The sequence below is a fragment of the Ambystoma mexicanum genome, chromosome 4q (genome assembly GCF_040938575.1).
Source record: "Ambystoma mexicanum isolate Mex_15411 chromosome 4q, UKY_AmexF1_1, whole genome shotgun sequence".
Classification (NCBI taxonomy): domain Eukaryota; kingdom Metazoa; phylum Chordata; class Amphibia; order Caudata; family Ambystomatidae; genus Ambystoma; species Ambystoma mexicanum.
This window is the reverse complement of record NC_090928.1, coordinates 1,031,067,615-1,032,221,047: the sequence shown is the minus strand read 5'-3', so window position 1 is coordinate 1,032,221,047 and position 1,153,433 is coordinate 1,031,067,615. Positions and strand designations below refer to the sequence as shown.

Here is a 1,153,433-nt window from a genome sequence, read left to right as displayed (position 1 = left end):
CACCTAATGGGTGCCTGTTGAAGGATTCCTCTATATCGGATACGGCCCTAGTGGAATCAATTCCGGCAACTGGTGCCTTGACACTTGGTCCCTCTAAAGTCCATAGTATTGAGGGTCAGAAAGTTCACATTGTTGTGATAGACTTGGAGGCAAACGACTCTGTATTTTCAAACAACTTACTCCCTGAGAACTTATCAGCCTCCCCAGTAATGTTTTCGGAGAGTTTTATAAGTACAGCCCACTCCAGGAGCGAGGAACAAGGTCGGGCAAATGAGTCAGTAATGTCTGTAAGAGATGCCAACACCATTAGTGATGAACAAGAAGTAACATCTTTGTCGACCCACAATCAGAGTATGAATACATCTGTGGTAGTTTTGCAGTTGGAAAATGGTTGGGGGATCGCGTTCCAGGCTATGAACCTTGCGCTAACCACAATGTCAAGTTCTTTGTTAGCATGTCAACAGAAATTATCCCTCCAGAGTAAATGTACGGACAAAATGATGAAAGGGCAAGTCCTGAACGAGGCTGCCTTAACTAAAATCTGCGACTTTACGGTTGCAGCAAAGGAACTGAAATCACAAATGATCACTGTAGTGGTTCAAACAGAAATGTTTGCTGATAATAATACAGGAGATAATCATGTTAGAAACGTGACCCTAAAATCAAATGTGGTTGAATCAGTGATCCCGTTTTTTGATGATGTTATTTATGTATCCTCGAGAGGGGGTGGCGGGCAGTTCGCTCAAGGGGAAGATAGCTTAAAAATTCTACAATCCTCTACTGAGGAAATCCAGGGGGAAAAGCCGAAAGGTAAAACGCCTGAAGTAGTCATACCGCTTGATAACCAAAAAAGCAAGCGAGGAAAATCGATTCCAAAAATACCTTCGAAAAAATTACCAAAAAACCAGCAGACCCCTAAGACAATAGGAAAATCATCGGTCAAACATTTCTTTAAGGTAATTTCTCTGCCTAAACGCACTACCATAGCTGCATCTGAGGCCATTAAACAAAAATACTTAGCTCGAGCCCTTGTTCGAAAAAAATGGGACTCTAAATTTTTGTCCCCGTCAATCCTTGGACTATCAACCCTTAGATGAGTTGGTGGGGGAGTTGGCAACCTTGGACAATGCTATAGAAGAAAAATTGTGTTCCAGGGAAGTCAACCCGGTAAACTCACCCTCTAAACCGTCATTAGAGTTGAAAGCCAAGGAGCTTGCCCTCAGCGTACATCGGGCAGAGATCAGGAAAACGGTCGATGCCTATATGGCGAAGGCACCACACACTAAACTATCGCCACCCCTGAAACCGAGTGTGGTGAGTGCAAGTGACAAGGCCGGTAGTGGACAAAGTAAATTGACCCTGGAAAGAGCCGTGGGTGCTGAGCCATTTCAACCGCACATTCTGACTTTAGAAAAAGTAAGTCAGGCAAGAGCTCCCAGTAGTGCTCATGACATGTCCATGGAAGCAAATCGCTCTCAAGTGTTTGGCACGGCAGAACAACCTCAAGTAAATTCGGCCCAGAAAGACAACATTGGGGACTTGACACAAATAACGGGGCCGATCATTTCTTTGATCGAAAGTGCCCTTAAGGGATTGCAGGGTCCTTATGCCCGGATAGAAGAAATGCCTATGCAGGTAACGGGAAAGCAGATGAAAATTAATCAACCTAAACCGGCTGAGAAACCAGCAAACATTGTTCCCCCTGAGGTTATCATGCAGAAGTCCTCCTTGTACGCAGTATGATCTCAATAGGAGGGCGGTGATGGCCATTTTCTCAGAGATCCACCAACTACAGGATATTGTCTCATCGGACTTGTCATTAGTGGAGTTCCCTGTTCGATCTAATTGGAAATCAGTAATCCTGTGGTTCAAATCAAGAGTGGTACAAAATGTAACATGGCAGGCTAAGGATGAGTTGTTCGCACTGGGTTTTGGTTGAGCTGCTACTGAACTCAACACATGAGGGCCCTCCACATGGCTCAAGGTCTAAGGCCCCTGGTCAGAACTAGTGTGACGAAGGGGGGCGGGAGGAGTTGTTGTCAATGGCAAGCTGGAACACCAAAGGGTTTTCCCACCTCATAAACAACGATCAAAATGAGTTGTGTAAATATGACATTGTAGTTTTACAGGAGACATGGGTCACAGATGCCTCAATATGGGATAATTATGACCTACATTTAAACCCCGCAGTGAAACCCCAAATGGGTCACCCAATGTCTGGACTTGTGATAGCCGTGAAAAGGGGCAGAGGCATAAGCTCTGCGCTGGTATAGAGGTGTATGCTCTTGTGAATATATACTGGAACTCCATTGCCATGTCGGATGACACCTTTTTTAAAGACCTAAATAATATTCTAGATCTCGTGGCGGTCGAACCAAAGATAAGGGGAATTGTAGTGGCGGGCGATTTAAATTTAAACTGCTTGAGTATGGCAGGTAGTAAAAATAAAAATAGAAGGAAAAGATAGGACTCCTTCGTAAAAGATAGAAGTTTGCTAATTCTTAATGGTACCTTCCCATCTGATATACCTCCGGCCCCGATATGGCAAAAAGGAGACAGTAAATCGGTTATCGATTATATTTATGCAAGCATGGATCTCTGGCCTGCGGTAATGAACTTCTGTGTGACAAAAACAGAGGCGAGTGATCATACTAAACTAGAAACCCAATGGAGATGGGAACCGGTTAAGGGTGCAAAAGTGGATAAACACAAGGGTTCATCCTGTATAGTGTATGCAGGGGGGAAAAACTATGATGGTCAGAGAATGATGTAACTAGCCTTGATTGTATGTTAGAGAAAGGACACCATGATTATACAGTGTTGCTAAGAAACGGTATGCAGGAACATTCAGATCTTATACAAATGCCCCGTAAACAAGGCAACAAATCAAAGCAATCATTGTTACATCTTCATGTCTTTGATAAAGATGTAAAAGAAATGAAATCAAGACTTCGTTATGAACTTAGAGTAGCCCGTAATGCACCCCTCCTGATCAGGAAAACGCTGATTACGAGTGCAAAACCAGGGTATAGGAATTGGGTTAGAAGACATCGTGCGATCCTGTTTCAGGAGGATGGGGCTAGCATGCTGAAAACTTTAGCAAGTAAAAACATAGCGAAAATATGGTCATCCATGAATCATGCAACCACAGGCTCCCAGTTACGCTTACAGGTGAATGGAGTGCCCACCCAGAAATGGATTGATTACTTCTCCCTTCTTTATGCCTGCCCTTCCCCCACGACCAGCAGTGAAGTTACCAGGCCCTTAGCGACATTTCATTTGGCATTTGACTTAGACGATACTATACATCTTATTGCTACTGCCTCTAACTCAAAAGCTTGTGGTCCCGATGGCCTGTCAAACTTCGAGTTAAAAAGATTTCCTAAAATTTGGGCGACAGTCCTGTATAAAATTTTCAAGACCATAAATGTATCGCAGAGCCTCCCAAGCTCGTGGACACAATCAATTACTATCCCCATTTATAAAAAATTGGATAGACTGGAACCAAGCAGCTATAGGCCAATCTCGCTGCTCAACGGCCCGGGAAAACTATATTGTCGGCTAATTCTGAAGGAATTACAAGCTTGGGTGTCGACAAAAAAATTGGTCGATCCATTGCAATCTGGCTTTGTAAAGGGTTTAGGAACAATACCTAACATCATGATACTCAACCTCCTCCAGGCACAGCAGCGAGAGAGATCTCAACCCTTATATATGGGTTTTATAGATTTTAAGGCAGCATTTGACTCTGTGGATCGCGATCTGCTGTTTAACAAACTGAAAGCGTATGAGTGCCCGACATCTTTACTCTCCTTGATCATTTTGTTCCATTCCAATACATCGATGCGGGTCCGCATGAGCTTAGATGGGAAGCTGTCTCCAGAAATTGAAACATTACGTGGCTTGAAACAGGGCTGTGCATTGGCCGCATTTTTGTTTAACTTCTTCATTTTAGATCTTGGGAATGAATTTCTGTATTGCAACGGTGATCCGCCAAGGTTTGGGGCACAGCAGATCCCGTATCTGTTGTATACAGACGACCTTGTCCTTTTGTCCCAGACCCCACAAGTCTTACAGCGGTTACTTGTAAAGCTTGGGGAATACGCCTGTAAAAACAGATTGGTTATTAGTATCAGTAAATCGCAAGTAATTGCCTGCCCACCCAAGCCGGATCACAGAAGGTGGTTCCCCCTTACACACTCATGGTCGATTCAAGACACCAAGCTTGAAAAGGTGTCTGAATATAAATACCTTGGGATAGAAATCTCAAATAGACAATCCAAGGGCGACATAGGAATAATGCTACAGAGTAAACTGCTTCAATTGACCTCACAGTCTAGAACAATCATAAAAAAATTTGGTAAATTCTCCTTGAAACACGCAGCTGATTTCTATAATATGAAAGTTGTTCCGATTGTACTGTATGGTGTGGAGAGCATGGTGTTAAACAAGGGTTCGCCATGGGAGGCCTTAGAGGCGAAGTATTGGAGGAAGATCCTAGGCTTACCTAAAGCGACGCCGATCGCTATGATGCGGTATGAGCTGGGGTTGGTGTCTTTGTATGCATAGGCAAGGTGGATACAGCGTGCCCTGCTACGGAAGTGCCTGTTGGGTATTAATAGTGGGACAATTCTAGAGGTACTGGCTTCCGCCTTGTTAAAATCAGATAATTCATACGCAATGAATTGGCTGAAGTGTGTATTTAGCCACATGAGTGAGGCAAATGTCACATTAGAGCTGTTACTCCAGAACCCTGACCGTGCTAAAGTAAAATTCTATCGCCCTGATTGGGCGGGAACTTTAGCGAAGTGCTCCCTCTATAAAGACTTCAATGTCTGGGAGTTTGGTGTTAAGCCTTATGGTATCATTGCTCAGTACCTGCTGAAATGTCCATCTCCAGCTATACGATCTGATTTCCAACGGTTTAGATTTAATCTATGGGGTACGAGAGATGTACTATATAGACGGAAACTGATCCTACAGGAACAAAACTACTGCAGATATTGCATTGATGTTCAGCAAATAGAAACGCTGCAACATCTGCTAGTAGATTGTCCATCACTAATGTTGGTGAGAGAAAGATATTTTTAGAATATTATCACCTTTCACATTGGCTCCTCAAGTGACTACAAATGGCAAATTATGTTTTCGACCCCAAGAGAAAAAGTACAGATTGCTATAGTCCAATACCTAAGAATGGTTTTGCCGGTTGTAGCTGCCTCAAATTAAGTCGTATGGGGTCCCTATGGCCCTTGAGAGGTGTTCAGTTTGGTTACTTTTCTTTTTTACTTTACCCAGTGATATTGTATTTAAACTATTCGGAAGGTATAAGAAATGTAAAGTATTGTGTTTTTATTCATTGTTTTTGTCAAGATGCTTAATATGTTCAATATATTTATCTCATGTACCCTTGGTATTTGAATTCCTTTTTTCCTTTTGTTGTTTCGTATTAATGTGTATTTGTATATATTTGAAAAGTTGTGAATCAACTAAACCAAATTTAAAAAAAATAAAAAATAAAAAATAACCACAGTTTAGTCTGTAGGATTTCCGCAATTAACATAACATATGAAATCACATTCGTATGGCACACATCTGCCACAGATTTGACCTTGCACCACTGTTGCCCTAACCTGAATGTTGCAGGTTAGGCCTGTGTGCGTGGATGGAAGGCTGCGTGGTCCGAATGTACCCTGTGTGTGGTGTATAGGGTGCCGGGTGTCTAGACAAGAGACATGCTTTGGTGGTAGTGGTGCTGTGTTCCTGTCCCTGTGTGTATTGAGCGGCTGTTTAAGTGAGAAAGATGCTGGGCACATGGCAGAGTTGCACTGCATCAATGCAGACACAAAGAGCCAGCGGGGGAGGCCTTGATGCAAGGCACATGGGGATTCTATGGGGGTTACTGGATGTCGTGCATGATGGCGGGAGGTGTGCTCCAAGATGTTGCAAGAGTGTCGCCCTGACTGTCTTGAGTAATTGTAGCTACAGCTTGTCCTCAGTGTGAGAAGGAAGCTGGGTGGTCAGATGATAGCACAGATAGCCTGGATTGAATGGTATGTGTATGAAACATATATATAGGATTCATTTCAGTGCATCACATTTGCATATTTCTTGGTCATTCTGGGCAACTAATTGCAATTTACAATTTGTAGTTAGATGAGCCCTACCTTCACTAATGTTTTTTTACATTTGTCATCAACCCTTCCCCAGTAAATGGGCAACATGCGGTAAATTGGAGTGTTACGCTTATGTGTATCTTCATGAATGTGATTAACACTAGACCATTCTTCTTACTGACAAAGGAGCGAGATATCATTAAGTGTTAGCTTAGACAGGGGACTTACTGCATTGAAAAAGTAAACATGAAAAGATATGTGGGGGTCCAATCCTGCATGGATGAGAACAGAATGAGAACATTAGGTCAAATGACAAACAAAACCTACTGTAGCAACACAATCACAGCCATACTACTGAAGGACCAAACAGCCTCAACCCAAGAGAGAAACCTACCAGTGTAGGAGAAAACATTTGTATCAACGTGAAACACCACCAAAAGGGCCACAAAGAAATACAAGCAAGGACATGCAGAAGCCTTAAGCCTTAAGTGAGATGATAGGGGTAACAACAAGGAAAGAAAGATCTCCCAGATCACAGAAAGAAAACTGCAGGGAGAAAGATTGTGAGCAGCAGCATGTGTGTGATGGGGTTATGTTACAGGCTGTAGGCCGTAATAACAATACTAACGTTGTAACAAGCTAACATTGCAGCGAACGCAGTACATGCTGCAATACAAAACACCAGAGAAATTCAGATAGATGCAAACCCACAACAGTATCCCTGTGGAAAAAATGCAGAGTGGTGGCACAAAACAACCACGAAATTCAGATAGATGCAAACTCACAACAGAATCTCCTCAAATATAGACACAGTGCTACCCAGCCGCACTCCATACTACACACCTAACCCTATCTTTCTTTCAGACTCATGACATCCCACCTCACATACAGAGTCATGCCCCACCCAAAGCCACCCAACCCAGTGAAATCTCTCTTCAGCCTGCTAAATAACACTCTTGGCACTGACACCAAACACCTTTCTCCTGCTCCACTAGAAGTCAGTCCGCAGAATCTGTCGCTGACCCTATAAGACTGTCACACGCCTCCCTGCCTCATTACAGGGAACAAGACTGAATTTCCCTGCCACAGCCCAGCATACCGCCTCATCCCCTCTCTCACCTCAGCATCCACATCCCCCTTCACAACTCAGAATAGGGTCTCCACTTACCCCCACACACAGACCCACCACTATTAACCACAACACCCGCCACTACCCAGAGGACCCCAACATCACATGCACTCTTCAAACACACACCAACAACATACACCGCCACCAATACCACTCCCCTAAATGTAGACCCTGCACCCCCGCACCCTAGAAACATCTCACCTTCTAACAAATCTCGGCCATGGTACCCTTCTGATACCACAGACCCTACTAAACGGTACACTCTAGTCATCCAGGGAACCTCTCCAAGAAGCCCCCTCCCAGCCCCCAGCACAGCACCAGCCTTCTCCCACCCTTACTTCTATACCACCCTTTCCCCTTCTGCCTGGTAACTTCCACTCAACCCTGCCAACTTCCTCCTACAATTCTCAACCCTTTGCATCAAATGCTCAATTTAGCAACAGACTAAAGTGCATCCTGATCAATGCCAGATCCATTGCGAAAAACAAACCAACATTTACAACCTAATTTCATCTGAAGACCCTTGTATCTTCTTTATCCCTGAAACCTAGTCCTCTCAAGACCTCAAGCCCATTGCTTAGGGGTGCATTCAAAGGCCCCAAACAGAAGTACCTTTCAAATGAAAAGCAGGATTTTTAAACAGTGACCCCAAAAATGGCTTGACATGTGCATCTGCAGTTTAAATGTGAAAATATAATACTGCTAACAAGAAAAATGTCAGGGAAAAAGACGGTGTTGCGTGTTGACAAAAAGTTATGTATATTATGTTTCATATACAGAATTGCAGTGACATTTGAAAAGCCACTTTGGTTTTATGAAAATGTGTCTCTAGGCAAATCCTTTTGCTGGCTTATAGACACATGTCACCACAAACTCCTCCACTGGAAAGTGACATCCCCCAATCAATTACAACTGCAATAAAGTGTGTCCTGCTAAAGATGTAGAAACCCCAGTGTTCCCCAAACTTGCTGGCTCTGAAGATAGTTACTGCTGGACATGTTCCTCTTGGCTGGAGCATGACTAAAAGGTGTGATGATTGGGGGCTACAACTTCAAACAGGCAACCAACTTCAAAGAGCAAGCTGCAAACACAAAGAGAATAATAAAAACACTGGTTACAGGCTGGCCCAGTGAGACCATGTGGCCTGAATGCAGGAGAATGGCCATTTGTCCCACATGAAGATTCACAATCATTTAAAAGGACTATTGTCATTTAGGCCTTTTTCTCAGCAACCACAAGTCGTACTGATTACATGTATGTGTTATTTTATTTTTTATGTAATTTCCAGGTGATTGTGGAGATATAAAATTCATCCACCTGCGACTCTGGGACTGTAATGGCCATCTAAGATGGGTTTCTCGCTGATCTAAAAAGGTTCCAAATATGAGAGTTGGTGAATGGGTGGAGGGACAAATTAGGAATATGGGTAATAAATTACATGTTCATAACTGTTCTGCTTTTTGTGAAAACAGCATACATGGTACGGACCTGGCTGTTGATTGATTAAATGCCCCACTATTAGCTGAAAAGGAAAATGTATCTATTATGGCAGTTACTAGTGGAGCTGTCTATTAATAGGAAGGCTTAAGAGCTGACTGGGACATATATAGTGGAGAGTGGGAGGCCAGCCTTGAGAGTGGAGTGACCAGACCCCTGCCCTATCTTTCCAAATGGTCCTGGCATGCAGCTGGCTGTCGTGAACTTTAAACAGAGGCTTTCTATGTAAGTAAAACTGAGCCCTGGGAAACCAAAAGGTGGGGAGCCTGCTTGCCATAAATCATTTCCCCTTTATAGTGGTGGGGGGGGGGGAACAAATGTGCAGATCCTTATCCTACTGAACTAAAAAGATGAATTTAATTATTTCCCCATCTGGTGCCAAACTGGAAGCTATAATTATTGTGCAACGACTGATCACAAAGGGGGAATTTCAGGCTTTTTTAGTCCTGGTCAGTTACTACCAGCCCTTTATACCGAGGATCTAAAAACCATGTGTCCCCCGAATGACCAACTAAAGAAGGAACACCTCAACATCATAAAATGAGATGATCAAGCCCAGAAGATTTTAGACTACCTTAATGAAGCACTATGTTAAAGTCCTGAACTCATTATTCCTGATTACACTAAAGAATTCCTCCTACAGATACCACAACCATTGTCCTGGTAGTAGGTTTATCACAGGTTGATGAAGAGAAACCCATCACCTATATTAGTAGAAACCTATACTCCAGAGAAATGAACTACCTGATAGTTGAGCTACATGCGCTGCTGGTCAACTGGACCATATTTCTCCAGTATTATCCAACAGGATAGAGATTTCAGCTAGTAACTGACCACAGTCCTTTGGCCTCGATGGCCAGAAACAAAGATACAAATCCCTGAGTTTTGGGGTTGGTTTTTGCTCTCCAACCGTTCTTTTTCACAACCATACACTGAGCGAGAAAGAAGCATTCCAACTTTGATTTTCTTTGCAGATTGCCAAAGACAGATATCCCGTAGTGGGAGGCAAGGGAAGAAGAGAAAGTCTTAGGAGAAAGGGTGCAGGTATGTGACAGGGCCAGTATCCTGGCCTTGTAAAGAGGGGATGGGTACCCCTCTCATCCGGGGATGGGTGGCCTACCAGGAAGCAATCCAGAGCCAATATAACCCCTGAGGTGGACAGTTGACAGAACAGAGGGCCCCATAACCTGTCCCCCCTCCTCGTATATTTGCTTGCAGATCCTTATCTCCGCCTTATTTCATGTATAGATACTTGACAGACTCTTTCTGTTCCTTTCAGAAAACCTGTATCCGAAGTCAAGAAGGTAGCCTCAACAGAAGAAAAACCAGCAGCATACATGCCAGTCTTTTTTTTTCCCATCAGAAAACCGGAATCGAAAGTCACGAAGATAGCATCAACAGAAGAGAAGCTAGCAGTACCACTGGAAACCGAAACACAGCCACCGATGAAAGCTAGAGGCACTGTGCAAATGAGGCTGATGGAAGTCACGCCCCTACATGGCCACACAGAAGGCCCTGTGGAAGTGTTGGAGGGAGCAGCAAGCTGCACTCAAGCATGGATGCCCTCTGGACCACCAGGGACCAAAAAGGGAGCAGAACCTAGCCTCCATAGAGAGACTTGCTGACAGAACTCACTGCCCGGGGGCCTTGAACATGAACATAGGTTTTCCCATGCTGCCGGGCCTGTACATAATGAGCCTGTGTAGAAAAGGTTGCAGGGCTTAGTCCCTTTTTGAACACTCTTCTATGCACATGCACACCATGGAAGATGAGAACAGGACAGAGTTGTATAGGGGCCCAATTGACAGACGGAAGTGGGACAAAGGGGAGCAACAAGGTAGATGGAAGTGTAGGTTTTATAGGTGAGGTCAGAGGTGGAAGACAACCAAGAAACCACCAGGAGGAAGGAGGTGGCGGCAGATTGTGGATAAGATTTGTGGAGTAAGTGAGGTATTGGCTTAGGCAGAGTGTAGTGGGAAGCAAAGTAACATCAGTGGGTTGTGGCAAGATCACAGTGAATCATTGAGATAAACCTTTAACTGTTGAATGTATGATTAAAAGGTGTAGCTTGTACTGGCACGAGTGACACTGATTCAAAAACAGGATTGGCACCTACGTCAATGAGAGGCACAATCCCTTACTACTGCAACATTCCAACACAAGGCAGAATTTCCAACAATTAAATCAACAAAAATTTCAAACAATTCTGAAAAACCGCAAAAAACTTAAAAAATGTCATAACAATGCTGAATTATTTTTCTAAAGCAGGGAAAGTGTTCATAGTCCCAAGAAAAGTTACTGTCTGGTCCTAAATGCCTGCACCAAGTTCATAGGTTATTGTAGATATTGTGCAAGTACATTTCTTAATGCCAGAAACTGCTGATAAAAGAAAGATGGCAACACATGGGGCCTCTGGACAGGACAACAACTAGAACCTGCTCCCTAGATGCTCAACCTCACGTGCAAAGCTCCACAGGTGCAGTGGACTAATCACACTTGGAAATCTCAGAACACGTTCCATTGGGCACATTGCAGTGCTTGCACCTGCGCAACTCTTATTAGAGTTTATAGGAGTGCACTTTAGCCCCTTGCACTGAGGGGTAAAGTGTATGGTCTGTGAAGTGCAGGTCTACACGAGGGAGATTATGCAACATATGTGCTGAAATGGACAATGAAGTGCAAGGCTGATCGCCAAATAAAATGCAATGTACAGCGCCATGACAGAGTCTGCATGACCATGATGGGTGGAATGGACCAAATGGGTGTTTGCACATGTTCCTCAGATCCCCTGTAAAAGAGTATAGAGTAGCAATGTGCCAAGGAGGATGCCAGCCTCCTACATAGTTCATCATGAGCCTTGGGCCTCTTTGCCAGGTCACCAGGCTGTGTTATTTAATGCAGAGACATTCATATCCATTCTGTTCCTCCTAATGAACAGGATTTAACCCATACATCAATGTTCCTATGCACAGCTACGATATGTGTAAAGGCTGTGCAAAGTTCCAAGCTCCAAATGGTCTACAGTCTGTGCTCATATTGTAATACAGTTTGTGCACATAGGCAAATTATTCTGCAGTGACTACCTGGATGAAAGTCCATGGGGGGAATTGTGTCAGCATGTGTGTACCCCACAGTTACAGAGATGTGCGCACACAGTTTGAGGTTTTTCTTTGCCATTTGCGCTACTAAGTCCCAGGATCACACTTTAGTAATGGATCTGTGTGTTGTGCATGTGGTTGGGGACTTAGGCACACTGTAGTCACGGAGTCAGCCCTGAGCTGGACACCACACATACCACCTCGGCATGGTACTGCCTCATTATCTCCTGTTGCCTGAAATGCGAGATTCCGACAGGAAGATGATGGCCGATGGGACTAGGGAATGAGAAAACCATATAAACAGGGGTGCAGCTGTGCTCTTACATGGTGACAGAGTGGTTTTATGGATATGATTTCATTCATTCGATAACTGTGCTATCGTCCACCAGGTTATGGGAAATATATATCATATATGCCCCTTTTTACTCAAACCCCCAGAAAGCTTCCTGGGTTCCTTTTTGGAGTACCAGTGAAAATCATTGCCACAACCAAGGAACATCATCAGCAGCAGCTGGTGTGGCACAGCACAGAGTGGGGGTAAAGTGTAGAGGTGGTAACATGCTGGTGTCCACTGTGAGGTTTGACATTGTTCCTGAAGATGCACAAGGATGCTTCAATGGGCGCATGGCTCAGCAGTGCTTGTACACATATATTACCACTGCTTTATGAATATTGGCCTAAGCCCATTCGCGTTGCACAGAAAACCGCGTTTGAAATGCTCCGATGCAAATCGATTTCACCGCCATTTTAAGAACCATCCGCCATTTTGATTTGAACTCTTGCTTTGTGTCCTAAAATGGTGGACTGTGTTTTCAACTACAGCCAAGCCGAATGACTGTTGAGTTACATCAACATTTAGGCTGACCGAGAGCAGACTGTTTGTTCTGTGCAAAGAAACCTTGTGACACGTATGAACTGCAATCCAAGTGTTGTCTGCGCTCACAAGCCTCATCCTCATATAAACAACGAGATAATGTACAGAAAACTCAAACCGTGTGCTTTGGTTGTAATATATTGCGTTCTTTCTTGAAACTAGGCTTACTATGAGCCGGGGACCCAACACTGCCATTGTATCTTTCATGGACAAGCAAACTTCTTAAATATGTTATCCAATATTGTCATATTTATTATGTGAACTGAGCACAAACCCTAGCATGTAAATTATTAGTTTGGAGAGGGGCTGGACAATGATTGGAAACATTTATAAAAGAACCTGCATTAAGATGTCCAGCACTCTCACCCCTCACTGTGTCTGCTGGTACACACTGCAAGGTATTGGGAGCCAGATAGCTGTTAAGATGGATTTCTGAACTCTGTCCTGGAGGGGCAGAGGTTCAGAAGGCAAGCCTAGTTTCTTGGAACAGGGTAACCTCTGGACAAGCCAGACCAATCAGGGTAGTGATGGCGGCGTTCAAGACTAGGTCTCAAGAGGGGTGAGGGTGACTGAAAGCCCGCAATGAGCACACAAACCAAGGACGCCTACAAATTACTACAGGCAGGTGTTATATTAAAAATATAGACACATTTATTACAAGGCCTTTGTAACATCGACCATAGTAAAGAATCACGATAAAACTCAAGTAAACCAACACATCACAATCAATACAATATATATACAAGACCAAGGGGTCTAAAGAGTTAGAAGCACGAAATATGAAGACCACCTAGATGGGGAGGAAAACAGGCAGTGCAAGTAATCGTTAGACCCAGTTCGACATCAGAGGTCACCTAACTAGAAGGAACTCTGAGCCCTACGAAGATTGGAGCCTTGTGCTCAAAAGTACTTGCACACGCGGGTGCCAACGAGCAAAGGAGAGTCTCTTCAGGGAGATCAGGCAGTTCAGAGAGGTGAACAAAACGATGATGAACAGTTCCCCGCTACTTAAGTGTGGCCTCCACTTGTGGGCAGAAGCAGGGCGCGAGTGCGGAAAAGGGTTGCTTTTTACGACAGCGGTGGAGCACCACAGGCTCCTGCGGGAGGGCGACCGGTTAGGGTATTCATTACTCACCGGTCCCCGATGCAGGCAGACCCAGGCTTCTCCAGTTCCGTTTCGGAACTGGCAGGTTCAGATGCGATCAGCAGGATGTCTCGACGCCATGTAGATTCCGCGACAGCAGGTGTCAGGGTCAAGGGTGTCCCAAATCCAGCGAAAACGCACAGGTTTGTTACCACAGGAGGGCAACTCGGCAACCGCAGGTATTCCGGTCCCAAAGAACACATCTCACTTCAGACCTGGGAATGCCAAGTGTACAAATCGTGTGAGAGTGCCGAGGACACGGGATTAGCAGTGATCCAGACGGCGGTGACAGAGTAAGGTTCCTGTCTAGGGTGGTCAGTCCACTGGATGGCCCAGGGACACTTCCGAAGGCTTACGTACAGGATTTGGTGAAGATGCCGAGAATAGTTGTTCCCACTATTCTTGGAGATAAAGAAGAATATATCTCTAGAACTTTGTTGAGAGTTCAGTCCTTTCCAAAGTTCTCTGCCATACATGTAAATAAAGGTGCATCTAAAATAGAGGAGGGCTCTGCCCCCTAACCATCTCTTGGAACCAGTGGGAGTGAGCTGATCTGGACTAATACCTTGGTTGCTGGCTGCATTGACATCAGGGCCCTATCCACTGGAGTTGAAGGATCACCTGTAGGGCCAACCAAGCACATACAACACAAAAAGAGTAGCAGGCTACCCCTGCCTCCTGTACAGTAACTTCACAACCTGAGAAAAAATGCAGGTAAACTAAATTACCGCTTATGCTTACTTAAAACCACAATGTATTCATATTACAAATCAACTAGTAAAAACATTTTAAAACACAACAGCAAACCATTACATTTAATACAAGACATTGTTGACAAATGTGCAAAACTGCTTACAAAATGCAACAAAGTGTTGCATGGGGTTAATATTAAAGTGACATTTGTGCAGTACAGTACATTTCTGGAAGATTTCTTTTTTCATTCAATTTCATACTATCTAGCAAAAAGGACATGGTCACTGCTCCAAAATGATTGAATTAGATACAAGCATTACATTGGGCCTCATTACGAGGCTGGCGGTAGCCATGTCTGTAATGCAGGCACGTCTGCCGCCGGTATTCAGTTTTTTCCAGCGCCCAGAAATGGGCAATTACCGGGTCATTACGGCCTTGCCGGACCTGGTATTTGACCATTCCTGAGAGCCGTAAAAAATTCTTCCCATTCCCATTTGAGCCCCAAAGGGGATTCCACTTACGGGTATTGGACTCAAATTCATAATGTTGAGGGATGTCAGAGTAATACAATTCAGCATGATTCTCTTCTTGCAACTTGAAGTATGCTTTTAAAGTGGTATTTCTGTCTTGGGCCTTTTCTGCAGCTAATTGTAAGTTGTCATTGTTGAAAGACACATTTTGTTTGACTGGAAGATGAACTTAAAGTCTTATTATTGTATGCATAAGGCAACAGCTGTTTCAAGATGTGGTAACAGGCGAAGCAGGCTTTAGACAAACATATATCTGGCCTTTTATAATATAGTATGATACCCTGTTATCATTTAAATACACACACTACTACAAGAAAATCACCTCAACTCTATGTTGTGTCCACATTTGAGAACATTCTCAATCTCACATATGCACTTGTGCTCGATCCTATTTTCCGATTGGTACTACCTTCAAGGTATCCAAAATTAATTTACTTACTTATCAAAGTAGTAGGCCCTGCATACAGTCAGCTTGATCATCTTCATGTCTATAGGAGGAACCCCTTCCCGCACCCGCTATTGGATGCAACAACTTCTCAAATATAGGTATCAGATGCATCATGGTGTTATAACTGTATTAACACCCCTCTTTTGATTTAATAATGGTACTATCAACAAATAACAATCATGCTAGAGGATCTGTCCCCAGCTACATTTGGAATCTTGCTGGTAATTATTCTTTGTCGTGAGACACTTTTTTAAAATGTATCAGAGCAACTCATAGGGCCTCATTACGACCCTGGCGGTAAGGGGTTAGCGCCAGCGTTAGCTGCGCCGACCCCTTACCGCCAATTACGGGGTCCCTTAGCGCCATGGCGCTTTTAACACCTGCTTTTGGCGGGTGTTAAAATCCATGGCGCTAAGGGACCATGGAGTTAATTACGCCACCGTAATTTACGGTGGCGTAATTAACGCCTTCCCCACTCCCATTATGCCCTATGGGGCAAAAATGGGAATGGGGAAGGGTAAATGGGGATTGGGGACTTACCGCCCCGCCGACCTCGGAATGGGGCGGTAAGTCCGCCAACCACCATGGCGTAAACATAGTTTACGCCATGGTGGTAAAGTCACGGCCCAGGCGGTAACTTACCGCCTGGGTCGTAATGAGGCCCTGTATGTTGTTGAACACCCGCACCGCAATAATCTTAGATTTCATAATTACAGTAATGACAGTTGTCTTAAAGGAACAGTGCCCATTCAATACTGGTATTTAAACCTGAATTTACCATTTTAGGGTACAGTATCATTTTTGTTCTGGTTTTCGCAGAGTTACATCTCTATCACCTTCCAGAGGTAGTGGCTTAACTGTTTGGATAACACACCAGAACATATATGTATATTTGTGTTTGTTATTCAGATAGTGTTCCAACATAAGAACCCTGTACCTGGTTCATTGAGCACAATCTGTGTTCACAAATTATTTGGCGTATTTCTCTTTTGGTGTTCACAATATAGACAAGGGCGCTCAATGTCATACACTGCCCATGTAGTTTTACAATTCTTGAATTCTCTAAATTCCCAGTTCTGCCTGTACACGTCTGTGTTTTTCATATTCTGTATCAGGGCACAAACGGAAAAATGTCTGCATTTAAAATGGCCCATGTCTGGTGCCAAGCCCCGTAGGCTGTTGATAGACATACGTAGCGGCCAGCAGTTCTTTCAAATGTTTTGACCTTTTAAATGCGAACTGAGATTTACTGGGAGAAAAATCAGGGTACTGGATGATATGACCATTTTTTGGAATTACTTTTCTTAAGGCATTACTGATCGTACTATATCTAGTAACACATGTGATCCTTTCTTCTTGAGATCTATGTTGTTTAGTGAAACAAACTTCTCTAGTAGTGTTCTTTGCTCTTTTTCGGGCCTCCTTCACAGGGCTTTCCTCTTTGTTTTAAGCTTCATCAATTAGCAGTGCAATCAAAGGACTTACTTTGTCCTTGAAGACCCTGGATTGGGCCTCCCAGCAAGCCAGAAGTCAACTAACAGTTCTGGATTCTAATTCCTGCATTAAACCACTTGTGAGCTACACTGACCCAGACATCACCAGTCTATCCCAAGCTTCTTCATGCCGCATGCCATTAATGCTTGGACAACAACACGTTTTGGACCCAGTCGACCAGCTCGCCAACCCAATGCTGAATCACTGCTCCTAGAAGCCTGGATCAAAGGTACTGTGAACAGGCCCTATCATCCTGGCTTACTTCCTGGGAGCATAGTGACTTTTAATCCCACTTTTTGCACATTTTCACGAAAAGACATTTCCTTTAAAATTACATTGTTGCAATTGCTTGCCTGATCACCTCTACTCAATTGATACTCTCTTCAAGTTTGGCCTTTTCTGTGTTCTCTCCACAGGGGTGGGCCTTTGCTTGTGTTTTCAAGTTAGTTAGATTCATTTTTGATCGGACATTCTTTTGCTATGGAGCCTTTGAGGTACTGCTGTTTGGATTGCTACGGTTATCACCACAAACCCCTTTTGAGCGTATAGCCTGTCTTCAGCCCCACGTTACCACAAAGGCGAAGGAGATATACCCCTCGGGCTGTGTCTGCTTTACCTTTATGATTGGGATCCCTGCTGATTTACTAGTAGTTTGGGGCTGAGCAAGCAGTTCAGCCACTACTCATCCCTGTACTCCTGCAGAGCCGTAGTCATTTTATCGCCGGGGGTCAAGTCTCTGAGTGGCTATCAAGACACTTCAGAATACTTTGAGAGGGACCCTACGTGCATGAAGGCAGTGTGGAGAGCTGAGAAAGGAGCAGGAGAGATTGTACAGGGTGTGGGTGTCAAAGTTGAGGATTTTGATTTTTTAAAGGGGAACAAAGGGGTGAAGGTTGCAGCCAATAATGAGTCTCAAGCAGTAGTCAAGCCCCTCAGTGAATGTGATGTGGGAGCAAAACAATTGGAGGTTAAGCAGATTGATCCAAGCAGCAGTGTGTATGCGAGGTGATTGCATGTTGGACCTTTAGATCAACCTCAAAGAAAATTCCAAGTGTGTGTTCCATTGGGGAGCAGATCTGAGAGAAGAAACTGTGGTTGGGAACGGAGGATGGGGTGCTAAAGTCTGGCAGAAAGAAGCTTTAGTCACCATCCAGATCCTTAAGGAGAAGTTAGGAGTGAATGGGGGAAGGAGAAGAAGATTTGAGTATAATCAGGCACAGATGTTAGGAGAACCCAAAGCAGGGGATAAGTGTGCCAAGGAAGTAAAGCGTGAAGAACTATTGGCCCAGAACAGAGCCCACCAGGATCCAGATTATCATTTTTTGCAACATACATTCTTCAGTTACGGTGTCCCTTCAATGTAACCTATCATTATGGTTGTTGCTGTTTGTGCCCGATCTGGAGCATTGCGCATGCGGTCTGTGTTTATTGGGCAGGTTTTCTCATCTCTCACAGCCTGTCAAGGGACGACCGTGTGTGTTTAATTTGGTTGCATTGCTGCTTTCTCTATTCTGCATTATTGCTTTTCTGGCTGTGTCGCTCCTATGCTGTTGGGGTAGCGAGGCGCAGAGTTCCCTCACTGCTACTGCAGTGGCTCCTTCAGGAAATCAGGGGAATCAGCGACAGCAAAATTCCCTTTTTGTAGAAAAGTGGGCATGCGTTTTGATTGTTTCATGCACACATGCAATGTTCTCCTGTGTTACTAGGGTCCTTATTCATTTTACAGCTATGGCTTGTAGTTTACATGCCACTGCAATTTACAGCTACTTCTAGGTGGAGAGGCCCATCCTGAATCTTATATCTTTTTTTAAAGTGCTCTGGGTTTTGCTGGGATAACCTCCTAGGTGGTGGTGTCTTTTGTGATGCCCCTACACCTGAGAGTGCTAGTGGGGCATATGGTGTTCATTCTTGGTGTGGAAGAGAATGTGAGGCTTAGAGTGGTGCAAGCTAGATAGAGAGTGTATGTTTATGTGACCGGGTACGCTATGTGAGTGAGTGCGGGTTGGCAGGAGTGTTGCTAGGTCTGGAAAAGATCCAGGGCTATGCTAATGTCGGGACTGTCTGGACTCGGGGCTAGCTAGCCTTTTGGTTGTAGCCCCTGAGTTTTTATCTGGGGCTACAACCAAACGACCCGGGGCTATAGCCCCCTCAACCCCCTACCTAGCAACGCCTCTGCGGGTTCGTGTTTACAAATGCGCCTTCGGCAGAAGGAGGCAGTGACACTATGCAATGAATGTGCTGCCAATTGTGTATTGCAGGCTGATTATGTTTTACCATATGTCAACCTACCCCTGCCTCTAACACTGCAGACATGATGGTAGCACTTCTCAACATTAGGGCAGACACCACCTACATCCCTGCACTGAAACCCCGCGAGAGAAATCAGAGAAATCCTAATATCACAGAAGTCACTTTGCTCTCATCCCACACACTACAGGCGAATCTGTATCACACTAGGAAGGCACATGAGGAGGCATGGCTCAGCACACCCAACAAAAGGAGAATTCTGTCAGAGTGCCAATGACACACCCAGCAACACACAGTACTACAGAGAACAGTGGCACAAAGAAAGCATGATAATCCAGCCCCTGAAAAGGTGCATGATCAGAGTGGCCAGTGTTAAAACATACAGAGAACTAATGAACAGCGAGGTAGGAGGCACACACAGTGAGTGTGATGTCTGAGATTCCAACTTAGAGAGGGTTAGAGAGAAAGAAAGCTAGTCAACAATGTCAGAAGCACCAGAAAGATCCAGGACGATGAGGACGAGGATGATGGACTGTTGAGCAGAGGATACAAAGTTGGAGAAATTTCAGTTTCTGTGCCTTGGCAGCTGTGGATACAGGTTAAAGAGGTTCACACAGATCATTAGTCTCAAGGAAGCTAGGGATCCTATTGAAGACCATACACTGCAGTGTTTTGCAGGGAGGCGGGAGGCATGCCAATTGATAGCAGGGCAGTTATGGTCAGCGAGAGGGCTCTTGAGGATAAGTAATGTCATTGCTACCTTGAAGCAGGCAGCAAAGGATTTGGTAGCGAGAAGATGTTGAAGAGGGACGGGTGATGGGTGCAGGTCCCTTAATTGTTTGCAGCCCAAAAGGATTCAATGGAGCACACAAAGGCATGTTATTTGTAGATGACGAGCCAGTTCCTTAGGAGAGTATAGAGAGAGGAAGTAACAGCTAGATGAGCTAGTGGTGAGTCAACAAAGAATAGAGTTACAGACCACTTGACCACTTATAGTGTTTAATGTATAAAGACAATCTTTGAACTTTACTTCTTGGCCTGAATCAATCTTTTGACTCCATCACATCATAAATACGCGCTTTCCAGCAGCGAGCATGAGACGTGGCTCTGCTGTGGAAAAGAGCAGAACCCAAAGTCACAGAGGATGGCTGAAGATGTGAGGCAGAGAGGCACTGCCGGGCACGATAAACCTTGGAGCAGCATACCAGTGTCCCAGCCGTGGGCATCAATACTCATAAAAAGAATAAGAGGTTAAACTCAGTAGAGGAAGAAACCAGAGGCGAAAAGATGCTTGCAGGCACCCAACGGAAGCAGGATACAGAGAGAGAGCGGAGCTTGCAGTTGCCCAAGGTGAACAAGCAGCTGGAGGAGAAAAGAAGCTTGTGGAGGCCACAGGACCAAGAGAAGAGTCAGTGGCTGAGAGGGGCTGGCACCGGGGAGAAATACAGAGGTAATGGACAGATAACAAGAAATGCTGTATGCTGATTATCGATGTGCTAGGTGCTAGACTATAAAATGCACCAGCAGGAACTAGATTTACAAGGTTCCAACTGCCGCCTAAAAATTGATGTACAAGGTATAATTGTACATCAATTTATATGTGGATAATATCATCAATACATATATGCAGTTCAGTTCATGTGCCTCTGAATCAGAGTTAATATGAAGATATGTGTTCATTAATGAAGATGGATCTTTTAGGATTAGAATAAAGAACATTGATCAAAGCAAGAAACGGGGGCTCAATACCATGTCATTTAAGTGCTTCAAACATGTAGTTCCATCAAACGCTTTTTCTGTGTCTAAAGCAACTGCTGCATATGGAACATTAGAGCCATGAATGGAGTCTAAAATGTTCAAAACAAGTCTTATGTTTGAGGAGGATAGTCTGCCTGTCATGATCTCTGCTTCCAAAAGGTCAGGGTTTTCCCAACTCCCTTGGAAGCAGATCCATAACCCAGGTTCCGAGTGCCAACCAGTCCCAATTGGGACCTTTTGGACCCAGTCCTGGCGCCAGTGGCACCAGGCTCATAAATATGCCCAGTCCCAGCGCTGGAAGCGCCGGGCTCATAATGCTTGGGTGGACTTACCTGCAGCAGACCATGCTGCTTACTTGCCTGCCAGTTGAGCATCTGATCCTCTTCTGTTTGGAACTACTTTTCCTGTTGGGTGGGGCAGGAGCCACTCCCTAGGTTCAGAACACTGGAACTCTTCTGGAAAGCAGGAACTCTTTTCTTACCTAGGCGTGGCTGTGGAAGGAGACACCTAAGCACTACAGGAGGCTATTTAAACCACACCCGATGGATGAATCTTGCTTTGCGTTATTCTGCATCCTCTGCAGCAGAACGCTCATCGTGTCTTCTGCATCTGATCCTGGGCCTAAGGAAAAAGACTTACCATCCTGAATCCAGTCTTCAGCAACACCTATAAAGACAAGAAAGAACAGGTTAGCATTACGGTCTTCAGTGACAGCGCTTCACTTACCTGGTCCATCGGCTGTCACCAACGCCTCGCGCTGCATTCCGGCATCTGAAACACAAAGGCTTACCTACTCTTCGTGCGCTCCGGAGGTCTTCGCACTGCATTCCGGCATCTGAAAGACAAAAGCTTACCAACTCTTTGCACACTCCGGAGGCCTTCGGCGCTGCATCCCGCATCTGAAAGACAAAACAAGGTGCGTTTAAAGACATTGGGGAACTTTAATACTCACGTGCCATTACTACTTTCCACATCTAACCCAGTGGGTATTCCGGCACCCTGCAGCCGCTCCGAACTTGTACCTGCAAAATAAAAGGACAGTTAGAGCGCATCGTGAAGCAGGCAACAAGCGCTTACTTACGTGCTTCCAGACGCTTCTATTCATCACACGGGCTCCATCTTCAACTCACTTCAGCCCGTCATCCACCATCGCCGGAACCCTGCAAAACAAGAGACATCATTACTAAAGACTTTTAAAGACATTAGAATTACTCGAAACTTACCGTTCGTGCAGTAAATGACGGACAGCAGTCCTCTGAAGTCAAGAGGCCTGCTCCCCTTATCCAGTGAAGAAACTGGTTACAGCACCCTGCCCCGAGGCAGATGGAGAGCACGGCGTTCACTTACCTAAGACATCTTACCCTTTGAGTCAGACATACAGTGCACAGAGGTCCAGCCCAAAGAGCCAGCCGTGTGTTATACATCACCTTTGAAGATACGGTATACGCCCAGTCAAGACCGGCGCCTCTACGGGAATCAGGTGAACGTTACACTGCCTTTGATATAACCTACTTGATCTTGTTTTATTAGATTAGGTTGGACCAGAAAAAACCTATTTGCTAGGATTTTTGCAAACATTTTACAATCAGTATTAATAAGTGGGATGGGTCGATAACTCTGAGGTAATTCGGGATCCTTACCGGGTTTGGGGAAGACTATAAGCATGGCTTCTAGAAAAACGTCCATGTGCTTCGTCATCCAGGATGAATTGAGAGAAAAGTTCATTAAGTTTAGGTTATAGAAGGTCTTAAAATTGTGCGTAGAAATCGCTGGAGAAGCCATCAGATCCAGGGGATTTCCCTTTTTTTAGGTTTTTGATGGTTTATGGATTTCACCAAGGGAAATGGGTGCATTAAGTGACTGTAGATTAGTCAAAGGGTATGATGTGCAGGCTATGTTTTGGAGAAATCTCTGAATGTGTGTGTTATTAGGAGAGGCTTCAGAGGTGTATAATTTCTGATAAAAATTAGAGAAGATTTTAAGGATTTATTTAACTGAAAACATTCTATTGCCCATACCATCTTTAATAACAGTAATTGTGGCTTTATCTTTTTTAAGTTTAAGGTATAATGCCAAAGTTTTACTTAATCTATTAGAAGGTTGATATATTTGTGCTTTGTATTTTAACAGGTTATCACAAGAATATTGAGTTGCGATCTTATTTTATTGAATTCTGAGCTTAATAATGTTATTAATAGTAGTATCAGGGTTGCTGTGTGAGTATTGGGATTCAAGGATTTTAAGTTGCTTCAGAATATTCTCTGATTCTTGTTTGAGCCGTTTTCTTTTTTTCACTGCAAAGGATATAATTTGTGCCCAAAACTGCTTTCTAGCAGTCCCAATTGTTGATCACCAAGGTGTCCTGACTTAGGTTTTCTGAAAATTAATTGTTATGCTGTTGGGTAATAAAGGATGTGACTGATTCATCCATGAGAAGGGGTTGGATTAAGTTTCCATCTATTGAATTTACAGTCATTTTGTGGGGAGGAGAGCTGAATATGAATTGGTGCATGATCAGATAAAGCTATGCAATTAATTTCAGCATCTAGTAGGCAGCTAGTTAGAGTCTTTGGGCCTCATTACGACCCTGGCGGTAAGGGGTTAACGCCAGCGTTAGCTGCGCCGACCCCTTACCGCCAATTACGAGGTCCCCTAGCGCCATGGTGCTTTTAACACCTGCTTTTAGCGGGTGTTAAAATCCATGGCGCTACGGGACCATGGAGTTAATTACGCCACCGTAATTTACGGTGGCGTAATTAACGCCTTCCCCACTCCCATTATGCCCTATGGGGCAAAAATGGGAATGGGGAAGGGTAAATGGGGATTGGGGACTTACCGCCCCGCCAAGGTCGGAATGGGGCGGTAAGTCCGCCAACCACCATGGCGTAAACGTAGTTTACGCCATGGTGGTAAAGTCACGGCCCAGGCGGTAACTTACCGCCTGGGTCGTAATGAGGCCCTTAGACATGAAAATATAATCTATTCTTGAAAGAGTTTGATGAGGGCTGGAGAAGAATGTGAATTCTAAGTCTGAGGGGTGAGTGATACGCCAAGTATCTATGAGGCACAATTCTGAAATAAATTTGATAAATTGCATATGAGACTTGGTATGTTTAAAATGTACACTGGATTTCCTGTGTAAAAATTGATCCATAATCTCATTGCAATCACCAAAAACGATTAGATTATTAGAATTAGAGAGGAACATGTGGTTTTTGAGTTGCACCCAAAAGGAGGGGTCTGGCAATGTGGGTCCATAGATGTTAAGAAAAGCATATTTGATGGAATCAACTAGCAGTTTTACCATTTCTGATCTTCCTATATCATCGCATTCATTTGCCAACACTTGACATTTAAAAAACTTGTTAATAAGAGCAATGACACCATTCTTCTTACCATTAGCTGCACTTGAATAGACTTGGCCTACCCAATGGCTTTTGAGTTTGACCGACTCTGCGTTAGAAAGATGGGATTCCTGGTTGCAGGCTATGGATGGTTTGGTTCGGCCAAGGTGAGAAAGTATTTTCTGCCTTTTAATAGGGTTATGTAACCCTTTAATGTCCCACTATGTTACATTGAATGTAATAAGTAACATTAAAATAGTATACCGGTTGTAAAGCTTAGAAAGAAGTGAGTAATGGTTACTCAAGATAGGTTGTAGGAGTACAATTAAGCCTGAAATTAGGTACCCTTTTTGAGAAAGAGGTGGACTTCCTTAGCGAAATTACCATTGGACACAGAAGGTAGGAAACATTAGGGAAGTGGAAGGACAAACAAAATCAACATGGATAATATAGCCCTAAACATAAAAGCTTAGAAAATAATTGTGGCTATCAATGTTGAGCAAAAAGGAAAGAAATGGAGGTGGGAGAGCCTCTGAGGAGACAGCCACCCTTGCACCACACTCCGGTGCGGACAAATTATGGTGATAATCAGTCAAGTTAGAATGACGCTTAGAAATAAAGATCAAGTAGGTGGTCTAGATGTATCCATATCATCTCTCCTCTGACTTTGGATAAAGTGTCTTAGGTCCGTAGGATACTGAAAGGTAGAGGTGTAACCATTCAGAGTTACTTTAGGAATAGCAGGGTTAATGATGCCGTATCTCTTATTGAGCTGTTTTAGAGATGGTCTAAGAGCAAGTAATTCCTTCCTTCTGGCCGCCGTAGCATTAGATACATCCTGGGCAATGGACATTTTTTTATCATTCCATGCAAGTTGCTTTAAAGATTTAGCTTTCTTCAATATAAGGAGCACATGTGTATAGTCAAGTAGAGCAAATATAATGGTTCTAGATGAGTTGTTAGAAGCATGGTTGGAAGGCTGGTTGTTGTCCTCTACATCACTAACTCTCTGCTCCAATTCTGTTATTTTTGCTTCAAACGCAAACCATGTGTCATCAATTTTCTGTAATTTAATATTGGTTGCTTCCATAAAGGGTTTTCGAGTCTTTATTTCCAAAAGAATGGCTTGCATGGTTGAGTCAGGAAAGTCCTCTTTAGGCGTTGGCGAAACACTTTTCTGTCTCTTATTAGCAGGAGATATGGATGCTTCTTTAGCTTGTCCCTTTTTTTGATGCCATATTGAGGAATTCAATGTAGAACAACCAATGTGATTATTTATACACCCGTATTACACTCGCACGTTAATACAATCAACTTGTAAACTTGTATCTCCCTTATCGAAAATAGCCAATAGGCTATAACTTGTTTTGAATGTTGCGCAGCAAGAGAGTCATTATACAGCGTTTTGCATGATAAGAAAAGGTTTCCTGGGTTTTAATCCTGATAGGAAAGCACTACATACTGTGAGAGGAAAGTAGCCCATGAATTCCCTGCAACAGGGTCTTGTTAAGCGGCTTCACTTCAACACTACAGCTAAGTCAATGCCTAGTCTGGGATGCTGAGGGAAACCCTTATTGATATATTTTTAGGTCCAGTTCATGTACTCTGGATGACAACCCTTATATAACACCCCTCTCTTAGGTCTGTTTTGCAATTTTAAAAGGTTTATTTGAGAAATATAACAATATATATCTATCACACTTTTATAATAAATTAATATTGGATATCACACTTAAAATATGACAGTGATCAACAATGGATAATGTTCTACTGGTAAACTGATTTGGTCACTTAGAAGTAGTATAGAGGGTGAGGTAGCTGAAATGCTTTATGGTTTCAAGGAAATGCAAGGTGGAATAAATGCAGTACATAAAATAAACTGATATGGTTTCACAAGAGATAATATGTTCACTTTTCCCCTGGTGGCAATTCACCCCCCCCTATATGCAATGCAAGGAGATGGAAATAACACACACAGTCTTCAGGAATACAATCAAATACAATACGGAATTCAGTTCCCCCCCCAGCAAGCTTAGAGGAAACAGGTAGAAGTTTGAAACAAAGGCCCAAAGTGCTTTTAAATGTGATGGCAATGGATTGGAAGATGTGCTAACTGATTTTAATTCCCTCTAGAGATTCAGGGTGACTGAGAGATGCTTGTTGGTATTAGTTCAGGCTCACTTTAGCAATGGTTCAGGGATGGTTATTAGGTTGCAAACGAATTTTAGCAGTTCAGGCAAAAGCGGCTATCTCTTTACAGATGACGAAATCAGACCAAATCGCAAATCGCGGTAAATTTGGCGAGTGCGTAAATCGCGATTGCGGTAAAACTAGAAGTCGGTTCTAGGCTTGTTGGAAAGCTTAGATTTCAGAGGAAAGTTGAATTTTGTTCCTAGCCCAAACGGTTCAAGAGATATGGACGATTTAATAAAGGTAGATTTTCGGATTTAAAGTAAAACTCAAAATGACAGGTGACAGCTTGCAGCTGCAGAATTGACAGGTGACAGTTGTGCAGCTTTAAAAAATGACAGATGACACGATTTCTAGGAGGCTGTTCTAATTAGGTTAAAATAGTTTGGATTAGATTATTTTAACTAAGAGATTGGATTCTGCACAGTTCTGGCGGATACTCACTGCTAATTTTGAAATGAATGGGCCTCGTCACGGATCTGGTCAACACGTCCAGCGGCAGTTCTCTCTGCTCGGCGGGTCAATCAGGCACCGGTCCTGCTCACAGCGATCCAGATCTCTGGTTCTGCTCACAGCGGTCTGGGTCAGCTCTGCTCTGCTGGTCTAGCCTCTCTGGATACAGCGGCCTCTGGTTCTGGATACTGCTCTGCTTTCCGGTCCAGATCAAGTGGATTCTGGATGTAACACTGCTTTCTGGGTACTGGCAAAAGTTCTTGGCAAAAGAATTCAGACAGCTCGCCCGGCTGTGCAATAGTTTGCAAATGATTTTGGGGCCTGCTGACAAATACTTTTGCTTGCAGTGGGCCTTCTTGGTTCAAAGTTCTGTAGTCTCTGTTTAGCTTGGAAGTCTAAGTGTTGGATCTCTGGATGTGAAGTCGTCGGTCAGCACGCTCTGCAGCAAATGGAATTGAATGTCTCTACCTGTCCCAGCAGTCTCTTTTTATGTGTTTTGAAAATGGGTGTGTGCCTGGGCCTAGCTAAGCCTGCCCCTCTCTACTTGTCATTGGCCCAATTCTCCCCTCTCCCATGATTGGGGGAAGGAAATGGATTGTCATCATGATGAGGTCTGTTTATGGGTCAGAGGATCCTCCCCTGGTCAATTTGCCCACAAATCTATATTTGATTCAAATACATATTTCCCAGATACACAATTTGTTGAAATTACATGTACACATTATATAATCCTTATGGTCCATGCTTGTCCGCCTCTGATCTTCCTGGGGGCTTGCATTCAAAAATGACAACATTTTGCGCTTTTTGATTGGTTTACCAATATCGGACATTTACCAAAAATTACACACATGTGCGCAAGGAGTATGGACATTAATTGATGAAGTGTCAGATTTTTAACATGCAGACATTTGGAGTAAGACCCTATTTTCCGCTAGCAACCCCCCCAGCATACACCACAGGGTCCTAACACCTCTTAAAACGTGCACAGAAAAATCACAAGAATAATGATATTACTTATATAATTCTGAAAAGTCCGTACTATGAATTATCCATCTTTTTTAAAATTATGCTCTGGCCCAGATGGGTGTGGTTTATGTTCCAAAGCACATGGGAGAAGCTTCTGTCTGCCCCCGCCTCCAGCTCGGGTGGCTCCAGAGGCACTTCTCCTCCCACTTCTCCCAAGAGGAAGCCACTTTACGACCCCCCAATATAACATTTGCCTAAGTCCAGGACAAGGCTTTGTTCAACCTCCTGCGGTGCCCCTCCCCTAATCTAATCAGAGAGGTGTCAACTCCTTTTGGTGGGGAAGCAGGATGCAGCTAGGCCTGGGAAGAGTGGCTGAGCAGGTTTCTCCTGTCGGGGGTAGTTGTCAGGCAGAATTCAGCTAAATGTCACTTTAGTTCCCAGTTTAAATCAAACTTACACTTTTTACATATACATTAAATAATTACTTCCTGTAAGTCATTTCAGAATATAGTTTTACATTGTATCCACCACTTAGCAAGTCTTTCCTTGGCCTGGTTTGGGTTCCTCTGTTCAGTTTTACACAAAAGTCTGGTGGTTTTAAAACGCCGGCTTTCTGATAGTGGTGAGTATCGGTATTGCATCCATTTTTGGGATCTGTCTTGAATTACTGCATTTCAATAGAGTGGTCTTTTGCTTGATAGTATAGGACCCTTGCTTAACATTGTTTTGATGGCATCCTTACAGTAGAGTGGTGATGTGGAACCCCCCACAAGAAGGTTGTATCTTTGGAGTGGTCTTGTGCCAACTGCGCAGTTCTCCTGGATTCTGGCGTGAATGTGGGCGGCAACAGCTCATCCCCACATCTACCCAGTCTAAGGATTCAACATGGGTCAAAACCCTTGACAGTCTTGAAGGTGTTTTACCCCTAAAATATTCCAATTAATAATTGGACCTTTAGGTTAAATCACCATGTTTGACATATTGCACAATAAGGAGTTGTGTGTACCTTTGTTTTAGGCAGGAAAGAGGCTTCAAAATATCATCCTTTAGCTGGGTTCGTGTTGCGAGGAAATGTGCTTCCCTCACATTAGGTGCACCTTTTCAGATCATTAGCCCGGACAGCTGACAGGAACGTCAGCGTCGCTATCACAGGACCTCGTGGCTCGATGTCCAGCCCACCAACAAGACCAGAGGCTCCAAACGCGGCAACAGCAGCACATAAAAGCGGCGTCATGGACCACCAGGGAAGTTAAGTGAGAAAAACATTACTCAATTAAGAATCATATGCTGAAAAGAACATTAAAATATAGTAAAGTGTGACCGGAGCGGGAGCACACAGATTAGGTGGCCATCACCAACGTGCTTAGCCACGCCCCTCATCGCCGTCCTTTTCTATGTGAGCTTTTAAATCTAGTATACCGATCTTAGAAGTTCATCACTTTGAAGGTCAATGGGCTTCATTACAAGTTAGCCGGTCCGGAATCCGTTGTTTCTGTGAAGGCCCTGACAACGTTTCCGCGCCCGCAAGCATGCAGTAATAAGGTGCGATTACGGGTTGTCGGTCGCACGCACCAGACCATTGCGGAAACGGTGTCACTGCCATAACGCTAACACCCACGGAGATGGATGCACCGTGCAACATGGCAGCGGTACATCCGTATCTGCCCCGGCCATCCCAGATACAGGAATACCGGTCCCGGAAACACTGTGATCGCGAAAACCGGAAAGAGAGCGGTGGCCAATACTTAAACCACAATCCACATCCTCAGCAACCACTGGGCCTACAGAGAAACAAGAAGAGGACATCCTGCGTACAAGCCACACGGCAGTGCAAACCTTGCTTCAGCGAAGCGGAACTAACAGTGCTGGTTGAGCACATTGTTGACAATGTGCTACTGCTCTTCAGTGCTGATCAAAGGTGCAGCACCCAGCAGCGGCACAATGACATTTGGGTAGCCACTGCACAGAAGTGCACAGCAGTCGGCGTGACAGTGAGCACTGTCAAAGACTGCCACAAGCGCTGGGACGATCTGCAGCTGCGTGTACGCAACATCATGGCAGCACACCGGCAGCACAGCACCAGCACAGGAGGAGGACCTGCGTCATCCCTGAAGCTGCAGATCTGGGAGGAGAGGTGCAGCAGTGTCATGCACCTCGAGAGGATCAAGGGAGTTGGCGGAGCAGAGGTCGGAGCCGGCACACCTGCTGAGGCTGGTAAGTACACAGTGTGCAAAAACATGAGTGATAATGATGGAATTCCACTCCCCCACCCCAGCCAGGGCCTAGAGGCACACAACACATCCACCAATGACCCACAACCCCTCCCCCCAGTCAGGGCCTAGAGGCACACAACACATCCACCAATGACCCCCCCCCCAGTCAGGGCCTAAAGGCACACAACACATCCACCAATGACCACGCCACACGCAACATGGCCATGTGACACCACCACCATGACAGGCAGACGAAATGCAACTGTGTGCAAGCCGTGATCCACACACCTGATTGCATCATCCATGAAATGTGTGTACATGCAAGTGGACCGAGTATGAGGAATGCATTGCATGTGATAGCCCCATTCACATCCTGCCACACAACTAACATCATGCTCTACATTCCCCCACAGGTACATCATCCGACAGTGACTCGGCTCAACAGCCCACGACAAGGGTGACTGCATGTGGCCATCGTAAACAGACATCCCGGGATGCCACTGCCTCAACCTCTGGCACACATCCATCTGCCACGCCGATGGTGGCTACGGACACTGCCATCCCCGCTGCACCCGAAGTGCAGCATGTGGCAAACAAGGACACACCTGCTGCCACTTCCGTTGCACCCATCAGTGAGCGACCAACTCATAGTGACAATGATGCAGCCAGTGCCGACAGTGCGCCGGGGGAACAGGGCGCGGATGCACCCGACAATGTGGATGACGTGGGCAACATCACTCGCAAACAGGTGCCCATATTCAGCCCCATGGGACCCCACAGTCCATTCCGCTCCCCCAGACCTTCACTCATGGAACTCAGTGCCCGCCTCCTGCGCATTGAGGAGCACCAAGCAAGCCTAACGCAGCTTGTGGAGCAACAACTCCAGGAGGCGTGGCTGAAACGAGAGGAGGCCAGACTACAATGCAAGGAGGCTAGACTCCAACGGGAGAGCAGTGCCACCTCAGTGCGGCAGCTATGACGTGTAATCGGGTGATTTGCAACAACCAACATGGTCCTATCATGGAGTGTCAGGGAGGGCAATAATATAATGTCAAATATCGCTGAGACAATGCTTGTTGCCCAACAGGCTTTTCTGGGTCATGTGCTACCTGCAAACCCGGCAGTGCCATCTGCCAGCAGCACACCCTCTAGTTCAGTGGCCAGTAGTCCCCGGAGGAGATCTTCACGGCTGTCAGGACCATCTGGAAAGGACTTGTACGAGCACAAGCATGGACGGAAATTGAAAGTGCATTGTTGAAGTGTTGTCCAAACAGTTCTGATGGGGTTGTGGTTGGTGGGTGGGTACGTTGGGGAGGTGTGGGTTTTCCTTAGGGGGGTAAGTCAGTAGGGGCCTGGTTGGTGGATGGGTACATTGCGGAGGTGTGGGTGGTCCTTAGTGGTGTATGTCAGTTAGGGTCTGGTTGGTGGGTGAGTACGTTGGGGAGGTGTGGGGGGAGGTGTGGGTGGTCCTTAGTGGGGTAAGTCAGTTGGGGCCTGGTTGGTGGGTAGGTACGTTTTTTTGATTGATTGATATTTTATTTCTATCACGCTCGTACACAAGTGTTTCAGAGCGCGACAAGGCAAGGGAGGGGAATAGGGGAGAAAACAACAGCGATCTTACTAGGCCCAGTGACATTGAGAACGCGCAAGTGCATGGGAGAGGGGGGGAGGCGAAAAGTGCATGGAAGGAGGGAGAGGTGGAAAGTGCGAAGCAGAGGAGAAACAGATAAATAACAATAAATAGATAATAAAGGCAACAAACAGTGGTAATGCAGCCAGCAATTTGCAAGTTCTAGGTTTAAGGCAGCAGACAGGGTAGGTCTGATAAGTGCAGGAAGAAAAAGGGGGGGCTGTATGGGTACAGATACAGACCCCAGTGCAAGGGGTGGCCCGGAGGCAGTGCAGGAGGGTGGCAGGATGAGCAGGTACCTGGGTCCAAAAGACAGAGGGTGGCCAGGTTCACGGTGCCAAGAGAGAACAGATCAGCAGGGGAGAGGGGGAGCAAAGGCAGAAGAAAAGAGGAAGGTCCTGAGGTGCTTCCGGAACCGGAGATGGTTCTCCTCAAATTTTAGAGTGACAGGGAGGCTGTTCCAGAGGGAGGCCCCAGCCGAAGACAGAGATCTGCCCCCAGCTCGTATCGTAGAAAAACGACTGACCCTGTGTGAGTTGGAGGTAGAGGAGCGAAGAGCTCGAGAGGGGAGGTATTTGCGGAGGAATAGCTGAAGGTATTTTGACCCAGGCCCCAGAAAGCCTTGTGGACAATGCAGAGGGTTTTGAATTTAATCCTTGCATTCACTGGGAGCCAGTGGAGACATTTCAGAGCTGGAGAGATACGATCCCAGGGCTTGAGGCCAAGGACAAGTCTCGCAGTCCTGTTCTGGATTAGTTGAAGAGGGCGGAGATTAGAGGCAGGCAGATTTCAGCTGTTACAATAGTACGTTGGGGAGGTGTGGGTGATCCTTACTGGGGTAAGTCAGTTGGGGCCTGGTTGGTGGGTTGGTAAATTGGGGAGGTGGGGGGGCATGTGTGTACTTGATTCCGATTCAATTCCCATCACCCCTGTTTACTTGTAAATACACTGTTGTGAAAAAGCAAATGACGAGTGGACAATCTTGATTTCTTGTGTCTACAAACTATTTAATGTTGTGCCATCACATGAAGTGCTGAATGTGCATGAGAAGTGTATCAAAAGAAATTGTGGATGAGTGCTGCACGTGCATGTTGTCCATCAATGGCACTCCGGCCTGGCAGTGCACCCATCACATCATCATCATCATCTTCAGCTTTGATGTCTGGGGGCATTGGAATGTTCCTGCGTATGCACAGATTGGGCAGCATCGCACATGCTATTACTATTTTCCCTGTCTTCACCGGGCTGTACAGCTATGAGCCACCAGATCAGCACAGGCAGCAGAAACCTGGCCTTCAGTAGTCCAAAGGCATGCTTGTTCATGCCACGTGTGCGTATGTATGCCCTGTTGTAGGCCTCCTCATGCCTGTTCCTTGGCCTTCGTATGGGCGTCCTCAGCCATGGCGTGACTGCATTTCCAGCATCACCTGCATGGGAGTGCAAGCAAGGGCACATGTTAGTGTTCGTGGTATTACTGTCTGATTCAGATGCAGTACAATGATGCCCCGTTTGGTAATCCGTTATGTGATTCATCTGTACAGCACACTTGGATCACATTACCATGCAGGGGTCAGTGATGGTTACATTTGTGGAATGATATTGGGCAACAACATGTTGCGCACATGTCAATGCCCATGGGTTCAAATGTGGTGGGTTACTATGGCATTGTGATGTGATGGGCAGAACTGCATCAGGCAGACACAGGTCACTATATAGATGTGAGCAATGCACACTGCATGGGGAGCGGCACAGGTACATTGGGCAGGGGAGAGACTCATCTCCTCATGTCGAAATTGCATGTAGTGCCACCCCATGGCTAGGGTCTGCATGGAGGAAGGCAGGGCATGTACTTGCACGCTGTGTCAATTTAAAATTCTACGCATTGAACTGTGTGGAATCTGGTGCTTGTTCATTACATTGAGCAGGAGTCATGCATCGGCAGTTGTACTCTCCCCAATGCCTGGGACACTGTAGCCCTTCACTACCCCCCCAATACACAGGGGTTATGCATTGGCAGTTGTACTCACCACAATGCCTGGGACACTGTGGCCCTTCACTACCCCCCCACCCCAATACACAGGGGTCATGCATTGGCAGTTGTACTCACCCCAATGCCTGTGACACTGTGGCCCTTCACTACCCCCCCAAAATACAGGGGTCATGCATTGGCAGTTGTACACACCGCAATGCCTGGGACAATGTGGCCCTTCACTACCCCCACTCCCCCCTAATACACAGGGGTCATGCATTGGTAGTTGTACTCACCCAATAACCATGTGTTTTGTCCCACATAGCGTTCCATGTAGCGTGGCAATGTAGAATTCCGCAAGACCATGGAGTCGTGTGTAGACCCTGGGAAACGTGCACAGCAATGGGTGATCACTTTTTCCGGCATTGCAGACCATCTGGACATTCAGTGATTAGAATTGCTTCCGATTGCGGTACACCGCCTCGATTGCATGTCCAACTGACAACTCCACGTGCATGCAGTCTATTGCACCTATGCAATTGGGCATGCCAGCAATGGCATGGTAGGCCAACTTGGTGGCAATGTCCTGGGCAGGGGTACGGGGTAGGGAAATGTACTCTGACGCATGGCGCAGCAGCGCATCCAGTACCTGGACCAGTATTCTGGAAAAACAGGGTTGTGACGCCCTGTGCAGCTCCCCAACAGTGTGCTGATATGTACCGGTTCCGAGGAAATGCAGTACCGAGACTACCTTCAGCAGAGGGGAGGTTGCAGTTCGGATGCCAATGTGGCTGCTGATGTCCTCTTCAATCAGGGTGACGATGGATATGATTGAGGCCCGGTCAAGCCTGTATAGTGTGTGGATTTGACCTGGGGTATTGCTGGCTGCCTGCGGAGTGGTGCATGCTGCACGTTTTTGTTTGGGATGGGCACAGGATTCAAGTTTTGCCTCGCTGCGCCTGCGCCTTCTCCTCCTCTGCCCCACTGCTGCCACGATGTCCACTGCTGCTTGTAGGTCCCCTAGCCCAAATGCTGCTACAGCAGCTGACCGCATGGATGCTCTGGAAGGTGGCTTGGGTGTGGCCATTTTGTAGGCTCCCAGTGGCCATTGAGGTGCAGCTGGCCTCATTTTACACACCTGGGGCCTGATTCAGCTCACCTGCCACTGTTTAACACAGGTCGGAATGAGCAGGTCCGGTAAATGGTACCGGCAACGTTAAATCTGCACCGGCCTACTTGTAATGAGGCCCAATGTTTCCATATTTGCTTCCGCAGAATAGGAAGCACAAGCACAGCTTAGGTTCTTGCTGTATGCACAGTGGGTAAGTCTCAGCGCTTCCCGTCCCCATAGGAGAGTTGGTCAAGAGCAGTCAGTACCACCTGTGAATGCAGGTATAGAAAGTGCATCGACATTTGGACAGACAGCGCATCGGCATGCATAAACAAACACAGACAGGAGAGGCAGGTGGTACAGCGGGACATGCCGGTGCAACTGATCCCTCCCTTGTGATGTGGACATGCCAGAATTTAAGGAGATGCATAGATAGTGAGTACAGTGGTCCCCATCGTCCATTTAAGGGAATCTAGCTAAACTTGCATTTTTCTCTTCACAAGCGAGTTACATACAGGAATGTCAAGTAACCAGTATTTCAATTGAGTTATGTAGAACGCTGCTTGAAATTCTGACGTGTCCATTGAGAAAGGGGGAGGTGTATTTATTGTCAATAAAGGAGAAGTAGAGATTTAGATAGGCAGGGATGTTCTGATTTAATTTTGTTTTTATCAACTAAAAGCGTTATCCTGAACTCGCGTGAATTTTTCGGTGCATAGTGGATGGGCACTTAGGGTAACGCAAATGTATATATGGTGAAATGTGTGTGTTACAAAAGTCTCTATTCCTGTAAAAGTGGCAGTGAAGATTGAGGCGACTAATGTAGTGATCCTTCTTCATGGGAGTCAACATTGACAATGGGATTTCATAGATGTATAATTTGTTTATTTCTAAATTGATTCACTGATTTCTGCTTCTGCGCAAACCTGTGCGTTTCTTGTCCTGAAAGGTGAGGGAGGCTGTAGAGAAGCAGTGCCAGGTTCATAAAAAGCAATGTATTCTACAGATACAAATTGTGCATGCCTGATTTGGAGAGGGTGGAAAACTCCCTAGTTGTCACCCAGTTAAAATATCCTAAGAGAGGACGGCATACTGCAGCAGTGTTGTTGGAATATTCAATGGTCATATGTGAATGCTTCAGTATTGGGTAGGTTGTTCAGATGTCTGGTTTTCATGCTGCAATGTGGTAATGTGGTAGCCTAGTCCCCAGTGTCTGCATTGCTCTCCTGTATGTTAGCATACCAATAATTGTTCTGCGTTGTAGAGTGCACATTGTAGTTTCTCGTTGGCATTTGGGGCTTGCCGAAGACCTGTAATTCATCAATGCCAAAATAGGGTTGTTTTTGGAAGGGGGGCCAGCTTTTGAAATTGTCACGAGTGTTGGCTTTAATGGATGTGTTTCTCTCATAATAATCGGTTCTTTGCCTCCTAACACCCTTGTGACAATGTGATTGATTGTTTTGTCTCGAAATCAGACCCATTCAAAGATATACCACAAGTCCAGCAGTAACCGATGCAGATGTCCTACATACTGGCACCTGTGCATCTGAGAATGAGTCTACATGCATAGTTTTGTTTGTTTGTCCATTAAATCCTCATTATAAAGATGGAAATTGATTGTGTATAGTACCAGTTAATTCCAATGCAGTTTTTAATGCATATAGTCACATCTGACTGCTTTATGCATTATTTAACAACGGGCTGAGGAGGTGGGCATCAAAGCTGTGCACTTTCCACTCCCTTTTCACTATATCTTTAAAAAATAAGTGTTTTTCCTGAATTAAAGGGAAGAGCATGCCTTCTCTTCTATACAGGATACAAACCCTCTAAAAGCCTCCATGGATTTTTCACAATGAGAATGTTTGCTTGCACTGCAAGGATGGAGTTAAACATTGCTGGTGTTTAATCTGCAATGTGGCAGTCCCTTAGAAAAACACTGGCAATGAATACTCTGAAGCCTGTAATGTGGCAGTCATTAGAACAAGCAGTATTCTTATAACTACACCTTTTTTAATTGTGGCTATTAGGTCGCTCTTTAGTGCCCCCTAAAAGCTGAAATGATTGCATTGGCGAACAGCTGGTAGGGAGATGGGATCTGAGGAGGGGCACAGAGCGTGTAGGTGGTGTTTGGTTATTAACCCAGCCATTGAGTGCCAGTGCTCATACTATCCCTATGGCCATTCCCACTCAATACCAACCCTATCCCACCCAAAACACACCCTCCCAGGATCTCTTTGAGCTAGATTTATCAATCAGCAATATCAAACTGTGTGCTAGAAGTGGCTGCCAGTGTTATTTCAAAACAGTCTTCTGAGAGTTAATTGCTTAATTGCAGTTGTAAATGTGTTACTGGTGCAATAAACATGCCTTGCCCAAGTTCCACTTGATTTATAAGCAACACTCTTGTCCTTGCACTGAAGTCCCGTTAAAAACAAACATTGGAAAAGCCAACTGTAGTAAAATAAACTTCAGGAGGCAGGAGGCTGTGTGTTGTCCAAAAGGGCTTTATTGCAACAAACATAAATTTGCCCTGATAGATGATACAAGCGGTGCTGCAACATCAGGTGCCAACGTGGCCAACAACATAAGGGGCTGTAATCGTATGGCAGAGTCTCTGGCAAGTCCTGCCGAATTCCCGTGCTCGGAGGAGCCGGGGAGACGCTCCGATCGCGTCCTCCGCTATTCCCCGTAATGCGCGCGTAGCGCGCGGGGGCGGGGCTTGGTCGGGCGCGAGATCTCGCGAGAGCGGGCGCTCTCGCGATATCTCTACACACCTCCCTTTATCAAAAGGGAAGTAGGGTCACTGTAACACAAAGTCATTGAATCTTACCGGTCTTTTGTGCTCCCTTCTGGGCCTCTCACCGGTTCCCGGGCAAGGTCCCTGCGGAACCGGTTCAGGGCTTACATAGGGTTCTTCCGGTTCACTCTCTGGTTCTTCTCTCTCTCCATCGCTTCTCCCTGGTTCTGGTTCTTCATTCCCCACATCCTCCTTTTCTGCTTCTGTGCGTGGGGTTTCTGGAGTCCTAAGTCTTTCTTGTCTGCGTTGATACAAAGCTACTCTTTCGAAGTTCCACGCGCGCCCGTCTTCTGTGCGGACATGATTTGTCCCTTTATGGGTAACTTGTATGGGTTGACTATACCGGGAACCTGTGTCTTGATCTTTCCTTGGTAGTTTGATTTTAACCCAGTCCCCCCTTTCAATGCTGGGCGCTTGCTTCGTTCTCCTTCTCCTGTCGCTCCACAGTTTCATGCGTGACTTGTTTCTTGTGATACGCCATACAACTTCTGACATGTCTACCTCTTCATCTATTCTTATTTTTGACAGCCAAGGCGGGATGAGCGTTGATGCCGCACTCCTCCCTCTCAACATTTTGAACGGGGATACATGGGTAATGCCATTCGGAGTGAGTCTATGTGCTGCTATGGCTTCCTTTGTAGTCTTGAGGGGGTCCATGCCCGAGGCCATTGCAAGTTGGATAGCCCCTTTTATGAACCTGTTCGCCCTTTCCACGAGTCCATTTGCTTGAGGGTGATACAGGGCCGCCTTCTTTTGCTTGATGTGGTTCTTTTTGAGAAACTCCTCCATGTCTTTAGAAACTAGTTGCACTCCATTGTCTGTGACTACTTCATTGGGGAGCCCTTCCCTTTGAAAAATTTCGGTGAGCACCTCTATAACCGTCTCTGTAGTTATGTTTGGAACAAACTCTGCTTCCACCCACTTGGATAGGTAGTCGACTAGTACAATTCCGTACTTGTGTTCTGCTGACATCGCTTCCAGGGGTCCGATAAAGTCTATGCCCACTTTGGACCATACTGTTTCAGGTATCTCGGTTGGTATGAGAGGTGCTTGGCGAATCTTCAATCTTTTGTCGCTGTTTAAACACTCGTGGCATCGCTCTATCATGGAGCGAATTTCTTGGTCCATGGATGGCCACCAATATGCTTCTCTGACTCTGCGGCGAGTCATCGTGTTTCCCAAGTGCCCCGCATGGGCCCTGCAGAGAATTGTGCGTCTCATTCCTGTGGGGGGGACGATTTGATCCGACTTCATGATTATCCCTTGTGTTTCGGATAACTCCTCTTGTACCTTCCAATATGGCCTCATGCCCTCAGGTAGCACCCTTTCATCTGGCCAGCCTTCTTTGATCCATTTTCGAATGGCGGACATGGTTGGGTCTTTTCCTTCTTCTTCTTGCCAGTGCTTTTCGCTGAGTTCAAGATATTCTGGCGTCCTTATGTCCGAGATGGAAGCAACAATGCACTCCCCTTGTAGAAATGGGGTGGCCCTTTCTTTGTTTTCCGGTAGTCTCGACATGCAGTCAGCCTGCGAGTTTTTCCAGCCAGATATGTGGTGGATTTCAAATGTATACTCTTGTAATTTCGCGGCAATGCGAGCTAGTCTGGGAGTGGAGGCTTTGGTGCCTCCGGGACTGAGCATATGGATGAGTGGTTTGTGATCTGTCACCAGCTTGAACTTGGTGCCCCACACATAAGTCCTGAAGTGCTCTACTGCCCATGCGCATGCTAGCATCTCTTTTTCGATGGTGGAGTAGTTCTGTTCTGCTTCAGATAGCGCCTTCGATGCAAAGGCCACCACATGTTCGGTGTCACCCCTCCTCTGCGTAAGTACTGCCCCCAGTCCGTATGCACTGGCATCAGTGGTGATGACTGTTTCCCACTTGGGATTGAACGGTTGAAGGCACGGGGCTTCCATAATATGTTGTTTTATGGTGTCTATCGCCGCCTTTTGGGGATCTTGCATCAGGAATTCGGACCCCTTCTTGAGAAGATCACGTAGAGGTGACGTGGTTTCAGAAAATTTGGGTATGAATTTTGCGTAATATTCTGCTAAGCCTAAAAATGATCTCACCTCTTCCTTGTTGGTGGGATTGGGTGCTTTGATGATGGCTTGCATCAGGTTCTGTTTGGGGCTGATGCCCTTTTCTGAAATTTTGTATCCCAGGTACTCGACTTCTTTTACTCCAAACGAACATTTTTCGTATCGTAGGCGGACTCCCGCATCTTGTAACTTGTTGAGTACTAGTTTGAGAGTGGCATCATGTGTCGGTTTATCACCTGCATAGACTAATATGTCATCCTGGAAGTAAACTACATTTTTGACCTTTCGAAGGAGGGCATCCATCATGCGCTGAAACGCTGAGGCAGCTGATGATAATCCGAAGGGCATTTTGGTAAATTGGAATGTGCCAAACGGGGTGATGAATGCCGTGAGAGGTTTTGATTCTTCATGGAGCTGGATTTGGTGATATGCATTGCGCATATCTAGTTTTGAGAAGATTTTGGCCTCTTTCATTAAAAGTATGAGTTCATTTATGCTCGGAAGCGGATAATTGTCTGTGACGACTTCCAAGTTTAAGCTGCGCAGGTCTATACATACTCTTAATTCTTGCGAATGGGGTTTCTTTATGAGAACGACTGGGCTCAGCCATTCGGATGCTTCAATCTCTTCTATCACCCCTTCATTCTTCATTTTGTCCAATTGTTGTTTGAGGGTGTCCCTCGCTGTGGCTGGTACTGGTCTCACTCGGTGCTTGACAGGAATGGCATTCCTTTTGAGGACAATTTTGTGTAGAAAACCTTTGATGTGACCCGGCTCCTCCGAGAAAAGTGCTGGGTATTCGCTCTTGACTACGGTTTCACTCCTCGCACCTATGGATAGGACTTGCTCTTCCGTGCTGGGGTCAAGTCTGATCTTTAATTTGTCTTGGTCATCCCAACCTAGCACTGGAGGCCCTTCGTGGCTGAAGTATATTCTGGTGTAAGTTTCCCTCCCTTTAAATTCGACTTTGCCGTTGATGTACCCTAGTAGTTCAACCGATGCTCCACCGAAAACCGTCGGCTTGTGTTTCGTGGTGAGTACTTTTACTTTTTCTTTCCCGAGCATATCTTTGTATGTTTGTAGGGGTAAGATGGTAAGGTCAGAGCCGGAGTCCGCCATGACCCTTGTCTCTCTGCCGTCGATCTTGATCATGCAGTGTGGCTTTTCTCTCCTGGCTCGTGTACTGTTCACCATGATTACGGTGGGCCTTCCTTCTTCCTCCGATGAGGAATCCCTTTCTGCCACGCGTTCTGAGGTCAGACTTGTGACTTTCTTGTTTCGCCATCTGCACACTATTGAGAAATGCCCTATGCGTTTGCATACTGTGCATTCTTTGTCTCTGGCTGGGCACTCTCTGTCGAACGCTAGGTGCTTTGTGCTGGTGCACCTATGGCACTTGAGGGGTTCTTTCTTGTTGGCTCTCCCTTCTCTTGAATCAGGAATGAACTTTTCTTTTCTGGGACGGAACCCTACTGCTTGTACCTCAGGGGAACTTTGGGTACCTGCAAACTCTTTTCTTCTTCCTGCCGTTTCTTCCACAGCCCTAGCTATTTCCACTGCCTTCTCCAACTGTACTTCTTTTTCCATGATGTATTTGTCTTGGACCTTCCGGCTGTTGGTGTGGACTATTAACATGTCGCATATCCGGTCCTCTGCATTGGTGCCGAAGTTGCACAAAGCTGCCAGTTCTCTCAATTTCGTGATGTAGTCGTCGACAGGTTCTGACGGTTCTTGTTTCCGCGTGTAAAACCGAATCCTGTGGAGCACTGTGTTTTCCTTACTGGCAAACCTCTTTTCTATTCTTCTGACTGCCTCCTTGAACACATCATCATCGTCGTCTTCTACCGCAATCAAAGCCAGGCTCTCGAATATTCTTTGTCCTTCCACCCCTAGGGCGTTTAATAGCATGGCTCTGCGTCTTGCCGCCGTGAATCCTGCTCCCCCCATTGCCTCCACATACGTTGTAAACAGGGGCTGCCATTGTGGCCACGGTATAGCAGGCCTACCTGGCGTCTGTAAAAAGGGTGGGGGCGGCGTTGCTCCCTGCATGCCTCTGCGCGGTTCCTGGAGGTGGTCCTCGTCGCCAATTTATGTAGTAAAATAAACTTCAGGAGGCAGGAGGCTGTGTGTTGTCCAAAAGGGCTTTATTGCAACAAACATAAATTTGCCCTGATAGATGATACAAGCGGTGCTGCAACATCAGGTGCCAACGTGGCCAACAACATAAGGGGCTGTAATCGTATGGCAGAGTCTCTGGCAAGTCCTGCCGAATTCCCGTGCTCGGAGGAGCCGGGGAGACGCTCCGATCGCGTCCTCCGCTATTCCCCGTAATGCGCGCGTAGCGCGCGGGGGCGGGGCTTGGTCGGGCGCGAGATCTCGCGAGAGCGGGCGCTCTCGCGATATCTCTACACCAACCGTTCTGCCTTGTGTATACGTATTAGATAGGCATTTGCCAGGCAATGTAATAATATGCCTAGGTAGTCACATTCTTTCATTGGTGCTACCATATTATGGCCAGGTTGTACTATTATGACAGACCTGAAAAATGCTTATTCCAGACAACACAAAAGCCAGAACTGTTGGCTGTGCCAATGCTTGTTTAGTATCAGTGCCCCGATTCTAATCACATCTGGCATGCTATATTCGCAATATCTTGGTTTGCTGATTTGTCACGCATCAGTAAGGTTGAGGGAGTTGGATAATTCTTCTTCTGAATTTTGGCTTTGTTGTTTCCTATTTACTTTCAAGGACCAGTGTTCCCGACATGTTGGCCCTTTGCGTTTGCTCCTGAAATTTCTGATCCTGTTTTTTTTATATATGCACAAAAAGAATATAGAATTTTAAAATATGATAATATCAATCAAATTCTAGCTTTCACCAGCAAACAAAGTAATGCTACAGTGTAGTTTCGTTTAAAAAAAAATGTCTCCTTTGTTTTGTGCTTCTGTTTTCTGTGATGCCCGTGTTGCATGTTGAATGCGGTGCACTGAAGCCGGCCCGCATCTATCAGTTACAAGGGCGGCGTGTCAGAGGTGCATGACATCACATGCTAGATATCAGCACAGGTTTCTGTGGGTACAGCAACACAACTCCCATTTACCTCAGCAACAGACACCGCTATTGACCATTGTTTACCCCTCTAGGTCATTGCATAACTTTCAAATTATCCAGAACATGACCTCATGCAGCGTAATGTACATTACGTGGTCTGCGATAATATAGTAAACATACCTTAACAGAGTGGCATTGCAAACCTCAGAAGGGCTGCAGCGAACGGCTACAGGTGCCATCACACAAAGATTCCATTCGTTTTTGCGCTCCCATTTCCGTGTGCTCGGCGGCAGATGGGTATCACTCAAAGCGCCCGGGACAATCCAGCACTGTGAGCCGACGCCTGTTGCCAGGTACATCCATCAGCGCGCATGGCCTCTGCTGCACTGACCCATACTTGCATTTATTTGTTTTAAGTTTTGAACCGTTTAGCCTAACAGCCTCAAAGGATTTTTTTTTTTTACAAGTCTGAGACACTGCTGTTGAGTGTTGCCGTGCACTGATGCACGGTTTATGTGCAACGCCAGTCGTGTGCAGCACCTGCCTGGGCTCTTTGTGCCATGGAGAGGCCAAGCTTTGAAAGTCATAACACAGGTACTGTGCATATAGTGCCAGCGATTCTTCTTCCTCCAGGTGCTATTTTATATTAGTTGAGAAAAAAAAACGTCATTACCTTCCAGCATGAGACAGCTTAACAATTCCAAGATTAAAACAAAACAATCAAAACATTTAAACAGCAAGCATGTAACACTAAAATAGAAAATACACCATGCACAATGTAGCGTTCAAAAATACATTTGGAAGAAATATGTGTTCATTAGTTTTCTAAATTGTATTAGCACCCTAGGGAGCGGGGGCAGCAAATGTATTTATTTATTGGTCACTTGTTAGCCCCTTATACAATTAGCAACACTGTTTCAAAGCGCCAACAGGGCAAACAGGATGGGGACAGTGGAAGGTAGACAATAGATGACAGCAAGCATAAATAATTGCATTAATAGTACAAACGAATATTGAGAATAGAGGGAAGGGGAGACGATTTTACTATGCCTTGAGAGTGTTCAGAACATGCAAGTGCAGGGGGGAGGGGTGAGGGATAAGATGCTTTGGTGCTCATGGAGAAGTGCTAAGGTTTGGTAAGTGCTGTGAGATTAGTAAGTGCTGAGAGGAGAAGAACAGAAGTGCAATCATCAATGTGTGGGTGAGCCAAGTAAGTGTAGTAGAAAGAAAGACAACGGCTGGGATGAGAGATGTGGCCGGTCAAAGCCCCGAGCACACATAAGGGCTCTGCACATCAGTCATGCTGCTGTAAGATTAGCAGGGAAGAGAGGAGGAGAAGGAGGCGGTAAAGAGAAAGGTCTTGACACTTTTTCAGAACTTGAGGAGGTCATGCTTAAGATGCAGAGGGAGCGGGAGGCTGTTCCTAGGAATCAGGTGCATATGAACGCAAGTTTGAACCGACGGTGAAAGTCTGCGTTCCATCCCGTCTGACGGCCGGCTCCCCTGACGCCATCTTCCCCCACCCACCGTCCTGTTATTTTTGTTTTTTCCTCCTCCACACTCCCTACTTACCGTATTTCTGCAGCAGCAGCACTCCCAGCCACACCTTCCTCTCTGCTCCTGCAGGCCACCATGGAAAGGAAAAAAAGTGCTCCGTATGGAGCCTCACTTCCCCTTCCATGGCGGCCATCTTGGAAAAACATTTTTCTTCGTTCGTTGAACGAAAGAAAATATATACATTTTTTAGCACCCCAGGCGACCGTCATTATCCGGCCTCACTTTGCGCAGGCTGATAACTTTGGCTGCCTGGCCATTATCCCCCGTGCCAGCCCTTGGAACGGGGGAATAACACCATAGTAAATATGAAACAGAGTGGCTTCACACTGCAAAAGCCCAGCAACAAAAGATCTACTTTAATCATTTTGTATTTTTTATTTTCGTAGCCTATTGGTTGAGTGGGATTCTGGAGGAAGGTCAGGGCGGGGAAGTCTAATGTTTAACGAAAAGCTCACCTTCAGGTATATGCATTTTTGCATCATTGTTTGAACCAACCTTTATAAAATGGCAGCCGTGTTCACTTAACACAGTCCTGAGTCTTCTTACCAATGTTCTCATTCATATGCAGTACAATATGCAATAAGCACTAGGCTTGTTAGAGGTATAATCTTAGGTACCTGCCATCATCTACTCGCCTGGACACGGTTGAATTCTCCTCTTCTGCTTCTGTGGACTTAGCCTTATTTATCTGTAAACTGGATACAGCTACCATCGCTGTACCCCCATGTCAGTGTTCGCACTGTTCCAACACCACAAAAATATAGGCAAGGCATCTACGTGGTGTGGGGAGTTGGGCTAGCAACACTAAAGGTCATATTCCTGGGGTTTGCCAAACCGATTTCCTTCATCATGAGTGCAACACCTCTGATGGCATATCATTGCAACGGATCACCATGCCATATCAGGTACACAACTCCGGTGGGACGTCACCCTTGACAGGTATGACATTTTCTGTGTGTATGTCCTGTTTGCACCTTTTATTATATCATTAGAGAAGCAAATAGGTGAGAGAGGATAGAGGAGTGCAGGGATGCTGCAGGTCTTTTCAACTTTGGAGCTTCCCACAATGGGTGAGGCACCTGTTCTTGGATGTACTCCTTTCTCCTGTAGCCCTGTTGACTCGTGGGGCGCACGGTTGGAAGGGGCCGCCTTGCTGAAACAAGTGGTCATCCAAGGTGCTACAGCTTCATACACAGAGAGTGCATTGGCTAATGGTTCCCCGATGAAAAACGATGGGGATTCTTAAGATGGATTTCTGAACTCTGACCTGGTGGGCAGAGTTTCAGAAGGCCCGCCTATTTCTTGGAACAGGGTAAGCTTCTGGACAAGCAAGACCAATCAAGATAACATTGGCAATATATATATATATATTCAAAACACATGTACATTTATTCAAGGCCTTTGAACTCAAACACAAAGCAATTATCAACAGTAATACATCAAACCAAAACAACAATTCTATAATACATATACACAATACCAAGTGGCCTAAAGGGTTAAAAGCACAGAATGGGTCCACAACCTAATTGGGAAGGAAGCAAGCAGTTCTTCATTAAATAAACCCTAACTGAGAGGCAGTCCAGTCCCTACGAAGAGAGGAGCCTAGTGCTCAATGTACTTTCAAATGTTGGTGCACGCGATAGTGCAGAAGCGCGAAACAGGGTCTCTTGCAGGGGCTGTAGCAGCTCAGGAAGGTAGGTGAGGCAATGAAGAATAAGTTCACACTATTCGTGGAGGGTCTCCCCAAGAGGGCAGAACAGGTTCCAGGAGTTGGGGAAAGGAATAGTAGCACAGGCTACTTGTTGAAAGGTGAGTGGCCCTCAGGAGACACTTGTGCGTAAAAGTGGGTGGATGCGCTAGCATAAGGGTTGCAAGTTCTCACCTCACGTTGCAGTTCTCAACTTTGTCAGTCCAGACCACTTTGTCGTGCAGACTCAAATGCGGCAGTTGTGCGGCTCTGCGGCTTTCAGCAGTGAAGTTACAGCGATGATTCCCTGGCGGGACAGTGGTGATTTCTCCACTTCTGGTGGATGGATCAGACCAGTTTCACTGTATCAAGCTTCAGGGCACAGCAGCAAGGCACCTGCGAAGTTCGTCACCACAGCTGGGCGAAACGTTAAGCGCATGTACTCCGGTTCGGGTGCTCCCTCTTTATTCCAGACCTGGGAATACCAAGTGAACGAAATTCGGTGTGAGAGTGCTGTGAAAACAGAGATTGCGATGCACCAAGTTTCAAGAATCTCCTTGAAACGGCAGTGGTTTCAGAGCAAAGGTCCTGCGCAAGCTAGTCAGCCCACTGGTTGGCCCAGGGACACTTCCGAAGAGGCTTACTTGCAGGGTTAGATGAAGTGCCGTGAATAGTTGGTCCCACTATCCAAATGGGTCGAAGTGCCTTTGCAGACCTTCTGGTTCTATCAGATGCAGAGGAGTCCAGCGGGACACCAGCATGCTCAGGGTGCCAAACCTTCCAGCTGGTCACCAGCAGTTCCTTGACTCGGCTTATTAGTTTCAGGATACTCAATAGATCGACCTGGTGTGGGTTTGTGGGGCCTTCTCTTATCCAGAATCTCCTTTGTGCCAAACGAAGAGGACCTAATGGGAGACCTGCTCACATATAGGCACACCAGACGTGGACCAATCATGGACTATGGTGGTCCCAGTCATTCACAGCACACCAGACTCTCTGGCACCCAGGATGTGTATTGGAACTACACAGTCCAGCCCACATCCTAGAGGCACACACACACAAGCATGCAGAAGCGCGCAAAAGCTTAGCATTTCGCGGGAGAATGCTTGCCCAAATAAGGCTGGACCTGGGGAAGGCAAAGGGGCAAGGTGGCCAAAGGACAGGACAACAAACCTTGTGGGATGGCCATTTTGGAGCCAGGACACATTCCTGTGCCAACCACGGTAAACTTGGTTTGCATGGCAAGGAGGGTTAAAATTAAGTGAAAGATAAGCTGCCATGAGCCCTATCCAAGGCATATCTGCACTTCTCCTGAAAATCCTTTGCGGGAGTCTACGGCCTTTGGAAATGAAAGGAAGACCCAAGCACACTGTCCTGTAAGGTACATTGTGCTCATGTAACATGTTGCAGAAAAGTTGCAACATTGGAAAGGACTAAGGCAAACAAAGTCTCCCATAGTGAGTGAAAGCCCAGTGGAGTGCAGCTGAAGGCTGTGCTTCACTGGCAAAAGTCAAACTATGGTGTTTAAACAGCAGAGAACAGTTGGGGGGTACACAACTTGAGGGAAAATTACACATAAAGGGGAAACTTTCCTAACAGGGATCTTATGAAGTTTTGTAATCACTGCTGGATTCATTTCCTTTACCACCCATTGCATTTCCAGCAGGACAAAGCTAAACCGGTTATGTTCTGAACAACCTGATGGGCAATGCCCTCTCCTGGGCTAGCCCCTATGTGACCGCCAACAGTCCTATGTTGGACAATTTTGCTGATTGTGGGAGGCGTTCATGGAGGTATTTCAAGCACCCAATCTGGTTCCCACCACCCAGAATCAGTTGATGAATATACACCAAGGTTCCATGGACCTGGTTACAAATCTTGGCCATTTTTGTTTACAAGCTGCAGAGGTACAATGTCCAGAGGTGTCCCAGAGAACACTATTCAAACTTGGATTGCAGGAAGAAATCATGGATGAACTAGTAAATAGTCCAGAACCGGACACCTTGCAAGCTTAAATAGAACTGGTTCTGTTTTTCTCCCCCACAATGAAGACATCTGTACCACCCATATCAAGTAATAACACACCAGAACCGATGCAGTTGTAGGGTTGTGGGCAGACCCCTAACTGAAGCAGAATGGAAACAAAGATGTCAAGACCGTTTATGTATGTACTCTGGGGGCACAGAACATTTCCTCGAGAACTGTCCCCTGAGACCACCAACACTGATGGAAAACTAGCTGGCCTGTTGTCTGCAGAGAGGGTGTGAACACGCCCCACCACAATCTAACCCTCTGGAAAGAAGAACCAATGCCAGCTGCTCCACTGTTTGTTCTGAATATACTCTTGACATGGAACACCAAATCGTTTTCCACAGAGAGGCTTGTGAACTCTGGGGCATCTGGGAATAATATCAATCACAAGATGGCGGAAAAGGCGGCTATTCCATTTTACAATAAGGAAATCACTGCACTGATGGAGGTTATTGATGGGGAAACCCTTGACCTCTATTCCCATCAGACAAGATACTCATCTGTTACTGCTGCATATTGCGTACCATCAATAATTAATTTCTCTAGACATAATCCAATCACCTTCCTACCCTGTGGTGTTAGGTCTTCCGTGGTTACCCAGGCAGAACCCCTACGTCAATTGGGAAACGCGTACCATCATCTTTTGTTCCACCCTCTGTACCAGAGTCTCTTCAAAACCAATCATGGAGCAAAGATGCTCTATTGCTGTTGATTCACAGCTCATGGCACCATGCAAATCTGTTCTCTTCCTTCATTTCCGACTGTTTATCAGGATTTGGGTGTTGTTTTTGCTGAACCTGAAGCTATTCTGTTACTGCTTTATTGGCCATACAATAGTAACATCACCTTACGCATGACAAACAGACACCACATGGATGGATATATTCCCTGATACTACATGAAAAGGAAGTGTTACAAAAGAAAGTCTGGTGAAGGGCTACATTGTGCCCTCTTAAGTCCCCGGCAGGTGCCCCTCTTTTCTTGTCTCTAAGAAAGAGGGTACCCTAAGACCCTTTGTGGACTATTGCGATATTAATGAGATAACCAAGAAAGACCACTACCCACTGCCATTCATATGGAATCCTTACAGAAGGAAAGAGTTTTCACCAACCTTGACCTGAGGGGCACATACGATCTTATCAGGATCAAGGAGGAGATGAGTGGAAGATGTCATCAAACATCAAAGCCACCCAGTGGTTTTTAGGGTTTTCCAATTTTTACAGGCATTTTATATCAAGGTTTGCCTGTCCTATCATGAACCTGACCTGTTTATTGAGAACAAAGAACAATTTTCTATAGGATACTCAAGCAAAGCAAGCGTTCCAGTGTCTCAAGCAACCTTTTTCATCAGCCCCCATATTGCGTCATCCGGATGACACTCAACCATTTATTGTGGAAACCAACGCTTCACATGGAGCAGTCAGGGCCATTCTTCTTGAAACAGCACATGACACTAATGAAGAACATCCAGTGGCCTACTATTCAAGGAAATTAACCACTAGAGAACAGACCTATTCGGTTATAGAAAAGGAATTGCTAGCCATAAAGGATGACTTTGATGAGTGGCAGTGAACTGGATATCCCAGCCCCGTTGATGAGTAGCAATTACAATGGAGATGGATGGGGATGCAGAATTTATTCATACATCAAAAATCAAAACTACTCGGGTAGTTTGGCAGAGGGAAATCTGTTTTAATGTCAATTATCTAAAACAGGGAGTACAACGAACATCAGCACTCGCTCGATCCTCTTACTCGATGAATATTACTGACGTTATATTCAGAAAATTCGTCATCAGTGATGTTTTGGCCTGTGTCATTACCAACGTCATCCTCCGTGGCAAACTGCAAAAAAACTACTGAAGAAAGCGATAGGCTCTAAGTGAATATCTAAGTATACGTTCCATATCAGTATGGGACAGTGAATGAAAGTGATAGGGTACTTAACATTAGGTGGGGCAACTAAGCCCTCCCCTCAAAATGGCCACTATGAACGTCACTAAATACACAAAGTCCCACAGGCTATTCAAATGATAGGACCCTTAATTACGTGGTACTATACTATTGGTTGGTTTCTAACCCCTGTCAGTACCTTTCCACCTATGTCTAGCAGCTGGCAGGCTGAACATCCAGGTGCTGGTGAGCTCATCTTAACACTAGCTTCCCACAATTAGCATATCAATCTATCATCACCTCAGTGGTCTAATGTCAATTAGTGCTTTAAAGCTCAGCCTTGAGTTTGTACTGTGCTCTAAGAATTTTTAAGGAGTGTGAGCACACTCTGCCCTCGTGCGTAGTTGTGACCACCTCATTCGTCCATCTTCATTCTTCCACGTGACTGGAGACCATGGAATCGCGCTTTTAGTGTATTAAAATACTAATTTACAATAGTTCTCTGACGTCTTTTGTTTTGATCATGACTTCTGAACAGGAGTTTCTGTTCTTTCACAAAATTTGTATCCAATGTCAGTTTGTTAAGTCCTTGGCTTCTTTGGCTCATACAACTCTTTCTGCTGAGATTCATTTTGAAATTCAATTCTGCTTTTTTAACTGTAACACCCTTTAATGTGGCCTTCTTATTACTGTCCAGCACTGCTATAATGCGTTGTGGAAACATCAATTTTTTACTTGTCCATATGCATATATCTACATTGGTGCTTACTGCAATCTATTCACTATAAAGCTAGTCTCAAGATAACTTTGTCTGCTTGCATTTCTTTTGCATCTGTACACGTATAAAGTAGCTTTATATCTTCATCTGTTTCTATGGCATAAGCTTCTTCATCTTGATACCAAGATGTCACTTATCCTTGGTACTTTCTTGATGTCTTATAGAATATCTGCATTCACTGGTGTCTGCATCCCTTCTGTGTGCGTCAGCTCAGCTCTGCTTGACATCTATGGCCTCTGTTAAGGATCCATTCTTGTCATCATGAGAAGGTATAAATGTGCAACATGATTCTGCAATGTTTGCACAAACACCTCCATCCATAGCTGTGATCAAGTCCAAGATGTATCTGTTCTGGAGAGTCATCAATCATATGGCTCTCATCTCTTCTCTGACTGCATTGAATCCCTTTATGGTAGTGTTAATTGTCTGCAGCAATTCCCACCTGGTTATCTGTAACCACGTGGTGTTTGCTCCAACCTGTTTTCTCGGAATGAAGATCAACATGAACACTGAAGAAGTCTGGCTAAATAGTCTGTGTTCATACGGGATAGAGTCAAAAGCTTCTATTGATTTGGCTGAGAAACAGTTCTCTCTCTTCATCCTCTTTATCAGATCCACAGATCTCTTCTACCTCAGGTGAACATCTGCTTTTAGAAAACTGTCGCGATTCAGATCACTCTTTGGAATCACTAATGCTAGAACATGGACATTCACCAGTGTGCATATTCCTCTGCAGTCTTTAGGTAACTTCATGTATGCCTTGGATCCACAAGCCCAATAATGATCCATAATTACTGCTGTCCCAATGTTCATTCCTGGTGCTTCAAATATTCTATTACATTTCTGTTGCTCTCCCATTTTTTCTTGTGCCATTGTTTCTGAAACACAGCTGAAACCCAGCCATCTGGTGATAGGACAGTTCCCCGAATCTGCATCTGACCTCTGTTCTTCCATCTATGAATTTCTTCTGCAGATTTTCCTGGAACTTCCAGTTTTGTATTTACTTCCCATCTGATTCCAGCTCCTTTTACTCCAGGCTTTTCATACCTGATCACATGATTCTTAGTATGGGCTCTGTTTCTTGTCTTTGTGTCAAGGATATAGTCATCTTCACCTGGATCTGTCCATTCAGTTGCCCATTTGAGGAAGGCTGTTCGACCCATGAACTGTCCTCTGGTGCTACAGAATGCTAGATGCAATATACAGTGTGCAGTCAGGACATCTATTTCAATAGCTATGAAGATTTTTGACTTCCCCATGCTGTATGGCAGGAGTGCATATATGAAACATTGCGCCTTTGAAGTCCTTCTTCCAACTTCCTTCATATGTTGATATCATATGTTATTTCTCAAGTGAGCTGTCCATCCAGGTAATCATTTAATTCATCATTATTTTCCTAGGTGCTTCTTTTAGGCCTCATTCTTTTCATGTGAGCTTCTATGATCATATCATGAAGTGTACCAGCATAACCTCTTCCAGCTGGCCTAATGACAGGAACATCTATCAGTGCTCCCTGTGTAGGAGAGGTTTCAGAAAGTTTCATTCTTACAACATATCCTTTAGGCATAAAAATGTCTTGCAAAATCTCCATATGTGACTTTCTTTTAGAGACTGCTCCTGGGTCAATTGCCACAGGATCAGGTGTATTTCCATGCATTACTTGTAAGGGCTCACGTCTAACAACCTTTTGTCCTGTCTATTTTGCCAAACCTGTCTTTTATGTCCTAAAAGAGTTTCTAAGATACTTTTGGTATGTGAATGATTGTTAATGGCACTTATATCAGGCTCAGGTAATTTGTCATCTTTCCTTGGGACAGGAATGACTACATACAGTCTGGGCTGCCTAGTAGTTGCCACGTTTACATTTTACTTCTGCTCAGGAACATGCAGAGGAGTCTTAGCTCCATGTGCACCAATATAGTAAGATGTGCATGCTGTCAGTGAAAGCAGTATGATTATGAACGTAATGCAAGCATAAATAACACAGAAGGATGTTACTTTACAACATCTACTTCGTGGACATCGTGGACGTCTCTCTGCATTCAGCATTATTGTTAATACTACCCATCTTTATTGCCTAAAGAAGGAAAACTCAAACTTTAATGTTGCAACATTATGTCCTGCTTCTTGAAACTGTAGACTTGAATCAGCATTTCGTCCTAGCTGATAGAAGATAAGGCTCTCAATGATCTCCTTGCATCAATCTCCTATTGGATAGAATACAAATGTCTCTTTAGCAAGAAAGAAAATGACTTCATCAAATGTTTTCTAGACGTTTTTCTCCAGAAAGTCTCCTTTTATAATGTTCTCATCTACTTCAACTGTCTAGAGAAGTTCGATAACATATCAGCACCCAGTCGATTCCTCAAATCTGCTTCAGCCCAGACAACATGATGAATTTCTTTCAGCATGAAACAAGAGTCTTTCTTTATCAGCAACCTCTCGATCTGTCCCTCAAAGGAAAGTTTCACACTGACCTCGGAGTTCACTGAGAATATATGCTCACTTGGATTATAATACCTTCCAAGATTATATTCAAGTGTGCAGTGTTTCTACGATCCCTTAGAAAGGTGAGCACATCCGAGCATCTTCCAACAAGATGCGGGTACTCTTCAATTAGACAAAAGTACACCACACTGACTAGTCTATGAGCATCATCAGTTGATAGGGGCATTTGCGCTCTCCTCACTGTACTCCTGTAACTGCAAAATTTATTCAGTAATAACTATAAGCAACCCTCTTATAACTGGGCCATTCTTAGGATCTTGTAAGAAAGCAGGAATGTGAGTAGTTCTCCCCACAATCGAAGGGAATCCGTGCACCACAAACTTTAAATAAGCAAGAATGATCCAAGATAGGTCATCATTGGGTAAAGCCATAGGCAAATCCAAACAGGAACTCAGTGTGAAATGAATCAGGGTACTGTACTCTCTTCCAATTGCTGTAACCACGATCAGAATCTGGCATACTTCTCTTCTTATCAAGGCTGAAGCATGCCTCAGACCAAAGTTTTTAACAAGCTTCTCTGTGGCTTAAAGGATAGTTCCGGGACTTTTTTTTTATTGTCCCTACGGTTCGGCCATGTGTTTTTAAGCATAACTCGGTAGATCGTAGAAAACTTTCCTATGGACCTTACCCGACTTTTCGTCCATTATCGCACTCGAAATCAGCCGCCATTTTCTGATAATCCTATCATTTCCCCCCATCGCCCTGGCTCACCTGCTTTTGCGGCACTAAATCAAATCCCCCGCCCCTGAAACAGACTTTATCAAAACATTCATATTCCCCGCCTCTATCCGTGACGTGACTGTGCTGCATAGGCAAACGCGCTTCTACGCGACTCCACACAGAACCCGGAAATCAACACAGATTAGCTCACAACACAGCGCGCCACAATTCGGAATATGAAACTGTACTTTTAAATCAAACCGCAAGATTGTAAATTTGGTAAAGTACATTTATTTGACATCAAATGTTTTGAGAATATTCAGCGATTTTCATTTTTATTTGCTCACGTTCCGAAAAGTTCGTTTTGAGGCACGCGATGTTCCTTTGCTGTACACAGGGTCTTAGATCATCTCACAATACAGCGCCACAATTCGGAATATGAAACTGTGGTTTAAAAGCAAACGGCAAGATTGTACATTTGGCAAAGTACATTTATTGGACATCAAATGTTTAGAGAATATTCAGCGATTTGCATTTTTCTTTGCTCTCGATCCAAAATAGTTCGTCTTGAGGCAAGCGATGTTCGTGTGCAGTACACAGGGTGTTGGTTTACGATAAAATAAGCTCTTCGGTCGCACTGATAATCGCATGGCTGTTCCAACAACAAGGCACTAGGCCACAAAAACGGTCTGTATGTTGCATCTAGCCGTTAGTACCGCGTAAGGGCATACTTGTACTTGGCGATCGTCCCATAAAATGGTCAGGGTGGTAACGTTGTTCACGCGGAGAAGCAACTGGCGGTTAAAAAAGCCATCCGCCGGTGTCTGGTACTCGTGAAACATACAATAATGAATGATGTACCTGTTTGAAAAACATAAAAAATGAAATTAGTCTCACCATCAGATCTTTATTAAAATTATTCATTTTATATATTAGGTCGGGAAATTATTTCATAGCTAGGACAGTGCAACTGGGTATTATACGTCAAGGGGGGGCTGTAGGATACTGAGACAGTCCCCCAGTGCAGGGGTTGACAGGGAGGCAGTGCAGGTGGAGAGTGGAAGGGCCCAAGACCGAGGTCGCAGACAGTGGACCAGTTTTAGCAGGGGAGAGGGAGAGAGAAAGCAGAAGCAAAGAGGAAGGTTTTGAGGTGCTTCCGTAAAAGGAGATGGTTCTCCTCAAGATAGTGCGCGGTACAAAACAATATGCCACATAGAACGAACAAGTACAACTTAACCCGTCTTTAAAGCTACTGTATAGTAATTAAATTGCGGTATAAACTCATCTAAAGAGTTACTTACATTATATTTGCATTTTCCATTGTGTCTGTGCGTAGGGCAGCCCCGAAATACCACTCCTTCTATGCCGACGTTATTTCTTCTAATGAACGAACATTAAATGGCTATCGTTTCTGAAATTTTATTCATTATCGTTTCTTACGTTATTGCACCACACCCCCAAAAAGAAGTCTTTCGGGATGGTCCCGGCCTGTCAAGGTCAAATAACAATAGAACCTTATACTGAGTCGTGGGCCATTCCGGCACTCGAGCAAAAAATCAAAGCAGCTGACCTTCACTTTGAACGAGCACACATTCCTAGTTAGCTACATTCAGTGTAAGGCCATCTCACAGGACTTGAAATTTACACTCCATCTTTGCATTTTGTCTGCGTGCATTTGCAGCCCCAGAGAACCATAAATACGGAGACATTCTATATTTTTTGAAAAATGATTTATATTACTGTTTGGTTTAATTTAATGCGCAAATGAACAAGGTTGGATAGACACATTGCATGTACACTGAGCAATCACTTTTATTTACACAATACATAGCTACACATATTCAATGGGCCTGCGACATGAGGAGACTCCAGAGCAAAGTCACAGGTGACACCCGGGTGGTTCGCACAACTGCACGGCGAAGGGAGGGGCAAGGGTGGAGAGACACATTGCATGTACACTGAGCAATCACTTTTATTTACACAATACATAGCTACACATATTCAATGGGCCTGCGACATGAGGAGACTCCAGAGCAAAGTCACAGGTGACACCCGGGTGGTTCGCACAACTGCACGGCGAAGGGAGGGGCAAGGGTGGAGAGACACATTGCATGTACACTGAGCAATCACTTTTATTTACACAATACATAGCTACACATATTGAATGGGCCTGCGACATGAGGAGACTCGAGAGAACAGACAATCAAATTACAATCATTTAAACCGTGATGTGTATTTCTCAATGAGCTCTGCTTTAGGTGGACATGGAACAGAGGCAATGTTGGGTGGCAATGCAGTTGTCCCCTGCACAGGTTCGTTCACAACTCCATGTATGTGCCTATCTAGGACATCAACAATAAGTCTCTCAATAAACTCATATTGCATATCCTCAAACACTGGTTTAATCACCCATTGTTTACTTCTTTTAGTGAAGGCCTTATTGTAGCGAAGCGTCCCTAAAGTTCCAGTCGTCCTACTTTGTTGACGGCCAACATTATGGTTATGTGCCAAGACCGCTAGAAGAGTCCGATTTATCATGCCCTCCATGCCAAAATGCAATCGTTTTGGCCTGTACTTTAGGCACATATTGTGGAACACCTCCAAATCTCCTGTGTGGCAGAATTCCGTGAGTCCCCTCAAATCTCTTGTTATAGTTTTATCAAATACAATCTTTTCAATGGCTTTGTGAGTGGGTGATGAAGGAATCAACCACTTCTTCTTCCGTGCCTCCTCTGTGGACAAATGGCCATGTTCACAATTGTGGAAATGTTGGTTTGTGGTCCAGTGGTAAACGTTGATACAGTGTAGCATTACTGACCACCATTTTTCCAGTAGAATTTCCAACGACCCTCCACATGTTTTTGAGCTCCACCAAAGATGGTTGCTGATTGACTTGGACCACTGTGAAATACCTTGCATATCTTTTTTTTTACCTGCAGCCGACATTTTTTTATTGATTGTTTTTGCAAGATGCCAAACGTCAAATTGGTGATTTATATTTTTGTACTCTTCTCTCATTGTCTTGGCAATTGAAACGTGTCTGTCCGTGGCTATCAGATCGATCACCATTCCCCGTGATTGTAGTTCTTGCAATGATGCTACAAAGCCAACTTTCTCCATGGCCACTGAGGATGTGCTTTGTGACACCTGCACGACCACCGAACTCACAATTTTCTTACTTTCCATGTCCTGAAAGTGGTAGGTGCAGTACTTGGCTGAAAATCCTGGGCTGTCGCACTGTCCATCACCGGCTAGCCTGAACCGTTTGCCCGCGAATGTACTATCAATAGACATTTTTTCCATTCTCCAAGCTTCGCTAATGGCTGGAAATAGATAATCGGTTTGGTATTTGTAGAACTGAGTTTTCACAATGAAATGGATTCCCACAAACTGAAAGAAAGACTCTAACTTTTTAAAACTTGAACCACTAAAAAGTGCAGCCGCTGCACAAAGTAGATTGCCTGCTGGCAGTTGCCCCAGCATGGGTTGTGCAGACCATGAGAAAGGATGATATTTTGTACAGGTGGCATGTATTTTAAGGTTAGTGCCTCGAATTGCACGAGTCACATTAATCAATGGCTCCCCACATACTTCCCCACCAACCGAATGCCCACATTTCATCCGAATAATAATATCAATCAAACAACTATCGAATACAATGAATTTGGCCTCTTTCCTTATACTGTCACTCTGCATCCCAGCTGGTTCGGCCTGTAACGTTGAGGACATGTCACTCACATGAAAGGTAGAATCTCTGATATCGTCTTCCGCTATGTTCAGTGATATTGATGGTGTTTCATTGTCGTCCACTTCATTCTCTTCCATTGCAACATCTGTTCCTTCTCCGGCGATGGGTGAATAAAACAATTTCTTCAACTTTCTCGCGGTCTTAGTTTTTGCGGGTGTGGATTCTGTGAATTGATCTCTGACTGCATCCGAACTACCAGGAGGATATTCACTATCGATGGCTGGATGTGGTATAGCTCCGTTGTCAATCACTTCATATTCTTCCCATTGGCACGATGCATCTCCAGTCTCAAGTCCCTGCCAAAAGGTTTGACAAGCAACATCTCTCGTTCGCTTCACTGTCTGTGTAGATCTAGTTCGTACACCCACTCGCAACTAGAGGACAGATTGGAAAAGGGATGTTCAGTTTAAACACAACTTACAGTATTGAACTATTAACAGTGAAAAACAACATAATATAGTGACCAGGACACTAACCTTCTTTTGCTTTCTTTTCTTTGAAACTTTCTTGCCTCGAACTTCAACATCAGGACGCTGTTGCTCCGACTCGTGTGTGCATGTCTCCACTTCCTCTTGCGCTGCAACGACTATATTTTCATGATAAGCACATCCATCACGCACTGACGCTCCATCGACTCCCTGAAACATAGAACTTTCATTAGTATGTATAATAATATTGAAAACACAAAATGTACTTGGGGACCAATACCCACGTACATCTCAATTGCAAAACACGAATGAACGCTTTGTGTAGAACATTCAAACGACAATTATTCACGCATTGTTGATCTAAATAGATGGAACTGTCAAGATCCATACCTCGGGCTCCTCATAGACTTCCATTGATGATATTATTGAAGATGATGCTTCAGTAACTCCCTGAAACACAGTAATTGCATTAGTATGGTTTTCTATTTTGTTAAAAAGAACATAAACTTTGTGCAGGCGTCAACGGCTCATCTAAATAGACCTGCACAAATGATCAGTTGTCTAAAATAAATAATGGATATGTAAATATGATTCGATTTGCTCGATCGTTGGAAGTGTCACCACCCAGAGATCTGCATCAACTACTAGGGGTGATGTTCTTGTAGAAGAAGCTCCGTCATCTCCCAGAAACATAGTACTTGCGTTAATAAAGAAGGAAGTATAGCGTATGTAATCACGTCATATGATCTCGCTTGATCGAACTGTCAGTATCCATACCTCGAAATGCATAAGAACATCAAGGGACGATGTAACTGCGGTGCACACTTCTGCAAGCTGTTGCGCCGACCCGTAACTGCATGCTCCCCCCTTCTTCTTGGAATAATGCTCCATCGACTCCCTGAAACATAGGACTTTCATTAGTAATGAACACAATATTGAAAAAAGAAGACACATAGGAGGGCGACGACAGAAGGACATATCAATGGCTAAAAACGAAAGAAACATTGTGTGTAACAATCATGCTACAAGAATGCAAGATCTGATGATCTCCATCGATGGAACTGTCCGGAAACGTACCTCGAGCATCTGAGTGACATCAACGGTTGTCGTCAATACGTTGGACTCCTCAGCATCTCCCTGAAAGACAGTACTTGCATTATTTTGGATAACAATAATTATAACTGAAAACAAAGACTAGAGGACGAGTACAAGGGTGTACCATTAGGTAAAATAATTACACGATAAATTAAAACTATTGATTTACATGCCTAAAACAAGTCAGTGGCAGAATAGCCAAGTAAGATTACCCGATAGGCGCTTGAAGTGGCTGATGACTGCAATAACGACACGGATGGAGAATCTTCCGCCTTCATATTGAGTGGATACATAAATGGGGAAATTATTGTCAGCTAATGCTACACACTACCGCAAGGCCGAGAGATAAATACGTAAACTTGACTCACCAGTGGAGGGATGTGGACGAATAGAGTGGGAATAGCGGTTGAGAGCAATTTTCGCCTCGCTCGCGGTGTGTTCTTCTTTATTAGCAATGATGTGGAGTACATGTCTGAGCTAAAGTGCCTGCTGCAGATGCGGTATCGATCACCCCTCTTGTCCGCAAAGACTTCTAGGACTCTACTTTCAAGCTTAGACGGTGGATATCCGCAATATCGGACCCATTCTCTTATCTGATCTATTGTCTTAGGGAAAACATGCATTATAGTACCTTCAGATTTATTATGGGTCTTCGAAGGGCAACCGCCAATGGAACAGGCAGGCAGGGGCGTTGCTAGGGGGGGGCTAAGGGGGCTATAGCCCCTGATCTTTTGGTTGTAGCCCCGGATAGAATCTCAGGAGCTACAGCCAAAAGTCTAGCTAGCCCCCAGTCCCAACAGTTCCGACATCAGCTTAGCCCCGGGTCTTTTCCAGACCTAGCAACTCCCCTGCAGGCAGGCATTGTGGAAAGTTCTGAAAAGTAAAGATCAACAATTCTCTATGAATACCAATGTGTTAAAAAATTAAATGACACATAAAAGGTTCAATGCAAGGTTCGTTTTGGTTCTTGGAACTATACACGTTATTCACATGCGGATAAGTATTTGAATAACTTTAAAAAAATAGAAAAATAATTTGTCTAAACTCAGAACATGTGACTAGTTCCTTGCATGTACTGTCTTGAACGAAAAGAAATTGGACGCAAAATGATTATGGTACATGGCCTTACCTTGACGAACAAACAGTTAGATTCCGGGATCAGAGTAGTTTCTTGTCGTAGAACAGGGAGCAGTTCACAGGTTGCAAACTGACGAGTTTCCTCGAAGTGGTCACGGAAGTTCACAGAGACGAAGAGCAGATAACCAGCACCTTCACGGGTTGACTAGCAAAGCGCAAAGAAGTTCTCATTCGAAATATGAAGTGGGTTATAAAGAATTCGAAACAGGGGTGTGTTTGTGAATGAATGACGTGTATATGTCGTGGCATTATGCGGTTTGCAGGGGGCCATCCAGCGTGAGGGGGGATGCTTGGCAGGAGACACGGGGTCTGGAGGTAGTCATGGAAACAACAACCCATGCTCTATAGACCACTTTGAAGTGTACATGGTCTTTGGCACCTCTTGGCCTTTATCGCTCCCTGACAGCTCCACTTGCCAGCACAAGTACCCCGGTGCGAACTGCCTTTGATAGGACGGGGGGTGGATTGGGGCGGTGGTCGTGCAGACAAGACACAGGAAGACTCGTGAATGGAGACACACTTATGTGGATTGCAGGGGGCCGTCCAGCGTGAGGGGGGATGCTTGGCAGGAGACACGGGGTCTGGAGGTAGACATGCCTTTGATAGGGCGGGGGGTGGATTGGGGTGGTGGTCGTGCAGACAAGACTCGTTTGCCGCAGGGCCTCACCAAGGAGAGGCCATCTAACTGCATGTAAGAGGCAGGCTGCAGGATCTAGTACATGGAAGGCAGGGGGGTGAGTTTATAAATACCTCACCGTCCCAGGAGAATATATGGGTGCAGTTCACCCTGGAGACCCTGGATGCCTAGGCTTGATGCCAACCCGCAAAATAACATATGTATGTCTGCTGCATATGGGTTCAACGGTTATGTGGATTGAAGGTGGGTGGCCAGCGTGAGGGAGGATGCTGGCCGGAGACATGTGGTGTGACAAGACAAGGCACAGGAAGACTATTCAATGGAGACACACTAGATTCATTTAAAAAATCAAAACATCCATTGTTAAAATATATGTTGGGTTTTATTTTAGATCTTAATTTCAATTGAACATAAATAATAAACATTACACATTGTAAAGTTCCGGTTGCAGCACATCCAGGGAAAATCCGCAGTATTGTCCACTGTCGCTGGGGAAATGTTGTCTAATGGCAAGTACCGCACAGGCAGGTATTACTCTCCGAACGCGGTGTCCGAGCCTCCCGTGAAGCCACCAAGTGAAGCAACGATAGGCCACCAGCCTGTACCACCTGTGAAAAAGAAAGATGCAAACTGTATTAAAATGACAAAACTTTCTTATCACTGTCGATTCAGGTAAAAAATGTCATTCTGCTTTGAAATAAATTCTATCTAGAAAATGCACAATATGGAACCAATTTACATGCATTCGAATGATATGTAGATGTAATTTTATATGTGGGAGACGACCATGAAATAGTAGTGGCATCACTGACATCACAACCAGAGTATACTTACTCGTTACTCGGATTACGCGGACGAACAGTGCCGCGAAGTTCGTGCATAAGCACCATCATCATCCTCAACACGGTCCATGAGAGGCAGGCTTCCCTGAACTCTGGCAGCTCGGTGATGCATTGCGGACTTGGCTCGCCTTCCGAAATGTAGGCCAAGCACCCGGAATTTTCACGGCAGCAGCAGTTCTCCTCCTCAGTTGGCATTAGCTCGCACCGATTGCACGTGCACCAGGTGGAGACGCCGTCCATGCAACATGGTCCAGGCTCTTCATCCGTTGACTGGTCCTCCCAACTGCCGTCCGAATCCCCATTGTTTTCGCGTGCTTGCCTTTCCAGTAGTTCTTCCTCGGTGTACTCGGGCTCGTACATATACGTCATTATTGTAGCCATTGTGTGGTAAAGAAAGTAAAATAATTTACAGAGATGGTACAGGTGTTCACAAGGCCTAGAAGCGGCGAAGGTAGCTGACCAGAGCACAGAAACGAGTCACAGAATACTCAAAGTAAAACAGAGAGAGTAATGGAATCGAAAATCTGCTGCTGTGTGTTGTGAAACGGTGTGTTTATACTTATTGAGGAAAGAGGCGTCCTGCCATTTCCATGGCGACACTTCATTAGCTGAAGCGCAGGGATTGTTGACACGAAACGTGCTTTGGCGTTGGGAAATGGGCGGTACGCGTCTGCTGATGTCAGGGTCAGGGGCGGGGGATTTGATTTAGTGCCGCAAAAGCAGTTGAGCCAGGGCGATGGGGGGAAATGATAGGATTATCAGAAAATGGCGGCTGATTTCGAGTGCGATAATGGACGAAAAGTCGGGTAAGGTCCATAGGAAAGTTTTCTACGATCTACCGAGTTATGTTTAAAAACACATGGCCGAACCGTAGGGACAATAAAAAAAAAGTCCCGGAACTATCCTTTAAGAACAGAGTTTTTCCTCAGCCGTGTAATGACTGCACAGAGTATTCAAAACAAGCCACAGTCCAATGAACTCTTTCACTTTAGTTGACAGCTTCTGCGTCCTTCTTCCTTGTCATAGATCTCGTCTGTACGTGCTGTGGTTCTTCCCCGATGCTTGCACTTGCTTCCAGTAGGGGTGTGGGCAGAGGGGTTTCTCCAGCAAAGATTTTGCCATTGACTAGGAAAGTCCAAGCACGCCTGCCCTGTACTTTGACAGCAGCGGCGTGACGTCTTCCACAATGAACGGACTGTTGAAGCTGGGTTCGTCCCACTTCTTCCTTCTGTGGTTGTGGATTAGGACCGCATTTCTGGGGGAATAGTTGGGAATACAAAGTTCTTTAGATTTACTTGTTGAAGCATCTCCTTCTGTGTTCTGTACTGCCCGACACCCTTGTCACTGTCGGTGACCTGAAATGACAGAGATACTTGAAGCAATACAATTCAAAATGTCACACAATTCCATTCCTAGAAAATCTGCAGTTGGCTGATCATCACTTCTAACTCCGGATGAAGGCATTAGGGGTGTCCTTATTCGTCTCCCTGTCACTATCTCGTGGTGGGTGACATGGTGGTCGGAAACCAGTTGGTTCCTTAATGCATATAATGCCAGTGGTAGGCAATGCAACGACCCTTTCTTCAAGGTAAGCATCAATTTGGCTATTCTTTCTTTAAGCAAACCGTTGAGCCTCTCACAGATTCCATTTCCTTGTGGATGATAAACAGAAGAAAATGGGTGCTCTATACCAAGCAACAGCTGATTTGTTCAAATGTTTTATTCACAAAATGTGGGCCAATGTCTGACCTCATTACTTCACATACTCCCCATCTGGGAAATACTTCCTGCATTAAGAATTTTGCTGCACAGGTGGAATCTGGGTGTGTACAGGGACCTGCTTGAATCCACCTTGAAAAGGGACACACTACTACACTCAGGTATCTATATCCATTACATACTTGTATCTTGTCGACATAGTCGATAGGCCTCAGAATAACTCCCCTAACTGTGCGCAGTGTATGCCCAGCCATTCATTTTTGACATATAAGACAATTTACTACATAAAATGCAACATGCTCAGCAATAGTTGCAGCGAGATTCTCCCTAGTTGTGTGCGCAGGGTGGTGTAGCTGTTCCAGTGCCACCCTTAATAAGGCTATAGGCATCACCGGTTTACCAGTGCTGTCTTGTCACCACAATGCTTCAGAGGGGTTAAAAGAACAACCTCTTCGCGTCCATAAATTATTTTCCTCTTGAGGTGCTTCGCCCTGGACCTCTACCAACTGCATTTTTGACAGGTTATTATCATTTCAGATACAGTCATCATAACAACAATTTTTTCATTCACATTGGGAGTCTCAACATTCATCATCTCTTTATCTGTATTTGCTACACACTTGGCCTCGACATCTGCTGCTTGATTTCCACATGAGATAAAATCTGCCCTTTTCGTGTGAGCTGCGCACTTGACGACTGCAATGCTTACTGGTAGTTGTAGTGCTTCAATAAGCCTATCCAATAAGGCGGCGTGCTGCACTGGCGTGTCGTCCACTCGGAGGCAGCACCTCCTCTTCCAACTTGCTAACCCTGCGTGCACCGTTGATGACACATAGGCGGAGTCACTGTACACTGTTACTTCCATGTCTGTGTGGTCCTCGAGCACGAGTATCAACGCCAATAATTCTGCAGCCTGCGCTGAATAATGAGATGGCAATCGAGTACTTTTAAGCACCCACAATTCCCCATCAGCCATGTGCTTTATCACAGTAGCACCTGTATACCTCTGTCAATCATTTTGATCGATACTTGAAGAACCATCAATGAAAACAATCTCTCCTCCTGCTAATGTGTGCTTTTTATACTAGGGATGTCATCATGGAACGCTTCATAGTTTGCGCAATCGTGTACAGGCTCTCCTTCTGTCATTTGCACAGCTATAAACATGGCAGGATTCGCTATTTTACTTCAGACAATTTTAATCGCTGGATTCATTATAACTACCTCAGAGGCAGAAGCCCTTTCAGATGTCAATGTGCCCTTTGGTTTCTCTAAAATAGCAAATAATGCGTGTTCAACAAATAACGTCATGGAACATCCTATCACTATGCTTGCAGCCTTCTCTATGGCGAACGCGGCAGCAGCTAATCTCGTCCCATATATTAACAGGTGTTTGTCTCGAATATAGCAGTGGTACCTTCATGTCACATTGTCTTATAGAGACTGTTAGGTCTTCAGTAAAAAGAACTCTACTTGTAGCTCCTGTGAACCCCTGAGTATTCATGGAATTGACAGACATTGAAAATGTTCCCTCTCGTATACATGAGCGTGTTGCACCTGTGTCTACTAAGAACAAAAAAGCCTTTCCTCCTATTATTGACGTCTACCCTGGGTTCCTCGTGAGGATTTGGCATCACAGATAGTACTGAGCACATCAAGTCTCCCAGTGAGCTGCCCTATTGCGGGCACAGCCTCATTCCATTACTCTTAAAAGGATTCCCTCCATCGACAGTGACACCCCTACTCTAGGAGTTATTAACTGTACTATGCTTGTGTTTTGCTGAAGCTGCATAGGTGACTGCTGCGACTGCCCTTGTGGCAGATTTACGGCTACCTGCTGCGTTTGCAAGTCTTGCTGCACTCTCTGCGCTTGCTACTGCATCGTTTGATTCTGAGCAAATCCATCTCCATTTTGCTGCGAATATGCAGGCGGATTTGACATCCCCCCTCTTGCATATTGGCCATTTTGCACTAACCCTTGACTTCTACATATGCAAGCAAAGTGCCCCGTCATTCTACAAGTCCAACATATAGGCAGGGGTCTCCCAACCTGCCAATTTTGCATATACTGATTACCATTCTGCATATTCTGAAACCCACCTTGGTTATTCTGAAAGCTTCCCTGATTATTCTGCCAATTCCCTTGATTACCTTGCCAACCTCGTCCTCGAAATCCTCTTCCCTGTGGAGAAAATCCACTATTGCTTTGATCGAATTGCCTTTGATTATTTACCTGCGGCATGTTCACTGTTTGCTGTGAATTCGATCCGTTAACATTAGTCAACATTGCCCCTTCAATGGCGTACTTGGACAATTATTTCTGCACTAGCTTTACCTCTTTGCCTTTCATAACAACCTCATCAGGAGTCTGCAGTAATGCGCAATGGTCAGCTTAATTTTTCCGGCCATGGGTTTGCTTCCATACCCACTAACTTCTTGGTCTGCTTTTGTACTGGTTCTGGCAGCCCTTGGCATAATATATGATAAAATACTGGTATAGATTTTCCCCATGCTTTGCGCGTTTCCAAAGCCCATGACTCCTGAAAATGTTGAATGTAAACAAGCAGATCATCTCTGTCCTGCATCTTTTTCGTCATTATAGCTCCCATATCAGACGTGTCTGGATACAGTGCCTTCCATACTGCCGCACTATAGTTATTGAATGGTGCTCCCTCATGAGCAGTGTTAACTGTAGTTAGACCAGCATATCCTGCCCTTGACCAAACGTCATCAGCTCTCTCACCAAGTATGGCAATCAGGAGACCCTTAATATCCCCTATAGCCAATGTATTTCCTTCTGTCATTTTTTCTAACTCATGTATCCATTTCCCAGCGCCAGAAGTTAAACTCAGGAGTTTATCTTTAAATTATCCTTATGCATCCAGGGCCATGGTATATACTGTGGTCTGGCTCCTCCTTTTTACATTAAGGGAAACTGCAAAGCCCAAAACTCATTCTCATCTCTCATCATTTGTCTTTCCACTGCAGGGACGATATTCCTGCATCGCCTTCTACCTGGCAATGATTTAATCTGCATACATATGGTGCTGATTCACCCCTCTCACCATAGAGTTGCCCGTTAGATCGGTCTGACTTTGTCAATGGTTCTGATGCCCTAGGTACAGGTGCATTCAAATTTGACCATCTTAATTCCTCATTCATAGGAAAGCATCCCTCAGCACATGCATCATCTCTCTCTTCCCCATGAATGGTTTCCCTGCCTTCGTCTGACATTTCGCTGTGCCCAACTCGTTCAACTTCTCTCTTCGTCATCTTTATTCAGAGTCAGTCTGTCTAAAGACAGCTCCTTATGTTTCAAACTACATGAGGCCTCCTCCGTGTCATACAACTGAGTACTCTCAAATCGATCAATTTTTCCCTTACCCTTTAGTTCTTTCTAGGCTCTCATTTCATGGTATACTTATTGATCGCTTCCCCAATGCTGCTGGAGTCAAACTCGTCTTCTAGATTTGCTCTAGACGGGCCTGGTAATGACTCATATTCTGGAAAGAATTCCTCTATATCTTCCCATGCTACTTCTGGATTAGGATTACTTACTTCCTTCTCCAGGCGATCGAGATTGCATACTCTCTGCCTTCTTTTGCGTTCCATATCATCGTCAAATTCTCTTTGCTTTCTTGCTTCCTCTCTCAATCAGTCTTCCTCTTTTTTCTTCATATCTCTTCTCTCATTTGCCTTTCGTATCTCCTCATCCCTTCGTCTCTGTATTCTTTTTTCTCTTAACTTTTGCTCTTCCACTTTTATTCTTTTTCTTTCTTCTCTTTCCTGCTCATTAATTGTTCTTTGTCTATTGTCACGTTTCCTTTGCTCGTCTGCTCTCTTGTTTTTTTGCTTCCTCCTCTTGATATAACTGCTCTCATCTTTGTCTAGCTTTCCTTTTTGCCCCTTTGTCTTTCAATCTTTCCTCCCTTTCTTTGTCTTTTTATCTTGCTTGTATTGATCTTCTCTTTGTCTTATGTCTTTGATGCTTTTACCATCGAGTTTAAGCAAAATCTAACCACCCATCCATTCGTTATGTAAGAGCGCTATCTCATCAGTTGTATCACTTTCTTCTTTCCATGTCTTTATTTCTCTTTCTATGTCTAGAGATGTACGCGCTTGATTACTTCTTTCCTTAACGCGTCTCTTCTTGTCTCTCAGGACTTTTATTTCAGACGGGGTGGATGGAGCAGAGGGCTTTTCACCCCCCCCTCTTTGCATATATTAAGTATCCAATCTATAGGAGGCGGCTCATCTCGCTCCTCCCTGTACATTTTCCAGAGCTCTAAGCTCCCTAGTCATTTGTCTAGCTTCTTCCCAGTATATGCTGCATGCAAATATGTCGTCATATGATGCAGGACTGCCTTTGATAGTAACCCTCCTTGTGGTCACGCACGGCATAAACATTTTATCCACAGTTCCTTTACCCATTCGGCACTATACTGTCTAAGTTTAGGTGCATGTTTCAGCAACTGTTTGCAGAGGTGCACAAGTGGAGTAACATCCTACATTCTCGATTCGTCACTTTGTAACCTGTTAATCACTCGTTTGCTTTTATCACAGACTTAAAAATACGTGTCAAGAAAACAACACAATATGAGCGAACACCAACCGTCGCAAGCTCCAATCCTTTTGGTCAGAGTTTTTACTTTAATCTTGCTAAAAACAACCACCAAGGGCAATTTAAAACAATCAATTTCTTTTTCAACTGTGCGCTTCTCTATTTATCATCAATCGTATTCAGTTATGACATCATCATCAATACATAAATACATAAAACGAATGGACAAAGAGACATACTGAACTGGTCACATATATTTGTCCCTACAACCCTTCTCTGGGATCTGTCCTGCCCCCTAAAAATGCTCCTTTTGGAACTTAAATCAATCTCTTTAGGTCTGTCTTAAATCAGACCTGTTTTCGAAGTCATCCGCAATGGGACTCTACATTAACATTTCTTCTAATGTTGTTTAAAACCTAGGTATGAGGCATATCCTCTTTATCATCGCCTTTCTCACGATATTTCTTATTGATTGTCCACACTCAAGTCAATGGCCCTCATTACAACCCAGGCGTTAAGCGGTTAATGGCACCGTAAAAGGTGGCGGCGCAGTTAACCCTATGGGCCAAAAATGGGAATGGGGAAGAGCCATGGCGGCATGGGGAATTACCGCCCCGCCAACCTCGGAATGGGGCGGTAATTCCCCATTCCGCCATGGCGGAGTCAGTAAGTTACCGGCATGGACCATGGTGCTATTAGCACCATGGTCCAACGCCTCGGTCGTAATGAGGGCCACTATCTATTCAACTTTTTAACACCCTTATTCTCACATTCTGTTTATCCCACCTCCCTATGTTACTCTCTTCTTCCCTTATCACTTCCCTTCATTTACTACGCATGCATCAATTTGCCACAATGCTCAGTTTCTACTCACCATTCGCATGTTTGTCTTCCGATTCTCCGAATCGTAGGCTTCTTTTACCATCTCTTCAAACTGTACTCCAATCAGCTTCTCGTAGACGTGGGAGGGGATCTTGTACAAACCAGGGGACCCGAAAAGACCCGCCTTGCAAGGTCTTGGTAATTACACTAACCACTATCTACGGGGAGCTTCACTTCCTGTCAGCCGAATGGCAAAGGTTGTGCGATATTTCCAGGACTCTAAAGTTTACTTAAGTCGATGGATTTTTTAATAAACCATCCTCTGCTACCAAGTGAACTGGATATCCCAGCCCCTTTTATGAGTAGCAATTACCCTGGAGATGGATGGGGATGCAGATTTTATTCATATATCAATAATCAAAACGACTCAGGTAGTGTGGCAAAAGGAAAACTGTTTAATGTCAATGATCTAAAACAGGGAGTACAACGAATATCAGCACTTGCGCAATCCTCTTACTCAACGTATCTTACAAAAAACAGAGGTTATATTCAGAAAATGTGTTATCAGTGACGTTTTGACCTGCGTCATTACCAACGTCATCCTCCGTGGCAAACTACAAAAACCTATTGAAGAAATTGATAGGCTCTAAGTGAATATCAGTATGGGCCAGTGAATGGAAGGAATAGGGTACTTAACATCAGGTGGGGCAACTAAGCCCTCCCCTCAAAATGACCACTATGAACGTCTCTAAATACACGAAGTCCCATTGGCTACTCAAACTATAGGACCCTTAATTATGCGGTATTCTACCATCGGTTGGCTTTTAACCCCCGTCAGTACCTTTCCACCTACACTAGATTCCCACCAATTAGCATATCAATCCATCCTCACCTCAGTGGTCTAATGTCAATTAGTGCTTTGAAGCTCTGCCTTGAGTTTGTACTGTGCTCTGAGAATGTTTAAGGAGTGTGGGCACACTCTGCCCTCGTGCGTAGTTGTGACCACCTCATTCGTCCAACTCCATTCTTCCATGTGACTGGAGACCATGGAATTGAGCTTTTAGTGTATTCAAATACTATTTTCTAATAGTCTTCTGATGTCTTTTGTTTTGATCATGCCTTCTGAACAGGATTTTCTGTTCTTTAATACGATTTGTATCCAATGTCAGTTCACTCCAGTTTGATAAGACCATGGCTCTTTGGCTCATCCAACTTTTCTGCTGAGATTCATTTTGTAATTCAATTCTGCTTTTTTAGCTGCGACACACTGAAATGAGGCCGCCTTATTACTGTCCAGCACTGCTATAATGCATAGTGGAAACATCATCCTTTACTTGTCCATAGGCATATATTGGCGCTTGCCGCAATCTTGTCACTATAAAGCTAACCTCAAGATTACTTTGTCTGCTTGCATTTCTTTTGCATCTGTACACGTAGAAACTAGCTTAATATCTTCATCTGTTTCTATGGCATAAACTTCTTCATTTTGGTACTTTCTTGATGCCCTATAGAATATCTGCATCCTCTGGTCTCTGTATCTGCTCTGTGTGTTTTAGCTCTGCTCTACTTGACATCATCATTCATCCTTGCCATTTAGGAATCCTAATGAAATGGCCATCATATTTTCTTATATGCAGGTACGGTTTTTTCAATGGCTCAGATTCTCTTAGGTATTGGTACTTTCACTGGTACTGCACAGAGTCTATACTCTGCTCTTTGTCTGTTCAACCGCTCTGTGTATGTCTCATACTTTGGTTTCCAACTGACAGGCAATATGGGCGGGACAATTGACGTGGGGGTACTTAGCTCCTTCTCTACACCGCCATCATTTACAAGGAGATCTGTTTCTGGTGGAAGTGAGAACAGATCTTAAAAACCTATAATACCTCTGCTGCTTACAATGTCATAACAGCAAAAAGGCCAGATGGGCTTTCTTCTTTTCACATTGCGACTTTCACATGACGTACATCACTGGCACTCAAAACAAAAAATCTGATGCCTTGTCCGGGTCTTTGGCCAATCTGCCTGGAAATGTTGGCACGTCATGTCTCTTAGACCCATTAAAGCACTTTTGGGGACAGTGATACCATATCTTCAATGTATATGCCAGGATCTAGCTCTCGACCCAGCAATGGAAGAATTGACCAGAACATCAGGGATTGAATCCACTGATTGTCACATTTTTACAATGGCAAATTGTATGTTCCCACTGATGAGCTTTGTACTGCTGTGATGGCGTGTTTTCATGACTCCCAGATGGGTGGAAACCAGGAATAAAAAGCCACACTGGAAGTGATTTCCAGAGAGTTTTGGTGGCCCACGTTCAACAATACACTTTGAGTTGTACAGTATGTGCACAAATCAAAAGCAGCAAGACCAGACCTGCCAGATTATTACAACCCCTGGACCAACCCCCATATCCATGGTAGACCATATCCACAGTCTTCATCGTGGAACTCCCTGAATCTAAAGGATGTAATTGCATTATGGTCATGGTCGACTGTTTCACTAAAATGGCCCACTTCATTCCTCTTCCCAAACTACCTACCACAGTACACATGGCAATTTTTTTTCTACAAGACATATACCATTTACACAGTCTTCGGAGAAAATCATTTCCAATATAGGGTCCCAGTACATCTCACGGTTTTGGAAGGTTCTTTGCCAACATCTACAAATTCATCATGCACACAGTTCCATTTGCAGCCGTAAACAAATGGCCAAACAGAACGCATCAACCACACATTAGAATAAAATCTGTGTTGCTATGCCAATGCCATGCAAGACAACGGGGCAGAACAACTAGATGTGGTTGAAGTGGCTTACAACAACACCCTACATACCGCTACGGGACACAGCCCTTTTTTGTGCTCATATGGCTGGCAGCCGAAGATTGTTCCTATTGACAAGCCCATTCACAGTTTGCTTCCCACAGCTGATGAACTGATGGCACGGATCCAGGAACAGCAGCATTTGGCGGAAATCCCTCTAACTCACACCAAGCAGAGCGATAAACAACATGCTGACAGACACAGGTCCCCCCTTACCGACCTCCAAGTAAGGGGTTAAGGTCTGGCTTTCAGCAAAGAATCTGTCTCTATCCCACCTGCCTACTAAGTTGGCATCCCACTTCTTGGGTCCTTTTCGCATCACAGATCCTTATATTGTGATATAGCTGAGGCAATAAGCTGTGCTAAAAAAAAAAAGGCACAACGCCACCCAAGGACATTGTTACAATTGCCTCTCTCTCAAAAAGTCCTTGGCAAAATAGACAAACTTTACACAATGGTCTCCAGTTCCGTAGATGACTGGGGCATGAGGGACACTGGGAGTGTGTATGAATGGGGTGTCATGGCGATATATTAGATCTGCCTACAAGTACACCACAAGCATGGCATCGCATTTTCCTTTCAGCCTAGGACCAGTATCACATTAAGTTTGCCCCAGCAATATCACAATATGCGGATGAGAAAGGATACTTACACAAAAGAAACATTTTTGTTTCATCTTCTCCCATATTGGTATGACAAATACTACATGTATGAAAACTCATGAGAAGTTGAGAGACGGACAAAGAAAAAAACTGCTCTTCCTGCCCATACCTACATGCACAAGCTGTGGAGCGGAGGCCCAAGGTAACCACTGATGTGAATTGCCTTGATCTAACAACTGTTGTCCAGTACTGATATAAATAAGAGACACAGCCCCTTTTGGGAGCCTAAGTGTGTGTGTGTATGTGTGAGGGGGGGTCACTTGGGAGGCAACCTCCCGGGGGACGGCCCTCTCGGGGGTGCCCAACACGGGGAACAGGCCCCTGTTGTAAATTTAGACTCTTGTCCTTGAACATTAACCTTGGCATGCAATACCCAGAAAATAATGTTCAGTACGCTACATCTAGGTGAATACCTGTTTAATATTTCACAGGGTCTGGATGCCCCTTCCTGTTTAATAGATACTGTGACTGATAACACGTTCTGCAAATATTGGTCCTGAAGAAGATGACCACACTGAAAGTGTCGTCGAAACCAGTCGACCCCGTTTTTGTACGCTATCCCTAAATGGATCTGGGGATACGGTATATGAGAACTAACCATTATGGCTGATTTTTTTTTTACATAGTCATGGCAATACCCAGTTGACAAAATCTGCTCTATTGGAGGTAGAATGAACCCTAAGCCATGAGCAGCTAGTGAAGCAGCTGTTGTATCGCATTAATTTGATTTCTGAAATAACAAAGTTTTAACATTTTGAGTGACACTATACCCCTGTTTTCGCACCCTGTGAATAAAGAAATGGCATTCAGCCAAAAAGGAAACATTCCTCTGTGAAATGCCCAGTGTGTGATTAAGGTCGGAAGTAGAGCTCACTCTTTTTTAATTCGTTCTATAAAAGACACATTGTAGAAATAGGGACAGCTTCCCTCTTGTCTTTTCTATTAGATAGGCGGCGCACCAGCTTTGACCTAGGGACAGCATCACCCTACAGGGATAGGGTGTGCTTCTAATTAGGGATAAATCAGTGGACTCATTTAGAGTCTTTTTTAAAATACTCATGCTTTAAGTGATGCATGCTCTACACATGTTCGTGTTGATACTATTGTGTCAGTGGAACCTTATATTTCCAAGTTGTTTTAGTCCATACTAAAGTACCACTCGCCAGTGCGACTGGGTCTTCCACCTTGGGATCTTGCCACGGTACTGGAGACCTTGATGAAAGCCCTGTTCAAATCTCTGTGAGACGTCTCCCTCAAAATACTCACCTTAAAGGTTCTCAAGCTTCCTCCTTCTATTCTTATTGAGCTTGACTCGGTGCTTTCTGCATCACAGGAACTATATTTTTCCTTTCATCTTTGAGTCTGTGCTTCTGCATCACAGGAACTATATTTTTCCTTTCATCTTTGAGTCTGAGGGTTCTGTCCTGCACCCACTGGATGTGGGATGGGAAGTAAAGATATGCTTGGAAAGATCAGCTATGTTTTGTTCCTGTGACTCCTTATTGTTGTCATTTGGCCCAAGGCAATAAGAGACTAAACCCTGAGCAGCCACGATTAGCCAATGGATTTGGGAAGGGATTTCTGACGATTATAATCATCTGGGGGTCTCTTTGCCCCAGGTGCCACAGGGCAGGTCCACTAGAGTGTTTGCTGCTGCAGGAGCCAGGTCGAAGGGTGTGTCCCAGAAGGAGGCCATTTGAGCGTATACTTGGGTGTCTCCCTCAGCCTTTGTGCATCTCTACAAGTTCTCACTCAGAGATGAGTCGCATGGTTCCTTTTGTACATCTATCTTGAGTTGTTCTGTCTTGGATGGTTTGCCTTAAATAAAATAAAGGTGTATTCTTGCAGTTCGCACTGGTTGCTGAAGTGGTCTCACTTGGATCTCCTGCTTGTTATATCCTCATTCAGATTGTACTGCGATGAGGAAGCTGGGGCAAGGAGGGATTACCCTGAACACTGACCAGTAATCTTGATTACTCCAAATCCAGGTCTTGCTCCACCCAATTGCCTTCCCCCTCCATCCCTGGCATCGAGACCGAACTAAGATCAGGCTTGGTAGGCTCAGGAAGTGCCAGGGGCTGACAGGGATTATATGCCATTGGAGGGAGTGGTCCTAGGCATAAAATAACATAACACTTCACAATGCCCAGCTTTCAGGAGGAATTGATAGACTTGGAGTTTAGACTACAGCATTTGACTGCAACATCTGACTCTCCGGGTAGTTTGGACTACAACTCCAATCAGCCCTAGCCAGTATAAAAGAAGCTGAGTGATGATGGGCGTCGTAGTTCAAAATATTTGAGGAGTCAGTGCCCGCAGACAACTGGAGAGAGTGGAATCTTGGCATTGAAATGCTCAGGAAAGCATTGCTTTGTTTTAAATTTCTTCAAACATCTAAAACTTAGAAACTCGAAACATTACCGGTTAGATGCCATTCTGCGGCAACGTCGAATATTCCATTTTATGTGTCAGTGTAATGAATAGCGTTCCCATTCCATGGTGATAATAAAAGTGTTTCTGTTTTTGATGAGAACTTTTCAATTATTCACAGCCCTTTCCACACAAAAACAATACATGGATTCACCTTTGTCTTCAAATATTTCTTTGTGCTGAAAAGATGTCCTGTTTCAGTCAGCCATCTTTGAAGTTGTCATCTGCTGTGTCTGTAGTCTGTAGCAGTAGTGTCTGCTGATCAAAAGCAGGCAAGCAAGACATATTCAAGGTTGCTGCATTGGTAAACCCGCATACTCGCCATGACCTTAAGCGACTGTGCATGAAAGCAGCTATTGTCGAGGACATGGGTTCAAGGCAACCTAAGAGTTAATGATTCAGCGTATTGATGTCAAGGGTGAGGGGGTCATTGCGCAGCTAAATGCAAAGAAAATATGCTCCTGCCGGGGGACATCTGATAAATATGAGGCAATGCAGTGCGATGGCTTTCATCGACTGCCCCGTGAGGAAAAGAACAAATGATGACAAATGGCTGTAAAATGTGAATTGCGATCTTGCTGTAAGGCAGATGTTGCTCTGTGTGTGTCTTTAGCCAATCCCAGGTGACCAGTTAGTTACAAGTGGCTTCTACTGGATCCATTGCCACATATGGATTTCTGGATAATGTACTACATGTGTTCAACTGAGAAAATACAACAGAAATGCCATGAAATTACTACTGTTCTGCAGAAGTACGCGAATGAGTAGTGGCCAAACCTCCTACTCAGCCCCACATCGCAGCTACCCGAGCTGTGATTTCAATTATGCACATGCAACAGAGACAGGCAGGTATACCTCCTCTGCCTTTTGTGGTAGTACATGCCGAGGGAAGGCTATGCTCTTCAGGAGGAGTGTGAGCTGATAACAGTCGCAACCGAAACAATTTAAGGGCAATAGTCCAAAATAAAATAATTTCCAAGGTTCTATAAAAATAGCAACTTTTTTTATCAAACAATAGCGTGCAAGGAACTAAATGAAAACCACTGAAGAAAACTCATCAATGGAAAAGAACACAGAGGGCCCGATTCATGGAATTATCTGCACGGAAAATAGGGTACTTGCGCGCGCAACAGCATGCTAATCCGCCTTTGTCGATTCATGGAATCTAATGTGTGGAACTTTTCCTGGACTTGCATGGAATTTGCACTGGCTCGGCATGTCTGTGTGAGCCGTCGAGGGCTTTGCGCAAGACTCCAAGCAGAGCGTGGGAGTGGCTTGCAAAGAGTGCTGGAAGGGAGGCAGAACACCAAAAATAGCAAAAAAAAGGGTGTTCCGAGGGACGGTCTGCACGGAGTCCCTCGCATAGCCACAATTGCACAGCACGTTACGTATTCATGGATTCGATCGTGCAACGTTGCGGCTGGGAAATGGCCACGCAAGTCCTTCACACGATCCGCCACCGGAAGGCAGGCATAATTACACTTGCACTTAGGGTTTGCAGCATGCAGGTGGGTTGCATGTCAGATTGCGAGGTGTGTTTACTTAATCAAGGTCAAGGTTCCGATGTAACTTAGGGGTGCGTGTAAGCAGTGTAGTGGGGTGCAGGAACGTTTTATGGGGGTTCAAACACAGATTTCCATAGTTATTGCCGAGTTAAGATTTTCTTATACGCATGTTGTTTGGGTTTCAAGTCGCAGGCCTGCTTACGGGGTCCCCACGCACTATTTGAAGGGTGTGTGTATTCGTGCCAAGGCGAGCACGAAAAGGTAGCTGTTCTAGCTGTTTATGCATCGCATATGGGTGTGTCAGGGGCACTCCGGGCGCGACTTGCAAATACAGTTACTTTGCTCTGTAAATTCTATGAATACGTGGTGCGCGCATTTGTTTTCTTTCTTTGCACAGTCTCCTTCGCGGCACGCGGACCTTGCAGGATTTCTGCACACATTTCCATGAATCAGGCACAGAGAATGCAGACCTTTGTGAAAGGGCACTCTAGATAGATGAGCAGAGGTGTTCAGGCACAGTGTTGGCACAATGACATTGTTCAAAGTATATGTCTTAAAGAACGAGTATTAAACAGGGGTACAGGGCCTTGTCACAGTATCCTATGATTCTTGTATTTGGGGCTCAACATCATTGAGCCAAAGCTTTTTGGTAAAAAACTGGGAGTCTGTTTTCTGCTCCGAGCTGGTGTTGAGTCGAGGAGTGGTAGTGCCAGATACAACAATGCAGTGCTGTTCACCAGCAGCAACAGCTTGCGAGTCCAACACACTGGGAACTTCAGGCAGTGCTGGGCCGGCAGTGCTGGAATAATCAGTGTCCAATTGTGTGGGGGGAGCTGAGACTTGCCTTCGGTCGGAAAGTGGGCTCTGCTGGCCCGACACAGCATCAGGGTACTGCAGCAAGCCTAGTTACCAGGTGACCGTCTCAAGGTGGAGATGCTAGGCTCAGCAGCCATCAGATGTAGGGACAGGGGAGCTTTGGCATCAGCATCAAATACATTTTAGAGATGCAGTGGTGGTTGGGTTTTGAGGTCAGAGACGACTCAAGTGATGTCCATGCAGCAGCTTGGAGGGCGTTGAAAGTGCCCAAAGCAGCTTGATGCAGTTTGGAATTCCAGGTAGAGCCAGGGGTCACTTACATGGTTCAGCAGTTGCTGGAAGTCCCATTCCAGGGTCTTCATTACAAAGTGAATCCTTCTGCATTCCCAGTCACAGAAGCGTGTCTTGCACCTAGAGTGGATCCCTCAACTCCAGCGAACAGGAGCCTGTTTGCAGTGCAACCAGTATACAGGCATGGTCCACCAACAGACCCCCTCACCACTGTTCCATGTGAAGCGTTAGGGGACAAAGCGCTCCTCTGCCTCAGATGTATTCTGTCTTCGTCTCCATGGCAGAGTACCTTGGAACAGTCTGCACTCCCAGCAGAGGTCCAAAAGTGTATCCTTCTTCTTCCCTTGATGTGACAAAGATACGTCAAAGAACGGGGGTGCCTCTCACCTTTTAAAGGAAATTTTTTACATTTGTATGTGTGCTATGGTTCATAAACATCTTTAACAATGATACGTACAAAAATATTAAACATGCGTTTGACATTACATATATCTGTTCCCATTACAGTAAGCAACTTTTGTCATCAATTAACCACCGCTAGAGTTAGTGGGGAAACTCTACCAGATTGTATTCTAAACTAAAATTGATCCAAACTCAAGAGGCCCACATCTGTAACAAACGTGCTTAAACGAACACATCTCATCTGAAAAGGGCCAGTGCATTCACAAAACCAATGTTTCTATGTTTCTAAACCATCCTGTGTTTTTCAAAACCTACAGTATGCAAACCGCAGAGTCAGTAAAGAACTTATATTTAAAAAGTCTCCATTTAGAAGAACTTTAAGATCAAATCTTAAAAATGGATCTCATTTTTGAAGTTTCAAAGGTAGATAATAAGTTTCTCTTCTTGGATTGTTAGATGAGAAAAAAACATGTATCTTTTGGTGATCTCTATAGTGGCAAATCCACATCCCAAAGTTATTTTTAACTAGATTAGGATTAATAATTAAAATTAAAACTCTAACATCCCTTCCAATGTGAGATGACAAAAGGTTACATTTCACAACTAGAGCATGTATCATACAACAAGATCCCTTTTCCATACAGAACCTCTCTTCTCCATAAAGCAAACTTAGAAAAGAAGATACAATTAAGTCGTATAAAGATAAAAGGTTCCATTCAATTCAAGCTTTTACGGACAGTCGGCTGCGACTGGGACACGATTAGGCAATAAGGAAACTTTTGTCCAAATAATTTACTTTATTTTCGGTGTAACAGAGCAGTCATGTATGTGCCACCGTTCTAAGTAAGTTAAAGATGATACATGGGATAAACTTACCTGTGGAGAATTTGAAAAGTGGGACTGAAGTTAACTTGCAAAACCTTCTCTTTAGTTTCTTCAATTGCACTGTAAAGAGACATTTTATTTTTAAGAAAATAGGCCAATAAAGGTATGTTTGGTTTCTCGTTTATTTGTAACCCCAAATACCTCAACTCCGGTTATGTCAATGTTTACAATGCCCCAGAAAGCCTTGTGGACAATGCAAAGGGCCTGGAATTTGATCCTTGCAGCCACAGGGAGCCAATGAAGAGATTCCAGGGCTAGAGAGATACAGCCAAGGACAAGTCTCGATACAGCCAAGGACAAGTCTCGCAGTCCTGTTATGGATGAATTGTAGACGGCAGAGAGTAGAAGCAGGCATATTTAGAAAGAGGCTGTTGCAGTACTCCAGCCTAGAGAGAACCAGAGCTCTGGAGACATCAAGCTTCTGGGGGAAGGTAGGAAGGGAAGAACACCTCTGAGGAGGTGCAGTTGGTAGTTGACTTCTTAGAGACAGCAGAGATGTGAGGAGAAAAGGATAGTGTGGAGTCCAAGATGACCCTGAGGTTCTTATCCTCACAGGTGGGTGCAGGAAGAGGGCCAAGGGAGGCCCACCAGAGAGTGACAGGAAATGAGGGTCCAAATATGCCATTAAGGCATAGACCATTGGCGGCACACCACTCCTGGATAACAGACAGTCAGAGATGAGGGAAGGAGAAGAGGTGGCTGAGGGAAGCCTGAGAATGAGCTGAGTGTCATTCACACAGCACTGAAAGTTGGAGCAGAGAGCTGCAATGCAGTGGGTAAGGGGTGCCAGATAATGGTTGAAAAGCCAGGAAGAGAGGTTAGACCCCTGGGGAACACCACAGGAAGAGAGTGAGATAGAAGAAAGGAAGGACCCAAGTTGGACCTGGGAGGGTCGATCAGAGAAGGCACAGGTCAGCCAGGCCAGGTACTGATCGGTGATACCCTGGTTGTCATGTAGAAGGTTGAGCAGGATGGCATGGTTGACCAGGTCGAAGGCAGAAGAGAGATCGAGTAGGATGAGGACGGAAGGGATGTTAGAGCCAAGGTTGGAGAGCAGGTGTTCATGGATGTTCAGGAGAGCAGCTTCCATGCTTCTGGCAGCTCTAAAGCCAGACTGATGGCCATGGAGACGACCAAAAAGAATCGGCGTGAAGATTAAGCTGGGAAATGGCCAGCTTTTCCAGGAGTTTGCCCAGGAAAGGAGTGATGGAGATCGGGCGATAGTTAGCCAGGCATGAGGGGTCGGCAGTGGGTTTCTTGAGAAGAGGGTGCACAAGAGAGTGCTTTAGAGAGGAGGGGAAGGCTCCAGAGGCAAAGGAGAGGTTGCAGAAGTCAGTCAGAGCAGGAGCAAGGGTGTCAATGTGGTTCTTGATGGTTTTAGACGAACAGGGAAGTAATTGTTTTGATGAGATTTTCATAGATCGGACTTGTCTAGAAACCTTGCCAGGTAAGAACAGAGGAAAGGAAGAGAAAGAAGGAGGGGGGACGGCTGCAGAAGGTCCAGAGTTAGCAGAAGGGGGAAGAGGAGGGGAGGACGAGAGGGTGGACATGATGTCCTGGGTTTTTGAGATGAAATGAGAGGCAAGGGCCATGCAAAGGGCCTGGGAGGCGACAGGAGAAATAGAGATTGCAGCAGGGTTGGCCAGCACCTTGCAGATTTTAAAAAATGTGGCCGAGTTTTTAGATGCTGCAGGGATGCAGGCTTGTATGTGGGCTAGCTTCCTAGTTCAGACAAGAAGCAGTATTGTCTTTGGAGCAGGCGGCAGGTTAGTTTGTCAGAGGATGTACAAGAAGCCTGCCATTTCAGCCACCCTACACTCGTGTTTAAGGGTAGCTAGGTCAGAGTCGTACCAAGAGTTGCACTTCGATTTGGGCTTCAAGCGGATCCTCATGACAGGGGCAAGGACATCCAGAGTGTCAGAGATAGAAGAGTAGAGCATGGAAAGGGCTGTGTCAGGATGTGAGTCAGCCAGAGAAGGAGATGGAGGAGAGAAAGTGGTGGCAAAAGCCTCAACTGACACAGGTTTCATGGGTCGGATGATCAAGAAGGTAGGTGGCAGTGTTGCAGTTGACTTGGCCTGAGGGGCAGAAAGGGAGAGATGGGAGGAAAGGAGGGAGTGATCACTCCAGGAGAGAGGAGTGGTCAGAGGGATGGAGAGGGGGAGGTCAGAGGAGATCAGAACATCCAGTGTGTGCCCTACAGAGTGAATCGGGCCAGATGGGAGAATAGAAAGAGAAAGAATCGCAGAGGTCATGAAAGAGTCCAGAGGAGGAACAGGGAGCATCCAGATGGATATTGAGGTCACCAAGAAGGAGGAGTTGAGTGGTTGAGGCCAGGATGGAGGAGGAGAGGTCTGCCCACATAGAGGGGAAGGAAGTGACCTGACCAGGTCGCTGATAGATAGTAGCCACAGTAACAGCCAAGAGAGTGGCCAGGAGAGGGAGAAAGCCTGCAGGCAAGCCATTCAAAAGAGGAGTAGGTCTGCATAGGAATGACAGAGGCAGGAATCCCCTCCGGGAAGATCAGGGCTACACCCCCTACAGACCGGGTGGATCTGGGTGCAGAGAGGATCTTGTAGCCATCAGGAAGGAGAGTGTCAAAGTTTGTGACAGAGCTGGCTGTGAACCATGTCTCGGTGAGACCGAGGACATTGAGGTCAAGTTCTTCCAGGAGGCAGCAGATGTCAGAGGAGTGTTTGACAGTTGAGCAACAGTTGAGAGTGGCAATGTGGAGAAGGTTGCCATCTTTGAAGGCCTTCCAGGGAGGGGTACAGATCAGAAGTACGCCCTGTGGAGGTGTAGACAGAGCCTGAGGGGGGGCAGGAGAAGGAGGAAAGGGCAAGGCAGCCAAGGAAGAGGCAGAGGGGGGGAGGCAAGGAAGCCAAGGAAGCAAGAGAGGGGACAGCAGGAGATGAAGGGAAATCGATGAGGCGTGGTAGTGTCTGTCAAAAGAGGAGGAGGTTGGCTTGCGGGCCTTGAACCAAGACAGTGCCATTCAGGTAGACATTAATGATGACCTTAGAGGAGTCAAAGTGGGCCAGGAGGGCCTCGAAGTGGGTGCCACCATTAATGGGAAAAGAGGAGAAAGGAGAGAGCACAGAGACCATATGAAGAGTCCATACATCTGGTGAGGGAAAGACAAAGAGGATGACAGTGAGGGTCTGTCTGGAGGAAGAGCTGGTATAGGTGTCAGCAGTAGGGAGACAAGGGTTACAGACCAAGATATCCTTTTTGAACTTCTTCCTGCCAGACCTAGTGAGAAGGGAATTATAGTCAATGGAGAATCAGTTAGAGAAGATAGAAGACAGAGAGTGCCATGGGTGAAGTAGAGAGAAAAGGGGGTAGGGGGAGAAGCAAAGGGGGGGGGGGGTCAGGATATGACCATCTTGTAAAAGTAGCACAATGCAGTTACGGGGCCAACTAAGTTCAAGAGAAAAAGCATGCAATACAACCACAAGGGCAAAGCAAAATTCAAAACTCATCTAAATACAATTTGGTAGCAGAAGGCGAAAACATGCAATCACAGGCTGTAAGCGTGGGAGACAAGGTGAGATGGGGAGAAGGAGGGAAAGTCAGAGGAGTAGGAATGTGTTGGACGGTGTGGTAATGCAGCGGTATACAGTAATACCGCCACATTTAACCCACACCGCCCAACTTGTAACGAGGCCCGACATGAAATACATTACACAACAAGTGCATACAAAATTCCTTAATTGCAGACATAGGTATGATATTTAGTCCAATGCATTTTGGACCCTGAAATCCATCCTCAGGGACATTTTTGTTAAAGTGATATGTACATAAATGTACATAAATGTGGTTACATGGTAGAAATAATCATTCCTTAATTGTATCAGGCGTGTCATTCATTTAGCACACTTGCCTTTACCATGCCTGGTTATTGTTTCAATACGGACTGTGAAGGACAAAACAAATAATAATGGTAAAAACAGAAAATGGTCTCACAACATATAATACAAATAATTAATTCTGTAAATATTTTAGAAAATGTCAACCAAATGCATACTCCCCCATTTAAGTTAATATCAGTCTTTAGCACTTTAGTCAGCTTGACAAGGAACCGCTAAAAATGATCCTGAATGAGGATGTAAATGGATGCATTTTCTTTAGACGCCGAGAGGCAACGTGCGTGCGCCATACTTAGTCAAATCATGTTACAAGAATGTCTGCCCATAATGACAGGTTGCTTTTTAACAGTTCATTAGACAAACTATTGGACCTCAGTGGTCTGAAATTCTTTAAATTTCAAATTTAATCTTTCATAGCTTCTTATTCAATATTTAGAACCCAAGCATACTTCGATGAATAAGGACGATCCGTAATATAGATTTGGAGTGGGCAATAGAGGGGGCACCAAGTTACCCACCCCCTTGGTGGTTAAGAGCCAGAAATCGGCAACATTCTTCAAAACATGTTTTAACATGAGTTGATTATAATTAAGTGGCTTAGTGAGATTTCAACCAGTTCTTGTATTGCTGGTTTAGGATAGAAGCTTTCTCTGAGTAGGTTAGATCCTGATTGCATACTTCTTTCTTCTTGTGCACTATTAGTTAATTGAATCTATGTTTTTTTTAAACCATGTTTGGTGGCAACTTTACCAACTTTTCATTCCTTAATATGGAAGTTGTCTTGTAAATAAATGAGTTAAATTGGGGAGGTGACAGTATGTATCTTTTATTTAGCGGAACTGGCTAAAGAACTCAGAACACAAAAAAACTCCCTATTACATCGAGTTAACTTGTTTGGTTGCGAAGATATATGGTTTCGCATAAGCGGAACGGAGGACAAATCAGCACAATTCTCCAAAGGATCCAATCCTATCTCAAAGGAAGCATGAAGCCAATTGCGGTCAATTAAAGGTGTAATTACCATTACAAAAAGAGAGCAGAATTGAAACAATTTACCAGAGGTCAAGACATAATCGATATAGGAGTGCACTCTATTTTTCCAATTTGGATTCGGTAGCCTATTGCCCCTCATATTTCCATTTGATTTCACAGAACCCCATGTATTAAAAAACAAAGACCAATTAATTGATTGTTCCCTAAATTTCTTAGATTTCCCAAGCCAGCTACAGTCAATTGGACACAGCTTTTCATCCAAATCTGGGCACAAGGAACTTATGTCACCACCTAAATAATGTGATCCTCGCTACCAGCTTCGGACCAGACCAACAAGAGATTGGATGAGCTATCAATATAAATTAACTACTAACAGATCACCAACCAAGAGAGAGGTTATTCATTTAAGTTACACTGCAAAGAGACCTAGACATGAATCACAAAATACTTTGGGACTAAAGGTGACCTTATAGATTAGGGCAATAAGAAGCCAGCCTGACAGTCTCCACAAGTGGCCACCTGAAAAAACGTAAAGTACCCAGCTAATTATAGTAATTGCGAGATTGTAGTAGTGAGAGATTGACACACAGGTGGCATTTCTGACTCTACAGACTTTTATTAGAGCATAAATAGGGTTGGAAAAAGGCCTCACTAGCCCTAACACTAATAGGGGTTCCCCTGCCTCAACCAAATACTTATATGGGCCCATCTGGATGTCAAAAATAAATAATTGTCCACAGTTGTGTTAAAACCCTAACTCTAGCCCTCACACTTACAACTTAACCAACAAGTACAAAGGAGTGTCTTCATAGCAGATCCTTTACAGTTCTTTTCATAAGTTTCAAACAAAAGGTTTCAAGTGCTGCAAAAGCAAACAAAGTTCCACAGGGGTCAGGAGACTGTCTCCCTTCTCTTGACCTCACCACAATGTTCACAAGCCAGAGGTTCTCTCCCATCCCCAGGTTTCTCTTCCTTTTACACAGCCAACCAGGTTCACTCTTTTCCCCTGGTACTGTGACTAAGTAGAGTAGTCTCAAATGTTCTTCTTATATGGGTGTGAGTCCCAGTCTCGCATAACAAATTCAATTCTCTTCCCAGGTAGACTTGATGTACTCTCCTGTCAAGAACTACCTTCTGCCCCAACTGTCCTTTAAATGGGTGCAAGCCCAGACTCTCCTGGCTTTAACAGTGCTCCTTCTAGGTAGACTTTGTGTACTCTCCTGCCAAGTGCTACCTTTTGCATAGCCAACCTGGCTCACCTTTCTGCCAGGTACTGTGACTATGAAGATGAGAAACTGTGGTATTCCCTTCTATCTTCCTCTTTCTGGGTAGGCTTGGTTTACTCTCCTGCTGTCACGTCTCGGCTAAATTGGAAACTGCCTTGGCGATTGTCTGAGCGCTATCCGGCACGTAAAACTCCTTGAAACTACAACTCCCACAACTCTTGCTATTATAGCCACGTGACATACACGCATGACGTTGCTGTGTTTTCATTTGTTGGGAACTACATTTAACTCCCATCTATCCGGAGATCGAGTGCTCCTAAACTGCTGTTAGTTACGAGCTATGTTCCCGGATACCCGTTTGAATCCTTGACTACCTGGCGCTTGAATCAAGTTATTGTCTTTGCCTTGTCCTTGTCTGCCTCCCGACGCCTGCCTCCTTCGATTGTTCCCCTTGGATTATATGAACCCGGCTTACCCATTATTGACCTCCCACTTCTAAATCCTTAAGTTTTGGTGACCCGATAACCCGAACATTTCCATAAAGGAAATAGCGTGAGGTGAACGCTCGCTTCCCTGATCTTTTCATTTCTTTCCTTGCCCACTCCTGTTGCTTTGAACCTTTTTGGGACGCTCTGCTGTTTACACTTTGGATTACTTCGAACCTTTTTTGGGACGCTCTGCTGTTTACACTTTGGATTGCTTTGAACCTTTTTTGGGACGCTCTGCTGTTTACACTTTGGATTGCTTTGAATCTTTTATGGGACGCTCTGCTGCATTGAAACTGGATTACTTTGAACATTTTTTGGAACGCCCTGCTGCTTTCACCGTGGTGTTCCTAGGATACTGGCACACCTTCCCTTCACCCTTCATCCTCCTTGTTTTCTGCATTTCGATACTAGTAGGTTATTGGTATATAGTTCCTACGGAGCAGGTAAGAGTGGGTAATTGTGGGCGGTGTTGGCTGTTTATTCTCCGGCACAACTTGGCTGCATTTCCTGAACAACTATATTGTTCTTTGTCCCTCTAGCTCTGACGATTCTGCTCCGGCCTTTTCGCTCAAGCCCCCGGCCTGCCAGGTGTTTTGATCCCTGTAGGCTGAGCTCTTGGGAGGGAAGTCTTTGGCACATCACCATAAAGACCCAAGGTTCCTTGAGTGAAAGGAACTTCCCTAGGGGAAGGATTATCTGCAACGACCAGAAAACAACCTCTGAGTTGTGACAGATTTAGGAGCCTTACAATAACGCCTATTGGTTATGGAGGCTGCATCAGACCCGATGGCAGCTCTCATGCAGGCTTTTTCTTCCTTGCGTACCGATATGGCATCCGCCCATGTGACCTTACATCAACGCATGGATGTATTACAGAGCTTCGTGCAGCCATTACCCCATGATGAGGAATTCGGTGATGCCGCTGCAGCAACACCTCCTCCTGTATCCCCCCCCAGCTCCAGCTCCGGTTGTCCTTCCTGGGCCCTTTCCTTTGGCCCCACCCGAACGCTTTTTGGGGGATCCCAATGCGTATCGGACTTTCGTGAATCAATGTCGCTTTCTTTGTCGTCCCATGGCGTTCCCAGACGCTACCACTAAGGCGGCCTTCGTTCTCTCCTATCTAGGTGGCACTGCCGCAGCATGGGCTAATCCTAGCTGGAAGCTAATGATCCAGCTCTTTATGATTTCGATATGCTAATTCAATCCATGAACAGCGTTTTTGATATGCGATATAAAGCACAAACCTCGGATTTGGAAATTTTGGCTATTAATCAAGGCAAGACGGATCTCTTGACCTACCTGGCTCATTTCAACCAGTTGGCGGCTGAGACCACGTGGCCAGAACAGAAGAAAGCGGCTGTTTTCTACAAAGGTTTGTCGGATGATCTAAAAGATGCCTTATCAGTGGTGCCCGCCCTTCCACCTGGTTTTCCCGAGTTACTCGACCTGGTTCTTCAAGTTGATGCTCGGATTCGGCAAAGACGGGGCGAACGTCGGTATCCTGATATTCGTACCTCTTCCCGATCAGATGGCACTACTCCTGTTTCTCAAGGCGAAGCCGAACCCATGCAAATTGGGGCCGTCAGGGGTCCATTGTCCAAGGCTGAACGAGAGAAACGGGTACTGAATAACCTATGTTTCTATTGTGGCCAGTCAGGACACTATATTCGGTTATGTCCTAAAAGACCCGCCAAACCGGCGGGAAACGCCAGGACTCGTCCGTAAACCGGGCCTTTAGGATGAGTCAAATGTACCCGGGCTTGGATGAGTGTTTTCGGTCTTCACATGTGTATCTTACTATGTGTTTCAAGGCCCCTGGCATCAAATCTTTTTCCAAGCCTGTAATGATAGACTCAGGGGCTAGTGGGAATTATATGGATTCTAGGTTGGCCGAACATTACGGACTACCCATAATTCCCAAAATACAACCTGAGGACATACATGCTGTAGACGGTTCCCGTTTGATATCCGGACAAGTTACGGAGCAAACGACTTCACTACAAATGTCCACCTTACAAGGTCATTCAGAATCTATCACATTTGACCTTATTACAGCCCCCCAGTTCGGTATGATTTTGGGTCTATCTTGGCTGCAAACCCATAATCCTGTAATCGATTGGGTTGAACAAACCGTGCGGTTCTCTTCCTCTTTTTGCATACAGAAATGCCTTGGGTCTCACGAGGCAGCAGTCTTCTCTCCTTGCCTGGCCCTGGTGACTAGTGTTCCTTCCATCAGTGCCTTATCCTCTATCCCGGTCCCTGTACTTCCATTGGAATACCGAGAGTACTCGGATGTGTTCGATAAAGGCTTGTCAGAAAAACTGCCTCCACACAGAGACTATGACTGCCCCATTGATCTCATACCTGGGGCAGACATTCCACACAGTCGTATCTACTCACTTACTCAAAAGAAAGAAGAACACCTGCGAGATTATGTGGACAATGCTTTGCGCTTGGGACACATACGTCCATCCCGTTCACCAGCGGCCTCCCCGATATTCTTCGTACCTAAGAAGGAAGGGGATTTACACCCATGTGTGGATTATCGTGCCCTCAATAATGTCACGATAAAAAAACAGTATCCACTGCCACTTATCACGGAGCTCTTTGAAAAAATGACCTCCTCTACCGTCTTCACCAAGTTGGACTTACGGGGAGCATACAACTTGGTGAGAATACGTATGGGGGATGAATGGAAAACCGCATTCAAGACGAAATTCGGGCTTTATGAATATTGTGTAATGCCCTTCGGGCTTTGCAATGCCCCAGCAACGTTCCAACACTTTGTTAATGATATTTTCAGGGACTTGTTGGATTGTTACGTCATAATATATTTGGACGACATCCTGATATATTCAGAATCCTTATCTCAGCACATACAACATGTACGCTCTGTCCTACTCCGTCTAAGAGAGCACTCCCTCTTTGCAAAACTGGAGAAGTGTGTGTTCCATGCATCGTCTGTAGAGTTCCTGGGATTTCAAATATCTCAAAAGGGAGTGCTTATGTGCACCTCCAAGGTCCGGGCAGTACTGGATTGGCCTGTCCCGACTTCAGTAAAAGCCCTCCAATCATTCTTGGGTTTTTCTAACTTCTACAGACGCTTCATCGCTTCCTTTTCCGAAATAGTTGCGCCACTAACTCGGTTGACTAGTCCGAACGTCCCTTTCCTTTGGGATGAACAAGCGCAATCTGCATTTCACAAATTGAAGGAGGCTTTTACCACCGCTCCCGTCTTGCAGCACCCTAATCCGGCCCTTCCATTTATCGTGGAAGCCGATGCCTCTGCAATTGCCGTGGGGGCCATCCTGTCGCAAATTTGTCCAGCTACCCATCGACTACATCCGGTGGCTTTCCATTCTCGGAAACTTACGCCAGCCGAACGTAATTATACGATCATGGAGAGAGAATTACTGGCGATTAAGGTGGCATTTAATGAGTGGAGACATCATCTATTAGGTGCTAAGCATCCCATTACTGTGTATACGGATCATCGGAATCTCCAAGCATTGTCCCATGTGAAATGCACCAATGTTAGGCAAATACGGTGGCATTTGTTTTTTACCATGTTTGATTTCACGGTGACATATCGCCCCGGTCCGTTACATGGAAAGGCGGACGCATTGTCACGTATTGGTACAGATATGGAAACTATGAAACAGTCAACCCCAGTATTATCCTCAGGGACTGTAGTGTGTGTTTGTTCGGTTTCTCCATCCATCCTAGATGGGTTAAGAAGATGGGCTAAGGATCATGCTCCTATTCTTAAGGAGTTGGACACCGAACTCATCACCGGTCTTCCATATGTCAAAGGCTTACTATACCTGCCTGATAATCAAACTCGGCGAAAAGCTCTCGAATGGGCTCATGATCTCCCGTTGGCAGCTCACCCTGGTCGGGCTAAAACCTATGATCTCCTCCACCGATGGTGCTGGTGGCCTGGTATGAAGAAGGACACCGAACAATATGTCTCCAAATGTGCCGTATGTACACAGTGCAAAAGACAACCGGGCAAACCCGTAGGTCTTCTAATGAGCATGCCATTACCCCCGTATCCGTGGCATACGGTCACCCTTGATTTTGTGGTGGAACTCCCTTGTATCGGGGGCATGTCCACCATTCTTGTGGTTGTGGATGTTTTCACCAAAATGGCACGATTTATACCGTGCTCGGGAATACCTACTGCTTCTATGTTAGCGAGTCTGTTTTTTGACCATGTGGTACGTTTTTTTGGACTTCCTACGGTTCTGATTTCTGACCGGGGGTCTCAATTTACCTCGCGCTTTTGGCGCTCCCTTACTTCCTCTTTGGGTATCGATGCCCGCTTGTCCTCGGCCTACCATCCTCAGACGGATGGCCAGACTGAACGTACCAATGGCACTATGGAACAGTTTCTTCGCTGTCTGTGTCTGCAACATCAGTCTAACTGGTTCTCGCTACTAGGTGCAGCAGAATTTGCCTATAACAATTCTATACATTCATCAATTGGCTGCTCTCCATTTTATGCTTTATATGGTCTGCACCCAAGGACTCTGCCGCTTTTCTTGCCTTCTTTAAAGCAGTTTCCCGCAGCTAATGCCGTGAAGGATTCCTTACTTGCCATCCGTAAATCAGTGTTATCCCATTTACAAACTGCGCAACGTCGTACCAAAATGCAGGCTGACAAGCGACGCGCACCGGCTCCTTCGTATTCTTGTGGTGACCGTGTATGGCTCTCTTCAAAACATCTGGCCATTAAGGGTAAAAGGAAACTGTTTCCATGTTACCTGGGTCCTTATACGATTCTACGGTGCCTTAACCCTGTCACTGTTTGTCTAGAGATTCCATCTCATTGGCGGGTGCACCCGGTATTCCATGTCTCCTTGCTTCGCCCTTTTGTGCCTGGCACACGGTTACCTGCTGTCCCCACCCCAGTTAACGTCCATGGGGAGGACGAGTATGAGGTGCGTGCCATCATGGACACTCGCCTATGTCGTGGGGTTCGGTCTTACCTGATTGATTGGAAGGGGTATGGTCCAGAGGACAGGTCCTGGGAACCGGCCTCTAATTTGAACGCACCCCGTTTGTTACGTGCCTTTTGGTCTCAACGCTTGCGAAGACTCAGGAGAGAGCGCTCTTTGTGGAGGGGTACTGTCACGTCTCGGCTAAATTGGAAACTGCCTTGGCGATTGTCTGAGCGCTATCCGGCACGTAAAACTCCTTGAAACTACAACTCCCACAACTCTTGCTATTATAGCCACGTGACATACACGCATGACGTTGCTGTGTTTTCATTTGTTGGGAACTACATTTAACTCCCATCTATTTGGAGATCGAGTGCTCCTAAACTGCTGTTAGTTACGAGCTCTGTTCCCAGATACCTGTTTGAATCCTTGACTACCTGGCGCTTGAATCAAGTTATTGTCTTTGCCTTGTCCTTGTCTGCCTCCCGACGCCTGCCTCCTTCGATTGTTCCCCTTGGATTATATGAACCCGGCTTACCCATTTATTGACCTCCCACTTCTAAATCCTTAAGTTTTGGTGACCCGATAACCCGAACATTTCCATAAGGGAAATAGCGTGAGGTGAACGCTCGCTTCCCTGATCTTTTCATTTCTTTCCTTGCCCACTCCTGTTGCTTTGAACCTTTTTGGGACGCTCTGCTGTTTACACTTTGGATTACTTCGAACCTTTTTTGGGACGCTCTGCTGTTTACACTTTGGATTGCTTTGAACCTTTTTTGGGACGCTCTCCTGTTTACACTTTGGATTGCTTTGAATCTTTTATGGGACGCTCTGCTGCATTGACACTGGATTTCTTTGAACATTTTTTGGAACGCCCTGCTGCTTTCACCGTGGTGTTCCTAGGATACTGGCACACCTTCCCTTCACCCTTCATCCTCCTTGTTTTCTGCATTTCGATACTAGTAGGTTACTGGTATATAGTTCCTACAGAGCAGGTAAGAGTGGGTAATTGTGGGCGGTGTTGGCTGTTTATTCTCCGGCAAAACTTGGCTGCATTTCCTGAACAACTGTATTGTTCTTTGTCCCTCTAGCTCTGACGATTCTGCTCCGGCCTTTTCGCTCAAGCCCCCGGCCTGCCAGGTGTATTGATCCCTGTAGGCTGAGCTCTTGGGAGGGAAGTCTTTGGCACATCACCATAAAGACCCAAGGTTCCTTGAGTGAAAGGAACTTCCCTAGGGGAAGGATTATCTGCAACGACCAGAAAACAACCTCTGAGTTGTGACACCTGCCAAGCACTACCATGCACGACCAACGATGTAACAGCTTCTTTGCTATCGCTTTCAGGGTCCCAGACCCTCAGTTTGGGGTATTCCTTCAATTTCCTCACTTGCCACCACCTTCTCTCCTTATCAGGCTCCTAGACCCTGGGGTTGGGGTGTTCTGTTCTCCTTTCAGCTTTCCACAACTTTTTCCAATCATCAGGGTCCCAGACCCTACCATTGGGGTAGCCTTTCCCCCTTCTCTCTTGCCACAACTTCTGCTGCTTATCAGGGTACCAGACTCTATATCTGATACTCTCGATGTTCCTGCCCCTGTCATGAGGATCCGCTTGAAGCCCAAAGCCAAGTGCAACTCTTGGTATGACTCTGACCTTATCACCCTTAAACGCAAGTGCAGGGTGGCTGAGAGGAAATTGCGGACTTCCGGTACATTCTCTGACAAACTAGCTTGCCGCCTGCTCCAAAGGCCATACCGGCTCTCTTCCTGCACCAAGAAGAGTGCCCACATCCAAGCCCACATCTCTGCAGCATTTAACAACTCGGGGCATCCTGTCATTCTCTCTTCTTCTCCCCCTCTTCTCTCTACTCCCTGTTCTTCCTCTGGCCCTTCTTCGGCCACCTCTCCTCTCTCCTTCTCTGCCTTTCCCTTGTTCTCCCCAGATGAGGTTTCCAGATAAGTCCGATCTATGAAAGTCTTGTCAAAACAGGTTCACCCCTGATCCTTCAAAGCCATTAAGGACTACATTGACAAACTGGCTCCTGCTCTGGCTGACTTCTGCAACCATTGCTTCGCCACTGGAGTCTAACCTTCCCCCCTGACGCACTCCCTTCTTAAAAAACCCTCTGCCGACCATTCCTTCTCTGCTAACTATCACCCAATTTCCATCACTCCTTTTCTGGGCAAACTCCATCTCCCAGCTTAATCTTCACACTGAATCTGTTGTTTCTCTCCATGACCATCAGTCTGGCTTCAGAGCTGCCAGAAGCACTGAAACTGCTCTCCTGAACATCTGTGAAGACCTGCTTTCCAACCTTGATTCCAACACCCCCTTTGTCCTCATCTTACTTGATCTCTCTTCTGCCTTTGATACGGTCAACCATGGCATCCTGCTCAACCGTCTACCTGATAACTTGGGTATCACTGATCAGGCCCTGGCTTGGCTGACTTCTTTCCTCTTCAATCGAACCTCCCAGGTCCAACTTGGGTCCTTTCTCTCCTCTATCTCTATCTCTGCCTGTGGTGTTCCTAAGGAGTCTAACCTCTCTCCCTGGCTGTTCAACCAATACCTGGCACTTCTTGCCCACTGCATTGCCGCTCTCTGCCCCAACTTTCAGTGCTATGCGGATGACACTCAACTCATTTTCAGGCTCCCTTCCGCCACCTCTTCTGCTTCTCTCATCTCTGACTGTCTGCTTTCCAGGAGTGGTGTGTCGCTAACGATCTCTGCCTTAATGCCAGTAAGACCCAGATTCTCTTCATCAGCACACCTGCTCCCTCCTTTCCTGTCACTCTCTGGCTGGCCTCTCTTGGCCCTCTTCCTGCTCCCACCTGCGAGGCTAAAAACATTGGAGTCATTTTCGACTCGACACTCTCCTTCTCTCCTCACATCTCCAATGTCTCTAAGAAGTCACAGTACCAGCTGCACCTCCTCAGAGGTAGTCTTCTTTTCCTCTCCTTCACCCAGAAGCTCCCTGTCTCCAGAGCTCTGCTTCTCTCTAGGCTGGACTACTGCAACAGCCTCTTCCTAAATCTGCCTGCCTCTACTCTCCACCCTCTGCAACACATCCAAAACAGGACTACAAGACTTGTCCTTGGCCTCAAGCCCAGGGGTCGTATCTCTCCGGGACTGAAATCTCTGCACTGTTTCCCAGTGGCGGTGAGGATTAAGTTCAAAACCCTCTGCATTGTCCATAAGACCTTCTCGGGCCTGGGGACTCAATAGCTTCAACTCTCTCTTCCTAAATATCTTCCTTCTCAAGCTCTTCGCTCATCCGCCTCCAACTCTCTCAGGGTCAGTCGCTTCTCCAAGCAACAAGTTGGGGGTAGATCTCTTTCTTCTGCTGGGGCCTCCCTCTGAAACAGCCTCTCTGCATCTCTGAAATTGAGGAAAACCATCTCCGGTTCCGGAAGCACCTCAAGACCTTCCTCTTTGCTTCTGCTGCCTCTCCTCTGCTCCCCTGCTGATCTCCTGGTTGAAATTGAAACTGCACTGGTTTACCTGGCTACCCTCTGATCTCGGGCCCAGGTCCCCTCCCCGCCAGTTGGACACCTGCACTGCCCCCCTGGAAAACCTTGCACTCAGGGTCTGTTCTGTATCCCTACAGCACCCTACCAGCATTTGACACCTGTTGTCTGCCCTTACCTTGGCACTTGCCACCAGCTGGCCGCACTTCTTATTTATTGTCCTTATTTATTCTATTTATTTGTTCATCTTTATTTATTTTTTACGGTTATCTTATGTACTACACTGCCCCCTCCCTCTTTGCCCCCGCACTTCTCCCCTTCACCTTCCCCTGCACTTGCGCAATCTCAATGTCACCTGGCCTAGTAAGATCGCTGTCTCTGTCCCTTCGCATACCTGTGGGTTTGGCTTGTGAGGGCGTCCACTTTCTCCCAGATTCCTCCATCAGCCACGGGACTAATGGTGCTTGTGAAGGCCCTGCTTGATCTGCAGTGGCTCTGCAGCACCAGCCTTCCTTCAGGAAGTTGTCTCAGGATCGATCACCTGCCATTTTTGTCTGCCAGCCTGCCGTCCCAGCTAGTATCTTGTGACTGGTTGTACAGATCTCAAACTCACCCTGGGTGTCCCGGCTTCCTTCCCAGGTACAGTGAACACAGTCCTCTTCCTTGTGGCTCCTCCAGGAAGGACTGGTTTTCGTTTGGAGTCCTTCCTTGCTTTTTATTTGTTCCTTCAGCTTTGACGAAATTGAATAGGTTGGTCTGCTAACCGTGGTTACGCTTGGTGCTCTTCTGCACTCTGCACTCTTTGTCGCAGTACTATTTTTCAGGATGTCATGACTGCTCTTCTTCATCTCAGTATAATTGAAAGGAGGATAAACTACTACCTTGTTTGCATACATCAAAGTACTGAGGAGTCTTGCACCATGATGAGGGTAAGAGGCTGAGGGAGCTGGGATTGTGGTGGAAGTGAACCATGTTTCTCTGAGAGTGTCATCTCTCATCCCATAAGCATGATCCCTCTACATGTGATCCTCCCACAGTGCACCACCCCCACGGGAATTATTGGACTGCGCCTGCACTGCCCTGGCCACATAAGAAGGGTTCCTCCAATGGGAGAAGGAACGACATCCAAGGATTCGTCACATAATTCTGTTAAGAAGACCTCCTGTAAAGGAATTATACTACAAGAGTTACAAATAGGACATCTGTAAGCATAAAACAGATATGTGTGCCCTTTGGTATTCCAAGAGAGAATGTTCAACTGCCCGTTGTTAAAGACGTTCAGTCGTTCCTCTTTATATCCCACCTTCTAAAAGGAGGTCTGAAGAGGACCAGCCTGTTGATGGTAGGTGAGACTAACCTTTCCTTCTGGGCAAAGTAAACTGATCTTTTCATCGACTGGTACATGCAACATGATACCAATATATAGGTTGTGATATGTGGGTGAGCTAGGAGAAAATAACTTGTGTGGAATTAATAATCTTTCTTAAATCTTCGAAAAACAACTCATATCCCAAAGTTAATAAGCTCTTGGCTTCTTCCATTAGTGTGGAAGCTATAATTCCTCATTTTAGTTGGATACAAACCAGGTCCATTAGATTCTCCTTCAATAATTCCACCCAGTTGATATCAGAAGAATCAAGATGTCTTGAATGTGGAATTGAGCATAATAGGAAAAGAACATTTGAGTGATTCCGAGTTCTGGAGGGCAACAATGGAAAAATAGCTTCCATGCCAAAATTCAATGGAGCAAGGGAGAGTTCCCGAATTTTAATTAGCGACGAAGATGTTAACTGATGCAACCATTGTGGATGTGTTCTCAATCTTGTTCTCACTTGTGCAGTGGTCATCATCATCTATTCCAGTTACAAAAGGAGCCTCAGTAAATGACTCTCTGATATCCACCATTGGCTCCCTGCGTTCTTCACTTGTTTCCTTCCCAGAATATGCTGTAATACAGTTCCTCCCCGAAACAGCGATGCATTTCGGCCGGAGGGTATGCTCATGGCAGCGTGCTTGCCTTAGATGTAAGACCATGCTGAGCAGCACAATGCCGAATCACAGATCTGTGCTTTGAGGCTGGCATTGGGCATTAAGCGCAATACAAGAATCCAATTTAATTTTTTTTTTAAGTTGTCTTTCTCAAGGTCGCTTTGTTTTCTGTTTTTGTTTTCTTCATGGCTACGGAAGGGGCAAGGACCCAGACTGCCTGGGGCAAATAACAGGGACCGTGGCAGTCATTACAGTTTCTTGCTGAATCTTCTGCTTTAGTTTTCTAAGAAATTTCCTCGGCAACTTTAGTTGAGGGTTACTTTGATTCTTTGCCTTTAGAAGTGTGCCCGATTTCTTTTTCCTGCAGGGTTTTCAACTGCCATTTTCATAAGGTGAATCATTAGTTGTAGATCATTCTCGGATCTCAATACTTTTTGCGTGGCCTCAGCTTCTGATGTATTGTGATGATGATGTCAGTCACAATTGGTGTAAGTTAGTGAAATCTGAAAGACAAAGTATAATCATTTGAATATACCACTGCTTCAGACATTTAGTCCATTTCTCCAGCTTACATTCATGTTGTCAGAGATGTGTTAAGGGATGAAGACGTAGTATCTCACAGCGATTCCAACATTTTACACAGTGAACTATACACCTTTATTTATTTATATAGCACGCAAAACCCAGATGTATCGAGGTGCTTTTTCTTAGTTGCACTGCTTCGGGTTACAGTGAGGAAGTGCATAACGAAACTACAACATGGATAGACATGCAGCAGTAATACATCATACGTAAAGTGCAGAGGAGAGATAAGGTGAGCAACTACATGGAGCCTACCCCATGTTACAGGGTGCCAGCATCACACAGATACAAAAGTTAAGTAGGCTAGTGAAACCTGTTTACATACTAGATTAGTGGTGTCTCGCCCTTCCATGGCCTGGTAGTGGACAGGGAGTAGACAGGGGCCTTAGGATCGGGCCTTTGGAGGAGGGCCAGCCAAGCCTGATGGCAAGCACATTGGCTAATAGGAGTGTGAGTCCAGCCAATAAGGACTCGGCACCAACACTCCGGTGCTCAGAATGTGGGCCGCCATCTTGGAATGGTGGCTTGCACAGCAATGTAGATAGAAACAAAACAAAAATGCCGGCGAGCGATTATTGGGTGTGATGATCTTTCTGCCCTTTGTAATAAATATGTTGCTGTGAGCATCTGACAAATAGTAGAGGGAGTAAAACAAATGTTGCAGCAGAAAAGCGCATACCTGCAGGGGCCAAGAAGGGCTTACCTACTGCTCCTTGAAGTGCAGGGAGATTCCACGGGTCACCCGATGTAGAGGGATGATGCATTGAGGCAGCTCGCAGCTGGCAAAGTGTCTGGGGCCAGGATTGGGCCTTTGGAGGAGGGCTGGCCAAGCCTGCCGGCAAGCACATTGGCTAATAAGTGTGCAAGTCCAGCCAATAAGGACTCAGCACCAACACTCCGGTACTCAGAATGCGGGACACCATCTTGGAATGGCAGATCGCACAGCAATGTAGATGAAAACAAAACAAAAATGAAGGCAAGCACAGGCATATGGCTAAGATCAGCACTGCCAGCCTCCTGTAGAAGAACAAGCACTCTCATTACACAAGATGTCATGAGCTATATTGAAAGAGTGTATATTCAGAGTGTGCTACAATGCTGTGCTCAAGGTCAACCTAAGAGTGAAAAGAGTAATGCTTAGGTAAAGAGGTAAAATTAGTCACTCCAAATATGCAGGTTATTTATTTATTTATTTATTGTGCTTTTTGTTAGGCACTTATACATCAAGTAAATTGTGCTTCAAAGCGCCCACAGGGCAATGGGGTCAGAACATGTGAAAGAAAGTCAAATATAATAACAATGAAGAGATCCTTGCAGCAACCCGGAGCCAGTAGAGATATTTTAGGGCAGGAGAGTTGCAGTCCCTCGGCTTGAGGCCAAGGATGAGTCTCCCAGCCCTATTCTTGATAAGCTGGAGGGGACATTGAGAGGAAGAGGATAGATTAAGGAAGAGGCTTTAGCAATAGTCCAGCCTAGAGAGCATTAGAGCTCTTGAGACATTGTGCTTCTCGGGGAAGGTGAGGAAAGGAAGGATTACTTTGAAGAGTTGGAGCTGAAAATGGGCCTTCTTGGCAAGGTCCTGAATGTGAGGGAGGAAGGAGAGAGAGGAGTCGAAGATGACTCCAAGGTTTGTGGCTTCAGATGAAGGAGAAGGGGCCAAGCCCATACAGGGTGAAGGGTGGATCTCAGTCTTGCTGGTGCTGAGGCAGAGATCGTTGGAAGCACACCAGGACTGGATGGCAGATAGGCAGTAAGGAATTATGGAGGAAGTAAGGAGAGGATCAGAGAGAAGTTTGAAGAAGAGTTGTGTGTCATCTGCATAACACTGGAAGTAAGGGGAGAAAGTGGAAATTAGGTGTGCAAAGGAGCAAGATGGATGCTAAATAACCAGAGAGAAATGTTGGAGCCCTGGGGAACGCCACAGGTGGAGATAGAGGTGGGAGAGGAGAAAACGCCCAGGATAAATTTGAACTGACGGTCAGTGAGGAATGAGGCCAGCCAGTCCAGTAGCCACTCCAAGATACCAAGGTTACCATTGAGCCACTTTATGAGGATGGAGTGGTTGACCGTGTCAAATTCAGAGGAGAGATCAAGTAGAAGGAGAACAGCTGGAGAATTAAAGTCAAGAGATGCTAGCAATTCTTCAAGGGTGTTCAGGAGAGCATTTTCCATGCCTCTGGATGCTCAGAATCCAGATTGATGGTTGTGTCGGCAACCAACAAGCAAAGTATGCTGGGTCAGTTGGGGGAAGACCAGCTTCTCCAATAGTTTCTCAAGGAAGGGTGTGATAGAGATGGGACGGTAGTTTACCCAGACACAGGGGGTCAGCCTAGGGTTTTTCAGGAGGGGGCGCACAAGGGAGTGCTTAAGGGAAGAGGGGAAAGACCAGTAGAAAGAGAGTGATTTCAGAAATCAGCAAGTGTAGGGGCAAGGGTGCCGATATTGTCCTTAACAGTTCTGGAAGAACAGGGGGGACGCAAACTGTCTTAGAAAAATCATGCTTGGATAGACTCAGATAACCTTATTTATTTATTCTAATGTTTAAGGATCTTCTACACAGAACTGAGATAGCTGCTTCAGAGTTAAGAGAAGAGAATGTAATTGGAAAAGATGATTGTGGGGCAGAAACCTTTGAAAGTAAATGCATGGCCACATTTTGTTATCTACATCATTTGGTAAGGAAGGAGATGAGGACGTAGAGAAACATATCTTGAATAGGGTCCTGCTGCATTTGTAGTCCTCATTGCACAGTGCATATAGATGTGACATGTGGTTGCAAATCAGGATTATGGATAAAATATGTTCATGGTCATAGGTCCTGTTATTCACAAATGAATCCTTCATGGAAATGGTTGGTCTTCCCAAAGCCCGGGCAGCGGGTCCCACAGTAGTCTTAGTGTGGGATAAAGCCTAGAACAACCTGAGTATCACCCTATGCACACACCACAATTACATTTCCAATTAAATGAAGTACAGTGTGGCAACTTCCTTCATCAAGTCATTCCAAGATGATTGCTATCACACATTGCAGTATTGGTTCAGCTTGCTTGGATAAACTTGGTCATGAGACCATTATGATCTGAGTGCCATACATGGGTTTTAGTATAATTAATATCACATTGTGCACAAAGTGGGAATAAAAATGTTAAGGTGCAAACACTCACTGTGTATCACTACATATTCAACCATAAAACCGCTACAGATCTTTGATGTGAGTTTTAATATGTACAGTAGCGTGCGTATGTGTGTGTGTGTGTGTGTGATGTAGATATTATTCATGTACATGCACATTTTGTAGAGACACTGTCAATTCATTCTGAGCATGTGTAATGTTCATATTCTACATGTGCATGTACAATGTGTACAGAAGCTATACATTGATTCGGAGCATGTATTGTAATATCGTAACAGCATGTGGCATACGTGTATATTTTATAGGTGTATGTTGTAAGGGTGTGTGTGGTGAAAGCATGTGAGTATGCCGTAGGAGCTTTGAGAGGTCAGAAATGTGAGGTGAAGAACTTTGTGGAGGTTTTTCAAAAGATGCTGTTTTATTAACTTAAAAGGTTGGATAAACGCCTCACTATCCTACCCTGATGAGGATTTCCCTCCCTCAAATAAACTAAAGGAAACACTCTAACAAAAGGATTCTGTCCCTCACACTTCAGCATACACAACTTAACAAGGCAATACATGGCAGTTCAATAATGATCAATGCAATATTTATCTTCACTTCACAAGTAATACGTTCTCCTTCCAACGTGGGTGAATTCCCCTTCCCCAGATTTAGGCAGCATTCTGTTCCAAAGGTTCCAACCAAAAATTCAGGAAATCCTATCTATTAACACAGTTCGAGTTCAAGTCTCTTTGTTCCACTTTGATAATAACACTTCCAAGATAGAGCAACCAACAGTTGACAGGTGTTCAACAAATAAAAGACAAAAAGATCATTGGGTAAGTTTAATTTGCAATTAGATCTGTCCTCAGATTTTTAGAATTTCAGGACACTCCATTTTTTCTAGGAGGCATGCAATGGCAAGCCATCAAGTCTTTCAAGCAGGCCTTTTTTTAGTCGGTAGGTGATCAACTCTCATTACTTTATATTGCTACACAACAGTGGTTCCTACTTACGATCTTACCATAGGTTGCAATCCTATAATTAAGCTCTTATATGAGGTTTCCTTAAGATCTAATATCTCAGGTTATGCTTCTCGATTGCTATAACTCAGGGCATAAACTTGTGGGAGTTGGGATTCCTTGTAGAGAGTCATTCTGGAGCACAGTCCTTGATTTTTACCTAAGGTCTGTCTTTTTGTCTTTCCACATTGAGTCTGACATAATGTCCTTCCAAGTATTCTGGATGTCTGATTGGGTCAAGGATTAATTGTTAATTGTTCCATATTATCTGAATATCAAGAGTGCAATAATCAATTTCTGCACTCAACAATGAATTAACCCGCTACAATGAGTCATAGGTTTTATTTAGCTACTTAGAGCATGTTAGTATGATTATCTTGTAGACTTATATTTAGACCAATTCTTCTTGTTTGCCAGCTCTGATTCATGATCGGTCAACCCAGCGGATGTTAGCAGCTTGGGAAATGCTTAGAAGTTTACTCTATGTAAGGATGCAGATGTACTAGTCTGATACAATGGGGGCATGTTTGTTGGCAAAGACTTTTATTATAAACGTAAAGAAAAACCTATCTTGCCCTATTGCTATGAGGGGTTACCCTACCTCAACAAAACTACTAATGACTCTGTCAAGATGTCTTATAACATAAAGTGCCCATCGTCCTGTGTCCAAACCTATTTCCGTTCCTTACAATAAACTAAGTAAAACAGGGTGTCCTCTTAAAACAAACGAAGACTTCTCACGTTCTGGATTTAGTGTTCAGTTCCTGATGAGAATATTCAATTAATGTTTCTTTACACACACCAAGTATTAAGGGGGAGCCTCTTCCCTTTGCTCTTTTCTTCAGTTCACAAATGAAATGTTATCTCTGGTTCACCCTCCTGTCAGAATTAACTGTAGACCCTCTTATCACAAAAATAGACTCTCCTTATATGCAGTGGGAAAGACACTTCCCCTTTGTTTCTTTCTCCAACTTGAACTTGCAGCATCCAGTCTGGTCCACTATCCTGACAAGATTTACTGTAGCACTTGTAATTTGGATAAGTGTCTCTTCCTTTGGCAATGGGTCCTTCACCTGTTTGTTCAAATTCTTGTATCTCTCTTTCTTTCTCATAAGACTACCAGATCCTCTGCGATATCTCGGGGTCTCCCCGACTGGTTCTTCAACTTATGTTTCCTCTGTGTGGACCCCTTTATATTATCTCAGGCTCTCCCTAACTTGCTGTGGGCCCCAGTCCCATGACTGTGTGTATTGGTTGGGTCCTTGACCCGTGTTTGGCTTTTGTGGGACTTGCCCAACTTCACATGTTCGCAGACCCTGTTGTGTTGCTGATGTGGGTTCTCTATCTCTGCTTCACTCAATGTCCAGCTGAACAGATCGGATGTACTCTCTTGCCAGGTACTGTTCCACATAGGACTTTATAAGATTTATTTCAGCATTTACTATTTGTCCGTTATCTCTCTCTACTTCTTCATACCGGTCCCAGACCCTGGCTTGCAGGTCTTCTACCTCAGCTTCAATCAATGCCCCACTGAACAGACCTAGTGTACTCCTGGTACTGTGCCCATAGGACGTTTTACAAGTTTGTTCCAGTGTTTACAGCTCATTCATTATCTCTCTGTCAATTCATATTGGTTTTAGACCCTGGCGTACTGTTTTGTTGGTCCTCTATCGCTGCTCCATTAAATGTCCCATGTTACAGACCTGGTGTACTCTCCTGCCAGGTACCATTCCACATAGGGTATTTGTATAAAGCTTGTTTGTTATCCCTTTCTGCCTCTTCTTATGGGTCCCAAATCATGGTGTGCTGTTTTGCTCTAATGCCAGGCACTGTTCCACGTAGGAAGTTCAACAAAGTTTGTTCCAGATTTTATAGTTTGTTCGTTTTCCCTTTCTGCCTCTTGGGATTTTGGCGTGTCTGTTTAACCTGTTTCATGCCCTCCACTTCCCATCAGGCAGCCAGACCATTTCCCTACTGCTGGGAAATGCTGTCACATTCTCCAGTCTGTCCTGGGAGCAGTCAGGACTTCTTCAATGCTGCAGTCAGCATTCTGTCCTCTGTGGTTGCACAGAGCTAATATTTCTCTCGCATACCATCTGCATATCTTTCCGTTGCTTCAGCTTCACCGGTCGGGTCTCTTCTCTCCCGGTCACCAGACAGGTTCCTTCTCCACTGGGCCTCTAACAACTCATGTGCTTTCTTGGTGGCTTTTCGTTCCCTACTCATCTGGTTCCTCATTCATCCAGGTCTGGTTTGCTCTATCTCTGCTTCTGGGCTGGCTTCTCCTTATAAATAGTCCTTTCTCATTCTGTATTGCCAAAGCAGTCTTCAACAGACTACACCATGTGTGTTGGTTCCGCTGTGGGCTTTTGTCTCCATTCTTGATCTTTTTCATGTCAGCGATCGTATTTTCTATAGCAAAGTGAGCATCACTCTTCCTCATCCCAGTATATTCTGTATTAATGGAATCCTCTATTCTACATAGATACAGAGGTGTGGGGAACCAGAGGGTCATTAGTGGAGTGAAAGTAAGGAAGGGACTAAAATTAAGGTGGTGAGTAGCACATACTCCCAAGGTGATCATCACTGATTGCCTGGAGAACTTCCCTTCCCATAAGATACACCTGCTGAGTACCACCCGCAGGAGGGCTATAGGGTAGAAGCCTTACCTGCCTGGCCTCATGGGAAGGGGCTACCCGCATGGAAGCAGTGACAATACCCTGGGATTCATCACACGCCTTTCCCTTAATGCAGCTGGCTTCTCCCTCTAGATTCTTACATGGGGATGTTAGGGTGGTTTCCCAATTTCAGATAGGCATCCTAGTAGAAAACTCTTCCTCTTCCCATGTCTCTGGTGGAGAATAAGCTTCCTCCATAATTTCCCCATACCTTGGGAAGTCTGTTCCAATGACGGTCTCTTCCGGTAGTCCGGGAATGACTGCCAAATTTATTAAGGTCTCTTGGCCCCTGACTTAGCCCCTGATCTTACTAAGCTTGAGAGTTCTATGATAAACTTCCTTTTTCTCCGATTCTAGTTTCTTCAAGTTGTAATGTTCCCTTATCTCATTGGAATTATCCGCATATTACGATTCCACAGGTGCACGCACGTCCCCCACCAATAACAATGATACCAGCAAGCCGGCAATACTGGCAACAGAAGCAATTTGCCGGTATCACCAGAAGATATGTGCCAGTAACACTGATACTGGCACTCAAACTGCCGGAATCACCAGCGCCAAAGTTACCAGTGCCAGAAATAATGGCACCAGAGATACCAGTGCCAGAATTAACGGAGTCGGAAATAACGTCGCCAACGGAACAGGAAGCTCACCGGCGACCATATTGAAAAATCACAATCCATTGTTAATCTCCCATTTCCTGTTGCCATCCAGTGCAAAAGGAGGCATAATACATGTCACGGCAAAAGAAGGCATGTGTCCCTGACGTCCGGATCGGGACACCTAAGTTCTCAGAGGCAGAACTAACATATAATTTTTGTACACAGTTATCCAACATGCCAATGATATGTTTGTGTCTGGACAACACAAAACCAGCAAAATGTGGAAGGTTGCGATAAAGCAGGAGGTTGCAAACAGTGTGACAGTCATTGGGACTCTCCCCCGCACAACCCAGGACTGCCACAAGTGCTAGGAAAACATGCGTCTGAGGGTGCGCAAAATTATCATCATCCAAGGAGGGAATCCTCAGCCACAGGAGGACAGATGTTGTCACCCCCCTCACCCTAATGCCCTGAGAAGAGAGGTGCAGCTCCATCCTGTACTTGGAGGGCATTTAGGTTGTTAGTATGGCGGAGGCAGCCGCTTGGACCCAAGATGATGGTGGTAAGTGAAAAAAAAAAACACGTAAATGCCATTCCTGCATCCATATCCATGCTTTCCCATGCAGAGAGTCCAACACATGTCAGACACAGCAATGGTCTGGTCCAAGACACATGCCAGGGGATGCAGGTAGTAGTAGCCATGCACAAGCACTGTTCTCAATATGCACAGTCGCACACATGTGTCCCAAGGGGAAACAGGACATGAATGGTAGGCCCACAACAACAGGCGACCTTGGCAGACAAACATGCAATGTGCACTTCCACCACCCACATGCAGATGTACACATCAGAGCCATTAGACCAGAGAGGCCTTGTAACAAGAGCAGTACACACACAATGTGGCATGAATGAAATGCAAGGCCGCAGTTGTGACACCCAGAATACTAACAGCATGATCATCTCCTCCCAACAGGCACACAGTTCTCCAACAGGGATGGCCCAGGACTGTCATCTGGCCAAGCAGCTGCAGGCAGACCTGCAAAGGCAATCAGGCCCAGGCAGCAGGGCAGTAAAACTGCCACATCGCAGACACCATAAGGCCCACCACTGGCACCATCAGCGCCACCACCGTCACCATCAGCTCCACCACTGTCACCATAAGCCCACCACTGGCACCATAAGCCCTACCACCCTCCACTTCATGTGGCATAGCTGCAACCACCACACCTGTGGTAATTGGCCCCACTCTCCCTCCTATGTCCTCCACTCCATCACGGGCACAGCAGCCACCAGGCCATCATGGTGGCTATCATGGTTGGGTTGCCACGGAGTAGGATGTGGATGACGCCACAACATACCACTCAGCCTGTTACAGCCCCTTGACACCCCATAGCTTCCACCATTAGCACTGCCCAGCCACTGTACCATTGACACACGACTGCATGAGTAAGGATGAGATCTAAGTGGTGGCTTCCTTAGAGAAGTGGGCTGCTATGGCGAGGTGATTACAGAGGATTTGGTGGTCGGCCAGGTCAAAAGCAGCTGAGAGGTCCAACAATAACAGGAGAGCCATTTTGCCAGTGTTGTTGATTTCGTCCTGTTGGGTCTTAATGTCTAAAAGGCTGATTCAGTTCTGTGGCGCAGGCCCAGGAGATTATTGGATTCCAAATGAGCTTGAATTTGTAGATAGGTTGCTCGATCTAAGATTTTGAGGAGAAAAGGGGCGGTTGTAATGGGGTGGTAGTTGGTGGGGATGTTTGGATCTAGCCTAGGTTTCTTTAGGAGCGGTAGGACCCGAGCATCTTTGAGGTTAGTTGGGACTGTGTTTGTAGAGAAGGTGTTGTTGATGAGCAAGGAGATGAAGGCAGCCAGGGTTTCTGCGCAGTCTTTAATGACAAGGGCACGGCATATATTCCATAGGCATCTGGAAGGTTTGAGGCCTTTAAAGATTTTGCTTATCTCTGGTTCAGAGAGCGGCTTGAAGGAGAAGGGGGGAGTGTGAGGTGAGGCAGGAGGACGACCGAAATCAAGTGGCATCTCAGTAGCGAGTTTGTTTTTCTTTAGTAGGATCTATTTTTGGAGGGATGCTATTTTGTCAAGCAGTGCGGTTTGAATGTTTGTGCACCAGGCTGTGTCTTTCATCAATTCTTGGAAGAGGGGAGAGGGGGTTCCAGCTCCCAAGGATGGTAAATAACTCTCTGGAGGAAGAGGTAGCCTTGTCAATTTGCGTGTTATAAGTGGAGCATTTTGCATTGAGTATAGCTAGTTTATAGACTTGGGAAGAGGTGGAGAAGGGAACTTTTTTGGATGTCATTGGATCGTTCATCTACACTGTTTCTGATGCTGTTTCTTGGTATGGAGTACTTTGAGATCTTGAGTGAACCAGGCGTTTATATGGCAAGATGGTTTGGGTTTGTGAAGACGTAGAAGTGCAATGTTGTCGATGGCTTGAGTAAGGGAGAGATTGTAGAGGTCTACCATAGAAGATGGGTCACTAGGTGTGATTTGAGTGCCGGTGATGGCAGTTAGTAAGGGCAGGATGCATGCTGGTGTGATGTTCCTGGAGTTTCTCATTAATGTGACTGGAAGTTGTGCCAGGGTGGAGTGTATGGGGTGTCACAGTGGGTATACTGAAGATGATAATATTGTAGTTTGACCATGGGCGCTGTGTATTAGCTGTGATTGTGATATTGCAACTCAATTCCACAAGCCAGTCAAGGATTCAGCATTTGTTGTGTGTAGGGTGCAGAATGCATTGTGGGAAGCCTAGGGCCTCTAGGGCGTTGGCTAGGGCTAGAGGGTTAGGGTCAGAGCTATCGCTATAGCCTAGGTTGACATTGCCTATAAGAACTATTTTAGTAGAGGGCTTAGTTCTGGCTGAAAGGATCGGTGTGATTTCAACTTCAAAGGACCGTAGTGGTCCATGGCGTTAGGTGAATTGTTAGGGTGTTAGTGTGAGATATGGACAATTTTAGTGTCATTAGTTCACCTGACTCAATGGACAACGCTTTAGCTTCTCTGATGTTTAGGCGTTTCTGACTATAACGGCCACTACACCTTCTCTGGAAACAACTCTATCTTTGCGCAGGATAGAATAGTTGCTGGGTACTGCAAGGGGGAGGATGGGCCCTGAAGCGGTATGCGGCCACGTTTCAGTTAAAGCCAAGATGTCTAGATTGTGGGAGGTGATCAGATCACCTATATCGAGCATGCAGGCTGATACTGATCTGGCATTTATGAGTGCACCATTGATTGGGCTAGCCCCATCTTTGGTAGGTGTGGAGTGGAGGCTGCTAGCAGTATTGTAGCTGGCATCATGGCTCTGGGCAGGTGCCAAGGTGGGTGGTATGAACTGATTACAGGTGTGAGGCAGGATGTGATGTAATAAGGCATCTAGGGTGCTGCTAGTGTTAAACATTGGCAGTGTAGGGCTGACCTTAGGGTTGGCTGCTGCTGGATCAGGGTTCAGAATTCGTGGGTAGGGTAGTGTGCAGGTGGAAGGCTTGGGGGGCGGTCAGGGAAACCATTGGATTGCAGGACCCTTTGTCAGATAGTAAAGGACAGAGCTGAGAGACGGTTCTTCACCGTGAAGATGTGGATGATTGAAGGGCCTGAGGCATGATGGTGACAGGCATCAGAGATAACTGTGTGGCAGGGAGGAGACGGGAAACAAGTGGGGCAGCAGAGAGGGGCTGTGGTCCAATTGTGCCCCCGGAGTTCACTTGGGTGATGGTGGATAGAGGCTTGGCCGTGTCTTTGTGACATGGATTTGCTGCTGACAGAGAAGTGAACCAGGCTATCTAAGGTGCTCAACTGCATCAGTGGAGGGTGCCTCATTGCAGTGTGGCTGCATTCTTCTCCTCCTTCTCCTCTGACTGCCACTTCCACCTCCCCAGGCAAACATGCCACCAAATCCTGATTCCCCACCAAGCACAGCACCATCACACATACCCCTGCACACCCCCACTCCGTCTTGTACAGCACCACACATGAGCACCTAGTAAATAAAATTGAAATCACCAAAACGTGTCTGTCCTCACTTACAAGATGCAGGGACATGGCTTACCAATGATTGGAGGGAAGTTGAAACTGTGCATGTGGAGCCCTGCAACGAGGCATATTGTGGACAGGTTGCCACATCCACGCATGCAAATAGCACATTCGACCTCACAACACATATCAACTGGCCCCAAGGCAATGTACCATGTACCCCTCTGTTGTTCCAGCAGTTGCCATGCATCCATTCAACACATCCATGCAACTGTCTAGTGCCATTGTTTTCTGTGCAGTATTCCAGTCCCATCCCCATGTGTAGTAACATCAGTGTACTATTCTGCACACACATGGCTCACACACATTTGCCGAACAAGCGCAGTGTCACAGGCAGGAGTGAGAAGCAGTGTTGCACTACACCTCAGGTGATGTTGCTAGATGCAAAGCTGCACACCATGCAGTCAACAATCAGATTCCACATATGAGGCATGCACCAATGTCAGGACCATGCATGGAAATGCTGGTCCTACCATATCTGAGACACAAACATCAAGCAAATATAGCGTTCAAGTCACATAAACATGTGTCAAGCACACAATGCCAAGACTACAAAGTGTGCAGACCAAACTCAAGACATTCAGCAATCCAGGCCTCATCACAAAAACTCCAACACCAAATGTCAGTAATAGAAATGTCATGATTCCAAACATACATTAGCCAGCCTCTGTAACATTTCAATCTTCCCAACAAAAAAAAATAGAGGTGATGGCTGGAAGGTTTAGAATTAATCTCAACCTCTGGCATTGCTCTGGGCAACCCTCCAGGCCATCGTTCTTTGCCTGCCTCGCCATTACAAAATTGCAATCTTGTGCATTATGTACACAGTAAAAGGCAACACACTCAGGCACTAGTAACAGTCAGACTCCTGAGTGGATGCAATTTCAGTCACGCCAGGCATACACACCAGTGGACCAGGTCTGCTACACACATCAAGCACAGATGAAGCTGCATGTAATGACTCATAGGTACCAATGGCATATGCAGATACATGCGATTGGCACAACACCACAAACAAGTTGCACTGTCTCGCACAAGGGTCCATGTATGTATACTGCATCACATTATTGACTGACAGGGTCAAGCAGCCCCCAGCATGTTCACAGCTCGATCAGCAAATGGCAATGACATGTCAGTCCAAAGCGTGAAACAAAAACCACTAATCCCAAGTAGAAGCAGCACGTACAGGTGGCACACGTACATGCTGAGGCTGTCTCGCATTCCTTTGGGTTTCAGCATGTGTGCACGTGTGTATGCCACTGTCCCTGAACGCACCCAATGCCGATACTGATTGACCAAGAACCCATGGTTAACTTTTGCCTTAGTCTGGTGCAATGCCGGTCCGATTGCACAGCAAGTAGAGCACTCCCTTTGACATCTGTGCAGAGCCTGCTGACGCAGGTTCGAATCCGGGCAGGGCCAAACTCAGCCTTTCATCCTTCCAAGGTCGATAAATGTGCACCACACACAGTGGGTTGTAACAAGCAGCGCTCAGATACCTGAGGGTTTGTAGTGCTATATAAATGCTAAATTATTATTATTATTATTATTATCAATGAGCACACCGAGCAACGATAGGCCTACCTCATCACATAAAGCATGACCGTGCCAGTACACATGGTTGACTGCTGACATGGAAGGGAACAGGAAATGCCATGGAGGCAGGGCTGACACAGACCCACAGGAGGGACCCTCTGGTCTGTGCAGGAGAACCATGAGGAGCAGGGGCTGACAGGTCACTGCAGAGTATGCGGATCCACAACCATCAGAGGCATCCGTGAGGAAGGTGCAGCATGGGTTAGCAGGACACCACCAAGCCCAACGGCACCGGTGCACCCTTCCAAGCACTAGGTCCCCACCTCCCCAGTTCAGGCCATTATGGGTACTCTGACAAACCACCTCTGCCAGCTCCAGGAGAGGAAGGGGAAGGGGAACCTCCACCCACTTGGGAATTGTGGATTACCCCAGTGGGGAGGTAGCTCCTGCCTCACCCTCAGTCATGACTGCTGCCAACATAAAGTCTGCACCTACCATCCCAGCCCCCACCACTATGCACAACTTCCCACCTTTCGGGGATAACCCCTCCTCTCCACCTCTTGGGTTACAGAACCCCATTTTCACCCAACTGGAGGAAGGAGGTCTTGGGGGCAGAAGTGCTCATACAATATGGGCACCTCACCGGTCCCAGAACACCGAGGTGGAAGCACAGGCCACATCCTGGGCCAAGATTGCATGGCACATCAGCACACTTGGGGTCTACCAGCACAATGCCAAGGAGGTGAAGAAGTGCTGGGATATCCTCAGGTGGGTCACTGCCATCAAGGCACAGAGGTTGCTGGAGGCGGATCCAGAATATCAATTCTAGCCTATGATGGCCCACATTAGGCACCTGGAACTTCAGGTGCTATGACAGATTTACCCAGAGGACTACCACTGGGTCCAAGCACCAGCATGTGAGGGGTTGGCGTTCTCTGTTTTATCGGCCACGATGGCCTATCGATGAATATCAGGACATGCCTATCATTTCCCAGGTGTGTGTGCCACATGCATGTTCTATCAACACGCAACACAGGGTAGCATTAGCTTGGTGTCTGCATGTGCAAATATGTCTTGTTGCCCCTGTGGAGGTAATGTATGCGCCACCTGTTTGTACTCTACATCCCTTGGTGTGTGCATTGGCTCATGCATCCCTTCCTGCTCCCTTTCAGCTTCCATTGCCAGTAACCCCATTGCGCAGAGCTGGGACCCGCCCACAGGATGCATGCAAGGAGGAGAATGGCAGAGGTGAGGTCGTTAGAGGTGGAGGCACAGGTGAGGCATGAGGAGGTACAGGAGGGGCAGCAGGCAAGGTATGCAGGGACATGTAGCCCCCAAAGGACTATTGTAGCTCTGTCTGCTGCGGATCATGTGCCACCTCCTGCTCCACCTGTCCATCCCACCACTCATCCGTATGTCTCCCAGCTAGCTGCATAAGGCCATCTCCCCTTCCTGGACTGTCCCACACCCTTGTTCCCCTGTGACAACTGCCCCCCTTCCGCAGATTGGGCTAGCATATGGGTGAATGGAGTGTACCCTTCCTTCCGCCCTGCCTGGGATATGCCCGTGTCTGGTGACACCTGCAGGAGAGGGGACCACACTGCCCATTGTGCTACATGGTCCATCTGTCCTGGCTGCAGCTCAGCCACCACAGAGACAAATGTGACCGCCTGAGCGACCGATTCCACCGCACCTTCAGGGTACCAGCCAGATGTGAGCATTGCTCCGGTCCCCACACCAGGAGGTGCCAGTGTGGACTTCCAATAACTGTTGCTGGGGGCCCTGCATGATGTGGCAATGGAGGTGAGGGAAACAGGGGAGAGAAAGTTGCAGGAACAGAGGGCTTTGAGAGTGGTGGTAGGGATGAAAGCCGAGTTGAGGGCGGACAGAGGTGAACAGAGGGCCATTAAGCATGCTGTATGTGTCATCCAACAATATCTGTTACTGACACAGACAGCCCCTTTGCTTCACAGGTCCCCTGATCTCTCTGCCACTTTCACTCCTCCTACACCCAGGGCTGGCCAGCGGGGACATGCAGAATGCCCTTCTCTCTCCTTCTCATCCATCTCGCCAGGCAGTAGCCCCTGCATGGCGAAGTGATGGAAAAGGAGGTTGAGGTGGTGTTGGTGGGGGATAGTGATCCTGAGCGGTGTAAGGACGGCATGGTATCAAACAGTGAGACAGACATAAGTGATTACAGTTCAGGGGTGTTTATTGAACTTCAATTGGGTTTGAAAAACACCCATCTAATCCTAAATCTAAATATGGGAGCAAGCTACGACCATCAAAAAATAATAATGCAGTCCTAGTCGAGTCTGTCAAAATAAAAGGGCCTATACTAATAAACCTATTGCCAATCCTTACTGCTAAATACAAATAGTGTGGTAAACAATGTTATGCAAAATAAAAGTGTTTAAGAAATGATACATCGGGATATTCAAGCCGTTGGCTTCACTTCCCCATGTTTTTAGCATGGACAAGGCGGCATATACAAGCTTAGCACACTGTCTCGCTTCTCTAGCACGAGAATGCAGATCTAAACTCCCACATCTTGGCCTTCTGTGCCAAAGTCTCTTTGCCATTTAAATTGTCTTATTTTAGAGGGTCTGATGCAACACGACAAAACATTAAAGTTCCTCTCTTCTCAGGATTTTCACTTATACAACTTCTCGGGTGTTTTACTGTTCACCCCGGGTACCCCTCTGCTGGGCTCAGACCCACTTGAACACTTGAAAACCTTCAATTGATCTCCCTCTGCCGGGCTCGTACCAAAATCATACACATTCCCGAATGTTCTCTACTTCATGAGAATCAAAGACTTGTCACTGTGTGCAGCATTTTGCTTGAACCCCTGCAGGACCACTTCGATTCACATTTATTCGCTCTCTTTCAATTGATCTCCCTCCACTGGGCTAGGGGCCAAATGTACCTACCTTTCTCACTTCTCAGCTAGGTACCTTACAAATATGGGTGTACCGAACTTCGGCTTCGAGTCACTATTCTGCCGAAGTTCGGCTGAAATACAACTATCCGGCTTCGGCAGAATAATTTCTGCATAGTGACTCGAAGCCGAAGTCCACTTTCTATGATTAGCTTCCTTCTCCCTGTTTGGGAGATGACAGCCAATCATAGAAAGTTTTACAGTGTTCAGGCTGCAGAAGCCAAATAAGCTGTTTGCTTATTGGCTTCTGCAGCCTGACCACAGAGGAAACCGCCTCAGAACGTGTTGAAATAGGAAGTGAGGGAAGGGAACAGTTCTTCCCTTCCCTCGCTTTCTATGCCAACGGACGGGCTCCAGCAGATGCCAGCAGCACCCAGAGAGACCACCATCATCCACAGGTAAGTGAGCCCCCCTCCCCCTCACCGCAATAATATTGATGATGGTCGGGCCACTGGTGCAAAGCCGGTGGCCTGACACTGATATGCAATGGGGGCTGCTCCTGCAGCAGTGGCCCCCAGACTCACAAGGCCGCTGGGGCACTTTGAACACACCGGCGGCCTCGAATTCGAATGAGCCCCCCGCCCCTTCAGCATAGTGAGGCCACAGGGGTGCCCTGCACCCCCATGGCCTCACCACAATAATATTGATGGTCGGGCCACCGGTGCAAAGCCGGTGGCCCGACAATGTTCTCCCCTGTCCCCCCACCCCCTCCGTTGTCCCGCAATGTTCTGCCATGTCCCCCCACCCCCTCCGTTGTCCTGCGATGTTCTCCCATCTCCCACCACCCCCTCTGTTTTCCCGCAATGTTCTCCCATGTCCCCCACCCCCTCTGTTGTCCCACAATGTTCTGCCATGTCCCCCAACCCCTCCGTTGTTCCGCAATGTTCTGCCATGTCCCCCCAACCCCTCTGTTATCCTGCAATGTCTTCCATGTCCCCCCACCCCCTCCGTTGTCCTGCAATGTTCTGCCATGTCTCCCCACCCATTCCGTTGTCCCGCCATGTTCTGCCATGTCTCCCCACCCCCTCCATTGTCCCATGATGTACTGCCATGTCCCCCCACCCCTCCATTGTCCCACAATGTTCTGCCATGTCCCCCAACCCCCTCCGTTGTCCGCAATGTGCTGCCATGTCCCCCACCCCCTCTGTTGTCCCGCAATGTTCTGCCATGTCCCCCCACCCCCTCCGTTGTCCCGTAATGTTCTGCCATGTCTCCCCACCCCCTCCGTTGTCCGCAATGTTCTGCCATGTCTCTCCACCCCCTCCGTTGTCTGCGATATTCTGCCATGTACCCCAAGCCGCTCCATTGTCCCGTGATGTTCTCCCATGTCCCCCTACCCCTTCCATTGTCCCGTGATGTTCCCCCATGTCCACCTACCCCTTCCATTATCCTGCGATGTTCTGCCATGTCCCCCCACCCCCTCCGTTGTCCCATGATGTTCTCCCATGTCCCCCTACCCCCTCCGTTGTCGCATGATGTTCTGCCATGTCTTCCCACCCCCTCCGTTGTCCCATGATGTTCTGCCATGTCCCCCCACACCTTCCATTGTCCTGCAATGTTCTGCCATGTCCCCCACCCCCTCCGTTGTCCCATGATGTTCTGCCATGTCCCCCACCCCCTCTGTTGTCCCATGATGTTCTGCCATTTCCCCCACCCCCTCCATTGTCCTGCAATGTTCTCCCATGTCCCACCACCCCCTCAGTTGTCCGCAAAGTTCTGCCATGTCTCCCAAGCCCCTCCGTTGTCCACGAAGTTCTGCCATGTACCCCCACCCCCTCTGTTATCACATGATGTTCTGCCATGTCTCCCCACCCCCTCCGTTGTCCCATGATGTTCTGCCATGTCCCCCCACCCCCTCCATTGTCCCGCAATGTTCTGCCATGTCTCCCCAACCCCTCTGTTGTCCCATGATGTTCTGCCATGTTCCCACACCCTCGCCGTTGTCCCGTGATGTCCCTGCAGGAGCGGCCCCCAGACTCACGAGGCCGCTGGGGCACTTTGCACACCTCGGCGGCCTCAAATTTATATGAGCCCCCCCCAACCCTTCAGAATGGTGAGGCCGCAAGGGTGTTTTGGAGGGCAGGTGAAAATGTGTAGTTGCCAATCGTTTAAGTATGTCACAGTGTACAGGTTTTCTCAGGCAATCAATGTAAGCTTCACGTTTCAGGTTGTACCCATAAGGTGGAAACCAGTTTGAGCATTTTTCTGTGACATCACAATTGGTGGCCCTTTTCTTTGTTTTCTCCATGGAAATATTCTTTGACGCATAGCTGTCATATGTAGTCTTCAATGTCTCGACAAAGTTCAATTTTCCCCAGTTTGTGATTGGGTTGGCCCAGTAAAGAGTGTAGATTGTTAAGCATCTGTGAGTTGATGTTCAGAGAGTTTGATAACTGAGAGTTGCTTTTAGTCTTGCCCTCCATAGAGTTCTCTGTGTCTGAAATGTTTTATAAGTGGATCTCAGTTCCGCTGGCTGTCATGGGACTTCTGCGTCACAAAGAGTCTCATAGTTTGTTCCTTTTAGGCCATAGAGTTTCTTAATCTTCCGAATTCTACCTTATGATCCAGTTGTCCAGGGCCATTTATTTGTTCTTGTAGATTTATTGTGACAAAATGTGATGAGTAGAAAAATTGTGCATTTTCTTAATTCTGCAACACTTGTCAAAATGATTAGCCGCATAGAGAAGTAATAGTAGTAACATAATCCTTTTCTTTACTTTAGTTATATCACAGCCCAGAAAAGACGCACCACCAACCAAGGAAGCTCACCCCTGAGATGGACTTACCATTTCACCACCTTGATGCAGATGCCTGCCTAGTGCCTACAATCCTGGTGAGTACAATGGGGGTTTTACTATTCGGGGGAAGCTTGAGGTGGGAGGTTACCACTCGGTGCAGATGCCTGATTAAATGAAAGACTGCTATATTATGCTTGCCGCAGTCAATGGATGTACATAATGGCTCCTTCAACTCCTGGCAATTTCAAGCGTGGTTTTTGTCGTTCATATTTCCTTTTTTTACATAGTTATTTTTGATAAAAGGCTTTTTCAAAATCTTTTTTGAAGGAAACCCTAATACCGCTTCAGAGCCCAGAGCCATCATTCGGTACTGCCCTGCTAAAACTTACTCTATGCAATAGAATGCAATAGAATGCCTCCTTAGTTAATTCATTGAAATGCTGTTTATTATGCCCTAGAACATGTTTGCCCAAAAAAACAACTATTCAGTTCACTATTCGGCCCCAGCTGAATAGTTGGACCAGCTATTCGGTATTAGGCCGAATAGTAAATTAACTATTCGGTACACCCCTACTAACTAGACCTTCGATTGAACACCCATGTGGTGCACGACCACTCTGTCAAAGGTCATGTAGCTTGCTTTAAAATTCAATCACTCATCAGCAGTTTAACTTCACTTGCGCCTCTTATCACACACCTTTTAACAATGTTCGTTCCAGCGCTCGTCATACAATGTTGCTGCTTGCAACACAGACCGGTCTTTTTATCTATCTCCCCAACTCACTGGTGGTGTTGATCTTACTGATGCTGCTTTGTTCTTGGAGCCAAGGTCATAACCACGGCGGCTGGTGATTCTCCCTGCCTTGATTCTATAGGGCACCGGGTATCTCCGACACACAATGCAGGATTCTACAGCCTAGTTTCCTGTTCTTACGCTTTCTATTCTCGAGGTCTCTGGAAAGATTCCTTGTCGAAAAGGTCAAGGGAATTTTCTTGTCAGTTTTGTCGCCTTACCCGTCTTGCTCAGCTGCCGTCTCAAAACTGCTGTTTCCTCATGTGCTTTGCTTCACTCAGCGTGTGCTCTCGTACTCCACCTTTTATCCATGTCACACAACTTAATGGAAGTCAGTTGTGTGTGATTACCTGACCTCGCCTGACCATTGTATTGAGACACATCAGGCATACGTCTTGGGTGTTAGTATGTCTTCCCTCATCGCAAGCTGTGCGTGAGAAAGTGTTTGTGTTGTAAAATGGGCGGGGGGCATAGTTCCTAAATATCCTACCTGATAGGATGGGTTAAAGGTGCTATAAGGAAGGGGATACCGCATCTCACCATCCAGTGTCCCACTCCCACTCCCCGAAGACCCTTCACTCAGGAGATACTTCCGCACATGTTCACCCCAAGAATTGGATCCAAAAGGAATGGCCATGTCCTGGCCAACTGGATGACAGATACCCAGGGACTAGTGGGTGAGACACCATTTGGTTTCTCACAGCCAACCTGTAATTGTATTTCTTTTAACCTATTGTGTCCATCTGATTTCACTCTACTTACACAGTGTGCCTTGCATATTGTTTATTTCTTGTCACCTTTATGTTGGCCAATTGTATGGCTGATTTCCTAAGTGAATGCCACCTTCATTATGTATGTTTCATTTGTCTGCACTCACATTCCCTTAATGTATCTGTGACCATGTAATTGTGCACCTTTCCCCCCATTGTTTGCAACACTGTCATGTGCTGTACTTGTAACATCCATAACTCATGTCCATTATGTGTGTGTGCTTTTTGGCAATGTAGGTTGTGGTGTCTAGGATGATGTCGGGCCTGACTCCGCTCATGGTCAATGCATGTGTGTACTTTGGTATGGCATTGTAAGGCATTCATATATGTACCATGTATGCCCATTTGACGATGTGTGCACATTTGCATGGTTTGTCAGTGGGGTAATGTCATGTCGCACATGTGCATCCACATGCATGTCAGGTGAGTAGTCCTGTGATGGAGGCTGTGTGTCCACTCCATTTGTGATATGCACCGTCAGGCCATGCAGCCGCTGGAATATCAATGTGCAGACATGGAGGTGATTAGCCCTTGGATAGGTTCATACATGGAGTCCACATCTTCCTGCATCGCATCCATTCATGGGCAAGACAGGATTTGCTGCACTGGCACATCCCCAAGTGGATGGCAAATGCACATGGTATTTCTATAGGCCGGTTGAAGGTGGTGAGGCAGGAAGGTGTTTGGTGCCATGCGTTCCTGTACATATCTGTCCATTCCTGTACATATCTGTCAGATAAACAATGACCATGGACTTTCCAGCTAGGTTTATAAGGTGAATGGGGCCTTGTTCCCTGCAGCCTTGTGGGTTGTGGGTTGAAAGGCTCATCTGCAACATTGAAGGACACGCTGCTTATTGCAGCCTACATCAACTCATTAGTGGAGAGGGAGTCTGACAGTGGATGCTTAGTTAAAATATGTGTGGTGTTTTGAGTACTTTGCTGGATTACTATGTATTTGGGTGCCATGTGCTGTAAGAGGATTCAATTCAACACTACAGCTAAGTCAATGCCTAGTCTGGGATACTGAATGGAAACCCTTATTGATATATCTTTATGTCCAGTTCATGCGTTCTGGATGACTACCCCTATATAACACCCCTCTCTTGGAATCCCCCTGACCCCACTGAGCCAAGAAGTAGTTCTGTTTTGCAAGTTAAAAGGTTTATTGGAGAATTTAAACAATATATATATATATATATATATATATATATATATATATATCACACTTTATGATAAATTAATACTTGGATATCACACTTAATCTGAGCAGTAATCAATAATGGATAGTCTGGCACTAGCACACTTGTGAATAGGAACAGAAGAATAAGGTGGTAGAGAATGCTTTATATAAGTTCAGATGGATGTAATGTTGAATGAAAATGCAATACAGAAAATACTCAATATGATTTCAACAAAACAATGTAATCACTTTTCTCTGGCAATCCCCTCCCCCCTTTATGCAATGCAAGGAAATGGAAGGAAAGCACACAGTTCACAGAAATGCAGTCAAATGTAATTCAGTTCACCCCAGCAAGCTTAGACTACAGAAGTTTGAAACACAGGCCCAAAATGCTTTTATATGTGCTGGCAATGAAGTGAAAAATATGCTAAAATGCTTTTAATTCCCTCTAGGAGGTTCAGGTTGAGGATTAGTTGGTTTAAATAAGTTCAGGCTTACTTTAGCAATGTTCTAGGAATGATTGGCAGGTTAAAGGGATTTTTGGCAAATGAAAGCAAGGAAGCTGCTGTTTTCACACGTGGAGAAATTTGCAAATCGCGGCAAATTCGCGAGTGCGTTTTTCACGATTGCGGCAAAAGTATAGGGAATAGGAATGCGGTTCTAGGTTCGTTGAAAAGCCAAGATTCCCAGCTTTCAGAGGAAAGTTACTGCACGGTCACGGAGATATGAGCGATATGGTAAAGGTCGTTTTTCAGATTTGAAATTTTAAAAGTTCAAAGTGACAAGTTACAGCTAGCCACTAGAAATGACAGGTGACAGCTTTGCAAATGACAGGTGACTGTTAGGAGACAGTTCTACTTAGATTAAAATAGTTTGGATTATATTATATTAACTAAGAGATTGGTTCTGCACAGTTCTTCTAGGTACTCACAATATATTTAGAAATAGAATGGGCCTCGCCACGGATCTGGTCAGGTTTTCTTCACTCGCCACGGACGGTCTCTGCGCACAGCATCTGGGTCAGCTCTCTGGTTCTGCGAACAGCGGTCTGGGTCAGCTCTGCTCTGCCTCTGGTTCTGGATACTGCTCTGCTTTCTCTGGGTACAGCACTGCTTCTGGATCTTTCTGCACAGCTTTCTCTGGACCCAGCGCTGATCTGCACGGCTCCTGGATGCTGCTATCGCTGTTGGTTTGCTGGATGCTGAGGCCCACTGAGAAGAGTTCTCAGTTTGTGGGTTTAGGCCCTTGCTTTGAGTTCTGAATCAAGTTCTTTGGAGTTTTAAAGTCTAAGTGTTGAATCTGGTATCTTCTGGATGTTGTGTGGTCCGGCAGAGCGCGTTGCAGCAAATGGAATTGAATGTCCCTATCTGTCCTGACTGTCTGCTTTTATGTGTTTTGAAAGTGGGTGTGTGTGCAGCATCACTAGCCAGCCCCTCTCTCAACTGCCCATTGGCCCAATTCTCCCCTCTCCCATGATTGGGGAAGGAACTGTGAGTCAGAGTGATGCTGTAGGTTTTATGGGTCAGAGGATCCTCCCCTGGTCAGTTTGCCCACAAAATCTATATTTGATCAAAATGCACACTTCCTAGATACACAGTGGTTTGAAATTACATGCACCCATCATGCATTTACTGATGGTAGCCCCTGTTCAAACTCTGCTCTTCCTGGGGGCTTGCATTCAGAAATGGCAATATTTTGTGCTTTTTAGTGGTTTTGCAACATCAGATTTTTCTCCAGATTTGTACACATGTACACGGCCTGTCCATACATACTCCAGTAAATTAACATGTCTCTAGCTTAAACACAGAGTCTGTAGTATACATAAATAGCAGGGATTTGCCCCAGAACATCACACAAATTGGAGTTTGGGCTTGAATTGAAGGTACATTTTTTAAATTAAGGCTCTCAAAGTTATACATTTCTGTCATTTGATTACAAAGAGTTATCAGTGTTTCTGTAAAATATATATTTTGCTTTCAATTCAGTTCTCAGAGTGTTGGAGTCCGCCTCCAAGACTTGGGTGGGTCAGTCACATGTGTCTTCTGGCAGGCAGGCCTTTGTTGACAGGAAACAGTCAAAATCAACATATCCTATTCAATTGCAAGAGCCTATTGTGTGGTCTCCAGGAGGCTCCCAGCCAGTCTGCCTTCTATCAATCAAGAGGTCATGTGAGATTCTAACTCCTGGTGTGAATCTCTGGAGGTGAGAGGGTTACCCAGGCTTCAGGCCTCTGGGAACAGCAGGTGGCTAATTTTTAATTAAAATGCAGCCTTTGAAGTCAGCTGAGTCAAATCCCTTTGTCAGCAGCTGCACTCAGTTCTCCTGTCAGAGTTTAGACCGCTAGCGCCGCCTTGAGGATTTTGTTGGTACTGCATGCAATTTTGGGATCTTTCTTGGATTAATGCATTCTAAACAGGAATGGTTCTTACATGGCAGTAAATAATCCTTGCTTAACATTGTTTTGATGGGGCTCCTTACAGTAAGATGGTTATGTGGAACCCCACAAAAGGGTTGAATCTTTAAAGTGGTCCAATGAGTCACGATTTCAGCAACTTTTTGACATCAGTAACAGTGGATTTTGTTAACAAAGATCTTTCTTTACACTGGTGGGTGGCAAGTTAGGTAACCATTTTGGTGTGCGCACAAACTGCGTGGTTCTCCTGGATTCTGGCGCACTTGTGGGCTTTTTGGCCATCTTGGATTTTCAAAGCCCACAGCACCAAATGTTGCAGCATGATAGCTCAAACGTGGGTCAGGACACCCAACAGTGCCGTCCTGCCAGTGTTTTGCACAGAAAGTGTCTGGGTGGGTTGTTCCTTGGACATCCGGCTGCTCCTCTTCAGGATACAATCAGACTACAGGTGTGTATGTTTCGAGTGTGCGTGCACCAGTGTGTAACTCATTGAATGGGTGTCGACGGTGATGTATGCACTGTTAGCCTTTGCATGAGCATTTGCCTGTATGTGTTACAGGTTATGTGCATGGGTGCCATGTACAGGACAAGGATGTCGACAAGTCTATCCTTCGAGAACTCGCCATCTGAGGTAAGAACACTCCTTTGCTAGCATGACTCTCTGCATGTGTGATGCTGCAAGCTGTGGGATGGGATGGGGTTTGACGTCCCATGTAGGGTTCTTACTGTGCCTTCCCTCTCCTTATCCCTAGATTCATTGTTGCGGTCTGTCAATGTTGCAGAGTTTTTGTCCCGGTGAATAGATTTTTCTGAGAAGTGATGGCAATTCACCTGCCCTTTTGAGGATCACTATTGATCATGCTTAGTTACATGTATGGACTGATTTGCCCACATGCTGTGCTAATCATGGTCCCGATACCCTTGTGCAGCTGCTGTGATGCAATTGGTGTAATTTGTAATAAGGTGCACAGTCGCCACAGGCACCCTGAAGATGTATGTGTGTTTATATTGTGATTGCTGCTTTTGCTGGTGCTCTTGGCCAATCATGGCTACTTGCAGCTTCCCTCACGTGCATGCTGAGTGCCTATGCAGGGGTGATGCATGTAGGGGATGGTGTGGGGAGATGTGATATTCCTTGTGGATCATGCAGGGGCCCTGTTGCTATCTACTGGCATATGTGCCCTGGTGCTTTCCGACAGATCATCTGTGGTGATGTCCTACGCCAAGTAATCATGGTTCACACATGTTGACACTTGTTTTGTGTTGGTCACGTGCCAGTGTGAATGTTTGCATCTAGGGAGAGGTGTTTTTTGCTGTGGGTGTGGTGGGTGGTGGAGTGGGCGGGTGTGGTGCTGTGCATCCTAATGTGGGCTATTAGGAGTGGTTGCCACAGTGTAGGTGTCCCTTTAATCTTAGTCAATGGTGTTCCAAGTAGTGCTCGCTCACCCTGATCTTCAATGCCAGCAAGAGCAGGATGCAGTGTGCAACAGAATTTGCATGTCAGCACCTGCCCTTACTGTTAGTGCCAACGATGTTGCGGCATCAGGAGTTGTCTTATTTGAGTGGTTACATGCAATCAGACTCACTGAAGTTCAGCTTGTTGTAGCCTACAGTTACATGTCATCAGTGCACCCCTAGGATTGCTGTCTGTACTCTTACCTGTCCTGCCTGCCATTGATTTTGTCTCTGAGCCAGGTAATGTAGTTCTACACCATTCACTGTTGATCATTTTGTTGAGTACCGTCGTCTGTCAATTGGATGCGTTATGTGACATGTTCTCAAGTGTCACCGCAATGTCAGGGTGTTTCTTGGTTATTGCACTTTAGGATTACACACTCGGCTCACCCATGTACCCACCACCCATTACAGTGAAGGTTATGTATCTGCCTTTTGACTTTCTAATTGGTGTAGCCAGTGGTTCTCCTTCAATGCCTGGTGTCACTTCACCATGCCATGGTCCATCCTGTGCGCATCCCAGGGTCCAAGCACACCTTTTTCCAGCTGTCATTGTGTAATTTTGTGTGGTGTGATGTTTGCTTTGTCCACTCTAACAGTGCATTTTAGGACTCCTGCTCCAATTGGACGCAGTGTCATGTCTGTTCATACCTAATATAGTGTGCACCAATAGTTGCCCGTGTGTGCCTGTGATGTCATAGTGGGTGAGGTTTTATTGTGCAAAATGCCAACACATCCATGCCAAATGGGTATGCATATTTCCACATTTACTCTCTATGATGTGCCCCTGTGCCCCTGTGCCCCTCTACCTCTTCTGTGCAAGTGCATTGTGAGTGAGTGTTGTGTTGTGCTTTCTTGCCATTGCCTGCTTCCTGCTGAAGGGAGGGTGGCGGATGTTCTGGCGGAGGATGGTGTCTCTGCTTTGCACATGGCATGTCAGTTAAGGCAATGGTGTGTCATTGGTCCCCAAGTCATCCATTTTTGTTACGGCACTGGGGAGTGTTTGGACTCCGACTGTGATCTCATTGTCTCTTGATGGGATGTTGTAGATGTGCAGTAATTGTGTTGAGGAATAGTTGTATGTCTGTATCCATAGCTTTTTCATGCAGTGCAAGGCTCTGTGGGTGTGGGGGCATGCATGTTTCCTACATTTTGGGATGGCCACATGTCTGTAAATGTGGGTGTCTCAAGCAGAGGCATGTGTGCAGGCCATGCCGTGCACTTGTTATCCTTTCTTCATTGACATCGTTAACACCATCTCGTGTGCGGTCAATGTTCCTTTCCAGCTGCATGCATGCTCATGTGAAGAAGCTGTTCAACAGCCACTCACTCACACTGCAGTTTCACTGGCATCCCCCCAGGTCTGTGGCCTCCCACGTAACTCTGGCCTCAGATCAGGTACTAGTTCTGCATGTACACGTTTGTGCACTGCAATGCTGTACAAGGTGCAGCAGGTATGTATGATGTTACACACAATGTGTGGCCTGTTCCTGAATCACCCCCTCCAAGTGATCTAGGCATTTCAACCACACATTGTTGGCTCGGTTGGCCCAGTGTGAAGTATTGTACCTTTCCTGTGGTGCACTAGCAGCCCGCATGTATGTTATCATGAGGTAGGGGTACAATGGATAATCTGCATCACCTGTGTGAGGAAGGACATGATTGTGTCAGTGCGCATTGGGTGTTCCTTCCTGTGTGGTCTTGGATGCATGCTTGTTGCTTTTGTGCGGACAGAGTGATGAGGTGCACCTGTTGTGATGTTCATGTATCTGTGTGCCTATGTGTGGATGTGAGGCTGCGCATGTGTGTGTGGTGGAACCTGGTGAGAGTTTGTGTTTTTACCTATCATCCACATGTCCCTGTAGTGTTTGGCTTCCAACTGCGCACACATGCTGGAGCACTGGAAGATGCGGCTTTCGTGGACCAAGCCTGGGAAGTTGACATACACATCCATGAAGAGGCGACTGGCATCACATACAGGTTGTGCTATGATGAAGTGCCAGTTCTGGTACATGTAGACATTGGCCTGGGGGCATAGTGCAACATGGCTGCAGTCAGTGGCATTGATGACTGTGGGGAATCTGTGCACCGTGTGGAATACATGTGCCACCTGTCTTTGTTCCTCCTGGGTCGTGGGCATGTCTACATGGTGCGGGCTGCGTGATATGATGCATGCCACTGCCTGTTGCAGGACGCATTACTTTGTGGCCTTGGAGATGACAGCCAGCGGTGTTGCTACTTGTCCTCTAGAAAGAGCCAGTGGTGAAGAAATGCAGGGAGACCAGGAGCTTCACATGTGTCCTGATGGTATGTGCATGCACGGTGGTGGGGTGCAAATCACACTCCCACTCCTGCAACATGTCCATGATGACATGCAGAGGGAAATGATACCTTCTGTAAACCTCTGTGTCGGAAGAGCAGCTCCCTCCGGCTCCTCCTCCTCCTCGGCGGGGGTGTGGCAGCATCATGCCATTCCTGCGCGTATAGCGCTATCGCCAGGTCACAGGGATACATCTCTGTTTCTGTGAGTCATGGAGTGGCACTGTGTGACTTTATATCGGGCGTGTTGGGTTATGTGGGTGTAGTGTGCATCAGTGTATGCGTTGAGTTGTCCCTGGGTGTGTTGGATGGTCTGCAGCTGTGTTTGTTTGGCATGGTGGTCGTTGTCTTCATGGGTATATTTGTGTTTTGCAACGTTATGTGTGTTCACCTGTGGTGTGTTCTAAGCCGTGTGTTGAGTTTTGAATGTCCATTCTCTGCTTGGGTGGCTTAGTGGTAATTGTAGCTGTTTTGTAATTGATTTTTTTTATTGATTTAATTACATAGCAATTTTTACAACAAGCATGGTTAAAAGTCTTTAATCAAGACCACTTAACACTCCAGTGGTCCTAGTGTGTTCTTTTTTAAGTTCCAGGATCTATCACTTAGAGTTTATTCTCTCTATCCCGGTGCTTCTCCACTGTTTAAATCCAAATGTCTTAGAAACAGAGTGACACCAATCACACATCTAGTGTCTTCCCCACTAGTCAGAAGTACCCATAGTTCGTTTTCTTCTAAGGTTGAGTAGTTTGTTAATGGCCTTGCTAAGTATTTTGTCCTGACCTCCTTTAACGTACCGCATTCCAGCAATAAATGTCGGTTGGTTTCCACCTTGTCTCTGGTTACAAAAGAGACAGATATCAGAATTCGATTGCTTTCTTAGGGCCTGGATTTCCCTTGTTCTTAATTGATGGTTATTAACTGTCATAGATATTGATTTATATGTGTTGTTGATGTCATTTACGTGTTTTCATATTTGTGTAACTTCTGCCTTTGATGGAAATTCCGCTTTGGCGTGTGCTCTATTTCTGGACTTCCGCCTTTCTGTCTTTTTATCATAGGTCCTTTTCGTAAATTTGTGTAAGTTACCTCCACCTAAGTTATGACTCATTTTGGTTGTAAGTTGGACTTGCAACACGGTTCCTTCCTTAGTAAATTAGGCCCATATGGATACAGAATATGGAGCAAATAAGAAAAGTAATAATGACACTTTTCTTATTTTACATGGCATAACGTACAACATTTTGCATTCATACCTTATCAATGAATGAACAGGTGTATCAAAGCTCTGCGAAGTGCGTTAAGTTGCATGCATACATCTGCCACGCATGAGGCCTGCATGAAATGTGTTCATTGTAATGTGTCTAATGGTTTTGTTGTCGTTATAAGAGTTCTTCTGACCACCAATTTTAAAATGACTATTTTTTTTTTTACCACGTATTAAATTAAATATGCCTCGTCCATACATGTACTTTAAAATAATGCTGGGAACGCGATTGGCTAATTCTGATGAAGTTCAAGTTACAACATGCGAGCCCTCTGCTTGGGCCCCTCTGATAACATGAATGCTTCCTGTGTATGCTGGCAGGTATTTTGTGGGACAATAAATCACTGTGCAATTTTGTGCAGGAAAGGCAGGGTTTGAAAGCAACATGCCCACGGCTTCTGCTTTCTTTCATTAACAGACCACAGTCTGAGGTCAGGGTTGTGCTGAATATACCTTAAAATGCTTTGCTTTATTTTTTCTATATGTAAAACAAGTTTACTTAGTATTTGAAATAGCAATTTATCTTTGCACATGTCACAATCATTAGGGGGCACATAACAAGAACAAAATGATGATTAAATAAAATGAATGTACAGGTTTTCATTTTGAAAAGTTTAGATTTTTACTGTATGCGTATTTGCAAAGAAACATGTATAAAATCACAATAGGAAGGTTATGGATGTAAACAAGTGGATGCATATATATCTGTTGGCTGGGAGCATTTGTGTCCCTTCTTCGGCAGGTTGGGATTGCACATGTACAGTTATCAGAAACAAGTAAGTAGCCAGAACTTCTTAAATACACCTTAGTCCGTCTTGCCATTCTTTCAGTGTTTACCTCGCCAACCTAATCTCCGACACTCCTTCTTCGCCCTCCCTGCTTCCCTCGCAGTCTCTCTCTCACTCGTTGCCTTTGTTTTTGTTTATGAGTGTGCATCTGACGGCCCGTTCTTGGGATCAAAGAAGCAGCTGGTCTAACATTGTAAATCCAGATGTGTTTACTCCCCCATGTTAAAGGCACGATGTATGGTCATCCTGATTAAAGGGGAGGGCCCACTTATCCCCCACTCTTCTGCACATCACATCCCCTTCCCATGTCATACCCCCTACAGCGTTATTTATTTACAAGTAGTCTATACATGTTGCCTGGCAGCGACTTTAGAAGACTTTTAAACAATGCACCATCAACAAGTAGCAGTCTATGCTCAGAGTAGAAAATGAACGGGCAGCATGGGTATACATGGGTGGGGTCTTGGTGTGGGCTGCAGAGGTACCTTTAGACTGGATCCTGCTGTTCAAGTGCCAGGAATAGACAAGAAGGATGAGGGGAGTTAAGTATTGCCTTCAAGATAGCCTGCATCACATCCAAAGCAGTGACAACCAAAGCCACCTCCTACCTGGCCAAAAACTCTCCATCTCCAGAGGCCGCCACAATTCAAAAAAGCGGCAACTTCCCGGGCACAAACAAGAAGGTGGAAACCAAGAAGTAAGGTTTCCTTTGCTATCGTCTGTATTAGGGAACAACTTTCGATCGCACATCAGCATGGCCACCCACCTCCTGAACTTTCGGAGGAAATGAAGTCTCTGTTCTTCAAAGAAAATCAGCCAAGCACTGGCAAAGCCAAAGGTTTTAATTTTGTGTAGGCACGGGTTTGGCATTTTAATGGCACTGCCAAAATGGGCGCACCCAGACATAAAATGCCCATAGCTGGAAAAGGTTGTTATTACCCGTTTGTGGCAGTCCCTAGGAAATGGCTAATGCCTAAACAAGAGCCAAAACTGTGGCTTTTCCAATTCTTGCATTAAGAAGAAATTTGGTGCAAGGAGCAGATGTAAGGACACACTGATACCCTATAAATCAATTGGCTTAAGGCACACTTGGTGAGTACATTTGTATTACACCAGAAGCTGGTTTTGTTGGGTTATTACTGAAATTAAACAATTGCCTTTCAGAAGGATGTTCAGAAATCACAGAGGTAGCTCAAATTGATCCCAGAGACAGAGGCGTTGCTAGGGGGAGCTGAGGGGGCTATAGTCCCGGGTCTTTTGATTGTAGCCCCGCATAGAAGCTCAGGGGCTACGAGACAACCAAAAGGCTAGCTAGCCCCGAGTGCCGACAGTACCGACATTAGCGGAGCCCCAGATCTTTTCCAGGCCTAGCAACACCCCTGCCCAGAGAGATGTATTTTAGATGGGGAGCCAGGAAAGTTCAGGAACAACGCATTTGCCTTGGAAGCAAGACAACGTGGAGCAACACAGGTTCGAATCTCGTAATAAATGAAGAGTAAAAAATACTAAATTGCAACTGGCTGCGTGGTTCTCCTCACATCCATCACTCTCCTATCTTCCGTTCACATGACAATAATGTTCGGCTTATAGGCACCACTTAATAGCCAAAACACCAAAAAATGTTTGTGATGAGCTTCCCTGCCTAAGGGGAGACCAGGGTCACCTCCGAGCCCCCAACTCCACAGGGGCCTTCTCATAGCAGGGCTCAGTCACATGGCTCACAGGCTCAGACTGGCATATAGGACAACAGGGCAATGCAGAAGCAAAAACACAAAATACTAGTATGTGCCAGTTTTTTGGGTCAAAGTGGCCCATTTTTTTGACCCATGTGGGCCAGAATTGATATGTTACTTCACCAAACGGCTGGTAGTTTTGACCAGTGTTACCGGATCAATATTCTTTACAATGTACAATTTGCATCCCAGTTTATCAAAAACCTCCCCCTTGGGTACTACTCAAACAGTCTGTCACAAAAAGGAATGAATTACATTTGCAACTGTGGGCTACCTTTGCATTTGTGCCCAACACAATTTTATGCTCCAGTTTGACCCAGATCGCTCATATAATACCGACTTAACATAAAAGGTCCCACTCTAATTAGCCATGCTATTTATGGGCAAAATAACACTACGAGCCTCATTACGGGTGGGGCGGTAACCTTGCCGGTAAAACCAGCCATTTGCTGCAGGACCCATATTGAATTACCAGTGCCTGACTTCCCGGTACCACCAGGCTATTCCGAGTCCGCGGGCCTGAAAGTCAGACGCTGGTAATTTTGTAATTCCCCATTCCCATTGAGTCCCATAGGACTTAATTGGAATGAGGAACACGGAAGCACCGGCACCGTTACCAACGGTGCTGGTGCTTCTGATACGGCTTGCTTACCATGGCTGCTGTGTCTGGCAAGGTCAGGTCTGCCGGGCACAGCGGCTCTGGCAGGCAGACTTGTAGTTTGCCGGTCCGGAAACAACTGTGCCGGTAGGCTTACCGGCACTGTTGTTACCAAACCGGCACACTTGTAATGAGGCCTTATCTGTGGTTACCTTCATTGTTACGGGCAGAAGGGAATAGGAGATGCACTGGTGCCAAGCCACAAAGGTGTTTATCAATCGCCTGACAGTCCAGGGGAACCCACACCACCCCTTGCCCACAAGAGGAAAGAAAGCTCACCCTCTCTCTTTCTTAAAACCAAAGTGAGTGATGCCACCAGCAGGCATCCTTAGAGAGAGATGAAGGGCAGACTAATGAAAACCAAGATGTCTGACCCACCTCATAAAACCTTGTACTCGTTCAGCCCAAGCCAAGAGAGTTGCAGGAAGGAAGCTGATGCAACCAACTAATTTCTGCTGCCCATTGCTTTGAAGACCACAAAAGGGGGCCAAGACCTTTAAAAAAAGAATCTCCAAACCTAGCCAAACTGTGAATTGTTGGAGAGGAGTGCAGATAGTGTAGAGTGCTGGAGTAGGAGTAAGGTGGGGCAGAGAGGAGGAATTTGGAGGGACAGAGGGGGTCATTACGAGTTTGGAGGAAGCCATGGTGCTATTAGCGCCATGGCTGCCTCCAAACCCGGGTCCAGGTCCGGTCCCGGCTGAATGGGGACTTACCGGTCATTCCGACCTTGGAGGACCCTGTAAGTCCCCATTCAGTAAACTATTCCCCATGCCCATTTGAGCCCCCATAGGGCTCAATGGGAATGGGGAAGGCGCTAATAACGGGCCTGCAAATTGCGGGCCCGTTATTAGCTCCAAGGTCGCTTAACGGGACCCACAGAGAACGGCTGGTCAGACCAGCCGTTCCTGCTGGGACCTGCTAAGGGTCCTCGGAATAGGGCGGTAAGGGTTTACCGGCACCAGCATCCTTACCGGTGCCCGTAAACCCTTACCGCCCAACTCGGAATGACCCCCAGAGTGTGGCAGAGAACTGGTAACACATTTAGAGGGAAGGATTAACATGATGGGGGTTGGAAGAGGTTAAAGAAAGAGACGACATGTAGAATGACTAAAGGGCAAGAGAGTTGTTGCATGTAGGAGGAAGCAAGGGATTTAAGGAGGGATTACCATCCAGATAGAGGAGGAGGGTAGAGGACACATGACACAAGGTTTATTAAAGGAGTTTGTGGAACTTAAGGAGGAGGTTGTTGGGGAGCTGTTGGATGAGGTTGGGTAGATTATTGTGGGGGGTTGGCAAGTTGAAGGAGGAGGTTGAAGGATTTAAAAAGGAAGTGGGATGATTGGCAGAGAGGTTGTACAGTAGCAGTAAGCAGGCATATGATATCAATGTGGTGGAAAGAGTTAGATGAGGGGAGCAATTTTGTGAAAGAACTACAGAAGGAGGCAATGTATTTAAGGGGGAGGCTAAACGCATCCGTGGGAGCACACCAGAAGCAGAGGGACTGAGTTAAGTGTGCACACCTGATCTGAAGGGGAGACACAATGGTGCGAGGAGGTATGAGCATGTGGCACAGCTGTGAGGGCTGCAGCAACAGCTCAGGCTCGAGCGCATTCGTTAGATAGGAGAAGATCCTAGAGTTGGGTCTTTCAGTTAACTACTCAAACTATGCAACTCCAGGGACCTTGCTCTATTCAGATCGGCAGACCTGACAAAGCATTAATCTAAAGCAAGGACACTGACAGTCAAACTGTAGAGGAGAAACCTGAGGTGATTTGCATAGAGTCTCAATCAAAGAAGCCATTTACCTTCGGCCAATTTATATCATTTATTAAAATGTGTTTTGAACCCCTAAGTCCAGGAATCTACTCCTTGTTTTTATTAATTAAATTCTTAAAAGTACCCAGTCAGCCTTTTCTGCTGTTCCCAGTGGTCATCTGATAATGTACCCTGCCCTTGGTTCATAGGAACTTCAATAATGTAGACAACAAAAAAGATTACCAGTGGTGAACTGTTTCACTCAACAGTACCTTCTTATCTCATTAAGGGCCACACCAATTTGACTCTCAAAATGTAATTTGCCACCAGTTTGTACATTATGTTGTTTAGGCAAAACAACACATAAATACCTATTCCACCCAGGAGAAATTCTATTCTGGTGTACACAAGAACTCTATGTATTTAACAACTGCCGTCATCGCCCTCATCATGTCCAGACTAGACTACGCCAACAACCTATATCTAGGCCTCCCTGAATGACTCCCAAATAAACTCCAACGCATACAAAATGCAGCGCCAGACTACTCTTTAAACTACCTCAAAGAGAACACATCACACCAGCACTGAAAATGCTACACTGGCTATCCATCAAACAGCGGATCAAGTTCAAATCAATGTACATAGCCCACAGAGCAATCCACGACCAAGGTGCAGAGTTCATCAGAAGAAAACTAAACATACATCACACTGCAAGGCCACTCCAATCCAGCAGCGACATCCGATTGGAACCCAAACCATATAACAAGAGAAAACTCGGAGGATCCTCCTATTCTCACCTTGCCCCAAAAACCTGGAACAAACTACCAAAGAACATAAGGAACACAAGATATTACCTATAATTGAAGAAACTCCTCAAATCATGACTCTTCACCCCATAACCAGAAAGAATACCCATAAGGACATACACAGAGAAACTAGGCTGAGAGAAGAGCCTACCCTGGCTCCCTTAATCATCAACCCTTATTAAAATAAGGATATATGGACATGTAAGATATCCACTTATCAATTAAAAACAATCCTCACCAATCATAACAAGAACACCCACAGATCAATCGGAAGGGAGAGCAAGGTATTACCCAGCTACGGCACCTGGAAACCTTGCGGGCACAGGCTGCAATGGACCATAAACAGTAGTACATAGGAAGGAACAGGGACAGATAATATATCCCCACTACTTAGGCAGGATTATGCCCACCCCCTAGGTGTACCTAGCTCAATAACTTAGCTGGAGGTCAACCTCATCCCCCGGCCCAGATACTAGACTGTCAGGAAAGGGAAGAGAAGTTATACTGCCCAAGAGACTACCAACAGTAAATAGACAGAAAGAAGCTGGTTAATGATAATAAAACATCACTATCGATCTAGGGACAGTGCTCACTGAACCAGGGGTACTATGCCAATTAATCTGCTGACCCAGCCACAGTATCACCATAGAAACTAGACTATCAATAAACCTAGAGAGAGAATATACCAACCCAATATGACTACCTGATACATAAACTAAACTAAAGGGATTATGAGACATACAACTTACTAAGCAAAACCTCTAATTTCTGCTTACTTAGTGCACACAAACCCACACAACCACCTCTTACAGCAAACCGCACAGACTTCACCACCCTGCAACAACAAACACAAAGATCGCAACAACAGCACATGAGGACCCGCTTCGATCCTATTTGCACCCCCCAGCTCAGCTCACTTTCCTACGCCCTCTTCACACACTAACCCACCCTGTCCACCTTTGTTTACAGATCCGCCTGAGTGCCTGAAGACCAACTCCGTTGGTGACGCGGCGCTATATAAATACCTTTATACCTTTAACATTAACACTAACATTAACATTTAATACATGTTAACTATTTAACATCCTTGTTGTGAGGTCGGAGTGGGACAGACTGTCTTGTGTTTCCGGGAAGTCAGAAGACCAACGCTGCAGCTTAACGAGCTATCGTGTCTGGGCTCATGGTGCTTTGTCTGGAACATCCTGGACATCGGTGTTCACTGCAAGCCTAAGGGGCCGGAAATATAAACTGCTCACAAGCGCGTCAGCGTGCTTTGTGAGGTCAGAGTGGGAAAGAGTGTCTTGTGTCCAATGGACTGTTGGCGATAAGGCGAGAGGACCCAAACCTTAAAGGCCACTAGAGCGGAGAAACAGCACATGTAAACCTTTGACCCCCTTTCAGTCCCCCACTTGCTGAAATGGTGCGTGTTCCAGTGTGTAAATATGGTCTACACAGCACGGCCGCTAGAGCGAAGAAAAGGCGCGGGAGCCATGAAACTAGCGATATATTTCAAGATCAGGCACAAAATGTTAAAAAAAGATGATTAGCAAAACATTGATGACGCAACCTGCAATTTCTGGTTTCTTTGAAATTGTCCCCCAGACAAATGGTGAAAGTGAGCAACGAGACTTGTTGGTTGAAAATTCTGGCCCAGCTCTCTCACCAACAAGAGATAATAATCCATCCCTCCTAAAAATGAGTATAGGCTTACAGCGTGCCTCCTTGGGAGGTGAAGAGACTTCCCTCTGATACTCCAATCGAGGATATAATTGGAGTGAACCTGTCCATTACACCTGATCTAACCACAGTGATCACATCCACTGACCATTCGGCTGATTCGGCTGATTCGGCTGATTCGACTGAAGATACCTCGGATGTGACAGACCGTGAGTCACCCGGATGATAAAACATTTTCAAATGGCAGCAGAATAGTACCCAAAACTGAGCATTTCTTGCCCAAAGTGATTTATATTTTAATTTTAATAGAAAAAATAGAAGCATTATTGGCACTCATTGGAAAGATCTTGCATGAGCAAGTGGACTTTAAATATATTATGACCAAAGTTGTAGACTTAATTTTGAATAATTCCACAAAAGGCGACACACATGGGCCAGATCAGCAGAACACCACCAAAGGTCTGATGATGAATACGGCTTCAGGCAACTGCACTGACTAAGAAAACATGGGGGTAAACTGTAAGACTATAGATACACAAAGTCGAAACAATACCACGAAAAAATCCATGGCGAACGCATTTGTTTTTTCTTCCCCTGCTTCCTCCACTGGCTGGGACTATGAGGAAATACATATGCCAACTTTGCCGCCTGCGCCTACAGTGTAGCAAGTAAGAAGTGTGCGGGTAGCTGCGGTCACACAAACAAAAGCAAATAAGACCACACACTGGAGCCAACAAGCAAAAATACCAAGATCTGGGTTATAGGTGAAAGGATCTTAAATAAAAGGATCAAATGCCTTTTTTCCGACACCAAAAGTGCCCTAAAGAAAAGTTTCGAATGTTTTTTATTTATTATTTTTGGGGGGTTCCCCCCAACCGCCCCTTTTTAATTTTTTACAAAGCTTTTTTATGCATAATAAACCAAAAAATATATAAATAAATAAATATAAAAGCATTTGAAAACATTTTTTGCGGTCCTTTTGGTTTCGAAAAAAAGGGCATTCGATCCTTTATTTTCGATCCTTTGACTGGACACCCAAGAATCTGTCATAACGCCGCCCAATCAGCGTACGATTCAGAAACGCAACTGCCCAAAAAGGAAAATAAACACTAGTGATTAACCATTTAGCTAACGGCTCTATAAGACAAACGCATCTGCACGGCTCTATGGATAGATTGGTAGATGGATAAACACACCCCCTATGGGTTAAAGTGATAATAAATCCACCACTGGCGAACATAAACAAAATTAATGTCTCGCTTGGTATCCTTACGCAAGTCCCAGAATCCTCAACAAACATAACTCAAATTGATAATTTTGGCAACATGAAACAAACAGGAGAATTAAACCCTCTACATCTGAAATTCGATCCCAAATCACAGTAGAGAATGGCTATGATGAAATAGGAGAACTGGGAAAATGGGTGTTTCTGGAAGAAATACATCCAACAAACATCAGCCCGTTCCTAAATCGATCCCACATCTTGACTTTATTTAATCAAATAAGCCAACTAAGAGTCATCAACAGTGCTGACATAGTGTCAATTGAACTTCCAAAAATGGGCTGTGAAAACAACTGGGCCCTCATAAAATGTACCCCTCTGCTTATGGTGGCTTCCCTAAAAAAGCACGCTTCACTACCGAAGGATTTGGGTTTTGCACTTACCATCTGTCGTAAAGCAATGAAACAAAAACCTGCAGCTGCTGCCTACAGATGTAAGTAGGTATGCAAGGGGCTGATATTCCTCTTATGGAGCAAGCTGCACTCAGAGCCCTCCAAAGAGCTATCTAGCAGCAAACGATAAAAAAACAGGAAATAGAATACTGGGCCCCTGAGCGAGTCCACAATAGAGGCAACTGATATGCATCCGAATGAAAAATACCCTGGCTTTCATGGAATACGAGGGGATATCAGTCCTTACTTTCCAAACCAGCTGGGCTCCAAAAACCTTTGAGTTCCGATGTATTTATACTGCAAGAAACTTGGCTTACCACACCTTTCCATGTTGATGGTTATTCACTACTGTATAACTTTGCTATACCGTCAAATCGGGGCCGTGCCAGTGGGGGAAAGGCGGTAGGAGCCAGATCGAAATACTTGCTAAAGTCTCTTCTGTGCCAATTCTCTTCCCCATATGTATTATGTGCTATACTCACAGTGCCAATAGTAGTTGTAAAGACAATTTTGATTATAAATGTTTATGATTCACCCCCCAACAGGCGCACACACCAAAGCGATACAAAAGATCATTGGGAAAACCATTTTTGTCTGGTATCAGAGTCATCCAAAAGATTCAATTATACTAGTTAGTGATTTAAATATTAAGGGATCTTCACTTAAGTGAAACACGCTCTGAAACACTTGTGTACGGGCGCGCTACAAATAAAATATCATATATCTTATATATCGTATATCATATAAGTGTGCCTTTGGGGGTTGCAGAGATAGACAATTGAAAGGTTTTCCATCAACCCGCGAGTGGGAATGCTTACCTTTTGAAGCATCCAGGAGTGCCGACATATTCGTGGACAAATGGCATTGCTTATTCACATATTGACCATGGAATTGTGGATCCAGAAATGGCAGCCTGCTGTAGCCCGGCTAAAGCAATCCCACTGATTTGAGCGACCACAACTTTATATCATGGGTGGTCAATATAGTACCAGCCATAAATCGAACTTGGGTAAAGTTAACATAAACATCAATGAAAAAGGCCACCGTATAAGGTGGTCAGCTGACAGGATTTAGGAGATAAATGACTGCCTGATGAGCAACTATCTAGATAAGGAGGATGGGTGGACTCAACAGATATGGGACTTGGGGGGCCTAATACGATCACAAAAAGGCAAAACGAACCCATATGGTAATATGACCCATTTGCAACTTGCCCCGTTTGATGCTATAATCCATCAGCAAAAGGCATTACATCGCAAAGACAGGGCTGCCACTAGAGTCAACCCTGCACTCCCAAAATCTCAAAGAGGGGCAACCTTAACCAAGTCTGCTACCCGCTACAAAAATTGGTTTAAACAACAAACAACCGTTCCTTGGCGCAGTCAGTTGCCACTTTAATAAAATCGAGTGTAAGCCGTTAATTGTGGTCTCGGTTTAACGATTATCAAAAAGCTCTCTCGGCTAGGGAATTGAATCCAGTAACTGAAACAGCATGGGGGATGCAAATAAATGAATTGTATACTGCCCCTGGAAATGTGTCAACAATGGCAAACATAGATTGCAAAACCACAAAACGGTGCACTTTGGAAGCAGATCTGGAGAATCTAAACAATATGATTCGAAAGCTGACATCTTCTAGAGCCCCTGGGTTTGATGGCATCCCATACTTCCTGCTGACCCTGTTACACCTTCCATCATCCCTGACTGCCTTTCTGCCATCCAGGCCAGGTGCACTTCAAATGATCTCTGCATCAATGCCAGCAAAACAGAGATCCTTCTCATTGGGACCCCTGCCCCAGACCTCTTACCTTCACTCTGGCCTTCCGCCATGGGCTCTCTCCCTGTTCCCTCTTTTGAAGCCAGAAACTTTGGAGTCATCTTCGACTCCTCTCTCTCCTTCCTCCCTCCCACTCAGGACATTGCCAAGTAGTCCCACTTTCAGCTCTTCGTTCTCAAAGGAATTCTACCTTTTCGCACCTTCCCCCAGAAGCTCAATGTTACCAGAGCCCTGGTTCTCTCTAGGCTTGACTATTGCAATAGCCTCCTTCTGAATCTTCCTTTTTCCGCTCTGTGACCTCTCCAACTAATCCAGAATAGGGCAGCAAGACTTATACTTGGCCTCAAGCCCAGGGACTGCATCTCTCCTGCCTTAAAAAGTCTTCACTGGCTCCCGGTTGCTTCAGGGATTAAATTCATTCTCTCTGTATCATCCACAAGGCTGTCTGGGGCTGAGGCCACACGATCTGCAACTCTCTCTTACTAAATATTACCCCGCTTGACCCTTGTGCTCCTCTGGCACAAACTCTTTGAGTGTAAAGTGTTTCGCTAAACAGAGGGCTGGCTACCCCTCCTTCTTCGTCTTGAGCAGGACTTTCTTAAATTCAAGAAGCTCCTCAGGAATGTCCTTGTTACCGCCTCCTTCCACCCAAATTTCCTCTACTAATCTCACAGTTGCTTGTTGGTTTGCGGGGCCCTTATGCATCCTCGGGCCCTGACCCCAACACCATACCCCCCCCCCCATCTTCTGTCAATCCTCAGCACTTGCCTCGGCTCACCCTCTTCCCTGGGGTCTAGCACTTACTCTTCATTGCACTTCACCCATGAGCACCACAGCACTTTTCCCATTCCCCTCCCTTCTGCAAATGCAGGCTCTGAACACTCACAAGGCACAGTAGGTTTGTCTCCCCCCACCCACTGTATTTAATATTTCTTTATGTATTCAATTGTATTAATTGTTTAATTGTTTCACATCTCCTTGCCCCCTCTCTGTTGCCCTCTGGGCACTTTGAAACAGTATTTACTTATCGATTGCTGGCCACGCTCAACACTAGCCAGAAGATCTTTGCCACTATTCTGCTTAAAAGGCTGACAATATGGGCAAAGGGGAAAAACATGCTATCAATGTCCCAGACTGGGTTCAGAAAAAATTACAGCACAATCAATAACATATCCATCATCCATTACCTAACGGCAGAAGCTGTCAGAGGTCAAAAGAATAATCTCAACTGTTGTTTTGTAGACTTTAGCAAAGGTTTCGACATGGTTTCACAAGTGTCTGTGTGGGAAAAACGTAAAAGAGGGGCTCATAGTACAAGCTACTATACTATATTAAGATGTTACACACAAAAACAACTGTCGCAATACTGTTGAATCAAACGGGCAACCTTAGCACGCATTTTGACACTAGCCGGGGATTAAAGCAGGGGTGCGTTTTAGCCCCCCTGCTTTATGATCTGTATGTTGCTGACATGGCAGAGGTTCTTAGCCTCTTAGCTCAGAAAGGAATGTCCCCAAAACAATCAAAGGGGAGCTATCATTATCCATGATCTATGCCGATGATACCGTTATTTTTGATGAGACTCCAATGGGTTTGCCGAGCTGGCAAAATATGCGGAGGCCAACAGCATGGAAATCAATATCTCAAAGATAAAGATCATGTGCTTGGCAGGGAATCTCCCAAAAAAAACTACATTCCAGTGGAAACTTCACAGAGAAGCACTAGAAATAATATACCAATATAGTTACCTGGGATTTCCTATCAAATACAAACCTTCTGCAAATTATTATAGCAACATATATATCCCAAAAAATTGGAACAAATGGCTGGCAGTCAAACATTATATAGCCAGAAAAGGGGGTTTAAATATCGAGGGTATGCTGGAAATATATCGAACGGGCACAGTGCCCAGTTTACTGTATGGTCTGGCAGAGCTTCCTCTGAAACACGCTAAATGGCTTGATAAGATAGAGGGCAACATATTGCGCACAATCATTAATGTTCCCTCCTCAGCACCAGTCGCAGCGTTGAGACTGGAGTACGGGCGTATTTACTTGCTGGCAACTTGGCGCTTACAAAGATCTCTGCTGTTCTGTAAAATAACAGGTATTACCCAAATTGTTCGAACACAATTGTTCGAATGACCCAATTGATCGAAAGTCAAGGGTCCGAATTGACCTTTGCACAATAGACCGCATATATATTTATATATATATATAATGGGGGGTTGCGGGGGGTTTCCCCCCGCAGATATGTAACAATTGACCTTCACAATTCGGTCAATTGTGCAAAGGTCAATTGTGATTCGAACAATTGTAGTTCGAACAATTCGTATACATCCAAATAACATGGTCAATTAATACTAACCCTCTGATGAAGCTACTAGGGAAAAATAGTTTGGTGGCAAGACACAACCCTTTCATAGAGGACTTACAACAATGACTGATATCCTGTTTTAAGAATCTGGATATTCCTTTGACAATGCTGTCAGATTCCCCTAATATTGAGTATTGAGAGCACATTAAAGAAAAAGTCTAAGACATGGGGCAGAATCCAAAGCATAAACACTTTCGGGGTCATTACGACCTTGGAGGAAACCATGCCGCAATTTGCAGCATGGTTATCCCCTTACCGGGTACCGGGTCCCGGTTCCTTAAATGAGGAATTACCGGGCCATTCCAACCTTGTAGGGCCTGGTAATTCCTCATTCGAGGAACCCGGACTCGGTACATCCCCATTCCCTTTCGAGCCCCCATATGGCTCAATGGGAATGGGGAGGGCCCGTTGTTTGATCCCGGGTCTGCTAGCGGGACCCGCTAAGGGTGCCTGGTTTTACCAGGCGCCCTTTGCGGGTTTCGCGAGCAAACCTTGTAATGCGGCGGTAGGGGTTTAACGGGGCCGGCAGCTCTATCAGCCCCGTTAAATCCCTACCGCCAACCTCGTAATGACCCCCTCTGTCTACGAAACAAAGATATAATGAATACTCGCACCAAGCCTTCGATCCTGATGCACCATGAATATACTTGAAAACATTTCTGCCCCATTAATTTGAAGCACTTTATTCTCTACCTCAGGTTAAATATTCTGCGAATTAGTGAGTATCTTGGTACCGGGCAAGATATTCCACTAGCAGACCGTGTTTGCCGACTTTGCCACCAAAAAGTCAAAACTGGCCGGCATCTATTAACTGCATATCCGGCACTACAATTACAATACCTGAGAAGCTCTAGCACATTTGTAAGGAGCTTTGATAGCATAGAGTCAGAACAATATTAGGCGACCACATTCGGAGTAAAATCAATGGTTATTACAGCAGCAGCATTCCATGCGTGGAAGGAAGTATTGAAGATAATTGAGGAGTGACAATTGAATGATTTTATTGTATTTATTATCTGTGTTTTTTAATTGTGGTTTTATGATTGATGTAATTACATTGCTTAAGGTTAGTTTTAATTACCAGATGCACAACAAAAATATTTACTCATAGAGCAGCACATATTGAAAAAACATGGTCATAGTGTGATGTTCACATTGACACTGCTGACATTATATAACAAACCATTTTAAAATGTCTCCTCTATGGGTTTCAATTATCAGTTTATCTTCACACATGGAGAGTGTTATCAGTCAGTGAAAACTAATGATTTTCGATCTCATACTTTATCAAAACTGATGTATTCTTAGCATAATGCATAAAGTAAAACCACATATGGTTTGTGGTGTTTGTGGTGAAAAAGAAAATATAAAACAAACAGATCAAATTAGTCGACGCACTTAGTTTTGGCCCTGGGGCGAAACACACAAAAAATCTCTTCCGGTTACGCCTCCTATGGCATTCATGAGGAAAACAAACATTCACATACCATTTAAACAATCGTAGCTGGTTCTTAATCTGAACATTCTTTTTTACTGGTTTGGAAGAACGGCAACTACCATACTAGGAAGGAGGTGACTACCCCCAAGTATGGCCATTTAGACAAAGAATGAACAAGAGAGCCGGAATTAAAGTTATCTCCTCCCCCGTTTACACCTCGGAGGTGCAGTGTGAATACAATTACATTTTCTGGCACCACACGAACAACCATGCCATGAATGTTTGAGATAAAACCCCACCAAAAAGGTGCCTTTGAGATTGCATGTTGAATCCAGTAGATCCATTAGACAAAGAAAGTAAGGTAAAGAATCAAGATTCGACCAACGAAGATAAAATCTCAAACTAAGAACATGATTTTGCAAACAATTGATTGGTTGCAAACACTACACAAAGAAGTTACGAAAACGGTGTCAAATGTTGAAAGAATCAAAGAGTGCACTGGGCAAAATGAGACAAGGTCAGCCTGTTACATGAAGCAGTCCACAGCTGGTACATATTTTGAGGTCTATTCTTCAAAGAAGATAGTGTCGGTGATTGATCACTGAAGTCTGGTATGATTCCTGGATACTGACCACATCCACTTCTAAGTGCAGGGTCATTATTTGCATGGATATAGGCACTAATGCCTGGTTTACATATCTATATATGCTCCATGCGGCTAATGCTCCTGGAGTGCCAAGTGATCCGTAATAGCAGGTGCAAAGCACAAACATGGTGGCCACTGTTACTGTGTATTCCTATGGTCTCCATCGGCCCTTTCCAAATACCAAAGAATAAACAGAATCCGTATCTCTCCACCGACATAAAAACTGTGACGCAGGCAGAGACGCGCGCAGATCTCCTGGGGAGGGGATCCAACAAGCGCCATCACTTTCTGTGTAAGGAATGTCATCAGAAATGCAACAGAGGTGCTCACAAAATGCAAAGAGCGCATCCCACTTGTTTTACCATCTCCATGCTATTTTCCATAGCCATCATCCTCAGCGCAATCATATCTCCAATGTTTCCTTTCATTCAAGGTATACTTATAATTGTTCTTTTATAACACATGGTTTCTAAACGAGGGATCGGGATTCGAACCTGTGTTGTGCTGTGTTGTCTTACTTCCAGGACAAAAGCGGTGCCCCTGAGCTATCCTGCCTTCCCAAATCACTGTGCCCCTCTCTCTCTCAGTCTCTAAACCGCTGAAGTTCCATGGGGCTGATTTACTAAGATAAATCAGTAGCTTAATTAAGACTACATTTACTAAGCTCCAAAAAAGTTGATTTCAGCACGTACAACAAATAAAGTGCAAACAGTGGCAATGACAACGGGTTTGGCATATTTGTAGGCATTGTATATGCATTTGCCAAGCACAGCCATAATTGTACTACCTGTCTATAACACAGCAGCAGCTGGCAAATGGTGTCGGTAGCTGGACATATTATAGTGTCTGGCAAAGGGCTAGTTAATATCTATAAAAGAGGCAGAATTGGTGGCTTTTCCAAAGCTTGTTTTAACAGGGATTTAGTGCCTGGAAGAGATCAAAGGATGTGCCCATTTGATTATAAATCAAGTGACTGTAGACACGTTCAGTTAAGCCTTTTGTACTACACTGAAGTCCAATTTACAGCTCCCGTTAAGCCAGTAACACTTTTGATTATACTGAGCAAAATAACTAGCTCCAGGAGAATGTGTTTTGCGCAGTGTGGCAATTGTAGTGGGTGGGAATGACGAGAGGGATTAGCATTTGCATGGTGGTCAACAGGTGGCTATTTGTCCTTCCTCACATTCCATTGCCTTTTTTTCTGTATTGGTATGCCAATAGTCTTGACTTTATATAGATACAATGATAATATTCTCAATGTGGCACAAACACTTTTCAGTTCAGCATCCAACTCTCTGTATTAAGACAGTGTCAGGGTTTGCAACCTGTGGATCCACAGATGTTTTGGACTTTAACTCCCATGATTCCAGGCCATGGACTATTCTGTCTAGGGCTGATGGGAGATGTGGACTAAAACATCATGATAGTGAAAGGTTGCAGAAACCTGGTTTAAACATTACTTTGTCAGATAAAGACAAGCATTTAAAAAATATTCAGCATTCACATACATTTTACTCTGCATGGAACTCAGTAGTGTTCTGGTGTTATCAACGAGCAAGCAACTAAACCTTTATTCTAGATACAATCTTGTATCTCTCTAATCTAACAGCAGTATCACTTTAATATCCCTATTACAGCCGGACATGATCTCTCAAATGATACTCAACAATCACAATCCCATTTGGAGTTTGGTAGTCTAAGGCAGTTGAGATGGTTTGAAAATTATGAAGCGAGATAGGCTAATTCAAGAAAGCAGGAAATAATAAGTCTCACTCCTCAGGTGCCTGCATGGTGGTTTACAGTAGGAGGTGGCCTACTAAACTGCTGAGTGAGAAAAACCTGTGCAATGTACACGTGTCAAGGTAGAGACAACCTTAATTGGTGGGTCCCAGATAGAGGACAAAAAAGGTGGGGGTAGTAGCCTGGAGGATTCCTAGTGGGCTTCTGCACCATGGGCAACTTTTTGTGTTGGTTGCCCGGCTTTCTGCTTCTCTCACCCTCTATATTAGGCATACCACCCGATTCCTTCCTTATCTACTCATCCCTCACATACCTTTAAAATGATTTGTTACAAAGTATCCATTATGTTATTTTGCATCCTTACCAAAGGTTAGATGTCAGTTAGTTGTTATGTTTGCCTATTTGTCATTCTTTATATAGGGGCTAATGTGATTTTACATTAAATTCTCCATTTGGACATGTTTTTCGGGGGAGAACTCTCCCAAACCTCACATAGAGGGTTGCACGTGATTGATACATTCACTTGTACTGTGTAATATGGGCTGCTTTGAAAAATATATCCAGGGCCACTTTCAGTCCACAGTCCAGTGCAGAGTAGAATGACCTTGTTGAGCCCTGTCTGTGCTAAAGAAGAAGGGGTTTTACCAGATGTATTCCCTGAGACTGTATAGACTCTGGTTCTGCCCCAACCAGCGCCTACTTTCATTCAGCGGGTCCTTTTTTGAGTCCAGCTCTGGCTTGAACTCATAGCTCCTTCTCCACCACTTGCATGCTCTTTCTCTCTGTCACACATCCTGGTACGCATCACCACCCCTTCCTTCCCAAATGTTCATATCACATCCTTTCTTTATATTTTGCTCCTGCAGTCTCTTGCATAGTGTCTGTGCATTCTCCCTTTTCTTCTATGTTTCTCCATTTTCCTCACCAGATCTCATTTTCTTTGTGTTTTCATTGTATCTCCCCAGTTCCTAACGTCTCCCCAACTAACTTCTCATCCCATGCTTTCTTGGCTTTCCTTTTTGCCTAATGTTGTTAGTTTTCTGTGGGTATTTGCTACCACATTGCTATTTTTTCACACATACATGTTCTTGTGTAGCTCACACTACTAATTAAGTTAGACCATTGACTAGGTCACCCTTTAGCCTGGCTTCACTGACCATTCAGTGCCATAAAGACAAAGACATATCAATACAAGCCTCCAAAATACTTGCTTGCAATTGTATTAATTCTTGCCACACTGAATATAAGAATGTTTATGCGACGTTGGGTACAAACATATAATGTGTATTGAAATTGGTTTCACACCCTTAAATGTGTCTATGTATGTTTTTGTTCTCTCACCAGTCTTTGCACAATGTATTATACACTGAAAATGCTTTGTATATATAAAAGAAAAAGAGTATTATAAAAATGCAGTATATATTGAGGGAACAAAGCCTCAAAAATGCATATGCTTAGAATGAATATTGCATTCTTTCACAAGCTAAATAATTAAAAGCTATGTGAGTTTAGTTCTGTTGCTCCACTATTTTCAATGTATGCACAATTGATACAGATCAGAGCCTGTAACAAACAAAAAGCGTGAAAAAAAAGTATGATTTACAACAAAATGTTTGTAAATACCCTACTATATGTGGCAGGACGCCACCCCTTGTTTCAATTGTAACTAGCTCACAAGTCCTCCCACAAACTTGAGTTGTCCCTAAGGTTACCCACACTACTAATTAAATCACGTCGAGACACTTTAGTTATTTTTAGATTGCTGTTTCACTTCTGTGCATGTTTATTTTAAGTTTCTACATGTTTCCAGATTGAGGAACAGCAATATTCAAAATATGTTGAATACTTGAATTTCTGCACTTGGCTCCACAAATCCTAGGAATGGCCCTACATGCAAAGACACAGAAGCAACATATGTCTGGCAAGACACTCACACATATAACACACACTGACATGTACTATAGGTTTATGGCCCTAAAAGAAATGGATCAACCCATTTATTGGCCAATGGATGCTTTTATATCAACTTTCCCTGTGTCTTCGATCCACCCCGGGTATCCACGTACCTGTGAGAAAGCCACAGGAGTGGACATCTTGAAGCTCCAAATGTTTTTAGATTGACCCGTCTGACAGTTATCATTACATTTCTGTGCTTTGACTTAGCAAGGTGAGAATCGCTCTCCAGCTATACAAATAATGGCTATTCTTTGCATGTGCCCGGTTGGAGAGGAGACCTGCGCTTACTATTACATTTGTTTATTATTATTATTTTCATGGCATTTATTGAGCACAGACCTTGCTTTGAGAAGCAACAGAGCGCTTTTCATCTGTATACAACAATACGACACACACATGAGCACTTTACAAAGTAAACAACAGAACAGACGCATCCATGAGTTGTATTTCCTTATTCAGAGAAACCTCTTTCAAATACTGATTTTACCTTTTTTTACATAAGACAACCAATCTTTATTCAAGACTAAAATGTGTTCACTGGTCACTTTAAAAGCTTCCTCACTACAACTACAGCGATTTCATGAAAGATATTAAGAACACAGTGGTTCCTCAAACTCCCTTCTTTAAGATCTCCCAACTTTTAATGTTTGTTCTAGCATTGCAAAAATACTTTGTCTAACACTGTTTTGATGAAGACGTGTTTACAATCAGCTTTAAATATTGCGGCATAGTTGAGAATCGGCAACTTGTTTGACACGTGAACGTATTTAAAACGGCCCTTACTGCTTGGGTTTTATTTTAAAATGTATTAAACATATGTGTTTATCTGAGCTTTAAGGCTTCGGCACTCGGCTGACCCTGCCTTATGTTAGTTTGCAACAGACACAAACCAACCCATATTCAAAGTCCCCAAGGTGTCCCCTGTCCCCCCCAGATTCTATGCGTTTCCTATGCCCCTGATTGTAATGCAATGTAATAAACTCATTCTGTTCCTTGCTACTAATCTAAATCTCACAGCGTGGGTTCTGTTTTCCTAAACAAACCTTAACTCGGTCACAGCTGCAAAGCCATGTGGAAAATGCAGCATTTCTGAGATACAGGCAGTATTTCGGAAATAGAGCCTACTTGCAAAAAGTACCCATGCTCTGCACAGGCTCTATAAACGGATATGATGACACTCTCAACAACTATTGAAAATCAGTGATCCTATAGGTCGCTATTCCGAGTCGCTTAGCGCTTGATGTGCTTTGCACCCTGCAGGAAACTGCACTAAGAATGGGCGTGTGTGGCTGGCTGACAAAAGCCGGAGCAAACGTGGAGAGTAAGCGAGAGTTGTCATGCTGCAGCATACTGGGACCTTCTGTGCGCTCTGCCCCCTTTTGCCTCACCTTGGCACGGTGTAGTGCTTTGTGGTGCAAATATCTCAGAAACAGTGTGTCCCAGGGCCTTGAAATGTGGTTTTCAAGGTCCCCATGAGTTTTGTCGGTCGCGTTGAGGTGCTTAAAATCAGCTTTATCTGGTTATTTTACGAACACATTGATGTTTCGCCGATTCCAGGCACCCATCTCATGTGTGCAGGGGCTGAAATCCAGGGAAAGGGGTGGGGTGTCCAAATGTCAGGTAGCCAGTAATGTCTGCAGGGTCCTACCAGTTAACTATGTAAAATATTGTGCAGACTGGTGGAACAGTGTGGAATTGTATAAGGAACAAACTATCAGATGTTCTGCTTTATATACGCAGAGATCTGTTAAAAAGAGCATTTCCATCTCTGCTTTGGGGTGGACACTTATACTGGACAGCATAGGGTCCCATTGCTGTTTCCCCATGGAGATAAACAACACAGAAGGGTCAATAACGACGCTTTTCACAGTGTGCACCTGCGTTCTCAAAGGAGGTGTGAATTTGAGCTCCGCATGACTGCACACTTTGGGGCTCTCGCCCACATTTCTGGCTCGAGATTGAAGGGGAAGCACATGTATACCTGCTTTTTTTGGGTTAAAGCCTCTACAGATTTGTCCAATTTTAGGCTTTGCGGAACAGGTTTGAGGCAGCAGGTTCAAATCTGAGAAGCCAAATGGTATCCTCCCGAGCCTTTGTCTTGGAAGGATAGCTCAGGGGCAACGCACTCGCCTTGGAAGCAAGACGACACAGAGCAACACAGGTTCACGCTTAGAAACCTCTGGATATGAAGCGCATTATAAATAACCTATCATATCATATCTGATTTGCACATGTTTTAGGTTCAGGCCCATAAATATGAAAGGGTGCGAAGTCATCAGCACCTAACTCTGTTTCCTTCCTGGCTCCATGTGTACGCATGATGACGTGTCTCCTGGCCCTCTTTGTACCAGCATCATTGCAACAGTGCTTTCATTGCTGCTCTTAGTATCATTGCAACAGTGCTTGCATTGCTGCTCATTGCAACAGTGCTTTCATTGCTGCTCTTAGCATCATTGCAACAGTGCTTTCAGTGCTGCTCTTAGCATCATTGCAACAGTGCTTTCATTGCTGCTCCTAGCATCATTGCAATGGTGCTTTCATTGCTGCTCATTGCAACAGTGCTTTCATTGCCGCTCTTAGCATCATTGCAACAGTGCTTTCATTGCTGCTCATTGCAACAGTGGCTGCTCTTAGCATCATTGCAATGGTGCTTTCATTGCTGCTCATTGCAACAGTGCTTTCATTGCTGCTCTTAGCATCATTGCAATGGTGCTTTCATTGCTGCTCATTGCAACAGTGCTTTCATTGCCGCTCTTAGCATCATTGCAACAGTGCTTTCATTGCTGCTCATTGCAACAGTGGCTGCTCTTAGCATCATTGCAATGGTGCTTTCATTGCTGCTCATTGCAACAGTGCTTTCATTGCTGCTCTTAGCATCATTGCAACAGTGCTTTCATTGCTGCTCATTGCAACAGTGCTTTCATTGCCGCTCTTAGCATCATTGCAACAGTGCTTTCATTGCTGCTCATTGCAACAGTGCGTTCATTGCTGCTCTTAGCATCATTGCAACAGTGCTTGCATTGCTGCTCATTGCAACAGTGCTTTCATTGCTGCTCTTAGCATCATTGCAATGGTGCTTTCATTGCTGCTCTTCTCCTTGCTTAGTTTACTTGTGTGTGGGGTCCCCGCCACACTTCATTCCACTCTTTATTTTTCCACATCACCCCACTCTCTCTTCCAATCGTGCCCCCTTCCCTGCAGGACATTTCCCCCTCTTCATTCCTTACCCGTGTATAGTTGCATCTACGCGTACCCCGTAACCCCCTTTGCATTTGAAGTGCTGCACCTCCTCCTACACGGATGTTTCCCTTTTTTTTGTTTGCCAGTCACCTCATTCCTGCCTTCACATGCATGCCATTACTCTCGCGATGCATGTTGACAGCAACGCAGAAGACATGCATGGACGTGTAGTGGTGCATTGGCTGTGATGCTCAGACATTGCACCTTTTTTCTCACATGTTCCTTAAGTGAATTGTGGATGGTTATGTAGCGTTTTCTCGCTTGAGCTGTTCCTCTCCAGCTGATATGCGAAGGATGTACGCAGGGGTCCCAAACAGGAGCACGCCTGTAGATGGTATGCTGCAAACGAGGCTTGTACACAGAAGAAATGAATAGGTAGAGAGAGTACACTTCGGTCTGCCCCATGACGTCAATGATCTGCCCCCCATTGGTGTGTTCAGACCGGCAGCATCTCTAGATCAGCCTACAATCAGGAGCTCTGCAAATTCCCTTCCTGACGCGAAGAGGACATTCAAAAAACAAATACATCCAATAATTTACTCTAATTACTCAATTACATGAAAGCAGGAATACCTCGTTTTAAAATAAATAGATGTTTACTTAATTGAAAAGCTGCTATTGGAGCTTGCAATTCTATTCCTCTCCCAACTTTCAAAAGCACTTTGTGAAATAGTCCTGCCTCAGTCAGAATCCTAGCCTTTTCACTCGATCCAGTCCATCGCTTTGTAGTCATGTGTATGGACAATTTGTTCAGCAGCGCTGCGTTTACCAAGACATGCCCTCATCTCCGGCGCAGAGCCTTGCGGAGAGCGCGGTTGCCGTAGGGCGCCGCCACGAGCAGCCGCGGGGAAAGGGCTGAAGACCGGGCTGACAAAGACGGATTTCAGAAACAATAGAAACTGATTTATTGAGAGAATTGCTTCACGTGGCATGTCCATAGCACTAGTAAATCAGACAGGAAATTGCAGCATAGCATATGTGTAAGGCACTGAAATCATAATTGGCACTACTGTTTTGGCGCCATTACTGGCTCTACATCAGGGACCGATTTTCCAGTTTTGCCTCCGAGTTGTTGTGATCGCTTGCACTGGTGTAATTAAAGTTAAATGGAATGCTTAATAGGTGGGCTCCCTCCACGAGATCATGGCCGCACTGCACGCTGTGAAGCCGAGCAGTCTGTGGCGCTGGAGGGAGTCACGCTGTGAGCCCTCAACAGGGGTGGACTGGAAACGAAAGGTGGCCCTGGACATGTGTACCATAGTGGCACCATATTACACCATTCGGGCAAGCCAAACCCTCCAAGTATAGTTTGTGGAGTTCCCACAGAAGAACATTCGGGAAATAATTGCTTCACTGGGTGAAGTTTAAAGAACATTGCCCCGTGTTTAGAAGCTCATGTTCGTGATGGAAAGGTGCAAGGCTTTAACGCCGTTCGATTATGCCACGCCACATTTTCATGCATTTGTATGGCAGAGAGGAGGGGTGGGGGGGCGCAACATGCGTTTCCGCCACCTTCCTTCATCTACACCATACAAATGCTCCAGTATTTGCGTCGGCATGGAGAGCCCTATGGAGTCTCCCTGTTTCACGCACCAGCATAAAGCAGCAGGGCCCCATAGGGATCCATTGGACACACAGCCTACCATGTTTGCATGCACGCCACGTTTACAATGAAACCCCTCCCAACATGTTTGCATGTCGGACAGCGATTATTTGTAATTGTACACGCTGCTTGGCATGCACACGTGGTAAGCAGTGTTCACCATAAAAATTAAATGCTGTCCGACATTTGAGCATATCAGACAGCGTTTAATTGTAATTGTGAGTGCTGCTTCACATGCAAGCATGGCAAGTGCCACTCACAATTAAAAGTAAATGCTGCCTGGCATGCTTGTTTATTTACTTTGCACAGGGTAGTCCAAAAGAACAGGGCAAAAGCCCCAGGCCTTTTTCCCTTCACCGTTGCACTATGCCGTGCAAATGACGTATGATTGGCGGCGGGTAGCCGCCTACGTGCATGTCAACACATAATGGATCTCTGCCGCCAAATTACTTATTGGAGCAATATAAGCGCCATAGTGCTTAAAAGGTAGATAAACATAAGAAAAAAAGGACATACCACATTTTTTAAGAGTGAGGAATAGCCTACTGGCAGCTTCGCAACACATGTTTTTACTTCCAAGGGATGCAGGGGATTAGGTGAGATAGAAGGAAGGGACAGTGTCCTGGAAGAAAGGGTAAGAGTAGCAGAAACCCATGGAATCCACACAAAAGAGGCACATGGTGAAAAGGCCAACAGGAACATCTCCAGTCTCCCCTCCCCCCCTGTGGACCAGCCCCCACCTGGTCATCAACATCCACAGGAACACGCTTGGAAGCAGCAAACAGCCAGGTGATGAAGAAAGAAGACTGAGCAGGCACTGAGTGGCTCCTCAAGACGTTTACAGGGTAATTCATAGAATTTCGCAGAAAAGTGTCGCAAGCGGCTGGCGCAGAGTGTCCGCGTGCGAATGACTGCGCCAGGCACGTGCGCTAAAACCGATTTCCGTGCACAGCGTATTCATGGATTTCAGGCTTCCAAACCAGCCGTGGCGCAGAGAATCGCAGCGACCCTGCAGCAGCGCCAGTAACGCCCCCAAGAACGCCCTTGCGCAAGGAAAAGCCATCAAAATCGCTAAATCATCGCGAAGGGCTGTGCTAACCCTGGACCAGTTCAGCGGGCTGGCAAACAGCAAACGCCAAGCGGGGAACGTCTATTGCAGTGGTGCGCGGGAAGTTCCACACGCGACTGGCCCCGTGCAAGAAGGGTACATGTATTTCAGGGGTGCGCGGGAAGTTCCACACGCGATTCCAGCAGGGTACGTGTATTTCAGGGGTGCGCGGGAAGTTCCACACGCGATTCCAGCAGGGTACGTGTATTTCAGGGGTGCGCGGGAAGTTCCACACGCGATTTCAGCAGGCTACGTGCATTTCAGGGGTGCGCGGGAAGTTCCACACGCGAATGGGCCAGTGCGAGCAGGGTACGTGTATTCCATGGGTGCGTGGGAAGTTCCACACGCGATTCCATCAGGGTACGTGTATTTCAGGGGTGCGCGGGAAGTTCCACACGCGAATGTCCCAGTGCGAGCAGGGTACGTGTATTTCAGGGGTGCGCGGGAAGTTCCACACGCGATTGTCCCAGTGCGAGCAGGGTACGTGTATTTCAGGGGTGCGCGGGAAGTTCCACACGCGATTGTCCCAGTGCGAGCAGGGTACGTGTATTTCAGGGGTGCGCGGGAAGTTGCACACGCGATTTCAGCAGGGAATGTGTATTTCAGGGGTTCTGGGGAGTACTACACGTGAATTGGCCGTGTGGGTCCTCCCAGGTGTATGCTCCACAACCTCCACGGCCCCTGCAGGCAGCCCACACCACGGGGGACTACCCTGCACCCCTGCTCATGTCCCGCAGGCAGGCCATCCACCATGGGCATGCCCCCCCAGCCAACCCACATGTCACCTTGCACTACTGATCAACAATGCATGTCTCCCACCCCCCCCCGACCCCCCAGCCCCCAGGGGCAGCCTCCACCAGGCCCCCACTCATGTCTCCCACCACCCCCACCCCCCAGCAGTTCAGGGGCACCCTCCACCAGGCCCCCACTCATGTCTCCCACCACCCCCACCCCCCAGCAGTGCAGGGGCAGCACCACCAGGCCCCCACTCATATCCACCTGCACCCCCACCCCCCAGCCACCAGGGGCACCCTCCACCAGGCCCCCACTCATGTCTCCCACCACCCCCACCCCCCAGCCACCATGGGCAGCCCCCACCAGGCCCTCACTCATGTCTCCCACCACCCCCACCCCCCAGCAGTGCAGGGTCAGCCTCCACCAGGCCCCCACTCATGTCTACCACCACCCCCACCCCCCAGCAGTGCAGGGGCACCCTCCACCAGGCACCCACTCATGTCTCCCACCACCCCCACCCCCCAGCCACCATGGGCAGCCCCCACCAGGCCCTCACTCATGTCTCCCACCACCCCCACCCCCCAGCAGTGCAGGGGCAGCACCACCAGGCCCCCACTCATGTCCCCCTGCACCCCCACCCCCCAGCATCCAGGGGCACCCTCCACCAGCCCCCCACTCATGTCTCCCCCCCCCCAGCAGTGCAGGGGCAGCCCCCACCAGGCCCTCACGCATGTCTCCCACCACCCCCACCCCCCAGCAGTGCAGGGGCAGCCCCCACCAGGCCCTCACTCATGTCTCCCACCACCCCCACCCCCCAGCAGTGCAGGGTCAGCCTCCACCAGGCCCCCAATCATGTCTCCCACCACCCCCACCCCCCAGCCACCATGGGCAGCCCCCACCAGGCCCTCACTCATGTCTCCCACCACCCCCCAGCAGTGCAGGGGCAGCACCACCAGGCCCCCACTCATGTCCCCCTGCACCTCCACCCCCCAGCATCCAGGGGCACCCTCCACCAGGCCCCCACTCATGTCTCCCACCCCCCCACACCCCAGCCACCAGGGGCAGCCTCCACCAGGCCCTCACTCATGTCTCCCACCACCCCCACCCCCCAGCAGTGCAGGGGCAGCACCACCAGGCCCCCACTCATGTCCCCCTGCACCCCCACCCCCCAGCATCCAGGGGCACCCTCCACCAGGCCCCCACTCATGTCTCCCACCGCCCCCACCCCCCAGCCACCAGGGGCAGCCTCCACCAGGCCCCCACTCATGTCTCCCACCACCCCCACCCCCCAGCAGTGCAGGGGCACCCTCCACCAGGCCCCCACTCATGTCTCCCCCCACCCCCACCCCCCAGCAGTGCAGGGGCAGCACCACCAGGCCCCCACTCATGTCCCCCTGCACCCCCACCCCCCAGCCACCAGGGGCACCCTCCACCAGGCCCCCACTCATGTCTCCCACCCCCCCACCCCCCAGCCACCATGGGCAGCCCCCACCAGGCCCTCACTCATGTCTCCCACTACCCCCACCCCCCAGCAGTGCAGGGCCAGCCTCCACCAGGCCCCCACTCATGTCTACCACCACCCCCACCCCCCAGCAGTGCAGGGGCACCCTCCACCAGGCCCCCACTCATGTCTCCCACCACCCCCACCCCCCAGCCACCATGGGCAGCCCCCACCAGGCCCTCACTCATGTCTCCCACCACCCCCACCCCCCAGCAGTGCAGGGGCAGCACCACCAGGCCCCCACTCATGTCCCCCTGCACCCCCACCCCCCAGCATCCAGGGGCACCCTCCACCAGGCCCCCACTCATGTCTCCCACCTCCCCCACCCCCCAGCCACCAGGGGCAGCCTCCACCAGGCCCTCACTCATGTCTCCCACCACCCCCACCCCCCAGCAGTGCAGGGTCAGCCTCCACGAGGCCCCCACTCATGTCTCCCACCACCCCCACCCCCCAGCCACCATGGCCAGCCCCCACCAGGCCCTCAATCATGTCTTCCACCACCCCCACCCCCCAGCAGTGCAGGGGCAGCACCACCAGGCCCCCACTCATGTCCCCCTGCACCCCCACCCCCCAGCATCCAGGGGCACCCTCCACCAGGCCCCCACTCATGTCTCCCACCCCCCCCACTCCCCAGCCACCAGGGGCAGCCTCCGCCAGGCCCCCACTCATGTCTCCCACCACCCCCACCCCCCAGCCACCATGGGCAGCCCCCACCAGGCCCTCACTCATGTCTCCCACCACCCCCACCCCCCAGCAGTGCAGGGGCAGCACCACCAGGCCCCCACTCATGTCCCCCTGCACCCCCACCCCCCAGCATCCAGGGGCACCCTCCACCAGGCCCCCACTCATGTCTCCCACCTCCCCCACCCCCCAGCCACCAGGGGCAGCCTCCACCAGGCCCTCACTCATGTCTCCCACCACCCCCACCCCCCAGCATCCAGGGGCACCCTCCACCAGGCCCCCACTCATGTCTCCCACCCCCCCACCCCCCAGCCACCAGGGGCAGCCTCCACCAGGCCCCCACTCATGTCTCCCACCACCCCCACCCCCCAGCAGTGCCGGGGCAGCACCACCAGGCCCCCACTCATGTCCCCCTGCACCCCCACCCCCCAGCATCCAGGGGCACCCTCCACCAGGCCCCCACTCATGTCTCCCACCCCCCCACCCCCCAGCCACCAGGGGCACCCTCCACCAGGCCCCCACTCATGTCTCCCACCACCCCCCAGCCACCAGGGGCAGCCTCCACCAGGCCCCCACTCATGTCTACCACCACCCCCACCCCCCAGCAGTGCAGGGGCACCCTCCACCAGGCCCCCACTCATGTCCCCCTGCACCCCCACCCCCCAGCGGCAGCCTCCACCAGGCCCCCACTCATGTCTCCCACCCCCCACCCCCAGCCACCAGGGGCAGCCTCCACCAGGCCCCCACTCATGTCTCCCACCCCCCCACCCCCCAGCCACCAGGGGCAGCCTCCACCAGGCCCTCACTCATGTCTCCCACCACCCCCACCCCCCAGCAGTGCAGGGTCAGCCTCCACCAGGCCCCCACTCATGTCTCCCACCCCCCCCCCGACCCCCCAGCCACCAGGGGCAGCCTCCACCAGGCCCCCACTCATGTCTCCCACCACCCCCACCCCCCAGCAGTTCAGGGGCACCCTCCACCAGGCCCCCACTCATGTCTCCCACCACCCCCACCCCCCAGCAGTGCAGGGGCAGCACCACCAGGCCCCCACTCATATCCACCTGCACCCCCACCCCCCAGCCACCAGGGGCACCCTCCACCAGGCCCCCACTCATGTCTCCCACCACCCCCACCCCCCAGCCACCATGGGCAGCCCCCACCAGGCCCTCACTCATGTCTCCCACCACCCCCACCCCCCAGCAGTGCAGGGTCAGCCTCCACCAGGCCCCCACTCATGTCTACCACCACCCCCACCCCCCAGCAGTGCAGGGGCACCCTCCACCAGGCACCCACTCATGTCTCCCACCACCCCCACCCCCCAGCCACCATGGGCAGCCCCCACCAGGCCCTCACTCATGTCTCCCACCACCCCCACCCCCCAGCAGTGCAGGGGCAGCACCACCAGGCCCCCACTCATGTCCCCCTGCACCCCCACCCCCCAGCATCCAGGGGCACCCTCCACCAGCCCCCCACTCATGTCTCCCCCCCCCCAGCAGTGCAGGGGCAGCCCCCACCAGGCCCTCACGCATGTCTCCCACCACCCCCACCCCCCAGCAGTGCAGGGGCAGCCCCCACCAGGCCCTCACTCATGTCTCCCACCACCCCCACCCCCCAGCAGTGCAGGGTCAGCCTCCACCAGGCCCCCAATCATGTCTCCCACCACCCCCACCCCCCAGCCACCATGGGCAGCCCCCACCAGGCCCTCACTCATGTCTCCCACCACCCCCCAGCAGTGCAGGGGCAGCACCACCAGGCCCCCACTCATGTCCCCCTGCACCCCCACCCCCCAGCATCCAGGGGCACCCTCCACCAGGCCCCCACTCATGTCTCCCACCCCCCCACACCCCAGCCACCAGGGGCAGCCTCCACCAGGCCCTCACTCATGTCTCCCACCACCCCCACCCCCCAGCAGTGCAGGGGCAGCACCACCAGGCCCCCACTCATGTCCCCCTGCACCCCCACCCCCCAGCATCCAGGGGCACCCTCCACCAGGCCCCCACTCATGTCTCCCACCGCCCCCACCCCCCAGCCACCAGGGGCAGCCTCCACCAGGCCCCCACTCATGTCTCCCACCACCCCCACCCCCCAGCAGTGCAGGGGCACCCTCCACCAGGCCCCCTCTCATGTCTCCCCCCAGCAGTGCAGGGGCAGCACCACCAGGCCCCCACTCATGTCCCCCTGCACCCCCACCCCCCAGCCACCAGGGGCACCCTCCACCAGGCCCCCACTCATGTCTCCCACCCCCCCACCCCCCAGCCACCATGGGCAGCCCCCACCAGGCCCTCACTCATGTCTCCCACTACCCCCACCCCCCAGCAGTGCAGGGCCAGCCTCCACCAGGCCCCCACTCATGTCTACCACCACCCCCACCCCCCAGCAGTGCAGGGGCACCCTCCACCAGGCCCCCACTCATGTCTCCCACCACCCCCACCCCCCAGCCACCATGGGCAGCCCCCACCAGGCCCTCACTCATGTCTCCCACCACCCCCACCCCCCAGCAGTGCAGGGGCAGCACCACCAGGCCCCCACTCATGTCTCCCTGCACCCCCACCCCCCAGCATCCAGGGGCACCCTCCACCAGGCCCCCACTCATGTCTCCCACCTCCCCCACCCCCCAGCCACCAGGGGCAGCCTCCACCAGGCCCTCACTCATGTCTCCCACCACCCCCACCCCCCAGCAGTGCAGGGTCAGCCTCCACGAGGCCCCCACTCATGTCTCCCACCACCCCCACCCCCCAGCCACCATGGCCAGCCCCCACCAGGCCCTCAATCATGTCTTCCACCACCCCCACCCCCCAGCAGTGCAGGGGCAGCACCACCAGGCCCCCACTCATGTCCCCCTGCACCCCCACCCCCCAGCATCCAGGGGCACCCTCCACCAGGCCCCCACTCATGTCTCCCACCCCCCCCACTCCCCAGCCACCAGGGGCAGCCTCCGCCAGGCCCCCACTCATGTCTCCCACCACCCCCACCCCCCAGCCACCATGGGCAGCCCCCACCAGGCCCTCACTCATGTCTCCCACCACCCCCACCCCCCAGCAGTGCAGGGGCAGCACCACCAGGCCCCCACTCATGTCCCCCTGCACCCCCACCCCCCAGCATCCAGGGGCACCCTCCACCAGGCCCCCACTCATGTCTCCCACCTCCCCCACCCCCCAGCCACCAGGGGCAGCCTCCACCAGGCCCTCACTCATGTCTCCCACCACCCCCACCCCCCAGCATCCAGGGGCACCCTCCACCAGGCCCCCACTCATGTCTCCCACCCCCCCACCCCCCAGCCACCAGGGGCAGCCTCCACCAGGCCCCCACTCATGTCTCCCACCACCCCCACCCCCCAGCAGTGCAGGGGCAGCACCACCAGGCCCCCACTCATGTCCCCCTGCACCCCCACCCCCCAGCATCCAGGGGCACCCTCCACCAGGCCCCCACTCATGTCTCCCACCCCCCCACCCCCCAGCCACCAGGGGCACCCTCCACCAGGCCCCCACTCATGTCTCCCACCACCCCCCAGCCACCAGGGGCAGCCTCCACCAGGCCCCCACTCATGTCTACCACCACCCCCACCCCCCAGCAGTGCAGGGGCACCCTCCACCAGGCCCCCACTCATGTCCCCCTGCACCCCCACCCCCCAGCGGCAGCCTCCACCAGGCCCCCACTCATGTCTCCCACCCCCCACCCCCAGCCACCAGGGGCAGCCTCCACCAGGCCCCCACTCATGTCTCCCACCCCCCCACCCCCCAGCCACCAGGGGCAGCCTCCACCAGGCCCTCACTCATGTCTCCCACCACCCCCACCCCCCAGCAGTGCAGGGTCAGCCTCCACCAGGCCCCCACTCATGTCTCCCACCACCCCACCCCCCAGCCACCATGGGCAGCCCCCACCAGGCCCTCACTCATGTCTCCCACCACCCCCACCCCCCAGCAGTGCAGGGGCAGCACCACCAGGCCCCCACTCATGTCCCCCTGCACCCCCACCCCCCAGCATCCAGGGGCACCCTCCACCAGGCCCCCACTCATGTCTCCCACCCCCCACACCCCCCAGCCACCAGGGGCAGCCTCCACCAGGCCCCCACTCATGTCTCCCACCACCCCCACCCCCCAGCAGTGCAGGGGCACCCTCCACCAGGCCCCCACTCATGTCTCCCACCACCCCCACCCCCCAGCAGTGCAGGGGCAGCCCCCACCAGGCCCCCACTCATGTCTCCCACCACCCCCACCCCCCTGCACCGTGGGGCACCTGCCAGCAGGCCCCCACCCATGTCCAACTCATGTACCCCTGCACCCCCACCCCCCAGCCACCAGGGGCAGCCTCCACCAGGCCCCCACTCATATCTCCCACCACCCCCCAGCCACCAGGGGCACCCTCGACCAGGTCCTCACAATCCCCATCATGTGCTTTATGGTCAGACTCCACAGCCAAAAAGCCCTACCAAGTAACCCATTCACCCACATGGAAATGGAAATCACATGTCACACCCCCAATGTTCATGAAGAAAATGAACCCATGTCCGTCACACACAATGTTTGCAATTGAATGGGAAAACACCCAACATGACATGCATGAAACCAATGAGATGATACCACACAGTTAAGTATGAAAACAAAATTGTATTAAAAAAAATAAAGAATGCTAAAGAAAGGAAACAAACTACAATGGGAAAGAGAAAAAATAAGCTGCATGTCCGTATTAAAAAAAAAAACTGCAAATCAGAATCCAAAAAAATGTTGTCCAAAGTCAAATTCAAAAAAATCACTATGCAATAAAGAACTATGTAAAAAACTAACAAGGGTCCATGAGCCCAACTGAACAAAGGAAACCTACTAAAAAACCTAACTAAAAATCAACTATATACAAAAAGTGGAGCAGTGTCCGTCGACTCCAAATCATAATAAGAAAGAAAGGAAACCTAAAACTAAAGAACTATATACAAAGGCGGCGGGCAAGTCCAGCGGCTCACTCCGTGGTGTCCCGGGCCAGGGCATCATCGAACTCCTGTTCGATGTCCCGGAGGCGGTCCAGTTCCATGGCCCCGAGGGTCCACAGGGACGACGCCGTGTCCTCCTCCAACCCCCTGCGGATTGCCTCGAGGCACTCGGCCCACCTCAGGGCCCTCCGCATGGAGTTCTCCGCCCTGACCATTGTGAGCCGCGCCTCTTCCGCCCACCGCCGCTCCGCACCTATGGCCTGGCCCAACCGCTGCCACACGGAAGACACTCTCTGTCCTGGGTCCCCCTGCTCTCCGGCCGATGCCTGCCCCTCCGATGTCGAAAGCCCCGAGCCTTCATGTCTCCCACCATGTTGCTGCTGCTGCTCTGCCTCTGCCCGTGCACTGCCTCCTGCTGCCTGCACATCCTCCGCCGGCTGGGGTGCAGTTGTTGATGTGGCCACCCCTGCTGGACCTCCGACTCCCGACTGTGGCAGGGATGCCTCCTCCACCAGCCTGGCCGCACCGTCAGAGGCAGCTCCACAGGGCACCCAGGTGACTGATGGGTGGGAAGATGGCACAGAGGACGACTGGCGCGTAGGGGGTCCAGTTGAGGAGGGGGTCGGAGCAAGCCCCATCAGACGGAGGAATCCGGCCTGGGTGACCTGTCCCAGCAGGCTGACGTGGTCAACGAGCCATTCGAGATGACGTGCAGTCTCTCCATGAAAAGACTGCAGGTCACCTCGCATGGCCCGTTGACGCAACGCCACACCAGCCAGGACAGGCTCAACCCGGACCTGGATGGCCACGTCCGCAGGCAGAGGAAGGCCAGTTGACGTCAGCTCATCCCCTGCCTGAAAACGGGTCTGGACGTAGGCATCCCTGCTGGTGCAAGATGATGCAGGGACAGGATCGGGGACAGGATTGCACACAGGCACCTCCGCGGCTGCCTGTGCTGCCTCCTGTCCCTGGTCCTGCACTGCACCACTAGCACCAGTGGGATCCCCAACTCCAGACCCCGTCCCTGGTGCTTGCACGGCCTCCTCCTCCACCAAACCCCCCACCAACCTGGATGACTCCGTGCCATCTTCCCCTGTTGGGCCCTGTGGGGTCCCAGCTGCCCCTTCTGCTGCCGAGGAGTCCAACTCCAACCTCCGCCTCTTGGACCTCCCCCCGGCAGCTGCGGCCTGGGACGGGGCACCGGACTCCTCACTCCCCGACGAGATGACAACACGGGAGTGGAGCCGGGCCTTGCGTCTCCGGCTGGCGGTCGGATCCCCGCCGCTGTGCTCCACAGCACCTTCTCCGCCCTCTTCATCAGTTGACGCTGCAGACAGGGAGAAACAAAACACAGGCATCAGGGCACTGTACAATGGACACATACACACATGACAGTTGCACATGAGTGGCATTGGCAAACCTCAGACATGTCATCACAATCCCCAACACACATGTCATTGCAACTCGCTCTCATGAGCCATACCACAGCCATATCGCAACTGCCACCACCATCCATACACATACAACAGCATCAGCAGCCAAAGGGGAGCCAGACATCACATGCAACACAGGATGTGCACCACACATGTACACACACCACCACACTTGCATGCATGTCTACACCTCTGCCAAGTGTCGCACTGTTCAGACGGCCATCCATGTCACACCTGCCAATCAGGCTTCCACATACCGCTGTCACATGCATCCATGTTGCATCACTGTTGCACCCTTGTCAAATACACACACATGCACATGTACACAGTGCTCATGCATGCAGCCGAAAACAACATACATGCGTGACATCACGGACATGTCTACTTACATACACATTCATACAAACATGTGTGCCCGCACAACTGCATTTGCCATGCAAGCCTACACACACAAGCACCATCCATGTCTCACACATTACAGCCCTCGCATGTGTCAGCCCCACGGCCCTGTACACCCCCACCCATACTCGAACCAATACTAACAGATGTGCAACCTGCACACTACCGAATAATCACCACACGCACTGCTCACAATCAGGATGCATGTACACTCACCGCTCAACTCCAGACGGGTCTGCTTCTCTAGGACCCGGACGTGGAGCGCTGGGGATATGTGTTCCAGGACCCCCATCTGTTCTTCTGACAAGTGGCCCCGGCGCCCCTTGGCATCCGCTGCCTTCAAGAGGCGCCGGGCCTTGTTCAGGGTCCTGGACCTGTAGTCCTCCCAGCGCTTCCTGACATGTTGTAAGTCCCGGACTGCCACCCCCTCTGCGTTGATGGCAGTCACGACGTCAGTCCAGATCCGAGTCCGTCCTTCCTTGTCGGCGCGGGAACTTCCGAAGAGGGCATCATACTGCCCCAGGACTTGCTCCACCAGGACACCAACTTCGGTGGCACTGAAGCTGGTGCCCCTCTGCCTCTCTGGCCGGGGGTTGTCAGTGGTCACAGATGGTGTTTGCCCCGACATGACAACCCCAGAGGCAGGAGTGGGTGGGCAACTGGGTCCTGGGGCTGGGCTGTGGAGCGATGGAATTCCAGTCGGGAGTCTTCGGTTCCAGCAGGGGTGGTCACAGCAACAGCACCCCTGGCTGATGTGCAGGCAGCAAATGGCAGTGCACGTGGGCAGCAGGCAGTCAGGCAGCAGCAGATGGCAGGTGGGAGCGTGCTCGGGGCTCTGGTGGGCAGTAGTTCGGCCTTCTGGGCAGGAGCGTGGTCTTCCGTGTGCTTACGCGTGGCCAGCTTGGTACGGAGTGATTTGGCACGTGAAAATCCTGCACGTCAGCGTGAAAACCGAGGAAAGGCCCTTAGCGCGTAAGCGCGTCAGCACGCATACGTGATTCTATTGGACCAAAGTCCTTCAGCGCGTAAGCGCGTCTGTGACGTGACCCGCACGGGTGTTTCCCACACAGCACGTGATGACAGAGCACACGTGGAAAGACTGCACGTCTGAGTGTCATCGCGTGTAATTGGACAGCACGTCAGAGTCTCATCGCGTGTAATTGGACAGCACGTCAGAGTCTCATCGCGTGTAATTGGTGGAAATGGCCCTACACGCAGAAGTGACAAAGCGTGTAATTGGTGGAAATGGCCCTAGCGCGTAGCGCGTACACGCCGCGTAAGTGACGCTGGACGTGTGGGCCTGTATAAAAGGTACCTGTCCAACACCATTTCCTTGTACGTGCTTTTCGTGGAGAGCGAGTGGGTGAATTCTGTACTTTTTGTCGTTTCACACGGTGTTTCAAGTTCGTATTCCCTGTTACCTCTGACAGCTTTTTCCCTTTTTTCTCTTTTACTGGTTTACATGGGCCTGTTCCCTCAAACAGTGTTCCCTTCTACTGTTTTCCTGTCTCCTCAGACAGCGTACAAATCTTCTTTTGGCGGGGGTGTTGCCAACCAAACGCGCTCCTTTTTCACGCTCTTTTACCTGGCAGACGGTGAGTCACGCACGTATCTAACATCTGTGCTTGCCCCGTGTGTAGCCTACCCCTTAAGAGGTCATTCTAGGCTGCGTGTGACACGCATACGTTCATTCTTGTGTTACTGGGTGCCACAGCGTAGTGCAGGTTTTTCTTTCTGCACACGTGGTCTAGGAGGGGTTGCGTGCACGTCATCTCCCTTTTTTGGGGCTCCTGTGCGTAGCGTGACCCGTCATCTTTCCCCAGGGGTTACAATCAGCCTTGCAAGAGCACTAGGGTACAATTACCATCTGGTACCCAACCCCTTTGACCCCCAATTGCCCAGGACAATAGTTTACAGCCACTCCCATACGCACATCTACATCAGTGCCATGGCTGGGAGGCGAGGATTCCGTAAGGGTGGCAAAGGTGGAAGAGCCACAAGTGGTGGCCGTGGTGGATCCGGTAGGGGACGTGGTCGTTACTTGCAGGGTGAGCCTGTCCCCCCATGTGTGGAGGACCAGTCAAGGGCACCCATAATCCCCCCTCCCGCCCTCCCGTTGAGGCTGATGTGGCTGACACCATCCATGCTCAGCCCTTGTTGGACCAGCCCATTGTAGCACCAGACCTGGCTGACTCCATGGCTGACTTCCAGGTCAGCAGGCCTATGACACGTGCGCTGGTGCACGTTGATGTCACCATGCCTTGTGCATCTGGGGCAGCAAGGTCATCTGCTGCACCAAGTAGTCAGGGCGGAGAGGCTGCAGGGGCAGCTGCGGCTCCATCCAGCCCAGCCCTCACACACCCAGCCAGGACAGTGTCGGTCCTAGTCCATGCTGCTGACATTCCCCCTGACACCATCACACTAGAGCCAATGCCTGCACCAACTCCCATGCTGAGTGTGCAGTCCCACACTCCTGATACAGAGTCCACCAGGGCTCCTGCCCCTAGTGTCCAGAGCGGCGCAGGACACTCAGGATCACCACCACCTTCCAAGCGGAAGAGGAAGAGTGCTCGTCCGGCACAGGCTGATGCCCCAGACACGGCTACACAGTCCGGCCCGTCCAGGAAGCCCAGCTTCACGGATGACGAACTGAATGCACTTGTCGAGTATGTGTCCGCACATGACAACGAGATGGTCATCGTTGCAGGATCCAAGACCACACCTGCACAACGCCAGGCACACTGGCAGACCGTTGCGGACATCGTAAGTGCCCTTGTAATCGTGAGGCGCACAGCCAATGATTGCTATAAGCGCTGGAATGACCTAAAGCGCAGGGCAAAGAGTAAGCTGGCCTCAAGTCATGCCGCAACTCTAGTGACTGGAGGTGGCTCTCCAGTAGTAGACATGGAACTCACTCCACATGAGTCAGTCGCTGGGACCTACGTCACGGAGGAACAGATCCAAGGCGTGGGAGATTTGGCTGATTACGAGGCATTGTCCGGTGAGTGCACATGCATGTGTGTGTCATCCATGTGCATGGTGTGTGTGTGAGGGCTTCTGTTTGTGTGCCAGGTGAGAGTGTGTGCGCCTGAGTCGTATGGGTCAGCCATGTGCTTCATGCAATACATCCTGCGCAGCTGCATTTGGCCATAGCAGTATCCCTTCTGCCAACAGTAGACATCTAGCCCAACTGCACGCCAGTTGCCCTTGAAGTGTCACCTTGCCACAACATTGTTGCTTATTTTTCACTGTTCATTCAGTCAGATTGTTTGCATTCCACCACCTTTACTAGGCATGTCGCAGTCCACTAGTCACATGTCTGACATGGCTATGGTAAAGTGGAGTGACTTTGTTACCTGGATATCATTTGTTCACACATGTCCCTGTGCAATTGGACCATTTCAGACTGGCAGCTCCAGGTGAAAAATCTGACCTGTTAGAATCAGAAAAGCTATTACATGCGGGAACTGGACTGAATGAATAGGTGCTGCCCTCCTCTCCATCTTCACTCAATAGCAATGGTACATGCCATCTGTGTGATGTGTGTTTCACCTGCCAATCACAGGCCAATGTGTGATGCCACTGCCAGGCAGCATGCAGAAAATGTGTTCATCTTCCATCTTGGTGTCATCAGTGTGTGCCATTTGCCTGCCCTTCATACGCAGTGAGGGTGCATGCATGGGAGGGTTTTAGTCATGTGGGACATGTGTCAAACAAGTACTGGTTCTCTTGCTTCTCAGCCCTCATTGTGTGCCATGGTGCTAATGCCTGTTTCTATTTCTTTGTTTTAATGTCTTTGCAGGGGAAGACGCACCTGATACTGCTGGGGTTGTGGAGATGGTGCAGACCCAGGAGGGGTCCGAGGGCCGACCAACCACCAGTGAGGGACGTGGTGTGATGGTGGGTGAGAACCCACAACTGCTGCAGGTCGTGCTCTCAAGGGGTGTCTCTGGCTGCACCTCCCCCGAGCTGTACTCAGGTGTTGATTCGGATGAGACCTACGTGCCGTCGCAGGTGAGTGTTCCAGGGAGGGATTCTGTTCTGTCCCACCGACCTGCACCAGGGTCAGAACCCTCAATGGGGATGTCAGTGTTGGCAGCTACGCCTTTGGTGGTTACTGATGCAGGGTCATACTCCACGACATCTGATCCTGTTCCTGGGCCAGCAGATCAGAGGGGGAATGCAGTCCTGCAGCCTCAGGCAGTGCCGGCACAGCAAGGCGCAGTTCGCCTTGCCCCAGACAGGTGTGGTGCCCGCCGACGTGGTGGCCGTACGCCACCTGGCAATACCACATGGGAGCAATCCATTTACGGTATGGCAACCCAACAGGCAGCATCATCCGAGATGATGGCTCAGGCCATGGATAGGGTGGCCACTTCCATTGTCCCCCCTGAAAGGCTGATGGAGCGACTAGAGCAGGCAACCGACTCCATCTGCCAGTCACACAGGGAGGACATGTTGGGGTCCAACAGGGACAGGCGGGCGGCACTGGCGACTCTGCAGGAGGCCATCTCCATTGAGGCCCAGGGCCACAGGGAAGCCCTGAGGCAGGAGCTCCTTCACCTCAGGACGACTCTTGTTGAGCTTGAGGCTTCAACACACCAAAGGACAGAACAGCAGCTGGAGCGTCTCACCCGTACTCTCTCAGCTGAGATGCAGGCAACGAGGGCGGAGGTCCGGGCATCCCGTGAGTTGTTGCATGGGGACCTCCGCACACTCATCCTCCAGAACCAGACCTACCACACCCGCATGCTTGCAGCCATGGAGGAGCAGACTAGGGCCTTGCGTGGGCTGCCTCCCATAGTGCAACCACCTCCGGATGCAGCTGCACAGGGTGATAATAGCGACAGCAGTGATACTCCAACAATAGGGTAGCCGTGTGGGCCATGAGCCCATGGAGGTGTTTTATTTTCCCAGGATCCACGCAGGTGGGTTCTGGTGTGCATCCTGTCCTCGGACCTCCTGGGTGGCCTCCCCAACCCCCCCGGGCCCTTCAATGGCCATTTATTATTTTTTAATTTATTTATTTATTTTTTTATTTATTTTATTCCCAATTTTTTTGGGACGATTTGTTGGCTTCCGTGGTTCCTGTGGGCATACGCTGCATTGTGGCTGGGCACATGCAGGCTTGTAATGTATTTGGTTCAGATGCTTGGGTTTGAGTCACACACACCCCTCCTGCTTCCCGTTTCCATGGGCTTGCAAAGGGTGTGCCCAAGTGACAGTGAATTACACAGTGACGTTGGATTCCCATGAGCTGTGTGGGCAGTCTGTAGTCAATACTGTGTATACATTCCTAGTGCATATTGCTGTTGTGTTGTACACTGCATGTTGCATTGATGTGTAACTCATCTTCTGTGTCTACCTCCCAATTTGCAGGTCCCTTCCTCATGTCTACACAAGGACCTCTAGTCTGGAGATGTGGTCCATGTTGGCAGCAGTGCACCTACAACTCTACATGGCGCCAACACTGCACAGTTGGTAGTGGTGGGAGTGCAGGCATTTCCAGGTGGTGAGACTACTAATATTTAACATTAGTGATGTCATGTTAATGATAGTACGTACTCAAGTTTGTTGTTGGTCCGGCATTACTGTGAGAATTTCAGGTGTTGCAAGTTTCTAATAGGGACACTGTACATTGTGACACTAGTGTCATGTTGTGGGGATTACTTTGTTTACCTGCAAATAGCATGACATGGCACGGTGTGTCGTGTGGCGGTGCTGGGGTTGGGTTGGCTGACATGGCACTGTCCTCTTGTTGCATTTTGCAAGTGGGTATTCATTTTAGCTGCTTGAATGTGTAACTTCACAAAACTGCATTGGTGGTGTCTGTGTGGGTAGGGATGCACACATTGTGACACTTCCAGGTGAACAATCTCAGGCTGATATGGTTTTCACGGTTCTTTCTCCAGACATTCAGGATCAGTGTCAGGTTGAGTCATCATTGATTGTCAGATGGAATGTGCCAGGGCAGTGTGCACTACACAGGGGTGTGATTTCTATGTGAAGTAATTAGCCACTAGCTGTGTACGGGCTGCCTCCCCCCGTGCCCTTTCCCCTCCCATGCGCAGCGGCTGTGCATGTGGTTGGGGATGGGGGGGCACCACCATGTCCACGGCCAGGCCCCGGCGTGTTGCAACGTTGTGCAGGACACATGCTGCCACTATGATCCTGCACACTACTGGTGGAGCGTACAACAGCTGCCCGCCAGAACGGTCAAGGGAGCGAAAGCGTGACTTCAGCACTCCGAATGTGCGCTCCACTATGCCTCGGGTTGTAATGTGGGCTGCGTTATATCTTACCTGGGGTGGCGTGGTGGGGTTCCGAATTGGCGTCATCATGTGGGGGCTGAGAGGGTAGGCACTGTCCCCTGTGGAGGTGGTGATTAGTATCACTGGTGGGGTTGTGACCTTGCTCTGTATCTGACATGCATGCATGTGCAGTGGCATTCATACTCACCAAGCAGCCATGTATCGCCATGCCGCCCAGCTTCTAGGTCCCGGCTTAGGGTGGACATTCGGTAAATGAAGCTGTCGTGGGTTGACCCGGGATAGTTGGCATATACTGAGGTGATGATTCCCTTGGCATTACATACTACCTGCACGTTGATGGAATGCCAGTGCTTGCGGTTCCTATAGATGTGCTCAGATGCCCTGGGGGGACGTAGAGCCACATGGGTGCAGTCGATGGCACCTAGCACTTTGGGGAATCGTGCCACAGCGTAAAAATCCAGGGCGGCAGCATGCCTTTCTGCAGGGGTTCTGGGCAGGTATATGTGCCTGCGGACTGATGGGCGTGCAGTGATGATGTTCAAGACCTGGTGTAGGCAGCGTGACTGGGTGGCCTGTGATACACCACCCACAATGGCACTTGTCCGCTGAAATGATCCAGTGGCTAAGAAGTGCAGTACATTGAGGACCTTCTCCAGGGGGCTGAGTGCTTGGGAGCACAGGGTGGGTGATGTGAGGTCATCATCCCACTCACTCACCAGGTCCAGTATGATGTGTGGTGGAAACCTGTACCTCCCATGCACCTGGTCATCGGGCATCCCGAAAAGGCTGGTTCTGGGTGTGAATATTCCGGCCCTGACTATCCTCCTCCTCCTCCTCCTTTGGTAGGCCACGCCCACTGCTGCTAGGAACGGTATGTTCATCCTGGGTCTGAGCTTGTTATTTTGTTAGCGCGCAAATTAATGCGTTGCGCGTGTTGTAGGCGAGCGTGTGACCCGCGCACCCCTGAAATGCAGTACCCAGTCCAATAGCGTGTGGAAATTCCCGCGCACACCGGGATACAGGTGCGCTGACGTACTTGCGTGTGTAAGTGTCCGCGCACACCTGATATACACGTACACAGGCCAATCGCGTGTACGCGCACTTTTGTCCAATTACACGCGATGACACCCTGACGTGCTGTCCAATTACACGCGATGAGACTCTGCCGTGCTGTCCAATTACATGCGATGAGACTCTGCCGTGCTGTCCAATTACACGCAATGACACTCTGACGTGCAGTCTTTCCACGTGTGCTCTGTCATCACGCTGTGTGGGAAACACCCGTGCGGGTCACGTCACAGATGCGCTTACGCGCTGAGGGCCTTTGGTCCAATAGATTCGCGTATGCGTGCTGACGCACTTACGCGCTAAGGGCCTTTCCTCGGTTTTCACGCTGACGTGCAGGATTTTCACGTGCCAAATCACTTCGTACCAAGCTGGCCACGCGTAAGCACACGGAAGACCACGCTCCTGCCCAGAAGGCCGAACTACTGCCCCCCAGAGCCCCGAGCACGCTCCCACCTGCCATCTGCTGCTGCCTGACTGCCTGCTGCCCACGTGCACTGCCATTTGCTGCCTGCACATCAGCCAGGGGTGCTGTTGCTGTGATCACCCCTGCTGGAACCGAAGACTCCCGACTGGAATTCCATCGCTCCATAGCCCAGCCCCAGGACCCAGTTGCCCACCCACTCCTGCCTCTGGGGTTGTCATGTCGGGGCAAACACCATCTGTGACCACTGACAACCCCCGGCCAGAGAGGCAGAGGGGCACCAGCTTCAGTGCCACCGAAGTTGGTGTCCTGGTGGAGCAAGTCCTGGGGCAGTATGATGCCCTCTTCGGAAGTTCCCGCGCCGACAAGGAAGGACGGACTCGGACCTGGACTGACATCGTGACTGCCATCAACGCGGAGGAGGTGGCAGTCCGGGACTTACAACATGTCAGGAAGCGCTGGGAGGACTTCAGGTCCAGGACCCTGAACAAGGCCCGGCGCCTCTTGAAGGCAGCGGATGCCAAGGGGCGCCGGGGCCACTTGTCGGAAGAACAGATGGGGGTCCTGGAACGCATATCCCCAGCGCTCCACGTCCAGGTCCTAGAGAATCAGACCCGTCTGGAGTCGAGCGGTGAGTGTACATGCATCCTGATTGTGAGCAGTGCGTGTGGTGATTATTCGGCATTGTGCCGGTTGCACATCTGTTTGTATGGGGTCGAGTATGGGTGGGGGTGTACAGGGCCGTGGGGCTGACACATGCGAGGGCTGTAATGTGTGAGACATGGATGGTGCTTGTGTGTGTGGGCTTGCATGGCAAATGCAGTTGTGCGTGCACACATGTTTGGATGAATGTGTATGTAAGTAGACATGTCCATCATGTCAGGCATGTATGTTGTTTCCGGCTGCATGTATGAGCACTGTGTACATGTGCATGTGTGTGTATTTGACAAGGGTGCAACAGTGATGCAACATGGATGCATGTGACAGCGGTATGTGGAAGCCTGATTGGCAGATGTGACATGGATGCCCGTCTGAACAGTGCGACACTTGGCAGAGGTGTAGACATGCATGCAAGTGTGGTGGTGTGTGTACATGTGTGGTGCACATCCTGTGTTGCATGTGATGTCTGGCTCCCCTTTGGCTGCTGATGCTGTTGTATGTGTATGGATGGTGGTGGCAGTTGCGATATGGCTGTGGTATGGCTCATGTGTGCGAGTTGCAATGACATGTGTGTTGGGGATTGTGATGACATGTCTGAGGTTTGCCAATGCCACTCATGTGCAACTGTCATGCGTGTATGTGTCCATTGTACAGTGCCCTGATGCCTGTGTTTTGTTTCTCCCTGTCTGCAGCGTCAACTGATGAAGAGGGCGGAGAAGGTGCTGTGGAGCACAGCGGCGGGGATCCGACCGCCAGCCGGAGACGCAAGGCCCGGCTCCCCTCCCGTGTTGTCATCTCGTCGGGGAGTGAGGAGTCCGGTGCCGCGTCCCAGGCCGCAGCTGCCGGGGGGAGGTCCAAGAGGTGGAGGTTGGAGTTGGACTCCTCGGCAGCAGAAGGGGCAGCTGGGACCCCACAGGGCCCAACAGGGGAAGATGGCACGGAGTCATCCAGGTTGGTGGGGGGTTTGGTGGAGGAGGAGGCCGTGCAAGCACCAGAGACGGGGTCTGGAGGTGGGGATCCCACTGGTGCTAGTGTTGCAGTGCAGGACCAGGGACAGGAGGCAGCACAGGCCGCCGCGGAGGTGCCTGTGTGCAATCCTGTCCCCGATCCTGTCCCTGCATCATCTTGCACCAGCAGGGATGCCTACGTCCAGACCCGTTTTCAGGCAGGGGATGAGCTGACGTCAACTGGCCTTCCTCTGCCTGCGGACGTGGCCATCCAGGTCCGGGTTGAGCCTGTCCTGGCTGGTGTGGCGTTGCGTCAACGGGCCATGCGAGGTGACCTGCAGTCTTTTCATGGAGAGACTGCACGTCATCTCGAATGGCTCGTTGACCACGTCAGCCTGCTGGGACAGGTCACCCAAGCCGGATTCCTCCGTCTGATGGGGCTTGCTCCGACCCCCTCCTCAACTGGACCCCCTACGCGCCAGTTGTCCTCTGTGCCATCTTCCCACCCATCAGTCACCTGGGTGCCCTGTGGAGCTGCCTCTGACGGTGCGGCCAGGCTGGTGGAGGAGGCATCCCTGCCACAGTCGGGAGTCGGAGGTCCAGCAGGGGTGGCCACATCAACAACTGCACCCCAGCCGGCGGAGGATGTGCAGGCAGCAGGAGGCAGTGCACGGGCATAGGCAGTGCAGCAGCAGCAACATGGTGGGAGACATGTAGGCTCGGGGCTTTCCACATCGGAGGGGCAGGCATCGGCCGGGGGGCAGGGGGACCCAGGAGAGAGAGTGTCTTCCGTGTGGCAGCGGTTGGGCCAGGCCATAGGTGCGGAGCGGCGGCGGGCGGAAGAGGCGCGGCTCACAATAGTCAGGGCGGAGAACTCCATGCGGAGGGCCCTGAGGCGGGCCGAGTGCCTCGAGGCAATCTGCAGGGGGTTGGAGGAGGACACGGCGTCGTCCCTGCGGACCCTCGGGGCCATGGAACTGGACCGCCTCCGGGACATCGAACAGGAGTTCGATGATGCCCTGGCCCGGGACACCACGGAGTGAGCCGCTGGACTTGCCCACCGCCTTTGTATATAGTTCTTTAGTTTTAGGTTTCCTTTCTTTCTTATTATGATTTGGAGTCGACGGACACTGCTCCACTTTTTGTATATAGTTGATTTTTAGGTAGGTTTTTTAGTAGGTTTCCTTTGTTCAGTTGGGCTCATGGACCCTTGGTAGTTTTGTACATAGTTCTTTATTGCATGGAGATTTTTTTACATTTGACTTTGTACAAAAAAATGTTTGATTCTGATTTGCAGTTTTGTGTTTTTATACGGACATGCAGCTTTTTTTTTCTCATTCACATTGTAGTTTGTTTTCTTTCTTTAGCATTCTTTATTTTTTTCAATACAATTTTGTTTCCATACTTCACTGTGTGGTATCATCTCATTGGTTTCATGCATGTCATGTTGTGTGTTTTCCCATTCAATTGCAACCATTGTGTGTGACAGACATGGGTTCATTAGCTTCATGAACATTGGGGGTGTAACATGTGATTTCCATTTCCATGTGGCTGAATGGGTTACTTGGTAGGGCTTTTTGGCTGTGGAGGCTGGCCATTACGCACATGATTGGGGATTGTGAGGACCTGGTGGGGGCTTCCCATGGTGGCAGGGGGGTGGGGGTGGTGGGAGACATGGGTGGGGGCCTGGTGGAGGCTGCCCCTGCACTGCTGGGGGGTGGGGGTGGTGGGAGACATGGGTGGAGGCCTGGTGGAGGCTGCCCCTGCACTGCTGGGGGGTGGGGTGGTGGGAGACATGAGTGGGTGCCTGGTGGAGGGTGACCCTGGATGCTGGGGGGTGGGGGTGCAGGGGGACATGAGTGGGGGCCTGGTGGAGTCTGCCCATGGTGGCAGGGGGGTGGGGGTGGTGGGAGACATGAGTGGGGGCCTGGTGGCGGCTGCCCCTGCACTGCTGGGGGGTGGGGGTGGTGGGAGACATGGGTGGGGGCCTGGTGGGGGCTGCCCCTGGTGGCTGGGGGGTGGGGGTGGTGGGAGACATGAGTGGGTGCCTGGTGGAGGGTGACCCTGGATGCTGGGGGGTGGGGGTCGTGGGAAACATGAGTGGGGGCCTGGTGGAGGCTGCCCCTGCACTGCTGGGGGGTGGGGGTGGTGGGAGACATGAGCGGGGGCCTGGTGGAGGCTGCCCCTGCACTGCTGGGGGGTGGGGGTGGTGGGAGACATGAGTGGGGGCCTGCTAGAGGCTGCCCCTGGTGGCTGGGGGGTGGGGGTGGTGGGAGACATGAGTGGGGGCCTGGTGGAGTCTGCCCATGGTGGCAGGGGGGTGGGGTGGTGGGAGACATGAGTGGGGGCCTGGTGGAGGCTGCCCCTGCACTGCTGGGGGGTGGGGGTTGTGGGAGACATGGGTGGGGGCCTGGTGGAGGCTGCCCCTGGTGGCTGGGGGGTGGGGGTGGTGGGAGACATGAGTGGGGGCCTGGTGGAGTCTGCCCATGGTGGCAGGGGGGTGGGGGTGGTGGGAGACATGAGTGGGGGCCTGGTGGAGTCTGCCCCTGCACTGCTGGGGGGTGGGGGTGGTGGGAGACATGGGTGGGGGCCTGGTGGAGGCTGCCCATGGTGGCAGGGGGGTGGGGGTGGTGGGAGACATGAGTGGGGGCCTGGTGGAGTCTGCCCCTGCACTGCTGGGGGGTGGGGGTGGTGGGAGACATGAGTGGGTGCCTGGTGGAGGGTGACTCTGGATGCTGGGGGGTGGGGGTGCAGGGGGACATGAGTGGGGGCCTGGTGGAGTCTGCCCATGGTGGCAGGGGGGTGGGGGTGGTGGGAGACATGAGTGGGGGCCTGGTGGAGGCTGCCCCTGCACTGCTGGGGGGTGGGGGTGGTGGGAGACATGGGTGGGGGCCTGGTGGAGGCTGCCCCTGCACTACTGGGGGGTGGCGGTGGTGGGAGACATGAGTGGGTGCCTGGTGGAGGGTGACCCTGGATGCTGGGGGTGGGGGTGCAGGGGGACATGAGTGGGGGCCTGGTGGAGTCTGCCCATGGTGGCAGGGGGGTGGGGGTGGTGGGAGACATGAGTGGGGGCCTGGTGGAGGCTGCCCCTGCACTGCTGGGGGGTGGGGGTGGTGGGAGACATGGGTGGGGGCCTGGTGGAGGCTGCCCCTGCACTGCTGGGGGGTGGGGGTGGTGGGAGACATGAGTGGGTGCCTGGTGGAGGGTGACCCTGGATGCTGGGGGGTGGGGGTACAGGGGGACATGAGTGGGGGCCTGGTGGAGTCTGCCCATGGTGGCAGGGGGGTGGGGGTGGTGGGAGACATGAGTGGGGGCCTGGTGGAGGCTGCCCCTGCACTTCTGGGGGGTGTGGGGAGACATGAGTGGGGGCCTGGTGGAGGGTGACCCTGGATGCTGGGGGGTGGGGGTGGTGGTAGACATGAGTGGGGGCCTGGTGGAGACTGCCCATGGTGGCAGGGGGGTGGGGGTGGTGGTAGACATGAGTGGGGGCCTGGTTGAGGCTGCCCATGGTGGCAGGGGGGTGGGGGTGGTGGTAGACATGAGTGGGGGCCTGGTGGAGGCTGCCCCTGGTGGCTGGGGGGTGGGGGTGGTGGGAGACATGAGTGGGGGCCTGGTGGAGTCTGCCCATGGTGGCAGGGGGGTGGGGGTGGTGGGAGACATGAGCGGGGGCCTGGTGGAGTCTGCCCCTGCACTGCTGGGGGGTGGGGGTGGTGGGAGACATGGGTGGGGGCCTGGTGGAGGCTGCCCCTGCACTGCTGGGGGGTGGGGGTGGTGGGAGACATGAGTGGGTGCCTGGTGGAGGGTGACCCTGGATGCTGGGGGGTGTGGGTGCAGGGGGACATGAGTGGGGGCCTGGTGGAGTCTGCCCATGGTGGCAGGGGGGTGGGGGTGGTGGGAGACATGAGTGGGGGCCTGGTGGAGGCTGCCCCTGCACTGCTGGGGGGTGGGGGTGGTGGGAGACATGGGTGGGGGCCTGGTGGAGGCTGCCCCTGCACTGCTGGGGGTTGGGGGTGGTGGGAGACATGAGTGGGTGCCTGGTGGAGGGTGACCCTGGATGCTGGGGGGTGGGGGTGCAGGAGGACATGAGTGGGGGCCTGGTGGAGTCTGCCCATGGTGGCAGGGGGGTGGGGGTGGTGGGAGACATGAGTGGGGGCCTGGTGGAGGCTGCCCCTGCACTGCTGGGGGGTGGGGGTGGTGGGAGACATGGGTGGGGGCCTGGTGGAGGCTGCCCCTGCACTGCTGGGGGGTGGGGGTGGTGGGAGACATGAGTGGGTGCCTGGTGGAGGGTGACCCTGGATGCTGGTGGTTGGGGTTCCAGGGGGACGTGAGTGGGGGCCAGGTGGAGTCTGCCCATGGTGGCAGGGGGGTGGGGGTTGTGGGAGACATGAGTGGGGGCCTGGTGGAGGCTGCCCCTGCACTGCTGGGGGGTGTGGGTGGTGGGAGACATGAGTGGGGGCCTGGTGGAGGGTGACCCTGGATGCTGGGGGGTGGGGGTGTTGGTAGACATGAGTGGGGGCCTGGTGGAGGCTGCCCATGGTGGCAGGGGGGTGGGGGTGGTGGTAGACATGAGTGGGGGCCTGGTGGAGGATGCCCATGGTGGCAGGGGGGTGGGGGTGGTGGGAGACATGAGTGGGGGCCTGGTGGAGGCTGCCCCTGCACTGCTGGGGGGTGTGGGTGGTGGGAGACATGAGTGGGGGCCTGGTGGAGGCTGCCCATGGTGGCAGGGGGGTGGGGGTGGTGGTAGACATGCATTGTTGATCAGTAGTGCAAGGTGACATGTGGGTTGGCTGGGGGGCATGCCCATGGTGGATGGGCTGCCTGCGGGACATGAGCATGGGTGCAGGGTAGTCCCCCGTGGTGTGGGCTGCCTGCAGGGTCCGTGGAGGTTGTGGAGCGTACACCTGGGAGGGCCCACACGGCCTATTCACGTGTGGTACTCCCCAGAACCCCTGAAATACACATACCCTGCTGAAATCGCGTGTGGAACTTCCCGCGCACCCCTGATATACACATACCTTGCAGAAATCGCGTGTGGAACTTCCCGCGCACCCCTGAAATACACGTACCCTGCTCGCACTGGGCCAATCGCGTGTGGAACTTCCCGCGCACCCCTGAAATACACGTACCCTGCTCGCACTGGGCCAATCGCGTGTGGAACTTCCCGCGCACCCCTGCAATACACGTACCCTGATGAAATCGCGTGTGGAACTTCCCGCGCACCCCTGAAATACACGTACCCTGCTCGCACTGGGCCAATCGCGTGTGGAACTTCCCGCGCACCCCTGCAATACACGTACCCTGATGAAATCGCGTGTGGAACTTCCCGCGCACCCCTGAAATACACGTACCCTGCTCGCACTGGGCCAATCGCGTGTGGAACTTCCCGCGCACCCCTGCAATACACGTACCCTGATGAAATCGCGTGTGCAACTTCCCGCGCACCCCTGAAATACACATACCTTGCTAGCACTGGGCCAATCGTGTGTGTAACTTCCCGCGCACCCCTGAAATACACGTACCCTGCTGAAATGGCGTGTGGAACTTCCCGCGCACCCCTGAAATACACATACCTTGCTGAAATCGCGTGTGGAACTTCCCGCGCACCCCTGAAATACACGTACCCTGCTCGCACTGGGACAATCGCGTGTGGAACTTCCCGCGCACCCCTGAAATACACGTACCCTGATGAAATCGCGTGTGGAAATTCCCGCGCACCCCTGAAATACACGTACCCTGCTCGCACTGGGCCAATCGCGTGTGGAACTTCCCGCGCACCCCTGAAATACACGTACCCTGATGAAATCGCGTGTGGAACTTTCAGCCCACCCCTGAAATACACGTACCCTGCTGAAATCGCGTGTGGAACTTCCCGCGCACCCCTGAAATACACGTACCGTGCTGAAATCGCCTGTGGAACTTCCCGCGCACCCCTGAAATCCACGTACCCGGCCAAATCGCGTGTGAGACTTCCCGCGCACCCCGGTATACACGCACACGTATTTTTTGTCAGCGGGTGTCCGTGTTTGTGGGTACCCCTTTGCACGTCATTTGTCCTGGAGGGCCACAGCATAGGACATTCATCATGGCAGTATATAGGTGCTATTTGTTGGTGCACCTTTTGGCGCACATTTCTTACAGCCGCAGAGACGCTACCGCCTGCTTTCTTGTGGCGGTCGTGTTTGTGCTTGTGCGCTGGTTTGAGCGTGCGCTTTTTTGCCCTATTCTATTCCATGAATACGTGTTGTAGGCGAGCGTGTGGGCGTTCCGCGCACTTGTGCCCTGTGCTTCCCCCGTGACGCCCACGTTTTGGCAAGTTGTTCCCCATTCCGAGTGTTACGCCCGTGTTCCGCCTACTTTTGTTGCGTGCGCCGCGCTATGTGCGAATTTCGCTGTGGCCTGTGCGATTTTCGCTGTGACCTGGCGCACGCTGTTAGATGGCCTGTGCGCCAACGTGCGCCGCGCACTTTTTTATCGCACATCCGATGGTTTTCTCGCGCACGGACTTCCATGAATCGATGTGCGCTGCTTTTCGTGCGATTTTCGCACTTGCACTGCGGTTTTCTCTATTCCACTGCGATTCGCACGTTTTTGCCCACTTGCGCCGCGCTAATTATTCCATGAATCGGCCTCCAAGTGTCAATGATGACGATCAAGTCGACAATGGAATTCCATTATTCTCAGGTGACAATAACACAACTGGGAGCAATCTTCACTAACAGACAGGGGAACGCATTATGACATCGATTCTTATGCAAACGACCTTAATATACCCAGATGTGTTCAGTTAACAATTACAAAGAACCCGAGCATGTTTTACTTTGTATCCTCATGAGATGTATGTGCGTTTGCCATTGAATGGGCATCGTGGCGCTATCTTCTCATCGGCAGTATGCAAGAAGAAATAGTGCATTCCCTAGCCAATACAAGGCTGCACTAAAGGGAATGCCGCCAACACCACATCGCTGCGGTATCTCCCATGTTTTGAAAAAGGAGCTACTGTTGATTTCCTTGTGCAACACTTCAGTTGTCAAGTTGAAGCTCAGATCGATTGAGAGAAAGCTATAGAGATAGATAGATAGACAGTTGGACAGACAGACAGATAGATAGATAGACAGTTGGATAGATAGACAGACAGACAGACACCTGGTCACCCTCTGAACTCGTGCCCAGGCTCCAGCATGTCCAGTTGCCCTCACACTGCCTCCGGGCTCCCCCTGCACATAAGGGTCTGTAGCTGCAACCCTACGGTCCCTTCTCTCTGCACTTTGGATCCACCCCCTGGCTAGACTTTTGAGTTAACTGCACTTCCCCATTCCACTCCCCCCCTGGCACTACTCCCCTCCCTTCCCCCAGCTCTTGCGTGATCTGAATGACACAAGGCCTAGTAAGATCGTTTTTGTCCTCCCTGTGTTTCCCACCCCCTCCTTGTCTTGTGCCTAGAAACACTTGTGTAAATGTGCGTTAAAAAATGCCACAACACATAATATCATAGATAGGAAGAAAGATAGATACAGATATAGAGGGATTGGGCGGGATGGATGAATGAATAAATTAATAAATTAATAAACGCGCTGTGCCATGCCATGAGAGCCAGCTCAGCACAATCAAGACTTCTGCTAGCACAGGATGTGAAGTCCTTGACTGGTTCGCATGATTCCTGCGAAAACCTCACAAGCTTATCCAAGCTGAGACGTCGAGAGCAGGATCAGTGCTAATCAGAGTTGCAGACTGATCAAATACTACAGAAATGTGCTTTGAACTACGCAGTAAATAGGTCAGAGTACACGGCATCAAAATGAGTGCGTAGCAGAAACTAAAAACATAACAATACGCTTCATACTCATGGAAGGTTCAGTCACGATCAAGGATTGGATCAACTTTCCAGCTATATGAGCAAACCTTGTGGGGTGTGGAGCACTGGGTGATAAAAGCTGCCAGGTGCCAGAGGCGACCGTCTATCCAGCCAATGGGTTTGCAGACCTGTAGCAGAAATGTGTAGAGGAGCGAGTTGTGCCTGGAGAGTCGCCAGCATGAGGTGATGGAGAGAGATGGGTGAAAAAAGGAGACCTGTAGCGGCTGCTAATCTTACATTTAAGAACGTTGTTGGGGTGCAACATATTACAGCGGCAGACCCAAGGGGAGATTTGAGTGTTGAAGACAAATGGGCTTTAAGGGGGGGCAGTTGAGGATGGATCAACAAATGAGCCAAGACGGGGACCACTTTTCTCTCCTAAACGTGTCTTCGCCGTCAGTAGTCCCCTTCATTCCTTCTCCATGTCCTTCTAAGTGTGCCATTGATCGTCCATTCGTCCAATGCTATCTAGCAGATATGATAGGCCAGCAGGTTAAGCGCTCGATGCTGTGATCTATACTTCATCTGCAGGTCGCAGGTTCAAATCCTGCCAAGAGTCAGCCTTTCACCCTTGCGAAGTCGACAAATTGAGTACCATTTTGAATTGGGTAATAATAATGTATGTATATATTTTCTATGTGTAGCGCTGGGGATAAAAGCATTTTATAAATAATACGTTATTATTGTCCATATTGTTGTGCCCTTTTACTGCATCCTCTTGTGCACACTCCATTGCTTCACAGCTAGGCTTACGCCCATATAACCCAGCAAGCACACCCCATCACATACATCACTTTCTGTCTCAAGCAAAACGTTCTGCATTCCATGCATCTATGGCCATAATAGGAGGGGTAGGTGGCTACAAAAATGGGCAAACCTCCCCTCCCACCTGCGGGCTGAAGCCTCCTACCAGTCTTTCAGAAAGAAGCTGAAAAGCCAACTTTTCATCTGTGACTTTACCACCAACACTGTGTACCAGTGTTTCTGTTACTGGAGCCTAGATCGCCTAGGGCTTTGCGCGCTGCTATAAAAAAATATATATATATATCAAATACGGTGCTCATGCACAGAGTAGCACACTGGCTTTCTGTGCACAAAAATGGGCCCTGGGAAAAAATGTAGAACACGTAGCACTCATGACAAAAATAAACTGTAGTATACACTTTAAATAGTTGCATATTCTATACACATCGAAAACTAAACCTAATAATGCCACGTGTCATGTTTTAATGATGTGTGTTTGCCCATTTGGGCTTTGTGTGAGATAAAATAGAATGATGTCATTTCTTTTTGAAAAGTAAATTGCATAGGGGGTACCATTTCCATTTGCACTTGAGTACAAAAGGTCCCTGGCATGCAGTGTTTCACTTTTCCACCATGTAGTGGAAAAGTACTGAGTAAATCTACACTTTACTTGTCCACCAGGTTCTCTGAACATCAGTGGTTAGACCGAGACGATGGTCTCCGAGACCCTTGCAATACAGATTGAAAAAAAAGAGGTGCAATAACCCATCCTTGGTGAATGTCTATGGGGACTGCAAACAAGTTGGTAGGTAAGATCCCCTTGATGCCCTGTTAGGATGTAAGCAGTAGTGCCAGCTCTCAGACCCGTCCACATTTGAGAACGATCCGCATTATTAAAAAATGTCCATAAAGCCAAGGAACAGATATTCCTCTCTCTCTATCTCCCTCTCCACCTCCTTTCTCCTCTTTTTCTCCGACTACACCTGACGATGTTTCTGTTTCCTCCAGAACCATCAAGGACCACATTGACAACCTTGTGCCAGTTTTGGTCAATTTCTGCAATCACTCCTTCACCATTGGATCCTTCCACTCTCTCATCAAGCACTCCCTGGTGCACCCCCTCTTTAAAAGCCTTCTGCCGAACCTACCTGTCCAGCAAACTATCGCCCGATCTCTATCACTCCTTTCTTGAGCAAACTCTTGGAAAAGCTGGCCATCTCGCAGCTTACACTCCACACTGAATCTGTTGGTTATCTCCATGGCCATTAGTCTGGCTTCAGAGCAGCCAGAGGCACTGAAACTGCTCTCTGAACACCTATGAAGATCTGCTCATTAATCTTGACTTTAGCCTTCCTTCTGTCCTCAGCCTCCTTGACCTTTACTCTGCCTTTGACACGGTCAATCACGTCATCCTGATTAAACAACTCTGTGAGAACCTGGGCATCACGGATCCGGCCCTGGAGTGGTTGACCTCCTTCCTCCTGGAGTGAGACTCCCAGGTCCAAATTGGGTTCTTTCTCTCCACCACCTCACTCTCCACCTGTCGTGTTCCCCAGGGCTCAATCCTCTCACCATGGCGCTTCAATGTCTAATTGGCCCCTTTGTCTCACCTGATCTCTACCTTCTGCACTAACTTTCAGTGTTCTGCGGATGACACTCAGCTCTATTTCCTGCTCCCCTCAGCCTCCTCTTCTCTGTCACTCATTCCTGACTGTCTAGCCGCGATCCAGGATTGATGTGCCTCCAATGATCTTTGCCTTAATGCCAGTAATACAGTGATCCTTCTCATTGGGACCCCTACTTCCACGTTCCCTTTTTCACTCTGGCTGCCCATCTTGGGCCCTCTTCCTTTGCCTTCTTCTGAGGCAAAACATATTGGTGTCATCTTCAACTGCACTCTCTCCTTCTCTCCCCACATCACGGACCTTGCCAGGAAGGCAAGGTCCGAGCTGCACCTCGTCACAGGTGTTCTCCTTTTCTCACTTTCCCCCAGGAGTTCACTGTCTCCAGAGCCCTGGCACTCTCTAGGCTGGACTACTACAAAATCATCTTTCTCAATCTGCCTTCCTCTATTCTGTGCCCTCTGCAACTACCCCAGAACAGGACTGCGAGACTTGCACTTGGCCTCAAGCCCAAGAACCATATCATTCCAGCCCTGCAATCACTCCACTGGCTCCTGGTGGCTGCAAGGATTAAGTTCTTTGCATCGTCCACAAGGCTTTCTGGGGTCAGGGCCCGCACTACATCCAACTTTCCCTTCCAAAATACCATCCTTCTTGAGCCCTTCGCTCAGCTACCTCAAATTCTCTGGGTATCAGACACTTCTCCAGGCAGAAAGTGAGGGGTAGATCTCTCTCCTCTGCAGGTGCCTCCCTCTGCCCCTCCCAAACTTGAGCCAGACCACCTGAATTTCCAGAAGCCTCTCTTTTCTCCTTTTCTCCTCTGCGTTCTCCCTCTCTCTCTCCCCCCTGCGGACCTACCTGTCTCCTGTGCCTACTGATTGCTTGGCTAACCTCAGAGTCTACTGGGTACCAGACTCCCTGTCACTAGTTCGTGGGGGGTGAGGTGATGGTCTGAGCCAGGCTGATTCCAAAGGGCATATAAAGCTAAGGGTAGGCAATATTTCCATCCCTTCTTCAATGTTAATTTGATCTTGGCAATCCTTTCTTTAAGGAGGCCATTGAGTCCCACACATATCCTGTTTGTATGCAGGTGATATGCAGGTGATAAGCAGAAGATAACTTGTGTTTAATACTCAATAGGAGCCCTATTTTTTGAACACTTCATTCACAAACTGTGGCCCGTTATCGGATCTCAGCACTTCACACACACCCCATCTTGGAAAGACTTTGCATACTAAAGACTTTGCTGTGCAAGTGGTATCAGGGTGTGTACCGCCTCAATCCACCTGGAGAAGGGACACACCACCACTATCAGATACTTATATCCATTGCACACCTGCAGCATATCAACATAGTCAATATGTAATACCACTGCAATGAGGAGACACTCCTCTGATGCACTCTTTACTTGGGGTTGGGTCAGTGGCCATAGGACCGCCACTGAGATGTGGAACAACTCCCCTGATACACTGTTCCCTACGGTTTGGGTCAGTGGTCTTATGATTGTTGTTAGCTGTTGTGGGTTACACCAGGCTAAACACCTACCTGATCCTAAATAAAAAAGAAGAGTTTTAGGCCAGGCAATGTTGCGCTTATCCAAATAGCCCCTAAATTTGACAATTAAGTAATTCTAGTCCTCTTTCCATATAAAACGCTAGTCATCTAAAGTTAATCATAGATTTGTTCAATATTCTTTGTATGCTTCTCAAAAATTGCTTTATTCAAGTTTACTCAAATGCATCTGTGTTCAAATTACTTATAAGTCCCAGCTGAAACTATAGAAATATAAATGCAACTATGGCATCTGATATATGTTGGCCTAAGCCACTCGTATCACTTTTCGCATCTTGAAACAATGTCGCAACATGTGAACCTGAAATCATTGCTTGAGAAGCCATTTTGTGTAAGGAGGCCATTTTGAGTTTTTGTTCTGCTCTCTGCTCATTATATATATATATATATATATATATATATTCTGGTTTTCAGCTTGAGCGACAGTAACCGACCGCTGCTTGAACCTTGAGTTGCTTACATAGTTAGGAATGCCAGGCTGCTACATGATTTGTTTTGTCTTATGATGAGAGAACCTTGAAGCTATACATAAGCATGAATAATCTGCAAACCCAGGTGCCGTTCTGTCTAGTTAGGGCATTATAGCAGGCAGCTAGAAAGAATTATACATGGCTGTATGTGCTTCCCTGCGGGAATTGTTCTTCATTTCTGCTTGAGAACTCTCTGACCTTAGCACAGAGAGATAACATTGGATGGCAAGACAAGGAATGCCACCTTGTTATAGGGAACATGATATGTTTCCTCCACCCAGATGCACCCGGTTCTCAGATAGTAAATTGTCTTGGCACTGGCAGCAAGAGTGTAGAATGTTTTGGTATAATGAATTACGCAGTAACCCCTTGAGCCCTAGCCTGATGATGTCTGGACAAACGGGGCCGGGCAATGCATTCTAATGCTGCAAAGTTTGCTATATATGTGCCTGTTGTACTTGTGCTCGCTCTCTCTCCTCACGGTATCCTTTACATTGTGGGGCGCTGAGATCCATTTGATCAAATGATAATATTGAATAAATATATTTGACTTTGTATCCTCGTGACTGGCGTGTCATTAGTATATGGTTGGATGCCTTAATTCCTGTCTTTTGATCCATCAAGATGGCACCCAAACAGGGACCCTCCCACTGACGCCCCATCGCGGAGACGAGCGAGGACAAGGTGACTGGACCGAGATCGGCATGTGCCTAAGGGGTGCCCCTATGCAAAGTGAGAAGTGATTCCTCCGCAGATATGTTCACAGCCCTTCTCTAGCCTGCAGACCCAGTCTTGTGAGCACGGCGGCGAGAGTCCCGGAATCGAGGCAGTTTGGGCCAGGACACGCCAGACACGACGACTGTGTCTTTCAAGACGATTGTTGAAATCAGGTGAGTCGTGCCCGATATCCCTGATATTTGTTGTTGAGAGTTGCCTTGCAAGAAGCAAACGCCTAGGTAAAGAGAGTATGGGTTGTAATTATGCCTGGGAAATTGGCATCCTGCTTTGCTAGATTTTTGCATTACAGAAGTCTATATTTGAAATATGGCCAACCGGCGCCACCCAAAGGGTCGCAGGCATATGAAATGTATGTAAAATATGGATTAGGAGCAATGGTTTTTAATACGATTTGGCACAGACAAACTAGGCATGAACCCGAACTTCAATGGCCGAATTATGGCAGTTTTGAGCTAGCCCGCATAGCACATTTAGAAACTGTATTGTTGCGCAAAAAGGCTGGAGGAAGGAAGTGGCAATGCTTGTGAAGTAAAGAGAAAAGCAGGCACGCAAACATAAGACTAATGCTGAGAAAGCATTAGAGCATGACCAACAGAGACAAGAAGATAAAATCAGAGGTTTAGACAGGGCATTCCAGTTAGGGATACAGAGATATATCCCTCTCAGGATATGCATGCATCAGATGAATTAATAATTAGATATTGAATCAGGGTAGGTCTGACTCAATTGATGATTCCACTGCACCACCTCCCTATGTACCGCCTCTGGCTGCTCCTCTGCTTGCACCCCCTCCTGTGTTGGCACCTGTGGCAATTGCTGCGGTCGCTACTCCCTCTCTCCCATCTGCACCGCTGGCGTCATTTCCTCCACCGCCTAGCGAGGCAGATTTGCATGTTGACTCTTGCCCGAGTGGTTCTGCCCCGTTGTCGGAGGTTTATAATGATTATAGGGGAACCCATAGTACAGTTAGCAAAGAAAGGAAGATGGAATTGCACCGGTGGGCTGAAACATATGTTGAAGGGGGCAATGAATGTGCCGATCATGGGGATTTCACCGACCAAAAGGTACTGCTTGAAAGAATGGCTTCATATTTGGTTGAAATATGGGGTGATTTAACGGATGAAGTTGTGATGCAAGAATTGCGTGACCAGGTGGTCCTTGCCCAGACTTGTAGTAACAGCGCAAAGATGCAAAATTATTTGAGCAGAATATTTGTGTTCAAGAGAGAACTTGATTGTTTACACAAATCACTTGTAGACAAGCATAAGATGCAGGCATCGTATGTTCAGAAGCAGTATTTTTCTCCTTAAAAAATCGGTTAGTGAAGAGATGCGTATTTGTGTGAGAGATGCCCTTAGGTGGATTTCAGATGCCACTATTCCCCTGATTGAAATTCATGATACATTTTGTCAATACACTGCTGCGATGCAAATGAAAGTGTTAAAGGTGATAGTCGAGTATTTACAGGACGATTGTATGAAGTGTAACGCATGTTGTCCGGCTGATTTACTGCTAATTTATAAAAGAGCTTTTTCACCCGAAACCCCATTGACTGCATTGTCTCTTGATCTGGCCCTATTGTTGAATAGATGTTTAGACCTTCCCATGATTGACCTGCCTTCTATGCAGTTACCTATGAGAGAGGTTCCGCCAACATTTGTTCCCAAGGTAGAAATTCCAGCCGTTAATGGAGGTGACACACGCACGATTGAAGTGCATTACATTTCCCAGTTTGTCCATGTCCCATTTTTCTGGCAAGAAGTAAATACGCTAAAGCAATCAATTCCAGATATTAGAAAGAATCCCTCTGGATTCTATAAGGAAAGTGAACCTGTTTTGCATTCATCAGTGTTTACATTGGCCGATATTGATTTCTTATTTCCTGTTATTTTGCCTACTGACATATGGAAACAGATTAGGTCCGTGGATGACGGGCCAGGATTAGGCGACACATGGACGGCCATGACACAAGCAGACAGGGATAGGAAGGCTGGTGAGCGACCGCCACAGATTATCTTAACATTGCCTATGAACATTGTGACTAAATTGAAAACGATTGTCCCAGAGAAAAGGATTGTTTTGGACAAACTCACTGCTTGCATGCAAAACAAGTCGGAAGGTGCTACAGAATATTTTAATAGGTTTGAGGAAGTGTTTTTGGATTTTAGTTAACAAGATCTGAGTACGGAACCAGGTAAAAGATTGTTTGTCGACAAGTTTATGTGAGGTTCGTTGCCCGAAATACAGACACTGATTATGACGTCTGAAAGCGCATGGCAAGCAAAGTCGCAATCTGAGGTTCTACACATGGCTCAATATTATGAAAATAGAGTGAATGCAGAGAAGGATAAGATGGAGAAAAAGAAAGGTGAATTGAAAACAAGGGTTTTGCTTGAGCAAGTGGCAAGGGGAGCTAGAGGTGGTAACACAGTTTAGAAGACAGTACGCACCACACGGCCAGGCCCAATTAGGTCCCACATCCATTAACCAATGTTCTATTGTAGACAAGAAGGCGATTGGCGTGCACAATGCCCAATTCTCCAGCAGAGAGCGAATGGTACCCTATCTAGGCGATCGAGGGGACGTCCAGGCCTAAGGGGCCCTGGAAGACATAATTATGCAAACAATCCTCAATCACAGCCACAACCCCAAGAAGGCCAAAGGAACCAACAACAGAATACAGGTGGCAGGAACATATTCGATAATCCCTCCAATGCATATTACACTGAAGACTTTACATCTGATGATGTACTTTTCCCATAGGACAGCCGAAAACAGGGTCTGGAACCAGTACCTATTCCCATTGATCAAAAAGGCCCTACGTAGAAATGAGAATTAGGAATAGTGATCATGTATTCTTAGTAGACACAGGCGTGCAGAAATGCTCAATTGACCATCAGCTGGTTCCAGATATACCACTGTCAGGGCAAAGCAAGGTTCTCAGGTACACCAGTAACCTGCAAGGTTTCAAAGCCGGTGCCCATTACATTGGTTCCTTTCACTGAGCAGTGTCCATTCCTATTGACCAAGAAATGTGGTGAGAATTTGTTGGGGTTAAATTTGTTGAAGAAATTGAATGCTGTGATTTACTGTTCTCTGGATGGAGTGTATTTGACGATCTCACCGCAACAAAATCCTGTTTCGCAGTTTGTATCCATGCCATTGCCAACTGAATTAAATACAGTCCCAGCATGTCTATGGGCCGTGACTGATAATGATGTCGGTGTCTTGCAAGTAGAGCCAGTCCACATTACCTTGAAACCAGGTGTTTCCTTGCCACGTATCCCGCAGTATAAAATCTCGGTTGAAGGTGAGCAGGCCTTGAAAAGCATTGTCTCTGATTTGGTGCATAGAGGAGTTATTGAAGAAATTGCAGGGCATGGGTGTAATAGTCTGATTCTTCCAGTGTACAAGAAAAGGGATTATGTGATCCTGTTCCGTTTTATTATTAATTTTCATGCGATTAACAAGATTGTTGCTCCACAGTTTGTGATTGTCCCAGATGTTACTACGATTCTAACTATGATCCCAGCTTCTGCCACTCATTTTAGCGTGATTTATTTGAAGAATGCCTTCTTTAGCATTCCAGTGCATGTGGATAGCAGCTATTTGTTTGCTTTCACATTAGGTGGGCGCTTCTTCACCTTTACACGAGTACCACAAGGCTATACAGAAAGTCTGAGCATCTACAGCAGGGCCCTGAAAGAACAGTTGGACACATTGAATTACCCCCCACATGCACATTATTACAGTACATTGATGACTTGCTGATAGCCGTAGATTCAGAGGACGCTTGCAAGGAGGGCACTGTATTGTTATTGACACACTTAGCAGAACACGGCCATAAAGCATCACTTGAGAAATTCCAATATTGTTGCCAGAAGGTGGCCTATTTAGGATACCTCCTGTGGAAAGAGGGCAGATGCTTGATGCCAGAATGAATTCGGAGCATACCTCATATGTCTGTCCCAAATAAGCAGAAAGAGGTCAGAGCTTTAATTGGCATGGCCTCATATTGTAGACAGTGGATCCCAAACTTTAGTTTGATTATTAAGCCTATGTTGGCATTGACGAATAAGGATATTCCTTTGCCCTTGCCATGGAACATGGACTATAAGACATCATTCGATTAGCTCAAAGGTGCATTGTGTTCAGCTCCGGTTTTGGGCACACCGAATTATGAAACATGTTTTGTCCTTTATGTACATGAAAGAGATGGATCCACTTTGGCTGTATTGACACAGGAACATTGGGGGGGAAGAATAGACCATGCGGTTAATTTTCCTCCACACTGGATCCTGTTGCATGCGCTTTGCTGCTTTGTTGAGGGCTGCTGCTGCTGCCACTGCGTCAGTAAATCAAAGTGAGGGGATGGTTCTGGGTCACTCTTTAACCGTCATGGTACCTCACTCAGTAGACGTTCTGCTGAATAGAACGCAGGCACAACATCTCACGTCGGCCCGGCTAACAAGGTTCGAGCTGATTCTCTTTGCTCTGTATATCCAAATTAAGAGATGTTGTGCTTTGAATCTGGCTGAATTGCTACCTTTTCCACAGGAGACAGAAAACTGTGACATTGTATCACACAATTGCCTTTTTGTAACTGAACAAGACACTAAAGGAAGGGTTGACCTCACTGACACACCCTTGAGGGAACCAGATGGAGAGCTATTTTGCGATGGCTCATGTTTTAAATTACCAGACGGCACAGCCACTGCTGCCTATGCTATCACCACTTTGACTACTGTTGTAGAAAGTAAACGAATCCCACATAACTCGGCCCAAGCCGCAGAAATAATCCCCTTGACTAGAGCCTGTGAAATATCTGAAGGTCTTAGTGCAAACATATTCACTGATAGCCAATATGCATTTGGGGTAGTTCATAATTTTGGACGTCTGTGGGCTGAGAGGACATCCTGCTTTCTTAACATTGCTTGGCACGAAGATCCAGCATGGCACTTTGATAGTGCAGTTGTTGTCGGCACTCACACTCCCAACCAAACTAGCAATAATGCGCCGCACATCAAAAAGTGACGGATGATGTGGGAAAAGGAAACGCTTTTGCCGACAGAATTGCCAAGCAAACTGCAAATGACGTGCACTCCAAAATGTACATTCTAGATTCAGCAAAATGGGTCACTGACACTTGCATAATGGAGGAAGGGAAGGGATTGGCAGTGTAAAGGAAATTCAGACAGAAGTTACTCCGAAGAAATCAAACAATGGTCAAAGGGTCCCGCAGGACTAGACAATGAGGGTTGTTGGGTTGAGCATACCCAACAAAGATGGATGTTACCCAACGCATATGTTACCGCCGTAGTCACCATGGAACAAGGTTCGACACATATATGTGCGAAAAAGATCTGTCAGCTTTTAGACCCTGTTGTAACGCTCACCTGATTCTCGCAGAGGCGCCGGTCTTGACTGGGCGACTACCGTATCTTCAAAGGTGATGTGCAGCACCCGGTTGGCTCTTTGGGCTGGACCTCTGTGCACTGTATGCCTGACGTGTAGAGTAAGATGTCTGCAGATAGAAAATACGGGGTTAATGAACTGGGGTTATTGGGGTGTCCCTATCTCTTTCCTCTTCTCCTCTCCTGTAGACCCCCACAGGTTAACGCTCTCACCTTAGGTAAGTGAATGCCGAGCTCTCCATCTGCCTCGGGGCAGGGTGCTGTAACCAGTTTCTTCCCTGGATAGGTAGCGCAGGCCTCTTGACTTCAGAGGACTGCTGTCCGTCGTTTACTGCACGAACAGTAAGTTTCGAGTAACTCAAATGTCTTTAAAGTCTTTAATAATGATGTCTCTTGTTTTGCAGGGTTCCGGCGATGGCGGATGACGGACTGAAGTGAGTTGAAGATGGAGCCCGTGTGATGAATAGAAGCGCCTGGAAGCAGGTAAGTAAGCGCTTGTTGCCAGCTTCACGATGCGCTCTAACTGTCTTTTTATTTTGCAGGTACAAGTTCGGAGCAGCTGCAGGGTGCCGGGATACCCACTGGGTTAGATGTGGAAAGGAGTAATGGCACGTGAGTATTAAAGTTCCCCAATGTCTTTAAACGCACCTTGTTTTGTCTTTCAGATGCAGGATGCAGCGCCGACGGCCTCCGGAGCGTGCGAAGAGTTGGTAAGCTTTTGTCTTTCAGATGCCGGAATGCAGTGTGAAGACCTCCGGAGCGCACGAAGAGCAGGTAAGCCTTTGCCTTTCAGATGCCGGAATGCTAACCTGTTCTTTCTTGTCTTTATAGGTGTTGCTGAAGACTGGATTCAGGATGGTAAGCCTTTTTCCTTAGGCCCAGGACCGGATGCAGAAGACACGATGAGCGTTCTGCTGCAGAGGGTGCAGAATAACGCAAAGCAAGATTCATCCACCGGGTGTGGTTTAAATAGCCTCCTGTAGTGCTTAGGTGTCTCCTTCCACAGCCACGCATAGGTAAGAAAAGAGTTCCTGGTAAGAAAAGAGTTCCTGCCTTCCAGAAGAGTTCCAGTGTTCTGAATCTAGGGAGTGGCTCCAGCCCCACCCAACAGGAAAAGTAGTTCCAAACCGAAGAGGATCAGAGGCTCAACTGGCAGGCAAGTAAGCAGCATGGTCTGCTGCAGGTAAGTCCACCCAAGCATTATGAGCCCGGCGCTTCCAGTGCTGGGACTGGGCATATTTATGAGCCTGGTGCCACTGGCGCCAGGACTGGGTCCAAAAGGTCCCAATTGGGACTGGTTGGCACTCGGAACCTGGGTTATGGATCTGCTTCCAAGGGAGTTGGGAAAACCCTGACCTTTTGGAAGCAGAGATCATGACAGTACCCCCCCTCAAGGCCCCTCCCAAACCGGGCTTCTCCGGGGGTTTTGGCTTGTCAGGAAATGTTCGGTGAAATCTTTTGATTAGGCAAGGAGCGTGGACATATTCAGCAGGTTCCCAGGATCTCTCTTGGGGGCCGTAGCCTTTCCAGTCAATTAGGTAGAATAGTTTAGATTTGGAGATCTTGGAGTCCAGAATGCTTTTGACTTCAAACTCGAGTTCTCCATCAACTAGGATAGGTTTTGGAGATTTGGTTAGTCGGGTTTGAGGTTGCACAGGTTTTAATAGAGAGACGTGGAAGACCGGATGTATCTTCATGTGCGGGGGCAAGTCCAACTTGACCGCTACTGGGTTTACTATGGTAGTGATGGAATAGGGACCAAGGTATCTTGGGTTGAATGTGCGTGGCCCTTTTAGAGATAGATATTTGGTGGATAACCAGACTTGATCCCCTACTTGATAGTGAGGGGCTTCCTTCCGATGTTGATCTGCTCCTTTCTTGTATTGTTCTTTAGCCCTTTGAAGGTGAGAAACAGCTTCCTTAAAGGCTTGGGTGATTGTAGAATGCAGGTAGTCTACTGCTGGTGTTTCAAGATCTTGGAGGGGATCCAACTCCGAGGTTCGAGGGTGACTGCCGTACAAAAGAAAAAACGGGGTTTTCCCAGTTCCCGAATGGACAGAGTTATTGTAGGCATACTCGGCTATCCAAAGGATATCTTTCCAAGTTTTTTCAGTTTGTTGCAGCATGCAGCGTAAATACTGTTCCAGAGTTTGATTGGTCCTCTCGGTTTGTCCGTCGGTCTGAGGGTGGTGACTGGTCGATAGTCTCACATCAATTTGAGCTGACCGACAGCAACTTCGCCAAAAATGAGAAATAAATTGACTACCTCGATCCGAAATTAGAACCGAAGGAAAACCGTGCAGTCGGACGATGTTTTCGAGAAATTCTCGGGCCAGAGTTGCTGCTGTTGGCAAGCCTTTGAGCGGAATGAAATGCGCCATCTTGGAGAATAAGTCCACGATTACTAGAATCGTATTGTATCCGGAGCATGGAGGTAGATCGGTGATGAAGTCCATAGAAAGCGTATGCCAAGGGCGAGGTGGGATGTCAATAGGGCGTAAGAGGCCTGCTGGTCTTTCCTTTTGACTCTTGTTTTGGGCGCATACTCCACAGGACATTATAAAGTCTCTGATATCTTTTTTCCAAGACGGCCACCAGAAGTAGCGCTTGATCTTTTCTGAGGTCTTGGCTATACCGGGATGACCCTCCATTAAAGAGTTGTGATAACAAGAGATTACTTTTTTCTGTAAATCTGTGCTGGGTAGGTATAATCGTTCTTGGAAATACAATAAGTTGTCCTTTACTGCAAAGTCCTTTCCCTGCAGATGCCAATTCTGTATGTCTGCTGGAGTTACAAGTTGCCTGGCTTTATCCTTAACTTCCTCTATGGATTCTGTGGCGATTACACCCAGAATTCTTTGTTCGGGAATGATTGGTACAGGTTTAGGGTTGATCAAGTGTTCTTCCACTCCCATCCGAGAAAGGGCATCGACTTTACCGTTCTTTGTACCAGGCCGATAGGTAATTATGAAGTCAAACTCGGCAAAGAATAATGCCCAACGGAGTTGTCTAGAGGATTGGGCTTTTGCGGTTTTCAAATATTGCAGGTTTCGGTGATCCGTAATCACAGTAACGGTGTGTCGGGCCCCCAGCAGATAATGCCGCCAAGCCTTAAAGGCAGACTTGATAGCCAGAAGTTCCTTGTCAGTAATCGTGTAATTGACTTCAGGAGGCGAGAATTTGCGGGACCAAAATGCCACGGGATGCAACTGATTGGTTACCGGGTCCTTTTGTGATAGAACTGCCCCCATGGCAAGGCTTGAAGCATCAGTTTCCACGATGTAGGGGAGTTCGGGGCGAGGGTGTTTTAAGATTGGTGCAGAGATAAATTTAGTCTTCAAATCCTGGAAAGCTTGTTCCGCCTCGGTAGACCATTCAAAACGTTTGTTTTTCTTTAACAAGGCAGTGATGGGCTGGACTATTCGCGAGAACTCGGGGATAAACCTGCGGTAAAAGTTAGCGAAGCCTAACATGCTTTGCACACCTTTTACGGAGGATGGTGATGGCCATTTGAGAACTGCATCGACCTTCTTTGAATCCATACGCACTCCGCCAGGTGATAATATGAATCCCAAGAATTCAACTTCAGTTACGTTGAAAACACATTTTTCCAACTTAGCGAAAAGTTTGTGTTGACGCAATCTTTCGAGGACCATTTTCACGTGTTTCCGATGTTCAGATTCCGATGAAGAATAAACGAGAATGTCGTCGATGTAAACAACAACACACACATCTATGAGCTCTCTGAGGACATCGTTCATAAAATATTGAAAGGCGGCCGGGGCATTGCAAAGTCCGAAGGGCATGACCTGATATTCAAATAGCCCATACTTGGTGTGGAAGGCCGTCTTCCATTCATCGCCCTCTTTTACTCGTACCAAGTGGTAAGCTCCTCTAAGATCCAGCTTTGTATATATGCATGCTTTTCTGACTTGGTCCAGGAGTTCAGGGATCAAAGGTAACGGATATCTATTCTTAACGGTGATCTGGTTCAGGGAGCGATAATCGATACAAGTTCTAAGGTCTCCTTCCTTTTTTGGAACGAAGAACAAAGCTGAAGAGGCAGGGGACTTGGAAGGACGAATAAACCCATTAGCCAGGTATTGATCCAGGTATTGTCGAAGGTGAAGGTTCTCAGGCTCGGTGAGGGCATAAATTCTACTACAAGGAGGAGTAGATCCAGGTATCAGGTCTATCTGGCAGTCATAAGACCTATGAGGAGGTAGAGAGTTAGCCTGCTCCTTCCGGAAAACATCTTGGTATTCTAGGTATTCGGGAGGTAACTGGGGAGTCTCTGAAGAAATTGCTGCCAGTGCAACACCAGGTGGAGGGTGACAAGTAGAGACACATTCTGGAAACTGGACCGTTCTTGCTCGCCAATCGATCAGAGGATTGTGTTTCTCTAACCAAGGTATTCCTAGAATAATCTGGAACTGAGGGGCCTTGATCACATCGAACACGATCTTCTCATGGTGTCCATCTTGACTTACTAGCGTCACCTCTTGAGTGGTATGCGTTACTGGCCCGGAGGCTATCTCCGTACCATCCACCGTAGTAATGACGTCCTTTACAGCCTTGGGACAAAGAGTTAGATTCATCCTCAAAACCATTTCATGATCCACATAATTGCCGATGGCACCGCTGTCGACGTAAGCTTCAATTGCATGTAATCGATCCGGATTATCAGGGCTAATGAGGACCATAGGTATCACGAAATGCGAGGTCACGGAACTGGTTTTCACGCTCGGCAAGAGGACCTCTATTCTTGTCGGGCGAGGTCGTTTCCCTGCTCAGAGTTTGTAACTGTGGTAACTGCAGCTCCTACTGCCTTCTTGGCAGGTTTCACCGGACAGTCTCGAAGAAAGTGCCCTGAGTTTCCGCAATATAGGCATAATTGCAACTGTTTTCTCCTTTACCGCTCCCTTTGTGTTAGAGGACCTTTCAGACCCCCTATTTGCATGGGTTCCCCGGAGTCTACTCCTTTGGAAGGAGTTGGCAGTTTGGAAAATACTCGAGCATCAAACTTGGAACGATCGGCCTTCCTGTTCTGCAGTCTGTGATCTATTTGAACGACCAAGTCTATATAATCCGAACAGTCTTGTGGGGGATTCACTACTTGGGCTAAAACGTCTTTGAGCTCTCCACATAGACCGCTATAAAACAGCGTAATCCTTTTGTCCTCAGGCCATTGAGTTTCCACTATTAGTCTATTGAAAGATGCAATATAAGCCAAAAGGTCTTGATTACCCTGTCGCAACGAAAGAAGCTCATTGTCCAAGGCCTGCCCCTGTGCATGTCTTGCGAACAGTTTTTCCATACTAAGCTGAAAGGCTTGAAAATCATGGAGAACCGGATCATCTTGATTAACTAGAGGGATCGACCAGTCTGCCGCATTGCCACTAAGGTACGAAAGTACAAAAGCTACTTTAGCTTGATCAGTTGGAAAGGCTGCTGGCCGGCATAAGAAGTGCAACCGGCACTGATTGATAAATACCGCAAACCTCTTTGGGTCACCAGAAAATCGTTCGGGCGGAGCCAGAGGTACATTCCCAGGTAGGTTGATCTGCACTGGATTCATAGAGGATGTTGAAGGAAGATTTGCCCCTGATGCGGGTAGCGGGGTCTGTCCGGCTTGTGACTGTAGCAATTGTCTAGCAAGATCATCTGTTCTCTCCTTGGAAATAATTAGTTCCCTTCTTAGAGCGTTTGTTTCCTGACGAGCTGCATGCACTTCTGCCCTTAGTTCCCCAAGTAACCGGGCTAGGTGGTCAGTATCCGAGGTTTCCATAGCGCCTGGGCGAGAGTTTTGCGGTAGGCTTTGCGTTCTGTAACGCTCACCTGATTCTCGCAGAGGCGCCTGTCTTGACTGGGCGACTACCGTATCTTCAAAGGTGATGTGCAGCACCCGGTTGGCTCTTTGGGCTGGACCTCTGTGCACTGTATGCCTGACGTGCAGAGTAAGATGTCTGCAGATAGAAAATACGGGGTTAATGAACTGGGGTTATTGGGGTGTCCCTATCTCTTTCCTCTTCTCCTCTCCTGTAGACCCCCACAGGTTAACGCTCTCACCTTAGGTAAGTGAATGCCGAGCTCTCCATCTGCCTCGGGGCAGGGTGCTGTCCCCAGTTTCTTCCCTGGATAGGTAGCGCAGGCCTCTTGACTTCAGAGGACTGCTGTCCGTCGTTTACTGCACGAACGGTAAGTTTCGAGTAACTCAAATGTCTTTAAAGTCTTTAATAATGATGTCTCTTGTTTTGCAGGGTTCCGGCGATGGCGGATGACGGGCTGAAGTGAGTTGAAGATGGAGCCCGTGTGATGAATAGAAGCGCCTGGAAGCAGGTAAGTAAGCGCTTGTTGCCAGCTTCACGATGCGCTCTAACTGTCTTTTTATTTTGCAGGTACAAGTTCGGAGCGGCTGCAGGGTGCCGGGATACCCACTGGGTTAGATGTGGAAAGGAGTAATGGCACGTGAGTATTAAAGTTCCCCAATGTCTTTAAACGCACCTTGTTTTGTCTTTCAGATGCAGGATGCAGCGCCGACGGCCTCCGGAGCGTGCAAAGAGTTGGTAAGCTTTTGTCTTTCAGATGCCGGAATGCAGTGTGAAGACCTCCGGAGCGCACGAAGAGCAGGTAAGCCTTTGCCTTTCAGATGCCGGAATGCTAACCTGTTCTTTCTTGTCTTTATAGGTGTTGCTGGAGACTGGATTCAGGATGGTAAGCCTTTTTCCTTAGGCCCAGGACCGGATGCAGAAGACACGATGAGCGTTCTGCTGCAGAGGGTGCAGAATAACGCAAAGCAAGATTCATCCACCGGGTGTGGTTTAAATAGCCTCCTGTAGTGCTTAGGTGTCTCCTTCCACAGCCACGCCTAGGTAAGAAAAGAGTTCCTGGTAAGAAAAGAGTTCCTGCCTTCCAGAAGAGTTCCAGTGTTCTGAATCTAGGGAGTGGCTCCAGCCCCACCCAACAGGAAAAGTAGTTCCAAACCGAAGAGGATCAGAGGCTCAACTGGCAGGCAAGTAAGCAGCATGGTCTGCTGCAGGTAAGTCCACCCAAGCATTATGAGCCCGGCGCTTCCAGCGCTGGGACTGGGCATATTTATGAGCCTGGTGCCACTGGCGCCAGGACTGGGTCCAAAAGGTCCCAATTGGGACTGGTTGGCACTCGGAACCTGGGTTATGGATCTGCTTCCAAGGGAGTTGGGAAAACCCTGACCTTTTGGAAGCAGAGATCATGACACCTGTCTGGTATAATGAGAACATCCCAAAGGTTGCTGAACGACTTGTACAGAACTGTATGGTCTGTCTGCAACATAACACTGGAAAGGGAACACCGAGACCAAAAGGCAGTTTTGGTCCTCCCACCATGCCATTTGAAGTGATACACTTTGACTTCATTGAGATGGAGCGTTGCCAGAACTACAAATATGTCCTGGTGGTAATTTGTGATTTTAGTAAATGGGTTGAGGCCTACCAACTGAAAGATTGTACAGCTATGTCTACAGCCAAATCCATGCTGAAGGAGTACTTCCACAGGTTTGGGTTGCCAAGAGTAATTTGGTCCGACAATGGCCCGCATTTTGTTGCAGCAGTAATACTGCAAATATGCGCAGGCTTTCAAATTGACAAACGTTTTCACTCAGCGAGGCATGCTCAGAGTGCCGGACTTGTGGAACGTCAAACCGGTATTCTGAAGAATAAACTTGCAGAAATATGCACCCAAAGCAAATTGAAATGGCCTTATGCCTTGCCCTTAGCCTTATTCTCAATGCGGACAACCGCTCAATCAAGAACAGGTCTCTCCCCATATCAAATTATCATGGGGAGTCCAGCAAATGTATGCAATGTACCTAGGCCCAGAAAGTTGAGTGACATAGACTACCCTTTGTTGGCCGATTAATGTTATCAGTTGACTCAAAACTTGCGTTTGATTCATCAGCAGGTGTGAGAGGCTCTTGCTGCCAAATACAAAGGGCCAGGTCATCATATGCGGCCAGGGGACTGGGTCCTCATGAAAAACTTTGATAGAAGAAACTGCCTTGAACCTTGGTGGAAGGGTCCCTTTCAGGTCATGCTGGCCACGCAAACTGCAGTACGTGTTGAAGGCCGAAAGCAGTGGATCCATGCCACACACATTAAGCGGATCCCGCTTCCTCTGCCCTACGACAAGTGGGACGACAAAGACATAGATGACTCTATCTCCCAGAATGCATCAGCACTGATTGACTTGCAGAATGTCAAGCCTGAGTTGAATCTGCTTGCTGAGCCTGAAGGGCCTGGGGAGCTTGCAGCATCATCTTGACACCTTCCTTATTGTCTGCATCATCCACCACCAATGCTGTTGCTGCATCTGCACATGTTCCTGGAAACAACAGCATTTTGTTTTCTGATCACTCCCTGCCTGGTGCAACCAGGTTCAATCTGTGGCCACGTGACAAGAAGAATGCTACAACTTTGCAGTAGCCTTTATCTTCGGCCCTGTCACTTGAAGGGCTGGGGAGAGGGGCTAGGGAAAGGGAGCGTATGAGCCAGAAGGAGACACTGACACGTGCTTTCCCGGTGCTTTTTGAAGGTGTACGGTCTTTGGTCCTTGTGGGGACAAGCAAGGTCATTGTTCCGACACCTCTGTGATCTACTTGCGTTCTGTTGGAACCAACGAATTGAAGGATACCTGAATCATGCCAGCCCCCTCATCAACCCTCTGCTGGAAGTTCGAAAGAGGGCAAGGGGTTGGCAAGGACAGACATGCTGCCTACAGACAAGACTAACAGTGCGATCAGGTGCTGCCTATGAAGAAACTGTAAGAGTTTGACACTGAAGCTCTAAAACGGACACTGAGAAAGTTTTAGAGAACTATGCCTCTGTTTGGGGCCACCCGTACAGACAATGCTGATGACCAGTTTGATGAAGTTAGACATGTGCAAATGAAACAATGGTCCTTGAAGGCCAAATGTATATTGACCACAGTATTCTCATGTGTTGCAATAGCTCTGATATTCCTGCATTGGTATTTGGAGCACTTACATCCGGTTGATACTATGTTACCAACTATGAGCACAACCACAATGGTTACCCCACACGTCCTTTCCCATACTCTCCCGCCTCGGAAGGTTAAACAGAAGGGGTTATGACAACAACACCCTCTTGCTGATAATGAACGCCACACATGCCATTCTGAACAAGACAAACTGCTGGGTTTTCTCACATCTACACAGCAAGGGGAAAGGGGGCTGGATTGGTACATACATCCTCTCCCAATGACTACTGCCTGTTATGCCTCTCTTAGGGTGCTATTTTTCGGAAGATGGAATGATAGTGCTACAGGGAACTTTGATGGTACTAACATTAATGATTTTGAGACACTTGTATTGACACCATTGGGTTGTTCAATATTTTCAGGCAAAATCAAACCAAACATTGCATCCACCAGGCTTGTCGATAGGCTTTCCAGACCCTATAAATCTATGATCACTTTCAAGATGGCTCCCGTGGGCAACAGGGATGCTATACCAACCTCCTACACAATAAACCATAGCCCACACTCTGTTCCGTTATATAAGCGAAAAAATGGCACTCGTCAAATGGGCAATTTTGATCGGTGCGCAAATACTGCTCTCTTAGGGCATGAAGACAGACCATTGTACATAGGGGGTCCCGTTTATTTTGTATGCGGGATGAGGCATACCCATGGTTAACCAGGGATTGGGGAGGTACCTGCTCCTTGGGGATACTCTTGCCAGCAATATATCTTGCAACTACCTCCGAAATTTCCAAAGCACGCCCCAGGTGGCAGACAGATGGTGATACAGCCTGGGAAATTTTTGGGGATGTGGCAACATCTTTTGTACCCTTCTGGGGACAGGTAATCAACTTGTACAACATTAGGAGATTGGCCAGAGTCCTGGAGAAGATGATAAATGAGACAACAGACATAATGTATAATATGACATTAGAGCAAAAGGCAATCAGGCTGGTGGCCCTTCAAAATAGGATGTTGCTTGAGGTCGTCCTGGTGGAGCGTGGTAGTATATGCAAATTAGTGGAGTCCGCGTGCTGTGTTTTCGTACCTGACTATTCCCCCACAATATGTAAAGCAATAAAAAGGTTACATTTACTAAGTACAGAAATTCATGTCCCCAAGGGTGATTGGAACATTGGTGGCTGGTTCTGGGATATGCTAAGATCCTGGGGTTGGAAGATATTCTCATTCTTGGCCATAATACTCGGTATCGTACTATTCTGTTGTTGCTGCGTGCAGTGTCTACCCGCCATTTGCACCATGATAGGGGGTAGCTGTGCGCAGGCTGTCACAAAGATCAAGCTGAAACCCGAACTGTCCCAAATCACCAACAATGCAATGGTAGCACAAGATGCCACGATTAAAACATTTATGTCCATTGACATTTTTGATGAAAATGATTCAGGTTGTTCCGATGATAACAGCTCAGGCACTTGGTCCGAGGAAGATGCAGTTTTTGGGTGATTCTCTTGGCCTAGGCCAAAAGGAGGCTTTGTAGAAATATAAATGCAACTATGCCGTCGGATTATATGTTGGCCTAAGCCACTCGTATCACTTTTCGCATCTTGAAACAATGTCGCAATATGTGAACCTGAAAATCATTGCTTGAGAAGCCATTTTGTGTAAGGAGGCCATTTTGAGTTTTTGTTCTGCTCTCTGCTCATTGCATATACATATATATTCTGGTTTTCAGCTTGAGCACAGTAACCAACCGCTGCTTGAAACTTGAGTTGCTTACATAGTTAGGAATGCCAGGCTGCTACATGATTTGTTTTGTCTTATGATGAGAGAACCTTTAAGCTATACATAAGCATGAATAATCTGCAAACCCAGGTGCTGTTCTGTCTAGTTAGGCCATAGTTAGGCCATTATAGCAGGCAGCTAGAAAGAATTATACATGGCTGTATGTGCGTCCCTGCCAGAGTTGTTATTCATTTCTGCTTGAGAACTGTCTGACCTTAGCACAGAGAGATAACATTAGATGGCAAGACAAGGAATGCCACCTCATTATAGGGAACATGATATGTTTCCTTCACCCAGATGCACCCGGTTCTCAGATAGTAAATTGTCTTGGCACTGGCAGCAAGAGTGTAGAATGTTTTGGTATAATGAATTACGCAGTAACCCCTTGAACCCTAGCCTGATGATGTCTGGACAAAGGGGGCCAGGCAATGCATTCTAATGCTGCAAAGTTTGCTATAATGTGCCTGTTGTACTTGTGCTCGCTCTCTCTCCTCACGGTGTCCTTTACATTGTGGGGCGCTGAGATCCATTTGATGAAATGCTAATATTGAATAAATATATTTGACTTCGGATCCTTGTGACTGGCGTGTCATTAGTATATGGTTGGATGCCTTAATTCCGGTATTTTGATCCGTCCATCGACCCTGTTGGTCTTTATCAAGGAGTAAAATAGTTCAAAATAAAATTGAAGGTCTCCAAACATGATATATTCACAGTATAAAACAAAATTAAGTCCTAGACAACAAAACCAAATTCCATTGTGACATATATCCAAATTGAGATATCTGTAGTAAGCCAAAGTAGACAACATTAAGCACTCACAAGCAGCAAAGACATAAACAAGAGAAACCAAAAACAAAATAAAACAAGTCTCACTAGGATTAGATCCAAATGTTGATGAAACTTTGGCAGATTTGGCATGCGTGTCTGGATTTGGTCTGATCGGTTGCATGCCGAATTTGGTGAACTTTCCTGGACAACATATACATGTAAAGCCATTATTAGGTGATGTAACGGTTTATTGAGAAGCCACCCTCAACACAGGGAGTTCCTTCCCTCCCCACTCAAGTGGTGACACAACAAACTATTTAACATATTCTTTTCTTTAGCCCTATCTCAGACACATATAATGCCCTTTGGATCCCTCTCTCCTGAGCCAACTATGAGCCAAGAATCAGGTCGGTGTACAGGAAATATATTGGTATTTATTTAAATTAAAAGTAATAGAAATGATCACGTAAATATCAAAAACCACTTTATCTGTGACATAACACAATCAACTTCTCTCAGCATAAATAAATAACAAAAGTGAGTTTACAAAGGACACTATCACAATTCTTACCTTTCGGCAAATTTCACTTCACAAAATAATTGCACTGATCAATAACAAAGGCTCTTATGTAATGTTGTGCGATTTTGATTTTCTTGCAGGCTTCAAAGGGTAGGAGTAGGATTTCAAGATTGGTAAAAATACATATGGCAATTATAATTTCACCCACACTTTTGGTTTAAAATAAACACAGGATGATGTATTGCTTTGTTTTTCAGACCCCCCCCCTGCTTTGGTCTCTGTTGGGAAGTTAAACGGAACAATTGGAATGATTTGGGTAATTTTGGGTTTCAGAACCCCCCTTACTGAAAGGCCTGTATTCGGGAAGCTGGATAAAAAGGTTGGGCTGATTTAAGAACAAAGACACCCCTCTTCCTTAAAGAAGTCAGAGTCAACTGGACAACAAGATTACCCAATTAATGTGTAGGCTATAGTTATCAGCACACACTAGGAAGTGAGATTTGTTAATTTCGAATTTTAACAAAATACACCCATAGTTTTCTGCCAAATGGGGAATTAATTACATTAATATTTTTGGTTAAATATATATGCTAAGGATTTATACAGTTCCCCCCCACCCACCCACTATAAAGGGAAAGGATTCAAGGCAAGCAGATTCCCCCACCTTTAGGTTCCCCAGAGTTCAGTTCTACTTACATAGCAAGCATCTGTTTAAGATTCAGGAAAGCTAGCTGCATTTTAGGACCCTCTGGAAAGATAGGGCAGGGGTCTGGTCACTCCAATCTCAAAGATGGCCCACCGCTCAACACCATAGGACCAAGTCAGCTTTGAGGCCTTCCTAGAAATACACAGCTCCACCCCGATGCACGCTCAGCAATCTCCTCTGGTGTCTTCTTACAGATATCAGTTAGTAAGTTTCAGCAGCCTTCCTGATGGTCTGTCTCTTGTCTGTCTATCTCTTGTGTCTATTCCTGTCTTTCTTCGTTTTTATGAGTGTCCTCTGTCCTAGTGCAGTCCCCCTTATATAACAGCAATGACACCATCAATTTTACAATCTTGGGGCAGTACCCTGCAATAATCTCTGCCACTAGGATTGGACAGTTACCCGTCTCTCCTCCCAAGCCCAGCCTCCAAGTCAGGATTGGTTGAGGGGTCTGGAGCAACATATGGCTATTCCCATTTGCCATCGCCTTTTGTGCTCCTTTCAACTTTTTGGCAAAAAGTAGTTATGTATCACGACTTCATAATTTTACTAGCAACTTCTATACTAAACATATTTTCTGTCTCCGCTAATCATGGGGAATTGGATAAACTGACCACCAAATCCGTACTATATAGCATGGCCATGTGGCACTGTTCTGCCATTTCCATCAAAAGTACAACAGTAATGAATATGTCAATTATTAGGCATATCCCTAATTCCATTTTCCACCCACTCACCAACTTTCACATTTGGAACATGTTCACATCAGCCAGAAACCTAGTTTAACTGGCCATAACAGTTCCCAGAGTCACAGGTAGATACATTTTATATCCCCAAAATCGCTTGGAAATTACACATAAAATGGTACATAGATGAAATCCATCCGCATTAAGAAGCTTGCTCTTTGAAGTGGGTGCCCCCATTTTCACACATATTAGTCGTGCTCCAGCCAATGGTGGCTTTTCTTGAGGTCCATGCTTTCAGAGCCAGCAGGTCTGGAGAACACTGCATTTCCGACGCCTTCAGCAGGAAATTTCTATTGCGGTTGGTCATTAGATGGGAGATGTGACATCCAGGCTGGGACTGGGAGTTTTCCTTGTGAAGTTTTGCCCACTGCAAGCAAAAAAGTCTGCCTTGGGCTGACACTTTTTTTTTTCATGGAGACAAATTGGCTCTCAAATGTCACTGGAGTTTTGTGGGTGAAACATAATATATATTGCTCTTTGTCAACCCACACATCATGATTTGTTTTTCTGACATTTTTCTGTGAGCAGTGATATTTTTTTCACTTTTACCTTTCCAAACAGTTTTTATTTGCACACACATGTGCAGGCCGTTTTTGTTTTCAATGTTTAAAAATCCATGTGCCTGGGACTTTTGTTTCCTCCTTCTTTTGTAAATTAAAATGCTTCTTATTGATTGGTAATGACAGTTAGGCCCCTTCCACATGGCTGTTTAATTTTACTTGAAAAACAAAAACAAAGGCCAGGCCGTTTTTGTTTCAGTGTTTAAAATCCTGCTATTCATGTGAAAGGGACCTTTAGTGCATCCCACAGTGATGGATGAACTCTGATTTCCAACTGTGTTCCACTTACAATGTTCTTCTTCAAACGTTTTTTAAGCCTTTGCTTTCATCAGGAAAGTAGTTTAGGTGTGTTTGATATATTCATCTTCTGTTCCTCCTGGGAATTCTGGTCTCAATAGTTTCAATTTCAGATTGTTTGGGATCTACATTCCCCCATTACTTCCACGAGTTCAACCACAGTAGTGGGAAGGGACCAGCTAGTAGTGTAACATTCCTCCTCGCATTATACATAGCCCCAATGCTGCCTCTCATGAGTAGGGATCTCTGGGGCAATCTGCTCTTGGTAGGTGAAGGGTGCACTTAATTTGACAACTGTATTAAACTTACAACTCTGCATACTTATACTTTAAAGGTTTTGAAACTGACTGCTCTCACAAGGACGGAACTACCTTTGACTCAAAGATGACAGATTTCACAAATATATGCGTATCACCTGAGGTGGCCATTTGGGATTTCATTTCTACTTTAAACTATGTGCGATTGTGCAATATGATGAACAAATCATCGTGTGTGGTCTTCTTGATATGCAGCATCCGAAAGCACTGTAACATGTTGATGTTGGGCGTAATTGTGAGCAGATATCCATTTTACTCTAAGGGCCCTATTCTCATCTAGGTGTTAAGAACCGAAAAGGACGTTAAAAGGCTTAACACCTTTTTGGCGCATTCCTCTGAAGTCGGAAAGAATGCTCTACTTTCGGAATATATGTGGCGGTTGCTGGGATGGGTTGGAAACCATCCTAGCAACCACCACATTTGGAAACTGGCTTTTTGGAAGCCTATTTTTGTGGCACTCAGCCAGTTTAATATGTGCGCTAAACTAGTACCCTTTTGGTGCCGTTAAACTGGAGGAGTGCCACAAGAAGCCTTGTTTGGTGTAAATGAAAGTGTTCATATACACCTGTGTGTTGTTTATGAACACTTTCATGTACACCAAAGCAAGCAGCTTCAATGTTGCAGCTTCATACTGCAACGTTGAAGCTGCTCGCTTTGGTGTAAATGAAAGTGTTCATATACACCGCACGGGTGTATATGAACACTTTCATTTACACCAAAGCGAGCAGCTTCAATGTTGCAACGTTGAAGCTGCTTGCTTTAAATTAAAGTGTTCATATTGTGTGAGATTGAGGGGCCCGTCCCTCCTCTCCTTAGTACAAACTTGGACCATGTGCCTCCAATGGTGGGGGGTGCCCCTGTCGCCTTTTGCAATGTCAGTATTGGTTGGCATTTGCGTAGATGGGACCATCGCGCAGGACACAAGGCATCCATCTTTGTGCCCCCTTTACGCCATCTTGGTAACTAGGCCTCACTGCGATAATATGAAAAGGCTTCTCTCCCCTTTGAAGCGCCGCATACGCAGCACACATGACCCCTACCTTTTCTCTCACTGTGTCTGGAAAACTCTGTGGCTCCATTCTCATGCTGAAGCCGGAGGTAATTGCAACAAAGAACTAATGTAACAACCCACTCTTCCTCTGAGATCACTGCCCTGTGTGTGAACCAGCTTAAGCCATGCATCTATCTCCACAAATCTGTCCATGCCCCCTCACCTTCGCCATTGGAAAATTACTACCAATGTAACCCTGTGTCCTTGCAAGGTATTCACTTGATGTACCAAATATGTGACCCCACCATGATGACCACCAAGCAGACCCCCAACTAACATTGCACCTCTGTCACCATATATCGCTTCCCAATACTAACACATGCCAGCGTGCCTTAGATTCTTTATGAGTCCGGACCCTAGCTCCAATCAATATTACCATGATGGTCAAAGCCCTTTTAACCTGATGCTCCATATAAGTCACTGTTATTGACGATGTAAATGAATATAAAACGTTTGTTTATAGGTTCACAATGATTTGTTCAAACGAATGGCAAAGTAATTATTTAGTGCATGCTTCATAGAGATGTATTATGTTAGCTTAGTTAGTAATCACCTCGCCTCACAGCAACCTGACCTTCACCCCTCCTGGACCCCGGCAACAAGTCACGTGAAGTCCATCCTCCCGGAGCAACCAATCCAGATAGAACCGTATCGTCATCGCCATATGTGCCTATACTTACTGACCAATCATGTCCCGCTTTGACACCCTACACTAATTGTGTCATGTATGACGAAATGTGCCTTTATAATATGATGTAACTGTGATTATTGTTAGAGCGCTCTCGGGCAGCAGAGTTCTTTGGATGCCAAATATAAAAACTATTATTGAACTCACCCAACCTGTCCTCTTAGTCTTATTCCCCGTCTGGGGAGAATCTCATTTATTATTTTGCACATCTAAAGACGGGGAGGGCGCCTACAATACACACCGCACAGTTGTATATGAAAACTTTCATTTAAATCAAAGCGAACAGCTACAACGTTTTAAATGAAAGTGTTCATATAGACCGTAAATGTGTATATAAACACTTTCCTATACACCACAGTAAGCAGCTTCAACATCCTGCAATATTGAAGCTGCTCACTTTGGTGTACAGGAACGTGTTCGTCTATGTTCTCGGCAGTATTTTTGTAAAATAACGAATATGTTGTTATTTTACAAAAATGCTGCCGACATTCGATTGCGCCCGTAACACCTTGGACGCAATCCTCACGGATCACTGTCGTGCTCTACGAGGACCCCCAGGCCCACTTGAGAATAGTAGTGGAGCCTGGGCGTTCTCTTTTGGCGCAGTGAATCGTGTTGTTTAGCGCCTTCAATGCGCCAAGTTGAGAATAGGGCCCTAAGACGTTGGTTTGAATGCTTTCCATTTGTTTCTTCATTATGAGTCCTCTGGAGTGTATGAAACACATACACCAATAACTCTTGCATTATACTTCATAGACAGAGTCACACTATTCGAATGCCATCTTGAAGCTATATGAGATGTAGACTGCATAACCTAATAGGTCATTGTTAACCAGGAGCTCCTTCTGACTAGTTGAGGTCCTTTACCCAGTATCTACTTTCAGCTCCTGCTTTTAAACTTTGTATTTCCATCCACAGATGTCATTGTGCTAAATGAATGCATGGAATAATATGTATGTGAAAAGTGTCATGAATGTATGTAACACTTGTTTTACATGTGTCATATATATGACATACATCTGGCATTCTTAGGTTGGTAAATACGCCCTACTAGTACATATATATCAAGCAAAGACGGCTGAAAGTACTTCTGATAGCCCATGTGGTAAATCAGAAAGCTATGAGGTCCGCACTCCCCTGCTGTTACAGGGGCAGCTTGGCAGACACATATGGCACTGCATAAAGATACCTGCCTACCCGCTCAACTGATCCTTGCTAAGGCTGTCACAACCTGCTGTATGAAACCAGGAAGTGCTCAAAGGCTTCTCAGAGGTGCTCCAGGCATCTTCAGCTTTACTCAAAGTGTTGACTTTGAGGGGCAGATATAAGCTAGCAGGGGCAAATCTGGGACGCGTCAGAGCATCCCAGATTCGGTCATGTGCAAATGGACCCCTATATTGTTTCACCAGGGCAATTTCTGCCCGAGTGATAACACCCTGCAAATTTGCATTTGCACCCATGCACATTTACCGCAATGAGGCCCAGGGGGCTTCAGCAACATGCAAAGTAAATACATGGGTGTATAATTCATGTCAATGTTTAAGAGAAAAAGCATTCACAACATTAAGTGACCCCTTCACCACAAAAGCAGTGCACTCAAACCTTGAAAATTTGAAATGCCTTCTGCTGCCACTGGGACTGTAAAATACAAACAACTGCAGGCTACAGGGGTGTGTGAAACCTTTTAAGAAAGTCATGCACTGCCAGGCCCAATGCTCTGTAGCGGCTGCTTTGCCTTCCTGACACTCCCCAGATGTCAATGAAAAATATCTTTCATTCCCTTCCAGCCAAATCATATTGAAATAGCAGTCCCCATGTGTGTTCGGTCAACGTATCAGGACAGCAGAGAAAGGGTTTATAATGCCAAGCGCGACCCCAAAAACATTCGCCGACACGCATTCATGGCGGCTGCGCTGTACTTTGAATCGTTGGTGCATCTTGACAATCTCACTCGATAATTTGATGTGTTCTGGGATTAATCCCAGACACTTCTGTACCACTGCTGCTGGACTATTTTTCCCAGTGGGAAAATGTTTCATTTCCCCCAGAAGACCACCTAAATGCTTGAAATGTTTACATTTTTTTTTAATCAAAGTATCTTCTTAAAGAAATGAAAAAAGAGCCAACAAATGATAACTGGATCCTTACTAAGATGTCTGTGAAGCTTCTGCTCTCTGTTGTCAGGACGTGTACACAACCAGTTCTCATTTGCCTGATGTCTCTATTATCTGAAGATTGCAAATGAATCCAGATACTGGTAGCTTTCATTTGCCTTATTATAGTAGGCACAATACTACCTCAATACTACCTCTGTATCAGCACAACTGTGAGAGAGGCATTTACGCATGATTTTTATACATACATGCCTGCCATGGTTTTGCAATGCATAACGATAATTCTGCATTGAAAAAGTAGGCAGTGCCATCAGGAACTGACATGCAGCAGGCATTCAGCAATCAGTGCCATCTGCCCCTATCTGACCCCAGAGGAGCCCCCTCTGTTCTGTACCTTCAGGCACCAGATATCTGTGCACCCTTCTCTGACTGCTGCTGCAGCTTTCTGCCCCAGTGGCCCCCTTCCTGACTGTTGCAGCTCCCTCCCGCCTAAATGGATTCCTTCCCGACTATTGCTTCTCCCCCTTTCCACTGTGCCACCACACTGCCAGCCATGCACCCCCTCTCTCACTCTTGCACCATTCCTTGCCTCTGTATCACTACCCAACAACGGACACCACCACCTGCACCCTTCTGCCTTCAATCGTCTTGGTTTGCAGTGTAGTAGCCATCTCCCCATCGTTAATCCCCCTTATGGGAACTTCATTCTGTCACTTTGAGTGGGCATGCTCAGTTGCCTGTGGAACAACTGCACACATGCACTTAAGTTACCACCACACAGCACATGTGCCATCAGATATGGGCATGTGACCTCATTAGTGGGTGGTCCCCAAGCCATGTGCCACTAGTCACTCTACGCATGGTTTTGAACAGATACTGCAACTTTCCTTGTGCCACATGATGATTCAATCTCTGTGAGCAGGTCAGTAGGTAAGTAGGATCCACCTACCCCACACCTACATCTGAAAGTGCCTGGTGCATCAAGATTTATGTAATGTTGACTGTTCATATGCCAGTAAGGGGGGATCACTGTACAATTTCACCAGGGCCATGTAGTCACCACCTAACCATACTTGAGCCATCAACATGGCTGCCTTTATGCCTCCACCAACATAGTGTAGTGCCTCAGATTAACATTTTACCAGGTGGGTGAGCAGCTGCATACAGAAAGCCATGTGTCTTTCCCTTCATTATCATGTAATGTGCCATCATTCCACGCCATTTCACAATTGTGCTTGCATAGAGAGGTGCATGAGACCAGTGATGTGCGATGAAGGATGTCCATGTAGTGAAATCATATTATCACTTGCCAAATACATACCCTCCTTATTTGCTTTACTCTTATTGTGTCTGACATGAATCACCTCTCAAAAAGAACCTACATGCTTCAATCAACTGCATAATGTAGTTTGCAACTGAGAGATTGTATGGGAGAACGGAAACGATATCCCATTGGCCATCTGACATCATGCCTGTAGAGATGCATGTGGGTGTCCACTACTATAGCATTGTAGAAAAATAACATGCTGTGATTTGAAGATCAACACCAAGCACATGCCATCATGGGTCGCCAGCTGGTATGCATCCCGCAGAAGATAGATCTACCTATACTGCCTATACTTGGGAAAAGCATTTCAACAATAAAGTAGCAACATAAGATAACAATGTTATGGAGAGTTGAAAAAGACCATAACACGAATTTAATGGGACCAGGCTGGATGGTCTGCATGCTGCCCTGCCAGCCTACTTATGGCCGGACATCACATCAGCCAACTTTATGGAAAGCATAATGTTGGCAACACAACAATTGCATGGTGAAATTTACTCAGTGGTGGGTCTAGGACAATAGAAATCTAAAGGGGCGTGTTAATATGTAGGATATCAGTGATACATGTGCAGGCACTTTTGTCAAAAACCTTGAGACCATCTTTGACTCTCAATATCATTCTCTGTCCAGATCAATTCCTTGATCAAGTCAACACACTTGCAACTCCACATCCCAACGGAAACCCTCACTCTCTTGGAGGGAAACCACAAGATGGAACTCATCCAGGCAATGATACAGCACACGTTTGGCTACTGCAATAGTCTATTGGTAAGCCTCCTGAAAGACCAGCTAAATCATATCCGAATTAGATCTGCAACCAAAAGAAGACTGCATGTACACTGAGCAAAGAAAAAGTGTGGTTGCAGACTCCCTTTGGGGCAAGTTGCAGTATCTGTCCAAAACTATGTATGTGACTAGAGGGACATGGCTTGCGGGATCACCCATTGGTGCATATCTGTTGGCACATGTTTTGCGATACATATAGCTATTCCCTTACATTCTTGTGTATCTGCTTCTTAAGGCTAGTGTCATTGTGCTCTGTTAAAAAGGATGTGTATTTACTTCTCTTGAGAGAACAAAATGGGGATACCATATGTATTTGTTTTTGCATTTATTATGTTTATTATGTTTATATAGCGCTTTACTCCAAAACACTGCACATTTTAACAATAGGATACATATCACATTAACATTATAACATTATAACAGTAGAAGCAATTTACAATTATGAATCAGTTAAAAAAAAGAGCAAATAAACTGAAGGGAAGAGGGAAAGTAGTGCAGTAGAACTGAGAGGGAGAAGGAGGGGTGGGGAGGAGAAGGAGGAAGGAAACGGATGGGATGAAAGGGTGAGAATGGTGTGGAAGGGGGAGGGGAGGGAGATGATCATGGTGAAATAAAAATGGAGGGAGGGGGAGAAAGAAGGGGGAAGGGTTTCAGGGTGGGGAATGGAGAAGGAGAGAATTAAGGGATTTGCGGAATGAGGAAAAGGTAGGAATAGAGCGGATTGAGAGAGGTAAGGAGTTCCAGTGCAGGGGGCTAGGAGCTGGAAGGAGTGGAAACGGGAGGTGGCACAAGGGGATGGAGGAACGGTGAGAAGGAAGTGGTCAGCAGAGCGAAGGGAGTGGGGGGAGCAAGACCATGGAGAGATTTAAAGACTAAGCAGAGAACATTAAATTTAAATTGGGAGTGAAAGGGAAGCCAGCCAAGGGAGGAAAGGGAAGCAGAGATGGAGTCATAGGAGGTGAGGAGACAGAGGGTACGGACGGCAGAGTGGTAGATAGATTTGCGGGGGGCGAGATGAGAAGTAGGAACTCGAAAGAATAAGGAGGAGCAGTAGAAGAGGCGAGAGAAGATAAGGGAGGAGGTTAAAAGTTTAGTAGCATGAAAGTGAGAGAGGGGCGGACTTTGCAAATATTAAAGAGGTGGTAGCGACAGGCACGAGAGGTGAGAGAGATATGATGGGAAAAAGTGAGAGAAGAGTCAAAGTAAATTCCTAAGTTGCAAGCATGGACAGAGATAGGGAGATTAGAAGGAGGAAAGTGAATAAAAAGAGGAGGAGAGGGAGGGGGAAGAGAGTTGGAGGTGAAGAAAACTACTTCCGTTTTATCAGTGTTGAGGGAAAGAAAGCGGGAAGACATCCAGTTTTTAATGGCAGTAAAAAAGGAAGAGAGTTTAAGGTGGAGGTCAGTAGAGAAGGAAGAGAAGGAGAGGAAGAGCTGAGTATTATCAGCATAGAAATGGTGAGAAATGCCAAATGAGGAGATAACGGGGGCAAGGAGGGAGGTGTAGAGTGAGAAAAGGAAAGGGCCAAGCACCGAACTTTGGGGTACTCTGTATTACAGAGGCTGGGTAGGAGAGGAGTGGCCTCCCTAGCAAACAGTAAAAGAGCTGGAGGAGAGGTAAGAAGATAGCCAGTTAAGAACAGAGCCTTTGAATCCAAAGGAAGAAAGAGTGTTGGGAAGAAGGGGGTGATCGACAGTGTCGAAGGCAGCAGAGACGTCAAGAAGAAGAAGGACAGAGGATTGCTTAGAGTTCCGAGCGTATATGTGTATCAATATAGACTATACCACTGTAAATCCTGTTTGTAGCCCACCCAGTTTATTGTCATCGTTTCATAGCAATAATTGATATGTACCTCTTTATTTTCTTCCATTTTGCTGGTTGTTGTAGGTTCATTGAGAAGCGTGGCTCTAGGGTCATTGGCAAGGGTGTACCATGCAATTTGGCACATGTGCGAGTGGGCAAGATCGTTTGCTCGTGGAACCAATGCACATAACAGCTTCACTGACTTCCTGTGAAAGCCTACATGGAATTTAAAATCGTGCGTATTGCTTATCGGGTATTCTACAATACCAGGGCAGATTAACTACAAGTTATACTGGACTACTATCACCCACTAGGTGCCCACTAGGTGCCTTCGCTCAGCCTCACAAAACGTAATAAAAAATGCGACGCTACCATAAATCCCGGGTGGGTGTTCCTTCTCGGTTCTCCCCCCCACTCTGTGGAATGCTCTTCCCCCTTTTTTGCATGAAATTAATGACCATCTTCAATTTCACAGGGCACTAAAAATGCACCTTTTCTAGTCGTGTCTCCTCAGTTCACCGGCCAGTCCTCTGTTAGTGCCTAGATGGCCTCGGGCCTTAGTTTTCACTCTACAAATGTTTTACCATACCATACCTATGCTGGTGATACCCAACTCATCAGTTTTAATGGGGAGGGGGTGACGTTGCATCTCAGTTTCAGTGCTATGTCTGCTGATTCCCTCTATCAGAAAGATTACTCTCTCATACTCATATCAGGTCAAACAGAGGTATTGTTTCCACCGGTCGTCCCTGCCTCTGAGGTTCATAATTTTGGCCTCCCTCTTTGTGCCCTGTTACCCAGACTATCATTGTAACGTGCCTTTACATTTAACGACAAAGTCATTTCTTCCACAGATTGCCAAAGTCCCCTCCTTTTGTTGATTTTATTTGCATCTTAACCAAGCAACATATTTTCTCTAGGTGCTAGAAAACATGCTTCTTCTGATCTTATTCAATTTCGTCTTGATTACTGTAACTTTCTTCATTTTGGTCTTTGGTCTCTTGGCCTCTTATCTAAGACCTCTCGAGATTCTTAAGAAGCCGTACGCCATATTTATGTGCTCCTATACCACCTTTGTTGACCTTTGTTAAGCCAAATTCACTGGCTAACTATTTTACAATGTGTGCAATTTAAAATGGAATGCATTGTTTTTCGTTGACTAGCTTAATGAAGAATTATCCATTACACTCTTGCCAGATCACTCTGTTCTGTTTCTTTGAGACCTCTGCCAGCTGCCAGTCACTCGAATCCACCTTTCACACCTATGTGGTTGCTCGATTTAGGCACCTGCCACTGCTCTTTGGAATCCTTTTGCTATTGACCTTTTCACCTGTTAGTCCTTATTTGTTTTCAGATGTCAAGTGAAAACCTGCCTCTTTCGGAAAGTCTTCAAGTGTTGAATGTTCTCCATTACGCTTACTTTTCAGCTATCAGTGATATACCTGCAACAATATTGTCATCTGTGCTGCAAGAAAATGCACAATGAAAGAAGGTGGTCCTGTAACAGATTAATCACAAATTAAACATGTTGCTATGTCTGAGGACATAGAGATCGGTGGATAACGCTAATCTGATTAGCCATCAAATGAGCAAGCATCACCCGTAAAAGGAAAAATAGGTTATCTTTGTCATTATCAAGCGATTGGACCTGGATATAGACTCTGCAAATGCTGATGCTGTGAAAGGTTTGGCAGAAAGTGACACCCGACATTCCAATCAACAAGAGAGAAGAAAAGATAGCAGGACTATGTTTCAATATTTCCAATCTAGGAGACCTGCAAAGATGATCAACCTGAAATAACATTGAAAAAACAGTGATTGCCCACACACAGAGCAGACTTTAATACCATCTGAACAATCTAGAAACACAAGGCATCTTGATCCAGGTTCAAGCACTAAACCTTCAACATCCATATTTGGAGACACTTTCAAATCAACCACAAATATTGTACTGTGGCTACCTGTACTCTATGTAACAGGAAAGTGAGCCATGAAAAACAGGCAAGGTGATTCGGTACAACTTTGCTTAAGTGCCATCTTGAACATTGTCATCCAATGGCTCTATCTAACCAGCAAACAGCATGAATGGTTGTGGGCAGACAATTGTGGTTGAAAATTAGAAAAGTGATGACAGTACTTCTAGAAGAGCTGTATCTTCAGAAAGTAGTTGAACGTCATCACTTCGCCAGCAAACTATAAGTGATATGTTAGAAAAGAGAAGAGACAATGCCAAACTCCAGAAATCATCCCGCTTATAGGAGAATGCATAGCCAAAGACATAAAGCCATTGAGAGCTATTGAAATCGGTGGTTTCAAAGACCTTATTAATTATTTTGTGCCATGCTTAAGTTTAATATGCCAAGTGAGATTCATTTCAGCAGTTGATGTTCTACAACCGTACAAAACCTAGTACATTCTGCCATGAGGGTCAGTGAAAGCCTTACTGTCCATTTAACAACTAATATAAACATTAGCTGATGGTGATAGACCAATAAGTAAGTAGAGCAGTTCCCAGGTGTCGCTGCAGCCTGAAGATGAATAAATTGCCTGTTCTAAGGGCTTGTCTCAAATGTCCTCCTCCACCAGCAGCACAGGCAGTTGTTATCAGAAGTAGTGGGAGCATCACAGAAAATATCAGGCCATTTTCACCATTCTGTGAAGGCACGAGCAGCATGGGTAAATATTCAGGCTAGTAACAACTTACCATTTCGAGAACCTATGCAAGACGCACAAGGTGCAACTCCACATTTTCACATGTTTCCAAAAATGTTAAAGCAAAAAATGGCAGTGATGAAGAACACCTTGCAGCATGTAGAGGCAGTGGTGTTAAGCTTAATTCATCACAGTGGTTGATGTTAGAGCTCCTAAAACAAATTCTAAGACCACTTGCAGGGGGGGTGCCCCACTAAGTGAAGAGAAACCACAAATACAACTGTTAAAGCAAAAATTGAGACAAAGTGTGTGAAGGGGGATTAAACATGAGTGCAATCAACAGACTTCTCACCTTCATAGTCCATCAGCAGTCTCCCATTTGGTGCAGAGTCGTCAACTGAGGGACAATGGTCCTTTTCTTACTCTCACTGCATCACCAGGAAGTTAGAGTGGTGCAGATGGGATTAGTAGAGTGTGGGGAAGGAGTAGATGAACTCTGATGCCATGCTGGGCAAGTTTTTCCCAACTGTGGGAGAAGCAAGAAGCAGGCCCGGGGAACTGAGCATTGGCAGGAGATGGTTCGTAATAGCAAAGTGGAGTGAAGGGTGGTATCACTGGTGTTGTAGATGCACCTACCACCCTAGCACCTTTCTGATGATGGCATTACTAGGGCATTTTAGGATGTGCTTAGCATACGATGGCAGGACGTGAATATACAAAGATGCACTTGCAAATGGCGTTTATACCAGACACTAGCGGGCATACAATGTGATTACTGGGACATTTGAGGCTTCACAAGGTATGAATGAGTTCATAATCTGGGCATGGATGATTTTGACTGTACCAGGCATTTGAATCATTATCTGGCATTAGACGGAATTAATGGAGGATTTAAGGCTGCACTTGGCCTACAATCACATCATTTGAGCTTGTGACACTGTTGCTTACACATGGTGATTATATCACGTGCATGGGGTGTTAACAAGCATACACAATGGCACATCTGAGTCTGCACCATACATATGATTCCACCACGTGGACTACAATTTGATGTCAGCTATAGCCCCACATTACATATGTTGGCTATACCTGGAATGTGAGGCTATATGTGATATAAAAATGGCAGTAATCACATACAGGAGACTCCACTTTAAATATCACGGGAAGGACACCTGGACATGTTAAGCTTTCCCCTGCATATGGTAGTGTACCAGGCAGAGGAGAAATGTACAATATAAAATGGCATTGCCAGAAAAATGTAAGCTATGTGTGGCAGACAACAGCATCACTCGGATATGTGAAGAAGTATGGTCACTATAGCAAACATATGAGAAATTAACTGAATTTAGAAGGCATTATTGGAAGATATGAGAGTTGAATGGCAATACACACAAACAAAAACCAGGGGTAGAGATAATTTATTGCAACAGTCAGTTTCTGTACCGTCTGAAGGTGGAGTTTGGAGGGGGGTCAAAATGGATATTAAGACATAGGGCATCATTCCGAGTTGGGCGCAAAGGGATTACCGGCACCGGTAAGGACACTGGTGCCGGTAAACCCTTTGCGCCCTATTCCGAGGTCCCTTAGCGGGTCCCTCCTTTAACTCCTGGTCTGATCTTGCGTTATGGATGGGACCCGTTAAGGGACTTCGGAGCTAATAACGGTACCGCAAATTGCGGTACCGTTATTAGCTAGTTCCCCATTCCCATTGGGCCCTATGGGGGCTGAAATGGGAATGGGGAATGTTTTTTTCAATGGGGATTAAACAATCCCTCCAAGGTCGGAATGGACTGGTAAGTCCCCATTGAACCAACCCGGAGGCGGTACCGGTATGGGAGGCAGCCATGGAGCTAATTGCTCCATGGCTACCACCATACTCGGAATGAGGCCCATACTCATTCCCTTATAGTTGCTGCCAAAACTGGTAGTTGCAGATATTCTGTTCTTCACGGACCTGTGCAATTTCTTTAGAAAACACTGTTATCCTCCAGTCTGTCCCTACATCTGATCCTTACTTTAGCATTCCTTCCTGCACAGCCTGCGTTTTCTTTTGGGATCTAGCCCAATGGAAATGCTGTTGCTCTTCCCAATGTCTGGGATCCAGTCACGCAGATCTTCTAGATGCCTGTTGATCATCAAGTTGATCATGCAGACCTGTAATTATTCTGGCAGCTTCACATCATGTGTGTCCTTCCACTACCACACCTAAAGAAGAGATGCATTACAGGGAGGAATGTGTGTGCAGATCCTAATAGGAGGACATAACTGACAGCTCTACTGGCTGATATGCAAGTCTGTAGGAACTCTCAGATGGCCAGCCTCTTTGATGCAGAATATTCATTTGACCAGTTCAGCTGAGTGTGGGGTGGGTCGGGTAATCTTCTGGAAATTCCTGTAAGAAATGGCAGTACCACACACGTTCATATAATCAGCAAAAGTGCATTTGCAGCATCAAGAAGAAGAGCTGTAAGAAGGCGAGGTGTCCGGTGCTGTTGAGAAAAACTGTGGCATGCGACTGAGATGCTCAATCTACCTGCATTTGTTTACCTTTTATAGAGGCCCCAAATAAAAAAAGAATCAGTGTGACCTCAGATTATACCATTTTTAGCATATAACCTTTTAGCCCAATTAAGGTGGCTGTTTATGAAGATGATATAAGGCCCAATTGCACCATTATTCATTAGCAAAATATGGGTAATTAGCCCTATCACCGGTGCTAACATAATTAGTCATACCTAGTTAAAGCATTATTGCATGACAGCAGTGAAGGCCATCTTTGCACGATGATAAATGTTCAAAATACTGTTACCACCAGAAAAAAATAAATTTACTGCAGCAGACTTTCAGAAAATATGTGGTGGCCATTTTGGAAATCTCAATCCACCCGTAATCAATGTATTCTTTAAGGCATCCAAGAAAGATTTAGAGTTAAGGGGCCATGGTTGGGGGGCAGGATCAGATGGATGATAGTGAAAAATAAAGTGTGGTAAGCAGGTACTCACCATCTTGACAGATGAAGCAATGAAGGTGGGCCTCTGCCTGTTCAGAACCCTCAGCATTCAAACAGGTGTTGTAAATACACTCCAGATATCATCAAAAATTGCAGACACGCTGACAGCTGCCTCTTCTCAATTCCCCATCATTGAACAAATCCAGAAGTGGTGTAATGACCCAAGGGGGTGGGTCAGGTCCCTCTTTGCACAACACCAGAGAGAGACCTGCTGGCCTGTAGAACATCAAGAGCCAGTGCTTTGATGGTGCATCACCTACTTCAATCATTGAGCACAGACACAACTCATACATTCTGTGACAAGTCTCATGGTATCGTCTCTGTGAGGAGGATACCCTTTCCATGAGGCCAGGGAGGTGAGGCCACTACCCCATAGTCCCCCTGGGGTTGGTATTCAGTGGGTGGATTTCATGGGGAGGGATTCCCCCACTGGGAGACAGGGAGGACATCAGGCGCCAACGTGCCACAACATACATTCACCCACCCTTCTTTCCTCATCTCCTTTGCCTTCCCCTGATCATAAAGGTTCCTCTATGTATATCTGTTATAGGAGTGATATTAGGAAGAGTAGGGCTGACTTGATGTAGCTTAAAGATGGCAGGGGGACTAACGTTGTTGTCAGTCCCTCCTCGGAGGCGCCGCAAGCGGAGGTCCTTGCCTGCACCAGGAAGAGCTGAGACCACTGCTGCTGACTGGGACTAAATTGGGAGAGTTCTGGAGTACCTACCTGCTTTGCCGAAGTGCAGTTAAAAACCATGTATGAAGGCGTCTAGGACCCGCATTTAAGAAACCAATATGAATGGGTCTCGATCCCAGACTGGTGAAGCCAATACGAAGGGGTATGGGACCCACATTTAAGAATCCTGAATAAAGGGGTCTGGGACCAACAGTTAAGAAGCCTAAGAAGGGGTCTAGGGCCCACATTTACATGCAAGTATACCAGGGCTGCCTAGTGATCAATCAAAAAGAAGCACAAAAGGGTCTGGGTCACACACATCAGAAAGACTGCCCCTGGCAGGAGAGTATACCAGAGCTGTCCAGTGAACTACCAAGAGAAGCCTAAGAAAGACCTGGGGAAGGGGGAGATTTCCCCCAACACAGTGAATTATCAAAGGAAGCCTGAGAAAAGCCTGGGTATAGGAGACATTTCCCCAACCATAGTGATCACTAACAGGAGCCTCAGAAAGTCCTGGGGAAGGGTGACACTAAAGTAGGGAGAGATTCCCCTACATTGCAGACCATACCATCCTTAGGAAGGGAACCATTCTTCTGGACCCTGGAGAGACAAATCCATTTTAGGTTGTTGATATATGTGAGGGTTAGAAGTAGGATTGTGACACAGGACGGTGAACATTTTAGTTTCAGACATTCTGACATTTCCTTAGTTTTATTTGAGGCAGGTAAACCCCTCTTAGAGTTAGGGATAGATAGGTTTCTTTCTTTCTATTGGTGCAACATAAAGTCTTTGCCCAAAAGCATGCCTCCTGTGTGTCAGTCTTCCAGTCCCTCATAACACATGCCAACACAGACATTACTATTTGGAAGATTAAAGTTTTTTTCAAATCTGGGACTAGAAGTCCCAGAAATATAAAACAAAACCATAACTGGACTGGAATCTGGTAATGATTATAGTTTAAAAGGGAAATATGTGATTAGTAATGGGCAATTAACAACAAAACACATGACTATAAAAGAAACTGAAAATCATGGTTGAATGGTTGAGAACTTAATCAACTTGCCATCATATTTAATTTTGTCATGAACATTGATTTATTCATTTTCCATGTTTTAAATGTTTTGTAGCGAATTTATAAGCATATTACACATATGCATTATCCTTTCATGAACCTAAATATTTGTACACAAATGTGTAGATTACATTATTCATGGTAACATCAATGAGAGCACAACAGAAAAATACATGCACAAAAATGCCAATTCAACATTTAGACATAACCAAACGTATGTACACAAATATACACAATTCTTTCAAATAAATATACAAAAAGTTCTGGTATTGTGGATATGTTGTATTTATTTATGTATACCTGTATTACATTTATAAAAACTCAGTATACAGAAGTGTATACATACAATAAAATCAAAATAACATACCTTTCTTTAGTAGATTCTTTCCTGAATCACTATTTTAAAACAATAAAATTACTTATTTTTGTCATTTATCATATTGGCTATAGCTTTCCATAAATTCATTAATGCAATCGTAAATGATGCATATCTTCCAGCTAAGCAACAAAGCCAGACATCATCTGGAGCGATATGCTTATAATTATGGACGAATTTTCTGAAATATAATGCTCTTAACTCGACCAACTATTAAGTTCATGGAAGTCTCAATTTTACATGTTATACCACACATTCTGCAGAAACTATCCTTTTCTTCAAATGTTATTCGAGGACCGATTGCGGCCATACATGGAAGCAGCTTTTGGATCCAAGGGCAGAGACATTTTATTAGGTAACCCTGTGGACTTTCTTTCCAGTATGTGTATTGAATTCATTTTAGTGTATGATTGTACTGAGTCAGCTTTGAGATGTTATTACAACTGTCCCAGTGGCTTTTTCAACGGTGTCTAAGTAAAGCAAAGTCAACAGCCCAATCAATCCTCCACTCTATCATTTGAAAAAATGATATCACACGTTCCTTTAGTTAATTATGGGTAACTAGAGGGACAGCACGAACTTGTGGGAGGACTATGAGTTAGTTAGAATTGAAACAAAAGGGGTGGCGTCCTACCACATTCTGTCAATTATTTACTAACATTTATGTCAATAATGCTTATTTATTCATGTTTTGAGCTTCACAGGGACTTTAGAAGAGCCCCGGACTAATTGAGTTCCTTTGTATGTTCCCTCTCTAGGGAGACCCTGTCTTGGCCCAAGATGAAGGCTAATTGACCAACCCGCTGAAACTTCAAAGGATGCTAGATCTAGAGTGTTATAGCAGTCTCCCGTTAATACCAATTGTAGTTGATTCAACTCTAGACGTAGACCGATGACTAGGTCACCCTCCCACCTGGAAATCTTGACCATGTAGTGGTAAAAAAGAAAGAGCATAACCTCCAGCACCTTTTGTAACTAACAAAAAAATGTGTGAACTTTATGTTCTGAATGGAACAATGTATATATTTCTTGTTAGAAAACACACAGGGTTTTTCAAGATCTGTGATATCTTTTCATTTATTTATGCACCGTTAAAGGTTTGAGAAAAAAAGTGTATAATAGAAAAATACTCCACATGATAGAAAAAAAGCAAAAAAAATGTTTTGAAAACAGAAAAAGAAAATACAGACTCACTAGCTAAATAATAAAAGCTGTGTGAACTCAACTAGTTTTCATGCTCTTCTACTTTTCAAGTTTATAAAAGGGAAGCACTGTGAAGCTAAAAACATGAAACAATAAGCATTATTTACAGAAATATTGGTAAATAATTGACTGTATCTGGTAGGACGCCACCCCTTTTGTTTCAATCCTTTAGTTAATCAAGCAACAAATTATTCTTGTGACTCGGTTCATTGTGTATAATATCATGTGTGTCAATTTTACATATTTTCTGTATTTTTAGGAATAAAATGCATCTCCTTATGTTAAGTAAGGTATTCAAAGCGATAAGGCGAAGTTCCAAATGGATATTATAGTTAGTTACGTAATGAAGAAGCCCCACTTATTGTTTTAAAGGATCTCACTGTCTTCTTCAGGACATCATTTGTACCAATTGTCCCTATTGTCAAACTAAAAATCAGAGTATGTATTCATGGAAATTATACTGCGTGAACATGACTGGGAAGCTCTGTACACAATGTAAATATGCAGGGGGCAACAGGTAGATTACAGGGGTAGCAGATAATCTAGAATGGAAAGGGGCAGCGGGGCAAGGGTGAACAACAGAAGGGGAGTAATACGGTTCTGTGGAGTGATCAGTGATTGGCAAAATGTACTTTGAAGAGTAGAGTCGTTGGGTCCTTCCTGAAGTGAAGGACAGAGAAAGTGATACATGCATTGATAACATGTTACAGAGAAAGGGTGCATATATGGACAAGGCATGTTTCCCGTTTTGCGGCCTCTTCATTGTTTCCTGCCTGGCAATAGTTTTGATTCTGGTGGTGCACTGGCCTTCAAAAATTGTGGGTTTCTCAGCCAAATAGAGTGGTAGTTTGGTTGAGTATGGTTTGAATGCGAGGTGCATTTGAAGGGTTAGCCAGTGTAGCACCTTGTGGATAAGGATGATGTGGTTAGATTTTCCTCGTTCTTTGATGAGGTGTGCTACAGCATGTAGATTGGCTTTCAGAGTCGGCCATGGCTGACATCTGCAAGTAAGGTGTTGCCACCATGCACATGGGAGATGACCAGGGCTGGAACAACTTGTCTGGAATTCACAGACGTGTTGAAAGATTTCACTTTGAGAGAACAAGATGGTACGATGCGGCTTGGGCCTTCCTGGCAATATGTTTTTTGTATCAAAGTTCATTGTAAAGCCAAGATAATTTTCTCTGGGTGAGTTTTGCGACATGAATACATACAGCTTCAGATCAGTCAGTCACCTTTGGACTTGGTCATGCTTGGTGGAGTTTCCTAGGAGAATTAATTTAGTCTACGTAGATTTGAGCTCCATGAGACACATGCCATAAAGGCTTGGATAAGGGATCAATGGGTGTCAATAATTCCATTGCTCTTTTTTACAAAGCTGTGTCTCATTTGAGTATTGGTTTTCCTTGATGTCAGACTTCCCCCAGAGCTTTCTTGCAGAGATTGAAAGTGGCACGTGACTGGATGGAGTCCTTGTGAAATGTAGCAGGTTATTGAGCAGTGCTGTGTTCTGTGGGGGCCCAACTGGACACATTGGTTTCTCTTGGACAGTACTGATGCATGTTGCGGGGATGTTGAGAAAAGCTTCATGGTCAACAATGAAGACAGCAGACTGGTTGAAGAGGGATGAGTAAGAGTGATGTATCTAGTCTATGATTGAATTGCAGTGCATGCAGCTCTCTTTGACTTTTATGTTAAGAGGGGTTGTTAAATGCTCCCCCAGGCATACTGTGAATGGCTGGAGCATGTCAACTCTCAAACTTGACAACCTGGGCAATTAGTACTCCTTATGGTAAACAGGATGCATTACATGACAGCGTTTTCAAGTGAAATCGGTGCACATATTAAATTATATCTCAAGATAAACACTGGATCAGTTACATTTCAGTGGTATGGGATATTTTTTAATGCATACATTAGAGGTATCTGCCTTAGTACAGTTAAGGGTTTTTTTAAGGTTTATTAGAAGGGAATTGCATATAGCTGTGTCTACAATTTAAGGGTTGAAAAATTATTATGATGTAACAGGTGACCAGTCTAAAGACATTGGTACTTTGTCAGGCCCTTGATGGTCAGAAAATATGGAGAGAGTGAAGATCTTAGTAGATTAATTCACTCAGATAGGGTAAATATTTGTACACTATCAATACATAATGAACAGGGTACTCCTACCCCGACTTTCCAGTCTATTTACAGTGTCTTCTTGCACTTCATTCAAATATTATATTCAAATTCTGATGTTATTAATGAAGGGCTTTGCAAGCTATTGCTCAATTACTGTTTCAAATGCTAAATACAGTTGTAAGTGACAAATTAGATGTGCCCTTTACTGAGCAGCAGTTATTTGCTATTGATGAATTGCTGACAGCCAAAGCTCAGGCCTTCATATAAGCATTGTGTTGTGTTGCTTTTCCTAAGCTTTCAGTGTTATGCGAGGAAGATTGAACGCTGTGTTGTCCGCCCCCATCAATGAGAGGCAATCTCTCTACTGTTGAGACCTGGAAGGGAACCATATATCTGTGTGTCAAATCGACTGCATTCTTTATTAAATGTCAACACTAAACTCCTTGCAAAGGCACTGAATTATTTTTTGATACCACATGTGACAATGCTTATTCAACCAGCCCGACCTGGATATCTACCTGGAAAGTCTACTGCCCTTAATATATTACTGTTTCTCAACACCTGATGCAGACTAACCCTGAGATGCAGGGTGTAATTACCACTCTTGACATTGAAAGGTCTTTCAATTCTGTTCATTAGAAATGTGTGTTTGAATTGATGGAGAAAATGGGACTACGGCACTGCATGCAAGACTACATACAAGTGCACTACTCCTCACCTCTTGCAAGAGTGTGTGTAAACTCTGCTTTTATCAAAAATCGTCTGGCTGTTGAGTGGCAGGGGTTACTGTTCTCAGCCGTCTTTCCCATCTCAATAGAACCATTCTCTCATCATGGTGCAACACAGTAGCAAGGTCTGGTTGTGAGAGGCCAGAGAACCATTGTATTATTATAGGAGGATGATGGTTTATCAGATGTCAAGGACTCTGACTTTAACCTTCCCATACTGATGAAGGTGGTGGGGTAGTTTGGTACATCTTCGGGACTGATCATAAATAAATCAATGTTGGATCATTCTCCACAATGCTTACTTGGTTAAGCTTGAATCCAAAGCTAGGTATTGGAAAAGTCTGCCGATATCAGTACATGCTAGTGCCTCAATAGTTAAGATGGTGGTTGTTATTGAGTTATTTTCAAAGTATCTCTGTTTGGCCCGGCAGCCAATACTTTGATAATGTTTGGACCTCCAAATTGCATGGGATAACAAGCAGTCCAGGGTTAGTTGAGAGGTGTTGAAATGACCCTTTGGTAATTCTGCCATAATCCCCCTGGAGTCCCATGAGCTCCAATAATGGGGACTTACATTGCCATACCACCACTTGTAATCCTAAGGTAAATCCACGGGACCAAGCAATGGTAAACATTTTGTTTGGTGGTATTTCAGCAGATTTTCCACAAAAATAATACCAAACATGTAATGAAGCCGATTGAAACCATTTAGAGGTGATAAGCAATTTCTAAGCAGCTGCTATTGTTCCCGACCCACCTAAAACAAGCAGAACATACCATGAATAACCTGACCAAAACACCTTTCAGTAAACCAAGACAGTTTCTGCCTGCTGGTCTTTCTATTTCATGGGGGGGGCATTAATTCGACTAAAGTCAGCTGAGGATTATCAGTTTGTACGTGGTTTGAAAGACTTTTTTTAAGTCTTCATTTTGGTTGTGCTCTTTTGGTCGACCAGTGTTTTTCTATTAGGGGGATGGGGCTTCCTCCCTTTCCTGCCTCCCTACTGCAGCGCTTCCCTACTTCCCTAGCCACATATACACATATGTATGTATATGTGTATGAAATTGGTTGATTCTATCAAAAATGCACGACCAAAAGGAAGACTTAGAAAATAAAGTCTTTTAAACAATGGGATGCCCTTTGAACCAGTGGGACAAAGGGCTCCACACATGCTCATCAATTTCAATTATATTAGTTGTGAAAGTATAGTATAGCCTTATACCTTGAAGGAGGGGTAGTTATCATGGGATAATGACCCGCTTTGGCTAGGGTCATGAGTTGGATAAGGGTCATTATCCCTCTTCCCCCGACCCCCCGAGGTCTTTAAGTCTATTAGCACATGTTGGTACTAGTAATACATGTTTTGGAGTTTTCGTGGTCATGTTAAAATAGTGCTTCAAGAGTGTAAAAAAGTAAATAGGCAAACTGAATTAGTAAATATGGTTTTATTTTGTAGCATTTAAATAATCACAAATTAAGCATTGTAAATGCAACTTGGTTGATCTCGAACAGATTTGACATAAAAATGCATTAGATGTCATGTAAAAGTAAAACGTTTTCTCTAAAAGAAAGTGAAAGCATTTTCCAAAGTTTGCATGTTAAATGTATGTAGCAGCTAAAAGAAGCTCCTCCGAGAGAGGAATGGTCTTGTTTAAACAAAATCTTTCCTGAAAACTGCATTGCTGTTTCCCGATATGCTTGTGAAGACAGATGTTCAGAATGCAGTCAATACCAATAGTTATTGACTGCACTATGAAACATTCGGATTGGCTGAGAGGAGGTCAATATAGATTTCCATCTGCCAATCATCTTTTTTAACCAAGCCATTCATGCCACAGCGCCACCCAATAATGGCAGCAAAATGAATGAGGTTTAACGATGCAAGTGACTGTTTTAGCACTTGCATTCTTATAAACAAGTATAAAAAGAATGCTTGATGGAGGCTACCAATCAAAGATACTTAGTAATGATAGCCACTTAAGTCACTATAGCTTCTATTGTTCTTAAATTCATGAATAGTATTGACCGTATGTCAAATCTTATTTGCAGGGTTAAGAAATACAAATGCTCAACACGTTTCCGATCTAAACTCTCAATGCTGTTATTTCCTGTTCCCCTGGCTTAGACACATCCTCCTGATTAGGCTTGGGTGATCAGATTTGACTGAATCTCGAATAGCCTGAATGTTTCACTGTATTAGGGATTTGCAGGATTCGCTGGATTTTTAAGACCGATTTGGTCTAAACTAATGACAGCTTCATGCTGATGACATGCTGCTGTAAACAGTGGCTTTCCAGCCATCACATGTCCAAAGCAAATGAAATATAACCTTACTGTCAAAGGTCAGATCATTTCCAAAGATATAAGAGTGTCTAATTGATTTATGGTTTGGACATGTCTGGGTCCATAATATACCTTTAGCAGAGCAAAAGTAATCTTAAAAAAACTCTTTGTTCAGAGAGATTTTTTTTCCGCAAGGTCAGTGTCCCTGGCATTGCAATCTGCTCACCAAATGGCATTAATTTAAGCAATATACGACGGATGAACGTCTGCATCCTTTATGCTTGACATGCGACTGACTCTTCCTCAAGCCTACTGGCCTTTCCAGGCTTATCGAATTGCTGCTGTGGGCTTTCCCTACGATAAAAAAATTAACCTGAGTGGTCCTCTTGGACGCAAACTCAGAGGAATGATACTTAATGCACAAGTAATGCATATCACAATATCTGTCACAATCCCAACCACTCTCCTGTGTGCAACACGCTCCTTGATTTGCAAACCTTCTCTGGCCTCCTTATCAGGTGTTCACTTGGCCACCAACTATTGGACGTGAAAGCAGTGCCAGAGATGTCTGGTAGGAGTCTTACTTCTGCCCATTGGACTTCTAGTCCCAATGCTAACTCCTGTTTCACTGCCCAACTACCTGGTCGCTACTGTCCTTGTGTGCACTCTGATAGGAACTCTAGCTTGATTGCAGTCAAATTCCCTTCATGGATCTTAATCACTGCACGAATTGCATAGACACAGGAACATTTGAAGTTGATTGCTGCTTGAAACTCCTAATTCACTTGCAATAGATACAAGTATTGTCATCTCAGCACACACGCTACCAGCACCATGAATATGTTTATAGACGGTAAAGGATATTCTTGCTTTCATCATAAGAAATGAAGCATGCATGAATAATCTTGAATATAGTGGAGAATCCAACAGCACTAGGGCAAAAGAACATTACCTTAGACATGCCACTACCCTTGCAGAGATTAAAGCATGAATTATTTAAGACATCAAAGGGATTCCGTATGACACCTTATGGTTCGGCACAGGACAAGCGCCTCCCTCGTGCCTTGCACCGATGCATTCAATGCAGGGTCTATCTGGTTGATTTGGCCTTCACGTTCCTATCATCTTCGCACTAACGCAGATGCAGCCATGCAGCGACAAGAAGTCTGCACCACACCCTTCTCGTCACATGAGTGACCCCCAAAATGATCAGCATAGGACACATTCAAAGCTTGCACCCTTACTTTAATGTAGCCAGTCTCTCACCTACAAGCCCTAGAAAAGCAACAGTAATGCGAGCCCACAGGTGTGATACAAATGTCCATTAACATAGCATAAAAAGCACTACTAATTCCGGTGCATTCTTCAGTTAAGATCATCTTTTATTGTAAATATGTAAAAGCAGACACAAAGTAGTCGCTAGAATAGTACCCAGAATAAGGTCATAAGTTAGCAATCAGCTCTGCAATGTGATTGGATAATTATTCATTTAAGTTCATGCAGAGGCGTTGCTAGGGGGCGGGGCTTAGGGGTCTATAGCCCCAGGTCTTTTGGTTGTAGCCCCGGATAGAAGCTCATGTGCTACAACCAAAAGGCTAGCTAGCCCCCAGCCCCGACAGAGCCTACATTAGCGTAGCCCCGGGTCTTTTCCAGACCTAGCAACACCCCTGAGTTCATGTAATGTTGCGGTACAAATATGAATTAATCTTAGTCCCACCACAACACCAAACCACAACTGTCTCTGCACTAACCACTGACAACAGATCAATTATTTATTTATTTGGTGCTTTATAATGTGGCGCATACGTCCACAATATTTGTAATACAGAAAAACAACAAGTCAATATGAATAAAAATGCGAGAAGTGGCATTTCCTTTCTTCACAATTTCCAAATTCATTATATAAAAATTCAAGGCAAGAGAAACCGCTCTACTTTCGTGTTCGACCTTAACAAACCTCATGATTTTTTATTTTTTTTAAAACAACTGTCACTTTTTCTGATTTAAGAAGGGTCGCAGAAGTTGAAACACAAAAAGTGTATTTTGGCATACTTACTGTAGCTTATTAATTTCCTGATTCGCGAGCTCTTTAAACGAGAACCTTCACACAGCCTCAAAGAACATGTTTATGTTAAATGCTATGCTTGGCAGACGTTTTGATAGAAAACCTGGTTCATAACAGGGAGGGATGGTGCAGTATTTTCACTAGTTCTGTAATTATTGCCATTAATAATGATGTTGGCTCAAAAAAGCTCGAGTCTGAACTCTTTACTTTGTAATATTGAAGTGAGTTTTTCGGTCTGTGAATCGCCTATTACCTGTGATTTCCCTCATGCGCCACTCTCCCTGCGCGCAGATGCTCCGGCCATATCCTGTTTCCTGTGTGAGCATCCTGCTTTATTCCCACCTCAAATGAAGTGTTGCCAGGGCCAGCTCCTGTTTCATTGGTGTGCTAAAAGACGGCTCCTCGCCAAGGCACTTCCTGTGCGTGTCGAGGCCCGCGCCAGCTTCCACCTGCAACTTCTTAAAGGGACTGGAAACAGTAGAGCTGCTTGAAGGCAAGGCAAGCTACTGGCAGTAGCTAGTAAAAACTTCCTGCGGCTAAAAATATTTTGCTATTATTTTATTTCTCCAGCATTGGCAAGTCAGCACCCTGGTCTTGAACAACGGGAGACTCAAAAGCAAAATGGAAAAAAGATGTTATTTTAAAAGGATTCTGAGAAAAAAATACCCTGTGTTGCCTTAGGCTCTACAATCATCACGAACTGAATTGAAACAGGTGTGTCCAGTAGCAGCTGATCCAGGAGTGCCCTAACCTAACTGTAATCACACTACTAGGAGCTGGCATAAGCCATTGCCATGATAATGAGTCGTCTTCGTTACACTGCTCTACCCTGCATTTTGTCAGCGCTTCTGTTGACGTGCTCAAATGGAAAACAGTAAACTATGTTGGGAACTGATTTTCTTCGTGGCAGATACTGCAATGAAAAACATGTGACCTCCCTGTCCATGAGTTAAATGGGTGCTTCTGATGAAGTTTTGCAATCCTTCCCTTTTCATGCATCTGACTGTCGATACACGTTTACCTTGCCTCGAAGTAAATGTCTGGTGGCGTTACTAAATTACTGCTGCACCACGATTACCTTTCCAGCCATCTGCGATCTCGCCAGCAAAGCCAGTATGCACTCAGCCAGGACCTTGAAACACTCAACACAGCCTTTAAGTGTGCCACTGTGCCACAGCTACAAAACATGTAAACAATACCTGCAATATAGCTTTGTAGACTGAGGGAGGGGTCATTATCACGGGATAATGACCCACATTCCCACCGGCCATAAGTTGGAGAGTGGCCCATTATCCCAAGTCATAATGAATACTACCGAGGACTACATAGTGGTGCTAGCAAATAATGTTTTGGAATTTTTATTGTGAAGTATAAACGTCAGTTTAATAATGAGAAAGTAAGTAAATGTTTTTTTATTTAACAAGGTTGTCTTTGTAAGTTAACAATTTCAAAAGCAAACTTTTGTTAAACTGCAGAGGGTTTAAGATGAGCATGCAAGGGGGTTGTGTGAAAGTAAACAATTTCTCTATAAGAAACTGAAAGCATTTCCCCATGTTTTAGGGATGTTAAATATGATGTTTCAGTGAAATGAGGTCCTCCTAGAGAGAAAGGGCCTGATTCAGAGTGTTTTCCAATGGATCATTATAAAAACGCTTCTGTGAACTACACCAAAAGTGTCTTGTTGAAAGACATCTGATCTTGCCTGAAAATTGCATTATTGTTTCCCTGTCTGCCTTTGAACTCATAATGTTCTGAATGCTGTCAAAGGCAGCAGTTATTGAATGCTCTGTGAAAATTCTGATTGGCGTAGAGGAGATCAATAATGATCGCCATGTGCTAATATAGCCTAATAGACCACAGGAGGGATCCTTGTCATGGGATCATGACCCACCGTCCAATTATGACCGGAGGCAAAGCCGAGGACCATTCCAAGCAACCATGACCCCTCCTGAGGTCTATAAGACTACTAGCGCATAGTGGCAGTAGCAATACATGTTTTGGAGTGTTGGCGGTGAAGTAGATTTTTTATTTTAATCACGAGAAAGTAAATCGACAAATTGCATTTTTTAATATTTAAAAAACAAGGTTGTATTCATACGTTAAGCATTTCAAATGCAACCTTGGTTAAACTGGAGAGCATTTAACTGTGGGGAGCATTCAAAGGGCCCAAACTGAAGTCCCTTTCACATGAAAAGCAGGACTTTTCAACACTGCCACAAAAACGGCTTTGCAGTTTAAATGTGAGAATGTACCACTGCTAACAGAAAAATGTCGGGGAAAAGACATGGTGCATGTTGACAAAAAGTAATGTATATTATGTTTCACATGCAAAATACCAGCAGACATTTCAAAGGAAAAGCCACTTTGTTTTCATGAAAAAGTGTCTCTAAGCCAGAGGCAAACCCCTTTACTAGCTGTGGGACACTTCACAAAGAAATCCCCCACTACCAGTCTAGATTTTACATTCCCCAGCTAATTACAAACTGCAATAAAGTATCCTGCTAAAGGTGTGGAAACCCCAGTGTTCCCCAGACTTGCTAGATCTAAAGGCAGTTACTACAGGATCATTTTCCTTGGCTGGAGCAAGACCAAATTGTGTGAAAACAGGGGATACAAGGAAGGAGGCTGAAACTCCAACTTCAAAGAGAATGATAAAAACTCTGGTTACAGGCGAGCCCAGTGAGACCACATGGCCTGGAGGCAAGAGAATTGCCATTTGTCCTACATAAAGATTTACTATTAATTTAAAAGGACTATTTTCTTCATTATAACCAGTCAGAAATATTTTGCGGCAAAACAGACCACTTTGTTAAGCCACAACGCTCCCCATAACCAACACAATCAAGGCAAGCAAACCTATGAGCACTAAATAATTTCTACTTTAGTAATACAAACAATTAAGTTAAATCACATCAGCAATGACCCGTGTTTGGTTTTGTTTCTTCCCTTTCTGGAATCTTAACACCATCAATATTCTAATTTATAAAAAATACAATACTATTTTCAAATCACAGTATTACTCAAGTACAAAATATACCCCCTGATGAACCGTTGCGAGACAGACGGGGAAACACGTGTCGGGGTCAAAGGTAAAACAAAAGGGGCACAGGCAATAGGACATTGAATGCAGTTAATTCAATTGTCTACAGCAAAAAACTATTTTAGTTGGATGAAGGCAATTCAACAGAACATGCAAGTTGAATTAAGGCAATTCAACAAAAAATGTAAAAATAAACGCTGAGGTGAACAAGCAACTGAGTATTGAGTTATTATTTGTGAAACCAAGAATTACCATTAAAAGGATATGCATGCGCGAAACAAGCAGACTCTAATTTCATATTTCATATTTTCAGAATCCTGGTCAGTCTCAGGATAAAGAGTCCACAACTTCCTTCATGCACAAGATCAAACACATTCAAAAATACCAACAAAGGAGAAGCGCCACTAGCTGCTTAGGCTGAAACTCTAATCACACAATTTTTTTAGGCCTTTTTCCCAGCAGCCAAGGTGCATTTTCTTCATTTATGTTCCATTTATTAGGTAATTTCCAAGGCAATTTTTGATAATCCATCCACCTACGAGTCAGGGAACCATAATGGCGTGTTAAACTAGGTTTCTGGCTGATCTGAAAATGTTCCAACTGTGAGAGTTGGTGAATGGGTGGAGGATAACATTAGGAATTTAGGTCATAAATTACATATTCATAACTGATATGCTTTTTTACGGAAACAGCAGAAAATTGCCACATGGCCATGCAAATTGGTGTAGACCTGGCTGTCAACTTATTTAATTCCCCATGATTAGCTAAATCAGAAAATATGTATATTATGGCAGTTATTAGCAACATTTTGCCAATTAACTAGTTTTTGCCAAAAAGGTTAACATGAGAACAAATGGGTCTTGTAAATTAAGCTGCCATTTGTCTGCTCCAGACTCTTAAACCAATCCGTAGAGATGGGCTGGTTTGGGGAGGAGAGAGAAGGGTAACTGTCCAATCCTATTGTGGGACTTCTTGCAGGGCACTCCACCAAGATTGTAAAATTGGTGGTGTCATTGCTGCTATATAAGGGGGACGGCATTAGGAGGAAGGGACAGAGCTGTGCTGATGAAACCTAACAGCTGACAGCTGCAAGGAAACAACAGAGGAGATTGCTGAGAGTGCATATGGGTAGAGCTGTATATTTCTAGGAAGGCCTAAGAGCTCTATGGTGGAAAGCGGGAGGCCATTCTTGAGAGTGGACCCCTGCCCTATCTTTCCAGAGGGTCCTGACATGCAGCTGGCTGTCCTGAACCTTAAACAGAGGCTTTCTATGTAAGTAGAACAGAGCCCTGGGAAACCAAAAGGTGGGGAGTCTGCTTGCATTAAATCCCTTTCCCTTTATAGTGGGTTTGGGCAAAACAATGTAGATCCTTAGCATACTTAACTAAAAAGATTAATGTAATTAATTCCCCATTTGCTGGAACACTACAGGGTGATTTTTGTTAAAATTCAAAATTAATAAATTTAACTTTGCGGCAACCTCGACTTCTTTAAGGAAGAGGGGTGTCTTTGTTAATAAATCAGTCAAATTTTTTGTCCAACTTCCCCCTAACAACGGCCTCTCAGTGGACGGTGTCCGAAATCCAAATTTCCCAAATCATTCCAATTTTTCTGTCCGACTGCCCCAACACAGACTAAAGTAGGGGGGATCTGAAAAACAAACCGCTAAATCACCCTGGGTTTATTTTAAAACCAAAAGTGTGGGTGAAATCATAATTGCCAAATGTATTTGTACCAATCTTGAAATCCTACTTAAAAGCCAGCCGGAAAATCAAAATTGCACATCACTACATTTATAAGTGTTTTGGTTATTGATCAGTTTACTTATTTCTTGGAGTGAAATTTGTAGAAAGTAAAGAACTGTGATTTGTGTTTTTTTAACTAATTTGTGTAATTGATTTGAGTAACGAGAACTTAATGATGAGCCACAAAGAAACTGGCATGTGTAGTTCATTGCGATTTCTATCACTTTTAATTTAAATAAATACAAATATATTTTCTGTACACAGGCCTGGTTTTTGGCTCATTGGTAGCTCAGGGGGAAAGATCCAAGGGACATGATATGTGTCTGAAGTAGGGCTGACAAAAAAGTTTACATTAAACAATTTGTTGCACCACACCTTGAGTGGGGAGGGGAGGTTTCTCAATAAACCGTTACATAACATGAGTATGCATGATGGGTCATATAAAAGCAAACAGGATTCTCTATAAGAAAGTGAAAGTATTTTTCCATGTTTTAGCTTTCTCTTTGGTGTGTTAAATAGGATGTTTCAGTAAAAACAGTTCATCCTAGAGAGAAAGTGTCTTGTTGAATGACATCTTGCTTGGAAATGTCATTGTTATTTCCCTGTCTATTTTTGAAGTCTGAATGCGGTCAATACCAGTGATGACTGACTACTCTCTGTAAATTCTGATTGGAAGTGAGGAGGTCAATAATTATCTCCATGTATATAACACATGGAAATCGTTATTGACCTCCACTCAGCCAATCAGAATGGTTCCATGTCATTTCCACAAAGTAAATTACTTTGTGGTAATTTACTTGGTGGAAATTACTTCCGAAGTTTTCATCGAAAATGTATTTTATTGGGGGTCCACCACCAACCCCCTTTTCCCCTTCACTATAACACTTACCACAAATCCCTGCCCACCCCACTTTTACCCCTTAACCCAGCAAAAAATACATTTCGACAAAAACTGTAGATGAAACTTCCACTAAGTAAATTACCATGTGATACCACAATTAATTTACTTATTGCTTGCTTTACTCACTATTAAAGCACAATTTTTTATTTCAGCACAAAAACTCAAAAACATGTATTCCTCCTACCAACACGTCTTAATAGCCTTATAGACTTTGGGAGGGGTCTCTCAGGGTCAGTTGTTTTTCAAAGAAACGAGCTGTGTGTAGATATCTGTGTTCGGCTGGGGCCTCCCTTTGGAACAGCCTCCCTGCCACCTTGAAACTTGAGGAGAACCATCTCCGGTTCCGGAAGCACGTTAACACCTTCCTTTTCAGCTCTGCCTTTTCCCTTTTTCTGCCCTACGGATCTGTTGCTCTTTCTCGGCACTGTGCACCTGGCCACCCTCTGTCCTTCGGGCCCAGGTACCTGCTCACCCTACCACCGTCCTGCACTGGCTCCAGGCCACCACTTGCACTGGGGCCTGTATCTGTTCCCATACAGTTCCCCACCCACTTTTCTTCTGCAATTATCAGATATACCCTATATGACCCTATATGACTAACCTAGCACTTGCCACTTGCTGGCTGCACTACTACTGTTTATTGCCTTTATATATTTATTTAACTTATTCATATTTTTTCTGTTCTCTCCTCTGTTCCTCACTTTCCACTTCTCCCCCCTTCCATGCACTTTCACCCTTTTCCCTTTCCCATGCACGTGCGCCTTTCCTAATGTCACTGGGCCTAGTAAGATCGCTTTTTTTTTGTTCTCCCTTGTTCCCCTCCCTTTGCCTGGTCGCACTCTGAAACACATGTGTATGAGTGCGATATAAATAAAATATAATTTCATTTATCGCTTGGGATAATGACCCTTCTCCAATTTATGGACCTCCACTTTGCCTTGGGCCAAAAGTTGGTGGCGGGTCATTATCCCACTATAGCGACACCTCCCTCAGTTTATAAGGCTATAACATACACCTAAGTGTGAGCAAATGAGATTGCAAACAATGATTAGAAAAGGAAAATCGCATTGCACCATGGTGTTGTTGAAGGGAAATGCCATGAATGATAAGCACATTGGCACGACCAACATTTGCCCTGGAGCAAGTTCAGCACAAACAGAAACGTTAGCTCCAGTTCCAAATTTAGTTTTTTAAAAAGAACTTTTATGGCAGGATAAGCCTCTTCCATTTTCAGTCAACACATTCGAAATGATTTAGTACACAAGAAAAATGTGATTTCCTTTATCCGTTCATGAATCTTTGAAAAGTGTTTTTGACGTGCATAGCCACTTTTCAATGCCTCTGCATTGGAGTTCCGAGTCCTATGCACTTGCATGTAGACACTGTGGTTCATTGTTTCATCACTGTGCGGGTTCACTCATTCATAGCCATATGCCAAGCAAATCACGCAAGACCAGCACATTTCATGTGGCACGCACCTCAACCTCTGATTTTCTGGGTCGCAGATTCAAATCATGAACGTTTTCACTATAATCTGAGGTCACCTGGGTTTGCCAAGAGTTTGCCACTTTCAAAGTTGCTCTCATGTCTGCTGTGGGAAAATTGAATGAGGACTATTTCAGAACTAGTTCCTCCAGCTAACTGGACTTCACTGTTCAGAATTTAGAGCGGTCACAGCATTCCCCAATGTTAATAGCAAAATAACTCCATGATTCGGGCTGATGCCAAACCAGAACTCAGCCAGGTCGCTGGGAACTCTTTTCATTAGGCATGCAATACATCCGCTTTTAATGCAATCAGCACCAAAGCCATTGAAATGAGAAGTGAATGTCAAGTGGTAAATGGATTGAGTCTACCCCTAGCGACGCCTCCGGCTATTAGCCAGGCTGTTAGTGCAGATCCATGCAGCCAAGCTAAATATTAATATGGGCTTCGCCTGTCAACAAGCAAAAATGCATCAGATATAAGAAAACACTATATCTGTATTTTATTTTCCAGAGTGAAAACACAGACGAAAAATAACCAGATGGAGATACTTCAAACCATCAAAAACACAACCCATGTACACCATCAGCGAAATGACTTGAGTAATACAATGCAATCCAAAGCTCCAATTCAGTAAAATATTCAAAGAGCAAGTGCTCCAAAATCGAATGTATTTATCAACATATTCTTATGATACGTTATAGTCGAACTATTCATTTAAACAATAGATTGTCTAACAGTAAATGTTGAGCCTGGGGGTTAGATCCAGACAAATGCCTCACTGAGCGGTACGCTTTCTGGATTCAATACACATATTAATGAAAACACTGCTGAAAAAAGTAAGGGTTTGTGCTTTTTGAAGTGGACAAGTATGGAAATAGTGCATACATGTACTGGAATGAAGTGTCCAACTTGACTCCATGGGGAAACACCATCAGAACAGCAGACAGCTGGTCAATAATCCAATTTGAGGCTTATGAAGGTTTATGAAGATGAATGTTCACAGGTTCTAACATTACATGTCGAAATAATCATTGTATATTTATAGTACTCTTTCTTTCACTTACTGTAGCAGTGTGTAACCCATGACCATCCATGGGCTCACTTTCAACAATGTCCTTCTACTATTGTAAGCATCTTCTAATGTACTCTCTCTTTTACTTGGGATAACTGTAGAAATGAACCAAACACCAGGAATGTCTGTATTTCTGCCCTCTATATGCTTGTGGTAGAAGCACAGAGCAACCCTGCCAAGGTTCTCTATATGGTAGCTATGGACGAGCAACCAAGGCTTAAGCTCTCAGGAGATGATGCAGGCAGGTTCATATGTAAAGTGAATCCCCAAGCCCCCACAAAGAAATGTCCACACACTATGTTAGGTGATAACACAGCTTCTTTATATAAGGTTCAGAGAAATATACACATATAAATAACACTCTTTGTACTTTGGCAAAACAACCTTAATACTGGCAACAATATATATACACACGTACACTGTGTGGTAACAGACTATACTTAGATTCATTACAAATGCACCAACTGCTGACAGTTTTAAAAAAGCATGAGAATTGGTAAGCAAGGTTTAATTTCATAGATCACTGTAGAAAGGCAGGTTAGTTTAGGAACATTGGCAGTGTACTTTGTTTAGTCTTAAATAGTGATACTGTGTGAGGATCCTAACCACCTGGGCAACCTTAAAGGGAAGGGTTAGTTTGTACTTTAGTTAGTTTGTACTTTATCTTGTATATTACGCCCAGTCCAAATAAGTTCAATAATGCTCTGATTTTCTTCTACAGGTCCCACCACCCCAAAATACCTGAGATGCCAAATAAGGACAGGATCTAAGATGAATCTGGGACCCCTGTATGATTCCTGATGCTCTTCCTCATCACAGTACCTTTGGTGCCTTAGCAGACGAAGTGATGGAGTTTCTTGGCTTTACTCAATGGGACCACTTGAGGATGCACCCCCTTTGGAAGAGTCACTAGGATGTTGTGGACAAGAGAAAAGAAGGAACCAAGAAGTGTCGGAAAGGCATCACTTTCAGTCTTTGCAGTGGTCCCCATTGGTGGGTTGTTACTGTGGATGTCCCACAAAGGTAAAACTTGCTGTGGACCTCGACAAGGCCTGGCTGAAGATGATTAGGCCTTGGGGGACCTTGGATGACTCCTGGTGTCAACGGGTGCAGTGGCAGAAGTAGGTGTCGGGTTTCAGAATTTCATGGTTTACTGACTTTCGGTTCTTCGGTGCTGCAGCCACAGCATGGACCTCTGGATGGCTTTGGCAACCTGGACTCGACCGCTGGACAGTAATGAGAACCCTCACCAAGTCTGGACCCTTGGGACATCTTTGATTTTTGGTGGTGGGAAAACCACCTGTGGACCTTCTGCTGCACAAAGCGACCCTGGATCTTCTCAGGCAGGAAAAAGTGGTCAGATGTTGTGTCAGAGATGTCCCTTGAAGGATTCAAATAGAACTTTCGCAGCTCCGTGTTTCAAGCAGCACAATGCCAGTTTAGCCCTTCTTCTGGGCGGTACGCAGCAATCTGGCTTCCAGCAGCCACAAACGCTCCTCTGGACCCTGGGCAAGACAACTGAACTTATGATCAAGATGTCTAGGTACTCCTCTTCTGAGCTCACGAAGACCCCTTCACCGGACAGCAGACACATAGGACTGGCTTCCAGGGAACTTTGGAAGAAGAGCAGCAGGTGCATGATGATCCTTCGTAGCTTGGGAAGGGTTGCCTATCTAGGTCCTCTCTTGATTTTGTCCTTCCGTCAGCTCAGCAGTCTTCGGATTCCTTGAAGAAATGCAGCTGCAGACTCCTTCCTCTGACTGGACCCAGGATTCAAGTTTCAGGTTTCAGCTTCAGAGCATATTGGCGAGTGAGGGGTCCGTAGTTGTACACTTGTTTTCCCCATTCAGGGTGAGCCATGCTCAGTCAGCCAATCATACAGAAGTGCATTCATGCAGACAGGCAACCAATCAGGCTCACAGACATTCAGGCCATTCATCCAAAACCAGACACCCATAACACAGAATGTGGATTGGCGTAAGCACCCAGCTTTTCAGAGCACTACACTGTCTTCACTGCAGTTTCAATCAGGGCTGGCCCAGGCATTGTGTCACACAATCAAAACTAGACCCCGACAAACCAGAATGTGAGTTGACTTCATACTCCATTCATACAAGTCAAACCTGAGGGTGTACCCACAACACACAGTCCCTGGGAAGGCTCCAGGCGGTCTGATAGGATGCAGCCCCAGAGCCATATATGGTCCTTCCACCCAACAGCCAGTCAGGGAGAAGGGGATGAGTCAGGGCTTCCCAGGACTTTGGGAAACAAGGGGTAAAGGCAATAGAAATCAAGAGGTTACAGTGGCCATCTTGCCTTTAGTCAGAAATCCATTGACTCCTATGGCAGGCCCTGGGTGTCCCAAAAATGGACGACACTCAGAGCCACTGTCAAGTCAGCATGTAGCTGCCATCAGCCCATACCCTGCTCTGAGGGCAACACACAGGTGCCCAAAAACACATACAAGGGGTACACATGTATCCCCCACCCTAAGGCACGATAAGGGTATCCCAGAGGTGTTTTTCGCCAAAAGGTAAATGTAGAGCTGCACTTCCAGAGGTCCAGGATAGGCCTCAGTGGCAGAGAACATACAGAAAACACATACAGAGAAGCAGTAGGAGAAGGACTAGGAGGCCCTATCCCTCCAATAGCCATTGCCATTTCCAGCACCACATTGCACCACATTGCCCTATGCCTTTCTACGGTGTTGTGTTTGTAAATGGAGACTGCAAGGTGTTTAAACTACCCTGCTAAATCCTGCTAAATATGATAAGCGTGCTATATCATAATTCATGTTCTCTTGGGTTATGGGGAGGGGGAGGGTTAAATCCATGGTGGCACTGGAGCTGTGGGCTTGGTCAGGCAGATAAAGAGTTCTCTCTTAAGACTTTTGGGTACCACTTTTTAATACGGTGCAGGAGTTACGGAAAAGTATGTAAGAAACATTTAACAATGGTTATATGTGTATTTTTCGTGGTCACTTTCCCACTAGTACTTTATTCATGCAGAATTCCTCATTGTCGTTTTTAGTGAATTTATTTTTTATTTATAATTCATTAAATTGGGCGAAACTGAATGTAGAAAGTGCAAATGAGGAAAGTAACCACGAAAAATAAAAGCACTGGGATAACAACAGTTTCATGATGAGTGACTAATTACTAATTACTAAGTTTATCAAACAAATATTCCGGTCAAAACTAGGGGAGCAACCTACATAGTCTACCTCTTACCCAAACAGTTCAGCCATTTGTAAGGACCCTCTACAAGCATTCAGTCCTGATAATAGCAAGATGCATTTATATAGCAAGTGCCATGAAACCTGCAGCATACCTATATACATTGTTTCAATACTCCATCCTAAACCCTTTAATGACTTGGGATCAGTGGTCAAATAAACAGGGAGAAGACAAAATAATTTCATCCCTATTCTTTAAAACTAACTTTATACATTGACTCCCCTTCAATCCCACATTCTCACCATATCGTGATTCAGTCAAGAAATCTAGTACAGTTCCTACCTGCAAACCCAAATCGGTTCCCTGTATAACTTTTGGACCAATAATCTCTGGAATTTGTCTGTAGTAGTAGTTCCCAAGGCTAAGGCTAGTGCGAAAGAAAGAGCAAACATGCCAGAGTCAAAGACCAGGATGTAAACATAGAACATCGTTCATACTAGGTCAAAAGGGAGTGAAATATACCTTCAATCTAAAGGCTATCCATTCCATGTTGGCAATAATGGAATTAAGTATCAAAAGTATTCTTGACCATACGTCTCTGAAAAGAGAGAAAAATGAGAAAAATAGCAGCTTTTATATCCGAAATCTAAACTTTGAAAAAAGTCATAAACGGGAGAGGAGAGAAGTTATCTCACCTAACTCAAACTCCTCTCCGTTCTAAAAACTGCCTCCTGACTGCTGGGATACATAGAAGCGGTGAAAAGGCGTGCTCTTCCAAGACAATGGCAAACGCTCTTTCCTTTTAAGCCTACAGGGCACACACGGGAAGTGCAAAAACAAAGTTAGCACCTTTCCCTAGGTTTACCCGACATAATATCTAAAATACGAACGCATGCCACACGGCTTACCTCCAACAGCCATCTTATGCGATCATAGCGAGGATCCCCGACGGAACTGGAAAGGCATTGACATCCGGAACGCAGACGGGAACCAAAGAGTCAGAAACTGGTCCGTCTTTTATCTCCAGCCGTCATACGCATCGACACTGAAGGGAAAGCGGAGACGCCCATGCGGCAAGATACAAAAGAGGGGCAGGCGATGTAACCTAACCGACCCAACATGGCGCACATATGAAACACCCAAAATAAACTGAAACTAAACAAGAACTAAAGTGACAGAAATACTCATTAATGGTATTTGAGTATTTGGAAATCAGACGCTTAAGCACAAAACAAAATAAATACAAAAACAAAAAAAAAAAACAATCTGAACGTATATCGAAACCTTGGACAATACGTCCCTCGGAAAAACAAGTGCCAATATGAAAAACTGAATGACCTTGCAGGATGGATAAGCAGGTCACCAAAAATACCCTGAGTTAAAACAACTCTATGTGTGTGCTAGGAAACAGTTAGATCTTCACTACGACTTTAGGTTAGAGCCCCAAAAGGTAAAGGCTGCCTTCACCACAGGCATCAAGAGTGCCTACTATGTAGGAACGGGTAACTAAGAAATGTAAAAAATACTATCTTCCCAAAGGTACTGCTGGAAAAAGCACATCAGGGAATAAGCTGTTAATTCCATTCCTCTTGCTGATTAAGGCCCTTACTCAAACTTTTCGCATGGTACATCCACCATTGTTCTTTTTGGGACAGACGTGCCGCAGTATTAGCAGCGTCCATACCGAAAACCTTTTCCAAGACCCACCATTTGAGATCATGTTGACTATGATTCAGATCTACGAAGTGCGTAACCAAAGGGGCATTCAATTGTCCCTTTCTAATCTTAGATTTATGCTCGCCTATACGTAGTTGTACTGCTCGCGAGGTCTTTCCAATTTAAGCCTTTTTACATGGGCATATTATTACATATATTACATTGGAACTGAGGCAGGTGGTATGATGTCTTAGCGTCCAGTCCCTTTCATGAATATTAATTGTAGAAATGGGCGAAGTGCTGGAACAATCGCAGCAATTGCCACACGGGTAGTGTCCCAAGACTGGAGGCATACCCCAGGTCGCTGTAATAGTTGGTTGTTTTTCTTGTATCTGATTTCTATCGGCTTTAGACACCCAGTATTTGATATTCCTACCCTTTTTAAAGGCATAGATGGGTGTTGGTAAATCCAACATATTCAACTGGAGTAAATGCCAGTGATTAGATATAATTTTCTTGATTTTATTGTGCTGTGTATTGTATGCAAGGGCACAAACCAATTGGTCCTCACCCAACTTTCTTTCTTTGTTGTCCTTTCTCAAAGGACCTCCCTATGCTGGTGTCTAGCCCGTTTTCTGGAATGTTTTAACAATTTTCTGGGGTACCATCTGTCTTTCAATCTCTCCTCAATAATCATGGCTTGTTTAGTAAAATCTTCCACTTTTGTGCCGTTTCTCCGAGCTCTTAGAAACTGTCCATATGGAATATTAGACTTCAAAGACTGTGCATGAAAACTTTGATGATGCAGTATGGTGTTTCTATCAGACTCCTTTCGGAAAAGGTCTACAGCTAGTACGTTTTTATCCACTTCGATCAAAAGGTCTAAAAATGCAATCTCCTTGTTACTAGTTTGAACAGTAAATTTCAAATTGGGATTCAGATTGTTGATCCATTGGAAAAAAAGCATTATGATCTCCTCTAGAACTGTCCCAAATAATAAGTACATCATCAATATACCTTTTATATAACTTAAGGGCAGGTTTAAAGGGATTGGAATCTGCCAATATGTTTGATTCTTCAAAATCCCACATGTACAGGGTGGCATAATTCAGGGCAAAGGCTGCCCCCATCGCCGTTCCCTTTATTTGCATATAGTACATGTTCTTGAATCTAAAAAAATTCTTAGTTAGCACAATTTCCAATAATTCAACCAAGAATTCACTGGGGACTGAGCTGATATCTGTTCTAGTTTGAAAAAATCTTTTCATAATACCCAATGAGTCCACCTGAGGGATATTAGGATATAGCGACTCTACATCAAGGGTGATTAAGATGTTGTTCTCTGTGTTTAAAGGAAAAGATTCCACCATTCGGATGACATCCGTGGAATCAGACAAATAGGTAGGAGTATTCTTGGCTAGCGGTTTCAAAAAGAAATCTAAATATTGGCCAACCAGTTCCAAACTGGAGCCGCTCAGTGACCAATAGGTCGACCTGTAGGTTTGCTCATATTTTTGTGTATTTTAGGCAACATATAAATTAATGGCGTCCTGGTGTTGCTGGGAATAAGGAAACTAAGTTCTTTTTGTGTGATGAGCTCCCTTTCTAGAGCATGTTTGCCCAACCTCTCGATTTCTTTCAAAATGCTCTGAGAATGATCACCTTTAAATTTAACATATACTTCCTTGTTGTTAAACTGTCTCATAACTTCAAGGTCATATTAAACAACATCCCAGACAACTACTCCTCCTCCCTTGTTGGCATTTTTTTATCACAACCACTAATGTAACACCCTCTGGTATACAAGCCCATCCCACAATCCTAGGACAAGAAACTGGCTGCATTTGGAGTTAAAACAAACATGTATTTAAATGAAAGTAAACCAAAGGTGGTCCCCAAACTTTATGCTGTACAATGTATTTAGTATTTACATTGGTAGCTGGTAACAACAGTTCTGTGAAAATCTCACTAACGTACACTGCACACATGCAGTTACACCATGAATCAGCTATATTTCTAAATATTTCCAATTCGGAATAATGCACTACAACTTTTAAGCAGCACACTTAATTTAATAAATACATTACAGCTTGTTGGACAGTGTGTTCAAATACATCTCATAACATTTACATAGAATTAGTGTTTTTTTTATAAATGGCAATTTTAAACGTTTGAATCTTTCCAATATCAAAACCAAGAATTGGCATCAGAGAAAAGTTACATTGTTTTATGTCATGTACAAGTAAAAGAAGTACCAGCTCTAGTGGGTCACATCACAATCTACAAGCTTGATAATCATACAAGCTGTGCTTTCAATCTATAATGCACAAAATATTAATTTAAATACACTATATACACACACATTATGATCTTCTGGAAATACAACTATCCCCCAATTTCCTTGGATGATTTGTGTGTATCTAATTAGGTGTCCTTTCACTTCAACAAACTTTAATTTATTAACTTCTACTTTGTATTTGACATTACATCTTTTCTATGCAAATTGAAATGGTACAGCTAAGCTCCCATTCATCCTAATATCTGTTTTTAAAGACTAGGTTTTTACAGTTCACAATGTATCTATCAATAAATCATGGAAATGTTGAAGTTGTACACACTTTCACAACTACAGTGTCAGACTGCACCTGTGAAAACTGCAGGATTTAATTTATTTAGCTTTGATTTACAAAATGATGCACTCTGTACTGGGACATGCAGCACAGAGTAAGAAAAGCATTTGTCTTACTCCGTGCTGCATTTGTTCTTATTTAAATGTATTCTCACTTGGCTTTGAACACAGTAAGAGTAGGCTATAATTCACATTTACAACCTAGCCACTTGTGTAACGAGGACCCACGGAGCCCCACGGTTTGGGGGTCCATACTGCCCATGCCCAGTGAAAGCCATGGAAAATAGCCTATTACAATTCTGTTGGTGATAGTTTATCAGCCATTGCGCGCTGTACACAGGATACATGCTATATGCTCTACAAGAAATCAGATTTCACTTGTCTTTACATATAGTGAGGTATTTTAATTCGATTGCTTAACATGCTGACACTTACAGAGAACACACCCCTTAATGTCATAAGTTGGTCATATTTCTGCTCATGTGGGGCTGTTCACTCAGGAAACAGTCATAATTTATCCATATTCCATTGTAGCAACATAACACATTTGTAGACTCCCATAAACATTATAAACGTAGAGAGATCAGACACAATTTAGTATGGTGAAATATGACTGAATAATTAATATTCATATCATTTATAAATTAATAATAATAATCACAGTATTGTGTTTGGTCTGTGATTGAAGAGGGGACCCTCACAATATCATAACTGTTGTAATTTTCCAAAAATACTTAAGCAATGCAAAGATACAGTCAAAACCATGTTTTGACATATTAAATATATTTAAAAGTGCAAAGTTTCAAAGCTTGAATTGTGAATGTGAAACCTCATGCTGGCATATTTATTTATTTATTTATTCACATTTGTTGAGCGCACAACAGCCTAGAGGCATTGTGGCGCTTGTTACAGTGGGTGAACATAGCTTAGTTACATAAAAAACAGAAACAACAGTCAATCATAATATGTACAAATAGTACAGAGCGGAAAGGGAAGCAAGAGGAGGGGAGGATGCAGAGGTATGAGGTATGACCAGTTAGTTGAAGAGAGCAGTTTTGAGGTTTTTCCGGAAGGCGTGGAGAGAAGTTTCAGCCCTTAGTGCAGGAGGGAGCGCATTCCATAGCTTCGGGGCAATATACGGGAATCCTAACCCTCCTGCCTTGGCCCTGTTGATGCGCGATACAATGAGTTGGTTGGAGTAGCATGTTCTGGTGGGCCTAGATGAGAGTGATCTGGAGAGTGTGTCTGAGAGGTAGTATGGTGCTGTGTAATTAATGCATTTGTGTGTGGTCTTGAGAATTTTAAACGTGATGCGGTCTTTGACTGGGAGCCAATGAACCGTCTTTCTTGCTTGTGTGATGTGGTCTCTTTTAGGTATACTTAGGGCTACTCTGAGCGAGTTATTTTGGGTAGTCTGGAGCCTGTTTCTGTTTTTTTTGGAAGTGCCGGCTAGGAGCGCATTGCAGTAATCAAGCTTGGCCCCTATAGTAGTCCGGCAATGGAGAGACAGTTGTCCTTTGTTAGGAAGGTTTTTATAGTGTTAATGAGCTTAATACTCAAGGCGGAGACAGAGACGATAGCACTGACTTGTTTATTCATGGACAGCGTGGCATCAATGTGTACCCCTAGGGTTTTTACAGAAGATGAGACCAGGATGATGCAGTTGTCGATGTGGAAGTTGGCATAGAGAGTGTCTAGGTTAGCTAAAGTGGACTTTTGACCAAGAATGAGAATTTCAGTCTTGTCCCCGTTGAGACAAAGGCCATTTGTGGCCATCCATGCTTGGATGGTGGAGTAAATTTGCTTTAGGACTATAGCGTCTTGGTGATAAATTCCTGTCAGCGGAAGCAGCACTTGGGTATCATCAGCATAGTTAGTGTATGTGATCCCAAGTGCATCCAGTTTATCAAGAAGGGGCTTTGTGAAGAGATTGTATAGCGTAGGGGAAGTACAGGATCCCTGAGGAACACCACAGTGAATGATGGTGGGTGCTGCATTTGCTATATTTGAGAAGACTTTCATAGCTTTGCCTTCTAAGAGAGTTAATCCAGGTGTTTGCTTGTTTGGAGAAGTGCGCGGCGTGTGAGAGGTGTTTGGTGAGGGTTTTATGTTCAACCAGATCAAACGCTGCTGAGAGGTCTAGAAGGAGCAGGAGGGCAGGTTTGCCCTTATCCAGGATATGATTTGGTTTTTTAGGTCTAGTAATGCGTTTCCAATTCTGTGCCTTTTGCGAAAGCCAGACTGTCCTTTGCCTAGAATGGAGTTGGTTTCAAGGTGGAGTTGTATTTGGTTGTCGGCGGCTTTGTCTAATATTTTAAGAAGGAATGGGATGGCCGTTATGGGCCTGTAGTTATCAGGATGTGTGGGGTCTAACATGTTTTTTTTTTTTAAGAGGGGACGCACCCAAGCCTCTTTAAGGCTGTCAGGGACTATGCCTGTTTTAAAAGATGAGTTAATGAAGGTGGTTAGGAGAGGAGCAAGTGGCTTGGCTCACTCCTTTATGATCTTAGGGGGGCACACATCGCCCTTGCATTTCGATGGTTTGCGATGTTTAAGGATGTCTATGACTTCTGTTTCTGAGATTTCCTGAATTGAATATTTGGGAAAGTCAATAGTTTTGCAGTTGGGCAAAGTCTGAATGTTTTGATTCTGCTTAGGTTATGTATTATAGTGGTCTCAGATTTTGTTTGTAGTAGATAGGTCTATTTTCTTTATCATGGCAGTTTGTATGCTAGCGCACCAAGCTTCATCTTTGATGATCTCATCAGTGCAAGAGGGAGGATCTGTGAGCTCTTTAAAGATGGTGAAGAGTTCTTTGGTTTGCCATTTAGCATCAGAGTTTTGGCGATTGTAGGCTTCAGATTTGGCATTAAAAATTAAGACTTTGTACATTTTTTGCAATTGTTTGGAAGCTTTCTTTAGTGGTGTCACAGGGGGTTCTCTGCAGGTTTTTAAGCGCCTGGCGTTTACTATTGAGCAAGGTTTGGAGCTCTTCTGTTAACCACTAGTTCGAGTGGAATGATTTTTTCTCTTTCTTGTTTTCTAGTGGGGCAATGGCATTAACTGCACTAGTAAGGGTGTCCTTAAATATATCCGCTAGGATGTTAGGGTCTTAGGAGAATGGTGGTGCTAGGCACGGGAGGTCAAGATAGGCTCGGATGTTCTCTGCAGTTAGTTTTTTGGTGCTAATGTAGCAGGTGCAGGAGTAGTGGATTTGGTACTAGGTGCTGTGGGGATGGTGAATTGTAAGCAGTTGTGGGCCGTCCATGGGAGGACCGTGTTGGAGGTGATAGAGGAGTCACAATTATGGTCGACCACCCAGTCTAGGATGCAGCCTTTGGAGTGGGTGGGGGAGGTGATTTTTTGTGAGAACCCCAGATCTAGGGGGTCCTTTGAGAGAGAAATAGTTTTATCGTTGGGGTCATTGAATCCTAGATTTAGGTCGCCTAGAAGTTAGGTCTTGGTGGTATTTTTTATATTTTTACTGAGTAAATGTGTGATTTGTCCTAGGACGTCCCGGTGGCCGGTAAATCACATCAATGTTTATAGTGTGTTTTGGTGAGAGAGATAGTTTGGCCGATAGACTGTATTACTTTCCCCTTGTTGCGGTATGGGCCTAATAGCTATGGCCTCTTTGAAGATCAGAACTACCCCCCTCCTGATTTTGATGACCTGTCCTGTCTGAGGATGGAGTAGCCTTCTGGTAGGGCTAGCATGACGGTGGGGCCGGAAGCCTCATGGAGCCATGTTTCAGTTATGGCAAGTATATTTATGTTCTGACTTACTAGTAGGTAATTGACTTCAAGAGCATGGGCATTAAGGGAGCATACATTGAGTAAAGCGCATTTAAGTTGCAGTGCCTGGTTATCCCTGTTAGGCAGAGGTGGGGTGCTTATTTTGGGAGAGGTGTTATGTTGTTTCATGACATTGAACTCGGGCTTTATGTGGGGTGGTTTGGGAGAGTTAGCGTTGCGGTTGTGTATGCTGTGGTGATTAATGTTCCGTCTGGGGGCGGTGCGTGTTCCAAGATGAGTGTTTGAGTACTATATGTAAGGGCAGGGCACTGATGTTCATGGGGCGTGTGCGTGTTCCAAGTCTATGGAGTCTGGACTGACAATTAGGTGCATGAGTGAGTCCCTGCATGTTGTGGTGAGTGGGGTGATCGGGCATAGTTAACATGGTCATGGCGTGCAGATTAAGGCTGCTGGTGTTAGGATAGTTAGAGTGTTCTATCCAGGGATGATTGAGTCTGATGTTGAGGGCGAGTAAGGTGCCTAGCATGCTAAGGTAAAGTGGCACGGTGCACATATTGAGAGAGAGAGATAAGGGTACAAGTAGCAATTAGGCTATTTCAGAATGCACTAGAGCAGCGACAGCTGGGCTGTTTCCAACAAGCATGGAAGAAGTCTAAATCAGGTAGGCTATAGCAGAGTATGTTGAACAGCGGCAAGGTCAGCAAAATATGCTATGTCAAGACACATTAGCAGCAAGGACCAGAGACAGCAACGGCAGAGTATGTTTAGCAGTGGCAAGGTGGGCAAAATATGCTATGTCAAAAAACTTTAGCAGCAAGGACCAGAGACAACAATGGCAGGGTATGTTTAGCAGTGGCAAATTAGTCAAAGTAGGCTCTGTCAATACCCTTTAGGAGCAAGTAGTTGGGCAAGCTTAGGTAGTATTAGTCTCTATGTATTGGCCAGTTTCAACTATGCATGCCATAGGAACAAGCTAATTCAATGCAGCCATGGGCTTGGGCAGTTGCAGTAGTAGCTAAAGAATTAGGCTGATTCCGAAAAACAAAGCAAAAATCCTATTTCAATGCAGGTAGAGATGCAGGAAGATGTGTTCATTCAGTGCAGGCTCAGCTGCGTGAGACATGCTAAGCATTTCACATGTTTGCACAAATTACAGTACAGATAGGAAATTACTGTTTGCTGATTTCGAGTGTGCAGGGTAAAGTCATAAAGCTCTGATGGAAGACATTCTTAAGGTGCGCAGCCATGCTATTGCATAATGAGTCATGTGTACAGCTCTCAGAGGCTCCTTTGTGAAGCCTTCAGACAATGATGGATATGGGTAGCTGACAGAGGCTCTTTTTGATTTTTCTTCTATTTACTGAAACACCAGTGAATTTTAATGGGTAATTCAATGTCATAGGTGACATTTAGGGCCCGATTTACAAAAGCCTCTTTCAATGGGAAAGCCCCAATGAAAAACACAGTGTAAATCAGGCACTTTGAGTACAATTGACTGTGTTTAAAGCACTGTGCCTGGGAAACAGATGCCTCATGTCATGTGATCAGTTTGATTGTATCTTTTCAGAAACCATTCATTTGAGTGTACTGGAATGTATTTGAATATTTTTCTAAGAATATTTCTCTTGAGATAAGACCATGTGGGTAGGGGTTTCCCATGACTCAAAATCCTCAAACTGACGGGACTTGGTTATAGGGAATATTTGGGCTTACCTATTTGGGCAGACTTATTTATCTATGGAAGATAAATAAGTTGGTTTCTCTTGAGATGGACAAGCTACTCTCCTGGGACTTTAAGACTTCCCCCATCACAAATATATGTAGGTTTAAACAGCAATGAGCTTGTTATTCGGTTCCCTGGAAGAATCAGAAAAAAACTAGGATTGGTAAAGCTACATTAGTACACCAGTCTGGCCATGCAGATTTAAACAGTTGTGTATTCCTTGTATAAAGTCTCACATAAATAACTATAAAATGGAAAACATTTACAATAATTGGAGGTCGTAAAACAGCTCCTGATCTATTTTTCTCATATTTCTCGCACTATACATGGCTTGTTGATCTTGCTAGCCAAAAGCAGTAATTCTGCTGATTTTGCAAATGATAAGGTGACTGGCGGTTTCTCCTCCATTTTACCACCAAACCTAAAGTACATTGGTGCGGAAACGAGTCGGTAACAGAAATACCACCAGGTTTTAGCCATTCTTTACTGTACCACCATTTGTGTGTACACCATTATTTTGTACATAAGGAGGCCCTATGTGTTTTTCTATTTCAAGGGGAAGTTGTTAAGATTAAAGTATGGTGATCGGCTGTGAATTATCATTAATTTCAAAAGCTTTAGGTCATTCTTAGAAGTAGCACTCTTAAGCAAGTACCGGTAAGAGAGAAAATGCCTTGATGAATTACTCATCATAGGAAAAGAAGGTATAGAAGAATGTGAACAACTGTTGGGGCGGTTTAGGGAGTTCTCTGAAAAGTTAGGCGACCCCCCGTGGTCAGAGAAGGCCAAGTACCAGTGCAAATAAAAACAATGACTGGCTTATTTGGGAATAGACATGGAGTCTGCAGCTTTCCAGGTGAGAAGGTGGAAGAAATATCCAGGGACATCCACAGGGTGCTGGGAAAATAAGTACATAAAGTTTTCAACCGTGTCCACAGTTTAGTTTAGTTTATTATTTGTAATGCGCTCCAGTGCTGAGGGTATTCAGGCGCAAGGCACAAAGATACTCAATGCTTGGTTACAACATGTAAAATACATATACGTGCAGGTGCCGGTTGGTTACATGCAGGCACAGTGAGGTTGCGGTATATACAGGCAGGCACATTGAAGACATGCATAGTTTCACAAAGTAGGCTGGTGCATGCAGTGTAGGGGGGTGCCGGGCATAGTCAGCAAGATATCTGGTGGGTGACTGTATGCAGAAGAATCAGTCAGTTTCACAAACGTTTGGTAGAAAGTTATGCCCAGATGTCAACATCTTTGAGCCAACTAGTGATGCTCTGGCGGAACTTTTGATAGGTTTGATCGATTCTTAGAGGGGATGGTAGCAAGTTCCATAGGAGGGCTGCCTTGACCTGGAAGCTGCTGCCTCCAATTTTGGCAAGTTTGTATCTGGGGACCCAGAGGTAGTTGGTATTGGCGAGTCTGGTGATTCTTGTGTCAGGCTTCAAAGTGAATCTGTCGGATAGGTAGCGGGGTGCTGCATTATTCAAGCATTTGTGGGTGAGGGAGGCAATTTTTGGTTTTATTTTATCATGTGTGGAGAGCCAGTTGTTGGCTCTTCTAGTATTAGAGATGTGTTCTCTCTTGGGGATTCCTAGGGCTGCTCTCAGCGCATTATTTTTTAGGAGTTGGATTTTTTTTGATGGTTTGTTTATTGGCTCCTATTAGTCTAGCTAGAGGTGTAGGAGCCAGGGTAGGTTTGGCAGTGGTTAGGGTAAAGCTTATGAGGTGGTGATCTGTCCAAATCTGGGGGGATATGGAGGATATTGTGGCATTGCAGTTGTAGTCTGCTACCCAGTCCAGGGTTCTGCCTTTGTTGTGTGAGGAGTGAGCACTCTTTGGGTAAATCCCTGTTCCGCTAGGATATTAGTCACATTAGATGCATGTGTGTCTTTGGGGTCGTTATAGCCCAAGTTCAAGTCGCCAAGTAGTAGGACTTGAGAGGAATTTTTTAGATTATTTGAGATGATATTTGATATGTCATCTTCAAAGGTCCCAATGGGGCCTGGAGGTCTATAGACCAAGTATATTGAGTCTCGGTGCTGTTTATATTTAGTTTGGCTGTCACGAGCTCACATGAGTTGATGACCGGGATGGCACTAGCCTGCAAGGTAGATTGTTTCTCGTTATGAGTGCAATACCTCCACCCCGAGTATCAGTTCTGTCTGATCGCAATATGGTATATCCATGTGGTATGGCCAGTGAGAGGGCGGGTCCTGCTGCGGCGTGTAGCCAAAATTCGGTGACTGCTAGGGGGTCTAGCTGTTCAGAGTGGATGATGTCTGCTATCTCTGTAGCGTGTGCAACTAGCGATCTAGAGTTTATTAGGCTGCCCTTGAGGCTAGGTTTGTTTATCCTAGGGTAGGACTAGCTGTAGTTTGGGTCTTGGTGGGAGGGCTGTTGGCGGTGGTTGGAGTGGGCCAGTGTTTTGTTGTTCTGGAGATGGTTAGGACAGGTCTAGGGTTGGATCTTTTGTTAGTGGATGCCAGGGTTTTAGCTAATGGTTCATAAAGTTTTGCAAGTCTTGAGTGGAGTCTGCCGTTCCTCTCGAGGGTGTTGTAAGGTAGAGTGTTTTGTGTTGGGCGTTTCAGATGGCAATCAGTTGGCCAGGGTTTGTTTACGTGGTTGAGAGGTAGTGACATGGTGTTGTGTGTGGTGTGGTAATGGTACGCTGCTAGTACTAAGAGCAGGATATGTATGATACTTGTTGTGCAGGAGGTGGGGAGCAGGAGGCCCAGGGGTGTGTGCATTGTTGGTATAGGTGCTGTAGGCGGGAGGACCTGTATCGGTGTATCTGGGGACTGTGTATATAACTGTATGTTATAAACACTGGTCAGGCACTAGCCATTGGCTTTAGCACAATACTGACCAGTGGCCACAATCTTTGGTTGTACCCACTATATATTGTAACATATAAATGAGCCACTAGCCATGACATTTGACCTGATCAGTTTGTACATCTTTTGGCCAGGTCCACTGCACCTTTTAGAATAATAAAATGCAACAAGCAATGGCCTTTGGCCGTGGCAACTGTATATCATATACACTAACCTGTCACTAGCCATGGTCTTCAACACAATACCAGCCAGTGGCCATGGCCTTTGGCTGGGTCGACTCTATATACTGACATATTAATGGGCACTAGTTATGGCCTTTAGCCATGGCCACTGACTACAGATTTCAACGTATATTTTAAAAAAGTAATGGGCTACTAGCCATGGCTTTTAACATGCACATTAGTATTTCTGTACACTAATCAACCACTAGCTATGGCCTCTGGTTCTTGCCAGTGACTCCATCATTTGTCATGGCCTAGTCCATGACATACATTTTATTAAAGTAATTAAACTTTTCATGAGCTAACTTATAAATCATGTTTTGTCTAATTTCATTATTGATGTAATCAGTTATATACAATGCAATTAGTGTTGTCACCAGTGATGTGATTTGGAATGTCATCAGTGTTCTCATACAACACGTAATTAGCAATGTCATCAGTGATGTGATCTGTGATGTCATCATTGTGGTCATCGCAAAAGGTAGCTTTAGCTGAATTTGTGGGGTGTTGCTGTGTTAAGTTCTCGCCTTAATGTCCCTGCAACTAAAGTTTTTTTCCTTGAATTTCAAGGGTTTTGTTATTTCATAGATTTTTAGAATGCTTACAGACCACTAGCATGGTCTTTGGCCATAGTTAGTGGTGCCCACAATTCATTTTGAAACGCTACCAGACCACTAGACATGGCCTTCAGATTGCAGGCTTCGAGAATTCCCAATGTTTTTAGGCAAAGCGCAGTGAGACAAAATTATTTGCCATCGACCACACACTTTGGTTAAGCAGCGTGTTCTAAGTGGTATATCCCTTTTCAGTACAGTCATTTGCCGCACACCAATTTGGCGCAGCCATTCCACTGTAGCGCCCATTTCAGCACACCCTTTTTTGGAGAGAAAGCCATTCTGGCACTTTTATTTTGAGGCGTGGGATGTTTGGGTGTGGCTGACATTGCAGCCACGTCTAAACGCCTTCATGCCAAATAATATCACAGGACTGCACTGCAAAAAACTTGGCATATCCCACTTGCGTTGCTTTTCTTTTAATTAAATAAGTTAAAAGAAAATAAAAAAAACATACACCCTTGAAATCTGGTCTGTCAGAGTACACGGCCCAGCATTACACACTAGGACACAATGGCTTCCTGCTTCATAGGACATACATTTCACACTTAGCCTATAATTTAATATGTTCAATGATAAAAGGCTAGGTATGAAACCTGTGAGAATCCAAACAATAATATAATTGTAGAATAATGGTTAAGTTAACTCCTGCAGGCCAGGTTTCTCCAATGGCAATGTTCAGCATAAATGTGATTTTTTATTTCATTTAATTTTTTCTGTTTTCTAATGTGGCCCAGAGACGGTGTAGTCCTCTTTTTGGACATATGAGCAGTGTAAGGGGCAATGTGTTGTGTGAGGGTGTGCATGTTATCTGAGAGGGTGTGCATGCAATGTGTGTGTGTTTGATGCAAGCGTGTGTATATGTGTGTATGTACTGTAAGAGAGGCATGGTATCACAAGATTGACACTGACACAAAAGGTACAATTTGTAAAACCTTCATTCAAGTTTTGAGGTTTGGAAAAACTCCTACTTTTCCCTAGGATGGGAGTAGGCTCTACTAAAAAATAATAAATAAAACAATCCTAGTTGAGTCCGTCAAATCAAAATGGCCTACACTAACAAAACCATCTCTTGTACAAAAAGTGTGTAAAGGAAAATATGAATGCAAAGAAAAATCAGTGTTTGAATATAAAAAGAAATAAATGTGACTGAGTCAGCCCTCCTCCCTACATTAGATAGCACAGAGTACTGCAGTCCCCAAACACAGGATAACACACTTTGGCTCAGATTCCCAAACAAAGGCATTTCAAAAAGTGGATTGATGCCTGCCTGGCCTTCTACATTAAAGTCTCTTCGTCCAGCTTTCAAAACACAGTTTGACAAAAAGTTCATGTCAGTCTCCCTCGATCGGGCTCAGACCTTTCAAAGCATCAAGTTCATGTAGGTCTCCATCAGTCGGGCTCAGACCTTTCAAACACAGCACTTGCAGGGGTTCCCTTCCTCAAGATCAATTCACATCCTTTAGGGTTTCCCTTCCCCTAACTCATCACACTTCCGGTCTCCCTCAGTTGGGCTGGAGCCTTTTCCTGCTATTAAAGACTTTCGAATATGTGTGGCTGTTATTATAGACCTCCGCAGGACTACTTAAACTTTTCCCTTCACCTTACACTTTTGTTATTTGCCCCAGTGTCTCTTGGTCGGGGTAGTTCGATGTCATAAGCACAAAAGTTATTTTGCAAGGTAACAAAAACCGTTCACCTTTCACAGAGACTTTCGAATAGGCTACTTCCTTTCACAAGACAACTCTGCTACTCAGTATCGCTGGTTTCACAGCTATCAGTAATTCAAAGTTCACCACAGGTCTTTTCCTCATATCTCATCCACAAGCGTGCAGCCTTCAATTGTGCGATATACTGTTGGCAACTTCAATCTTTGCTTAACACACACCGGTCTTTCATGTCGCTCGCCCATTCACCGGCTGTGTGCATTCCTTTACGGTCTTTGCAATTTTAATTCACGAGTCAAGGTTAATACCACAGGCCGCGACCTCCCCAACTCTGCTGTTCACCAGAGAGGGTTGCTGGCATCCTTGAAGCACAATGCAGTCTTTCTGTCTGGGATACAGCCTTCTCCATGTGTCTTTCACTGCCTTTTGGAGGCAGCAAACTTCTGCCGGGAACTCCTGGGATCCTCTACCCTTTGCTCTCATCCCTCTGTCCGTCGCTCTGCTCCAGTAGGTTCATCTTCGCCCCAGAGGTTCTGCTCTTGCGCGTGTTCCACCTTGCTCAGGGTGTGTCTCTATGTTCTGCCTTTTATCCGTGTGGAGAGAGCTAATTGGTATCAGATGTAAGGACTTAAACTCAAGTGCCTGACTTTGCCTGACCCAATTAGTGGCAAATGTTCAATGAGATATGTAAGGGTTAGTCTTTCCACTCTCAGTCACCCTCTTCCTCTGGCCAGTATTTGTGTGTAAGGGGGAGGGGGTTGGGACATTGGAGAATCTTATAAAACAGGATGGCGCATGTGTTCGGGAAAGGGGGGCATACTGCGGCTCACCATCGGTTGCCTCACCTAAAGACCGCTCACCCAGGTGATCCTCCAACACTGGCCCACCCTCGGGTCTGGATCCAAAGGTGATGGCCGTGCCCTGGCCACCTAGAAAGAGATCCCCGGGGGCTAGTAGGTGAGACACCCTTTGGTTTCTCACAGTACATGGTGTGAAAGTGTGGGTGAGGGATTGTACGTGCAGTGTGCATTTGCTCCGTGATGGCGAGTGTTAGTGTGTGCACCCATGGGTGCATGTGAGCATTGTGACACGTTGAGTGTGAGTTTTCAGTGTCAGTGTGTGTGCGTGTATGTGTGCTCATTTCTCCATGTAATTCGGAAGATATCCATCGAGTTTTTGTATTTTTAGTTGCATTTTGTGACTTCTAGTTTATTTTTGTCCATCAAGTGTCCTGTACTACAAGCCCCAAAAATGCAAAGTAAAAAGGAAAACTGAAGGATCATCTTCCAAATAGCAATGGGCGTGTAACAATATATACAACACATGTAACATGGCTGTACACATGATTTTCTCCTGCACCTCTATTTGTTTGGGTAGAATGGCAGTAGGGGGTCTGTAAATTGTTGAAGGAGGAGGTGCGTAGTGTAGAACAGAGGAGGGGGAAAAAAGTTAAATATATTTTTTTCAGCTGGGGAAAGTGAGAATAAGGGGCTAGAGAGGTGTAGTGTCTACCTGCCCCGCCGATTTCAAAGTCTAAAAGTAGTGCAATTTATGATGGGAATAATGGGACTGTGTGGCAAGCCCCTCCCTTGAGCTGCAAAGGAAGTATTTTTTGAGCTGGCTCATGTGCAATGAAAGACACACAACTATTAATAACCCATTGGTAGTGCAGCTCAAAAGAAATTCTTAAAATCCTGCAGTGAATGGCTGAATGTTTCCACGAAGGAGGCCACATGAATCATAGGCATGCCTGTTAAGACTACATACTCCAGAATGCAGAGCGTTTACCAAAATATACTGTTTTACATTTTTTTTAAAGTCTTGAACCCCGGTCTGCCAGATTTCAAGGACCAGCATTCAACCACTACACCACAATTGCTTCGTGCTTCGTGTTGCATACATTTCATACTTAGCCTACAATTTAATATGGCCAATTGTTAAGGGCTAAGTATGAAACTTGTGAGAATCAAAACAGTTATATTGTAGCATAATGGTTAAGAGCTGCATCTCTAACTCCAGCAGGCCAGTGTTCTCGAAGGCAGCGTTCAGCGCAAATGTGTTTTTATTTAGTTTTTTCAGTTTTATAATTGTGCCCATAGATGGTGTAATACATGTTCCATTCTGTTTTATAATGTTGCAGTAAATAAATGGGTTTCATGTTTAATATGTGTTCAATTCTGCAACAACGGTGTAATACATGTCCGATCCTGTCTTTTAATGTTGCAGTAAATAAATGTTTTCACGTTTAATCCATATTACAAAATGCAAAGTGCCTGCAGGTTCATGTCAATTGCGCCCTTCCATGCTAAAACATCCTTGCACCAAGAGGTACAAAATGCAAAGTGCATGAAGGTTCATGACGTGCCAATTGCAACTTCTTGCGCCAAAACATCCTTGTGCTGAGAGGTCCCTGCGCCCAACTGGCTGTGTCTAACTGGGCACATCCAAATGGGTCCTGAGGCAAAACGGACATGCCATAGCGGTGTGCACCTAACTGGCCGTGCCGAAATGTCCTGGCCCGTGCTCCAAGCCCCTTGGTTTCTGGCCAGTCTCTTGTTGACTGTTGTGCTACATCGCACAACCCCAACTAACCACATGTAGGCAAAACAGAAACAGGAAAAGAATGACCGGCTGCAAGAATAATATATGGCCCGTACTTTATGCACACATAGCGAAAATCAAAAGCTGGCACCCATGAATATACGTACAGTACCTCTTAGCTCCAAATTGATTAAGGGGCCTACCCCCTCAGGCCAGGCTGCTCTAATTGGCCTTGCAACTTTGCCTCACTTATTAGGTGCCATGGTGTGAGGGGGCTGGCATTTTCCTCAATTTGAAGCTTAGCAGGGTCAGTGCTGGTTACTGCACGGATGGGCGACCCGGGTCATCAGAGATTTTTCATCCTCGATGTCAATGCAGCTGTAAATATTTCCATTTCTTTTTATTATGCATAAAAGATTGCAGGCTTTGAGAACTCCCAAAGTTTTTAGTTAATGCCCTGCGTGAATACATTATTCTCCCCTTGTTTAATGGCTGGTCTCTTGGAGACTGTTTTCATACATCGCACAACACCAACTAAACACATTTAAGCAGCATGTAAAAAGGAAAAAAAATGATCAGCTGCAAAAATAAAATATGCCCAGGTACTTTTGGCCCCATAGCGAAAATCAAAAGCTGGCACCCAGGAAGATATATCTTAAAGTGAAATATACAAATGCAGTTCAATAGACCTACTCCTTAGACGAAAGTGCGCAAGAAAAAAAAAGCATTGGACATAATGACCACTAGAAAAATAACAAGAGAGAGGGGTAGGGTTCCAATAAATATGCTATCAAAGTATAAAAGGTGCTCACCTTTTAAACCCAGCAATCTGTCATGAAATATTCCCAGGAAAACTAAATACCAATATGAAACAAGTGCTTACTCATGTGAGTAAGTGTCTGCACTGGGAACATGACAACCTGCGTAAAATCCTGGTAGCCAAATACTTGAGCAAGCTTGCCCACCTAAAAAAAAACAAGGGGTTGCGTCCAACCTCTGAAAAAAGATATGCTGTCCATCCACATTTGTCCATTACTTGTGCCATGAAAATCAGCCACAATCAGGGGAAAATAACTGCACTAGTGTCCAGAACTGCAAACTCTCTTGCCACATTGTGCGCAAATACTCATGACTTTCTTTCACTCTCATCATTTCCCCTCCTCACCCCCATGTCTAACTTTCAAAAATACTCTGCTTTATAAAACTAACTTGAAAGTACACATACCATAGTGTCACTCAAATATATAAATCCTTATAGACCTATGTTAGGCAAAAGTGTCTAATTGTGGCATTATTCCCCCCTGCTGTGTGTTATGAGATATTTAAAACTAAGAAAACACATGACTTTAGTAACTGTGAACAGTCTTGCATCCATGCAGAACCGGGACCGACCCTGCTTAGTTTCAAAGTAAGGAAGGATCCAGCTGTCTGAGGCCATGTTTCTCTAAGTGGTCTTGTAAGGTAAGCTCATGTATTAGGCAACATGGCCTTAGGGGCTGACACCTTCCTCGCTTTGAAGCTAAACAGGGTTCGTCTCAGTTACTGCCAGGATGGGAATCCCACTGTTGCTGTAAAACTATATATATATATTTTGTTTTATTGACTGGGAGACTGCAACTACCAGAATGCAATTTAGCAAAAGGCAAAAATTGGTCTCTGAGTGCAAAACTTTCAAGGATTGACAGTAGTATGGTTTAAAAAATAAAATCATTTGGATGCCCACTTAGCTTCAAAGCGGGACCACAATGGTCAGTAATGTTTCGCCCCGACGTCATTAAAGCTGTAAAAATATCTTTTGAAAAAAACAACAAAAAACTGTAACCGCAGGTAATGAACTACACATACCCTTGGCTATCCGTAGTCCTTTATAGTCTCGAATATAGCCATGACTATTGGCAAAACAGTAATTGGATGGTCAAAAGCGTGAGGTGCGTCACATTTTCCGAAACGGCCAACATGTTGTATCCGCGGACTTCCGCGACTGACCGCGGACAGTGCAGTGAGGAAAAAGTCTGGGAAACACTTCTTGGGTCATTTGGTGTTGGAAAGAGGGGCTGGGAAAGGTGGGCGAGTGTAAATAAGATGATATGGGGATCTTTGTTTGGGTGGAAGAAGAGTCTATGAGTGGCATGGCAGTCTGCAGACACCAGTGTAGTCCGTGGACAGATTCTTGAGCGGGCAGCTTGAGAAACACATTTGGGGTTAATTGGTGACTACAAGAGGGCTTGGTCAGGGTATGGGAGTGGAATCTCACAACATTTTTTGGAATCTCTGCAACTCACAACATTTTTTATGGAGCAGGGGACACCCCTGCAATGCCCAGTCCTAATTGCTGCATACATTATCCCCACTAATAATATTGCCTATGGCCTTACCCCACAATCATATATATGGCAATATTATTGGTGGGGATAATATTACCTGATACTGTGAAAAATAGGGTTGGCGGTCCATTTCGATGTCATTTGAATTGTGAAGTTCAGGGCATGTTGTGGTGTGTTGGTTGTGCCCAGTGGCCAGATTCTTGGGTGCATGACCGTATTATGCTGTGGTGGTTGTGGCCAGAGGCCAGATTCTTGGGTGCATGACCGTATTATGCTGTGGTGATTGTGACCAGTGCCTAGATTCCTGGGTGCATGGCCGTATTATGCTGCAGTGGTTGTGACTAGTGCCTATATTCTTGGTTGCATGACCGTATCATGCTGTGGTGGTTGTGGCCAGTGGCTAAATTCTTGGGTGCATGACCGTATTATGCTGTGGTGGTTGTGACCAGTTCTGAGAATCTAGGCAGTGGCTTCAACCACTACAGCATAATATGGCCATGCACCCAAGAACTTGGCCACTTGTCTCAACCATTGTAATAATATGTGTACAGAAATTGAATCCAGCCATTGGAAACCACCATTATAATAATGTGTATAGTAAGTATACATATTGTGTGGGCAGTGTATAGTATTTGTAACATGGTGACACAATACAATTGAAGTGCAAACGGTACTTATGATTGCTGTACTATTGGGGATATAGGTTAAGTTTGTTGTACATCGTAATGCAGGAGAAACCTTTGCTTTTTTATGTGAAAAAAACACAGCATAATATGTTAGGTAGGATCGTTTACAATGTCACATTGCATACAATCTCACATATTCATGTACTTTTTAGACCCTCATAATCAGTACATTCTAAGTAATATGTTTGAAACTACATTAATGTGTGTTTTGCATAATTGCTGTTTTTCTTTGCCTAATTATAGGGTAATTGGGAAAAGAAATCTATGCAGGATTTAAAAAACCAACTACATTTATTTGATGTTACGTGTTCACAGCATGTTTGTTTAAAGTGTGCAGTACTCAAGGGAATGTTTAAGGTACACAAATAAGTATTTGTTTTTGAGGTAGTTAGATATTTGTTGGTGGACTCTTTTTTTTAAAAGGAATGTTTGAAACAGATATCTGTTGGCGTATTGAAACTGTTTTCTATTTCAAAGGCAGTACTGCAGTACTATAGATGTAGTTAGATGCCAGTTGGCGTATTCTAACTATTGATAGTTTTATAGTTCTGACAGGTATTTTTTGAAGCAGTTTGATACCTTTTGGTGTATTCTAACTATTTTCCTATTCAAAAGTAGGATTTGAGTAGTATGGCTACAGTTAGATATCAGTTGGCAGAGTATAATTGTTGATAGTTCTACAGGTCAGTGACTTTGTACACCCTCATAATCAGTACATTTTAAGTATTATGGTTGAAACAACATTACTGTGTGTTTGCACAGATGTTGTTCCTGTTTGCATAATCATTGGGTCATTGAGAAGAAAATCTATACAGCATTACAAACCATGTACTACATTTATGTTACTTTAACCTTCACATATGTTTGTTTGAAGTGTGCGATACTTAAGGCAAGTGCACTAACTGTTGATAGTTTCACAGGTCAGTAACTAAATTTATATTTAAGGAATATTAAGTAGGCATTTGTTAAATTTGCTGGTAATCTCCGTTTTAGAGTATTGGAAGTGCTGATGCATTCAAATCAACCACATCTTTTTTAATGTATTCAGTACAATGTCCTGCAGTGGATGTGGCACCAGTGTGGTAGATTATGCCTACTGTTGTGAAGGTTTTCTTGCTAAGAGATACTTGCCTGTGTGTGAAGCTAGTAAGTGTGCACTTGTTTTTGGTACCATCTGTGTTGTACCTTAAAAGCATTAGTATTACATATTGGCTATGTGAGTTTATGTGTAAGGTGGAAGGTCTTAATTGCAAACATTGCTAATATGGCATGATTAGAATTTTGCACCAGTTGATGACATTGAATGAATGCACAATTTGCTATAGATACATACACAAATCGTTCATTAAGGATGCGCTCTTGTGCAACATGGTTGCAGAGAGTACATGTCTGTTTCCATGTGTAGGAAATCTGGAAGATTTAATTTATAGGTATGTTTTTGGTTTCCAGTACTTGCAGTAAGTACATTAGAAATTCGTGTGGATCTTCCTGTGTGTTTATGGTGAATATTACCATTCCTGCACAGTAGTCCAATTCTTGCCTTATTCCTGAGATACTAAGTTTTGTCAGGATTATTTGTGGCATTTCTATGAAGGACAAGCATTTGTAAACACAACTGGTCTGAGCCATTCAAGTAAATGTTTATGTTTTGAACAATTGGAACAAAAGCTTGATTGCTACACTTGCATAGCAATTTACACCAGTTGTGTTGGAAAATTTAAATGGACCAGGAGAGTTCTGTCTCTGCGTCATTTGTTGGACCTCCACTTGTTTTTTTTAGAAGAAATATTTCTCTTTATATCTGCTGATGGATGTGCACTTGTGTTTGCACTAGATTGTTTTGTGGTTGTACTACTTGATGGAGTTGCAGTTGTTTTTAATGTATCTGGTGTATTGTTGGGAGACCTCTTATAAGTTCTGTTTGCATTAATTTTATTTTCAAAGCTTTATCTTTTTCAGGAACAGGGTACATATTGAAATGGAGTGTGTAGAGGGCACATACTCTGTTGTACTCTAGGATGGAAGGAATGTCAGCCTTGACTTTGTTTGCATCAAAATTCACTAGAAATAGTCCTTTGAGTGTACGTAGACGTGAAAGTGATACATAACTCATACCTTTTTAAAGACGGTGATGCCAATGTCAATTAATGCCTGATCTAGGGTTAGACCTTGTGATTCGTGAATAGTGACTGCATATGCAAGAGACAGAGAGAATTACTCTCTGCGTACATACATGTCTTTGAAAAGAAGGAATCATGCAGTGAGCGTCCTATCCTTTTAACTTCTGAAAGTTTGTCAAAGTGGATGTTGACAAACTGACTGTTGTTGTCATGAGGATACATCTGCAAGCCAACAACTGTACCAGTTGCTCCATTGACTAAACCTTGCTCCACGTTAAGGTTACTTTACAGAATTACTCTGCAGTTTAAACAGAACATTAATGTTTTCTCAAAACCAGCGGTGTTGGAGATACATTTTTCTAAGCTATTTAGTCATGCTGTTGCTTGTTGACACATAGGGAGTGTCATGCCCTGCGCTTCCAGTTTTTCTGTTGAGCTAATATGCACTATTGGTTGCATTTCTTTTTTTTTAACATTGTCTAATTGCATTGTGTACAGCTTAATAGGGTTGGCATTAAGGAAATACATTTTAAATGTGTTTGTGCTAACTGTTCCATGACATCAGGAGTAGATGTGTACTGCCCATATAGCTCATGGAAGAGTCTACTATTTGAGATAGATTGTGCATCTTTAGAAAGAAGACCAGTCCTAATGCTTTTTAAAATGTTAGCATATGTGAGGTCTGCAGTCTGACAAATGTTTTGAGTTAGTTCTCTGTATTGGAAATGTTGCCAGAGATTTACATTTCCTATGCTGCCAAGTGCGTTGCAGCACTGCTTGTGTCCTAAGGTTTTAAAAATAGGTTATCCTTTCACTGGTGTTAATTTTAGGAGATCTGCAAACACAATAACGTGTTTTCCTCCAAGTTCTTTGTAGCTCATTCTAAAGACTTCCTGTAATCTGAGTTGAATTAAAGCCAACATTAGGTTGGAAACCATGCTTACCCCATCTATTAGGAGCTTTGTCATTTGTTTCAGAATTCTGCGTACTTCAGTAGCAGCTTCTGTTGATAGTTTGTAGACCTTTAATTTGCTTAGGTGTTGCACTGGAAAGAGCAGTAGTCGTAAAATATGTTGTAGGCTGCTAAACCTGTGGGGGCTGTTAAAACAGCAGAAAGGTTGTAGTTTGTAAACTTTTGTTAGAATTTGCTGATGATTTTAATTAACAATGTTTTTCCAGAATCAGCTCTCCACTTACATAGAGCAGTAGAGGTTTATAATTTTGACATCTACAAGTTTTACTTTCATGCTTCTTACCATGTTCAATTGCTTTAGTCGCTTCTAGGAAAATGCTAAATTGCTCATTATTTAGCTGTGATTTTAGCACTGCCAAGGTTTCTTCTGATTGCTCATATTGATAAATGGTGTTCTCTACTTCAGTCATGGCTAATTCTGCTTCATTTACAATGAGTGGCTCTCCAAGTGGTTCTTGGCTTCCTGTAACAGAAGATTGACTGCCCTCAGGAGTGTCTTGATTTAGTTGTGCTTGAACATCTTCCTCTTGTTGGCGTTCTATTGCTTAAAATTGTCATTTTTTATACTGCTTTCATTTGCATTGAATGCAGCTTCAAATGAGTCATGGTTGCCTAATAAATCCTCTTCTTTTTTCCATGGTTTAAAAAGTTGCAGTAGGGCCATGTAGTAAAGGTTTCTATGTTGAGGAGTTTTAAATGATAACTTCATATGATTAATTAGGCTGGTTTCTGTACATTTGACGAGGCTCCCTTTACAAGCTCAGACCATGTATTTTCCTCATGTTTCCTCTGGTTTCACATTATTTTTGTAGGAGAAATGTTGGGCTATGTGGTACAGGCACATGTGTTCTGAAGAGGTACTTCTAGTGGGGTAGTATGCATCTAATAAATAGTTTTTTAAACTGTCCTGGATGTTGGGATCATTTTTGGTTATTATTTGTATGTCTTGGTAGGATTTTAGCACTCCTTTTCTGAATGCAGCTGGACCAAGGCTTAGCCAGACTATGTGTTCAGATTTGCCATACAAGGCTGTGCCTGTTAAACAGTCTGCAGCTTCGTAGCATCCACATTCTCTACGGGAGAGCCTTATTATGCCAAAGCTGTACAATATTTTTCACAGTGTTTTGTCACATGATGTGTCACCCCAGAGGTCTTTTAGCTCTGTTTTCACAGCTTTGGTTAGGTAGGCTGTGACATATCTTGCATCATCAGTGGATATGTCTGTAATATATTATATATCTATGTTTGCATTCCACATGAGGGCAATGATTGCATTGTAATCATTGATATACTTTAAAGCTTTGTTTCTATTAATGCAGTATGAGTTTTCAGGCGATTTGCCTTTCGCACTGTGTCTAACAGAAGACATGAAGCTGTTTGCTTGTCCTTTTGCTGAAACTGGTCTAGTGAAACCAAAGCAGCATTTGGTGTAATATTTACCTTTGTTTTTATATCTGCATCGGCAGTATTTGCCACACTTATGTTTTTGGAAGTGGAATATTTGTGTACGTAGCTCAGTATGTGTGGTTTCTGAAGGGATGTCCTAGGTTATGTATTTATGAATAAACTGCAAAACAATGGCATCACTGTCATGACCAGATTTAGGAGCATCTTTTATTCACAAAAGCATGTTGATGTGTGGTGCTCCTCTGGATTGATATTCTTTTTTCCAAACAAAGTGTTCCACTTCTCAGAGGGAAGGGATATTTTTATTACAGATGAAGTGCAGCATGGAAATAAAGCAGTGGTAAAAGTATCTTGATACATTTACAGGGACAAGAGAGAAGAGTTCTCCTGGTGTTTTTATGTCTATTCCTTCTTTGTTTTAGTTTGCTATGCGCAGGAAGTTGTGCAAGTCATCACATGCATATTCTGCATGTTTTAAAGTAACATATCATGTGGGTGGGCCGAGCTTCCTGAGCATACACTGTACATCAGCGTGACGTCAGAACCAGTATTCTTTTGTACCACTCATGTTTTCCAAGAGATTTGTGATACTTGACTGCAAAACTTCATCTTTGTCTTATCTTTTGAAGGAGTTGGGTAGCAGACATGTTAAACAAATTGGAGCCTGTTTTCAATGTATGTGCAACTCAATAACAGAGTTGCTACTTCACTTTCAAACAGCAGATAGTAAATGTATTCAACATTTTGTCTGAATCTGGGGTCTTTAGAATACATTCATAATGAGCAGTATTCTGATGCTGTTATTTCTCTGGATTGTTCATCATATCTTCCTCCTTTTCCTGTAAGAAAGAGTGGAGGAAAGGCTTGTGCTTCTACATTTTTCCCTCATGTGCTGATTGGAGATTCTTTGGCTTGATGCATTTGATATGTTTCAAATGCATCGTCGTTGGCATCTTTTGAGTGTAGTGGCTAAATTGTAAATCTAAAATTATGGATGCGGTAATAGGATCTACATGTTCAAATTGGCCAGTTGGTGAAGAATCTTGAATTATTTGGGTTGTTTCCCTTAAGTTCTGTTCAATGTTTATATCTTTGTAGTAGTCATTGTTTTCTTTTAGATTTTGTGGGGCTTTTCTAACTTTGTTTATGTCTGCTAGTTGTTGCCAAAAACGTTTGTTTTTCCGTTGGTACACTATTAACTAGCATAATCAAAGATTGATCTATTGACCGTTGCACTCTTAGAGTTTCTACATTTTCGTTAAGATCTAATAGCAAATAAACTACTTTGCCACAAATGCATTTTAGTAATTCAGAAGGAGGCAATTTGGCCATTTTGTGTTGAAGCCGTATTATAGCTTGAAATGGGTGTACTGTTTGGATTATAATGCTCTCATACAAATTAAGCTGTTGTAGAGGTTTTGGAAATGGGAATATTTCCAAGTTAATAGTGACAGCACATGAAGGCATTTGGTTATTATCAAGCTTTGTATTGCAAGTATTGAGGGGTCACTTATTTTGTATTTGTTTTCTGTTATAAGATATAGAGCTGATTGGAACCATTGGGATTCCTCATTGTCTTCTGTTTTGTAAGCCATATCTACAATTTGTGTGCTCTTTTTGTAAAATGTTCTGCGACAACACACAAATACTTGGTTTGGTACTTCAGCCGATGTGCTTTTAAACTTTGCTATTTCTTTTTTGTATGTGTATATTAGAATATTGGCATTTGTAAGGTTTTCGCTAATGTGCTCTAAAGTTACTGAATTTACTAAGTCATCTTCACTTCCAAAATATTTACTTTGGATGTGGTCTATTTGTTGAAGGAGTTCTTTGGCTGTCCCATGCAGAAGAATGTTGTTAAAATGTTGTAAAGCAGGACTTCTTGAATAGTACATCTCTGCAGAAGATTCTGTATAGTGGAATGGTGTGTTGCTAAGATTGTGATGGGGTGGAAGGTGCTTTTGCAAGCAGGTCCTGAAATGCAGGCTAATCACTGTCCTCGCAGTCCAGTGTAGTTGCACACTGGACAGGAGTCCATGATTTGTAAAGATTGTATTCTTATTTTGTCTTTTACTTTCACATAGTGATTGGCGAATTTTGTAAAGATTTGAAGGATTGTTTCCGTGTGTTAAACATTGACCTGCATGGCCATTTGTAGACTGGATGGATAGGTTGGGTGGAAGGAACAGTTGATTGCAAGTTTGTTGGGAATTTTTTTTCAATTAGGGTTTATTGTGTCATAATGGTGTTTTTTAGCATTTCATACCCTTGGCCATTACTATATATGACAATTGGGTTTTTATGTTCTTGTTTATAAGCTTCTTCATTGAAATATGGTTCTGTGCTGCTTGTGTGAATCCATTCACCCTCACAGAAGTTCGTAAAAGTATCTATGTTGACATTGTGCATGTTTAAAAGTACTTTTTGTAGTTTACTGATTAATTTTGTTAGTGGTTTCAATCTGGTTGAAATTAATTTAAACCATTTTCTTTTGAGCAGAATTGCGCTGTAAATGAGAGCTTCCAGATTAGTCTTCTGTGGTCATTTTTAAGGGTTGAGCGAGACTCTTCTGCTAAAATTGTGAAGTACTTTACAGTGGAACATCTTTTGTAAAATAAATATTTTGGACTGCTTAACTGTGGCTACATTAACATTGGTAGATATAGTGGTAGGGCCATTAGCAGTTTCATTCTTCCTTATAAATGTATTTTTATTTTTTGGAAGAGGGTCCTTAGTTTTTTTTGGTGCTAGCTCGTTCAGTTTTGTTGACTGTATTAGCAGTTTTGTTTGAATATTTGCTATAAATTCTTCTAGACGTGGATGAGTATTTTGCATGCTTTTTTTTCATCTGCTCTATTTTTTCTTTGTTTTCTACAAAGTTTCTTTTTAGTAGGGAAAAAAGGAAATTGTGGGTTTGAAAGTTGTGGAACATATTCGTGTGAATTGTGAATGAATGTGTGAATATGATGGCAGACATAAATAGAGGGCTGTGTGATTGTGCAATCAGCTGCTAGTTCGGGTTGGGAGGTTTGTAAGAGAAGCTGTGTGTGTAGATGTGAGAAGGGCTTGGGTTAGTACGTAAGAGAGTGGTAGTGTGAATGAATAATTAAGAAAATTACCATGTTTTCAGGATAATAGTGGGTGTTATGATAATGGTGTTCAAGTGAGAAGACAAAGAGTGTACATGCTGAGGTGCAATGTGTTTTCAGGATAATAGTGGTTGTTATGATAATGGTGTTCAAGTGAGAAGACAAAGAGTGTACATGCTGAGGTGCAATGAATAAGAGTGTTGTTGGTTTGAAAGTAATTGTGTAGGCTACTTCGCGTCTAAACTGTACTGTATGAGTAACAGAAAGAATACTACTACACTAGTAATCTTACTTTGTAGGATTTGAATAGTAGTTTGCTTCAGTTTGTTGTCTTCCAGGAGGTTGTTCTTCACTGCAATTGGGAAAGAAGAAAATTAGTGGGTATGTATGGTAATGGTGAAGTAATTTTTGTACAAGACATTATTTTTGAATGTAGGAGGATTTGTTAGGAAGAGGAGTTAATAACATTGGGCTCATTAAGAGTATAGTGGTAATCCTCCTGTTGCTGCAAATGGGTTGCCACCGGATTCCTCATCATTTTTCGGCAGCTAGCTTCCCGGTGCCACCAGTACATTACAGGGCCTGTTGGACTGCAATGCCAGGTGCTAGAAAGTGGTAGTCCCTATTTCTGTGGAGTTGCATAGGACTCTACAGGATCGGGGACACAGCAGCGTTACTAATGGGGCCGGTGGTCCCATCATAAGTATGTCCAACTGGGCCGTAGCAAGAAAGTGTGAGATTTGTATACAATTCAAAATGGAAAATGAGCGTTTTTGGGAGGCTGTGCATGGTAGTTAAAAATGGTTTTGTGGATTTTAGCAGCACTGTACGTTACTTTCTTCTAAGAAAAAAGAAATGGAGATGGAAAATATTTGTAGAACACTTTTAAGTGGCACTTGTGTGAAGGTTTGTTATGTTGTCAGTACATGCATACATATGAATGGGATGCATTGGAATGTGTAGTTGCTTATTAAATTATGGTTCTTTTGTTTGTATTATTGGAGTTGTGGTTGCATTATTTGCATTAGAAAAGGTGCACTGCAAGTCCCAGAATGCAGAGAAAAATCGAGGTGCCAATAAGCATGTACATATTAGAAAGGGAAATGTTAGCAAGTATGCATGTGTGGGGAAGTTAATGACATTGCACACACTGAGTTTTATTGCAATGTGTTGGAGAAATAATTTCCATTTTCTTTCATTTATTTATTCAAAATTACACACAGCACTGTTGTAAATGTATACATGCATTTATTTGTTTTACTTGAAATGGTGCTAGAATAAATATTTGTAAACACATTGCATTTTGCCATTTTTCATTCCATGCCCTGCTTTGGTAACATACATGCAGTTTTCGTTTTGAGTTTGTATTGTGGGAGTTTTAGTGTAACTTTCTTAGTGGGAGAAGTGGTGTTGAAAGTGACAGAATTAATTTAAAAAAATAACACGTAGATTGTAATGGGTCATATTGGCAAGTATGCAGGATCTGGCACTTAAACATGCTTTGCAAATGTTTTAAATGTGGTTTTCTTTTCTTTGCCAAAAAAGAGACAGCGTGCGCTGCTGAAATTGCAAATATGTGCTTTGAAACTGTTATGAAAATCCTCATTAAAAGAAAACTTTGCAACCACACAGTATTGTAAGTAAATGGCCGATGATGTCAGGAGGTGGGGCAAATGAGAGTATGATTATTGAGTAGATTAATGCAGGGTAAGTGGTAGGAACCCTGTTTATATGCATTTGTAAAAGTTGGAAAAGTAATTTTAAAAATATATGGATACCTGTTTTTTTGTGTTGATAGAGGCAGATGTGATTGAATCTGCAAATAGAAATCTTGGAGATGTTTACAGTAATGTTTTATGCATGTGCTTGTGAGTAACAGGAGGCATCTACTCTGAGTGTTCAACAGTACATCTGAAGTGTTGAACTAAGAAGACAGAGTTAGATGTAGAGTTTTTGGATATGATTGATGGATGGGTGTGTGACTGCTTTAAAGTAGCCAATGAGGGAGTGCTACAAAGATTCAAGTGGAAAGTGAAGAAGGGCTGTCCTGCGTCAGCGCGGTAGTCCACAGACAGGGTGTTCCACATCCAGGTCTTTTAAGGATGCCTGGCATGGAAAGGGGACTGTGGGGATTAGCCAATGGTTTTGCTTTATAGTAAGAGAGGTTAACAGTTCTTTTCATTGCTGTGTGTAGGGAAGATGGCTGTGGTTGTACAGATGAGAAGGCTTACTGTGTGGATGGTGGGATATGAATTTGAAAAGGTACACAGAAATGTGTGGCATTTCTGCTAACCTTGGACTGGAGGGAGTGGAGGCGTTTTGGTGTGGTGGGCCTGGGAAAAACTGGGAGCCTTTAATTGCACATTGCAAAAATATGTCGCATCTCCAATGTCCAGATGTCATTGTGGTGCATTGTGGGGGACATAGTTTGGGGTATATCAGTGCAATAAGTTTTCAGATTGCAATGAAAGATATGCTGAAGGCACTAATGGAACTGTTTCCATGTGGAAAGGTAATCTTTTCACATATACCTCCTAGGGCCCTATGGAGAAGCACTAATGTATGTTGTCCTCAACAAGGCACCTTGGGAACAAAGGGGTATGTTAGATTTTGCTTGGTGTTGGGATGAAATGCTTCCCAAATGAGAATATTCGGGTGGATGGTGGACATACTTTTTTCAGTGATGTCATCACTTTTACTGATTTTGACAAAGCAATCTTTCTCGACAATATTCAAAATGCACTCCGAATGTTCTTGTGGAAATGATGTAGAGTGCATGTGAATATGTGTAGGAAAATAAATCTGAAAAGCCACCAAAAAAACATAAGAAAAGTTTATTTTCAGAGCCACCACTAAAGAGTAAATGACTTACATTGCATTTAATGTCTGTCCCCATCCCCTTTGATTGGACGATCTTTCTGAGGACACTGTGGTAGTCCATGGATGGCACATGCCACATCCAGGTCTTTTGAGGAAGCCATGCATGGAAATGGGACTGTGCAGCCCAGGGGATTAGCCAATAAGTTTTCCTGGGTGTGGTATGCAAGGAGAGTGTTTGGCAGAAAGTTTGTTTGCTGAGAGGAGTGCAGATGGCTATGGCTACGGCTATGTCTTTCAGGAGGCAGAGTGTGTGGATTTTGGGGGACTCGTGGATCCATTGAAGATGTTTGCAGAGTGGTGTGGCTGAAAATCTTGGGTTTCATGATGTTCATGTGTAATGGTATGGAGTGTGCAGCGTGAAGTGGGTGGACTTGCTCCCATTTTGTGTCAATTTGGTCACACTTCAACATTCAGACATTGGGGGTCATTACGACCCTGGCGTAAGGGTTTAACGGCACCGTAAAAGGCTGCGGTGCCGTTAAACCCTTAACGCCTGATTACGAGGTCCCTTTGTGGCTCCCGACCTTAACGGCTGGTCTGGCCCAGCCGTTAAAGTAGGGACCCGCAAAGGGACTTCCGAGGTAATTACGGTACTGCAATTTGCGGTACCGTAATTACCGCCTTCCCCAGTCCCATTGAGCCCTATGGGGCAAAAATGGGAATGGGGAAGGGCCAATGGTAAATGTGGAATTACCGTCCCGCCATCCTTGGAATGGGGCAGTATTTCCCCATTTACCATTGGCAGACTCGTTACAATACTGGCAGCAACCATGGTGCTAATAGCGCCATTGGTTACCGCCGGTGTTCTAATGAGGACCATTATCATTGTTCATTGTGGAGGGAACAGTTTAGGGCATGTAACTGAAATGTCACTGCAGTTTGCAATTAAGGAAACATTTGGAAAATTGAAGGAAATCTTCCTGAATTCTCAACAGATTTTTTCTCGCATTGCCCAGAGACAGCTGTGGATGTGCTCGAGCTCATTTGGTCCGCAAATAGAGAAAGCAAGGCACAATGTCAACAAGGCTGTATATGCATTTTTGGGAGATGTTGGCATGATGTCTTTTCATAATAAAAATATTACATTTAACATTGCTAAGATTTTCCACTGAGATGGAGTACACCAAACCGATGCCAGTAATCTGCTTTTTCTGCAAAACATTAAAAATGCTTTGAAGCACTTTTGCAAATATAGAAAGCATTTTCCAGTAGATGAAAAAAAATGCATGGAAGCACGACGAAAACAAAATGCGTACTGTTTAACAAGTTGAAAGAAACCGTTTAGTTCAGTAGAATGTTGCTTAGTTTACTTTTAAACTTGAAAATAACTTTGGTACTTCTATTTTTGAACTGTGAAAGGTGGCTCTGAAAAGAACATTTTTTTTTATGTTTTGTGTTTTGCATTTTTTTGCTTTTTCGCAGGAGAGACAATGGAGGGAAGGGGGACCAACCATAGGGAGGGAAGGGACACCCAACCTGGGTGTTAATCTAAGTAGTGCACAGTGGTGGCGTGAGTTATGGTTGCTTACCTTACCATAACTGGCAAATTTCAGGGGTTTTTCAATTTTACTTGTAACCATAGCATCCCTTTAAGGCAGTTTTTATATATATACATATGTTTATAATAAATTATATAGTAGGGGTATTAGTAATTGTGTAGTTTGGCGTATAAGGTGGGGGATGTAGTTGTTACTATTAGGTGAGGTGGTGAGTGCTAAGAGTTCTGAAATATGTGCCCTGCTGTGGGGGGGTTAGCTTAGGGGGCGGCCGTATTGAGGGTGTCTTGGGAGAGAGGCTGGCCACTGGGGCCCCTCTGGCCCCTTCTCAGGGTGGGTGGCAACATACAGAAAGGGGTGATATGTTCATCGGTTCACCCTAGAGGCTCCTATAGGAGGTGGTGGAGATTGATGGAGCAGGTCCCCAGGAGGGTGCTCATGCCAGGGCAAAGGAATATTGAGAGTAAAAAAAGGGATACAAATATTCACATTTATGGTTATTATTGTTTATTAAAATAGAGGTCAACATTTCTCTATGAGCCCACCAAAAGGAACCATTCCGTCATCACCCCAAATATCCCCAATTTTCAAGATACCTCTGCTAATCCAACTTCTCCAATTCAATGGTCTATTATTTATCTGGAGACCAGGGTTGTGCCAAAGGGAGGCCTATTTATAAATGAACAACCCTTGCTCATTTCCCACAATTAGAGACATCAATGCCACTTTCGTCGCCAAAACTGTCCTCAACAGGCGCATTTTCCCTGGCAACTTTCCAAACGAATATAAACACTTAATGTCATATGGGAGGAAGTTTTGCACCTCAATCTGCACCCACAAAGGCAGCTGGTGCAGATCACTAACAGAATAGCTAGACACCCAGTGTTGGATAACTAAGGTTTTGTTGGTAGCTACAAAGCAGATTTTGAAGGTGTGGAAACGAGGAAGAAGCCAATAGTTGAGGATTGGATTTTGATGTGCAAGTTCTTTCTCATTATGAGAAGACTATGTTTTGTAAGTTGCACAAGGAAGGATGCTATGATGAACAATGGGGGAATATCTCTGATCTCTATGGGTGAAATGTGCTTCATTTGAGAATTTTCGGATTAGTCTAGTTTACAATATATGTTGTGTGTTGTGGGTGTTTGTGTTTTGTTTTATGTTGTCATTTGTGGTCCTGTATGTGTGGTCGTTGATTGTACTTCTTATTGGGATGTTTTATAGTTTGTGGTTCCTTTTTCCTTAATTGATATCTCTTAAATGATGTTCTATGTGAATTTCACTATTGACCTAGTCATTGTTATTCTGTATTTACTTGTTTTTCTGTAATTGAAAATGAAAATAAAGTAAATAAAAAAAAATGAAAAATAAAATAAAATAGAGGTCCACATTGGGCTCAAGAATATTCACACTGTTTGGTGTCATTGGTGTAAAGGGAAGTGAAGGAACTCAAGAGGGCCCATCTCCTGTGGTGGAGAGTAGCGAGGTACCATCTTCCAATTGCAGGTTGCCTAGAGCCCCTCTCCTTGCAGGTGGACTGTAGGTGGGTGGTTCCAATAACGATGGTCCGTCCCTGGCCTAGGAGGAAGGCACACAATAAAGCCCTCTGGATCAGGGCAAATAAATGCCAAGGCTACATCGGACTCACCACTAACTCTTACTTAAAGTGTCCTTAAATGTCTAGAGCCCAGATCACAAGCTTTCTGCTGACCACTTGCAAATTGGGCAACCACATTTAGCGCTTCGCCCATAGAATCGTAGGAAGCACTGGCAAATATGTTGCCATCATGAATTGTGGACATAAAAGTTTATTGCAATTGGAAAGATAAAATCTCCAGGGGCAGACCTCTCACAGAGAACTTACACTTGTGACATAGATGTTTAAAAAGAAAAGTTACATGACGCAAATTCAGCTGAAAGCAATGTCTAACACCCAAGGCATGAAACACTTTAAATTAAAAAAAATTGAAAATTGGCCCTGCAGAATTTATTTTCCCCATGTTGGAACAGGGATAAATTGCAACCTATGAAAACATGATCAACTATTTGTTGCTGTTTATAAATCCTCAGTCTCTTGAGTGAGATTATAGGTATTTTATACATTTACATTGCTAGACTACCGCCACTCCTCGCATCACTCCAAATTTTCCCTATCCACATGGGATAAGAGGAGTTCAATACCCCTTCCTCCTATTCAATCTACATTTGCCTGTGTCCAATTTGGGCACACCCAATGGTATATGTTCACATGAATTGTGGCATTGAGCAGTTTGAGCATTGGTAACTGTGCTTTTTGTGATCACAAAATGCACTCCCAAATAATATTTGTGTATCGGCCAATGTTTCAGGAGTATTCCATAAGAAAAGTGTCCAATTAAGACATCAAGAAACCTTGGAAGAATACTCTTAACTCCAATGTGATGTGAAAATGTGTATGCACTTCTGTAGCATTCTGTCCCTCTGGTCAGGGCCGCTCAGAATGTGCAGGTTGTCGTTCTTGGGGTATTGGTCTGAAGAGACTGCATAGCTCCACATAAAACACATGTAAACGTATTTGTATTACTTGGTAAAACTTTGTTGGAGTTTTGAAATTCTGCTGACGAGTGTATGGACCATAAAATAACATGGCAAGATCTGGTATCCTTATAATTGGTATGATTCTGGAGCCAAATTGTCCACTCTCTGTGGATATTTTTTCTATTGCAAAAGGAAAAATACATCAATAAATTGAAAAAAAACATGTTTACATGGTATCTTCCCTCAGTGCAAAATAAACAACTTGAAGAGCAAAAACCTAAGCAAAACCTCATGAGGTTAGGCTCTTGGAATACGAGAGGTTTTCACCACGTGACTGTCCCTAGTGATGTTGATTTGGGCTCATTCGACATATTGTGTCTCCAAGAGACATGGCTGGTAGATAAAGCATAACTAGATGGATATGAGCTTGTCATCTCACCAGCTCAAAAAGGCAAAAAAGGATGGCCAGCTTCTGCCTTAATATCAGCCATTTGTTCTGGCAGTGGTCTACATCTGCGAAAAACTCTCATATCGAATCTATTCCTGCTAGGAATATTGGTAAATTGGGAACATCAGAACATACAGACAGGCAAAAAAGAGCAATCAACAGTGATAATCATAAATACCTACTGGAACCCCCAAGTCCTCAACAACAAAAGCTACCTGCCGATGATGGAAGAAGCAATCAATGAAGCATATATTGAACACCAAGTGAAACACATATTTATTTGTGGAGATTTAAATGCAGCTTGCCGGAACCATGGAAATACTGGGAAACCCAAAGAAAAATGATCTCCAGCTGAGGAAAGAGGAACTTTATGGCTTGACCTTATGACATCGAGAGAATTCTACAACCTAGATTTACTGTTTAATCAGATAGAACGCATTCCAACATGGGAAAGAGGATGCATTTGCAACAATTGATTACATCTTTGTGTCAAGACCACTCCTCCCATTAATAACCACCTTTGAAGTCACAAAGAACAACTTAAGTGACCATAATTTATTAACCATATCATGGAAATCGTGCAAAAACCAACATTTGAAAATACTTACGCAGATTGAAACTGACAGCGAAAAACATCCAAGACCTAACCTTGAAGTACAAACATACAGTGGAAGCTTGGGAAAATGATTGCCAAATCTTTACAGTTGACTACCGTCCCTTGCTTGCGGGATACAAAACAAAAGTTAACAAACTGGGATTGGTATCAAAACCCAAAACTCACAAGTATGACAAAATATCGATGGAAAAAAAGACAAGCTCTGCGAAAAATAAAAACAATGTCTACGCGACAAAACAGCCAAATTAGCAGAGACGAGGTGTTAAACGAAATAAGTACATACAAGTCTTGGGTGAAAGGATATCGACTGACAGTATACCAACAAGATTTGGAAGAGATGTTGCAGTCTTTGTGTGGCCAAAACTCTTGCAAATTCTGGTCTCTCATAAGGTCAACAGACAATTGAACAAATGATGCGCTCCAGAACAATATAGGAGAACTTACTTGGGTGAACTACTTCAAAAACCTATTTCAACTTCCGACAAACACAATCTGCTCGAATCAAGTCGACCTCTGTACATCTTGGGATGTACCCTATGATAGGGAGTCCATTGAAGAGGTAATCTGGAAGCTAAAAACATTGAGGGCCCCAGGGACAGATGGGATAACCAACATCGATCTTAAAAGCAACCCTGGTGAATGGGCCACATTCATCAACATGGTATTTAAAAGATGTGTCGAGTCCAGGTCTATACCAACATCCTGGACATCATCAATAGTGGTGTCAATTTTCAAAAAAGGTAACAAAGAACCACCTAAAAATTCTGACCCGAAAGCATTACTAAATGTTATCGGGAAGGTGTTTGGCTCCCTGATATTAACACGCTTTCAGTCTTGGGCAGAAAACGCACATTGTGCAGGCCCCTTCCAAGCGGGTTTCATGAAAAACATAGGAACTACTGCAAACATGCTGTTCCTGAGTACCCTGCAAGGTAAAATCATAGAAGGGAGCCGGAGGGTTTTGATTGCATTCATTGACCTGGTCCAAGCATTTGAACAGGTCAATTGAGATAAAGTCTGGGGAAAATTGTCAACCTGGAAATGCCCCAAGGAAATCTCCGAGCCGATAAAAGCCCTCCATACAAACACCACAATGAGGGTCCGACTGAATCGGCAGGGCCTTCTATCTGAAGACATTCTGACCGCGAGAGGGGTGAAACAAGGCTGTCCCCTCGCTCCAGCGCTTTTCATTGCTTATCTGTGTGATTTTAAGAACTCCGAAGAAAGTGTAAGATAATTACCTCCAAGAATAGGCCAAGTAAAAACAACATGTCTTTTGTACGCAGACGATCTGATCCTCTTAGACCACACCAGACAAAAGTTGGCCTCCAAAGACAACACAATAATCTGAGTATATTCAATCTAACATTTTGGAGATCAACAAACAGAAGACGAAAATCATGTGTCTGGAAAAATCATGCATGAGAACCGAAAAATTTAAATGGCACTTGGACAGAACACCAATAGAAAGAGTGAAAGAACTTAACTACTTGGGAGTAACTCTTGATAGTACCAGTACTGAAGCAGCAATGCAACGAGTCCTGTTCGACAAAAAAAAAAAACAACATCTCAAACAAGAGCAGTCAACAAAACATTTGGCAGGTTTTCTTTTACCCCAGCAATCAACTTCTACAAAGCAAAGTTCATTCCATCTTTGACATACAGATAAGAAGCAATGCCATATATTCCACCAAAAATATGGCTGAAACTCGAAGGATACTTCTGGACAAAAGTACTAAACTTGCCAAAATCAACTCCAATGGCAGCGATTTGGAAAGAACTAAGCATGCTGTCTCTTCAGGCGACAATCGACCAATACAGCGTAATGCTGTTCAGGAAGATACTTCTGCCAAAATGTCCTGAGATTTTGAATCTGATCAATGTAGAAATCAAGGGCAACTTAAAGGGATAAAAAAGGTCAGAAGAGGAACTGATACAGAATCCAACAAAGGTCAAAAAGAAAATGGAACAACTTGACTGGATTCACACTTTAGAGACAGCAGCAAAAAGCAAGTTTACAACCCATCTTCCAATCAACACTAAGAAACTAAATCAAACCCAAGAATACATGAAGAAGTTCTAGAATAGAGCTCTAAGAAACATCTTTTTAAGAGCCTGTCTAAACCTTTTAGAGACAAACTAAATATTGGCAGTAAGAGGCCTCTCTCCCTCGAACAAGCCTCGTTACTGCGAAAATCTAGAACAGCACCGGGAGGTTTGGCGGTAGGGCTATTACCGCGCAACTCGTGATGAGGCCCATAATATTGACTGTGCCAGCAGAGATTTTAGAACTGTAGATAAAGACTTTCTTTGCCCGGCAACCGAACATCTTGTAAAAATCGATATGCGATTAAAACAAGTAAATAAAAAAATTATAAATAAACATCATGTTATAGCACCAGCATTTCGGGAAAGGTTAATAAGCATTACCTCCTCATCTCAGTACTTTCTCTATGAAGGCAGTCCTCACCCAGTGGCAGGAGCTTCACATGCCCACGCTTAAAAAAAATGTTGATCGTCCGATTTTCTTATCTAACTACTCTCCTAACTGAGTATTAAAGCCCTACTGACTCACAAAGACTTTTAGTTACCAAGTTGTTTTAAAGTACAATGGTTTTCCAGAGAGTAGGATGCCAATGACTTTATCAAGGAGCACTTGGCTCTGAGTAATGAAGTTTACCGGTAATTGTTTGGTCGATTATTTGCGCAATTGTAGAGGAGATTTTGTGTTGGATAAACTTTTTTAGTGGTCCATATAGTTAAACATAAATAACTACCAGCCATGAAATTCAGGTGAAAGTTAGCAGCAGAGAAAGTGTGCGTGGCTGTCCCTTGTAGTGAAGATTGACTGAGCTCGTCCAAGTAAAAAAAAAAAGAAAGAGTATACAAATAGTTGCAAGTGTCTTGATGGAAACATTTGTGACAGTTACACCAGTCCCCATAAAAGGCCCGGCCAGATGAGAAATGTGTTTTCCATTCCATGCGTTTTGCCTCCGGGTCTACGTTCTGGCGTGTTCCATTGCCTCCATCCTTCATTGTACAGGTACAGGAATAGTTGTGTCCTTTCCCTGTAACAGTTACAATGTTTTTAAAATTCAACTACAACGTGAGATTCACATGTAAAATGAACACTGGACAAACTTTAATCACTATTGCATCTGAATTGACCAAATACATATAGATTTGTATATTCTCAAGGGCATAATTCAGAGGAGCAACAGGAAGCGCCTGAAGCACGTGTTTCAGCTTAAACCTATCTTGGCTCACATTTAGTTCCGCTGTAAATTGGATAATTGATCATTCAGGTTACTTCTGTGCTCAACTCACATTAAATTTCACTCAAATTAAGAAGAAACTAGAATTAATGGGAGGCGTTTTTGTTCAATTTGCGGGTCCATTGACAATGAACGAACTGGCATTTGTAGTGATTTACAAGCACATACTTGAGCATACCGACTCTTTTCAAATCCCAGGGATCATTTTATCACAATTTAAATTTGCAGCCATTTGAAACTAGAACTTGGTTGTGGGAGAACTAATTAGAAGCAGGGGAAGGGAATTAAGGATAGAGACACAGACAATGCTTTTGTCCATGAGTGAGTTTGCGCACGGGTTCGAGAGAGTTAGAGAGTGCATGCACGGGTCTGAAAGTGAAAAAGGAAAGAAATAGAGAAAAGTGGAAAGAGTAGAAGAAAGAGTGAGCGAAAAAGAGGCAACATGTGAAGCACTTAACAAGCTATTTGGACTTCCTTACACAGAGCAACACAAGAAAATAGAAAATGGGTAACTAAATGTGTGTTGTTTTCTAGCCTTATTTCCTTCAGTATGTTTGTAAAACACTTCTATTGCACTTTAAAGCCATTTTAAGTGCTTTTGGGTTCATTGAAAGGGGAGGGCAGGGAATGATTTTTTTTGGTGTCATCTGGACCGCTCGACCATATAAAGTCACTCAGTAATTAATGGGAATATTGATAAAGCACGGCGAGAAACTCGGCCAGATGTGTTATTTTATGTGAAGAGTTCATTTACACTGCGACAGTCACCAATATAGTGATCTGACAGAACAGATGCTTGTTTCTGCAGTTGTATATTATACCCATTCGATTGCTTTCCAGACCTTGGTTTCTGAGAGACTAGAAAAGTGTGGAGCAGAGGGGGAGATGCTTAAACAAACATGAAAAATGTGTACTAGGTAGTAAAAGTGAATGAAGGTTAGGGATGAGTTTGTGTTAGTTATCATGTCTGTCGAGTCAGTGTAGAATGATCAATCTATAGCACTGATCCGAAAGGGGCATTGCTGGCAGCTTCTAGTACTGCAGTTAGTCGGTAAGTGGCTGTGTGCTGGGTGTAATACATGCTCAAGCATACTCTTGAGGTGTGGTTGCTTGTTTGTCCGTTAGATGTTACCTTAACATGACAGACCTCCAGGAGGTTTGTGCTGGCTGCTGGTTGTATTTGTGACGGGAAAACAGCTTTTTGAGTTGTGAAGGGAAAACTGCACGATTAGCTGTATGCGTACAGTGACATCGTGACTGTGCATTTAGTTATTCTGTTATTCCCGGTGTGTTGGCTAGCTTTAGCAAATATCAAATTATGCTCCTACCTCGACTGCACGTGGGGAACTTTATGGGTACAGGTTCAGGTTTATGCTATTAATAATTATTATGTAGAAACTACATCTCCCAAGATTCATAGGGTTGGGCATGTCTAAATTTGCCAAACAGCAGCGTTGGCGCCAACGTGTTTGAAGAGTACTAGCTGGCTTGTGCTGGTTCGTGCTTGCATACTGAGTGATAGGTGAGTACTTGTGGCATTAAGCTCCTTATTTACGTGATTCTTAACACTTTACTCTGTTGTTGTTAAGGAGTGTCTGCATGTCTTGTCAGTCCAACGCTCCAAAGCTTAAAAATTATAGAGACCCATATCAAAAAATATTTTGATATGGGTCTCTTGTCTTTGAGCACTTGTTCTGCAGCATCATCTGTGTCTAATGTAGTAACTCAGGACGCCTCCAAGTCGGTACGGCTGTATCACCCAATGGTAGTGGAAAAGTGTCGGCTATGGCATTCTCCTTGTGAAAAAAAACACTGACGTTGCACTCCTAGATGATGCAAGTATCAGGTAAGAAGGGTGCAGAGGAGAGTAAAGCCACCCTGGCACAAGGCGAAACCTCAATAGCAAAAAGAAGGAAAGAGCCCTATTAACAGAACTTAATTTGTTTTGTCTCGGCATCAGGCACCTGGTTACCCTCTAACTTTCGGGCCCAGGTACCTGCTCACCCTGTCACCTACCCGCACTGCCTCCTGGCAATCCCTTGCACTAGGCTCCGTATCTGTAGCCCTACAGTCCCCCTTTTTTTCTGCACTTATCAGACACACCCTGTCTGTTGCCTTAAACTTAGCACTTGCCACTTGCTGGCTGCACTACCACTGTTTGTTGCTTTTTTAGTTTATTTATTTATTATTTATTTGTATTCCTTTGCTCAGCACTTTCCACTTCTCCCCCCATGCACTCTTTCCGTTTCCCTCTCCCATGCACTTGCACGTTCTCAATGTCACTGGGCCTAGTAAGATCGTTGTTTTGTTCTCCCTTGTTCCCCTCCTTTGCATCGTCACGCTCAGAAAAACATGTGTATGAGCGCGACACAAATAAAATATCAATGTTAATCTGTAAGGACCCACGCGTCCCCTCACAACCAATAAACTGAGAACAGTCACAATTAATCAAGATATAAGGCAACATTAATAAGCAAATACAATTTTCCCAAAAACTATTTGTGGGTGCTTTCGAGAACGTTCAAAAGAATTAATTTATAAAATGTGGTCAGACAAAAGAATACAGAGCTTAATGCGTTTCATCAGGAGCTGTATAAGGCCATTAATTCAAAAGATTCAATCTTCCATAACTATAAGGTAAACACAATGTATTAGCCAAATCTATACTCAGATTCCAGACTTCAATAATATATATAAAGATTCATGTATCTAATCAATGAAAAAACAAACGTCCATATTAAGAGTCCGTATTCACCTGCATTCCAATGGTGGACAGTGTAAGAAAACTGAACTGTAATTCTCTTCAGGGTGACAAATCGTCACCATCTACTCCACATCAAAAACCTATGTTATCTGTGGAGGAATCATAAACACAGTAGCTGGTGGAGGTCCTACACTATGCACTTAAAGGCCAAGGAGTTCAGGATTAACAATAAATCTGAAATAGGTAGGTATCTTACTTAGTAATGGAAGGATCTACGTAACATGCAGGCTAATATAAAAATAAAGTATATTGACTCTGGAAAAAGTCATTATTTTTACAGGATAAAGAGTCTTATCTTTTAATAGCCAGCCAGTCATACAAGCCAAGAAGGAGCATCATAATATGTGTATTAGTCAGGCTACGTCGAACTCTAAAGAATTATTCATGATCTTGAAAGAGCTCGAGAAACCCAATGTCAAATTGGCAGATTCTGTGGCCCACGACCAATATTGGTGTATTTAAATCCAGGAAGCACAGTTTTCTTTACTGAAAGTAGGCATTTCCCAGAAGCTGATTGGTCTTTCTGTATGTTTGTCATCATCCACCACTTACTTGCCCTTAGCCTGCTTCAGCTTCAGGGACGTGATTGTGCCTGAAGCAGAAGTAGTCATACAGTCTCTAAAGCCCACCAATTGTCCTGAGGACCAATGTCCTTCTAAGATCATAAAGACCTTTGCATTGGTGCTTTCGACTATGATTACTGAAGTTGAGAATACTTCCTTTATGTCGGCATCAGTACAAGATAGCATTAACCAACTTGGATCACTCCATCACACCAGAGTTGGCGGCTCAGCCTTCTCTATCCTAGCAACCACCATCTGGAACACTCTCCCTCTGCACATCCGCTGCACCGAGGACTGCCTTTCCTTTAAAAGTCCTCAAAACCTGGCTACTTGTCACAATATCCTGAAACACGTCCCTATTCTCCCCCCGACCTCGCAGCACCTGGTGGCGCTGACCATTATCGCTGTGGCCCAGGCTACACACACACTTTCAAACACCAATTATGACTGTGATTCCCACAAGCACCACCAGCTGAAACACATGCCTTCATAGCGTTTTTAACACTATGAAATTTCACAGGATTGTTTAGTCACTCCACCTGGCTTGTACGGGGAAAACAGGCAAATTGCACTGACAGTGGCTCTGATAGAATAACACCACCATCGCACTCAGACAGATTGGGAGGTACTGCAGGGAATTGTCATGGGAGGAATTGGGCCATGGATACGTCTTGTGCCAGTAGGCCGGATAGGAGTGTTCTCATGCACTACTCTGGTAATGCAATCAAGAACTAGCCCGGACTCGCACTGGAAGGATTGGAGGGATGGGTGGGTATCACGCATAGGTGAACTATAGGGTAAAGGGAACAATTGAGAAGGTTCAGTATGTGCACCATTTCTGGGTAGATTCGCCATGCTATTCACCTAGAAGAACATGCAAGTAAAGCCCTTGCTCCTCTAGTTGCAATTTGTTGAAGTACAGACTCACACTGTCGCTTACTGTTTTTATCGCAGCAGCAAGAATCGACAGAGGAAGCCACTACTTGATGGCGCGCACATACAACATATCACCATGAATCTGCTACATACATATAACGCACCACTCGAGTGGACAATACCGGCAGGCATGGCTACCCGCACACCTCAGAATACAGTAACAACTATGACAAATTTGGTCACGCTGGTCACATCATTTTCCGCCTACTTATATCAGACAAGGCCTCAACACCTCTGACATCAGCATGCAGCAAAGACCTATGACAAATTTGGGCATGCTGCACATATAGCAAGTGTCTAGCACTCACGCCATCTCCTGACTCCTCTAAGCACCCATCCACATGTCTGACCTCATGGATTGCTCTCTAACAGAGTCTTGCCAGCCATGCTAAAACTTATTTGACCAAATGCACTAACACATTCTAATCTGACTCCATGACCTCTAACACTTTGGACTTCATTCACCAAGGGTGTTCCCACCACCAGGGCATTGAGACCATAATAATGGTAAAAGGTGCTATATAAATTGCAACTAAAATACAATGCCATACATTGATTAAAAAAAAAACCCAGGACACAAACACTCCCAGTAACTTAAGACCTATTACACCAGTGTTGCTTCCGCAGGTTGGTAAGGAGGAGACATGGATCCCCCTCTCTACGAGTGATGATTGCTCCAGATGTAAAAAAAATAAATAATATTCAACATCACATCCTCTCTTGGATTACTCAATGATTTCAATTTTTCCTTCGTAACATTGAAGGTCAATCTATTTTACAAGCTTTGGATATTTTTATGCTTCGATGGAGGTCGCCTGATTGGGGGTCTCTGCATTGGAGCAAAAGTAAGTTTAACAATTAGTGAATATGTTACGGGTAATCCTTCTTCCTTTGCCATCTGTGCAGTAGTAATAATTTCCCTCTATTTTCCAAACATATACTGCTTATAAATATCTATGACTCTCCTGCAGGAGCTATGGCTGCACTAAATCAACAACACGTCTGCATATTGCAGAAATGGGTCGCAGATCATTCTTGTGGTAGTATTTTGGTTGCAGTAGATTTTAATGCCTACTGTGCCTCAGCCACTAACAATGCACCAGGCATTTGTGAGGAAGCAATGCAGGATAATATGGAAGGCACCAACACAGGTACATAGTACATACAATATCAAGTCTGTGGAGAGGTCGGCTGCGGGTAGAAAATTTATCTAGTTTTGGTCTCACTTTGTTAAATCCCACATTTAGTGTTCCTCTTAATTCCTTTAACACCTGAACTAATGGGACAATTTCCTCAAGGCTAGACATTTTTTTTGTTTGTCCTAGAATTAAGTTTGGATGTTCATTTCACTTTCTTAAGGGACCACGCTAGATTGCTTTTAATTATTGCTACTAAATGCAGCCAGGCAAAAAGATATATTGGGTAAGAAGTTACAACAAACATGCAGGGTAATAGAATAGTCTAGTCACAATGGAATGTCGAAAGGATCAATAATGTGCTGAACAATTGTGGGCAAACAGTTGTTCAATTTCTATCTTGAAATCAATGGGATATTCGCATTATGCTGAATAAGATATGGGATAACTGCAGTAGGGTGATTATACATGATCATAAAACATCTCTTGGTCCTTTTGATATTGCCATTCATAGAGAACAGAACTCTACATGATTTTATACAACAGACTACTAGATCTAAAATTCTCACTAACAAAGAAAATAATACATTCATTACATCCTTGAGTACACAATATAGAAATTGGCATCACAGGCATAAACAAGATCTCCATAATGTAAATTGGAAATTATTTTACGGTGTTCTTAAGGCTCATGATAATAAGAAATGTTGGCACATTCATCACACTTTTATGGCCGACAAAGACCCCAAGGAGATCAATGTAATCTCAGAAGAATATTGAGGTAAAGATGTGCAAAATCTTTTTTATAAAAAACCTGAAGCTGAGTCTGGTACGGAACGTAAATACTGTTTTGTTAGCTCTGGTCTCGAATATAAGATTAAGGATGTATTTATTAAATGTCATCAGGAAACTAAAAGGGACCAGAGCTCCGGGGCCCAATGGTTTAGCAAACATTTTAATGAAAAGCAATACTTGGTTTTCGTCGCAGAGTCGATACTTGTTCCAGTTTTTAAAAAGGGAACAAGATCTGATCCATGCAACTATCACCTTCTGGCTATGATTGATTGCAACTGCAAAATCTTTTCCTCCCTTCTTCTAAAGCAATTAAGAAAATGGATAGAAGTTCATAAAATAATAAAACCACAGCAAATGGGCTTCAGGCAAGGTTGCAGCACCATTCACAATCTTTGGTCATTGTAATATTTGATCACAAATTATACTTGTGTTTTCTTGATTGTGCTGCAGTTTTTGACTGTTTTTCCCACAGCAGATTATGGGAGAAATTGGTCAGCTGGAATGTTGATCCGACAATATTACATTTCATGAAACAGATGTACTCCAACATTTCCATTACTGTTAGACTGGCGGAGGATGGAATGTTTTCTAAGATTTTTCATAAAAAACAATGGCTTGAAGCAGGGTGCATTTAGGCACCCCTGCTTTTCCATCTGTATGTAGCCAACATGGACACAGTACTGGAGTAATGTTGCAACTTTCCACCCAAAATCAGCAATACACCTCTCGCAAGGATTTTCAATATGGACGACACAGTCTTACTAGACAGTAAGACAGTCTGCAGATAGGACTCCCGAAGTCCATGGGTGCAGTATATGCTGCAGAAAACAAATTGAAAATGAATTTAAAGAAAACCAAAATTATGATCATTATTAAGTGACGGATTAACCTGGAAGTTGGGTGGGGAAAATTTGGAAATAGTGGACACATATAATTATGTGGCCATGGCATTAAATAACTGTCCTAATGTGTCAAACTACAGGATTGCTCTTTCACAGACAACTGTTAACAGATAGCAAGTAATTAATAACTTCATGGCTAGAAAAGGGGGTAATTCCACTGAAGGATTCCTGGAGGTCTACAGGTTATGTGTGGTCCCTGGAATTTTGTATGGCCTTGAGGTTTTGTCTGAGTGATTTGTATTATTGGGATGCATATCCAAGTCCCCTGCCCCCAAAACGATTCAGATTGAGGAAAATGCATTAGGGACACATGATAACTCCAGGGAGGGAGCTGCTGCCAAGGGGGAAGTGCAGATCAGGATTTCTCGTGATTTGTAGTATGAGGTGCATAGAGTGAGGATAAGAAATCTAGGTCAGTACCAGGGGGGCATGCCGGGGGCGCCTGCATGTCTGGGATCCAAACAAGCGCCTTACCTTTCAGAGGGCCATTTTAACCTCGAGAGTATCCACTGAGCTTATGTATGAATACCAAGTGCACATCACGTGCGTTGTTCGTGGGGAGGAAAGCATACCCAATTAGGGGTCCAATCACATCTCTGGGACACAAATGTTATAAGACCAGAGACTATGTGGAAAGGGATTGGCTCAAAGTAATGATAACCAATCACTTGGCATCCCATATGGACCGGGTGGTATGTCTATGGGGGTGCCCAATGAACAAGGGGAATTAGTACCTTATATTGATTGCATCATGTGTGACTACAACTGCATTTAAAATGTACTGCTTTGCTTTGAACTTACTAGTGCAGTCCATGGCAGTCGAGTTTGAATGCCCCTACTGACATGTTAATTTCTTTATTTGTGAAATAAAACCTTGTTGTCCTTTTTCCATAGAGGATTGTCAATTCCTTATCTGGTTGCTGGTGACCTTCCCTACAGAATGGGGTGACCCCAATGTGATTCCAGATTTTCTGCAGAGACAGAGGATTCCGGGCCGCCCTTCCGGAGGGGCTGCGTTGACCTCCATTGACCAATCCCCTTGCGCACAACCTGTAGTGGTTTAGAGGAGCCATGGTACCAGAATTACTGTCTGGTCTTTGAGCAGGCCGTTGATGGGACCCTGTGACAGAGGTGCTCGGGAGAACACGCAGATGTAAGTACACGTTTTGCGGGAGAGAATGTGGGGAAGGGCAAGGGGGAAGAATGTAAGTGTTCGAGGAGTGTGGAAGAGTATGTTGACTCGGCAGTTGAGGTGTGGGGGAGGTAGTGGAAAGACTAGGTGGCGATAATGGAGTAACGGGATCCTTTCCAAGTTAGAGAGGAAGACAGCACTGTATCTATAAGGAAGAGATGGAAAAGCGGTAGAGGCTCAGTATATTGTGTGGACCTGGGATCTCCTCACCCGATGTAAGGGAGGCGGTGGAATGAAACATAGTAGCTTAGTGTTTCTATATTGTACTGGTGTGCACCAAGGTGGGTCCAGGCTGATGGTGTAGAATTTCAATAGAGGTTTTGCATGGCCAAAGTGCTGGTGAGTGGTATGAGACACTTCGAGTGTGCGGAGTGGTGTGAGACGAGATTGATGGATGTACAAGTGACGGGCAGGGGGAAGGGGGAACAGTACTGAGGGTGAACGGCGAGGGGGGAGATGGGGTGCTGTAGAGTGGGAATACTGAGGTGGGGCGGCAGAGGTGCTGCAGGACTGGACCTCGGATAGGAGCATTTGGTGGTTAAAATAAGTTGCTCAAAATGGCACCCACTACCCAGTATGTGTTCTGCCCTACCATTATATAAGGAGAAAATATTGAAGTACCACAAGGAGTGGGTGGCTGAGACAAAGAGAGGGCTGTTTCCACCTTGGCCCTAGCAGGGAACTAATAAAAAAGAGGTCCTGGGCCACATGTATACATTATTGTCCTCTAAATACAAGGGGAAGAAGTTGAAACATAGAAAAGAAGCATTGTGGAAGATGGTAGAAGATTTGGAGGAAGCACCCAGAGAACAAGCTAAGATGTCAATAGGGCTCCCAGCAGTATGTGTTCCCACAGCCCCGCCCAGTGCAGAGGCCCTTGGCTCAGTAACAAAAGAACCCACCTAGCAAACACTGTTGAGACCCATAACGACACCATTATGATGCTACCCTACTAGGGCAGCATCAGGTTATACAAACCCTATATATGTCCCTCCCCCTACCGCAACTCCCCCTCAGTATTCTGTGGCCCAATATAAGAATCTTCCCAATCCAAGAACATCTGTAGCCACAAGAGAACAGGAGCACGAGGGGCAGGATCGGAAACCTCAGTAAGAGAGGATGTGTTGAGAAGAACACAAGAGGAGTTGGCAAGGTTTAGGATGGACAGAAGGCCCCGGGGGACAGGATGAATGGAGAGCAGTAGACAAGGAGGATAGCGGGGCAGGAAGGCAACGAGCAGGAAGCATGGATTATGGGACAGTGCAGTTTGAGGATGAGAGAAGAGGGGGACGTAGGAGAAGAGGAATGGGATACAATAGACAAAGTAGGGGAGTGGGGAAGATGCACCTGCAATCTCATCCCGAATGGACAGCTTATGGGGACCTAGGTTGAGGAACAGGTTTGGGCATGTGACAGTGGCAAAGGGCAAACTGGCAGAAAATATAAGGGCAAAGGAGGTGACGGGGACACATTTCCCCTTATTGCATAAAGGACCAGGAAGGGCTCAATATATTCCGTGGCTGCAAATGGATAAAATAATTTAATAAAAACACTGCGGGCACGGGGGAAGTAGATTTACACATTTGAAAAACAAACTGCAGGTGTTACTCTGGCAGTGTGCGATCTGAAAAGTTTATTTGTTGCCATATTGGGAGACCAGACTGATGATAAATGGGTAAAATCAGGGTATCCTGGCAGGCAATTGGGGGATGATATACATGACATGGTCCATTTTAATGATATCAGGGTACAGTGTGGGCAGCTTTATACCGTGCCTACCCCAATAGCCCCAATCTTCAGTTCATGCAGTACACAATGGGAGATGAAATTGCTGTCACGTAGATTTTACAGACACAAGAAATGTGGAAGGCCAAAACAGGTGAATCATGGGATCGATCCCAGTCTTTTATTTTGTGGTCAAGAAGGGGACCCCAAGGAGGTTCAAGATTGTGGGGAAAGAGGCAAAGAGGTGGGCGGAAATACAGTCTATAATTATACATCACTGTAAAAGGTTGAAAGAAAAAGAGAAGGAAACGGCCCAATGACTTCAGAAAGAGGAAGTAAAATGAGTGCAAAAGAAGTTAGCAAAGATATCACTGGAAGGAGCAGTGGTGGCAGCACTGCAAGACACACAAAGAGAAAAGGGTGGTACAGGCAGACATGAAAACACCACCTGAATGGCAGGACGATACAACCCCACTATCAAGGGTGGCCCCAAGGAGGATATCAGAAGGGAAGAGGAGGATTTGGAGGAATGGGGCCGAGGGGGGGAAATACAAGACAATGTTGGACATGTGGGAGGATGGGCCATTTTACGAGAGAATGTAGAAGTGGGTTTGGAGGTGGGAACAATCAGATGTCCCTATACGCTCCAGGAGCACCAGACAAATACCAGTTGCCCTATGCTCCTAGCCTAGCCCCTCTGCAGTTCTATATGTTGCCCCACAATCATCGGCTCAAGTAGCCCCACCTCCACAGTTCCCGCAGCTTCCAGCGCTAATACGCAGCAGCCAAGGGGCATCTGCTAGCTATCCTGTCCCATCACAAGTGCCCCAAATAACCAGTAGTAATGCAGTCCCCAACGGCACTGTCACACATTACCAACGAGTGAGTGCGCTAGGGGGAACACTTTCATCTTCAAATGGGACAAACCCCAGTCTGGATTAGGACAGCCCACAGAGAACTCCTGCATGCCGACTACTGTCAGTCACTGCAGACCCAGAAGAGGACAGATGCTTTATTTTCATAGTGGATACAGGTGCCACCAAATCATGTATTAAGGAGGGGCATTTTCCATTGTCAGGGGAGATTATGGACACACAGGGCTTCTCTGGGGCAGTGAATCGGTTCCTTTTACAGAAAAATTGGCCATCAAAGTAGGGGGCAAGAGAGTGTGGGCCTCTTGTTTTCAGAAACATCTCCTGTCAACTTGTTAGGAGGAGACGTGCTCAGTAATCTGAACAGGACTATCTTGTTCACTGAAAGGGGGGTGGTGTGTTCAACCCTGGGTATGTGTCACATAAGAGCTATGGTGATCATTCATGCCTTAGGGAGTGAGATGGTTGCCTAAGGGATTCCAGTACACCCAGATCTGTTCATCTACAGGGTAAAAGTGTTGTTAAATGCAATCCCTCAAGCAGGAAATTAGTATTGGAGAATACCATCAGACTTTATATTGAGGCCCTTTTGCCCCAAGAACACATTGCTGGGATGATCCTCATGTTGGACATTGAAGGAGTGGTGGTGTCAAAAACAAGGATTGTCCTGATAGAGGTAGACTCGGGGGTGGACAGTGGCGCACTGTGTTATGCATAGATCCGACAAAGCCATTGAAGGAATTGACTGACGTTGATCTGTTTGAAGACAAGGATGATGAGGAAGAAATAGTGTTGGCTCTATGTGTCCCCCTGTGAGATTATGATTCAGTATCGCCATGTTCCATGTTTGTGGAAGGAGGTGTTGCATCGTTCGCTCATGAAGATCTGGCACAGGCCCCTGAACTTTTGTGCAGTGCAGCTTCAATTCAAATCACTCTTAAACCAGAATCAGTGTTGCTCAGAGTGAAGCAGTACACGTTACCAAAGGAAGCACAAGAGGGAAAAAAATGACACCTTCACTGCACTCTTAAACCAAGGCATCATTGCTCCCTCCAACCTGCCTGCAACACAGCCATTTACCCTATCAAGAAATTTAAAGGATCCAGTTGGAAAATGACTCAGGATCTGCGCCCTCTAAAGTAGATTTTCAAGTAGTTTCCAACCACACAAAAATATTATGCATTATACCTACAACTGCAACCGATTTCACCATCATTGACCTGAAAAACACATTTTTCTCAGTTACATTGTACCCTGACTCCCAATACCTCACAGTGTTCACGGATGGCGGGAGGCGATTCTAGAATACAAGATTGCCCCGGGGACACTGAGTCTCCCAACATTTTTAATAGGGTGTTACAAGCAGACTTAAAGGAAGATATACGTGCAAAGCACCACTATCAAGTATGTGGATTATCTGTTGGTGTGTAGCACCGACAAACAGCAATGTAGAACTGATTCTATTAATTCTGTTGCAACTGTTAGGTGACAAAGGATACAAAGTAGTGTGGGAAACCTGACGGTGTCTCACCCGCTAGTCCACCGGGGATCTGTCATCCAGGTGGCCAGGACACGGCCATCACTATTGGATCCTGTTCCTGGGGTGGACCAGTATGGGAGGATCACCTGGATGTGGGGTCCTCGGGGAGTGGAAGTGGGACACTGACGGGTGAGACGCGGTACCCCCTTCCCTAGAACACCTTTTCTAAATCCTACCCTGTAGGATATTCAGACCCCCCTTTTCCAACACAAACACTTTTCTATACTGTGACAGACAACAGACTAACACCCAAGCCGTTTACCTGACATGTCCCGACACAAGGGTCAAGCAGAGTGAGGCAATTGACAAAAACTATGCACACCTGATGGCCCATTCCCTTCTACACAGGGAGAAAAGGCAGCGCATGACAGCACACTTCGAGAAAGGCCGAAACGCACAAGGAAGCAGTTATTCGGGACTGGCAGTTCAAATGGAGGAGAAAGCCTCTGAAAGGGAAATGATAAGACTGGGAAGTCCAGCTTGCGTGTGGTGTAAAAGGTGTCAAGGCCACGCACGGCCCTCCCGCGCTGCTAGCCAAAGCGGGAGATCCTCTTGCCACAGGGGTGCTGTCCTTGACTCTGGAGACAAGAGATTCCAACAGTTCAGCACAGCCGGTGAGTATGAGAAGACAGATAGTGAAACCAAACTGTTCTGGGCCCAAGGTTGCAGGCGGCAACCTTGTTGAACAAAGAACTTGTGTAATTGAACTTTAAAGAAACCCTAGTAAAAGGTTCAGAAGCAGAGTGGTCAGGCGTCGTGGGGGCACTCATTCGAAGGACTCTTACTGAAGCCATTTGGGGTGTGTTTTGTGAAACTACAAAGACCAATATGCCAGGGGAGGATAGCTCAGGGGCAACGCGCTTGCTTTGGAAGCAAGACAACACAGTGCAACACAGGTTCGATCCCCGGGTCCGTGCTTAGAAACCTCTGGGTATTTAGAGCGTTATAAATAACCAATCAATCAAGGAGAGGGTAGTGTAACGTGTCAAAGTGGTCCTACGAGGGTAGAGCAAAACGCCTCAAACTCGAAAGTCTGACACATGGGAGACACCTAAGAGATTTTGAGAACTGTGGCAAATGTGAATCCAAAGGAGGGATGCATGCAAACTAAGGCTAAATAGTATTATACCTGTGAACATTATGATGACAAATGTGAACCCGGATGAGGGCTGTCCACAATGGATAGTTTGGGAAAAGGACATGTTAATTGATACATTTTTGAGTGAAAGGCTGTAGTGAACCCGATTGAGGGAGGCTGACGATGTGAGAAGACTCGACCTGATTAGGATGATCCAAGAGGAGAAGAGCAGTCACCCAACATGAAAAGATTGACAAAGGAACGTTTTGTTCGTTTATTGTTTTTGGTACAGCCAGCCTTCCAAGGCAAGAGACTTTTGCAGGAAAGAGACTTGGCCCCGGAAGGTCCTGGCATCATTGAAAGGAACTGTAACCTAGTGCTTGTGCGGCCCAGGAGTGTGCTGTGCTCAAAGGTACTGCCTTGGCTCGTGATAAAAACACGGGGAAGGGTGACACAGCCATACCGTCCTGACTTATCATTTGATGAACACTTCTTTCTTTTCTTGAGAACATTATCGCACACTATTTTGTAACTTAGTTGTAAGGACTGGCAATAGTTATAGGCCCCTTATTTTTTTTACAAGACACCACTAGGACTGCTTTATGATTATTTGATGGTCGTAGCTTGCTCCCATCTTAGATTTATGTTTAAATTAGGCATTTTTCTCACCCATTATACAGTTTAATAAATCCCCTTGAACTGTGATCATTTGTGTCTGTCTTTACTGTTGCCATCACAAGCTCTTTACAGTAGACAGAGCCAAACTGCAGTATTGCCAACAAGAAGTGTTATACCTGAATCAGCTTATTTCTATTCTTGGGAAGAAAATAACACCAGAACTTGCTGCAGCAGTGCACAGCACACCACAGCAAGTGATGGTAAAAGACATCCAGAAATTCTTGGGTTTTGTAATGACTGCGGGGCATGGATTTTTCAACCATACCACTTATACATGACGACTTTTGCAGACAATCAAAGAGGCCCAAAAGGCAAAGAGTATAATCACATGGACAGAGGACATGCTTACTAGCTTTCAAGAACTGAAAGATGTGATTGCCACAGCACTGGTCCTAGCAACGGCCAACTAAATGCGAGAGTTTTACCTCTTTTTACATTCTGATATGATATGGCATTTATAACGTGCCTACATACAAGTGTTTCTGATGGCCAGATGGTGATAGCTGTACTTATGCAAAACAGAACAATGGGCAAATAAGCCCTTGGCCTTTTATAGTGTCATGTTAGACTATGTTATGCATGGGAAATTCCTGTGTGAGCAAGCACTCGCTGCTGCAGCATTTGCTATTGAGAAGTCAGCCACTATCATAATGGGATGTTCTGCGATGTTGTATGTAGAACATGCTGTGTTTGCCATCCAAGAGCGGTCCAAATCCACACTGACTATACAGTATCCGCCTGCAAAGTTATATTCTCCATCCCCAAAATCCACGCAGTTAGGTGTAAAACTGTGAACGAAGCCACGTTTCTGATAGAGATTGTTACTGATGATGATGTTGATGTACATGGCTAAACCACTTATGAGGGTCCATATGACAACACACCAAAAGCGTGAGATGATGCCCTTGACAATGAGGGAAGTGTTCTTTGTTTAAAGGCCAGCAACTATTGATCAGGAGATGGGCAGGAGGCACACAGGGGCAGCAGTCGTCTGCTTGGTGGCTGGAGAATATGAAACATTAGTGCGAAAAAGGTTACCCATGCATTACTCGGCCCAAGCAGCCAAACTCATTGCCTTAATTGAAGCGTTGGAAGCATCAGAGGAGTGCAGAATGACTATCTATTCTGACTTGGTGTACATTACCACTATGGTGCATTCAGGGTTAACTTGCTGGAAAATGATTTAAAAGAGCGGATGGGTCCCAAGTGAAACATGCAGCCTTACTGAACAGGTTAATTAATGCCTTATCACGGCCAACTTTAGCTGCAGTGGTGAAATGCACTGCCCACACCAATACCAGACAAGATTTTGCATGTTAACGCTGCAGCAGACACAGCAGCAAAGTATGCAGCATATCTCCCGGTACCAGAAATTGCAGAAAACCCTGAAGTTGCAAATATGCAAGCGCAGTTGCCAGTCCCTTACACACCCCTACCAACAAGTGAAATATTTGAATTACAGGGCAGGGCTCTGCCAGAGGAAAAAGCATTGTGGGTCAAGAAGGGGTGTGTTCAGTCTCCAACAAATCTGATGTGGAGACAGGGGGCTACAGATAAAGTGGTGATGCCCCATGAGTTGGTGATGATCGCGTTCAAGCAAATACACGTTCCTTCTCATGTATCAAAGCAGCACATTGCTCCAGGCATGCTGGAGGACTGGTACATGCCGAACATGCAGGAATTGTTAAATATTTTTGTATCTAGCTAAACTATCTGTCAGAGTTACAACACTGGACAAAGACTGTGGACATTATGAGGTACTCTGCCTCGCCCTACTGGGCTGTTCCTTGAGCTACATATCAACTACGCTGACATGGGAGAATTGTACAACACATTAAGATACTTTAAAGTAGTTCTGTGCCAAAAGTGTGGCTACAATTCTTGCATGAGAAGTGTTTCCTTGACGGGAAGTGTGCAAAGTATTAAGGTCAGATAATGGCACACAATTCTTCAATGAGCTGTTCAAAGAAATCACAGCTCAATTAAGCATATGTTGTGTTCCATTTATCATTCCCAGGCCAACAGCATAATCAAATGAATGAACATCCTTCTAAAGGCAAAGCTATACAAGTTATTAGTTACCCTCAAGAAGAATTGGGTCTATTGTTTTCCCTTGGCCCTTTTCAGTATGTGGACGCAGCCCTATAATGATCACCATTTGTGTCCATACGAAATTGTGAAAGGGAGGCATATGAACATGCTAGTGTCTCCAGTTAGGAGTGCTTCTGATGCTCACAGGGCTGCTTCCATCTTGGGTGAAGAGTTTAAAGAATATCTGTTTGTTTTGATGTGCTCAACCAAGCTCATTTCTCAACAGATAGCATCTCTGCAAACAGAAGACAAAAACAGTGCTGCACCTGATTCTGTGAACACACCTCCTCTCCAGTTGACATCTGGGGACCACTTATACATATGCAACTTTGTTCACAGGTTGAGTGAGCCCACATACAAGGGTCCATTTACGATTGTGTATGGCACTCCATTTGCAGTCAAGATACAGGAAACACAGTATTGGGCGGACCTTTTGGATGTTCACAGATCTCATACTGCACCTCTGTCGGATACAGTACCAACACGTGCCCACTTGCCTCTTAATTGTATGAAATATAATAATTTCCGATGATTTGGATGCATAGTTTGTGGTACATAATAAGCCTTTCTTTGCAGAATTAAAAGTAGCAAAATACAAGGAAAAAACTTTAGTTGCAGGTACATTAAGGTGAGAGCTTAATGCAACAAAACCCCTGAAATTCAGCTGAAGCCGCCGTTATTTTGGCACGAGGGATGTTTGGACGTGGCTGACATTGCAGTCACGTCTTAACGTCATCATGCTGAATAAGATCACAGGACTGCACTGCAAAAAATCTTGCCACCTCCCAGTTGCCATGCTTTTCTTTTAATTAAATTAGTTAAATAAAAATTAAAAAACATACAGCCTTGAACCCTGGTCTGCCAGAGTTCAAGGCCCTGCATTTAACTACTAGGCCACAATTGCTTGGTGCTTCACGGGGCTTACATTTCATACTTAGCTTATAATTTAATATGTTCGATGATAAAAGACTAGGTATGAAACTTGTGAGAATACAAACTAAAACATCATTGTAGCATAAAGTGCTACGTCTCGAACTCCTGCCGGCCAAGGTTCTCTGATATCAGGGTTCAGCATAAATGTGCTTTTTAAAAATTTGTTTCCGTTTTATAATGTTGCCCAGAGATGGTTTAGTCCCCTTTTTGAATATATCTACAGTGTAAGAGGGAAATGTGTGGTGTGAGGGTGTGCATGCAATGTGTGTGTTTGATGTGAACATGTGTGTGTACATGGTGTGAAGGAGTGTGTGAAGGATTGTGCGTTCAGTGTGTTTTTGCTCTGTGATAATGTGTGCACAGGCGTGTGCACCTGTATGTGTATGTGAGCATTGTGACACATCAAGTGTGGTTTTTCAGTGTCTGTGTGAATGTGTGTGTATATGTCTCCATGTAATTCGGAAGATGCCCATTCAGTTGTTTTTTTGCATTTTGTGACTTGTACTACACATCCCAAAATCCAAAGTAAAAAAGAAATCTGAATGATCATCTTCCAAATAATAAGGGACATGTGGCATATAACTATATAAGACATGTAACTTGGCTATATTCATGATTTCTTCTGCACCTCTTTTTGTTTGACTTGAATGACAGTGGGGATTTGCAAGTTGTTGAAGGAGGAGGTACGTAGTGCAGAATCAGAGGAGGGGGGAAAAGTTAAATGCTTTTTTCAGCTGGGGAAAGTGAGAATAAGGCGATGAAGAGTAGTGGTGTTTACTTGCCCCACTGTTTTCAAAATCTAAAAGTAGCGCAGTATATTAAGGGAATAATGTGTGGCAAGACCCTCCCTTGAGCTACAAAGGAAGTCTTGCTTGCGCTGGCTCAGGTGCAATGGAAGACATGCAACCATTATTAACCCTTTGGTAATGCAGATCAAAAGACCTTCTTAAAATCATTGCAGTGATAGGGTGAATGTTTTCATGAACGAGGCAACATGAATCAAAGGTTAGCCTGTTAGACTACATGGTCCAGAATACAGAGTGTTTACCAAAATATACTGTTTTACATTTTTTTAATAAAAAATGTCTTGAAGCCTGGTCTGCCAGAGTTCAAGGACCAGCATTCAACCACTATGCAACAATGGCTTAGTGCTTCACGGTGCATACATTTCATACTTCGCCTACAATTTAATATGTCCAATTGTAAAAGGCTAAGTATGAAACTTCTGAGAGTTCAAACAATAATATCATTGTAGCATAATGGTTAAGTGCTGCGTCTCAAACTCCTACAGGACAGGTTTCTCGAAGGCAGTGTTCAGCACAAATGTGTTTTTTATTTTGTTTTTTCAGTTTCATAATGTTACCCTGAGACAGTGTAATACATGTTCAATTCTGTTTTATAATGTTGCAGTAAATAAATAAATGTTTTTCACGTTTAATCCATAATACAAAATGCAGGCTGCAAGAATAACATATGCCCAGGTACTTTCTGCACACATAGCAAAATAAACTAAAGCTGACACCCATGAATATATGCACAGTACTGCTTAGCTTCAAAGTGAGGAAAGGGCCGGCTCCCACAGGCCGTGTTGCTCTAAGTGGTTTTGTAACTTTGTCTCACTTATTAGGCACATGACCTGAAGGGGCTGGGTTTTTCCTCACTTTGAAGCTTAACTGGGTCGGTCCTGGTTACTGCATGGATGGGAGATACGGGTCACCACTGATTTTTCACCCCCGACGTCACTGTAGCTGTAAAAATATCTATTTTTGTATTATGTATAAAATATTGCAGGCTTTGAGAACTCCTAATGTTTTTAGTTAATGCCCTGTGCGATTAAATTATTGGCCGAGGATCATCGACAAGCGACAAGCCACTTGTTTTATGACCGGTCTCTTTTTGACTGTTGTCATACATCCCACACCCCCAACTAACCACATTTAAGCAGCATTAAAAGGGAAAAAAATGACCAGATGCAAAAAATAACATAGGCCGAGAACTTTTGCCCCCACAGCGAAAATCAAAAGCTGGCACCCATGAATATATGCACAGTAAGTGAACATATATCTTAACGTGAAATACAGAAATATAGTTCAATAGACCTACTCCTTAGACTAAGGTGCCCAACGCAAAATAGCATTGGAGTTTTAAAAAAAAGTAATGAACACCAGAAGAATAACCTGAAAGAGGAAATGTCCTTTTTAAACCCAGCAATCTGCAGTGAAATATTCCATGAAAAACAAATTCCCAATACGAAAGAAGTGCTTGTGGTCTTGTGACTAAGCGTCTGCACTGGGAATATGACAATCTGAGTAAAATCCTGGTAGACAAATACTAGAGCAAGCTTGCAAACCTCAAAAAAACCCAAGAGGATGCAGCCAGCCTCTGAAAAGAAGTTACGCTGTCCACCCACGTGTCTTTTACTGGTGCCAGTAATGCAAATACCGTGTTATTTAAAACTGAGAAAACCCATTGCATTCGGGACTGTGGACTGTCTTCCATCCATGAGGTAACCAGAACCGATCCTGCTTAGTTTCAAAGCGAGGAATGATCCAGCCCCCTTAGGTCATGTTTTTTTAAGTGGTCTTGTATGGTGGGCTCCTTTATTAGGCAGCAAGGCCTTAGGGGGCTGACCACTTCCTCGTTTTGAAGCTAAGCAGGGTTCGTCTGAGTTACTGCCTGGTTGGGAAACCCACTGTTACTGTAAACACATCTTTTTTTAAATGTATTATTGACTGGGAGACTACAAAAACCAGAATGCAATTCAGCAAAAGGCAAAAAAAGGTCTGTGATTGCAAAACATTCAAGGACTGACAGTAGCACGGTTTAAGAAAATACAATCATTTGGATGCCCATTCGGTTGCCCCTCCATGCAGTAACCGGGACTAACCCTGCTTAGCTTTGAAGCAGGATTGACCCTGCTTAGCTTCATAAGAAAAGGGCCATCCCGTTTCTTTAAGTGGTCTTGTAACTTTGGCTCATTTATCAGGCATCATGTCCTGACGAGGCTGGCCCCCTCCTCACTTTGAAGCTAACCAGGGTCTGTCCTAGTTACTGCATGAATGGGAGACCTGGATGGCAATCGTGTCACTGGCCATGGCCAGCGATTGTTCACCCCGATGTCACTATAGCTGTAAAATATCTTTAAAAAAAGAAAACTGTAACCACGGGTAAAACTACACATACCCTTGGCTATCCGTAGTCCTTTATAGCTGCAAACATCAGCCAAACAGCTTGAAAAAAAGGCTTTCCTGCCCCCCACGTCCTCACCAAGTGCCCCCTCATCTGTGCCAGCTCCCGCCGCTGCCCAGATGGAATCCTCACCTCCCCATCTCTTTCCCCACACAGCACATGCTGTTTCTTTGACACTGTTTACTTTTTTCGAGGCTATAGCCAAGGCTACAGAACGCTTTGTGTTGCAAACTCAGTCCATAGAACCCCTCCAACTCCCTAATTTTACTTGGTACCCTCTAGCCACCCTTCTACCCCCACCTCTACCCTGATGGCATGTGCATGTTTTTGAACTGCAAATAGCTTTTTTCATGCATTTCATTTTCCCATATCCTCGGTCGGTCGGTCGGTCATAACCAAGAATATCGTATCGAGAGAAAAACAAGATGGCAGTCGTTTCATTTAAAAAAAAAAAAACAGTTTCGAGAAAATCCCAGAGATGTAGCTATCTATTTTTGAGAAGGGGGCAGTCCCTTCTCCGTCAAATATTGAAATAACTACTGCACGGAATAACCCCAAACCATGCATGGATCGCAAGTTAACGTTTCGTGCCCAAGTTGTTTCGGACCTGGTCCAAATCCATCCAGCGGTTTGGGCTGTGCGCTTTGGAAAAAATTGGCCTTCTTTGTCTATGGGAAAATGAATGGTAAGTAGGTCGCACTTTTGAAAAAAAATGTTTTTGTCTTGATAACATTTATATTTTTTAACAAATCTTTATGAAACTTTGTAGTCTCGGAGGTGAGGCCTGCGAGTCCTTAATTGCATTCAAAATTTCAGTTAAATCCGTTACTCAAATCAAAAGTTATTAACAGTAGTATTTGGAGGGTTTCCTATGGGAGGCTGACTCACCTTAACTATAGGGCGGCTATTACACGGCCTGCCATAGCGGCTGTGTAGTTATGGTTAAGTTGCTCAACTCATAGGAAGAACACTTTTTGGGTGGCTTATAACTTCGCTCACCAGGACGAATCCTTACCAAACTTTGCAAAAACAGTATATGTCCCGCTCTGAATTTCTTTGGCAGGTTTGGTGAGGTTAAGACAAGGGGGGGCAAAGTCATTGGGGGGGGTCCCAAAAATGTACCATAGACGCAATGGAAAATAATTTTGCTCACGCCTACAGCCCAAACCGCTGGGCAGATTTTCCCCAAGTTTGCGGCAGCAGTGGCGGCTTGGTCCCGAAAGTGTGCTTTTGTAAATTTGGTGTAAATCTGCCCAGCGGTTTGGGCTGTAGGCGTGAGCAAAATCCATCCCCATTTTTCGGTCTGGTCTGCGGACTGACATTCGATTGGCCTAGAGGGTGACGTGATGTCCGCGGACATGGGACGTGCACCCCTGATTAGATGTTGAAAAGCGTGAAGTGCGTCAGATTTTTGGAAATACCCGCCATGTTGGATTCACAGACATCCGCTGGTATCCGCGGATATCACAGTAAAAACATAAAATAAACACAACATTGCACTTGTCAAACTTATCAAACAATCTCTGGGGAGGTGAGGTGTGATGAGGATGGGATATGGCCATAAGAAGGCAAAACGCAAAAAACAGTTGTTTTTCACTTACAAAGTCCGTGAACAGTCCGAATGTTTGTGTACGGTCTTGTGATGTTCAGGAACGCTTCAGATGTTCGGGGACATCTATGCCTATTTCTGCATTACAAGGTTGGTGAAAAGCAGTTCTTGGATGGCTTATACCTTTGGCGCCACTCAATGAAACTGCATGAAATTCTGGAATTTTATTCTAGACTGGATTCTGAATGGTTTTGGAAAGTGTGGCGCTGTTTTGTGAAGAGGGAACAAATTTAGAGGGGGGGTCCCAAAATATTGTAAAGGCTTATAAATGTGTTGCCATTGGACGAATCTGCACACAAATTTGCAAAACAATTTTAAATCTAGATATACATGTTTTTGCAAAGTTTGGTGAGATTTTCCCAAGAGTGGGTTAAATTGTAGGGTGGGGGGTCTCAACATTTTTAGATGGCTTATTACTTTGTTGCCTTGCCGTTTGACAAATGTAGACGAATGTTTTCAGAAAGATTATAGACCCAACCTTGAATGTTTGTGGTAAAGACTGAATGGATTTAGTCAAGTGGGGCCTAAGTAATAGGACTATTGTATGTACATACATTTTGACACTTTTGAAAAAATAAAACATTGGCATATTTCATGCAAACTCGTGTAAGGAGCATTGGTAAGGACCTGCATGGTTTTGTAAATGTGCCTGTGTTTTATTTTTTGACAAGTGTCATAATGTAGGTACAAAAAATCGTGATATACCTTTGGTGACTGAAGTATAGCCTGTGGCCATGGGCAGTGGCCAGATTGTCCGGGTCATGCTATAAGGGCATGATCCAGACAATCTGGCTACTGGCCATGACCGCGAGGGACACACAATTGTGTTAAAGTGGCCATGTCCACCTGGGACTGGCTATGTGGTAAAGTTATTCGAAAGTGGGATGGGTTTGAAAGGGAACAAAATGTGCTCATGGTAATATGGTCATAGGTTTCTGTCTGCTTTCTGCAGGCTGCCATGGAAAGGGAAGAGGGCTGTGTATGGAGCCCCGCCGTCCCTTTCCATGGTGGCCATCTTGGAAAAGGATTTTCCTTCCTACAGCGGAACGGTAGGAAGAACAATCTATTTTTTAGCACCCAGAGTTCCCGCTTTGGGAACCAGGGTTGCTAATGGCCTTTATCCCCCATTGCAGGGGCTGCAACGGAGGATAATGCTAAAGAGCCCTCGTTATTTATTTATCATGCTCCCAATCCCGCAGGCATCAGGGTGCAAACAGACACTTTAATTGGCCCGATAACTTGGGCTGCCGGGCCGTTAACCCCGTTCCGGTCCCTGGAACGGGGCATGAACGCCACATTATTCCCATTAGCATAGCACAAAATGCTAATGGAAATATTGGAAAACCGTATTGAGTCTATGTACTTTACTGAGAAATGTCAAGGAGATGGAGTCTAAGATTTTATTTAGTTCTATTTTTTAACTGTGAAAGGTGGTTCCTAAAGCAACTGTTAAAAGGACGTTATGGTTAAATTGCACTAATAAAAACCTATGAAATTCAATGAAAAAACATTGTGACTGGGACGTTATGGTTACAGGCAAAAACGGAAAACCTCAGAAATTCTGCAGGTATGGTAAACTAAGTAACCATAATTTGCGCCGCCACCATGCACTGCTAAGACTAACATCCAGCACATCAAAGATGACATCAGAAATGTAACTGATGACATCACTGATGGCATCACATATCTGGCCCACTTGTTTTTGTTCACTGAAATATCTAGGTCAGGTGGTTTTGTTCACCGACAGTCAGAATACTAAAATTCAAAAGGTGCTGTATATCTAGATGTTAACCTTGTCATATGTTCTTAAAGTACTTTCCTTAGGGTTTGGTCTCAGCTCATGGTGCACGTACATGGGGCAATAGGCAGGCCTCAAACACTCAATTCATTTGTATACATGAATATAAACTTTAATGCTGTTAACATTTTCTGATGATGCGGTTTCTTTCTTCCTTACTTTAGTTTCCCTGTATGTGCCTCTGATTTGTATGCATTGTGGGTCTTCATATGTATTGTTTGTACTAGCACACGTGTGTTGTAAGTCTTGAATTGTTAGCTAGTTATTACATGTTTAACATTACACAATCACCCCTGACATCTTGTTACCAACTTTATAAACACACACACCCTTGTAGGGACTTTTCATCAAAATTAATTTCACATGTGATGTCATCAATGACATTTGTGATGTCCTGGGTTTTAACAACAAGATACCAACGCCTTTTCGGAGGGTTAGTTGCTAATAATGTTTGGCGCTTGCTTTATTGTTTTTTCTGCTGCAATATTAGGTCTATATATGACTTTCCAAATGAAATTCATATTTCAAGGTTCGACAAGAACATGATTGCTCCGCCTCGGTCACTGGATACTGTATATATTAACACTTTTCTATTTTGTTTCTCTTATAGTAATAAGCATTTATATAAGTAGCAATGTTTTATGGTTTGGGGCACATAAAGGGAGGGTAGTAGGGGCATGTGAATACAAGAAGGAACACATTTGGGGGAAAAAAACAGACACTGACAGTTACACAGATGGATTGATGGATTTGGAGCAAGTGACCAGTAAAGTTACATGGAGGTGGTCACCCAAAGTAAAGAGGGCGGTGGATGAAAGAAGGGGATATAATGAATAAGAGGACTCTGATTAAATGTAATGGCTTATGTGCACCATCCAGAAGTTAATGATGTGTGCTATAGCCACATTAGCTCAGTAAGGAAACAGAGGGCAATCGGATGCTGCTATGTCTGCTCTTTGAACCACCACGCGTCAGGAGCACCCAAAATGTTAGTGTCTCAGGAGACAGCTCTAGACGCTCAGTGTTTAGTCCATCTAGCGCTATATCGGGTTTGCAGCTTGTTCCAGGGGCAGAGAGTACAACTCATGAGGATGTACATAGATGAAGCAAAATGTGCCAAGAATGCTAATGCAAACCATCCCCACTCTTGAAGATGGAAGGTGTACGATTCATATTAGATAGATTTCCACAAGCTGTAGTGAGGGATTCTGGTGGGGTTCGATGATGAAGTAATATGGGACGTGAACAACAAACGCACCACCATATGAACACGTATGTCCCAAAGCTAACGTGAATTGAAAGTAGAGAAACCCTGGTGAAAGTTCAAGTACCAGAAGAATATAGACTGTTTCAAAAGTCTCTGTAGTGTTCCAGTGGGAACCAACAATAGGTGCAACAAGACTCTATACATTCCAGACATAAACAAAGGCACTGCAGCATTAATGGATGTGTACTGGGTGCGCCGCCAGCAGGCGTATTTGCACCTCCCAACATCGAGGGGCGTATGCTTGGTGGCAACACAGCATTTAGACATACTAATTCCTGCAGCACACCTTGCAATATCACGGACTCCTGTTGCAGCACAATCAAGGCAACCCCTATCCCAATTCGTACAGACACAGAGAAAGAAGCGGTCACTGCAGGGAAATAAGAGGCGATGGAATTATCTATCTGAATATTCCTCCAAGTTACTGAAAGAAATACCAGACAAGTATCGGCTGTTCAGTAGGACAGAAGCGTTGGTTGCATCTATCCTGTTGCCAGTGGTCCAGACAGCAGCAAATTCAAAATAGCTCCAGATTGTACAATGGGAGATGAGCCAGTTGGTGAATGATACGAAGCAAGGATTGAACGCAATTAAGCGTGATATGCAGCTATCAGGCTTATGACTCACCAGAACTGTTATGTGTTGGACCTCTTGACGGCCATGGAGGGGGGTATGCAAGAAAATTGGACTGTTCTGCTGTACATATTCACACCCCAAACAATTCAGAAATTGGGTCCTTGTCATACACCATAGGAGCCCTACACAAACTAAAGACTGGTATGGAAAGTGAAGGAGCAGTTGAAGCAGATGAGTGGTTCGATGCAATGTTCTCTTGGGCACCATCCTGGCAGGAAGTTTTGGTGAAGATATTGGTCTCTAACGTGGTACTTCTGTTGTGATGTTCTGCACGTGTCATATGATCCTTCGGTGCTGCATAAAGAGCATTCCAAATAGTGCAATGAACATGGTTTCAAATTGGGCAATAGTGCACCCTGTGGTACAAAAGATAGGCAGGCTCAAACAGAAGGTCTTATTAAACCCGGGGTTGTAAGGATTGAAAGATCAATAGATAGCTAAGGGGCTGTGACCACACCACCACTAGATCCAGAAAATTACACAGAACACTGGGTTGACTTGTCAGGCGATGGAGGGTGTATTTATCTTGCATGTACTTCAGAGCTATATGCCATGGTGGGTGAAGGTTTGCGCGATGTGTGCAGGGTCTGGGAACCAATGGAAGGAACATGGAGGGTTTAACGTGGAGGGCTCAAGAAGCAGCTAGGTTGGCAGCAGACTTAGTTAAATGTAGGATTAACTAAAGGGGGTAATGTTGGGATGCAAATCCAAGTCCCCTGCCCTTGAAAGTGATTCAGATTGAGGAACATGGATTAAGGACACACTGTAGGGGTGAGGAAATATTATAGCTCATAGTGATGGCGGGTAGGAGAGACATCTCAGTCATGTGACAGTAAGTGCTGAACTATCGCAGTTTTTGAGTTTGGGCCTAGAAAGGCCAGGTCCCATTATTGACAATTGTACACCCTTGCATTTAAGCACCAATACATGTTTCCCATCCCTGTTCCCAGCTCAGGCGGTAGACGAAAAGGCCTTCATATCGAAAAGATACAACCATTCTATTGTCTCATGCAGCAGGACTATGTAACTAAAAATGAATGTCAAAAGCCAAGCGCAAGCAGGGCTGTGCTCGTCTTTGAAGGACAATCTCTTGGAAGCCGGGAGGAGGTCCTGGGCTGCCGAAACAGCACAGCTCAAATGTAGGGCTCTGGTGCCTCCATGGTACTGGTAACTATTTGAACTACCAGATGTCCAACATTCAAGCTCTTAAATCCTTTACAAGGTGACTGATTAGTGTGGTCCTGGCAGAGCCCAGGTGACAGTCCAGGTAGGAGGCTTCTGCCAAGGGGGGAGCAAAGAGCAGAATGTCTAGTGATGTGTACTACAGGGTGCAAAGGTTAAGGACAACAAATCTAGGTCGGTACTGGGGTGGCATGGTAGTGGAGCCTGCGTGTCTGGGATCCGAACAAGCGCCTTGCCTTTCAGAGGGACAATTTGACCTCAAGAGTATCCACTGAGCTCATTTATGAATATCGGGTGCACATCACATGAGCTGTTCGTGGGAAAGAAAGCATTCCCAATTAGGGGTCCAATCACATCTCTGGGACCCAACAGTAACAAGACCAGGGATCACGTGGAAGGGGACTGGCTCAAAGTAAAGATAACCAATCACTTGGCATCCGATATGGAGCGGGTTGTATGTCTATAGGAAGTGCTCAATGAACCAGGGGAATTAATACTGTATATTTCTTTCATCATGTGTGAGGACAAATGCATTTAAAATGTACGGCTCTGCTTTGAACTAAGCAGTGCGCTCCATGGCAGTCGGGTGTGAATGCCCATACTGACTTATTTTCTTTTTTTGTGAAATAAAACCTAGTTATACTTGAAAGAGGTGCACCAAGTCTTTTTCCTTAGAGAATTGTCAATTCCTTGTCTGGTTGCCGGTGGTTCCGCCCTACAGAATCTTGGCTTGATATTGTAGAGGGGAAGTTACTCTGTTCCTTGTTGGGTCTACCGAGGAGTATCCCCATTGAGGCCCTGAGATGAGAACTGGGCCTGACCTCATTGTCATCTTTATGGAACATTTTGAGATGCTAAACGTGTATTGGCAAGAGGTAAAAGTGACTCCCTTTTGGGATTAATCGCTAATAATACCCTTAACAATAGCAGCAATCGGACATATATTGACTTGATGGCTGAGTATTTCAGCACCTGAACACAATTGGATTGATGTTACCTCCGGTGGAGTATAGACATGAATTTCACACTAAAAACTAAAAGTGCAGACTGGGATAGATCTGAGAATATTTAGAAATTATCAATGAAGAAGCGATATGTGCTATATTCCAGACAAAGCTTTAAAACTGGTATTCCATGTAGATATTTAATTAAGCTATGTGATCTGGAATTAAGGTGATTTATACTTTATTTACAGCTAAATATTCTGCCAGTATTGGAATATACAGGAGCATGGAAGAACATACTGTGGGAGGCGAGGACATGCTGATTGTGCTGGGTCCAAATTGAGACTATATGCCATATTCTAACAGTGTGTTCTTGTCTTGCCGAGCAGTATCGCATAAAATATGAAGTGCTGGTGCATTATGGATCTGGCATCACTTCCGACCAAGTTTGGTTGAGCGTAATTTCAGCACAATCATTGGTTATTACTGCAGCATCCTTCCATGTATGGAAAATTGCAGTAACATGTTTAATCGAGCTGGATAACGTTGTGGTTTGCGGGTAATTGAAGAATGTTATAAGGTAGATAACTATTCTGGTCTACATGATGGGTTATAACTTTCCACTGCAGAAAAGAGGGAGGCTGCTGCATTGAACTGTATAATGTCTTACAACATTGTTATGAAAGCCACATTGTAATTGTTAATAAGGTTTAGATAGAAATTTATTTAGATTTTATTTAGATATAGACTGATACATATATTATGGTCTAATATTTTTGTATACGTTTGTGTCGTTCTAACTTATTTGATTGTATGTATTTAATTGACAGTGTAAAAGGTTTCATTTTTTTTTTTTTTTTTGTTTTTGGTTATAGAAAAAAAACCTTTTACAAAATGCTTATTACTTGTATTACAATTCATTCAATAAAACCAAACAACATCAGAGAAAGAGAGAAAAAAACATTAAAAATTAATTTTCACTTGCATCTTTTAAACTAAAACCACCCTCTGTTCAATTGAAATAAAAAAGAAGCATAAGTAAATGAGAGACAAGCACTAACAAAAGAAAATAAAGAAGAAAAACAGCTATCCATTAAATTAGCCTGATGTAAAATCACTTAGACTCATAGACAATAACCAAACAAGGAAACATTTCACAACTAAACATGATCTCAGTTTAGTCAAAGCAGGGAATCTCTGATGCCCTCTTATGGAATCTTTTGGAAGTCACAATGTTATACCTTTCAAGGACTTGTACTACTGCAATTGTCAGGTCATTCAAATGTCCAGCGATCAGGCGGTCCCAGAAAAATTCCTCGATGTAGCGACCCCCCACGCCAAATCTAGCAAAGAGTAGGTGTCTTGCAGGCCAAGTTCCCTCACACTCCAACAGTAAGTGTTTTAAGGATTGTTTCTGTGGGTTTTTACACACATTGCATAGAGAATTAGCTTCCTCCCCTTTCCCCCTTATCGACAGGGCTTCCCTTGTATGTGCTATATTCAATCGAATTCTGAGGAAATTCATCCTAATCCTCCAATCGGGAAACTTTATCAGATATCTTGCAATGACCCCTTGTTTTTATCCACTTTCAGAAAGATATTTTCAGGTAATAGGGAACGCATTTTGTCGATCGTATTTATCCAAACCCGCTCCTCCAGAGCTCTCTTTGCCTTCAGTGGATTATAGATTAACATTTCTATGTCAGTTCCTGCAATACTCAGTCCTTCCATGACCCTTTCTTCCAGATTTAACAGCAATTTTGATTTTTCTGCTCCTAAGTGGGCCTTGATGTCAAAATACAGGGTATCTTCTTGCGCAGTGAGGATTGAACGCAGAAGGGACGTCGGTTTCCATTCTGCCTGCGATTTTAGAGCCCGAAGGTCCAATTCGAATCTCAGACAACTCTTAGAGAGACTCATTGGAAGGCCGAAAACTCTCTTCCAAACTAGCCCTTCCAACCTTTGCCAATCCACAAGCACGTTTTTCTTTCCAGTCCATAAAGTATCACCAGAATAACCTTTGCCGAGTAGAATTTAATTAATGAGAGAGTCGAGAACTTACAGTATTTCATTAATATCTTTTTCATCTGCGGGACCAACTGTGAGATCTTCATTTCTACATCTTGTTCCACCTTACCTAATAATGGGGAGGCAAAGATCTTATACCCCCAATTATATCAGATCTTCCACTCTTTCTATACTCTGCCCTCCTAACTTCCACTGAGAGTAGGCTACTTTTTTATTTACATGTTTGAATATCATTATTCTCGATTTTTTGGGATCGATAGTCAAATCATTCTTCCTTGCATAGACATCTAATTTGTCCAGAAGACACTGCAGCCCCACTGGTATTCTATCCAGTAGGACCAAGTCATCCGCATAAGCAAGCCAATGAACCATACATCCATTAATTATTGGGCTTGCTAGCACCGATTCTTCCAAAAACTCTCCCATATCTGAAAGATACAGGTTAAAGAAAAGGGGAGCTCCCCGGCAACCCTGGCGAACTCCCCTTTCCACCCCTATTGGACTGATGAGATGACCTTTGGTGTCAGCCAAACTCTAATGGTGGTATCTCTGTTGAGTTCAGCAACCATGGCAAGTATGCCCTCTGGGATTCCCCAGCTTCTCAGCTTCGCCCATAATCGGTTTCTATTCACCTGATCAAAGGCCTTCAAGAAGTCGACCCAGGCTCCGTACAGTTGATATTCTCCCTTATTTCTTGTTCTTTCACTCAAGATGTTCAATACCAGGCCATTTACTGCTGTAGAGTGACACCCTCTAAATCCCGTTTGAAATCTGGACAAGATGTTTCCCTCCTTCACTCATTTTTCCAACTCCCCCAGTAAGACCCTCATGAAAAGCTAGCTGTCAATGTAAAGGAGGGCAATTGGCCGATAGTTTGTAGGTTGCAACTGATCGCCCCCCTTGAACAATGGAATGACGGTCACTGATTTCCATGATGATGGAAACTGTTGTTTTACAAGAATCTCTCCAAATAGCCAGAATAGTATTTTTGCCTGTAAACGGGGCTGTTTCTTCAACACTTGATAAGTTAGGCCATTTGGCCCCACTGCTTTGGAGATTGAGCCTTTGCCAATCAATTCAACCAGGGTGTTCTCCTCCAGAGGGAGATACCAGCTAACATTTTTATCTAGAAAAAATTCTGAGGCCATAGGATTTTTAAAACTAGCCGACAGATAATCCACCCACACCCTCTCTGACACCAAATTACATAATGCTGTGGCTGGGTTTACCTCTAACTGACAGATCACTGACCAGAAATTTCTGGAGTCATTACTTCCCACTAACTTCAACATACCTTCTCCATCTTGCTGCAACCGCAGCATCCTCCTACCCACATACCAATGCTTGTAGCATAATGACAGCCTCTTAGATTCCCTTCTGTAACCTTCCAAACTCAGCCCCTGTCTCTTCAGAGATCTCAATTTCTGCTTGCACAGTTTTTTTCCTTGCAAATGAGTGCAGATGATTTTGTTTACTTCCACCTCCTCCTCCTATCCTCGGTGGACACAAACACCAGATACATTTCACTAAGACTTCTGGATGGCAGAGTTCTCGTTGGATATGTTCCGGGGTATCGAGTAGCCTACAGTTTAACGCCTCCCCTTCTCTTTTATACTTAGCCAAACAGATTCTGCTCTTATTAATCAAATAGGTTTGACTCTGCATGAACGATGATCCCGGAGCAATATCCAAGACAGATAACTCCAACCTAGAGTGGTCGCCCCCCCGCTCGATCTTCAGGGATATATTGTACATGAAAAGGTCAGCTGTCATGAAGATGTAATCCAACGTTGAGGCAGTGATACCCCGATGCCATGTTGGTGCTGCAGGGATGTCCGAACCAGGGGGTACCTGGAGGAATTAAGTTCATATGAATTTGAGCTTGAGTATGCGTTATCTGGCCTCCTTCAGTGGCCAACGAGATTTGAGCAGATTGGGCTACCTGAACCGACTGTTGTCCAGAAGCCACCGCACCGTCAGATGTCTCTACAGATTCTGTATATGAGCCATCCCACCCCGGACAGCCTAAATCATCCCTCATGATTGTACTCCTAAGTTTAATTTTAGTCTGATCTCCTTAATGAATTCTTAAGGCTACTAGGTTATCAGATGCTCAGGTCCCAGCAAATATGTCAAAGGCTTCATTATTGAACCATACACACTTAATACCAAATAAAAAATAGACCTTTTACAAGTGTTCCATTCTTTTTAAAGCTATTAGATTGCCTGGCATACTTAAAAGCATACCTGGATGAGCACAATTTGCTTGGGGTCATATAATTGGGTTTCAGAGCAGGGCATGGTACTGAGACCACTCTTGAAGAATTGGAGGCAAGTATGTACCAAATTATGGACAACAGACATGTTGCTCTTCTTATTCTTTTGGACCCATTGGCTTTGTTTGACTTGGATTTTAACATGCTATATGAGAGTTCAGACTACCGCTCTTTTTTCAAAAGATGCGGCTGACTGTGTTTCATTGCTTTTATCGGGTAGATCAGTAAGAGTCTTTCACAAATCCACTATGGCACGCCCTATTGAGCTCCTTTGTGGTGTACCGCAGGGATCTTGTTTATCGCCCACTCTTTTTAAAATGTTTATGACGCCTCTGTTTGATCTTTTAGATGAGCAGGATATTTTATATACAAACTATGCTGACGACACAGATTCTGATTGAACTTATGGGTGATCACCCCACATATGCTGCATGAGTCAATGCTGTTTTTAGTTTGATTCAAAGCAGGATGGCTTATAACTGCCTCGCTTTGAATGATGCCAAGACTTGTGCTTTTGCGGGTGGGTTCCCAGCAGAGATTATTCAAACTCAACAATTATAATTATTGCTGGCTGTTGTAGCCCAGTCCTTCCTAAGGTGAAGACTTTGGGTTTTCTTTTGGACTCAACCTTGTCCATGAAAGAACATGTTAATCCAGTGATCTCATCTTCTGCTTACTACCAGAAGCTGTTATGTCACATTAGACCATTTTATTTAGGGGTTTAATGGATTCTTCTCCCAATTGGAAGTTATCATACTGTGGACCAAGTTTATTGATGGTATCTGGAGAACCTATGACAAGCAATTCGGTTTTAGATTTGTTCAGTGCTAGCTTATTATAGACCATCCAGGTTTTAAGTAATATAAAAACTCTGTAAACGGCCATTTCGTCTTCACTGTGGGAAACAGAAAGCGGGATGACACATTGAGTGCCATCCGCGTAGATGGTAAATATTATATTCTCATAATCGAGCATTGCGAACAGAGGAGCCGTAAATATATTGTAAAAACAGGCGGAAGTGCAAGCACCCTGTGGAACACCACAAGTTGTTACAATAGATTCAGATTCAGCATTGCCACAAAAGACTCTACTATCTCGATTTTTGAGAAATGACAGTACCCATTTGCAGGCCAACGGGAAGAAATTGGCCACTTCACACAACCTGGTGGCCATGATATCATGGTCCACCAGGTCGAAGGCCGCGGAAAGATCAAGCAGCGTAAGCAAAGTTACTTCCTTGTTATCCATACGGGCCATTAGTTTGGACTTGAGTTCAAGAAGCGCGGTTTCATTGCCATATCCAACCCGAAATCCGCACTGATGGTCGTTTAGGATAGGATGGGCCTTTAAGTGGTCTGCAATTTGTATATAAGCCACACGGTCAAGAATCTTATGTAGAAACGCTGTGTTGGTAATGGGTCGATAATTATTTGGCATATCGACTGAAAGCCCTGTTTTTTTCAGAATTGGCATAACCCATTATTTCTTAAGTTCCTGAGGGACCGTGCCGGAAGATCTAGAAGTAGTAACAAATTGCCAGATAGAGGTAATTAAAGAAGGGGTACAGGTCTTAATTATCATAGTAGTATGGATGTCATTTTTAGTTCTTGTGGGCTTTAGTTGGTTAATGATAGTTTCTAGGTCCTTATCAGTTATAGGAGATAGATTAAAAATTGGAATAGTCGGTGATCTATGATAGGACCAATCCGCAGATGTAGCCTTAGTGCGGTTTAAGTTGTTACTTTTCTCTAATATATTTTCCTTGATGGTATCTAATTTTTTATGCATGGCTTGTTGCATAACATTGCACCAAGTAACATCATCCGCGATAGATCTATCTGGAATAGTGTGGTTAGTGTGCTCTGTTTTACTTGACATCTCTTGTTTTACATTTTTGTGTGTTATTAGTGGTTGTTATTATGTTGCATTTATTGTGCCCTTGTGACAATGGTTTTATTCTTTCTCTTTGTTGTGTAGCTTTGTTGTGTAGCTGTTCTTGTTTTATGTGTGCCCGTTTGCCTTTGGGCCCAAGTCGTTTTTAAATTCTTAAACATAAACACAAATATTTATGCAATAAGAAATATACATTTAACAGGACAGAGCATCCAGCTCTACCCTCAAATAGAATGACCATATTTGAAAAGTTGGACCACATTTTTAGAAATGTGTAACCCAAGAATTGAGAATGTATTCACGAATGTACCCAAAGTAACGCTGTAATAATAGGAGAGATGCTGTGCATTAATTTAGCAGACATATATACATTATTTATATTTTAGCAGCATCACAAGCAGATGATATTCCGTTATAACCAAATTGTAATGCACTTTGTTGCTTTCTAGTTAGGTCAATGACATAAAAAAACCACACACACTTGTATTCATAAATACATACATAAACTCACATCACAGTCTCAAATCTTTTTATTTTATTGGTATCACCAATAGTATTATTTCTCTGGTTTGGTGTCCTCTGGCAGCTTCTTATGAATCCAAGACTTCAGTTTTACGAGTTCTGCTTTGTTCATTTCATGGTAAAGATTTGGGATGCTGTGGAAAGAGGTCATCACACCCAAAGAACTCAACATGGAGTTGGTCTGTTCCCCCCAGGAGTGACTGACCAATTCGTCAGCAGTACCATGGCATTGGTATAGTTCTGGGAGTCTGCTGGAATCTTTCAGAATAGTCTGGATAGTTTTGGTAAAGGAAAAGGAAAACACGTGGGATGAGAAATAAACAGAGGATACATTATTATTAAGAAAATAAAACAAACCCAAACTTTTTTTTTTTTTAAAGATAAAAGGTTATGTGGTGAATGCAATTGTAAAGGAAACACATATTTCAAATATTTCAATTAAAAAAGGGCAGCTAAAATTGTACTACCATATTTTACAATTGCTACTGAAATCTAATCAGTTATACAGACAACAATTTAACACAAAAACCATGATTCTGGGATAAAACATTTAAGATCAGAATTCAGGCAAGAAATTCAAGATTAAAGGACGGACAGCTATACAAAACAAGGAATAAGAAAAGTAAATATTTCCCAGCCCGCTACATGATGCATTTGTTAAATTTCAGTGATATGACAAACATAATAAGACTGAATTGAAGGTTTAAAGTATTACATACAGTCTTTTGAAAGAAGGACCCAAACTACCTAAGAACAAACTACCTATAAGCAACCTCTGCTCTGGCTCATCCTACCATCTCCAATAAATCACATAAAGAAGCTGCTACGACCGGGACAGAGTCGCAGATCTTTGCAATAGCTACCTTCAAACTTCAGAGCAGAAAGGGACCTCTAAAATCCTATGAATCCCCTTAATATCGGTTTTTGATGTGACCCAAAAAGTAGTAAACTGTGAGGCGACAAACAGAATGTAATTTTTTGGTACAATGAACATTGCCTCCTCAGCCTTTCTCCTCCCCTTTCCAGCTTTCCATCAGACAGGTTTGATATTTGATTTGGACTTGAGACCGTCACAGAAAAAATGCTAATCCCCACATCCTTTCCCTTTTTGCATTTCCATTCTTAGCACTATATGTTATTTTTAATTCCCAGTAGCGCTGTACAAAAACCTACATAAATAAATGAATAACCATAAGGAAATCCTAACGTTTAGAGAACTTTCCAATCTTTATTACAATAGTGAGCATTATAACATTTATTTTTATTTTATTTAATATTTATAAGGTGCTTATACCGCAAGAAAGCGCCACAAGGCATAAGGGAAGGGAACAAGGGAGCAAATAAACAATGAAATTGACAATGAATAAAATAGAAACCAAAGCGGTCCTGCTAGACCTTGTGACATTGGGATCATGCAAGTGCAATGAGAGAACAAGGAGAAAAAAAAAGGGGGTGGATGGGATGGTGTTAAGTGCCAGTTGGGTCTCTTAGGGAGGGGAGGAAGTGCCAGAAGTGCCCTTTGGGGAGGCAACAGGTAAGTGCATAGGCGGAGGCATCCCATGCGATGGAGGTTTACCGCCCAAGGTTAAGTGCAGAGCTGAGGCAACCACCCGACAGGTGGGTGTGGGCCCATAAGGGGCAATTTGGCAGGAGGCCAGGACCCTATTGTATTCTTGAGGGATCAAGCTGACAATCTCAGCTACAGAGGGGATGGTTAGGAAGTGAGGGGGAGAGGAAAGGAGAAGAGAAAGGTCTGGAGTTGTTTGTGGAACCTGAGGTGGTCCGGTTCAAGAGAGAGAGAGAGAGAGAGAGAGAGAGAGAGAGAGTGAAGCTGTTCAATAGGAGGGAGCCAGCAGAGGAGAGAGATTTGCCCCTGCTCTCTGCTTGGAGAAATGTTTGATCAGCAGAGAGTTGGAGGCAGAAGATCGGAGGCATCTTGAGGGAGAGTACTTATTGAGAGAGAGTAGCAAGGGCCTTGTGGATGATGCAAAGGATGTTGAATTTGATCCTTGCAACAACCGGGAGCCAGTGGAGAGATTTTAGAGATGAAGAGATACGGTCCCAGCGCAGGATACGTCTTGCAGCCCTATTCTGGATTAGTTGAAGAGGACGGAGTGAAGAAAGAGGCAGATTGAGGAAGAGACTGTTACAGTAGTTTAGCCTGGAGAGGACCAGGGCTATAGAGACATTGAGCTTCTGGGGGAGGTGAGGAAAGGGGGAATGCCCCTGAGGAGTTGAAGTTGAAAGTGGGTCTTCTTGGCATGATAAGAGGATGTGAGGAGTAAAGAAAAGGAAGGTGTTGAAGATGACCCCAAGGTTTCTAGCCTCAGACGAAGGAGAGGCGGGTGAGCCCATAGAGGAAGGTCAGAGTGCAGGAGGGAAACATGGAGCAGGTGTTTTCCAATAGGAAGGATCTCAGTCTTACTGGCATCAAGACAAAGATCATTAGAGGTGCACCAAGACTGAATAGCAGACAAGCAATCAGGGATGAAAGAGGAGGAAGAGGAGAAGGAAGACAGAAGTTTGAATAAGAGTTGTGTGTCATCTGTATAACCCTGGAAATGAGGAGAGAAGGCAGAGATGAAGTGAGCAAGAGGTGCAAGGTAGATGTTGAAAAATTAAGGCAAGAGGATAGAACACTTGGTAACAGCACAAGAAGACAGAGTGGTGGAGGAGGAGAAAGGGTCCACGAGTACATGGGAAGGGTGGTCAGAGAGGAAGTAGGACAACCAATCCAGCGCCAGGTCTGAGATGGCAAGAGTATCGTGGAGCCGCTTTATGAGGATAGAATGGTTGGCCGTGTCAAAAGTGGAAGAGAGGTCAAGGAGAATGAGAACATTAACAGAGTTAGAGTCAATATTTGTGAGCACATTCTTCACGTGTGTTGCAATAGGTGAGAAGGTGGAGAGAGAGGGTGGAAGAGCAGCCAAGGGTGGCAGGAGGTCAGAAGGGGAGGGGGAGGAGGAGGAGACAGAGGTCAGAATGTCCTGAGTTTAAGAGCTGAAATGGGTGGCCAATGCAGCACAGAGGGCCTGAGAAGGAAGAGGTGGCGGACTGCAGATGGATTGGCTAGTTCCTTGCCGATGTTGAAGAGTTCAGCCATGTTGTTATAGGCTTCAGAGATACGAGCTTGGAAATGAGCTCACTTCTTGGAGCAGGTAGAGAGACAATATTGCCTTTGGGGTAGGCGGCAGGCCAGTTTGTTGGTAATTCTGCAACTTGCGTATCAAAGCAGTTAGATCAGAGTCGTACCAACTCTTACCCTTGGAGGCAGGTTTCAGGCCGATCCGCATGACAGGGGCAAGAATGTCCAGAATGTTGGTGATAGCAAGATGAAGGTTGACAAGGACAGAGTCGGTGGGAAAATCAAGAGGAGGGGAAGGAGGAGGGAAGAAGGTGGAGGCAAACGCAGCAGCCAACACTCGCTTCATCGGTGGATGACCGCAAAGGAGGCTGGCAGTGCTGGTAAAGGCTCCGTGAGGAAGTCGAGACGTCCTAGATGGGAAGAGAGGAGAGGGTGGTAGTGAGAGGGTTGGAAAGCGGGAGATCAGCTGGGATGAGGGCATCAAAAGTGTGTCCGGCAGAGTGGATAGGGCCAGAGGGGAGAATAGTGAGGGAGAGGGATCACAGAAAAGTGAAGAGGCAGAGGCAGCTTAGTCAAGATGGATGTTGAAGTCTCCAAGGAGGAGGAATTTAGAGGTAGAGGTCAGAAGTGAAGAGGTGAAGTCATCCCACTCCGAGAAGGAAGACAGTCACAAGGCCAGGGGGCCTGTAGATAGCGGCAAGGGTGAGAGAGAGAGTCAGAGAGACACCAAGCTTGCAGCAAGGGTTTTAAAGGAGGGGTAGTGCTGGGTGGGTATGAAAGAGGTGGGGACCCACTAAGGGAAGATCAGGGCTACTCCACCACCATGTCGGTTGGGCCGAGGTTTGGAGAGGATCTTGTAACCATCAGGGAGAATGGAGTCAAAAAGCAGTGACTGAGCTGGCACTGAACCACGTCTCGGTGAGAGCGAGGACATTGAGACCAAAGTCGTCAAGAAGGAGGCAGATATCAGAAGAATGTTTGACAGCAGATTGAGCATTCAGAGTGGCTAAGTGCAGCTGATCACCACTTTTGAAGGTTTTCCGAGGAGGGGTACAGAGAAGTGGTACACCCGTCGGAGATGGTGAAGGAGGTGCAGAGAGAGAGAAAAGAGGAGTAGCAGAAGAAGGTAGGAAGTTGATGAGGGCCGGCAGGCGCCAGTCGAAGAGAAGATTGGGTTGAGGACCCTGGGCCAAGACAGTGCATGTGTGATAGACATTAATGATGCACGTAGATGATGAGAAGTATACCAAGAGTACTTCCCATCTAGTGCCTCGATTAATGGGTGAATAGGAAAAGGGGGGAGGGTAGAGATCAGATGGGAGGTCCAAAGGTCTGGCGAGTGGACAGAGACAATGATTTCAGTGATAGTTTCTCTGGAAGTGGCGCTGACTTAGGTATAGGCAATAGGTAGGCCAAGATTAGAGCCCAAGAGATCTTTTTTAAGCTTCCTTCTTCCAGACTTGGTAAGAGAGGAGGGATAGGTGATCAAGTAGCAGTTAGACTAGATGGGGAAGATGGAGAGTGTCATCCAGATGGAGGAAAAAGAGGGAAATTATGAGAGGTTGCACAATGCTTGGGCGAACTCATGGGGCGGTCTAACAGCTAGTTCAAACACACCTAGGTTCAAATTTCCCAGAAAGCACACAAATGCAGTACACAATGGAGGGTGCTGAGATGTAAAAATACACTGAGGTTCGAATTTCCCAGAAAGCACACAAATGCAGTACACAATGGAGGGTGCAGAGATGTAAAAACACACCTAGGGTCGAATTTCCCAGAATGCACACAAATGCAGTACACAATGGAGGGTGCTGAGATGTAAAAATACACTGAGGTTCGAATTTCCCAGAAAGCACACAAATGCAGTACACAATGGAGGGTGCAGAGATGTAAAAACACACCTAGGGTCGAATTTCCCAGAATGCACACAAATGCATTACACAATGGAGGGTGCAGTGAGGAATAAGAAAACAGCGGAAATTGCGTTTAAGGCACAGCTAGGTTCAACATTTGTACATGCATGTGAGAAAGCACAGCTAGGTTAATGCAATGTCAATGCATAGAATGGGAGAATTGCATAGGAATACAAACAACACTGTGTAGGCAATTTGTAACCAGAAAACAGGAATGAAAGATAAAGACAAGGAATTTGAGATTAGGGGTGCAAGGTAGTCCAGAACATTGAGACACTCAATGTTTTGTAAGGAGTGTGCACTTTTACTACTTGAGTATATGGATCAGTACCACAGTCATAAACAAGTTTCTGCTAGTACAGAAAATACCAACACAGAATCTATAAAACCCTTATAGGGTGACTTATTTAATTACACATATGATATTTGCAAAGCCCATTTAGGAAACCAACACGTGTTTCGACCCGCTTGGGTCCTTTTCAAGGCTAGGCCTGTATAATGCTAAATAATAAAGTTAATTTAAAAAAAAAAAATTGTGTCTGTGCCAGTAGGTTGTATTGCCTAATTTGGTTAAATAGTCCACCGATTTCCATACAACAAATAGGCCACTCGTGTGCCAGAGGAATTGTTTCCTCTCCTGGAGCTTTGTTACTTTGCCAAATATTCTTGTAGTGATACGCCGTTTCTAGAGTCTGTTCAAAAACTTCCCTTTGTTTTTGTGTGTGTCATCTCATGTTACTTCATAATGATTACACCTCGCTTCTGTATTTTGGTACATCCGCCGAGATGCTGGGAAACAACTATTTCAAAGTAGAATGGCTCCACTTATACATATGCCAGGATCTGCATGCAGTGTTTCTGTAATCTTGTGATTTGTTAAAGCAATCAAGTGCATGATGAGGACATATAAACGGTTCCATGTAATAATGTCGCCACAAAAATATCGCCATACAAAAATATCGCCAAAAAATGGCCGTTTTTTGTGGCGACATTATTGCATGGAACATGCGGGGCACACTCCTGCAACCACCAATTATTTATTTTTTTGCCCCTGTCCCCATATATATGGTCGCCGTAAATAATATTGCCACGACCTTTTCCCGGCGATATTATTTACGGCGACCATATATATGGGGATAATATTACCTGATACCATATAAACACAGTCATCTCGGAGGTAAACCCGCGTCCCATGAATTGATTTCAACTCAATTAGTTAGGGTCTCTGCATAGCCCTACAAAGCACAGGCTCCTTAGTCAACTGTCATTAGATAATGTACTAGTGCTGCCAAACCCCACAGAAGGCCCAAACAACAGTGATGAATAGTGTGAGCACTGGTATCAGTGGCTATTACAATGTCACATTTGCAAGTTAGTTGGCTTTGCTATTAAAAACATTGATGCAAATGCTGGACTTAGGTGCTAGTGTTATCACTATGGTTGGTCTACTGCACCAGAACTGAGCGTGGGCAGCAATGCAATCTCTAGTATCAAGCCGCTAAGTGGATTTGTCAGAGGCTGCTTACAGGTTGAAATCAGCCAAATAAATTTACATACCTTACGCAAACAGGTACTGCGACCGGTTTGGAATAGTAGAACAGGGCGATTCGGCTGGTCTGGCCCTCTGGCTGCTTTGAGGTCCACTCAGGGGGACCCGAGGACAGGATGGTTCCATTCAGGGTGTGCAATGACAGATTTAGGAGATGCCGGTGCAGATTGGTAACTCCTGGTCCACAGCACAGGTCCCTCCCAATGTTCCATGGGAGTGGCTAGCGGGACAGATCTTCCTTCTGCCTAGGACGGCTCCTTCTTCACCTCAGGCTGAGAGCTTTGGAAAGTACAACTTTCCCAAAGACAAATCCAGAGAGTTCTTCCAGAATAAATCTGTGGTCTTGAGAGGATCCAAGAGGATCTGCGAGAATCTGCTGAAGGGATTGGAGACCCCTTCTTTTAAAGGCACAAGTCCTCAGATGATTGTACTAAAGCTAACATGCCTTAGTGGTCCAATCCCTGCTCTTGAACAGAGTGGACTTTGACCTTCTGATGTCACATCCAAAGTGCTTTTCTCCACAGGAAGTGGTGGGGTTGGGAAAAAGAAAGAGAAACAAGATGATCAAAGTCTACTTGCATTGACCAGAACACTCAAGCCACTGAGAACAAAGGTTCTTGTAGATTTAGCACCGTGGTATGAGGCTACTCCTTTTTAATGGGTGTGCTACTTTAATGCCCGGAGCCAGCAGAGCAGCTTGCTGTTCGGCTGTCTCTGGCAGAGGGTGTTTCCTGCCATCACAAAGAGATCAAAGAAGAGGCCCGGTCCGCCATGTTCCGGTCCTGCCATTTGGCAATCTCCACCTGGCTGACCAGAATAGATATCGACTTCTACAGCAGAGATGACTGACACGTGCAATATCAATTTGGATGCGATGACCATAAGTAGTGCCATGCATTATGCCTAAACTAAGGCATATCTTTATTTTAGATTTTATCCTGCCATCAGCATGGGTTAATAATGATCATCGTAGTTTTGGTACAGTGGGGGATATCTTAATACCACCCTTGCACTGCAGAGACTTGGTTGTCGCGTGGGTATCTTGTGACCTTGGAACCAGACCCACGTCAAGGTTAGAGCATTTGCTAAGGATCAGGCTACTGAGGAAGCTTGGCACAAGCACACTATGCTTTTGGCATGGAGTTGACCAAAAGGGGAATCTGGTTAGAGATGATCTCTTTGGAGATGGAATTACCCATATCATTTTATATATTTATAAAAATAAAAAAGCTAGGGCTTTCAACCCTTGCCAGATGGCAATTCCTCACAAGCGCCTCAACATTTTGGATCAGGCTTTAACACTTTGCTTACCAACATCTGAATTTACTGTTGCAATGAAGTTGCATAAGTATTCTGCTTGTATGGGTCTGTTGAGAGCATTAAACAGTCAATCGCTATATAATCTGGTGATCTCTGTACACAAGGTCCAGTACCCAGTGTTAGAATATGATTAGCTGAGCATCTGATTCACGAAAAACATAAAAAGGGATCACTCACATTAAACAGGCTTTTGAAATGACCCCAATTGATTGGTAATGTTTTCAGAAATCAAACATGTAATAGCTAGCAGAAATTATGATTATGGTTTATAAAGCAGAGGCTTTGAAAATGCAGATCCTATGCAGAATGAAACTTGCGTTACTGAAAGATTACTTAGTTTACCTACCTATGCTTAACTCTGGCAGCCCACAATGAACTAGGCCGCAAAAACATCGATCCAGCCGATTCAATTAAGATTCAGGGCGCAAAGAGAGTACTCTGTATCCTACAGCTGATCTACTGAGTTACTAAAATCATTTAACTGCACTCATAAGATAACATCTTGCTCAGAAGGCTTGGTGGGATACCTAACTTGCATTACCTTCTCACAAAGATCCCTCATTACTCTTGAGAATCAACATTTTAAAACCAAAAACATTTACAGATGTTTGGAGTAGGAAATAACTTGCAGAGTGCGGCTGTCCACACTGCTCTAGAAACACACAAAGCTGCATGGGCTCCTTTCAAGATCGAGTTAGAGAGTGTTAGCTCTCTGCCAGAGATCTTGCATCAGCATACAGAGGGTCACTGGCGTCAACCACCTGCTCTATGATGCATTTTCTACAGTCTACTGTAGCAGCCAGTGGTATTGTGCAAGTTGGGGAACGAATTTACAAATCGGCTTTTAAAAGTTTTTGTTTTCATGCTGCTTGGTACATGAATTGCTTTTTTTGTGTTCATTTGTTTATTTATGGTTAATTTTTTTATTTATGACTATTATTATTAAAATGTATTTTGCTTGGTACAATCCCGTTTTTTCCACTTTTAAGCTGTATTATATTTTGTTTTAGTAGGGTCATAAGAACATTCCTTTTATTGGTCTATGACTCCTAAAATTAGTTTGGTCAAAGACTATAATACCGAGGCTCCAAACTAAGCAATGTCTCAATGGGTGGGCAAACTAGGCATGTGTATCGCACTTCCACACAGTCATGGGTCCCCACATCCCTGCTGTAGAGAGCACAGTTTACCTATTGGCAGAGATGGACTGAATAATTTACAGACACAGGTTTGAGGTTTATCATACTTCATTTAATTTTTAAATGAATTTGTTTGGGTAAATCAGGATGAGTGAAGCCAAGGAGGTCCCTATGATGCTCTCAACCTCCAGATGGGCTCCCTTCATCCTAACCCAGGCATCCCCAAACCCAACAATGTTCCTGATGGATCCTAATGCAATTTTGCTGTCTTTGTCTTCGTCTTCTCTATTCTGGGAGGGAAGCCTGAATGCTGTGGTCTCCTCTGTCTAACTCACTCAGAGAATGTATTAAGGATCCTCTCTCTTTGGTCCGCAGAGTGATATCACCAGGGTTTCTCCGCCAGTCGCTCCCCGTCACACACACATGCTCTGTCTCTTTCTCTCCCCCTCTTTTGTCTCAATTTCTTCTTCCCTATCTAACCTCTCCTTCCGCCTTCATCTTCCTCATCTACCTCTTCTAACTATACTAATTTCCTTATCCTCTCACTTCGCTCGCTTCCCCCTTTTGTTATATTTGCTCCCCTGTCTTCTGCCACGCTCACACTGCCTACTTCTCTCTCTTCCCCTCTTTCTCTCTACCTACACTCCTTCCCTCTTACCTTACTTTCCCTAACTAACCTGTCTAGTTCTGTCTCCTAAACTAAAACACTCTCTGCCTGCCTCTACCCACTACCTTCCTTCTTCTCGTCTGCCACTCTATCACTGTATACTCTCTCTATCCCACTCTAAATTCCACTACACCGCTCTATCCATTTCTCTCATCTTTTGCATCTCCCCTCACCACACTACACTCAACTAGTACCACTCTCAAACACAATACCTTACATGCACTCTCTCAAAACACTGTCAGTTTCCTCAGCACTCAACTGCCTTTTGCTCTACCACAGCTCCAACTGATCTCACTCAAACACTGGTCAATCTCCTATGTGATGACTGTACTTTTATAGCAGGGCCTTTACTCTTCTAACATTCCTCCCAGTTTCTATTAGTGCACCTGGTCGCATTCTCTTCTTGGCCAATCTCTGGCTAAGCTATCATTGTAAGGTGTTAGGGTGGCTTTTAGCCATGTTCCCTTTACAATCTCTATTTTCAGGGTAGCGCTCACGTTTTCAAGGTGCTCGTTTTCCTTGTGGCGTCCTCCATGAGCTGGTGAGTTTTGTTTCAAAATGGGTTAGAGGAGGGGCTTCTGTATCTCCCCTACTCACCCTCACGTCATTTTCTGTTGTACCACTTTCCTGTGGTTCCTCTGGGGTTGGTAGGTCAGGTGTTCAGTGTCTCCTCTCTATCGGGTAGAAAATATCACAGTCCATTCCATGTCTGCTCTTGATTCCATTCTCCTGTTCCGGTCCGGGATTTCTTAGCTACACCCAGATGCATTCTGGATATGGTGGTGCTGAAAAAGAAAAGGGAACTCTGGCCAGAAGAGAGGCTAACCAGAATTGTGGAAGGGACAGAGGAACCAGTTGACATTCACAATGCACACCAGGGGGAGGAAGGGACACTGGTCCCTTGAACTCCCTCACTTTGTCTCTGCTCGGCCTTGGTATTCCACCAGGTAGGTCGCCAACCCGGTCGGGAGGGGTTCTTGTTACCCCCTGACAGTGTCATGAACCCTGCCAGACTATGAAAAATACAGATGTGGTACATGATTTTACTCTCCAAGCCTGGATGACTGCGGATTGTATTGCCAACAGAGGAAGTTTCCTATAAAGTACTACCTGACATAGAAACTATTTTCCAACCTGTTGAAGAGCGGCCATCTTTTTGTAGTGCATTTGTTATTAAAATCTGTGTTTTTTAAACACTTATTTATGCAGGAAATTTCTAACCTGTATTTTTAAGAGCAAAACTATCACATTCATTGTAATCATAAGCTTTCTCATAAGAGCTTAGTATATTTATTATTGGTAGACGTTGGACTCGGAAACCAGACACATCATAAAACTTGTCTAGCCTCCCTGTATTTATTAAACACATTTTCATTGGGGGGATTTATTGCTATTTCTCGAAACTCTCTGTATGTATCAACCCTATATATGTTATGTATTTCTGCACCGTGACTAGTAGATACTAAATGCCTCCCACTCTATCGTCTGATATTTAACAATGATCCTCCCTGTTCCACAATTCTAGGATTCTAGAACTTCACATGTCATGATTTCATTTTGAGTACCAATGTTCTGTCAGCAAAACCCTATCCTCTTAAGCCAATAACTCTTCATAATTGGTTATCACCTTTTAAATAGGCACATTTCTCTCAGCCCAGACAATGGCTTTCAGAGGCTATCCAGTGTAAAAAATAAAATATCTTCATAAACTACAAATATGATCAGCCTATTGTAGTGTGTGCAACATAGTATGTTTTGCTAACAATACCACTGCAACCTGTAATAAGGAATTGTGGAGGCATGCAGCCGCAGAAAAATCACAAACAATAAAAATGCTCCATATCCTAACAACTGTTTTTTTTTTTCATCTCTTATAACGAATGTCCTTACTGGGCTTGCCTAACAATGAGCTTTAATCCTGTATTGGCACGCACGGAAGAGCACTGTACAGAAGGTAGAATGACCCCACCCCTCAAACCGAATGCAGATAGCTTGTCGGGTTGATCGATGACTTGAATACTGCGAAAATCAGAAATGTAGTGCTTTTCAGAAAAGCGCTTTGAAGGGCGATCTATTTTGTAAGGTCAGTATGTCTCGCACAGTAAAGAATATGTCAAATAGTACATGTTTATGATACATTTTCAAACAATCTAGATTCAAAACTGATTAGGGAGTAAGCTATAAGTAAAAATAGGTTGGTCAGCCATTTCGTAATTTGGTCGGCCATTTTTGTTCAGTCAAACTCTAAGATGGATGTTTGGGCATACAAAATGGTCGATTTGTACAAAGTCATGATGCCAGTGTATAATTTTTTGATAGAAGTTCACAGGCCTAGAATAAGTTAGGTGAAATATGTTCAGACTAGTTGTGAGTGGCAGCTAAGGCAACCAACCAGGGATTGGAAAAGGGGTTGTCTTCAAGTACCAAAGCCAATCAGGATGTTTTATATTGATCATTGCATTACCTCAATTTTTAAAATAGTATATAAGGGGCTAAAATCTGAGGGAATTTGGGCGTTGCAGATTTTTCTTCTGTGTGCTGTATGCTGTATCCTGGTCTGCTGAAAAGAATAAACAGAAATCCAGCCTGAGTGTCCTGATGTGCGTAAGTCTGCCTTTCCTGATCTAGCGATGCCAAGGCCCAGAGAGAGGGTGATGGGACCTTCTCTTCAGCACTCTGCCAATTACCGTCCACATTTCACCAGCATCCCAACCCCTTTCCTGGGTGCTTCCATCTTTTTCTCTGCACCTCGATGCCTCGGCCTGCAAGTCCGGCCCTCACCCCCCCTCCTCGACACATCATCATTCCTCCAACACCTCTGATTTACCTGCAGGCCCGGCCCTCCGGAGGCTTCCGGACACTGCCCAGTAGTCTCCTTATCGCAGGAATGATGCACGTAGATGCGCCACTATTCTCCTCCTCTGCTGGCGCATCCTCCTTCCACTCAGCAGCACTGCTCTGCACAGTCTCGTCTCAGGTCCGGCCTCCGCTCAGACGGCTGGGTCTTCTTGTGCCTCCGCCTTACATTGGTTGGTGCAGCATCTCCTTCTCCGGCTCCTCCTGCAACCACCGCCCTCCTCGCGGCTGGCAGTCGCCACCTTCTCTTGAGGTGGCGTGGGCTCCAGAGCCAGTTGTTGCCACTCAATGACGCGCATATGTATATATATGACACACTGCAGTAAACGTCTAACTCATTTATTCTCCATACAACTTGTGTCCCGTCTCTCCACTGTCCTCTCTCCTCTCCGTACCTTCCTCCTCCAGCTCCTCTCTTCCTGTTTCAGTGCTTCCATCGTAAAAGGGTTGAGCCCATTTCCTCTGTAACAGGCAACCGGAAACTTCACAGTGTGGGGCAAAACAACAAATGGGGTTGGAACAAACGCAACTGCGATGTCAATATTGGTCTGATGGTTTTGACTAACGTAAAGTTTGTGCAATCTAAACGTTATAAATTGGCTTCTCAGCAGCCTCTGGAGGTTCCCAAAAAGTTTTTCTAACATGGGAAAACTTTACAACAAAGTCTGTGGATTCAGGCCTTGCCTCCTACTGGGTTATTTTTCCATAATACGTAAGTACAATGGGTGTCTTCTCTCTTTCTGTCTCCTCTTCTGTGACATCACCTTACTAGTCTACTGTCGGTTGTCTCTCTCTCCCCTGGATCTCCACGGTCTGATCCTTGAGATGGTTTCTCTCTGTGTATTTGTCGGTCTCCCACAGCAAAGGAATAAGGAGCCTGTGCAGTAAGCATGGCACCTGCTACATCAAGAATGTGGAGCATGGGGGGGGCATGGCCAAGTGCCTAGTGATGAGGACATAGTCCTTCAGAGCTCCGAGGTCCGCCAGAGAAATCCTGTGCAAACATCCTTAAAATTGGGGCTGTATGTGTGTATGAACACACCCATCCGAACGCAATACCAGCAGCACTGTGTGGATGACCTGATAGCCGGAAACATGCAGTAAAACTGAGGATATTGATCCTTAAGAAAACTGCCCGGGACCGCATCTCTGGTGCAGCAAAATGGCCACCGTTCATGATTGAAAAGAGGAACCTCTTGCCATAGACGTTCGCCTACCGAGGGATCACCAAAGTGGCTGACAAGTCCGACAGGACTGGGATCTCACTGCCGGACTCAGGCAACAAAGAACTTGCCTCGGAGAGGAACCAGAAGCGTGTAACACAGCAACGCCAACAGAGGGTTGAAGCCGAGCACACAGGAGACTGGGATGGGACGTATATCGGAGACACGCCACTGATTCTGCCCGCCGCTCCTTCTCTTCCCTCTCCCTGCCCTCGAGAACCTCTCCCGAGCCGGAGAGTGCCTGCACAACTGGAACAAACAGGAGAAGTGCCACACTACGCACGCGAAGTAGGCCCCCATGTGGGGTACAACCCCCCCCACCTGCCACGATCGGAAGGCTGAGGAAGTGCTTGCTTTAACCAACGGACCCAGATGTGAGAAAGAGTCGGGTAAGAGGTGGGCGCCTTCACTCCTTTGAGTGGCTGGGAGCAAGTGACACCCGATTCACAGAACCCGCGAGGGGGGCGCACTGCACAGGGAGGACAGGCCTGACGGGTAGCAGTGGCGGGTGCCGCTGCAGACTGTGGCAACCGCTCACGCGCTGGTGCCCGAGCTCTGGTCCCCCCATAACATCATGGCAGAAGAGGACACAGTCCTAGTGGGGCAGCATATATGGCCAGGACGGACTGTCTCACCCCAGTAAATCTGTAACAGGCCCCAGACACGCAGAGTGAAGTGGACCATACTGCACCCAGAAGGTCCAGCACCCATACAACTTACCATGGAGCCTGTTTCCCAGACATAGTGCTGCCCTTCCACTTGAGTGAGAGCGAATGCCTGCTGATTGGAGTGTCGGCCACTGAGGGACATCAACAGCTCTAACCCCTTCTGGGAACATCGACTCGACGAGCGACCCCCCCTTGCTTCCTTCTCCCCCCTGCTGAATTCCCACAGGGAGGCGATCGAGGCATGTGGAGACGCTAGCAAGTCCCCACACATGTAAAGAATTACCTGCTAAATAAGCTGTAGAGGACACGAACGCAGCAACAAAAATCTACTCCATATAGAGCCGGTTAGAAAACCTTGACTAGACAGTGGCTGTGGACAATATTGGGCAGATCCAGGGAACGAGAACATCGGATACGAATAACCCCTCAGAGGATAGACGACCTCTGACATCTGAACCTGATAAATGCAAACCTAGCAGCAAACAGCCACTGTGTATCACTGATTATGTCAGAGCAGTTAAGAAAGAGGCTCTTGCAACCAAGCAGCAAAACAGACATAGCGGAGACGAATGCACACTCTGCCATGGGCAGAGAAAAACCACTACCCAAAGCACAATGGAGCAATTTGCAACAGTCACGGCGAACCCTCCTGTGGCGCCAGCAAAACTGGGAGAGATAGTGAATGGTGAAGAGAACATCTCTTTGAAAGACATGATGAACGCCATTGCGAGCTCCAGAGCATCCATGGAGGTAAAGATGAACGGGATAAGTACAGATGTATCACCCCTGAGACATGATCTGCAGAAGCTTACTTCCTGTACAGGAGAGGCCGAAAACTGCATTTCCGTAATGGAGGAGGGCCTCCATGCCATAGGACAACAAATGAACAGAGTACTGACCTGGCTCAAAACGCTGGAAGACAGAGTGGAGGAGAGTGAGGGTAGATCAAGACGAAATAACGTCTGCATTCTTGGCCTGCCTGAAAAGACAGAAGGCCCCAGCTTGGAACTATTTCTTGAGCAGTGGTGACAGATTTATTTGCTCCCATATCCTTTTAAAAGTTCTTCTCCATAGAACGAGCCCACAGAAGGCCAACGGGACGACCTCCACCCGGTGCCACACCACAAACAGTGATAGCCAAATTTCTAAATTATAGAGACCGGGACGCCCTCCTCCAGATGGCCAGGTCCAAAGGATCCATCACATTCAACTGATCCCGTATTGCATTCTTTCCGGACTACACTAGAGATTAAGGCAATCCTTTGACCCACTCAAGAGACGTCTACAGTCCCTCAATTTCAAATACGGCTTAATATTCCCAGCACAACTTAAGATCGACCACAAGGGCTTAACCATGCATTTCACAGAAGCAACGGAGGCCTGGAGCTGGGCGGAACAGCACAGAGGGGGATTGGAGACCGGACAGAAAATCCAGGAATGACAGACCTGGTGCTCGCCCTGACAGATCACCTCTGAGACGCCCGCAAGGAGACCTGGTACAAGAGGTGGAACCTATCACAGACAATGACTGAACCATGGAACTGACAAGAAGTGGACCTGAGACCGCCACTTGGAGAACACGCAAACACATCTCCATAACCAATGACTGTAGCAGAACTTATGCCCCACTCCTTCAACTGTAAATGGCGACTCGACATCCGAGGGCCCACCCCCCACTGAGCGAATACCCAGGTGGTCCAAGGCACGACCGGACCGTCTGTTAATGCACCTTTTCATTTGTTTGATTGACAGCAGGTTGTGTTCTTTTTTGTTTCTTTATTCTCATTCGCCTCTTCTTTTCTCGAGCTGTCAATTGTTGTTCGTGCGACAGATGCTTTAAGTTGGGTGGAGTATAGGGAGTGGGGTGGGGAAGTTGTATATGATGGTACACCAGGGGCCAAGATACACAGCACACATACTCCTACACAAATGCATTACACTCCGAGACAGCAATACGAGAATCTCACCAGAACAATACACATGATATGCAACAGCAGACGCTTCACACCGGATGGCGATGTCTGGCAATGAACGTTGATGGACTAGGCAGTGGTATAACGGAGGCTTGTCACCCAAGCATTGAATAGGCACTCGCCAGATGTGGTACTACTTACAGAGACCCATCTGGCAGGCACAACCTGCAATCTATTTAAACGTACCAATTATTGCACGGCACTGCATGCTGGCTTTACCACGGGCTCTAGAGGAGTGCTCATATTAGTTCACAAAAGATTCCCTTTCACACCCTCCAAGGTAACACAGGACATGGGGGGGTAGATATGTCTATGTAACCAGTACACTGTGGAACCAAACCATAGCAATATTAGCCGTGTACGCACCACCTGCATTAATATCGACATTCATTGGGGATATTATCCCTTTGATTGTAGAAGACACCTCAGACATACTGATCCTAGGAGGCGACTTCAATGAGGTCATGAACATAGGAATGGACCGCACACACCTGAGGGGTAGAAACCCTGATACTCGCACAAAACTGTCCACCTTCACTGAGGCATTAGGACTGAGAGATGTGTGGCATGATCTCCATCCCGCAGTCCGAGAATTCTCATTCCACTCAGGGGTTCATGCTTCCCTCAAGATTGGATTACTTCTTCTTGCCAACAACAGATATACATAGGGCAACCAGCGTGACCCTACTCCCACGCGGAATCTCTGATCACTCTCCTCTGCTAATGGAACGGACAATGACCCAACCGCCTCCCCCGCCCTCCTGGCGCCTTAACAACTACTATACGGGCTTTCCGGAATTTTAAGAACAAATCCAGCAAACCACAAAAACCTACATCGAAGTAAACACAGGGTCAGTTGATGGCCCAGGGACACTATGGGAGGCGTACAAACCGGTGTTGAGAGGAGAGATCCTCTCTTGGACAACAGCGCATAAGAAAACACACTTAGAAAAGATGAAAGAAGCAGAGGTACAAGCGGAGCAGGCAGAACAATTGCACCTAGCACTGGATCTGCCTGAGAGTAACTGCGCATTAGTGCTGGCCCAAAGGAAATTGCAGAACATAGCCCTAGACAACGCTAAACAAGCACACAGAGCGATGCGCACCAGAATTTATGAGACCGGCGACAAGGCAGGTAAAATGTTAGCATGGCTGGAACGCAGAGATGAGGGACATAGGCAAGTTAGAATGATTAAGCCTGATAATGCAGCGTTTGTTAACCAACGAAAATATTGTGCAGGATTTCGCAAATTATTATGCCAAATTATACAAGTCTCCTGAGACCTCACCTTCTTATTAGACGAGATTAACCTCCCAAACCTGACTATTGAACAAAAAGACCTGCTCAAAACAGATATTTCAGAAGAAGAGCTAGTGCTAGCCATGTTGCAACTCCAGTCCGGGAAAACACGGGGACAAATGGCTTCCTGGTGGAACTATGGAAGAGAATAGAACCAAGCGAGATAGTACTGCACCTTCTGCCCCTATATGCGCATTCGAAGGCACTAGGCCAACTACCCACAGACCTGAGGAAATCCACTATAATCTTAATACATAAACCCGACAAACCCCCAGATAAATGTAGCTTGAATAGGCCAATCTCGCTAATAAACACTGAAACAAAAATTCTAGCAAAGATACTGGCGAATCGACTACAGAAAACAATCACGTCACTGATCCATCCGGATCAATGTGGCTTTAGCCCAAAAGATCGACACGCATGAACATACATAGATTTCACGCGGCACTAGAAAGAACCCCAGCTCTCCAAGGCCCCCTGGCACTGTTAGCGATAGACTTTGAGAAAGCTTTCGATTCGGTCCATTGGGAAGCACTGTGGGAAGTAATGTGCAGAATGGGCTTTGGGGAACAATTTATGGGATGGGTACAACTTTTATATAACTCCCCCGAGGCCGAGAATAGGGTGAATGGGTGGCCATCTAAACCCTTCAAGTTAGGTAAAGAGACGAGAGAGGGCTGCCCCTATCCGCAATGCTCTTTGCACTGGCAATAGAGCCTCTAGCTATACTACTAAAGGATACGCAGACATGGAATGGATTCCGACGGACAGATGACTGGGAGGACAAACTCTCATTATATGCAGATGACCTGCTCCTATACCTGTCTGACCCTGCAACCTCCTGCCCAATAGTAGAGCGCCTGCAGAGAAGATATGAATCTTTCAGTGGCCTGAGGGTCAACTGGACGAAATCGATATTATTTCCAATCAAAGGAGTGGAAAACGCTATTCCGCTTAACTGCCCTTTTCGAATTGAACACTTTCAATACTTGGGGGTTCAAATCTCGACAGACTGAATGAATATGTAGCCAGAAATCTACACCCAATCATAGAGCGATTTACAGAAGATGTTAAACATTGGATCGTCCTACCATTGACCGTACTAGGGAGAGCAGCGCTATTCAAGATGTTGGCCCTGCCACGATTACTGTACATCCTTCAAAACGCCCCATTACATATCCCCACGTGTGAATTTCACGGGACCGACAAGATCCTTAGGAAACTCCTGTGGAGCAATGGATGCCCGAGATTGGCACTGCGCACTCTGGGGGGGGTATTGGGCTACCACGCCTGCAGACATATTACTGGGCAAGTTAAATGGCGGTAATAAATGACATCTTGCACAGGGATACATCGCTACCCCACATTAGACCCAATACCGCAAATGGGGCGAAAACAGCCCTATTGGATTCTCTATACCAGAAAACAAACTCTTATACCCCCAGAACAATGTCGTCCCATTTCACAAGAATATGGGCGGAAACACACAAACAAATTAATTGGGAAGGGAAAATCACCCCCGCACAGCCACTATGGACAAACAAGAACCTATCTGAGTTGGATAAGCTCCCAAAATGGCAAAGCTGGATAGCAGCAGGGATAACAAAGGTGGATGATGTGATAATGGAAGGAAGGTTTGTACCTTTTGAAGACCTGGTTACCAAATTTAACCTCCCCGTTACAGAAAGATACCGTCATACGCAGTTAAATCATGCACTACAGCGTCCCCTCCCTGATTTGAGTAACATGTCAGACTGCACTCCCATAGCGAGGAACCTAGTTTTATACCGAATATATGCCAAACTTACCTCTGTGATGTACAATGTTCTCACCTCCTTCGCTACACCTGACTTAGTGAGCTTGAAGTCCAAGTGGGAAAGGGATGTGGGAACGATCCTACCAGAAGACTGGCTAACAATACTGATGCACCCAAGGGAGACAGCCATATCATCCAGACTACGCCTTATACAGCTCAAAATACTACACAGAATATACTACCCAAGGGTAGCACTCTATCGCTTGGGCAGAATCACAGAACCTAATTGCCTACGCTGTCACCAGGAAGATGGCACTTTCTCCCACATACTGTGGGACTGCCCGCACATAAGTCAATATTGGCAACAATGCTGTGATACACTATCGCGGGTCGTGCAGTGCCTAGAGATCCCAAATTAATGCTGTTGGGTGTGGAAGACGAGGGATCAATGTCACGCTATGATAAATTGGTGTTCTCAACCACCAGAGCACGGATTAAATGCAACATTGCCAAACTGTGGGGATCTAACATAATTCCGGAGCATGCACAATGGCTTAATGATGTGGACTCATGCATAGCAATGGAACAGCGAGTATATACGGCCAGAGGCTGCCCAGCGAAAACCAATAAGGTCTGAGGAAAGTGGGAGAATGCTCATTAAGATTCTGTGAATCATATACAGCATGCTTTATTCAAACTACTTCAGTCATGGATATGTAATACTGCTATTACTAAGTGTTGTCGGGCTTGGACCCAAAAGCTGTTTGAAGGTTAAGATTGGTAGACTCCTCTGAAGTCAATGTTTATTTTTATGTTGTTATGAGAAAAAAACAATAAAAATGTGAAATTAAAAAAAAGAATGTGGAGCATGGGAGCTTGGGAGGATGAGCTGATGGAGAGCTACTCTGCCTAGAACTCTTCTCGATGAGATCTTGGCTCCTAGGCGTGGTAAGTTCCTCCCTTTGCGCTTCCATCAGGCTCCTGCTTCCTTATATGAACCATTTTGTTATCGACCAGCTTGGCTTCACCGGCTTGCACTAAACTTTCTTATTTAATTTTTCTATAAACTCACAGATTCTCTTCCAGTTTTCTCTCTTTTCTTAACCATCTCTGATCTGTATACTCTTCTTTTCACTCGTCACTCTTTTTGTCACCTTCCTCCCCCCATTGGGCAACATTCCTACCCCAGTCTTCAATTTCAAAGTTTCTACATTCTCCCCCACGTTCTTCGCCCTTCTATTCTCATACTCTCTGGGAATGTTCCCTCTAATTATTTTCTTTAAGTGCAGGAATGGATTACTTCTGTGCAGACATTATTTTCCATGTGCGCAACTGACTAATGAGGTAAGTCAGTTTGTGAACATGCGTAGTTAGAGACCCATCATCTTTGAAGGGAGGGTGGAAAGAAATGTACCCCCCCAAACCACTTTAATTCTTTACAAATCAGTGGAAGTGCTGCATGATGCTCCGTTTCCACATATACTGGCTACAACAATGTTTCATATGAAGTTTTAAAAGAGTTGATAAACTAATCCAAGACTTCAGGATCTGCCACAGTAGCTAGCAAAAGTATTCCATTGCAAAGAAAAATGCATGTGTGTACCAACAGACAGCACTGCTGCTCAGTATGCACAATGGGTTTACTTGTGGTTATTTGTTTGCGGTTGGCAAACCCTCCTCAGAGGCAATGCAGACACTATTTTATGCCATTACGAAAAACACGCTGATGTGTGTTACAAAGACAAACAGCACCCATCACAACTCATGAGGCTGGTAAAATATTCAGACATGATGTATCACTTATCAGACAGAATAATGGCACCACATAAATGCCAGAAAACAAGCCACTAAGAGTTTATGTGTCACTAGAATGAAGTAATTCAAGGGGCAAGAAGAACATGCCTCGCATAATTTATGTGGTAGGAGATAATTGATTCAGAGTTACTGAACAAATCAGTAAGAGAATCAGAATTACAGTTGCACTCCCTACATTAACATTAAGTTGCTCTGAGAACAGAGTAGTGATAACACGTATTCAAACCATCCCTACACATAAGCCCAGCAGAAATGTGTTCTCACTGAAAACAGGCAAATGCTCCCAACAAAAAAGGAGAGTAAAAATACAACCAACAAAACATAGGTAACAATGGATGCACAGGAGCCTATCCCTGATTCCACTCACATTGTTCCATTGATAATTTGAGATCAGTCGTATTAGCAGAGCAGTGGCCTAGGAAAGAACACTAATATTTCTGCATGATTGGAAGAATAATTTGAAAGGAAAGCAAAAACATTTTTCAGTATACGTGAATTGCTAGATGGAAAGACGTTTGTGTAACAATATTTTCTAGTGTTAAGCCGTATTTCAACTCCCCATAAAAAATATCCTCAAAAATTACTTTTGTACTCCTTGAAAAATCAATTGGTGGTAAACTTCCAAAAATATGGAGTAAAATCAGGCTGGTGCCCTGCTTGTAACCCCACAGAATGAAGCCTATGACTGGTTTGCCTAACTTTCCTCACGCAAGTCAAGAGGCGCACCCTAGAGAATGCTCTTGGCCTCAAGAACATACTAAATCTCGAAGACAGTCCAATGCTATTTTCCACAGGACTACTACCACTCTCCCCTATCGACTACTCTCCTTTCTCCACACTTCTACTATTACTCTTCCCACTACTTCTAATCTCCCCTCTGCACACTACCAGTACTCTCCCCTCATCACTATCCTCCCCTCTCCAATCTCCCTCTACAGCACAATCCGCCCCCTACTTCTCACCCAGTTACTGTTCTTTCACTCTTCCAGCAACCTTCTCATTCACTGACTACTCTCGCTCTATTGGTCTCAGTCACCTTACACGCACACACTTAAGTGCACGTTTCTCCCTCATCTTGAACACTACTTCATTAATTCTCATCCACGCTCCTCTGCACCGTCCTTCCTCAGCCTGTTCTCTTGGTTCTCTTTTAAGCATACCTTAAATAAAAAACATCTAACTGTTTAATTTGCCTCCTTTTACCCTCTCCATGAATTTTCGATTGCCTTTCTTTCAGCCTGTTCTCCGGGCCAACCACAGTCTGTCCTTTTCACCACGGGAGGTGTTACAGTCAAGAAAGGATACAAAAGGGTTCTTTTCCCAGCACCTTTTCTTCACACAGGTCCGTTTCCATTTGTCACTAGCTGCCCACCATCATCATAGTCGGTGTTCCAGTTCATTGTTGCAGGTAAGATATTGTTATCCATAGGTTTGGCAAGCGCTGAGGTTGCCTAAATTCTGTACAAACCAGTGCGTGACATATGAACTCTGCTAAGGTGCTATGGAGGCTGCTCTACGGCACCCTAGTTCCCTGCCGTCTCTCTCCCAGTCCAGTTGGGGTTTGCTTCTTCTATCGCTAGGAACGCTGGATATTGTAGTGACCTACGAGAGACAGACTGACCAGCATTGTATTGTGTACATGCATGGGGGGGGCGATTGACAAAGGTACTTAATTCAAACATGCAGGCATATGAAGAAGGGCCAGGGACTGGGACCCTTCCAACTTCCAAACCCTGGCTCTGGCGTAGAACGGGTTCTGGTGCTACCCTGGTAGGATTCTCCAGGTGGGGTTCAGATACCCTCTTGCCAGTTACTCTCCCTGGCCATGCCACGTTTGCCTCATAAGTGTCACAGCTGGTTCCCTTCCATCTCGTTCCTGCCACTTGGGGACCTGATTTGGGGTTTATTTCCCCTATTGAACTTTCCTTACGAGACAGTGCTTTAGTGATTTGGGAGCTCTAATTCCATACTTTGCATTTCACTTCCCTTCCTTCTACATTCCACGCCAGTATGCTGATTTAAACAAAAGATTATGCTTTCCAGAATTCCTGGCCCACTTCTTCATTTCCATCCTTGCAAGCTCAGATTGGGTAGAGAATAATGAGCACCTGTGGCTGGCAGGTGCTTACAAACTTCACACTTGAGGCGTGAGATCGTAAGCCAGCTTTAAAAGCCTTGGTTTGCTTAAGTCCAGCGGTGGTCATAGCTGCAGTGTTCCTGTTTGTGACAGGTCCCTTGTTCCTGATGCTTATGCTTAGTGTCTAGTTCCTTATTTTGTGCTCATGGATCCCTCAGTTTCAAATTCCGTGTGTTTATCAGCATGTTCTGCTTCCGGGATTCCCTTTCTGTCTTCCTGTTTTGCACTGAGCACTTTACAGCGCTTTCCTTTTCCTGTGCATCCCAGTTTCTCTTGGTTTCTTATTACTTTGACCATGCCATGTTCTGCAGTGCACCATTGATCCTTTAAGATACCCCTCATTGAGAGATTTCCTGTTTTGTACTCTTCTCCTTTCTTTCCCTGAGTGGGGAGGAGAAAGGTTTTACACTTGTAATTTCGTTTTCCCTGTTCTTGTTCCTTGACTTTCTGTTCCTGGTTTCCCTGTGCACTTCTCTATTTGTTCTCTATTGATTGTTAGGTGTGGTGTGCTGTTCTGTCCAGTTCCTGTTTGAATGCCTATGTTTTCTGCACTATTCTGTAATCACTGTTCCTACTTCTTCCATGTCAGGAGTCTCATGTATTAATATATCCTCCCTTTGCTGTTATAGTCTTTCTGGGTCTCTCAGGGTTTGTGGGCTTTGCTGAAACTCCAGGTGGTACTCTCATCCTTGAGAGCATTGTCTTTAAGTTACCATATACATTACCATCAAGGTTGTTAGCTCACAGACCCTGTCCTTACTTAGCGCTGACAGAACCTGTAATAGCAATTGTGGGTGAGACGCTTGCAGACTTTCTTTGCAATCATAAGGCCCTTCAAAGTGCTTACCCCACATCCCTTTTCATATGTTTGTATCATGTTGCGCTTGCACTTCCTGGGGTTAGTATGGAACAAGTTACTTACCTGTAACTGTTGTTCTCCAGCATGGGTCTGGCATGGATTCACATGCTCATGAATATTCCCCGTCGTCAGGCTGGGAATCCTCGGTAAAGAAAAAACAGTATCAGTTTCGTTTCTGATCTGTCTTTCGTAGTAGTAACCAATCACTGATATCTGCGTCATACTGACCACAGCCAATGACTGCCCTCTACCTAAGCCCCGCCTCTGGCAGCCATCTTCAGATTTGGTAGCACGTGAAGTGGCAGTATGACCAAGTGAAGAGCCGCAGAGGGGTAGGCGGGAGGGTTCGCATGTGAATCCATGCCAGACCCATGCTGGAGAACAACAGTTACAGGTAAGTAACTTGTTCCTTCTCCAGCATGGGGTCTGGCATGGATTCACATGCTCATGAATAAAGAATACATAGCAGTACACACATGCACAACCACGGGAGGTGGCAAAGGCTCAACATTAAGCATTACATCAAACTCAACATTAAGCAAATCTTACCTCCTCACCAGGCTCACCTTAGGCGAACAGGTTGCGCAGCACTGCTTGGCCGACCCTGGACTCCTCCCTGGAATCCCGATCGACGCAGTAGAATTTCGTGAAGGTGTGCGTCGACCTCCACGTAGCAGCCCTGCAGATGTCCAGCAAGGGCACACCAGATAGGAACGCCGTGGTAGCTGCGATCGCTCTGGTGGAATGGGCTCTCGGACGGCCAGGCAGCGGTCAGTTTGCCAACCGATGACAGTACATGATACAGCCGGAGAGCCATCTGGAAATGGAAGCCTTCGAGAGAGCCTTCCCCTGATTGACAGGTCCAAAATTCACAAAGAGTTGTGACGTCTTCCGAAAACACTTCGTGCGGTCCACGTAGAACTTCAGCGCTCTAGCCACATCCAGCGAGTGCAAAGTCCTTTCAGCCGGCGACGAAGGCGACGGGAAGAAAACAGGCAACACCAAGGGTTCGTTGAGGTGGAAGTCCGACGGCACCTTGGGCATGAAGGAGGGGTGCGTCCTGAGCACTACCCTCGTGTCGTGAAAGGTCAAGTACGGGGCCTTGCACCCGTCGTGCGGAGGTGATGGCCACAAGAAATGCTGTTTTCCACGACAAGAACTTCAACGGAGCCGAGTGCAGAGGCTCGAAGGGAGGTCCCATGAGCTTGGTAAGCACCACGTTGAGCTCCCACGCCGGGGCCGGAGCCTTCACCGGCGGGAACGATCTGAACAGTCCCTTCATGAACTCTTTCACCAGACGATGAGACCACAAAGACATCCGCCCCGTGGTTCTGGTGTATCGGGAGATCGCAGCAAGATGAATCTTGATGGACGCGTGCGCCAGTCCAGCTTTGGCCAGCGTCAGTAGGTACGGCAGTACTTGGGGGGCCGTAATCCGTAGAGGGTTAATCTTCTGTGCGTGGCACCAGACAGAGAACCTCTTCCATTTATGTCCGTAGCATTTAAGAGTTGAGGACGCCCTGGCCTTTGCAAGAACCTCTCTGCAGTCGGCCGGTATGTCGTATCCTCCAAACTCTAACGCTGCAGGAGCCAGGCCTGCAAGTTCAGCGACTTCGGGTCGTGATGGAGGATGGCACCTCCTTCCCTGGAGAGAAGATCCGCGTCCACTGGCAGCTTGATTGACGGGGACGCTGACAAGTCCAGAAGGTCCGGGAACCATATCTGCCTCGGCCACGCAGGTGCGACGAGGATCATCCTGCACCGTGACCTCTTGAGCTGGTCGATGAGCCGGATCAGCAATGGCAATGGAGGGAACGCGTATAGAAACAGGCCCTCCCAGGGGAACGAGAAAGCATCGCCCATGCTCCTCGGCTGGGGAAACCTGCTGGCGAACCTCCGGCACTTGGAGTTCGTCGCCGTCGCGAACAGATCGATCTGGGGTGTGCCCCACCGTCGGAAGAGGCGGTCCACTAGATCCTGTCGATCCTGTCGTAGTTCCCACTCGTGGCACGAGCGCAGCTCCCTGCTGAGTGAGTCGGCGATGGTGTTTTTTATCCCTGCCAGATGAAACGGCACCAGAAACATCCCTTGGGCGACGGCCCAATGCCACAGATCCTGCGCCTCCCTGGACAGGGCTGGGGACCTGGTTCCGCCCTGTTTCCTGATGTAGAACATGGTGGTGGTGTTGTCGGTGAAGATCCTCACCACCTTGCCCTTGAGGGACGGAAAAAAGGACCTGAGGGCCCAAAACACTGCACGGAGCTCCAGGACGTTGATATGGAGGGACTTCTCCGTCGGGAGCCAAAGGCCTCTCGCGTGCAGATTTTCGGTGTGCGCTCCCCACCCTTCCAGGGAGGCATCCGTGGTCACTGTCTCCTGGTGGCCGGGGGTCTGGAAGTCCATGCCCACCGTCAGATGCGCGCGGGTGCCCCACCACCGGATCGCTCGTCGGAAACTCTCGTCGAGTGTGATCCTCTCCCCGAAGCTGCCCGTCGTCTGGATCCAGCGCGCGTCCAGGAACTCCTGCAACGGGCGAATCCGGAGCCTGCACAGGGGGATGAGGTAAATGCAAGAAGACATCATTCCGAGGAGGGACTTGTTGGACCTCACTCTGGCCGCGTCCGCAACCAGCATCCGCTGCACCTTGCCCAAAATGGCCCTCGTCCTTTCCTCCGACGGAGAGGCCAGAAGCGACACTGTGTCGAGCTTCGCTCCCAGAAACAGTGCGTCTTGCGCGGGCACCAGGTGGGACTTGGCGTAGTTTATGGAGAATCCCAGGTCCGTGAGAAGTTGGACGGCCCTTGCCGTGTGCTCCACGGCGAGCTCCTTCGTCTTCGCTCGGATGAGCCAGTCGTCCAGGTAAGGGTAGATGTGGATCCCCTCTCGGCGCAGCTGCGCCGTCACCGGTGCAAGGCACTTGGTGAACACCCTGGGTGCCGACCTCAGTCCGAAGGGAAGGGCTCTGAACTGATAGTGACGCCCTTGGACCACGAACCTGAGAAACTTTCGGTGTCCTTTTAGGATGGGAATATGGAAGTAGGCATCCTCCAAATCCAACAATGACAGGAAATCGCTCTCCTCCAGCTGACCCAGGACGTGTTGGAGGGTGACCATCCGGAACTTCTGTGCCTTGATGAATTTGTTCAGTCGTCGTAGGTCCAGGATGGGACGCCATCCTCCCGTCTTCTTCTTCACGAGGAAGTATCTTGAGTAAACTCCGGAGCCCCGAAGCCTCTTTGGGACGAGCTTGATGGCGCCCTTCTTGAGCATCGCCTTTACCTCCAAGAGAAGTTGAGGGACATGATGTTCTTTCCTGGCCACAGGGGGGACGCGCGGGCACCTCTTTAGAAACTTGAGCGCGTGACCCTGGGCTAGGGTGTCCAGCACCCAACGGTCGGTGGAGATGGACTCCCACACGCTGACGAAGCTCGCCAGCCGGCCTCCCACCGGGGTGCTTCGGTGGGGGCCCGACCCCTCGGCCGGTTCAGTCCTGCTTCGACGAGGCTTTGCCGCCTTGATCTCCTTGGCGACGACGGCGGGGTCCGCCTGACTTGCCTCGTCCCCTATAAGCTTCCTGCGACGACGAACGGGCCGCTTGACGGTAGGTGGAAAATCCGCCGCCGGAACCTTTGGAGGCACCCTGTTTGCCTCCGCTGCTCCGAAAGGGCAGCCGCCGTTGCTGGAGAACCCCAAGAGCCCGGGCCGTCTCCGTGTCTGCCTTGATGGCTTGAAGGGAATCGTCCACTGTTTTCCCAAACAGGTTGTTTCCGTCGAACGGCATGTCCAAGTCTCTGGTCTGCACGTCCTGACGGATGTCAGTAGCCTTGAGCCATCCACGCCGCCTAAGGCACACGCCGTTGCCCAACTGGCGAAATCCAGTGTCAGCGATGTCCGTCGCAATCGTAATGGCGTGGTCCGACGCCACCTCTCCTTCCTGCAAGATCTCTAGGGCATCCGCCCTCTTGTCGTCCGGTAGGAAGTCCAGCAGGGGGGCCAGTTTGTACCACAACTCCCTGTCGTAGCGGGCTACGATAGCCAAGGCGTTGGCCGCCTTAATCGTCGTCGCTGCAGACGAGATGACCCTGCGTCCCATCGTATCCAATTTCTTTCCCTCGCCGTCCGGCGGGGAGGTCGACGTAGAGGCCGTGCCCCCCCCGCTTTCTTCCTGGCCGCCGCGGAGACGACCGAGTCCGGGGTCGGCTGTGCCCGAAGGCACAAGGGGGCCGCGTCCGGTACCCGGTAGTTCTTCTCGTACCGATCCTTCTAGCCGGCGTCCTGGATGGGTTCTTGAGGAGGGCGAGGCCCTCATCCCAAATATCGTCCAGTAGAGGTACGGAGAGGACCGTCTTCCTCTTGGCCTCGCGCCGTTGATAAAGGAAACCTTCCTTCTTCTTCTCTTCAGGGCAGAGCTGGAAAAGCTTGGATGCCCTGGCGATCATGGAGTGAAACGATCCAATCTCGTCGGGCGGGGAAGCCCGGGTGGGAGGTGACGACGCCAGATCCTCGTCGTAAACCTCGTCGTCTGTACCCGTCGCGGCCGTGTCAGTCCCCGTATCATCCCCACGAGTCGTGGACGGGGAGGAGGGCTGAACAGGGCGCGATGGCTGAAAAGGAGGTGGAGGATGAATCCTTCTTCTCTTAGGGGGAGGGCTCCCAGAAGGGCCTGGCTCCGGGTCCCCCGTCGGGAGCGGTTCCTCCGCTGGTGGTAACGGCAGTCTCATCCTTATCTCCGAGCATAAGGACTGTATAGCCAACAAGATGGCCGCCGAGTTGTCTTGCGGCACTGGTTGAGGGGAGTCAGACGGGCGGTCAGGGGCCCCGTCGGCACCCTCAACGTTATCGTCGTCTCCTACGTCGGGGTCCCTCCCGACGGGCTGGTCTTCTTCCACGCCAACGCCGTGGCTTAAGACTTCGATCAGCTCTTCCTCAGAGGTTGAGGCCGAATCCACGACGACCTCCTGCCCCCCCTTTTTCTTCTCCGTCGGAGGTTTCACGGGGGTCCTGTCGATGGGCATAAAAGAGGACTCCCTCCGCAGTGGCAGGGAGACTCTGAGCCCCGAGGTCGCCACCACTGGTGTAGCCTCCACAGGCTGAGCCAGGGCCGCCGTGACTGTCTCGATAGAGGCCTTGGCCGGATGGATTAAGGCTTTCTCCACCTTAGGTGCGCTCACCGCCTTCTCCTTGGGGGGAGGGTCACTGCCTCGCTCTCCCTCCGATGGGGCCTTCGAGCTCGACCGGGGCCCCTCCAGGAGCTTCGCCGGGTGCTCGGCCTTCCTCTTACCCGAACCAGAGCGTTGGCTCGTGGTTGATGGTGCCGGGGAGGATGCGCCCTGCCTGGCGCCCGTAGAGCCCGACCGTTCGGCGCTTCCGGTGCCAGCCGACTTGCGGTGCTTGGCCTTGTGTTGGACCCCCGTCGCTGGGGCGTCCTCAAAGGTCTTAGAAGACCGCTCGGATTTCTTCTTCTTCTTCTCGCCTGACGGGCTCTTCCCTTCCAGCCAGTTGGCGAGACGTTGATGGCGGTCCTTCATGGTCCGCTCCGACATATTGCTGCAAAACGCACAGTCCTTCTCCACGTGCGTCTTGTCCTCATGTAGGCAGTAAAGACAGAAGGAGTGTTCGTCCTCCTTAAAGACATTCTGAAGCTGGCATCCAGGGCAGACCCTGAACAGCTTTCCGGGCGTCGAGCTTCCCTTCTCCTGGGCCATGTCCGAGATGGGCCTGAGAAACTTCTGGAGTCCTCCAAAAGTGTGGCTCGACGAAATCTTCACCCTTGAGGGGCGTAGACGAATCCGACACGGGTCCCCGTTGATCGGATGAAGAAACGGTGGAGCTTGAGGCTCTTTTGACCGAAAAATCGAAGTTTTTGAGAAAAAAAAAAACATGCAAAAATAGCACTAACGCTCGAGAGCAATAGCACAAGGATCCCAACACTTGAACGTGCGGTAAAAATCTGAAGATGGCTGCCAGAGGCGGGGCTTAGGTAGAGGGCAGTCATTGGCTGTGGTCAGTATGACGCAGAGATCAGTGATTGGTTACTACTACGAAAGACAGATCAGAAACGAAACTGATACTGTTTTTTTCTTTACCGAGGATTCCCAGCCTGACGACAGGGAATATTCATGAGCATGTGAATCCATGCCAGGCCCCATGCTGGAGAAGCATGTTTCCTGGTCCCTGAGTGCATGTTGTTTGGTATGTATTATTCACTGTGTGATCTTGTGCACATTTCCTTGCCATATCCACGGCTCTATGTCTCACCATGACAATACGTTAATGGCCGCACTGCTCAGATTTATAAAAAGGACCCCCCTAGTTACACGAGAAGGCACTTTGCTGCTTTCTGCAATTCACTTAACAATGAAACAAAACGGGTATGGATACTAGAGTACCTAAACATAGAATACATGCCAGTTAGCCGATGAGCACAAAAAAGAAACAGATGGTACCATTTCACAAACCTTTACTAGAGGTTCCTGTCCTTCAGTGCAAACAAACAGCATGTTTCTTTCACTGTACTGAAACTGAACTGTCGAAACATCTGTTTTAGAAAGTGCCTCATTTGTCCTACATGCCCAAGTAATGTGCTCCTGTGCCCCCCAGGCTCTTGTGCTGGCCTCCAATACTAGTTAACAGAGCTCATTAGAAAATGATGTAGGTGTGATGAATTGCCCTGGCTTTTTATATTGGATTAATAAAATGATGCAGATAATTCGATCTCTGAAAGGGAAATCTGATGATCAGATTGCCCTTTCATAAGCTCCAAGTCTCTGCAGCAAAGGGACTGCAGTTAAGCTATGCGCCCCTGTTCCAAAAACCTATAATTATGGGTCTACCTTGTGGTGGCAGAATTATCTTTTAACTATAAACCATATCTGAATCATTGATATCAAATTTGATATCACAAATGTGTCAGCTCCTGTGAGCTAAGGTCAGCTGTGGAGGGTGATTTGCATTCAGGCCAGACGGGCTGAGGTTGAGCCTGACAGGACAGGAACCTCAAGGGCCATGCCTCCTCTTTGATTTCTTTGCAAGAGCAGGCAGCAGCTGCCCTGGGCCCCAGGCAATAAAGGAGAGCACCCATTCATAGGGAGTAGGCTCACACCAGGGTGCTTCATTTCTAACAGCCTTTGTTCCCATTGTGAAAGAGAGGGTGCAGAGCTAGGATAGCCACAGAAGGGTCTGCACACCACCTATTTGAATCATCTTGAAGCATCTTTGGATCATCACTTGAGAACATTTCACTAGACCCTACTGAGAGAGCAGTCCTTTCTAGTTCCAGTTGTGAGGGAAAGGCAGGTGTTCCAAGTCAGAAACCAGATCTGTTCCCTAACCATCCTAAGGGACCATTGAGGGTGATCTGCTCCTAGAACAGGAACTGCCTCTTTGCCAGCCACAGCGGTACCCTGGACCTCACCATGTTGGAGGACCCATGCATCCTCCACCATATTTGGGAGCCTGAGAACAAAGACCTACCTTGTCCTCGAGTCCCTGGAGTGGGACTCACAGCAACCATAGTCACCTGCAAGGGGGTACCCAGGACCTCACTGTGTTGGAGGACCCATACAGATATGTGCCATCCTCCCCATGTTTGGGAGCATGAGAAAAGGACTTATCTTGTCACTGAGCGCCTGGATTGGGACTTGCAGCACCCTGAGAGCTAAGACAACATTAGTGTTTTACCTCCTAAAACTGCATGGGACAGGTTTCAAGAACTGTTCAGCACATGTGAACCAGCAGGACACCTCTCTGTGGCTGCCTTTTGCTCTCTCCTGATCTTCACACAGCACCAAGAAATCTGGTTCGGCACTGCTGGACCACCAAGAACTGCAAAGAATGTATTAACTGATAACTGCCCCCATGGTACATCTCTGGGCCATAGAGAGTGGTTAGGTCACTTTTAACCCTTAAATATCCTCTTTCAAGAACATGGTTGCCTTTGCTTGCCTTTCACCTCTGGTTCATTACCCAGAGTGCTGCATCTACTATCTTTGCTTAACCTATGATCTTTCCTCAGCGGTGGCTTTTGTGATGTGCTTTTCTAGTTAGTTATTATTTATTGTACATGATGTGTTTAACTTAAGTGTATATACTTTTAAAGAACCTTGATTGTATATTTCTTTATTTTGGACTGTTATACGTTGTTGTTTGGGCTGCTGCTGAACCACATTCACACCCTTCTTTTAGAGTATAGCCTTCTCTCGGCCCACGTTACCACAAAAGGTGAAAGAGGTATATCTCTTCATTGTGCCTTTTTTTCCTTTATGATTGTGTTGGCTCTTGGTTTGTAGAGTGTGAAGGCTGAGTAGGCGTTTTAGCCTCTTCTCATCCTTGTACTCCTGCAGGGCAGACGTCAAATTGTCACAGTAAGTTCCTCTGGGGATTGAAGCAGTAAAATATTCATTGGGATATTTGCATATTCACAATACTATACACACTTAAAAACTCATTTATCATCATAGTGATACTATGTGTTTTTAAGAAAATGTCATTAAAATTCATATAGGAAATTATTTTGCAGTGCACACAAGATTGTTTGCAACAGCTGCACAAGCTAGTATTATTGTTTATGATTACATAAGTGCTTAGAGAAACCATTAATTCATAGAGAGTTACCGTAGCATTCATTAAAGTCTATGCTCAATGGAACTCTGAAACAATGCAAAGCATTCAGATTGCCTGAAAAGTATCCTTGCTGGGTATAACCCTGGCCCCTCTCAAAGCAGTTGATCAGGCTGTGACACTCTTCACAATGACGATTGCCCATGCTTACAGCCCAGGGTAGTCTTGATTCTATTAAGGACAAGGAGGCCAGCATTATGCTGTACTTTCTTTATTACTGCAACTCACAGCTTTTTAAAATGTTGAACATTTAAACTGAATATTTTTCGTTTTACTCCTAGATCCATGGGAAGAGGGTAAATCCAATAGTTTAAAGAGTTCAAGAGAAATTCAAACTGGAACTAATAGTCCCATGAGGCCTCTAGTTCCTGTTAGTCCTGAGGCTCTTGTCCTCCACCTATCAGCTGCTAGGTCTCAGTACAAGAGACTTCTGCCCTACGTCCTTTCCTCTTTTATCTGCAGCTCCTCAGATAAGTGATACATTTCTTACGAGCTTCTATAGCATAGGTTTGCATTAACGTCAGTATTATGCTAGTATTAGTATTTTGTATTTGTATTATCTTACTGAGATATCTTAGGGCAGCGCTATTAAGTGTAGCGAAGCAACTTATTTATATTTCAAAAACAACTTGTTTTATGTTGTCAAGTGAAGTCCTTGCATTCAGGATTCCCTCAGGAGTCGAGGTCGGAGCCGCGAGCAAACGCGCTTGCATTAGGCAGCCGGCCCAACTCCACATGCGTTTCATTAGCAGAGTGCATAACGGCGCCGGCGAACAAGGAGGGCAGTAGTACCCAGGGGAGCGGGAGGCACCTACCCTTCCTGTCACCCCCTGGGTCTTCCCGACAATTGTTTCTCACTGAACGTTCCACAGACAATGGAACGCTATGTTGATTCATAGCTGCGAGTAAAGGAAGCAGGAATTGAAAGCAACAAAAAACAATAGATAAGAAAACAAAGGGAATATTGGGTAACGAAGCAAGAATTGAACATTGGACTACTTACAGAGCCACTTTAAGCTGATAGTCCACAATCTGGCCTTGCCAGACACTAGTGCAACCATGGCTCACTATGAGGAACCAAGACTGTATCAGTTAACCTCACCAGAGTGGAGTGATGAAGAGTGGGTGGTGGCACCCACAGAAAAGGAGACAAGCTATCCCTCAGTTTTAAAAAAAAGTCCTAGGGGACTCCCTATTCCAAGCTGTATCCCAGGGTGTGCAACCCACAGCACAACAATTTGATATGCTGGAGGCTATGTTAGCCAAGCAAAAGACTGACCAAGAAGCTTCCAGAAAGAGACAGGCAGACAGCCCTGGCGAAGGGAAATCAGACAGACACCCCCACAAAGGGTTTGAATGCAAGGGGTGTAAAAAATCTCAGAAGAGGCTGACCTCTTTGACCCCCCCTACCGCCCGAGAAAAGCAGAAAGGTTAAACTCTGTTCCCTAAGAGGTGACCCACCCAGTCATCAGGCTAAAAAAGTCCTTTCTATTGAAGTCTACAGTTCATCACAATCGACCCTCTACCTCAGGGGTGAATAATTAAGGGGGCGATGACGGTGGCTATTCGCCCGATGAGAAGGGGATGAGGAGAAAGACATCCTCAAAGAACCCCTCGACGAGGACCCAGCTCCAGAAGAGGAGGTTAACACAGGTGACATGTTTGATCCAGAGTCTATGCGATACCCGAAATCATCAGAGGGGGTGCCGTCACCAAGAGTGGCCCTATATATGTCCCAACATATTAGAAAACCTCTTGACAGGGAGGTGCGCTCCTGAGCTGCCTGGCAAATTGGCGACACATCCTACCTCGACCCGAAGATGCTCACATTCGTGACAGAAATGGCCAGAGACATTAGGAAAGGCATCGACCGCACCTGGAGAGGGTGCCAGGACAAGCTGCTGGACCTGGCAGGGCCATTGGCCAAGATAATGGAGTTGGCAGAGAAAGCCAAAGACAACAAAACCCCAGTAGACACCCAAGTGTTAGGTAGCTGGGCACAGCGTGCTGTATGCCTTCTGGGGAACGCTAATGCGCGCTCTCCTCAGAAAGGAGAAGCAGAGTGCTGTTGAAGATTGACAGTGGGCCTCATTACGAGGTAAGTGGTAATGGATTACCAGCACCGGTAAGGACACCGGTGCCGGTAATCCCTTAGCACCCTACTACGAGGTCCCTTAGCGCGTCCCTTCCTTAACGCCTGGTTTTACCAGGTGTTAGAGAAGGGACCGGTTAAGGGACTTCAGAGCTAATAACGGTACCGCAAATTGCAGTACCGTTATTAGCTCCATCCCCATTCCCACTGAGCCCTATGGGGGCTCGAATGGGAATGGTTCCCGGAATGGGGACTTACCGGGTCCTCCAAGGTTGGAATGACCCAGTAAGTCCCTATTTCGGGAACCCGGACCCGGAATGCGGTAAGGGGGTAGCCATGGTACTAATAGCACCATGGCTTCCTCTTACCTCGTATTGAGGCCCAGTAAGCCCAGTGTTTAGCATCCTATGAAGTGGGGGAAGGAGCGAAAGGGTTGCTCTTTGGATGGCCTTTGCCAAGGTGATGGCACAGTTTGTAGGAACCTACTCGGCTTTATAAAAAGAGCAGAGCTCCATTCGGAAAATCTTTCCAGGATGTGTTTTTGCCGGGACCGGACGATGCCGGGGTCAATCGTCCGGTCGCTTCAACTTGCACCACAGACTCCAAGGCCCTCGAGCTCAATATTGGGAACGAAGGCACCAAGACACATTTTTCCCATCCAGAGCGCGATTCAACAGAGGTAGCAGAAGAAGAGGCTCTTATAGACAGCCAGACACATCAGGCGGTGAGTACATCAAGCACGCAGCTGCAAAAAGTTTGGGGGAGAACTCTCCTTTGTCTGCGCGAGTGGCAAGCGTTATCCAACGATGCGTGAGTGCGCCAAGCAGTAGCCGGTCTATATTTAGAGTTCACTGGCAAGCCAGTGCAGAGAGTAGAGCCTCAATCGATACATAGGCCACAAGAAGAGTTAGCACTCCTGCAAGGCAAGCTGCACAAACTAGTAGACAAGAACGCAATAGAGCGTGATTCTCTAGGGGGCCATGGCTTCCTCAGCAATATGTTTCTGGTACACAGAGGGGAAAAGATAAGGCCAGTGATAAACTTAAAGAGCCTGAACAAATGGCTAACAAACAACCATTTGAAGATGGAGGGAATTCACCTCCTACGCACTGGAGATTGGCTAGCGCGCTTAGAACACAGAGACGCATACCACACTATTCCGATAGCGTCAGCTAACCAGAGCAGCGTCGGCTCACCAGAGATTTCTGTTTTCGGTGGAACAAGGAGACTTGGCACTTCACATGTCTCCCTTTCGGGCTACAGTCCGCCCCTTGGGTGTTCACCAAATAATGTGGCCAGTTGCAGCGGCGATAAGGGAGAGAGGGATCAGGATTATCATCTATCTAGACGATATCCTTATTTTAGCTCAGAGCAAAGTAGCTCTTCAAGAGAATGTACGCTGGGTCTTCACCCGGGTGTCCTCGCTGGGATTTATCGTAAACCAAGAAAAGTCTCAATTTCAACCAGTCCAGAGAGTAGAATTCTTAGGATTTATAATAGATACCATGAAAGCAGTTCTCGAGCTTCTGACCCACAAGGTGAAGGCCATCAAGAAGGAGCTTAGAGGAGTCATAGCGAAGAAGAATATTTCCCTTCGCAGCCTAGCCAGGATAGTGGGGCTGCTACCGGCCTCGATCCAGGTGATCTTTCCCGGACCTCTCCATTACAGAGCTTTGCAAAGACTCAAAATCTGGCACTTGCAAGGTGGATTAGGTTACCATCAGCTAGTGACCCTAGATCAGGAAGCGCTGACGGAGCTCCATTTGTGGCTCCTGAACATGGAAGCTTGGACCGGCCGAGCTATTTTCGGAAACATACCAGATTTAGTTATAGAGTCAGACTCAAGCAGAGTTGGCTGGGGAACCAGATATGGGAAGACAGAAACAGGATGCAAGTGGTCAGCAGAAGAGCTGCAATTGCACATAAATTGTCTTGAACTTCTGGCAGGGTCCTTCGCGGTGCACACTTTTACCAAAGACAAAGCCAACTGTTGAGTCTTACTCAAGATGAACAACGTTTCGGCCGTGCGCTATATAAACAAATTAGGAGGGACCAGATACAGAATGTTGGCAGAGCTGCCGAAAGAATTTTGGCATCACTGCCTATAACATCAGATTACAGTATCAGCAGAATACTTACCAGGAGAACAGAACAGTGATGCAGACTGGAACTTTCGATATCTCGTAGACTCCAGCAACTGGAGACTTCACTCCCAGGTTTTCAGTCAGTTACAGGAGATTTGGGGTCCACTGGACACCGATCTGTTCGCATCCAGGCTGAACGCTCAGAGGCCCAAGTACATCAGCTGGTCTGCCACACCCTCTGATTGAGGCAGGCACTCTCCAGTTGCCAGGCATTTCGCAGCTCTCTGTCGACTGTATTAGAGACACCTGGGTGCCTTCCACCATACGGAACTATGTCGCCGTTTGTGGTCGCTGGTCCCATTGGTGCACAGAATGCAGTATTCATCCCGTTTCAGCCCCTTTAGTTCAGATTCTCAATTTCCTAGCCAACAGATTTAATGACCGTTGCGCCTATAGGACGCTAGGAGTTTACAGATCAGCCATGTCAGCGGGGCATGATAGAATAGAAGTGAAGCCTTTGGGAGAACACCCCGCAATCGTTTGCTTGCTCAAGGGAGCAAAGCTAAGGTAACCACCGGAGCCCAAATATGCGGCGCTGTGGGACGTCACAGATGTATTTGAACTCTTTCTCAGCTGGCCAGAGAATAGCAACCTCTCCCAGTCGCAATTGTCAGGGAAACTAGCGATGCTGCTCTGCCTAGCAGCGTGTAGAAGGGTATCGGATGTTAAAGCATTGGAAATAGGAAGATATTTTACCCAGAAGGCGCAGCATTCAGCATAGCTAAGAGAACGAAGTGTGACTCTAAAATCATTGCCTATCCCTACTTTTCAGAAAATAAGAAGATATGCGTAGCGCAGTGCATATAAGATTATGAAGTAGCAACAGTCCACATTAGACCAGTAGGAGTAACGCAACTGCTTATAGCGCGTAGGAAGCCATACCACACCATAGTTACAGCCACAATAGCTTCCTATTGCAATGGGGTTTTCTCTGCCTGAGTAAAGAAACGTTGATCGTTTGTCGTCAGGAAGTCCCCAAATAATATGTCCTAGGTCCAAACCTAATTAACTGACCCTACCACTAATATGAATTACTTAAGTAGACCAAGAGAATGTCTTGCATGTCCTGTTCATTTACCTTTATGTCTTCATTCTTGCTTGTTATATTTTCACAGGGTTTTTATCAGGTTTTCATGTATGCTTAATGTACAAATGTCTCTGAGTAGAAATACGTTTCTATTGTGGCTCCTCTCCGAGACCCTCTTACGTTTCCTTCAGGAGCCCTTGTCGTGCCTCCCAACTGTTCATGGGTTGTATGTTCTTTTCTCTTTTTTGTTTAGAATGGGTCTCCTCGATATATTATCTCACAGTCTTTTCTTCAAGTGTATGCTTTCTAGTTTCTTGAGATTCCACCTTTTAGGTTTTGTAAACTTTTATTTGTATTAGAAGTTCCTTTCTCCTGGGTTCTCTCTATTGGCTTATGTCCCTCCTTATTATGTTCACTTGACAATCTTAATTCGGAACACACGGCACACTATCAGGGAGTATTCTCCCCACTCTTTAACTTCGAGTTCTGGTGGTCTTCCCTCCATTTCCCAAGGTTCTCTTTTCCACTTTCCCTCTAGTTCCACCTAGTCCTTTTTGTTACTTTCTTTATGGTTGTTTCGCATCTCCACTTATGCTGGTTTATTAGGGAAAAGTCGCCTTTCTGGCTTGCACACATTCCACTTCTTACTTTTAGTTGTCCCGGCGGCCTCCTGCTCTTCCCAGTCACCTGTGTTGCTCCATGGTAACCTCGCAGGGCTCGGCGCTCTCTCAGGTAATCGGTTTGCCTTTCTGACTTCTCCGTCTCCGGCTTTGCTTGTGTCTGGTTCTCATCGTCTCAGTGAGAAGATGCATTCCCTGGATGCTGGCAATGTGAGCTGTCCGTGCTCCTTGCGGTAATGGTCTTGGCGTTGTTCACCGGGCACCTGACCCACCACGGAAGGACTATGGTCATGCCACTACAATAGACAGCTTTCTCTCCATGTCCCTACAACAGTTTCCCCGTTGTCTTTGTTTTGTTGCTTCGAGTGAAGTCCCACTTGCCCAGAGCCCTAAGGACGGTCGTGTGGAGCAGGCTCACCTCCCTAGCCTCAAAGGGGGTCTCCCTTGGAGAGAAGGGATGAATACTCCAGATTCGTCACAGTTGCCTCATTGCACGTGGCTCTCTAATTAAAAAGGAGGCTAGGGTTCATCAGTAGAACTGCTGGAGAATCAGGTGCGAAACCTGTGGTGTGGATGGGTGCAGGTAGGAAGAAAATGGTTCCTGAGTTCCACTTTTTATGGGTTTGGTGTAGAAGCTTGCTAGTATGCTATTGCTAGTGAAGAGGGACAAAGCTCTGGATCATCAAATGATATATGCTGTACATACAATCACATTAAATTAAGTATGCTTCACACATAGGTAAACGGGTCTGTCCGCCACAGGCATATGTTGGCTTGACATCCTTTTGAGACCACCTACTCCTTCATAATCATACTACAGAGTGCGCTAAGTGTATTATACACAGGGCTTGCAAAATATGCAAGCACACTAGCATTAGTTAGTGGTTTTTATGAAGGAGCAAATACCATCAGCATGATACTGGAGCTTGCTGGCGAGTATGTGGTGTTAGAAACTTTTTTCCGATTTACTGCAAAGCACACTTTGCAGTAAATGGCAAATGCAAGTTTCACTGTGCAAGCTTGGCAGCATTGCACCAAATATGAAGTGTGCTGATGGTGATATGCACCATATCACAAAAAGCACTGGTAAATATTTTGTAACCTTGGGGCAAGCGCATTTCTCTTAGGCAGAGTATGTAAACTAATGAACTCTCCCTGAAGGTTTAGTGAGATTTTTAAGAATGCGCAAGGTCTGATAAACTACAAAGTGGGTGCGCAACTGTTCCTGGAGAAAGTTAGTTGACAACAAAAAGGAATAAAGGTGTATATGGTATTGCCATAATGGCCACCACAAACAGTGTCTTGAGCTAGTCTTCTGAAAAGGGTCAGAATAAAGAAACGTATGTCATCGATTCTGATGAGCACAAGCAACCTGTCTCCTCACATCATTATGACACAATCTCAGAATTCAAAATGTAGAGTAAGATGATTAATTTAGCAAGGATCTGACTAGGTGTGTGCCCCATTAGTCCTGGAGAAGCAACATCTGTCCTCTTTTGTCACTCAATTGAGCGGAAAAAGTGATGGAGGCTTCTATGCCATTCCAAAAACTGCACACACAGACATGACTTCTCTGGCTAGTTGACTGAAGACAGTTTGAATAGACTATGAAATGTCAACAAAAATGTCAGCTGCAAGAAAATGGTCAACTAATGTCATTTAAATACCACCTCCCAATTCTAATTGTAGACATAGCATATTTCAATTCTACTTCATAGTACTTCCTGCCGCCACAGGCACTATCAAAACTATTCAAATAGCCCATCCTTTAGGTGCCAACATTTTCCACATATACTCCCAGAAGCTCAGGTATAAAGTCGACTTTCAGTCTTTAAAAGACTTTTGCTCTACTTTGGACTTGAAAACAAAATGGGCATCTATTACTTTGTCTTCAATACTGAATCACTCCTACCATTTTCGACATACAGGCATTTGAAGCCTTTCTTTATATTGTGTTGATAGTACTATTGATAGCCTTTAATCATTTTCATCTTTTTTAGCTCCTACCAAATAATGTCTACAAAATGCTTGTTTTCCTCATACGTCAATTATGTTTTGATTAGCTATGTAACAATGTTACTATTTTCAAATTTCAGCATGAAGTTTGTCATTGGTTTTTCAAAAAAGTAAATTACCTTCATGCCACGGAATAGCATAATTTCAGTTCCCTTTTTCCCAGAACGTTACTCGTGGGAAGACAACCTGTATGGTACTCAACATGTCCTAAAAGACCTGTCGTTGAAACGACAATGATTGCTCAACTGTGGATTTCCACATTCCGAAGTTGATAGCCGTTCCAATGATGTATTGGCAGATGCGCTATGCAACAATGAGAGGTTTATTGTTTAACATTCTGTATGTGGATACATTATCAAGCCCATTCTTCTATCACAAATAATACTATTCTCTATGTCCTATGCAATGTTTGATGCTATTCTGCTTTGTATTAATTGTATTATTTTGCAGTCATTGTTGATCTTAGTTGTGTATTTTTGTAATACAAGGAAAGAGCCATCTGTCTACTGCCATTAACCAATTATTTTATCTATTCACATGTTTGTAGGACTACATTGGCCGAAGCTATTTTCATGGATTTGAAATTACGTGATGTCAATTGAACAAAACCTCACTTTTGATTGTGTGTTCAAAGTTGAAAACATTAACTTTGGATATCTGATCTTGTTCTAATATTTCACAATTTGTAAAGCATCTATAAATTCTTCTACTTCAACTTTCATTTTCTGAATAATATCTTTGAACTTTTTCTGTGTTTCATTTCAGTCTGTGATTCCTTTTTTTGTGTTGTACCACTCTTAATGTTGTGGAGCACTTTGGATAAAAGTACTATATAAATGTAGCAAATAAATAATTAAAACCGAAAATTAAGTTGCAATGTAAACATTTTTTTTTTATATTTTCATTTTAAATGCCTACGATCCAGAAACAGACAAAGATATCTTTATATTTTACAGCATAATTGCCAACGACTCAGGACGCACAAGTAGGAGACTGTGTTTTGTTTTGTGTGTTTTATATTCATGCTTATATTAGTGGAAGATACAATGTCATCAATATTTTTCTTTAGCTTTTGTGGACAAATTATGTTTCCTCACATGCAACCATCAACAGAAGAGGCAAAAACATTCTGTGCGAATCAGGTTAAGCAACCAACACTATCAAAAGGCTAAGAGCAAGATTCTGGGGCTGTTTTCCATGGCGCCGATTGAATCACAGCTGCCCGATTTAAACAGGTTGGAAACCACCAGAGCAATCCCAGAATGACCTGATCAAGACAAAGACATTGACCCTCATTACGACCCAGGCGGTAAGTTACCGCCTGGGCCGTGACTTTACCACCATGGCGTAAACTATGTTTACGCCATGGTGGTTGGCGGACTTACCGCCCCATTCCGACCTTGGCGGGGCGGTAAGTCCCCAATCCCCATTTACCCTTCCCCATTCCCATTTTTGCCCCATAGGGCATAATGGGAGTGGGGAAGGCGTTAATTACGCCACCGTAAATTACGGTGGCGTAATTAACTCCATGGTCCCTTAGCGCCATGGATTTTAACACCTGCTAAAAGCAGGTGTTAAATCCGCCATGGCGCTAAGGGACCCCATACTCAGGCGGTAAGGGTCGGCGCTGTTTACGGCGCCGTAAACCCCTTACCGCCTGAGTTGTAATGAGGGCCATTGACTACAGCATGACTACAGCATGTCAAGAGTGGAGGAAATAAGCACAACTTTTGAAGCAGACGAAAATCAATTGCCCTACAAGTAGTTTTTGTGGGAACCAGTATACATAGTGCTTGATAGTTGCCTACTTGACATTTTTAAGATGCTGAAATGCAACAAATTGACTAGGGGTTACAGTTGTGGCAAACCTTTGATAAAAGACAAGTGGTTGGAACAAATATGGCCATTCAAGGAAACTGTGAGGACAGTCTTTGTTTTTCCGCTCAATTTAACAACCTCATACTACAAATACCAGTGAAATTACCTATTTCCTACAATACACGATGTGTGGAATCAAGAGCAGGTAGCAATGGACAATGTACTTGCTGGCAAAAGGCTTTGGCTGGCAGGTGTTTGTTAGTAAAGATTTCCATTTATGGGTTATTTTCCCTCCAGTTGTGTACCCCCCAAATTTTTGCTGTTGTCTGACCATCCTAGCCTGAATTTTGCCAAATGAAGCCCAGCTTTCTGCTGTAGTCCGCTGGACTTTTGCTGATTTTGTTATGGGGAAACTGACATGCCCTTAAAATAGTCATACTGGGAGACTTTGTTTCCATTAGTCTTTTACTTTGTTGCCATTCTATAGTAACATGTTATCAGTGCATAAATTACCTTACAGTACAGTGCGCTGGTGTCCCTTTTCCATTCTTAAGGTCGTAGACACCATTGAAGGATTGTTGATGAACGTACACGTGTGCCTTGGACAGAGCTGGTGGCAGCTGTTACTTTTTATTTGTTTTCAACTCTTTTCAATGGTCCAAAAACGCATTTACCGCGTCTGGCCCAGGACAATGGCCAGTGCCTAAAATGCTATGGCACAAAGTCCTTTGTTCTGTTCTTTGGCCATCTTCTCCCTTTGCCTACCCCAGGTCGAGCAGACCTGGGAAATTCCTTATTTGGTCATGCAGACCCCCGCGCAAACCAAATCTTCACAGGCTTCTATGCCTTGTGTGTGTGCTCCCAGGATGTGGGATGGCACTGTCTAGTTCCAATACTTATTCTGGGCACCAGGATGTCTGGTGTGCTGTGATGACTGGGACCACCGTGGTCCGTGATTGGTCCACGTCTGGGATGGCTGTATGTGAGCAGATCGCCTATTGGTTTCTCTTTGTTTTGGCGCAAAGGAGATTTTGGATAAGAGAAGGCATCTTACACTTATTCCAGGTCGATCTTCTGAGTTTACAACAAACTTAGTAAAGCAGCCAACTATCCTGAATCAATGAAGCAGATCTGTGGAACCGCTGGTGATCCGCTGGAAGGTTTGGCACCCTGAGCCTGCTGTTGTCCAGTCGGACCCCTCGTTTCTGATCAAACCTAGAAGGCCTGCAAGGGCGCTTCGACCCATTGGAATAGTGAGACTAACTATTCTCGGCACCGCCAACTTAACCTGTAAGCAAGCCTTTGGCTTATGAAAGTGTTCCTGGACTGCGCAGTGAACTGACCAGCTTGTATTGGACCTTTGCCCTGGAACCGCTGCTGTCTCGAGTTTTTACTTGAGCCTTTGGAAGACTTTAAGCTCTGTGTATAAGGCACTCTCCTGCTCAGTTTCGTACAGCTAGCTTTCATAGGTCTGGAATTAGGCCAGTACGCCTAAACCCGAGCACACACAGTCACTGCGTCGCCCAGCTGTGATCACAAACTTCGTGGGTGCCTTGCTGCTGTGCCCCCTGTGCCCTCAGAATCTCTGCAGCGGAACTGACCCGATTTCCTTCATCAGGAGCAGAGAAATCACCACTGTCCAGCCACAGAATAATTCCTGGAACGCAGCCCATGAAAGCTACAGACCCGCGCAACTACAGTATTTGAACCTGTGACCGAAGTGGACCTGATTGCCGAAGTTTGGTCTGGAGTGCACCGAGGACCGTTGAGTACTTACAACCCTTATTGGTGACCTCTCGCAAATCCATCAATTTTTACGCTTGAGTGTCCCCTGAGTGCCACTCTTTTATATCGAGGTAGCCGGTGCTACTGAGCTATTCCCAACTCTTGGATCCTGTTCTGCCCTCTTGGCTCGACCCTCCTGGAATAGTGGGAACTTATTCTTAACTGCCAAAACCCACCTACCTGAGTCGCCACAGCCCACTGAAGAGACCCCGTTTTGACTTAACCGCACAATCGCGTGTGCCAGCACTGAAGAACAAGTTACTTCTTACCTTGTAACGTTCTTTCGATGGGATGTTCCTCCGATGTATTCCTTATCTTTGATACATCATCTCCCAGCTTGCTGGCCTCGGAATTTTTTGTTTTTAGTAGAGGGCGCTGCGTGTCGAAGTCCCTCGAGCCGATGTCCCTTGACGGCCTCCGTATCGGCGCCGACGTCACCACACGTATAAATAGACTTGCGCAGCGTCCGTTGCTCAGTTCCGTTTTGACGTTAACAGTTGTTTTACATGAATTGGTTATTGACCTTGAAGGAGCGTAAGCTGCAACCACAAGGGAAGTATTACTGCGAGGATGGATGGGAGGGGCGATAAGGAATACGTCGGAGGAACATCCCATCGAAAGAACGTTACAAGGTAAGAAATAATGTGTTCTTCGAAGGGATTGTGTCCTCCGACGTAATCCTTATCTTTGATAGACTCCCATAGCACTGGTGTGCAATTGGAGGTGGGAGTAAAACGCCATGTTTCCTTTTAGGAATGAACCGAATGTTATACGGCTTTGCCAAACCTAGTCTTTTGACTAGAGGAGGAATCCAGGTTGTACAATATTGTGAAGGTATGTGCGGACGACCATGTGGCAGCCGCACATATGTCTCGAACCTGAACCCCTCTTTGGAGGGCCGAGGAGGCTGCGATACCCCTGGTTGAATGAGCCCTAAGATTTTGAGGAGGCTCTTTCCCTGCCAGTTTGTAACATTCCAGGATGGCCAAAATAATCCATCTGGAAATGGTTTGTTTTGTTATCGGTAGTCCCAACTTGTGCCCTGAGTAACCCACGAACAGTTGGTCTGCTTGCCTAATCCTACTAAGTCTGCTGATGTAAAAGCTTAAAGCCCGCCTTGGGTCCAGCCTATGTAGCATTTCCTCCTCTTTCCCCGGATGGGGAGGCGGATAGAATGAAGGTAAAGTAATTTTCTGAGTGATGTGGAATTCAGAAACCACCTTTGGGAGGAAATTAGGCTTCACCTGTAGGACAACCTTGTCTTTATGAAAAATTGTATGAGGGGGTTTACAAGATAGAGCTTGTAATTCGCTCACCCTTCTAGCAGATGTTAAAGCCACTAATAAGACAGTTTTAAGGGTGAGAAATCTTAGCGAACAAGAGTGGAGTGGTTCGAAAGGAGTACCCATCAGGAAATTTAAGACTATATTTATGTCCCATAAAGGAACCTGGAAAGGTCTTGGAGGGTAGACATTAGTTAATCCCTTTAGAAATGGTATTACTAAGGGTAATTTGAAATACAAAGGTTCCTCAGCAGTAAGCTTGAAGATCGATAGCGCTGCGAGATAGCCCTTGATAGTGCCAACTTGAAGGCCTGAATTTGCCAAGTAGAGTAGAAAGGATAACACTGTTGGTGTACCACATGAAAAGGGGTCGATGTTCTCTTCTCTACACCAGCTGCAAAACTTGTTCCAACGGCAGCGGTATACATACTTTGTTGCTGGCCTTCTGGCCGAAAGCAACACTTCCATGGCTTCATCAGGGAGGTCCCAATCCTTGTATCTCAACCTTTCAGAAGCCAGGCGTTATGTCTGAATGGAGAACCTGACCTCCCTTCTGTGAGAGAAGATTCTCCTTGAGTTGAAGACGAATTGGAGGGCAGATGGACATGTCCAGAAGGTCCGGGTACCACGTTCTCCTGGCCCAGTCTGGGTCAATTAGGATCATGGTTCTCCTGAATCTTCTCAACCTCCTGATCATTTGAGGAATGACAGGGACTGGTGGAAACGCGTACAGGAGTGGAAACTCCCAGTCCACTACGAACGCGTCCCCTAGAGCTCCTCTCGGGGGAAATTCCCTTGAACAAAACAGATCGCACTTTCTGTTGGTACTGGTGGCAAACAGATCCCCTTGAGGGGTTCCCCAAAGGGCGAAGATCTCCTGAAGGACTTCCTGAGCTAGTTCCCACTCGTGGGAGACTGTGCCCTGCCTGCTCAGAGCGTCCGCCGTCAAGTTGTTCTCTCCGGCTAGGTGGACTGCCGATAGAGAGATTCCTTCTTGAATTGTCCAAAACCAGAGCTGCATTGCCTCTCTGCACAGTGGTAGTGATCATATGCCTCCTCTTTTGTTGAGGTAGTGCATGGCCACTGTGTTGTCCGTCATTATCAGGATATTTTTCCCCTGTACAGATGGCAGGAAAGCCTTCAGTGCTAGTCTGATTGCTCTCAGCTCTAACAGGTTGATATGTAGTCTGGACTCCGATGGAGACCAACGACTGCTGATGGTCAAGTCGTTAGTATGGGCTCCCCACCCCGTGAGTGAGGCATCTGTGACTACTGTTATCTCCGGCCATGGTTGCCAAAACAGTTCCCCCTTCAGGATGTTTTTCTGGCAGGCCCACCACTGAAGGTCTCAAGCCACCTTGTCCGGAATCTGAAGGAGGTCTGTCATTCTCCCTAAGAATTGGGACCACTGAATTCTCAGTGCCCACTGAAGAGATCTCATTCCCAGGCGAGCATCTGGCACAAGGAAGATGCAGGATGCCATGAGGCCTAGCAACCTCAAAAAGTCGAAGGCTGGGAGACGTTGGGCATTTTGAAACTTGGTGACCATCTGCAGAATATCTTGAGCCCTCACCTCTGGTGGCGAGGCTTTCCCAGGGAAGTGTCCAGGACCGCCCCAATGAACTGGAGTCTCTGTGATGGTATCATCTGTGACTTCTTTAAATTGAGGGAGAAGCCCAGTTTGTGAAGGAAGTGGCAGACATAATCTAGCTGGATCTGAGCTTGTTCTGAAGATACAGCACTGATCAGCCAATCGTCCAGGTAGGGGTAGACGTGGATCCCTTCCCTCCTTAGACTTGCAGCCACTACCGACATTAACTTGGTGAAGACCCTCGGGGCGGAGGTCAGCCCAAATGGCAGAACTCGAAATTGATCATGAGAGCTGCCACTTGCGAACCTCAGGTATTTCCTGTGTTTGAGATGGATTGGCATGTGGAAATAGGCATCCTGGAGGTCCAGAGATACCAGCCAGTCCTGGAGCTGGAGGGCCTGAAGGATCTGAGAGAGTTACCATCTTGAACTTGTCCTTCCTGAGGAACTTGTTCAATTCCCGTAAGTCCAAGATAGGTCTCAGTCCTCCGTCTTTCTTCAGTCTGAGAAAGTAGGGGGAGTACCAGCCCTTGTTCCTCTCCGCTACAGGTACCGGTTCTATGGCACCTTTCCCTAGCAGGTCTACAATTTCCTGCAAGAGGAGCGGATCTGGAACTTTCAGAGAGCTGTTCCCCGGTGGATGACTGAGGGATGCGTAGAAAAGGCAGGCAGTAACCTTGGGCAACTGTCTCCAATGCCCAAGCATCTGACGTAATAGCCTGCCATTCTGTCAGATGTTGAGTTAACCTGCCCCCTACTGGTGTTTTGTGAAGAGAGTCCACAGAGCGGTTTGGAGGCGGCTGATGCAGATGCTGAGGGTAAAGAAGCACCTGCTTCTGCTGCGGCTTTTGTGTTTTTACCCCGTCCACCTCGGGTGAATTTCTTCTGACCCCTTTGAACCGGCTGTTCTATGCCCTTTCCGAATGCGGAATAGAAGCAAAAGGACACCTCTCCAAGAGGTTCCTGAGGGGCTATATGGTGTCTGACGGATTGCAGCTCCTAAGGATTTTGCTGCTGCCTTTGATGTTTGTAGTTTTTCTAAACTGTCATCCGGCTTCTTACCAAAAAAAGAAGAGCCGTCAAAGGGCATATTCAAGAGTCTGCTTTGCACATCTAGAGAAAAACCAGACTTTCGCAACCAAGCAAATCTCCTGATTGTTGTACTTGCCGCCATGGCCCTGCTGATACTGTCAGCAGAATCGATGCCAGTCTGAAGGGATTCGCACATTGCGTCCTTACCATCCTTAATGATGTTGAGAAACGCTTCCCTTTCTTCTCCCTCCAGGAGGCAGTCAGCCACTGATGAAGCACACTCCCAAAGTGTGAGGCTGAACCTTGCGAGCGTACAAGTAGCATTGATGGATTTCAACGCCATGCTACATGCGGAAAATACTTTTTTGGCCATAGAGTCATATCTCTTATCATCCCTGTCCTGTAGAACAGTAGGGTAAGCCGATTTACTACCTTCTGAAGTAGCTGCCTGAACAACCAGAATCTCCGGAGTTGGGTGTTTGGATAAATATTCAGGGTCAGCAGAAGACACCCAATATTTAGCTGATCATTTTTTGTTGACTGCTGGGATTACCTCAGGTGTTTCCCAGTTTGCCAATATTCTCCTTTGTAATGCTGCATGAAATGGCACCACAAGATCCTCCTGTGGACCTTTGACAAAGATGTCTGTGAGGTCGTCTTGCTGAAAAGCAGATGAGGGTGTGGACCATCCCATAAACTCTATTATCCTTGCCATCAAGGTTCTATAAGGGGTTTCAGCATGTTCCCCTGGGTCTGGTGTGGCAAATGCCACTTCTGGGGAAGTGTCCAACCCACTTGCTTCCTGTAGGGTTTCATGGAAGTCTTTCAACCTACCTTCCTCAGAGGTAAATTCCTCTGGTGCAGGAGTTGCAGATCCCTGCAACTCAAAGGGTCTTTCCTGATCCGAATCCTCCCCTTCTTCATAAATAGAAGATAAGACCCTGGAGTGGTCAGGTCTTGAAAATGGTATAAATCCCATTTCCAGAGCAGAAGGAGCCAAATTTGTCATGATTGGCTGAGAAAACATCAACGTCGTCGACGCAGACGTTAAAGGCTTCGAAGCCATCGATAAAGGAGTCGAGAAAGGTGGTAGAGGCCTCAATGAACTCGAGAGTATCGGGATTCTACTCGAGGTTATCGACGACATTCTCGTGCTCGAGGCTCTGGGTATGGCCACTGGCTGCGAGGTGGCCATGGGTTTATCCTTTCTCGGCGTCGAAGACGGCGTCGACTCGACTGACCTGTGCGTCGAAGAACCCTTCGATAACGGCGTCGACGACGCCGATCTATGTGTCGAAGGGATCTTCGACGACAGCGTCGAAGACGCAACTTTGCCTTTACTCGAGGGTTTGTGACGCTCTCGAGTGGCTTCTTTCGCCGGGTACTGCGACTCGCGGCTTTTCGATTTTTCCGGTCTTTCACCCAGGGTATCACCCTCAGCAGTCTTCGAGGGGGTTGAGGCCGCTTTCTCGAAGACGCTTAGCATCTTTTTCCTGAATTCCTCCCACTCAGCCTGAGAGCTATGTTTTGTGGGGCAGGAGACCCTTTTTGGGGAAACGGAAGAAGACGAGGAAGGGGATCTTCGACGTCTCTTTTTTGAATGCTTAGATTTCAAAGAGTGATGGGAACTGCTTCGAGAGCTAGATTGAGAATGCCTTTTGTGATAGCGAGGAGACGAATGTCTCGACTCCGCCGAGGAAACTTTCGAAGAAGTTTTAACTGCCTTACCTCTCTCGAGCTTCCCCTTACGCTCCTTCAAGGCTTTCGCCGTCATGGATATGCAGTCCTCGCACTCCGAACAATGGTGCTCGATTCCCAGGCACCACAAACAGATCCTGTGAGGATCCGTCTACGACATTTTCTTTCCACAGTCTCGACATTTTTTGAAGCCGGACCGTGCAGTCATCGGTTCGGGTGAGGAAGCCATCGAGTACGAGTCGGTATTCACGAGGAATATATTGATATATTTGACTGAAGAACTGAGCAACGATATTCCGAGGCCCCACGAAGCGCGGAAAAACGGAACTGAGCAACGGACGCTGCTCGAGTCTATTTATACGGCTCCGATACGGAGGCCATCGAGGGACATCGGCTCGAGGGAGGTCGACGCGCAGCGCCCTCTACTGAAAAAAAAATTACGAGGCCAGCAAGCTGGGTGATGATCTATCAAAGATAAGGAATACGTCGGAGGACACAATCCCTTCGAAAGTACCTTTTGAGGTCAAGACTCCACTCATTTTAGGGACTGGACTGCCTCTTAGTTAGGGTTTGAATTGTGAAGGACTGCCTAAATGATATTCACACTGTATGATCTCTTTCTTTCCAGGTTGTGGATCCATACTGTATACTATTCCTTTAGGCCATTGGTGACTGCATATATGTTTGCTAGATTAGTGTTATGTTGGTTTTGTTATTACTGCTGAATAATTACTTTGTTTTTGACTTAAAAGGCCTTTAATAAATGTATATATATTTTTAATATACACCTAACAGATTAATTTGTGGTATTGTTTGCTGTGTGTGCTCATTGTGGCCTTTCCATCACCCTGACTCCTCCTGAGACCTAGCCATGATCGCCGCCAATGCTACCGTGATTGGTCTGGCTTGTCCAGAAGGTTACCCTGTTACAAGAAACTAGGCTGGCCTTCTGAACCTATGCCCACCAGGTCAGAGTTCAGAAATCCATCTTAACAGAAATGGATAGCACAGCAGTCCAGAATTGTATACCAAGTATTGTGCTCATCGCCTACACGACTTGGATGCTGAAAACAATGATAAGCTCCATGGTGGTTCATGTAGCTGAAGGTATATCCTGTTATTACCATGGAGAAGCATTGTTTTGTGAAATCCATTGAACTTCTTCAATCAAAACAATTACAAATCGAATTAGTAGTCACAGACTGACATGTAGGCATTCGCAAAGTCATGCCAGAGAGGTTCCCATAGATCAGGCATAAATTTGACGTTTGGCATGTGACAGTCTGTTGCCAAGAAAATCAATGCTGCAGGGAAAAAAACAACAGCGAAGAACTACTGAAATGGTCGATGTCCATAAGTAGTCATCTCCGGTGCAATTGTAGAAACTGCGAAGGTTCAGTAGACAATGGTGAAAAGGTGACAATCACTTATTCACCATATAGCTAACGAACATTCATGCGAGGGGGGTTGGTCAAACACCCACTATCATGCATGCGCACATCCTCCCCTGAGTGAGGAAGAGAATCAGAGGAAAAAGTTCCTAGGTTGCCTTCTCATATACCGCTTGTACAGATCGTATGCGACAAAGGACTGACCACAGAAATGAAGGTACTCACAGAATGTTGCCACATGGGGGATTTGGAGGTTTACACAACTTCTCAAAATGCACACCCAAAAGGTAGCATTTCTGCATAGACATTATGGGGGCTCGTACATGGCTAACTGTGCATGCCACAATGATAACATTGCGAGGCAACAGGCTGGTATTGCAGGTGAATTTTATTTTGGAGTAACGTTCACAAAAAGAAAACAGGAACTGGGTAGTCAAGCCAGTTTTCAAACAAATGTTATACGTTGTTGTAGTCTTGGCGATGGAAACCCACCGTCTATGAACAGGTTTTTTTTTCATGAGCAGACTCTATGCCCAAGATCACTGCTTAAGTGGAATGTCTTCCCAAGTCTGCAACTAATCAGCAGATTTAAATAAAATAGTGGTATGGTCCTTGCATTTTATTTTCATTTTAACACTGTCCTGTTTAAAAACTACATGTCCAATGGTATATATGTAATAAAATGTGTCTTATTTCCAATCATGAATTATGGTAAATTCATATTTCAAGGGATTTTAATGTGTCTATAAGGATAGGTTATTTGTTATAAATGTATTAATTTTAAGTGAGTATTGATAGCAGGTATGAAAGGTGCTGGATAGCTATGGGCTGAATAATAAACGTTCAGGTATCATCTTTATCTCCAAGGGGTTGTACTTACAAGTAGTAATGTTCCATGTGAATTCTAGTGATCCAAATATATGTGCTGGCGCTTAACACGCCAGCATCAATGCAAGTGTTCAAGTATGACGAGTATTGGTTGGCTACAAACAAATTCTCAAGCCATTATATTGCCCCTAAACAGTACAATGTGAGAAGACATCCGTTACAGTTACAATGTATAATCATTTCCTTATTTAAAATTTTCAAATTGCCATTTAAACATTTTAGAATCAACACTATTTATCAAGATGGAAGTGCAAACACTGTCAGTGGGCTTTTGAGCGAAAAAGGCAAGGGCAAGTATAATAAATATAGAAAATAGTCTGCGAGTTAAAGCTGTAATGGAATGCATCACAATGAGTCAATATCTGAAGAGGAATGTAAAAAAATGCTGCAAATCATATAGTCAAGCTATGGTACAGCATACATAATGCACTGTCCTATATTGTTTCATGTGAAAGGTTTTTGACTTGGTTATGAATATTGACCGAGTAAGTCAAAGATCACTTGGGCACTTATTCAGAACTCTTTCGGCCCTGTGGTTCACACATTGTGTAGCTTGTGCCAGTGGAACGGTGCTAGCAAACTCTTCTCATGATCACTCATGGTGCTCCACACTGTCCTCTCACCTCTCACCTCTCTTCCAACATTCAGGTAAAACGGTGGCCCCTGCCGCCACAATGTTGCACGCTAAGAATCAAGCAACCTATCAAATAAACGACTAGAGCAATTATAATCTCTATTTTCTTATCCGACTTTAGGACAGTAGGGCATGATGGAAATGAAAGTCAACATTGTACTAGTGTCAAGGAGTTTAGGATGCAAGTACTGGGACGCGGAAGAGGGACGTGGATGCAATGGTCTTCATGACGATCCCATGTAATAAATATGTTAAAAACAAGAACTTTGTTTTATGGCAACATGAGTGTACTCAGATCTGTTGCTGGCCCCAACTTGAATTCAAAAAAGGCATACAGAACGTTATAATTTAAAGTTATACAACAAGGAGTTGCAAGGCTAGGGGGTCAGAAGCATAGGTACAAGCACCATTTTAATAATAATAATGTATTTTTAAAGATTTTATCTAAAGCGCTTTACATAGAACATTGTATAATATACAATTACTATTGTCCAATCGAAATTGTTACTTTGTGTCTACCTCAGAAGGATGAAAGGCTGAGTCGACCGTGCCGGGATTCGAACCTGCAGATTTGCAGCAGCCGGCGCTTAACCTATTGAGCTATCTTATTGGCGATCATTTGAATGATAATAACACCATATGATCAGGTGGTAACGTTGTTGCTCAAAAATTATTAAATTACATACATTGATAATAGAGGATGAGATTAAAGTAGGTATTAAAGCTACTACTTGATAATAACTGCTTGTGAACAGTGAAAAAAGTATTCTAGTCCGTATTAAGCGAGCATCTTTCAAAAAAATGACCATAAAAATGTTCAGGAGTATTACATGCCGCTGCATAAAATGTTGCAACCTACCGATTGCGAATAAGGAGTTCTTTTTTGCTTCTTTTTTTTAAAGCGACCATATTGTATATTTCTATGCTATTGTTTTGCATTCAATAAAAGATTGACGAATGAACAAATCCACCATGGAGCAAGCACATATGGTAAGTACTTATGAAATTACATTTTGATGGCCGTTTCGAAAACATGATTTGAACCATTGTTAAAAATAAAAAAAAACTGTAAATATCCGAAAAAAGCTTACTGTTGGGAATTGACAGTTCATTAATAAAAATGCATATCATTTAACATGTTTACCAAGGAGCAGAATATTACTATTGTCTTTATCAACTGAAAGGTATACCTGTCGAACCTGTTGTCATGGAATATTCCAACTAAACAAAAGAGGTGATGGCTGGAAGGTTTTGAATAAATCATAACCACGGGCACAGCTCTGGGATAAACCCTCCAGACCATCGTTCTTTGTCAGACAAGCCATTACAAAAGGGGAAGACCATATGCAAATCAGGCTTGGCATAAGAGGCAGTCCATCCCAAACTGCTTGGTCACATGCCTTGACTGGGGGCGATTTGCAACCATCACGTGGACGTTTCACACCCAAACAGTTGGTTGACAACAATAATATGGCAAGAGACAGCAGGGTAGGCATGCATGTTAGCTTTCACGACTTTCAAAAGCAATGCGCCTATGCAAGGTCTGTAGAAGGATTATTTGGCAAATCAGTGTGTCGAGCATAAAGAAGAATCTCAATCGACATATGCATCTCCAAAGGCATAAGAGTAAATAGCTTCATTGTACTCCTGGATTGAGACATTTGGCAGAGCAACTGGAAATTCTACCTCGCTTTTGGAGGTAATTGTCAGGGAAGAAAATAATAAAGTTAGACGGAAATAATTAGTACTAATACAAAGAAAAATATATATGTAATTGTACATAGGTTCTTGGAGCTGTGTGGAGTTGCGATCTACAGCAAAGTAGAATATGATGTGATATGATGTTTTGGCTATTGTGATGAGTGTAAACTGAAATTTGAATGCAAACCATTTAGATATTTTAACGTCTCAACTCCATTAATTCATTCTTGATAAGAACATAATTAAAAATGTTGTTTGTGCTAAGCCACTGAACAAAATAAAAGTAGTTATGCACTGCATGAGCGAGTGCTTTTGCAAATTTGCGTTAAACTACGTGATTACGTAAATGTGTAGACAGTATATTTAGCTCCGTCATTCATGAACGTCACGACCGGGGGCCTAGCTTTGCAGATGTGACAGCAGATTTCATAAGCAGTGGAGTGTTCTATCATTTACTGCCTCCAAGACACTTGACAATTGGTTAATTGCCCTGGAGATTACGCCATCACAAGAAAGCCGGTGAGAACATGCGCGGTTCACGGATATTAAGGTTCACGGATATTAATAGTTTAAAAAGTTATGCTCCACGCAAAAAAAGTTCAATACAACGACATGTGGTGTGAGGAGGATGGCATTATGATTGGTCAGATTAAACACGTGGGTGAAACTTTCCTTGAAAAAATATGTATTTGAACATGTTTGACAATGAGCATAAATATAAGCTTTTCACAAAAAAAAATATAGCAAGCTGTCCAGCAACTATCACACAGAATCTTAAATTGCGTTTGAGATACTAATAACAGTTTTACACATACCTGATAAACAATTGAAGATGTGTTAAGAAAACTAGATAGAGCAAATACTCCCGCTACATTCTGGTGAAATCGATATGCTAGGTGCATCGCCATGGCTCCACCCATTGAAAACCCTCCTGTAAAGAAGACAAAAAAAAGTTTTTTTGTTTTTTTTGTTACTGTACTCGGCACATTTGTTAATAAATACATTTCTCATGGGACTTTTTTTACTTGGCATGAAGGAAACAGATTAAAGCTATGTTTATGCTATTTTATTGGTTCTTATAATAGTACAGCTTCTGCCATTCACTTGCCACTTTAAGCCCTGCAAAGGAAAGGGCGAGTTTATGAGAGTAGAGAAACGGATGCTATTTGGTTGTGCAATGCAGACCCGGAGTTAGTATTACCGGAATCAAGGTGAGCTCTTGTGTGTGTTCGTGATTTCACTGGGTGGTGTTGTTCAGCAGATCAACGCCCCTGCTGCCAGCGTGCACGTGATGGTAGTGTATGTATCTGCTCTGTAATCACATTGCCTTTGGGTGCAGGGATTCAACACGATGTATGTGTAGTTCGTTGCCCCTTTGCTTGTTATGTTGAGAGTGGTTGATTTGTAAGAGGCAGGTTGGATGAAGAGGAGAGACAGATGTTGGGGACCAGGGTGGAGCTGTTTGGGTGTTAGTTAAAGTTTAAGATTCAGGGTTAAATGTTAGCCACTCAAAACACGATTTACGTTAAAGAACATGGCACAGGTCACTAGCATCGAACCAAGCAGCAGTCTTGGGCCGGTGACAGCATCTAAACAAGCAGCTTACATATCTCTCAGCATAGCATTGTGGAGAAAAAACCATATTATTTGTCTTGCATCCAACTTTTGGCAACGAACAATAAACATAAAAGACACTAGTAGTAAGAAAGTATATATGTCTTTACATTGCCGTACATTCACTTTGTCATTTTTACATTTTTACCTCTTCATAACTTTACTACGTCTGTCTTTCACTTTACCAACATTCACTTCATCATTACAGGGAGTCACCCCCTCCTTTTCTAACCCATTTCTTCCGTATAGCCCTTTGACCCCAACCCTAACCTTAACGCAGACCTTACCATATCCATTGCCACCTTGAGAATGTAGATGAAGTAAAGGAAAGAATAAGTACAAGCATAAAGAATTGAGTAGAAGACTTTTTGGGCAAAGTAAAGGTGGGGATGCCGGTTAGTGTATACAGTCAAGTCACAAACGAAATTATCCAAACAGCAAGTGTAATCAATACAATTGATGCGCTGTGAAACACAGGAAACCAAAGATCAAACCACAAATGATTCAGCATACCTGAAGAGTCAAGGAGACACGTATACTTAGGACAATATTTTCCGAGCCTTGCATGTGGGATTTTGACCATAAAATAGAAAGCACTCACTGTCTTCCTCCATGCGCCATCCCAGCATAAAACATAACCTGTTGCACAATGGTGATTTCCAAAACGAGTTAATGTAGTGCAGTCTTGCTTCTATTAAAGACATAGAAGCAATCATTATGCGTCTCCCTCTTCACTCAGAAGCTGAAGCAGCAATATTGACAGACACTATATTTCCTAGCTTTCCCTGGGAAAATAGCAGTCCAAAAATGTTTATATCTCAGACCTTTTATTACCAGCACCACCTTAGCACAGACGAAAACATCAATTCCAGACTTCTCCTATAAGCCATGTGGGATGATTCAACGCACTTGTTGCGCTGCCATGCGGCATCACTGTGTTCTGATGGTGCCAGAAACATCAAAATGGCCGCAAAACCCTTGTGCGTGCCAAAACCTCTGAAAATAGCACTTGCAAAGCACAAAAAGATGGCTGTCCAATCCACCACTCATGTTGTTAGTGGCGGAACAGAGAGCGCACACCTGAAATATGTCACTGGGCTTCACAACAAGTGAAAATGGAGTACAGAGGGAAAAGCAGTGCTCTGCTAAAGGAAACCCCAAAATCTTGCTTTAAATCCTTTTTCTTTGTTGCTGAAACTGCAGACTGCCGGTACAAAACACCCTCAAACATCCAAAATTCTTGGTTGGTGCTACAATTCGCTTAGTTTAAGAAATCATTGTGAACATACAATGTCCTGAAAAGCTGAAAGTAAACATCCACGGCAAAAGTTGCCTGCCTGTGGAATCTGTCAAAATCTGGGCGCAGTACCCTCGGCCGCCTGAATCACAGCTGTCAGAGGCCTGCATGATAAACTTTAAACTTGTACAAACTGAAATCAAATGTTTGAAATCTCTAAGTGGCCTGTTACTGAGAGTAATCTATGTGGTAATTGTTTGCGCCCATGGTTTAAAATCTGGAATAAGTGTTCTAGCTGATCGTTTGAAATCACAGGTTTGTTTTGAGCTAAGAAAAAATGCAACATAATTAACATTTAGATTTAAGCCTGGCTAAAAGCCACCCAAACTGGAATAACAGCTTTCCTCACAGAAAGAAAGCCTCTCCCTCCGCTCTCTCCAGCAGAAAATAACACCTAAGTGATGATTATAGGGTGGGGAAGAATTTGGTTTGCAGTGGGGAAGAAGACAATGGACATCCTCCAGCTAAAGGAAATGCAAAGTGTGAAGGGCCGTAAATGGCCTTTGCCCAGAAGAAACAGGGAGGAGATGCTCCTGGGTCCCAGGGAGAGACAGAAGGAGATGGAGGCAAACAGCCATCTGTGGCTGAACATTCACAAAGAACATTTTGTTTAAATACATATAACGTACTATGTAAAATTGTGCAAAATATAGAAATAACGGCATTGTTAATGTAATTTCTGGATGCACGGGTGAAAAAGCGCCAGAACCTTGTGACATGTTCTGGGAAGAAACGGCAGAAAATGTGATATTACACAAAATGTATTTCTGATAGAAGTATGAAACTTTATACACATATGCCCATGCTCAACGCGCACATTTGTAGAAATGTGCTCTTAAATTGGACATTGTGTTCCTTATGAAAAGGGCAGAGTTCTGTGAAAAGCAGACACAAGATCCCATGGCGACGGGGTTTAGAGGAGTATTTGCTACACAAAATATGTAATCTGTATATGTGATTGTTATAGAGGTTGCACATGTGGAAATATGTATTGTACCAAAAGTAGATTCTATGTTCAAGAGGCTAGGGGTGGACTCTAGGCCTCATAAACCCACAACATAAAGGTGACACCCTGTTTTTCTCATCCTATCAAGGAGGAGAGGAGACCTTGACCAATCCCTGTCAAAGGGGCGAGCTTAGGATGAACCAGCACACACAGCCCTTTATCCTAAGCATAAATATACACAGCTCAGCACTCAGGGAGACACACAAATTCCCCCACTATCCGAATGCTGGCGCAGCATCCTGCTGCAGAACTATCCATTTTACTTACTCCACACTCCAGAAACTTGACAAAGCAGAAAGGCCCATTACATAGCTGAACCATTTTCAGCTAGGTCTTAAACTTCCAGAACCAGAACCAATCCCAGAAACCAAAGGGGAGCATCAAAAAAGACAGCCGGGCTGTGCTGTACTGCTTGCCTGCTGAACTAATCATCAGAACTAAGAGATCCAATCCAGTCCTGTGCCGTGCGGTGTCCAGCGTGCCTTGATGCTGCCCAAATCGGATGAGCCCAGAAGTCTGTCCTGACCAGAATCCTGACGGTTCCGTTTGAAATATATCTAGTGAGTATCTGTAGATAGAACTGTGTCACTAGCCTATGTACCTTGCTTAGTTAATCCCTATCTTAAATCCATCCTATCTTGTCGGAACCTGATATTGTTAGGAGTTATTTTGAATTGTCTAAACTCTCTATCCTATCCCTCCCATCTTCCTCCTGTGCTAGTTTTGTTAAAACTATCTCTGCTCTGATCTTCTCTCATCTGAAGAAGCCGGGACCACAGCAGGCAGTTGCCCTGATCAAGTGGCTGTGTTCCTGTGTGGTATCCGTGTATTCATAGTCATCCTCTAGTGTAAGAAATCCTTTTTGTCACTCTAAAAGCACATTCACATTTTCCCATTCTTGCGCCTATCTCAAAAAAACAACCTCCACTAAAACGTCCATAACTTCCTCAATTCTTGTGCTAGAAATTATTTTCAACTTCTGCCGGTAGCTAACTTCCACAGCTTTAATTTGCATCTAAAACCGCATCCCAAATCTATACGGTTCTCCCGTAATCGCGATTATCGCACACTGAAAAGTTTGCCGCAAATTTCGTTTTAGGAAAATTCTGACACGTGTAAAACAAGCTTTTGATTGCTTCCGACCTTTATTTTAAGATTTCACGTTGTTTCTTATTATCAAAACATTGCTAGTGTTTGTGTGCAACTATCCAAAGCGGCTCCCATAAGAATTTAAACAATTTAAACCATATTTAGTGTTTTCACCCAATCCATTCTCAAGGTAACTTTAAAACCATTCCGACCGCTTGCCAATCAATTCTGTTTTTCTCTTGTGTTCCTGGGGGGAAATTGGGGTTGATATTTTGTTTGAATTCTGCCATTCCCGAGTACCTGCTCTCTCCTCCTATCTCTTTACATTGCCTGTTGGGGGGTTGAGGGGTGTGCAGGGGGAAATAGTAACCACACTGCTATTTGATCTGAACACACACAAAAGTATTATTTCTGTGCTGAATTGTTTTGCTCACTATTACTCCTTGTGTATTAAAGAGATTATTTAGTGTTACTTCACCCCATTGGTGATCATTGTGTACCCATTAAAACATAGTGTGATTGAATTGTGAATACATAAATATTTGAACTTTGCAAACCAGCCTGATTCCTGGTTCAGTGTGACCGGGGGGGCTCCAGGAGAGGGGCGTGATATGAGTGGTCCATCGCTCAGAATAAAAGAACTTTTAGACACAAATAAATAAGGATTTCAGTTGTGTATTACACGCTAGGCGTCGACTTAGGTGTGTGCCGGATTGAAATCACTTACAGATTGGGGGCTCGTCTCGAGATCCTGAATTAGACATACCACTTGTGACAGTCTAACACAGCGTGCTAACTGACGGGGTACATACACCTTGTTTGGCTACAACACTGTGCTACACTGTAAAAACACCCTTCAAAAGAAATACTCAAATGTGTTGGGCCTGTTTTGCAAAGGTAAAAGTGCCCCTCGCGTTAAGTCAGAGGAAATTAATATTTCCGGAATGGCGACCCCAGTGGAAATTAATATGGCAAAACAACACCTACTACACAAATTGTCAGTTGTGAATGGGTTGAGCAGGAGGAGAATGTTTGGCTGCAGGAAATCAATCAACAAGCCACTGCCACAGAATTAGATATATGGCAGGATCAGGGTCCATTACACCAGGCACTTAGTGAACTGTATATGGCCCCAAGGGTAAAAGAAGATCAATGTAAAATTGCCAAAATAGCGGCGTACCTGTACCTCCTTATTGGAGTAATACAGGAAAAATATGCCGAAAATCTATATCTGGCAAAGAGGCAAGTACAATCCCTACAACAAACCCAAACTGATTTGGACTCTGCAGAGCAAAAGAACCAAGAATCTGAGAGATAAACCAGACAGTACCTGACAAATGTAAAAGAAGATCTGGATCTCCTGCAGCAAGAGAGGGTAGAGCACGACACCAAATTACTGACATTGCAAAAAGAGTGCCAAGAAAGTCGGACTCTTAAACAGAGCCAACAAAAACTGGCGCAACAATTAACTTTTAATAGTTTGCACAGAACAGATGGTCGTTTTACAAGACCAGATAGACCAATTAAAAGAAGACAATAATACATTTAATTCTTAAAGACCTTCAATCCCAAACAGAATTTGATGAAGAGCGCCAGGAAGCTGGTGTATTCAAAAAACAAAGGGACGACCTGGCTGCACAGAGGGGTACTCTAATTCAGGAAAGGGATGCCTTAGGCCAGAAAGTCAACTCTTTAAAAACCAAGGTGGAAGAAAAATCACCTGGCTCAGGGACTGGGTGAACTCAAAAGGGACTATGAAAAGCTGTTAGAGCACACCAGGAGGGTGGATGATGCTCTGGTAAAGAATGACCAGGCCAGTAAGGACAAAACTCAGGAGGTGAGTCTCCTGCAGCAAGAATTGGTCCAATACTCAAATCAGACAGGAAGCACAGAGAGACAATGAGGCTCTCTATGAGAAAAATGACAGGCTCCATAGACAAATAAAGGGTAAATAAAGGGGTAGACCTGCACTCAAGTCCCTGATCCTTCAGGTATATTATACAGATATCCGAAATTGGATCAGTAGAGGAGGGAGATATCCTTGTTACTATGGATGTTGAGTCGCTATACACGGCGATTCCACAGATGGAAATCCTGCATGTGTTAGGTCATTATTTGAACAACAGAACCAGACCACACTTGCCCCCCACTGAGTTTGTCCAAGAGTGTATCAGGTTAGCTATGACCGAAAATTTCTTTTTGTTTAAAAAAACAACTTTATAAACAGGAGAAAGGGGTCAGCATGGGGGCTACTTTTGCCCCGATGTCGCAAATTTATATATGGCTGACTATGAAGATAAGTTTATCCTGGGACAACAAAACCTGCTTATGATCCATTCCACTCTCAAGGCACATTTGAAACTTTGGCATCAGTATATCGATGACGTTTTCCTAATTTGGAGGGGATCTATTGCATCTCTCACTGAGTTCCACAAATGGTTAAATCAATGTGATACGAACATAAAATTCACGATTGAATATAGTCACCGTCAGGTTAGCTTCCTCGATCTTTTGATTAAAAGGACTGCGAATAGGCCACCAGGGGGCATGGGCAAGATGGCTGCCTGAGCTCTGAGCTCCGTACCCAGCCCCGGTAACTCAAGGAGAAGAGAGGGAATGGGGGCCCCGCCAGCCACACGACCCCCAGTCGACGCCGCATGAGACCGTGGCCCCCCCACTGGGTCCAACTTCGGAGTCTGTCCGACACTCCTGGGCCGAGTTCTGCAGTTCGAGGGCCCTCGCGGCCCCTCCCCCCACAACCTGCAGCAACGCGTTGGGGGAAGCCTCTGCGGCCGTGTCCCGCGCGGACTGCTGGAGTCGCACTGGAACACAGAGGAAGGAGCCCACCTCGGCGAAGGAGGAGGCCGCGGCAAAAGAAGCGAGGAACCGCAGCTGGCATCCTGTGAGACGCCGAGGCTCTGTGTCCCAGCTTCCACGCTGGGCTCCGTGCGGCTGTTGCTGCGCAGCCCCGTGGGACAAGAGCCCGGCACTTCCACCCACCTCGCGGACCTAGTGGCCTCACACGCTGGGATATACGAGGAGCAGTACCACCCCAGTCCCTGCCTCCAGACCTGTCTAAACACTGGGGGCGCCGACGCGGGAGCGCACCCCCCGCACCCTTCATCGGCGACGCATGCGGAGAGGGGGCAACTGGATCTCCAGACACGGACCCCCCATTGAGAACGCTGTGGGGCGGTCCCGCGGGGCGAGAGCGTTATGACTCCCCGCCCATGAGCCGCCTGCTCGGGGGCTAAGATCTACCAGAGCCTACCTCAGCCCCAGCTACCAGGCGGAGGGAAACACCGGGGGCCGACGCGGGAGCGTGCCTCCCCAGCAGTGAATATTGAAAGGAGGCATTTGGGATACCAGGTGAGGACCCCCCCCATCTGGGTGAGGCCCGAGCCACATCCCCCCATAACTCATCTGGGGCAGAGGTGAATCCAGAGAGGCCTCACCCCCCCCCAGTTCGGGCCGTCGCGGGAGCGCGCCCTTGTACCTACAAACTGGGGGCCACAGGAAGCCACACGCCGACACCCATATTTACTCCCCTCAGGAATTGAGCCCACGGGGGAGGGCCACCTGGAAAGAGGCTTGACCTCAGGGTGCAATACAGAGGACATTGCTTGCGCTTGACCCCCGGATAGCTGCACACGGCGCGTCCCGCCCCAGAGGACGCTGCACAGTGTTGCCTAGACCGCTAAGAACCCGGAGCCCACTCGCCAAGGAACCCAGAGATCACCATCACTGGGGCGCCTACCCGCTCTGCGCAAACCCGACCCACACCGGGTGCCTGTAACTACGAACTATGCATTCCCAACCCCCCCCCCATCCTGGTGGGTTCCAACATGGCCACAGGCTAAACAACGTGCTCCGATAGATATCGGCCAGAACAAGCACCCCATGAGCTGGAGGGAGAGCCTGTCTAAATACCAATTTGTGGCCAACGAGGGTGCCATGGCTACCGGAGGCCCATCCACCCCGCCTCCCGACCTGGGTGCCATCCAGAACAATATTCAGATGATACTGGAGGAGATTTGTGGGGTAAGGACTGACATGGGCGCCAAACTGGCCGACCTCACAACCAAAGTCACCACCTTAGAGGACCGAATGGAGGGAGTCGAAAACAACCAGCTCTCCACAGCACTCCTAGAGACCCAGATGGAAGCCAGATTCCAAGAAATGCAACGGCGCGAAGAAGAACTCCGGCTCAAGGTGTATGACATGGAAAATAGGGAGAGGAGAAACAACTTGCGCATTTTTGGATTAGTAGAAGCAAAGGGAGAAAGTATACAAGGCTTGGAGGGCAAAGTGCACGCCATCATAAGGATTGTCATGGGGGCGGATGCCGATAGCGAGATCAAATTCGACAGGGTCCACCGTGCGGGCGGAGGGCGCAGAGGCCCGCGCTCGGTGCTAGCCCGCCTACACTACTACAAGGACAAAGCCAAGATCCTAGAGAAAGCAAGGAACCTCGGCAATATTCAATACGGAGACTCTAGGGTGGCTATTTTCCAGGACCTCTCAGCCCTCACCCTGGCAATGAGAAAGAAGTGCGGCAACCTAACCAGATGGCTTCAGGGAAAGGGGGTCAGGAACCGCTGGGGCCATCCCTTCTACCTGACGTTCGAGTGGCAGGGGGAGAGACACCATCTAGTGTCGGAAGAGGACTTCCAACGGGACACGGATGACTTAGTGGGCGACTGCGCCGGCGATTCTGGTGACCGAGGAGGAGAGGTCCGCCCCCCACGAGGCCCTAGCAGACTGGAGAAGCTCAGTGGCAAAACTAAGGTCAAGGGGGCCCGCAAGTTCCAAAAAACCAGACATCCATCAACGGCCTCGGAGGACCACCCGAATTAACAGCGCCACCTCCACAGAGGGGGAGGAAATTCTCTTATGCCCATTGTCACTGGGTGGTGTCACTGGTGGGGTTGAGGGCCGGAGGCATTACGGACACGCGCCACGTTGGCACAGTGTTTGGCCCGCAGGGTTACAGGGCTGGTGGATGTTCACCAAATGTTGTCTACACTGTTAAGCGGACCCGCGCACGGGTTCCGAGTTTGAGGTTACAGGGTGGGTGGGGGACCACGGTTTCAAGATCCCACCTCAGGCACTTGAGCCAAGGTCTGAGTGGGGTCGTCCCACATTAAACGAAGGAAACGGGATTCCCTAATTACACGAAAAACCCGGGGCTGGGGTTAGAGTCCTTGGTGGTTCGTTGACCAACCCTGACATCTGTTGGGGGGATGTGGACAGGCGCCTTACAAAGTGGGGGAATGGGTGGGGGAGGGCAGGGGGGGATTGGGTTAGGGGTGGGGAAGGACCAACGGGGAGAAGATGATGGAGACACCAAGAGGGGTTGGAGGGAGGGGGGGTTAGCCTGATCGATACAGAGTCCAACGTCCAGCAACGGACCCCACACCAGAACTACACCAAGGAGCAAAGGGAAGTAGACTCCAAAGACGACCATGGTTGAAGGCAAGATAGGCACACTAAATGTCAAAGGCCTAAACTCCCAAAACAAAAGATCGCTGACTAGCAACATGTTCCGCAAACAACAGCTAATGGTGCTCTTCCTACAGGAAACCCACTATAAACAGGGGAAAGAATCACCTATCAGGGAGAAGGAAATAGGGTCCAGCTACTGGGCCTCCCATAGAAGTTCAAAGAAGGAAGGGGTTGGGATCCTCTTGAACAAAACATTCCAACTCTCAAACATAGAAACCAGAGAGGTTTCAGGGGGAGGTTCCTGGGGATCAAGGGCACCTGCGAAGGCGAACGGGTCACCCTGGCCACCCTATACGCCCCCAACTCAGGCCAGATACGATTCCTGACCCAGATCCTAGGGGTAATGGATGAGTGGGCAGAGGGAGCCATGATACTGGGGAGCGATTTTAATCTTATTAAGGACCCCAAATTGGACTGTGGACAGCGAGAGGGGCGGAACAAAAGGGGGTCAGTAAAGATAACTTAGTATTGCAGACCGTCCTAAAAGAACACTTCTGGACAGACGTCTGGCGCTTGGCATACCCGGGTCCGGGGGGATACACCTTCTTCTCCCCCTCCCACCACACATATACTAGAATTGATCTGCTCCTGACCTCAGAGGAAGGGGGGTTGGGGTTACTAGTGGCAACCTGGTCGCTGCCCTTCTCCCCCAGATCCTCATGCTGGCGATGTAATGATACTCTCTTGAGGGACCCAGTGTGGGAGGCGGCTAAGGCCACCTTCCGTGGTCTCCTCATGACCGAGGGCGCTAGACGCAAACAGGAGAGAGGACTCATAGAACACAAGTTACGAGCAGAGTTGAAGGCCCTACGGCCCAGGCTCAACCAGGATGGGGAGGACAGGGTATCTCTCCTGACGGAAATGAGAGAAGAGACAGGCACTGCACACAGTCCTCATAGGGGAGGTGGTTAAGAAAATGAGGTACACGAGGCAGAGGTATCACGAAAGGGGAGACAGGATGGGAGCATTATTGGCGCGTAGGGCTAGGGGATGCAGACTGGAGAGGAGGGTCGGGCCTATTAGGGATAGTGGGGGCAACAGGCGCAACAAAAAAGGAGAAATAGTTGACTCCTTCGCCGTTTTCTATAGGGAACTCTATACAAGGCAGGAAGGGGAATCAGTGGAGGACATGCGAGCACCCACTGCCCCCGCTTACAGAGGGGGAACTGCAGGAACTGGAGGCGGACATAGCTGTGGAAGAGACCGAGGCAGCCATAAAAAGACTAAAAGTGGGAAAGGCCCCGGGGAGCGATGGGTATACGGCTGACTTCTACAAACAGTTTCAATCCACGCTAACGGAACACCTAGCCAAGTTATTCAATCAAATCAGAAATCAGGACACAATCCATCCCACCTTCCTGCAGGCCCTCATCACAGTAATCCCGAAACCGGGTAGAGATCTAGCAGAGTGTGGTTCTTATAGACCCATTTCACTCCTGAACCTCGATGCCAAGATCTTCGCCAGAGTACTCGCAACCCGCCTAGAGAAATGTCTACCCCGCCTGGTCCACCCGGATCAGGCTGGCTTCATACTCAACAGGCAAGCCTCTGACAGTATGCGTAAAACTCTCCACGTGTTAAACTCAAATGTGACCCGAGACGAGGGAACCCTAGTGCTGGCTTTGGACGCAGAAAAGGCCTTCGACAGGGTCAGCTGGGCATTCATGGGGAGGATCTCTCGGCATTGGGGATGGGCCAGAGATGGTTGGGTTGGACGTCGGCACTGTACTCAGCACCCATGGCCAAGGTAGTCGCTAATGATATGGAGTCGGAGGCCTTCCCTATAGGGAGAGGTACAAGACGGGGCTGCCCTCTGTCCCCCCTAATATATGCCCTGGTCATGGAGCCCTGGGCGATTTCAGTAAGGAATGATGAATCGATCAGCGGAGTCCGGATGGGTGATTTCCACTGTAAAATCAGCCTATTCGCCGACGACACCCTCCTCTATGTCACCAGGCCCTCACTAACGGTTCCCCACGTAATGCGGGGACTAGCACGCTACGGGGATCTATCGGGGTTCAAGGTTAACCTGGGTAAATCAGTGGTATTTATAGGGGGTCACCTATCGGAAACGGAGACAAAATACGTGGAGGAACTCCCCTTTCGGCTGCAAAGAGATGGGTTTCGGCACTTGGGGATCCAGACCACAGCCAACCCTGCTGACCTCTTTCCTAACAACTTCACCCCGCTATGGACAGAAGTCAAGAGGGGCATAGAGAGGTGGGCGGGATCGGGATTCTCATGGATGGCACGCCTTAATCTGATCAAAATGGTGGTCCTCCCCAAGTTCCTGTTTCTTTTCCAGATGCTCCCCGTCCAGGTACCCAAGACCTTCTTAAATTCAATAAAACGCACCTTACTCAGGTTTCTCTGGGCGGGCAAGAAACATAGGATCTCATATGACGTATTAACGCGACCCAAGGAGGACGGCGGGGTGGGGTTCCTGGATTTTGATACATACTATAGGGCAGCCCAATTGAGGATCCTCGTAGACCATTTCAACCCTGGGACAGAAAAGCAATGGGTGGCCCTAGACAACAGGTTACTTGCCCCGGTTACGCTCGATGAGTGGCTATGGGTCCCGAGATCACGGGTCCCCAAAAGTGTTATAAACCACCCAGTACTGGGAGTCCTGTGGGCTATCAGGAAGGAGGGAGGTTACTACAGATGGCTCACTACCTGGCCCTCCCCGTTGAGCTGCATTTGGGACCCTCCGTTCATAGATAAAGTGGCCGAACCAGCCGCCTATCAGCGGTGGTACGAGGCGGGTCTCACCAGGGTGGGCCACCTGTGGGAGGGAGGATCATTCATGCCGCTGCTGGATCTTGAGGAAGCCTTAGGTTTGGGAAAACTGTCACCATTCCGCTATCTCCAACTCAAGGGGGTTCTTACTGAGCCTTCATGGGGTGATACCCTCAGGAGGGACCTAACGGACTTCGAGAAAATGATCATCTCCACCAGGGGCTCGAAGGGGGTCATATCGCACCTATACAAACTCCTCCTGTTTTTAACTCCAAGGGACCCCCCGCCAGCACGGACGCAATGGGAGAAAGATCTGGGGATGGCCATAGACGACAAGAGGTGGACGAAGATGTGCATCCGAGCCCACCCCTCAACGACCTCCCCTCAGTACCGTCACCAAGCCTTAAAAGTGCTACACAGGTGGCACTATCCTCCACAGAGGATCGCCAGAATGAGCCCGGGTTACGACCCCCACGGCTGGAAATGTCGCAAAACAAAGGGTGATTACATTCACATGTGGTGGGCGTGTCCCAGGGTGCAGTCGTATTGGGGGGAGGTCCTGTCCTGGATCAGGGGAGTTGACGGAATCCGCAGACCTATGTGCCCTTGGTTGATTCTCTTTGGGATTGGGGTAGGGGACGACCACAAAGACACCTAGGGGCACATGCTACAGGTGATGCTAGTGGCAGCCAGGTGTTGTCTGGCCCAAAAATGGAAGACCCCGCACATGCCCGGGGAGAAGGAATGGGTCACCAGGGTTCGGGCCATATATGACATGGAGTTCTTAACGCATGTCCTCGATGAGTCTAGGACCAACATTGAGGAACTCTGGCTCCCCTTTTTCGAAAAATACAAACGCCCAGCCTGAAGGGAGGAACCAATACCTGGAGACACGTCTTGTCATCAGGTTACGATCAAAAGGACGCCCCACAGACACAAATCAACCTATAAGGGACCATCTCAGTGAGGCACCTACGAACTGAGCCCATACATGTGTGCAAGAAATAATCGGACAGTCGAAGACTACGAATGAACTCTGTGGGCCTGTTGGACATATTTGAAAACAACACTCGATCATTGGCTAAGGGGGGTGGGTGGCGGGGGGAGAAGGGTTATTATCAAGATGTTTCTTTTCTCTTTCTGTAAAAGTTTATGGTTGAAACGGCAGACACGATGTAATAACTAAAAATGTTAATAAAACTTTATTTTCAACAAAAAAAAAACACTGCGAATCAACTAACAACTACTCTTTTCAAAAAACCAACTGATAAGAACTCCCTACTACATTTTAACAGCTTTCATCCTGCCAGCCTACGACAGAACTTACCATATGGTCAGTTCTTACGTATTAAGAGAAATTGTTGCGAGAAGGATGAGTTTAAGCTCCATGCAGAACAACTAAAGGAGAGATTGGAAAATAGGGGGTATCCAAGAAGGTTAGTAAAAGACCAAATGAAAAGAGCCGAAAACACTAATCGTGAGACTTGTTTAACCACACGAGAAAGACACAAGAATGAACGTCTTGTATGTGTAAATACATTCAATCCAGTCAGTGGGGATATAAAAAGAATCATTAACAAACACTGGAATTTAGTCAAACAATATGGATCATTAATGAAAAAACCCATGTTCGCGTTTAAACGCAACCAAAATCTTAGACAAAGATTGGTCCATACTTATAGAGAGCCAGCAAGGGAGCCTACTATTAATGACCAATGGGGTCTGCCGCCCATTGTCGGACACTTTAAATGTGGCAAATGTGTCGCGTGCCCTCTAATTGAAACTAAACGAGAATTTCAATATGGTCAGAGAATCTGGAAGATGAACAGCCATACCAATTGGTAGACCAAAAATGCGGTTTACATTATTAATTGTCCCTGTCAACTTCTATATGTGGGTAAGACCACACGTGAAGTTAGACAGTGTATATCAGAACACAGGAGCTGTATACGAAATAAAGTGGCGGATAAGCCGCAAGTTGAACATTTTGTTAAAATGCAGCATAAGGACACAGACATGAGGTGGTTCGTACTCCAACACATTAAGAGCAACATGAGAGGGGGCGATATCGGTACAACACTACATCGCATTGAGCAGAAATGGATTCACACTCTTAATATAGTCCGGAAGGGATTGAAAGTTTCAGTAGAATGGAACAACCTGGTTACAAAAAACTGATCTAAAACATGATATGATGGGTCAGAATGGACACACAGCAATGTGGATACTGTGCAACTAAGAACTATTGTGATCGGCACATACCCACAATGTTATATACAACTTAGGCCCATTTTGTTTGTCATACAATTGGTTTTCCATCTATATGCAAACCATTGGTTAACACGAGTTTTAAGACAGTATCTATCTACACTATGTATATATAGTATACAATTATGTCAGTAGTAGATATATGTCCATTTGAGCTTAATGATACAATCTATTGGTATTTCAATGTCTACATGTATAAAGGGCTGCATATGATATTTGGGTTTGTTTCATATAATCTGTAAAAGACCTTGTTTACGATTACCAGATGTGTCTAATTCCATTGCTATGTATAAAGCAACTTGCTGCGGGTGTCTGTATGGTTATACAGGCCCTTGGACCCAGTTCCTGAAATCAGGGAGTAAGGCTAAACATGGTTAACTTTAAGGTCCTTAACATGTGGCTTGTTGACAAGGGACTGTGTTTCTGGCCCTTCTTTCATTCATTCATCTCTCTGGCATCCCCAGTCGAGGTACTTGTTGTATAAATTTAGGACGAGGTTTAGGTTAGAGATGGCATGTGTGTCCGTTCCCATGGGGTCACATGGAGTATGTGACCTGCACAACAGTTTGCACAATTATGACACTATTTGAGATTATTAATACATGTGATTGTGCGGAGCATGACCTGCCTTATGGTTTTGGAAAAAACCCCGTATTCTACCTTTTGGTGAAGCTTTTATTGATGCAGGTTGTTCCACGATGTTTAGACGGTAGCTACATCACTTATACACGTGATTGCCATTGAGTATATGTTTTTCGAATGGCTGCGCACTAATTTATGTTCTATGCCCCGGCTCGTGTTATATTATACGAGCAGCGCACGGGTGCTTTTCTCGCCGTGTGCCTTTAAGACACTGTGGGCCTCATTACGACCCTGGCGCTAAGGGATTACCGGTACCGGTAAGGGTACCCGTACCGGTAATCCCTTAGCGCCTGATTACGAGGTCCCTTTGCGGGTTGGAGACTTTAACGCCTGCTTTTTGCAGGCGTTAAAAACCAACCCGCAAAGGGACCTTGGTGCTAAGTACGGTGCCGCAATTTGCGGCACCGTAATTAGCGCCTTCCCCATTCCCATAGAGCCCCTGGGGGCAAAAATGGGAATGAGGAAGGGCCATGGCGGCATGGGGAATTACCGCCCCGCCAACCTCGGAATGGGGCGGTAATTCCCCATTCCGCCATGGCGGAGTCGGTAAAAGACCGGCATGGACCATGGTGCTACTAGCACCATGGTCCAACGCCAGAGTCGTAATGAGGCCCTGTGTCTTCTGTTTATTCCAATGCCCTAGTTGTTAGTCCTTTTTTGGTGTTTCCAGCACCTTTTATAAGATAGTCCTTCAACCATGTTTAGCCCGCATTGACTTTTTGCTATGTTCGTGTTGGTGTTGGTGTCGAGTGAGTGAACACAGTACCAGCAGTGCAATTTCTCTACGAAGGGGGCTGCACATTTTCCATTCAAGGTAAGCGTTCCCTCCTGTGAGAGCGTGACCTAGAGACACGCTAGAGGCTTTTGTAGCATATCGCACTCATTTTACTAGACATGAGGCGTGTGTGGCATTGTGGTTGTTTTGAGGAGCGCCTCACATTATATAGTGGCATTCCGTTTGTTTTCAATCAATTTGTTTATACTGAATACAATTCTCTCCCATATGGCATGCGGCACGCCACATGGATAAAGAGGTCGCCTTTACTATCGGTAGCCATTACCTACGTGCATGGTGTAGTGGGCATCATGTGAGTGGTGCCTTTGGTATCACTGTTGTCATATATGTCATATATATAGTCCACACATTATGGGTGTTTACTTGGTGAGGAGTTGGCCATGGCGAGATTTTTAATTGCCCGATGCAGTTTTACATTTTTACATTTTCTAATGTGAACGCATGTGCACACAAGGCTTTAGTGGTTGTGTGTGTTTTCCAGTCGCCACATATACTCTGTAATTGTTACATGAGGTGAAAATTCCTCTTTTCAGGCATTGTCATTATGTGCTTCTTTTGTAGCCTCGTGAAAGGCCTAGTGACTAATAGACATTAGGAAGATCCGGCTAGCATTACGCAGGTCCTAGGGGCATCCTTTGAAAGATCTCCAAGCTGCACCATGGGTGCTTGTAAGTATTTTAACTCTTACTTGTATTGTATATTATGTATGGTCTTAGGTATGCACACTGAGTATTCGGTTTTTCCAAGAATACTGAGTTGTGTTTCTGTTGGTTCCACAGGTACAGCATATACACTGATGCCAGTGGAGGATTAATTTCCGCCGTCCCGTTAACCTTCCCTTTAGTCGGAACTTGGGGGTGAGTAGGGGCCTATGTGTTTATTGAATTTTAGCACATTGTAACATTATTAGTCACCAACTCTAAGAAAGAGGGATGACACTATGGTTTTTACCTTTACTTTTTAGATTTACTACTGGCCCATACACGTTGAGAACAGGGCGGAGCACTTACTCCGACGCCCTACGTCCTGAAGAAGGTCTCTGAACGAAACATGTGTCGACGCTTTTTTGTGAGAGATATCTGGTCAAATTTGGCATCAGATACACCACGACACCTGATATTATGGACTGGGTCACTGTTTAATGTGATAACTGAAAAGAATTGGTGTAACAATATTTCCAATGCTTATTGATGTATTAAACACTTGGGTGTTTTTATATTTGAATGTTTGAATGAGTTTTGTATGTGGTTATGATTGATGGTATGAATTGACTGTTTTTTTATCGACTTTTATCATATTAAGATGAATTTTTCTTGTGATGAGTTTACTGAATAAAATTTGATATGTATTAAAATTTCCATAGACAAATAGCCATACAGGAACAACTAATAGAGACCAGTAAGGCCTTAATAGAAGAACAAAAGGGTCAGATCTTTGCATGCCATCTGTGAGTAGGGGCTGAGAGAGATGAGGTCAGATGGGAGAGGGAAACCCCTGAGCATAACCTCATGAACCTTGGCACCAGAGACTTTAATCTATTCAATTCCATGGACTCTGCCACCCCCATGTCCACTGGCACACATGAACCAAGGGCCACGGGGATGGTAGACTTCAACCCAATGGGGAATATGGGGCTAATAGGTCAGCGCCTCCCAGAAATGGATGGGCGGGCATCTAAGTACAGGTTCCCAATTGCTAGGGCCATCTTCTCTGATCAGGGAGACTCCAGTGAGGGGAGAATCAGAGAAATGGATCCTCAGAAATATAACTTACTCAGAGATCAGATGGTAAAAATTGGTGGGGAACTCCATGAGACTAGGCCCACTAAGAGCATACTAAAAACCTCTTCCCAGCTAGGACAGTGGGGGGGTACTCAACCAATCCCGGGAGCAACAAAGAGTCAGAAGACTCTTCTGAGCGCCACTGGACTCAAGGAACTAGGCCCCCACATTCTGCCAGCCATTCCCAAGCTCACAGAATCCGGGAGAGTCTAGAAGACCAGACAGGTAGCAGTGCCTCTAAGTCAGAGGATGAGTGGACCAGGGTGACAAGGACTAAAAAGGCCAACAAAGTCAAGATGGCTTTACGCAAGGATCCCCTCAAACAAATAAAAGCTATTAGGAGCATCATCACGCCCTACCACAAAAATGCTAAATATTCGGTTTGCGAGCACCTTGAATTATTTGAGCAGATAAAGGAGACTTTCCATCTGAAGGACAGCCAAAGCTGTATTCAGTATGTAAAGTGGACGTTTTCTCCTGAGTAGTCCACCTTCTTTGCGGGGCTGGAGGATCAGAACCATTCCAGATGGTCCATATATAGGGCGGCCATTCTGAAACAGTTCTCTATTCATAGGAACCATCAAGAGGCTCGCAAGGCAGCATACAACTTACAATGTGGGGAAGACCAGGCCCCACAAGAATTTGTTCATGAATTGAAACGCGCCTTTGCGCAGACCACTAAAAGGGTGCGCACTGACAGTAAGGAATTTGTGAACACTTTCTTTCATGCTCTCCCTAAGTATATTATGACCTAGCTAGTGAGGGACTTTCATGAGAAAAGATCACTAGACCGGGTCGTTGAACAAGCAACACGCATCTATGAAGTACAGAAGCTGTTGGAAAATAAAAATAGTAGCAAAAGCCCCAAAACAACCAACACCCCTGCTGCTGCTAAGGTGGCAGAGGTGAAGGTTACCCCCAGTTTAGATCTGGAGATGGGGGGCCTAAGAACCTTCCCGCGCAGACTCCGACCAACCACAAACCCAGAAGGCCCTCGGCCAATCCCAAATGGGGAGCCAGGGTGGTAACCCCACAAATGGGAACCATAACTCCCCTGATTACATCAGCCCACACTACAAGGGAAATAGACTCATCCTGGGCTATGTGTTGACTCCTCCAGCCCAAGGGGGGGAGGGATCCAACCAGACAGCAGCAAACCCAGGAAACTTCTCTCCTCACTTTCCCCAGGAGTGCAGTAATCCCCCAAATGCCGGGCCAAATTTCTTTCCCTGGTACCCGCCAAACTTCAACCCCCAAAACAACCCATCTTTCTTTCCCCACTGTCCTGAGCCCAGACAGCCCAATCCGGGAGAGGGGAGGCCAAGGGTGGAGGGGTACCCAAACTTTCCTAACCCGGGGTATTTTGCGAGAAGGGATAGTTACCCTTCCCGGGATCAACCCAGGGTAGATCCGAGGACCCCGTACCAGCCAGAGCGGGTGTCCCAACTAGAGCGCCAGGTCCAGAACATGGCACAGGATCTGGGTTGCATGCCGAGGGCTCAACAGAACCCACAGATGAGCATGGCGGCTCTGAACTGCTCAAATTCAGGGTCTGGTGCTCCAGAACAATGACAGGGAAGAACCCTGACAACCCACCGGTTCCCAGGGGGGAGGCACAAGGGGAAGGGGGTGTAAAGCCTTAGAGGAGGCTTCCTTCCCCACTTGTGAAAAGCCCCTGGAACCAGGACCCGGAAACCCAGGACCCGGAACCCCAGGACCCGGAACCAAAATCTCCTGCCCCCGAAAGTCTGCAACCCAAGGAGCAGAGGGTGGGGAGGAGAAATAAAGAGCCCAAAAAGGCCCATTTTGTGGAGGAGGTACAATTATTCCAGTTTGAAGGAGAGGGGTCCTCAGAGGATCCTGGGAAAAGGATCTTCTCCTTCAGGGATGGGGGAACTCCTCCCAAAGAAAAATGGGTCCTAAAGAATCAAAATCCAGACTGGGTAGATGTGGGGACCGAGTTAAAACCGCCCATCATCAGTACCCGGAATGACCAGCACGAAAATCCCCTGGTTCAAACCCATCCTGGTGACTGCCTCCAAAAAGGGTGGAGGGGGGCAGCCCAGAATCAGAACCAGGGGAACTCAAAACTTCCCCCATATCTAGCGGTCACCTTTTTCTTACAGGTTCTCAAGATCCCAAACAGAATCCTGCCCAAATCACCTCTTTATCAGTCTTCAAAGCAAAGAAACTAATCCAACAGTTGGCCAAATATGTGCATTACCTTTGCCCCTTTGAGGAAAAGGTGGGAAGATTGTATGCCCTGGTCCAAATACAGGGGCAATGTACAATTTTGGCACTGGTGGACACGGGATCCCAAGCCACCCTTCTGTCAAAAACGGCCTTTGATCAACTGAATTCGGAAAGGGGGGAGAAGTACCAAATTCCTTTCACCCCTCTTCCTGGACAACTTCAGAACTTTGACGGGAAGGAAATTCCCGTCGAGGGGACTGCAGATTTGGACATTAAAATTGGGAAACACAAGGTGAAGTACCCGGTCATAGTTGTGACTCCAGAGGGCACACTATGTTTACTGGGGAATGACATCCTGCGTAGATTGTCTCCCATCATAGATTGTGTAAACAAGGTCCTCCTGATCCAGACTAACCGACCAATAAAATTGAAACAGAGTGTCAAACATGTTAGTTTAAATGGCACATGCCACATGGTTGAACAAAAACATGACCAAATAGAATTTCACTTCCAGAATAATCAAATCCCGGACTTGACAGTAATTGCAGTAGGACAACAAACTGGTGATGGGGAGGCCTCTCTATTTTTGAAAAACAACCTTCCTTCCAGTCTAAGGTGGCATTCCACACTGGAGGGAAACACTCCGAAATTCTATACAAATTCACAATCAGAAAATTCCATTCCTATAGTCCAAAAAGATGAGAAATCAGCTCAAAGCTTGGCTGATATTCAGAAAATAGGAGAGCAGTTGTTCATCCCCATTCAGTAAAATGAGGGGAAGGACTCTGTTCTCGCCCAAGTGTGTGTGATCAACGGTAAGAGCTTCATCAGCGAGGCCATGTTCTGCAAACTCCCAAAAGATCCAGCCATTCCCACATTTAAACTGTTAGACAAATGGGAAATGGACCTGGAAACACCCAATACCAAACATCTCCTGCCTAGCAGGTGTATGCTCAAAATGTCCATAGGCAACAAGAGCATAGTCCATAATTGTTGGGTTGTGCGGTTGGAGGTCGAATAGTCGAATCTAAATGGTCGACAGGACAAATGGTCGACACCTAAAGGTTGACAGGTCAAATGATCGAATTTTTTTTTTGTTTTTTCACATTTTTTTCCCCCAACCCCCTTTTTTTGCTAAAAAAACCTTTTTTTCCTAAACGAAAACCTAAAAATATATATATAACTAAAAAAAAAATGTGATAATTTGTCCTGTCGACCAAATTGTTTCAACCATTTGTCTGTCGACCATTTGAGTAGACACCGGATTGTGCGAGATGTCCCTGCTGCATTTTACTTAGGCAGTGACATTCTCAATCGCTTTGCCATTAGTTTGGACCTAATAAACTTCAAAGCTTGGTCCCGATTAGCGGGTAATCCCCTGGACTTTGATGACCCAGAGAAAGCATTTTGGTCAGCTCAACTGCTGCCATATGCAGTTGAAATTCAGATTGAAGAGGAAGTCACCATCCCAGAACGGACCCGACAATTCTCACTGGAAGTAAAAATTAAAAGAGGACAGAAACTAAAAAACCCCGACGCCTATGTCCATCTCAATGCTCACTTCCAACAGCAAGGGTTGGGGGTAAACCCAACACCACTAGTCAACATAGAACACAACACCATTCCAATAGAGGTGGATAACAGCGACCTAAAGAGTATCACTCAGGCCGCAGGCACCATTATTGGAATGGCGGTTGATGACCAACATTTTTCCATAGATTTGGGTAATGAACTGTTATGCCTAATCCCCAAGGACTGTTTTGACAGTGATAGCGACAATGACACAACACCAGACAGGATCTTCACCCGGCATGGGGGAATTTCCTGGTGTACTCTTCCTGCCCTTATGGTAAGGAAGATGTGAACTGTGACTTCAGGCGGGATGAGGTGATTGTTCAAGTCCACGAGGACTGCCTGCCCCAACTGAAACCATCAGTCCAAATCAGCACTTTGACCAGGGACTTTTCCACCCAGCTGGAGGAGGCCGCTGAAATAGCCAAACCGGAAGTCTTTCCAGGCTTCAGGCAGATCGTTGAAGAGAGAGTCAACCTAGCTGATGCCTGTGAGACTCTGGAGCAAGAGCAAAAATTGAAACAAGTTTTCTTAGATTTTCAAGATCTCTTTGCAGTGGACTCATCTGACTGTGGTCGCACCGACATCCACACAACAATTCCCACGGACCCTGGCATGACTCTAGTGTTTGTGAGGCAATATCGCTTGCCTCTCGCATCAATGGAGTCCCTTACTGAAATAATTAAGAACCTTGAGTCCCATGGGATAATTCGTCCAGTCCACAGCACATTCAATAATCCGGTGCTGGGGATTTTGAAACCCAACGGCCAGTGGAGACTCTGTGCTGACGAAAGGGAGCTCACAAAACGGGTCCATACTTCCCAATGGCCTCTTCCCTACATTGACCAAGGGCTGGCCCAGATCCAGGGGTCAAAGGTATTCACTGCCATTGACCTGACCAATGGGTACTGGACTGTACCTGTCAGTAGGGAGGACCAATACAAGCTGGCCTTTACCTTCTGGGGGCAGCAGTACACATGGACCCGGACTCCCTTCGGATATATCAACTCCGGCAATGAATTTAACATCTTTCTACATAAGGCCATGCCCGACCTGGGTGAAAGGGGTAACCTGGCCTATGTAGATGATGTTCTAGTGAAAAGCTCAACTGTGGAGGAACATAGCGGAGATCAGTTATATCCTGACACAGTTGAGGGCTGCCGGAGCAAAACTCTCCTTTCAAAAGGCACAGTGGTGCAGAACCCGTGTCAATTTCTTGGGGCATGAGAACTCCACAGGGTCTCTGTCCCCAGGAAAAGAAAGTGGAAGCACTCCAGAAATTAAAAGACCCCACAACTCTGCGGGAACTAAGAAGCCTCCTTAGACTAACTAACTACAGCAGAAAGTTCATTGAGGACTACGCAGAGATCACAAGACCCCTGATCCATCTTTTGAAGGGGGGGTCAGGTGGGAGTGGGGTCCAGAACAAGCAGAGGCAGTAAAGCAACTCAAAGGAAGCCTCTCAAGCTCCTTGCCTAGCTTACCCTGTCAACAACAAGGAGTTCTTCTTGGAGACAGGGTTCTCAAATACACGCTTGACTGCAGTATTATATCAAAAGCATGACAAGGTCAATAAAGTAATCTCCTATGCGAGTAAGACTATCCTCAGTGGAGGAAAAATTCAACGCCCGTTTATCCAGGGGGAAGACATCATAGTGGAGACTCCACACCAACCTTTGCAATATCTTCAGGGTGACAGAATCCGGGCCAGTGAGTAATTCCGAATTACTTCCTGGATTCTGTCAATGCAAGGCTTTCCAGTGGCGGTCCAATATGGCCAAAACAAGAAGAGTTCCCTCGCGCAAGGTCTGGCTGACTTGCATGATTGTGCCAGAAAAAAACTGTCTTGAGGACGAAAGTCTTAAAATCAAGGACAACATGGAGGCATACCTTAATTGGCCACACAAAGTCTATGAAGAAGACCAGTGTGAGGGAATGCCCACTGTCTATGTGGATGGATGTTGACAACAACGGGAAAAAAGAACTTGTGGCCGGCGTAGGGAATGCATGGGTGAATGATGCCCCAGAACCCTACGCTGGTTACAAAATCGGTCCCCGCAGTAGTCAAGTGGCAGAGATGATGGCTGTGCATCGAGCCATCCTCACTGCTGTCCAACACCAACTCCACAAACTGGTCATAATCACTGATTCCGATTATGTACGGAACAAGTTTGTTAACTGGAAAACCAGAGGCATGCTATGTGCTAATAACAAACCATTGAAACATGGGAAATTAATACAAAATATTTATGATCTGGTCACCTCGAATGGGATGACCATCTACTGGAAAAAGATCAAGGGTCATTCTAAAGTAGAGGGACTAGACAAAACTGGAAATGACCTAGCTGATCAGCTGGCCAAAACCAGAGCCATCCAAGGGGATCTTCTTGAGTTCGAGTCCCTGTTGGGGGAAATCCAGATCACTGCTATCACTAGGTTCCAGACAAATGGTCACAATGAACTTTCAACTGCACAATGGAGTAAGGAGACCCCAAATGCTGATTTCATTACGTCTCAAAAAGGGGATCCAATAATTGGTAAGTTTTATCAACACATTGAGGACCCTGAGAACTTTCCCCTGACGGATACCGATTACATAGGGAAAGAGGACCTCAGAGTGTTGATGAAATGTCCAAAAATGTTCCGAATCCAAGACGGTTTGTTGGTAAGGAGATCCATAGCTGTCCATGACCAGTGGGTGGACCCTACCTCATTCCGAATCCTGATGCTAAGTCACCCCCATGATACGGCCAAAGCCAGTCTTCAGGGGTTTCATACGACACTAGAAATCTTGCAAGAGGTTGCATACTGGCCACACATGGGGCAGGGCATCGACCAATACTTGAAGGGGTGTCTTGTGTGTGCACAATTTCAGCCAACATCACTCACACACTGCGCTCCCCTCCAAAAGAGGGGGATGACACTGCTTTGGTCAGATTTACAAGTCGATTTTATCGGGCCCGTGATTCGATCCTCTAGGGGGAACAAGTACATGTTGACCGTAACATGCTTGTTCACTAAATGGGTGGAATGTCTCCCGGCCCCAAATTGCAAGGCAGAAACAGCAGCTGCCCTGATGATCAACCACATCTTCTCGCGCTTTGGACTACCCCATAGGATTGAGTCAGACCGAGGTAGCCACTTCACTAGCGAAGTGATGACAAAGATGTGGGAGATACTTGGGGTCAAAAGGAAACTACACATTGTCTACCGGCTAGCCTCTAGTGGTGGAGTTTAGAGATACAACATGACAATTGTGAGCATATTAAAAAAGTTTGTGGCAGATTCCAGGCCAAGTTGGCACATTCGACTACCTCTTGTCCTGATGGCCATCAGATCTACCCCTTCTTCTGCAACAAAAATGTCTCAATTTTAGCTGATGACTGGACTATGGATAGTGCTTCCCCAGCACCTGCTCTACAGAACCCAAGAGCAGACCTTGATAAATGCCTCCACAACTGTGAGAATCTGAGAAAACATCTTCAACATGCTTTTGCCTATGCTTGGCAGAATCTAGAAAGATCTGCAGACAGTATGAAGACTCACTATGACCTTAAGACAACTAAAAAAGAATACCAAGTAGGAGACCGGGTCTACTTGCACAATTTCCAAAGGAAACAGGCCAAACAACGCAAATTTCGCCCAAGTTGGCGGGGTCCTTTCGAAATTGTAGACAGAATCTCATCAGTCGCCTACAAAATCTGCATCCCCAAGGGCAGTTTGGCAGAAGGAGATGACAAGTGGGTCCACATCAAGCAGCTGAAGAGTTGCCATCCCAGGCATACTCTGCGGCAAATATAGGAGCCAACCGGAAACCCAGAGTGGGACATTCCGGATCCCTAGAAAAATTCCAACTGTTAAAACCATTCCACCTATTAAAATCATAGGAATTACAGCCAGGGAATATCATAATTGATATGTCAAATGTATGCATCTGCCCCACTACATGAATAGTAGTGGGGACATTTCCATAACCATGCTCTGTTCTGTCTCATACTACTGAAACCAAGGATTCTAAGAACCAAGGAGGACTACTCGGGGACCGGGAGGAAAGACCCAAGGGGCCCCGGATTATCGCTCCATACTCCCATCCAGAACTGGCGAGGAGAACATGTCGATCCAGCACTGATGTGAGAAGCAGACAGCTTTATTCACCTGGACCAAAGAAAGAATGAACATCCCATTCTCCCGACTTCCCCTTGACGGGCAGTCAACCTCAAGTCGTGAGGGGGGGCTCTGTGGGATGATTCAACCCACTTGTTGCTCTGCCATGCGGCATCACTGTGTTCTGATGGTGCCAGAAACATCACAATGGCCGCAAAACCCTTGTGCGTGCCAAAACCTGTGAAAATAGCGCTTGCAAAGCACAAAAAGATGGCTGCCCAATCTACCACGCATGTTGTCAGTGGTGGAACAGAGATCTCACTCCTGAAATATGTCACTGGGCTTCACAACAAGTGAAAACGGAGTACAGAGGGAAAAGCAGTGCTCTGCTAAAGGAAACCCCAAAATCTTGCTTTAAATCCTTTTTCTTTGTTGCTGAAACTGCAGAATGCCGGTACAAAACACCCTCAAACATCCAAAATTCTTGCTGGGTGCTACAATTCACTTAGTATAAGAAATCATTGTGAACATACAATGTCCTGAAAAGCTGAAAGTATCAAAGAAACATCCACAGCAAAAGTTGCCTGCCTGTGGAATCTGTCAAAATCTTGGCGCAGTACCCTCGGCCGCCTGAATGACAGCTGTCAGAAGCCTGCATGATAAAATTTGAGCCTGGCTAAAAGCCACCCGAACTGGAATAACAGCTTTCCTCACACAAACAAAGCCTCTCCCTCCAGCAGGAAATAACACCTAAGTGATGATTATAGGGTGGGGGAATAATTTAGTTTGCAGTGGGGAAGAAGACAATGGACATCCTCCAGCTAAAGGAAATGCAAAGTGTGAAGGGCCGTAAATGGCCTCTGCCCAGAAGAAACAGGGAGGAGATGCTCCTGGGTCCCAGGGAGAGACAGAAGGAGATGGAGACAAACAGTCATCTGTGGCTGAACATTCACAAAGAACATTTTGTTTAAATACATATAACGTACTATGTAAAATTGTGCACAATATAAAAATAACTGCATTGTTTATGTAATTTCTGGATGCACAGGTGAAAAAGCGCCAGAACCCTGTGACATGTTCTGGGAAGAAACGGCAGAAAATGTGATATTACACAAAATGTATTTCTGATAGAAGTATGAAACTTTATACACGTATGCCCATGTTCAACGTGAACATTTGTAGAAATTTGCTCTCAAATTGGACATTGTGTTCCGAATGACAAGGGCAGAGTTCTGTGAAAAGCAGACACAAGAGCCCACGACGACGGGGGTTAGAGGAGTATTTGCTACACAAAATATGTAATCTGTATACATGATTGTTATAGAGGTTGCACATGTGGAAATATGTATTTTACCAAAAGTAGATTCTGTGTTCAAGAGGCTAGGGGTGGACTCTAGGCCTCATAAACCCACACCATAAAGGTGACACCCTGTTTTTCTCCTCCTATCAAGGAAGAGAGGAGACCTTGACCAATCCCTGTCAAAGGGGCGAGTTTAGGATAAACCAGCACACACACCTCTTTATCATAAGCATAAATAGAAACAGCTCAGCACTCAGGGAGACACACAGATTCACCCACTATTCGAATGTTGGCACAGCACCCTGCTGAAGAACTACCAATCTTACTTGCTCCAGACTCCAGAAACTTGAAAAAGCAGAAAGGCCCATTACATAGCTGAACCATTTTCAGCTAGGCCTTAAACTTCCAGAACCAACCCCAGAAACCTAAGGCGAGCATCAAAAAAGACAGCCGGGCTATGCTGTACTGCTTGCCTGCTGAACTAATTATCAGAACCAAGAGATCCAATCCAGTCCTGTGCCGTGCCGTGTCCAGAGCGCCTTGACGCTGCCCAAATCCGATGAGCCCAGCATACCAGAATCCCTGACCAGAATCCCTGACGGTTCCATTTGAAACATATCTCCTGAGTATCTATGCGGCTATGTATCTATATATCTGTGTCACTAGCCTAAGTACCTTGCTTAGTTAATCCCTATCTTAAATCCATCCTATCTTGTCTTCAGAACCCGATATTGTTAGGAGTATTTTTGAATTGTCTAAACTCTCTATCCTATCCCTCCTATCTTCCTCCTGTGCTAGTTTTGTTAAAATTATCTCTGCGCTGATCTTTTCTCATCTGAAGAAGGCGGGGCCACTGCAGACAGTCGCCCTGATCAAGTGGCTTTGTTCCCTTGTGGTATTCGTTTATTCATAGTCATCCTCTAGTGTAAGAAATCCTTTTTGTCACTTTAAAAGCGCATACCCATTTTCCCATTCTTGCGCCTATCTCGAAAAAACAACCTCCACTAAACCGTCCATAACTTCCTCAATTTTTGTGCTAGAAACAAAACTTCCACAGCTTTAATTTGCATCTAATACTGCATCCCAAATCCATACGAATCTCCCGATTATCACGCACTGAAATGTTTGTTGCGAATTTTGTTTTAGGGAAATTCTGACACGTGTAAAACAGCTTTTGATTGCTTCCGACCTTAATTTTAAGATTTCACATTGTTTCTTAGTATCAAATCATTGCTAGTGTTTGTGCGGAACTATCCAAAGTGGCTCCCATAAGAATTTAAACAATTTCAGCAATTTAAACCATATTTAGTGTTTTCACCCAATCCATTCTCAAGATAACTTTAAAACCATTCTGACCGCTTGCCAATCAATTCTTTTTTTCTCTTGTGTTGCTGGGGGGAAATTGGGATTGATATTTTGTTTGATTTCTGCCATTCCTGAATACCTGCTCTCTCCTCCTATCTCTTTACATTGCCTGTTCGGGGATTGAGGGGTGTGCAGGGGGAAATAATAACCACACTGCTATTTGATCCGTATTTCTGTGCTGAATTGTTTTTCTCACTATTCCTCCTTGTGTATTAAAGAGATTATTTAGTGTTACATCACCCCATTGGTGATCATTGTGTACCCATCAAAACATAGTGTGATTGAATTGTGAATACATAAATAAATATTTTAACTTTGCAAACCAGCATGATTCCTGGTTCAGTGTGACCAGGGGGTGGGGGGATTCCAGGAGAGGGGTGTGTTATGAGTGGTACATCGTTCAGAATAAAAGAACTTTTAGATACAAATAAATAAGGATTTCAGTTGTGCATTACATGCTAGGCGTGGACTTAGGTGTGTGCCGGACTGAAATCACTTACACCCATAATTTGATAGAAAAGACCTAATGTGTCATGGACCAAACAGATGAACAGTCTAAACTTTAATACAACAAACTTCAAGTCATGACGATGACCAAGTGGCGTATTGCACTTCCAAAACAAGCCTGACGCGTTCCAATGATACAATCATTCAGTTGTATAATTCCTCTGTTATCCCCTTTTGCTCATCTGGATGTTTTTATCTAATTTACAAAGTTTGTATCAAATTGTATAATTCCTCTGTCATTCCCTTTTGTTCTTCGGGATATACTTACAAGGCTTTTCAATTCCTTCAGCTCCCTCAGTGCCCCAATAGCCGGTCCGACCTTTTCCCTACTCTACCTTGGGGAAGTCTCAGAGCATTCTACAGGCTCTTCTGGAAATGGAGCCGAGCTTCTGAGTTGCTGCCACGCTCGGTCTTCTGTCTCTCCTGGCTCCACAGCTCCAGACTCTCCCTCACATCTCTGGCTGCTCGCATCCTTGTTCTCGGTCTGATTTCGCCTGTTGGGCTTCTTTTCTCTCAACCACTGGGCAGGTCTGCCTCGCTTTGACCTCTTGGAAAGTCAAGTCTCTCCACATCCCGGTTTCCAGCTTTCCGGTCCCCTGCCACGGATCGGGCATCTCGTTCCGGGCTCCTCCGGGGCTGGCTTGATGCTCTATTCAGTCCTTCATTTTGTTTGGTTGGGGCCGCCTATTGAAAACTGTACAGCATGTGTTGGTTCCGCAGTGGGTGTTGGCCTACTTGTTCTATCTTCTTTGCCATAGTGGTATGCTGTATTAAGCTTGGGTAAGTCTCCCTCTTCCTCATCCCAGTATTGTTAATTAGACCCTCTACTATAATACAGAGGTATGGGGAACCAGAGGGGCCTGGCTGGAGTATGAGGAGAGTGGGGTAAGTAAATACGGCTTTCTCCCAGGGCCATCATCACTGGCCCCATGAAGGGGTTCCCTCCCCATAGATCCCCCCATGCAGTACCACACCCAGGGGGGCTATTGGGTAGCAGCCACACCTCACTGGCCCCATGGGAAGTGGTTTCCCCCATAGAAGCAGTGACAATACCCTGGGATTCATCATAATTTATATCGAGAGCAATGGCAAAGCTTAAGGGTTGAACAGGTGTTCATGTTAATGGTTGGGAGATGGGTCTGTGTTTGCAGCATCTGCAGAATATTTTGTTGGACACAGTTAAAAAAGGCCAGTTTCCATTCCCATTTGCTTTCTTGCTACACATTGGATGCAATGACATGGCCGTTGAGGTAGGCGGCGAGTTAGAGATTTCCTTTCAAATGAGTTCATATTCTTGGCATGTTGTTTCAAGGATACCACAAAAGTGTGGTCCGAGGCGATTCCTAGACAGTATTACGGCAAAAGGATCCACTCTGTGGTGATGAACACTTCGGTGAAGACACCGAGCATTGAGCTATCCAAGTTCACCGTTTCCCTGAAGTTGTGCAATTTTAGGCATTTGGCATTTCTTCACAGTGATGGTGCACATTTTTCAGAAGAAGGGTTGAATGTCTTCATTCATCATTTACTGAGTGGTATTAACATGTGGCTTTAGACTAGTATTGGAGGGGAGGGGCTGTTGGCTAGTGGCACAACAGCCCTTTGGCATGGTTGACAGGAATCTACAAATTTTATATGGAGATGTTATCACCATGACCAATTTTGAACTACATTGTGCTGCCGGACGGTGGATAATGGGTGGTCTCCCGTTCAATAGGCCAGCAAGCAGGCGTGGATGTTTGGATGGTCCCTCGGGTTGCCCGTTTGGGAAAAAGGTGGATCCCAGTTGTGGGTCTTCGACTGTCTGCTTGACATTTGATGTTTCAATTCCCCCCGGATCAGCTCAGACGAGTAGACCAGTATGTCACTGGTGGGTCAGAAGGGGTGGTGGGGGTCATGTTAACTTGTTTTAAAATGTAGCAATAAGGTGGGGACCCCGTCAAATTCTGAAACAAAACTTTTGTGCAATAAAATATGGCCTGTTTACCGCCAATTGGCTTTAACTCTGCTTCTTATGTGGTCTGCATGAAACCATGGGCATACGCGAGTACACCCCTATTATCCACATGAATCCAGACTTCCGCTGACTGTAAAAGCACTCTAAAATAGTTACTACTTGGTAAGTATGCGACTACTTGTGTTCGAGGTTCCACGTGCCTCAAACCTTGCCACTTGAAAGCACACACTGCATTATCAGTGAACCATGTGCTTTGTTCAAACATCCTCACAGCTTTATACATCTACTGGATTCTGTGGATTTTGTACTTAAACAAATCTTGTAGGTCTTTGGTAGCAAACGATTAATTCCTACTAAGATCGTTGTCTCTGTCTTCCCTCTGTTCCCCCTCCCTTGCCTCGTCGCTCCTTGAAATACTTGGGTATAGGTGCGTTATAAATGCCATATCATATCATGCCAATAAAATATAGGGCACTGTAGAGCTTATTAAACAGGAAAATCAGCGCTCTTACAGAAGCAGATATTGATATGCACACACTGCAATGAAATATGTGCTGAGCACATAACTACTTTCATTTCTCAGAATGCATTTCATTGGATGCTCAAGAATGCGCATATTGAAAACCCATTTCTATTTTCAAATGATTTAATCTAAACTTTGCACCCAGTTAGTCACGATCTGGCAAGGGGACCGACAATTACTCACTTGCAATCTTTCACAATGCAGTCACCCTTCAGGCAGAAGAATATTAGGTAATGGTACTTTCATGTGGTTCGCACTACCGAAATCAGCAAAGAACAAATACAAAAGGCCAGCTCTTTGAATTAGATTTTCCATGGAAAAAACTGCAGTTTATCACTCAATGCCACAGAGGCCTCTGGGTAGATAGTGCATGGTACACTCAGTCCAGACTATGATTTACGTGACCATTTATAGCTAGTGGCAAACAGTCATGATCCAGAAAGATAATATTTCAATGTAAGTCCAAATTGACATAATGCAGAAAACACATGCTCAGCTGCAAGGTTAGCTATTTTTTGTTCTTTTTCTTTTATTGTACTAATATAAATTTGGCAAAACAGGGTGAAATGTAAAACTCTAACTAGCAAGTTGTTGATGCGTTTGCTGTTTAGCAATTTTGCAATGTCTTTGCAAGGTACGCGTCAGCTTCCATGCAGTAGCCTGCCATATTTTGCTTTAACGAATTGGTGACATGGATATGATTTTCATCCAGGTTTCCTCCGCACAAAACGTTCATTCTTTTTAATCTTCGAAAAGGTCCAGCGTTAGTACATATTTGCAGCACAACCACAGACCTCATTCTAAAAGGATTCTAATGCACTTTACCAGGTCATCCAATGCGTTTAAATGCCCAGATTATGTATGATAATCCACAGTACTCCTGTCCATCCATCTCGGCACAGTCCTTACTAATTGAAGGCTCCTTGCCTTCAGTACAGAAAACAACTAAATTGCCTAACAAATACTGAATTTTACCTCACTCCTTAAAGGGAGTATAAACCCTGACACTCCTTTTTTCTGCCTGTGTTTTTATCACACCCAGACAAGGATGCAGAAGAACCAGAAGGGGAGGGGCAGGAAACTTGAAAGACTGTGACGAGGTGGGTGGACAGGAGTAATGTGGATTATCATACATAATCTGTGCATAACCACCTGTCCCACCCTTAATCTTGACAGTCCTTACTAATTGAAGATATAGCAAGCAGTGACCAAGTACTTCTGCCGAGCACCCGAAAAACAGGCACTAAAATGGTACAGAGCTAAGGCCCCACATGGCAAAGGCCCAGCTGCCGGCCAAAAAGGCGCTAGCTTAATGAGAATTGCAGTGAGAAGCTGGCATACCTCCGAGGCAGACCGTGAAAGTCCTAGACGGCCATACACAACCCGAGTAAGCAAATGAACCGAAGAGGAGAAAGGATAAACCCATAACAAGAGGCGTCCCCTCCGGGCATCAGAGACTGCGCAAGCACCAGACAAGCAGACTCCAGAGGCCTAATACAGAACAATTGCAGGAGCATACCGGATGGGACAGGGCAGAACGAGAAGGAATAACGCAGACTTCAGTAATTGGTGCCATGTGACAGCCCCCACAGCCATGAACAGAGTCAAACAATGTGCACAGGCACCAGACGTCTGGAACTACCCACTGAAGCAAAGGAGACACCATTAGCCCAACACCCTAAAACCGGACGTCCATCCCACTGACAACTCAATCCCATGGACAAAGTGACGTGCACCTTGACAGAGCCCATGTGGACAAATGCCAGGTAGGCCTAACTAAGATGTTAATTCCAGAAGTTGGAATCAACCAGGACCGCCAAGTTCCAAACCATCCATCCACTTACCCCCCACAGGGGATTCTTACCCTGCCAAGCCCCAAGCACTAACCACTAAGCTATTTCGCGCCTTGAAACACTTGTGTATATGCGCGTTACAAATGCCATATCATATCATATCATATCCAGCGCCCCAATCCTAAAGAAGCAAAAGAAGGAAGTAGAGCATAAAGATCAATTAAAGGGCGGCATGCAGCCAACACTTCAAGCAGTACAAGGAGCAGACTGTCACTTTAATGACACGGCTGCCAGGACACAAGAACGGCCACAGTGCCCAAGGGAATGACATAGATGGGCAGCTCGGAGCACATTCAACAAAGCTAAGTGTCCCTGTGGAGAATGTTGAGTCAGCAACCCATGGACACAACTTCACAGTAGGGATTCCAGTGCCCAGAGTAAGTACACTAATCCACAGCACTCTTACGAGCAAAGAGAAACAGGCCAAAACTACCACAGTGAATCCAATAATACACTCCCAGAGGAAATAACATGTGGTCTGGGTGCAGGCAGTAAAGACAGTGCAGATGTTTGTCTTCCACAAAGACATTCCGTAGCCCGCATTTGGTGCAGGGACTGAAAAGGGTCCTTCCCTCCTTCTACTCTGACACGGTCGAATGGCACAAAGTAGGCCCAAGGTGACCTTCTGGAAACGACCAATCCTCACCCTTGAGGGACGCAAAACCTCACTGACAACGGGTCCCTGTTGCTGGCGGATGAGGAAAAGCGCATGAAGGCTCTTGGATACAGAAATTGAACTTTTCTGTGAACAAATCTGGAAAAATGTACTAAATAGCTCCGATAGCAAACTCAAGCACTTCCAACACTGAAGCGTGCAGTAAAAATCTTAAGATGGCTGCCAGAGGCGGGGCTTGGGAAGAGGACAGCCATTGGAAAGAGGGAGTATGACCCAGAGGACAGTGATTGGTTTAGATGAGAAATACAGTTTTAAAGTGAAAGTGAAACTGTTTTTTCTTTTACTGAGGATTCCCAGCCTGACAACGGGGAATATTCATGATCATGTGAATCCATGCCAGACCCCATGCAGGAGAAACACAAAAATGCACATCAATTCAGCCAAGGAGCCCCTCCAGAGAACATACATGTATAGCAATGGAACAGAATGATTGCACATAGGCCAGGACGTCATGCCTGGAAACTGAGAGCCATAGACAAACATGGGAAGAACCGATAATGTGACACTCAACAGGGCTGCCGACTAATCCATCGGTGCATATATATATATATATACATAGTCAAGGAAAACACTTTAGTTACAGGGATGTCAAGGTGATAACATAATGCAACAACCCCCCTAAAATCCAGCTAAAGCCACCTTAACTTCACGCCCCCTGTTTGCAGCTTATGACCACAATCATGACATCACAGATGACATCACTAATTACATTACAACAGTAACCGGCACTAAGCATGGCCTTTAGCCATGGTCAGTGTGCATACCAAATATATTTTAACACATAGATGAGCCACTAGTCATGGCCTTCAGCCATGGACACTGGCCACAGCCTTCAGCCGTGCCCACTGTACATTTTAAAATACTAACAGGTGACCAACAATAGCCTTTAGAACCTATGGCCTTTGACTATGGCCAGTGGCTACATCCTTTGGCCATGCCCACTGTATATATTAAAATACTAATGTCCCTCTAGCTATGGCCTTCGGCCCGCCCCACTGTATAGTATTTACACTAACCAGCCACAAGCCATGGCCTTCAACATAATACTGGCCAGTGGCCACTGCCATTGGCCATGCCGACCTGTATATTCTAACATATTAATGGGCACTAGCTGTGGCTACGGCTTTCAAACTTGTCCTCTGTATATTTTCAAACTGTAATGGGCGATTAGGCATGGATTTTAGCCAAGCCCACTGTGTATTTTACAACACTAACGAACCACTAGCTATGGCCTTTGATGATGGCCAGTGACCACATCCTTAGTCATGGCCAAGTTCATGTTCTAATAAAATGCTTATTAATGATGTTATGTCTAATGCCATTATTGATGTAATCTGTTACATACAATGTAATTAGTGTTGGCATCAGTGAAACAGGGGGCGCGAAAGTCCTCACCTTAACGTCCCTGCAACTAAAGTGTTTTCCTTGAATATATGTCATCTTTGATGTCCTGGGTTTTAGTGTGAGCAGTGCACAGGCAGTTATGGTTGCTTAGCCTACCATAACTGTGGAATTTCAGGGGTTTTTCGATTGTACTTTGAACCATAATGTCACGTTTATAAAGTTTCTTTAGTGAATTTCACAGGTTTTTAGTAGTACAACTTAACCATAACGTCCCTCAAACAAAGTTTTTTCTAGTGAATTTTACGGGTTTTTAGTAGGCCAACTTAACCATAATGTCCCTTTAGGAAAGTTTTTTTTAGTCAATTTTACAGATTTTCAGTAGAGCAACTTAACCATACCGTCCCTCTTGCAAAGTTTTTTTGCTAAAGATGATCGGTTTACAGTAGTGCCACGTAACCATAATGTAAAGCAATTTCTGACTTATTTCAATACCTTACGGAGAATACCACTTGACAATATGCTGGTGTACAGCACGGTAACGTGTCCCAGAATCCGTAAACACTTAACAGTAAGATTTTTGTGTCGTGGACAATGTGGAAACAGATTTCATATTGATATAGGAACGTCCACCTGCAACATGTGCCTTGCACAGCGCCAACACGTATCGGTAGTTAGCCATTAACAATGTAGTGCACATTGCATACTTTCAGCAAAAGTTTTAGTTATCTGAAAATGACATCAGCTAAGGCCATCCATCCTCCCCAAGAAACAACAGCACTACTGTAATGAAGGAGCATGACAAACACTGCCCCAACCTTAGAAATAACAAACGCAACAGCAATTTTTGCACCGGCCACCCACTCCCCCATATCACCGTTGATACGTCTTTCCTCATTTCCGTTCGCAAATGGCCTTACTAGCTGTCCTACCAAAAATGAAAGACATCCATTAACAAAGTAAATTTTGCGTTAAGAACCACCTTTCACAGTAAAGGAGATAGACGCAATAAGATTTGACAATAATAGTATAGATATGCGAAGCATTAACGTGTACTACGGAAAAATAGGATTTTTGGTTAAACAAAATCCTTTTTCAAGATGGCCACCATCGAATGGAAAGGCGGTTGTTCCATACATAGACCCTCTTCGCTTTCCATGACAGCAAAGAAAAAGCAACAGTATGTACCGTGACGCAGAACCTGTCAATAAACATACAGCGACGTATAACGTGATACTTTACATTTCGAAATGATACACGTGATTTTAAAAGAAAACAGTAACATTTTAGAATTTGGAAAGTACTTTTATTTAACAAACAACTGTCAGAGATGAATGGACGAATTCCATTTCCAAATAATTTGTAGCAATGACTCTAAGGCCAACATTGAAAATGTTCATGGAGAGACACATGCTGTTAATTTCACATACACAAAGTATGCGTTTCTGTTGAAGCACTCGATTTGTTTGCACAGGTATTTCCAACACAGCGGCATCACTGTTGCTTTACACCACATAAATGATATTAAGTCGCTCCTTGTCGCTAGTTCAGCATAGGGACAGAGCGGCCCTGGCCTGTCATCCCATAACAATATAATGGACAGGCACCCGGTCACCAGCAGTTGCATCTGGCGTGGAAAGAAGCCGTCACTCGGCACCTGAAAACCGTGGCACGCACAGTATGGCAAAATGTAGCTAGGCAGAAAATGTAAGAGGAAATCTGTGTCAATACCCAACCTTTAGGAAAAATTTCCAAAACAGACACAAAGATTGTGGAAAATACTACACAAATGTAAGTGGCCAAATATGACATTTTAAAGAAATATTAGAGTTCACCATGGGTACATATAATGACACCCTACAAACGCACATAGACAGCACTCGCCGCAAGGGTTAAAAAAAGGAGAACTACACAGTGAGATGGTAATTCAGTTATGGAGGCAGCATGAATGGACAAGCAAGAAAAAATTACATGTCGTAATGTTACACAAGACCAAAAGAACGTGATACACAAAGCTATGTTGGGCAAGCATAACATTTCAAAGTAAAAGAAATCACGGTCACCAATGGTGACTCTAACTGCAAACGCGAACAATGTACACTCTCTGTTATTGGAGGAAAATTACAACTCGGCAAAAATAGAATACTTCAGTTACATACTCACAATTAATAATGGTTGTGTTGAGCTATCCCTTGATAGTGCGCCGAAAAATAATGGAATGGCAAGTAGTGATGATTAATCAATTCCTGTTTATTTTTGTGATGTTAGAGCCTTTGTGGATGACACGTGTTTCGGCAGAGCTGCCTTTATCGAATCCAGGCTATATAGATAGCTCATAAGTCACTGCATAATGCATAAAGGTGCTGAAGTTCACAGGGATGAATCCCTCCTGACACAGGACACTCGGACATACGGAGGACTTCTTTGTATCAGGAGGGATTCATCCCTGTGAACTTCAGCACCTTTATGCATTATGCAGTGACTTATGAGCTATCTATATAGCCTGGATTCGATAAAGGCAGCTCTGCCGAAACACGTGTCATCCACAAAGGCTCTAACATCACAAAAATAAACAGGAATTGATTAATCATCACTACTTGCCATTCCATTATTTTTCGGCGCACTATCAAGGGATAGCTCAACACAACCATTATATATTGTCACAAACGGAGTGGAGGGACTCTAAGTCTCCGTAGTAGCTAAACCTGGTGCGACGCAAGATCTTTAACATCACCTCAACTCTCATGGACAAACCCTTTTAATTTAACGGGGCGCGTAGGTACTGCAGCAGGTGTCATCACAAACAGTCCCTCACCAAGAATGCATACTCACAATTAGTGTACAGTCGTCAAAGTTAAACTTACATCATCTTCACAGCCTCCATTATTTTTGCCAAAGTCAGACAGCTAACTGTTCGCATCAAAGAATATTTGTGAACTGATATTTTATGTTCCTTACAAGCGTTTTTAAACTACAACCTTATTAAATAGTTTTTTTTTTCCAAGCTTGGATTCCTTGTGTAGCTTTTAAAGTTTCCTTCTCGCTCAAGGTCAAAAAACAATAGCCCCTTATGAATTGACTTGAATGCGTGGGCCTACTGAGCTTGCAACCAAAAAAGCAAATCAACCGACCTTCACTTAGAAGGCAAATACATTCTCACTTTGCAACAACATATGAGCATCCTATCATGAGAACCGATACCCCCCCCCCCCCAGACAAATCCTCACCAAACTTTGCAAAACAATTCAGAGTGGCCCATATACTTTTTTTGCAAAGTTTGGTGAGGATTCGTCCAGGGGGAACAGAGTTAAAGGCCGCCCAAAAAGTGTTCTTCCTATGGAAACAGCAACTTAACCATAACTACAAGGCCACTGCTGTGGCCGTGTAATATATATGAAATTCAGTGAAAACGCTTTGTTAAAGGGATGTTATGGTTACAAGTAAAAGCAAAAGCCCCAGCAATTCACCAGTTATAGAAGCTAACCAACCATAACTCTCACCACCACCATGCACTGCTAAGACTTACACCCAGGACATCAAAGATGACATCACGGATGACATCACATATCTGGGCCACTTGTTTTTGTTCACTGACATATCTAAGCCAGGCAGTTTTGTTCACAGACAGTCAAAATATAAAAATTGAAAAGGTGCTATATATCTAGACGTTAAACTTCTTGTATCTTCTTAAAGTACTTGCCTTACTGTTTGGTCTCAGCTCATGGTGAACATAAACGGGGCAATAAGCAGGCCTCAAACACATAATTCATTTGTATACATGATGATGAACTTTTATATTATTGACATTTTCTGGTGATGTGGTTTCTTTCTTCCTTACTTTAGTTTCCCTGTATGTGCCTCTGATTTGTAAGCATTGTGGGTCTTCATATGTATGGTTTGTACTAACAAAAGTAAGTATGTTTTAAGTCTTGAGTTATTAGCTATTTATTCAATTTTTAACAGGTAGCATTCATTATTTTACTATACAAAATTATCATATTAAAAATAGTGTACTTCTATGCTGCATGCTGCAGCCATTGCCCATCTGTATGGATGATTATGGTTCCTGTATTAACAACAATCCAATATACTGCCTGATTCATGGAATTATGTGTGCCGAAAACGCAGATGTGCGCACCTTTCTGGCCGAAAATCCCTGTTTGAAGTATGGGGATTTTCGGGCAGAAAAGAGCGCACATCTGCGTTTTCAGCGTGCATAATTCCATGAATCAGTCCAAGTATGTTTTGTCAATGACATTTGTGATGTCATCTTTCATGTACTGGGTGTTAGTCTTAGCAGTGCACGGTGCCACAAATAATGGTTGCTTAGCTTACCATTACTGGGAAATGTCTATGGGTTTTCGGTTTTACTTGTAACCATAACGTCACTTTAACAAAGATTTTTCACTGAATTTCATAGGTATTTTTTAGTGCAACTTAACCATACCATCCCTTTAGTTTTTCTGTGAATTTCATAGGTTTTTATGAATGAAAATGTTTCATGATGTTACATCACTGTATATAAGTTATTAATAATTCCACTTTTAACATATATCAAAGAACTGTGAATCTCCTTTAAGAAACATATTGTTTGCAATGCCTACTGATGTGTGTCGTTATCAGCAGCGCATGAAATTTGTGGTTGAATTGCTAGGGCATGAGTTTCGACCATGACCCCAGCCCCACCGAACCACCTCCGTTATCCACCGCGCCTACCCTGCATTCTAGTTCAGTGTTCACTATACCCTCATAATGTGACCAATGACCAGTGCTCATGGCTTGCAGCCAAGGCCAGTCTCCCTAATCCATGGGGCATGAGCTTCAGCCATGCCGAATTCTCTAATAGGCAAATCAGAGTAGACATGTATCCTTGTCGAGGGCAAGGCGCACTGCCCAGGCAGCAAAGTTATATCACTATTTTTTTTACTTACTTTTTGACACTTTCAGAGAAGTAAATTACAGGACAGATTTGTAACAGCATGCTTTCAGGTCCTTGCTGATGCTCCTTGCAAATATTTGCTGCAATCCTGGTCAGCACTTCAGGCTGTAGCCACTAGCAGATTTATTTTCCCATTCAAACCTATCCCGATTTCGAAAACCTTTATCACATAGCCGGTCCCGGGTGCCCATGCCCACTTTAACCCCATTGCCGGTCCCTGGCCCATGGCCACAGTCTATAAGTCAGTCACTCAGGTTCAACTTGGGTCCTGCCTTTACACTCTCTCTCTTCCTGTGGTGTTCCCCAGGGGTCTAACGTCTCTCCCTGGCTGTTCAACCAATACCTGGCACCTCTCGCCCACTGCATTGCCGCTCTCTGCTCCAATTTTCAGTGCTACACAGATGACACTCAACTCATTTTCAGGCTTCCCTCTGCCACCTCTTCTCCTTCTCTCATCTTGGACTATCTGTCTGCTATCCAGGGGTGGTGTGCCACCAATGACCTTTGCCTTAATGCCAGTAAGACAGATTCTCCTCATCGGTACACCTGCACCCTCCTTTCCACCCACTCTCTGGCCGGCCTCCATTGGCCGTCTTTTTACCCGGACTTGGTTCCATGTAATAATGTCGGCACAAAAATCTCGCCATGCTAAAAAATTGCCGAAAAATTGCCGTTTTTTGTGGCGACATTATTGCATGGAACATGCGGGGGACAACCCCGCAACCCCCAAACTTTTTTTTTTTGCCCCTGTCCCCATATATATGGTCACCCAAATAATATTGCAGTGATATTATTTACAGCGACCATATATATGGCGATATTATTACCTGATACCCCGGACTTGTGAGGCTAAGAACCTCAGGGTTATCTTCGACTCCACGATTCCTTTTCTGCCCACATCTCTGATGTCTCAAAAAAATCAAACTTCCAACTACACCTCCTCAGAGGTATTCTTCCTTTCCTTTCCTTCCCCCAGAAGCTTACTGTCTCTAGAGCCCTTGTTCTCTCTAGGCTGGATTATTGCAACAGCCTCTTTCTAAATCTATCTGCTTCTACTCTCCGCCCTGTGCAACTCATCCAGAATAGGATTGCGAGACTTGTCCTTGGTCTCAAGCCCTCAGATCGTATCTCTCCAGCCCTGAAATCTCCTGATTGGCTCCCAGTGGTTGCAAGGAGTAAATTCAAGATTATCTGCATTGTCCACAAGGCTTTCTGGGGCTTGGGTCCAAAATACCTTCAACTCTCACTCTGTAAATACTTTCCCACTCAAGCTCTTCGCTCCTCCACCTCCAACTCCCTCAGGGTCAGTCGTTTTTCCAAGCAACAAGTTGGGGGTAGATCTCTGTCTTCGACTGGGGGCTCTCTCTGGAACAGCCTCCTTGCCACTCAAACTTGTGGAGAACCATCTGTGGTTCCAGAAGCACCTCATGACCTTCCTCTTTGCTTCTGCCTTCTCTCCTCCTCTCCCCGGCTGATCTGTCTGCTTCGGCACCGTGCACCTGGTTAAACTCTGATTTCAAGCCCAGGTACATGCACATCCTGCCACACAACTGCACTGCCTCCTGGTAACCTTTGCACTTGGGTCTTTATCTGTAACCCTCCAGTCCCCTTATCTGCACTTATCAGACACCCCCTGTCTGTGCCTTAAACCTAGCACTTGCCACCTTGCTAGCTGTATTACCAGTTGTTTTTACCCTTTGCCCAGCACTTTCCACCTCTCCCCTCCCCCTGCACTTTGCCCCTTCCCTCTCCCCTTCACTTGTGCGTTCTCAATGCCACTGGGCCTAGTAAGATCATTGTTTTGTTCTCCCTTGTTCCCCTTTCTTGCCTCGTCGTGCTCTGAAACACTTGTGTATGAGCGTGATACAAATAAAATATCATATATCACTATTTTGTGTACCTACATTATTACACTATACAAAAAATAAAATGCAACACATTTGCAAAACCATGCTTTCAGGTCCTTACAAGAGTTTGCTGCAAATCCGTCCATGTTTTATTTATTCAAAAGCGTCAAAATGTACGTACAAAAAATAGTCATATAACTTAGACCCTGACAAAATCCATTCAGTTGGGTCTATAATCTTTCTAAAAATGTTTGTGCAGATTCGTCAAATGGCAACAAAGTTATAAGCCATTTAAACATCGAGACCTCCCTCTAATTTTGCCCCCTCTTGACAAAATCCCACCAAACTTTACAAAAACATTCAAATCTGGCGCTAAAAGGAAACTTGTGTGCATATTCGTCAAATGGCACCAAATGTACAAGCCTTTCAAATGTTTTGGGCCCCCCCATTCTAATTTTGCCCCCTCTTGGCGATACAGCACCAACCTTTCCATAATCGTTCAGTGTAAGGTCTAAAATGATATTGCAAAATTTCATGCAGTTTCATTGAGTGACGCCAAATATATAAGCCAGCTAAAAACTGCTTTTCACCGACTCTGTAATACAGAAATATGCATGGATGTCCCCGAACATCTGAGATGTTCACGAACATCACAGGGACGTCCCTGAACATCCAAGATGTTCACAGATATCAGAGAAGAAAAACACCTGATGTTTGGCTTTTTATGGCCATATCCCATCCCATCCCATTCTCATCGCACCTCACCTCCTCAGAGATAGTTTCATTTGTTTGACAAGTGCGTTGTTGTGTTTTGTAATGTTTTTACCGTGATATCCGCGGACTACGGGTGCTGTTAGCGAATCCAACATGGCATCCGTTTCAAAGGTTTTGACACACATCACGTATTTAACTGACCAATCAGCTGGCACGTACGATATCGGCGAGCATCTCACTGCTCCGATTGGTCTGGAGGCGTCCGAGGACACCGAATCAGGAAGTGAGTCTGTGGACCAGACCCAGATATCACTACTTTTACCTACCTTTCTGCCATTTTAAAACAAACTACAGGACGGATTTACACCAAATTTACAAAAGCTGCAAATTTGGTGAACATCCGTCCAGCGGATTCAGCTGTAGGAGCGAGCACCATGTTCCCATTGGGTCAAGGAGGAATTCCACACATTTTGCCACCCCCCCCTTACCTGTGTCTCCCTGGACGAAACAGCACCAAAACTTGCAGAAACATTCTGAGGGGGGCATATACTTTTATTGCAACGTTTGGTGAGGATTCATCCAGGGGGGCTAAGTTATAAGCCACCCAAAACGTGCTAGGAATTGAGCAACTTAACAAATAGTGTGGTATGTGCCCCTGCTCCCTGAGCCTCTTTGCTTCCGTCATCAGGACATGGAGTGGTGTATCGGGCAAACCTGTTAAAGCCACTGACCCTCCCTCTCCCCCACTCTTGCTCTGTATGGGTTCCCCTTTCAGGAACAAATAGGAAGCCTTTTGGCATAGTGCCTTCCTCCTGTTGACTGGCCCTCTCCATCCTTCCCCGGGTCTGGACGTGCAAGGTAGCCATCAGGCGGAGCTTGAAAGGTCGGTGGCCATCCTTCCCTCCTTTTCATCAATACACACATATATATACACATACATAGACACACACATATACACACACATTATAGTGCAGCCACCAATTAAGTTGAATATCTAGTTCCATAGGAAAGTTGAAAATTGAATTGCTAATAGCTTTTGACTTGAATGATGGATTTGGCTACTATTTTGCAAACCAAAAGGTTTGTCACTCCCCCTAACCCGAGACTGGACATTTTGGGAAAGATTTGTTAACAAAGGAAAAGGTTATTAAGAAAGCAATTGGACCAGGTACGAAACAACTTGGACACAAAGCGTTTACACTATTTCAGGGAGGGGCCTAGAGTTATTCCGTCCAGTAGTTGTTCAATTTTTGACAGAGAAGGGGGTGCCCCCTTCGCCCAAAATTCGGCCAGGGTGCTATGCAGCAGAGAGGCTTTTTCATGCAAGAGATAAACAGTGTTATTTCCAAAATAACAGGGATAGACAAAAACGAAAGTGGAAAAAAAGCCATTTGGAGGAGGAAATAGTATGAAATGGCATCAGGCTAGAGGTGGGGAAGGAGAAAGTTCAGAGCTCAAACATTTTCACATAACCAGGGTTATTTCGCATAACCAGGGATTGGGAATGAAAATGTGTCACATGAAGAAAACGGGATTGGGAATGAAAGTGCGTCACATGTATAACCAGGGTCATTTTATGAATAACCAGGGTTATTGTAGTATATTACTATTATCAGGATTATCCTAACCGTGGTTATGGGGGAAAGTATTTTTTTTAAAAATGTGTTTAATACAAAAAAAGCAGAATGTTACAGCCACAGTGAGGTGGGGGGTAACGGATGTGGCCGAAGACTATGGCTACGGGGTTACTTTAAGGTAGCAAATAGTGCAATATTAAAAGCAGACACGGCCAAAGCTATTGGGGCAACATGTCAAGGGAGCATGGTGAAAGGTCATGGCCACTGGCCGTTGCCAAAGGCCCTGGCTAGTGTGCCTAAAAGAAACGTAGTGGTGTGGAAACGGCTGACAGCCGGAGCCATGGCTAGTGGGCCCATTTAGGAAACCTATTGGAGCAATATGTAGCGTGGCCACAGCTAGTGGAAATTGAAGAAAGCTCTTGGGGCACCATGTAGAGGGGCCATGTCCGAAAGCGGGGTCTAATGGTCATGTGCACAGGCCATAGCTAATGAGCAGGAAAGAAAGGTAGTGTTTTAACACTAGTGGGCCCGAAAGGCATGTAGAGTGGCCACGGCCTAGAGGGTCCAAAAGAAACATATTGGAGAAACATGTACAGTGGTCAAGGCCTAAGGCCACAGGTAGGTGGCCTGTAAAAAGAAAATATGGAATAACAAAACACTTGAAATTCACTGAAAAAACCTTAGTTACGATGCACTTAAATTGTGCATATTTAACAAAACAAAACCCTTGAAATTTAGTGTATGTGGGAAGTCATGACAAGCTTAACTCAGCACATTCCCGTTGCAAAGCCCATGAGCACAAACATATTACAAGAGAAGGGATTCACAATGACATTATGGGGGACAACAACGGGAGCGCAATGAGTTAAGCTGGTCATGATTTCTCACATCCGCTGAATTTCCAGGGTTTTGTTGCGTTAAATCTGCACAACTTAACTGCACCTATATACATGCACACACATGTATGGTTGAGTCCGGTCTAGGGTGTATAGGGCTAAATTGGAAAAGGGCCATTTTAGAGGTCTTAACTAGTAATGACAAGTCCTCTCTGTATAGAGTAGTAGCCTCTCCTCCCACCTGGGTCCCTTCGGCCCCCCTACCGCACCCACAAAAACCCTGCCAACCTCGTTCTCGAACATTCGCCCAATGAAATGAGTGCCAGCTGCTGCCTTTGCCTCTACCTTCAATTCCCTTACCCTGTACCTCAGGCTGCACCTCAGAATCTGCTCTCAGCAATCTTCACTCAGCAATCACCAATACCCTTGACATCCTTTCCCCAGTCATGGGTATCCAACTGAAACCTGCCTCTAAACGCAACATTTGTTATGACTCCGAACTTGCAGCCATGAAACGAAAGTGCAGAGCAGCGGAACAGAAGTGGCAAACCTTCAAAAGCAATACAGACTTGCCATCTGTGCCAAGAAAGGGCCCACATTCAGGCACTGGTATCGGATGCATCCAATAACAGGGCTGAACTTTTTCCAAAATCTGCAGGGAGCTAACCAACCCTTCTGCTGTCTCTTCCTCCCCTCTTCCTTCCCAGGACCTCTGCAATGTACTGGCCACACACTTTGCCACCAAACATTCCGAACACCCTTGTTACTCACCCACCTAACCCATCCCATACCCCCTTGCCTCACTTGGCCACTCCCCCCTCCTTCCGCCTTCTCCTCATTCGCCACTGTCAAACCTGATGAAGTTACCAGAGTTGTCCACTCTATGAAGGCTTCTTCCAAACAGGTTCCCCCCCTTGCTCGTCCAGAACTTTCAAGCATTGGCTCCCTTACCCCCACACTCACTGATTTCTACAACTACTCTTTCGCCACTGGCTCTATCCCCTCCTGGCTCAAGCACTCCCTTGTGCGCGCACTATTGAAAAAGCCTTCAGCAGACCCTATCTGTCCATCCAACTAGCGCCCAATTTCAATCACCCCCTTCCTGGGGAAACTGCTGGAGAAGCTAGTCTTGCCCCAACTCAACTCGCACACTGAACTTGTCGGTGGTCTCCACGATCATCCATCTGGATTTCGAGCATCCAGAGGCACGGAAACTGCTCTTCTGACCACCTGTGAAGAACTGCTTGCATCCCTGGACTCCAACTCCCCAGCTGTACTCATTTTACTTGACCTCTCTTCTGCCTTTGACAATGTCAACCATTCCATCCTCAAAAAAAGGCTCCACAATACCCGTGGTATCTCGGAACGGGCACTGGAATGGCTGAATTATTTCCATACTGACCGCTCTTCCCATGTCATCCTGGGCACCTTCTCCTCTCCTATTTCCTTCTCCATCTGTGGAGTCCTCCGGGGATCTGTCGTCTCCCCCTGGCTCTTTATCGTCCAACTTGCTCAGCTGGCACGCCTCATCTCTTCCTTCTCCCCTAACTTACAGTGTTATGCAGATGACACTCAACTCTTTTTCAGACTTCCTACTGACTCACTCACACCTTCCTTCATCCCTGACTGCATGTCTGGCATCCAGGCTTGGTGCTCTTCCAATGATCTCTGCCTCAATGTCAGCAAAACAGAGATCCTTCCAATTGGGACCCCTGTTCCATCCTTTTTCTCTTCTCTGGCCTCCCACCTTCAGCTCTCCCCCTGCTCCTTCTTCTGAAACCAGAAAACTTGGAGTCATCGTTGACGCCTCTTTATCCTTTCTCCCTCACACGCAGGACATTGCAAAGAAGTCCCACTTCCAACTCTTCCTTCTTGAAGGAATTCTCCCATTTCTCACTTTCCCCCAGAAGATCAATGGTTCCCGAGCCCTGGTTCTCTCTAGGTTTGGCTATTGCAGCATCCTCCTCCTCAATCTACCTTCTTCCACTCTGCGACCTCTTCAGCTAATCCAGAATAGAGCAACAAGACTTATCCTTTGTCTTGAGCCCAGGGACCGCATCTCTCCTGCCCTAAAAAGGATCCACTGGCTCCCGGTTGCTGCATGGATCAAATTCAAATCCCTCTGCATCATCCACAAGGCTGTCTGGGGCCGGGGACCACACTATCTGCAACTCTCACGTACCAAATACTCTCCCTCTAGACGTCTACGCTCCTCTGGCACCAACTTTCTGTGTGTAAAGCATTTCACTAAACAGAGAGCAAGAGTCGCTCGCTTTCCTCAGCTGGATCCCCCCTCTGGAATAGCCTCCCCCTCCCTCTGCATCTTGAGCAGGACCTTCTGAAGTTCCAAAAGCACCTCAAGCCTCTTCTCTTTCCTCCTCCTTCCCTTTTTCCTTCCTCTGCTAATTCCACAGTTTCTGTGATTGGTGTTGTGGACCCTTATGCATCCTCTGGGTCTCTGACCATTCACAACCAAGCTCCCCCGCATCTTTCTTCCTCAGCACTTGCCTAGGCACACCCGCTGCACTGGAGATTCACACTTTCCACCCAACGCGGTTCCTGGCCGCATAGCACTTACCATACCTTGCACTTCTGTGGCTCACCCTTCATGCACGGACACCACAGCACTTACCTCACTGCCCTCTTCCTTCCTGCACTTGCACATTCTGAATACTCACAAGGCATAGTAGGTAGGCCGTCCCTTCCCCCTCTGTATTTTTTAAAATGTAATTATACTGCTGTCCCATGTTCCCTCCCATGCTGCCCTGTAGGTGCTATGAAACTGAATTTATTTGCTGTATAAGCGCCTATCAAGCAAACAATAAATACATTAATATATAACCTGAAAATCTGGGTTTGAGGCAAGAAAAAAGAGAAAGGTGGCTTGTTATGCGCTATCCAGATAGAATGGTCACCCAAGGGGTTGACTCCTAGCACCTCTTGTGTTTGGGTAGCAACAGCGAGTCGGGTAGAATGGAGATGCTCTTCATGCCCACCCTTTAGGATAATACCCTTTGTGATCCTCTTGATGCTGGGGTGGGTAGATGGAGCAGGGGACCCCGGATAAGGACTACACCAGGGATAAGCATATAGGGGAAGCATATGCAGGAAAAATGTTAAGCTATGTTTATGTTATGTTCTAAAGGAAAATATATATCCTCGCGTTGGGTTTTAAATAACCCACCAAGGTCTTGTGTGTTTTTTTTACCAGTATAGTGAGTAACGGACAAGGAAAAAAGGTAGCAGCCCCTCTCCTGCCTCGATAGAACACATGTTTTAGACCAGATACTTTATATCACATAGAGCAAATATTTCCTATATCATTAGCACCTTGGAAGGGGGCACTGGCCAATCAGGATGCTCGGAACGTGGGACATATTGTATGGTACAAGCCTGCCCCCTCACCTCTTGGCACTTGTGTGGTGTCTTTTTTCTTTAAACATTTTTTTTTTTAAAGAAACCTACCTTAGCTGTGCGGCGTCAGGCTGCACAGAGCTGCCCCAAAGTTCGTTTTCAATGTTGATGGTGTCATCATCATTGAAAACGGACTTCAAGGACAGAACTGCGTGGTGCCGGCTATTCACCATTAGCACCCGTGTAGGGAACTAAACAGGTGCTAATGGCGATATGAACCTCAGCAGTGGTCCGACCTGTCAGCAACGGCACCAGAGCCCTGAATAAGGGACCCTCGCTGCGCTCTGGCCCTTAACTTGGGTGGCCGGCCATTACCAACAGCGTCGGCCCACTGCCGAGGGGGGCAAAATCACATAGAACCTGTTTCAGTATTACTGGCAAGTTAAAAGTACATGCAGGGATACATCAACAGTGTCATTATCTAAGTTGTATGAGGCACAAAGACATACCATGAACACCTCCCCAGAGTCCAAACAAGGCAGGGTAGATGAAGGCATTGGAAATCTGCATAGTTTACCGCAGAAAACTCTGAAGTTGCATGTGTTGAAGATTCACCTACGGCCAGTAGCACACTGACCACAGCTACAGGCACATAACTCATTTGGAACCTGTTCAGTTGGCTAGTGCTAGTGCTTTACAGTGAACGATGGCATCAAGTAGAGTAGACATTCACATTCAGCAGAGGTTCCTCCTGACCCTCTGTAAGCAGCATATGTGCTGGTGACCTTGCCTCTCTAAGCAGGTGGTCAGGGTTGGATCATTGGTGCTTGCCCACAATGTCTCACTGACTTGGGCACCAATTACAACCATCACTCTTTCCTGTACTGTAGAGCTAGATTGTGATAATGTCAAAGGTGATGTCAAAGGTGATGATTCGGTTCTCACACGTCGTCTTTAATACCAGTAGGGACAAGGAGTCAAACACCGGCAGGAACATTTAGCAGGGACAGGTGGAGAAACTAGCACATTCTAAAACAGCACTGTAGATAACTTCTATACAGTGGAGCTAGCTGCCCGGATTCGTAATGCACAACAAGTTCAGGGGGCAGAAATACAAGCATGTGTGTGATCAACGTTCTCTTTGGCACACCTTTGAGATTCCAAAGTCTGAATGCAGTACATCAACAAGGAACAGCAGAGGCTCCCAGATCCTAACCACAAGCAGTGAAATTCACATGTATGCAACCTGCAAACCATTCTGAGAATCTCGTTTTCTCTCCTTCTGCGGAATAGCCAAAATAATTGCAGTCTCCACATGGCATATCTGGTGTGAAAAATGTATTTTTGCAAGAACAGATCCATCTTGCCACCTTAACTCTGAAGTATTGAATTGTCTTCCCTAGCACCAGTCTGGGTACCAAACTTAAGCTGGGCATAACGAAACAACAACATCCATACAATGGAGCCAAAATACATAGTTCCTGCACAAACATTCGAGGACAAAAAGAGCAAGAAAGCATATACCATTCCACAATGTAACATGAAGCAGGGTGATAACATGGTTGCTAGTCGTGTAACCGGCAACTTAAGAAACAGCAGCTGTGGAGTCACTGTCTAAGTCAGTTACCTCAAGACAGTGCGATATACAATAGGACTAACCTCGAATGAGTATTCTTTATGTAAAAGTGCCACTATTGCACGAAGAAGAGCTTCTGACATGCTAGCTTGTGGAAAACTATGCTTTTTGGGAGCTGATTGCAGGCGTGGTGCCCGCTGCTGGTAAATTCCCAATTTACTTTTCATACAAGGTTGTATTTTGAAGTTGGACTTGCGATTGTAACGGCACTGCATTTGTTAGAGGATAGGAAAGTTTACTTAACATAGAGACGAGGGCCAGTGGGTAAAGCACTAATTAAATGGTCATAAGACATCTCTTAGTCTCCTCCCCCTCCAGTGGCAGAGAAGAAGAGGAATTGCAGTAGGTTAATTCTAAAAAGTAAACAACTTTGTGCATATAAGGTTTTCACTAATGGACCCATAATCGCGATGCACATTTAAGAAAGTGGAGCCGGTGGTTACAGAACTTCATGTCAGACAATTGTGGTAACGTCATTTTTAGCCAAACAATACCTGCCCATAATCATTCTTAATTTTCTGGTGGCACATTTTGCTACCCATTGCCATCTTGCCCATGACACGATTGCTGCTACCCACAATATATCTTTTTCAGCTGGCAAAACCGTGCAAAACTGCCACATGAACGGCTGGAAATGCCTGTGGCGATCTACTGTTAGTCACCATTGCAGATGCTGGAGCCCCTATGTGAGCACTAGAAGTAGCTACAGCGACAGTTACAGCAGCTCATCGGAAAGGCCTTCGCCCCACGAGCTCCATGGCAGTTCTGCACCATGGCCCGTTCAGGTGGACACTATACTAATCATGCAAATCATAGCTCTGACTCTCTAAGTGCGGTACTACTACTGACATATCTGCTGGAACTGTCCAGAGTGAAGTCCCAATATGAAAACACTGGGGCGTCAAACAATGCCTAGCTGGTGAGACCACTGCTGTATATCTTTAGTGGTGAATAATTCATTAAAACATGCAAAAAAGCATTGATGTATTTGGACACTTTCCCTTGGTCCACAATTAAAGGTGAAAGCGTCCACATTTTTAAGACTGTGGGTAGGAAATTGCCACATGATGGTAGAGGTCCAAAGTGCAAGTGTGCACAGAAAAAAGTGTTTACAAGAGTAGTTGCTTTCAAACCAAGGTGGAAAAGAGAAGAGAATAGTCCCGAAATCGATCTTCCCAACTTTAACTGTGTTGAGGTCGGTAAGAATGATGTAGGGTGTGTAATGGCAAGCATACACAAATGTGCTCCACAAGACTGTTGAATATGTTTGGGCCAGCATGTACAGTGGCAGGCAGGTTTACAGCTACACAGAGGGGATGACAGCTCAGAAAGAGTCATGAACCTCTGTGGTGTTTGCTCTCAAGGCAGTTTCGGTGCCCAGCATCACTTGTGTGTATAGCTACAGAAGTTGTACCCCACTAGTCTTCAATCAAAACATACTACTGTTTGTGTTTGGTCTCTGAACACCAAATAGGTTTCACAATGATTGATGAAGAACATATTAGATTCTTCAAAATGAATATGTGTCATACCAGAATATGTCAAGAAACACTTGCGTATAGGCACGTTATAAATGCCATATCATATATAGAATAACGGTTCTTGCACTACAATGGGAAGATGACCAGTTCCCAATAGAGCTTATATTAACCCATTGGTCTGCAATGTTTGCCTATCTAAATTTTTTGGATTACACCTTCCATCAGCCCTAGCTAGCATAGTCAATGGGGAAGGATCATGCAAGTAGTAGTCCAAAACATCTGGAGAGTTGCAGGTTGCAAACTCCTGTATTATACAGAGAAGTGGACTGGGTTTGTGAACCATTGCCACCGCCACAGATTCAAATAGCCCTGGTGTCAACAACTAAATTATATTGGTGGCAGTGGCAAATTGATCAACAATTTAGATGACCCTGATTCTAGAAATAACAGGCACACTACAGATTGTGTGAATAGTCTTAATCTGTAATATAGTGATATAGTGATGGGTGGGTGAAGAGTGTCGAGTCCAGGAGTATCATCATAAGCTCCAAGAATTGGTAGGCTGACCTGACATATTTAAAGATTGAAGGACCTTGATGACCTCCGTTTCCAGAATTGGCTTGGAAATTAATGTACCAGTGCATGGACTCCAATGATTAATCACTGATGTGCATGCTGATGGGGTGCTTTGGCTTGGATCAGGGAGATCTTTTCTTTGAAAAACATCATGAGATAGTAACAGGGGTATTGGCAATAGACTTAAAAGTCATCCGCCCAAATGCATATATTAAGAGAGTTATTTATGAGATGAGTTTGTTTCAATGATGCTTTCCTAGAACTGAGAGGGGAATTAGTTATTCTACGGCTAGTTCTGCACCCTCTCTAAGCTGCCAGTCCAGATGCCGAGGAGCACCCTAACAGTGGAGTGCAGTGAGAGAAGACGATAAGGAAATAAGTTTCAGTGGAGTGAAGTCCTTACGATTGTGGTTGTGTTACTCAAGCACAGAGCGCTTGCACACTTCGAGGAGGCTTGTGGGCACTGAATGACTGAAGCTTAAGTGCACATGGTCACACACAGACAGACGGACACAGACACACAGACAGACAGACACACACACTGGTAGACATACGGGCACACACACAAAACCAATGGATGTAGTTAAACCAAATAAAACAATTTGGCCACACAGCGGTGCAGATATTCCTTTTTGTGGTTTGGTGTAAACCCATCAAAAAGTTACTTATATATTTAAAGAGGGGCAACTCCTGAGTCCATAAAAACATTTATATCTCCCTTGGTGCATTGCAGCAAAAGCGGAACAGCATTTTTTTTTGTTTGATGAGATTCGTTCCAAGGATAATCCCATTGAACAGAAAAAACAAAAGTTATCAACATGATATTAGATGGAGGCAAGGACGGAAAGGAAAGGATTCCATTCCGAATAGGGGTGGGGAAGGTGAAAGCGGACAACACTTTGGTGAGGGCACCAGTCAGACAATTTTCGTTTTACAGCAGTATTTTAATGGGTTTGCTTCATGTACAGAGCGAGATTACGGTGGAAATCGAAGAAATGAGGGAAAAACAATATTGTGGCAGATTTTCAGGGGGATGTGGGGATACCCAAAACGGAGCGAGGGGGCATACATAGACTTTTAGGGGGGCTTAAAAGGAAATTTCATTTGAACAGTGTGTTCTTCTTACCACGGTAATCAAAAGACGTTGTGTATTCACATTTTCATGGGAAGAGAAAGATTTTCAATGGTTTTTGCGGTTATATTTCCATGGAAAATTCTCTGGGTATAATCTTGCATGAATGAAAGAGGGGCAAACAAAACAAAAAAGAATCACTGACCAATCGGTCACAGTCTTTCAGTCTAATTGGTGAAAAGTGGCAGCGGATGCAGCAATTGTAACATAGTTATTTACTATTATAAGGGATTTGGGACACAACAGTTTTGGGGGGTATGATTGTTTACTAGGCTGGAGGCAGTGAGATATATTATCTAAAAAAAATGGCAACGTGGACACTGCTTTTAGCTCTCATTGGTGCAAAGTGGAAAAGGGACATGGCCAAAGGATATGGCTTGTGGGCCAGGATGTTTTACCCTAATTGGGGAAAAGGGGACAGTGGCCATGGTTATTAACTACTACAGGGGCGAAAAGATATAGCATAACAAAACACTTGAAATTCAAAGAAAAATCTTTAGTTGAGACACAATAACAGTGAACCAATTTACTGCCAGCAAAACACATGTAATTCTTTGTTGGTAGTACCAGGAACCTTAACTCAGAGTCCCTCCCATTGCTCAGGGCATGAACACATACATTATTTCACAGATGGGATCAGCAATGACATCATGGATGACATCAAAGGAGGGAACTCAGATTTAAGGTGGTTGTCACTTCCAACACACGCAGAATTTCATTGGTGTTGTTGCGATAAACTGGTCCACCATAACTGGCTCTTAACTAAAGTATTTTCACAGAATAAATAATGTATATTCTACGTATATAGAGATGCCTTTATACCTCAGAGCTACACAATTTCCTATGAGAGTAAAAATGATTTTTTTTTTTTGCAGAATTTCCAACAATGCCTGCATGTACGATTTCCGGTGGCCCTTCTACAGCCCATGACAAATCTGAAGGCACTACAATGCATGTATTCCCGAAGAATATAGATTGAATAAGAGAATGGGTCAGATATTGCAGATTTGTGCCGGCAGAGCTTGAAAGTAGAGTCAAACAAGTCTTGCTGGACACGAGGGGTAATCAATTCCGCATCTGTAGCCTGCACTTTACCCCAAATAGGTACGACCAATCCAGGTTCACAAAGAAGAATCTACTCAGAACGACTCGGAAAATTGCTCCCAAATGCAATCCTGACTCTATTAGTTCACAGGCCGCCTCAGGTGAGTTCCGGTTCCGGATTTAGCTGTAGCCCTCGGGGTAGTGAACAGGTAACTAAATGGGCGTATTGGTGTTTTAGGTGTAAATGTCCCTTATAATACTTTTCATATTTACAAGATTGTATTGCTTTTTAAATAAAGACCATTTTGCTAACATATGTCCTTGGTTTTAGGAGCATCATAGAAAACGATTTATGGGCACACATAACTATGCTATAGTGCCCTTTGAAATAAGCATAATGTTTTCGTAATCTGTCTCCTTACATGCCAAATTTTAAGATTTGCATTTCTAAATCAAATCAAATGTTCCCTTTACAACTCCATGACTATGTACTGAATATGAAGGAGCAAGATTTAGCATCCATGTCTTGTCTGGAGTCAACAACAACTTCGAGCGCGTTTCAGGTAGTCTTACTTCGATATTCAGTTCCGGAATTGTTTTATGCATGGAATTTGAGATATCATATTTACGTATCGTGTCATTCGTTTACACAATGTTTCATTTGTGTTTTTTTAATAGATTTGTACCATTGTCTGTGTCGCATTGTGTGTGTTAAATTTCAAATGTTTTCATCCATACTAAAACAAGTACTGTGTTACAGGGAGATGCTGAAGCTTCAACAACAATTACATCATCCCTCGTAGTTGATGCAGAGGCATGCTGTACTGACAGTTCCCTCGAATTAGACAGTGACAATATTAGAAACCAGCAGTTTTTGCAAATTGCTTGAGTGCAACATTGATCGGGTAAACTAGCCATCAATCAGGTGAAATTCAAAATGTATATTTTGACCAAATGACATACACGATGTACAAGTTTATCTGTTTAAGCCATGTGTGTGATGGAATAATTTGATTTCTAATACAAATGACTTATTTTTAATGGATACTCTTTTCTAGGGATGTATACAAGATCGGGATATAGAAGAGGAGGCACGTGGATCCGAGCCAGTGGACCAGCTTGCTGGTGCAGTCGTTAAAGTGAAGAAGGTTTCACAGAAAAGCAAGAAAGATATGGTACATTACAAACAATTTCACTTTCAAACAGTTTTTTGTTCTGGTGCCTACAAAAAAACGTGCTTTTTAAAAAAAATCTAAGGTGTCCAATACTGTATGTTGGATTTACATTGAACATGTTTGTCTAACCGGTCTGCTAGTTGCCCGATGGTGTACGAACTATGCAGACACAGACAGCGACAGAAATGAGAGATGCGGCTTGCCAAACTGATTTCACCATGGAGCAACTATTACTTGAGGAGCAGCGTGTTCAAATCAATAAGCAGACTCGAGATGCTTTTGCCCAATGGCCAGAAAATTAATTTAATATGACCAGCCAGCAAAGTGTTTTTGGACCATTGCTACAATGCGACTGCTCCACCATCTGAAGATGGAACTGAATGTATTGAAGATGCTTTTGAATTAGTCGCAGACCACTTGACATAATCGACACCCGCCAAAAAAGGGCCACCCAAAAATCAATTGACATTGATGATTTCTCTGATTCATGTTCAAGTAACAGACGCTGAAATGACAGAGACTGAAGCATCAATACAATTGACCGAGGAACTAGACAAAGATCTCGACTACAGTATGTTCAGTTTGGCTGATATGTCAACCACAGTTCAGTCAGAAACAACATTAATGCAGGATGATAGTCTAATAAAGGAGGCCAAATACATAGTATTCGACAGCAGCTTGACGGAGATTATAATGATGCTGAAATGTGTGCATTCAGTGAGAGGGGAAGTATGTGGGAAGCCATTGGTGAATGTGACTCGTCTATCACAAGGCAGTAACCTCAAAATACATGCCACCTGTGAAATGCTCCATGAAAAATGTTCATGGTCCGCTCAACTGATGCTGGTTAAACTGCTAGCTGGGAATCTACTGTGTGCAGCAGCTTTACTTTTCATGGCTCCAGTTTCATTAAGTTGTCCAGTTTCTGTCAATTTCTGGGACTCCAATTCATTTCTAAAAACGCAGTACTACAAATATCAAACTCAATATCTATTCCCAGCCATTAGTGAAGTTTGGAATATTGAACAATTGTCTATTCAAAGTACATTCTCTAACAAACGGTTCAGGCTAACTGGCGATGGACAGTGGGACAGCTCCAGATTTTCCGCAAAGTACTGCACATACCACTTTCAGGACATTGAAACTAAAAAAATTGTGAGTTCGGTGGTCGTGCAGGTGTCCGAATGTAAATCCTCAGTGGCCATGGAGAAACTTGGTTTTATAAAATCACTGGAAGATCTACAATCGAAGGGAATGCAAATCGACCTCATAGCCACGGACAGACACATTTTAATAGCCAAGACAATGAGAGAGCAGTTTCAAAATATTCGCCATCCATTTGATGTATGGCACGTTGCCAAATCCATCAATAAAAAAAATCTCAGCTGCAGGGGGAAAAAAAAAAAGGTTCTGAAAGTATTTCACAGTGGTCCCAGTCTTTCAGCAACCATCTTTGGTGGTGCTCCAAAACTTGTGATGCGTCTGTGGAAATTCTACTAGACAAATGGTGGTCATTAATGCACCACTGTTCCAACGTTCACTCAACGTTCTTGGACAGAAAACCAACATTTCCCCCAATGTGAACATGGCCCTTTGTCGCCGGAGTAGTAAAGGAAGAAGTGGTTGATTCCATCTTCACCTCTACACAAAGCCCTTGAGAAGATTGTGTTTGATAAAACTCTATCAAGAGATCTGAAAGGACTCACAGAATTCTGTCACACAGGAGATTTGGAGGTGTTCCACAATATGTGCCTAAAGTACAGGCCAAAGAGATTGCATTTCGCCATAGAAGGGATGAAATATAGGACATTACTAGCGGTATTAGCGCATAACGAGTATGTAGGCCGTGAACATTTGAAGACTGCGGGAAACTTTGGGATGCTTCGCTACACTATGGCCTTTACAAAAAGAAGCAAAAAAATGGGTGGTCAAGCCAGTATATGAGGAAATGGAATTCGATTTTGTGAAAGATCTTATTATTAATGTCTTCGAGATGCATAATCACGGACTTGCGCGCAATTTTGTTCCAAGTACATATACTTTGCCACAAAACATTGCCAACGTGCCCTGGCCAACTAAAGCAGAGCTTGTGGATCAGTTCACTTCCCGGTTGAAATGATTACCATCTGTTTTTTTGATCAACAATGTTTTTATGAAGTAAAATAAAGCATACAATTTGTCTTTTGAAATCTATTCCCTTTGTCAATTTTTTTTTTCAACTAGTACCATTTTTACGAATGCCATACAATGTAACGCTCTGCTTTCACAGTTCACAGTTTCGTCGAGCTACTGTGGGACCTTCACTGAACGTGGGAGGGCCAGATGGATAACAGTGTGAAAGAAGCATTGGGGTTCGGCAGTTGCCTTACCATACAGTTACCCAAATATCTGAATAACTATTCGTCCCACAAAAGGGATGAGGCCTAGGCTACATAAGATTCTCGCCACGCAAGAACTACTGACTTTGAACAAAACAGCGCATCAAAGTGCGTTGTTGGTGAGAAATAGAAGCACTCTGACCAATATATTCATGGGGGCATGTGTTGGGGGTTGTTGCTAATGTAAAGAAGGGGTGCGTCGGTTGAGCCCCCGGCCAACTTACATTATACGCGAAAGTGGCATCCTGATCTTGCACTCGTGGGGGTGCCTTCTTTGCCTATCTGCGGCCATGGGGAAGGAGGCCCCGACATAAGCAGAGGTGGGGCTATTACTAGACACACTTTGACTCCATTTTGTGTACTCTCAACTTCAATTTTGGACTAGGGCGCATTCTGTCATTGCAAAGTTTCCCCTACCCCTCAGCAGCGCCACGAACAGCGAGCAATGACAGCCCCCACATTTTTTCTCCTGTGCCTGTGCTTCACAATTCCAGTTCTCAATGGTTGCAGTGAGACAAGATGTTGCAAACTAAGACTATCTTCCTTCTGAGTGAAGGTCACCAGCTTTGAATTTTTGCTTGCGAGCAGAGGAAGCCCACGAATTGCACACAGTCAATGAGTATAAGTATAAGGGTCAATTGTTTTTCTACCTTGGGAGAAAGGGACCATTCCGAACGGAATTGAATTAAAGGAGGGGTATAATAACTTAAGATATGATAAGGATCACCATTCCTAAACTGGACTAAGGAACATGTAAGTTCAGTGTACGAAAAATCATTGATCCGAACAGAGTCTGCATTACGGTCTGCGTTACGCCAAGATAATGGAAATGCTGAATATAATGTAAGTTTGACTTTTGACGATTTTATACCTGAAAGAGTCAACTTATCATTAGCTGACCGTTATTGCTGGGTTACATTGTACTTGTTTGTTCTGTGTGGCATATTGCAATGAAACGCAAGTACAACCTTTGTGTGTACTGGTCTTTCTACCGGGCACATGGGCAGTCCAGCATCGAGATGCATGTAGACCACCACTCGGTTCCCCCAGGTTCAATGCTAATATTTCATTAAAATTACATCTATGTGTTCCTCGAATTGTAGCGTCAGCTTCCACATCCCGTTTGGAGCTGAACATACTCCATAGCACTAAACTCCTAATCAAATTGTGGAGTACTTTCCACGTAGTTTTCTCTGTGTTCACATTGTTTCACGTCTGTGCTAATCGTTAGTTTTAACACAATGAAGAATTAATGGGTAAAATGATAAACTGTAATAAAGATCAGCTACTGAGACACATTTCTGTTATATTTTCCAAACAGGTACATCCTGCCATTCTGTGATTGTCATCGATTCCCGATACCAAAGGATGGCTTTTTTGGGACGATCGCCAAGGGCTGATATGCCCTTACGCGGTACCAGAAATTAGGAGCAACATAACATTGTTTATGGTGGTCTAGCACCAAATTGATGCACAAGCCTTGCGATTCACTGTGCGACCAAAGCGCTTATTTTACCCAAAAGGAACACCTTGTGTACCCAAAAGGAATACTGAGTGACTCACGATAAACATTTGTGGACCGAGAAAAAAGAAAACAAATACCCATTTGATTGAATATGGCAATCGACCGGATGTTCTTGGAGCGTTTATTGTGAAATAAAAGTACTTTACAAATTGTACAGTCTTGCCATTTCATTTTAAAGTACAGTTTTATATTCCGAATTGTGATGCGCTGTGCTGTGAGATGATGTATGTTGATTTCCGGGTTCTGCAACACGTCACGTAGGTGATGACTGGGTGCGTTTGGCTATGCTACCCAGTAATGTCATGGAGAAAGGCGGAGAATATCACTAGGTTTGGTGATGTCAGCCTCAGGGACGGGGGATATGATTTAGTGCCGCCAGGGCAGTCCTGCTTGGGCGATGCGGCAACGGATCAGATTATCACAAAATGGCCACGACCTGCTACCTGATTTTGCATGTGTACAAAAGTGGAAAACTACGGTAAACTGCATAGGAAATGTTTGCACGATCGATCAACGTATGCTTAAAAACACATGCCCAATCCCTCGGGACAATAATATTTCTGAGCGCACTATTCCTTTAAAGCTACATTCAGGATACTTTTTATTATTTGGGTTATCAGCATTGTCATGTAGATTAGGTTGACTAACTTGCCAACAAAACATATAAGCTCTATCCAAGCATGGGACAGGAGGATTTAGTGTGGTAGAAGGGGTTGAGCGGAGTGACCCCGCTTTCTCTGGTCATGGCTGTCCCCAATTCCATAGAGGGATTCCTTCCCCATGTGATCCTCCTTCAGGTGCATCACCTCCAGGGGAACTATTTTACTGTAGATGCATTGTTCTGGCACCATGCGAAAGGTCTCCCCCTAGGGGAGAAGGAACAACATCCCCAGATTTGTCACAGATACCAAAGAGGAAGAGGGCAGATGTCTACAGACTGTTCAGAATGCATTTCATCAAGTAAGGCAGTCTACGTAGATCTGGTTGCACTACTCCAGCTGATAATAACAGATGCTAAGTCACTCAAGAGAGGAACTGTCCTAACACAAGGGGCAGGCAAGGTAGGGATTCCTTGGCCTGGAGTTAGAAGGCAAAGTCACAAAGGTCTCCACTCCAGCTCATCTTTGCCATATCCCCATCTAGAGGGGCTTTGATTTTAACAGAATTCAACAACAGCTATCAATGGCAACCAGCAACTCCGAAAGTAAGAAGCCATGGGTACCTCCCCCCCATTCATCTGTCTAGGAGTAAAACTTGAGGCCATTCAAGTGGATGTGCTTTGACAGTGGCTGAATCTAAATATCAAAATAAAAAGGGATAGTGATGAACTCTGGGGACCGGAGCCAGAAAGAAATTGGGCCATTGTGACAGCTGGGAAACCTAACCAACAGCAATTTATCCGGAAGGCAGCTGATAAGGCATCATCCATGTCACAAGCAGAAACTCTGGTACAAAAGCAAGCTAAAGTTAGATTCATCACTACTTATTCCCATGATCACGCCAAGATCAGAAGAATTTTAAAACGTAATTGGCATTTATTAAAGCTTGATCCACATCTAAGCGAGGTTACACAGCATGGGCCACAAATCGTTTTTACAAGAACACAAACATTGAGAAACCATCTAAGTCGTTAGCTTCTCCCACATATAATCGAGAATCAACCTACCAATTGGCTGACACGAGATAACTTTGGATTCAGGAAGTGTGGCCCTTGCTCCATGTGTCAGTATGCACACGAAAAATCTACTAATTTTCGAGACAACCATGGAAATCAAATAATGATCAGACAGAATATTAATTGCAGAACTGAACATGTGGTCAACCACATCATCTGTATTTGCCAAAAAATGTATATTGGAAGCACCATTCGCCAGCTCCGGACATGTATCTGTGAACACTTGTCCGGGATTGGCAGCCAGAATCTGACTTTGCCATTAGATACACATTGGCAGCAGGAGCACCAATTTGGAGATAAGAAAGAGCTCAGATTTATTGGACTAAAGCATGTGAGTCTCGGTCCAAGAGGCGGCAATCTTGAAGTGTCATTACGGCAGTCAGAAGCTCGGCTAATTTACCATTTTAGAACCCTCAAGTTTGGTCTTAACACGGACAGTGAAATGTATTGTTTTTATAAGTATGCTAATCAATTCATGATATTGACAGATTGGGATAATATGAATTTGCACATATACGTTAGAGACAATATTTCAAAGCAATGCATATGGCAAGGAACCAGATACAGTGTTTCATGCATGTGCAAAAATGCATTTGTCAATCTTCCACAACATTCTTACACCATCAGATATAATTACACATGATTAATACTTAAGTTCTGCACATCTATATATAGATCAAGTCTAGACTAAATCATACAATTCATAACATGTGAATGCTGGTCTTCGAGGTCACGCAACTTACTCTATTACATTTTTTTTGTAGCTGAGAATATTTCAGATGACCAAATTGCTCTTTAACACTAATCTAAGTGTCTGGCACCGATGCGCTCGTTTTTGGGTACATTTTTTTTCATATCCCTTTTTATATGCCGTTTTGTATATTCTTTTTGTATATCCAATTTGGCTCGGGCACGAATTGTGATGGGCACCAAGATACTCCAATCGGGCTATGGTTTTGCCAATCTGTATTGTTACAGATCCTACTGTACAAATCAATGTGGTCAGGACACAGGCACATCTTTGGCCTTAATACCATTAGTTGTGTCCCATAATATGGCCGACAGCTTCATGGCAACCAAGAAAGGACTAACCGGTTGCCATAGCACCGTCAGACAACACCTTTCTCTTTTTTTACGCAATGGCTGCATTCGATACACAAAGCAGCTTAGCAGACGCGGCGGAGGAGCTGCGCTGATTCGGTAAGGGTCTCGTTTTGCATGCTTTGAATCGTTGCTTCGGACGTGAAGCCTACTCGCCAGCTCTCGCATCGTGGGAACGCTGTCTTAGTTTTACAGAAGTGCTCGGGTAGAGCAACATTTAAATTGGTACGGGATGCGTTTTTCAATAATACACATGTACAGGATTCAAATACGCAACCGCGTACATGTCTATTTGATAGGTTTCTATGTTAACACTTTGTAAGCACAATAATACGGACATTACCTTAACATAGCCACAAACTCATGATGTATTTGTAATTAGCGCAGACGTTTTACTAACTTTAGGTTAGAGCATGTGGACATTCAACAGTAATATACCATTTCTATATGTACAAGTCAGCGTATATGCAGCAGTGCATATATACGCAGTAGTAATAAGTGGCATGTAGTTAATTAAAGTTATGGTCTATCTAGGGATTTAACCCGGTTACTACTACCCCAACAGACAGCACAACATAAACAAGTTTGTCAGAGTGTACAGGTAAATTAATAATGTATTTCTATGTTCTTCAGCACTAATAAAATGGTTACATTTGAGTAAATGGCGGCGCAATTTGGTGCCATAATGCAACATAATAGAACAAACTTATCCATATAATTTGAGACAGTCAGCAAAAGTGCATTATTGATTTTTGTAATTACTATAATCACAGTGGCTAGTAAATTGATATGGTGGCTTACATTCAGCCATAGGTAACTAGTAAATGATGCTTTGTCAATGTAGTTGTCATGCATTTTGAATTTTAGCTAAAAAACATTTTTTGTTCTTTTCTTTCATTGGCCACACCAATGACCAGGTCTTTTTACCTCATTATCCTTTCCTTTCACCCATCCTTCTTTCTCTGTCTCACACCAATACACGACATAATTATGTTTCTAATACATCATAATACCCTATTGCATTACGGTAATGTCTTTGTTTTTTTCTATGTAATGTGTTTTGCTTTTTCTTCCATTTGATGCAAATTTGTTTTTGATTTATATATACTATGTGCAGCCCTGGTCTGAGAAAGGCATTTCTATATTTGCCGAAACACATGTTACCATATAGGGCAATTTGTTAAAACGTTACTAGAACTGTATGTGCTAATAAACTACAGTTCTGGAATCACTGAACTTGAAGTGTGGCGCATTTACATGCAGGACGGTGTTCTAAGTCAGTCGCTTTTTAGAGGTGTTTTTTTTTTTTACCTCTATCTCTCCAGCAAGTGCGACACAGGCATTGTTATCTACCAATGTGTAATGGCTCACGGAGTGTCACGAGTTGGCTTAAATTAACCCCATTTTTTTTACTTATCCTGGTGTGGGCAGAGCCCCAGATGCCAGTCTCTCACTGTGCACATAGAAGCACCTGGTGAATAACAGTGTCTAAGGCATCTAATAAGTCCCATGGGAGAATACTGAGGCACAGCTGCCATGTGTAGTGCCAAGACTTGCACTAAGGCTGATTTAGTCCCCAGAGCTGGACAAAACACTCCTGCCAAGAGTCCAGGCAACCGGAAACATCACAAAGTGTAGAAGAACGTTGGATGCACTACCTCTGAGGTGGCACTCCCAAATAATGATGTGTAGGCTTGTAGGCTGCGCCATACTTCTCAGGATTCGAATGGATGCAACCAATATTTCCGAAATAGTCTAACTCTCAACAGAGGTATTAAAAGATTGAGAAATCCCTGTATTTGTGTAGCTGAGGTGCCACAGCAACTCATATTAAAATTGACCTTTTTCAACTTCCTACGATGTGAAAATAACAATGAACTTTCTTAAATAACTATTTGAACAAACAATGCATCAATTATATTCCTCAGAAAATGTATTTATCACAAACACATGATCTTGTGCGAACCAACATGTATTTCTACCCCCCTGTGCTCTTTTTCACGACTTTTGATTTCCAAACATGCTGAATCTGAAGCACTTCAAATGATACTACTCCCTTTCTGGAATGTGAGACATTCTTATAAAACCCACAATCTGAATCTAGTATCCTGCGCATTCTGAATACCCCTCTACCCATTTATATGCATCAATCCACGAATGACGCTCAATTGGACTGAAATGATCAACTGGTGTGGATGTGTCTCTTGTCGTAAAGGTTATCTGGATCCCACTGAACGCTAGATGTTAGTAGTTGATTCTAAATTCAGCATTGAAAAACAGAGTTGCTCTCATGTTCGCCGGGAGAACCAAATGATGAGTCCCAAAACTGCTTGACTATCTTTGCCTTGCCTCAATTGTTAGGCATTTTGGAATAATAAACTATCTATGAAACTACATGTAATAAATAAAAAGTACATACTGTAAAATTGCTTTATTATGTCGGATAAAACATGTTGTTCACAGTGATCTTTTTAAATTGGCTGTTTAAGCAATGTGCATGTTGATGGGAGGCATCCCCAAATGCACACGTAGACTTCTCATATTATCCTTGCACGCTGTTGCCCGAACGGTTGTCTTTACAAACAAATACGATCACGTTAATCCACAGTGCTCAAAACCCTACCTTTGCTGCCGTTTCAGTCATTCATTCATTCATTCTAAACTCTGTTGTATAGCTCTTATAGCAATACAGTTGTAGCACTCTAAATGTATGTCTATTTCTGGTGGTCCTCGAGAGACTTGGAGAAGAATGTGGATCCAGTTGGATATTCCCCCAGGCAGTTTATCTGCTGCAAATCAAGAATGTTTGGTGTTATGCTCCAAATATGGAACTCGGATCCTGTTTTTACACAAATAGCCCTTGTTCTTCTTGGTTACTCTAAGCACTTCAAGATATTGCTCTTTCCTAAATACCTTTCTTTTGCCTTTCCTTTCTTTTTTTGGTATGAAAATATGGACTGATATTACAGCCTTGTAGGTGTCATTGTTTTTATTGTTTTTCTTTAAAATAGCACTTTTTACCTTACAGTCCTCCGTTAGCCTTCGGGCAAGTTCACAAATAATACAATTCCTAAAATATAATGAAATAAAAATAAATACCCTAAAAAATGAAAAAGCAGAGCTGAAAGGACGCAGTTTTAAAGAAGTCCAGTGTTTGAATATTCAATGTTGAATATCCAATATTATGAGAGTGGTCAGATATGGCCCTTGAGAATAACGGATCCCTTGACTCATTTCAGGCTGGGTTTTATTCTGGCCAGAGCGCATCATGCTGGCGGATCACACGTGGCTGTGGATGATGAAGACGGTGTTGGGGGTGTGAAGTTAGGTATCGCCGACTATCGATTGTTAGTTGATAGGTTTCCCCATTCTTACCTTGGGGGGAAAATTGCTTTGTAGTAGATGGAACATTTCTTCCGAGATCACACACACCTTACACCAATTCCCATTTTCCTTTCAACTTCAAATGATAGATGTTGTGGAGACCCCACACCTAAGATTGTCCACTGTTTTTAATGTTCATCTCAAGCCATTCATGGACCTCATTCAAGATCTTGCTTTGAGTAATTTATTTATTTTAAATGCCATTCAATAACCAAGTTATTATGCAAATAAAATATCCAGACACCAAATATCTAAGCCACTTTAGTCTGCTTTCGAACAGTTGACAAATGAATGGGCCATAACTCTCGGAAGCATAATGCAAATAAAACATAAACCTTACTGGTTGGCAGTGGCCGCTCCCTGCAAAATGCAAATAATATTGTATTTAGGGGTGCGGGGTCAGGGATTACATATTTAGTATTTTTGGGTTAGTTGACAGGGGTCGTTGGAGGAGGGTAAGGGAACATGGCAAAAGCTGCCTAAAATGCAGTGAAAAGCCACTGCAATGAAGCGGCCCAGATCAGTTCACGCACCGCTGAACTACAAACAATGGTCGCAATTGTCTTTTGCAGAACAACACCGGGTTCTCTTAATAATCCTTTAGAGAGAATAACAACCTCGGGACACTCAAAACTAACGAATAAAAAAAACGATCACTGTCACCCTGACACTCCGAGAACTAGTGAAAGGTACAGGCTGCTGGGAGGACTGCGTTGTAGTTATGTATGTACTCTCGTTGCTTCTGAAGAATTAAGAACAGGTTTAGCCTAATGCTCCGAATTGTCAAAGAACAAACAATCCAAGCACTGTCAACATGACATTTTGACAACTACACTCCGTTCTGCAGACACGAGGCTTCGAGCAGTGGCCGCGGACAGAGAGGAAAGGAACCCACCCAGCTGTGGAAAAGGAAAGCATTCTGAACCAATGCATCAACAAGCTACACAGACGGACACGCAAAAACCATGTCAGAGAAATGATGTGCACCTCCGAGGACTGCGATCTGCACCAGTTCTGCAGACACGAGGCTTCGAGCAGTGGCCGCCGACAAGAGGAAAGGACCCACCCACCTGTGGAAAAGGAAAGCATTCTGAACCAAGGCATCAACGAGCTACACAGACGGACACGCAAAGACCATGGGCCTCATTACAACCTGCCAGTCCGGGACCGTGCAAAATCCGTGATGGCGGTAAAAACGTTTCCGTGTCCGCAAGGGTGCGGAAAAACCGCACGATTACACGCTGTCGGTCGCGCGCACCACACGGACTCGGAAACGTTGTTACCGCCGTCACGGAATACCCCACGGAAATGGAAATAACGAAGACACAAGTGGCGCAAAACCCGTTTCCGCCTCCGCCGCCACGGACACGGAACCGGAAATACCATGATCGCCAAAACAGGAAACAGAGAGGCGGCCATCATATAAAAGCACAATCCATTGCCATCCAGAGCCAGCACAAGCACAATCCTGACTCTGAGAAGCCAAAAGGGACCACCAGCATGTCTGCCAGGATTCCTGCTCAGAGGCAGCGCAAACAGCGCTTCAGCGAGGCGGAGCTAACCGTCTTGGTGGAGCACATTGTGGACAATGCTGAGATGCTGTTCAGCGCCGACCAACGGCGTGCCACACAGCAGCGGAGGAAGGAGGTGTGGGCCGAAGCTGCACGCAAGTGCACCGCTGTGGGCGTGGCAGTGAGGAGCGTGAAGGACTGCCACAAGCGTTGGGACGACCTGAGGCTGAGGGTACGCAACCTCATTTCCACGCACCGCCAACGCAGCAGTGGGACAGGCGGAGGACCCCCTTCCCCACTGAGGCTGCAAGCATGGGAGGAGCGTTGCAGCAGCGTCCTCCACCTAGAGGGAATCCATGGGATTGGGCAGGCTGAGGCAGGAGTGAGCCCACCTGCAGATGCCGGTAAGTGCCCAAACATGAATGCCACATGTAAATATGCAGTTGTGAGTACTGGGCCAAAGGACCCATTAACAACCCCCCCCCCCCCAGGCAGTGCATGTGTGGGCCAAAGGACCCATTAACAATCCCCCCCCCCAGGTAGTGCATGTGTGGGCCAAAGGACCCATTAACAATCCCCCCCCCCCAGGCAGTGCATGTGTGGGCCAAAGGACCCATTAACAACCCCCCCCCCAGGCAGTGCATGTGTGGGCCAAAGGACCCATTAACAATCCCCCCCCCCCAGGCAGTGCATGTGTGGGCCAAAGGACCCATTAACAATCCCCCCCCCCCCAGGCAGTGCATGTGTGGGCCAAAGGACCCATTATGATCCGTATGGCAACCAATATCACTGAATGCAGACACCAGCAATCAGATGCATGTGACTAACACTATCCAATGTACAATCTTAATGACGCATGTGATGCACCCATCTGCCACCACAACAACACTAATTGCATGCCCTTTGTGTCCCCACAGCCGTTTCAAGTGACAGTGATACTGCACAACAGGCCAGCCAATCAGCATCGGCAAGTACACTAGCCACCGCCACCACACAGGAGGATGCTGCCGGCAATTCTGCACCTCTGGCCACATTACCAGCCACTACAGATGTGCAGCACACCACCACCACCACCAACATCCCCACCATCTCCACACTGGCTGAGTCCAGACAGGTGCCACAGGAACCTATCATGGCCACCCAACACAACACCGAAGGCAGCAGCACTGCAGAGGGGGCGGCCTGCAGTGATAACAGTGCCCCGCAAGAGCACTCGGAAACGGGGCCACAGGGGGAGATGCCCACATTGGAAGACCTGGGCTCCTTCCATGAGCTGGGGTTCAGCCCCACTTCACTGGGGAGTCCCATGAGGTCGCCCACCCCATCCATGGCCGAACTGAATGCCCGCATGCAGCGGATGGAGGACCAGCAGGCTACCCTCACCCAGCTGGTGGAGAGGCAGCTAGAGGAATCCAGGCTGCAGAGGGAGAGCTACAGCGCCTCAGTGCGTCGCCTGTCGAGGTCCATTGGACGCTTTGCGAGCACCATAGTGACCCTTGCACGCCATGTGCGGGAGGGCAATGACCACACCTCCAGGCTTGTGGAGGCCATGTTGGTTGGCCAACAGGCAAATCTGGCACGGATGCCCTCAATCCCTGATTCTGGCCAATCAAACACTACCACCCCATCCAGCTCCACTACTGCCAGTCCAAGGAGGCGCTCGAGTAGGCTAACGGGTCCCTTGGGCAAGGTTGCACAGAAGCGCACACGGAAGTGATGGCATGTGTGTGGGGCAGTGCAGGACACATGTGGACTACAAGGGTGTGAGAGGGGGGGTCACGTTTGGGTGGTGGGGTAGGTAGTTTTGGGGGTTTGGACAATGGGCTCTGGGTGGGGGTGGGCACGTTTGGGTGGTGGGTGGCCCCGGGTGTACAGCTTCCCTAACCAATGCACCTTCTTCCCTGTTGTTATTACATCAATACATCACCATTTCAAATCAAGACATACATGTGTGGACATTGATCATTTATTTTGCAGTGCAACTATTAATTCATTGTCGTCACCATGTTTGTGCATTACTGTGAATGTGCTGTGACTCAAAAGTAAATGCGAATCAGGGCATCCCGTGCTCTCTGGCCATCATGTGCACCCCCAGGGGGAGGCGCTGCCATCCCATCCCCATCTCCATCCCCATCTCCATCCCCATCCCCATCCCCATCTCCATCCCCATCTCCATCCCCATCCCCATCCCCATCTTCCTCATCTGCGTCTGGTGGCATTGGGATGTTCCTGCGCAGGCATATATTGTGCAGCATGGCACATACCAGCGTGATTTTGCCCGTCTTCACTGGGCTGTACAACAGTGATCCGCCAGATCTGCTCAGACAGCGGAAACGGGCCTTCAGCAGTCCAAATGTCCTCTCAATCATTCCACGTGTGCGGATATGTGCCCTATTGTATGCCTCTTCATGCCTGTTCCTTGGTCTCCGTACAGGTGTCATCAACCATGGCGTGAGTGCATATCCCGCATCACCTACATGGGATGTAGATGGGGGAACATGTCAGTGTTTGTGGCATCATGTCCTCATCTGCTGCTGTGCATTCTTGCATCATCATTCATTCATGCATATGAACCATGCAGTGTCTGGAGGTATGTTTTGGCCATCACGAGGAATGTCGCTGACTGCATATGGGCCTACACATTAACTTGCATGTTTGCTGTGCCCTGCGGGTGACATTTGATTGTGTGCATGTCATGGTGCAGTGCTGTCCACACATGGCAGAGTGACTCCACTGTACGGAAGTAGTAAATACTCGTCGTATCATTTACACGCCTCTCGTGCTTTTTGGGGCAGTGTTTCAATTGAGGGTGGGTGTCTGCAGTGGCACAGGGTTCATGGGACAGTGACGGGATTGGCTCTGGCAGCGTGTGCAAGGGCACATTGTGGTGCCCTGTCATGTCTTCCTTCATGATGTTTGGCATCCGCTGTGTATTTGGTAGATGGAAGGGGGGTGATGCATGTGCGGTCACAGCGGCACACTCACAATGCTCATTGCCTGGACACACACACACACCACTCCGACAGGGTTGTAGCATCGTCAGCTGTACTCACCCAATAGCCACGTGCTTTGTCCGGCATAGCGTTCCATGTACCGTGGCAACGTGGAATTCCGCAGTACCATTGAGTCATGTGATGAGCCTGGGAAACGTGCGCAGCAGTGTGTAATCAGTTGCATGGCATCACAAACCATCTGGACATTCAAAGAGTGATACTGTTTCCTATTGCGGAAGACCGCCTCAATTGCATGTGGTACTGTCAGCTCGACGTGGGTGCAGTCAACTGCGCCTATGCAATTTGGCATGCCTGCTATGGCATGGAAGGCCAACTTGGTGGCAATGACCCCGGGGAGGGTGCGGGGTAGGGCTATGTGTTCCGACACATGGCGCAACAGGGCATCCAGTACCTGTACCAGGACTTTTGAGAAACACGGTTGTGATATGCCGTGCAGCTCACCAACCGTGTGTTGATAGGTGCCAGTGCCAAGGAAATGCAGAACTGAGACAACCTTCAAGAGGGGGGGGATGGCGGTGGGGGTGTCAATTAGGCTGCTGATGTTGTCCTCAATCATGGCGGTGATGTGCATGATTGTTGCACGGTCCAGCCGGTATAGGGTGTGGATCTGTCCTGGGGTGAGGTTCCAGGGTGAGGCCCTGATGCGTGGTATTGGTGGCTGGCGGCGGGGTCGGGCTGGCTGGGCAATGGGGTTTGCCATAGCTGCAGGGTTGGCTGGTTGCCGCATGCGCCTCCTCCGCCTACGCCTCCTCCTCTGCGCCATTGCTGCCACCATGTGCAGTACTGCCTGTTGGTTGAGTAGGCCCAGTCCCAGTGCTACTAGCCCTGCTGCCTGCATGGTTCTGTGTTGTGTTGGGCTGGGTGTGGCCCTTTTGTAGGCTCCCAGTGGCCTGCTAGGTCCAGCTGGGCTGATTTGGTGCACCTGTGCCCTGATTCAGTTCAGCCGGCAGTGTATAACGCCATGTTCGCGGTGGCGGCGGTTCCGCCACCGTGATCACGGTATTTCCGCCATTTTTTTCCCGGTATTTCCGTGTCCGCGCTAGTTGTGATGCTCACGGTGTTTCGTGTTGCCGGTAACGGAGGGGTTTCCGTGCAGGCGGAATTAAGGGGAACCCTATTTCCGCGGTGGCGGTTTAGGGTGGTGCTATTACCGGGGCCGCGGGTCATGATTGCGCGGACATGCAAACGGTGCCGGTATGGTTTTACCGGCAGTGTTAATTCCGGACCGGAGTACTTGTAATGAGGCCCCATGTCAGAGAAATGATGTGCACCTCCGAGGACTGCGATCTGCACCAGTTCTGCAGACACGAGGCTTCGAGCAGTGGCAGCCGACAGAGAGGAAAGGAACCCACCCAGCTGTGGAAAAGGAAAGCATTCTGAACCAATGCATCAACAAGCTACACAGACGGACACGCAAAGACCATGTCAGAGAAATGATGTGCACCTCCGAGGACTGCGATCTGCACCAGTTCCGCAGACACGAGGCTTCGAGCAGTGGCAGCCGACAGAGAGGAAAGGAACCCACCCAGCTGTGGAAAAGGAAAGCATTCTGAACCAATGCATCAACAAGCTACACAGACGGACACGCAAAGACCATGTCAGAGAAATGATGTGCACCTCCGAGGACTGCGATCTGCACCAGTTCTGCAGACACAAGGCTTCGAGCAGTGGCCGCCGACAAGAGGAAAGGAACCCGCCCAGCTGTGGAAAAGGAAAGCATTCTGAACCAATGCATCAACAAGCTACACAGACGGACACGCAAAGACCATGTCAGAGAAATGATGTGCACCTCCGAGGACTGCGATCTGCACCAGTTCTGCAGACACAAGGCTTCGAGCAGTGGCCGCCGACAAGAGGAAAGGAACCCGCCCAGCTGTGGAAAAGGAAAGCATTCTGAATGAAAACAAGATCTCAGCCTGCAAGCCTGACCAATGCATCAACGAGCTACACAGACGGACATGCAAAGACCATGGGCCTCATTACGACCCTGGCGTTAAGGGTTTAACAGCGCTGTAAAAGGTGTCGGCGCCGTTAAACCCTTAACGCCCGATTACGAGGTCCCTTTGCAGGACCGTACTTAGCGCCTTCCCCATTCCCATTGAGCCCTATGGGGCAAAAATGGGAATGGCCCATGGTGAATGGGGAATTACCGCCCCGCCAACCTTGGAATGGGGCGGTAATTCCGCCATTCACCATGGCGGACCCCGGTATGGACCATGGTGCTAATAGCACCATGGTTTAGCCCCGGGGTCGTAATGAGGCCCCATGTCAGAAAAAAAGTTTATGGACTTTGCATCGAATTGTCTTTTACATCTAATGACATTTCCATCTAATTTTTAACATCGAAAAAATATGCATCAAATGCATTATTTTTCTTTTTTCTTTGGGGGGTCCCCCCAAACCCCTATTTTTAACCCTTTAAAACCCACCACAATAAAAATTAGCCCTGTACCCCCAAAAAACATTAATTCAATGCATATTTTTTCTATGCAAATCCCTCGATGGAAATGCATTCGATGTAAAGGTATTAGATGCAAAGTCCAGATACCCAGAGAAATGATGTGCACCCCCGAGGACTTCAATCTGTACCAGTCGCATGGGAGAAACTGCAATGTTTATGCATCTTCACGTGCACATGATTGATCAGAATGGGCTCTTATGAGGAGCCCCACCTTTCAGGACGTGTGGCCAGCGTAGCTCTGATAATGTGCTGATATTTAGGTTCTTTACTTTCTTTGCATTTAAGAAGGATGTTCACCTTTCATAGTTCCTATGCTGCAACCTGAATATAATGAAATATCTCAAACGTTAATGAGACGAAACCACTACAGAAACAAAATGTCAGGCGAAAACAAACCCCCATTGCCACCTTGCTCAATAGACTAGACTGATGAAAAGGCTAGACACATGATAAAACCACACTGCGCATGTTCACCAACAATTTTTATATAAGTAGATTTTGGTGGATTGTTTTCAGCCGACACATGTTTCGAGCACATCTCTTCTTTTAAGGCTTAATCTTCCTGTTTTATCGGCGCGTGTTGAAAAATTACTATGCCGATTCAAAATTATGACAAATCTGTGGTTGCATATCAGATGGCACCTTGATATGCTAATCTCTGGCGACGCCACATTCAATTATAATGTTAAGAGGACCTCACACTTATTTTCAGGACTTGACCCCTGCGGTCATGCGAGCGATTGAGAGCCATCGGTGGGTGGATATACACATTTTAAAAACATTAGAATATAGAGGAACCTTGGCAATCCTAACAAGTGGCCCGCAAGGAAGCATAAAGAATCTCTCAACGATATTAAAGAAGGACTTTGACTTTACACTGGGAAGGATACAGCTACAGGAAATAAAGACTGAGAAAAGACAACGAAATAGAGAGAGCAGCTAGCATGAAGACTGCCCAGCCTGGGAAGTTCGAACCTGGAAACCTGAAGCTGCAAGAACGCTGGACCCAGTGGCAGGGACACTCAGGAATGGTCGGCAGAGCACTGCAGTGGAGTGGAAGCCAGGCTCCTGATGAGTGGAAGAGGAGAGCAGTGGCGTGACTTCAGGGAGGTGTACCATGTGGTCCTGCAACTACACCAGAGCCGTGTGGCCCAAGTCTCTGGAGATCCGCAAAGAAAGTGGGGAGCGGAGTGAAGAAAGCAGGAAGCGCTGAAGCAAGCCGCCTATCACCCCAGGAGGAACCAGCGACGCAGTCCCGACATGGAACAGGTAACACGAGTAGTGGGAAACCTGGTAGGGGCTTGGGGCAGCTCCAGAAGAGTAAATAAAGCCTCAGGAGTAATCTCCCTCATCAGAGTAGTGATACCCAAATAACCAAGCATCAAGAAAGCCTCAAAAGCAATGCGATGAATACTGCAGAGTCCTCACAAAGACCGTGCCTAAATTCTTCTCCCAGGTGGCCAGGGAAAGGCTGATGCTTCCTGACCCTGTCCCTGGGGGTGGTATTAACTGGGAGGATCACCTAGAAGGAGAGGAGCCCATGGGGAACAGGACTTCTTCATGGGATGAGACTTAGTATTTGTCTTCCTCAAGGAAGGGAATATCATTAATACCAGAATATGTAATGGCTTACTGTCAGACAGAGTTTTTATTTTTCCAAGCAAACTTCAGGAATGTGTGTGGAAACAATCATAACCAATCATGTATTGGTAGGAAGTGAACCCTTTTTAAAGATACTGGCATTCATAAAGATGAAAGCTCCTATGAATCGCAGGGAAATAATAAAGAGGAGTCTTTAAATATTACCAATTTAGACCCTGAAAATCCTCATTCTTTTGTAAAGCCACATACTTCATTGAATCCTTATAATATTCCTTTAATGAATATAGATAAGGAAAGAAATGAACGTGGTGATGATAATTCAATGAGGAAACCTGAGTTTTATATAGTGGACTCCAAGTACCATAGTTTCCAAAGTACTGGGACGAAGAAGAGGACTTCAGAGGGACAAGACTACAAGTTGCAACCTATTAGGGGTAATGGCCCACACCAGAGGGAGACTGGGAGGCATAAAAGCCCCCCTCAAGTACGAGCCATACAGAAGAGCAGTTGCAGAAGGTGGGGCCATTTTAATACCTCCACATGAAGGCAGAAGCAGAAGTTAGATGAGAGCAGAGATGCCGGGACACTCATGTGTAAAACAAATGCTAGACCTGAGAGGGTCTCTTATGCTCGAGGCCTTGGCTGCAGAATTAGCGCAGCAGGAAGCGTTGGGACGGATGGCTCTCCCCCTAAGGATCGCAGCTGCAGAGGTCATGCAGCGGAAAGCGCACCATTTAAAAGTCTTCCCCATTGTCAGACGATCTCGAGTCTTTAAATATTACCAATTTAGACCCTGAAAATCCTCATTCTTTTGTAAAGCCACATACTTCATTGAATCCTTATAATATTCCTTTAATGAATATAGATAAGGAAAGAAATGAACGTGGTGATGATAATTCAATGAGGAAACCTGAGTTTTATATAGTGGACTCCAAGTACCATAGTTTCCAAAGTACTGGGACGAAGAAGAGGACTTCAGAGGGACAAGACTACAAGTTGCAACCTATTAGGGGTAATGGCCCACACCAGAGGGAGACTGGGAGGCATAAAAGCCCCCCTCAAGTACGAGCCATACAGAAGAGCAGTTGCAGAAGGTGGGGCCATTTTAATACCTCCACATGAAGGCAGAAGCAGAAGTTAGATGAGAGCAGAGATGCCGGGACACTCATGTGTAAAACAAATGCTAGACCTGAGAGGGTCTCTTATGCTCGAGGCCTTGGCTGCAGAATTAGCGCAGCAGGAAGCGTTGGGACGGATGGCTCTCCCCCTAAGGATCGCAGCTGCAGAGGTCATGCAGCGGAAAGCGCACCATTTAAAAGTCTTCCCCATTGTCAGACGATCTCGAGTCTTTAAATATTACCAATTTAGACCCTGAAAATCCTCATTCTTTTGTAAAGCCACATACTTCATTGAATCCTTATAATATTCCTTTAATGAATATAGATAAGGAAAGAAATGAACGTGGTGATGATAATTCAATGAGGAAACCTGAGTTTTATATAGTGGACTCCAAGTACCATAGTTTCCAAAGTACTGGGACGAAGAAGAGGACTTCAGAGGGACAAGACTACAAGTTGCAACCTATTAGGGGTAATGGCCCACACCAGAGGGAGACTGGGAGGCATAAAAGCCCCCCTCAAGTACGAGCCATACAGAAGAGCAGTTGCAGAAGGTGGGGCCATTTTAATACCTCCACATGAAGGCAGAAGCAGAAGTTAGATGAGAGCAGAGATGCCGGGACACTCATGTGTAAAACAAATGCTAGACCTGAGAGGGTCTCTTATGCTCGAGGCCTTGGCTGCAGAATTAGCGCAGCAGGAAGCGTTGGGACGGATGGCTCTCCCCCTAAGGATCGCAGCTGCAGAGGTCATGCAGCGGAAAGCGCACCATTTAAAAGTCTTCCCCATTGTCAGACGATCTCGAGGGGCAGGAGAGCACCGGAGACCTGTAGGAGCCAGGAGAGCTCTCCTATTGACAGACGCGTGCCGCAGGCTGCTGGAAGCCACAAAGGAGAGGTTGCAGGGCTGCACGGGAAAACAGAAGCAGATGACCTGGAGGCCGTAAGGCGAACGGACGCACACGCCAGACCTGGTGAGTTCACTGTTAGATTGTGACCCATGAGCGCTCCGTGACCGCCCACTGGCCAAGTCCAGTGGCCTTAACCTCAGAAATAATATAAAACAAAGTGAAGTTGAAGAAGAGGAAAGTTTTTTAAATACCAAACTAATGGAAATCAGGCTAATTATTATGTTGCAAACCAAGCTGATTTAAAAAGGAGCAGATGGAAGAACAAGAAACTAATCATCAGACCAGAAGTGTGTGATTATAACATTGTGGGGCATACTAAAAGCCAACACCCAAAGAGGGCAATAACCTGAGAAGAAACTATAAACAATTTTTGCCAAAGCCAAAAGAGAATAATAGCAAGGCAATTAATGAAGAACCATTATTGCCCAGGCCAAAAGAGGGCAATTGAGAATGTCAGTGTTTTTAAAGACTATTGGCCATATGTAGCGGAAGTCATAAGAGGAAATGGATTAAACCCACATTGCCAAAGTCAGAGAAGTTTGAAAGTGAGAAAGAATCATTATCAGCATTTGTTTAATGACGAAGTGTGGAAACAAGAGTGGCAGGAGGGCTGCCCTTCCGATAAAAGGTATTCCGGAGGAGTGAGGCATAGGTTGTGTTGCGTATGGCAATCACAAGTGTGTTACAAACAGCATCAGTGTGGTTCTTGTTTCCGCGGAAGAAATACTTAAACTTGAGGTTGTGAAGCAAGAGAAATTGCTAATTTGTTGGAAGTTAACATTTACCACAGATGTATCTGTAGTTAGTAGTTTGTTCTGGTCTGGCAGAAGAGTACAACAGGTCAGAGGACTTTGTAGTAGTAGGCCTGGCAGTTGAAAGTCATTGAAGTAATGTGATGTTGTTAAAAATCTTGAAGAAGTTGAAGAACCACTAAAGTGTTTTTGTGAAGTGATACAGAATCATCCCGGTAAATTAATATTACTGAAACGTTGTGTGAACTGCTGCAGAATTATCCAAAAAGTTGTTATGTGAACATTTGAAAAAATATCCTGACAAAAACATTTGTTGAAACTAATGAATTGCAACACAATCGTGGCTTTTTCTGCCTTTTTGTTCTTTCCTTGAAACTAATGAAGTATGGAAATATTCTCTGCGGATGAAAACAAGTTGTTTCAAGATCTTTGTCGCAAGTAGAAAGAGGAAACCTTTGATGTACACTTGTGAACTGGTGGTTCAATTCAAGTTGGAACTTTGTGTTATCAAGTTGGAACAAAACGGGAACTGAAGTGGAACTTTTGTTATAAGCTAGGATGTCCTTATCCTTTTGGAACTGTTGAACAGAATCATGCTTGAATCTGGGGAAGGGGATTCTACCCAGATTATAAGGAGAAACAGTTATCATGATGTGAACTTAACTGATATATTTGTTGATTTGTGAAGTTGGTGTATGTACAAATGCGAGGGACAAAGATCTTTTGTTACAGTGTTTCCTTTAGTTTATTTTAGGCTGCGAAATCCTTGTCAGGGTAGGGACAGTGAAGCGTTTATCCAACATTTTGAGTTAATAAAATGGCATCTTTCGAAAAATATTCACAAAGTTGTCCGCTTCACATTTCTGACCCCTCACAGTAACCTCGCTCATAGCAAAAGTGATATCCAGAGTCAAAAAAGCCTTGGGAGTAATCTCCTTCATCATGGTGGTGATACCCAGAGAACTAGGAATGAAGAGTGCATCGGGAGAAATTGTCGTCGCCACAGTCATAATCCAAATAAGATTACAGAGGACACTAGACAAGAAGAGCTAACTGGAGATATTCTTCATAACGTCATGAGACAGGGAAGAATTGCTGGAACTGTAAAGCAGGCTTTCAGAAGTGCTTGGGGAGAAGTGAAGAGAATGTTGAGGGCTATTGTAAAGGAATATCCCAAGACTATGCAAGGTGGATCAGGAGAAATAAGTAATTCTCCTGATCATAGACTATTTGTTGAATCAGAAGCTAGTGTAAACGATTGTTGGAAAAGAGATAAAAACCGAGGGGAAAAGAGATAAAGACTGAGTCATTTTACCAGGAGAATGGAGTCACTGTCCTGATACTATTTTCCTTTGGATGCTGAACCCTTTTGTATATTAGTGGTAGGGTTAGAGGGTAAGTTTCTGGACAGAGGACGGATACTGTTCATTTGGACAAACATCCTGAAGACGAGCACCTGAGTTGATATTTGTTTAGGTAGGGATAACCCCGTCGAAATAGGGAGAGGCAGGATCCTTTCTTTATTTCTAAAATAAAACTTGTTGAAACATGCCACATCTTTGTCTGACTCTTTACTCCACCTCACCACACCCCCTCTTTCTCTTCCTTGTGATGTTTTACCTACACTTCTTCTGCTTCGTCCTCTAGCTTTTGACGTTGTGACTGCTCCTCCTCCTTTCTTTTCACAAACTCCTCTCTTCGCATCTTCTACATCACCTCCTCATTCTTCCACACCACTCATTCTTTTTCTCTCCTCCAGATCTCCATTCTCTAGCCTTTTCTCCACTCCTGTGCCTTGCTGTACTCCAATATACTGCAATCTTTTCCTCCTCACTGCTCCACCACAACCTACTCTGAACCAGTCTCTCCTCTACCTCCACAATTTGTCTCATAACTCACACACCATTTGCCTGAATCCCTCCCTTATTACATCCTATTGGGATCTTGTTATCTAGTTATGCTACAAATCTTTTATGTTGCACCCAATCACAAATATAGGGGACTTACATTACCAAAGATTTTCTGGAAATTGGTGGGGTATCCAGACCGAAGTCCAGAGCAGAACGTAAAACAGGATGGGGTGAAGCAGTGGAGCAAGGAAGGTACACAAAATCAAGCCCAAGTATTAAAACATAGGTGGGGCAGCTCAAAAGAACTTAGGAGAGTAAATTCTAAGGTATGTAAGATTGAGATGAAATGTTTGTGAAAGGAGAATGCAGATGGAAACAAACAAGGTAAGTATATAGGGATCAGCCAGATGTCTGTCCGTCTGCATGCAATTTCCATTTGGCATCATTTTATGGGACATGTTCTAGTGATGTGTGTATGTAGTGGGCTCAGTGATAGTCAGGCTTTGATGCCTTCCTCAACACCTGGATGTCATTGTTAACCTGGGAGTGTTGACATAAAGAAATAATACCCTTCGACTTATTCCCTCTGGCTAAACAGCCACAAACAGAGATTTTATTGACCGGAAACCTGAGAGGGACAACAGGCATTATTATGTGCAAGTGGGTTTTGAATGATGGCTTCTCCAGAAGCAATGCCATGAATCGGCTGCCTCAAAGTTCTTGTGACCTCTTAGGAGTTTGATGAGGACAATTATCGTGGTGTAGGTGGCTGGAACCCTTTTGCCTACCTTGGACTGCCAACTTGGACTGCAGTCATCCTGTCCTGTTAAAACAGAGCATCATGGGGTTTTTAGGTTCAAAAGTGGTTCGCTTTCCACCTTATGTTTACAGGTCTACTTCGACCACTATAGGCCCTCATTACGGGATTTCCAGAAAACCCACCGATATGCAGCGGGTTTCAGGCAACCCCATAACAGACATAAGTACAGTGGTAATGCTTACTCCCCATTTCCATGGAGTTCCATAGGACTCCATGGAAATGGGGACACGGAAGCATTAGCACTGTTACCAACGGTGTCGGTGCTTCCATTACAACTATGCCGGTAGGAGCCTGAAAACCCAGCAGGTCAGGCCTGCCGGGGGATCCGTGGTCCCTACCAGCATCGTTGTAGTATGGTGGTCTGGAAAGTGTGCTGCTACATTGCTACTGGCAACCTTATTTCAAGATTGCCATACTTATGAAGCCCTATGTCTCTGCAACCCACCTTACCTGCTTTTCTACACAATTCTTCTCAGGTATGAGATAGAGCCGATTCCCCCTCGCCGAAGAAGCCAATGTTGAACCTGAATGCCCACAGTGTCAACTAGGGCTCTTCAAAGGGCCCAAGGACAAATCTTCATAGTAAAGGGAGGAAATAACCATCCTGATGTGTTCGATCTTGCTGTACACTTTTCACAGAGAGGATCAGAGAATGGAGGAGAAAACAAGAGGCCAAGGTTCCAATGCATGGGTAGGGCTCCAGGAATTGCATTTAGCAGAAGATGAAGGACTAGGATCCCGGTGGTGGACTGAGGAAGAAGAGAAGGAGAACACAGCAACTAGGAGAGAGACCAAAAGGGAGAGAAAGACGTAGGTGCAACAAGAAAGTTGTGATGCATCAATTTACTGGACGCTGGAGCTTTCATTTCATGCACAGCGTTCTGCAAGAATGACAGAGGCCATCTTGATGGCGTCAGATGTTACATGCATGTCTAAACGTTGTCATGGGTGAGGACTAGTCTGCGGATGTCGCTTCCGGCTGGGATGTGTGGATCGGCAGCCCGTGGACAAGGACAGCAAACACTGTCATCGCTGCCAAGCCGATGCCAGTAAGTTCTTATATTATTCCCCTGTCCAAATCTCGCTCCACAAGGTTTTCAAAGGTTTGTCAGATTAAATGTCCTGATAAGCCGAGGAGAATGCACATGCCAAACTGGCTCTTGTGCTCTTTCGTAAGCAGGGTATCCTTCACAGTCAATAAGATACTGAAGGTTACCTCAAAAGTATAGTTAATTACAGATTTGTGAAACTTCAAACTTGCCTCGTTGTTCCTGCTGGGGAAAAGGTGGACTCTTTTGTGGGTTTTGTTCCAGATTCCTGTAAACGTATGGCTTCAGTAGAGAAGCATGGAAAACGGGGTGTATTCTTGTCGAAGATCTGAGAAGGTGAAGTCTGTAAGCGACTGGATTGATGATTTTGTCAATTCTGAAAGGAGATTTTTCAAAGCACCACATGCTTAGGCAAATAGCAAGATAATAACCAAATGAAGACTCTTCATATGTGGGGGTCTCACTGCGTCATTTATCTGCCTATTTTATTTCCTTTCTTGAGCGGCCCAGATGTTTTGTATTGCTTGTGTGATTCTTGCCCAGTGGATTCTACAACTGGAAAGGGGGACACTGCTGATGAAAGGGTGGTTTCCATTTAGGGTGATATCCATGCGTATTGTAAAAGGGATGCATACCAATCGATGACTGTAATTAATTTTAAGTGAATTCTGCCGTGGGTAAGAGGGAGACCCAACTATCCTGTTCTAAGATTTGGTTCACTCTCTCAGTTTGGCAATTGGTTTCAGGATTATTCCCAATGTCTTGTACAGCACAGTCTAAAATCATGATGCATACAGGGGTTCGCAGTTCGATACTAGAAATTCAGGAAGTCCATGGATTTGAAAAATGTCTTGCAAGAAGAATACACATTTTCAGTGCTGTGGCTATCTTGCAAGTGGGGTGAAAGAGGCATTTTGTTAAAGGTACCCATGTTTACCATGATGGTCTTACATCCTTTTAGCTAGGATAAGTCTGTTGATATTTTTTGCCAGGGGTCCAAAGGAAGTTCGAGCTCCAGCAATGCTCCCGTGAGGGCCTTTCTTGGGTCTTGAGCTTGTGCACAGGTTTCACAGGTCTTAATGTACTCTTGTACCTCTTGCTTGGCGGAAGGCCACCAGAACTGGCATAACAATAGATCTTGTGTAGTCGCTTTGCCCCTATGACCCGTGAGGCAAGTGTCATGACATAAGGATAATACCTCATTTCTTAAAAACCTGGTGGTATATATGAGTTATTCTTACAGAAGAGAGATCCTCCTTTTTCCTTTAATGAATTCCAGAGGTTCCAAATTGTCAAAAGAGTCTGATCATCTGCTGTGGCTACACACACTCTCTGGGTAAAGGAATCCACTGCCATAATGAATGTTGTGTCTGATACTTTACTCAAGTTTATCCCTTACCACACTATCCTAGAGAGAGAGTTTGCTACTATGTTTTTGGTACTCGGAATTTAAGGAAAATGGAATTTGCAAAGTGAAAAAAATCTGCCCATCTTGCTTGTTGACTGTTGCGGCAGTCAAACTTTTGCAGCAGTTGCAAATTGTGATGATCCGTGTGAATTTGCACCAAGAAGAGGATGTCTCCACTCCTGACAAGCAAGCTTGAATGCTAAAAGTGTTTTTCTCCAAAACAAAGTAATTTCTTTTGGATTCCGTAAGGGTGTTGGAAAAATAACAGGATGCTCCTCCTTGTCCTTTAGCAGTTTTTTTATTATGGCTTCCCGTGCTCATTCTGAGGCATCAGCTTATAATATATAAGCTTTACTGGTGTCCAGTCAGGCCACGATAGGGGCCATAGTGAAGGTCATTTTCAAAAGGTTAAAGGCGAGTTCTGCATCTTGGTTCCACTGGAATGTGGCGTCTTTCTGAAGGAGCTGGGTGGGGTAAGACTTTTCTTGCTTGAATATCCAGGGTTACATTTCCTATAGAAACTTGCCAAACCAAGGAAGCATTGTAAATCCTTGATTGAAGAATGTGCTTTCCAATTCAAAATTGCTCTGATTTTCTTGGGCTCCATGGCATTACCATCAGCTGAAAGAATATGGGCCTCATTACGAGTTGGGTGGTATTTTGGCAGCAAATCTGCCAGAATATTGCCCAACTGAATTACCGTTTCTGCCACTTGGTCCAGCGGAATTACCACTGGATTGTGTAAATCCCAATTTTTTATGATTCACTAGGACTCAATGGGGCTTTTTGGGCTAAATTACTGTGGCAGTAACTTTGTTGCAGTAATTCTGCCAATTTTCGGCAGAGAGTTGGAGGATTCACCTCCAGCATGATGCTGGAGGTGAATCCTCAACTCCAGTGCCATACTCCTAGTATGACAGAGTGGGAATATTGACAGTAATTATGTTACTGCCAATTTTGTAGCACTCTGCCATACTTGTAATGAGGCCCATATCCCAAGTAAGAAACCGGGGAGGTACTAAAGATACATTTATCTGGTTTGGCTTTTAGATGATTCATTAAGAGCCTATGAAGAACCTTGGAGACATGGACATGATGTTATTGAGGATTCCGAGAGAATATTAGCATGTCATCTATGTACACGACAACCATGTGCATCAATATGTTGGTGAAAAGAGAGTCAATATATCTATGGAATATTGCCAGAGTAGTTGCCAAGCCAAAGGGCATCACACCCTACTCAAAGTAAGCAAAACACAATTTTCCACTCATCAAGTGGCAGGCTCTGTGCAGGTCTAATTTTGTAAATATGCATGTGTCTTGCACTGCTTGGAGGATGTATTGTATCAAGGGCAAGGGATACTTGTCTTTTCTGCTGAATCTATTTAACCCTTTATAATCTATACAAGGCTGTAGCTGAGCTACATCTTTTTAAGGTATAAAGAACAAGGAAGCACCTCAAGGGGAGGTGGATTCTCAAATGATCTTGTTCTATAAATCAGTGTCCAAATAAGATCTCTAGGCCCTCTTTTCCACAGGTGACTACAAAAACATCGGACTAAACAGAACAGTGGTGTCGGGAAGAAGTTCTACGGAACAGTCATCAGGACGACAAGGGGGTAAGGCCTTTCTTTATGTCTTTTTCATTGAAAACTTCCTGAAATAATTGATGCTGCCAAGGTATAGTACAAGACAATAATGTTCCTGTTTGTGTTGTAGCTGTTGTCTGACGGGCAGGTATTGCATGTAGATTCAATGTCTTCACTCAATTGGAAACACAGAATTCTGTGCCCAAAAATATGGTATGCACTACCCAATTGATGTATGGGTTATGAAGGTATAACCACAGAATTCCAAGTATGACTGGGAAATGTGCTGCACTGACGAGATCGAAAATGATGGTTTCCAATTGATGGCCAATTTTAAAATTCTTCATGGAGTAGCTCACTAATATCTCATTTTACAGGCTCTTCACCTTTTAATTAGAAATCTAAACCAATGCCTCCCTGTTAAGATCATATGTGGAGGAGGAGGGGGTTATTGGTATGAGGTAGTAAAAATTCATCCTGGAGTAGCTCACTACTACCTCATTTTACAGAATTGAATGACTAAACAATGTCTATCCGGGTGTCACTCTTGCTAAAATTACATATCTGAATGGCTTCTGGAGTGTACCATTTAATGTACAAATTAGTGCTACTAGGCGCATATGCACATGGGAATTCAAAACCTATGTCTTATAAGTGCATAAGTCGTCCTATTTGTTTCTGAAGGCGCTAGCACCATGGTCTGCAATTAACCATACCATGAGATTTCATAGTGGGAAAAGTCCAACTTGTAGTATGGCTAACTGGATTAGAACATAAAAGTGGACCATTCAATTTGTATGTTCAAACTATTGTCCACTGTGTCCAAACGACAGAACCATTTTTGCTTCACCCTAGTGAGTGCTTTATCTCTGTCTCCACCTCTCGGGTGGGCTTTTACCACCTGAATAATGAACCACAACATTTCATAATGTTTGTGATTCATAGTGGCATAGTGATCTACGAGCGGTTTGTCAACAACTTTGTTTTTGATACATGAACAATGCTCACAAATTCTCTGTCTTATCTATCGGCACGTTTTCCCTATATAGATAAGGGGACAGGGACACTTTATTCCGTATACCACCCACTTAGTTGTACACTAGACAGCCACATAGGTCAATTGTTTTTAGATCCTTCGTAAGTGCACAAACAAAGCAATGTCCACATCAGAGATGTCCATGTATCATCAGGAGGCCCCCTTTGTTGGCGATAGAGCGCTCTATGGGTGGCATACAATTAAACATATGTTCCAATTTTGTCTGATGTTAGGCAGGCGTTTAAACGCAAATCTTCGTTGATGTGGTTGGAAATCCCCATTTGTCAAAATGTGCCACTGTTTTACAATTTCATTCCGTAACAAGTTACTTGTGGGGATATACGTGGTCACGCCATGTAATCTGATTAGTTCTCTCCTACTCCTTTTTTTAACTAGACAATTCTTTCTATTCAGATGTTCAGCCCTATGTTTAGCCATTTTGATGCTTTGATCTGGGTAACCTTGATTTCGTAATCGTTCTTGAAGGAGTTTGTCATGTTTATCAAAATCCTCAGTTGTGCAATTTCTCTTAATGCAGACAAACTAGCCATAGGGCAAATTTTCTTTGAGGGCCTTTGGATGAAAGCTAGAGTGATGCAACAGAGTGTTTTTGTCAGTCTCCTTAAGATATAAAGAAGTATGGCTCCCTCCACTTGCTGTTTTCTCAAGCAACAAATCTAAAAACGGCATAAAAGTCTCATTCACATTCATGGTAAAAGTTAGAAGTCTGTCACGGCTATTAAGCAACACTAAAAAATCTCCATACCATAACCATATCTGTGCCAGCATATCATGGCTGGTTTGTACTGATTTCCCTCATTGTAAATATGTGCAATCTCAAAGTGATCAACATGCAGCGTAATTATATAGCGGGCAAATGTTGCCCCCATCCTTGTGCCCTGACTTTGCTTATAAAGGTTGCTTTCAGACATGAAGAAATGTTTCCTCAAAATGAACTCTGTGGGTTTAATAGGGATTGCCTCGGAAAAACGATTGGCATTTCCAAGATGTGCAGGAATTTACTTCTGTCTGAATAACCTTTGCGTCCTCGTCCTAGTCAAGTGCCCATAAACCTGTGGAAAATATTTTTGGGTGAATGTATTCTGATTAGAAGGGGCAGAAACACATAGGGCCTGATTCATGAAAGTGTTTTATAATGGTGCAATGCCATAGGAAAACGTTCTGTGAATTAGCTTGATCGTGTTGACACCTGAAATCTGGATTTAAGAAAGTGATGTTATGTATCCTGGCGGGGATGTTACACCTCTAGAGGGGTATTCTGTGCTCTAACATGGATTATCCAGACCCAGTAGTTCTTAAAAGTTCAAGTGTGATGGAAATGTACCTGAATTCTTCATGAAATCACATAAATAAGAGACAAGGCTATAATATTACTTCAAACTGTTATTTGAATACTGATTTACTCGATCTTTTTTGCACCTTTATGCATTATACACTTTATGGTATTGCATGTTTTGCACTGAGAGAACATTATCCCTGTACTGCTGTTAAAAATGGTTTTATTGCATTACAGTGTCTGTGTATTTCTATAGATTATTTTGTGATTTGGGATTTGAAATAAAACCTCTTGATACTACGATGATGTACTTTTTTATATGATGTGTTCAGGGACTTTGTGAAACCCATTTCATAATAATACTGAAAGGGGCCCCCTAGGGGATCCTGACATCTATGCAAAGAAGGCGAGTCACCACAGACGATAGATACGCCAGACACGAGGTTGTATTCCCAAAGCTAGGGTTTATTGCAAAGCAAAAGTCTCAGTTGGCCAACTCGGTCTCACGCCCCGCGACGTGCATCTCTAGACCTCGAGGGACGCAAGAGAGTGAATTACGTACATCAGTTACATATATACAAAATGCATATCAAACAATCAGCTATGACATGTTTAACACCCCCCTTTTATTGGGTTTCTTTGAACTTGGTGTGATGACGGACATCTCCGACAACTATGACACCTTCAAACATCTATTCTTGTAACAATTTGCAATTTGTGAGTGCGAAGGCATCTTTCAGTTGTTGAATAGAACACAGCGCTTCTGTTCTTGGAAGCGAGCTTCATACGGGGGGGAAGAGTTTCATTCCGGACCTTGCTATCTATTAGGTGCTATTTGTGTCGTGGGAGCCGACACGCTCTAGCGGGGGGCCGTAAGAAGAGCATAATTCAAGCCTTCAGCTGTATTATTCTAACATATTCTACCATATAACGAGACTGGCTGGCAGCTGCAAAATGATTAAATGCCCTGCAGCTCTGTTTCAAGGCTACATTCGGGAGGGAGCCGGGCATTCTTCCTGGTGCTGCCTACGTTTGTGTTTCAACGAACTCTTGTTATCCTCTCGGCCCTGCGGCCTTGTCCTTTTTACATACAGACAACAATGTTTTACAGTCGAGCAGTGTAAGCGGAAAATATACTGCGAAGCAATAGGAACAGAAAGCAATGAGCAATGGTTAGAAAACAAAATGGCGATTCTTGTTACATCAAAATGGCCGTTCATTGGCAACCTCGAAAACCTATATTCTGTCATATCGTGCATGAGACTGTTGGCCCACGGCCACCAAAATACGTTTGCGGTCACAAAGTAGAGGTATCCATTTTTCTAGACTGACAAACCTTCCTTTGGCCGTATGCCAAACGTCTCATCTATTTATTGAAACCTCCTCTAGTGATAATGAGTCTGAAGTACTTATATCTGAATTTTTCATGTTATCGTAAACATCATCGTCTTCATCAATATCTATTGCCATCAACTCTTTTACTGCTCTCATCTCATTTGGGTCTTGGTCAGTTCGACCATGAGGTTGTTTTTTCTTTGTCATCATATGCATACATCCTTCCGTACATCCCTCAGTTACCTCAGCGCAAACTATGGGTAGACAATGTATACAACAACAGCACGTTAGGAATATTCCAAACACCACTACTAATATTGACATCAACTTCCATCTCCAGGAACGTAATATTCCCCAAAACCAAGATCCTATTCCCCAGCTTCCTTCTTCAGTAGGGAGTTCAGAGCTTAGGACGTGCATTTTCTTTATTGCTTCAAAGATCGTGGGGGAATAGTCATCGACATAAACGCAACAAGCTGATCCCACTATTTTTCAAATTCCCCCACGAGCAACCAGGATCACATCGAGAGCCATTCTATTTTGCAGCGTCATTAACCTGAGTCCTCTTTCTTCCAACGTCATGTTAAAGAGTATATCTGTTGTTGTGTTTATTGTATTTTTTCAGATTCTGGATAGTTGCCTTATATTATAGGAGTTCACTATCTGCCCTAAGAATGGAATTAATGATTTTGCTACATCAGTTGCTATTAAAACACCCTTGCCAGTCCTTTTGACTCTAGTTCTGGATAATCTGGCCATGGCTGCTGTTTCTAAGAGGAACACTCCTGGGAACAGTAGACCTACGTGACATGTACCTCCCCAGTTTCTGGGCAACCAAGGATATGTTTTCTCTCCACATATAAAATAAACTGGATCACCTACATATACTGGTTCTATTTCCCATTTCAATACCAATGTATTCATGCAACCATTATATGTTCCGACTGAAAAAGAGCCTTTCTTTTTTAGACAAAAAGGGACAGTTCTTGGGCTATAATTCACCGTGTGAGATGGGGGAATTGCATCTTTGTCCCCTTCTGTTCTTACACGAAACGTCATTACAGATGTTTTTTCTGGTGGGGACAATCTATCTCGTCTATTTTGTCGTGTTATTTTTCGTGTATCTTTCCTCGTGGGCTCTGGGGCTATTCCTGTGCTTTATGGAAAATGGAACAGCCCACAGGCTTCATTATCTCCTCAAACTCATTCATGTTGGTTCTGTCTAATTGACCCGTATTGCTCTCATTCCATTTCCCATAGAACATTGCACCTAAAGATGCACTACATGCAGAACCTAATGGTAGTGGCTGCACATACCACCCTATTCCTTTCCCAGCATGCTGTGGTAAATGGGCACATACCCAGCAATTTGTTTTCTTCAGAATTGCCTGTGTCATGTTCATGCTCAATAGCAAAGTATTATTTCTAAAACCTTCCCTGTGTCTTTCTTCCATTGGGGGCAGGGTATAAGGGATCACCTGAACCGGGCTTTCAGTAGTGGATATATTAATGATTGGTAGAAACATTTCTAATGGGTGTATTGCTTCCACCCAACATAATATTAGGGCTGTCGATATTGGTGCTACCACGCTCATAAAGCACATTATTATTGTCAGTACCAGCATACAATTTGTTTTACCATGCGTTTTTCTTCAGCTTACAGTCTTTATAATTGACTCATTCTCAGCGGTGGTGGTGCAGGAGGAGGCTGGAACCGGTGCCGGCATGTTTCTCGTCGTCCTTCTTTCTTATCACAGTTTGTTTGTGGATATCTCTCTTCGTCGCGCTTGCTCTGATGTCAATAGGTTCAACGGAATTGTCACAGTTCAGTTCTGCCGGTCCTTTTTAGCCTGGATCCGTTTATTCGGTTTTAGGCAAGATCACTTGTCCTTTCTTATACTGCTCAGAGGACCTTTGATCAGTTATCTTATCGCCTTAGTATCATGTACGCCCAGCTTGTCCGCTCTGGTTCCTGACACATGTACTTTTATGATCGCACTGAGGAGCCGCGAGTCTTGAATTGTCCGACTTGCACAATTCTCACGCTTCTTTCCTCTACACCTCTAGTTCCTTCTCCATCCATGAGCTGAACCATAGGTTGACATAAACACCAAAAAGAACTGCGGATCACTTTGTCCTCCGAGGCCGCAATTTGTATCGCCTTGCTACTGGTATCGTGTGACCCGTGAACAGTGCCGCTGCACTTCCAGATTCAGGCTCAAAGTCAGCCTGTGGCACTACTGCAGGTGCTGGTGTGCGCCGCACCAATGATGCAGATCCGTTCTTTGGCGTGCTGGCAAGTGCAGGTAGGCGCCAAAGGGTTACACGATTTGTTTCTGCTGGTATTTGCAAGGCAGATTTCGTGTCGGCCAGCAGTGATGTCGATTCTGCTGGGCAATGTTGGGGCACTCTTTGGCCTTCCCCCTCTTTGGCAATCGTCTCAGGCTTTGTTTCGAGTTTCACTTCTCGTTTTGGCAGATTAGGTGGCTGCTTACTGGCAACAGTTTCTTTCGTTTCTGGGACCGCTGTCTCTTTCCGGTCATCAGTGTCAGGCAAGTCTTTCAGTGCAATTGGAATCTTCTTGGCATGGGTGGCATGGATCCACGACTTCCTTCCATCCACCCGTATTGCCGTCTGCGTCGCCAAGAGTACTTGATAGGGCCCGCGCCACCTGGGTGCTAATGATGACTTTCTTTCAAAAAATGTTAGCAGCACCCAGTCGCCTGGCACCAGTTTTAGCCTGTACAGACGTACGCATGCATAATAGGGCTATTGGTAATGCATCCACCCAACTCAACTTGCTTCCCGCACAAATCTTGCTAATCTTTGATTTAACAATCCCGTTGTGCCTCTCCGGATGCCTTGAACTATGGAATTTCTTATCAATCTGAAGACCAGCACATATCTGTAATACCACTGCGCCCACAAAATCTGGTCCATAGGACACGGGGCAAGCCAAATCTGGAAAAGTACTCCTTCAACATTACTTTTGCCGTGCACATTGCTGTGCAGTTCTTCAAGGGATATGCCTCCACCCACTTACTGAATGCACAGATCACCACCAAGACGTATTTTAAGTTTTGGCACCTCTCCATCTCTATGAAATCAAAATGGATCACATCAAATGGCATAGAGGGCGGGCCAAAACTGCCTGTTGGAGTCACTGTTCCCTTCCCTACATTGTGTTGTGAACACGTGATACAGTTCTGCACCAACCTTTCTGCATTCTTTTTTATGTTTACATTCTGCCAAACTGTAGAAAGGTGCTGTATTATCTTCTTCGCACAGATGTGCGTAGGGCTGTGGGCCATTGTGACCATTGCAGTCACGTACGAATTTGGCAACATCCAGTTTCTGGTTCCCTTGTCCACCCAACAACCCTCCAGATCCAACTCAGCAGATCCCTCTGCCCACCCCTGTATTTCTTTGACAGTGGCAACTCCATTTTCTATCATACAGGGTACTTCCTCAGTCTGAATCGTCATCATTTTGGTATTCAAATCAGTGGCAGTTTGTTTCGCAATTCTGTCTGCAAACGCTTTTCCCTCTCCTATTTTGCATGTTACTTTTTTATGTGCCTCGCATTTCACTATTGCTAGGCGCTTTGGAAACGTGAGTGCAGACAGCAATCGTACAATCAAAGGGCCATGTTGAATTCTGGCGCCATGTGATGTCAAAAACCCTCTCTCAGCCAAGAGTCGACCAAAGTTATGAACCACTCCAAAAGCATACTGACTATCAGTATATATATTCACATTCAAATTTTCAGAAATCTCGCAGGCTCTGGTTAATGCTATTATTTCTGCAGCTTGTGCTGAATTATAGGGAATTCTTTTGCTTTCTACAACGCTCTCTAGGGTAGTGATAGCATGTGCGGCAGTTGTCGTGCCATCTGGTAATTTAAAACATGAGCCGTCACAAAATAACTCTCCATCTGGCTCTCTGTGGGATATCACTTAAATCAACTCTCCCCTTGGTTTCTTCCTCAGTGACCATTAAGCACTCGTGGGGGGGGTGATTCATCCTTCCCAATTTCTTTTATGGTTGGTGGCATTAATTCTGCAGGATTCAAAGCGCTACACCTCATGATTTGGATATGGGGCGCGAACAAGATAATCTCATATCTTGTCAATCTAGCAGAGGTGAGGTGTTGCGTCTGTGTCCTATTTAATAGAACGTCTATTGCATGTGGCATCATCAAAATTAAAGTGTGCCCCAATACCATCCCTTCCGTTTGTTTCACTGACACAGCAGCCGCCGCGACAGATCGCAAACATCGTGGTAGTGCGCGCGCTACAGGGTCCACCGCAGAAGAAAAATAGCCGCACGGACTATTTCTTCCACCTTGTTCCTGTGTCAAAACTGCCAATGCACATCCTTCACTTTCACACACAAATAGTCTAAAAATGTTCTCATAATTCGGCGTACCCAAAACTGGAGCCGAGCATAATGCAGTTTTCAATCCATCAAATGCTTTCTGACATTCCTCATCCCACTGCAAAGGCATAACCGCATCCTTTCTAGTTAAATTCACCAACGGCTTCACAATTAACGCAAAATTACCAATCCATTGTCGGCAATATGAAGCCATGCCTATTATGGCTATGACTCCTTTTTGTGTCTTTGGAATAGGCATACAAGAAATACTTTCTATGCGTTCTGGCGTTAGTCTTCTCCCTCCTTTCAAAAGTAGGTAGCCCAAATAGGCCACCTCCTTTCGATTATATTGAAATTTCTTCAAACTAGCTTTATGGCCATGTGCCGCTAGGTGTGACAGTAGTAATACAGTGCTTACTTTACAAATCTCCTCTGTGTCTGCAGCTAGCAATAGATCGTCTATGTATTGCAAGAGTACACAACCCACGGGTAATTCCAGCATGTCTAGCTGCTCTTTTAATGCTCTACTGTAAATACTTGGACTTTCTGTGTAACCTTGCGGAATCTGCGTAAATGTAAATGATCGTCCTCCTAATGTAAACGCGAACAATTATCTACTGTCCTTCTCCACTGGAATACTGAAGAACGCGTTTTTCAAATCTACTACACTAAAATATTCTGCTGAAACAGGTATCATTGTCAATATTGTAGTGACATCTGGCACTAGAGGAAAGTGTGGATCTACTACCTTGTTTAATGCGCGCAAATCAATTAGAAAACGGTATGGTACCTCATTGCCTCCTTTTTTATAAACCGGAAGAATCGGGCTGTTGCATGTATTGCCTGCAATTTCCTCGATTACCCCTAATTTCACCAAATCTGTAACAATACTCTTCAATCCTTTCTCACCTTCAGCCGAAATTCTGTATTGGGGTATTCGTGGTAGGGTAACACCTTCTTTCAAGATGATCTTTACTGGCTCTATCTTTAAACATCCTACATCGTTGTCATGCATTGCCCATATACAGGTTGGCACTTTACTTAGTTCTCCTGGTAAAGTTTCAGACATGAATTCTGACACAGGGGCATTGTGTGGCCAAATCGTTAGAAACACTCCATCCGCTGTGCAATGTATAACGGAACCTAGTTTTTTCAACAAATTTAACAGGTTCTCCCCACAATTTTCTGCTAAAAGGAAAGGACAGTGTTCAGTGAATGGTCCTATAGTGACTGGGACTGGTTGGGACACTGGGTTTATGACTGGTGTACCTGCGAACCCTACGGAAACATTCTTTTGCCCTGACAGTGGTATATCCAGAACCAAGTGGTGGTCTATTGAACACTTCTGCGCTCCTGTATCTACAAGAAAGCGGTGTTCCTCATTTCCGACTCTCATTTCTACGTAGGGTCCTCTCTGATTCACGGGAATAGACACTAGTTCCGACCCCTGTCCTGGGCTGTCCTATTGGGGAAATAACACAACGTCCGATGTTTCCATATTGTTGATTTTGCTGTTCCCGACTATGGTTTGTGGCATTTTGGTTTTGGCCTTGATTTTGATTACCTCCATTATTGTGATGCTGCTGCATACTATTCCTATTTGGTCCATTCGCTCCTGGGTGTCCTCTATGCTGTCTCCTCTGACCAGACCCATTTCTATTCTGTAGATGCAGACATTGCGCTCGCCAATGTCCTTCCTCCTTACAATACGCACACTGATTTGGTTCCACTGTTCCCCCATGCATATTCAAATTACTTCTTCCTTGTGCGTTCCCTCGCCCTCTATTATGTCCCATTACTTGCTGCATTAATACCCGTGTTTTCAGATTTACCCTATCCCTCTCTTCTTTTTCTTTTCCCGCAGTCACTCTGTGCTCATAATATTGGGCCATATGTAATACTTCGCCCAACGTTTTTGCTTGCCATGCACTTTCTGATGTCATTATTAGATCCTGAATTGGAAGTTTTAACCCCCTCACATATTTGTCAACAAATATCCTCTTTCCCACTTCCGAGCCCACATCCTTCCCACTGAAGTCTGTAAATACTTCTTCAAATCTATTAAAATAATCTGTAGCCAACTTATCCTTGCCTTCTACACATGCAGTCAATTTGTCCCATTGAATTCTTTTCTCTGGGACAATTTCTTTTAACTTCTGCACTATACGTGCTGGTAATGCCACCAGGTTCGCTCCTGGTGTCCCTCCAACCACTTTATTCCTGTCTTCTATTATCAAGTCCGCCCAGGTGGCGCCAAAGGCCGTTGTGACATCTACCTTCCTTATTTGTTTCCCTATGTCTGCTAGCAGGATCACCGGGAATATTAGGTCTATATCACCCATGGTAAGCACGGATGATTGTAGGCAGGACTCTATACTTCCTTGTAAAACCCTGCAGGATTCTTTCTTATATCAGGAATCGTCTGCTTTATGTTGTTCACCTCCTGTCTGGAAAAGGGGACATGCACATATTGGGCAGTGTAATGGGGTGGTGTTACCTGCGCCGCTACATTGCCCACTGCGGGAACCTCCACTTTGGGCACAAAGGTAGGTGGGACCTCTCTCATAGGAAATGCCCCACTTACCGCCCCCCCCATCTCTTAGATGTAACAATATTCCCAGATCCAACTATAGGGCTGTTTCTCCTGTCCCTCGCTCTAGTGCTCTTCTATATACTGCCATTATTTCGGGTGGGCTGGCCTTATCGTTTTTTATATCTTTGTCTAATAAATGTTCAGCCATCGATTGTAGTGCTTTTCTTTTCATGGGCATGGAATATTCATCAAATATCTCGTGTATCTCCATTGTGGGATACTGGGATCCAACATCCATCTAAACGCTTCTCGTATACATACTTTTAGTTTGTCGCCCCTTTGCACTGATGACATTGAATGTCGTCGTTGTATATATGGCTCTACAGTTTCCTTCCTATTTCTTCCGATATCCCTACTCCTGTACCCAGGTGAAGCAAACATTTCGGCATAATCATTATCTAATTCATCTTTAAGTTCAAAAAGTCCATATACATGTTCTCTCACTTCTTCATCCCTCTCCCTACAGCGTGCTAATGCATTCAAATCTAACAATCGCTGCGGTGGTAATTTCCCAATTAACTGTTTCCATTTCTCCACCAAATATTCACCCATGCATTCCAACACTACCTGCCTCTCGTTGCTCCTTCGGAAGTCATACATCGAAGCTAATGCTGCCGTCCCATCATTCCCGTCTATATACATCTCTGCCTGTTGCTGCAATTCCACCTTCCTTTCTTTGCTGAATGCTCTGCGAGTTACCCTTGTGCATCCCCGTTGGTCAGTCCCGCCTCTTGCCCCCACGGTTTCAACTTCAACCCCAGGAGGAACAGACAGTACCGAGTCTGTGTCTGAGGCGGGAGGTGCGTATGCGACAATGTGAACAGGGAGTGTCTGTTGTGGGCCTGGTTGGCTAATAGGAAGTGTTACGTGTGTGGTCTGTGGCTGTGGGAGGGCTTTAGCTTCCGGAGGGGGAGCTTGGGCTACGGGCGGGGTCTGGGCAATAGCTACTGACGTGTCTGGTCTTACTTCTGATTTTGGGCCTTGTTTTGTATGGGTCAATATATTTTCTATTAATTCATCTGCTATGTTTAATTCCTGTTGCGGATATATCTTTTCTATGTTTAACTGGTCTCGCCTACCTGCCCTTCTTAGACTCTCAGTCAACTCCTCCTCCTCTTTCTCGTCCGCAACTTCACCTTTCGATTTATGCCTGCGCGCATGCTTCGCTCTACTTTTAAATCAGAGCATTGCTTCCTTTCTCCAGTCTTTAATAGTCTCAAATGCTGCAGGACGTGCTTTCTTTCTTATCAACACCCTTTCCAGGTTGTCTATCCTCGCTATCTCAAAACTACCATTAATCGGCCACTGATGGTCTTGTTGCTTTCTGGTTTGCCTATGCCAAGTCTCACAGAATATTAATCGCACCGACTCCATACTTCACATACATCTCATACGCCGGCGTTCCCCTAGGTGGTACAATTTGGCCATCTTCCAAAGATTGTCTACCACAGCGGAAAAACCCTGCTAAGGTGGATAATACCCCAGGCATGTTTCAACCTTCCCCCTGGTTAATCAACCTTACCTAGGGCGTTTGCTTTTGCAAAGTCAACTCCCAACCAATATCAGGATTACTTTGAATCGGGGAAAGACTCACCTGATAAATCAAGTCGTCTGTATACTGACGCACCAAAGGTCGTTGTGTCTGCATTTCTTGGCTTCCGCCTCGTTTCGGGACCCTCGCCTCCTTGTTCTCTAGCCAGGCACGTTGATCAGGGATCAGATGTGTGCAGATCTGCAAAGGAGTCTCTCATCACTTTTACAGGGCACCCCGAACACCTCATAATCCCGGCTTGATCGTCCCGTCCGCGCCGTTCTCCGCCTTACTCAATTACAACGTTATGCGATGGAACAAGAGGGGGAGGGTCCCTATTCGGGCGCCATCTTGAAAGGGGCCCCTAGGGGACCCTGACGTCTATGGAAACATGGCGAGTCACCCAACACAATAGATACGCCAGACACGAGGTTGTATTCCCAAAGCTAGGGTTTATTGCAAAGCAAAAGTGTCAGTTGGCCAACTCGGTCTCATGCCCCGCGACGTGTATCTCTAGACCTTGAGGGACGCAAGAGAGTGAATTACATACATCAGTTACATATATACAAAATGCATATCAGACAATCAGCTATAACATGTTTAACACCCCCCTTTTATTGGGTTTCTTTGAACTTGGTGTGATGATGGACATCTCCGACAACTATGACACCTTCAAACATCTATTCTAGCAACAATTTGCAATTTGTGAGTGCTAGGCATCTTTCAGTTGTTGAATAGAACACAGCGCTTCTGTTCTTGGAAGCGAGCTTCATACGGAGGGGATGAGTTGCATTCCGGACCTTGCTATCTATTAGGTGCTATTCGTGTCCTGGGAGCCGACACGCTCTAGCGGGCTCAGCAAAGGGGGGCCGTAAGAAGAGCATAATTCCAGCCTTTAGCTGTATTATTCTAACATATTCTACCATATAACGAGACTAGCTGGCAGCTGCAAAAGGATTAAATGCCCTGCAGCTCTGTTTCAAGGCTATATTCGGGAGGGAGCCGGGCATTCTTCCTGGCGCTGCCTACGTTTGTGTTTCAACGAAATCTTGTTATCCTCTCGGCCCTGCGGCCTTGTCCTTTTTACATACAGACAACAATGTTTTACAGTCGAGCAGTGTCAGCGGAAAATATACTGCGAAGCAATAGGAACAAAAAGCAATGAGCAATGGTTAGAAAACAAAATGGCGATTCTTGTTACATCAAAATGGCCGTTCATTGGCAACCTCGAAAACCTATATTCTGTCATATCGTGCATGAGACGGTTGGCCCACGGCCACCAAAATACGTTTGCGGTCACAAAGTAGAGGTATCCATTTTTCTAGACTGACAATACAAATGACCAAATATTATACAATCTACAAGTGCCCATGGAATATAGAATGCATATATGAGTATACTGACCTGTTGTGTCCCCTTTTCTGTTGAGGTATTGAGGGCAGGGCTACTCGTGCTTGTGAGAGGTGTGAGGATTACCCTCTGTTTTAGAGTAGTAGTCCTTTTCTTGTTGATAAATGTGAGGGCTGACACTTTAGAGATTTTGGGTCCCTTTCAAGACAAGGAGCTGGCATTGCCCTATTACCGGGCAGGGACCAACGGACAATCACAGGGAAGAGAAGTGGCATAACCAAAATAAATGAACAGCCTTTTAGTATGACAATCTAACCTTTCTGCATGTGTCAACGGGCCACAAGCTGCTCCAATTTGCATAGGTTTGGTTGCGTCACTTGCCAAAGGGGCTTCGAGAGCAAGGAAGGAGTAGGAAACAGTATGATCCAGGATGGGATCTTCCTTAAACCCTTCTTTCCTGTAACCAGCATTCAATTTGCAATGTTGCCTGTACCAACTGCTCAAAAGACACAGGTCTGGGAATCCTGGCCAATTTGTCCTTTAAGTCCTCATGGAGGCCGAGCCTGCACAAGATAAACCAAGTGTCTTCAGGCCACACTGTTTCCATTGCGAGTTCTTTGAACCTTTTTGTATAATACAGGCTGCCCTTGTTGAAAATCGAGCAAGCTCTCTTGTGCACCATAGGTTAATCCTGGATGTCCAAAAAGGCATTAAAGACTGTCAGAAACCCATTGTAATCATTCAGAAGAGGGTAGCTTTTTAACACTGGCTTAGTAGCCCAGGCTAAGGCATTACCTGCTGAATGGGTGGCAATAAAGCCCACTTTCTTCTGTTCATGCCACTGTACAGACATCTAAAAACGTTCAATTTATTAGATTCTCCATCAAACACCTCAACTGACATTGCGGGTGGTGGAGAAAAAGTATGTAAGACTGCCCTGTTAGCCGGAGTCTGGCATAACAGGTCTTCAAAGACTGCACTTCTGATGTTAGGGACTGCACCACTCCGACCAATTCCTGAAGTTCGTTCATTTGTTCTTTGGTTTGGTGGCATTGCAATCTCTGTTTTTCTTTATGGTTATTCTTTGGTGAAAGAGATAGGGCCGGTCCCTCTGAGCAGCCACGACTGACCCAGACACTGAATGCGCAATGTCAAGAAGGGCTCCCCGTAGGGCCCATGACCAATGAAAAACCTCCCAGTAAAGGAAGAAAAAAAAAATATGATATGGTTGATCCTTCTAATATGGTTGATCCTGAGGTACACTGTTCACAGAGAGGATTAGAAAATGGAGGAATGAGCTGAAGACAAGAGAAAAATGCTCCAATGCAGGAGGAACAGAAGGCAGAAGAGCAGGGTTCCCGGAATTCAGATAGAAGAAGATGAAGGACAAGAATCCCAGGGCCAGACTAAGGGACAAGAGAAGGAGAACACAAGAACCAGGGCAGAGAAAAAAAGGACAGAAACAGTCCAGTGCAACAAGAAAGTTGCAACGCATCAACTTACTGGGAGCGGGAGCTTTATTTCATCCACAGAGTTCGGTGAGGACTACGACGGTCCTCTTGGTGACATCAGATGTTATGTGGACGTCTAAACGTCGCTGCCATTTTGGATGAGGACTAGTCTGCTGATGTTGCTTCACCTAGAATGTCCAGATCGGCGGACCATGGACAAGGACGGCAACCCCCGCCATCACTCTCATGGAAAGTCCAGGAAAGTGCTGACATTATGGCCCTTTTCATGAACTGACCATGACTTCCATGTTTTATTTACTTGTTTGGGCGTTTTGTGAAATGTTACATGTGACCTTATGGCTCCTTCAAGGCACTTGTCCGCTTTGTACATAGCAACATGACTATGTGACATGACGTAACCAAACATGACATAATACAGCATGATATAGCAAGCATTCTCAAAACAAGATATTTAAAAAAAAAGCTTTAGATCTAATAAAATGAAGGTCAATGATAGAGAAATACATGAAAAGGAGTGCACTTACCTCAAAGTGTGTAAGGGATAACAGTTGCGTGCTGACTGGGGTGGCCAAATGATTGGTTTAGACTTGTCAGACTGCAAAGACCCTAGGTTGTGCATCCGTCCAACCACAGCTTTGTGCTCCTAATCTTTTTCATGGACGAACACAATCTTGCAATTATTCATGTCCTCTCTGCAGCTGAGTTGCGTGATGCCTGCCCAGCTATTGCTGTTTTATGATCACTGCAGTACCAATGCAGATTTACCGCACATGACCGCAGTCCCCTGCAGTTCAAAGGTGATGGAGTTTGCTGTCATGCACACAAGCAAAACCAACAACAAACCTGGGATTTCTCCCTCTCTGCCTGTTCGTATCCAATGGTCTGTGGAGCTCCACGAGTGACGGACTGCAGGTAGGACATTCACATGTCTGGCAAGTATGTTTTTCATAACTCTGGCCATTTTTCTCAGTACATACTTGGGGTCCAAAGGAGAGTATATGTGGTTTACATACAAGCCTAGGGAAAGGGTGGGAAAGTGGGGGGTTCCTCTGAAAACTGCATTCAGGATAAGCACTGTGGGCTAGGCAGCAATTCCCCAGTCACTACCCTCTAGCCTCTCACGTGGGAAACTGTCACAGTACTAACAAAGAGCCTGACAAGCAGAATCAGCATCCATCGCAGTAAGCTCGCTCTGCTCACAGCCGGGCACAGGGAGGCTTGCTTCTACATTCAGGTGATGGACCATACCTACCGGGGAAGAGAAGCAGAGATGCTTGGGTCATATCTGCTATCTTAAAGCAGGAAATTGTCTATAATTACTTTTAAAAAACCTCTAAATGGTTTCGGAATGAGTTGCCACAAACAAAACCACCCTTTTTAACAAAGAGCCCAATTGGTTTCTCTAGTAGAAATTAATTCACTATGGGAAAAAGCCAGGAGTTTCTTCCACACAAATTGTATGATCTGGGTGCAGGGCTGGCCAAGGTAGGTTCTTAATACAAGTAGAATCAAACCAGACAGATTGGAACCATCTATGCAAAGAATGTGTGCAATGCTTCTGAAAGGATATTCCCACCACAGTGGGGTGGGGGGGAGCACTATCAGGTTATGCAGTATTATGACTTTTCAGAACAAAAGTTCTATCTGGTTAATTTCTGTTTTGAGAAGAGAAACGCTTTTCTTGGAATATCCAACTCTCACACTGAGCAACCTGGAAAAAGTTAATGCTTATCCCAGATGATACTAATCTAAATTGAACATTAGGTTAAGGATCTGGCTGAAGAAAATGCTAAATGCCCTTGAAGCCTTCACATTCATAAATGTCAAGTACAAATACAGCACAGGTATTTAAATAACAAGTTATTATTGATGCAAATGTCCTGATGGCCCTATGTCAGCACACTGGATCAACAACCACAGACCCCAGGCAAAGGATGAGAGCTCAAGAGATTAGGATCTCTATAATTGATACCATATGAAATTAAGATGGTTTCCTTTTGGTATGGGTGTAAATATGATCTGCTTTTTGGGATGTCAAAACTATTTACTTCATAAAAAGTGCTTTTTTTCCGATGTGTGAGCTGTTTGATTAAGCAGTTCTGCTTTCAGGCAGTGGGATGTTTTTACAGCAGCACAAGGCTGGTGTGTGTCACACTGCATGCAAAGATCAATGTGAAACAGACGAGGATTAGGTTTCCCATGCATGACAGTAAACTCCATCACCTTCGAACTGCAGGGGGCTGCGGTCGTGTGTGGGAGATCAGCATTGGTACTTCAGTGATCATCAAACAGCAAAAGCTGCACAGGCATCATGGAGCCCAGCAGCATAAAGGACATGAATATTTCCAAGACTGAGGCCGTCCATGGAAAATATTAGAAGCACAAAGTTGCTATTGGACGGATGCACCACCTAGGGACTGTAAGGAACCCATTGTGGCAACAGTAAAGACAGACAAGTGATCACAGTTCAAGGGAGTTTATTAAACTCTATAAATGGGTGAGAAAAATGCCTCATCTAAACCTAGATCTAAGATGGCCACAACCATCAAATAATAATAAAGCAGTCCTAGTGGTGCCTTGGCAAATAAAAAATAGCCTATAATTAAAAAATAAAAAACTATTGCCAATCCTTACAACTAAGTTACAAAATACTGTGGGATAATGTTCACAAGAAAAGTAAGAAGTGTTCACCAAATGATAAGTCAGGATGGTATAGCTGAGGTCTCCCTTCCCCAAGTTTTTAGCACAGGACAATTAGGACCTTTGAGCACAGCACTGTCCTGGGCGTCGCCAGCACCAGGTTACAATTCCTTTTAACGATGCCAGGGACGTCTGAGACCAAGTCTCTTTCCAATTAAGCCTAACATCAGACAAAATTGGAACATATGTTTAATTGTATGCCACCCATAGAGCGCTCTATCGCCAACAAAGGGGGCCTCCTGATGATACATGGACATCTCTGATGTGGACATTGCTTTGTTTGTGCACTTACGAAGGATCTAAAAACAATTGACCTATGTGGCTGTCTAGTGTACAACTAAGTGGGTGGTATACGGAATAAAGTGTCCCTGTCCCCTTATCTATATAGGGAAAACGTGCCGATAGATAAGACAGAGAATTTGTGAGCATTGTTCATGTATCAAAAACAAAGTTGTTGACAAACCGCTCGTAGATCACTATGCCACTATGAATCACAAACATTATGAAATGTTGTGGTTCATTATTCAGGTGGTAAAAGCCCACCCGAGAGGTGGAGACAGAGATAAAGCACTCACTAGGGTGAAGCAAAAATGGTTCTGTCGTTTGGACACAGTGGACAATAGTTTGAACATACAAATTGAATGGTCCACTTTTATGTTCTAATCCAGTTAGCCATACTACAAGTTGGACTTTTCCCACTATGAAATCTCATGGTATGGTTAATTGCAGACCATGGTGCTAGCGCCTTCAGAAACAAATAGGACGACTTATGCACTTATAAGACATAGGTTTTGAATTCCCATGTGCATATGCGCCTAGTAGCACTAATTTGTACATTAAATGGTACACTCCAGAAGCCATTCAGATATGTAATTTTAGCAAGAGTGACACCCGGATAGACATTGTTTAGTCATTCAATTCTGTAAAATGAGGTAGTAGTGAGCTACTCCAGGATGAATCTTTACTACCTCATACCAATAACCCCCTCCTCCTCCACATATGATCTTAACAGGGAGGCATTGGTTTAGATTTCTAATTAAAAGGTGAAGAGCCTGTAAAATGAGATATTAGTGAGCTACTCCATGAAGAATTTTAAAATTGGCCATCAATTGGAAACCATCATTTTCGATCTCGTCAGTGCAGCACATTTCCCAGTCATACTTGGAATTCTGTGGTTATACCTTCATAACCCATACATCAATTGGGTAGTGCATACCATATTTTTGGGCACAGAATTCTGTGTTTCCAATTGAGTGAAGACATTGAATCTACATGCAATACCTGCCCGTCAGACAACAGCTACAACACAAACAGGAACATTATTGTCTTGTACTATACCTTGGCAGCATCAATTATTTCAGGAAGTTTGCCAGTCCTTTTGACTCTAGTTCTGGATAATCTGGCCATGGCTGCTGTTTCTAAGAGGAACACTCCTGGGAACAGTAGACCTACGTGACATGTACCTCCCCAGTTTCTGGGCAACCAAGGATATGTTTTCTCTCCACATATAAAATAAACTGGATCACCTACATATACTGGTTCTATTTCCCATTTCAATACCAATGTATTCATGCAACCATTATATGTTCCGACTGAAAAAGAGCCTTTCTTTTTTAGACAAAAAGGGACAGTTCTTGGGCTATAATTCACCGTGTGAGATGGGGGAATTGCATCTTTGTCCCCTTCTGTTCTTACACGAAACGTCATTACAGATGTTTTTTCTGGTGGGGACAATCTATCTCGTCTATTTTGTCGTGTTATTTTTCGTGTATCTTTCCTCGTGGGCTCTGGGGCTATTCCTGTGCTTTATGGAAAATGGAACAACCCACAGGCTTCATTATCTCCTCAAACTCATTCATGTTGGTTCTGTCTAATTGACCCGTATTGCTCTCATTCCATTTCCCATAGAACATTGCACCTAAAGATGCACTACATGCAGAACCTAATGGTAGTGGCTGCACATACCACCCTATTCCTTTCCCAGCATGCTGTGGTAAATGGGCACATACCCAGCAATTTGTTTTCTTCAGAATTGCATGTGTCATGTTCATGCTCAATAGCAAAGTATTATTTCTAAAACCTTCCCTGTGTCTTTCTTCCATTGGGGGCAGGGTATAAGGGATCACCTGAACCGGGCTTTCAGTAGTGGATATATTAATGATTGGTAGAAACATTTCTAATGGGTGTATTGCTTCCACCCAACATAATATTAGGGCTGTCGATATTGGTGCTACCACGCTCATAAAGCACATTATTATTGTCAGTACCAGCATACAATTTGTTTTACCATGCGTTTTTCTTCAGCTTACAGTCTTTATAATTGACTCATTCTCAGCGGTGGTGGTGCAGGAGGAGGCTGGAACCGGTGCCGGCATGTTTCTCGTCGTCCTTCTTTCTTATCACAGTTTGTTTGTGGATATCTCTCTTCGTCGCGCTTGCTCTGATGTCAATAGGTTCAACGGAATTGTCACAGTTCAGTTCTGCCGGTCCTTTTTAGCCTGGATCCGTTTATTCGGTTTTAGGCAAGATCACTTGTCCTTTCTTATACTGCTCAGAGGACCTTTGATCAGTTATCTTATCGCCTTAGTATCATGTACGCCCAGCTTGTCCGCTCTGGTTCCTGACACATGTACTTTTATGATCGCACTGAGGAGCCGCGAGTCTTGAATTGTCCGACTTGCACAATTCTCACGCTTCTTTCCTCTACACCTCTAGTTCCTTCTCCATCCATGAGCTGAACCATAGGTTGACATAAACACCAAAAAGAACTGCGGATCACTTTGTCCTCCGAGGCCGCAATTTGTATCGCCTTGCTACTGGTATCGTGTGACCCGTGAACAGTGCCGCTGCACTTCCAGATTCAGGCTCAAAGTCAGCCTGTGGCACTACTGCAGGTGCTGGTGTGCGCCGCACCAATGATGCAGATCCGTTCTTTGGCGTGCTGGCAAGTGCAGGTAGGCGCCAAAGGGTTACACGATTTGTTTCTGCTGGTATTTGCAAGGCAGATTTCGTGTCGGCCAGCAGTGATGTCGATTCTGCTGGGCAATGTTGGGGCACTCTTTGGCCTTCCCCCTCTTTGGCAATCGTCTCAGGCTTTGTTTCGAGTTTCACTTCTCGTTTTGGCAGATTAGGTGGCTGCTTACTGGCAACAGTTTCTTTCGTTTCTGGGACCGCTGTCTCTTTCCGGTCATCAGTGTCAGGCAAGTCTTTCAGTGCAATTGGAATCTTCTTGGCATGGGTGGCATGGATCCACGACTTCCTTCCATCCACCCGTATTGCCGTCTACGTCGCCAAGAGTACTTGATAGGGCCCGCGCCACCTGGGTGCTAATGATGACTTTCTTTCAAAAAATTTTAGCAGCACCCAGTCGCCTGGCACCAGTTTTAGCCTGTACAGACGTACGCATGCATAATAGGGCTATTGGTAATGCATCCACCCAACTCAACTTGCTTCCCGCACAAATCTTGCTAATCTTTGATTTAACAATCCCGTTGTGCCTCTCCGGATGCCTTGAACTATGGAATTTCTTATCAATCTCAAGACCAGCACATATCTGTAATACCACTGCGCCCACAAAATCTGGTCCATAGGACACGGGGCAAGCCAAATCTGGAAAAGTACTCCTTCAACATTACTTTTGCCGTGCACATTGCTGTGCAGTTCTTCAAGGGATATGCCTCCACCCACTTACTGAATGCACAGATCACCACCAAGACGTATTTTAAGTTTTGGCACCTCTCCATCTCTATGAAATCAAAATGGATCACATCAAATGGCATAGAGGGCGGGCCAAAACTGCCTGTTGGAGTCACTGTTCCCTTCCCTACATTGTGTTGTGAACACGTGATACAGTTCTGCACCAACCTTTCTGCATTCTTTTTTATGTTTACATTCTGCCAAACTGTAGAAAGGTGCTGTATTATCTTCTTCGCACAGATGTGCGTAGGGCTGTGGGCCATTGTGACCATTGCAGTCACGTACGAATTTGGCAACATCCAGTTTCTGGTTCCCTTGTCCACCCAACAACCCTCCAGATCCAACTCAGCAGATCCCTCTGCCCACCCCTGTATTTCTTTGACAGTGGCAACTCCATTTTCTATCATACAGGGTACTTCCTCAGTCTGAATCGTCATCATTTTGGTATTCAAATCAGTGGCAGTTTGTTTCGCAATTCTGTCTGCAAACGCTTTTCCCTCTCCTATTTTGCATGTTACTTTTTTATGTGCCTCGCATTTCACTATTGCTAGGCGCTTTGGAAACGTGAGTGCAGACAGCAATCGTACAATCAAAGGGCCATGTTGAATTCTGGCGCCATGTGATGTCAAAAACCCTCTCTCAGCCAAGAGTCGACCAAAGTTATGAACCACTCCAAAAGCATACTGACTATCAGTATATATATTCACATTCAAATTTTCAGAAATCTCGCAGGCTCTGGTTAATGCTATTATTTCTGCAGCTTGTGCTGAATTATAGGGAATTCTTTTGCTTTCTACAACGCTCTCTAGGGTAGTGATAGCATGTGCGGCAGTTGTCGTGCCATCTGGTAATTTAAAACATGAGCCGTCACAAAATAACTCTCCATCTGGCTCTCTGTGGGATATCACTTAAATCAACTCTCCCCTTGGTTTCTTCCTCAGTGACCATTAAGCACTCGTGGGGGGGGTGATTCATCCTTCCCAATTTCTTTTATGGTTGGTGGCATTAATTCTGCAGGATTCAAAGCGCTACACCTCATGATTTGGATATGGGGCGCGAACAAGATAATCTCATATCTTGTCAATCTAGCAGAGGTGAGGTGTTGCGTCTGTGTCCTATTTAATAGAACGTCTATTGCATGTGGCATCATCAAAATTAAAGTGTGCCCCAATACCATCCCTTCCGTTTGTTTCACTGACACAGCAGCCGCCGCGACAGATCGCAAACATCGTGGTAGTGCGCGCGCTACAGGGTCCACCGCAGAAGAAAAATAGCCGCACGGACTATTTCTTCCACCTTGTTCCTGTGTCAAAACTGCCAATGCACATCCTTCACTTTCACACACAAATAGTCTAAAAATGTTCTCATAATTCGGCGTACCCAAAACTGGAGCCGAGCATAATGCAGTTTTCAATCCATCAAATGCTTTCTGACATTCCTCATCCCACTGCAAAGGCATAACCGCATCCTTTCTAGTTAAATTCACCAACGGCTTCACAATTAACGCAAAATTACCAATCCATTGTCGGCAATATGAAGCCATGCCTATTATGGCTATGACTCCTTTTTGTGTCTTTGGAATAGGCATACAAGAAATACTTTCTATGCGTTCTGGCGTTAGTCTTCTCCCTCCTTTCAAAAGTAGGTAGCCCAAATAGGCCACCTCCTTTCGATTATATTGAAATTTCTTCAAACTAGCTTTATGGCCATGTGCCGCTAGGTGTGACAGTAGTAATACAGTGCTTACTTTACAAATCTCCTCTGTGTCTGCAGCTAGCAATAGATCGTCTATGTATTGCAAGAGTACACAACCCACGGGTAATTCCAGCATGTCTAGCTGCTCTTTTAATGCTCTACTGTAAATACTTGGACTTTCTGTGTAACCTTGCGGAATCTGCGTAAATGTAAATGATCGTCCTCCTAATGTAAACGCGAACAATTATCTACTGTCCTTCTCCACTGGAATACTGAAGAACGCGTTTTTCAAATCTACTACACTAAAATATTCTGCTGAAACAGGTATCATTGTCAATATTGTAGTGACATCTGGCACTAGAGGAAAGTGTGGATCTACTACCTTGTTTAATGCGCGCAAATCAATTAGAAAACGGTATGGTACCTCATTGCCTCCTTTTTTATAAACCGGAAGAATCGGGCTGTTGCATGTATTGCCTGCAATTTCCTCGATTACCCCTAATTTCACCAAATCTGTAACAATACTCTTCAATCCTTTCTCACCTTCAGCCGAAATTCTGTATTGGGGTATTCGTGGTAGGGTAACACCTTCTTTCAAGATGATCTTTACTGGCTCTATCTTTAAACATCCTACATCGTTGTCATGCATTGCCCATATACAGGTTGGCACTTTACTTAGTTCTCCTGGTAAAGTTTCAGACATGAATTCTGACACAGGGGCATTGTGTGGCCAAATCGTTAGAAACACTCCATCCGCTGTGCAATGTATAACGGAACCTAGTTTTTTCAACAAATTTAACAGGTTCTCCCCACAATTTTCTGCTAAAAGGAAAGGACAGTGTTCAGTGAATGGTCCTATAGTGACTGGGACTGGTTGGGACACTGGGTTTATGACTGGTGTACCTGCGAACCCTACGGAAACATTCTTTTGCCCTGACAGTGGTATATCCAGAACCAAGTGGTGGTCTATTGAACACTTCTGCGCTCCTGTATCTACAAGAAAGCGGTGTTCCTCATTTCCGACTCTCATTTCTACGTAGGGTCCTCTCTGATTCACGGGAATAGACACTAGTTCCGACCCCTGTCCTGGGCTGTCCTATTGGGGAAATAACACAACGTCCGATGTTTCCATATTGTTGATTTTGCTGTTCCCGACTATGGTTTGTGGCATTTTGGTTTTGGCCTTGATTTTGATTACCTCCATTATTGTGATGCTGCTGCATACTATTCCTATTTGGTCCATTCGCTCCTGGGTGTCCTCTATGCTGTCTCCTCTGACCAGACCCATTTCTATTCTGTAGATGCAGACATTGCGCTCGCCAATGTCCTTCCTCCTTACAATACGCACACTGATTTGGTTCCACTGTTCCCCCATGCATATTCAAATTACTTCTTCCTTGTGCGTTCCCTCGCCCTCTATTATGTCCCATTACTTGCTGCATTAATACCCGTGTTTTCAGATTTACCCTATCCCTCTCTTCTTTTTCTTTTCCCGCAGTCACTCTGTGCTCATAATATTGGGCCATATGTAATACTTCGCCCAACGTTTTTGCTTGCCATGCACTTTCTGATGTCATTATTAGATCCTGAATTGGAAGTTTTAACCCCCTCACATATTTGTCAACAAATATCCTCTTTCCCACTTCCGAGCCCACATCCTTCCCACTGAAGTCTGTAAATACTTCTTCAAATCTATTAAAATAATCTGTAGCCAACTTATCCTTGCCTTCTACACATGCAGTCAATTTGTCCCATTGAATTCTTTTCTCTGGGACAATTTCTTTTAACTTCTGCACTATACGTGCTGGTAATGCCACCAGGTTCGCTCCTGGTGTCCCTCCAACCACTTTATTCCTGTCTTCTATTATCAAGTCCGCCCAGGTGGCGCCAAAGGCCGTTGTGACATCTACCTTCCTTATTTGTTTCCCTATGTCTGCTAGCAGGATCACCGGGAATATTAGGTCTATATCACCCATGGTAAGCACGGATGATTGTAGGCAGGACTCTATACTTCCTTGTAAAACCCTGCAGGATTCTTTCTTATATCAGGAATCGTCTGCTTTATGTTGTTCACCTCCTGTCTGGAAAAGGGGACATGCACATATTGGGCAGTGTAATGGGGTGGTGTTACCTGCGCCGCTACATTGCCCACTGCGGGAACCTCCACTTTGGGCACAAAGGTAGGTGGGACCTCTCTCATAGGAAATGCCCCACTTACCGCCCCCCCCATCTCTTAGATGTAACAATATTCCCAGATCCAACTATAGGGCTGTTTCTCCTGTCCCTCGCTCTAGTGCTCTTCTATATACTGCCATTATTTCGGGTGGGCTGGCCTTATCGTTTTTTATATCTTTGTCTAATAAATGTTCAGCCATCGATTGTAGTGCTTTTCTTTTCATGGGCATGGAATATTCATCAAATATCTCGTGTATCTCCATTGTGGGATACTGGGATCCAACATCCATCTAAACGCTTCTCGTATACATACTTTTAGTTTGTCGCCCCTTTGCACTGATGACATTGAATGTCGTCGTTGTATATATGGCTCTACAGTTTCCTTCCTATTTCTTCCGATATCCCTACTCCTGTACCCAGGTGAAGCAAACATTTCGGCATAATCATTATCTAATTCATCTTTAAGTTCAAAAAGTCCATATACATGTTCTCTCACTTCTTCATCCCTCTCCCTACAGCGTGCTAATGCATTCAAATCTAACAATCGCTGCGGTGGTAATTTCCCAATTAACTGTTTCCATTTCTCCACCAAATATTCACCCATGCATTCCAACACTACCTGCCTCTCGTTGCTCCTTCGGAAGTCATACATCGAAGCTAATGCTGCCGTCCCATCATTCCCGTCTATATACATCTCTGCCTGTTGCTGCAATTCCACCTTCCTTTCTTTGCTGAATGCTCTGCGAGTTACCCTTGTGCATCCCCGTTGGTCAGTCCCGCCTCTTGCCCCCACGGTTTCAACTTCAACCCCAGGAGGAACAGACAGTACCGAGTCTGTGTCTGAGGCGGGAGGTGCGTATGCGACAATGTGAACAGGGAGTGTCTGTTGTGGGCCTGGTTGGCTAATAGGAAGTGTTACGTGTGTGGTCTGTGGCTGTGGGAGGGCTTTAGCTTCCGGAGGGGGAGCTTGGGCTACGGGCGGGGTCTGGGCAATAGCTACTGACGTGTCTGGTCTTACTTCTGATTTTGGGCCTTGTTTTGTATGGGTCAATATATTTTCTATTAATTCATCTGCTATGTTTAATTCCTGTTGCGGATATATCTTTTCTATGTTTAACTGGTCTCGCCTACCTGCCCTTCTTAGACTCTCAGTCAACTCCTCCTCCTCTTTCTCGTCCGCAACTTCACCTTTCGATTTATGCCTGCGCGCATGCTTCGCTCTACTTTTAAATCAGAGCATTGCTTCCTTTCTCCAGTCTTTAATAGTCTCAAATGCTGCAGGACGTGCTTTCTTTCTTATCAACACCCTTTCCAGGTTGTCTATCCTCGCTATCTCAAAACTACCATTAATCGGCCACTGATGGTCTTGTTGCTTTCTGGTTTGCCTATGCCAAGTCTCACAGAATATTAATCGCACCGACTCCATACTTCACATACATCTCATACGCCGGCGTTCCCCTAGGTGGTACAATTTGGCCATCTTCCAAAGATTGTCTACCACAGCGGAAAAACCCTGCTAAGGTGGATAATACCCCAGGCATGTTTCAACCTTCCCCCTGGTTAATCAACCTTACCTAGGGCGTTTGCTTTTGCAAAGTCAACTCCCAACCAATATCAGGATTACTTTGAATCGGGGAAAGACTCACCTGATAAATCAAGTCGTCTGTATACTGACGCACCAAAGGTCGTTGTGTCTGCATTTCTTGGCTTCCGCCTCGTTTCGGGACCCTCGCCTCCTTGTTCTCTAGCCAGGCACGTTGATCAGGGATCAGATGTGTGCAGATCTGCAAAGGAGTCTCTCATCACTTTTACAGGGCACCCCGAACACCTCATAATCCCGGCTTGATCGTCCCGTCCGCGCCGTTCTCCGCCTTACTCAATTACAACGTTATGCGATGGAACAAGAGGGGGAGGGTCCCTATTCGGGCGCCATCTTGAAAGGGGCCCCTAGGGGACCCTGACGTCTATGGAAACATGGCGAGTCACCCAACACAATAGATACGCCAGACACGAGGTTGTATTCCCAAAGCTAGGGTTTATTGCAAAGCAAAAGTGTCAGTTGGCCAACTCGGTCTCATGCCCCGCGACGTGTATCTCTAGACCTTGAGGGACGCAAGAGAGTGAATTACATACATCAGTTACATATATACAAAATGCATATCAGACAATCAGCTATAACATGTTTAACACCCCCCTTTTATTGGGTTTCTTTGAACTTGGTGTGATGATGGACATCTCCGACAACTATGACACCTTCAAACATCTATTCTAGCAACAATTTGCAATTTGTGAGTGCTAGGCATCTTTCAGTTGTTGAATAGAACACAGCGCTTCTGTTCTTGGAAGCGAGCTTCATACGGAGGGGATGAGTTGCATTCCGGACCTTGCTATCTATTAGGTGCTATTCGTGTCCTGGGAGCCGACACGCTCTAGCGGGCTCAGCAAAGGGGGGCCGTAAGAAGAGCATAATTCCAGCCTTTAGCTGTATTATTCTAACATATTCTACCATATAACGAGACTAGCTGGCAGCTGCAAAAGGATTAAATGCCCTGCAGCTCTGTTTCAAGGCTATATTCGGGAGGGAGCCGGGCATTCTTCCTGGCGCTGCCTACGTTTGTGTTTCAACGAAATCTTGTTATCCTCTCGGCCCTGCGGCCTTGTCCTTTTTACATACAGACAACAATGTTTTACAGTCGAGCAGTGTCAGCGGAAAATATACTGCGAAGCAATAGGAACAAAAAGCAATGAGCAATGGTTAGAAAACAAAATGGCGATTCTTGTTACATCAAAATGGCCGTTCATTGGCAACCTCGAAAACCTATATTCTGTCATATCGTGCATGAGACGGTTGGCCCACGGCCACCAAAATACGTTTGCGGTCACAAAGTAGAGGTATCCATTTTTCTAGACTGACAATACAAATGACCAAATATTATACAATCTACAAGTGCCCATGGAATATAGAATGCATATATGAGTATACTGACCTGTTGTGTCCCCTTTTCTGTTGAGGTATTGAGGGCAGGGCTACTCGTGCTTGTGAGAGGTGTGAGGATTACCCTCTGTTTTAGAGTAGTAGTCCTTTTCTTGTTGATAAATGTGAGGGCTGACACTTTAGAGATTTTGGGTCCCTTTCAAGACAAGGAGCTGGCATTGCCCTATTACCGGGCAGGGACCAACGGACAATCACAGGGAAGAGAAGTGGCATAACCAAAATAAATGAACAGCCTTTTAGTATGACAATCTAACCTTTCTGCATGTGTCAACGGGCCACAAGCTGCTCCAATTTGCATAGGTTTGGTTGCGTCACTTGCCAAAGGGGCTTCGAGAGCAAGGAAGGAGTAGGAAACAGTATGATCCAGGATGGGATCTTCCTTAAACCCTTCTTTCCTGTAACCAGCATTCAATTTGCAATGTTGCCTGTACCAACTGCTCAAAAGACACAGGTCTGGGAATCCTGGCCAATTTGTCCTTTAAGTCCTCATGGAGGCCGAGCCTGCACAAGATAAACCAAGTGTCTTCAGGCCACACTGTTTCCATTGCGAGTTCTTTGAACCTTTTTGTATAATACAGGCTGCCCTTGTTGAAAATCGAGCAAGCTCTCTTGTGCACCATAGGTTAATCCTGGATGTCCAAAAAGGCATTAAAGACTGTCAGAAACCCATTGTAATCATTCAGAAGAGGGTAGCTTTTTAACACTGGCTTAGTAGCCCAGGCTAAGGCATTACTTGCTGAATGGGTGGCAATAAAGCCCACTTTCTTCTGTTCATGCCACTGTACAGACATCTAAAAACGTTCAATTTATTAGATTCTCCATCAAACACCTCAACTGACATTGCGGGTGGTGGAGAAAAAGTATGTAAGACTGCCCTGTTAGCCGGAGTCTGGCATAACAGGTCTTCAAAGACTGCACTTCTGATGTTAGGGACTGCACCACTCCGACCAATTCCTGAAGTTCGTTCATTTGTTCTTTGGTTTGGTGGCATTGCAATCTCTGTTTTTCTTTATGGTTATTCTTTGGTGAAAGAGATAGGGCCGGTCCCTCTGAGCAGCCACGACTGACCCAGACACTGAATGCGCAATGTCAAGAAGGGCTCCCCGTAGGGCCCATGACCAATGAAAAACCTCCCAGTAAAGGAAGAAAAAAAAAATATGATATGGTTGATCCTTCTAATATGGTTGATCCTGAGGTACACTGTTCACAGAGAGGATTAGAAAATGGAGGAATGAGCTGAAGACAAGAGAAAAATGCTCCAATGCAGGAGGAACAGAAGGCAGAAGAGCAGGGTTCCCGGAATTCAGATAGAAGAAGATGAAGGACAAGAATCCCAGGGCCAGACTAAGGGACAAGAGAAGGAGAACACAAGAACCAGGGCAGAGAAAAAAAGGACAGAAACAGTCCAGTGCAACAAGAAAGTTGCAACGCATCAACTTACTGGGAGCGGGAGCTTTATTTCATCCACAGAGTTCGGTGAGGACTACGACGGTCCTCTTGGTGACATCAGATGTTATGTGGACGTCTAAACGTCGCTGCCATTTTGGATGAGGACTAGTCTGCTGATGTTGCTTCACCTAGAATGTCCAGATCGGCGGACCATGGACAAGGACGGCAACCCCCGCCATCACTCTCATGGAAAGTCCAGGAAAGTGCTGACATTATGGCCCTTTTCATGAACTGACCATGACTTCCATGTTTTATTTACTTGTTTGGGCGTTTTGTGAAATGTTACATGTGACCTTATGGCTCCTTCAAGGCACTTGTCCGCTTTGTACATAGCAACATGACTATGTGACATGACGTAACCAAACATGACATAATACAGCATGATATAGCAAGCATTCTCAAAACAAGATATTTAAAAAAAAAGCTTTAGATCTAATAAAATGAAGGTCAATGATAGAGAAATACATGAAAAGGAGTGCACTTACCTCAAAGTGTGTAAGGGATAACAGTTGCGTGCTGACTGGGGTGGCCAAATGATTGGTTTAGACTTGTCAGACTGCAAAGACCCTAGGTTGTGCATCCGTCCAACCACAGCTTTGTGCTCCTAATCTTTTTCATGGACGAACACAATCTTGCAATTATTCATGTCCTCTCTGCAGCTGAGTTGCGTGATGCCTGCCCAGCTATTGCTGTTTTATGATCACTGCAGTACCAATGCAGATTTACCGCACATGACCGCAGTCCCCTGCAGTTCAAAGGTGATGGAGTTTGCTGTCATGCACACAAGCAAAACCAACAACAAACCTGGGATTTCTCCCTCTCTGCCTGTTCGTATCCAATGGTCTGTGGAGCTCCACGAGTGACGGACTGCAGGTAGGATATTCACATGTCTGGCAAGTATGTTTTTCATAACTCTGGCCATTTTTCTCAGTACATATTTGGGGTCCAAAGGAGAGTATATGTGGTTTACATACAAGCCTAGGGAAAGGGTGGGAAAGTGGGGGGTTCCTCTGAAAACTGCATTCAGGATAAGCACTGTGGGCTAGGCAGCAATTCCCCAGTCACTACCCTCTAGCCTCTCACGTGGGAAACTGTCACAGTACTAACAAAGAGCCTGACAAGCAGAATCAGCATCCATCGCAGTAAGCTCGCTCTGCTCACAGCCGGGCACAGGGAGGCTTGCTTCTACATTCAGGTGATGGACCATACCTACCGGGGAAGAGAAGCAGAGATGCTTGGGTCATATCTGCTATCTTAAAGCAGGAAATTGTCTATAATTACTTTTAAAAAACCTCTAAATGGTTTCGGAATGAGTTGCCACAAACAAAACCACCCTTTTTAACAAAGAGCCCAATTGGTTTCTCTAGTAGAAATTAATTCACTATGGGAAAAAGCCAGGAGTTTCTTCCACACAAATTGTATGATCTGGGTGCAGGGCTGGCCAAGGTAGGTTCTTAATACAAGTAGAATCAAACCAGACAGATTGGAACCATCTATGCAAAGAATGTGTGCAATGCTTCTGAAAGGATATTCCCACCACAGTGGGGTGGGGGGGAGCACTATCAGGTTATGCAGTATTATGACTTTTCAGAACAAAAGTTCTATCTGGTTAATTTCTGTTTTGAGAAGAGAAACGCTTTTCTTGGAATATCCAACTCTCACACTGAGCAACCTGGAAAAAGTTAATGCTTATCCCAGATGATACTAATCTAAATTGAACATTAGGTTAAGGATCTGGCTGAAGAAAATGCTAAATGCCCTTGAAGCCTTCACATTCATAAATGTCAAGTACAAATACAGCACAGGTATTTAAATAACAAGTTATTATTGATGCAAATGTCCTGATGGCCCTATGTCAGCACACTGGATCAACAACCACAGACCCCAGGCAAAGGATGAGAGCTCAAGAGATTAGGATCTCTATAATTGATACCATATGAAATTAAGATGGTTTCCTTTTGGTATGGGTGTAAATATGATCTGCTTTTTGGGATGTCAAAACTATTTACTTCATAAAAAGTGCTTTTTTTCCGATGTGTGAGCTGTTTGATTAAGCAGTTCTGCTTTCAGGCAGTGGGATGTTTTTACAGCAGCACAAGGCTGGTGTGTGTCACACTGCATGCAAAGATCAATGTGAAACAGACGAGGATTAGGTTTCCCATGCATGACAGTAAACTCCATCACCTTCGAACTGCAGGGGGCTGCGGTCGTGTGTGGGAGATCAGCATTGGTACTTCAGTGATCATCAAACAGCAAAAGCTGCACAGGCATCATGGAGCCCAGCAGCATAAAGGACATGAATATTTCCAAGACTGAGGCCGTCCATGGAAAATATTAGAAGCACAAAGTTGCTATTGGACGGATGCACCACCTAGGGACTGTAAGGAACCCATTGTGGCAACAGTAAAGACAGACAAGTGATCACAGTTCAAGGGAGTTTATTAAACTCTATAAATGGGTGAGAAAAATGCCTCATCTAAACCTAGATCTAAGATGGCCACAACCATCAAATAATAATAAAGCAGTCCTAGTGGTGCCTTGGCAAATAAAAAATAGCCTATAATTAAAAAATAAAAAACTATTGCCAATCCTTACAACTAAGTTACAAAATACTGTGGGATAATGTTCACAAGAAAAGTAAGAAGTGTTCACCAAATGATAAGTCAGGATGGTATAGCTGAGGTCTCCCTTCCCCAAGTTTTTAGCACAGGACAATTAGGACCTTTGAGCACAGCACAGTCCTGGGCGTCGCCAGCACCAGGTTACAATTCCTTTTAACGATGCCAGGGACGTCTGAGACCAAGTCTCTTTCCAATTAAGTCTCTTGCCTTAGAAGGCCTGTTGGACCATAAACAATACACCAACAAAAAGTTCCTTTTCAAATCTTTCAAGTTGGGCGATTGCTCTTCGCCCCTTGGATCCCTCTCAGCCGGGCTCTGATATTTCTTGCGAAGTTAGCCACCCTCAGTCGGGTTCACTACGGCCTCACACTCAAAATGTAACATTCAAAACGTCTCAATGTCTTTGCGGGCATCCCATGTCAGGCTGACATTTGCCCATATCAAAGTTTACAATCTCATCAGAAATCGGGGGTTCCAACCCCTAGCTTTCTCCTGGCATCCCTCCATCAGTTTCACATTTGCCACAGTTCACAAGACCCCTTAGGTTCTTCCCTTTTACCCAAGTTTGGGTCTCAGCTGCAAGTCCGGCTTTCCTTAAAGCCTCCAGTCAGGCTTCCCTTAAAACACCCAGTCCAGCTTCCCGTAAAGCCCACAGTCCGGCTTCCCGTAAAGCCCCCAGCCAGGCTTCACACAGTTCTTTTAATATAATGTTCTCTGGGTTGTCACTGGTTACCCTGTTTTGTAGGCATCCTTCAGTAGGGTTCACATTGGCCAGTTTCCTTTAATGTGTCAAAGACTTTCGAGTGTTGGAGAAGTTTTGCTCAACCCTCGTAGGACCACTTTGAGACTACACGCCGGTCTCTCCTAAGGCCTCTCGGTTCTCGTAGTTTCAGAAAATAACACAAGACACAAAGGCTCCAGCCAAGAGTCCTTCAAATGAGCGCCCCCAAAGCGCCGGACCTCTCTACTTGTGGACCTTTTACTATGGTTTCTTTAAAGTTCATTTACACTAGCTCTTTGTTCAACAATGTTGCTGCAAGCAACCTTGGGCCCAGCACAGTTTGGTTTATTATCAGTCTTCTCCGACTCACCAGCTGTGCTGAAGTGTTGGAGCTTCTTGTTTCGGGAGTCAAGGACGGCACCACGGCAGCAAGCGCTTCTTCCAGCTTTGGCTATCAGCACGGGAGGGCCCTGTGTGCCGTTGACACCTGTCAAAACACACGCCAGCTGGACTTCCCGGTCTTGTGAGTTCCTTTTCGGAGGCTTCGCAGGTCTGATTTGAAAAGGGCAAGGGCAATTCCCTCCTCGTCGTCCCTCCAGGTCTCGCTGCCTTCCTCCTCTGTTTGAACTGCCGGTTCGGGGTGGCTGTTTCCTCGTGCATTTGGCCTTCCTCCAAGTGTGTTCTTGTGCTCTGCATTTTATCCCTTTGGGGAAGGGAAAGGGATGTCAAGTGTGTGTACTTATTGTGAATTGCATGACCCTTGCATAGGGACTTGTCAGGTAAACGGCTCTGGTGTTAGTCTGTTGTCTGTCAAAGTGTTGGAAAGTGTTTGTGTCGGAAAAGGTGGGTAGAACTTCTAAGTATCCTACGGGGGAGGATAGGGAAAAGGTGGTTGTTCAACTCGGAAAGGTGAGCTTTGTAGGGTTTGTGAATTGAATAGGAGAGGACGTGGAAAGGATACTGTTTTGTCAAAACAAACTGGGAGTTTGGCAAATAATAATCAGAGGGACGGGGAGGAGAATGATGGAGTATTCGGGTTGGGCACAGAAAAACAGGGATTCTGGGAGAGATAATTTCCGAGTGCAATACGGCTCGGGTTCCTAGGAGATTTATCATATACAGAGGGGTTGTTGGATCTGGGCAAGAGAGATTCATTGGGAGGAAAGGAGGCAGATGTGGTACAGCCTATAAAGGTCTCAGGGATTGCGTCCTTTTTTCCTTCTTCCCCAGTATAATACCGCGTCTCACCTGGGTTATTCCCCCGAGCACATCCCTGGGCTTCCCCAACAAGGTAATACCCTCTCGCTCGCCCGCCTCCAGGGTTGGGATCTCAGAGCGTCAGCCCTTCCCTGGACACCTGAATAAGGGTTTCTCGAGGTTTACTTGGGAAACTACCCTCAGGTTTCTCACATACCCTTCCCCTATGCTGGTTGGACTGCAGTGTTTCATCTGGATATTCCATTGTGGAACACCAAGGATGTTGGTCAAAGTATTCCAGCATATAACTAGGAATGTGACTGGTGGGACTTTCAACCCTTTCCCGGTTGTTCAGGGCATGCGTAGGAGATAGTTTTAAGAGTTCCTTCAACTCTCTTTCTCTCTCGTCTTTTCCCTTTCTTGAGTTTCAATAAACTATTCCTCTAGATTGTCAGGGCAGATCTCCATAACGTTGCCCCACTCTCCACGAAATAGGCACTGTTCAACATGAGAGGCTTCTGAGTCATTCAGAGAGAAAGTGGATGTTGAGCCTCTCCTATCCTAATTCAGGGGGCTAAAAATGTTTTGGGTGACTTGACTGTTCTCCAGGTTTGGCTCCTCCTGGTTAATGTAGGGTTCTTCTTGCATCTTCCCATTTGGATTTCTCACCCTCCCTTGCTTGCCCCCTAATTTTCCCTTTCAATAGTTCTGGAATTTTATTTTCTGTAGAAAGGATCTCTAGGCCTCCTCCTAATGTTTTCTTAGAAGACATTTCCCCATAGGTCTCATATATGAGGTTCTCTCTGGGTGTTTTCCAAGGGGTTTCATATTCTAGGATCCCTACTCTGTCTCCCCTACAGATATTTACAGGGCATTTGGAGAAGTTCAGGAAAACAAAGGTTAATTCATGTTCGCAAGAGAAAAGAGGTAACATTTTTACTTTACCTTCCTTACAGGGTAAAATATAATAGGACCAACCAAAGGGATATTGTATTCTTATTTGCAAGGAGATTAAAGCCTTGTCCCTACCCTGTAGCAAATAATCCTGAGGGCAACAAAGATAATAGGTGTTGCTCTCCACATCCTTTTGGATAGGCTAAATGGCTTAATCAGTCGGGGGAAAATAATTGGACTCCCATTCTCTGTTCCAAGAGCTGGAAGGGTAGTGTCCTGTCTTCCATAGATTCCTCCCCATTGATGGAAAAAGGGACTTGATCAGGTTTGCCTCTTGACTCCAAGATTTCTGAGTCATATTGGGGAGAGTTGTTCATTCGCTCTTTCTCGAACACTGTGGGTAAAGCAAGGAAATCTCCATTTGGTCTTTCATCATATAAGTGGGCTCTCCAACAAGTATCAATTGAATCATATCCTAAACCTGACACGATAAGTAAGGAACTCATGGTGGCAACAGTAAAGACAGACACAAGTTATCGCATTTCAAGGGTGTTTACTAAAAACTGTACACATAGGTGAGAAAAAGACCTAATCTAAACCTAAATCTAAGATGGGAGCAAGCTCGGACAATCAAATTATAATAAGGCAGTCCTAGTGGTGTCTTGTCAAATAAGAAAGGGGCTATGCTAAAATAAACCAATTGCCAATCCTTACAACTAAGTTACAAAATAGGCTGGGATAATGTTCACAAGAAAAGAAAGAAGTGTTCACCAAATGATAAGTCAGGATGGTATGGCTGAGGTCTCCCTTCCCCACATTTTTAGCACGGGACAAGTCAGGACCTTTGAGCACAGCACACTCCTGGGCCTCGTCAGCACAAGGTTAGAGTTCCTTTTAACGATACCAGGGCCGTCTGGGGCAAAGTCTCCTTGCAATAAAGTCTCTTGCCTTAGAAAGCCTGCTGGATCCTAAACAATACACAACCAAAAAGTCCCTTTTCAAATCGTTCATGTTGGGCGATTGCTCTTCGCCCCTTGGATCCCCCTCAGCCGGGCTCTGATCCTTCTTGCAAAGTCAGCCTCCTTCAGTCGGTGCCAGGATATGGTCCATCTCTAGTAACTCCAGCCCAATTGAGAGACCGGGGTCTCCTTTCAAAGGAAGACATTCCCGCCGAGAGCGCAGACTGCAGAGAGCAAATAATGCAACTGACAGACTAGGACCTTAGGTGAAATGGCAGGAACAACAGCAGAGCTAAAAGGAGGGAAAGGACACACACCTTACATTAAGGTACCTATTCAGTAGCCGTATGCTGGTCAAAAACCCCTCCCTCAGACAGTACTCCAACTCCTACCTGTTTTGGTTTAAATGAAGAGGATGAACCTACTTGACTAGCTCCTGTCAAGGAAGTCTGGAGGGTACAGATGCCCCAAAAGAAAAGGCGCCTGGAAGAACTTCAACAAAGTCAATACACCTCAAGGATACCTGACCCGAACAGCACAAGGGTGCAATCTAGGGATGAAGATGGTAGTCCTGGATACACAGGAGGGGTTCCAAGAGAACAAGTGTCTCAGGGCCAAGGTCGATGAAAAGCAAAAAAAGAAAATGAAAACCAAGAACATCCAGGTCCAAGTGAAAACCAGTTCAAACACAAGAGTCCAGAAAACCAATGCAGGCCAGGGCGAGGGAGTACTTGCAGTTCATTGGGGAAGAAGAGTGGAGAATCCGAGGAGAGTGACACAAGGCAGACCCTGGAAATCGGGAAGATCAGTTCAAGGAAAACAAGCACCAAACACAGACAAAGGCAAATTCCAGGGAGAGGAGCCGATATGACATGATAGGTTATTTATAACACGCTTAATACCCCGAGGTTTCTAAGCGTGGACCTGGGGATTGAACCTGTGTTGCTCTGTGTCGTCTTGCTTCCAAGGCAAGCACGTTGCTGCTGAGATATCCTCCTGAGACGAGTTCAAGGGAAGCCGGGTGATCAGTCAAGAGATGGAAGCGCCGAAACCAGACAAGGGCAAAAGCAAAGGCAGGTCCAGGGAAGCAAAGATCAAGGACGTCTGGAAAACAGGAAGACTACAAGCGCCAAGCAACAACCACAGAAAGCTGCTTGCGAGGTGGAACACAACGGTCAAGGAGCACCACCCGGCAGGGTTCCATTGCTGAAGTACTGGCAGTTTATGGGTTGCGTTGGCGGCCTGAACACGTGACGCATCATGGAGTACCAGGACTGCAGGGAACTATAGTTTGGGGCATCTGGTGTGCTGTGCGATGCCCCAATCGCCACAGCAACCGCCACTGCTGAGGCAGTGTAGCACGGGGGGAACGAGGATTAGCGGGGGGCGAGTGGCCCATGACAGTACCCATCCCCAAAGGACCCCATCCCCGAAAATCATGCAAGTAAGAGGTATGAAAGGCTCGTAGAAGCCGAGAAGCATGCAAATGTGCAGCGGGCTCCCAGGTCCTATCCTCCAGACCATAACCTTTCCAGTCGATCAGATAATAGCGAATTCCCCTTGTAACCCTGGTGTCAAGAATTGCTTGTACTTATACTCGTCTTCCCCATGCACATTAACGGGAATGGGTATAGCAGGTAATCTAGTGCCAGCCACATATGGCTACAGCAGGGCAATGTGGACAACAGGATGTACATGCCAGTTCAGAGGTATCTTGATACGGAAGGCAGCCAATTAATACATTTGTCCCTGAGATACGGACCTATGTATCGTGGAAGAAGCTTGCGTTTACCTGAGACACGCAGATACTTAGTAGCCTAAATTGGCAGAAGGCACGTGGATGGGTTTAGACAACACTTGCAGCAGAATCGGAGGGTGTTGACCATACAGGGCAAAGAAAGGGGAGCATCCAACCGAGGAGTGCAAAGAATTGTTATAAGCAAATTCAGCCGCCCCTAACATTGTAAGCCAGTCCGATTTTTACTGCAAACACAAGCATCGCAGGTACTGTTCCATGGTGGCATTGGGTTTCTCGGTTTGGCCATCTGTTTGGGGGTGGTAAGATCAGGAAAAGCATGCATCAACACCAAGAGAGCCGGTCAGAGCCAACCAAAAGAGTGACGTGAATTAGGATCCCTGGTCCATGACAAGGATGGAAAGCAAACCAAAAAAACGGACATGTGCAAAAAACAAGCTAGCCAGTGCAAAGGCCATGGGGAGCCTTCAGCAGTAGATAAAGCGTGCCATTTTGGTAAAGGCATGGACCACCACCAGAATGGTGGTTATTCCTTGTACTGGTGGCATTTCCACTATGAGGTCCATGGAGACCATGTACCATGGCTTACGTGGAATTTGCATTGCTTGCATCAAACCCATCTGCTTACCTGGGAGGGTTTTACACTGTGCGCACACAGCGCACTTCAGTAAGTAGTCTGTGACGTCCCATTTCATATGGGGCCACCAACACCATCTTTGTAGCAGTTCTAGAGTCTTCTGTCAACCCGGATGGGCAACTAATTTGACGTTGTGACCATTTGAGGGCCAAGAGACACAGAGTCATCAGAGATATACAAATGATCATGTACGTATGGTAAACCATCGACAAGTAGTATATTTTGGGAACTGGCGTCAGGTGCATTATCTTTCAACCAACGCCAAATATTGTCCAGTAAAGAGGAGGAGACTGAACACACACAGACCACCGAATTTGTTGGCAGTAACAGGGTCTTTGCATGGGATACATCCAGGTGCCCCCCAATCCTAGATTGCGCATCAGCTTTGCTACGTAGAGGACCAGGGCGATAAGTAATCACAAAATCGAACATGGCAAAAAACAAATGCCAACATATCTGGTGTGCAATGATGCATTTAGCATGTGACAAGGCCTGCAAGTTGTGGTGGTCGGAGTATACGTTACTGGTTGTTGAGCGCCAATTAAATGGTGTTGCCACTCCTTGAAAGCGGCTCTGATCCCCAACAGCTCCCTCTCCATGATTGTATAATTAATTTCACATGGCGATAGGGTCCTGGATAAATAAGCCACCGTATGTAAGCGTTTTGTGGTGAGATACTTTTGTGAAAGGATGGCACAGATATCTATGCATGTTGCATCAGCTTCCACGATAAATGTCAGGGAAGGGGCTGGATGTTGAAGGACTGGGGCTGATGTAAAGGCGTCCTTCAGAGACTGAAACACTGCTTGTGTTTCAGTGGTCCAGACAAACGGGATGGTAGGACTGGGGATGTGAGTCAGTGGAACCACTATTGCCGGAAATTAGGCAATAAACCGCCTATAAAAATTGCAAAAGAAGTATTGTAGGGCCTTAATAGTGGTGGGTTACCGGCCAATCAAGTACTGTTCATACTTTGGCATCACTCATTTGTACCCCCTGTAGGGAAAAAGACGTATCCCAAGAACTCGACTGAAGAGGCACAACGCTTCAGGGCCGCTGTGCGCTTTATAAATTCAAATAAATAAATAAATGGAAAACACATTTTTCCAACTTGGTGTATAGTGCCCCTGTAGAATGATGCAAACATGTTGAATGTGTTTCTCATGAGATTCAGAAAAGATCAAGATGTCATCCAGGTATACCAAAACAAAGCAGTCAAGTATATCCCGGAATATATCATTGTCAAAGTACTGAAATGTAGCGGGGGTGTTACACAGCAGTTTTCCAATCATCGCCATGCCTCATGCAAACTAGATTGTAAGCTCCTCGAAGGACGAGTTTGGTAAAAACGATGGAGGATTGCGGCTGGGTAGTTGCATTCAGCCCCCTGTAGTCCACACAAGGACGCAGTTCCCCATCTTTCCTGGCCACAAAGAAGATGGGGGAAGCGGCCATAGACCGAGAAGGACATATGTGACACTGGCGTAAGGCCTTCTCTATGTATTCCTTGAATAAGTCCTCTTCCTTGGGTGTGAGAGAGTATATGCTGCCATGGTGTATAGAGGCACCGGAGTGACACAAGGCAGACATGGGAAATCAGGTAGAGAGCAGGCATTCCAGTGAGTGAGCAGAGTTCAAGGGAAGCTGGAAGATCAATCCAAGGGATATAAGCGCCAAACACAGACAAGGGCAAAGCAAGGCAAATTCCATGGAGAGGAGCCGAGTTCAAGGGAAGCCGGGTGATCAGACAAGAGATTGAAGCGCCAAAACCAGACAAGGGCAAAGCAAAGGCAGGTCCAGGGAAGGGAAGTTCAAGCACGTCTGGAAACCAGGAAGACAACAAGCAACAACCATGGAAAGCTGCTTCCGGGTGGAACGCAATGGTGAAGGAGCGCCGCCCGGCATGGTTCCATTGCTGAAGTACTGGTAGCTTCTGGGTTGCGTCGCTGGACCGAACACGAGATGCGTCACAGGAGTACCAGGACATCTGGGAGCTGTAGTTCGGGGCATCCGGTGTGCCGTGCGCTGTCCCAATCGCCACAGCAACCACCACCGCCGAGGCAGTGTAGCACGGGGGGACGAGGGTTGACGGGGCGAGTGGCCCATGAAAGTCGGATTCACTACGGCTTCTCACTCAAAACATAACATTCAAAATGTCTCAATCTCTTCGCATGCATCCCTCACTCTGGTTCATTTTTGCCCATATCAAAGTTCACAATCATCAGAAAGCAGGGCTTCTCTTCCCCTAGATTTCTCCTGGCATCCCTCCGTCGGGTTCACACTTGCTACAGTTCACAAGACCCCTTATGTTCTTCCCTTTTACCTAAGTTTGGGTCTCAGCCCCCAGTCAGGCTTCCCATAAAGCCCCCCCCCGTCAGGCTTCCCATAAAAAGCCCCCAGTTAGGCTTTCCTTAAAGCCCCCAGTAAGGCTTCCTTAAAGCCCCCAGTAAGGCTTCCTTAAAGCCCCGAGTCAGGCTTAACACAGTTCTATTAATACAATGTTCTCGGGGTTGTCACTGGTTACCCTGTTTTGTAGGCATCCCTCATGTCGGGTTCACATTTGCCGATTTAACAATTCACTCAGTTTTCTTCAATGTGTCAAAGACTTTTCAGTGTACGATGGTTTTTTCTCAACCCTCTTAGGACCACTTTGACATTTCATGCCGGTCTCTCGAAAGGCCCCTTGGTTCTCGTAGTTTCAGAAAATAACACAGAAAGGCTCCAGCCAGAGTCCTTCAAATGAGCGTCCCCGAGGTGCCAGACCACCCTGCTTCTGGACCTTTTTCTATGTTTTCTTTGAAGTTCAATTACACAAACTCTTTGTTCAACAATGTTACCGCCTGCAACCTTGGGCCCAGCACAGTTCGGTTTACTATTGGTCTTGTCCGACTCACCGCCTGTGCAAAACTGTTGGAGCTTCTTGTCTCGGGAGTCAAGGATGGCACCACAGTGGCAAACACTTCTCCACGCTTTGGCTATCAGAGCGGGAGGGCCCTGTGTGCCATTGACACCTGTCACACCACATGCCAGCTGGACTTCCCGGTCTTGTGAGGTCCTTTCAGAGGCTTTGAGGGTCTGATTTAAAAAGGGCAAGGGCAAAACCCTGAATGCGTTCAGCCTTCCTCTAAGTGTGCTCTTGTGCTCTGCCTTTTATCCCTGTGGGTAAGGGAAAGGTCTGTCAGGTGTGCATAGTTACTGTCAATTGCCTGACTCTGCCTGACCCTTGTGTTGGGACTTGTCAGTTAAACAGCTCTGTTGTTAGTTAGTCCGTTATCTTTCACGGTGTAGGAAAGTGTTTGTGTTGGAAAGGGGGGGGGGGCAGAACTTCTAAGTATCCAAAGGTAGGATGGGAAAAGGTGTCATGTCGAAGGGGGTGGTTGGTCGACTCAGAAAAGCTGAGCTTTGTAGGGTTTGTGAATCAAATAGGGCAGGCCACTGGAACGGTAGTGTTTTGTTAAAACAAACTGGGAGTTCGAGAAATAATAGTCAGAGGAACGGGGAGGAGAATGACTGGGAGTATTCCGGTAGGACAAAGAAAAACAGGTATTCTGGGAGAGATAGTTTCCGAGTGCAACGCGGTTTGGGTTCCTATGGGATTTGTTATATACGGGGGCAGGAGGGTCATTGGATCTGGGCAAAAGAGATTCATTGGGGTAAAGGATGCAGATGTAGTACAGCCCACAAAGGTCTCAGGGAACCCGTCCTCTTCTCCTTCCCCGGTATAATACCGTGTCTCACCTGGGTTATTCCCCTGAGCACATCCAGGTGATCTTCTCTCGCTCGCCCGCCCGCCTCCAGGGTTGGGATCTGAGAGCGTCAGCCCTTCCCTGGCCAACTGAATAAGGGGTTCTCGAGGTTTGCTTGGGAGAATACATTCTCACAGGACTTTGCAGTTCACCAAGTCTAAACCAATCATTTGGCCCACTCACAGACAGCACGCAACAATCTCTTTCCCACTTTTTCGTTTTTGAGGGAAGTAGTATACTCATTTTCATGTACTGTCCATCATGAGCCTACTTTTTTTTTTTTTTAGATCTAATTTGGGATAACCTGAAGCTATTCTGCTACGGTGAAGAATGTGTACAAAATGTAACTCAGAATGGCTGTGTGCCAATTTAAATAAGTGTCTCTCAATAAGGTTCAAAAATGTCCAAAGCAAAATATCTGTTCGTTCTTGGTAGGACAGGGTCCTGGTTGGTGTTTTCTGGCGACTTAGCATACTAAAGGCAAATTTAGAACGTGACCAGTATACCAACCTTGTCAAGAGGGGATGGGAGGTCTAACAGGGAGCAATCCAGAGCCAGACCTTTCACTGAGGAGAATGGTGGCAGTTGAGAAGGTCCTAGTTCCTGTCTCTCTCCCTTGTGCCTGCATGATGTTGTGAAGTATCCGTTTGTTTCATACAAAATCGCCTGTACAAAATGCTTGCCAGACTCTGTTTCTGTATAGTCAACCAAACTGTCATGAGCCCATACCAGAAGTAGCAGAAAACGAGAAAGCTTCCAGTGCAACAGCAACACTCCAGCTTTCAGCACTGTCAGCATTCTGCACAGGAATAGAAACAGGGTACGACGTTGTTCCATTGCCAGGTATTCTTTCGCTGAGTTTTTTGCATAACATTTCTGAATGTAAAACTCATCAAAATCTAGGGGGCAAGGGGGAAAGGAGATATATGGGTGTGTGGAGAATAGGGACTAGATAATAGAAACAGGGGCTCCAAATATATTTTGAAAAACTGTCAATTCGTTTTTTCAGATGAATAGGTTTGGCAAAAAACTCAGTGAAAAAATACCTGTCGATGTAAGAACATAGAACCTAGAGAAAGACCAGGGAGCGCAAGCCCAACAGCAGAGCAACCACTATGTGGCAGCAGGTGGAGCCGTACAAAGTCCTCACAACTCTGTCAGACGCCGGCAGTCATGCACCGCAGAATTTTGATCTAGACCACAGTAACAGTTTAAGAGGTCTTTGACACCCAAAGAGTCTGAACCTATCTGGGGAGAACCCAGAACAGATTCCCCTAACATGAACATGGACGCTGAATGCCACAGCCCACCATCAGCTGTCCGTGACCAAGCTATGCATAAAAAAGGGGCAAGCCTTATCCCACCATTTAACAGTTCTGTTGATAATGTCAAACCCCAGGAGGGAAAGACAGGGATAGGTTGGATAGGGGGGAGGGAACCAATGGCAGGAAGGAGGGGAACATAAAAGTAAGGACAAAAAGCAGAAAGTTCTGGGTTATTCGGAATAGGTCAGAGTAGGTGGAGGCGGTAGGCCAAGAGACACGCAGGAGGAAGGAAGGAACAGCCGATTCTTGAGACAATTTCTGGAGAAGGGGAGGTAGTGTTGGTGTGACAAGCGTTGTTAGAGGAGTTAGTGTACGGAGTGAATGTGAATGGTCTGCAACTGAAGGTTGGGTGTCTGAGTAGTAGTTTGGAGGAAGGAGTGATAGCAGTGGGGAGAGATGTGGTAGTAGTGTGGAGGGAAGAGTGGTAGTGATGTGGCAGAGGAAGTAGCAGTGTCAAGATGGGTGTAGCGGTTTGGAGGAGGGAGTAGTAGTGTGGTGGAGGAAGGAAGAGTAAAAGAGAGGGTGGATAACATCAAAGGGTTGAGGTGAGGCCTAGAAAAAGAGACATTGAAGGCACAAGTGAAGAGGGGTGGGTGGAGAGAGGACAGGAGAGGAGAGAGTGAGCATGGTAGAGGAAAGATTGAATCAAGCAGGGTGTCTGCAAGCATAATCCCATAAACTCCTTTAAAACAACTTGGTAGAGTAGTGAAATATAGAAAGTCCCTGAGGGAGTCTTATTTGATGAGGTCACAGGCCTTTAGGTTGGCATCACAGTTCATTTTAGCCAATAAGCATACTGAGGGTGAAACAATCAGTATCTACTAACAGGGGCTAGAGACGCCTTGGTTGGGGAGTCAGTGCTTTAAGATGAGAGAGGGACAGACAGCTATAGGGCCCACTGAGCATAGAATAAAACCCCCTGAGTCGTCTCGGAGGCTAGAAGTAATTCTTGCCAAATAAAACAAAGTTTCTCCGAAAAACGTCTCTAATGATCTTGACCTTTCAGTCTGAAGCCATGTCTCAGTCCCTAGTAAACTTCAGGGACTGACAGCTGGGCACATCGGACTGGACAGGGTCAGCAAGGTGCTCTGGTCACAGCACGGCACAGCACAGCATGGGATCTGCCCTTCTTGGTTCTGAGGATTTTTTTAATTCAGCAGGCAAGAAGTAACAGCACAGCCCGGCTGTATTATGATGCTTCCCCTAGGCTTTTGGAGTTCTGTTCTAGAATTTGAGGCCTAGCTAAGAATGGTTCAGCTATGCAATTGGCCTTTGTTTTGCCAAGTTTCTGGAGTCTGGAACAAGGAAGATGTAGATTTCAGCAGCAGGGCGCTCCGCCAGCATCAAGATGGTGAATGGGATCTGTCTGTCTCTATGTCTGGTCAGCTGTCTCTATTTATGCTATAAAATTACATCATGAAGGGGGTGTGTGGGTCAGCTTAGCTAAGCTTGCCCCTTTGAGCTGAGATATGGTCAATACTTCATCTCCGCCTTGCAATTTGAGTGATTGGCTCAAGGCTGGGTGATGTCAGGTTTTATGATTTGCTTTACAATCCTCAGAGACCTCCCTTTAGCCATTGGTCTCCAAGTCTGATTTTATAATAGATGTACATTTCTACATTGGTCACCTTTATACAAATCCCACATAAAGATATTTTACATAGCAGCTATTCCTCAAAACCCTGCAGTGGTGGGATCTTGTCTCCCCTTTCTACAGAATTTTCCCCTTTTCGGTATGAACACACTTTCCGATTTTTCTGCAAATTTACACAAATATGCGTGTTTAACATGGGGACATGCATGTACATTTGCACAATTCTAACAGTCATACATTTTGCGTAAAATCACATATCCAGCCATTCCTGTCCAGAACATGTCACCAAGTTCTGCAACCTCCTCCCACGTGCAGCCAGAAATTAAATTAACAGCTCTGTCATTTTTATATTTTTCACCATTTTGGATAGCAAGTTATAAGTCTTTTAAAATGTATTCTTTGTTCAGGTTCAGCAACAGATGGTCGCTTGGCTCCACCCCTTGGTCCCTCCCTGGAGTCCAGGAACACCCCCTCCCTGGAGCATGTTCCTGCCAAGAGCCATTTACGATCACCTTCACACCTCCAGGTTCCTGAGTTGGTGGATGTCCATTGTTTAGTCCTGGGCTAACCAGCAATACAACCTCCCTGTGAGTTTCAGCTGAGAGGGAGGCCCTCTTTCTGGGAGAAACCTGCCTTTCCAGTAATTGCAGCTCAGCCAGGTTTAATCTAATTGTTAAATTCTTTTGGCTTTTCCTTAGCACAAAACAAAATTGTTGCATCAAATAACAGATAGAATTCTCATTCAAGATTTTAACCTATGGGATCAAAAACAACTACAAAATGAGTTACTATCAGTAACAGGCCTCTTATATTGCAAACATTTGACATTTAGTTTATAACTTGTTAAAGTTTAATCAGGAAGGCCTCTGACAGCTGTCATCACAAGTAGCCCTCTGCTGCACAGAGATTTTATTTACAGATCCACAGGCAGGCCACTTTTGCTGTGGAGATCTCCTTATGCTCTTAGCCTTTCAGGACCTTGTAAGTTCACAGTGATTCCTTAAACTAAGTGAATTGTAGCACCCAGCGAGAATTTTGAGTACTTGGAAGGTGTTCTGTACCGCCATTCTGAAGTTTCAGCAGCAAAGAAAAGGTGATTTAAAGCAATATTGGAGTTTCATTTCGCAAAGCACTGTTTTTTTTCCTTCTGCACTCCACTTTTAATTGTTGTGGAGCTTGGTAACACATTTCAGTAGTGAAAGCTTGTGATGCTGGAAATGCATCGGAGGTACAGGGCCTCCGTATCCTTGTCCTTTACTGCTTTTTATCGTGTGGTCTGTCATGTTTTCCTCACAGGAGTTCATGTGGGACTCCTGGCGTTGCAGCTCTCTCGCTTTTGGTTTGGTGAACAGACCCGTGGGATACCCTTATGGCACCCATGGGTAGGGGTACAACCCTGTTCCCCTAGTGTATGTTTTTGGGCACTTGTGTGTGACCCACAGAGCAGGGTATGGGCTGGTGGCAGCTCCGTGCTGAAATGACTGGTGTCCTGAGCGTCCTCCATTTTGGGATGCCCAGGCCCTGTCATTGGGAATCGGTAGATTCCAGATGCAGACAAAATGGCCCCCATGGCCTCGTGCCTTCCATCACCTGTTACCTTGATCTTCCCGAAGTCCCGGGAAGCCCTGCCTCTGTCCCTTCCCCCTGACTGGCTGTTGGGTGGAAGTTCCGTATATGGTAGTGTGGGGAAGTGCCGACCAGACTGGCTGGAGCCTTCTCAATGACCGTATGTTGTGGTTACGCCTGTGGGTGGGACATGGGTGAATGGAGTGTGTGACGAATATACATTCTATGTTGTGGCTGTCTAGTATCTGGTGTTTGACACAATGATTGAGACAGCCCTGCCCGAAACCGGTATGAATGCAGCTTGGAGTGTTGAATGGCTCGGTACTTGTCCCAATACACATAACTTGTTGTGAGTGTCTGGAGAGAAGTGAATGGCCTGAATACCTCGTGTGCCTGATTGGCTGCCTGCCTGCATGAATGCCTGTAGTCGTGATTGGATGCTTGAGTGTGACCCAGCGGAATGAATGGGAGATCAACAGTATATCTGGGGACCTCTCACTGCTAGGAATCGTGTTCAGAAGCTGAAGTCCACTACGAAGAGTAACTGGAGTAACTGAAGCTTGATCCTGAAGCCCTGCTGGACAAAAAGAATTGCTGTTGCTCTCCTTCGCAATCTGAAAGCTGCTGTGTTTCAAGAACTGACCCAGAGAGGACCTGGTAAGGCGCCCTCTTCCCGAGCTACGAGGGACCATCGTGCACAGCTGATCTTTGCCTAAGCTCCCTGGTAGACAGACCTTCAACAGGCTGCCGACGCGATACGGGGACTGCTGCGGAACTCCAAGGAGAAGCGCCCGGACTGTTGTCCGCCATTGTCGCCGACCGCCATCGCCGACTGGAGCCGCCGTGCTCCCGTTGCCTAAGAACTTCCTGATCCAAGGACCCTCTTGTCCGCATCGTCGCAGCTGTATCCTGCTGGGGAAGGCCTGACCGTTGACACGCCGAGGAGCATCCACTGGTGGGTGTCCTGCCACCCAAAGACCACAGAGACGGCGACGACTCAACACCCTTGCTGGGCCACCGTTCTTCAACTCTTTGCGGTCCAGAACTATCGACACCGAGATGCCCTGCACGCCTCTTCCTTACAGGATGTTTACGCTTCCCTGTCAACGAGTACCACTAGGAGCGACACGGCCACTTCACCGTCGTAGCTCGACCTGTTCTCCGTCGGACGTTCGACGACCCGTGACTCCTGCCTGAAAGGGAGGACACTCAAGAAGGGTTGTCGATTTCCCCGACAAGGAACGCTACAACGCCAGGTACTTTGGGGTTGCAGAACTATTGGAAAGTCTAGTGTGATGAATATATGGCTGGGCTTGTACCTTTCTTCTACAGGTTGCCCAGGTGGGGGGCATCTCCACACAGAACTGTGTCTAGTGGTACGGGGCCAGTATTCTGCCAATTGCTCAACCATCTTGCTTTTCTTCCTCTCTCTACTGCTGGTTTCCTCTTTATTTTGATCTGTGTGTCATTCTGACCGTATGCACTTGAATAAGATCTGATAACGTTAGTGGTACCACTTTAGAATTGTACATATTTACCATTGTTGATTTCCGGAGTACAAAGTGAGTTTTCGTGATTGTGTATAGGACCTTGAATATTAATTATATAAAGACTGTTTCAACCGATACAGTGTGTGGACATTCCTTCGTGGGCACCACCACAACAGAGTGATGCCGCATAGCAGAGCAAAAGTGGGTTAATACATCCCACAGCTCACAAGTCAGTACTGGTGCCCGATGGTTGATTCTGTAGTTGCTGTCATGCAGTAGCTGGTCTTACAAAAGAAACAGTCATAGTTAAGACAGGAGACCACCTAAGGACTTAGCAGGGTTATCCCTAGGTCTCTGAGCCCCACGCTTCTGGGGTCCTGGCTCGCCAGATTTCCAAAACAACCTCTCTCTTCCTTGACATCCCGCAACAAGCTTATACCTGGGGGACCTACTCTTGTCCCTTTCTTCCCTCTATTGTTATCCACATTCTTCTCTTTCTCCCCGTCAATGCTTAACCGCTGGCAGCTCCTGTACTCATCTCAGGCTTACCATTGGATATTTTTTAAGTCAGTATCTCCTCCTTTTGGACTTCTATTCTCATTCTGATCTTCCTTAACACCTCCGCCCTCCAACTCCTGGTGACTTCCAACTTGACCTTTCAACTTATTTCACCATTCTCTTTAATTGTCTCCTTACTGTTCACTGCCACCTATTTAGGCAACCCCTCCTCCTTTGGCACCTCTCTATTCAGGACCTACTTTGCCACAATCTCCTCTCTGGCCCCTCTCACCACCACCTTCTTCACTTCTCTACCCAACTCCTTTTTACATTTTCTCACCACCTTCTCATTAGAAACCTCTGCAGTCAGAGCCAACTTTACAATCTTCCTCGTCCAACTTCCTTTGTCTCTCCCCCCAGCATACTGAGTCTCTCTCTCTCTCTCTCTCTCCCCAGCCTCTTGAGTCAGTGTCAGTCAGTGTATGTGTCTTTCTCTCCTCCTCCTCCTCCTTCGCCTCCTCTACCACTAGCCCCCAGATCTCTGGAAAATTGCATCAATTGAAAATGATGACGTTCAAAGTTGTTTGCTTCCCTTTATGTGGAGAATAACCTGAACGCTTAAGTAGAAGGGAACATTTAGTGTTGAAAAGCCCAAGAACACAAGTCCATTGCAGGAAGGTATAGATGATGCAATTAAGTTTCCCCTGCTTGTTGCCATATAACACTGTTGTGATGTCTGTCTGTATGAGAACCTTACTTTCTCAGAGAACTTTGAAAAGAGTGAACTTTGGAGCCATAAAAATGGCATTCAACTCTTTGATATGTATCTAGTATGTCTTGGGAAAACTAAGGTGGTGGGCGATTCATCTGAGATACCAGTACAGCTTCAACAAAATATTCTAAAGAGGCAGAGGTTATGATAACAAATGCTCTGGGAGAATGAATGGAGTCACCACACTGAGGTTGAATTCTTTGTGTCAAAACACCAAATCAGCCAGGACATACTTGGAGATTCTGAGATGAAACTTGAGCCACTAGACGCAGTGTATTCAGGACCACTGAGAACACCAAAAGTGATGGTAGTAATGGTAGTGATGGTAATAAAATCTTTAACCAAGTCTTAATCATTGGGAAATACTCAGCGTAGCTTTGTATTTCATTGTTTTTTAGACTGCCAGTGCCATTACAGAGAAGTGAGTCCTCCGGAACTGCTGACAACTTGCAGCAATTATCTCAGGATACTGGGTCAATAAAATGATAATGGTCATTCTTACAAGTACTCTTAACTCTCCTGATGGAATATCAAAAAAAATGTCATGTACAGTAACATTTTGTTAATATTTCATTCCTTAGTTCTTTGTGATATTACCGCGTATTGAAAACCGAACACAAAAATGTGATTTTGTGCGGTTCTCAATATGCCGTAATCTTACATTATATGATACCTAACCCATCACCCCATCCTTCCCCCCCACCCCACCTGCCCCCTTCAACACTGGCAAGTCTTTTGTCAATCGGGGGTTTTACCCCCTGAGCACCACTTACCTCCTTCTCCTCCACACTTCCGATTTTTTCACTTAGTACCCAGTCCACGCATTGGTACCCATTTCCGACAAACACATTCATTTATAATTGTTAGCATATATTTTATGAATAAAAGAAAACACCAAAATCAAACAAAAATCCTTTTGTAAAGTTACCCTGATCTTGCAAGGTACAATAAAAGACGATCAGACCACGATCAGACCACGAGTACACCAGTGTGACAGACTTTTAAATCAATCTGCATAGTAGCTGTGTGCCTGTGAGTACAAATTTATGACCAAACTCAAAAATGACTGCTAACCATCATTATCTAAGTAACCTTCAGAGGTAAATAGCCCCAACATTGTCCCCCGTTTACGGTGGCCCATCTATAAAAATTAGACTATTGCAAATATTACTTCAAAATTTACTTCAAGATACTTCAAATACAAAGAGCTAGTCTGGGATGATTTATGCAAACTGATTCTGCAATATACATTTCAGTCATTTTAAACTTAAAGTATTACATGGTTATACAAGACATACAATACATGCAGCTCTGCGTCTAAATATGCGTTCTCACAAACACTTACACCTCTTGCATTAGTTACATGGGAACAACTTGCTTTGGCCTCTTCTTGCTAAATCGAACCCTTCCCTCTTACAAGACCATTCCCCAAGAGGCCTTCCAAATATCAGCAGCAGATGAGCTATACAAGAACCAAATAACACCCCATTATGTTCAACAAGAATTTAACTATGATCCTTTGCTTTCGCTAGGGATTCTTACTACCCTGTATTGAATGTCATGAAAACACTATAGATTCCAACCCGGTGGATATTGCGAATCTTCTTTGCAGCTTCCAGCCAAGGTATCGCACACAGAGATTTAAGCATTATGAAAATTAAACATTACTTAGTGAAAAACTATATCCACTGCTGATAAAATGAATGACATAGCTCTGGGCCTCATTACAAGTGTGGCAGTCCGGAAATAAGGGTGCCGGTAGCAACGTACCAGCACCCTTTCCGGACAGCCCCAAACTACAAGTCTGCCTGCAGGGACCGTTGCGCCCGGTAGCAACTGTGCCGGTGTTTCCGTCTCCCCACTCCCATGGAGTACAACATTTTCCGGCACCTGACTTCCCGATCCGCCAGGACTCGCAATCAGGCACCGGAAAAGTATTACGAGTCCGGTGGCAACCGGCCAGTAGCACCAGCGGATTACCGCTGGACTCGTATGAGGCCAACTTTCTAAACAGGATACATTTCAGTGTTTGCAGATGAATTTGGAATGGCCCTTACCAATCAGATTTGCCAAAGTGATGTAATAGTAAATCTTTGCAAGTCCAGTGGTGCTTTCCTTTAACCTAGTGCTCTACTCCGAAGAATGAAGTCTGCTGTACTGTATACAAAGCAGGTGCATATACATTCAGTATTGGAGCTAAAGCTATATACAAATTATGCTGTACATTACTTATAGTCCAAAGACCGTAGCCCATTCTCTGTAGCATCCAGTAACAGAAAGACAAATGGACAAACCACACTTTTGCATTTTGTCATCACACATTATGGATTCATATCACATAATATTTGAATACATATTATAAAAAGTTCCATAAAAACCTATTTACCTAGAACTATTCTGTGCTTGGTGATCCCAGTGTTGACCTCATCTTCAATTAAATCGTTTAGCATATGGCAGGTTGAGTCTATTGATTCGAGATGTTCTGGACAGTCATTGGAAATTTTATATCGGTCAAACCACACATTGGATGGGGCACCCATCATAGGCGTGTAGGCTCTGTAGAATAAGAAAAGATTACTTATATGTGCGCTAATTCCAGGACGTTCAGCCATTAAATGGGTAACATTAAAAACACATTTGATTTAATGGACATTCGTAGATCGTGTGCCAAAGCTATAATCAGTGGTATCAAGGTGCATAGGCATTTCTCCCAAGCATTGTGGTAGAGCCCCTGTTTTGCTTTTGCTTGGCCACAGTAGGAGAACACTTACACTTACGTTTCCCCACAAGTTAATAGACTCAGATAGGCAAGAAATCACACATTTTTAGAGTAAAAAATGAAGATGGCTCGTTATAGGCCCTTTATTCACACAACATATGCATATATGAACGTAGCATACATAAACGAACATACACTTAGATATATAGAAATATAGATTATAAATTGCTTTACCGTTAGCAAAGAGGCAGAAGACATATTCATCTTGGCCACTACGACACTGCTTAGTCCCTGAGCAAATAGGCAAAGAGATCACTCGTGCTAACGGGGTCTGAGTGGAGTGTCCTCCCTCTCAGCGAGACTGCATCACCCGGGGGTCCAAGTTCTAACTTTCTAACTAACTTTGCCATTGAATGCCCTCTTCTCTATGGGGGCACATCCCCGCCCTTCTCAGTTGTGTCTGCCCTCGGCTGAAGAGCAGATCACAAGTGGAAGGGGCAGAGAGTGGAAAAAACCAGTCAGGACTGGAAAACCCCAGCACCCCTCTCCTCGCATTCATTCCCAGAACCCCTTATAATACACCTGCAGGACGTTCGACTCCCTTTCCGTATTCGCCCTTTAGTGGACAATACCATAACTATTCTCCACAGCAAGTCTACTCAGCAGCAATATTTATGGAGTTACGTGACCTTGCTCTGGTTTCGCTACTGAAATGCTTGTTTATTCTGCAAGGCCCACAGACGCGCAGGCTTTTATTACCGTGATGGGAGAGGAGTGTTCAAAATGGCTGCGCACCAACGCCATGTTGTTCTAGCTCGCATTTCGCACAAGAATTACAGCCCCCTCCTAGGGGGTTGGTGGGATACTTAACTCAGCAGGATCATAGGGTCCTTCATTCTGAAAGCTTTAAGAAAATCCCCACCTTTGCTACACGGATAAACCAGGCTTTCTTACATGAAGTCACTCTGTCTATATAGATAACATGAAGGCAGGATTATAAAGAGTATCAATTGGAGGGTGGCGTTTGTAATTACAGGCATAGAGCAGACAAAGAGTTTCAAGAACAGCCTGTTTTAAGGGAGGGTCAGATGTGAGCATTTTGTCAATGGAGCAATTGCAACTCCATGTTGGATAGCGCAAGGGTGAGTGTGAAAAACTGGAGGATTTACATCATAGGTACATGCTTCTTAAAAGTGTGCTGAACATGCAGGAGTAACAGAGAGCAGATGGATGTTTTCTGGAAGTGAAATGATGGTTAAAAAGCACTTTGAAATTGAAATGATCTAATCATCCACCAATTTACTGGTGAAACTATAGGAGAATAATTGAAAGGGAGATAGAGACTGGAGGAATAAGTGTGTGAAATGGTGCCTTACTTTTTTATTGATAATATAGTCAAAAGAGACTTTTGTATCATAAAATAACTCATAAAAGTACATATTTTCAAATCAACAGCCATGTCCATAAGAGAAAGAAAAGAAAATAATTAAAAGAATATCAAATTACAATAATGCCAACAAGAGTTTCAGTTTACACACATAAGCTCATCCAATAAATGTTCAATCAAGATTCAAAGTTTAGTCAAATGATTCATGAGATTATTATCGTTTCCTGCCGTATAGTAATCCCAGATATCACCTAAATTCCACAGATGTAAATCAGTCTTGCCATATGGCCGTAGAGCATTACTACTTACCAGGGCAAGACTTTCACATTCAACCAACAGGCGTTTACCATTTTCTAGTACTATATCCCCACACAGCATACATGCAGGTTCAGCACTGGATGTGTTAAGTCTAACTCAAATAACGTCATGTGTACTAACTTGGTTAAATGTAATTTTCAAGTATTTCCAAATAATAAAATAGATAGGAAAAGAGATTGTGTAATTCGAAATTTCAGGTGTAGCAAGCTTGGAAGCTACAGAGTGCTATTACTCTTGGTTGATAATCTGACCAGATTCTGTTCATAGTCATAGGTCTTAGTAGTGAGAGATGTCATTTTCTTCAAAAGATGACAAATGCTATTATTAGTGCCTGCACAAATGCATTGGTTCCAGGAACTGCAATTAGTATATAGACTGGCAAGACTGCAACCCTTAAGTATTGAGATAGGAGAGGAATAGCCCTTGACAACCTTATTTGTGAAGGTAGTGAGTTGGCACATTTCCAATAGAAGTTGAGCCTCCTAGTAATTCATATAGAACTAAGTCTGCGGAGATGGAATTCCAGACAGACCTACACTCAGAGTATTAAAAGACAATTTGAGCAATGTTTTTAGACATTTACTCTCTAGGACATACAGATGCTTACAGTGTCTATTAGCCCACATTTCAGAGCCATATGTCATTACATGGAGAATCTTAGCACGTAAGATGTTTATGTTGGGGTTAAGAGAGCAGTCTCCATGTTTGAGGGAGAATGCTTTAAGCACCCTCATTATTTGTAATACTTTCAGCTGTGTTGTCTACTGTCAATAGTTAATATGTATATTCATTGACAGTCTCCACTGAGATCGTATTGATGGTCCACTTAAAGCCCCTATAGTTGGTTCTAACAGGATGGAAGACATAATCTTGTATTTCTCTGTGTTTATTGTGAGGCTGTTATCAGATGCATAACTACTTAGTAGATCTGATTGGCTTGCAGACCATTTGCTGTATAGTCCATTAATGACAATGTCACTCGCGCATCCCAGCCACTGCACAGCACTTTCTCCCATTTTAGGTATGCAGATCTTAGTCAAAATAGGAGCAGAAGTGAGATCTGCTAGATAACGGTTGAAGAGATTGGGGGCCCGGATGCAGCCCAATTTCAACACTGTGCTTGTATTCCACCAGTCCGATGTTCGGTTGTCTGGGGCATGAAATGGTGCGAGGTGCCTGCTCACTTGCATCTTAATGCAAGTGGTGCCTGCGGTGGGAACAGAAATGTGTGTGTGTGCAGCATACCGGCCATCTGGCCTATTAGAGAATATCAGAAAGGCTGAGAGCCTCGCATGCACCGACAGGCAGCGTTGATCCGCAACTGGCCTGGGATATCAAGACGAAAACAACCACTTCATCACAATCGCATCAACAGTAATAACAATGGTGTACTATATTTGCTTTACACATATTTACAAAAATTAAGCATTCCTATAAGGATACGTTCTGTAAGAAGAGAGTTATTTACTGAAAGAGGACAAGGCAGAGTTGGCCCTGAATATGAAGGTGTCAAGAGTTCCTCTGACTGGCAGACAGGACCACACATCTTGTTTATTGAACTACACTCTTTCACTGGTTCCATGGGAGATGTCATTTCTTTAGTGAAATATGATAGCTTATTTATAACGCGCTTAATACCCAGAGGTTTCTAAGCGTGAGCCTGGGGATCTTACCTGTGGTGCTCCGAGTCGTCTTGCTTCGAAAGCGAGCACGTTGCCCCTGAGCTATCCTACCGAGACCTAGGGCCTCATCACGAGTTGGGGCTATTAGCCCTACCACCAAACCCCCCGGGCGCTATTAGCGCCGGATCACGGGTTTGGCGCAGTGGTCGAAGTCGGCTGGAGCGGTGCTCCTATACTTATTTTAATTAAGTTTTACCATTCCTACACTTTTGTTTTAAAAAGAAACCGTTCCACAATGGTTTCGTTTTAAAATAAAAGTGTAAGAAGAAGTTGAAACTTGCAGTTTCAGTGCACTGCACATGACGTTTCCTTAAAGAGCAGACACATGTTTTTTGGGGTTTTATTGTGCATGGGAGAGGGCGCAGCGATAGGATCTGTGGGGAGCGGTGCAGGCCAGTAGGGAACATAGTTCCACTACTTCTTTTCGTACACTTCGACCAATGGTTTGGTGGAACGGTAAGTCGCTATTACCCATTGGGACCATTTGGGAATTTCCCATTCCCCATTGGGCCCAATGAGAAATGTTTGGCTGAAAATCAGAAAAATCGTGGCAGATTTGCCCCCAGCTCAGAGCTGGAGGTAAATCTGCCAAGCCTGTCATTTGGCAGACCTTTAAATGCAGCGGTAATAGCGTTACCGCCACATTTAAGGGTTACCGCCAAACTCATGATGAGGCCCTCAGCATGTTGAATGTTTAAGCGTTGCATCTTGGGCAGCAATACAAGAAAGAGGAAGCATAATGCTCTCATCTGGTCTTCACATAGAACTCGAACACATTATGAAGCTAAAATGGACCCTCTTGCGGCCCTCAAGTTGACATCAAAGTTAAACAAACTGTATTCATGTTCTCCCATATTTATTGGTTTAAAAAAACCTGAAGAACGCTGAAGAACGATGGAACTACCAGAGCCCTGAACATTCCAAATGTATAATCTATTTAACATTTGCATAAACGCCTATTTCTATGGGATTGGCAGAACAACTTCACACATCTAGCAACATTAAAAACCTATACGTTTGTAACATTTGTACTTTACACCTATAAAAAGGCTCAAATGTACCTAGATCTGTGTCCAGACCCTGCTCTTAGGCGTTTTGTACTGCTGATGCGTATAAATCACTTGCCAACACTGAAGAACACTGAATTGGGGCAAACTATGATCAGAGCAGAGACATTTTGTAGGGTTTGTGAAAATCGCTTTGAGCTGGCAACAGCTAGACAATGTCCGAAGATGAACGTCAGTTATGGTAAAAATCTTGGAAAATGTACACATTGTTTTGAAAATCTAAAAAGTAATGAGTTCTGGTATCAATATTTGAACACGCTGAACTCTGGTCTGCATATGGCTCTTTTTAGAGTTTGGAGGGAAGCTGAAAACATATTTACCATCAAAGGGCAAGTTTAAATACCTCTTGTCCAGTCTGAAAGCTAAAACTGTTGACTGTTTATGTCGATAAATAGTTGAGAGGTCCCAGAGAGGTAACACTGTAGTGATTGGATCAACTGAGCCCTTAAAGACGTGTCATTTATTATTTATTCATAATTGCACTTTTGGTTGCTATTGATTTCCCCTTGTGTTGATCTGATGATTTGATGAATTAATGAACTGATGAATTGAATCAATTAATTTATTTTTGATATAGTTGTGAGAGTATATTTGTGTTTTCTTTCAAAATGTGTTTGATTGATATGATTGTTATATTGAGTGTGCAAAGTTTTTATTTGTTTATAAAAACTGTATCACATTAAAAAATAATCTATATTAAATAATTAAAGACACCCCTAATGTACAACATAAACATCACTAGCTTGTTCGGAGTGGTGCTATCCTTAACTTGCCTAGGTTAATGCTATTAGTTTGGTGCCAGTATGTATTTCAGACGAGACATGCTTGCTTGTTCTAACTGGCTATGTCAACTAAGATAACTATACTGCTATCCTGTCATTGATCAATGATATGTATTATCTACACTGCTATTATCAAGCAGTAAGGATATATTTAAGCAGTATTTTAAATACTTCCGACTTGCATCTATTATTTTACAACTGTATGACTAGTAGAGCATGCCATCAATAATACATGTAAAGATTTCTGAGCAAGTGTGGATGTTGCATGATATAGACTCAATTCACTTTTTGGCAAGATTACTCAAAAACTATTTATACCAAGAATGAACAGCTGTTGGATCAAATCTACTTACCATTTATTATCATGAAATCATATTCAATTTCATGCTCATATTCTACTGCACATGTAAACAATCACAGAAACTACTGATAGAAACACACACATGGACAAGGTTAACAATTGTAAAAGTGTGACATATCCCAGTCTTAGCATCACAATAAAAATGTGCTTACCCAAAATGACGCAAACGACATTTAAGAGGCAAAACACATACAGAACAAACAGGCTCTCATTCTGACATGTTTTGTGTGTGCATGAGTACACAACATTGCAAACTACATGTGCAATAAGCTGATACTGTTGCATGTGGCTTTTGCAGCTTTGAGAATCAGAGCAGATATTGGCAGGCCATGCACAACCGGCATAATTGAAAACATATCCCAATTCTAAACAGGATGCAATTTCAACTGCAGCTACCATGCACCTCTTTCCTCTATGCATGTCCCTCGTCACAGCAGCACAGGGCCAGGCAAAAGATCAATGCTGTTGGGAGTCTTTATAGACTCTGGCCGCATTCCCCTTGACCGAGTGGAAACCCACATGCTTGGTATACGTGTGTTTAGTCTTTCTTTCTATTAGAGCTCACAAGGCCCCTCAGAATGAAAGCAATGTGTTTGTATTGTAGGGCTCTATTAGGCCAATCATTGTAAATGCACTTGAGGGGAAATGTGAATGGATGGCTGATCTTAGCTCTCCACCAACGCGTGTGCCTCTCAGCCAATACATACAATCCTGTCCACTGTATTCAAAAGGGGACTAGCTGAGGCACTTTGGGCCAGCAGTCAGTACCAAGAAACCAGGGGAACCAGGGTCCTGAGTATGGCAATATGTGTATGCACAATGCGGGGTGCAGTGGCACTTCGCATTGTGAATGCACAGATTCTCTGTCTGAGTTGTAAATCTAGAAACGTTAAAACCAATACCATACAAGAAAAGGAAGGTATTCTGTTTAAAACAAAAAAAGACATCAATGTGATTAAAACGCTGGTGACATTTTACGTTGCGTTTCTTTCCGGGAAGATGCATGCTGCTCAATAGGTACATAAGACATTAAACAGCATCACATAACAAACATCAGGAAGGTAACATAATGGGATAAGCAAACAATTAACCGTATTTACACAGATTCAGAAGTATAAACAGTAATGTACAAGGTCCAGTGGCTAACCATAGTAAAATGAGATACCTCTTCGCATTTTTGGCAGGTGAGGTATTTGATCAAGATTGCAATCTTTCAGTCTGTGGTCTTCATATTTTAGTATGTGTCTGCTTCTCAGGGGCTTCACATGAGGAAACACAGGTGAACCGCAGATATACATGTATGCCACGCATTGGCAACAAACACAGGAGCTTTTGTATGGAGATAAACTTAACTATTCTCTGCGGCAGCGAACTGCTTGCTGCTTGGGCTTCCTCCTATGCATGCGCTGACTTCCTTGCATCCCAGTGGATGTCGGAGCTTCCTGGCTCCATTAACTGTCCTCTCCAGAACGCTACAGTATGAAACAAGCCTTCTTTGTCTATACCCCAAGACTGTGGAACCTATTCCTCCTCAACTTCGTAACTGTCCTTACAGAAAAGGTAAGCTATCAACGTGCATAAGACCTGCAAATTGCCCTGCTCTCGATCCCAGCTTATAGTAAGGCCAAAACGTTAACACCCATTGAACCAAACTCCTCTCCTCTTCCCTCAATATACACAATTACGTTCCCTGTGAGGCGAACTCCTGCTCTCGTCTTGTACGGGTATTAATATCCTCTTATTTCTACATTGAAGCCCCTCTTTGACTTGCTCCCTGAACATTTGTATGCTCCTGTAAAGACTGGAGGGGGGGTTTCTGTCCTCCTGGCAGCTATATGGCAGAGTAGAATCACAGAGCATCCCGGCCACGATTCTCTTATATGGTAACGAAGGTCAAGCAATCAAGGCTTAGCTCTCAGGAGGTGATGCAGGCTGGTTCTTAAGTACATTGTAGTCCCAAGCCCCCACAAAGGAATGTCCACACACTACGTTAGTGATAACACAGTTCTGTATATAAATAAGGTTCAGAATAATTAAACAATCAATAACACACACTGTGCTTTGGCAATGCTAAAATGGTAAATATGTACAATGTCTATGTGGTACCACAGTTAACTCTTGACTCTTAAAATGCACCAACTGCTGACAGATTCCATGGCATACAAATCAATTAGTAAAGTGAATCAACAATAGACATAGGAAGGAAGACAAGTTGAGATAAACAAATGGTAGAATAATTGTGTCCCTACACAAGACATTCTTCTGTGTGAGGATCCACGACATCTAGGCAACCTGTAAATAAAGTGTACGAACAAGCCCCCTCCATATATTGTTAAAGATAGTCTTGGTTCCTTCTAAAAAGGTTTTACTACCGCAATGTAACTGGTTTAGCAGAGTTCGTGGACGGATCCCTTGAGTGAACTCCCTTTAAGGCAGGAGCCATGGGACTTTGAGATTCCTCGAAGAAAAGGTGAACAATGTCGTTGAGACGGCCGCTTCGGCCTTGGCGGTGGTTGTCGACGATCGATCGTGGACGTCCTGGGAAGACCAGGCATGCGGTGCACCTCCATGACGAGAGTTTGTTGCTGCGAAGAGTACTGAATGAAGAACATAGGCCCAGCAAGGGTGTCTGGTCGTCGGCGGCGACCATCAGGACTCGACCACGGCTGGTGTTCGGATCTTCGTCAGCTTCTTTGTGGACTTCAGGTGGCGGAAAACTCACTGGCAGATTCTCCTCGGTTCGTCAACGACCTTGACTTTCTCCGGTAGGACAAAGAGGTCGACAGTGATGGGCAAGGGAGTTCTTGGTTTCAAAGTGTCTTACACAATGGAGCATTGCGGCTCCGGGGGATGAGGTTACCGCGGTCCTCCGAACCTTGGTCGACAGTGATGGTCGTCGACGGCCTGGCGATTCACTTCAGATTCCTCGGCGGTCCCAGTCTCTGGTCGGCAGCCTTTCGAGGACTGACTTCCAGGGAGCCTTGGTGAAGTTTAGCTGGTGCATGACGTTCCCTAGTAGCTCGGGAAGAGGTCTCCTAGCCAGGTCCTCTCTTGGATCAGTTCTTGGAGACACAACAGCTTTCGGAGTGCGTCGAAGGAAGGCAGCAGCAACGCTGCCTTCTTCCAGCTGGGCTTCAAGGTTAAGCATCAAGTTTCAACTTCAGCTTCTGCACAACTCCAGTGAGTTCAGATATACTGTCCTCTCTCTCATTCACACTGCTGAGCCAGGCTCAGGCAGCCAATCATTCAGAAGGGCATTCAGCAGGCAGGCATCCAATCAGTCTCACAGTGCATTCAGGCCATTCTTCTCCATCCAGAAACTCACAACAAAGAATGTGGATTGGGACAAGTACTCAGCCATTCAGCACTCCACACTGCATTCATACCAGGTTCAGGCAGGGCTGTCTCATTCATTGTGTCACACACCACAAACCAGACACCCATAACATGAAATGTGCATTGGTCACACACTCCATTCACCCAGGTCCCACCCTAAGGGCGTGCCCACAACATACAGTCATTGGGAAGGCTCCAGCAAGTCTGGCCTGGGCTTCCCCACAAGACCATTTATGGAACTTACACCCAACAGCCAGTCGGAAGGAAGGGACAGAGTCAGGGCTTCCCAGGACTTTGGGAAAACAAGATAACAGGCAATAGAAAGCAAGAGGCCCCAGTGGCTATCTTTTCTCCTATCAGGAATCAACATATTCCAATGGCAGGGCCTGTGTTCCAAAATGAAGGCTACTCAGAGCACCTGTCAAATTCAGCATGAGCTGCCACCGGCCCATACCCTGATCTGTGGCCCACACACAGGTGCCCACAAACATACACTAGGGGTACAGGGTTGTACCCCCACCCATGGGTGCCATAAGGATATCCCAATGGTCTGTTCACCACAACCAAAAAGAGGAAAAGCTGCACTGCCAGGAGTCCTACATGGAATCCTGTGCAGAAAACACAGAACACACATGAAAGAGAAATACAGGACAAGGACACGGAGGCCCCGTCCCGCTAATGCATTTCCAGCATCACAGCTCCCTGCTAAAAAACTGAAATGCACAAATACAGCTCTCCTTTGCTTTCCATTATAAGAATTGACAAATACAAAAATAACAGAAGGCAGTATTTCCCCTCCTGTCACAATCTAATACCAATATGCTCCATATTCCTAGAGGTCACATAAATCCTGCCAATGAATTTATGTTTCAGCACTATGTGCTAAAAGCTACCCTTTAAACGCTGGTGGTTAGCCTAATCTGATGCTTACTTCCAAGATCATGTCTCATCGTTTCAGGTTCGGCATCATCCTTATTGCTGATAATTTATGCAGTGAACCCAACAGCAAGGTTGGTCCCGAGATTTATACTATTCCAGGCAAAGTGCCATTTTTGAACGCTCTTTCCATCAAATTAAGCCAGATTTTAGTTTTTGGAACAAAAATGTTGCCCATCGGTGCCCCTCTGCTGGTGGTTTCCTAGACAGCCGTCTAGAATTGCTTTACTAAAGCACTGGTCCCGATATGACAAAAGCTTGAATCCTAACTAGTGCTTGTGCCAAAAGAAGGTCACAGAGTAGCTGGGTCATGCAGCTTATGGAGTGGCACTGTAGAAAATGCATTTGGGTGGGTTTGAAAATGATGCCAAGATTGACAACATGCTTCAACAGCGCTGTACATGCTTGCCCCGGACGTGCTCATAACTCCTCTACACCAAATTAGTGCTTTATGCATTATATTTCTTTAATCTGTTATCATATCTAACAGGCTCTGCTGACATGCACTGCATTACCTAGAACATGCTGGTATTGACAAGGCAATGTCATGTGTTTCCCAAATCATGCTCCTCCACCCTTTCACCTCTACATCACGACCAGTACCAAAAGGAGTCCCACAGGGAGCTTGCCTATCTCCCCCCCTCCTTGTCAATATCTATCCGAACCCACTCCCGCACTCATTTGCCCCAAAATGTCACCTGCTACAACTACGCAGATGATACAAAGATCATCCTTAAAATCCCTAAATCGCCAGCCACCAACTGTCCAGATCTGTCATCATGCCTCTCGGATATTGTGCAACAACCCACCTCCCACCAAAATCGGCAACATGGCACAGTACAAACACACGCATACACACACATTCACACAACCTTCACATGCAGCAAGCAGTAGCTCACTCACACGCACACCAATCATAATAAACTCATTACACACAACACAAGCAATAGCACATACATACACATATATAAAATAACATACCTTCTGTCCCAGTCCTGATGTTTCCTCCAAGACCAGGTGCGCAAGAGCCGAAGTGTTGATGACGAAGTGACCTGCTCTGTTTTTATGTGCGAAGGAGGTGCAGGAGCGCCTCCCTCGCAAATACAAACATGCACTTCCTCAGCCAGCATCTCCAATGGGCCATGCAAAGTTGGGGAAGCAAAACACACCCAGCTTTGCATGTCTTATTGGATATGCGAGGCTGAGGAACTGAATGGTCAAACAGAAACTGCGTTTCCCATTGAAAGTTCAAGCCAGCCGGAGAGTGCTCCCTCAGCTACAAAAAGCAGTGGTGGGAGTGCCCAGTGTATACACTGGGCTGGCTCTTCCATAATGGACAAGATTACTGTGGGTCATGACCCCATTGCCCATTATGGAGAAGCCGCCACTTGCACACCGTCAATGAATGTATGCACACGTCAGTGTGGCTGGTGGCGAAATACTGTTCATTTTGAAGTCGTGTACACGAACTGCACTGTTAGCAATGCAGTGATTTTGGACACATAAGAGATCAATAGACATGCCCTACAGTAGAAAGCTACCAGGGTTGCTCAGCAAGTTGTGTGACTGTTGCTAAAACGTTATATATTTAAAACTTGCTGTAAATACTATGACTTTTTGCAACTCCTTATAAAAAACAAGTGCTCTAAATTGTGTATAGCCATCGGATGAGTTGGGCTGGTAGCTTGCTTATATTCAGGGTGAGGGAATTTCTGCCCCCCATATTGAAAATCAAAAAATTGGTACTCAGGAAACCCACAGTTTATTTCCTAATAACTGCTGCCAGAGCAATAGGAGCATTTATTTGCGATTAAGCAATCAGACAAGCATAAAACAGCTTCAGAAATATATCCTGTGATACAACGCAAAGGAAGGGGCACAAAAATCACAAGGTATTTTTGTGGCAGTCCGACAAACAAATAAACACATCTTAAAGAAAAATAGTAAATGTAAGAAGCACGTTTCAGTTTGGAAATGTCTTGTTTTTTTGTAGACAAGTGTAAGCTGCACATTTGGAAAAGAATAGCGTGCCCAGCATGTAAGTAGCCTGCTTTTAACAGTGACGCCACCACCCCAGTGATAGTCATGGCCCACTGACTGCGTGCTGTCCCGTTGAGGCCTGGAAAAAAAGCACAGGCTAGGCAAATGAGGTCTGCAAACACGAATGACGGCTGGGCGAGTGCTTCTGGAGATAGTTATTTGCCATAAGGGGAGGAGGGGTGCAAAGCAGCCAAAGGAGTGGCAATTGCCCCCCTTTAACTCCCTCTAGGAACGCCTATGTGTTCAGAGTACCTGCACACCAGTTACCGAGGCACAAAACATATGCCATTCTAGCAACGCAGCAGAGAGCATCTGCCACGCTGTGCTGTGCCCTAGAGTGTAAGGCCATCCAGTACTGTGCCACAAGCTCAATGACCACGAGTCACAATGCTACACAATGCTTGCCTATCTACTCTCTCATTGGATGTATTGATTTTGAACAGCACTCGCAACAGAACGTAATTGCATCTTGGCATTAGCAGTACTGAGTGATTGGAGTTTTATTAGCAATGAAGCATGGCAGGTAGAGAGTGCAGAACTATCAGCGTTACAATATTGCGAGGGAACCTACAGGATCAACGATCAAATGTATACAAACAGGCAACGTATGTCGTAGACATTAGTATTGCTATCGGTGGAGGCTGGTGTCATTCTAGACAATGAAGACATTACCGGAAGTGCGCACACTGAGAATAAGAGAAACGTGCCAGGGCACTCGGTGCATTGCATCGAGGAAGGCGAAGAGGTGGATGTTTAGTACGGGGCCGAATGGCCAGGGAGATTCTGCTTTGCCGTGCACAGCGGGTTGCAGCGGTTTCCTTTTCCAGACCTGATATGGTATTCATGCCGACCACCCCCTCTGTGTCAGCTCCCACTTCATTCAGAGAAGCACCAGTTGCAGTCAGTCTACTCCAACCAGCCCACGGAGGTTTGAATCGGAGTCCTTGCCTCGCAGTTCCGGCGGTGGATGGGTTCTGGGGGAGAAAGGGGCAGGTATTCTGTGGTACTCCGTAATTAACACAGTAACTGATGTGTAGGCAGTATGAGCACAGTAACTGATGAGAGCATTCCGTGGTTGACCAACTGATATACGCGCCTTGTATGATACAGCACGTTCAGGCTGTGCTTTCTGTCCCCAGTACCATACAACATGGAATTATTATCAGCATTCAAGATGGATTGCCAGTAGGCAGCCAATGTAACAGTACCTCCCTGGCGACATTCTGTGGCACAGTGACTAATGGCTGGACATCCTGTAGCTTGGTAAGTGATGGGGAAATATTATTTGCTTAGCATCTGATGGACAAGCCAGCTGTGCAAAGTTTCTGGCGGTTATTCTGTTGCACAATCATGTATGGACAGGCATTTTATAGCATTTTAACTGATGGTAAGCGTTCTGTGACAACATGCTTAAAGGTATTTGCTGGGCAGAGGGCTGCTCCGCATTCCTCGGCACACTGGCTTATGAAAGGGCAATGCATTCTGTTACGCTTGTAGCTGATTTACTTGGTGAAGGCTGGGATTACTTGCTTATAGTTGCATTTTCAATCACTGACAAGCCATTGCTTTTCTGCATCTCATGGGGACGGCCTTTTGTGCCACAACTTGTCATGAGTGGGCATTCATTCTCTGGCACTGCAACTGACGGTACTATAGGCGTTAGCAGTCATTGAGGAGCACATGTTCATTGGCAGCGACGCTGGTATAACTGAGATGAAGCTGTTGGCTAGCAAACAAAATAATGGCCAGGCATTCTGTCAGTTTTGAAATTAAATGTGTTCTGAAGCAAAATATCCACGCATATTATTTGTAAAATATCAGACAAGTGATGCAGACAAGGGATATACCTAATGGGAACCATAAACCAGAGCACACAGGTTAACCTTGGTGTTTATATTGTCATTCACTACCAAGCCTTTACTAAGTAGATCAAATGTACTTGCCCTGTTATATGAATTACCTAGACCAAGACTAATTTAATCAAGTGACAACGAATTGGTTGAATTCATTGATGAAGACCGGGTCGATTTGGTCACCTTAGAAATACATTATTTGTGTCATGATTTTGGCTGAATCTGAAGATATAAAGTCAATGGGTTATGATTTTGCCCCCTTCATTGGGTAGGGGGGGTGTGATCAACAGATAATGCACGGTTCTCTGGAAATGGTTGCACCAAACGTGATGAGCTAAATGGTTTACTAATACTCTGAGTGTGACCTAAACGAGATGATGGTCAATACGTATAGTAATTGGGAGAGGCATAATCTCGATTGGTCTTGGCTCCCGGGGCCTCTTGCAAAGCGGCCTTTGCGAGGGAAGTGTTTGCAACAGTTGATTGCGTTCTGTATCATAACATGAAATTGATCTCTTGGACTAGAAGAGGCTATAGGCAGCTCTGTACAATTGCTGATCTGCGCAAGTATCTAGGGGAACATTGGATCACCACCTTACAAAAAATTTGGTGATAGACGCCATTTTTCTGGATGATTTTCCATTCATTACTGGGCCTGCCACTCAGGGCAGGTTGGGCTGTCCTTCATGAGGGCTTTTAAAAGCAATTGGTAATTATATGGGGGGCACTAGAATATGGACGGAGAACCAGGAGATGTTGGTCGTCGAATACAGATTGGCTACCTATGACCTCTTAATTATAAATGTCTTTTGGAACAAGGTGAAGTATGAAATCCAAAGATTTTTAGATAAGCTGGCCAACATAATTGAGGATTGGCTTGTGGAATCGGACAAAGGGATGATTATGTTGGGTGCAGATTTTAATACCTCGGACATAAAACGGGATTGGACAAATTAGGAAGCAGTCTGGGGGCAGTGACCGCAAATACAAAGACTGCTCATGTATGGCGTACCTTCTTGCCAAAATGGGACCTTTACATATTAAACAACTTGCCCACCAAACAGGTTTGGTGAAAGTGCACCATTTAGCCATTAACGAATCAAGGTATCCCAACTGCTTTGATATTGAAATACAAGATGCCAAGCGTCTTATGCGCTGGCGGTTAAGACAAACCTGCCGAGTGGACTGCCTGACCTGGCAATACGAGACCAGAGCAAGAAGAATCAAGCTCGATTATAAGGAATGGCTTAGGAGAAGGCGGCACTCCGCCTTGAATGTTCAGTGGCAGCAGATGTTTATAGCATTATGCGCTGGTAAGGCAAGAACAATTTGGCAAATACTGACCAAGGCCAAGGGAGACAAGTCAAAATATGGTGAACCCCATACCTGAATGCAAGTGGATCGAATGTGTAGAGTCCAAATACGTTGCAGTCGATGGGAACCCTATACACACAGAGCAGACTACACAATGGTCTTTGTTCCTCAGTGTAGGGGAGATCCATGAGGCAATAACGGGCCTGAAAGGATCCCAGGCACCTGGCCCAAATGGTTTATCGAACGCGGTTCTGAAAGCCAATCCCTGTTAAAAAAGCTGTTAGAAAAAGTTTGCACAGAAAGAAAAGTCCCCTTAACCTGGAAGCAAGCTATCCTGCTGCCAATTTATAAAAAGGAGACAGAGAAAGTTCAGAGAACTACAGGTTACTGTCTTTATGGACGTTCCTGGCAAGCTGTTCTCTACCTTTGTCCAGCAAACTTTGCAGAACTGGGCAGAGGACAACAATATATTACACATCACGCAAACAGGCTTTCGCCCAGGCTCAGCTAGTACGGAGAACATCAGACTAATGGACTCAATGATAAATGAGGCTGCAACCAAAGGAAACCCTGTCCTATATCTGATATATGTGGACTTCAGTGCCGCGTTTGATACCGTTAATTGCACATGCCTATGGCAGAAGCTACGTGCATATGGTTGCCCCAAATTCTTGCGGCAGCGTACAGATAACACTGGATAACCTAGGATCTCTGTTGGTATCAATTGGGATTAATAGGAGGGTCAGACATGGCTGCATGCTGCCCCCCTTGCTATTTAATCTCTATTTGGCCGACTTACCTGCCCACCTCTTGGCGGTAGAGGGTTGCCCTATCAAAATGGGCTCTGGACGGGTTGCTAGCCTATTGTACGCTGACAACCTTATCTTGCTCGATTGCACTACAAGAGGGGTCAGAAACACATGTATGGACCTCATTGAATATGCGAAAGTGAATGATCTGACTATAAACAAGAGCAAGGCTAAACCGATGGTGGTGTCATGACGTGGGATAAATAGACTTCAGATTGCTGTGGATTATCAAAGCATCCACTATGTCACTAGCTATCCCTCCTTGGGAATAGAGCTCCAGGTTGATGGGGATTATAGGGCCATCATAGACAGGAAGAAAGTTAAGGCACGCCAACTCCCTTTTGCCATAAACAAATATGCCAAACAGACTGTCGGGTACTCTATTAAAGGAATAATTAAACTCCATAAGCAGAGTTTTTTTACCCGCCATACAGTGTGGGCTTGAAGCTTGAAGCTTCAGCCCTGGCTGATTTGACATGGATGAATGTGGTTGAGGGCCTTTTCTGAAGAACACTCCTGAGAATTCCTCCTGCAACACTCATGGTCTATATCCGTTTAGAACTAGGATTCTGCACAGTCAGGCCTTGATACGTAGAGGTGCTCTTTACATAAAGATGAGATCCACCCCCATATGGCTGTTGCTCAAGTTAATGGGTCGGATGTACGAAAACGAACCGACTGCCCAGGCCCAAGGAGATGCTTTTACCATGTTGAACGAGGATAGCTTTTCTGCTATTGGTTGGCACCCAGTTTGAAATACTGAAGAAAATGTACAGGAATAAGATTCAACACTGGGATTGGATTATTAATCATACACTTCCCCAATCACTGCATAATCATAAATATACAACTAATATAGTACACAGGTGCCTTAGAACGAACTCTTATCTGCTGAGGTGCCCAAGTTCGTCTGTAGGCAACTTTATATTGGACTTCGGAACAGCCAACTCCCAGTGTTAGCATTTCAGGGTGTTTTTTCTAAGATCCTGCTTGAACAGAGATTATGCAGAATATGTAAATTACAGGGCAACAATTAATCTCCTAGACACGTACTTACATTATGCCCGCAGCTGGTATCTAACTATATGACAGCCCTAGGTCCCAGTAGTGCCCAGTTACCTTAGGGTTCGGCTGCGCTTTACAAATAAACAAACTAAACTAGGTCAGTTTGTGGGAAGGTATGACGCCATTAAGACCAACGATTTCTGGAGTAGTTTTGCCTAAACACTGATCTGGAGACGGTTCCTATTGCGCTGTTCAAAATCTGGGGAGTGGTGTGTGTCAAGCTGAACCCATAAAAATTCACAGTACGTGGGAGAAGTAAAGCAACATCTAACACAAGAGTACTACTGTACAGTACAGTACAGTATTTCTAGGCGAACCTGGATGTATAGTGCTCACGTTTTATGGTGTGTTACAAGCAGCCCTAGGAAGTTTAAGAATATTGTATTGTATTGTAACGGTATTTCTAAAGTGCAGTAGGGGCCGGGTGGCATCTAGGGCCTGAGAGGAGCAGGGAGGAAGAGGGTTGCTATCCACTTTAAAACAACAGTGTTTTGATTTGTTTGCGGAAGCTGGAAAGTACATGGTTGCTCGTAATGTGCGGGGGGAGAGCATTCCACAACGACGGAGCCAGCATAGAAAAAGATCTGCTGCCAGCTGGGGCGTGTCTAAACCGGGGTAAACACAACAGAAATTGATTGGCGGACCGGAGTGTTCTTGCAGGTTAATAGATGGAAGCATTAGCTTGAAGAAATTGGGCTCCCATAGCATGAATGCCCCAGTGAACCGTGCATAGAATCTTAAAGTTAATCCTGGCCTTAACTGGCAGCCAGTGAAGGTGCTGGAGAAGGTCTCGTGAGTGAGATAGCCTAGGGGCGTTGAGAGCCAGCCTGGCAGCAGCATTTTGGAGATTTTGGAGCTTCTGGAACAACATCTCTGGTTGATGGAGATAAATGCTGTTACAGTAGTCTAGAGCCCCCATGATAGAGGCAGTAACGTTCTTAGCCCTAGCCTCATCTTGGAGAAAGGGGAGAACCTTCTTTAAGGTTTTCAGTTTAGCGAACCCCCACTGGCAGAATGCCGAGATTTGAGATACTCTGGAGCCAGAAGCCATAACCTTGATGCCTATGCTTTTCACAACCACTGATGGAATTGGACAGGGTCCCAGACAGATGGGCCAGTAATCAGAGCTCCAACAAGAGTTGTCCGATTCCTTGCCAATCAGCAATACCTCCGTCTTCTCCCCATTCAGTTTTAGCCAATTTTTGGACATCCTCTCAAATGCTGGGGAGGACTTTCTTTGGGGGCATTGATGTGAAAGAGAATCGGAGTATCATCAGCATATATGCACTCCAAAACTAAAAATAAGCCTAGCCAGGGCTACCATATACAGGTTAAAAAGAAGTGGTGGGAGTGCTGACCTCTGAGGAACTCCACAGATAAACACCATGGGGGGGTACGTGAAAGGGGGAGAGACACCACCTGAGTGCGATCCAGCAAAAAAGATGAAAACCATTCAGGGGACCCCCAACACTCCCGCGTCAGATAGACAGTGTAGGAATCTTTCATGATCGATAGTATCAGAGGCCGCGGAGAGATCGAGCAAAATAAGAGCACTTGTCTCCCCGTGGTCTTGTATCCCTACTATGTCATCGAAGAGAGTGATCATATTAGACTCTGTTCCCATCCCTGGGCGAAAACCTGCCTTATAAACGCTACATGCTATTCTCTTGCATGCTGTATGTAAGAATTCATGTTTTATGTTTCAAGTAACATTGTTTTAGAACATTGCTTTAGATCTCACAGTGTTATGAATTATGAATTGTAGTGTGTTTTAGAGTGTTCATATTCATGTTATTGTGTTTTGTAAAGGTTCTTATATGAATCAAAACAAATAAATACAAATATTAAACAGCAATGTTGTACCGGACTTGGAAGGGGCTAAAACGTAGCATAGAGGCACGCAGTCATTGTGTCTTGATTACATATGTGTAAGTGCACCCCTATTCCTTAATTGCCACTGATCCGTTCTGAGGAAAACACAAGAACATTTCTTGAAGATGGGCATGGAGTCATAGGAAAAAGGAGAGAGGAACAGGCTTGTCTCTACGCTCAAACCTTTGACGAACAAGTAGCCACAAGGAAAAGGAAACTGAATTAGAAATTGAGATTTATTAAGCAGGGTCGGATGTATATGCAGAGTAAAATACCAGCATATAAGAAAAGTCAGCCGTATTATCAAAATTGGTTACTCAATACAAGCACCAGATGGTACAGAATGATTCTGAGAAAAGGCTAGCACTCATTGGGGCCACTAATGATAGAAATGTCAGGGTAGTGATAAATAAGCTAGAGGGTAACCAACTAGAAAGACATCAATCCTATTGCTGAAAGTGTGGGGTATCCGCAGAAATAATTGAATCCCAAAATACCTAATGAGAAATTACTGAATTTGTGTGGTCGAATTTGTTAGGTATTTTTGTACATTTTTTATAATATATAGATGTGGGGTGGGGTAAGGATATAGGTGAAGGTAGGGGGGAGTGGTGGGAGGAGCGGGGGTCGCCCCCCGCATTATTAAAGAAAATGTGACCCAAAAAGGTTGTCATTTCTCATTAGGTTTTTTTTCCTCGTTCATTTCATGCTAATCCAAAGCACGCATGTGAATCATTTTAATGCATTACATACTGAAAGCGTAGTTGGCAAATTGGATTCACTACTAGGGACCTTTGAGTGGAAGTTAAGGTTTTTGTATGAAGATGTGTTGTATGCAATAAAAAGGGAAAGTAGCTTGCGAGCAGCCGGTCCTAACTGGGTAATGAATTGTATCCTAAAAGCAACCCCTGAATTGTGGTACCTGGTTTGTAAGTATTATTTTTCACAACAGAACTCCTGCTTCATGGAAACAATCATACGTGGTGCCAATCTTCAAAAAAGGAAATAGAATGCATTTGCTAAATTATCCCCCTATTACATTGATGCATGCTGAAAGTAAAATTATTTCAATAATAGTCCTCAAGAGGTTGGAATCCTAGCCATTTTTCTCAGGTCACTTGAGTAAATATCAAATCAGGCTTCAGAAAAAATGTGGGCACAACCTTAAATGCGGCTATTCTAAACATTCAACATAATATGACCCAGGACCCTAACTCATTGAATATTTTCCTCGGTTTCATAGATTTCTCAAATGTGCTTGATACAGTAGACCCAGAATAGATTATGGAAGAAGTTACCGGGCTGTGAGCCTCCGCAGAGCCTACTGAGTATCCTAGTCCATCTCCACACCGATACGTTCTTGGTGGGACTTTATAATAAGAGAACACTATCTAAACAGATTGACACTATTAGGAGCCTCAGACAGAGGTGTGTACTGGCCCTGCTTGTTCGACTTGTATATCTGTGATATCAGTATGGCTTTAGAGACTGCTTCCATGGCATCCCCTAGACTGGGTAATTCCTGACTCCACTGGCTCTCATACGTGGACGACATTCTCATACAAGACTATGCAGAGAGTGTGTAATTCATTTCATGGATATGCCAAGATAAACAGTTTGAAAGTGAATACAACTAAAACCCAGTTGATGAGATTATCTTTTGGATATCAGAAAGTGGGCTTCAAATGGTATATAGATAATGAGCCCCTGGAGGTAATAAACCAAAAATCCTGAAAATGCTCAACAAATTATGAAGACCAAACTGGAGTTTTACTAGGACAAACGTTCCATGCCCTCAAAGCAGGTTTATGGTGGAAAGTGCTTTGTTTGCCTCAGAGCTTCCCAGTAGTATCAATAAGTTTTGAATTGTGTCTTCTATCTCTTAAAAGTAGACTCTGTTGGAAGGCATTCCTGCTATTGAGGAAAATAAGAGTTCCGCCACATGATTATATGTGACCTTAATACATTACTGTCAATAAATGAGTGTGAATATTTGAGGAGTTTTCTTTATAAGTGTGATTTGATCCTAGGAGAGTGGAGTTGTACATCTGATCATCTGGAGGTGGCTATGCACACTGTTAAACGTCAGCTGTGAGCTCGGACTGGGTTGCTACTTGTTCTGCACTAAGCCGATACAAACTGATTGGGGAATTGGTGCTGGAACACAAGAAATGCTGCGCACTACCAAAATATTTGGAGAAATTCTCTAATCCAAAACTCAGAAGTCAAATCATGAGGTTTAGGCTAAATCTGCTGGAAACACAATACATCCTGAATATTAGGAATAAGAAGGATTTCCCCACAGCTGCATGTCATTTCTGTAATGATGGAATCTAACATTTTAATTTCCTTATTTCGACTTACCTATTTCCATACCACACTTTTGGGCCGCAAGGCTATTGGCAATAGCCTCTCTGTGCCTCATCCTTGCTCTGCCTCTTCGGCAAACACAGGTAATGCAGCCACAAAACTGATAATCTGCCTCCCAGGTTAGTGGAGTGGCTCGGCTGTCTGTCTCTGCTGAACCTTGGAAGTGTCATTAATTTTACCATCAACTTCCAATTCAGGGTCAAGGGAGAAGGTCAGTTTGCCACAGTCACTGTGCAAGCAGCTAAAAAAGAATTAAACATACATATATATTCCAAGATATATAATGAAAACAAAATGCTTTGACAAACCAAACTGGTTTTTGAACTGAATATTTGTATGCATTTTACTTTAAACCATAGCATTACATGTGCAGGTGTTGCCTCCATATTGCAAGCACTCTCTGCAAAGCTCTGAAAAAAGGTGTGATTACTAATAATCCATTTTATGGTTCTCCATTTATCAACCTCGTAAGGATGGAAGGCTACAAAAGGTGTTAGCACTATGCAGGGGAGCCAACTAATCAGGAGGTTAGGAACGCGGTTTGATACTACCAATCTAGCCCGCGTTCCAAACCGCCTGATGACCGGTTCGCCTACCCGCTATCTTCCCCCCACCCTCCGTTCCCTTTTTTTAAACCCCTTCCCACTTATCCCGTTTCGGCGGCAGTGGTAAATGCCTGGTGGTAACTTTATATATGCTCTTGTTCCACAGGTCCATTAATGATCCCTCAGTACTGCAGTTCCATATTTCATGCCTGGTACATGGAAAGATCAGCTGCACTTGAGGTTTTCTCCAACTTTTATTTTGCCATTATTTCTGAAGCACAATGATGCATTCTTTAGGGGATAATATCTGTAAAGGTACCTCATCATCGGCCCAAGTCAGTAATCTTACCATTTTAGTCCATTGGGCTTTGCATTCAAATTCTGCATTCAATAAAACTACGCTCCATTGTCCAGTTAATGCTCTTGCTCTACACACAGCTACGCCATCGGCCCATCCTTCAGGAGTGAGCACTGTCCCCTTTATTTGCAGTTGTCCTCTCTCCCAACATATTCGTATTTCTTCTTCACTCTTGCCTTTGCAGTTCAACATCTTGTTCTCCTCCCTCTTTATTCTTGCTCCATTCATTCCAGTGTGTTCATATTTTATAATTTGATGCTTGGTGTTTTTGTTTTCTCTTGATTTTGTAGCCTGTACATACTCGTCTTCTCTCTGATTTATATTCATATTCAGCCATACTATGCATGCTGTTCTTACCTGGAATTGCCGTCTGGTTAGGCAAAGTGCAAGGTGCGTCAAACAGTGTGCCTTTTTAATTAATACTACTGTAGCTGTGAATATTTTGGATGTTCCCAAGGCCTAGGGTATCAAGGAACATACATACCAGCTTTCAAAGTTTTTCTTCCCACTTCTTTCATATGGTGGTCACTTCTTTCATATGGTGGTTCCATGGGTTACGATCTTCCCAATCTCACTTTTATGTCGAAAAGGTTCATTGTTACATTATGAAATCTAGCATTATACCTTTGGCAGGGACATCAGTAGATGTTTCTGTATCATTCATAATGCTATCATCATTTATAACATTTCTGAAGGCCAACACAGAATACTGATTGATATCGCTGTTAATATCACATGAAAATCTATCGAATCCTAGAAGACAATGAATCTCTTAACTGTTGAAGCTTCTCCATTGTATTCCATTGTATTAATATGCAAATGCATACATATGGAAATGTATTACCTCTTTTTTTTAAAATCAATTCTATATCAGAAATTGGAATATTGTTTCAAGTATCACTCTCCAAACGATCCAACTGTTCTTGGGGTTCTCCAAAAAAGCGCCAATGTTTATTCCCCTTTGGGCAACAGCTGGATATGTTTCACAAATGTAAGACGAAAGAATAACTAAGAATGTGTATACCAATATAATAATAGGTATCATAGATGAAGATCAAAGAATGTGGTTCTTTTTTCTTTCAAAGCTCGAACTCTTCTCACGTTGCCACTTTGGGATTAATCTAGGGAAAGTGTTCCACGATTACTGTTTAATTAATCAGTACATAAGACAACCCTAATATAATAATGTTTTGCGTTCTTTATCTGTGTTCTTGGCCATAGATTGTGTTTTCATTCATTGCCACTGTTCTCTTGCTTCATTCTGAGCACTTGCTACACTGGGGGATTGGTGCAGGAGGTCAATGCTTCACCTTTATAGGGCTTGATATCGTGCATACGGATCCAAGCTCGTCGGCCCCTGAGCTTTGCGGCGGTAGGGATTACTTCCCTGCCTCATACAGTCCATTAAAACGGTGGGTATTCCAGGTGCGAACACATTTTCTTACTAACACCTGGTCATCTGGGTATAGTAATGGAGTTTCTAATGAGTCTTCTTAACTATTAGGCAAATTGTCCTCTTTGTACACTTTGGACCCCTCCTGTTGGTTTATGATCTGTTGACAAATAAAAGAAATACATTGAGTCATGGTTTTCAAATAATCATGCATCTTGGCACCTAATGCCTTCGATACACTGTGGGCATCCATATTTGCCCTGGTTGGGGGGGGGGGGGGGGGTGAGAGAAGTTCTAATACAACTGATCCCGTATGTCTCACCCCCGTTTATTGATTGATTCTAGATGAACCATCAATAAAAAACACTTCCCCTCTTCCTAGAGCATTCTTTCGAACATGGGTAATATCATTATAACACTCAGTGTATGTAATGTAACACTGTCATGTACATCATTATATTCTTCCGCTGTTTCACCTATAAATGTTGCTCGATTCACATTGACTCGCGTCCCCACAGGTAAGCTATGTCGATTCAATTCTTTGACATACACTTAGTGATTTATCTCACTCGCGTTAACTAATTTATGTTGAACCTCCCCTTATCAATGTCCTTCATTCCTGTCACAGCACCCCTTGAACATCCTGAACACACAATCTTCCCTTCCTCCTGATGAAGGCCCTAGGAAGAAATGGCTCATTAAGCTTGACTATAGGGCTGAAACACCTGGTGTAGATGCTTTTTTTCACCAATTTACAACATTACCAATGGTAACTGTTTGTTCCCTTGTAGATATGCACTACTGACTTGTTTTTGTCTATTTGTTCACTTTGTGTATGACGCCTGTCATCTGCTTATAACAGTGACAGTAGTGATTGCATTACTTTTGTTCAATCATACCAATATGCAAGAACAGTATCTTGATTCTGCTTTGTTCTGACAATGCAATTTGTGTTTGCTCATATGTGTGTTCTTTCATATTTTGTTCAAAATGTATAATATAGAAAATGTGTAACCTAGAAACTTAAAACTATATCTAAATATAAAACTTTTCGAAATTTTCCCACGTGATTTTTTTACACATGTACGTGCTGTAAGCTCTGGGATGAAACAGAAGGGACAGGGTTTCCTAGTAAGATTGTTTTTCCAACCCATTCATTTTTTGTTCTAGCAACTCGATTCACATTGCTACACCTAACAATTTTGATGGCAGGGTTTGAGATAATCACCTCGTACCCCGGTGCTCTTTGAGTAGTCAAAGTACTTTTGTTTTTTCTAAAATTGCAAATAATGCATGCTCTGCAAATAATTACGGAACATCCCATAGTTATATTTGAAGCTTTTTCTATAGCAAATGCAGCAGTTTCCAAGGATTGTTCGTAGGGCTAGTGTCCTTTCATAACTGGATCTAAAATCACACTGTAATAAGCTAATGGTTTATGCCCATGTCCTAATGTTGTTTTGTGTAAGGACTACTGTCAAGGCTTCTCTATTTGAATGGGAAAATAAGTAAACATCTTCACTGTAATTTGGAATCCCTAATACAGGAGCCGTACTAATCATTTTTTTTATTCATTCAATCCTTCGGTCATGTCTTCTGTCCACACTAATTTAGTTATAGCCACCTGTGCCGCTTTAGGGGCTTTTAAAATGTGTCGAATATTTGTACTGTAGTCAAAGACCCAGGAACTGCAATAATTGCATAGACCTAAAAATTGCTGCATTAGTCTCACTGTTTTTGACTGTACAGTTGTCATAATGGCTTCTGCTTTTTCAGGTGTCACTTTTCTTCCTTCATGCGAGATTAACTGTCCTATATATAATACTTCTTCTTGATAATACTGTAATTACTTTGTACCCTTTTTCTGCAAGTATCGTCATAGGTTTGACAGAGTCCTCACTACATTTTTCTTATAGTACTACTAATAGCGTTAGTTATCGGGTACACCGTAGCTCTGTTGAAAAGGAAATTGTGTTCTAAGCAGTTACGCCTATTACACTCCATTCACAGAAACCTACGAGGAAAGTTGTGTTTTCGGGACGGACCATTATATGACCAGATCTTCTTTTTGCTGGCACGGTTTTACGTGACACTATTGGGACTACGTTTTGGCATTTATACGCTGTGACTTATCACATGGCACTGGGTGCCTCGCTGTACCTTTTCAAAATCTTTCTCAGCTTCATATGACAAATATCAACCTGTGCAAGAAAACAGGTTATACATGTAATAACGTAAACGTAGTCGTAATAACGACTGTTCCCTTTCTACTAACAATTTTGGACAAGGTTGCCTATGTACAAATACAGAAGCACTTGGAAGAACACAACCTCCTAGGATCTAGACAATCTGGGTTCCGCCCCCAACACAGGACCGAAACCGCCCTCATTGACTTAAACGCGCAGACCGACTCGTTCAGAGACAATGGGCAAGCCGCCCTACTCCTTCTCCTTGACCTATCGGCAGCTTTCGATTTGGTCGATCATTCTGTCTTATGCTCACACCTCTACACTTTAGCTCACTTTTCCACGGAGGCCATTACCTGGATCACATCCTTCCTTAACGGCAGGACTATGAGGGTCTTCTCGCCCACTGCTGCTGCAGACCCCATACCCATCACTTGCGGCGTTCCTCAGGGCTCCTGTGTCTCCCCCACACTATACAACATATTTACCAAGCCCCTTTTCGATGATTTGGATCATCTCGGTATCACCTACACTAACTATGCAGATGATACTCAGATCCTCCTTCCGCTTTCTGGAGATTATGGAAAGGATTTGGCCTTGTTAAATAGGGTGTACATCATCATCCAGGCATGGATGGCCACTCATGGACTATGCCTGAATGATGATAAAACATAACTTATCATCTTAGGTACCACGCTCAGTATAAAGAAACTAGGCCCGGCCTACAATTCCTTCATGATTGACGGAAACAACATCAAAGTCGGACAGGAGGTCAAAACATTGGGATTCTATCTAGACTCCAACTTTTCCCTCAAAAGACAAGTGAGCTCCCTTGCATCTTCCATGGCTTATACGTGCAAACTAATCCGCGCAGCTAAACCCTTCTTGTCGGACTATAGCTGCCTGACACTCGCCAGAGCTCTCATATTGTCTCGCCTTGACTATTGCAATGCCCTTTATCTGGGATCTACCAAGGCCACCACCAGCAAACTGCAAACCCTCCAGAACAATGCTCTCAGAGCAGCCCTGGGCATCTCCAGAAGAGATCACATCACAAGATTCAGCCTAAAGAATAATTGGCTCTCCACTAGAGATAAAATTCTATCAAAAACGGCATCACTTACACACAGGTCTCTTAACAATTCCGCCCCAACTTACCTGATCAACAGATTCCACCGACAGTCCTCATTAAGACCCACTAGAACTGCATACAAAAACTGTCTATCTGTTCCCCATTACAAACAGGCCACCAAAGGGGGCAACAGCTTCCCTGTAAAAGCTGCCAAGCTGTGGAATTCCCTGCCCCCAAACCTTAAGAGTAGACTTGCCCTATCAGAACGTCTGCTCCCTGGTAGTCTCCTGGCTGTAATTGGAGACCCACTAGGAAAACGAAGTGCCCAGCGCTACCTGCACAAACTGTAACCACGTGTGCCTTTTGCGTACCTGTATATAATGGCCTGTTGGCCTTCTACTGATTTGTATATAACATTGGTGTACTTTATTCTTGTATTATGCATACTATGTGTACTGTAACTAAGCCTCGAAAATTCTTGTAAATGCTGCGCCCTGATACCCGCGGGTACAATTGCGCATTATAAATAAACAAACAATGTTAGGCCCAGCCTTCAAAAGGACCGAGAACTGTCGAAACACGTGTTGGCTTTTTATGGGCCAGCTGTTCACTAAACACTGGAGTTTTCAGCTGTTGTAGGGCCATTTGTTAATTAAATCTTGGAGTTTTCTTTTAAATTGAGTGACTACAATATTTTCCAATATTTTCTTTTTTGATTTAAATGTGGCTATTACTATGTTGTAAATAGTCCTCAAATATCCCCTTGTCCGCTTCTATGGACATCGGTTACTGTTTTGGCAAAATAGCTCCTGGTTTAAGCTTAATTTTCACTGCTCCCACTCCTTTCAGTAGGCCCACGTCACATGGACTTGTAGTCCATATAATACTTGCCACCTTTTCCACGTCTTCCTGAAAAGATGCCCGTTTCATTTTTACCAACGCCATTCTCTGTGGTACCTCTATGTTCTCAACTTTAATTCAATAAGTGAGACTTACAAAGAATACTTCATCTGAACTGTCATCCCTAAACAGTTCTTCATCTGTCAAATCTGTCAGTCTATATCCTTCATTGAGGGCTATCACTGTTCTCCATCCCCTTCCCTTATCGTCTGTCCCATGAAGCATGACCCTTTCTTCGATTAGTTCCAAAGAAATAACTTGCCCTTCCTCATCATCATCATCTATAGTAAGGAGGCCTGTTAGCATATAATTATACCCATTCTGATCTTGGGCATTGGCTATATTATTTGGCTGTGAGAACTGCATCACTTGCACCATGCTTCCCTCATTACTTGTCAACACTGCTCCCTCTATGGCAAACTTTGATAATTTCTTCAGCACCAACTTCGCCTCTTCTTGCTTTCTACCCTCAGCTTTCTTCTCATCTTATTCTTTTAGCATTCCGCAATAATGTGCGATTGTCAATTGCCACGGTTTTGCCTCTATTATCACCTGTTTCTTTAACTGCCTATGTACTGGTTCTGGCAGTCCCTGACATAATTTGTGGTAAAATAACACTACTGTTTTATCCTTGTGCGATCTAAATGACACAAGGCCTAGTAAGATTGTTGTTTTGTCCTCCCTTTGTTTCCCCCGGCTTGTCTTGCAGTGCCTAGAAACACTTGTGTACAGCCACATTATATATGCAATATCATATCATGTCATATAATATCCCACGGTTTGTGCGTCTCTGAACTCTCTCTATCCTGAATATCCTGAATAAAAGCAATGGGGTCTTCATCCTTTCTCATTTACCTAGTCATTATCGAGCCAAAACTTGATGTATCTGGATATTGTACTCTAAGCGCTTGCCATAGGTCTGCTCTACAATTATTGAATGTCGCTCCGTCATGCACAGTGTTTTGTGCAGTTACTTTTGGGTACCCTTCTCTTCTCCAAATGTAATCAGGTCTCTCCCCCAGGACAGCTGGTGATAGGCCCTTTATGTCACCTATAGCTAAAGTCATTCCTAACGTCCTTTTCTCTAATTCCTTAATCCATTTTCCTGCACCAGAAGGGAACTCGGAAGTGTGCATTTGAAATTTTCCTTATCCATTTGTAGCCATTGTCCATAGTGGAAACTGTGAAAACTCTCGTCCTTGGTCATACCTACCCACACTCATTGTTCTCCAGGCAGCATTATCAATGCCTGCTTGTTTTCTCCCTGGCAATCCCTCAATCTGCTCACATAGGGCAGGGATGCATCCCCTGTACTGTGCAATCGCACTTGTGGTTGTTCAGTATATGGTATTGGTTCTGGTGGTTTTTGTATAGTGTCCTCTAGATCTAACCATTTTACCCCTTTCTCTACGCTGGATTCTTTTGAAAATCTTCATGCGCCCTATTCTTGCGTCTTCTTATTTTGTTTCCTTTCCTTGTCCAACATTATTACTGCCCAACTCGTATGACTATTGTCTTCTTCCGCGAACTCGAGATCTAACCTCTTTAAGGATATTGTTCTATGGTCGTCTGGTCTGACATTATCTAAGCTTCCTCCTATTTCTCTGAAATAGGCTCCTTGTTCATCCTCTTGGGTTCTATATCCTTCCTTATCCCTCATGTGGCTATATAATGCATCCATTCTTGTACCTATGGTGTATATGTCTTCTTCTCTCCAATTTGGTATGTTTAATAATCCTTGCAACCCTCCAAGGGACAATTTTTGACCCTCTCTCTTGTTCAGTTTGTTCTTGCATTTCAATGGGTATCATGGTTATATGGCATAAATATTCAATGTCATCTTAAAATCCCCTACTTCTGTTCATTTCTTCTATCTTCTCCCCGTTTCCCTGAATTCCCCTTCCTCTCGTCTTCTTTGTAAACTACATGTTCTCAATCGTTGGGCTTCTACTTCTTCTTGTTTTTCTTCTTCTTGCCTCTCCTTTTCTCGTTTTACCTTATGCGTTCTTCGATCTTCCCTTACTTTCCTTGTTCTTTCTTGTGTGTATAAATCTATCTTCTTCCTTCTCTTTCGCTTTCTTATCTTGCTCCTCCCTTTCCTCTCCCTAAAACTTCATCAATACCTTTACTATAAGCAATATTTGTCCTCCCATCCATTTGCTCTGTACTATTGTTGTACCATTAACTATATCCTTTATTCCTTTTTGTTTCTCTGCCTCTTCCTCTATCTCTATCTGTTTATTCTGTCTATCACTTTTCTCATCATGCTGTTTAATTTCATTGCATGTCTGCATATATTTGCGTGCTCTAATTTTACTCTCTTCCTCTGTCTCTTCACTAGTATATGCAGGGGGTTTGTTTTGTAGATTTACATACCCCGCTGCTGCTTTCAATTCCTTTTGAGGGTAAAATCCTTTCTCTTTATCCCCTACGTCTTGTTTCACGGGAGGGAAAAGAGGAGCTGAAGGCATTACATCTTCTACATTATCCTGACTAAGCATCCACTCCCTATAGAATGGGTCTTATTTCTCATTCTGGTACATTTTCCAGAGCTCTAATCTTTTCTCTAGCTTCTTTCCCTTATGTGTGGCATGTAAATATGTCGCCAGATTAAGTAATAACGTATTTGCCAACAAATCTCCTGGAGGCCAGGGCATAAATGTGTTCTTGGTTGTGCCCTTAATCCATTCGGAATGATACTACCTAATGTTGGCTGTATATCTGGTAATGTTCTGCATAAATGTGTGAGAGGTGTTTCTTCCATGATGACAAGTCAATTCAGACTGCCAATTCACTTAACAAATGTTTTTCTCTTCCTTCCAAGCTTATTAAATAAATTGTTTTTATATATTTGAGCAGGCACCATCATTCGCTGCTGGTATTCCAGAGAATCTGAATATTTTCCCTACCTTTATTGATTATTTTTGGAACAAATCTATTGACACTGTTCTTCTTGATCCTTCGTTTACACTTTCTGTTAATTATTTTTATATCGTTCTTTGTTTATTAATTATTTTTAAGCTGTCTTTATTTATATTTCGGTTTCGTCTATTTCTAGCTATATGACTGACGTCAATCCTTTGTCCAAAAAATTTAAGGAAAAATATTGTTTATTTATGCTATCATTTCTTATTTTTTGTCATTCATTTTAAACACGTTATCCTTTATACAAACATATTCTACCTTTTACATATGTGCACTTTCTATTTATATATATTTATTCCACTTACGTACACCTTAGTAATGTAATGTAATTCTTCTCTTTTTGACACTTCTAATTGGCTCTGCCTTTAGGAATCCTTAATGCACCGATATAGAGAAATAGTGCATGCCCTTTCCGTCCCTCTCGGGCCCTCTCGTCCCGTGAATTCAAGGTATTCTTATCTCTCTTCCTTTTATAATCTCCAAAAGCCAGTTACTCTTTATGTCTCATATTTGTATATACAAGATAACACAATTACATTCCCTCCCCTCTATATTTTTACCTGTTGCAGCGGTCTACTTGCATCCGTGGCTCAGCTCAAGTCCCTCGGCATCGACTCTCCCTCATTCGACCAGCTCGACTTTCGTCCGCGGGGCATCTGTGGGGACCGGACAGGAATTTCATCAAAGGGGGACCTGCCGACCGTATGTTGATCACATCATTCTTTGTGCACCGCTCCTCACAGGAAAGTCCACGAGTGTCTGGCTCGTGGCGGGAGCCGCTGATCGTCTGTAAATCTGGGTCCGGCCCCTAAGTTGATTAGATCTGAACCATCCGCGCTGCTACCAAATGTGCTCTAGCACATTGAATCACATTTGTGCTAGATGGAATTACCAATAAAATGTCTCAGACCAAATAACCGGACAGAAGAAGATGGTAAAATACTACTTATATCTCAATGAAGGAAAGCAGGGTTATTCATCAAAGTAATTCAGGCAGGATCACAATGTCTTTTTCATTATACTTAGTTTATATAATGCTAGATGCGTCATGATCATAACTCCTTGGCATATTACAAAAACCTATTGAGGGGTGGGATTGGATTAGAGGAACATGTCCACATATAGAATGCATGAATATTAATCTCCCATTGGTGGCCCCTTGTCTGTAGGACACACACTGAGCTACTTCTACACACGTAGCGCACCGATTACAGAAAAGGATATGGCACCAAAATAATACTTGCAAAATTGCATGCATGGCAGGCTTTTCTGAATGGTTGGCAACCCAAATCCAACCTTGGCCATTTTGCTCGCTAGCAGCACGTGCATACAAACGGAACCCAGGTGCTTGGAGATACGTCAGCTCTTCCCTTCTATTCCCAATTAGTCTATCCTCTCTCATCGGTAGGCCTCATGCCAGTGTCCTCTGTTTTTAAGGCTGACCTTGCCAGTTTGCACTGTCTCGAAACATTCAAGGGAGTGCCTTGCGGAAACGTAAGCTGCAATCGCATAAGAAATTCTGTAGCAGGGCAGGTAGGGAAGGAGCGATATGGAATACGTCGTCGGACCATCCCATCGAAAGAACGTTACCAGGTAAGAGAGTAACTTGTTCTTCGAGGGGATTGGGTCCTCCGACGTATTCCATATCTATGACAGACTCCCAAAGCAGTACCAACGTATGGAGGAGAGAAAAGAATTTAGAATATAGAAATTTAGAATGCCCAATCAAGTTGCAAAGTAAAGGACCGCCTTGCCAAAGGCCAGATCCTGCCCATGGATAGAGTCGAGGGAGTAGTGACTTACAAAGGTATTGACCGAAGCCCAAGTGGCTGCATCACAGATGTTATGAATAGGAACACCCCTCTGCAGGGCAGTAGAGGCTGCCATAGCCCTAGTAGAATGGGCCCGTAAGCCTACAGGAGGGTCCTTACCCACCAAGCGGTAACATTCAGAAATTGCCAAGATAATCCATCTAGACAAAGTCTGCTTAGTCACAGCTTGTCCAAAACGCCTTCCAGCGTAACCAATAAAGAGCTGATCTTCCACTCTGACCCGGGACATGCGAGAAATGTAGAAACTTAAAGCTCTCCTAGGATCCAACCTATGGAGCCTCTCCTCTTTCTTACCAGGATATGGAGGAGGATAAAATGCCGGAAGAATAACCTTCTGGCTCAAATGAAATTCCGACACCACCTTCGGAAGAAAGGAAGGACGAACTCTAAGGACAACCCTGTCCTTATGAAACACAGTGAAGGGTGGCTTAATTGAAAGTGCCTGCAACTCACTCACACTGCGAGCGGAAGTGACTGCAACTAAAAACACAGTTTTAAGGGTTAACAGCCTCAAAGGACAAGAATGTAAAGGCTCAAACGTAGCACCCATAATGAATTTCAGAACAAGGTTCAAATCCCTACCAGGCACTTGGAAAGGTGACAGCGGAAACACATTAGTAAATCCTTTGAGAAACTAAAGGAATTTTGAAATAAGAACACTCCTCAGACGAGCGCTTAAATATAGACAGTGCCACCAGGTAACCTTTAACAGTACCCAATTGCAGGCCCCTGTGGGCCAATGAAAGCAAAAAAGACAGAACCACAGGAATGTCACATGAAAAAGGATCCACTTTCTTAACCCTGCACCAGTCGCAGAACTTTCTCCAATGGCAACGGTACAGGGACTTTGTTGCTGGCTGTCTGGCCGAAAGCAACACCTCCATCACGTCTTCAGGGAGGTCCCAATCCTTATACCTCAACCTTTCAGAAGCCAAGCTTGAAGGTTGAGGGATCTGACCTCTGGATGGAGAACCTGACCCCCCCTCCCGTGAGAGCAGGTTGTCTTGGTAGGGAAGAAGCGGTGGAGGGCAGATGAACAAGTCGAGAAGGTCCGGGTACACATCCTCCGAGCCCAAGCCAGAGCAATGAGCTCATCCGGGAACCGAACCTCCGTAACCTCCACAGCACTTGCAGGATGACGGGGTCTGGAGGAAACGCGTACAGCAGTGGGAAGGACCACTCCACCATGAACGCGTCTGCTAAGGCTCCTTTTGGAGGAAATTCCCGCGAGCAGAAGCTTTTGCACTTCTGGTTGACACTGGAGGCGAAGAGATCCACCTGAGGGGTCCCCCAAAGGGCGTAGATCACTAGGAGAATCTCCTGAGCCAGCTCCCACTCGTGAGAGATCACGCTCTGCCTGCTCAGAGCGTCCGCCGTCTCGTTTTCATCTCCGGCCAGATGAACTGCCGAGATCGAAACTTCCTGCTGGATGGCCCAGAACCAGAGCTGCATCGCCTCCCTGCACAGAGGAAGTGACCCTGACCCCCCCCTTTTTGTTGAGGTAGTGCATGGCCACTGTGTTGTCCGTCAGAATCAGGACATCGTTTCCTCGCACAGCCGGCAGAAAAGCCTTCAGGGGAAGCCTGACGGCCCTCAGCTCCAACAGATTGACATGGAGTATGGACTCAGATGGAGACCAACGACTGCTGACTGTCAACTAGTTGGCATGGATCCCCATCCCGTGAAGGATGCGCCCGTCTGTCACAAGTCTCTCCCCTTCTCACCTGTTTCTGTTGTGTACTTGCAACCTTCTGGGAATTCTTCTTCTTTACGGTTCGGGATTTGTATAGTCCCGAACGCCGGTCTTTGGCGTCCAGCGTGAGAGTAGCGGTTCAGTTTCCAGGGGCGTTCTAAAAGTCCAGGGTAATTCCATGAAGTAATTAAGGTATGCTCGGAGGCACGGAGGACCGTGAATCGAGCGCGGAAGGATTTCCAGGAGATTGGGGAGGAAAGGGAACAAGAGGGAATTCAAGGGACTGGGAACAAGGAATCAAGCGACAGCCCTGATCGAACTCCAGCTAAGCACATCCGACTACAGGTAGCGGTAGCGTTGAGACGCACAGAGCCGCGGGGGCATGTCTCTTTTATAGGATGAGCAGCGTGGAACGCATAGACTGATACGGAGTATTCTGTTCTGGGCAGCCATGTTGGAAGGATAACTGCATGCAATCCCCTGCGAGTCAGGGACCAGGAGGTCCAGAAAGGACGTATATGACGGTTCATGACACCGTCACGATCGTCACCTCCGGCCAGTGTAGCCAAAACGGAGCCCCCTTCATCAGTATGCCTTCGACAGCCCACCACAGAAGGTCCTGGGTGACCGAGGGCAGAACCTGAACGGGGTCCGACCTCCTGCAAGAGGACTGCGACCACTGCATCTTGAGGGCCCACTACAGAGATCTCATCCGCAACCTGGCCTCCGGCACCAGAAGAATGCAGGATGCCATAAGGTTGAGCAACCTCAAGAATTCGAACGCCGGGAGCCTCTGGGCATGTCGGAACTTGGGCACCATCTGCTGAATGTGATGAGCCCTCACCTGGGGAGGAAAACACTGCCCCAGGGAAGTATCGAGGACTGCTCTGATGTACTGGAGCCGCTGGGTTGGCGTCAAATGGGAGTTATTTAAGTTGAGGGAGAAGCCCAGCTTGTGAAGGGAGTGGCAGGTGACGGACAGATGATCCAGGACTTGCTCGGGAGAGCGTGCCCTGATCAACCAATCGTCCAGGTAGGGGTAGACGTGAATCCCCCCTTTCCTGAGATACGCTGCCACCACCACCATGAGCTTGGTGAAGACCCTCGGGCGGAGGTCAATCCGAACAGCAGGACCCGAAACTGAAAGTGCGAGTCGACAAACATGAACCTCAGGTACTTCTTGTGCTTTGGATGGATCGGCACATGAAAATAAGCATCCTTGAGGTCGAAAGACACCAACCAGTCCTAAAGTTGAAGGGCCTGGAGGACTTGAGAAAGAGTAACCATCTTGAACTTGTCCTTCCTGAGGAGCTTGTTCAAACCATGCAAGTCCATGATGGGTCTCAAACCCCCGTCTTTCTTCGAAATCAAAAAATAAGGGGAATCCCATCCCTTGTTCCTCTCCGCTACAGGCACCAGTTCTATGGCGCCTTTCTACAGCAGGGATTGAATTTCCTGCGCAAGGAGCGGATCCGGACTCTTCAAAGAGAGATTCCCTGGTGGATTGTCGTGAGGCCTCTGCCGGAAAGGAAGACAGTAGCAGTGGGCTATGATCTCCAGAACCCACACATCTTAAGTAATGGCACACCACTCTACAAGATGCTGAGCCAGTCTTCCCCCAACCGGCGAACCATGGGACATGGCCTCATGACTGAGCAGAAGCGGCTGCGGCAGTGCCCGAGGGCAAAAAGGCAACTGCCCGAGCAGCCTTGGCACCTCGAGTACCCTGTTTTCCCCCTCTGGCACTCCTACGGTGGCCCCTTTGACTTGCAGCTCCTCTCGATTTACTAAAGGATGAGTAATAACGAAAGGAACCTCCCCTCCATTGCTGTCCCCTAGGACGAAAAGGCAGAGGTTGGCGAACTGCAGCGCTCAACGACTTCGCTGCAGCTTTGGAGGTCTGCAACCTCTCAAGGCTCTCGTCAGTCTTGCTGCCAAAAAGATGTTCACCATCAAAGGGCATGTTGAGGAGCCGGGCCTGCACATCAGGAGAAAACCCCAACTTCCGCAACCACGCAAACCTGCGTATTACGGTGCTCGCCGCCATGGACCGGCTGACACAATCTGTCATGTCCAAACCCGACTGAACGATCTCACACATGGCATCCTTGCCATCCTGAACAATAGCAAGAAAACCATCCCCTTCCTCCCCTTCAGTAATATGTTCAGCCGCCAAGGAAATACAGTTCCACAGAGTGTGCGTAAAACGTGGCAAGGCACACACTGAGTTGGCTGCCTGTAAAGCCATACCCCCTCAAGAAAACACTTTCTCCGCCCAGCCATCAAAACACTTGTCTTCCCTATCAGGCCACTACTGGCTGGGCGGTATTTTCGTGCCAAGGACTTGCTCACTGCCGGGAGACTCTCCGGAGCAGTCCAAGCTGCAGCCACCCTTCTTTGCAGAGCCATATGGAATGGCAGTACCGGGTCAGTTGGAGGACCTTGGTCGAGGATCACCATCAGGTCATCCCGCAGAATATCCACAGGTGGCGCAGACCACCCCAAGTATTCTGTGACCCTCGACATAAGGCGCCGGTACGAGGACTCGGCATTGGTGCCAGGCTCAGGCCGACAGAACTCCACCTCCAGAGAGGTGTCCAGACCACTGGCATCGTGCAGTGACTGACGCAGGTCTTCAATCTGGCTATGACCAGACAAAATCTCGTCAGGCACCTCCTCAGGCACCAAACCTTCCTCAGATCCCTCATCCCCCTCAGAAATAAAATCCAGAGGGCGGAAAGAGGGCACAGAAAAAGGGACAAAGACATGCTTAGCCTTGGCCAGAGCCTTTCTGCGGGGTTCCACTGTGCCACGGGGTACCTCTGGCAAAGCCGCCTCGAAAGGCATCGAGGGCGTCGACGGAATCGGCGTCAACGTCGAGTGAGGCGCCGACAACTTCAATGACGTCGACACAGGCCTCGAGGGCAGAGCCCCGAGCGTGTCCTTCGACGGCCTGGGCGCCGACGACTTCCTTGGAGGTCGAGTCTCGAGAGAGTACCTCGACAACCTCAGCGCCACAGGCGTCGATGTCTTCCTCGAAGACTTCACAGGCTCACGCGGTCTCGAGGGCGTCAAGGACCGGGACCTGGAACGGGCATGTCTAGAGCGACCATCCTTGTCTGACCAGGACCCCGAAGGCGCCCGGTGGTCGCGACAACCGCACGAGCCCGAAAGCGGACTAGCGGTGTCTCTAGCACGGTCATGCCGGCGTCCTTAGACAGCGCGGACGGACCGGAGCCCTGCGATTGACAATATCACCATCATCTCCTTTCGGAAGGAATCCCATTCCTCAGGAGTGGAATGCTTGTTGGGACAAGCAACCCGCCGACAGGCGGAGTCTTCGGATGAGGACGGGGAAGGCGACCTGTGACGGTGCTTCCGTGAGTGCCTCGAAGAGGCAGAGGAATGGTGAGACCGACTCCTGGACCGAGACCCCCCGGACTCACAACGACGATGCGGAGAGTCACCCCTCGAATTGTCCGACGAAAGTCCAGTGTATCTCGACTTCCGGGGCTTGGCCTCCTTACCCACCGACAGCTTCTTCTTATGCTCCCGCAAGGCCTTTGATGTATTGTGGTCCTCCCCGTGGCACCAGAAGAAAGCGTTGTGCGTTTCCGTCAACAACATCTTAGACCCGCACACCCGACACTTCTTAAAACCCTACTGTGGGGTGGAAGAAGCCAAAGACATCATTTTGAATACACAAACGGACAGGTTCGAAGAACCGAATGAACAGGATTCAGTAGAACCGAGGCGCGCCGAGATCTCCGAAGCGAACACGTTCGCGGAAAAAACGGAACTGAGGCTACGTGCGTCGTGCGTTCTACTTATAACATCTGGTGACGTCGACTCAACGGAGGCCCTCGAGGACAGCGTATCAACGTAATCGACGCAGGAAATCTTACGAAGCTGCACAGCTGTGGTGATTACTTTATAGATATGGAATACGTCGGAGGACCCAATCCCCTTCAAATATGTCCTTCTACTCGTTGGACAGCTTTTGTACTTTGCCTTAATCTCTCAAAATAGCATCCTTGGTCCTAGGCCAATGTACTCCCCTATTTTGCAAGGCAAAACCAACTTCATCATATTTTCACTTTAAAATCATGGGCTTGCATTTTGAGGTAGCTGGTTTGATTGGCATAAGCTGAAGTCCATCTTCTTCCAATGGGCGTCACACATATTGAATATATACCTCTCATAAGCAAGCTTCTGTATGTTCTTTCCACCTTGTGTTTCAGCGTATTCAAAGTTATTGACGAGAGAGTCACTTCATTCTTCTTTGTGTTTGTGATTAGTGTATCGTGGGGTACATATTTCTCTTAGTGCTTCAGTTAGATCGTCATTCATAAGTATTTTCATATTGTTTCAGCATAGGTTCTTACATCTTCTTAAAGACATTATTTTTCTGTCATCAGACTTTGTTTTAACGTACATCCATTCTGTTCATGCTGCATTTCAACAACTCAGCAAAGAGCATCCTTCTGGGTAACTTTCCTACACTAGGTCAGCTTGTGGATATCCTCTAAATGGTTACCTGAGGGCATATCATCGCTCATTTATTCGGCGTGGTACAGGAATATTGCAAGGATTCATGCATGGATGCCCAACTATGGTCTTTGTTGGTCATTCCAATGACACAGTGCTAAGGGAAAAATTAACAAGGAGGGTCCTGGGAGTCCCTCTGCCAGACATTAGTCCTGGTTACGAGAGCCTTACCAGATTCTTTAGCTCACTCTCTTTCACAGAGGAGAAATATCCAAAACATATATCAGTCTTTTTCCTGCCTTGGGGCAGTCCAGCACCGAAATGCTAGTTAATTCTCCTATGAACAAGATAACCAACAGCAACCCCAGACACGTGTTTCAGTCTGATTGGACCTCATCAGTAGGGTGAAACTGTGCCTCTCTAAGAATAGTGAGCAAGGGGTCCACGTCTGGATTCCCCTAGTAAGTTAGGGTGAGACCCAAAGTTACTTAAATTATGCAAATTAACAAGGTGGGTCCTGGGAGTCCCTCTGCCAGACATACGTCCTGGTTTTTCAGAGGAGAATTGCTTAGCATTTTGGTGCTGGACTGCCATATGGAAGGACAAAGACTGATATGTTTTAGATATTTCTCCTCTGTGAAAGATAGTGAGCTAAAGACTCTGGGTAAGTTTCTCATAACCGGGACTAATGTCCAGCAGAGGGACTCCCAGGACCCCCCTTCTCTTTCTGAATATTTAAGTAACTTTGGGTCTTACCCTAAGTTACTAGGGGAATCCAGACGTGGACCCCTTGCTTACCGTTCTTAGAGAGGCACAGCTCCACCCTACTGATGAGGTCCAACCAGACGGAAACACTTGTCTGTGTTTGCTGCTGGTACTCTTGTTCAGAGGAGAATTGCTTAGCATTTCGGTGCTGGACTGCCCTAGGGCAGGACAAACTGATATGTTTTAGATATTTCTCCTCTGTGAAAGATAGTGAGCTAAAGACTCTGGTAAGTCTCTCGTAACTGGGGCTAAAGTCCGGCAGAGGGACTCCCAGCACCCCCTCTTCTTTTTTGCACAGTACTAAGGGGGCAGAGACCAGGGAGAAGGTGTCCACCTGCTCCTCTACAAAGTTGTCCAAGCCCTATGAAAATTGTTTCTTATTTGAAAAGCTCATCATGGATTTGGTTTGTTTTACTGGCTCGAGGTGCTGTATGCTCTGAGCACAGGACTCTTCAAATTCCCTGCAAACATATAGTTGCATATTTTTATGTATTACTAAGGCTACTTGTCTGTGTGCTTTAAAATGCACAATTTGGCAAACGTGGCAGCCAACATTATGTGGGTATATCTGACAAACTCTTAATTATTTGGCATTACATTAATTTCATGTTCTATCAATATTCTTTGTTCAAGAAAAGCAAATTATTTTCAGAATTGGAACCCCCATTATCATTGGAATGGAGGAATTCATTTTTTAGAGATATTTGTATTTTTGGTAGTGGCCAGTGATGAATACAGCCACTAGACAAACACCAAACTAAACATTTTGGCTACCTAAAAATGATTGCGAGCATCCCTAATTTAAGCATGAAGATGATAGGTGAACATTGCCTGGCTTCTTTTTAGGAAAAAAAAAAGTAATTCCTGAAGCACAACCAGCGATCGTAGTTGATGGTTTGCGATTTCCAAGAGACATGATTTGTTATGCAAACTCAATGTCTCACTATGAACAAGTTACTTACAAAATATTTCTGTCCGATGTTCTAAAGAGGTCTTGACATTTTGTGTTTGTATTTGTATTTATTGAAGTTATATAGCCCTTTAATCCAAAGTGCTTTACATAAGAACAGGCAAAATACAACAAGCATAAGATGGTAATTGAATCTTAACACGAAAACAGTTTAAAGAACAATTTACAACATTGTAGGGGTGAGGAGGGGGTAGGGAGGGGCAGGGTGAGCAAGGGAAGGAAGGAGTTAGTGGGGGTAGGAGAGGGAGAAGAGGGAATGTAAGAGTGAATGAGGAAGAGGAGAGGAAATAGTGTGATTATATGAGAGCAGGGGGTGGGTAGGAGGAGGTAGAAAGGGATGGGAAGAGCAGTGGTAGGAGGTGAGGAATGAAGGTGAGGGAGAAGGACGAGAAGAAACGAAGGGTGCTAGGGAGGTGAGTGAAAGAGGTAAGATTTGAGAGACGAGCGAAAGGAAGGGAAGAAGGGGGAAGAGCGGATGTGAAGGGGGAGGCAGTCCCAGTGAAAGGGGGCAAGGAGTTGGAAAGAACAGAAACGGGAGGGGGCACAGGGAGGTGGAGGAGGAGAGAGTAGGAAAAGATTAGCAGAACAAAGAGAACGAGAAGGGGTATAGAAAGTTAAAAGGGAGGAGAGATAGGGCGGGCAAGACCATAGAGGGATTTGAAGACAAGACAGAGGAACTTGAATTTGAGATGGGAGTGAAATGGGAGCCAACCTAGAGAGGAAAGAGAAGAGGAGATGGAATCTAGGGGTGAGAGAAGGCAGAGAGAGCGGATGGCAGAGTGGTAGATGGATTTGAGCGGGGAGAGATGAGAGGAGGGGAGTCCAAAGAGAAGGGAGGAACAGTAGAAGAGTCTGGATAAGATGAGGGAGGTAATTAAAAGTTTAGTAGCATGAAAGATAAGGAGGGGTCGAATTTTACGAATGTTGTAGAGGTGAAAGCGACAAGATTTGGCAGTAAGAAATGTGGAGATAGAGAGAGGTGAGAGTCAATATGAAGACCAAGGTTACGGGCATGGGGAGAGAAGGAGAGGTGGGAGGGGGGAAAGAGAATGGAAGCAGGAGGGGGGGTGGAGGAAGAGAATTGTCAGGGAAGAAGAGGAGTTCAGTTTTTTTCAGTATTAAGAGTAAGGAAGTGAGAGGACATCCAGGATTTGATAGAAGATAGGCAAGAAGATTGTTTATCATGAATGGCGGGAGAGAAAGAGGAGAAGGAGAGGAAAAGCTGGGTATCATCCGCATAGAAATAGTGTGAGATGCCAAAGGAGGAGATGGAACAAGTTACTTACCTGTAACTGTTGTTCTCCAGCATGGGTCTGGCATGGATTCACATGCTCATGAATATTCCCCGTCGTCAGGCTGGAAATCCTCGGTAAAGAAAAAACCAGTATCAGTTTTGTTTCTGATCTGCCTTTCGTAGTAATAACCAATCACTGGTCTCTGCGCCATACTGACCACAGCCAATGACTGCCCTCTACCTAAGCACCGCCTCTGGCAGCCATCTTCAGATTTGGAAGCACGTGAAGTGGCAGTATGACCAAGTGAAGAGCCGCAGAGGGGTAGGCGGGAGGGTTCGCATGTGAATCCATGCCAGACCCATGCTGGAGAACAACAGTTACAGGTAAGTAACTTGTTCCTTCTCCAGCATGGGGTCTGGCATGGATTCACATGCTCATGAATAAAGAATACATAGCAGTACACACATGCACAACCACGGGAGGTGGCAAAGGCTCAACATTAAGCATTACACCAAACTCAACATTAAGCATCTTACCTCCTCACCAGGCTCACCTCAGGCGAACAGGTTGCGCAGCACTGCTTGGCCTTCCCTGGACTCCTCCCTGGAATCCCGATCGACGCAGTAGAATTTCGTGAAGGTGTGCGTCGACCTCCACGTAGCAGCCCTGCATATGTCCAGCAGGGGCACACCAGAAAGGAACGCCGTGGTAGCTGCGATCGCTCTGGTGGAATGGGCTCTCGGACGGCCAGGCAGCGGTCGGTTTGCCAACCGATGACAGTACATGATACAGCCGGAGAGCCATCTGGAAATGGAAGCCTTCGAGAGAGCCTTCCCCTGATTGACAGGTCCAAAGTTCACAAAGAGTTGTGACGTCTTCCGAAAACACTTCGTGCGGTCCACGTAGAACTTCAGCGCTCTAGCCACATCCAGCGAGTGCAAAGTCCTCTCAGCCGGCGACGAAGGCGACGGGAAGAACACAGGCAACACCAAGGGTTCGTTGAGATGGAAGTCCGACGGTACCTTGGGCATGAAGGAGGGGTGCGTCCTGAGCACTACCCTCGTGTCGTGAAAAGTCAAGTACTGGGCCTTGCAGGAAAGGGCCTGGATCTCTCCCACCCGTCGTGCGGAGGTGATGGCCACAAGAAACGCTGTTTTCCACGACAGAAACTTCAACGGGGCCGAGTGCAGAGGCTCGAACGGAGGTCCCATGAGCTTGGTCAGCACCACGTTGAGCTCCCACGCCGGGGCCGGCGCCTTCACCGGCGGGAACGATCTGAACAGTCCCTTCATGAACTCTTTCACCAGACGATGAGACCACAGGGACGTCCGGCCCGTGGTTCTGGTGTATCGGGAGATCGCAGCAAGATGAATCTTGATGGACGCGTGTGCCAGTCCAGCTTTGGCCAGCGTCAGCAGGTACGGCAGTACCTGGGGAGCCGTAATCCGTAGAGGGTTATTCTTCTGTGCGTGGCACCAGACAGAGAACCTCTTCCATTTGTGTCCGTAGCATTTAAGAGTCGAGGACGCCCTGGCCTTTGCAAGAACCTCTCTGCAGTCGGCCGGTATGTCGTATCCTCCAAACTCTAGCGCTGCAGGAGCCAGGCCTGCAAGTTCAGCGATTTCGGGTCGTGGTGGAGGATGGCGCCTCCTTCCCTGGAGAGTAGATCCGCGTCCACCGGCAGCTTGATTGGCGGGGACGCTGACAAGTCCAGAAGGTCCGGGAACCATATCTGCCTCGGCCACGCAGGTGCGACGAGGATCATCCTGCACCGTGACCTCTTGAGCTGGTTGACGAGCCGGATTAGCAGTGGCAAAGGAGGGAACGCGTAGAGGAACAGGCCCTCCCAGGGGAACGAGAAAGCATCGCCCATGCTCCTCGCCTGGGGAAACCTGCTGGCGAACCTCCGGCACTTGGAGTTCGTCGCCGTCGCGAACAGGTCGATCTGGGGTGTACCCCACCGTCGGAAGAGGCGATCCACTAGATCCTGCCGTAGTTCCCACTCGTGGCACGAGCGTAGCTCCCTGCTGAGTGAGTCGGCGATGGTGTTTTTTATCCCTGCCAGATGAAACGGCACCAGAAACATCCTTTGGGCGACTGCTCAATGCCACAGGTCCTGCGCCTCCTTGGACAGTGCTGGGGACCTGGTTCCGCCCTGTTTCCTGATGTAAAACATGGTGGTGGTGTTGTTGGTGAAGATCCTCACCACCTTGCCCTTGAGGGACGGAAGGAAGGACCTGAGGGCCCAGAACACTGCACGGAGCTTCAGGACGTTGATATGGAGGGACTTCTCCGTCGGGAGCCAGAGGCCTCTCGCGTGCAGATTTTCGGTGTGCGCTCCCCACCCTTCCAGGGAGGCATCCGTGGTCACTGTCTCCTGGTGGTCTGGGGTCTGGAAGTCAATGCCCGCCGTCAGATGCGCGCGGGTGCCCCACCACCGGACCGCTCGGCGGAAACTCTCGTCGAGTGTGATCCTCTCCTCGAAGCCGCCCGTCGTTTGGATCCAGCGCGCGTCCAGGAACTCCTGCAACGGGCGCATCCGGAGCCTGCACATGGGAATGAGGTAGATGCAAGAGGACATCATTCCGAGGAGGGACTTGATGGACCTCACCTTGGCCGCGTCGGAAACCAACATCCGCTGTACCTTGCCCAGGATGGACCTGGTCCTTTCCTCCGACGGGGAGGCCAGAAGGGACACTATGTCGAGCTTCGCTCCCAGAAACAGTGCGTTTTGCGCGGGTACCAGGTGGGACTTGGCGTAGTTCACGGAGAATCCCAGGTCCGTGAGAAGTTGGACGGTCCTTGCCGTGTGCTCCACGGCGAGCTCCCTCGTCTTGGCTCGGATGAGCCAGTCGTCCAGGTAGGGGTAGACGTGGATCCCCTCGCGGCGCAGCTGCGCCGCCACCGGTGCAAGGCACTTGGTAAATACCCTGGGTGCCGACCATAGTCCGAAGGGGAGGGCTTTAAACTGGTAGTGACGCCCTTGGACCACAAACCTGAGGAATTTTCGGTGCCCCTTTAGGATGGGAATATGGAAGTAGGCATCCTCCAAATCCAACGACGACAGGAAGTCTCCTTCCTCCAGCTGACCCAGGACGTGCTGGAGGGTGACCATCCGGAACTTCTGCGCCTTGATGAACTTGTTCAGACGTCGCAGGTCTAGGATGGGGCGCCATCCTCCCGTCTTCTTCTTCACGAGGAAGTATGTCGAGTAAACTCCGGAGCCCCGAAGCCTCTTTGGGATAAGTTCGATGGCGCCCTTCCTGAGCAACGCCTTTACCTCCAGGAGAAGCTGAGGGACGTGAAGCTCTCTCCTGGCCATGGGGGGGACACGCGGGCACCTGCTTTGAAACTCGAGCGCGTGGCCCCGGGCCAAGGCGTCCAGCACCCAACGGTCGGTGGAGATGGACTCCCACACGCTGATGAAACTCGCCAGCCGGCCTCCCACCGGGGTGCTTCGGTTGGGGCCCGACCCCACGGCCGGTTCAATCCTGTTTCGACGAGGCTTTGCCGCCTTGACCTCCTTGGCGACGACGGCGGGGTCCTCCAGACTTGCCTCGTCCTCTGTAGGCCTCTTGAGACGACGAGCGGGCCGCTTGACGGTAGGTAGAGAAACCGCCACCGGAACCTTTGGAGGCGCCCTTGCCTCCGCTGCTCCGAAAGGGCGTCCGTCGTTGCTGTAGAACCCCAAGGGCCCGGGCCGTCTCAGTGTCCGCTTTAATGGCCTGAAGGGAATCGTCCACTGTTTTCCCAAACAGGTTGTTCCCATCGAACGGCATGTCCAGGACTCTGGTCTGTACGTCTTGACGGAAGTCCGTAGCCTTGAGCCATCCACGCCGCCTAAGGCACACGCCGTTGCCCAACTGGCGAAACCCAGTGTTGGCGATGTCCGTCGCAATAGTGATGGCGTGGTCCGACGCCACCTCACCTTCCTGTAGCATCCGCCCTCTTGTCGTCCGGTAGGAAGTCCAGCAGGGGAGCCAGTTTGTACCATAGCTCCCTGTCGTAGCGGGCCACGATAGCCAAGGCGTTGGCCGCTTTAATCGTCGTCGCCGCAGATGAGATGACCCTGCGTCCCATAGCGTCCAATTTCTTTCCCTCGCCGTCCGGTGGGGAAGTCGATGTGGAGGCCGCACCCCCCCCGCTTTCTTCCTGGCCGCCGCGGAGACTACGGAGTCCGGGGTAGGCTGCGCCCAGAGGCACAGGGGGGCCGCGTCCGGGACCCGGTACTTCTTTTCGTACCGGTCTCTTCTAGCTGGCGTCGTGGAAGGGTTCTTGAGGAGGGCGAGGCCCTCATCCCAAATGTCGTCCAGTAGAGGCACCGCGAGGACCGTCTTCCTCTTGGCCTCGCGCCGTTGATAAAGGAATCCTTCCTTTTTCTTCTCCTCAGGGCAGAGTTGGAAAAGCTCGGATGCCCTGGCGATCATGGAGTGGAACGATCCAATCTCGTCGGGTGGAGAGGCCCTGGTGGGAGGTGACGACGGGAGATCCTCGTCGTATACCTCGTCGTCCGTACCCGTCGCTGCCGTGTCAGTCCCCGTATCATCCCCTCGGGTGGACGGGGAGGAGGGCTGGACGGATCGCGACGGCTGAAAAGGAGGTGGAGGGTGAATCCTTCTTTTCTTGGGAGGGGGAACACCCGAAGGTCCCGGTTCAGGATCCCCCGACGGGAGAGGCTCCTCCATCGGCAACGGTAGTCTCGTCCTTATCTCTGAGCATAAGGACTGTATAGCCAACAAAATGGCCGCCGAGTTGTCTTGCGGCGCTGGCAGAGGGGAATCCGACGGGCGATCAGGGGCCCCGTCGGCACCCTCGACGCTGTCGTCGTCACCTGCGTCGGGCTCCATCCCGACGGGCCGGTCTTCATCCACGCCAAGGCCGTGGCTTAAGACCTCGATCAGCTCTTCCTCTGAAGCCGAATCTATGACGACGCCCTGCCCCCCCCTTTTTCTTCCCCGCCGGGGATTTCACGGGGGTCCTATCGATGGGCACAAAAGAGGACTCCCTCCGAGGTGGCAGGGAGACTCTGAGCCCCGAGGTCGCCACCACTGGTGTAGCCTCCACAGGCTGAGCCAGGGCCGCCGCGACAGTATCGATAGAGGGCTTGGCCGGATGGATTAAGGCCTTCACCACCTTAGGTGCGCTCACCGCCTTATCCTTGAGGGGGGGGGACAGTGCCTCGCTCCCCCTCCGCCTTCGAGCTCGACCGGGGCCTCTCTATGAGCCTCGCCGGGTGCTCGGCCTTCCTCTTACCCGACCCGGAGCGTTGGCTCGCGGTTGATGGTGCCGGGGAGGGTGCGCCCAGCCTGGCGCCCGTAGAGCCCGACCGTTCGGCGCTCCCGGTGCCAGCGGACTCGCGGTGCTTGGCCTTATGTTGGACCCCCGTCGCCGGGGCGTCCTCAAAGGTCTTAGAAGACCGCTCGGATTTCTTCCTCTTCTTCTCGCCTGACGGGCTCTTCCCTTCCAGCCAGTTGGCGAGGCGTTGGTGGCGGTCCTTCATGGTCCGCTCCGACATATTTCCGCAAAACGCACAGTCCTTCTCCACGTGCGTCTTGTCCTCATGTAAGCAGTAGAGACAAAAGGAGTGTTCGTCCTCCTTAAAGACGTTCTGCAGCTGGCATCCAGGGCAGACCCTGAACAGCTTTCCGGGCATCGAGCTTCCCTTCTCCTGGGCTATGTCCGGGCCTGAGAAGCTTCTGGAGTCCTCCAAAACGTAGCTCGACGAAATCTTCACCCTTGAGCGGCGCAGACGAATCCGACACGGGTCCCCGTTGATCGGATGGAGAGTCGGTGGAGCTTGAGGCTCTTTTGACCGGAAAAAACGAAGTTTTGAGAAAAAAACGTGAAAAATTAGCACTAACGCCCGAGAGCAATAGCACGAGGATCCCAACACATGAACGTGCGGTAAAAATCTGAAGATGGCTGCCAGAGGCGGTGCTTAGGTAGAGGGCAGTCATTGGCTGTGGTCAGTATGACGCAGAGACCAGTGATTGGTTATTACTACGAAAGACAGATCAGAAACGAAACTGATACTGGTTTTTTCTTTACCGAGGATTCCCAGCCTGACGACGGGGAATATTCATGAGCATGTGAATCCATGCCAGACCCCATGCTGGAGAAGATAGGAGCTAAGAAGGAAGTGTAGAGAGAGAAGAGAAAGGGGCCTACGACAGAACCTTGGGGAACTCTGTGGTTAAGAGGATAGGAGGGGGAGGAAGAGCCACCCCAGGAGACTGAAAAAGAGCGGTTGGAGAGATAAGAGGAGAGCCAGTTAAGAACAGAGTCCTTGAAGCCAAATGAGAGGGAGTTGAGAAGAAGAGGATGGTCAAAAGTATCAAAAGCGGCGGAAAGATCAAGGAGAATAAGAATGGAGGAGTGTTTTGAGTAACGTGTAGAGAAGAGAGAGTTAAGAACAGAGGTGAGAGCAGTTCCAGTCGAGTGCAGAGGGCGGAAGCCATATTGGTTAGTTGGAAGGAGGGAGTGGTTAGAGATGAAGGAAGAGAGTTGAGAATAGACAATGCATTCAAGACGTTTGGAGAGGAAGGGTAGGAGAGAGATGGGGCGATAGTTGGAGGCAAGACTGGGATTAGCAGAGGGTTTTTTGAGAATAGGGATGATGGTTGCGTGTTTAAAAGGGGTAGGAAAAGTGGAAGTTGAGAAACAGATGTTGAAGAAGGAGGTAAGGAATCAGGAGGGGGTACATTTTAGGGATGAGGGAGGTAGGAATGGGGTCAGAAGGGGAAGCAGTGGGATGAGTGTGGGTGAGGAGGAGGGTAACATCAGAATGAGTGATGAGAGAGAGAAGGAGGACATAGAAAAGGTAGGGGGAAGAGAAGGGGGAGGAGAACAGTAGGAGGGGGAAGAGAGAATGGTTCGACGAAGATTGAGGACTGTTATAAAAGAAGGAGGCTAGATCAGTAGCAGAGATAGAAGAGACGGAGGAGGGATCAGGAGTGGATGGAGAGAGAAGACGGGCTAAAGTTTGAAAAATGCGACGAGGGTGGGAGGATTGCGACTGGAGAAGGTCAGAGAAGTAGGTGCGTTTAGCAGAATTGAGGCATGAGTCGTAAAGGGATTGATAGGAGAAGTAGGCAGATTGGTTAGCAGGGGTTGGGTGTTTGAGCCAAAGACGCTCAAGGCGCCTAAGGAGGCGGCACATGGAGGAGAGATGAGAAGAAAGCCAAGGTTGAGCAGCGTGGTGAGAGGGGGAAAATGAGGAGAGGGGGTAGAGAAGATCGAGAGAAGAAGAGAGAGAAGAAGTTAAGATGGAGGAGGCCTCAGAGGCGGAGAGAGAGGAGAAATGGGAAATGGGGGGAAGGAAAGAGGAGAGGGATGTAAGAAATAGGGTTAAAGCCACGTAGGTCACGCCGGGAGAACGAAGTGGAGGAGGGAGGGGAAAGAGGAGAAGCGAAGGGGAGGGAGGGGAGAGGGGAAAAAGAAAGTAGAGAGTGATCAGACAAGTAGGTGGGAAGGGAGGATACAGGGGAGGCAATGATAGAGGAAGTAAAGATGAGGTCGATGGTAGAGCCAGATTGGTGAGTAGGAGGGGAGAGAGGAGGGAGGAGTCAAGAATGGATAAGAGAGGAGAGGAGGGAGGGTTGGAAGAGAGGTGGAGATTAAAGTCACCAAGTACGAGTAAAGGAGTGGGACTGGGGGAAATGAGGCTGAGGAGATGGTCAATGTCCTCATAAAAGGGGGAGAGTGGCCCAGGGGGCGGTAGATGATAAGAAATGAGAAAGCATGAGGAGAGTTAAAGATTTTGAACACGTACTCAAAGGAAGGTAAGGAAGGAAGAGAAGTAGGGGAGGGAGAGAAAGAGAAGTGTGGTCGAAAGAGAAGGCCAAGACCGCCTCCGCGGCCAGAAGAATGGGGTACATGTTCAAAGGAGGAAGATGAGGAGGTGAGGGAAGCAGGTACAGAGGTGATGTGAGGTGGGATCCAGGTTTCAGTAATGCAGAGGAATTGGAGGTTGAAGCGTAGGAAGAGGTCCAGGACAGCTGTGGTTTTATTACAGATCGATCTGGTGTTCCAGAGGGCGACGTCAAAGGTGTTGGAGGTGTGAGAGGCGGATAGATAAGGTTAGGGCGTTGGGGAGAGGCATTGGGGGGAGGGACTGAGTGGGTATGGGTAGAGAGGCGAGGATTGAGAGAGGAGATTGCCATTAGAAGAATGAAGAGTAGATTGAAGGGGAAAGTGGAAGGGGAGAGGGGTTAGGGAAGGGGAAGGAGACAGACTTGAGAAAGGGAAGGAAGAACAGGGAGAGTGAAAAGAATTGGACAATGGGTCAAGAAACAGCAAAGGGAGGATGCTAGAGAAGGAGGGAGGTGGGTGGGGATAAGATGGGGAGCAGGGAGGAGGGGAAGGTAGGGGAGCAGTGCAAGCAGTAAAACTATGGGTTGGTAGCAGGGACACTCTGAAGTGGTCCGATTGAGGTAGGGCTTAGGCTGAGGCAGGAGGGATCAGAGAAGGGAACTGGAAGGGTCAGAATGTAGTAAATGGCAGTATTAGAAGCAGTAGGTGAGTCAGATCAGTGGGATGGAGGGAGACACAGGAACTGTATTAGAGCAGATCCGTCAGTGATGGCAGCAGAGGGGGGCAAGTAGCCCGCAGTTGATGGTAGTGGTGGAAAAATTGCTGCTGCACGTGACAAAAGGGTGGACCAATAGGTTGGAAGAGCCACAAGGACAGAGGGGGAAGTGATGGAGGGTGCAGGAGGCAATTACAGAGTAAGAGGGCAGGGGGGCAGCAGGGGTCAGGGCAATCAAGGGGGGGTTGATGGCAGCCGTCAGGAGGAGAAGTGGGCTAGGAGTAGAAGGGAGGGGAGGCAGTAGCAGATCAGTAGGACCTGGGGGTGTAGAAGTCAGAGAGGAGGAGAGGGCATAGGAGTCGACAGGACCACTTTGTGGCAGCAGGGGGCAAGTAGCCCGTAGAGTAAGAGTGGAGGCAAGGCAGTCAGCAGATAATGGGGGTAATGGGGGTCGTTATGGGCCGGAGTAGATGGAGACGGCCTGAAGGTAGTGGTCCTCAGCAGTCAGTGGTAGGAATGGAGTCTTCAGGGGGAGAAGTGGGTCCAGGAGTAAACGAGTGGAGGAGCAGCAGCAGTCCAGTGGGAACTAAGATGAAGTAGTCCGTAGTCCGAGTGGAGGAGCAGGTAGAGGAGCAGTAGGGATGACACCTGTCAGTGGTGGGGGGCAGGGCAGTCTGATGTGGGTCTAAGAGCAGCAGGAGAGGGCAAGGAGTCGGAGGTGGCGCAGACCACTAAACAGGCACCACTTAACAGGCAAGGCTGGCCAGATCGAAGGAGGAGAGCCCCGTGGTCTGAAGCAGTTGGAGCAGGTCAGGAAGCTGAGGGGGCACAGATTGTGGAAGGAGGAGCAGGCAGCCCAGAGCAAATGCCTGTAGTGGTGAAGGTACGGCAGTTAATAGCAGCAGAGGAGACTAAAGTAGCTTGGGGAAGACCAAGCAGGCAAGAGAGGCGGGGAGCAAGGCAGTCAGTAGAAGGCCGAAGAGTAGGAGGAGAGGGCCCAGATGTGGAGGCACAGCAGACCTGAAACAGGCAAAGCGGTCAATTGAAGGAGGAGAGCACCACAGTCCGTAGTAGATGGAGCAGGTCAGAAGTTGAGGGGCCATGGACTGAAAAAGAAGGAGCAGGCAGCCCAGAGCCGCAGCCTGTAGTGGTGGGGGCACAGCAGCCCGGAGTGCGCAGAGGAAACCACAGTAGCCCGGAGCAGGCAAGCAGAGCGGGAGGAGGTGGAGCTGGCCGCCGGGAGCTGCAGTCCGCAAGAGACACCGGTGGAACAGTAGAAGCAGGCCGCAGGGCTGCACTGGGAGCAGCAGGGGCACAGACACAGGCGGAACGGAAGAAGCAGGACTCAGATGCTGCACTGGGACCAGCAGGGGTACAGCAGCCCGCGGACAGGGCGAAGAACGCAGCCGCAGTTATGGAGCCAACCGCCGCGGGCACACGCCAGCCGGAGATCCGAGGGGCACAGGAGGCGCAGGCCTCGGTGGAGAGAGGCAAGAGGCACCGTGGCCCGCAGGACGCCACGAAGGCACAACAGTTGGCAGAAAATGTCAGAGTCGGCAGCAGATGCAAAAGGAGCAGGATGCCAGGAGCTGCCGTCGAGGAGGAAAGAGGCAGAATGTACAGTGGACCACCGGACGGTGCAGGGCTTAATAGGTGACAGCAGCCCGTGAAGAACTAGAGTCCGTGGTGGAACTGGCAGCAGGGAGTCACTGTCAGAGGCGGAGGAGGAGGCACTGTGGTACACAGGACGGTGCAGGACTCAACAGAAGATGGTAGCTGGTGAGGAACAGGAGCCCGTGTAGAACAGCAGCCCGCGGTGGAGCCAGGCGTTCGGGAGCCACCATCAGAGGCTGAGAAGGAGGCACCGCGGTTTGCAGGACGGTGCAGGACTCAGCAGAAGACGGCAGCCAGTGGAAAACAGAAGCCTGTGGAGATCTGCAGCCCGCGGTGGAGCCAGGCGTTCGGGAGCAACCATCAGAGGCGGAAGAGGAGGCACCGTGGATCACTGGACGGTGCAGGGAGCTGGCCTCGGAGGGCTGCGGAGGGCAAGGCAGAAGGCGTCGAGGCTTACCGAAGATACAGCAGTCTGCTGGTGATGGTACAAGCCAGGAGGAGCCAGTCGCAGACAAAAAAAAAAGGCACGGTGCAGTGGTCCACCATCGGCAGAGGAGGCAACAGAAGGTGAGCAGATGCTGGAAGCCCACAGAGCACAGAGGGAGCCGGCAGGCCAGGAGCTCCAGGGGCCGAAGGCTACTCGGTCGCCATTTTGATAACATATTTTATTGATTTTATAAACATACAAATTAACAACAATTAATACGATCACATCGATCGGGCATACAAGCATTCTCTAAGCACGGTTCTCCATACACATTTCAAATTTCAAATAGCAAAGTCCTTCATATAATAAGTTACAGGGCTTCCAAATTATACATGGTGCAGATGGGTCTCTGAGGGACTCCAAACGTCTATCGAGTCTATTCAGGAGTTCACAACATTTTATGTGTCTTCCCATTTTTGCCAGATCTTGCGTGCTTTCCCTGGGCATCCTCTGGTAGTGTATATTCTCGTTTCCATTTGCACACAGATATCTACGTCCGTTATCCATTGTTCGTATTGTGGGGATGAGGGTGAGCCCCATAGTTGGGCCAGGTTCCTCTTTACGAGTCCTGTGGTTGTTGCCAGCATGAGTTTCTCAAATCGGGATATATCTAAGTCTTCATCCATCCCGAGTAACAGCAGTTTGGGGTCCATAGGTATTCGTTGGCCCATGACCGCTGATAATCTGTCACAACATTTCTGCCAAAAGATCTGGATTCGTGGGCACTCCCACAAGATGTGAAAAAAGGTCCCTCTCGCCTGTTGGCATCTTAGACAGTTGGGGTCCGTTGCTCTCCCCCATTGATGTAAGGCCTCTCTTGGGTAGTATACCCTATGTAAGATTTTAAGTTGGATCAATCTGATTCTAGCCGACATGGCGACTTCCCTTGGGTACATGAGTGCTTTGGTCCATTCTTCCGGTTGTATTGGTCCCACATCTCTTTCCCATTTTGCTTTCAAGTCTGTAAGTTCCGTTGTGGCGAAAGAGGCTATTGCATTGTACATTATGGAGGTTATTTTACTATCGATACGTTCTACCATAATGTTCCTCTCAATTGGTGTGCAGTCTGGAATGTTCGGTGAGTCTATCGCACATGTGTTAAGTGCATGACGCATCTGTCTGTAATGAAAGTGTTCTGTGGGAGATAGCTTGAATTTGTCTCTCAGGGTCTGGAATGGCATTATCACTCCATTTTCTATTATGTCTGCTAGCCTTGTTATCCCAGCTGCTTCCCAGGTTGCCCATTTCGGATGTTTACCAAGCTCGGTAGGTGCCTATTTCGCCATAGGGGCTGTGCCAGTGTGAGCTTCCCATCCCATCCTAGGTGCTTGTGTGCGTCTAGCCATATTTGCGTTCTGTGTGCTTTAGTTGTGTTGGGGATCATGCGTACCCTGCTTTGGTAGAGGGTCTCTAATGGGGTGAGCCCTGTTCTCATCTGGCTATCCACTTTAATGTGTGGTAATTCAGGGTTGTTGTGAAGGATGTCATTTATTATCGGCATCTGGGCTGCCCAATAGTATGTTTGTAGGTGGCGAAGTCCTATACCTCCTTCCCATACAGAGCGTTGTAGGGTTTTTAGTGCAATTCGGGGATGCCCTCCACCCCAGAGGAGCCTTCTGAGAATCTCGTCTATTTTGTGGAATTCTATTTTGGGTACATACAGTGGAGCATTCTGGAGGATGTATACGAATCGTGGTAGAGCCAGCATTTTGAACATTGCCGCCCTTCCTAATAGGGTAAGAAGGAGGGTCATCCAGTGTTTCACATCATTTGCGAATATATCTCTGATTGGGTGTAGATTTTGGGATACGTATTGCGTGAGGTCCGTCGTAACCTGTACCCCAAGATATTTGAACTTCTCAGTTTCTATTCTGTATGGGCAATTATTTAGAGCTGTCGCATCAATTCCTTTAATCGGGAATAGAATGGATTTGCTATAGTTTACCCATAGTCCACTAAATGCTCCATATCTATTTAGTATGTGGGTGACGATGGGGTATGACACTGATGGATCGCTCAGGTAGATCAGTTGACCATCGGCATAGAGGGAGACTCTATCCTCCCAGTCCTGGGCCCATTGGAACCCCTTCCACAGCTGTGATTCTCTCAGCATTATTGCCAGGGGTTCAATTGCCAGTGCGAATAGCATCGCCGAGAGGGGGCAGCCCTGCCTGGTCTCTTTACCCAAATTAATGCTACGTGAGGTCCATCCATTCACCCTTATCTCAGCTGTCGGTGCATTGTATAGCAGCTTGACCCAACCTATGAATTGTTCACCCAGCTCCATTCTACCCATGATGCTCCACAAGGCCTCCCAGTGGACTGAATCAAAGGCTTTTTCGAAGTCAATTGTGAGGAGTGCTAGTGACTCCCGCAGTGTTGGGGACTTTTCAATGGCGGCGTGCAGCCTATGGATATTCATTCGTGTGGATCTCTGCGGCATGAAGCCACATTGGTCTGGGTGGATAAGAGTGTTTATTACTGTCTGGAGCCTGTTAGCCAGTATCTTGGCTAGTATTTTGGCTTCTATGTTTATAAGTGAAATCGGCCCGTAGGAGATGCATATGTCTGATGGTTTGCCTTCCTTATGTATCACCACTACTCGGTCGCCATTTTGGACGTCCACGAGGCGGGAGGAGAGCCTGGAGGTAAGAAAGCCAGAAGAGGAGTAATCCAAGGAGAACAGCAACCAGATGAGGCACGAGGTGCTAAGAAGGTAGGAGGATATAATTAGATGTTTAAATTATTGATAAAACTGCTCTCAGAAGGATTCAGCCTGATGAAGGGAGACGACGGATCAGGCATCTGATGTTTGAACGCCCCCTGCTAGTGATTGGTGAAATCTTTGAAATTATTTGTCAGGCCCTGATTGTAGATTATCTCTGCTCCGTCAACCGCAGTCAAATAGTCAGATGGAAAGATTAAACAGACTCTTTACCAGTGTTTGTCCGGATTTATAAAAGGTCGCTTAGATCAATTGATATGTTTGGTAGCCTATGGTAGAGTTCGACTTTAATATTTATTTGCATTCTGCTAATCGGGCGGTCCTTTCTTTGGCACAGAATGTAGGCACCAATTTTGTGCCAGTTACAGCAGACTCGCAATATGCTTGTTGAGACGTGTGAAGAGTCCAAAAACAAGCAACACATCACTTTGTAGCTTTTTCTGGAGAATTGCTCTTGCTCATTGTGTGAGTGATAAGGTGAGGTTGTCTGTACTTTTTTGCCTGCTACCTTTTAGCTGTTAAACTTTCATCTCGCTTTTATAGTGATTGTTTCATGGGCTAAGTAATAATGATGCTCTAAGTCTGTGCTTGCATCCATTTGCTCTCAATTCAGAGGTCAAACCTGTAGCCAGCATCTTTTTGTCCATTCGCTTAGACCTCAGCCTCCTGCGGTTGTGGACGTTAATGAATGGGACGTTTGAGGTTTGTTATGCAAAGCTGTTTCAGAATGGCAGGTTTGTTGGTCCACAGAGAGAGCATATCATGTTAGTGATGGGAGCTGGAAATTCACTTCTTTTGTTATTTTCCTATTGTTGATGTGTTGCTGTTTATTGCCAGCTTCATACCAAACTCAAGTCTCCCTGGGTAAGAGAGGGAAACGTACAGATGCGTAGGGAGTCACCATGGCGGCCCATGGCCTCGGAGCCATTGCAAGAACAGTTTGCATCTGGATCGCAGGTATTAGAGCTGAAGCTACAGTTGCTGGAACCAGAAGTAGCTCAACTGTACTTATTCCTTGCTCTTCTGCAATGTGAAGTCTGATCCTAATACCAGCAGGAATTTTAGTATATATGGATTCCCACCGTCCCACAAAGTGGTCTTGCAGCAGGACAGCTGCCAATACTGTTGGTCCTTGTACAGAGGAAGCACAGTGCGTTCTGATGAGAGCTGCCCATATCTGCACATGAAGAAGGATATAGACTTTGCCAATATGGCTTATGAACAATGTTGCCCTTCTTTGCTCGCTGTCAGTGGAAGTTGACTTGGATCTTACGTGCACAGTCCAGGGATCCTTTAAGCATATAGCAGGAAACCAGGAAAGTGTTGCAGGCATTATTTCTACGGTGTAGTTTTTCTCTAAGTGTTGACCGAATATTAGAGTAGTGGAACACCTTAATAAATGGTTTAGATTGAATGATATTGTATAAGACACAATAACTAGCACTTGAGTTGAGGAATTCGCCCACATAGCCTGGTGCAGGCCAATGTATGTCAAATCTCAATCACTTCATATATGCCCAGATTTATAATATTGTACCTTAAATACATATGTATTTCCAAAGAACCCCAAATACCTATTGAAGGCTGGATGGAAATCATTTTCAGATAATCCCCAATCTACTTCTTAAAATAACCAAAAGTAATCACATTGGTACAGTTGGGAATTGCATTTTGGGAATCATCAGACAAACAAATAAAACACAACACTTACGCAGGACTCAACATACTTGGATATTTCCCCAGTACGTAGGCGAATGCTACATTCCTGAAAGGGACTGGAGTGAAGTTAGAAAACTGGAGTAATGCCACAAACAATTTCCTTGTACATGTTTATTGGGTTAGACTAGCAGCATCAAAACGTTTTACTCTGATTTACAAACTTGGATAATCACCTGGAAAGCGCTGGCCCTTTCCTGCTGAGCAGTGCCTCCGGTTTCCCAGAAGGAGTAGCTAATTGCCTTGCATGGGGCCACAGTTCAGTATCAAACATGCTACTTTGCGACCAAGCCTGTCAATTCAGGCAGGCTAAAAAGCAATCCCTAATTGCGATCTTTAATCATGGGACACATTTTCCACCCACAATTAAGTAAAAAACATTCCAGGTCCGGTTAGAATGACTGCTTCCATTCCGGCGGCCTTTGATCAATTTCTCTGTGTGTCAGGCCACTATAATAAATGTTATCTTTATCCAAGTTGAAACCTTTTGGGGGGCTGCGGGAGAGGGGAGGAAACTGTGGTCTGGTCTCATCAAGGATCACAAGGAAATGCTGGAGGATAAATGAAGTACATTTTGTTTTACTAGAAAAACTAACCACTCAAAAAACTACTCAAACAGTCATATAATAAGACGCTTCTAAATATAGAAATATGATGGCCTTAGATACAGCAAGATTTCACATTTTCCCATAGTCTCATAACTGCGAAAAAGGGAATCAAAAACATGCTCATCAATATTCTCATATGTATTTTAATTATTCCTCACACAGTCAACGCTTGTCTCACGCTCATCATAACACTTCTTCAGGACTCACTATCAGTATTTACCTTTATCAAACTGCATTGTGCTTTTGTCTTAGTGACCTTGGTGGTCGTCCTATGTAATCTACACTAGTGGAAAGGTATAATCCCTTAAATTGCCTCCTGAGGGTAGAGGCTAGAGTTCCCGCCAGTTGTAATCCATTTTATGCACCAACACTGCATCTACCAGAAGTAACGGAAACCAAGTGGATATTCATCCATACTACTGCCAACGAATTGAAAGCAAACTTGCACTTTAATCTGATTTATTAAAAAGTGCATTCATGGAAAGGTGCAATAGCCTAATATGTATTTGAATTTTGTCAAGCACTGGCTTCCAAAAAGGAACTGGACAGGCAAACCTGTATCTTGCCACAGATATTAACTGAAGGAGTCAGACCAGGCATAGGAGAAATAGTCATGAAAAAAAACATGTTTTAGGTTTTTCCGAAATTTTAATTGAGGATCCACCTTTCGAAGCTCACCCGGAAGCTTGTTCCACAGTTTGGGACCCATTGCGGCTAAGCGTATATCGCCCCAGGAGCAGCAACGCGCATGAGGAACGACCGAAAGATTACTCTGGCACTGATCTGAGACATCCATCTGGCTGGGACCATTCCAGTAACACAGATAGGTACGGGGTGGGGAGAGCCCAATTTGCACTTGAAAACCCAGAAGGGTATTTTAAACAGAGGGGATAATTATTTTAGTCTTAAATAAGGATGATCCGCCATATTTATGATCAATGTTTCGCCAATTCTATAGTCACCAGCATTCCTGCTATTCGCCAGTTTCGTTTTCAAGGTATTCTTTGTAGCTGCCAGATGGAAATTACCTGCTGCGCATTGATGCAACTAATTCTCGCTCTCCATGGGCAATTCTAGAATAGGCATTGCCAAAAATCACAAATCAACGGCCGTAAATTCCCATTTGGTGAGATTGGTGGGTGTGGGGGGAAGAAATACACAATGTCGAAATCGTAAGATTGTTCCACGTGTTCTCAATTGGATCCCACTGGAAACCACATCATTTTCGTGGAAGTACTTCTATTCGAAGTTAGACGGGATGACCTGATCATACTAACAATTCCACATTCAATTCGTGCACACATCCAAACAGTGCCCGAAAGAATGCCTTCAGCCCTTGATATTTCTGTAAAGGGTCATTGAACGTGTTGTGCATAACGCATGTGTCTCTCTCAGCGGTTAGGGCTCGCTTTCAAATCCTGATGCCAAATAACTTGTGTCAAAGCAAAAGTGTGGATTGTGGAGAATTAAACAGCGCGAGGATTTTAGGGTGCGCACACCCCCGCACTGTACAGACCGACCCTTACTAAATCCGTGTGGAAGGAACACCTGACACGGCACCCCCACTGCAAAAAAACAAACCCTGGAAGCCGTCGCGAATGTGTACAGCTCGCAGGCATTTCATCAGCTCACATCTGGGAACCAGTGCCCAAATCAAGTGTCTGGAGGGGTCATTCAACTGCAACAGCTGTGCAGAAAATAACAAATGACATCCTTCCTGCTGCAGAGCAGGGTCAACTCGGAGCCTGTTCTGCTTTCCATGCTTTGATCTGGTAAATACCCAGCAATTTCGCGACGAAGACATTCATTTCGCATCAGGTTACCTACCCCGCGTTGTAAGGTAAGTTGGATTTCGGCTCAAGAAGATTGTCTACAAGGCTACAGTGAAGGTCGCTTGCATCTCATTGTTACGTGCACCGTACACGAAATAACACACTGAGCCGTTCAGATGACTGCCAGGGTCGGACTGCGGCATGTCCCAGGCACCAGCGAAAAAGTGGCCCACAGTCGCAAATGGCAATTCATTCCTTTATAACAGAATTATGGGAGCAGTACCCAAGAGGGAAATGTTGGTAAAATGTGCTGCAAATTGTGAATTTTAAATGACGTTTGTCTAGTAACACTGGTCAAAACTACCAGCTGCACAGTTAGAAACTCATCAAACCTGCAGCCTTTGGCCAAAAAACGGATCCATTCTGACCTAACATCTAATATGCTGGGCCGTGGGCCGTAATTCGAGCATTGTCCTACAGGCCAGTCCGAGCCTATTGCACCACAGTTGCCCCGTCAGTTTTCAGAACCTCCTTGATGCACTAGTACACATTTTCCAGACCAGAAATGCAGTTTGCCCAAAGAGACAAATGGAAAAAAATAAATCAGATCGAAAAAAAAAAGAAAAAAGGAGGTTTCTCTACCATCCAAAACACTTCCAAGCTAAACCTTTTGCACGCACCCACCCACCATCACAACTTTGAGAAATCGTAAATTTCTCCGAAGCTTTCCTCATCTTTTCAGACAGATATGGTCATGCAGAATGAATGAACAAATGACATAGCATTAATGGTTCGGGCGAATTTATGAGGCTAGTAATAGTCCACCAGCCCGAGGTGATCGAAGGGCTTAAAGCCATTATCCGGCTGAAAAGTACCCCTTTTAACCATCAGGGGCAACGTGCTCGCCTTGGAAGCAAGATGGCACAGAGAACCATAGGTTCGAACCCTGGGTCGATGCTTAGAAACGTCTGGGTATTAAGCGTCTTATAAATAACCTATCATAGCATATCATTGGCACACTGGCAAAAATCGGGAGTGGCAGGGCATTGTTTTTTATAAGGGAAATTGGTTTCACGCATTTAAATGTTCACTCATGCAGGGCTGGTCATTGGGCCCGCTCTTGCCGGATCCGAGATCCGGTACCAGATGTGTAGCCGGATCTCAGGATCCGGCCAGAGTCAGCCGCCCAAACCCCTGCGTTGCGCTGTGGAAAAGAAAAAGAAAAAATGCACAAGAGCAAACTGTAACTTCCTCTGGTGACCTCATGCAAGAGGCTCAACCACGACCAGGTTTATTTATTTATTTATTTATGCAATGTTCGTCGGATACAGGTATCCAACAAACATTGCATACATTAATAAATATACAGGTATCCGACAAATATTGCATAAATGAATACCCCTATTAAGATCGCACACGATGCAGCCACCCAACTGCTTTCGGAAGGGAGCTGCAGGAGCTGTGCTGGGTGTGGTTCAAATAAAGGAAAACGTTGCTTATGGCGAACAGAAATCACCGCGTTTGAATAGTACCCGAGGGGGAGATTTTTTTTAAATAAAATGGGATACAAATTGTGCATTTTAAAGAATGTTTACTCCGCAACACTGGTCAAAACTATTAATCGCATAGTGAAGGAACTCATCACCTCTGCCATACAAGTGGTTTAAAGCGGAATTGATATAAAGGTAGGAAAAGAAGCAGCATGAAACAAATAGCGCCGTTTAACACAATTATTTTGCAAATTTCCTTTGATCGGAGGTCAACTGCGAGCTTCGCCTCCCTTGGAATTAACCACCACAAACTATAGAGAGGGTGATGCGGAGGCCGCACAGGCACATCAAGCTGGGGTTTCCAACTGTGCACTCTGCAGCCAGTTGTCTTTTTCAAACAAGTCAGTATTTGGGCAGGAATGGCCGTCTTGAATTTCTCTGGCGGAAGATAGGAATTGCACCACGATAAACACATTGTGTGCAAGCCGGCAATTTCTGTCTTCTATTTCTTTATTCGGCTAAAAAGTTTGAGATTAATCCTCGAGAGCCCTCCAGAGGTAGGTGGTCCACATAAGGGGTGCATCCAAGTGGTTCATAGATGTGCAGGTTGAAAGAGGAGAAGACAGAGGCGAAGGGAAACGGTAGCCTCGTCCCACTTTAAAAAGGGTCCAATGATCTAATGTTCTCAACCTCCATGTACACAAGCAAAAAGAGATATGTCCCCATCCGCAGTAATGGGATATCACACCTGCAGTTATAATTTAGCATTGCATTAGGGATCAGACAAGGAAGGAGCTCTGAAGAATGATAATGCAATCCTTGATATGATATGATAGGATATGGCATTTATAGCGCGCCTATACACAAGTATTTCAAGGCGAGACAAGGAAAGGAAGGGGAACAGAGGGAGGACAAAGACAACGATCTTACTAGGCCTGGTAACATTGAGATCGCGCAAGTGCAAAGGTGAGGGGAAAAGTGCCAGGGGTAGGCGAGGAATGGCAAGTGCCGTACAAGGGATTAAAAAACAATAGCAGTGCGGCCAGCAGATGGCAAGTGCAAAGGTTAAGTGCAGACAGCAAGTTTCCAATAAGTGCAGGTAAGAGGACTGTTGGGTTGCAGATACAGACCCAAGTGCAGGGGTTGCCAGGAGGCAGTGCGGGTGTGCAACTGTCGGGCAGGGACCTGGGCCCGAATTCAGAGGGTAGCCAGGTGACCAGTGCAGTATCAGACAGGAGATCAGCAGGAGAGAGGAAGAGGGAAGGCAGAAGCAACCTGGAAGGTCATGAGGTGCTTCCTGAACAAGAGGTGGTTCTCCTCAAGTTTCAGAGAGGCAAGTAGGCTATTCCAGAGGGAGGCACCAACTGAAGAAAGAGATCTACCCCCAACGCATTGCTTGATAAAATGACTGACCCTGAGGGAGTTGGAGGTGGAGGAGCAAAGAGCTTGAGTAGGAAGATATTCCGAAAGACAGTTGGAGGTATTTATTTATTAAAATTTCTTATATCAACGTGCCACATGCCCATAGGCCTGAGGGCGCGCACAACAAAGACACAGGCAGACAACCAGGACAGATAGTAATGGAACAATGCAAAGGGGGGGAATCCATGACAGAACTCAAGAGTCAAATAGGAGAATAACAAGCACCCTAAGGTAATTATCCATAGTCGGGTGGAAGATTGAACAGAAGTCTTCAGCTCCTTTTTAAACTTAACTGTTGTGTCCCCAACTCTAAGCTCAAGCAGAAACAAATGCCGGAGATCAGGACCTTGTACACAAACTGCATTCCCCAGCATTTACCAGTTTGAATCCGAGTTTAACCAGCCTCATGAGGTATTGGGGCCTGAGTGGACGGGAAGAAGTCTGGAGTTGAAGGCGGGTTTCCCAGATACTGTGGTGCCATATTCGTCACACATTTATGTGTGAGGGTCAGAACTTTGTGTTTTATTCTAAGCCTTACAGGCAGTCAGTGAAGGCTGCGCCTCGCAGCTGTAACATGCACTCGCCTAGTAAGCCCTGAGTCTGCCCTCACTGCCCCATTCTGGGAGACCTGCAGGGCTACTATGGAGGAGTGAGCACAACCAGTGAGTAGGCTATTACAGTAATCCAAGTGTGTATTAATGAGAACAGAAGCCAGCATGGCTAAGTTCTCGTGTGCAAGAAAAGGGCGGATGTTCCAGAGAAGCTTCGTGATCAACCCATACGCGGACCAGATCAACGCAACCTGATGCGACATAGATAGTTCGGTGTCCAGGACTACGCCAAGGGTTTTTACCCTCTCTGCGAGTGGGATAAACATACCCAGAAGTAGAACCTGACCATACTCAGCTGGCAAGGACCTCAGCCTTGATTTGGTTGCGACAATTAAGAGTTCAGTTTTCTTGGCATTTAAAGCCAAAGAGGTTTCTGCCATCCAAGAGTGGATGACTTTATAGATGGCGTTCAATTTGTCTGCCTCCTCATTATAAGAACCTGACAATTTAACAGTCATCTGTGTATCATCAGCATAATTAGACACATGGACACCAAGGCTGATTAACAGAAGCAGGAAAGGGATCAAATAAACATTAAACAGAGTAGGTGAGATGCAAGATCCCTGCGGCACCCCACAGGTTACAGGAGAGGGGTCTGAGCACATTTCACCTATGTTTACCCTGGAGTTTCTGGGGCCCAGAAAGGAAGCAATCCAGCCAGCTGCTTTAGGGGAACACGGAACCAAGGGCTATAATCTGCCTTTGAGTAAATCATGGTACTCAAGGTCAAAAGCTGACGATTAATCTAACAACATAAGAATGGATAATTGCCCCTGGTCCATGTTCAATAATAGATTTGTCTGTAGGTCAAGCACAGTGGTCTCAGAACCATGCCCCTTCTGGAAATCGGATTGACAATGCAATAGAATATCATAACCCTCCAAGAACATTTGAAATTATGAGTGTGCCTCCTTATCCCCAATTTTCAGCAAGAAGGGTACATTGGTAATAGGATGATAATTGTCCAAAACAAATGGTTCTAAAGATTCCTTCTTTAGCAGGGGGGTCACCCGATCCTCCTTCAAAAATAAGGGAACACTACCCTCTGCGAAGGAACAGTTGACAAACTTGGTTACCCAAGGAGCGAGGATATCTTTACACTCTATAAACATAGTGAATGGACAAATATCATTTTGACATGACGTGGGTTTCATTTCAGCAATGGTTTGTATGATAAATGTTTTAGAGCAAGGGGTGAAGTCAAAGATATGGGGAGTGGCCTCACATGACGGCTCCCCCATGACATCCTGTAACAATACATCCACAGTATCCTTGATCCGTTGGATGTTAGCCTGACAGCCAACGGTCCCTGGCCCCAGAAGGCCTTGTGGACAATGCAAAGGGTCTTGAACTTGATCCTTGCAGCCACTGGGAGCCAATGGAGACATATCAGGGCTGGAGAGATATGATCCCTGGGCTTGAGGCCAAGGACAAGTCTTGCAGTCCTGTTCTGAATGAGGTGTAGAAGGCGGAGGGTAGAAGCAGGCAGATTTAAAAAGTGGCTGTTGCAATAGTCCAGCCTAGAGAGAACCAGAGCTCTGGAGACAGTGTGCTTCTGGGGGAAGGAGAAGAAATGAAGAATACCTCTGAGGAGGTGCAGTTGGTAATTTGACTTCTTAGAGACGTCTGAGATGTGAGGAGAGAAGGAGAGTGTGGAGCCAAAGATGGCCCAGAGGTTCTTAGCTTCACAGGTGGGAGCAGGAAGAGGGCCAAGGGAGGCCGACTAGAGAGTGACAGGAAAGGAAGGTGTGCTGATGAGGAGGATCTCTGTCTTACTGGCAGTAAGGCAAAGATCATTGGCAGCACATCACTCCTGGATTGCAGTTTCCATTGCAGAATCCTTCCTTGCACGTTTCTCTTGAAACCCACTGCATGTCATCTGCCCATTTAAATGACATAGGTGCTGGTCTGTAGATGGATGAAAAATGTTCTGGTGCCAGAACCTGAGCCAGCTCTTCAATGGTGGGAGCGGGGGGGGAAAGGGGGGGGGAGAGAGAGAGAGAGAGAGAGAGAGAGAGAGAGAGAGAGAGAGAGAGAGAGAGAGAGAGAGAGAGAGAGAGAGAGAGAGAGAGAGAGAGAGAGAGATGCCATCTGCTAGCTATGAAACAGCTGTATAGCATTACCCGAATAGGGGAGGCTATATGTAACCTCCCTCCATTCACCACAACCCCAACAGGGTTGAGGGTCTGACAGTCTGCTGTCCCTGTGAGGGAATGCTGAGGAGGGTGGCCACCAATTAGGATTGTTCCAATGACACTGAAGATGGGACTAAGGTAGTTTGCGCCAGAGGAGCCGGTAGGCTTAATTTGTCTAGTTTGTGCATAGAAAGTTTTGTGGTCTGTCCACTGCGCATAACCCATCAATTTCCTACTAGAAACAATATTATATGACCTTTCATTAACATGCTCTATAAATTACTAATTAACCCCTACTGGGCATTGATCAAATATTTTCTGAAATATATTATTCTTCAAAACTTGTATTCCATTCTGGTGATTTTCATGTTCCTACCTCACAATACATACCGTCTTCATAAGGGCTGGTAAATCACCCTTATAGATATCACAATGTATTACATTCATTTTTTCACATCAATATAGCAAACAATTGTCACATTTCATTTGTCATCAAAAAATAACAGTTATCAAAATTGAGTTAAGAAAACCAATCATATGTAAAAATTAAATACTGACCAGGTCACGTACCAGTGGTCGTTCCACAACATGGGGGGGCAAAATGAATACAAAAATACAAATAAATTGAACATACATAAGGATATTGAGCAGCCAGTCATCGCATCCAACTTAATTCATATTGCATTGCTATCATCCGTCAGCAAAAGCCATACACTTATCCTTATGTACATTGCGAGTAATTCCTCTGAACCTGTACAGTTAATTCAAATTGTGAGTTCAGAAAGCTCTTCCGCAGTGCATCAGTGAGTCCACCACCATCTTAAATGCCATTGGTACAATTTACTTAGCAAAAATATTAACCTCCTAGCACCATGTGAAATCCAATCTATCTAACATCACTTTGTGCGTCGATCAATACATTCTAATCAATAATTATCAGTGATTTTACAAATACCCCAAGTTCTCTAATCATCTTACCTCTCTTCTGCACTATGAGGCGCCACCTCCTATACTGTTCTAGTATTGAATTAGATTCAGCCAGTTTGCTTGTTAGATAATCTACATCAAAATATGAATAACAATCTATTTTCATTCAAATATCTGTAGGTGTTCGATCTGCATACGCACTAGTCCTTACCTCTCAAGCACTGTTAATTTGTTTCAGGACTATAAAGACCACTATCTCACTTTTCTTAAATCTTTTCCAAATGGACGTTTCTAGTTACCCTGCAAATAATGAGTACATGATTACACCAGAGATGCCCTTATACATTTTTATGCGTTATTCGCATTAGGTCTAATGTGCCCCTTGATACAGACTGTCGGAAGCGGCTGTTACTCTCTGTTACTCTGAGTCCCAGTGTGGCTTGATATACACGTGAATGCAAGAGGTTCTTTCCTCTAATCGTGCAGAGCAGATCGAGAGAGTTGAGCAGACTGAGCAGAACTGAACGTTGAGCAGGCAGCCTAATAGCGGGACAGCATGATTGGAATCAATACTGTATCTGCGAGCAGTTCGTGGTACTAAGGTGTGATAGAGCTCTATCTCCCGCTGCAAAAGGCCTGCCGCGTAGCAGCTCCTCTCCGTTGGGTCGCTTTTGTTTGACCGCGGTCCTGGTAAGCGTTAAAATTACTGATTGTGAGCAAACATAGCATCTTCACCATCATAGTAGCGGGTCGAGTCGAGTGAAAGCATAGCTCTCAACTTACACGTTTTTGGCGGGTGTCGCCCGCCTTGTAAACAGCTGACTCACCCGCCAAGCCTCCAGTACCCCCATTCGTTTCAATGGGCCTCTCACCCGCCAAAAATAAAATCGGGTGTTTTCACCCGCCTTTGTGACACAAATGGTTGAGAGCTATGTGAAAGTGGGAGACTGTTGGGGCTTTTCCCCTTTGATCCCACTACTCGCCCTGACTTGACCGTACAACTAGCGTGATCAACACGCAGCAGAAAGGCTGCGTTTGTTGTGTGCACAGTGCCACCCCCTATCCAGCAGTATTAAACGCCGTTCCCATAACAAAATCAAACGCCAGACATTCATGGCTATGTGGCGCTAGTGTGTACAAAAGCAACGTGGGAAGGAGAGCGCACAGTGCTTTGTTGTGCCTCGTGTTTAGAGGCAGCACTCTTTATCAACAAGAGCTGGAACTTGGATCTGGACCCTGGTGATTATATCTGCGTAAACTGTTAAGTATTCTACTTAAATAACTGAGTGGGCAGAGTGCTCAGTGCTCTGTGAGCAGCAGGTGACTGCTATGTGAGCTCACATTCCAGGTCCTTCCTGGTCCTTTGACCGGGGATATTGTCATTGTGATTTTAAAATGAGGTAAGCTCGTATCAATCCATACAACTCACTTGCAATTATGCCTGGTAAGGCCACGACGAAGAGTAAACACTACAATTTCCGGAAAGGTAAACCATATGGAAAATGCCCTGGTTCACAACGAGAGGAGTCGTTTACCATTAACAATGAAAATCGTGCCTCAGTGAACGCTTCTCCTACTATTACCAAGAATCACAAATCTCGGATTTGTAAAATTAAATCTCATCGTAACTCTGCCCAAATCACAGACTTTTTTAAAGTAGGCAATGCAGCTCCACTGAACATATATCCGTCTACAGGCTCTGTTACTGCAGTAGAGATACATCTGCTGAAAGTGGGTGCAGGTGACATTATCTCCCCCCCACATCATATAATGTAATTGATGATAATTCCTTGTTTGGAATTGTGCTATCGCCTTTGCGGCACCAATAGAACAATGGCTCAAGCTGAGGTTGCAATGACGGTGTATGAATGACAAATGAGCTCCACAGCTACCTGAAGTGTCATATCACACTAATCTCGGCCTTCTAGTACTCCCTCTTTATTGCCACTCTCTAGCCCTACGAGCTACCAGATGGCCGACTTTCCAGTTCAGCCGGAGGTCATCAATATCACTGACTGCAATGTTTCTGGTGACTTTCGACCTATGGTTAGGAGAATGAAAAAAAACTCTTGCCAAACCGAATCCATTTCCTTCAATTTGTCTGTTACATTTTGCCTTGAAAATCTTAATCAAACTGACTGATCAAACCTACTATCAAACCAAGAAAAATGGTCAGATGCTTGAATTACTCTTGCAAATGAAAGATACTTCACATGTAGTTAGCCTTGTAAAAGACACCATTGACTGCCATATGGAAATAATAAATGAACCGGCGGCTTCAACTCAACCTGCTGATCCCATTGTAGTGGGCGATTCTTACAATATTACTGAATGACCTTTAACATATCCTAATCATAAGGAAAGAAGGAGACTAGCAAAAAAAACTTAAGTAACAATCGCCATCTCTTGTTCCACCTATTAGTGTTGAAGATGACAACGATTAACCTAACCAACCTTTTAATTCAACAGTTGCTTCTCTTGTAGCAATACAGGCCAAAGCTAAGCGCCTAAGGAAGCGGGTTAATAGAAAAAAACCTGCTTAAAAAAGGGCTTCCACTTAACTAGGAACCCTGACAAGCTGGCTGACTGCCAATGATAAAGCAAAAGTGAAAACATCTACAGACCCTTCTGTAAACAGCATTAGGAATGATTCAGCGACCAAAATCGGTGGTAATAATCCTCAAGGCTTGGGAGGGAAACAACTCTGTAAAAACACATATGAACATGGTTGCCTTGAAGAAGAAGTTTGTAATAGTAAAACTTCTAAAAACAAGAGTGGTTACCATCAGTGAAAGAACTGACAAGCATACAAAGAAATCATGTAATAGATCTGTGCTGCTTGAATCTGTGCAAAAATTCCTGCATTATGCATATTTAAATCTTGTGACTGAGTTTGTTCAACCTCTGAGACGTCAGTTTGGGGCAATCACTCTTGTTCATTGTGTTCTTCCCTCCACAGCTATCCTTAGTCGTGCCCAAGAGAACTAATTTAATTTTCTCGGTTACAACCCTGATATTGTTATCCCCGATCCTACTGACTACCAATCCTGTGACCATTGTGGTATATCTCCCTCCAGTGCAAACGGAAAGCTCGGCAGAAAATCAAGCAGGGTGGAAATGGCTCAAGAAACTGCTGGGCCAAACATAAGCGATGAAAATCGCTTCTTGGAACACACAGGCCACTCCCATCTCCTTAGCCTGGGTGGTACACTTCATCAAATACCCAATTTTCCTTTTACAGAAAACTTGGCTATTGAAAGATTTCCATGTGGATACCCATCGTATTTATCAAAATCATGCGAAAAAGGGAGATAAGGGCCGCCCATTTGGTGGCTTGATTATGGGTATCAGTCACGATTTCCAATCTTGTGAAGTAGCTGTAACATCTGAGAATGACAATGTGCTAGCGGTCGAAATCAAAGGGAAAGATAGTATGACCTTTCCTAACAACCTGGTCATAAATATATATGGACCCCCCCCCTCAAAAGCGTGCACAACAGATATACATGATTTAATAAACAAGGTATTAACTAGCTGGTGCATGATTGAGAGCAATGATGTGGTTGTTTTGGGTGGTGACCTTAATGCCCATTGTGGAACATCAGCTATGAAGGCAGGGTTTGAAAATATCCTACTTACCAATGTAATGGTTAGACACGTAAAGAAATGCTAGGGTTAGAGTGTGGAGCAATTTCCTACAAGAGTGGGACATATGGCCTTTAAATGGTGATATAAGTGTTAATCCTGGCAAATCTACCTGGTCTAATGGCAATAGACCAGCTACCCTGGACTATATTTGCAGGAATATGGCAGCCTTTAGCTTCATGAGTGACTTTGAAGTTGTCTGCCTTCCCTTTAGCAACCACTCCCTGGCTGTAGCTCACTTTAACCTGAATTTGGCTAGTTCTGATGCTCGGGGCCCCACTAACATAGAGGTCTCTAATAACAGACTTAAGATAAGATGGAATCAAACTAAAATTAAGAAAATGACTAAAAGACTACACCACTTTTTGGGCAGTCTAACGTATGATGTATCTCATCTGGATTGCGATGAGATAGAGACCCCAATTAGTAAATGGTCTGCTGAAGTGGCTTCTATGTGTGGTACCCTGATCATCGCATCCGGGAAGACCCATGAGTCCCCCGACATATACATCGTCGCGACCTTCGTATTTTGAAGAGATCCTCTCACTTGTCGTCAGAATATATTGCACAAATCAAACGTTTGAAAAATAGGTACAGGAATTGGTGTAAGCTACATTGCTTCGAGAAAATCAATCTAAAGTGGCAAGGATTGATAGGAGTCATCCAAAGGGGTGACAGCAGAGCCATTTGGAAAGTGCTTAATAAAGTAAGAGGTAATAGCCTGCCCCAGCCTTTAAGTGCCATTGACGAACAGACTTCATCTCTTCAAATATGTACAACAACCAGATAGAGCAAAAAGTTATTCAAACAGCAGAAGCCTGGCCATTGGTATTTAATAGAAACGACATAATTACCATTATAGACACATTTAACAGCCCCCAATCCCTGGCCCTAACGGCCTTTCCTCGGCTGTGGTAAAGCACAACCCCTCTAAGCTGGTCAATGGTTTTGATGACTCTCTATAAAAAGGTATTCCTACAAAAAGAATACCTGAGTCGTGGAAAACCTCGATTTTGATTTCCATGTTCAAAGCTGGTTCTAGAACTATGCCTGGAAATGATAGAATTCTATCATTATTCAATACCACGAGTAAGGTATTTGCAGCCATACTATTTAACCATCTGCAAAGTTGGACAGACGATAATAAAATCATCCATCCTTTCCAATCTGGATTTCGTGCTGGGTCTAGTACCATATATAATATCAGATGAATGTATGCAATTATGATCAGGGATAAACGTCACGGAATTCCTTCAGTGTATAGCTCTGCATTTGACAGGGTTAACTGCAATAAATTGTGGGAGATCCTGGCATCTTACGGTTGTCCTACTTGGCCATTAGAAATCTTCATTAGGCTGCACCAAAATAACACAGCCAGAGTTTGACTTGACAACAATGGAGGATTAACTGGCTCAATAAAAATCAATAAGGGAGTCAAACAAGGTTGTCCACTAGCGGCACTCCTTTTCAATTTGTACATTGTCAAATTGATTCAGCGCCTTGAAAAACATGCTCATTGCCCTATTAGATTTAAAACCATCATGATCTCAGCAATACTTAATGCTGATGACCTTGTAATAGTTGACCATACGATAAAGGGCATGAAAGCCATACTGGAAGAATTGGGTCGCTTCACAAATGAGTATGATATGACCATTAATATAAAAAAACTAAGACCATGCTTGTTACATCTAAAAAATCAATAGACCTGTAATAAACACAAATTGGGGATTAATGGACAATACATGCTCCTACAAATACCTTGGAGTAGAGATGGATACAAAATCCAGCTACTTACCACTAACTGAGAGGAGAACTCAGCGCGTGCTAGACAAATTACTACGTTAGTATGTAAATAGGTCTCAAAATATGCTGGGTATACCTTGAAAAGAATAATGCAGCTGTATACCCAATGGTTTATACCAGTGTTAGTATATGGCCTTGAAGCCCTCTCACTTGACAATCTATCCTGGTTAGATAAAGCCAAAGGACACTTTTGGCGATCTATATTATGCCTTCCCCCATCTTGCTCCATACAATATATAAGAGTGGAGTTAGGTTTAACTTCTACAAAGGCCACTGTCCAGTATCTAAGAGATTTGCTGCCTTTGAAAGCCATGTGTCATCCGGTTAGTCAAATGTTGAATATCATGGTGAAAACTGTCTTTGATTTAAAAAGAAGTAAAGACCAAGAAAAGTACGATCTAAAATGCATGGATTCCTATGCCGCCCTTAATTGGTCACTGAATCAATAGACCTATGGTAGATTCACAGCCATTAAGAGAGCCTTTAAACACAAATCACGGCTAAAAGATTGGGTCGATAACTGAGTATATGGCTAAATTGCATAATTATGTATATGTGGAGCAGAGATTTAGATTGTTTATGCAACTTAATCAACTCCCAGTGAGAGCCACTCACGGATCTCAATGGCAACTGGTGCCATCGCAAAGGTATTGTCGTATATGCACATTTGAAGGAAATTTAGAAACAACGAGACATATACTAACTGCATGTCCTAAACTTATATCTCTTTACAGATGTATGTATAGTAGCCATGTGCATAATCATGAATACATTGAGTACGTACATTTTTGGCATTTATGTTTAAATACCTCATCCGAAGTTTTGATCATTGCGCTGTATCATGTATGGAAAATTGCTATGCATATTATCACAACTGCCATTGATATATGAGTGGTTTTAATCACTCGCTAACCATTCGCTGCTTACCACCCGTTCTTTGTGCTATACCACCTTAACATGTGTAGATTAGGCTATTGTATTCGTATCTAGTGATTGAAACAGCGATGGTAGGTTTATTCTCATTATGATTTACACTGGAAATGAGATACTGTGAACATGGAATTTGTTTTCTGTGGGAACTATTAAGTTATTTGACCTTTGGTAGAATTGGTATTATTTTAATTAATTAATAATGTAGTGAAATTATTATTATTGTTATTTAATGTATTACTGTATTATTGTCAATGTTTATGTTATGTGAATATATCTTTGCTGTTGTAAAAGTTCATATTGAACTATAAACAGTAAATAAATAAAATAAAATGAGGTCTAAAATTGCCTTGTTAAATCAGTTTCAATAGATCTAGCCTATTACCTCTAATTCTCATCACATTTTCCCTAATTTACTATCCTTCATAATGCCACCCATACATATTATCTAAGATAAATGAAATTTCATAGCCCATTTTGACATCAACATCTGTTTTTAGCCATTGTCTTACCTATATCGCGCTCTTGTTAAAGCTCATGGATTTCTTCTTCTCTTCCCAGTTATCGGCTTTGCCCATCTGAGGCAGCATCTCTAAAATGTTTATATAGTTGCTAGGTTACCTAAGCCAGTCCGCAACGACGACAGCATTCACTGCAGTTACCTACCGCGCATGTGTGTTTTAAAGACACTGCTTCCTTGCGCATGCGCTTCTTAAACGTGACGGTACTTAAGCTATTCACTGCGGTTTTCTACCGCACATGTGTGTCTTAAGGACACTAGTTCCTTGCACATGCACTTTTTAAACGTCCTGTTTCACAAGGGTTCTGACTCTTAAGTCACACCATTGGGTACGTTGAGCGCCACCTAGATTTCTACATTGCGCATGCGCATCTTTTCTCCACTATTCTGGCAGTTATTAAAATAGTTACTGCTAATTTAATTCTTGTTTACCGTTTAAACATCGCTCTCACAGCCTCCATTTGTAAAAATTATTATTTATCACATCATTCAGGACTGTGGGGTCCCGTGCTCCAAGTCCACTAATGAATTACCTAAAGTCCATATATGAAACGATGTACACCCTTACTTGCTCCGCCCAAAGTTGAGCTTTTCACTCCCAACTTTGCCAAATGTGATATTCATAGGTTATAGACACACTGATGGACTTGCTTCCAGCTACATCTAATCAGTTTCCAAATAGTAATGTTATGTATCTATGCTGATACCATGTTTCCAATCCTTCTACATCATTTGACTTGTAATTATCTGTTTGACAGCTAGACGTTTATATAGGCAAGTATATAGTGATTTTTCATTGTACATTTTTTTAATGTACATGACAGTTCCTCACATGTATCAAACCTTCATATTTTCTTCAAAGAATTCATTGAGGGCAGATCATCTCGAACAATTCATGCATTCAAAGGAAAACCCCCATCTCATGATCTGAATTTAAGCCACTGAGCACTGTTCTGTATTTACTGATTATTCTTGTTTCCAGTTTGCAAAGTTCTTTCTGTTTATTCCCCCCCCCTTCTTGGGTCATTGGACACTGTTCTTAATCCAGTAAATCTAATCCCAGCTTTGTTCTCCATTTTGTGTTGTGCCTTCCAATGTGTAGCCAATGGTAACCTGATGTCTTCTCTCTGCAACGTATTGATGTGCTCCCTAATTCTGAACCTTAGCTCTTTTATTGTGCTCCCAATATACACCAATCCACATATACAAATTATGGCATACACCACACATTTAGTTCTACAATTAATGAACTCACGTTTATGTACTTCTTGGATATTGATTTTCAACGTCTGACATTCATGTGTATATTGAGACATTGTGCAGTGTCCTCATTTGTGGAAGCCATTCATATTCTAGTGCAACCAGGTTAAGTTCTTTGATAATGGTTGCAAAAACAAGGGACTTAAATGATTCTTTAAGGTAGGTGCCTTGGTATATACAATCATAGGTTTGTTCTCAATATAGTCTGCTAGATCCTTGTCTAACATAAGTAATTTCCAATGCCTAGGCGGAATGCTATAGACTCTTACTATCAACAGAATACTGTGTTACCATTGTTATTTTCTGAAAATTCTGTTTTCGTCATTACCTTGGGTCTTAACAGGTGCTTTTTATTACATCTCCAACTTTTATCTCTAGCTCTCATAAAAAATTCCTCTTTTTCTTAATCTATTATCAAGGGTATCACATTCTTTTTTAAAATTCACATCTTCTCTATAGTTCCTATGAGCTCTCTCATATTCTCCAGTAGGTATATTCTGAATGACACTCAATTTGTGACAGCTACTAGCCAACAAGACTGAATTAACTTCTGTCGTTTTTGGAAATGTAAAGCAGTGTCCAAAAATATATCTAGTCTTGATTACGGTTACAAATGATTTCAATGATCATAGCATTTTCATTCAAATTGGCTGAGGTTAGTCTGGTTGCCATGCCAGATAAAAAACACGTCATCTATAAACTTCTTACACAATTTAATTTTAGGTCTATAGATATACTCAGAATAAATTAATTTATTTAAAAAAAAAACAAGTTTGCAAGGTAAGATACATAATTAGCTCCCATTGCCACACCTCTTAGTTGTCTAAACAGGCATTCACCAAACAGAAATACATTATTTTTAAGTGTAAAATCCAACATGTCCTTGATCATCATAATATGTAATAGATATGACGCCGATCTCATTGCATAAGTACAATCTATTGTCTTGAAAACAAACTAATGTTGTATTGAGGTATACAACACATTGACATGCAATGTAACAAACCAATATTCATTTTCCCATTCAAAGTCTTCCACCAATTGTAGAAGATGCATGGTATCTTTCAAATACATCGGGAGGTGATGGACCTCCTCCTCCAAGATGGCGCCAATATATTTCGAGAATTTCTCTGTTACCCAGCCCAAACCACTCACAATAGGTCTGTCCTCTGGGATATTGCTACATTCCATGTGTATTTTAGGTAAGAATTATATGGTGGGTAGTTTAGGATTATCTACTTTCATGTACTGTTTCTCCTCTTCGGTAAGTAAACCTGACCTCATCCATTTCTCAATAAGGTTTTCAGCTTCTTTACTGATTCCTTTAATTGTTTTGACCTTTAGTTTCTCATAACAGTCAGGTGTACTTAAATGTGTTTTACCGACCATGATATAATCACTTCTACTCATTACTACTACAATCCCACCTTAGATTACTATATCAGTATTTTCTTTTAAAGATTTCAATACTTGTCTTTCCATTAAATTCAAAGTATTTCTTTTGCTATGTTTCACTATTCCATCTTGCATTCTGTGTATAACTTGAACAACAGCCTTTTGAAATAAATTAATTACATTCTCTGAACATTTGGATTTATTTGTCAACTCTTCCTTAGATAGATGTTTTGGTTCAATACTCAAATCTTGTATTCTCAATTCATTCATGTCATTTTCTAAGAGACATGTTAGAGCCTATGTTGTTGATATATCTTTTATAGTTAGTTCACAGTCAGGTCCTTGTCTAACCCTAAGCACATATTGTTTCTGATGATTATGGAAAAACATTTTAAGTTTTAGTTTTCTGATACATTTATACAGATCAATCTGTGCATTGATACAATCACTTTCAATTGATGGTGCAAACAACATTTGTTTATTAAGTAGACAGTACATCATCCTTCAAATTTTTGTTTGACAAATTTAGCACCAAGTCTACCTGTTCTGTTGATTTTGTGTTCATTATCCGGTGACTCTTTGTCGATTTTCCGAAGCCTCTCCCCCTAGTGTGTTTCCCAGCCATGGTGCCATGTTTACTGGTGGGCTTCTCATCATATTTGAAACTAAAGGACTTTGAAAGCTTACTCTCTTGTTACAGCTTTGAAATCGCTCTTTTTTATTCTTTTGAGTTGGTCTAAAAAAACTCTCTCTACTAGAGGGTTCTGAATTTTCAAAGCCTGCTTTAGGATCACTATCCATATCTGAGCTGGCCGGAGAAGATTTAGTAGCACTTGTTTTGGATTGGGATTTGTTGATATCATCATATTTATTTTGGAAGGAGTAGACTCTAGCATCTCTGTAGTCTACGTCGTCCCTGAAAGATATTCGTGATTTGCGCAATGTAACCTCATTTTAGTGAACTTTTAGTAATTGATACATCTTTTATATGTTTTTCTTTAGTTGCAGGAACCCCATTAATTGATTTAATATTGTGTTTAATTTTTTCTATTTGTTTCTATTTGTTCGATTACCCGGACATGTTCTCTAGTTGCGTGTTCAATATTGTTAAATCACGAAAAATGTTCAGGGATGACAAAGACTACACTGATGATAGAGTCTACTCCTTTCAAAATAAAGGCACCTCATAGTGAAGAAGTAAGATGATTAGAGAACTTGGGATACTTGTAAAATCACTGATATTTGGTGAATGGAACTGATTGATCGATGCATGAATTGATATGTGGATTGGATTAAACATGGTGCTAGGAGGTTAAGATTTGTGCTAAGTAAATAGTGGCACCAATGAGAGCTTTCTAAACTCACAATTTAAATTAAGTATATAGGCCAAGAGGAATTACTCGCAATGTATATAAGGATAAGTGTATGGCTTTTGCGGTGGGATGATAGCATTGCAATATGAATTAAGTTGAATTTGATGACTGGCTGCTCAATAGCCTCATGAATTTTGCATTTTTTGTATTCATTTGGCCACTCGATGATGTGGAACTTCACTGGTACGTGACCTGGTCAGTATTTAATTTTTACATACAATTGGTTTTCTTAACACAATTTTGTTTAATGATATTTTTTGAGGTCACATGAAATGTGACAATTGTTTGCTATATTGATGCGACAAAATTAATGTAATACATTGTGATACCTATAAGGGTGATTTACCAGCCCAGATGAAGACCTATGTATTGTGAGGTCGAAACACGTGTTGGCTGGAACCTGAAAATCACCAGAATGGAATAAAGATGTTGAAGAAGAATATATTTGAGACAATATTTGATCAATACCCAGTAGGGGTAAATTAGTAATTTGCAGAGTATGTTAATCAAAGTTCATATAATATTGTTTCAAGTAGGAAATTGATGGTTTATGCACAGTGGGCAGACCACAAACCTTTCTATGCACATTTAGGGGCTGATTCATGGATTATTTGCCCCAAAAAAATGTGATTTGTGCGCCATTCTGTCTGCAAATCCCCACTTGTTAAACAGGGATTTGCAGGCAGAATGGCGCACAAATCCCATTTATTTGGAGCAAATAATTCATGAATCAGCCCCTTAGAGTCAGACTCGTGAGGGGACATTTGAGTCTGTTTTGGTAGTACTTGAAGCAGCGATTTCCCACATTTTAATTCAACTATTTGATTTGAAAATCAGAAACCAATAATATAGAACTATGCGCAGTGGAGTATACACCGCCCCCCCAGGTTTGGGAGGTCAGATTGGTTAGGTTAATTTGTCTAGATGATGCTGAAAATACATTGCATCCAGATTTTGTATTTATAGCTGTAGTTTGATGTAGATGCAGTCATAAGGAACAAGTTACTTACCTGTAACTGTTGTTCTCCAGCATGGGTCTGGCATGGATTCACATGCTCATGAATATTCCCCGTCGTCAGGCCGGGAATCCTCAGTAAAGAAAAAATCAGTATCAGTTTCGTTTCTGATCTGTCTTTCTCAGTAGTAACCAATCACTGGTCTCTGGGTCATACTGCCCCATGCCAATGACTGCCCTCTCCCTAAGCCCCGCCTCTGGCAGCCATCCTCAGATTTGGTAGCACGTGAAGTGGCAGTATGACCAAGTGAAGAGCCGCAGAGGGGTAGGGGGGAGGGTTCGCATGTGAATCCATGCCAGACCCATGCTGGAGAACAACAGTTACAGGTAAGTAACTTGTTCCTTCTCCAGCATGGGGTCTGGCATGGATTCACATGCTCATGAATATAAGAATGCATAGCAGTACACACATGCACAACCACGGGAGGTGGCAAAGGCTCAACATTAAGCATTACATCAAAACTCAACATTAAGCATTTCTTACCTCCTCACCAGGCTCACCTTAGGCAAACAGGTTGCGCAGCACTGCTTGGCCGACCCTGGACTCCTCCCTGGAATCCCGGTCAACGCAGTAGAATCTCGTGAAGGTGTGCGTCGACCTCCACGTAGCAGCCCTGCAGGTGTCCAGCAGGGGCACACCAGACAAGAACACCGTGGTAGCAGCGATAGCTCTGGTCGAATGGGCTCTCGGACGGCCGGGGAACGGTCGGTTTGCCAACTGATGACAGTGCATGATGCAGCCGGAGAGCCATCTGGAAATGGAAGCCTTCGAGAGAGACTTCCCTTGGTTCACAGGTCCAAAGTTCACAAACAGCTGTGATGTCCTTCGAAAACTCTCAGTTCGGTCCACGTAGAATTTCAGTACTCTAGCTACATCCAGCGAGTGCAAAGTCCTCCCGGCCGGTGACGAAGGCGACAGGAATAAAACTGGTAACACCAAGGGCTCGTTGAGATGCAATTCCGACGGCACCTTGGGCATGAAGGAGGGGTGCGTCCTCAGCACTACCCTCGTATCCTGAAAGGTCAGGTATGGAGGCTTGCAGGATAGCGCCTGGATCTCTCCCACGCGTCGTGCGGAGGTGATGGCCACCAGGAACGCCATTTTCCACGACAGAAACTTCAACGGGGCCGAATGCAACGGCTCGAATGGCAGACCCATGAGCCTGGTCAGCACCACGTTGAGCTCCCCCGCCGGGGCTGGTGCCTCCACCGGCGGGAATGATCGAAACAGTCCTTTCATAAATTCCTTAACCAGGCGATGAGACCACAGGGATGACCGCCCTGTAGTCCTGGTGTATCGGGAAATCGCTGCCAGGTGTATCTTGATTGAAGCGGGAGATAGTCCAGCTTTGGCTAGCGACAGTAGGTACGGCAATACTTGAGGGGCCGTAATCTGCAGAGGGTTAATCTTCTGTGCCCAGCACCAGATAGAGAACCTCTTCCACTTATGTCCGTAGCACTTGAGAGTTGAGGACGCCCTGGCCTTCGCAAGGACCTCTCAGCAGTCGGCTGGGATATCGTACCCTCCAAACTCTAGTGCTGCTGGAGGCAGGCCTGCAAGTTCAGCGACTCTGGGTCATGATGAAGAATGGCGCCTCCTTCTCTGGAGAGAAGATCTGCGTCCACCGACAGCTTGACTGGTGGGGACGTTGACAAGTCCAGAAGGTCCGGGAACCAGATCTGTCTCGGCCACGCCGGTGTGACGAGGATCATACTGCACCGGGACTTCTTGAGCTGATTGACGAGTCGGAGCAGCAACGGCAACAGAGGGAACGCATATAGGAACAGGCCGTCCCAGGGGAAAGAGAAAGCATCGCCCATGCTCCTCGGTTGGGGAAACCTGCTGGCGATCCTCTGGCACTTGGAGTTCGTCGACATCGCGAACAGGTCATTCTCGGGTTTGCCCCATCGCTGAAAGAGTCGGTCCACTTAGTCCTGGCGTAGTTCCCACTCGTGGCACGAGCACAGCTCTCTGCTGAGTGAGTCGGCGATGGTGTTTTTTATCCCTGCCAGATGAAACGGCACCAGAAACATCCCTTGAGCAACGGCCCAATGCCACAGATCCTGGGCTTCCTTGGATAGGGCTGGGGACCTGGTTCCGCCCTGCTTCCAGATGTAAAACATTTTGGTGGTGTTGTCGGTGAGGATCCTCCCAACCTTGCCCTTGAGAGACGGGAGAAAGGACCTGAGGGCCCAGAACACTGCCCAGAGCTCCAGGATGTTGATGTGGAGCGGCTTCTCCTCCGGGAACCAAAGGCCTCTCGCGTGAAGATCTCCGGTGTGCACTCCCCACCCCTCCAGGGAGGCATCCGTCGTCACCGTCAGCAGGTGGGCGGGGGTCTGAAAATCTGTTCCTGCCGCCAGATGAGTGCGGGTGCCCCACCACCGGATCGCTCAACGGAAGGTCTCGTTGAGAGTGATCCTGTCTTCGAAGCTGCCCGTTGCTTGTATCCAGCTGGCGTCGAGGAACTCCTGTAGAGGGCGCATCTGAAGCCTGCACAGGCGCACAAGATATATGCAAGAGGACATCATCCCTAGGAGGGACTTGATGGACCTCACCTTGGCCACGTCCGTGGCCAGCAGATGCTGCACCTTGCCCAGGATGGCCTTTGTCCTTTCTTCCGACGGTGAGCCCAGATGCGCTACTGTGTCGAGCTTGGCTCCCAGAAACAGTGAGACTTGTGAGGGGACCAGGTGGGACTTTTGGAAGTTGATGGAGAACCCCAGGTCCGTGAGTAGCTGGACGGTCATCGCTGTATGATCCACGGTGAGCTCCCTTGTCCTTGCGCGGATGAGCCAATCGTCCAGGTAGGGGTAGACATGGATCCCCTGTAGGCGCAGCCGCGCCGCCACTGGAGCGAGGCACTTGGTGAAAACCCTGGGTGTTGATTTCAGTCCGATGGGGAGGGCCTTGAACTGGTAGTGCCGCCCTTGGACCACGAACTTGAGGAACTTTCGGTGTCCTTTTAAAATGGGGATGTGAAAGTATGCATCCTCCAAATCCAAAGACGACAGGAAATCGCCCTCCTCCAGCTGTCCCAGCACGTGCTGGAGGGTGACCATCCGGAACTTCTGTGCCTTGATGTACTTGTTCAGTTCACGCAAGTCCAGGATGGGTCGCCATCCTCTTGTCTTCTTTTTCACGAGGAAGTACCTTGATTATACGCCAGAGCCCCGGAGCCTCTTCGGGACGAGCTCGATGGCACCTTTTTTGAGCATCGCCCTTACCTCCAATAGCAGTTGAGGGAGGTGGTTTTTCTTCCTGGTCATGGGTGGAATGCGGGGGCACTTTTTTAGAAATTCGAGGGCGTGCCCCTGGGCCAGGGCATCCAGCAGCCAACGGTTGGTGGAGATGGACTCCCACACGCTGACGAACTTAGCCAGCCGGCCTCCCACCGGGGTGCTTCGGTGGGGGCCCGACACCACGGTCGGTTCAATCTTGCTTGGAGGATGCCTTGCCGCCTTGGCCTCCCTGATAGCTAGCAACACTGAAGGGAAAACAACCGTAACCAGTGGAGGAGGCTCTATATAGTCACTAAAGTAGGACATCATGCCCACAGAGATCATGACTCACGGGAATCAGTCGAGCACTCCCATCTAGTTGAGGGCATGCAGCCCGAATAGGATGAGAAGGTAGCGGACGGGTATAATGTGATAGTAGTACCAACATAACAGTCAGGTCTTATAGTTGATGTATAAATTAAGAAGCTTTTCACAGTGACTAATCCTCTGTATTGTGCATGTGAAGAGGTACATGACTTGGAGCACAGTATTGCTTTGAAGTAGTTCTAGGCTAAAATATTCCTGTGTGAGTGTGACAGGGAAAGGCCTCTTCATTCCTGTGTGAGGCAAGAGTGTCGGACGTTGGTGCAACATACATACTATGGGCACTCTAAGTAGGAAGACTAATTCAAGCTACCCTCTCAGGCTCAAAAACAGGGTCCCTATTTCTACAGCACAATTTTGTTTAAAACAGTAATATCGCTCAGTGACAAAGGAAACTAGAGGTCAGTGGCTTTATCTTCAATTTAGCCTATGAGTATGCTCCAACATGAGGCTGCATCATTGGACCTCTGTCTCCCCAGGCCTCCGCCTCACCTTAGGCGAGTGAGTGGGTAACTACACTGATATGGCATACTCCCATGGAACAAACCGCCTTGAAGCACCAGACCTGGAAACAACTTAGAAGCCAAATATTACAGGCATACAACACACCAAAGCAGAGCCTTAGAAAGTAAGCAGATGTTTTCAAGCTTTTCCAGAATGAAGGTGGATCTATAGTTAGCCAATGGGAAGGTAGAAAGCGATCAGCTTGGTCCTTGGACCTGAAACACTCTGAGCCCCTGCTTAGACTATATATCAGCTACTAATGCCACTTGACATTAACACTGGGACCAGAGGGAAAAACAGATTTCAACTTGAGATAACTAGGGGCGCCATCCTATGAGCAAAAGCTCCTCAACTTCAAATAAATGCTGGTCTTCACAGGAAGCCAGTACAGCACTCTTCTCCTAGTGAACACATGGTCATGTTTATGACTACCAACAACAGTCTGACAGCAGAATTTTGGCCATTTTTTGTTTCTACAAAATCGGCAGAGAAATCCCAGCATACAACGCATTGTAACAGTCCAGGTGGGAGATGGTCAAGCAGGGACATGGTCAAGCATTTAATGCATGTGCCATCTGCAACCTAGGAATAAAGCGCATCACACAGTTTAGAGGGTGGATTTGAAAGAAAACCACATTTATGGGGAGAGTCGGGAAATAATTTACAGAGACCTGGTCAAACAGACAGCTGGTGCACAATCATTAGTGCTCTGAAATAGTGTATATCTGTTTTGACAATCAGTGCTCATCATTGTTTTTGCTGCCACAAGACATCCAGTTAGTGAGCTAAATTGATCTGGCCTGCATACTCTGCAAGGTAAATTCCGGGTGTCATCCTTTACATTCAAACACCCCAAGGGCATGTCAAGCCAATCGGCTAATACATGTGTCAGTATGCAGTCCCTTAAGAGTTTCTGTGCACACCCCCTAACTCCCTGCCCGATTCCTCAGTGGTGTTCGGCAGTCGTTCTCGTGTACACTGGGATGTGCGATTGTATCCAATATGTAAAGAATTGATCCAGACTTTGTTGCGGCAAATGCACCAATAACTATCCACATGGCTAGGGTCTCAGAAGCATTTCCAGTACTACGCCATGAAGAGTGCCCCTTAGGCTGGGCCGCAGTAAAAGAATGACAAGGTACGCCTTGGAAACGGATCTGCAAGGCTGATGATTCTTAGAATCCCTCTTGGTAACTGAATGTAGAAGTAATCACCAGGACAGGGTGACTGTGAAAAAAGGAGTATTTATATTCACCCTCTACTAAACTTCTCTGGAGAAAGATGGTGCGATCACCTAAAAAGTGACCTTTACTGGTAAATCTTCAACTGAAGGGCCCTAGAATTGCAGCACTGGGAACATTCTAGACACAGCAAGGTAAGAACAGTGGCAAACAAACGGTATCATTGCAATGCCCAACCTATCGATAGAGTGAAGATGGAATGCACTGAATGAGAGGCGAAATGAATGATAGAAACAAGGCTGGTGCAAGAAAGCTGCTGTGTGGTATGTCACACCCGTTGAAGCAGAGAAGAGCATTGCAGCAAAATGACTTCTGCCCTGCAGGGTACAAGGATGAGTAGGGCTAAACCACCTACTCAGCCCCCACACTTTGTGAAGGGTTTTGACCCATGCTGAATCAATAGACTGGGTAGATGTGGGGATGAGCTGTCGCCGCCCATCATTCCATCCCAGAGTCCAGGAGAACCGCGCAGTTGTGCGCATACCAAAAGCGCCAGGGGTGAGAGGTGGTGCCAAAGGAAAAATAGCAGCACCTGTCAGAGCAAAAGTGCTTTTAAATCACCTGTTTCTTTGAGGGCAAGCTCCAAATGTCAAGTTCAAACATTGCAAGATAGCTAATACCGGAGACCTTTGTCCAAAAATCCGTTTTACTGATGTCAAAAAGTTGCTGAAATCAGGGGCACAAGACCACTCTAAAGATTCAACCTTCTTGTGGGGGGGTTCCACATAACCACTCTGCGAGGATGCCTATCAGAACAATAGCAAAAATCTCCTGTCAAATTCAAGACAACTCCTAAATGGATGCAGTACCGACAAATTCCACAAGGAGGCGCTAACGGTCTAAACTCTGACAGGGAAACTGTATTTAGGAGTTGCAAGAGGGGCAGGGACTTCAAAGCCTGTTGGTTAATTGAAAATCTTAGCCACCTGCTGTTCCCAGAGGCCAAGAGGCTGAGAACTCTTAACACCCCAGAGACTCACAACAGGAGGCAGGATATCACATGGCCCTTCTGAGTGAGAGGGAGGGGGTTTCCCCTTCAGCCTGGAGGAGAGAGACAATAGCCCCTTTCAGTTGAATGGGGTATGTTAATTTTGAGTGTTTCCTGTAAACAGCCTTCTGCCAGCAAGGAGAGACATGTGATCACTGACCCACCCAGACCTCTGGAGGCAGACCCAAACACTTTGGGAAGTTGAATTGCAGCAAATATATATTTTATAGAAACATTGATAACTTATTGTAACCAAATGACAGGAATGTGCAACTTTGAGATTCTTAGTATGAAAAAGGCCCTCACGATTTGAGTCCAAACTCCAATTTGTACCATGTTCTGGGGCAAAACCCCGCTAATTATGAATATTGTAGACACTGTATTTAAGCTAGAGACATGGAAAGTTACTGGGATATATGTGGAAGGGAAATGTACCTTTGTATAATTTTTGATGAAAATCCCATATTGCAAAACCCACTAAAATCGAAAATAAGTTGCCATTTTTGAATGCAAGTTCCTAGAAACGCCAGAGTCGGAACAGAGACTACCTTAAGCAAGGTGTAATATGTACATGTAATGTCAGCCATTTGTATACCTGGGAAATATGTATTTGGATCAGAAATAGATTTGTGTGCACATTGACCAGGGGAGTGTCATTTCTGCAGGTCATAAAAAATGACATCACTCTGACACACTGTCCCTTCCCAAATCAGGGACCAAAGAATCTATTGACCTATCAAATTAAGAGAGGGGCAGGCTTAGTGAAGCTAGCCTCTCCACCCACTTTCTAAACACAAAAAAGCAGACAGTGCAGGACAGATAGGGGATTCATTTTCCATTTCTGCTGAGCATTTTGACGGCCAACATCCCATCCAGACAGAGACCAGAACCAGGGACCCATAGACTACAGAACTTTGAACCTAGTATTCTCAGCAGGCCTTCAGAATCCAGCAAACCTAACCAAACTATTCAACAGCCGGGCAAGCTGTTTGAATTCTTTGCCAAGAACTTTTGCCGGAACCGCAGACCAGAGATCCGGATCACTTTGAGCAGAACCTGTATATGATTGACCCGCCGAGCAGAGAGAACCGCCGCTGGACGTGTTGACCAGATCCATGACGAGGCCCATTCATTTCAAAATTAGGAGCAAGTATCCGCCAGAACTGTGCAGAACCCAATCTCTTAGTTAAAATAATCTAAACCAAACTATTTTAACTTAATTAGAACTGCCTCCTAGAAAGCTGTCATCTGTCATTCTAAAGCTGCACAACTGTCACCTGTCATTTTAAAGTTGAAAGCTGTCAACTGTCATTCTGAAACTGTGATTCATTTCTGAAAAACTACCTTCACAAAATCGTCTGTATCTCCGGAACCGTTTGTCCTAGGAACTTTCATTTCAAATCTGTGATTCTAGGCTTTCCAAGGAACCTAGAACCGACTTCCTACTCCCTATACTTTTTCCGCAATCGCGATTTACATACTCGCGAAATTTACCGCGATTTGCAATTTGGCTCAATTTCTCCACTTGTCAAAATAGCAGATCCATTCTTTCCTTAAATCTGTTTGTAACCTGGTAATAACTCATAGAGCATTGCTAAAGTGAGCCTGAACTAATACCAACAAGCATCTCTCACTCACCCTGAATCTCTATAGGGAATTAAAAGCAATTTTAGCAGTTTTTCACTTCCTTGCCACCACATTACAAAGCACTCTTGCCCGTGTTTTAAAAAGCATACCTGTTGTCTAAGCTTGCTGAGGGGGGGACTGAATTCCGTACTGTATTTGATTGTATTCCTGAAGACTGTGTGTGTTACTTCCATCTCCTTGCATTGCATATAGGGGGGGGGGTCAATTGCCACCAGGGGAAAAGGGAACATATTATCTCTTGTGAAACCGTATCAGTTTATTTTCTGTACTGCATTTAATCCACCTTGCATTTCCTTGAAACCATAAAGCATTTCAGCTACCTCATCCTCTATATTACTTTTAAGTAACCAAATCAGTTTACCAGTAGAACATTATCCATTGTTGATCACTGTCATATTTTAAGTGTGATATCCAATATTAATTTATTATAAAAGTGTGATAGACATATATTGTTATATTTCTCAAATAAACCTTTTAAATTTGCAAAACAGAACTACTTCTTGGCTCAGTGGGGTCAGGGGGATTCTAAGAGAGGGGTGTTATATAAGGGTTGTCATCCAGAGTACATGAACTGGACCTAAAAATATATCAATAAGGGTTTCCCTCAGTATCCCAGACTAAGCATTGACTTAGCTGTAGTGTTGGAGTGAAGCCACTTAACAGAGTGGGGGCTCGCCCGGGATTCTGAGTTAGATCTATCACTTGTGCAGATTAATACAGTGTGCTAACTGACAGGAGACATACATCCGGTCGGATCACCACGCTGTGTTACGCTGTAAAGCACTCCTCAAAGGAACGCTCTAAGGAAACAATCTGTTTTGCAAAAATAAAATACAAACTTCTGTAAGTCAGGAAGGAACTCAAATTCCAGAATGACGACAATGGTAGACATCAAAATAGCCAGAGAGCCCTTCTTACATAAGCTATTTGTGAGAGGTGAGTGGACTCATCAGGACCAAACGGTCTGGTTGCAGGCAATCGTGCAACAGGTCACTGAAACAGGGTCACATATATGGAGAGATCAGGGTCCCCTACATGTGGCCCTGAGTGAACTATATATGGCCCCTAAAGTCAAAGATGAACATAATAAGATTCCCAGGATAGCGGCATATTTGTACCTATATATGAGAGCCATGCAGGACAAATGTGCTGAAGGCCAAGATCTGGCAAATAGGCAACAGATGGCGTTAGAGAAGGCCCAATCTGATCTGGACTCTTCTGAGAAGAGGCTGCTCAGGAGCCAGGCGTCAGAAAAGGACAGCAGACAGTACATCACTAAAATAAAGGAGGATATGGATGTGCTGCAACAGGAAAAGGCGGACCAGGATACCAGATTTCTGGCCTTGCAGAAGGAGTACCAAGAAGGTTTGGGCTCCCTACTGCAGAGCCAGAAAAAGCTGGAGCAACAATTAGATTTCAATAGGGCATGTGCTGAGCAGGTAGTCACCCTGCAAAGCCACCTAGATAGAGAGAAGGCAGAGAACAATAAACTGATTTTGAAAGACCTGGATACCCAGGCAGAGTTTGACCAGGAGCGCCAGAAAGCTGAGGCCTTCCAAAGGCAAAGGGACGACCTGGCGGCATAGATGCAGGCTTTTAGTCAGGAAAGGGATACCTTAGGCCAGGAAGTCTGCCACTTAAAAAGGAAAATGGAACAAAATCACATGGCCCTCCAGGGACTGGGTGACCTCCAAAAAGAACACCAGAACTTGTTAGAGCACACCAGGACGGTGGAGGATGCTCTGGCAAGAAAGGAGCAGGCCAATAGGGACACATCTCAGGAGGTAACCCTCCTGCAGAAAAGACTGGCCCAGTACTTCAGGACCAATCAGGAGGCACAGAGAGAGAATGGGGCTCTCTGTCAGCACAATGATAGGCTCCAGCAACAGGTAGCGATGCAGGAGAGACTGATAGAGTCTAGTAAGGCCTTAACTGAGGAACTGAAAGTGCAGGCTCTTGCATTGCAACAGAAAGCAGGGGCGGATAGAGATGAGGTTCGCTGGGAAAGAGAAACTCCTGAGCATAACCTCAGGAGCCCTTGTACCAGAGGCCTTCATCTCTCCCAGTCCCTGGACTCTGCCACCCCCATGTCACCTCGCGCACATAAGCCCAGGGCTACGGGGATGGCAGATTACTATCCAGCTAGAAGTATGGGGCTCATAGGCCAGTACCTCCCAGGAATGGATGGGCGGGCATCCCGGTATGGGCACCCAAGCACAGTGCAATTTAGTGGGGAACCCCAGGAGAGTAGGCCCATTAAGGGCATCCTGAAAACCTCTGCCCAGTTAGGTCAGTGGGGGGGTACCCATCAAATCCTGGCAGCAAGGAGGGATCTGAAGACTCCTCTGAGCATTACAGGACACAGGAGACCAGGTCCCCACATTCTGCCAGCCATTCCCAGGCTGGCAGAATCCGGGAAAACCTGGAAGATCAGACGGGCACCTCTGGGAGCAGTGCTTCTGAGTCAGAGGATGAATGGACCAGGGTTACCCGAACCAAAAAGGCCAATAAGGCAAAAAGGGCCTTGCTTAAGGACCCATTGAAACAAATCAAGGCAATAAGGAGTGTCATCACGCCTTATCATAAGAACGCCAAGTATTCTGTTTGGGAACACTTGGAGCTCTATGAGCAAATGGAGACTTTCCATTTGAAGGACAGCAGTAGCTGCATCCAGTACGTCAAATGGACATTCTCCCCAGAATACTCCAGTTTCTTTGCAGGGCTGGAGGACCAAAACCATTCAAGATGGTCCGCATATAGGGCGGCCATCTTGAAACATTTTTTTGTTCATAGAAATCCTCAAGAGGCTCGCAAGGCAGCCTACAATTTGCAATGTGGGGAGGATCAGGCCCCACAAGAATTCGTGCAAGAATTGAAGCGTGCCTTTGCGCAGACCACCAGAAGGGTGCGCACGGACAGCAGAGAATTTGTCAATACTTTTTTCCATGCCTTGCCCAAATACATCACGACCCAGCTAGTGAGAGATTTTCACGAGAAGAGGTCACTAGACTGGGTCATTGAGCAGGCTACCCGGATCTATGAGCTGCAGAAGCCCATAGAAAATAAAAGTAATGCGCAGAAAAACCCCAAAACCAACAGCACCCCTGCTGCTGCCAAGGTGGCGGAGGTAAAGGTTGCCCCCGTTTTAGATTTGGAGATGGGGGGGCCTAAAAACCTGCCTGCACCAAATAATTCACAGCCCAGAAGGCCCTCGGGCCAGTCACAGACAGGGAGTCGAGGAGGTCATCCCACAAATGGGGTCCCCCGCTCCCCTGACTATGTAAGTCCCCGCTACAAGGGAAAACGACCCATCCTGGGTTATGTGTAGACTCCTCCAGCCCAAGGGGGGGGATCCAGCCAAGCACCTAACCCAGGCAACTTCCCTCCCAACTTCCCACAGGAGGGCAGAAATTCTCCAAATCCTGGGCAGAACTTTTTTCCCAGGTATCCACCCAATGTCCAACCCCAAAACCATCCATCCTTCTTTCCCCAATTCCCTGAGCCCAGACAACCTAATCTGGGAGAGGGGAGGCCAAGGGTGGAGGGGTACCCAAATCTTCCCAATCCGGGGTATTACCAGAGAAGGGATAGCTACCCTTCCCGGGATCAGCCCATGGGAGAAAATAGAGCCCCGTATCAGCCTGAGCGGGTTTCACAAATTGAGCGCCAGGTCCAAAATATGGCACGAGATCTGGGTCACATACTGAGGGCTCAACAGAACCCTCAGATGAGCATGCCACTGCACAATGCCCCAAACTCTGGACCTGGTGCTCCAGAACAATGTCGGGGGCAGCACCCCGATAACCCACCGGTTCCCAGGGAGGAGGCACAAGGGGAAGGGGGGTGTAAAGCCTTGGAGGAAGCTTCCTTCCCAACTTGTAAACAGCCCCTGGAAAACCAGGAACCGGAAACAAAATCTCCTGCCCCTGAAAGCCTGCCTCCCAAGGAGCAGAGGGGGGGTAGGAGAAACAAAGGACCCAAACAGACCCACTTTGTGGAGGAGGTACAGGTCTTCCAATTTGAGGGAGAGGGATCCTCAAAAGATCCTTGGAAAAGGATCTTCTCCTTCAGAGATGGGGGAACTCCTCCCAAGGAGAAATGGGTCCCAAGGGATGCCAATTCAGACTGGGGAGATGTGGAGACTGAGCTACCGCCGCCCATCATCTCATCCCAGAACCCACAATACTGAAATCCCCTGGTTCAAACCCATCCTGGTGACTGCCTCCAAAAAGTGGGGGGCAGCCCAGAACCGGAACCAGGGGAACCCACAATGGCTCTGATCTCCAGTTGCCAACTTTTTCTTTCAGATTCCCCAGGCTCTCTACAGAATTCTGCCCAAATCTCTTCGCTAGCAATATCCAAAACCAGAAAGTTAGCCCACCAGTTGTCCAAAAATGTGCATTATCTGTGCCCCCTTGAGGAGAAGGAGGGAAGATATTATGCCCTGGTACAAGTACAGGGGCAGGGTACAATTTCGGCACTGGTGGACACTGGATCCCAAGCTACCCTTCTGTCCAAAAGGGCCTTTGATGAACTAAATGCAGGAAGGGGGGAGAATTACCGTATTCCTCTCACCTCTCTTCCTGGACAACTGCAGAACTTTGACGGGAAGGAAATTCCTGTCGAGGGGACTGCAGATTTGGACATCAAAATTGGGCGACACAAGGTGAAACACCCGGTCATAGTAGTGACTCCAGAGGGCACCCCTTATTTACTAGGGAATGACCTCCTGAGAAGGTTGTCACCCCTAATAGATTGTGTAAACAAGGTCCTCTGGACCCAGACTAGCCGACCAATAAAATTAAAACAGAGTGTCAACCATGTTAGTTTAAACGGCACCTGCCACACGGTTGAACAAAAATCTGACAAAGTAGAATTTCACTTCCAGAACAACCAAATTCCAGACGTGACAGTAATAGCAGTAGGACAACAGACTGGTGATGGGGGGTCCTCTCTATTTCTGAAAATCAACCTTCCTTCCAGTTTAAGGTGGTATTCCACACTGGAAGGAAATACTCTGAAATTCTTTACCAATCCACAATCGGACACTCCCACTCCTATAGTCCAGAAAGATGTGAAATCAGCTCAGAGCCTGGCTGATATTCAGCAAATTGGAGAGCAGTTGTTCATCCCTGTTCAGTTAAATGATGGGAAGGACTCTGTTCTTGCCCGAGTGTGGGTGAACAACGGTAAGAGCTTCATCAGCGAAGCCATGTTCCGCCAACTCCCAGAAGATCCAGCCATTCCCACATTCAAACTGACAGACAAATGGGAAATGGATCTGGAAACACCCAATTCCAAACATCTCCTGCCAAGCAGGTGTATGCTCATAATCTCCATTGGCAACAAGAGCATATTCCATAATTGTTGGGTCGTGCGAGATGTCACTGCCGCCTTTTACTTAGACAGTGACACTCTCAATCGCTTCGCCATTAGTCTGGACCTAATAAACTTCAAAACTTGGTCCCGATTAGCGGATAATCCCATGGGCTTTGATGATCCAGAAAAAGCACTTAGGTCAGCTCAATTGCTACCTTATGCAGTTGAAATTCAGATTAAAGAAGAAGTCACCATCCCAGAAAGGACCCGACAATTCTCCCTGGAAGTGAAAGTTAAAAGAGGACAAAAATTGAAAAACCCTGATGCTTACATACATCTTCTCTCCAACAGCAAGGGTTGGGGGTAAACCCAACTCCATTAGTCAACATAGAACATGACACCATTCCAATAGAGGTGGATAACAGCGACTTAAAGAGTATTACTCTAGCCGCAGGCACCATTATTGGAATGGCGGTTGATGACTGACATTTTTCCATTGATCTAGGAAATTAACTGTTAGGACCGATCCCCAAGGACGGTTTTGACAGTGACAGTGAGGACAATACAACACCAGACAGGATTTTCACCCGGCATGGGGGGAACTTCCTGGTGTACACTTCTTGCCCTTATGGTAAGGAAGATGTGACTTGTGACTTCAGGAGGGATGAGGTGATTTTCCAGGTCCACGAGGGCTGCCTTGCCCACCTGAAGCCTCCAGTCCAAATCAGCACTCCGACCAGGGACCTCTCCACCCAGCTGGAGGAGGCCGCTGAGATAGCCAAACCAGAAGTCTTTCCAGGTTTCAGGCAGATGGTGGAAGAGAGGGTCAACCTAGCTGATGCCTGCGTGACTCTGGAACAGAAGCAAAAGTTGAAACAAGTTTTCTTGGATTTCCAAGATCTCTTTGCAGTAGAATCATATGACTGTGGTCGCACCGACATCCACACCACAACAATTCCCACGGACCCTGGAATGACTTGTCAAGCAATATCATTTGCCTCTCGCATCCATGGAGTCCCTTAATGAAATAATTAAGAACCTTGAGTCCCGGGGAATAATCCGTCCAGTCCACAGCACCTTCAATAATCCGGTGCTGGGAATATTGAAGCCAAACGGCCAGTGGAGACTCTGCGCCGACCTTAGGGAGCTCAACAAATGGTGCCATACTTCCCGATGGCCTCTGCCCTACATTGACCAAGGGCTGGCCCAGATTCAGGGGTCACAAGTATTCACTGCAATAGACCTGACCAATGGATACTGGACCGTGCCCGTCAGTAGGGAGGACCAATACAAACTGGCTTTTACCTTTGGGGGCCAGCAGTACACCTGGACCCGGACTCCCTTCGGATACCTCAACTCCGGCAATGAATTCAACATTTTCTTACATAAGGCCATGCCTGACCTGGGTGCGAGGGGTAACCTGGCTTATGTAGATGATGTCCTCATCAAAAGTTCAACTGTGGAGGAACACATAGCGGAGATCCGTTATGTTCTGACGCAGTTGAGGGCCGCCGGAGCAAAACTTTCCTTTCAGAAAGCACAGTGGTGTAGAACCCGTGCTAATTTCTTGGGGCATGAGATTACTCCTCAGGGTCTCTGTCCCCAGGAAAAGAAAGTGGAAGCACTTCAGAAACTGAAAGACCCCACAACTCTGCGGGAACTAAGGAGCCTCCTTGCACTGACTAATTACAGCAGAAATTTCATTGAAGGCTACGCAGAGATCACTAGACCCCTGATTCATCTCTTGAAGGGGGGGTCAAATGGGAATGGGGTCCAGAACAATCTGAGGCAGTAAGACAACTCAAGGGAAGCCTCTCACAAGCGCCTTGCCTAGCTTACCCTGTCAGAAACAAGGAGCTCTTCCAGGAGACAGGGTTCTCTAATACGTGCTTGACGGCAGTATTATACCAAAAGCATGACAAGGTCAATAAAGTAATCTCCTATGCGAGCAAAACTTTATCCTCTGTGGAGGAAAAATTCAACGATTGTGAGAAGGCACACCTGGCAACGGTGTGGGCATTGAAGAATTACCGTCCGTTTATCCAGGGGGAACACATCATAGTGGAGACTCCACACCAGCCTCTGCAATATCTCCAAAGTGACAGAATCCGGGCCGGAAACGTGAGTAATTCCCGAATTACTTCCTGGATTCTGTCAATGCAAGGCTTTCCTGTGGAGGTCAGATATGGCCAAAACAAGAAGAGTCCCCTCGCGCAAGGTCTGGCTGACTTGCATGATTGTGCCAGAGAAAACTGTCTCGAGGACGAAAGTCTAAAAATCAAGGACAACATGGAGGCATACCTTAATTCCCCACACAAAGTCTTTGAAGAAGACAAGTGTGAGGGAATGCCCACTGTCTATGTGGATGGATGCTCTTACCATGTTGACAATGGGGAGAAAGAACTGGTGGCTGGCGTAGGGAACGCATGGGTGATTGAGTCCCCAGAACCCTCTGCTGGATACAAAATTGGTCCCCGAAGTAGTCAGGTGGCAGAATTGATGGCTGTGCATCAGGCCATCCTCACTGCTGTCCAACATCAACTCCACAAACTGGTCATAATCACAGATTCGGATTATGTACGGAACGGGTTCGTGGAGCACCTGGTTAATTGGAAAACCAGAGGCATGTTATGTGCTGATAACAAACCCCTGAAACATGGGAAGCTAATCCAAAATATTGATGATCTGGTCACATCGAATGGGATGACCATCTACTGGAAAAAGATCAAGGGTCATTCCAAAGTAGAGGGACCAGACAAAACTGGAAATGACTTAGCTGATCAGCTGGCCAAAACCGGGGCCATCCAAGGGGATCTAATAGAAATAGAGTCCCTGTTGGGGGAAATCCAGGTCACTGCTATCACTAGGTCCAAGACAAATGCTCACAATGATCTTTCAACTGCACAATGGAGTAAGGAGAACCTTAATGCTGATTTGATTACAGCTCAGAAGGGGGATCCAATAATTGGTAAGTTTTACCAACACATTGAGCTCCCTGAGAACTTTCCCCTGACGGATACCGATTACCTTGGGAAGGAGGACCCAAGAGTGTTGATGAAATGTCCAAAAAGATTCTGAATCCAAGACGGTTTGTTGGTAAGGAAATCCCAAGCTGGCCATGATCAGTGGGTGATCCCTACCTCATTCCGAAGCCTGATGTTAAGTCACGCCCATGATGCGGCCACCGCCGGTCATAGGGGGTTTCACACAACACTGGAAATCTTAAGAGAGGTTGCATACTGGCCACACATGGGGCAAGACCTCGACCAATACTGCACAATTTCAGCCAACATCCCTCACACACCGTGCGCCTCTCCAAAAGAGGGGGATGACACTGCCATGGTCAGATTTGCAAATCGACTTTGTAGGCCCTGTAATTCGCTCGTCTAGAGGAAACAAGTACATGTTGACCGTTACATGCTTGTTTACCAAGTGGGTGGAATGTCTCCCGGCCCCAAACTGCAAGGCAGAAACAGCAGCTGCCCTGATGATTAACCACATCTTTTCCCGTTTTGGTCTACCTCAAAGGATTGAGTCAGACAGAGGTAGCCACTTCACCAGTGAAGTAATGACAAAGATGTGGGAGATACTGGGGGTCAAAAGGAAGCTACATATTGCTTACAGGCCAGCTTCTTCTGGAGCAGTGGAGAGATACAACCGAACCATTGTGAGCATCCTAAAAAAGTTTGTGGCAGATTCTGGGCCAAGTTGGGATATCCGATTACCTCTGGTCCTAATGGCCATCAGATCTACCCCGTCATCTGCAACTAAAATTTCACCATTTGAGTTGATGACCGGACCCAAGATGGTGCTTCCCCAGCATTTGCTCTACAGGACCCAAGAGCAGACACTGATAAATGCCTCCACAACTCATGAGTATGTGGAGAATTTAAGGAAACACCTCCAACACGCTTTTGCCTATGCTCAGCGGAATCTAGAAAGATCAGCTGAGAGTATGAAAACGCACTATGATTTGAAAACCACCAGGAAGGAATATGATGTGGGAGACCGGGTCTATCTATACAATTTCCGAAGGAACCAGGCCAAACAGCGAAAATGTTTGCCTACATGGAAGGGACCGTTTGAAATTATAGACAAAATCTCCCCTGTGGCCTACAAGATCCGCATCCCCAAAGGCAATTTGGCGGAAGGGAAAGATAAGTGGGTCCATATTAATCAGCTGAAGTGTTGCCATCCCAGGCACACGCTGCAGCAACTGGAGGAGTCCTCTGCAATACCAGAGGGGACCACTCCAGATTAATTCAGTTCCAACCCTAAAATATCCCACATATAGTCTCTAAAATATTATGACGCTTGTAAGCCACTGTCTCTGAATTATATCTTGTTTTTCAAAATTGGAATGCTATGTCTATTAAAGTATAAAATGTATATGTCGCCCCACTATATCAATAGTGGAGGAGAAATGTCTATGAATAGGTATTGCCGCTTTCCTTTGTCGTCCTAGGAGAAAGAAAACCTGGAGACTGGCCAAGGAGGACGCCCGTGGACCGGGAGCAAAGATCCGAGGGGCCCGGGGTACCGCCCAATATTCCCATCAGGACCGGCGAGGAGGACCGATCGATCCAACTGGGTGGAGGAAAAGATGTTGAACTGTGCCATCTACAGAATTGGAAGAAGATAATGTGGACATACCAGCGCAAGGGCTCAATACCTCCTTTGTACCCGACTTCCACTTGACTTGAATCAAAACGTAGTCAGGCGGGGGGGTTTTGTCATGATGCCTACCTCTAAGGAGCCAGGCCGGGCCCAGCAACCCCAGAGGCAGACATCATTTTCCCCAGGGAAGTCTCAGCGGGCCCAAGTCGGGGCTCTTTGGACTCAGTCCTGGCGCCGTAGGCGCCAGGCTCATAGCGGACCCCAGTCCTGGCGCCTTAGGCGCCAGGCTCATAGAAGAGGATATGTGTTTAAGTGCTTGGGTGCACACTTACCTGATGCAGACCTTGCTGCTTCATCCAGGCCCTCTTAAGGCCTGAATGGGACTACTTAACCTGTAGGACTACTTCACCACCCGGGTGTGGTCGGGGAAGGATACATACCTGATTGGTGGAAGGATACATACCAGGAACTTCTTCCAAGGCTATTTAAACCCCACCCGAACAGCCACACATGCTTCGCGTTGTTCTGCACCTAGCAGCTGGACGCTCACCGTGTCAGCTCCTGCATCCTGACTTCAGCCGCGCCTGCCAGCACCCTGGAACACCTGCAAGGGGAGAAAGGAAGAGAATAGGAGAAGAAAAGCCCTTACCTGCTAAATCTGCATTCCGGAGTCATTTCTCCAACGGCCCTGAAAAGGAAGACATCATTTTAAAGGCATTTCGTTTCGATCGCTGCAGCGCTGCATTTTACTCACCTTTGCAAGGCGCTTCCATCTTCAGCAGCGATCTTCCGGATTCAGCTACGCCCCGGCGCCTAGAGGAAAAAAGACAAGAACAAATGTGAGAGGGAGAAAAGGAATAAGGAAAGCTCAGTTTCCTTTTAAGTCTTACCTGTTGGATTATTCCCACTGCATTTCGGGTCCTGCCGCTTCCTGGCATCTCCGGACCCCGGCCCCTATGGGGAAAAAAGACAAAGACATTGAATGAGCGAATGCAAAGACATTACCTGAGCGCTCATCCAGAACTGTTTCACTTCGGGTCGGCGCCATATCTCCGGCACTCCGAACCCCGGCCCCTAAGGGGAAAAAGACATAAGCATTAGCGCTTGCTGCAATTAGACAACGAACATTATTATTAAGCTTGAACTTTTGAACAGAACTTTTACAGCGCCTTACCTGAACAGTCAAGCTTACCTGAACTCCCATCAATCCTCAATCCAGTGAAGTAACTGGGTTTCAACGCGCCCCTGCATCAGAAGCAGGATGGAGAGCTCATCCTTCCAAACCCTAAGGTGAGGCTTCACGGGGAATCGTGGAGGAGGTATCGTGGAGGGTTGGAAGGAAGTGGGAGGCTTGAGCATTGTTCCACAGTTGGTAATACTCCCTTTTCACGCACAGGAGGGTATCCAACGAGCCAGGGAAGCCAGAATAGAGGGGCCCTTCCTGTCCATCTTCAGAGTTCTGCGCCTTCGACGCCGCGCCTCCGTGGGAACCAGGTGAGCGTTACAGAACGCAAAGCCTTACCACAATTTCCCACCTGGGCGCTATGGAGACTTCCGAGACAGATCTGCTGGCCCATCTTTTAGGGGAATTACGGGAAGAAGTGCACTCAGCCCGCCAGGAGACTAATGCTCTCAGAAGGGAACTAATCCTATCCAAGGAAAGAACTGATGATCTGGCCAAAAGGTTATTGCAGGGCCAGGCAGAGCACACTCCTTTACCTGTTTCCGGAGATATTTCTACAACAATGGGTTCGAATAACCCGGTACAAATCAATCTACCTGGACACATGCCTTTGGCCCCGCCGGAACGTTTTGCGGGGGATCCCAAGAAATATGCCGTTTTTATGAACCAATGCCGTTTACACTTTTTATGCAGGCCTTCCCCAACGACCAGACCAAAGTAGCCTTTGTACTATCTTACCTCAGTGGCTGTGCTGCCGATTGGTCTATTCCATTGGTAAATCAGGATAATCCCATTCTCCGGGATTTCCAGGGCTTCCAGGCCAGCATGGAAAGATTGTTCGCTCGACACTCGCAGGGACAGGCCCTTGACAACGAACTGCTATCCTTACGACAAGGTAATCAGGTTCTTTTGTCCTATATCGCCACCTTTAATAGACTAGTTGTGGAAACCGGATGGCCTGAAAATAAAAGGATCACATTGTTTCATCGAGGCCTGCGCGGAGAGCTTAAAGATGTTATAGCTTAGATAGTAGATCCACCTCAGGCCTGCGCAGACTACACAGACTTAGTGGTTCAACTTGATCACAGATTTCAAAATAGAAAAGCAGATCGGCTCAAGTATGAAACCAGAGTACCTATCAAGACCCACGTTAACTCCAAGAGTACTGACGTTTCCGAACCTATGCAACTTGGCAGTGTTAAAGGACCATTAACGCAGAAGGAACGAGAGAGAAGGCGACAAATGCAACTTTGTCTGTATTGCGGAACTTCCGGTCACTTTCTTCAAAGTTGTCCAGTTAAACCACCCAAGAAGGTGGTTGGAGCCACTGATAACGAGTTATTGACACCTGGTTCGGGAAACGACCTAGCCCGACAAGCGTAGGGGTCCGCTTGCCGAGCTTGAAAACAAACTCTTTGACCTCGCATTTTGTCATGCCAATGGTGCTTGTGAACCCAAAACAGCCTCAGCAGTTGCATGCTATAAAAGCATACATAGACAGTGGAGCTATTGGAAATTACATAGACCGTGAATTGGCTTCCAGGATTAAGCTTCCTCTCCGCCCGAAAGTAGCCCAAGATGTGATTACTACAGTTGATGGAACCGAAATAGCCTCAGGGCCTGTAACGCATTCCACAGTTGAAATCACTCTGGTGGGTCAGGACGGACATCGGGAAGCAATCGTGTTTGATGTGATCAAGGCCCCACAATTTCAAGTACTTCTTGGAATCCCTTGGTTAGAAACACATAATCCGAGAATAGACTGGCGAGCAAAGAAGATAACTTTTCCTGATTGTGAACCAACCTGTTACCCAAGGAATCCAGCTATGGGTCTAGTCTCTGTAACTTTCACCCCTGTACAGCTACCATCTGAATACCTAGAATTCCAAGATGTTTTTCAGAAAGAGCAGGCTAACACCTTACCACCCCATCGATCTTACGATTGCCAAATCGACTTGGTACCCAATGCACAACTACCTTGTAGTAGGATTTATGCTCTTACTGAACCTGAGAACCTGCATTTGCGCCAGCATTTGGATCAATACCTGGCCAATGGTTTCATTCGCCCATCAAAGTCACCAGTCTCTTCCGCTTTGTTCTTCGTACCTAAAAAGGAAGGAGACCTTAGGGCCTGTATTGACTACCGCGCCCTAAATCAGATAACGATTAAGAATCGTTACCCTTTGCCCCTGATACCTGAGCTTATCGACCAAGTAAAAGGTGCTCGTGTGTACACCAAGCTAGATCTCCGAGGAGCTTACCACCTGGTACGTATAAAAGAGGGCGACGAGTGGAAGAATGCTTTCCGCACCAAATTTGGGCTCTTTGAATATCAAGTAATGCCCTTCGGTTTGTGCAACGCACCTGCCGCCTTTCAGTACTTCATGAATGATGTTCTTCGGGAACTTATCGATGTTTGTGTCATCGTTTATATTGACGACATCCTGGTGTATTCCTCCTCAGAATCTGATCACAGAAACCATGTTAGGGCAGTTCTTGAGAAATCGCGCCAGCACAAATTATTTGCCAAGCTCGAAAAATGCGTTTTTCATACCACAGAAGTGGAGTTTCTCGGATTCATCCTGACACCTCAAGGAATCCGAATGGACTCGCGGAAAGTGGACGCCATTCTCAAATGGCCATCTCCTAGCTCTGTGAAGGGAGTGTAAAGCATGCTTGGCTTTGCCAATTTCTATCGAAGGTTCATCCCGGAATTTTCTCGAACTCTTTAACCCATCACAGCTCTCCTAAAGAAAAACAAACGCTTTGAATGGACTCTTGAGGCTGAACAAGCCTTTCAGGACCTGAAAACCAAATTCACCTCTGCACCTGTATTGAAGTACCCGCGCCCAGATCTCCCTTACATCGTGGAAACCGATGCATCCAGTTCGGCCATGGGAGCTGTCCTGTCGCAAAGAGACCCAGAAACTAACCAACTACACCCTGTAGCCTTTTGGTCCTGAAAATTCTCTCCACCTGAACTCAATTACGCAATTACCGACAAAGAACTACTGGCTATTAAATCAGCTTTCAAGGCTTGGCGTCACTATCTTCTCGGTGCAAGACACACCATCACCGTAATTACGGACCACAGAAATTTGCAGTATTTAAAGACGGCCAAAGCTTAATCTTCGCGACAACTCCGTTGGGCTTTATTCTTTGCGGAATTTGGTTTTGTAATTACCTATCGGCCTGGCTGCAAGAATGGTAAGGCAGATGCCTTATCCCGGATAGGCATGGAAGAACCCAATTCGAGTTTAGAACCTGTGCCAATCATACCGGAACAAAGAATTCTGGGCTTGACTTCATTGCAAACCATTGAGGACATCCAAGCTCAAGTAAAACAGCTTTTTGACTCTTCTGCCTTACTGGAATGGAGTCAAAAGGGTCCTCACTACACCGTTAAGGATGATTTACCCTACTTCCAAGAGCGGTTATTTCTGCCAAGTAAAGAATTGCAGGAACTTGTCATTACCCGTCATCATGAATCATTAATGGAAGGACACCCCGGTATCGCGAAAACAGAAGAAAAGATCAAACGCCACTTCTGGTGGCCTTCTTGGAGAAAAGACAAAGTCATTTGTGTTGTCTTGCGGAATCTGTGCCCAAAATAAGAGTCAAAAGAAAAGGCCAGCCGGCCTACTTCAACCTTTGGACATTCCACCAGCACCTTGGCACACCTTGTCAATGGACTTTATAACTGACCTGCCTCCTTGTGGTGGTTACAACACGATTCTCGTAATAGTGGATCTATTCTCCAAAATGGCCCATTTTATCCCTTTAAAAGGATTGCCGTCAGCTTCCACCTTGGCCAAGGAATTTATGGAAAATATAGTGCGGTTACATGGTTTCCCTTCCATATTAGTCTCAGACCGTGGAAGTCAATTTATCTCCCACTTTTGGAAGAAATGTTGCCAACTAGCACAAATAGACGTGCGGTTATACACCAGCCACCACCCCCAGACCGACGGACAAACCGAGAGAACCAATCAGACTCTCGAGCAATATCTGCGGTGCATGTTACAACAATCCGAGTTGAATTGGAAGGACATCCTTTGGATTGCAGAATATGCATACAACAATTCAGTGCATTCTGGAACCGGACAGACTCCTTTTTATACCCTGTATGGTCACCATCCTCGGACCTCTGACCTAGATCCACCTCTGACCCTGGAGATGCCTGCAGTAAATCACCTACATTCCACAATAACCCAAGCCTTCAAAGAAGCTACAACCCACTTACAGCAAGCCAAGAAAAAGTATAAAGAAAACGCTGATTTGCACCAAAGTAAAACTCCTCCTTACCAAGTAGGAGATCAGGTATGGCTAGCAACTAAACATCTACCCCTCAAGGGTCAGCGAACTTTTAATCCCAGATTCATTGGGCCTTACCCCATCAAAGCTATTATCAACCCAGTGGCCTTTAAACTCGATTTACCATCCAACATGCGGATTCATCCCGTTTTTCACGCATCTCTTCTAAAACCAGTACAACCTGGAACCAGACTGTCTGAGCCCCCAGGCCCTGTCCAAATTGATGGAGAATTAGAATTCGAAGTGAAAGACATTTTAGATTCCAAGATAGTTAAGTCGAAACTCTTCTATCTTGTTGATTGGAAAGGATATGGACCTCAGGAAAGATCTTGGGAACCCAGTAACTATGTTCACGCCCCACGATTAATTCAAAGATTCCATCGAAGATTCCCGCACAAACCAAAACCCCCGGAGGAAAAGACCTTGGGAGGGGCCTTGAGGGGGGGGTACTGTCATGATGCCTACCTCTAAGGAGCCAGGCCGGGCCCAGCAACCCCAGAGGCAGACATCATTTTCCCCAGGGAAGTCTCAGCGGGCCCAAGTCGGGGCCCTTTGGACTCAGTCCTGGTGCCTTAGGCGCCAGGCTCATAGCGGACCCCAGTCCTGGCGCCTTAGGCGCCAGGCTCATAGAAGAGGATATGTGTTTAAGTGCTTGGGAGCACACTTACCTGATGCAGACTTTGCTGCTTCATCCAGGCCCTCTTGAGGCCTGAATGGGACTACTTAACCTGTAGGACTACTTCACCACCTGGGTGTGGTCGGGGAAGGATACATACCCGATTGGTGGAAGGATACATACCAGGAACTTCTTCCAAGGCTATTTAAACCCCACCCGAACAGCCACACATGCTTCGCGTTGTTCTGCACCTAGCAGCTGGACGCTCACCGTGTCAGCTCCTGCATCCTGACTTCAGCCACGCCTGCCAGCACCCTGGAACACCTGCAAGGGGAGAAAGGAAGAGAATAGGAGAAGAAAAGCCCTTACCTGCTAAATCTGCATTCCGGAGTCATTTCTCCAACAGCCCTGAAAAGGAAGACATCATTTTAAAGGCATTTCGTTTCGATCGCTGCAGCGCTGCATTTTACTCACCTTTGCAAGGCGCTTCCATCTTCAGCAGCGATCTTCCGGATTCAGCTACGCCCCGGCGCCTAGAGGAAAAAAGACAAGAACAAAGGTGAGAGGGAGAAAAGGAATAAGGAAAGCTCAGTTTCCTTTTAAGTCTTACCTGTTGGATTATTCCCACTGCATTTCGGGTCCTGCCGCTTCCTGGCATCTCCGGACCCCGGCCCCTATGGGGAAAAAAGACAAAGACATTGAATGAGCGAATGCAAAGACATTACCTGAGCGCTCATCCAGAACTGTTTCACTTCGGGTCGGCGCCATATCTCCGGCACTCCGAACCCCGGCCCCTAAGGGGAAAAAGACATAAGCATTAGCGCTTGCTGCAATTAGACAACGAACATTATTATTAAGCTTGAACTTTTGAACAGAACTTTTACAGCGCCTTACCTGAACAGTCAAGCTTACCTGAACTCCCATCAATCCTCAATCCAGTGAAGTAACTGGGTTTCAACGCGCCCCTGCATCAGAAGCAGGATGGAGAGCTCATCCTTCCAAACCCTAAGGTGAGGCTTCACGGGAAATCGTGGAGGAGGTATCGTGGAGGGTTGGAAGGGAGTGGGAGGCTTGAGCATTGTTCCACAGTTGGTAATACTCCCTTTTCACGCACAGGAGGGTATCCAACGAGCCAGGGAAGCCAGAATAGAGGGGCCCTTCCTGTCCATCTTCAGAGTTCTGCGCCTTCGACGCCGCGCCTCCGTGGGAACCAGGTGAGCGTTACAGGTTTGTGAAGGGTTTTGACCCATGCTGAATCAATAGACTGGGTAGATGCGGGGATGAGCTGTCGCCGCCCATAATTCCATCCCAGGGTCCAGGAGAACCGCGCAGTTGTGCGCATACCAAAAGCGCCAGGGGTGAGAGGTGGTGCCAAAGGAAAAATAGCAGCACCTGTCAGAGCAAAAGCGCTTTTAAATCACCTCTGTTTCTTTGAGGGCAAGCTCCAAATGTCAAGTTCAAACATTGCAAGATAGCTAATACCGGAGACCTTTGTCCAAAAATCCGTTTTACTGATGTCAAAAAGTTGCTGAAATCATGGGCACAAGACCACTCTAAAGATTCAACCTTCTTGTGGGGGGGGATTCCACATAACCACTCTAATGTCAAGATGCCTATCAGAACAATAGCAAAAATCTCCTGTCAAATTCAAGACAACTCCTAAATGGATGCAGTACCGACAAATTCCACAAGGAGGCGCTAGTGGTCTAAACTCTGACAGGGAAACTGTATTTAGGAGTTGCAAGAGGGGCAGGGACTTCAAAGCCTATTGGTTAATTGAAAATCTTAGCCACCTGCTGTTCCCAGAGGCCAAGAGGCTGAGAACTCTTAACACCCCAGAGACTCACAACAGGAGGCAGGATATCACATGGCCCTTCTGAGTGAGAGGGAGGGGGTTTCCCCTTCAGCCTGGAGGAGAGACACAATAGCCCCTTTCAGTTGAATGGGGTATGTTAATTTTGAGTGTTTCCTGTCAACAGCCCTCTGCCAGCAAGGAGACATGTGATCCCTGACCCACCCAGACTTCTGGAGACGGACCCAAACACTTTGGGAAGTTGAATTGCAGCAAATATATATTTTATAGAAACATTGATAACTTATTGAAACCAAATGACAGGAATGTACAACTTTGAGATTCTTAGTATGAAAAAGGCCCTCACGATTTGAGTCCAAACTCCAATTTGTACCATGTTCTGGGGCAAAACCCCGCTAATTATGAATATTGTAGACACTGTATTTAAGCTAGAGACATGGAAGTTACTGGGATATATGTGGAAGGGAAATGTACCTTAGTATAATTTTTGATGAAAATCCCATATTGCAAAACCCACTAAAATCGAAAATAAGTTGCCATTTTTGAATGCAAGCTCCTAGAAACGCCAGAGTCGGAACAGAGACTACCTTACGCAAGGTGTAATATGTACATGTAATGTCAACCATTTGTGTACCTGGGAAATATGTATTTGGATCAGAAATAGATTTGTGTGCACATTGACCAGGGGAGTGTCATTTCTGCACGTCATAAAAATGACATCACTCTGACACACTATCCCTTCCCAAATCAGGGACCAAAGAATCTATTGACCTATCAAATTAACAGAGGGGCAGGCTTAGTGAAGCTAGCCTCTCCACCCACTTTCTAAACACATAAAAGCAGACAGTGCAGGACAGATAGGGGATTCATTTTCCATTTCTGTGGAGCATTTTGACGGCCAACATCCCATCCAGACAGAGACCAGAACCAGGGACCCATAGACTACAGAACCTTGAACCTAGAAGGCCCACTGCAAGCAAAAGTATTCTCAGCAGGCCTTCAGAATTCAGCAAACCTAACCAAACTATTCAACAGCCGGGCGAGCTGTTTGAATTCTTTGCCAAGAACTTTTGCCGGAACCGCAGACCAGGGATCCGGATCGCTGTGAGCAGAACCAGTGCCTGATTGACCCGCCGAGCAGAGAGAACCGCCGCTGGACGTGTTGACCAGATCCGTGACGAGGCCCATTCATTTCAAAATTAGGAGTGAGTATCCGCCAGAACTGTGCAGAACCCAATCTCTTAGTTAAAATAATCTAATCCAAACTATTTTAACTTAATTAGAACTGCCTCCTAGAAAGCTGTCATCTGTCATTCTAAAGCTGCACAACTGTCACCTGTCATTTTAAAGCTGAAAACTGTCATTCTGAAACTGATTCATTTCTGAAAAACTACCTTCACAAAATCATCTGTATCTCCGGAACCGTTTGTCCTAGGAACGTGGTTTAACTTCCATTTCAAAGCTGTGATTCTATCACTTCCTACATTTATACTTTTTCCACAATCGCGATTTACGCACTCGCGAAATTTACCGCAATTTACCGCAATTTGCAATTTGGCTCAATTTCTCCACTTGTCAAAATAGCAGCTCCATTCTTTCCTTTGTTAAAATCCGTTTGCAACCTGGTAATAACTCGGAGCATTGCTAAAGTGAGCCTGAACTAATACCAACAAGCATCTCTCACTCACCCTGAATCTCTATAGGGAATTAAAAGCAATTTTAGCATGTTTTCACTTCCTTGCCACCACATTACAAAGCACTGTTGTCCGTGTTTTAAAAAGCATACCTGTTGTCTAACTTGCTGGGGGTGAGGGGGACTGAATTCCGTACTGTATTTGATTGTATTCCTGAAGACTGTGTGTTACTTCCATCTCCTTGCATTGCATATAGGGGGGGTGAATTGCCACCAGCGGAAAAGGGAACATATTATCTCTTGTGAAACCATATCAGTTTATTTTCTGTACTGCATTTATTCCACCTTGCATTTCCTTGAAACCATAAAGCATTTCAGCTACCTCATCCTCTATACTACTTCTAAGTAACCAAATCAGTTTACCAGTAGAACATTATCCATTGTTGATCACTGTCATATTTTAAGTGTGATATCCAATATTAATTTATTATAAAAGTGTGATAGATATATATTGTTATATTTCTCAAATAAACCTTTTAAATTTGCAAAACAGACCTACTTCTTGGCTCAGTGGGGTCAGGGGGATTCTAAGAGAGGGGTGTTATATAAGGGTTGTCTTCCAGAGTACATGAACTGGACCTAAAAATATATCAATAAGGGTTTCCCTCAGCATCCCAGACTAGGCATTGACTTACCTGTAGTGTTGAAGTGAAGCCGCTTAACAACTTCTACAAACCAACAGTAATTCCCAATCATAAAAGTAAAATAGGCACAACCAAGAGATACACCTCTCTCACCTTTTGTGGCAACGCTGGATATGGGAAGGTTATACTCTTAGAAGGGGTGTGAATGAAAGACACCAGCAACCCACACATCAATAGTACACAAGTTCCAAAATAAAAGAATGCTCAATCAAGGTTCTATAAAAAAAAGATATGATTTAATTAAACAAATCAATCATACACCTATTAAAACACTATCAAAAAAACACTCCTGCAAAAGAAAAGAGAAGATGCATAACAATGTACAAGCACTCCAATAGAGGAAACAGGCAAGAAATGCAACAATCTTGATCAAAAAGATATGTCTTGATGGGAAAAGGTGCAAAAGGGACTTAATCAGTCTCTAGATCCCTGATTTCAATGTTAGGACTTCCAGATGGTGTAGGCAAACCAGGATCTGGTACAGCAAATGGTATTGGCCTAAACAGTGAGCTGGTGTTGAGTCGATGCAAAGCGGTTGCTTGGTGAGGTTCGAAGACACCATTCGAGTGATGCGGTTCAGATGGCTAACAAAGGTTGGTTCAAAAGTCAAGTCAGTCTGATTCATTAGTAACCGCTGGTTCAGGTTGGTGAGAGGCATGATGGTCATGTGATTTCAAAGCTGTGATCCTAATTGTCCGATGCGTTGTTCGAGCGGCAGTTCAAAATCATCCGCAGCGGCAAGCTGGTTATTCAAGCTAAACAGGTGATATTCTCTGTCTGGTACAATGCGGCGGTGAGACATTTCGAAGGTGCAAAAAGCAGAAGTTCGAAGATCGAATGAGCACAAAAGGCAGCACAGGCGGGTCCCAATGGTTTGAAGATGGCTCAAATTGGTTTGAATGGCAAAAAAAGGGATCCTGGTTGTTCCGGCTCTCAGGATGCTGGGGGATCCACTGCAGGCGAGCTCTTTTCAGTCTCGGCCCTCCTAGCTGTGAGGGGTCAGAAATGAAAGCCGGACACAAAGTTGTCATGCTCGTGGATGATGACATTTATTAAATAAAAATGGGTTGGGAAAATGCCTCTATGACCCTATTCTAAAGAGAAACTTCCCTACCTAAACCCAAAAACTAAGGATCTGTCTGTGTCAGGATGTCAATAACTGAAAAAGCCGTCCTTGTGTCCAAAAAGTACTATCCTGACCCTCACACTACAAACAAAACAATACAATGTCTTCAACTTGATATTTAAAGGGGTCTCTAGAAGAGAACACATTACTGAGTATCATAAAGGTCTGCACTGGCTTTCAGTGATAGCTAGGTTCTGCTTTAAAGTGTGCACCGTTGTGCATAAGTGCCACTATGGTCCAGCTCCTAGCTATCTCCAGGACAAAATTAGGGTGCATTGTCCTAAGAGAGTAACCGGATCTAGTGACTTTGTTCGCCTGGCCAACCGAAGGTAGACAAGTGAAGGTTCTGGGGAAATCATTTCAGGTACAGGCGGCACATCTGTGGAATGGTCTCCCAAAAGGACCTTGCTGCGGAAAAAAACCTTTAAGCCTTCAGGAAAAAGCTGAAGACAGATCGTTTTTGATTAATTTCCTTCTCTAAGTTCTCCACTTCTTTCTCTGTTATGCGCCCTGAGGCCTGCGTGCTTTCAGCCCATTATAAATACAAAAATAAATAAATACATACTTTTGTCAATAATAAATAAGAATAGCTCCAACTAAAATGTTATCTAAGGTGGTGGTCCCCTTCCCCTGGATTTTTAAAGAGGATGGCAATTGTCTCTTTTAGTAATAGATACTGTGTGCCTCTCCTTGATTCACAAGTTAAGCAACAATTTCTGTAATAGTTTCTTTAACACAAATGTCTCCAATGTTTAAAAAACACTGTCTTTCTTTAGTATTTCTGGTAGCTTTGCAACTTGCCTGGTGTACTCTTCTGCCGGGACCCTTTATTCAATTCCCACTGCCTGGTGTACTATCCTGCCAGGACTCCACTTGTGGTTTTCACCTGACTGGTATACTCCCGTGCCAGGACTTCATATGTGTTTCACTTGCCTGGTATCTTTTTCCAGCCAGGACGTCTTATATGTTTCTCGGTTCCTCTGTGTTACCACTACTGCATATATTGCTCTTGGCTTGGTATATATGTCTGCGGTAATGTTTGTTCATACTTGGCCCCACACTTGCATCTCATGCATCCATAGGTCATTGGTGTTCGTACTTTGTAGTTTTAACAAAGGTGACACATTCAAAATGTCATTGGCGTGGTTGCCGAAATGCCCCAGGGTTCCCACTAGCTTCGGGATGACTCACCAGTTCTCTCCAGCATCTCCAGTATGGTTCATGCTTCTCCATCATGGCTCTTTCACCCGCTTTCCACTCTGCAAAGTGCAGACGTCCTTCCGGCTTCCTTTGTGGCTAGGTGGTCACACGCCTGCTTCCCGTCAGGTCCCGGGATGGAGAACGCTGCCTCTTCGAGCTGCCGATCAACCAAGAGCTCTCTTGCGACTCCCACTCGCTCCACGGCACATCTTGCACGAGCACTGCATTTCTCCTTCTGTCTCAACGGCCTCCACTGCTCCGCCACACTGGTACGTGTCTTTCGCGTTTGTGAGCCTCAGCATAGGAACCAACGTCTTCTCCTGCACTGCTACACTCAGTAGTGCGGTTGCCATGTTTAAATGTCCTGCGCACAGGTAACTCGGAAAGAATAGACTGCATGGTATGCTTCGAGCTCTTGACACCGTGTACAAACTCCTTCATCCTCCTCGTCTCAGTACTTGGGTAATTCTGGGAGTTGGAGTCGAGAGGTGTCATTGGACACATGGGGCCTCATTACGAAGTCAGCGGTTACCCGACGGTGCTACCAGTGGTTTGCCGCCAACCTCGAAACACCAAATATGCCGCCTGACTTCCCGGGGCCACCGCGACATTACAAGTTCCAGCGGTGAGGGAAGTCAGGCAGGGGATTCGTAAGTCCCCATTACAGTGGAGTCCCATAGGATTCCATGGGAATGGGGACTCGGAAACTAACGGTGCTGGTGCTTCCATGACAACTCTGCCTACCGGGGCCGTTGCACCAGGCAGGGTCAGAGCTACCGGGCATGTTGGCCCCGGCAGACAGACTTGTAGTGTGGCGGTCCAGAAACAAGGGGGCCGGTAAGCTTACTGGCACCCTTGTTACCGGACCGTTGCACTCGTAATGAGGCCCATGGTGTTTCTTAACTCTAGAACTTCGCTTTACATGTCACATTTACCATCCAATCTTGTTTAGCCCTGAAATGTAAATAAGATTTGATGGTAAATGTGACATGTAAAGTGAAGTTTTAGAGTTAATGAATAATGAAGGAATTCTTTTGTTTTTAGTTAGATGTATGTGTTAACGGTTTATGATAAACAAAAACACAATAAAAAATAGAAATATTCCTTAGTGATTTTACATAAAGGCACCTCAGAGGCTAAAAGTGTTGTGTTGGAGCTTTGTGTGTTTAGGTCATAGTTGGGGGTTTGACCAGAAAAATATGTAGAAGAGGTTTCCAGCTGACAATAGACCATTAAGTTCTTGGGTGTTAGAGGGTCTTTCTCATGGGAAAGGGGGAGATATCACGTCTCGTCCAATGAAGTCATGACATCTCCCCAGTAGTTGTCGCCTCCCTCATATAGCAACCCCCTGGGCCCGAATCAGGTAGCAGCTGCCATCCGCTGACCACATGAAAGTAGGTCACGGCCGGTGAATCTATGACTCCATTGTAGTCATCATATAGCCCAGGCAGGGTTGCAAACAGAGTGATAGGTCTTAGTAATCAGTAAAAGTCACCCCAAATGTGTCCTGGGAGTGGTTAGAGAGCAGAGCCTGACTCTGCCCTAGAACACTCCTTCACCTTAATGGCTGACGGTTTGGAAAGATCAACTTTCCCAAAAGAGGTCCAAATGAATTCTTTCTTAAGTCCTTGAAGGTCCAAAATGGAATCAAAGGAGGCTTGGCAGACACCATCCTTTATTGGGAGAAAGCCACATGAAATGGGATAGAAGCAAGCCTGCTTTAAGGAGTCCAATCCCTGTCCTTGTGACAAGTGGCCGATACCTTCTGTCATACCAGAATGCCTTGTTCTGCAGGAAGTGGAGGGGACAGGAAGGAGAAACGAGCACAGACAAAAGTGAGATGGAGGAATCCTTCCTGACACCTACTTGTGCTTCCGGACTATGTTACCCTGTCCCTTTCCCAGCCTGCAGATTCAAAAACTCTCTGATGAGCCAGCCCCTAGTGTGAGACAGGTCTTTGTTATGGAATTGGGTCTACGAAGCCAGGCTCTCAATGTGTCGCTAGCTGGGAGATCCCAGGCCTGGCAAGGGAGAAGGTACCTTTGCTAACAGAGTCAACAGAGGCATGCATACTGCACTTTGTTCCATTCACTGGAATGCAGACAGGCAGGTTCCTGAAATCCACATAGCCTCTCCTAGCGGTCTGAGCTCACAGGGATGACACTGATACATCACAAATCAGATGTGGCTTTATTAATTATGTGAACTACCAACCACCCTACCCAAATAGATGAACAAGTTACTCTCTTACCTGGTAACATTCTTTCGATGGGATGGTCCGACGATGTATTCCATATCTATGACAGTAATCACCACAGCTGTTCTGCTTCGGAAAATCTTTCGGCGTCGGCGTCCTGCGTCGATGACATCGATACGCTGTCCTCGAGGGCCTCCGTTGAGCCGACGTCACTGGATGTTATAAGTAGGACGTACGACGCCTGTAGCCTCAGTTGTAGTTTTTTCCCCCAGAACGTGTGGCATCAATTTCCTGCCAGTATGACCACAGAAAGCCTTGCGGAAACGTAAGCAGCAATCGCATAAGAAATTCTGTAGCGGGGCAGGCAGGGAGGCAGCGATATGGAATACGTCATTGGACCATCCCATCGAAAGAACGTTACCCGATAAGAGAGTAACTTGTTCTTGAGGAGATTGGGTCCTCTGACGTATTCCATATCTATGACAGCCTCCCAAAGCAGTACCAACATATGGAGGAGGGAAGAAATTTAGAATAAAGAAATTTAGAATGTCCAATAAAATTGCAGAGTAAAGGACCGCCTTGCCAAAGGCCAGATCCTGCCCATGGATAGAATGTAGGGAGTAGTGTCGTACAAAAGTATGGACCGAAGCCCAAGTGGCTGCTTCACAGATGTTACGAATAGGAACACCCCTCTGCAGGGCGGTAGTGGCAGCCATACCCCTAGTAGAATGGGCCTGTAAGCCTAACGGAGGGTCCTTACCCGCCAAGCAGTAACATTCAGAAATTGCCAAGATAATCCATCTAGACAAAGTCTGGTTAGTAACAGCTTGTCCCAAACGCCTTCCAGCATAACCTATCAAGAGCTGATCATCCACCATGGCCCGGGACATGCGTGAAATGTAGAAAACTAAAGCTCTCCTAGGATCTAACCTATGGAGCCTCTTCTGGTCCTTACCAGGATGTGGAGGAGGATAAAATGCGGGAAGAATGACCTTCTGGCTTAAATGAAATTCCGACACCACTTTCGGAAGAAAGGAAGGACAAACTCTAAGGACAACCCTGTCCTTATGAAACACAGTGAAGGGTGGCTTAACTGAAAGTGGATGTAACTCGCTCACTCTGCGAGCAGAAGTGACCGCATCTAAAAATACTGTTTTCAGGGTTAACCGGCTCAAATGGAGCACCCATTAGAAACTTGAGAACAAGGTTCAAATCCCAACCGGGCACCTGGAAAGGTGACAGAGGGAACACATTAGTGAGCCCTTTTAGAAACTGAGAAATTAAAGGGATTTTAAAATAAGAACACTCCTCAGATGAGCGCTTAAATATGGACAGCGCCGCCAGGAAACCTTTAATGGTACCCACTTGCAAGCCCTTGTGGGCTAAAGAAAGCAAAAAAGACTACAGGAATGTCACATGAAAAAGGATCCACATTCTTAACCCTGCACCAGTCGCAGAACTTTCTCCAACGGCAACAGTACAGGGACTTTGTTGCCGGCCACCTGGCCGAAAGCAACACTTCCATCACGTCTTCAAGGAGGTCCCAATCCTTATACCTCAACCTTTCAAAAGCCAAGCGTGAAGGTTGAGGGATCTGACCTCTGGATGGAGAACCTGACTCCCCTCCTGTGAGAGCAGATCATCTCGGTAGAGAAGACGACGTGGAGGGCAGATGGACAAGTCGAGAAGGTCTGGGTACCACGTCCTCCGGGCCAATGCCGGAGCAATGAGGATCATCCAGGAACTGAACCTCTGCAACACTTGTGGGATGACGGGGTCTGGAGGAAACGCGTACAGCAGTGGGAAGGACCACTCCACCACAAACGCATCTCCTAAGGCTCCTCTTGGAGCAAATTCCCGCAAGCAGAACCTTTCGCACTTCCGGTTGACACTGGAGGCGAAGAGATCCACTTGAGGGGTCCCCCAAAGGGCAAAGATCTCCAGGAGAATCTCCTGAGGCAACTCCCACTCGTGAGAGATCGCGCTCTGCCTGCTCAGAGCCTCCGCAGTTTCTTTTTCGTCTCCGGTCAGATGAACTGCAGAGATCGAAATTCCTTGCTGGATGGCCCAGAACCAGAGCTGCATCGCCTCTCTGCACAGAGGAAGTGACCCTGCCCCCCCCTTTTTGTTGAGGTAGTGCATGGCCACCGTGTTGTCCGTCAGAATCAGGACATTCTTTCCTCGCACAGTCGGCAGAAAAGCCTTCCAGGCAAGCATGATGGCCCTTAGCTCCAACAGATTGATATGGAGTCTGGACTCCGACAGAGTCCAATGACCGCTGACTGTCAACTCGTTGGCATGAGCTCCCCAACCCGTGAGGAATGCGCCCATCACGATCGTCACCTCCGGCCAGGGTAGCCAAAATGGAGCCCCCCTCATCAGAGTGCTTTCGTTGGCGCACCACAGAAGGTCCTGAGCGACCGAGGGCAGCACCTGAACGGGGTCCGACATCCTGCGGAGGGCTGTGACAGCTGCATCTTGAGAGCCCAGTGCAGCGATCTCATCTGCAACCGGGCCTCTGGCACCAGAAGAATGCAGGATGCCATGAGGCCGAGCAACCCGCAATGCCGGTAGACTCTGGGCACGTTGAAACTTGTGTAACATCTGCTGAATGTGAAGAGCCCTCACCTGGGGAGGAAAACACTGCCCCGGGGATGTGTCGAGCACTGCTCTGATGTACTGGAGCCGCTGAGTTGGCGTCAAGTAAGACTTCTTTAAGTTGAGGGAGAAGCCCAGCTTGTGAAGGGATGTCACGACCCTCGCCCAAAACCCCCCTCTGGCAAACCTATTGGCCAGGTGGAGTCAGGACTCGGGCCTCTAGAGCCTGGCATCCTCTTCAAAAGCCCTCATGGGGCCAGTCCTGGTGCCTATGGCACCAGACTCATACACCATGAAAAACAATGTGCTTGGGAACTACTTTATTGTATTGTCAGCCAACATGGAGGCACCCACACAGCTTGGTTCCTGAGAACCAAGCTATGCGGTCTAGTTTTTTGGGTGTGATAGCCTAGGGACTACTTTTCCTGCACTATTTTGTTGGGGCTAGTTAAACCACACCTGAGCAAGACAACACGCTTCACGTAACTTTGCAGCTTGCAACGTGACGCTACCGTGTCCAGCTATTCCCTTGCACCTCGGAGAAGCAGAACCTGCAAGGAGACAAAAGGAACATCATTAGCAGCAGCATCTTACCTGCAGTCTTCATCTTTAAACACTCGCAGCTACTGAGAACAGCTTCCTCGAATCTGCACGCCTCCCGGACAGAACGACCTGAAAGAGGAAGATAGAGGCAACATTAAAGAAAGCAGTAGAGACATTTACAAATTACGAACTGCTAAAAAGGCTTACCTGGCTGGTCGTCTCTCGGCTGGCACCACTCCGGACATTCCACTCGCGCTGAAGAACACTGCGACCTACAAGGAAATCATAGCGCTCTTAATGCGCCATCATTTACCAGCGGGGCTCAACCAAGCCAGTTCACAGCGCTGGAGCTCTGCACACCTAAGGGAGAAAAAAAGAGACATTTTAAACAAAGAGAGGCATGCAGGATAGCAACAAAACTAAAGAACAGCAATAAGACTTACCTGAACAATATCAAACGGGCCGGCATCAGTGAAGTAACTAGACCGCACTCGCCCATGAAAGACAACGCGCCCCTGCAAAGAAGGCAGGATGGAGAGCACGCCTAATTCTACCACAAGGTGAGGAGAGGGCGCCAGAGGGACTGAAATCATACAGGGGTGGAGGGACGATACTTACCCCAGTCGGTCAGTCTTGAACACAGTCCTCCTGTATTTTCAGGCAGAACCTTCTCCGCAGACCACATCAGGGCAAAGCTGAGAAGCATACCAGCGAGTAATCCGGCAGGTGACAGGGAGTGGCAGGTGACAGACAGATGATCCAGGACTTGCTCGGGAGAGCGTGCCCTGATCAACCAATCGTCCAGGTAGGGGTACACGGGAATCCCCCTTTCCTGAGATACGCTGCTACCACCACCATGAGCTTGGTGAAAACCCTTGGGGCAGAGGTCAATCCGAACGGCAGGACCCGAAACCGCGAACCTCAGGTACTTCTTGTGCTTGAGATGGATCGGCACAATAAAGCAAGCGTCCTTGAGGTCGAGAGACACCAACCAGTCCTGAAGTTGAAGGGCCTGGAGGACTTGAGAGACAGTAACCATCTTGAACTTGTCCTTCCTGAGGAGCTTGTTCAAACCGCACAAGTCCATGATGGTTCTCAATCCCCCGTCTTTCTTCGAAATAAAAAAATAAGGGGAATACCATCCCTTGTTCCTCCCCGCTACAGGCACCAGTTCTATGGCGCCTTTCTCCAGCAGGGACTGAATTTCCTGCGCAAGGAGCGGATCCAGACTCATCAAAGAGATTCCCTGGTGGATTGTCGTGTGGCCTCTGCCGGAAAGGAAGACAGTAGCTGTAGGCTATGATCTCCAGAACCCACACATCTGAAGTAATGGCACACAATTCTACAAGATGCTGCGCCAGCCTTCCCTTAACCGGTGAACCATGGGACATTGCCTCATGACTGAGCTGAAGCGGCTGCGGCATTGCCTGAGGGTAAAGAGGTAACTGCCCGAGCGGCCTTGGCACCTCGAGTACCCTGTTTTCCACCTCTGGCACTCCTACGGTGGCCCCTTGGACTTGCAGCTCCCCTCGATCTACTAAAGGATGAGTAATATCGAAAGGAACCTCCCCTCCATTGCTGTCCACTAGGGCAAAAAGGCGGAGGTTGGCGAACTGCAGCACTCAACGACTTTGCTACAGCTTTGGAGGTCTGCAACCTCTCAAGGCTCTCGTCAGCCTTGCTGCCAAAAAGATGTTCATCATCAAAGGGCATGTTGAGGAGCCGGGCTTGCACATCAGGAGCAAACCCCGACTTCCGCAACCACGCAAACCTGCGTATTACGGTGCTCGCGCCATGGACCAGCTGACACAATCTGCCATGTCCAGACCCGACTGAACGGACTTACATATGGCATCCTTGCCATCCTGCACCATGGCAAGAAAACCATCCCGTTCCTCCCCTTCAGGAATATGATCAGCCGCTAACGAAATACAGTTCCACAGAGTGTGCGTGAAACGTGACAAGGCACACACTGAGTTGGCTGCCTGCAAAGCCATACCCCCTGAAGAAAACACTTTCTTCGCCCATCCATCAAAACGCTGGTCGTCCCTATCAGGAGGGATGGTAGGGTACGACGCCTGCTTTGCTGGGGCCGTAGCCACCTGTACCACCAAACTCTCCAGAGTGGGGTGCATGGTCAAGTAGCAGGGGTCGCCACTGGCTGGACGGTAATTTCGCGGCAAAGACTTGCTCACTGCCGGGAGACTCTCCGGGGCAGTCCAAGCCGCCACCACCCTCCTTTGCAAGGCCATATGGAATGGCAGTACCGGGTCCGTTGGTGGACCTTGGTCGAGGATATCCGTCGGGGCATCCAGCAGAAAATCCACTGGTGGCGCAGACCACCCCAAGTATTCTGTTACCCTCGACATAAGGCGCCGGTACGAGGACTCGGCATGTGTGCCAGGCTCAGGCCTACAGAGTTCCACCTCCGTAGAGGTGTCCAGACCACTGGCGTCGTGCAATGACTGCTGCAGGTCTTCAATCTGGCTATGCCCAGACAAAATCTCATCAGATACCATACCTTCCTCAGACCCTTCATCCACCTCAGAAATATAATCTAGAGGCTGGAATGAGGGCACAGAAAAAGGGACAAAGACATTTTTAGCCTTGGCCAGAGCCTTTCTAGGGGGTTCCACCGTGCCACAGGGTAACTCCGACAAAACAGCCTCGAAAGGCGTCGATGGAATCGGCGCCAACGTCAAGCGTGGCACCGACAGCTTCGACAGTCCTTGAGGGCGGAGCCCCGGGCGTGTCCTTCGACAGCCTGGGCGCCGATGGCGTCAACGACTTCCTCGGAGGCAGAATATGACCTCAGCGCTCTAGGCGTCGATGTCTTCTTCGAAGACTTCACAGGCTCCGACGGTCTCAAGGGCATCGAGGACCGGGACCTGGAACGGTCATGTCTCGAGCGACCAACATTGTCCGATCGGGACCTCGAAAGCGCCCGGTGATCGCGACGACCACTCGAGGCTGAAGGCATGCGAGTGGTGTCTCTAGAACGGTCACAGCCGGCGTCTTTCGACGGCGCGGATGGACCGGAGCCCTGCGACTGAAAAATCGCCATCATCTCCTGCCGAAAGGAATCCCATTCGGCAGGAGTGGAATGCTTGTTGGGACAAGCAACCCGCCGACGGGCGTAGTCCTCGGACGAGGACGGGGAAGACGACCGGTGACGGCGCTTCCGTGAGTGCCTCGAAGAGGCAGAGGAATGGCAGGACCTACTCCAGGACCGAGACCCCCCCCGGACCGACGACGATGCAGAGAGTCGCCCCTCGAATCGTCAGTCGAAAGGCCGGTGGACTTCGACTTCCGGGGCTTGGCCACCTTACCTACAGAAAGTTTCTTCCTATGCTCCTGCAAGGCCTTCAAAGTAAGCGACTGGCAGTTCACACAGTCATCCGTGTCGTGGTTCCCACCGAGGCACCAGAGGCAAGCGACGTGCAAATCCATCAACGACATCTTGGCCCCGCATTCCCGACACTTCTTAAAACCCGGCCGCGGGGTAGAAGAAGACGAGGACATCATAGATATTCACAAACAACAGGTTTGAGGAACCGAAAGAACAGAACTCAGAAGAGTCGAGGCGCGCCGAGATCTCCGAAGCAAACACGTTCGCGAAAAACAGAACTGAGGCTACGGACGTCATGCATCCTACTTATAACATCCGGTGACGTCGGCTCGACGGAGGCCCTCGAGGACAGCGTATCGATGTCATTGATGCAGGACGCAGAAAGATTTTCCGAAGCAGCACAGCTGTGGTGATTACTGTCATAGATATGGAATACGTCGCAGGACCCAATCCCTTCGAAATGGCTTTTATTGCCACATTATCCTGCCACCAGGTGGGTAGTTTATCATAATTATGATGGTTTTGGAAAAGGGGTGTACACTTAAGTGCATCCTCAGGATACTGATGCAGCAGGGCACAGGTATACATTATGCTTTTAGCATGGAGTTTAATGAAAGAGGGGTCTAGGTAGCAGACCACTCTTCCTGAGGAGGGATTAGCCTCATCATTTCACTATTAAATAAAAACAAAAAAAATGTGAATTTACACCTTTATCAGATGACAATTCCTCACAAGGCCACCTACAAGCAAGGCAGTCCATGTGCCACAGCCTATTTTTTGTACGAATAAATTACTACTGCAGGTAGCAGTAAAAAATGACTGGCCATACCATCCAGCGGTCGAAATTAAGATTTGATAAGCAGGTGCTAAAAGCAATTTTCGGGAATAGCATTAACCAGTCACAAGAAGCTACCACTGAGGAACCTGGAGCTTGTACATAGTGATTCGCAAATATAACTTTTACATACAATACAATCATATCACTTTTTCCATTATTTTAACAACTCATGATTTAAGTGTTGTATAGAGGTGTCCTAATGTTTATTTACAGAGTGCCCCAAATGCCTCATTACAACCCTGGCGTTAAGGGGTTAACGGCGCCGTAAAAGGCTGCGGCGCCGTTAAACCCTTAACGCCAGATTCACACTTTAACGCCTGCTTTTTGCAGGCGTTAAAGTCCATCCCGCTAAGGGACCTTGGTGCTAATTACGGCACCGTAATTAGCGCCTTCCCCATTCCCATTGAGCCCTATGGGCCAAAAATGGGAATGGGGAAGGGGCCATGGTGAATGGGGATTTACCGCCCCGCCAACCTTGGAATGGGGCGGTAGATCCACCATCCACCATGGCGGAATCCGGCATGGACCATGGTGCAAATAGCACCATGGTCCATCGCCAGGTTTTAATGAGGCCCACAGAGTTAAATTCACAAGAGTGTGTTTGTTCGGCATCAGTTTGGCTTAAGGAGTCAAAAGTTGCTCTTTGTAGATGCGGGCGTCAAGCTAAACAAGCTCTTTCAGGGAACAAGCAGGAGCTAAATAGCTCCCAGCTTCCCTCAATTTCGAACCCTGACATAGTTAGAATACATTAGAATGCAGAGGTTGCTCAGGGAACACAACTTGTGACTTGCGTCAACATGTCGACACATGTTGAAGAATTAAGACTTACAAACAAAAGCATAATATTGTTCACTAAACATTTCTTTAAGTTGGCTGAACAATGTCATTATTTGGAATTATTAAGGGTATGCAGAATTGGTGGCAGCAGTTTCCAGGTGTAAACCATTGGTTGCTAGCCCTTCTCATGTGACTGCCCAATTCCACAAATGGATTTTCGTAAACGTGAACTACTTTAAATGAAACCACCAATGTTCCAGCCTTGGTCGCTTGCATTTACTTCGAACATTCGCTTTGCGTTTAGTACATTGCACATAAGGTCGCTATTAGGAATGTGCTGTAAACTGGTGGTCAAAAACACTTTTTGCATTTCTGTTGTCCTAATGCAATTGCAACACTGAGTTCGGGTTCACGGTTAACTATATATGGAGACAGAAAGTTAACAAGACAAATATCAATGCACTATTCAATGCACTATTCTGGAGTCCAACCAGAATATTAGCTGTGTGTCATCCGTGTAATAATTAAAAAAATATTCACCACATATTTTAATGAGGTCCCCAAACATACAGGTTTAAAAGAAGAGAGAGAAAGGGCTGACCACTGCGGTACACCACAGGATAATTCCACCTGGGAGGAGCAGCAAGCTTGAAACCCCCAATGCCTAGCCTCAGAGATGGATGGGCAGGAGATAAAAGCAGCTCTGCGCTATCAGGCCTCACTGAGTAAGCTGGTGGCACCCAACTCTGGAGAATCAGGAGGTACTGCAGAGGTGCTGCAAGTCTCACTTCAACATTAGATGCAGCTATGACTTTTGAGTATTATGTCTACTATGCTTCACATGGATTTTAGATGTGTCCCAGTACACCCTTTTACACATCCCTAACATGTTTATGCCACACATTTGGGCACGAGTTGGTCTTGGGAATTGAAAAGCTAAGTAGTTTCTTCTAGGATGCAAGTAGGAGCTAAACAGCTCCTAGTAATTTCGAGCCCGGAGCGGTCTAAGAATCATTCTGTAAGCATAGTTTGTATCGTGAAGAATAACGCAGGACACAGTGAGTTAAGACGAACACAACTTAAACTCATTTCCCTTTATGTGAAGCCATAACAGTACTAATGGCATGACTAATGAGATGAGGAATGGAATCAGAAACACGAAACACAGGGGAATCTGAAATACCATGGACAAAGGTTTGGCCTGCTTTCACGCTAAACACAATATAATAAAATGAAGGACAGATGGTTAGGATTGCTCGATAATTCGATTTTACGCTCGGTTTCCAGAACGTAGGCACTGACAAAACACGGACACTGCTGGGCAAAGTTTATCCCGGAGTGAAGGCTTCATGTTACTCCTAATGCAAAGCTAGAGTGAAAAATGCACTCTCCATGAATTAGGAGAGATGACATTTTCAAATGTCCTTCCTCTCACTTTCGCTCCTTCTCTCTTCTTGCCCCACTTGCACAGAATTCTCTTCCCCCGGACATCCGAGAACAGCCCACACGGATTTGTTTAAAACCAAACTAAAAGCCTATCTCCTTCCTTCCGGGTTACCCTCTTAACCTACCTCTCCGCTGCATACTATCTAACATGTTACCCATGCCTCTAACCTGCCTCTGTACCTCACTTCCTCTGCCTCCACTCTAGCACTCGCCCCATCATGGTCACATCCCGGGCGCAGCGCCTGCCTGCACATAAAAATGTCCAATGTTCATTGTCCTTAATCTATGTATGTTTACTTACGTATTGTCCCCGGTGACTGTTCTGTTTACTCCCCTCAACAATCTGGTCAGAATGTCCCTCAAAGTCACCCCATTGTAAAAAGCTCACTGCTTCCCATCAAATTCGATTTCTCATTAATTGTACGTTCTTTTGTGATCAAAAGAGCATTGTTCCTCCTGTATATAAATAAATAATAAATAAATACTGTGCTGCCAGTGGGGAACAAATGTTTAGGAATCAGCTCACAACCTCGACCATAAGAAAAGTGAGAACCTCGTTTTACAAATAGTACCTTTAGCTTGCCGAGATAAAAGCAGCTCTAGAACTTGTTGAAATGGTGAAATGGCTGGGCATTCCAAATATGGTAACTGGATTGTGGCGCTTGAGCAGTTTTGTGGTTAAAAAAGTGACATGTGAATATGTTATGCTAAGCAGATGGAGCTAAGCAATTACCAAGAAGGGTGCAACAATGACACTCAACGTATTGAAGAGATTTTAACGTACTTTGGAAATCACTTTCTGATAAAATGCTTACTGTTCTGAAGAAGTGCAGGGATGAGGTGCGACTAAAGTGCCTACACAGCCTCACATTTACAAAGACTGCAGAGATCCCATTCATGAAGGTGAAGCAGGCACCGCCCAAGAATATCTCCTTCGCCACTTCTGGGAACTTGGGCCGAGGGCAGTATGCACTCTTCAGGAGGCGCGTGAGCTGGCACAGATGCATTACTAACAACAGCAGAGTGTTACCAAAATAAAACACATTTCAGACCAAGGTTCTACAGAATCAAGAGATTTAATTAAACAGAAATATGCTATCAACTAATAAAAACACCACTGCCCTAACCCTGCAACGGAAAAACAGAGAGAGCAGACTTTGAAGCACTCTTGGTTGGAAGATGGGTGGTCAGGCAAAGATTTCAGAAGCAAAATGTCAAGTTCATTAAGAAGTCTTTCAAAAGGTAGAGAGGTGGGGCTTAAAAGTCACTAGGGTCCTTGAAGGCAGTCAGGGTCATTTCAAATACCATATGTTCTTGTATTTGAAGCGAATCAGCATTGAGCCAGGTTTCAAGGAGCATCCTGAGGCTGTGATTGTGCATTGGGTTTGTGAGCTGGTCATCCGGGTCCAGCACACAGTGCAGTCCAAGCATCAAAGGCACGAGGTACGAAAAATCTTCGCACAGGTAGGCGATGTCTTGCTCCATGGAGCTAACAAGTGGTTTAACATGAGAATCAGGGACCAGTGCTGTTGCTCGACTTCTGAGTTACTGGGAGACCCAGTCCAGGGTGGGTCTCCACGGGCAAGGAGACTCTTGTTCTCTGCCCTTCCCAACCAGGAAGGTTTGCAGAGAGCCCTTGCAGGGGGTTCCATCACCTCCAGTGGCAAGAACCTGGGTACCAGTGCCTCAAGTTGCAGTAGGCCTTATCCACACTGCAATTTCACCCAAAATGTGCCCTTGCGATGGCTAGGGAGAAGAGCCTAGCTCTTGCTTGGAGCTTTCTGTCCTCACCACCATAGCAGAGGACTTTGCAAAAGACTGTGTGCACAACAGAGTTCCAGGTGAATCCATCTTTTCTGGAAGTCCAAAGATGAATCCACAAAGGGATGAGCCCCCTGCTCTTCCCACTTATATAGGAAAAATGCTACAGCGGATTGGTACACAGCAAGCCTATTGTTAGGACTCCAATCGTGGCTGCTGCAAAAAATGTTCCTGCAGGATGTGGGGAGGGGGTAGGGCGTTTGCAAAGCCATAGCAAATTCCAAGATGGTGGAACCCTTCTATGAACTAAAAGTCTCCTCTGGCCTTCTCTTGCTCCAGCTCATTTCCCCGTCTGCCTAGTTCAAAAGGACTAAAGTTATCAGCACCCTGATGCTGGAGGGCATTCGTCATGCCAAGACTGAGTTTGAAGCACTGGTTGCCAGGATACCTCTACTGGAGGATTCCCGTCTCCTGCTTAAAGGTGTCAAACCTCCTCAAGGGAATCAAAGAAAGGCTTCCTGGGCAGGGTCCCTCGAACAACTAGGCCAGACAGCTAATACACAGCAGGCCCTTTCATGAATGAATCACCTCACCAAACTGACAATAATACAACATCCAAATGCTTGTGGCTTTAAGATTGTGTGGTTCCAGTAGCACAAACGTCAAACCAGAAATGGCCTATATTTAATTATGAATCCACTGCAGTTAATAAGCCACCTCTGGTTGATGGAACCTTATGTTCCATCAGCTGAGTTCCGGAACGTACATGCAACCTTTGAACATGCGCTGCTGTCACTGAAGAGAAGCAGCTGGGGGATGCCAGTAAACGGCCACAGCAAGGTACATTGCACCCTTTTCTTTTTGGCAAGAAGTATTTATGAAAGAGTCCGATAAGCACAACTCGCTTTCAGAAACCTAATTAGATGCATCATTGTATTTATAAAAATAAAAAAGCTAATGCTTTTACGCCCCCGCAGATAGCATTCCAGAACACCCGCCAGCAGTATTTTGGATGCCTCTGCCGCAATTGACACTTACTGACCTACTCTATTCACCCCTAATCACACTGCAACTCTTCTCCTCCTACCTTTTTCTTACCGATCTAGCTGTAATTTTCCCAAATACTTCACACTATCTCCAGGCTGTTCTAGCTCTATGTAAGTGATTTCAACCCGGCACTCCACCTAAATCAATGCCTAGCGTGTGAGGCACAGCTGGAACCCTCAATTATATATTTGTGTCTATAATTTCTTTTATTGATGAATGATGTACCATTATATCACACCCCTCTCTTTGAATCCCCCCGGTCTCACTGAACCAGGAAGCAGACTGTTTTGCAGAGATAAAAGATTTATTTTATGAATTTGAATAATATACATATATCACACTATTTAATATTTATACAAGGATCACCTTTGGGGTGATGTTACAATCAACAATCTCTTTAATCAGGAGTACATGTAAGAAAAACAATGCAGCATAGACTAAACTTTGTGTGGGTTCAGTCAAATGCAATGTCACTCTTTCCCCCTGCACACTACTCAATCCCCCCAATATGCAAGATAAAGAGATGGAAGGAGAGAAAACAGGTTTCAGGAATATACACTCAACAAATACAGTTTCAATCCCAATTTTCCCCAGCAAGCATAGAGAGAAACAGGAATGATTGCAAACAGGTCAAATGCTTTTGAATGTGGCTTTGAATGAATGGGAAAAACACTGAAAAATTGATTTAATTCACTAAATAGGATTCAAAACTAGTGGGAGCCACTTTGTATAGTTTCAGATAAACACTAGCAATGATGATTGAATAACTAGCAGATTGAAAACTGAATTCAAGGTCAGATGCAAGGTTTTACATGTGATGAAATTGAGCCAAATGAAAAATTTGCGGCAAACTTTTCCAAGTGTGAGAAACGCGATTGCGGGAAAACTATAAGGAGTTGGAATGCGGTTTTGGGTTCGTAGGAAAGCTGAGGATCTAGCATGCACGGTACGGAAGTTATGAAGGTTTTAGTAGAGGTCGGTTTTTCTCAGAAAGAGTCAAGATTTTCAAATGAAAGATGCGCTTTTGAATCTACAAACAGGATTTTCTTTACACTAAGGAGTCTATGAAGCCACAAGCTACACGACAGCACAGCCACCAATCCAGCGACGTCTCCGGATGGTTTCTATCTGCCGAGACCCTTGTCTTTCTTCAGAAACTATATTGGCGCAAAAATGACATTATCACTACTACTATCAAAGGACTATATGGATGGGAGAAAGATTCAGGAAAACAAGAAGATTTTCTATAATGCAGTTCTGGATATGATAGAATGGTTTGGATAGGATTACTTATGGATAAGATATTGGCTAGGGACAATTCTATGCTATAGAAACTCACCACTACTGTTTGGAATAGGCCCATCAGGGATCTGGTCAAATGATTTCTGGACTGGAATTCTGCTCGCCCACCGGACAGGATTCAGGGCGCTCGGTTCTGCACTCAGCGCGGCACTCTGGACACTGCACGGCCTCTGGACTGGATCTGACGGGTTGGTTCTGGGTTTCGGCTATATGGTTACAGCTCTGCTCTACTGGTTTGGATCTCTGGATTCTAGCAAGAGTTCTTGGCAAGAAAGCAGAAACAGCACAGCCAGGCTGTTCTTTTTGGTTTGTTTCCCCTTGGAGTTCTGGGGTAAAATCAGGTTTCAAGATTTTAAAGGCCAAGCTGAGAAGGGTTCAGCTTTGGAATTGGGCCTTTCTGCTTTCAAAGTTCTGGAGTCTTGGATATGGGTTTCTCCTGCAAAGTGCTTCACCAGTAATCTGTTGATGGTTGAAATCTGTGTGTCTGTAGGTCCTAAGCTGTCTCTATTTATGTATTTCCCTAAGGGGTGGGTAGGCTGAATTATAATAAGCACACCCTCCAGGAGTCCTATTGGTTAGAGTATTTCCCCTCTCCTGATTTGAGAAGGAACTCTGGTGCCATGATGATGCTGTATTTTACAATCCAGGGAGCACCTCCCTTTTGTTTCTGTACAGTAAATCTATTTTTCATATAAATCATACTTACAATACAACCAACTTGCTAGCAATACATATTTACATCACAGATTTAGTAGAGCAAGTATCTGTCCGAGTTCCATCCCGATGAGAGCTTTAGTTCAGATTTGACAGTTTTTTTTGCGCTTTTGGTTGGGTCCCCAATGTCAGATTTGTCCACATTTTTCTACATATATGCGCATGACATCTGGGCATAATCCTGTGAAGTTTCATATTTCTCGCATCATCACAATTGCTACAAAATTACAATTTCGGTAGTCCTGTCTCTGAACATAGCACAGAGTTCAGAGTAGTTTCATAATGTGAGCAACATTTTCATGTTAACAACCTATATTTTACAAATTTTTACAAATTTTGCACAGTTCTCTGAGTCTTTTTCAAAAAGATATTTTCTTGTGGGTTAAGATACACAAATCTGTCTGGTCCCGCCCCAAGGTTTTGCTGGACCAAGAGCAATCCAGGCCTCTCTTCCTGCTGGCAGTTAGTTTCTGTTGGCACTTGAATTTGCATTCCCTTTCAGTCCAGGAAGCCTATTGTCTTTCCCCAGAGAAGCAGAGCAAAATCTCCTCCTCCTTTCATTAGCATCAAACAGAGTTCCTGGGCAGAGAGCAAAAGGAAGGCACCTTTGTAGTTCTACCACTGACACAGGCAAAGTAGATTGGCAACCTATTTTTCCGGTTTCCCTGCCCACTTTTCAGAGGTTTTTAGCACACATAGGGCTTTTTGGCGGCCATTCTGTTTCTGGTGACAGCAGCACACAGTGATGTCACAGGGCAGAGCCTAGTGGGTCAATCCATCCCACATCTTGCTGCCTTGAGTGCTTTGCATGCTCCCTCATACCGTGCCAACACTCCTCCTCCTTCCCCTATTTTAATTTCCTATTCCTGCATATCTCTCAAACATCATCATACTCACTCCTTTCACTCACGCCCCAATGCTATTCCAGCCTCATCTACCCTGCTCGAGTCCATCTCCCAGACTCTCCTGAACTTACTCGGGCATTGTGGAATGGTCAATCTCTGCTGCCTGCGGGCTACCGGCGAGATACAAGCACACACAAACATAATCTTCCTCCCTCCAGTCACCTCATCTAGCCAGGAAAGCCAATGGTGCTTTATTAAACATTAGAAAGGACACAACTGTAGCTTTCCTTCCCCCTTTACTCCCTCTTTTTCTTTGAAGACATCTCGTTCTAACTTCTTGCTTTAACTCCTCATTATCCTACTCATCTAGCACCACTCGGCACAGTACATCTCTTCTTCTCTGATCTCAACCTACTCCTTGAAAGTCTCTGGCAGCTGATGCCCCTGCCGTTATCATGGATGACCTCAACCTCACTAAGATGACAAATGTCAATTGATTACAGCTAGACACTAATAGGGACTGCTTGCCTTCCTAGGCAGATGGGGACCAGGTGCAAGTGGATCTAGGTCACCTGGCCTAAGTCCCACCCACCTGGTGCCTTCCTGCCTGCCTCTCTTTTGCACCACTTAGCAAGCCCTGCCCACCTGGTGCCTTCCTGTTTCCTGCTCTTTTTACCACTTGGCAAGCCCTGCCCACCTGGTACCTTCCTGCTTGCCGCTCTGTTTCCCTACTTAAGGAGCCCCCCTGCTTCTTTTCCTTTGCAGATGGGGAGCAGGTGCAAGTGGATCTAGGTCACCTGGCCTAAGCCCCTCCCACCTGGTACCATACTGCCTGCTGCTCTTTTTCACCACTTAGCAAGCCCCACCCACCTAGTGCCTTCTTCACCATCACTGTCTTTTGACCAATGCTGGATTTGACTTTTATAGACTTCATTCATTCACGGTGCGTCACTCTTTCTCAACTCTCATTCTGGACTTCCTTTGCATCTTGTACTCATGGTGGCCCTGAATCATGCTGTTCCCATCTTCATCTTGTATTCTGGCTTGCAACATTATGTGTTACTACTGACTTCTGCAACTGTATTCGTTCTCCACTCTTTTTGACTGCTTACTCTCTTTTCTCTCCTCCTTTCCCTTCTCCCTTTTCCTATCTCCTCCCCTACTTTCTTCTATGCACTTACTCTATCAGAATTGTCCCTGGACCTAATATCATAGCAACCTCGTCTGTTTCCTCCACCCTCCCATTACTGTTTTTTGCCTCCCCACCACCCCTTCAGCACTATCTGAAATGTCGTCAGACCTAGTACGGTAGTCGCCTGTCTGTTTCCATGTCCTTCCCACTCTCCCCCTCCCTTCCTTATCTAGGTCTTAGCTCTTGCACTATCTGAAATGTCGTCAGGCCGAGTACGATAGTTAATTTCACATTCATACTGTTCATGGCCTAAAAGAATGTGGTTGTATTTTCCCTTGTTCCCTCCCTTGCCTTGAAGCGCTTTGAAACACATTGTGTATAGGCTCTATATAAATAAACGATCATATCATACTGTCTGACCAATCTATAACATCTTTCTACCCACAATAACTCAACATCATTTTCTTATCGTCTTCCCTTCTTTCCCTCTACTCTCTGACAAATCAACCAACATTCAGGACCTCCTCCACCAGATGGTCACTCAATCAAACTTGTCTTTGGCGAGTTCAGCACATCTCTGGCTGCCCCTTTCACAATATACTATGGGGAGAACGGGAAAATAATGGAGAAGGTGCAGATCTCTCTCAGGTGGGTGATGATGTAAACAGGGTCCCTGAAAGAGAGGAGCCTTATTTAGGATTTACCTGAGATTCTCCAGACTCCTTGTCCGGAGCAGATAATCCAATAACAAGACTTTACATCATGTGGGGCAAGTCTTTATTAAAGAGATCCGTGGAAAGGGGCTAGCTCATGCATTTAGACATGTGTGAGGCACATAGGAAAGGAGTATTATTAATATATTATATTACTATAAAGTGTATAAAGTGCAACTAAGGCCCACAGAGCGTCTAGGCGCTAGGCAAGAGGGAGGAGGCTCAAAGATACTTGTCATGCCAGAAGCTCTAGCAGAGAGGAAAAATAAGAGACTAAACAGATGCGTCTTCAGGGCTCTCCTGGAGGGAAGATAATCAGGCATTGTTCTCACGCATATTGGAAGGGCGTTCATCAGGCTAGGCGCCAGGACCGAAAAGGAGCAACCCCAGGCGCTTCCTCCGAAAATGAGTTATCTTAAGCAGCTGATGAGAATCGGAGCGCAATCTTCTGGTTGGGCGATATCTTTCCAATTTATTTTTCGGGAAGTGAGGGCCCACTTTGTGCACGGCTCGTTAGACAATACAAAGAATCTTAAACTCAATGCAAGCAGCCACTGGAAGCCAGTGCAGGCATTGTAGCATAGCTAAAGAGGTAGTCAGCCGAGGCATCCTAAGTGCCAATCGCGCTGCAGCATTTTGAAGGACTTGCAACCGCTGAATCTGGTACTTAGGCTGTCCAAAATAAATGCCATTGCAATAGTCCAGCGAGCCCATTAAAGTGGATGTGACCAGAGTTGTGCAGTTTTCTGAAGGAAGCAAAGGAAGGATTTTCCTTAAAGCCTTCAATATTCCAAAACCAGCTCTACAGAGCGCAGAAATCTGAGCCTCTCGCAAGCCATTAGGCAGGAACTTAACACCAAGGCTTTTTACTGAGGCACACAGGGTTGGGCAAGGGCCAAGAGACTCTGAGCAGTATTGTGAGTTCCAGAGTTGATTCCTCTCCTGGGGTCCAACCACCAATCTCTGTTTTTCTGCCATTTAGTTGCAGCCAGTTGGCCGCCATCCACCTGCCTACTTTCTCCAAGCAATCTTACAGCTTCTCGGGAGGAGCAGCTTGAGAGGAGTCCAACCAGAATATTAGCTGTGTATCATCCTTGTAAGAATTAAAAAGAAAACACCACATTTTGAAATGAGGTCCGCCAGTAACTGAACATACAGGTTAAAAAGAAAAGGAGAAAGGGCTAACCCCTGCAGTACACCACAGTATAATTCCACCCAGGAGGAGCAGCAAGCTTGAAAAGAAACCGATTGAGAGACGGCCTGATAGAAAGGATTGAAATCATGCAGGAGTGGGGCCGGTTATGCCTGCTTGCTCAAGCCTTGTCAGTAGAATCTCATGATCAACGGTATCAAAGGCTGCAGATTGATCAAGGAGAATAAGAACTCTGGTCTCTCTGCGGTCCTGAAGCAGCGCACAATCGTCCAGTAAAGAAATCATCACAGGCTCCGTCCCCATTTTGGGAAGAAAGCCTGACTGGAAAGGATGCAGGCAGTCAATCTCCTCCAAGAACCTGGAGACCTGGGGGGTAATCACTGCCTCCAGAAACTTCATCATCGCTAGAATCAGGAATGTAAGCCTGTAATTTCCCAGCAGTCCAGTGTCCAGATTAGCTTTTTTTAGGAGGGGCGGGACCACTGCATGTTTGAGGCCAGGCAGAACCGTGCCCGTTGAAAACGAATACTGCACTTCCTCAGTCAGCATGCCAATCGCTCTATGGGGGAGAGCTTTCAAAATATGCAAAGGGATGGCGACTACCGGGGAAGCCGATTTAAGACCCAAAAGGTCTTTCCTAATAACTTCATCAGTAATGGGCTAAAGTTCAAAATTGTTTTATCAGAGATGTAGAAGAGAAGCTATTTTCAGACTGACTCTGAGAGGGCAAATTCTTAGTTTGGCGGTCTTTAATGGCCCTGCGAATATCAAAAATCTTCTCCTGAAAAAAAGGTACGGATTTCATCACATCTCAACTGAGCATCTGGATGTTTAACAGAGTTCCCAGTAGGACACACTGATAGCTCCTTAGCTACCAGGAACAATTCTCTAGAGGCACAAGAGGCCTCAGTGATCCGGGCTGCATAATATTTAGCTTTAGCAGAGCGAATCATTTGATGATAGCAGCAAACAGCTTGCTTATAGCAATTATGTGTGTCAATATCATATTTCAGGCGCCATTTCCTCTCCAGGCACCGACTCACCTGTTTGTGGGCTCTCTATTCCGGAGTATACCACAACTCGGAGGGTTTTATTCTACCAAAATGAGGAAGGCTCGCAGCTACTTTATCAGCAACCCTCTCCAGGGAGTTTAATAAAGATGTGAAAGGATCCTCACCCATATCCCTGGAAAGCCGATGCTCAAGTAGAGAAAATGTCATACCCTCCGAATTCACTTTATGCCATTGTCTACGCAGTTGTAAACCGTGGGATGGTTTTGTGACACAGGATGGGGCCTGGAACAAGAAAGGGACCAAAAAGTGGTCACACACCAAGTAACCGGCACCGGAGTGCAGCTCAAGACCTTACCATACTCAGCAAAAATAAGGTCAAGTAGATTACCACTCTCATGAGTGGGACGATATTTGCACAGACCCAAAGAAAGATCCGACAGACAAGTCACTAAATCTTACGCATAATGATCTGCAGGGTCATTTGGATGAAGATTAAAATCCCCCATCATTATGCATTGATGACAGACTAACTGACTGATGGTGGTTCCGGAAACAACAATCTCTAGTGAGTGAGGAGTGGTATAGGTAAAGGGCAAATTCCCTCACCCAGAGGAATCCTTGTGCCACTGTACAAGTCCCGACAGAAGAATTGTGGTGAATAGAGTAAATATGGGAGTTGTGGCCATGGGCCACTGAATTCAGAGCATCCTTGAAAGGTGTCCTCAAGCAAACGATAAGAGAATTGATCCACAGGCATCAGGTACCAAGAGCCATATAGATCTCTCCACTTCCCCCTTGTCCTAACTAGGAAGGGATTTGTTTTGATCCAGTGAGCAGATTGGAAAACAGACTGTGATGCCCCTCAGGTAGCCAGCTTTAGTGTTTTGGGTGATTTAGAAAGTAAGAATCAAATCCCTGGCAGTCTTGACAGTAGACATGTGTAAAATAGATTGATGATTTAATAGCAACCTACATCTCCAGTTTGTGACAAACAAACTGCTTCCAGGAGGTGCACTACAGCGATGATTGGACAGGGCTTTGACAGTAGGCAATGCAGGAACATCTCTTAGGGTCATAATGATGTAGTCCCATCGTATTAGTGATATCAGTTGTATCATGCTCAGCCAACTCATCCTCTGCTTGTACATATATTTTTTACTCCCCAAAAGTCAAAGAGATATAACTAGTTACTTCATTCAAATGCACCTCTGTTTTCAACAGCGATCAACATGCATCTTTCCAGATTGCTACTGCTGACCCCAACAATCTGACTTTGTATGGACAAGTTTCCCCTCTATCTCACCACTCTAAAATCTTGAGGTGTGCAATCTTTAACCATATTGTGAACTACCTAGACACCAATACTCTGTGGGACAGAGTATGTGTCCTACTATCAAGGGCCTGCACAGCCAGGCCCTGGCACAATCTAAAGAGAATATCCCGGGATAGTTCAGGGTCTGGGCAGGTTACTGTAGATTGCGCCCACAGGAGTATGTCGACGACTCAAAGTTAGAGATCCTTCTTAATGCAGTCAGCACATGTGATTATCTTCCCAGGCCACACTGCTATGAAGACGAAATGGAGAATGTGTACACATTTTCACTGGCAAATCAAGGGGATAATGTTGAATGTTACTGCAAGACTTTGATAAAATATATGTATGTTCCGTGAAAATACAAGGGCACCCTGGACCCGCTAACTGTAGCAGGCTTAACACTTTCAGAGAATAAGGAGCAACATTCTAGACCCTACTGCCTCTGTGAGCTGGCTTAACTTTGAGGTTGTACACCAGACAAGTAGGCATTGTGAGGCTGTAGCATTGGGACACATCACTGCTCCTGTGTAGTAAAGATTCTCATAGGGCCCTTCACAAGTCTGGCCTTCCATCGGGAGGTTGTCTCAAACAACCTCCTTTGAAATTGGCTGCTGTTGTATACCAGTATATAACGGATTCTATTTCTTCCCTTAGTTAATGGCTTGATGGGACCTTTTCCACCACCCAAAAAGGTGAACTTTGCAATTATTGTCAACAAATGTTTTAGCTTAGTTTTGCTACCCTGTAACTATCCCACTAGAAAATCAATGTTGGGCCTACATCCACATTTGAAGTGCCCTATAATGAGAAAGTATCCGAAAATTCCAGCCAAGCCCCAGTTAAGTTGTAGCAGGTTGCAAACACATGAAAGAAATACCACACCTTGTACAATCTCTTCTTACACTTCAACAATTTACTGATTTTCATTTGTGTAAAATATAAACAGTGAAAAGTTAAGATGCTTTATTAAAAATGTAAATTAGATGGTTTTGTTTTGCCATATCCTCCTTCATTCTGTTATTATCAATGAAGATTACCCCTGCTAATTGCAAATAGAGTCTTGATTCTATTAAAAACTAGGAGGCGAGCATTATGCTTCAACTTCTTTTATTACTCTTCACAGCAGTTTCAACAAAACACATAAGAAAACTGAAAAGGTGTCTCTCTCTCTCATGTCCTTTTCTTTTCTTCCCAAAACTACAAATCCCACTGTCTTTGTAGTCCTCCTAGTGTCAGTCCAGCCTATGATCCACTTTCTGTTCCTGGACTCCTCCTCTTCTTTAATGCTCTGAACCGCATCCTTTAAACCCACACAACTATGTCCATCCAACGGGGATAAACGTATAAACTAGTGCTCCCTCCGATCTGCTCACCGGGTACGGCGCTTCAATTCTACCGGATTTGCTGCTTAGCCATCCCTGTGCTCAATTATTCTTCTGGTCTTCACCTAGGGATCATAAAACAGACCATTCAGGGTGGAGCCCGAGCACTGTGACTCAGTTATCAAACATTAATACATTTGCACAGTACACCCAGGGTGGGAAAGTAATGTTCACCTCCTAGTCTTTAATAGAATCAAGACTCCCTGCACAATTGGCAGGGTTAATCTTCATTCTATGTCAAGACTGGAGGCAAGCATTATGCTTGTTCAAAGCTTCCCTAAAACCGCTGTTGCTACACCTTCAATTGGCTTAGAACTCAGTACAATCGCAAGCCCAATCTGCTGCTTGCATGATATCTTGCAGAGTTGCTCCTGCTATAAACACTATGGATGCCATAGCCCCTCTCACTGAGTGCGCGCCATACTCCTTTAAATTGATGCCTGCGAATTGCATCACTTTGCGCAACCTCCTGGCAATAGTGGCGGTTGCTATAGCTTGAAATGGCTTCCCACGGGCTATTAATAACTGCGTAATACCACCCTGCACGCTGCAGTGCTGCTCTCGTATTCTTTAATGCACCTTGCTACACAACATTTTCAGTTATTAGGGAAATAAGGGTAATGCACTTAAGTAGATCCTGTTTTAGTTCTAGTTGCTATAGAGAAAGTCACCCATTCGGGACCGAACGACTTCCTGTAAGGGCTTGAACGTCTGCTACTCTCATGGAAGACACTAGGCATAGAAGCATCGCTGACTTTCCTGATAGCTGCTTTAGTGACAAGTATCTGTCTTACGGCCATCTGTCTAGAAGCCGCAGTACTACTGTCACGCTCCACAATTGCCTGTATCTTGGCTCCGGGGGAGCATTGTATCTGACTCCTTTTAGGAGTCTGGTCACTGCCGGATGTTCTCGTCCGGCAGGTGTCCCGCTGATACAGCCGACCTGCAAACTCTGATCGTCCTGTAGGCTTTCCCATCTTGCACTAGGTGTGCTAGAAAGTTTAGTATCACCACTAAAGGCGCTGAAACAAGATGAAAATGTCTTCCTCTGCACCAGCTCGACCACTTGGCCAAAGCCGCGTTGTAGCTCCTCCTAGTGGACTGAGCCCAGGATTCCATAATGAGCTCAGCAGGTTGTGCCGAAATGCCTGACAACGCCCAGCGTCTCCTGACATCATGCACGCTATCAGCAGGAGAGTCCACCTCACTCTCAGAGGGCGAGACGACACAGCTGGGTCTGTGAGCAAGTGTTCCTCCTCTGGGAGCACTTGCAGGAGATCTGTCGTCATCTCCACACTTGAGATTTCCACATCAGCGCTGTCAGAATCAACTCCGCCCTCTCTCATTTGCATTTTACCAGCACTCTGCTCAACATTACAAAGGAGGGAAATGCATAGTGCACCTCCCCTGCCCACGAGTGGAGGAAAGCGTCTGTGCCCTGGGCGGACGGGTCCAGCCCCCAATTGAAGAAACTGGTTGTCTGAGCGTTGATCCGAGACGCAAATAAGTCTGTGTGCACTTGACCCCATCTCTGATCCAGCTGGCGGAATATCTCAGAATCTAGCTTCCAATCGCTGGAGTCTGTCAGATATCGAGAGTTCCAATCTGCTACCACATTGAGCTCCCCTGACAGGTACTCCGCCATCACTGACGTACCCGACTGCAGGCAGAAATGCCAGAAATCTTTCGCCAGTTCTGCTAGCAATTTGGATCTTGTTCCCCCTAAGTGATTTATGTACCGGACTGCCGTTATGTTGTCCATTCTTAGCAGAATACAGGAGCTCACTCTCCCTCTCGTGAACGCTTTGATGGTGAAAGAGCCTGCTAGTAGCTCCAGGCAGGCTCCAGGCAGTTCATGTGAAGCTGGAGTTCTTCCTCGCTCCACTTTCCTCCGATATCTAGGGGTCCGCATCTCGCTCCCCAGCCTACTCAGCTTGCATCTGTCTCCATCACTAGGTTCGGACGGTCTCTGAATATGGCAAGAACATTCCAGGCGTCCATATTCTTCAACCACCATTCTAGTTCCGTGATAGAATTTTGATCTACCTGGTGATATCTCAAGCCCTGGCGGAGATGTCTGATGTTCAGTCCCTGCAGGGCGCCATAGTGCAGGGGTCCTGGAAATATAGCTTGTGTTGATGCTGCTAGCATCCCCATTATTCTCGCTAGCTTCCTGATCAATATCTCCTGCTACATCAGGCAGTCCCTCATCTCTTTCTTGATATCCTTAATCTTTCGAGCCTGCAGCTCTAATGTCGCTTTCCTGGTGTTGAGCACGAAACCTAGGAAGTCTAGCCTTTGCGCTGGCGTGGTCTCCAATTTCTCCCTGTTTACTAGGAACCCCAGTGTGGCCAGGAGATTCTTGACCCATGCAGTCTGATAGACCAGCCCTTGGTGATCCATCCGCTAGGAGCAGTAGGTCGTCCCCGGGATATGATCATCCAGATCCCTTTCTCCCGGATCGCTGCTTCCACTGGCTTCATCATCTTGGTAAGAGCCCAGGGCGCTGAGGCTAGCCCGAAGGACATTGTACAGAAACGCCACATTTGGCCTTTCCAGCGGAATGCTAGAAAGTCCCTGAATTCCGCCTGCACTGGCACTGTAAGGTAAGCGTCCTTCAGGTTATCATTGTTAACCAGTCTTTCTCTCTCAGTGTATCCCTCAGCTGGGGTATCCTCTCCATCTTGAAATGATGGTATACGACCCAGCTGTTCAGTTCCTTCAGATTTATGACTGGTCGCACCTTCTCTTTCCTGTGCACCAGAAACAGAGCTCACAAATCGTGGGATAGTGCTGCACCTCTCCATGGCTCCTTTCAACTCTAGTTGTCAGAGCACGCTGTGTAGGCTCCCTCGCTCCGCTTGTGCAACCTTTATCTCTCTGGGACAATTCTCTTTAACTGGATCCTCTACAAACTATCTGAAGACCTCTGATGGTCTGCAAGACCCATGCATCGCTGGAGAGCTCTCGCCAGTTTTGCCAAAAAAGCTGTGTTATCCCCCACACTGGAGGATAAACTGTTTTATCTGACCTGTAGGGAAATTTTGGCTGCGGCCTGCTCCTCTTCCTCTGCGTCCTCTGGGGAATCACCCCCTTGCCGGGAAGAATGTATCCTGCTGCTTGGATTCCCAGTACTGGGCTCTGGAATTCTGGGGTCTTCTACCTCCCTGGAAACGACTGGCTGCTCGACCCCGATAGCGGCCGGTTCCGGCAAAAAACTCTGCCTGGAAATATCTTGCGTATTGGGCTTTTTCCAGCTAGGTGTAGGTGCCCACAAATCTGCCCATCTCGTTCCCGAAGGTCTCCCCAAAGAGGAGGCCCTGGGCTGCTTCTCCGGCTTTGTAGGAAGCTAGGTCGCTCAACTTGCCGTTAATTTTGAGAAGGAGGTCTCTCCTCCTCTCGGACAAAATGGAGCAGTTCGCATTACCTAGCAGGCATACCACTCTTTGCGTCCAATTTGGGAGGGATTCGGGATCAACCTCTTCCCCGGTATCTCTGGCCCTTTCAGCCAAGTCCATTATCCTGGCTAAAGGTCCTGAAATATCCAGAACCTTCTCTTGGCAGCTTGGCCAGGATCTATCTATTCCTTTGCGCAGATCTTTGCTGGTCTTAGAGACGAACGCCAGCATCTTCGGGTCCAAATCCGACGTCTCTGCCACTTTGCCAGGCAGGTCCGGTCGGGGACATTCTGCTCTCAAGCGTTGTCTCACTTCCTTATCGAGTGCTTTCCTCAGCCTGAGCGTCATGTACTTCGCGACTCTTGGGGAGGGCTGCCAATCAGAGGATCTTGGGTTTCTAATGCTGTCCGGGTCGAACATGTCTGACACTTCATCTGGCTCTTCGTACAGATGTTTTTCTTTGCGGGCACTCTTGCCTCCACTGGGTCTTTCCCATGCCCCCTCCTCTTTTCCTTCTTCATGGGAGGATCTTTCGTCTTCCGCTGGCTCCTCTTCCGAGCCTGGGTCGCCATTGCCCATATTTTCTTCCCCTGGGAAGGGGGTTGTGAGGCTTGGCACTGCCGAGCGTTGCATGAATGCTTCCTTCAGCTTTGTAAATGCATCAATACCATCTGGGCCTTGTCAGGTACCCCTTAGGGTCGACCTGGGGGGTCATAAGAGGGTTTTCTCTTATGGGTCTGGCTACTCCCCTTCGAGCCTCTTGCTGAGGGCTCTGTGGGCGTGTAGTATTTCTGTATGGTGCTTTCTCTGGGCTGGTTTAGCATGGACTCGAGTGTCTCCAGGGATTGTTCCTCCGCGCTCGATTCAAATTTGTACATGATGCTCGAGTGCTGTGTGGCTGGTACCTTGCGATGTCTTATGCACACCCACTGTTGTGTTGGTATTAATGTCTAGGTCTAATAGGAGGATAACCTTCTAAATCTAGCACTGTGGTGTGCTAGTCTCTCTTTTTTCCCCCTTTTTTTTAAATCTGTGGCCAGCACCTGGTTTTTCTTGTGCTTAAATTGCACTGTCTTCAGTCTTCTGTCTGATGAAGTGGGCTGTAGGAACTGGGTACATGCCTCTTGCGCTTATCTCTGTGCTTCTTTTACAACTTGCGACTCGTTCTGATATGCTGGAGCCGACCAGAGCTGATCCGGTGTTCCTGCGAGTCTGAACGAGAGAGCATTCTATATTCAATATTACTTGACACGGAATTCACCACCAGGCCCAGCTCCTCCTGCTGCTGCCGGTGTATTGTGTCGCATTGACTGTGATGTTAGTGCTCCGCCTCTCTGTTGGAGGGGGCCAATGTGTTGCGCTTGCGAGGCTCCGCCCCTGCGAGGGTGTGGGCCACAGAGCACCTCTTGGCTGCGAGGGAGGACGAGCCCCCGGGCATGCTAGGAATCGCCTCCCTTGTGCTTGTAATACTACGTTCGTACGAAGGAATACTCCTCTTGGCGTTCTACTGGTAACACGTCTCTTACGTGCTGCTTGTACTTGCACTGCTCTGTGCTGCAATCGACTGCGTAATGGTCACTGATGCGTGCCTGCTACTTTAAGTGACTATTCCTACGCTGGTACTGGCTCTGATAGAGTCGATCTGTTATACACTGTCATTACTGACTTGATATATGCATCCAGATATAAAAACACTATGCATGTAAGGCTATTACACATGGTATTATACTGACAAAGGGTGAAGGGTACTTATCTGTTTGAAGAGAAGCAAAAGAAGAGGAGGAGTCCAGGAACAGGAAGTGGATCATAGGGTGGACTGACACGGAGGACTACAAAGACAGTGGGATTTGTAGTTTTGGGAAGAAAAGAAAAGGACATGAGAGACGTCTTTTCAGTTTCCTTATGTGTTTTGTTGAAACTGCTGTGAATAGTAATAAAAAAAGTTGAAGCATAATGCTCGTCTCCAGAATTTGAATAGGAACTAAACACGCACAACTGATGAAGTTGGAGAGAAGGGCTTTATCTATGTTTGGCATATTTTCTACAGTGCACATATTTTCTATTGTTCATATCAAGTTTAGGTATAACTTAAACTGATGAAGCTTAGAACCAATAAAAGCCTTGATAAAAGCCCTGCCATCTTTTTTTCAGGTCTCCCGATATGGTGAATGTAATAGCAGTAAATAGTTGGTGCAAAAAAGTAAAGATAATAAAGTTATATTATCGTACCCTTAGTGTAATACAGAAAAGGTTCAAATGTGATTTTACAGGCGATATTTGCCTTGATCAAAAGGGACAACTCTGCTCTCTATAGAACAGCTTCGCAAGTCGGTTGCTCCATTTATCATACAAAAAACCTTGCATATTTCAACAATGCACTCAAGCAGTATAATTTATAATCTGGTACTGTTCAATCCTCAACTCTTTTTTGATCTTGTTAGGTTTCTTCAGGTTCTTCTCCATGTATTTTCCTTTTTGCAGTTAAGAGGGAGACATTGGGCTTCATTACAAGTTCGGCGGTAGCCTTGCCGCTAAAACCGGCAGGCTGCCACCGAATTTGTGAATTATTCCGGCGCCTGGCAATGGGAAATACAGGGCCATTACAACCCTGGCGGACCCTGTATTTCCCCATTGCCAGGCGCCGGAATGATTTACTCCCCATTCCCATTGAGTCCCGTGCGGCTCAATGGGAATGGGGAGGTTGGGAATGCTGCCGGTGCATCTGACATGGTCAGCTCGCGGGTGCCGTTCCGCCCGCCAGGTCAGACCTGGCAGGCGGAAAGGCACCCCCGAGCAGACCTCGTAGTTTGCCAGTACGGTAACAACAGTACCAGCAAGTTTACCAGTACCGTTGTTACCGGACCGGCAAACTCATAATGAGGCCCATTGTTTTTACGGTTTTGTACCTGCTTGAAGTGCTAACCAGTCGAGAGCTTTGAGAATGTGGTCCACTTTCTTTACAGCTTTGATTAGCAGCACCACAAAACGGAGGATGGTTTTATACATGGCCAGGGAAAAGACTGACAACTGTGAAGAGGGTGCTGCCATCAAACAAGTGGGAGAAGACAAGGGTCTTTTTAACGGTTCTGAAGTCTGAGGTTATGTTACTATGAAGGTATTGATGTTGCCCAGACAAATGAGCTGGTGCCAGGCTTTATGGAGCAGTGTACCCCAAGAGATGTTTTGGTTGCCAGTAGGTTTTCCTTCTGCTCCATGTACAGATTAAAAAAGACTAGCAAAAGGATAGATCTCTGTATAATTCCACGTCTCTTGGCGCCACTGGTGCTAGTTGGCACCAACATGAATGAGTAAGCAGCTGTTACAAGGTATGGGGCTTACCAACAAAGGACATCATCAAATCCCGTTTGGAGGCCAGTAGGTTAATGAGTGCTTTGACGTCAACCATGATGAACGCAGATGAGAAATGAAGCCTGACCAGAAGATATGCATCTCTGTTGTCCATGGTGTATAAGACATCATTGGGGACCTGGATGATGCTGCTCTCATAGCTGGCTCTGGGATAGAAACTGGACTTGTAGTCTGGTAGGTGGCTATGTTGGGAAATGCTCTCGTCTAGTTGGATGGCATACCGTTTTGACAGGCAGGGGAACGGCGTGAGCACCCCCAGGTACGCACCAAATCACTGCCGGGTCCCGGGAACATATTAAATTAATGGTGCAGAAGAGGACCCAAAGTTTCCAGCACCACAGGGAAATAAGTAAAGGGGCCACCCTCCTTGATAGGTGGCCATGGTATAAGAAAGTTCTCGGGTGCCCCCACGCTGCATTCGATTGCTGGGCTGCATCTTACGTACGAATCCGAGCCCATGTAAAATCTTTGGGGGGGCCCCCACACATTGCTGCTGCTGTTGCCCGTTGACTGCCAGGACCATCTTACTAGAGTCTGAAGACTGATACCAAGAAGAACAGCAGCAAAGACATTGATACAGCCATAGCCAGGTTGTCTCAGACGTGCGGTGTTTATATCTAGTTTTTGATACAGTGCACTGTGTGAACTTGTATATATTTTGTAATTACTTTTCTATATTTTTAATATTTAAAGGACTCTTTTTATATATGTTTGTTTAGTTACACAGCTGGTTAGGAGTCTTGTGATTTCCACTTTGTGCATATAACTAAAAGGACCATACACCGGTTAGCTGATCTAGAACCCAGGGAAGCAGGGTTTGGAGACAGGAAAGGGGCGGGTCAGGTTATAAATTAAGGCATCAGGCCCGGCTCCAGCAGGGCAGCATAGGGGGCCAGCCCCCCCCACCCCGAAGGGCAGCTCCTGGCCCCCCTTGGAAAGGAGGCCTTGTCAGTGATGATTTTTTATTTCTTTTTCCTTTTCTTGCAAAAGGTTGAATGTATTTTAACCACAGGCAATAAATAAATACAACGTTACAACCACTGGGACTTGGTGGTGGGGGAAGTAAGGGGGTTGCAGGCAGGTGGGATTTAGAAATTAGCATTCTGTGGGGCTGCACTCCAGGAGGACCAGTCAAGATCTGTTGCTTGCCTGGGACAATCAGTTATGCCCCAAAGCCATGAAAGCAGACATGATCAGGGAGATAAAGGGCCATTCACACCTATAAGTGAAGTAACACACTTGCTCAAGCAGACTACAACTATCTAGCAAGATCCTGTGTTGCCTTTTAACCTGCACTGTTCATCTTACTTACATTTCAAACCTCTCATTTACAAGGTAGCTATTTTTTCAGACTTATCCAGTAGATTTCACTAATTTAATGTAGGTGTTTTTGTGTGGGAATTTAACTATTGTACCCATCATGCTTAATAAGATGGTTAACTGTAGCAAAAAATGGCAGGTGATGCTTGGACACAGATTTCTGCACAAGATCGATAAACGGCTGAGGACCCTGACAAATTCCGTTCACTGGAACACAAGCCATCGCAAGCATTGGTAGGCCTTGTGGGCCAACAGTTTGGGCAGGGCTGCTCACATTCGTGGCAGGGAGACAAAGGCTTTTTCGCAAGCAACAGGATGGAAGCCTGACCAAAGCAATGCCAGTAGTTGTGATTGATTCAGAGACTTACATTCATCACACTGACAGCCCTTTCACATGTCTTTCCCATGTGTATTCAAAAGCCTAAACGGTGGCTTTGCCAATGCATGTTAGTTTCAATTTGTCTCCCTAAGTGAAAGCATATATGCCCAGATGTGGGTGCCTTGTTTGCTATGACTAGGGAATCAAACTGCACCTCACTGAGTTTGTACAACAAGAACCTACCTGAACATATCAAGGCTAGGATGAGAAATAGGGACCAGCTTCAGATCTTCATCTGATGCATAATAACCAGTGTGGTCTTGACCTAAATAGTATATATCCTTGTCTGTGTGGAAGCCAAGCCTGCCTGGCCAGAACGTTTCATGAAATGAACAGATGACTACTGCCTTGATAGCATCATACTGTTGGAGTAACCATTGACAATGTTTGTATGCAAACAGGATACCTCATGCGTATTGTGGGTCTTGTTTGAATATAACTGCTGGGTGTTTAGGCTGTCCTGGAAATGGAAGTTATTTACTGTGGGATGCCACCAGTGACAGGGGGGAGGGGGGACTGGAGGATTGTCCCGCCCGCCCCCAATACACATTTGCCTCTCAGGCGATGGATAATGACACCTTGAAAATAACATAAGAAATAGCATTTTCGATTATGTTTCCGGCAAAGTATAAACAGTGCACATCTGTTAAACCTAAAAAGGGTATTGAAATATTTCCTGCAGAATACAATCAGAGATGGATTTAACAGTCGGACCGGGGACAAATACCCATGGGGAACTCTTGCTATGCCTTTCTCCTCTCAAAGTCAGCCAAGGCTGCACAGGCCGTCCCCAGTGAGGCCTTATCTTTTTAACACGTCTCAGAAACAGATTATTTAAAATAGGAAGTGATTAGTGATGGGAAAAGGTATTTCTTTTCTTTAAATTATATAAGTTTTTAATAAGCTATTGAAGTGTGATAGTTGGCAGATTAGAAATTTTGGGGGTACAGAACAAGCTGTGTCAAGCAATGACTTTGTTATACATTTCACTCCACTTTGTGTCTGTATGAGATTTTTTGTAAGTGCTCATTCATTTGCATTCTGGAGCTTGTAGGCTTCCATTCAGGATGGGGAAAATAGGCTGCAATCAAATCATTTTACCACCACTTTTTCCCTTCCATAGGACTTGGAAAATTACCACCTATGATTGTAGCTTTATTTGTAAAAGCAAGCGGATTCCAAATTGTTAATTGTGGGAGAGATTTATACCTTTCCAGCCACGTAGTGTAAAAGTGAAGAGAAAAGGCGATTTTGCCAATGTTTTGCTATTTACTTTTCGAGTACTTTGTGGAAGCAATTCAAATTGCATGTAGAGGTCCTTTTGAAAAGAAGTGCAAACAGAAGTTGTCTCTTCCATGCAATTTAGGATTCAAAACAAAATGACCCTAATACTCTTTTTCATCAACCAGTTTCTACAATGATGTACACATTGTCGGGTTGCTTTATCATGTGGCTTTTTCATTTTTAAAGCAGTCTGTATAAAATGGAGTATTATTCTTTTATTGTTTATGGTTAATTTCAAACCTTTACAAAAGAAGTTAGCGAAGTAAAAAAAAAATAAAAGTAAAGAAGAAAATCAAAATACAGACACTTAATAATAAATGACATTTCATTTTTATGGTTTACCATCATTGGTATAAAAGTATACAATTCATAACAATATTTATTTTCCTATAAATCATTCCCATCACTTAAAGTTGTTTTTATACACGCAGTAGCCACCATGGTAAGCAGGATATAAGTATAATTTAAAATTATGTACAAAAAGTGACTTGTGTGCAAAGACTCAACATTTTATTATTTTAGGTATTTAAAACCAAACTTCAAAACGTACTTGTACCAACTTGAGATGGAAAGATGTGTGATCAAGTGCCTACATTTCAGGCTGGGTTCCAATTCTGGCTTTACCACTTACCCAAATTGTGTAATCCTGGGCAAATAATTTAATCCTCCTGTGTTTTCTGCCAAATTTATGAGCCTCTAGAAGTGATCCAGTTTGCATTATGAGCTATTCAAAAGCAACCAGAGTCACACACACACACACACATCTTTCTTTAGAAAAATATAAAGCCACATTTGGGGTGTTCCCCAGGGGTCTAACCTTTCTCCCTGGCTTTTCAACCACTACTTGGCACCTGTTACCCACTGCATCGCTACTTACATCTCCAAATTTCAGTGTTATGTGGATGACAAGCAGCTCTCTTTCAGGATCCCCTCGGCCACCCCTGCTCATTCTCTCATACCAGACTGTCTGGCCACAATTCAGGATTGGTGTGCCGCTAATGAACTCTGCCTTAATGCCAGTCAGACTGACATGATCCTCATCGGTAAACATGCTTCCTCCGTTCCTCTCTCTCTATAGCTGCCCACTCTGGGCCCTCTTCCTGCTCCCTCCTGTGAGGCTAAGAAGCTCAGTGTCATCTTCAACTCCACACTCTCCTCTCCTCATATCTTCGACTTCTCTATGAAGTCAAACTACCAGCTGCACCTCCTCAGATGTATTCTTCCCTTTCTCACTTTCCCCCAGAAGCGCAGTCTCTAGAGCTCTGGTCCTCTCTAGGGTGGACTACTGCAACAGCCACTTTCTAAATCTGCCTGCCTCTACTCTTCCACCTTTACAAATTATCCAGAACAGGACTGCAAGACTTGTCCTTGGCTTCAAACCGAGGGATCGTATCTCTCCATCTCTGACTCCTCGCTACTGGCTCCCCGTGGCTCAATGTCCAGTTGCCCTTACACTGCCTCTGGGCTCCACCTGCACTTAAGGGTCTGTACTTGCAACCATACAGTCACTTCTCACTGCGCTTATGAGCCACCTGCTGGCTGCACTTATTAAGTTACCTGCACTTCTCGCCTCTCCCCCCCCCCGGCACTTCTCCCCTTCCTCTTCCCCGCACTTGCGCTATCTAAACGATACAAGGCCTAGTAAGATCGTTATTTTTGTCCTCCTTTTGTTTCCCCTCCTTGTCTTGTTGCGCCTAGAAACACTTGTGTACAGGCACGTTATATCATATATTATTTATTGAACGAAAATGTGACATTCAACAGCAAAGCAAAGTAAACATGTCAAATAAGAATTCATGATGGACAATTGCATATATTGTACGTAACAGTATGTAAACAGTATATACCAGACAATTATGTATAAGGGGTGACAGGGGAGAGTCAGCCCTTCCTCCCTGCCACATCCAACGAAGAGCAATACCAGGAAGCCAGAAAACCCTCAACCTACACTGTTTAGCTCCCGATCCCACTGTCCTGAATGCTAGCACTCCCACACACCCTCAACTCAGAATTTCAACATAAAATACAATTTTGTGCTTCAAAAAGTAATTTTGTAAGAAACAAAATATTCTATTCCTTGCTTCAATATTCATCGAGGAGGAGGGTGGCTGTCTTTCACAATAAAATTGCTGGACCACAAGCACCTCCTCCAGGGCCCGCTGGGAGTAGCCACAGTATTCAGGGAGGAATTGTTGAGCGCACACCATCTTAGAAGGAATAAGGACTGGGGTTTCATTGCTTAGCCCCTGCAGAGGAGGAGGTGGCATCATCCTCTATTATCTCCAGCCAGGCCAAAAAGGCATGGTGGGGGTAGGGTGGGTGGTCATGGGGAGCTCATCGAAGGTGACGGGGTGAAAGGAGAAGGAGGAGTTGATAGAATAGAAAGGGGAGAGCAGATGGGAAGGGATGATGGGTAGATTGATATTGACACTATTTTTTCTGCTTCTCTTTGGCTCTGTACTGTTTTTTATATCTCAATTATGTTGAACAAAGGTACAGAAAATGTGTCTTAGGTCATGATTAATTTGGATTCATCTCTCAGCTTCTTGTTAAGGGTTCTGCAGTATGCAGCTAATTTTTAATGCTTTGGAAATAGTTTTCCTTATTGAGATGGGGAGCGAATGGAAGTTCAAAGTAATGTGGGAGGTTATGGAAGGCAACAGAGGAGCAAATGGAAGAAGAGAGCAGAAGACTGTGGAAGGGGTACTGGAGAGCCTATGATTTGGGAAGGAATGAGAGATGGAAGGCGAGAACACATTTCCCATTTGAACAAATTGAGTGAACCTGGGAAAATCATCTTATGCCTGCAAAACCTGGTGAGGTGAACAGGCTGTATCCAGCCAGAGTCATACTGCTAAACCCACAGCCCCAACAGTGGAAAAAGACAACTTAAAAAACAAGTAACATTTGTTGCACTCATGACAGCCATTAACTACTCCCAGCATAAGCTCCACACCCATGCCCCACCTACCCGGGACCATCTGTCAGCCTTGCACAAGAATCCCTTTGCCTTAAATGTGCCACGAATTGCAATCCTAACAAGCATATTAGACATTCAAGAAGCCTTGCGGTTAAATGTGTCAAGCCTAGGACTAAAAACCTGGCTTTGAATCCAGGCTTCTGCACCTTATAAGGCAGTCTAACAGACTAAACCAATTTAACAGTGCAAATGGATTTTACCAGATCCAGGAACACATTCTTTGCCAGATCACAGATCTGAGAAATCTGGCTTAACGACAGCACTTTTTTTAGGGTACTTCTACACTCACATACAATGGAAGTTGGGCCCCCCTCATCACAAACCGGGCCCACCCAGATACAAATTCCTGTGGACGAGCCTCTAAGGCATAAGATGTAAATTGCGTGCCCGCCTACACTTGTCTCCCAATAAGGTAAGAAATGCAATCACCCCCCAACAATGGGGGCATTTCCTTCAACACACATTGACGCCACAATATTCAGGGATTATCCTCCCTGCCCGCCTCTGTACGCGCGTTTTGTTAACAGCCAGTTCAGCGACTTAACTCTGAGCCCTCAGGTCATTCCCATCATGACAGCGTCAGCTTGAACTTTATTTTTTTCATTTTTAAGAAAGAAACGATCAGAAACATAAAACAAAACAGACCTGCAAAATACACACATTTGAAACCCATCTTTGTGGAAAAAAAAGTTTTACTAGATCAGTGCAGAATTTTGGTATTTACATTTCGCCTGCACAAAGTGAGCATTTGCTTATAAACTTTGTTTTTGCTTTGGTACCGAAGCGTAGCCTGTATTGCTTAAGTGTGTCTGTTTTCCATCATTGCCCCAGTTAATGGTCTTATCAGGGATGGGAGTTCACATGCAAATTTCATAGCGGAATTCCCATATCACACTGAAAACCAAATAAATGGCAGGTACTGTACTGTAGGAATCTTTATGACTCAATAGATTGCAAAAGGCTGTTCGCTCTTTCCCTTCTTACGCAATCGGTTCACAGAGACCCAGGACAGTAGTGATTAACGTGGACACAATCTGTTACTTATTTTGAAGGCCAAACAGCTTTTCATTTAGTATTCTTCAATAGACAGATGTTTCCTTTGCTAAACCGTTCTTCCTCTCAGAAATCCACGATTCTGAACAAGCCACTAACCACCCAGTGGTTGTTAGTAGCATTATAGCAAGGTCATGGAAAGCTCTCAAACTGTGTGAAAACCTTCATGCACACATGACTGGAGGACCTCGGTTTCCGATGCAGTTACTTTTATTATTTTACTTAGCAGTAAACTGGGGGGCAAAAGATACTGCTAGCATTGGGTGGCGTCTAGGAAGGACATGGATTCTGTGAGGTCATGATTCACAAATCTTTATTAAAGTAAAGAATACGGCTTAATTTTGCCTATCTCTATGGGTGGTCCGCGCCTATATTTTTAACTAAGGTTCTTGGCAGTCAGTCGTGCATGTCCAAAGGGAAATAGTCTGCCGTCCAAAAACTATCCTAACTGACCTACCACTATAAGAACTAACCAATACCCAGAGAATGACTCCCATCTCATTAAGGCTATTTTTTTTAGCTCTTTATTTATCATTTCCAGGAAAAAGCAAACATATTACAAACATAGGTATAAAGCCAACAAGAAGTCTCCTAACCTTTCAAATAGTAACTTTTGACAAAAGAAGGATAACATGGAGCAATTCAATACCCTTATTATGATATCACACATCCTAAAATTATCATATACAATCAATGCTATGCTATTTTAATACCAATCTGTAGACTTGTTTACTGATGTAAAATTGTTAGATATTGGAGGGGCACTGCTGAGCAGCAACAAACATGGCTGCTTAATCTCGCAACTCCATGTCCATTAAAAACCCCTTTCTTAACAAAATCATCTGGGAGTGCACGGCATAGTGAACTGAACGAGCGCCAGACTACTTAAAGTGGCGGCAGTGTTTGGGCCAGCCGCAGGAAGATCTGACAGCGGGCACCGAAGATCTGGAGGCTTCAGTCGGTGACGGGTGTTGACTCCGGTGAGCTGCTTTCAGGCGGGATGCCTGGTGTGCAACAGGACACCCGTGCGCCTGGGATTGACAGAGGCTCCTTTGGTAAGGTGGCCTGGCAGCGGGAGCATGTCCTGGCGGGCGCAGGATACACACCGAGGCCGCTACATGTCTCCATCCCGCACGTGACATCTCCGTGCCGTGAACTGCAGAGGGAGCGGGTGGTACGGGACGCTGAGGAACTAAACAGTCACTGGCATTGCTGCATCCCTGATGGGGTCTCCCGGTGTGATGACTTGATGGGAGCGCAGTGAGACTGCTGCTCCATCTGGTTGTTAATATCACTGCAAAAGCAATGCAGTCTGAGCAGTGGATGAGCTCCACGCCTGCAGACAGAGCTGGGGGACTGGAATATACTTGAGGCATGTGCTGGCTTTGACTGGGAATCTGCCGTAACTTCATCAGCTAGACCATTACATGGTGACATGTACAGTGAGAACTAGGTAAACTGGCCTTGGCTGGAGACAGCTGGGGGGTGCTTGCATCCTGGGCCTCACCTGTCGACATATTGTGGATTGCCCTGCGCAATCACTTAGAGGTGACATTTTTCAAGTGTTTGTATCTATTTGCAGTTTTTGAGGTGACTGCTGGTCCCTCTTTCGGGCAGCAACCCAATCTTATTTGTTTTGTAAGGGTCGCATTGACTTTAGTTTGTCTTTTCAAATTTAGTTCTAACCCAGCACCTCACCACACCGGCACACCTCAATTTTGTTTTTCAGTTTACCGTGCCTTGGAGGCTTGCAGGGTTACCATAGCTTTGGTATTTTTACTTTTTCTATACGTTGCATTCTCCTATCTAGGAGTTAACCATGGCAGAATATATTGCTAATCTTGAAAGGGACAGAGTAGCACTCTTCGCCCCTAAAGGTAGCATGAGCAATGTCTTTTCCAATTATGGTAAAGCGACAGAAACACTTTCTAATACATTAGTCCGATTGGAACGACTTTCCAAACGAGAAATAAATAAATATTGGGAGAAGGTGTCACTTGATAACTATATTGAGCACAACATGATTCCTAGAGGTCTGCGTATTCTTATCTTTCCGGACTTCACTCACAATGACAACCAAGACCTAGCCCAGGAGTGGGAAGTAAATCTTAGGCTCAATTCAGAGAAAATGCTCAAGTTATTGGTTATCCATGCTGAACGTGAACACGCTTGTGTTACTGCACAAATTGATGTGTTACAAAAAGAAATAGCCGAAATGGCCAATCCCAGCACAGTCAAAGATAAAAAATTATGACAAAATGCATGCTTTACTCAAGGACTTATCAGGATGATGTGAAAATACGAACATTTCGTAAATTTTATCGTGATGAAAGGGATTATAACAATGATCGAGTCTATACCTTTCAGGCGAAACTTGATCAGGATAACATCAAATCTTTAATCACAACTCCCACCACCACACCGGTTTCATTGGAGATAGAATCCGGGGAAGATCAACCCAGTGCTACCGATAAAGGGGAGGAAAGTTTTACTCCTGCACTTACGCATCAACGCAGAGGCTTTCTAGCTGAAATCAAATGATACAAAAAAGGCAACATCCCTAGCCAAACTGCTCTATCAAATAAAACAGTTCGCTTCACTGTCCCTTTAACCTACCACAACTCCTGCCACATCTTCCGAGGAGGAAGAGGAAGAGGAGCAAGGGCCAGACAAAGGGAGAAACGCAAACAAGAGGCACACTTGCTCCAGCTCCAAAAACTTGCCAACCAAATCGATACTCCGCATTTAGTCTGTAACTTATCAAGTAAGGTCTTGTCCTCCACTGAACTGTCCCTTCTGAATAAAGGTCTTTCTTTTGTACAGAGTTGTCATTCTGATCTTATTGATTTCCAAATTGATGTATTCAAATGTATCCGTAAGCTTAGACTTAAAAAGTATTTCCATCAACAAGTTGCAATCTACAGGCCACATATTGCCTCTCCATCACTTAGTAGCTTAACCATTTCTGATATAGAAGACACACGACTTCTCATGTCACTTAATGTTGATACTGCAAGCACCTCCAATGTCTTACAACAGGAATTAGGCATTCACCAACATAATTTTGAAATGATGGAGCACAAACCCAGATCCAAATTTGTACCAGGTATTACTGATGCTACTGTTATAGACACCTTTTATCAGGCAGTCACTCAAGATATTCACAAACAAATAGATCGTTCTCAGTTTCAGTCAACCAAGAGCAATCTCACTTTTTCCGAAATAACAGCTCTTAAAAATCTTGCTGAGGATACGAGTATTGTCATTAAAGAAGCCGATAAAGGTGGTAATATTGTCATTTTAAATACTGCAGATTATATTACTATGGCCAATGAACATCTGAGCACTCCTGGATGTTATCTATTGTTACCTGGCAACCCTTTACCAAAGAGATGGTATCTGAATTGAAAGTTTTGTTATATGACTGGCACTCACGTGGGACACTGACAGATGAGGAAAAGGCTTTCCTTTACAGACCTAATCCAGTCATTCCTACAATGTATTTTCTGCCCAAAATTCACAAGGCATACACAACATTACCCCAGGTACGACCTATTATGAGTGGCTTAGGATGGGCCACTGAAGGACTTTCCCAGTACATTGATTCTGCAATCAAGGATATTGTACCAGCATTACAGGCCTACCTGCGAGATTCCACTCAAACATTGGAGATTTTACATCAGTTAAAATGGTGCCCCAATTATCTTCTAGCCACGTTTGATGTTAAAGCATTGTACACATCGATACAACATTGATTAGCTCTTCAAACCATTGATTACACTTTTCGCAACCACTCAGCATCACACAGTCAACATGTTTACATGATCAAAGATTTCTTGCATTTCACGTTAGCACATAACCAGTTTTTGTTTAACAATCAACATTATTTGCAGAGAAAAGGAGTAGCCATGGGCGTGAAATATGCCCCTTCTTTGGCTAACTTATTCATGTTTTTTTTTTTAGGACAACCACATATACACAGACCACCCATATAAACAGAATCTCATAGTATGGAGACGCTACATAGATGACGTCCTGGTCTTTTGGAATGGGACGTCTTCGTCCTTTGCTGATTTTTCTGACAATATTAATCGTAATATTTTTGGCATAGAATTTTCTGGACATGTGAGCTCTCAGTCTATGGAATTCCTTGATCTTCAGATTAACATTGTGAATGGTGAACTACAAACTCAAACCTTTCGGAAACCCACCGCAGTTAATGCTATGTTGCATGCCTCATAAAAAATCTGTCATCTCTAACATCCCATTTGGAGAATTCTATCGTGCGAGACGTAAATGCAGTACTGACATGGCTTTTCAACATGAGTATCGCAAGATTAGGAGGAGGTTCCATGAACGTGGATACAGTAGTCAATGCATTAAGCGAGGGTTCAACCGTATCAACACATTCACTCAGGATCAGACGTTGGTTACGAATACAGAACCCACCAGACCAAGTCCGGAGTATGTACAGTTCATAACGAAATATTCAGAAGACCATTGCATGCTCTATCGCCTGTTAAGCAAACATTGGCATTTGTTGAGACTATAGTTTGTCGCATTTGTTGCCTTATGTCTCGGCTACACCCAAACTCATCTTTACTCGTAAGAAAACATTGCGCGACAAACTCTGCCCTTCGTTCTTACAACCAAAGCCTACTCATGCACAGCCTTTAACTTGGTTTCCACCCAATAAACCAAATGTGGTCTATGCAATTTTTGCCAATATGCCCTTATCCAAAATACATTCAGTTGCCACCATGGTTTGTCAATTCACATTTCCGATTTTATCAATTGTAAATCGAAATTTGTGGTGTACGCCATTTTATGCGTATGCCGCAAAGTATATGTTGGTTCTACTATAAGAGAACTGCGAGTCTGCATTCGAGAACATTTTGCACATCTGAAGAGCCAAGATCCGAAGCTGCCACTTGCCCTGCATTGGCAACAGAATCATCAAATGGATTCAGTAAAAGATCTTAAGTTCATCAGGCTCATTCAAGCGCATTCCCACCCAAGAGGCGGGGTCCGTCAATTACTTTTGCGTCAGCTTGAGGTACGCACCATCGCCAAACTTTGTTGTACCAGTCTTGGTCTCAACACGGAACTAAATGTATTTTTGTAATGCTTTATACAAATGCTGGTGCACATTTCCTATACTTGCAGCAACTGCATTTTCATTATTCCTTGTTTGTTTTCATGTATTTACATCTAGTCAAATTTAAACAACCAGGACCGTTAGGAATCTTTGCCAGTATCAAATTGCTCATCTGTCCCTCGCCGTCATTAAACATTCCAGAGATTTTTGATTTTTTAATTTTTTCAATTTAACTTTTTTATTTTTTTAAGTATTTTTTATTTTATTTCACATGCACACTGCCATTACAGCTTATTATGCATTAGACTTTTATTTAATATTTAATAGTTGTGTTAACACATGTAGACATTGTCTAGGGCACAAACAAGATGCAAGCACTTGCCTTACTTAATACAAGGACTACCATTACCATAATTCCTTGCACTAAATTTAACCACATGACTGAGTCACGTGACACATGTTTAGGTTCTTTTCTCTAAACACATGGAAGGAATGAACTGCATAACACTGATTTCGTGAAGCGTTTGGACTCTGGCCACAGTGGGGAACCAGCCCCTGAACTTACAGGTATGGGCTTGACAGTACTTTCAGAGGATCCCACTGTTAGACTGATTCTTACAAATATTTATGTTATTCGACCTACCTGCGGAATTGGGTTTTGATGCATTGTCTTTTTTTGGCAGTTGCAACGTTTGAACAAACTCCCATGTTCTGGGAATGTACCACAATGTATCAGTAACAGAGACTGCTTCAGGTATCGCTGTCCATTATTTTTAAGCATTTGGATATTTTTGACAACCCCTTTAAGTTATATGTCGATCTCTTGTCAAGACAACTCATGTCTTGGGTTTCTTTGTTTATGTATTTTTCAGTTATTTGCCGTTTATATTCTTGAGGAGAATCAACTACTTTAGAATTGGCCCATATATCTGCCCCTAAGGAGGGCTTGGGTTTTGCAACTCAGTTTGAATAACATACGGTAAAACATTTATTCATTTTAACATTTATATCACACACGGGTGACAATGTAATAATATATTTTACAACCATGAGGCGCATGAGGGATGAGCATTTTGATCCTTGGCACAATAGTCTGTTACCTTTGCACTATGCGTGTACGTGGGATTAATACATTGTTAAAATGTATCAGTTGTTTATTCATTTAGGATTCAGGCTTATGGTGTTTTCTCTCTTTTTTACATATTATTTTGTTTTCATTATATGGACATTCACATATGGACACTTCGACCGCGATTTTTGGCTTAACAACATATGGTAACAAATCAAATGGTTTTTATTTACTCCTTATTTACTTGGAATATGTTTCACATTGAAATGGTTGCTTTGCTCTTTCACATGATGTAATGTCCATATGGGTTTTTTCTTTCTTGGTTGCATTTCTCTTCTTTAACTCTGGCCCCCTCTTCTTCCTCTGCTGGTTAATTTTGTTTATATTTCAAATGTTCTTATCCTTATGGCATGATTATATAATATTTTGCTGTATTTGAATGCATATGAATTATGCCAACACCACAGTCTTGCCTTGAAAAGTACCCATTGTTTTGGGTCGAAACACGTGTCGGCAGTCTTGTTTTTGCATCAACTCATAAAATCTGTTTCAACAGCGTTTTTTTGACTGAAGAATCTATTGCTTTAGACTCTTTGTTTCACTGTATTTGTTGTACAGTTACACATTCAATTTGAATAGGACATTTACCATTCACTTAGGGCTGCGCAATCACTTAGAGGTGACATTTTTCAAGTGTTTGTACAGATCTGTGACGAGGCCCATTCCTTCCAAAATTAGGAGTGAGTATCCTGCCAGAACTGTGCATAGTCATCTCTTAGTTGAAAATAATCTAATTCAAACAATTTTAACCTGTCCAGAACTGCATCATAAGAAATTGTGTGTCCATTCTGTGATTCAAATCTGTGAAAGTGTTATTTGCCATTTGAATCTTACTTTATTTCTGAAAATCTACCTCCACAAAATCATCCGTATCTTTTGTACTGTGTGTTTAAAGCTAAGAATCTAAGCTTTCCAACAAGCCTAAAACCGACTTTCTACTCCTTATAGTTTTTCCTTAATCGCGCTTTATGCACTTGGAAAAAGTGCCGCAAATTGCAATTTGAATCAAATTTCTCCACCTGTCAAAATCGGTGTCTTTTGCTTGCAACTGCTGAAATCCGTTTTCAACCTGATAATCCCTCATGAATCACTGATAGTGTTGACCTGAACCAATCTTAAGTAGCTATCACCTACCCCGAATCTCCTATAGGGAATTCAAATCATTTTTAGCATATTTTCACTTGTTTGCAAATCACATTTAAATATTTTGCCTTTGTTTTAAAATCATCCCTGTTGCTCTAAGCTTGCTAAGGGGGAACCGAATTGGTATTGCATTTGACTGTATTCCTGAAAATTGTGTGCTCTCCTTCCATCTCCTTATATTGCATAGGGGGGAGGAGTGAATTGTCAAAAGAAAAAGTGATCATATTGTCTCTTGTGGAAACCATCTCAGTTATTTCTGTGCTGCATTCTTTTCCATCATTGCATTTCCTTGAACCCATAAAAGCATTCTCAGCTACTTTATCTTCTCTATACCAACTCTTAAGTAATTAAAAAAGTGTGCTAGTGTATTATTATCCATTGTTGATCAACATTATCTTCATAAGTGTGCTATCAAATATTAATTTATTTATAAAAGTGTGATATATATCTTGTTTAATTTTTCAATAAATCTTTTAATTTGCAAAACAAACCTACTTCTTGGCACAGTGAGGTCAGGGGGATTCAAAGAGAGGGGCGTTATACAAGGGTTTATCATCCAGATCTATGAACTTGTCATAAAAATATTTAAATAAGGGCTTCCCTTGGGTATCCCAGACTAGGCATTGACTCAGTTGGAGTGCTGAATTGAAGTCGCTTAACAGATGGGTCGAGCCCCAGGTGCAGGACGGAAAGATCGACAATCCACGATGGCGCAATCACTAACTGGTGAATGAGGAGAGGTAATGTGTTGTTTTTTCGCTGTACTGATAAGCTCTGCCATGCTGATATGGACGCTATGCTGGTCGTTGTAAAACTCTACTGTCAAGTTGATGTTCAAATTGTGCTCAACGACGTTCTGGGGATGGCATGATATGGGGTACACTATCAAGTTGAGGTGGATGGTGAGGAAGGGGGGCGGTGGAGAGGAAAAGTTCAAAAGTTAAAATGTTTGACAGTCATGCAGAGGGCAAGTGCACATGTGCAGTTAAGGGGTGCTTGGAGTGTGGTGGTGGATGAGTCTGTCCATGGTGAGTGATGGGACGACAGCGTCAGGTCTCCCGATTAAGCTGCTGACATGAAACATCTGGGGGCTTAATAATCCGGTTAAGGCCAGGAAGATACTGGCCTACACGGATAGACATGGGTCAAAAATACCAGGAGACACATGTCCTAGGGATGGTTCACGAGACATTTCCAGCAGGTGGGGCCCCCTGCGGTTCTACACAGATTACTCCTCTCAGTCTCGAGGTGTCCTAACCCTCATTCATTACTCATTTGGGTTCCAGGTGTCCAGGCGTACTGTGAACCCGCAAGGCCGATATGTCATAGTCTGAGGCGCTGTGGTGGGCAGCCGGATAGAACGTTGAGTGCCCCCCGGGTGTTGACCAGAGCGGCCCAAACACTACATCAGCTGATGTTCTATTGTTCCCTGGTTGATGTGTGGCGGGAATTACACCCAAATGCCAGAGAATATACTTATTACTCGACAGTCCATGATTCGTGGTCACATATAGATTTTTGGCTATTGGAATATCATCTGGTGTCGGTTGCGCAAGATTGTCATATTTATCCATGAACATTATCAGACCATTCTCCTGTGGCGTGGACATTGCGATTTGCCCGAAGCCCTAGTCTGTGACCCCCTGTGGAAAATGGCCCGGCCATGCTCAGGGACACGAAAGTGGTAAAAACAATTTCATGTTGATATCGCTGAGTTTTTGCAATAAATAATGGGTCTGTGCAAATGTGCTCCACGTTATGGGAGGCATTTAAGGTGTGGATGAGAGGAGCGCTGCAATCTACATCAACTGGTGCCCTTAAGAGTGTTAGGCAGAAATTGAAAGGGGTTCAGGACCAGTAAAGGGCGCTCGAGAATGAGCATAGCAGAACTCGCACTGAGCAGGTGATAGGACGGATCTAAGATAAGCTAGAGCAGTCCTGTGAACTGGCAGACCGGGAAATACTGTATATGTCCAATCCAATACGGGCTTAGCGCTGTGGGGAATGAGATAAGGTGGGCAGTTTGCTTGCTAAAATTGGTAGGTAGGAAGGATTTAGGCAGCCCATCACAGGGAATAGAGGTCAGGGTGGTAAGGTATTGGTGATGGAAGGAGATATCAATGACGTATTCCATGCATATTTTTAGAATCTCTACGCTAACTACGACACCACAACTGATGAGGATCTCAGCCGTTACTTGAATGATATCAGGCTGCCTTGGTTGTCGGAGGAGGCGTGTCAGGTCTTGGAGCAGCCCTTGACAATTGAGGAGGTAGTGGTGGCGGTGAAGGCATCGACCTCGGCAAATGGATCGGATGGGTTGGGGCTAGAATTATATAAAGAATTCCATCAAGAATTGGCCCCCAGGTTGCTACATCAATGGGAGGAGACTCTTGTTAGAGGACATCTTCCCCCCATCTTTGCAGAAGGCAATTATCATGGTGTTATTAAAGCCCAACAGGCCCTTACATGGCGTTGCATCATACAGGCGGTTATCCTTAATCAATTCAGATGCAAAAGGTATTTGCCAAGATATTGGCTTTGCGCCTGCTTCCTCCACATGCCTCAACAAAGGCATAAATTAGTTTTCAAAAATGGATTAGCAGAGTTTGCCAATTAAAATGTTCTTGATTAGCAAACAAAGCCATTTAATTAGCTATGTTGCACTAATATTTTTTATGTCACCAAAAGTTATTTGTACCCAGGACATGAAATCAGCATCAATACGTCATTTCTTTGTAACTCTGGGGTAAGACACCAGTGAGATGAGTCAGGCCTTGCAAATTCTTTACCATTCCACTAGACCTGCAGGTCGAGTAACTTAGTTTACCTACTCAACCTAAGAGAAATGTGCTCGACCCATGGCCACGGATGACAGAAAATTTAAATGTGCTTTCTGTAAAATGGTGCAGGTCATCACAAACCCACTTTGTTTGGCACTCTGCTGCCACCCAGACTTTAGCCATGCACAGTGAAACTTTTATTTGACATTTACTTCCAACAAAGTAAATGTTAAATAAAACTTTCGAACATTCCCTAAAAATGATGCTCGCCCTTCATAAAATCTCCTCATCTAAGCAGGTGGTCAAGTAGACTTCACGAGCCCTGGATGATTGTCTGCAAAATGTAAAAGGTTAGCTGCATGAATGGACACAAATACACAGATATGATAAAAGGCTCTGAAAACAGTTTATCCAGCTCTCTTCCGGAGCTGTTCATATATAACGCAATCATAATCATAGAGCAAAGCAAGGCTAACTACAGTGTTTAGTATTGCAGTAGATCTAGTAGGTTCACAGACTGGATGGAACTGTTGATCAGTACTTTGAGTGCACATCTAGTTAGCGTTGTGTATTCATTATGTAAGAGGGAAGAAAGAGACTAATCAGAATTGATGGCAGAGAACTAGGAAAACAAGGTAGAATACTGTAGCTTGCAGCCATCCCACTTGCAGGGTAGCTGGTATAAAGGAACAGGGTAATAACACAGAATATCAAGGGGTATAGGATCGGCATATGGGTTGAGCAGCAGTTGCACAGATATGAAAATCGCAGGTCACAAAACTAGGTTTGCCATCAAAAACATTTGACCATGTGGTGATGGACATTCTCAAAAGTGTTCACTCATCAATGTGATGCATCTTCCCCAACAAAATGAAGTCTAGTTGACACTATAAGACTTGGATACACCGACCTAAAATGTACTGTAAAGCATGGAGACAATGCAGCGTTTTACAGTAGCAATACTGTAAAACATGCATTACCTACCGTCATAGCATTTCTGATGATTGTATCTGCTTATATTCACATGCTTTGCATAGGGTCCGACATCCAGTGTTAACCGCAGAGTATTTCATCTTGTCTTTCGGGACTGAAAGGTGACGTCGGCATAGGCGTGTCAGTAACACTATCCCTATCGTGACGTGTAGTGTACCCAAAATCCCTCATGCGCCGAGGTCCCTCTGATTTTATTTTTCTGCCATGAGGGAGCCCAAGGCTATAGTGAGTACATAAAGAGAGAAAGTAGTAAGACGTCTATGTTCCTTCCACCCCGAGCGGGGAGGTAGGGAAGGCGCATGTGAATCTAAGCAGATACAATCATCAGAAATGCTATTACGGTAAGTAATGCATGTCTTCTGATGCTTGTTAATCTGCTTAGAATCACATGCTGTGCATAGACTAGCGAGCAGTACCCAGAGTTGGAGGCAGCTTGTGAGAAGGAACAGTAGAGGAAAGATGTCTTAGTACTGCTTGTCCCACCTGAGAATCAGACCTAGAATGGGTGTCTAGGCAATAGTGTTTTGTAAAGGTGTGTACAGACCTCCAGGTTGCCGCTTCGCAAATGGACTCAAGGGGAACATTTGCAATGAATGCTATGGATACCCCAGCGCCCCGAGTAGCATGTGCTCTATGCTTGAAGGGCAGTTCTCTCTTAGCAAAAGTGTAACATAGTGTGATGCATTTGACAATCCACCTTGAGATAGCTGATTTAGAGACAGGATTCCCCTTCTCTACCAGCTGCCACTGAAACAAAGAATTGTTTTGTTTTCCTCAGTGGTTTAGTTCTTTACAGGTAGAACATGACTGCCCTGCGCACATCTAGTGTGTGTAGGCTTCTTTCGGCCATGCTAGTAGGGTTGTGGAAGAAAGTGGGTAGTTCGATTGATTGATTCACATGGAACTTTGATTTGAATTTAGGCACAAATCTGGGATGTGTGCGCAGAACTACCTTATCTTTGTGGACTGTAATAAAGGGGTCTAGAGCAGAAAGTGCCTGTAGTTCGCTAACCCTTCTGATAGAAGTGATAGCCACTAGAAAGGCTGTTTTATAAGTCAGGTCTTTCAGACTTGCTATATGCATAGGCTCAAAGGGAGCTCCCATGATCCTGGTTAAAACCAAATTTAGATCCCATCCAGGGGCCGGGTGAGAAATGGGAGCATAAATTCTCTTAAACCCTTCCATAAAGGCTTTAATCACCGGTATTTTCCACCACAACACTTTCTGTTGTGACGTGGTGTAGGCTGACAGAGCAGCCAGATGAACCTTTAGGGAATTGAAGACTAACCCAGTGTTCAACAGATGGGTTAGGTACAGCACAATGTGTGTGGGTGAGCAATCGATGGGATTGACTCCCTTGGAATTGCACCAGATAACAAAACGTTTCCATTTGCTGGCATAGCAATAACCTGTATTTGGTTTTCTAGCTTCCCTGAGTATGTCCATGCATCTCTGAGGGAGTTGTAGGTGTCCAAACCCTATAACCTCAGGAGCCATGCTGCTAAGTTCAGAGTTTGTGGGCATGGGTGTAGGGTCTCCCCCCTGTCCTGAGACAACATGTTGTACGGGCAGTGTAGTTTCACTGGTGGGGAGAGGGACATTTGAATCAGGTGAGCGAACCAGGGTTGGCGGGCTCACATGGGGGCCACCAGTATCATTGTAACTGGTTCCTGGTGCATCTTTTTGAGAAGGGGAGTCGTGGGGGGGGCGGGAAAGCGTAGACACATTTCCCTGACCATGTTATCCAGAGACCGTTACCCTTGGATCGGTTCTGGGGGTACCTGGAGGCGTAGTCTTGGCATTGGGTGTTCTCCTGAGTTACGAACAGGTTGATCTCTGGGAAGCCCCATTCTGCGAAGATGTTGGACACAATGGGCCTCATTACGAGTCCGGCGGTAACCGAGGCGGTAAAACCGCCTGGTTACCGCCGTACTCGTATTACCATTCCGCCTCAGTGACTCCCGGAATTACCGGGGCATTACAACCCCGGTGTCCCGGGAATTCCGGAGGCGGAATGGTGTTAATCCCCATCCCCATTGAGTCCCATAGGACTCAATGAGGACGGGGATCATGGAAACACCGGCACCATCTGATGATGGTGCCGGTGTTTCCTCGTCCGCCTGCAGGCGGGCGGTGTTAAAACCGCCAGGTCAGACCAGACGGGTTTCACGCCTCTGCCTGCAGGAGTTGTGATTGCCTGGCATGGAAACAACGGTGGCGGCAGGTTTACCGCCACCGTTGTTTCCATACCGGGTGAATTATAATGAGGCCCAATGTCTTCATGTAGCCACCATTCATATTCTTCGGGCAGAGGAAAATCTCTGCTGAGTACGTCTGCCAGAAGATTGAGTTCCCCTTGAACATGTTGGAACAACAAAAACATCTTGGCCCTCATTACGACCCTGGCGGAAATCGAAAAACGATGGCGGAAATGCAATACCGCCATCGAATAGCGCTCGGTGCGACTATGACCCGTCACCGCAAAGTACGAAGCCATTAGCGACACCGTAGTGAACGCCAACGCTAACTGCACCAAGCACGCGCGCGCGCGCCATGCCAAACCGCAAACACCACCATGGTGCAACGGTACGCCAATTCCGACCCTAGCGGACATGTACCTAACGCCATCAGGCATGGCGGAATGTACCATTCCGCCATGGCGAGAAGTACGGCATCGCGAATCAACCGTAAACGGCCCCACTGAGTGCCTGTACACCGCTCCCTGCCCACAAAGTACAACTCCCGGTAGGTGCAATGAAGTCACAATGCAACCATTGAAATGTACAAAGCACCCATGCATGCCAACGAACAAAAGCAACACAAGAGGGGCCAATGGGAGCTGCAGGTCACAGATGGCACGAATACAGAAGCCATCCCAATGGACATGACCACAGTCCCCCACCAAGAAACGCACGCAAACACAGGCACCTGTGCCCAGCAATATTCCGAAAATCACATCATTCCACCAGTCCACCTGGCTGACCGGCATCTGTTACACAAAACCCAATCCCCCGCCCCTGAGCATGACAACATTCAAACTGTCATATAGGCAGCCCCCATCCCAAGAAAAGAAAAAGAACAGAATGGCCATCAGAACTACATTCGAACAACTCACTTCAATGATCACACGAAATCCACAGCCATATGCATGCTAGCCCACTCAAAAGGATCATCACCACCCCAAAACCACTTGCGACTCATAACCATCTATATCGAGGTGCAAACACCATCACAAACGAGTGTACCTGTGCATGCGTCTGTCAAAACAGAATCCATCAGATGGGAATGTCAACGTGCATGGACACAAGTGTCTGAGGGCGCCTCGAGACAGGGAGGGCTCAACAAGGCCAGATAGACGATGGTCCCACTATGGCAGCCCTGCATCACATAGCGTAGGGGAGGCGGATAGATCCCAAGAAGCCCTGTACATGGCAAACTCTGTATCAAATCACCTGCCCATGCATCCATTCATCATTCCCTCATCCCGGGATCAAAACGCCTGAATAATTACTCACATGACATTAGAAACATCCATTGAGTCTGTGCGTTATGCAGCCTACAAAATCCACAGTGCCCCAGCCCGTAATTCCAGTGTTGTGAAGTAACATGTATTTGGGAACGGCCGGCCTCATCGCCCACGTAGCTAATGCGCATCCCAAACTATTCATATCAATCATTGCTCCCTCGCCATGGGCCCTGTCTCAAGGACATTGAACAATAGAACGTTCTATTTGCAGTCAGACCTGTGGGCATCTCCTCGCCGCCAGCTGAAGACCGAAAGCGCCGCCCTTTGAATTCCTCATTTGCAACACCACGTCGGAAAGGCATCTGTGGCCGTTTGAAATCACTAATTATTCCATCGAGTGCGGCTGTGTGTGAAAATGGCAACTGCCTTCACCCACGAATGGGACGCCCCGCCCGTCGTTGCAACTCGGTACAGTGATGCATGAGGGCCCACCATTACTCGAGTACTACGTTCCACTGACCCTTCACAAGTCTGTTCGCGACTGCACAGATAGAATGGGAAACAATGGGACCATAGCCGAATGAACATAACAACCAATCCAACACGGCCATCGGGTACAAATACATGATAGCAATAGCAAGATACCATTCCCCGAATTGCAGCGTTGTGCGCGTGACGTGCTCGGCCAAAGGGGAGGGCAGTTTGCACAGGTGGAATGAATCACCACAGGTGGAGGCCATACAGCCTGAAAACACATGAATTGCACAGCCAGTCTCCTCCCACAACCACACCGAAATGCTACCGGCAGGACTCGCGATGTTGGCCCTGGGGGACCTGATAGCACTGCAAGTGCTCCAACTCCAAGAGGAAGACGAACACCAACTACAACCGGCCGCACGGAGGAGACGCAGGAGGAGGAGGAGGGCAAGGCAGGGCCAGCAAGGCCCACCAGCACAGCCACTACCACCACGCAGGCAGCCCGCAATCCCACGCCTCCGAGCACATCCGTTCAACCTCACTGATGAGCAGATCCACACCCTCTACCGTTTGGACCGGGACACCATAGCCGCCATTGTGGACATGACACAGGCTGACCTTGTCAGCATGATAGATAGCCCAACCGCCATCCCACCCCTACTGAAGGTGGTGTCTGTACTCCACTTCCTGGCCACAGGCACCTACCAGCACACAGTCGGACAGTTGCATGGCATTTCTCAGCCACTGTTCTCACGGACACTATTGCAAGTGCTCGATGCCCTCCTGCAGCACGCAGACGACTACATCTCCCTACCACGCTCGGAGCAGGAAATTACAAACACGAAAGTGGGATTCCATGCACTTGCCGGCATACCGGGTTGCATTGGTGCCATCGACTGCACCCATGTGGAATTGGTCGTCCCACATGCCATGGAGGCCCAGTACCGCAACCGAAAACAATTCCATTCCCTGAATGTACAAATGGTGTGTGACTCCAACAGGATCATTACACATTGTTGCGCCCGATTCCCTGGATCAACCCATGATTCTATGGTCTTGAGGAACTCTACAATACCACGCTACATGGAGCGACACGCAGGGAACAGATCCTGGCTACTCGGTGAGTCTCATTACATGCATGATGATGTGGGGTATGTGAATTGGCAATGACCTGGCAGGAAGGGGGGGGGGGGGTGTGCGTACGTATCAATGGCATTCCACATCATACGTTTCTCGTCCACATACAGGTGATGCTGGATATCCACTGAAGAGATGGCTCCTCACACCAGTCCGGAACCCACGGGACCAGCATGAGGAGGACTACAACCATGCCCACTCACGTACCCGTGTAGTCATAGAACAGGCATTCGGCCTACTGAAGGGCCGTTTCCGCTGCCTCAGCAGGTCTGGCGGGGCACTCCTGTACCGCCATGAGAAGGTTGCAAAGATGGTGATGGCATGGGTCATGCTCCACAACATGTGCGTACGTAGAAATGTGCCCATGCCCCCTGACGCAGAACTGCAAGCACCTGAAGATGGTCATGATGAGGGTGGGGATGTGGCAGCACCTCATGGAGTCTGCGAGGCACCGGAGGCCCGTGACATTCGTCAGCATCTCATTGATGTATGCTTCTAGCACTCACGCCTGGTGGCTGATACATGGACACGGGACTCGTGGCACTGCGTGTGTCTGGGACATGCACAATATGGACTGTACGCCTATGATGGCCTAGTACACAAAGATCAATGTCCACACATCTCATTGGTTGATCGTGCACTTTTTATGGCATATGTGATGTCATGTTGAACACCCTATCGACCCGCCACCCAAGTGAGCCCAACACACCCCCTCCACCCCCCTACTTCCCCCCCGAACACCAGTGTCCAAAGATGCTCATTGTCAGTGGGCTGTCGCTATTGCAAGCCCCCTCTGCGGGTATCAGGGGCACCCCTGCCTGTGGAGCGCAGGTTCCTTCCAGATCTACGTTGGGGGCTGCCCTGGACGGAGCTTGCAACGGATGATGTGTCTGCCTGCTCACGTCCATGCATGTCCCTAAGGGTTTGCGAGAGCTCAGTGAGCACACGGCGCACTGCGGCAAGTTCGGCACATGCGTCCTTGGCCGTCGCATGCAGTTCCCCCCTGAGGCTCTCGGTGCTTCTCTCCATTTGGACTCTCAGGCTCTCGGTGCTTCTCTCCATTTGGACTCTCAGGCTCTCGGTGCTACTCTCGATTTGTGCCCTAAGTGTCTCAGTTGATGTTTCTATGTCTGCCTTAGTGCCCCCACATTCATCAGCATGGTCCTTGAGGAGCGTGGCCAGTTGCTGCTGTTGTTCGATCAACTGGTCGAGGGACTGTTGCCTCTGCTGGGCCAAGGCCATTTGCGGGGGTGTCACAGAGGGGCTGTTGTCCTCATGTTGCATTGCCACAGGGCTTGTGGGGGATGGCCAGTCGTCGTCTTGTGGGTGCCCCTGCGTGGTATCCTCATGTTGTACGGGATGGGACAGACAGGGGGATTGGGACAGGTCATGGATGGATCTGACTTTGGCATCCCCGTTTTCTGTGTCGGAGCATGCTGCCATCAATGGGGTGTCACCTATGGTGCTGCTGCCACCGGAGGCAGTGCCTTCTGTGGCATCCATTGGGGGGACCTGTGGTGGTGGTGTTGTGGGCATGCTGGCTGCTGGGGTGCCTGTTGATGTTCCCTCCTCTGTGCTGCCACCTGATTTGTGCTGCTGCCGTGTCTTGATGCGTGCAGCTGAGGTGGAGGGTCTCTGGCCGTTGGTCTTGGCCCTCTTTGCAGGTGTGCTGGTAGGGGTGTCCTGTAGCTCGTCGTTTGGATCGGACCCTGTGGTGGAGTAGAGGAGGGCGAGGGTTATTGGTGGGTCTGTGGGAATTGGAATGGCATTGTATCACATGCATTGGGGTGGTACATGAGGGTGAATTGGGCCGGGCCCTTGGAGGTGCTTTGATTTGTGTGTGGAGTGAGGGTGCAGTTGTTTGGCAGCCTGCAGTTAGGGTGTGCCTGCTGCACGTGTAGTGCGTGTATTAGGGGTTTTTAATTATTTATGTATTTATTGTGGGTTTTAACGTGCGCTATCAGGCCGATGTGTGTGGACGTTCTCCTGGACATGTGTTTCTGTTGCACTATGTGGACGCATGGTACTTCACATGGATGGACTGTGTGGATTTGGCATTGTTTTTTCTGGCCCACCTACCTGTATCTTCGGATGTCTGCACTCCTTTCTCCATCCCTCCGACTCCCTCTATGCTCTCCATTCCGATGGTGGAGGCACAGATTTCTTCCCAGGGGGTCAACTTGATGGGTGATTCAGGACCTCCCCCGGTGGCTGTGGCAATGTTGCGGTTGGCAGAGAGTATGCTGCGGACGCGTATCCGCAGGTCGTCCCATCGCTTGCGGCATTGCTGTGGGGTGCGGGGTGCGGTCCCCACCGCACTTACCCGCTGTGCCACCAGAGCCCATATGGCCTTCTTGTTTGCAAGTGCCGTCCTGGTCATTTGCGTGCAGAAGACGACGGCAGCATTCTCCTGGAGGGTCTCTGTTAGCACGGTGAGTTCCTCACGGGAGAAGTGGACCTGCCGCTTGCGGTCGCACGCTTTCTTCGCTGCTTTTCCCATTATTCTTGGTTTCGCTAGGGTGGTTGACGGGTTGGGGTGTGTTTCAGGGTAGTGATTTTAGTGGTTGTGTGGTTTTAGTGTATTTATAGGTGTACGCCGGGATGTTTCCCGTTCCGGGCCCATGTTTTAACTTCCGTTTCCGTATATTTCCGGGCACCGTACTTTCCGGTAGGCACACACTGCGGTGACCGCTAAGAGGGGTGGCGGTATTGCACCTGGGGCGCCGTACGGCGGCGGTGTGGGCCGTTTTGGGGTCATTTCCGCCATCGCGGACTTTGCACTTCCGCCATGCCGTGGTGCTCGTGCCCGATGGGTCGGAATGGGCCGCACTTTGCTCCTTCGTGCAATGGCGGAAACGCTATTTACGCTGTGGCGCTCCGGTCAGTCGCTTTCCGCCAGGGTCGTAATGAGGGCCCTTGTGTTTTAGAGCCCATATCCAAATGTTTTGGGACAGCTTGGATAGCCCTGGAGAGTGAGTGCCCCCCTGTTTGTTCAGGTAATACATAGCTGTAGTGCTGTCCGTTAGAATCAGAACACCTGAAAGGCTTTCAAAGCCTTGAACACCACTAATAGCTCCAGTAGGTTTATATGGTTGGAGGCTACCTGAGGAGACCAAACTCTGTGCGCTGTCTGCTGAAGCAGATGAGCTCTCCACCCTGTGAGAGATGCGTCTGTAGTGAGAGTGACTTTCACTGCAGGGGTGGTGAAGGTCATCCCCTTCAAGAGGTTTTCTCTTGACCACCACTGCAGAGAGAGAACGAGGGCTGGCGAGACAACTACTAGATCTTCCCATTGTCCGCTGGCCTGACACCACTGGCTGTTGAGCCACTCTTGCATGGGACGCATGCGCAGCCGCGCGTGGGGAACCAAGTATATGCATGACGCTATCATTCCTAGCAAGCGCATGGCTTTGCACACAGTCACCTCCCGACTGGCTACATATTGAGGGATCTGAAAAAGCATGTTCTGAACCCTCTCGTTGGAGGGGAAGACGAGACCATCCTTCGTCGGAATTAGTGCTCCCAGAAAATGTTTTATTTGACTGGGACTAAACTGGATTTCTTTTTGTTGATAGAGAAACCCAGACTGAAGAGGAGATCTACTGTTTTTTGGGTGTTCGAAAAACATGTGTTGAACGAGTCCCCCGTAATGAGCCAGTCGTCGAGGTAAGGGTAAACTGGGGCTGATTGTTTGTGCAGGTGTGCTGCCGCCACTGCCAGGACTTTGGTAAACACCCTTGGCGCTGAGGCGATGCCAAATGGGAGTACCTTGAATTGGTAATGCCTGTCCTGGATCATGAACCTTAGATATTTCCTGTGCTCTGGCAACATTGAAATATGAAAGTATGCATCTTTCATGTCCAATGTTGCCATGTAGTCCCCTTGTTTCAGCAATGGGATCACCTCTTGCAGTGTTACCATGCAAAACATCTGGGGTTTTATAAACCTGTTCGCTGGGCGCAGGTCTAGAACAGGGCGCATGGTGAGATCCTTTTTGGGTACAAGGAAGTACAATGAATAAATACCCTTGTTTACCTGCAGAATAGGGACGGCTTCTATGGCGTCCTTTCCCAGCAGAGCATCCACCTCTTGCTTCAGGCTCTCCAGATGGTCCGGTGAAAGGCGCCGTGAGCGTGGCGGTCTGAATTGTGGCGGTCGGGCGAATTCCACGCAGTTACCGTGGGCGACCGTCTTTATGACCCACTGGTCTGAAGTTATCCCCTCCCATGCGATGAGGAAAGATGTTAATCGCCCCCCGACCGCGGTAACATGGGAGGGGACCTGGATTTGGTGGTCATTTCTGACCAGAGGCTGTGGCTCCTCTGGGAGTGGGGCCTCTACCTCTGCCTTTGCCGCGTTTCTGACTCCTTGACGGGTAGTATGCTGGGTCTCCAGAAGTTTGACCTGAGTTGAAGTTCCCCGTGCCATAGTTGTTTTGACCAGCACAGGCTTGCCCTCGAAAGGACCGCCGAGAGTTATTACCCCTCTGGGTGGAAGGTTTCTGTGTGATCTGTTGCAGAGACTTCAGATTCTCATGCTCCTTCTTGGCTATTTCCAAAGCCTCATCCACCGCTTTCCCGAAGAGGTTAGGTTCCTCAATGGGCTTATTGATGAGGGAGGCTTGAGATTCCGGTTTAAAACCTAAGGTACGCAGCCAAGCGTGTCTTTTCAGTAGGGTCCCTTGGGCCAGAGACCTGCCTGCAGTTTCTGCAGTGTCCAGGGTGTTTTTGATCACATGCTGGTTAACTTGTCTTCCCTCCATTACAATGGAGAGAACCTTTGATTTGGCGGGTTCAGGAACCTCTTGGAGGCCTTCCTGGAGCAAGTTTCATTGGGCGTCAGCATAGCTTGCCAATAGTGTTGTATTATTAGCAATCCGCGTAGTGTATGCAGCCGCTGACGTGACCCGTTTGCCAAGGGCATACAGTCGCTTGGATTCCTTGTCCGGCGGTGATTCCCCCGTGGCAAGGGGTACCCCTGCCCTTTTCCGAGTGGTAGTCACTACCAATGAATCTGGGACGGCGTGCCCTCTAATGTATAGAGGGTCGGAAGGGGAAGGGCAAAATAATTTGTTTACACTCTTGGGTGCACTGCCCGAGTTTGAGCTGGTGATACCAATGAGGGGGCCACCTTTCTCTTAATAGAAATAAGGAGAAGGATGGCCTGGTGAGATGGAGGTTTCTCCTTAAGGATATCCTCTACAAAATCCTGCTCAGGCACAGCCTCTTGAATGGACATTTGAAAGTATTCAGCTGCTTTTTTCAACATGGAGTTGAATGCCATTTGGTCATCTACAGGAGAGGCCTGGCGAGCCGGGGTGGACGGAGGAGAATCCAGGCACAAAACATCAGTGTCCTGATCTTGATGTGTCCATGGGTCCTGACCTTCCTGCTGGGTTTCTTCCCAGTTGTCTGTAGTATCCTGTTGTTCTTCCTCATAACTTTGTAGAATGAAGCTTCTTCCTCTTCATTATAAATTTCCCTATATGTGTCCATGTGGACAACGTCTTCTTGCTGAAAGGCAGGAGACTGATCTTCTTGAATTTGAAGGTCAGGGTCTGCCCGAGCTCTTTTCGGGGGTGGATGATCAGAAAAACTGATAATCTTCACCAGCTGATCCATACACCCTTCAAACTTCTCTGTAGTCCATTTAGTGGGCCCAAGAGGTCCAAAGGAAGGACGGGTGGAAGGACGGCGTTCTCCGCCCTACGGCATCGAAAAGAGTCTCTTAGGGTGTCGGAAAGAGGCTCTTGACCATCTTCATAAGCATCATAAGAATCGGGATCCCAATCCGCATCTGAAACCTTTTCCACAGCTTGTCCTATAACTTTAGGCGGAACCGGGGTAAGACCCACCGCTGCTGTAATTCTTTCGATGCTGCTTTCGATAGTGGCCGAATCGGCGTGAGACAGAGGCTTCAATGGTTTATCGGTAGGTGTACTACCTTCCGCGGCGATAGAGGGCCTAGCAGTTGGTTTTCCGGGTAGAGGCCTAGCTGTAGTCTTGGGGCCTACCGCGGCCTTTTGGACCATCGAAGCGTCGGATTTCCACGCTTCGACGTGTGCAGTTTTTTGAGTACCGCCCTTACTTGATTTTCATTGCCCAGTCGCAAGACGCTGCTGCGGCGGCGGGGAAGGCTTTGGATCTGAACGATCTGAGGAAACCGGCAAAGTGTTCGGCGGCCCTGTTGGCGCTTTCTCCTTTTTCAACGAAGATGTCGAAAACAGTGTAGGGGTTGTTTGCTTAGTGTGATGCGCTTATACGCCCCTGTCGCCGGGTGTTGTCCCTGTAGTGAGTCCAGAGTCAGGCCTTAACAGGTCCGCCTCAAGGTCTAAAACATCTGCAATGGATATTTGGTCATCCGAAGTACCCCCGTCACTCTCAGCAGGTGTGGCGGTGGGGGTAGGGGGTTCCACCCACAACATACCATACGCGGCCCACCGCTTTACACGGCGCTCCTTAAGGGTCTTAGGCCGAAGGAGTTTGCAGGCCGCACACCGCTTCTCGTCGTGCTCTGGGGGGAGACAGGCGTTACACATCCTGTGTTCGTCCTTCCAAGGATATCTAACCCTACACTTAGGGCAGAATCTAAAAGGAGTCCTTTCCATAGCTAAAGGGAAGGATAACCAGACCAAAAGGGAAAAGAGGGGAAAGGAGGAAAGACATACCGACAATATGGCCACCCCAACCCCACTCTCCCTACTGTATAGGGCCACGTGGAAAATCCAGCCGCCTGATTTTAGGCGCCGAAATCCACAGCCGCAGACGAATCCCCCGTAGTCTTCGTCGAAGATGTTCTTGTGACCGAAGTAACTTAACGGGGAATAATCGACAATTCGGGAAAGATAAACAATGTCTCTAGTAAGAGCTCCGCTATAGGGCGACCAGTTAACTGGGCGGAAGAAAACAATCTGAGGGACCTCGGCGCGTGAGGGATTTTGGGTACACTACACGTCACAATAGGGATAGTGTTACTGACACGCCTATGCCGACGTCCCCTTTCGGTCCCCGAAAGACGAGATGCAATACTCCACGCTTGCCACTGGATGCCAGACCATATGCAAAGCATGTGATTCTAAGCAGATTAACAAGCATCAGAATTATGCATTATTTAACAACTTCAATTTTGAGGAATAGAATTGCAGGACAGTTTAAAAAAAAATAAAAAATGAAGTTAGAACATGCTGGTCTTTGTCAGACAGGATATAGTCAGCCTAGTAAAAGTATCATCTGGTTACTTCTGGTTTTCAATGATTTGAAAAAGAAAAACAAATGCTTGCCTAGCACTCCCACACAGGCCTTTGGCAGTTAAGAGTGGAGGAGACGATTACTGCTGCACTCTCTCGCCATTAGCCCCATTGAACTGGCAAGGGTGGAGGGAGCCCCAAGGGCAAGAGTGGAATGCAGGGTGAGCTGTGCTTTCATTGAACATGGCAACTTAAATAGCTAGCTTTGCTACAAAAGTGCCAATGTAGTTAGCAAACCTACAGAATTGCACAGCAAATTGCTAAGCAACACTGCTTTTTTATGCCTTGCTAATCTTTTGAACCCGGTTCAGTCTGGATTAATTCACACCAGATCCACGGCTCTGAATCTTAAGCGTTTATTTTGTGTGTTTTCACAGATCAGCTCCCAGGCTCGAGCTGTCATGGTGTCACTGGATGCTGAGAAAGCCTTTGATTATGTCTCATGGAGATACCTGTTTCAGGTGCTCCAGCGGTTCCGTTTTGACCCTTATTTTTCTCGCTGTGCAAGTTTATTGTATTCCGTGCCGACTGCCAAGGACCGCACCAATAATGCATTATCTGATCCATTGCCATTGGGGTGGGGCACCTGTCAGGGCTGCCGTTCTCCCCCCTGTTATTTCCACTAACGATTGAACAGCTCATGGGCACCGGGGGATCAGAATTAGGGGTCCGCCACAGGTAATATTATAAGTGGACAACGCGCTGCTATATATACGCGATCCTGAGCAGAATCTCAGCCCAAGCATGGAGGGCATTTACACGATATTCAAGTTATAAAATAAATAGTACTAAATCTGAACTGGTCCCCCTCATGCCAGCCACAGGGGAGCCTGCTGACCGCGGGGGATTCCGATGGGCTCGTCTATATTTCAGATACCTGGGTATAGTCGTCTCGAGGGCTAATCAATCATTATATGGTGATATACAGCAGCCTACTGCTACATTGAAACTTTGGGCAGGACTCCCACTTTCATTATATGGGCGGATCTCATTAATGAAAATGGTAGCGCTGCCGAAATTGCTTTACTTGTTCAGTAATTTCCCCATATGGCTGGGACAATTCTTCATCCGGATTCGATCAATAACAATGTCATTTCTCTGTTGGGGATGGGGCAATACGGATCTCCTGGGAAAAAATGACTTAGCCATACAGGCAAGGAGGCCTTCTGGCCCCAGACTTTGATTATCTAGTTGCACAGGCTCACTTTTCCAGTCATTGGTATTCTGACGAGCCAAAGGTGGTACATCTGCCACCTGAATGCAACGGGGTCTCGCCTACCGACTTGAAATTGGTAATCTTCAGTGACGTGTACATAGACTCCTGCAAAATCGACCCAGTTCTAACCACAGTCAGCGCATGGTTGAGAATAGTTTGTATGTTGGACATTTAGACACCATACCGTTTCTGGGGTTTGCCCGGCATCCCTCCAACTTTTGATAAGGACCTTGAGAGATTTTGGGGTGAGCAGGCATAGCTGAACAAAGGGGATATGTTCCCAGAGGGGCGGTTTGTGTTGCTAGAGAACTTCTCAGTGAGGCTGGGAGGAGGAGGCCCACCCGGGTGCTGCAATAGTACTGTATGAAGGCAGCTTTCCACAAACAATGGCTTTCATTCCCTATAGAACCTGAAACTCATGAGTGCATTAGAGCGATGGTGAATGCTGATGGGATTAGGCACAGGGTCTCCAGATTATATACCATACTTCGGAAATCCCAGAAGTTAAGGAACGCAATGCGAGTTAAGTGGGAGGCAGATCTGGGGATAACACTGGAGGTCGACAAATGGTACAGATGTTATCAACTGACCAAATCAATCTCTATGAACGTAGGTCTCCGTCTGATTCAATTTAAGATGTTCAATCACTTACATTATACCCCACCAAAATGGCAGATATATGCTGGCATGAGTGGCGAATGCGTTAAGTGAGGTGAGGCACAGGCTGACTCATTTCATATGTACTGGAAGTGCCAACTGATTCTAGAGTTCTGGAGCGAAATTGCGAAAGTTGTGGGCGACATATTGAAAATCCTCCCATCGTTGATGATGCTTAAGTACCTACTGGTCGATATTGGAACGGTCTTAATTGAGGTACAACGCTTCTTTAACATTGTGTGTGCTATTGCTAAGAAATGTATTCTAAAGCACTGGAAGTCAAAGCAAGCTCTGGTAGGGAAGAGTGTTTACGGGATCTGGTATACACTAACAAAAAGGAAGCACTTTAATTTAATTTTTTTATTGAAAAGCTACAGGTTCTTCTCCTTTCTCTTTCCAACACCAAGGTGGAAATAAGAAAAGAAAAGAAGACTTTTGTTTCAAATCGTCTAAACTTCCAATACATATTATTGTTATCAACATCATCATTATGTCTTATTATGCTTTCCACAAAGTTCTTCTACGCAACATCGTAACATATAAGGCACTTAATAGTCAAGCAAACAGACAGACAAAGTCAATTAAACATTCGACTTATCAGTTAAACAGTTACACACTTTGAGCATCAACCTAGCACCCCTCTTGATTACGGGGGACATCTCAAAAGAGCGTTCATAAAATTTACAACCGCACAAACATGTTTAATGTTTTGGCCTGAGGATATCAGGCACCACCAGGTGATCATATCATCATTTAGCGGGGCATATTCGCCTAGGTGGACAGAACGTAAATTAACAATTGCTGGACAGCTTATAATCAGGTGTTTCAATGATTCAACCGATTCCTCACAGAAACGGCATAGATTGTTGTTTATAGCAGGCTGCCTTCTTTGGAAAAGAATTTCTTTCGTAGTCAACGTATTTAAGCGGAAACGAAGAAATTGTTCCCGATAATGGCGATTGTAGCACTGCAGGAGGTAAGGTTGTTGACAGTTTAATTTTTTTTGAGCATTACCTAACTTATTGGAGAGATCAAGATTTGAGTATCTTTCCACATTTATGATCCATGCCCAAGATTCAAATTTTCTTTTTGCCACTTTTGGGCGTGAGAACAGGTCGAAATAATTAATGTTGGCTCCTACAATCCACTCTTGCACTCTTGAGCTCCATTGTGCCAACAGGTTACTAATTTTCGAATCGTCGGAGGCGGTAAATATTCTATATGCTGGCGCACCACCTACTTCTCTCATCTTACGCCAAAGTGAGATGGACTTCCAAACCACATTTGAGAAAAGAGAATTTAATGAAAGTTTGTGGCGTATTGCAATAATTGGAATACAATTTGGGAGATTAAAAACCTGTTTCCAAAAAAGACCCTCTACAGTATTCCAATTTTGTTCACTGATGTTCCATCCCGCCTCTGCACCAAACGTTAAAATAGGAACAACCTTTTGACGGTAGAACATTATCACCGGGGATAATGAAAATTTACCAAAGTTTTTATTAATCAGGGCTGCTTGCAGTGCCAGTCTTACTGCTTTCAGTTTCAGCGCATTTAGCCATTGGACTTCCCCGATTGAACTGTTGAATTCGATGCCTAGATAGTGAATCGAATTAACGGACATTAACTGTTGACCACCTACCGCCAATTTAAATGCACAATCTCTTCTACTCGTTAATGAACCAATCGACACAATTTTAGTTTTGTCTGTGTTAATGGCCAATTCATTTGTAACTATGTATTCATGCAGGTAATTTAGCAGACGTTGAAGGCCGATTTGTGTTCTGTCAATCAGAATGAGATCGTCAGCATACGCGATATACCGAACTGGAGTTCCGTTTAGACGTGGAGTGAAACAGTGTGCTTGCTCCAAGAATAATGGGAGATCTGCCAAAAATAGTTTGAACAAATCCGCGGCCAATGGGCAGCCTTGCTTAACACCCCTTGTCGTTGGAATGCTGTCAGATTGCTGTTAGCCACGATTTAGGCAAGCACTTGGATTTTGCGATTTTGTGGAACAAACACTCAATGAAAGGTGCCCAGATCTCTGGATTTTTTTTTAGTCTGACATTACTTATCATATCCGAACCAGCAGCACGAGAATTTTTTAATGCCTTAATAGCGTCAATGATGTCTGACAGCGACATCTGGACGTCCCAGGAACCCAATCTAGCCACTGATTTCCATTTAGGAACCTTCAGCTCGCTATTGAACACTGACCCAAAGTGTTTACACCAGGTATCCCCTGAAATTGTGTTCTGTGTAGAATTGGAACCGTTGAAGGGGCCCTTATTTAATATTCGCCAGATGTCGCGTGTGTTCTTAGTAACCATCAGTTTCATCATAATCTCGGCTGAATCCTGTTCTACAATCGCTTTGTGGGATTTCAACCAGTTTCTATAGATAGCTCGTCTGGCCTTCACTTTCTCCAACATTGTCTTGGGTGATACATTTTTTTGCATTTTTATTTTACGGACATCTTTTCTTAGAACTTTCTTATTATCATCCAGCAATTTACTAAAAGGGTGGGTGTGCAGCTTATATTGCTGAGCGCTGTCTTTGATCGAGGTGATATGATTCTGTAGCAGTGGAATGTATTCCACAGCGTCAGTCAAATCACTTAGATTAGCCGTTAGAGCACGGATCTCATTTGCGCTCAGTCTCAATCGATTTCCACCCATGTTTACTTCAACTGCTGCTGGGTATGGGGACAAAGTATTAGACACCGCCAGAAGACATTTCACTTTCAACAGCGAATGATCGCTCTTAGTCGTTGTCAGTGATTGCAGTGTCAGAATCTTTGACCCCAGGTTGCTAGACACCCAGAAATAATCAATTATACTGTGCGTGGATTCACGATGCCAAGTGGCCTGAGCTGGAATATCGCCACGCACATTGCCGTTCAACAAAACGCAGTCAAACGTCTCCATAATATCTGACCAACGTTGTTCTTTCTCGCCTAAGTCTACATATGGAATCTGGCTATAAACTTGATTGGGGAGATCGTAATTAAACCACGAGCCATTGAGGTCACCACAGCATAGAATGCTTAAGTTATTGTGTTGCATGGCTGCCTCTTCCATTAAACAGCTGATTGCTGTGGTAAGCTCTGTGACATTTATTTTGGCCGGATTCCAGTAACAATTTATGATCAACAGAGTTGCAACTGTATTTAGAGTATCTGAACATGCTTGCATAATTAAACCTTGGACGTAGGGATTAGGATTACGACAGATAGGAGTAGACCATACTCGTGAGATTCGAACCATTGTTAAGAGTCCTGCCGAGGGTCGGCCCTGAGTATTTTGTATTGCAGGATTGATAAAAATATTGAAACCATCTCTGATTGGCGCATCAACTAACCAGGTCTCCTGCAGACAAATTACAAACACATCGTCCAATGGAATGTCAAAGTCCCGAAACAAATGTTGAGAGCCACGAGTATTCCATGATAGGATCGAGCAGATTGATTCCTGCGAATCCAATCATGGCTATTCCTGCTTCGGCTGTCTCTGCCGCCCCAGCTGTTTCTCGGACCGACGAGAGTCTTCTTGACGTATTTCAGAAGTCATACTGTAGCGAACAGATGTCACAACTGTTTGTTTTTTCGATTTTGAACCAGAAGTTGTCTGCACCGGATTTGAGCTTCTCCTGGCCAAGTCTGGTTCAACTGAGCCGAATAGCAGAAAATCTTCAGCTGCCTTGAGAAGAGTGTTACGTACCCCAACGGCATCAATATGAAGGAGCACCGCATCAGAGGCGCTTTCTGTCACATACTCGACTATTTTAATATCATCTGATTCAATCAGTCAAAGAGGTGGAATATGCTTAAATAACCGCAGAACATTTGCACGGTTGAGATTCAGATCATTGTCATCCTTAAGTATGTTTTGCAGTCTCAACTTACACCTGTTATCCTTTGTGCGGTGCAGCAGCTGGTCCTGTGACCTCGGTGGGGAGCAGCACTGTTTGCTACGTTGATTAGTTGTGAATTTTGGGTTCAGTTTTTAAGAAATAACCTTTGAAGGCAGAACTTCCTTTTTCATAGTGGAGGCACGGCGACCTTGGACTGCTTGCCACTCTGAGGGCAGGCAGCTTAGTCTTCTATTGTCAAATTTCATAGGCAGATTTAAATCCAGTGGCTGTTCTTCAATAGAGTGTTGCAATGACTCCTCGTCGCTACGATGGGAATATATAGTAATGTCGCACAAATCATGAACGTCAGCTGCCACCATACTGGCTAACGTGCTGTCACTCGAATTTAAAAGTCTACGCTTGACACCGTGGTTCAAAGATAGAGATGGTGCAGTATGCTGTGATGAGGGGGGCACCTTTGCTCCATTCGATGGGCGCTTGAACAGCCCCGGCCTTGGTGGAGTCGACAGGTTTCTTATAAAGCTCTTTGTTACAGCATGAGTTGCTAATTTTGTTTTCTTGGTTGTAGACGTCGTTTTGGTGGGCTTCACTTTCTCCTTTAACTTGGCCGTACCATTCGGTGCAAAAGATTTTGCCGTGCCTACAAAGATGCCAAATGTAGACGGCGCACCATCCTGAGAAAGAGCTCGTGTTGTTGCTTTGTGTGCCTGAGTAACATCAGCGGAGGGTACCATTGCGGCACCTATTGGGATGTCTATGTCAGAGGAGACAGGTAAGAGGACGCAATCAGATGAATTAGCATCACAGACCACAGACGATGGTTTAGCGCTGTGACAGCTCGTCGATTTATGTATTGCACCAACCGTTTGGCCTGTAGTTGCGTCCAATTGTTCAATAGTCTGCATCGTAGTCCTGGACCCTTGCTCAGAATTTTGTAATGGGGCGAAACATTGTACATCAGATTTGGGCCGGTTAGGACTATGACCTGACTTTAACAGAGGTACTAGTTCGGACAGTACCTCTAAAAGACATTTTAGCTGTAAGTCATGTCGCTCTTGTTGCAGGGTCACTAGATCGTTAAGACGAGATTGCCAGAATGAACTTGTGTCTTTACCAGCTTGAACATCAAGTTGGATGAGCTTGGTAAAAGACTCTATTTGATCCAATTTCGTCGAAAGATTCAGAATGAGAGCACCTTGGTCTCTTATAGTCTCGTTTAAAGTCTCGTAGAGCTTTACGAACGGAATCATCGCCTGAGATGATGCAGCGAGAACGTTATTGTGTAGTTGAATGGCTGCACCTGCAGACAAGTTTATTTTTGAGGTCGGTGTTTTCAAAGAGTCTTTGCCCGGAGTTTGAATAAGTAAGGACTCATTCACAGAAGTTGTGCTTTTTGCAGGAGTGACTGGCGCTATTGATGGGGCATTCTTTTTTAGCAGGATATCAATTGCGTTGTGCCTTTTTGTGATGCTGTTGTCTTCAGATAAGTTCACCATGCCTGGAGAGTGAAGAACTAACCCTTGGTCCTGCGCTCCAGAGAGTTCCAGTCGTGATTTTGGTGATGGCGGCGCTGACATGATGGAAGACAAAAGCACCTGCTTTTTCTGCGGCGGGCAAGACGGACTGGCACTGCACTTCAGACAGTCATTGTTCGAAATCTGCAGCAAAGAAGTATCTTGTGCTATCTTGTTTTGGGCGATAGCGCAAGCAAGCTTATCATTAGGGGACTGTGTTGAAGTAGTGCAGGAATCGCTAGAAGACGTTAGTTTCAAGTCTACATCGGTCATTTTTAGCCCTTCCGGGGCTTTGCTCAAAGCACTACCAACCCGTGTCGTCAGAGTTGACTTTTGTGAAATTAAGGGGGCTTTGAGCATGAGTCCAGAGTGACCGACACCTTCTTTGTTTATTAGGCATGACACTAAACTTTATGGAGACACCCCAGATTGCTCCAGCGAGGCCGTTCCACTTTCCTGATGTTCACTAGGGACACTGAAAACTCCAGTGCTTACAGCACTAGGGACAGAGTCAGTCGAAGAAAGGCCTCCCATGGAGTTGGCGATCTTCTGCATTGGAAGGACAGCGCGTCCAGTAGTCTTTAGTTGCATAGTTGAAGTGTGCGCTCGAACCAGCGGGCTCTCGTTTACATTGAGCTTTTCCTGTGTAGCAGAAATCGCACTTATTATTTCTGCATCCGTCAAATCAAATGGCGAAAACATTTTGAAAGGATGAGAATGCGTGGCTGGAGCCACTTTTGATAACACGTGCTCCGTTGACGGCGACTTCAGCAGCGGGAGTGGCATCGGCACAAGGTCAGCAAGAGAAAGCATAGATAGTGGTTTTACCAAGGGCTTATGTATAGTCGCGCTAAGCCTATTGTGGTCCAGACTAGTGCTTGCCGACGCCGCTGCATCAATGACATTAACCGCACAGCTTTCAACCAGAGAGGCAACGTCATGATGGACCTGTGCAGTTGTTTGTATCAATTGGACAGGCGCTGCCGAAGGATCCGGAAGCGCTGGGGGGGGCCTCCTTCGAGCAAGTAGCAGGCTTACCTTGTGACTTCTGGCCGACCGCTGCATTGTTTGGCAGGGGAGTCCATGGATTAAGCATCCGACGCTGTAGCAAAGTCTTATGACGTGTCTGAGGCCCCCCCAACGCAGGGGCCTTCTGCATTGCAGCCATCGGCCCTTGAATATAAAGTTGGCCCCGGCCCTCGGACGCACTCGGGCGAACTGGGCAAACTGGGACTCAGCCGGGACTCTGCGCCGCGCTCCGCGCGGCAATGCAGTCTTTATGCAAATCCACTAGTAAAAGCAGAAAAGGGACTCACAAGTCGCTGCAGCTCCTCACAGTGTTACACACACAGAGTCTCTGGGCAAACTGGGACTCAGCCGGGTTTAGCGCAGTCCCTATGTGCAAGCCCAAGGACATATGGAATCCACTGATACGATCTGGTGGAAGACAAGGGCGAGGGGGCGGGTAGGTAGGTGGTCCCATGGGAAGGACTGAGCACATGGAACGTGGACTGGAATATATTGTTATTGGACTATTTAGTTTATTTCTATTGTGTGACTCCCTGATATTGTGTCAATATTGTGAATACTCTGTGAAGTGCACTGTACAGTGCCATCAATACTCCTTGTTATATGACTGAGAAATAAAGGTTTTAAAAAAAAAAGAAATTCTCAGATAGTCTCTTGTGATGACTTTTGTTAGTATCTGTAACTCTTCTGTTACATTTTTCCCCTTCTCCTTGGGATTCCCTTTGTGCTTCTTTTCCAAGATATAGATTCTTTGTTGCTACTTCCGGCATACCCTAGAAGGATACTATTATTCAGGTGGTCTTTCCCTCTGTGTAAATTAGAACTCAACTTGCTTTGTCCGACTTGATTATTTAGTTGGCTCTCCGTTATATTTTCTGATTCACAATGTCCATTCCTTTTGACATCCTCTTCTTCTGATATTAATTATCTTATGGGTATCCCCTTCTCCCAGGGTATTGTTATGTCTTGCTTTAATAATTTAATATTTAGATTCTCAGTGTCTCTATTTCTGTTTTCCTGTTCATTTAATTTCAGGGGTTTTAAGAGTGTGTTTTATCACTTTGTCTCTTTTCCAACAATGAAGGTTCAGCTGGTTCAAGGATAAGTCTCTCTCATAATTTCCACTGGGATGAGTGATCTGCACAATATAATGATCTCTCTTTGGTCTCCCATTCTCTGTGTTGCCTTCTCTTATGAAGGTGAAGGGGCACATCTTCGGGAGCCTTGTTCCTTGACGACTTCTTCTCGAGCCTCAGACCATGTTCACTTTGCCTTTTTTGGCATTACTGTGGTTGCGTGTCAGCTCTGGTGCCCCAGTTTCTCACCTCAAGCTCCTTTCCTGTGGTTTCTCGTGTCATAGCTGCACTGGGACTTTGGCATCTCAGCCTCTCGTCTCAGGCACCTGCCCTGGGGCAGTCTCGTGTCGGGGCAGCGCCGTGACTTTGGCATCTCAGCTTCTTGTACCGGACTTCTTCCCTGTTGCTGGCTCGTGCTGGGTTTGTGCCGTGGCTTCGGTGTCCCAGTCTCTCATGTCGGGTCCCTGCCTTGCTGCGCTCTCGTGCCAGAGTTGTGCCCCGACTTTGACATTCCAGCTTCTTAACATGAGCCAATTTAAAGCTTGCGGTTCACCTCTTTGGTGTGTACTCCGCCTCCTCCAGATCTTACACAGCTAGTGGCCCTCTCTAGCCTGTGCATGCGTTCCTCTCTTTCTCTGCTCTCTATACAGACAACCTTGTCTCAGTGAGTTGCATACTTTGATTTAAAGAGACATGTTCCTTTCTTTTAAGATGATGGCATCTCTGTGGAGTTTCTTTGACCCAGTCTTTAGCTTTACAGGATTCTGATATTGTGGAGACTGTCATGTAGGGCATAGTGGGTACAACTGTAGGGAACGGGAGTCCTTGTCCACCAAGGGGGGAGGGTCTTCGGGTGAGGTCCCACTTGCTTCGACCACTAGGGAGGGTGTTGCAGAGAAGGCTCACCTCCCTCGCCTCACAGGGGTACTCCCCTTTGCGGAGAATGGACAAATTCCTTTGATTCGTCACAACTGACATTGGGAAACCTTACAGAGAGGAATAAGGATACTGTTGTGTGAAACAGATCACTTAGTCTCTGTGCATAGAAAGACGTTGCACCGGAGCCGCACCTTAAGGAGGGCACATATGGAGCCAGAAAAACATGCCTTGAATTGCTGTTGGTACTTTTGTTCAGAGGAGAATTACCTTGCATTACGTTGGTAATGTCTTCTTTGGTTTAGCATAGAGAACTACAATGTGACTGAATGGCCTTGTTCCTTCTCAATAGTTAGTATCTCAGCCAAAGTTAGTAAGAGTAATCCAGCACTGGACATCTTGCTGTTTGTGCCTAGACAGAATTACCGAGTCTCATCAAGCAAAAGATGCCTTACAAGGATGAAATGTGTCTGGGGTTGCTGTTGGTACTCTAGTTCAGAGGAGAATTGCCTGACATCTCAGTGTTGGACTGTTCTTTGTGAGACCAGACTGAAACCGTCAGAGAAACCAAGCTCAAGCATCAATTTCAGGTCAAGGCATTCAGAGACGATTTATTAATTATTTTTAGGGTATTTATAGAGCACAGACCTAGCTTTGAGAAGCAATGCAGCACAAATCATAGGGGATGGACGTGGTAAGGGAAGCAGAGATACAAGGGAGCGAGGAGCTAATCATGTGGGAGGGCGGGACATTTGGCAGCAAGGGATATACACGTAATGAGGGGAGGAATATGGGGGAGCAGATTACCCAGGGTTACAAGGGCCATGGAGGATGTGAGGACCTACGGAGTAAGGAAAAGACATCCCTTGAAGAGGAGGGTCCTGAGCTTCTTCCTGAAATGTAGAAACAAGTGGGGTATTGGCAGAGTCTGGTGTTAGCAGAGAAAGGTTTCATTGTCTGTCTTTATTACTTTGATATTTAATTGAACATCTGAATAGTTAATCAATTCAATATTGACTATTTATTAATATCAGTAAAAAAGTATGAATGGACTGGGATTTCCAAGGCTGGATTTACCTCCCCCGCACCCAGGTTTGCTCAAATATTCTTCTCAAATTGACCATTTTCTAATAGGTGGTGTGTACTGGGACTCTTAACTTTGATGGCATAGACAGAGAAGGGTGGTCTTCTGGTTATTTTCTTCCTGCACCAGTGTAGTTCATGTCTGCACAAGTGCTTACCTTTGGTGGATCGTAGGCCTCCAGAGATGGTGAGTTTCTCAGTGAGGTAGCTTGGGGATTTCTGGGTGACAGCCTTAAAGATGATGGAGCCTAATTTGAAGATGATGCGTGCTTGCAGCATGAGCCAGAGCAGTTTGATGAGGGTTGGGGTGGTGTGGTCGATTTTGCAGAGTCATTTGATGAGTCATGCTGCAGCATGTTGGACACATTTCAGGGGTCCTAGCAGGCCTTGCAAATTCTTAAAAATTCCACTAGACCTGCAGGGCGAGTTCCTTAGTTTACATACTCGACCTAAGAGAAATGCACTTGCCCCAAGGTGACTGGTGACAAAATATTTACCAGTGTTTTTGCTAAAATGGTGCATGCAATGCTGTCAAGCATGCACAGTGAAACTTTTATTTGCCATTTACTGCAAACAAAGTGCATTTGCAGTAAATGAAAAATATGTTTCTAACATCCCCATACTAACCAGCAAGGTTGAGTATCATGCAAATGGTACTCGCCATTCATAAAAACTAGTCACCAATGCTAGAGGGCTAGTAGATTTTTGCAAGGCATGCCTAGGGTAGACACCCGAATGCCTTCCAATAGGGCATTGCCACTATTTAGGTGGGAGTGAACCAAAGCTTGGAAAGAAGATTTAATTTGCTTTCTGGGTTGATGGGCTTGATTTTTCAAAGGAGAGAAAGTTAGCACCAAGCTGCTGGGGTATTCCTTATGTGCTGTTTAAAGGAAAGAAGTTAATCGATGTAGAACCCAAGGGACTTGGCGCAGGTGGTCATCTGGAGTGTGATACCCTTGAGGGTCATTGCAGAGAGCAAGGTCTGGATGCAAAGGTGTTCAGTGCTGTTGGTCAGCAGTAGGAATTTGGTCTTGGAGGGGTTGTGCTTCGGTAAAGCAAAGGTCATCCAGGACTGCATCAATGTCAGGCAGGCCCTGAGCCTATGAATGTTTTCAATGAAGGACATACTGAGCTAGAGCTCTGTGTCAATTGAGTATTGGTGGATATAGATGTTGTGTGGAGGCAGGATGGTACTGAGTGGTTCCAAGTAAAGATGGAAGATCACAGTGCAACTGAATGGATACTTGCAGGATTGGTAGAGTTGGTGATCTAGAGGAATATTTTGGACAAATCAGTGGCGGTTAGCAAGGTGGGATTTTAACTTACACTACAGCTGAGATTGATCTTGCTAATACCCATGCGCTATGGAGAATATCAGTTGTGTGTCAGGTGGTCTACTGTTTTGAATGGCACTGAGTGGTCAAAGAGAACCGGGAGGCAAGGATGGCCATCATCAAGGTTTGTAAGGGCAACTTTGATATCCGTTTCTATGCTACACTTGAGCCTGGAGACAGATTGGTAAGACTGAAGGAGTTGGCTTCAATGTGTTGGAGAAGTTGAGAGGCTACTACTTTATCCAGGTTCTGACCTAGGAGGCGAAGATGGGCGACGGGTCGGTAGATGCTGAGGAGGTCAGAGTCCAGTATCGATTTCTTGAGGAGGGGGATGATTAATTGTTTTATAAGTCATTACAAACTGCATCCTATGACTAACGAATACCACATGTAACTGACCTGACATTTCCTCTACACCCTTTAAAGAACATTATGACTTTTTCTTCCACCCCACTTAGCCTTAGCCTATCTTCCGCCAAAGCAATGATTTCATGGTCCAATATTTTGTGTCCACTTCCAGTTATGAAGTCATCTAATACGTTTCGGTCGTACGATCAATCGCAAGGTACACTGCAACTCCACTAGCATTACCAATTCTGGTCGAAATGAGAAGTTCCATAGTCTGTATCCAATTTAACTAGTTCTCTTGATCACACAAGCGCCCAAGACCTTGCCATCAGTTTCTGTCGAAACTTCTCAATTCTCCAGCACTTCTCGATTCATGTATTGGCACATGGTCATTCGTGTTCACTGGTAGAACGAGCTATGACAAAACCGAAAGGAAATGATGGCGATATGACGTCATAAGGGCGAGGCAAAGATGTATTTAAGTTATGTTTTGAGAATTCACCTGCAAGAAAAATCCCTGCCACTCATTCTTTATTCAAATATGTCTTTATTTATTCATTAAAAAAAACTGCTCTCACCACACGCAAATGAATATTTCTCTTCCTGTATGCAAAAGAACTCAAACTTGACATTAGGTCCACAGAAGAAGGCACCAGTCCACAGAACTGGTTAAGTGGCATGGTTCACTGACAATAGAGGGGTTTATAATAGTTTTGTGGAAGATTTGGCCAAGAAACAGAGTCACTGTGAAGGCCACACAGTGAGAAGTGGGTAAAGGCATCCAAAAAACAGTGAAGAAATGGAGCAAGTGAGAAGGGCTGATAAGAGGCATGTGTGTGGTGACAGATGCTGGGAGGACACAGAGTTGGTAGGGAGCCCTAATGGCGAGAACCTTGTATAAGGTGTAGGACTTAGTGAAGGAAGCGGGCCGGTGAGAGGGATCAATGAAAAGAAGTATGTACAAGGGAGATTGTACTGTGAAGTTGTAACACAGAGGTCAGTGTGAGAAACCTAGGGGTATTCTCCCAAGTAGGCCCTGACAATCCCCTATTCAGGTGGCCAGGGGAGGGCCATTGCTATCTGAGCCCAACCCTGGGGGTGGATGAGCGAGGGAGGATCACCTGGGTAGGGAAGACCGGGGTTGAACTCAGGAGAATACCCCAGGGGAGAAGCGGTATCCCAACAGGGCAATACGTGAAAAGGTCCCAGAAGCCTTTATGGTTTATGCTGGTCCCATTGTCCCTTACCCAAGAGAGAGACATACAGATTATCCCAGACCCAACACTCCTTTGTCTTTCCCTAGTTTAAATCATGGGAAGTGTTACACAGACCTGTGCTTGCATTTCCGGGTGTGTAACAAAGGGAGTACTTTGATACAAAGAGAATCACCTATTGCATACATAATCAGGGCCAGGGGACGCCGCCCCATATCCTTTACCAATATTTAGTAATATCGCCTGTAAATATCAATTCCCGTCTTGCCTTGACTCCCCTCACCCAATTTTCCACAAGTACTGAGACGAGGAGGAGGTAACTAAGCAGTAAAGATTATGCATAGGAATAACATGGGGAAAATAAGGGAACCTACCATAGAAAGAGCTCAAGCTGCACCATTAATAGAGTCAGGCAGGGTCAGGCAGTCTACACTAATCATTCACACCTGACTTCAATAGTCTCCCTAGGAACTAGAAAAGGTGTGGTTCTGCATAGGTGAATGACCGAGCTGGGGAGGCATACTGGACAAGTAAAGCCAAGAATCTGGCTGGGAGCTGTAGAAAGAAGGATCCAGCAGAGAACAGTCTGCTGCGATGCTGGACGGTGTCTTGCGACTTGGCAGGTGGGTCCATCTTCTCTTAGTCTTATGACTTCAATAAAAGGTGGGGGAAATCACTCCAAGCCTTGGAGATAACAATTTGTCATTTTCCCTTGAAACCTTTTACAGATATATGGTGATTTAACAGCGAGTGCTGGTGAGTGCATCGCGCAGCAGGCTGCTGAGAGGTTGTTCACTTTCGGAAAAAAACTTGCTTTTACTGTTCAGAGTTTTGGTCATATGTACTTGGAAACTGCCAGCCCTTTAAGCAAATTCAAGGTGGACTACAAAAACACCCCTTTTGGCTTGAAGCATCGGCGCATCTGTTTGGCTGCAGAATCAGTAAAAACGCTGTAAAGACCATTGAGTGAATAACGTGAAAATCCTGTGAACAAATCATACTAACTATCGGTTTAACACGGCCTGCTATATCAGCACCATCACACTTGCTCCATTTCTAAAACTGAATGAGTCTATAAATGACAGCCTTAAAGATCAGGCTACATTGCTAGCCACGTTCCACTCAAGGATGATCTTCATCGAAGGTTACATTACGGCCACCCAGGATAATCAGGACAAGAATGTACAACAGATGTTGAATGTATTCCATCGAATTCTAGAGCCCATAATGATTGAATGAAATGAAAGGAGAGATCACCAAGCAGAGCCACTGCATTCATTAGTGAGAACTACTAGACTCGGTGAAAGCACTTTTGCTTATGTTAATGAAGAAAAACTACAAAATCCTATGGACCCTAATGAGCATGGAGAAGATGAGGTTGCGATGGTGGTTCAGACATCGAATAGGGTTATAGAAGAAGACAAAAGAAAAAGATCCTGACCTTCTCAACCGCTCGGTGATGTTGCATGGGTAGAACGCATGGTGTGGTGGGAAAACAATTTTATATCCCCCCGACCCATCCTGCCAGGAGCAACAAAAGGTATTGGAAGACATTTGCTGTGGCTGTTTGTCACTGGAAGTTGAACAAGACCCATCTCGATCTGAAAATTTAGTTGAAGATAGGAGCCCTGCAAGAGAGTACTCCATCTTTTCTCGCCAAAAGAAAAAGAAGCAGGGCCCTTAACCACAGCAAAACAAGTAAAAAAAAAACCTGGCCCAGGGCAAAAAGCCCAAATAAAACTACTCAAGAAAGTTGCTAAGATGTTTGGATATCCCACCCATCCCAAAAGGTCCATCTAACCTAAATGTAAAAGCCTCCAAAGCAAATCAAGGTACTAAGTACACGGATACGACATCTGATACTCTTGAACGGTGCATACCTTTATACACTCAGGTTAAACAGTCAAACTCTCAAGAAAGGCTTATGGAAGCGCTGTTAAATATATCGACCTATTAATCAGATGAAAAGATGGAATTTCCTTGGCAGACTGTCGTGGAACAAAACTCAAAGTGCAGACATTAAATTCGACTGGAAGATCAGCAACAGTTTGAAATATGATTGGGTATCAATGATTGCAACACTCAAGAGTGCTTCACCTGTTTTACCATTAGATCAAAAGAGACTAGCCGCTACCTCAAAGCACATGTCAGAGACAAATGGAAACCTGGAGAGAAGACCTTTGGGTGACGTGGAGGCTGAATAGCCATCACAGGACTATGACAAAAGAACAAGTTAGTTACCCCTGGTAAGGTTCCTTCGACGGGATGTGCCTCCCATGTATTCCTCATTGATATATCCAATTTCCAGATTCAGATGCTTCTGATTTTATTTCTCGGCAGAGGACGCAGTGCGTCGATGCAGTTGACTCACTGTCCCTCGAGGGCCTCCGTCTTGAGCATGATGTAATCACAGGCATATTTAGCATATGCAGTGCCCATTGGCTACAGTTCTGTTTTTTCATGTCATTCTCAAGTAGAACTACCCGCTTCATTGCGGGTTTGACCGTCCAAAGCTCTGGAGGAACGAAAGCTGTAATAGCATGGGAAATTCTACTGAGGGGTAGGTTGGGAGGGTGATGAGGAATACGTGGAAGGAACATCCAGTCGAAAGAACGTTAACAGGGGTAAGTGATCTGTTCTTCGAATGAATTGTGTCCTCCCACATATTCCTCATCTTTGATAGACTCCCAAAGCAGTGTTTGTTTTGGTGGAGGGAGTAAGAAGTTTTCCCTCAATGTTTTCCATGAACAGAATGGAGGACAGCTTTTCCAAAGCTTCCATCCTGACTTAGGGTAGACTCAATGCAGTAATGCTTAGTGAAGGTGTGTATTGTATACCAAATAGCTTTTTAATAGGAACACCTCATGCCCCTAGTGGAATGGGCCCTCAAGCCTGCTGTAGGATCCTTGCCCGCCAGTCTTTAGCATTCGAAATAGCTAGAATAATCCATCTTGATAAGGTCTCCTTTGTTACAGCCTGTCCCAGTCCATGACCCGTATAACCTATGAATAGTTGGTCATCCAGACAAAGTTTTGACAACCTTGAAATGGAGCAGGTCAGAGCCCTTCGTGGATTGAGCCTGTGCAACCTCTCCTCTTCCTTGCCAAGATGAGGTGGAGGATAGAAAGTGCGTAACACGATTGTTTGTCCTAAATGAAAGTCTGAAATGATCTTAGGTAGAAATGAAGTCTTGACCCTCAAGACAACCTTGTCTTTGGGTATTACTGTAAACGGTAGTTTAGAGGATAGTGCCTGCGACTCACTCACTCTGCGGACAGAAGTTAATGCTACCAACAAGATGGACTTGAACGTTAGTAACATTAAGGGACATGAATGGAATTGTTCAAATGGTGCACACATGAGACATTTTAACACCAGATTAAGGTCCCAACGGAATCTGAAAGGGAGATGGAGGGAACACATTAGTGAGTCCCTTCAGAAACTGTATCACCAAAGGTATATTAAAATATCAAGTTTCCTCAGATGAGCGCTTGAAAATAGAAAGCACTGCCAAGTAACCTTTAATGCTCCAGACCTGAAGCCCCAGATTGGTGAAGTACAGCAGAAAAGATAACACCTCTGGTGTTTTCCAAAGTAAAAGGTCCACATTCTTGTACCTGCACCAGCTGCAAAATGTGTAGGGGTGCAAAAACTTCCTTACTGGCCTTCTGGCCGAAAGCAAAATCTCCATTACATCATCCGGAAAGTCCCAATCCTTGTACCTCAGCCTCTCAGAAACTATGCGTGAAGGCTGAGTGTCTGGACCTCTGGATGGGGAACCCAACCATCCTCTCGCGAGAGAAGGTACTCTCTTTGTGGAAGACATATTGGAGGGCAGATTGACATGTCCAGAAGGTCCAGGTACCATGTCCTCCTGGCCCAATCCGGGGCAATTAGGATTATGGATTTCCCGAACTTTCTCAACCGCCTGACCATGTGAGGAATGACGGGGACTGGAGGAAATGCATAGAGCAGTGGAAACTCCCAGTCCACCACAAACGTGTCTCCTAGAGCTCCTCTTGGGGGAAATACAGATCCACTTGAGGAGTTCCCCAAAGGTTGAAGATCTCTTGAAGGACTTGCTGAGATAGTTTACACTCGTGGGAGCCTGTGCTCTGCCTGCTCAGAGCGTCCGCTGTCGTGTTCTTTTCTCCGACCAGGTGAACTGCTGACAGAAAGATTCCTTCTTGAATTGCCCAGAACCACAGCTGCATTGCCTCTGCACAGCGGTAGTGACCCTACACCTCCTCTCTTGTTGAGGTAGTACATGGCCACTGTGTTGTCAGTCATTAGCAGGACATTCCTTCCCCGAACAGAGGGCAGAAAAGCCATCAGCGCAAGTCTGATTGCTCTCAGCTCCAATATATTGATGTGTAGTTTGGACTCTGATGGAGACCAACGACCGCTGATTGTCAGATCGTTGGCATGGGCTCCCCACGCCGGGTGTGAGGCATTCATCACTAGTATTATCTCCGGCCATGGTTGCCAAAAAGGTTCTCCCTTCAGAATGTTGTCCTCGCAGGCCGACCACAGGAGATCCTGTGCAACCTTGCTTGGAACCTGAAGTAGGTTTGACATGTTGCCTGTAACTGAGGCCATTGTGTCCCGAGCGCCCATTGAAGGGATCTCATTCTCAGGCGAGCCTCTGGCACCAGGAAAATGCAGGATGCCATGAGGCCGAGCAACCTCAAAAAGTCGAAGGCCGGGACAGGCTGGGCACTCTGAAACTTGGAGACCATCTGCAGAATGTCTTTCCCAAGGATGTATCCAGTACAGCACTGATGAATTGGAGCTTTTGAGATGGTGTCATGTGGGACTTCTTGTAATTGAGGGAGAAGCCCAGTCTGTGGAGGGAGTGTCAGGTGACCCGGAGATGATCCCAGAGTTGTTCGGGAGAACGCAGCCTGATCAGCCAATCGTTCAGGTAGGGATAGACATGAATCCCCCCTCTCCTGACATTCACTGCCACACCGCCATCAGTTTGGTGAAAACCCTCGGGCGGAGGTCAGCCCGAACGGCAGAACTCGAAACTGGTAATGAGAACACCAACGGCGAACCTCAGGTACTTTCTATGCTTGAGATGGATTGGCACATGAAAATAAGTATCCTGAAGGTCCAATGACCCCCATCAAATCCTGGAGTTGGAGGGCATAAAGGATCTGAGAAAGTGTGACCATCAGGAACTTGTTTAAGTATCTCAAGTCCAAGATGGGTCTCAGTCATATGTCCTTCTTGGGGATTAGGAAATATGGAGAATGCCATGCTTTGTTCCTCTCCACTACAGGTACTGGCTCTATAGAACCTTTCTCTAGGAGGGTCCACATTTCATGAACAAGGAACGGATCTGGAACTCTCAAAGAATGGCTTCCCTGTCAATGGTTCCGAGGTCTCTGAATGAGGGGGAGGCAGTAATGTTGGGCTATGGTTTCTGATGCCCAAGCATCCGAAGTAATGTCTCACCATTCTTTCAGATGCTGAGACAGTCTGCCTCCCACTGGGGTGTCGTTACTCAAGACGTCAGAGGTTTTGAGGAGGCTGAAGCAGTGACTGTTGGTAAAGATGCCGCTGCTTGAGCAGGCTTTGCATCTCACCCTCGTCCACCACAAGGGAATCTTCTTTGGCCTCTTTGGCCAGCCATTCCTCTCGCTCTTCCAACTGAGGAGTAGTAGCGAAAGGATCTACCCTTCCAAGATGTTCCACTGGAGTGAAAGGGCTGAGGCTGCCTAATAGCGGCACCCAAAGACTTGGCTGCCATCTTCGAGGTCTCAAGGCTTTCGTCTGCCCTGCTGCCAAAAAGATGAGACCCGTCAAAAGGCTTGCTAAGGAGTCTAGAATGCACATCCGGAGCAAATCCTGACTTTCTTAACCACGCAAATCTGCGAATTATGGTGCTTGCCGCCATTGGCTCTGCTGACACTGTCAGCGGAATCCAAACCCGACGGAAGAGACTCGCACACGAATACATGGGAGGACACAATCTATTCAAAAATTTGTTTTTTTGGAAAGAGTGTTGCATTTGGACGATGCTTTGGTAAGGAATCATGTTAATGTTTTGAGATTTCTAGATCATATACTGAAGTTGACATCCATAGGTTCCAAGCATATTGAACTAGTGAAGTTTGTAAGTGAGTGTCATCTAGATCGGGTGTTAATTCATTTGACTTCTAGTTTGATTAAACAAATTATAATAGAGGTGGCCCCAAGCTACTACCACTGGGTTTGGACCTAACGGATCCTGAAAACCTTTGCTGGGCTAATGGGACACAATTCAAAGGAATAAAACATCCTAAAGATGGAGAATATAAGGGGTGCCACTTGGTCGGTATGGAAAGAGACCCAGGTAAACAGTGGAAGGGTAGACCTTTTATTTAGCGCAAGACTGCCTTTCACTGCAACAATTGGTGGAAACAACGATTTGGAAAGGTAGGTAGTGATGCACAATGAATGAGAAAGTCCAGGAAGAATCATGAGCTTGATTGGCCCAGGCTTTAGTACTAAACAAATGAGGAGAATAACCTCAGGACCCTGCCTCATTAAATGAACTAGTATTGCGATCTATGAATACGCAGGGGTTCATGAACTTGTTTAGGAGTGGCAAATTCAGGTTTGGGACTTTTGACATCCTATGTCTACAAAAGACCTGGATGTGTAAGTCCTTTATCTTATGTCCCTGAGAAGGATCATGCCACAGTTGTAGGAGCCCTAGTGAATTAAAAGCTAGATTAGTTTAATGGCTTACTTGATGGGGCTCTGCCAAACAAATCTACTGGTTACAAAAGGGCACAGAATGCAGCAGTCAGATTAGTCTTTGTGGTATCAAAATCTATGCCAATATCTGGCCTACGCCGGTGCAGTCATTGGTTAGCAGTAAAGGATCACACCAAGTTTAAAATCGTCTGTCTAATATTTAAGTGTTTGAACGGTCTGGCACCAGGTTATTTGAGGGATAAGTTAACACAATATCAACCAACTCGGTCTCTAAGATCGGAGGACAAGCACCTGCTGACCATACCCCAAAAAGATGTGTTTTTAGGGGAGATTGCGGATTCTCTGTGTTTAAACCCAAACTGTGGAACAGTCTCCCACTGGAATGAAGGAAAGCGGAAACTTTGGCAAAATTTCTAAAAAAAGTAAAACAGTCCTCTTTTTAAACAGACTTGGTGACAACTGTAGGCTACTTTGATGTATGTTTGGTAACGCTATTATCACTTGATGTTTCTTCCTTCTGTGCCGAGATAGGATTAGGTTTGTTGCATGCGTGATACAAATGAATCAATCAATCGATCTTGGATGGTTACTCTCGGTCTACCTTAATCCAGCAATAAAGGGCAGCAAGGAAAGACCAGCTTTGGGCCTGCCTTTGGCCTTTAAAAGCGGAATTGAAATCAAAGTTATAAAGGTTCAAACCCCCCTCCCCACCACAACCCATATGTTCCGATAGTAGTGACACAGTGGTATAGCTTGTGACTCATGAGCTTTGAATGGCTTGTAATGTTTAACTTGTATTGGAATCCAGCAGGAATCCGAGACTCTGATTTTGTGGAATGTGTCATGGAAATTATAGATGAATGTCCTGCAACCATAAGGAATCCAGAAATTATGATTTGTGGAGATTTAAACATATGTGTGAATGGAAAGAACAAAGTGCATAAGGAGGAGGCTCTCAAGTCTAAGCCAACAGAAAAAGGGAGATCTTGTAGCTAACAGAGACTAACCTCAGGAACCTCTATCCTCTAAATGGACAAGTTTGTGGGGGATATCCCTGGATGACCAACGTGAAAGAGAGGCAACCAGATGGGAATTCTAGATTACATCTTTGAATCGGGCAACATACTCCCTGAACTGGTGAAATATGAGGTAATTATATCTACCTTTAGTGACCATAATATTCTAAAAACGACAAGGACACCAATAGATCTGCCCACTAAGGACGTATATGTATTTATTTATTTATTTAAATTTATAGAGCGCACTCCAGCCCTCGGGCATCGAGGCGCTTTGAAAGGACATGAATGAAGGCTTGATTCAGAGTTACAAAAATGCGGCCCACAAAGGTATTTAATGAATAGTGATCAATTACATAGTGATCAGTTACAGTTAAGATTACAAAGAAACAGACAGTGTGTGCAGCAGCTTACAACTGTACAAGGGAAAACATATCATACAAAGAGCCTAGTTTTGATAGATTTTCTGAAGGCTGCGTGAGAGTCAATCTGAGGGAGTTCTGGTGGGAGAGAGTTCCAGAAGGTAGCGGCCATATTTGGGAAGCTTGTGCCACCCGCCCGCACTCTGTGTGTGATGGGTGCTGTTATTCTGTTGGCATACACTGCTCTCGACGGTCTGGAGGTGATGTGGGGGACAATTCTTTGGGCTAGGTAGGGGGGGGGCAACCCGTGAAGGCATTTGTGCGTCAAGGCGAGTGTTTTCAAAACAATCCTTTCCTTGACGGGAAGCCAGTGGACCTTCCCCCTGACTTCAGAAATGTGGTATTTTCGTCACATACCCGTAGCGGCTCTCAGGGCGTTACTTTGAGCAAGTTGGAATTTAGTTCTTGCGAGAGGTCCCTACAAAGAGCGCATTGCAGTAGTCTATCCTAGAGCCAATGATTGCCCTCGCAATTCTGAGGCAGATCTCTTGGGTGAGGAAGGGTCTGGCTGCATTAAGAAGTTTGGAATGGTATGCTGAGGCCGACGCTACAGCATTAACCTTTCTATTCATGGTTAGGTCAGGTTCGATGTACACACACAGAGTCTTGATTATATGTGGTAAAAGCAGAAATCTCTCAAGGTAGGAATCACCCAAGGATGAATCTAACTAAAATCATCCTATTCCAGGAGAGGTATTCTGACCATATAAGTAATTTAAGGGGATTAAATCCACAATAAATAATAGATTATTCACCATTAGTACCCGGCGAATCAATTTCATTGGCCCTCACTGGGTCGTTACCCAGCGGGATAAAACATACCTCTGTGAGGAACACGCACCAAGTCCTTCGCTGTTCCTTTCCTTTCTGCGTCTGGCCTCCATGGAAAGGGAGAAGGCACTACATGTAGTCCCTTTGCCACGATCCATGGCACCCATTTTCTTTTCTTTTTTTTTCTCGACTTGATAAATGGTTGAAACGCAGTGTCTCAACTTGAGAATAATTGCCATTAGTACCGTGTACAACATGCCAGGGTACTTATTGCAACAGAACCCTCGGATAGGGGGTATTACCGGTCAGGTAATGCCCCCTCCCCTCTACATTAAAGCCCTTGCTTTACAAGGACTTCTAACCTTTGCCTCAGGGGCATTACCTTAGTGGTAATGCCCTCCCTCCTCGGGTTCTATTGCTTCACTCTTTCTGGATTTGGTAGAAGTCTGTAAGAAAGTAGGTGGCTCCTCCTTTTGTCACAAGCACTCCTATGATAAAGATCTAGTAGAAGCTAAGAGAATCCTCAAAACAGAACCTAGGTAAATCAAATTGTATTCTAGGCCTGATATGTCAGATTTTCTGAAAAAAAGAGGAAGCAGAAATACAATTGGGTAACATCACAAAAAGGTATGATGCTCCAGTAAGATGCTGAGAACATGCTGGAAAAGATATGTAAAAAGAAAACAGGAGAGACCTGGTGACTCAAATTCCATAGACACTCCCCGACTTGCTATGCAAACTAATGCAGTTTCGGAAGAAAGTTGGGTGGAACATTTCACTAATATGTTTGTAACATCTGATCAAATCTTTGAGGCAGGTTTTGAAGCTTCATAGCTGAAATGGGCAATTAACTTTGATAGCGAAGAAATTATTGCCCTTATAAGAAGAGCCAGTAACTCCCGAGCACCAGGCACAGATGGGCAAACCAATGATTTGCTTAAGGAGGAACTTGAATTGTGGGCATTTGTTTTAACAGTGCTGTTTGGGCAGGTCAAGAAACTAAGGGAAGCCCCTCGACATGGAAGTCAGCAATAATCGTCCCCATCTTCAAGAAGGGCAATAGGGCTGATCCTAAAAACTATCGCCCTATTGCCATTCTGGTGGTGGCGGCCGAATGTTTGTCTCATTAGTCTTGGATGGGTCATTAAAGTGGGTGATTTCATCTGACCGCTACGATATCTACCAATCGGAATTTATAAAGGAGATGGGAACGAGTTTGAATGTGTTTATATTGAACATCCTGAAAAGTCGTACGATTAAAAAACTCAAGATTAGACCAAGCATTTATGGACCTAGCCCAGGCATTCAACACCATAGACCAAACATTCCCATGGACAAAATTATTGAGCTGGGGATGCCCAAGTGATTATTACAGGCAATCAAGGTTTTACATTGAGATACTCCATTGGGGGTAAGATTGGACTTGGCTGGTTGCCTATCTAGACCAATTAAAACTGGCAAATGCCTTAAGCAGGGGTACCAGTTGGCTCTAGCCTTGTTTAACTTATTCATCGCTGATATGCACAAACCTCTAAATCGGGCTTAATTTTTTCCATCCAGACTTAACAGTAGGGCGTTGGGTCGCCTGCTGTATGTGGACGATCTGGTCCTTTTGGACCAGACACCAATCGGCTTGCAGCACTAGCTCAACACTCTCCAGTTGTATGCTGAGCACAATGACGCACAATAAATGTGGCAAACTCGAGAGTCTTGATATTGTGATCAGTAATCAGCTTCTCAAAGTTCTGTTTTTTTGAGGAGATATGGTTGATATTTGTTACTTCCAATCGGGAACTTCTACCGATTGAAAGTTGTTTCTGAACTAACTTATCGAGTGGAAGCCTTTTTTGCTTTGTCATCCAGCCTATGGCTGGTTTTGGAGGGTCTCTTTTGGAAAAAAGTCCTTTCACTTCCTAATGCAGTTCCAGCTCAAGTGATTCGATGCAAACTTGGGCTAATCTCCCTACACGCTATGGTGGTACGGAAATCGTTATCACTTTACCGTAAATGTATCGCCAAAGATACTCCTAGATGATTTCAACTAATAAGGGGATCTTTAATGAATAACATCGAGCAGAAACTTGAAGACTGGAAATATGCCTGCTGTAAGAAACTGGCGAATATAAATTTATGGAGAAACAACTGGATTGAAACCAAAACTCAAAGGCAGGACTATGTGCTGTTTCAACAATCTTTCTTAGAAGGTAGGATTTAAAACACCCTCCCAAAATAGTTGATGAAATGGTGAAGTGTTGGGCACCAAATGTTTCGGTGTTCGGTACTTGACCTGGCACTCTTCCTGGTGGAGCAGGTTTATACGGAGTGGACACGGACTGCTGTGCCTTCAAAGGAAAAAAAGTATTTTAAGTCCTGCCTGTGCAAAGCGTGGGTGCAAAGTGTTGGAGACCAAGTGTTTAGGTGGCTCGGTGGGCGGTGGAGTGGATTCCTGCCGCGCGCCCAGGGATTTGCGTGGCTCACCTTATCTCCCCTACTGAACCCGCAGACCATGAATGCACCTTGTCTGTTACCATATACCAAGAGTGACTCAACTGCATTCCGATCAAATTATCCCTTGCTGTTATGGGAACCTAGCATATGTTGTGACCTTACGTGGAAAAGTCCCGTTTATTAAACTCAAGCACCATTGTAAGCCACATTTACTCAATCCATATTGCCCGACAACCAATTCTGAATGAAGCACTCTTTGCACGTAGATTGCATTAGATAATATGGGATAAAGTACCCGCTTAATAAAGAGAGCAAGGCTTTGATAGTCGGAGAGTCAGTGTGGAGTAAGCCTTTTGGAAAATGCCGGGCAAGGTAACTAATAAATCAGGTAATTATAATCTGCGCAAAGGCAAACCCTACAGTACAAGTAAAGCCCACGACAGTGAGCAGGTGTATAAATCACCTCAAGAATTGCCGGTGGTGGCATCAGAAGAGATTGTGGTGTCTAGCGCAGGAAGTCAAAGAGGAAGGCATTAGGGCGGAAACATCACATCTTTCCATCACCCTGAAAAAACTGCTGCTGAAGACCCCAGTACCAAAAGTGGGGAGGAATGTGTTAATAATGATAAAGCCCAAGGCTCTTTGGCTGACTGTAGTAATATTGACAACAATTCTTTACTCGACCTGTGTTATTCTAGGGTGACAAGTGCTCCTAAATCCTCATTGGCGGGGCAGGTCTCTTCCCAAAGAATATCTGTTACTCCTAATTTGTATCATGATCTCGATTCCACTTCTAACCATACCGTAACGGGTGCTATGGGCGATCCTAAACACAGCAATATTAGCACCATCAGTGCTAACATCAGACCTTATGGCGAAGCTCTACATTTTGCAACTAAAATTGTGCAGAGTCTTATATGAAGACTTTAAACAGCAACGTTTGCAGATAACAACACTGATAAAAAGGACTCCAAAATAAAGAGAAGGGAGCCTCTGAGCGTGCACCCACTATACAACTGGAGGCTGGTCATCAAAACGTAGACCTGCACAAGGAATCTGTAATTGAAGATCAGGCAATGGCCAAGATCAGGGAAGAATCAATTACTTTCCTCTCAAGTAAAGAAAGGCGTCTAGCGAAGCCCCAACGATTACGGCTCAAAGGGACAAAGAGGGCCCATGTTAGTCTTAACCCGAACATACAGTCACAAGAACTGCTAAACTCCACAGTGATATCGACACCCCAACAAAGAATAAAGAAACCTAGAAAAAAGGATGCGAGACATAGGAAACGACAACAACAGGTCGGGGGCACTCTAACTAGTTGGCTGGTTAGAGATGATGCCCCAGTGATGGAAGTGGGCTCTGAACTCAGTGGTCATTACTGTTAATGTAAGACAAATGGGAGTTGTTGAGAACGAGTTGTGTAGCTCGCAAAGCGTGGCCCAGGATTGTCAATCACCCCAAATCACACAGTGGTACAGTGACTTTGAAAGTAAAAGACAGGGGTTGGGATCAATTCACTGGACCCCAAGATTTGTATCAAAGGGACGGACCCCTCAGACTTTACAAAGAAGAGTCTAAATCATTCAGGTCTCCTGAGTTTATTTTATAGAGTGCCAACATTAATAGTATTATACACAGGGGACTTTGACTTTGTAAAACCACAGAACATGACGAATTGCAACGGGGTCAGAGTGCATTGTATAGTAGCTGAGACAGCACAGATGGTTTGTGCCCATAAGGAAGCACTTAAAAATATGGGGTACATATTGGACGGTGACACTTATACCCCTACCCCCCCTGCCTTTATCTGGCTGTGTCAAGTGTAAATGTGACCAAAGTGGGCGATCAATCACCCCAGGTAGGGAGGCCACTGCCAAGGCAGACGATGAAAGCACTAAAGGTTGGATATGGTTCAAAAAGCTCCTTTCATCCAAGGTTATTGAAACCAAGTGATCCTATACCATTGTTAGTTGGAACACTTGGCGGAACTCGCATTTATTAGGTGGTAATGGCTCTCTAGTCAACCTTGTAAAGTTTGACGTGTTCCTGTTACAAGTAACATGGTTACTTTCCCCAATCTTCATTGAAGATGTTCATCGATACCATGAGTTAGCCAAACAGGTACGCGAGGTAGACCCTCAGGGGGCCGAAATAATAGGGGTGTGGTAGGATATACGATTTACGGCATCCTTCCCTCTAGACATTAATGGGAATGTATTGGCAGTGAAGGTGGACTACAGAGAGAGTCAAATCTGCAGGAGATTACTGCTTATAAATGTTTACACACGGCCAGGGATTTCGAACTTGGAAGCGATTTTTGATTACATTGATCAAGTCTCGACTTTCTGGCTGGTGTCCCCCGACCACAAAGCTATACTGTTGCGAGGCAATTTAAACGCTTATTGTAATGATGCAGAGTCTGCACCTGTCTTTGAGAACATTAATGGTAAAAGTATTATGCACTAAAGGAATTCTGATATCCAGGGTAAACAATGGCTCTCCTACCTGAGAGATTGGGAATTGACTCTCCTTAATGGTAGAACTAGGGGGTGAGGGGTGCCGGGATGGTACACTTGGAGCAATGGCAGAAGAAGGGACACTCTTGATTATTACTTTGGAAGCAACGCCCTCATGGAAAGTGTGTGTGAATTTATCATATTCCCGATTGATTATAATGAGCATGATATTATATGCTGCGGGCATCAAAACCTTGCAAGCAGCATCTTATTTGATATGGTCAGAGAGTAATATAAGGAAAGCTACTACTGCCATGGCCCAGGTCATCTCTACCGGCACGGTTGAGCTGAATGCCAGGTCCGTAAATGAAATTGAAGATTAGATGAGAGTTATCACCATGGGAGCAGCATCAAGTAATAGAAGTTTAGCAGTGTCTGCCAGGCAAGGGACTCCCAAGGTATTCGATGTGGCGATTTGTGACGCCAAAAGATATTTGGGAAGAAAGATAAGAACATGTGGGAGGAACCTCCTGTAAGGGAGATGAAAGTGAGATCTATCAAGCAGAAATATAATAATTGGCTTAGACGCTGGAACCTTTCATTTAAAAATGCCCAGTGGCAGCACATAATTCAGGGGTTAAGGGGAGGTAAATCCCGCTCAATTTAGCAAACTCTGTCCTCGGTCAAAGGGGAGAAGGTAACCAAGAATGTGAACCCTATCAAGGAAGTAGATTGGGTAAAATACATCAATAAAAATGTAGAGATGGATGCGGTATCAATAATTGGGGACATAGACCAGGAATTGGAATGGCACCTTACTGTCGATCATTTAGATCTAGAAATGGCAATATTAAAACTTAAAAGCTCTAGAGCCCCTGGTCCTAATGGCTTAGCAAATAGCATACTAAAAAAAGATCCTAGAGGCTGGGCATCCATAGTAAAAAGTATCAATTGATAAGGTTTGCCACAAGCTGGTCATACCGATTTCCTGGAGACAGGCGATTTAAATCCCAGTGTACAAAAAAGGCAACAGAGTTATCAGAAAATTACAGATTACTTTTGTCATTGGACATTACTGGAAAACTGTTTGCCTCTTTTGTTGTTAAAGCTCTACAAGACTGGGTGGATCAACTTGGTATCACTTTCCAGATGGGATTCTGGCATGGGTCTTCCACCACTCATAACATCAGATTGTTGGATAGACTCATGAACAAGGTGACTATCATGGCAAGTCTGTCATTATATGTGACATTTGTTGACTTCTGTGCAGCGTTTGACTCAGTACTGCATCCTAACCTATGGCGCAAATTGCAGAATATGGTGTGTCTGCCTTGGTTGGTGCAGGTTATTAAATTACTCCATATGGACACTATGCTCCGTGTACGCCTGGATGACATACGAGCAATGTGTACTGGCTCCCCTATTGTTCAACCTGACTCTCTCTTGCCTGCCATGTTGTGTGAAAGTTTGGGCTGTCTGGCTAAGTTAGGTAATATCAAGGTCGTCAGCATAGTCATTTTTTCGAATACAAATGTTTCGAAAAGCAAACTTTAGAATTTATTTTTTCGAAATGCCATTCTTTCGAATGACAATTAGTTAGAAAAAAATTTGAAAGTTTGCCTTTCGAAACTTGGGTTAGGGTTAGGGCTTGGGGGGTTGGAGGGTGGTTGGGGGTTGCGGGGGCCGGGGGGACCTCCCCCCAATATACACTAAAACATTGAAACGTTAAATGGAGCTGTCCAGTGCTGAAATTACAGCACTGGACAGCTCCATCTAACGTTTCAACATTACCACAAAAAAAAACATTGAAATGCTACTTTTAACACGTAAAAGTGCATTTCAATTGAAACCAATCCATGACTATTTCCGACGGATTGGTTTTGAAAGAAATGCACTTTGCATGCTAAACATAGCATGTCGCAGCTTTTGTGTTCGAAACTTTTGTTTCGAAACTTTTGTTTTTTAGAATCTTTTGATTTGAAACTATGAGTATAAACCGCCAGCATATTGTATGCAGACGACCTGCTGTTTCTAGATCATACCTACCGGGGGCCAAACAACATGTTGCAAGCATTAGTTGAATATGCCCAGGATCACAGATTAGCTATAAACTTAAAGAAGACAAATGTTTTGCTCATGACAGGAAAGAAAATCAATCATAAAATTATGTTAACTGCATTGGGAGCCTTGGAGTATGTTAATAAATATACTTACTTGGGGCTAGTGCTAGTACCAAGTGATGGTATGAGCTTTGAACTATTCCGAGTTAAGAGAAGCAAAAATAAGGAAAGCCAAACAATTAACTTATCTGGTAAATAATTTTGCTTCCCAAAACAGGCGGCTTTACTATGAAAGGAATCCTGATCTATTACAGGCAGTGCTTTTGCCCTGGATTTTTCTATGAGCTTGAAGCTCTGCTTATGAAAGACCTCGAGTGGCTGGACCGTTTTGAGTGCTTCTTTTGGAGGAAAATATTAAAGCTGCCTTCTTCCACACCCAGAGAATATATACGGTTGGAATTGGGACTGACCTCCTTTCGTGGTCAGATTTTGATGAAAAAAGGTGAGCTGTACTTTAAATCGAGAGCAAAAGCTAAATGCCCTGTGCTAACCAGGATTGGTGAAAATTAGAGCTTAGAGCCCCTTGATAAAGGCTAGCATGTTGTAGCGCTAAACAAGGAATTCTTTGAAGCCATTGACTGCCCCCACCCTAAGGACCTGGTGAGAGAGTATGAAATTGTGAATGGTATTATCAAGAAAAAGGCCATCCAATGGGATTGGATTAAAAATGATACGCTTTTATCCTCTCTAAAGAACTATACATATGTAACTAATGTCACACAAAAACATACTTTTTGAAAAGCCGTAGTCCAGTGGAGCGTGATTTAGGGGTCTACAATTAGAAATTCACCTTGAATTTACGACGTGTAGGATGCCAATAAGGTTCAGATAAGCGAAAGCTTTCAGAATCATCCTGTAATTGTATCGTCTTTCTGTGTGGTTATTACATCATCGTCTGGAGAATCTCTTACTCATTGGAGAGTAGAAAGTTCACTTTCTGAAAGAGTTTGTGATTGAGTCATTGCTGTTACTTGTATTCACCTTGGATCACTGTGGTTTTGGAAAGTTGATCATTCAAAAAGTTTCCTGCTATATCGGGGACTTGGTATCACTAAATCTTCTATTGTGAGGTTTAAGTTCCTCTGTTTCAGGGGTTTGCTGTTTGCACAAAGCATAACTCTGACTTTCCAGATTATTAAGTACTCAACAGATACATTTCCGACAAAGTCTGAATCAGTTATGATTATCCGTTCCTGGAGTTGAGGATCTACGAAAGTAAGGCCAGCTTTATACATGGCGATCAGTTCTGGTACCCGACTACTCCAAAGACCAATCTTCTAACTGGCTAATGATTCATGAATGCATTCACCAAAACATTCTCAATGTCAGCTACTAATTCCTTCTCATCATTTTCTTATTATGGTAGGAACATCCATTCACAAACTATGGGCATTCCCTGACAGGTGTTCTCTTCATACATCTTATGAGAATAAGCAAGATATGCCTCCATAATATTAGTTGTTTTGATTTCTTCATCCTCTAAACAATTGACTTGGAACACAATCACACAGATCGGCTAATCCTTATACCATAGATTCTGGTTCATATTGAAAGTCTACAGGGCAACAGGGCACTGAAAGAATCCAGTAATTCTTGAATTAGAGACATTCCCAGTTCATAGCCAGACACTCGGCAAGTAGTTTAGAGGCTAGTGGGCGTTCTCAACTATTATATGCTCCCATGGATCAATGTAAAGTAGTTGTTAAATGCCCATACCATTGAGAGGAGTGATTTCTTGCATTCTTTAAATTTGATCTCCACGGGTGATAAACATTTGCTTACACAAGAGATCACTCTATTAACTTGGCCATGCTTCTGATATAAGACCATCTTGAACAGGTGTCGGAAAAACCTGCTTTCAGGAAGCATTCCTTGTTGTTAATGGAATAAGCCAAGCATGGACATGGGATAAATTTCTCTTCAGCTGTTTCACAGCCTCTGTTTGGGAGTCCCCCACTCCGACTTGGGAATAAAGGGAAGGGGCATAAACAAAGAAATAGATTTAGTTTGTGAGCAATCAGCAAAGGCAAATAATCAGATATAATGAAAGCAGCACACACATATTAAAGTGGCCCCGGAAAACATTCAGTTGACATACTGTGAATGTTGTAACAGTCCTCCGATTCTATAAATGGTGGGTATAATTGGGAAAAATGAAGGCTGTAATTTGATGCAATTGAAAATGTGATTTTACTTGTGTTGAAATGATTTGCTGAAGCAAAGCATTGCAAGGTATTTATTGACAAGCAATAGATGTGTATTTACAAAGTATAGTATTCTTTAGAGCTTAATGTACACACAGAATTGGTTATAGAAATTAATGCATGTGTGGCCTAGTGAGATTAATGCAGGCCTGTAGAATTTCATTGTGTTTACCAATTGATCCAAGTAAATAACATTGTGGTGACTTACCTGGCATAAAGCTGGAGACCACCCTCGTTTGTATTTGAATTTAATGTTCTTTAAATACATTTCCATTTTCACCAAACTGCCGTTCCTTTGCAGAATTGTGGGATGGTACTTTATGAGCAGGGGTCTGAGACTGGAGTGATTGCACTAATGAAAGCTTATAATGTTAATTATATGATTTTCTTCAATTGGATCTACATTTTGATCATCAATGGGTTTTAATTATACTCAAACTAGGTTGGATTTTGACCAATTCATGAGAAAGTTCAAATGAAAAAAAAATGACTTTCAATGAAACCATCAGAAAAAGAAAAACCACCCGCACAAACTGGGAGAACTGACCTAACCATTCAGAATGTACCTACTTTGCATGCAATCTCAAATTCTGTGTGAAGATAATGATTTGAATTTATCTGATTTTGGCATTAACACGGAATGGTCGACGGGCACAAAGATTCACAAAGTCAAGATTTAATCCTCCTATAACTGGAGGTAGTTTGGGGGCTTTTCAGGATCTTGTGGTAGCTGATCTGAAAAGGTTACGACATACTAAGACTCCTGATGTGCATAATTTGACAGTTACGCAGGAACAGGTGTAGCTTCAAGATTTATCCGAGGTGGTTATTAAACCATCAGAGAAGGGCTATAGTCCTTCTGAACCGTGTGGATTATGTAGCTGAAGCCAATAGGCGATTAAGTGATTGTTCTTGCTATATTAAGTTGACCACTGATCCTTTGCCCGATATTATCGGTGACCTTTCTGTTCTACTCCAGAAACGGACAGAGAAGGGTATCCTGGACTTGGATACTGCAAAATGTCTGTTCCCCTCGACACCGGTAACTCTCACTATTTATTTTTTAACGAAAGTACACAAGTTAATTACTAAGCCTCCTGGAAGACCAATTGTTACCATGTGTGGCTCTTTGTTGGAGAACATGGTCAAATTTGTCGATGAGACCATTAATCAGTTAGTGTCCACATCACCATCTTTTGTGCGCGACATCACAGATTTCTTGAAACAAGTGACTGAGATCCTATGGGAAACAGATTTGTTGTTAGCTACTCTTGATGTAGTATCCATGTGCACCTCTATAGATCCTAAGTTTAGGTGAATGGGTACAATAAGAGCGTGGGAATTTGTATAGGGTTAGCCAATCATATTTGGTGGGATGACTTTGTAAATAAATATGTGGGAGTGGGTTAAATGTGCAACAATGTATATAAAGTGTAACTTTTGTGCCCTTCGGTGGGCTTATTTGTAGAGAGATTTGAGGTCCGCTCCTGAAATTTGGTGATGGCCCAACGTGATCTCCAGGCTTTCTGAGACACTTGGAGTTTCCTGTCTGTCGAAATCAGCTGCAGTGCTTCTTTGCGGGGACCAGTTTTTCATGCACGTTAAAAGGAGAGGTGTACAGGTGCCATATTGGTTAGATGCATGTCTGCTCCCCAAGACGTGGTACCGCGGCCCAGCTGTGCAGGGCGATTTGAAGGAACAACCCTTTGGAGCGCTTCGGAGGACGTCTACTTTACATGAGTGCAAATTTCAGTGGAAACCAAGAGGGTGCTTTGCATTTTTCTGGTAGGGTAATAAGGCATGTATGTGTGGAGATAGGTTAGGTTGATTGGATGGTGCGAGTGTTTTTGGAGGAGTTGATGAATTGTTGTGTCGCAAGTCCTTTTTCCTATGCATTTTTACCTTGTTTATTAATTTATTTTCTTTGTTAGTCAAAGTAGTGAAGGGTATCTTTACGTAGTTGGAAAAAGACAACATTGCAGTCAGCAATGTTGTAAAAGTGATGAAGAGAAAGTAAAGAGGATTTTGGCCATGGCATTGTGTATTGTGCATAATTAGTGAGGTGACTGGGTGAGAGTGAATAAGGTGAGTGACTGTGGGGAGGTTTTAAGAAATTGGGGAGGATAAAAGTGGCTTTTGGTTTGAAATTTTGCGCCGCATATCTAGATTGTTGATTTCCGGAATAAGGTTGTTAGAGTTAGGCTGGTTTGGAGTATGGAGACTCCACTTGATCATTTGTGTCAGGTGCATCCAGGGTGCAAGGTAGAGATTTTGAAGTACCACCAGGAATGGGTATAAGAAACCAAGGATAAAATGTTTAATTCTTGGCCTGAAGAGGGGACATTTGATAAGGGTATGTTGGAGAACATGTATACTTTTTTAGTTGCTAGATACAAGGGATCAAAATACATTAGAGATACATCAAAATATTTTACAACAATGGAGGATGTATGATGAGGGCGGAAAGGCCCGCAGCGGTAAAATTGAGGAAAAAGGGCTCAAAGGAGGGTGCAGCAATTCCTTCCGCCCACCACTGTATGGGTGCTATCTGTTGTCACCTATAGAGGGGTACACAACCCTGATTTTGAACCCCCATCAACATTATCCAGTTGTTGTGAGACAGAGACTGGTAATGCCTCCTTCAGCTAGGGTCTCTGAAAGATGGGATACTGAGGAAGCTGGAAGGGTAACTCCTTCCATGGCTAGGACAACAGAAATTGAGCATGGGGGCGAAAGAAGAATAACTCATCCAACCGTTACCTTAGCAGAGAGGCTAAGGATAGGGGAGCGAGAGAGTAACACCATTAACAGGAAAGTTAGTTGAAGGATTGAGAATGGGTGAAAACGAAAGAATTGTACCTCCTACAGTGAAAACAGAGGATAAATTGCGAATGGTAGTGGAAAATAAAACGCAGAGGAATTTGGAAGAAGCATTGAGACAAGCGGAGGAGGAGGTAATGCTGTAACGGCAGCAAAAAAGCAAACAGCAGGAAGAAGAGGATAGGCAGGTAAGATGTAAGAAGAGAGAGGTGGAAGTATCGACAGGTTCTTCCAGACTTGATAAGTCAGTTATCAAAGATGTCCAAGTGGAACTTGAAAAAAAAAGTGTTGCTTTAGGTACAAGACTGAACAGGGGGAACGGGAACCGGCACCTCAGGGTAGCATCGGTTATGATTCCATGCCTATGGAAAGGACGAAAGGATGCGATAACAGGGGAGGAGAATGAGGAATGGGAAACAGATACCGAGCAGGCAGAACACCTTCCACTCCAGAAGCAGCGGTGCTATAGAAACCACACCATTGGGTCTTATGGTTCGCTGTGGTGCCTGCATGGCTGTAGTAAGATGTAAGCGAAAGACAGGGAAAGCCCCAGTGAAAACCAGAGTGACTATATTTCTGTTGCTCCAGAAGGGACCAGGGAAAGTGTATTATGTCACATCGTCACATATGGACCGGAATAATTTGATGAAAACACTCCCCTCGCTCACTGCAGGAGCGGGAAAGTGGATGTATGCATTCGAAAAACAGACTGCTGGTGGTATGTTGGCCAAAGGGGATATGAAAAGTGTATTTATGGCTTTAAGGGGGGATCAAGCAGACAAACTTTGGAGGTGGGCAGGGTATCCAGGAGCCTATTTAAATACTAACACCCATGATGGGGTACCCTTTAATAATTATAGGGCAGAGATATGGGGAGCCCTACAGGATATGTATCCTGATACACCAGACATACACTTGGTTCTGGCTAAAACTATGAAGCTAGATGATGATCCTGCCAAACATATTCAGTTGATTCAGGAAATGTAAAGAGCAGAAACAACAGAAGCATGGGATACAAATGTAGCTATTTCCTGCCACCTGTTAAAAAGGTGCCTTCCCAAAATGCACGCGCACATTGTGCATTTTTGCAAACGAAGACCGGAAAAGTAAAAGAAGAGTAATGAACTTGCACAAAAGGCAGAAGAAAAGCTTGTTCAGAAAATATTAACTAAAATCAGTCTGGAGGGAGCAGTAATTGCTAGCTCCACGGAGGGACAGTGGGGAAAATTGGAACAGCGAGGACGAGTGAAACTATCTTTGGGACATTGACCAAACAGCCCTGGTGAGTGAAACCATCTTTGTGACATTGACCAAATTGCACCTGGTGAGAAGACCACCCGAAAACAACTTTGGTTTTACCATTTTTGGTGAACCACTATTTCTTCCATTTCAAAAGATTCCCTATCACATTTTTGTACAGCGTGAGGGTAAGCAAAGGTATAGACACAGACAGACTTTTATTTTGGACTATTCGATGATGACAGCCATTAGAAACAACAGTTAAGGGAACCATCCATTTAGAGTTAGGGCCAGTCAGGCACTCCACCACCCCAGGAACCTAAATAAATAAGGGTTTTAAAACAAATACTTTTCTACCCAGGAACGGGTGTAAGATACCAAGGAAAAAATGTTTAATTCTTGGCCCAAAGAGGGGACATATGATAAGGGTATGTTGGAGAACATTTATAGTTTTTTAGTTAATAGATATAAGGGATCAAAATTAGAGATGCGTCAAAATATTTTAGAATAATGGAGGATGTATGATGAGGGCGGAAAGGCCCACAGCGCTACAATTGAGGAAAAAGGGCTCAGAAAGGAGGGTGCATATATATTCCTTCCGCCCACCACTGTATGGGTGCTATGAAGTTACTCTATCAAATGCTTCTGTACATCCAGTAAGGTGTCACCTAGTCAATCCCGCGACATCTGTAGCTGAACCAGTGAAACCTGATGATATTGTCCATGACTGTGACTTATGAAGGAGAAGAGAGGACAAATGTTAAGAGGGATGCCTTAGAGGGAGTTGAGGTACGTATTGATGCTTCCTCGACAATTAATCAGGAGACCAGAGAAAGACATGAAGGTGCGGCCTTGTGGGTGGGGAATACCAGGTTAGGATGAAGAAGCGGTTGCCTTCAACATTATCAGGCCGATTCATGGAATAAATGTGCGCCGAAAATCCCGGCGCAGAGGGGCCAATACGTGCGCTGCGCCGAAAATAAGCGAAAAGCGCAGGGAAACCAGCGCACGTCGATTCATGGAAGTCCGTGCGCAAGAAAAGCAGAGGACATGCGCTGAAAAAGCGCGCGGCGCAGGCCGGCGCACAGGTCAACCAACGTCGTGCGCCACGGCCACTGCGCTATCACTCCGAGCGCAGCGCACAGCTCTAAAGTAGGCGGAACACAGGGCGGGACACTCGGAATGGGGAATAAAATGGGGCAGCACGGGGAAAGTATAGGAGGCAAGTGCGCGGAACGCCCACACGCTCGCATACAACACGTATTCATGGAATAGAATAGGGCAAAAAAGCGCACGCTCAAAGCAGCGCACAGGCACAAACAGGCACAAACACGACCGCCACAAGAAAGCAGGCGGTAGCGTCTCTGCGCCTGCAAGAAATGTGCGCTAAAAGGTGCGCCAACAAATAGCACCTATATACAGACATGATCAATGTCCAATACTGTGGCCCTCCAGGACAAATGACGTACAAAGGGGTACCCACAAACACAGACACGGGCTGAGAGAAAAAATAAACGTGTGCGTGCATACCGGGGTGCGCGGGAAGTTGCACACGCGATATGGCCGGGTACGTGGATTACAGGGGTGCGCGGGAAGTTCCACACGCGATTAGTCAGGGTACGTGGATTGCAGGGGTGCGCGGGAAGTACCACACGCGATATGGCAGGGTACGTGGATTTCAGGGGTGCGCGGGAAGTTCCACACGCGATATGGCCGGGTACGTGGATTTCAGGGGTGCGCGGGAAGTTCCACACGCGATATGGCCGGGTACGTGGATTTCAGGGGTGCGCGGGAAGTTCCACACGCGATATGGCCGGGTACGTGGATTTCAGGGGTGCGCGGGAAGTTCCACACGCGATATGGCCGGGTACGTGGATTGCAGGGGTGCGCGGGAAGTTCCACACGCGATATGGCCGGGTACGTGGATTGCAGGGGTGCGCGGGAAGTTCCACACGCGATATGGCCAGGTACGTGGATTTCAGGGGTGCGCGGGAAGTTCCACACACGATATGGCCGGGTACGTGGATTTCAGGGGTGCGCGGGAAGTTCCACACGCGATATGGCCGGGTACGTGGATTTCAGGGGTGCGCGGGAAGTTCCACACGCGATATGGCCGGGTACGTGGATTGCAGGGGTGCGCGGGAAGTTCCACACGCGATATGGCCGGGTACGTTGATTTCAGGGGTGCGCGGGAAGTTCCACACGCGATATGGCCGGGTACGTGGATTTCAGGGGTGCGCGGGAAGTTCCACACGCGATATGGCCGGGTACGTGGATTGCAGGGGTGCGCGGGAAGTTCCACACGCGATTAGTCAGGGTACGTGGATTTCAGGGGTGCGCGGGAAGTACCACACGCGATATGGCAGGGTACGTGGATTGCAGGGGTGCGCGGGAAGTTCCACACGCGATATGGCCGGGTACGTGGATTTCAGGGGTGCGCGGGAAGTACCACACGCGATATGGCCGGGTACGTGGATTTCAGGGGTGCGCGGGAAGTTCCACACGCGATATGGCCGGGTACGTGGATTTCAGGGGTGCGCGGGAAGTTCCACACGCGATATGGCCGGGTACGTGGATTTCAGGGGTGCGCGGGAAGTACCACACGCGATATGGCCGGGTACGTGGATTGCAGGGGTGCGCGGGAATGTTCCACACGCGATATGGCCGGGTACGTGGATTTCAGGGGTGCGCGGGAAGTTCCACACGCGATATGGCCGGGTACGTTGATTTCAGGGGTGCGCGGGAAGTTCCACACGCGATATGGCCGGGTACGTGGATTTCAGGGGTGCGCGGGAAGTTCCACACGCGATATGGCTGTGTGCTCCCAGGCATTACCTGTACACCCTCCACGGCCCCTGCAGGCAGCACACACCACAGGGAACTACCCTGCACACCTGCTCATGTCTCCCACCACCCCCACCCCCCATCCACCAGGGACACCCTCCACCAGGCCCCCACCCATGTCTCCCACCACCCCCACCCCCCATCCACCAGGGACACCCTCCACCAGGCCCCCACCCATGTCTCCCACCACCCCCAGCACTGTGGGGAACCTGCCAGCAGGCCCCCACCCATGTCCAACCCATGTCTCCCACCGCCCCCACCCCCAGCACTGTGGGGAACCTGCCAGCAGGCCCCCACCCATGTCCAACCCATGTCTCCCACCGCCCCCACCCCCAGCACTGTGGGGAACCTGCCAGCAGGCCCCCACCCATGTCCAACCCATGTCTCCCACCACCCCCACCCCCAGCACTGTGGGGAACCTGCCAGCAGGCCCCCACCCATGTCCAACCCATGTCTCCCACCACCCCCACCCCCCATCCACCAGGGACACCCTCTACCAGGCCCCCACCCATGTCTCCCACCACCCCCAGCACTGTGGGGAACCTGCCAGCAGGCCCCCACCCATGTCCAACCCATGTCTCCCACCACCCCCACCCCCAGCACTGTGGGGAACCTGCCAGCAGGCCCCCACCCATGTCCAACCCATGTCTCCCACCACCCCCACCCCCAGCACTGTGGGGAACCTGCCAGCAGGCCCCCACCCATGTCCAACCCATGTCTCCCACCACCCCCACCCCCAGCACTGTGGGGAACCTGCCAGCAGGCCCCCACCCATGTCCAACCCATGTCTCCCACCACCCCCACCCCCCATCCACCAGGGACACCCTCTACCAGGCCCCCACCCATGTCTCCCACCACCCCCAGCACTGTGGGGAACCTGCCAGCAGGCCCCCACCCATGTCCAACCCATGTCTCCCACCACCCCCACCCCCAGCACTGTGGGGAACCTGCCAGCAGGCCCCCACCCATGTCCAACCCATGTCTCCCACCACCCCCACCCCCAGCACTGTGGGGAACCTGCCAGCAGGCCCCCACCCATGTCCAACCCATGTCTCCCACCACCCACACCCCCAGCACTGTGGGGAACCTGCCAGCAGGCCCCCACCCATGTCCAACCCATGTCTCCCACCACCCCCACCCCCCATCCACCAGGGACACCCTCTACCAGGCCCCCACCCATGTCTCCCACCACCCCCAGCACTGTGGGGAACCTGCCAGCAGGCCCCCACCCATGTCCCCCTGGCCCCAGGTCCTGACGATACACAATCATGGCAGTAATGGCCAGCATACCCAGCACAAACACCCAGGCAAGGATTGCATGCACCCACATAGTGAATGCAATCACATGACACAACCCCAAAGGCAAGTATGCAAAAGAACACATGTCTGTCACACACACATACACAATGGGTGCAAGTGAATGTCAAAACCCATATCATGACATGTAAGAAACCAAAGAGAAAATAACACAAGTGTAAGATAATATAAAAATGTATTAAAAACACAAATCAAGTAAACCAATAAAACATACAACTATGTGGCAAAGTAAAAAAAAGGTCCATGTCCGATAACAAAAATGATAAACCAAAAAACAAAGGATTAAAAAATCAATATAATTTGTCCAAAGCAAAACCATGTAGTAGGAAATCAAAGAAAAACCATTACGTCATGGTGTAAACAATAAAAAAATCAAAAAATGTATCTCCCAGAATAAAACAATATATACAGGAATGTTCCAGGGTCCATGAGCCCAACAGCACAAATGAAACCTAATACTAACTAATAAAATAAATATGTACAAAAAAGTGGCCATTGTCCGAGCGGTCCAAAATAATAAAAATAAATAAAGGAAACCTAGCACTAACTAACTAAAAAACTATATACAAAGGCAGCGGGCTAGTCCTGCGGCTCACTTGGTGATGCTGGCCAGGGCATCCTCGAACTCCATGTCAATGTCCTGGAGGCGGGACTCTGTCCTGGCCCCGAGGTCTCGCAGGGACAACCCCATGTGCTCACCAAAATCCCTGCGAGCCTCCTCGAGGCACTCAGCCCGCCTCAATGCCCGATGCATGGAGATCTCCGCCCTGGCCATGGCGAGCCGCTCCTCTTCCACCCGCTGCCGCTCCGCACCTATCCGCTGGCCAAACTCCTCCCACACGGAACACACCGCCATGCCAGGGTTGCCCTGCCCTCCGGCCGATGCCTGCCCCTCTGATCTTGATGGCCCTGAGCCATGATGCCTCCCACGTCGAGCCCGCTGCTGCCTCCGACGCCACTGCCTCTGCCAGCACGACGGCATCCAGGCTGATGGTAACCACCGACGCCGTCGTGCACGTGCCCTGCCCGATGATGCCGGCACATCTTCCATCTGCTGGGGTCCACTTGCTGTGTCGTCCACCCCTGCTGGACCTCCGACTCCCAACTGTGGCAGGGATGGGATCCCCACCGAGCTGGCTGCATTGGTCGGGGCAGGTCCACAGGGGGCCATGGTGGCATCTGGGCCGGAAGACGGCAAGGAGAACGACCGTTGGATAGCCTGCACAGAGGAGGAGAGGGCCGTCAGATTGGCCAACACATGCAGGAACCCCCCGAACATGGCCGATCCCAATTGGGCCACGTCGGCACGGTGCACTTCGTGATGACGTGCGTGCTCCTCCCGGGAAGCACGCACGTCATCACGAATCACAGCCGTGCGCATCGCGACCCCAATCAGGACCTGCTCCACGCGGCCAGGGGTTCCCACGGCCGCAGGTGGAGGGGAGTCAGTTGACATGGACATCCCCACTACCTGCGGACGGGCCTGGGACGGGGCATCCCTGCTGGTGCATGGTGGTGCACTCACAGGGTCAGGGACAGCGACATGCACAGGCACCTCCACGGTGACCTGTGCTGCCTCCTGCCCCTGGCCCTGGACTGCACCACTTGCACCAGCAGGGATGCTCCCACCAGGCCCCATGTGTGCACCAGTGTCGGCCTCCTCCTCCTCTGTGCAAACCACCAACCTGGATGGCTCCTCACCGTCTCCCGCCGTAGCAGGCCCCTGTGGGGGCTCACCCACCCCTTCCGCTGCAGCCGTGGGGGCATCCCCGCCGCCTTGCTCCACAGCGCCGTCTCCGCCCTCTTCTTCACTAGCCGCTGCGTAGAGGGAGACAAAGGACACAAGCATCAGGCTACTGTAAAATGGTCCCCTAGACAGGAAGCAATAGCAGATTAGCACCCCTGTCAAAGTACACTTCCATCATGTCCCTCCACAACACATGGGTCAGTCCAGGCAAAACACACACAGTAACAGGCATGGTGCATGCCATGCACATTTCCATGCATGTCCAATTGACTCTTGAAACATTCAATGATATGTGACTCACATGCATCATGGCTCATGCATATCACATGCACACACTTCACCTCAGTCACATCCATCTGGCCCCAAACACAACGAACACAGGCGAAACAAGGGTTAGTTGGGTGCGTCACAGAATCTGTGCATTGTCACACACATGTGTCATGCATCCATGGCATGCACAAGTCACAGACACGCAGGTCAGGCACACAGACATGGCTACCATATATGTACCTGGCATCAGCACCCATCCTTCACCCCCATCCATGTCCAGGTACAGAGACTGGCATGCTCTCATGTCCTAAATCTGCATAGGGCTCCCCATGCCACATTTCAACACTTGCAACAACCATGTGGGTCACACATCACTGGTCGCACATGCATTACCATGATGTCCCTGCACACATACATGCATACATGGCCCATGGCACACATACAGGCAAGTATCATAGAACCAGCACACCGCAACATGCCCTGTCTCACACAGTAATGCTTGCACACTTACCGCTCAACTCCAGACGGGCCTCCCTCTCAAGGACCTGGGCGTGGAGCGCTGGGCGTACGCGTTCCAGGACCCTCTTCTGGATGGAACTCATGCGGCCCCGGCCCCCCTCCACGAGGCGCCGGGTCTTCACAAGGGCCCTGGACCTCAAGTCCTCCCAGCGCTTCTTGATCTTCTGGACGTTGCGGGTTGCCACCCCCTCCGCGTTGATGGCAACCACACAGTCGGCCCAGATCCTCTCCCGTCCTTCCTTGCTGGCGCGGGACGATCCAAAGAGGGCATCATACTGCCCCAGGACATGCTCCACCAGGACACCAACTTCGGTGGCAGTGAAGCTGGTGCCCCTCTGCCCCTCTGGCCTGGGGTTGCCACTGGTGCCAGATGTCGAAGTGCCCGACATGGCAACCCCAGAGGCAGGTGTGGGTGGGCAACTGGGTCCTGGGGCTGGGCTGTGGAGCGATGTAATCCCAGTTGGGAGTCTTCAATTCCAGCAGGGGTGGACACAGCAACTGGACCCCTGCAGATGGCTGATGTGCAGGCACCAAATGGCAGGGCACGGTGGCAGCAGGCAGGCAGGCAGGCAGCAGCAGATAGCACGTGGGAGGCTGCTCAGGGCACTGGGGGGGCAGTAACTCGGCCTTCTGGGCAGGAGCGTGGTGTTCCGTGTGTTTTCGGGTGGCCAGCTTGATACGGAGTGATTTGGCACGTGAAATTCCTGCACGTCAGCGTGAAATCCGAGGAAAGGCCCTTAGCGCGTAAGTGCATCAGCACGCATACGCGATTCTATTGGACCAGAGTCCCTCACCGCGTAAGCGCGTCTGACGTGATCGGCACGGGCGTTCCCCACTCAGCACGTGATGACGGAGCACACGTGGAAATACTGCACGTCAGAGTGTCATCGCGTGTAATTGGCCAAAAGTGCGCGTACACGCGATTGGCCTATGTACGTGTATTACATCGCGTGTAATTGGCCAAAAGTGCGTGTACACGCGATTGGCCTATGTACGTGTATTACAGGGGTGCGCGGGCACTTACACACGCAAGTACGTCAGCGCACCTGTATGCCTGCTGCATGGGAATTTCCACACGCTATTGGAGTGGGAACTAGATTCCAGGGGTGCGAGGGTCACACGCTCGCCTAGAACACGCGCAAGGCATTAATTTGCGCACTTATCAATAAACAAGCCAGATGCCGGGATGAACATACCGTTCCTAGCAGCAGTGGCAGTGGGCTACCAAAGGAGGAGGAGGAGGAGGAGAGTCAGGGCCAGAATATTCACACCCAGAACCAGCCTATTCGGGATGCCTGATGACCAGGTGTATGGGAGGTACAGGTTTCCAGCACACATCATACTGGACCTGGTCAGTGAGTGGGAGGATGACCTCACATCACCCACCCTGTGCTCCCAAGCACTCAGCCCCCTGCAGAAGGTCCTGAATGTACTGCACTTCTTGGCCACTGGATCCTTTCAGCGGACAAGTGCCATAGTGGGTGGTGTGTCACAGGCCACGCAGTCACGCTGCCTACACCAGGTCTTGAACATCATCACTGCACGGCCATCAGTCCGCAGGCACATATATCTCCCCAGGACTCATGCAGAAAGGCGGACGTGCATCCAGGAATTCTATGGTGTGGCTCAATTCCCCAAAGTGCTTGGTGCAATTGACTGCACACATGTGGCTCTACGTCCACCCAGGGCAACAGAGCACATCTATAGAAACCGCAAGCACTGGCATTCCATCAACGTGCAAGTTGTATGCAATGCCAAGGGAATAATCACATCAGTATATGCCAACTATCCCGGGTCCACCCACGACAGCTTCATCTACAGAATGTCTACACTATGCCGGGACCTGGAGGCTGGCCAGCATGGAGATACATGGCTGCTTGGTGAGCATGAATGCCACTGCACATGCATGCATGTCAGATACTGGGTCATGACACAACACCACTAATGATACCCATCACCACCTCCGCAGGGGACAGTGCCTACCCTATCAGCCCCCACATGATGACCCCAATCCGGAACCCCACCACGCCACCCGAGGTAAGGTACAACACAGCCCACATTGCAACACGGGGCATAGTGGAGCGCACATTCGGAGTGCTGAAGTCACGCTTTCGCTCCCTTGACCGTTCTGGCGGGCAGCTGTTATATGCTCCCCGAATAGTGTGCAGGATCATAGTGGCAGCATGTGTCCTGCACAACGTTGCAACACGCCGGGGCCTGCCCGTGGACATGGTGGTGCCCCCACATCCACAACCACATGCACGCCCGCTGCGCATGGGAGGGGAAAGGGCACGGGGGGTGGCAGCCCGTACGCAACTGGTGGCCAACTTCTTCACCTAGGAATCACAGTGCTGGCTAGTGCACACTGCTCTGGCACATACCATCTGACAATCAATGATGACACTACCTGACAATGTCACAAAATTGCTCGACAATAAACTGTCAGATACACATCAGCCTGAGATTGTTAACATGGAAGTGTCACTATGTGTGCACCCCTACCTACACATACACCAGCAATGCATCACAACGAGAAGACACAACTCCATCAATCAAATATGCATTGCCACAGGCGATTCACTACATGACAACATTGCCATGTCACCCATTCCCTTCACAGTCCCGCCACTGAGGACACCATGTCATGGTATGTGAGAGCAAACAAACTGGCCATCACAACATGACACCGGTGTCACAAATAGCAGTGCCCCAAATGGAACATAGCCGCACTTGAACAGCTAACCGCGCTGGAGCCACTACTACACACCTGTGTAAGAGTAATTTCAATCAAATTACACACCAACCCACCTTGAAGCCCACCCAAACAAGACACAATGCATGTAATCAATGGTAGTCTCATTACCTGATTCTGCTGGTATGTCCTCACCGTCCAGATGTACAGTGATGGCGCCACGCAAAAGTGTCAGTGCACATCTACCGACATGTAGTCTGACTCCAGAGAGTATGCCCGTGTGAAGAACTGTGTGAAATACCTGCAAAACATGAGCAACATATGTAAGTAGAGGCACATATCAAACCATCATGCATAGTTAGGTGCAACAACAATGTACACTATGAATGTCTACACAGTATTGACTATGGACTGGCCAACAGCTCATGGGAGTCCAATGTCACCGTGTAATTTGCTGTCACTTGGGCACACCCTTTGCAAGCCCATGTAAACGGAAGCAGGAGGGGTGTGGATGTCTGCTACCCAAACATCTAAACCAAACTCAGGACAAGCCTGCATGTGCCCAGCCACAATACAGTGTATGCCCAGGTACCCACACAAGGCAACACTCTTGGAAAAGGAAAAAGAAAATTGAGAAAAAATGGCCATGAAAGGGCCGGCGGGGGGGGGGGGCACCTATGAGGTCCGAGGACAGGATGCACGCCACAATCCACCTGTGTGGATCATGGGAAACTAAAACACCCCATAGGCTCGTGGCCCACACGGCTACTCTGTTGTGGGAGATGAGTCGCTATCGCTCTGGCCAGACCCTGCAGCTGACTCAGGAGGTGGGGGAGCTGCCTCAGAAGATGGTGTGACAATGGGAGGCAGCCCACGCAAAGCACGAGTTTGCTCCTCCATGGCTGCAAGCAGGCGGGTCTGGTAGTTCTGGTTCTGGGTTATAATCATGCGGAGGTCCCCATGCAGTAACTCCCGGGATGACCTGACCTCCGCACGAGTTGCCTGCATCTCGGCCGAGAGCGTCCGTGTCAGACGCTCCAGCTGCTCCTCTGTCCTTCTATGGGATGAAGCCTCAAGCTCTAACAGGGTCGACCTGAGGTGACGGAATTCTTCCCTCAGGCCTTCACTGTGGCGCTGGGACTCCATGGAAAGTGATTCCCGCAGAGTCGCCAGTGCCGCCCGCCTGTCCTTGTTGGACGCCAACATATCCTCCCTGTGTGCCTGGCTGATGGACTCTGTAGCCTGCTCCAGTCGCTCCATCAGCCTTTCTGGGGGGACAATGGAAGTGGCCACCCTATCCATGGCCTGTGCAATCATCTCGGATGATGCTGCCTGTTTGTTGGCCATACCGTAGATGGATTGCTCCCAAGCGGTATTGCCAGGTGGCATACGGCCACCACGTTGACGGGCACCACACCTGCCTGGGGCAAGGCGGACTGCGCCTTGCTGTGCCGGCAAGGCCTCAGGCTGCAGGACTGCATTCCCTCTCTGATCTGCAGCCCCAGGAACAGGATCAGAGATTGTGTGGTGTGGCCCTGCATCCGTAACCACCGGAGGCTGAGCTGCCGACACTGACATCCCCATTGAGGGCAATGGCCCGGCTGCAGGTGGGTCGGACATAGGAGATTCTCTCCCAAGAACACTCACCTGCGACTGCACATAGGTGTCATCCTCCGAGTCTACACCTGAATACTGCTCGGGGGAGGAACCCCCAGAGACACCCCTCGACAGCACGACCTGCAGCACTTGTGGGTTTTCACCCACAAACACACCACGTCCCTCACTTGTGGAAGGTCGGCCCGGGTTGCCCTCCTGGGACGGCTCAACCACCACATCCCCAGCATCAACAAGTGCTTCGTCCCCTGCAAAGACATGAAAGAGAAAAATGGAAACAGGCATTAGCACCATGGCATGCAACAAGGGCTGATGAACAACAGAGGCAGTAGTTCTACGACACATGTCCCACATGACTGGGAGACCTCCTATGCATTCACCATCACTGGGTCTGTAGGGGAGGCTCAGGGCATACAATGTACAGATTGGAGAGCAACGCCTGCTCACCATGCTGCCTAGCACTGCCATCACACATTGGCCGGTGATTGCCATGTCAAAGGCACATGCCATCACACACATGGCATGTGACATAGCCACCAAGTGAAGAGGGAGAGGAGGGCAACTTTTTTGGATTTCTACCACTCTGGTCCTGACATTGCATCATCACATCAATAAGTTGACATGTTGTACATGGATCTGCTAGTCCAAATTGGCCACGATGCACAGTGCCTTGTCTACATCAACAAAATGCAGTAAACAATGAGATTCCACCTCCCCATCACCTGTAAAGGAATCATATAGCATTCGTGAAGCACCGGTCCAGAAATGTATGAAGGTACAGCGGAGCACTGAGGGGTGGTGGGGCAGTAGGGGATGCCAGTCAACAATCCTACTGGTGCTGGTGTCATTCATGTCACGCAAGTGCAGGGGTGGGTGGCACAATGATGTGCAAGGGGAAGTGGCGGCTGGAAGTGCTGTACAAGGTAAGTAGGACTTAACGTCAAGGGCAGATGGTGTTGGGCGCAGACAAGTGCTGGGGGGGGTGGCCTATAGGGGTACAGAGACAATCATGCAGTGCTGTGGGCTCGGAGGGGACAGGGGAGGTACACACTGCATCTGGCTCGGCAAGGTCCTTGCAGATTTCTATCTGTCCTGCAGAGTTGTCACATGCCGCAGATATGTGCCCTTGGATTGGGGATCTCATCTTGGTGAGAAGGGTGAGGCGCTATTGCCTTTGGAGCATGTGGCAGGCCAGTTTGCCAGAGGATGAGCATGATGCAGGACATTCCCTCTCTGCCACCCGGCACCTGTGGTCTGGGTTCACATGATCCGAGTCATGCCAGGACTCTGCATTGGCATGGGGCTTCAGACAGGTGGTCATGACCGTGGCAAAGACATCCAGTGTACCTGACATAGAGTGGAGCATGGAGTGGGCCCTGTCAGGATGGGAGTGAGCCTAAGGGGGAGCTGGATGGGGGGGAGATTTTGGCAGCATGAGCCTCGACTGACACACACTTCATGGGTTGGAATACCAAGAAGGTGTGTGACAGTGGTGAGGGTGGCTTTGCCTGTGGTGTGGTGAGGCTGAGCTGGGAGGAGAGGAGAATGTGATCACCCCAGGAGAGAGGAGTGCAGAGATGGACGGAGAGGGGAAAGTCAGATGAGATCAGAGCATCAAGAGTGTGCCCTGCAGAATGAGTAGGGACAGACGGGAGTCTAGAGGGTGAGAGGGAGTTGCTGAGGTCACAGAAAGGTCACGTGGGGGGGTCAACAAGCATGCAGGTGGATGCGTACAGCAACAAGGAAGAGGATTTCTGTGTCTGGGGACATGAGTGAGGAGGAGAGGTGAGGACACTCAGAAAGGAAGTAGTACATTTGACCAGTTTTCCCAGACACAGTACGCACAGTTTGTGAATGTCAAGGTGTGGTAGAGAGAGACGTCACACAAGCCATTCCAGAGTGGAGTAGGTCTAAGTAGGAGTGACAGTGGCAGGAATACCCTCAGGGAAGCCAAGGGCACACCCCCCCTGCACAGTAGTGGCGGGCAAAGGAGAGGGTCTCCTGAACATCAGGTAGGAGTGTGTGAAGGATGCAGACAGAGCTGGCCGTCAGACATGTTTCCATGAGACCAAGGATGTCAAGGTGCATAACCTCATGTAAGTGACAGATATCGGAGGAATGCCTGATGCAGCCGCAGTGAAAGGAGTGTAATTGTGGAGGAGGTTGACAGCCTTGGAGGACTTACGGGGAGTGCTAGAGATCAGAGGTGCAGCATGTGTAGGAGTTGGAGTGGGAGGCGGAGAAGGATCATGGGAGGGTGCAGGGAGGCAGTGCAGGATTGATGAGGAGAGAGGAGGGGGGACAGCAGGAGAGGTAAGGAAGTTGATGAGATGTGGCTAGCATTTCTCAAGGAGAATGAGGTTGGCCTAAGGGCCTTGGACTGAGATGCTCCCATTACCATGCACATCAATTGTGGCCTCTGAGGGTTGGAAGGTGGCCAGGAGTACACCCCAACGGGTCCCACCATTGATGGTGGAAGAGGAGCAAGGAGAGAGGACAGGGACCATGTGAAGGGTCTATGGGACAGGCAAAGGCATGTATGAGCAGATGTCAGTGAGAGTTGGCTTTGAGTAGGCTCAGATGCACTTGTCAGCAATAGGGTGGGTCGCATTGGAGGGCAGGGTGCCCTCATTTGACTGTTAGCAAGCAGGTGTCGTGTGTAGGGCACGATGGTCTGAACTGTAGAAGTCAGGGAAGATAGACCATGAAGAGCAGCATGGAGTGTGAGGGAATGGGGCTCGAAACCAGACGGTACCAAAGCACACAGGTAGGAGGTGGATGTCAAGGCAACATCCACAGTATGACAGCATGTTGGTAGGCATTTATATACAGAGGACGCATTAGCATGTGGTATCATTGCATGTCAGGCATGTGAAGATGAAACTTGATTGGCTGGGGGAAAGTATAGGAATGGTATGTAAGACATCAGATGAATAGACAGGGGAGTATGAGCAACAATGTAGTGACAAAATGACAATTCAAGGGCAACTTCCATGGTGTAGGGCCATATGTGCACTGTTGCCAGTTGGGATAGTGCTGTGGGCAGATGGTGTTGCACTGAACATACTGGATGAGGCACATGGGTGCCACTATCTACTCTGCCACACACCCCCTTGACAGGCACCCAACATGAATGCTTCACACACACACCATGCACATGGATAATACACACATGCATGTGCACTCACCGGATGATGCCTCGTAATCAGGGAGATCTCCCACACCTTGGAGTTGTCCCTCGGTGACGTAGGATCCAGCTACGGACTCGTGTGGTGTGAGTTCTATTTCCTGTGCTGGGGACCCACCTCCAGTCACCAAGGTTGCGGCATGACTTGAGGCCAGCTTATCCTTTGCCCTGCGCTTAAGGTCATTCCAGCGCTTCTGGCAATCACTAGCTGTGCGCCTCACTACTCCAAGGGCACTTATTCTGTCAGCAATGGTCTGCCAGTGTGCCTGGCGTCTGGCATGTGTGGTCTTGGACCCTGCAACGATGACCATTTCCCTATCATGATCTGACACATACTGAACAAGTGCATTCAGTTCGGCGTCTGTGAAGCTTGGCTTCCTTGATGGGCCGGACTGTGCAGCCGTGCCTGGGGTATCAGCCTGTGCCGGACGTGCACTCTTCCTCTTGCGCTTGGAAGGGGGTGGGGATCCAGAGTGTCCTACGCCGCTGTGGACACTAGGGGCAGGAGCCGTGGTGGACTCAGTACTGGGTGTGTGGGATTGCACACTCAGCATGGGAGTAGGTGCAGGCATTGGGGGTAGTGGGATGGGGTCAGGCCTGATCTGAGGTGCATGAACTAGGACCGACACAGTCTTGGCAGGGTGTATGAGAGGTGGGGTGGATGGAGCCACACCATGGCTACGGGGGCCAGCAGATGACCTTTCTGGCATAGATGCGCGTGCCCTGATGACACCAATGTGCACCGGTGCACGTGCAGTGGACCTGCTGACCTGGATGTCAGCGATGGGATCACCCTCGGACAGGTCTGCTGCCACAATGGGCTGGTCCAACAAGGGCTGATCAGGGTTGGTATCAGCCACATGACCCTCAACTGGGGGGGGGGGGCATGGGTGTCCCTGACTGGTCCTCCAGACTGGGGGGGACAGGGGCACCCTGCAAGTCACAACCACGTCCCCTAGTGGATCCTCCACGCCCACCACGTGTGGCTCGGCCACCTTTGCCACCCTTACGGCTTGCACGCCTCCCAACCATGGCACTGATGTTATTGTGCGTATGGGAGTCGGTGTGCACAATTGTCCTGGGCAATTGGGTGTCAAAGGGGTTGGGTACCAGATGGTATTCGTACCCTAGTGCAGTGGCAAGGCTATATGACACCCCTGGGGAAAGATGACGGGTCACGCAACGCACAGGCACCCCAGAAAAGTTAAGGAACGTGCACAATACCCCTCCTAGACCACGTGTGCGGATGGAAAACCCTGCACTACGCTGTGGCATCCAGTAACACAATGAACGTATGCGTGTCACACGCAGCCTAGAATGACCTCTGAAGGGGTAGGCTACACACGGGGCAAGCACAGAAGTTAGATACGTGCGTGACTCACCGTCTGCCAGGTAAAAGAGCGTGAAAAATGAGCGCGTTTGGTTGGCAACACCCCCGCCAAAAGAAGATGTGTACGCTGTCTGAGGAGACAGGACAACAGTAGAAGGGGACACTGTTTGAGGGAACAGGCCCAGGTAAACCAGTACAAGAGGAAAAAGAGAAAAAGCTGTCAGAGGTAACAGGGAGTACGAACTGGAAACGCCGTGAAGTAAATCGCGTGTGAAACGACAAGAAGTACAGAATTCACCCGCTCGCTCTCCACGAAAAGCACGTACAAGGAAATGGTGTTCAACACTACCTTATATACAGGCCCACACGTACAGCGTCACTTACGGCGTGTACGTGCTTGGCCCATGTTCACCAATCACACGCTTTGTCACTTCTGCGTGTGGATCCTTTTTCACCAATCACACGCTTTGACACTCCTGCGTGTAGCTCACTTTTCACCAATCACACGCTTTGTCACTCATGCGTGTAGATCCATTTTCACCAATCACACGCTTTGACACTGCACGTGCAGGTAACTATAGACGCACATATGCTGGTGACGGGTTTTCGCGCGATTCGCTGAGTGTGGGGTTTTCACGTGCAGATTCACTCCCTATCAGGCTGTCCACGCGTTCAAACACGAAAGACCACGCTCCTGGCCAGGAGGCAAAATTACAGTCCCCCAGAGCCCTGAGCACGCTCCCACCTGCCATCTGCTGCTGCCTGACTGCCTGCTGGCCACGTGCCCCACAGTGCTGGTGCGTGGGGGGGGTGGGAGACATGGGTGGGGGCCTGGTGGAGGGTGCCCCTGGTGGATGGGGGGTGGGGGTGGTGGGAGACATGGGTGGGGGCCTGGTGGAGGGTGCCCCTGGTGGATGGGGGTGCAGGGGGACATGATCAGGTGTGCAGGGTAGTCCCCTGTTTTGTGGGCTGCCTGCAGGGGCCGTGGAGGGTGTACAGGGTACACCTGTGAGGGCCCACCCAGCCTAATCGCGTGTGTAACTTCCCACGCACCCCTGTAATACACGTACCAAGCCAATTCGCGTGTGAGAATTCCCACGCACCCCTGAAATACACGTACCCTGCTGAAGTCGCGTGTAAAACTTCCCGCGCACCTCTGTAATACACGCGCCCAGCCTATTCGCGTGTGGAATTTCCCGCGCACCCCTGAAATACACGCGCACAGGCTATTCGCGTGTGAGAATTCCCGCGCACCCCTGAAATACACGCGCCCAGGCTATTCGCGTGTGGAAATTCCCGCGCACCCCTGAAATACACGCGCCCAGGCTATTCGCGTGTGGAACTTCCCGCGCACCCCTGAAATACAAGTACCCTGCTGTAATCGCGTGTGGGACTTCCCGCGCACCCCTGAAATACACGCGCCCAGGCTATTCGCGTGTGGGACTTCCCACGCACCCCTGAAATACACGCGGCCAGGCTATTCGCGTGTGGAACTTCCCGCGCACCCCTGAAATGGACGTAGCCTGGGATTTGACGTGTGAAACTTCCCGCGCACCCTTGAAAATCGCATGGGCCGCTTGCCGTGATGGTCCAGTGTTAGCGCAGCCCCTTGCGCTGGTTTGTGATTTTTATGAGATTTCACAGCGCAAGGGGCGTTCCTGGGGGCGTAACTGGCGCTGCAGCGAGTCGCTGCGCCACTGTGCGCCACGGCTGCCTGGGGAAGCTAAAATCCATGAATACGCTGTGCGCCGGATTCGGTTTTGGCGCACGCGGCTGGCGCAGACTATCGCAGGCGCACGCTGTGCGCCAGCCGCGTGCGCTACTTGTGCGCTGGATTCTATGAATTACCCTGTATGCGTGCAAGCGGCAGAATTAGTAGCGTGCATAGAAGCATTGGAAATGAGCAAGAGGAAGGCGGTAGCTATTCACTCTGACTGTGTATGTAACCACATGCCACATTTGGGTTTGTCGAGATGGCATAGGAGAGTGGTTAGGAGATCCGACAGGACGCTTGGGCAGCATGCTGCGCTGCTATCCATACTAATTGAAGCATTTACATTTTCAACAATAGTGGAAACCGTTAAATGTGCTGCTATAACTACTTGTACTGACCAAATAGCGTTTGGAAATGATGAGGCTTATAGAGCGTCAAAGGAAGCCGGGTATTTGCCAGTTGTAATAATGCGGTACCCTTAGAGATTGTGGAGATGTAGGAGAGAGCATCAAAAGATGAAAATGAGCTCTGGGCAAAGAGGGGATGCGCCTTCTCACCCACAGATTTGCTGTGGAGACAGGATCTTAAGGGGAAGGTAGTGATGCCTGTAGAGTAACTTCTTTTGGCTACGTTTCCCGTTGCACACTTCTCAGCGACTTCTCTGCAACAAAATTGCAGCAGAGCTCCACGAGCATTGGTTTATACCCATGGAGGAGGTCACTTCAAGAGAAATCCCATTTTTCCAAAACTCTACAGAGGGCGTGGTTTAGCGGGCTCACATACCTAGCCTAAGGGGGGTGGCTTCCCCTAGGGAAGAAGGGACAAAGTCTCCAGATTCGTCACAAAGCATTGAGGGGAGGATAACCCCACCTTGTCTAACAAGTGTATTTCTTTACAAAGGTCATCAGACGTCTGTCGCCCTAAGACAATGCTGGACTTTTCTATGTGACTCAACAATGGTAGAATCACCTCTAGTCGGGTTACAACAATATATCTGTATATTTTATCGTGAACATTTAGTAAAGTGATGGCCTGATATGAGCCACACAGCTTTATATCCATCCCCTGTTTGAGGGTCAAGCTAACAGTAGCTTCACTTAGGAAATCAGGGAGCACTCCGGAGTGCTGAAAGGAATTGAACAAAGTAGTGAGAGGGTCCATCAATTGTTTAACAAAACATTTATAAAAAATACACAGTGAATCCATTGGGTCCAGGTGCCTTATTCAGTTTAAGATTAGATATTGTCTGAAAAACGTTTTATTTAGTAATGGGTGCATCCAAACAGGCCTCATAATTTGAACTCACCACTAGCCATTGGGTAGTAATACTTCGTATACACCAATTAAGAAATGGTGTGCTAACCGTATATACGACAACTGAGGTGGCATATGATGTCTCTTGGATGGCCTCTCTCTTTCCTCTGTTTCAGGCCTACTCTGTGGGCTCTGTCAATTTCTATCCTAGCATCCTCAGCTGAAGGTCATACCAATTTAAATACATCTTGTATCATTTATTTAGTTTCACCAGGAATATGGTAAACAAATGTCTTTTCTACATGCGCTGGGACACATGTGCTTGATGGGCTCTGAGCGCATTTATCTCAAGGCTCAACAGTCAACAATACTCCCCGGTCACATCCGGCTTACGCCAGATGCCACGTCAATCTACCCTTGTAGTTCATTATAGTCTGCTAGGGCCTTATTCATTGTTTATTAAAAAATTCATACTATTAACATAAACAAAACAGTCGCCGGATCGCAGCTCAGACCACTGGATTACAGCCCAGAAGCTTTTGCTTACTATGTCCACTCCGTGTCCAATAACAACTGATTAGCTTGCCTCAAAGCCCAGACTTGCTCAGTAGATGGTCAAAACCATTTATAATTGGTGATATGTGTTCAATGAACGAGTATATTTCTAATGCGGTTTACTACTGACATGATGTTGTATAAAATGACTACACAGTTTGTGATAATGCTCAATTCTTCTGGGCGCATTACCACTTGTTTAATTAGAATACACCAAAGCAAGGAACACCCTCTTAGGGAAATTCTCACCCTCCACAATGCACTTGGTCCGGGCAAGAGCTATCAAAGCACAATCACCTACAGGGATGTGTCAATCTATCCTAGTGCCTGTATCCGAACAGAAACGCAGTGCTGCGATCAGCCTCCTAGTTCAGCCTCCCCCTGCAGGCCTCACACCCTCCTCTGCCACCCTCTATAAAGGAGTTTGTAATACACTATAATGGTGGGTTTTGGATGTCACCACTCGGCTCTCTAGATAATGGAAGTATGTACTACGATCTCAGAATTTCGTTGACCCTCACAACTCTGCCAGTCAATAGAAAAACACAAAGAGCACATAAAATGGTTGGCACAATGCTCTGCAGAGAGGCAGCTCAGACTTAGACACCATCTTGGCCACACACCTTTGTTAGCTTTAAGCCGAGCAGGGGCAACATGCCCTCAAATTTAAAATGATCCAACTAGAAGAGTCAAGTAACTTCAATATAGCTTTACAGACCTGCAGCGAAGGCCATGCCGGGCGTTATGGGCCCTGAAGACCTAGTTTAACGATGTATGAGGGACCGTAGCGCCCGGTAAGGCCCGAGCTGCAGGTCTATAAAGCTATTAGAACACCTATGTATTTTATTAAGTAAGAAAAAAGACACATGACTAATTAATGCTGCACGCAATTATTATTGAGAAATGGGTTAAATGATGTTAAGTGTACTATTGTAAAAAATATACAACATCTACACACAGTATAGGAGTATAAAGTGGAAGCTGCTATGCTACAGGCGTTTTCCCGGTTGTGACTTTTTGTATAGGGTTGTGGGAGCTCATTAGCAGTGGGGTGGTGGGTGGAGTATTTAATTGGTGAAAGCGACTGCAGGTGTGAGCAGTTATTGTTTTATATGTATCAGGCAGAGGAATGTAGGGGCAAAGCTAGTAGATACAAATGTAAATATAATATTGATCCATTTAAACCACAAACACTAGTGTATTAATAACATTCAGCAGGTGAGCAATAGATAGTGTTCACTTACTTTTGTTTGTCGATGTTGCTGTTTCTTTGTGTTGCGGTATTTGTTTTTCATTGTTATGGATCCCAAAATAAAGCTTTAATTTCGTTAGCCTCTGTGAGTGGGCTGGACCACGTTAGGTATGTTCATCCGGTAATTAGACAGATAAGCTATTGCTGGTGCGGAATGGGACACGGGCACATGAGGAAAGCGGCAAAGGAAAATAAAGCATTTGTTTGGATAGATTCCGCGAGGGGGCAGCACCAATTCAGGCACGCTTGCACAGCAACGCTGAAGCTGAACAATTGGTGGCGTGGAATGGGACACAAGCGGGTGATTTAGGAGGCAGAAAAGTTTCCGGGCTGTAATGTATCTGCAGGCTATACCAGTTTGTATAGCCCACAAATTAAGCAATCTGGTTTCTGGAAACACCACTAGTGTGTTCTAATTTGCATTAAACCTCCCTTGATATTCGGAAGGTTGCATAGACGCAGACTGCAGGAATTGAAATAACGATTGGCTGAGCAGGAAGTAAAATCAGCTACTAGGTATCAGGCATCACCCAGTAAGAACTAGTTGTCTCTCGGTAACAAGGTGGTAGTACATAACAATTGCAAATATAACTTCCACACGATACGGACACTATTACCTTGTGTCCTTAACATATGACTCATGTAATGGTTTAAATTCCTTCTACGTGTATTCTAACACACCTATTTGTACTGTGAGGGTCTATGAGTAAGAGACGGACACAAAGGTCGTATTTTGATTGGCAAAGACTTTTACTGAAAACAAAATGGGGGTAACTAACCCGACCTATACGAGGGGTTTCTCGGCTGCAGCAAAACTAGTTTATGAAACTGTCTGTGCCAGAATGTCCCAAGTAATGTTCCCCGTCTTGTGTCCTAATCCTGTCCCTCACATGCTAATCCTAAAATAATGTGAAAGAGAAGAATGTATTTCGGCTGCCCACCTGCAGTCCACCTTTGCACTTCAAAATGGAAGTTAAAAAAGGTGTAGAAATGTAAAGTTCCACAAGACTTAGGGGTTGAGTCTCTTTCCCTAGGGTCTTTCCAGCTTCATAGCACATGATTTCTATATGAAGGATCAATTTGTATTCTTCGTTGGCTGGCCCGACTCCCCAGGTCTTGCGATAAGGAAGAATGACCTGGACAGCTTTCCCAAGCCATGTTGAGGGGCCGTACGCCTTTTCTCTGTACCCCCTCCTTGGCCACACTCTGCCAATTGGAGTACTCAATGTTCTTAGTCGCACATTCTCTTCCTTCGGACTTCACTCCGAACCACAGCCTTGGTTTACTCTCCTGCCAAAGTCTCCGAGTGTCATCTAAACATCTCAACTGTGTACTCCTCTGTGATGTTCTTCGGGGTGTATTTCCCCTGCCTGGGTTCCAGACCCCCTTCAGTTGGTCAACTCCACGACTCTTTTCCTCTGACTCTGTTTCCACCCACAGCCTTTGTTTACTCCTGTACCGAGGTCTGTGCAGACAACTTGTGAGTGCAAAGTTTGTGTTCCTTAGTCTCTTGTAGTGTATATCTTCTGTATGTGGATGCCAGAGTCAATTCTGCTGGTCACTCCCACAGCTTTTTATCCAAATCCAATTCCGCCCACTGTCTTGGTTTACTCTCCTGCCAAGGGCTGTGTATGCAACTTAAGTTTGTGCAGTACGTATTCCCCTTCACTGGGTTATACCCAGCTTTCTATTTGTATTGGGTCCCTTTCACTCTCTGTCTCTCTGTGACCAGCTACCCGTAGGGTTCGGGCAGTAACCTTCCGGCTGTTCATGGGTCTCCCAGGAGCTTCTCTAGCAGGCCGACAGTTGGTATGCAGTGCATCCTCTCTGCATTTCTCCACTCCGCAGCATAGAGCTGCTCTGGAGCAGGACTGACTGGGACTTCACCTCCAGTACCTTTCCTTTGCAGTCAGTGCCACAGCGATGCTGATAGTTCCTCTCTGGAGAGGGGGTCTCCGGGTCTCCCCAGTGACTTAGCCTCCAGCTCCTCTTAGTCTTCCTCAGACTGATGGCCTTCAAGGGTTTCTCCCATCTGTGGGAATGAGCTTGGCCCGCTGCTCCTTCTGCTTCAGTACAGCATCCCTGCTCCTTGCTCCTCCAGAGATGGCTTCTCAACACTTCTTGGTTTTCCTCCTCTATTTCTACTCTAGGTGGCCCAATCGGAAACCATTAACTACTAGACTGTTCCTTGTGGTTCTCAAGTGTGATCCATCATGCTTCCGCTCATCACAGTGCTGATCTTTGGAATCCCTTGTGAGTCATTGGGGATCTCCCTCGTCACAGAACTAGGAAGTGATCTTCACTTGGCGGCTCCTATACTCCTGCATCCCAGTACTTTCTAGGGGAATGCCAAGATGATGACAACACATGAGCCTATTAGTGAAGGGTTTGTTCTTAAGTTTGTACAGAGGGGCTCTAAGGTGAGGTGATGAGAGAAGATATCACATTCTCACTACTCTCAATGCGCTGTGCCCTCCCCATGAGATCCTCCCGCTGACTACAACCCCCAGGGGATCTCTCGGGTAGCAGACTCAACTTCCTAGCCTCATGGAAAGGGGCTCCCCCATCTTAATTAGTGACAACACTTCAGTATTCAACACAACACACTTTCAAACAGACAGAGTTCATTTCACCCTTTGGCCTGGCAAGTCAAGATTAGTTCCTTGTAGCTGTTGGAGTCAAAATAACCAGGATATGCTAGGCTGGAATCAAGAGCCAAATGGTTCCAAAGCCCCTGCCCATTTTGAACCATGCACTGGCACTATAGTGTAACTAATTCATTGTTCCACTACTCACCCATGTTGATGAAGTTGCTACTTCAGATGCAACCTAAAATGTTCAGTCATGAATTGAACTACTTTTAAGCAGTCATTGACCTGGCCTTACATGATCCTTAAACAGAGTCTAAAGTCTGCAACACTTTAATTGCAATAGTCATGTAGTGTGCTTTCTTGGATATCTTTACTACCTACTGTGGTAGAATAGTCATATAATAGCAGGGAGTAGACACAAATAAAAATATAAATGACATATTACCATGCATGTGACAAAAGAACTGCACCAGTGGAAAGAGCCACTGGTTGAGAAACATCACTGGGTAAAATTCAGATGGTGACTAGAGCTAAAAGGTATTTTTAGGACTGTAGCAAAGCATTGTATTGAAACCCAAAAACATCTGCATTAAATGGAGATAATTATCATTTTAAAAAATGCACCCCAAAAAAATAGGACAAATAAAATATACATTACCTTTCAGGGGCTGTTGGAAAAATTACTTTTATATGCTGGAAACACAAATCTTCATTCAAAATCTCTTTGATCCAGCTTCTTATTCCATTCCCTGAATCACCTGTGAAAAATGAAAGAAAAGTAAATGTACTGTTCAATTTAAACTATCTATAAAAAAAACCTGCACTTTAGAAGAGGATATGGAGTATTACTTAACAAGCATTGGCAAAGCCAAAGGTTTTCTCTTTGTGAAGGCATGTGTATTTTCCAGGCTCTAGTACCAGAAGGGTATTAGCTGGCTATATAATGTCAACAGGTGGTAAATGGTACTAGTACTTAGGCATTCTAAGGCAGTATCTGACAAATGCTAACCTAATTCCTATACCAGAGCCAGAATTGTAGGTCTTGCCAATACTTGCATCTAACACAAATTCATAATGGACAGTTGTAATGACCCACACATTGCTTATAAATAATGTTGCTATTATTATCATTACATCAAGAGCCTATTTACAGCTTCAATTTAGCCATTACCATTCAGAAGACTGCTTAGAAATAGCAATGCATCCATTTGTAGTGGTAAATAAAACACAAATGGATACTGCAGCAATATAAAGTGAAGAGGCACCAGAATAATGCCTTACTGTATGCCCACGAGTACATCTACTAGCAAGAAAAGCTGAAAGATCCAATGTAAAAGCACCTTCTATATTTATGGAGAACTGTACTGCCCTACTGGAATGAGGCAATTGGTGATGAAGAGCAGTATCACATTTTAACAGATACCCTAGCCATCATGGTACTGCACATCCAAAAATATCAAGGCCCAAATGTGTCAGAAACGTAATTCAGCTAACAAGAGAACATGGCCTGTGTTACAGAAACACACTTTAAAGTAAAAGCGATCAAATGAATTGTCCTGTGATTTCATAGGATGTTGCCATGTTTCAAAGAATCTAATTTCTGCTGCATATAAAGCAATGGCCTAAATGCATATCATTTATACAATAGACACTATGCTGTATCAAAGGCTGCAAACAAATTATTGTTGAATTTGCATTGCAAAACATGTATTGCCTTTTCACTACAACACTTGTCTTGCTCTCAGCCCTGTAATGTGACAATGTATGTTATATAAAGCAAGCGAAACCGTGCATTTTCCAAACGACTGTCGAATTATTTACAAATATAGCAATATGGTGCACTTTAAATAATATCGGACAGTTTAAGCAATGAGAAATCAATGGTTTTCAATGTGGCAATGTTAAATCCTTATTTAAGGAATAGAACATCAGGTTTGCACTTCCAATAACCTAAAGATTTGTGTGTAGCCTGAATATCATAGGACATTTTGGCCTGGGTTGTAGGAAGAGGCTCATCAATTGCATCCAAAAAGAAACTATTAATGCCCCAGGAAAAAGGCAGGCAACCTTTGGCTCTACAGATATGTTGAACTACAGCTCCCATCAGGCCTACCTAGCAATGTAACTGGTGTATGAACATAGGACTTACAGTGTAAAACATCTGGAGAGTCAAAGGTTGCACACCCCTGCCTCAGGACAAAAGGGCTGATGAACAGGCTTGCCGAGTTAAAGAGCAGCTCCCACCTTTGTGGGCATATCTATGGACGGGATATTCTTACAAAATACAAAGTAAAATTGCAAGAAATTAAAATGTGAAGTCTTCACAGAGATTAGGATCTGGAGTGGTTGGGTTTGCAGCCTAGCCTCAAAAGAAAATCCTTGCATTCATTTGACACCTTATAAACTGTGCTTCTTTTAAGGCAGAAAGGTTGTCTGAGCCTCATGGGAGGAAAACAAAAAGGGACCTGTCATAGTGCCTTGATAAATCATTGACTATTGGCTTCACAACAGAAAAATACATATATAATTTGTAATTATATGTGTTTACAAACAGAAACATATTTAGCATATAGCATTGCAGCCATATTACTTAGGAACATGGGTTCTGGGTGACCTGTTCTCATGAAATTCCCTTCTATGCAATCATTATAAATGTGAGTGTTCTACATTAATTAAAAATGAAAAGAATTCTAAATCTTCATAACTTTATGAATACATATGCCAAATAGACATGCCACATATAGGGATGTGCATCTAGGCCGGAGGAATACAATGTTCGATGTTTCATTGTCGTGGCAGGTGCTACAATGAACTATGTAACTAAAACAATGTTGTATTCAGGAATATCAAGAGCATGTTCCCCCCCCCCCACCTTCTTCTAATCATTTGTACAGAAATTAAAATAAACCAATAAAGATTGGGGTTGTGTATTTTATAGAAATGCATGATTATGAGTCAAGCTAATACAAGAACTTGACCAATCCAAAACCGTGAAATAATTGTAAAATAACCGTGGGAATACTAAGTATTTTAAAAAAAGCAGAAATAATAGGGAAGGGGGTTTTGATTCTGGAAAAAGCTTCAGGAAAGAATACCACCTGTCCCTAAGGGTTTGGCGTGCTTTATAAATGTTAAATAAATAAATAAATAAATACAAATATGCACATGAAAAGGCCTTATCCATGAGGGAATTAGAACAAACTTAAGCTGAGGCAGACCAGTTTTGCTGAAAAGGGAAGAAAAAACCACGAGTATTCGGATGACTGGGAATTTCCTGGGAACACAAGAGGGTCTCTGCAATCTCTGTGCCATTAAAGAATGTGTTTAAGGGATTATGTGAATTCCCCTTAAGAAGCAATACATGCTCTATACAACTATTCTTCTGCTTAATTCCCACAAAGGGGGAGAATTAATGGAAGGGGTTACCAAAATACATTGATTTTAAATCTGAAATTAACAGTGCGGTTAAGTTGTTTTGGGGTTTACAAGATTGCACAGTGTTATCATGATGTGTGAGTAAACAAAGGAGTAGGTGTACTTAGTACACAGTTTAAAAAAAAAGAATCACTAGAGGAGAAGTGCCATGGGGACTTGTTTGTATTTTGAATGCATTTTGAATTCTGAGACGATTCACAGGATCTCGTCACTTCCCTGTGAGGCTATGGAAGTGAGGCTGCTACCAAATAGTCCCCCTAGAGGTGGTGGAATGCGGGACCTCACAGGGAGAGACTCCCCCTCATTGGGATAAGGATTCCCATTCCGGGAAGGAACTACCCAACACCTTTTCCCTTTGGATTAAATCAATGTCAGAAAACCGATAACACTAATGTCTGTTAAGGTAATGTCTCTTCCATCTTTGATCCAAAAAGTAATATGACCCAGACGAAGAAGAGCCAAAGAAACCTGCAGAGTAATAACAGGTTGCCCTACCACAGTACTGAGAAGTGTTAGCCGAAGGAAAAATGAAGATTATATCAACAACAGTAAAGAAGGACTTTCACTGTACACTGGGGAGGATCCAGCCACATGAAATAATGAGCGAGAAAGGACTGAGAAATAGAGAGAGCAGCTGGCGTGAAGTCAGCCCAGCATGAGAAGTTCGAACCTGGGAACGTGAAGCTGTGAGAACGCTGATCGGACAAGAACGGATGGCAGAGCAATGCGGTGGAAGCTAATCTCCCCACCAGTGGAAGAGTACAAAGGAAGCCAGCTGTGGTGTATTTTCAGGGAGGGGGATAATGTGGTCCTGCATTTGCACCGGCCCCACATGGCCCAAGTATCTGTGGAGCCGCAAGGACAAAGCGGGGAGCAGAGTGAAGGAAGCAGGAAGCGCAATGCGAGTCAACCCACCACCCCAGGAAATCCCGGCAACGCAGTCCCGACATACTACATGTAACGGGAACAGTGGGAGACCCGGTAGGGGTTTGGGGCAATGCAAGAGTCAATAAAACCTCAGGAGCAATCTCCCACATCACAGTAGTGACACCCAGAGAAACAAGAGTCCAAACAGCATCAGGAGTAATCTCCCTCACTAAAGAGAATACTAGACAAACGGAATTGTCAGGAGGTAATCCTCAGATCATCATAAAACGGAAGAATTGCTGGAACTGTAATTCAAGCTTTCAGGAGTTCTTGGGAAGAACTGAATAGTCTTTTGAGAACTATTACCAATTACTATCCCCATGACAGCCCTTAAAGCTTTACAAGGTGGGTTGAGAGAAGGTAGGCATTCTCCTGACCATACGCTCTTCGTTGAATCAGAAGTTAGTGCAAAAGATTGTTGGAAAAGAGGTAGACTGAGCCAGTACACCAGGAGAAGGGAGTAATTCTCCTGGTTCTATTTTCGTTTGGATGCTGAACCCTTTTGTAGATTTGTGGTATGGTTAGAGTAGGTTTATGGACAGAGGACGGATACATTTTATTTGGACAAATATCCTGATGATGAGCACCCAAGTTGATATTTGTTTAGGTAGGGATAACCCTTGAGAGATGGGGACAGGTAGATGTTTTCTTTACTTCTTAATAAAACATTGTTGAGACATGCCACCTCTTTGTCAGAATCCTTACTCCACCACGCCACATATGCTGGTAGGGCTGGGAACCTGCCCAAATGATAACAATTGCTACTGCCGGGTCTATAGGTTTTGATCTTCACAGTAGCAGTGACTTTACCATTGCTGGAGGTGAACATCAATTAGTTCCGAATGGCCTCATTCAATCTCCCCCAAAAGGCACCTATATAAGATTAGTTTCTAAATTTGTATTGGCTTGGTAGCATGGCCTGGATGTCATGGCTGGTGTGATAGATCCTGACTACCGAGGAGACATCCATAATAATGGAAAACAGGCATATCATGTAAAAGTTGGCGAGAAAAATTGCATAAGCAATCTTGGAAAATGAGGTATTCCCATACCCATTGAAGTCCAGGAGCAAGATCTTACTGAGAGATGAACAAAGGTTTTTGGGGAGGCTGACATAGATCCACTGCATACATTAAGACCCTTAATTAAAGGCAGACGTTATTCCCAATTTAGCCTTTGCACAATGCAATGATCCGATCTTGGCAGAAGCATTTTTGAAAGTCATTGCAGAGGATGGGGGAAGGACATAGGGGGACATTTATTTTTCATTACGCATGGCTTTTTTTCTCGAGAGGATTTGACACCTGAGGGTATATCCACAACACTGCTCGTAGTACCTCGCAGTCCAGTGTTCAAAATTGATGGGAGGTAGGAGCTATTTAGCTCCTGCTGCTAGCATAGTAGAGCCTGGTTAGCTTGAAACCAATAGCTACCAGGCGCGACTTTTGGCTCCCAGGGTCCAACTGGTGCCTACCAAACATGTTAATGTGACATTTACTTTGAGTATTTGAGAATATTTATAAAGAAGAATTAGAACACATCTAATATACATTTAAACACAATGGTTCATACAAAATGGACAAAAAGTTAAAGGAGCATGTCTGGTAGCTGCTGGTTCCCCTGCAGTAGCTTCTGCCTACAGGGTGATGCCTGAAAACTAGGAGATGATTTTAGCTCCTGCTCATCGAATCTCGATTTCGAACCCTGCAGCCATTGGTGGGTGGTCTTAGAAATGGCTAATTCTCATTTCACATCTGGGAATTCCGAAAACCTGAGGACTGGTCATTCTCTGATTTTATTGACCAGGAGTCCATACAGACAAGAATAACTTAATTGCTACTTGTGTAGTCTTATGTCAAAAGACAGCTGCGCACATAGTGCCACCAGCTCTCTTTCAACCTCTTCCTATTATTGAGGTGCCCTTCTCCAGGATGGGCATGGACATAGAAGGACCTTTAGAACCCTCAAAATTGGGAAATAAATACATCTTAGTTATATTAGACTATGCTACCCAGTATCTGGAAGCTTTTCCCCTTAAAAGCAACACCTCTGAACAGATCCTAAAGCATTCGATTCCCTTCCAGTCCAGGGTGCAGTTCCCTTGTCAGATTCTAACAGACCGGACAGCACGTTCATGTTGAAATTCATGGCCGAAGTCAAGGAGATACTCCAGGTAAAAACATTGCGTACCTTTATCATCCAGAAATGGATGGGTTATTGGAGCACTTTAACTAGACTTTGAAAAACATTCTTAAGAAGCTGGTTGAAGCTGATGGACGCAATTGGGATATAATGATCCCTTGGGCACTTTTTGACATACTCCCCTAATGAGGATAAGGACTCCTGTTCCGGGAAGGAACTCCCCAACCCCTTTTCCCTTGGGTCTATATCCCTATCAGAAATCCCTGGTAACACTACTGACTGTTATGGTAATGTCTCTTCCGTCTTCAATCCACAAAGTAACATTACCCAGACGAAGTAGAGCCAAAGAAACCTGCAGATTAATAACATGTTGCCTTACCATAGGACTGAGAAGAGTTGGCTCCAAGGAGGCATGAAGATTATTTCAACAACAGTATAGAAGGACTTTAACCTTATGCTGGGAAGGATCCAGCCACAGGAAATAAAAAGATAGAAAGGACTGGGAAATAGAGAGTGCCACTGGTGTGAAACCAGCTCAGCTTTGGAAGTTTGTACCTAAGAACGCAAAGCTGTGAGAACACTGATCCCCAGCAGCAGGGACATCCAAGAACGGTTGGTGGAGCACACGCAGTGGAAGCCAAGCTCCTGACCAGTGTAAGAGTATGAAGGAAGCTAACGGTGGCGTGACCTCAAGGAGGTAGACTGTGTGGTCCTGCAACTGCGCCAGAGCCGTGTGGCCCAAGTCTGTGCGGAGCCACAAGGATGAAGCAGGGAGCAGAGTGATGGAAGCAATGAAGCAACTCGAGTTTAGGCACCACCCGAGGAAGAACCGGCCACGCATCCTGACACGCTAGAGGTAACGGGAACAGCGGGAGAACGGTAGGGGTTTGGGGCAGTGCAAGAGTCAAGTGAACCTCAGGCGTAATTTCCTGTCGTACTCTGAGTCACCCGCTTGATTCGTTAAGAGGGAACTAACCGCATGGGGACATTAACTGGACAGAAAGTGCATGGGGAAAACACTATGAACTAATGCTTACTGACTTATGCATACCAGTGTGATTAACCCATAATGTGACGCTGGTGTGAGCGAGACAAATACTTGGATGAGCGATCCGCACCACCTAATACTATTGTTTTCTGCAGCCGCTTAGATGCCGATCTGGCAGCTTGCAGTCGGCACCAGCCCTTGCAGCGCACTGGACACACCCGCACCCATCGCTCTGGACATGTCTGCAGGACAAAGACAGCCAAACGAAGCTAAGTGCATATAATGCTGTTGTTGCTCAAAGCTTGTGTGTAATGTTTAAGATGGTGCACAGGAGCACTAAATGGTTAGGTACCATTTTGGTCAGATACACACATGCCCAGTGAAGTAACTGGGAGCAGTAAAGTCTGGTGAGGGAACTGGGATCATGTAATGCCTGGTAAGCAACTGGGCCATGCACAGAGGTGCCTGTACAGTGTGGGGAGCGAGCGCTGTTGGGGCTGGGAGCACTGAGGTACATCATGTATGAGGGCATGGGATGAATGAGGAATCATCAGGCCACTGCACACGGCCAAGCCTACAGACCAGAGAAAGAGCTGCATTTTCCCCTAAAAACCCCCTTCCTCTCCGCAAATCAGCAGTAATCAGAATTATAATTTTATGAATCCAATTATATTCAACTCTATTCTCTTTGACAAGGACCATCACGTGTTAACCTTTTGAAAATTTACAGACAGTCCTGTATTTCCATTCCTAAAAAAAAATGTGTTACATCATACATGCTTACACTATTTCTACTATGAAACAGTGCAGTTTCTCCATGTTTTTCAGTAAAGTTCAGTGTAAGTTAGTCTATCTAAATGTATATTTAATTGTGTAGGGTTAAGTGCATCATATGGACAAGCACGAGAGACCACTTTTGAAAACGTATATTATAATGCAGCCAAATACTTTTGAAGAAAATCTTAGTTATGTGACCTGCTAGTTACATATATTTGAGCAACTGGTGTTTAACCCATCTGATCTGATCCCACACTCCTTGATGTTCCATCTCATCAATCTTTCGCTTTAAACCAGCTATCCTGACAGTGATAGATTGTCATGGGGTAATGATGACAGAGAGAACTGAGCGCACAGTACCATACGGGAGCCACGTCCTACAAGAGAATGGGGAGAGTCTCTGTGAGGGAATAATAGCCGAGAAACAGACCTAGCACTTTAAATCCCTGCAGATGTCATAAACTTGCTTGCAACTACTTGAAGGCATTTGAGATTACACACAATTAATTCAAAGAAACAAGAAATAATACAAGAGTCACCCTTGACTATAGATAGAAACAGGCCACTAAGGGCCCCACAACACTCGAGTTATTATCATTTAAAGTAAGTTCTCTGAAGCTACAAAACAAGGAGAGTGTTGAAGTAACTTGCCCTGAAGAAGACATGTTAGAAAGAAATCACCACTGATTATGTTGAAACTAGCATTTACGAAGGATCACAGGACACAGTATAGTTGTCCAAACACAAAAGACAGTGCTGTCAACTAGTCCACCACTTTATTATATTAATCACCTCATTCAATTACGATGATTATCTCTCTAACTTCTGTCTATGGACTTGATGTATTTGCTGGGTTCGAAATTGAGTGGGGCTGAGAGCAATTTAGCTTCGGCTTGTGGCCTGGAAGAGCCTGGTTAGTTTGACACCAGCAGCTACCAGGAGCTACTTTGGCTCCCCAGACCAAGTTATGCCAAACAAACACACATATGTGAATTTAACTCTGTGCATTTGGAACACTCTATAAACAAAAAGTAGTACACATCTATACAACATTTAAAGCATAAAGGGTCATGCATTATGAGCAAAGTCATATGTTTGCATTTTATGTGGAAGGATAGATTTCTGGAATGCTATGTACTAGCTCTTGGCTCCCCAGTGTTCGCTCCTGGTCCCTGGTTAATGCTGGATACCCAGAAGCTGCTTTTAGATCCTGCTTCTAAAATCTTAATTTCAATCCCCCATTTGATGTCAAGATGTACACTTTAGATTGATGCTTTGTTAATTTGGGATGGTTGATGTATTGTCTTTTGAGCTATTTGCTGTTATTCTTGTATTGATCAATGGAGTTTGTCTACAGTACATTTTAAGTTGAGATGCGGTTTAACATGGTTCTTTTTGGAAACACAAATTATTAATGAGACTTTGAGGGAATCATGTTCAATGTGGGAATGTAAAAGATTCTTTATTTATGTTAACTATATCTATTCTTGAAATTCAGATTCTTTACCACAAACTTTTTTGTTGTAAATATTTTTTCTAAAGAAACATTGTTTCTACATTTTCGATATTTATATGCATCACAGTTCTACAGGCATTACAAAAAGGAGAGTAGAGGCATCTACTAAATAAATAATTACAAATTTGAAAATGATCAATTTATCCCATGTGATATCCTTGTTCTAATATTTGGTACCCATTTCCCCTGGAGTAAATGGGTTACAGTGACAACCCACTGCATCGTTTTGAAATGAGGACAGAGGTAAGTGAAAGGCTCGTGTGCATATGAGGAATGGAGGCCACCACAGTCCACCGCTGTAACCATCACCTACCCCACCCCATCTCTCTCCAGCTGCAAACGTTGTTTTCTATGTGTTCCATGGTGCGTGGTACATTGCATGCTTCAGGCCATGGACCACTTTAGTATAACACAACCCCCTTTCAACAACACAAAGCAGTGAATGTATGAACAATGAAATCCAACAATAAACACCAAGTGCCATTAATTGTAGTACTAATAATCTTTGAACTTGCACCAGAGGTAATCTCGTATACTGTGCCTACTTTATATTTCCTCAACGATCATTAACTCATCCACCTGACTTCCATCTGTCTCAACATTATCATCCCGGCGAAGTTCAACACTCTCACTTGACTCTCTTTCCCTATGTGTGTACTATTAGGTTCCGCCTGGCACTCCTCCCCATTACTCTCGTTTACATAAGCCATACACCGACAAATGCAATCCAATGCTTCAAACTCTGTACATGCTTGACCACCCTCTATTCCACTCCTTCTTAGCTTCACAGCACTATGCCAACTTAAGTGACCACATCAGATTACAAATACTGTGACTCGCCTTTGGAACATTGAATATCTACTTCATAGACACTACTTCCCCCACCTTGACATCACACTCTAACATGCTCTTGATACAGTCAAAACACATCTTGTTCTTCCATTGCAACTCCAGCACACTTTCATGAATTTCTCCCACATCTTTTGGAAGAACTCCTGCGCCAGCTAAATGGCCTATCCATGCAGGCATCAACTTCGACACAGCTCTCCTCCCGCTAATTCAAAAGGTGAAACAGCAGTTACCACGTGGTGCCTGGTATCATATGTCCACAACATATCTCTTATTGCTTCAAATATGGGGACCTGAGTGGCCATAGCTGGCCGACTGAAAGCAACCCTTGATAGTCCCATTGGCTCTCTCCACCAACACATTAGCCTAAGGGTGATATTTATTTATTTTATATTATGTGTTTTTATAGCGCAAAACAAAAAGCCATGAGGCATAGAGGCGCTTAGGACCGGACAAACATTAACAATAACAATAAATCTGGTACATCAGGAGGGAAATAAACACAGAATCACTAGGCATAGAGCATGATCTAATAGGCACACAAAATGAAAAAAAGGCCATCAAGCCCACTAAATAATGTTGCCAACAGAAATCCTAGATCACAACCCAAGCAAAATTAGTCCAAGACAATCTTTAGATTTGTCACTGAGGATGTAAAGTTCACATTTTTGCAGACACTCAAAAAATAGGGGAGGTTGTTCTGACCACAATTATTATACGGTCTTTGGTGACCCCATGACACCATCCTTGACTTGAACCCTGCCCAGCAGCCTCTGATCTGGAGCTTGAACACACACTGGGCCCACTCTACTCCGCAACCAGGACAAGGCCTTATTTCAAAGGGCTTCTCTGATTTCATGTCTCTCTGGTCTATTTATAATGACAAGATTTCTATGATCACTGACCAACTTTCTAAGATCAGGATCGCAGATCTCAAGCATTTTGGAATTTCCAACACTTACATCTTTTTCAAAAGGACAGTCAGACGTTCCGTCTCCAACGTCCTTAGAACGACCAGGAATATGCGAAGAAGAGGGACCCATGGACTAAATGACTTCAGGGGTAGACATCCTAACAGTAACCGCTGTATTTTTGTAAACATTTTGTGGCTGAACATCCTACCTATGACATCATACTTACTGAGGCACCAGATTCTGCCACAAAGTCTGTGCCACAGATTCTGACATAACATTGTGATATCCTTCCTGTTTCTTACCACTGGCGTTGCACCCAGTACAAGTATCATGTTCTCTGTTCTCCAGGCATCATCCATTTCCTACTATGCCACACAATGTTGCTCCTGGCCAGGGGGCATGTCTATCCACTTACATATGCTTCCCTCCTTGTCCTGTGCCAGGCACATCCTTCGAGATATTATATGTCCAACACCACCACAGCGGTAGCATATCCTGGAATCGCGCACAATGCCCCTGCATCCTCTTCTCTCACCAGATCCTCCTCTGCCCAATGGCAAATGTGCAGGTTTTGTCAATTACATAAGCACACAACTTTGTACAATACTTTCACCCCACTTGTGGATAAATCCATACTTTTGGCCATGTATATTGCCTGTACGAGAGTCAAATCTCTGAAGATTAATAGTCTCTCTTGTATTTTTTAACTGCACCACAATTTGATTTCTAATATGCTGATCAAGTCGGTGGCCAAATTCACAGTCAGCGGCCAATATCTACAGGGCAGCTACATATTCTTCAACTGCCTCATCTGCACCCTGCAGACTAATGTCTCTCTCGAGGATAACACTTGTTTCAGCAGCATAGCGCCTTTGTAACCTCAGAATGGCCTTCTTATACTCATTTAGGCCCTTATGTTCTCCACCCTGGGCAGGTGATGGAAAAAGCATCTGTCCTTCCAATCTCAAAGCATTAATAAAAAAGTGTTTTTTTCAAGGTTGTATGTTTCTCGATCCTGGGCCACTTAATAAAGCTCAAAGGCCCTGATCCACACAACACACTTTACAGGCGATTTGGCAGGGGTTGCTAGGAACGGTGGCGGTGATTGGGCTTGTTCATAACTCGCCATTATAATAATATCCCTCAATTCACATCACAGTACATTCGTTTTGTGATCTCAGGGTGGCCTCCTGTGCCCTACACTGTTCACTGTTTCAGTCCTCCTTCTCTTTTAATTTTTTTCAGACCAGAATACTTATCCCTTCATGCACCAAACCCTCTGGTTTACTTCTGATGTTGCTGGGCCGAGTCGGTATCTTCTCGGGCCTCTTTTTGGACGAGCTCTGGTCCCTCCTACAAAGCACACACAAGACCCCAACTGCCTGTTACTGCATTGGCTCACACAGCGTTCTCCCTGTCCTTATTGTCACTATGTCACAGGTACTGAGGACAGAACCACACGCAAGTGAAAGGCTCATTTCTTTAAGCTTGTGCATTTGACAAATGGCAGCGTCCTCCGTGCTCTCTCCTTTTCAACCAATTGTCCCTCTCCCCGATCCCCACGTTCTTTGCTATGACACAATCTGATTCAGATATTGTATCAAAGCAGGGCTGCAACCATACACCTTGGTATCACAAAGCCACTTAGGCGTGGGAATCAAGCACTAACAGACAGCCCTAACATAGCATGCAATGTTATCAGGAACAGTACTCATGAAATAATCTGGCAAAGTACCCTAAAAGAAATGTTGGTTTAAAAAAAAAAAACAAACAAATAGTAATCCCACTCTGGTCAAACATAAGACTGGCATACAGTCTGTAACAGAGACCTGGCTCTCTAACAACTATACTACCATAGTGGAATTACCCCTGCCTTCCGATTTAAAGATATCAGTGTGTGACAGGATTGGCAGAATGCAGGCTTGGCTAATCAATCTGGAGCATATAATCATCAGATTTATTATGCAAATACATTTCCAGGTCCTCCCTGAAAATATATGTTTGCCATAACATTGTGCCAGCCTTATTAGTTGGACACCACCCCACATTATATTACCCTAAATTCATCAAATGGCTGCTGACAAATTTCAAATTCTAGGTAACCTTAATGGCTGGCTAAACTGCCAGACTAATAGTACCACCTCAATTCTTCATCAGTTGCATGGTGAACCTTGAATTCCAGTAATGGATGAGCAAACTTACTCATTAATGAGACACTTATTATATGTAATTTACTCTGCAGACATCAGACCCCACAAATATATATCAAATTCCAGGTTTAAGAAAGTGATATGGTGCTGGTGGCTCTCTTTTTGTACAGTTCAATCAAGTTCCATAAATGTCTCTAGTCTTCTTTTCCCACTGTGCAACGTCTGGTTTGTGTCACTCTTCCCCTTTTAACTTGTCCTGGGGAGTTCTTTTTTTTAGTTTAACCTGGAAAAAATGTTGCATTCTCACAGTAGTTTGTGGTTTTCACTGCACCTTTCAGTTTAGTTTCCTTCACCCCGCTTTGCGGTCTGGTTTCTTTCACCCCGCTTTGCGGTCTGGTTTCTTTCACCCCGCTTTGCAGTCTGGTTTCTTTCACCCCGCTTTGCAGTCTGGTTTCTTTCACCCCGCTTTGCAGTCTGGTTTCTTTCACCCCGCTTTGCAGTCTGGTTTCTTTCACCCCTCCTTAGGGTCCTGTCTCTCACCCCTCCTTAGGGTCCTGTCTCTCACCCCACTTTGAGGTTTTGCTTCCCTCACCACCACCTTGTGGTCCTGTCTCACAGACCCCACCTTGGGGTTTTGCTCCTCTCACCCTGCCATGGAGCCTGGTTCCTCTCAGCCAGCCTTGGGGTCTGGTTCCTCTCAGCCGGCCTGGGTGTCTGGATCCTCTCAGCCCGCCTGGGGGTCTGGATCCTCTCAGCCCGCCTGGGGGTCTGGATCCTCTCAGCCCGCCTGGGGGTCTGGATCCTCTCAGCCCGCCTGGGGGTCTGGATCCTCTCAGCTCGCCTGGGGGTCTGGATCCTCTCAGCCCACCTTGGGGTTTTACTTCTCCCACTTTGCTTTGAGGTATTCTTGGGCCTCGGCTCCCATCTCTCGGGTCCCTGGAACAACAGCGTACCTTGGGTCTCGTGGTGGTGCTCCTCGGGAGAATCGGGTAGTTTGGCCCTCACATTGCCACTTCTTCAGCTGCTTCTTGTTACTCCGCTTCAGACATAGCTTCCCTCCTTTTCCCGTGAACTAGCTGAGGGAAACCGCCTCTCTGCACGCCGGTTGTCAGGTGGCTTGTGCACTGCATGCCTCCTCTTGGATGGGTGCTCCCAATTTAGCTGAGCTATGAGCGTTCCTCGAGCTTGGCCATGGTCAGGTCCTCCACGCCGGATGTAACCTTTCCCTTTCCTACCACACCTCCCACGAGGAGGGTACCATGCTTCTCCAGCTCAGCGGATGTCGCCTTTGTCTTGTTCCAATCCTGATTGTCTGTTTATCTTTCCCTCTGTCAGGGGGTGGGACTTTCCACTGTTTGTTCCCAGTGAGTACTGTGCATACAAACATTCTCTCACAGGAGGTTTCAAGTAAACATGCAGGTTACCTCACACGTATCCAACAAAGACATTGGTATCTTGGGAATAGGGAGGATAATGTATATCCTGGTCAAGGATCTCATGTACTCCAAGTGGGGGTCAGTGTAGGGGGGGTGGTCACTCCTAGTAGGATTCTGCTTGCCCTATTCCCTAGGGGGTGTTGTGGGATGTTTTTACCGATGCATCCAAGCCCTACCATAAAACTGTGCAGTACTGGCATGGAAAACATCATGATGGCCAGAACTCCCCAGAGAGTGCACAGGGAAAACATGAAGAATAGGCTGCCACCCATTTTTGCCTATGTTGTGAGCACAGGGCACTGCCTAAAACCACCATTGGGCTACACACACAGTAGCCTGAAACCATTGGGAATGACAATGCTGATTGCCAAAAAGCAACTCAGATCTGTGGGGAATTCATTTTCCTAATCCCAAAAATGGTTGCAATACCGGTACTCACCACTATCAGAAAGCCAGCGTTTTAAAACCACCAGACTTTTGTGTAAAACTGAACAGAGGAACCGAAACCAGGCCAAGGAAAGACTTGCTAAGAGGTGGATACAATGTAAAACTATATTCTGAAATGACTTGAAGGAAGTAATTATTTAATGTATATGTAATAATTGTACGTTTGAATGTAGAAAAAAAGTGACATTTAGCTGAAACCTGGCTTAATGAAACTGGATTCTGCCTGACAACTACCCCCGACAGGAGTTGAAACTGGATCAACAGCTGTGTTCCCAGGCCTGGCTGCATTCTGCTGCCCCCACAAAAAGGAGGTGACACCTCTCTGATTGAATTACCTGGGGACTGCAGGAAACTGAACAATGGACTCAGGCAAATTGAGGGGGCCGTAAAGTGGCTTCCTCTTGGGAGAAGTGGGAGGAGAAGTGCCTGTGAGAGCCAGCTGAGTTTGGGGGAAGTGGATAAACCAGTTCTTCCACCATGTGATGTGGGAAGCCACACCCCTTTTTGACCAGGGCATAAGTTAAAAAGATAGATAACTCATAGTGCAGACTGGTCAAAATTATATAAGTAATATCATTATTCTTGTGATTTTTCTGTGCACGTTTTAAGAGGCGTTAGGACCCTGTGGTGTATTCTGGGGGGTTGCTAGCGGAAAATACGGTCTTACTCCAAATGTCTGCATGTTAAAAATCTGATACTTCATCAATTAATGTCCATACTCCTTGCGCACATGTGTGTAATTTTTGGTAAATGTCCGATATTGGTAAACCAGTCAAAAAGCGCAAAATGTTGTCATTTTTTAATGCAAGCCCCCAGGAAGATCAGAGGCGGACAAGCATGGACCATAAGGAATATATAATGCGTACATGTAATTTCAACAAATTGTGTATCTGGGATATATGTATTTGAATCAAATATAGATTTGTGGGCAAATTGACCAGGGGAGGATCCTCTGACCCATAAACAGACCTCATCATGATGACAATCCATTTCCTTCCCCCAATCATGGCAGAGGGGAGAATTGGGCCAATGACAAGTAGAGAGGGACAGGCTCAGTTATGCCACGCACACACCCACTTCCAAAACACATAAAAAGAGACTGCTGGGACAGGTAGAGACATTGAATTCCATTTTCTGCGGGACGCTCTGCCGGGAGACTCCAGACTTCACATCCATCAATCTTCAGAGACCAGAAATTTACTTCAGAACTTAAAGCAAGGGCCTAAACCCACAAACTGAGAACTCTTCTCAGCAGGCCTCAGCATCCTTAAAATCATTTGCAAACTATTCCACAGCCGAGCGAGCTGTCTGAATTATTTTGCCAAGAACTTTTGCCAGTACCCAGAAAGCAGTGTTACATCCAGAATCCACTTGATCCGGACCGGAAAGCAGAGCAGTATCCAGAACCAGAGGCCGCTGTATCCAGAGGCTAGACCAGCAGAGCAGAGCTGACCCAGACCGCTGTGAGCAGAACCAGAGATCCAGATCGCTGTGAGCAGAACCGGTGCCCGATTGACCCGCTGAGCAGACAGAACCGCCACCGGACGTGTTGACCAGATCCGTGACGAGGCCTAGTTCAAATTTATATTGCGAGTACCTAGCAGAACTGTGCAGAACCAATCTCTTAGTTAAAATAATCTAATTCAAGCTATTTTAACCTAAGTAGAACTGCCTCCTAGTAATCCTGTCATCTGTCATTCTAAAGCTGCAGTCACCTGTCATTTTGAGTTTTACTTTAAATCCAAAAATCGACCGTTATTGAATTGTCCGTATCTCTGGAACCGTCTGGGCTAGGAACGAGATTTAACTTTCATTGTAAAGCTGTGATTCTAGGCTTTCCATCCGACCTCCTACTCCCTATACTTTTCCCGCAATCGCGATTTACGCACTCGCGAAATTTACAGCGATTTGCGATTTTGGCTCAATTTCTCCACTTGTCAAAATAGCAGCTCCATTCTTTCCTTTGTTAAAATCCATTTGCAACCTGGTAATAACTCATAGAGCATTGCTAAAGTGAGCCTGAACTAATACCAACAAGCATCTCTCACTCACCCTGAATTTCTAGAGGGAATTAAAATCAGTTAGCACATTTTCCCATCCATTGCCATCACATTTAAAAGCATTTTGGGCCTGTGTTTCAAACTTCTGCCTGTTTCCTCTAAGCTTGCTGGGGGGAGAGGGGTGGGAACTGAATTCCGTATTGTATTTGATTGTATTCCCGAAGACTGTGTGTGTTACTTCCATCTCCTTGCATTGCATATAGGGGGGGGGGGGTGAATTGCCACCAGGGGAAAAGTGATTACATTGTCTTTTGTTGAAGCAATATCAAGTTATTTTCTGTACTGCATTTCATTCATCATTGCGTTTCCTTGAACCATATAAAGCATTCTTTCCCACCTTATTCTTCTGTTCCTATTCATAAGTTACCTCTTGCTGATTACTGCTCATATTCACAAGTGTAATATCCATTATCAATTTATTTATAGAAGTGTGATATATATATATATATATATATATATATAGTTTATATTTCTCAAATAAACCTTTTAAATTTGCAAAACAGACCTACTTCTTGGCTCAGTGGGGTCAGGGAGATTCTAAGAGAGGGGTGTTATATAAGGGTTGTCATCCAGAGTACATGAACTGGACCTAAAAATATATCAACAAGGGTTTCCCTCAGCATCCCAGACTAGGCATTGACTTAGCTGTAGTGTTGAAGTGAAGCCGCTTTACAGTGTTAAGCTTAGCAGCCTCACCTCTTTAGTCCCATAGGTGATGGCTGAAAAATTGCGTGGCTTCGTCACAATTCCAAGACAATAATGTGAATTTAAATAACCGAGGTAATTTTTCCAAATCACATTGTGCAGAAAGAGTGTACCTTAAGCAAACTCCTAATTCCAAGTGAAAACGAAGTGTTGATTATTTTGTTACCTCAAATTTAAACCCTCATGTTTGTGAGTCTTTAAATGAATCGATATTCTGAGCTATCCAAATTAAAAGATTCTACTATAAACCCAAGCCTGCAGAATAAACAGCCCAACATACTATATTCTGTACTTTATATACATGCTCAAACTAGAAACCAACAGTGCCCAACATACAGAGTAGAATTAGCCTGGAAATAAGAAATGTATATGTGAATCCAATGTTTTTCTCTAATGCAGAGATGAAATTAAGATTGGATAAGCAGGAGCTACAAGCAGCTTCTGGGTATCTTGCATTAATCAACGAGAAGGAGCTACAACTCTGGAACTAGGACCTAGTACAGAGCGTTCTGCAAATCTAACTTCCACAATAGATACAAACGTAATGTTTTGCCTACTATTTATGACCCTTTTTTATAAGTCATATAGATGTGTCCTAATGCTCATTTATAGATTGTCCCAAACCCACAGAGTCAATGTCACATAGGTATGTTTGTTTGGTATCAGTTGGCCTGAGGTACCAAAAGTAGCTCCTGGTAGCTATTGGTGTCAAGCTAAGCAGGCTCCTCTGGCTACAAGCAGGAGCTAAATAGCTCTCAGCTCCCCTCAATTTCGATCCCTGTAATGCAAACACTTGTCGATGGTGTTCTAGAAAATTAAGTGAAATATGTTGCTATATTGTTTTTGATGAGAATATATGATGTTCTTATTAAAATGTCAAGATGACAAGTAGTGATTATTTAAATGTTCATATTGACGAATGTAGTATCGTTCATCTAGAATAGTTATTCAGACTTGCCTTTATACAAATGATATGTTTGTGTATTGTGGATATAATTATTAACAAGACAATAAGAAGCAGGTTATTTTTCTTCTGTAGTCAAGCTGCCTGTATTTATATGGGATAATGTAAGTGACTTATGGCATTCAAAGTTAGGGGGACCACCTTCAATCATGTTCATTAATTATTTCTAATATAAAACAGAATATTCAGATTAAAAATAGCTTGTTTCTTGTCCCAGAATTTTGGCATGGGATTGTCGTGGTAGGGGTTTTTTGATCAGGAGAAGTTTCTCTGCATAATGAATTATTGTATAAAGTCACACTTGCCAAAAGTCAATTATTGCTTGCCATTGACTAATGGCAAATATGCATTTTGAGTCTGGCAAATATTATAATCTTTAGGAACTGGTTGGTGAGCAAAGTTTGTAGGGTGACTTTAGCCTTTGTCAATGACATCACAAAGAATGTTGATCTTGCCAGCACAATCCTCTTTAGTGACATGTTCTCAATGCACAGGAAATGGGATGGGAAGTATAAAGGCCCTGTATGATGTTTTAATAGAGCAACATCTAGCACATGGGAATTTTCCACCCACACAAAATCAGGCATGCACAATGTTCTATTTATTTAAAGTTCTTTTTATGAACCTGTGATAGGCCAGTTTAACAGTATTGGTTCCCCTACAGCCTCCCTCCCCTTTTGGGATAAGAAACTTGCAGGGTTGCACAGACGATCTATTTATTAATTAAAATAATCAAACCAATCTAAAATATAAACAAATTGTACACCTTTTCAATTCTCTATGAAATTCCAATGTCAATGGTTATTAAAATGATGAATGGTCATATACTGGTTAACTGAACTGCCAAAGTTGCTTTTAACTTGAATGTAGATCTGTTAAAACACACACATCACCATATGTATATTTGGTTTACCCTGAACGCTCTCACACTGTGTTGAATAGTGAATGAGGAATCGGAAACAAACTTTAATTTCCTAAAAAACAAAATTAGATCAGAATGTTCCTGCCCATCGGAATCTCTCTATTTCTTATATATTTAAAATAAACTTCTTACCCTTAATCAATAGACCTGTACGCATTTCAAACAGCATTCTAGACTACTTGACATCCTGCCTGTAAATTGTGTATTTTGTATATTCCCTTCAATATGTGCATTACTGTGTAAAGTGTACATAAAGTGGGAAAAACCGATGGCAGTTATCAACCCTCTACCTTTTCTCTTGAGTGGTTCAAAACTAGTAATAAGACTCAGTGATATAACCAGGGAATGACTACAATTACATTATTTTTCTAGGCAAGTGCAATGTGAGATATGATATGGCTCCCATTCTGTAGTTGGTCATTACACAGAAAAGGAGCCAAACATCTCCTAATATAAAAAGCATGTTGGTCTATTTTAATCAAGCCCAAAGTTTACAATGGCACTTACACTTCTGAATCATTAACTAATTTCCTAGGAACTGCAGTCAGTTTGTATACCTCCAACCCACAGTACATTCACAAATAGGAGGGCTGTGATTTTATCTATTCCCCTTTAGAGTGTACATCCCTATATAATATTTCCCCTTAGAATTATATTTACATACACATTTATTTTGGCTGTCTCACAGAGAGGGGCACCCTCTTAAGGACTTGTTCAATTCCCCATCTTTAGGAACAGGTGGGCATCAGTCAGCAAGGGCCTCCACAGCCTGGTTTCCCTCCTTTTGCATTGGGCTTGACTGCTTCTTTTTTTCCCTCCTTTTGCATTGGGCTTGACTGCTTCTTTTTCCACTGAGTAAGGCCTGGAGTTAAAATCCATATGTGCCTCTTTCACAGTCATCTGCTAGCACTCCAATGCACATCCAAGACAAAGCAAGCTATTCTATTCTCCTTCCTGTGCTTGTCAATTCTTCATTCTATCTCCTTCTTTCAGTGAATCTGTCAATCCATCCCAGTTAGTGCGTGTGTAAATCCCTTTCAATCTCTGGGTTTGGACTTTTATAGATTAGAAAACACTACCTGTAGTGGTGCGTTTCATTTATCTATTAGGTTTGGTTTGTCTAAGTGATTGAATAATTGTCTATATGTGCCTCTTTCACAGTGGTCTGAGAGCACTCCAATACACGTCCAGGGGAAGGCAAGCTATTCTATTATTCTTCCTTCAGCTTGTCAATTCTTTGTTCCATCTCCTTCTTCCAGTCAATCGATCGATCAGTCCATCCCAGTCAGTGAATATGGGAGTGAGCAAGAGTATAAGTCCCTTTCAATCCCTGGATTTGGAATTGTATAGATTAGAAAACACTACCTGTAGTGGTGTGTATCATATTTCTATTATGATTGGTTTGTCTATGTGATTGGATAATGGTCCAAAGGTGACATTATACTAAATTGAAATACCTGCTTCCGCATAGTCCGATCTGAGGAATGCAACCAACAGTTCCAGAGCAAGTATGAACATCACCATGGATAGTGCACAGCCCAGTTTAGTACCTTTATGCAGTTCCCAAGCCTTAGAAATCATTTCCCCCGTCCTCACTATGGCCATGGGTGCGGTGTAGACTGCCTTGACCCACATTAAAAAGGCAGTCCCTATGCCAAAACGTCTCAGTGTCTCTAGCAGCCAGTCCCATTTCACTGAGTCAGATGATTTGCCCGTGTCTAAGGAGGCCACTGAGCACTCTACCTGTTGGTGTTTAGTGCTGTCTATCACAAGATGCAGTCTCCTCACTTCCATGCAGTACTCCTTCCCGGGACGTACCCAGTTTGTGGAGGATCTTGTAGTCCTGATTGACCATGGACAGGGGTCTATAAGAACCACAATACAGCTGGGATTTACCAGGTTTGGAATGGGTACTATAATGGGCTCCCTCAAGCGTTGGGGTAACACTCCCACCTCATAAGCCTCTTCTGACATCTACCGGAGTATATGCGCAAGGATTGAGGCTTGACATTACACGAGACTAGACCAGTACAATGCTTTTGGGATATTACAGTTGTTTAGTACAGTAGTCATATTGAATTGTATTGGGACCGAATACTTGCCTTTATTTAACTGCAATCTGTTAGCCCTGAATGGCATCTAGGTTTGAAATCTTTGTAGTGGACAGAAAGAGCACTAATGATTCCTGTGTGCTCACATTTGTATTGCTGCCTGCTCGCTTTTACGAACACTTTCCGAGCTGGACTGAACTCCATTTCCCAGTTGCCCTAATGTTTTTCTAACTATTTGGTGTATGACCAGGCACACGAGCGCCGGTTCTCGCCGACCTCTGCACATCGCCGCAAAGTAATCTTTACACCTGTTCCATAACGTAAGTCTGAGTTCTTTATATTTCCCTTCTTATGATTAAACTTTGCCCCACTGACAATACTTTCTACAAGCATCTACCTTGCTCCTCAAATTGATCCCACGCGGGTATTTAAGTATCCCTATTTTTTTCATTTTCTTTTTTCAACAAGACTTTTTATTAAGATGTTGTTAACAAACAGGAATCGCTGTAAACATTATTCAAGTCATAATGTAATGATGAACAAACAAGGGAATAAAACAAAAGTCAAACCATAACATCAGGGAAGCAGGGGGGGGGGCAGTCTGGCAGGGGTTTTTTTGTGGAAAGGGGGGCAGCTTCAGTTCGTAGGTGATCACATTGGGAGCCGCAGCTGGACTAGGCATTGGGCCAGATGGTCGTGACAAGATTAGAATTAAGGAATGGTTATGTTTTGGCAGAGGGATTCTCGTGCAGAGCTTCAAGGGCACCTCCAGCGGGATCGCAGCCGTCTTTGATCATATTTCGTCATCCAGCGGAGGGAAGGTGTCCAGAAAGGGGGCCCAGATGCTGAAAAACGTCCTTCTGTTCCCGAAGCGGAAGGCGGATATTTTTTCAACCACTACAATGTCGAAACACTTATTCCACCACGTGGGGATCCACAGTTTTGCTATAGAGATTTTTGCGGCTAAGAGCAGGTGGGAGCAGAGATCCGCCAGGCGACCCGTCATCAGGAATTGACCATCCACTGTGTCACCTAGTAAGGCTATTCCTGGGTCCCACAAGATCGAGATGCCAGTGACTAGTTTGATCTGTTCCAGCACCTCTTTCCAGAATCAAGCTGTTTTCGGACACATCCACAGGAGGTGGAACAGGGTGCCAGTATCAGCGCAGCCTCTCCAGCAATGCGGTGGGATGGCGGGATTACTTTTGTGTAGTGTCTCCGGCGTCAGGTACCATCTAGAGCAGACTTTGTTCGCCCCTGCTTATTTGTGATGCGTTTTGACCTCCTATGGGTCCTTGTCCAATTGCGATTCCAACTCTCCGTTTCAAGCTCTCTACCTATGCCTCGTTCCCATCTCTGCATGTAGGGCTCCTTTAGGTTGGGGTCCCCTCTGTCCAGCAGCTTGTATAGGTTTGATATTTTCCGTGATATTTTCCGTGTGGGTGAGAGCGTTGTCGGGGTCCATTCCAGCGCGGTCAGCTCTCTGCTCCCGTTCGATTTTTATCGTGTCGTGGGACAGCCAGTGTCTGAGCTGGGCGTAGTGGAATCGTTCCCCCTCAGGGACTTCGAATTTCACTTTACATTCTTCGAACGTGAGCAGGGAACCATTCGTGAAGAAGTCTGAGACATATCTCAGCCCTCCTGTCCTCCATCTGATGAAATCGTTCGGTGTGATCCCTGGAGTGAAATCGGGGTTCTCCCAGATTGGGGATAGCGGGCCCACTGTGGTCCTATAGTTCCATCATCGGGCTGCCTTCTTCCAACTCTCCGTCGTTTTTCTGGTTGCTGTGAGGGGTCCGGCGTTCAGAGGGTGTCTGGGCCAGGTGATGTGCGGAAGAGACTCCAATGGGTAGCGGCACTAGTCTTCCTCAAGTTTCAGCCAAAGTGGTCGATTGGTGCCTAATTGCCATGTAAAGCCCGCTGAGAGCTGGGCCACAAGGCAGTACCTGTCAATCTCCGGAACCCTCAGGCCACCAGTGCTCGGGCTTCAGAGCATAACCTTCCTTGTTATTCGTGGTTTCCTCGACCCCCAAACAAACTTCATGATGTTCGCTTGTAGCTTCTGCAGCTCTTTTTTGGTGATGGAGATCAGAAGGGCCTGGCAGTAGTATAGCAGCCTGGGTACCAGATTCATTTTTACTGCTGTGATCTTCCGGTCCAATAATACCTCCTGTTTCTGCCAGCAGGCCAGGTCCGACTGCAGCTCTTTGAACAGAGCTGGAAAGTTCATCTTATAAGTTTGTTCTGTTCTGCTCGGGATTGGGACCCCGAGATAGCTAAGGTGTGATGTTGCCCATGAGATGGGGAATCTAGTTGCCAGGGAGTCCACCAGACCTTTAGGGATGTTGATTTCTATAGCTGTCGATTTTACGAGATTGACAAATCCTGATACTGCTCTGAAACTGTCCAGTTCCTGCCACAGGGCGCTCAGGGAGGCTTCCAGTGGGTTAGGGTCAGCAGGGCATTGTCCGCATATAGGGCGGCTTTGTAGATTTCCCCTTTTATCTCGAGACCACGAACTAGCAGATTCTGGCGAATCCTACAGGCAAATGGTTCCATGGACAATGCGAATATGAGTGGGGATAGGGGGCAGCCCTGTCGAGTGCCTCTGGTTATCACGATCCTGGGGGGATCAGCTTCCGTTTTTTTCTGAGTGGTGGGGTGTTGGTAGTTTGCGAGCGACCACTTCAGAAATTTTGTTCCGAAGCCAAAGTGCTTCAATCTTTCTTCTATGTATCCCCAGTCGAGCATGTGGAAGGCTTTGTGTGAGTCGAGAAACAGGGCGGACATACGTTCCCCCATTCTGTTCACTGATTCGATGACATCTAGGGTGCGTCTGGTATTATCCAGAGTGTTGCGGCCTGGGATAAACCCTGTCTGGTCCGAGTGGATTCATTCTGGGAGGATTCTCGCTACCCTGAGTGGCAGTAACTTGGAGAATATTTTCGCATCAACGTTCATTAGCGTGATGGGCCTATACGACGAGAAGAGTTCTGGGTCCTTTCTTAGGCTTCAGTATCAATACTGTGAAAGATTCCTCCATTGAGGGGGTGGTGCTGCCTGTCGATAGAAAGATGTTGCATAGAGATGCCAGATGGGTAGCCAAAATGTGGGCGTATTTCTTGTAGAATAGAGCAGTCAGTCCGTCAGGGCCTGGGGCCGTGTTCTTCAGGGAGCGGATGGTCTAAGCCACTTCCTCGGTAGAGATTGGGAGTTCCAGGGTGTCCAGTTGCGGATGAGCAGGGGGCTTCTGTATAGTTTGCAAATAACGGGTTTGCGATTCTTTATCTGTACGGTCACCAGACATTATGTTCCAGTGGTGTTCTGTCATCATTTCCAGTTTTTCTGCTTCTGTGCAGCAGGGCTTGCCGCTTTGGTCTTGGGAGGACCAGAATGTTGTTTCTGGAGAGCAGTTTTTTAAGTTTATGAACTAATAGTTGATTGGCCTTGTTGCTGTTGAGCTAGTAATATCGTTTCGTGTAAGCCAGGGCCCGGGCCATTCGATCTGCCAGGTGCATTTCGAGGGCTGCTTTTGCTTTTTTGGAGGTCTCTCCCAGCTTTCGCCATCTGGCGTTCTTTGAAGCTAGCCTCCCGTTCCGCGACCTTTTCCTCTAGTTTGGAGAGCTGGTGTTGGTGTCGCCGTTTGCGTGCCACAGTACAGTTAATGGCTATACCCCAGATCACCGGCTTCATAGCAGCCCAGACCATGGCCACGGAGGTGCCCTTTGCTGCATTTCTTTCTCAAAATAGTAAGGGAGTTGATAGTTTGCGGCTGGATATCACATCTGTCAGGATATAGTCTTGTAGTTTCCATGACCTCTGAGGGGATGTCGGTAGGCCTTCCGTTCGCAGACGGGCTATTACCGGTGCATGGTCTGAGATTACCCTCAGTCCAAAATGAATGTCCTCATTGCATGGGAAAAGCGCGCTGGACAGCAGCAGTAGGTCTATTCTCGAAAATATCCTGTGGACGTGCGAGAAGTGTGTGTAATCACAGGCTCTTTTATTAGTTAGTCTCCATGCGTCAATTCTTCCTGTTTCCCTCAAGTACTCAGCCATCCCCTAGGCTACGGCAAAGTCTGACCTGGTTGGCGGCATGGTTTTGTCGATGCTGGGATCAGGGGTAGATTGAAGTCGCGTCCGATCAACAGTCGGCCCTCGGCGAAGGTGGTTATCATTGGGAGGACAGTGCGTAAGAAGCGGTCCTGGGCATCGTTCGGGCAGTATATGGCTGCAATAGTGATTGGAAGTTAGACCAGTAGTCCTTTGAGCAGTCCTTTGAGCAGGTAGATCTCTTCCCGCTGGGTCATGTTTGTCCATAACATTAGTTTTGGGGAACCTCGCAGCTGAGTCGTATAGTGACTCTCTGTTTCTTCTGTTCCGAGGAGGCGAAGAACCGCCTGCGGTAGTCTTGGAAGCGGATCCGTTCCTCATTGGAGGTCAACAGGTGTGTCTCTTGTAGGCACACAATGTCCGTTGCGAGTTGGGCCAGTCAGTGTTCGACCGATTTATGTTTTCTTGGTGAAATCAACCCTTGGACATTCAATGTGATGATGGTCAGTTCCTTGACATTGTCCGTCATCTGGGTAAGCTTTGTTTGTAGATTCCTTTGGTTGACTTTTCCAGTGTCCCGCTGGAGATCCAGTGTGATTGTTGGTCGGTTTACTCCTAGTAGAAATTGCCCGATCCCATTCCCTGTCCTCCTCCCTGTACCCCCCCATTTTAGAACAAAACCAGGTTGTATGGGCCAGCCTTCAACCAACGGGGCATCCGGCTGGGCCAGCGTAACCAACTTAAGCGTAGGCAGCTGTGCCTCTTCAGTGAGCTATGGGCATCTGGTGAGCGGGAGTCCCATTGCTTTGGTCTCTCTTATTAGATCCGAGACCTGTATTGCGGGTCTCGAGCTGAAGGGCCCTGTGATGTGTTGGCTGAGCATATAGGTTTAGTTCTGTGTTGTCAGTCTTTGCCGTACCACTTGCTCTTGGATGAGGGGCCTCTGATCCTGCGGCGTCTCTCCACTCGGGTCCAGGTTTAGCATCCTGTGATGTGGCTTGTCTGGAGGGCTAGTCTCCGTCGGGTTCCTCCTCCCCCTCCTCTGGGTTCAGCAGCTTCTTTTAAGTTGCGTATGTGGCAGGGGTTGCCGTCCCAGATGAAGGTCAGGGATGTAGGGTATCCCCAGCGATAAGGGATCTTCTTTTTCCTGAGCCACACCGTGACCGGTGTAAGGGCTTTCCTTTTCAGTAGCGTGATGGCCACAAGCTCCTGATATAGGGAAAATGAGGCGTCTCTAAAAAAGTATCCGGGGGGAGCTCCTCGCTTCTTGCATTATTTCTTCTTTCACTTTGTAGTAGTGTATCCTTGCTAGAACATCGGGCAGGGGGGATGTGTTCGATCTTGTTCTTGTTCTGTGCATCCTATCGAGTACCAGGGGGGAGTCGTCCGGTAGAGTCCGGATGAAGCGGAAGAGGTCATTAACATATCGCTTCAGGTCTGCGTCTAGTACTGTGTACAGATCCCTCTCATGCAGATGTTATTACGCCGGGAGCAATTTTCGGCGTCCTCCTGCTTGAGTTGGTCGATCTTGTGGCTGTGTTCGCAGAGGGTTGTTTCCACTTCCGCCGTTCTCACCTCCATCTCCCCAACTCGCTTGTCCAGGACTGTAATTTTGCTCATTACCTCCTCCGTCCCCCTCTGATACTCCTTTGTGATAGCTGATAGTAGTTCCTGGAGATCAGATTTCGTGACCGCCTGCGTCGAGGATACAGGGTCCGTTCCAGTATGAGTTTCTGTAGCTACCACTTCAGAGGCTTCAGTGCGGTCCCCCCTTTTGGGTCTTCCCGTGTCAGGGGTTAATAGCAGCGCAGCAATGTCTGTTTGGTTGTTTTTAGGTGCTTGGCCATTGTGAATGAGACACTCACGATCTTGTTAGACGAATCAGGGGCCCTCTGTATGGTAGAGGCCTGGGGCCAGCCCCGTGAGACGGGTCTCTGAGGTGGGCAAACTTGCTATTGGGCGTTTGGGGTGGGGTTGCCAGGGCTCCACTCGTGTGTTTCCTTGCCTTGATAATCTTTCACCTGTGCCCCAGTTTAGAGGATAATGTTGCTGAGAGGGCTGTATGCCCCTTAGGAGAGACTGGTCCTGTTTATGTGCAGTCAGCACTTTCGTGAAGCAGAGGATCGGAGGTGCAGGCCTTATGTGTGGGCTGGTTAGGTGTGTTGCCGGAGCCCTTCTCAGGCGGGGGTTCAGTTGTAGAGCATGAGCTGAGGGGGACTGGGACAGGGTGGGAGAAGCAGATTGCTGGGCTCAAACCCAGAACACTGTTGTCAGAGTTTTTAATATCACCCAAACCCAAGGCTCGGGGACAAGGTGGATCTCTGGAGCAGGGGCTGCGAACGCGCCGGATTGCCACAAAGGGGGCGAGTTGCGGAGGTCCCGGCAGGTGCAGGCAGTAAGGTTCTTGTTGCCGTTAGCCTCAGTCCGCTCCAGTCGGGGGTCAGCTGGGTCCGTAATGATTTTCCAGGGCCACCGGAAAAGCGGTTCGGGGCACAGTGGAGCTCCGCTGCCCTGCTACCTTGCCTTAGTCCTTGGTCCGTTTCGGGGTCATGCCGCGCCAGAGGTCCAGGGTGGGCACCAAAGGTGGCGGGGGGAGGCAGCGAGTAGATTCCTGCCCCCGGCGGGGTTCCAGTTGGGCAGCCCTATGCAATGTTGGTGGGGTGGGGGTATAGGCGCTCCCTCCGGCCGGTTGCAGCTTGGCCTGCTGTGTGCGTGTTGTTCCAGGGGCTCAGGCCGGGGTGATTCGTCTTCAGGCAGACGAGGTGAGGTGGAGAGAACCCCTCGGCCAGGTAGCTGAGCGGGCCAACGTTGATGGGCAAAACGGTTTCTGCTGGGAAGCGGAACAGGGCAATCGGAGATAGAGTGGAACAAGTTTGTTTGTGTACGATGAACGCTCAGGTGGCTTAGGTCCACAGCTGCATACGAAGCCTCCAGCAAGTTCAGCGTGAGGCTATGGGTGCCATTTTGCTGCGTGATTCGGCGCTCCATGCTGCGGGTGTGCTGAACGGGGGTTCTCCCCTGACCGGGGTCGTCGGAAGGCGGGAGTCAGGCAGTATATGCCATGTGTCGTGGGCTACCGCTCACGTTGCATTTTTGCTTCAGGAATGTGGTTTCACCGGTGCATTCTCGTTGGATGCGTTGCACCAGTCGGGAGCTCTCACGGAGCCCATCCGACAGTCATGGCTCCAAGCCACACACTGTAAGTATCCCGATTTTACATTACGTGGTGTTTGAGGATCTTTTCCGTATACCCATAAACTCTCTGCTATGCACTGTATCTATTAATAGGCATTAACATATCCCCAGAGTCTTGATCTTGGCTCACACAGTATATAACAGCTACCAGACTGTATACAATGGGACACGCTCACAAAACGAACCCCTCGCTGACCGCCCAGAAAGCCACTTGTTTGGCTATTATTAATAAATACTTACAACAGAGAGATTATGACCTACTGTACCTATATTGGACTCTGGCCCGACGCTGAAATGGACACAGGTCCTTTAGATCTAGCAATCCACCAAATCACTGTGCCTAAAGATGGCATTGTACTCATGGCAGTAACAATGAAGAGCCCTACCCCTGAAGCAGGACTGAAGCCTGGACTGGACTGATTAAAGATGCACAACTGGATGCACACGACAGCCTGCATAACAAGGCACTATCAGATAATTCTTCCTCTCACCAGACCTCTGCGCCTGTGATACCCCATACCAATAAAACCTATAAAACAGAAATAACATCCACCTTTGGTAAATCCCCAAACAAGTGGTTTCCGAAAACCCCCTAATGGACATGATTGATGGCACTAATATTAAAATCGCCCTACACAACACCAGATCATTCCAAACATGCAGTAGATATCCATGACTATATGACATGCCATGACCTAGACTATTTTGTGTCTTTCGGAGACCTGTATTACTGATGCCAGCGGCCCCATGATCAACAGAGGGTATGTCATAATTTGTAAAAATCAAGAACAGGGCCGCGGGGGTGGGGTAGCTATCATATCTAAAGAGAAACTCAATTTTTTGGAAATCCCAAGTTAATGTAACAACTGTGATATCCTCCATCTGAAACTCACTCCTACATACTGTAGGTGTGTTAATTTCATCTTATTATACCGACCCTGTACTGACATGCCAGACTTCAATGAAGACATACAGTTATTAAGAACTTCAAATGGTCCTAATTGCTCCACACTATTCGTAGGAGATATCAATTGCTGGCGCAACAACACCAATGACAAGAAAGCTGCTGCTTTGGAAAAAGCCCTCGAAGAGATCGACTATCAGGTCCACAACAATGAGCCTACCTTGATTAAAGGCAACATCCTAGACTGGGTAGTCTCAAGAAATCTCGAACTTCTCATCAAGAATACAACCCCATGCATATGGTCAAATCACTATATGATAAACTTCACCATTCGATTTAAAAAAAACGAACCAACACCCCTGAAGAGGTCACTAGTCATAATCTCAAAAGAGTTCAGGCCTCAGACCTTCAGAGCTGTCTTGATGACAGTATGTCCTCCACCTCTAGCTCTGATTCTCCTGAGCTTCTGGTGGAGACATACAATAATACTCTGACAGGGATACTGAATAAGGCAACTCCATTGAAGAGGAAAATTGTGAGGGAAAATCTTAGTCATAAGAAATGGGTTACTCCAGATCTCTCAACGCAAAAAAACAAAAATAAAAAGACATGCAGAGCGCCACAAACTAAAACATCCAACTGCCCTTAATACGGCTGCCTGGAAGACTCTGGAACAGTCATAGTAATCAGCCATTCCGAACAAAAAATAGAACTTCTTTAAGGAACAAATAACCAGGGCCAATAACAACTCAAAAAAACTCTTAGAAATCTTAAAGCTCATTAAAAAAACAAAAGCATTCTCCCTACCCATTGCCCTGACACATCAGGACTGTACTGATGTTCAGAAGCCTGTGCCGACAAACTAGCCTTGGCCCATAACAAAATCAAATATGAATAGCAACACATCATGTGCTTTGGTGGCGCAGATAGCATCCCCTCCAAACCCCACCATCAAGCTATCGCCGAATAAGGATCAACCTGAATTTCTTTTCAAGCCCATTATGAGCCTAGATATGGAAAAAACCCTGGCCTCAATGCACCGTACATCGTGCACGGTAAATATAATTCCAGCTAATCCTATTTTAGACAACAAAAGGATCTTTGTCCCGTTTCTCTGCATATTTGTAAATTCTTCATTTCATCATAATTATGTCACGGATATCATTAAAGTGGTGACCATTAGCCCACTGGTGAAGAAAACGGGGATGGACCCAAAAGATACCAACAATCTGAGACCCATCATGAATTCCAATTTCTTATTGAAAATCTTAGACAAAATGGCAACCCTACAACTCAAGGCCTACATTGTTGCCAAGTCCAGATTACATAGCAGACAGGTGTGTTTTAGAGCACAGAATAACACAGACAGCCCTGCTCGATCTTCACACCAATATGTTTGAGCTTTTGAATAAAGGGAAAACAGGACTACATGTCCTATTAGACCTATCAGCAGCATTCAGCCTACTCGACCACTAACGCTTGCTCCACACACTGGCAGACCTAGGGAATTGTGCCCATCAATCAATTGGATTCAATCTTTCCTATCTCATAGAAAATCCACTGTATGCTGGGTAAATGCCTCGTCAAAACCAGCCTGATCCTCCGTGGTGTGCCCCAGGGTTCTTGCATACCGCCCACTCTGTTCAAACACTATATTAAACTACTCTATAGCCTACTTGAGGGACTGGGGGACTTTTTTACAAGCTACGCAGACTATAACCCCAGCTGATCCGGGAGATCAGTGGGGAGAACAACATCAACCCATAAATCTTTATTTTATTTATAGTATGATCGAACGCTGGATGACCGAGAACTGGATGTGCTTGAATGGCGGAAAGAGAGAGTTGCTGATTTTTGGATCCCCTCTAGCCCGGGCCAAACTGGATAACAATTATTCCTGCTTCAACATCAAGGATTGCATTATCCCAGTTGCAGGGAAAGTTACGACCCTAGGCATTTTTCTAGAATCCTCACTCATTGCAGAGACGCAGGTGACAGATTTCCAGATATTGTCAACATTACCTCAGACTGCTACAAAACATAAACTGCAATGCTCTTTTGATAGGTGCAAATAAAAAAGGTTCCTGCAAAAACTCCAAACCCTCAAAAATTATACAATTTGCATCATCAAGGGGATCTCCCGGTGAGAGCACATCTCGACCAGTAGACGGGCCGTGCATTGGCTTCCAGCCTCGGCACAGATACAGTTTAAGACAGCCACCCTTGTTCACAAATGTTTATACGGGAATGCACCAGCTTAATTGAAAGCCCGCTTGACCATAGATGAACCCTAAACAACTCTACGCTCTTCTAACCTGGCCATGGTTAGCTGCCATATGGTTACATGTACAAATGATCTTGGCAAGGCCTTTCCTACCTTGGCAGCCCAAGTGTGGCACTCCTTACCACCCAATCTTTGATTGGACACAAACAAGTGCCTTCCGCAAATGACTAAAAACCCAGTTAAGGCTGACATTACTTAGACCACTCTAAACCTTTTAACTGCTTCCTCCTGTGCCGTTCCTATTCATGTTTGTCCTATTGGGTAGTCCTATTGTGTAACTGTATGTACTGATGCCTTAGGCTTTTAAGCGATAAATAAATATTTCAGCATTCGTTTTGTAAAATTCCCTTGGGAGTCCATCCGGTCCGGGGTTTTGGCAGTCGGTAAAGTCAATATTACAGTGCAAATTACGTCCTGCTCTCTGTCCAGTCTAGGCAAGTTGATCTGCGCCAGAGCCTTTCTGATTTTCTCCATCACATCCTTCTGACCCCGTTGAGTACAAGGATTCATAATATCTAGAAAATACATTTTTAATCTCTCCCTGACTGGTCACATTGACCCAGCTCTCATCATTAATGGTAGTAATCATGTCCCTTGGCTCTTCTCTACAGCATAACCATGCCAGAATCGCCCTGGTTTCTCCCCCTCCGCATGCAACCTTTGTGTGCATTTGGTGAAATCGAATCTGCCTAGCCTTTACTATTCTCCAATGTATTTCTGACGCAGTGCCGTTAGCTCTGCCATCCCTTCTTCCGTCCCTTTCCCACTGCAGCAACAATAGCGGCCTCTGTGTCAGTCTGAGCCTGCAATATATACTTCCTGAGACCACCCATCTTTCCAATAACTGCCCCCTGCATTACTATCTTGAAAGCATCCCATAACGTGCTGTTTTTCTCGACACTGCCCGTGTTAGTTTCAAAATACTCTTCTATCCTATCCTCTAAGTATCCCATAAACGCTAAATCGAGTAAGGCGTCCCCCCTCAATCGGCAGGTAAGGATTAAAGGTCTTGCAACATCCTCTGCTACGTGGCTATCAGCGGGGCATGGTCAGAGAGGACCCTGGCCTTATAATCTAGTACTACAAACTCACCCAGGGTCTCCCACCCAGTGAAAATGTAGTGTATGCAAGTGTGCATGCTATGTGGAGCTGAGAAGTGTGACAGGCCTTGAGCGGCACCATGCACCGCCCTCCAAATATCCACTAGGTCCAAATGTCGCAGCAGGGAACCCAAGGTTTTAGCTGGAGGGGCAGGTTTCCGAAGTTTTGCATCTGATCGCTCCATGATGGGATTTAGGGTGAAATTAAAGTCTCCTCCCCAGATCGATACAACCCCCCTGTAAGTGGTCATTCTTGACTAAAGCATTGTGGTTAGGAGAGTTTGTATTTATAAAGCACGCCTCTCTATTTTAAGAAACCTGTGTACAGTACCATACTGCCCTCATCTTTGATTTTAATGAAAATGGCGAGACATACAGTTTGCCGCCCCACTTCCTAGCTATCGTAGTCTGCCTGTCAGCCGTGAGGTGCGTTTCCTGCAATAACACAACTCGTACCCCCATCCTTGTCAGATACGCGTGCACCCTCAGTCTCTTTATGTAACTATTGAGGCCCAGAAGTTTCCAGGAGAAAACTTTCAAATGACCAGCCATCCATCAGGTCCCTCCAGACGCCCTTCTTTCCATTAGACCCACCTCCACAGACCCTTTTTCTGCTCATAGAAGGCTCCTAAGCAAGCATAAAAAAGGGAGAGCATTATATGTAACCCCCATTGGTCTGGGGAGCTTGCGCTAGCCGCAGGAAAAATTGGCAGATGCAGTAATGTTGTCCGTACCTGTGCATTGACTGTAATTGTGACCTTGATAACATTCCAACCCACCAAAAAAGAAGTCAACCATTCTCAACAAAAGGTACTGTAAAAGAAAAAACCTAAGAAAGGCAAGGGAGATAATCCAACAACTTTCTCCCGAACCAACTAACAACAGCCCAGAAGCAGATCGCTTTCTCAGGCCGAGCCGCCTCTCCAGCTCCCGCCTCCACCTCCTCGGGTAGCATACAGCAGCATGATGCCACAAAACAGGCATGCTAAATTGCATTGTCAACTGGGGTGTGGCAGTTGCCTGCAGCAACAGCGGTCAGGGCACCAGCCCTGTGTTCCTGTATCTCATTGTTGCTTGCTTCCGCAATCCTTTACACTTGCATTGCCCACTCTGCCTAGGAGCTGTAAAAAAAAAAATAATAATAAATAAATAAATAAATAAAGGGAGTGGGGGGTTACTCATGTGTCACGACATTGAAATGCTATGGTGCGTTTTTCCTCCCATCAGGGAGCTGCAGTAACATTTGCGTATTCATCCAGGAGTGTGCCTCTGCTATGTCCTCAAATAAGTGCGACCTGCCATTGTGTAGCACCTTAAGCCTGGCTGGATAAATCAACATATATTATATACTCGCACAACTTAGTCGCTCCTTAGTGGGACCAAACATCTCTCTGCATTGTTGCAGTCTGGATATATCTCCAGCTTCGAGGACGCTCGAAGAATTTTCCCTCTTTCTCTGGAAAGGGCCAAAATCCTCTCCCTGTCCATATAAGTCATGATTTTCGCAAATTAGCGGTCTTGGAGGGGCACCAGGCAGGGGACTTCGTGCCAGGGACCGGTGCGCACACTCAACTATGTCAGTGTATCAGGGCCTACCTCTAACAAGTTTTTGACATAGGAGGTAGGATCGCTGCCCTCTTAGCCCCCAGGCAGGCCAAGGATTCTGATGTTGTTTCTAAGGCCCTCCCCACTGCATCCTCGGCTTGGTGTTCCAGGACCCCCACTTTGTTAAACGCGTCTGGTACTTGGGTTTGGTTGGTGGTTATACTGGCTGTATTATCCCGCACCTGCGATTCTGTGGTGCCCAAGCGATCTGCAATTGCATGCACATCTTGTCTTAATAGGCCAACATCCACAACGACTGCATCAATCTTATGTTATAGTGACAGCTGTAGTGCTACACAAAGATCTTCGTGACTGTCTGTTTGGTCTTTCACCTATGGTGTGTGTCCGGCACTGGCGAGTCGGATCGTGAAGCGGGACCAGGCGTTTTTCACCAGTGTAGTAACCACTTTGCACAGGTTCAATGCAGCTCATCAAAGAAGTATGTGCTGTGAAGTTGGCATCATGGAAGGAGACACAGACAACAGAATCAATATGTAACAGAAATACTTTTATTAACTTAAATATCAGAATGGTGTAACGCATACCTTGCCATTTGCTGAGGTGGGACTTCCCTAACTAAAGAAACTAAGGATAGTCTGTGTCAGTAAGTGCAACTTAAAGGTATGTGTATGTCCAACACCTATGCTTGCCCTCACATCTAAAGCAAAACAATGTAGGCATGTGAACTGGAAACTAAACCGTGTTTCCAATGTAAAGTTCTGAGGTATTTCCAGCTTGGGGCTTCTTTAGTACAAATAAGATCACGACAGTTCTCCAGTTATCGTTTCTTGACATCAAAGTAATACAGTTCCACGCCTTTCTCAAGGTTCCCTTCCTCAAGGTCAATACAGTCTTATCACAAGTCGTGGGGTTCCCTTTCCCAAGTTCAAGGTAACAGTGATCACAGGTTGAAGAGTCTTGAGGATCCGTCCTCAAGATAAGTTAAAACAATCCTTCATTCTCAGGGTTTCCTTCCCCAAGCTTTAAATGCACCAATAGTAGTTTTCCTTCTTGACCCTTGGCACAGTGATCTTGATCTTTCAGCACATAGGGGTTATCTGGTCAGGGCGCAGTTGTCAGACCACACAGTACATCCATCACAAGTTGTGCAGCCAGGAACCCTTAGTTTTCCAGCTCGCAAATATGCTCCCCAGTATTTTGCCTCTGTGTTTCAATCTCCTGAATTTGGCTTCCTTGTTCTGTGAACATTTAATTTCTTATTGTTTTTCAGCATCTTTTTCACACTTCACTTCTGGTGACCCTTTTTCCTCTTTATGCTTAGCTCTGCTCAAATATATAGGTTATTGTGCTTTAAGCATGGTTTTAAAGTTTAATCAGTTCACTGTTCAACAAACAAATGGTTTCTCAAATGTGGTTTCAACACAAATGGTTTCTCAGACTTCACTTCCACTCTGCAGAGTCCTTAGTTCGACTTGGTGTACTACTTTCTTTCACTTTGTTATTCGATATTAGTAGATGTACCACTTTCTTTCAGTTTGTCATTCACTATTGGCAGAGTTGCTATGCCTCATGCTTAATTTGCCTTTCTTTCATTCATGTAACATTGTATTCCTTACAAACGCAAGGTCAATGCCCAAACATTCAACAGAAATATATAACCTCCTATCAGAAGGAGGCATAGACATCCTATTTGTAACCGGAACATGGCTAGATGACAACTACAAGATCACCCTCAACAACTGCCTGCCTGAAGACTTCAAATGCATCCAAGCAAACAGGAAATCCAAAAGGGGGAGGCAGGGGGGACTAGCGATCATCAATAAGGAACAACTGGCCATCAAATTGGAAGATCCACTAAACATTGATAAATGCAAATCCTTAATACTACAGCTATCAGTAAACCCCAAAACTAACCTGAAATTCATACTGATAAACAAACCAACAACCTACGATGCAACCTTCATAGACGCATTCACGGAAGCAATCACCATCCTAGCCATCAAGTACAATCATCTGATCATCCTCTGAGACTTCAACATCTGGTTCGACGAAGAAACCACAACCACACAAAAATCCTTAACCGCCCAACTAGCAGCCATGAACCTACAACAACTAGTCAAAGGAGCAACACACTCAGCAGGGATCACACTTGACGTAATCTTCGCCAACAAGGATCTCATCACCACAGCACCCCCAATTCAATTACTCTGGAGCGACCACCTCATCATTCCATTCATAATCACAACGGCTGCATCAACAAAAAAGCAACAAGAAAAACCACCGATCATGATGAAAAGAAACAGGAGAACCATAAAAAACTCCAACCTAACCGAGCTCCTAGAACTCAGCAAACCACAAGCATCAATCATGGAAGAAGCAGACCTAGACAAAAAAGTTGCCCTGCTCCACACCTGGATCGCACAACTCTAGACAACATCGCCAAAGAAAAGCCCTTCACCCCATCATGTAAGAAAACAAAAGCAAAATGGTTCACCCTACCACTCAACGCCATGAAAAGAAAAAAACGAAAACTAGAATCTGAATGGAGGACCAACAACACCACTGCAAACAAATTGAAATTCCTGCAACAGATCCGCTCATATAAAAAGGAAATACAAAAAGCGAAGAGGAAACATTACGACAACCGAATCTTCAGGGCACCAAACGCACAAAAAGAACTCTTCAAAATCATAAACGAAATAAAAAACCCACTGGGCTGCAACAACACGCCAATTCCATCGACTAAACTTTGTGATGACCTAGGAGACCACTTCAAAAACAAAATAACCTCCATACAAAACAGACCAAGCAATCACAGCTCAAACCCCAGCGACGCTGACGAGGAACATCCCAACAAACTACGAAGCTTCCCAGAAATATCAGTTGAGGCTTTCATTAAACTGGTAAACCAAAGCAACAAATCAGGCTCTCCTGAAGACCCTTGCCTCCCGGACATATACAAAACAATTCTCAAATAAGGAACCCCCAGGGAATACCACAGGAATCTCCTCAACCTCTCAATCTCAACAGGTAAAGTACCACAGGCCTTCAAATCAGCATACATCAAGCCGCTACTCAAAGACACAACAGGAAACGTAGAGGACTTATCCAACTACAGACCCATCTCCAATATACCCTACATAGCCAAATTGCTATAAACGTACATCTACAAAATAACCCAAGAATTCATAGAAAGGCACTGCCTACTAGACCAGGCACAAGTTGGCTTCAGACCAATCAGAGGAACAGAATCAGCTCTCCTCTCAATATGGGACGACCTAAAAACGAACGCAGACTCGGACAACAGCACCACCCTGATTCTCCTTGATCTGTCTGCAGCGTTTGACACAGTCAACCACGACATCCTCATAAAGAGATTAGAAGGACTAGGGATAACAGACACCGCCCTACTATGGATAAAATCCTTCCCAACAAACAGAACCGAAACCGTATGGATGAAACCGTTTAAATCCAAACCTAGAGACTCCACATGCCGAGTACCACAAGGACCATCCTTTTCGCCGCTTCTATTCAACATCTGCATGTACCTATTAATCAAACTCATCATAAAACACGGCCTCACATGCTACAACTAAGCCAACGATACTCAAATAATCTTCAACATACAAGACACCCGAGAAGAGAACACTACACTAGAGAATTGCCTTTGTGAGATATTCAACTGGATGAACCTCAACCACCTCGAAATCAACCCAGGCAAAACAGAGATAATGATTGTTTCAAAAAAAGGGAGAGACATCAGCTACATCCCCTGGCCAAGAGAGCTAGGCACCACACCAGAACCATCATCAACTGTAAAAAATCTAGGGGTCCTGATGGATAACAGCCTCACTCTAGAGCCACAAGTAAACTCTACTCAAGAAATGTTTCTTCCTCCTGCGAGCAGCAAAAAGGATCCTACCGTTCCTGTCGTTCGCCAACAAAACACTTACCATCATCGCTCTGATCATGTCCAGAGCAGACTACGCCAATAGCTTATACTTGGGCATGCCCAAACGATTTAAAAAAAAAACTACAACGCATACAAAATGCAGCAGCCAGACTCCTCCTCAAGGTACCAAGAAGAGAACACATCACACCTGTGCTAAAAATACTACATTGTATACCATTAAAACAGCAAATAAAGTTCAAGTCCATGTGCATCACACACAGAGCAATACACAAACAAGGCGCAGAATTCCTAAGCGATAAACTACGCCTACATCAACCGACAAGAACACTGAGATCAAACACCGATATCAACCCTGAACCAGAACCCTATAACAGAAGAAAACTTGGAGGATCCTCTTTCTCTCACCAGGCACCGAAAACCTGTAATGACCTACCTAAGAATATACGGAACATAACAAACCACCTAGCATTCAGGAAACTCCTCAAATCATGGCTCTTCACAGCGTAACCACAACAGTGACGCACTAGAATGGCCACCCCATCGGCCACTCTCAAATGGACAAACACTGAACCCAAAGAAGCGACCACTCGGCAGACCATAAGATATCATGGGAAATAGCCACAAAGGAGGCCTCCAGAAACTGATCACATACTCAGACCCAGACGAAAGCCCTAAATGACTCACCCACTCCCCCCGGACGTACCATATCCAAACCGACAGACGCATTTAGATAGAAAGTTTGAGAGGAGTCCGCCACACAAGCCCAGCACCAAGGAGGAGAATAGACGCCCAATCCACATTAATCAATCCGTCAGCATTAGAACACCTACAGAGCCGGCTAGAATAGAACAGCGAGGAGCAATCATAACACTTACAAAGCACGTTAGAACAGCACAGGGAGCGCCCCACACAAACCAAAACCCTGCCAGGCGTAGCCTTTTGCCCACCCCGATGAAATTGGGAGGATTGGCGAGTGCCACACTCGGACAGATTTCTGAACTTCTGTTAACCTTCATACAACCGACTAACAAAAACTCAGCATTTCTGCACACTTATCTCACTCAAAATCTCACACAACCATCTCTCGCACAACAACCCGCACGCGCTTCACAACACTGCAACACATAAGCAACACCAACAGCACACAAGGACTGACATCGATCCAATACTCGCACCGAAGCTCAGCACCCGGTGTATACCGAGTTGAAGCTGCCAACAGAACACCACTCCTCTCACTATCCTACTCCCGCTTCACCTACTAACCCATCCCACCTTCTCATTTGCAGATCCGCCAGAGCGCCTGGGGACCAACTCCGTTGGTGACGGTGCGCGGTACAAATACCTTTAACATTAACAAATGCACAGTAAAAAAATAAATAATAATAATAAATAACAAAGATCTGCCTGTAACTGATGCATGTATTCCTTTGACACTGTTTTACACTTTTCGCAGCCCGCCCGGAGCACCCCCTTCTCTGGGTAGCTTCCCCAGCCCTCAACGGATGTCGGGGTACTCCTCTGGTGGCTCTCGCTGCTTTTCTCCTTCGCATTTGTTGCTGTTCTTGGTTCAGTAAGCCCTGCTCGCCTGTTGACTGGAGCTCGACTGGCACTGGCAGTTTCTTTGCCTCTGCGAGGCCAGACACAGCGTCCTCCTCACTCTGACCTCGCCACAGCTGCTTTTTCTCCCACTTCACACCAGCAGCTCCCCATGGCTTGGGGACGTCAGCTGTGTCCCGTCTCTGCCTCGGGTCCAACCACCACTGCCTCCAGACTCCAGAGGATTCCTGCTGGTCTCTGTCTAAGTTCACCAGGTCTCGCTCCCTGTCCATCCCACGGTCCCTCAATTTATACACCTGTGGTCCTTCAATAGGCTGCAGCTGTATACCTACCACTGTCCACTGTATGTACCTATACCATGGACTGTTTGATCACATGTTTTTCTGATACTTTGTAACCAATGTAACCTGTGCACCAAGCTGTCTGACTTCTTACTTTCCTGCGCCCTGATACCCTCAGGTCTGGCGCGCACATTAAATACCAACAAACAAAAAACAAAACCATTATTCTATTCAGCCTGACTCTGATTAAGAGGACATGCATGACCTTCGTACCCTGCAAGCATCTTCTTCGTTCCCAGTATCAAAGTGGTGAAAGGGGATGTGTTTATTACTGTCAGTTGCTTCGTCCTCGTCTCAGTACTAGAGTGGTAAGAGTGCCTGGTATTCATTACTCTCAGTGGTCTATTCCTCGCCTTAGTACTGTCAGGTGTCCCAAGAGCAGAAAGAAGGGGAACTGAGCTATAATAACATATAAAGTTCGGGGGAGTGTTCGGTTGGTTGTCACAAGAATAAGGGGGATACCATTTCTCTCTTAAGTCACCCCACTCCCTATCCTTTTCCTCCTCTTCCTAGTATGTCTTAGTTGATAATATCTCCTGTCATTCTTAGGGTCACTGGGACATAGTTAACAATATCCCATAACTGTTTCTGAGATAGGAGTTCCGTCCTGAAAGGAAAAGGTGGAATACTGTCTCTCACCTAAGTGTGTCCCATTTCCAATCCCCAAAGACCCTGCACCTAGGTGATTCTCCCTCTCTTGTCCACACCATGGGTGGGGTTCCAAGAGCGATGGCCCTTCATTGGCCAACTGAGCAGAGCACCGACGAGGAGTGAATGTGAGGATGCCCTCTGGTTTCTCGCAGTACCCAGTTTTAGAAGCGGATCCACTTGGCAATGAAGGTGTCTCCCTGTTCTCTTATGATAAATGTCACTCACAACCAGCCACCTCTCATAGTCATGTCTAAACAGAGACAACGTGTACACTTCAGAAATTACGTCGATGTTATGCTTCAAAACGATGGGCAAGAGCCAATCATTAGACCCTCACACTGCAACATTGTAGCAATAACATTTTTGGGGCTGGACCAGGCCAGCCATCTGACACAGAAGAGCCAATAATCTAACAACTATAGGGACTTCTATAGGGGAGCTACCACTCAGCGCCCAATCCACTGGCACGATAGGTTTACTGGAGATGGGCCCAGATTGTGATGTCATGCTGATGACATAGCACTACAAAACTGGCCTGCGAGCCAGAGATCGTTGAGAAGTTGTAGGAGCCTATTCCTCATGCTGATCCCTGTTGGTTTATTATTGTAATAAACCGCGGTTTGAACTTGCTGCCTGTCTGGGTCAGCGTTTCTTTTGGGAAGGGAAGGATTTAGACCTTCCATGAGTTCTGAGTTCGCGACCTCCTAGCACCCCTCGACCTGCCTCGAGTTTTGTCCTAACAAGTTCATTATAGAATTTCCCTCCGGGGAGGAATTGGTACACTGCCGGGGCTACCTGGTGGGGAAAAGCTGTAACGCAGCCCAACCAGAACTCCAGGACGGTTAGGGATGATGTCCATGTGGGTCTACTGTCCCCAAGCACAGAGGCAGTCCCAGGAAGCCCCAGCACATTCCCTGTCCTTTCCCGGAGGGAGAAGCTGTAATGCAGGCCAGACAGATTGCCAGGATGGTTGGGGGTCATGTCCCTGGCCTTGGGCAACCTTCTCCCATGTCGGATGACCATCCCCAAGTGCAGCGTCATCCCAGGGAGCTCCAGCAAGTCCCCCTCCCTTCCTGGAGGTAATTTCTGTAATGCAGCCCAGCCAAAGTTCAGGATGGTCAGGGGCGATGTCCCTGGCCTTGCGCACCCGTCTCCCATGTGGGTCGGCCATCCTCAAATACAGGTGCAGTGCGAGGGTGTCCCAGCAGGGTCCCCATCCATTCCCAGAGGAAAATTCTGCAACGCAGCCCAGCCAGCGCTCCAGGATGGTCGGGGTTGATGTCCCAGGCCTTGGACAACTGTCTCCCATGTGGGACGACCATCCCGAAGCCCAGCCTGGAGATCTGGCTGGGCTGCGTTACAGCTTTTCTCTCTGGGAAAGTACGGGGACCCTGCCAGTGCTCCCTGGAACCGCTGCTGGGTTTGGGGTCGGTCAACCCACATGGGAGACAGCCAGCTAAGGCCATTTGCCCCTAGGGAGGGCTACATGACATCCATTTGGGGTGAGGGGAGAAGGCCACCCCCTTTCAATTCCAAACATCCCTGGTAGTCTAGTGTGCCACCCAGCCCCACAACAACCCCACCTTTATTCTTTGCCCCTTCCCTAGGGGAGATGGCACATTATTTGCACTTTTTGGAGGAATCATGGTTGTGTACATTATTATTTAAATTTGTTATGTAGTCATTTTGTATTACAAAACATTGTATATACTTTGTTTTAACATTATAGGTATACATTTATTTTGTAATCATGTTATATTTTATACAATTATTTGTTTGTATGTTTTTAATAGTTATTGCATGATGATATTCTATGTTTTTAAGCTTGTGGACGAGTTAACATTTCCATGACATTAGATCTTAATATAATGTATTTTTTAATGTATTGATACAGTTTATTATGTTGTTACCGTAACATTATTTCTAATGTTTGCAGACTTTGAGTGTTTGTTGGTTGCACCAACATTTTTGCAATTTATTTTTCAAATAATTTCAACTTTGTTTACGATGTCATTGTGATTTCCATGGTTGAATTTGTAGTAGTATACAGTGAATGTTTGAACTTTAACGTTATTCCCACTCCTTGTACACTTTACTTTGACTCTTGATTAAAAAAAGAAAATTTTTTATGTACAATTTCAGTGTTTATTGTGGCACGCAGTGTATAGCGTGCGAGTATATGTAGTACAAATGAATGCGTTAGATAATTTGCTGTATGAGTCTTTTAGCATACGAGTCCTGTTTTACATTTTCTACATGCACACAATACATTGCATACTTATAGTAGCTTACATGTACGAAATGTATGTATTCTACATGTATCTGTACTTTTTGTAAAGAATCTAGCTGTTCATTGATTCTGAGTGTGTCTTGTAGGAACATGTATCTTAAGTGTGTGTATTGTAAGAATATGTTGAAGAACAGCAGATGTGGTAAGTATATATATATCGCCCTTGCTCCCATCCAACACCCACGGACCACATGCACGTGACGTCTCATTTTGATCAATGCTTTCTCAGCAGTCGCTCATGCTACAGAGATCGCTGACCCCACATCATCCCCCTGCATCACCTGTGAAGACCCTATCCCACTTGACTGTGGTCTGACCACGCCGCCATCCCATTATAATTCACCCATTTGACTACGGATCACAAAAGGTCAGGATAAACGCACCCTCACTCAACGCTGCTCATTCAAAACCTTCCCGGTGAATGAGCTGGAAGCAAACTTTGCAGACTTCCTCAACACAGGGAACGCCTCCGGCCTCCTGGAATTATTGAGCAACTATGCTATGAAACTGGTGGACACTCATGCCCCCCTAAAATTCAGCGGGCCAAAGACTAAACCATCCGCCCCATGGTACACTCCCGAACTAGCCTCCAACAAATGCTCAATCAGAGCCCTAGAGAAACAGTGGTGCAAAAACCATAACTCGCAAGACCTCGCCGACCTCAAATCTCTATGTGCAAACTGTAGGATTCTGATTGCAAATGCCAAAGCTGCTTACCACACCAACCCCATTGATTCAAGGCCCTCTTTGAAGTAGTAAAGCATTGTACAAAATGCTCACCCTACCCGAAGTACCAACAACTCAGGAAAAATGCGATGGAATCAACACATTTTTTATTGAAAAAACAGACAAAATCCGAGAGACCATTGAAACAACCTCTTTGTCATGACCGCTGCCTCCAAGGAGTCAGATCCAGCCCAACATCCTGGGAAGCAGGGTCACAACTTCCATTCCAGGCACCAGCCGGTCCCCACAGGGGCCTTTTGGACCTTGTCCTGGCGCCAGTGGCGCCAGGCTCATAAGGGAACCCAGTCCCGGCACAGGAAGCGCCGGGCTCATATTGAGAGGAATGGTGCTTGGGTGGACCTACCTGCTAAATTGTTGTCGTTTAGCGCAAATTGATGTACGACTTTCCACCAGCCATCACCCCCAAACTGACGGGCAGACTGAGAGGACTAACCAAACTCTGGAACAATATCTACACTGCATGTTGCAACAATCGGAGGGCACTTGGAAGGATTTCCTTTGGATTGCTGAATACGCCTACAACAATTCAATCCATTCAGGAACTGGAAAAACCCCTTTTTTTCTGCTGTATTGGATTCATCCTCGAACCTCTAATTTGGATCCACCTCAAGCTCTCGGAACGCCCGCTGTAGACCATCTGCATGCGACAATAACTCAAGCATTTAAGGAAGCCACAGCCCATCTTCAACGAGCCAAGGAAATGTATAAGAAAGGAGCGGATCGACATCGAAAAGAGGCCCCTCAATATCAAGTAGGAGATCAAGTCTGGCTGTCCACTAAACATTTATCCCTAAAAGGACCACGCGCCTTCAACCCAAGGTATTTAGGACCCTACACGATCACGGCTGTGATAAATCCAGAGCTGTGAAATTGGAGTTACCTAATCGGATGAAGATACATCCCGTTTTCCATGTTTCTCTCCTAAAACCTATGCAACCCGGAACCCGTTTGACTAAACCTCCAGAGCCAATCCAGGTTGATGGAGAACTCGAATTTGAAATTCGAAACATCTTGGATTCGAAAATTTCCAAATCGAAACTATACTACCTGATTGATTGGAAGGGATTCGGCCCCCAGGAGAGATCTTGGGAGCCTTCAGAATATGTCCATGCACCTCGTCTAGTCAGGAAGTTTCATCGAACTTTTCCCAATAAGCCAAAGCCTCCAGATAAGACAAGCTTGGGAGGGGCCTTGAGGGGGGGTGCTGTCATGACCGCTGCCTCCACCCGATCAGTGCAACGTGCTTCGCGTTATTCTGCACTAGCAGCAGGACGCTCACCGTGTCAGCTCCAGAGAATCTTCAGCTTCAGCATCTGTGAACAAGAAATCTTTATCTTACCTCCCGGAAAATCAGTCTTCAGCAGCGTCTGAAAGAGAACAAGGACACCAGGTTAGGACAAGGCAAAACCAGCGCTGCACTTACCTCGTCCATCGGTGCATCCCGAGGCCGCGTGCCGCACTCTTCATACTCCGACAACCCTGCGGAAACAAAGGACATTGGTTAGTGAACCTCCATGATATTTTGCTTACCTGTGCTACTTACGCCTCGATCTCCGCCAAGCGCTGTTCAACCGCACCTGCAAAAACAAGTAGGACATCATTAGGGGCACAGTATGCCATCACTACTCACGTGTCTTCTACTCCGGCACGTACCTCGGCGTCCATCTCCAACGCCGGCTGCTACGGCTACCTGAAAAAGGGAAAAGAGACATTAAGAAGTGCATTTAACTTTGAATAACATTCTTTTACTTACGTGCCTCCACGAGCTCCGGCATTCTTCTCGCTTATCGTATCTGCATACCGGACCTGCAAAGGCAAGAGACATTTAAGGGGACATATAAATAAGACTCCATATTCAAGCATTTACCGTTCGTGCGGTTAACGACGGCCTTGCTCCCCGATTCCATCCTCTGCAATCAAGAGGCTGGGTTATGAACCAGTGAAGCAACTGGCATTAGCGCCCCTGCACAGACGCAGGATGGAGAGCTCCGCTTTCACCTATCTAAGGTGAGCACATTCAGCCTACGAGAAACGTGGGGAGGCCAGAAAGGGGAAAGTCAGATTGGCCAACCAGACGTACATTCACCCTTTGTTCTCCTACTTGCAGACACCTCACCCTCCGGGTCAAAATTACGGTGAGGAGAGGGCCCATCCAGGGTGTTATCAGAGGCCTGCGCGTGACCCTAGAAGACACTGAAATCTCCCAGCCCGGACCTGCGCCTCCGAGGGATTCAGGTGAGCGTTACACTCTTACAGCATTAGCATCCCCTGTGCCCCGGTATGCACACTGCCCTTCTGGGCCAAATTCTCTCTTATGCAAAAAATGATTGCCTCCCTCAAACCTGCTTCTTACTCCAACAATATAATTCCGGTATCCGTCATTAAACAATTGACTGACTCAGCACTCAATGCGCTTCTAGACATCTTAAATGCCTCCCTCGCAAAAGGATCTTTTCCCAGACACCTCAAAACTGGTCAAAACCAACCCTATATCCAGACAACCTAGCCAACGCCCGGGCCATTACGAACATCCCGTTTATTGGCAAAATCTTGGTAAAACTAGTCGCTACAAAACTACTCACCAGAATCGAACAACTCCACCTCCTAAATGACTATCAAACAGGGTTCTGCCCCAAGTGTAGCATCGAGACAGCCACCATCCAGGTGGTGGATGATGCCCTTCAAATCATAGATAAGGCCGACTCATGTCTCCTTGACCTCTCAGCTTGCTGACCGGATGGGATTCTCTGGCACTGTTCTGAATTTGTTTACCTCCTACCTATCAGGCAGACATCAGGCTGTCCAAATGACTCCAGGTGTCCTTGCAAATTCCCCCAAGGATCCATCCTCTCACCATGTCAGGATTGAGGCTGGTGGGGGCTCTAGCAGTGTGGCAGGTACCCTAATGGGGCGTAGGATTCATCCTACATTATTCCCCAGGCGTGTCCTTCATCCCTATTTCAGGAAACAGTCTCCGGGACGAAGGACAGCCCGGGAACTACGTTTCCCAGCAGGCCGAGTGTGGCACAGGCCTGCTGGGATGAAGTCAGCCACGCCCGCGCGAATGCGCATGCGCGAGCCACGCCCGAAGTCTCACGCTTGCGATTCCGGCCAGCAGAGAGGAAGGACGTGCAGAGCCTGAGCTCCTGACGGCACGCCTACGCGGGGCTCCCCGCCGCCTGTTAGCCACCCCAGGCCCCGCGTGACTAATCAGATAAGTGCCAAGCAAAGCGCGCACGTTCCGGCAGCATTCTAGAGAGACAGTTCATTAGCGGGAGTCACGCTTGAATTTCCGAACTGGAACCGCGCCCGAGGCGGTTAGGGAATGCATGGCGCTCCGTCCAATAACCCAGCATGAGACACCATTAACACGCGATTGTGTTCCTAGATGAAGCATGCTTCCTATAGGTGTTTAGACTGAAAAGACACCCGAGCAGAAGTGCAATTCTGAACTATTAATCCCTAACAGCGACTCCGCTCATACGTACGCTATCGTTCTGACTTATGTCTTGCCTCTTGCAGTGCTTGTGAGGTACAGAACGTCATAGGGGTCTAGCAGCCCGAAAAGACCAGAAGACTACACGGCAGTGCCGAAGCTAAGTGCAATTTCCATTGTTACTGTAGGGCATGTTTAGAAACTGGGCATTGAATGTATAATTCTGTATGATGTAATGCAGACACAGCTTCCCTCCATGAAGTAATGGGTGGATAGCGGTAGAACTTAAGGTCCAGAAACTGGTAGAGGGCTCCAGTACAAAAGCCCAACATCATCTGGCATCTGAGTGTATTTTGAATGTGAATTGAACATAGTAACTGGTCCGGGGCTCCAGTACAAAGGCCCATTTCGTCTGGTATGAGCAAGAGAGTGCCAGTGAATGCAAAAGCACCAGGGCGGAGAACTCCAGATACTGGAGCCGGAGCTGAGGAGCATGTTACCCTGATCTTCCCCATCCCCATCCATATCTTCTTCCTCTCCCTCTTTCCGGTGTTCCCAAACAACCTCTACCCATCCAACCATCGGACCCTAACCCTCTTTCCCCCAAGGGTCAAGGCGGCCTGCGTTACTTGCTCCCAGGTACCAAAACCCGACGGGGAGGGAGGTGTTCTAGCCGCGTTTCTGCTGCCTCTGCGGAGAAGTAAGAAGTCTGACAGAATCGCAAGCCCAAGTATTCATCAGACGCCTGGGCAGCACAACCATGGCAGACGTGGTAGCATTACTCCAGGAACTCAAGACTGAGTTAATAGCGACTAGGCAGGATTACCAGATTCTGGCGGGTCAGGTGCACACCCTTACTATCCAACAACAAGCCCAAGCCACGCCACTGCCTAGGGCCCCTCCGCCGACCCCGGTTCAGGTGCAGGTTGCTACTGAACCCCAACTGCCTCTAGCTGCGCCCGAAAGGTATCATGGGGACCCTCAAACCTTCAACCAATTCATCATGCAATGTCAACTGCATTTCCTGACCAAGCCGGCAGTGTTTCGTACAGCGCAGTCCCGCACAGCCTTCGTGATTTCATATTTGAGTGGAGATGCAGCTTCTTGGGCCACACCCTTAGTTCGAAAGAACGACGCTCTGCTTTATAGTTGGGATGTCTTCATAGAGGAGTTCGGCAAAATCTTTAACAGACGAGCTGCTACCCTAATTAAGGATAGGGAACTATTGACTCTAAGACAAGGGGGCAGAGATTTGGTTTCATATGTAACAGCATTTAACCGGTTGGCAATGGAAACCGACTGGCCGCAGGAAAAAAGAATGGCTCTGTTCTACCAGGGACTACGGGAGGACTTAAAGGATCTTGTGGCTCAAGTAGATCCTCAGCCAGATGAATGTTCCGCGATGATTGACCTAGCACTCAGGTTGGATCAAAGACAGAGTGAGCGACGGCAAGACAGGCGGAAATGGGACAATAAGCCGATAGTGAGGTTGGACCAGCAAAAACTAACCAGAGCAGTGGAGAAGAGAACTGAGGAACCCATGCAAATTGGCTCGGTGCGGGGACCTCTGAGCAAGGAGGAGAAGTGTGAGTTCCATCAATCCACCGTGGAGTTTGTAGGGTTCATTCTGTCACCTCAAGGAGTCACCATGGACAAGAAAAAAGTACAATCTATCCTGGATTGGCCCTCACCGAAATCAGTAAAAGACATTCAAACAGTTCTTGGCTCCGCCAATTTTTATCGTCGCTTCATAGAAGGATTCACCAAGAAGGTCCAGCCCATGACTAGACTGTTACGGAAGGGGGTAACCTTTTCCTGGGAAGAAGCGGCTGAGGCAGGCTTTCAGGCTCTAAAAAAGGCTTTCGTTACTGCCCCGGTGCTAATACATCCTGATCCAACCAAACCATACATTGTAGAGACGGACGCCTCCAGTTATGCGGTGGGGGCCATTCTTTCGCAACGAACTGAACATGGACAATTACACCCAGTTGCCTACTACTCTCGAATGTTGTTACCCGCAGAACAAAACTACGCCATAGCTGACAAGGAACTGTTGGCGATTAAAACAGCATTCGACGAATGGCGACATTATCTAATGGGGGCTCGACATACTGTAACCATTTATACCGACCACCGAAACTTGCAGTTCTTGAAATCAGCAAAGGCTCTCAGTCCCAGGCAGCTCAGATGGGCCATGCAGTTCTCCGAATACGATTTTGTAGTCACTTATCGCCCCAGAGCTGAGAATCGAAAAGCAGACATTCTATCAAGGTATCCGGAACCAGATCCCGATCAATCCACCACAAGAGTAGAAGAGCCTAAGCCAATGGTTGATCCCAGTCGTGTAATCGGGAGTGTAGCTGCGGATGCGGTTTTCGACACTATTAGAAAGGCGATGTCAGCACAGCAATTAGTCCAATGGGCTAGTCAGAACAAAAACCAAACTATTAAGGAAGGATTACCTTTTTTTAAATCAGCCTTGTATTTACCCACGACACCCCTGCAACAACAAGCCATTAAATGGTGTCATGACTCAAAATTCGTAGGTCACCCCGGAAAAGCTAAAACAATTGAGTTAATAAAACGCCATTTTTGGTGGCCATCCATACCTAAGGATGTTCATACATATGTGACCCAGTGCGAAACTTGCCTCAGAAACAAATCAGATCATCAACGACCATCAGGAACTCTACAACCCTTGCCGACGCCTCCTGCTCCTTGGCATTCCGTGTCTATGGATCTAATTGTGGATCTACCATTAAGTCGAGGGTTTAACTCAATTTATGTAATAGTGGATTACCTCACCAAGATGGCTCACTTCATACCATGCACTGGTACCCCGTCAGCCAATACTCTGGCAGACTTGTTTTTGCAGCATGTCGTCCGCCAGCATGGCTTACCGCACATTGTCATCTCTGATCGTGGACCACAATTTACGTCAAGGTTTTGGCAGGCTTTCTGTAGATCTGTGGGTATGGACATACGACTCTCCACCGCTTATCACCCAGAAACTGACGGACAGACGGAGAGGCTAAATCAAACTCTCGAACAATACCTCCGGTGCCTTACTCTTGGTAAGGAGGATAATTGGGCGGACGTTATTTGGTTAGCTGAAATAGCATTTAATAATGCAATACATACTTCAACCAAGACGACTCCTTTCTACAGTAACTATGGGTATCATCCCCACTTTCAACCAGCCCTTGTAGGACACGTACCCGAAGTACCAGCAGCAGCCGCGAAGAAGAAACATCTTGAAGAAATATGGTGCTCAGTGCAGGATAACTTGAGAGCAGCGAAAAAGGCTTATAAATACCAAGCAGATAAAGGGAGACGACCAGGTCCACAATACCAGGTAGGGGATCGGGTGTGGCTATCCACTCGTCATCTCCGGTTACAGAGATCACGAAAGTTCATGCCCCGGTTTATCAGCCCGTTTCCTGTGCAAGCTTTGGTGGGACCAGTAGCTGTACGGTTGATCTTACCGGCACACATGGAAATACATCCAGTATTCCACATAGCTCTACTCAAACCAGCCCCGGCCACTTCCAAAACCAAGAATCCTCCTCCTATTCTAGTCAATGATCAGCCCGAGTTTGAGATCCGCAAAATCCTTAATTCCCATTGTATCCGGCGTAAACTCTTTTACTTAGTGGATTGGAAGGGGTGTAAGAGGATTCAATTCCGCACTACAGCTAAGTTAACGCCTAGTCTAGAATACTGAATGAAAACCCTTATTGATATATCTTTAGGTCCAGTTCATGCGTTCTGGATGACTACCCCTATATAACACCCCTCTCTTGGAATCCCCCTGACCCCACTGAGCCAAGAAGTAGTTCTGTTTTGCAAGTTTAAAAGGTTTATTTGATGATTTAAACAATAGATATATATATGACACTTTATAATAAATTAATAATTGAATAGCACACTTAATCTGATATGATAAAGATTGACAACAGAGAATCTGGCACTAGCACACTTCTTTATAATTACTAAGGAGTTGAGATGAAATGGATAAGGTAGCACACTGGTAATTAGGAACAAAAGTATAATGTGGTAGAGGAGGCTTTATGTAAGCTCAGGTGGATGCAATATTCAATGAATGCAGTACAGAAAATACGCAATATGATTCAACCAGACAATGTAATCACTTTTCTCGGGCTATTCCCTCCCCCCCTCTTTATGCAATGCAAGGAAATGGAAGGAAAACACACAGTCCTCAGAAATGCAATCAACTGTAATTCAGTTCAATCCCAGCAAGCTTACAGAAAACAGATAGGAGTTTTGAAAACACAGGCAATGCTTGGATATGTGCTGGCAATGAATGAGAAATATGCTAAATTTGCTTTTAATTCCCTTATAGAGGTTCAGGGTGAGTGGTATCTAGTTAATATTAGTCCAGGCTCACACTAGCAATGATGCAGGGATAGTTAGCAGGTTAAACGAATTTCTGGCCAATGGAAAGCAAACAGCAGCAGTTTTTACATGTGAAGAAATTGCAAATCGCGGTAAAATTCGCGGATGCGCCGAGCGCTATTACAAAGGAACCGCAAGGACTATCTCTACCGTTTTGGGGTCCTAGGAAAGCCTAGGATCTCAGGTTCCAAATGAAAGTTATTGCAAGTCTCTAGCCCAAACGGTTGCGGAGATATGAGTAATTTAGTAAAGGTCGTTTTTGGTTTTGTAAATTTTAAACGCACACTTTTTCAAAATGACAAATGACAAATTTTTGCAGCTAGAATGACAGGTGACAGCTAGGAGGCAGTTCTACTTAGGTTAAATAGATTGAATTAGATGAATTTAAACTAAGAGATGTGTTCTGAGTTTTGCTAAGTACTCACAAGAGATTTTGAACAGGAAAGCGACTTGGTCACGGACTTCAGTCTGGTCAGGTCTTTCCGGGTTCTGCTCACAGCGCCTGGCCTCTGGAACTGCTCACAGGGGTCTGGTCTCTGCTAGGCACCGGTTCTTTGGGTCTCTCTGCTCTGGATAGATTGAAGTCTCTAGTTTGGCTTTCTGGAGTTTGATGGAGGTAAGTATGGATTTTTCCGGCAGAGCTTTCAGCGGCAGATGAAAAATGAATCTCTATGTGTCCTGACTCTCTGCTTTTATCTGTTTCTTGAGAATGGGTGTGTGTGTTGCATCACTAGACTTGCCCCTCTCAATCGTCATTGGTCCAGCTTTCATCCCTTACTTGATTGGGGGAATGAAATGAAGTGTCATCATGATGAGGTCTGTTTATGATACAGAGAACCCACCCCTGTCAACTTTACACACAATCTATATCTGACCTAAAAACATATTTGCACAGGTACACATTTGTTTAAAATTACATATACATGGTGTGGCTGAATTTAGCCATGTCTATGTCCAAATCTGCTCATTCTAGGAGCTCGCATTCAAAGAGTGTACATAATTGACTTTTTAACTGCTTTTGCAATTTCTGACATGGACCCAACTTTACATACATGTGTGCAGGGGGTAGGGACATTAACTGATGAAGTTTCAGATTTTTAACATGCACACATTTAGAGTAATATCCACTTTTCCGCTAAAACCCCCCTGAACATACCACCGGTTCCTACCACGTCTTAAACTGTGGGCAGAAAAATCACAAGAATTATGGTATCATTTATAAAATTTTCACATGTCCGCTCTATGAGTTATTCATCTTTTTAAAGTTATGTTCTGGCTCCAAAGGGGTGTGGTTTACCCTCAGCACAAGGTTGAATTTCTGGTTCTTTCCAGTTCTGCCAAGCCAGCTTGCTCTCACAGGCAGTGCTCCTCCCAGCTCCTGCCAAGAGGAAGCTACAATTTACGACTGCGGTAATAAAAACCTTTGCCTGAGTGAAGAGGGCTTTGTGCACACTCTTGCAGAGCACAGATAATTCAATTATCAGATAGATGGCATATCCTGAGCTTGGGCAGCAAAAGGAAGGTTGGCCTGGGAACACAGTGGTGACTCAAGTTTCACTCCTAATGGGTAGTTGCTAGGCAAAATCAAGTTCCTTAAGCCAGACCTTCAGCTAACTGGCAGGTTTTTTGTTGCTTTTTAACTTAACTTGCAATTTTACACATGCAGCTAAAATGCTGATTCTAAGTGCAAAACTATGACATTTCAACAGTTACAAAGGCATGTGACACCAAACATAGGTCACTCATTTAATTTAACATTTTCGATTTTGGTGGTTTTAAATCCAGTTGCAGTTAGGCTTAAGCTGCTGACTCCATAGCATTTTTGTTATAAGCATTGTTTTTGGGCTCTTCATTTCCCAGATTTTGTAGGCACACAAAACTCCATTCTGCCAAATGTCTGCTGGTGTTCAGTGAATATTATGCACATGTTGCAAGGTTTGAAATAGGCATTTTGCTTGCCTTCAGAAAAACACACAGTGGGTTTTAAAACGCCGGCTTTTGGATAGTGGTGAGTACTGGTACTGCACTCATTTTTGGGATTTAAGAAATGAATTCCCCACACTTCTAGGTTGCATTTGGCAATCAGCATTGCCATTCCCAATGGTTTCAGACTACTGTGCGGGTAGTCCAATGGTGGTTTTAAAGCGCTTTGAAGCTAACCGGCGCTACTGTTTTTCCTTTGGCAACCCATTTCCCTCATGGCAACCCGGCCTTTCATTCTCGCACTGGTGGGTGGCAAGTGAGGCAACCATTTTGGTGGGCGCACAAACTGCGCAGCTTTCCTGGATTTCGGCGCACATGTGGGTTTTCCGCCATCTTGAATTTCCTAAGCCCACAGCACCAAATGTTGTAGCAGGATAGCTTAAACGTGGGTCAGGACACCCAACAAGTCCCCCCACGTGACTGCACTTTGAGTTTGGGTCGATGGGGAGTCGCGTGCCCAAGGGTTTTGACCCACGCACCGGTCTGTCCGCATAATCTTCTTCCTCTTCTGTAGATGGCACAGTTCAGCATCTTCTTCTCCATCCGGTCAGATCGATCAGTTCTCCTCGCCGGTCCTGATGGGAAGATTGGGCGGTACCCCGGGCCCGTTGTGTCCTTGCTCCCGGTCTCCGGATCGTCCTTCTTGGTCATCCTTCATGGTTTCATCTCTCCTAGGATGATAAAGGAAGAGCGGCAATATCTACTCATAGACGATTTTTTTTTTCCACCACTGTTGAGATAGTGGGGCAGCATATGCATTTCATCATAACAAAACATTACATTCTTATTTTGAAAAAAAAACAGTATCACTAGAGACAGTTTCATGTAAATCACAATATTTTAGAGACTAGATGTGGTAGGTTTTATGATTGGAACTGAATTAGTCTGATACAGTACCCGCTAGGATTCCAGAGGATTCCTCCAGTTGTTGCAGAGTGTGACTGGGATGGCAACATTTCAACTGGTTTATGTGGACCCACTTGTCTTCCCCCTCTGCCGAACCGCCTTTGGGGATGTGGATTTTGTAGGCCACAGGGGAGATCTTGTCGATGATCTCAAAGGGTCCCTTCCATGTAGGCAAAAATTTGCGCTGCTTGGCCTGGTTCCTTTGGAAGTTGTATAGATAGACCCGGTCTCCCACCTGATATTCCTTCCTGGAAGTTTTCAGGTCATAATGGGTCTTCATGCTATCAGCTGATCTTTCTAGATTCCGCTGAGCATAAGCAAAAGCATGTTGGAGGTGTTTCCTTAAATTCTCCACATACTCATGAGTAGTGGAGGCATTTATCAGTGTCTGCTCTTGGGTCCTGTAGAGCAAATGCTGAGGAAGCACCATCTTGCGCCCAGTCATCAACTCAAATGGTGACATTTTGGTTGCAGATGAAGGGGTAGATCTGATAGCCATTAGGACCAGAGGTAATCGGATATCCCAACTTGGCCCAGAATCTGCCACAAACTTCTTTAATATGCTCACAATTGTCCGGTTATATCTCTCTACTGCCCCAGAAGAAGCTGGTCTATAAGCAATATGCAGCTTTCTCTTGACCCCCAGTATCTCCCACATCTTTGTCATTACTTCACTGGTGAAGTGGCTACCTCTGTCTGACTCAATCCTTTGAGGTAGACCAAAACGGGAAAAGATGTGGTTAATCATCAAGGCCGCTGCAGTTTCTGCCTTGCAATTTGGGGCTGGGAGACATTCCACCCACTTGGTAAACAAGCATGTCACAGTCAACATGTACTTATTCCCCCTAGCCGAGCGAATCACAGGACCTACAAAGTCGATTTGTAAATCTGACCATGGCAGTGTCATTCCCCTCTTTTGTAAAGGCGCCCGGTGTGTGAGGGATGTCGGCTGAAATTGTGCACACACAAGACACCCCTTCAAGTATTGGTCGAGGTCCTGCCCCATGTGTGGCCAGTATGCAACCTCTCTTAAGATTTCCAATGTTGTGTGAAACCCCCTATGACCGGCGGTGGCCGCATCATGGGCGTGACTTAACATCAGGCTTCGGAATGAGGTAGGAACCACCCACTGATCGTGGCCAGCTTTGGATTTCCTTACCAACAAACCGTCTTGGATTCGGAACATTTTTGGACATTTCATTAACACTCTTAGGTCCTCTTTCCCAATGTAATCGGTATCCGTCAGGGGAAAGTTCTCAGGGTCCTCAAGGTGCTGGTAAAATTTACCAATTATTGGATCCCCCTTCTGAGCGGTATTCAAATCAGCATCAGGGGTCTCCTTACTCCATTGTGCAATTGAAAGGTCGTTGTGAGCATTTGTCTGGGACCTAGTGATGGCAGTGACCTGGATTTCCCCCAACAGGGACTCAATCTCAATTAGATCCCCTTGGATGGCTCCGGTTTTGGCCAGCTGATCAGCTAAGTCATTTCCAGTTTTGTCTGGTCCCTCTACTTTGGAATGACCCTTGATCTTCTTCCAATAGATGGTCATCCCATTCGAGGTGACCAGATCATCAATGTTTTGGATCAACTTCCCATGTTTCAAGGGTTTGTTGTTAGCACATACCATGCCTCTGGTTTTCCAATTAACCAGGTGCTCCACGAACCCGTTCCGTACATAATCCGAATCTGTGATTATGACCAGTTCGTGGAGTTGATGCTGGACAGCAGTGAGGATGGCCTGATGCACAGCCATCAATTCTGCCACCTGACTACTTCGGGGACCAATTTTGTATCCAGCGGAGGGTTCTGGGGACTCATTCACCCATGCATTCCCTACGCCGGCCACCAGTTCTTTCTCCCCGTTGTTGTCGACATGGTAAGAGCATCCATCCACATACACAGTGGGCATTCCCTCACACTTGTCTTCTTCAAAGACTTTGTGGGGGGAATTAAGGTATGCCTCCATGTTGTCCTTTATTTTTAGACTTTCGTCCTCGAGACAGTTTTCTCTGGCACAATCATGCAAGTCAGCCAGACCTTGCGCGAGGGGACTCTTCTTGTTTTGGCCATATCTGACCTCCACAGGAAAGCCTTGCATTGACAGAATCCAGGAAGTAATTCGGGAATTACTCACATTTCCGGCCCGGATTCTGTCACTTTGGAGATATTGCAGAGGCTGGTGTGGAGTCTCCACTATGATGTGTTCCCCCTGGATAAACGGGCGGTAATTCTTCAATGCCCACACCGTTGCCAGGAGTGCCTTCTCACAATCGTTGAATTTTTCCTCCACAGAGGATAAAGTTTTGCTCGCATAGGAGATTACTTTATTGATCTTGTCATGCTTTTGATATAATACTGCCGTCAAGCACGTATTAGAGAACCCCGTCTCCAGGAAGAACTCCTTGTTTCTGACAGGGTAAGCTAGGCAAGGTGCTTGTGAGAGGCTTCTTTTGAGTTGTTTTACTGCCTCGGCTTGTTCTGGACCCCATTCCCACTTGACCCCCCCCTTCAGGAGATGAATCAGGGGTCTGGTGATCTCTGCGTAGCCCTCAATGAACTTTCTGCTGTAATTAGTCAGTCCAAGGAGGCTCCTTAGTTCTCGCAGAGTTGTGGGGTCTTTCAGTTTCTGAAGTGCTTCCACTTTCTTTTCCTGGGGACAAAGACCCTGAGGAGTAATCTCATGCCCCAAGAAGTTAACACGGGTTTTACACCACTGTGCTTTCTGAAAGGAAAGTTTTGCTCCGGCGGCCCTCAACTGTGTCAGAACATAACGGATCTCCGCTATGTGTTCCTCAACAGTTGAGCTTTTGATGAGGACATCATCTACATAAGCCAGGTTACCCCTCGCACCCAAGTCGGGCATGGCCTTGTGTAGAAAAATGTTGAATTCATTACCGGAGTTGAGGTATCCGAAGGGAGTCCGGGTCCATGTGTACTGCTGGCCCCCAAAGGTAAAAGCCAGTTTGTATTGGTCCTCCCTACTGACAGGCACGGTCCAGTACCCATTGGTCAGGTCTATTGCAGTGAATACCTGTGACCCCTGGATCTGGGCCAGCCCTTGGTCAATGTAGGGCAGAGGCCATCGGGAAGTATGGACCCGTTTGTTGAGCTCCCTGAGGTCGGCGCAGAGTCTCCACTGGCCGTTTGGCTTCAATATCCCCAGCACCGGATTATTGAAGGTGCTGTGGACTGGACGGATTATTCCCCGGGACTCAAGGTTCTTAATTATTTCAGTAAGGGACTCCATTGATGCGAGAGGCAAGCGATATTGCTTCACAAACACTGGAGTCATGCCAGGGTCCGTGGGGATTGTTGTGGTGTGGATGTCGGTGCGACCACAGTCATATGAGTCTACCGCAAAGAGATCTTGGAAATCCAAGAAAACTTGTTTCAACTTTTGCTTTTGTTCCAGAGTCACACAGGCATCAGCTAGGTTGACTCTCTCTTCCACCATCTGCCTGAAGCCTGGAAAGACTTCTGGTTTGGCTATCTCCGCGGCCTCCTCCAGCTGGGTGGAGAAGTCCCTGGTCAGAGTGCTGATTTGGACCGGAGGCTTCAGGTGGGAAAGGCAGCCCTCATGGACCTGGAAAATCACCTCATCCCTCCTGAAGTCACAGGTCACATCTTCCTTACCATAGGGGCAGGAAGTGTACACCAGGAAGTTCCCCCCATGCCGGGTAAAAATCCTGTCTGGTGTTGCGTTGTCATCACTGTCACTGTCAAAACAGTCCTTGGGGATGGGTCCTAACAGTTCATTTACAAGATCAATGGAGAAATGTCGGTCATCAACCGCCATTCCAATAATGGTGCCTGCGGCTAGAGTAATACTCTTTAAGTCGCTGTTATCCACCTCTATTAGAATGGGGTCATGTTCTATGTTGACTAATGGAGTCGGGTTTACCCCCAACCCTTGCTGTTGGAGAGAAGCATTTAGATGTATGTAAGCATCAGGGTTTTTCAACTCTTGTCCCCTTTTAACTTTCACTTCCAGGGAGAATTGTCGGGTCCTTTCTGGGATGGTGACTTCCTCTTTAACCTGAATTTCAACTGCATAAGGTAGCAATTGAGCTGACCTAAATGCTTTTTCTGGATCATCAAAGCCCATGGGATTATCCGCTAATCGGGACCAAGCTTTGAAGTTTATTAGGTCCAAACTAATGGCAAAGCGATTGAGAATGTCACCGCCTAAGTAAAAGGCGGCAGTGACGTCTCGCACGACCCAACAATTATGGACTATGCTCTTGTTGCCAATGGAGATTTTGAGCATACACCTGCTTGGCAGGAGATGTTTGGAGTCAGGTGCTTCCAGGTCCATTTCCCATTTGTCTATCAGTTTGAAGGTGGGAATGGCTGGATCTTTTGGGATTTGGCGGAACATGGCTTCGCTGATGAAGCTCTTACCGTTGTTCACACACACTCGAGCGAGAACAGAGTCCTTCCCATCATTTAACTGAACAGGGATGAACAACTGCTCTCCAATTTGCTGAATATCAGCCAGGCTTTGAGCTGATTTCACATCTTTCTGGACTATAGGAGTGGGGGTTTCTGATTGTGGATTAGTATAGAATTTCAGAGTGTTTCCTTCCAGCGTGGAATACCACTTTAGACTGGAAGGAAGGTTGATTTTCAGAAATAGAGAGGACCCCCCATCACCAGTCTGTTGTCCTACTGCTATTACCGTCACGTCTGGAATTTGGTTGTTCTGGAAGTGAAATTCTACTTGGTCAGATTTTTGTTCAACCATGTGGCATGTGCCGTTTAAACTAACATGGTTGACACTCTGTTTTAATTTTATGGGTCGGCTAGTCTGAGTCCAGAGGACCTTGTTTACACAATCTATTAGGGGTGACAACCTTCTCAGGAGGTCATTCCCTAGTAAACAAGGGGTGCCCTCTGGGGTCACAACTATGACCGGGTGTTTCAACTTATGTCGCCCGATCTTAATGTCCAAGTCTGCAGTCCCCTCAACGGGAATTTCCTTCCCGTCAAAGTTCTGGAGTTGTCCAGGAAGTGAGGTGAGAGGAATTTGGTAATTCTCTCCCCTTCCTGCATTCAGTTCATCAAAGGCCCTTCTGGACAGAAGGGTAGCTTGAGATCCAGTGTCCACCAGTGCCGAGATTGTACCCTGCCCCTGTACTTGTACCGGGGCATAATATCTTCCCTCCTTCTCCTCAAGGGGGCACAGATAATGTACATTTTTGGACAACTGGTGGGCTAACTTTCTGGTTTTGGACATCGATAGCGAAGAGATTTGGGCAGAATTCTGTGGAGAGTCTTGGGAATCTGAAAGAAAAAGTTGGCAACTGGAGATCAGAGCCATTGTGGGTTCCCCTGGTTCCGGTTCTGGGCCGCCCCCCCCTTTTTGGAGGCAGTCCCCAGGATGGGTTTGAACCAGGGGATTTTCTTGCGGTTGGTTCTGGGATGAGATGGTGGGCGGCGGTAGCTCAGTCTCCACATCTCCCCAGTCTGGATTTGCATCCCTAGGGACCCATTTTTCTTTGGGAGGAGTTCCCCCCTCTCTGAAGGAGAAGATCCTTTTCCCAGGATCCTCTGAGGATCCCTCTCCCTCAAATTGGAAGATCTGTACCTCCTCCTCAAACTGAGTCTGTTTGGGTCTTTTGTTTCTCCTACCCCCCCTCTGCTCCTTAGGAGGCAGACTTTCAGGGGCAAGAGATTTTGTTTCCGGTTCTGGGGTTTCCAGGGGCTGTTTACAAGTGAGGAAGGAAGCTTCCTCCAAGGCTTTACACCCCCCTTCCCTTTGTGCCTCCTCCCTGGGAACCGGTGTGTTATCGGGGTGCTGCCCCCGTCATTGTTCTGGAGCACCAGGTCCAGAGTTGGGTGCGTTCTGCGCCGGCACGCCCATCTGAGGGTTCTGCTGAGCCCTCAGTATGTGACCCAGATCCCGCGCCATGTTTTGAACCTGGCGCTCTAACTGGGAAACCCGCTCAGGCTGATACGGGGCCCTGTTTTCTCCCCTGGGCAGATCCCGGGAAGGGTAACTGTCCCTTCTTTGGTAGTACCCCTGGTTGGGAAGATTTGGGTACCCCTCCACCCTTGGCCTCCCCTCTCCCGGATTCAGTGGTCTGGGCTCGGGGAATTGGGGAAAGAAGGATGGATGATTTTGGGGTTGGAAGTCGGGTGGATATCTGGGGAAAAAGTTCTGCCCAGGGTTTGGTAAATTTCTGCCCTCCTGTGGGAAGTTTGGAGGGAAGTTCCCTGGGTTAGGTGCTTGTCTGGATCCCCCCCCTTGGGCTGGAGGAGTCCACACATAACCCAGGATGGGTCGATTTCCCTTGTAACGGGGACTTACATAATCAGGAGAGCGAGGGACCCCATTTGTGGGGCTGCCTCCCTGGCTCCCTGTCTGTGACTGGCCCGAGGACCTTCTGGGCCTAGCATTATTAGGTGCAGGTAGGTTTTTAGGCCCCCCCATCTCCAAATCCAAAACAGGGGTGACCTTTACCTCTGCCACCTTGGCAGCAGCAGGGGTGCTGTTGGCTTTGGGGTTTTTCTGGGCATTGCTTTTATTTTCTATGGGCTTCTGCACCTCATAGATGCGGGTAGCCTGTTCAATGACCCAGTCTAAAGATCTTTTCTCGTGAAAATCCCTCACGAGCTGGGTCATGATATATTTGGGCAAGGCATGGAAAAACGTGTTTATAAATTCACGGCTATCCGTGCGCACCCTTCTTGTGGTCTGTGCAAAAGCCCGCTTTAACTCCTGCACAAATTCTTGTGGGGCCTGATCCTCCCCACATTGCAAATTGTAGGCTGCCTTGCGAGCCTCTTGAGGATTTCTGTGAACAGAAAAATGTTTCAGGATGGCCGCCTTATAGGTGGACCATCTTAAATGATTTTGGTCCTCCAGCCCCGCAAAGAAACTGGAGTATTCCGGGGAGAAGGTCCACTTTACATATTGAATGCAGCTTTGGCTGTCCTTCAAATGGAAAGTCTCCATCATTTGTTCAAACAACTCTAAGTGCTCCCAAACAGAATACTTAGCGTTCTTATGGTAAGGCGTGATGACGCTCCTGATCGCCTTAATCTGCTTTAAGGGGTCCTTGAGCAAGGCCCTTTTTGCCTTATTGGCCTTTTTGGTTCGGGTAACCCTTGTCCATTCTTCGTCGGACTCAGAGGCACTGCTCCCAGAGGTTCCCGTCTGTTCTTCCAGGTTTTCCCGGATTCTGCGAGCCTGGGAATGGCTGGCAGAATGTGGGGACCTGGTCTCCTGTGTCCTGCGCAGTTCAGAGGTGTCTTCAGATTCCTCCTTGCTGTCAGGATTTGATGGGTACCCCCTCCACTGACCTAACTGGGCAGAGGTTTTCAGGATGCCCTTAATGGGCCTACTCTCCTGGGGTTCCCCACTGAACTGTATTGTACTTGGGTGCCCATACCCGGATGCCCACCCCTCCATTCCTGAGTGGTTCTGGCCTATGAGCCCCATACTCTTAGCTGGATAGTAATCTGCCATCCCTGTGGCCCTGTGCTCATGTGCACCAGGGAACATGGGGGTGGCAGAGTCCAGGGACTGAGAGGTATGAGGGCCTCTGGTACTAGGGCTCCTGAGGGTATGCTCCGGAGTTTCCATTTCCCAGCGAACCTCATCTCTATCCGCCCCTGCTCCCTGTTGCAATGCAAGAGCCTGCATTTGTGCCTTCAGTTCCTCTGTTAAGGCCTTACTCGACTCTATCAGTTTCTCCTGCATCGCTACCTGTTGCTGGAGCCTATCATTGTGTTGACAGAGGGCCTCATTTTCCCTCTGTGCTTCCTGGTTGGTCCTGGAGAACTGGGCCAGTCTTTGCTGCAGGAGGGTTACCTCCTGAGCTGTGTCCCTATTGGCCTGCTCCTTTCTTGCTAGAGCATCCTCCACCCTCCTGGTGTGCTCTAACAAGTTCTGGTGTTCTTTTTGGAGATCACCCAGTCCCTGGTGGGCCAGGTGATTTTCTTCCATTTTTCTTTTTAAATGGCAGACTTCCTGGCCTAAGGCGTCTCTTTCCTGACTAAGAGCCTGCATTTGTGCCGCCAGGTCGTCCCTTTGCCTTTGGAAGGCACCAGCTTTCTGGCGCTCCTCATCAAACTCTGCCTGGGTATCCAGGTCTTTCAAGATCAGCTTGTTGCTCTCTACCTTCACTCTATCTAGATGACTTTGCAGGGTGGCTACCTGCTCCGTGCATGCCCTGTTAAAGTCTAATTGTTGCTCCAGCTTTTTCTGGCTCTGCAGTAAGGAGTCCAAACTGTCTTGGTGCTCCTTCTGCAGGGCCAGAAATCTGGTATCCTGTTCTGACTTTTCCTTTTGCAGCACATCCATATCCTCCTTCATTTTAGTGATGTACAGTCTGCTGTCATTTTCTGACTCCTGGCTCCTCTGCAGCCTCTGCTCAGAAGAGTCCAGATCAGATTGGACCTTCTGTAATGCCATCTGTTGCCTATTTGCCAGATTTTGGCTTTCAGCACATCTATCCTGCATGTCTCCCATATATAGGTACAGGTATGCTGCTATCCTGGCAATCTTATTGTATTCCTCTTTGGCTTTAGGAGCCATATATAGTTCACTCAGGGCCACATGTAAGGGACCCTGATCTCTATATATATCTGACCCTGTTTCAGTGACCTGTTGTGTGATGGCCTGCAACCACACATCCTGGCCCTGTTCGGTCCATTCACCTCTCACAAATAGCTTATGCAAGAGGTGCTCTCTGGCCATTTTCATGTCTACTAAGGTCGTCATTCTAGAGATTGGTCTCTGTCCTGACTTACAGAAGTTTGTATTTTATTTTTGCAGAGCAGAACTTTTCTTGGAGTGTCCCTTTTGAGGAATGCTTCACAGCGTAATGCAGCGTGGTGATCCGACCGGATGTATGTATCCCGTCAGTTAGCACACTGTCTTAAGCTGCACAAGTGGTAAATCTAACCCAACGTCTCGGCTCGAGCCCCCACTTTGTAAGAGGATTCAATTCCGCACTACAGCTAAGTTAACGCCTAGTCTAGAATACTGAATGAAAACCCTTATTGATATATCTTTAGGTCCAGTTCATGCGTTCTGGATGACTACCCCTATATAACACCCCTCTCTTGGAATCCCCCTGACCCCACTGAGCCAAGAAGTAGTTCTGTTTTGCAAGTTTAAAAGGTTTATTTGATGATTTAAACAATAGATATATATATGACACTTTATAATAAATTAATAATTGAATAGCACACTTAATCTGATATGATAAAGATTGACAACAGAGAATCTGGCACTAGCACACTTCTTTATAATTACTAAGGAGTTGAGATGAAATGGATAAGGTAGCACACTGGTAATTAGGAACAAAAGTATAATGTGGTAGAGGAGGCTTTATGTAAGCTCAGGTGGATGCAATATTCAATGAATGCAGTACAGAAAATACGCAATATGATTCAACCAGACAATGTAATCACTTTTCTCGGGCTATTCCCTCCCCCCCTCTTTATGCAATGCAAGGAAATGGAAGGAAAACACACAGTCCTCAGAAATGCAATCAACTGTAATTCAGTTCAATCCCAGCAAGCTTACAGAAAACAGATAGGAGTTTTGAAAACACAGGCAATGCTTGGATATGTGCTGGCAATGAATGAGAAATATGCTAAATTTGCTTTTAATTCCCTTATAGAGGTTCAGGGTGAGTGGTATCTAGTTAATATTAGTCCAGGCTCACACTAGCAATGATGCAGGGATAGTTAGCAGGTTAAACGAATTTCTGGCCAATGGAAAGCAAACAGCAGCAGTTTTTACATGTGAAGAAATTGCAAATCGCGGTAAAATTCGCGGATGCGCCGAGCGCTATTACAAAGGAACCGCAAGGACTATCTCTACCGTTTTGGGGTCCTAGGAAAGCCTAGGATCTCAGGTTCCAAATGAAAGTTATTGCAAGTCTCTAGCCCAAACGGTTGCGGAGATATGAGTAATTTAGTAAAGGTCGTTTTTGGTTTTGTAAATTTTAAACGCACACTTTTTCAAAATGACAAATGACTAATTTTTGCAGCTAGAATGACAGGTGACAGCTAGGAGGCAGTTCTACTTAGGTTAAATAGATTGAATTAGATGAATTTAAACTAAGAGATGTGTTCTGAGTTTTGCTAAGTACTCACAAGAGATTTTGAACAGGAAAGCGACTTGGTCACGGACTTCAGTCTGGTCAGGTCTTTCCGGGTTCTGCTCACAGCGCCTGGCCTCTGGAACTGCTCACAGGGGTCTGGTCTCTGCTAGGCACCGGTTCTTTGGGTCTCTCTGCTCTGGATAGATTGAAGTCTCTAGTTTGGCTTTCTGGAGTTTGATGGAGGTAAGTATGGATTTTTCCGGCAGAGCTTTCAGCGGCAGATGAAAAATGAATCTCTATGTGTCCTGACTCTCTGCTTTTATCTGTTTCTTGAGAATGGGTGTGTGTGTTGCATCACTAGACTTGCCCCTCTCAATCGTCATTGGTCCAGCTTTCATCCCTTACTTGATTGGGGGAATGAAATGAAGTGTCATCATGATGAGGTCTGTTTATGATACAGAGAACCCACCCCTGTCAACTTTACACACAATCTATATCTGACCTAAAAACATATTTGCACAGGTACACATTTGTTTAAAATTACATATACATGGTGTGGCTGAATTTAGCCATGTCTATGTCCAAATCTGCTCATTCTAGGAGCTCGCATTCAAAGAGTGTACATAATTGACTTTTTAACTGCTTTTGCAATTTCTGACATGGACCCAACTTTACATACATGTGTGCAGGGGGTAGGGACATTAACTGATGAAGTTTCAGATTTTTAACATGCACACATTTAGAGTAATATCCACTTTTCCGCTAAAACCCCCCTGAACATACCACCGGTTCCTACCACGTCTTAAACTGTGGGCAGAAAAATCACAAGAATTATGGTATCATTTATAAAATTTTCACATGTCCGCTCTATGAGTTATTCATCTTTTTAAAGTTATGTTCTGGCTCCAAAGGGGTGTGGTTTACCCTCAGCACAAGGTTGAATTTCTGGTTCTTTCCAGTTCTGCCAAGCCAGCTTGCTCTCACAGGCAGTGCTCCTCCCAGCTCCTGCCAAGAGGAAGCTACAATTTACGACTGCGGTAATAAAAACCTTTGCCTGAGTGAAGAGGGCTTTGTTCACTCTCTTGCAGAGCACAGATAATTCAATTATCAGATAGATGGCATATCCTGAGCTTGGGCAGCAAAAGGAAGGTTGGCCTGGGAACACAGTGGTGACTCAAGTTTCACTCCTAATGGGTAGTTGCTAGGCAAAATCAAGTTCCTTAAGCCAGACCTTCAGCTAACTGGCAGGTTTTTTGTTGCTTTTTAACTTAACTTGCAATTTTACACATGCAGCTAAAATGCTGATTCTAAGTGCAAAACTATGACATTTCAACAGTTACAAAGGCATGTGACACCAAACATAGGTCACTCATTTAATTTAACATTTTCGATTTTGGTGGTTTTAAATCCAGTTGCAGTTAGGCTTAAGCTGCTGACTCCATAGCATTTTTGTTATAAGCATTGTTTTTGGGCTCTTCATTTCCCAGATTTTGTAGGCACACAAAACTCCATTCTGCCAAATGTCTGCTGGTGTTCAGTGAATATTATGCACATGTTGCAAGGTTTGAAATAGGCATTTTGCTTGCCTTCAGAAAAACACACAGTGGGTTTTAAAACGCCGGCTTTTGGATAGTGGTGAGTACTGGTACTGCACTCATTTTTGGGATTTAAGAAATGAATTCCCCACACTTCTAGGTTGCATTTGGCAATCAGCATTGCCATTCCCAATGGTTTCAGACTACTGTGCGGGTAGTCCAATGGTGGTTTTAAAGCGCTTTGAAGCTAACCGGCGCTACTGTTTTTCCTTTGGCAACCCATTTCCCTCATGGCAACCCGGCCTTTCATTCTCGCACTGGTGGGTGGCAAGTGAGGCAACCATTTTGGTGGGCGCACAAACTGCGCAGCTTTCCTGGATTTCGGCGCACATGTGGGTTTTCCGCCATCTTGAATTTCCTAAGCCCACAGCACCAAATGTTGTAGCAGGATAGCTTAAACGTGGGTCAGGACACCCAACAGGGGTATGGCCCGGAGGATAGGTCCTGGGAACCCGCTGAAAACATTCATGCTCCTCGGCTCCTTCGCCTCTTTCATTTGTCCAATCCATCTAAACCTGGGCCTGCCGGAGGGAGGGGGAGTACTGTCAGTATTGAGGCTGGTGGGGGCTCTAGCAGTGTGGCAGGTACCCTAATGGGGCGTAGGATTCATCCTACATTATTCCCCAGGCGTGTCCTTCATCCCTATTTCAGGAAACAGTCTCCGGGACGAAGGACAGCCCGGGAACTACGTTTCCCAGCAGGCCGAGCGTGGCACAGGCCTGCTGGGATGAAGTCAGCCACGCCCGCGCGAATGCGCATGCACGAGCCACGCCCGAAGTCCCACGCTTGCGATTCCGGCCAGCAGAGAGGAAGGACGTGCAGAGCCTGAGCTCCTGACGGCACGCCTACGCGGGGCTCCCCGCCGCCTGTTAGCCACCCCAGGCCCCGCGTGACTAATCAGATAAGTGCCAAGCAAAGCGCGCACGTTCCAGCAGCATTCTAGAGAGACAGTTCATTAGCGGGAGTCACGCTTGAATTTCCGAACTGGAACCGCGCCCGAGGCGGTTAGGGAATGCATGGCGCTCCGTCCAATAACCCAGCATGAGACACCATTAACACGCGATTGTGTTCCTAGATGAAGCATGCTTCCTATATGTGTTTAGACTGAAAAGACACCCGAGCAGAAGTGCAATTCTGAACTATTAATCCCTAACAGCGACTCCGCTCATACGTACGCTATCGTTCTGACTTATGTCTTGCCTCTTGCAGTGCTTGTGAGGTACAGAACGTCATAGGGGTCTAGCAGCCCGAAAAGACCAGAAGACTACACGGCAGTGCCGAAGCTAAGTGCAATTTCCATTGTTACTGTAGGGCATGTTTAGAAACTGGGCATTGAATGTATAATTCTGTATGATGTAATGCAGACACAGCTTCCCTCCATGAAGTAATGGGTGGATAGCGGTAGAACTTAAGGTCCAGAAACTGGTAGAGGGCTCCAGTACAAAAGCCCAACATCATCTGGCATCTGAATGTATTTTGAATGTGAATTGAACATAGTAACTGTCCGGGGCTCCAGTACAAAGGCCCATTTCGTCTGGTATGAGCAAGAGAGTGCCAGTGAATGCAAAAGCACCAGGGCGGAGAACTCCAGATACTGGAGCTGGAGCTGAGGAGCATGTTACCCTGATCTTCCCCATCCCCATCCATAACTTCTTCCTCTCCCTCTTTCCGGTGTTCCCAAACAACCTCTACCCATCCAACCATCGGACCCTAACCCTCTTTCCCCCAAGGGTCAAGGCGGCCTGCGTTACTTGCTCCCAGGTACCAAGACCCGACGGGGAGGGAGGTGTTCTAGCCGCGTTTGTGCTGCCTCTGCGGAGAAGTAAGAAGTCTGACACACCAATTCTGTTTGACCTTTAAATGGAGCCTTTTGATCAATCTCCTCAAAGATCCCAATATAGCCATCCATCAATATGCAGACGATACTCAGTTGGTTGTAGATGAGAGTAAATAGCATGCAGGACATCATTCGTCTTTGTGATTACTTAGCCATCATCCATTCCTGGACGTCGAAATTGCCTACATCAAACTAAACCCGTCCAAGACTGAATTCGTCCTCATCGGTCCACCCGCTAAAAAACAACCTTTCATACAATGGCTCAATGATATGCTCCTAGAAGGATTTGATCCACAACTTCACCATAGACAGCATCCTGTCCTTTCAGAAACAAAACCAAGAGGCCCAAATAGCCTGACTCAGAATCTCTACCCTTTGTGAAAATCAAACCCTTCATCCCGCCACAGGATTTCCGGACTGTAACGCAAGCCATTGTGTTCTTGCACATCGATGGGGCAAAATGCTCTCCTGACAGGGCCCCCAGCTGCTCACTTGGCTCCCCTAAAAGCAGTCCTCCTCACTGCAGCATGTCTTATTACAGGAGCATTGAAATGTGACTGAATTACCCATCCTAAGTGAACTACATTGGCTTCCACTCCAAGCCAGGATATTGTTCAAGACTGCATCTATCTACAAAGAAGTCACGAGTAGCACACCAGTCTACATGGTGGCTAATCTCCACATATCTGGCGGCACATGCTCCTTGCGCAGCAAATCAACCAACCGGCTTGAATCACAACTCGTCCGCAAAGAGAGATCCTGCACACAGTCCTTCTGTTATCATGCACCCACCCACGTATCTCTCAAAACATGGCTCTTTTAACAACACTTGACCGAGGACTAATTCCAATGGACCACATACCGACGCACAGACCTCACAGTACTGTGCTAATGTTAAATGATGGCAGCCCAAATGCTGGCTACCCAAACTCTGTACAACGCTCGGCTGCTCTAGAGCCAGGTCTGTGCTTTAAACAATAACATGAAAATAAAAATGTGTCACAAGTGTGTGTGTGTCATAAGAACATGAACCATAAGAGCGTGTGTTGTAGGCGCGTCCGTGGTTGGGCATGTAGGATGTGTCACAGGAGCATGGGTCTTATGTGCGTCTATTGAAAGTGAATATCGTAAGAGCGGGTGTCATAATACTGTGGGTCTTAAGGGCAAGTGTCATAAGACTGTGTTTTGTAATGCAAATGAGTGAGTGGAGTGTAAGTGAAATCAGGTTATAATTTGATGCGAATCTTCAACATCGACAAGAGGTAGATTTGAGTTTTATAGTTTGTACATATAGACAATTTACATCTCCTGAAAACTGACATCAAAGTTAATATGTAGTTTTCATATGTATAGTAGTATACAAGTACATCTCCCACATGTAGGTCTAGAGTTTGTATATAAAATATATGTTCTACATGTCAGTGTACATTTTGTATAAATGCTGTACATTCATTCTGAATGTGTGTAATGTACATCATTTACATGTCCATATACCTTTTGTATAGAAGCTGTACGTTCATTCTGAGCATGCATAATGTACATATACTATAAATCAGTGTACATTTTGTATAGCTGCATATTAGTTCAGAGCATGCATAATGTATATACTCTACATGTCCGTGAGCATTATGTATAGAAGCCGTACACTCAATCTAAGCATGCATAATCTGCACAAAGTACATATCAGTCTACATTTTGTATAGAAGCTGTACATTCATTCTGAGGGTGTGTAATGTACATACCGTACATCAGGGAGAAATATTTCAAGTAGCATGCTATAAGCCAGACATAAAAGTAAGCTGCCACCTCTATTCTACACATGTATTCAGCACACCATTTCTTACTCGCCAGGAGTCAATTATCACTAGCCAATAGCTGGTGGCGAGTGCATATTGTGAGCACTGTTCTACATGTCCATTTTGTATAGAAGCTGTATATTCATTCTGAGCATATGTAATGAACAAACATTATGTGTCAGGGTATACTTTGTATAGAAGCTGTGCATTCATTCTGAGCTTGTGTACATTTTGTACAGAAGATTTACATTCATTCAGAACATGAATAATGTACATAATCTACATGTACATTCTATTTAGCAGCTGAACATTCACCTGCCTCTTGAGAACAGTCCGTATTAAAAATGCACATTAATTACATCTGCTGAAAACTGACATCAAAGTCAGCCCAGACTTTGATGTGTTTTCATGAGATGTAAATTGTGTAATGTACAAACTGTGAAACTCATACGTCTCTTTGTACAGTTGTATCATTAATTCTGAAAATACACACAAAATATAAATTAATCTTGAATCGTTAATAACTCAAAATTGGCCATGTCGATTTTCTGACTTTCTTTTCAGTGTACCAATTCCTGATGTAATCATGGCCATAACAAAAATTGGAAAAATCGATGTGAAATATTTGGGTGGGAAAAATGTTTTATTTCCTATGAAAAAAACATGCTAAAAGCGGTTCAAAATATGATCAAAGTAACATTTTCTTACCCTATGTAGCTGTTCATTTAAAAATTCTGAAATGCTGCATACACAGGCAGCTACATCAACATTTTACTGTGGAATTCTTTCTGACTTTTTCATGGAAGGGTTAAAGAGTTAAATATAGGAGGTGACACCCCCCTACTCAACACGAAAAAAAAAATCTATCTCCACCAGTAGGGGAAAATCATATGTTTTTACAAAGGAGATAAGATTAAACAAAATGTTAATATAATTAGACCCTTCAATCCGAAAAGAAAATCCCTGATGATCCGGCAGACAAAGTCTGTAAATAAATAGACTGTAAGCATATAAAGTATCAAAAATAGATAATACAAATTTATTTAGAACAATATGATAAAACCTAAATAGACCCAACAACATGCACACAGCGGAACAATTAGACTAATACCTAGACCTATTGTCTAAAGACTCATAACGTGATTACACAAACACAAAAGACATGTAATTAAAACAATAAACATTCTGCATGTGTTGTAAATTATTTTTTATATTGTTCTAAATAAATTTGTATTATCCATTTTTGTTTACAGACTTTGTCTGCCGGATCATCAGGGATTTTCTTTTTGGATTGAAGGATTAAAGAGTTATTAATAAAAGTTTTTTCTAAAGCTCCATAGACAATTCATCTTAACATTAACTAAGCCATTCGCTAGCGCAATGCCATCATATATGTGGGGCCCTAGAGTGAAGATAAAACCAATTTGGATTAACTTTTCCCAAAATTCTATTGCTAAGTATATGGATGCAATTTCCAAAACAAATGTCTTACATGGGACCCCCAATCTGTACATTTTGGGGAAAATGTGTTTAACAGTTCAAAAGTTATAAAGAAAACAAACGACTGTTTTCAGCCTACTCCCATTTATTTCCCCATGAGAAAATGCCTCCATTGAACAGATGCAAAAACTGCTGGACCAATTTGCATCAAATAAGAAACAGGTTGGGCACAAAGCGTTGCAGATGGGCTTTTTCTTTGGGGGGTGGGGGGTATAATTCCGTCCAGTACATCTTAAATAAATTCAATGGGTAAGAGGGTCCCCATGTTCCTAAAAACTGTCTAGATATCATCCACTGTACATTGAAGCAGCAAGTCTTTTCAGAAATGAAAATCCACCATATCTTGTTCTACAATGCAGCGATTCCCATGGTAATTTCAGGGTAAACCGAAAAAAACGTGCACACAAAAATCATATTTCGAAGAGTTAAAGGGGCGGTTTACAATAAGGTCAGAGGTGAAATGAGCACCACATATGTGATAGAAGAGTCAGGGGTGGCCTGGGGAGCCCGTTTGTATGGGAACGTTTTCGTCTTACCATGGGAATATCGTGTGATTTCTGCAGGATTGTGGCAAAAATGTTGCAAGATGCACTCAAAAACCAAAATGTGTCACAAGAAGCAGCAGGTGAAAGGGTGCAATAGGAGAGGGTGAAGGAGGACCGACAGGATTTAAACATGCTGGTGGCTAGAAAGGAGAAGGGGTGCACATGAATAGTTGCAGTGGGTATGAGGCAGACTTAAATTGTTAAGCATGTCCGCATTCCACGGATGTCACAAGTTTATGCATTATCTCAGGAATGATTACCGTAATGGGTACAACGAGAATAGACAGAAGCATGGTGTTGATCGTGGGAATTTCTGAGGGGAACCTACCAAAACAATTAAAGGAGTGGGGAAAAAAGGGGACATGGGCCATGGTCTACTGCCTTGGATGTTGACAGGGAGGATGGGCCTCAGTCGTTTTTAATAATTGGGGCAACAGGGACAGTGGCCACAGCCATGGACAAATCCATGGCTAGTGGGATCTGGTTATTTACTAGGCGGGAGAAAATCAGCTACAGCTATAGACCAATGCCACAGCCAGTGGACCTCCGTATTTTAATATAACTGGGGCAACTGGACAGCATCCAGTGCCCGTATGCCCAGGAGAAGATATAGCATAACAAAACACTTGCAATTCAGTGAAAGAAATTCCGTTAACGTGATCCGATTCACCTTTAAAACACACAAAATTAAGCACGTGTGGGGAAGTTGCAACCATCTTAACACGCTCCCCACCCTCATTGCTCGGCCCAGGAGCACATACATGATATCAGGGATCAGCAATGAGATCAAAAATGACTTCATAGGAGCCATCTCCGGAAGGGGTCTCAGAGTTAAGATGGCTGTTACTTATCACATCCACTGCATTTCATGGGTTTTGTGATGAATCAAATCTGCTCATCTATGTCTTCAGTAAATTACGTGTGTGTAGGTTTCATTGGAAAAAGGGTTTAGAAAGTTAAGTTAAAAACAACAAATCATTTACATTTTGGAGGTCACAGAAGGCATCATGTTGAACTGTTTTAGCTTAACTGTATAGTCACTGAATATAAAGGCTTTTATTATACTATGTCGCATCTCTCCTGTAGCAGTAAGAGACCGAAAAATATACATACACGCACAATATTATAGGGCGAGAAAGGCATGCACACAAACACACATTTATATTGAGAGAGGAAGGCAAAACATCTAAGGAAAGTACAAGAGATGGCACCGATTTTTTCCAGTAGAAAAACACATTTGTGTTAGATTTTAAGAACAATTTTGCAAATTTAAAAATGAAGGCGAAAACATTCTAATCCAGTTTTTAAAATCTGCTCACTAACAGGACTAGGATTAACACTTGTCTTTGCGGTGTTGTAAAGTCCAAAAAGCAGAGGTGGCCCATCCATAAAGGGCGATGGGGTACCGACCCTCCACCATTGCCCATTATGGACAAGTCTTAAGCAACCCAGTGAAAAGAGGGAGCGCTCCCAGCTCTACAGAGCTGGCTGGCTTCAATTAACTGTCAATGGGAAACGTGGTTTCCCTTTGGCAGTTTGTTACCCAACACATATGCCCAATGGGCAATGGAAGGCTAGGGGCGTTTTACATCCCTATTCTAGCATGGCCTATTGGGGATGCATCTGTGAAACTGCAGGCTTAAATGTGCCTAGTGGGCACTCCTGCGCTCCCCACACATTTAGGCCGGACTGGGAGGCTTGGAGGAGGCGCTTCAGCCCCACTGTTCATGCTCCCAGCAACCAGGAAGCTCTATCTATTTCGTGGCTCATGTTAGTGCAGTGCTGGAGCTAGAGGACCTTCTTGGCAGTTGGTGTCCAGATTGGAGCTGCAGGTAAGGAAAAACTGTATTTGTGTTTGTTTGTATATAAGTATGCGTGCACAGAAGGGTTTTTATGGGTTAGTGTGCACATGCATGAGGATATCTATGTTTGTGTGTGAATGAGAGTGCATGTTGAATGCGTGCACGTGTGAATGAGAGAAATGCATGGGTGTGTGAATGCATTATGCTTGTATTGGGAGGGGTATAGAACAAGCCTTTGGCTGTGGCGGTGTTGGGGAGGGGTTACTGGTGCACAGGCAGTCAGAGCATTCTTTTATTACTGTTTTTATATGGCTAAACTTGCATAGGGGACACCATTCTGCCATATAATAGGCTAGGTATGTATTTTTAATGTGGATTGCCATTTGTTACTGGGAATCACGGGTCAAGCAAACATGATAAGTGTTATTATGTGAGCATTAAGGATAAAGCAAGCATGATAAGTGTCACAACATGACTAGACCGGCCTACTTCTGTGCAGTCAATCTGCTGCTTTATTCTTACTGTGGCGTGGCATTTTGTGCTCGGAATCAAGAGTAAAGCCAGCATGATAAGTATTATGTGGCTAGACCGGCATACTTTGACGCAGTCCGAATAATTACTGTAGAATGGCATATTTACTGGGAATCAAGGATAAAGCAACATGATACGTGTTGTTATGTGGCGTATGTTGGTAGTACTAGTATGGATATATGTGCTTACTGTGGCATTGTGTTTTTACTGGGCCTCAAGAATAAAGCAAATATTAGTCAGGGTTAGTATGTGGTTAGATTGGCCAATGTTGGTGCAGCATTCGAAGTGTGCCACACGCCTTATATTCATTTTCATGGTCCTACCAAGCCCCACACTGACCAATGGGTTCCCTCTTCAAGCAAAACTACATTCCATTTATTCCCCCCAAAAATTAACCTTCAGTCACTTAAATGGTACTTCCCACCTACATCTGTCTTCAGCCACCTTTGAGACTAAATTGACTGAGGTCAAAGTGCATTCTTTAGGCGGTCAATCCTATTTTACTTGATTGTCAGTTCACAAGGTGAAAGAACGCCATCTAGGTAAAGGCACTGATTAGCACATGTGCAGGATGCATCGTCACAAAACAAATAAAGGGTCAGAAAGGTCAAGCCAGACAAGAGCAGGAGAGGCTGCAGAGCACATTGTGCCTCTCAGTGCCAAAGACGAGGACACCAAGTAAAACCGATAGCTGTACACTGTGTGTACCAATGCGCATCACATTTCTGTGCTGCTTCGTCTTTGCTAAAAACGAGAAAGTAATTGCTGTGGAAAAATGACCTGATCCGTGCAGGAAGATCACGGAGGCTGTGTGTCTCCCTCTCGCAGGTACAGAGCACCTCTGCAGGGCAGCCGAGAAAGCCATAGTTAGCTGGTGGACTGACAGCAACCGGGAAGCAGTGAGCGCATGCGCGACACGGAAGTCTGAACCGGACAAGGTCGGAGGAAGTGCGCAGGCGCATAACTGGGTTTGTTGCCTCAGAGTCGGGAACGCCGGGTTTTTTGCAAACTGGTTCTGTGGTCCTTGCGAGTGTAGCTCATCTCCTGTGCGGTGATGAAGAACGCTAACCAATATGCTTCAACTTTTGAAAGTTCATAAATTTACTGTCTTGGCACAGCTTTTACAAATGTATGAACATAGCAGTCAACATTCGCAGAAGAGTTGTATGTTTTGAAATATGGTTGCATACATGCCAACATTTTGCAACAGCTGGGAGGGAGATATTTTAACAGAAATCGGGAGAATTGTACTTTCCCATTGGAAATAATTGGGTTTAGAAATCTTTTAGGAAGGAGACAGCAAAAAATTGCAATATTTTTCTTGCAACAATTGGGACCCCCTTACCCCCTCCCGCCCAAAATCTCGAGAGTTGTAATGAATGTTGTTGGCACACATACTTGCCAACATTCTGTAACCAAAAAGAGGTAACATTTTTCAAGTTTCAAAAATAATCATTAGCAAAATGGTATAATCTCAGGACATGACATCACACAAAATCTGCCCCTTATCATTTTACAAGAAATGTCTAACTGGGAGGATCGGATTTCTTGAGAAATTACATAATGAAGGAGTGACTGAGCGCTGTGGTTTGCCTTCTTACTTTTGGCTATTAAGGGTGTTGTGAGCGCTGCCTATAAGTCAACCATGGCAAGGAAAGTGAAGATAGGAGAGACCCGTGTGAAGAAGCACAGCCTGTTGGGGGATCGGGGAGAGGTTTGACTTCAAACCCACCCATTCACCACGCTAATCCAGATGCCCATTCCCACCATTGCGTGCCCCTCCCTGTGCACAATACACATCAATTGGATGTATATGAGCAAGCTTTGTGCTTTTAAAGTGACGCCAAAATTATTAATAAGTAGTCTATTAAAAGGCAAAGGATTTATTGCAGCTGTAAACTAGCTCCTAGTGTGAGAAAAATGTCTTGACCAAGTATGCCTTCAGTCACTTGATTTATAAGGAAATATGTGTCTTTGGATCTGTTCCTTGCACTATATTCCTGTTAAGCAGTGGCAAAGCCAATAGTATTAGATCTTTTATAGCCATTTTCCAGGCACAGCCATAATGTGCCCAGTTACTAAAATAATGTTCCGTTTGTTAACATTTTATGGCAGGTATGAGTACCATTACGCAAATGCCTGGAAAGTGCCTAAGGCATGCATACACAACAGCTAAAATGCCTGACTTTCCCATTGCTCGTTTTCAACAAAATGTAGTGCAATGCACAGATATTCTAGGACACACTTTTGCTAATAAGCGCATCTAAGAGTTTTTAGTTTTGTGTAGGCATTAGTGATATTTGCAAGGCACAGCCATAATGTGTGAAATAGAATAACCCGGAGGGAGACTGTGCTCAATGTTCAAAAAGTGACTTATTATTTTAACAAGGTGCCCTTTGTGATGACACGTGTTTCGGTCTACCATGAGACCTTTTAGGTATGCTTTTAGTTTCATGGCTCTGGGTCTTAAAATGTCATCCAGATACTGGGAGGTATTCTCAGTTGTCCAGCCTATTCCACTAAATATCGGTCGGCCTTCTGGTATTAGATCATATTCCTTGTGGACCTTAGGCAGGAAATACATGATTGGTGTAATTGGTTCCTTAATTAGATGGTACCTGCATTTTTGTCTGGCTTTTTATTTTATGGTTTTCACTATATATTCTTTTGAATTTCATTTGACATTTTTGTTTCGTTTTGGATTTGTAACCATTCATATAACTGCCTGTGTATTGCCCCATCTGGATGTATGGGTCAATCATGTAAATTGTCAAACTTACATTTATCTTTTTATTTGAATATGGTTCACAATATACAATATATACAATATTCACATATACAATATTCTATATTATTTAACAATAACCTTGTTAAAATAATAAATCACTTTTTGAACATCGAGCGCAGCCTCCCTCCGGGTTATTCTATTTCACTCATATATATAGGTGGTCTTTCCTTGGCTAAACCACAATCCCGGTGAGACGCGACCTACTTTAATGAGTGAAGCTTAGTGCAATGGATAGAACTGAAAAGAACATGTTGCCATGTTAGACCAGACCGCTGTAGACAAGAATATCTGAAACACAGCCATAATGTGCCACAATATTACCATTTTCCAACTGTTGACGTATAATGGGCGGTAGTACCATTATGGGAGCGCTTAAAAAGTTCCCGTCACTTGCCTACAGAAAAGCCAAAACATTAGGTTATTACATTGCTTTTCTTTAAACATTTAGTAGGGAATCGAAATACAAACACAAGAAAAGGAATGGATGTAACCAAGTGATGTTTCGTTATAGAACCATTCAATAGCCTAAAACATACAGATCACAAACCTTACCAGCAGAGAGAATAAAGCCCCAAAGATAAGTACATAAGAAAAGGAAATTAGACTATCAGAAGTTCAAGCAAAAGAATTAACAAACACACTGAATAAACATCAGTATATATTGTAAGACGTAGTGGGGTGCTATTAATCAGCCACAGATGTTATTACAGAGGATAGTGTCAGGGCATTCAGCTTATTGTGGTCGAACATAACCTCATGAATGCATACTTATTCATAAAACATGCACTCCATCCACACACTAACCCATAAGCAAACACACACACATACACCATTGTATGAAACGGGCCTCTTTTAAACATGGTAATCGAGAATTTAACAAATATAGAAAAATAAAATAAATATGCCAAATATCCTCCTTCCTAAATACTGACACGCTTACCTTTTTAGCCTAAACTTCAAGACCGCCACAATAAACCAGTCACTGTGAAAAGAGAAGTCTGTTGCATGCTATCTAGTGCCTGTAATTCGGTCACTTTAAAAAAATCTGACAAAAAATACATTTGTTTCTTGCAGGATACTAGCAGGCTCAGACTGGCTTATATGTGAATAAGACACTGCCCAAACCAAAAACTCAAAATGCTGGTGTGGGCCAGTTTTTTGGGCCATTGTTGCTGAATACATATTCTTTAAAATGACATTTTGCATCACCTTTTATCAAATAAATTCCCCTTGGGGTACGATTCAGTCTGTTACAAATGGAATGAATTGCCACTTTTTCATTGGTGTCAGAAAAAATGTTATGCCCCAGTCCAAAACCGGGTCCTAGATAGCATAATTACATTCGAATAACCAAAGCTTGGTTAGCTTGTTTGAAAAAGTGCTCGTCACTTAAACCCACCTCACTCAGAAAACACAGATATATTGTTTTCATTACAATAGATATGAGACGATCCATCCAGCACGTGAGAGGTAGAGGGGTCGCAGTGCTTCTGTGCATACATGACAATTCCTCTGTTGCTCTAGTCAGAGTCTCTCAGACGTGCAGCCCCGTCAATCACTACCAGCAGTTACCCGAAACTAGTGTCACGGCCTACACCAGATAAAAAATATGGTAGGATACAATAGTAAAGTCCGTAGGCGGTAGGTGTGTCTGAAAAGCAGTACCCTACCACCTAAATCAATAGGGTTGGCAAGTATGGGCGCAGTATTTTCTTGAATTAAATGTGGATTTTGAATGAGAATGTAGTGTTCTAAACATGTCACATCAGCAGATCTCACAAGTTTCCCCTGGCAATGCGTGACAAGGCCATCCAGTCCTCTGTTTTCCGTTAGGGTTTGGGGACTTGTAGTAGTTTTTTTCTTTCCCACTTGAAATTTAGGGAAATTACATGTCCTAGAATTCCAGGCAAAACAGGACTGCATGTCCTCATGTATGGCCACAGGAAACTTGAGAGCTCTGCATCAGCAGTAATATCGGAAGTCAATGGCAAAAGTGACCTCTACCTAATGTTAAGGGAATCCAGATTCCCAACAAAGTGCTGACAGCTGCTTGACCTCCATGTCTTGCACTGCCTGCAGCTACTAGCAATTCTTTCAAAGTGGGCAGACCTCTCCTCCTCCCTTCTGGCCTCTACCATTCAACTCCTCCTTCTTGTTGACCTCAATATCCATCTGGATGCTCCCTGTTCCTCCTACGGACTCTTTCAGGACCTCTGCGATTCTCGCTCTCTTTCTGTTCTGCCTTCTGGCCCGACTCACTCTGCAGGGCACACGTTTGATGTTCTGATCTCCTCTGACCTCTCCCTCTCTATCCCTCTGACTGCTCCTCTCCTCGGAAGTGATCACTCTCTCCTTTCCTCCCATCTCTCCCTCTCTACCCCTCTGGCTAAGCCAACTCCAACACTGCCACCTAGCTTCTTGGTCATCCGACCTATGAAACATGTGTCAGTTGAGGCTTTCGCCGCCACTTTCTCTCCCCCTCCTCCTCTTCTGGCTGACTCACATCCTGACACAGCCCTTTCCATGCTCTACTCCTCTATCTCTGATACTCTGGATGTTCTTGGCTCTGTCATGAGGATCGTCTTGAAGCCCAAAGCTAAGTGCAACTCTTGGTACAACTCCAACCTAGCTACCCTTAAACGAGAGTGTAGCGTGGCTGAGAGGAAATGGCAAGCTTCCTGTACATCCTCTGACAAACTGGCCTGCCGCCTGCTCCAAAGGCAATACCGGCTCCTTGTCCAAACTAAGAAGAGAGCCCACATTCAAGCTTGCGTTTCTGCAGCATCTAACAACTCGGCCAAACTCTTTAAAATCTGCGAAGAGCTAACCAGTTCTGCTGCAGTCTCTACCTCTCCTATCACCTCCTAGACCCTTTGCATGGCCCTTGCCACGCATTTAATCTAAACAACCCAGGACATCCTGTCCGCCCTCTCATTCTCTCCTACTCTTTCCCCTTCTCTATCTGCTACCTCTGTCCCTCCTGCAGCCACCGCCCCTCCCTCTTTCTCTTCCTTTCCTCTGTTCTCCCCTGATGAGGTTTTTAAACAAGTCCGATATATGAAAGTCTTGTCAAAACAGGTTCTTCCCTGTTCGACAAAAACCATCAAGGACCACATTGACACCCTTGCTCCTGCTCTGGCTGACTTCTACAACCTTTCCTTTGCCTCTGGAGGCTTCCCCTCCCCTCTGAAGCACTCTCTTGTGCACCCTCTTCTCAAGAAACCCACAGCCGACCCCTAATGCCTGGCTAACTATCGCCCGATCTCCATCACTCCTTCCTGCGCAAACTCCTGTAAAAGCTGGCCATCTCCCAACTTAATCTTCAAACCGATTCTGTTGGTTGTCTCCATGGCCATCAGTCTGGCTTTAGAGCTGCCAGAGCATGCATACTGCTCTCCTGAACACCCTTGAAGACATGCTCACCAACCTTGACTCTAATATCCCTTCTGTCCTCATCCTACTTGATCTCTCTTCTGCCTTTGGCACGGTCGACCATGCCATCCTGCTCCACCATCTCCGTAATAACCTGGGTATCACTGATCAGGCCCTTGCCTCGCTGACCTCTTTCCTCTCTGATCAACCCTCCCAGGTCCAACTTGGGTACTTCCTTTCCTCTATCTTACTCTCTACCTGTGGTGTTCCTCAGGGGTCTAACCTCTCTCTCTCTGGCTGTTCAACCAATACCTGGCACCCCTTGCCCGCTGCATTGCCACTCTCTGTTCCAACTTTCAGTGCTATGAGGATGACACTCAGCTCGTTTTCAGGCTTCCCTCTGCCACCTCTTCTGCATCTTTCATCTCTGACTGTCTGTCTGCTATCCAGGAGTGGTGTGCCGCCAATGATCTCTGTCTTAATGCCAGCAAGACAGAGATTCTCCTCATTGGCACACCTGCACCCTCCTTTCCTGTCACTCTCTGGCCTGCCTCCCTTGGCCCTCTTCCTGCTCCCACCTGTGAGGCTAAATACCTCGGGTCATCTTCGACTCCACAATCCTTTTCTCCTCACATCGCTGACATCTCTAAGAAGTCAAACTACCAACTACACCTCCTCAGAGGTATTCTTCCTTTCCTCTCCTTCCCCCAGAAGCTTACTGTCTCTAGAGCTCTGGTTCTCTCTAGGCTGGACTACTGCAACAGCCTCTTTCTAAAACTGCCTGCTTCTACTCTCCACCCTCTGCAACTCATCCAAAATAGGACTGCAAGACTTGTCCTTGGCCTCAAGCCCTCTGATTGTATCTTTCCAGCCCTGAAATCTCCTCATTGGCTCCCAGCGGCTGTAAGGAGTAAATTCAAGATTCTCTGCATTGTCCACAAGGCTTTCTGCGGCCTGGGTCCAAAATACCTTCAACTCTCCCTCCTTAAATATCTTCCAACTCGAGCTCTTCCTTCCTCAACCTTCAACTCCCTCAGGGTCAGTCGCTTCTCCAAGCAGCAAGTTGGGGGTAGATCTCTTTCCTCGGCTGGGGCCTCCCTCTGAAACAGCCTCCCTGCCACTCTGAAACTTGAGGATAACCATCTCCGGTTTTGGAAGCACCTCAAGACCTTCCTCTTTGCTTCTGCCTTCGCTCTTCCTCTGCCCCGCTGATCTGTCTGCTTCGGCACCATGCACCTGGTACCCTCTGATTTCGGGCCCAGGTCCCTGCCCACCCAACCACACATCCGCACTGCCTCCTGGCAACCTTTGCACCTGAGTCGGTATCTGTAACCTTACAGTCCCTTTACCTGCACTTATCAAACACCCCTTGTCTGTGCTTTAAACCTTGCAATTGCCACCCTGGTGGCTGCACTACCAGTTGTTGTTGTTTGTATCCCTTGCTTAGCACTTTCCACCTCTCCCCCTTTCCAATGCACTTTCCCCTTCCCTCTCCCCAGAACTTGCACGTTCTCAATGTCCCTGGGCCTTGTAAAATCGTTGTTTTGTCCTCCCTTGTTCCTCTCCCTTGCCTCGTCACGCTCTGAAACACGTGCGTATGAGTGTGATACAACTAAAATATCATATCATATGATAAAGATTGGCATGACCAATTTGCCATTCTAAGAGTGATTATGGATTATGTAATACATACTTTTATGTCTTGTAAACATAGCCCTGAGGATTGATGCACTTTCCCCTTCCACGTGATTTAATCAGCAAAAATGTGAAAGTGCTGCATTACTTTGTGATAGATATCATTGAGTTATTTTTTTGTCCCTCTGATACCTTGCAGACCCACCTTAGCCACAGCTCTCAACTCACACGCTTTTGGCGGGTGTCACTCACATTGAAATCAGCGGACTCACCTGCCAAGCTCCCTATACATCAGGTTTTTCCACCCGCCTTGGTGAATAAAAAGGTTGAGAGCTAAGCCTTATCCCCATACCTATCAAATCACCCATGTTTTGCTGTTGGCACCCTCTATAGGGTCATTTCGCTTGCACGTTAATCCCTTTACCCGTCAATAGGTGTCAATGGAGCTCGCACTCGCAAAAAACAAATTCTCTTTTTTCACCCGCCATGGTACCACAGAAGGTATTTTACTCCAGCAAAAACCGGGCAGATTCCATAGGAATCCATTGCAAACGCTGCCTACCATCCGTACATGACAGGCAGATATATTCATTTTGCACTGCGAATTACAAAAGGGTGCCGTATAATTGTGTATGCCACCTTTTTGCTTTTAACTTTTATACTCCTCAGTGCAATTGTTGGGAGAGGGGACCTGGCTCTGCAAAATGGTACAGGTGGCCGATCCCATCTTCCCAGTTACTCTGGAACTCGAAAATGAGCTCTGGTGTCTTTGTACATACGATTAAGCACACACTACTTGACTTTTAGTAACTGGTATGCCAAATGGGACACGTATATTTCGGTGTTGTAGTTTTACATAGCACTAAAATGCTGCCTTACCTCCTCCTTCCAAGCGCCTTACCTCCTTCCAAGCGCTTTCAGGCATGCCAACATGCTACACATGTAAAGAAAAATATGTAGATTAGTCAGCTGCACCAAACTGAAGAAGAGTCAGCTCACCATAGAGAGTCTTTTGGGTCCTTGGACTCTGGACCCAAATGTGGGATGAGGGTAAGAGTTCAAACTAAACATTTGGCAAACCTCTTTATCACAATATGGAGTTAGACCCTCATCATCCCCGAGTATAAGAGAGTGAGCAGGCAAGGCCACTGCTCCACAGGGGGTTTGGTGGTTTTTGTCCCTTCGAAAATAATGAAATAATTGAAGACAATAGTTCATTTTACAACATGATTTTAAAGATGCATTGGCATAGTCAATAGTTTGGACATTTGTAGTTTGTTTCATTGTACATTTAGATAGGGGAAGGAATGAGAAATGGCAGCACAGTAAGGAAGAAATGACAGCAAGGGAGGGAATGAAGGGCAACACTCGGAGTATGAAGGATACACTGTGGGGGCATAATACAGAATAAGTGGCAGCACCAGGGAAAACAAAACATTCAATAGATGAAAGCCAGGCCTGCAACAGCACAAAGAAGCATTGAAGAACATTTGAAGGAAGGAATGACAGTGCAAAGGGGGTAAGGAATGACTGCACAAAGGGGGAAGGAATGACAGGGCCTATGAAGGAAGGAATGACAGCACAAGCGGGATAAATGACAGTGTAAGGAGAGAAGGAATTTCGGTGCAATGAGGAGAAGGAATGGCAGCACAAAGGGGGAAGGAATGAGAGCGCAAGGGGGAAGAAATGACAGAGCAAAGGGATGGAATGACCGTGTATGGGGAGGACTGACAGTGCAAGTGGGAAAATGAATTACAGCACAAGTGGGAAGGAATGACAGCATGACGTGGAGGGAATGACAGTACACTGGTTGAAGGAGAAGGAAGGACAGAGCAAGGGGGAAGGAAAGATGGTGCTGCTGCGGAAGAATGATAGTACAATGGGGAAATGAAAAACAGCACAAGTGGGAAGGAATGACAGAGCAAGGTGGGGAAAGAAATGGCACAGCAAGGGGGAAGGAACGACAGTGTAGAGGAATGGAATGAAAGCCCAATGGGGAAAGAATGACAATGTAGGGGCAGAGAAATGGCACGTTTCATGCTCTATTTGTCCATAAATGCCATGCAACTCCCAGGTCTTGCACAATATTTAGGTCATCAACTGAACTGCTGACAGTAGAATGCATGTATCTCTTCCTAGAGACACTAGCCACAAATATTGGTGTTAAAGCAAATTAAAATGTTAGCATTGGTCTACTTCTCAGACATGTTACAATCACTAGAGGAAATGAACATCTTCATTTGATCAGTTATCATTGCACATTACACAATCTATATATATATAAAATGCGTAGGTATGTTTCCATACTCAGCTGATGCAATTTATCATGTTAGGTTGCTCTCTGCTTTCCAACTGGCAAAATGCACCTCTGTGTGTCCTCCACTTCAACAACAGCTATCATTTTAACAAATAGAATGAGCATGGTTCTATGCAGTCTTCTTCACCTTTCACTATCGCAAACATTTGGAATAATTTCAAGTTACTTCTCCCCCCCACTTCTCTTCACGCAGGGCATGTCGGTTCCAGTGTCAATGAACAGTTAATTACTAGCTCAATGTTTCAGTCTGTAAAGAGTGAAATTCTGTAGAACGAATGGCTCCTCACGAGATAAAACTGAAAGTAGGTGCTGTAATTATGCTGCTACGCAATCTTATGCCATTGCAATCTTATATCATCAATAGGACTCTGCAATAGAACAAGGTTGCCAATTACACGTCTACAAAGACACATCATAGAGGCCCGTGTAATCGATACATTCAACAATTTGGTCTTCACATATAATTAATGAAAAATATTGCATATTCATGTTATGTAGATAACAATTCTGTGTTCAATCTGAGCAATACCACATCAGCAAAACAAATGTTTTCTTAATGAGATACTGCAATGTTGACTCCACAACTTTGTTGTTGAATGTTTTTGTGGTTTCTCTTCCTTTTGAATAATTGAGAAGAGTACTGTTCTTGTTTGAGTCATTTCTGCTTAAATGTCAAAAACATGTATGAAGGGGTTTTCTTACCTCGATAAGAGTGGCTGGGGTATTCATCAGTGATACGGATGAATCATGTAGACGTTTATGTATGTTCTCTGTAGCGAGAGATGTACCCAGGGCACCTGAAAATAACACAACTTAAAAAAATTGGTAGCTAAGAGAATTTTCTTGAAGTTAAGTGAACAACAGTAGTACACCCTAGTGAAGGATTTATTATTTGTAGCATAGCAAACTCAGTATTTTACCCTCAACTTTGTAGAAAGATCGATGTGTTATATTATTGCTTATTAACATGCTACTATAGCAATATGCAAACAATAAAAAACATTATCGCCAAACAATTCAGCACTGCATACACTAACGGGTCGTCTACATTACATTCCTTGGTGATTTATATTCTGCTACCCCTCGTCCCCACTCACACACACAGACCACCTCGCATGCATACAAATTTGATTCTGAACACAAAAGCACACACTTTTCATGAGATGATGGCTACTGCTCTCCCCTTTGGTCAGGCCGCCACGACACCCAACGCCCTCGATTTCTTGTCACACCTAAAGAACTGGTTGTTAGACAAATTAGCTCTGGGACCTTTGGTGTGCTGGAGTTTTCCAGTTTATTTTTTGTGTAGTTGTAATTTCCCAGCCAGTCAATGCTTAGAGCAATGTTCGAAATCATTATTTGGAGCCCGGGCCTCAGTGGGGAATGGGTCCAGGTTTCTTTGGATTTCATGTGGGGAAGAAGTGTGCAAGGCTATTTTGCCATTCTATGCATTTACCCCTCCTCTGTGCAGCCTCTCTTTCGATCATGCTCTGACATGCACAGGAAGTTAAAGCGCTAGCAGATTATCAGCCTTCTGGCATCTGAGATCAAGGCCATTTGCCAGGTAAGTTACTCACCGGTGGACATCAGTGAGAAAAGAGTAGATTTACCAGATTGTCCATACGTAAGCCAAAGCTGTTGGCTTTGTAAGTGGTTATGGTTAACAACACTTCAGTGCAAGGAATACATAAAAATAATTTGACTGAAAGAACACTTGCTAAGACTTTATTACACCAGACACATATACAGCTTCAATTAAGCCATTTACTCTCAGCAGACTGATTAGAAATAAAACTGGTAGGCCAAAGGTTGATGTTACTGTTCGGGGCTTCTAGCTCAAACAGATTGGATCAGTTTTGGGCAGGGTGAGGCAAGTAATGGGAGGTAATGGGTATAGGTAGTGAACGGGTGGATAAATAACCCAAAAAAATCTAAAATATGCGTGTCCCCTGTTAGGAAGGGGACACCTTTTTCCTGCACCACCAAGCGCTTTAGAATAAAGCAAAGGCCATCATCAGTAATCTAAGAGACCAGGGGGTAAGACGGTGCCCTTTTCGGCTTTCACACAATCACATTATTGTGCATCTTGTAGATGTAGTATTCATGCGAGAATAGAAGCCATTTTAGATATTAGCAGCCATATTGTGGCACCTAGCTTAAACGTGGCACGGCAGTCAGCACCCCAAGCTTAGACCACAAACGCGAGTGCAGGAATAGCTTGTATCCCAAACACTGATGACAAAGTACAGAACTACACAGATCCATAAAACCCTTCATTGTTCTAAAATATTGCCAACCTTCGCGTCCTGGGAAGAATGTGGCCTGCAAGGCCACGAAGGAAGGCTGTGGGCCTGTGAACAGAGTGATCCCATCTGAAGGAGGGCACAGGCCTCCAACCCCCGCTAGCCCTAATCCGAAATGTTGCTATAAATGAACAACAAAATTAAATAACTAGCACCCAAATGCTTTGGCTGAAGGACCCCTGAATTCCAGTGTACCATATAACCCCAGACCACTGACCATAAAACCTGCTGGACCCCTGATCTATCAAAATATCACAGAATGGGGCCTTCCTCCTGTCAGTCCCGGGTCATGTGATGTGCGCTGCGAGGTGCAGGGAGGGATGAAATTATAACCCAGAACGAGAGTAGGAGACCTTGGAGAAATGCTGGCATGTCTGAGAGCGAGTGAAGTGTGTGTGAGTTAGTATGATCTCGGCTTTCCCCCCAGGTCGCTGTCTGCTTTGTGGCCGGTGCCCTGTTACATAGGGCTAAATGTGTATTTTGTAGTTAGTAATATAATTGTTACTTGGCCATCGGCTGACAAATGACGACTGCAACATCGCCCACGTGGAAGAAGATCGACGGATGAGGCTTGTCCAATGGCCTGGCATCCCATATGGAGCAGGTGACCTATGTGTAGGGTCTCACCAACCAACTGCACAGGTTTCTACTGTATGTAATGACGTCATCAATTACGCTGTGTACTGTTATAATGTACTGCACATTCTGATGTTGCTAGAACGTTCTGAGGCAGCAGAGTTCTTTAGTAGCAAAAAGCCATACACACCATCAAAAAAAGCCCTAATTAACTGACTTAAAATGCAAATAGACACACAATTAGTCACACAAGTGTTCAAGTCAATTAAAAACCAACCCATATAAATATGAAGTGGGCCACATTCAATGAAAGAAAATGCACACCTATTTTTACAATGACCACAAGGCAGGTCCATATGGTCAAACAAAGTGGTGTTATGCTAAACAGGTAGCTTTGCTCGCACTGCGGCAGGAACTATATTCAAATTATGGCAAAAATATATGAAGCAGTTAGGTTGTTGTCCTATATTGTAGTGTTGATCTCAATGTTGTTTGTTATGAAGTCCTCTGTATGTTAATTAACAAGGGGGGTCCTGGGAGTCCCTCTGCCAGACATTAGTCCTGGTTGCGAGAGACTTACCCAGAGTCTTTAGCTCACTATCTTTCACAGAGAAGAAATATCCTAAACATATCAGTCTTTGTCCTGCCCTGGGGCAGTCCAGCACCGAAATGCTAGGCAATTCTCCTCTGAACAAGAGTACCAACAGCATCCCCAGACACGTGTTTCGGTCTGGTTGGACCTCATCAGTAGGGAGGAGCTGTGCCTCTCTAAGCATAGTGAGCAAGGGGTCCACGTCTGGATTGCCCTAGTAACTTAGGGTGAGGCCCAAAGTTACTTGCATATGCAAATTAACAAGGGGGGGTCCTGGGAGTCCCTCTGCCAGACATTAGTCCTGGTTTCAAGAGACTTATCCAGAGTCTTTAGCTCACTATCTTTCACAGAGAAGAAATATCCTAAACATATCAGTCTTTGTCCTGCCCTGGGGCAGTCCAGCACCGAAATGCTAGGCAATTCTCCTCTGAACAAGAGTACCAACAGCATCCCCAGACACGTGTTTCGGTCTGGTTGGACCTCATCAGTAGGGAAGAGCTGTGCCTCTCTAAGCATAGTGAGCAAGGGGTCCACGTCTGGATTGCCCTAGTAACTTAGGGTGAGACCCAAAGTTACTTGCATATGCAAATTAACAAGGGGGGTCCTGGGAGTCCCTCTGCCAGACATTAGTCCTGGTTGTGAGAGACTTACCCAGAGTCTTTAGCTCACTATCTTTCACAGAGAAGAAATATCCTAAACATATCAGTCTTTGTCCTGCCCTGGGGCAGTCCAGCACCGAAATGCTAGGCAATTCTCCTCTGAACAAGAGTACCAACAGCATCCCCAGACACGTGTTTCGGTCTGGTTGGACCTCATCAGTAGGGAGGAGCTGTGCCTCTCTAAGCATAGTGAGCAATGGGTCCACGTCTGGATTGCCCTAGTAACTTAGGGTGAGACCCAAAGTTACTTGCATATGCAAATTAACAAGGGGGGTCCTGGTTGCGAGAGACTTACCCAGAGTCTTTAGCTCACTATCTTTCACAGAGAAGAAATATCCTAAACATATCAGTCTTTGTCCTGCCCTGGGGCAGTCCAGCACCGAAATGCTAGGCAATTCTCCTCTGAACAAGAGTACCAACAGCATCCCCAGACACGTGTTTCGGTCTGGTTGGACCTCATCAGTAGGGAGGAGCTGTGCCTCTCTAAGCATAGTGAGCAAGGGGTCCACGTCTGGATTGCCCTAGTAACTTAGGGTGAGACCCAAAGTTACTTGCATATGCAAATTAACAAGGGGGGTCCTGGGAGTCCATCTGCCAGACATTAGTCCTGGTTGCGAGAGACTTACCCAGAGTCTTTAGCTCACTATCTTTCACAGAGAAGAAATATCCTAAACATATCAGTCCAGCACTGAAATGCTAGGCAATTCTCCTCTGAACAAGAGTACCAACAGCATCCCCAGACACGTGTTTCGGTCTGGTTGGACCTCATCAGTAGGGAGTAGCTGTGCCTCTCTAAGCATAGTGAGCAAGGGGTCCACATCTGGATTGCCCTAGTAACTTAGGGTGAGACCCAAAGTTACTTGCATATGCAAATTAACAAGGGGGGTCCTGGGAGTCCCTCTGACAGACATTAGTCCTGGTTGCGAGAGACTTACCCAGAGTCTTTAGCTCACTATCTTTCACAGAGAAGAAATATCCTAAACATATCAGTCTTTGTCCTGCCCTGGGGCAGTCCAGCACTGAAATGCTAGGCAATTCTCCTCTGAACAAGAGCACCAACAGCATCCCCAGACACGTGTTTCGGTCTGGTTGGACCTCATCAGTAGGGAGGAGCTGTGCCTCCCTAAGCATAGTGAGCAAGGGGTCCACGTCTGGATTGCCCTAGTAACTTAGGGTTAGACCCAAAGTTACTTGCATATGCAAATTAACAAGGGGGGTCCTGGGAGTCCCTCTGCCAGACATTAGTCCTGGTTGCGAGAGACTTACCCAGAGTTTTTAGCTCACTATCTTTCACAGAGAAGAAATATCCTAAACATATCAGTCTTTGTCCTGCCCTGGGGCAGTCCAGCACCGAAATGCTAGGCAATTCTCCTCTGAACAAGAGTACCAACAGCATCCCCAGACACGTGTTTCGGTCTGGTTGGACCTCATCAGTAGGGAGGAGCTGTGCCTCTCTAAGCATAGTGAGCAAGGGGTCCACGTCTGGATTGCCCTAGTAATTTAGGGTGAGACCCAACGTTACTTGCATATGCAAATTAACAAGGGGGATCCTGGGAGTCCCTCTGCCAGACATTAGACCTGGTTGCGCGAGACTTACCCAGAGTCTTTAGCTCACTATCTTTCACAGAGAAGAAATATCCTAAACATATCAGTCTTTGTCCTGCCCTGGGGCAGTCCAGCACCAAAATGCTAGGCAATTCTCCTCTGAACAAGAGTACCAACAGCATCCCCAGACACGTGTTTCGGTCTGGTTGGACCTCATCAGTAGGGAGAAGCTGTGCCTCCTTAAGCATAGTGAGCAAGGGGTCAACGTCTGGATTGCCCTAGTAACTTAGGGTGAGACCCAAAGTTACTTGCATATGCAAATTAACAAGGGGGGTCCTGGGAGTCCCTCTGCCAGACATTAGTCCTGGTTGCGAGAGACTTACCCAGAGTCTTTAGCTCACTATCTTTCACAGAGAAGAAATATCCTAAACATATCAGTCTTTGTCCTGCCCTGGGGCAGTCCAGCACCGAAATGCTAAGCAATTCTCCTCTGAACAAGTGTACCAACAGCATCCCCAGGCACGTGTTTCGGTCTGATTGGACCTCATCAGTAGGGAGGAGCTGTGCCTCTCTAAGCATAGTGAGCAAGGGGTCCAGGTCTGGATTGCCCTAGTAACTTAGGGTGAGACCCAAAGTTACTTGCATATGCAAATTAACAAGGGGGGTCTCTCGTAACCAGGACTAATGTCTGGCAGAGGGACTCCCAGGACCCCCTTGTTAATTTGCATTTTTAAGTAACTTTGGGTCCCACCCTAAGTTACTATGGGAATCCAGACGTTAGGACCTACACACATACACACATTCACCCACCATCCGAATGATGGCGGAGCACTTTGCAAGAGGAATCCATATTCCAGACTCCAGAACTTTGAAAGCAGAAAGGCCCATTTCCAAAGCTGAACCCTTCTCAGCTTGGCGTTTAATAAACCCCAGATCTTTAAGGGGAACAAAAGAACAAAAAAAGAACAACCTGGCTGAGCTGTGCTGCTTTCTTGCTAAGAATTCTTGGCAGAATCCAGAGATCCAACCCAGTAGAGCAGAGCTGTGACCAGATAGCTGCGAACCAGAACCAACCCGTCAGATCCAGTCCAATCCTGCCGTGCAATGTCCAGAGTGCCATGCTGAGTGCAGAACCAGATCGCCTTGAGTCCAGTCCTGTGTGCTAGCTCAATTCTTGTCCAGAAAGTCTCCCTGACCAGAACCCTGACAGGTCCATTCCAAACAGTGGTAGTGAGTATCCATAGCATAGGATTGTCACTAGCATATATATTATCCATAAGTAATCCTATCCAAACCCATTCTATTATTTCCAGAACTGCATTGTAGAAAATCTTTTGTCTTACCTGAATCTTTCTCATCCCTATAGTCCTTTGGTAATAGTAGTGTTAAAATCATCTTTGCGCTAATATATTTGCTGAAGAAAGGCAAGCGTTTCGGCAGGCAAAAACCATCCAGAGGCGTCGCTGTGCTGGTGGCTGTGCTGTCGTGTAGTTTGTGGCTTCATAGTCTCCCTAGTATAGGAAACCTTGTCTGTAATTTTAAAAAGCGCAACCTTGTTTTGACTCTTTCTGAAACAAAAACGACCTCCACAAAAACCTTCATAACTTCTTCACCGTGTATGCTAGAAACGAGATTTAAGCTAACTTTCTCAGCTTTCCAAGGAACTCCAAATCGCACCCCAACCCAAGTTTGCCGTGAATTTTTCGTTTGGCTCAAATCTCTCACGTGTGAAACAGCTGTACATTGCATCCAACCTCAGAATTAAGTTTTCAACCTGCTAGTTACTCAATAATCATTGCTAGTGTTTGTCTGATACCATACCAAGCGGCTCCCACTAGTATTGAAATTATTTTAGTGAATTAAATCCATTTTCAGTGTTTTTCCCATTCATTCAAAGCTACATTCAAAACCACTTTGACAAGTTGCAATCTTTCCTATTTTTCTCTGAGTTTGCTGGGGCAAACTGGGATTGATACTGTATTTGTTGAGTGTGTATTCCTGAAAACTGTTTTCTCTCCTTCCATCTCATTATACTGCATATTGGGGGGGATTGAGTAGTGTGCAGGGGGAAAGAGTAATCATATTGAATTTTGATTGAACAAACACCAAAGTATTATTCTGTGCTACATTATTTTTCCTATCATACTCCTTCTGATTAAGGAGATTTATTGTGACATCACCCCATTGGTGATCATTGTATAACCATTCATATAGTGTGATATATATATTGTGCAAATACATAAAATCATTTTTTTAACTTTGCAAAACAGCCTGCTTCCTGGTTCAGTGTGACCGGGGGGGGGGGATTCAAAGAGAGGGGCGTGATATAAGGGTATATCATTCATAAATAAAAGAATTTATAGACATAATATATAATTAAGGGTTCCAGCTGTGCATCACACGGTAGGCATTGACTTAGGTGGAGTGCCGGGTTGAAATCACTTACAAGATTGGGGGCTCGTGCACCGGGATTTCTGAATTAGACATACCACTTGTGACCGTCTAATACAGTGTGCTAACTGACAGGGTCCATAAACCCTGTTGGGCTACCACGCTGTTCTACACTGTGAAAAGCACCCCTCAATAGGAACACTCTAAGGAATTGGTCTGTCTTGCAAAAATAAAATAAACTCCTGTAAGTCAGGAAGGAAATTAATATTTCCAGAATGGCGACCTTGGTAGAGATCAATATGGCTAAAGAACACCTAATGCATACATTATTTGTAAGGGGTGAATGGACAGAGCAGGATCATAATGTGTGTTTGCACGCAATCACAGAACAGACCACTGCAACAGTAGTAGATATATGGCCAGATCAGGGTCCATTACATTTGGCCCTGAGTGAACTGTATATGGCCCCTAAGGCAAAGGAAGAGCAAAGCAAGATTGCCAAAATAGCAGCATATCTGTACCTCCATATTGGAGCAATACAGGACAACTATGCCAAGGGCCACGATCAGGCAAACAAGCAACTGCAAACATTAGAAAAGGCCCAAACTGATCTGGACTCTGTAGAGCAAAGGCTACAGAGGAGCCATGAATCAGAAAACAAAAGTAGGCAGTACCTAACCAAAATAAAAGAAGACATGGGTATCCTGCCAAAGGAGAAGGTAGAACAGGATACCAAAATGCTGGCCTTGCAGAAGGAGTACCAAGAAAGTTTGGACTCTCTACTGCGGCGCCAGACAAAGCTGGAACAGCAAATAAATTTCAACAGGGCATGTGCGGAGCAGGTAGTCACCCTGACAAACCGCCTAGGCCAAGAAAAAGAAGAGAATAATAAACTAATTCTCAAAGACCTGGACACTCAGGCATAATTTGATGAAGAGAGCAAGACAGCTGGTGCACCCCAAAGACAGAGGGACGACCTGGCTGCACAGAGGCATACTCTTGCTCAGGAAAGGGACACCTTAGGCCAGGAAGTCTGTTACTTAAAAGAGAAGATAGAAGAAAATCACCTGGCCCGTCAGGGACTGGGTGACCTCCAGAAACACCATGACAAATTGTTAGAGCACACCAGGAGGGTGGAAGATGCTCTAGCAAGGAAGGACCAGGCCATTATGGACAGGACTCAGGAGGTAACCCTCCTGCAGCAAACACTGGCCCAGTACTCTAGATTGGCACAGGAAGCACAGAGAGACAATGAGGCTCTCTGTGAGAAAAATGGCCAGCTCCAAAGACAGGTAGCTATGCAAGAACAATTGATAGAAATCAGCAAGGCCTTGATAGAGGAACAGAAAGCTCAGGTTCTTGCATGGCAACAGGGAGCAGGGGCTGAGAGAGATGAGGTCTGCTGGGAAAGGGAAACACCTGAGCATAATCTCAGGAACCCTAGTACCAGAGGCCTTCATCTCTTCCAATCCCTGGACTCTGCCACCCCCATGTCCACTGGCACACATGAGCCAAGGGCCACGGGGATGGCAGACTTCGATCCAATGAGGAACATGGGGCTCATGGATCAGCGCCTCCCAGGAATGGATGGGCGGGCATCTGGATATGGGTTCCCAAGTACTGTCAAATTTAGTGGGGAACTCCATGAGAGTTGGCCCACTAAGGGCATCCTGAAAACCTCTGCCCAGCTAGGACAGTGGGGGGGGAGGTACTCATCAAATCCTGGGAGCAAGGAGGAATCAGAAGACTCCTCTGAGCGCCCCAGGACACAGGAAACTAGACCCCAAATTCTGCCAGCCATTCCCAGGCTCGCAGAATCCGGGAGAGCCTAGAAAACCAGACGGGCACCTCTGGTAGCAGTGCCTCTGAGTCAGAGGAGGAGTGGACCAGGGTCACCCACACCAAAAAAGCAAACACGGTTAGAAAGGCCTTGCTCAAGGATCCCTTAAAACAAATCAAAGCAATAAAGAGCGTCATCATGCCCTATCATAAGGTGTATTGTATTCAGTATTCAGTTTGGGAGCACCTAGAGCTCTTTGAACAGATGATGGAAACTTTCCATTTGAAGATCAGCCAGAGCTGTATTCAATATGTTAAATGGACCTTCTCTCCAGAGTACTCCAGCTTCTTTGCGGGGCTGGAGGTCCAGAATCATTCTAGATGGTGCACCTATAGGGCGGCCATCTTGAAGCATTTTTCTGTGCACAGAAATCCTTAGGAGGCTCGCAAGGCAGCCTACAACTTGCAATGTGGGGAAGATCAGGCCCCACAAGAATTTGTTCAGGAATTAAAGCGTGCCTTTGCGCAGACCACCAGAAGGCTGCGCACTGACAGCAAAGAGTTTGTGAATACTTTCTTCCACGCTCTCCCCAAGTACATCATGACCCAGCTAGTGAGAGACTTTCACAAGAAAAGATCACTAGACTGGGTCATCGAACAAGCCACCCGCATTTATGAGGTGCAAAAGCCAATAGAAAACAAAAATAATCCAAAAAGCCCCAAACCAACCAACACCCCTGCTGCTGCTAAGGTGGCAGAGGTGAAGCTTGCCCCCATTTTTGATTTAGAGATGGGGGGGCCTAAAAACCTGCCTGCACAGAATCAAAGCAACCCCAAGCCCAGAAGGCCCTTGGGCCAATCACAGTCAGGGAGCCAGGGAGGCAATCCCACAAATGGGACCCCTAACTCCCCTGACTACATCAGCCCCCGCTACAAGGGGAATATACCCATCCTGGGTTATGTGTGGACTCCTCCAGCCCAAGGGGGGGGGGGAATCCAACCAAACAGCAGTCAACCCAGGAAACTTCCCTCCTCACTTCCCCCAGGAGGGGAGTAATTCCCCAAATACTGGACGGAACTACTTCCCCAGGTACCCGCAAAACTTTCAACCCCAGAACAATCCAACCTTCTTTCCCCAATTTCCTGAGCCCAGACAACCTAATCCAGGAGAGGGGAGGCCAAGGGTGGAGAGGTATCCAAACTTCACTAACCCAGGGTATTTTGGGAGAAGGGATAGCTACCCTTCCCGGGATCAGACCAGGGGAGAAATGAGAACCCCATATCAGCCTGAGCGGGTGTCACAACTAGAGCGCCAGGTCCAAAACATGGCACAGGATATGGGTTGCATGCTGAGGGCTCAACAGGACCCTCAGATGAGCATGCCGGCGCAGAATGCCTCAAACCCAAGACCTGGTGCTCCAGAGCAATGATGGGGGAAGAACCCCGACAACCTACCGGTTCCCATGGAGGAGGCACAAGGGGAAGGGGGGTGTAAAGCCTTGGAGGAAGCTTCCTTCCCCACTTGTCAAAAGCCGCTGGAAACCAAGGAACCAGAACCAAAATCTCCTGCCCCTGAAAGTCTGCCGCCCAAGGAGCAGAGAGGGGGTAGGAGAAATAAAGAGCCCAAACAGACCCATTTTGAGGAGGAGGTACAAGTCTTCCAGTTTGAAGGAGAGGGATCCTCAGAGGATCCTGGGAAAAGGATCTTCTCCTTCAGAGATGGGGGAACTCCTCCCAAAGAAAAATGGGTCCCAAAAGATCCAAATCCAGACTGGGTAGATGTGGGGGCGGAGCTAGCGCCGCCCATCATCCAACCTCAGAATCATCAGCAGGAAAATCCCCTTGTTCAAACCCACCCTGGTGACTGCTTCCAAAAAGGGGTGGGGGGCAGCCCAGAACCAGGGAACCCAAAACCTCCCCCATATCTAGCTGTCATCTTTTCTTTTCAGATTCCCAAGACCCCAAACAGAATTCTGCCCAAATCACCTCTCTATCCGTATCCAAAACCAAGAAACTAACCCACCAGTTGTCCAAACATGTACATTATCTGTGCCCCATTGAGGAGAAATGGGGAAGATTCTATGCCCCGGTCCAAATACAGGGGCAGTGTACAATTTTAGCACTGGTGGACACTGGATCCCAAGCTACCCTTCTGTCAAAAATGGCCTTTGATAAACTGAATTCGGGAAGGGGGGAGAATTATCAAATTCCTTTCACCCCTCTTCCTGGACAACTTCAGAACTTCGAGGGGAAGGAAATTCCGGTCGAGGGGACTGCGGATTTGGATATTAAAATTGGGCAACACAAGGTGAAGCACCGGTCATAGTAGTGACTCCCGAGGGCACCCCTTGTTTACTGGGGAATGACATCCTGTGAAGGTTGTCACCCCTAATAGATTGTGTAAACAAGGTCCTCTGGACCCAGACTAACCGACCGATAACATTAAAACAGAGTTTTAACCATGTTAGTCTAAACGGCACCTGCCACATGGTTGAACAAAAATCTTACCAAGTAGAATTTCACTTCCAGAATAACCAAATCCCAGACGTGACAGTAATAGCAGTAGGACAATAAACTGGTGAAGGGGGGTCCTCTCTATTTCTGAAAATCAACCTTCCTTCCAGTCTAAGGTGGCATTCCACACTGGAAGGAAACACTCTGAAATTCTTTACAACTTCACAATCAGAAACTCCCACTCTTATAGTCCAGATATTCAGCAACCTGGAGAGCAGTTGTTCATCCCTGTTCAGTAAAATGAAGGGAATGACTCTGTTCTCGCCCGAGTGTGTGTGAACAACGGTAAGAGCTTCATCATCGAGGCCATGTTCCGCAAACTCCCAAAAGATCCAGCCATTCCCACATTTAAACTGATAGACAAATGGGAAATGGATCTGGAAACACCCAATTCCAAATATCTCCTGCCAAGCAGGTGTATGCTCAAAATCTCCATAGGCAACAAGAGCTTAGTCCATAATTGTTGGGTCGTGCAAGACGTCACTGCCGCCTATAACTTAGGCAGTGACATTCTCAATCACTTTGCCATTAGTTTGGACCTAATAAACGTCAAAGCTTGGTCCCGATTAGGGGATAATCCCAAGGGCTTTGATGACCCAGAGAAAGCATTTAGTTCAGCTCAACTGCTGCCTTATGCAATGGAAATTCAGATTGGAGAGGAAGTCACCATCCCAGAAAGGACCCGACAATTCTCACTGGAAGTGAAAGTTAAAAGAGGACATGAATTGATCATCTCAATGCTTACTTCCAACAGCAAGGGTTGGGGGTAAACCCAACAACACTAGTCAATATAGAACATGACACCAATCCAATAAAGGTGGATAACAACGACTTAAAGAGTATCACTCTAGCCGCAGGCACCATTATTCGAATGGCGGTTGATGACCGACATTTTTCCATAGATTTAGGCAATCAACTGTTAGGACCAATCCCCAAGGACTGTTTTGACAGTGATAGTGATGACAACACAACACCAGACAAGATGTTTACCCGGCATGGGGGGAACTTCCTGGTGTACACTTCCTGCCCTTATGGTAAGGAAGATGTGACCTGTGACTTCAGGAGGGATGAGGTGATTTCCCAAGTCCGCAAGGGCTGCCTAACCCACCTGAAGCCACCAGTCCAAATCAGCAATTTGACCAGGGACTTCTCCACCCAGCTGGAGGAGGCCGCTGAGATAGCAAAACCGGAACTCTTTCCAGGCTTCATGCAGATGGTTGAAGAGAGAGTCAACTTAGCTGATGTCTGTGAGACTCTGGAGCAGAAGTAAAAATTGAAACATGTTTCCTTGGATTTCGTTGGATTTTCAAGATCTCTTTACGGTGGACTCATATGACTGTGGTTGCACCGACATCCACACAACAACAATTCCCATGGACCCTGGCATGACTCCAGTGTTTGTGAAGCAATATTGCTTGCCTCTCGCATCAATGCAGTCCCTTACTGAAATAATTAAGAACCTTGAGTCCCATGGGATAATCCGTCAAGTGCACAGCACCTTCAATAATCCGGTGCTGGGGATTTTGAAGCCAAACGGCCAGTGGATACTCTGTGCCGACCTTAGGGAGCTCAACAAACGGGTCCATACTTCCAGATGGCCTCTTCCCTACATTGACCAAGGGCTGGCCCAGATCCAGGGGTCACAGGTATTCACTGCAATAGACCTGACCGATGGGTACTGGACTGTACCTGTCAGTAGGAAGGACCAATACAAGCTGGCCTTTACCTTCGGGGGCCAGCACACACATGTGCCCGGACTCCCTTTGGAGACATCAACTCCGGTAATGAATTTCACATTTTTCTACACAAGGCCATGCCCGACCTAGGTGAAAGGGGGAACCTGGCCTATGTAGATGATGTTTTAATCAAAAGCTCAACTGTGGAGGAAAAATTCAACGATTGTGTGAAGGCACTCCTGGAAACGGTGTGGGCATTGAAGAATTACCACCCGTTTATCCAGGGGGAACACATCATAGCGGAGACTCCACACCAGCCTCTGCAATATCTCCCAAGTGACAGAATCTGGGCCGGAAATGTGAGCAATTCCTGAATTACTTCTGGGATTCTGTCAATGCAAGGCTTTCCTGTAGAGGTCAGATATGGCCAAAACAAGAAGAGTCCCCTCGCGCAAGGTCTGGCTGACTTGCATGATTGTGCCAGAGAAAACAGTCTTGAGGATGAAAGTCTTAAAATCAAGGACAACATGGAGGCATACCTTAATTCCCCACACAAAGTCTTTGAAGAAGACAAGTGTGAGGGAATGCCCACTGTCTATGTGGATGAATGCTCTTACCATGTTGACAACAACGGGGAAAAAGAACGTGTGGCCTGCGTAGGGAATGCATGGGTGAATGAGGCCCCAGAACCCTCCGCTGGGTACAAGATTGGTCCCCGAAGTAGTCAAGTGGCAGAGTTGATGGCTGTGCATCAAGCCATCCTCACTGCTGTCCAACATCAACTCCACAAACTGGTCATAATCACAGATTCGGATTATGTACGGAATGGGTTAGTGACGCACCTGGTTAACTGGAAAACCAGAGGCATGCTGTGTGCTAATAACAAACCATTGAAACATGGAAAATTAATTCAAAACATTGATGATCTGGTCACTTCGAATGGGATGACCATCTACTGGAAAATGATCAAGGTTCATTCTAAAGTAGAGGGACCACACAAAACTGGAAATGACCAAGCTGATCAGCGAGCCAAAACCGCAGCCATCCAAGGGGATCTACTTTAGATTGAGTCCTTGTTGGGGGAAATCCAGGTCGCTGCTATCACTAGGTCCCAGACAAATGCTCACAATGAACTCTCAACTGCACAGTGGAGTAAGGAGACCCCAGTTGCTGATTTGATTACAGCTCAAAAAGGGGATCCAATAATTGGTAAGTTTTATCAACAAGTTGAGGACCCTGAGAACTTTCCCCTGACGGATACCGATTACATTGGGAAAGAGGACCTCAGAGTGTTGATAAAATGTCCAAAAATGTTCCGAATCCAAGACGGTTTGTTGGTAAGGAGATCCCTAGCTGGCCATGATCAGTGGGAGGTCCCTACCTAATTCCGAAGCCTGATGTTAAGTCACACCCATGATGCGGCGACAGCCGGTCATAGGGGGTTTCATACAACACTTGAAATCTTAGGAGATGTTGCATACTGGCCACACATAGGGCAGGACCTCCACCAATAATTGAAGGGGTGTCTTGTGTGGGCACAATTTCAGCCAACATCCCTCACACACCGTGCGCCTCTCAAAAAGAGGGGGATGACACTGCCATGGTCATATTTGCAAGACGATTTTTTTGGGCCCGTGATTCGCTCCTCTACGGGAAACAAGTACATGTTGACCGTGGCATGCTTGTTTACTAAATGGGTGGAATGTCTCCCGGCCCCAAATTGCAAGGCAGAAACAGCAGCTGCCCTGATGATCAACCACATCTTCTCGCATTTTGGGCTACCCCAAAGGATCGAGTCAGACCGAGGTAGCCACTTCACTAGCGAAGTAATGACAAATATGTGGGAGATACTGGGGGTCAAAAGGAAATTACACATTGCCTATCGGGTAGCCTCTAGTGGTGTAGTAGAGAGATACAACAAGACAATTGTGAGCATATTAAAAAAGTTTGTGGCAGATTCTGGGCCAAGTTGGGATATTCGATTACCCCTTGTGCTGATGGCCATCAGATCTATCCCTTCACCTACAACTAAAATGTCACTGTTTGAGCTGATGACTGGATGCAGGATGGTGCTTCCCCAGCATCTGCTCTACAGAACCCAAGAGCAGACATTGATAAATGCCTCCACAACTCATGGTTATGTTGAAAATCTGAGATAACACCTTCAACATGCTTTTGCCTATGCTCAGCGAAATCTAGAAAGATCTGTAGACAGCATGAAGAACCACTATGACTTAAAGACTACTAGAAAAGAATACCATGTAGGAGACCAGTTCTACTTATACAATTTCCAAAGGAACCAGGCCAAACAGCGCAAATTTTGGCCTAGCTGGAGGCGTCCTTTTGAAATTGTAGACAAAATCTCACCAGTTGCCTACAAAATCCACATCCCCAAAGGCAGTTTGGCAGAGGGGGAAGATAAGTGGGTCCGTATCAACCAACTGAAGTGTTGCCATCCTAGGCACACTCTGGAGCAACTAGAGAATTCCTCTTTGACCTCAGAGGGGGTCCCTCCAGCTCCCTAGAATTCCAACTATAAACACGATTCCATATATATAATCAATGAACTGCCAACAGAAAAATTGTCCTTATATGTCAAAATGTATGTATCTGCCCCACTACAGGAATAGTGGGGGAAGGGGAAATGTCTACAAATATGCTTTTGCTTTGTCATCCAAGAATTGGAAACCATGGAGACTAAAACCAAGGAGGACCACCCAGGGACCGGATGCAAAGATCCAAGGGGCCCCTGGTATTTCTCCATACGCTCATCAGGAACCGGCGAGGAGAACCGGTCGATCCGCAACTGATGGGAGAAGCAGATGAATTTTGACATTTGTACCAGCAGAAAAAGAAACTGATCATCCCAATCTCTCGACTTCCCCTTGATGGACGGTCAAAGCCAAATCGCGAGGGGGTGCTTGTGGGATGCATTGACCCACTAGGCTCTGCCCTGCGACATCACTGTGTGCTGGTGGCACCAGAACCAACAAAATGGCTGCAAAAAGCCCTATGCACGCTAAACCTCTGAGAATTGCGCAGTGAAACCAGAAGGTTGGCTGCCAATCTACGTTGTCTGTGTCAGTAGTGGAACAGGAGACCACACTGCTAACATCTGTCATTGGGTTGCCCACAGAGGGAAAATGGAAACTACATGAAAGGCAGTGCTTTGTTGCAAGGAAACCCAGAAGTGCTCTGAAATCCGTTTTTCCTTGGTTGGCGAAGTTACAAAATAATGGTTCCCAAACATCAAAAAAGATCCAACATCCTTGCTGGGTGTTACCCGTCACTTTATTTAAAGAATCCACATAAGCATACAATGTCAGGAAAAGCAAATTCCAAGACACAAGAATATCCACATTATAAAGTGTGCTGGTCTGTAAAGTCTGTAAAATATGGGCGCAGTACCGTCGGCGCCTGTATGAAAGCTGTCAGTTAATTACATTGGAAGCTTAACTTGTGCAGCTAAAATCACATAGTTGAAACTAAGGGACGTGCTATCAAAAACAATATAGGTTGCTACTATTTAATCTCTATGTTTAAAAAGACTGGAATTGGAGATATGTTTGCCTATTTTGAAAATGTAAGTTTATTTTATCAAAGACAATTTTAAACAAATTGGGCCTCATTACGACTTCGGCGCTAGCCATGCCGCTATTGGCGGCATGGCTGCCGCTGCCGAAATAGGGTCCAGGTTCCCAGAAAGGGGAATTACCGGGCCATTCCGAGTTCGGAGGGCCCGGTAATTCCTCCCTCCAGGAACCCGGGCCCGGACCTTCCCCATTCCCTTCTGAGCCCCCATAGGGCTCAATGGGAATGGGAGATGGTGCAAACAACGGGCCTCTCTCCTTAATGAAGAGGCGAGGGGATTTGGCTCTGCTCTCTGGGGAGAGACAAAAGACTCCCTTGATTGAAAAGATATGCAGATGCAACTGTCAACAGAAACTCCTGCCAAAGGACAGAGGCAGGGATTGCTCTTGACCCACCAAAAGTTTGGGGACGGTGACAGACAGTTAAGTGTATTCTTAAAGCACAAGAAAGTATATTTTTGAAAAGGACTGACAGAGGACTGTGCAAAATTGTAAAGATGTGTAAATGACAGTATTGTTAATATGAAATTCTGGTCACGTTTTAAAACTACTCAGAACTCTGTGCTATGTTCAGGGACATGACTATAGAATGTGTGGTTTTGTAGCAATTGTGATGATGCCAAAAAACATGAAACGTCACATGATTATGGCCAGATATCATGCACACATATGTGTGAAATTGTGGACAAATCTGACATTGGGTACCAGACCAAAAGTGTGAAAAATTGCCAAATCTAGACCCAAGCTCTCACTGAGACGGGGCTCGGATGAACACTTGCTCCAACAAATATCTGATATAAATATGCTATTGGTATTAAGGTTGCAAAATTGTAAATATGTCTTGTATGAAAATAGATTTCATGTGCAGAAACAGAGGGGAGGTTCTCCCTAGATCATAAAATACAGCGTCATAATGACACCCTGTTTTCTTCTCAAATCAGGGGAGAGGAAATACCCTAACCAATAGAATATCTAGTGGGTGTGCCTAGTAGAAGTCAGCATACCCACCCTTTTAGAAAATACATAAATAGAGATAGCTTAGGACCTAGACACACACACATTCACCCACCATCCGATTGCTTGTGGAGCACTTTGCAAGAGAAAACCATATTCCAGACTCCAGAGCTTTGAAAGCAGAAAGGCCCATTTCCAAAGATGAACCCTTCTCAGCTTGGCCTTTAATAAATCCTGAAACCAGATTTTACCCCAGATCTTTAAGGGTAACAAAAGAACAAAAAAAAGAACAGCCTGGCTGAGCTGTGCTGCTTTCTTGCTAAAGATTCTTGCCAGAATCCAGAGATCCAACCCAGTATAGCAGAGCTGTGACCAGATAGCTGCGAACCTGAACCAACCCGTCAGTTCCAGTCCAATCCCGCCGTGCAGTGTCCAGAGTGCCGTGCTGATGCAGAACCAGAGCGCCTTGAGTCCAATCCGGTGTGCTAGCTGAATTCCTGTCCAGAAAGTCTCCTTGACCAGATCTCTGATGGGTCCATTCCAAACAGTGGTAGTGAGTATTCATAGCATAGGATTATCGCTAGCATATATATTATCCATAAGAAATCCTATCCAAACCCATTCTATTATATCCAGAACTGCACTGTAGTAAATCTTTTGTTTTACCTGAATCTTTCTCATCCCTATAGTCCTTTGGTAATAGTAGTGTTAAAATCATCTTTGCGCTAATATGTTTGCTGAAGAAAGGCACGCGTCTCGGCGGGCAAAAACCATCCAGAGGCGTTGCTGGACTGGTGGCTGTGCTGTCGTGTAGTTTATGGCTTCATAGTCTCCCTAGTATAAGAAACCTTATTTGTAATTTTAAAAAGCGCAACCTTGTTTTACAATTTTTGACTGCTTCTGAAAAAAAAACGACCTCCACAAAAACCTTCATAACTTCTTCATCGTGTATGCTAGAAACGAGATTTAAGTGTCAAATTGAAGCTAACATCCTCAGCTTTCCAACCCTAAAATCCTTATAGTTTTTCCACAATCGCGCTTACCGCGCGTGGAAACGTTTGTCGCAAATTTTTCATTTGGCTCAAATCTCTCACGTGTGAAACAGCTGTACATTGCATCCAACCTCAGAATTAAGTTTTTAACCTGCTAGTTACTCAATAATCATTGCTAGTGTTTGTCTGATACCATACAAAGCGGCTCCCACTAGTATTGAAATTATTTTAGTGAATTAAATCCATTTTCACTGTTTTTCCCATTTATTCAAAGCCACATTCAAAACCATTTTGACAAGTTGCAATCATTCCTGTTTTTCTCAGAGTTTGCAGGGGGAAACTGGGATTAATACTGTATTTGTTGAGTGTGTATTCCTGAAACCTGTTTTCTCTTCTTCCATCTCTTTATACTGCATATTGGGGGGTTTGAGTAGTGTGCAGGGGGAAAGAGTAATTATATTGAATAGTATTCTGTGCTGCATTTGTTTCCTATCATACTCCTTCTGATTAAAGAGATTTATTGTGACATCACCTCATTGGTGATCATTGTATAACCATTCAAATAGTGTGATATATATATTGTGCAAATGCATAAAATACATTTTTTAACTTTGCAAAACAGCCTGCTTCCTGGTTCAGTGTGACCGGGGGGGATTCAAAGAGAGGGGCGTGATATAAGGGTATATCATTCAGAAATAAAAGAACTTATAAACATAAATATATAATTTAGGTTCCAGCTGTGCATCACACGCTAGGCATTGACTTGTGGAGTGCCGGGTTGAAATCCCTTACAGACATCTGTCATTTGTATGTATAACTAGCAAAAAGTGCCGTACTTCGCACAGGTTCTCTTGATAAACATGATAACACTCTGATCAATTGTTGACAATCACAGGGCAAATGTGGAGGGGAGAACTACTGTGCTGCAACATAATGGAAACTTCTATGCGCTCTCCTCACCTGTCGCATCACCCTGGCGCAGTGTTGCAGTGCAGATATCATGGAAAGTGTGCACTCGAGGGCCTTGAAACATGGTTTTTGAGCCTTCAAGTTTTGTTCCTGGCATGGTAACGGTTAAAATGACCTTTGTCCAGTCCTTCTATCACCACAATTATGCTTTACGCATTGTTGTGCAAATATCTCAGAAACATTGCGTCCTAGGGTCTTGAAACATGGTTTACCTTGAATTTCTGTTCCTCAAGTCTAGACACTTGAAATGAGCTCTGTCCAGTCATTCTATGACCCCTTTGATGTTTTGCCGCTTCCAGGCATCCGTCTCATGTGTACAGGGGCTGAAATCCGGGAAACGGGGTGGGGTGTCCACATGGAATTTAGCCAGTGGCATTCTGAGGGTCCTAACAGGTAACTGTGCAAAGTTACTATCAATCCATTCAACAAACTCAACAGTATTTTCTCTCAGGCCCTCCCATATAACCTGCACATCATCAATGAGTCTTTTCCAACTCAGTATGTTTTTAAAAGGGATTTGTATTTGTGTATATCACCTTTTTCTCTAACGCTGTCATGATGCCTACCTCCAAGGAGCCAGGCCCGACCCAGCAACCCCAGAGGCAGGCATCATTTCCCCCAGGGAAGTGCCAGCGGGCCCAAGCTGGGGCCCTTTGGACACAGTCCTGGCGCCTTAGGCGCCAGGCTCATGTTGGACCCCTGTCCTGGCGCCTTAGGTGCCAGGCTCATAAAGCTAGACATGTGTTCAAGTGTTTTAAGGTGCACTTACCTGATGCAGACCATGCTGCTACATCCAGGCCCTCTTGAGGCCTGAATGGAACTACTTTACCTGTGGACCTACTTTCCCCTGGGTGTGGTCGGGGAAGGATACATACCTGATCGGTGGAAGGATACATACCTGGAACTTCTTCCAAAGCTATTTATACCACGCCCGATCAGCAACTCACGCTTCGTGTTGTTCTGCTCCTCGCAGCTGGACGCTCACCGTGTCAGCTCCTGCATCTGGACTTCAGCCATGCCTGTCAGCATCCTGGGCCACCTGCTAAGAGAGAATTGAAGAGAAAGAAGACCTTACCTGCTAAAGCTGCATCACGGAGACTTCACACCGACGATCCTGAAAGGGAAGACATCATTTTAAAAGCATTTCGCTTCGATCGCTGCAGCGCTGCATTTCACTCACCTTTCCTGGGCACCTCCATCTTCAGCAGCGATCATCAGGATCCGCCGCCACTTCCCAGAGCCTAGAGAGAAAAAGACAAGAACACAAGGTGAGAGAAGGAAGGGAATAGGAAAAGCTCAGTTTCCTTATAAGACTTACCTGTTGGGTCATTCCCATTTCATTTCGGGTCCTGCCGCTTCCTGGCATTCCGGACCCCGGCCCCTATGGTGAAAAAAGACAAAGACATTGAATGAGCGAATGCAAAGACATTACCCGAACGCTCATCCAGAACTTACCTGTCATTTACTGGAACTGCACGTTTCACTTCGGGTCGGCGCCATATCTCCGGCATTCCGAACCCCGGCCCCTAAGGGGAAAAAAGACATAAGCGATTAGCGCTTGCTGCAATAAGACAATGAACATTATTATAAGGCTTGAACTTTTGAACTTGCTACAGAACTCTTACAGCGCCTTACCTGAATAGTCAAGCTTATTTGAAATCCCATCAAACCTCAATCCAGTGAAGTAACTGGGTTTCAACGCGCCCCTGCCTCAGAAGCAGGATGGAGAACTCATCCTTCCAGACCCTAAGGTGAGACTTCACAGGGAATCGAGGAAGAGTATCGTGGAGGGCTGGAAGGGAGTGGGAGGCTTGAGCATTATTCCGTCAGTAGGTAATACTCCCTTTTCACGCACAGGGGAATATTCCTGCGAGCCAGTGAGTCCATCTTCAGAGTCCTGCGCTTCACCATAGAAGAAGCATCAGCACTCGAAGCCAGACCTGCGCCTTCCTGGGAATCAGGTGAGCGTGACAAACGCCTCTACGTACAGATTGGCTTAATTTGGTGCCACCATGGCCCCCATTGTGGTGCCCTCTATTTGTTTGTATATATTTCCCATAAATTGGGAATCATTTTCCATCAGTGCCATTTCAGTGCACCAAAAAACGAATTAGTTAGGGACAGTATCCCCATAATTATGTTCCCAAATATGTTCTTCCACCACTTCCAAGGTAGCTCTCTGCGATATTTTAGTGTAGAGTGAGACTATGTCCAGTCCTATTACTAGATTTACTTTAGGATCATATTCCTTATCTTCCATTATTCCAATTATGTCCATGGTATCCTTCACATAGATAATGGTTTGCAAATTTAGAAAGAGGGTCTAATACTGAATTAATACCAGATACTATGCAACGTCCCGGTGGATTCTCAATGGACTTATGGATTTCTGGTCACGTATAGAACATTGGCACTCTTGGCTTTGTATTAGTGAGGAAGCCTGCTCCCTCTTTGCTAATCCATTCTCTCGCCAATGCTTTAGTCACTTTGTTATCTAATAGGTTCAGGAGTGTCTGAGTGGGGTGCTCTGCGAATTTCAAATAACTAGTGTCATCCTCCAATAACCACATACATTCTTTGATGTAATCAGTTTTGTCTAGAATAACAATTGCTCCACCTTTGTCAGCCTTTCTAATTATTCTTAAGATAATTTAATGCCTGTCTTTCTCCTATTGATAGGTATAAGAATAGTTCTGATGGGTATCCTCTAAACTTTCTACTACCTCAATAACTGTCCTTTCAAAAATGATAGATTCCGGAGAGTAGCTGTGTGTAAGGGGCTTGAAATTAGAAGGCTCACGTAAACCAGTGCAAATTCTTTGTACGTGATGCAGAATTCAAAAGAGTCATGATTTTTAGTTATTACAAACCCAAGACCAAAATCCATGACCCTTTTGAATTCTGCATTGAGTTCCAACAGTTATTAAGGAAAATGAGAATTAATTAATTCTTTGAACAACATACTTTTTACGGACAAAGAAATCGCAAGAATTTGGATGAGCCTTCTAGTTGTATGCCTCCTACACACAACTTCTCTCAAGAATCTATCATTTTTTAAAGGGAAATTATTGAGGAAGTAAAAAGGTTAGAGGATGCCCATCAGAAATATTGATTGTCAGCAGTTAGTCACATACATCACAAAATTGCAATACCACAGTGTTGCTCCTTTGCACTTTCAGGCAGAAATGTGACAATAGTGGGGGCAATATGAGTGCTGTATTTGGCAACATGTAGTAGAGGGCAACACTGGGACAATATTAAAGGGGCATTGGACAATTCTAATGACAATGGCATAGGAAATGTCAGTTGCAATTTAAAAGTGGCACAAACAATTGTGGGGGCTCTTTGGTAAGGGGGAATATGAGGGACGCAATTGGAATGTCATGGGACAAATCTCAGGTAATCTGGCATGCAAGGGAGAACATGCAAGTGGCAAAGTAAATAATAGGGACACATAAAGTGGCTTGGAGCTACACTAGAGGCAATTTGAAATTGTCCTGAGCCAATTCTGGGGCCATGTAAAAGCGACCTTTGGATTTATGGAGGTAATGTGTATGGGGAAATACAAGGGGAAATATGAATATGAAAATAAATGGGGTTTGAATGCCCACTGTGTGGGGTACATTTAAGGCCCATTACAGAAATACCCTTCAAGAAAAACAAAAGCCTTAAAATAATGCCACAAAAGCAGCTCCGTTTTTCTTTCCCTTTAGCATGTGTGGCGAGCATTGGACACTGCCACCCAAAGAATAGCTCTGCATTTGTTTTAATCAACATCAGCATCAGAAAAGGGCCAGCATTCAAAACAGCTTTGCAAAATTGTTCTTTATTTCATGAAAACATCACAAAGTTGTGCCTTTCATTGAAACACACCCTTTGCTGTATTATGTCTTCTAATTGCCAAGAAGTGGGGCAATACATTTCAAACAACAGCTGCTGCACTGATAAAGTACTTGAGGAGCAAAAGAATTCTGTTTTCCACTTAAACACAACTTTTTTTTTCTTTTACTGTGAACTATCGTGCTCAGAATTGCAGTAAATCAAAGAAATAATGCTGCGTTTCTTTCTCTCATGCCAATATCCAGAGATCCTGGGCAGCATCTTTTTGAATCCATAAATCAAACATATATGCCATACCCTTAAATAACAAGGAAAATGCCGTTTAAAAGTGAAATGTTAAAAGAAAGCTTGTGTTCGCACAGAAATTTAATTGAATATGTGGGTGGGGGTTTTGCTATTTAATAGTATCTTATATTTATCCCCAAAAGACTTGGTTTCCTTTGAAAAATAAAAAAAAACTCAGAAACCAGCAGAACTGTTTTTTGGCCCAGGCACTAACTTCCATGGGAAAAGGTGCATCTCCAAATACTCCAGCCCACAAGGACACCTGAATGGCCCAAGAGTGTGTCACGCCTGGGCAACTCCAAGGAACTCTCCCGTGATCCCTCCTCACCTCTTTCTTCTGTTGATCCGGTCAGAGTCTCTGTTGTCCCTTTTCTTCGATTTCCACCTCCTTGGCACCTCAGGGGCTTACTCTTCTTCTCGCATAAATAAGTACGGAACACCTGACCAAAGGGAACCCCAGGGAGTCAGCCTCCGGAGCAGGGAAAAAGCACTTAGCACCAAAAAACCTTGAAGTTAAGAGTCTTGGGAAATGACACAATCTCCAGGAAACAGAGGTTGGAATCTCCAATGGGATTCAACTGGAACAGCACAACAATGGAGGCAGGAAGCAGCTGGAGGTATGAACAGTGAGAATGCTACAGATTGTACCTGTAGTAAACATGAAAGTCAGGCGGAGTGAGGAAAAAAGGAAAAGTAATGTCAGAGTGACTGCAGTATGAGCAGGTGCTCAGAGAAGGTAAGTACAGACACGGACGTGAAAGAAAACCCTTTCCGTGGGAACAGCAGCAAGAGAGGTAAGCGGAAGAGCCAATGAAAGGAAAGTAAGAAGGCGTACCTGTAGAGCGGTAAACAGACGAGATGTAACTCAATGAAACTGAAGCCACAGAGATAAAGAGTGGCAAAAGTATGAAGGCAGGACGGGAAAGGAAACCGAATGAAAAGGGTCAAGGTGGGTACTGGAGGAACCCCTGAGTGAAGCGAACACTGAAGAGCAGGAGGAAAACAGCTAGGAGAGCTGCAGCGGATACCAGGAAGAATGATACAACGCCTGAGCCGTGACTATGGTGAGTTGTTATAGCAACCCTCCTTTGCAGTGGCCATGCTGGGAGAGGACTAGACTGCATGTGTTCCTTATCTGATAGTCATTCCCAGGACCTGATTCATGCTGAGTGATACAATGTATCCTCCATGAATGCCAAAGAGTCTGAAAATGCACTGTTTCGCCAGACTGGCCGGCATCTCTGCAGAAAGGAACAACTTAAGAGGAACTAGTATTTCACTGAGAGGTGCAATTTCCTCCTGCACGTATTCCTAGGACAAACTGCAGGACTTCAAAGGGCGTCATAAAAGTCCTTTGTGCAGACTGACCCAGGAGGAGACAATTTGCCTGTGGGGGTTTGCAGGATCACCCACACAGGGTCAAATTCACCCCACTGACTTTAAAGAACTGTTGTACACAAAGAACATTTTCTCAGCACCCTGAATAAGCAGTAATGTTATATTATGACAGATTTTCATGGGATTTTTGGACAAACACAAAGAGACCAAGCACATGTTTCTATCACTTGGTTAACTGGAATGGCAGGAAAAATACATTTCGGTGTGAATTATAAATGGCACAGACATGGAACTTGGTGAAAACATGTGAAATGTTAGTGGGCATATGTGTAGCAATTTGCAGAATTTTAGATATTATGCTTTTCATGAAAATGGCAAAAGTGTGCCAGAGGGCCATGCAACATCACACAGAATTGGCAGTCGGACTGTCCAATTCCCTGTGACTTCTGGAATCCGTATATCTGATTCTTATGATGTGACTAGTATACATTTGAAGTTGTGCTCCATAACTCATTTTTGATTAAAAAAGTGTAGCTTTGGGAGACAAAGAAATATCATAAACACACACACACATAAATTATTTAATTTCCCCTGAACCAATTGGCCCCGGGGGAGGAGGGAGGCCCAGTAGCCTGGCCTATCCCAGGATAGGAAGAATTCCAGAGTACTTCCCCACAGATTGTAAAATTCTATGATGTCACTTTGGCTATTTAAGGGGGAGACAGAGCCACACAAGGGACAAGCCACTGAAATCCATTCAATATCCAGGAAAGCAGAGTGTTAGGCGATCCTCCCCTGCACATCAGTCCACTCCACATCAGAACACTGCGCACATTCCCCCAACATCTCCTCCCACGGTTCGAGGCTCAAGTGATTCGGTAAACCCAAAGGACCGAAAACACCGTACCAGCTTTAGTGTACGGGCTCGATTGCAACCCTTTCTGCATTGGCAATTGCCTTGGAGAGCATATAGCAGAAGGGGCGGCGTTACGTCTTCACGCCGGTCACGTGATCCATTGTGGCGTTCCTCACGTGACCTTGGTGGACGTCACTTGACCCAGAGACGTCACATGACCCAGAGACACACAGTATAAAGGTCTGAGAGACAGAATGCTCATTGCTTCTCAGCTGTCTTCAGACCCTGTTTGGCGTCATGAATTGCTCCTTGTTACTTTGATCACGGAACTCTATCTCGGACTCCTTCGGACACCCCTTTGTACCTTTGCTTGGAACTGTTTACCTGTTGCCGGATTTTGGACTTCACCTCGACTTGTCTTTGGATCATCCCTTGATACCTTGCGGAACTCCTACGTCTTTCCCTTCTTGTGATTCAAGTCAAGCCCTCTCTCCTACAGGTGGCTAACCCTACTTCCACGCTCACCTGCGGTTCTACTATTCCAGGGACCGCCGCATCATCTGAGTCTCGAACCTCTCCACTAGGTTACCTGGGTTTCCCCAACACCAGATAGGTAAGACTCTTTAGATCCTATTGTTTACCTGATTGTATTGTAATTGCCTGGTACTTAACCTTGTTCCCTTTTGACAGCAGCATCGGTGTTCCAGAGGTTCCGTGGATCTGGGAAGACATCTCTCACCTGTGGCCTCAAAGGTCGCACAGCGGGTTTCTATTAGTTCCCCTGTGCGTCACTTGGCGACGGAGGTCTCATCGGTCTACACGACTCTCAAGTCAGAACAGACTGAGAAGCCGTTTAGTCGTGTTTGACGATGCAGGGATCCACGGAAGAACCCATAGCTGCCTTAGTCCAGGCTATTACAGTATTAAGGGCAGATATGGCCGCCGCGAATACGGTGATCCACCAAAGGTTAGATTCCATAGAGAGTGTTCAGCATTCCCTCCCAGCAGACCCTGAGTTTGGAGATGCTAGCTCCTCAACTACTCCTCCTCCCTTGGCTGCTACTACAGTCCAAACCCCGGTGGTCCTCCCAACTCCTTCCCCCCTGGCTGCTCCTGAACGCTATCAAGGTGACCCCAAGAAATTCAGAACCTTTGTTAATCAGTGCAAGTTGCATTTCTTATGCAGACCTTTGGCATTTCCTACTTCCACAGCTAAAGCCGCTTTCGCCCTTTCCCATTTAGCCGGGACAGCTGCCGCTTGGGCTAATCCTCTGCTGGAGAACAATAGCCCAGTTCTTTATGACTTTGATCTGTTGGTTCTAGAAATGTCTCGAGTATTCGACACTCGACACAAGGCACAGTCTAGGGATTTGGAGTTGTTAGAATTAACTCAGGGTAGAAGGACTTTGATAGACTACATCACCCGATTCAATCAACTAGTTGCTGAAACATCATGGCCAGAAAACAAGCGGGCGGTGGTCTTTTATAGGGGGTTGAATAACATCATGAAAGATGCTTTAGCAGTGATCCCTTCTGTGCCCACTCAGTATCAGGAATTGGTTGATCTCGCCCTACAGATAGATGCACGGCGATCGGAGCGTAGAGCCGAATTGGGGGTCTCTTCCCATCCTACTCTTGCTAGTACTCCTGCTCCCAGTACAGAAGAACCTATGCAAGTGGGAGGTTTACGTAGTCCTATTACCACATCTGAGAGGGAACGTAGGAGGGTGGATAATGCATGCTTTTATTGTGGCACCACTGGACATTTTGTGAAAGAGTGTCCTCGACGTCCCAAGAAGAGCCAGGTTTTTCGGACAGCTCGACCTTAGATCCGGAGAACAGGTCGAGTGTTCCGTCATCATCTCTGGGTACCCCTCTTGCCTTTGCTCGGGTTCGACCCATCTCTGTAAAGGCTACTCTATGTCCCTCTACAGGCCTTCTTCATGCAGTCAATATCATCATTGATTCAGGGGCTACTGGTAATTACATAGACATTGATTTGGCCCATTCCCTCAACCTGCCTCTAGTGGTAAAAACACGACCTGAACATGTCCAAGCCGTAGACGGCTCTGCGTTAGTTTCTGGTCCTGTTAGACACCAAACTGCACCTCTCTTGTTGAACATCCAAGAAATACACACAGAGACCTTAAGTTTTGATTTGATTACCACACCTCAATTCGGTATCATATTAGGGATTCCATGGTTACGTGAACACAATCCGCTGATCAATTGGCAGTCAGGCACTGTGCTCTTCGAGTCCGAGGTCTGTCAGAATTATTGCCTCCTGGTCCATCAAACCACTGACACACCTTCTCGGGCCTTGGGAGCCTTAGCTCAACTCACGCTGACTGTTGACGATCCAGAGATTGTGTATTCTCATACTGTTGGGGGCTTGCTGTCTGGGATTCCACCCGAGTACAAAGCATTCGAATCTGTTTTCGATCGTGGCTCTTCCGAGGTGCTTCCTCCACATAGACCATATGACTGCCCAATCGAAATACTCCCTGATTCCGCTATTCCTTCGGGCAGGATCTATTCCTTGTCCCCTTCGGAGGAACAAGCATTGAAAGAGTATGTGCAGAACGCCCTTCGTTTAGGGCACATCCGCCCCTCCACTTCACCAGCGGCAAGCCCTATATTCTTTGTACCCAAGAAGGAGGGGGATTTACGTCCTTGTGTGGATTATCGGCGTCTTAACGCTATCACAAAAAAGGATAGATATCCAATCCCGTTAATCACACCACTTCTAGATCACTTATCACATGCTTCTATTTTCACCAAGCTTGACCTACGCGGCGCATACAATTTGGTGCGCGTTCGCGAGGGAGACGAGTGGAAAACTGCTTTCTGTACCCGTTACGGGTTGTATGAATATCTAGTCATGCCCTTCGGCCTATGTAATGCCCCGGCCACATTCCAGCGATTCATGAATGACATATTCAGGGATATTCTGGATGTATACATGGTTGTGTACTTGGACGACATCTTAATCTTTTCTCGTAGTCTGGATGACCATGTAAAGCATGTCCGAGAAGTACTATCCCGTCTGAGAGAACATTCCTTATCCGCCAAACCTGAGAAATGTCAGTTCCATAAAACGTCTGTTGAGTTTCTGGGTTTCCACATTACCCCTGGGGCGTTATCCATGAACGAATCTAAGGTCAAAGCAGTATTAGATTGGCCAGTACCTCAAACACTCAAGTCCTTGCAGGCCTTTTTGGGATTCGCCAACTTTTATAGACGTTTCATTTCTTCCTTTTCCACAATTGTTGCCCCCCTCACGGCTCTGACCAGTCCTCAGGTACCCTATCATTGGCAGAGAGAACATCAGGAGGCTTTTGAGGCTTTGAAAACTGCCTTTACTACCGCACCGGTGCTCCAGCACCCCAATCCTGATCTTCCGTTCATAGTTGAGGCGGATGCTTCTTCTTTTGCTCTCTGTGCGGTACTGTCTCAAACATGTCCTACAACAGGCAAGTTACACCCAGTGGCATACCATTCCCGTAAGTTTTCCAGTACTGAGACTCATTACACCGTTACGGAGAAGGAACTCTTGGCTGTCATGGATGCCTTTCGTGTTTGGCGCCATCATCTTCTGGGGGCTAAACATCCCATCACTGTTTACTCAGATCATCGGAATTTACAGGATCTGGCTGCATTGAAGTGCATTAATTGCAGACAGGTCCGATGGCATCTTTTCTTTTCCTACTTTGATTTTCATATTATGCATCGTCCTGGTACTTCACATGGAAAAGCAGATGCCTTGTCACGTTCCCCGGGGGGGGTCGAGTTGCCAACCTTCCCGGACACTGTTCTCGGAAAGAGTCATGTGATTTGTCTTTGTACACCTTCGTTGTCATTATTAGACTCGGTCCGATCCTGGACTAGCAATCATTCCGATCAGTTGCGAGAATGGGACCCAGTGTATTCTGATGGATTACCTTTCGTACATGAACGTCTGTTCCTTCCCACACCTGATACTCGGAATCTGGCCCTTGAGTGGTCTCATGATGCTCCCTTTAATGCCCATCCCGGTCAAGAGCGCACTTTAGATCTTCTCAAACGTTGGTGTTGGTGGCCCTCTATGAAGCGCGATGTAGAGTGTTATGTCAATTCGTGCGCAGTATGTGCTCAGGCTAAACATCGAAGGGGTCGACCGGTTGGGTTGTTACTTCCGCTTCCGGTACCTCCCAGGCCCTGGCATACGTTGACTATGGATTTCGTTACCGATCTCCCCAGGTCGAAAGGCTTTGATCCCATCTCGGTAGTGGTGGACACGTTCACAAAAATGGCTCGTTTTGTTCCTTGTAAAGGCATTCCTTCGGCCCCGGTCTTGGCGGACTTGTTTTTTGAACATGTGTTCATGTTATTCGGCCTTCCTTCGGTCATTATATCCGATCGAGGATCACAGTTCACCTCTCGGTTCTGGAGGTCGTTGACGAAATTACTGGGCATTGATACCAGGTATTCTTCGGCCTATCATCCTGAGACCAATGGGCAGACCGAAAGGACGAATCAATCTATGGAGCAGTACCTTCGTTGCCTTATAATGCAACACCAGACCTCCTGGTTGGCCGTTTTACGGCTTGCTGAGTTTGCGTACAATAATGCGGCTCATTCAGCTACTGGTTATTCTCCCTTTTACGCCCTCTACGGCCAACATCCCAAGGTCTTGCCGGTCCCTGATGCTTCTATTTCTTCGAATCCTGCGGCCACGACATGTCTTAGGGATTTGTCTGCTGTACATGCTAGTACTGTGGTCCATCTCACTGAAGCAAAGGCTTCTATGAAGGCCTGTGTGGATGGCAAACGTCGGACTGCTCCCCGTCTGGTGGTGGGTTCTAGGGTCTGGTTGTCTTCACGTCCTCTTCGCCTAGTGGGTTGCCGGAAATTGCTACCTCGTTTTGTCGGTCCGTATGTGATCTCTCAGGTTGTGAATCCGGTGGCTTTTCGTCTAGTGCTTCCTAGTTCCTGGCGTATCCATCCTGTATTCCATGTCTCCCTCCTTAAGCCTTGTCCCGATTCTGTCCGTCTCCGAGCCCCTGTTGCGCCGGTGTCCCTGGCCTCTCCTGATGTCTTTGAGGTGTCGGCCATTTTAGGGTCCAGATGGTTTAGGGGTAGGCTCCAATATCTGGTGGATTGGAAGGGCTACGGCCCGGAGGAGCGTTCATGGGTTTCTGCCTTGGATCTGAACGCCCCTCGCTTGGTGGCCCGCTTCCATAAGGATCATCCGTCCTGCCCACGGGGTCGTGGGCCATTGGGGGGGGGCTATGTTAGGCGATCCTCCCCTGCACATCAGTCCACTCCACATCAGAACACTGCGCACATTCCCCCAACATCTCCTCCCACGGTTCGAGGCTCAAGTGATTTGGTAAACCCAAAGGACCGAAAACACCGTACCAGCTTTAGTGTACGGGCTCGATTGCAACCCTTTCTGCATTGGCAATTGCCTTGGAGAGCATATAGCAGAAGGGGCGGCGTTACGTCTTCACGTCGGTCACGGGATCCATTGTGGCGTTCCTCACGTGACCTTGGTGGACGTCACATGACCCAGAGACGTCACATGACCCAGAGACACACAGTATAAAGGTCTGAGAGACAGAATGCTCATTGCTTCTCAGCTGTCTTCAGACCCTGTTTGGCGTTACGAATTGCTCCTTGTTACTTTGATCACGGAACTCTATCTCGGACTCCTTCGGACACCCCTTTGTACCTTTGCTTGGAACTGTTTACCTGTTGCCGGATTTTGGACTTCACCTCGACTTGTCTTTGAATCATCCCTTGGTACCTTGCGGAACTCCTACGTCTTTCCCTTCTTGGGATTCAAGTCAAGCCCCCTCTCCTACAGGTGGCTAACCCTACTTCCACGCTCATCTGCGGTTCTACTATTCCAGGGACCGCCGCATCATCTGAGTCTCGAACCTCTCCACTAGGTTACCTGGGTTTCCCCAACACCAGATAGGTAAGACTCTTTAGATCCTATTGTTTACCTGATTGTATTGTAATTGCCTGGTACTTAACCTCATTCCCTTTTGACAGCAGCATCGGTGTTCCAGAGGTTCCGTGGATCTGGGAAGACATCTCTCACCTGTGGCCCCAAAGGTCGCACAGCGGGTTTCTATTAGTTCCCCTGTGCGTCACTTGGGGACGGAGGTCTCATCGGTCTACACGACTCTCAAGTCAGAACACAGAGATCCCTCCATACAGGCAGAACCACCCATCCAGATCCAGGCATACAGAAGAATACAGGGAGAAAAGAGGAAAGGCAGCTGATCCCAGTGACCAGACCCCTTGCTCAGCTGATCCCATCCCGGAGAGCCCAACTTCCCCAGTGACCAGATCTCCTGGCCCTGCTGCCCAAGTGACCAGATCCCTTGGCGCTGCTGTCCAGAGACCTCGCTGGCTGTCCAGATTCCCATACTCAAACTTACATTGTAAGTATCACATCACCCAGTCCCCAAACTGCATATCCTGCTCTTTTCACCCTTTGCATCCTATTCAAGTCCCATGAAATCCCAGTCAAATCCCAAATTGCCAGTATTATCTGTTCACCTTTTCCATAGAAGAATCTGTTAGTTTATGTCTGTTAGCGTATTCATTTTAAAATTATTTCAGTTATCTGTGTAAGTCCCTAGTATAATTTGAAGTAAATCAATTAATTTCCCCATAGAAAATTCACGTTCATTATTGTTGCCATTTGAAATCAACAATTTTGTTTAGTTTTTTTAACTAATTATAGGCATTAAAACATAGGGCCTCATTCCGAGTACGGCGCTAACCAATGGCGCTATTAACGCCTTGGTTGACGCCGTACCCGGACCGGCAGCGCCTTGGTGGATGGCGGAATTACCGCCCCATTCCAAGGTTGGCGGGGCGGTAATTCCTCAATCCCCATTTACCCTTCCCCATTCCCATTCTTGCCCCATAGGGCATAATGGGAGTGGGGAAGGCGTTAATTACGCCACCGTAAATTACGGTGGCGTAATTAACATCAAGGTCCCTTAGCGCCATGGTTTTTAACACCTGCTAAAAGCAGGTGTTAAAACCTCCATGGCGCAAAGGGAACTCGGAGTATGGCGGTAAGGGATTACCGCCACCGCTCTCGTTAGCGGTGGCCGCTATCCCTTACCGCCATACTCGGAATGAGGCCCATAGTCTCAACAGAAATAGTCTAGTGCAACTAAAACCGAATTTTCCTGTGCATTGTGCTTTCCTCCCCACTCCGATTTGCATTCATCCCATAGAAAATCCTCAACTGTAATCCATTAAGAATAACCCATTTTCCTCAAAATCCTATCTGTTATGTGCCTCTGTTTCTTATCCTAAAAAACGATTTCCGATTTTGACAGTTCAACCCTTCTCTGTGGCTGCTTGTCATCACAAGTTCTGTGTAGAAAATAATTGCCATTCTACTGCGTGTGTTTTCTTTTGCACTCTTGTCTTTTTCCCAAAATCGATTTTCTTACCTGTGTTCACATTGCCTTGGTGCCTTGCTTAGTATCTGTAAGCTTCCTTATCTCTTATGTGCAGCAACACGAAATTCTGTCCTATCCCACCACAATTGTAAACTGCTGGTCAAATAACAAGTGTAAACCGATTATGCCATTTCACTTCTAAATGAGGTTTTCAATTTTGTTTCTGGTCTCCCATCTGGGGGTGTTGGGCTAAATAAAAAATCTGATCTTTCCCTCTTCATTCTGTCTTCTTTCCACTGCTCTCCATCTTAAAAGAATTTAAATAGCAGATGTTTGGGGTGAGTGTTGCAGGGGGAGCGATTAGCTTAAAAGCCATGTGTTGATTTTAAAAATGGCTTCTCTTCTGTTTTGTTATTAAAGGTTTCTGTGTATATGTTACTGGTGGTTGCTGCCCAATTATTTGATTTTGCTCTGATTTGTCATTGAACCATAAAATTAATAAATAACTTATTGTTATAGACCGGCCTGGTTACTGGTCCATTGTGAAACGGGGTGTTGGTTAAGGTGGGTCTGAGACGGGTTGGAGGCCTACTCAACCAAGAACCCAGGGTTCAAATAAAAATAAAAGCATTTTTATTGTGCGCCACATTCATTGTCAGTGGAAGAAATCCCTGGCTGGAGTGTGCCGTGTTCTAAAACTGTTACAAGTGGTGCACCACTGGTTCTATGTTGTCGTTGTTGGAGCCTGTGTCTAGCATGAGTGTGAGCTCTTGGATATGTCATTTAAACCCTATTTACAACCAATGACTGATAAGAAATGCTTCCAAGACTCATGCGCTTAACTTCTAATCGTGATCATCTCATTTGAAGATTGACAAGAGTCTTGGAAGATTTTACTTAGCAATATGATTGTACCACATTGTAAATCTGGGTGCAGCATGTCATGGAAAATCACTATGGGCAATGTGAAAATGTCATAATCCAGTTCAGGGACATTGGAAATGGCACAGGGCAATTCCAGGGAAATGGTAAAGATATATGAGGCATTGTTCTAGCAGCAATGTTAAAATAGCATGAAGCAGATTTCTGGGGGCAATGCAAAAGTCACTGTGTAGTTTTGTGGGGCAATTGGAAAGTGTGATGATGCAGTTCTTTGGAGACAATAGGAAAGTGTCAGAGGTCAATTGTTATTGGCAATGTAGAAAGCAGCATTGATGCTTATGCTAAACAGGTTCAAAAGTAAGATGATTCTGTTGATACTAGCATGACAATATGTTGCTAAAGGTAGCCATTTGAAAATGATGAGGTAATTTGGAATTTGGCCTGGCAATGTGACAGTTTGGAACATTGAGTTGAACTCTGACATTTGTGAAAGTTCCATAGTTTATTTGAGAACCCACCTTGCTGACTGGCACATTTAGCATCATTATATTAGGAGCTCATTGGGATAGGTGCCACATGTTAGTGTTATGGTCCAGTATTATTTGAGCAGTTTGCAGAAATAGTTTGAAAGTCATTTTCTGTGAGTGGGCAGCATGGCATCTATCATATATCATTTATAACTGGCATTTGAGGTGGTGGTTGTCTCATGTGTTCCCTCCCTGTCTGTAAATCCTAAGGCCTTTTATACAATTTCTTCCACAAATTGTGGTGCAAAGATGTATCATTTCCAGATATTTCAATAAAAAACATTTGGCGGCAGATGCTAAAGCCCCACCTGTCTGCTTCAATGTTCACAAGCCATCACTGCTGTAGAACTGAATTAGCTACCCCTCACACAAGACAGGACACCACAACTGTAATTCTGAACAGTAGATCCTTGTGCCACAGTGGCAGAGTTGGAAAAAGAACACTTCACACAAGACAGCATTATCAACAAAATACCGAATGTTGACCCTCACCAGGCAACTGAAATAAGTGTGTCTTACACAGGACACGTTTTTGATCCCTGAAATGAGACCCTCACTCCTCAACTGAAACAAGAGCACTAGACACAGTACTCGACACCTCCAGGGTAAAATCGAAGTGTGGCCCTCACTGAAAGATAGAAGCGATTGTACCTCTTTTTTTATTGATGCATACAGAGTAACCATGATGCATAATTTGCACGCACCACTAGACCCTGGCTAGTTATTATTGACTCTTAGCGAATAAGAAAAAGTGTGTTGTCTGTATGTGTACAAGTGAGGTGCACAGTGACGTTTTAGAGCTGATTAATCTGCAACTTAAAATGTTTATCCGATGTTTCGAAGGCTGTCTCGAAGGCTGTCGGAAGTGGTTGATTCATTTCGTTCGTTCAGTTCAGTGCGGCTTGACGGCTGACGGTAGGACGTTTCTAGGTGCTTTTCTCTCCAGTGTTCCAGTGTTTCAATGGTCCAGTGGCGTTCCGTGGTGTCGGCTTCTGCGGTCAGAACGATGGTCAGAGCAGAATAGAGCTGAACAGAGCTGAGTAGAGGCCATGCAGAGGTGTGCTGTCTACGTCGAGTACCGATTACTGAGACTCTACCGAGCCCCTAGTCTAGAGCGCTGGCCGCTCCATGACAGCCCTCCAGCGTGGCCGGTCCTGACGATCCTGCCGATCCTGATAACCTCAGCTGGATCCTTTGGGACTCTCCTGGTGGAGCTTGTGGAACCTGCTTTTCCCGCTGAATCCGCTGTACTCGCTGCACCCGCTGTGTGTGAGTTGTATTGCGAGGTGTGCAAGGCAGTGTACTGGCGATAGCTGTCGGTAGCTGTCGGTTTAATTCCAAAAAAAAGGGGTAAAGGGTGGGGGTTAAAGTGGGGGGTACGGGGTGTTACTGGGTGCTACTGGGTACAGCCTCAAAATTGATATAACTGATAAAGGCTGATAGAGGCTGAAAAGGAGGCTAAAAAGAGGCTGCCCTACGCCCTTCCCCGCTTTCTCCATACCTGACCCTATTTACCCTATCCCACTCTAATCTAAATCGCTTTGCGAAGTTTTGTGAGTTCATCTATTTCTACCCTTTGTGGCCACAACATGTGACAAGGGTGTGAGTGGGTGTAAGCAGGAGTGGGGGGTGATAGCGGACAGGGACAGAGTCTGCTTACCGTCCGCTGTATTGCTGCTCCTATACATTTTTCACCCGCTTGGGGCTTCTGACCTAATTTAGAAGAAGCACAATTTTCACCAAAAGCCTCCCCCAGAATCAAATAGGGGGACATGTATGATCTTCGTAGTGCGGCTCTGCCCTCAGAAGCTCAGAGACCATTACAATCTACTCCGGTGGATATGGGAAAGAAGGTACCACGCAAAGAGAAGGAAAGAGTGAGGGCATCCTTCTTTAAACCTTATAAATCAGGTGGTGGTATATTTCTTCCTCCACCTAGTGTCTATCCATCAGATGATCAGGCTCCAGCAGGCTGGGGTCTGCTGGATTCTCTATCGCACATGGAGGACCAGTCAACGCCTCGAAATAAACCCAGCTGTGCGCTCTTCCAAGGTGATCTTGATTTTACCCTGAGGACCTCCACAATGAAGAATGTGATCTTAAATCATCTAGCCTCTTCAAGTGAGCCTCATTTGCCTAATATTATGCCTCCTTTGCTAGTCCCTAGGATATGCTCAGTTCAATTAGAGAATTCTTTGACTCATCGGTGCGAGGATTTTAATGAGCCTAGAGATGATGATATGTTGGAATTGGAAGCGGTAGCCTTGGCTCCCGTCGTGGGAACGATTTTGAGCTCGGACGAAGTAAGGTCTCAAGAGATCCCTCAGGATCTGCCAACTATATCACCTGAACAAGAGAGGCTGGTTGATTTTGCTCAGAATTCCCCTGAAGTTCTTGTACCACCGACTATAACGGCTTTAAACTTTGTTTTATCCTCTTTGGTTAAAGTCTTTGAAAATCTGAAAACTGAGGTCTTCCAGCATACGGTTTACTTTTAGAGATTAATAAGGATTTGGAATTAAATGAAATTGCCATGGTAGCCTTAAAATCAGCAATCAATGACTCATTGGGAGGGTTTTTAACTGAACTCCATAAAGAAGTAAAGGACCAATCATGCAAAATGGCCCATCTGACTGAATTATGTGGGGATTTAAAAAAGGTGTCTGTAATCTTACTAGAAAAAGCTGAGCGCTGTGATAATCAGACACAGGAAGGACCATTGGGTCCCCCCCCACTTTGAGGCCACTCTTGATTATACTCCCCTCTCGATATCTGTGATGGAGGAGTTTTTGAGATTGGCTGCATTGGCTGATACTGACTTTTCAGCTGGGGCCCCAGTTAAGGGTTCTCCAATAGATATTTCTTCCTCGGACTCGGATTTGGTATTTCCAGGCAACAAGAAACCAAACGGGAAGTCCAAAAAAAAGAGAAAAAATAGGAAGTTAACAGCCAATGAAGTCATTACCCCCTTAATCAAAAAGCGGAAAGGAAAGAAAAAACAGATTCATTTTGGAACCAAACAGCATCCACGAAAATCAAATGATGGCTCTAAAACCCTTGAAAAATCCAAAAAGGATTTGGCGGTGACTCCTTACTCTAAAAAGGGGAAGAAAACTCCCAAATCAAAAGCCCTAAAAGTACATCGTATGGATGAAACGATAATGCCTGGAAGCAAATCTACTGTGGGAAGTCAAACTGACTCTGTGGACCAACCAAAATAAATTGCTCCGATCTTTCTAATGGCTAAACAAAAAAAGCTCCCATCTAACCCTCTGGTTAAAATCGCTCCTATTTTCTTGAAAAAATCAGCGAGGGTGGTTGTAGATCCTGGAGCCAAGGGGGCGACTTCTAGTTTAGATATTCTGCAAGTGAACACTGCTGATCCAACGAAGTATCCATCTGATAGATCGGCTCTTCCTATGTCTGATGGTGCCCCACTAGCTGTTGGAATTGGTGCGCCCACCGGCTTAGGAATTTTGTCAGGGAATGGAAACTTCCATACAGCAGATCAGGGACCTGATGAATTGTACAAGCAGAACCTTGACCTGAGAGTTTTTCTATCAAGATTTGGTGCATCTCCACGTTTTGACTCTCCATTAAATCGTTCTGCAATTCTTATGGAAATTAAATCAATACCAGCCTTGAAGTACCTCTCCTCAAACAACATTGAAGCAGTGAGCTTCCCATGTGATACTGATACTAATATAGCGGCATTAGAACTGAAATCAAGACTGGGTTTGAATTTAATTATGGGTGAGGCGGTGGCATGGGAACAGAGGGGTCTGAAGATTTCTCAGACTTGCCCGGTTTTATTCCCACCCACTCCCAGCAGATAGTCAATCAAGAGCACTGCCGGGGGGCAGTCAGTAAGGATGTTTCCCCAACTATTTCAACGGGTATGTGGGACATGTTACCTGAAGTGATCTCACAAGTTTTTCTTAAGATGGGAATGACCCACCCGAAGCTTTAGGGTCGACTCAGATTAATGTGTTATCATGTAATACTAGAGGCTACACATCCTTCTCTGAGGAGCCCAGGAGATCGGAAATTTTTAAAACTTTTGATCTAATTCTCTTTCAAGAAACTTGGCTAACTGGTCTAGTGGGTATTGATGGATACTCTGCTTTTCAACAGTTGGCTTCGGCTCCCGGTATGGGCAGACCAATGGGGGGTTTGCTGGTGGCCTCTATTAACAAGGTGTTTAAATCCTCTGTGATTATTTCAAATAGCACCCAAGGGATCCTCATGGTGAGAGTATCTAGGAGAAACTCGAATGAATGTTCAAGCTGGATTGTGGTAAACCTGTATTGGAACCCTGGTATTTTTCCTCTTTGTGAGTTTCTGTTTGATCTTTCGGAGGGTTTAATTGATTGTTCTATCCAATACCCAGGGGATGATATTCTTATTGCCGGGGTTATTAATTCCCAATATATTTCCACTGTGGATCCCAATCAGGCAATTGTAAACATAAGTCCAGTAATGGCAAAATATGGTTAAAGTTTATGCTGGAATGGAATTTATTCATGTTGAATGGAAACATCAGGGGGGATATTCCTAATTCCCCCTCCTGGCACAGAGGTTCCTCTTTCTCCACGATAGATTATTTCTTTGTCTCTAGAAATATCTTTGAAAATTGTAATAGTTTGATAGTTGGAGATGGGAACTCTGATGACCATGCTATGTTGAAGGTGGCTCTGTCTTATGATTGTGCTCCAGTAATTCCCCGCTATGATCATGAACTCCATGTTAACAACTCAGGAAATGCGATTAGAACATTTAAAAAAGGAGGTCATTTATTAAATAACGAGCTGCGACTAAGGACGAGCCTTTTATCTGATCAGTATCTGTCTGATTTCTGTATTCCTAGTGTTTTTTTGAATTTCTTGTCTGTACAGGTGTCGGTGGAGCACTTTGCGCAGAAAACTCACAAGCTGCATAAACACTCTTTCAATGTTCAAATGATAATTCGTAAAAAAGAATTGAGGTGTCAGATATCTATCCTAAAGAGATCAGGCCTATGTGAGAAGGCGTATGGGGAGGGGTTAGTAAAGTTGAAAAATAACTATAGGAATTGGCTTCGTGCACATAATCATCTGGTAATTCAACAGGATGCTGAGAGAATGCTTTATGCCTTGTCTCTTAGGAATTCTCGAAATGTTTGGACTTTAGTAGGTTTGAATGAGGTCACTCAATATCAGAAACAAGATTCTATCATTCAAGAGGGGGTGTGGTTTGACCATTTCTCCAAGTTTTATGATTCTGACGCCTCGATGTGCTCGGCGGCTGATGTAATCTATAGCTGGTAACTTGAGTTTAGCGTTTTGGACATAGAATTGTTAATTAAAAAATCCTCAGCTTCCAGAGCTTCTGGTCCGAATGGTTTAAGCAATTCAATCTTGAAGTCGGATCCAGTAATGTGGGCAAAGGTTTTTAAAGCCCTCTTTGACAATATCATTGTCCAGATGAGAATCCCCGACTCTTGGACTCATTCAATAGTTATCCCTATTTCCAAGAAAGGTGACAGGTTACTGGCTTCTAATTATCGTCCTATCTCCCTCCTAGATGCCGATAGTAAAATCTTTTCGGGCATTATTTTAGGTGACTTGGAATCTTGGGCGAAAACAAAGGGAATTATTCCAAAGCAGCAATCCGGTTTTAGAAAGGGTCTTTCTACTTCACTGAATGGGTTGGTTTTGAGTTGCCTTGCGGCAAAGTCTTTCACCAAGGGGGGCCCTGCTCTCTTTGGAGCCTGGATTGACTTATCCCAGGCATTTGATATGGTTGATAGGAATCTATCATGGGAAAAATTGGATGCCTGGGGTATTCCTGCTGGCTTACTTTCTATCCTAAGAGAGTTGTATTCCAACAACTATATGCGGGTTAGACTTGGCAGGTCTGGCTTGCTCTCTGATCCAATCAGGATAACTAGAGAGGTACGCCAAGGCTGCTTATTAGCTCCCTTGCTCTTCATCCTTTTTATGGTGGATCTAGCAGCTTGGCTACAGAATATTGGGTTAATATCTCCTTCCATTCGCAATGTAAAAATCAATTGCTTAGCGTACGCTGATGATATAGTAGTCTTGGACTACTCACAAGTGGGAATACAGCGTTTGTTATCTGCTTTAGAATCCTATGCCAGGATCAATAAATTAAGAATAAATCCTTTAAAATCCAAGATTCCTGTATTTAGGAGGCCTAACAAAATAGTGAAGAACCTGGTCTGCAAGTTAGATTACTCCAAGGTAGAGGTTGTCTCAGAATTAACCTATCTGGGAGCTGAATTAAGATCCTTCCCATCCAGGAATAGTTTGTTGGCCTCCATTGAATTAAAATTGATCAAATTGGGAGCACAGATGAAAGAAATCTACTCTAGGTTTGGCAGATTCACCATCTTCACCCTTATAAGATTTTATATCGGGAAGGTAGTTCCCATAATTCTATATGGCATGGATTACAACTCTGTAGCCTTCGAACTAGATTGGGATGTTATTGAATCTAAGATTTGGAAATGTACGCTGGGTCTCCCAGATTGCGTTCCGATTGTTTGCTTACGTTATGAGCTTGGCTTGTCCTCACTTAGATCATGGCTAGCCTGGAAGTGGCTTACTCTTTATAGGTCAATTCTAGATCCCCCTAGGAACTCACTCTTTGAGGAAATTGAGGTAGAGCGGGAACAAGGAAATAATGTTTCTCTGCGTAGGTTAGAACTAACATGTTCGAAACTATTGTCTGGTTATGATTATGATGCTGAGTCCCTTCTACAGAACCCTCTAAAAATGAAAGAAAAAATTAAATTGGTGGATTGGAGTCATACGATTGAGTAGATGCAGAGTACTAAAAGATCATCCGCCCTGACATTGTTAGATAAGCCTTTATCGTTTCTTCCGGCTTATCTAAAGAAGTCCCCTAGTTTTTGGTTTAGATCTGCTTTTTTGAGATTTCATTTAAATGTACTCCCTACCCTGGAATTACTAGCTATAAGGGATAAATAAGGGGTACTGTACTAATATGTGATAGGTGCTCAACTATGGAAGTTCAGACTACTAAGCATGTACTTTCTAAGTGTTCTGGGACCTGGAGTATCAGGGCCAGCTCTTTTGGTAGATTTGTTCATGATGAGTCTTGATTGAATACTGATGATTTCTGGGCAAGACTATCCTCTGGTAATGAGATGGCTTTATCAATTGAAGTGGGTAGAGTTTTAAATGATTAAGTTGGTTTCATTCTCTTCCTTTTTTTTCTTTACTATGATACATGTTGTTATTAAAAAATTATAAATGTTTAATTTGTATTGTTATGTCAATATATGTGTATTGAAATGTGTTAAAAGTCAAATTTTGGCTATTGCACATTAAATAAAATAAAAAATGTTTATCCCTGGATTCAACATACAACAAATTCATCTTTTTGATAGACAACAATAGATGAATGAGAAGAAAGGAAGTGTAAGACCCACCCAATATACAATGAATAGTCATCATCTTCAATGTATATAAACCGTTTTATATATATTGTATTTTATTGTTATTCATAGGCCAACAATGCCGCTATTATTAGAATCTTTCACCTAAAAATAATGCATAAAACATCTCAATTTCTTATTCATCCTGTGAGACGGCTCCCGAATCATCAATATTTGTTATCTTTAAAGTGTATAGAAGACATCTCCTTACACCATAAGCCCACATTAGGACAAATGCTCGTACAGTTCCTAGTTATATTCAAACATCCTGCAAACATTTGTTTAGTTAGTTACCCTTGTTTGCTGCTCGACTGCACTGAATATTCATTATATGTAAAGTGGGATGAATCTGATACTCGAGAATTACTGATCATTTTGACAAATCCTGCACCCAATATATTTCTAGAATTAGGCAATCCATAAAAATGTACCTCCAAATTAGCATCACAAAACAAATACCTTTTACCACAGATATTTTGTATGTGGAGCCCAATTAGTAATGTGCGTGGGAATGTAAAACAGCATGTGAATTACTTCATAACTCCAAAGCTTTAAATTGGTGGGCCCTCTGTGAGTGTAGAAGAAGGAGACTGACAAGAGGGGGTCATCTTGTGGGCTACAAACCTTTAATAAATCAATAATGAAACCTATCTCTCTACGTCTAAGGGGCTTGGGGAGTTGTCAGAATGTCAGTCAACATTATATGTTCTCTGTCCTCTGTCAGAAAGCAACTAATCTAACCCTAAAACTATTAACAAAATGTTGTGTTTCCTTCATCAGGAGAATTACTCCCGTCTCCTGGTTTCTTGCTTCCATCTTATACTATAAGTAACTCCTTCAATGTTCCATCGCAAAGGACCAAGGGAATGATTTCTTTATCCTGGTCATTCTGCAGTTCTCCACAGTGGTCATTAAACACTTGTTCAGAAAACTTGGATTCATCTCTTTAACTCCTTCCAGGAAGTAGAAAAACACACAGCCATATTTGGCTTGTAATTACCACTCTGATGAGGGAGATGGCTCCTGTTCCACTATACTTGAGCAGCAGTATTGCGTACACCACTGCACTGAGGGAGAGGACTCCTAACACAGTCTAATTGCTCAGTGGTATTGGGCTGACCACTGCGACGAAGGCGATGACTCCTGATACTAACTGCTTGAGCAATGGTGTTTGGCTGACCACTGCAACGAGGGAGATGATTCTTGATATACTCTGCTTGAGCAGTGGTATTTGGCTGACCACTGCAACGAGGGAGATGACTCCCAATGCACTGTGCTTGAGCAGTGGTATTGATTTGGCCACTGCGACAAGATGACTCTGGATACACTCTGCTTGGGCACTGGTGTTTGGCCGACCACTGCGATGAAGGTGATAACTTCTGATGCACCCTAGCTTCTTGGTTTGGCTAGACAGACCCCTCCTGGTGTTCCCACCATTCCAGTTACCTTGTTCTCTGTTGGGACATGACTCTGGTTCTTCCTGGGGTCACAGGTCCCTTCCTCTGGGATTTCTGACTCCTGCAGGGCTCCGCAGCAGGCACCAGCTGGTGGTCTCGGCACTGTTTCTAGACCTTGTGGTCCACCTTTCTGCGGTCACGCCACCACCTTGATTGTTTCTTCCTTCTGGAGAGTTGAGTCCTAGCCAGCTCTTGGGAAGTTGTAGTAGCGTCCCTTTTTTTGCGGCCCCTTTCTGGAGGAAAAGCTTGTCTGCATCTCTTGTCCTCCCGGTTTGAAACTCCAGGGCAGGACTTGCGTGCTGCTGGCTTCCGCGATGAGAGCTCTCTAGTTAATTCTTGCATTCTACTTTATATTATTGACATGTAACTCGTGTAACGTCAACACCATCTCGGAAAGTTAATTTGGCACTCTTCATGCCTCCAGTGAGCCACCTCATTGCAGTACTTGGCAGGTTTTGCATATGGTTTTTGATGTTTTTGTTTGTCCCAGGATGTTCTACATTTTTTACAGTCAATGGCTATACAATAAAACATGGTTCCACTATCAATGGTGGGAGAGAGGGGTGTCTGTGACAGGGTTCTAGGGAGGTATTTGCCCAGCTGGACATCCGTATCCCCAGGTGGAGAGTCCCTCCCTATGAAGCCCTCCCTCATATTATCACCCTTAGGGGACTAATGGATAGCGGCCTCACCTCCCTAGCATCATAGCAAATGACTCCCCTTCTGGCGAGAAGTGACGAGACCTGCTGAATCATCACATACCCTTCCCCTAATGGTTTCCGCTTCCCCATCTTCATTTTAGCACCAAGATACCCTTGGGTGACCGCGCGCTCTAGAAATACTGCTAACATAACATCTAAAGATTTGTTGGGTTATTGTCCTTGCTACTCTTACTATGGTCATATCTGTTTTTTTCCTTCCAGACCCAAACTTAGGTGTATGCCACAAACCCAGTTTCTTCCAAGGTATTAAAGGTGGAATATTGAGATGTTGTCGATTTTAATTTCTCAATCACTTCCCAAAATTGAGGGAAATTGGTACCAATGATAATTTCCTCCAAGAGGCTGGGGACTAAAGCTGAGTTTATTGTGACGTCTTTGCCCTCAATATTTAAGGTGACTGTGGTTTGATGATATATTTATTGGCCTCCATGCACTAATGTAATTCTTATTGGTTTACTATTTGTGGATCTTCAGGGTATATAAGGTTCGCTCGTATCACTGTTTGCTTACTTCCTGAGTCTACCAAGGCAGAAACCTATATCCCATTGACTTTCACTTGTTCATGAGTAATGAAGGGAGTCTGGAGACAGAGACAATTGCTTATAGTTTCTATCTCTGCTTCCACCTGCTGTTCTAGTTCTAGTTCTTCCTGTATTTCTCCATCCAACCCCCTTCAATAGGTTCTTCTTTCTAGTTGCGAGGGAAGTTTCTGGCTAGGCGCCTCTTTTCTCCCCAAGAGAAACAAGACAAGATCGGGCCGGGCCCAGTTTTACTTTTTTCAGGTTTTGTTACTCGATCTCTAAAGGTGGTGATTTTCCTCTCTTTTATTGTTTTACTTCTTTCAACTCTAGTCTATTTAATTTGCTTGTTTTTACTGGTATTACCTCTCTGGGGTTTACTTTAAACGCCCTTTGAATTATGTCTCTAGGGTTTATTTTAAACTCCTTTCGGCTCTCCTCCCTTTTATGTAAGGCTTGTATTTGTTTAGCAGCCTCGGCGTGAGCCCAAGCAGTTTCAAACGCACTTTTAAGGGTTGGTTTGATTACTTCTAGGACAGCTCTTTGTAAAAATGGGGAAGACTGTTAGTTAGCTGTTCAAGAGCTAAGGCCTTTTAAGGTAGGCTCAAAAACCCAAGTCATATAAAAACAATGCAATGATCCAATAGTCGCGCACTAGAAATAAGAAAAACAAAATGTTATTACATGCAGCCTCAGCTAGGGCAAATTAAAAAATCATTGAACATTTCATCCTTAAATGGTGTCTTTTATAGGAAGGAGTGACATTGTGTTTCATAACTTTTTTTGAAGATACACGTAAAAATTCACACTCACTAATTGGACAGTGGTTGCTATCTCGTATAGGAATCTATAAAATACTTAGCTCTTTTGGTCTATCCTATTCCTCGTGACCATTCTAAGGACTTCCTCTTAACATATGACCTAATAATGGGTCTATACAGCGTCTCCATTTCTAATTGGACAATAGACATTCTAACATTTTGCAACATACAGCTCAGTTTTCCGTTTGCTGTCCCACCTTGAGTGTTCCAGGGTGGGTTTCTTTCACCTTAATTGACCAATAATTTGGTGACGTGTAGACAGTGTGGCAACAGAGAATAATACCTCATAATCTTCCCATGGGACCCAACAGTTGGCACCATATGACCGTTCTCCCCCTTGTGACTGTTCAACTGACAGTTAATATTCCAACTTCTCTTTGGAAATATCTTTCACCTTTTGGTACATTTCCTTCCTTTTCCCATAATGGGACCACGTGACTTTATGCCGCATACTACTTGTCCCTTTGCTCTACAACCATGTGCAAATCTGAACTGTGCATTATGTGTGGGTGGGTGTTAGTGGTCTTAGCTCTTGTGAACATATTTGGTTTGAAGAGGTATCAGAACATTTGATGTATCCCCCACACTTCCCTCATCATCTATTATATATCCTGTATTGATAAAGTGTTTTCAGGTTTCTATGGTCATGAATACTGTAAGGATGTGTTGGGGAAAACTCCCAGGTAGGTTTGAGGGCTAGTAGGAGTTTGCGGACTCTTGGAAAACCCAGACTAGTGGAAGGCCCCAACACCTTCCCCCCAAAAGGAACGTAGATGCATCCAGACAGCAAGTTCAAACTGTGGTTTATTACAGCCAAAACCAACAGGGATCAGTACAAGGATCGAAGAAATCCTGCAACATCTCAACATCTCCTGGCAAGCAGGCCAGTTTTGTACTCAAATGATATCAGAATGATGTTACAACCTGGGACCTTCTCCAGAAAATCTATTGCACCCCTGGATTGGGTATTGAGTAATTGTCCACCTATAGTGGACACTATACATGTTAGCCTACTGGCCTTTGCATGTCAGGTGGCTGGCCTGGTCCATCCCCAAAAGTTACTACTTCTGCAATGTTGCAGTGTGAGGATCTTGCCCCTTGCTACCCACCCCTGGGAGTCTGATCTGTCATTGGCTAGAGCTGTCTTCCCCAGACCTGAGATCCGCAATGGTTCTCAGCTCTTGATGTACCTTCTCAAGGTAATAAGAATGACAATGTGTCTGCTTTGTAACTTGTGTGCACCACCTTAGACTATGAGAGTGCCCATTAACATTGTGCAACATTTGTCTCTCATTGTAACATCTTTGTTGCAATTTCTATGTGGCGGCGTGAGATTGACTCTCTTTCCCAGCTCGGTTTCGATTCATCATCTGGGTCGGCCGGTTCACGTGTTTTCAGAGACCATGATTTGGGGCTTATGAAGCTCTGAATCATGAGGAATTATTTGCATTTACTGCAGCTGGAGCTACTGTCATTTGGTGAATGGCATGTCATTTGTATCTCGTGGCCTTGGCAGCGGGTCCTGTCTCACACGTTTGCTGTGCATCCTGAATTCACATTAGCTAAGCCGTTGCTGAGAGGCTTGTGGCCTGCTGTAATTTTCCTAAGCCATAACGTGGCTCCTACATTGTTCATGCTATTCTATAGTCTCCATATGTTAGTCACACCTGGCTTTGCCAGGTCCCATAGTTGCTCCTGCAGTTCCATATGGTTAATGGCATAAAAGCATCTACAAGCTTTGTTCAGGATCTCTTGCTTCTTGCGGTTTCTGTGTTGCTGCTTTAGGCTAATGACAAAATAATAAAAACAGTGAAAGTATGTATATGTATCTGTCCTCTAACTATAGAACTGTATGCTCATGTTCTTCATGTATTCGAGTGTATGTTTGTGTCCCGATGTGCGGAGGGCACGTATGCTTCCTGTCTAACACTGGTACGTTGTGGTGTCTCTAACAATTTCAGTGGCTTTCGACTTCTCTGCATTTTAGTCAATGTTGTCAATTGAGGTCTCCTTAGTTTCAGCCTGCGGGTCTTCATCCACTCTGGGCAACGTCTGTACTGCACCTGGTCTGTAAGTTTGGCTGAGTGGGTACCTCTCAACATACTTATCGAATATGGGAGCACTTGGTATAGTTCCAAAATAGTGTTGGGGTGTTTATCCCGGGGTCGGCAGAGCCGTCCGCGGACTTCCGGACTGGGAGACCCCAACTCCTCCCGTGTTTCCCAAAAGTAGTATGAGACACACACAAGGAGCAAGGTGGTTCTGCTGTTTATTATAACAACGGCAGGGATGGGTCTCGGATTGTACGCGTCCATCCAGACTCTCACTCTTAGTGGGGCTCGCAGGCCCTTTTTACAGCAGTATGACGCTCTGTGTCACCTGGGAAAGTTAGCAAAAAACCTATTGCCACTCTGGATTGGTTCCCTGGGTGGTAGGGTTAGTATAGGGTACATATGGAGAAGGATGTAAGTGGTTAAGGATGAGTCAGGTGGTATACTTGGGCTGTCCCTACTATTAGATACTTGGAAATTGCTACAAGGGGACCCCTGGTGATTGGCTAATACTACTGACATCAGTGATGAGCCCCCCTGTGTTCTGATTGGTTCTCCCGCGAGCCCCCAAGCCTGGGACCATCGTCATTCCCATCTCGCAGTGTACCTGTCATTAACAACAATGTGCAACTATGTGTTTGTGCAGGCAACGTACAGGTCTGCTCATAGGCTTGCGAGCGGGTCGTTCCCATCGCTGTAGGTTTCCATCTTGCCGCTTCGTTGTTGCAACCTATGCCCCAGACGTGGGACCTAGGCAAATTTCTGTCTCGTGGGTCTGGCACCTTGTCAGATCGGCTTGGTCACGTGTGGAGAGACCGTAGCTGGAGCAGAATCCTGCATATTATATTTGTGTTTTGTTTCTGTGGGCTTGGCTTTTTTACAGGTGTAACTTTGGCGCTGGGCTGTTAGCATGCGAGTTGCAACATCGTGGCCTTGTCTGTGAGCTCTCGCTGGGGCTCGTTCTGCATGATCAGCACTTGTACTCTTGCTCTGAGATGATTTTCATGGTGAGGTTCTTTCTTGCGACCTACTTGGGCCTAATTCATGGGTGGCGATACATAATCCATTGTATGGAGATCGTGGGTTGACATGGCGTTACAAGCAGTGTTAGGTATACATGATGGTGTCATCACAGGGCGAGTGGTGGGAGAAGCGTCAGCAAGCGTATACACGAGCTCTTCAGGCGTCTTGCGTTTCTGCATTACTATAGAAAAGGCCTATGTGAAAAATAACAATGATGCACGTCAGTGGGTGTGTCAGTCACCTACGTCATACCACTGAATATGTTCTTCATATAGATTGGTGTGTGAGTGACAAGTGTTCATGGTGGCACGTGTGTTCTTGGCAGTTGGCTAGGTCGTTATGGCATGTGGCTGTTGTCTTAGTCGAGCTCATCCATGCCGCAGGTGTCGGCTTGAGTAGGACAGGCTGGTGGGCATACCCTTATGTTACGGAAACAGGGTATTTTGTCATATGGTAGATAGACGAACTCGTCCCGTGGGGGGTGCCTAGGCCGTGATCCCCTAGGCCATGGTCATGATGAGATTGGGGGGAGCTTCTTTTCCCACTCTCCCACTTCAATATTATGGGCGTTCATGATAAGAACTGTTCTTTCTCCGCGCCATGCACCTTATAGGAGGAGGGAGAGGGGGCGGGTTTGGCCACCCATCTTCAGGTGCAAAAGAAGGGAACAACAAACAGGTGGCATTTTGTGGTTTACAAGTTTTTTATTCAAAGTAAGGGGTTTAGGAAAGTTTTAACTATCCCTAAGCACTAAGAGGGGTTCCCTGCCTCAACAACAGAAAACTGTGGGTTCTTTCAGAATGTACATTAAAATAAAAATGTCCACTGTCCTGTCTGTCAGCCTATTTCCGTCCCTTATACTTTCTTTCTAAATAAAGACAACATTGGTGTTTTCTTGTTTCCACAAGGAGACTTCTCCCATTCTGGATGTTGACACCCAGGTGCAGTTCTCTGCCAACATTATACAAAGTTCAAATGTTCACAGTTCACAAGTTCAGATAACTTAAATGTAACCCAGTTCCCCACACTCCTGGGGGAAGAGCTTGCTGGATTCTTGGTTCTTTCTGTTTGCAAAAACAGCCTTCCTCAAAGATCCTCTGTGAAATTATTCATGATATGATATGATAAATCATTTTCAATGCGCCTATACACAAGTGTGTCATCCCAAGTTCGTAGCACAAAGAGGATCCATCCCAGTTTCTTGTCAGGTCTGGTTCACTAACCTGCCAGACCTTCAGTAGACTTTTCCAATAAGGTATCAAGCCTGGTTTAGTCACCTGCTGACTTGAATTCTACATATTTCACTTTCCTTGATATTCGTGTTTTGGGCTCCAGTCCACTGGTTGTAATTCTTTGTTGTGGGTGCTCAACCCTTATGTACTCCACTGTTGGGCTTTGCTCGCTTTCTTCTGGGTCCCATACCCTGTTCCTTTGGCTCGGCAGGATCCCTGTCCCTTTGCTACCTAGTGTTGACTTGGACAGACCTGGTGTACTCTCCTGCAGGTACTGTCCCACCTAGGTGTACTCCCAGTGTTATCTGACTGTATGCATTGGTTCCTATTTTCTTGTGTCCCTTGGGACGTGTTTGTGCCCTTCACACACTTCGCAAATTGTTGCAAGATCTGTTTCTCACCCCCTTGTGCTCTTCAGCATGTACTTACTGAACTGATAACATTTTCAACTATGTGTATGTTTCCTTTTTCATCCCCTTGTAATCTTTGGGGTGTTTTCCTTACATTTGCCAGGTGTGTATTATATTCCACATGGTCACTTGCACCCCCTTGTGCTCTTTGGGATATTATCATTAGCTTCTTTATTGCCCTTAATGCCCCCCTGACCAGCTCAGCCCTTTCCCTACCTTTGGGAACTCTTCGGGTAGCCTTCCCTCTCCTCAGGAGTTGGAGCGAAGCGTCTTCACTCCTGCTGTGCTCGGTGTTCTTCTCTCTGCGGCTCCGTAGCTGCAGTGTCTTGCTCTCAACATCAGCTGTCTGTTTCACTGTTCCTGGACATGCTCTGCTGGCTTTTTGTGTCTCTGCCACCAATCAGGCCCGACTTACGAAGACTTCTCAGACACCTGCGGCAGTACACGTCCCGGTCTCCAGTTCTCAGCCTCTTCGGTACTGGATCAGCATTTCTGTTTTTCCTTCCGAGCTCCTGAAGGACTAGCTGTTCGAAAACAACCACTACCTGAGTCTTTCTTCCCTGTTTATCTGAAATCCTGCCTTTAGGCAGCTGCACCACATGTGTGGGTTCCGGGGTGAGCCTTCAACTCCTTGCTTCCTCTTCCTCATTGTAGTGATCTTCTGAATCAGGTTTGGATGCGTTTCCCTCTTCCTTGTCTCAGTACTTTTAAGGATGTCCTCTGCTAAACCAGAGGGACTTGAGTGAGTTTTAAGGGAGGTGGAGACACCAAAGGAGTGCTGTTTTCTCCCAGGGCCATTGTCACAAATCAATGAGGGATTGATTTCTGCTCCCATGAGATCCACCCTCTGAGTACCACCCCCAGGGGAACTTTCGGGTAGCGGCCATACCTCCCTGGCCTCATGGAACGGGACTGTCACGGGTGAGTGCCCTTTAAGGCATCTCACTCGTAGGGTGCACGTCACAGGCAGATGTGACGTGGGAGGGGAAGGAATATTGCCGGGGAGGCACTTCCTGTTGAAACGCTAATAAAGAAGGTTGTGAGTTACTCCACTAGTGTCCTGCGTATTATTTGGGGCCTTGAAACCCCCAACATTTGGCGACGAGGACTTTCCATATGCCAGAGGTCCTCCTTATCGCCACGTCGGGGATCCCCCCCGGTGTGCGTCCACACAACGACGCCGGTGATCCCACCGACGAGCGGATCCCTGCTACTACAAAGGGAGGGCGACCGGATAAGCGCCACCGTTTCATCCTCTCCTCTGCCCTTGCACACGCGATCCGGCGGTGCTTTTCATACCTGCAGCCCGATTGACTTCCTCAGGGCACACGCGATCCCGCTGTGCCCACGTGTCCTGGAACTGGAAAAGACACGTGCATTGCTGCCGTACATTAGAGGATCTACTGCACACGGTGCTCACAGCCATCCATCAGTGGGAGTGCTACCATGAGGCACCCACATACCATCAGGTGCCTGGCAGCTATTGTGGAGAAAAGAAAACGTTACTAATCCTCATTCTGCTGCAACCTTCTTCCTCGTCCCAGTACCAATTTGAATAGGAGCAAACCTGCCCGGAGAACGACCCTCAGCACCCCACCCACTGCTGTAGCCACGTCCCGCACACCAACATGAGTAGAGCAGCTGCCCAGGCAACATCCAGCTCGCAACCGCCAACAGCGCCAGCTATCACAAGATCCACCGCGACAGCATGGCGTATGCCACCCCCGTTTTCCATGACGCCTCAAGCAGACAAAGGAGCAAGGTGGGTGGAATGGTTAGAAGACTTCAATAACTTCATTGATGCCGCGGGGGAAGAAAACTCCCCTTGCTTACGCAGCATGTTCATAAACACAGCGGGCGGAGAGATAAAAACATTGATCAAAACCATTCCGCCAACAGAAATAGCTGACTTTGATGCCCTCATCGTGGCCCTGAACAAACGCCTTGTCATCGCCCCGAACAGAGACTATGACATATATGTTTTTAACCAATGCTCACAGAGCAGTGATGAAACGGTGGACGAATTCCTCACGAGGCTCTGCGTCAAAGGTGCACATTGCCAATTTGATGTGTTTTCGCTTGATGAAGCACTTCGACTCAGGTAATTGAGGGCTGTGTGTCGGCGACACTACAGAAACAACTTCTAAAGAAACCAGTGACTATCGAAGAAGTGAGTGAAATGGCACGTATACTCGAAAGGGTGGAAAAGCAAGCCACTCACATAGCAAGCAACGTCACTGGGAAACACGACAAAAACGACTTGATAGCTGCAATTCACGCTGGAAATAGAAATATCAATCCAAGTAACACATTGACCCCACGCATGCAGAGACAATGCTACAGGTGTGGGATGGCATTTCCGCACGCAGGATCCTGCCCGGCTCTCTCTCAAAAGTGTGGCAACTGCGGTAGGGAAGGCCACTTCCAATCTGTATGCAGGGAAGGAAAACCGTTTCCCACCCCACGTGGAACAGCCAGCTCGCAAGTCAAGCCAGTTCAAAGGTTCTACACAAGCCCACCTCAACAGTTACGGTTCTACCAACAGAGTCCAAGGAGATATGTGGGCGTGGTAGAGGAAGTATATCCGGAAATGCCACAAGGACAAATTGCACAAATTATTGATGAATATGATGGACCGCCAGTGGCACACCGCGAGTCGTTAGCTGAATTGCAGAGAGACCATGACTATGACAACGCATATGACCCACATGCACATGATGAGTTTGTCAATCTCATAATGGACGAACAGGAAGCCCAGGAAGCACCCAGAATAGCCATAGACATTTGCGACAAACAATTCTGTTTTCTGATTGACTCTGGAGCGATAGTAAATATCATGGGTGAAAAGGAATTCCTAACACTCTGCCATAAACCGACGCTAAACTCGTCGATGTCTAAAATCTACCAATGGGGGGCAGACATTCCGCTGCAGAGTATCAGATCGTTCAGGAGACGTCATCAAATCGTCAGATGGTCAAGTCACACAGCAAAGTCAGTTTCGCGCCGTGACGTCCCGTGACACCTCAGCCATCACCAAGGATGACATCGTCCAAGAATTTCCTCTGCAACTGTGTCAAGGTCTAGGAAAGCTGAAGGGCCCACCTATAAAGCTACACATAGACTCGGCAGTTCAACCGGTCCCACAGCACCCATGCAGAGTAGGATTTCACCTACAAGAGGCAGTGTCTAAGGAACTAAACCAGCTACTCCGAGACGACATTATTGAGCCTGCCACAGGGCCGACGCCGTGGGTATCCCCTCTTGTAATTGTACCAAAAGAAGGTGGCCACCTGAGAATATGTGTAGACATGTGAGTAGCCAACACCGCCATACAACGGAGCGTCACCCTGGACCCAAGATTGAAGACATGATAGTCCAACTAAACAAATCTGTCCTTTTCTCCAAATTGGACTTAAATCAGGGATACCATCAGTTGGTACTTCACCCCGAGTTACGGCCAATTACCACATTTGCATCACATGACAGATTATTCCGCTCCAAGAGGCTAAATTTCGGTATCTCCTCGGCGGCCGAAATTTTTCACGAAACAATTCTACAAGTCATACGTCCCATAAAAGGAACTCTTAACTACAGAAATGACATTTTGGTCTTTGGGAAGTCTCGCAGTGAACACGACGAAGCGCTCCGTGCAGCATGCCGAGCAGTACAGGATGCGGGATTGACCCTCAATATTGATAAGTGTCGGTTCAGCGAAACGAAGCTAAAGTTCTTTGGCCATATCTTCTCAGCAGATGGCATGACTCCGGACCCAGACAAAGTATCAACCATTTTCCACCTCGACAAGCCTGCCCAGATCGCCAATGTCAGGTCATTTCTAGGGATGGCGGGATACTGTTAATGCTCGGTACATCCAGCATTTTGCTTCCATCACTGAACCCCTCAGGCGTTTACTCCAAAAAGATACTCCTTTCATATGGTCTGAGGAGTGTCAGTTGGCGTTCAATACCATCAAACACTCTCTGACGGAGGCAAGGAAGCTGGGATACTTTGACCCTGAATGGCATACCGAAATAGTGGTAGACGCGAGTCCAGTAGGCCTAGGTGCAATTTTGGCACAAACCAGTGGCCAAGACACTCACCCGAGGCACATTGTGGCATACTCCAGCAGAGCTCTGGCCCCGCCGGAATCTGCATATTCCCAGGCAGAAAAAGAAAGTCTGGCAGCCGTCTGGGCGTGTGAACATTTCCATAATTTCATCATTGGCAAAAAGTTCACACTAATTACGGACCATCAAGCCTTGTTATCGCTGTTTGGAAATCCTCGCATGAAAATGCCCCCCAGGATTGAAAGATGGGGCATCCGTCTACAAGAGTATGACTTTGACATCATCCATTGACCGGGGGGTGAGCACAACCCCGCGATTATCTCTCCAGACACCCAGCAGGCAACCACACTCCAAGACAGGGCGATGCGGAATGCATAAGTTACATCACTGCCAACGCACTACAGCCCGCCATATCCATTGAAACCGTTGCTACCCCGTCAGCTGCAGATCCGTCGATGGCGCTAGCGATCAGTTTGACGGAAAATAACAATTGGAAAGACTTTCGCAGAGCAGTCCAGAGCCACCCAGGAGCATGTCGGGATGAGATGGAGCGTTTGGCGAGAATACACACGGAGCTAGCAGTTCAGGACAAGTCCATTTTGCTACGAGGATGCAAGATAGTCATTCCTACCACACTGCGCGCAGAAGTCATCAAGACGGCGCATGAAGGAAATCGGGGAGCGGAGTATACGAAACACCAGCTACGGTGCAATGTGTGGTTCCCCTTCATGGACGATATGGATGACCGGTGGGTAAAGAACTGCACAGCATGCCAGTGCACAGCAAAACCTGAACCGCCGGTAACACTCACAATAACCTCAATCCCTGAACATCCTTGGGAAAGAGTGGCGGTCGACTTTTATGGGCAACGAGAGGAAGGAGACTACTTACTGTTATTCATCGACGAACATACACGGTTCCCCATTATAAAACGCGTCAAGTCAACAGCATTTGCCCATGTCGCAGCAACAGTCGATGAAGTCTTCAGTGAGTGGGGAATACCAGAGACACTTAAATCAGACAACGGGGCCCCGGTCAGTGGTCATGAATTCGGGATGTTCGCAAAGCACATGGGATTCTGTCACCAAAGAGTAACACCAAGATGGCCGCAAGCCAATGGAATGGCGGAAAGGTTCATGGCGTCTATCAAGATGACCATGCAAAAAGCACGCCTGGAAGGAGCCGACCCCCATCAAGCGCTATGTAGAATGTTGCATGACTATCGCAACACGCCTCATGAAGCCACCAGCAGAACCCCAGCAGAGCTCATGATGAAATATCAAGTGAGAACCAGGGTCATCAACAACCCAGCAAGGAAGCCCAGAGTAGATCATGAAATCATCAGAAGAGATGGAGCGGTGAAGGAGAAAGCTTGTGAACAGACCGACAGGACAAGGAGAGCACGTTCCAAGGAATTCCAAATTGGAGATGAATTGTGGGTACAAAGGGCCATAACAAAAAAACTGATTCGCAGTTCGCACCTGAACCGCTCCAAGTAGTGGTGATCAAAGGAACAATGATCACTGCGACGAATGGAGAACAGGACGTGACGCGTAACAGCTCAAGGTTCAAACATGTTGTGCAAGGGACGGAAGAGAGACTACCTCAAGAAGAATGCGACCCAGCAGAAAGAGACATTCAAGATGAAGTGTGGGTTCCCCTCGGACCGCAGGTCCAACGCCAGGTGTACCCCAACGAAGACACTGGCGCCGGCTCCGACCCAGAGCCGCAAGGTAGACCCCAGAGGAATGTGGGGAGACCTCCCAGATTAGTGGAGGAGTGTTAACTGTATTGCCACAAGGCCAAGTTATGTTATGTTATATGAAGAGACTTCCATGAACATCACTTGAAAGGATATTTGTCCGGGGGTGTTGTCACGGGTGAGTGCCCTTTAAGGCATCTCATTCGTAGGGTGCACGTCACAGGCGGATGTGACGTGGGAGGGGAAGGAAGATTGCCAAGGAGGCACTTCCTGTTGTAACGCTAATAAAGAAGGTTGTGAGTTACTCCGCTGGTGTCCTGCGTATTATTTGGGGCCTTGAAACCCCCAACAGGGACCTCCCCCATTGAAGATGTGACAATACCCTCAAATTCCTCACAATACATATTTCTTCATATTCTTAGTCGAAGTGTCCATGTTGCTTGGTATGTATAACTCCAATCCTAGGTGTATGTTTTCTGCTAGGGGGTAGTGTATGTCTTCTGCCTGATCATCTTCGTTGGTGCCCATCTCAGCACATTACCTAGTTCTCACCAAATTGTGGCCTTCATCTTGCTAGTTTAAAGTGATGTGTAAGAACATTATTTGTTATATGTTTCACTAATTTGAGGCTTGGCAACCTGCTACACCCTCTGCTTCTAGCCAATCCCTGTGCAGCTTTTCGCATCTTCCCTCATGGAGTCTGACCTTGTATATAAGCAGGAATTAACTGTATCTTACCACTGGAAATGTGATTGTTTTTCTGCTGCCTAATTTTACAAATACTGTTGAGAGCTGCTTGGGCAGTGGTGTTTGGGTGACTACTGCAACAAGGGAGAGAACTCCTGATTAACTCTGTGTCAATGGTATTGCTTAGGTTTTCAGCACTGTGATGAGGGAGATAACTCCTAATACACTCTGGCTTCTTGGTTTGGCTTCCTGGACCCCTCCTGGTCTTCCCACCACCCCTGTTAACTTGTTCTCTATTGGGACATGGCTCCGGTTCTTCCTGGGGTCTCTTGTTCCTTCCTCTGCGATTTGTGACACCTACGGGGCTCCGCAGCAGGCTCCAGCTGGTGGTCTCGGCCCTGTTTCCAGACCTCACCGTCCACCTTTCTGTGGTCGCACGATCACCTTGATTGCTTCTTCATTCTGGTGGGTCGGCTCCCAGCCAGTTCCTGGGAGTTTTTATTTTTTTAAACCAATGTTTGTTTTTAACCTACAAACAACCAAATAACAATACAATAAACCTTAATCACAATGCAACAATAACATGACTTCCATTTTTCCCTGAGACCCTCCCCCCGAGCATACACCATATCATCAATTCACTGTCTACTCTGAGGGTATAATTTGTACTTCGCTTGTCGAAGAGTCGTTTTCTTCTGCTCCGGTCTGAGCCGGTTCAAACAGCGTTGCCACTAGATGTCTCCAGGCCATCAGTATCTCTCCTGGGTCATCGCCCCCACTGTTGGCTGCCTCACCCCACACCACCATCTCAGCTTCCACCCATCTTTGAAGGTCGTGCCACCACACCTCTACCTTCGGCCTTCTGCTGGCCTTCCAACCCATATCTATCCTGCGCTTAGCATGAATGTAGGCCAGATCCTTGATCTTGCATTCTCAGCTTGCGCGGCCTGGAAAACCCTCCTACCATGCACACCCATACAGATTCTATTTCCAGTTTAATCTCTTTCTCTAAAAAGCAATGCGCCACCTCTGGCCAAAACAATCCTATTTAGGGGGAACCTCAGAACATGGTTATCATTCCCTCATTTACTTCTCCACATTTAAGACATGTCTGTATTCCCGCATCCTTAAATCTCGCAATTCTTAGCGGGGTCATATACGCCCTATGCGTAATATACAACTGGATTTACTGTAACCTCTCATTTCTTTTTTTTTTAATGATATCTTTGGGCTCTTGCTAATAGCCTATCATTCATAGGTTCCCCTGCTTCCTCCTCCCAGTCTCGTCTTAACTGGAGCACTTCTTTCCCAACCCGAGACATAAGCAGCTCGTAAATCTGGGAGATCTCATGACCCCATCTGACACATCATAGAATGTTTCGATGACCGTGTCAGGCTCACCCTCCAACACGATGTCCGCCCATGTATTTTTAACTATCTGTACCAACCTGGTGTACGTGATGTATTGTCCCCGCTGCAGCCCAGTGTTTAGGACAAGCGTGTCGAATTCCAGCAATTTACCCTCCTGCCACACATCCCCGACCGTTGCAATACCATTCGGCTCCCAGTGTCTGCGGTTTATCTTCCACAGTTGTTCATCCACTCCCCCTAATATCACTAACAGTACTTGTGGGGAGCACAGGGCTGGGTTCTCTATAGCCTTGCAAGCTCTCTGCCATATCTTCCCTCCCCGTTCCAACATCCTCGTGTAACCCTTCTGTTGTGCTTTTGGCAACCAAATCCATTCTTTCAGAAAGAACGGGCGCATTCCGCCTTTAGTAGCCTAGATTCTGGTGTCGGGTCGTCTGAGAGCCACCTTGTGACATATTGCAGTTGACTGGCTAAGTAATAGGTCTCAAAGTTTGGCAACCTGATGCCCCACCTGTCGTATGTTTTTTGGAGTTTCCACAGTGCTATCCTATTTCTAGTGTTGTGCTTAAAAATCCTCTACACAGGCTGTGGAGCTTGACAAAGAATTGCTTGGGTATCATGTGTGGTATGTTTCCGAAGAAATGCAACAACCTAGGCAACACCACCATCTTTAGCAATGCCACTCTCCCCATCATGGTCAGGGGGAGCTTGGCCCAAAATGTCATGCTGCGTTCTATATTAGCCACAGCCCTCTCCGTATTTTGTCTGTGTTCAACCTCGAGTGTATGATACATATCGATCCCCAGGTATCTAAACATTTCCGTCGCTCATTGTATTTGGAGTGACGGTAGCCACTCCCGTGGTATCCCTTTATATCTGCCCAGCAGGAACATGACTTCTTGGGGTCTACAGTTATTCCGGAAAACGATGCATAACTATCCATCACTTCCAATATGTATGCTAGGTTTTCTTCAGGGTATCTCAGGTATAACAACATATCATCAGCAAACATGGAGATAAAATGTAGTCCCTCCTTCGTAGGGATCCCCACTTCCTCATACTGTTACCTCAGGTATATCGCCAATGGTTCTAATGCCAGGATAAACAGCATCGGGGACCCAGGGCATCCTTGTCTGGTGCCCCTACCAAGTTGCCAATGCTCAGAGATGATCGTGCCCGTCTTGACCCGAGCGAGTGGCGCACTACATAACAAATGCAGCCACCTCAAATATATTGGTCCCATCCCGTAGCTTCTTAGGGCCGTCATCAACCAAGGCCATTTGACCGAGTCGAAGGCCTTCACCACATCCAATGATATTATTGCTACCTCTTGCGCTTCCTCCCCCGCTTGTTCTATGATGTGATTAACCCTCCTGAGCTTATCAGCTATGTTCCTGTGTGGGACATACCCCATCTGATCAGGATGTATGAGTTTATTAATGACTGACCTCAACCTTCTTGCCAGCACTGCAGTTAATATTTTGCCATCTTGGTTCTGCAAGGACAACGGGTTATACGACCCACACTCCATGCTGGGCTTGTTGGGTTTAAGGAGCGGGATAATGATCACCTCCCTCAGATATTCTATTAACACTCCTCTTTCAAGTGCTTCATTCAACATCGCCAGAATCAGGGGGAGCAATTCTGCCCTGTACGTTTTATAAAATTCACTAGGAAGTCTGTCTGCCCCCAGGGCCTTACGAGTGGGTAATAGCTTGATCACCGCCTCTAGTTTTTCTGGGGTGATCGGGACCTCCAAATTCTCCCTCTCCAGTGTCCCCAGTTTGAGAAGGCCAATGTCTTCCAATGTGTCTAATATATCCTCTTGTGTCTCCCCTCCCATATCAGCGTTGCTGATAAAACTCTGTAAAGCCATCGTTCACTTCCTTTTGAGTGTCTAGTGTGTGTCCATTTTTGCCTCTGATTGCTCTAGTGGGTTGCTTAGGTGTCTCACATTTATACAACCAGGCTAACAACCTGCCCAGCTTGTCTCCGCCGCATGCTGTCTTTCTATGTACTTCTTATAATTTAAGTTACACAACCTACCCCATAGTACTTCACCCTCTTGTTTTAATCTGCTAATACTCTCAATTTCTTCTGTGGAGTGCTCCCCATTACGCATGATTCCTTCCAGTCTCTCCTCCACTATATGTAACTCTCTAGTGATCTCCTCCTGTAGGCCTTTGTATTTAGATATCGCCGCTCCCCTCACAACCAAGTTAAATGCCTCCCATAGTGTGCTGGCTGATTCCACACTTCCCGTATTCAGTTCAAAGTATTCTGCTATCTCCTTTCTCATGTCTTCCCTGAACCTTATATCTTTCAAAGCCTCTGCCCTAAATTTCCATGTCAGTACCCGTGCTCTAGGTGGTGAGTTCTGCCACTCCACGATCAATGGCGAATGGTCCGATAAGACTCTCGTCTTATATTCTGAACCCACTATCTCTCCTGTCAAACTCACTGTAGCAAATATGTAGTCCAGCCACGTGGGCAGGTTCTGTGGTGCTGCGTAGTGCGAATATTGTCTGTCCCCCGGGTGGTGCATACTCCATATGTCCACTAGAACGAAGTCCCTCAACAGGACTCCTAGGGCCTTAGCCGCAGGGGCGGGCTTAACCATCTTACCATCTGATCTGTCTACTCCTCCCATGGGAGGGCCAATCTTACTATACAGGGTCTTGAAGTATCCCACTGTATCTTGATTAGGGGCATGCGTATTGATGATGCACACCTCCCTATATTCTACAAGACCTTTGACCAATACCATCCTCCCATCAGGCTCTATAGTGGTCTGTAACTGCTTAAAGAGGATGTGTGGTGCTATCCATATGATAACCCCTATGGGGTATGCTGAGTACGTCGCTCCTATGGTGATGCCTCTCCACTTCCTCCCTATCATTTCCAGTTTCTCTTTCGTGAGGTGGGTTTCCTGTAGTAGAGCGATATCAATTCTCTGCTGTCTCAAATACATCATTATTTTATTCCGCTTCGAATAGCTATTGAGTCCTCTGACGTTCCAGGTGACTATCTTCAGGCCTCCCATCCTATCCATATCCTGTTCCTCCTGCCACCCCCCTTGTACTTTGCTTCATGTGTAATGGCGTATGTGTGTAAGCCGGTTCCGTTAACAACCCATCAAACTTCCCCCCACTTCCCTCCCCCCGCTCTACCCAACCCCAACTGTTGCCCTCCCTCACCCCCCTCCAACCACCCGCAACTGTTGCCCAGCTCCATCCCTGGATCTCAGGCTACCCCGCATCTAGCCCTTTTCTCGGTATAACCAATACTCGGTACTCAGCAGGGGGAGACCTCCCTAAAAGTATCCAAACTAAACTACCTCCGGGGAGGGGGTTGGTAGCATGTCTCCTGGTATTGCCTCCTGCTATGCACTGACAGCATGTCGTAATTTAAGCCATATAATCTATTCCAACACTCCCATGTTCAATCTGCTATAATCTAGTCCCAACATCTTAAGTCATCTAATGCTACAGTGCGGCTCTTGCAAGCCTCCGGCTCATATTTCTGTTGCACTCTCCTTCTGGTCTCCAGCTCCCGTTGGACAATTCCTCAAATCCAGCCATGCAGTCATATCCTCTGGCGATTCAAAGAACAGAGCTTTATTCTTTAGGAGCACTTTCATTTTTTCCGGGTATTGCAGCATATATCTATAGCCTGCCTCATGCAACCTCCTCTTCACAACCACATAATTCAGGCGTTGCCTCTGTACCATGAGTGTACAGTCCGGGTACACGGTGACTGTCGCTGACGCCCTGCTTATTGTTCCTCCCTTACGGAAGTGCTCCAGGACCTTCTCACTGTCTTTATAGTTCAGGATATTTGCGATTATAGTCCGCTGTGGGGCTCCTGGCGGCAGTCTCCTGCCAGGGCCCTATGCACTCTTTCCACTGCGAACCATTGGCTTAGAGCTCCGCCTGTTATTTCCTGCAGCAACATATTTTCTACATAATTGGTCGGGTCGGATCCCTCCTCCCCCTCCAGAAGGCCCACAATGCGCACATTGTTTCTACGAGCTCGCCTTTCCGCTTCTTCAGCTCTGTTTTCAAGGTTGCGCAGCTGTTGTTGCAACACGTGGACATATGACACGTTAGTCTTATATGAGCTTGTGTTGTCTTTCACTTCCTTTTCCAAGATTTCTGTGCGCTCGGCTAGTCGTCGTACATCTTGCCGCAGTAAATTCACGTCTATACTCAGTGTCAATTTTAGCTTCCAGCGTGGTCCTCAAGTCCGAAATGGCTGTGTCCATCCTACTTCTCATCGATACTTTCAGTTCCGCTATAGCCTCCAGTATCTGTAGGTTGTTGAGCGCCATCTTTTCGCTTTCTCTGGTGCTTTGTCCTTTACCACTGGCCCCCTATCTCACAGTGAGCCATCTTGTTGCAGTACTTGGCTGGTTTTGCATATGGTTTCTCATGTTCTTCTTTACCCCTGTATGTTTTACATTTGTCAAAGTGATGGCTTTACAATAACACATGTTTTCACTATCAATGGTGGGAGAAAAGGGTGACCATGAGGGTAGGGGATTCTGTGACTGGGCTGTAGGGAGACTTTTGCCCAGGTGGACATCCTTATCCCTAGGAGGGGATTCCCTACCTATTATATTCTCCCGCATATTACCACCCCTAGGAGAACTATTGGTTAGCGGCCTCACCATCCCAGCCTCATAGGAAAGGGCTCCCTTCTGGGGAGAAGTGAATCAGGAAGGAATATCCAGACAACCATCTGACTTTAATTACTCTGCAGTGCCCATTAAGAGGAGAGACGCTCAGAGAGACAGAACGGCCGGTGAGAAACCAGAGCCATGGAGTGTGGCATCCCAAGTGAAAATTAAGTACCTCATCGGGGTGAGGCAGTGTGTGCAGGAGGTACTGCCCACAAGCTCCTGCACCGAGAAAGCAGCATTAGATGGCCGCCATTGTGGAGCCTAGTTGAGCATTTGTATAAGTGGCTCTACAGCAAGACGAATGACAGTTAGCCTACATACCCCTCCCAGGGAGCACCACTCATCCAATGAAGGTATGCAGTGGCCTCTGAAGACAGTGGGTCAGGTGACAAGGCCAGAGAAAGGAGCCCCAAAGTGGGGAGGAAAGAGAAATTAATCCAGAGTGGAGAAGAGGAAGTATACACCAGAGAAGGGGAGTTAGAAGGGGAAAAGCCCTGGAGCAAAGAGAAACTGAGGGGACTGTGATGAATCTAATGATGTCAACACTCCTTTTTCTGAGGTATCCTCTTCTCATGTGGCCAGAGGATGGCTGCCACTACCTGATACTGACCCTGTGGGCACCTATAGGATGTAGGACCACATAGGGGAGAGGCGAACCTCATGGGGATAACACAGCGTCATCAGAAACAGCCACATACCCCCATAACCTTTTAGGGATGTTCCCCCTCTTCCTCATGCCTTAGTTTAGTTTATTTATTTATAGAGTGCACCTAACCCTCAGGTACCTGGGCACTTATACTTGCGAAGTGGTTTCAGAAATAAAACAAATAGCAGTAGACTTGTGTTACATATCAAGTCGGCAAATCAGGTACACAGCATGAATGCAATGTGAATTAAGGATACGGGTATGATGAAAAAAATCACATAATCATACCATACAATGGCCACATATACATAGTGAGAGGATACAGAAGGCGATGACCTAAAAGTTGCAAAAAGGCAATGAATAACTAGTACAAAGAAGCAGAGAGGGAGGGGTAATATGAGTTAGTTTTGCTGGGTGAAAAAATAGCTTTTGCGCTGTTTCTGAAGGACCAAAAGGAAGGTTCAGCTCTAAGTGCGTTGGGCACGCAGTTCCACAGTTTGGCTGCTAGTGCAGAGAAGCTAGATCTGCCTGCTTTTTGTAAATTGTATTTGGGAATGTTGAGGCGGTGTAAGTGGTTCGATTTGATAGGTATGGTGGATCGGTCCCTGCTGAATTTGTCGCCCAGGTATTTTGGAGCCGTGTTGGACAGGCATTTGTGAGTGATTACTAGTGTTCGTAGTGAGAGTCTGTCTCGAACTGGAAGCCAATGTGTATCTCGTCTGATTGCTGAAACGTGGTTGGTTCAAGGGATATTTAAAGCTGATCTGAGTGCCTTATTCTGAAGAACTTGAAGTTTGTTCATATTTCATTCATTGCTGCCTGGATATAGGGTGTTAAAAAAAACAAAGAAGAAATCCAATATGGATAGCCATGTCCCCTGCACACTTTCTAGACGGCCAAGATAGAGGCCTTTTGAACATTTTTTGTAAAAATGTTTTTTGAAATGCAATATTGATAACTTTCAATCAATTCTGTAGAAAATGTCCATAAATGATTCAGTTGAAACTTTCTGTTTTATAAAAAACAATTTTTGCTTTTTATTTGTCTTTTGGTGAGCCCAACGTGTTTCGAGTATAAAAAACTCTTCATCAGGGGCGGCATCTTTCAACAAATTAAATTCTACAAAAGAAAATACATATATACTTTAATTAGTTAGAACTTAAAGCAGTTTTTACACAATTTTGAAAAACATCATATCAAACTTTTAGATCAATTTTAACAGATAAATTCTTTACAAGGCAGTCAGCCTAGTCTATAGGGCAACATCCCATTTTTCAGTACTCATTTTAAATCCATCTCCCACAGGGCTACAAGCTATAGGATTTCATCAAAAATCAACAATTAAGGTTGATATGTAAATGACCTAAGTCTAGTATGGGCATATCGTTTCTTATTAAATTTCGAATGTGGGGTAATGTGCCTTATGTATCCATAGTTGTGGTACACAGAATTGGAGAACGTGGTATAATATTTTAAGCAACTGTGAGTATACGGAGGAAGTGATGAGAGAAACAGGCTAGGAGAGGTGGGTCAAATAGTAGCATTCGGAATGTAAAAAATGGGCAACCATCTTACCCAGGAACATATATTAGGCTCATGGAGTGGTCCAAGATTAGCAAAGCTGATCCAGGTGTCAAGCGGACACTATGTAGTGCATCTCATGGAAAGAAGACTTTGGTGAAGCCTTGATGGGTATGGATATCTAAATGGGATAATGGTATAACCAAGCGGTTATTAAATTAGCTGAGTGGAATAATAAGTGCAAACGAGAGGGTCCAGCCTCTAACTCAAAAGGAACCTACAAGTTCAGTATCCATCTGCGTCCAGGAGTAGTCCGAGTACGATCGGGAACCGCACCAGAGTGATGTATTCACTCGGCGTCCCTGTTTATATACTGAAAAGAGGATGTGAGGTCATCGCGCGCAAGACGTAAACAAACCAAGTAAATATGTTTTAGGGGACCGGGTTGGATTTGAGCCATAAAAGAATTATGAGTGCTAGGGATGGTCATGAAGTTGAACAGTATTTGTAAAGACTAGGTGATGTAAATCACGATCAGAGGTATGTAAAAAAAGAAAGAGTTAGGCACATACCGAACAATTAAAAACAATGTTATTAGTCCCATAGATTATTGGGTGTGCTTTCTGGTGTTCGTCTAAATGGCAAAAGAATTTGTCTGGCAAGGGAATTATCAGAATGCAGACAGTTTAGACAAATCTAGAGAATGTCATTTACATGTCAATTTGAAAACAGAATATGTACACAAATCTCGAGATGCCAACAGTATAGATATCCTAGGTTTACAGACTAGTACATGTAGGTATAATTTATAGCATATAATACACAATATCAGTCACAAATTTCACAATATTAGTCCCAAATTACAATTGTTGTGAGTTTACATGACATGAGTAAACTGTACATTTCTATTACAAAAACGGGTACAGGTGATCCCTTGTCTAAACAAACAGGTGCTAAAAGAGAATAAAGTTTTAAGGAGTGTCAAGCCAAATCTTGAAATTTGATATTTGAGCTCCTATCATGGAATGAGATGTTTGGGATCAAAGTATTACAGGGGTAATTTACAAAAACGTTCCTAAATAGTAATCTTCATTGATTCCAAGTTCAGTCAAGGAATCAAGTTTGTTTATCCAAAAAAGTTCTCTTTGGGCCAGAAGTTTTGGAAGGTCCCCACCTCTACTTAGGGGTCGTAGGACTTCGAGTACCACAAATCTCATCTGTGATACATTGTGTTTTTCGTCTCGGAAGTGTCTGTACACGGGGGATTTGCAATTTTTCGTCCTCACACAGGATTTGTACTCTGTCCACCTGTCCTTAACCTTTCTGTTTGTTTTGCCTACGTAGTACATACCACATGGGCAGCGGATTGCATAGATTACGATCTTTGTATCACATGTAGCAAAGTTCCTTAGCATTATTTTTTTGCCATTGTGTGGGTGTCTAATATTGTCACCTTTGATCACGTTGTTACAATGTTGGCAATGTAGACAGGCGAAAGTGCCTGTTTTTTGTTTGCTGAGGGTCATCTGAGTTGTCTGTTTGGGTTTCTCTGCTTTTATCAAATGGTCTCTCAAGTTTCTGCCTCTTTTATAGGCCATCATAGGTGGGTCCGGGAACAATTCAGATAGTGTACTGTCGCATTTGATAAGGTCCCAATTTTTGTGTATTATTCTTTTGATCTGGAAGCTTTGACACGAGTATCTTAGTGTGTGGATTAGTCCTTTGTCTTTTCTTTTTGGGTTTCCTTACAATAGTGTATTTCTGGCACTATCAACAACCTCCGAAGGAAAACCTCTATCCAAGAATCTTTTCTTCATTGTGCTGTATTCATTATGCAGCGTGTCTGCCTCTGACGTAATTCTCTTTTCTTTTTAATAACTCTGTTTATTGAATTTAAACAACAGAACATAAGAGACGTATGAGAATAAGACATGAATCAGCAGTATACATGTTGAAGGCAATCGTCCATATCAACAGGGCCCGTGGGGCTGAGGACCAAAAGACAACAATAGGACCAGGCAGGCAAACAAGGCAAGCAGCACTATCGGTGCACCCCCACCCGCAGAGCTTATTGAGCATCTAGCCATTTACCCCATATTTTTTCGAATTTGCGGGGGCAGCCCCTTGCATTATAGATTCAGCGCTCTAAGGTTGCGCATCTGTCCAGCTCATTACTCCATCGGTTCAGGCTCAGTGGTTCGGCCGATCCCCAATTGGCCGCTATAAGTCTTTTGCCCGCCCCCAACGCAGTTGCCAAGAACATTTTCTCATATTTGGACAGGTCTACGTCCCCCCCAATGCCCAATAGTACCATCTTGGGGTCCCTGGGAATTGGTGTCACCAGAGCTGCTGAGATTGTGTTAACACATTCCACCCAGAAGGCCTGTATCGCCTGACAGTCCCATATCATATGGTAGAAGGTGGCGGGTTCGGTTTTGCATCGGACACATGTCTCGTCTTCTATTCCACCCCATCTGGCCATTGCAGTGCGTGAGTGATATGAACGATGTAAGATCCTCAACTGTATTAGTCTAATCTTGGATTCTATCCCAATTTCTCTGGGGGACATTAACGCCTCTACCCAATCTTCAGGTTCCAGGGGGCCCAGGTCCCTTTCCCACTTTGCCTTTAGCCAGTCGAGTTGTGGAGCCCCGAATGAGCTAAGGGCCTGACAGAGAGTGGAAGCAACCCTAGAAGAGATGTACTGCGGGAGAATATTGGTCTCGATGGGAGAGCAAGGGGGTAGGACCGTTGTGTCGGGGAATTGGGCGCGGGTTGCGTGGGACAGTTGCGCATGCCGAAACCGGTCCATGGGTGCCAGGTTGAATTGTTCGCGCATGGTCTCAAATCTCAAGAGGCGGCCCTCTTGTATTACTTGTGCTAATGTGTGTATTCCTTTGGTCAGCCAGTGACCGAAGGAGCCCATTTTTACCACTTCCGGGAGGAGCGCATTGTGCCATATGGGTTGCGACAGTGTTGGCTGGCCTTCCCAGCCGATTAGCTTGTGTGCGGCCCGCCAAGCTCGCGGATGTGGTGGGTCATTTTGGGCAGCACCGGGAGTTGGTCGCGGGTGGCGTAGAGGACTTGGAGCGGTGTTAGTGGGGACATGGTCTCCAGCTCTATACGGATGTGTGGCTGTGTGGGGTCTGCGTGCATCCAGTCATTCACTACTCCTATCTGTGTGGCCAAGTAATAGGTGCGTATGCAAGGTAACCCGATGCCTCCCTCCCACACCGATTTCTGGAGCGTGTCAAGGGCAATCCTGGATTGTTTCCCTCCCCATAGCAGTGTGCGCAGATTCTTGTCGATGAGTGCGAAGGTTTCTCAGGGGATGGGGAATGGGGCGTTCTGGAGGACGTACAACAGTCTGGGAAGTGTCATCATTTTGAATAGTGCGGCCCGGCCCATTAGCGACAGGGGGAGAGATTGCCAGTGGAGGATGTCTCTATTGAACCGCTCTATTACTGGTTGTATATTAAGTCGGGGGAACCCATCGAGCGTCAGACGTAATTCTCTTAACTCTTAGTAACTGGCTGTACGGTAGGTTGTCTTTCAGGTGTTTCGGATTATGGCTTGTATGGTGAAGACAACTGTTCACGTCCGTAGGTTTTCTGTATATCTTGGTTTTCACAGACGAGCCTGTGATTTCCACTGTGACATCTAGAAAATTCACATGTGGCTTGCCGATTTCGATGGTAAATCCGATTTTTGGGTTACAGCTGTTAAGGAAATTCCAAAAGTTTAGCAATTCTGTTTCGGTGCCACTCCATATCCCGAAAATGTTGTCGATGTATCTCTGCCAGCATTTGATTTTATCATTCCAGAGTATATTATCAAGTACAAAATTCTTTTCATAGTGATACATGAAGATGTTTGCATAAAATGGGGCCACTGAGGACCCCATTGATGTTCCGGAGATCTGAAGATAATATTCACCATTATGTCTGAAGTAATTGTTATAGAGGATGATGTTCAATAGTTCCAATGCAAATTTTTTTTTAATGTTTACCCGTCCATGATTTAGTAAAAACCATTCCAGTGCTTCAATGTCTTCTCAGTGTGGGATGGAAGTGTATAGACTGTTGACATCCATAGTAAAAAGAATCAGGTTGTCCTCTGTAAGGTGTTGAGCTTGTAGAATTTTCAAAAAATGCGTGGTGTCCTTGAGGTATGTTGGAGTGACTTGTACTAATGGTTGAAGTGCTGCATCAAGGTATATAGCAAGTGGTTGGAAGATGCTATTTGTTTCTGCGACAATTGGGCGAAATGGTGGGTCTTGTAGGTTTTTATGTATCTTGGGTAAGCCATAGAAAACTGGGGTTATTGGATATTTTTGTGTCAAAAATTCTGCTGTTTTCTCCGATATCCAATCCATTGTTAATGCTTTCTCAATCGTTGTTTTGATCATGCTGGAAATCCCCATAATTGGATCGCTGTCAAGAAGTGTGTAGGTTTGAGTGTCATTCAAAAGTTTGCCACAGCCAGCATCATAAAGGGTTGTGTCCATGAGGACTAACGCGCCTCCATTGTCGGCTTGTTTTAAAGTGAGACTACTGTCTTCAGCAAGTTGCTTAATGAGTCTTAATTGGTGTTTCCGGATATTTTGTTTCTTAGGTGGCACATATTTTAGTCTTTTGAGGTCTTTTGTAGTTTTCTGTTTAAATAAATTGATCAATGGGTGATTTACCTGAGGGTAAAAATTACTTTTATTTTTCATTTCGAGGTATCTTGGTGTAGGCTTAGGTTGCAGGTTGTCCTCAATGTTGTTAAAGAATACCTTCAATTCCATCTTTCTTATTAGTTTAAAGAGATTGATTTCTTCTTCAAAGTAAGAGGTGGAGTTTGTAGGAATGAAAGAAATTCCCAGGTTAAGTGTGTCCATTTGTGCCTGAGTGAGGGGCTTGGAGGAGATATTGATGACAAGATTCTTCTTTATTTCTTTTTCTGCCGTAGTTTTCTTCTGTCCTCTTCTGGCTTTCCGTTTCCTAAAAAAGGAATTTGTGGGGTTCCAGTTGTTGGTCTACCGGTAGTCTCAGAAGACTCTGTAGGTGGATCAGGGATTGTCCCAGTCTGGCTCCGGGCTGCTGATGTACTAGGTGTTTCTTCAAATTCACCACTAGTTACTTTGCTGCTGTCTGTTTGATTATTTGCCCCTGTTGGTTGCCTGGGGGGTCTTCTTGGTGTTGGTCGGCTGTTTGCATAAAACTCTTACCACGAGTACACTATATCTCGGGCGTAGTCCAAGGAGTCTCTGCGGAATTTTCTAATTTTTCTTTGCTCTATATCCTGTTTGTAGGATTCTAATTTCGTATTGGTATCTTCGAGGATTTGTGCAAGTTCTGCTTCTGTCTTGAGTTTAGATAGTTCGGTTGAAATACCTTCAATTTCTTCCTGTAGGTTAGTAACAGACTTTGAAAGCTCTTCAATGGTGAGAAGAATTAAATCTAATGAGCACTTGTTAAGGATGTGTTCCCATCTAGTGACGAAATCCTTATTTTCCTTGCAAAGGGTGGGCCTGAGATAGATTATGAGGCCTCTTGGAATACGTTTTGCTTTGTAATATTGGGCGAGAGTTGTAGCATGAAGCTTCTGTGAGATTTCACGTCTAATTAGGCATTCAAGTTTTTGTATAAGCCTTTCTGGATTATTGTCCAATGGTGTGGTTGTACCAGTGTCCTTGATTAGCCCAAGAATCCTTGTGGCTTCTTCGGCTGTAAAGGCTAGAGTGGTGGCTGATTTATCCGTAAGCGAAATAATGCTTGAAAATGACATATTCTGTGTGTGGGTGCTAGTGTTGTAGAGGTACCAACCCTCGGAAGGAGGGAAACAAATGAAAACCAACACAGGTAAGTACACTTGCACACTAATTTGAATGTAATTTAGTTAGGTTTAAACAGAATGGTAATCTTTAGTAAATAATTCGAGGTGCGGGGGAGAAAGACACAGCCTTGGTACCAAGGCTGGTTATATACAAAAAACAAAGAAGAAATCCAATATGGATAGCCACGTCCCCTGCACACTTTCTAGACGGCCAAGATAGGCCTTTTCAACATTTTTTGTACATTTTTTTGAAATGCAATATTGATAACTTTCAATCACTTCTGTAGAAAATGTCCATAAATGATTCAGTTGAAACTTTCTGTTTTATAAAAAAACAATTTTTGCTTTTTATTTGTCTTTTGGTGAGCCCAACGCGTTTCGAGTATAAAAAACTCTTCATCAGGGGCGGCATTTTTCAACAAATTGAAGTCTACAAAAGAAAATACATATATACTTCAATTAGTTAGAACTTAAAGCAGTTTTTACACAATTTTGAAAAACATCATATCAAACTTTTAGATCAATTTTAACAGATAAATTCTTTACAAGGCAGTCAGCCTAGTCTATAGGGCAACATCCCATTTTTCAGTACTCATTTTAAATCCATCTCCCACAGGGCTACAAGCTATAGGATTTCGTCAAAAATCAACAATTAAGGTTGATATGTAAATGACCTAAGTCTAGTATGGGCATATAGTTTCTTATTAAATTTCGAATGTGGGGTAATGTGCCTTATGTATCCATAGTTGTGGTACACAGAATTGGAGAACGTGGTATAATATTTTAAGCAACTGTGAGTATACGGAGGAAGTGATGAGAGAAACAGGCTAGGAGAGGTGGGTCAAATAGTAGCATTCGGAATGTAAAAAATTGGCAACCATCTTACCCAGGAACATATATTAGGCTCATGGAGTGGTCCAAGATTAGCAAAGCTGATCCAGGTGTCAAGCGGACACTATGTAGTGCATCTCATGGAAAGAAGACTTTGGTGAAGCCTTGATGGGTATGGATATCTAAATGGGATAATGGTATAACCAAGCGGTTATTAAATTAGCTGAGCGGAATAATAAGTGCAAACGAGAGGGTCCAGCCTCTAACTCAAAAGGAACTTACAAGTTCAGTATCCATCTGCGTCCAGGAGTAGTCCGAGTACGATCGGGAACCGCACCAGAGTGATGTATTCACTCGGCGTCCCTGTTTATATACTGAAAAGAGGATGTGAGGTCATCGCGCGCAAGGGCGTGCAACGTCACGAAAAGCGTGACGTCACCCGCGCACGCGCGCCAAGACGTAAACAAACCAAGTAAATACGTTTTAGTGGACCGGGTTGGATTTGAGCCATAAAAGAATTATGAGTGCTAGGGATGGTCATGAAGTTGAACAGTATTTGTAAAGACTAGGTGATGTAAATCACGATCAGAGGTATGTAAAAAAAGAAAGAGTTAGGCACATAACGAACAATTAAAAACAATGTTATTAGTCCCATAGATTATTGGGTGTGCTTTCTGGTGTTCGTCTAAATGGCAAAAGAATTTGTCTGGCAAGGGAATTATCAGAATGCAGACAGTTTAGATAAATCTAGAGAATGTCATTTACATGTCAATTTGAAAACAGAATATGTACACAAATCTCGAGATGCCAACAGTATAGATATCCTAGGTATACAGACTAGTACCTGTAGGTATAATTTATAGCATATAATACACAATCTCAGTCACAAATTTCACAATATTAGTCCCAAATTACAATTGTTGTGAGTTTACATGACATGAGTAAACTGTACATTTACATTACAAAAACCGGGTACAGGTGATCCCTTGTCTAGACAAACAGGTGCTAAAAGAGAATAAAGTTTTAAGGAGTGTCAGGCCAAATCTTGAAATTTGATATTTGAGCTCCTATCATGGAATGAGATGTTTGGGCTCAAAGTATTACAGGGGTAATTTACAAAAACGTTCCTAAATAGTAATCTTCATTGATTCCAAGTGGAGTCATGGAATCAAGTTTGTTTATCCAAAAAAGTTCTCTTTGGGCCAGAAGTTTTGGAAGGTCCCCACCTCTACTTAGGGGTCGTAGGACTTCGAGTACAATGTATCTGTGATACATTGTGTTTTTCGTCTCGGAAGTGTCTGTACACGGGGGATTTGCAATTTTTCGTCCTCACACAGGATTTGTGCTCTGTCCACCTGTCCTTAACCTTTCTGTTTGTTTTGCCTACGTAGTACATAACACATGGACAGCGGATTGCATAGATTACGTTCTTTGTATCACATGTAGCAAAGTTCCTTAGCATTATTTTTTTGCCATTGTGTGGGTGTCTAATATTGTCACCTTTGATCACGTTGTTACAATGTTGGCAGTGTAGACAGGCGAAAGTGCCTGTTTTTTGTTTGCTGAGGGTCATCTGAGTTGTCTGTTTGGGTTTCTCTGCTTTTATCAAATGGTCTCTCAAGTTTCTGCCTCTTTTATAGGCCATCATAGGTGGGTCCAGGAACAATTCAGATAGTGTACTGTCGGATTTGATAAGGTCCCAATTTTTGTGTATTATTCTTTTGATCTGGAAGCTCACTCTGGTGCGGTTCCCGATCGTACTCGGACTACTCCTGGACGCAGATGGATACTGAACTTGTAAGTTCCTTTTGAGTTAGAGGCTGGACCCTCTGGTTTGCACTTATTATTCCGCTCAGCTAATTTAATAACCGCTTGGTTATACCATTATCCCATTTAGATATCCATTCCCATCAAGGCTTCACTAAAGTCTTCTTTCCATGAGATGCACTACATAGTGTCCGCTTGACACCTGGATCAGCTTTGCTAATCTTGGACCACTCCATGAGCCTAATATATGTTCCTGGGTAAGATGGTTGCCCATTTTTTACATTCCGAATGCTACTATTTGACCCACCTCTCCTAGCCTGTTTCTCTCATCACTTCCTCCGTATACTCACAGTTGCTTAAAATATTATACCATGTTCTCCAATTCTGTGTACCACAACTATGGATACATAAGGCACATTACCCCACATTCGAAATTTAATAAGAAACTATATACCCATACTAGACTTAGGTCATTTAAATATCAACCTTAATTGTTGATTTTTGACGAAATCCTATAGCTTGTAGCCCTGTGGGAGATGGATTTAAAATGAGTACTGAAAAATGGGATGTTGCCCTATAGACTAGGCTGACTGCCTTGTAAACAATGTATCTGTTAAAATTGATTTAAAAGTTTGATATGATGTTTTTTCAAAATTGTGTAAAAACTGCTTTAAGTTCTAACTAATTGAAGTATATATGTATTTTCTTTTGTAGACTTTAATTTGTTGAAAAATGCTGCCCTTGATGAAGAGTTTTTTATACTCGAAACGCGTTGGGCTCACCAAAAGACAAATAAAAGGCAAAAATTGTTTTTTATAAAACAGAAAGTTTCAACTGAATCATTTATGGACATTTTCCACAGAATTGATTGAAAGTTATCAATATTGCATTTCAAAAAAATGTACAAAAAATGTTCAAAAGGCCTATCTTGGCCATCTAGAAAGTGTGCAGGGGACGTGGATATCCATATTGGATTTCTTCCTTGTTTTTTTGTATATAACCAGCCTAGGTACCAAGGCTGTGTCTTTCTCCCCAGCACCTCGAATTATTTACTGAAGATTACCATTCTGTTTAAACCTAACTACATTACATTCAAATTGGTGTGCAAGTGTACTTACCTGTGTTGGTTTTCATTTGTTTCCCTCCTTCCGAGGGTTGGTACCTCTACAACACTAGCACCCACACACAGAATAGGTCATTTTCAAGCATTAGTACGATTACGGATAAATCAGCCACCACTCTAGCCTTTACAGCCGAAGAAGCCACAAGGATTCTTGGGCTAATTAAGGACACCGGTACAACCACACCATTGGACAATAATCCAGAAAGGCTTATACAAAAACTTGAACGCCTACTTAGACGTGAAATCTCACAGAAGCTTCACGCTACAACTCTCTCCCAATATTACAAAGCAAAACGTATTCCAAGAGGCCTCAGAATCTATCTCAGGCCCACCCTTTGCAAGGAAAATAAGGATTTTGTCACTAGATGGGAACACATCCTTAACAAGTGCTCATTAGATTTAATTCTTCTCACCATTGAAGAGCTTTCAAAGTCTGTTACTAACCTACAGGAAGAAATTGAAGGTATTTCAACTGAACTATCTAAACTCAAGACAGAAGCAGAACTTGCACAAATCCTCGAAGATACCAATACGAAATTAGAATCCTACAAACAGGATATAGAGCAAAGAAAAATTAGAAAATTCTGCAGAGACACCTTGGACTACGCCCGGGATATAGTGTACTCGTGGCAAGAGTTTTATGCAAACAGCCGACCAACACCAAGAAGACCCCCCAGACAACCAACAGGGGCAAATAATCAAACAGACAGCAGCGAAGTAACCAGTGGTGAATTTGAAGAAACACCTAGTACATCAGCAGCCCGGAGCCAGACTGGGACAATCCCCGATCCACCTACAGAGTCTTCTGAGACTACCGGTAGACCAACAACTGGAACCCCACAAATTCCTTTTTTAGGAAACGGAAAGCCAGAAGAGGACAGAAGAAAACTACGGCAGAAAAAGAAATAAAGAAGAATCTTGTCATCAATATCTCCTCCAAACCCCTCACTCAGGCACAAATGGACACACTTAACCTGGGAATTTCATTCATTCCTACAAACTCCACCTCTTACTTTGAAGAAGAAATCAATCTCTTTAAACTAATAAGAAAGATGGAATTGAAGGTATTCTTTAACAACATTGAGGACAACCTGCAACCTAAGCCTACACCACGATACCTCGAAATGAAAAATAAAAGTAATTTTTACCCTCAGGTAAATCACCCATTGATGATTTATTTAAACAGAAAACTACAAAAGACCTCAAAAGACTAAAATATGTGCCACCTAAGAAACAAAATATCCGGAAACACCAATTAAGACTCATCAAGCAACTTTCTGAAGACAGTAGTCTCACTTTAAAACAAGCCGACAAAGGAGGCGTGTTAGTCCTCATGGACACAACCCTTTATGATGCTGGCTGTGGCAAACTTTTGAATGACACTCAAACCTACACACTTCTTGACAGCGATCCAATTATGGGGATTTCCAACATGATCAAAACAACGATTGAGAAAGCATTAACAATGGATTGGATATCGGAGAAAACAGCAGAATTTTTGACACAAAAATATCCAATAACCCCAGTTTTCTATGGCTTACCCAAGATACATAAAAACCTACAAGACCCACCATTTCGCCCAATTGTCGCAGGAACAAATAGCATCTTCCAACCACTTGCTATATACCTTGATGCAGCACTTCAACCATTAGTACAAGCCACTCCAACATACCTCAAGGACACCGCGCATTTTTTGAAAATTCTACAAGCTCAACACCTTACAGAGGACAACCTGATTCTTTTTACTATGGATGTCAACAGTCTATACACTTCCATCCCACACTCAGAAGGCATTGAAGCACTGGAATGGTTTTTACTAAATCATGGACGGGTAAACATTCAAAAAAATTTCACATTGGAACTATTGAACATCATCCTCTATAACAATTACTTCAGACATAATGGTCAATATTATCTTCAGATCTCCGGAACATCAATGGGGTCCTCAGTGGCCACATTTTATGCAAACATCTTCATGTACCACTATGAAAAGACCTTTGTACTTGATAATATACTCTGGAATGATAAAATCAAATGCTGGCAGAGATACATCGATGACATTTTCGGGATATGGAGTGGCACCGAAACAGAATTGCTAAACTTTTGGAATTTCCTTAACAGCTGTAACCCAAAAATCGGATTTACCATCGAAATCGGCAAGCCACATGTGAATTTTCTAGATGTCACGGTGGAAATCACAGGCTCGTCTGTGAAAACCAAGATATACAGAAAACCTACGGACGTGAACAGTTGTCTTCACCATACAAGCCATCATCCGAAACACCTGAAAGACAACCTACCGTACAGCCAGTTACTAAGAGTTAAGAGAATTACGTCAGAGGCAGACACGCTGCATAATGAATACAGCACAATGAAGAAAAGATTCTTGGATAGAGGTTTTCCTTCGGAGGTTGTTGATAGTGCCATAGCACGCACGGAAACTCAAGCCAGAAATACACTATTGGAAGGAAACCCAAAAAGAAAAGACAAAGGACTAATCCACACACTAAGATACTTGTGTCAAAGCTTCCAGATCAAAAGAATAATACACAAAAATTGGGACCTTATCAAATCCGACAGTACACTATCTGAATTGTTCCCGGACCCACCTATGATGGCCTATAAAAGAGGCAGAAACTTGAGAGACCATTTGATAAAAGCAAAGAAACCCAAACAGACAACTCAGATGACCCTCAGCAAACAAAAATCAGGCACTTTTGCCTGTCTACATTGCCAAACTTGTAACAACGTGATCAAAGGTGACAATATTACACACCCACACAATGGCAAAAAAATAATGCTAAGGAACTTTGCTACATGTGATACAAAGAACATAATCTATTCAATCCGCTACCCATGTGTTATGTACTACGTAGGCAAAACAAACAGAAAGGTTAAGGACAGGTGGACAGAGCACAAATCCTGTGTGAGGTCGGAAAATTGCAAATCCCCCGTGTACAGACACTTCCAAGACAAAAAACACAATGTATCACAGATGAGATTTGTGGTACTCGAAGTCCTACGACCCCTAAGTAGAGGTGGGGACCTTCCAAAACTTCTGGCCCAAAGAGAACTTTTTTGGATAAACAAACTTGATTCCATGACTCCACTTGGAATCAATGAAGATTACTATTTAGGACCGTTTTTGTAAATTACCCCTGTAATACTTTGAGCCCAAACATCTCATTCCATGAGAGGAGCTCAAATATAAAATTTCAAGATTTGGCCTGACACTCCTTAAAACTTTATTCTCTTTTAGCACCTGTTTGTCTAGACAAGGGATCACCTGTACCCGGTTTTTGTTATATAAATGTACAGTTTACTCATGTCATATAAACTCACAACAATTGTAATTTGGGACTAATATTGTGAAATTTGTGACTGATATTGTGTATTATATGCCATAAATTATACCTAGAGGTACTAGTCTGTATACCTAGGATATCTATATTGTTGGCATCTCGAGATTTGTGTGTGTATTCTGTTTTCAAATTGACATGTAAATGACATTCTCTAGATTAATCTAAACTGTCTGCATTCTGATAATTCCCTTGCCAGACAAATTCTTTTGCCATTTAGACGAACACCAGAAAGCACACCCAATAATCTATGGGACTAATAACATTGTTTTTAATTGTTTGTTATGTGCCTAACTCTTTCTTTTTTTACATACCTCTGATCGTGATTTCATCACCTAGTCTTTACAAATACTGTTCAACTTCATGACCATCCCTAGTACTCATAATTCTTTTATGGCTCAAATCCAACCCGGTCCCCTAAAACGTATTTACTTGGTTTGTTTACGTCTTGGCGCGCGTGCGCGGGTGACGTCACGCTTTTCGTGACGTTGCACGCCCTTGCGCGCAATGACCTCACAGTCTCTTTTCAGTATATAAACAGGGACACCGAGTGAATACATCACTCTGGTGCAGTTCCCGATCGTACTCGGACTACTCCTGGACGCAGATGGATACTGAACTTGTAAGTTCCTTTTGAGTTAGAGGCTGGACCCTCCCGTTTGCACTTATTATTCTGCTCAGCTAATTTAATAACCGCTTGGTTATACCATTATCCCATTTAGATATCCATACCCATCAAGGCTTCACCAAAGTCTTCTTTCCATGAGATGCACTACATAGTGTCCGCTTGACACCTGGATCAGCTTTGCTAATCTTGGGCCACTCCATGAGCCTAATATATGTTCCTGGGTAAGATGGTTGCCCATTTTTTACATTCCGAATGCTACTATTTGACCCACCTCTCCTAGCCTGTTTCTCTCATCACTTCCTCCGTATACTCAGAGTTGCTTAAAATATTATACCAAGTTCTCCAATTCTGTGTACCACAACTATGGATACATAAGGCACATTACCCCACATTCGAAATTTAATAAGAAACTATATGCCCATACTAGACTTAGGTCATTTACATATCACCCTTAATTGTTGATTTTTGACGAAATCCTATAGCTTGTAGCCCTGTCGGAGATGGATTTAAAATGAGTACTGAAAATTCGGATGTTGCCCTATAAACTAGGCTGACTGCCTTGTAAACAATTTATCTGTTAAAATTGATCTAAAAGTTTGATATGATGTTTTTCAAAATTGTGTAAAAACTGCTTTAAGTTCTAACTAATTGAAGTATATATGTATTTTCTTTTGTAGACTTCAATTTGTTGAAAAATGCTGCCGCTGATGAAGAGTGTTTTATACTCCAAATGTGTTGGGCTCACCAAAAGACAAATAAAAAGCAAAAATTGTTTCTTATAAAACAGAAAGTTTCAACTGAATCATTTATGGATATTTTCTACAGAATTGATTGAAAGTTATCAATATTGCATTTCAAAAAAATTTACAAAAAATGTTGAAAAGGCCTATCTTGGCCGTCTAGAAAGTGTGCAGGGGAGGTGGCTATCCATATTGGATTTCTTCTTTGTTTTTTGTGTATAACCAGCCTAGGTACCAAGGCTGTGTCTTTCTCCCCCGCACCTCAAATTATTTACTAAAGATTACCATTCTGTTTAAACCTAACTAAATTACATTCAAATTGGTGTGCAAGTGTACTTACCTGTGTTGGTTTTCATTTGTTTCCCTCCTTCCGAAGGTTGGTACCTCTACAACACTAGCACCCACACACAGAATATGTCATTTTCAAGCATTAGTACGCTTACGGATAAATCAGCCACCACTCTAGCCTTTACAGCCGAAGAAGCCACAAGGATTCTTGGGCTAATCAAGGACACCGGTACAACCACACCATTGGACAATAATCCAGAAAGGCTTATACAAAAACTTCAACGCCTAATTAGACGTGAAATCTCACAGAAGCTTCACGCTACAACTCTCGCCCAATATTACAAAGCAAAACGTATTCCAAGAGGCCTCAGAATCTATCTCAGGCCCACCCTTTGCAAGGAAAATAAGGATTTTGTCACTAGATGGGAACACATCCTTAACAAGTGCTCATTAGATTTAATTCTTCTCACCATTGAAGAGCTTTCAAAGTCTGTTACTAACCTGTAGGAAGAAATTGAAGGTTTTTCAACCAAACTATCTAAACTCAAGACAGAAGCAGAACTTGCACAAATCCTCGAAGATACCAATACGAAATTAGAATCCTACAAACAGGATATAGAGCAAAGAAAAATTAGAAAATTCCGCAGAGACACCTTGGACTACGCCCGGGATATAGTGTACTCGTGGCAAGAGTTTTATGCAAACAGCCGACCAACACCATGAAGACCCTCCAGGCAACCAACAGGGGCAAATAATCAAACAGACAGCAGCGAAGTAACTAGTGGTGAATTTGAAGAAACACCTAATACATCAGCAGCCCGGAGCCAGACTGGGACAATCCCTGATCCACCTACAGAGTCTTCTGAGACTACCGGTAGACCAACAACTGGAACCCCACAAATTCCTTTTTTAGGAAACGGAAAGCCAGAAGAGGACAGAAGAAAACTACGGCAGAAAAAGAAATAAAGAAGAATCTTGTCATCAATATCTCCTCCAAGCCCCTCACTCAGGCACAAATGGACACACTTAACCTGGGAATTTCATTCATTCCTACAAACTCCACCTCTTACTTTGAAGAAGAAATCAATCTCTTTAAACTAATAAGAAAGATGGAATTGAAGGTATTCTTTAACAACATTGAGGACAACCTGCAACCTAAGCCTACACCAAGATACCTCGAAATGAAAAATAAAAGTAATTTTTACCCTCAGGTAAACCACCCATTGATCAATTTATTTAAACAGAAAACTACAAAGACTAGGTACCAAGGCTGTGTCTTTCTCCCCCGCACCTCAAATTATTTACTAAAGATTACCATTCTGTTTAAACCTAACTAAATTACATTCAAATTGGTGTGCAAGTGTACTTACCTGTGTAGATATAGGGTGTTTCAATAGTCAAGCTTGGCTAAAATCAGGGCTCTGGCAAGCGTGATACAGCTGTTAGTGGATAGATAAGGTCTGCAGGCATTAATAAGCTTGGTGGTGTATGCTGTTGTGGAGGCAGTTGCATTGACTTGCCTAGTGAGAGAGAGGGTGGAGTCGAAATAGATGCCTAGTGTTTTGACGTCACTGGAGACCTTGATGATGTTCCCATAAATGTTGAAAGATTTGTAGAGTGCATCTAGTTTATTTAGTCGAGATTGAGAGCCTATAATAAGTAGCTGTGTCTTATCATCGTTTAGGCACTGGCCATGGGCGGGTCATCCAGGCCTGGATGTGAAGATAGATATCGTTTAGCATTTTAGAATCTTTGTCATAGCAGCCGTAAGAGTGATGAGGACTTGGGTGTCATCTACATAGTTAGTGTAGGTGACACCCAAGCAGTTGAGGTGGTCAAAAAGAAGCTTAGTGAAGATATTGTATAAAGTAGGAGAGACGCAGGAGCCCTGAGGGGCTCCGCAGGAGATTGGTACTGGTTTGACAGATGCTGTAGGTGCAAAAACCCTCATGGTCTGGTTTGCTAGAAAGGATTGAATCCAGGTAGCGGCATTAGGAGAGAAAGAGGCTGCTGTAGTCAGATGTTTGGTGAGGATCTGTTGGTCAACCAGATCAAACACTGCTGAGAGGTCCAACAGCAGTAGGATGGCAATGTTTCCATTATCTTTTATTTCATCCATTTGGACTTTTTAGATCAGGGAGGGATGTTTCAGTACCATGTCTTGGTCTGAATCCGGATTGACACAGGCCTAAGAGGTTGTTGTCTTCTAAATACTTTTGTATTTGGAGGTATGCCACTCTATGAAGGATTTTCAGGAGGAATGGCACTGTGGTTATGGGTCTATAGTTGGTGGGGTGTTTGGATCTAAATTTGTTTTTTTGAGGAGTGGCATGACCCAAACCTCCTTAAGATTATTTGGGACTGTACAGGTTTCAAAGGATGCATTAATCAAGGATGTGATGAATGGCGCGAGATCCTTTACTCCTTCGTTTATAGTTGTAGCTGGGCAAATATTCTCTTGACATCTAGAGGGTTTAAGGCTAGCTATGATCTCTTCTAGCTCTTGGGTAGTGACTGGTGAGAAATAAAATGGGTGACACGGTATGGGCTGTGGGTCATGAGACTTGTTGAGGTTGGTGCTCAACATCAGACTAAGCTTTTTTGCCTCCATTTTGGATTGTAGCAAAGCTATTTTGTCCAGTAGGGCTTTTTGGATCTTGGCACACCTAGAAGCATCTTTAGTACAGAATTCTGTAGGGGGAACTGGAGCCTGCAACTCCCTGAAGATAATATATAGCTCTTTTGAACCTGATTTGGCATTTTTTATTCTTGTGTTATAAGTCTCTCTTTTGGTGTTTAATATGGCAGCTTTGTAGGTGGTAGCAGCAGTTGTGAACGTTTCCTTGTTTAGGACAAAGGGTGTTTTTTCCAGTCAGTTTCAGTGATTCTTTTGGTTCTGCGTAAGGCTTTTAAGTAAGCAAAGAACCATTTGTTTAGATAAGCTATTGGTTTGGCTTTTCTTATTTTTAACGGGGCAATTTTATTTAATGCCTGGAAAATGTTCTTGAGGCCGCGAATGGAACGGGCAGCAGAGTTTTTGGGCCTCAGCCTGCGGCTTGGACATGCACAGAAAGGGGGGCCTTAGGTGTGGGGGGGCAGCTTCCGCCTTCCGGTGGCACTCTTAGCCTATAAGAGAAAATTGTGTACTGGTTGATAGGCAACCTACTATAAACAAAATATGGCCATCGGAGTGGCGGCCATCTTAGTGGCTGAATTACCTAAGGCAGGGAACCACATAGTCAAGGCTCCATGTGGAATGCCGCAGCATGGAGGGATGAGACCTCTGCCTCTGGCCAGGTAGGCGTAGGTGTGAGATGTAGCCAACAGCTGATTCCTCATTACGAAGACGTCGGGAGGATTTGGGATGAAGTCCAGCTGCTCCTGCAGCAGTCGCGGTGTTGTGGGGGGGGGAGCTGCTCCAGCAGCTCCGGCAAAGTGGGACTCATGCCCACGAGGGAGGGATGATTGATGGCATTTTGTGGCACTCTTCCTGAACCTCTAACCAAGTCTACTTCAGGTATTCCATAATAACCCCCAAAAGACAAGGTTATTAACAACTAGAGAAAGAAGAAAGGGCAAAACTTCGGGCCGGCAAAACTGGGATTCCACTAACAGGAGGACATTACAAGTCATTAGGTAATTAGGGATACCGCAATGCCGGCATCACTGGCATTGCGGAGCACACATTAAAAGCAAACTGCTGTGTATCCAAATGCCACAGCTGCACACAATCAACACAGGTGGGGGCAATGGAGCCTGGCCAAGCACAAAAGGAGCACACCCACACACCACACCCCTTCCTACACCAAAATGAACACACTTGCTGGTGCTAATTCGTTGCTGAAGGACATGCCTGCATTGCCACTCTATGACCAACAACTACAACCAGCACATCAGAGGAGACGCAGGAGGAGAAGGAGGGTGAGACAGGCCCAGCCAGTACCACCAGTGCAGCCACTGGTTCCATGTAGGCATCCACCAATTCCTTGCATCAGGGCCAGTCCTTAAAACCAAACCCCTGTGCAGATCCACAACCAGTACCACCAGGACCGTGACACCATCACCTCCATTGTGGACATGAAACACAACAACATGGTCAGCCTGATTGAAATCCGCAACCGCCAGCCCCCCTCCACTGAAGGTAGTAACTGTGTTCCAATTCCTGGCCACATGCACGTACCAGCACAGAGTGGGTCAACTGCATAGCATATCACAACCCTGTATAACATGAATGCTGGACCAAGTGCTGGATGCCCTCCCAAAGCACCCAAGGGACTACATATCCCTAGCACGCACTGGCCAAGAGGTGAATGACACAAAAATGGCCTTCCAAGCACTGTCAGGCATGTCACATTGAATCGGTGCCCTCGAATGCACCCATGTGGAATTGGTGACCCCACATGCCATGGAAGTGGTGTACCGCATTCATAAGCCATACCACCCCATGAAAGTGCAGATGGCATGTGACTCCAGCAATTTCATCGCACTTTTCTGTGCACGATTTCCGGGGTGAACACATGATGTTAGGGTGCTGTGGAACTACTCGCCACCCCGCCACGTGGAGCAACAGGCTGCACAACGTGCCTGGGTGCTGGGTGAGTCTGCACACAGGCCCATGACAGTGTGTGTGGGGGGGTGAGATGCATACTCCACCTAGATGAGAATGGGATGGTGACTGGACACTGCCCATACTGAAAAACACTCTCCCCTAAACATCCAAACCTAAACATGACACTGAAAATGTCAACCCACTCACCCTTGCGGCACAACAATGCCAATATGTCAGACTTGCAAGCAGCCCACCCCCCTCATATGTGGCCATCTCATGGTCCCTCTCGCTCCATCTGGTTGCGTGGTGAGTCCGATATGAAGGCCCCTCAGTCCTGTAAGTCACACTTGCTCTTCACCATGTTGTCGCTAAGAGATGAACAGGCCCGATAGTTGCGCATATGTGTGACCAGTGACTGACAACTGTGATATCCTGCGTACCAACATAAACAATGTACAGCCTTAGTACAGATGTCATGGAGGACATACCCACACTCATACACTATTATGCTGCCATGCAGGTGATGCTGGCTATCCCCTGATTCCGTGGCTCTTCACCCCTGTCAGGAATCTGCAGGACAGACACGAAGAGGACTACAATCGGGCTCATTCCCGTACCTGTGTGGTGATCGAGCAGACCATTGGCCTGTTGAAGGCATGGCTCCGCTGCCTCAGCAGGACTGTTGGCGCTCTCCTCTATGAGCCTGAGAGGCTAGATGAGATCATCATGGTCTGTGCATGCTGCACAACATGTGCATCGGGCGGAATGTATCTCTGTCACCTAACATTGACCAGCAAGCATGGGGTGTGGATGAGGATGAGGAGGGAGTAGATGGTGCATGACGGCCATGGCGCCATGCACCAGATGGACGTGCGGTGCGCCAATTAGTGCTTGACAATTTCAAATGAGACACAGGGATGCAGAGGGTGTAATGGTGGCTGTACTCTGGGCACTGGGATCATGTGCATATGGACACAGGGTGTGGTGGTAGATGGACACTGTACACTCTAATGCATTGAATGGACACATGCCAAATAACCAATGTCCACTTGTGATTTCTATTTTTAAACACAATGGTTGTACTGAACAGTAGATTTAGGCATAGTGAATTGGCCCTCCACCACTACCTCTCCTCCCACAACTCCCTCACACACCCCTCTCCCCTCCCCAACAACTCCCTCACACACACCCTCCCCCTCTCTCCACAACACCCCACACATGATGTGCAATGCAAATCATTCTATGCAATATGAGTCCACACATGCAGGCTGCCCCTGCTACTTGCAGCCTCTGTCGTCCTACGGGGCTGCATATCAGAGCGCCATGTGGTTCGTGCAGATCTACGCACAGGGCTAATTTGGGTTGAGCTGGTAGATGCCACTGTGCCCGCATGTTCTACTGTTGGGGCAGGACGCTGCACCTCCAAGGCCTGTGCAATCCTGGCCAGGACCTGCATCACCGCTGATAGGCCCTCACATATCAGCCTGGTATTTGTCTCCATGGCCCCTGTCATGGCCGCAGTGTTGTCACATGCCTCCTGCCTTGTCAAGGCACCATCGGCAACATATTGCTTGACGAGCTCCGTGAGCTCCTGCTGCCACCCCTCCATTCGGGCCATGCGCCCTTCTCCGTCCTGGATGGCTGTGGAGGTGGATGGGACAACTGCCGAGGGTCCCAATGCAGGTCTGTCCTCTGGGGGGCTCCAGGCCTCTTGGATCACCTCTCCTCCTGACTGGTGCAGAGGGGTGCTATCTGGGGTGCTCAGTGGGGTGTGCTGGGGGCTGGGTGTGCGTGCACCATCCCTGGACAGGTTGTCGTCCTCAGGTAAGCATTCCTCAACCTGCCACTGTCCATCGTCTCAACTCTGGAGCGCTGGGTCAGCTGCCTCCCCTATGGAGCTGTTTGCGGCTGACAGGGTCCTGTCTGCCACTGCCTCAGGATAAGTGGATACCTCCTGTGTTCCTTCTGTTGGTTTTGCGGCAGTTGTTTCCTGCCCCTGTGCCTTGACATTTTGTATTGGTTTTGTTTTGGGTGGCAGTTGTTGCTTGCTAGTGGCCTTTGATGTGGATGGCCTAGTGCCGTCAACCCTGGCGCTGGCCTTTTTTGCTGGTGTCCTGGCCTGTGCCGCAGTATCCTCACCATCGCTGTCTGAATCTGTGCCTGTTGGGGACCAAGAGAGGCACGGCATCAGTGATGGTTGTACCTGCATCATGCATACAATGGTATTGGTGCAGTTGTACGCATGTGATGAATTGCTATCTTGGAGTTGTGGCATACAGGTTGCTTGCTATATGGGGGGGTTATTCAGGCATACCTCAGGTTCTCACATGTGTAAGGTGGTGTATGCTGTGTGACATGCCTTTGTGTTGTGGACTGTGTGCAGTGTGACACATGCTGTTTAGCTGTTTGTGGGGTGTGTTTCAGGTATGGCATTGGCATACTGCATGCATGCTGATGTGACAGTGCTGGGGACAGCATCTGGACAGGGATGTGTCCATGTGTGTGTGATGGCCCATGCATTGCCTTATGTCACTATGCTATTCGTAGGCCCTCATCATGCTTTGGTGTCCTATTGTTTGTGTGGACACTCACCTCCATCTGCCGATGACGGTACTCCACGCTCCATATCTCCGACTCCCTCAATGCCCTCTATGCCAATGGTATTGGCGCATGTCTCCTCCCATCTGGTGAGCTTGATGGGGGAGTGGGCCCTGCCGCCTGTTGCTAGACCCTGGCTCCGATTGGCGGATAGTATGTTCCTCACACGGAGGCGTAGGTCATCCCACTGCTTTTTCACTCTTTAACAGTGTGGACGGTGGTGCCGACCGCACTGACCTTTCTGGCCACTTCCTCCCCTATCTCCTTTTTCTTGATTTGTGAAGGTCGCCTGAGGTCTGCTGCAAAAACCACATCAGCATTCTGGGTCAAAGTGTCGGCCAACATATTCAATTCATCTTCAGAAAAGCGCACCTTGTGCTGACGGGAGGCACCTTTCTTGATAGCTTTTGGCATTCTGGTGGAGATTTATGTGGTGGTTTGGGGATCCAGGTCCTGTGTGTGGGGGATTGCAATGGATTGTGTTATTCATGATGGCCGCCGTTGCATTTCCTGTTCCAGTGCGATGACGTTACTTCCAGTTCGGAGGCAGAGGAGTTGTCAGCGCGTTACATGATGCCACTAAAAGGGGTTTGTGGGTCGTTAACGGTATGCTGGTATGGACTTTACCGGCATGCCGGTACGCGCATGCATGCATTCTCGCAATCAGCCGCTGTTAGCGGTGTCAGTGCTACTCGGACGCGGTATTGGCTCCATGCTGGTAGGGATTGGTTTTTACTGCGAATCTCGTAATGAGGCCCAATATTGCACCTTAGACTTCGTTTTAGAGTGGCAGGGCCAGAATAGGATTTTCAGACCCAGGACGGATTCTTACTTTGGAACAGCTTGACAAAGGACTGTGAAAGCATCATGAAGCAAGACACAGACAACAGATCTCAGATTCAAACAAAAAGGTTTTATTAAATAAAATGTTAGGATGGTAGAACGCCTAATTTGCCCTAACCTAAGGTGGTATTTCCCTACCTAATGAAACTAAGGAAAGTCTGAGTCAGAAAGTTCAACTTAAAAGTCTGTCTGTGTCCAAAACCTATGCTTGCCCTCACAACTAAAGCTAAACAATGTGCATGGATGTCAAAATGAAAGAAATAGTGTTCAAAATAATGTTCTTCCAGCTCCAGGCTCAATCTTCAGCTCCCCTTCCCCAAGTTCAAGAAGTTCTATCACCGTCTCAGAATTTCAAGCAGTTCCACAAAACAGTTCCACACAAACCTTGGGGTTCACTTCCCCATGTTCAAGACATTTCCATGACACCTTTCTTGGATCTTCCAGATCTCCTGGGACATCTGAAACGGAAAATGCTCCTACTTTTGCATAATATCTTATGGCCATGGACAATCTGGGAGATATTCCTTGTTTGTTCTCATTCTCTCTTTCTGGATGTTGATTGATTCTCTTTAACCGGTATGTCCATTCGGACACAGGGGTGGAGGCCTGATCGTTTAATACTTATCTTCTTCCGATTAATCAGGACGTATTTCCTACATCCGTAAATCTCTATACTTAAATTGTAAAATGCCTGTCGTCATCATGCTATTGACGCCCGTCAGGCTATACCAAGCTACTACCTCGAGCCCCACAGCAGTGCCACGCCTCAACAGAGCTTCTCCAGATCATGCTCCCATTGCGCAGAAAACAGGAACAACTGATCACTACCAGTACATACATCACAGGCCCGACAAATTTCAACAATAATAAAGTAAAGCACAGGGCCGTGATCAGGTACCCCTGTTTATTATATATGCTCGGTTTGTATGACGTCATGTGTCATGAGGTCATGAGTGTTCCTCACGAGGGTTCCAAGAATGTCAGTAAGAGCTAGCTACCTGGGTGCTGCGAGCCTGCGGGTCCATCTCCCTATTATACTTTGACTGAAGATTGAACTTGAATAAATGTTAACTTAACGCCAAGATTTACTTGATGTGTCCAGTGCGAATGAACAAGGATACCGCAATACGGCAATGAGGTGGTCCAACACAGAACCTGGCGATGGACCCAGAAGCGTTGTGGTAGGTGGTACAGCCAGTAGAAGACCCCCTCACCCTCCAGAAGATCCAGAAGAAGTCCCATCTCCGAGGGAGGGGACAGAGTCCAGGTGGGCCAAAGGCTAGAAGCGCATATTAAGAAGCTGCTGTAAGCAGGGCACTCTCCATAGAGCCATGCATTGTGATGTGCATAGTAACCCATGATGCTCTCGCCAGCCTAAGGCAATTGCGGATGCTGAGCATGGTGGTAGACACGGACTGTAACATAGCTGGTTAAGGTGATCATCCCGGCCCTGTGCTTTACTTTAGTATTGTTGCAATGTGTCGGGCCTGTGATGTATGTACTGGTAGCGATCAGTTGTTCCTGGTTACTGTGCAATAAGAGCATGATCTGGGGAAGCTCTGTTGAGGTGCAGCACTGCTGTGGGAGTTGAAGCAGTAGCTTGGTTCAGCCTGACGGACGTCAATAACATGACGATGATGGGCCTGGGAGGGCATTCCACGTCATGATGCAAAAGCGTTAAGTTCCCCAGAACGGAACCACAGGGTAGTAAGGCACTGGAGTCATCAAGAGGAGGTATCCAAGCTGCACCATTTCTAAAATAATACTCCTATGGAGGTGCTGTGCTACAGGTAGTATGTCCAGTAACTAATTAGCTACTTTCTGGAGATAAAACAGCCAACATGGAGTGAGCGGTATCTACCCCTAACAAGCATGGTTATGCTGTGTGGCATTGTCATATTAATAGCTGGTTGTTCTATGTATGGAGGATTGAGTGTGCCATGAGGTTAATATGCACAAGGGCAGCGATGCCTTGGATAATAACATATGATTAAATGCTAATGTACCTTACATTTTCTTGCATAAGGGGCATTTATAAATTACCTAAAGTGAAATAGTGACAGTGCTTCCGCCAAACTCTATGTCTGGGGTACAGCATGGGTGTAAAAAATTATCTGGGAAGACTACAACAGAATAAAAAATCTATAAGCTAGATAGTCACATATTGAATTATGAGTTAAGTTTGATCACATTAAATAGGCGGTGTGTAATGCTATTATATCATCTTAGCAAGTTACTGCTACCAGGGTGTTTTCATTTGCTAGCTGGGGTGGTTGCCTGATGCTGAGATACCTGCATCAGGGTTAGGTGCTAATGTATGTCGGAGTAGGAGAATTCAGCAATGGTATGACAGCCGTATTCAGTTAGCAAATGGGTTTTTGTTCAAGTTCATACAGACCTGTCACTAAATCTCAGTGACACGTGATTGAGGTTGGAATGGTATCCTCCTTTGGGAAGTGGTTTGTGTCAGCGGACACTGGTCGAGGACAGAATGGGGTCCTCGTGTGGCTCATTTGTTTCAGGTGACACTGGTTGGGGACAGGACAGTATCCTCATGTGGTGCAAGTGTATCAGTGGACACTGATTGTGGACAGAATGGTATCATCGTATTAGAAGTGATTTTTGTCTGTGGATACTGGTTTAGGATAGAATGGGCTCTTTATTTGAGGAGTGAATGTTCTGTCTTTAGACGATTTACTGTCCAGACCACCCACCCCAGCCTGAGCGTGGGTGAACAGCCTGAGTGTGTGGGTGTGTGATGGTTGTGAAGTGATAGCCGACGCTTTTGGGCACTAGTACCTTTGGCCATATTGCATGGCAGAATGAAATTACCATAATGAATGATCTCGGACCCAAATAAGTGGACAGACTCAAAGAATATCGCAAAGTAATACTTTATTGCCAGCTCAAAGTATTGCAATCTGGTGACCATACAAATTGCAACTCACTTTCAGTTACTTTTTCATTACACAGACTTTATACCTCAATGTACGTCAGCTATGATGTCATCCTACGTGGAGAATAATAAAACCTGCCGAGGGAAGGGATTTGTTAGGGGAAAACATATAACTATAGTATGCATAAGTGTTAATAACATAATTAGCTGCCGCTCATTTGTTAGGCACACCTCAAACTACCTCTAAATTTGTATAATAAAGATTATAGAGAAACAATAACAGCTGATTTGATTCTGCAACATTGTATAGCTGCTGCTTCATAGCCCCTTAGGATTGGTTGGTATACTCTCCTAACCTTGGACATTCGACTTGTTAGCAGCACCTAAGCAAAACGAAACCCAGGTGCGGGGAACAAGGTCAGACCACTGCCTACTTTCGTCAATTAGCTGACCATATCTCATCAGTTAGACCATGAGCCAAGGATTCTCCTTTGTAGCTGACCTTGCTGACTGTTCTCTTCTCTGGGTCTTTTAAGGGAGTGTAGGTACAACGCTATCTTCAGTTGAAGCTTAATGAATAGGCCTTGTTTTCGAGTCTTGCACCACGTGTCAGTAGACCACACATTTGTCCATTTCGACCTTTTATTTACTGCTATTTGATTTAATTATACTGGGCGTTATTACTCCTCTTGACCCTTGGAGACTTGATTGTTCCATCTTACATATGCTTGCTGCATCCTTAATTGTTCAATACTTGGCACTTGCAAATGTTTTCACTTCTGCTTTATCTAAGAGAAATATGTCCTTCGTTCTTAGTTTATGATATGATATAATATGATATGGCATTTATAACGCACCTATACACAAGTGTTTCAAGGTGCGATGAGGCAAGGGAGGGGGAACAGAGGGAGGACAGAGACAGCGATCTTACTAGGCCAAGTGACATTGAGATTGTGCAAGTGTGGGGGAGGGGTGAGGGGGAAAATGCCAGAGGAAAGGGCAGGGGGGCATTGCTGTACATTGGATCAAAACAATAACAAGAAGATTGGCCAGCAGGTGGCACGTGCAAGGGTAAGTGCAGACAGCAGGTGTCCAAAAGTGCAGGTAGGGGACTGTAGGGTTACAGATACAGACCCAAGTGCAAGGGTTTCCGGGAGGCAGTGCAGGTGTGCAACTGTGCGGGCAGGGTCCTGAGCCCGAAATCAGAGCATAGCCAGGTGACCAGTGCAGTATCAGACAGGAAATCAGCAGGGGATAGGAGGAGAGAAGGCAGAAGGAAAGAGGAAGGTCTTGTGGTGCTTCTGGAACCCGGAGGTGGTTCTCTTCAAGTTGCAGAGAGGCAGGGAGGCTGTTCCAGAGGGAGGCCTCAGCCGAAGAAAGAAATCTACCACCAACTCATTGCTTGGAGAAGCGACTGACCCTGAGGGAGATGGAGGTGGAGGAACGAAGAGCTTGAGCAGGAAGGTATTTGCGAAGAGAGAGTTGGTGGTATTGAGTACCCATGCCCCAGAAGGCCTTGTGGACAATGCTGAGGATCTTCAACTTAATCCTTGCAGTCACTGGGAGCCAATGCAGAGATTTCAGTGCTGGAGAGATACGATCCCTGGTCTTGAGGCCGAGGACAATTCTTGTAGTCCTGTTCAGGATGAGTTGCAGAGGGCGGAGAGTAGAAGCAGGCATATTTAGAAAGAGGCTGTTGCAGTAGTCCAGCCTAGAGAGAACCAGAGCTCTATAAACAGTAAGCTTCTGGGGGAAGGAGAGGAAAGGAAGAATACCTCTGAGGAGGTGCAGTTGGTAGTTTGATTTCTTAGAGACGTCAGAGATTTGAGGAGAAAAGGAGAGTGTGGAGTCGAAGATGACACTGAGGTTCTTAGCCTTACAGGTGGGAGCAGGAAGAGGGCCAAAGGAGGCCAGTCAGAGAGTGACAGGAATGAAGGGTGCAGGTGTGCCAATGAGGAGAAGTTCTGTTTCACTGGCATTAAGTCAGAGATCGCTGGCGGCACACCACTCCTGAATAGCACACAGACAGTGAGAGATGAGAGAAGGAGAAAAGGTGGCAGAGGGGAGCCTGAAAACGAGCTGAGTGTCATCCGCATAGCACTGAAAGTTGGAGCAGAGAGTGGCAATGCAGTTGGAGAGAGGTGCCAGGTATTGGTTGAACAGCCACGGAGAGAGGTTAGACCCCTAGGGAACACCACAGGTAGAGAGTGAGATAGAGGAAATGAAGGACCCACGTTAGACCTTTAAGAGTCGATCCAAGAGGAACAAGGTCAACCAGGCCAGGGCCTGATCGGTAATACCCAGGTTATCACAGAGATGATTGAGCAGGATGGCATGGTTGACCGTGTCAAAGGCAGAAGAGAGATCGAGTAAGATGAGGACAGAGGGGAGATTAGAATCAAGGTTAGAATGCAAGTCTTCACGGATGTTCAGGAGAGCAGTTTCCATGCTTCTGACTGCTCTGAAGCCAGACTGAGGGTCACGGAGACAACCAACAGATTCAGTGTGAAGATTAATATGGGACATAGCCAGCTTTTTCAGGAGTTTGCCCAGGAAAGAAGTGATGGGGACCGGGTGATAGTTAGCCGGCAGGAGTGGTCTACTGAGGGTTTCCTGAGAAGAGGATGCACAAGAGAGTGCTTAAGGGGGGAAGGGAAGGTCCCAGTGACAAAGGAGTGGTTGCAGAAGTCAGCCAGGCCAGGAGCAAGGCTGTCAATGTGGTCCTTGATGGTTTTGGAAGAACGGGAAAGAACCTGTTTTGACAAGACTTTCATAGATCCGACATGTCTAGAAATATAGTTTCTACTGCAGCAAGCTTCTATGTGCCTCATTTACCTTGCTTATCCATGTTGACTCCCTCTGTACCTTCCAAATATTTCTTGATGTGTCATCCTCAGTCAAACAGATATCCTCTGTTCCTTGCACAAAACTGTTTCTTCAGCGACTTTCAGCCTTGCAGCCTTGGTTTGTCCTTCCTTTCCATCCTGGCCGCTTTCCTCAAGTTATAGTTTCTACTACAGCAAGCTTCTATATGCCTCATCTACCTTGCTTTTGGTGCGTATATACATTTGCTGCTTCCCTTCTCAATTATCTTCTTAGTGTATATGATTTATTTGTCTCTGTGTAAATGTTCCTCTTGTCACTTCAATTACATTGTCATTATTTAAGTATTTGCATATCATTTCAGTGGGTCCTAGTGTCTTCTCTTCATGACGTCACTTTGCTCTGGTCTGATTCTACTTACATCTCTTCTATGTCCATTGGTGCATGTTGGCATCCTTCCACCACACCAGTGCGAGGGTACGTTCAATACGGTTTCCTGAGTGCATAACGTCTCGTATCTTTGATGCAGTATTGGGCTAATACCTGGTGTCATGCACAACGTCTTCCTGCTATTCTTCCAGTTTGATGGAGGTGAGGGGACAGGCACTAGATATGATGGCATCTGCTTCTCTACACTTTAATCCTTATCAGCCCGCATGTGAGTGCTTTGAGTTTGGTCCAGTTGTTTCCATGTGTTGCTTTTGGGTTGGTTGCCTCCATGCCAGTCCAGTTGTGTGTGATAGTAGTAGTAGTTACTAGCTCCTTGGGTGGGATGTACTGTAAATACTGCAATGGGGTCTGCAAACCTCACTGTCCTTCTGGTGCTGTGTGTACTATTAGTTCCAACTTCCTCTTGCTGTATGTGTGTGTACACAGCTCTTGGGGAATGTTTGATTTCATGTGCCATGTTCAACTCTTTATGATCTTAAAACTATACCTATAACATTGAAGTTAAATAAAGGTAACTTATCCCAAAGACTTATATGTTGTGTCAAGTGTAATCTTTCTGAATGAGGATACAACAAACTGCTATTCAAGCCTCATCTGGAGCTGCCGCTGAACCACATTTCTGGGGTTAGCTCAAGATACTACGGTGCATCAAACTAGCGTCCTGCCGCGAAACATGTAAGTAACAGGAATACATGCAGAAAAGTCAGGCCTTGCAGATTTCATGCGCAATGGTCTCCGTCAGCTGGCAGCCAGTAGTATAATCTGCTGTACTCCATAGAAATCTGTTGTAATTGTAATTGTTTATTTGTAGGGCGCTTATACACAAGTGAAATGCTTCAAAATGCTTCAAGGCAGGAAGGGACCATGGGAGTACAGTCGTCATTCTTAGGCCTTGAAGATTCCGAATGATTTGCAGCCTTAGCTTGCATGCTAGGCCAGAGGCATATATACTAGAGAAGTGCTTGACACAGAGGGAGCGGGGGTGGGGAGACATACAGGTAATAGAACAGTACCGACCTGGCCAACATTTCGGGATTGCTTGGTCAGCAATGCGCCTATGCATGAGTAATTCAAGCAAGTCCCAGCTAGGGAGGGGAGACAGAGGGAGGACCGGACAGACAGACTTGCACAGCCTAGAACATTTAAGGACAAGGAATGTGCAAGTGCGCAAAACAGAAAGTGCGAGGGAGGGGAAGTGGGACAAGTGCGCCCCCTCTAGCAGAGGCCAAGGTTAAGTGCAGAGTGGGTGCACCTCTTATGGAGCATATTGCAGTAGTGTCTGGATAAGTGCAGAGGCGTAGAGGCAAATGCAGGACTGGCGGGGGAGCCTGGGAACAGTGAGGCTCTGGAGGTGACCCAGGTGGCCAGTCAGCCGCCATCATCATCGAAAAACATGCCAACATTGAGCCATGTACACTTAGGAAGTATAGGAGGAATGCATGGTGCAAATGTCTTGTCTGTATTATGCACATACTGGGGACTCACGTTTGGGCATACCCGTCCCACTCTGGTGAATTAAGCAAAAGAGGTGATGGCTGACGTAGGTCCCGAGCCTGCTGGGCCTAGAGACACAAGGTAAACTTCACAGATGATGCCCGATGAGGCCGAAACATGTCTGGGGTCACTTAGGCAGAAGGGATGTGATCAGCCAGTTTGGGCTGCACTACCTCTTTGGGGTGGGACGAATCCAGATTTACATAAGGCCTTTCGCCTTTCTGTAATGGTTTGGCAGGCTGAAGAACGTTTGCCTGGAGGGTTGCGCAGAGCAGTGTCAGAGGTTAAGATTAAATCTAAACCTTCTATCCATCACCACTTTTGATTCGCCTTCCTAAAGATGTCCGCAGACAGTTCCGGCCTTAGCTAGAGATGCCAGCAAACAATTCTGACCCACCTATAGATATCCGCAGGCAGTGCTGCGCCTACCTAGATATATCACCAAACAATTCTGACTCTACCTGGAGATGTAAACAGGCAGTTCTGACGCGCCTAGAGATTTCCTTTGTCAGTTCCGACCCTACCTATAGCTGTCTGCTGTCAGCTCTGATCCCATTTAGGGGTGCCTGCAGTCAGCCTTTACCGCTTTCCCTTCAATCTCTATCCTACAGCGTCGATTTATGGTTGCTGAACTTTGTAATGCCATCTGGAAGGCTATTCACTTTATAAAATAAATAAAGAAACAATAAGGAAAACAAGATGAGGAGATTAAAAGCTTATTCCTTAAGGCAGTTTATGTAAGAAATTGCTGTGCATGTCTGTTTTGACATTCAACAGCTAATTCTGGTGTTCTGGGGGTTTGAAGACATGTGGATATGATGAGAGACTTGGAGCAAAAACACGAATGCAGCCAGTCTCTGCTTTATATCCCGATGTGTACTCTGAGCATAGCCACTTTTGGTTCTATTAACACTATACACTCTTTGAAACCCTACACCCCCCGCGCTGTATACCCCTCTGTGATGGTTTGGAAAAACGAAAAATGGAAAACAATCAGAGTTGTCATGACCAGGTGCAGAATGATTCAGCAACACAGAATTACGAGTTACAGTTTACCTTTGTGCTTCATCAGACTGCATGGAAACAATGACAAATCTGCATGCACACATGCCAGCATTCACACATCGCACTAAGTGCCTGCTTAACTAATCACTTCATTTCATCATAACAAGCTGCATATATTTCTCAACTTAATTACGAGTTATTTTTCTTTAAGCAGCATTGGACATTTTAGTTACATCTCATACTAAGTATCACTGAGTCAGTACACCATGGATTCCACAATTTCAGTAACGAGTAAAAAAATGCAATTCATTGCATAACTATTTAAACCACGTTAGGACAACTTTTGGATTAAAAATTGTAATGAATAATACCAGGGACGTCATTTCACCAAAATGCCTGGGGTAGCGGAAGTGACATCATACGACCCTTGACCTCTGATGACATCACATGAAATGATGTCATTTGACCCCACGCCAAAGGGATATCACGGGAAGTGATGGAACACTACCTTTCACCCCTTGACAAAACAGGAAGAGGTATCACATAGCATTGCTCTTAAGTACAGTACGAAAAGTATGGTTATGATATCACTCAAATGTGATATAAATTTGATACAACAATGGATCACCATATCTATTGTTAAGATCAGTGTATAGGCCCGTATTACCAAATTACTGTGAATGCAAGCAGACGTCCATGTCCAAATGATAATGAGGCGTTATTATATAGCTCTTACGCTTAAGAGGCCTGAACAAGCAAGCCAGCCACTCCAGAAGCAAATAGTTACATGGCGCTAGCCACAGCCCAGTAGCTTGCATTAAAAAGACAAAAAAAAACTTTTTCGTTTTATTTTTAGGGGCGGCAAGAGAGACCACAGGGGTAGCATGGGAGACCTCAGGGGTCGCAGTTACGACCCCTGGCAACCCCTAAATGACGACACTGAATAATACACTAGTCCTTGGCTGAGGTACGGGAGGAGAACTCGAGGGCAAGACACGTGCCCTGGGAAAAGGACGATCCAGTATAACGTGGGTTCCATCTCCAGTCCAGCGGTAGGAGGCCGAAGAGACTAGCATGGCGCGTTATACAAATCACCAATAATAGTAATAATACAGAGGGTACGATTTTCATCAATCCCCTGCTTTGTGTTTGAAATGGAGATGCATTTTCTGACACTTAAGCTATGCATTGCAACCGCCTTTGCTCTATGCCACCTCTCTGCCTAGAAACTAGCCACAGTGTCCATTGATGCCCGCATGCTTAGCCACTGAATGGGGCTTGCGCATTGCCCTGGGATTTTGCTCACCAGAGCAATGGGAAATTCCTGTTAATCAGCCACATGCGCACAGCACCTCAAGGCTCCGTACATGAGAGTACCAAGAAGCATTTTGCTCATGAGGTTTATCCATAACAATCTAGTATGTAAGGGGTGGGGTCTCCAGGGTGTTACCATTCTTTCTCCGGTTAACGCCAACTGCCATGCCTAGGCCTACTAGAACAACATCTGTTTGGCAATCCACACTGCACCAATGCTCAATTCAAGAAGGAACTCAAGTCTGTACCCTTCAGCCAATTCCTATGTGCCACCTAGGTTCCTAGTGTTCCCAGACCACATCCCACCCCTTTTGGAAAGGCATAACAGGTGCTCTAGCAAAAACATGATGGAACACTCAGTTATGCCTCATTGCTTGTGCTGTGCTGTCAGACTGGTGATGGCATATACAAAATGTGCCCATACGATACTAGAATTTTGATTCATGAAAAAAAAGTGCTCATAGATCCTGCAAAGCCCATGCGCCGAGAACGACTCTGCGCAAGCCTGCGCGCATACGATTTTCTGCGTGCTTGGCGTATTCATGGATCCAAACGGGCATTCCAACCTGATGCGCAAATGAAAATGAGCTACGTGAGGAACGCCCACAACACGCCCCCGCACAAACCAAAAACATAGCCAGAGACCAACCATCCCCCAAAACTCTGCGTACACCATTGACCCAGTACCCAGCACCCAAGTCAATATGCGCGATTGTATGGGAGTGAGGGGCCCCCAGCCCCCCTCGCGCTGTACACCCCTCAGTACAAAGCTTGGACCACATGCCTCCAGTAGTGGGGTTGCCCCTTGCCCTTATGTAAAGTTAGCCACGGTTGACCGCTACATAGATGGGACTACTGAGCAGGACACGGGGCATCCATCTTTTGTGCCCCCTTTCGACTCCATCTTGGGTAAACAGGCCTCACTGCGATAGTACAGCAAGGCTCAGCTCCCCTTCCACTGCAATAGCCAAGGACAGACACACACACAAGGCGCGCAGGCAGCTGGCTGGCCCCCACCCTTGCACCCCCCCTGCGAAGGAAAGCTCTGCGTGCCCATTCTCATGCTGAAGATGGAGAAAGTTGTAACAACCAATGTGATACAGTTTTCTTCCTCTGAGATCACTGTTAGCATGAGAACCAGCATGTGAACCAGGATGAGCTAAGCACTTTCTGCTCGTTCATCCCCATAAACGTGCAAGCCACCCACCCCCATTTAGAGCAATTTATTGCCATCCTGACCCTGCGCTCCCTGTAAGGTATTTCTTTCAAGTGCCAGACCCTCGCCTGCGCTGCAAAACCCACCCAACACACCCACTACTAACCTTAAGCACCTTGCCACAATATATGTTTTTACTTATATTATTAGGTCTAAAGCTTAGGAGATATGTGAAACACAGCTTGATTCTTTTTACATGCACAATAAAGGTCAAGGTCTCCAATTAAAACCACGAATGACCCAATTGTACTAACAATAAATACTATGTGTGATTTGTGTAGAAATATGAAAAGTAACATAAAATGTTTAGATAATTTGTTATTTAGTGTTTTTCGAATGCAACATATTAGCTTAGGTAGTGACCACAGTGACCGGACCCTGACCTTCGTGGAGCACAAGATATTTGACATCCATCATCTCGTCAGCCACTCAGCCAATCAGAAGGAAGAAATGCCACCCACACCTACAGCACCACACCGCCTGGCCAATCGGGACCATTTAGTATTTTTTGTTAGAGTTACTCTAATTGATATATATATGAGTGATGATGTAAATGTGGTCTAGGGTTTTTTGGGTTATTTCCTAGCTGGAGAAATAAACCATCCTTTGAACTCTTGCAGCCGGTTCTCAGTGCCTCATTCCCCGACAGGGGTTGTGTTGGCTATTTTATTTTCTCATACACGTAGTAAGCTGGGGAAAGGCACTTACACGATGCCCCAAACAAGTAACGACTGCACCCCTGCGAACCTGCACAAGCACCCCCATAAGTAACGTCATCACCCCAGCCAATCTGCATGATGCCCCAAGCAAATAACAGCTGCCCCCCTGCAAGCCTGAGCTAGCCTCCCCGTAAGTACCATCCGCACCCCAGACAATCTGGGCGATGCCCCACGCAAGTAACAGCTGCACCCCTGCAATCCTGTAAACCCTCCACCCTACTCCCTATGCACCAAAGTAGCTGACAAATACCCAGACCACAAAGCAGCACCGAAGCCCAGACACCACCCACCAGCTCCTCACCTCCGACACCACCCCCAGGCAGCTCCACAGGTCCTCACACCACCCATCAGCTCCCCTCACCTATGCCACCACCCCAGGCAGCCCCCTGACAGTACACCCCGTCCCCTCACCCCCCTGACCTCTGCCGCCACCCCCAGACAGCCCCTTTAAGTACTGACACCACCGCTCAGTCCCCTCACCTCCACACCACTCCAGGCAGTCAGCTCAAGTACTGACACCACCCCTAACACCCTCACCTCTGACACCACCCCCAGGCAGCTCCACAGGTACTCACACCACCCACCAGCCCCCTCAGCTATGCCCCCACCCCAGGCAGCCCCCTGACAGTGCACCTCCTTCCCCTCACCCCCTGGCCCCTGGCACCACTCCCAGGCAGTCCGCCGTTATGGTATGATAATATTTATTTGTAAAGTGTTTTAAAGCGCTCAAGGATGGAGGGAACAGGTGGAAAAACAGCAGTCATTCAGAGTACTTGAATTTCTGAACGATACAAGTGTGCACAGGTAAGTGCATATGATACAATTAACCATGTAAATAACAGCAAATAGGTCTGACGACTATTCTGCAATTTTTCCAAGTACATTGAGCCAACACCATGCAAGGAGGGGAGAACAGGGATGATAGACGATCTTCAAGGCATGGTACGTATAGATCGTGCAAGTGCACAGACAGTACAGGAGAGGAGAGGAGGAGTCTCAAGTACTGATACCACCCTCCAGCCCCCCTCACCTCAGACCCCAACCCCAGGCAGCTCCACAGGTCCTCACACTAGCCAACAGCCCCCCTCACCTATGCCACCACCCCAGGCAGCCACAAGAAAGTGCACCAGCTAACCCTCAGTCCCCTGACATTTACGCCCACCCTGAGGCAGCCCCCTCAAGTACTGACACCAGCCAACAGTCCCCCTCACCTTCGACACCACCCCATTGCAGCTCCACACATCCTCACACCACCCACCAGCCCCTCTCACCTATCCCACCACCCCAGGCAGCCTCCTGACAGTACACCCCCTTCCTCTCACCCCCTGACCTCACTCACCACTCCAAGGCAGCTCCACACACCACCCACCAGCCCACCTCACCTCTGATGACACCACAGCCTGGCCCTGACACATAACCCCACTACCAGTACAATGTTGAACAACAACTTTCCACAACCCCACTGGCCTGCCACCAACATGAACTACACAGGCCAGAAACCCTCACATATACATGAAAACTGGGGGCACTGATGTTGAATCCATGCGTGTAGCTCATCACAGGTCTCACAGGTACATTACAACCAGTGGCACCGCAACAGGACAGCAGAATGTAGCACCAGCGACAGAGTGAAAGCACCATGTACATGTAACACAGTAAAGCCATAGAATACAATGTGACATATCGTTGTGCCCATGTGCCATTGCAATGAGCCAAAGTGCTGGAGGTGAATGACCAAGGAGGACATACGTCCAAGACATCACTGATAGGACTGAGTCACATGTCATGTGAGGGCAGAGTAGCAAGCAACAAACATTGATTAAAGGGACTAAGGTAGGAAAGCACACCATTCCAAGGCCCTGCAACTAACACAAGTCAAACAGCCATGCATCAGGGTGATGTGAAAGACGTCTGACAGTGTGTGAGCTAAGCAGATGGATGATGTGTACAGCCAGATCTAAACTAACTCACATGTTATGATGAAGCATTCAAGTGGCAGATGTGCAGCATGACATGAGAGCACCCACTGGCTGGTACTTGTTGTGTGTTGGTTCGGGGCATGCATTGGGAGGCAACCACCCCCCATGACACAATCGACGAGTGCATGACACACACCCACAGGTTGCCCCCCAACCCATCTGATAGTCACTGAACAAATGCATGATGAAATTAAACCAAACAAACATGAACATGAACAAACAGACTACAACAACTGTGTGATGAAGAAAGAGAAAACAGCTTCAGAAACATGTACACTATGAACACTAACTATGTGGAAGGGGGAAATGTCCAAGGGCAAAAATGTAACAAATGTTTTTTAAAAAAATGAACACAATGAACTATTTACATAGGCAGCAGGCTCAATAGGCCCTCATGACATATTCCAGGGCAGAGTCACATTCATCATCCTCCACTTGGAGGCGGGCCGCCGTCCGGTCCTGGACGGCTTGCAGGCTCTCCCGCAACCTCAACACCTCATCCTCCATATCCCTGCAAGCCTCCTCCAGTATGGCGACCCACCTTCGGGCCCTTCTTTTCATCACCTCTGCCCTTGCCGTAGTGACCCATACCATCCTCGCCCGCTGCTTCTGCCATGTGACTGTTGCTGACCCGCTTAACTCATCAATGTTGATGGGCCCTGTGAGGTTTGTCCCAGGCCATATAATGCCTGGCCAAGCCTACCCTGCGCAAGTATCCCCGGTGTCTGGATGATGTAGCATGGTGGCCGCAGCACCAGCACTGTCGTCATGTGCCAGCTGTCCCACTGATGCCTGTCCCTGTGCAGGTGCCTGGTCAGGAACAGCGACCACCACCTCTGTACTTGCTGGTACTTCCACCTGAGGTCGGGATGGGCTGACCATCAGAATGGGCGGTGTTGGTGGGATTGGAGTAGAGGGAGCTGTGATGGAAACTGGTCAAGAAAGGCCCCCCGGAGAATGGCTAGGTCACAGAGGAGCCAGTGGAGGAGGTGGCAACTGAATATTCCAACACACAGAGACCATCTGAGAGTAGCGCACGTGGTAGCTTGCCCAGGTAGAGGGCCATTGATTTGAGATGCTGTGAGTGCTCAGAACACAAAGCTCTCACATCATCACACATCATCACAAATCAATGCCATCCGCTGTGCAGTCCCAGCCAGCTGGGCGTGCGTCATCTCAGGGGTGATTGGGCACGGTCTGGGTGGCGGCATCCACGGCAGTGGTTATATCTGCATCAGATGGAGCAGGGACAGGAGGTTGGGCAGCTCCCTCCATGATGCACTGCACAGCCTTCTGTCCCTGGCCCTGGGCTGCTGCCTAAACACCCTCCTGGATGCCTCCACCCAACCCTGTGTGCTGGCCTTCTGCTGCCTCCTCCTCTGCCACCCCCTCCATCTCCCTCGATTACTCCAGAGAGCCTTCCTCCCTATGTTCCTGCACCCTGGCCCAAAGCCACTGAGGAGTCCCCCACCATAGCAGCTCTGCCAAATGGAACTCGTTCTCCCTCAGCCGACTGATCCTCAGATGATGTTGAGTCAAGTTGGGCTGGCCGAGGTGTGCGCTTGAGTCTGGTGGTCTTGTCCCTGCTCTTATGCTCCACAGTGATGCCTCCACTCTTTTCATGAGCTTCAGCAACTGTTGACAATTGGGACAAAAAGCATTGACATCAGTTTCCGCCGTCAATGGATCTGTGCCACACACAAAATAAACCTGACTAATCAAGTAGCATCTACCAAACATGAAGTTACACCCACACAATGCACAGACACATGTATGTGCCCAGGCAAACACCAATGCAAATGCTGCATGAGTGCAGTGTGAAGGCTCAATCACAGTCATGACACATGCACATGTGAACACACCACTTCCTACAGTGGCCAACAACATATCAGCAAAAACAGGCCAGGCCACCACATCAGTGAGCAACAAACAAAAGAATGAGATGCAGCCATGTGCATGTGAACATTACTAGGGCACCTGCCCACACAAAAACAGGCACCAATATGCACATGAAACAGAATGACATGCAAGCAAGAAGCATATACGGGCACACCTACCTGTGAACAAATTGCACATGCCAGTTGGGCAAGCATACATGTCGTGTATACCGACACATACACTTGAGTCACAAATTCTGTGGGATGAGAGGTCACATCCCAGTCCCGGAAGTGGTCAATGCATCAACTCCACAATGCTGGCATTAATGAACATGTGTCACTATTAGCAGATGTGACTGGATTGATGCACTGTCAGTTGTGCCACACATGATCTCGTGCATCATGCACATCACTCACATGCCCACAACCTAGCATGTCCACATCTGGCATGTCCAAGCACTTGCTCCATGCTCACACACTGCACGTGCCCAAGTACAACAAGTAATTCAGGCTCAATCCTCCAATACTTACGCAAATGCCTGTATTCAATGTCTGACGCCACAAATGCCCAGCATTGGCATGAATCAGTAATCAGATGCATCTCATCTCACGACACACACACGCCACAAACAGGATATGGCATCTGCAAACAAGCATGCCACACATACGCTGTACAGCATTGACACACATGGGTACACACCAGCTGCATCCAGACAACTTCTCCAGGCCAAGATCAGGGAGTGGAGGTCCGGATAGAACGTCACAAGTACCCATAGCTTAATCTGGGTGAACTGGTGGCATCCAGCATAGTACACCTCCACAGTGGGTTCTTTGTCGAGGGCTGCCACCACCTTGGTATGACTATGGGTCTTGAGGTCATCCCAGTGTTTCTGGATTGTGCTCCTGGTGCGGACTGCCAGCCCCTCCGCATTGATGGCAGCTGTGATCTTTGTATGAGATTCTCAGCCTTGCGTAGGTGCCCAGCTGTGTATCTGGGTTGAAGAGGGCCTCATAGGAAGCCAGGACCCGATCAACCAGGATACAAACTTCGATGTAGGTGAAGTTGGCAGACCTTTGTCTCAATGTTGGGGTGCTGCACTCCTCAGATGGCACTGATGATACAGGCATGGCACCCACGAGGCAGGTATGGTCTTCCTGGTGTCATGGCCACTGGCCCAGGAACACAGACCCCACACCATCTGGGGATGGGGCAAGGAGTAACACAGCTCTCATTCGTCCCTTTGGGACAATCAAGTACAGGAGGCCCAGCTGGAATCAGTTCTGGTGCCTTTGGTGCCAGGCTCATGAACAAATGTAAACAGAGACGTTTATTTGGTGCAGGAGTGCTTTATTCATGAATACAGGAACTTTCACATACATTTGGTTGGGCTTGGCTGGTGGGGAACTGGGTAGCACGTGCAGCTTCATCTAGGAGTGGCAGGGTGTGGCCAGTAAGCCAGAGCTAGTGGGTGTGGCTCGGAACTTGACTATATAAGCCCACCCAGACTTCGCGTGAACGCTTCGCGTTATTTTGCACTTGCATGCAGCCTAACGCCCATCGCCGCCTGACTGCAGACTCACCTCTTGGACTCCAGCTTCATACTTACCTGCCTGTTCTCGCCCGCACATGCCTCTCGTCAAACCTGGCATCTAGCATTCCAGTTTCAGCCCCTCCGGAAAGCCGAAATCTTGACCTTGACACCGCAGCACAACGCGCTCCTCTTTCACGAAGACGGCACCTGCAAGAAATACGAAAGACAAGGTTAGACATTAAAGGCATTCAGTTTAAAGTCGCGCCGCCATCTAACCTCGCACTTAACCATAAACCACCACTTACCTGTTGTCGTACCATCGCAGATCCGCTCCTCTTCCATCCGGCTTCACCTCATGCTGAAAGGGCGCTGCTGGGCTGCAATTCCACCTAAAGGAAGAAATCAGAATGGAGGCATTAACAATACAAACACAGTTCAACAGCGAGAAGAGACAATAGAACTGAAAGACACTTACCATAAAAAGTGATGTAGTCGCAGCTGGACTGGGCTACCACGTACGAGAGGCCAGTGAAGGAACTCACTCCCATCAAGAAGTGCCCCTGCAGAGAGTAGCAGGATAGAGAGCTCATTATCATTAATCAACAGGTGAGCCTACATGGGTCGGTGGATGCTCACCACGCTTTGGGAAGAAGGGTTCGAGAGAGACAACAGTCACAGATTAGCATCCACATGTTCTCTCATATCCACGCAAGAGCAGTGTCACCAATTGTCGCAGCCCACAGCATATTTGCAGAGGAAGAAGCCTAACAGGGGTGATCCACTTCCAGGGAGGGCTGCAACCATGCCCCAACGTTCCCGCAGAGACCAGGTGAGCGTAACAGAATGTGAAGCCTCTACAAATATCTGCCTGGGCATTATGGAAATTTCAGAGACAGACCAGTTGGCCCAATTTCCAGGTGGTCTATGCAATGCCCCCGCAGCATTCCAATTTTTTATGAATGACGTACTCTGTGAATTATTGAATAATTGCACTCTTGTCTATATTGATGACATTCTCATTTATTCAACTTCCAAGGATGATCATGTTGGTCATGTTCGGGCGGTTTTAGAGAAGCTTCGATAACATCAGCTGTATGCTAAGTTGGAGAAATGTATCTTCCATGTGACAGAGGTGGAATTTCTCGGATTTATGCTCACACCACAAGGCGTTCATATAGACACACGAAAGGTAGACGCTATACTCCAATGGCCCTCACCAACATCCACAAAAGGGGTACAAAGTGTGCTCGGATTCACCAACTTCTATCGTAGATTTATTCCTGTGTTCTCTCAGATCGTACACCCAATTTCCTCTCTGCTGAGAAAAAACAAGAAATTCCATTGGTCAACAGAAGCAGAGGAGGCTTTCCAGAAGTTGAAAGTAGCATTCACCTCAGCACCAGTTCTTCGACACCCTCGACCAGACCTACCATACGTAGTCGAAACAGATGACTCCAGCGTAGCAATGGGAGCGGTATTATCGCAACGGGATCACAAAAAAGGACAGTTGCATCCCGTGGCATTCTGGTCCCGTAAATTTTCAGCTCCCGAGTTGAACTTTGCAATCACGGATAAAGAGTTGCTAGCGATCAAAGCAGCATTCAAAGCACAGAGGCATTATCTTCTCGGGGCTAGACATACAGTCACCGTCTTCACGGATCACTGCAATTTACAATACTTAAAGACCGCTAAAGCCCAATCTTCGTACCAACTTCGTTGGGCTCTCTTCTTTGCGGAATACAATTTTATCATCACCTATAGACCCGGAGTATACAATGGAAAGGCAGACGTCCTATCACGCATGAGTGAGAGAAAAGAAGCTTTTGCCACATCAGACCCCTTGGCCATCATTCCTGAAGAACAAATCCAAAACCGAATCATCACAAACACCTGGTTGGACGACTTGAAATCCGATCTGCAATCTCAGATGAATCAATCAACGCAACAGGAATGGCTATCAAAGGGAGACCAATACACCATTGAGAACAATCTAACATACTTTCAAGGGCGACTGTAATTCAAATTATAGCAAACTATCATGACTCATTAGTGGAAGGACATCTAGGAATCTCCAAGACCCAGGCTAAAGTAAAGAAAGACTACTGGTGGCCAACTTGGAGAAAAGACACAGCTCAGTTTATCACAACCTGTGGTGTCTGCCCACAACACAAGTCTCAGAAGCAAAGCCTTTCCGGTTTACTGCAAATTTTGATGGTACCGCCAGCACCTTGGCATACACTGTCAATGGATTTTATCACCAACCTTCCTCCCTGCAATGGGTATAACACCATCTTGGTTGTTGTAGATTTGTTCTCCAAAATGGCCCATTTCATCCCTTTGAAAGGACTCCCAACTGATTCTGCTCTCGCTACCGTGTTTTTGGAACAGATTGCCTGACTACACAGATTCCCATCGATATTAATATCAGACCGTGGAACTCAGTTTGTCTCAGCACTCTGGAGAAGGTATTGCAAAATCGCCAAGATCGACCTTCGGTTGTCCAGAAGTCCTCATCCCCAAACGGATAGCCAGACTGAACGGACCAACCAAACTTTGGAACAGTACTTAAGGTGTGTGTTGCAACAAACCAAAGATACCTGGAAGGACATACTATGGCTGACCGAATATGCCTAAAACCATTCCATCCACACTAGTACTGGCCAAACTCCATTCTATATGATGTACGGTCGACATCCACGGACATCTGTATTTGATTCACTTGATGCATTGAAAATCCCAGCAGTAATGACCTTACATAAAACCATCACCCGGGTTCTTAAAGAGGCAGCAGAACATTTGACCAAAGCTATAAAAAAAAAGCAGAAACAGTTTGCAGATCGACACTGGAAGGAAGCTCCACATTATCAGGTCGGGGTCAAGGTTTGGTTAGCATCAAAAAATATTTCTCTGAAAGGACCATGAGCCTTCCGTCCCAGGTACCTGGGACACTATCTCATCAAAGCCGTGATCAACCCTGCTGCCCTGCCATAAAATTGGAACTACCATCTCATATGCGAATCCACCCGGTATTCCATGTCTCACTCCTGAAACCAGTGAAACCAGGTACACGGATCGAAACTTTGTTAACTATTTCAATCAGGTGATACACCCTGGTCTCAGCCTAGTATGCAGCGCCAAGCTGGAATACTTATTTTATTATGTCTATCGGTTCAATATTCTGAGTGATATACCACTCATATCACACCCCTTCTCAAAATACCCCGGGTCACAATGGAGTAGGAATCAGGCTGGTTGCTAAAGGTAATATTTATTTAAAATTCAAATCAAATATATATTTTGTAACAGGGAGCAGCAATCACCAATGTTGTGACAATAACAGATAATAAGGTATGTAAGGCAGTTAAATTCACTTTTAGCAACACAGAATATAAAACATCAGAGAAAAGAACAATTTTGGCTTGTTTGAAAAGATAGCACTTAGGTTAGGATTTCCCCTTGCAATATTCCTCAACCCACCAATAAGCAATTCTGAATAGATATAAGGAAGCAGCAGGTAATCAGGAATAAAGAGCAGCAAACAGAATTTGAATACAACCTTCCCTCCCCAAACAAGAGAGAAAAACAGGTTAGAAATCTTGCACTTTTAAAATGACATTCAAAAATGGCTTAGCAAAACAATGAAAAGTGAGCAAAAATCCTTAAAACAGTATACATTTCTATGGGAGCAACATTGGAAAGATGCTAACAATCATGAGCTATAGTTTGAGCCAAAGTAAAACTTTTAATCTTAATGGAAGTTTGGAAATAATTTAAATTGAAAATCCCACGTGTAAAACTTTGCAGAAATGCGGATTCCCCTCTAAAAATGACCAAATTGTTTTTTTAGAAAAATGGGTGAAATATACTGATTCTGAAATAAAGTCTCTAACTATTAAATTGAGTGAGTTATGCAATGTTGAATGATAGGCGTTTTTGAAAAATAAAGGCGTAAGAAAGAAAACGGAAACCAATTTTTACAAGGATAGTTATGCTCTACACTAGGGCATTCAGGCTAGGTCACCAGATTAAAGCACAGTAAGCTCTAAAGTTCATCCGCGGAACCAACGCCAGTACCTCTGTGCCTGCCCTGGCGGACTCAGTCCAATTACCCGAAGGAGGATTAAGGGTTTAGGATTTCACAAGACAAAATTATTTTTAAAAAGTTAGTACTAGCGCAAACAATCAAAGGCAAGGTTTCAAGAATGGTTTTGAACATGTTACAAGTTCTTAAAGTAAGCATAGGATGACTTAGAGATTGGGATGGAACAAAACAAGGCAAGGTATGCTATGATTTTCTATGCTTCCTATTAATACTTACAGTCCACTTTAATTTAGGATTTTGGACCATCAAGGGTTCTGGTCATCACACGGATCAGGTTTAACCAAGGACAGCAGGGCACATCTGGCGGGATAGGATCAGGTGGGCGGTTCTGGTCACCAGACTGTTCTGGACTGGAGACTGCACTGGACTGCACTGGTTACTGGAGACTGGAGATCAGTGGGATGGCGAGTTTTTAGCATGCATGCATTTAGTAGTAGCCAGCCAGACTGGATCAAAATGCTTCCGTTGGGTTTTGGGATTTGTTTCAGAGTTTTGAGGCCTGGCTGAAAAGGAGTTCAGCAATGCTGGTGCATTGGCTTTGTAAAGAAAAGCAGGAATCAGGAACAAGGATGGAGAATTCAGGAGCAGGGCGCCACACAGAAAATCAGGAAGAAGTCAGGAACCAGTGTGTCTGTGTGCTGTGAAGTTCCCTTATTTATCATGCCAAATGACTTCACTAAATTATATTGCTGGGGCAGTCCTACACTCTACACCCCTAATGCTCGGATTGGGCAAAAGCCCACTCTCCGCCCTGCTTTTCGCTAATTGGATGATAGAAAAGGATGTCATGTTTATGGGATAATTTTTTACAATGTCCGGAAACCTCTCTTACCTATAACTCTAACTATCCCACAAATGCATATTTATGTAGTTATAACCTCTAAGAAAAAATCAGATGCACAGGTTACATATTATGTGGGTTACATTTCAATCCAACTCCCAAGTCTGTAGGACCTGGTTTAGTCTTTCTGTGACATTTTGGCAATTTTAACCATGAAATATTTGGCCTATCATTTCCCAATTTCCCTGCGTTTACCCCAGGAATATATGTGTATAAAATACTTTTTGCACAATCGGTCATTCGTTATAACTTCTGTTCCTTATGCAGTAGTAAGTCCTACCAAGTCTTCAAATGAATAGCATGAAATTAGATTTAGAATTATGCACTTTTCAAATTTTTTCTCATTCTTGCTGCCAAGTTAAATGTCTTGAAAGTTCAGTTGCACAATAGGCTTTTTAAACACCAAATGTCACTTGTCTGTTTTTTTCTTTTTCCCCAAGTGTAAGCACATGTAAATCCCTTTGAAGTAGAATGAGGAGCCTCTTCCTTGTGAGTGAAGCTTCCTGCCCCTCCCACTGGAAGGGTGAGTGTCCTAGCCTGAGGCAAAGACAAATGTCTGATGCCGACTGGGAAGCCCCATTGTCCTGGGTATTCAAGGCCTCCAGCTAGCAGTTAGCCTTTACCTGTTCCAGCAGTTGAGGTGTCGCCCTTTCTCAGGGCTTGCACTGGCAGAGCAGGTTTTTTATATATAGTTTACCAACTTATCCTGGGTTTAGCTTAGATTTTCACACTTTAAACCTGGACTGTCGACCTATAGAATTAAACAGTTTAGAGGTGGATTTGATTTTTAACAGTAACAAATCCTTTTACATTCTTAAATAATCAAGCCTTTACACAAATATACTTTAAAAATAGGCGGTTTTGATCTTTATTCAGGAAAAAGCACATGAAACTTATTTCTTTAAATTCGGTTTTCATCTGCAGCAAATACACATTTTAGTCAGCTCTAGTTCTTCCCTTGAGTGCTGGAATTGTTTGCAGCATGGATGTATCAAGCATTGTTTTAGAGTCTTTCTCTGGACAGTTGATTCTTTAGATACGGTTGCAAAGAAATAGCTGCGTTTCCTGTGGAAAATGAAAAACAAAGTCCCTGGGTTGCTTTTTTAAAGATACTTTTGGTATGAGCTGTCATTCAGATGATGCCCGGTTCCTCTGAGACTCAAGACTGATCCTGGGCATTGCAGGGCCCTTTAACCACAGTGGTTCATAAAAAATGAATGGATGAGCACCAAAACAGCACTTTTTAAGGTTCAAAAGATGACATTTTAAAGAGGCATTTTGGGTTTTCAGTACACTGATGCTGTATCTTTCACTTTGCTCCATGTAAAAGGTTGCAGAGCACACTGGCATACTCCTGCAGTGAGTACTCTGTTCCACCCCACCTGAAATGTGTGTTGGCAGGGCGGTGCAGCAATTTTCTGGTCATTGCAAAGCGCAGTTTAGGGATCTTGGCGCGCACAGGAGTCAGCACATCCATTGAGTCAGCACATCCATTTTGTGCTGTTTCTGGCATGAAAGCAGCAAAGTGGTGTAACATAGCACATCTGAGTGGGTCAAAATATCCCACAACTCCCCCCGAACCCGAAATCTGAGAAAAAGAACCGGAATACGAGGAGAAAACTATCCTAAACTCCAAAATAGTACGGTCCAAATTGTATTACCTCATAGACTGGAAAGGTTACGGACCCCAAGACCGTACCCGAGAACCCAGTGAGTTTGTCCACTCACCATGCTTGATCAAACAATTCCATCGCAATAATCCCACCAAGCCAGGACCAGTAGGAAAACCACCTGTGAGAGGGGTGTTAGGTTTAGGTTTTATTTCTACCCTCATTAGCAATTAAACATGTATGCAATTAACATTTATTGTATGTGAAAATGCTTTAATCTTCATATGAGTTCATGCTAACTTACAAGGTTAACTCTGATTCACATTGTGAGGTCAGAGGATTCTTTTCATGGAATGTTACCTTTTGAGATGGTTCTGGAATATAATGTTATTACTGTGGTAGAGCGGCTGGGAAGCAGTGCCTGTTGTCGTGTGAATGTTACTTAATAAATTCATTAATAATGATCACTCTGCTTCTGTGTTAATCCAATAAGGGGCCTTGAGGGTGAGTGCTGTCATGGCTACTGGCCCAAGAACACAGACCCCGCACCATCTGGGGATGGGGCCAAGGAATAACACTACTCTTATTCGTCCCCTTGGGACAATCAAGCACAGGGGTCCCAGCTGGACTCAGTCCTGGCGCCTTTGGTGCCGGGCTCATGAACACATGTAAACAGAAACGTTTATTTGGTGCAGGAGTGCTTTATTCATGAACACAGGAACTTTCACATGCATTTGGTTTGGGCGTGGCTGGTGGGGAACTGGGTAGCATGTGCAGCATCATCTAGGAGTGGCAGGGCGTGACCGGTAAACCAGAGCTAGTGGGAGTGGCTGGGAACTCGACTATATAAGCCCACCCAGCCTATGTGCGAACGCTTCGCGTTATTCTGCACTTGCATGCAGCATAACGCTCATCGCCGCCTGACTGCACACTCGCCTCTTGAATGCCAGCTTCATACTTACCTACCTGTTCTCACCTGCACGCACCTCTCATCGATCCTGGCATCCAGCATTCCAGCTTCAGCCCTTCCGGAAAGTCGAAATCTTGACCTTCACACCGCAGCATGACGCGCTCCTCATTCACGAAGACGGCACCTGCAAGAAATGCGAAAGACAAGGTTAGAGATTAAAGACATTAAGTTTAAGGTTTCGCTGCCATCTAACCTCGCACTTAACCTTAAACCACCACTTACCTGTTGTCGGACCATCGTGGATCCTCTCCTCTTCCATCCGTCTTCGCCTCATGCTCCAAGGCTGCTGCTGGGCCGCAATTCCACCTAAAGGAAGACATCAGAAGAGAGGCATTAACAATATCAAAACATTTCAACAGTGAGAAGAGACAATAGAACTGAAAGACACTTACCATAAGAAGTGGCATAGTCACAGCTGTACTGGGCTACCACGTACGAGGGGCCAGTGAAGGAACTCGGTCCCATCAAGAAGCGCCCCTGCAGAGAGTAGCAGGACGGAGAACTCATTATCATTAATCAACAGGTGAGCCTTTATGGTATGGGTCGGTGCATGCTCACCACACTTTGGGAAGAAGGGTTCGAGAGAGACAATAGTCACAGATTAGCATCCTCACATTCTCTCATATCCACGCAGGAGCAGTGTCACCAACTGTCGCAGCCCACAGCATATTTGCAGAGGAAGAAGCCTAACACGGGTGATCCACTTCCAGGGAGGGCTGCAACTGTGTCCCAAGGTCCCTGGAGAGACCAGGTGAGCGTAACACCTGGGTCCTGGGAAGGTGCTATGGAGCTATGGTGGTTTTGGCACAGGTGGATGTCCTGGGAAGTACAGAAGAGGTGGTTGCAGGCCCAACACAGGAGTCCAGGCAAAAGTGGGACTCCTGAGTGGCACGACTCATATTATACAAGACTATGGTTGAAAACTCTCAGTGCAAGTGCCCATTTCTGTGGCCGTCCAGCATTGGGGTTTCCATGCCCTCACATTATTCAGTGTCTTTGCTAACATGTTAACTGACTACATTTAACCAACTAAGATTAACTAACTAAATTAGGGAGTCTGGCCAACCCTTTTCGGAAGATGACACCATATTGCTGCAAAACTGGGTGATTGTCTTGAAGCGACTCTTAGAATGCTTGGGAAATATTTTAGTGACAAACAGATAGTGATACAATTTAACAGGTTAAGTGGACAGGATGATAACACTTCTGAAATTGAGCAATATTGGGCAAATACCATGAAGGCTTCTACCTATGCTGCTGTCATTTGTTTTCTATTCTTTCTCTCCCTTCTCAATATGGGTACAACTCCATGACTGCTAGCCACAGTCCTCCTTTATATCAAAGGACTTATGACAGTCTGCTCTCAAGGGAGAAAATCAAGGGTGTACGAACTGTGATTAGGAAGAGTAGGCCTATACGTAATAAATATTACTGGTACGTATTCGATTGTAGGACTACATGCCAGCTGCCGGTGCACAGAATGACAGTGTGAGAAAATTAAAACACCACCCTTCTGGAAATACTGGGACATTGCTGGTGTCAGAGAAACATGGTGCAGCTCAAGAACAGCTGATGTGCCGTTGGAAGAGGGAAAACAAATATCGGAGAGTGGAGGGTGGACAAAAGGATGTGCAGGGTCACAAAAGAGGATATTGGTGGAGCCCCCAAAAACAATAGGACGATAGGACGATCGAGGTAGCAGTGGTGGAAGAGATGTCCATTGCCATTTTTCCACATGGGAAATGGATACAGTGTCCAAAGTTGAAATGACTGTTGGTCACATTTTGTTGGTATAAAAACCTAGAAACAAGTTATCAGGACATTACCACACACCTTCCTCATCCAAGTCCTTACTTGTGAAGATTACCAGATTTCAACCACTCATTTCATCCACTCATGCCGCCAAATAAACACAGACCAGATATTTACAGTAGTATTCATTGATCATACACCGTATTCAAGTAAGTGAATCCTGGAATATCAGACTCCTAAAGCATTGATCGGCAACCCTGCAGCAGGTGGAGCCAATAGTAATGCACACATGTGCTCAAGTCGCAGCCTGAAATTGTCATGCCGCGATATTCCCTATGGAAAAAGTGGAAACTTTGCATATAATTTGCATACATACTTCTTCTTTCCCTTTCCAACACGGCAACCTCATAAGCCTATTTATATCTTTCTATTCCGCCGGTCTAGTTGTTTTCAAAAAGGCCACCAAGGTTTCCTCCTTTAAAGGCATTCCCTGCCCATTGTTCACAGCGTTACTTCGAATCCACAGCTGCCAGGAAGTGCTGTTCGAACCACTTGAAGCCATGCCTTAGTAAATGCTCTTTCTTTCTTTCTTTCCTTCTTTCTTTCTTTCTTTCTTTCTTTCTTTCTTTCTTTCTTTCTTTCTTTCTTTCTTTCTTTCTTTCTTTCTTTCTTTCTTTCTTTCTTTCTTTCTTTCTTTCTTTCTTTCTTTCTTTCTTTCTTTCTTTCTTTCTTTCTTTCTTTCTTTCTTTCTTTCTTTCTTTCTCCCTTCCTACCTCCCTTGTGGCTGTTTTCTCCCTGCTCTGTATTCCAGCATTGATTAAACGGCTCCCGCCGTAGTGTTATTTCAGCCGGAAGAATTCGCTGTGTTGTTTTTTTTACACGCGTGACTTTCCCTTGACAAACGCTGTGTTATTTTCTTACACGCGATGTTCTGGCAATATTACCTTAAGACTCTCTTCTCCTGCGATAGTCCAATAAGCGTTCTGCAACTTCCTAATCGCAAGTATCTCAGACTCTATTTTGAGACGAGATCTCAATCTACCAAACGCAGACCTATTGGTGAATACATTCCTAACACGGTCGATATGTAGAGAAGTATCTGCATAAAGAAATACTGGCAAGACCTTTCTAATTTATCACCTCGCAATAAGTGCATTTCACAGGCAGCTCAGCGACTACGCTACACGTGCATCAGTTTGCCTTTCTACAATAACACAACGCGTGCATCAGTTTGCCTTTCTACAATAACACAACGCGTGCATCATTTTGCCTTTCTACAATAACGCAAAACGTGCTTCATTCTGCCTTCCTACAATAATGCAATACATGCATCATTCTGCCTCTCAACAACAAACGCAACGTGTGCGTCACATCCTATGAGTGCAAGTAAAGTACCATGGTAAGCACACCACTTCTAAGGTTTCACTCATCTGCTTGGTTGTTCTAAGACACTATTTTCCTCGGTAACCATTTCTTCATCTAAAACACCTCTATTCCCCTTTCTTTCATATCTGGATACTGAACTATCCCAGACTACTTTATGCTTCCCATATCACTTGGAAGAGCGTGAAAACAGATCCTTGAAGTCTAGCAACATCGTTCTGGACTTCATTCCTGATCATCTTTCTACCCTTCTTCTACTGGTTTTCTTGCCCAGGGGGGTTTCCCCAGTTTAACCCCTTCCCCTGTCTCCATCTATCAGGGCCAGGGGTAGAATTAGGAAGGCTCCCCATAAACTTCTCATTGTACCTACATTCCATCAGGTAAGGGTTCAGTGAACCAACCTAAAATTAAACCGTTTGCACCAACTTCATAACAGAGAGTAACGCCTAGAAATAATGAATAAACATGTATAGCAACTAATGGTAGGGATGCAAAATCTCACCACGGAAGTACAAAACCTCAAATCTGAGAACGATGTCCTAAGACATCTAGCAGCACATCCGCCACCACAATTTGACATTCCTCCAGGAGGATTGCCTGGCAGCAAATTCGATGGCAACCCTAAAAAACAATGGGAATATTTAGATTCCTGTTTAGTCCAGTTTGTGTTTAAGCCCGCCTACTTTCCCACAGACCGCTCCAAAGTGGGACACATGATTTCTAACCTTGCTGGAGCTGCCCCCATATGGGCCGCTCCGTTAGTAACCACCAACAACCCCATTTTGGACTCCTATCCCAATTTTACCAATAGCATCCGAGCAATGTTTTGAAGACAAGAAGTAGTTATCTCTGCACAAGAACATGTATGGATTTTAGACAAGGGTCCATGGACACCTTATCCTTCATCACCCCATTTAAACAAATGGCCCATGAAACCACATGGTCTGACAATACTTTAATCACTGTGCTAAGACGCAGACTCAACAAAGAGTCAAAAGACAAAGTCTCTCGAATGCCCCGCCCAGGGAATCTGCGGAAATGATTACGACAGTTCTACAACTTGATTATCGCCTAAAAGAACGTCATGCGGAGAAAAGAAGAAAATTAGTTCCTCGCCTGTCAGAGACTTCCCAATTTAGTCCTAAAATCCAGAAGGAAGATGAACCCATGCACATAGCAGCTGCCTGAGGACCCTTAACCTCTGAAGAAAGGATAAGACGATGCAATGTCGCCCTTTGTATGTATTGTGCATCAAAGGAACATGAACTGAAAGATTGTCCTTTAGTCCCTCCCAGACGTTCGTGAAACGCAACCTCCCGGTCATAAAGGGAACTATGGTCCGGGAAGGTTTCTTGAGTTCCTCCTCCGCTTCCCAAATGGTAGTAATCAGGATTTCCTTACAATTTCACAATCAAATCCTTGAAAACATTCCTGTTTTAATTGATTGTGGGGCCACTTGTAACTTTCATGATGACCAATGGGCTAACAAATACAAGATCCCTCATAGATCCCGTGCTATGTGTGTTCCTGTGGAAGAAGTGGACGGAACACCGCTATCATCAGGGTTAATCAAGGGGGAAACCATGCCATTACATATGGCCATTATGACCCATCAAGAAGACATTACCTTTGATCTCATTAAAGCAGCACACTATCCTATCATATTAGGACTACCCTGGCTGAGACTCCATAATCCCTTCATTAATTGGACTGCAGGTTCTTTTTTTAGGTTTGGAACATTGCATCTCCCATTGTCTCTCTGAAGGATCGGGTGGTCTTCTTACCCCGATGTCTACTATAACAAGCGACTTGAATACCATGCTGGTCACTTTACCTCCTGAGTACCAAGGCTACACACAAAGTGTTTTCCGATTTACAATTGAAGGAACTACCTCCCCATAGGCGAGAGGATTTAGCCATTGACCTTATACACGACAAACATATCCCGTTTGGTCGAATGTATAGATTGTCCCAGACCGAAAAGACTGTCCTGTGAGAATATCTAGACAGCAACCTCTGCAATGGACTCATAACAGAATCACATTTCCCTGCCGGGGCTTCCCTATTTTCTATCCCCAAGAAAAGCACCACTGAATTAAGGCTGTGTATCGATTTCAGGGGATTAAACAAAATATCGGTACCAGAAAAATACCCAATGCCTGTAATTCCTGACATCTTAGAGGCTGTCAAAGGAGCCACAGTTTTTACAAAACTAGACTTAAGAGGAGCCTACCATCTTATCCGCGTTTGTCATGGAGACGGATGGAAGGCTGCCTTTCCAACCCCATTTGGACACTTCGAATATCAGGTTATGCCCTTTGGTCTCACAAACACTCCTGTAGTCTTCCAGAGATTCATGGACCATGTGTTTTCAGATCTCCTACTACACTCAGTAGTAGTGTACATTGATGATATTTTGGTTTTCTCCAAAAATCTCCCTGATCACATTCTCCATGTACGTGAAGCACTTTGTACATTAAAACAACAACATTTGTTTGCCAAATTGGAAAAATGTGTATTCCACCAACCACAGATCCCCTACTTAGGATACTTACTATCTCCCCAAGGTGAACTAATGGATCCCACCAAGGTGAAAGCACTTCTGGACGGGCCAATTCCCCACTCAGTCAAGGAAATCAAGAGTTTCCTGGGGTTTTCTAACTTCTACCGAAGATGTATACCTAATTTTTCACAGACCATTCTTCCGATCACCAAATTACTCAAGAAAGGACGAAAGTATCTGTGGACCGAGGACACTCAAAGAGCTTTTACCTCATTAAAGAAGGCATTTTCCACAACTCCTATACTAGGATTGCCCAATCAAAACCAACCTTTTATAGTTGCATCAGATGCCTCAAACAATGCTCTAGGAGCTGTTGTCAAACAAGCAGATAAAAAAGGGTCAGAATACTCTATAGCATATCTTTCTGAAACATTAACCAGTTCTGAAGTGAACTATACTTTCTTAGAAAAAGAGTTTCTGGCCATAAAAACAGCCTTCCAAGAATGGAGACACCTGCTGCTTGGAACCCAATCCCCGATTGAAGTACGGACCAACCATCACAATCTTAGAGTCCTTCAACACACAGAGACGCAAAAGAGTAGACAGGCCAGATGGGCACACTTCTTTTCCTCTTACCGCATTAAATTGACCTTTGTTCCAGGAAAAGCCAGTCTTATGGCCGATGCCCTGTCTCGGAAACCTATACATCCGAAAACCACCTTTGTCAAAGAAATGATGTTTCCAGACTCCACATTCATCATTCTAGTGACCAATTATTTAACCATGCTCTGAAAGACTACATCCTTCTTAGAACCTAAAATCATCAAAGATAAAGACAGATTTGGATTATCATCAGAAAACGGATTGTATTTTCACAACACCCAGTTATATCTTCCAACAAAAGAATGAAGAAAAGAAGTCCTTTGCATGAATCATGACACAGTCATAGCACGTCATCAAGGAGTCAAAGCTACTCTTCAATTGGTCAACTGACATTTCTGGTGGCCAGGAGTATCCACGATTATGTGTACTCCTGTGTCATCTGCTGTCAAACCAAGACCTCATGCCAACACCCTTATGGCCTATTTGTTTATCCACCCATTCCTACCAAACCCTGGTAACAAATATCCACTGACTTTATTGTCGAGCTTCCTCCATCTCATGGCCATACCGCTATCATGGTCGCGGTTGATTACTTCACAAAACTAGCACATTTTGTAGCCCTACTTAAAATACCTACCTCTGCACAAATGGTCACATTATTCCTTTGATCAATTTTTTCCAAACGTGGTGTCTCTGATACTATTATATCCGACCGTGGGCCTCAATAAACTTCCCAATTTTGGACACTGGTTTACAAAACTCTAGGCATAAAACGAGCATTGAGTTCTGGGTTCTTTCCACAAACCAATGGATAAACCGAAAGACTAAACCAAACCCTAGAACAATATTTACGTTGTTTTGTCTCAGCTCTTCAGGACAATTGGAAGGATCTCCTACCTATGGTGGAATTTGCTTACAACAATTTCCATCACAGTAACATCAACACTTCTCCTTTTTTTTTTGTACCTATGGGTATCACCCTTCCAGCATACCCATTGTTACTCCACACAGCTCCCTTATGCCTACGGTTGACACCCTGATGGATTCCATCAAAAAAGGCCATTCCGAAGCCCTCTCTGCTCTTAACCATTCCCAGGAACTACAGAAGAAACAAGCAGACAAGAAAAGGACAGCAGAACCCAAATTGCATGTCAGTGACAAGGTGTAGTTAGCATCAAAATGTTGACCTTGCCATTTGGTTCCTTCCAAATTATCCCCAAAATACTTTGGCCCGTTTACCATTTTGGCAGTTATCAGACCAGTAGCCTATCGAATAAAACTTCCCAAATCCTGCACCAGAATACATCCCGTGTTTCACATCTCGCAACTGACACCCCATGTCCTGGATTGTTTCGACAGGAAAATCAATACTTCACCCCACCTATTGACACAATCTGGTCCAGAATATGAAGTTGCAGGGATTTACGACTCTCGGTATTACCAAGGACGCCTTCAGTATCTCATCGGCTGGAAGGAATATGCCCCAAGCGATCACACTTGGGAACCAGCTTCTCATGTACATGCCTCTGCTTGTATTAGACGTTTCCATACATTACGTCCTTGGAAACCTGGCCCATATTCTTCACAAGGGGGGCATACTGTCATGTTGCAATGTTAACTATGGAAAAAGTGGAAACTTTGCATATAATTTGCACACGTACTTCTTCTTTCCCTTTCCAACATGAGAACCTCATAAGCCTATTATAATCTTTATATTCCCCCGGCCTTGTTGTTTTCAAAATGGCCACCGGGGTTTCCTCCTTTAAAGGCATTCCCTGCCCATTTTTTGCCGCGTTACTTCGAATCCACAGCTGTCGGGAAGTACTGTTCGAACCACTTGAAGCCGTGCCTTAGTAAGTGCTTTCCTTTCTTTCTTTCTTTCTTTCTTTCTTTCTTTCTTTCTTTCTTTCTTTCTTTCTTTCTTTCTTTCTTTCTTTCTTTCTTTCTTTCTTTCTTTCTTTCTTTCTTTCTTTCTTTCTTCCTTCCTCTCTTGTGGCTGTTTCCTCCCTTCTCTATATTTCACCATTGATTAAAATGTTATTTTGTAAGCTGGAAGCATTCGCTGTGTTGTTTTTTTTTTTAACACGTGCGACTTTCCCTTGACAAACGCGGTGTTCTTTTCTTACACGTGACGTTCCGCTTGCAATTGCAGGCAATAGTAACTTAAGACTCGCCTCCTGCGATAGTCCTTTACGCGTTCTGTAACTTCCTAATCACAAGATAAAGTATCTCGCACTCTATTTTGAGACAAGATCGCAATCTACCAAACCCAGACCTGTTGGTGAATACATTCCTACCACGGTCGATATATAGATAAGTATCTACATAAAAAAATACCGGCAAGACCTTTCTATTTCATCACCTTGCAATAAGTGCATTTCACAGGAAACCCAGCGACTTTTCTACAATAACGCAACGCGTGCATCATTTTGCCTCTCTACAATAACGCAACGCGTGCATCATTTTGCCTCTCTACAATAACCAACACGTGCATCATTCTGCCTCTACAATAACGCAACGCGTGCATCATTTTGCCTCTCTACAATAACGCAACGCGTGCATCATTTTGCCTCTCTACAATAACGCAACGCGTGCATCATTTTGCCTCTCTACAATAACGCAACACGTGCATCATTCTGCCTTTCTACAATAACGCAACACGTGCATCATTCTACCTCAACAACAAACGCAACGTGTGCGTCACATCCTATGAGTGGAAGTAAAGTGCCACGGTAAGCACACCACTTCTAAGGTTTCACTCATCTGCTTGGTTGTTCTAAGACACTATTGTCCTCTCTAACCATTTCTTCATCTAAAACACCTCTATTTCCCTTTCTTTCATATCTGGATACTGAACTATCCCAGACTACTTTATGCTTCCCATATCACTTGGAAGAGCGTGAAAACAGATCCTTGAAGTCTGATCATCTTTCTACCCTTCTTCCACAGGTTTTCTTCCCCAGGAGGGTTTTCCCAGTTTTACCTCTTCCCCTGTCTCCATCTATCAGGGCCAGGGGTAGAATTAGGAAGGCTCCCGATAAACCTCTCATTGTACCTACATTCCATCATGTAAGGATTCAGTGAACCAACCTAAAATTAAACAGTTTGCACCAATTTCATAACAGAAATATCTCCTGCAGTGAACCACACATATGCTCCTCCCAGAAAGCCTCCATACCCCCGGTGGATCAGGCCAGACTCTCCACTGCAGGAGAACTTCTAACAGGGAATAGATGAGACAGTTGCTGTCCATCAGCCATATGCTGATTGAAAGCGGGGATGCCTTACTACGCTTTCCTTAGGCTCAAAGGTGATGACCATGCCATGGGAAGTTCTGAAGGGAGCTGCGCTCTCCATGTATGTCAGGAGGGTCCATCTGGCCTCCAGGGACATGGCACTCCCCCACCTCCATCCAGAAGATCCTCTGGGTGAGATGGAAGGCTAATGATCTGGGACATATGATACTTGGAGACCTCCAGGCTGGAATAGAAGGGATGCAGTGCCATTCAGGGCTTGCTGGATAATGGTCAACAAAGGAGGGGGGGAAAGAAGAATGCTTAGCTCACCTATCCTCTATCCTGATGTGATGGTAACTAGGAAAATGGCCTTCATAAGAAGGAACTTGATGCCAGCCATGTCCACCATCTCAAAAGGGGTGTGGCTTGGATGAGCGAAACAGAAACCTGACTGATGGGGGTGGGGGATGGAGAAGCTTTTGAAGAGTCTCTAAATCAGGAACTCACTGACCACTCTTCTGTTTTATGTCTTTTCGACCTATCAAAAAAGAACAGAAGCTTGTGAAAGCTGGTATTTTGAAGAACAATGTTAGGAAATACTGCCATTTATGTGGCAAACCTGTTAACACGATCAGCGCGGTCAGCTGGGGTCCATAGGAAAGATCTTGCTCAAGATATGAGATGATATGGCATTTATAAGCGTTTCTAGACGTTTCCAGGATTTCATTGGTGGATATTTTTCTTTGTCCAAAGGGAAAGAGTGAAAGAACACTAAAATCCAAGTGGAAACTGAAGCAAGAATTTCTCAAAAGTTTAGAATATGGACATGGCATGAAAGTCAACAGTTATATTTCCCTGACAACACCAAAAGATGGCGCCTGGGCACTTTGCATGATAGCATATATTTTTAGCACTCACTTTATGCTTTTTTAGACGGCCTAGGAAGGAAATTATAAATCGTCGGGGTGAAAATGATAAATGGGGTGAGATGTGAGTGAGTGTAAACCATTAAGCATCATTTTTCAAATGCCCTCCGTTCAGCTGTGGAGATACATTTGTGAAATTCAATCCAGAGATGCCTTTGTTTGATTCTATCCGAAAATGCTCTGCTTTCGCTTATTCCCTTTCAAATCAAACCATTGGTGAGAGAGACAAGCGTGGCATGTGGGACTGCAGTGCTTGTCATAAACAATTAATTCTACTAACCAGACCATGTTTCTTGTTCTCGTGCCCGACAGGCCCGCATCCCAGCTTTATCAGCAGGCATGCTCCTTATCTTCCCCTTGGAATGTCTATATTTACTACAATGTAGGTGTGCCGCTTGATGAATTATGTTTTTATGTAGACAAAAATAACTTTCCCATACGACGAGGGAAAATGTTACAGTTAAGTTCAGCGAAAAAGGGCAAGAGCGCAACCATTGATATTGGCAGGCATTTGACCAGTGTTCGGGAAAGTGAGATGCCAGTAAACTATCACAATACTGGTATGGATGTTCTAGTTGAAAATATAAGGCTCTGTTGGTTACCTGAAGAACTGAAAACGACACATTTGCATGAATATAAACAGGCTTTTCCATTGATCACAAACTGAACAAAAAGTGTAAAAAAATGATATTTATTTTTTATGACCTTGGTTCTCATTATAATTTTGGTGGTATCCTACAGGTAAACCCGGCGGGATACCACCAAACAGTAATACCGTTAGCAGCACTTGGTCTGCCGGAATTACCGGCAGATTCCAAGTGCCACTTAGGGCAGTTATTCCCTATTCCATGGACTCCAGTAGGACTCCATGTGGTGAGTAGTCGGGGATGGATGTCATTTCACCAAAATGGCAGGGGTAGCGGAAGTGACACCACACAACCCTTGACTGCTGATGACATCACAGGAAGTGATGCCTTTTGACCCCACCCCGAAGTGATATCACAGGAAGCGATGGAACATGACCTTTCATCACATAGCATTGTTCCTAAGTACACTAGCAAAAATATGGTTACTATATCACTAAATTGTGATATACTTTTCATACAAGAATGGATCGCCATATGTATTGTTAATATTAGTGTGTATAGGCCCATATCACCCAATCACTGTGAATGCAAATGATAATGATGTGTAATTATATAGCACTTACGCTTAAGCGCTTTATATAGAACAAATATACATACAATATCACCCAACCTGAGTTGGTACTCATTTATCGACATCAGAAGTATGAAAGGCTGAGGTGAGGTGTTTAAGAACAGACTAAATCAGTGACTCACTCCCTGAAATGTGCCTGAAATAAACCTTTAATGTGACTAGCAATTGTTGTATAGAATTCCAGAAAGATAACTTATTTGGTATTCCCATTCTTTCTTAATTAGGGTCACTGCTGAAAGTGTTAGACTTGTGGAACCCCTGTTCTTTTTTTTTTTAAGAGGCCTGAACACAGTAGCCAGCCACTCCAGAAGCAAAGAGCCACATGGTGCTGGCCACAGCCCAGGAGCTTGCAATTAAAAATAAATACAAAAATTTAAAAAATTTAGGGGTAGAAAGGGAGACCACAGGGGTAGCAAGGGAGACCTCAGGGTTCGCAGTTGCGACCCCTGATGAACCCTAAATGATGTCTCTGGGAGTTGCTGGTATTACCGGCACCAGTAGGTCCTGGTAGTACCAGCATTTTCTGATGGTGGGGTGGCCGGAGTTACCTCCAGCTCGAAATATTGTCTTGAATATATAATTTCCCTCACCTGATCATGTGGGAGCCTGGTACCCAGTGAGGCTCTGAGGGTAATCAGGCAACCAGTCGGCGCAGCAGACAGGTAGGTCAGCAGGGAAGGGAGAGAGAGAAAGCAGAGGAGAATAGGAAGGTCTTGAGATGCATCCAGAACTTCAGGTGGTACGTCTCAAGTTTGAGAGGGGCAGGGAGACCATTCCAGAGGGAGGTCATTGCAGAGGAGAGAGATATACTCCCCACTCTCTGCCTGGAGAAGCGTCTGACCCTTATAGAGTTGGAGGTAGTTGAGGGGAGGACCCAGGAAGGAAGGCATATTCGAAGAAAGAGTTGGATGTAATGCAGGCCACACCCCAGAAATCCATGTGGACGATGCAGAGGGTCTTGAACTTGATCCTTGCAGCCACCGGGAGCCAGTGTAGATATTTCAGGGCTGAGAGATACAGTCTCTGGGCTTGAGACCAAGCATAAATCTGGCAGTCCTGTTCTGGATTAGTTAAAGAGGGAGGAGAGTAGAGGAAGGCAGATTGAGAAAGAGGTTGTTGTAGTAGTCCAAGATAGAGAGAACCAGGGCTCTGGAGACAGTGAGCTTCAGGGGCATTGTGAGGAAAGGAAGAATACCTCTGAGGAGGTGCAGCTGGTAGTGGGCTTCTTGGCAAGGTCAGTGATGTGAGGAGAGAAGGACAGAGTGGAGTCGAAGATGACACTAAGCTGTTTTGCCTGACAGAACGGCTTGGGAAGGGGCCCAAGGAGGGGGGCCAGAGTGAGAGAGGGAAAACGATGCTGTAATGCCATAGAAAGGAGTTAGATTTTAAACAAGAGAACATGCTGAGGCAGAATCGCTACTCAAAATATGCGTGTTCGTTCAAAAGTTATGCATAGGCTCAAGAACACAAAGTCAAAAAGAAGAAAGGGAACTTCCACTGCTGTCAGATAGGAGATAGAATGAGAGAATTATCAATATAAACCACCACAAACGCGCACAGGATATCTTGCAAGCCTCATTTCTGAAGAACTACAACGCTGCCGGAGAATTACACAACCCGAGTGCAGTGATTCCATATTGAAAGACTCTAAACCAGGAGGGGGAAGCTGTCTTGCACTCAGAAATTGACCTCACCGTAAAGATATGGCAACTGCTGCTGAGATCTCAGTTTTCAGAAATGCTTGCCCCTGGGATTCTAGTAAGCATATCTTATATTCATAGGAAAGGGTATTTAGTGTTGACAACAATTCGATGAATCACCCTGTACTCGTTGCTATGGGTGAGAACATGGCAGAATATTACAAGCAAATCTCCACCATCCGTCCTGCCCAGATTGCTCAATGGTCAAAAAGACATAAGCATGGCATGCCAGACGTTCATTTCTCTGCAAAGTGTCAACCAAGTCAAAGTGTATGTTTCTCAATGGCCCTCAAGCTGAACTGTCCTGTGAGAAATAGGGCAAAAGCTCAGGTGGGTATCATGAAGCGGTGTAAAGGTAGAGTGAGAGGGAAGAGGAGTATGGGTGTGTGTGTTTAAAATGCAAGGTGGGGGGATCCACAGAAGTAGAATGGGGAGACAATCATGACAATGAACCTCTACGAGATGAGAATGCATCTGAGTCAGCTTGGAGGTAAATTCCTTTTCATTTAAATATGTTGGCGATACTATGGTTGGTGCAGTTGTGCAGTCAGAACAGTACAAAATGAAGTCTGGTTTTAAGTGCTTTCCAGTTGGAAACACTAAACAGAACCTGTGCTAAATTCTACCCATATTTTCAGAACTATGTCATTCTATTAACACTCCCTTTCTTAGAAAAACAAATACATGTTGATCTTCGTATATAAACCATCCTGAAAATAAGATCGATAAATGAAGAAATTGCATTCTTCCCCTAACTACATAAAAAAGAAAATTCTAACAGCAGCCATCAAATAGCTTACGATGCATAAACAAAAAAATAATAAATTAAGAATGATATCCCAAACAGACAGTAAACAACTAAGTTTACAGCTTCATTGCTTGGATAATGTGTTTCAATTACCTTTATAAAACAACTGGAATATACTGTCCTGTATGAATCACATTTTGTTTAATTCCAACATGTATCATTAGTTTACTAACAGAATACCTAATCAAAACAAAAAGTGAAACCTCAGCTATATTATCCCAAAAAGGCACTATCTTCAATCCTCATGCTGAAGCCATGCTTTGCACATACACATAGTTGAAATTTCAATTATGCCCAAATACCTAGCCAATTTCAAACAATTTTCTTATATAAATGTGTTAAAAACCTTTACACTTACCATTCTATCCATCTTATTAAATCATGCCATACTAGAAATTCACAACATATACCACTATTTTCAAAAGCAATGAGAATGACAGTAGTGCCCTGGAACTGATTTAAAACATTATATTTTAAGTTTGTATATTCTTGGTTATCCTTTTTGGACGGAGAATAACTCATGTAGTCCGTTACATAGAAAAATAACAAACTAGCATCTACAAGATGGGGCCAGTTATAATTAAGCAATAGAACCCGAGCGTCGGGGGCATTACCGTTTTCCCTTTCCATGGCGGCCATCGGGAGCGGACGCGGTGGGAACACAAGTGTTCCCACCGCGTCCGCTCCCGAAAAAGGATCAACCAGAAGGTAAGTGGGGTTGGGAGGGCGGGAGTGGGCCGAGGGAAGCCCCCAGTCGTGTGGAGGCGTAGAGCAGGGAGTAAACGAGCTCCGAGTCTCCACATGGCTGGAGGCTTCCCTCGTCCCCCGCCGGGGACGCAGGACCAAGAAGGTAAGTTGGGGGGGCAGGTGAGAGGGAGGGAAGGGAATTTAAAAAAAGAAAAAGACTTACCCGAGTCCCCGGCAGGGGGGCGAAGGCAGCCTCTCAGCCGCGGGGAGGGTCGGAGCGGGGATGGCCCCGCTTCGAGCCTCCTCATTGGCTGAGGGGTTGCCACGCCCCCCGCCGGGGACAAAGGCCGTGGAATCCCGACGGTGGGATTCACGGCCGGGTAGGGACCTGGCGAGAGCCAATCGGAATGCTTGTTGCATTCAGATTGTCTCTCGCCCGGTTACTAATGTTCAATAACCACTGTGACAAAACTGTTGTGTTTTGGTTATAAAAAAATAACTGTTATTACTGAAACATCTCCCAACTTTTCAATCTAACATGTGTGTCAGTATAACATCCATCTACACTGACATCAGTGACAATGAGGTGAAACTCCATCGCTTTCCTTCAAAACTGTCATTGTGCACTGCACTCACCAACCCTTAGCAAAAGAAGCCCATCCTTTAGCAAATCTTCAGTTTCTCCACAGGACTACAGATGAATGTTAAAAAGAGTCGTTCTCACCTTGGTAACCTCGTTCTTCTAGTGACCAGCGTCGTGTCTCTTATACATTCCTCTGATACAAAACAAACTGACTCAAAAGCCACACAATGGAGACTAGAAACAGTTAGCAAAACAGCAAACATAAAAATGTATATAGCAAAATATGGTACTCTTTGCTTGTCTCCTAATATGGCGGTCCAAAACAACTGTTATTTAAAACAGCCTATCAAATTTCATTAGACAGCCAATAATCGGGTCAACATCAATGATATGATATGATATTTTATTTATATAGCGCCTATACACAACGTGTTTCAAAGCGCTTCAAGGCGGGGGAGGGAGCAAGGGTAAAATACAATGATATTCTTACAATGCCTTGAGACATTAAGAAAGGGCAAACACAACTAGCCCTGACAACATTTCAGATAGTGAAAGAGCAATGAACACAAAATGAGGGGAGCAAGGGGCGGCGGGGCAAACAGCGGACTATCGTACTAGGCCTGATGACATTTCTGATAATGGAAGAGCACTGAACACAAAACAGGGGATCCAGGCAGGGGCCGGGGGAGAGAAACAAACAATGGACTATCATACTAGGCCTGATAACATTTCTGATAGTATAAGAGCATTGACTAAGGAGGGGGAAGGGGTATAAGAGGAGAATGTAGGCAGAGAAGAGAGAGGTAGTGATAGCCTGAGAATCATATGAGTATGGTGAGCAGAGGTATGGCTGACTAATTTTAAGTGTCCGGGTGCAAACATCAAGGATAGAAAAAGGGGAGGTGGGCCGATATGGAGGGGTAGTGTGGGAAGATGAGGGGCAGGGGGAGAGACAGGGCAGGCAGTGGAGGCTAAGAAGGCATACCCATTGAATTGGGGAATGGGCAGGAGAAAACATGCAGCAACTGGGCACATCTAGATTAAAATTGAGGCGTGAGCAGGTAAAACGTTCAGCAGCTATGCACGTCTAGATTCGAATTGAGGCGTGAGTAGGTAAAACATGCAGCAACTGGGCACATACAGATTAGAACTGAAGCATGGGCAGCCGGTGTTTGGTGCTCCAAGAAGTCAGTATGTCTAGGTGTTACGCTCACGTGGTATCCACAGGGACGCCACCCTGCCAGTTGGTCGTTGGTGCCCTTCCCAATGATTCCCTGGTGTGGTCTCGATGTCAATGGGATTCCGCCTGGAAATGAAGACTATGTTAGGACTGTGCGACCAAGGTAAGTTTTCCCCCACCTCCCTTGTGTTTCCAGCCCCTCCAGGTTCTCTTCTCACCTGGTTGGCGGAATCGGTGGGCTCTCCGTCCTGCTCTCTGGGCAGGGGCGCGTTGTCTTTTGTGGGCGCGGGCGGTCCAGTTACTTCACTGACTGTTGCCCTTGTAGTGTCTTTCAGGTAGGTCTTATTGCGATTGATGGCGTCGTAATTCTTGCATGCCTTTTCTCTGTTCTAAATGTCTCTTTTTATCTCCCTAGGAGCGCCGAGTGCCCGCTGGGAGAACTGGATATGCTGGTTCTCACCGGGAGATGATGGCACGCTATAGCGCTATGATGCAGTAAGGAGGCGCTTTGCGTAGCGCAGCGATGTCTTGCTCTCACTGACCTGTGCTTTCTCTTTTCGTAGGTCGCGGTGAGTACCCAGCACAGATGGAGTTCCAGAGCTATGCCGGCCGAAACGCAACCAAACAGGTAGGTCTTTAAGCGATTTGTGGTTGTAATGTCTCCACTACCTCCTTTAAAGATGTCTTTCGCTTTTTCTCAGGTCATTCGATCCAGGCGGTGAACTCCACCAACAGAGCTGCCCAGGAGATTAGGTGGGAAGTCCAATTTGACGGCTGCTGGGTTGATAATTGCCTTGATGGTATAGAGTCCCAAATATCGAGGATGGAAGGTCTGGGTCCCTTTGATGGGTACGTATTTGGCAGCTAACCAAACCTGGTCTCCTACTTGATAGTCTGGGGCCTTTTTCCGATGCTGGTCGGCGAAGTGCTTTTGTTTTTCTTTAGCATGAATAAGATGTTCCTTCACCTTTCTGAACGCCTGAGTAATGGTTGTATGAAGAGTCTTTACTGCAGGCATTTCCAAGCTGGCAGGAAGGTCAAGTTCTGATGTACGTGGATGTCTGCCATACAAGGTGTAAAAAGGTGTTTGGCCCATGCTAGAATGTACTGAGTTTTTATATGCATACTCGGCTATCCACAGTAAGTCCTTCCAATCTCTCAATTCACGGTGCAGCATGCACCGTAAATACTGCTCGTGGGTCTGGTTGGTCCTCTCGGTTTGGCCGTCTGTCTGGGGGCGGTGACTGGTGGATAGCCGGACGTCAATCTGTGCCATTGCGCAACATTTTCTCCAAAAATTGGATACAAATTAGCTGCCTCGATTGGAGACCAGAACTGATGGAAAGCCATGCAGCTTGACAATATTTTCCAGAAATACTTCTGCTAGGGTGGATGCGTCCGGGAGGCCCTTGAGAGGAATAAAATGTGCCATCTTTGAGAACAAATCCACGATTACAAGAATGGTGTTAAAGCCTTGACTAGGTGACAGATCAGTGATAAAGTCGAGGGAAAGGGTGTGTCATGGAGCGGGAGGGATGTCCAGTGGTTGTAGGAGACCCGATGGTTTCTGTTTCTGTGATATATTTTGTGTACAGACGCCGCAAGACTGAACATACTGGTCAATGTCCTTATGCCAGGTATGCCACCAAAAGTTATTTTTTACCTTGGCTAAAGTTTTAGCGATTCCAGGGTGTCCTTCGATCAGAGAGTCATGATAACCTGAAATGATATGCTGTTGTAACTCCTTCTCAGGTACATATAGCCGGTACCTAAAATAAGGTAACTGATCCTTGATGCAATATTGTTCTCCTTGAGTTTGCCATGTGAAGAAAGCATCCGGGTTCATTGACTGTTGAATTTTGTTTCGTAATTCAGCTTGTGATAACGCTGTTGTGATACCCAAGTGTTTGTCTTCAGGTATGATGGGTACCGGGTCTGGAGTTGTATACACCATTTCATCGATGCCCATTCAGGATAAGACGTCAGCTTTCCCATTCTTGACCCCTGGTTGAAAGGTGATCACGTAGTCATATTCGGCGAAGAAGAGGGCCCACCGTAACTGGCGTGAAGACTGGGCTTTGGCTGTTTTGAGATATTGCAGGTTCCGGTGGTCTGTGATCACTGTAATGGTGAGTCTAGCTCCCAGAAGATAGTGTTGCCACGCCTCGAAAGCGGACTTGATGGTTAGGAGTTCTTTGTCTGTGATAGCATAATTAATTTCCGGGGGTGAGAATCTTTTTGACCAGAAGGCCACAGGATGCAGCTGGCCAGTTTCTGGGTCCCTCTGTGAAAGGACCGCTCCCATTGCCATACTGGAAGCATCAGTTTCTGCGACATAAGGGAGGTCTGGACGCGGGTGCCGCAAGATTTTGGTGCAGAGGTGAACCTTTGTTTCAGTTCCTGAAAGGCTCTTTCTGCTCCCTCAGTCCAAGCAAACTTTTTATTGCTTTTTCGTCGCAGTACTGTGATCGGGTGCACAACCTGAGAGAAGTCTGGGATAAACCGGTGGTAAAAGTTCACAAAGCCTAGCATACTCTGTATCCCCTTCAGAGATGTTGGTGATGGCCATTTTAGAATAGCGTCAACCTTATGTACGTCCATTCTGATGACTTTTGGTGAAAGGATGAAACAAGGAATTCTACTTCGGCGACATGAAAAAAACATTTCTCCAGCTTTGCATACAAACGATGTTGGCGGAGCTTGGTGAGGACTGAACGAACATGCCTGATATGATCTTGTTTTGAAGCTGAGTAGACCAAGATGTCATCAATGTAAACTAAGGCGCAAACGTCAATCAGTTCTCTCAAGACATCATTCATGAAATATTGAAATGCTGCGGGAGCATTACATAAACCAAAAGGCATGACTTGATATTCAAACAAGCCATATTTGGTACGGAAAGCGGTTTTCCACTCGTCTCCACTTTTGAGCCGGACCAGGTGGTAGGCTCCCCGAAGGTCTAATTTGGTATAGATCTAGGCATCTTTGACTTGGTCTAGCATATCCAGGATAGGAGCCAAGGGGTAGAGGTTCTTCATGGTTATCTGGTTTATTGCGCGGTAATCAGTACAGGTCCTCAAGTCCCCTTCCTTTTTCGGTACGAAGAACAAAGGACTGGCTGCTGGGGACTTAGATGGGGGGATAAATCCGTTTGCAAGGTATTGGTCCAAATAGGATTTCAGGTGAAGGTTTTCTGGTTCGATAAGAGCATAGATCCTGCCACAAGGGATTTGTGCCCCAGGAATAAAGTCAATTTGACAATCATAAGGCCTATGCGGCGGCAATGTGGTAGCCTGGTCTTTTTGGAATACGTCCTGAAAGTCACGATATTCGTCTGGCAAAGTATTAGTTACTCCCAGAGTAGCGGCTCTAGTATTGGAAGTCTTGGAGACACAGGAGTCGGGTTCCGGGTCAGAAGAGTAGCAAGTCAGGGAGCAGTTGCTGGAGAAGGTTAATTTCCGTGCCCGCCAGTCTATCAAAGGGTTGTGAGCAACCAACCATGGCATCCCTAGTATCAACCGAAACTGAGATGAGGTGCCTTTATAAGATCGAACGAAATACACTCCCGATGTCCATCCTGGCACAGCAAGGTTACTACTGCTGTGCACTGGGTTACTGGTCCGGAGGTGATTTCTGTCCCATCCATGGTAGTCACCTTGTCCCTGGTAGACTTAGAACACAAAGGGAGCCCCATCTCTGCTGCCAACTCTTGATCTATATAGTTCCCAACTGCTCTGTTGTCGATGTACGCTTCTATGGCTGCATCTTTGACGATTGTTGGTGATTTATTAATATCACGGGTATCGCAAAGTGTGAGGTCTGTGGCTCTTTTTCATCACTCGACAAACTGACCTCTATGGTTGCCGAGCTTGGAAGTTTTCTGATTCCTTAACTTCATCCTTTTCTGTGGCCCCGACTGTCCTCCTTGGGGGTTTTATTGGGCAGTCTTTTAGAAAATTTCCTGGTTTTCCACAATACAAACAAAGTTGATCTTGTCTTCTTTTATCCCGCTCTTGTTTTGTTAATGGAGGTCGTATCCCTCCGATCTGCATGGGTTCTACGGCGTTGCCTGGCCCCCGTGGCGCATTGTCTTTAGGCCGAACATAAACTACTTGAGAGTCTGCTTTGGACCGGTCTGCTTTTCAGTCCTGCAACCGATGGTCTAGCTGCACGACTAGATTTATGAATTCGGTACAGTCTCTGGGAGGATCAACTACCTGGGCCAAGACGACCTTTAATTCGCCTCGTAAGCCTCGTAGGAATAACATGGTTCTTTTGTTTTCTGGCCACCTGGCTTCAGCAACCAGTCTATTGAAAGTCACAATGTATGTTAACAAGTCTTGGTTCCCCTGCCAGAGGGATACAAGTTTGTTATCCACTGCTTGTTTCTGGGTATGGCGAGCAAACAGTTTTTCCATTTCTCTCTGGAACCCCCCATAGTCCTGTAACAACGGATTATTATGGGTCACCAACGGCACCGACCAATCCGCTGCACTTCCACTCAAGTATGATAGAATGAAAGCTACCCGTGCTTGGTCATTTGGAAATGCCCCAGGGCGACAAAGGAAGTGAAGGCAACACTGATTTATGAATGCTGCATACTTCCGTGGGTCACCTGAAAACCTTTCTGGTGGTGCCAGGGGAACTGTTCCAGGCAGCATGATCTGTACTGGTGTGGGGGTATAAAATGGTGAGATAGGATTTTGCATCAGTGGATTTCCTCCAGGCAGAGGAGTCTGCCCTGCCTACGATTGCAAGAATTGTCTGCTGATTTCGTCTGTGTGCTCCTTGGTCACTATTAGGTCTCTCTGGAGTGCATTAGTCTCTTGTCGGGCTGAATGAACCTCAGCACGAAGGTCCCCCAACAATTGGGCCAATTGGTCGATTTCTGATGTTTCCATGGCGCCCAGGTGGATTATTTATGTGAGGCTTCGCATTCTGTTACGCTTACCTGGTATCCACGGGGACGCCACCCAGCCAGTTGGTCGTTGGTGCCCTTCCCAATGATTCCCTGGTGTGGTCTCGGTGTCGATGGGATTCCACCTGGATGGAAATGAAGACTATATTAGAACTGGGCGACCAAGGTAAGTTTTCCCCCACCTCCCTTGTGTTTCTAGCCCCTTCAGGTTCTCTTCTCACCTGATTGTCGGAATCGGTTGGCTCTCCGTCCTGCTCTCTGGGCAGGGGCACTTTGTCTTTTGTGGGCACGGGCGGTCCAGTTACTTCACTGACTGCTGCCCCTGTAGTGTCTTTCAGGTAGGTCTTATTGTGATTGATGGCGTCGTAATTCTTGCATGCCTTTTCTCTGTTCTAAATGTCTCTTCTTTATCTCCCTAGGAGCACGGAGTGCCCGCTGGAAGAACTGGATATGCTGTTTCTCTCCGGGAGATGATGGCGCGCTATACCGCTATGATGCGGTAAGGAGGCGCTTTGCGTAGCGCAGCGATGTCTTGCCCTCACTGACCTGTGCTTTTCTCTTTTTGTAGGTCGCGATGAGTTCCCAGTCTTTAAGCGCTTTGTGGTTGTAATGTCTCCACTACCTCCTTTAATGATGCTTTCTCCTTTTCTCAGGTACTTCGATCCGGCGGTGAACTCCACCAACAGAGCTGCCCAGGAGCTGCGAGCAGTGAAGGATGATGAATGCAGGTAAGATTCTGCTGCTAACAATGTTCTTGATGTTTCTGCAGGCTCAGAATTCACCAGGCTGGTGAGAAAAATGGACACGGTGAGCATCACATTGCTAGAAGCAAAGTAACGCAAAGTGTGTTGTCTTGTTCAGGTGTGATTTAAATAGCCACTGTAAAGTAGTCCAGGTAAAGTAGTCCCTAGGCCACCACACCCAAAACCCTAGACCGCATAGCTTGGTTCTACGAACCAAGCTATGTGGATGCCTCCATGTTGGCAGAAAGCCTAAATAAAGTAGTTCCTCAAGCAGATGTCTTTCCTTACTAATGAGTCTGGTGCCAAAGGCGCCAGGACTGGCCCCAAGAGGGCCTGAGAAGTGGATGCCAGGCCTTATTAGTGATCCGAGCCCTGATTCCACCTGGTCAATGGGCTTGTCAGTGGGGATCAGGGCTGAGGGTTGTGACACCAGTTCACTGAAGAATCAGTGCAGTCTCCATGCACACGCAAAGATGTACAAAGGAGGCCCTCAGACCTGGCCAAGCATGGACAGGGCACAGACATAGCCTTGTGGTGCGGGACTTCGGGTTGGGGCCTGCTTCCATGACTGCCAGCGTATCATTGGCAAGTTTAACGGCGTAATGGGCCAACCGGAAGCTATGTGTACATGGCTCCCATGGCAACTCTTAGAGAACCAAGTTGCCGTATCATTGCCAAGTTTAACAGCAAATGCAATTTTACAAATAGGTTATTTCCTCTTATGCTGTAGTTGATTGCATTAACTGCTTCCCACAATCTACTGGCTAATGATGCATTGCTGGTAAAATGGAATTGACATTGAGCTGGATCTTTTCCATTTTAGAATTAATTGGGTTGGTACAAAAGTTATGAAATAGCACCAGGATTTGCCCAAATTGTCATCCATGGCTAGTGGGAAACACCACAATATTATTGTCATTAACTGTGGGGGCAATCATCTTAGCACACTTCCAGGCACTTTCTGTAGCATTAGCTATGGAGCACGATTTTCTAACTATCATGGAGATGTACCAACACACTTCCTTCATGTTTTTCCAATAAACATAGAGTCAGAAACTAGTGGACAACCAAATTCAATTTTAAACTTGAGCTAGCTTTGAGAAATATCAATAAAGATATGTTTGCAAATATCACTGACTGTTGGATGCACTGGATATCCAACAGCAGCATCCAATTGTGTGGTCCAGCTTTGCACTAACGTGATGTTTGTGCCTTTCAGATGCTGGTAATGTATTCCTCCTCAACAACAGTCAATCGTTTTACTGATCTACTTTTAAAGCAATGATATTACATCAAAAACTAAACCTACTACTTGGGACTACCCAAAAATATCACAAGAAAAGGATAGTTATGGCAGTTTTTTCTTTTAAGTATACATCAATTTGCGTGAGAATTTTAAGTATACATCAATTTGAAATTTGCATGAGAATTTTGTGAGAACTTCAAAAATAAAAAATACAAACACAATTTAAAATCAAACACCCATGAATGCTGGCTCTAAAAAGAGCTAGTATCGTTACTATCTTACTATAAACTAGGATTCCTTATCACATGTCCTGGTGATGTTTTAGTTTTAATTGCGGTACAAGCTTCATCTTGCCAAAATAATATAATTTCCTACAACCAGTGGGAATTATCTCTGCACACCAACAACATATGACTACCTAATCTCTGCACCCCCATCCATGGACCAATAGCGAAAATAACATGAAATATCCTCACCCAGTGATCCATCATAACCTAATGAAGCCTCTGCCATGGTCCCTGCATGGCTAGAAGGGCTAGAAGGACATAACCTGCTGGCAGGCTCACCCTCTCTGATTCAGAAACTCAGCAGCATAAACAGCAAAGCTCATCTCTGCAGCTAGACATTTTTTGACATCAGAGAGCTGCCTGACCATAGCAAGAGCCACCATGGGCACGAAAATGAGATTACTGCAATGTGTTGTTCGCTGGAACATCCACAAAAACCATTAACAAACTCCAGTTAATTCAAAATAACGCCCTCAGAGCTGCATTAAATGTCCCGAGGAGAGACCACATTTTAGCTGCAAGAAAAGAAACACACTGGCACCCAGTCAGGGAAAGAATAATCTTTAAAACTCCATCCATCACTCATAAATGTCTGAGCAACACCGCACCACGTTACCTTGCCCAGAAAATTGAAAAAGCAACATCCAACAGACCAACTAGGACTATCTACGTTCACAGACTCATCGTACCCAAATTCAAAAGAGCTAAAGGGGGGGGGGGGGGGCAGCTTGCCATCAATAGCAGCAAACCACTGGAATGCCCTTCCCACAGCTTGAGATCGGAAAGCTCATACTGGACCTTCCAAAAGTCGCGGAAAACATAGCTTTTCGCCTAACACAGGAACCTCACACACTCCTCTTTGCAGGAACTGCTGACTCTTTTCTGTATTAACTTTACCTCTGTTGTTATATCATGCCCACAGCAGTTCTTTGTATTGCCTCATCTAAGCATGTGACATGTACCTGGGTGCAACAGCACCCTGGTACCCTAGTGTTAGGGCGCATTATAAACGTATAAATAAATAATACATATAGGCCGGCCTGTCAAAGTGTGCAGATCTTGTTCAACATTGGGGGAAAAGGAGAAGAAAGGGAACTCCCAATCTCAGCTGCCCTGTAGCAGCCCTTTTTTAGCGAAAGGAAAGTGTAATACTGTCAGTAACATTACCACAGACAAATGCACAAACGCATGTGCACCTGTGATTAATATTTCCACCTGTGAAAGTGGTTTTAACACTCCCCAGAAAATGAAGTTTCGATCACCTTAGATAAACTGCAAATTATGCACTCAATCCGACTTCTCATTGTACCTATCTTCTGTCACTCTGAACTGGAAAGTTCTCAATTGCAAGAAATGCAAGTGCTTGCTGAGGTACTCGATGTCTACTTTGTCCACTCTGCCCTGTCATGCAGTGTGTACTGTTGACAGTACAGCTTTGAGTAGGTACTTTACAAGGGAACATGATAACCCATTGGATGGCATGCACCACAGAGACAATGGCAATATTGAACTGATGCATAGTTGTCTCAGTTTTGAGTGATAGGTAACTTGTCCAATCTCAAGTTAAACTGATTCCGTGATTTGTTGTTTTGGTAAGGTGATGGACACTCTAGGGGGGAACACGTGTTTAAAGCCATTTCACAGGTGCAACTATAAACACTGATGGCACCTGAGTTTTGGCATTGTTCCTTGACAGAGTTACTGAGAGCACTAATCTTTCTTTTGGTCAAAATGAGACCCTCCATGGCAGTTGAGAAGGACAGACTATCATCTTCCACTTATCCCTTTGTTGTGAAATAGCACCAGGTGGGTATATTGGTACCCATTGACATTCCTGTCAAACCTTCCATCCGAGCAGGCGGTGAGTTATTGGCTGCAGGAGGTCTTATGTCTGTCACTAGGTACCATATTGTTTGGCGCTTTGGGAACACACTGGTTGTGCATGAACAGACAGCGTATTGTCTTAATTGTGATCAGCTCTTTTACATTGCTTGCAGAACCTGGTGTGGCACATAAAACAACACCATTTGTAAATACTTGGTGAATGTGTCCAAGGATATGCAGGCTGGAATTTGCAGAGCATGCTATGTGACTCTTTACCTAGTCAAACTTCTCCGTGATCTTGTGAAATGTGCTCCTGAGAACACATTAAATGGTCTGCCAATTCTAAAAGCCTTTGAACAGTAAAACCCATTACAATAAGGGAAACCAGTGAGGATTTAGGGCCTGCTTAAGAGTTTGGTGACAGAGGCGGAGCTAATGTAGTTTGGCCGAACGCAGTGACATTAACATCTGTAAATGCCCACAAAGCGCTCTGAGTGTGCATTTACAGGTTTTAGGTGGGCCTTGCCCACTCAGGCCTTACCCTATCTATGTCTCTGTTTGGTGATTACAGTAAAACATCTGGTATGCTATGTTCTTTCTTATTTTTATCGCACCTACTGCCGTTCTTATGGCTTCGAGCACTGTAGGGTAGAAGGCCCTTTGGAAGACTGTAAATGTCGGATGTTTTACTACTCCTGCGAATTTTGGGTTTCATTAATGAAACTCTTTTTCTGCCTGATATATGGGGGTGTAATTGCCTCCACACACTATTGTCTCCACCATTTATTTTATATAAAAATCCAGGTGTTGTTGCATCTGCTACTGTGCCCCATTTGTAGGAATCCCAAATCTAGGTGCTGTTGCATTTACTACTGAGCCCCCATTTTAGGCATTGTTGCATTTGCTACCGTGGCCCCATCTTAGGCTTTTTTTGCCACGTCCAGGTATCACACATCTAAGTGTTGTTGCATTCCATTTTAAGTGTCTTTTCCCAATGCCCAGGTATCACAAATCTAGGTGTTGTTGCATTTGCTACTGTGACCCATTTGTAGGAATCCCAAATCTAGGTGTTGTTGCATTTACTGCTGTGCCCCTTTCTTAGGTGTTTTTTTCCCACTGTCCAGGTATCACTAATCTAGGTGTTGTTGCATTTGCTACTGTGCTCCATTTTTAGGAATCCCAAATCTAGGGGCTGTTGAATTTACTTCTGTGCCCCATCTTAGGTGTTTTCCCACTGTCCAGGTATTACAATTATAGGGGTTGGTGCATTTATTACTGTTCCCACATCTTAGGTGTTGTTGCATTTACTACTGTGCCCCCATCTTAGGCGTTTTCCGACTGTCCAGGTGTCACAGGTCTGGATTTTGCTGCACCTGCTACTGTGCCCCCATTTTGGGTGTTTTCCCACTATCCAGGTGTCACAACCTTCAGTGCTCTTTGAGTTTGCTGTTGTGCCCCAATTCTAGGGATCACAAATCCAGGTATTGTACCATTCACTACTGTTCCCCAGCTTAAGTATCTCATGTCTAGGTACTGGTGCACTCTCTACCGCACCCTCACCATTAGTATCCCACTACTGTCCCCCAGCTTAAGTATCTCAAGTCTAGGTGTTGTTGAACTCTCTACTGCACCCTCACCACTCTCCACCAAAATACACCTGACCCCACCTCTCCTTTCCTCCAGCACCTCACCAAAACTCAAACCCCCTACCAACCACAATGCTCCCATCAAGACCACGACTGACAATTACACCCTGACAAAAACAGCAAGAACCAAGACCACATCTCAGCACCTTCAATTCTAACCCAGCAACTATGCAGTCACCCACACTTCCCAACCAACAAACAAATGAAACACACTTGCAAACAAATAAACACCATTCCCAACCCATCGCTGCCATCCTAGCACCTTCATTCTCAAACTCCAACCACCCACTGCCACTCCTCTCTAGCCCCTCCACCAAAATCATCCCACACTCTGATATCCTACTTCCTTCATGCTCTCACCTCACCTCCATCCCTCAGACCAGAAGAACCATATGGCCCACCACTAACCATCCTAACCCTACCTTTCCACTCACACTTCCCAAACAACAAATGAAAGAAACAAACTGGCAAACATATAAACACAGTACCTCAAAAACCATCCTGGCACCATCATTCTCTAACTCCAATCACCCACCGCCACTCCTCTCTACCCCCTGCCCCAGAACCACACCACATTCTGCTGCCGTCCTCTCTACCCTCTGCCCCAGAACCACCCCATAATCTGATGCCCTACTTCCTTCATGCCCTCAACACACCTCCCCACCCATCAGATCAGACGAGCCCACCTCTGACATACAACTAATCATCACCACCCCACCGAGTCCCCGCTCATCTCCGCTCATGTCCTGTCCTACCCTCATATAACACCTCCACCTGGCCATATGAAGAACTGTCAGGGGTTTTGACCCATGTTCGAGTTATTATGCTGCAATATTTGGGGCTATGGGCTCAAAACATCCTAGATGGCCGAAAAAGCCCACATTGTGCCAGGATCCAGGAAAACCGCGCAGTTTTTGCGCACACCAAAATGGTCGCCTGACCTACCACCCCACCCACCAGTGCGAGCGTGATGGGCCAGGAGTGCCATGAGTGGAATGTGTGCCAAAGGAAAAACAGCAGTGCCTGTTAGCTCAAAAAGCACTTTGAAATCACCTTTGTTTCTCTGAAATGCAAGCTTAAAATGCCTATTTTGAACATTGCAAGATATTCAAAAATCTCACTGAACACCAGCAGACATTTGGCAGAATGTATTCTTGTGTGCATACAAACTCTGGAAAGATGAAGAGCCCAAAACAATGTTTATAACAAAACTGGCTGAGCTGTGGATGTCAGCAGCTGAAGTGAAATTGAACTTAAAGCCACTAAAATCGAAATGTTTAAAATAAATGAGTGACCTACTTTGAGTGTCACATAGGTTGCAACTGTTTAAATGTCATAGTTTTGAACTTAGAATCAGCATTCTAGCTGCATGTGGAAAAATTGTAAGTTTGATTTGGATGAAGAAAAACTGGGAACAAAAGTGACATTTAGCTGAAGCCTGGCTTAAAGAGATTGAATTCTGCCTGACAACTACCCCCGACGGGAGTTGAAACTTGCTCAACAAATGTTCCCAGGCCTGGCCTGCGTTCTCCTGCCCTCACCAAAAGGAGATGACACCTCCCTGATTGAATCAGGGGAGGAGCACCTAGGACTGGAGGGAAACAGAACAATGAGCCTTCCTTGGCTCAGGCAAATGTTAAATTAGGGGGGGTCGTAAATTGCTTCCTCTTGAGAGAAACGGGGAGGGGCAGTGCCTCTGTGAGCAACTTGAGTTGGAGGAAGTGGACAAACCAGAAATTCCACCATGTGCTTTGGGAAACCACACCCCTCTGGGCCAGAGCATACCTTTAAAAAGATGGATAGTTCATAGTACGGACTTGTCAAAATTATATAATTAATATCATTATTCTTGTGATTTTTCTTTGCACATTTTAAGAGGTGTTAGGACTCTGTGGTATGTTCTTGGGGGTAGTAGTAGAAAATAAGGTATTACTCCGAAAGTCTGTATGTTAAAAATCTGACACTTTATCATCTGATGCCCATATTCCTTGTGCATGTTTGTGTAAATTCTGGAAAAGTTTAGAGGTTGTGTTCTTGATGAAAATATGTTAACTGGACATATAATATTAGAAAGATTGTACGTAGATAAATATGTATTTGGATCAAGAATAGATTTGTGTTCAAATTGACCAGGGGTGGATCCTCTGGCCCATAAACTACCTCATCACGATGACACTCCATTTCCTTCCCCCAATCAGGGGAGAGAGGAGAGCTTTGCCAATGATAAGTTGTGAGGAGCAGGCTTAGCTATGCCCACACACACACCCACTTTCAAAACACATAAAAAGAGATTGCTTGGACAGGCAGGACATTCATTTTCCAACCTTCAACTGAATTCCTGTGCAGCACGCTGACAGAGAACTCCAGATTCCAGAACTCCAGAGATCCAGACCAACTCCAGACCCAGACCAGACCGGTGTGAACAGAACCGGTGCCTGATTGAACCACCGAGCAGAGAGAACCGCAGCTAAACTTGTTGACCAGATCCGTGACGAGGCTATTCCTTTCAAATTGATAGTGTGAGTACCCAGCTAGAACTGTGCAGAACCCATCTCTTAGCTTAAAATAATCTGATTCAAAACATTTGAACCTGTTTAGAACTGCATCACAAGAAATCGTGTGTTCCTCCTGTTGATTCAAACCTTTCAAAGCGCATCTGTCATTCCGAAACTGTAATTTCATTTCTGAAAAACTACCTTTACAAAATCGTCTGTATGTTTGGAACCGTGCATCCTAGGAAAAAAGTGCCGCGATTTGCGATTTGGCTCAAATTTCTTCACTTGTCAAAATAGCAGCTTCTTGCTTTCCTTTGCTGAAATTCGTTTTCAACCTGCTAATCCCTCATTGAGCATTGCCAGTGTGACTTGAACTAATCTTAAATATCTATCATCTACCCTGAATCTCCTATAGGGAATTAAAAATAATTTTTAGCATATTTTTCCCTTCTTTGCATACCACATTTAAAGTACTTTTGCCTGTGTTTAAAATCATCCCTGTTTCTCTAAGCTTGCTGGGGGGGAACGGTTACTGAATTGCCTTTGATTGTATCCCTGAAAACTGTGTGCTCTTCTTTCCATATTTTTATATTGCAAAATGGGGGTGAATTGCCACAAGGGGAAAAGTGAACATATTCGCTCTTGTTGAACCCATATCAGTTTATTCCTGTGCTGTATTTTTCCATCACTGCATTCCTTGAAATCATAAAGTATTCTCAGCCACCTTGTTCTTTCCATACCAACTCCTAAGTAATAAAATAAGTGTGCTAGTATAACATTATCCATTGTTGATCGACATTATACTCATAAGTGTGATATCAAATATTAATTTATTATAAAAGTGTGATATATGTATTGTTTAATTATTCAATATATCTTTTAAATTGCAAAACAAACCTACTTCTTGGCTCAGTGAGGTCAGGGGGATTCAAAGAGAGGGGTGTTATATAAGGGTTTATCATCCAGAGTATAACTTGTCATAAAAATATATAAATAAGGGCTTCCCTTGGGCGTCCCAGACGAGGCACTGACTTAGTGGGATTGCTGACTTGAAGTCACTTAACAAATTGGGGGCTTGTGCGGGATTCTGGATTAGATCTCTCACTTGTGCAGATTAATACGGTGTGCTAACTGACAGGATACATAATCCTGTTGGATCACCACTCCGTGTTACACTGTAAAAACACCCCTCAAAGGAACGCTCTAAGGAAACGGTCTGTTTTGCAAAATAAAATACAAACTTCTGTAAATCAGGAAGGAAATCAATTTCCAGAATGACGACTTTGGTAGATATCAAAATAGCCAGAGAACACCTCTTACATAAGCTATTTGTGAGAGGTGAGTGGGCTCATCAGGACCAGGCGGTCTGGTTGCAGGCAATCGCACCCCAGATCACTGAAACAGGGTCAGATATATGGAGAGATCAGGGTCCCTTACATGTGGCCCTGAGTGAACTATATATGGCCCCTAAGGCCAAGGATGAGCACAACAAGATTGCCTGGGTAGCGGCATATTTATATTTATATATGGGAGCCATACAGGACAAATGTGCTGAAGGCCAAGATCTGGCAAATAGGCAACTGATGGCATTAGAGAAGGCCCAATCTGACCTGGTCTCTTCTGAGCAGAGGCTGCAGAGGAGCCAGGAGTCAGAAAATGAGAGTAGATAGTACATCATTAAAATAAAGGCGGATATGGATATCCTGCAACAGGAAAAGGCTGACCAGGGTACCAGATTTCTGGCCTTGCAGAAGGAGTACCAAGAAGGTTTGGACTCCCTACTTCAGAGCCAGAAAAAGCTGGAGCAACAACTGGACTTCAACAGGGCATGCACAGAGCAGGTAGCCACCCTGAAAATCCGACTAGACAGAGAGAAAGAGGAAAGCAATTAACTGATTCTGAAAGATCTGGATACCCAGGCAGAGTTTGATCAAGAACGCCAGAAAGCCAGCCTTTCAAAGGCAGAGGGACGACCTGGCGGCACAGATGCAGGCTCTTAGTCAGGAAAGGGACACCTTAGGCCAAGAAGTCTGCCAATTAAAAGAAAAAATTGAAGAAAATCACCTGGCCCCCCAGGGGTTGGGTGACCTCCAAAAAGAGCATCAGAACTTGTTAAAGCACACCAGGAGGGTGGAAGATGCTCTGGCAAGAAAGGAGCAGGCCAGTAGGGATGGGACTCAGGAGGTAATCCTCCTGCAGCAAAGACTGGCCCAGTATTCCAGGACCAATCAGGAGGCGCAGAGAGAAAATGAGGCTCTCTGTCAGCACAATGATAGGCTCCAGCAACAGGTAGCCATGCAGGAGAGACTGATAGAGTCTAGTAAGCCTTAACTGAGGAACTGAAAGTGCAGGCTCTTGCATTGCAACAGGGAGCAGGGGCTGACAGAGATGTAGTTTGCTGGGAAAGGGAAACACCTGAGCATAACCACAGGAGCCCTAGTACCAGAGGCCTTCATCTCTCCCAGTCCTTAGACTCTGCCACCCCCATGTCCCCTGGCACACATGAGCACAGGGCCACAGGGAGGGCAGATTACTATCCAGCCAAAAGTATGGGGTTCATAGGCCAGTACCTCCCAGGAATGGATGGGCGGGCATCCGGGTATGGGCACCTAAGCACAGTGCAATTTAGTGGGGAACCCCAGGAGAGTAGGCCCACTAAGTGCATCCTGAAAACCTCTGCCCAGCTAGGTCAGTGGGGGGGTACCCATCAAATCCTGGCAGCAAGGAGGGATCTGAAGACTCCTCTGAGCGGCCCAGGACACAGGAGACTAGGTCCCCACATTCTGCCAGCCATTCCCAGGCTCGCAGAATCCGGGAAAACCTGGAAGATCAGACGGGCACCTCTGGGAGCAGTGCCTCTGAGTCAGAGGATGAGTGGACCAGGGTTACCCGAACCAAAAAGGCCAATAGGGAAAAAAGGGCGTTGCTTAAGGACCCCTTAAAGTAGATCAAGGCAATAAGGAGTGTCATCAACCCTTATCACAAGAACGGCAAGTATTCTGTTTGGGAACACTTGGAGCTTTATGAGCAAATGATGGAGACTTTCCATTTGAAGGACAGCAGTAGCTGCATTCAGTATGTCAAATGGACATTCTCCCCAGAATTCTCCAGTTTCTTTGCGGGGCTGGAGGACCAAAATCATTCAAGATGGTCCACCTAAAGGGCGGCCATCTTGAAACATTTTTCTGTTCACAGAAATCCCCAAGAGGCTCGCAAGGCAGCCTACAATTTGCAATGTGGGGAGGATCAGGCACCACAAGAATTTGTGCAGGAGTTAAAGCGTGCTTTTGCACAGACTACAAAAAGGGTACGCACAGACAGTAAAGAATTTGTTAATACGTTTTTCCAAGCCTTACCCAAATACATAATGACCCAGCTCGTGAGAGACTTCCACGAGAAAAGATCTTTAGACTGGGGCATTGAGCAAGCCACCCGCATCTATGAGGTGCAGAAACTAGTGGAAAATAAGAATCAGCCCAAAAACCCAAAGGTGGCAGAGGTAAAGGTTGCCCCTGTTTTAGATTTGGAGATGGGGGGGGCCTAAAAACCTGCCTGCACCGAATAATTCTAAGCCCAGAAGGCCCTCGGGCCAGTCACAGACAGGGAGTCAAGGAGGTAGTCCCACAAATGGGGTCCCTCGTTCCCCTGTATATGTAAGTCCCCGCTATAAGGGAAACAGTCCAATCCTGGGTTACCTGTGGACTCCTCCGGCCCAAGAGGGGGGATCCAATCAAGCGCCCAACCCAGGGAACTTCCCTCCGCACTTCCCCCAGGAGGGCAGAAATTCACCAAATCCTGGGCAGAACTTGTTCCCCAGGTATCCACCCAACTTCCAGCCCAAAAATCATCCATCCTTCTTTCCCCAATTCCCTGAGCCCAGAGAACCGAATCCGGGAGAGGGGAGGCCAAGGGTGAAGGGGTACACAAATCTTCCCAACCCAGGGTACTACCAGAGAAGGGATAGCTACCCTTCCCGGGATCAGCCCAGGGGAGAAAACAGAACCCCGTATCAGCCTGAGCGGGGTTCCCAACTTGAGCGTCAATTCCAAAATATGGCACGGGATCTGGGTCACATACTGAGGGCTCAACAGAACCCTCAGATGAGAATGCCACCGCAGAATGCCCCAAACTCTGGGCCTGGTGCTCCAGAACAATGACGGGGGCAGCACCCCGATAACCCACCGGTTCCCAGGGAGGAGGCACAAGTGGAAGGGGGGTGTAAAGCCTTGGAGGAAGCTTCCTTCCCCACTTTTAAACAAGCCCCTGGAAACCCAGGAACCGGAAACAAAATCTCCTACCCCTGGAAGTCTGCCACCCAAGGAGCAGAGAGGAGGTAGGAGAAACAAAGGACCCAAACAGACCCATTTTGTGGAGGAGGTACAGGTCTTCCAACTTGAGCGAGAGGGATCCTCAGAGGATCCTGGGAAAAGGATCTTCTCCTTCAGAGATGGGGGAACTCCTCCCAAGGAAAAATGGGTCCCAAAGGATTCCAACCTAGACTGGGTAGATGAGGGGATTGAGCTGTCGCCGCCCATCATTCTATCCCAGAACCAACAAGACCGAAAACCCCTGGTTCAAACCCATCCTGGTGACTGCCTCCAAAAAGGGGGGGTGGCCCAGAACCGGAACCAGGGGAACCCAAAACCGCATCAATAGACTTGGTAGATGTGGGGATTGAGCTGTCGCCGCACATCATCCTATCCCAGAACCAACAGCATCAAAATCCCCGGGTTCAAACCCATTCTGGTGACTGCCTCCAAAAACGGGGGGGGTGGCCCAGGACCGGAACCAGGGGAACTCGAATATCCTCTTTCAAGTTGCCAACTTTTTCTTGCAGATTCCCACGACTCTCCACAGAATTCTGCCCAAATCTCTTCTATCCCAATGTCCAAAACCAGAAAATTAGCCCACCAGTTGTCCAAAAATGTGCATTATTTGTGCCCCCTTGAGGAGAAGAAGGGAAGATACTATGCCCCGGTACAAGTACAGGGGCAGGGTACAATTTTGCCACTGGTGGACACTGGATCCCAAGCTACTCTTCTGTCTAAAAGGGCCTTTGATGAACTAAATGCAGGAAGGGGGGAGAATTACCGTATTCCTCTCACCTCTCTTCCTAGACAACTCCAGAACTTTGACGGGAAGGAAATTCCCGTCAAGGGGACTGCAGATTTGGACATCAAAATTGGGCGACACAAGGTGAAACACCCGGTCATAGTAGTGACTCCAGAGGGCACCCCTTGTTTATTAGGGAATGACCTCCTGAAAAGATTGTCACCCCTAATAGATTGCGTAAACAAGGTCCTCTGGACCCAGACTAGCCGACCAATAAAATTAAAGCAGAGTGTCAACCATGTTAGTTTAAACGGCACGTGCCACATGGTTGAACAAAAATCTGACCAAGTAGAATTTCACTTCCAGAACAACCAAATTCCAGACGTGACAGTAATATCAGTAGGACAACAGACTGGTGATGGGGGGTCCTTTCTATTTCTGAAAATCAACCTTCCTTCCAGTTTAAGGTGCTATTCCACACTGGAAGGAAACACTCTGAAATTCTTTACCAATCCACAATCAGAAACTCCCACTCCAATAGTTCCGAAAGATGTGAAATCAGCTCAGAGCCTGGCTGATATTCAGCAAATTGGAGGGCAGTTGTTCATCCATGTTCAGTTAAATGATGGGAAGGACTCTGTTCTCGCCCGAGTGTGTGTGAACAACGGTAAGAGCTTCACAAGCGAAGCCATGTACCGCCAACTCCCAAAAGATCCAGCCATTCCCACATTCAAACTGATAGACAAATGGGAAATGGACCTGGAAGCACCCAATTCCAAACATCTCCTGCCAAGCAGGTGTATGCTCAAAATCTCCATTGGCAACAAGAGCATAGTCCATAATTGTTGGGTCGTGCAAGACGTCACCACCGCCTTTTACTTAGGCAGTGATATTCTCAATCGCTTTGCCATTAGTTTGGACCTAATAAACTTCAAAGCTTAGTCCTGATTAGCGGATAATCCCATGGGCTTTGATGATCCAGAAAAAGCATGTAGGTCAGCTCAATTGCTACCTTATGCAGTCGAAATTCAAGTTAAAGAGGAAGTCACCATCCCAGAAAGGACCCGACAATTCTCCCTGGGAGTGAAAGTTAAAAGAGGACAAAAATTGAAAAACCCTGATGCTTATATTCATCTAAATGCTTCTCTCCAACAGCAAGGGTTGGGGGTAAACCCAACACCATTAGTCAACATAGAACATGACACCATTCCAATAGAGGTGGATAACATCGACTTAAAGAGTATCACTCTAGCCGCAGGCACCATTATTGGAATGGCGGTTGATGACCGACATTTCTCCATTGATTTAGGAAATGAACTGTTAGGACCAATCCCCAAGGACTGTTTTGACAGTGACAGTGATGACAATACAACACCAGACAGGATCTTTACCCGGCATGGGGGGAACTTCCTGGTGTACACTTCCTGCCCTTATGGTAAGGAAGATGTGACTTGTGACTTCAGAAGGGATGAGGTGATTTTCCAGGTCCATGAGGGCTGCCTTTCCCACGTGAAGCCTCCAGTCCAAATCAGCACTCTGACCAGGGACTTCTCCACCCAGCTCGAGGAGGCTGCAGAGATAGCAAAACCAGAAGTCTTTCCAGGCTTCAGGCAGATGGTGGAAGAGAGAGTCAACCTAGAAGAGGCCTGCGTGACTCTGGAACAGAAGCAAAAGTTGAAACAAGTTTTCTTGAATTTCGAAGATCTCTTTGCGGTAGACTCATACGAATGTATTCGCACTGACATCCACACAACAGCGATTCCCACGGACCCTGGCATGACTCCAGTGTTTGTGAAGCAATATCATTTGCCTCTCGCATCCATGGAGTCCCTTACTGAAATAATTAAGAACCTTGAGTCCCGGGGAATAATCCGTCCAGTACACAGCACCTTCAATAATCCGGTGCTGGGAATATTGAAGCCAAATGGCCAGTGGAGACTCTGCGCCGACCTTAGGCAGCTCAACAAACGGGTCCATACTTCCCGATGGCCTCTGCCCTACATTGACCAAGGGCTGGCCCAGATTCAGGCGTCACAGGTATTCACTGTAATAGACCTGACCAATGGATACTGGACTGTGCCTGTCAGTAGGGAGGACCAATACAAACTGGCTTTTACCTTTGGGGGCCAGCAGTACACATGGACCCGGACTCCCTTCGGATACCTCAACTCCGGCAATGAGTTCAACATTTTCCTACACAAGGCCATGCCCGACCTGGGTGCAAGGGGTAACTTGGCTTATGTAGATGATGTCCTCATCAAAAGTTCATCTGTGGAGGATCATATAGCGGAGATCTGTTATGTTCTGACACAGTTGAGGGCCGCCGGAGCCAAACTTTCCTTTCAGAAAGCACAGTGGTGTAGAACCCGTGTTAATTTCTTGGGGCATGAGATTACTCTTCAGGGTCTCTGTCCCCAAGAAAAGACAGTGGAAGCACTTCAGAAACTGAAAGACCCCACAACTCTGCAAGAACTAAGGAGCCTCCTTGGACTGACTAATTACAGCAGAAAGTTCATTGAGGGCTACGTAGAGATCACCAGACCCTTGATTCATCTCTTGAAGCGGGGGTCAAGTGGGAATGGGGTCCAGAACAATCTGAGGCAGTAAGACAGCTCAAAAGAAGCCTCTCACAAGCTCCCTGCCTAGCTTACCCTGTCAGAAACAAGGAGTTTTTCCTGGAGAACTCTGAACCTCTAATACGTGCTTGACGGCAGTACTATAGCAAAAGCATGACAAGGTCAATAAAGTAATCTCCTATGTGAGCAAAACTTTATCCTCTGTGGAGGAAAAATTCAACGATTGTGAGAAGGCACTCCTGGCAATGGAGTGGGCATTGAAGAATTACCGCCCGTTCATCCAGGCGGAACACATCATAGTGGAGGCTCCACACCAGCCTCTGCAATACCTCCAAATGACAGAATCCGGGCCGGAAATGTGAGTAATTCCCGAATTACTTCCTGGATTCTGTCAATGCAAGGCTTTCCTGTGGAGGTCAGATGTGGCCAAAACAAGAAGAGTCCCCTCGCGCAAGGTCTGGGTGACTTGCCCGATTGTGCCAGAGAAAACTGTCTCGAGGAAGAAAGTCTAAAAATCAAGGACAACATGGAGGCATACCTTAATTCCCCACACAAAGTCTTTGAAGAGGACAAGTGTGAGGGAATGCCAACTGTCTATGTGGATGGATGCTCTTACCATGTTGACAACAACAGGGAAAGAGAACTGGTGGCTGGCGTAGGGAATGCATGGGTGAAGGAGTCTCCAGAACCCTCTGCTGGGTACAAAATTGGTCCCCGAAGTAGTCAGGTGGCAGAATTGATGGCTGTGTATCAAGCCATCCTCACTGCTGTCCAACATCAACTCCACAAACTGGTCATATTCACAGATTCAGATTATGTACGGAACGGGTTTGTGGAGCACCTGGTTAATTGGAAAACCAGAGGCATGTTGTGTGCTAATAACAAACCCCTGAAACATGGGAAGTTAATTCAAAATATTGATGATCTGGTCACATCGAATGGGATGACCATCTACTGGAAAAAGATCAAGGGTCATTCCAAAGTAGAGGGACCAGACAAAACTGGAAATTTACTTAGCTGATCAGCTGGCCAAAACCGGTGCCATCCAAGGGGATCTAATAGAGATTGAGTCCCTGTTGGGGGAAATCCAGGTCACGGCTATCACTGGGTCCCAGAAAAATGCTCACAATGATCTTTCAACTGCACAATGGAATAAGGAGACCCCGGATGCTGATTTGATTACGGCTCAAAAGGGGGATCCGATAATTGGTAAGTTTTACCAACACATTGAGGACCCTGAGAACTTTCCCCTGATGGATACCGATTACATTGGGAAAGAGGACCTTAGAGTGTTGATGAAATGTCCAAAGATGTTCCGAATCCAAGACGGTTTGTTGTTAAGGAAATCCCAAGCTGGCCATGATCAGTTGGTGGTTCCTACTTCATTCCGAAGCCTGATGTTAAGTCACGCCCATGATGCGGCCACCGCCGGTCATAGGGGGTTTCATACAACACTTGAAATCTTAAGAGAGGTCGCATACTGGCCACACATGGGGCAGGACCTCGACCAATACTTGAAGGGGTGTCTTGTGTGTGCACAATTTCAGCCAACATCCCTCACACACGGTGCGCCTCTCCAGAACAGGGGGACGACACTGCCATGGTCAGATTTACAAATCGACTTCCTAGGCCCCGTGATTTGCTCGGCTAGGAGAAACAAGTACATGTTGACGGTCACATGTTTGTTTACCAAATGGGTGGAATGTCTCCCGGCCCAAACTGCAAGGCAGAAACAGCAGCTGCCCTGATGATCAACCACATCTTTTCAAATTTTGGTCTACCCCAAAGGATTGAGTCAGACAGAGGTAGCTACTTTACCAGCGAAGTAATGACTAAGATGTGGGAGATACTGGGGGTTAAAAGGAAGCTACATATTGCTTACCGGCCAGCCTCTTCTGGTGCAGTGGAGAGATACAACAGAACCATTGTGAGCATATTAAAACAGTTTGTGGCAGATTCTGGGCCAAGTTGGGATATCCGATTACTTCTGGTCCTAATGGCCATCAGATCTACCCCTTCATCTGCAACTAAAATGTCACCATTTGAGCTGATGACTGGACGCAAGATGGTGCTTCCCCAGCATTTGCTCTACAGCGACCCAAGAGCAGACATTGATAAATGCCTCCACAACTCATGAGTATGTGGAGAATTTAAGGAAACACCTTCAACATGGTTTTGCCTATTCTCAGTGGAATCTAGAAAGATCAGTTGATAGCATGAAGACCCATTATGATTTGAAGACCACCCGGAAAGAATACAATGTGGGAGACCGGGTCTATAAATCCAATTTCCAAAGAAACCAGGCCAAATAGCGAAATGTTTTGCCTACATAGAAGGGACCTTTTGAATTTATAGACAAGATCTCCCCAGTTGCCTACACGATCTGCATCCCCAAAGGTAGTTTGGCAGAAGGGGAAGACAAGTGGGTCCATATAAATCAGTAAAGGGTTGCCATACCAGGCACACTCTGCAGCAACTGGAGGAGTCCTCTGCAATACCAGAGGGGGCCGCTCCAGAGTAATTCAGTTCCAACCCTAAAATATTCTACATATAGCCTATAAAATGAATGTAAATTGTCTCCTGATTAAAAAAATGTATATGTTCTTGTCTCCTGATTTAAATTTTTGTTTTTATATGTTCATGTCTTTTGATTTATAAAATGTATATGCCGCCCCACTATATAAATAGTGGAGGAGAAATGTCTACGAATAGGTATTGCTGCTTTGCTTTGTCATCCTAGGAGAAAGAAAACCTGGAGGCTGACCACGGAAGACGACCTGGGGACCGGGAGCAAAGATCCGTGGGGCCCGGGGTACCGCCCAATACTCCCATCAGGACCGGCGAGGAGAACCTATCGATCCACCCTGATGGAGGAAAAGATGCTGAACTTTGTCATCTGCGGAATCGGAAGAAGATGATGCGGACATCCCAGCACGTGGATCAAAACATCCTTTGCACCCGACTCCCCCTCGACTCGAAATCAAAGCGCAGTCGGGCGGGGGGCTTGTCAGGGATTTTGACCCATGTTCGAGTTATTATGCTGCAACATTTGGGGCTGTGAGCTCAGAAAATCTTAGATGGCCGAAAAAGCCCACATTGCGCCAGGATCCAGGAAAACCGCGCAGTTTTTGTGCACACCAAAATGGTCGCCTGATCTACCACCCACCAGTGCGAGCGTGATGGGCCAGGAGTGCCATGAGTGGAATGTGTGCCAAAGGAAAAATAGCAGTGCCTGTTAGCTCAAAAAGCGTTTTGAAATCACCTTTGTTTCTCTGAAATGCAAGCATAAAATGCCTATTTTTAACATTGCAAGATATTCAAAAATCTCACTGAACACCAGCAGACATTTGGCAGAATGTATTCTTGTGTGCATACACAATCTGGAAAGATGAAGAGCCCAAAACAATGTTTATAACAAAACTGGCTGAGCTGTGGATGTCAGCAGCTGAAGTGAAATTGGACTTAAAGCCACTAAAATCGAAATGTTTAAAATAAATGAGTGACCTACTTTGAGTGTCACATAGGTTGCAACTGTTTAAATGTCATAGTTTTGAACTTAGAATCAGCATTCTAGCTGCATGTGTAAAAAGTTTGATTTGGATGAAGAAAAACTGGGAACAAAGGTGACAGTTAGCTGAAGCCTGGCTTAAAGAGATTGAATTCTGCCTGACAACTAACCCCAGCTGGAGTTGAAACTTGCTCAACAAATGTTCCCAGGCCAGGCCTGCGTTCTCCTGCCCTCACCAAAAGGAGATGACACCTCCCTGATTGAATCAGGGGAGGAGCACCTAGGACTGGAGGGAAACAGAACAATGAGCCTTCCTTGGCTCAGGCAAATGTTAAATTAGGGGGGGGTCGTAAATGGCTTCCTCTTGAGAGAAACGGGGAGGGGCAGTGCCTCTGTGAGCAACTTGAGTTGGAGGAAGTGGACAAACCAGAAATTCCACCATGTGCTTTGGGAAACCACACCCCTCTGGGCCAGAGCATAATTTTAAAAAGATGGATAATTCATAGTACAGACTTGTCAAAATTATATAATCAATACCATTATTCTTGTGATTTTTCTGTGCACATTTTAAGAGGTCTTAGGACTCTGTGGTATGTTCTTGGGGGTAGTAGTGGAAAATAAGGTATTACTCCGAATGTCTGTATGTTAAAAATCTGACACTTTATCATCTGATGCCCATATTCCTTGTGCATGTTTGTGTAAATTCTGGAAAAGTTTAGAGGTTGTGTTCTTGATGAAAAGGGCAGAATTCTGTCATAAGTGGACACAACATCTTACAAAGACAGGGATCGGATGGTTTGGTGCTACAGAAAATATGTTAACTGGACATTATGTATTTGGATCAAGAATAGATTTGTGGCAAATTGACCAGGGGTGGATCCTCTGACCCATAAACTACCTCATCATGATCACACTCCATTTCCTTCCCCCAATCAAGGGAGAGAGGAGAGCTTGGCCAATGATAAGTTGTGAGGGGCAGGCTTAGCTATGCCCACGCACACACCCACTTTCAAAACACATAAAAAGAGACTGCTTGGACAGGCAGGACATTCATTTTCCAACCTTCAACTGAATTCCTGTGCAGCACGCTGACGGAGAACTACAGATTTCAGAACTCCAGAGATCCAGACTAACTTCAGAACAAAAACTCCAAAGAGCTGAACTCTTCAGCAGGCCTCAAAATCTTTTGCAAACTATTCAACCGCCTGGCTGTGCGGTTTGCTGCTTGCTAAGTGTCCTGTGTCTCCAGAACAGAACCAGTACCCAGAAAGCAGTGCTGTATCCAGAATCCACTTGATCCAGACCAGCAGAACCAGAGACCCAGACCAGACCGCTGTGAACAGAACCTGTGCCTGATTGAACCGCCGAGCAGAGAGAACCGCAGCTAAACTTGTTGACCAGATCCGTGACAAGGCCATTCCTTTCAAATTGATATTGTGAGTACCCAGCAAGAACTGTGCAGAACCCATCTCTTAGCTTAAAATAATCTGATTCAAAACATTTGAACCTGTTTAGAACTAAATCATAAGAAATTGTGTGTTCCTCCTGTTGATTCAAACCTTTCAAAGCGCATCTGTCATTCCAAAACTGTAATTTAATTTCTGAAAAACTACCTTTACAAAATCGTCTGTATCTTTGGATCCGTGCATCCTAGGAACTAAATCTGACTTTTATTGTAAAACTAAGATTCCCAGCTTTTCAACAAGCTCTAACCCAACTTACTACTCGTTTTAGCGCCTCCGAATTGCGCTCGACGCACTCGCAGAAAGTGCCACGATTTGCAATTTGGCTCAAATTTCTTCACTTGTCAAAATACCAGCTTCTTGCTTTCCTTTGCTGAAATTCGTTTTCAACCTGCTAATCCCTCATTGAGCATTGCCAGTGTGACTTGAACTAATCTTAAATATCTATCATCTACCCTGAATCTCCTATAGGGAATTAAAAATAATTTTTAGCATATTTTTCCCTTCTTTGCATACCACATTTAAAGTACTTTTGCCTGTGTTTAAAATCATCCCTGTTTCTCTAAGCTTGCTGTGGGGAACGGGAACTGAATTGCCTTTGATTGTATTCCTGAAAACTGTTTGCTCTCCTTTCCATCTTTTTATATTGCGAAAGGGGGGGGGTGAATTGCCACAAGGGGAAAAGTGAACATATTAGCTCTTGTTGAACTCATATCAGTTTATTCCTGTGCTGTATTTTTCCATCACTGCATTCCTTGAAATCATAAAAGTATTCTCAGCTACCTTGTTCTTTCCAAACCAACTCCTAAGTAATAAAATAAGTTTGCTAGTATAACATTATCCATTGTTGATCGACATTATACTCATAAGTGTGATATCAAATATTAATTTATTATGAAAGTGTGATATATATATTGTTTAATTATTCAATAAATCTTTTAAATTGCAAAACAAACCTACTTCTTGGCTCAGTGAGGTCAGGGGGATTCAAAGAGAGGGGCGTTATATAAGGGTTTATCATCCAGAGTATAACTTGTCATAAAAATATATAAATAAGGGCTTCCCTTGGGCGTCCCAGACGAGGCACTGACTTAGTGGGATTGCTGACATGAAGTCACTTAACAGAACACATCCGTCCACCCCACCCCACCCCACCCCACCAATCACTGCGCTACCTTCAACTCCCAAGGCAGAGGAGAACTCTGGTGTTCCATTCACAACCCCCAAATGGCCACGACAACACCTATACCTGCCCCCATAAACCCCACGCCCAGCACCTTAGACCTCGCAGATCCTCTGCCTCCGTCCCTGCCCACATTGGCAAGAACCCCACACCGCCCTACATCCAACTCCCAGCTCCCCCACTCAGAATGTCACCCGACAGATCATTACCAATGCCCCCATCCCACCACAGCTCAGCCAGAACCCTACAGACCCCCATCCCCTCAAACTACATCAATCTTTTTCATTATTTTTTTTTTAATTGATATAGTTGAAATATACAACTTTTCAATACAAATGAATTAAAATATACAATTTAAAAAAGTGAAAAATGAAAAAACAAAACAGAACAAAATTATATATATCTTTTTGATGAGGGGTCAAATATTATTCTGGAAACACTTTTTTTGTTCAATACTATGATAATCATACTGTTATTCTGCTTGGACTTGTTCAAGCTTCAGTTCCTTTAGAAAAGCCAGTGCCCCAATTGACACAGCTGTTGAAATCCCAGAATATATAGTTCTCCATAGTACGTCAGATGTTGTAACCCCAAATGGTTCAGTTAGGTGTTTAAAGTATTTGACACGAGAATGTACAAGAAATTCACATTCGGTAAGTAGATGTCTCAGAGTTTCACTGGTGTCTTGGTGTTGACAAAATCTACAGAACGCTTGCTCTTTGTTGATAAGATTGCGACGGGCCAACACCTGTCTCGTTGGCCAAAGATTGAGTCTTAGCCGTAATAGCTCATTCCGATATTTGGTAGATGGAGATTTAATCAGATAGCGTTCTGGAAACGAGTGCTTCTTGAATGTGAAGGTTGTAGGATCATGATCACTATACTTTGTGCATTTGTCTCTGGTGTTATTCCAATCCATTCCAAATAGTCTTGTTTTGATGTGGTCTGGGTTTTGAAGTAAGCTAGAGAGAGAAACATCAATCAAAGCCAACGTATCGATAACTAAGTTTCGCCATTTTTTTATAAAGCTGTTTTTAGAGCCAAAGATGTAATTAGACAGTATTCCCAAGACCGTTGTACCTTTCCACGCCAATAAGCATTTCCGGAACAACGCTATTATTAGCCATATATATCTAGAGTGTAAGGAAATGAGGCCCAATTCATGTCTAATGATGACTAATGGCGTTGATGATGGCAGCTGGAGAACACTGCGCCAAAACTTTGATTCCAAGGAGTTCCAAATTTGTCAGTCATGACCGGTCTCGATTCTGATGAATATAACAAAATTGGGGAAATTTTTTTATTATAGAACGACAAAGGGAACTTTCCGTATTTCCTTAGAATTAGTTTGGATTGCTGAATAAAAGTGATCACCTTGTCTTGTTGTTGTTGTTTGTATATCGTGGCTTGATCTTTTGAGAATATTTGAGCACCCAAATAGGTGTAATGGCTTACTATTTGGAGATTTTCTCCCTCGATGTTCCAATTGATCGTTGCTCTAGATGTTTTGCGATTGGCATTGAAAATCATCACCTTTGTTTTCTCACGATTAATGCTTAGATGGTTAGCATTAGTGTAATTGATAATTGCATCCAGCGACTTTTGGAGGCCCTTCAGTGTTTTAGACATAATCACCAAATCATCTGCATACATCAGGAAGGGGATGGCCTTGTTGTTTAGTTTCGGTGGATCAATGAGAATATTTTTAAAGGACTCACCCACATCAGAAATAAAAAAATCGAAAAGAGCTGATGCTAGGGTACACCGTTGTCTCACTCCACGAAATGTTTTAATAGGTTGAGATAGTTTTCCCTCATGTGTGAGACGGATTTGTATAGAGTTATTTGTGTGCAAATCTTCTATAAGATGTATAATGTAACTTGGATATCAATCACTCTTACACCCTCCGACTCCAACCTTCCTCGCTTCAGCATTTCCACACCTCCCATCACTACCCGGCATGCTCTCAGCAAGCCCTCCCTGCTCACACCCCCCAGCCCCTAAATCTCTCCTCAGCCATACAATCTTCGCTCTCTACCGGCTATGCCCAGGCCCCCAGCACACACACACCCCCAGCATCCACTTGCCCACCATCTCAAGACTATCCCCTTCAATTCCTTTCCCTTCTCTCACAGCTTGCTCTCTCTTTAACCATCCACTCTTCCCCTTACCCCTTCCACCCCCTACCCTCTCTCACACACCCCCAGCACCAAAACGCTCTAAATACATGAAAAACGTGCAGCCCACACCCTTGACTCTTTTTGCTTCTCCTCGCCTACATCCGTCCGCCTTCCCATCCACCCATAGCTGGGCTACCAGGAACTCCCTGCTAGAAACTCCCAGATTGTCGCTCTTTGCACACAACCTCTCTCCTACCACCTCTACACCTACACTTCCGTCCAGACCTGCAGGCCATCCAGCAACCTGCCAGTACCCACACACCATACCACAACACCCAATACCCGCCCCCCAGCACCCTCCATCCTTCCACCTACCTCCATCACATGCCAACCCGCCACTGCATGCTCCCTCTTCTTGCTCCAACCAAACCTCACTGCCCCTCCGTCCACCAAACATCGTCCCTGACTATTCAAACTGTTCCACCCTCTCCTACCACCCAGCCTGGCACTGCTCCTGACCCCTCCCCACCAGCCACCCAGTTCCACTAGGTCCGTCTGGCCACCAATATTATTGGAACCTCCTCCACCCACCAAGTCACCTGCCTCTTATTCAATGCCCGCTATGTGGCCAGAAACCGACATAGCGTCTTTAACCTACTATCCTCCGATAACCCTGATTTCATCTTCATCACTGAAACATGGCTGAAGGATGACTTTAAACCAGTCACACACAAAGCCTTCCCTCCCGACTACACCCTCATCACCCACAACAGAACCACCAGAGGTGGTGGAATAGCCACCTTCCACAAGCTCTGCGTACCCTTCTCCCTCACCAAACCCAGCCATGCACAGCTAACTGCGAATCCCTTCTGGCCAGACTCTCCCAGTTTCCCACTCTCTCACACACATTCCTTCCCATCTACAGGCCACCAGGATATGACAAACATTTTTCCAACAATCCCTGTGACTCAATGGCTATTATTCTGATCAACCATCCTTCACTCACTCTACTGGGAGACTTCAATATCTGGTTTGCTATACCCAACAACCCCATGACTCAACCTTTGGTTGACAGCCTAGAGACGCTCAACCTCTCCAGGCATATCAAAGGCCCCACCCACACCGGAGGCCACACCCTTGATGCAATCTTCCGTTCCTCTGACCTTGTCTCACTGTCTAGCCCTAAACCACTCATCTGGACAGATCACTCAGTCCAACCGTTTTATATCCACATTCCCACCCCACCACCCACAGTCCTCCCAGTCTCCCCTAATGACCACAAATGCTAGAACAGGGTCAAAGTACTACCTGACTTGGCTGAAGCCTTGCTACGCTCACTCCCAACCTCAGACGGACCTCTACCTATCAAATCCTTTGACTCCTGGCTCAGCAACTCACTCCTCTCACTCACCCCCTCATGCCCTGCTCGCACCCGCAAAGGGCCAATCCCCAAATGGTTCATGCCCCACCTGAAGACCATCACAACCCATATCCGCTCCCTCGAGCGCATATGGCGAACATTAAAAAAAAATGTAACAAATCCCTCCTCGCACACCATCGCCGTAACTACAAATGCAATATCTGAAAAGTCAAAAACAACTACTATAATAAAAGAATACTGAACTGCCCAACAGTAGCAAAGAGCTCCACAGGATCATCTTGGAATTCATGAACCCGAGTTGCACCAATGCCCCCAGAAACCCCACGCAAGCTCTATGTGACTCCCTCTGCCTTCACTTCTACAGAACAGCACTAGACAGGATGGCTGCCCTTAATGCCAAACTCTCCATCCTCACCCAAACCCCAGCGCTCGAGATCACCCCCCACAGAGCTGATCTTCCACACCTTTAAGCTGATCTCAAGCAACAAAGTCCATAAACTACTGTCCAGCAGCAGACCCTCTGGGTCCCCCCATGACCCTTGCCCCACCTCTCTCCCCGAAGAAATCTCCTCCACCTGCCCAGGAGAACAGGCTAGATCCATACTCAAGCACTCCTTCACCTCTGGTTCCTTCCCAGACCCCTTCAAAGTACCACATGTCAAACCTCTTCTAAAAAAGGCAGGTCTTAACCCCCTCCAACTATCCAATAACAGGCCCATCTCCAACACCAGATTCCTGGCGAAACTCATTGACCGCTCTGCCTACTGTCAACTCAGCCTTTTTGCTGAATCCAACAACTTACTAGACCCTGCACAGTCTGGCTTTCGGCCTCGTCATGGACCTGAAAGCACACGGATCTCAATCTGGGATGACCTCAAGGTCATGGTAGACTCTGAAGGCTGCGCCGCTCTGGTTCTCCTTGATCTCACAGCTGCCTTTGATACCCTCAAACACTCAATCCTCCTCAACCAGCTCCACTCACTTGGAATCCGAGATGTGGCACTCAACTGGATTTTCTCATTCCTTAACAACAGGAAACAAATTACCATCCTCCCCCATTTTACCTCTTCAGCTCAACCAGTGAAAACCGAAGTACCCAGGGCGCTTGCCTCTCTTTGCTCCTTTTCAACCTCTACATGAGCTCGCTACCAGCGATTACCCGCTCACACAACCTCACCTGCTACAATTATGCTGACGACACCCAAATCATCCTGAAAATCCCCATGACATGATATGATATGATATGGCATTTATAACGTGCTTATACACAAGTATTTCAAGGTGCGACAAGGGAAGGGAGGGGAAACAGAGGGAAGACAGACAGTGATCCTACTAGGCCAGGTGACATTGAGATTACGCAAGTGCAGGGGGGAGGGGAAGGGTAAGGGGACAAGTGCAGGGAGAAGGTGAGGGGGCAGTGCAGTACATAGGATAACATTAAAATAAATAAAGACAATAAATAAAAGTGTGACCAGCTGGTGGCAAGTGCAAGGGTAAGAGCAGACATCAGGGGTCAAGTGCTAGTAGGGGCTGTAGGGATAGAGAGACAGTCCGCAAGGGCAAAGGTTGCCAGGGGGCAGTCCAGTGTGCAATTGGCGGGGAGGGAATCTGGGCCTGAGATCAGAGGGTAGTCAGGTAACCAGTGCAGTTTCAGATTCAGCCAGGAGATCAGCAGGGGAGAGCAGGAAAGAAAGCAAAAACAAAGAGTACAGTCTTGAGGTGCTCCAGGAACCGGAGATGGTTCTCCTCAAGTTTCAGAGAGGCAGGGAGGCTGTTCCAGAGGGCGGCCCCAGCAGAAGAAGGAGATCTACCACCAACTCGCTGCTTAAAGAAGTGACTGACCCTGAGGGAGTTGGAGGCGGATGAGGTAAGAGCTTGCGAGAGAAGACATTTAGGAAGGGAGAGTTTAAGGTATTGAGGGTATCTCTCTTTCCCCAACAGAGTGACTTCTATTATGTCAATCGTCATGTCCAATTTAGGCTATGTAAACTTTATGTACCTGTGTGCTACGGCATACCAAATTAACAAACTGCAAAAAGACCAAAACGCAGCAGCTAAACTCCTCCTTGCAATGGGACAAAGGGACCACATCTTGCTTGCTCTCTGCACCCTCCACTGGCTACCTATTTGATGAAGGGCCACCTTCAAAATACTGTGCATCACCCACCAAGCAGTGCACAAGGGTTGCCCATCATACCTCCAGAAGAAGACCATGCGCTACCGCCCACACGCAGCCTAAGGTGAAGCACGGCCTCTCCAACTCATGATCCCAGCATCCAATTCTGCCAGACTTGGAGAGTCAGTCTACTCTACCCTTGCACCAACTCTATGGAATTCGCTACCCCCTCATATTCGGCACAACCAAGACTATATGGCCTTCCATAAATAGGTAAAAACATGGCTTTTTCCAAACCCTTGAAAAGGTCCACCCATAGCCATATACCCATCACATTATGGCCATTGTCCTGTGAGAACAAAACATTGTGATAGAATATCCCAATTAGCACCAACAACCCAACCCCAAATCCCTGCAGCGACCCTGAAAATGAGCCCTCCAAGTACAATTACAAAGCGCCTCAAAAAGGAACGCCCATGGCCATATACCCATCCCCTTATGGCCATTGTCCTGTCAGAATCAGCACTAACCTGAAACAAAACACCACTGCAGAATTTCCCAAGAAGCATCCAACAACCCAACTCAAAACCTGTACAGGGATCCCACCTGAAACAAACCATCACTGCAGAATATCCCAAGGAGCATCCAACAACCCAACTCAAAATCCCTACAAGGACCCTGAAAATGGGCCCTCCAAGTCCAACCACACAGAGTCTTGAAAAGGACTTCCCATCCAAAATAAATGATCACACCCTCACCGGCCAGGAGCCACCCACTGATAACCACAGACAGTATGCTCACTCTCCTGTTTACATCAGAACGCAGTTACACCGCTCAATCAATTCGGCCTAGCTGCACACATACCTTTATCGCTCATAAAACAACTCAACAGCCTGGTAGAAAGCAGCTATACCCCACAAAAAAACTCAGAAACCACCCTCCTTGCTGCGCACATTACACCAATCTCTTACATCCACCGCATCACACTTAGCATTAGAATGCAGCCAACCCGTGAAAACCACTATGGCTGCTCACATACCAAGTGCACCCAAGCACTATATGCTACACTACTCTTTCAATTGATATGGACCGCGGTCCGTGAGGACGTTCAACCAACAGCGCTTTGAGATCATACTAATGGTGCATAAAGCGCTATACAAATGCATTATAACATAACATAACCTATTGCTTTCTTTCGGGGTTGTTGACCATACCACATCACAGTACAACTGCTGTACATTTCTCATGACATAATCATTATTTTGTTATATTATTATTGCTGCGCTCATTATTGATCATAATCTTTAGCATGTTTTTTAAAGCTGCTTTCAGATGTGGCACAATAAAATAGTCTTTGTTATGATGAAGCTGTTCTCTAATTATTTTTTTTTAGTCTGTTGAATTGACTAGTTCAGCTTGCACCAATCAACATCAATAAATACTATACAGTTGCTATGTAAAGCCTGTTGCACATATTTGGCCGAAAAACAAAAGGGGTGATGGCTGGAAGGTTTAGAATTAAACGAAATCTCTGACATGGCTCTGGGCAATTCGCCAGACCATAGACCATCTTTCATCGCCTGCCAAGCCATTACAAAAGGGGAAAGACCACATGCACATCAGGCTTGGTCCCTTAGGGTTGGGCCAGCAGGGCCCACGTCTGGGCATACCCATCCAACTCGGTGTGACTACAGCAAAACAAAAGAGGTGATGGATGGAATGTTTAGAATTAATCTTAAACTCTGGCATTGATCTGGGCAACCCGCCAGACCATTGTTTTTCACCTGTCAAGCCATTACAAAAGGGAAAAGACAATATGCAAATATGGCTGGGTCCGACCCCAAAAGGGGCAGTCCAGCTCGAACTGTTGAGACCACAAGCATCCACAGACATGTTTTGGCCTTGTTGGGCTTTTCAGTGAGGAGTAGCTTGGGTCATTGGTGACTTTAGGGATTTACTTGAGGCTATACAATCTCATCATTGAAATAAAATAAAAAAGGACCCCTCGTAGATTACCACTGCTCATATGGGGACTGATGCTGTATGAGGGCATCTTGAGATAAAAATGAAAAAAGTATTCTCAGTACGTTTTCATTTGGTCAGTCAACGATCTTTTAACAGATGTGTATTCTGGAGTTGTGGTCACCCAAAACAGTATTTCAGCTAAGGGGCCGAAAACACATTTCACAGAGAATCCTTTTTTTCACACAGCACTTCCCCTTTTATCATGTGTATTGTGTGACAAATGGTATCTTTAGATAGATCCAAGAAAGTAACTCTAATGAGGACTTTCTTTCCTAGTGTACTGTACTCAAACAATTATTTCTAGTTTAAACAGTGACGAATCACTGCATGTCGTCACTTCTCCCAAGGAGGGAACTCCTTCCCATGAGGCCAGGGAGGTAAGGCTGCTACCTGAAATTCCCTCAGCCCCTCTTTCCATCCCCAAACTCAATAGAAAATGCATTAACATGTTGTCATCAAAGTTTCAACTTTCCTAGTGTCCACTCCTGCAGGCATCAACAGCATTCCCATAGTAAATAACCCCTGCTTGGTCTTCCTTAATGGCAACCACTTAAAGGGTGAGATGCTCTATCTCTCATGTCATCTGCATTAGAATTTCAAGAATAGGCCTTTGTTCAAAGGTAGCCTTAGAAAAGCTACTTCTCGCCTTAAAATCCCCAACTCTAAATCCCCTTACAAGGCAAAGCAGAGGTTTGAACTGGGCCATTAATGGAACTTCAACAGGGATGGCTACCATGCAACTGCAACCACTTAGCAAGTATTCTATCCTTTTACCAGATGTCTACTACCATGAAGGCCTCTTTATATTTCAGGCAGGGTCAGTAGCAATCCTACCATTGGTGACATTGTCAGTACACCTACTGCATAAAGGGCACATATTCCTTTAAATATGTAATTGATTACGCTTGCCAGATCTATTTCTGTTTCATTTATTGAATCAGCAATTCTCAAAACTATGCTAAGAAACAAAAGAAATATAAAATGAAAGTAGAGCACTGACTGAGAGGGTTGAACTCAGCTCTCAAGGCTACTTCCATTTTGAAGGTCTAATGTTAAAAAGTCTTCACTAACAATGATTTGGTTACAATGCTTGTATAATCACGCATTAACTTAAACATGGCACTTTATGTCTCCACACACAAGCACCATCTTGCAAATAGCATTCAGTCCCTATATTTCAGGACATTAGATAATACAGCACCGAAACCTTATTCACGGGCACTATGGTTTGCATCTACTGCCACACCTTGGAAAAGAGTGGACTGTGCAATTGGTTATCTTTTTATAATAACTACTGTACATAGCCTAGTTCATTGTCAAACTTCTTGGTATTGTCTTCTCTCAGGAATCCCATGATAACAGACTCTTTCCTCACTCATACTTCAGTATCTTCTCCCTGGACCTCTGCTGGGCTAAATCACATTTTCCTGGAGCATTGACTCTGGCTGTTGTATTCTCTGAATTTCCTATATCAGACTCTGTTTCCTCTGCCACTTCTTTATATAGGGACTTGTATGCATTGCTCAGAGTAGTCCTTGACTTATTTTGAGTTACCTGTGTCTCCTTTGTGCTACTTTATTCAGGAAGGATTTATCTATCTGACTTCCTCTGCCCCATCTCATCTGATTCCCTTCTGGCTCCTTTTACTGCTGACATCTTGTTACCCCACCCCCCACCCTGTCTTGTTCCCATTTCACCACTCTTATGCATTCCCTCACCTTTGTTCTGGTCCTGAATGTGGGTAGGTGTATTCATTCTGCCCAGTTTCTCTCCTCATCTCTATTCAAGGGGTTCTGTTTTTTAGTTCAGCTTTCAAGGTTGGGAGAGGACCAGGCCTTCCATTTATAAAGTTCTTACCCCTATCAGGCATATTATCACCCATCGTCCTTTCACTTTTCCCTGAATCCCCTGGTCGAGCACATCACTATAAAGAATAATCTTGCTGTTAGGTTTCTAAGACTACAGCAGCGTTTCATGAATGAGGTTGCTCGGACAACGGCAGTGCATGTCTTGCCTCCTTGCAAAGCATTGCTGAGCCGCTAATGCCGACCAGTCGAGGATATTTCAAGCCTTACCATCCAATAACAGTCAATGCAAACTTTGCATTTCAACAGTAACCCTTCTTAACCATTACTCTAGAAACCCACACCTGTTATGTGTTGCTCAGGGCTCCAATTCCTATTAAATGATGCATCCTAATTGATATTGATTATAAGACTGCAAATGCTATTTACATGCTCACATGTTCTTTTTGCAAATGCTGCATTGGGATAGCAACGTGTCCCTTTTGAAAAAAGGTTATACTACAACTAGGGTGATACCTGCACCAATGGTGTTTCTCTTATTGCAAGTGAAGTATGGTCTGGATGTAATATGGTAGACAGTGTTGGAGTGTATATATAGGAAGTCCAGGTGTCAGCATATTGCCACTACTTCCCTACCCTTCCCAGAAGGCACCAGGTCCTAGTTAAAATAGTTTGGCCTTTTATAGGAACTAGCAGGAAATGGAAAGACTGACTCCATGAGTACCTCTATAAAAAGGATGCAGACCCTGCTCACATTTCCTTATGCTGTTGTTATGTTATGTTAATTAAACTTATTTAGCACACGGTCGCCCGAGGGCATCATGGCGCTGGAGAAGGGAGGAAGCAGTATCCAGAAAAATGATAGTTAAGCAAACAGATACGTTTTCAGCGATTTTCTAAAGACCCAATGATTTGAAAAAGCTTTCATAGCCATCGGGAGACTTGTTGGAGTTGTGGACCTCAATTTGTCCTCAGATCTCTGCTGTGTGAGTCCTTTCAGGATCTGACCTGCACACACTCTCCCACCCCCAACCCCAACCCCGCCCACTGAAACAGCAGGGAAGCAAAGCTTGCTGAAAGGAGCATGGCCATTTTAACACATTTTCTAACGAAGTCCTGCTTTGGGTACTCCCCATCGCTATTGTGTTAATGCCAACGAGCAAACCCTCCTCTCTGTGCCATTCCACTCCCCCAAACCTGTTCGGAGCACCAGGCTTCCAATACAACCTGCATGTCCATGAAACCCAGCACGATCAGCCAGATGAGTTAAGCCCTATTCAATTTCCTTGCTGTCATCTATAGCTAATATAGTATTTTACGTGACGACACAGCCCGCAATACTGCAATGACGTTTCTGGATTCAGTGAACTGCCACCTGACTGCCTCTTACTCCTGGAGTGCAGCTTCCCATAGCTTTCCACTAGCCTCACACACCATTTCCAACCCTCATGCAACCAACACACGCCACAGACCAAACACCACACCACAACCCAACACAAAGCTTTGGCCTGTAGCCTAGAGATAAAATGGCTGACTCCCAATGTTGTAATGACTTTAGATTAGGTTTTATTGGAAGCCCAGTTAGGTTCAGCAATGCACTACCGAATGGTCACACAGGGATAAGAGGCTAGATTCATGTTTCATGCTTTACAAATACCAAAGAATACCAGCTAACATAACATAACTGCTCAAATGATGATGTTGACACACAAATACACTGAAACACACTTCTGATTACTGGCTATTAATGTACGTGCTCCATGATCACCGGCTTTGGTGCTATTTCTCAATAACGATGGATTACGTTTCCTCAATTAAAGGTTCATGCATCATATGAGAGTAAAATATTTTCATCACAATCCTGAATTAAAAGCAACTATGAGCTATGAAAGTACAGAAGACACAATTTCAGTGTATGGATTGGTTTAATTGCCTGTGTGATACACAACAGGTATGAAGAGCGGAGCACTAACTAATAGTCTCTGGTTACTCACTGGAAATGAATCGTGAGTCTTAGTAGGAAAACATTCCTCGTTAACTTCGGGTGCATATGTGTATTGCCCCAGGGCCTATGGGGGAATTATGTAGCAAACTGAAAAGGGCCTGTTGTTGCCAACAGGTAACCCACGTGCACTCTAAACGGCCTCTGTCCTTCACAATTATGTATAAACCTGATTGGCAAAGCCAGTATGCCTATTTACAAAGCAGTTTAATGACTTTTTTAGCAAACAATTATTACATGATAGCCCAAGCCTTGGGCGACAAGTTTTGTGTACAAGGTACAAAAAATATTCAAGATACAAAAGATATTCAGAAGCAATTAATTGTGCACAAATGTTGATGAAACAAAGATAATTTGCAGTAACTTACTGTCTTGTCGTGGTAACATGACATACCATATTACCCACTGAGGGCCTCATTAAAAGGTTGGCGATGTGGTAAAAGGTTTCGGTAGCGCGATGTCTGCCACTTTTACGCCACTGCCAAGGTTTTAGTACTGAAACTCTGTAAAAATCCAGCTGGATTTGTGTGGAGGAAAGTACCTCCAAAGTAATCCCAAGAAATCCATTACTGCATGCGGACATTACCACCTGTGGCCACATCGCATTTCCTGAATGGAGCCCTACGAACCTCTAAAATGAGGAATAACTGAAGGGATCACATGACCGGAAGTCCTTCAGACCCTTCCTTTAAGCAGTAATCTCATGTAGCCTTCTGGGTGTGAACACTGTCTGGCCTTCTTTGTATGAATTAAACTTGATCCCATGTTATCCAATTTTCTGCACTCTAGGGGGCACTGTTCGTGCATCTTGTCTCTATCTTCTCCATGTATTTAATGTAACATGCACTTTTATAAGAAGCTATAATTTAACTCATAAAAAATGTTCTTTGTAATTACGTTTCTGTGCATCATATTGACTTAATTTCACCATAATACAAATTGTCTAAATGTTGGGCATCTGATGACACTTTTTCTCACGTTTGTGGCACAACCAGGTCTGTATTAACAATGTTAAGCTTTATTGCGTGACAAGTTTTGATTGTTTTTCTTTCTGTTCGTGATATTATTAAATCCATTGTGTTATCACCAAATTTGGCCTATACATTCCCCTGCAGGGCAATGCCAAGATTGAAATACTGGAGCAAATTAAACGCTGCAGCCGGAGTTCAAACATTCCTTGAGTACACATCTCTCTATTGCAACACCGCCAACATTGGCGTTTGTAATATTTGGCTTTGCCTTCCACCCATGCAGACGGTATAGTCCTCCTACAATGTCTAGCCATGCCCATACTTCTTCTACTGAGTCTTGAGTTTTACGCTCTCTCTGCTTCGCAGCAGAAACATGCACCCTGTCAGAAAATGAATTTTCTAGCACCAAGAATTTACATATATGTCTATAAAGGGAATTTTTATGTCACGATAATTGTATCCGTTTTGAAGTTCACAACGTTTGTGTTTGGTTGCTCATCAGGCACATTGTGTTTCATTGTGAATGTACTGTAGTTTTCCAGGAAATACTGCTGAACTTTGGTCACTTTTACCACCACTCAAAATCTGTCAAAATTCACCAGATTTTGAGTAGTGGTGTGTTGGAGTTGGTGCCTATTCTTGGGTCCCATACAGGCTTCGGGAGGATTTACAACCGCCACTAATTCTGCCTGTGGAAAGACTTCCTACAACATCCTTACTTCACCGCTCCTACAACATCCTTACTTCACTGCTCCTATAACCTCCTTACTTCACCCCTCTTACCACATCCTTACTTCACCCCTCCTACAACATCCTTACTAGTTCACTGCTCCTGCAACATCCTTACTTCACCGCTCCTACAACATCCTTACTTCACCGCTCCTATAACATCCTTACTTCACCCCTCTTACCACATCCTTACTTCACCCCTCCTACAACATCCTTACTAGTTCACTGCTCCTGCAACATCCTTACTTCACCGCTCCTGCAACATCCTTACTTCACCCCTCCTACAACATCCTTACTTCACCGATCCTACAACATCCTTAGTTCACTGCTCCTGCAACATCCTTACTTCACCGCTCCTACAACATCCTTACTTCACCCCTCCTCCAACATCCTTACTTCACCGCTCCTGCATCCTTACTTCACCGCTCCTACATCCTTACTTCACCCCTCCTACAACATCCTTACTTTACTGCTCCTACATCCTTCACTTTTCCTACATCCTTACTTCACCCCTCCTACAACATCCTTACTTCACTGCTCCTACATCCTTACTTCACTGCTTCTGCAACATCCTTATTTCACCGCTCATACAATATCCTTAATTCATTGCTCCTACAACATCCTTACTTCACTATAAAGATCAGAGTTAAGTTGTATGAATAAAGTGGCAGTAAGTCTGTCGCCACTAACAAAAGTGGTTGTAATGGAATTGCCGCCAGTTTTTTCTCGCACTGGTAATGAGTCACATTTTATCTTCTCGAAAAAAGGGCTGAGGTCGAAATATTGAAGCAGAACATACGATGTGCAACTTATGTTGTTGTTAATCTAATTAAGTTAGATAAAATTAGGAGATACTTGCTTAACACATATATTCATGAAACTTCAAAAGAGTATCGGGGGTTTATAATTTAAGTTGTTTAAAGTGGTTGTACAACATGCATGGGAACATGTGCACAACTGTAGGTGGTGTGTTCCTCTTTCAACAAAGATTGAAATACTGGCCTGGTGTTGTGCTTGCAATCTGTTTTATTTTTAAAGTTTTCCGTCCCCATAAATTAAGTGGAAATGTAAAATTGCATTCGCCATGATGGTCAATTCGAGTCTTATCATGGCCCGTTGCTGTACTCACAGTAATGCCTGGCCATAATATGCCAGAATTTGGCAAATGATGCATGTACCGCCACATATGATGGCCGTGTCTTTTAAATGTTTCAGTAATGTCCACTTGCATTTACTTGTAGGGGTCAGGTGCCTTTAACTTGTGTGCAAATTGCACTTCTAAAGTTGGTGTAAGTGCTGCCCTCCTTTAGTGAATGCAAAACGGCCCTAGCACATTTTTTTTTCTTATGTAGAGGAGCAGTTATTCTCAAATGCACCAGAAGATTTTTCAAAGCAAAGGTTTATGCAAAGTAAATGTAGCAACTAATGAAAGCATTGCATGGCACCAATTACAGCTGCCCACCCCATGGGGAATGTATTTGACATTAAAACCTTCTGACCATGTTCAATTTGCTAATGATTCTCGCATTAGCGGTTCATCTGTGGAAATTGGCTCCCAGATGCACACGTTTCTGTGATGTGCTAGTTGCCATCTGCCTTGGAGACATTCCCATGCACTTTTGTTGATGTAGCAGCCAGAGAGTGTTGATGTTATGAAAATGTAATGTGATTGGATCTGGACAGGTGCCTTAAACAGACCACCCATCATATTTATTTTCCTGCCAATAAGGTCACCGGGACTCTTTGCTAGAATGTTGAAAGCATTTTCAAAGGCCCCAAAACTGAATAATGGAAATGTTCAAGGCATTCCTATATGTCAGGGGCATCACTCTTGATGTGGCCGCAGCAAAGGCAAACACAGAAATAAGGCATATTTTAAAGGCTTTCGCTAAAGACTTTGGAGGGAATCATTCTGAAAATAGAACTTTAATGAACTCTTTTTACGTCGAGTGTTGCAAGTTTACCTGAGCCGCAAATAACCTGTCACACGTACCCTGCCACACCTAATTGGCACGACACATACAGTAGGTTTATCAAGGCATCTGTGCATGAGTTCTCGTGAGTCACCAGCTTGAGTTCTTGTTGCTCATTGGGAGCCTGGTGGTAATAATAAGAACGGGCAGTATTTGCATTGCCTCCGTTTTTTTTACCGACCACACTCAAGTGGCCTGTTAGTTACCTCATGCACTAAACACTGCATGCCGTAAAAACTGGAAGTATTTCCCCATAATTGCACCACCGGAATGGTGGTGGCAATAAAAACCTTTTGCTCCTTGCATCTCAAAAGTTTTTGACCCTTTACTTTCAGGACATAAAGATGTGGCTAAGTCTCAAAGTGGACATGTGAGCATCTCTGTTACATTCTTGCGACCCTTTTGCTGCAAGATGATTTATTTGTTTTTCTTTATATTGATTCATTGTCATTTCAAACAAAAATGACTTAAAAAGTAGTCCATAACGGAGAGCAGAGGTAGTTTTAGGATAAGGTGCCTTTACATGAGAACATTTTTGTATTGAGTGTACTGGGTGGTGAAGGGTTAAGCATAGAAACATAAACCAGGGGGAGGGACCGGAGGGCATAACAACGTGTTTAACATGTCGAAACAATCATAGTTTATTCGGTTTACATCATTACAATTAATCATAAATACAATTAATTGCATAAAACATTTACGTATAAAAAGCTATAAAGACAGGATACCAAACTATCTCATCAACAAACAGGTACACATGTGCCTCCCCAAGGATTCTTTCTCAAACCAATAAATATCAAAGATAAAATCCTCATCTGTTGAATCACTGAAAACATCACCTCCTTACAACTTATTGTATGCATTTTATTTATTTCACTATTTGTTGAGCGCCACACACCCGAAGGCCTCAGAGCGCTGATTTCTAATATTGTTCTTTAAAAAATGTGGCATTAACCATTTCCTTTTAACTCGGTGTAAAATGTGCATAAAAGCATGAAATGTCCAAGATTTCCGGGCATTGCCAGCCCACACGGACATTTCATATCCAGTCCTAACCATGGCACTGGTAACACATTTGACCTGATCATTAAAACCACTCTCCTGCACTCATGGGAGGATATGATAGTAATGACATTTTGAGAGGCCATTACATCACAGCTTTCCCTATACAGGTCCATTAACCAAAGCCTTTGCATATGCACTTCAGCAGGGGAGTTGCTAGGTCTGGAAAAGACCCGGGGCTAAGCTGCTGTCAGAACTGTTGGTACTGGGGGCTAGCTGGTCTTTTGGCTTGTGCTCCTGAGATTCTATCCGGGGCTACAACCAAAAGATCAGGGGCTATAGCCCCCTTAGCCCCCCCCCTAGTAACGCCCCTGCACTTCAGTATTGTCCCATTCCTCTTTTTTGGCATAATCTAAAACCAGCCTTCACCTTTGCCCTTTAGACAAAATGCATAGGTCATCTATGTTCCTCAGCCCCCATTGTTTCAACACAGTCACCCCTTCTGAATGCCATTGGTTTTTACCCTTTACTGAGCTGCTATACATTTCCACTAGGGCTGTCTTGTAATCTTCAAAGTGCACTTTCAGAAAAAACTGAACAAAATGGATGTGGGCCTGGCATCTCACACGGATAGCCCCACCAACCTTTTTAAGAAAACATTTTGCACGGCCTCTACGTTTAAGCAAGAAGAAAACCCCCATAGCTTGCTTCCACATAACTTGACCATAATTATCTTTTGGTTCAGCACTTCAATGCACTTATCCAACCTTTTCACCCCATATAAATAATAAAATCTCTGATGCCCTCTCAAATCAGCTTCAATCCGCCTGGCTGCAGAGGTCACCAGGGCAGACCATTGCCCTTCTTTCAAAAACAAACCCCCCAGATGTGTATGTGGATACCACCTACCCCTTGATTTACCTCCCCCAAAGGCCACAGTCTTTGTTTTGGGGAGGTTTAATATCAGGGTATGCATTTTAAGAAAATTGTCTGCATACTGCAGACTCTGCTTTAGCCCCTCTACCCACCCTCCGATAAAACTTCCAATGCTTTGTCCTCAGCGTAGAGCAGGGCACTATATTGAACCCCGTTTAGTTTGGCCGGCATGAATTTAGCATTAGAATCATGTGGGTTAAACCATATAAAACAAGGAGAATAAAAGAGGAGCTTATGGGCACCCCAGTCTGACACCTTCCTTTGGCCAATATCCATTGAGTATTTATTCAGCCCTGCGCAGCGTATCGCAACTGAGGGGTCACCATAAACCAGCTGTATCAGATTAAAGGGAACACCAATTTGAGCCAACTTTACCCATAATAAATTCCTATCAATTAAATCAAACGCTTTAGTTAGATCCAAGAAGGCTACCTACACTTTACCACCTGCTCACCTTCGTATATTTCTCATTAGTACCCGGCACGCTCTATCCACAGGAAATACTACACATGGATTGGCTCTTTTCCGAGCCATACCACACGGTACTCCCGTGGATGTACTAGCGTGCCGGCATTTGTTCCCGGCGGGGGGTGTGGCAGCCCCTTAGCCAATGAGGAGGCTCGAAACGGGGCAATCCCCGCTCCAAGCCTGGAGGCTGCCTTCGTCCCCCTCCCCCTTTTTCCCTCCATCCCCCTCCCCTACCTGCAAACTATCCCCTCCCTGCCCTCCCAACCCCACTTACCTTCTTTTTTCTTTTTCTTGGGAGCGAACGCGCTGGGATCACTTCTGTTCCCAGCGCATCCGCTCTCGATGGCCGTCATGGAAAGGGAGAACAGACTATGTTTTCCCTTTCCCGGCGGCCATTTTATTTGACACATTGTTTTGGTTCTGTTTCGAAATGCAGCAGCGTTTCGGAACAGAAAAAAATGTCATTAGTACCCCGGTCTAACAGGCCGGGGTACTAATGGCTATACGACCCTTGGCGGTGGGACAATACCGCCCACGGTAATGCCCCTAGGGGCTTTGTTACTACGGTCCTGGGGGCATTACCTGGGGCGGTATTGGCCCGCCGCCTCGAGTCTTATTGCCACAATAATGGTTTGTAAGACAAAGCATTGATGCAATGGCCAAAATCCCATCCTGACCCATGCTTGTTTGTCTAGCAATTAACCATTATTCAATGCCCAACTCTGCAAATGGGAGGCCAGACACCCTGCAGGCACCTTACTTGAATTGTCAAGGAGGATGATCGGGCGATAGCAGTGGGGATCCGTTATTTTACCTTTTTTAAATTGGTACTAATAGGGTTCGCTTCCAAGACTTCGGGCATTCTGCTTCTAAATTACAAACCTGAGTCAAAACGGGCACCCGCCATTCTGCCATCCAAACAAACATCTCTGGACTTATCCCGTCCGGACCTGCAGCTTTTCCTGCTTTTAATCGAGAGACATGTCTCTTTATTTCCTATTGAGTGAAGGTTCGTTGTTCTTCAAAGTGTGTAATCCATTTATTTGGGTGAATAGAACGAATATCCCCTTTCTCATTTCCATCAAATCCCATTGAAACTAGTCTCCTGAACATGTTAGTGTTATTTTCTTTAACTGCCCTTAACTGATGTTTCTTCTCCTTTAGCATTTTTTTATAAACACGTTTCTCTTCGTGGAGGACCTGGTGGATGCCTCCCCTTATTACCTGGTTCAGCCTCCATTTCGCAAGTCTGCACTCTGCGTCGAACCAGGTGGAATCCTCCTCCTTCTAATGCATACCTATCCAGAGGAGTGCCTCGTTTATCACGGAAATATCCCATGATTTCTTCACAATACAAAATATTCCTTCTATGATCCTTATCGTTACACATAATCATCGCCCTTAACCTTTGTATCTCCGAGCCTTGCATAAGCAGTAACAGTTCTTCTCTCCCAACCTCCTTTGTGCTTTTGATCGTAACTAGCCCATGTTGTTGATTCAGGCCCAACCTTTGTGCATCATTTATTTGCCAGTGGACTACCACAGGATTATGATCACTCTCCCAACTCTCAGCAACTTTAAATGATGTCACTTTGTTTAAAGAGCGGGCTTCCACTATGGCGTAATCAATAATCAATTTCCTACCACCCAGCTTAAACATAGACTTTTCTGGAATATCCCCCTTACAGCGGCCATTTCATTCAACTAGTAGATGTAAGTACATCCATTGCACAATGGCCTTCCCTGTAGCATCTTGTGTTTGATTATTTAGCTTCCTTCTAGGCATACCTAAAACGTCCTCTATTAAGGTCATCATCTCCTTCTGCCAGATTGGCCCCTAGCTTAGCATTGAGGTTCCCCAGTCTCAGCAAACTGCTCTCCGGAGCTAATTCAATAGCTCTTCTCAGGTTTCATCTAGCCCGTGAGCTATTGAACTCCATAGATTTAGGAGAAATGAAAAATCACGTGAATCTGCCTATCCCTTTGTGCCATGCTGTACATACCAATGCTCAATAGCAGATAATTTGCCTGGATGCATTCTGCATACAGCCCTGGTAGTGAGGGGCGCACCAACATAGCTAGGCCCCTTCTCCATCTCCCTTTCAACGATTTACATGCATCCACTACAAAAATATCAAATGCTGGAAAAAGATCCCTAAGCAACTTGGCGTTCTCAAACCATGTTTCCTGCAAACAAATGATGTCCAAAGAGCCCAACCACTGGACCCAATCCACATCAAAAGCTTTACTCCTTACCCCTGCTATATTGAACTAATTTACTTCAGGGGGTTAGCCTTGTCGCCCTTCCCCCGATCTCTATTGGAATCTTTTGGTCCTTCCATCTATTGCACGTCTTGTACCTTTGCTGTTACTTCTATAAGCTTAGATTCCTGGCTACACACCACAGATAAAATATTAGGAATTATTCAGTCAAACACAATCAACGCAGTGATAAACCGTCTACACAGCCTGTTGTGATATAAGGACTTGTCTACCATTCTCCTTTACTAACCACTCTAGTTCACACCTTGTACAATCTAGTAATGGCGACTTTAAGCAAGATATTGGCTGATTTATACAAGGTCCCTCCGTCTTTGCTTGTGCTTGACATGCTACTATTCCTGGTAACAGAGTGTGCCATTCATCATGTAAAAGGAAAAACGTAAAGTGTCAATCTTCATTTATTATAATCCCGCTTACGGCAAGAGCCTCTTGACAATTTAAAATACACAGTTTTCTTAACAGATTTCTGAAACTACAGCCCAAGCTGCATCCTCCAGCAAAAATACAATCTGACAATGCCCTGTCTGTCTTTTATACAGTAGATATTAACTACTTCTAGTATGGTGGACAATTCCTTTACCAAGTTTCTCTCACACAAGTTCTTGTTGCCATGTGTTCTCCCCTTGAATGTGCAAATTAAGTTCATCTTCCTCCATCCTTCCAATGGATCAGCTTCCTCAACAGCCTTACATTCAGGAGTCAGAGCCCCAGTATGCTTATTAAGTACTTCCATTGGTTGGATTATTGGAGGTGAGACACACATCAGGAGTTCTTTCTCTGTGGCATTTTGAAGATGTCCGCCGCCTTTTCCTTTCAGTGAAGGCTCACAATGGTCACCAGCATCAGCCTCTTCTGCCTGCTGATTGGCTCTCAGCAATACTTATCTGCCCATGGTGGACTGTCAGGCTTTAGCCGGCCCACCCCTTCAAAGGCCCACCGCCTAAGGCCCTTTCTGCTCCCTGTCCATTGCCTGGCCGGGTCTCTGTGTCCTCTCCTATGCCCCCCTCGCATGAGCACTGAGAAAAATTCCATGTTACCGGGACTCTGTAAGCAATGGACCACCTAACACTTCTATGCAAGTCATTTGCTTTAACTGACCTCATTGGTCCTTCCCTGCAGCACACCGGGACTGTTCAACCTCACATTCTGGACTAGCCCTGCCCTGTTGTTACATGTATTAACCTGCCCTGTCTGAAAAATCGAATTTAGCCTTGCCCTGTTGTTACATGTACCTGCCCTGCTGAAAAATTTAATTTAGCCTTACCCTGCTGTAACATGTATTAGCCTGCCCCACTGAAATATCGATTTTAGCCTGCCCTGTTGTCACATTTATTAACCTGCCCTGTCTGAAAATCGAATTTAGCCTTGCCCTGTTGTCACATGTAGTTGATCTGCTCTGCTGAAAATCAAGTTTAGCTTTGAATTGTGGCTGCGTGTGTTCTTCACTAGCTGGCACGCTCTCCTCTGACTCCCCCTCCCTTGTGCCCCCCACCACTCCCTACTCTCTACCTCCGAGTGCATCAGTGCTTCAGCCTGGTAAGTGTCTGCACTTCAGCCAACCATGTCGCTATCTATCTCTCCTATCCTCTCCAACTGCTTCACTATCTCCTATCTTTCTCCTATCACTAACTCTGGCCAGAAGAAACTTAAGAAAGACATACTGGGATCCGACCCAGGCCTTCCTATTGCAGACATCTATGTCATGGCTTCCGCCAGAGAGACTATCACAGACATCCTCTTCTTCATTAATGAACCTGATCTATAGACTTGCTACGTGGTTGGCTTTCTTTCTCCTATCGCCTCTTCTCCCATTAAAGGTGGCACTCGCTGGGAGGTTCTCCTTGACCTCTTTGCCATTTCCAGAGTCATAAATAATGTTTATCTCAATGGCACCATCATGGTTCAGGGTCCTCAACCTAACTTTCTTCTCTTTGACAGGCTCCTCCCTCACCTCTCTAACCTCACCTCTCCCTCCTGCCAGGCTCCCTTGCCTTCTGTGCTATCTTCCTCCTCTGTACAGGCGCCCATGCCCTGCCCTACTGCCCCGGCTCCCTTGCCAGCCCCAGCTCCTTTGCCATCCTCCACTATCCCCCTGGCCCTCTTGCCACCCTCTGGGGGGACCACTGTTCCCTGTGCCCCCCCAAGGAAGACACTCGGAGATGGCAAGCTGCTCCACATTGCCACTCTCAACACCGCTCTGCCGTCAAACAGTCATCTGACATCTGCAATCTCCTTGAATTTATGGATCATGATGTGCTCGCCATCACTGAGACCTGGTTCAAGGATAGCTCTGTCACATGCTTTAACACACTCCTCCCTGAAGGCAACAAAATCCTCTCTGCGCCCAGGCCTAAGAAGAAAAGTGGGGGAGTGGCGCTTATCTTCCCAGAATGGATACCTGTGTCCATCATCCCTACTCAAGCTTACTCCTCCTTCGAGTGCCTGGTCTGCAGACTCACACTATCCCCAAAATCTTCTCTCATTTTGGCCACCTTCTATCAGCCACCAGGTCATTCCACTCTCTCCCTCCCTGAATGGGCTGACCTAGCTTCCTTCCTACTCCCCTCCTCCTCCCAATTCCTCCTGATGGGTGATCTTAACATCCAACTAGACTCTCCTGACTCCTTAGGTCCTTTCTGCAACCTTTGCGACTCTCTCTCCTTTTCTATCCTTCCCTCGAACCCCACACACACTGCCGGCCACACCTTGGATGCTCTAATCTCTACTGACACCCCCCTCTCTATCTCTCTCACTACATCTCGAGCTTGTGTATGTCTCGCAATCTAATGCCTTTGGGGGGCACAGAACCCTCTGTACAATGCGAACAACTGGCCAGAGTCTTCCAGGGCCCCAGCCCTTCTCTGTTGCTCCACGCACCCGTGTGTAGTTCTCCACCAGGTCTGTTATCTACATCTGCTTGCCTCCCAGCATCGCTCCATTACCCAGCAGGCATTCTCTCAGCTGGGCTGCTTCATGATACTCCCTCCAGGTATTGGTGCGTAGGCCCTCCAGGCAAACCGCCCATGCACTTCGGGCCACCCGACCTTGCTGCCGGGCGAGGCCTCTGCCCCGCTCCTCGATCGGGTGATCCGGTCTCGCTCTCCACCCTCGCCGTCTGTGGTCGGGGGTCTTCCTGTGAGCCTGCTGCCCCCGGGGCCTCACAAACTGCTCCTTCTCCTGGATCGGGGCTGGGAGAGTGACCACTCCACTCCTCCTCCCTCTAGTCCTCTCTGAGGTCCCGGCCAAGCTGGTCGCCTCCTCCGGTGTCGAGATGGACTGGCCAGATCTCCGGCGCCTTTTGGCTGATCACCCCCATTTATTCTCGGGGCACACTTCAGGGGTGCACGAACCCAAGGGGGGGTTGCCTCATATAATTTCTTAGCGATATAGGGGGGCTGAGGACCCCTAAACACACAGCAAATAGAGTGGTGACAGCTGCACAGAGGAACTAGTGCATCTCTGTGCCCCCTGCTGGACGACAGTAAAACAGTTTTGATCTCAGAACTTAGTATTTCAGAATGAAGGCCTTTCACAGTTCTATCTAAATGGGCCATACATTGGTTCACTTTCCGCCATGTTAATATTCTTCGTGTCTAGTACATGTTCTTTGTGTCCTATGCATTAGGTGTCGCCATACATTTAATCCCAGCCCAAGCATGATGCCATCTACTTCTACCTATATTCGTGTCTATGCTACTTTGTGTAACCCTATCTGGGTCTGCTCCATCCTTTTTAAGCTTGTATGTGCTCTCTATTTAGGCCCTACATTGTGTGATGCAACCTATTCCACTCTTTATGGTGGCCATGTTGTCCCTAGTGGTTAAACACATTGTTTACAGGTCTCTTGTAATATTGGTCAACTTATATATTTGTTCACCTCTGTATAAGTGTGGGGGGGCTACACTAGGCGTTGATTTTATCTGCATCATGACACTCCCTCCTCTGCGCATTGGTCACATACCCTTGAGTTGTCCTCTTATCAGCTCGTTGTTTAGAGACCCACACCCTAGAGACCCACCTCAGGCAACCTCGCTGTTCCACATATTTGTCAGGTTTCACGTAGCGAGGACCCTAACTCTCGGATGTCCTGGACGCAGTGTGCCACCTTCCCAAAGGAACTAGCCAAGCAGACTAATGTACAGTCTGTGTGAGCAGGTCCTCCAGGCAGGAGTGCTACTGGACACACCTTCTCTGGAACGAGTGGCAATATTAACACGGGAGCGGTAGAGATGAAAAAATGTAATAATATGAAATAGGACAGGTAACTAAGTATACATAAACAAGTAACAGCAGTTTCAGCAACTTCCTTACCATTTCAAATAAGCTTCTGGTGTCAAGGAACTTTAGTGAATGATCCTGATGCCTTACCTAAAGCCAAAGCTAAACCTAAGCCTACATACCTATGAAGCAAAACATAGGAATAACAGGAAGCAGGGTGCACAGGTCCATGCCAACATGTTTGGTGAGATACCCAAGAAAATTTTTGTCAACCTCTTACCCCTTCCAGTGAGCTAGGTATTGGCAAGCGGTAGTAGGAGTCCATAATGTACTGTATCTCATATTTGTCTTGGGCCCCAAATGCAGAGAGAGACAAAGACACATTCTTGGGGAATTTATGAGAATGAATACCATTTTCAGAAGGGATATATTTAAAACAGGATGTATCCTGTAGTGAGAGGCTATATCTTGTTCCAAAGCAGCCGGATTGATGTTACGGGAAATGGGGAAAAGGCCAATATATCTTGGCCTGAACTTCTTGGAACATGCAGGGAGTTTAATGTGAGCAGTGAATAACTATGCTCGATCGCCTATTTTATAAAGACGAGCCGATAATCTCGTCCTATCGGCGTAGCGCTGAGCATGTTCCTGGGCCAAAAACAAATGTTTTCTACTGTTCTGAATCCCTGCAGAAATACGTTGCATTTGTTCTTTGACAGATGGCACCTTATAATTGAAGGTTTTTAACGTAGGAAGTGAAAGAGGATGGTAACAGTAAGAACCATGAAATGGGGTATCCTGCAAGGAGACATGGTATCAATCATTGTTGGCAAACTCAGCCAGATCAAGGCAAACTCAGCCAGAACAAGAAGGTCCATCCACCCATATTGATTTTCCATGACATAATATCGCAAGTATTGACCAAGGGTTTGATTGGCTGCTCACTTTGCCCAATCCGTCTGTGGATGGTAGGTGGGTGAAAAGCGATATTGAATACCAAGTCTCTTACAGACTTTATTTCCAAAAGATCTAAGTTAATTGTTATCCACGGTCAGTAATCAAAACTCTGGGGATACCATTAAAACAAAGAAAAAAAACATGGAGAATGAATCGGCCAGCTAAAACAGGTGCAGAAGGGACTTTTGTCAGTGCTTTAAAATGAGCCATTTTCATAAATGAATCTACAACAGTCAAGATGGCTCTATGCCCCTTATCATGGGGGAGTTCAGTGATCAAGTCAAGGGAACAAGTGTGCCAAGTACCACGAGGAACAGGAAGAGGCTGTAACATTCCTTGGGGTCGTTGGCTCAAGATTTTGCCAAAAGCACATATTACACATTCCATAATGTAGTCTATGGTTTCTTTTCTCAAGGAGTCCCACCAAGCAAATCTTTGTATCTTTTCCAAGGTCTTTTTAATTCCAAAATGACTAGAACTTTGCTGGCCATGGCACCATGACAAAAGGTTTCTTGACTAACACGTGTAGGTAGCCATAACCTTTCTATTTCTATGAAGGAATGCATCTTTGTCCAGCACAGCACACTCCTTCTTGAGTTACTCGTCATAAGAGGAGATTATGGGCAAAAAGGCCTCAATCATTTTATCAGATGGAGAATAGGGACGCCTTCTGACTCTTCTTCATCAGTTGTATAGGCCCGAGAGAGGACATCAGCTTTAGTGTTCTATTGGCCCGGCTTGAAAGTTACAATAAAATCGAACCTGGCAAAAAAGTGTATACAGGGGTTTTGGCTCTAGTATATACCTGGAAGTTTTGAGAAATGCCAAATTCCTATGGTTAGTGAAGATAGTAATAGTGTGACGGGCACCTTCTAGCAGATGTCTCCAAAGGCTTCCTTAATAGCCAGTAACTTAGTTTTCCTCAGCAGGAGAAAGGTTGGTTGCATGAGTAGTACAACAATGATGATTGTTTTGGGGTTTGGATCTGTTTGATGGGAGTGCACCGTCCTGAAGAAGATGGGCATCAATTGTAAAACAGCTTAGATGCTCTGAACCATCGAAACTACTGTTTGTTTGCATGTCAGACCCAGTGTATGCAATAGGTCATGACAGTATAGTAGTTGACATATGGCACCCCCGCTTTGTTAGCCCCAACTTCAGAAGTAACCAACATTGCCTTGCTTATGTAATTGTGGTTGTTCTTATATTATGAAATGTGGCCGTAGCCTCTGATCGCTAGTCGGATGGTCCCCTTCAACCGGCATGTTGTTCAGACTGCTTGGCTACATTAAGCCAGTATTGACTGAATTATCAGTCGTGTTTTTAGATAAACACTGTGTTTGACTATATGTTTCAATTTTCCAAATTAGATGTTGATATTTAGATAATGAGCTCTAAACATGATTTAATGTGTATTTTAAAAAAACAATGACATTTAAATAAACACTGTGTTTGACTATATGTTTCAATTTTCCAAATTAGATGTTGATATTTAGATAATGAGCTCTAAACATGATTTAATATGTGTATTTTAAAAAAACAATGAAATTTAACTAAAACATTCATGTTTTCTAATCATTCTGTTTTTGGTATGGTCTGATCTGAGGTTCTGAATTTGGGAGTCCCTCTCCCTGTCCTTTAGCCGGATTCTTCCTTAATTTGACTTTTCTGCTGACATACATTGTATATATTATAGGGTAAGAACAGTTCCCAATGCAAAATTGGAAGCATCTGTTTCCTTAATATATGGAAGGTATGGATTGGGAAGAACAGGGGCTGTGGTGAATTTCCTTTTAAGATCTGAAAGGCTTTTTCAGTATCTGAGGTCCATTGGTATTGGCTGCCTTTCTTCAATAATATTGTGAGGGGTATCAAGATATCTGAATAGTTAGGAAAAAACTGTCTATAAAAATTTGAAAAACCTAGAAAATGTTGAAACTCTTTGACAGAGTGAGGGCTATGCCAGTCTAGAACAGATACATTCTTTTTGGGGTCCATTTCTATACCTTCAGATGTTAGGATATATCCCAAATAGGACATTTGGCTCCGGTGGAAGAAACATTTGGAGGGTTTGGTATTGAGACAGTGTTGTCTCAAATGTTGCAATATTTCTTTAACATGGTGTACATGGAGGTCCTACTATGTTGAGAATATCAATGTGTCATAAATGTAAATCGCAACATGTATATCAAATATTTCTCTGAAGTTGTTAAGGAAAAATTTGAAAACTGCAGGGGCATTACAGATAACAAGATACTCAAAATTACTGAATTTGGCTCTGAAAGTGTTTTTTCTTTCCTTCAGCAACACAGATAAGATTATAAACACCCTATAAGTCTAGTTTGGTATACATTACACTGTCTTTAGCTTGATCCAATAATACTTGGACGAGTGCCAAAAACATCACCAAATTCCATGTATTCTGTATGTATTTGATTAAGAGTGACCAATGCAGTTTGGTGTGAAAGGGATACAATTGCAGAAGCTTTGAGAGTGGTAAGCGAAGATGGACTTCCATGGGAACAAGAAGAAGGACACTGAGATCCTTGAAACGTGAGTTTCTTTTTTTCCAGTCTATGAAGGGATTGTGGAATGTAAGGCAATGAGTGCCAAGAACCATCTGAAAATGTGGAGCTGCAATTGCATCGAATTCTAAAGTTTCTCCATGGTATCAGGCATATATCATTGTCATCTCTTTGATATCCAACGCGATGGGTCCAGAAATAAGGGGATAGCCGTCTACAGACAGAAAAGGTTCTGAGGTAATTTTTGATGTCCAGGCACGCTGTCATGATGCCTACCCCCGGGGACCCAGACCAAGTCCAGCAACCCCGGAAGCAGGCATCAAGTTATACTAAGCAAACCCAACAACCCCTGCTAGGGGCTATTTGGGTGCAGTCCTGGCGCCTATGGCATCATGCTCATATGGAGAGTCAGTCCTGGCGCCATAGGCACCAGGCTCATAGATTTAAACTTACCTGATGCAGACCATGCTGCAAGAGCTCCAAGCCAAAGGAGGCTTGGAAGGGACTACTTTACCTAAGGGACTATTTTTTACTTGGGTGGGGCTGCGGAGGAATACTTACCTGGGACTACATTGGAGGCTATTTAAACCATGCCCGAAGAGCAGCACACGCTTCGCGTCATTCTGCATCCAGCAGCGTTACGCTCACCGTGCCTGCAAGTCTGCATCCAGTCTTCTTCCACGTCTGCCTCGAGTCCGGAGCTCCTAGAAAAAGGGGAGAGAAGGAGAAAAGGTTAGAACAAGAGCAATACCTTTGATCCTTACCTGAATTCCCGATCCATCGTGCCTTTGAGCTGGAAGAAAGAAGTTATTTTATGCGCGTCGCCTCGCCTGCAGCAGTGCCGCGCTGAACTCACCGGCCTTTGCAGCATCTTCACATTCCACCGCATCCTTCTGCATGCTCCCGTTGCACTCCGGCACCTAAGGGGAAGACAAGAACAGCAAGGTGATCCAAGGGAATACACAGAGGCAATATTAGTTACCCCTCATAGACTTACCTGATTTTACCACCGGGGTACTATTCCTCTTCACGGGTCGGCGTAGCTTCCACTGCATCCTCGCCGAACCCCGGCCCCTAAGGGGAAACAAAAGGACAAACAAGGGGAAACCTCCTCACCACAATGGACTTACCTGATTTTACCGCCATAGGCATTATTCCCCGAGACCTCATATTTTCTCTCAGCGCCTGAATAAGGGAGAAAGCAACAGGTTACATATTGACATTATTTTATCGAACTGTGTAGGATAATGCAAATCCTTACCTGAATATTACCGGTTACCACGAGGAACTCTTCGCTAGGGTCAAGCTGCAACCTACAAGGAATCGGACAAGAGTGAAAGTCAGACATTTGAACTCTTACGAACTACATACTTATGGCGTCTTGCCGGGAATCTCAGAGTCAATATTGTTCTGGAACTCACCAATTCCTTCGAGCCAGTGAAGCAACTGATCATCAACGCGCCCCTGCGCTCAATGCAGGATGGAGAGCTCATCTTTCCAAACCATCAGGTGAGACTATAAGAGGGGACATCAAAGGTGATCAGTGGGGAGAACAGCGGGAGAGGGGGAGGGTTAATGCTCAACTCCACGGGTGGTTAATTCCCTTTCTCCATTTGCAGAAGAATATTCCTACGGGCCAAGAAACAAAGCTAGGTGGACCAGTCCAGTCCGTCATCTCGGCACTACGCATCACATTGGTGGAGGCCGCAGCTGTCCAGTTCAGATCGACGGCCCTGTGGGAGCCAGGTGAGCGTAACAGAATGCGAAGCCTACCCACAAATTCCCACCTGGGCGTTATGGATACCTCAGAAACTGACCAATTGGCCCAATTACTAGGGGAATTGAGGGCTGAAGTGCATTCCGCCGGTCAAGAAACCAATGCTCTTAGGAGAGAACTGATTTTGTCAAAGGAGCGAACTGATGACCTTGCTAGGCAACTACTGCAAAGCCAGGCTGGACAAGCACCCCTACCAGGTCCCGGGGGGAATCCAGCTCCTGTGTCATCGAGTAACCCTGAGCAAATAAACCTACCGGGAAGTATTCCATTAGCTCCGCCCGAACGCTTTGCCGGAGATCCCAAAAGGTTTTCCGTGTTTATGAACCAATGCCACTTGCACTTTTTATGCAGACCCGGAGCCTTCCCAAACGATCAAGCCCAGGTAGCCTTCGTATTGTCATATCTCAGCGGCAGTGCAGCTGATTGGTCAATTCCACTAGTTACTCATGATGACCCAATTCTTCGGGATTTTCAGGGCTTTCAAATGAGCATGGAAAAACTATTTGCCCGGCACTCCCAAGGACAGGCCCTGGATAACAAACTTTTGTCCCTACGACAAGGTAACCAGGACCTTCTATCCTACATCGCAACCTTTAATAGATTGATAGTGGAAACTGGTTGGCCTGAGGTAAAACAAATCACGTTATTTCATCGAGGAGAACACAAGGATGTCTTGGCTCAAGTCGTGAACCCACCTCAAGACTGCGCTGAATATATAGACTTAGTGGTCCAGTTAGATCACAGACTTCAGAACAGAAAGGCTGATCGAGCCAAGTTTGAGAATCGGGTGTTGGTCAAGACCCACGCTAACCCCAAAGGATCAGATGCTTCAGAACCCATGCAAATCGAAGGGATTAAAGGACCCTTAACCCAGAAGGAAAGAGAAAGGAGATGGCAAATGCAATTGTGTCTATATTGTGGAACTTCTGGGCATTTTCTACGGGATTGCCCTGTAAAACCACCCAAGAAGGTGGTAGGAGCTACTGATAAAAGCCATATGGAGTCAGACTCGGGAAACGACCACGCCTGACAAGCGTAAAGGTCCGCTTGCCGAGCTTGAAGAAGGATACTCCGACCTCGCATTTCATCATACCAATGGTCCTCGTAGATCCAAGGCAGCCATCGCGTATGCACGCAGTAAGGGCATACATTGTTAGCGGGGCCATAGGAAACTATGTGGACTACGAATTGGCTTCCAGGATGAATCTACCTCTCTGCCGAAAAACCACCTCAGATGTCATCACCACAGTCGATAGAACTGAAATCGCTTTTGGGCCTGTAACTCATTCCACCGCAGAGATGACACTATTGGGGCAGGATGGGCATCGAGAGACTATTGTGTTTGATCTAATCAAAGCCCCACAGTTCCAAATAATACTGGGGATACCTTGGTTGGAAACACATAATCCTTGTATTGACTGGCGAGAGAAGAGAATAACCTTCCCGGATTCTGCACAAACCTGTTTCCCAAAGAAAAATCTGAACGCAGGCCTGGCCCCAGTAACCACAGCAGTCATGCAACTACCTCCAGAATACCAAGAATTCCAGGATGACTTCCAAAAAGAACAGGCAAACACCTTACCACCTCACAGATCGTATGATTGTCAAATCGATCTCATACCCAGTGCACAACCCCCTTGTAGCAGGATCTTCGCCCTTACAGAACCTGAGAACCTTCACCTACGACAATACTTAGACCAGTACCTTGCTAATGGCTTCATTTGCCCATCCAAGCCTCTGCATCTTCAGCTTTGTTCTTCGTGCCCAAAAAGGAAGGTGACCTCAGAACGTGCATAGACTACCGCGCATTGAACCAGATAACTGTTACCCATTACCTCCGATCCCTGAACTACTAGACCAAGTGAAGGACGCTTGCATATACACTAAGCTAGATCTCCGGGGGGCATACCACCTGGTACGTTTAAAAGAGGGCGATGAATGGAAGACTGCTTTTCACACTAAGTATGGGTTATTCGAATACCAGGTGATGCCTTTCTGGTTGTGCAATGCACCAGCAGCCTTGCAATACTTCATAAACGATGTCCTTCGTGAACTCATTAACGTTTGTGTTGTCGTATATATCGATGATATTCTAGTATACTCCTCTTCAGAATCTGACCATGTGAAGCAGGTCCGAGTAGTCCTTGAGAAATTGCGCCAGCACAAACTATATGCAAAACTGGAAAAATATGTTTTTCATGCCACAGAAGTTGAATTCCTTGGGTTTATCCTGACCCAAGAGGAGTCCGAATGGACTCACGAAAGGTGGACGCAATTCTTATGTGGCCATCACCAAGTTCAGTTAAAGGAGTACAAAGCATGCTTGGCTTTGCCAATTTCTACCGCAGATTTATCCCGGATTTTTGACATGTTCTACATCCCATCACAGCACTCTTGCGAAAAAATAAACGGTTTATGTGGACTGAAGAAGCTGCAAATGCCTTCCAAGAGCTGAAAGCGAAATTCACGTCTGCACCTGTATTAAAGCACCCGCGCCCTGAACTTCCATACATAGTGGAAACTGATGCATCCAGTCTAGCCATGGGGGCTGTCCTGTCTCAAAAGGACCCTGAAACTGGCCAGCTTCACCCAGTAGCATTTTGGTCCAGAAAGTTCTCGGCACCCGAGTTAAACTATGCAGTTACCGACAAGGAGTTATTAGCCATTAAATCCGCCTTGAAGGCTTGGCGGCACTATCTTCTCGGTGCCAGGGATACCATTACTGTGATCACCGATCACCGGAACTTACAGTATTTAAAGACAGCCAAGGCCCAATCATCACGCCAACTCCGATGGGCATTGTTCTTTGCCGAGTTCGACTTTGTGATAACCTATCGACCAGGTTGTAAGAATGGTAAAGCAGACACCTTATCCCGAATAGGGATGGGAGAGGCAGAAGTGAACCCAGAACCAGTAGCTATAATTTCTGAACAAAGGATTCTTGGCATGACAACTCTACAGACACTAGAGGACATTCAGGTAAAGATCCAACAACTGTTTGATCCTACAGCCCTGCAGGAGTGGGTAAAGAAAGGCCCGGAATACTCTGTCACCAATGACCTGCCTTATTACCAAGGGCGGCTATTTCTGCCACATAAGGATGTACAAGAGCTAGTCATTATCATGATACCCTAATGGAGGGGCACCCAGGTATTTCAAAAACTGAAGCTAAGATTAAGAGACAATTCTGGTGGCCCACCTGGCGAAAGGATATTAAATCATTTGTGATGTCTTGTGGCATTTGCGCCCAAAACAAAAGTCAAAAGAAAAAACCTGCTGGACTCTTACAACCTTTAGACATTCCGCCTACACTATGGCACACCTTATCGTTAGACTTTATTACTGATCTACCCCCAGGCAATGGATTTAACACCATTCTAGTCATTGTGAATCTTTTTTCCAAGATGGCCCACTTTATTCCTTTAAAGGGATTCCCTGCAGCTTCAATCCTGGCCAAAGAGTTCCTCGAAAACATTGATCGCATACACGGATTTCTGTCCGTATTGGTCTCTGACCGGGGCAGTCAATTCATTTGGAAAAAATGTTGTCAATTGGTGCAAATCGATGTGAGGTTATCGACCAGTCACCACCCCCAAACCGATGGTCAAACGGAGAGGACCAATCAGACTCTCGAACAATACCTGCGTTGTATGTTACATCAGGCTGAGAGTAATTGGAAAGACATTCTTTGGATCGCCGAATATGCATACAATAATTCAGTACATTCTGGAACTGGATAAAGCCCCTTTTATACCTTATATGGGCACCATCCTCGAACCTCAGACCTTGACTCACCCCAACACTTAGAAATGCCCGCAGTGGACCATCTGCTCGCTACGATTACACAAGCCTTTAAGGAAGCAACTGAACATTTAAAAAAGGCGAAAGAAAAATACAAGAAAGATGCTGATCGGCATAGAAGTGATACTCCACAATACCAGATAGGGGACCAAGTATGGTTAGCCACAAAACATATACCTCTAAAGGGAACACAGACCTTTAACCCCAGATATTTGGGACCTTACTCTATTAAGGCCATTATCAACCCAGTGGCTGTCAAATTGGACTTACCTGCTAATATGCAAATTCACCCCGTCTTTCATGTGTCACTTTTGAAGCCAGTGCAACCAGGGACAAGACTAACCAAGCCACCAGACCCCATCCTTGTAGACGGGTAACCCGAATTTGAAGTTAAGAACATCCTGGACTCCAAGCTGATAAGTCAAAACTTTTTTATTTAATCGACTGGAAAGGTTACGGACCACAGGAAAGATCATGGGAACCTAGTGACCACGTTCATGCACCCCGATTGGTGAAAAAATTCCACCGAAATTTCCCAGACAAACCGAAACCACAGGGAAGAACGACTTTAGGAGGGGCATTGGGGGGGAATGCTGTCATGATGCCTACCCCTGGGGACCCAGACCAAGTCCAGCAACCCCGGAAGCAGGCATCAAGTTATACTAAGCAAACCCAACAACCCCTGCTAGGGGCTATTTGGGTGCAGTCCTGGCGCCTATAGCGCCAGGCTCATATGGAGAGTCAGTCCTGGCACCATAGGTGCCAGGCTCATAGATTTAAAATTACCTGATGCAGACCATGCTGCAAACTCACCTGATACAGACCATGCTGCAAGAGCTCCAAGCCAAGAGCTTTGCAGCATCTTCACATTCCACCGCATCCTTCTGCATGCTCCCGCCGCACTCCGGCACCTAAGGGGAAGACAAGAACAGCAAGGTGATCCAAGGGAATACACAGAGGCAATATTTGTTACTCCTCATAGACTTACCTGATTTTACCACCGGGGGTACTATTCCTCTTCACGGGTCGGCGCAGCTTCCACTGCATCCTCACTGAACCCCGGCCCCTAAGGGGAAACAAAAGGACGGCAAGGTGAAACAAAGGGACAAACAAGGGGAAACCTCCTCACCACAATAGACTTACCTGATTTTACTGCCGGAGGCATTATTCCCCGAGACTTCATATTTTCTCTTAGCGCCTGAATAAGGGAGAAAGCAACAGGTTACATATTGACATTATTTTATCGAACACTGTAGGATAATACAAATCCTTACCTGAATATTACCGGTTGCCACGAGGAACTCTTCGCTAGGGTCAAGCTGCAACCTGCAAGGAATTGGACAAGAGTGAAAGTCAGACATTTTAATTCTTACGAACTACATACTTACGCCGTCTTGCCGGGAATCTCAGAGTGAATATTGTTCTGGAACTCACCAATTTCTTCGAACCAGTGAAGCAACTGGTCATCAACGTGCCCCTGCGCTCAATGCAGGATGGAGAGCTCATCTTTCCAAACCATCAGGTGAGACTATAAGAGGGGACATCAAAGGTGATCAGTGGGGAGAACAGCGGGAGTGGGGGAGGGTTAACGCTCAACTCCATGGGTGGTTCCCTTTCTCCATTTGCCGAAGAATATTCCTACGGGCCAAGCAAACGAAGCTAGGTGGGCCAGTCCAGTCCGTCATCTCGGCACTACGCGTCACATTGGTGGAGGCCGCAGCTGTCCAGTTCAGATCGACACCCCTGTGGGAGCCAGGTGAGGGTACCAACTCCATGTGTATGAGCAAAAGTGAGATCTATAAAGTTTTCTGTAGCACCTGGAAACACTTGTGTACAGGTGCGTTATAAATGCCATATCATATCACATCACCACTATCAATAAGGGCTATTACTCCTTCCCATTCATGTGAATCAAGGGTGAGATTCACCCAAATAAACAGATGTGTGGATTGCTTGGGCGTGGTAGGACATCATTTGTGAGGGGAAACAGAAATGTTTTGGCTTGTCTGCAGATTCTCTATTGAGGGCGAGCTTTTCGATTTGCCTGACTCTGTACAGTTCTTTTGGGACATTCCCTTACATGATGTGTAGAATCACCACAATAGAAACAAAGATTAAGACGTCTCCGCTTTTATCATTAATCCATTGTTACAGGACCATGCGTGCTCCCCAATTCCATAGGTTCCCCTTCTTGGATGGAATTGTCTTTATCCTATCTGGGAGGCAGGGTCCTACAGTACTCAAACCCTCTCCTTTTGCCCTTTCATTCAGTGCCTGTTTTATCTATTCTTAGCACCAAAAATATATACACCAATAGGGTATTGGAAGGTTCTACCACCTTACTGAGTGAGTCTTTCAGATCTTTTAAGCCTCTGCAGAAGATGGTGATTTGTGCATCTTCAAGCCAAGTGGTTTGGGTGACCAATCCCTTAAATTTATATATATATATTTAAAAAGATCTCAAGACCCTTGTTTAATCTCTAACAGTTTGTTACGAACAGCTTGTAAGGCTAGAGCAGTGTTTTCTAAATTAAGCAATATAAACTAGACTTTAGCTTGATCTGAATCATACATCTCGGGTTGTTTTAGCTAATGAATCTGACATAGTGTCAGAAAAGATTTTAACTCTTTAGGTTCCCCTCCATACGTATTAGGCATAGGGGTGAAGGAACACCTGGGATTCCACTGGTGCCGGTAAAGTTGCAGCGGCTAGGATAGGCATACTATTGAATTGGGTTGATATACCAGAATCTGTACCCCAAAGTGTTCCCTGTGAAGCAGATTATTTAACCGTTTGATCTACAGTATTTTTGTAAGATAGTTATGGATTAAAATAGAACATCATTCTCTTGGCGAGAGGTGGTTACTTCAACTTGCAATTTTTGCACATCTTTGGCCAGGTCTTTTAGCACAGCATGAATGACTCAGAGGCAAAGGTCTAATAATGTTTTGTTATGTTAGGGGCATTTATAGCGCACATGTTGACCAAAGGTCATAACCAGCAGCTAAAATAAGAAGGTTGTCAGGGCACGCCTAAATAGGAGATGATTCCCCCCCCCCCCCCCCTCAACTCTGCAGGCAAACTGTTCCACAGTTTAGCGGCCGCGAAAGAAAAAGCTCGACCTCCCATTTGGGACAGTCAGATTTTAGGAATGGCGAAAAGGTTGGCCTCGCTAGAGCGAAGCAGTCGGGCTGGGACTTAACAATGAAATTGTTCCCTCAGCTATTCAGCCCCTTGTCCAGACAAGGCCGGATGGACCAGACAGACTGACTTAAATTGATTTCTCTGGGCTACTGGAAGCCAGTGCATAGCACGTAGCACAGGACTGATGTGAGCTCCATAGGGAGTGTCTGTGGCCACTCTTGCTGCCAAATTCTGCAGTAGCTGTAACCAATGGATTGAGGCCAAAGGTTGGGCCAGGTACAGCGCATTGCAGTAATCTATTCGACTAGTAATCAATGAGGCTACTACATACGGCCCCAGATGGTGCGGAAGAAAGGGGAGCACCTTCTGAAGAACTCTCAAAATGAAGTGACCAGTCTTACACATCACACTCACCTCTGGAGACATAGAGAGTGAGGACGAGAGAAGCTTCACCAGATTAATGACAGTCATCACACGAACAGAAAGATCACACAGCGTGGTAGGCCACAGTGAGTACGATCATAGTATAGACTCAGACAAAAAAAAACACCACCAAAACCTTTGTCTTGTCCCCATTCAGCTTGAGCCAGTTCGCACTCATCCTGTCTCCCACTGCAGAGAGACATTTGCAGAGGCCTGAAGATCACCCAGCCCGATGAAGACGGACCATGATCTGGATGTCATTGGCGTAGGAGTAACAACAAAATCCAAAGGAGTGGATGAGGGGAACTAGTGGTTGGACGAAGATATTAAAAAGCATAGGGGACAAAGCGGATCCCTGGGGAACAACACAGGTGAGGCCACATACCGAGGATAGAAAGGGTGAGAGTAGCAGAGACTGGCTCCTCTCCGACAGAAAGGAAGTGAACCATGCCAGGACGGCCCCAGAGAGGCCCGCCTGGGCTAGCTGGGAGATCAGGATGGAGTGGTCGACAGTGTCGAATTCTGCAGACAGATCTAACAAAATCAGGGCCCCCACTCCAGCCTGGTTTACCAGCATAGTTAAATCATCAACCACAGACACCAGGACAATCTGTCAGGTTTACACGTGGCAATGACCGTATCTCTCTGAAGTCCTGGATGGTGTGCTCCACCTTCCCAAAGGAACTACCCAAGCAGACTAATGTACAGTCTGTGTGCCCAGGTCCAGCAGGCAGGAGTGCTACTGGACACACCCATTCTGGAACTAGTGCCAATATTAACACAGGAGTTGTAGAGATGATAAATTAAATAATATGAAATAGAACAGGTTACTAAGTATACATAAACAAGTAACATCGGAAGTGCTCGGAAGTGTGGCTGTTGGGCTGTCTTCGCTGCTGCTGCTGCTGCCTGGATTGGGAAGCGGGTGTCGTTGGCAAGCAGAAGCTTGCTGGTTTTTCTTCGTGCGAAACGCGCAACTTTGGGGACTGCCTTTGAGGATTTGAGGTCACGCATAAAGACCAGTCCACTGCCCGCCCACCTGCACACAGCCAACCCACTTCCTTAAAAGCACCGGTGCACGCGCATCTCGCGCACGCATCCGGAAGTGCTCGGAAGTGTGGCTGTTGGGCTGTCTTCGCTGCTGCTGCTGCTGCTGCCTGGATTGGGAAGCGGGTGTCGTCGGCAAGCAGAAGCTCGCTGGTTTTTCTTTGCGCGAAATGCGCAACATTGGGGACTGCCTTTGAGGATTTGAGGGTATTTAATCTTTATTCATCACTCCCCCCTGAATCAACTTGACTGCGGGTTTACCGCGGGTCCTGCATATGGAGGGAGAGTTATTCACGCTGATTTCTTCTTCCCTCTAGTCACGCATAAAGACCCGCCAACTGCCCGCCCACCCGCACACAGCCAACCCACTTCCTTAAAAGCACCGGTGCATGCGCATCTCGCGCGCGCATCCGGAAATGCTCGGAAGTGTGGCTGTTGGGCTATTCGGCTGGCGGAGGGCGGAGGGGGTATGACTTATTTTCGGTGAAGACTGGAACGATACCAGGCTACTGTGTGTAGGAGTCTGGAGTTAGTTTGCTTGTATATGGTATACTTTTGAGGGGTTCAATTTGTTGAACTTTTGTGGGGACCAATTTGTTGAACTTTTGTGGGGTTCAATTTGCTGAACTTTTGTGGGGTTCAATTTGTTGTTTGTAACAATTGAATAATGGGGAAAGCCAAACTCCCCCTCTGCAAAGATGCGCGGGCAGACTTCTTTATTGCGGTAAGCACTAGAAGGGCGAGTCTGGCCCGTGCAGCTGCTCTACCGTTGCCGGAGCCCAACGAGGAGGAGGCAGATTTACTTCAATGTGCTCAACTAGCTTCCTCGTTGGGAAAAGAGCAGGATGATAATATTGACCCCTCTCAAGAGGCTGAATTTTTAAAAATTGCCCAAGAACGTTATCTCCTCGAGAAACAGAGTGAGGACATTATTGATCCTGCGCAATTGCTGTTTGGTGATGATGATATAGCGAATATTGATCAGCCTATAGGGATGGGAAGCAATTTGAATAAGGAGTATAAGAATTCTCATAAACCTGATGATAATGAGGTGCATGACAATCCAAATTATGATAAACTGTTAGACTTTTCCAATGGCACTACTTTTGCCAAGGAGAATTCCACTAAAACTAGTATTGATTCTGTTCCCTCAGAATTTACTGTAATGATGACAATCTTTAATCGACTTATCTTATCGGAATTGCGTAAGCAAACAGAGTGTCTGACTAGTTTAACCTCTGATTTCAGAGCACTACCTGATATATTAACAGATGCATTGCTAAATTCACAGAAGAGATTAAAGGAAATAGAAGGGGAAGACAGGTTGGTGGATCTTACTAAGGCTCTGACTAACTTAACCTCTGATTTCAGAGCGTTACCTGACATATTATCAGATGCATTGCTGAAGTCTCAGAAGAGATTAAAGGAAAAGGAAGGGGAGGACAGGTTGGTGAATCTTACCAAGGCTCCACTTAGTGAAGAGATTATTCTGGTAAACGCATCACAAGAACATGCACTTGATTCATTGGGGGGGAGGGTCATATTTCGCTGGAGGACACTGACCCAAATTGTCTAGATGAAAGTACTGGGGCAATTGGGTCAGGGGGTCAAATGACAGAATTTAAACTGTCTAAAAGACTTGTAAAAAAAATGGCAAAACAAAATAAAAAAAAATACGAACAAAAAGGGTGGAATGGCCACAACATCTAGAAAATTTCTGAGAAATGTAATTCAGGGGTCTGTGAATGATGAATCTCCACCCAGAGCAAAATTACAACCGCAGAATAAAATCTCATTAATGGAGAACGGTGGGATCTCTAATAAGGGGAAGGATCAAGCTATTCAAAGTGATTATATACACGGAAATCAGCAACTATGTGAAGCAATGAAAAATAAAAAAAGGGACGAGGTATATGAAATTTTTAATGCAGCGCCCCCGCAGGAAATGTTGTCTACCATAGGGCTGCCTGTAAAAGCTAATGAGATAAACCATGTAATACGAAGTGAGGGACTTATGACTAAAAGCATGCCGAAGGGGAGAAATTAAATACCTATTAATAAGGCACCAGTAAGGAATATGATACCCATAGCGGATAATAGGGGTAAGAGTAATGAAAGTGAAACCAACCCGTATTTGACCAGGGGCATTATAAATCCCTGTACCCTAGATCAGGGATCGGATTGGGGGGCACATAACCCACGTCAACAGAATACTGAGGATAACGGTGGGGTCCCAAGGGGAAACATGGAGCAGCAGGACAATCAGATACCGGGAGGAAAAACACATGAGAATGCAAATGATGAGGCTCTGTGCCTAAACATCCTTAGAGTGTTAAGGGACAAACAGCAGCAGGAAGCTCCTAAAAGTGGGTTTGAACTGCGACAGAACCTTAGGAGGGCAGATTCATATGAAGAATACTGCACGGAAAGGAAGGACGATGACTTGGAGAGGGGAAATGAGATGAAGGAGAAGGAACAGCTTCATTCATATCAGCTACTTGATCTGAAGGACCCGGTGAGACCAGACCTACCTGGCCTGGTTCTGACTACACTATTTTTAGATCAGAACAATACTTCTCTTTATCGACCATACATTCTGTCCTTACTGGGTCAGATTCCAAACTTAAGCCTGATTGAATCAACGGACATTTATCTGGTGGATTATATACATAGGCAGAGGCTGGATTATGTCAGTTTAGTTATACCTTCTCCTTTGCTCAGAAACCTAATGATGAAAGAAGCTGAAGAATTTCATCGAAGGGGTTTCGATATATTTGAGTATGCTCAGACTCACTCTCATCTGACTGAGTTAACACGTAACACAGGTAGATTACAGAAGGAGAATCCTTCAAATAAAGAGGAAGGAGTGAGGGGTGAGGAGAGGGAAAAGGATGTGATTCAGGACTGGAGATGGCTCGCATTGACGCTGAGAGAGTCAATTGACAGCCTCAAGAAACTAGGGAAGCCACTTTAGTTAAGGTAAATGGTAAGTGGAAACTGTTAACATGGAACTCGAGAGGTTCGGTTAATCTCCTAAATAATGTGAGTTTAATGAGGGACTTGGCACAATATGATTTGCTCTTCATCCAAGAAACTTGGTCAAGGGTTCCTTTATGTTGGGAGGGTTATACGGTATCCTCTCTATGTGCACAATGGGGAGGAAGAGGTCGTCCTAAAGGTGGCCTCCTCATAGCTGCAAAAAACCATTTGAGCCCGAAAATTAGGGGAGAATGGGCTTTTGCACATCATTTCTTGGCGGTGGGCCTCTCATTGTTGTACAATAATAGGGACACACCTTTTTTGTTGGTTAATACATATTGAAATCCGGCTGAACTTTCAGACAGGCAATTATGGGCGGAACTATGCAATTTAGGGTCCCTTCTGTAGAACTGATTGCTAATTAATATAGGTGGCCAGATAGTGATCGCGGGTGATCTCAATGCAGTCATTCATGGGGACTCTTTCATGGGGGATGTTTTGATTAGCAGGTTGGGGGATGCTTCTATAAGTCTTGATAATTCAATCTGCAGGGGGAGGTTGTGGTCCCACTTTGCAGAGATGTGGGGCTTGGAAATTCTGGTAAACCATCTTCCAATTTGGAAAGCTAGAGCCTGCCACTCAATAATTGACTACATTATCTGTTCAGGGGACTTGTTCTATAGTTCTGGTAAACTTGAGTGCATTGAGACTTCCTTTAGTGATCATTGCATTTTGTCACTGGAAATATGTATTACGGTACTTACCGAACCCAAAACTGTATATAATTATAATCTAAACGTCAATCAAATAGGGAATAAATAGAATTTCATGGACGGGAAAAAAAGTAGACAATTTACTGTTTCCATGGTAGCAGATTTTGAGAATTTTTCAGAACTAGAAAAAAAAAAGATCTATGCGGCTAACAATTTTACAGATTACATCGGCAGTGCCGTGGCAAAATTGGGTAACACCAATTTAAGGGACAACCGATGGAAGAATGACAAATCCCATAACTTTGACATAGAAATTAGGGAAAAAAAGAGGGACATGAGAAAAGAGATCAGACTAATTAAGAGATCGCGACTTACTCTAGAAAATATAGCTGAAAGGATAAAAAAAGTTAAACAAAGCTACAAAAATTGGTCCATACATCATAGAATAAATAAAGGTCAGAGTGAGGGGGAAAAAATGCTAAGTGCATTAAGAGGCACAAATTCAAGAAACTTTTGGTACTTAATTAACAATTGGGACAAACCACAGAAAGAGCACTTAGTGAACCCAATCAACGAAGCAACGTGGCAGGGTCATTTTTCAAACACGTTTGCTCTTAATAAGGAGGGGGCTGGGGTTCCCAGGAAGCATGAAACAGATTGGCTCCTGAATTTTACCATTTGGGACATAAAAAACCTAATTGTAAAATCAAAAAATTCGGGAGCGCCGGGCCCTAATAACTTGTCTAACAAAATTCTCAAGTCCGATCCCGAATTATGGGCAAAAATATTGTCTACCTTGTTTTCCAATTTACTACTGACCAAGTCCTTCCCCCTGTCCTGGAGGGTATCCATTATTATACCTGTATTCAAAAGAGGTTCCCGATTATGTCCCAAGAGCTACCGGCCAATAGCCATTGCCGATCCGGAATCCAAGCTATTTTCTACGCTTGTTCTAAGAGACATCCAGAAATGGATTGATGATAACAAAATTTTGGATATGAGACATTTCGGTTTTCGGAAAAATATGGGGACGGAATGTGGGGGGCTCATCCTGTATTGCTTGAGAGCTGAAGCAATGAAAAAGGCGGATACCTCGGTCTTTATAGCGTCTATGGACCTGAGTTCCGCTTTTGACTTGGTGGATAGGAATAAACTATGGTCAAGATTAAGAACACTAAACATGCCTGCAATTTTGCTAGACATAGTAAGGGCAATATATTCTCAGACTGATGTGAAAGTAAGACTGGACTCAGCAGGTACCCTTTCGGAGCAATTTACTATCCACAATGGATTGCGCCAAGGATGTGGATTGGCTCCCACAATCTTCAACCTATATGTTAGCGGCGCAAACTGGGCGTTATTAAATAGGGGATTAGTACCACCAAGAATTTCGAACACTTGTATGTCCTGGTTGGCATATGCGGACGATTTTCTCCTAATTGACACCACTAAGGTGGGACTCCAACGCATGCTTAGAGCTTTTGAGGGATTTATTACCTCAATTGCTCTTAAGGTTAACCCGGACAAAACAGTAATTGTGCGCTTGGGGAGGAAGAACAAGAAATCAAACACGTTATCTTGGGTATCTGGGAACATCAATCTCAAAGCAAAATCGGAGTTTAAATATCTGGGCTTTTCAATAGCAGGGGCACAGTCCAGACCCCTACTTAGGACACAATTGAAACTCATGGCCGACATTGCTATCTCTCAAATGCGGGCATTAGACGCAAAATTTGGGAAATTCTCTATGTCCCCTCTGAGAGAATTTTATAAGAAAAAAGTAATTCCCCGCCTAATATATGGGGCCGAATTTCATTCCTCAACGTGTGAAGGTGAATGGGCCTCGATAGACAGCTAGATCTGGAAATCGGTAATGTATTACTTACCAAAATGTATCCCGTATAACTTAATCAAGTACGAAATGGGTTTAAATTCGCTTCAGGCGCTAGTGACATGGAAACGAATGATGCTATGGAGAAAATGCAATTCTTTAGAGACTAACACTTTATACTATCATGCAGGTCGGGATATTTGCAATCCTTTCATAGTGGAACTAAACGAATAAATAAATAAAAACTTGATGTTAATGGGTATCTCCACGATTTCTCTTAGGAACAACCCGGTAAGGATGAAGGAAAGTGTGCTGGGTTTCGATTGGATCCATACCAAAAATGCGATATTGAGCACCAAACTCTACCAACAAGTGTGTGCTGTAAATAAATGGTTACCAGGGATGGAAAGTTACCTAACAAAGTATCCAAATAAAATAATCCGTAACGATTTTATGCGTTTTAGATTGAACGTATTGCCCACTAACCAAATACTCTCAATTAGATCCATTGCTCAACTTATATGGCCGTGGTGTAGGTTCTGTGGTATTGAAGGTATGGTAGAGGACCTGAAACACATACTGCTGGTATGCCCAGCACTGAGGGAAAAAAGACTCCTATATTTTGCGCAATATGTTCATAACGGTGGGTGGTCATAATTTCGAAAAGAAAATGTCGACAGACAAAAATGTCGACAAAAAAATGTCGAAAAAAAAAATGTCGACTTTCGTTTTTTTTAATTATATATTTATTTTAGGGGTTCGGGAGTTAAAAAAAAGGGAAAAATTAAAAAAAAAAATTAAAAAAGGGGGGTTGGGGGGAACTCCCCCCATTTTAAAAAAAAATGCATTGAAAAAAAAAGTCGACTTTTTTTTTCGACATTTTTTTTTCGATATTTTGACTTTCGACATTTTTGTTGTCGAAATTATCACTGTAAACCGTTCATAACACTGAAGAAGTAAATAGAGAATTTATTTGGTATAAAATGCTACACAACAGTAATGGCAATTTGAATATCAGGGTAGCAACATTTCTGAGAAATGTTTGTGCTCTGTTTTAAATCCTCTTTCTTTTTTTCTACTGTCCGTATATTTTAATCTGGCTTTGGTTTTCTTACCATGTAAGAATAATGAGGATGAACTTTTGGATCGTTATTAGGTGACTTCGTTAAGTAATGGTGTGAAAATTAATGATATGAATTGGGTAATAGTGTTAATATGTTAGATATAGGAGATTAACTGTGTTTTCTTTTTAGCTGAATATGTGAATATGTTTTTTGTTTCGCTATTCTATTTTTGTAAAGGTTTTTCTAAACCAAAAAAAAATAATAATAAATAAACAAGTAACAGTAGGTTACGTGTGGCAGTGAGCGCTTAATCCTAACAATAGTCCCCTGGGCCAAACATTAGAAATCAGAATTCCCCAACTCCTTCAGTATCCACCCAATGCTGCATATAATTTTGAAGGTCTAATGGGGGTTCAAATCCAGTACATGGGGGCCCAAATGGCCTTTCTGTAACATGTATACAGGGTAGTTTGTCTGTTTGGGTGTAAGCATGTGTCACATTATGGTCACCCAACATCATTGTCATTACTTCTCCACTATTTTCTTCCCTGCTCTTCTGCATTGTTTCAATATTATTTGTAAAACACAGTCAGTACTAACACTGGTACAACTATAAGTATTTTAAATGCGTTACCCAGCCAGCTAGGTACCCATGAGAACGGGTTATTAAACCAGTATTCATATTTGTTGTATCAGTCTTCTGTACCATTTTATTATACAGGTCTTGCAGGGACATTATTGCTTTTGTCAAGATCTCATTTTGTGCTGGTCCGGATGTACAGCAACTTGAGACGATCGTCAAACAATCACCCCCCCCCCCGCTACCAATGGCAGTGAGGAGGTCAAGGACATACCTATGTTGGTGAGTCATCAATCTGAAAACACTCAATTCCTCCTTAATTGCATTAAGTCCCTTTGCAGTGGCATTGATCCTTGGCAGTAACTGCCATTTAGTTATCTGCAAACCACTTAACATTAGCATGAGTTTGTAAGCCAGTGAAGAGGAGGGATGCAACAAATATTTATGCCTTGCTGAATAATCTGTGTTCATATGGTGTCACGACCCATGCCCCTGACCCCCTCAGGTATAACAGCCCCTTGGCAGCAGTGGGGCTAAAGCCCTTCACACTGGCCCCAAGGGCCTTAAAACTCCATCAGAAACATACATGCAGTCAGTCCTGGTGCCTTTGACGCCAGGCTCATTCTCAGAAATAAAGCAATACCAGTTTTTGACCTTAATCCAACATGGAGGCCTGTTAACCAGCTCAGTTCTTTAGAACCAAGCCATGCGGTATGGTGTTTTGGGTGTGGCTGGGCCTGGAACTACTTGGCCTGGAACTACTTTACCTGGGCTATTTAAACCACACCCAAACAGCAGGAAACGCTTCACGTTATTCTGCACTCCTACAGCGCAACACTCACCGTGTCCAGCTCCTGCTCATCTGCTTCTTCGGCGGCCCGATCCTGAAACCCTAGATCTGGATTCCATTAATAACCTGGAAGAACAAGAACAGCATTAGCTAGCAAGAACACTTACCTGTGAAGTAACCAGTCTTGAATCCATCCTACGCTTCGCTTACCTCGCCCATCTCTGGAGTTCGCCGCAAACTGCAAAGGTAAAGAAACAAGGACAGCATTAATAACAATTCTTACCTCGGCAAGAAGCGATTCCTGGCAGCACCCTGCGCTTCTCTTACCTCGCCCATCTTCAGGTTTTACCGCAACCTGCAGGGAAGAAGGAACAAGGTCTGCATTAATAAAGCACTTACCTGGGATAGCAGAGCTTCGATCGCTCATCCTTCCGGAACATCACTGCAACCTGTACAAAGAAGGGAAGAGAACACAGGTTAGCAATTAACACCAATAAACAGCACAGCGCTCCGCGCATCAATAACTGTGGTCTTAGCCATCAGCGCGGCAACTCACAACCATCCCTGTGACAACAAAAAGAGACATTGCTAGGGAACAGCGTAGTGGAGCTGGACACCGAGAAGACAGAGAAAATGGAGGGAAAGGAAGAGACAGAATAAAGATGGAAAAGACATTATAACTCACCTGGAAGACAGCAAGCAGAGTCGGAGTCACAGCCGGTCTGGACCCGAAATAGGGGCACACGGACCAGTGAAGCAACTAGGTCTACGGAACGCCCCTGCACAGAGACGCAGAACGGAGAGTTCAACGCACAAAAACCTAAGGTGAGCAATAACCAAAAGGGAGGGGATTTGGACCAGAGAGAGGTGGGAGTCCACCAATCACAGAACCAGTATCTTAACCCTCCATTCTCCTGTTATAGGCGCTACTCAATGTCTGGCACATAACCAAGCAGAGAGGGGTCCTGGATAGCGCTTAGGCCTTCATCCAGTATCGTGTGGCGCCCCCGTGGATACCAGGTGAGCGTAACATATGATATCTAATCCAGTTATTGTATACTTTTCCTTTAGAAATAATTGTCTCTTTTTGTGCAATGTATTTTCAAATATCGCTAATGCCTTTGTTTGTTGTCTGCCATGGGGTAATCACCAATCTGCACCATGTCACTCTGTGCACTACCAGTGCCGGTCCATGCAACACTGCCAGTGAACATATACCAGCCCAGTCTGATGGGATCTGCATATAAGCTTTGGCACTACAGGCCCAATTTTGCTCAATCAATACTCCTGAACCTACTTTCATACCTGGCAAATCCAGGATGCAACCGCACCCTTCTATCTCTCCTACCTTTATAGAGCCCTTGTTTCTGAAGCACATGGAGACATTTACCATCTTTATTATGTCCTTTGGCCCTCTTTCGTCTTTTAACCAAGTTAACAAATTGGTAATTTTTAGTCACTCGTCAAGACATTCACTGTTCGCACCTACCCAAATTCCTTCCCATAGTCCATCCAGGGCTTCTGGTCTACATACCATCATTCCATCTACCCATACTTCAGAGGTTTATACTTCTATTATATGCAATTGTGGTCTATTCCAACAGAAGGGTATTGCCTTTCCTTTTGAATCTGTACACTTCAATAATGGATTTTTTATTGTTAGTACTTCACCTCTGTGTGGCCCTGATAATATATATTTCATGACAATTTCTTTCGATCCTCTCACTCTCGTTCTTTGGATATAGTTGTCTTCATAAGGCAAATCTGCTTTTGTAACCCATTTCCTATAAGCTTGTGTGCCTTGAAACTGTCCTCTTGTGTTGCACATTGCTAGGTGTGTTAGGCAGTGTATTCTTTTTATGGTACTAACACTTTGGTGGTCCTAATAGCATGTGGAAGGACAGAGCATACAAAGCAGTTCTCATCTGATTTTGCTCTCCCCAACTTAATCATGCGGTGATACCACATTCTATTCAGTCTTCCATTATAGCTTTCAAAGTGGTGTTTTAAAGGTGTTTTTTATCAGACAAACCTCTCCTAACTCTCTATTTTTGTCCACTTATATTAGCAGTTATGCCAATACTGTAATTGCTGAAAGGTCTAATTGCTATTATATACATAAGCCGTAGGCCACAAAGGGAAAAGAAAAGAGCTACAATCATGATGTTGAGTGTGTCTATCTTCTCCACAAGTCTCTTTCTGGACACACGATCGGACATTAGGAGGACAATGTCTGGTTTCTTGTAAATGTTAATTGTTCAGGTATGCGACGTCACATCAAAATGCTGGTCAGCTCTCACTCTCAACCTTGTCTGTTGTCTGGTCACTTCATCTTCTTCTTCAGGTCCTTCGTCCTACATAACTTAACATCAGCTTTATGCACCCATGCATTTTTTCCTCTCACTTTTAACATGGTTGGGTTTGTAATATGGACAGAATTTGGGACATTAAATCATGGTGTATGCCACTTCCTCACAAAATTTCTAACATAAATAAGGTCCCCTGGAAAGAGTTGGGAAGGTGGTATCACAATATTTACATCTATAATCTCTTCTCTGTTGTCACTGTTTGTTTCTGGGCCCTCCTGCTTCACCTTGATCTGTCGAGAAATACATTTCAGACCTTTAGTCATAGCAGTTAAATAATTATGCATATTTTCCAGAACAGTTGCCAAGCTTTCGGCATCCAATCGAGCCTGTGTGAGAGGAGCAATAGGGAGGTGAATTCTTCTGTCCGTCATGATCTCATTGGGCGTGAAGTGGTGATCTGAGCCTAGCTGATTGCATAAGGCAAAGAGAGCCAGGAAAAGGCAGTGCAACCAACTTTTATTTTATTTTACTTAAAGTGTCTTGTGATTCTGCAATGTGTTCCTTCAATAGGCCGTTGAGGTATTCTATTCAAGCACTGATGTCATTTGGGGAAGAGTTCATTTGTTAAGTGTGGTACATTATCCGACATTAGCACTTTGCACAATCTCCATTGGGGAAACACCTAACGCACAAGAAACTTAACAGCCGACTGCGTCTGCATGGGTGCATGGTCCGGCTTCTATCAAGTTTGAAAAGGGTCCTGTGACCACAATCATCTATCAAAATCTATTGCAACTTTGGAGTATATTGACAAAGTCTAAATGCAAGTGCTGAAATGTGCCTGTAGAGCAGGGTATTTTTTCTCTCACCGTTCTCAACGTATGAGCAGTGCTACATTTTTGACATGCTGCACAATTAATAATAACATTCATAATGGTTTCATGCAGGTTAGGAGTGAACCATTGTTCAGAAATGGCTGCTGCAAGACATTCTATTGTGGTGTGTGCTGGGTAGTGCAACTGCTCTAACACTACTGCAAGTAACTCACGAGACATCACAGGCTTTCCTGTATTTTCTTGCCGCCACACCGGGTGAGTTATGTGTTGTGTACAATTTTCTTGAATTTGTGTAAAATATGCTGCCCTTTTTTCTTCTGTGGCTGTAGCTTCATTACCACAAGGAACTAAATAGATAGCATTAGTATGGGCTGTGCATTTTACCACAGCAGTCACTGTTGGTTATGTCAGCGATTCCATCAATCCTTCTAATAGGTGTACTGGAGTGCTGTTTGTGCACTGGAAACCCCTCCTTTTGCACCATGACAATCCTGAATGTATTGTAGACATCACATAAACTGAATCAGAATATATCATATATCATCACTGCCTTGTCCTCATGTAGTTCAAATGCAATTATCATTGCCACTAATTCTGGCACGTGTGCTGAAAGATTTCCTGGTAGACTAAAACTTTACTTTACCTCAAAATCCTCATCTCTCCTTCTTACCACTGATGCGCCCTAATGCCTCAATCCTGTGATCAATCATTGATGACCTGTCAACGAAGACCACCTGTCATGATCTCTGCTTCCAAAAGGTCAGGGTTTTCCCAACTCCCTTGGAAGCAGATCCATAACCCAGGTTCCGAGTGCCAACCAGTCCCAATTGGGACCTTTTGGACCCAGTCCTGGCGCCAGTGGCACCAGGCTCATAAATATGCCCAGTCCCAGCGCTGGAAGCGCCGGGCTCATAATGCTTGGGTGGACTTACCTGCAGCAGACCATGCTGCTTACTTGCCTGCCAGTTGAGCCTCTGATCCTCTTCTGTTTGGAACTACTTTTCCTGTTGGGTGGGGCAGGAGCCACTCCCTAGGTTCAGAACACTGGAACTCTTCTGGAAAGCAGGAACTCTTTTCTTACCTAGGCGTGGCTGTGGAAGGAGACACCTAAGCACTACAGGAGGCTATTTAAACCACACCCGATGGATGAATCTTGCTTTGCGTTATTCTGCATCCTCTGCAGCAGAACGCTCATCGTGTCTTCTGCATCTGATCCTGGGCCTAAGGAAAAAGGCTTACCATCCTGAATCCAGTCTTCAGCAACACCTATAAAGACAAGAAAGAACAGGTTAGCATTACGGTCTTCAGTGACAGCTCTTCACTTACCTGGTCCATCGGCTGTCACCAACGCCTCGCGCTGCATTCCGACATCTGAAAGACAAAGGCTTACCTACTCTTCGTGCGCTCCGGAGGTCTTCACACTGCATTCCGGCATCTGAAAGACAAAAGCTTACCAACTCTTCGCACGCTCCGGAGGCCTTCGGCGCTGCATCCCGCATCTGAAAGACAAAACAAGGTGCGTTTAAAGACATTGGGGAACTTTAATACTCACGTGCCATTACTCCTTTCCACATCTAACCCAGTGGGTATTCCGGCACCCTGCAGCCGCTCCGAACTTGTACCTGCAAAATAAAAAGACAGTTAGAGCGCATCGTGAAGCAGGCAACAAGCGCTTACTTACGTGCTTCCAGGCGCTTCTATTCATCACACGGGCTCCATCTTCAACTCACTTCAGCCCGTCATCCACCATCGCCGGAACCCTGCAAAACAAGAGACATCATTACTAAAGACTTTAAAGACATTAGAATTACTCGAAACTTACCGTTCGTGCAGTAAACGACGGACAGCAGTCCTCTGAAGTCAAGAGGCCTGCTCCCCTTATCCAGTGAAGAAACTGGTTACATCACCCTGCCCCGAGGCAGATGGAGAGCACGGCGTTCACTTACCTAAGGTGAGAGCGTTAACCTTCGGGGTTCTACAGGAGAAGAGAAAGGGAAGAAGAGAGAGACATTCAATAACCCAGTTCATTAATCCCATATTTTCTATCTGCAGACATCTTACCCTTCGAGTCAGACATACAGTGCACAGAGGTCCAGCCCAAAGAGCCAGCCGTGTGTTACACATCACCTTTGAAGATACGGTATACGCCCAGTCAAGACCGGCGCCTCTACGGGAATCAGGTGAGCGTTACAGAACGCAAAGCCTACCACAAAACTCCCGTCCAGGCGCTATGGAATCCTCGGATACCGACCAACTAGCCCAGTTACTTGGGGAACTAAGGGCAGAAGTGCATGCAGCCCGTCAGGAAACGAACGCTCTAAGAAGGGAACTGATTATTTCCAAGGAGCGAACAGATGATCTCGCTAGACAATTGCTACAGTCACAAGCCGGACAGACCCCGTTACCCGCATCTGGGGGAAATCTTCCTTCTACATCCTCTATGAATCCAGTGCAGATCAACCTACCTGGGAATCTACCTCTGGCTCCGCCCGAACGATTTTCTGGTGACCCAAAGAGGTTTGCAGTATTTATCAATCAGTGCCGGTTGCATTTCTTATGCCGGCCAGCAGCCTTTCCAACTGATCAAGCTAAAGTAGCTTTCGTGCTTTCGTACCTTAGTGGCAATGCGGCAGACTGGTCGATCCCTCTAGTAAATCAAGATGATCCGGTCCTCCATGATTTTCAAGCTTTTCAGCTCAGTATGGAAAAACTGTTCGCAAGACATTCACAGGGGCAGGCCTTGGACAATGAGCTTCTTTCGTTGCGACAAGGTAATCAAGACCTTTTGGCTTATATTGCGTCTTTCAACAGACTGATAGTGGAAACTCAATGGCCTGAGGACAAAAGGATTACGCTGTTTTATAGAGGTCTACGTGGAGAGCTCAAAGATGTGTTAGCCCAAGTAGTGAATCCCCCACAAGATTGTTCGGACTATATAGACTTAGTCGTTCAAATAGATCACAGACTGCAGAACAGGAAGGCCGATCGTTCCAAGTTTGATGCTCGAGTATTTTCCAAACCGCCAACTCCTTCCAAAGGAGTAGACTCCGGGGAACCCATGCAAATAGGGGGTCTGAAAGGTCCTCTAACACAAAAGGAGCGGGAAAGGAGAAAACAGTTGCAATTATGCCTCTATTGTGGAAACTCAGGGCACTTTCTTCGAGACTGTCCGGTGAAACCTGCCAAGAAGGCAGTAGGAGCTGCAGTTACCAAAGTTACAAACTCTGAGCAGGGAAACGACCTCGCCCGACAAGAATAGAGGTCCTCTTGCCGAGCGTGAAAACCAGTTCTGTGACCTTGCATTTCGTGATACCTATGGTCCTCATTAGCCCTGATAATCCGGATCGATAACATGCAATTGAAGCTTATGTCGACAGCGGTGCCATCGGCAATTATGTGGATCATGAAATGGTTTTGAGGATGAATCTAACTCTTTGTCCCAAGGCTGTAAAGGACGTCATTACTACGGTGGATGGTACGGAGATAGCCTCCGGGCCAGTAATGCATACCACTCAAGAAGTGACGCTAGTAAGTCAAGATGGACACCATGAGAAGATCGTGTTCGATGTGATCAAGGCCCCTCAGTTTCAGATTATTCTAGGAATACCTTGGTTAGAGAAACACAATCCTCTGATCGATTGGCGAGCAAGAACGGTCCAGTTTCCAGAATGTGTCTCTACTTGTCACCCTCCACCTGGTGTTGCACTGGCAGCAATTTCTTCAGAGACTCCCCAGTTACCTCCCGAATACCTAGAATACCAAGATGTTTTCCGGAAGGATCAGGCTAACTCTCTACCTCCTCATAGGTCTTATGACTGCCAGATAGACCTGATACCTGGATCTACTCCTCCTTGTAGTAGAATTTATGCCCTCACCGAGCCTGAGAACCTTCACCTTCGACAATACCTGGATCAATACCTGGCAAATGGGTTTATTCGTCCTTCCAAGTCCCCTGCTTCTTCAGCTTTGTTCTTCGTTCCAAAAAAGGAAGGAGACCTTAGAACTTGTATAGATTATCGCTCCCTGAACCAGATCACCGTTAAGAATAGATATCCGTTACCTTTGATCCCTGAACTCCTGGACCAAGTCAGAAAAGCATGCATATATACAAAGCTGGATCTTAGAGGAGCTTACCACTTAGTACGAGTAAAAGAGGGCGATGAATGGAAGACGGCCTTCCGCACCAAGTATGGGCTATTTGAATATCAGGTTATGCCCTTCGGACTTTGCAATGCCCCGGCCGCCTTTCAATATTTTATGAACGATGTCCTCAGAGAGCTCATAGATGTGTGTGTTGTTGTTTACATTGACGACATCCTCGTTTATTCTTCATCGGAATCTGAACATCGGAAACACGTGAAAATGGTCCTCAAAAGATTGCGTCAACACAAACTTTTCGCTAAGTTGGAAAAATGTGTTTTCAACGTGACTGAAGTTGAATTCTTGGGATTCATATTATCACCTGGCGGAGTGCGTATGGATTCAAAGAAGGTCGATGCAGTTCTCAAATGGCCATCACCATCCTCCGTAAAAGGTGTGCAAAGCATGTTAGGCTTCGCTAACTTTTACCGCAGGTTTATCCCCGAATTCTCTCGAATAGTCCAGCCCATCACTGCCTTATTAAAGAAAAACAAACGTTTTGAATGGTCTACCGAGGCGGAACAAGCTTTCCAGGATTTGAAGACTAAATTTATCTCTGCACCAATCTTAAAACACCCTCGCCCCGAACTCCCCTACATCGTGGAAACTGATGCTTCAAGCCTTGCCATGGGGGCAGTTCTATCACAAAAGGAGCCGGTAACCAATCAGTTGCATCCCGTGGCATTTTGGTCCCGCAAATTCTCGCCTCCTGAAATCAATTACACGATTACTGACAAGGAACTTCTGGCTATCAAGTCTGCCTTTAAGGCTTGGCGGCATTATCTGCTGGGGGCCCGACACACCGTTACTGTGATTACGGATCACCGAAACCTGCAATATTTGAAAACCGCAAAAGCCCAATCCTCTAGACAACTCCGTTGGGCATTATTCTTTGCCGAGTTTGACTTCATAATTACCTATCGACCTGGTACAAAAAACGGTAAAGCTGATGCCCTTTCTCGGATGGGAGTGGAAGAACACTTGATCAACCCTAAACCTGTACCAATCATTCCCGAACAAAGAATTCTGGGTGTAATCACCACACAATCCATAGAGGAAGTTAAGGATAAAGCCAGGCAACTTGTAACTCCAGCAGACATACAGAATTGGCATCTGCAGGGAAAGGACTTTGCAGTAAAGGACAACTTATTGTATTTCCAAGAACGATTATACCTACCCAGCACAGATTTACAGAAAGAAGTAATCTCTTGTTATCACGATTCTTTAATGGAAGGACATCCCGGTATAGCCAAGACCTCAGAAAAGATCAAGCGCTACTTCTGGTGGACGTCTTGGAAAAAAGATATCAGAGACTTTATAATGTCCTGTGGAGTATGCGCCCAAAACAAGAGTCAAAAGGAAAGACCAGCAGGCCTCTTACGCCCTATTGACATCCCACCTCGCCCTTGGCATACGCTTTCTATGGACTTCATCACCGATCTACCTCCATGCTCCGGATACAATACGATTCTAGTAATCGTGGACTTATTCTCCAAGATGGCGCATTTCATTCCGCTCAAAGGCTTGCCAACAGCAGCAACTCTGGCCCGAGAATTTCTCGAAAACATCGTCCGACTGCACGGTTTTCCTTCGGTTCTAATTTCGGATCGAGGTAGTCAATTTATTTCTCATTTTTGGCGAAGTTGCTGTCGGTCGGCTCAAATTGATGTGAGACTATCGACCAGTCACCACCCTCAGACCGACGGACAAACCGAGAGGACCAATCAAACTCTGGAACAGTATTTACGCTGCATGCTGCAACAAACTGAAAAAACTTGGAAAGACATCCTTTGGATAGCCGAATATGCCTACAATAACTCTGTCCATTCGGGAACTGGGAAAACCCCGTTTTTTCTTTTGTACGGCAGTCACCCTCGAACCTCGGAGTTGGATCCCCTCCAAGATCTTGAAACACCAGCAGTAGACTACCTGCATTCTACAATCACCCAAGCCTTTAAGGAAGCTGTTTCTCACCTTCAAAGGGCTAAAGAACAATACAAGAAAGGAGCAGATCAACATCGGAAGGAAGCCCCTCAATATCAAGTAGGGGATCAAGTCTGGTTATCCACCAAATATCTACCTCTAAAAGGGCCACGCACATTCAACCCAAGATACCTTGGTCCCTATTCCATCACAACCATAGTAAACCCAGTAGCGGTCAAGTTGGACTTGCCCCCGCACATGAAGATACATCCGGGCTTCCACGTCTCTCTATTAAAACCCGTGCAACCTCAAACCCGACTAACTAAATCTCCAAAACCTATCCTAGTTGATGGGGAACTCGAGTTTGAAGTCAAAAGCATTCTGGACTCCAAGATCTCCAAATCTAAACTATTTTACCTAATTGACTGGAAAAGGCTACGGCCCCCAAGAGAGATCCTGGGAACCTGCTGAATATGTCCACGCTCCTCGCCTAATCAAAAGATTTCACCGAACATTTCCTGACAAGCCAAAACCCCCGGAGAAGCCCGGTTTGGGAGGGGCCTTGAGGGGGGGTACTGTCATGATCTCTGCTTCCAAAAGGTCAGGGTTTTCCCAACTCCCTTGGAAGCAGATCCATAACCCAGGTTCCGAGTGCCAACCAGTCCCAATTGGGACCTTTTGGACCCAGTCCTGGCGCCAGTGGCACCAGGCTCATAAATATGCCCAGTCCCAGCGCTGGAAGCGCCGGGCTCATAATGCTTGGGTGGACTTACCTGCAGCAGACCATGCTGCTTACTTGCCTGCCAGTTGAGCCTCTGATCCTCTTCTGTTTGGAACTACTTTTCCTGTTGGGTGGGGCAGGAGCCACTCCCTAGGTTCAGAACACTGGAACTCTTCTGGAAAGCAGGAACTCTTTTCTTACCTAGGCGTGGCTGTGGAAGGAGACACCTAAGCACTACAGGAGGCTATTTAAACCACACCCAATGGATGAATCTTGCTTTGCGTTATTCTGCATCCTCTGCAGCAGAACGCTCATCGTGTCTTCTGCATCTGATCCTGGGCCTAAGGAAAAAGGCTTACCATCCTGAATCCAGTCTTCAGCAACACCTATAAAGACAAGAAAGAACAGGTTAGCATTACGGTCTTCAGTGACAGCTCTTCACTTACCTGGTCCATCGGCTGTCACCAACGCCTCACGCTGCATTCCGACATCTGAAAGACAAAGGCTTACCTACTCTTCGTGCGCTCCGGAGGTCTTCACACTGCATTCCGGCATCTGAAAGACAAAAGCTTACCAACTCTTCGCACGCTCCGGAGGCCTTCGGCGCTGCATCCCGCATCTGAAAGACAAAACAAGGTGCGTTTAAAGACATTGGGGAACTTTAATACTCACGTGCCATTACTCCTTTCCACATCTAACCCAGTGGGTATTCCGGCACCCTGCAGCCGCTCCGAACTTGTACCTGCAAAATAAAAAGACATTTAGAGCGCATCGTGAAGCAGGCAACAAGCGCTTACTTACGTGCTTCCAGGTGCTTCTATTCATCACACGGGCTCCATCTTCAACTCACTTCAGCCCGTCATCCACCATCGCCGGAACCCTGCAAAACAAGAGACATCATTACTAAAGACTTTAAAGACATTAGAATTACTCGAAACTTCCCGTTCGTGCAGTAAACGACGGACAGCAGTCCTCTGAAGTCAAGAGGCCTGCTCCCCTTATCCAGTGAAGAAACTGGTTACAGCACCCTGCCCCGAGGCAGATGGAGAGCACGGCGTTCACTTACCTAAGGTGAGAGCGTTAACCTTCGGGGTTCTACAGGAGAAGAGAAAGGGAAGAAGAGAGAGACATTCAATAACCCAGTTCATTAATCCCATATTTTCTATCTGCAGACATCTTACCCTTCGAGTCAGACATACAGTGCACAGAGGTCCAGCCCAAAGAGCCAGCCGTGTGTTACACATCACCTTTGAAGATACGGTATATGCCCAGTCAAGACCGGCGCCTCTACGGGAATCAGGTGAGCGTTACACCACCTCTCCCCCCACTAGTGCAATCTCTCTAACCTGGGGGTGTCATCATATATATCAACATATGTGATACAATCATGGATCCAATATCCTTCCTCCACTGGTTCAGCAATAAATGCAGCCAGGTTGACTATGCGGCACCTAACAATTTTAATCAGTGGGTTGGATAATATCACCTCATCTCCAGACGCCTGCTATGTGGTGAGAGTGGATTTTGGTTTCTCAAGCATGAGGGGCGTATTCTATGTACAATGTGATGGAACAGTGTATTGTTATTGTAGAGCTCTTTTCTATTACAAATGCTGCTGCTGCTGCTAACAATTGCTCACATGGGTAATGTCCTCTCATAACTGGATCAAGAATCCCACTATAATATGCTAATGGTTTGTGTCCCATTGAAGTCTTTTCTGCGAGGACAGCTGTCATCACGTACCCATTTAAATGGGAAACAAGTAAGATTCTTCTTTGCAATCAGGTCTTCCCAAAACGGGAGCTGTACATTTTGCTTTTTTTCAGTTCATTAAATGCATATGTCCTCTTTCCTGTCTGTTGTCTTTCTGCGCTTCCTTGGGTCCTTCTAGCAGAGCCCGAATATGCGTGCTGTAGTCAAAAATCCAAATTCGGCAATAACAACATAGCCCCAAACATTGCGGCAATCCTTTCACTGTGTATGGTCGGGGTGTATTTCTTACCACTTGTGCTTTTTCTGCTGAGCGCTTTCTCCCCTCTTTTGATATTAACTGGACCAAATAAAGAACTTCTCCTGTCAATACTGTTACTTCTCCTTGTCCACTTGATATCCTTTCTCAGCCAACAGGGTCAACAACATCACTGAGTCTGTCCTGCACTCTTCTTTTGGGAGCTACACACTAACAAGTCATTTACATATTGAATAATGGTACTGGGAGTCTGTAAGTTACCCAAATCCATATTTGCACCCTGTTGAACACAAAAGGGGATTCACAGTACCCCTGTGTCATGCTCATGTGTTGTAGCCTGGTCAATTTATAGGTAAATGCTGTCAAATACTGTTGTTCTTCATGCAAGGTGATGGAAAAGAAAGTATTTTTCAAATCAATCACTGTACAATATGTAGCAGTAGGTGGTATGTTACACAATGGTAGCTGGATTGGGCACAATTGGGAATTCTGCTTTTGCAATATTATTTAATGGGTGTAAATCTTGTATGAATCTCCAGGAACCCCCCTATGCTTTTTTCACAGGGTACTGTGAGGAAGCTAGTGACAGCATCACTCCCTCTCCAGGGAATCTCTCTTCCGATATGGCCAGAGAAGGTCAGCTGCCACCTGATCCAGACCCTGGGGGTGGTTGCCTGAGGGAGGACCATATGGGGCGGGTGGAACAATCCTCATAGGCATGAAGGAGACTCATTGGCAGGAACATGGCATCCCCCTTTCCATTGAGGGTATGACATCCCTCTGAAATCCCAAACCTATATGCTATACTGTGGTATAGATCCAGTCCAACCACTTTACACTGGTAGTCGGGCTCTTTCTAACCCTTTTACAAAATTACAGAGATGAGGAAGAGCACAAGAGTAATGAAGGGCACAGAAGTTACAGAAATAGAGACGCGCTCCAGTGGTTGGAGAAATCTGATAAGTGCCGGTATATTTAAAACCCAGACACTGCGTGGAAGATGAAGTTCCACTGTACCCGATGCAGGTCAGGAAGCAAGAAGGAAGTCAGCTTGAGCAGGGAGCAGAGCAGCTCCTACCAGCGCTATCAGGAGAAGGTATGCCACACAAAGACCTGCAGCCAGACAACACTGATGAGCCCAGAAAGGGGAAGTGGGACACCAAAGCGCTTTGCACATCAAGCATCAGCAGTTACATTCACAGGGTGTAACTAGGCAAGGGAGCTGGAACAGAGTGAATTTGAGAAAAAGATAAATAAAAAGGGGTTGAAGACCCAGTGCCTGAATGAAGTGAATTGTTACGTGTGGAGAAAGCCCTAGCAAGAGAGTATACCAGGCAATCTGTTGCAAGTCTGGGATTCAATTCAACACTACAGCTAAATCAATGCCTAGTCTGGGATACTGAATGGAAACCCTTATTGATATATCTTTATGTCCAGTTCATGAGTTCTGGATGACTACCCCTATATAACACCCCTCTCTTGGAATCCCCCTGACCCCACTGAGCCAAGAAGTAGTTCTGTTTTGCAAGTTTAAAAGGTTTATTTGAGAGTTTAAACAATATATATATATATATATATATATATATATATATATATATATATATATATCCCACTTTATAATAAATTAATATCTGATAGTACACTTAGACATATGATGTTGATCAACAATGGGTAATCTGGCACTAGCACACTTCTTTACAATCAATGAGGAGTTAGTATGGGATGGATAAAGTAGCAAAACTACTTTTATGATTTCAAGGGAAAAGCAATGAGGAATAAAATGCAGTACAGAAATACTTGATATGATTTTAGCAAAAGATAATATAATCACTTTTTCTCTGGCAATTCACCCCCTCCCCTATGCAATGTAAGACATGGAAGTAGATGGAAAAAGGAGCACACAGTTCTCAGGAATGCAATCGAATACAATACGAAATCCAATTCCCACCCCAGCAAGCTTAGAGAAAACCGGTATGAGTTTTAAAACACAGCCCAAGTGCTTTGAATGTGGTGGCAATGAAGTGAGAAATATGCTGAAAATGCTTTTAATTCCCTTTAGGAGGTTCAGGGTGAGTGAGAGATACTAGGGATGAGTGCAGGCTCACTTTAGCAATGATTCAGAGATGGTGATTAAGAGGCAAACGAATTTTTAGCAAGGAAATAAATGACTGCTGATGGTTACACGTGGCTGGATTTTTAACCAAATCGCGGTAAAATTCGCAAGTGCGTGAATCGTGATTGCGGAAAAAGTATGAGGGGCAGGAATCGGTTCTAGGCTTGTTGGAAAGGTAAGATTCTATGCTTTCAGAGGAAAGTTAAACCAAGTTCCTAGCCCAAACGGTTCCAGAGATACGGACGATTAAATAAAGGTAGTTTTTCGGATTTTAAGTAAACTCAAAAAGACAGGTGACAGCTTTGCAGCTGCAGAATTGACAAATGACAGTGGTGCAGCTTTACAAAATGACAAGTGACAACTTCTAGGAGGCAGTTCTGGTTAGATTAAAATAGTTTGGATTAGGTTATTTTAATTAAGAGATTGGTTCTGCACAGTTCTGCTAGGTACTCACAATATATTTTTGAAATAGGCCTCGCCACGGTTCTGGTCAGGTTTTGGACTGGACTCCGGTTCTGGTCTCGGCACTTCACAGTGATCTAGGTCAGCTCTCTGGTTCTGCTCACAGCGGTCTGGGTCACTCTGGATCTCTGGCCTCTGGTTCTGGATACTGCTCTGCTTTCTCTGGGTACAGCACTGCTTCTGGATCTTTCTGGCGCAGGGTTCCAGGCCAGAATGAACAGCTCAGCCCGGCTGTGAATAGTCTGCAAATGATTTTGGGCCTGCTGACAAATACTTTTGCTCGCAGTGGGCCTTCTTGGTTCAAAGTTCTGTAGTCTCTGTTTAGCTTGGAAGTCTAAGTGTAGGATATCTGGATGTGAAGTCGTCGGTCAGCATGCTCCGCAGCAAATGGAAGTGAATGTCTCTACCTGTCCCAGCAGTCTCTTTTTATGTGTTTTGAAAATGGGTGTGTGCCTGGGCCTAGCTAAGCCTGCCCCTCTCTACTTGTCATTGGCCCAATTCTCCCCTCTCCCATGATTGGGGGAAGGAAATGTGAGTCAGAGTGATGCTGTAGGTTTTATGGGTCAGAGGATCCTCCCCTGGTTAGTTTGCACACAAATCTATATTTGATTCAAATACATATTGCACAGATACACAGTTGTTTAAAATTACATGCACCCATCACATATCACATGAGGTATACTCTGTTCAAACTCTGCTCTTCCTGGGGGCTTGCATTCAGAAATGGCAACATTTTGCACTTTTTAACTGGTTTTGCAATATCGGACATTTACCCAAATTTACACACATGTGCGCAAGGAGTGTGGACATTAATTGATGAAGTGTCAGATTTTTAACATGCAGACATTTGGAGTGAGACCCTATTTTCCGCTAGCAACCCCCCAGATCATACCACCGGGTCCTAAAACCTCTTAAAATGTGGGCAGAAAAATCACAAGAATTATGGTATCATTTAGATAATTTTGACAAGTCCGCACCATGAGTTATACATCTTTCTTAAAATCATATTCTGGCCAACAGGGGTGTGTCTTCCCAGGTCACATGGTGGAGAAACCAGTCTATCCACTTTCTTTAAGCTCAGCCTGTCCTCAGAGGGGGCTGCCCCTCCCCGTTTCTGCCAAGAGGAAGCCACTTTTACGACGCCCCCAATATAACTTCTGCCTGAGTCAAGGAAGGGCTTTGTTCAAAAGGAAGCCATTTACGATTCCCCCAATAAACCATCTGCCTGGGCCCAGGACAGGCCTTTGTTCAACTCCCTGTAGCTGCTCCACCCCTAATCTAATCAGAGAGGTGACAACTCCTTTTGGCAAGGGGAAGAGTGACTGAGCAGGTTTTAACTCCTGTGGGGGTAGATGTCAGGCAGAATTCAGTTTCATTAAGCCAGGTTTCAGCTAAATGTCACTTTTTGTACCCCAGTTTAAGTCTATTACGATTTTTACATACACATTCAATAATTACTTCCTTCAAGTCATTTCAGAGTATAGTTTTACATTGTATCCACCTCTTAGCAAGTCTTTCCTTGGTCTGGTTTTGTTTCATTTGTTCAGTTTTACACAAAAGTCTGGTGGTTTTAAAACGCCGGCTTTCTGATAGTGGTGAGTACTGGTAATGCAACCATTTTTGGGATTTAAGAAAATGAATTCCCCACAGTTCTAGGTTGCTTTTGGCAATCAGCATTGCCATTCCCAATGGTTTCAGGCTACTGTGTGGGTAGCCCAATGGTGGTTTTAGGCAGTGCCCTCCTGTGCTCACAACCTAGGCAAAAATGGGTGGCAGCCTATTCTTCATGCATTTCCCTGTCCATTTTCTGGGAAGTTCTGGCCATCATGAGGTTTTCCATGCCAGTACTGCACAGTTTTCCTAATCTGGCGTACATGTGGGCTTTTTGGCCATCTTGGATTTTCTAAGCCCACAGCACCAAATGTTGCAGCATGATAGCTCAAACGTGGGTCAGGACACCCAACAGTACACCAGGCAATATGATTGAGAGTCTGGGTCCTGAACTCAATTACAAAAAGACTGTGAGATTCAGGAAGAGGAAAGAGAGCCTCTTGAGAGTGTGAACCCCCGGGGAACGGAGCCATAGCCCTTGGGCTGGAAAGGTGAATGTCTTGTGGAAATCGAGGAGAAGAAAAAGGAACTCTTTGAGCGTGTGAAATCCAGGGGGTTGTAGCCATACCCCGAGATTGGATAGTTGCATATCCAGAGGAAAGTACTGTGAGCTTGAACTATAATGAAACCTGGGAAACTACCTCCCCCTCCTGAGGATTGTGAAACATTGGGAAAAGCTACGAGTGGCCAGTTGAAAGACTATATCCCTTTGCACATTATTCTGAGTTTAGCATTTAAGGGTCAGGTTAGGATTTTGGACAGAGACGTCTTTATTTTTAGACATTCCGATAGTGACAGTCATTAGTCTCGTTGAGGCAGGGAAACCCCTCGTAGCGATAGGGCGAGATAGGTCTTTCTCCAAACCTCTGTATTGTATAGCGCTTGGTTGAGATTTTCTCAGAACTGGAAAGGAAAGGAGATATGTTGTATAGTGCTTTGGATGGATGCATGAGACTGGTGATGAAAGAGAGAATGTTGTGGTATGAGTGAGAGAATGTAGCTGCATGAGTGGGAGAATGTTCTGGGTAAAGGTTCCACGCTCAGGCATTTGGAGATGGGAGCCAGTGGTTCATACTGAGTGATCTTATTGTAACTTAATGTAACCCAGAAAAAGCAACTGCTGGCAACTCATCTGAAGATTCTGAGGATCATGCTTTACTTCCCTGGTGATGAGCTGGTCTTTCTAGGAGGCCAGGGAAATAACCTATGTGGAAGAAGAAGACGTTTAAGGTGACAGGTCTGCTGCAAGGGTTGCAGAGAAGAAGAGAGAGGGACCACTGCTCCCAACAAGTAAGTCCCATCATCTAGGGCGAAGGAAAGGGGGAACTGGGCCCCATTAGATGAGCCAGGGTGAAAAAAGCAAAGAAAAGGGGAAGCTGTGCCCCATTAGATGACCTAGGGCAAGGAAAAGGGAGTGCTTGGCCCAGTAGAAGTACCAAGGTATTGAAGAAACCCCATGGCAGAAGAAGCTAGGCATTCTGCGTCAGCACAAGTCCGAGAGAAAGAAAAAGGAGTACTTTTGTCGCTGTATGAGACCCAGGAAGGAACAAGGGCACCCTGTATGAAGACCCAGGACAAGAAAGAGGGTGTGGGACCCAGCACATGGTAAGAGGTCCAGGGCAAGTGAAGTAGAAGTGGCTGTCATGAGCGGTGCTGCTTGAGAAGTGAAGAAGGAAGCTGGGTAGTAAGGCTAGGCACTCGTGGTTGCTGTTTTTTGTGCTAATATTTATTGAGCTTCGGATTAATGTGCAGCTGTTCCCTACATCATGCTGTGTCCTTGTCAGGAAAGTCATTGGGAGCTGGGAGATCTGCAGGGTCTGCCATCAGGTCTTAAATGATGACATAGGTTGCACAGGGAATTATCAAGCAATGCAGCATGCCGTCTGTCCTGGAACATTGAGGTTTGAAGCGCTCCAGGAAACGCAGGCCGGCGTTTTAGGAAAGCACCTTTGAGAGAGATGGTGCATCGTGATGTCATGCGGTATAGACTTAAGGAAGAGTAGAGTGCTGGAAGATATGCAGGTTCTGCAGGTGATGCAGTATTGCTAATCAGAAAAGAAACTGGAGATTTTACTATCATGTGAGTGCAGCGGCTATTCTGGATTATAGCTACAGCGAGGTACTGTAAGAATGTTCAAGCTGTGGTGCGGGATCAACAGCGTTTCTTTGGTAAACTGCAGCATGGGATGAACTCCGTTCGTTGTGAGGGTAAAGTTGTTTTGTGTGCTAACTGGCACCTCTCAACGAAAAAGGGTCTGACAAAAATGTCATTGTCATGTCAGCAGCGCAGGAAGGAAGTTATTTATATTAGAGTTTTTAACACGGCATACACAGGTGGGTCGATTAAATAGGGTATGGAACCTATTTGTTGGAGGATGTGCTATCACCTATGTGGCGTCTGCCGGCAAGTAGAGAGTGATGTAGCGTGCCGATTGTGTAGGAAAGGTGGTTGCATTAATTTAGTAGTTTTTGCAAATGTATTTGCTAGTGTAAAATTACAAGTTGCTTTTTGAATAAGATGTGATTGTGCATCTCTCATATTGCTGGGGAGATGTTTGCATTGTGTATGGGAGAGATGTAAAAATATTCTATGGTTATGGTGCATTGCAGGAAGGTCAATGTGTTCATAATAACCATAATAGGATTTTCAGGTTAGAGTTGTGTTACCAGCTATGGACTTTTAGGCAATGAACGTCATCACTTTTAAAGGCAAGGGACGTTTAAGGTAGTACTTCCATACCTTGAAATGTTGTGAGTGGAAAACCAGAGGATGTGGGCTAGTGATTAACCTGTAGAGGACGAGTCAAGTACCCCCACCTCAACCACTTCGCCCATAGTGCCTATATGTTGGGACCAAGAGTGTGAGACAGTGCAGTACCAGTGAAAATACTGATACCTAGGAGAATCCGGAAAGCAAGGTTCCCATTGAGAAATCCATATCTACATATGGGACAGTACGATGGTCATTTGAATGAAATTCCAGAAGAAACAGGACAAATTAATGGCACAGATGAATGGTGACATCACACAAAGCAAGACAGACGTGCAGAGAAGAGATGCAGAGACAAGAGAATATAGGCAATTCTATAAGACATCAAGAAAGTATCGAAGATAAGTGTCATTTTGGGATCAAGATGAAGAAGCTTATAACGAGATCGATGAAAATGTTGAATTGTTTTACACATGTACATATACAAAGAAATGCAAGCAGATGAAGTATTCCTGAGGCTAGCTTTATAGTGGATAAGATTGCGGCATGCACTAATATATAGATATATACGAGTCAGTAAAGAATGGATGTTTCGCCTACGTACAATAGCAGAGCTGAGCAAAAAAAGTAAGTCCATTTTTCCAGTATGTCGCTGTTAGAAAAACAAGTGCATTACAAGCGAATCTAAGAAATGCGAGGCTGGATGAGCCAAGAAGCCAAGGCTGGAGTCAGCTGCAATTGGATACAAATTGTGTGAAAGAATGGAGCTCCTGTTCAGAAGGCATGGCCGAAAATAAGAAGATGTCAGAGATCTATTAGAAAATACACTAGAAGCTCGATTTAGTGGACTTCAGTCACATGGGGAGAAGAAGTTGGACGAGCATGATGGTCACACATAGGCACAAGGGCAGAGCGTACCTTCACTCCCCTGAATTTCCCAGGACAAGTTCAAAGTCCTAATTGACAGCAGACCACTGAGGTGATGATGGATGGATATATTAATTGGTGTGAAGCTATGGTTAAAACGAGCTCACAAGCACCTGGACGCCCAGCCTGCATGCTGCTATACGTAGTGGGAAGGTACTGAGGGAGATTAGAAGCCAATCAATGATAGGGGACCACACAATCAAGGGTCCTATAGTTATTTAGCCAATGGAACGCCGTATATTTAGTGACATTCATAGTGACATGTTTGAATGGAGGGCTTAGTTTCCCAACCTGATATTAAGAAGCAAATCACATTATTCCTCTGCCCTAGATAAGTATGGATTATATACTTAGATGATCCTGTTAGACCCTATCACACTTGCCACTAGGTTTTTGTAGTTTGCCACGTAGGATGACGTTAGTAGTACGTGGGTTAACGTCACCTATGATGATTATTTTGTTATATAAACAAGCTTTTTTTATGAAAAGCACTGAGATTGTGATGAGGGACATCTGCTGATGTCCGTTGTAGTCCCTGTTTTAGATAATTGATATTAAAACAGTTATCCTTTTGCCAACTACCTGAGTCCTTTTGATTATTAATGTTTGAATAATTTCTGCATCCACCATCCATCTCAAGGGTATTGCTACCTCGTCTTAAAGGGCTGGGAACTCCAGTTCATGTGGTAGCTGAGAGTATGGTTAGCTACCCATTGAGATAATCGCACAACCTCTGCCATTCTCTGAAAGGATGTGAAGCTGCCTGTAGATAGCTGTTTAGTATAAAGCAAGTCTTGTACAAGCTAGGTTAGACGGGTAACCTTGTTTTCAGGCAGAACCCCCTCCCGACGTCTACAGGAAGCTGAACGAACCGAAGTTTGGATTGGCTACTGAGGAGGTGTACGATCCCGAGAGTCGGAAGTTGAAAAACACAAATGATGAGTAAAACTGAGTAAGTCGGCAAAAGTGTGAATGGGCAGTGGGTGAAGAAAATGATAAGGGGAAAATGAGTAACGGAGGGAGGTGGGGATAACGTAGCTTGAGAAATGATGAGTGTTAAATATTGAGTAAAATTGACTTGAGGAGAGGCCAAGCAATTAAGAATTATCATGAGAGAGTCCACAATAAAGAGTACGCCTAGATACCTGCATATTAAAGAACGTAACAGAAGGAACAGCACCTAAAATCTCATAGAGGAAGACAAACCTGGTTAAAGACGGGTTTAAAAAGGGCTGTTCAAACTCTGTAGGAGTATTTTTAGAGGCAGCAGAAGTCTTGAGGTGAAAGACTAAGATAAATGTGGCTGGCCGAGTGTATTTGTTTTATGTGATTGTGTAATGATGACGAAATAATAGACAAGATTGATAAATGTGAAAAAGAGAAACACGAGAGTTAAATAACTTCCGGCACTCTACTCTTCCTTAAGTCTATACCACATGACATCACGATGCACCATCTCTCTCAAAGGTGCTTTCCTAAAACGCCGGCCTGCGTTTCCTGGAGCGCTTCAAACCTCAATGTTCCAGGACAGACGGCATGCTGTATTGCTTGACAATTCCCTGTGCAACCTATGTCATCATTTTAGACCTGATGGCAGACCCTGCAGATCTCCCAGCTCCCAATGACTTTCCTGACAAGGACACAGCATGATGTAGGGAACAGCTGCACATTAAATGAGCTAGAATTTATGGTATTTTTAGCAGATTAAAGTAAAAAATGTGATTTGGAGGGTTTGGAGCTGCTACGATTGGTGCATGCTCATATTGTTTTATTTTCTTGAAAAAGTATTTTAGAAATTTGCAAAGAGCAAACGGTGAGTATTGATGGTCAAAGATTGACATGTCAAAATGGCGGATAATACTCCCGTTATACATTTTTGTAAGTATGCACTTGAGTTTAGACAGTGCAGTGCATAATGGGTTAAAGGAACCCGCAGACAAAATGCTCATGCCATGGTCACGAGAGGGATCGTTATTGAAAGCAGTTCTGCAGCATATGATGACATATTTGCATGCTGCATATATGGGAATAAAGTTAGGCACACGACTAGAGAGCTTAAAGCTCTGGAAGATATACCAGGAGGAGCGGACCCACCTCCTGTAGATTGTATACTTAATGTATGCACAGAGGGGGGTGAGGAGCCTTCCACTTCACCTGCCGTGCCTGAAGCAGACGGCGGGAGAAAGAAAGATGACGGGATGTACCCATTAAGAGAGCTCAAGGCAGCAATGGGGTATAGTAACCCGGCATATGAGTCGCCTGCGCTAAGCAGCAACGAGGACTCAGAGAAAAATACTGTGAGAGATGTAATCTCTAAAGGTCCCAAAGGACAAGGAAAGATGTGACAAGGAAAGAAGCAAACAACCAAGTATATCCAAAGATATAGGATGGGAAATAAAGGGATGGAAAGGAGAAAAAAGGATAAGGATGATGAGTTAGCACTTATACAGAACAAATGAATGGGTTGGCAGATTTTGCTCAAACTCAATGGTAAAAAGTATCGAGGACGTGAGGCAAAGGGTAAAAAAGGATCGACTCAAGAGTACACAGCTGTGCGCCATAAAGGGAGCCTCATGCAGTGTTAAAACCCAAGGAGCTGTCTTTAAATAGACTGACTCTAAATGGAGATGATGGAGAGAGAAATCACATAAACTAGGGACAGGATATGTCAGACGAAAATAGAGAACCTATTCATGAGGAGGAAGGTGACACATGTAGCCCTAAAGGGTGTATTTCAATGGGTAAGAAAATAAGACGGTTCGATTTATATTTCAGGCATCAGTATTGGTGACATGTCTAAATTAACCAAAAAAGCAATACCATGGTCAGAGGGGGGGCGTGCCATAATATGTGAGCAAGCTAAGGTCATTGCCAGGTAGAACGAGGTGTGGAACCAGTGTCTCTGACACTGATAGACAAATGAGGGGTGACAAATGCGAGTTTGGGAATTCAGTTTCTTCTGTTATAGAAGAGAGGACACAGACCATAATATGTACTTTGGTCGCAAATAGATAAGGATAATTTAAGATGCAGACTTTTGAGTTTAAATTCTGGTGCTGGAAAATGGATCCTTGAATTAGAAAAATGACAGGAGAAAATATGCTATATATAACAGACATTAAGGGTCTCCTGATTGCTATCTTTGGGTAAAGAGCTAATGACATTTGGTGAAGGGCACGATATTTTAGTATTACTGCATTGAGCAGCCCTCATGATGGAGCGCTGTTTAACAATTATAGGGTGCTAGTCTGGAAAGCGCTTAGAGTACTGCATCCAGACACGTCAGATATGGGAGCTATAATGATGTCAAGGGCTGCCAGAGCCCGTGCAGGAGCAGCTCAATAAGCTAGTGGGTATGGAAGCCAAACGATGGTGGAGATTCAGCTGACCATTGCGCATTATTGCAGGTTTTTGCAAGAAAAGAATCGAAAGAAAGACGATATTAGGAAAAGCGAAGAGACAAGGTTACTGCAGAAAAACTCTCCAAGTACGCTGTTGAAGGGGCAATAAAGGATAGTGGAGATGGGTCAGGTTCATAGCAAACAACAAACATGCCGCAGGTGTAGAGCCAAAGGCAGGTCAATCAAAACAAAACAGTGGATTTGCACCATGGGGAAAGGGAAGCTTTCAGGATAGGGGCTTCCAGAATATTTGGAGCGCTTATAGCATAATCAAGGTGGGTTTCAGAGCATACAGAATGATAATCAAGGTACACAAGGAGGATAGATGGGGAGACCTCTGTTTATATGTTGGACATGTGGTATGATAGGTTATTTTGTTTGCATGTGTAGAAGTGAAGGATTTGTGTAGAATAATCAATTTTGAGAAGGAGGACTTCAAACCCGCATGCATAATTGCAGCAGAACGGAGATGGAGTCGCTCAAATCAAACATTGTAGTAGACAAGGGCCAAGAATGTGGCAGACATCTTAACATAGCAGTCGCTCATCTTGACATAAGAAAAGCACAAAATATGAGAAGAATAATGACTTATAGAATGGGAGGATTCACTATTGATGGAGGGAATCCTGTTTATAGACACAAGAATAAGAATGCGTCCACAAAAAGATGGCTTAATGAGAGATTTGAATAAGATCAATGTTATTGGTGACGCCTAACAATCCTCATGAGGAAACTGAGGGTTGACAATGATATAAGAGACACGTCTTTTTGCATTTAAAATACACTGGTGTAACATGCCCATGTATAGGAAAGGGACATGTTTGAGTTGTTATTGTTATGGTTAAGGCGACATATGTCCACATATTGGGTCAAGATTTAAGGACCAAATTGAGTGTGATGATTTTATTTACTGGTAAAGGCATACTATGCTCCAAATACCAGGAATTCATTACTTGAAGAAGAGTGAACCTATTAGCATTTATAGGAGGGATGGTCCCATAAAAAGTGTCAGTAGAACTAAAAGGTTTTTCAATATGAGGTACAAACCTATTGCATATAATAAGAGGGATTCTGGACCCATTAGTAAGGGGTCATGCTCATGTGAACAGTTCTGACAGCTGCCGTGGTCACTGTTAAAATGTTTACAGCTCAAAGGGCTTTTGCCTATGAGGTGGTCATATTGAATCCAGCAATTAAAATAATCAGATGCAGAATAGTGAATCCTGCCATGTATGTTTTGGAACCACTGGCAGAGGGTGAGCATGCACATGATTGTTCAAACTATGAGGAGTTCTCTGATGAGCTCCCAAGAGTGAATGAAGACACATTGCCAGTTGGGGGAGATTTTTGTTATTGACAGTTCTTTAAGAATCGATTAAAATAATGGACAAAGATAAACAGATGCTGCTGTATTAAAGCACATGGCCAATGGCGGTTTTGAAGTATTGATAAGTGTACGACTACTGTCTCATTTTCCGGCACAGGCTGCAGAATTAGTGGCGCTGATTGTCATGCTCAAGAATCATGCAGACCAGAAAGTGACAGTGTACAGTGACTCCACCTATGTGACTTCAACAGTGCCCACAGGGCTAGCACATTGGAAAAGAAGGGACTACCTCTGAGCGGACGACACTGTGGTGCAATACGCAGTCTTATTGGACAGGCTCGTTGAAGCACTACAACTCCCAGTAGCCATTATAGTAGCTAGAATCTGCAACTCGCACCAAAAGAGCAGATTTTATTTTATATAGAAATTATAAAAGTAGACAAAGAAGTAAAAACGTGTTGTATGTATAGAAGAGATTTTATTATTTGATATGTTTCATATGAATGAAAGTATGATAATAATGATGAATGTGTTTAAACTGTTGTAATTATTTTTTGTTTAGAACTTAATAAGGAGAGATTAAAGGGAAGTGTCCCAAGATAAGAAAGACTTGTCGACATGGAAAGGGTGCTTGTTGAACCCCTCTGAGGCATTGTGGCGACAAGACAGCACTGATAAACCGGTGATGCCTGTAGCCTTATTAAGGGTGACGTTGGAATAGCTACACTACCCTGCACACGTTATTAGAGAGAACCTCGCCGCAGCGAGTGCAGAGGATTGGTTCGGTTCACATAATAGAATACGTTGAATTTTGTATAGTAAAGTGTACCGTCTGTTAAAAGTTTATTATTAGGCACACCTTGGTTAACTTGCGCACGATTAGAGGAGCTATTACTTAAAGGTCTCTTTTAGCATTTGCATAGTGATAAAAATCAAAATGCTGCAAGTCTCTAATGAATACAGATATATGACTATAGTAGTTTGGCCTTTTTTAAGGTGGATTAAAACTGGACTGTGTACACACCCAGGTTCCACCAGTGGAGCAAAAATGTTCAGTATAAAAGGTATTTTCAAGACTGAGAATATGGGATTTATTGAAACTAGGTAATGACCCTTATTTTGTGTTTAAAAAAGTCTGTGGCTACATAAGCTTGTTGCTGAAAGCACAGGTTTTCATTGATATATCACCAGTAGGCAGACAAGGTCTGTGAAAGGACCCGGCAGCTTGCTTAAAGAGAGAGTAGTTGAATTGAAAGAGACCATGAAGGAACGCCATTCCACTGGTTATCAATTGCACCCCCACCTTCCAACCATTCAGAACTAAGGTTATCACTTGGTTACTCAATAAATAACCAACTATGTATGTATGCCTTATATATGAATGTATCCCTTATTATGTCTGCTTGCTACTATATCTGTAATGACTGCTTTTTTGCCACCTTTACATATGCTGTACAACTATACTAATGTTCCTTACCTTGCCTGTATCCAGATGCTTAAGCGCCCAGATACCCCAGGGTCAGGAGCGCTATACAAATAAATAAACAAACAAACAAACAAACAAACAAACAAACAAACAAAAGATGGGTGCATTGCCTATCACTGGCATTGTGTTCGTTAAGAAATCAGCCACATTCAGAACACCATTTTGTTTTACAAGAGAATGACAAGGAGGCGAATGAGGATACCTCTCACACCTCCATCTAGTATTAGAAGTGATGCCTAGCCAACAGTAGAATTGTTAGGAAAGGAGCTACGTCATTACCCTATGTGTATGACTTCAAGTATCTCTGCCATTTCAGATTAGATCAAGCGACAAGGGTGTGGGTTAGTGCAGAACATCGAAGGAGATGTTACAACAACCGGAGATGATCAGCTTTGTATTTCCAAATTTTTTCCCAGAGACACGGTCATAATTTGCTAACTTTTCCAGAAGGTGGCACACGCTTCTTTTCAAAGGTCCCTTCTTGGTAAAGGACACTACACCATCTGCAGTTAAGGTGCGAGGCAAATGCACTTGGATATTCTTTCTGACGTATAGATCTATACTGAAGAATCATCAGCACACCCACACCAATCGGAACCAAGCATCATGGAAGAGCCACAGCACGTGCAGACTAGATTTATGATAAGGAAGAAGGACGCAGAAGCTGTTGAATAACGATAAAGAGCATATTGGACTGTGGCTTATTTCGGGACACTCTTTTTCAGTTACTAAAAAAGAAGTGAAGTAAAGATACCTGTGTATCCTCCTGTGTATCCTCCTGTGCAAGAGAAGGGTACAGGCGTGGCAATTACTAGGCAGTTGAAACCTTATGTGATTGTTCCTACTTTAGAAATGCACACAAGAGCACTTGTTCCTATGGTAGATGAACCAAGGTTACCTTCTGGAGGGAGGTCACGCATGGAGGTTATAGTAGAGTCTCTATGGTCATCATTTGCTGCTGCTAGAAAAAGACAACTGTATAGGACGACAGGTAGCACATGTAAATACACCCAGTCCACTGATGAGTGTCTCTATGATTGGTCCTGTAAGAAGAAACCATCCTGACAAACTTCATTAGATGGCTAAAGAAGCTCAGAAGAAAAGAAAGAGACCCAAGAGAAATGCCAGGGAGGATGATCATGAGCTAAATGATTACCTGGACAGTACAGCACATTTGGGGAATAAGATTTGGTATCAGCATATGAAGGAAGTAGTAAGGAGAACCTCAAAGGAGGAATGCTTTGTGTGTGTACTCCTGCCTTATAGCATAGGGAAGTCTAAGATCTTCATAGCTATTGAAATAGACATTCAGACGCACATTGTCTGTCGCACATAGCACTCTGCAGAACAAGAGGCCAGTTCATGGGCTGAGATGCATATCTCAATTGGGCAACTGAATGGACAGATACAGATGAAGTTGACTATGTTCAAGGGACAAAGACAAGAAATAAAGCACAGACTAAGAATCTTGTGATCAGATATGAAAAGCCTGGAGTAAAAGGAGCTGAGATTAGATGAGAAGCAAACAGAAAACTTGAGGTTACAGGGAAATCTACAGAAGAAATTCATAGATGGAAGAACAGAGGCCAGATGCAGATTTGGGGATCCGTGCTATCACCAGGTGGCTGGGAAGAAGGAGTAGTTATCTGCAGAGCCTGGGTAGTGATTGGTCATGACAAGCCAATCATTGACATCGTACAGAATGGATGTAAACCATTGTGGCCGAGACTTGCTAAACTACTGACCTGGGTCAAAGACAAAGGAGGACCCTCACAGATAGTGCCTTTGGAAAGTTCAAAGCTGCACTTCAGAAACAATGGCCCAAGAAAAATCAGAGAGAATAAGAACTGTGGTCGTATCTTTGATGTAGCAGGAATGAAACTTGGAACAGCAGTGATCATGGATCACTATTGAGCCTGTGGAGCAAGAGCTTATATGAGACTACCCACAGACCGTGGGGGGAATATGAACCTTGGTGAATGTTCATGTTCCTGTGTTGATGATTCCGAAAAGTTACTTGAGTGTTGACAGTTTCCTGAAAGCAGATGCTCACCTGAAGAAGAAGAGATCTGTGGAGCTGATTCATCGAATGAAGAGGGAGAATGTTTTCTCTACCAAGTCATTAGAAGCTTTTGACTCCATCCCGTATTAACATAGACCTTTCAGCCAGACTTTGTCAGTTTTCACATTGATCTTTATGCCAGGTTGGAGCAAATACCAAATGGCTACAGATTGCCAGACGAGAATTGCTGCAAATGATTAACACAACCATAAAGGGATTCAATGCTATCGGAGAAGAGATGAGAGCCATACGCCTGATGACTCTTCAAAACAGATATGTCTTGGACATGATCATAGCTATGGATGGAGGTGTTTGTGCAAAAATCGGAAATCATGTTTCACATTCATACCTTCTCACGATGACGAAACTGGAACTTTGACAGAGGCTACAGAGATGCTGACAAAACTACCCGTCCAGATGACAAAGTAGAAGACATTGCTGATGACAGCTGGTTTAGATCGCTCTTTTCTTGGTTTCCACAATGGATGGAATGCTTTGTGTGTGCAATCCTGCCTTATAGCATGGGGAAGTCTAAGATCTTCATAGCTATTGAAATAGACGTTCAGACACTCATTGTCTGTCTCACATAGCACTCTGCAGAACAAGAGGCCAGTTCATGGGCCGAGATGCATATCTCAATTGGGCAACTGAATGGACAGATACAGATGAAGATGACTATGTTTAAGACACAAAGACAAGAAATAAAGCACAGACTAAGACTCTTGTGATTAGATACGAAAAGCCTGGATTAAAAGGAGCTGAGATTAGATGAGAAGCAAACAGAAATCTTGAGGTTACAGGAAAATCTACAGAAGAAATTCATAGATGGAAGAACAGAGGCCAGATGCAGATTTGGGGATCCGTGCTATCACCAGGTATTGCCTATTTCTGGCATTGTGTACGTTAAGAAATCAGCCAGATTCAGAACACCATTTTGTTTTACAAGAGAATGACAAGGAGGCGAAAGAGGATACCTCTCACACCTCCATCTATTATCTCTGTCAATTCAGATTAGTTCAAGCGACAAGGGTGTGGGGCAGTGCAGAACATCGAAGGAGATGTTACAACAACCGGAGATGATCAGCTTTGTATTTCCACATTTTTTCCCGGAGATACGGTTATAATTTGCTAACCTTTCTAGAAGGTGGCACATGCTTCTTTTCAAAGGTCCCTTCTTGGAAAAGGACACCACACCATCTGCAGTTAAGGTGCGAGGCAAAAGCACTTGGATATTCTTTAGTGACTTATAGATCTATACTGAAGAATCTTCAGCACACCGACACCTATCGGAAGCAAGCATCATGGAAGAACCACAGCACGTGCAGACTAGATTTATGATGAGGAAGAAGGATGCAGAAGCTGTTGAAGAGCATATTGGACTGTGGCTTATTTCGGGACACTCTTTTTAGTTACTAAAAAAGAAGTTAAGGGAAGATAGTTGTTCTTGAGCCACAGGAGTTTCTTTATTAACTTTTACAATACAAAAACCATGTATTTCAACACAACCTCCTTATGGGGCCTAACATCCCCCACTCCAGCCCCCCTCCCAGCCCCTTCTGAGTCATACATGCATATCACCATAAGGCATCAGCATATTTATGTCACAATTCCAAAACCCCCAAGAAGAAAAAAAACAAAGTGTTCAGTTTACAGTAGAGGGTGTAACCCTCGAAAAGCTCCACACCAAAAAAAAACAGAGGAACCCAGTGGATGTTCCAACATAGTGGTCGTGGCCTTTCAAGGCAATGCCGGAGCGTTCTCCAGAGCGGTCTCCTTGGGATGAAGAGGTGCTCACACAGTTCTGTTCATCCGATATATAGCTCCTGAAAGACATCCAATAGTCTCTGGGTATACTATTAAGAGGAAGCGTCTGATTATATTGCGTCTCTCTCTGTTCACACATCGACATAAAATTCAGCCAGTGTTGCATGGTGGGAGCTGTGGTTGCCCCCCACGAGTGCTCCACCAGGGACCTTGCGGCCACCGAGGCCACGCCAAGCAAACATTTATCACTGCCAGACTGCATGTCCACCAACACCAACAACCAAGTTTCAGGAGTGAAAGGGATCGGGGCATCTACTAACTTCTCCATGACCTCTGCCATGGCCGACCAGAAGATTTGAATATGAGGTCAAAGCCAAGCCACATGAAAGTAGTCGGCCGGGGTCTGTTGACATCTCCTGCGGTTCGCGGACCTGTGTGGGAATAGTTTATGCAGCGAGAGCGGGGAATAGTACGCCTGATATAGGAACTTATAATGGGTCAAGTGATGCCTATTGTTGGCAGAGATCGCTTTGGATTGAATAAGTACAAAACCCCACTGTGCCTCTGTCAGAGAACATGTTAAGCTGCCTGCCCATTTAGCTTTATGTTGGGAATCTGAGGGAGCTAGCAACGATTGAGCCAACCTATACAAAAGAGAGACCACTCTTCTAGTGGATAACGGATTAGTAACATACTCCAAAATTGAGGAGATCGCGGGAGCCATGGGAAAATCAGGCCATCCAGATCTCAATACTTCCAGAAGGCGGAAGTACAATAGCATAGTGATCGGAGACCAATCGCCCCTAGACTTAAGTTCCTCCAAGGTTATGAATTTGCCATGCGGCGCAACATCACCCAACGTATGGATCTGCAGGGCCTGAAGGTGCTGAATGAAAATGTGTTCAAAAGTAAGGGTTATCCCTCGGACCCTGAATATGGCCATCATGGAGGAGTACCATGGTCCCAATCCTGCCCACCTCTCTAGCCGATCCCAAGCCTTCAACGTGGTCTCTAAGGGTTGAACCTCTGCCCTCACATGATGCTCCCGGACAGCCCAGATGAAGCCACTCAGATGGTCAGTCTGGGCGATTGCCCTCTCTAGTTGAGAATGGGGACAGCTATTTGTAGGGGACCACCACCAAATTGAGTACTGGATCTGGGCAATGAGATAATAGAGAAAGAGATTGGGAACTTCTAGCCCACCTTGCGCATAAGAACAACACAATGTGTGTACAGATATACGGGGACACTTTCCTGCCCATATCAACCTGGACATCAGTGCCCTTACACACTTCCAAAAAGGACATAGGGGGACATACCGGGACGTTATTAAAAATATAAAGTAGTTTCGGTAGGATGATCATTTTAGATAAAGAGATGCGGGCCGCCTGGGACGGGGGGAGTCGGATCCAAGCATCCACCCTATGCTCCAGGTGGTGCAGGGCTGACGGGTAGTTCTCCGCAAAGAGAGTAGTAGGGGACGTGGACACTCTGACACCCAGATACCGAATTCTCTGTGGACACCAAGCAAAGGCCTCCCCAACATCTTGAGGTAAGACCTCAGCTGTGAGTGGTAGGACCTCGGATTTAGACCAATTAATTTGTAGACCAGAGATGGCACCAAAAGCGGATATTTCCTCCATCTCTGGCTACAAATTAGACAGAGGATGTTTTATGTATAACAACATGTCATCCACGTAGAGGGAGACAATGGATACACAGGAACGGATAGTCACACCTCAATGGGAATGAAACTCCCTCAGATCGCAAGCCACCGGCTCGATAGCCAAGGCAAATAATAGGGGGAAAAGGGGCATCCCTGCCTGGTGCCTCGGGTGGGATAGATAGGCGCGGATTGAAGTCCATTTGTGTATACCAGGGCGCGTGGGGCTGAGTAGAGAAGCCTGACCCAGTGGAGAAATGTGGTACCCGCACCCGTACGATGAAGGACTTCGAACATAAAAGGCCACTCAACAGAGTCGAACGCCTTCTCCGCGTCCAGGGCTACCACAGCAATAGTGGCGTCCGTGTTCACAATATGCATTAAAGTGAATAGGCTACGCATATTGTTCTGTGTCGATCGCCCTGTGATAAATCCCGCTTGATCTGGGAGGATCAAGGCGGGCATGTGGGGGAGAGGTCGGTCTGCAAGCAGTTTGGCCAACATTTTATTGTCTGTGTTTATCAAGGACAATGGGCGATAGGATGAACATTGCCCAGAGTCCTTGTTGGGTTTAGCAGTACTGTAATCAAGGCAGTCCGAGTAGACTCCGGGACAACCCCGGAGGAGGCCTCCTCTTCAAACATGTGACATAAATGGGGGACAAGTAAATCCGGGAAAGCTTTGTATAACTCAGCTGTAATCCCGTCTGTTCCGGGGGCTTTACCATTTGGAAGCAACTGTTTCACTCTGCAGAGTTCCTCTGCTGTGGGGGGTTCATTAAGAAGCATCCCAACCTCCGAGTCAAGCCAGCCCAGGGCAACCCTATCCAGGTACTGGGTGATGGCGTTGTGTACGGCTGAACTATGGGCAGTGTACAGCTTCTCGTAAAACTGATGAAAAACCTCATTTATCCCCACCACATCCCTGATTGCGTCTCCCCCAGGAGATTCTACTTCTAATATGGGCTCCAGGCGACTCTCCTGTCTTATGGCCCAGGCGAGGGTTCTGCTTGGACGATCACCCTCCCCATATCTTGCCGCCAGCACCGGGTCCCACAAGAACCTCTCCTAGCTATCCATTAATGAGCAGATTTCTCATCTTTTGGCCGACAGCTCAGACTGTAGCGAGGGGGAGTTCGGTTTTTCTTGAAGGAGCTCCATACTTTTGATGTCTTTTTCCATGCGGGCAATCGCCCCGCAAATGCTCCTCAGGACCCCTCCCGCCTGGGACATGTACCATCCCCGTAAAAAGACCTTGAAAGTCTCCCATATGACACCAGGGCTAGATACTGATCCCACATTCAGCTGGAAGAATTCTGCAATGGCCTGGTGCAATTCTTCTCGAAATGTACCGTCCTCCAAGGCGCGAGCTCAGAACCTCCATCGGAGTTGCCTGGGTGGGGGTAACGGGTCTTTGAACTTCACCAGTACTGGGGAGTGGTCCGACAGAGTGTGAGGGAGAATCGCCACACCTTCCGCCACCCGCGACAGGTCTAGGGACAGATAGATATAATCGATTCTAGAGGAGCTCCCATATGCACTGGAATGGTATGTGAATTCCCGCGTGTTAGGATGAAGCCAGCGCCAAATGTCAACCAAAGTGTAGTCTGTTGCGATGGAGTGCCACTTCTGAGCAGCTCTGGGAAGTGGCTTCGAGGCTGTAGTAGACCTAACGCAACATGGCTAAGAGGCAGGCGGGGAAGGGGACAGCCAAGGCAGGGATCCCGATGACTCTAGTCGATGACCACCTAGTAGTGAGAACCAAGAGGTGGGATAGTAGACCCCCGTCGACCAGGTACTGTCCCCAGGGTCCCAGAATAGTAGCCCAGGATGCTGATGGTCGCTGAAGAGAGCCAATTAATGATGAAATGAGTGACCACACCTCAAGTGATCACCAGCAGTTCCAGGTTGTGGAGCCTCCATGTCCGAGTGGGGCTCAAGACCCCCCGTGCCCTCCAGATAGATGCAGCAGTCTGATAGACTCCCCCCCAGGGAGGGAGGATAAGGCACGGCCGGACCCAGACAAGCGGCTCCAGTAGGGGTCCTCCACTCAAGTCCAGCACTGCCGTACCATCAGGATGGGAAAAGTCCACAGCACAGACGTAGGAGAGGAAAAAAAAAGGGAGGGGCCGGGACCAAGATAATGCACCAACAGACTATTCAGGTGAGGACCAAACCAAGTCCTTAGTCCCCACTTCCCTCTGCCCCGCAACTGGAGCAGCCGGCGCTCCCTCCTCCCCCAGCCACCCGACTCACCGCTTATAAACTGTCATGCCAGCGGGGCCGGACGGGGGAAGGAGGACACAACAAGCCCCGCGAACGATGGGGACCGCCTCCACCGCACAGCCAGGGCCTGCACGCCACAGGGGCTGCTGGTGGGGCTCGCCGCACCGGCCTCCGTCACAGGCAGCTGACCACACCAAGGAGCGCGAGGAAGCTCTGCGCCACCGCCGCTGATGCCGCCAGGCCATGCCGCCTCACAGTGCCACAGGGGCCGGAGGAGGGGGAGGGGTGGCACGCCGATGCCCGGTGGACCGCCACGGCCCCATGGCGAGTCCCTACAACTCACACTCCACGGGTCCACAGATGCAGGGGGCGGTAGAGCTCAACTCCCCATGGGCACCACAGCTTCAGTAGGGGGAATCACACCGCAGTATGCCGCAGAACCACCCGATTATGGCCATATGTTGGAGCCTCTGCTGGAGCACTCTCAGGCAGCGGCCCTCTTACAGCCCGCGCAACAGCGCCCCCGAGCCACAGGAGTTTGTTGACATTGGACTAAGACATACTTAAGTCTTGTTTGTAAAGGAGAGTATGCCAGACTTGGAGTTTCTGTTCTACGACTGGAAAAGGGAGCAGTATCCAGATTTCTTTCTTACTGACTATCTGTTCGGAGGTACCTATGGTGGTGCCCAATGACAACGTTTCATAGTTATTCTTGCTGTTTTCGTTTTCATCTTGCGTGCTTATCCTGCGCTCGTGGGGAGAACTACTGACATTCATCTTTTTCTGCAAGATCCTAAGAATGGGCCAATTGTGAGAAGATTGCTTGCAGCTATCATTGAGCAGAACCTTCAGCTTCCTGAGTTCAGTGTGGGGAACACAGATGCCCCTGTCACCGGATAATGCACACAGACTGATCAGTTTGGTATTCTACTGCCTGATAGAGGAATGTCCACATCTTGTTGGGAGACAGACCGACGTCTGAACTTTTCTGAGAGACCCGAGAAATAATGCCGCGCTCAATCAAATATTGAGAGACATCATTATCCAAGTGAATGGATACTCAGAGAGGACACTGAGAACTGAATGAGACTTTCAAGGAAGACAATTCAAAAGCCTGTTGATTGAGAACTTTTGTTTCATGCTGAAAGAAAATCATCATGTCGTCTGGTGAGAGGCCAATTCATGGCATCCATTGGGAATTTCTGTTCATCATCGAATAAATCAGCTAGCTGAAGCTGATTGATGAACTTTTTTTGTTGAGCTGACAAAGCAGATTCCTGAAATAGTGCATGATGTTGCCCATTAAAGATTATTTTTTCATTCCCTAAAAGTAAAGATGGACAGCATTAGTAGCAGCTTCATCATGGCAGATCACGAGAGATGTCCAGGATGTGCCATCTACACTTGCATTGGGTTTAAAATAGTATTACACTCACTTACAGCATGCACAGTTTATTATGTGGAGACACATGAAGTAAAGATACCTGTGTATCCTCCTGTGCAAGAGAAGGGTACAGACGTGGCAATTACTAGGCAGTTGAAACCTTATGTGATTGTTTCTACTTTAGAAATGCACACAAGAGCACTTGTTCCTATGGTAGATGAACCAAGGTTACCTTCTGGAGGGAGGTCACGCATGGAGGTTATAGTAGAGTCTCTATGGCCATCATTTGCTGCTGCTATCAAGACAACTGGATAGGACAACAGGTAGCACACGTAAATGCACCCCGTCCACTGATGAGTGTCTCTATGATTAGTCCTGTAAGAAGAAACCATGCTGACCTACTTCATGAGATGGCTAAAGAAGCTCAGAAGAAAAGAAAGAGACCCAAGAGAAATGCTAGGGATGATGATCATGAGCTAAATGATTACCTGTACAGTACAGCACATTTGGGGAATAACATTTTGTTTCAGCATATGAAGGAAGTGGTAAGGAGGACCTCGAAGGAGGAATGCTTTGTGTGTGCACTCCTGCCTTATAGCATAGGGAAGATCTTCATAGATATTGAAATAGACATTCAGACGCACATTGTCTGTCGCACATAGCACTCTGCAGAACAAGAGGCCAGTTCATGGGCTGAGATGCATATCTCAATTGGGCAACTGAATGGACAGATACAGATGAAGTTGACTATGTTCAAGGGACAAAGACAAAAATAAAGCACAGACTAAGAATCTTGTGATCAGATACGAAAAGCCTGGAGTAAAAGGAGCTGAGATTAGATGAGAAGCAAACAGAAAACTTGAGGTTACAGGGAAATCTACAGAAGAAATTCATAGATGGAAGAACAGAGGCCAGATGCAGATTTGGGGATCCGTGCTATCACCAGGTGGCTGGTAAGAAGGAGTAGTTATCTGCAGAGCCTGGGTAGTGATTGGTCATGACAAGCCAATCATTGACATCGTACAGAACGGATGTAAACCATTGTGGCCGAGACTTGCTAAACTACTGACCTGGGTCAAAGACAAAGGAGGACCCTCACAGATAGTGCCTCTGGAAAGTTCAAAGCTGCACTTCAGAAACAATAGCCCAAGAAAAATCAGAGAGAATAAGAACTGTGGTCGTATCTTTGATGTAGCAGGAATGAAACTTGAAACAGCAGTGATCATGGATCACTATTGAGCCTGTGGAGCAAGAGCTTATATGAGACTACCCACAGACCGGGGGGGGAATATGCACCTTGGTGAATGTTCATGTTCCTGCGTTGATGATTCCGAAAAGTTACTTGAGTCTTGACAGTTTCCTGAAAGCAGATGCTCACCTGAAGAAGAGATCTGTGGAGCTGATTCATCGAATGAAGAGGGAGAATTTTTTCTCTACCAAGTCATTAGAAGCTTTCGACTCCATCCCGTATGAACATAGACTGTTCAGCCAGACTTTGTCAGTTTTCACATTGATCTTTATGCCAAGTTGGAGCAAATACCAAATGGCTACAGATTACCAGACGGGAATTGCTGCAAATGATTAACACAACCATAAAGGGATTCAATGCTATCAGAGAAGAGATGAGAGCCATACGCCTGATGACTCTTCAAAACAGATATGTCTTGGACATGATCACAGCTATGGATGGAGGTGTTTGTGCAAAAATCGGAAATCATGTTTCACCTTCATACCTTCTCACGATGACGAAACTGGAACTTTGACAGAGGCTACAGAGATGCTGACAAAACTACCCGTCCAGATGATAGACAAAGTAGAAGACATTGCTGATGACAGCTGGTTTAGATCGCTCTTTTCTTGGTTTCCACAATGGATGGCAGACATGTTCAAGTTCCTTGGAGCCCTGATCGTGTTAGTGTTGCTGGGATTCTGTGTGATCAAGATAATAATCACACATTGCAAAAAGACAGCAATGAAAGCTATAGGGATGAAAATAATGATCAATGTTGAATCAGGATGGAAGGCTAAAGATCTGACAGATGAAGAAATCAGAGACTTTGTGAAGGCAAGTATCCATGCACCTGAGGGAATGAAATTCCTGTATCCAAAGAACCATAAGAAGTATGTGGGAAGATGGATCTATTGCAGTCCAAGTGGACAGTGCATGCTCATGACTTGGAACAAGGATGAGCATGTGAAATCAGCTGGATGCCTGCAGGGAGTCATAAAGATATGGATCCCTAAAAAGCATTTCTTCAGACAAGGATGTCTAGAGGTGAAGAATGATGGGAGAGTGGTTGATGAATCGCCCAGAGGGGGGGGGAGTGTAGAGAAGGAGTCAAGTACTCCCACCTCAACCACCTCGCCCATAGTGCCTATATGTTGGGAGCCAGAGTGTGAGACAGGGCAGTACCAGTGAAAATACTGATACCTCGGAGAATCTGGAAAGCAAGGTTCCCATTGAGAAAGCCATATCTACATATGAGACAGTACAATGGTCATTTGAAGGAAATTCCAGAAGAAACAGGACAAATTAATGGCAAAGATGAATGGCTACCTCCAACCTTGTAATGACCCCCGAAAATGTCGAGCTGTTTTACACGTGTACATATGCAAAGAAACGCAAGCAGATGAAGTATTCCTGAGGCTAGCTTTATAGTGGATAAGATTGCGGAATGCGCCAATATATACATATATATGAGTCAGAAAATGAAGCCAACCAATGATAGGGGACCGCACAATCAAGGGTCTTATAGTTATTTAGCCAATGGAACGTTGTGTATTTAGTGATGTTCATAGTGACCTGTTTGAATGAAGGGCTTAGCTTCCCAACCTGATATTAAGAAGCAAATCACATTATTCCACTTCCCTAGATAAGTATGGCTTATATACTTAGATGATCCTGTTAGACCCTATCACACTTGCCACTAGGTTTTTGTAGATTGCCACGTAGGATGACGTTAGTAGTATGTGGGTTAACGTCACCTATGACGATAACAGGCCATACACCCCTGTGGGTCCTTTTAAATAGGGTAGGGAACCCATTTGATAGAGGATATGCTATCACCTATGTGGTGTCTGCCGGCAAGTAGAGAGTGATGTAGCGTGCCGATTGTGTAGGAAAGTTGGTTGCATTAATTTAGTAGTTTTTGCAAATGTATTTGCTAGTGTAAAATTACAAGTTGCTGTTTAAATAAGATGTGAGTGTACATCTCTCATATTCCTGGGGAGATGTTTGCATTGTGTATGGGAGAGATGTAGAAATATTCTATGGTTATGATGCATTGCAGGAATGTCAATATGTTCATAGTAACCATAATAGGATTTTCAGGTTATGGTTGCGTTACCAGCTATGGACTTTTAGGCAATGAACGTCATCACTTTTAAAGGAAAGGGACGTTTAAGGTAGTACTTCAAGACCTTGAAATGTTGTGAGTGGAGAACCAGAGGATGTGGGCTAATGATTAACCTGTAGAGGACGAGTCAAGTACCCCCACCTCACCCATTGTGCCTATATGTTGGGAGCTAGAGTGTGAGACAGGGCAGTTCCAGTGAAAATACTGTTACCTAGGAGAATTTGGAAAGCAAGATTCCCATTGAGAAAGCCATATCTACATATGAGACAGTACGATGGCCATTTGAATGAAATTCCAGAAGAAACAGGACAAATTAATGGCAAAGATGAATGGTGACATCACACAAAGCAAGACAGACGTGCAGAGAAGAGATGCAAAGACAAAAGAATATAGGCAATTCTATAAAACATCAAGAAAGTATCGAAGATAAGTGTCATTTTGGGATCAAGATGAAGAAACTTATGCTAAAGAGATAGATGAAAATGTCGAGCTGTTTTACACGTGTACATATGCAAAGAAACGCAAGCAGATGAAGCATTCCTGAGGCTAGCTTTATAGTGGATAAGATTGCGGCATGCACTAATATATAGATATATATGAGTCAGTAAAGAATGGATGTTTTGTCTACGTACAATAGCAGAGCTGAGCAAAAGAAGTAAGGCCATTTTTCCAGTATGTCACTGTTAGAAAAACAAGTGAATTACAAGCGAATCTAAGAAAGGCGAGGCTGGATGAGCCAAGAAGCCAAGGCCATATTAGGCTGGAGTGAGCTGACATTAGATACAAATCGTGTGAAAGAATGGAGCTCCTATTCACAAGGCATGGACGAGAATAAGAAGACGGCAGAGGTCTATTAGAAAATAGTATTTTAATACACTAGAAGCTCGATTTAGTGGTTTTCAGTCACATGGGGAGAAGAAGTTGGACGAGCATGATGGCCACACATAAGCACAGGGGCAGAGCGTGCCTTCACTCCCCTGCATTTCCCAGAGCAAAAAACACTCCCAAGGACAAGTTCAAAGTCCTAATTGACAGCAGACCACTGAGGTGATGATGGATGGATATATTAATGGGTGGGAAGCTATGGTTAAAGCGAGCTCACCAGCACCTGGACGCCCAGCCTGCCTGCTGCTACACGTAGGTGGGAAGTGTCATGATCTCTGCTTCCAAAAGGTCAGGGTTTTCCCAACTCCCTTGGAAGCAGATCCATAACCCAGGTTCCGAGTGCCAACCAGTCCCAATTGGGACCTTTTGGACCCAGTCCTGGCGCCAGTGGCACCAGGCTCATAAATATGCCCAGTCCCAGCGCTGGAAGCGCCGGGCTCATAATGCTTGGGTGGACTTACCTGCAGCAGACCATGCTGCTTACTTGCCTGCCAGTTGAGCCTCTGATCCTCTTCTGTTTGGAACTACTTTTCCTGTTGGGTGGGGCAGGAGCCACTCCCTAGATTCAGAACACTGGAACTCTTCTGGAAAGCAGGAACTCTTTTCTTACCTAGGCGTGGCCGTGGAAGGAGACACCTAAGCACTACAGGAGGCTATTTAAACCACACCCGATGGATGAATCTTGCTTTGCGTTATTCTGCATCCTCAGCAGCAGAACGCTCATCGTGTCTTCTGCATCTGATCCTGGGCCTAAAGAAAAAGGCTTACCATCCTGAATCCAGTCTTCAGCAACACCTATAAAGACAAGAAAGAACAGGTTAACATTACGGTCTTCAGTGACAGCTCTTCACTTACCTGGTCCATCGGCTGTCACCAACGCCTCGCGCTGCATTCCGGCATCTGAAAGACAAAGGCTTACCTACTCTTCGTGCGCTCCGGAGGTCTTCACACTGCATTCCGGCATCTGAAAGACAAAAGCTTACCAACTCTTCGCACGCTCCGGAGGCCTTCGGCGCTGCATCCCGCATCTGAAAGAGAAAACAAGGTGCGTTTAAAGACATTGGGGAACTTTAATACTCACGTGCCATTACTCCTTTCCACATCTAACCCAGTGGGTATTCCGGCACCCTGCAGCCGCTCCGAACTTGTACCTGCAAAATAAAAAGACAGTTAGAGCGCATCGTGAAGCAGGCAACAAGCGCTTACTTACGTGCTTCCAGGCGCTTCTATTCATCACACGGGCTCCATCTTCAACTCACTTCAGCCCGTCATCCGCCATCGCCGGAACCCTGCAAAACAAGAGACATCATTACTAAAGACTTTAAAGACATTAGAATTACTCGAAACTTACCGTTCGTGCAGTAAACGACGGACAGCAGTCCTCTGAAGTCAAGAGGCCTGCTCCCCTTATCCAGTGAAGAAACTGGTTACAGCACCCTGCCTCGAGGCAGATGGAGAGCACGGCGTTCACTTACCTAAGGTGAGAGCGTTAACCTTTGGGGTTCTACAGGAGAAGAGAAAGGGAAGAAGAGAGAGACATTCAATAACCCAGTTCATTAATCCCATATTTTCTATCTGCAGACATCTTACCCTTCGAGTCAGACATACAGTGCACAGAGGTCCAGCCCAAAGAGCCAGCCGTGTGTTACACATCACCTTTGAAGATACGGTATACGCCCAGTCAAGACCGGCGCCTCTACGGGAATCAGGTGAGCGTTACAGAACGCAAAGCCTACCACAAAACTCCCGTCCAGGCGCTATGGAAACCTTGGATACCGACCAGCTAGCCCAGTTACTTGGGGAACTAAGGGCAGAAGTGCATGCAGCCCGTCAGGAAACGAACGCTCTAAGAAGGGAACTGATTATTTCCAAGGAGCGAACAGATGATCTCGCTAGACAATTGCTACAGTCACAAGCCGGACAGACCCCGTTACCCGCATCTGGGGGAAATCTTCCTTCTACATCCTCTATGAATCCAGTGCAGATCAACCTACCTGGGAATGTACCTCTGGCTCCGCCCGAACGATTTTCTGGTGACCCAAAGAGGTTTGCAGTATTTATCAATCAGTGCCGGTTGCATTTCTTATGCCGGCCAGCAGCCTTTCCAACTGATCAAGCTAAAGTAGCTTTCGTGCTTTCGTACCTTAGTGGCAATGCGGCAGACTGGTCGATCCCTCTAATAAATCAAGATGATCCGGTCCTCCATGATTTTCAAGCTTTTCAGCTCAGTATGGAAAAATTGTTCGCAAGACATTCACAGGGGCAGGCCTTGGACAATGAGCTTCTTTCGTTGCGACAAGGTAATCAAGACCTTTTGGCTTATATTGCGTCTTTCAACAGACTGATAGTGGAAACTCAATGGCCTGAGGACAAAAGGATTACGCTGTTTTATAGAGGTCTACGTGGAGAGCTCAAAGATGTGTTAGCCCAAGTAGTGAATCCCCCACAAGATTGTTCGGACTATATAGACTTAGTCGTTCAAATAAATCACAGACTGCAGAACAGGAAGGCCGATCGTTCCAAGTTTGATGCTCGAGTATTTTCCAAACCGCCAACTCCTTCCAAAGGAGTAGACTCCGGGGAACCCATGCAAATAGGGGGTCTGAAAGGTCCTCTAACACAAAAGGAGCGGGAAAGGAGAAAACAGTTGCAATTATGCCTCTATTGCGGAAACTCAGGGCACTTTCTTCGAGACTGTCCGGTGAAACCTGCCAAGAAGGCAGTAGGAGCTGCAGTTACCAAAGTTACAAACTCTGAGCAGGGAAACGACCTCGCCCGACAAGAATAGAGGTCCTCTTGCCGAGCGTGAAAACCAGTTCTGTGACCTCGCATTTCGTGATACCTATGGTCCTCATTAGCCCTGATAATCCGGATCGATTACATGCAATTGAAGCTTACGTCGACAGCGGTGCCATCAGCAATTATGTGGATCATGAAATGGTTTTGAGGATGAATCTAACTCTTTGTCCCAAGGCTGTAAAGGACGTCATTACTACGGTGGATGGTACGGAGATAGCCTCCGGGCCAGTAACGCATACCACTCAAGAAGTGACGCTAGTAAGTCAAGATGGACACCATGAGAACATTGTGTTCGATGTGATCAAGGCCCCTCAGTTTCAGATTATTCTAGGAATACCTTGGTTAGAGAAACACAATCCTCTGATCGATTGGCGAGCAAGAACGGTCCAGTTTCCAGAATGTGTCTCTACTTGTCACCCTCCACCTGGTGTTGCACTGGCAGCAATTTCTTCAGAGACTCCCCAGTTACCTCCCGAATACCTAGAATACCAAGATGTTTTCCGGAAGGATCAGGCTAACTCTCTACCTCCTCATAGGTCTTATGACTGCCAGATAGACCTGATACCTGGATCTACTCCTCCTTGTAGTGTAATTTATGCCCTCACCGAGCCTGAGAACCTTCACCTTCGACAATACCTGGATCAATACCTGGCAAATGGGTTTATTCGTCCTTCCAAGTCCCCTGCTTCTTCAGCTTTGTTCTTCGTTCCAAAAAAGGAAGGAGACCTTAGAACTTGTATAGATTATCGCTCCCTGAACCAGATCACCGTTAAGAATAGATATCCGTTACCTTTGATCCCTGAACTCCTGGACCAAGTCAGAAAAGCATGCATATATACAAAGCTGGATCTTAGAGGAGCTTACCACTTGGTACGAGTAAAAGAGGGCGATGAATGGAAGACGGCCTTCCGCACCAAGTATGGGCTATTTGAATATCAGGTCATGCCCTTCGGACTTTGCAATGCCCCGGCTGCCTTTCAATATTTTATGAACGATGTCCTCAGAGAGCTCATAGATGTGTGTGTTGTTGTTTACATTGACGACATCCTCGTTTATTCTTCATCGGAATCTGAACATCGGAAACACGTGAAAATGGTCCTCGAAAGATTGCGTCAACACAAACTTTTCGCTAAGTTGGAAAAATGTGTTTTCAACGTGACTGAAGTTGAATTCTTGGGATTCATATTATCACCTGGCGGAGTGCGTATGGATTCAAAGAAGGTCGATGCAGTTCTCAAATGGCCATCACCATCCTCCGTAAAAGGTGTGCAAAGCATGTTAGGCTTCGCTAACTTTTACCGCAGGTTTATCCCCGAATTCTCTCGAATAGTCCAGCCCATCACTGCCTTGTTAAAGAAAAACAAACGTTTTGAATGGTCTACCGAGGCGGAACAAGCTTTCCAGGATTTGAAGACTAAATTTATCTCTGCACCAATCTTAAAACACCCTCGCCCCGAACTCCCCTACATCGTGGAAACTGATGCTTCAAGCCTTGCCATGGGGGCAGTTCTATCACAAAAGGACCCGGTAACCAATCAGTTGCATCCCGTGGCATTTTGGTCCCGCAAATTCTCGCCTCCTGAAATCAATTACACGATTACTGACAAGGAACTTCTGGCTATCAAGTCTGCCTTTAAGGCTTGGCGGCATTATCTGCTGGGGGCCCGACACACCGTTACTGTGATTACGGATCACCGAAACCTGCAATATTTGAAAACCGCAAAAGCCCAATCCTCTAGACAACTCCGTTGGGCATTATTCTTTGCCGAGTTTGACTTCATAATTACCTATCGACCTGGTACAAAAAACGGTAAAGCTGATGCCCTTTCTCGGATGGGAGTGGAAGAACACTTGATCAACCCTAAACCTGTACCAATCATTCCCGAACAAGGAATTCTGGGTGTAATCGCCACAGAATCCATAGAGGAAGTTAAGGATAAAGCCAGGCAACTTGTAACTCCAGCAGACATACAGAATTGGCATCTGCAGGGAAAGCACTTTGCAGTAAAGGACAACTTATTGTATTTCCAAGAACGATTATACCTACCCAGCACAGATTTACAGAAAAAAGTAATCTCTTGTTATCACGATTCTTTAATGGAAGGACATCCCGGTATGGCCAAGACCTCAGAAAAGATCAAGCGCTACTTCTGGTGGCCGTCTTGGAAAAAAGATATCAGAGACTTTATAATGTCCTGTGGAGTATGCGCCCAAAACAAGAGTCAAAAGGAAAGACCAGCAGGCCTCTTACGCCCTATTGACATCCCACCTCGCCCTTGGCATACGCTTTCTATGGACTTCATCACCGATCTACCTCCATGCTCTGGATACAATACGATTCTAGTAATCGTGGACTTATTCTCCAAGATGGCGCATTTCATTCCGCTCAAAGGCTTGCCAACAGCAGCAACTCTGGCCCGAGAATTTCTCGAAAACATCGTCCGACTGCACGGTTTTCCTTCGGTTCTAATTTCGGATCGAGGTAGTCAATTTATTTCTCATTTTTGGCGAAGTTGCTGTCGGTCGGCTCAAATTGATGTGAGACTATCGACCAGTCACCACCCTCAGACCGACGGACAAACCGAGAGGACCAATCAAACTCTGGAACAGTATTTACGCTGCATGCTGCAACAAACTGAAAAAACTTGGAAAGACATCCTTTGGATAGCCGAATATGCCTACAATAACTCTGTCCATTCGGGAACTGGGAAAACCCCGTTTTTTCTTTTGTACGGCAGTCACCCTCGAACCTCGGAGTTGGACCCCCTCCAAGATCTTGAAACACCAGCAGTAGACTACCTGCATTCTACAATCACCCAAGCCTTTAAGGAAGCTGTTTCTCACCTTCAAAGGGCTAAAGAACAATACAAGAAAGGAGCAGATCAACATCGGAAGGAAGCCCCTCAATATCAAGTAGGGGATCAAGTCTGGTTATCCACCAAATATCTACCTCTAAAAGGGCCACGCACATTCAACCCAAGATACCTTGGTCCCTATTCCATCACTACCATAGTAAACCCAGTAGCGGTCAAGTTGGACTTGCCCCCGCACATGAAGATACATCCGGTCTTCCACGTCTCTCTATTAAAACCCGTGCAACCTCAAACCCGACTAACCAAATCTCCAAAACCTATCCTAGTTGATGGAGAACTCGAGTTTGACGTCAAAAGCATTCTGGACTCCAAGATCTCCAAATCTAAACTATTTTACCTAATTGACTGGAAAGGCTACGGCCTCCAAGAGAGATCCTGGGAACCTGCTGAATATGTCCACGCTCCTCGCCTAATCAAAAGATTTCACCAAACATTTCCTGACAAGCCAAAACCCCCGGAGAAGCCCGGTTTGGGAGGGGCCTTGAGGGGGGGTACTGTCATGATCTCTGCTTCCAAAAGGTCAGGGTTTTCCCAACTCCCTTGGAAGCAGATCCATAACCCAGGTTCCGAGTGCCAACCAGTCCCAATTGGGACCTTTTGGACCCAGTCCTGGCGCCAGTGGCACCAGGCTCATAAATATGCCCAGTCCCAGCGCTGGAAGCGCCGGGCTCATAATGCTTGGGTGGACTTACCTGCAGCAGACCATGCTGCTTACTTGCCTGCCAGTTGAGCCTCTGATCCTCTTCTGTTTGGAACTACTTTTCCTGTTGGGTGGGGCAGGAGCCACTCCCTAGATTCAGAACACTGGAACTCTTCTGGAAAGCAGGAACTCTTTTCTTACCTAGGCGTGGCCGTGGAAGGAGACACCTAAGCACTACAGGAGGCTATTTAAACCACACCCGATGGATGAATCTTGCTTTGCGTTATTCTGCATCCTCAGCAGCAGAACGCTCATCGTGTCTTCTGCATCTGATCCTGGGCCTAAAGAAAAAGGCTTACCATCCTGAATCCAGTCTTCAGCAACACCTATAAAGACAAGAAAGAACAGGTTAGCATTACGGTCTTCAGTGACAGCTCTTCACTTACCTGGTCCATCGGCTGTCACCAACGCCTCGCGCTGCATTCCGGCATCTGAAAGACAAAAGCTTACCAACTCTTCGCACGCTCCGGAGGCCTTCGGCGCTGCATCCCGCATCTGAAAGAGAAAACAAGGTGCGTTTAAAGACATTGGGGAACTTTAATACTCACGTGCCATTACTCCTTTCCACATCTAACCCAGTGGGTATTCCGGCACCCTGCAGCCGCTCCGAACTTGTACCTGCAAAATAAAAAGACAGTTAGAGCGCATCGTGAAGCAGGCAACAAGCGCTTACTTACGTGCTTCCAGGCGCTTCTATTCATCACACGGGCTCCATCTTCAACTCACTTCAGCCCGTCATCCGCCATCGCGGAACCCTGCAAAACAAGAGACATCATTACTAAAGACTTTAAAGACATTAGAATTACTCGAAACTTACCGTTCGTGCAGTAAACGACGGACAGCAGTCCTCTGAAGTCAAGAGGCCTGCTCCCCTTATCCAGTGAAGAAACTGGTTACAGCACCCTGCCTCGAGGCAGATGGAGAGCACGGCGTTCACTTACCTAAGGTGAGAGCGTTAACCTTTGGGGTTCTACAGGAGAAGAGAAAGGGAAGAAGAGAGAGACATTCAATAACCCAGTTCATTAATCCCATATTTTCTATCTGCAGACATCTTACCCTTCGAGTCAGACATACAGTGCACAGAGGTCCAGCCCAAAGAGCCAGCCGTGTGTTACACATCACCTTTGAAGATACGGTATACGCCCAGTCAAGACCGGCGCCTCTACGGGAATCAGGTGAGCGTTACAGGAAGGTACTGAGGGAGATTAGAAGCCAATCAATGATAGGAGACCACACAATCAAGGGTCCTATAGTTATTTAGCCAATGGAATGTCGTATATTTAGTGACATTCATAGTGACATGTTTGAATGGAGGGCTTAATTTCCCAACCTGATATTAAGAAGCAAATCACATTATTCCTCTGCCTTAGGTAAGTATGGATTATATACTTAGATGATCCTGTTAGACCCTATCACACTTGCCACTAGGTTTTTGTAGTTTGCCATGTAGGATGATGTTAGTAGTATATGGGTTAACGTCACCTATGACGTTTTTTGTTGTTATATAAACGAGCTTTTTTATGAAAAGCACTGAGATCGTGATGAGGGACGTCTGCTGATGTCGGTTATACTCCCTGTTTGAGATAATTGATATTAAAACAGTTATCCTTTTGCCAACTACCTCAGTCGTTTCGATTATTGAAGTTTGAATAATTTCTGCATCCACCATCCATCTGAAGGGTATTGCTACCTCATCTTAAAGGGCTGGGAACTCCAGTTCAAACCTGTTTGAGGAATTTCAGGTTTAAAGCTGCAGTGACAGCTATGGACTTTTAGGACTATGTCAAGATGTTATATTGTCATAGCGTGGGTATGTTAGGGGAATAGTGAACATTTCCACATTGCAAATTGTGTACTGAAACTTGCAAGGAGATGGGTGGGAGTACTGACACGTAAATTTAGAGTGTATGCAATGGCACCAGGTCTCTCTCTGTGTGTGGTATTTGGGGAGCAATACCGTGCACCCTGAATGTACTATTACTATGGTGAGGGTATGGGAACATCTCTTTCGGTGTGTGGATTGTCACTGCTACAGAGTGTCACAGTGCCCTTTTAGGGCTATGTGTGTATGGTGAGTGTATGGGTCTACCCTCCTGGTGTGCGGGGTGGTCATTGGTACAGAGATGTCAATCAGAGCAGAACAGGGGCGACCTCCATCATATGTGAGTGGTTTATGTGTAGAGTTCTCAACTGCAGTAGAAAGGGTGGAGGTTAAACCTTCAATAAAAAGGTGCACTGTGTCATTGCTCCGTGTGTATGTTGGTGATGTGTGAATGTTGTGCAGATGACTGGTGCCTGGTGTGTGATGGATGATTGGTCTTGGTAGGAAAGGAGGTGTGTAGTGCGTGTTTGAGACTTTGCAAGTACAGAAAGGAAGGGAGATGTGTTGTATAGTGCTTGGTTGAGATTTTGTGGGAACTGGAAAAGAAGGGAGATGTGTGGTATAGTGCTTTGGTAGCTACATGAGCATCCTGGTGATGTAAAAGGGAATGTTATGGTATGAGCGAGAGAATGTTGCTGTATGAGTGGCAGAATGTTCTGGATAAAGGTTCCACACTCATGCAGTTGGAGAGGCTCTGCCTGGGTGATGGGAGCCAGTGGTTCATACTGAGTCATCTTACCGTAATTTAATGTAACCTGAATAAAGGAACTCACCTGAAGATTCTGAGGATTGTGAGGATCCTGCTTTACTTCACTCTTTACACTTTAATAAATGTTTATAGCAACCATCGCAATGGTCCTGTGTCCAAGTCTTACTCCCGATTCATTACACATGGTTTCAGTTGATGCAAAATGGGGAACCCTAAAAGTTGAGAAAGTTAGTGAGCAAGCAAGCAACCAATCTGTAGCCACTAAAGAGTCCATTGGCTTTGATCTATCCAGCAGCCGTGAAGAGGTGTTGCAACCCGGAGAGTGGTTGTTAATTTCTACCAATCTAGTCCTACTTCCCCCACCAGGAACTTAAGTAAGATTGGCTTCTAAGTCGGGATTGGTCCGGTGGTTTGGCCCCAATGTCATGGCTGTGGTAATAGATCCTGACTTCTGCAGTGATATGAAAATCCTAATACAGAATCATGGTAAAAATCATGGTAAAAATCCCTATCATATCAAAATGAAGAGAAAGCATCACAGGGTATTTAGAGAAGGCCCTATTACCCAGACTGGTAGAAGTCACCAAAATGGATAAGACAGAAAGGGGGAAGAAATTCTTTAGGGAGGCAGATAGAGACCCTCCAGTTTCACTGGAGGTCTTACAAATAAAATCTAAGGATGAGGAAACTGAAATCATACCAGACTTAGTGTTTGCCCAATGCAACTATCCTATGTTAGCCAAAGACTTCCTACATACCATGTTAGAAGAAGAGAGGAGAAAGAAGGAGGGTCCTTTCTACTTTATAAAGCAAGTATCACTTTACAGAGGAGATATCAGTTCAGAGTGCATGGCTAGACCCAAGATTGTGGTCCCCAAAATTCACAGAAAAATGGTATTGGAAAATGTGCATTCTCATCTAACAGGTGGTCATTTAGGGACAGCTGAAACCAAAGGGCAGGTGATGAACAGATTCTATTGGCCCAGTGTTTGCTACAACATAGAAAATGTTGTTCTCACCTGCGCCTTGTGTCAAAAGACTATTATGCAAAACCCTCCCTGGTGCCTCTCCAACCGTTACCCATTAATGATGTACCCTTCTCCCATATTAGTATGGTTATAGTGGGACCTCTTGAGTCATCTAGGTTATTCTTGGTCATTTTAGATTACACCACCCAATACCTTGAAGCCTTCCCTCTAAGAAACAGCACCTCCCAACAGATCCTAAAACATGTGATACTTTTTTTCTCTAGAGTTGATTTCCCTAAAGAGATCCTCAACTATCAAGGGACCACCTTGACGAGTAAGTTAATGGCGGAGGTGAAATAGGTCTTACAAATTAAAATGCTCCTCAGTATACCATCCACGGAATGGTGGGTTAGTTGAGTGTTTTAACAAAACCCTGAAGAGTGTTCTTAGAACATTGGTGGAAGCGGATGGGAGGAATTGAGATGCTATAATACCCTGGGCTCTTTTTGCCATCTGAACGACACCCCAATCCTCCCTAGGCTTCTCACTATTTGAACTTTTATACGAAAGGGAACCAAGTGGATGTACTAGCCATGTTGAGGGAGACATGGGAAGAAAGAGAAGAAGCTTTATTACCCCTATCTCAGATCACCCAAAGTCTGAAAGAGTATATGGCAACTGTAAGATCCATAGTCTGTTCCCACTTGAACAAGGCCCATGAGCAACACAAATCCTTTCATGAAAAGAACACCAGACATATATCTTTTTCTGTGGGGCAGAAGGTTCTTGCCTTGTTTCCAACTTCTGAAAATAATATGCTGTCCAGATGGACCCTATGAGGTCCTAGAGCAAACAGGTCCTTGTAACTACCGGGTCTCTCATCCTGATCGACCAGTTAAGAATATATCATACTAACCTGTATTAGTATGATATATTCCCAATAGGTGCCAAAACACTATAGGTTGTTGGGCACCCATGTGTGGCCCACAGAGCAGAGTATGGTCTGGTGGCAGCTCCATGCTGAATTTGACAAGTGCTCTGAATATTCTCCATTTTGGGATACCCAGGCCCTGCCATTTGAATAAGTTGATTCCTGATAGGAGACAAGATGATCCCTGTGGCCTCTTGCTTTCTAATGCCTGTTACCTTGTTTTTCAAAAGTCCTGGGAAGCCCTGACTCTGTCCCTTCCCCTGACTTGCTGATGGGTGATAGTTCCATGTATGGTATTGTGGGGCAGTCCAGGCCAGACTGGCTGGAGCCTACCCAATGAGTGTATGTTGTGGGTACGCCCGTGGGGTGGGTCCTGGGTAAATGGAGTGTGTGACGAATATACACTTCGTGTTATGGGTGTCTGGTTTCTAGTATGTGGAACAATGAATGAGACAGCCCTGCCGGAAACTGGTATGAATGCAGTGTGGAGTGCTGAATGGCTGGCTGCTTGTCCCAATCCACATTTCTTGTTGTGAGTGTCTGGATAGAGAAGAATGGCCTGAATGCACTGTTTGCCTGATTGGCTGCCTGCCTGCCTGAATGCCCTTCTAAATGATTGGTTGCCTGAGTGATACCCAGCAGAGTGAAAGAGAGACTGAACAGTATATCTGGGGACCTCTTACTGATAGAAATCGTTCAGAAGCTGTAGTCGAAAATTGATGCTTTATCTCGAAGCCAAGCCGGAAGAAGAAGGTTAACTGCTGTTTCCCTTCAACACAATCTGAATCTGCCGTGCCTTCAAGAAACTGATCCAAGAGAGGACCTGGTTAGGAGACCTCATCCCGAGCTACGAGGGAACAGTGTGCACCAACTTACCTTCACCAAGGCCTCCTGGAAGTCAGTCATCGAAAGGCTGCTGACCGGAGACGGGACTGTTGAGGGATCTGAAGCGAAGCGCCCGGACATTTAAGTCCACAACCGTCGATGACCATCATCGCCGACTGGAGCCGCAATGCTCCATTGCCTAAGACATAGAATCAAGGTCTGCCTTGCTCATCATAGTTGACCGCTTTGTCCTGGCGGACAAAGTAATGGTCGCCAAACGCTGACAACCCAATGCTCTTGCTGGGCCTACGTTCGTCATTGACTCTTTGTAGCAACAAACTATCACCGCCGAGGTGCACCGCACTCCTAATCTTCTCAGGACGACCATCGATGAGCACCACAAGGACCGAAGCTGCTGCCTCAAAAACATTGTTCACCCTTTTCTTCAATGAATCTCGACGATCTGTGGCTCCTGCCTTAAAGGGAGTTCACGCAAGAAGGATCCATCGATGACCCATCGGTGAACTCTGCTAAACCAGGTACATTGGGTTAGTAGAACATTTGTAGAAGGAAATTAGACTCTGCTAAGCAATATATGGATGTGGCTTGTCAATATATCTTTATTTACAGGTTGCCCAGGTGGGGGAACCCTTATACCGAACTATAACGTTGTAGCTAAAGAACTATTCTGCCAAACGCTGTTCAAACGCTGACAACCCAATGCTCTTGCTGGGCCTACGTTCGTCATTGACTCTTTGTAGCAACAAACTATCACCGCCGAGGTGCACCGCACTCCTAATCTTCTCAGGACGACCATCGATGAGCACCACAAGGACCGAAGCTGCTGCCTCAAAAACATTGTTCACCCTTTTCTTCAATGAATCTCGACGATCTGTGGCTCCTGCCCTAAAGGGAGTTCACGCAAGAAGGATCCATCGATGACCCATTGGTGAACTCTGCTAAACCAGGTACATTGGGTTAGTAGAACATTTGTAGAAGGAAATTAGACTCTGCTAAGCAATATATGGATGTGGCTTGTCAATATATCTTTATTTACAGGTTGCCCAGGTGGGGGAACCCTTATACCGAACTATAACGTTGTAGCTAAAGAACTATTCTGCCAATTGTTTAACCCAACTTGCTTTCCTCCTAAGTCTATGGTTGATACATTTTACTATTGATTTGTATGCCATCTGAAACTGTTGGTGCATTTTAATGTAATCGAAAAGTAATTGTGGTACCACATAGAGATAGTACACTTATCATTATAGTATTGCCTGAGCACAAAGTGTGCTATTGTGTGTGTTGAACCTTATTTATATAAAGAACTGTGTTATCACTAACATAGTGAGTGGACATTCCTTTGTGGGGGCTTGGGTACTACACTGTACTTAAGAACCAGTATGCATCACCTCCTGAGAGCTTAAGCCTTGATTGCTCGTCCAACATTACCAAATAAAGAATCTTGGCTGGGGTGCTCTGTACTTCTAATCTGCCATATATAGAGCAGGAGTACAGATACCCCCTGCAGTATTTAAACTGGTGGCAGTGGTAGGATGCTTATGGTTTTAAGAATCAGTGGGTCTCATTACAACCCAGGCGTTAAGGGTTTAACCCTTAACGCCTGATTACCATTTTAACGCTTTCAGCAGGCGTTAAAATGCAAGGCGCTAACCCGCCTTGGTGCTAATTACGGCACCGTAATTTACGGTGCCGTAATTAGCGCCTTCCCCACTCCCATTATGCCCTATGGGGCAAAAATGGGAATGGGGAAGGGTAAATGGGGAATGGGGATTTACCGCCCCACTCACCTTGGAATGGGGCGGTAAATCCGCCATCCACCATGGTGTAAACAGAGTTTACACCATGGTGGTAAAGTAGGGAACTTACCGCCTGGGTTGTAATGAGGCCCAGTATGTAACCTTGCCACTTACAAAAAATCCACACTTTGTTAAACTGAGGTGTAGCTGTGTACTAGATAACTGCATTACAAGTAATGTAATCTATTGCAAATGTTAAATTGACTAAGATGAGCTTAGAGGCTCTCCAGAATGTTTGTGAAGCCAGGGAGTTGGACTTTGAAGACAAGTCTAGGGCTGAGCTGATGGCTGCCCTGGTGGACTACCAGACTGATTGTGAAGCTCTTGAAGGAGGGGAGGCCACAATTGAGGACTCTGCCCCTGGGGTTGTTACGGAATCTGTTTCTGGGAGTGCCACCACTCCTGATGCCTCTATTTCCGAACCCCAGCAATGTTTCTTCATGGAATCCCTTGAAACTTGAATTATTGAGGATGAAATTGGCCTTTGAATATAAAAGGTTGGAAACAGAAGCTGAACTTAAGAAGTATGAGTTGGCATAGCACGTGATACTCAAAAATAGGGATCTTGAAATTAAGAACAAGGACACTGAATGTCAGAGAATCCAACTAAAGAAAGAGTTCAGCAAAACCAGTTGAGAGTGTCAGGTCCCCTGCCACCCAGTTTATGAATGATATGGTTGGTGTGTATGTGGAGGGTTCTGATATCCTCCAGCGGATTCAAGCGTTTGAGATGGCTTGTGGAAGCCATGATGTTGACACAAGAGATTGAGCTAAGTGTTTGTTAAACAGTGTACGTCAGACTGGGTATGAGTGCATTCTGAAACTGAGTGTGCAATAAAGGGGTCAGTATGAATGCATGAAATCTGCTTTCATTGCCAAATTTGGCAAGCCACCTACCCAATACCTTAAAAGGTTCAGGGAATATAAGAAAAGAGAGAATGTGTCTTGGATTGACTGGGTGTGTGCTTCACAGATGAACATGATGGGGTGGATTGATGGTTACAAAGTGAAAACGTTTGTTGAATTATCCCACCTTTTGTTTTTTGAGCATTTTACTGAAGCCTGTTCACCAGAGCTGCGTCAGTATGTTGCTGACCAGGACATTTTATATCCCTTTAAGCTGGCCAGGCTGGCTGACAAGTGGGTCTCCCACCGGTTGTCCCCTAAGGAACCCAGTGGTAAGGACAAGGACAAAGAAAAGGGGGCCTCTCAGAAGTCTGAGGAGTCCCAGAAGCAGTCACAGTCGGGTAAACCAAAACCTTCTTCTCCTAAGACCCAACAATCTAGTGGGGATAAGTCCTATGTGGGTGGGAGTAAGATTAGTGATCCTCCTGCTGCAAAGTAGGCTTCCAGTGGCTCCAGTACCATACCTCACATTCCTGGCACTTGTTGGGACTGTGGGGCTCTGGGCCACAAGAAGGGTGACCCCAAGTGTAAAGGTAAGGCACTTGGAATCCAGACTGTCAGCCTGACCTACCCTTGCTCAATATCAGAGGTGGAGGCCTCTGTCCTCCCCTCCTCTACAGGAATCCCCTTCAGTGCTCCTGTAGAGATTTCCTTAGTGTCCCTTGGGGACTGGGACCAGTACGCAGAAGTACTGGCTAAAATCCCACAGAACACCTGTAGGTTTTTGAGAAGTGTCCTCCTGAAAGGCCAGCCTTCTACTGGTTTGAGAGATACTGGGGCAAGCATGACAGTGGTGGACAGGACCCTGCTCAGGCCAGAGGACTATGTAGGTGCTCCTCTGAAAACCAACAGGTTAGCTGGTGGGCCTCCCAAATTATCTCCAGTAGCCCTAGTTACAATCACAATTGGAGACAAGACAGCAAAACTTCCTTTCCTGGTTCAGGATAATGTACCTGCTAATATTTTGTTAGGCAATGATCCAGTGGAGTCGGGGTTGATCTCTGATGGTCTCCGCCTGACTGCTGCTGCAGTCACTAGGTCACAAGTAACAATGGGTCTGACTGTGAGTCAGGTACCCAAGCCGGAGGGGAAACCCAAGACCAGAAGGAAGAGTAAGAAGGCCACCTCTGTGAAGGGGGCCACTTCTCTTTCTGCTGCTTCAGCAGCCCCCACTGAGATTCATGCTCCGGACGGGCTGGGTCCAGTGGTAAATCCAGACCCAACCCCTGAGGGAGAAGAGCCAGAAGACCCTCCTGCGGGAGAGGTACTCAACCCAGATGATCACCCCAACCTTCAATGCCTACTGGCTGAAGGGATGCCCTGTAGGGGAGGCTTCTGTAAGGGTCAGAGAGAGTGCCACTCTCTTGACGGTCTGAGGAAACAGGGAATGTCCCAAGCACAAGGAGAAGTGTCTAGGTCTTTCCAGATTTATTGGGAGGATGCGCTCCTTTGCAGTGAGCCCACTAAGCATGAACCTGGTGCCCTCAAGAGGTTGGTGGTACCCCACTTTTGCAGTGCCTTCCTACTGCAGTTGGCACATGAGGTGCCCTTGGCTGGTCATCCTGGGACCAAGAAGACAAAGGAAAGGCTCTCTGCACATTTCAACTGGCCCCGGATGGGAGTAGAAGTGGAGTCCCACTTCAGGACCTGCCCCACTTGGCAATTATCTGGCAAGACTGGAGGCAGTGTCATTGCCCCACTGCAGCCATTGTCAGTGGTTGGAACACCGTTTGAGAGGGTGGGTATCGACATTGTCAGTCCCGTTGACCCTCCCACTTCAGGTGGACATCGGTTCATCCTGGTCTTGGTAGATCATGCCACGAGGTACCCTGAGGCTATACCCCTTTGGACTGTTACTGCCAAGGTGGTTGCCAGGGCTCTCCTGGGCATTTTTAACAGGGTTGGATTCTCTAAGGAGGTTGTCTCTGACAGAGGATCCAACTTCATGTCGAGTTACATGAAAACAATGTGGAAAGAGTGTGCAGTAACCTACAAGTTCTCCACCTCCTACCATCTCCAGACCAATGATCTGGTTGAGAGATTTAACAAAACTCTCAAGGGCATGCTGGGTGCTTTTGAAGAGCCCCTAAGGAGGAAATGCGATCTCCTCCTACCATGCCTGCTGTTCGCAGTACCTCAAGAGGGTGTGTTACACTCACCTGGTCTCTGCGGGGACCTTAGGGCATGGTTGGAGCCCTCACTGGAACTGGCGCCCCTTGATCAGGCTTCTTTCCCTGCTCCTGTGTTGTGGATTGTGCTGGTTGTTGGTACTGCCCCTATGAGAATACGAGAGGCTGTGAGAATGCTGTGATATGACTGTAGTCTCCCTCAAACCCGTCGTCCCAGAATGTGTTGAGTATGCGCCTACCCTATAGTCTCACGTGTTTAATTATGATGGCGAGCTCTCCGTTCTGCTTCTCACTGCAGGGGCGCTTTTAGATAGAGCGAGTTTCTTCACTGGTCCATGTGCGTGGCAGCCCAGACTGGCTGTGGCTGAACCGCTTTAAAGGTAAGTATCCTTCGATAATGATTATTGTCTGTATCCTTTTGTAATTTCTTTTTCCTTGATTATTGTCCGTATCTCTTGTTATGTCTTTCCTTTTCCACAAAAGGTGATATGAGGCCCAGCGGTAGTTGCGATGCAAGAAGCGAGCCCCAATGGAGAAAAAGGGAATTCACGATGTCCCAATAGGTGGTAAGTTTGGTTCTTAGGTCAAGCGCAAGGATTGGTTTGAGCACGACCTTAGCATAATGTATTTATAGTTTTTCTTACCCTATTTTGTCCTTTTCTCTTGCAGGGATGGCCTGGTGAAGTCAGACTGGAATGCTGTTATCCAGAGATCTCCCGACGGATGAAGGATGCCTGGATCCGCGATGAAGCTGGCCGAACGCGGACTCCTGAGTAGTGTTGTGGCTGGGAGCTGGAATAAGGTAAGGATTTGCTCTGACTGCGGTTGCTGCTGGAATCAGGTAAGGATGCATTCCAACTGAGGTTGCTGTTGGAATAAGGTAAGGATGTGCCCCAACTGTGGTTGCTGCTGGAATCAGGTGAGGATGCGCTCTTACTGCGGTTGCCGCTGAAATCAGGTAAGGATGCGCTCCGACTGCGGTTGCTGCTGGGAACAGGTAAGCTGCTGGAATCAGGTAAGGATGCGCTTCAGGCGGCGGTGAGCGTTTTGCTGCTGTAAGCAGACTAATGCGAAGCGCCTGCATGCGGGTGGGGCAGGCTTAAATAGCCTGGTCCCGGCCACACACATTTGTTCTGATTCGTGGCCCCACCCTGCCACTCCTAGAGGATGCTGCACGTGCATCCCAATTAACTCCTATGGCCACGTCCAACCTGGCGGCACATGGAGGACCTGCAGGGAAAAAAAGGCACGTGCACCAGAATAAAGTGTGCAGAGCACACTTACTCATGAGCCTGGCGCCAACTGGACCTTTTATGTAGTGGAGCTTGTGGTCATTGCCCAGTGGCCATGACAGCACTCCCCTTCAAGGACCCCCTCACGGGTGCTCTTCCTCCTGGTCCTGGCATGGAGGGGTTGTTGCTATGGAATTGTCTGATTAGTCGTGGAGCATGGACAAAGTCACTAGGTTCCCATGCACGGTCTTGAGGTCCATAACCTTTCCAGTTTATAAGATAGTACAGTTTAGATCATACTATCTCGGAATCCAGAATAGTCTTGATCTCATATTCCGGTTTTCTTTCTATGATGTCAGGTTCGGGTAGTGCCTCAGTCCGAGTACCTGGTTACATCGGTTTCAAGAGAGAAACACCGGATGGATCTGCATATTAGATGGTAAATCTAATTTCATGGCAGCAGGGTTCATTATGGCTTTGATGGGATAAGGCCCCAGGTACCTGGGGTGGAAGGCTTGTGGTCCTTTCAAGGGAATGTTCTTGGATGCCAACCAAACTTTATCCCCGACCTGATAATGTGGAGCCTCTCTTCGGTGTCGATCTGCAAACCTTTTCTGTTGTTCTTTGACTCTGGTCAGATTTTTAACTGCTTCTTTAAGGGTTTGAGTGATTGTTTTGTGCAAGGTTGTAACTGCTGGCATTTCTAATTCGTCAAGTGAATCAAAAGTGGACGTTCGAGGATGTCGACCATGCATTGTGTAGAATGGGGTCTCGTCCAGTGCTAGTGTGGATGGAATCATTGTAGGCGAATTCGGTCAACCAAAGGATGTTTTTCCAGGACTCTTCAGTTTGTTGTAACATACACCTCAGGTATTGCTCCAGTGTCTAGTTGGTTCATTCGGTTTGGCCATCGGTTTGGGGATGATGACTCGTGGATAGCCGGAGATCAATTTTGCCTATTTTGCAACACCTCCTCCAGAGTGCTGAGACGAATTGTGTTACGCGATCTGAGACCAATACCGATGGGAAACCGTGTAACTTGACAATTTGCTCCAAAAACACAGTGGCAAGGGCAGAAGCAGTGGGAAGCCCCTTTAATGGAATAAAATGGGCCATCTTGGAGAATAAGTTTACAATAACCAGGATCATGTTAAACCCGCTGCAGGGAGGACGATCAGTGATAAAGTCCATAGACAGGGTATGCCATGGTGCTGGGGGTACAGTCAAGCGATGTAGTAACCCCGCTGGACTTAACTTCTGAGATTGAGATTTGTGTTGCGCGCAGACACCACAGGTCCCAATGAATTGGGCAATGTCTTTTCTCCAGGTTGGCCACCAATAGCCCTTTTGTATTTTAGCTTGAGTTTGGCAATCCCTTGGTGTCCTTCCACTAAGGATTCATGGTAATGTTCTATTATCTAGTCTTGTAATTTCTTGTCTGGAATGTTTAGTCTCCCTTGAAAATAGGGTAGATCATTTTTGATGGTGTATCGGTCTCCTCTAGCTAGCCACTCCTGTTGTACTGTTTGGTTCATCCGAGATTGGAGATCGGTTTTCAAGTCATCCAAACAGGCAGTTGCAGCAATTTGGTTTTGGATCCGTTCTTCAGGAATGATGGCCACAGGCTCAGATTTGTTGAAAGCTTCCTTGTCCTCACCCATGCGTGACAGAGCGTCTGCTTTCCCATTGCGTACTCCTGGTCTGTAAGTAATGACAAAATTGTATTCGGCAAAGAAGAGAGCCCTGCAAAGCTGGCGTGAGGATTGGGCCTTGGCAGTCTTCAAGTATTGTAGATTACGGTGATCTGTGATAACTCTGACCGTGTGTCTTGCTCCCAGAAGATAGTGGGGATCATTCCGACCCTGGCAGTAAGGGGTTAACGGCACCGGTAAGGATGCTGGTGCAGTTAACCCCCTACCACCCTATTACGAGGTCCCTTAGCGGGTCCCACCAGGGCCGGCTGGTTTTACCAGCCGCCCTTAGCGGGACCCGTTAAGGGACCATGGAGCTAATAGCGGGCCCACAATTTGCGGGCCCATTATTAGCTCCTTCCCCATCCCCATTGAGCCCTATGGGGGCTCAAATGGGAATGGGGAATGGTTTTCAAAATGGGGACTTAACGGGTCCGCATAGGTCGGAATGTCCCGGTAAGTCCCCATTCTGACAGTACAGACCCGTACCCCAGGTTTGGAGGCAGCCATGGTGCTAATAGCACCATGGCTGCCTCCAAACTCGGAATGACCCCCAGTGTCTCCATGTTTTGAAGACTCCCTTAATCGCTAATAGTTCCTTGTCAGTGATTGCATAGGTAAATTCTGTCGCAGAAAACGCTATGGGATGTAATTGCCCCGAGTCAGTGTTACGCTCACCTGGTCTCTGTGGAGGCGTTGCAGAACGGTTGCAGCCCTCCCTGAACTTAAATCACCCTCTTCAGGCCTCTCCCACAGTAGAAAAGCTGTGAGCGGTGTTACGTGGTGATACTGCCCCTGCGTGGAGATAAGAGTGTGTGAGTGCGCCAATCTGTGATTGTTGTACCTCTCAAACCCTTGACCCCAAAGTACGGTTTCTGTGAGCATACGCCGGCCCATAAAGCTTTCCCGTGAATTATGGAAGATAAGCTCTCCATCCTGCTACTTCTGGCAGGGCGCGTCAAATGGGATCCAGCTCCTTCACTGATCCCTGATAAGGATTAGTCCAGTCTAGCTGCGCCTATGCTTCTCCTTATGATTGGTAAGTCTTTCTTGAGCTCTTGTGATGCTTTTCGTTCTGTTTAATGTCTTTATATGTTGCTCCTATTCATGCCCGCAATAATGTCTCTCTTCTGTTTTCTTCCCTTTGATGGAAATGCGGCCTCAATGCAGCTGTGAGACGCAAGACGCGGCCGGATGGAAGGTGGATGGTACCGCAAAGTTCGACAGCAGGTAAGTGATGGTTTAAGGAAAAGCATGAAGAATGGCAAAGCGCAACCTTAAACTGACTGTTTTTACGATGTCTAACCTTGTCTTCTGTTTTTCCTTGCAGGCGCTGCTGTCGACGATTGAGCGTGTCGGGCTGCTGTGCCAAGATGAAGATTCCAGCGTTGCGCAAAGTGTAAAGATGAATACTTGGTTCGCTGAAGAGATGTACAGGTAAGAACAGCTTCCCCCAATTGGTAAGTATGCTGCCAGGAAGCAGGATGTCCAGGAAGCAGGATCTTGGTTCGCTGAAGAGATGTACAGGTAAGAACAGCTTCCCCCAATTGGTAAGTATGCTGGCAGGAAGCAGGATGTCCAGGAAGCAGGATCTTCAAAGGTAGTCTGACCTCAGGCGACGGCGAGCGTTACACTGCTTGCAAGTGCAGAATAACGCAAAGCGTCTGTCTTGAGGATCGGGCCAGCTTATATAGCTGAGATCATGGGCACGCCCATTAGGGCCGGTTTACCAGCCACACCCTGCCACTCCTAGAGAGTGAGCACGTGCAAAGGCCATCCATTAGCAGCCACACCCAAGATTATACTTGGGGCTGCTTAATGGATGGAATGTTCAAGGTTAATGCATCCTGCTTAAGGGATGGAATGTCCAAGGTTAAAGCATCTGAAGTGCTATGTCCATAATAAAAGGCTTTTTGGTGTTAAATGGATGTTCTTGTTTACTTTTGTTAATGAGCCTGGTGCCAAAGGCGCCAGGACAGTGTCCACCCAGGTCTCCTGTGCATGCGACCCCTGCATGCCTGTGCCCCGGATTTCATGACCATGACAGCACTCCCCCTCAAGGCCCCTCTCAAGGGTGGTTCTTCTCCCGGTCCTGGTTTAGTGAGATTATTGCGATGGAACTGTCTGATTAAACGCGGAGCATGAGCGTGTTCACTGGGTTCCCAAGTTCGGGCTTTAGGTCTGTAACCTTTCCAGTCAATTAGGTAATACAATTTTGATCGAACCACCTTGGAGTCCCGGATGGATCTGACTTCATATTCTGGTTCGCCATCTATTACTTCGGGCTAAGGTGGAGAACTAAGCCATGTATTGGATTTTGTTGGTTTAAGGAGAGAGACATGAAATAAGGGGTGAATTTTCATGTGAGATGGTAACTCCAATTTCATGGCGACAGGATTGATTATAGACTTTGTATTATAGGGGCCCAGGTATGTTGGGCGGAAAGCTCTTGGTCCCTTCAGGGGAATATATATGGATGCTAACCACACCATTTCTCCAATCTGGTAGGTGGGAGCTTTCTTCCAATGTCGATCAGCAAACAGTTTTTGTCTTTCCCTAGCCTTGGTCAGATGCTCTGTTGCCTCCTTAAGAACCTGAGTGATGGTTTTATGCAAGTCTTTTATGACTGGCATTTCCAGGGTATTCGGTGGATCAAATGCTGATGCCTTTGGATGTCTTCCGTGCACAGTGTGGAATGGAGTTTGCCCTGTGCTTGTGTGAACTGAGTTGTTGTATGCATACTTAGCTATCCAGAGTATATTTTCCAAGAATCCTTAGACTGTTGCAACATACATCTGAGATATTGCTCTAAAGTTTGGTTGGTTTGTTCACTTTGACCATCAGTTTGCCCATCAGTTTGAGGGTGATGGCTTGTGGACAACTGGAGATCGATTTTTGCAATCGTACACCACTTTCTCCAAAAGACAGAAACAAATTGAGTTCTGCGATCAGATACTTATATTGATGGAAATCCAGGAAATCAAACAATTTGCTCTAGGAACACAGAAGCGAGAGTTGACACAGTTGGGAGTCCCTTCAGAGGGATGAAATGGGCCATTTTGGAGAATAAATCCACAATGACTAATAGGGTGTTGTATCCATTGCAGGGTGGAAGATTTGTGATGAAGTCCATCGACAGGGTATGCCAAGGTGCTGGCGGTACTCTTAGGGGATGTAGTAAGCCAGCAGGGCTCTGTTTCTGAGACTTGTGTTGTGCACAGACACCGCAGGTTTCAATAAATTGGGCAATGTCTTTTCGCCAGGTTGGCCACCAGAAGTTTTGTTTTACCTTAGCCTGAGTTTTAGCTATTCCTGGGTGTCTTTCCACTAATGAATCGTGGTAATTTGTGATGATTTGCTTTTGCAGTTCTTGGTCTTGGACATATAATCATCCTTGGAAATACGGTAGATTGTCTTTGATAGTGTACTGGTCACCTTTTAACAGCCATTCCTTTTGTGTTGATTGATCCATCGGGGATTGCAAACTGGTTCTTTGGTCATCCACACACGTGTTTGCAGCTATTCTGGTTTGAATCCTTTCCTCAGGAATTATGGCCACGGGGTCGGATGCTGTAAAAGCCTCTTTTTCTTCATTCATGCGTGATAGAGCGTCTGCTTTCCCATTGCGTAGTCCAGGTCTATAAGTGATAGTAAAATCGTATTCTGCAAAAATGAGAGCACAACAAAGTTGACACAAGGATTGTGCTTTGGCGGTTTTCAAGTATTGCAAGTTAAGGTGATTTGTGATGACAGTGACCGAATGTCTCGCCCCAAGAAGGTAATGTCTCCAGGCCTTGAATGCTGCTTTAATCGCCAGCAATTCCTTATCTGTGATTGCATAGTTCAACTCGGGGGCTGAAAATTTGCAGGACCAGAATGCAACGGGGTGTAGTTGTCCTGTTTCAGGGTCTCGTTGTGACTATACTGCTCCCATGGTTATTTTTGAAGCATCTGTCTCAACTAGGTGAGGTAGGTCTGGTTGTGGGTGTCGAAGGACTGGCGCTGTAGTGAATGCTAGTTTCAACTTCTCAAAGGCTTCTTCAGCTTCTGTCGACCAATAGAACTTTTGATTTTTCTTTAACAAGGAGGTAATTGGATGTACAATTTGTGAAAACCCAGGTATAAACCGGAGGGAAAAGTTTGCGAATCCGAGCACCCTTTGCACTCCTTTTGTAGATGTTGGTGAGGGCCACTGGAGGATTGCATCCACCTTTCGTGTATCCATATGTACGCCTTGTGGTGTGAGCATGAAACCGAGAAACTTGACCTCGGTTACAGGGAAAAAACATTTTTCCAACTTGGCATACAATTGGTGTTGTCGAAGCTTCTCTAAGACTGCCCGGACATGGCCTACATGTTCTTCCATGGAATTTGAGTAGATAAGATTGTTGTCAATGTAAACAAGAGCGCAAACGTCCAGTAGTTCACGGAGTACATCATTCATAAAGAATTGGAATGCCGCAGGGGCATTGCATAGCCCGAATGGCATGACCTGATATTCAAAGAGGCCGTACTTTGCGCGGAAGGCCGGTTTCCACTCGTCTCCCTCTTTTACTCTTACAAGATGTTATGCTGCACTTAAATCCAGTTTTGTGTAGATTTGAGCATGTTTCACTTGGTCCAGTAGCTCTGCTATAAGTGGTAAAGGATATTGATTTTTTACTGTGATCTGATTAATGGCTCTATAGTCGATGCAAGTTCTTAAGTCTCTCTCCTTTTTAGGCACGAAGAATAAGGGAGAAGAGGGAGGTGATTGGACAGGCGAATGAAACCTTTCGCCAGATACTGAACCAGGTTCTAAGATTCTGATTTTCCTGTTCTGTCAGAGCGTAAATTTGGCTGCAAGGGATCTGGGCTCCGGGTACAAGATCTATTGGACAATTGCAGGGTATGTGCGGGGGCAGAACGTTGGCTCGCTCCTTTTTGAAGACATCCTGGTAATCTTGGTATTCAAGCAGTAAGGAGTTGATGAGGCCCAACACGATTCCTGTCTTCGGTTTCAGATTGGTGTCATCTTTTTTGTAACATGTGTCAGCACAATCATGAGGAAATGTCAGAACTCGTTTTCGCCAGTCGGTCCTAGGATTGTGGGTCTCCAGCCAGGGCATTCCCAATATCATCTGGAACTGAGGAACACCGATGAGATCTAAAGTAATGTCCTCTTGATGCCCGTCCTGACACAGAAGCTTGACTTTCTTGGTGTATTGTGTCACCGGGCCGGATGATAGCTGAGAACCATCAACAGCAGTGACGTTTTCCGATTTCTGCTTCTGTCGGAGAGGAAGGCCTATTCGGAGAGCCAAATCTTGGTCAATGTAGTTACCCACAGCTCCACAATCAATATATGCCTCCAAGGCATGTATTTTTGATGGTTGCTTGTGATTCACCAAAAGCACTTGAAGGACTAGATGTGAGGTCTGTACGGATTCCTTTTTCATGCTCGACAAGCGTACCTCTACACTTGCCGGGCATTGGCGTTTCCCGAGTTCTGTTCTTCTTCTTCATCAGTTTTGTCTGTTGCCCCAACAGTTTTCTTGGTTGTTTTTACCGGGCAGTCATGGAGGAAGTGACCTGTGTAGGAGGTTTTGTCTTTTTGGGGCAAATTTAGAATTTGGCGGTATTTTCTTATGTGATGTTTTGGAGGTAAACTGGTGGTAAACTGGCTTTACCACTAAAGATAGTTCAGTATTACCGTATTTTGGTGATAATATAGTGTTAGCTTATGTTGGCGGTAATTTTTAGTGGTATCCTACTTTTGTTCTATTTTCAGAATTACCTGATTTTGTGGTATAGTGGTGAGCTTATCTTTTTTATACTTACGCCCCATCATAAAACAAAACTTTCCTCTCTATTAGAATATCTCTTAGTTGCCTGTAGAGAACCCCCCAGACCTATCACATTTTCAGGGAACACAATGAGTTTATTCAGAATGCAACCTTTTGTATGTGGCTCGTATTACTGGCTTATTTACATCCAGTAACCTATGTGTCTCATCTGACACTGCCATCTTTTCCGCATGCAAAGAAGGACTCATTCACCCATACACATCTTCCTACCTGGCAGATAGTTTTGTTTCCTACTTTTACCACTGGTGATAAAATGATAAATGCTTTAGCACCTTAGCATAAACAAACCTTTATGATTTTCCTTTCCCTTTAAAATGACTGATAGACTCATGAAATAAAGCACAAAAGAAAAACTCCAAATGCTTTCAGTACACAATATATTACACAATCATGATAACAAGGTTACATTATGGGTTGTTACAATCATTTGCTCTTACCACGTTTGTCATAGCCTCGAGCCTACAAAAGATAAAAGAGAAGAGAAAAGAAAACAACAACCGAAAGAAGCAATTTGCATGGCAACTATGCATGGAGAAATCTGACACATTTTATATCAAAATACATCATTTTTTGCTATAACTTCAGCACCCTAAGCTAATCTAATTACATGTCAGCCATTCTCACATGCTCCTCACCTAACTTCACTCACCCAGAACCTATCTTCGCAACCTCACAGCTAAAAGGCAGAATTCGTAACTCCTTCGGCTTCAATGCTAGCAAGCCGTCTTTTTTTATGGGCTGCCATCTGTGTTCAAGGCTGCATTCCCCGAGTCCCCATTCAAATACATCAGCAGCTCCTGGATCCCTGGCTGTTCGCATTCAGCTCCCAAACGGCTCTGAACTCTTCATCTCACTTTACCCATTAAAAAAAAACTCTCCCTGTCTATCAACTGACATTACATCAGCTGTGCCACCTCTCTTTCCCTACCAATCATAGTGCAAGAATGTTTTGTAAAATAAACTCTCTGTTCCAGAACAATGAAAGCTTCAGGCAAATGTTTCAATTCGCCTTCCTGCCGCACATGCTTCTGCTCTTCATGAAACAATAGAATGCATTTCATTGTGCACACAAACTGCATTAATAATTTTAGAGGGAGTGGGGCAGTTCATATATTAGTAATACAATTAGTATAGGGTTATTTAATCATGTATTTCTAACGCAGTTCTACGCACATGAACACATTCAAATTGTATCTATGCACTTCTGCACTTTAGAATGACTGGCATGTTTCCAAAACTAAACCCATTTTGCTGGTTTGGCTAAATGCTTTTATTGCTAAGAAGCTGCATTTCCATTTTGCATACTGCATACTGCCAATAAACTAAATGCTTTTAAAAATAATGCCTGCTGAAAAACTGTACCTGGCACCTATTTAAAAATGGTTGCATTTCCATACTGTATACTGCATACTGCCAAAAAAAAATCCCCAAATATATCCTTACACCTGCTTGTCCACAATATAAGCAAAGCTGATGTTGTCTTCTTTTTTCCCTTCCTGCTTCGGTAAGGTGACTTCGTAATCCACCAATTTGCATTGGCTCAGGTTGTTCATGTGGTTTAGTCTTATTCTCATGAGGTCGTACGTAAACTGACCGTCCCTCTGATCTAGCTTGATCCATTTTCCGATTCTGCAACCTATGATCGAGTTGCACCGTCAGGTCTATGTAGTCCGCACACCTCTCAGGGGGATTCACCATTTGCACCAACACATCCTTAACTTCTCCCCGTAAGCCTTGGTAAAAAAGTGTAGTCCTCTTCTCTTCTGGCCAGTTAGTCTGGGCTAAGAGACGATTGAAGGTTGCAATATAGTTTAATAGATCTTGACTTCCTTGTCTGAGTGACAACAACTCGTTGTTCAGAGCTTGTCCTTGAGTATGACGGGCAAACAATTTCTCCATCTCATGTTGGACATTCCCAAAGTTCCGGAGTAAAGGGTCATCTTGATTTACCAAAGATATAGACCAGTCCGCTGCACTACCTCCTAAATACGAGAGTACAAACGCCACTCTAGCTTGATCATTAGGAAAGGCTCCTGGTCTGCACAAGAAATTAAGGCGACATTGGTTCATAAATACAGCGAACTTGATTGGGTCGCCGATGAAACGTTCGGGAGGGGCTATGGGCACTGCTCCTGGAAGAACCCCCTGAACTGGTGTTGATTGTTGTGGTGTGGAAGAATGAGAAGAATGGGTCACTCCAGGCAGTGGAACCTGTCCTGCTTGTTCTTGTAGCATTTGTCTTGCCAATTTGTCAGTTCTTTCTCGAGTTACAATAAGATCCCTCCGTAATGCCTTGGTTTCCTGTCTTGAAGCATGTACTTCAGCCCGTAATTCCCTTAGTAAGATGGCTAACTGATCTGTTTCTGAAGTTTCCATAACGCCCAGGCAGAGAGTATTAGTGGATTTGCGTTCTGTTACGCTCACCTGGTCTCTGCGGAGGCATTGGGGCACGGTTACAGCCCTCCCTGAACTTGAATCACCCCCTTCAGGCCTCTCCGAAAGTAGAAAGGCTGTGAGCGGAGGTATGTGGTGATACTGCTCCTGCATGGAGATAAGAGTGTGTGAGTGCGCCAATCTGCGACATCTTGAACCCTTCACCCCAAAGTACGGTTTCTGTGAGCATACGCCGGCCCATAAAGCTCACCTGTGAATTATGGAATATAAGCTCTCTGTCCTGCTACTTCTGGGAGGGGCGCGTCGAATGGGATCTAGTTCCTTCACTGATCCCTGATAAGGATTAGTTCAGTCCAGCTGCGACTATGCTTCTCCTTATGACTGCTAAGTCTTTCTTGAGCTCTTGTGATGCTATTTGTTCTGTTTAATGTCTTTATATGTTGCTCCTATGTATGCCCGCAATAATGTCTCTCTTCTGTTTTCTTCCCTTAGATGGAAATATGCAGCCTCAATGCAGCTGTAAGACGAGGCATGAGACGTGGCCGGATGGAAGATGGATGCTACCACAATGTTTGACAGCAGGTAGGTGATGGTTTAAGGAAAAGCATGAAGTATGGCGAAGTGCAACCTTAAACTGTTTTTTTTTTCAATGTCTAACCTTGTCTTCTGTTTTTCCATGCAAGCGCTGCTGTTGACAATGGAGCGTGTCATGCTGCAGTGCCAAAATGAAGATTTCGGCGTTCCAGAAAGTGTAAAGCTGAATACTTGGTTCGCCGAAGAGATGTACAGGTAAGAATAGCTTCCCCCAGTTGGTACAGTTGGTAAGTATGCTGGCAGGAAGCAGGATGTCCAGGAAGCAGGATCTTCAAAGGTAGTCTGACCTCAGGCGATGGTGAGCGCTACACTGCTTGCAAGTGCAGAATAATGTGAAGCGTCTGTCTTGAGGATCGGGCCAGATTATGTATCTGAGATCGTGGGCACGCCCATTAGGGCTGGCTTACCAGCCACACCCTGCCACTCCTAGAGAGTGAGCACGTGCAAAGGCAATCCATTAGCTGCCACACCCAAGAATACACTTGGGCTGCTTAATGGATGGAATTTTCAAGGTCATTGCATCTTAAGTGCTATGTCCATAATAAAAGCTTTTTGGTGTTAAATGGATGTTCTTGTTTACTTTTGTTCATGAGCCTGGTGCCAAAGGCGCCAGGACAGTGTCCACCCAGTTCTCCTGTGCATGCGACCCCTGCATGCCTGTGCCCCTGACTTCATGACCATGACAGCCAGGGTCCTTTTACGATAATACTGCTCCCATGGCTACATTGGAGGCGTCTGTTTCGACCATGTATGGTAGGTCTGGTCGAGGGTGTCGAAGAACTGGTGCTGTGGTGAAGGCAAGTTTCAGCTCCTGAAAGGCGTTCTCTGCTTCGGGAGACCAGAAGAATTTCTTATTTTTTCTCAGTAGGGAGGTTATTGGATGAACTATTTGTAAAAACCTTAGAATAAACCAACGGTAAAAATTGGCAAATTCGAGCACACTCTGTCCTCCTTTTGTGGATGTTGGTGATGGCCATTGAAGGATAGCATCCATCTTGCGTGTGTCCATGTGTACCCCTCGTGGTGTGAGCATGAAGCCCAAAAATTCAACTTACATTACATGGAAGAAACACTTTTCTAATTTGGCAAACAGCCGATGCTGTCGAAGCTTTTCCAAAACTGCTCTTAAATGGCTGACGTGGTCCTCTTTGGATGCTGAGTAAATAAGAATATCATCTATGTAGACGAGTGTGCAAACATCCAATAATTCATGAAGCACATCGTTCATAAAGAATTGGAATGCCGTTGGGGCATTACATAGTCCAAAAGGCATGACCTGATACTCGAAAAGCCCATATTTGGTTCAGAAAGCCGTCTTCCGCTCGTCCCCCTTTTTAACTCTCACAAGGTGATAGGCTCCTCATAGGTCCAGTTTAGTGTAAATTTGAGCATTCTTCACCTGGTCTAGAAGCTCCGGGATGAGTGACAGGGGGCATCTGTTCTTTACCGTGATTTGATTAAGTGCTCTATTATCTATACAAGTTCTTAGGTCGCCCTCTTTCTTTGGTACGAAAAAGAGAGCCGAGGAGGCAGCGGGCATAGACGGGCGGATGAAGCCTTTATCTAGGTATTGATCCAGAAAAGATCTGAGATGCTGGTTTTCTTGCTCCGCTAGTGTATAAATTTGACTGCAGGGAATTTGTGCTACGGACACCAGATCGATCTGGCAGTCATAAGGTCTGTGTGGATGCAGGGTGTTTGCTTACTCCTTCTGGAACACATCCTGGTAATCCAGGTATTCAGGATGTAGGGAACCAGAGAGCCCCAGGACCGATTTTACCTTGAGTTCCCGGCTCTTCACATTTCTTTGGTAGCAGATGTTAGCACATTCTTGAGGGAAGGTCAGCACTCGTTTTCGCCAGTTGATACTAGGGTTGTGTGTTTCCAGCCAAGGCATTCCTAAGATCATCTGGAACTGGGGAGCTCCTATGAGATCAAAGGAGATGTCTTCCCGATGACCATCCTGACACATCAGCATGACTTTTTCAGTATGTTGCGTCACTGGGCCGGATGACAACTGAGAACCATCCATTTCTGTGACGTTTTCCGATATCAGCTTTTGCTGGAGAGGAAGGCATATTCGTACGGCCAGATCTTGATCAATATAATTTCCCACTGCTCCGCTATCAATATATGCCTCCAAGGCATATACCTTTGAAGGTTGTTGGTGGTTGAACAAAAGTACCGGCATGACCAGATGTGAGGTCTGTACAGATTCTTTCTTTTCGCTCGACTAGTGAACCCCTACGCTTGTCGGACGTTGGAGTTTTCCGGGTTTTGTTCCTTTTCATTGTTGCCATTGTCCGTTGCACCAACTATCTTCTTGGGGGGTTTTACCGGGCATTCCCAGAGAAAATGTCCTGCTCTTACGCAGTATAAGCAGAGTTGTTGTCTTCTCTTTTCTCTCTCAGCCTTGGAGATAGGAGCTTGTAATCCCCCGATCTGCATTGGCTCGGGTTGTTCATGGGTTTTAGTTTGGTTGTCCCGGGGTCGCATATAGACCGACCTCCCTTCAGTCCTTGTGCGATCCATTTTTCGATTCTGCAACCTGTGGTCAAGCTGCACAGTCAGATTGATGTATTCAGCACAACATTCAGGAGGATTGACCACTTGAGCTAGAACATTGTTTAGATCCCCAGGCAATTCCCGATAAAAGAGTGTGGTCCTCTTCTCTTCTGGCAAATTTGTCTGTGCTATGAGACGATTAAAAGCAGCGATATAGGTCAGAAAATCTTGGTTTCCCTGCCTGAGTGACAATAGTTAATTATCCAGGGCTTGTCCTTGGGTGTGTCTAGCAAACAATTTTTCCATATCCCGCTGGAATTCCCCAAAGTTTTGGAGTAGAGGATCATCCTGGTTTACTAATGGTATTGACCAGTCCGCAGCGCTGCCTCCTAAATATGGAAGAACAAAGGCGACCCTTGCACTGTCGTTAGGAAAAGCCCCAGGCCGGCACAAGAAGTGGAGGCGTCATTGCTTCATGAATATAGCGTACTTATTGGGTCGCCGGTAAAGCGTTCAGGTGGGGCCAATGGCACTGCACCTGGAAGTACCACTTGAACTTGTGGTGATGGCTGTGGCATTGGAGATGGGCAAGCCCAGGTAATGGAACCTGACCTGCGTGGGTCTGAAGCATTTGTCTTGCCAAGTCGTCAGTTCATTCACAAGCTACAATAAGGTCCCTTCTTAAGGCATTGGTTTCTTGTCTGGAGGCATGAACTTCTGCCCATAGTTCCCCCAGTAGTTGGGCCAACTGGGCTGTTTCCGAGGTTTCCACAATGCCCAGGCAGAGATTCGGAGAGGCTTTGCATTCTGTTACGCTCACCTGGTCTCTGCAGGGACGTTGAGGCACAGTGCAGCCCTCCCTGGAACTGGCTCCCCTCGAACCCTTCTTCCCAGAATGTGGTGAGCATGCGCCTACCCATATAGTCTCACCTGTTTAATTATGATGGCAAGCTCTCCGTCCTGCTTCTCACTGCAGGGGCGCTTTTAGATAGACTGAGTTTCTTCACTGGTCCATGTGCGTGGCAGCCCAGACCGGCTGTGGCTGAACCACTTCAAAGGTAAGTATCCTTCGATAATGATTATTGTCCGTATCCTTTTGTAATGTCTTTATCCTTGATTATTGTCTGTATCTCTTATTATGTCTTTCCTTTTCCCCAATAGGTGATATGAAGCTGAACGGTAGTTGTGGTGCAAGAAGCAAGCCCCAATGGAGGAAAAAGGGAGTTCATGATGTCCCAATAGGTGGTAAGTTTGGTTCTTAGGTCAAGTGTGAGGATTGGTTTGAGCGCGACCTTAGCGTAATGTCTTTATAGTTTTTCTAACCTTATTTTGTCCTTTTCTCTTGCAGGGATGACCTGGCGAAGTCAGACTGGAACGCTGTTATCCGGAGATCTGCCAGCAGATGAAGGATGCCTGGATCCGCAATAGAGGAGTAACGTTGCTGAAAATGTTGGGAGCGACAGGGGTGAGGTGGACAGAGGGCGGGTGGTGGCTCTTAGGGATCGTTTCAGCCAAATTGATCGATAAAATTTGGTTGAATGATAGATTTCACTGAATTAGGTCACCACAATTAGTTCAAAGGGGAAGATACCGAACATGAAGAACTGGGGTTGTGGGGGTGTCTCACGCTCCCTATGTTCAGTATTTTTAACTTTGGCAGTTGTGGGGGTGTCCCCCACTTCCTCAGCATTGGTGGCAGGGGACCCAACAAAAAAAAAAGAAGAAAAAGGGACCCATGCTGCAGGGTACAGGAGAGGCGGCGAATGGAGAAAAGGTCAGATGGGGAGGTTTATGGGTGTACTGGAGGTTTGGGTGGACATGGGTTTGGTTTTTTGTACCGAGGTAAAAATGTATTTGCAGAGAAAATTACTATGGTTAATTTTGCCATGATTTTGTACCTCGGTCAAACAACTTAAAACCCTGAGTGATAACACTAGACTACTACACCACAAGAGTCCAACTTTCATAAGACTAGTGGCCTATCTTTAAAATTCAATTTTGCCGCCACACATCTCCAGCCGGCCTGCCATGCACCCAGTGACACAACATAATATTCACAAACTTAAGTCCAATAGAACATACAAACAGTGCATTATTTATCAGTTATTCAGACACAAAAGTCAACAGACATATGCTTGCATACACTCGCACTCACACACAAATGCACCCAGCACCTCCATTGACATACACTGTGTGCGCACAACATTTATATGTACATCTAAAATAGCACAGGGAAACAGTGGTGCAACGTCCATTGTGCAGACCAGACCTTATCAATCCCTGATCCCTGAAATGTTGGGCTAAATTGACTTGACCTAGCTGTACTATAAAGACATTGGCCGAAAGGAACAGATTCACTGGAATGTCAGCAATTCCTTTGATTTTTCCTTTCATTCAAAGGCAGGAGCCATCAGTTAATGCAGTGCAGTGGGTGACCAAGTATACTTGGTATCAATTTCAAAATGCCATATATGTCCAAAGTTTGGGTTCTGCACAGCACCTTATATGTGTACGTGCTGATAGATGTTTTCTACAAGATTCTGACTGATTAAAATTAAGGTATGTTTTCCTGTGTTCAAATGGCTCCAAGCAGTTGAGTACCAAGCGGGATAGGCAGGGGGGGGGCAAGCTGCCCCCCATGGTTCTTTTAAGCACCAGACCAGGAAATGTGTCATTGGGACACCTCTCCCGTTTGGCACATAAAAGAGGGCGCCCAACAGCAAAGGTGTCATGCTGGCAGGACAATGTGTGCTGAGCAATTCCTGCTCAGCCGCTCATTGTCCTGGCAACAAGGTACCTTACCCGTTCCGAACGGTAGAGGTGTCCCGCTGCGAAGACAATGTCCCAAGGAGCTCCGGGCAGCAAAGGGTCCTCATGTTGCTCTGTATCAACAGAGCATTACAATGTGAGCGATTAGGCACTGATGGGAGGGACGGAGGTACTATTAGCAGGGACTTTTGTCCCTTTAGACATGTGACTGGGAGGGAGTGATCAGAAGTGAGAAGGGTGCATAATGTTGCATGCTTTATGAAAGAATGATTATTGCTTTAAAACCCAGGGGGATTTGTTAGGCTCACATTCATCTACATGATGCTATTGTGACTTTGCATGCAGAATGGGGAGAATAAAATTAAATCCATACTCCTATTTCTCAACATATTTCTATGACAACGTATATGGTGTATGGTTAGTTTACTATGAAAGTCTAGTTTATTATGTAATGTGGTTTGCTTCCAAGGCATTGCTATAAATAATTATTTAAGCACATGAAATGTAAAGCAAAACCTTAATAAATATCTATATCAACTCAACCTGGAAAAATGTGTACAGTCACTTAAATTGTCCACATCCCAGTTTCACCATTTAACAAAGTGTGTGATCCTGAGCAAATCATTTAATCGCATTGTGCCTTATCTGCAGCTCTGCAAGTGACTCTGATTCACTTCAAAGCTTATATTAATGCATCATGGTATTATAATGGAAAAGCCTAATGACTATAGAGTTGCTCCAAATATAACAAAAGTGCAATTTAGGTATTTTGTACCACAAAGTTTTTTGTCACTTGGCTTATTTATGGCAACTTATTCTAAAGTCACTTCCATGGTGCCTCCAAGTATCAAGGACTGATGATGCGCCTTGCAATGTCCTTTTCTGTGAAGTCACTTCTGTTGGTGCAATCCATATAATGATTAGGATGGTGGTACTATAGTAGCATTTGAAAAGTGGCAAGAGTAATTTTAGAGGTGTTGCAGAGCTGTGGCTTGCCAGAGAGCACGCACCATTTGTCATTGTTAGTGTGTCTACATACCTGGGGCCTTAATGTGCACTGTGAGCTCTGCTCACATTGTCGAAATGTGACACACGCCCTCACTAGGGTCAGCTCGCAGCCCAGCCCCCCAACAAACCAAAATTATTATTATTATTTTTTAAAGTACCTCTGCTCTGCTTTCAAATGCCGCCCGTGCCACGTCTCATGTTACACCGAACTAACCTCTTTGCACTCACGCACCTCCAGACAGAAACCAGCAAGCTGAAATAGCTTCCTAGTTCCTGTCTGTGTGTCTCACAAACTCAAAGCCAGAAAGTGATTCTCTGCGCTGTGGCCCCTGGAAGTGCTGCTGCTAGTGTGGCAGCATAGGCGCCAGGCCCTGCAACACCCATTTCAGTACCCTGCTGCTGACTTTGAGTCAGGCCAGCGAGGGTGAGGGACTGAGCCATGCAGGGCATCCTGGCCCTGAATGTGTTGCAGCGCGGCTGGCAGGCATCTCAGAATTATGTAATGAGACAGCGCAAGCCTTGCTGGGCACCCCGCCGGGCTCACACTGTCCAATGACATAATTGTTGATTGTGGCCTCCCTGCCCTCCCTCCAAAATTTGGAGGGGGGGACAAAAAGGCATGCCACAGAAGTAGAGGGGAACAAAACTCCCTGCCCCCCCCCTATAATTATGCCCATGATCCGCGATGAAGCTGGCTGAAAGTGGACTCCTGAGAAGTGTTGTGGCCGGAATAAGGTAAGGATACGCTCCGACTGCGTTGCTGCTGGAATCAGGTAAGGATGCGTTCCGACTGAGGTTGCTGTTGGAATCAGGTAAGGATGTGCTCCGACTGTGCTTGCTGCTGCAATCAGGTGAGGATGCGCTCCTACTGCGGTTGCTGCTGGAATCAGGTAAGGATGCACTCCTACTGCGTTGCTACTGGGATCAGGTAAGCTGCTGGAATCAGATAAGGAGGCGCTTCAGGCGGTGGTGAGCGTTACGCTGCTGTAAGCAGCCTAACGCGAAGTGCCTGCATGCGGGCGGGGCAGGCTTAAATAGCCTAGTCCCGGCCACGCCCATTTGTTCCGACTCGTGGCCCACCCTGCCACTTCTAGAGGATGCTGCACGTACAGCCCAATTAACTCCTATGGCCACTCCCGATCTGGAGGCACGTGGAGGCCCTGCAGGGATAAAAAGGCACATGCACCAGAATAAAGTGTGCAGAGCACATTTACTCATGAGCCTGGCACCAAAGGCCCCAGGACTGGGTCCAACTTGACCTTTTATGTAGTGGAGTTTGTGGTCCTTGCCCAGTGGTCATGTCAGGGTGTTGGTTTCAGCCCCTTTCAGTTACTCTTTGGACAACCCATGAGGGGGCCCCTTGCCTTGATCAGAGAACGTTTGGAAGCCACCCTCTCCAGGTCCTGCCAAGCAAGTGGGAGCTATGTGTTAGGCCTCAGACGGAGGATGACACAGTTGATGGGCCAGGCGACAGGAATTGAACAAATACTGGTATGATCTTAAAGCATCACAAATGGATTGGACTCCAGGTCAGGAGACTCTTGTGATGGAGCCTACCAAGCCTTGAGCTTTGACAGATAAGTGGACTAGACCCTTCAGGATCATCTCCAAGATGGGCTAAGTCAATTATCTGGTTGACATGGGAGTCCCTGGGGTAGCCCCTCAGGCATTCCACGTCAACATGCTCAAGCCTTTCCATTGGCGAGCAGAAGTCTCATGCATCTGCTACCTTCAGAGCAAGAAGAGGATGAGAGTGAGCCCATTCCTGATTTGTTGCATACAACCCTCAGGATGGCTAAGTGGAGGGAGTGCATCTCTCTCCAGATCTGACACCAGAGCAGCAGAGGGCCTGCAGGGCTTTGCTCCGGCAGTATGCCCCTCTATTCTTACTGACACCAGGCCTCACCCCGTGGTGCAGGCACGAAATTGACACTGGTGACAGTGTGCCTGTCAAAAGCAGGTGCTACCGAATGTCGGACACTGTGAAGAACCACATTCAGGGTGAGGTCGCCAAGATGTTGAATCTGGGTGTTATTGAACCCTCAACCAGTCCGTGGTCCAGTCCAGTGGTCCTTGTCCCCAAGGCAAGGTTCCGAGGCAGATACCAAGGATTGGCAGTTCTGTGTGCACTACAGAGGAGTCAATGCCGTCACCAAAACTGATGCGCACCCATTGCCCAGGGCTGATGAGCTTGTGGACACCATAGGTGCTGCCAAATTTGTGAGCACCTCTGACCTTACCTCAGGTTATTGGCAAATAGCCCTAACGGACCATGTCAAGGAAAAGACTGCATTCTTTACACCTGATGGGCTCTGCCAGTTTAGAGTCATGCCTTTTGGGTTTAAGAATGCACCTGCCACCTTCCAAAGATCAGTCAAACATGCACTAGTGGGCTGGAGGCCTTTTGAGTGGCCTACCTAGACAACATTGCTGTCTACAGTTCCACCTGGGAAGAGCATTTGACTAATTTGGATAAGGTGTGGCAGACCTTGAAAAGGGCTAACCTCACTATCAAGGACACCAAGTGCCAGATAGCTCAGGGGAAAGTCACTTATCTTGGTCATGAGGTAGGAGGGGGTCGAATCCAACCTCTCCCCAGTAAGGTACAGGATGTACATGACTGTGAGATTCCCACTACTCAAACCCAGGTGAGAGCTTTCTTGGGCCTCACTGGGTATTATCACAACTTCATGGTGGACTATGGAACCATTGCTGTCGCTCTGACAGCTCTGACTTCACCCAAACAGCTGAGGTAGATTTGGACAGAAGACTGTCAGAGGGCCTTTACTGCCTTGAAGGAAATTCTGTGTAGGGCACCTGTGTTGTGTGCGCCTGACTGCAGCAAACACTTTATCGTTCAGACTGATGCCTGCGACACCGGAATTAGAGCTGTCTTGTCCCAGTTAGATGACAAAGGGAGCAATCATCCTATCATATTCATCAGTAGACAACTCAAGGGTAGATAACTTAGGTGGGCTACTGTTGAAAAGGAATATTTTAGCATAGTTTGGAGCCTTAAGCATTTTAGGCCCTACCTTCCGGGGTCTACCTTCAAGGTCCAAACAGACCATAAGCCCTTAAAATGGCAGGTGAAGGGTGAAATCCCAAACTGCTCAGGTGGCCCATTAACCTGCAAGGGCTAGACTTCACCATTGAGCATAGACCTGGGAAGAGTCATGAGAATGCAGATGGCCTTTCCAGAAGGTATGTTGACCATATGAATGAGAGTGTCAATCTCGTGGGAGATTAGACCACCCTATCCTCAGTCTGGGGGGGTGACTGTGATGCTGGAAATGCATTGGAGGGACAGGGCCTCCATGCCCTTGTCCTGGAGTCCTTTTATCATGTGTGTTCTGTGTTGTTTTCTGCACAGGAGTCCATGTGGGACTCCTGGCAGTGCAGCTCTTCCTCTTTTTGGTCTTGGTGAACAGACCCTTAGGATACCTTTATGGCACTCATGGGTAGGGCTACAACCCTGTACCCCTAGTATATAATTTTGGGCACCTGTTTGTGGCCCACAGAGCAGGGTATGGACTGGTGGCAGCTCCGTGCTGAATTTGACAGGTGCTCTGAGTATCCTCCATTTTGGGATACCCAGGCCCTGCCATTGGAATCATCTGAGTCCTGATAGGAGAGAAGATGTCCCCTGTGGCCTCTTGCTTTCTATTGCCTGTTACCTTGTTTTCCCAAAGTCCTGGGAAGCCCTGACTCTGTCCATTCCCCTGACTGGCTGTTGGGTGGAAGTTCCATATATGATATTGCGGGGAAGTCCAGGCCAGACAGGCTGGAGTCTTCCCAATGACTGTATGTTGTGGGTATGTCCGTGGGGTGGGACCTGGGTGAATGGAGTGTGTGACAAATATACACTTCGTGTTATGGGTGTCTGGTTTCTAGTATGTGACACAATGAATGTTACAGCCGTGCCCGAAACTGGTATGAATGCAGTATGGAGTGCTGAATGGCTGGGTGCTTGTCCCAATCCACATTCCTTGTTGTGAGTGTCTGGATGGAGAAGAATGGCCTGAATGCACTGTGAGCCTGATTGGCTGCCTACCTGCCTGAATGCCCTTCTGAATGATTGGTTTCCTGAGTGTGACCTAGCAGAGTGAAAGAGAGACTGAACAGTATATCTGGGGACCTCTCACTGATAGAAATCGTTCAGAAGCTGAAGTCGAAACTTGATGCTTGATCTCGAAGCCAGGCCGGAAGAAGAAGGTTAACTGCTGCTTCCCTTCGATACAATCTGAAAGCTGCCGTGCCTTCAAGAAACTGATCCAAGAGAGGACCTGGCTAGGAGACCTCTTCCCGAGCTACGAGGGAACATTGTGCACCAGCTAACCTTCACCAAGGCCTCCTGGAAATCACTCATCGAAAGGCTGCTGACCGGAGACGGGCACCGCCGAGGGATCTGATGCAAAGCCCCCAGATATTTAAGTCCATCAACGTCAATGACCATCATCGTCGACTGGAGCCGCAATGCTCCATTGCCTAAGACATTGAATCAAGGACTCCTTTGCTCATCACCGTCGACCGCTTTGTCCTGCCGGAGAAAGTCAAGGTCGCCAAATGCCGACAACCCGACGCCCTTGCAGGGTCTATGTTCTTCATTGACTCTTTGCAGCGACAAACTATTGCCGCCGCGGTGCACTGCACTCCTTATCTTCGCAGGATGTCCACGACCGAGCACTGCAATGACCGAAGCTGCTGCCTCGACAACATTATTCACCCTTTTCTTCGAGGAATCTCAAGGCTCGTGCCTTAAAGGGAGTTCACTCAAGAAGGATCCGTTGGTGACCCGTCGTCGAACACTGCTAAACCAGGTACATTGGGGTGCTAGAACATTTGTAGAAGGAAATAAGACTCTGCTAAGCAATATATGGACTGGGTATGTCAATATATCTTTATTTACAGGTTGCCCAGGTGGGGAGATCCTCACACAGAACTGTGACTTAGTAGCGAAAGTACTATTCTGCCAATTGTTTAACCCAACTTGTTTTCCTCCCAAGTCTATGGTTGATACCTTTTACTATTGATTTGTATGCCATCTGAAACTGTCAGCAGTTGGTGCAATTTAATGGAATTAAAGAGTAATTGTAGTACCACATAGAAATTGTACATTTATCATTATAGTATTGCCTGAGCACAAAGTGTATTATTGTATGTGTATACAACTTGAACCTTATTTATATAAAGAACTGTGTTATCACTAACATAGTGTGTGGACATTCCTTTGTGGGGGTGTGGGGACTACACTGTACTTAAGAACCAGCCTGCATCACCTCCTGAGAGCTTAAGCCTTGATTTCTCATCCAACGTTACCAAATAGAGAATCTTGGCTAGGGTGCTCTATGCTTCTACTCTGCAATATAGAGAGCAGGAGTACAGATACCGCCCTCTAGTCTTTACAAGTACCCAGTTGTATCCTCATCTGTGGTAATGGCTAGCCATCTAATGGTAGGACTAGAATAAAACAACTTAATTCCCCCAAGTCTTCATCAGAGTCAAAAACAAGATCTTCAAGATCTACTGGGACAATTTCCAGATGTTTTCAATTATGAGCCTGGAAAAGTGAAAGGGCTGTATCATTATATTCGTACATCCCCAGGGAAAGTAGTTAACATGAAACCGTTTAGAATCCCCAAGACCAGAACGGAAATAGTCATACAGGAGGTGGAGAAGATGTTGGCATCAGATTTTATAGAACCATCCTAAACTCTCTGATGCTCTCCAATGGTCCTTGTCGCAAATCCTGATCAATCATGGAGATTTTGCATTGATTTTCAAAAGGTAAACGCAGTGTCTCAATTCAACAATTATCCCATGCTAAGGATTGATGACTTGATTGATCTATTGGACTATGTTGTTTACCTGTCCATAATTGATCTGACAAATGGCAATTGGCAGGTACCAGTGACTCCAGAGGACAAAGAGAAAATGTCCTTCTTCTCCCTCACTTTCTTCTATCTTACTGTTACAACCACTTCCAAAGCCGCCCCATACGTACACTCCTATTTCTATCTCTTATATTATGTCTCTGCTAACACTGTCACAATCCTCTCTCATGTTCTCCTCTCTCACCCTGTACTCCGTCACTCTTTTGCTAATACTAGCATTGATCTCATTCCTGTACTCATTTCTCCTTTTTTCCTTTTCATCCCTTCTTTCCAATGCTTTCACATTGTCATTCTCTGTGTCATTCTCTGTGTTTGCCCCATCTATTTATCCTTTTGAATTCTTCATTTGCTGCTGCCAATGGCACTTCCACACTGTGCAGCGTATGATTTTGCCTACAATGCTAACATGCTTCTTGTGTCGCCCTTAATTCCTGGTGCGCTAATATTATCTTGATCCTATGGGGGTAAAAATGTAGGATTTGTATAGCCTTCTGCTGCTTGCAACAGATATATCCCTGGCACAGCCCAAAATGAAACACCTTATGAATTAAAGGGAAGTGTAAAGCAATATTAGCGTAATCTCCAACGCCCCTTGCTTGTGGTCTGACCACCATGTCATCACTTTCAGCATCGAAGCAGCCCCACCACCCAGGCCTTTGGTCGCCCCAGCCACCCTCACTAGAAATAAAAAGAACATTACGACAGAAAAACTACTCCCCCTTATCCTTCCCACACTAAATAACGCTCCTGACACTTGCTCAGACCCCACCAACCTAGCCGACATGTATAACCAGTCACTGCTTGCAGCCATCAACTCTATCGCCCCGCTCAAACTGAGGAAACCCAAACAACGAGCACACCTTAACTCGTGGTTTACTCCCCAGCTTAGAGTGTTACGCAAAGAGAAACGCACAGCAGAGTCACGCTGGAGAAGTCACCGCTCCGACGCCCACAAGGACAGTCTTCTGATAGCCACCCTTTACTATAAAGAAGCTGTACTCCAGGCAAAAAAAGTTTCTTAGAATAACTGCATTATGTCAGCCCAGTCCAATACTAAGGAACTCTTTAATATCCTTAAGGCACTCGAGACACCTGCAGCCCCCACTGACTCTTGCTCCAAAGACAACACTTGGTGCACCAATATTCAGTCAGCACTCCTGGGTAAAATTGCTACCCTCCAATCTAAAATCAGGGACAAACAGAAATCCCTACAGCTTGACCAACCACCAACCACACCTACACTTAATACATATTTAACCTATCCGCATAAACCTTTCTCCTTCTCCCCACTCACTACTCTCGAAGTAGAAAACATCATAAACAATTTAAAACCTTCCAATTGCCAAGGCGACCCCTGCCCAGCACCTATTATTAAGGAAGCATCTCATGAGCTAGCCCCGTTCATTACAGCATTCATAAATGCTTCTTTCAAGACAGGTATTGTCCCCGACAACCTAAAGGATGCATGGGCTATCCCACTCCTCAAAAAACCCTCCCTTGACCCTAATATCCCAACTAACTTCAGACCTATCACTACAGTCCAATTCCTGCTCAAGATCCTGGACCGCGCAGCCTACCTGCAGATTCAGGATTACCTCGAACTAAACAATCTCCTGGGCTTAAGACAATCAGGGTTCCGCCCCCTAAACATGGCACGGAGTCAGCTCTGATCGACTTGAAAACTCAGATGGAGTCACTGAAGGACAATGGGAAGCTAGCTCTTCTCCTTCTCCTCGATCTCTGACATTGAGGTAAGCCAATCCGACGTATAGATTAGACACAGCGCTCCTAATCTTCATTCCGTGCACACAGCCACGCACAGCTTCCACCTCGTGTGTACACACGCACATTTGGATACTGTTACTCATAATACCATCCATGCTGGCATTTAATGTGATATATCACCATCCCCACGGACTCCGGCACTAGCATATTGGGCACCAGTCCACATCTTTGCACAAGCAACACCCCCATTAATCATTGCACGGACCAGCATTTTTAGTATTATTCGCTATCAGCTTTGATTATTTGGAATCACTAAATGGCAAGCATGCCACAAATACAGGCTAGACTAAAAACCAACTCACATCATGCCTGTTTCACTACATTGTATAACACCGGCACCTAGACAGTCACGAGACCCTGAAACCTCGTGTTCATTTTATCCCCAGTCTTCCTCCTTGGCAGACTGACATAGCGTTACCCAACGCCCACCTGACGCTTCATCCAGCCCCAGATCACCGATAGGTAAGTCCCTACTTACACAACTGCATTTTAAATTAAACAGCAGAAACTGGCAATTTCATGCCACCTGTCCTTCTTATTCTCCACAGGAACGGGCACACCTAGGACTTCGTTTTCCTCACAGTGTACTTTGACACTGTCTCCATTCGAGCCACTGCGCTCTCAAGACCCGGTAAGCACCGGCTCTTTCCTCCTGTGACTTATGTTACATTCTCACTGCTAGATATTACCCTTTTGTCTCACTCCTAAATCCATCCTGTCTGTTTACTCCAAAAGACCTCTCAAGATACCGCCACCCCTTGAATCATCTTGTCCTGATGAAGACCATTCCACAAGAGCTCATTTAGCTCACCTACTGTCGTCTTGACTTTCTGTATTTTTTGTGATGTTTTTGTTCAACCCTACATTGTTCTGACTAATTGTCCGCCGATAAATGTGCTATCGCATCACTAGGTCCGCTGGTCTCCCTCCCAAGGATACCTTAGAGGACATGGAAGCAATAAATTGATACTACAAATATTCAGCATTTGTACCCTACAAACTGGTTACTCAACCTTGAAAATGTACACTGGCTGTTGTATCTTTTTACCCAAATGATGTGTATTGAAACCACCCGCTGCAATCTAATTAAAACCCTATTGCAGTCCACAGAGCTGTTTTGTCAAATATTTGTCACAACTATTGATATTAGTTCAATACCACTACTCACAGGTGGTTTTTACTTAGGAGTGGGTTCATCTAGTCTTCAGCAGTAAGACTCTTTTGTCCTTACTCAATTTTGTTCTACCCTTAAGGAGACATGACAAGTGCAGTGACCAGCAGTGTACCTGTAAAATGTGTGTGCAGTCACAAATCCTTTCAGTGCGGGAGATAGTTTTATCTCTGACTGACCATCATGACTTGTGTTTTTACTTTACTGTGTTTTTGAATGTCATTCATTGTCACTATTACGTGGTGTACATTCTGGTACATGTGGTTTGAGTTTTCTGCAGGCCCAAATACATGTAGAATTGTATGCACAGTATGTATTACATGCATGGAGACACAGCTGGGCCTTGCGCTTCGTTATGCTACTACTGTGTAGCACATTCAGTTGCATCTATACACTAGCAAGTTCAATGCACTCATAGGGCTGTGTATGGTCATGTTCCCTTCTATGTGTGAGATTTGTTCATGTGCAGGTTGTGGATGATAAGGTTCCTTGGTCATATTCGTCATCTACCTGTGCCTTTTGTTGGTGCTCTCACAGTCCTCATTAATATTTACAGCGAGTCTCTGGGTACACTCTTGGAGGATCCCGATATAGCCAAACACCAATATGCGGAGGAGGCCCTATTATACACAAGAGTAATTAGCCCACACATTAGTCGTCTCCGGGATTACCTAGCCATCATCCAACCATAAAGGTTGACGGGCTACCTTAACCCTAACCCGTCCAAGACTGAATGTGTCCTCTTTGCTCCCCCCACTAAACAACAACTCGTCCAGCAATGGCTCTGGCTCATTGATTGATTGATTGCTTATTCATTATGTGCTTATACACAAGTGTTTCCAAGCGCAATGCACCTATGAGCATTTGAGCTGCAACTCTCAGATTCAGGGACATCCTTAGTGCTCACCATTGACAGCATTATGGCCTTCCAGAAACAGATAACAAAGAAGGCCCAAATGGAAGGGCCTCAAATCTTCTCCCTTTGCAAAATCAAACCCTGCATCCCACTACAGGACATATGGACTGTAATGCAGAGCCTTGTGGTCTTGTACAGCAATGGTAGACATGCCCTCTTGACGTGGCTCCCAGTTGCACAGCTGTCTCTCCTAAAAGCAGACCACCATGCTGCATCATGATTCATTATGGGTGCTTGGAAGTTTGACCAAATCATTCCAGTCACTGGGCCAGGCTACTGTTCAAGAGTGCATGTATCATCTACAAAGCAATCACGAGTAGCACACCATTGTACCTAACGGCTACGCTCCACATATATGATGGAGCACGTTCCTCACGCAACGAATCGACCAATTAGCTTGAATCACAACTCACCATCAAAGAGAGGGCACGCAAACAGTTCTTCTCTTGTCGCGTACCCACCCTTTGGAATGCAATCCGTATATCAGCTTGGACTTCCCTGTAATTATCCAATTCCACAAAGTTCTCAAAGCATGTCTTTTACAACAAACTATATTACGTCTAAGGACTATTCCCGATGGACGCCCCAACTTACACGCAGACAGCAATTCACAGTACAGGCTGAACGCTGGCTACCACACCGTGTACAGTTCTTCACTGCCCCAGAGGGAGGCTGTGCTTTAATCAAAGCAATAATAATAATTGGGTCACCTTCCCCACTAGTGGGGAGCAAGGAAAGTCACCAACAAGCCACTTTGTGAATGTAAGGTTTTGATTGCAGGAGCCAAAACGGTGCAGTCATTTGAAATCAAGTGGGGCAGGTGGTGGCAGAGTGGCTGACTCCCCGTAATCTAGCATTGGGCTTTGTGACAGCAGATCAATTTTCCAATGTCATTACTCCATTTAAGTTTGGGAACACAATGCATGTGCTGTGTGCACATGTTCTCACCTTGTAATGATATGTTTTACCAGCGATAGTTCACCTCTCTTGTGATATGCCGATTTAGCACTCCAAATGTTCTCAAATTTCAGTAGTCACACAGTGCCAAAAATGATTTGAGTGTGTTGCAGGTGCAGCAAAAAAACAACCACACCACCAGTTAAAAATGACTGTTCCAACCCACTGGAATTCAACATTGCATATCACTGACTATGTAAGCAAAGCGATGCTGTGCATGATTTCAGCTACAGTAACAGCTGAGTACTAGAGAGGGCCTTCTTCACCCAGACGCAGTGGCACCTCATGTGCAATGTCTGCTGTTTACTATGGCCTTTTGTAGATGCCATACAGCGTGTGAGTCAAAGCACTGTGTCACTGAATAAGGTACTTCCATTGATCTACTTGCTTGAAATGATGCTGTGCAGGAGGGCAATGGAATAAGATAACAATGCCAACTAAGACATTGGCCAGCCGGTGAGAGAATAGCTGTCAACATTCTTGGACTGGCCTATAGTACAATAGGCCCATGGCCGAACCAAAAACACAAAATGCTTGTGTGGGCCAGTTTTTGGGATCAAAGTGTGCCACTTCTTTGATCAAAGTGGGCCAGTTTGATGAGTTACTCTACTATGTGGCTAGTAGTTTTGACAAGTGTTGCTGAATAAATATTCTTTAAAATGCACAATTTGCATCACAGAAATCCCCCTTGTGTACTATTCAAACAGTGTGACAAAAGGAATGAATAGCCATTTGTAACTGTGGGCTACTTTTTCATTGGTGCCTGAGACAATTTTATGGCCCAGTCTGACCCTGGCTGTCAATTTTTCAGAATACCCTATGTATAAAATGCATGAAAGTACACATTGGGCATCATTACGGGTCCGGCGGTAACCCTGCCGGTGCTACCGGCGGGTTGCTGCCAGACCCGTAATAATTTATCAGCGCCTGACCTCCCGGTGCGACTGGCTCATTAGGAGTCCGGCAGCCGGGAAGTCAGGCGCTGGTATATTTGTCAATCCCCATTCTATTAGGGTCCTATCGGACTCCATGGGAGCGGGGACATGGGAGCACTGGCACTGTTAGCAATGGTGCAGGTACTCCCATGAAGAGTCTGCTTACCCTGGCCCTTGTGCCCGGCAGGGTCAGACCTGTTAGGCACAGTGGCTCCGGCAGGCAGACTTGTAGTTTGCCGATCCGGAAACAGGGGTGCCGGTGAGTTTACCGACACCCTTGTTTCTAGACCGGCAACATTGTAATGAGGCCCATTGAGTATTGTTTGACGTTGTTTGTTGACCCCCGCTTTTAAGGTGAAAGTAGCTTAATTTCAGACTGTGACCAGCAGCAGATCACATACAGAAGACATAGTAGGAATTTTCAAGACTGCACTCTAGAGATGTTTGCAATATCAATGGCTTGCAGAGCAGAGGCTTGAGGCAACAACAACTGAGCATTCATATCAGCCAGTAAAAAGTCTGTCTTCATCTGCTAGTGCCTTCCCCACTGCAACTGTGTCAGGCGTAGCCGCGTAGGGGCACCTCATGTAGGGTGTGCAACACTCACTCATACACAACTGCGGGGTAGTAGGTCTACTGCTACGAAGTGGGTGGATGCCTATTTGAGTGAAATACACTAGTTTAGCAAGATTGGTGACCCACTGCAATATCGGTTCTTCGAGCCCTTTTTGTGGCCCGCAGCACTCGTCATTGTAACCAGTGATAACATAAGCTGCACCCTCAGCTAGTGTACAGTCAGAGCCTATTTTAGTCCTGCTGGTATAACTGGCCACAAGTAAAGTACCTCTGTAGCTCATGTACAGCAACTGACATTTATTACAATGAATTAGCACTATATCCCAGTCGACAATGTCAAGATACCACTGCTTTCGCAAGGACAGGAACAGGATCAGATGCAGATCATCGTCAAACCAGGAGATAACCTGGTGTGTCCTAGTGGACAGTGCAGTCTGTGCAATGCAGGGAGGTTGCTGTCTACTTTGATTTCCATTGAGACTACTAGCTTAGGCTCTCGAAATGACAATATATGGTATTGGTAATGAATGGTGGTCACCAATTTGATGATGAAAAACATTTTTAAAGATGCACCCATCAAGAGTGTGAAGTACCACGTGTGCCTACTATCAGAGCATACCATAAGTGTGCATGATCAATTTACCATAGAATTTGCAATAATTGAACAGTCATTCTTAGAATCAATTTGTACATCTCTACTGTCTCACAAGGGTAAGTGCACAGACTCAAGTTATACATCTCGTTTGTCTCACCGGTTTGAAGGCAATTCTTTTTTGTTCTCTCCTGTCTCGCAGGGATGGGGTCACAGACTAAAGATGTACGTCTCTCCTGTGTCACATGTGTGGGGCACACACTTTCTCATGTCTCACAGGAGTGGTAGTTACACACTCAATTTGTACGTGTCTCCCGTATCACATGGGTGTGGATGCAGCCTCCATGTGTGCATCTTTTCTGCATCACAGGGTTCAGGGTGCAGCCTGACATTTTACACCTCTCCTGTTCCACAGGAGAGGGGACACAGCATGAATGTTTCTACTGTCTTGTGGGAGTGAGCTCACAAACGCAACTTTTATATCTCTCTTGTATCACAGGGACAAGGACACAGACTCACTTTTGATGTCTCTCCTGTCTGGCAGAAGTGAGGGCACAAGCTCAATTTGTATGCCGCTCCTGTCTCACAAGGGAGGGGGCACAGCCTGAATTATTGTGTTTCTGTACATAACTCCTGTCTCGCCGTAGGGCAGGGAAGAGGACCCTCAATGTGTACATCTTTCCTCTATCACATGGCACAGGACACAGCCTCAAATATACATCTCTCCTGCATCACAGGGATGAATGCACAGCCTGAATTTGTACACCTCTCCTTTTACGCAGGAGTGGGGGCACAGTCTGAAAGTATACATTTCTCTAGTCTCGTGAGAGTGGCGGTAAACACTCAATTTTTACATCTCTCCTGTGTCATAAGGACACGGTCACCTCACCCTGAGAATATAAACAATAAAGAAAAGGATTGCCAAGGGAACAAAGGGCATAGCCTTACAGATAAAATAACTGAGTACCTGCACACAAAGTAAGAACACAGAATAAAGGATTCCCAGCTAAAAACTAAAAGTTGCCAAATCACAAATAACACAGCCTCCAAAGAAAATGAAATCCAGCCTGACCCCTCAAAAGTCTCTCTCCAACTGCTGGTGTGGATCAGCCTTGCTTTGCCTTCTTGCAGCCAAACAAAACCCATACAGGATACAGGAAGTTGTTGGTTATTTATATAAGATGCCAAAGGTGCACAAATCCATGTGAGAATTTCTAAATTAAACGTCACTATGACGATGCGAACCGCGTCCTTGAGCGATGCCTGAAGCAGCGTGTATGCTTTCTGATGTCATTTGTGTGGTGTGTGACCCGCCCAAGTGTGTTGCCGTTTTAAGGGGAATGTGTCCCTCTCCTTTGTATTGCCCTTTTAACATGGCCATGACTGTGTCATGGCCCAGCTAATAAAAGGAGCCTCTGCAGACACGTGCACTAGAACGGCTGCAGACTCCCAAAGAGGAACGACTGAGTCTGTGTCTCATTTATGTAGGCCTGCAGGCATAGACGTGGAAGCACAGGCCTGCATGCCCTGATGCCGTGGGACCCTCGTGCCAGTACGGTGGCAGAGGTCCGCATGGTGTTGGGCATGGCTTTCTGTGCCCACACTCCCGATCGTGCTGGTGTCCCATAGCACCAGACATTGCAATTGTTTGGCGGTCTCCCACGGTTTCACTGAAATCTGGTGATTAAATTGACAGCGAAACACGTGGGGCGGGCAGGGTTTGGGGAGATTCGCCCAGGCTTACTCACCAAAAGGAGAAGCAGTCTCTGCAGACATACTCCTGAGCACCTTACTTCTACACCCCTCTCTTTTACAAGCCTCATATGCGTGCCAGTATGATGGCTCAAAGAGTTTAGCCAGTGCCAGTGGCAGGTTTGAAACCTGGCAGGGGTGGTACAGCCTTTAATCCTTCCACGCTTGATAAAATGAGTAAAAATGTCAGTTGGGTTATAATAATTGCATCTAAAAATGTTGCACAGAAAGCGATTTGGTGGATGTTCAGTATCAATTATTAGTATTATGTGACTACAAATGTAACGTTATCTATGTTCTAGCTCTTATATTTGTACTGGAATCCAAAAGTGTTACCTTTTGTCCTTTCTGGTCTGCGCTGAAGTAAAAAGCAATATTTGAGACCAAATCGTTAAAGTTACTTGTTTCTGAATCAAGTGTTTTTAACCTCTCCAAAAAGCTAACACATAGCTAGAAGGTGAATTTGACAAAAAATATTTCCTGTTATCTTGATGGAAAAATAGGGTTGGAATGTTGCGCTTGGCAATGGGCTGTGTGCTATTTGTTGGATGTTTTCATTTAATAGGTAATAAAACGTGGACAGTTCTGATGCTTTCTATTATCTCCTGAAGTTTCAATATTTATTGTGTTGCGTATGCACAGTACATCAGCTGCGGATAAGGTGGGGTACCACTGACCTCATACTTGGTTCCTCAGTAAACACGAGAGAGATAATACTGGCACGCAAGCTTTAATATTTTAAAAAGTTCAACTTCGAAAGTTTCTCCAAAGGGATCATAACTGATGTATTATTGTTTTTGCCATCAGCACATCCCTACATTGTAATCCAAGACTGGGATGGTAACATTAGCTTATCCATTCTAGTGTGCAGCCATAATTCATGTGACCTTGTCATGCAAGCAGCCACTCAATTTTCAGATTCAGCAGCCCAATTTATAGTGTGAGTCCTGTGACAGCATCACAGTGCGTTGTGTAGCTCCAAGGCACTGAATATAGGGCTGGATGATAAAATTAATCAGCAATAATGGGTGGAATGATGGGCGGATCCATCTTAAATCACGCACATGTGTTAGTGATTAGGGGCAGGAAGATGTGAGCGCCCGGGAAAGGATACCATGTAAGCATATTTTAGGGAATGTGTTGTACAAGTCCCTGAAGCTCACAGAATGATTAATAATTAGATGGGGAGCATATTATTACAGGTAATTATTGTCCAAGTGGCACCAAAGGCATCAGTGTGATAGGTTACCATGATTACAGGGTTCAGTGCACAAAACACCTGATCAGGATCAGGATCTCGTGTTCTTGGCCGTCAGTAGGCACAGCTAGTCCACACGGCGCTAGGAATTGGTTAACTATGATAAAAGTCATTGTTGCTTTTCAGCATGCAGCTAATGAACCCAATGTCTATGAATGGTAGTGTTTCCCGTTTCTTCGTTGTGATTGATGAGTAGCATTGGTACATTTAAAGAATTGTGTGCGGGGGAAAAAAGCCAGAGTATTGGGCTGAGCTAATTTTTCATCCATAAGACCAGTAACATTGTGCCATGACATGCATGCTCTCAAGATGTTTATAGTTCAATAAAACTTAAAAGCTGGATTTCCCTACAATACCGCCCATTCCACATATTTTGATTATTGAATTCCTGTAACCATGGGTTTGGCACAGCTTGCCATATAGAACATTGGTTGAAGCAAAATGCAAGCAACCAACTTATGTATTATTCAATTAACTAACTGCAGTAAAGTACTCCAAGGAAATAGAAGATTGTTGTTGACTTTATGCCTGTCATATGCTTCGTTCACCATGGCTGGCCTCAGCATCAGGAGTATTCTATTGGACTTGTTCGGTAAATTCAATAGTATGGGCATCGAGCTAGACATGAGGTATGGGGTGCAGGGATGACCTGTTGTGAGGCATGGTATCAGATTTGCGATGTTAGTTGGTTTCTTTTGTAGTAGATCTGGTCACTGACTGCTGGAGATTTTCTGATTTTCATCATGTATACTGTGATTTATGCAATTGCTTCCTTTAGAGGTTGATGTCTGAGAGGATTCCCAAGCCATCATGGCTGATGGGCTAATCCTTCCTGTCACGTGACTGCAAAGAGGTATAAAAGAGGTGTGACAAAATTACTTTTGCTCTGCAGATTGTAAGAATGAGTAGTGGCTAAACAGCCTGCTGAGCCTCCACACTTCTACAAACCAACAGTGATGACCAATCATAAAGGTAAAACAGGCACAGACAAGAGATATACCTTCTTTGCCTTGTGTGGTAACATGGGCCGTGGGAAGGCTATACTCTCAGAAGGGGTGTGAATGTCATCCAGGAGCAACCCAAACACACTACAAAGAGTCCAAAATACAAGGAATGAACAAGCAACGTTATATGAAAATATACTTCAACCAAAAACACCAGTGTACAAATACCTATAAAAAACTGTGAAAACCCACCCCTGTAAGAAAGAAAACAGAATATTCAATAGAAAAATAGATGCAGTAGTCTAGGTAATGAAAGAGGGGTGAAAAGTCAATAAGAAACCACAATGAATAAAACAATGTGTCTTTCAATGTAAAGGGTGCAAAAGTGACTCAACCAGTCTCTAGGGCCCAAAGATGGACCAGGGCTCAGTTATAACCAAATCGTACTTTTCTGGTGTTCTAAAGTGGTTTGGCTGCATCAAACTAGATTATAAACTGTGCTGCAGTGAGGCTCAAAACAGGGTCAGGGGCGGTGAGACGTACCGGGTCAGACGGTGATCTGGTATCTAGTTGGTTTGAATAGGGATCTTGGTGCAATTACAGTGCAGCGTTTTGGTCATTCAGTTCGGATAGTTCACCAGGGTCATTTGGGGAGCTGATGCAGTTTGAGATGTTGGTAACCTCTGGTTGGTGTCAGCATATGACACGATGCTCCAGTGGTTTGAATGGAGGTCGATCAGTTCGATACTGTGACCTTGGTGATCCGATCCAAGGTTTGAAGGTGCAGCCATTTGAGTTTGTCCGCAGCAGCTAGCAGGTTGTTCGAGCTGTACAGGTGATGTGCTCAGCTTGGCATGTTGCGGTAGCAAGCCAGTGTGACAGGTGTGATGCAGAGGTAGTTCGAGTTTGATGGAGTCCCTAAAGCAGCACCAACGGGCCTCTCTGGTTCACGTGCAGTGAGCATGGTTCAAATGTGCTTCAACCAGTTTGATGCAGCAGAACACGGAACTTTGCATGATCTGGCCCTCCAGATGCTTTGAGACCCATTCTAGGGGCTCTAGGACAGGATGTGTCTGTTCAGGTTCTGCTCTCTCAGCCTAGGGAGGTTGGGTGCAGAGTGGCAGGTCCTGGACATCAGCAAGAGTCACCCCAATGTTCCCTAGGTGTGGCTAGGGAGCTGAGATTACCACTGCTTTGGACGGCTTCTTCTTTACATCAATGGCTGAGAGCTTTGGAAAGATCAACTCTCCCAAAAGAATTCCAAATTCATTCTTCCTTAAGTTCTTGAAGTCCAAAAGTGAATCAAAGAAGTGGGAGACCCCTTCTTTTATAGGCAAAGACAACAGGTGATTGGACTAATGCAAGCCTTTTTAAAGGGCTCCAATACCTGGTCTTCAGACAAGTGGTATTTGCCTTCTGGCATCATACCCAAAGAAGTATAGAGAGAAACATGATGGTGGACTCATCCTCCAGCCATGCTGAGCTACCTTTGTCAACACTAATTCTGCCCCTTCCCTTGTCCATAACATCAAAAACCATTTTGGTCTGCAGCACCCTGGTGCGAGGTTGTATAGAATGTGCTTTTAGAGGCTGGTTTCCCAGGACAACCCTTACTGAGGGGATGCCTCCGTGTAGGGAGGTGTTAAATGATCTCACACAGGACCAAAGAAGAGGCACCGCCATTCAGTCTATTGGCCTGCTAGTGGCAGGGCTATACCGACTAACCAGAACACACATAATCCTTCTACAGTAGAGCTGGGATCACAGTGCTAACTCAGGTATGATATAAAGCTGATATGGCATTACTAATTATGAAAGATACTAGCCACCATAACCTAAACACAGGAATGGCTTTATTTTTAAGTTTACAACTTCCACCAGGATAGTAACTCTCCTAGTTTTGTGGTTTGTGAGGTGCATATTTAAAATTCCGCCCCTTGGCTGGCACTGCAGCTGTCAAGAGGGCAACTGTGACCCCTGAGCCTGCTCTATGCCACTGGAAAGCAGGCACTGCAGATGAGGGTGCTGATTCAGTAGGAGGCATGGAGTTTGCTCGAAGGGGGTCTGTTTCTGAGACAGTATTACGTGCATCCTTGTATTATTAATACATTACACATTACATCTACACCCTTGCCAGATGGCAATTCATCACAAGAGGTCAGCAGCCTGATGGGATTTGCCTTTTAACTCTCAGTTCCGTGTCTCTGGTTGCTGTACTGTTGGATGTCCCTGGATTTATCCAGAATCTAAGTTGAATAAGACTATTTACTAGAGGTTTTTTGTGCAGAGTGCCCTTTATACCAAAGGATTTATGCCCAAACCCCTCCACATCATTGTCTTCAGTAGAGAGATGGGACAGGTGTATCAGGAAGTTACCCTCTTCTACTTCCCAAGAGGGATACAGCTGCTCGAATCCTCTGTTACTGAACATTTTGTCAAATGAATCCAGTTCAGATGCCTGGCTTTACCTTTTGCTTCTCTATTATTACATTGTTGTCCTATGTATGTTGGACAGTTCATACGTGTTCTGTGTCGTGAACATAGAGGCATTTGTGCCTGGATGGGAGTCTTGTGTGCCAAACATTATAACATGACATTGAACATATTAAAAACTGACTGACTAGGCATGAAAGGCGTAACAAAGCTTTAGAGGGCTGCATGGAGCTCTCAATCTGACAGCCACCTGAATGTGACACAATATCATATGATAGGTTTTACTCAGTTTTACACTATAGGGTAATTCAGGGGACTAGATGGCCTATTTCCCAGGCATGTTCCCTGTGATGATCATATGCCTTGTTTACCTCCACAGAAAGCCCTGGACATCAGATTAAACAGCTCAATTGTGTGTCCTTTGGGACTTTTGAACTCTGGTGTGTTTTGTATCACTGTACCCTCCACTTCACTTTGTACGGTATTGTTTGCCCACTGGGATACTTGAACCTAGGTGTGTTTTATCCTTTCATCATTGCACTTTCCACCTTGTATCGCATTGTTTACCTTCGCTGTCCTTTTCCATTGCTCACTTTCCTCCCCCTCTCTCCTCACCTTAGGTCACAGCACTTGCATTGGCTGAAACGCCTTCAGTTCTGTTATGTGTTCCCCCCACACCCTTGTTTAGTAATCCTGTCTCTGTGTGTTCATTATCCTCTTGTCTGTATTGTATGTCCCGCCCTCGTCGCTTCATTCTGTGTCATATCTCTTGAACTATCAAAATGTCGTCAGCCCTAGTACGATAGTTCTGTTCCATATTTCGTTTGTTTGTACTGTATAGCAACCTTGTGATGTTCCTTGTCTGTGCCATTTAAACTCTTATAGCACTTGCCCATTCTGATTGATAAAGGCCTCGTAGGAATGTTTGCTTACTGCCTTTTTCTCTTGTTCCCTCCCCTGTCTCAAAGCGCTTTGAAACACTGCTTCTGCGTATAGGCGCTATACAAATGACCAATAAATAAATAAATAAATACATAAATAAATAAATAAATAAATAAAAATCCTACTTTCCATATACAGATAGCCAAACTCCGGTGGGACCCTGATAGATTCCCTGGTCGAGGATGGATAGTAGTTTTTTTAGATATATTGGAATCCCAAAGCTATGCCTGATGAAGTTTTTTTTAGATACTCTGGCAAACTCATTGGATGATTGCTTAGTTAATTCGGATTACTCAGCAATACTGATATGCAGTGATTTAAAATGAAAAAGATTAAACTCGTCGAGCCTGACAAATGATGCCTCTCCAGCAATGATAAGAGTGTGGAAGTGGCTAAAACTAATGGAAATGCGTGTTGTACATATATTGAATGGGCAAATAACTGGTAATATACGGCACAATCAACCTGGCATGGGGGCCATATACGGCTATATTGGATTGCATTTTTGTCTCTGGTTCTCTTTCTCGTGTATTGGTAATTTAAAGGTGATATCTTGCGGGGCATGGTCTAGCACCAAGGAAGATAGCCGCCTAACGTGTTAGCTCCATCTCATGTATCCTTAAAAAGGGCATTTTCAGTGTTTTTCTGCACTTTTATTTTCTAACCTCTGTTCAATCGGAGCTTTGTGGCAATGTTCTGCTGCTGGCCGCAGTTTACCCGGCTTCGTTTCTCTCTCCTTAGATTCACGCTGTGGAATGATACCACACGAGTGCCTGCAGCTCTTCATTATGACCGCCTCGCACGAGGCAACTCCTGGCGTCCCTCCTTCCGGGACGTGGCCGCTGTGGGCTACTCAGCTCCTCCCTCAGAACAACGTCAGCATCTGCTTTCTTTTTTCGGATGAGCGTTGTGGTGACCTGGGTAAGCCCTGTGATGGCGTGCGGGCCCCCCAGGGTCTGAGCACTAGCACGCGGGCGGGCGCGCAAGAACGCACGCCGGAGACGTCTGGTTGTTCCGGTGCTCCGGCGCGAAGTGCCCGGGCACCGCCTTTATTATATCAGTGCGCATGCGCCGGCCTGCAGGGCCGCGCATGCGCACCTCGTGTACTACGTACACAACATCCCTCCTTTTCCCCCCAAACAACAAACACATTGAACAGTAGAGCCAACGTGGCTCAAATCAAACTGTACTTAACAGGGCTTGTTACTCATGCCGCTGAGTCCATGATGAAATCCTGGAATCTTTGCGGCGGACGACGTCCTTCCCTGCGCGGGTACCTGGGTGAACCTCCCTCGGGGTTCTCTGGTCCCCCGGGGTCCTCTGGTGGTTCACCGCCTCCATGCGGCGCCTCCGCTGTTTGTCCTTGGTTAGGATTAGTTTCTTCTTCCGCTGCCACAGGTCCTATGCGCTTGAAGAAGGATACGTTTCTGGTTACTGTACCCCGCGCATTTGCAGCTGTGACCATTGACCCTTTGACATGAGTGACTCCCATTGGTTGGGTTTCGTAAGTCATCGAGAGTTTTCCTTCCAGCTTCCTGTTCCGGACTAGGACGGTGTCTCCTACCGCTATCTCTCTTTCTGGCAGCCTCTGCCTTGTTGTTTCGTTCTCGTTTCTCGCTGCTCTTTCTGCTGTCACCCGTGCGCTATTGATCACTCCTGGGTGTCTGTCTCCCGCTTCAGGTATCAGCCCTCTGGGTATTCGCCTGAACAGCGCCTCGGCGGGTGCAATTCCGGTGGATCGATGTGGGGTGGACCGGTATTCACGAAGAAAGTCAATTAGATTGTGTCGTAGGTCCTCCCCTCCATTGACAGAAATTCGAAAAACCTTGTTCAGTGTCCGCATGAATCGCTCAACCTCTCCATTGGCCCTTGGCCATAGCGGGGTTACCTTCCGGTGCTTTATACCTTGCTCTTCGCAATACCTAGCAAAACGCTGTCCTTGGAACGGCGCTCCGTTATCTGAGCAGATCTCAAAGGGGAACCCATGGGTGGTCGAAAATTTTGTCCATTGCTAGGATGGTGTGATCACTGGCGGTGGATTCTACGAGCTCCACCTCCGGATACCTCGACCACTGGTCCGTGACCACCAGGAAATATAGGCCCCTTGCGGTCGAGCCGAAGTCTGCGTGCACCGTTCCCCATGGTACGTCACTCCGCTCCATGGCCTGAACGGGTGGGCCCCTTTCCACAGTACTCGTAGCTTGGCAGGGAATGCAGGTCCTCACAAACTCGGTCACCCTGTGCTCCAGATCGGGAAACCAGACCTTCAGCCTGAGGCGTGCCTTCATCTTGGCCATGCCTTGGTGCCCTGTGTGGGCCAAATGGAGGACCCTCATGACCAGTGACCTGGGGATCACGATCTGGTGCCCTCGCAGTAACAGACCGTCCGTGGACACCGAGAGCTCGTGTCGAGCTTTCCACAGCAGTTGCAGGTCCCTTTGCACATCCGGGTTCCTCCTGGCGTTGTTCAAAAGGATGTCCCGCCACTCTCCTGTGGCCACCGCCCTTTTCACCCTCAGGAACGCCTCGTCTGAGTTCGAGTCGTCCGCAATGTCCTGTCTCGATAAGGCCACGGGCAGGGCCGATTCAATGACGAGGTGTACGGCGTCCCCAGTGTCGGTCATCTCCACGGGACTCTGGGTATCCCTCGTGCCTGGGTGACGCGAAAGATAATCGGCTGGGTTATGTGTACCTGGGCGGTATACTAGCTTGACGCTGTATTCCATGAGGGATAGCATCCATCTCTCGATGCGGGGTGGCGGCTTGGATGATGTTCCTGACAAAATAGGAATCAGGGGTTTATGGTCCGTTATCACGACGACAGGTTTGCCGAGGATGTAAATTCTGAAGTGTTTGCACCCCCACAGGATGGCAAGGGCCTCCCTTTCTATCTGGGAATATCTCCTCTCCGTGTCGGTGAGGGCTTTGCTGGCATATGCTATGGGCCTCATGACTCCTAGTTCGTCTGCCTGCATGAGGACCGCCCCAAGTCCCACCGGGCTGGCATCGACCACAATCTCCGATTCCCGGCTGGGATTGAAATAGGCCATTGTTTCCTGCTCTGACAGGGCTTCTTTGATGGTCCTGAAGGATCGTTGTTCATTCTCAGTCCACTGCCAGGCTACGTCGTTCCTGGTGAGTGCCCTCAGTGGTTCCGACAGAGAGGCCAAGTCCTTGATAAAACGGCCGCAGTAGTTGACCATCCCTAAGAAGCTCCGTTCTTCGGCCGGTGATGTGGGTGGAGGTGCATCTCTAATGTCCTTGACTTTTCCAGGATCCGGGGATATGCCCCCGGCATGGAAGGTGAACCCAAAGAATTCCAGTCGGTCCTTTAGGAATTCGCACTTTTCTTGGTGCAGGGTTAAACCCACCGCCTGTAGTCTCTCAAATGTGTTCTCTAGCCGTTTAAGATGTTCTACTTCCGACCTGGCAAAGACCAAGATGTCGTCGGACATGTTTATGACTCCTTTCAGTCCGGACAGGGCTCCTCTGATGGCATTTTGGAAAACCTCCGCTGCGGACGAGATTCCAAAGTTTAGTCTTTTGTACTGATACAGCCCCTTGTGAGTAGTAAATGTCGTAATGTACCTCGACTCGGGGTGTAACTCTAACTGGTGATACCCAGACCTGAGGTCCAGTTTAGAGAAGACTTTGGCACCTTGGAGTTCTCCGACAATGTCATCTAGAGTGGGTGTGAGGTGACGCTCCCTTTTGATGGCGGCATTTGGGAGCCTCATGTCCACGCAAATGCGTACTGCCCCCGGTTGCTTCGGCTTTGGGGCCACTATGATAGGCGAAACCCAAGGGGTGGGGCCTTCCACTCTTTCAATGATGTCTTGGTCGACCAGCTGCTGCAATTCCTCCTCCACCTGGGCTCTTAAGTGAAAAGGAATCCGGCGATGTTTGAGGGCCGTCGGCCTCACGGACTTGTCGATATGTAAGCGTATCGGCTCTTCTTTCAGTTTTCCAATGCCCTTGAAGAGAGTTTCAAATCTGTGTGCTTTTCAGATCGGCATGGTATACTCCAAACGAGAAGTGGACAATGTCGAGTGCTTCTGATGCCGCACAGCTCAACAGGGAATGTGGGTGACGCTGGTGACAAAGAACCTTGCTTTGATAGTGTTCTGTCCATGAGAAACTGGGGCTACAAACACACCTTGGATGGGTAGAGGTGTTTCCCCTCCGAAAGCATATATTCGCGCCATGGACGCAGACAGCTCCGGTGGGCCTGGCAGGGCCTCGTAATGTTTGGTGGCCAGCACACAGACCGACGCCCCAGTGTCTATGAGAATGGGGGTGGGGATGTCATTGATGTTAACAGTGCACGTGGGTTGGCGTCTCGTGCCAGGACTTTTCACAATGCTGGAAATGAAGAAAATCTCTTCCTCCTCCTCTTCTGCGATGTCCAGGTCCTGCAGACCTTGATCGATCGATGAGATGCCTCTCACTCTGCGAGCGCCTCCACGTCCAACTCTCTCCGGTCCTCTTCCTGCCGCTACAGGGGCGGCAGCCCAACACATCCTTGCATAGTGCCCCGGTGTGCCACACCGGCCGCACGTTCTCGACTTAGCTAGGCATTCACCTCCGTAGGGAAGATCATATCCACAGTAGGAGCAAGATGAGGCATTGCCTGGTGTGGGGGGGGGCATCAGGCCTTCTCGGCACCCATTTCGACCTTCCCGCTGCTGAACGTCCCACAGCAAATGCGTCTTCATCATTCTTTGGTCGCGTGGCAGCGTCCATTCTCGCACCTCTGGCTTCTGCCAGCTCATGTGCCCTTCCCAGGTCCAAAATTTGCTTGAGGGTCAGACCAGGCTCTCTCAGTACTTGCCTTCTGAGTTTGCCGGAGCTGCACCCCTGCAATAGCTGGTTGCGGACCATTTCTTCCTCATCGACCCATCTGCAGGAGGTCGCCAGGTGCCTCAAACGGGCACAGAATTTGTCTAGAGGCTCGTCGTCTAGTTGTCTTTCGGTGCCCATGACAAATCTATCAAAATCCACATTTGCCATGGGGAGAAAATGGTCTTTGAGTGCCTGCTTGACTGCGTCATACGTGACTACGGGGATGACGAGGGAATCGTAGATCTTGTGGACTTCCGCGCCTGCCGAGTAGATCATAGTCGCGATTTTGGTGTCATCATCGTCCACCCCAGATGTCCTGAAGAACATATCTAGCCTCTTGACCCACAGCAGCCACTTCGGGCCCAGTTTGGAAGGGGGGCCAGTTGTATCGAATTCAGGCATGGGGGCCAGGGAGCTGCGAGATCTGCGCGGAATTGGGTCTATGGCACCCTCATCATCAGTCTCTTCGCCCATATCTTCGTCACATACTCACAGTTGTCTTTTCCTAGAATGATGGGTGGCTTGTCCTGGTCTTGTAGTAGTGCTGGGGTGTAGAAACCCACTTCTTTCTTCTTTGATGCCACAGCCCTGCGCCTGCAGGACTGTGGGAGTTCCGAAAATTGAGTAGTTTTCCCAAAACACAGCTGGCAGGTGGCGCACGAGCACCCTCTCGGGCCGCAACCACTGCAGCTGTGTGTGAGGAGAGGAGCGAGCGAAAACAAAATGGCCGCCGGCACTCCGCGGGTCCGTAATACGGAAGAGCTTTCCGTCTCTCCGAGGCTGTCGGAGCAGGGAAATCATCCGTACCTCCTCGTCGCCAGTGTGGTGACCTGGGTAAGCCCTGTGATGGCGTGCGGGCCCCCCAAGGTCTGAGCACTAGTGCGCGCGGGCGGGCGCGCAAGAACGCACGCCGGAGACGTCTGGTTGTTCCGGTGCTCCGGCGCGAACTGCCCGGGCACCGCCTTTATTATATCAGTGCGCATGCGCCGGCCTGCAGGGCCGCGCATGCGCACCTCGTGTACTACGTACACAACAAGCGTGAGAATTACTAATTTCTAGTTTTACATACACCTATTTGCTGCTTTAGTGTTTGTAAAGTTGTAGACGGTGAACTCCAGACCCCCACTAAGCAATGTGAAGTTATTTATATATACCATCACCGATATATTAAAGAAGAAAAGTGTTGCAATACTTAGCATTATTACTCTCTGAGTATATTTAATTGCTTCCTCAGCAAAGGATAACAATATTTTCCCTTGGCTTTTGACACAATTGCTTGGCACCGAGCTATTTATTATTTTACTCACTCGCAATAATATATTTCAGTGTCACAAGAGCTGCCCTCTTCTTCCTTGCTTGACTGCTTTATAATTAACCATCTCAACTGCTCTTACCACAGCATGGAACCCAGTTTGTTTAGCTCAGTCATAATCAGTGATGGTCTCTGTTTTGGCTAAATAGCTACCTGATCAAACATGCTGTACTGTTCATCATCAGCAGCAAAGGAAATTAAGCTAAAGGAAATAAGTCAACAGCTGCAGCACCTGGTGTGTATCTTTAGTGCTGAACATCCTTTGCACTACTCATCATTAATAAAGTCTCTGGGTGCTATTTCTACCAGCAACTGACCCACTGGCAATTATCTATGCTCTTCTTTAAACCTTCTGCCTGCTGCAAACCTATGGATCATTTGCGTTTGGGCTATTATACTAACCTGATATTACAGGCTAAATGGCTGCCAACAAAAATAACCAAAAAACCTTACCTGAAACAAAAGATTCCACTCTTTCTTCCACTAATCTGAAAGGCCCAAAAGTGACTCGCTGCCACCGCTCAACATATCTGATCCTGCCTTAGAGGCAATCTTATCAGAAATTAGAGCATTTCAGCCCTTATTGAGACCACAAATCATAAGCTACAACAACTAAACGACAGATGGAAGTGTAAAAACAAGGAAATATCGAGGCTGAGTACCACAAAATGAAATACTCCAAACACGGGCTATAAAGATTCACAGATCTTTATTCTACTGTACAGTTTTCCAAGAAACATAGAAACAGATAGTTATCTGGCTCTCAACACCCCGCAATAAGTACCAGCCCATCAGAGAGAGGAGAGAGAGAGCTGGGTGTCTGAACATTCATACTTTTATACATTTCTAACAATATTGTCCAGCCCCTCTACATGTTAATAATCTGTGTTCTAGAGTTCGTGCCGAGTTCACATACAGCTTATATCATAATATGCATATGGATTATGTGAGTTTATATTTCCGCTGTGATACAATGGCAACGTATGCTCTGAAATCCTACAACAAGCATCTTTTACAACTATGTTACAATTGAGTCCGGCCTGTGTCCACGCTTGGCGTTTACTCTGCATTGTCCCAGACGTGTATTCGTGGATTAGTCTTGCGAGCACAGGCAATGCTGGGACATCAGTTCATGCTCAGTACAAGGCCTCATTGCCTAGTCCAAACAGTCGGCTCTTGGTCAACCTAAACATTAACAGAACTCAAAGGTCGACAGGCTTGGTTACAAGTTGAAAACCCAGTCCACCATTTTAGAACAGAGAATATACGAACAGAAATCAAATGGCGGATGATTCTAAAATGGCAGCGAAGTCGATCCAAAATCGGAACTTTACAACATGGTTTTCTTCGCAGAGCGACTAGGCTTAGGCCAATATGAATCAAAAAGGAGGCACAATATAATTTCCCGTTTAACAAACCCTCCTTTTGGCCTAAGCCAAGCGCTAAACTACAACTAGTTGCTTTACGACTAACTCCTCGTCTCAATGTCAAACAACCTGAATCACATTCATCAGATATATCAATCGCCATAAGGTCTGCAACAGAAATTTCCTTCAACACAAATTTGTTGGTCATTCTTTCCGGTGCGTGTACCTTTGGACCTAACGTTCCCACAATCTGTGCACAACATCCCCCTAACATTGAACATATGGCAGGAAGACATTGTATACAGCAACAACAAAACAACAGAATACCCAGAATAATTAATAAGACTAAAAGAAGCTTCCATCCCCAAGATCGTAAGAAGTCCCAGAATCAAGCACTAAGATCCCAATTTCCCTCGGGAAAATGCACTTCTGAACTTAGGACGTGCACATTTTGTATAGCCTTAAAGATGGTTGGGGAGGAATCTGGTACGAAAACGCAGCAAGCGGACCCACTAATTTGCATACTCCACCACGCTCAGCCAAGATGACGTCTAATACCATCCGGTTTTGTAACGCCACTAATCTGATTGCTTTCTGTTCTCGAGTCATGTTATAGAGTATGTCAGTGGTCCGGTTGATGGTTTTCTCCAGTACTCTTGCTAGTCTTCTGATATCCTCAGAGTTCATAATTTGCCCCCAAAAAAGTACAAAGGATTTTGCTACATCACCCAGAATTTGTGGAAGGGTATCGCCATTCTGGTCCCAGCTTGGATGAGCCCTAGAGATTTCTGTGGTACTAGCTATAAATACCCCTGGCAGCAGAATTCCTAAATAACAGGTTCCCTGCCAATCCCTATGTAGCCATGGGAAAGCTTCATTCCCGCAAACAAAGTAGACAAGTTCGACTACATACAAAGGTCTGTCTTCACTGGTCAAGTTTGCAACACTAGAACAGCCCTTGAAATCACCCATCAACTGAGTACCATTCCTCTGTATGCAGAAAGAAACTGAGTTGGGGCTATGGTTAACAGTATAGGAAAGTGGCGTGGCATCCCTATTGCCTATAGGAGCCATCTTGAAAGAGATCAAAGGTTGAAAAGGTTGGGACAGTCTATCAGAGGGCCTAATAGAAGCAACATTAAGCTTGCTCCTATTCGCGAAGAATGAGCATCCGAGGGGCGTTAGAACTCGTCTTTCAAACTTGTTCAAATTCGTTCCATCAAAGTTTCCTGAGATGCTATCAATCCATCGGCCAAAGAATAGTGCCCGCAGAGAAGCATAACATGCAGTAGTTAGAAGCAAAGGATGAATATACCAGCCCAACCCTTTTTCCCCATGTTGCGGTAAATGAGAGCAAACCCAGCAGTCTGTCTTATTTAAAATGGCATGAGTTGCGTTCATTATTAACAGTAGTGTATTATTGTGGTAACTCTGTCTGTGTTGAGAGTCTCTAGGTGATAGAGCGTGCAGGTGCACGAAAGGTGTAGATCCAGTAGGAACATTCTCAGTAGGCAAGAATGTTTCAAGCAGATGTACTTCTTCCATATACCAAAATCCTAAGGCAACTACTATTGTGAAATCGGTTAACATAATTACAAGAAAACAATACGTTTTAAAAGACTGTGTATTTGATCGTCCAATGTCATTGTTGGCCACAAAGTCACTTATTTGTTCCGTACGAGTAGGGTCGATAACAGGTATTGTTCCTTTGAAATGAAAAACTCTGCAGTCCGTTTGTTGATGGTCTCCTGATCACGCGTTTTCTTAGTCTTTCCCTATCCCCAGCCAACTACTTTCTTTCAGATACAAAAAAATGGGGTGAAGGACAAGCCCTATGGTGATTTTCCTGTGGGCACAGCCGAACCGTGCAGTAAATCTAGCTCCGTGGTTGCAGATTGTACCTTGTGACTCCTGGTACAGAGCGATCTGCAAACAGTGCGTCGTTACTTCCTGATGGAAGTGATGAATTTGCAGCAGAATCAGAAAAGGATACAAAAGGATCTGCAGGAGAGTGTGGGGATGAAGCAGCTGTTTCTCCAGGCCCCACAGGCTCAGGGAGTGTCTCCGTAGCACTCTCAGTACTGCTCAATGCTGGATGATCGTTGGAAACAGAGCAAGTAAGTTTCTCCGTCTTGTGGCAAAGGGAAAGGAATCCTCTTGACATGCGATGAGTGTATCCAATGTTTCTTCCCAGTTACTCGTACGGCCGTCTGTGTGGCCAGGAGGACCTGCTGGGGCCCTCTCCACATTTGTGTGAGACAGGATGCTCTCTCAAACGATTTAACGAGTATTTACTCTCCAGGTCGGATGCTATGACCTGGCCCCTCGTATTTTACTGGGAGGGCTTCTCGCACCTGTTGATGAATCAAATACAGATTTTTAGTTAACCGGTCACAATACTCAGAAAGAAGTACATGTTCAATATCCCTTAACGCCCTAGGTTTCGGAAGATTCCAAATGTTAGCTGGCCTACCCATTACCACTTCATATGGGGAGAGCCCAGTCCTAGTCTGTGGGGTGGTGTGCATTGAGAGTAACACTATCGGTAAGGCATCTGGCCATTTCAAATTGGTGCCAGCACACCGCTTAGAGAGCTTGTTCTTCAAGATTCCATTGTGTCTTTCTACCAACCCAGCACTCTGAGCATGTCTGGCCGAATGGAACCATTTATCGATCTGTAATCCCGCACATATCTGTAGAATTACAGCAGCGATAAAATGTGGACCATTGTCCGACCAGATGACCCTTGGCAAACCAAACCTAGGAAAATATTCCTGAAGCATGGTTTTCGCCGTTGTCATTGCTGTGGCATCTTTTACAGGAAAGGCTACAACCCATTTACTAAAAGCGCAAATAACAACTAAAACAAACTTGAAATTATTACACTGCTCCATTTCAATAAAATCAAAGTGGATCACCTCGAAAGGGACAGAAGGTGGACCAAAACTACCCCTTGATGTCGATGTGCTCTTCCCCATATTGCGCTGTAGACAGATCATGCAACTCTGGACAAAATGCTCAGCAGTTTTTGGGATGTTGACATTGACCCAGACAGTTTCTAACATTTTACAAATCTTCCTAGCACAGATATGAGTGGGACCATGAGCCATTGAAACCATCACAGTGATGTATGCATCTGACAGCATCCATTTTCCCTCTAGGTTATCCACCCAACACCCATCATCATCCAACCTCGCCAAGCCCTCAGCCCATTTCTTAGTTTCTTCTAGAGTGGCATCGGCTTGGATACTCTTTATAGACTCAATTCCTTCATCTATGGTACAGACATTTGTGGCTTCCCTTATAGTGTACATATCTGAATAGAGGTCAGTAGCAATTTGTTTGGCTATCTGGTCAGCAAAAGCATTCCCTTTTCCTACATCATTTATGATTTTCTGATACGCCGCGCACTTCATAATTGCTAGCTGAGTGGGAAGTGCAAGCGCTGAAAGTAACCAAACTATCAAGGTGCCATATTGAATCTTCGTTCCATGTGAGGTTAAGAAACCTCATTCTGCTCAAAGTCTACCGAAGTTGTGAACTTCCCCAAAAGCGTACTGCCTATCAGTATATATGTTTACTCTAAGCCCTTTGGAAAGTTCACAAGCTCGGGTCAATGCAATAATGTCTGCGGCCTGCGTGGAGTTATGCGAAATTCTTTTGGTTTCCACAATTGTGCTTAGTGTAGTGATGGCATAAGCAGCAGTGGATGTACCATCCGGAAGTTTGAAATAGGAGCCATCGCTAAACAGCTCCCCTTGTGGGTCGTTCAAAGGTGTATCTTTCAAATCAATTCTGCCTTTAGTTTCTTGTTCTGTGGCATAAAGGCAGTCATGTGACATTTTGTCACTGCAAGCCGTACCTTGTGGAAGAGGTATTAATTCAGCTGGATTCAGTACACAGCACCTCTCAATTTTTTATATGCGGTGCAAATAAGATCAATTCATATCTCGTTAATTGTGCGGAGGTGATATGTTGTGTTTGCGTTCTATTTAATAGAACGTCTACAGAGTGAGGTACCAACAAGGTTAAAGCATGGCCTAGGACCATATCCTCACTCTTTTTTACAGACGCAGCAGCGACAGCTCTCAGACATCTCGGCATGCAACAGGATCAAGGGCGGAGGAAAAGTAGCCGCACGGCCTATTCTTCCCCCCATGTTCCTGTGTTAACACAGCCAAAGCACATCCATCACGTTCATGCACATACAACTCGAAGGTCTTTTCATAATTTGGTGTGCCCAGAACTGGTGCTGAACATAGTGCAGTCTTGAGCAAATCAAAAGCTTTCTGATGTTCCAAGTTCCATGGCAATGGCAAAGAAATGCCCTTCTTTGTCTAATCCAACATTGGTTTAATCACTAGTGAGAAGTTCAGGATCCACTGCCTACAGTAAGAAGACATTCCTATCAAGGCTCTGACTTCCTTCTGCGTATTTGGGACAGACATGCCAGTATTGATTTTAATCTGTTCAGGTGTCAATCTTATTCCCTCCTTTGGCAGGAGATAGCCTAAATAGGCGACCTCCTGTCGACAATATTGACATTTTTTTCAGTGAAGCTTTATGTCCATGCTTTGCTAGGTGAATAAGCAACAACACAGTGCCCTCCTTGCAGGCACTTTCTGAATCAAGATAGTCGACATACTGAAGCAATGTACAAGTGACAGGCAACTCGACTGTATCAAACTGTTCTTTCAAAGCAGTGATGTAAATGCTCTGACTTTCCGTGTACCCCTGTGGCGCACAGGTGAATGTAAACGAGCGTCCCCCTAGGTTGAATGCGAACAGGTATCTGCTATCTTTGTGTATAGGAATGCTAAAGAAAGCATTCTTAAGATCCTGTAAGTAGTTTCAACCCAGCACTCCACCTAAGTCAATGCCTAGCGTCAGATGCCCAGCTGGAACCCTTATTTATATATTTTTATGTCAAACGTTCTTTTATTTCTGGATGATGTACCCTTATATAACACCCCTCTCTTTGAATCCCCCCAGGTCTCACTAAACCAAGAAGTAGGTTGTTTTGCAAAGTTAAAAGATTTATTTGATGAATTAAACAATATATATATATATATATATATATATCACACTTTTATGAATATGAACAATATCTAGATACCACACTTGTTGATATTTATACACTGTATCAGCAATGGGTGATATCACAACAATCCACAATCTCTTTAATCAATAGGAGTATGGGTGAGAAGAATAATGTAGCAGAGAATAACTTTGTGTGGGTTCAAATGAATGCAATGATATGAAATTAATGCAGCACAGAAATAAAACTTGATATGAATTCAATGAAAGACAATGTAATCACTCTTTCCCCCTGTTACTACTCAATCCCCCCTAATATGCAATATGAAGAGATGGAATGAGGGCACACAGGTTTCAGGAATAAACAATCAACAATGCAGTTCAATCCCAATCCCCCAGCAAGCTTAGAGAGAACAGAAATGATTTAAAAACAGGTCAAATGCTTTTGAATGTGATTTGAAATGAATGGGAAAAATGTTAAAAATTGATTTTAATTCGCTGGATGGGATTCAGAACTAGTGAGAGTCGCTTTGGATAGGTTCAGGTAGACACTAGCAATGATGTTGAATGACTAATATATAGGAAGCTGAATTCCGAGATTGCATGCAAGAAATAGCAATTTAATATGGAATGAAATTGAGCCAAATGCAGAATCGTGGCAAACTTTTCAGCGTGCGAGAAATGCGATTACAGAACATCTATAAGTAGTTGGAGTGCGATTCTTAGTTCGTGTGAATTCTGAGGATGTTAGATTCAATTTGTCATTTAGGTTTCGTTCCTAGCACGTACGGTTCAGAAGTTACAGAGGTTTTAGTAAAGGTCGATTTTTCAGAAAAGGAGTCAAGATTTACAAACGAAAGATGCGCTTTTGGAGATTAGAAACAATGATTTCTTAACACTAGGGAGTCTATGGAGCCACAAGCTACACGACAGCACAGCCACCAATCCAGGGGCGCCCCCGGATGGTTTCTATCTGCCGAGACGTTTGCCTTTCTCCAGCAAATATATATTAGCGCAAAGATGATTATCACTCCAATTATCACACGATTATGTGGATGAGAGAAGGAGTCAGGATAGACAAAAGAGATTCTACAATGCAGTTCTGGATATGTTGGAATGGGTTGGATAGGATTACTTAAAACTAAGAGATGGCTATGGACAGTTCTATGCAAAATACGCACAACTATGGCTTTGGAATGAAGTAGGCCTTCATGATCTGGTCAAGGGTTTTGGACTGGAATCTGCTAGCCACTGGACAGGATTCAGGTGCTTGGTTCTGCTCTCAGCAAGGGTCTCTGGTCTGCATGGCCTCCTGGACTGGATCTGACGGGTTGGTTCTGGGTACAGCTCTGCTCTACTGGTTTCGATCTCTGGGTTCTAGCAAGGGTTCTTGGCAAGAAGCAGCCAAAACAGCACAGCCAGGCTTTTGAATTGGTTGGGCCCCGAGGAAGTTTGGGGTTAAAATCAGGTTGCAAGATTCTGAAGGCCAGCTGAGAAGGGATCAGATTTTTTTTTTTGATTGGGCCTTCTGCTTCAGGGTTCTGGAGTCTGGATAGTTCTGAAGTCTGGATAGTTCTGGATCTGGATTCTCCTTCAGAGCGCTTCGCCAGTAGATCAGTGATGGGTGAATGTGTGTGTCCCTCTGTGCCCTCAACAGTCCCTATTTATGTATTTCTCAAGGGGGTGGATAGGCTGATTATACTATGCCCAACCCTCTAAGAAGCCGATAGGTGAGAGAGTTTCCTCTCCCCTGATTTGAGAAGCAACAGTAGGTCATGATGGTTCACAAATGACAGTTTTTCGCGCTTTTAGTCGGTTACTCAGTGTCAGTTCTGTACCAATTTTTTCACATACATGCACATACCATCTGGCATATTCATGTAAAGTTTCATATTTTTAACATTACCACAACTGCTACAAAGTCCACATTTTGATAATTCTGTCTCTGAATATCGCACAAGTTCCAGAGTAGTTTCTACTTCTGAGCAACATTTTCATTTTAATAACCTCTAAATTCCATATTTTTACCAGTTCATCACAATTTTCTATAAGTCTTTTGCAAAAAGATATTTACTGTGCTTTCTGAATAAACAAAACTGCTTGTCTCCACCTCCAAGGTCTTGGCTGGGCTAGAGAGCCATCCCACGCCTCTCCGACTTTGGCATCTGGTTTCAGCCTACACCCGAATCAGCATTTCCTTTGAGTCAAAGGGAGCCTTTTGTCTCCTAGCAGAGCAACAGGCCAAAGTGCTCCTCCCTTTTCCTTTCGCACCTCCCTGCCAGTTTCTTAGCAGAGAGCAGGAGAAAAGATTCCTTTGTTTGGGAGAAGGTGTGGAATGTCTTTGAAGCCCAGTGTGCAAATTCGTGTTTCCTCACTCATCGACTTACAAAGAGGAAGTAAGCGTTTCTGCACAAATATAGCGTCCAAACTATCACCATCTATTTCTTCATTCCGTAACCTTTCTAACTCCCTTCTATACTCAAAAACCCTCTTGACGTGCTCATATACTTTTTCCGTAGTATCTCTTGAATATGCTAAAACATTCAGACCCCTCAACCCTTGTTGGAGATCTACATCATCCAGTCTGTTCCACATTACGGATAAATGAATTCCAAGTCCTTCAATAAAAACATGTTTCTCAAGAAAACTTTCTAAATTAGAGAGGGTAGCAAAAACATCAGATTGTTCACCCTTCTCCATGCACTGTCTAGCCCATGCATTCAAATCTCTCTTTCTTTCTTTAGAAACTGTATTATGAGTTACAATCTTTGATTCCGCTTCTTTATCAACTACAAGCGCAACAGAACCACTTGGAAGAGAAAGAGTAGGCAAATCTTGTACAATCGGTAACAAAGGTACTATTACTGGTGCAAGAGAAAAATCTACCAAACCCATAGCAGCAGGCAAAGGCGGAGGTACAGGTGGAGGAGCAACAATAGGAGGAGGAGCAATAACTGGAGGAAGAGGAGCAATAGGAGGAACGATAGGAGGAGCAGGAATTGCTACGCGAGGAGGAACGACAGCAGGAAGAGGTAAAGCAACAGGAATAGGTACATACGGAGGTGGCGCAGTGGCACCAGGCCTTCGTTCATTTAAGAGCGTGTCAATTAATTCATCAGACACATGTTTCTCTCTACTTTTAAGCTGCTGCATAGCTTCTTTTTTTCAATTTTGCAATACATCAAATGCTGCAGCTCTAGCTTTCTTCTTTAATAATATAGATTCTAAATATTATATACGAGAAATCTCAAAGCTACCATTGATTGGCCACGGAAGTTCGGAAGCATGTCTGGTTTGTCTGTGCCAAATATCATTAAACATTATACTACCAATGCCGTTTACAGTACATAGTACATGCCGGCGACCCCTCCTGTGGTACCAGATGGCCAAATTCCAAAGATTGTCTGTCTCTGTGGAATAAAGCCTTGAAACAGGCAGACAATTTCTCAGGCATATCAGATTACTAGTGTTACCTGGTCAATAATTGGTCTCGCGAGGACAATGCGCCAAATCAAATTATCAAGATACTTAGGAATCGGGCACGACTCACCTGATCAAAGAACTAAGGTAGGTCCGATCGGATTACTAAGGACAACAAAGGACCCTCATGGTTGGTGATTTCGGCAAAACTGCCCGCCTCGATATATGGACTCTCGTCAAGATGCTGTCTCTGATCACGTGCTCACCGTCCGGGGATCGGGTCGTGCAGTACTGTTGAGGTATTGCGTCTCATCCAAGAAGGGGCCCCCTTTCTCACCACCCAATCCCGGTCTGATAGCCGTGTCAACTCTTCAACGAGGTGGCATGAATCTTGAGGGTCCCTATTCGGGCGCCATCTGTAAAAACAAGGAAGTATTGAGGCTGAGTACCACAAAAGGAAATACACCAAACACGGGCTATAAAGATTCACAGATCTTTATTCTACTGTATAGTTTACAAAGAAACATAGAAACAGATAGCTATCTGGCTCTCAACACCCCACAATGAGTACCAGCCCGTCAGAGAGAGGAGAGAGAGAGCTGGGCATCTGAACATTCATACTTTTATACATTTCTAACAATATTGTCCAGCCCCTCTACATGTGAATAATCTGCGGTCTCGAGTTTGTGCCGAGTTCACATACAGCTTATATCAAAATATGCATATGGATTACATGATTTTATATTTCCGCGGTGATACAATGGCAACGTATGCTCTCAAATCCTACAACAAGCATCTTTTACAACTATGTTACAATTGAATTTGGCCTGTGTCCACGCTTGGTGTTTACTCTGCATTGTCCCAGATGTGTATTTGTGGATTAGTCTTGCGAGCACAGGTCATGCTGGGACATCAGTTCATGCTCAGTACAAGGCCTCATTACCTAGTCCAAACAGTTGGCTCTTGGTCAACCTAAACATTAACAGAACTCAAAAGTCGACAGACTTGGTTGCAAGTTGAAAACACAGTCCACCATTTTAGAACAGAGAATATACGAACAGAAATCAAAATGGCGGATGATTCTAAAATGGCGGCGAAGTCGATCCAAACTCGGAACTTTACAGCGCGGTTTTCTTCACAGAGCGACTAGGCTTAGGCCAATACGAATCAAAAAGGAGGCACAATATAATTTCCCGTTTAACAGAAGGGCTTTGAAGATCGAATGGAGGAGGTGGAGAGACATGTTGGTCCCGTGGAAGACTCATCTCCCAGGGTGGTTATACTGGAGAAATCATCTCCAAAAACACAACTAGGACTTAGAGAACAGGAGCAGATGCAACAATCTTCGAATATCAGGCCTGCCTGAGGGATGCGAGGGATCAGATCGAATTTCTTTCTTACAAAAACTACTACCCGCCATTCTTCACTTACCCTTGGATACCCCATTCAACATACAGCGGGCTCATCGCATTGGTCAACTTAAAGTCTCTGTTTCTTCTCATCTTCCTCCTAGAACACTCATTTCTACATACTCGAATAAACTCAACTCCAACTCATTCTGTCCTTAGCCAAGGATAAAAAATCTCTAACCTGGCATGGCAGTAAATTATACATCGCACAATATGTGGCAAAATGTACTGATTTATGCGGGAAGGAATTCCTGTCCTTTCGCCCGGCTCTTAAGCAACTTAACATTCGGTATGGTTTGTATAACCCATGCTCTTTCAAGGTTACACCCAATGGTCGTTCTGCCAAGTTTGATGATTTGGCTAATTTAAAGGCTTTCATACGTTCCATCAAAACTGAAAGTATGGACACGTCCTCTCCGGTGAATCCATCTACCTCTGTTGGAACATGAGTTTTCTCTTTCTTTGTTTTTCTTTTCTGTGTTTTGCTTGGCTATAGACCTTCATCATATGCCATTAAGATGTTCTTTTCTTATCTTTGGTAAGAAGGTTGCTGGTGTGTTGCCCCTCTTCCACTGCGTGGTGTCTTTTTCCTTTTGACAGCCCGGCAGGTGTCACCTGTTCCTGCTACATTTTTCTTCCTTTTTTGGCTATTTCCAGGCTGATGTATTTGATCCAGAAGTTTTTCCTTTTTTGCACACCCCAGTATGAGGTGTTTTATATCAGGCTTCCCTTCCCTTTCCTAGATTCCTCATGTGTGTCCCTCTTGTGTCTTTCCCCTGACTCCTGGACATTTAATTGTATTTTGATGTACGTGAAATGGATTGTTTCCATGAAATATCTCTTCTCTTGTTACATATATGTTTTCCTCTTATTGTGGTTTTCTATTAAGGATCTAACACCATCCAATCACATAAATGACATTTAAATCTGTTACTTGGAACATTAAGGGCTGCAACAACCCCATTAAAAGGTATAAGATTCTGTCTCATCTGAATAAACTCAAACCGTCTGTGGCATGCTTACAGGAAACACATGTATACACTTAGGAGGCTATGAAACTTAAATCCTTGTGGGTCAAGGAGGTTGTTACAAGCCCTGCGGTTTCCAAGAAGAATGGTGTTGCTACACTGCTTAGAAAAAAAACTGTTTTTTAAAATCCTGGAAAGGCAAGTGGATACTGAGGGGCGCTCGGTATGGGTTAAGCTCCTCAATGATTCTGTACAAGTTTCTATTCTGAACATCTCTGGATCTACCCAACCTGATCCCCAGTTCTGGATATCTGTCAAAAAAATGATTCTCAATAATAACTTTACTAATCTGATTATGTGTGGGGATGTCAATCAGGTTCTTGACCCGTTTTTGAATAGGAAGTCTAGTTGTGTATTCAAAACCTCTAAATCTCACAAGTCTTTTCTGCAATGACTTTCTGAAACAGGTCTAGTTGATTCTTGGATTCTTGGAGGCTCTCGCATCCCAGACAACTCGATTGTACATTTCACTTACATCCACACAACACACTATCCCGCCTAGAATACATCTTCACTTCCAAAACTCTCAGAGGCACTATTGTTGACTCATCCATTTCCAATGTTATTATTTTTGATCACGCCCCTGTTAGTACCTCTTTTAATTTTGAGGTTATCAGTAGACCCTCATCACGGTGGAAATTCAATAATTACTTATTATTACAGGACCAACAGTTCATTTGATCCATCCAATCTTTCTTACAACAGTTATATGATGATAATCATGATGAAGATACCTCCATTGTGAACGATTGGGATGAATTTAAGGCTGCACTTAGAGGAAAAAGAAATGTGGAAAAAACACCTTAATGATCTATACTCCCAATTGACATATTCTGACCAACAGTACTATCAAAACCCTAACACTATCAATATCCATCTTGTTATGGCATTACGGTTTCAAATTAACAATGAGCTCACTAATTTAGATGCTGGCACCATACTGAAATATAAAACTAAGATATATCAAACTTCCAATAATGCAGGTAAGTCACTTGCCTCATATTTGAAGACTAAGAAAGAAAGGTTTTATGTGTCACACATTAAAGATACTTCCTGTACTTTACACTATCATTCAAAGGATATCCTGAACTGCTTTAAAATGTTTAATGAGAATGTATATACTCCTGATATTCCTATCCCTGTCGAGAATATTGAGTCTTTCCTCAACAATATTAGTTGATCGTCCTATCTGCAAGTTGACCTGTCCCATTTAGATAAGGATATTAGACTCTCTGAAATTACACACACCATTAAAGGCCTAGGCAGAAACAAAGCTCCTGGTCCGGATGGTCTATCTGCTGAATTCTTTAATATTAATACTCTAGCTCATTCTCTTACACCTAAACTTAAGTCTTTATTCTCTTACTTTATCTCTCAAAAATCCTCTTCTGGTTCATTTTCTGAAACCCTGCTCATATTATTCCCCAAACCTGACAAAGGCCCCACATGCCTGAGTAACTATCGCCCCATATGCCTCATTAACATGGAAAGTAAAATCTTCACTAAAATTCTCGCCAACAAAATTGAATCCTCCCTCCGGACCTTGATTAAATCTGATCAAGTCGGATATGTGAAGGGACACAACATATCCTCTAATGCTAGATTATTACTGGATGCCCTTTATATTGTTTCCAAAGACAAAAAAGACTGACAGGGTTATGCGGCTATTGCTCTTGATGCACAAAAAGCTTTTGACCACGTTAGTTGGGACTTCATGCTCCAATCCCTCCATTGGCACGGTTGTGGTGAAAAATGAATCTCCCTCGTTAAACTACTCTATTCTTGCCCTAAATCTTCTATCTGTATCTATGGCGAATCCTCCTCCTATTTTCCTTTATTAAGAGCCACACAACAAGGTTGTCCCCTTTCCCCCATCCTGTACATTCTCTCTTTGGAACCTTTATTAGAGCTCATTAGATCTAATACAAATATACCAAGGAATCCCAGGAGGTATATCACATTTCAAGATTGCAGTTTACGCTGACAATGTACTCATTCTAATTCAAAATCTCAAACTCCAATATTCCCAGTTGCTAGATACACTCCATCAATTTAGCCTACTTTCTGCCTATAAACTCAATAAGGACGAATCCGAAATTCTACCCTTTCATTCTTTTTGTCTTAAGCATGAGCTAGATATGTTTGATTTAATGACTCTATCAAATACCTAGGTATTAGTTTTGCCCCCACTATACACGATACTATTAAACTTAACATGCAAATATTGTTGGACAAACTTAAAGACCTTACCTCAAAATCGTCCACACTTTATCTTTCTTGTGGGGCCAGCTTGACACAATCAAAATGATGCTCTCCCCTATTATCCTATATTACCTTCAGCTTCTTCCAGTTCCAATTCCTCTTTCCTTTTTCAAAGCTATCTACTCTATCTTACTTGATTTCCTCTGGGGTTCTGGTAAATGTAAAAGGATTGCGGTTGCCAAATTAAAAGCTCCATATGATTTGGGTGGAGTTAGGTTCCCAGATTTTAAATTATATCACTCAGCATTCCTTATTAAACAGTCCTGATGTTGGTTTAAATCTTCCCATACCCCATCTGGGTTCATGTTTGAAAAACATATGTTTTATCCATACGACCCAGCTGATCTCATTTATCTATTTAACTATACTTCCATGGCCCTATCAAATCCCATTAAATCCTCTGTTGCTGCTCTGAAACTCTTTCTTTTTTCTCACACTAAAACCCCAAATAAAAACCTCTCCCCCTTGCTTTTGCACAACAAAAACATTGTTATTAACAATAGAACATTGAATAGAAGATCCTGGCAAAAATAAGGTATTAGATTCATTCAACAAATCATTACTGGTCCCATTATTCTTCCCTTCCAGCAATTAAGACACTTATATTCTATTCCTAATGCTGATTTTAATTTTTATAACAAACCGGTCAACTCATGTCTCAATGCACTTCATCACTTTACTAACAATATCCTCTCATCTGATGCTCTTAGACTATTGCAGCTAACTACTACTTCCGACCTTAATGCTTTAAAAATCTATAAAGCTCGTACTACCGAATCTGTTGCTCAACCAGTTCGTATGTCATGAGAAACGGACTTTGGTCTTGCCCTCAATGATCACACATGGTCTTTAATGTTCTCTAACATCAGGAGTTTTTTCGGTATCAGCCAACATTACACAACATTACCTCTTTTTCATTTACAGAGCGTTTATAACTCCTGTAAAACTATCCAAATTGAAGAATGGTATGGATGACAAATGCTGGACATGTGGATATACCCCGGTTTCTATGAACATATGTTTTTTAAATGTCCTTTTGTCTTTGCTTTTTGGCAAGAAGTTTGGAAATACCTTAAACTTATATTTATGGTTGATATTACGCTATCCTTTTTGAATATCGTTTTAGGCAGTCTTGCTACTGAATTTTGTGATATACATGCCTCTAAAAAATGTTATGATTTATTTATTATTATTGATCTAAAACTCATAACCGCCAATTGGAAGAACTTACGTTCTCTTAGTGTCAGAAGTTGGTAGAATAATATTTGCCACATACAAAGAATGGAACATTGTATGGCTAACTATCTAAACTCCATCCCCAAGTAAAATGCAAAATGGTTGTTTTTCACTCATTATTTGGACTGTTTCAATGCCTCCTCTCATGGTATATGAACCCATATCTGTATATTTCATATGTTTACCGCACTTAGAAATTACAATTAACATGACTATTTGTCATGAACTCTATATTGATGTACATATTCCCTCCTCCAACCCCTCCCTTCCCATCTGACCCTTTGCTCTCATGTTTTTTGTTTTTGTTTTGTCTGTCTTTCCCTGTTCGTCATAGTAAATCATCTATTCCCTCTAGGCAGATTTCAATGTTTGGATGCTTGTTTGTTTCTATCATCATCTATCATTGACTATGTATTTTTATCACTACTATTATAATCTATTGTCAGTTTGCCTAATATCGGTTTGCACTATATCTGTATGCAAATATTTCTGCAATATTTTACAATTGTTATATTGTTATTACTTTAATATATATTATTAAACAAAAAGGGTGATATCTTGTGCCCAGAGTGACCCTGCTTTTTTAAAATTAATTTGGAACAAAGAAGGATGCAATGAAGGTGAGGTTTACAAACAGATAGTGGCAGTCATCTCAGGCAGAAATAGATTGAGACCAGATTTGGTGGGGCAAATTATACAATGTTATAAGTCTGATGTTATGGATGTGAGTAAGATGGATCCACAGAGTACAGTGGAGTATGTCCCGATCTTTTGTAAGTTTACTCGTAGAAAATCGGGTCATGGTAGAATTCAATATATGTATATGCACGCATATAATGAGGAGGTTGTTCAAAGGAAAAGAGAGATGAGATCAGATATCCAGAGAATGACCTTATTATTGCCCAAGGAAGAGTCACTTAGCCAGATAAAAAAGAAGAAGCAGAAACACAAAAACTGGCTGAGGTCATATGGGGCAATCTTGAAACAAAATGATGCAGAAGAGACGCTGTTAGCGATTTCTAAGAAAAGGAGGGCAGATTTCTGGAACCTTTAAAAAAAGGAAGGGACTCCTCAATTGGTTTGGCAAGTAAATCCGATCCCGGAGGAGAGATGGGTTTCCCATTTTGAAGGGCTCCTATGTCATTTACTGCACCACACATAAGCATCCCAGTAACATGTATTGTTTAGACTTTCCTCTTATGTCCCCTGGAAAGTTACATTTTCGTGCATTGCTGCTGTGTTTAAAAACAAGGCCATTTTACCTCTTTTTCGGAAAGTTGGACCTGGTTGTTTTGCATTGACGCTGTGTTTAAAAATGAGGCCTTTTTCTCTCTTTTTAGGAAGATTGAATCAGGGTGTTTTTGCATTGTGTACCTGCCTGTTCTGTCTGTGTGTTCCCCACTGTGTGACCCCCCGTGTAATCTGTGATGTGCGGCACACAGCTGTCTATCCTTTCTCTCTCTTCGCTCCCATCTCCTTCTACTTCCTCCTCACACCCTCTGTGGTGCTTTCTGTCTCTCCCATCTTCTCAAACTAATACTCACTAAGTTGGGAGGGACGATGTTCAAGAGGGACATCCTGGTCTTCAACCAAGGCCTCTCTATCGCGGATACCTACATCAGTGCTTCCTGCAGACAAACTCTCACTGACATCCTCTTCCTCTTTCCCTCTGCAGACCTGTGGACCCCGCATATGGTCTCTGTTCTACTCCCTTTTTCCTCCTCTACCATTAATGGTGGCACTCAGTGGGAGGCCCTCTGTCTATCTCAATGGCACTGTCTTGGTCCAGGGCCCTCAGCCGAATCTCCTCCTTTTCGATAGACATCTCCCATGTTTTATCAACCTCCTTCCTTCTCCTGTTACTCCTATCAACACCTCTCTGGCTCCTCTGCCAAATCCTTCTTCTGCCACCTCTCTGGCACCCCCCTCCTCCTCTATGACTACTTTGCCACCTCCTCCTAGCACCTCTGCCCACTCTCCTCGGGCCCCTCACCACTTCCGCAGGGCGTTCCTCAAGTCTGTTCCCCTCAACAGAAGTCTTTCAGGCAACCTGCTCCACATCACTACTCTCAACTCTCACTCTGCTGTCAAACACTCCTCCAACATCTGCCCCTTCCTTGAAGAACTTGACATGGATGTCCTCGCTCTCACCGAGACATGGCTCATGGCCAGCTCTGCCACAAGTTTTGACACTCTCCTCCCTGATGGCTACAAGATCCTCTCTGAACACAGAACAAACCGTCCCGCAGGTGGAGTATCTCTGATCTTTCCAGAGTGTGTCCCTCCTTCTGTCATTCCTACACAGGCCTACTCCTCCTTTGAATGCCTGGTTTGTAGGATCTCTATCTCTCTGACTGTGGCCACAATCTATAGGCTACCTGGCCAGGTCGCCCTCTTCCTCTTTGAGTGGGCTGATGTCTCCTCTTTTCTCCTTGCCTCTACCTCTCAACTACTCCTTCTTGGAGACCTAATCCCTCCCCGGGCTCTTCCGCAACCTCTGCGATACTCTATCTCTTTCCATTCTACCCTCTGGTCCAGAGCACTCTGCCGGGCATACTCTAGATGCACTCATCTCCTCAGACATCCCCCTCTCGGACCCTCTAACCACTCTTTTCTCTTGGAATGACCACTGTCTGCTCTCCTCTCACCTGATGCTCTCTGTCCCCCAGGCTAAGCCCACCCCGGCACTGCCAACTACCTTCTCAGTCATTTGGCCCATGAAGCGTGTGCCAGTGGATGCCTTTGTCGCTACTTACTATGCTCCCCCTATGCCTGTGCTTGAGTCACACTCTGACACAGCCCTCTCTAACTTCCAGCTTTCTATCTCCAACACACTGGACATCCTTGCCCCTGTCATGAGAATCTGTCTGAAGCCTACCTCCAAGTGCAACTTTTGGTATGACTTTGACCTCGCCACCCTGAAACGTGAGTGCAGGGTGGCTGAGAGGAAGTGGAGGTCTTCGAGCACATCCCCTGACAAACTGGCCTGCCACCTGCTCTAAAAGCAATACAGATTCTCTGCTTTGTCCAAGAAGAGAGCCCACACCCAAGCCCACGTCACAGTGGCCTTTAGCAACATGGCCAAACTCTTTAAAATCTGCTGGCCAATCCTTCTGCAGTCTCCAACTCTCCTGTACCCTCCCAGGCCCTCTGCAAGGCTCTGGCTTCTCCCTTCACCACTAAAATTCAGGACATCCTGTCCTCTCTCTCCTCTTCCTCTCCATCTAACTTTCTCGCCCTCCCCCTCTGACTGCCTCTCCTTCTCCTCTTTCTCACTGACTACACCTGAAAAGGTTTCTAGACAAGTCCGATCTATGGATGTTTTGTCCAAACAGGTGCTCCCTTGCTCCTCCAGAACCATCAAGGACGATATTGACTCCCTCGCTCCAGCCTTGGCCGATTTCTACAATCACTCTTTTGCCTCTGGAACTTTCTGCTTTCTTCTCAAGTACTCCCTGGTGCACCCATCCTTAAAAAGCCTTCTGCCGATCCTACCTTCTCAGCAAACTATCGCCCAATCTCCATCACTCCTTTCCTGGGCAAACTCCTGGAAAAGCTGGCCATTCCGCAGTTTACTGTCCACACTAAATCTGTTGGTTTGTCTCCATTACCATTTATCTGGCTACAAAGCAGCCAGAGGCACGGAAACTGCTTTCCTGAACACCTGTGAAGATCTGCTTTCTAATCTCAATTCAAGCCTTCTTTCTGTCCTCATCCTCCTTGACCTTTCCTCTGCTTTAGACACGGTCAATCACGCCATCCTGATCAATCGACTCTGTGAGAACCTGGGCATCACGGATCAGGCCCTGGAGTCCACCTTCCTCTTGGACCGACCATCCCGGGTCCAACTTGGGTCCTTTCTCTCTACCACCTCTCTCTCTACATGTGGTGTCCTCTTGGGCTCTAACCTCTCACCCTGGCACTTCAATGTCTGCTTGATCTCCTTGGCCCACCTTATCTGTACCTTCTCCTCTAACTTTCAGTCTTATGCAGATGACACTCAGCTCTCGTTCAAGATCCCCTCAGCCTCCTCTTCTCTCTCACTCATTCTTGACTGTCTATCCACGATTCAGGATTGGTGCACCTCCAATGATCTCTACCTAAATGCCAGTAAGACTGAGATCTTTCTCATGGGTCCCCAGCTCCTGCTTTCCATCTCTCACTCTGGCCGCCTTCCATGGGCACTCTTCCTTCGCCTTCATGCAAGGCAAAACCCTTTGTGTCACCTTCAACTCCACTCTCTCCTTCTCTACTCACATTACAATCCTTTGCCAAGAAAGGCCACTACCATCTGCACCTCCTTAGAGGTATTCATCCTTTTCTCACTTTCCCCCAGAAGCTTATTGTCTCTAGAGCCCTGGTTATCTCTAGGCTGGACCTCTGTAACAGCTCTTTCTCAATCTGACTTCCTCTACTCTCTGCCCTCTGCAACTAATCCAGAACAGGACTGCAAGATTTGTCCTTGGCCTCAAAACCGGGGACCGTATCTCTACAGCCCTGAAATCTCTCCACTGGCTCCTGGTGGCTGCAAGGATCAACTTGAAGTCTCTTTGCATCGTCCACAAGGCTTTCTGTGGCCAGGGTCTGTATTACATCCAACTCTCTCTTTCAAAACACCTTAATTCTCGAGCCCTTTGCTGAGCCACGTCTAACTCTCTGAGGTTCAGACGATTCTCCAGGTTTGGGGGTAGATATCTCTTCTGCTGGTACCTCCCTTTGGAACGGCCTCCATGCCCCTCCCAAACTTGAGCCAGATCACCAAAAGTTCGGAAGGAGCTCAAGACCTTCCTTTTCGCCTCTGATTTCTCTCTCTCTCCCCCCTTCTGACTTAACTATCTGCTGCACTTACTGGTGGTCTGGTCACCCTCAGAGTCTTACTGGGTACCAGTCTCCTCCACGACCAGTTAATCATGCAATGTCTTCAGTCTACCATGCATTTAGGGGCTGTAACTGCAACCCTACAGTCCTTTGCTACCTTGCACTTACTTGAGCCGCACTCCCCTGGCTGCACTTACTCAGAGCAATGCTGCCCTGATTGCACTTCCCTTCCCTTTCCCTGTCAGTTCCCCTCACCCCCTTGCACTTTTCTGCATCGCACTTGCACAATCTGAATGATACAACGCCTAGTAAGATCGTTTGTTGTGTCCTCCCTCTGTTCTTCTCTCCCTTGTATTGTCGCGCCTAGAAACACTTGTGTACAGTCGCGTCATGAATGACTTATCATATCATATCACACCATATCTTTTTAAGATCCAATACCGGTGAGGAGCCATTGAGATCCAACGACTGAGATTGGGTGGAAACTTTCCACTGATAGAGATCACATTAATACATTGATAAAACGAGCCAGTAGCACCAGGGCCCCCGGCCCGGATGGGCTATCAAATGCAGTTTTAAAGGAACATCCAGAGATGTGGGCAGGCTTTCCGGAGGTCCCATTTGAAACAAATAGTGAAGACTAGGGGGGTTCCTCTCTCCTAGAGATCTGCGATTGTTACACCAATCTCTAAAAAGGGTGATAGGACAGATCCTAAATATCGTCCTATCACTGTTTTAGATGTGCCAGGAAAGATTTTTGTTTCCTTACTCTTGGGGCGACCTGGCGAGTTGGATCAAAGTAGCTAAACCGAGTGATATGTACAAACCGGCTTTGCCAGATGCATGGGATCTACATTAAATGCATTTGTTATTAATGTTCTTAAAGTATTGTCTAAGGCGTCAATGTTATATTTGGCATTTATTGATTTCACACACACGTTCCATAGTGTTGAGCAGTCCCTCCTATGGATTAAAATAATTAACTGGGGCAGCCTGCCGAATTTATTTGACATGATTAAGGCACTGTACTCTGCTAAGACTCTAATATTCCAATTAAACCTAAAGAGACAACTTTCAAAAGTTATCCATACAGATAAAGGTTTAAAACAGGGCTGCCCTTTGGCACCGGCCCTTTTTAACTTGTTTATTTCAGATTTGGGGAATGTTTGAAAGACGCCAAGTCTTTTCCCCCATGGATTGATGGGAAACCAATTAGCTGGCTGCTGTAAGCCGATTACCTGGTTTTATTGGAAGAGGCGCCCATCGGTCTGCAAAGCCAGCTAGATAAACTTCAAATATATTCCAAACTGAATGGGCTGTCAGTGAATTTTGCAAAGTCTACTGTTTTGGTAATGCAATTTGCTAAGAAAACAAATGAAATCTGTTGACTTGCCATCTAGAGGCAGAAGCTCTTAAGAGTGTAGAGACTTTTAAGTACCTGGGTGTGCACTGAGCCATCACTATGTACGTTGGGGGAAACAGATAAGGGTTGACTGTTTAAAGAGTTGCAATTACAGCCAATTAGTCCCTCTTTGATGTCTATGTTTGGGACTTGACTATGCAAAGATGGCCGAAAATTTACAACTACACGCCAAAATGAGTCCTCTTTCTTTGCCTAAAACCATGCCACATGAACTATTTTAGAGCACTGGTAACATGGATCACCTGTTGTGAACAAGCGGTGAGGAAACCGCGAAACGCGTCATTTCTGCTATGTAAGGGCCACACATTTTGGGAGGACCACAATGTTGGTGGATTTTTATGAGCCATATGCTGCGCAATTTTAATCAATAAAGAACATTTGTTTTGGACACAAAAACACCGGCTTCCTGGAGAAATATTTTATGAATGGGGGAGTGCTTTCCATGGACTGCAGAGAAAACAGTCTTTTTTGACATATATATATATATATATATATATATATATATATATATATATATATATATATATATATATATATATATATTTTATTTATTTGTTTTGGTTTATAAATAAAACCTTTACAAAAATAAACAGTCTCAAAGAAATGAGTGCATAAGGAAGAAACAGAATTCAGAAGAATAAAAATAAAAAAGATAAAAGAAAAAAGAGGAAGCAGATATAAAACAAATAAAAATCAAACCAAGGGGTCCCTCCAGGAACAGGGGTCAAAACAGCAAACATTTCATAGTATCAAAAAAAAGTTCTTTTAGGTTAAGATGGCACTTATTTTCATTACTTGAACTATTGTTGCTGTTAGCATAATCTCTTGACCAGCAATCATTCTGTCCCAAACAAACTCAGAAAAAAGACTTTCCTCCTTGGCCACAAATCTGCTGAAGAGCAACAATCTGGTTTCCCAAGTGCCTTCACACTCCATTAATAAGTGTCTTATTGTTTGTTTGCCAGGAGGTACACAATGTTCACAGAGCTTTCTTATCCTGATCCCCTTGGTTTCTTCTTGCTAATATTTCCCCAGTACACGCCACATTAAGTCTGAGTCTCAGAAAGTTGTTTCTTATTGATCTATCTGGGAACTTTTGTAAATAACGAGGAAGAGAGCCTATCTTTTTATTCACCTTGAGGAAAGAGTTTGGAGGATTGCTGGATCTTACACTGGCAATTATGTCTATCCATTCCCAGTATTGTAATGATTTTCTCACTTTGCAAGGATTTGAAACAACCGTTTCCAGGTTCAGCTCCAATCTGTTCAAGATTGCTTTTATTTTCTTCTCCAAGCAAGAAAGAACCTGGGATCTTGAGTTTTTGATGTGCACATTTACATCATAAAAGAGGGAATCTTGTTTGCCAGTGACAATTTCACATAATAATGAAATTAATTTCCAGTTTGCACAGCACCCTAAAGAGACCAAACCCAGTTCAAAGCGTAAACTCTCAATTGGTGTACATTAAGGGAGGGCCAGGGTTTTTTCCAGATTAAACCCTCCATTTTGTTCCAGTTTATGTGCCTTAATAATGGTTTTGCCTCTAAGCCGTATAATAATACTGGGACTGCTTTAGCCATGTAAAACCTAATTAACGGTAAAATTGAGAATTTACAGTATTCTGCGTTAAGTTTTTTCATTTGAGGAATTATTTGACCGACTTTCTCCATCATTGCTGAATTTACTTTATTTTTTGCAGGGCATGAAAATATCTTATAACCCAGGTATATTAATTCTTCCACTCGGGGGATGGCCTTCCCGTCCAAAAACCAGTTACCATAACCGACTTTCCTCTTTGTGTGTTTAAAGATTAGTATTTTGGATTTTGAGGGGTTATTTGTAAGCCCATTAACGCTGGCATACTCCCCAAGCGTGTTGAGGAGGCGTTGAAGGCCCACTGCAGATCGATCCAGTAAGACGATGTCATCCGCATAGGCCAGCCAGTGTAGCCTCCTTCCATTTATCACCGGACTGGCCAACGCTGCTGAAGACAAAAAGTTTCCTAGATCTGAAAGAAAAAGGTTGCAATACAACGGTGCCCCCATGCAGCCTTGCCTGACCCCTCGAAGGACATGTATCAGATCGAAGAGATTACCTTGTTCGTCCAGCCACACTCTAAGTGTTGTATTTCTATGGAGCTCAATTAACATTGCAAATAAGTGATGTGGTATCCCCCCAATTTTGGAGTTTTCTCCAAAGCAGAGATATGTCCACATAATCAAATGCCTTGCATAGGTCTACACAGGCCCCATAAAGTGGTAGGTCAGATTTCCCCTTTGTCTTTTCACTAACCAGGTTTAGGATTAAGCCATTAAGACTGGTGGACAATCCCTTCCTGAAGCCTGTTTGATGGTATGAGAGGATTTGCTGTGACTCTACCCAGTACGTGAGATCCTTTAAAAGTAAATGCATGAAAAGTTTGCTATCGATATCAAGAAGGGCGATGGGACGATAGTTTTCTGGATTGAGCCGATCGCCCCCCTTGAAAAATCGAATGACTAGAGCATTCTTTGACAATGGTGGAAACAGACGGGTCTTTAGTATTTCTCGAAATAAGAGATTTAAAATCTCTGCCCAAAGTTTTGGGTTATTTCTGAGAACCTGATAGGTTAACCCATTTGATCCTGCCGCTCTAGATCTAGAGGATTTGGATATTAGATCAAGAATATCGTCTTCCTCAAAAGAGAGGGACCAGGGAAAATCGATTGCGTGGTGAAATTCCAGACACCCTCGAGATCTAAAATTCTCAGATAGATATTCCACCCACTTTTTCTCTGGGACTAAGTTACACAAGGTGCTGTTGATACCCGTTTCAAGTTGGCCCACCACCGCCCAGAAGTTTCTAGAATTATATGTGCTCAGGAGCTGTAGCATTTGTTCACCATCCTGTTGCAACCTTTGGGATCTCTGATTCCTTGACCAATTTCTGTACAACTGTTTTACTTTTTTTTAACTCGTGGTAAAGGATGGTCTTGTCACAGATCTCAACTTTTAATTTGCGCATAGTCCTTCTACCCAAATTTCTCTGGGTGGAGTTCTTCTTTCCAGGCTAAGTTTGTGATTTCACCAAGTTTTTTATTGAGGGTTTTCCCTTCTTGCTTATATTTTGAAACTCTCAACCTTCCTTTGAGGCACTCTACTTCTTGCCCCAGTCTCATACCTTTAGGGCTTAGCAGATCGGAAAAGGAAAGTTCCAACCTAGAATGATCGCTCCCACCTTCATGGTTTATGGTCAAACTTGACTGGAGACATGACAGTTCGGAGGAAACAAAGATGAAATCTAAAGTAGATGCTAAGTTCCCCCGACGCCAGGTTGTTTCTGGAGTTCCCGCCTTTACCGGGATTCTCCTGTATTCGCTCTATGCCCACTGAGTCAAGGCTGTCTAGCCACATTTTTCCTCTTCTTGAAGATTTACTCCCTTTTTGTAGATGCTTACCACAGAAATTACTGGATCAATCGGTATTGAAATCCCCTGCTAAGAGAATATTTACTCCTTCCTGTTCGGTCTTCACCTTTGATAATATTTGATCAAGATCCACTATGAAATGCTGGAGTGTAGAGGTAGCAGGATTCCAGTAGATATTGATAATTACCATTTCAAATTGGATACCGTTTGATTTCATCTCCATTTTAAATGTTTGTATTCCCAAAGAATTATTACACACTGGGGTGATCAGCTTAAAGGTGGAATTTCTGAAGGCCAGTAGGAGGCCTCCCGCTGGTCTGCCTTTAGCTTTTTGGGATGCTTGAATATTTTGGGTTGTAAAGCCCTCAGTCTCGAGCTGGTGTACAAGCCGGGTTTCCTGAAATATTAAGATATCATTGAGCCCCCAAAGATCTTCTTTCAGTTGTTTCTTTTTCAGAAAACCTGGCCCTCGCGTATTCCATCAGACCAGCTTCAGGCTGCTTTGCCTTGGATTATTTGGGAGATGATCTCAGGGAGCTTTGCCAAGAGTTTTCCATTTTGGATTGAGCCTTGAGGAGGGCTTGCATCTTTCTTCTGCAGGACCCCACCCGGGGCCCCCATCTTAGCTCCTGCTCTTCCCCCTGGGCTTTCCATATTAGGGGGGACTCTTAATTTGTTTTCTTCAAACATTTCGGAGACCGTGAGGCCTACCCTGCCCAGATCTGCCCTGTAGTTTAAGATTGCCTGTTTAGCTCTTCTGGATTTCAAACTGATTTCTACAAAATGATAATCATTTTCCAGTGGAAATTTGACATATTCGATGTCTTCACTTGCGAAGAGGTACAGGTCTGGGACCTTGTTCAGGTAGGAAAGTATAACCAATCTACTGAGAGATTTGTTTTTGTTGTTGGGTGCCTGCCTTAACCAGACTTTTGTAATGGTATAGTCTGCCTCTTCTATAGTCTTGGCTACTGCTGGTTCTTGATTGAAGATAGGTTCTGGCCCCTCCCTTGTGCCGCTTCCAGTATTGATCTCCAATTTTATATATTTCCCTAGGCCGTTGCATGTGTCCTCAACACAAGCTGAATTTGCCTGCCTCTCTTCCTCTTGTATGATTTGTTGAGGGAGACTTATTTCCGCACTAGGCACTGTTTTCTCTGTTCGCTTTGCAAATATTGGTGCTAGTTTCAGATGTATCTTTGCGGACTCCCCAGCTCTTTCAAGATCAAGAGCTGATTTTTGGGCCTTGGTTTCTTTTTTTCTCAGAAATATTGGGGCTATCTTGATATTTGCTTGAACTTTTCTACAACTTTGTTTGCTTAATATCTTTGATGGGGAGTCCAATGGATCCGCCTGGAGGCCAATACTTGAACATTGGATCTTTTTTTCCACCGGGCCTTTGTTTTTTCTCATGGGAAAGCATTTTGACACCGATTTTCTGTTGGGGGGGATAACACTCAAGCTTGTTTGAATGACATCTTCAGTCAGGCCTTGGTCCACTGGGAGAGGGACTGGAACAGAGACCTGAACAGACTCACCTTCCACTGGTAATGTCAGGTTTTTCAGGAACTGGTTTGCACCTGTACTCTTTGCACATTGGCCTTTCTGATTTTTTGTCTTTTTTTGCGTTCTTGTTTCTTGCCGCAGAGGGGTTCTTAGCCGAGTTCTGTTTTTTTTCCGTTTTGTCTTTCTTCTTCCTTTGTAATTTTGAGAGGATGCTGGGATCCAGAAATCCTCAACAATGACTAGCTCTTGGGTAGTTTTATCCTCAGCCAGTAATGAAGTGTCAATGACCACCACCTCATCATCAACAACCATATTTGTCTTCGAAACTCATCTAATATGGATTCCGAAAGAGGAGTGTCATCAAATAAAGGGTTTTCCACCAGACCTTCAACATCTTGATTTTGCCTGAGATTCGAGGAAAGTAAAACATTTCCTGACAGTTCTTTGATCAGCTCATGGGTGGTCTTGCTGTCTTTTTCTCCTTCCTTGAGTAAAAGAAAGACGTGTGCCATATCTAAGCCCTGTTTCACCCCTTCCAGTTGTGTTTCCTTAAGAGTAGGGATCAAAATACTGTTCATAGCAGAGCTCAGACCCACGATTGCTGATTCATTTTTTGCTGTTTCATTTGTTAGTTCTAACAGTACACCGGCTTGTGCTTGCACTTCCATTTTTAAAAGTTCAAATGCTGAGACCAGTGAGTTCAAAACAAAGCTGAGTGCCGAGAGGATGCTGTCACTTGCTTGCTGAAGGTTGCTTTGTGGATCATCACTAGGTCTCACTTGTGGATCTTGTATCATACTTGGCGGCAACTCTCTTTGGTCGAAAAAACCCAAAGTAGAATTTTCTCCAGCATCCAAAGCCAAAGGCAAGCCCTCTTATTCACTCCCTTGTATGGATTCTATAGGTTGCCACACTCTCTCGTCCCGATGTTCTGCATCATTTAGACTTTTATTTCTTTTCTTAAGGAAGTGGTCTTTGATTTTGCTCTGAATTTTTTTTGTAGTTATGGTGTATTCCAAACCTCGCTTCCACCCCTTTCTCAATGATGTCAGTGTTTCTTCCACTCCAACTGTATGTGGGGAGTGGGCGTGGACTAAAGCGCGGGTAGTTATGGGAGCATTCTGTTGTGGATCTGGCAATGTTACCATGGATGAGCTGGTTTCCTCGCCAACCCTCTGTGATTGATCCAGGTATGACCCATCCTGTTCCAAATTACAGTCCAAGGTAGGTGTACTACGAAGTCTCATTCTGATGCACCACTTTATCACGTGGGAGAATCACAATCGAGGGACAAACACAGATGAGAGGAAAATCGAATCTAAAGTGCTTTTGGAAGTACAATACAATGATTTCAAGTGTTGGTGTAATTTTACTGATTTTAGATTCCAAAATGAGGTATAGAGAAGAAAAGGTGAAAAAAATAAAGAAAAAAAAGAAATTAAGTACTCCAACGTTGGATTTTCAGTAAGCTTTTTCCATGTAACCACTATAGTTCCTGCTGCTTGCCCTTCTCAAATTCTACTAAATATTACTGGTTCTTGGGAGCCCCCTATTTGTCACGTTTGCACACAGAAAATGAATGCCTGAGATACCTTTCTCAATAACAACACAGTTTCCAGATACTTCTGAGAAAAGGTTATCTAACACAGGCTTTTAGGGGTTACCTTCAGTAGGGGCTCGTCATGTAGGCGGCGAAGAAAAAGAAATAGGAGGTATATCCAATGCGCGCACACGCGAACCTTCTTCAGCAGCTTTTGATGAAATCCACCACGACACGAGGGACGGAGACTTGCAGCAACCGGATTCCGCACCATAACTTAGGTGCTCCCTGCACCAACCAGAGCCACAGCGGCTCAACAGCACGGACAAAAACACGTAGCACAGCCCTTGACTCCGCAATGGGCTTCACGCCGCAAGGGTGCTATGAGCTATGTTTTATTTCTGGGTCCGGGTCCAGGGGGGTGTGGCTGAGTTCCGTAAGCCTTAAAGACAAAGGCCAGTTTTGCCCATATGCAGCAGTCCAATTTCGATTTCAATGCAGCAATTTACACCAGCAGGAGATGTGTAAATCAGGGACCAGAGCCACATCGGCTCAACAGCACGGCCAAAAACAAGTAGCACAGCATGGGTATATCTATAAACATAAGTGCTGGGGATTCCCCTAATGTAGCCATCCTAAGAATGAGAAAAGAGTTTAGCGGCCAAAGGCTTGGTTTTGTATAATCGTTATTGTCAATATTCTCTTACCCCGGTTATACATTTCTATAAACTAAAAGCTGTTGCAGTTTTCTATGGAGCTGAATCATCTTTGTCTATTCCTTGTAAAATATGGCCGATCTTAAGGGTATTTTCTAGAAAAAGATCCTTCTTGTACCCAAAGTTGTACACCCATACAGATTATTAGGTACTGACTGGGCCTGCTCTCCATAAGGGCTATGGTATGCTGGAAAAGGCTAGCAATTTTTCGGAAGTGTATGTTAACTAATATTCCATCTATGTTTTAAACTGCGCACACTGCAGTAATGAAAAATTGTGAAAATTCACGAATGCAACAAAAATGAATGTGGATTAAGATTCTGGTGGACCTGGGAGTTTCCCAGGAACTGCTGGTGGTGTCTAATCCTTGCTTGGTGAAGAAGAAGACACTGTGGTTGTGCGACTGGATCACTACGCAAGGCTTATAAACTCTACTATCATTTTAAGCTGGTAATACTCTCCCCCCCTTATTTAATGACATTTCCTAGTCAAGATGTTAGAAGTCATTTTTTAAGGTTGCGTTTTAATGTATATCCTAAGAGAGAAATATTGGTAACTCGTAGTTCTTCGGGAGAAGGAGATCTTTCATGTAGAGTTTGTAAAGATTTTAGGCAGAGAGAAACACTGAAGCTCTTATTATTGTACTGTACTGGTTTCACCGCCTTAAGAACATTACATTTTGGACGTTTTATAACACATTTTAGAGTTTTGAGGGTCTTCTGTGGGCTTGATACACCGCTGATTTCAGCTGCAATCAGAAAGAAGTGTTTGAAACTTTTAAGATGTAATGATGAACTATTATAATAGGAATGGTATATGTTTGTTGTATGAATCTAATGCAATGTTGAAAATTCGGAAAGGTTTCTAATGCAATGTTGAAAATTCGGAAAGGTTTCTAATAAACCAATCGATAATAAAGATATATTTTTTTTAAAGTACGCAATGGCGCAGTATGCATACCTGGCCTCCTGACACTCTAGTGCCCCAGAAACACAATATCCGGCCCTGGTGTCCTGCATTTCCAACCAGCAAAACACTAGACCCAAATCTGGCCTCCTGCCTCCCAACCCTACACACACACACACCATCCATACTTGGTTCTTTGCCTCCATACCCCCACAACACCAGACTCAAACCTGGCCTGTTACACCCACATTACACTAAACCGATACCTGGTCTCCTCCCTTCCCCTGCCCACACAAGCCATGCCTGACATCATGCCTCCCAAGCCCCACAAAAAACCATGACTGCCATCCGGCTTCCTTACCATACAATGAGATCAAACTATGTGCCCAGCCATAGATGTAGAGCTGGGCTTTGAGCACAGTATGTACCTGAGACACTTGACCACACATCTTGTCAGATACAGTTGCAGACTTGCTAAAATGCCCCTTTCCATTTGGGTGGGATGCTACTCCGGTGCTGGTGTTTACTTTGTGCTCTGGTACGTGTAGTCCTGGAATTCCCCAAGAGAAACCCGGACTACAAATCCCAGAATGCAAAGTAAATAAAACAGATCAATTCTTATAAATTCAAATACTGTGCCATCTCGTTCTTTTTTTAATCACTTTTTTTTCTTTACTTATTCCTTTCTGGTTTTTTATTTCCTCCCCTATAGAGTTGAAACACTTTTATCCGTTTTTCTCCTCTTTTTTCACTATGCATTTAAAGGTTTTTTTGGAAACTAATTTGATGCAATAAAAATAAAAAAGATTGTATTAGCATCACCCGAATGGAATTGAGCTTGTTGGCATGTTGACAGTTGGTGCAAATATATATATGTCAATGTGTCTTTTTAAGTAGCGAACAGTATATTCTTGTAATTTCATAAACCGTACAATAGGAGAAAACCTGGCAAATTATAAATTGCTTCAGCAACTTGGTAGGGAAAATAAAAACAGAGTATGGTCGTGCGTTTTACGAGTGTACTTTCGACACGTAAAGACATAAAAGAAAACAACACTCTGTGATAGGAGGACACCTGCTTGTAGTCTTATTCATGGTATGAAGTTCCACACATAAAGCAAACCCTATCCCACCGTCCTTGCCTGGTGCTGGGCTGCTTCTGAGAACTCTCTAGTCCCACTTCTGCCAGTCATTACTTGTCCATGTGTAGAATGGAACCCGGGTGATTGCGCTGACACGGCTGGTGTTGGGGTTGGCGTGAGGAGGTGACCAGTTAATTGCTTGCAGTGGCGATGAAGTTCATTCTGAGAGTTTAGCCCAGGCCGTGGCACCCCCTCTGGGCCTCGTGGTCCCCGGCGCATTATTCACGGGCACACACATGCAAGTTCATGTCGGTTCAGAGATCTGTCATCCCTTACAGTGAAATGCACGCGTCCACACATTTAATTTAGTCAATGGTATAGGAAAGAAAAGGTAATGTTTCACAAGGTGAAATATCGCTGAACAGCTGCTTTGCATTTGTTTTTCAGTAAGTGGAAGTCTTGGCATATTTTAATAAAGCGGGGTGCAAGTGAGGCACACAGCTTGGACATCGATATTTATGAGTATCAGCCCACTTCGCTGAAAGCCCACTGAAAAGTCTACGAAGGGAAACGCATTCGGACATCTTAATCCGAATTATATGACCCAGCCGCGTGGAACACTCAAAGGTCAGGAACAAAACCCACAGAAAGGCTACATTTAAGCTCTAAAGTGTGCAACAGTCAACAGATGCCAAAACAAAACCGAATGCAGCCAACCCAAGCCGACCTGCTGCCAAGAGGAAAATTTACAACAAATTGAAATAAAAGTCGTCATTTTTATTTCATAACGTGACCGATGGCAGGGCAACGCGGCGCATTCATCTCCCCACGCTGGCATTCGGCTACATGCAATTTAAGGTAATCAGGGCCAACGCTGGTTTTCACTAGAAACACCTTTGTAGATGTAATAAACACATGTTTAAGAGAGGCAGTAAAGAATGAACTGGTAATCTTCTGCAGAACCAATCTTTTTTCGAGCGATGTGTAGGTTTATGTGTGTTTCTTTCTTGTAAATCATGCTTGGCCGCTCTGGAAAATTAGGTTTCAATGGTCTGTGTGTACCAGGTGCAGAAGGGAAAGCTGCAGTTCAAACATCTCATGTTTACTCACCGATGTGCCTCAGCCCTGTTTTAAAGGAGTTGACCTTGGAATTGGGAGGCAAGCTCACATGCGACTGCACTTAACCCCTGACTTCCATTTCAGACTGCAAGAGGACTGGTCAAATAGAGTCAATGTAGCAGTTTCAATGATGAGGATAAAGAAACGCTCAAGCTGGCTGGGCTCGGCTGCCTGGACTCAGTGGCCGACGCAAGCTCGACTGAAGGTTCAGGGCTGTGCTCAGGGAAAACACATGCCAAGCTCCGCCTACTTTTGTTGTCAAAATCAAACCAAATGTAACCAAGAACATGGTTCCCAACCATGCACAGGCAGCACCTGCCTGATTTTCTGTCCTAACAGTGTAAACAAGGAATGATCAGAAAGCTCTGTCGCACCTATTTGCATGCGGTTACGTGGGCATCATTTGGGGTATGAGTGATGTCCTGACCAGGTGTGAGTGCTCTGTGGCTGTGGTTGCCATACTCTGGCCAGCCTCAAAAGGTTGAAAGTTGCTATGCACTTTGTGTGCTCTGCTGTTCTGAGCATACATTCCCTTCATCTTCTTTTGAGCCAGGCCATAGTTAAGTCCATTCTGTAAGCAGAGACTTCTGAGCAGGCGCTGGTTAACTGCCTTGCATCAAATTGGCCGCACCTGAGGAAATTATCAGCTCGGCGAGGGGGCAGGGCAGGTTCTATCACCGACGGCAATGTGGTCCCTTTGACCTGTTGGCTGCGGAAGATGCCCATGGTTGGACTGAAAAGAAGGAATTGTTGGAAAATGTAATTTGCATGTAATTTAGATTATACTAGCTGGGGTACCCAGCGTTGCCCGTGTCCCGATCGAGTGGTGTCTCACGCGCCTTGAAACACTTGTATGTAGGTGCCTTACAAATGCCATATCATATCATATCATATCATGTTGCTCTTATCCTCTTGTCAGCAAGTGTTGCTTCAGTTTGCTCTGGCATCTCATTTGCCCTGGATAAAGTTGCTCTTGCCCTCTGGTTGGCAAGTTGTGCTGCTGTTTGTTGTTGTGTTTCAGAAGCTCTCGATATTGATTTTCGCTTTGCATCAGATGGAGCTTTTCCAAGTGCTGTTCATTTTTTGTGTAGCATGTTTCAGTCACTGAATGGCTTCAGCACATGTGAGAAAATTCCCAAGAAAGATTGATTCTGCTCTCTTCTTGTGAATGAACTTAAGTAAACTGTATCC

The 1,153,433-nt window shown here is 45.5% G+C and overlaps 1 protein-coding gene across 1 annotated transcript; it reads right to left on the bottom strand.

The window, feature by feature from the left end:
* Positions 1–311,652: 311,652 nt before the first annotated feature.
* LYPLAL1 (lysophospholipase like 1) lies at positions 311,653–808,003 on the bottom strand. Its single transcript, XM_069608584.1, has 5 exons — positions 807,861–808,003; positions 732,444–732,543; positions 502,713–502,882; positions 367,076–367,191; positions 311,653–311,933 (listed from the first exon to the last, which is right to left on the bottom strand). The coding sequence occupies exons 1-5, from the start codon at positions 807,943–807,945 to the stop codon at positions 311,697–311,699; spliced, it is 708 nt and encodes a 235-aa protein (XP_069464685.1). The 5' UTR covers positions 807,946–808,003; the 3' UTR covers positions 311,653–311,696.
* Between the last annotated feature and the right edge of the window lie 345,430 nt (positions 808,004–1,153,433).

Bases quoted from the DNA above. Each gene is read 5' to 3' on its own strand.
- LYPLAL1 (XM_069608584.1), bottom strand. From the start codon at position 807,945: ATGGCTTTCTCGGCTGCCCTGCAGAGGTGCTCTGTACCTGCGAGAGGG. The intron at 367,192-502,712 runs GTAAATAGGTTT...TCTTCTTTACAG, and splicing joins CAAGCACAGAATAGTTCTAG to GAGGGTTTTCAATGGGTGGA. The intron at 311,934-367,075 runs GTATGTGTAAAA...AAAACTATCCAG, and splicing joins CATCTTCAATTGTTTATCAG to ACTATTCTGAAAGATTCCAG.